Source organism: Dromiciops gliroides, chromosome 5 (genome assembly GCF_019393635.1).
Source record: "Dromiciops gliroides isolate mDroGli1 chromosome 5, mDroGli1.pri, whole genome shotgun sequence".
In the NCBI taxonomy this organism is placed as follows: Eukaryota; Metazoa; Chordata; class Mammalia; order Microbiotheria; family Microbiotheriidae; genus Dromiciops; species Dromiciops gliroides.
Window position 1 is genome coordinate 107604920 of NC_057865.1, and position 1153433 is coordinate 108758352.

The following is a 1153433-nucleotide window of genomic DNA, read 5'->3' on the forward strand; positions in this document are numbered from 1 at the left end:
TTCTGCAGATAAGGAAACTAAGTCCAAAGAAACTAACTGATTTGCCTAAGGTTATACAACTAGTAAGTTCATGAAGCAGGATTTGAACTAAGGTCCCTCTGCCTCCAGTTCCAGTGCTCTATCTACTCTATACTTGATATATTGCAAAATGAGACTCCAACAGTTACAATTAGTCTCTACTGATGTCTTTGGATTTCGCCTGAGGTAGCATCTCATGGTGAGGTAGTCCCTGCCCAAACTGGAGAAGACTGACATAAAAGAGTAGGTTTTATATTTCTGTTTCTGGTGTTGTTGTTGAGAGGAACTGTTTGGGGTTTTTTTTTTGGGGGGGGTCCAGTAAATGTTTGGTAGTACAATCAGTCTACACAATCACCTTTTGTTAAGATAACGAACCCTTTTCTATGGAGAGTTTCAAGATCATTGAATCATATATTTAAAGTGACCTTAGAGGCAATCTGTTCCAACATCCCCCTCTCCATTTTCAAGATGAGAAAAAGGACCCTGAGAGGTTCAGTAACTTGCCTAACCCTAGCCCTCTGTCTGGAGATCCACAGTTCTTTTACAGAGGAGAAAACACAGGTGCAGAGAAGTTAAATGATGTGCCTAATTGAACAGGACCTGGGCTATGCGGTTCACTACACAACTTCTCCATGGGGAGGTAGCAGAGTGGGAAGAGAGGAGAGCAAGACAAGAACACGATAGTTATCTTGAGGTATTAGAAGTGCTCTCGTGTGTGTGTGTGTGTGTGTGTGTGTGTGTGTGTGTGTGTGTAAAACCAGACTATACATATTTCTATTTAGCAGTTCTTTCTCTGGATGTGGATGGCATCTTCCTTCACATATCCTTTGTAGTTGATTTGAGTATTATTATACTCAAGAAATAACTTTTTAACAATTAAAGTCATCTCAAACTTGAATGGGGTGCCTAATGAGATGCCAAGTTCTCTGTAATTGAAATATTTAAGCAGATGTTGGATAAACAAGTGTCTGGGATGCTGCAGAAGGGATTTCCACATAAGGAGGACAGTTGGATTAGGTAATCTTTGAGGGGGCAGGGCAATATTTTCCAACTTCCAGTCTGGAGCAATGTTTTTTTATCCATGTCATAAAACTTTTGCTGCCAAATATCTATCTTAAAATCTATAAAATTAAAGAAGTTTATTTTTTAACAGACAAGGTCACTCCTAACTTTATACAGACAACACAAACAGGTCCTAACTCTCAATTGATTTCTTGAATGGAAGGGCACGATGTTATAAATCAAAATGAGGGGAGGAAATCATCATGTTTGTGTAGCACGTATGTCACTATCCTCTGGTCTATGTATAATCAGTTACCAAGTGTTGGGAAATATTTATTTTTAGTGGCTTTGAGAAATTATTTTTAATTATTTTAGTCTTGTGTTTAAAGATTTATTCAGTGCATACTTTGCTGAATACAAATGCTAATGAAATCTAAAGGTGATTTTTTAAGTGAATGGAAAAATACAAGAAATATTTCTTGGTTTTGTGCACAAAAACAACAGTGAAACAAATGATTTTAATTTGCCCTTGGCTGGCATTAACAATGAACATAATTTGATTGTTAGTATAAAAAGAACAAAATATTAGATTTTTATTGGAGATAGAACCCTGATAATTGAAAATTTAGGTTAATCAATTAGCTTCGTTCTGAGGCAGTATGTCACTTACATGTTATTGTTAAGGAAGTAGGCTCAGGCTAGGATACATTGTAATTTTCTTGATCCTTTTCCTCTCATGCCAGTCCTAGGAATATGCCTAGTACTTGAGCCCGGGATAAAGAAAACACTCCCATGATAAATATCACCTAGGTCAGTCTGAGCTTGAGTCAGATCCATTGTGCACACAATGTTTTGCATAGATATCCTATTTAGGTCACAAATCCCCTGTCAGCGCAGGTTCCTCAGTTCTAACACAAGTCCTGAACTGTGTAGAGAAAACTCCCAGCTCTAGACTTATATCGCCAGTGGCTGGAACATTCTTGGAATCAAGAAGATGCCTTGTAAAGCAGTTACTGACTACTTATATCAGGCATCTAGAGACTGCTAACTTTTATCTCTGCCTACAATAAAATGTGAGCAAACTAAGCATAAGTATGCACTGTTGTGTCAGGGAATCCTTTGAATGCAGAACCAAGACAGCAGTGTAATGGAGAGAGTATAACACTAGAAAACATAGGTTTAAGTCCCAGTTTTGAAAGTAGCTGTGTGACAATGTCATTAACTTTTCTGATCTGTACAGGAGGTGGATTTCCCTTCAATGAATGTATTTTAAAAATCTAATGGTCACTTGTTGAGTATGTTGTTGGGATGATTCTTGTTCACATATAGATTGGACTAGTTAGCCTCTGAGGTCCCTTCCAACTCTGAAATTCTGTAATTCAGTTAAAATGGGGATAATGATGCTTTTTTCAGTTACCCTATGGAGTTGAGAGGAAAGCACTTATAATTTGTAATTTTGCATTATTCTTCTTGTTCACAGAGATGCAGGATAGACCTTTGATGAGAGCTCCGGGACTTAAAGAGGGACCTGATTGGAGTTCTTAGGACTAAAATCCCATGAAATCTGGGCAGGAAGATATCTCTTTATTAGAGAGAGGTAAACTTCTAAATAGGAAGACCCATTTGAAGGGAACATTTGTGGTGGTAGTCAATATAGCATAGCAAAAGAACATCCACAACAAAAACCAGCAGATAAAACAAACAAAAAAACAAAATCAAAAACAAAAAAACCCAGAAGCAAGGTGGTACTTGGGTCCATTAGTTGGTGGGATGGAGAAAGGTTGCAGTTGGAGGAAAACAGAAGAAGGGACATGTGGGTGGGTCTATAATTGTGTTCCTAAGCCCAAGAGTCTCAGCTGAACCCTGCTGATCTTGGAGCCAGCTAAACAAATTTCTGCAATGAAGAAGCTTCAGTGGAACTCTATGACAACAACCAAAAGAGAGATGATATTAAACAACTGATTCTTTCTCCCACTTTATCTACTCCCACAAAGGGGACAGAGTTTTCTTATTTCCATAAGTTTTCAATGTAGATTGTACTTAGATGTGGCTAAGAGTCCACTACTTGATTTTCCTTTTTTATTTCCCTTGCTATTCTGTTTTAATTAAATGTTTTTGCTATTTGGTTTAAGGTTCCTGGTGGTCTGTAATAGAGTGTATCCTGGAATAGGGGCATGAGTCATTTTTGCATAGTTATGATTACCCAAAACACCCTGCCTGAACATGAGGTAGCAAAGAGTCCCAGAATTGAAGAGAGATCCAGGCTACAAAAGCATGTACCTAAAAAGTTGTCTAGACATTTGAATTACACAACTTTCAGTAATAGAAATAAAATCTTTCAAAGCAAAATGCCAAAAGATTTTTTAAACAAATTTATCAGTTGAAGAATAATTTTTAAATTCTTCATATATAACTGTGTTTTTGAATTGTTTTCAGTAAAAAACAACAATAACAAAGCACAACTCATTTATGAGAATTGTCATGGCTAGAATCTGAAATAACTGAGGAAACAAAGGTTCAAGCATCTGAGCATATTGATTTATTATGTAATACATATCAACTGCATAACAAATTGGGACCAGACCTCCTTAGCTTGGCACTGGATCCTGAATACAGGGGAAGACAGATTTTTATGCATTAAAAGAAAACAATGAACAGGAAATAAACCAGGATACAGGATTAGGTAATCTGATTTCTAATTGGAGTACAAGTAGAGAGAGGGAGAGTAAACAGGTGCAATTCCCTGAAATCAGAAAAAGAAGTGTGCCACTCCCCACCCCTCAACTGTCTGTGTTCACTCAAAGGAACAAGGAAGCAGTAACTGATAGACTAGTGTGGGGCCAGTTTTCAGATAAGACATATGGGTTGCTTGAGATTTATAACCGTGAGAAAACTCCTTGCATCAATCTTTGGAGCTGATTTGGTTTCTGGTCAGCATAACCCAGGTCCTTAGTTAAGGGTCCCTAAGCAGCAAGTAGAGATGATCCAGCTTCTCAGCCACACAGAGCTAAGTTCAAAAAATGCAATAAAAGTTTTCTCACAATTCCTATAACTGAATAAAGTTTTCTCACAAGACCAAAAATGGAGTAGGCCTGTAATTGAATAGAAAGGGAACTGAGCTAGATCCAGAATTGAGTTGCAAGATGGAGTAAGTTTGATTCACATGATTCCCACAATTCTCTCAGAATAATAAAATCAAAGCAAGGATGGAAAAATTAATGAGTGAAAAAGAGCAATAACAAGGACTCTGAGGAGCTTCAATTTCCATAATTGCTATTTATCCAATTTCACACAAGAATTAGAAATCTATCTTTAATTATAACTTACTGTTATACATTTGATTTAATTTAAAATAGAAAGGAATTTAAGTTAAAATGTTTTACTTTAAACCAAGTAAACTAAATAATTACAAATGCATATCACATATGTTTAGAAACATTTAATTTTAGCAACACACAATATAAAGAATCTAGATATTTTACCCATCTGTAATGTAGTTTGGGGTTGGGAAATACTAGGGTTGAGGTCTTCCCGACTCCAGGACCAAGGAGGAGGAAGAGAAAGAGGAAGGGAGAGGGAGAGGAAGAGGGGAGGAGAATTTTGAGGCTATGAATGTAGCTGACTAGAGGGATACTGGTACCCTCAATAGAAATAGGGAAGTTAGGAACAGAGAAGCATTGGGAGGAGTAGAGAGGAGAATGAGTTCTTATATAAACATGTTAAGTTTTAGTGCTTAGAGAATGTCCAGTTGGAAATGCCCAAAAGACAGTCGGTGATGTGAGACTAAAGTTCTAGCGAGTGACTGGGGGTTGGATATATAGATCTGGGAGTCATCTGTATCAGGACAATACATAAACACATGAGATGATAAGATTATCAACTCGTCCCTGCCCTTGAAATAACACTGAGGCAGTTTGAAGTAGAAAATTGGCTCCTAAATAGGAAAATTCACTGAAAATTCAGTGAAACATTTGGCAAGGTCCTTTGATAGAAAGTGGGAAGGGAGTCGGAGGTGGCTAGAGGAGACAAGGCTCAGAAGCAAAAACATGGTCCCTGTCCTCAAGGAGCTTGGATTCTAATGGGGAAGACAACATACAAATAATTATGTATATACAAGATTTATATAGTGTAAATGGCAGTGATTCTAAGAGGCACTAGAAGTAGAGGATTATAGAAATTTAGACTGGGAAAGGCTCTTAGAAACAACCTAGTTCAGTCATAGTAGTAAAATGGAAGTCACAAAACCTGGATCTTAGCCCTGGCTTTACCCCCTTATTATGTGATGCCAGTAAATCATTTAGCCTCTGGAAGTCTTGATTTACTCACTTCCAGAATGGAGATTCAATTAAATTCCCTAAGTATTTATGTGCAAGGCACTATGCCAGGAGATAGGCAGACAGTGATAAAAATGAAATAGTTCCTGCCTTCAGGTATCTTACTTTTTATTGGGGCAAAACAATATACATACATATAAATACGTTTGGGTGAGGGTGGGAGGGAGAGCCCTAATAACTGGGGAGAACAGGAAAGGCCTCTGTAGGAACTGACACTTGAGCTGAGCCTTGAAGGGAACTAGGGATTCCCGAGAGGAAGCGATAAGGATTGAGGACACTCCAGACACTGGGATAGCCTGTACAAAGACAGAAATGGGAAGGGAATGTTATGTTCAGGGTCCAGCACAGAAGACCAGTACAGCCAGAACACAGAGTACATGAGTGGGAGTAATATAAAATCAATCAGAGAAGATAGATCGGGGACAGATTATAGAAGGCTTCCAGTAGTGCCAATTGAAAGAGTTTATTTATTTATTTTTCCTTATAGGTAACAGAGAGCCCTTGAAGCTTCTTGACTGGGAGAGATACATGGTCAGACCTGTACGTTAGGATCAACAATTTGCAGCTGTATGGAGGAAGTAATGAAAGGGAGAGACCAATTAGAGAGCTCTTGTATGTAGTCCAGGAAATATATGATAATAGGGGTATGAGTGAAGAGAAGAGACAGATGTGAGAAATATGGGCTAAGAATGCATTAACTTACGGGGTGTGTGGAAATTTATTTTGATTTGGGGACCCTGCCTTTGGGCTGAGATTAAAAAGCCTTAGGCTCTCCGGGCTTTTTTTTCTGTGTGCCTGCCCCCCTCCACTTCAGCTGAGCCAAAAAGGCCCTGTGGGCTTTTCAGGATGCCAGGTCAGAAGGCTGGGGGGAAAAAAGCCCAGCTCCCTATGCCCTGAGGGGAGCTGCCCCGGAGATCCCAGGTTTGTCCTGCCAGGCCCTAGCATAGCCTGTGCGGAGGTCCCAGGCATGCAGCAGGGGGCACGGGCCCCTTGAGTCCCACTGGGCACTGCCCTAGTACAGCTGGTGGATTAGTTTGGCGTGTGCGGGGGTGCAGAGACCCAGAAGTTTGAGGGGAGAGAAGGAACATATATACAGGAGCTAGTGAGACAGGGAAGGGGGGACATGGGAGGACTAGGAGGATGCAAGGAGGCCGGAAGATTAAGAAAAGAGGAGAGGCAGATGATATAGGAGGTTGGAGAAGACAGAGGAAGGAGCGGTATGGAGTAAGGAGCTTTTCAGGGGTTCATCGCTAAAGTACTGAGAGAGAAGTTAAAAAGTGAAAGCACAGGGAAGCTGGAGTGAAGGAGAAAAAGAGTGAAAGTTGGAGAAAGCTGGAGCATACCCTAAGGCAAGAGGCACAATGAAGTCCTTATTATATTAAAAGCAGACAGGTTGTATAATTTGCATTTCTTAACCCTTATCTCTTACATTTATTTTTAGAAATAAATTCTGTTTTGATTATTTAATTAAGAGGCTTCTTAATTGTTTGCTTATCAATTTTGGGAGTAGAGCAGTGTGGAGAAATTTTATAAATGGCTCATATTAAATTAATAGCAATCAGATAGCCAGCCAGTCAAAAGTCCCCAGATCAGTCTTCCAGTGAGATTAGTCCCCCCAAATTTGGCCCAGCTAGTTAGCTAACATATTTTTACAACTGAACGGTGACCCAGATGGGACTTACAGCCCAATTATAATTTTTTAAAATTATAAATTTTCATATAGCCCATAGTTATTCATTTTTCAGATTAGATATAATGGATAATATTTTTTACAGGTGGCTGTGTACTCTGATCCATGTTTGTAGAATTGAGTATAAAAGCTGAAAGCGCTATAGAAGTATATCATCAATACCACCAACATCATCATCATTATTTTCCAGATGAGGAAATTGAAGCCTGGAAAAGTTGTGGGTGGTTCAAAGTGACAGAGCTAGTAGTCGTCTGAACTTGGAAAAGATAAAACAAAAATATCATGAAACAAACCCTAGAACAAAACAGAAGATGAAGTTCTGAGTGGGCTAGACACACCACCGGATGGATTTTTGTTTGTTTGTTCTGCAGGGTAATGAGGGTTAAGTGACTTGCCCAAGGTCAAACAGCTAGTAAGTATCAACTGTCTGAGGCCAGATTTGAACTCAGGCCCTCCTGAATCCAGGGCCAGTGTTTTATCCACTGTGCCCCCTAGCTGCCCCAACAGGATGGATTTTTAAAAATTATAATCAGTAGAGTTGACAGGTCCTGGGGGAGAGGTTGATGTTGTCCATAGCGGTCAGTAGCAGGCTCACATACCTTGACTCCTAGGTCATCTTACTATTTACCACAGAAAGTAATCTATCAAGCCAAATATTTAGACCTATAAGAATATCAGATTTAAGGATAGTTATTTGGCTCTACAACCCAAGAGTTTGGAATACACATAGATAAAGGGAAGTTATAGTTGTTGCTACTATAACTGTTGTTTTTTCATGTGCAAGAAAGAATGGCATTTGATAAGTAGCATGAAAGATACTCTTTTCTAATCATGAAATGATAACAACAGGAATGTATTTCTCAATAGCTTGTAAATGTGACAGAGGAATATGTAGGAAGGCAAAATTCCTTTTAGAATAGGAAAAAATGTTAAATGTAGTCAGAAGAAAGAGAAGATAGCCTAAGTAAGGCTTTCAAGATGTGAGGGAGGCAGGGCATACTTTAAAAAAAAAAAAAAGAACGATAAGAACTTTCTTAGAGGAAGGAATAAAGATAAAGGCTTAAAGAAGAAAATTGTTATTTCTATCTACAGAAGAAATAAATGAAGAATATCATTTCAACATCTGTTCAAGTATTAACCATTTTTAATCAGTGTAGATAGTGTTGGTGAGTTTAAGAAATACAAAATATAATGGCTCCAAACAAAGAAATACAGCTATGGGAGGTATGATCATTGGAGTTAGGGAGAAGAAAGACTTTAGAGGCAATGAGTCCAAACGTTTCATTTTACAGATAAGAAAACTGAGATCCAGAAATGTTTAGTGACTTGCTGAGGATCATGCAGCCAGTGAGGATCCAAGTTGGGATTTGAACCTAAGTCTTTCTGATTTCAAGTACAGTGCCTTATACACCATGCCAGTTCAGCATGGAGCTATTTCTGGAGCAAGAACAGGCACAGAGAGTTGGGTAAAGATATATGCTAAAATATAAGCTGGGGTAAAAGAGAAATTAGAAGTAGGCAGCTGCATGGTATAGTGGATGGTATAGTGCTAGGTCTGGAATCAGGAAGACACCTTCCCAAGTTCAAATCTGGCCTTTGGCCTCAGACACTTACTAGCTGTATGACTGAGCAAGTCGCTTAACCCTGTTTGCCTCAGTTTCCTCGTGTATAAAATGAGCTGAAGAAGGAAATGGGAAACCACTCTAGTATCTTTACCAAGAAAACCTCAAATGGGGTCACAAAGACAATTGATTGAATGCAACATGACTGAAAAATAACTGAGAAGCTAGAGACTAAAGCAAATGTAACAGGGGGCAACTAGGTGGCGCAGTGGATAAAGCACCGGCCCTGGATTCAGGAGTACCTGAGTTCAAATCCGGCCTCAGACACTTCACACTTACTAGCTGTGTGACCCTGGGCAAGTCACTTAACCCCCATTGCCCCGCAAAAACAAAAACAAAAACATATGTAACAGAGAAAAGGACCACTCAAGAAGGTGCCAGTTCCCAGTGAGCTTAAAACCTGGCTTGTGTGATTGCTGAGATGCTGTCAGGGACACTGAAATATAGGTAAGAACAGGAAAAGTGGCATGGAGCCAGACACAGTTGCCCCTGTTTTCAGAAAACAGCAGGGCATAGAGTCTTTAAGGATATAAACCAACTAGCCTTAATGTGAATCCTGGCAAAATTCTGCAGCATATTATTAATGGTACCCCATGGCATGGTGGATAGAGAACTGGTTGGGGAGTCAGGAAGGTCTGGGTTCAAGTCCTTCCTCTGACACAAACTGGCCCATGTGACCTTGGGTATATCACTTAAACTTTGAATTCTTCAATTTTCACAATTGCTCATCTCCATCAGGGGAGCGAGCTTCCTATGTTGATGAAATAGGTATGGACCAAAACAAAAAGATACTTAGAGGTAGAGTTAGAAAGGAAAGTTATTTATATTAAAGGTCAGCATGGTTCTATCAAGAACAGTCCATATCAGGCTAACTTAATTTCCTTTATTTGCAGGGTTATTAGACTTGTAAATCAGAGTAATGTTGTAGATACAACATGAGCAGTTTTAGCAAGCATTTGACAAAATCTCCCATGTTATCCTTGTGGACAAGATGGAGAAAAATAAACTAGAAAAAACAGTTAGGTAGAATTAGACTTGGTAGAGTGACCGAATGCCAATAGTAGTTGTGTCTGTGGTGTTATTGTCATGTATAATAGAGAACTATCATCTGCTTAGCGGGAGGTCTCTAAGTAGTGTCCTAGGAATCTCTGTGGTCCTGTAATCATCAAAACTTAATCAACAACTTGACTGAAGGCATAGATAGATGTCATGCTTACCAAATATATACATGATCCAAATCTTGGAGGATAGCTAGCATATTGGGTGACAATGAATATCTAAGATGATATGTCCAGTTTCCAATGATGGGCCAAATCTAATAAAGTAAAATTTAATAGAAATTTTAAAAATCTTTCAATTGGTGTCAAAAAACAAGCCACACAAGAACAGGATGCAGGAAGCATGATAGAGAATAATTCCTATGAAAAAATCAGAAAGTTTTTGTGGACTGCTCAATATTAATCAACAGTGTGATGTGATGGGCAAAAAAATTCTAAGAAGACTTTTAAGCTGCATTGAAAGGCATGGTATCCACAACAAGGGAGAGGGAATAGTTCTTCATCATTTTGTCCTGATCACATTATATCTGGAAAAGTGTGCTGCATTTTGGGTACCACAGGAAGAACAATGAGCAGCTCAAGTATGTCCAGAGAAGGGGGCCAAGGGAGTGAAGGGCATGACAGTTACTCTGTTAAACACAGTTTGATGAAAGAAACTAGGTATATTTAACTTGGAGAAGAGAAAACTAAGAGGACACTTAATTGCTATCTTCAAGTTCTTGAATGGCTAGAATTTAGAAAAGGGTATTAGGTGGTGTGGTGGATAGAGTGCCAGGCCTAGAATCAGGAAGACATAAGTTCAAACCTGGCCTCAGACGCTTACTAGCTATGTGACTCTGGGTAATTCACTTAACCCTGTTTGCCTTGGTTTCCTAGTCTGTAAAATGAGCTGGAGAAGAAAATAGCAAACTACTCCAGCATCTTGTCAAGAAAACCCCAAATGGGGTCACAAAGAGTCAGACACAACGGAACAACAACAAGGACCCAGGAGACAGAACTAGGAAAAATGAGTAGAAAGAAGTTTCTGAGAGGTAAATTTAAGCTTGAGGTAAAGAAAAACTTCCTAACAATGAATGCTATTCCAGAATACTACAGATGAAACACTCTTCCCTCCTCTGGGTGGAGAGGCGATATATTATATGTAAGAAAACAATGCATGTACTGTCAGACTAGCTGGTGGTATCAGTTCATTTTACTTCTTTATTACAAAGAAGCATGTTTACAAGAATTAGGGAAGTGTTAAAAAATATCAGGAGAGTAAAAAAAAACCCAAAAGGCATCAATAAAATATTTTGTAAAGTGATTCAGGTCATTCAGAATCAATCAACAAAGTACTTATTATATGACATACTATGTGCTAGGCACTGGGGAACCACAAAGAGAAATAAAAGTGTTCCTGTTCTCATGAAGGTTATAGCCTATCAAAAATGGAATGGGGGCTACTTGGAAGGTAGTGGGTTCCACTTCAATGGGGATCTTCCAGTAGAAACTGGATGTTTGGTTGTTGAAGATTTGCGGGGAGGGTGCTTTTGGCCAGGTATTGGCTAGAGGAAATGACCTCTGAGGTCACTTCTAGCTCAGATTCTGTGATTTTCTGATGCCAAGACCCTAAATGAGTTGAATAGAAGTTTTCCTAGATTGGTGGTTGTAGAACTGAGGTTTGGTACCAATTTTGGACTGCTATTTTACTGACCTTTGGGAGAAGGGTTTTATTAAGTTAACCATTTCTTAGGGAGGGTTAACAATGATATATATATATATATATATATATATATATATATATATATATATATATATATATATATATATTTTAGTGAGGCAATTGGGGTTAAGTGACTTGCCCAGGGTCACACAGCTAATAAGTGTTAAGTGTCTGAGGCCGGATTTGAACTCAGGTACTCCTGACTCCAGGGCCAGTGTTCTATCCACTGTGCCACCTAACTGCCCTGAACAATGATATTTTTAAAAGATAAGAGTAGAAGCTGATGTAGCTAGCATATTTGAGACCACTATCCCAGGGCCAGATGGCTACATCTCCCTCCAAGGTTCCAAGGGGTACTATGAGGAGCTTGGGGTACCTTTTTTCTAATGCCATTGGATCAAGCCTCCACTGGTTGTTTTTTCCTCACTCAGGTGCCAATGAGGAGAACCACAGTTCTATTAAACCATTTCATATAAATTAACTTATATAAGACATTTCTTCAAAGATATAGCAGGAATTAAAATACAAACATTTACCTCAATACTTTTGGGCATATTCTCTCTCACACTAATTACCTCAGTCTCTGGGGAGGAAAGGTTCAGACTTAGCACAGTTTCTTAAAAAAAAACATACTGATTTCACCAAGTTCACATCCAATTATGACATTCACGCCAGATAAGAATTCGTCTCATCTACTGTTGGGGTGGGTCTCAAAGGTCACTCCCTGCTTGAAAAAGCAGGGCACTGATGCCGAGCTGAATGTGGAACCTGGATTCTGGGAAGCCCGGTCCACTGGTTCACTTTTACAACCTTTTGAAAACATAAGGTTGGAATCTCAGTACCTTCACCTAGAATGGAGAACAAGCACTGAGAGAAAGAACTAAGATCCTCAGGGAGCCACACATCAGGCTTGGTAAGGCAGGCCCAAGGCCCCTTAAAGCACCAGCTCTCACTAAATGTCACGAGTGAAAGAGTCAGACCAAAAGAGAGCAGCCGAAGGGAAAGGGACAAAGCTCTCATGGCTACTATATTTGGAAGGCAACCCTAGTTCTGGCTCCAGCTCTGCAGGCAATCAAAAAGGCTTCTTCTAACCACTTGGTTAGCAGACCAGAACCAATTACGAAACACCGACACATCCTCAAGTCTTTCAGTGGCACTTCCATTACACATTAGGATTCTCCCAGAAGCCGGCTCTCCAGGCTCCCCAAGTAAGGAGTTGTGTCAGGCTTATGCCACCAAACACTGATTAAATGATTAGTTTCACATCCTGTTAGAAAGTTTGATTAGAGCAGAGATTATGGAAACTCAAAGCAGAAACATGCCATAGAGGACAGGAAAATACCTGGCTTTGGTGGGGTGAGGTGGTGGTTCTGAAAAGAGCATTGTTCTGACAGACTATGACTTTCTCCAAGCTGAAGCAAAAAATGGAGTGGTCCGATAAGTTGCTGAAACATGCTTTCCCAAACATTTTATACCAAATTCTTGGCATCCTCACACTCTGTGGAGAGGTGAGAAAGATCAGGCAAGCCACTGCACATACACTGGGAATCTCTTTCTTCACGTGTAAAAGGAAGGAATTGGACTAGGGGGTCTTTAAGGTCCCTTCTAACTCTCCACGTATGAGCTTTTGAAGGAAGGAAGCAAGCATTTATTAAGCACCATTGCCAAGCAATGTGCTAAGTGTTTTACAAACATTACCTCATTTGATCTTCACAAATCTGGGAGGTAGGTGCTATTTTCTTCTTTTACAGTTGAGGAAACTGAGTCAAACAGAGGTGAAGTGACTTGCCCAGGGTCACATAGCTAGTAAGCATGGGAGGCTGGATTTGAACTCAGTTCTTTCTGACTTCAGGCCCACCACTAATATCAACTATCTGCTTCTTTGATCAGCAGCTATGAGCATGAAATCCAAAGAATTTATTACTGGAAAAAATCTTAAAGATGATCTAAAATCAGTCAACAACAAGCATTTATTAAATGCACATTAGGTACAAGGGCATGCACTAAGTGCTAGGGACACAAAGAAATAAAGAAAACTTCCTTCAAGGAACTGTCATTCTAATAGGAGAGATAACAGAGATAACATGTATGTATCTAAGGATAGGCGAGATATGTACAAAGTAGACACAAGACAACCTTAGAGGAAAAGGCACCAGCAAGTGTGGATTGGCAGGGAAGAAGAACCAACTTCTACAGAAGGTGGCTCTTGAGTTGTCTTGAAAGAAATCAGGGCTTCTAATAAGCAGGGATAAGGAAGGAAGTCATTCCAGGAATGGAGGACAGCCAGGACAAAGACAGAGAGGTGGGAGATAGAGTGTCTCATGTGAAAAATAGGGATCAGGGGGCAGCTGGGTGGCACAGTGGATAAAGCACTGGCCCTGGATTCAGGAGGACCTGAGTTCAAACCCGATCTCAGACACTTGACACTTACTAGCTGTGTGACCCTGGGCAAGTCACTTAACCCTCATTGCTCTGCAAAAAGACAAAACAAAACAAAACAAAACAAACAAAAAAACAGGGAGCAGGCCAGTATGACAGGACTAAGAATTCATGGAGGAGAGTAATATGTGAGAAGGTTGTCAAACAGGAAAGGGCCAGGTTGTGACAAGTTTTCAATACCAAATTAGAGGAGCTTACATTTGTTTCTAGAGTTTATTGAATGGGAATAATTTGGAAGGATCTACATTTTACTTGGGCAGCTGAATGATGGATGGACTGGAATGGGAAGAGACTCTAGGCAGGAAGACCAATTAGAATGCTGTTACAACAATCCAGGAAAGAGATGATGAAGGCCTGAACTAGGTGGGGGACTGTGTGAATAGAGAGAAGGGGATGGCTAAAAAAGAGATACTCTAAAGATAGAAATGATGAGATTTGGCAAGTGATTAACCAAGTGAAAATGTGGAGATGAGTATGATGCTGAAATTGCAAATCTGGGTGACTTGAAAGATGGTGATGCTCTTGACAGTAATAGAGAAGTTCAGAAGAGGGGTGAGTTTTGGGGGAAAGGTATTAAGTTGGGTTTTTTTTGTTGTTGTTTTTTGGTGGGGCAATGAAGGTTAAATGACTTGCCCAAGGTCACACAGCTAGTACGTGTTAAGTGTCTGAGGCTAGATTTGAACTCAGGTCCTCCTAAATCCAGGGCCAGTGCTTTATCCACTGTGCTACCTAGCTGCCCCATTAAGTTTGGTTTTGAACATCTTGAGTTTGAGATACCCAAGGTTGGAAATTTGGGACTGGACCTCAGGAGAGAAATTGCATATATAGATCTGAATATCATACGCAGAGAGGTGAAGAATAAACTTATGAGTTAGGATCCGATGAAATCAATAAGAAAGGAAGTATATATAGAGAGAGAAAAGAAAGGGTCCCAGGACAGAACTTTGAGGAATAGCCACTATAAGTGGGCATGGCATGAATGAGGATACAGCAAAAGAGACTGAGGAGCAGTTGATACGGGTAGGAGAGCCAAGGAAGAGCAGTGTCACAAAAATACAGGGAAGAAAAAATACAGAGCAGAAGGACATCAACTATCAACTCCAGAGAGGTCAAGGAGGATGAGGATTAAGAATAGGTCATTACATTTGGCAATTAAACAATCAATGGCAATTTTGGATAGAGCATTTATAGATGAATGATAAGGTCGTGAGCCATAATGCAGAGCTTAGAAGAGAGGAAGCAGAAGTTCCAATTGTAGATGGATTTTTTTAAGGAATTCGGCTGAGAAGAGATATGGGACAGTTATGGTGTGTGTGTGTGTGTGTGTGTGTGTGTGTGTGTGTGTGTGTGTGTGTGTGTGTGTGTGTATGTAATGTTTTAAAGAATGTTTTTTAAGGATGGGAGAAACTCGGGAGTTTGTGCAAATAGCAGGGGAGGAACCAGTAGATAGGAAGAGATATTGGGGATAATCTGCTAGCAGATGATAGTGGATGGATGAGAGTTTGACCTTATTTAAAGAATTTGGTAAGGAATTATTATTATTATGCCATGGCATAATCAGAACCTGAAATAAAGGATGAATTAGTGGGGAATAATATCAGGGGGATTTGAGATGAAAAGAAGGGGAGAAAAGGGAGGTGATGTCTGTCAAACTGATTTTTTTTTTTTTGGTGAGGCAATTGGGGTCACACAGCTAGTAAGTGTTAAGTGTCTGAGGCCGGATTTGAACTCAGGTCCTCCTGACTCCAGGGCCCGTGCTCTATCCACTGTGCCACCTAGCTGCCTCTGTCAAACTGAAAATTAATGAAAAGAATCAATACAACAAATTAATGTCTTTAATCAGAGCAGAGGAGTTGCAGCTGGTGGTACTGCACAGCAAGTGGTACGGTACCAGAAAAAGGGAACTGGGAACAGGGTTTATATAGGGTACTAAAACAGAGAGAGCTACAAGATTGCCTTTGGAAAGATTAAGTTTCTCACAGCTTCTTTTGCATAATAAGCTAAAGTCCAGGAAGAAACCTTGGGAATCTCAGGAAGGGGAGAGTTTAGGGTTTTTACAAAATAATCAGAATGATAATGTTGGGTCATCCAGGCAACTCAATTGGCCTGGCTTGTCACCTTCCTTAGCTGAGAAGGGGGAGGGAGCAGTGGTGTAGGAAATTTGAAGAAAAAAGAGAAGGTCCAAAGTCAGTCCAAGTTAAAGTGACAAGGGGAATGAACAAAGTAGTACACTTAACCTTTAACTGTATGTATAGGCTGTCAACCATGTCATCAGACATCAATCTAAAACATATTATACAGATTCTCTCTGGAGGAAGTATCCAGGAGGAGAAAGAAGGTAGTATCAGATGATTCAGAGACTTCGAGAAGGAAGAGGAAAGAGAAAAGGCCATTGGATTTGGGAATAAAGAGATCATGTTAATCTTCGACAGAGGAATTTCAATATTGACCTCTTATTTATCCTTCAAAGCAAAGCTCAAATGTTACCTCTTTTGTGAAGTCTTCTCCATGTCCTTACCATTTTCTAACTCCTTTTAAGGCACTGTCTCCACCCATTATTCTAATTGGTGAGTTCTATGAGGACCAGACTCTCATGCTTATTTTACTTGTATGTCTAGTGCTGGAACATAAGACTTAATAAATGCTTTCTGTGTTTTTCTCTGCGTTCTCCTCTTCCCTCTCTCCTTCTCTTCCCCTCCTACCCTCCCTTCTCTCCCTCCCTCTCTTTATATTTGTTTGTTTTTTGCGGGGCAATGGGGGTTAAGTGACTTGACCAGAGTCACACAGCTAGTAAGTGTCAAGTGTCTGAGGCTGAATTTGAACTCAGGTCCTCCTGAATCCAGGGCCAGTGCTTTATCCACTGCGCCACCTAGCTGTCCCCCTCTCTTTAATTCCCCAGCAGAAGCGACCTCTTATTTGATTCCTCCTACTCTCCTTATACATTTGCTATAATCTCATTTGTACGTATTTGTTCACAAACTCTTTTTTATAACCCCTATTGTATAGAATATAAGCTCTTTGAGGGCAAGGAGCCAGGACCATATTAATTGCTCCCTACACTCCACCCTACTTCCTCCTGATATTGAAATCAATGGAACAAGGTCCTGGAAAAGACAGGAGGAAGTAGGAAGGAGAAGACAATTGGAGTATGGTGTACACAATAAAGTAAAAATTGTGGATATTGTCTAAGTGTAGGAACGAATCGCAAATGTAATATTAATTTAAACATTTTAAATACACTAAAATTTAAAAATAAATATTTAATAAAATAAATTAATTTTAACAGAACAAATGAGTTAAAGGAAGCCAAAGCTCTACGGGAAACTACAACATGTCACGGTATAAAGCCAGGACGATTAAACTAGTCTCAAACCTTTGCAGTTTCACAACCATCTCCGCTTTCCTGTACTGAATTAGGTTAATTCGAGCGGAAGCACAGCTCGCCCCTTCTTTTTAAAAAAATGTATTCTTGTCCCTATTTCATTGGTCGGAGGCTCAAAGCTTCCCAGTCTCCAGTGGTTTTCTTTCCTGCCTGTTAGCCCCGGGTCCTGTTATTCCATTGGCCCCCGGTGAGAAACTCCACCCTTCAGCTGGGGCTCCAGGAGGAGGAGTCCCCCAGTGACGTCAAACCGAGAATTCCCTCCCACATTCCTGAATCGGGGCGGTGGAGCGCCCTCGTTCTCCGCCTACGTAGGCGGGATAAGGAGAAGAAATGGGCCACCGATTGGGTTAGATCTACAAAGCGATCATCCGATTGGCTGTTACTTCTAGGAGGAGGCGGTGTCTTCGGCCGAGACTTGAGGCTGGAGCTAAGCAGAGTAGGGAGTGAATTGCGAGTTTGGACCAGCTGTGGAAAAGTTGAGGGGGGGGGGGCAGGTGAAGATGTTGTGAGACGTAAAGGGAATCCTCTTGGGATGAGACGCCCCCTCCTCATTGAACTTCGGATGGGCGTCCCCCCTTAAGTCCTTCCATCCTGCGTCCTGGGTTCGGACAGCCTGTCTCCTTTCCTGCTCCAGCCTGCTCCCAGGCACTTTGCTTTCTCGAGGGACCTAAGGAGGGAAGTTTTTCCTCTTTCTTCTCTGTTAGAAGGAGAAGGTCCTTCTCCTCCAACGATTAAAACCCTGACCCCCAGGCAAGACACGCGCACGCTGGAATTCGGTATCCTCGTTGCCCATCTGCCTCCAGCTGTGTCAGGTTCCCCCCTTCCTCCCCGCAGTCTCGGCTCAGCCGGCTCCCCGTCCCACCATGGAGGTGCTGGAGAGCGGGGAGCAGAACCTGTTGCACTGGGATCGCAAGCTCAGCGAGCTGTCAGAGCCCGTGGACTCCGACAACCTGATGTACAACACGGTGAGGAGGCGGGCAAGGGCTCATGGAGGTCCCACGGGGTCCCTGGGTGCCCACGGGGCCGGCAGTGCAGGGAGGGCGGGGGCAGGGAGGAGGATGTCTCCAAAGGGAACAGCTGGAAACAGGATGAGTGGGGAGCAGCCAGACAAGCTGGGCAAGGGGGGCATTGCAAGGGAAAAGCCTGGGGAAAGGTGTAAATTTATTTATTTGAGTGAAATAAAGGTAGTTGGCCCGCTCAATCGCAATAACTTGCCTTTGTCAGGCAGTTGATGGTTGGTTTTTTTTTCCCCTCCTCAAATCACTTTCACATCTGGAATCTCGCTTTACTGCTCTCGAAAACCTTTCAGAGACAGGGATCGTCCCGTATCATTAACATTGTTTTAAAAGGAATATTGCAACTTTGATGGATGTTGGTGATAGGATAGCAAACGACACACTCCATATATATCTAAACAAAAGCATTACTACTAAGACGAAAAAATAGTGCCCTTCCGCCATTTCTCTCCTTCTTCCTCTCCCTTCCTCCTTTTAACATATTTTTCTGTGCTGTTTGAAGAGCCAGGCTATGTTTTAGGGCGAGTCTGTGTTACTTTTGGCTTTTGAGGTTCTGCAGCCCAGAAAACGACTTCTTCCCATCCGGAGTGGAAGACCAGAGCAGAAGTATGGAAAATCTGAGGCAGCTGGACATTTCAGAAATGCATCTTCCCCCAAGCTTCCACCAAGTCCCTTACACTGGGGAGTTTGGAGACCGTGTTAGTGAGTGTCATCAGGCATGGATTTTGTTTTGAAATGTATGAAATTATACTCTCTGAGCAGCCCACATAGTGAAGGCCACCTCACTTGTGATCTCTTTGTTTCTTTCCTGGTAAATTCAGAAGTTTGTGATTCAAGGGGAGGAGAAAATATAAGACACCAATAAGAAAATAAGAGACTTGGGCCAACTTCCCCTTCATCGTTCTTTTAGTAAGATCAGTGCCAGGATATTTGAAACTTTTTTGCAAAATGACCCCGCAGGCTCCACCTCTCTTGGGTTTCTGCCTTTATCTTAAGTTTCTTTGGGAAAAAAAGGATGAGGCCCTTCCAGCAGTTTTCTCCACAAGAGTTTGTGGTGGATGAGTAAAGCCTTCCTTGAAAAAATGTACAGCTCTGGGTTCCCACAGAAGAGACAGTTTGGGATGAGGTAGGGTCATCTGCTGAATTTATTACCAAATTCAGTTCAGGTCCTGAGAAGACCACTCCAGCTGCCTTTGTTTTTGCTTTCCTATGCACTTAATCATGTTCTAATTTACATTCTAGTTATTAGTGTCACCTCATTTTCTGTACTAGTTTATAAGCTCCAGGAGTGTAAGCATTATCGTGTGTGTGTGTGTGTGTGTGTGTGTGTGTGTGTGTGTGTGTGTGTGTATTCTGAGTCCTTAGCACATTGCTGGATAAATTTTTCAGAATGAATGAATTTGGATGGGTAGCTCATTAATTAAGCACTTAGGGTATTGCTGTCTTTCAGTTATTTTGTTTTGATCCCCTTAATTTCCTGGGGCACACAAGGTGTCAGAAAATTTCTAAGGATATATCTTTCAGTCAGGATTCCATTTTAGTCATCAAGGAGAGGCAGTCCCACAATTCTTAGATATTGAGTGTCCCAAATTTTGGGGACTAAGACTTTTGGGACCCCTGTAAGCCATTACCTGATCTCAGGAATGTAAAAATTTCCCAGTGCCTGTTTGTGTCTGGGATTATAGTGTCAATCACTACTCTTAGGAGCAGATCATTTTTCATGTTTCCATCCTAGATATTTTTAAGACTCTTCAGGATTGGTTTGGCATACAGACAGTCAAAGAGAAGGTGTGGTTAAAGTCTATAAAACCATGAAAGGTATGAATTAATGAATACCAATCAAAGTCAGACATAAAATGAAAGTTTAATTTACCCATATACTTTGATACTGCTTGACAAAGGTGTTTGTCCCTGCCTCAGAGAAGGTTCAGTGAAGAGTCCATGTGGAATAAGTTACCTATAGATATTCTTCCAGATGCTTCTGTTTGTGGATAAAATTGTGCTGATTGCATCAAACCCTGGAACCCTGTAGAGTCTTTTAAATAGTCACAGGATGAATGATTCACAGATGGATTGGAAGTTTACTTAGTCCAACCTCCTCATTTGAGAAAACGGAGGCCCAGAGAGGGAAATGATTACTTTTCCCTGGGCTTCAGTGGGAAATAGATATTCGAACCCAAGTCTTTTGACTCCAAATCCAGCACTCTTTCCATTATACAACAAATAACTGAAAAATATTTGACTTATCTACACAGGATAACCCAAGTGGATGAAAAATGCCTATTGTCCTAGGCTGTGATACATACATACATACACACATAATATGTGTGTGTATTTATATGTCACATTCAGTGTGTATCTATATTTATATCTATACTCACACAAACTCTGGCTTTGATATATATCATATATGCATATACATATATGTATGTATATATCAGCCTATGTCCCCATATATATCTATGTCTTTACCCCTTCCTTCCTTCCTTCCTTCCTTCCTTTCTTTCTTATCTATCTATCTTAGGACACACACATATGGGCACCATTATCATTCCTATATCAAAGATGATGAAAATGAGACTCTAAGAGGTTAAGGGACTTAGCCCATGATCACATAGCTACTGAGGTGTCGGAGGTAGGATTCAAACTCAGGTCTTCCTAATGCCAAGTCCAGTACTCTGTGGGAACTATTCCCTTAAAAAGTGTTTGTGAAAATTTAAATGTATTCAAGGAGAACTGCATTGTTGAATTCTGGTCATGGCTGAGGAACCTTTTTGGTCTTTTAAAAAGTTACCCCTAAATGTTGCATGCTAAATTGTCTGGGATGTGTAGGATTTCGATTGGTTTGGAATACATTTAAGTCAGCATTTTGTTGGCTCAGAATTTGTTTCTCATGTTATAAGTTTAGGAGTGGGATGAATTGGGTAAGGAAAGGTGAGGGAAAATCAATTTTAATTGATGGAGTCCTATGTTGTAAGAATTGGGAATGGGAAGGAGGAGGTACCATTTGTCATTTTCCCCAATATCTTGAAGAATCCCTGACTTGATCACCTTCTAGGAAACCTGGAAGCATGAATGTGTGGATGCTGATGATACAATGACAGTGAATACACACACACTTCCTAGTCATCCATGGATTAGTTGGATCTGCCTAGACTGCTGCTTCTCTCTTTAGCCTAGTGATTTGTCTTAAAAAGCATGCTGGTGTCAGTCTTACCATCTCATTTTTACAGATCAGGACCCTGAGCTTCAGAGAAGGGAAGTGACTTGATCCAAGGTTGCACAGCGAGTGGCAGAGCTGGAATTAGAATCTGGGTTTCCAAAAACTGTTTGATTGGCCTTCCCATTATTCCCTCCTGGTGGCATCAGTTCTCATCAGGAAACTTTAGGTCATCAAACGTGTTACAGTAGTCCAAAGACTACCACAGCATTAATAAAGACGATATTAAAGGGCAGGTAAACATTGATTAACCACAGTGAACCACCTTGGTCTGAGAGAATGGGTAATGAGGCACACTTCTCTCTTCTTAGTAGATGCAACACATTTAGAATGTAGCATAAATAGTTTTACTTGATGTTTTTTCTTTGTTATGAGGGAGTGTTTAGAATGGAGCTGATATATATATATATATATATACATACATACACATACATACATATATACGCATACACATATACACATACATATATACACACACACATATATACATATATATATATAAATAAATGACTGTAGTGTTAAAAAAAACACCCCAAGGAATTTGAAAACATTGAGTGCTAAATCAAGAATGATTCTCTATGGAATTAAAGAGCTAGTTGGTACAATAAAGTGCAGGAGTAGGAATCAGGAAGACCTGAGTTCTAATTATGCCTCAGATACCAACTAGCTATGTGACCCTGGGCAAGTCACTTCACTCTGTTTGACCCAGTTTCCTCATCTGTAAAATGAGCTAGAGAAGGAAATGGCAAACTACTCTAATACCTTTGCCAAGAAAATCCCAAATGGTGTCATGAAGAATTGGACAGGACTGAACCAAATAGCAACAAATTATTATTAATAAACTCAAGCACAATTTATCACTTGCCAGGCTCAATAAATAGCATTGAGTTGTGCTAATAGAACACAGGGGCAGGGGCAATCTTATTAACAATCCAAGGGCAAATCTGTAAGTTAGGTGGGGGAGGCGTTATGGCAGAAATCTGTTCTGCTGCTACCTACCTGTGAGGTCTTCACAGGACACTCATATATCCTGATATATCGAAAACATTGCCCTAGTTTACTAATATATCTAGGCTTTCTGCTTTTGGATCAAATGGCAAGGCCCGAGGCAGCTAGCTGAGGCCATAAGCACACACACCTGGCTGGACAAGATTGACTCGTTCTGCTCTTGGTTCAAAGCATCAAGGAAAGGCAGATGCTTATTTGTCAAAGGAGGTATTTTTCCATAGCAGGTGGCTATGATGAGGCCAGATGTGCCTTCCTTTTTCTTGGTCTCTTTACTGGGACCTCTACTTCGCACTGTAATTACTTGGCCTGGGGCAGATGACCTTAGGCCTTCAGGTGGATGCCTTCGAGTGTTTGGTCATTGTAACTAGTGACCACCTCACAACTATTCAGGTGTGTTCTTTCGGGGAGAGGTGAAGGTAGATTTGCTACTAGAATACTTATACTCTTTTGTAGGTCAAGCAACTGTGAAGTTAGAATCAAAAGGAAAAAAAAAATCACACCCCCCCCCACCTCAGTTTTTGGTGGGGGAGAGGGGAAAAACGTGATTCTGTTTCTTCACCCTTTCTTGCCTATTGTGTATTCTCCGTGGTCCCCAAATGAAAGAGACCTATTCTTAGTCACTCTATCTCTGTACCCATGGAGTAAATGATGAGCTGCTATTCTTCCTGTGTGAATATTGAGGTACAGAGAATTTTTTCCTCGATGGCAAGAGCTATGATTTTTGCTAATTCTGTTCTCTCTCCTGTGGTGCCTAGAATTGGGCTGGACACAGAAATGATTGTAAAGGTCTACCAATAAGTGTGTGCTGTTGGTAGGAAAGGGTTTCAGTCAGTCAAATATTTATTAAGTGCCTACTTTGTGCTGAGCACAGTGCTAACCACAACCACAAGAAAACAGACCCTGTTCTCAAGGAGCTCACATTCTACTGGATGAGAAAGCAGGCAAACGACTATGTACGAACATGTTATTGACAGGATCAGTTGGAGATAATCAACAAGGGGAAGGCACCAGGATATAAGGGGTATTGGGAGAGGCTTCCTCTAGAAGGTAGGATTTTAGCTGGGTCTTGAAGGAAATCTAGATCACGGTTTCTTAACCATGAAGGAGTATAGATCATGGATGCCTTCTACAGTCTGGTGGATTTCTTCTTGATGTTTTAAAATACATAAGATAAAATACGTAGGTTTACAAAGAGAACCAATTATATTGCAATATAGTTATTAAAATATATATATTTTAAAGTTCATGGAGCCTAGTTTAAGAACCCCTGACCTGGATGGTCCTTCATGAAATTTTTTTTTTTTAATGTGGTGTCTTGTAGATGGCTATTTAAATTTGTAGGTGGCTGTTGTTAGTTTGAAACATGCTTGGGAAAGTTAAGTACAATCGTGTCTTTCTTATTTGGGCTTGACCAGGCACAGCAATCGTCATCTTGACTTCTTGCCTTCATTGGCAGGTGCATTATCGAGAAAGTAGAAGCTATTCAGTGCCTACTTCCTCATCCACCCATATATCTAGCTCAGAATCTCTCCCCTTCTTGTGTAATCTGGGACCTTGTTCCCTTAGCAATGTATTGTAGGTGGGATCATCCCAGCCTCTGTATCCTCTTTAGTTTCTCCTTCTCTGATGCCTCTATCTCCTTTGTGTAAGCAAGTATATAGGACCCCATTATCTTGAAAACCAAACCCAACCAAACCCTTAGCTTGACCAGGCTCTCTTCAAATTACCATTCTATTTATCTTCCTTTCACTGTCAAATTTCTAGAACCAAAGTCTACACCTATTGTCTTTGTTTTTTTCCTTATCACCCATTCTCTCATTCATTAACCCCCAACAGGTTTGCCTTTGAGCCCCACTACTCATGAAACTGCCCTATCAAACATCACTAGCAACTTCCTAATAATCAGATATAATAGGCCTTTCCATATCTTTTTTTTTTTTGGTGAGGCAATTGGGGTTAAGTGACTTGCCCAGAGTCACACAGCTAGTAAGTGTTAAGTGTCTGAGGCCGGATTTGAACTCAGGTCCTCCTGAATCCAGGGCTGGTGCCTTTATCTACTGCGCCACCTGGCTGCCCCTTTCTGTATCTTTTTTGACTTCTCTGTAGCTGTTGACATCGTTGATTACCTTTTTCTTTTTGATTCTTTTTCTTTCTTGGCCTCTGTGATTTTTCACTGTTATCATTGCTTCCCTGGTTCCTTTTTTTCCTCTCACTCTCTAAATGTAGTTGAGTTTCTCACTCCTGGCTCTCCTTTCCTTATTCAATGCTTACTACTTTGAAGAACACATTCTTTTTTGAGACTTCCACTATTATCTCTATGCAGATGAATTTGAATCTTGGGGATCCCTCCAACTCCACAAGGCCTTCTATAGCAGGCCTTGAAGCTAATGAAACCAGAAACCAGCCACATCCTCTCCCTGCCTCCCAGTCCCTTCCCCAAGCCTAGCAAACTTTGAATTTGTCAGGCTTATTCATATGGCTAATAAAGGCCAAAGAAACTGAGCCATTTTTATCTCTGCGAGAAATTTATCTCGGGGAATGTGACTCATTCTGGGCCTGTTAGGTAAACACTGAGAAAGAGAGCTCTCTACTTTGAGCTTGGATATTCCTGAGCTTCAGTGTGTCTCAGCTAAGGTTTTACTGGTTGTCCAGCTTGGCAAAGCCTATCATCTTCCCACCTGCCCTAAACAGAGGTCCCACTCTTTAGCCAAAAAAGAGCCCATTTCATTTTGCTGGTGCCTTCCTTCTGCATGTATAACTAGCTAAAACTTTACATAGAGTTAGTGTTGAAACTTTACATAACTTCTAGAATTTATTCAACATGCGTGCCCATAGAAGTTACATTTCCTTGTGTCAGATGAACCAACCTTTTGAGTTATCTGACATTTGGTATGTGTAAAATCTCTACAGTCATTTTGTTCATCCAGACTCTCCCACATATTGTCTTATAGATAAAGATGTTGCTGACTCATTAGTAGTGGGAGACAACTCTTGGATTCTTTTTCCAAGATGTAGAATGATTTAATCTAAGTCACATTTTCTTGCCTCCCTCCACTGGTCCTAAGTACAGACTGTGGTCTTTAAAATGGATGATTTTATTTTTTTGGTTTTGTTTTGTCCTGTGTGAAGGACAAATTGGCCCCTAAAGGTATCATATCAAATCACATATTTGGGAAGGATCTCAGAAGCCATGCATCCTCTTGCCCATCCCTACAGAGCTCCCTCCAACATTCCAAACAAATGGTCACCCAGTCTTTGCTTAAAAGACATATGGGGATGCTGAACCTTTTGAATCAGGCCATTCATTTTATTGTGAAAGTTCTAATAGGAATTTTTTCCTTATGTTGAACTAAAATCTACTGATTTGGAATTTCTACCCATTGATGCTACTACTGCCTTCTGTGGCCAAACTAAACAAGTTTCTCATCTCCATCCAGCATGTTTCATTATGAATTCTTTGGAATCATGGGTGGTTATTGCATTGATCAGAGTTCTAAAGTCTTATAAGATTATTTGTCTTGACAATCTTGTTATTAGGAAAATTGCTCCTCTGATTCTGCTCTTTTTATTCTGCATCAGTTTATACAAATCTTCTTGGGGCTGAGACCACCCCCCCCCCCTTTTTGTGGGACAATGAGGGTTAAGGGACTTGCCCAGGCTCACACAACTAATAAGTGTCAAGTGTCTGAGGCCAGATTTGAACTCAGGTCCTCCTGAATCCAGGGCTGGTGCTCTATCCACTGTGCTACCTAGCTGCCCCAGAATCACCTCTTTTCGTACAACAGAATACTATTCCATTTATCTATATGCCATAGTTTGGCCAGCTATTTCCCATTGATGGACATTCTCTTAATTTTTAGCTCTTTTGATGTTGGCAAAACAAACAAACCAACCAACCTACCAAACCAACCCAGAAACTAAGGGGGGGGTATAGCTAATTTTTCAAAAGTGAAGAATAGAGTTTAATACTTTTAATCACTATTATGTTGTTAAAGCTGTCTCCATTGTTCTTGCCCATCCAGATCTTTTTGGATTCTGATTTTGTGTTCTAATGGATTAGCTATCCTACCCAACTTCACATTATCTGCATATTTGACAAGCATACTCTCTATGCCTTCATCCAAAACAAACGATAATAGGATCAAGGACAGATCCCTGAGACACTTCGTTATCGATTAATTCCTAGCTTGACATCAAAACTATTTTTGGAATTTTTTTTTTTTTATACTCTGAAGTGCTGGAGTACTCTTTACACCACATAGTTAGTTGTATGTTTGATTTGTTCAGTTCAACTGCCAGGTTACAGTTTGGGGATTTTGTAGCCTCTGCTCTCTAGCCTACTAAATCTTTAAAAATCCAGACAAAACAAGGAACTAAAAAAAGACAGACAGTGAAGTCGGAAGCCTTTTTTTTTTCTTTCCAGCATCAGAAAGAAATCTCTTTAAAGTTCTTGGCATATGAAACAAGACTGGAGCAGAAAAAAAAAAAAAACAAACCCAAAAAACAGCAACCACCACATCAATTTCCAATGGTCTGTGTGGAAAATCTGGTCTTTTCGTATTTCTCTATCTTGGAAATGTCTGAGTAACTTTATAAGGGGAATTCCTTTTGGCTGAGGAGCCTATATTTATAATTTCAATTGATGGGGAAGATTGTTTTTGATAAGACCTGGGGAAAACGAAAATGTCTTATCACTATTAGATCCATGTTTGGGTTCTGGCCATCATCCTGTACCCTTTCCCCAATCTATTGTCTTCTATTTTGTGGGCTCCCAGGCTCTTCAAGCTTGCATGTTAGCTTACCTAGCCAGGGATAGTTGTAGGTTAGCCTGTGTGTGTGTGTGTGTGTGTGTGTGTGTGTGTGTGTGTGTGTGTGTGTGTCTCAGTGTGTAGCAAGTCTTGTCTCATTGGGAACGTGGACTCAATGAAGATGGGCTAGCTTGTCTTATGCACAATGCCCAGCCTCGTGAAAGTGTCTAAATATAATAGTAGTAACCTCAATTGACTTTTATATAGTACTTTAGAAGTTAGTAAAACAATTGAGCCTTACAACTCTCTGAGATATGTAGTGTTTTATCTATATTATTCTACTATAGGTGGCATTATTTTCACATGAGGAAATTGAGGTACCAGAGAGTTAAGTGATTTAATCATGGTCATACAATGTGTTATTTCCAGAAATGGGACTTGAGCTCACAGCTTTCTGACTCCAAGTCAAGCATTCTATTACAGGAATTTATAGGAAGTATTTTAATCAGTGTTAAATTCTTGTTGGAGACCTTTTTACCAGTGCTGAAGTAGGTGCTTAAGTACCTTTCCCCTATTTCCTCTTCCTAGTCTTTGCTAAGACTTTAGCATTTCATCCTTTCATGCCTTCATTTAATCATTTAAGAATATTGGCTCTTTTCAATTTCTGTGCTACATGGGGGCTTCTAGGCTTCAGAATCTGAACTAGTCATAGAGGAAAATCTTCCCTGGACAGGTTTTGCCTGGGTGCGACAGGCATATAGAGAGCAATGCCAAGGGGACTATAGTGGAATGCTTTAGGAATCCGTAATTGGTTCTCTTCTGTTCAACATTTTTCATATGTGATTTGGATCAAGCGTGGATGGTATGCTTATCAGATATGCAGATGAGGCAGAGCTTGGGGGTGTTTAACAGATTGCATGGGCAGAGTTCACAAAGAACTTGGGGCTAGAACAATGGGCCAAAGCAATTAAGATGAAACCTAATAGGGGTAAGTGCAAAGATCCAAACTTGGGTTCCCCAAACCAATTATACTGGCACAGGATAGAAGAGGCATGGTTAGACAAGAGTTTATGAGCAAAAGGTCTGGGGCTTTGTTGGAGATTATAAGGTTATCATAAGTCAGCAATATATGATAGGCAAAATAATCTAAGGCTAGGGAAAAGCTAGGGTGCTAGACTTCGTTCACAGAAGTGTGGTACACAGAACAAAGACTTCAGGTGACAGAGCTGATATGCCATGCTCTGGCCATGTCACATCTGGAAGACTACAGATGCTTGGAAAGTCATAGACAAGATAGAGTGCATCCACAAAAGGGTGACCTGGGTGGCAACCAGACCGGAGAAAACAAGCCACAAGAGGAGAGGCTGAAGGAAGTGAGAAGGCTTAGCCTGGAGAAGAGGAAATTTAGGGGGAACATGTCTAAGCTATTTCGGTATATTTAAACATGTGGAAGAGGGATCAAAGTTTGCCCCCGAGGGCAGAGCTAGAGGTAGTAGATAGAAGTTGCAAAAAACAAAAACAAAAACAAATTTAGGGGTGATTTAAGGAAAACATCCCAGAGATTAGAACTATTCAAAGGGAAGGAGTGAGTGGTTGGGTTCCACTCCATAGAGGTTTTAAGCAGAGGCTGGATGAAGGTGCACTTGTTGGTCACATTGTAGAGGGGAATCCTGTTAGGTAGCGGTTGAACCAGGTGGCCTCCAAGTACCTTTCCAGATCCAACAGTCCATGGCTCTGTGACTATTTTTTGAGACATACTTTTGACAAAACAATGGTTTGGAGGTGGGGGCAGGGATGGGGCTGGGGAGGAGTTCTATGCAGTGACAACTATCATTAGTCGTTCCATTCAGGTGCACCAGAGGAAATTGAAATAAACAAAGGAAGTCAAGTCTTTGGCCTTTTCCATCCTGTTCCTTTTGCTTCCTCCCACTGGGACAGTGAGTAGTGGTTTGTCCAACTTAATACCTAATATAGCCTCAATCACAAATGAATCACTGATATATGGAAGCAGTAAAAGGAGCTGATTGGTTCAGTTCTCATTTGAAGTATTTGCTTTCAAAGCAAGCAGAAGTAGGTATTTGAGAGATGAGGCACTTTGGGTCCGGAATGTTATATACATGGACAGATGTGGTTATTTTGTCGGTCAGTTTTGCTAGACTTTTTTTTTTATTCTACAGGAGGGCTCAGGGTGTGTGTGTGTGTGTGTGTATCTATATATACATATATACATATATGTATATATATGTGTGTGTGTGTGTGTGTGTGTATCACATATTGAGAAATGATGGGTATAAAAAATACCAACAAACAAACCAAGGCATCAATAAAACTTACTTAAAAAGATTGTAGACATGAAAACAGTTGTGTGGAAAACACATTTTTTAAAGAGGTTTGTTAAAGTCCCAAAGAAATTTTGTCCCCTTCCTCTCATCCTTCATCTCCATCATCCTGGCTCTTATTTATAGATACATCACTTTAAGATTTGCAAAATGCTTCATAGAGATTACCTCATTCCTCACAATATCCCTATCATGTAAGTGCTGTTTTTATACTAATTTTATAGATGAAGAAATTGAGGCTGAGGGAGGTTGTAAATAACTTGCCCAAGGTCCCAGTCAGGATATGAACTTGGGTCTTCTTCCTGAGTCCAAGTCTACCATTCTACCCACTAGATCACCTAGCTCTAAAGTTAGATAGCACTCTACAATAATACTGTGAGGTAGAATACATAAGTGGTATTAACCTCATTTTTACATATGAGAAAACTGAGTTTCAGGGAGGTTAAACTGACCGAGTTTAGGTCCCATGGCCTGTTAAGGGCAAAATCAGAACCCAAGTCTTTCAGCCCCAGGTCCTGAGCTCTTCCCACTTTGCAGGTTGTCAGATGGAAGCACTTGACTTACAGATGTCCCTTCTGTTGTGAGGATTCCTCTACCCATACTGAAGGCAGGTTTTCATCACTGTCTCCTAACATGGGACTTCCTTCTTACTGCTAATGCTATGGCCAAGGAGGAATTGATCCCTCCTCACCACTGTGAGGAGTGGGAAAGGAAAAGTAAAGAAGCCACTTTACTGCTAGGAATGGGTCAGATTTGTGGGCAGGTCAAGAAAACAAAAAACCTCTGTCCACTAGATGAGAGTAAAAGAGGTCCCTTTTACCCTACGATTCAGGGTGGCATCGGAGGGAGAGAATGATCTTCTAGAGAAGTGAACTCTGGTGGGAGAAGTTGTACCCTTCACTTGGAACTCAAGATTCAATAATATCCATTTTGTTCATCAGGAAGTTGAGGTTCCAGGAGGCTGGGTGACTTGTCCAAAGGGACACAGCCATTCAAAGGCAGAGCTGGGCCTTTAGGATTCTGGTCTGACAGCTACATTATGAGTCAGGCAGGCTTTGGTGGGCTAGCCTGTGAACCTAAGAGCTATTTATACCAGCATTTTTATGGGGAACTCTGTTTTGAGCTCAAGTAACCGACAGAGAAATTCAGAAACTGGAGATTGCCTGTTGTAGGGTCTGATTTTCACATTTCTTTCCCAGGTGAATCATCTGTTTCTCACTTGTGGGCCAGCAGGAAGATTGAATGAAATTACTGACCATGCCTGCCTTATTATAGTCCCCAAAGTTTATGGGTGACACAATATGGGGGGTGCCATGGCAGAAGAGTAGGGGTGAGGAGAACTGATGATAACATCTTAGTCATTTGCATTTTAAATTAATGAACGATTGGGGCAGCTAGGTGGCACAGTGGATAAAGCACGGGCCCTGGATTCAGGAGGACCTGAGTTCAAAGCCAGCCTCAGACACTCGACACTTTACTAGCTGTGTGACCCTGGGCAAGTCACTTAACCCTCATTGCCCCACCAAAAAAAAAATTAATGAACCATCTATGTGTTTTTCCTACCCAAATGATTTCTGAACCTCGGGCAGACCTTCAGTTTTAAGTTTCATTTGGTAAAACACAATGCAAAGTTTTAAAAATATTTTCCCATTCCTCACTGATGGCCTTGGGAGAAAAAAAAAGGGGGGGGTCTTTGTGAAATATCTTACTCCCAACTATGTAATGAAGTCAGTTTTCTTAGCTATAGTATTTGATTTGCATTTGTTGTTATTTGTAAGGTATATGCTGTGTCTCATCCATTGCTAGTGACGTATCCTGTTAAAAATTGCTTTTCCATTTCAACACCAGGATTTGCCCAGACTCATCCTTATTCTCTTGCCAGTTCCTCTCGAGACCAAGGACACACAGTTTGGACACAGCTGTTTGAGGGTAAGGGGGCCCAGCCATCTGTAGATTTGGAACAGAGCAAGACTAACTGTTCCACACTTCCATATTTCAAGGATCTGCTATTTTTCTTGAGTGGGTACTGTCTTCATAGCTACATTTGTCTTCAGAAGAGAGAGCTAGATTCCATGACTACAGCCACAACTTTGAAGCTTTCTTAGCTGTAGAGGAACTTCCAGGGCTTTTTCTCTGCTAGCATAGCCTCCAAGAACACAGGGTTCCCTCCAATCCATAATATGGCATCCAAACAAGAGGCCCATGTGGAATCTGGGCCTCTTGAGACCATTTTGAGGTTAGCTCCTATTTTGAAATTTTACCCAAAAATCAGTATTCTAGGGGACACAAGATGATGTCAACCCCACCGCCCATCATTTGCAGTTACCCTATGGCCTTCTTTATAACTAGGTGTGGCCCCTGATGGGGAGTTTTGGCAAGAGGAAATAGACATGGTACCGAAAGGGGGTCTAGGTACCTAGGTTATGGTCTCCTCTCTGAACTTGTGCTGTGGTTCCTCATAAATCAGTCAAATCCTTCCTGATGTTCTGGTTTTTGGAGGGCTAGATGCCCAGGGGGAATTGAAGAAATGTCATAGTCAGCTTTTTCCTATTATGGCAATTATAAATTACCATAGTAATTGGGTTATTGAACCTTACTCCAAGATCTCTTGTCTCAAGAAATCCTTCTCCTCCTCTTGGGAGTCCTTATTTCTGTCCTTATTCCTTCCTTACCTTCCTTTTGTTAACCTCTCCCTCCCTACTGACTCTTTCAACTTTTACATCTATGAAAGTAATATTTTTGTAACATTGTATTGTCCCTCCTAACTATGAATCATCCCTTTTTGCTACTCTTTTTGGGAAGATTTATACCAATTTTTCCAAGTACTCCATTTTTAAATCCTTACTCTCTGGCTTCTATCCTGACCTCTCTTTTGAAGCTGATCTCTCAGTAAATCTCCTACTGCCCAAGTACAATAGAGAGACCATCTTCTGTGAAAGAGCCCTACCTTTGGAGTCTGAGGGCCACTACCTGTGTGACCTTGGGCCAATCACCAAATCTTGATTTTCTCCTCTGTAAAACGGAGAGAGTCAGACGCCTTTTAGTTTTAAATCTTATGATCCTTCAGTAGATCGGGGTGGAAACAAAAAGAGGATTTTTTTTCTCTCTTTCATGCCCATGTCATACAGCTGTTAAATCTATTGATAGCATAAGCACTAGCAACGTCACATTCTTTTCTTGTCATTCTTACTTCTCCAGTACTTCTTGTCTGATTCTTAGCTTTGAGTTCATTTCTTTCCACCTGTGTTCCTTTGCTAATTTACATGACAGCATTATAATATCTCTTTTTCTGGTACCTGTTTCCAAGAAACTGAAACTTTTTTGGTGGGGTCAGGAAAGGAGCTGGCAGCTGGCAGGTGGCAAGGACTTTGGGACGTGAAATAGAAACCAGAAGTGGATTAGGACAGTTTGCTCACTAATCACTGACCTTCTTCTACTAACAGCAGTTTTTAGCTCTTACCATAGTCATTCCATTCCCCATCCCAGATACTAATATGGAGAGGAGGGGAGAGAGGGGGAGGGAAGGGGGAGAGAGAGGGAGGGAAGGGGGGAGAGAGAAGGAGGGAAGGAGGGGAGAGAGAGAATAAATGAATGAATGAATGAATAATTAATATGATTATGGTTATGAATCAGGGAGACCTGGAATTTCTCTGCTTCTAAATAGGTGAATATAATTGAGATGCCATTGTTTTGTCCTTCCTATCACAGTGTTATTTCATAGTTGATTAACAATAAGTAGCTGAAGGGACAGCTAGGTGGTGCAGCGGATAAAACACTGGCCCTGGATTCAGGAGGACCTGAGTTCAAATTTGACCTCAGACACTTGACACTAGCTGTGTGACCCTGGGCAAGTCATTTAACCCCCATTGCCCTAAAAAACCCCCCCAAAAACCAAAAAACAATAAGTAGCTGAGTTGGAATTCAGATTGACTCCTACTGTTCTTGCCATAAGGACCACACTGAAAATCATAAAATATCAAAGCTGAAAGGGACCTTGGATGTCATCTAGTCTAGGGATTCTTAAACTGGGGTTTGTGAACTTCAATGCTTTTTATTTTTTTGATAACTGTATTTCAGTAGAATAGGTTTCCTTTGTAATGCTATGTATTTTATTTTATGCATTTAAGAAAATCATTCTGTGGAGTGGTCTGTAGGTTTTAGGTACATGATACAAAAACGCTTAAGAATCCTTGCTCCAGTTTCATTTTATAGGTGAGAAGGGAACTGAGGTCCAGGCTCAGTCCTTCTCATAGACTTAGGAAATGGTTCTGAGAAGACACTATTGCTTGGAATGAGGTGAGGTTAGGCTGCCAGGCAATCCAGGGACAGAACTTCCAAGGGTGAGTTTGGTACATGCGGATGTTGACAAATTTCACTGGGCACTCTCCTCTCCCCTTTATTTTTTGCCAGGCTACATTACTACTACAGCATTGTCAAAATTTTGAGACTGCTTTAACACATCCTTGAGTAGATGGCTAAGGATCCCTTCATTGATAAGCCTGTTTCTAACCTTTGCCAATGGAAAAGAGAGAATTGGAACATTACAGGGCTTAGGCACCCATTGTTCTCTTCCTGATAAGTGACCCCATGTGCTTTTAGAAAAACAAAATCTCCCTAAATGAATTTATTTATTTTTGCCACTTCTATTCTCTGTTCTATTGGCTGCCAGTACAAGGTATTGGTGTTATACTACACTAGCCAAGCTATTTCCAGATGTACACAGGATCTAGTCTTGAGGGGGGCAGTGTGTGTGGGGTGGACTGTGATACGAAAGGGTCAGTAATATTATGGAGCCCCTGATGAATTCAGAGCACTATCCTAGGTACTTGGGGGTGATCACACACAAAAAAAAGAAAAACAAAAACAAGCTGCCACGATCCCTGCCTTTGAAGGGCTGTTTAATCAATAGCAGAACAATCACATGAACGAGATACAAGGCAGAGATAGAATCAAAATAGGCAGACTTGCTGGGTTGGTGTTAGGGTGAATGGAGGGGCTGGAGATAGTGGAGATTAATCTGGGAAATGGTCACGGAGGGAAGGGAGCTTCAAACAGGATTTTGAAAAAGAAGAAGATTGTTTGGTGGCTGGGGGGTTGGGGAGGGCATTCCAGGTATGTGAGGAATGATATCTGAGCAACTTTAGCCTAGGGATCAAGCAAGTTCTGAGATCAGCCGCCTGGAGGCCCGGAGGTCAGCTAGTCTTTACTTGAGTACCTGCTGTTGTGTGCAGAGAAATACTAACTAGAGCCACTGTGGAAAGGCCTCAGGCTTATCCAACTCTAGCCCTCAAACACCCAGGCCACTCGGCCACGTTTGCGAGTATTGCCCTGTTGCCCAAAGAAGATGAAAATGGAACTGGTAAATGGTGAACAAAAGAAATAACATTGATAACATTGTATTTTAAAACTAAGTCAATGTGCTGCCTGCTTATGGATTAGTGTTCCCCTTTTCTGTTTGAGTTTGATAACCGGGGATCTAGCCCACTTAGCCTCGTTTTACAGATAGGGAAACAGATCTACAGAAACAGCAAGGCCTAGTGGATAGAGAGCTAGTGTCAGGGTCAGGTAGTTGTGGAGGCTACCTCTGCAACCCTGGGCTAGTTCCTTAACCTATGTGCCTACAGGCATTTTTCTCTAAGATTGTCTAAATTTCTTAGCTAGGGCTGATGATCTGCATTGGTAGAGAGTGTTTTCTCATCAGATTTCAGATTTCGTCAAATTTGCCCTATTCCATGAAAGCTCATGTTCAGTCCAGAAAATCTCTGGCTTCAGATCCAAGATTCTTATCACCATAGCATCAAGAATGTTGGGCTAGGGCAGCTAGGTGGTGCAGTGGATAGAGCACCAGCCCTGGAATCAGGAAGACCTGAGTTCAAATCCAGCTTCAGACACTTAACACTTACTAGCTGTGTGACCTTAGTCAAGTCACTTAGCCCCAATTGCCTTACTAAAAAATAATAATAATAATAATAATAAATAAACAAAAATGTTGGGATAGAGCAGTGGAGAAATAACAAAAGAGAGAGAAGTCTTGTATTGGGCACAATGCTAATTCCAATTCCCAGGTTATTTGGGTCTTGCAGATCCCTTTGTTGCTAGATAGCAAGGTGCTACAGTGAATACAGTGTTGGACCTGGAGTCAGGAAGATCTGAGTTCAAATCTGGTCTCATACTTACTAGCTGTGTTATAAACAAGTCACTTAGCCTCTGTTTTCCTCAGTTTCCTTGTTTATAAAATGGGGATAATAATAACACCTACCTCCCCAGATTGATGTGAGAATAAAATTAGATATTGTTTGTAAAGCACTTTGTAAATCTTAAAGCACTCTATAAATGCTAGTTATTGTACTTTTACAGGGGTTCTTAACCTTTTTTTTTTGAGTCATAGGCCTCTTTGGTAGTCTGGTGAGGCCTATGGGACCTCTTCTCAAAATAGTATTTTAATTGTATAAAGTAAAACACAAGGTAACCAAAGATGAGTGAAAACAAAGATGTAATTATTTTCCCATCCAAATTCATGAGACCCTTGTAATTTATCATCCAGCCTCTTAGGGATCTGCTGACCCTCTCTGGTTAAGAAAGACTTCTTTTAGCCCAAACTCCCAAAGTTGCCTGGGTTGGTTGGTAAACTATTGTCACATCTGAATCTGAGCTTTCTTCTTCGAAGGCACCCCATCGGGGACCTAGACCATTCCTAGACCATTCCAGCATCAAGCTTGTATATTTGGGATGTAGAGCAGATTTTCCCAGGTGCTCCCCATGAGTGAGGGCGAGGGTCTGTGTGGGAAGGACAAAACCTAGACTTCTCAAAGGTTTTAAAGGCCCCGTAGGATTAGTTTGTACCTTATTATCCTCTCTTCCCACCTGTTTTACTCTCTCTTGTGTTCCTCTAATTGTAGACTGTCAAAACTGAAAGAGATTTTAGGGATTAAATAATCCAACCCCATCATTTGAGAAATGAGAGAGCCAAAATCCAGGACAATGAAGCATCCTGCCCAAGGTCATACACTTTCTCAGTGGCAGTGTTGTGTAATTCGAAGTGCTTTGGATCAGGAGATAGGAAACCAGAGTTCTAGGTCTTCCTTGGCCACTAACTAGCTGACTAAGTGGAATTACAATGAAATGACTAAAAGTTATTTCACCTCTCTGGGCCACAGTCAATTCATCCATAAAAGGCAGGGAAAGGGGTAGGTTCATACCTAATATCTTTTCCAGCTCTGATATCTAGATTTTAGGCCTTGTTTGACTGGAGGTATTTTGTGGCACCCATTATATTTTAACTGAAAAATCAGACAAAGTTTGCAGGAATCTCTTCTGACCAGTGAAATACAGGCCTCTAACCTTCATGCTCATTCTCAGCATCTTGCCAAGTAATTATGCTCTTGGCTCAGTCACCTGGTGAGGCATGACTTCCAAAACAGCCAGATTGAGCACAGGGGTTTGGGGACTGGCTACGGTTCTGGGTTTATGACTTTTTCAAATCAATTACTTTGGGGAGTGTAGGAGTTTCCCAGACACAGATTACTTACTTCATTTTTCCTTCCTTCCCTCCTCCCATGGCTGTGTGCACATCTCAGAAAATGTGGGAATCACTCAGGACTATGTGACTGATTGCTGGGGAATAGTTACTGAGGGATACTAGAGACAATTATTAGCTCTTGCCCTTTCTACCATTTGTCTGTCTGTCTGTCTGTCTCTCCCCCCCCTTTATTGTTTTCCTCCCCTCAATTTTCCTTTCTCTTCCTTTCTCTTTTCTTTCTTTATCCTCTTTCTCTTCAGTTCTAGCTTTCCTGGGTCTCAGTTTCCTCCTCATTAATAAAATTAATAAAATGAGAGGGGTACATATAGGGACCTCAAAGGTCCCTTTCAGCTCTAAATCTCATGTAGCTCTGGACCTGTGAGCTGACAGTCTTGAAAAATCTAGTATCCTTTCTACAATTTCATGGGAATGAAGAAGTGAAACATTTTGAAGATAAGTTTGGGAGGATAATCTTATGTCTGAGAGGAGGCATGACAGTGGATAGGGAACTAGATTCAGAGTCAGGAAGATGTGGGCTCAAGTGCTGCTTCTGTTACAAACTGGATATGTGACCCTGGACAAGTCATTTAACAATTCTCTAAGATGATAAATTGCGGAGTAGCTTTGGATGTTCATGGGTGGAGAGAATTCATGACTGAGAGCTCCTAACACTGATGAAATCATAGGTATGGTCAAAAACAGAAAATCTTATCTGATTTTTTTTAATATGTTGTCCTAGAACAATGTTATTTGCCTCCCATGTTATGATACCGTCAAGGTTTGTTAGAAAACTTTTTGTGTCTAAGGTCCTGGGTTTCTCGCCAGCTTCTTGAGCTTGGATTGATGGTGATGTGATGTCTGTGGTTGGAACATGCATGTAGGCCCAAAGTATGGTTACACATAGAGTGGAGAGAAGATTTTTTAGCGTGTATCAAGGTTGTCCCTACCTGTTTCCAGTCTGCATGTGTATCACAGGTGGCTGCAGGGGAAACTGCCTTTCTGTCTTTCTCTCATATCTCTACTTTGCTTGTGAATGCTTTGGGGAGCCTCAGAGAGGCTCTCACATTAATTGGCATGACCTTGTACTCAGCTCAATGGCTGTGGGAGAGGAAGGTGGGAAACAGGCAAAGAAAATGGAAGACACGCATAAGGGGCCATTGCCTAAAGCTCCGGTGAGAGGGCCGAGACACCCGGGCATTAGAGGAGGGATGAGTGTGGGTCCAGTTCACTCCAACTTGGCCAGAAAGAAGAAAATAGGAACTTCTGATATGGTGGACATCGAGAGGAGAAGCAGAAGGTCTTAAATGACCAGAGGCATCAGACCCTGCCTCTTTTTGTATCCCCAGAACTTAGCACAAAGCCTGGTACATAATAAGCATTTGATGTGTTTACATTAAAACTTGTTTTGTGGTTGATGCTTTGTGAGTTGGCCGTGGATGGACACTCTGAGTAAGTGGCCTATCTTTTTTTATTTTGGGTTTTGTTTTTTTTTTTTTTTTTTGGTGAGGCAATTGGGGTTAAGTGACTTGCCCAGGGTCACACAGCTAGTAAGTGTTAAGTATCTGAAGCCGGATTTGAACTCAGGTACTCCTGAATCCAGGGCTAGTGCTCTATCCACTGTGCCACCTAGCTGCCCCTAAGTGGCCTATCTTAATGTCCAAATATTTCACCTTCATGGGGGTAGACGAGTTATATTCATGCAATGAATGTTCTGGCCACTTCTTGTCCAGTACCAGTTACTGATGTTTTTCTAGGCTCATCTAGGCAGGGATGGATGAGCCAGAGACAGAAGTTGAGAGGTTCTCCCAAGGCACGTTCATGGTCTTAATGTTAGGAGGGTCCTCAAACCAGGGTAGTATCATAAATCATAGACTGGAAAAACAACTGTATGGATGTAGTGCCAGGATTACACAGTAGAATGAATAAAACTGCTTCTCTTTCGAGTTGCCTATCCAGGTGTTTTTTCAGTGCTTATTCAAAAAGAGTTTGTTGAAGGCTTTATGGAGTACTGAGAATAGAATGGAACTAGGAGCTACATTAGGTGTAAAGAAAAGAGGAGACACGAACCCCTTGTGAGAGAAAATATAGAATTGCTGTCTATAAGATAATATGGATATATGCATGCTAGATCACAAGATATAGATAACACATAAATGGTGGGGAAACAGAGTCTAGCATGGGATGTGTTGTGGGATGAGCTTAGTCAGGGAGTAGGTAAATGTTGCATTAGAAGGAAGTATGTGATAAATGCCACTACTTGGCTCATGTAACCACCTTGCCCAAACCAACCAACCAAATTAAAAAAAAACAACAACAACAAAACCATCCCCAAATGCAAAGTGGCTTCTTCTTTTCTATTGGGTAGAGTTCAATTTCCTTAATCTGACATTCAAGGCCCTTCACATTTTTTTTCCAACTATTCCTCCTAACTGCTCTATTCATTCTCCAGACGCCTGCAAATTCCTGGTTACTCCCAAATTGTCCCCTTCCCCCCCCATCCCTTTCTTTAAGGGTCTGTTCTAGCCTCATATGCATCAACCATTTTTCTGATCACTGCTCTCAATGATTGTTCTCTTCTCAGAACTCCCCCAGCACTCAATGTTTATGTTGCTCTTTTAGCATTGATGGTGGGATACCTTGCATTGTTTATCTATGCATAAATTTGTCCCATCATCCTAAGTAGGTTGTAAATTCCTTTGGCTCAGAGATTATATAGGATTTAGATCTGGAAGGGGCCAGAAATATCATCTCCTCTAACCCCTCCTCATTTTAGAGGTCTAGGAAGTCACTTATCAGACATCATACAACTAGTACGAATCAGTGGTCGGATTTGAACCTGGGTCCTCTGCATACATACTGGATGTTCTTTTCAGTACACAGAGCCAGTATCTTGGAAATGTTTGTGATCCCAGCACATAGTCCAGTGCCCAACACATAACACGTCACCTAGTAATGTTTATTGATGGTGATCTTTGGTTTTTCCCACAACTGGATAATCAAAGGTTCATAGATACCAGTTGGAAAGGATCTTAGAAGCCATTGAGTAGAAGAACCCCTCCACCATCTCACAGAGGAAGAAACTGAGTAATGAGAGGTTAATTACCTGTAGACACACAGGTAAAAATGTCCAAGGAAGAACTTAAATCCAAGTCTTTCTGACTCCAATTCCAGTTTCTTATCTACTATGTCACAATAAGAAAAGGCGGAGAAGCGGGGCATTATTGATGCCTTTTTTCTATATTATGCTTCACTGTGGTGACACTCCTCACAACCTCTGCCTGCCCTCCCCCCCTCCAGAAAAAAAATCATTGATTTAATGAAACTGTAAGAGAGAGAAATAGGAGAGCTAGCAAAGAAACAGAGATTGCTGCTGCCAGCGGTCACTACTTTGTTATTGGTCTGGAAAATGCAGTCACTGTTGATTTCAAAAACAGTTTTTGCCCCATTCCCAGACTTTGAGGAAGTCTGCTGGCCAGAATTCTAATTTCCATTCAGTATAGGCCAGTCCTGGGAAGGTGGCAGTTTTATGGAGGAGTGGAAAGGAAGGATGCTGGGAGGGAAGCAATTGGGCAGATGGGATCTACACGTGGTTTTTGAAAGCCCAGGGAGCAGTTTCAAGCCTGAAATTTCCCAGGTGATATGTCTCAGGTTCTAAAGGATGAAGGAAACTACCTGCTTGCTCCTTTTCTACCTAGTTCCATTTCTTAATGGAGATGTAAAACATGCTGTGTCCTTTTTGTTGGTCATCCACAGGTCTTTTTTTTTGTTTGTTTGTGGCGCTGTGTGCCAATGTGAGAGCATCACATCATGTATGGGGCAGTAAGAAGGGACGTAGGGTCACGGATTACATCTAGAAAGGATCTTAGACATCATCTAGCTCAACCCCTTCATTTTACAGGAAAGGAAACTGAGCCTCAGAAAGGATAAGTGACTTGCCGGAGGATTTGAACCTAAACTCTCTGACTAGGACCACCAAATTCTTTCCTGATTCCACCCAGTTATTAGGACTCTCTTCCTCTTAAAAGGATTTGGAGTCAGGAAGACCTGGGTTCAAATCCAGGCCCAGAAACTTACTTGCTCTGTAACCTTGGGCAAGTCACTTCACCTCTCTGTCTGCCTCAATTTCCTTATCTGTAAGGTAGAGATAATTATAGCACCTACTTCATAGGGTTGTTGTGAGGATCAAATGAGATAGCCATGTGATCTTTAAAGTACTATACAAGCACTAGCTATTATTATTGTCATATGCGTAGTTTCATATATGTATACATGTACATATATATGTATATATGGGCACAACATACATGCATGTGTATATATGTATATACACACACACATACACACACCCATTTATTCATCCACCATCCCCAGCCCCTGTTGGATATAAGCTCCTTAAGGGTGGTGGTGTTTAGTCATTTTTCAGTTGTGTCTGACTCTTGGTGACACTCATTTGGGTTTTTCTTAGCAAAGATATTGGAGTAGTTTTCCATTTCCTTCTTCTGCTCATTTTACAGATAAGGAAACTGAGGTAAACAGGCTTAAGTGACTTGCCCAGGGTCACACAGCTAATAAATTTCTGAAGCCTGATTTGAACTCACGAAGATAAGTCCTCCTGATTCTAGGTCTGGTTCTCTCTCCAGTGTGCCACCTAGCTGCTCTCTGCAATGGTAGGGAAGGGGTTCTTTTTGTTTGTTTTTGTCATTTCATTCCAAGCTTCTAGCAAAGATTACCTTGTACATAGTAGGTAGGTATATAATAATTTTTTTTTCTCAAATTGACTTATCTGAGGTTGCACAACAATGAGTCATGGGACTGAGATTTGAGTTCCTGACCCTCAGTCTTATAAGCCACATCATGCTGCTTCTTGGTAGCTTCTTGGTTCTAACAGGATTAATGGAGGAAGAGAAATTTTAAAAAGATGTGATTGATCATTTAATGGGAAATATATGTAGAATATCTGACTCTTATGCCTGAAGATGGACTCTCCTAATGTCTTGGAGTTGAAAGGAACCATTAAGGATCCTATGGGCTGATCTCAACTACTTTTTTTCTCTAAGCTAAGTCTTTCATTTTGAGTAGCTGGATTGAATGATTCTAGAGACAAATGTTTGAGGGAGCTACAAAACTTTCTTTCAATCTAAGTTTATAACATGTTAAAAGTGGTTTTTTTTTTAAAGTTAATTTGTTCATAGCCTGGTTGTCTCCCTCCTGGCTAGCTCAAAGTATGTTTGTGAGGTGGTAAAGTCTTAAAGGATGTATATATTTGTTGGTTGCCCATGTTAGTGTGCCATTTTCCATCTCCTCCGAGTCACAGAAACTCACTCCTCTGTGAAATTCTTGAGAATGAAGCTCTTTCTCCCCTTCTCTGCTCTGAAACCCTTCCTGATCTTTTCAGGAGCTGGGAAGCAAAGGCCATTCTGTCTTCATCTGTGGGGCTAGGGAACAAATGACAAAAGGCCCTTTAGTGGGGAGGGGGTGGGGAGGAGGGAAGAGGAGGAGGGGAGGAATCAGGGCCAACAGGCGCCTGCAGAAGGTCTCCAGATGTGAGATTACATTGTGTCAGGCCAGCCCCTGGGATCTCCAGCCAGCTCATTTCATGGGCAGACTGAGAGCTTTACTCATTTGCAGGTCCTGGAAAAGAAATATCATACTTGTTGAGAATAACTTTGAGTCCTTTGTCAGAAGCTCCTTGGGTTCATAGTGAGAGGCTAATGTGGTGTAGGGGAAAGAACTCTGGACCTAGGAAGCCCGAGAAAGCAGGTTCTGCTTGCTTTGTAATCTCAGGTGAATCACTTCCTTTCTGGACCTTATCTACCAAATGAAGTTGGCTTGGATGATTTTACATTCCCTTGAGCTCAGACTTAGGGTAAAATAGTCTGCCCTGTTAGCCTCCTAGGATCTGAACCGGCCAGGGACATTGGAGATCATTCTAGTCAAAACCGTCATTTTAGAGGTGAAGGTATTGGAGATGAGTGATTTCTTGAAGGTCACATAATGAGTGACAGGACCAAGGTTTCCTAACACCCAGTCTGTAGCACAACACCATTTCCCTAGTTCTTTGGTAGTCATGTTTTGGTCTACTCTGTTTCTGTCTCTGCCCCTGCACTTAAGTGAGGATGATTCACAGAGAGTTCATTGGTAGCAAATGGAAGTTTTAAAATTGTTTGTTGGGGGGAATGCTGGCTTTGGAGTTAAAGGATCCTAATTCAAATCTGACCTCTTCCACTTCCTACTCATGTAATCATTTACTTCCCATCTCAGAGAGCCAGTTTCCTTATGTATGAAATGGAGGGATTAGGTTACATGACCTCTAAGGTTCCTTGTAGGGATTTTTGTTTGTTTGTTTGTTTGTTTGTTTTTGTGGGGCAATGAGGGTTAAATGACTTGCCCAGGGTCACACAGCTAGTAAGTGTCAAGTGTCTGAGTCTCGATTTGAACTCAAGTCCTCCTGAATCCAGGGCCAGTGCTTTATCCACTGCACCACCTAGCTGCCCTCCTCCCCCCTTGTGGTTTTAAATATGTAAAAGAATTCTGGATTTGGACTCAGGGCCCAGGTTTGAATAGAGTCCTTGTTTAGTTCTGTGACCTGAGGCAAATCATTTAACTCCTCTGGGCCTCTAGTTTCCTCTTCTATTGTCAGTCAGTAAACAAGTATTTATTAAGCACCTGCTGTGTACCAGGCTTGGATACAAAGAAAGATACAAAGAAGAGCCCCTGCCTCTAAGAAGCTACAGACCACATGCAAACAATTATGTACAAACAAGTTACATACAAGATGAATAAAAAATAAACAACTGAGGCAAGACACTAACATTAAAGAAGCCTGGGGACAGCTTCTTGCAAAAGGTGAGATTTTACCTGAGAGTTGAAGAAATCCAGGAAAGTCATAAGGTAATGATGAGGAGGATGGAGTTTTTCCAGACATGGGGGAAGTTGGGAGACACTTTGAAGAAGAGCAAGAAGGCCAGTGTCCCTGAATCCCAGAATAAGTAGAAGGGAGTAAGGTGTAAGAAGACAGGAAAGGTAGGAAGGGAGCAGGTTATGAGGAACTTTAAAAGCTGAATATTTGATCCTGGAGGCAACAGGGAACTACTTGTTTTTTGTTGTTGTTGCTGCGTGTGTGTGTGTGTGTGTGTGTGTGTGTGTGTGTGTGTGTGTGAGAGAGAGAGGGGGGGAGGGGAGGAGAGGGAGAGGGAGAGGGAGAGGGAAGGGGGGGAGGTGGGGGGGGAGAGGGAGAGTCAGATGTATGCTTTAGGAAGATCACTTTCACAGCTGAGTGTAGAATAGACTAGAGTAGAGAGAGACACTTGAGGCAGGGAGACCAACCAGCAGGCTATTTCAATAGTCCAGTCATGAAGAAATGAAGGCCTGTGCCATGGAGGTGTCAGTGTCAGAGGAGAGAAGGAGACTGAGAGAAGTTAAAAAGGTAGAGGTGACAGACACTGATTGGCTGTGGGGCTGAGGGAGTGAGGAGCTGAGGATAACTCTAGTTTGTGAATGACTGGGATGATGGTGATTCCCTCAGCAGTACTAGGGATGCTAAGAAGTGAGGAGAGTTTGAGGGGAAAGAGAGTTCAGGGTTTGGACTCGTTGACATCAAGATGTGTGAGACATCCAGTTGAGATGTTCACAGGCATTTGGAGAATGGTCGAGGGCTTGACAAATAAAACAAGCTTCATCTTTATAGAGGTGATAATTGCATACTTGGCTGCTGATGAGATTATCAAGTGAAATAGCATCGAGGGAGAAGAGAAAAAGGCTCAGGCCAACCAACGCGTTGAGGAAAGCTGGAGTGACCTGAATGGATGTGACCAGGATGAAGATCCAGCAAAGGAGACTGAAAAGGAGCCCCCAGATTGGAAGGAGGGGAACCAGGAGAGAGCAATATCCTGGAGAAAAGAGACTATCAAGGAGAAGAGAGTATTCAACATTTCCAAAGCTTAGGAGGTCAAGAAGGATTGAAGCCTGGAAACAGGCTGTTAGATCTGGCAGTTAAGAGATCATTGATTGGTAACTTTGAAGAAAGCAGTTTCAGTTTTTTATTCTGCAAAATGAAGAGATTGGATAGATTTCTCTGTAGTTCCTTCTGGCTGTAGATCCTAAAACTCTCTTTGGCTTATGTTTGATTCGCTCATCTTTAGTCGGTCATTTCCTACCCCCACCCTCATTTTCTTAGCAGAATATCAGGGATGAGTAGTCATCAGACTATCCCCAAGCCAAGGAAATGTCTGTTATGGGGTGGTTTGGGGCCCATAGGAATCCCGTATGTCAAGCATGTACAAATTCACATATTTGAGAAATGCGGTCAAGAGCCTCAGGATATTTGTAAGACTTGGCTCTTTATGGGTATTTCTGAGTAGCCATGTTAGTGCGATGGCAGGATTTTGTGGGTAGGGTGCCTTGGCTAAACTTGAAAAGAGCTGGTGACTCAATCTCAGTTTGCAATCCATAATTGTTACCTCCTAGATGTTCAACTATCCATCTGAAAGCTCTCTTGGTATGGTTGCTTAACTGGATTACTATTCCAACTAGGCCTTGAAACATGTATTTGGCTCCAACACTCATGAATCCAGAGTCACTCATACTTTCCTAGTTGGTACTTGCTGACATCTCTGGGGAGTTCAGAAATGCCTGGTAACTTGCCCATAGGTCAGGATTTCTGAGCCTTTCTTGTGTCATGAACCACTTTATCAGTTTGGAGACGCCTATGGACCTTTCTAAAATAATGGCTTTACATGCATAAAATAAAATACATGGGATTACAAAGAAAATCCATCATTTTGAAATCTAGTTATCAGAATGCATTTTTAAAAGTTTGTGGATGGCCCTTTTTATCCTCTGAGCCCAATGTTTTGCCAGTGGGACTCTGCAGATGGCCTTTGTTTTTATAGAGTACTCCCTGAAGCTTGTCTGTGAAATTCCAAGACAGACCTCTTGCTCTGGTTGTCAAACCTGTTTCATTACAGATGATCTACTCTGAGAGCCAACCTGCTGTGGGTGTGAGCCAGAGAATGCTCAAGGGCCTTCCCTTCCCCCACTGTCCCACTGCATTTGCATCAGGTGATGGCAAACAGCTCTGTAACCAAGTTAGTCCCCAACTCAAGGGGTTCAAATGACCTTATTCTTTGGTGCTATGGGGGGCACCCGCATGTATGTGTGTACACGCACATGTGTGTGCGCTTGGCATTCCCTTTATACAAACGGTCCCATCTAAGCTCTCTTCATCACTGATTTCTCCCTGTGGGTATGTTAACCAAGTAAATCATAAGGGTTATGAGGCCCAGGTGTGTTTGTTTGCATTTGTGTGTATACACTGGGAAGGGGAAGTTTCTGCCTGAAAGGATTCCCTGTGTGAGTTTATGCATAATTTACTTCTTGAAGGATGCTACAGATACCTTGGTTTCTTCAGATGATTATCCAACTCCAAAAAGAAAATCTGCCTTAGTGCTAGGGTTCAGGGTTTTAAAATATATTTAGGTATATATTATGATTATTATCATAATTTATTATCATAATCTTTTATCATTAATTATGATTTTATACTCAATTCCCATAGCCTTCTCTTATGGCAAAGGAAAACAATTAAGCAAATAGGTAGTTTTTAATTGGCACTTAAAAAATAGAGCAAGCCATGTATTATCAATACCCGGGAGGGTTCATAGAGAAACCTACAATGGCAGACACTTGTGGTCATGCAGGTTTAGGCTGAGGTCAGGAGATCTCTTGAGCTTCAGGGAATTCTGAGCTGCAGTTGGGAATGGTCTCTAGACTTGAAGCCTGAGAAATACAGGGAGACCCAGTCTGAGGGAGAGAAGGGGGGGGGAGGGGAGAGGGAGAAAAGTAGAGCAAGAATGAAAGAGAGACAGAGACAGAGACAGACACACACACACACACACACACACACATAGAGAGAGAGAGGGAGAGAGAGAGAGAGAGAATGAATGAATGAATGAATGAATGAATGAATATTAAAATGACAGGCCTATGACTTAGACATCAAGCTAAGTTGGAGGTCTGAGGGCAGGCCAAAGTTAAGCCCATGGACTGAATTCCCCAGAGATAGCAAACATACTTCAAATGGTCTTTTTTTTTTTTAAATGCACTGTGCACTATTGAAATTGAACCCCTGTAAAACATGGAAGCTTCCCTAAAGACTTTTGTCACAACTTTTGAAATCACCACAGCTGTCCGCAATGGTGAACCTGGGAAAGCCTCATACCTGATATTGAAGGCTAGTGAGATATTAACCAGTGACCAGTATGGAACACTGGAGGGAAACACTGGAAATCTGTTGTAAGATTTGAGCAAGAAAGAAAATACTTTCCCTAATGCAGGGATTCACAAGTTAGTTACAAGATTCCACACTGGCATCTTTAGGAGAACTTGTGAAGACTTGGCTGACATGTTTGATTTGTGCTTATTCATCTGTCTCTGTATTAGCACCATACAAGGAAATGGGGTGCAAGATATTCTACCTTCCAAAAACATTCTCCTAAGGTGTAGTTACTTCGGGGGAGAAGGGGAGAGAACAGCTCTGCAATACCTTTTTGGTGTGTGTGTGTGTGTGTGTGTGTGTGTGTGTGTGTGTGCGTGCGCGCGCGCGCGTGTGTGCCCCCGCGTGTGCCCCCGCGCTATGGGATCTGCTTATGGCTTGGTTTGACTTGACCTGAGAAAAGCTGATGATAAATCAGTAAAGCTCGCTTCACTTGATATTCGAGTTCAGACCAGCATTCAGAAATGGATCAGCTAGCTAGAGTGACTCCCTTGTAATGTGGCCTCAGTCCCTGAAAGTGAAGCAAGTGGTAGGTAGTTAGTGAGTTGAGAGTGGTGAATGGATTTAGTAAATGGGAGGAAGTGAGGGCATATTGGGTAAGAGTTTTCAGGCAGTGGGCAGCAAAGTGACCAAAGGATGCTAAGTAAGAATTCTGCTAGAATGGAAAATTAGCATCTGAATTATACCGACAGAACATGCTCCTAGCGTTGATTGTCCAAATTTAGTGAAGTCCATTGAGCTCACAAGAGTACATGAAGAACCTTAAGGAAAAAAACAAAACAAAGCAAACCAACCACCCACCTTCCTGGACAATGTTTTATTTGAATAGTCAAGAATTCTGGCTTTACTTCTGCTATTGGCTTTGTGTTTATTGACAAAATTACTTAAAGATATTTGAAGGACAAAAAGTTAAACTTTAGAACAAGACCTTTCTGATTTGGGAGAGTGAAAGTACACACTCTATGGCTTGTGAAAATGATTTGTATGTAGACAAAAATTGGGGGGGGTGAGATATCAAGAGAGTATCAGAGAGGGAAGGCTGTTGTCCATGACTGGACATGACTGTTTTCTCTTAAACTCGCATTAGACTCTTCACAACCCTCAGTGTACTTGTTATCTTAATTCAGGCATTACACCAATGCTAAGGTTGGAAACCCCTGATGCTTGAGGCCTTTTCTGAGAAGACAACTATTATCAAATCCCTCACAACTAAACACCCAGATATAAAAGTGCAGGTAACTCAGGTAGATGTGCAGCATGCTAACTCTGAAGGCAGACAGCAAGGTAGCTGAGGGAGAAATCTTCCATTAAAACAAGGCTCATGCTGTTGGGTTCAGACATTCTTTCTTGCTGGAGGATACAAAAGTGGTGTTTAACTGCCACCTGGCCCCCTGCCAGGTCTCCCGCCCTGTGGAATGCACTCTGTCTGGGCTTCTCCTCTGTCATCAGCATAGTCATGGAAGGAAGAGAGGGAGGGATGGAGGGAGTGAGAGAGGGATGGAAAGGGTGGGGGGTGGGGGAAGGCAGGGAGAGAGAGAGACAGGGAGGGAGGGGAGACAGGGAGGGAAGGAGGAGAGAGAGAAAGAGGGGGAAGGATAAGAGAGAGAAAGAGGGGAGGAAGGGAGAGAGGGAAAGGAAAAAAGAGGGGGAGACAGAGAGGGGAGGGAAGGGGGGAGAGGAAAAAGAAACAGGGTGTTGGAGAGAGAGAGAGGGGGGGAGAGGGAGAGGGAGGAAAGCTATTTTACTGATACCTAAAGGCCTTCCAGCCTCATAGTCCCTATCCCATGCTATTGAACTACCCTATGAAAAGGTGAAATTTTCCTTCTGTTCCTTGCAGTGGCATAATTACACATTCAAAACTAAGTTTCTTGGGAGTCATGCCTTCTCTATTGCACAGTAGATAGGTCATTTCTGTTTTATAATCTGCATTTGTTGGCATGTGCCACATTTCTGAAACACCTTTTATCTTTATTTAGTCATAGGAAAATAATGAAAAAAATTTCATAGTATTTTGGGTGTATGTAAGATCTTGTCTCCCCTCCTTTCAGCTCAGGTTTGGGGTTTTCCCCACTTTTTCATAGCCTTCCCGTAAGGGTTATCTAATAATAGGTGACTACCTACCCTGAGGTGTTACAGAAATAAAAGACTGAAAAAAAATTGTATCTTACTTTTGGATGATTTTGACATCTTGATATCATATGCGTTCTCTTTCCAGGGCTTAGGAATAGTTTCTTTCTTTCTTTCTTTCTTTCTTTTTTTTTTTTAGTGAGGCAATTGGGGTTAAGTGACTTGCCCAGGGTCACACAGCTAGTAAATGTTAAGTGTCTGAGGCCGGATTTGAACTCAGGTACTCCTGACTCCAGGGCCGGTGCTCTATTCACTGCGCCACCTAGCTGCCCCTAGTTTCTTTTTTTTTAGCTAGGGTAACCAGAGATCCTTCTACAGTCCAAGGTTTTAGCTTCTTGTGCCTCCTAACACACACCAAAATGCAGCAAAGATTTTAACATAAGCACTCATTTATTACATATCTACTATGTACAAAACATATGCCCTCAAATGTTTCTCAATGATACATTTCATCTTGATTCTTTCTTTTTGTGTGTGGGGGCAACGAGGGTTAAGTGACTTGACCAGGATCACACAACTAGTGTCAAGTGTCTGAGGTCAGATTTGAACTCAGGTTCTCCTGAATCCAGGGCTGTTGCTTTATCCACTGTGCCACCTAGCTGCCCCCTCATCTTGATTCTTACATCCATTTTTTTCTCCACCCCATCATTTAAATAAGATGTACCATTAAAGTTTAAAAAAAATACAAAGGGGACCCCTCTCTATATTTGCTATATAAGTGGCACAATGGATAAAGCACTAGGCCTAAAGTCAGAAAAACTTCTCTTCCTGAGTTCAAATCTAGCCTCAGACACTTACTAGCTGTGTGACCCTGGGCAAGTCACTTAACTATGCCTCAGTTTCCTCATCTGTAAAATAAGCTGGAGAAGGAAATGGCAAAGCACTCCAATATCTTTGCCAAGAAAACCCCAAATTTGGTTACAAAGAGTCAGACAAGACTAAAATGACCAACAAATTCCTTTTAGTTCTACTTCCTAGGATTATTTCATTTGTTAGCTGTGTTCCCCCATTAATTCTTCCCTCTCTAGAATTCTCAGTGAATAGTGTTGACACAGAGGAACCCCTTTTATGAGTGCATAGTTTGAGCAATCAACAGGCATTTATTTATTAACTGCCCACCACATGCTGGGCACTGAACATACAAATACAAAATAAAATGAACAACACCTGAAAGCCCACAGGAACTGGAGTCAAAGAACCTAGTATAAATCCTGCCTCTCTCACTTGCTACTTAAGTGTGGGATCTTGGGCAGCTCACATCTTTCTGAGACTCAATTTCATTATTTGCAAAACGGAAAAGTAGGGTTAGACATGGAATGTCTTTCCAGCTCCAGCTCCATGATCCTGAGTATGGCGCTAAGTTCACTAGGTTCAATCCACTGAAAAAGCACTTATTAAGTACTTCCTATGTGCCTGGCTCTGTGCTTAGCATTGGGATGCAAAGAAGGACAAAAGCTGTGGTTCTGTGGTTCTGCCCTCAGTGAATTCACAATCTAATGAGAGTGATGCCATAGAAATAACTATGTACATACAAGACATATATATATAGATATAGATAGATAGATAGATAGATATAGTAAATGGGAGGGAATCTCAGAGGAAGGCATTGGCAGAGTTTGGAGAAGGAGGGAAATTTGCAAAGGCCTCATGTGGAAGGTAGGATTTGAGCTGAGTCTTGAAGGAAGTCAGATAAGTGAGAGTTGGAGGTGAGGAGAGAGTTCCAGACACAGGAGATATCTAGTGCAGAGGTATTTTCAGGAGGAGTATCCTATGTGAAGAACATGAAAACAGTCCAGCCCAGCTGGATCTTAGAGAACTTGGAAGGGAGAAAAATGGAAGAAGATTGGAAGGGTGGGAAGAGACCAGGTTCAGAACAGAGGGCCAAACAGAGGTATCTATGTTTGATCCTGAGGGAAATTGGGAGCAAGTGGAATTTATTGAATGGAGTGGGAGAGGGTGTGACATACCTCTTTAGGAAAATCTCTTTGGTAGCAGAGGGAAGGATAGATTGAAGAGGGGAAAGACTTGAATGAGGGATACAATTAGGAGGCTATTGTGATAGTTCAGGCAAGAGGTAATGAGGATTTGTATTAGGCAGTGACTGTGTGAGATAGGATATAGGAGAAGATAGAAATGTCAATATTTGACAGTAGATTGAGTATGTTGGGTGAGTAAAAGTGAAGAGTCAAGAATCAACTGAAGTTGTGAGCTTGAATAATGGGGTGGGGGTGATAGAGCACGAACACAAACTGAATTGTTACTTGGAAGGAAATTTCAAGGAATCTTGCAGGGGGTAAAGTTATTCTGGGAACTGGCAAAATAACTCATGGTATGATTTGACCTGCCCAGTTGTCTTGCCCTGTGATCAGGTCTTATAGTGCCCTTTGGAGGTGGTTGGGCTTAAATGGTTAGATGGGCTAGTTCTTCATTCTTTTCAGATGTGGAAGACACCTATTGTTGTTGTTTGGGTGATAGGAATCCTAGAAAATGGGACCAGCCAGAACTCTATTCTCCATTTCCTATTGAATTGCTCTCTTCTCAGGGGCTAAAATAGATGATATACCTAAAGTCTTTCCCAGAGGTGTGGTGGTAAATGTTTGACAACTGGTCCTCTGGGGAAAAACAGTACACACAGGCCACACTTTTAAGTTTAATGTGCATTTCTCCATCACTTTCTCAAACCTAGACATTAGACAAGATAATAAAGCAAACCCTGATTTGTAACATTTGCTGGTTTCCAAGGTGCAAATGCTCACACTGAAAATTTCACACTTGGCTCTTGAGCTGGCTCCATCACTCCCTTGGTCTTTTCACACTTTGTAAGTCTTTGAAACTGTGTTTTAGTGAACATTGACTTTTGCAAAATGTTCTGCAAAATGAGGGTTTGTAATTAGACGAATTCAGAATCAGCCAGGCATCTAGTTCCAATAATTCAAAACACTGATTTGCCTCTACCCATAAATAAATAAACATCCCATGACATACCTTGGTCTCTGTTGAATTATCTGGTTTGAGTAGATGACACACCCCCTTGATTTTGTAGGCTAGATTTAGGCATGTGGTGCTTACAGTGAAAAAAAGATGCCCATATGGGAAAAAATACTGCTTTCCTAAAGGTTTTAGTGTTTTGGGGATGTGCTTAGCCTGTCTGGAGCCAGGAGAGGTAAACTGTAATTTTAAAGGAACTTAGCATAAAGGAGGGTTTCTTTAACATAATCTTCATGTTAAAGTCATAATGATGCAAGACTTTCAGCACTCCTGAAATTTGCTAGAAGTCAAATTTTGTTCAAAGCAGATTATCTGATAAATTCTTGACTTCCTTTGTAGGCCATTTCATTTCTCAGAAGGAAGAGGAAACAAAGATGGTAACCACTGCTCAAGACCTAATTCTGGTCAGCAGGAAAGATTGGGTTAGCAATGTCAAAGAGACAACAACTTTGAGAGCTAGGATAAGCCATGCCCTCTTTGAGTTTGTAGGGGCAGAAAACAGAATGCTGGGCATTGCTAGAGAGAATGAAAGACACTGGGGAAAAGAACTTTAATAATGCTCAGAGAAAAGATTGGTATGATCCCATTCGTAGATGCTCTAAAGCAGAAGCTCTTAATAATTCATTTTGGGTTATAGATCCCAATGGCAGTTTATTAAAGCCTTATAGACCCTTCCTCTGAATAATGTTTTTAAATGCATAACAAAATACATAGGATTACAAATTTAAAATGAAAATGCATTTTTTTGCCATCCAAATTCAAGTATTTTCTGGAAATCAATACATGGTACCTGGCGGGGGGAGGGCTAGGAACCCCAAGTTAAGATCCTCTGCTTGAAAGGGAATATGGCTCATGAAGGATATTCTAAAAATTGAAATTATGATTACATTAAGGTGTAAGAACAAGGAGGACACATACAGAATGGGGAAAGAGGGAGTGCATATATCCAGGAGTAATTTTTTTTTCTTTTTAAAAGGAAGACAGAGTTTTAAGAATAGTATTAGGAAGGTTGAAGCTCAAGGTGGGCTGAGGATTGTGAAAAATGTGAAAGGTAATGAAGAAAGTCTTTAAAGCTGTATTTAGAACAGAAAGAACAAGAAAGAGAACTTACAATCTAGTTGGAGACACTAGACATAAACACAAGTAAAGGTAAATTACAATTCAATCCAGAAATCCTGTAGATGTTTATTATAACTACACAGGGAATGTCCTAAGGCAGCACTATTCTATCAATTCTATCAATTAATCAATGAGCATTTGATCAACGATCGGTGTCAGGCACATAAAGACAAAAATGAAATATCTTTTGCTTCTCAAGAGTTTACATTATTTTGGGAAAGGCCACATGTACATATGTCAGAATATACAAAATAGATACCAGGAAATTGGCAGAGGTGAATGTTGATATAACCTGGGGGTAATCAGGAAACGCCTCATATAGAAAAGGTGGGGGAAGACCTAGAATTATTTTGGCTGAGATAGATGAAAGGCTTAGTGAAAACTTTTTAAAAGGCTAGATTCATGGAAATAAGAAAACTCCTAGTTAGAGGTAGAGACGTAGGGATAGTGACCAGGGTAACCCAGACTGTGAAGGTTGTGAAAGGCATTTTCAACCTGAGGCCAAGAGCTGTGGACCCAGGGCCTATACAGGAAAACCCTTACTTTTGTATGGACTAAAGCAGAGAGAAGAGAAAAAGTCCAGCCTAGGGCTTGCCATGAAAGTAGGGATAACCCAGGGGTCAAGGATAAAGGGCAAAGCTACTGACTGGAAGAACTGTAATGAAAAGGAGTGTCTGGAAAGGACTGTTTAATGTTTCAGACTGGCAACAAGATCACTGAGTAATGGGAGCCTGTCTGCTTGTTATCTACCCCAGCTGCATTTAGTTTGTACCCTTTGATGGCCTTAAGCTTTGGACCAGTTTGGAAGTGGAGGGAGAGGAGATAGAGTTTGACCAAGGAACAGACAGAAGGCACAGCTGATAATTAGGGGCACCATCTTTGTTTTTAGTTTTACTTTTGTTTTTGGTTTTTGGTGGGCTTCTTTGCAGGGCAGTGAGGGTTAAGTGACTTGCCCAGAGTCACACAGCTAGTAAATGTCAAGTGTCTGAAGCCAGATTTGAACTCAGGTCCTCCTGAATCCAGGGCTGGTGTTTTATCCTCTGTGCCATCTAGCTTCCCCCTGTATTTTAGTTTTGTTTTTGAGGGGGCACCATCTTTGAAGGCCAAGTCCTCCCCTTTTTGATTCTCTGGGTAGTGAGAGTGGAAAGTTTACCAAATTTAAATGTGATGAGCTGCTGGCTTGGTTTCTTTCAATTTGACAACATTCCCACTTAGTCATAGAGCACTAGTCCAGTTTTCCCAGGAACTGTCCCTTGGTCATGTAATGTACTGATCCCAAGAAGCAATCTGGTTTCTTTTGAATTTAAAAATTGGGAAGGCAATTAAAAAAGTTGGCAAGTCTCCCTTTCCAGAGTGAGTTAATACAAAATGTAAGGTTTCTTATGTTGGCCTGGCCAAATAAGGCTATTTGGTTTTCAGTTGCTTTATTTTTAAAAACCCTCCGCTAAAACCCTATCCTGACGACCTCTTCGTGACATGGAAGTCACTTTGGTTTCTCAAAGTTAATGCCGGGAGAACACAAGTTCTGGCAGAATTCTACTGGGTTAGAAGGGATTTGAGTATGGGCCTGCCTCTTATTTGTGGACTTGGGAGAAACTCTACAGAATTGCTTAGGTGGATAATCTCATTATCCAGTTTGCTCGCCATGGCCATGGATTTAAAACATACATTAATCATAGGAAAGGAGGATTCAGAACTGGACAGGACTTTAAAGTTCATCTGATCCAACCCTGCCCCTCCCCCCCATTTTTACAAATGAGGGAACTGAGGCCTGGAGATACTAAATGATTGGACTGACATCACACAGCTAGTAATAAGTAGGGCCATGGCTGCAGCTCAGGGCTCCTAGATCTAAGTCCAGTACTCTTTCAACTCATAATGCTGTCACTCTCTTCCAGGAACTTCCAGCTTCCTTGTTCTGTCTCTGGTCTGTTTACCCTTGGGGGGGGGAGGGCCAATATATTTTCCTATTATTTCATCATACTTACATTCCCAGGCCTAGACGGAAGCATCTTTCTCAACTCCTTGGGGAAGCAGGATCTTTTCCCCTACTGGCCTTCACCTTGACCTGCCTCATTGCCATCTGAATCGAATTCCTTTGGTGCTTTCCAGACTCTAGTAAAAGAGATTTTCTGTATTTGGGGTACATTGTGCCCATTTTAGGGAGCTGATTTGTTCTTATAGCTGTCAACTGCCCTCCCCTAATTTTTTTAGTTCCTGAATTTGGGTTTGCAAAGAGAGTGATTGGTTTGATTATTTCCTCTTAAACACTTGAATTAGATAGACAGCGGTGCTTTGGCACTGCCTCAAGAGTCTGAACAAGGTTCTAGATCTGGATCCCAGATCCTCAATTTTGAGGAGAGTGCCAGGCCAGTCATCTTATTTCCCACCAGCCCACACTCCTCTGAACTTCGTGCTTCTAAGCTGTCTGGTACCTTCCCTCCCTCTCACTCTCCCTTAGGTTTCTTTTCTTTCTTTTTTTTTTTGTTTTTAGTGAGGCAATTGGGGTTAAGTGACTTGCCCAGGGTCACACAGCTAGTAAGTGTTATGTGTCTGAGGCCAGATTTGAACTCAGGTACTCCTGACTCCAAGGCCGGTGCTCTATCTGCTTCGCCACCTAGCTGCCCTTTTTGGGGGGAGGGCAAGGGGGGGGCAGGGCAATGAGGGTTAAGTGACTTGCCCAGGGTCACACAGCTAGTATGTGCCAAATATCTGAGGTCGGATTTGAACTAAGGTTCTCCTTAATCCAGGGCCAGGGCTTTATCTACTGCGCCACCTAGCTGCCCCCTCCCTTTGGTTTCTTTTTATGTGTTGTCTTTCCCCATTAGACTGTGAACAGTCAGGAGTACCTGAGTTCAAGCACGAAGTTCAGAGGATGGCAGGGACTGTCTTTCACCTTTTTTTGTATCCCCAGCATTTAGCACAACGTTTGGCAAGTAAAAGGTGCTTAGTAAATGTTTATTGACTAACTGACTGGAAGGGATCTTGTAGGCCATTGATCTCTGTTAAAATGACTAACTTGCCCCATTAAGATTACTGAAAAGGAACATTAAGGAAAAATTTATTAAAAGAATGCACAATTACAGTAAAAGCTAAGGAAGTATAACTTAGGCCCATTTCTTTCTTTCTTTCTTTTTTTAATGTATTATTTATTTATTTAGCGGGGCAATGAGGGCCAAGTGACTTGCCCAGGATCACACAGCTAATAAGTGTCAAGTGTCTGAAGCTGGACTTGAACTCAGGTCTTCCTGAATCCAGGGCTGGTGCTTTATCCACTGCACCACTTAGCTGCCCCCAGCCCATTTATTAATAAACCTTAATTATTGTGAGTCACCATTTATTTTTACTCTGGTTTTGTTCTAAGATGGGGTTAGAACTACCCAACCCAGGGAAGTTATGCTTAGAAGATTTAGGGTATGTACAAGGTTCTAATAACAATAGCAGAGTGACTGGGCACCAAATGCTCCAGGAGACCATTTCCTTCCAGATTTTAATCTCTCTAGCAAGAGAAATATCTCTTGGGTCCCCTTTCCCCCCACCTCCCCTTTACATAGCCTTCAACTGTTGACTCAAGTCCCTTCCTCACAGTCTTGACAAACTGAATTGACTGACAACTGACCAAAGCTGCCCTGGACTCCATTCCCAGGCCAATGAATTGACAGACTTTGTCAATTTCAGCCTCTGATTATTTTGTAGATTTCCCAAGTTCTACCCCCTCTGGAGGTTCTCAAGCTTTCTTCATGGACTTTAGATTATTATGCAAAAAGAAGCTATCTAATGAAAAATAAGCTATCTGTGAGAAACTTACTCTTCCCAAAGGTAATAAATCTCTTTCTTGCCCGCGCTCTCCCGCGCTCTCCCGCGCTCTCCCTTTTCTGGTACCCCACATAAGCCCAGTCCTCAGTTCCCATCTTCTGGTACTCCTAGCACTTGCTATGGCAGTACCATGAGTTGCAACTCCTCTGCCCTGATTAATTAAAAGACCTTAATTTTATTATATTGATTGTTTTCATTAATTTTCATGTTGACAGTCTCTACTACGTTTCTTGCTTCTTAAAGCAGAAAAAGAGGGGAAAGCTTTGGAACTTCATTATACTGCTGGGCCCTGTGAAAATTCAGTCATTCATTCTTTCCAAATAGTTTTCCCTCTCCCCCCATGACTGATTAACCCATAGGTTGGTAAAATATGCAAATTATGTGAAACTTGATTTCTTATAGAATTATAAACAATTAGAGCACAAAGGAATATTAATCATCCTCTGGTTCAGAAGTTCTTAATCTGGGGTTCACAAGACCCTTAGCTCTCAGGCCATTGATGACCTGGGATGAGCAGGAAATTACAATGTTCACTACTCAATGAAATTTAGCATTTCTTTCAATTTTTAAAAAAATGTGACTCTGAAAGGGGCCCACAGGCTTCTCCAGGCTACCAAAGGGATCCAACACACACACACACACACACACACACACACACACACACACACACACACACACACGAAGCTTTGGTAAACTCGGGTCTAAAGCTCTAGTTTAACCTCTTCATTTTTGTAGATGAGGAACATGAGTCTCAGAGAGGTTAACTACCTTTCCCCAAGTCACACAGCTAATGAGTGGTGGAGCCAGAATGTTTTTACAGTTGTTTTCTCTTAAAGAGGCTTAATGCTAGAGAAAGGTCATCCTAATACAATGCTTTTCCTAATACCAACTTTTCTTTTGGTAAGACACACTCACACAAAACAATAATACTAAGTCCAGAATGAAATTTTACTTCAGTTCTTCTGGTCTCTGCTAGACTAGGCACACCCCCAAATCTATATGAATTTGGGAGAGTTTCGCTTTTTTTTTTTGGCTCACAAAACAATGGCATCAGTGGATTATTATTATTATTATTTTTAAAGATAATAAAAGAAGAGGAATCATCCCTTCACCCAAGTTCTGACTCTTTGCTGGTGTGGGGTTTTCTGAACATTGCCTAGATCCTATCTTTTCCTGCCACAGCCTTTCCTTTAGATTAGTTTTCTATCTGATTAGTGTGTAAACCATACTGTAGGACGGCCTTTTGTATGAAGAAGAGGATATTATTACCCAACTTCAGCTACTTTAAAGCATGCAGTAGCTCTCTTTTGCTATGTATAATGTAATGTGGATAAACTTATTTAGCGCTCGCTCGCTCTCTCGCTCTCTCGCTCTCTTGCTCTCTTGCTCTCTCGCTCTCTCTGTCTCTCTGTCTCTGTCTCTGTCTCTCTCTGTCTCTGTCTCTCTCTGTCTCTCTCTCTGTCTCTGTCTCTCTCTCTGTCTCTGTCTCTCTCTCTCGCTCTCTCTCTCTGTCTCTCTGTCTCTGTCTCTGTCTCTCTCTGTCTCTGTCTCTCTCTGTCTCTGTCTCTCTCTGTCTCTCTCTCTCTGTCTCTCTCTCTGTCTCTCTCTGTCTCTCTCCCTGTCTCTGTCTCTTTCTGTCTCTGTCTCTCTCTGTCTCTGTCTCTCTCTCTGTCTCTGTCTCTCTCTGTCTCTCTGTCTCTCTGTCTCTGTCTGTCTCTGTCTCTGTCTCTCTGTCTCTGTCTCTGTCTCTGTCTCTCCTCCCTCTCCCCCTCTCTCCCTCTCCCCCTTTCTTCACTCCTGATAAGGAAATCTCTGCTGATGCAGGTAGCCACCTCCTCTTCAATTTATAATCTTAGTTGCCTGGGGACGCTAAAAGGTGAAGTGACTTGCCTGAGAACACATACTCTCAGGATCCTATAATCAATGTCAATCAGTAAACACTTATTAAGTGCCTACTGTTCCAGGTACTATGCTAAGGACACAGAAAGAGGCCAGAGACATCCTCTACCCTCAAGGAGCTTATAGTCTAACAAGAGAGACAACATGCAAAGAAATATATACAATGCAAGCTACATACAGGACAAATTGGAAATCGTTTACAGAGGGAAGACACTAGATTTAAGAGGGGTTGTCAAAGACAGCAGAATTTGAATCTAGGTCTTCTGGATTCCAAGGCCAGCCTTCTGTCCATCTTACTGCAGTGTCTCTCTCTGTTTATATAATATGGAATATGTTTGTGTAGTGTTCTGGTCTCACAACAGTACACTCATTCACTAAGCACATTAGTGGCTTGCTGTAATGGCCATAGGGGATAACCAGATAGATGAGGGTCTTTTGGCACTTCAGTAACCAAATCCACCTGGAATGATGATCCTGCCTTCTGCCCAAAATTATGTTCTATAATAAACTGTTATAGTGAAATTCTGCCGCCCCGAGTTCAAACGCTGTCAGAGGTAGAGCTGAGTGGATAAAGAGAATCTAGGACACCAATGGGAGTTTGGATTTTATTCTTTAGGCAATAGGGAGTCAGTGAGGTTTCTTGAATAGGTAGGGGAGTGACACCTTATTTTTAGGAAGTTCTGTCTGGTGGTTATATGTGGGATGGACTGAAAAAGAGAAAGACTGGAGGCAGGGAAACCTGTTAGGAAGTGGTTGTATTGAGTCAAATATGCTGTCTGGATTTGGGGGGCAGCAGGAAGAGGAATCCAAGAAGAAACAGGGCTTAAAAGTTATTCTTGGAGCTTGAGATGCAGAGAATATGATGGCATTGTTGACATTGATGGAGTGGTTGGGGTATATTAGCTTTGTTTTATTTTAAAAGATATGCTGACCCACAGAGAGCCTCGCCTAGTGGAGTTAGGGTAATTAGGTTACCCTATTGGGTTAGATAGTTAGTGTATGTCTTGGAAGACATGTAAACTCTAAGAGTTTGCCAGATGGATTGAGTCTCTTTTTGGTGCTTGAGGGCAGCCCAGCACTGGACATCAAGCATAAAATAAATGATTCTCTGAGTTTTCTCACATATAATAAGGAGTGATTTATATTTGGAAGTGCAGACCAACACACCTCAGCTTTGGTGTTTGTGCTGTGCTCACATTTACAAGTGAATACCCCCTTTCCATTAAACACTTAAAAACACACTCCAAGCAGCTGCTTGGCAAATTGCTTAGGGAAAAAAGGTCCAGGTCATGTGAGGCAGGCTATAAACAAACGTGTTGTCCAGAAGGAGGGGCGTGTTCCAGTTGTGAAATGATGAGGATTCTACTTGGTTTGTCCTTTGTGAAATTGCTATAAGGCCTTTTGTCCTGAGGTGCCAAATCCCAGCTCTTAGTTTTCTGGTGAAAGAGTCCTGGCCTTGTTGTTGGCTAGCTTCTAGTACTTTATCAGATGACTGCTTCCTTCATTCTCTCCCTTTCTACTGGCTCTTTTCCTCCCCCCTCCAAACACACCCATGTCTCCGTCACCCATAAAAAGCCATAATTTGGTTCAGCCCTCCCCACTAGCTATCTCTCCCCTCCTGAAAAAGATGCACCTCCACTTCTTTCTTTTCTTAGCCCTCTGCAGTCTGACTTTTGACTTCATTTAACCGAAGATGCCCTTTCTCTTCATAACTACTAAGGACCTCTTCTTTGCCTTTTTTCAGTCCTCATCCTTCTTGACCTCTTTGCAGCTTTTGACATTGTTGATCACTTCTTCCTGAATACCCACTCTTCCCTAGCTTTTAAAATCTCTGCTTTCTACCTACCTGACAAGTCCTCCGTCTCCTTTGCTACGTCCTCATTTATGTCATACCCACTAATTGTGGATGTCTCCCAAGGCTCAATCCTGGTTGCTATTTCTTTCTCCTGCATATCATCTCACTTGGTGACCTCAAGTGGACCCTTGGGTCTACTTATGTCTATGTATATAATTCCCAGACCCAAATATGCAGCCTTAGTCTCCTCCTGAGCTACATTCCTGAATTACCAACATAGATTTTGATTGGATGTCTATTCATCTTAAAGTTAACATCTCCAAAACAGAACTCGTTGTCTTCCCCCCCCCCCAACAAACACTCCCTTCTCCCTCTCTTCCCTATTACTGTCAAGGGCACCACCATTCTTCTGGTTATCCAGGTCATCCCTGAAGTCATCCTTGAGTCCTCACTTGCACTCACCCCATGTATACAATTCTTTGCCAAACCTTGTCTTTTCTCCTTTCACAGTTTCTCTTGTATGCGTCTCCTCCTCTCTATTCATACAGCACCCTCCCTAGTTCAGTCCATCACCTCTCATCTGGACTATTACAATAGCCTTCTAACTGGTGTCTCAGCCTAAAGTCTTTCCCAACTTCAGCCTATTCTCCGCTCAGTCGCCAAAGTAGTTTCCTTAAGGGATAGGTCTCAACCGTGTAACAGTCACATCTCATTAAACTCCAGTGGCTTACTTTTACTTCCAGGATCCAATAGAAAGTCCCTTCCTTGTCATTTGTAGCATTTCACAATCTCCATTTCTTTCCAATCTTCTTCACTCTTTGCTCTTGCACAGTCTGTCCCCCATGCCTGGAATCCCCTCCCACCTCACCGTTTTCTCCTAGTTTTCCTGGCTTCTTTCAAGAGTCAGCTCAAACCCAACTTTCTGTAGGAGGACTTCCCCTCTCCCCAATTCTTTACCTTCAGCTGCCAGTGCTTTCTCCCTGAGATTACTGTCCATTTGCTCTGCAGATACCTTTTATGTATCTTTCATGGTTGTTTTACTCCAATGTGAACTCCTCAAAAGAGGGAATGTTTTAGCCTTTCTTTGTGTCTCTAGTGCTCAGTACATTGCTCTGTACATAGGTTACTTTACTTAAATACTTGTTGGCTGCCTGTTTGTTGCTTGTAAACACACTGTTCCATCCTGCTCTGTGGGGAGAAGTAAATTCCACTTGACATTCAAAGTGGAGATTTAGATGAGCATCCATCTATCTTAAACCCTAAGTGTGCCTTCTTATGGTCAAGCCTTCATCAAGTGGTCCTTGCTTATGGATTTGTTATGAATTTCTATCAGTCAATGCAGAAGTACTTATTCGGCCTCTGCTTTGAGGTGGGCACTGTGCTGCACTGGAGAGGCAAAACCAGAAGCATGACAGTCCTTGACCTCAAGGAGTTTATATTCTAACAGAGCCAACAATTTGTGTAAATATAGGGATATACAAAATAGATACAAAGTAACCTGGAGGGGGAGGGGGAGGGGAAGGCATGAGCAGGTTTCTTGGAAGTACCAGGAAATGCCTCATGCAGAAGGTAGCCCTTGTGCTGAATCTTGAACGAAACCAGGGGTTTCAAGAAACAGAGAATGGGAGAGAGTCCATTCCAAGCATGTGTGATAGGTGGTACACAGAGACAGAGATGAAAAACAATGTCATGTGTAAGGAACAGCAAAATGGCCAGTTTAGCTGGATTGTGGAGTGAGTCAAGGGAAGTTATAATGTCTAATAAGGTAGGATAGATGGGTTGGTGCTTTCAATGCCAGAGGTGTTTATGTTTCATCTCAGAGGGGAGTGGGGAGCCACTAGAGTTTATTGAATAGGAAATGACATGACCAGACTCACACTTTAGTTTCCTATATATCACCTTGGCTGCTGTGTAGGCTTACAATGGGGACAGGTGAGGCAGGGAGAGCAATTAGGAGGCTGGTGCAGTGGTATAAGGGAGAAGTGATGAAGGACTTAAATAGAGAAAGGCATGTATAAAAAAGATATGTGGACACAAACAAGATTTGGCAACTGATTGCATATGTGGGGTGAGTGAGAGTGAGAGATCAATGAGTAACCTTGCAAGTGACCTTTGTTTTGTGGCCCTGATAAATTTGGATTGTGCTGAGAAATGCCCCCTCCCAACAGTAGTAACCTTATCTAATAAACTGGTGTGAAGTGAATGCTGCATCAGTGGGCATTTAAATTCTGATTTGGCTTGAATCTACTAAGCTTTAGTCCTCCAGGCATGTTTGTTTGTTCAAGACACAGCTTTCTTCTCTTCTGAAAACAATTAATCTTCTAAAACCAACACTGCTGAGCTGTCCTATAAACTACTTTTAAACTTGGTTGGGGGAGTGGTGGTTTATGTTTTATGTGTTTTTGGGAAAGTAGGCAGGGGTGGTTTGCAGAATAAAATAGAGACTTTGTGGGTAGAGAGGACTCAGTTTTAGCTTTTGCTGAAAAGGTTAATACAACATTGGGATCCATTTGATGAATAAGCAACAAATACAAATCACAGAAGCATGGGGTGTTAGATCTGGAAGGGTCTATGGAGATGGTCTAGTTCAGCTCTCCCCATTTTACCAATGAGGGAGACTAAGGTTCTACAAGTTTGTGTCATGCCCAAATGTCCAGAGTTGGTAAGTGGCAGAATCAGGGCATGAGACCAAGCGCCCTGATGCTTGGGGTTAATGTTTGAAGAAACTTGCACACAGGCAAATCCCAAGCATCCAGTCCCCAAATGACTTGGGTGTAGTAGGAAGGTGGTTTGGGGGTGTGGGTAGGACGAGGAGGGAAAGAAGCAGCTCCTCTCTCTGCTTATTCTTTAGTTCACAAAGAACGGAAAACATACAATTGAAGAGTTTCTGAAATATAAACTCTAGACTTTCAAGCACCAACTTTCTAAGTCTGTCCACATTTGTAGATCTCTTTGAAGTGAGCTGGTAAAGATCTAGCAGCTTAATTGCTATTAGAAAGATAGAAATCACGGATTCATCGGCTTACAGCTGGAAGGGGTTTAGGTCAGGACTAGGAATTTTTCTCCTTTCTTATACCATCTGCCCTGTAGGTGGTCTGGTGAAGCCTCTGGACCCTTTCTCAGAATAATGTTTTTAAATAAGTGAAGGAAATGCTAAATTTCAGTTAGACATGAGTGAAAATAAAGATGTCACTTTTTTCCCCATCCCAATTCAAAGACGCCTCAAATCTGTACACCCTAGGGGTTGGGGAGGCTTGTGGACACCAGGTTTAAATCCCCTGCTCTAGACCAATCCCTTCGCTTTATAGAGGAGCATATACAAGCTCATAGAAGCTAAGAGACTTGTCCAAGGTCATATAGGTATTAAATAAGAGAGCAACATTTCTAGTCCCAACATCTCACTGCCTTTCTCTGTGCTTTCCCTACTCTGCTGTGTACCCTTCATCTTAATAGGAATGGTAGAATCCACTCTAAATCCTCAGGGCTTCTCCCTGATTCTAGAGAACTGGGATGTGTCTGATACATAAATTCATTTGTTATGGCATGGTTGTTGAGATCATACTGAGACTTTTGATCTCTGAACTTGAACACAGACACGGGACTCCTATTTAAGCTGAGTACAATAGGCATTTCTTCATCTTGTATCTCGTTTGGTATTTTCTTATACAGTGTTTCATTTTCCTTTCCCGGCTCCCTTCCAGTGACCAAGGGGTGTATGTGTATCCCCGTAAGCAGTAAGTTATATCTGGTGATGATTAGATAGTAGCAGGCATAGAATGTTGGAACTTGAGAAGAACAGGAATCATCTGGTTCAAACTCCCCATCGTGCAGATAAGGACCTTAGCTATTCAACTTCAAATTCAACGCTCTTTCCAGTATTCCATCATTTCAAAACAAACAAGCCCACTTAGGTGGTCAGTGGCTTGTGGTGCTATAAGTCACACAGAGCTAGTTAGTCCATGTCCCTAAATTACTACTCCAGTGTTTTGTGGTGGTACAGGTGTGAATCTGGGTTCTTGAAGCTCTGGCCCATGTGATTAATCTGGGAAGGCTTCATGGTTGGGCTCTGTGATGGACTTTGTCATCCAAACACCAGTAAAACTAAATTTAGAAAGTGTTCTAGTCAGGTCCAGGATTCCAAGGAACAGAGTTTCTCAATCACTTACACTAACTGCAGGATTTATTGATTGTACAGGCTGTTTTGGTGAACAAACTCATCCTATGAGAAGGGCTTGAGACAATTTGTGCTATCTGCTTGATTGCCACCCCTGGAGTCAAGCTCAGAGAAATGGAACCCCAACTTCCCCAGGAAGTTGGCTGTATCTGACCCGTGTTTCTAATACTGGATGATAATCTGAATTGGGAGGAGGATTAAGCATACCAGTGAAATTTGGTTCAACAAACTCCCCTGTAATACAGAACATTGTGCTAGTTTATTTGAGAAGATACAAAGGAAGTAAGATAGAGAGTCCCTGTCCTCATGGTGCTGCCCTTTTTTTTTTTTTTTGTGGGGCAATGAGGATTAAGTGACTTGCCCGGGGTCACACAGCTAGTAGGTGTCAAGTGTCTGAGGCCAGATTTGAACTCAGGTCCTCCTGAATCCAGAGCTGGTGCTTTATCCACTGTGCCACCTAGCTGCCCCCATGGTGTTTATTTTATTTAGGGGCTGGTGGTGGTGCAGATTAGACATGAATGCAAGCAACATGCAATATTGCAAGAGGAGTTCATCAAAGAGGTATAAAACAAAGTGTTATGAGAAGTCCAAGAGGGCAAAAATACCATCAAGGAAGTTTTCATGAAGGAGACGGCATTTGTATAGAATTCAGTAGGTAAAAATGGGGAGAAAGGACATTCTAGGGATAGGAAACAGCATGAATAAAGACAGAGGCAGAAGAACACAGTCTGTTGGGAGATGTAAGGGGCTAAAATTCTAGCTATACTGTCTAAAATATCTAATGAGTGGTTGCCAATAAATTATAAGCTTTAGCAAGAGTTTAGACTTTTAAGCATTTATTAAGGAGAATAAGAATTTGGTGAAGAGAGAAAGGCCTAGATTAATCTATCTACCAAAGGGAGAGCACATTTTTAGCTCCACTCTTCACCAGAGTCCTGATGAAATAGAGCGAGAGGGCCAGCCTCGCCCCTTCTTCCTCCCACAAGCAAATGTCACTTCCTGATGCCAAAGAAAAGCCACATGGCTTGCCCTCAGATGCCTTCTCCTCATGGTGGAGCTTTCCTACAGTAGCTCTCCAGCAGGTGGTGTCATTCCAATCATTACAGAGATAAAGTATAGTCCACGTCATTTGGAAAATCAATACAGGGTAGGGATTCATTTGAGATACAGCTGGAAGGGTGGAGTGATACCAGGAATTCTTTGAATGCTACATAAAAGTGTTTGAACCTGACTCAGTAAGCAGTATGGAACCCCCAAAGATTTTCTGAGTGGAGCAATTGTATGATTAGAACCATCCATGAGGAATTATGCACAAGTGATGCGTCAATGGTATAAAGAATGGACTTAGACGGAAGAGAATGGAACAGAAAGACCTATAAGGAGGCTATAGGTTATAAGAGCTTTTACTAAAGTGGTAATGAGGAAAAAAGAGCAGGAGGGATGAATGATATTGTGGAGAGGGAATTGACAAGACTTGGCAACTAATTATTTACAAGAAGCAAAGAAGAGGTTAAAGTCAAAGATAACACCAACATATCAAACCTGAGTGATTGAATCTCCGAGGTAAAGTAGTCCCAACTCCCTCATTTTACAGATGATGAAACTGAGGTATAGTCTTGCTCAAGGTCACACAGGGAGTAAGTAGAAGGATTCGAACCCAGATTCTTGGACTGCAAATCCAGCAAGTTTTCCCCTATACCATTCAGCATAGTAGATACTCGATAAATGCTTATATTCATTTGAATCGAGTGAAGTTCATGGAAAGCTGAGTTGGCACCCAGTTGTGGAGAACCTTGAAGAGGCATCTAAAAAGGTTGAGCTTTCTTTAGTAGGCGATGGGTTTTTGAGGAATAAGAGTTTTAAGTATCTTCTTGGGATAGATTAGCTTTTTATTTTGTGCAATAAGAATACTGATCGGTTATCAGTGTGAAGGATCGATTGGAGAGGTGGGGAGGGGACAAGCTTTTATCAAATGCCTATTATGTGCCAGGCTCTGTGCTAAGCACTTTATAAATATGGCTTCATTTGAGTCCCACAACCACCATGGAAGGTAGATGCTAGCATTCTCTCCATTTTATAGTTGAGGAAACAGATGCAGACAATGATTTAGTGATGTGCCTGGGATGACATAGCTAATAAGTATCTGAGGCCGAATTTGAGATAGGGAATTGAGTTGGGAGGCTCTTTACAATATTCAAGGCAAAGCTTCAGCAAGGGTAGGAACTATGAACTGGCAGTGGAGATGGTAAAGCAGAGGAAGAATGAGAGTGAGATTGCAGCTGTAGACTTTGACAGGATTTGTCAACTGAGTCTGGGAGGTGAGGGGGAAAGAAAAGTCAATGGTTACTCCAACTTTTTGAGCCTGAGTGCCTGGAAGAATGGTGGAGTCTAAGAAAAATAGGAAAAATAAGAAGTGTGAGCGGCACATAGAGGTAGAGATATCCCATAGACAACTGGCAACACAGTCCTGAGGCCCAGGGGCTAAGTCTGAGATGGAGATAAAGATTTGGAAGTCATCTCTACAGAAATGATTGAAAAGGATATCACCAAGGGAGTGTGCAGGAGAGGGGAGGGGACAGAAGGGGAGAGCAGTCGTGGTATACAGAGCTTTTGAAGGAAAGGCCATTGATTTCCTATGTGCCCCACCCCCCCCAATACCAAGAAAATAGACATCTATTTCTTTCACTCCAGGGTTGATCAGCAGATCAAAGGACTTTCTGTCTTTGTCACGTTTTTACCTCACATTCGGAATGCCAGCCTGCAGACTAGAAAGTCTAATCCCCAAATTCACAGCCCGTGATTTCTCCCTTGCTGCCTTCCATTCTTCTCAGAGGGCCCTTCAGTTCACGAGTGTGTGGGAACTGGAACTTGCTGGTAGTCAGTGTGACATCAGGTTAGCTTCTCAAGCAAGGCCAAGGAGAAGGGTTTGTTTTGACAATGGGTCCCTGGGAGTAAACACCCACTTATTCACCCTTTGCTCACTAGGGCTGGGCATCAAAACAGTCCCTGAATCTGCCCTGGACACAGCCCTATTTTTCCTGAGCTGTTAAGATTTGAATGTTTTCCTTGGCTTCTGTTCCATAATGGACCAAGTATATAAATCTGCTTCTCCCACTTGCTTTTGCCCTTCCCTGACTCCCAAATCAGTGATACTTCTTATCTAGACAATAACAAAATCCACACCCTCTGGTTATCTCATGGGCCACTCACTCTCTCTCCTGCCCCTCTCCACCTACCTCCCTTTATCCATTTGTCAAATTGCACATGGGGCAGTTAGGTGGCACAGTAGACTCCTCCTGGAGTTGGGAGGATCTGAGTTCAAATCTCACCTCAGACACTTACTAGCTGTGTGACCCTGGACAAGTCACTTAACCCCAATTGCCTCAAACATCCAGGGCCATCTCCAGTCATCATGATATATACCTTATCACTGGACCCAGATGGCTCTGGAGGAGAGAGAGGCTGGTGACTTTGCACAGCCTTCCCTCATTTAAATCCAATTCACTGCAAGTCCTGACATCACTTCCCAAAGGACGAACAACAAGTTGCAAGTCCTCTCATCTATCATCCCACTTCTTAGTTCAGTGATCGTGTATATGTATATGTAAATTTATTTGAATTGAGAGGGACTATCCTGAAGTGTATCTGGACATGACAGTACACGTGAGGTTACGTGCTCTGTCAGATCTGACACCTAGGCTCTTACTCCTTTTGCTCCCAAAATAACTCTGAAACTCTTAGAGGCAGCTGGTGGCATGGTGGATTGGGCCTGGAACCAGGAAGACCTGAGTTCAAATTCAGCCTTTGACACTTTCTAGCTTTGTGACCCAGAGCAAGGTTTCAGTTTCCTCACCTGCAAAATGAGGATAATAATAGTACCTGCCTCCCAGGGTTGTTGTGAGTCTTAAATGAGATAATATTTGTAAAGAACTTACTTAGCACAGTGCCCAGCACATAGGCCCTATAGAAATGCTCCCTTCTTCTATTGCCTTATGACCTTCCTTCCAAGTAAAGGGGGTAGTTTTATTTCTTTCTTGCTACTTAACTGGGCTGGGAACAGCTATTTCTCAATATTCAGGTGGGATTCTCTCATGTACTTCACTATCAGTTTAAGGGATGGGACCATATTACCCACAATGCCTTGCATAAATATGTTGCATGGACTGAATAGAATTGAATGAGCCTTATGCAAAGAACAGAGCACCTTCATCTGTACAGATTATTAGAGATGAAGAGAATAATAGTAAATAGTAGCTGACAGGATGGAGAGAGAAGGAAGTCAGCTAGAGCAGTGGCAGATTACATATTAATAATTAAAATTGCCAGACCTATGAAAAGATTTGAAATCAGCTTAGCAATGCTTCTGTAATCCAAATGAGCTTGTTTGGAGATTCCTAAATTTACTCAGTAACTGAATTAGCTTTTCTTTTGGTCATTCATCCTTTAGGGGTGTGTGTGTGTGTGTGTGTGTGTGTGTGTGTGTGTATGTTTTGTTTTTTGTGTTCTGTCTTCCAAATGACGGTGAAAACTGTGGACTGTGGCTGTGATTCTTTCTGTAGCTTCCTGGAAGTTATGTAGCCCATTATCTTTTATTGCTACATAGATTCTGAAGAGCTTATGTTAGCAGAATTCTGTCTTGGTGGAAGAGTGAGGGGGCAGTTGTGTGTTGATCACTTAATCGAGGAAAGGCTGTGTTGTTGCTCAAGTCTCATATTCCAGCTGTTTAGGATGGGAACAGTCAGGGACTGCTCAGCTGTGTGAGGTCAGCCTGCACCAGAGCAATTAAGCAAGCCCTGGCCAACAAGCCTACTTCAGCCAAGGCCAAAGAGCAGAGACTGAAGGAAGAATGAGTCAGAATAATGAATTGTTTTTAGACTATGTTATTCCCTTGGGACTTTAGAATCTGGCCTGTGGAACAGCTGGTTTCAGGCTCATAATGATAACAACTTGGACACACATTGAATTTAAAGTTTCCAAAGTGCTTTCTTCACAAATCTGTGAAGTAGGTGGGGTGCAAATGCTATTGTCCTTCTTTTAGAAATCCAGGAATGAAGGCTTGGAGAGATTAAGGATATTAACGATAATACACTAATAATTTGTTCAGACTTGACTTCAAGATCAAGACTTTTTCTATTATACTCATACAAAAAATTAGTTGCATAGTGGGGACCTGGAGCCCCGACTCTAGTAGAGGGCACTCATTGCCCAAGACAGTACATGGTATTTTGACCACCATCCAGTGCTTCTTATTCATTTTCCCAAGACAATTTACAACTTTTCTTTTCTTTTCTTTTCTTTTTTCTTTTTTTTTTCTTTTTTTTGCAGGGCAATTGGGGTTAAGTGCCCAGGGTCACACAGCTAGTAAGTGTTAAGTGTCTGAGGTCGGATTTGAACTCAGGTCCTCCTGAATCCAGGGCCGGTGCTTTATCCACTGCGCCACCTAGCTGCCCCAACCTTTCTTTTCTTAAAAGACTCATTCAGTGATATAACACTATGCCCTTATGTTGAGGTGCAATAGTTCTCAGGTGTTTTTACACAGAAGAAATTTCCTAGCAAGCTTCAGTCTATGCAGTCTCCAAATCATGGGAGTTAGAGCTGGAAGGAACCTCAGAGGTCATTTTGTCCAACCCCCTCATTTTACAAATAGGGAATCTGAGGCCCAGGGAAGCAGTGACTCACTGCAGGTCAGAGGTAGAAAGCTTCAAAACCATATCAAGAATTTCCAAGGTCTTCCAACTCCAAGTTCAGTGTGCTTTCCACTAGATCATACAGTCTCTAAATTTGACAAACCTGTTGTTTATCATTACTTAACTACTATCATGTTTCCTAGAAATCTTTCTAAGCAGAAAAAAAAAATAATCTCCCTTTTATTCCAACCCTTCTTTCTTATAGCTTTATCTTTCTTGGTATGTATATGATAGTAGGAGTTTTCAACCCTGGCTTACTTCTAAAACATCCACACTAAGGTTTCTAGTTATTTCCAGGAATGGAATAAAAATCATCCTAAAATTTCAAAACAAAATTGAAAATAATTCCCTTAAAATGTACGCCACATAAAATAATCTTTTGAAAATTTGTGGCTTGTTGTTATTTAGTCATTTCAGTTGTGACCAACTCTTTGTGACTCCATTTGTGGTTTTCTTGTCAAAGATAGTGGAGTGGTTTGCTATTTCCTTCTCCAGCTCATTTTACAGATGAGGAAACTGAGGTAAATAGGATTAAGTGATTTGCTCAGGGTCAAACAGTAAATGTCTGATTTGACAAGTGTTCTTCTGACTTCAGGCCTGGCACTCTATCTACTGTACCACCACCTCACTGCCATTTTGAGGTTGGTAGGTTATAAAATAGAAGTGACAAAAGATGAGGGATAATTTTCTAGCTAGATATGGTTTCAGACTCTAACCTCAGTAAAGGCTCCCCAAATTGCACTGTTTCAGGGTATGTTGAGATTTATTTTGCTTTTGTGTGTGTGAGTTTTTGCAAAGTGTTTGTGGTTTGCCTATTTTAATATCTGGTCTCAGATCTAACATGTCTACTTTCTGTTTTCTTGAAAAAGGATTACAAAGCATTTCTTCCTCATTCCCATATCTAGTTCATATTTGTAGTATATATTATAGGCAGCTAGCTATCACAGTGGGCATGTAATCCAAAAGACCATAGTTCAAATCCAGCCTCACACATTTTCTAGCTGTGTGACCTTAACTTTTGTCTAAGTTTCCTCAACTATAAAATGGGGATAATGATAGCACCTATTTCCCTGGGTTGTTGTGAGTCTCAAATGAGGTAATAATATTGGTGAAGTGCTTAACACAATGACTGGCACTAGTAGGTGCATGATTGATGCTTGTTTTCCTTCTTTCCTTTCTGAGATAATATTTATAAAGCACTTTGCAAGCCTTAAAGTGCTATATGAATACTATCTATAATTATTCTTGGGTAGCTTAGTCTTAACTTCCTTTCCATATCTCAGAATGGGACCTGGCTTGCTAACCAGCCCTAGCCTGGTAGTTAAGATTGAGATTTCTTTCAACCAGAAGGGACCTTTCTTTCCTAGAGCATTTTGTCAGTAGTCCTTTTGCTTTATTTTCACATTCAGCAATGTATTACATGTGACTTACCTCCATTACTAGACTGTAAGCTCCGTAGATAGGGGTATGGCTCATAATTTATTCATCCTTTGGAATCCTCCAGAATACCTTCAACACATTTGTTGAAAGAATGAATGTATTAGGTAACTTCTATCTATCATTGCTAATTCAGGGAGAATACAGTAACTTCTGGAGACAGAAGGGGATCAACATACTGGATATCTTAAGTTCGGGGGAGGAAATGGGGAGGGTGGTACATAAGAGCTGACAGTCATGGATCCAGGGAATCGTTCATCAGTGCCAAGCACCCAAGCTTTGCCACTACTAAGTCACCAAGTAAGTAATGAGACTGGCTGTAAAAGTTCTAGTTAGAAAGTAGAATATACATTTTCTTTGTACTCTAAAATTTCCTCCCAAGTCCATTAATGTACATCAGAATCAGATAATTTTAGGTCACCAAATGGGACATTGTGAAATGGGGACCTTGGGCAGCCAGGTGGCACAGTGGACAGAGTCCTGGGCCTGGAGTCAGGAAGACTCTTCTTCATGAGTTTAAATCTGGCTGTGGACACTTACTAGCTGTATGAACCTGGGCAAGTCACTTAACCCTATTTGCCTTCATTTCCCCATCTGTAAAATGAATTGGAGAAGAAAATGGCAAACCACTCTAGTATCTTTGTCAAGGAAAATCCTGGGAATCATGAGCAGTTGGACACAGCAGGAAAGCGACTGAGCAACAGCAATGAATGGGGACCTTGGAAATAACTTCCTCACTCATTTGAACCTGGCCAACAGTCTTCTCAGGTTGCTAAGCCAGATAATATGATTTTACAGAGGAAACTGGGGGACAGAGGAACTCAACAACTTGTCCGTTGTTCTACATCTGTTGGATAATAATATTATCTGTGTGGGGGAGAGATTAGGATTCATGATTCCCAGTCACCTAATCCCTCAAATATTCTGTGCCCCATGACTTGGATCATTTAGACTTTTCGGCTAGTAGCCCTGGAGAAGATAAGGAAATATGGGAAAAGGTTCAGAGTTCCTTTGCCTCATAGGTATGGGAAGAACTGATATTGATCCTGTGTTATTCTCTCCCCCTTTTGAAAGCCTAGGCCTTCTAGTAGCCCAGGGAAAGCTGGCTCTATTTGGCTTGGCAAGCTGGTTTACTGGTCCATGATTCATCCTGTGTGTATGTGATTGGTGGCATGGAGAAATCCTGAGCACTTTCTCTTCTCTCTAGTCCAATAACATGGGGATCAGATGATCTCATTAATGCTTACAACATCTATGGGTTGCAGGCAGAGGGCAAGACTTCCAGTAAACATATAAACCCTTAGAGCTCTTTGTTTCTTTGATTCTAGGATTCCTTTCCATCTTTGTAAGCAAGAATTCTTTATCTTATTAGTATTACTCATGTCAGGGTTTTCTGCTTCTTTATCAGAATCTTGTCAGCTGTGCAGTTCATAGTTTGGGAGATGATGTAAAAAGGCACTAGACTGAAGGTCAGGATATTAGGGTTGGAGTCTTGGTTTTACTAATAAATAATTAACTGACATTTATTAAGTGTTTCATTTGTATCTGACTTCTTGTGACTCCATTTGGGGTTTATTTTGGCAAAGATACTGGAGTGGTTTGTTGTTTCCTTCTCTAGCTCCTTTTACAGATGAGGAAACTGAGGCAAACAACATTAAATGATTTTTCCCCAGGGTCCTACAGCTAGTATGTTTCTGAGTTCAGAGGATTTGAACTCAGGTCTTCCTGACTCCAGGCTCAGCTTTATCCTCTTCATCACCTAGCTGCCCTTACAGGATAATTAGGAAATAATCAAAAGCGATAAAGTCTTGGAATTAATAGAGGTTAGGAAAGGCTTCCTGTAGAAAGTAGGATTTTAGTTGGCACTTAAACGAATGGAGTAAGGTCAGTGCTTGGGGCAGAGGAAGGAGAGCATTCCAGGTATGGGGCATAGCCAGAGAAAATGCCTGGAGCTGAGAAATGGAGCATCTTGTTTTTGGAACAGTCAGGAATCAGTGGATCAAAGAATACGTGTTGGGGAGTAAGGTGTAAGTAACCTGGAAAGATGGAAGGAGACTATGCTCTGAAGGGCATTTTGTATTTGTTGCTGGAGGCAATAGGGAGCCCCTGAGGTTTAAGTTTATTGAGTAGGAGAGTGACATAATCAGAGCCATGCTTCAGGAAAATCACTTTAGTGGCTGAATGGAGAATGGATTGGAGAGGGGAGAGACTTGACGCAGGCAGACCCTCACCCCCAACCCTGCACAAGTCATGTAACCTATCAGCTTCAGTTTCTTTGTGTATAAAATGGGAGTAAATAATAGTAGCAACTGCACCCTAGGGTTGTCACTGGACCTAATCAAGTCTTTAACCGAATATTTATTAGGCATTTACTTTGTGCTAGGAAACTAAGTTCTGGGGATACAAAGAAAGGTGAAATGTGGTTCCTGTCCTCAAGGAGCTCACATTCTAATAGAAGAGACAACATACAAATAAATAATGGTGTATATGAAATGTGACAATGTAAATGAAAGATAGCTATCAAATGATTAAATGAAAATGTATATACATGTATATAAATAGTATTGAAATACTATATATATATATGTGATAGAGTATGAGATAATAGATATAGATTGGTAATATATGTATCTACCTGAGATTTTATATGTGTGTATATATATGTATACATATATATGTGTGTGTGTGTGTATATATATATATATATATACATATATATACACATATATATATATATATATATAAATTGCTTTGCAAACATTAAAGTACTGTACGTGTGTATACAAACACATACACAATGTCTTAAATTAATTTTTTGGGGGGGAGGTGGGGCAATTAGGGTTTAAGTGACTTGCTCAAGGTCACACAGCTAGTAAGTGTCAAGTGTCTGAGGCCAGATTTGAACTCGAGTCCTCCTGAATCCAGATGCTTTATCCACTGCACCACCTAGCTGCCTCCTACAACGTCTTAAATTCTTAGTGCAATTTTCAGCTTTAACAGTTTAAAACTACACTAACTCTTTTGGTTCATGCTATGTGTTAGCTATTACTAAATGAATAGACCAGACTAGATGATCACAAAGGTTCCTTCCAGCTCCAGAATTCTATGACTTTAGGCTGTTTGGTCCCACAGTCATCCAGATGTCACAATCTGAAGTGTTCCTGAGATGACTAACACGAACAACCACGTTATAGACATTGAAGGTAAGGTCATGGTTAGTGACCTTAGTAAATCCTGTCTCCTCAGCCACAGAAGTAGCCAAGTATTCCTAGACATTCACTAGAAGGGTTAGGAATGGGCAGGGGAGATGTGAATAGAGTCAGAGAGAAGATGGCCCATGTAGGAGAATCTGACAGGAGGAATCATAAAATTGTCTTGTAAAGTGGGAACTGGAAGGGCCATGGCTGAATAAGAAAGTATGGTTCTTGTGGAATAAAAGGAGAAAAGTGGGACTGAGGAAATGAGAGAGGAGAATCACAGGCATTGGAATTTAGTGTACGCTGTACCTGCACCAGGATCCCCTTTGCAACATCTCTGATAGGTGGTCACACAGCTTTTGTTTTAGATCTCAATTGAAGATCTTTCTGCATGGAGCTCATTCCAACTTCTTTGTTAAAATTTTAAAGTTTTTCCTAACATCGTCCAAGTTTACCTCTTTGAAACTCCCACCCTTTGCTGTCAGCTCTGCCTTCTATGGCCAAACAGAGCAAATAGAATTCATTTTCCATAGAACAGACAGGCCTTTTGGGGACTGGAAGATAGCTATCATCCTTTATCCCACCCCCACCTGCCCCCAGCCTTCTCTTTTCCAGGTGAAGTGTTCCCAGTTCCTTAGAGTCATAAGACATGGCCTTAACACTCTTCTAAGTGAGGGATATTCAAGAGGACTTTAGGAGGGACAAAAAGATGAAATCTAGAGGAGTGTGGCCTAAAAGAAGAATCTGATTATCTTATGCTTAACCTTAGGTCCAGTATTCTATTACAATACTTTAAATTTAAGCCTCTTTTTAAAAGAAGTTTGCTAAGCTGCTTAGCCTGGGATTCTATGACCCATTTTGTTCCTGATATGTAGGACCTTTTGGCTTGTGGCTTCCTAGAATTTCTTTCCCCACAGAAATTGGTTGTGAGAAATGGAAAAGAAGGGGAAACTATATAGAAAATGACAGGTATGGAGAGAGGGTGCACTGCAGAGAATCCGAGTGGGGGAATTCTCCTGTGGCATGTGTTCTTCCAACATGAAGATTACCCTACTCGGAGTGTTTGGAATCCTTTGGTAGAGGGCTTTTTCTAAGGGGAAGAATCAATCAGCTGTTTAAGAAGTATTTTTGGAGTCTTATAATAATAACCATTATTTTTTATGAGTTGTTAAGGTATTTGGAAAGACTGTGTGACTTAGTGGAGAGCTAACCTTGAAGCCAGGAAGACTGGAGTTCCAATCCTGCCTCTGATACATACTGGCTGTGTAATCTTGAACAAGTCACTTAACTTCTCAATACTTGTTCTAGGCCAGCCCCAACTTGATTAAACTGTAATGGGGAAATAGTTAACAAAACAAGTAAAAAATACAACAGAACATAGGTTATGTAAACAGGTGGTTTTCTAAATCAATATGTGACCCACAGGGATCCTTATGTGGGGTTTAGTGGCCCTGTTTCCACTTGAGTGTGATCCCACTGTTCTGGGCCATTCTCTATGGTTTCAGAAAAGGAACTAACCTGTATTCAGAGAAGGAATTTCATCTTCTGGGAGTTCCATATACCAATGAAATCACAGGGATTCTTATTCCTCTTCTATCCCTAAGGAGGTACAAGGGAGACAAAGTTTTTTTCTGAAAACAAAAACTTTCTTTTGTAAAGGCCTAGCATGACCCAAATAATGATGAGAATTTTAACTCATGGTTTGATGGATAGATTTAGCTGGTTCTGGGCCTAGGCATAGGTGTTGTCCATGTGGTGACTTATGAGGCTAATTTCTCTGGGCAAGAAACCCCGTTTACCCGAGGGAAGGTGAAGGGCCAAGTCTGTGTTAGTCTGAGCGCTAGCATCTCCCAGGACAAATTTCAGAGTCCTAAGGGGCTCAGCCACATTCCAGGAAGAAATCATTGCCTTACAAAGGGCTCTCTGAGAACTGAGCTCCTGGGCATGTTCTCTCCAGGTCCACACTTGGACTCATAACAAGTGGCCATTGTCCAAGGCTTGGGCAGGAGTGGAGAAGAAATGAGAAGCTAGAACAGCATTATAAACACAGCCCTGTCTCAGTCCTAAATGACTGATTTGATGATGATTTTCTAGAATCTTAGTTTGCTAGTGAGATTAGAAAACTTATAATGGAAGGAAGAGAGGAATGAAGGGTTAGGGAGCAGTAGCTGAGTTTTTAAAAGCCAAGAAAACAACACTTTCACTTATTTTGGATTACGTGAATTAATTCTGGATTGGTCCAGTATGCCTTGGGTTGGGTGGGGTGGGCTTTGTGGACAAATATAAAGATATGTTCTCATAATAAAAAGGGAATAAACTCCTACTTGCTCTGTTATCAAGCCCAGTTTGAAATGTAAAAGTCATTCAATAATGAATCTCTACCTTGCTTTAAATAGAAAGAACAGTAGACTAAATTGTGACAAAATCCTCTGTTTTTGTTGTGGTTCAATTCTTGGGGCCCAAACAACCTTAAACCTTATAGGGATACATGAGCCAATCTTTTAAAAAATAATTTTATTGATATCTTTCATTTTTCCTTAGCCTAGATGTTCCCTTATAATTTTCTTCCTGCTTATTCTCAGTAAGCCAATCTTTTTTTTGTTGTTGTTTTTTGGTGAGGCAATTGGGGTTAAGTGACTTGCCCAGGGTCACACAGCTAGTAAGTGTCAAGTGTCTGAGGCTGGATTTGAACTCAGGTCCTCCTGACTCCAGGGCCAGTGCTCTATCCACTGCACCACCTAGCTGTCCCGAGCCAATCTTTAAAAAGAAGTGAATGGGTATGAGAGTCTGTCAGAATTAGGTGGGGGGACAGTACAATGTTATAGATATGTCCAGGAAGAGAAGTCATCTTGACTGGCTGTGAAACTTGAGAGGGAGTGTGGTAAAGCAGACAATGCTGGACTTGGAGTCAGGAAGACTTGCATTTGAATCATACCTCAGACATTTACTCACTATATGATCCTGGGCAAGTCGACCTTTCTTGGCCTCAGTCTCCTCCTCCACATAATGAGGACTCACAGACAGGAAAGGGTCCCTCCAGCTCTCATATATCTAACTCTGTCACCTGTATAACTTACCTTAGCTTCATTTTCCTCATCTTCACAGAGTCCTTTCAAAAATCTGTTGAGATAATGGTATGAAAGAAACTTGGAAACCATAGTTTGCCAGCTCTCTTGATTCTCTTTCCGGGGTTCTTTATATTGGAAGAAGCCTTGGACAAATTACTCCGGTGATGCAGCGCTAGCCTTAGTATACATTAAAATGTAAGCTCCTTCAAAGTAGGCCTTTCTTTCTTTCTTCCTTTTTTCCTTCCTTCTTTCCTTTCTTCCTTTCTCCTTTTTTCTTTTTTCTCTTCTTTGGTATTTGTATCTTCAGTACCTAGCACTTGGTAGGTGCTCATTAAATGCTTTGCTGATGAAATGTATGAACACAACCGACTATACACTGTGTGGAGGTGTAGCTCTGGCATGCTACTGAGGCTGGTTATGGTACAAGAAAACCAGTGACATGAATTTCTGCACTTCCAACTATTTAAATGAGTGAAAAGATATGCAGATTGAATTCCTCTGTAATCCCATTGACTCTGAATTTCCTTGGCCTACATTTGTCTGTTAGGAGTGTTACTCCTACAGCCATTTTCATCTGTTGGCTGATTTGTGTTATAAGGGCAGAATGTATTCAGGTAGGATTTTTTTTTTCCTGTTTCCTTTAAATGAAGCAATCTATCTCTTACACCAAATAGTAAGGAATTTGTAGGGTTGTTGTTTTTTTTTAAGTTTGGATTATACTTTGAGAAAGATTATTCAAATTCAAATTGCATTGATTCTTGATATGGAATAGGGTGTAAAAATGACTTGATTTTTATGAAAACAGTGTGGCTGTGACTTCCTTGAAGCGCATTGGTGAAGTGAAACTCCAGATTTACATTAGAGCAATTTTAATGGATTGGACAAAGACATACTCATTAACTTTAGAGACAGCACAGAGCTAGGAAATATAGCTAACACATTGGACAACTGAATTAGGATTGAAAAACATCTCTAGGGTATAACATTGTTCCAAATCTAATACGATGAAATTTTTAAAGACTTATTGATGTGTTTTATTTTTACATTACATTTACAGATTACTCCCACTTCATGAGAGTTCTCTTATAATGAATTAAAACAGGGGCAGCTAGGTGGCGCAATGGACAGAGCACCGGCCCTGGAGTCAGGAGGACCTGAGTTCAAATCCGACCTCAGACACTTAACACTTACTAGCTGTGTGACCCTGGGCAAGTCACTTAACCCCAATTACCTCACTAAAACAAAACAAAACAAAAAACAGTCAGGTAAAACTAATAATAGAGTGCCCTTATCTGAAAGTGCATGAAACATTTCACGTCTGTAATAAGATGAAATTTAACAGAGATTAATGTAAAGTCTTAGATTTGAGTTGAAAAAAATCAGTTTCTCACATATTGGGGGTGGGGATGTGCGGTAAGAAAGTAATTCGAATAAGATATGGGGGTTTGAATGAACTGAAAGTTTAATATGAGTCAACAGTGTGATATTATCACCAAGAAAAAAAAAAAAAGCTTGTGTGAGCTTTTAATACATTGAAAGAGGCATAGTATCAGTCTAACATTAGGGAAGTGAAAGCACCACTATATTCTGCATCAATCGGGGCATTTCAGCACTATTGTGTTCATTTCTTTGTACCACATTCTAGGAAACACAATGAGAAGTTAGGGAATGGTCAAAGAAGATCCACAAGGATGTTGAAGGGCCTTGAGATCATACCCTATGGAAACCAGTTGAAGGAACAGAGGCATGTTTAACTTGGAAAAGGCTTGTGGGGGGTGGCATAGAGGAAGGAGCAGGGAACATGATAGTGCCTTCTAGTATTTAAAGAGCTTTTATATAGAAAAGGGATTGGGTATGTTCTGCTTGGCCCCAGAGAGCAGAATGAGCAAGTTTCATTTAAGGGGAAAAAATTCCTAAAAATTAGACTTATCCCAAAGTGAAGAGTGAGCTATGTCCAGAGGTAGCGGGTTTCCCGTTTGGTGAAATCTTTGAGCAAAAACTGAATCATCACTTGTTTAGACTATACAGGGGAGTTTTGTTCAGCTATAAATTCTGCTAGAGAATTTCTGAGGCCCCTTCCAGCTTGGAGTTTCTGTGAGTTTCTATAGGGTGATTATTCTCTTTACAAAAAAAACCAAACAAACCCTAAACCACCTAGTTTACAAAAGGATTTATGATACTGTTCTTTTAAATAGCAAAGTTACCTAGTGTATTAAAGATACAAAACTATGATTCAGAGAAAATGAATATGTCTATTGTGTAGGGTAAAGCACACTCGTGTGTGGAAAAGCAGGAGTCTATGTTGAGTTAGGAGGTTCCTTTAAGTACATATAAAGTTCTGACATCCTACCCATTCCAATCCTACGCATAGGTTTTTATAAAAATAAGGAGATTGCTAAGCCTCAACTGAAAAGCATCTTATTTGGAGGTGCGTTCGACACAATCAAATTCCAGCCCAACAAAATAATTTGGGTAGCCCCTTGAAGTCAGCTGCCATGGCATTTGGACATTGTCTTCTTGTAAAGAATAAACACAGATTGAATAGAAATCATTTTGATGATGCCATAGAGTCTTATATATGGCACACAGCCTTTTTTAGAACATAATTTTATAATTTTGTTGATGGCTAGGGCAGAGTGGATCATGCATAGGTTTTATGTTCTTTATATGACAGGATTTTAAATCAAGTATTTTCTCTTTGTTACAGGGGAACTATCTTTGAGCTGATAAGAGTCCATCCATACCCCTCTCTCCTACCTGCTTTCTGTTTTTACTGCCAGGGACCCAAGAACAAAAATAATCCTCCCTTCCTGTTTTCCTTACGTTGGAGCTCTAGCCTTAGCCAGAGTGGGTCAGTCAGCAATTATTAATTACTACTTGCTAGGCATTATGCTAAGTGCTACGGATACAAAGAAAGACAAAAGGAGGGAATCAATATGTAAACAAGCATGGTCAAGCAAATGTATATAGAGGATAAGCTTGGGATAATCTCAAAGGGAAGGCACTAGAATTAAGAAGATTGGAATACTTCTTGCAGAAGGTGGGGCTTCAGATCTGGAAGAAGCTAAAGAAGCCACTAGGCAGAGATGAGGAAGCAGAATATTCCAGGCATGGAAAATGCACATGGAATATTGTGTACAAGGAGCAGCCCAGAAGCCAGTGTCACTGGATCATATAGTAGATGGCATAGGAAGGTCTAAGAAAACTGGAATGATAGGAAGGGGCCAGGTTATGAAAGGCTTTAAAAGCCAAAACGGGGATTTTGTTTTATCCAGGAGGCAATTGGGAACTACTGGAGTTTACTGGGGACAAAGGAGAGCATCCTCTTCCCCCTCCAACACTGTCTGCTACTAGTCAACGAGCAGGGAATCTCCGGACCCCTCATAGCCTGTGTGCATCTATCTACCAGCTAGTGGTTGGTTGGCTGGACAGAAACCTTGACCTGTGTGATACCATAATGCATTCTCCTCAATGTCTTTGAGGCTTTTTTTATACGTCATTGTGTTTTCTTTGGCCACCACCATCATCTTTGCATTGTTGAAATCCCCTACTCGTTGTCCTTTTCCCAGCAGGGCTATTTGTAGGCGAAAGTCTGCACTCCTCTAATGCTTAACTAAGGCCTTATTTTTCACCCCAGAGGGAGCCATTCAGCCACAGCCTGCAGAAAGGAGAGAAATGTTTCCTTGAGGCTGCGTGTCTTAAGAAAGGAGCTTTGTTTGTGCAGGGCGGTTAGAGGCTGTAAGTCGTAAGTGGAGAAGGGCAGCCTGGGGCGCCCACTGGCCCAAGGCCAAGTTTTGCTTTCTAATTTCCTTTCCCCACATTCTTAATGTGCTCCTCACTACAATGTGGTCCACTGTGCTCCATGGGTGCAGGGTCTCAAGAGAGATTCAAAGCTCTTCTGGAAGCAGGAGAAGGGTGTATGGATCCTTTTGGTCCTTTTTGTCCTAGGACCCTGTTTTCAGTCTCCCTGCAGGATTCTATAGACTCTGAGAAGGTCAGAGCTAGAAGAGGACCTTAGAGATCACTGTGAGTCCAGTTCCAGAGAAGGGAAGTAGCCTGCCCAAGGTCACCCAGCAAGTTAAGGGACAGATCTGTGCCATAGTGGAGAGAGCGCTGGACTCGAGGCTAGGAAGACCCGGGTTTGGACCATTCTGAGACTCTTAGGAGTTGTGTGACCGTGGGCAAGTCACTTACCTGTCTGAGCCTTAATTTCCTTATTTGTAAAACGAGGAGCCATGACCTCTAAGGTCTCTCTTCCAGTGCTAAATCTGTGAGCCTGTAAACCTCAACCTGTCATGTCAACTGTGCTGACTACCATGCCTGTGCTGTCATTTGAAGTACCATGATGCAATGGAAATAAGAATGACAATTGACATTTATATAGGGCTTTAACGTTTGCAGAGCACTGAATACACATGATCTCATTTGGACCTTACAGTAGCCCTGTGACATTGCTACTGTAAGATTTTTTTATTCCCAAAGTGTAGAACTTAGAAGACCTGGGAGTGAATCCTATCCTGCCTCTTATTAAACCATATGCTGGGCAGGTTACCTTGTGAGTTCTCCTAAGGTACAATTTCTTTTCTTTGTAAAGTGAGGGACTTAATCTTAGCACTTATAAGACTGTAATAAAGAAACTACTTACTTTGATAGCTGTTGGGCATTATATACATGTGAGTTGTTGCTGCTGTTGTGTACAGAATTATTGCAGAAGGGAAGTCCTTCTAGGATTAATCCTGATATTGGGAATCTGTTCTATGCGGTACACTCTGGCTATTCAATACCATTTTATCCGCCAATTCGGCTGTAAGCTCATTTCCCACATACAAAGGGGACTGTCTTTTGCATCTTTTTATCCCTATAGGACTTAGCCCAAGACCAGGAAAGGGAATAAGTATTTAAGACATATTTATTGAATGAATAAGTGAACTTCAGAGGGAATATATATATGGGTAAGTTAGTGGTTTTAAATAACAATTGATATGACTGAATAATGAATGAATCCTCTTTTCTCCTTCCTTCTCTCTATTCCAAGCTCCAAATTTGGCTACCAGGTTTTTCTCCTCTATTCTATAGAGGACATTTCTAGAGACACTCTTCAATCATGCCACACACCCCCCCCCCCGCCCCGCCCCCCGCCTTGATCTTAGTTTTTTCATATGTAAAATGGAGAAAATAGTAGTACCTACTTCTTTTTTTTGTTTTTTTAATTTTTTTTTTGTGTGTGGTGAGGCAATTGGGGTTAAGTGACTTGTCCACGGTCACACAGCTAGTAAGTGTTAAGTGTCTGAGGTCAGATTTGAACTCAGGTCCTCCTGAATCCAAGGCTCTATCCACTGCGCCACCTAGCTGCCCCATAGCACCTACTTCTTAAGGGAGTCATGAACCTCAAGAGATACATGTATGTATTTTATAAACTCTTAAGCCCTATATAAATATCAATGGTTATAATTATATATAGAGACCTTTGTGAAAACGAACACCCTAATTAAAGAATAGCTTCCATTTCAAAGCAATGAAAGGTTTGCTAAGCTCTTTCCTAAAAACACTCCTGTGGGGGTGAATAACACTGGGATTCTTATCTCTAGGATTATTGGTAAGGAAGTTGAGGCTTGGGGAGGGTCAATAATTTTTCCCCTGGTAGTCTTTCATGTTAAAGAGATTTCTGCCTAGTTACCAAAAGTAGCAGGTATAGATAACAATGATGAAGTAAGCAGAATATTGAGATGTAGGGAAGTAAGCTGAGAGTACATGTAAATGGAAGACACATAGAAATGTGGGATACAAAATTTTGAGGCCGGTTAGGGGCTGTCACAGTACACAGAGCTCAGGGCCTAGAGTCAGAAAGTCCTGAGTTCAAATGCTACCTGAAACCCTTATTAGTTGTGTGGCCATGAGCAAGTCATTTAATTGATCTTTGCCTCAGTTTCCTCATCTGTAAAGTGGGGTACACTAATGGCATCTATCTCTCAAGGCTGTTGTGAGGATCAAATGGGATAATATTTGCAAAGTGCTTAGCACAGTGCCTGGCACATAGTAAGTACTATATAAATGTTAGCTATTATTAGTTTTAGTATTTTTAGCAAAGGATACTTATTCAAACTTAATTTACAACCATACAGATGTCTTTTTATAGTAGCAGACTTATCATATAATTTATTTAAATAGCAACAGCAGTAACTGACTTCATTATAGTCCTAGAATGTTGGAGATGGAAGACTAGCTAAACTCTCTTATTTTGTATATTCAGTTCATTCAGGGAAAATAACCATTTTTAAGTGCCTGATGTGTGCAAGGTACAACCCTAGGCTCTGAGGATGTAAGGACAACAATGCAATGATCCTTTTGCTCAGAGAACTTACATGTGAAGAAACTGAGTCATGGGTAGGGGTGGGGTTGTGGGGGGAAGGTGGGGGGTTAGAGGGTGAGGTGAGGGAGTGACTCAGTATCACTGGAGATATGGGCTACTACCCTGATTTTCAAAAGGAGGAAAATAGTAGATTTCATAATCTCTGTGCTGGTGATCTTCGACCTCAGGCAAAATTCTATGAAGGATTATTAATATTAAACAGGTGACTCATGAGATGTTAGTAATGAAATTGGTGATTACGGGGCACGGCGTGGGTTCACTAAGAACAAGCCATGCCAGATTTCTCTTCCTCCCACCTTCGTTAGGGGGTACTTGACTGTTAGGTCAGGACACTGCTACAGTCATCATATATCTGGATTTCATCAAGGCTTACAGCTCATGAGAGAGGTAGTGTGCTACACAGAGCCTTGTCCTTAGACTCATAAAGACCCAGGTTCAATTCCTTCCTGCCTTTGACACATACTGGTTGTGTGACTATAGATGAATTCCCATCATTTCTCAGTGTTCCAGGCAATTTTGAAACTGTAAGTTATAACTAGGTTTTTGTTATGCATTAGTGGTGGGAGTTTCCACTTTTGTATACTGGTCCAGATCTTTCCCTCTCCTTCCCCTTCACCAAAAAAAAAAAATAAAAAAAATCTTTATGGTAAAGAGGAGAGATGTGGGCCCAGTTATGGTTAGCTTTTGGTTGAACTCAAAATTGGTTGAATAAACCATAGTCATAGTGTGATGATCAGTAGTTTGATGTCATCATGAAAAGACATCCCTAGTAGTAAGCCCCACCTTGGGACTCTCATTCCATGCAGCATTTTAATCAGTGACTTTTATAAAGATGCATCTTATGTCTATATTTTTACAATCACTGACTGGCTTCCATCAAGGCTCAGTTCAAGCTCAGCCACCTCCACTACTTCTCCCTCCTCCTTGCCACCCATCCCTCCCCGCCTCCATTACCTGGTACTTACTTTGACTATATTCTGTATATACTTGTATATCTACACATTGCTTCCCTCAACAGAGGTTAAACTATAGCTCAGGGACAGAGTTTTCATTTTATCTGTGTATTTCCAGTGCCTAGCACAATGCCTGACAAATGGGTGCTTAATGAACCATTGTGGAGACTTGGAAGTTTCTGGGGTTTGGGTGTTTGTGAGTATATGGGAGGTAAAATTAAATGGTCTCTAAAGTCCCTTCAAACCAAGATTTTATTATTCTAGAACACACAGCTAGTTAGCAGTAAGAGCCAAAGCTAGAACCCAGTCCTGCTGACACTCAATCTAGTTCTTTCTCTACTATGCCCCAGTCTCTGCCAATTTCTTACTTTCTTGGCTCACTGGGTGACTGATAGTCTGCCCAGAAATTGATTGGGATTGTGGCTGTTGGGGTCCAATGTGACAGTACAGTTTGGCCATGTGGGGAAACCTATGTCTAGAGAGACACTCGTTGAAATAGCCAACTTCACATGATGTGGAAACTCCCAGAAAACAGTATTTATGGAAGTCTTAGTTTTTGTCGATACTTGACAATATCAGCAAATGGTAGTGAGATGAAGAGCATAGATTCTGCAAGGAAAAAAACAAACGAACATGCACCTCATTCCAAGTTCACATGATTCTAGAGAATATCTCCAGAGTTGCTCTGGTGAAATTCTGGGGAATTAGGGTTTTGGCCTTGAATTAGGTGACCTTGAGGATCCTGATTCTGGAATCTATCAGTCTAGAAATACAGTGGCAGATGTTGCCTGCACCTTCTGTTTCTGTCATCTAGGGGAGTGGCCTGCAGAACCACAGGTGATTACAAGCAGACTCATTGTGGCTCTGTGAGAACTCTAATAGCAATTCAGGGACAGCCAGGTTAGTGCCTGACATCAGAGTTACCCAGATTAGGGCACCATGTCCTCCTGTTAACTTCAAGATGCCAGCAGCATTTCTGCAATTTAATTTCATTAGGCTCACAGGCTAGAGTTTGGAAGGGACCTGGGAATTCAGTTTGTCCAATCCCTTCATTTCATAGATAAGGAAACCAAATTAGTAAAGGAGTATTTCCCAGCACTGCCAAACCATGGTAAGTGTTTTTTGGAAATATGCTGGGATGACTAATAATTCTGGGTAAGTGGATATATATGCTACCCCACCCCCCAACTTTCCCAAGGGCAATGACACTATTCCCTCTCTCCCTCCACGGACTACTGCTGACCTCACAAGGTACAAAACAAGAGAGTCAGAGGACTATATCAAGTGAGAGGTTCCTTTATTATCTCTTTTGACTTCAGTTTCTTTATTCATAAAGGAGAAGCTTGGAGTACATAATCTCTACAATTCCTTCTCATTGAGACTTTCAATGATTCTATAAATTAAAAAATGAGTTTGCTCAGATATTGGAAGAGGAACAGATTAAGACTTTGGATTCCCTTGTTTCTAGAGCTGGTGCTGCCTCATCTTGACCGTATCCAGTCTCAGCCAACAATGTACAGGAGTATGGTGAACCATGCTTTAGACAATGGGTATATTCCTAGGGTTATGAAATTTGGAGCTGGTAGGGCCTTCATATCTATAAGGAATAATAAGTCTCTCCTACTCTAACCCACATATTTTACAGGAAAGGCAATGGCATTTCCTTTCCTGTAAAATATGTGGGTTAGAGTAGTAGAGACTTATTACTCCTTATAGACATGTAGGTAGACAGGTAGTAAGTAGCTGAGATGGGTTTCAACCCCAGGCCTTCTGGTACCAAATTCAGAGCCCTTTCTACCAAACCAGGGGCCTTGTTTTTTTTGTTTTTGTGGGGCAGTGAGGGTTAAGTGACTTGCCCAGGGTCACACAGCTAGTAAGTGTCAAGTGTCTGAGGCTGGATTTGAACTCAGGTACTCCTGAATCCAGGGCCAGCGCTTTATCCACTGCACCACCTAGCTGCCCCCAGCATGGGCCATTCTTAACATGTTTATGTGTCAGATATTTGTTAATCCATCCTATTTTTCCCATCAACTTTTAATAATAGTTTGCATTGGCATAGTCTTTTGTTTTTAAAAATAATTTTATGGGGCAGCTAGGTGTTGAAGTGGATAAAGCACTGGCCCTGGATTCAGGAGGACCTGAGTTCAAATCTAACCTCAGATACCTGACACTTACTAGCTGTGTGACCCTGGGCAAGTCACTTAACCCCAATTGCCTCACCCCCCCCCCAAAAAAAAAGAATGACCCATGCTGGGGGCAGCTAGGTAGTGCAGTGGATAAAGCACTGGCCCTGGATTCAGGAGGAGGACCCGAGTTCAAATCCAGCTTCAGACACTTGACACTTACTAGCTGTGTGACCCTGGGCAAGTCACTTAACCCCTGTTGCCCCACCAAAAGAAAATTTTAAAAAAGTAATTTTCTACAAATGCATATTATATTTGATCATCACAACAACCTTGTGAAGTAACACAACTATTATGATGATCCCAATTTAAAAAAGGAGAAGACCAGCATTCAAAGAGAGAATCTTATCAGAACAACCCTGAGAAACCAGGTTTTTGGAAATTCGAGTTTTCACAGAAAGCATAAATGTTATAGGAAAGCTGGGCTGGTGTGTCTGTCTCTGGGGTGGCTCTGCAGCCTAACCCTAGGGATTGGAATAATCAGCAAAATGAGAGAGACAGAGACGGAAATACATTACATGATATATTCAAAGTGGGGTCCATGAAGGGGTCTGGAGTTAGAATTCAGGAAATCCATGAATTTGGATGGGCAAAAACAAACAACACCCCCCCCCCAAACTCCTTATTTTTACTAATGCGTAATTGAAATTTAGCCTTTTCTTCAATTATTTAATAATATTATTCTGAGGAGTCCATACACTTAAACAGGTTGCCAAAAGGGTCTATGACAAATGAAAGAGGTTAAGAACCCCTTATCTAGGGTATAAACTATTTTTTAAGTTTCTAAAAATTTTTATTTTTTGTGGGGTTACTTTTTTTTTTGAGGGTTAAGTGACTTGCCCAGGGTCACACTGCTAGTAAGTGTTAAGTGTCTGAGGTCAGAATCAAACTCAGGTCCTCCTGAATCCAAGACTGGTGCCTTATCCAGGGTGTCATTTAGCTGCCCCCTCTAGGGTATAAACTAAATGAAAGGAAGTAGTGGGGGAGAAAGCTAAGAAGGTAGGGTGGATTTAGATTATAGAGAGCCTCGAATACCAGGCTAAGGAATTTGGACTTTATATGGTAGATATTAGGGAGCTGCTGAAGGGTTTTGAACTGGGAAGTGATTTGATTATAGCTATGTGTTAGGAAGATTGATCAGCCGGTAGAGTGCAACATGGCTGGAGAATATGAATAATATAGTCAATGAAGTTTATTTTGTTTGGTTTATTGTCTTCCAAGAAGTTAGATCCTGACTTTGACTTAGGGAACATATGCGTAGATGACATTCATAGAAGGAAGATACCTGGTTGAGGTGACACCCTTAGGATAAGGTTAAGCTTTTTCCCCTCCTTGCCCCCACCCCCACCCCCACCCCAATCCCTGAATCTAATAGCTGCTAAAGAGACCCAGCTGAAACAAATTTTCCTGGCTGAGTTGTAGTAAGAGACTAGGAGAGGGAGGGAACCTCTATGTTGGGTGGAAAGTCAGACTTTAAATCCAGTTTTTATCTTCTTATTTCAATACTGTCTGCTCCTGGGCAAGTATGTTCATCTCCCTGGGCCTTGGTTTCCTTATTCTTTTTTTTCTTTTTGTGGGGCAGTGGGGGTTAAGTGACTTGCCCAGGGTCACACAGCTAGTAAGTGTCAAGTGTCTGAGGCCGGATTTGAACTCAGGTACTCCTGAATCCAGGGCCGGTGCTTTATCCACTGCACCACCTAGCTGCCGCGGTGCTTTCAGGACAATCTTGTGATTTTCCAAGGTCCCTAATTCCGGCTCTAAACCCTACTCTATTGTTACTGTATACTTACCATTGAGGGGTAGATCACGGCATGCTCCTCTCCCCAAAGAGTTTACAGACTGGCTGAAGAGAGAAGCCTAACACAATTAAAGGAGTGAAAGAACATTTCTGGGTAAGGTATCACTAAAGACTTTCCTCTGTGGTTCAAATGTTCAGAGAAGGGAGAGATCAATGAGGCCTAGCTAGCCCAGGAAGGGCTTCTTGGTTATCCAGGGGTTGCTGATGAAAAAAAAAAAAACAACCACCTTTATTTGTGCCGAAGAGAGGGAACAGATGTTGCTCTGGAGAAGGGGAGCAGTGTCAACAAAGCCAGCTCAGTTTATGCAACCTCCCCATCAAGTCCCTGGCATACAAACATGGCCTTGCTTTCCAGCCCTCCCCTGTTCCCCTTCCCCCTCGCCCCAACCCATCATGGATAACACAGCAGTGTTCCTCAACTCCAGCAGTGAATGAATAATATCAAATCACTGTGAGGTATTTCTGGAGGAGCTGGCTGATGAAGTGAAAGCTGCCTGTGTGACTAATAGCACTGGGGTTGTGTTCTGGCTACTTCCTGCCCAACTGCCCGGGCTTGTTTCTGGCCAGGCGGGTGATGGTGGTGGTATGTGTGGCTCAAAGGGATTTAGTAGATGAGAAGTGGAAGGCTCAAATATCACCCCTGCGATTTGTACTCTTCATGGTCTCTGTGTTCCAAAGAATCCTAGAATTCTAGAGCGAGGACTCTGGTGTGCTAGAGCTGGGGGAACTTTGGGGACCATTCAGTCTAGCTTCCTCATAACACAGATTTGGGAACTGAAGTTCAGAGAGATAAAGGGATTCACTTGTTCAAGGTTACACTTTTGTTGCTGCCTTGATTTCCTCTGCCTTCAGAGGAAACTGACTAAGCATTAATGAAATATTGGAATCCAGGTGATGGGTGTTAGACCTCTTTCCTTGCAAGCAAAGCAGTGAATTAGGCTCCAGGGGACAAGAGTTGTGTCTCTGCATTGGTGGAGGACATTTCCTCATTTGCTAATATCTTATACTAATGAAATCCTAGGTCTAGACCAAAAAAATGAGTTAAGTTTTGTTTGTTTGTTTTGTCTTGTTTTCAGTGTGTAAGAAGCTTCATCTAAAAAAAAAATTGGGATTGGACTTGTGATTTCATTGATACACAGAATCCCTGGGTGATGAAATTTCCCCTACTCAGCACCTTCTCTGTAACTTATATCTGTACATTTATGATTTAGGGAGTTGCCTAGATAGAGGCATCAAATTCCTGGCATGTAATGCCACAAAACTCTGAGTGAGGCCTAAGTCACAATAAAATATAGTAGAGAAATGTTAGCAAAATGAATAAAAATATAATACAATTTAGGCAACATTTCTTTGTTGTCCTCTAGATCAATATGGGACTCAAAGGCATTTATTTCTATTTGAGTTCGATACCACTGAGTTGGAAGGAACACTGAGAGGTTAAGTAATGTGCCTGGATTCACACAGCCAGTATGTGTTAGAGGTAGGCAGGATTTGAACTCAGGTATTCCTGGCTTTGAGGCTGGTGCTACTCACTATATTACTCACTCTTCTTTCAAAAATATTATAATTATTTATAATATTTACATTTTGATTTTTTGTCAGGATCTAGGTTAAAATCTCACCTTTTAATTAATACCTGTGATAAAACAAATAACTTCAGCTCCTGGGCTCTGAGAGTGAGAGAGAGGAGAGAGAGGGGAGAGAGTCTGTGTTAGAGGCAAGAATGGATAGGTTAGACTAAATGACCCTTAAAGTTCCTTCTAACTCGGGTTCTATGAACTCATTTCAACCTATAACAACAGAGCTATGATTCTATCTATATTGTGCCTAGAGGTTTGAAAAGTGCTTTCTTTACAGCAGTCAATAAACATTTATTAAGCCCTTACTATATGCCAAGCACTGGGCTAAGTCCTGGGAGGTACAAAGAAAGGCAAAGAATTAAGGAGCTCACAGTCTGATGGGAGAGGCAACATGCAAACCACTATGGACAAACAAGTTGTATACAGAATAAATTAGAAATAATCAGCAAAGGGAAAGCACTGTAATTAAGAAAGATTGAGGAGGGGCAGCTAGGTGGTGCAGTGGATAGAGCACCGGCTCTGGAGTCAGGAGTACCTGAGTTCAAATCCGGCCTCAGACACATAACACTTACTAGCTGTGTGACCCTGGGCAAGTCACTTAACCCCAATTGCCTCACTTAAAAAAACAAAAAACAAAACAAACAAAAAAAGAAAAACAAAACAAAAAGAAAGACTGAGGAAGGCTTCGTGTAGAAGGTAGGATTTTATCTGGGACTTAAAGGAAGCCAAGAGGTTGAGTTGGAGGGAGAGCATTTCAGGCATGGGGGACAGTGGGTACAAATGTCTGGGGTCAAGAGATGGAGTGTCTTGTTGGAGGAACAGCAGAGAGGCCAGTGTCACTGCATCCCAGAGTGGGGGGTGGGGAGTATGAGGTGTAAGAAGACTGGAAGAGTGGGGGAAGGGCAAGTCAGAAAAGGATTCAAAGGGCAGAGGGGTTTGATATTTGATCCCAGAGGACATAGAGAGCCAGTGGAGTTTATTGACTAGGTGGATGACGTGATCATACCTGTGCTTTAAAAGGTGAGTAGAGTATGGTCCAGAGTGGAGTGACCCTTGAGGAAGGGCGATCGACCAGAATAACCTTTTTTTTTTTTTTTTTTTTTTTTGCAGGGCAATGCAGGTTAAGTGACTTGCCCAGGGTCACACAGCTAGTAAATGTCAAGTGTCTGAGACCATATTGGAACTCAGGTCCTCCTGAATCCAGGGCCAGTGCTTTATCCATGACCAGAATACTCTTATGGTAGTCCAGGTGTGAGGTGATGAGGGCCTGCATCAGGCTGGTGGCAGTGTCAGAGGAAAGAAGGGGAAATATGGGAGAAAGGTTGCAAAGGTGAAGTTGACAGGTCTTGGCAACAGATTGGATATGGTAGGAGAGAGTAAGCACAGAAGCACTGTGAAGGAAGGGAATGGGAATGCTATGGAGCCAACTGTAGATGAGCTGTTTCCCCCTCATTGCAAGTATACGGGGTGGCAACTACAGCTGCTGGATTATTAGACTGGCTGCATTTTGTTGCCTTTGGGCAGATGTGGTGGGTTGCAAAGTGAGGCTCAGACTCAGGTAAGCCTCTGGGCTCAAGAAGGGCATGACTATGCTGTCTGGGATCTATCTCCATATGTTTCTGCCATATGCTGCTGACCTCAGGGAAGGCAGCCAACAGAAGTGTGTTGTCTGCATTTTCTCTGCCTGAATGCTTTATGTGTTGTGCCTGTCCTTGGCACCTTTCCAGGTGGGAGGGGTTCTATTTTACAGTGCAGACAAAATAAAGTGTCATAGATTTAGAACTGATTACTCTAAATTTCCTCATTTTTCAGATGTGGAAACTGAGCGTCAGTTTCCTTGACTGTAAAATGGGAATCATAGTAGCACTGTAGCACTTACCTCAAAGGATTGTTGTGAGGATCAAATGAGATAATATTTGTAAAAAGGCCTTTCCACATAGGTGCTTGGCACATAGTAGGCTCTTAATAAATCCTTATTCCCTTCCCTCTTTACTTTCATCACCTTTTCCTTTTTCACTTTACCTATGGTCCCTCTTCTTACAAAGTATCTGCTTGTTTAAATACACAGTCAGATGTTTTCAACTGTAAAAACTACATATCATATAGATAAATGACAGGGATCGTTTTCCATGACTGAATTAGTTTAATTTGGCTTAAAGCATTGTTTAATAACTCTTCTAAATCTTCTCTGTTTCACTCTCCAGGGAAACTGGATAATCTTTTCACCTGATCTTTTTGGTCCTTCATCTTTCTTTGTATTTTTCAAGTCTGAATTATTTTCTTCTACCCATTTGGTCACAGGGAGAAAAAAAGCCCCTTTCTGGAATGAGTCTCAGGCCTGCTCTTCAATTTTAGGTTGAAAGTATTCTCTTCCTGCACATTTAATTTGGCAGCTTTCCTTAAATTCTGCTCACAGAAATATTCTAGCTTAGCTCTGGAAGGCCTTACCAAGTTAGAAAAGCTTCAGGTTCAGTCTTGTGACAGACTTTTTTGTCTGAGGACCAATCTAGCTAAGTCTGGAAACATTGACGGCCGGTAATATGTTTTGCCCAAAGCAGTTTATACTAAGACATTGAAGAATTGGATAGGGATTACCCACATCAATGGTGTTCAGTTCAGCAAATATTAAGCACCTAATACATATAGAGCAATATTCTTGATGCTAGAGAAGAGGCAAACATTAGATTAGATTGTAGTTTAGTAAGGGGACTGAAATATAAATGCAGATAGCTATAATACAATAGCTAATATACAATGTCATGTTATAATTAGAGATAATAAAGTCCTGTGTGTGGTGACAGCTAGGTGGTAAAGTAGATAAAGCACTGGCCCTGGATTCAGGAGGACTGAGTTCAAATCTGGCCTCAGACACTTGACACTTACTACCTGTGTGACCCTGGGCAAGTCATTTAACCCTAATTGCCCCGCCAAAAAAAAAAAAAGAATAAAATAAAGTCCTGTGTGAAGACCAAGGGGACAAAAAGATCATGATCATGGGTGGATGAACAAGGAAGACTCAATGAAAGAGGTGATATTTAATTTGGGTTTTAAAGGCTATATGGGAATTCAGTAGGTGAAGTTTGGGAAGAGAGAATTTTGCAGGCATCAAAAATGCACAAAGGGAAAAAAAAGTATAGGATGTATTCAAAGGACAGAGAGTAGTTTTGTAGGTAAGACTGGAAAGAGAAGGTGGCATCAGAATGTAGAGGGCTTTCAGTGACTGGAAATGTGGTTTGATCTTGACTTAGGTAGATATAATAGCCGGTTTTGAATAGAGAAGTGATATAAGCATTTCAATGTGTGTTACTAGCATGGAACTTTTTGTGCCAATTATTGGAATAACAGTGTGAATAACACTAAAAAGTAATCTTATTTGCTCCCTCTGGTGCACACGTGCACACACATGCCTTAGATTTCAGGCCCCTTATTTATGAGAAATAAATCTGATTATATTTCTTCTACCTTAGAGGGGAGTGTAGAGGGTAGGATTGGTGGGAGGCAGGAGGAAAATAAGCTCTTCACAGGGGTTTTGGCATTAAACACAATTCAACTCACGCACCTTTCTGTATCCCCAGCTTCTATACCAGAAAAAAAGTGTTCAAGGTCTCAAATCGCTCACCAATAAAACAAGCAAAATTTGCCATTAGAGACCCTTGTTACTCTCCTCCATCCCCAACCCTTGCATCAATTTTATATGTGTTGTTACATATGTACATAAGAATCCAGGTATGTGGAGAAGGAAATGGAGAAAACTGAAAGAATGTGCTTAGCATCTCCTGCTCTTCCTATCTCTAACTGCCGGGGTAGGATGGTATAGCGGGGCACATAGTTGGTTGCTCTAGATGGGCTTATCAGGGACCTCTAAAGGGGTCTCACTGGGGATAAGTGTGGGAATCAAAGCCATAAACTACATTAAGGTGAATGTTAGATTGAAGATTGAAGTTGCTGTTATCTTGGGACGAGAGGTGGTCCTAAAGAGAAAACATCCTATTATGGGCCTAAGAAGAGCTTGAATATCTGGTTCACCCTGGTAAACTGAGGGTGTTAGTCTATGGACGGCTGGCCAGGACTGTCTAAGACAACTTAGGATGCCTTCCAGAAACAAAAAAGGGAACTGAGAGCCTAGGTCCAAGAAAATGAACTTTGGGAATCTGTGCAAATAGAAAACACGTACGAATTACCTACTCATTTCTCACTTGGGTTTATGTTATAATGGGAGAGAAAACATGTTCAAATATAGTTATAGAGAGAATATACACATAGGCATATACAGAACATATGTAACTCTGGAAGGGAAGCTTGTGCAGCCCAGCGAAAGGAGGGCTAGCCTTATGCAGAAAGAAGTGCTTGAGCTGAGTATTGAAGGAAACCAGGGATTTAAAAAGGTAAAGGTGAGGAAATGGTGCATTCCAGACACGGAGGACGAGGACAGCTAGTATACAATCATGGAGACAGAAGATGCAGTGTTGTGTGTATATGTGTGTGTGTGTGTGTGTGTGTGTGTGTGTGTGTGTGTGTGTGTAAGTAGTCCCATTTATGGAGTAAGGTGTAGAAAGCTTAGGCTGGGATCACATTGTGAAGCTCTTTCAATGCTGAGCAGAGTTTATAATTTTGCCCTAGGGATAATAGTCATTGGAGCTAATAACGGGGTAATAGTCATTGGAGCTAATAACCAAGTAGAAGAAAGACATGCTTGGCCAGTGCTTAAAGAGAATCACTTTGACCCTGACAGCAGGTCTTAGGAGTGTGGGTACTGGGTCTCTGAGAGGTTAGTGAGGGGAAGAAGGGGGCAAATAGCAGTGATTGTTGACTCCCTACAAAGGAGTCTTGAGGCCCCGGGTTTGTTAACGTGACAAACAACAAGGAAGTTTGCTATCTTCTTGGGACATGTCTCTGGTCTGTGAAAGACACCTTCTTCCCATGATTTTTCAGCCCTGCTGGTGATTCAGGTGGAGGAAGGTGATACCACCAGAAAGAACCTGAAAGACATTGTCAAGGATTATGAATTCATGGTGATGTTTTCATCACTATTAGTGATTACAAGAAGAAAATTTAGAATAGTTAAGTGGGTTAGGGAACTGAATTTGGCCTTAAAATGGTGGTATTTGAGAAAGGGGTTTGGGTTTCTGGATTATAGTTAGAATATGGGAACGAGGAACTCTGAGATAGGGATTATATGCTCTAAACAAGAAGTAGTGAAAATATATATTTGTCTGGGATCTTGCAAGTCCGATCAAGAAAATTTTTGTCTGAAGATGGTAGTGGGGGAGGAGAATGAAAACTCACCACCACTTCGATCTTCCAAACCTGGGACTATAGAGAATAAGGTTCTCAGAGACCGAGAGAGAGGTGAAATGTTTTGCTCAAGGCTAGCAAGCTAATTATTGTCAAGGTCAGGACTAAACCCAGTCTCTTGGACTCTGTCCAGTGTTCTTTCCTCTAGATGACAAAGCCTCTGCAGTCCTGTGGGTGATGTGATAAACTCTCAAAATTCTACACTCTTGCTCTAAGGTTTATTTATTTATTTTTGAGTTTCATACCTAGCTGATGCTCTTGACCTCTTATAGAGGTAGCTTGCGTGAGGTGAGGGGGGAGGGGGGCAGGGAAGATCTGAGTCTTTAAATGATGAAGCGGTTGAGGGGATTTTCAGGTAGCCTGAAAAAAAAAGCTTGGCGTGTCAAAGTATGAAGTGGTTGAGAAAAATCTCCAAGGACGTCATTACCACAGTGCTGAAAGATTGTTGGAACATTGCAGAACCTTCCATTGAAAGTATTTGTACACTGTCTGGAAAAATGGTTTTTATTCAGGCCATACTGTAGTTTCTTGGAAACATAATTTAGCAAACCACAGATCATAGATTTAGAGCTCTAAAGTCCCTACTTTAGAGATCATCTCATTTGACTTTTTCTCTCTCTCTTTTATTTCGGGAAAATGAGGGTTAACTGACTTGCTCAGGGTCACACAGCTAGTGTCAAGTGTCCAAGGCCAGATCTGAACTCAGGTTCTCCTGATTCCAGGGCCAGTGCTTTATCCACTGTACTACCTAGCTGCCCCCTCATTTGACTTTCTCATCTTAAAAGTGGAGAACCATGGCAAGAAGAGTAGCAAAAGAGAAAACTAGAAAGTTGGGGGAGACAATACCCAATAAAAGCCCCAAATAAATCCATCTTCAGATATCTGTGTACAAAGATACAAAGCTTGGGCCACACGTAGCATAAACTAGAGATCTTAATTGAGGGAGGCAAATTTGACCTTGAAGATCTCTGAGCCTTAATGGGATGGGAGCCATGATTGAAATACAGGAACAGAATAAATCCAAGGAACTGGAGAGCAGTATTTCATATTGTATTATATATGTTATATGTTGCATATATTATATCATCATTATGTATTGTATATTAAGAAGATATATGAGAAAACTAGGAACCTGGCTAGCGAAGGATGCTGGAAAGCACATTTATTTGAGTAAAGTTCAGTGGAGATGAAAATGGAGGTGATTGTAGTAGGTGTGTACTATAGACCGGCTAGAGGAGGAATTAGATCTAGTTTGAAGGCCCAGATCACAGGCTGGGCATGGAGTAGTGTGAAGGGCACCCTTCAAATAATCTAGATGTTTATCGTAGATTTCTGTCTGTCAAAAACCACAGCAAGCTTACTGGATGTACCATGTCGTCCACCTTTTAAAAGGTGGGAGAAGTGATGAGAGGGCCTGCTGTTCTGGACTTCTTACCAACAAAGAGAACTAGTTGCTGAAATAGCATGATGTTAAATTGTGGGCAAATGGCCAGTCTATTATAGAGTCCACAATATAGAAAGTGAAGACCGTCAGTCAGTCTCAGGTTCAGCCTAGATTTGGGGATGTGAGATTTCAGAGCATTCAGAAAAAGGGTAGGTAGGATTCAATGACCTAACATTCTGCAGAGGTCCAGTCTAGAGGGATGACAAGCTCCCAAGAATCAAGTTCTAAAGACATGGGTATAAATTACTGAGGCTGAAAAAGGGAGACTCTAGGTTAATGAAAGGCTAATTTAAGAGAGTGGTACATAGAGTCCTAGAAGACTAATGTCAGGGGCTCTAAAGACCATAATCAGCTGAGACTAGTGATAAACACCAATAAGGCATTATTTTAAAAACACCCTCCCCCTTTTAAAAGCAAAAGGAGAATAACAAACAAGGCTTGGGACTGCCACATGGGATGAATAGGATGAAGATAATTGACTGGCCAATAGACTGAGTTGTTTTCTTCTCCAAGGAAAATGACCTTTGGATTGGGAAGGATGGTTGCAGGGTGTGGAAACCTGCTATCTATGAGGCAATTAGACAGTATGTGATTGCTCTTAATGTGTTAGTCACTAGCCTCATTTCTTACCTAACTTTAATCACAGAATGGGCATTGCCTCAGTCTGAGGCCTGTGAAAGGCCTTAGCTTAAAAAGGCCAAGTTCTCCCACTGCATCCAAGCCCATCTCTAGTCATCCTGATTCATATCTTGCCACTGGACTCAGATGGCTCTGGAAGAGAGACTAAGACTGGTGACTTTGCACAGCCCTGCCTCGATTAAAATCCAATTAGCTGCAAGTCATGACGTCGCTTTGAAATATCATGGTCCTCTTTGAGAACTAAGGACAAACAACAGCCGCCACAAACTACATTCTGTGTTACTGAAAAAATGGGCAAGCATGATTCAGGAACTGTGATTGGTGATCTTCGAAATGTTTTGGGGAGTGGGAAGGGTGTCACAACACTAGAAGAGTGCACATGTCCTGATTTTTTTTTTTTAATGGTGAGGGTAAAGGACAGAGTCTGCAAACTATAGCCCAGTGAGCCTAATTTCCATTCTTGGCAAAATTCTAGAACCTATATATATTTAAAGGGCTGGTTTATGAGCATTTAGAAAAAGAAGCATTGAACACTAAAAGCTAGCATAATTTCAGCAAGAACAAATGATGCCAGACCAAATGTATTTCTTTGACAGGGTAGACCAGACTGGTAGCTCAGAGGGACTGTTGTAGACATGATATAAGGGAATTTCAGCAAAGCGTTTGTTGAAGTTTCTCTAGCTAGCCTTGTGGACAAGATAAATATAGGCTAGATGAGAGGTGAATTCAAAAGTGATTTCATGGCTAAAGTCAAAGAGAGATTGTTGTAAAGAAGGAAAAAGGAATCTGGTGGCATACTTCAGGGATTTGTTGGCTTTGTGCATTTTGGCATTTTTATCAGTTATTTTGATGCAGTCGTTTTTGTCAGATTTTCAAATGATGTGAATTCAGGAGGAATAAATTTAGCATTTTTAAAAGTTCAGTTAGCCACAACTTACGGGCCAAATTGAGTAAGAGGAAGTTTAATATGGATAAGTAGAACTTAGCCATGCGTCAACAATCAGTTTCACAAGTAAGGAGTGGAGAGAGATGTGCCTAGATAAGAGATTCTATGAGAAAGATCATAGGACCATAGAAGGATTATTTTGGTAGGTGTCAAATTTCCTTTTGCTGGAGGTTTTCAAGCAGAGGCGACACAGATTGGGAATCTTGTTGAGATATAGTATGGAAAAAATGTTATCCAAGGTCCCTTCCAATGCTTGGATGTAGAGATGGCTGGAATCTAAGAGGATGTCTACTTCAAACCTCTCATTTTACAGATGAGGAAACTGAGGCTGAGGTAGGTTAAGATCACTGCCCAAGGCCACACAGGCAGTAAATGTAAATGGTGAGATTTGAACCTACATCCTCTGACTCCCCAGTCCAGGGTTATTTCCACTGTACCCAAGTAGCATGGGTTATCTTGCTAGATGTCGAATTCGCCTTCACTGAAGATTTTCTAGTAGACGTATCACAGAGGGGGAATCTTGTTGAGATAGAGTCTGGAATAAATGATGTCTGAGGTCCCTTCCAATGCTTAGATTTTTTGATTTTCTGGAGTAGGAGGAGCACTGAGTCCCCTGATTTGGGAATAGAACAGTCCCAGTGGCTCTGACTGTAGGCATCTCCTTCCATTATAAATGATTATATAATCATTTATCTAATGACCTGTAATAATAATTATCTGATCTCCTAAAGGTCAGAGGGGACCAAACAAGGGATTACGCTAAGGGCGCCATAGGTTGACTGAAGGTGGCTTTGGTGGCTAGGATGCCCAGGAAGTTAGATGCTCTTTTCAACAGGCCCTTTAAATGCCATCTAGGAAAAGCAACTATGCGTGCAATGACAGTAGAAGTGGCTGGATTTGAGGAACTGCTTTCCCCACATCTGTAGCTGGAGGGTGCCAAGTCTTTTCTCTCACACCCCCCCCCCCCCGAACCATAGAATGTTCACACTAGAAAGGACCTTAGAAATCATCAAACCCAACCCTTTCACTTGACACATGACAAAACTGGAAACTCAAGAGAGTTGGAGTGGCTCCCTCAAGGTGACCTAGCTGCTTACTAGCAGAGCCTAAATGAAACCCAGGAAAGCTTCAGTCCGGTGATCTTTCTTCTATGCTATACAGCCTTTGCTTTCCCATGGACTACGTGATATAAACCTCAAAATTCCACACTTTTCCTCCAGTGCACTTTTTTGTTTGTTTCACATATAGCTAATGCACTTGGAGACCCTGTGGAAGGTGTTTCTGTTAGTTTGGGAAAAAGATCTGAGTGTCACAATTATGAAGCGGTTGAAGGTATGTTCACATAGCTTAGAGAAGCTTGCCATGTTAAAGGTAAAGAAACTCTCTCAGTTCTACTGGTTTGCTTTTTGCAGGGCAATGAGAGTAAAGTGACTTGCCCAGGGTCATACAACTAGAAAGTGTCAAGTGTCTGAGGTCGGATTTGAACTCAGGTCCTCCTGAATCCAGGTCCGGTGCTTTATCCACTGCGCCACCTAGCTGCCCTGAGAAACTCTCCCAGGACATTATTACCTCAGTGCTGATTCATTGCAGAACCTCTCATTCAAAAATATCCACCTGTTGTGTGGAACAAGATTGGAGGCTTCTTGGAAGGCTAATTTATGAAGTCACGAATCATAGAATTAGAGCTGGAAGGGACATCAGACATCACCTAGTCTGACTCTCTCCTCTATCTTAAAAATGAGGAACCTGAGATCTAGAAAGGATAAGCAGCCAGCTCCAGTCACATAGGGAGGAAGTGGTAGACTTGGGATTTTGAACCCAGGGCTTCCTGACTCCCAGTCCAGCATTTCATCTGCAACCAATCACAATGAGCAAATAACTTTGACAGCTTGTTTACTTAAGACAAATAAAGTGTAAAATAACTACTTTTCTAACACTCCCTTTAAATAACTTATACTCCAGATACTTTGTCTAATTACCCTCATTCAGTTTTCCTCTTACATAGTCATTATAAATAGGTTCTACTTTCGCCATTTTGAATTATTTCATAAAGGTCTATCCAGATTTATGTGTATTTCTTTCTCATACTTGTTGGTCTTAATGGCATTATATTATGTGGCATTATCACATTAATGTACTCCAATTTATTTAGTCATCTCCCTGATTTTGGATATTTATATTATTTCTAGGTTTTATAATTATTATTAGCTATTTTATAAAAAGAAATAAAGCTTTATTTAGGGTTAGGGTTAAATTATAATTCTTAAATGATCTCTCTTCAATCTGTTTTCCAGGTCAGTTTTTTCTATGAGACATTTCTCATTTTCTTCTTTTGACTTTGCTTATTTCTTAATGTTTCATGGAGAGTCATTAGCTTCTGTTGGCCAATTCTAATTTTCAAGGAATTATTTTCTTCTCGGGATGCAGAGTGTAAATAGCAGATCAGAGCTAGAACTAGGAATTTTAGTCCCTGGGGAAAATTCAGTTGAGGAGAGAGCTCAGACTTTGGGAGGTAAGTTTCTTCAAGGGGGAAAAGCCTGAGACACCACTGTGGGTTGAAGGAAGCAAGACACCCCGAGATGGCTCCTTTTGCGTGAACAGTCATGGGTGAACAGTCCAACACCATGCTTGGAAAGACTTCCAGGGGGAGGAAGAGGATGGATTGGATGAGGAAAGCTCAAATGGGGTTTAGGAAAATCCTCGATGGCATTTCTCAATATTTCTACTAATTCTGGATATCTTTCATAAAAGGTGTAATGTGGGCCTCCAGGCCCAACAGCACAACTCTGGGCAAAGAAAAAAAATCCTCCCCAACTGGAAAACGAGAGAGAGCAGGCCATTCCCCAGAGTCTAGCCTGTGCTTTTTACCCCTGACTTCTTGAAGAAGACAGGAAGATAGCGGGGGGCAGATTGGACGTGCAGTAGTGAGTCCTGGGAGGGGGGAAGCATCTGGTCTAGTAGGGCAGGAGGACTGTTGCAGTGAGGAATTATAAACCTTTAATGTCACCGACTTGGGGCAAAGCCCCATTGCCCCATCCCAACTGGGCTTCTGCATGGTCGTTGATTTATCAGAAACTGAATTGTACCACCCTATGTCTTACAGCATTTCACAGAGCTTCTGGATGAGTTTTCCCAGAATGTCCTGGGCCAGCTCTTGAACGACCCCTTCCTCTCTGAGAAGAACGAGATGATGGAGGTGGAGCCGTCTCCAGCCTCCCCTGCTCCTCTCATCCAAGCAGAACACAGCTACTCCCTATGTGGGGACTCTCGGCCTCAGTCTCCCCTCACCCATATCTCTCCTGAGGATACCTTCAATGAAGGTAAGGGAAAAGCAGAAGAAAACTGGTATGGATGGAAATACCTGGAGTGTGAAGGGTTTAGGGTATGGTAGTGATGAGTTGGGCTTTCTCATTGGCTCATCTCCCTTTCTTTGGGGAGTTTTTTGAGAGCAGAGGCAAAATTTATCTATTCTTTCCATTTGCAGACATTAATACAGCACCCATTGTGTATAAAACGTCAGAACTAGATTATCCCATAGACATACCAAGCCCCTATGGTGCTGAGACCTCTAAAATAAGGGGAATTAAAAGCTAGCCTGAAGTCCATCTCCTCCTGGACAGGTAATTTTCTCTTTAAAAGCTTGGGGAGGGGGTGGAGCTAGGTGGTGAAGTGGATAAAGCACTGGCCCTGGATTCAGGAGGACCTGAGTTCAAATCTGGCCTCAGACACTTGATACTTACTAGCTGGGTGACCCTGGGCAAGTCATTTAACCCCCATTGCCCCGCAAAAACGAAAACAAAAGCTTGGGGGGGGACCCCAGGTTTGTGGCACAAGAAACAGAATGGCAGCATCTTCCTCTGCCTGGCCCCACTCTGGTACTCAGACCCACTCCCTCTATGGAAGGGGATCTAAGCTTAGGAGGAATGACTGAGGACCTATAGTATTAGAAACAGAGCACTCATTGCAGTACTCGCTAGTGTCAATCCTAGGGGGAAAATAGCAAGGGAATACAAAGAGAAATGTCCTATTCTTTTATCTCCCATCCAATATCCCTATGAATTTCTAGGAATCTTCTAAGAATTTTTATTTAGCTGATCTTCCTGGCTAGGTTGTGTAATGGGCTGGGTAGAAGGAGGAAAGAGAATAGAAGGGTTGGGTCTCAGGGGGTTTTGTGTCTAGGACCCCCAGGAGAGGGTCTAAATTCATCATTACAAGAGCCTATTGTATCTAGAATCCTTATTTTATTTTATTTTTTTGAAGGGCCAACAAGCATTGTATTTTGTTAGGTCTTGTTTTTCTTTTGTATCCTCAATACCTTGCACATAGTATATTTGATGGATTTTCTTGCTCCCTGTAGGAACTGGACAGCATTCCAGCATGTGCCTGGCTGGCTGGTCCAGGCTGCCAGTTATGCTTCCTGGCAATCCAGGGATATGACACATTGACTGTTGACTGATTTCCTCAAGCTGAAACACTGTGTCTTTCCAGTTCTTTTTCTGAACTCCCTTTCTACACTTGTGATATCCCCATAACTGCTTAGGTATCCTGTTTGCTCCTTTTCCTGCCATACCCCACCTCTTCCTTCTAAGAGCATAGTATGGATTGTTGGAAGAAAAAAACCTCCTAACAATTAGGGGTTTTCCAAAAGTGTAAACATGGTCAGATTCTCATTATCAGAGGTCTTCTTCCCCCCCCACCCCGCCTGGGCAATGAGGGTTAAGTGACTTGCCCAGGGTCACACAGCTAGTAAGTGTCAAGTGTCTGAGGCCAGATTTGAACTCAGATCCTCCTGAATCCAGGGTCAGTACTTTATCCACTGCACCATCTAGCTGCCCCCCACCCCAGAGGTCTTCTTGTGAAAGATTGATGACATCTTGGCAGGGGGTGGGGAGAGTGGGGGGGCAGCAATGTGTTATAGTGAAGGCAACACTAGCCTCAAATTGTGGCTATGCAACTTATAGTTGAGTATCTTTGGGCAAATCCCTTCCTCATTCTGGGAGTCAGTTTTCTCATGTATGAAAAAGAAGGATGTGTTTGGATTTAATGATAATAACACAGATAGAGAGCTTACTTTTCTTCACAATGACCCTGTGAGATTAAGTAGTACAAATATTGTTATCCCCAGTAAGTGGATGAAGACACTGAGTCTGAGAGATTAAATGAATTGCCCATGATGACCTACCTAGTGAGTGTTTGAGGTCAGATTTCAAAACTAGGTCTCCCAACTCTAGGTCCCCTGCTCTATCCGGGATACCCTGTCTCTTGAAGGATCTCTTAGGTGATCACTGAAGTTCCTGTTAATTCTAAAATCCTTTGGTCATTTGCCAGGAAATTTGTAGAAAGAGGTTCTTAATCTGATAAGGGTGAATTCTGATAGTCTATAATAGGGATTTAACCTTTATTCTGAGAGCAATAGGGAAACATGGGAGGTGTTAGAGCAGCTCTGATCTAAGGTTGTGCTTTAAGCCCATGATTCCAGTAGTACTGTGCAGGTTTGGAGGGAGATGAGGCACTGGAGACTGGCAGAAGAGTTAAGAGGCCACTATAGTAATTCTAGGTGAAAGGTATTAATGGCATGAATTTGGGAGATGGCAATTAGAATAGAAAGTAGAAGGGATAGAGATGATTCGTTGCACTTGATTATACACGCTTTTCCTTGTGTCTTGTATTATTTTCGTATGTATGTATATGTAAGCAGGATGGCACCCCTCTCTTCCCCTGCCCCCCCCCCACATACCCCCCTGGAGTCAAGAAAACCCAGTTAAGAGTTAAGCTTCCTAGGTGTGTGACTCTGGGTGAGTCATTTAACCTTTCAGTGCCCCAGGCAACTCTCTGACTATAAGTTACTGACTAGTTGTCTATTTACATCAGTGAAGGAATTTCTACACAGTTCCCATGCTGATAAAATCTTAGGTTCAGACATCAATAGAGAGATATAACATAGATATAAAAATATATGTAATAAAGAGAAGATTCAAAAGGTCTTTTCTGATTCCTCTAGTTCTTAATGCATTCTTGCCCTTGAAATTACTTTGTATTTATTTTGCATATTTTCTATGTTGACTTCTTTGTGTATATGTTGTAGTTCCCTGGTAGAATATAAGCTCTGTCTGGAAAAGGACTTTCTCACATATATATTTGTATCCCAGGCACCTAGCACGGTGCCTGGTATACATTAAACAAGACTTACTGATTGATTGGGTGGGATAGATTATAATCATAGGACCTAGAACTGGAAGAGTCTCAGAGGATTTCAAGTCCAACCTACCAAGGTCCAGAGAGCATAAGGAACTTGCCCAAGGTCACATAGGTAATTTCAGAGACAGGATTTGAACCTGGGTCTTCTGATTCCAAATCCAGTGCTCATTATAATTTAGGAGATCTTGGTTTAAATCTTACCTTTGGCACTGACTTGCTACATGATGCTGAGCAAGTCACTCAACTTTTTTGGCCTTCAGTCGACTCCCTGAGACCTGTCGAGTAAGTCATCAGTGGATTCAGATCCGCCAACATAGAGGAAATTCCTGTACTGAGGATTTTATTACTGAATTTCTATGCTGATGAAACTGCAAATCTGAAGCACATTTGTGCATGTGTATCCATATAAATTCACATACATACATAAAAATCTTGTCTTTTCTGTTGGATTGTTGAGTTCTGTGAGGACAGGAAGGATGTCTTCCAATTTTTTCACCCATCATATTCCCTAGTATAATACTGGGCATATGAAATTGTTGACTTCAATAAACATATTTAGGAATTGAATGGAAGGGGCCAGGACTGGTGTTATACTAGGAGGCAGCAAAGAGGCAGAGTGGATAGAGAACTGGGCCCAGGGGTCATTAAGTCCTGTTCAAATCCAGCTTCAAACACTAGCTGTGTGACCTTAGGTAAGTTATTTATTTATTTATTTATTTATTTATTTATTTATTTATTTATTTATTTATTTATTTATTTATTTATTTATTTATTTATTTATTTATTTATTTATTTTTGCCTCAGTTTGTTTATGCCTCAGTTTGAATTTATGTCTTTGCCTCAGTTTGAATGGCGATAATAATAGCTACCTACTTCCCCATAGTTGTTCTCAGGATCAAATGAAATTATATTTACAAAGTTCCTGGCACAGTGCCTGGTACATAGGCACTTAATAAATGCTTGTTTCTTTCTTTCTTATACTATATTTTAATTGGCATAGGTAACTCCTAGGAAGGTTAATGATTGAATTCAACAAATATTTTTTACCTTCCTACTGCAAGGCACTCTGTTAAATACTGGGAGTAAAAGAGGGGGAAAACAACACTTCCACCCCTCCAAGATATTTACATTTTGTTCGACGGTCTGCTATTTAGGATTCAAGTTCTGGGGAACAAAACTCTAAAGCTTCAAAGTTCTTATTTCCCTTTTCTCTGGGTCAGTTGTGTGTTATTTAGGTCTGCTGAGTCTAAATGCTTTATGAAATCACTCAAGGGAATTTAGCCGAATATATGCAATCAGTCCATTCCAGTCACTGTGTGCCCGTGTGCCTGTGTGTGCTTGCGCGCATTTAATCTTATCAGGAATCAGTCAAATCCCATACAGGAAACATCTCACATCGTCCTTCCAAAGCACATACAGTTCAGTTGTTCCAAGTGGGTGTCCTCCTCCACTTAGGATTCTTATGGGGGAGTGTTATGGTGTAATAGATTTTATTGATTATTTGCAGAAGACAGGTACAACATGTCAAATATTTGTATAATGTACTCCAGATCTAAAAAGACAGCATAGAATAGTGGAAAGAGGACCAGACTCAGAGGCAGATCCTGAATCTGACATTGGTGAAAACCGATGGGGATCGTGATATTTACACCAAGTGCCTTATGGGTTTGCTGTGAGCAAAACACTTGGCAAACCTTAAAAACAACATTATGTAAGTTTGAATTCTTGTTATTACCACTTTCTATAACTCACTGTTCCCTAGAATCCCAAATGCTCTCTATCTAGAATAGAAACCAGCCTTTTACTTCCCATATAAGCATGTCTACTTATAGGAATCAAGAGACTAAGGCATAAAAAGAAGAGCTGAGAATGTATTAAGTAAATTAGATGGTGTGAGATAATGATAGAGAAAGTCTGCCCAGGAGGCTGGAGGCCCCTTATTGAGCTCTCAGCTGAGCCAATAATTGTTTATGCCTATACATGGATAATTATTTGAAAGGTGCCCCAATTTCCTTCCTTATAAAGTTAGTGAAAATGCCTTCTCTTTCTCTCCTCTTATGTCTGGAACCAGTATGCAGGCTTTCAATATGATTGTACTCTGTTGCCTCCTCTAAAGCTTAGGAGCTCACATCTGCATGGGATATCTGAACCTGTTGGAAAAAACCATGCATTCATGAATTTCCTGCTTTTTGTGTAGGCTTATTGAGTCTTCCTTTTATTCAGACCATCTTTTTCTCATGCTATAATACCCTAATCAGACCTAGGGTGAATCTTTCATTCTTAATGTGAAAAGTCAGGAATGCAGGTGGTGGCCCCTCCTTGGGGGGGGGGGTGTCGGGATCAGCATTGAGATAATAATCATCCAGCCTTCTCTTTTCAGTCAGAATGAACTGGCGTGCACATTGGCAGACATTTGAAGTATGCCAGACAATATGTCAAATCACACACCTGCTGGTGAATTATATGTTTTGATCTTGAGGCTAAAAGTGAGGAATGTAGATCTCGGCAAGGTCAGACACACAACCTTGACCTTCTTTAGAACAGTTTCTTCTCCATGTTCCATCCCCCACCCTCAGGCTTCATTTCAGGCCAGGACCTTTCAAGAGGTAGAAGAAGACACAAACCAGAAGTCAGTTGCAGTTCAAGTGATGTGGTAATGCATTATTGGAGGTTTGAAATCAATAAGCATTTATTCAGCACCTAATATGTGCCAATTTGTGTGAAGTTTAGTTCAGTTTTGACTTTTACTCAGTATTGAACAGATGACAATTATGAGTTATAAAATATCTTGTGTAGGCCACTTTTCTACTTGGCCTCAGTTTGCAAAATTAATGGTTTGGTCTATATGGCATCTAAAATTCTCTCCATTTCTAAATTATACCACCCTATGCTATTCCTGGTCTTTCTTTGTTTCTCTAGAAAATTAATAAGAAAAATTTTAAATCATTTATCTTCAAGTGCCAACAAAGCCAACTATAGCAAAAAAACATTCTGATAAGAGTAACAGTGTGGTGTTTTGGAAAGTTGGGGGCAGCACAGAACTAGATTCAAATCCTGCCTCTGTCATTTACTAGCTGTGTGACTGTGGACAAGCCACTGAAGTTCTCAAGCCTCACTTTCCTCATCTGTAATTTCGCCTGTAGTACCTATCTTCATTCAATTCAACAAGCTTTTGTTAAGTGCCCACTATGGACACTATGGGCACTATGGACAAAAATGGAATAGTCCATATCTTCCAGGAGTTCTACTTCACAAGGTTATTGTAAGATCCAAAGGAGATGATCTCTGTAAAGTGCTTTTTAATTCTTACAGTGCTATGTAAATGTAAACTATGTCCATGATCCCAAGTATGATGCTTTACCATTTACAAGGCACTTGTTTTTGTTTTTTGTTTTGTTTGTTTTTGTTTTTGTTTGGTTGGGTGGTTTTTTTTTGCAGGGCAATGAGGGTTAAGTGACTTGCCCATGGTCATACAGCTAGTAAGTGTCAAATATCTGAGGCCAGATTTGAACTCAGGTCCTCCTGACTCCAAGGCCAGTGCTTTATCCACTTTGCCACCTAGCTGCCCACTACAAAGCACTTTAGGATACAGGGTGTCCCAAAAGTCTCAGTGAAGTTTTAAGCTAATAAAGCTTGGGGATACCTTGTATATCATTTCATTTTGTCCTCAGAACTGCCCTAAGAGGTAGGTAGGACTAATGTTATTATTCCCTTTTTTATAAATGGGCAAGCTGAGCTTCAGGTTAAACCTAGGTCTTAAGGTTCTAAGTCCATTAATGTTCAGACAAAGATTCTCCTATAATTGCACTATAACCCTGAAAAAAATGTCACAAGTAGCCTGAGTCCAAGGGATGCCCATCAAAGGATTTAGAGAGACCCTGCCCTTTATGGACCTATAAAACTTGGCTTACAAAAAAACTGACATAGAAACCAGACTATTCTATATTTAGGGATGAATTAAAGCCACAGATTCTTCTAAAACATAAAAGCCAAAGAATCTGATGTGGGCAAGAAACCACAGGAGCCAACCTTGGGATGACTGGCCCACCAAAAAAACCCACCAGGAGACTGTAAGAAAGACGTTAACCACATCGTGCACAGCCCAATGTCGAAGTGTCCATGGCAACCAGCTAGTTTCAAGTCAAGCCTTTCCCTTATAAAGGAGAATCTCCCAAAACCAACAAGCAAGAGTCTGGCCCAAGATAATGTAGGTTTCTATGAACATTACGGACTTACTTTTTGCCCCGCATAAAAAAAATGGGGCCATCAGATTCTTGCAGCTCAGCAAGTTGTAGGTTTTTCCATGCCACCGCCATCTACCTTATATTAGCTTCAAGTGAAACAAAGACCTTTGGAACACTCCATACTTGAGTTAGAATCAGATTCTTTCTTTTCAGCTAGTATTCTATGACGTGCACACACTCATTGATTAAAGTGGATTTTCTCCACGTTTCATGATACTCTTGCTCAATATCTCCTTCCCTCCTCAGACCTCACCTAGAACTCAGTCTTGTCTCTCTTTAATGTACCATCTGTTCATTATTGTGTATTATAGTGATTAGTGCCTCATCAGTCAACAAGCATTTACAGAGTGCTTACTGTATACCAGGTTCTAGAATAGAAGCTGGATGTAATAATAATGATAATGATAACAATTAGCATTTAAAAAGTGCTTTAAAGTTTCCAAAGCACTTCACAAATATTATCAGCATTTTAATCTCACAATGATGGTGGAAAGTAATTGCTGTCATTTAGCAGACAGAGGTATCTGAGACATGATTTGAACTTGGATCTTTCTGACTCCAGGTGCAGTGCTGCTCTATCCACTGTTCTACCTAGTTGTCTCTCATATGTAAATATGTATCTGTACCAAAATAAGCACATATATATATGTATATATATACATGTATATACACACACATGCATGGAGAAACACATGTCTGTGTCTATATATACATATACATGTGTGTGACAAACATAATAACAAAAACGAAAGTCCCTGCCTTTAAAGAATTTGCATTCTACTGGGGGAAACCATGTATACACATATAAGTATATGTGCAATAAATCTCAAGTAAATTATAAGGTTATACTTGATTATAAGCTTCCTGAGATTAGTGAACATCTCATTTAAACTTGGTGTATCTTTCAGTGCCCTGTGGGATTTTTAATGCTTTTCTATCAGTTGTGCTCCTTGCCTTTGTAATTACAGTCTAGGGTTGTGGTGCACCAGTACGAAGAAAATTAATCAGCAATCATTTATTAAAATACCCATTGTGTGCAGGAGCACTGTGCTAGGTGGGTGGGCAGCGATTTCAGTATTTGGAGAGGTGGATAGAATAAGCATTTGTTAAGTGCCTACTATGTGCCAGACACTGTGTCCTTATTGGTAGTAATACAAATATTATCTCATTTGACATCTTATTTCCCAGATAATTGTTTTATAGCAATAAAATAGCTGTCATTTTAAAGTTGGCAATCTGTGTAGGTAGTTCAGGGATATTGTATGATTTTGGTGGAAAGAAGAGAAATTATGTATGAGTATTACTTGTCTAGAGAGGGTAAAGTGATTAGTATAAATAATTAGAAACAACAGTCATGTTTCTTTGGATTAATCCAAGAAGATATTCAAGAGAAGGTATGGTTTTGGGAGATGTTAGAGGGGAGAGAGGCCACTTGCCAGGGTGGGATTGGAGAGACGCACTTTAAATCACCATCTAGTTTTCAAAATAGAACAATTAGAATGTGATCTTGAGATGTGCAAGATCGATTGGGGGGGGTATGAATATGGTTGGAGGGGGTGGGAAAACAAGCATTTATAAAGTGCCTACTATGTACCAGGCACGTAGGAGGCTGAGGCAGCTAGGTGGCTCAGTGGATAGAGTGCTAGGTTTGGCATCAAGAAGACCTGAGTTTAACTTTGGCCTCAGACACTTACTAGCTGTGTGACCCTGAGCAAGTCTCTTAATTCTGTTTGCCTTAATCCACTGGAGAAGGAAATGGCAAATCACTTTGGTATCCTTGCCAAGAAAAACCCATGGACAGTATGGTCCATGGAGCAATGAAGAGTCGGACACAATTGAATGACTGAGGATGTACCTGAATTGAACAAGAACAATGTGCTCTAGGCACTATGCTAAGTGCTTTACAAATGTCATTTCATTTGATCCTTTCAACAACCCTTTGAGAAGTAGGTGTTAATATTATTGCCATTTTACAGTTAAGGGAACTGAAACAGACAGAGGTTAAGTGACTTGCCTGTGATTATATCACTAGTTTTTACTAGTCTGAGGCTGGATTTGAACCCAGGTTTTCCTTATGGCAGGCCCAGCAACCTATCCATTGTGCTACTTAACTTCTCATTTGGTGTAGGGGGTGGCATTTAAGATGAAACAAAGACAGTGAAATAGCATAGAAGGTCATAGGCTCCTGAATTTAGAACTGGAAGGAGCTTTGAAGTCAGGTAGACCAACTCCCCCATTTTATAGATGAAGAAACTAAGGTCCAAAGAGATTAAATGACTTGCTGAAAGTCTCTCAAGTAGCAAGTTGCAGAGGTAGGATTCAAACTCAGATTTTATGACAAGGTCAGCATTCTTTCCAGGGGGCAATGGAGGTTTTTTCTAACATAAAGCAGGGAACTCAAATTTGATTCAAAGTATAGTTCAACTCCTGGTGCCTAATTAAGGATTCTCAAAGGCTTTGCTTCCTGAGAGTGAGCTCTGGAAGCTCAAAGCTGAAAAGGCTTTGATATGGAGCCAATTATCAATTGTGCATCTGTCATCCAAGGATCAGACTAGCTAAATTTGGACTGGTTCATTGCCAGAAGATTGGCCACAGGGTAATGAGGATTTTGTTTTGTTTTGTTTTGTTTTTGTTTGTTTGTTCTGACCACCCAAAGTCATGAAGATGATCCACTAAGGCAAGAAAAAAAGCTGCATTTTGCCAAGAAAGGGAGTATCTACACTGATGAAATCAAGTTTTAAAATACATATGATGGAAAATCACTAGAACCTTCAGATGGGGACTAGCACGTTTGAGGGAATGGGAAATGGAAACTTGGCAAATGGTGGTCAGGTGAATGGAGGGGGTGTGACAGGGTGTTAAGAGGAGGTAAAATAGTCCAGGTGATGGGACCATAACAGATTTGATTCTTGATGTAGTGTGTCAAAAAAGAAAAGAAAAAGAATAGAAATGATTCATTGTTTGCTCAGGTTTTTAGCTTCTAGTATGGAAGAAATCTGGCTTTTGTCAACAATTCTTTTGAGGGTAGGGGGAGGAGAAGAGTTACAGGTAGGGAAGATGAGCAGCTAGTTCTAGTTTGATTTCCCCAGCCTAAGATACCTTTGCAAACAGAGCAGTCTGTAGGACTTGAACAGAGGTGGTGAGGGGTGAGAAGAGGGAGGAGATAAAGAGAGGAAAGACAGACAGGGAGGGGGAAAGAGGGAGGGAGGAAAAGGGAGAGAGACAGAGAGTGAGAATGAATCGGCTTAGACATGGTAGCTCAATCTCCTGGCACAAATGAACTAAAGGAAGAACCTGCTCAAATATCTGCTATGTTGAGTGATGATGAATTTCTGCCTTTGAATCTAAAGACACAGTCTTTCATCACTCACCACTCGTGTGTGTGTGTGTGTGTGTGTGTGTGTGTGTGTGTGTGTTTTACTTTCCCTCTCTGTTAAACAAGGAGACTGCAATATTTCTTTGCTGAAAATGCCCCCTTTGTCTGTTTAGAGCTCTGTGGTCTAGAACTATAAGAGCCTATGAAAACAAAGTCCCTAACTATATAATTGGGTAGTTTCAGAAATGCATTATTTTTTCACTTACTGCAGGGGCAAGGGAGGGAGTTTGTATAGGAGATGGCTTTTGGTACTGAAGATTCTGCTTATATAATACTCAATAAATACTTGGGGGAATGAATGAATGTATGATTTCAGGAGATTCCTCCTTGCCTTGAGGACAATACAAGTTAGTTGGAGAAACACACCATAGACATTAGAAACAGTACATCAAGTCAAAGGCAAGCAAACATGATATTGTATATGCTGTCTGCCTAAGTGTATGTGGGAGAAAGTGCTCTTAGAAGAGGTGAGTCTTCAGGTTGGTCTTGAATTAAACATTCTCCTCAACTTGGAGTCAGACCAAGATTCTGAATAATAAATTGTAAACTCAAGGAACAGGCACAGAAAGAATAATTTGGAAAGGAATCTCACACCCTGCATATTAAGTAATATTGTAGGTATACTGTGAGGTTTATTAAAAAGGAATCAGAGATGAACATGGTGGTCCAGGGTTCAATAAACTCAAATAACTACTAGGGAAAAAAACTCAAAGTTTGGCAGAAAATAGGTTCAACATTCATTTGTACCATACATATGTCAAAATAAGTACCAAGTGGAAGAGTGCCCAAATATATGAGGTTGTATCATTTTTTAAAAATCAAAGTATTTTTGAAAACCATGACCAATGGAAGAATTCATAACCAAATAAGAGTTAGAGATGACAAAAGAAAAAAATAGACAATTTTCATTATATAAAATTATGAAAGCTTTTGTTTGAACAAAATCAATACAACCAGAACAAGAAGGGAAACTTGATTTGTACACATATCTTCACACCAAATATCTTCAGTAAAAGTCTGATATCAAAGATTTATATAGGGAATTGATATAAGAATAAGAACCATTCTCCAATAAATAAATGGGGCAAAAGATATTAAGTTTTCAAAAGAAGAAATATAAATTATTAACAAGCATATTTTAAATGCTTCTAATCATTAATAAGAGAGAAATACAAATTACCACAACTCTGATAATTTCGCTTTACATTCCTCAGTTTGGCTGCTGTGATAAAAGACAAATAGCATTGGAGAGACTGTGGGAAGACAGGAATATGCTGTTGGTGAACCTTAGAATTGGTCTATTCATTTAAAAAATTGTTACATATATTCATTTAATTTTTTTCAATTATCAAGAATTTTTTTCTCCTTCCCACCTCCATGCGCCCATTGAGGCAAAAAAGGAAACAAAATTCTTGTATATTAAGCATGGGTAGGTAGGTGGTCTAGTGTCTATGTAATTCTCTGGGCCTGGAGTCAGACCTGAGTTCAAATATGGCCTCAGATACTTACTAACTGTGTGATCCTAAGCAAGTCACTTAACCCTATTTGCCTCCATTTTCTCACTGTGACACAACTGAAATGACTTAAGAACAACAACATCAACAAATCACAAGTAAACATAGTTAAGCAAAACAAATGTTCACATTGGTCACATCCAAAAATGTGTTTCTCATTTTGCATATGTCTCTCTGTCATGAAATGACCAGCATTCTTCATGATCAGTTCTCTGAATTCATGTTTGGAACATTGTGTTAATTAGAGTTCTTTTTCTGATTTTTCTTTCGATATTGATATTATAGATAAATTGTTCTCCTGGTTCTACTCATTTCATTCTGGGTCAGTTCATACAAGTGTTCCCAGGCTTGTCTGAAGCCACCTCTTTCTTAATTGTTCACAGCACAACAATATTCCATTTCATTCATATACTATTTACTCAATTGATGGGAGCTCCTTTATTTTCTCGTTCTTGAAGACAATTTGAAATTATGTGAGAAGTCATGAAACAGTTTGGGGGCAGCTAGGTGGTTTAGTGGATAAAGCACTGGCCCTGGATTCAGGAAGACCTGAGTTCAAGTCCGACCTCAGACACTTGACACTTACTAGCTGTGTGACCCTGGGAAAGTTACTTAATCCTCATTGCCCCGCAAAAAAAAAAAAAAAAAAGAAAGAAAGAAAGAAAAAAAAGAAATTATGTGAGAAGTCATGAAACAGTTCATACCCTTTGACCAAGCAATTTGATTTGGCAGAATATACTCCAAGGTTTTCAAAGATGTGAGGAAAAGTCCCTTATACAACAAAGTATTCATCGAAACATTTCTATGGTAGCATTATTTTTTTAAGCTGGAAACAAAGCAAGTGTCAATTTATTGGAGAATGGCTAAACAAATTGTGATATATGGATGTAATGGAATATTATTAACCATAAGATATTATCAAAGTGAAGAAAAGAAAATCATAGGAACCCTTGTATTACCTGATTCAGAGTAAAGAAAACAGACCAAGAGAATAATAAGCACAATAAAGTTAACAAAACACCACCAAAAGGTTACAGTACTCTAGTTGCAATTATAGCCTTTGTCTATTCCTGGGGAAAAAAATAATGAACCACACTTCTCTACTCTTAAGAAGTGGGATGTCTAATACTCTTGTCAAGTTTAGTTGCTTTGTTTGCTAAAATTTTTTTTAATTTTTCATTTCACCATTTGTTATGCAGAGTGCTTAGCACTTAGTAAGCATTTAAGAAATGCTTGTTGTTTGATTGTCATAAGAGAGGATTCTATGAGGATGGAACATGTTGGGATATGCCTGTGGCATCAGAAAACAAAGAAAAGGGATAAATAATTTTTTTTAAAGAAAAAAAATTAGCCAGTGAGTGTGCATTTCTGGGCAAAAGTAATCCCTCATTCCTTTGGACTTAGTCTTTGCTCACTGAAAGGTCATTTATTGTAGACTTGTTAGCTCTTTGAGGGTAAAGACCATGTCTTATTCATCTTTGTATTACTCACAGAGTCTACCATAATAAGTGTCCAATATTATTTGTTGAATGAATGTTATTGAACACAACCAAATAATCAGCAAGAAACCTCTATAGAAAAGATTGTCATTACTGTTCTTAACTTTGGCCATTGATCTTCGTTAATAACCTAAAGATGTTTCCACTTTTTAAATTTTTCCAAGTAAAAATCAAATTCCAGAATAAATGAGAAAAACAAAAGATCCTTTTGATCTATTCATGAGAGTTTACCTGATTTTAAAAAGATGAGAGATAGTTTTTAATCCATTGACTCATCTGAGTAAGGGGGTATTTGTCTCCTATAAAAATGCAGTAAGTGTATCCATTACTTTGTTCACATTGGCAAGCTGAATCCCAGTTGGAAGATCCTTTAGTAGTGCAACAAAATTATCTGAGAAGTTTCAGAGCCAAATAGAACCTATCTTCCCCCCAGATACACCTCCAATTTCCTGCCTTTTATAGTTTTGTTCCTGCCTGGAATTTCTTCTTGGTCCCTCAGTGCTCTCCTTTACCCAAACCTATTGAAATTTTATCTCTTTTTTAAAGCACAGCTTACATTCCACTCCTTCCATGAAAACTTTCTGACTTCTCGGCCTTTAATAATGACTTTTCCGCTTTAATCTCCCATGATACTTACACCTCTGTCATGCTCATATCACATGTCATATTGTACTACTTTGATGGATATATTTCTTATTTCACCCCAACCCTAGACTGTAAGTCCACTGAGGACAGGGACTTTTGTCTTGTTTGACCTTTGTATCCCCTCCTGGTCAGCAGCAAGTAGCTCAGGGTCCTATGTGTTGCACAGTAACTCCAACATTGATGAGAATATGGCTCCACTGGACTCATTTATGTAGCATATGTGTGTGTTTCTGCTCGAGGTGGATGCTTTTTTTGTGTGTGATTCATCTTTCAACATATACATACACACATACACACACACAGTGGCAAATGGTTTATTTATTATATAACCAGATACTTTGTTCTTACACTGACTTGAGTTTCATTGGTAAATTTTGTTTTCTGTAGCTTTGGAACTTGCCTCATTCCAATTATCCTGCTTGTTAGGGTTTTCTTTTTGTGCTTATGTCATGATTGTATTGCCCACTTATTTATTTTATTTTATTTTTTTTTGCTCTAAAAGACTATGAAAAAGTGAAAGAATTGAGATGTTAGAGTTCTTAGGCAGATAGTTGGAGGATGTTGGGGAAAAGTGCTAATTAAGCCTGACTTTTGGCAAGAGATTATTTAAGCAGTATGAAGTCATATCAAGTAAACAACATTATTAAGCACCTACTGAATACAGGCTGTGTGCTAAGTGCTGGGCATGTAAAAGACAGTCTCTACTCTTAACTACACAGTATAGTGGGAGAGAAAACATAAAAAAAATGATGATACAAACAAGAGATATACCGGATAAATTGGAAATAACAGTGGGGAGGCACTAGCATTAAAATGAATGGGGAAAGGAGAGAATTCCAGGTGTGGGGAGGAGTCAGTGAAAATGCAGAGATTCAGGAGATGGAATGTGTTATTCCAGGAACAACAAGGAGGTCAGTGTCACCTGATCATAGAGTCCTAGAAGGGAGTAAGGGGTAAGAAGATGGAAAACATGGGAAGGGGCATGGTTATGAAGGGCTTCAAAAGCCAAATGGGGACATTGGAGTTTATTGAATTGGGGACAGGAAGTGACATGGTCAAATCCATGCTTCAGTCTTTAGTTCCATAATATGGTTTGTGAAGGGAGAAAAACAGAGACCAGAGGGAGTTGAAGATACAAAAGTGAGTGCAGCCGATGGTAGGAAAGGCCATATCACGTGAAATCCTAGAACACACACCATGACATTAATGTCATTCATGAAAACAAAATGTTATAGTCAGCAAGTATACTATAGCTCCATCTCTCATCTTAGAAATTGAATACATGGAGGCAACCCAAAGCCTGGAGAAGTTTAGTGACTTAGGAGGTTCCATGAAATGGTAGATATGATGCTGACTTGGAATCTGGACAACTTTAGTTCATGTCTTTGCCTCAGATACTTCCCAACTGCATTTTGTTGGATGCTGTGTCTGAAACTCAGTTTCTTCATATGTAAAACTGGGTGTGGTGCTGGACCAATTAGCCTCTATGTTCCCATCAAGATCTAAATCTGTGGGGGCAGCTAGGTGGTGCAGTGGATAAAACACCGGCCCTGGATTCAGGAGTACCTGAGTTCAAATCCAGCCTCAGACACTTGACACTTACTAGCTGTGTGACCCTGGGCAAGTCACTTAACCCTCATTGCCCCACCGAGAGAGAGAGAGAGAGAGAGAGAGAGAGAGAGAGAGAGAGAGAGAGAGAGAGAGAGAGAGAGATCTGTGAGCCTCTGAAGATGCTAACCAGATAAAACATGATATAACAGATAAAAGTGCTGAGTTACTAGCCATGGAGAATTGGGCAAGTTCTTTAACTTCTTTGAACTTGTTTCTTTATTCATAAAATGGAGCGAATAATACTTGTATCAGGCAGCTCACAGGGTTATTGTGAGGATCAACTGGGATGATGTATGACCATATACAGATGACTTACTCTCATTTTCCAAGGTCACACAGCTAGTGGGAGAGTGGAAATAAGATTCAGATCTCCTAACTCCCAAGATAGTGTTTATTCCACTATATTAAACCTTCCTTTTGAGCCCTAACAAAATCTAAAGTAGTGGATCATGTCAGCTCTACCCTCTTATAAGAGCATTGCCAACATTATTATAGATTCAGCAGCTGAACCCAATTCAGCCAAGTTTTATTAAGTGTCTACTACATATGAGGCACTGTGGATAGAAAGACACACACAGAGTCTCTGTTCCCAAGAAACTTAAAATGTCTCATGTGAGGAATACAGAAAGTTGAAAATTTTTAAAAAGTAAAGAAAATAGACATATAGTATATACAATATAACTTCAGGAGGGAGAGTGTGCTAATTCCTGGAAGAGGCGAAAATAACAATGCTTCTATAAAGAGTTCCAATCTATAAAACATTTCTAGTTTACAAAGTGCTTATAAAAATTATTCTCATAAAAGCCCTGTGATGTAAGTAGTAGGTCATTCACATTTAAGAGGTAACTAAGTTCAGAAAGATGATAACATGAGTAGTAAATAAGTGGGAATTTCTACCATATCAGTTTCATTGGATGATAGTTTTTGTCTGGAAAGAGGGAAAAAACAAAGGCGCATTTTACAAAATATAGCTGCTCTTGTATTTTGAAAAAGATGGCTGCTGACCCTTTTATTCTGCCTCTCCCCAGATGTTTAGAGATTAGAAGCCCCTGTGCTGTGTTAAATACTTGCTGCCTCTTGCTTTTGTAGGGCAGCCAAGAATTTCAATCTCTAAGTGATCATTCACATTCAAAGCTATTATGGCCTTTTTGGTCTTTTTGCCAGCAAAACCAAAAAGAAAAAAGAAAGAGTTTGGGTAGAAAAAGTATAGTTAAGTGTGGGGTTCCTCCCTTCCCTCTGCCCTCATTTCCCCCTACTCCTAAAAGTTGCACCTCCCATCTTCTTTTCTCTAATTCCATATCTATTCATAAAATGAAAACCAGTTCAGCCAGATAACTCATCTTCCAATTTTAGTTGCCAGTTGAATGCTATTTTCCATAAACCATTTACCAGGCCTAGATTTCTGAGTCTAAAGTTAGAATCAGAACACCACAACATGGTGGGTAGCTTAAAAGAGATGGAAAAGAGCTTAAAGATCAGTTGGTGAATCATTTTATGAACAAAGGAAACTGAGGCCTAGAGAGATTCAGAATCACAAGAGCACTATCAGCAGAGCCAGGCTTGGACAGACCTTCGAAGTCATCTCTAGTAGGGCACTAGGGAGCTCCAGGGAACCGAGGGACTGAGATACAGTCACTGTACGCTTTCTAAACCCGCTTACCTTCTAGAGCTTAAAGTAAAACTGATTGAATCTGGAGATTGTTTCATACTGCAATCACATGTGACCGATCGAGGACATGTCCCGGACAGCACGAACCGTGACTGTTCCTCATTTGAATGTGATAGACACCACCTCATGTAAGAATTGGTCTCAGGTCACTTTCTCCAGGCTTCACTGTACCTCTCCTATGCATCCTCCTGGCTTTTTATCTTTCTTTCTTTCTTTCTTTATAATTTTTTTTGGTGAGGCAATTGGGGTTAAGTGACTTGCCCAGGGTCATAGAGCTAGTAAGTGTCAAGTGTCTGAGGCCAGGTTTGAACTAAGGTACTCCTGAATCCAGTGCCGGTGCTTTATCTATTGTGCCACCTAGCTGCCCCTATTTGGTTCTTTTTTTTCCTCCTTGCTTTTTAACCTGTAAAACCTTCACAATAATGATAATAATAGCTTACCTTTCTATAGCACTTACTACATGCCAGGGACTATGCTCCAGGATTGACAGTTGTGACTGCATTTGGTCCTTACAATAGGTCAATATTCACAGGAATATTGGAAGGACACTTAACAAACTTCCTTTCTCCTGGATAATTATTAGTAAACAACAACAACAGTAATAATAATAAAATAGCTAGGCTTATATGATGCTTTATGGTTTGCAAAGCATTTTACAAATATCTAATTTTATTCCCACAGCCACCCTGGGAGATGGGTGCTGTGGGAGATGGATAAAGTAAAGGCAGACAGTGTCATGTCCAGGATCACATTACTAGTTGGTGTCTGAGACCTAATTTGACCTCACATCTTTCTGACTCTAGGTTCAGTGCTTGGTCCACTATATCACTTAAACTGCTATACAACATGAAAATATATTTGTTAAACTTCCTATTGTGTAATATAAATGTGCATTCTTGCATTAAGACCCCCTAATTGATCTAGACATAGGGATTTAGTCATTGTCCTTCTACCAGGTTGGCCACAAACTTTTTTAGGCATGGCATTTAAAAGAAAAGTTTTATTGATGTCTTTTATTTTTATACTACAATATAATTTCTCCCTTCTCTGTCCCCACCCAACACTTGTAACAAAGACAAACATTTTAAACGGGGATTGCTTCTGTTGGCAGATATCCATAGTCTTTCACCTCTCTACCTAGAGGAGGGCAGTATATTTCTTTATCAGTTCTCTAAGACAATTCTTAGAGGTGATCTGATTTTGACTGTTGCAGATGCATTATAGGTGACAGAGTACAGTGCATGGTGAACAACTGAATTCCCAAACTTTCTTCTTTCTGTACATCTCTATGGAAGCAAAGGTCACAATTGCCCAGGTGTTCCCTCACAGAAGTGACATATTAACCCACCTTATTCAGAATAGTATTCCTCTGGGAGGGCAGCTAGGTGGCGCCATAGTGCACAGAGCACTGGGATTGGAGTCAGGAAGACTCATCTTCCTGAGTTCAAATCTGGCCTCAGACATTTACTGGCTTTGTGACCCTGGACAAGTCACTTGACCCTGTTTGCCTCAGTTTCTTCATCTGTAAAATGGGCTGGAGAAGGAAATGGCAAAACCACTCTAGTATCTTTGCCAAGGAAATCCCCCCACAAAGGGTTCACAAACAGTCATACACAAGTGAATGAAAAATTCCTTTGGGAAAGTAAACTTAATCATTCTTGTAAAGAAATAGTACATACCTTAGATCAGAAGTTTTGTGTGTGTGTGTGTGTGTGTGTGTGTGTGTGTTTACCCTTTTTGCAGTCTAGTAAAATCTATGGCCTTTCTCCCCGCCCCCAGATTGATGGATTTTTTTTTTGTTTTTTGTTTTTGTTTTTTTAGTGGGGCAATGAGGGTTAAGTGACTTGTCCAGGGTCACACAGCTAGTAAGTGTCAAGTGTCTGAGGCTGGATTTGAACTCGGGCCCTCCTGAATCCAGGGCCAGTGTTTTATCCACTGCGACACCTAGCTGCCCCCCCCAGATTAATGTTTTTAAATGAATAAAATAAAATATATAATAAATTAAATTAAAAAGGAAACCAATTGTATTGAAATACAGTTAATAAAATAGTTAAACAAAGCAAAACAAAAAACAACAAAAAAACCAAGTTCCTGGATCCTAGGTTAAGAACACCTGACATGAAGAGAGGCCCATTAGACACAATGTTGCAGTATTAATGGTACTAGCCCCAAATCCTCAGTTCCTTTAGCCAGTGGTTTGGTCTTTGGTCTCTTCCAAATCTTGGTTGCTCTTCCTCTGGATGCCCTCTAACCTGTCAGTGGATCCCCTCAGTGTTTTACAGATCTAGAAACATCTCCTTGTTACTGTTATCTGGAGGATGAAATGGATCAGGGCTCCCCTATGGTGAAATTAGCTTACTTTAAAAATTTTTTTAAAAAATAAAGACTTCTGGAGCCACTCCAGGCACATTTGTGTGGTAGAAAGAACCTCATTGGTTGAAATAATCAGCTTGACCTCTGGTTTGTCAGGGTTTCAGAAAGAGGCATTTTTTTCTTCCTGAGAGTCTGGGATTCTATTTTGCACCATTCTTTCCCCTGCACCCCACTCCCCTTATTCCCTGGTACATTAGTGATCTTATCACTATTTTAAAGTTGACTATAGGACATCTTGGTATTGAGAAAATGAATTCACAATCTTAGAATGGAAAGTAAGCTTAGAGGTCATAGAGTCCAACTTCCTCATTTTACAGTTGGGGAAAATGAAGTGATTTATCCAAATTCCCACACATAACAAAGGACAAAGTCAAGATTCTAACTCAGGTCCCCAGACTCTAAACCCCAGCATTCCCTCCATTTTTCTATGACCTACCACCTGTGGTTGCTACTACCCTTCATCAAGAAGCAGCTCTGGGGCAGCTAGGTGGTTCAGTGGATAGAGCATCGGCCCTGGATTCAGGAGTACCTGAGTTCAAATCCGGCCTCAGACACTTAACACTTACTAGCTGAGTGACCCTGGGCAAGTCACTTAACCCCAATTGCCTCACTAAAAAAAAAAAAAAAGAAGAAGGAGCTCTGTGGTCCATGGATGGCATGATGGGCTCAGGGTCAGGAAGATTTGGGTTCCAATCCAGACTGAGACACCTACTGGTTCTGACCCTGGATAAGTCACTTAACCTCTGTTTGCCTCAGTTTCTTCAACTGTACAATGGGGATAACAGCATCTACCTCACAGGATTGTTGTGAGGAGCAAAAGAAAGAATATTTATAAAAAGCATCACACAGTGCCTGGCTATCTAAATGGTTATTCCCATCTCTCCTCCTTCCCGCCCCCTCCCCAACTTCATCATGGAGAAGAATAGTATAGTTTTATCTTGGTTAGAATAGGTTAGAGGATCTAATTACAGGCTTTGTATTAATTTTCATCCTCATTTCTCCATTTATTCAAATTGTATCTCTTCCTGCCAGCCATTTAGATTGGGTTTCATCATTGTAAATTTAACCAGCAACAGAGGGGCCTATCTTCATCTCTCAATTACAAAGGAATTGTGTTCAGGGCTGCTGCTTTACATTATGTTTTAAATATGGAGGAAGGTTATGTTTTATTCATCTTCCTTGCCGCATGATGGGTAAGCGTATTGTTCCAGAAAATAAAATCCTGAAAGGAGAGCTGCATTACTACCTAGCACATCACAGTTTCCCCATGAACAGAGAAATGGTTGTCCTGTCTAACTAGAAAGGCAGTGCAATAAGCACTGGGCTTGAACTCAAAAGACTTGGGTTCGTGTACTAGTAGTTGTGTGACCATGGGCAAGTTACTTAACTTCATTGAACCCATTTCCCCATCTGCAGGTCAGGGGGTACAAGCTGCAGGTTTTTGTAAGAAAAAATGCTTTATAAATTATGGAGTTTTATCTAAGTGAGAATTACTGCTCTCCCTATACTCCCTGTCTCTGGGATCGCTCTTCCAAACCTGCCCCCCCCCCAATGTCTCTGTAGCATGTGCCTTCATCTGCCCCAGAGATTCTAACCAGCATTGTTTTGGTAGTTACCATGTGCAAGGAACTGGGAAAGCTATGGATCCAAAGATGAACCACTGGTGCCAGAGAAGGGAAGAGTCATTTCTAGCTGAGGGTGTTGGGGGAGGTTTCATGGAAGAGGATTCTGACATCTGGAGGTGTTTGAGAAGTCTGCTGCAGGCATAGAGGGATTGGAGTACAAGAGATTCATGGAGAAAGTTTATGACAGGAGAGAGAAGAACCAGACCTGTGATTTCCATTGAAATAGGGCCCTCCCGAGTGAGAAAACTCCCTCTATCGAAGCAGGCTGGCACCTTAAGTACAACTTACAGTTTCAAAGAGTTGCCTAGAGCACCAACAGGCTGTGACTAGTCCAGGGTCACATGGCCAGTATGTGTTGGAGGATGGAATTCGAACCCAAGTTTTTCTAACTTTGAGATTGACTCTATGCCAAAAGCAAATAATTGGGGAGGTAGAATTGAAAGGTTTTGGCACTTGATAGGAAGAGAGGGGGATGAAGGAGAGGAAACAAAGATGGCTCAGAGGTTATGATGCTGGGCAGCTGGAAAGATAATGGTATCATCAACAGAAATGGGAAAATTAAGAGGAAGGGCAGGGGTTTTTTGTTTTTGTTTTTTTGGGGGGATGGGGCAATGACTTTCCCAGAGTCACATAGCTAGTAAGTGTCAAGTGTCTGAGGTTGGGTTTGAACTCAGGTCCTCCTGAATCCAGGGCTGGTGCTTTATCCACTGCACCTCCTAGCTGGAAGGGCAGGTTTTATAGGAGAAATCATGACCTCTGATTTGGACATGGTGAGTTTAAATTGTCAATAGAGAGTTCAGGTAAAGTTGTATAGCATTCAGTTGGAAATGATTGGGTTTTGGAGAGAGACTTAAGGCAGGAGATAGAGATTCAAGTGTCATCTGCAGAGGTGATAGCTGAAGACATTTAAGTAGATGAGATCCCCAAAGAGGAGCTGGATAGAGTCTTAGGTCTAACCTCCTTTAGGGAATAGGGTAAGGAAGAAAAAAAAACCAATATTGAAAGAGCTGGAGAAAAAGCAGGTGTAGGAGGAAAAACAGGAAAGCCACTGAAATCAAGGGAGGAGAAAAAGTATCCAGAAGAGGGGAGGGTGGTCAGTAGTATCAAAAGCTGCAGAAAATCTGATGAGGACTGAAAAGATCTGGATATATATTTCCTGGAGGAAACTCCCTGATTGCCTGCATTTGGGAGTAGATAGAGGTATTGGGCTCTGCTTGGCCTCCCTGAACTAGACGCCTCAGTTTGTACTTGACTCAGAACTCCATTGGAGTGCAGTGTGGTCTCCCTCCTCCAGCCTCAATCAAAAAGCCCTTTGTTTATTGCCCCTCCTCCCGCTGCCAGGTTGTGAGGTATATTTTGTGCTAGTCAGTGGAAATACCCATGAATCACCAGAAGGTGCAACAGCTCCATAAACTTGGCTAAAAAAGTCCAGACCTTCCCGACCAACAGAATTCTGGCCTATGTTTTTGTTACCTTAGAAAATAAAGTGGAGGAGGGGGATCCTTAATTAAAGTAAGATCCATTCCAAACTTAATCATCTGGCCCCATTATAAAGATGTACCTTGTCCTTAATAAAGTAGATTTAGAAAGCCTAAAAGTATAGTTTATGATGTATTCTGCAAAAAATTGCATTGAGGTTGAGTTTTAAAAAATGGAATGAAATCTTCGACCTAACACCTCTTATTTAAGAGATGCTTTATTTTTTATTTCTAATTGATCACTAATTACAAGAGGCTTTTTGAACTTCCCCTTTTAGGTTCTCTGTTGTACATACTTTTCACTCCCAAATAATCCATCATATACAAAAAATAAAGGCTGCCTAAGTGAAAAATAAATAAATAATTTGATGAGAGTATGACATCAGTCTTTTGATGAAACTATGGGATATTATGAATAATTCTCATTCTTATCTCCTATTCACTGCCTCACTTTGCCCACCTTCCACCCCCACTCCCAACCCCCTCCCCCAATTTAATTTATTTGACACTTTAAGCCTTTCATTTTGTTCTTAAATTGAGATGGGGGGCGGGTATCTCACTTTAGACCCATTCTAGCCAGTCTTATGTTTGCTGACCCTTCAGAGTCCCCAGTATAATGGCTTGTTTTCTCTTGTTTTGCAGCTTATTTACAACTCTCCATGGTGTAATCATTACCCTTTCTCCTCCCTACTTGACCCAGGCTGTCTTTAAGTCCTAGTTTTGAACTAACTTGGTAAAGATCAAGAGGAGCTTTCAAAGTACATTAAAAATAAAATGGTACTTCCTATCTGCTTCCCTAGAGTTCTCCCTTGTGTTTCTTTTCTTTTCTTTCTTTCTTTCTTTCTTTCTTTCTTTCTTTCTTTCTTTCTTTCTTTCTTTCTTTCTTTCTTTCTTTCTTTCTTTCTTTCTTTCTTTCTTTCTTTCTTTCTTTCTTTCTTTCTTTCTTTCTTTCTTTCTTTCTTTCTTTCTTTCTTTCTTTTCAGGATTTAGACTTTGGCGGAGATTGAGGGAGGCATTAGGGATGAATGACTCAGTCACAGAAATCAAGGGCAGAGCCAAAGCTAGGATCATGGGCTCCTGATGCTTAGCCCAGCACTTCTCTGAGAGAAAAAGGGGCAGTACTTGCCTGATATCCTCAAGACATTTGTCACCTAAGGACAAGAAAACAGGGAGAAGACAGGAAATGAGAAAAAATGGGAAGAAGGAAGAGGCAGGAGAAACTGGGAAACCAAATGATGGGAGTGACAGAGAGGTCCACCAAGCAGTTGATTGAAGCTTGTTTGAAAAGTGACAGTGCACATTCTGACTCTATTTTTCTTTTCCCTTTGCTTGGGAATATTTCTCTATGGGTGGAAAGTTGGTGATTATGTTTATTCATTTCATTTGGTGCCCTCATATTCTAACTTGTGTGCATTGTCTTTCTCTACCAGCTAATCTGGCCAGTGAGGAATGGTGCCTGACTTCAGCAACCATCAAGACAGAACCCATTCTGTGTGAATCCCCTGGCCTTGTTCCATCAGTCACTCTGACTATCACAACGGCTCCTGCCCCTCTAGGCAGTGATGATCCCCAACTGCAGAATGATGACGAGGTACACTCAGTTTTATTCCATTTCATAAGCTGATTATCTTTCTCAATAAGACCTTTGATTTCCCCCCCCCTTCACCCAGTTCTAAAACTAGAATATTCAAGACCTAGAATGTGTTGATTTGCTATTTGTTAATATAGATATCCCTTCTCTGATTACCCTAGAGGCCCCACAAAAAGTCATGATGTGGCAAGTCCTATAACCCCCATTTGTTTCCATTCTGAAACCAGAGATCTGTTTCCATGGAGAAAAGTGGTGTCTCAGTAGACTGAAATGAAAAGCTTTTGGTGAGAGGAGGGTTATAGTGAGGGACAACTCCACAATACAAATGCAATGTATATCTATGATTGTTGGGAATTGTCACATTTCTGAAGAACATTTTACTTTTGTTATATGTGTACTTTGGAAGACTTTGTGGACTTGACATCTCCATTATCAGCAGATATCATATTGCCCTCATGAAAACATAATTGATTTTCTGCTACCTGATTCCATAGGTTCTTTTTTAAAATTCAGTTTTATTTTATTTTCAATTCCAATTTCCATAGCTTCTACAATGGCTTCTAGATATTTATCATACTCAATATGGATGGATCACAGTGTCATGCAAATAGAATCTTAGAATTAAATGGGATTGCAATAGAGATCACTGAATATACATCCAGCTTCCTAAAAAGGATCCCCCCTCTCCCTCTATATTTGTATATATAATATGTGCATATTATATATAAAATTATATACATTTGTGTTATATACATGCAAATCATCTGTCATCTAGTCTCTACTTAAACAGTTTCAGAGATGTGTAACTCATGAGGAACTAGGGCAATACCTTCCATTTTTGGAAAGCTCTGGTTATTAGGAAGTTCTTCCTTATACTGAGTTAAAATCACCTCCCTCTAGGTTAAACTAAGGGGTCCTAGTTTTGTCCTCAGGAGCTAAACAGGCTAAGTCCAGTCTTTCAGAAAACCATTATTTAGATATTTGAAGAAATGTTTATTTTTAACTCTTTAGGTTGAATGCCCCCAAGTCCTTCAGCCAATCTGAATGAAATTATTTTAATGACCTTCACCATCCTGTTCACTGTACTCTAGATGGACACTCCATTGTGTCCCTGTCCCTTTTCTAATACGTTTCCCAGAAGTGAAAAGAATGTTCCACGTATGGTCTTACCAAAGCAACTACAGTAGTGTTTTGCAGAGAACAATTTGTTGTATAATGATCATTTTTTCTTGTTCTGAATATTGTTAAATTAACGTGTCCCCAGGTGTGTGTGTGTGTGCACGCACATGCGTGTATGCATGTGTATTTGCTGCAGAATTACACTCATCCCATATGACAAAAGTCCCACTCCAATACCTCATTGTGGGAAAGAGATGACCTGGATTCTTGAAAGTTCAATTGTGGACCACATACTTTACAGGTTCTGTCATACTGGAAAAGCTTTGAAGTACAGTCCTGGCCCAAGACTATGTCTGCATTCCTAGGACTACTATAGCTATATCCAGGCAGGCTTGTCACTAGTAGGCCAGCTACTAGTTGTTTAATTCTTTGGTTATGAAAACCCAAGCAACAAAGAATGACTCACAGTCCTATATAGACTCTTCCTTCTGTACAGTTGTAGCAGGATGCCAGGAAAGGGGGAGGAAGGTACATAGAATTACATAGCTTTTAGACCATCCATCTATAAACATTAGCTTAGCTGTTGGCATTCTAAATGTAAGCTCATTGTCCCATAGCCAATGAGTCAACATGGTACCGGAGAAATGGAATCATATAAATATTGACATTTTTGTTATAAATGTAATCAAATGTTAAAAGGGACTTTGCAGATAAATGAATGGATGAATCACAAGTTCTCTCTGGAGAGACAGTTAAAAGAGTTGGTGGAGTTGCTTTTATTTGGTTTCCAAAGGCAAAAAGAAACATAATTCCATGATATACTTGTGTGCAGTCAGTGCTCATGATGAACATTTGCAAAAAATGATGAAAATGATTGCAGCTTAGGCAACAATGTTCAACATCTATTGCAAAGAATGAGGAAGTAAAGAAGTCCTATAAGATCCTCAAAATGAAATCAACATATGTTTTAATAGGTGGTGACTTCAGTATCAAGTGGACATAGGAGAAAGCAGCAAAAATAATGTTTGGAAACAACATAGCTTAAGATTAGAAAATGAAAGAAAAATACAGAAGCTTCATCTGTTATGCATATTTTCTTCAAGAAAAGAGTTAGAAGATGCTGGACATAGTGAGTACCAAATAGCATCACAAAAAAAAAATGAACTTGACAATATCTTAATGGATAGGAATTGCCTAAGTACCAACAAGGGGATAATTTCTTAATCAGCCAGCTGCATGATAGAATAGATAAACCACTGGACTTGGAATCAGGAAGATTCATCTTTATGAGTTCAAATTTGGCCTTAGATACTTCCTAGCTGTGTGACCCTGGACAAGTCACTTTACCCTTTTGCCTTAGTTCCTCATCTGTAAAATGAGCTGGAGAAGGAAACAGCAAACCACTCCAGGATCTTTGCTAAGAAAACTCAAAAATAGGGTCACAAGGAGTCGGACACAATTGAAATGACTGCACAACAAATTATTTGCTTATTACAAAAATCAAAACTAATACCAAATTAGATGAAAGAATAAAATTGAGAAGAATATATACTTCCTCTGCCAATGAAGAACAGTACCTTCTTTGCCACTTATAACCTTAGAGAATTACTTCAGGATATTGAAAGGTTCATGGACTTCCCTGGGGTCACACAGCCAGTATGTGGCAAAGGCAGGACTCAAACCCAGGTCCTCCAGACTTTGAGACCAGGTCTCTATCCACTATCCAATGCTGCTTTTGTGAGAAGATTTTATAGAGTGCAATTAAAATAGCTACAACATGATGATGTTGATGGTCAAAGGTTGGAACTGGATAAAGGAATGGACATCGGTGGAGACTATCAACATTTCCTGAGGAAGTTTAACAGATTTAAATCAGTCACCACCTTTAGGAGGCCAAAATAACCTATAAACTTCCTTAGCCAATAAACTCTTGATTTATTTTCCAAGCAGGGAGAGTAGCCAAAGGCAGCATGAGTTTTAGAATATAAACTCATTTGTAAAAATCTTACACAGGAAGGTGGGATAAGATTATGAGCTCTGTTACTTATTAAAATAACAAAAAGCAATGGAGAGAGGAACAAATTTATGGAAAGCTTGGTAAAAGAGTCAAGTACCCAATAGTACCCAAATTATCCAAAGAACATTAAAAGATGAAATGGAAAGGAAGAAAACAAATAGAAAATGGAAGATATTTGTAAAGATTTCTATAACTATTTTCTTCATCACCGATAGCTAAATCACCATAGTTGGACTCTAACATCATAGTCCCTCATGTGCTGCATGAGAAAGTGGATAGAAATGGTAATAAAGAAAACAAAGAAAGTTAGATAAGACCAAATAAATATACATGGATGAGGTCCATTCTGGAGGCCACACTATTTTGAGAACATTAAGTTACTGATTCTTTTTTTAAAAAATATTTGATTTTTTCCCAATTGCATGTAAAAACAAATTTTAACATTCATTTTTAAAAATTTTGAATTCCAAATTCTTTCCCTTCCTCTTTCCCCTTCCCCTACTCTGAAATGGTAATCAATTTGATATAAGTTATACATGTGCAATCATGTAAAACATATTTCCATATTAGTCATGTTGTGAAAGCAAACACAGACCAAAAAAAAAAAAACCCCAAACAAACAAAATAGAGCAAGTGAAAAAGACTATACTTCAATCTGCATTCAGACTCCATCAGTTCTTTTTCTGGAGGTGGATAGTATTTTTCATCATGAGTTTTTTGTGATTTTCTTGGGTCATTGAATTGCTGAGAATAGCTAAGTCAATCATGCAATATTTCTGTTATTGTGTGTAATGGTTCTGTGCACTTCATTTTGTATCAGTTCGTGTAAGTCTTTTCAAGGTTTTTCTGAAATCCACCTGCTCATCATTACTTATAGCACAATAGTATTCCATCACAATCATATATTACAACTTATTTAGCCATTCCCCAGTTGATAGTAATTTCCTCAATTTTTGATTCTTTGCTACTACAAAAAAGAGCTACTATAATTTTTTTGTATACTTAGGTCCTTCCCACTACCCTTGGCCCTTTCCTTTTTTAAAAAATCTCTTTGGGATACAGACCTATTAGTGATATTGCTGAATCAAAGGGTATGCACAATTGTGTTACCATTTGGCATAGTTCTAAATTACTCTCTAGAATGGTTGGATCAGTTCAAAATTCTACTAACAGTACATTAGTGTCTCAATTTTCTGAGGGATTGATTCTTAATATACTGACACAGAGAGGAATATATCAAATATTTTTTATTTCAGTAATCAACAAACATTTACTTCTTCCAAGGCAATCAAGAAAATATGAACTACCAAGCCGCACCTATTTTCCCATTATTACAAAATCTCTGAGAATTGTACTAGATGTTACATACTTATAGAAATATATGATTAGGAGAACCTGTCTTTTATAGGAAAATCACTTGTGCTAGATGCTGATAACCCAGCACAAGTAGAATTGTGAAGCATCACCTCAGACAAAACAGCACTAAACTCCTTTTTATTTCTAACTGGTTAGAGTAGAAAACATCATGAAGGGAAAAAAAAGTCTAAGAATTTGCCTTCCCAGGATCCTTTTCTACACAAGTACTTGAATCCCTTCATCTTAGGCAGGTCACAGAGTGACATAGTGGAGAGGGTTTGGGACTTGGAATTAGCAAGATGTGGGTTCAAATCCTGCCTCAGTTACTTGCAAGTGACCATGGCCAAGTTACTTAACCTCTCTGAGCCTCTGTTTTCTTATTTGCAAAATGAGAAGATAGGACTTCACTTCTATTCATCAATCAATAATTATTAAGTGCCCACTTATGTGTCAGGCACTGGCCTAGGTCCTGAGGCTTTAAGTACAATATATGAATATAAGCTCCAAGACCTTATGTTTTAATTGTATTATATTATATATTTTCATATTTATATTATTATATTATAGTTTAATTTTAATGTATTTACATTCTCCACTTATAAAATCTGTTATCTTAGGATCTTTTTTTTTTACATATAAGGTATTTTATTTTTTCCGTTACATGTAAAGATAGTTCTCAACCTTTGTTTATACAAGCTTTGCAATTTCAGATTTTTCTCCCTCCCTTCCCTCCCTCCCCCCTCCCCTAGACAGCAGGTAATCTGATATAGGTTATATCTATATATCTATATCGATATCGATATAGATATATCTATACACACATATATATACACATAATAACATTAATCCTATTTCTGCATTAGTCCTGTTATAAGAGAAAAAATCAGAGCAATGATGAAAAACCTCAAAATAGAAAAAAACCCAACAGCACCAAAAACAAAATAAATAGTATGGTTCATTCAGCATCTATACTCCACAGTTCTTTTTTTTTTCCTTGGATTTGGAGATCCTCTTCTATCATGAGTTCCCTGAAACTCTTCTGTACCATTGCATTGGTGACAAGAATATAGTCCATCACAGTAGATCAACACTCAATGTTGATGATACTGTGTACAATGTTCTTCTGATTCTGCTCATCTCACTCATCATCAGCTCACGCAAGACCCTCCAGGTTTCTCTGAACTCCTCCTGCTCATCATTTCTTACAGCACAATAGTATTCCATTGTATTCATATACCACAACTTGTCCAGCCATTCCCCAATTGATGGGTATCCCCTCAACTTCCAATTCCTTGCCACCACATAAAGAGCAGCTATAAATATTTTTGTACATGTGGGTCCCTTTCCCCTTTCCATGATTTCTTTGGGAAAAAGACCTAAAAGTGGTATTTCTGGGTCAAAGGGTATGCACAGCTTTATCGCCCTTTGGGCATAATTCCAAATTGCTCTCCAGAATGGTTGGATCAGTTCACAGCTCCACCAACAATGGATTAGTGTTCCAATTTTCCCACAGCTTCTCCAACATTTATTATTTTCCTTTTTTGTCATTTTAGCCAATCTGATAGGTGTCAGGTGGTACCTCAGAGTTGTTTTAATTTGCATCTCTCTAATCCTTAGAGATTTAGAGCATTTTTTCATATGGGAATAGATAGCTTTGGTTTCTTCATCAGAAAACTGCCTGTTCATAATCTTAGGATCTTTTAAAAAGGACTGAGCCTCTGACATTTGTAAGCTATTTCCTTTTCATTATTGCTAAAGTGCAATTAATTCAGTTGTTTTAGATCATGGTGCTTACAAGGCGAAGGACATAAACTTGATCCCTTGTTTGGGCTGGTTAGCTTGGCTTTTCCATGACCACAGACCATTTCTCTAATGTGCTTTTTCACAAGTGCATGTCATTTGTTATGTTGGGGAGACTGTGGATGGCTCAGTGCATACTCATCTTTAGTGTTGGGGAACAAACTGGTGGAAAGTCAGCTGTATCATTATAAATAAAAGAGAGACACTAAAAACATAATTAGACTTACTGTGTAATAAAATACCACTGCAATATTCTAGCCCTGGAGGGGTATATTGGTACATGGTTTTTAGCCTTAAGATTTTTCATTTGAGGATTCCACCTACTTTATAAAATTCTGTAGTGAATTGAGAAGGGGAATTTGTAGTGAATCAAATGGTATCTGAAAGAAGCAGCTCTTAATTCCTATTAGCCAGCTTTCAGTAGTAGACTTTGGGGGTAAGGTATCTCCAGATAAAGAAAAAAGTGGCATAAACATCTTTTCTAGGGGGCAGCTAGGTGATGTAGTGGATAAAGCACTGGCCCTGGGTTCAGGAGGACCTGAGTTCAAATCCAGCTTCAGACACTTAACCCTTAACTAGCTGGGCAAGTCACTTAACCTTCATTGCCCCACAAAAAACACCAAAACAAAACAAAACATCTTTTCTATAGCTATGCACCATGTCGTTGTTCTTTTATTTAAAAACAAATAATCCAAAATCTTGTTTGAATTCTTTCTTTAGGTCAAGTCCCCAAGCCTGAAAATTCTTCCCAAGATTAAGCTGGAGCCTCATGAAGTGGATCAGTTCTTAAACTTCTCTTCAAAAGAAGGTGTGTTGGTTCTTAGTGCTTCATTTGGAGTTGGATACTGATGTTGCACAAGGACTGAGCAATAAGGGCACATGAGAAGGGGAAGAACAATGTGTAGGAGGCCTCATGTTGCACTTCAGCCAGACCTGGCCTTGTGTAATGATGTTTTACTGAAGAGCTTCCTGTAAATCTCAGTTTTGAAAATCAAATCCCATTTCACTATAGACTAACTAACATTATCGTTCCAGTAATGTGTTCACTTTAATCTCTTGTTTTTTTTCAGGGGTCAGTGGCTTCTAATACTTTCCCTTTACCCTTTTCTAATCCTCAGGGCTGTGAGAATAGTTAAGCATCTGTTTAAGGCATGAAGGTGATAGAAGGAAAGAATTTAGTTTGGCTAGGACACACAGAACATGAGAAGGGGAGTAGAGTGAAGAATGGATGAAAAGTTGGATTGGAGCCAGATCTTTCATTTATCCTAGGGGCAATAGGGAGCCACCAAAGGTTTCTGAGTGGAGGAGTGTTGTGGTCAGATTATACAGTAGGAATATTATTTTGGCAACTGTGTGAGGGATTAGAGAGGAGACAGAATAGAGGCAGGAAGATCAATTTCAGGTTTTTTTAGTTATGTCCAGCTCTTCATGACCCTATTTTAGATTTTCTTGGCAAAGATACTAGAATGTTTTCCTTCTCAGCTCATTTTACAGATGAAGAAACTGAGGCAGGCAGGGTTAACTGACTTGCCTAGCAGCTTAGTAAGTGTCTGAGGATGGATTTGAACTCATGAATATGAGTCTTCCTGACTCTTGGCCTGGCACCACCCATCTGCCCAGGAAGACCAATTAAGAGATTATTAACATTGATCTAGGCAAGAGCTAGTGAGGGTTTGGACTAGAGCTATGGAAATTTGGATAAAGACAAAGAGATGGGTTCAAAAGATAATGTAGATGTCAAATCAACAAGACTTGAGAATTGATTGGCTATATAAGGTTTAAGCAGAAGGAGGATACAAGGGTAATTTGCAGGTTTCAAGCTGGAATGACTGAATGGAGAGACCAAAATGAAGTTTTTTCTCTCTTTAACCATCGAGATACTGCCGCAAAAGTGATATGACTAGAGTACAGATAAGTCTAACCTTATCAGTCCCTAACTCAGTAAACTCCAATAGCTGGTGATACCAATAGGAACAAACATTAATTTTTTTAATAGCCTTAGAGGACTGCCTGGGGTGCACTCGGGGATTGTGACTTGCCCAGAGTCACACAGCCTGTACATAAGAGGCAGGACTTGAACCCAGGACTTCCTGTCTCCAAGGCTATTACCATATCCACTATATCATGGGCTGCTGAGCAGCCATTGTTGATATAAAGAGGGTTAAACTTTTGGGGCAGCTAGATGGCACAGTGGATAGAGTACTAGCCTGGAGTTAGTAAGACCTGAGTTCAAATTAGGCCTCAGACACTTACTAGCTGTGTGACCCTAGGCAAGGCACTTAACTCTGTTTGCCTTAGTTTCCTCATCTGTAAAATGAGCTGGAGAATGAAAGGGCAAAGCACTCCAGCATTTTTGACAGGAAAATCCCAAATGGGGTCACAAAGAGTTGGACCCGACTGAAATGACTGAACAACAACAAAAACTTTGGGATCTGTGCTTAGTAACAATAAACGTGATTTAAGATAGAATGTGAAAGGTGATTGTTTGACTCTTAAGAAGCTAGTAGACTTTCCAACAAGCCTTGTTCCTCGAATTTGTTATGACACATTTTACAAAAATGTCAAACAACCATATGTGCAAATCCTGTGGTGACTGATGATCCACGTGCTTGGGAGAGGAGCATTTCCCCAGTAGATAAAACCCTTGTACTTATTGATTACCCTGACTCAATGGACAATAAAGTAACTGACTACCTCTTCAAGCCTTGGGGCTACTTTCCAATGAATAGCTTCTGCAACCCAAGAGCTGCTTTTCTTTCCTGATGCTGAACCACCTGGGCCAATGGATGGCTTTCACCAAATAGGAAACAGGGACTCACATTTGACCCACTTTTCCCACTGCTTGCTTCCCTCTTTCCCTTTCTAAGGGAATAACCCTTTGAAGTGAGTGAAAGTCTCTGTGTGGAAAGGACAGTCATTCAGGAATGATTTTGCTGTAACCAAGTGGATATTGGTTGATTAGCCCAATACAAATTGAGGAGCATTTAAGGACAAATTCCAAAGAAATGTTGATTATTTATTTTGCATCACAGAATACCATGTGTATTTAAATATTGTGAGAATACTGAAAAATGGGTAGATCTCTCAGCAGCTCCTGAGTTCTGACCAACTACTAGGTTTTCCTGCTCCAGAGGGACAGTAGGTAGGAATGTAGGCAGGCATAGAATGTTGTTGTAGGAGACCTTTTTATAGCCTTTTAGCTCATAGGAGCCCCTAGAAAGACATCAACAGAGCAGACAAAAAAAGAGGGGGGGAAATAAGGGGATAAAAAGGAATGCGATAGATAATGAAGAAAGGACAATGAAGAGAGTAAAATGACTGGGGAGAAGAAAAAGCAACAGCGATGAGGGGTAGAGAGAAGAGAACCTCAGTGAAGGGGTCCAGACCATACAAGGCCAAAGACTCAGAACATTTCACACTTCTAAAAATGATTGTGTGATAGGAAAAGCTGCTTCCTATCTGTATAACTGCTCTCCCACCACTCAACAGTGTCCTTAGAAATGGTCATATGTCTCAGCAGCTGGTGTTTGACAAGATAGAGAGAACATTTTTAGATACTCAATAAATTCCCCTTGAATGGATTGATGGATAAATGAATGAATGATGTGTCTCCATAGATTGGACATAGCATAGAACCATGTTCATATGTGTTCAGTAAGTGTTTATTGAATGAAAATACTCTTTGTATGAAGAATTTTATATTTGTTGTAATACACCCATAGGTGTGTTCACTTAATAGTCTGGTTCTTATCTGGGAGTGTCAGACCCTTGCCTGGCTTTCTCCCAATTCTTGGCTTAAATGGGGTTGTTTTTGCTTAAATGTTTTAAATTTTAGCTTTTAGACTTTCAATTGTTGAATCTTTCAAAAATATGAAATACAGATTTTCTTTACTAGCTAAGATCACCACAATCCTTGAGGTTTTTCTTTACTTTTATCCTAATGTGGAGCTATCTAAAATCCATATTATTTATGTGGTTTCCAAGAATTCTAAATTTTTAGGGTCTGTAATTCAGGTTAATAACTCTTTAATCACTTTTGGGTTCATAGATGCTCTGTTCATAAATAATTTATGCTGGAAGGGACCACAGGAACTGCTGATTTAACCCTACCTTTATTTGTAGATAAGGGAACTCTAGAGCCCAGGGAAGTTAAGTAACCTGTGCAAGGTCACACAATGATGATTGTGGTGGTGGTGATGTTGGTTGTGGTGGCAGAAGAGAGGTAGCATGGAAGAATGGATGAAAACCTAGCCTAGAAATTAGGAAAACCTGAGTTCAAGCCCTACATCTGATACATACTGGCAATTAGAGCTGATAAACATAGAATTTATTGACTTGAGGAGTAGTAAGTTTGCATTACTGGAAGCTTTCAGACAGGGGCTGCATAATTATGTTCTGGGTATATTTGAGAGGGGTTTTATGAGATCTACGGGATAGGGATTGAACTAACTAGCTTTTAAGGTCCCTTCTAACTCTATGTCTGCTAATTTAGTTTTTGCTAGTGTTTTGGCAGAGGAAGTTTCCAAGTTGAGACTCTAACCTCAAGCCACAGTCCAGTGCTTGGCCTCCTCTGTCAGGCTGCTTTGTAATTGCTTACAGGATTTAGGATATTGCTGTTACCCTTGCAGGTCTCCAGTAGCTGCAATGTCAAATTCTGAAAAATTAATCTGAGAGAAGTAATCTTGGAATTGGCAGAAGAAGCTAATTAAGCTTATCCTTTTGTATTTCATTTCCACTGGCAAAATTTTCTTTCTTTCTTTCTTTCTTTCTTTCTTTCTTTCTTTCTTTCTTTCTTTCTTTCTTTCTTTCTTTCTCTCTCTCTTTCTTTCTTTCTCTCTTTCTTTCTTTCTTTCTCTCTCTCTTTCTTTCTTTCTTTCTCTCTTTCTTTCTCTCTTTCTTTCCCTCTCTCTCTCTCTCTTTCTCTCTCTCTCTTTCTCTCTCTCTCTCTCTTTCTCTCTCTCTCTCTTTCTTCCTTCCCTTCCCTTCCCTTCCCTTCCCTTCCCTTCCCTTCCCTTCCCTTCCCTTCCCTTCCCTTCCCTTCCCTTCCCTTCCCTTCCCTTCCCTTCCCTTCCCTTCCCTTCCCTTCCCTTCCCTTCCCTTCCCTTCCCTTCCCTTCCCTTCCCTTCCCTTCCCTTCCCTTCCCTTCCCTTCCCTTCCCTTCCCTTCCCTTCCCTTCCCTTCCCTTCCCTTCCCTTCCCTTCCCTTCCCTTCCCTTCCCTTCCCTTCCCTTCCCTTCCCTTCCCTTCCCTTCCCTTCCCTTCCCTTCCCTTCCCTCACAACAGTCCTGATGACATTATTCATTCCTATTGCAGCTCATAGAAAGAGCCTAAGACTTGGAGTTAGGAAGATCTGATTTCAAATCCTGCCCCTGATAACTATTTGCTATGTCACCCATGGCAAATCACTTTAACTACTCTATGTCTCGATTTCCTCAAATGGGAATAATAACAATAACAGTACCTACCTCAGTGGGTTGTCATGAGGGTTAAAATGAGATAACATGTGTAAAGTGCTTGGCAAAGTTTTAAACACTCTAGAAATGTTAGTGCTGCTTCTGCTGCAGCTGCTAATGATGATAATGCTGATGATGGAGATGGACACCAAGGCTCAGACAAGTTAAATGAATTTTTCATGGTCAGATATAGGTAGTGACTGAAAAAGTAGAGGTGAAAGCCCGGACCCTTCTAGACACCTTCTTCCTACCTGACTGCAGGGGAATTAAAAAGGTTCTTTTTTCACTTCCTGGCTTCTTCATGAGAGAAACGTCATTTTATTTTCTTCCAGCAGTGGTGGAACACCTGCACCTACCCCCCACCCCTCCCAGCAGTCACGGCAGTGATTCTGAGGGCAGCCAGAGCCCCAGCCCATCCCTGACACCATCCAGTCCCACCCAGGGGCCAGGGAAGGTGACATCTCGTTCAGCCTCCGCTCTCTCCAATTCCCCCCTCCTGACAGCACCTCATGTAAGTAGCAACCAGAGTTTTGCTTATTTTTGTTCCTAATATCTCCACTTAATATTTGTTTCTGTATGTTGTGCAAATGAGAAGCATGAGATTAAAAAAACAAAACTTGATATTTTTAAAATATCTACCTCCTGGAAATATGTTCACATAGAATTTTATTTTATTTTATTTTATTTTATTTTATTTTATTTTATTTTATTTTATTTTATTTGCAGGGCAATGAGGGTTAAGTGACTTGCCCAGGGTCACACAGCTAGTGTCAAGCATCTGAGGTCAGATTTGAACTCGGGTCCTCCTGAATCCAGGACTGGTGCTTTATCCACTGTGCCACCTAGCCGCCCCCTTCATATAGAATTTTAGAGCTGAAAGGGACCTTTGGGATCACCTAGCTGAACTCTCTAATTTCACAGGTAAAGAAGGACACTGAGGTCCAGAGTGGTGAAGTGATTTACTCTCTCGCAGAGTGGCAGACCTGGGATTAGAGCTCCCGTGTTGCCCATTCAAGTCCAGTGCTCTTTTTTCCTACAATATTCCGTATGGACAAAGTCAAGCTCTAAATCATGTAAAAATTCCCTTTCTGTTGGCCACATACCCACAGTGTTTTTGTGAGCCAGGCCTGAGGCAGCTTGAGGTAACCCCTACACCAACCACCAGGGCTGTTGTGAGCCAGGTTGCTATGGAATGGCCTCGCAGTTTGAGTTTGCTTTGCCCCCCGACAGACTGATTTGAATCCCAGTTGTCGGCCCACTGGGTAAAGAGTATAGAAAGCCTTCTGTACACAGTTCCAAAAGAGAGCTTTGGATCCCCCTGTAGAACCTCCTTGCAGGCTGCTTTGGGGAGGAGCATTTACCTGCAGGTCATTGAGTGTGTTTTTATTTAAAATAATTGTTTTTCCTGAACCTTCAGGATCTGTTTCACTGGGTTTTGGATGTATTCTGAGGACACCCTGTCTAGAAATCTTGGAGTCACTTTGGGTTTTTCTTCTCCTTTGTCTCCTATAGTCAAATGGGTGTTTTTTTTTAACCTGCCCCCTTGGATTTGCTCGCCCCTCCTTCATTCCTACCCATGCCCCCCTTGTCCAGAATAAGAATTTTTTTACTAGGCAATCATTTTGTATTCATTATCTCCCTTTCCCAGCTGCCTTTCCCTCCTCCTTTCAATATCTTAATATGTTGTTGTTTTTTAATCAGACTTATGGTTTCATTGATATAAGGAACCCCCAGTAAGAAACACCTTCTACCAATCCAGTTCTGCAGATTATAATCTTTGAGAGGTGCTGGGGCACTCAGAGATCAAGTGGCTTACCTAGAGTCACAAAGCCAGCCTTTATGGGGAGTGGGATGAGCACTCAGGTCTTCCTGACTTTGGGGCCTATTCTCTATTCATTGCATCATACCACCTCACACCATGGACAACTTAACACTTAATTTTTCTCCAAGAAAGGAGACATGGTCTGGATAGAGAGACCTTAGAGTCGGGAAGAGCTTCCTTTGAATCATGCTACTGATCATTCTCTCAGTGAACTCTCAGGCAAATAAAACTCTAAGTCATAAATGAGCTATCTGCAATGGTGAAGCGAATTTCCATAAGGGATTGGGGTCCTAACACTGGTGAATCACAGGCCCAGGTCAACACCCACACCACACATGTTAGAGTACAGAAACACATGTACATATATGTATACATGTATATTTGCATTATGCATATTTATGTGTACATTTATGCATATCTATGTATTAAATCTAGGTATTTCATGTATATTAATTCTGTTTCTTAATCTATATTGTAAGCACCTTTATACTTATATAACCTCCAAAAGAGGGCAGGTAGGAAGTGCAGTAGATAGAATTCCAAGCCTGTAGTCAGGAAGACCTGAGTTCAAATCTTACCTCAGATAGTTAATAGCTGTGTGACCCAAGGCAAGTCACTTAATCCTGTTTGCCTCAGTTTCCTCATTTGTAGAATGAGCTGGAGAATGAAATGGCAAACCACTCCAGTATCTCTGCCCAAAAAATCCCAAAATGGGTAATGAGGAGTTAGACACTACTGAAACAACTGAACAACGACAAACCTCCATAAGACCTGGCATAGTATTGTAGCTCAAAAAAAATTATTTAAAACGAAAAAAGATTTTTCTATGCCACATATTTGACTATGTTACAAGCTAACTCAATCACTCAATCAAAAAACATTTATTAGATGCTAACTATGTGCCAGGCATTGTGCTAAGTGTTGGGAATAAAAAAAGAGGCAAAAGACAGTCCTTGCCTTCAAGGAGCTTACAATCCAATAGGGAAGACAACATGCAAACAAATATATAAAATGCAAATTATATATAGGATACTTAGGAAATGATTAACATAGAGGAGACACTAGAATTAAGAGGGATTGAGAAAGGCTTCCTGTAGAAGGTGGGATTTTAGTTTGGACTTAAAGGTAGCCAAGGTCAGTAGTCAGATCAGAAGCAAGAGAGAGTTTAAGGCATGGGTGACAACCAGAGAAAATGCCCCTGAAGCTGAGAGATGGAAGCCCCTGTCATTTTAGTGGCAGAATGGATTGGAGTAAGAGAGAGTTGGACCATGAAGCCTTATCAACCAACAGGTGATTGAAATAATCAAGGCATGAGGTGATGAGGGCCTACCCTAGGGAGGGACAGTGTCAGAAGAAAGAAGGGAGTATATTGGAGAGAAGTTGCACGAGTAAAATTGACAGACTTTGGCACAAGATTGGATATGGGGGTGAGAGATAGTGAAGTGCTGAGGATAACTCCTAGACTGTGACCCTGAGGGACTGGGAGGATGGTGTTACTTTCAATAATAATAGGTAAAGTAAGAGGTGGGAAGGGCTTGGGTGGAATGAATTCAGTTTTGGATGTGTTAAGTTTAAATGTCTATGGGGCAGACTGGCAAATATAACAAAAAAGGAAAATACTGGATTTTGGAGGGGATGTAGGAAAACTAGGACAGTAATCCACTGTTGAGAGAGTTGTGAACAGATCCAACCATTCTGGAGAGCAATTTGGAACTGTGCCGAAATGGCTATAAAATTGTGCATACTCTTTGATCCAGCAACACCACTGCTAGGTCTATATCCCAAAGACATCCCCCAAAAGACAAAAATATCTATTTGTACAAAAATATTTATAGCAGCTCTTTTTGTGATGGCTAAGAATTGGAAATCAAAGGAATAACTGTCAATTGGGGAATGACTAAATAAGCTGTGGTATATGATTGTGATAGAATATTATTGTGCTATAAGAAATGACAAGCAGGATGATCTCATAAAGGCCTGGAAAGATGTGTATGAACTGCTGTATAGTGAAGTGAGCAGAACAAAAAGAATGTTGTGCATAGTGATAACAATATTGTTTGATGAAGAACTGTGAATGACTTAACTATTCTCAGCAATACAATGATCCAATACAGTTCCAAAGGGCTAATGATGAAACCTCCAAAGATGCTATTTTTCACTTTCCTTCATTTTTTCTTTTATTCAAGCTTCCTTATACAAAATGACTTATTGTATTTTTGTACATCATATATCTTGTATATTGTATTCTTATACAAAATGTTTTACATAATTGCACATGTATAACTTATATCTGGTTTCTTACTGTCTTAGGGAGGGGAGAGGGGAGAGAAGGAAGGAAGGAAGGATAGAATTTAGAACCCAAAACTTCAAATAAAAATGTTTATTATAAAAGAAAAGATGTCTATGTGACATCTGGTCTGAAAGACAATTGGAGAGATGAGATTGGAGGTCAGCAGAAAGATTAGAGCAGGAAAGATAGAAGGGAGAATTATGAACATAGAGATGGTAAGTAAATCCATGGGAGTTGACAGGATCACCAAGTGAAGTAGTATAGAGGGAGAAAAGAGGACCTGTGTAGAAAAAGTAATACAAAATATAATTTTCTCACTCTTACATAGGCTATAGCATCCCATTTTATATTTGTATTCTGCTGAAAATAGATTCTACAGAGCACTTCTTGTCTATTATTTTTGGAAGTATTAAACTCAGAATGCCTATTGCATGTCTACAGGGAGGCAACTCTTGAAGTAGCAGAAAATTTGTTAAATTCATCTTGCAAAGATGCATTTGGAAAAATTCAATAGGATACTTCCCTGCATTTGTGTAGTACATTATGGTTTACAACACACTTGCACACCCATCATTTTGTTTGATCCACATAGTAACAACAGTGTAATGTAGGGTGGGTATTATTTTCCCATTTATAGATAAGGAAACTGAGATTCAGAGAAAGTAAATGAATTGTCTTAGGTCTTTAAAGTTCTAGTCCAGTGTCCTTGACGTGTTGTTATGTTACCATTTCAACCCTCCTCTTCCTACCCCATTTCCTTCGTTCCCCTTCCCCCCACAAAAAAAGGCTATTTTTGTAAAAGAAGTTTCAACTGAAGCTTTCCTTTGTCCAAGGTCATGATAATCGTTAGGAATTCCAGCTTTCTATAAAATTCCATTCCTTTACTTTTCACATTTTAATTTTGTCCTCTTTGGTAAATATTCATAAAATAATACAATTCCACGGTGGTCACTAAATATTCCTTCAATTCAATTCAACAAATGCTCAATTAAATATGTGATAAATGCAAAGTGCTGGCATCCTCCAACTCTAATACCCATGGACAGGAACTGGGCTGGGTTGACTTCTGTCTACTTGTAAACATAAGATGAATCAATGCAAAATAATGTAATTTAAACATTTTAGTATTTTATTTTTCCCTAATTACACGCAAAGACAATTTTGACATTCATTTTTATTTTTATTTTATTTTATTATATTTTTTGCGGGGCAATGGGGGTTAAGTGACTTGCCCAGGGTCACACAGCTAGTAAATGTCAAGTGTCTGAAGCCAGATTTGAACTCAGGTACTCCTGAATCCAGGGCTGGTGTTTTATTCACTGCGCCACCTAGCTGCCCCTGACATTCATTTTTAAAACTTTGAGTTCCTAATTCTCTCCCTTCCTCCCTCCCTCCCCCCTCATTGAGAAGGCAAACAATATATATATATGTATATATATATGTATGTATGTATGTATGTATGTATATATGTATATATACACATATATACACATATATATGTGTGTGTGTGTACACACACATACTACACATGTATATGAATCATGTTGTGAAAGAAAACATAGACAAAAAACTCAAGAAGAATAAAGTTTAAAAGTATGCTTCAATCTTTATTCAGCCACCATCAGTTCTTTCTCTGGGGATGGATAGAGTTTTTCATCATAAGTCCTTCAGAGTTGTCTTGGGTCATTGTATTGCTGAGGATAGCTGTTATCCATAGCTGATCATCTTAAAATATTGCTGTTACTTTGTACACAGTATATTTCACTTTAAATCAACTCATGTAAGTCTTTCCAGGTTTTTCTGAGAGCATCCTGCTCATCATTTCTTGTATCACAATAGTGTTCCATCACAACATATAATAATTGTTCAGCCATTCCCCAATTGATGGGCATCCCTTGAATTTCCATTTCTTTGCCACCAGAAAAGAGAGGCTATAAATATTTTTGTATATATAGTTCCTCTCCCTTTTTTTTTTTGATACAGACCTAGTAGTGGTATTGCTGGGTTAAAGGGTATGCATGGTTTTATAACCCTTTGGGCATAGTTCCAAATTGCTCTACAGAATGGTTGAATCAGTTCACAACTCCACCAACAATGAATTAATGTCTCACTTTTCCTACATCCCCTCCAAAACTTGTCCATTTCCTTTTGTGTCCTATTAGCCAATATAATATAATAGGTATGAGGTAGTACCTCAGAATTGTTTTAATTTGCATTTCTCCAATCAATAATGATGTAGAACATTTTTTCACATAGATAGCTTTAATTACTTCATCTGAAAGCTTCATATCTTTTGATCATTTATCAGTTGGGTTATGGCTCTTATTTTTATACATTTGACTCATTTCTCTATATATTTGAGAAATGAGGCCTTTATCAGAGAAACTTGTTTCAAATTTTTTTTTCACAGTTAGCATTACTGTCAAAATATTGTAATTATTTCAAGGAGTCCTAGAAGATACCTTGGGGGAGGGAGGAGGTCCAAGCCCCAGCTTCCACTGAAGTACACAGGGACCGTACCCATGAAACACAAATTGGGGTCTGTTCTGTTTTTAGAATCTCCTTCAAGTCAACAAGCATTTGTTAAGCACTTACTACCCTCCAGGCACTGTGCTAAGTTCTGGGAATACACAGAAAAAGAAAAACACTTCAGTTTAATGGCAACATCCATCACTTCCTTTGCTGGCTATTTCAAGGATATGGTTTTGTATGCTCAGTGATTTATTTATCTTTCCCTTCTTTTGTCCTTGGGCCACACAGAAACTCCAGGGGTCAGGCCCCCTGATCCTGACAGAGGAAGAAAAGAGGACACTGATTGCGGAGGGGTACCCTATCCCCACCAAACTGCCCTTGACAAAAGCAGAGGAAAAAGCCCTGAAGAAAATCAGGAGGAAAATCAAAAACAAGGTGAGGTCCTGGGTTCAGGGTGGCACCAGGAATCTGACTTTGTGGGCACTAAGACATCTGTATATATGGGACAGAATGGTCCTTTCCATGTTCCCCTCTCTGATATGGTTTATATAATAATATACATAATTAAAAGGATTCCAACATGTTAGGGTGGGTGGCCAGACTCAAAAGAGTTGTTAATGGTTCAGCATCAATGGGGTAGAGAACTCCAGGAAATGTTTGTGGACCTATGTGCCAAGTAACATGGATAACGACATAAAAGGTATCCTTATCCAATTGGCAGATGAAACAAATTGAGGAGAGATAGCTAACCCTCCGGAGGACAGTCAGAGTTCACGTTTAGTTCAGGGCACCACAGTTTGTGGACATCAATAAGCTAGAACGTGTCCACTTGAGGGCAACCCGGATATGAAAGCTACTTGAGTTTGTCATATGTGAATCAATTAAAGGAACTGGATTAACCCAGAGAAAGGAAGTTCCAAGGGGATGTGATTGCTTTCTTTAAGCATCTTTCTTCAAGTGTGGAAGAAGGATTAAACTCGCTCTGTTTGGTCCCAGAGGGAAGAACCAGGAGCAAAGGTGGAAATTGCAAAGAGGCTGATTTATTTAGGCTTAATGTTGAGAAAGCCTCCCAACAGAGCAATCCAGGGGCCTCATGGAGAAGTGGCAGGTTCCCCTTCCTTGAGGACTTGAAGCAGAAGTTGAATGACCACTGGTCGAGTGTGTTATGAGAGGGTTAGACTAGATGACCACTGAGGTGCCCTCCAGCTCTTAAATTCTGTAATTCCACAATTGTGACACCAGCTTCACCCTCTGTCTAGCAGTGTCTAACACTTGATCTGGATGGTCCCATCGCTCCTTCCAAGAGGAGCAAAGTCATCCCTCTATGTGATTGCTCTCAAAGGTCTTTTCTCCATTTATACTCCATCCTTCCTCTTGACTTGACCTCAGAAAGCCCTTTATCACTGAGAGCTCCCAGTGAGACTGAGTAGTGAAGGAAAAAGCTTAACTAGAGGAGAATCTGCACAGGAAGAAGATAGAGGAAGGAATAGCCTGATGGTAAGAAGGGGGTCATAGGAGGCTGACAATAGCATCCTTCAATGGCTCTCCTCCCCTAGCATTGCTAGAGAGAACTTGGCAATATCAGAGGGGATAGTAGAGGACACCTTATGGAGGAGCAGGAGAGAAACAAGATTGAAAAGGAAAAAGCAGGATGTAAAGCCTCCTTAGCCAAGAGTCTCTTCCTATGGGAACAGGGCCAGAGAGTTTGGAAATTGCTTTTCAGGGGTTAAGGGTGAAGGATTTAAGGTAGGCCTCACTGTCTAGTTTGAAACTCATTAACAGAGGACACATACAACATAAACACACGATACCCATACTCACATGGTCAGAAAAGCTCAGCAGTATATAAGTTTTAAAATTCTAGGTGTCTATGAATAAATCACTTTGTTTTTCCTCTTAAACATTCTTATATTTAAGTGTGATTTAAAAACATTTTGTTTTTATGCAGATTTTAATAACTTCAAGTCATATCAACAGAAGCCTGTCCATGTTCAACACCAGAGTATAAAAAATGTTATTAAACTTGGCTGCCAAGTAAGGAAAAAGGTTTAATGAGTAAGCTTAAGCAAAGATAATGGCCTTGAATTTGGAAAGCTTAGGACATATCCTATAAGGAGAGAATTATAGCTTGAGATAGGGGAGGAGATAATCAAAAGGAACACCTAGCTATTTTAAGTTATTTCAGGCCCAAAGGAATCATAGAGGAGCCTGTAATCTTTGAGAAAGGATAAAGAATAGATGGTGGGGAAATATTGCCTTGATTTTTTTTTTTGGTTGTTTTTTTTTTTTAGTGAGGCAATTGGGGTTAAGTGACTTGCCCAGGGTCACACAGCTAGTAAGTGTTAAGTGTCTGAGGTCGGATTTGAACTCAGGTCCTCCTGAATCCAGGGCCGGTGCTCTATCCACTGCGCCACCTAGCCGCCCCTTGCCTTGATTTTTAATGAAGAGAAAAGGGTAGATTCTACAAACTGCAGACTAAGCAGTCTGACATCCACCCTAGTTAAATTTCTGAAGGGTTTATTAGGCAAATGGTCCATGAGTGTTTTACAAAGGAGCTAATGTGGGGTTAACAATAACAGGTCATGTCAACCTCACCTCATAATTTATGGTAAATGGTTTTGTTTTGGGGAGAGATGGCAGAATGGGGAGAAGTGCAGGCTTATACTTATACAGGCTTGTACGTACCATTGTGGAAATTCCCACTGAGGCAGATCAGCAGCTTGGCTATGATTTACTGTCTCATTTACCTGGGACAGTGAGGTGAAGGGTCCTTGGGGAGAACACAGGGTCACAAGCAGAACTTTTACCCAAGTCTTCCTGGTTCCAAGCTCAGCTTTCTAGTCACTTCTCACTGTCTCTCATTGATAGGTTTGCTAGACTAGAAACATTATAGACATCTTTAGGGCTTCTTCATTTCAGTAAATCATCTGAACAAGCTGCTTATAAAATCTCTGTAGACAAATGACCAAATGTGGGAAGTCTGACACTATTGATAAATGGGTTTGTAGCCAGTTGAATAACCATACTTATAGTGTATTGGTTATTGATACTGTGTCAACCTGGAGGGAGATTCCTATATTCCCACTGGAGTATCACAAGACCCCATAACTAATAGTTTAACCAGTGGTCTGGGTAAGGATATAAAATAGCTATGCATTCTTTCATCAAATATTTATTAAAATACCAAATTTTAAGGTGAAAATAAAGGTTTAAGTAAGGGATAAGAGTGGTAATCTGTGAACTCAGTATTCATAGAACAGAGATATCAACAATCTAGAATGCTGGGGCAAGGCTAACAAGATGGGATCTAGTAGAAATAAATGTAAAGATGTAAATTTAGGATAAAAAAATTCCGTTGTATAAATATAGGGTGGAGAGACCCAACATGGCCTCAGTTTATATGAAAAGAGATCTGGATATTTCAATTTCCCACAAGCTTAATATGAACTAACAGTGATCTTTAAAAAGTTAACATAATCCTAGGCCACCTTAACAGAAGTCTAATGTCCAGATCACAAGAAGACCAAATACTTCTGTGCTAATCAGATTACACTTGTAAAGCCAGGTACAATTCTAGATGTGTTATTTTAAAAGGGACATTAATGAACTAGAATGGGCAGAGGAAAACAACTAGAATTGTTAGCCTGAAAACCATGTTATTTGAGGAACAATTAAGAACCTGGTCATTCTTGGCCCAGAAATAAGTAATCCAAGAGAAGAAATGATAATTGCATTCTCATGTCCGAAAGGATATAATTTTGGTGCTGCAGGAGGCAGAACAAGACTGGTTCAACAATCATTTATTTAATACCTACTGTGTATAGATACTGTACTAGGTAGTTGGAGGATTAAGGTAAGACACAGCTGTATAAGACAAATGGGTAGAAATTATAGGAAAATGAGAGCCTACCTTAGCTTGAGAGCACTATAGACCTTGGAGTCATAGAGCCTGAGTTGGAATCTCACCTCTTTTTACTTATGGCAAGTGTGACCTTGAACAAATCATTTCTCTTGAGCCTGAGTTTCCTCAATTATGAAACTCAGGGGTCTGGACACTATGCTTTAGCAGTGACTGAGAGGAACAGGAGCTAAACACAGGTCTTTCTGACTCCAAATCTATCACTTTTACTATTATACCACCCTGGGAGCTGGGGAAAAGAGAATGATGGTGTGAGAAATGGGTTAGAGGTGGGTGAGTGGAGGCAGGCAGTAGCTATTGAAGTGTGATATTGAGTTGAGAGCTTGAATAATCTCCTTGCTTATGACATATAACCCTTTTCCCACATACAGTATTGATTTGGTCATGGGTTCTAAGTCCCAGACATATATTTTGTGTTTTTTTTTTTCCTTCTGTCTTAGATTTCTGCCCAGGAAAGTAGGAGAAAGAAGAAAGAATATATGGACAGTTTAGAGAAAAAGTAAGTCTACTTTGACAAAATAGGTGTTCTCCCCAGCCGTGGTTGGGATGGGAAGGAAGCCTGCATTTTGAGTTTCTACTCTAGGTACTCTTGGTTTGTCATCTCCTATACTTAGTCACCCCTGTTACTCTTTGGGTTTCTGTATCTCTGAAGCTTCTTGCATGGTTAGCTGTGTTTTGCCTGACGCCTAGTGGTGGTTAGGAGAGGAAGCAAAAAGCTATTCAGGGAAGAAGCAGAAATGTAGTCAAATTTCCCCTCATGCATCTTCCAACCAAATTTCTCCAAGTCCTTGAAACCTTTGTTCCCAACAAGCATGAAAAAAAAAGTCACAAAAGCCTGTATTTCTTTAGTCCGGTAGATAAATGGCCTCCCCAATTAGAATGTGAGATTCAGTGTTTGGCACTTGGTAGGCAGCACTTAATGTGTATCTGCTGATTTATTTGAGCTCATCAGCATAACTACTTCGACCACTAAGTCTGATCACAACTCATCCCTGCCCTCTCACCCTAAGTGATTCATGTCCTTATCTTGTTATCAGTTCTGAGGCCCTTCCTCTAGTTCTCATGACATGGAATGGGTAGGAGAGGAGCAAATGGGCTGTAAGCTAGTTAGCCTTCATTTTCACCACATAATTGGTTCATCTTCTTTTAATATATTTATCTTGGATGGGTGCTGTGTATGGACAATAAGGTGGTTCCAGATTTAAATGAGGGGAGAGTCAAATGGATTTTTTTTTTAAAGAAGTAGTGGTTTTAGTGACCTCATTTCTCCCTGAAACAAGGGTCCATCTTTTAATAACACCATTTTGGTAATGCTATCTAATGGTGAGTCATGGAATACTGTAATCTCTGAAGAATTATAGCTAAGGGTCACTGAAAGGGCACTGAGCCTAGCATGATGGGTGTGAGAAGGCCGTGGTGTATTACTAAACAAAAACTGTGGGAGAAAAGCAGCATAAATGTCATCAGAGTGATATATATCTGGAAAAGAAGGAGAACCATTTTAAAATCCATCACTTGGGCCATATAAGATCTGTTATTTTACCTGACCTCATCTGCACCATCATCACATATAGATTTGAAAAATGTTAGAGGTACCACAGCTAGTAGGAAAATTGGAAATTGGCTCATAAAGCGACAAAATCATTCTTGATTTGTTTTCCTCTCTAAGTTCTTACTCTGGATGAGTGGTCATTGGTAAAATAGCATTCGTGTGCTTTCTTCTTGTGAAAATTAGGTAAGGTGTGAGGTGCAAGGATAGAGTAAGTCATGAATAACAGATATTCACAGTTTCACATATAAATTAATTTTGTTCTATTTTGCATATGTAAATATTCTCTCTTTTTTACATTTGTTAAATTGAAGATAAGAAAAAATAACAAATAGCTTGTCTCTGTTGTCTCTAAAGACATTTCTTTAGCTAATTAGCTAAACTGAAGGTGGTTTTCCAGATATTCCTTAGAAATAGGAATGATTATGTTCATCTTGGCTGGTACTTGGTTTTTCTGTTAAAAATTGGCATTCCTGAAAGCACATTAATACACTGTTGATGGAGGTATGGTTTGGTCCAAACGTTTATTAAAACCATTTTGCAAGAAAAGCCACTAAACTATTCATATTCTTTGACCCAGCAATCCTACTATTCAGCTCAATTCAAGATCACATATAAGCAAAACATTTATAACAACACTTTCTGTAGTAACAAAAAAATTGGGAACAATGTTGGGTACCCATCAAATTGAGGACTAAACATATTGTGGTTTATAGATGTCATGGAATATTATTGAACTAAAAGAAATGATAAATATAGGGAATTCAGAGAAGCATGGTATGACATATCAACTGATGAAGAATGAAGGAAAGATAACTAAGAAAACAGTGTACATGATGAAAAAAATACTGAAAAAGATCTGAATCCTGATTCAATGGAATGACTAATATGAAAGACAGATAATGAAATACATTTACTTCCCTCTGTGAAAGATGGAGAACTATAGATGCAGAATGTCGAATACACTGTGTCAAATGTGGTCACTGGTTTGTTTGATATTACTTCATTTTTTCTTCTATATTATAGGTCAGGGTTCAGTGAGGATGATGTTTTAGGAAATGACTAATGTAAAAACAAAAAAAATCAATAAATCTTTTTTAAAAAACATGAAATACAGCACAGCTTTTTTTCCTTTAATTTTTTAAAGATATTATTTTAGAAAAAATAAAATTGTCTTCCCATTGGCCGGTTTGGGTGCTACTAGTTTAATGATGGGCTGCCTCATCCCCTTCATTATGTCTTCTCTACTTAAGTCTGGGACTCAGCTACATGTGAATGCCTTTTTTCAGTTTCTTTTAGAATGTGTATTTCTTCTATGCTTCAGATCTCAGTTTTCTGTGGTATATTATGCCCTCGGTACATTCTGCCTATATTTTTGCTCATGTCAGAGGTATGCTGATTCACCCCTCCCCATATTTGAATCTGACCAAGCGATCTCCCTGGCCAAGGAGGAGCAAGCAGTTGCCCCTCCTCAACAGACATGAAAACTAGGTTTGGTTTTCTCTGTAATGACTATTCTTACCTTTCTTTCCCCTTCTCTACAGGGTAGAGTCTTGTTCAAATGAGAACATGGAGTTGAGGAAGAAGGTGGAGGTTCTGGAGAATACTAACAGGTAAGAAGCAGCTGAAGGTAGAGCGGAGTTATCCACCAGGTGGAGGATAGGAAAAAGAGAGAATAGGACTAATAATGAAAAGGAAAGACAGTGATCTTGCTTGGGAATAGAATAGGAAAAAGGTCAAGGTCACATCTGCCTACCATAGCTTTGACTCACAACCTCCAAGTCAGAGCAGCAGACAGAGACAGAGCCTGGCTAAGCTCCTTATCAGAGGAAACCACTGGAGTTTGGGAATGGGGAAGAGTTATGAAGGAAAAGCATGGAAAGAAGTGGAGGCAACTTGGATGTCCTTTAATGACTTTGAAGTTTGGGGTGGGGAATGTGCCACTAGCCACCTCATTATAGCCCATCTTTTATAATAGGACAATCTGCTAATGAAGCAGGAAGAACTTTTGTTGTTTCTGGAGATAATTTTCTTTGACTCAGCTACAAAATGTACCCATTTTAAAGAACTGATATGAGTGTCCATTATATTATCCATCTATTTACCATTTATTTATCACATTCTAAGTAGAAGCTGGGTTTCTTTGTTCATAAGAGAAAAGGTGCTATTAAATAGCCTATGGTGACAAAATCATATGAGAAAAAATAAAAATAAAACAGGTTTTAGGTTGACAGTTTTTCTTTAAATCCTATACTGTGGTCAAAAGCAAGAAAAACACCCTCTTATAACTTGTCACCTAGCACAGTAGCAGGTGCATGGCAGATAGTAAATATTTGTTGGACGAATGAACCCATGAACCCATCAGCTGCTATGTTTAAAAAAGAAAGCATTGGATTTGGAGTCAGAAAACTGGACGTGGTATTTCAGTTTTGTCACTTACTACAGGTGACCCTGGCCATCGTTTAGCCCCTCCATGCCTCATTTTCCTCATGTATAAAATGGGAATAATAATACTTGCACTCTATGCCAACAGAGTTGTGATCAAATGAAATAAGGTATATCAAACTCTTTGTGAGCCTACAGTGTAATAACAACTCGCCTATATGAAGTGCTTTAAGGTTTATAAAGTGCTTTACAAATATTATCTCATTTCGTCAAATCCAACCTCCAACTCTCTAGCTATGTGACCCTGGTCAAGGCACTTAACCTCTGTTTGCGTCAGATTCCTCAACTGTAAAATCGGATCATACCTGACCTTAGAGGGTTGTTCTGAGGATCAAATGAGATAATATTTGTAAAAGCACTTAGCACAGTGCCTAGCACATAGGAGGCACTCTATAAATGTTTATTTCCTTCCCCTAATCATTAGAACAATCCTGCGTGGTTGGTGTTATTATAATCCTCCCCATCTTACAGATGAAGAAACTGAGGCTGAGAGATTTAGTGACTTTGTTCAGGGTCACACAACTAGTGAATAGGTGTCTAACTCCAAGTCTAGCACTCTATCTACCATGCCGTCTATCTATATTATATAAATATGAATCAGTTTGGGCAAGCTCTTTGGGTTTCCGTTTTCTCTGCTTTAAAAATAAAAGGTTGAGCATTAGTTAATCACCAAGATCCCTTCAAGCTCAAAACCTATGACATTATGCTCTCTTTAGTTTTTTCCCCCGTTATTGCTGTCACTTAGAACTCAGAAGGAAAGGGACAGGTCTTTTGACTTCTAATTTCACATAGCCAGGTCCTTATCTGTCTTTCTCCTTTTTTTCCTTCTCTCTCTCTCCTCTCCCCTCTGTCCCCTCTCCCCCCGCGCCCTTCTGTCTGTCTCTCTGTCTCCCTCTATTTCTCTGTGTCTGTATCTCTATCTGTCTTTCTGTCTGTGTCTCTGTCTGTCTGTCTCTGTTTCTTTCTCTGTCTCTCTCTGTGTCTCTGTCTCTTTCTCTGTCTGTCTCTCTCTTTCCCCAGTTGGTACCTCCCAAGGATAAGGTTTTTACAAATGAGCCAAATCATCCCTCTGTAAGATAAATCCAGTGTAGAAAAAGGAAAAGTTCATTTAAAAAAGAAAGGATTTTGGAATTTTCTCTGAATTGCAATCACTGCCAGGTGCCATTGTTTAATCATCCCTCTTGCCACGTGGGGGCAGAAGGAGTGAAGCTATGATTTATGCACTGTCACTCTGGGCTATTGAGGTTGTTTTTTGCCTGGATCTCAGTCCAAGCAATGTAGTTTCAGATATAGGATCATAGGACTTAGAGGTGGAAGAGACCTATAAAGATTATGTAGCACAACCTCCTTATATAATCCCCTTCTATTACAAATGAGGAAACAGAGAGGTTGAGACTTGCCTAGGATCACTTGGGTAATAGTCATAGTTAATAAGAATAGGGATAGGGATTGAACCTGAGATTTCATTGATATGGTCAGTCAATACTTATTTATTATTATTTTTTTTGCAGGGCAATGAGGGTTAAGTGACTTGCCCAGGGTCACACAGCTAGTAATTGTCAAGTGTCTGAGGCCGGATTTGAACTCAGGTCCTCCTGAATCCAGGGCTGGTGCTTTACCACTGCTCCATCTAGCGCCCCCCCCCTTTTTTTAAAGTACTCACTGTGTGCCCACTCAGTACTCTGCTAAGCATTGGAGTACAAAGAAAAGCAAAAGACAGTTATTATTCTCTTTTTTTTTTTTTTTTTTGTTTTGCAGGCAATGGGGGTTAAGTGACTTGCCCAGGGTCACGACAGTTATTATTCTCAAGAAGCTTATATAGGCTAATGGAACTCTCAAGTGAGGAAACTCCCTCCACCAATACTGATAGGGAGCCTTTGTTACAATTTAATTGAGCACACCCATGGTTATAGAGCCAATGTGTATCAGAAATGAGACTTGAACCCAGGTCTTCCTGGATGTGAGGCCTACTCTAACCACTGTGCCATGCTGCCTCTCTAGTAATAACTCATATTTATGTAGCACTTTGAAGTTTACATAGAGGTTTTCTCATAGCAGCCTTGTAAGATACATAGTGCAAAAATCCATTTTATAGATGATGTCACTGAGGCTCTTCAGTAAATTTCCTGAAGTAGAGTGGGAAGCAAGCATTTGCACCCAAGGATTCTGACTTAAAGTCAAGGAGGCATGGGGCAGCTAGGTGGTGCAGTAGTAAAGCACTGGCCCTGGATTCAGGAGTACCTGAGTTCAAATCCGGCCTCAGATAATTGACACTTACTAGCTGTGTGACCCTGGGCAAGTCACTTAACCCTCATTGCCCTGCAAAAAAAAAAAAAAAAGTCAAGGAGGCAGTGAGGTTGGTGTAGTAGATAGGAGTTCCGGGCTTGGGGTCAGGAAGATTTGAATTCAAATCCTGCCTCAGCCATTAAATAACTGGGCCACCTCTCCAGCCCTCCATTTTGGACCTATTGGCCTCTAAATCAATCCCCTTTCCACTCTAAGTCTCAGATCCTCTGATCCAGGACTCTTTCAACTTCTCTACATTCATTCCAACAACCACCATGAGGCAGGACAGAGGAGGAGCAACTTCTCTCTGCTAGTCAGTGATTACTCCCTGTTGTTGCTGTGTGGGGGGAGCTAATCTGACCCATGTTATATCCAGAGCCATATTTAATTAGGGAACGTTCTTCTTCCCCTCATTGTTTTCCAAAGCAGAGTGACGCTGTGGCAAGAGGGCTAGATCTGGAGTTGAAGGATCCCAGTCTGAATGCTGGATCTGCCCCTTAACCACCTGTGTGACTCTGGCTGGGCTAATGTCTTAACCATTGATCCTGAATTTCCTCCTTTGTAAAATAAGCATGGTTGGAACAGATGAGCACTAAGGTCCTTTCCAGCTCTACATACATGATCCTCTGTTTTAACATTATCCTGTAACAAGATATTAGTTCAGATAGAAGCACAATTAATGGGAAGGTATTACTTATCTTGGTTTAGGGATTATGGTCTGGGGGTGTGTGACTAGAGTTTTGGACAGGCAGTCAATCTGGATTTCATTTCTGACTCATGTAATCTTGGACAGTCCACGCATCTCTAAGTCTTGTTTTTTCATCTGTCTTCCTGTCATGAGTGTACGTGGTCTTCTCTCAGTGCCGCAGGATTCTCTTAAGTATGTGAAATCAGGCTCAGCATCGGGCAAAAGAGAGAAATAAGGACATTTTTTCACTGGAGTTTCCCTCCTCTTGATGTTTCTCTCCTTACCTTCAATGCCTATTATCCATCTCCTTTTTTTTTTTTTAGTGAGGCAATTGGGATTAAGTGACTTGCCCAGGGTCACACAGCTAGTAAGTGTTAAGTGTCTGAGGCTGGATTTGAACTCAGGTACTCTTGACTCCAGGGCTGGTGCTCTATCCACTTCGCCACCCAGCTGCCCTGTCCCTCTCCTTCTACCTTAAATGCCAAGTAACCTAATCATCCCATTTTGGTATCCCACTCCAGGCTTCTCTCCTCAGTGATTTCCCCAGTCACAAGACTTTTCTCAGTCTCTTCCCACATGAAAACTTACCTGTCCTGATAAACAGTGCCCTAACGTGTTGGTGGTTGAAGGGGGAGGGGGAGTGTTTCACTGTGTCCAAACTTGGAGGGATGTTTTTAAAAAAGGAGGGTTGGGGCACTGTCCAACCTGTGATTTCATTGGCAAGTCATTTCATTTTCAGTTCCTACTGGACGAATCAATCTATCAATCAACCAATAAGCATCTGTTAAGCAGATTAGCACCTGTTGTGTCACACAGTCATAGGACGTTGAGAAATTGCTCAGGGTCACATGGGAAGCAAAGAAGAAAAAAGGCATTTATTAAGCACTTACCAGGTACCAGGCACTGTGCTAAGCACTTTACAAATAGTATCTTGTATATGCCTCAAGCAGGCCCCAAATTCATGTTTTCCTGATTCTGAAGCAGACACTATCCCGTAGATGATACTTCCACTTGCCTCCCCACTACTCTTTTTTTTTTTTTAATTTTTGCAGGGCAATGGGGGTTAAGTGACTTGCCCAGGGTCACACAGCTAGTAAGTGTCTGAGGCCGGATTTGAACTCAGGTACTCCTGAATCCAGGGCCGGTGCTTTATCCACTGCACCACCTAGCTGCCCCCCTCACCACTACTCTTAAACAGGGAGCTCTGGGAATTGGGGAGGAGGGAAGAAGCAGGGAAACAAAAGGTGGGTCAGGCCTGTGGGTCATTGTTCTATGTAAGGGGACTGGAGATAGGGGGGAGGCCAAAACTGATACTGGGGACTCGGGGTCCAATAAACAACTGCCAAGTACCTTACCCTCAAGTTGAAAATTCACGTTGAGAATCCTAAGCCAACCATTTCCCAGTGTACACCACTGCTTGCATTGGGCCCAGCAGCCGCTGGGCATGTTGGTTCATGCCCAGGGGAGAGCCAACTTCCTAGCTAAGCTCAAGGGATGTGAACAGTGCCAGGAAACTGGAAGAAGATGAGTGAGGTGAAGGAGGGGAAGGCGTTTTCTAACCCCTCTATTCCTGGTCCCAGAGGAGCTTCCCTCTGCAGAGACAGTGTGAAATCACATTCACGCCTCCTCTGCTAAGGTGATCCACTAATTGAATGTCATCAGGAAATGTGTAAGATGGGAATGAGGTGGTTCCCCGGCCCCCCCTCCCCCTTCTTTAAGACTGTTCATTTTCTCCTGACATTATGTTGGCAGGGTCTAGGCTTGTTTTCTACTGTCCTGCCTTGAGCCATTCAATTCTATAAACTCTTAGTTCAGTCATCTTCCCCATCCCCGTCCCACTCCCACCCCCCACCTCTTCTCTTTTTAAAACAACCTCCTTCCCATAAGAGGTTCCTTTTTCTATTCTCATTTTCTCCCTTTCTTTCTATTCCTCCCCCTCTGCCTCCTCCCTTCCTTTTTTATGCACACCAGCTGGCCAGTTTCTTCTACTTTTCTTATTTCTCAATTTTATTATCTTCATTGGCTCTCTACCTTTATATCTTAATCTGCTCCCATTTCACTCTAAGGCCAGGATCTGAACAGTCAGCTCCCTCCAGCCCTGATTCATCAGTTCAGAATGTAAACCCTGGCAGGGCGATTATCTAGGAAGTAGTCGGACCAGCTTCTTTTAAAGTTGCGGAAATTAAGCCCAAGAAGTACAATGACTTTCCCAAAGTCCCACAGCTTAATTAGTGGCTGAGCTAGGACTAAATCTGTATATTCTTGATTTCTAATAGAGGCCTTTCCCCACTGTATCATTCTGCTTCTCTGAACTCGGTCATGATGTAGTGGAAGAGGCACCAGATTTAGCATCAGAGGACCTGGGTTTAAGCCTGACTCTTTGATGGTCGTGGGCTTGGGCAAGTCACTTTACTGATCTGGGTCTCTGTTTCCTCATTTCTAAAATGAAGAGGTTGTACTTGATCTCTAAATTCCCTTCTAGAGCTAAATCTATAAAACTTCATATTCTTATCTCTTGTCTCCTACCCCCAAATTACTTGAAAACTGATTCATGTATTCCTTAATTTTTTATAGTTCAATATTTTCCCCTAATTACATGTAAAAACAATTTTAATAAATTAAAAAAAATTTTAGTCCTCTGTTCCTTCTACACTACTATTCTTCCCAATGTACCCCACCCCCTCCTGTTTTGAAGATTTTCTAGGGTCAATAACCTTTCCTAGCTTCACAATTTGTTTTCAGAAACAAGTACTGTTTGCTCAGTTTTGCCTTTGTACCTTTGCCCACACCATTCTCCCTATTCAAAATATAATTTCAGTGCTTTTCTTTAGCAAGCCCATGTTGATCTGAGAGGACTGTCATGGGGGTGAGATTCAGTGGGAAACCTGGGTTCTAATCCTAACTGCCCCATAAACTTCAGTGTATAATCTTGAGTGAGGTGCTTACTTTCTCTAGAAAATTAGTGGGTCAAGCTAAATTATGCCAAAGATCCTTTCTCTCTTTTGAACCTCTGAAACTCCAGCTGTACTTCTCTCATCCTTTCCAATGTGATATACTGGACAGACGGCTATATTCAAAGTCACAAAGACCTTCTCATTTTGCTTCTATTTTCCCTGTAAAGAATGATCTTCAGGGCAGCTAGGTGGCGCAGTGGATAGAGCACTGGCCCTGGATTCAGGAGTACCTGAGTTCAAATTCGGCTTCAGACACTTAACACTTACTAGCTGTGTGACCCTGGGCAGGTCACTTAACCCCACGATTGCCTCACAAAAAAAAAAAAAAGAATGATCTTCAACTGTAATATATTTAGATCTTCTCAGCAATACAATGATTCAAGACAATTCCAAAGGAATCATGATGGAAAACGCTCTCCACATCCAGAAAAAAGAACTGTAGAATCTGAATGCAGATTGAACCATACTTTTTCTACTTTTTTTTGTTGTTTTTTTTCTTCTTTGAGGTTTTCCCCTTTTGTTCTGATTCTTCTTTCACAACATGACTAATGCAGAAATATGCTTAATGTGATATATCTTTCTGTCTTGGGAGAGGGGAGAGAAGGAGGAAGGGAGGGAGAAAAATTTGGAACTCAGTCTTATAAAAACAAATGTTGAAAGCTATCTTTACAAGTAACTGGAAAATAATAAAATGCTTTTAAGATCAAAAAATAAATTAAAAAATACTAAGCCAATAAAAAAGGAGTAATCTTTACACTGGAAATGTCACAACAAAAAGTGACTAATAGGGAGTTGATACCCAAGATAGGAATGGAGATAGTTAGCAAGCACAATTAATGAATTCAAGTCACCTCACCCAGATGAACTAAGTTTTAAGGTTCTGAGAAAACTAGTAGATGTGTTGGTAAATATACTATTAATAGATATTTGAAAGATCATTGAAAATGGTGATACCACAAGTCTGAGGGAGAGCAAATGTTGACCTGGTTTTCCAAAAAAAGGGAAGAGAACTGAGTCTGCTAACCATTTATCAGTGATCTTGATTTGGATTTATGGGAAAATTCTTGAAAGGATGGGAAACCAATCTGCCTTTATTAAGAATAGGTCATGTAGATATAACCTCACTTCTCTTTGGATTTCTCAGGATTATTAAACTAGTAGATGAAGGGAATGCTATGACTATAGTTTACCTAGATTTTAGTGATGGTTTTTGTTTTTGTTTTTGTTTTTTAATTTTTGGTGAGGCAATTAGGGTTAAGTGACTTGCCCAGGGTCACACAGCTAGTAAGTGTGTTAAGTGTCTGAGGCCAGATTTGAACTCAGGTCCTCCTGAATCCAGGGCTGGTGCTCTATCCACTGTGCCACCTAGCCACCCCTAGTGAGGTTTTTGATAAAGTATCTCATATTATTTTTGTGGAGAAGATGTGGAAATATGGATTAGACCAGTCATCTCAAACTCAAATAAAAAGGGGGGAGGGGGAACTAACATCCATACATAAGGATCCCTACAGGTTGAACGTTAAGGCAGAAAACCACATTAACATTATTTATGTTCAACTGTATTTTTATTTATTTTGTTAAATATTTTCCAATTCCATTTCAATGTAGTTTGGGCCCAGTGTTTGACACCTCTAGATTAAATGACAATAAAATCAGTTGGATGCAGAACAGGTTGGATGGCCACATTTAACAGTTAATGGTTTAATGTCAGCATGACAGGAGGTCTCCAGAGAAGTATGCTAGGAATCTATGCTTGGCCATGCTCTATTCAACATTTTTATCAATGATCAGGATGAAGGTGTAAATGGTACGCTCATCAGACCTACAGATGACACAAATCGGGTAGGATAGCTAGTGCACTGAATGATAGAATCAATTTCCAAAAGGTTCTTGATAGGCCATAATATTGGGCTGAATCTAATTCAATCTAATTCTCAGACTTGGATACCAAGACGTTTTGATAGAGGAGGCATAATTAGATAGTATTTGTTCTGAAAATGATCAGAGCATTTAGTGAACTGCAAGCCTGTGATGCACCTGCAATGTGATGTGACAGCTAAAAAAGGTAATGCAATCTTGGGCAGCATTAGGAAGGGGAGAGCTTCCAGGAAAAGAGAGGTGATAATCTCACTATCCTCTCCCTCTGTCGGATTTCATTTGGAGTATTGCATTCAGTTCTAGGCAGCATGCTTTGGGAAGGGCACCACTTAGCGGGAGAGCGTCCACAGAAGGCAACCAGGATGGTGAAGGTCTTTGAGTTCATGACATATGAGGATCAATAGAAAGAACAGGGCACGCTTATCTTGGAGAAGAGATTCAGAGGGGATGTGATAGCTGTCTTCAGGTGTTTGGCTGGCTGTTGTGTGAAAGAGAGATTGTGTTTCATTTCAGAGGGCCGAACCAGTCACATAACCTCTCTGAGCCTCAGTTTTCCCATCTTACATATGGGAATAATAATATTTTCTAAAAGGGGCAGCTAGGTGGCGCAGTGGATAAAGCTCTGGCCTTGGATTCAGGAGGACCTGAGTTCAAATCCAGCCTCAGGCACTTGACACTTACTAGCTGTGTGAACTTGGGCAAGTCACTTAACCCTCATTGCCCCACAAAAATTTTTTTTTTAAATAATACTTTTGGGGGCAGCTAGGTGGCGCAGTGGATAGAGCACCGGCCCTGGATTCAGGAGTACCTGAGTTCAAATCCGGCCTCAGACACTTAACACTTACTAGCTGTGTGACCCTGGGCAAGTCACTTAACCCCAATTGCCTCACTAAAAAAAAAAAATACTTTTTAAATATCCTACAGGGTTGTTATAAGGTTCAAAAGAGATAATGTTCTGTGAAGCTTTTTGTAAACCTTAAAGTACTATGTAAATGTCACTTGTATTTTTCCTCTTTTCTTTCTTTTTTTCTTTATATTGTCAGACCTTTATTTTTTTTCCTCCTCTTCTTTCTATTCTCTGAGCAATAATCAAGCCATCCTCTTTTCCTTCCCTTCATTTCCTATTTTTGTAGTTCCATACTCCTAGTCAGTTTGTATTCTCTTTATAGTTATTTTTATGCTACTCATCGTGTATAAAGCCCATTAGATTGTGTATTCCTTCTCTTTCTCTGACTCCCACATCCCTAGAAGTTCTTTACACATTGATAAATATTGATGACTATCTTTGGCTATAACCTTCTAACCTCATATCTTGTCCTGCAGCTTTCTCCTCTAGGCTCCTTACTTTTACATCTTGCTTAGGGAGTAGACAGTAAATTGTGAAGCTTTAGGGGAGACTATGTTTGACTTGAAGGGTTCTTAGGTATTAGAATGAATTCCCCAGAGATGAGATAGGCATCACAGAGTGTAATCTGGTGGGAAGGTAAGAAATTCTGTGGCTCTAAGCAAAAATGTCAACATCTTCATGTCTCTTTACCCTTTGTTAATTGCAAAATAAACAGATCTCTTGCTGGGGAAGGTCTATATGGGTGGTATGTATAGCTTCAAAGGAAAGATTATGCCTGTGCTTTCTAATTAATCCTAAACAAGCCAAGTAAATATGTTGTCAGTATTCCCTTTTTGGTAAGAGATATTGCCAAGCTAGAGTCAGATCAGAAGACGGTGTCTATGATGGTAAAGGGACTCCAAAACATAGCATATAAGAAAAAAAAGTGAGGGACCTAGGGATCCTTAACCTGGAGAAGAATTAGGTTCTGGGTATGATAGGTAGCTTTTAAATATTTGAAAAACTATTCTGTGGAATAGAGATTAGACTTGCTCCATTTGTCACCAAAGAATTAAGGGGAAGAAGTTAGGACACATTGGTAGCAGTTGTAGTGGGAGGCAGATTTCTACTCTTAATTTATAGAAAACTTTCTAACGATTAGAGCTGTCCAAAAATTGAATGAGCCAAAGAGGTTGGGAATTCCCCATTGCTAGGTTAGGAAATTGCAGAGGAGATTTCTGCTTGGGGGCAGGGAAGGTGTGGTGACTGACTAGATATGTAGCATTGGTGCTACTTTCACAAGGTCATCATTGTCTATTGCTGGTTGGGAGGGTTTATTTAGAGTGAGCGTTCTCTGTAAAATGCCATATTTAATGGAGCCTTAGAGAGTTTTGATAGTGAGAGAGACTGGGCCTGTGATTAGTAATAGGCAGCTCCTCCTTGAGGAAATTCTATCTACCAGTGCTCCTTTTGGTAGTGCTTATATAGTCTTTGGGAGTTGACTACAACTACTGAGAGACAATGTGATTTGCCCAGAGCCAGCATGAGTCAGAGGCAAGAGGCTTGAACCCAGGTATTCCTGGCTATGAAGTTGACTTTCTATCATATTTCTCTGCTTCTCTTAATTCCTGAGATCACAGATCTCTAAGAATATTTTGAATATCTGCTTTTGAATGGTTAGAACTTCTAATTTGTAATTAGGTGGCTACTGGTGCAGTTTCCACACAGTGACTTAAGGGTTTGGTTTTCATAGGATCAGAGAATCTCGGAGTTGACAGAGACTTCGTAGCCCAACTAGTCCAACCTATTCTGGAACAAGAACCCCTGTATGATATACTTGACCAATAGTCATCCATTTTTGTTATTTGAAGCTCTCTAGTGTGGAAGAACCCATGACTTCTTAAGGTATTATCCTCCACTTTCATTTAGCTCTGATTGTTAAGGAATTTTCCCTTAAATCCAGCTAAAATCTGCCTCTTTGAAACTTCTATACTTAGTTCTGTCCTCTGGGGTCAAATGGAACAACTCTAATCCCTCTTTCACATGATAACATTTCAGTTATTTGAAGTGAGCTCTTGTGATTGCCCCTTTTACCCCTCCACCCTTCCCCAAGTCTTCTGTTCTTCAGGGTAAACAAACATTTCTAGTTCCTTCATTGAATCTTTAGCAATCCTCAATTAATGTCAGGTTAAAATATTAACTGCTTCTGTACTCTTCTGCAAGCACCAACCCTTACTGCTCAACCTTTTTTCCTTTGACCTTTTCTGGATGATGCTTTACATGAAGGCACCTATGGATCTACTGTTTTAAGGACAAGCAGCTGCCTCCTTAGATGGTTCAGCTCCATCCTCTTCTGGAAGAGCCCCTTCCAGAATTGGTTAGCTCCAATCGTTCAGCAGTCCTTTTTTCCCCTTTCTTTCCTCGATCACTTTCTTCCACTGTCTCATATCCTGACATTCACTTTTCAAATCCTTATTCTTCTTTGTGTTTGCTTTGAAACCTTTCTTCTGTGATTTTTTTTCTTTTAAAAGAATACTCTGAATTATTATAAAGGATTTATCCCCAATTCCCTGGAAAGTGGAGGTATGTTCTTTGAGTCACTTTGTCTTCTCTTCTAAGAGGAAATCTAGACTGCTCCTTGAGCATAGATAACAATTGCTTGGCTACGGCAAAGAAGCAAACATCACACAATCTATTGGGGATCATGGCAAAATTTCTTCCTGCTTTCTGTCCTTTCCAGAATCAAGATCCTCAGTCCTTTGCTCTTCTTGCTAGTAGCTCATGTGACAACCTTTCTTTGAGTACCTTGGTGTAACCACACCCAACTTCCTTTCCCTTGCTTCACCCATTTCTTTTTCTTTCCTATCCTTCAGCTCAATTCTGGGTCCTCCTCCTCCCTTCATGTTTCCTCTTTCTTCTTTTTCTCTAGTCCTCCCAAACTTTCCTTTCCCAGACTTGGTGTCTCTTGGGGCCTTGATTTAAATACTTATATTGTCTTTGATAAAGACTGTGGATATAGTAGAAGAAGTAAGCATCGTCCAACCTTCTTAATGATTTCTCAAACTATAGACAGGAAAAACATATCAAGTTCTGTACGGTGTCTCTTATTATAGGATTAAATTTCACAATTTAGTCTAATTTTGAATGTTTTACTGAATTTCTTTTGAAGCATCTCCCAAGATATTGGATAATACTTTATTTTGAGCCAGAATGACAGCTGGCTTTGACTGCTCTTTTATAAGGACCTAAACAAGGAAAGCTACTTATTTATTTTTTTATACCTCATCAGGGGATAACATCCATTTTTTTTTCTACAGAGTGCTGGACATGTCTCCTTAACAAATTGTGGAAAATCTGTTTGAAAAAACATGTGCTGGGATGGTTTAGAGGGTGTTCCTTATGCTGAAATAAGACCATGCTCCCAGAAGTCCATGAATTCATTAGTAATGCTTGTGGATGATTAACAATACTATACTAAAGAAAAATAAGTATATGTTGAACTTTAAATGCACCATTAGGTTTGCCATACAATGGACTTTTAATTGCTTTACTTTAAAAAATAATTTTGTTTATCTCATCTGATGACTTCCAGGCAGGCTGACCTCATGGATCTCTTAGCTTCAGGGTTTGACTCTGCCCTAGCTGCATCACCAAAACAATCATTTTATCCCACAACTCACACGTATGTGGTCAGTATCTTTCCCTTAATGGATAGGAAGCTTTTTAATGGCCAGACACAATTCAGTTCAACAAACATTTATTAATCACTATTCTCTTCAAGTGTCTGTGCTGATTTCAGTGGACATTAAACTGGAGCCTGATGCATGAGCGTTTGGTCCTAGGTAGGGTCCCTGAAATGTATGATTGGAAAAGGAAGTAGGCTAGTAAACCAAGTTGAACAGCCATGAATTCAATTCCTAAAGACCTAAAGGAAGATCTCCAACCAGTTGGACAAAACATTTGTAATGGATTTTGGGGAAAATGTGGATTACAGTAACAAAGGGGAAGGTATGCATGGTTGCAACTTTTGCAACATTGGAGGAAATACCACATTGATAAAAGTTTGGAGTACATGGAAATACTGAAGCAGAAGCATGTTTTCTCCTACCCTAAATCTTGACCATACTTTGAAGTTGCCTGAAAAATCAGTTCTCACATGGTGTTTATTATTACCATTGAGTATGAGTAAATTGGATAGTAGTAGTGACGCTGAAGCTATGGTTACTATGTGGTAGATAGTCATTATAGTTCAATACTTCAGAAGATAATTGTAATTTCATCAGTTTGGGTATTTTTCTGACCAACATAGATTACAACCCTTCCATTACTTAGTAAATGGTTTCATCGGTTGTTAGGGTTATAGAAAAAGTCATCACCTGCTGGGCAATCTTCTGGTGTCAAGCCTCTTTGAATTTAGCTAGGAAAGTCCTTATGGGCAAACTCAAATTTGTCACTGGACCTGTACTAAAAGCCTTTCTAGATAGGACCAGGCAGAACTTGTCATCTAATGCCATACTAGATTTTTCTTGTTTTGTTTTGTTTTGATTTATTTTTGTCTGGGTCTGTGGTTTCTTCAGTGTATGAAACTCCCTGGATGGAAATTCCCTTTACCATTGCAGATTAACAATTTGTCTATAACTTAAAGTCTTGAGGGCAGCTAGGTGGAGAAGCAGATAGAGTGCCAGGCCTGGAGTCAGGAAGACTCCTCTTCCTCTGGCCTCAGATACTAATTAGCTGTGTGACTGTGGTCATGCCACTTAACCCTGTTTGCCTCAGTCCCTCATCTGTAAAATGATCTCCAGTATTCTTGCTAGGGAAACCCCAAATGGGATCACAAAATGATTGAAAAACAACTGAACAACCTATAGTCTTAGAGGCTTAATAGAATACTGAAAGACCATGGGATTTATTGTTGGTCAAACATGCCTACTTTGTGTCACAGGCAGGATTGAGCTCAGATCTTCTTGTCTCCTAAAATGGTTCTGATTCCACTGTGCCACGATGCCTCCGGCCTTTCAGTGCCTAAGGATGGTTCTCTTATACGCGATCAGACTAGGAGTTTAGTACAGGACTTGGATTATCATAGTTAGTGTTTAGGTGGTGGTTCTTGGGCTGGTGAGCTCAAGTTGGTTGAGTGCACCATGCTAATGCTAAAGTTTCCATTCCCATATGGACTGCTTAATCTGACTCATACCCTTAGCTACATGTAGGCACCTCAGTAACATATGTCCTTCATCACAAGGAGTGGCAGGGAAAGGGTAACCTTATCTATACTCCTAAAAGAATAATTTACAGTGCATTTCAAGGTTACTGTACATACGAAACTCCATTAGGTTATTGTTAGTGTCAGTTCTCTTCATAGGTTCATTATTTAATGTTGAGGTTATCATATTGTCAACATTTTGGTTAAGTAATTGGATTTAGGGGAATTAATGGTTAGCATTGGGTTAGGATTGATTTAGATCATAGACTATGGAACATTAGGATTGGCGGGGACCAGAATCATCATCTAGTCCATTCCCTCTTTCTTTGGGTGAAAAAAAATTGAGGCCAATGTTATTAAATCCTATTCCATATCATGGCCAAAGTCAAGTGTTGTTTGTTTCCATTCCAAAATATGCATTTTTATGGCTATGGGACAAGGGTTCTTAATCTTTTTAGAATCATGAATTCCTTCGGTAGTCTGGTAAAGCTTATGGAATCATTCTCAAAAGGTTTTTAAATAAATATCATTACAAAGGAAACCAATTGTATTGAAATGCAATTGTCAAAATATTTTTAAAACAAGTTTGAGAATCCCAAGTCAAGAACTCACGTTGTAGAAGCCTCTAAAACCGGTCAATATTTTGAGGGTCTTTGCTTCAGCCCTCTGATTTCACAGTAAGGGAATTTCCCTCCATCTTTGTGAATCAGCAACTCCTCTGTAACTCAAAATTTTTAAATCATTACCTGGAGCCACAAGAGGTAAGTCCAGGGTCACAAAGAGGGTATTTATCAGGGGTGAAGCTTCAACCCAGGTCCTCTTCATTTACTACTTTGTGTATCCAGAGTAATGTTATAAAAAAGAATTAATACATTTTGGGGGTGAATTATGTGTATTCAAGGGTTATTCCTGCTAGTTTCTTTTATTTTTGTTTGTTTTTTTATTTAGAATTTTTATTTTCCCAAATTACATGTAAAAACAAATTTTGACATCCAGTTTTTAAAACTTTGTGTTCCAAATTCTTTTCCTCCCTCCCTCCCCATGCTTCCTGAAGAACTCAGGCAATTCAATATAAGTTATACATGAATAGTCATGCAAAACATTTCCACATTAGCCAGGTTGTGAAAGAAAACAGATAAAAACAAAACTTCAGATAAAGGAACTAACAAAAAATTATGCTTCAATCTGTATTCAGATACCATCAGTTCTTTCTCTCTAGATGTGTTCCTTCTAGTTTCAAATCAGTTTTGATGATGGGCAAGGTCATCAGAATTTTATTTCCATTGGCTGTTGAGTTCAATGGCAGCATCCCTGATAGACAGTGACAAGCAGCACATTCTAAGACAAGTTACTCTTCAATATGAACTGAGGAAAGAGTGCTGGATTTGGAATTCTGATTCCAAAGGGCCTCCTTGCAAATTCTAGCTCTGCCATTTACTGTCTCAGTGACCTTGGACAAGTCACTTAGCTTTCTCTTGGGGTCCAGTTTCCTCATGTGTAAAATGAGGTCTCTTCTAGCCCTAAATTGATGATTCTGTAATTCTCCTTTTTATTTGAAATGGGAACTTCCTTTGGGAATGTATTTATTTCAGCAGAGCTGAATGAGAAAGTTCCAGAAGACAAGAAACTTGTTTTCTGGGTTCTTTATGTTTTGAAAATGGCTGTTTATGCACGTCCTTCTAAATTTTTCACTTTTCATCTTCATCATAAGCAGAGGACACTAAATTGAAATTAACCTTTTTTTTAAAAATCAGTTAAAATAATTTATACACAGCAGTTATCATCATGGGTTGAGTTGTAGCTGTAGATGCAAATGCAGGTAGCGAAGGGGACATTGATCTGAATGGCTACAGACCTCTAAAATGATGCTGGTGCTCCATCTCTTGAAAAAATCCCTGACACCTGTTATTGATGTTTTGTTCATTTGCCCATTTCTCAGAAAGAAAAGAGTAGAAGACCTCTGGAACATTGTAACATGGCTGCCTTTTACCAAAATTAATTACTGAGTCAGAGGCTTGAGAAGCTTTCTCCCAAGCAATTTTTCTTCCCTCCAGACAATGCATAACACCCTCACATGTACCATCATCATCATCCAAAGTGGTGTCTTTGATTTCTGTATCACTAATGTGATGGACCACTAGGCACATCTTTGTGTGTACCCACTTCTCTCTCTTGTGCTTTGCAGGTATGAAGGAACAGTTACTTTCACTACATCAGAAATATGTGCTAGAATCCTTTATGCGAGGGACTGTATTCAATTCAGTTCAATGAATATTTCTTAAATACCTACCATGTGGAAAGCACTATGCTACCCCAAAGTTTACTGTTATGTCTTCCAAAGAGGGTGGAAATAGGCAGCTTGAAGACAGGACAGTAAGGCCACAGTTTCTACTGACTCTATTTACAATGTTTGACTTTTAACACAATTCCAGTTACTGGCAACATTTAAAATTACATCTTTAATGTTAGATTGAAAGCCTTGTACGGAGCCTGTGTGATGGATTAACTTTCCGCACAAAATCTTTGCTTTAATAGCTTCTTGTATTCAGAACAACATCCCGGTCCATAGGCTGATTTAGTAAGATAACATTGATGAGGGAAGCCAGAAAGATAGTGAATATATTCCCAATTGTTCAACAAACTCCCCTGGGGCAGACTTTATAATTGTCTAGGAGTAGAATAGTTTTATTATCCTCTTGCAAGCCTGTGGGTCTAAAATGACCTTTTCTCTCATGGTAGAAAAAAGATGATAGAATCAGTTACTATAGAGATACCTTATGCCTTCCAAGGTGCAAGTATGGTACTGAGGTGTGGTTTCTCAACATACTCCTAGATACATGAAAGATTTTGAGGTGTAGGGAGCTGTCATTGATCATCGTTGATTGCTCTTCTTTGCAGTGGGGGTGTCTATTGCTTGCTGCCAATATTCATGGCCACCATTGAGCAATATCTTCTCTATTTTTTCCCTTTTTGCTATGAAAGGCTGGCTTTTTTCTTTCAAATAGGCATTGCCTCTCAATTGTAGTCTGTCTTTCTGCATGGGAAGCAGTCCCAACAGGTGTCTTCCTTGGGTTGTCCTGGTTGTTTGCATGTTTCTACATGCCTAGGGGTGTCCCTTTTGTTTTAAAAAGGGTTGCTATTACAGAAGACTATTTTGCTAGACCATCATTATGACACAATCACCTAGTTTTGTAGTTATTTTCATGCTTCTCTTATCTTACCTACAAAATTATAAGCTCTTACCTGGCAGAGGCTAGGTCTTTATTCATATTCCCAGGACTCAATATACATATATTTGTTGAACTAATGATCAATAATGGTGACAGCTGTACTGAAAGGCATTAGCTCTTCTATATCTTGCTTTTTAGGAAAGAAGGTTGTTTTGTTTTTTTCCTTTGCCAAAATCACTATGTACTCTTTGTTAAAAACCAGGCACAAAACTATAGGGAACAATTGTTTCCCGAAGCACAGCGGGGAGGGAGGGAGCGAGCCTGCTTATCTCTGAGATTCCTTTAACTGTTGTTTTCACATATCACCCCTGCAGAACTCTCCTGCAGCAGTTACAGAGACTCCAGTCCATGGTTGTGGGCAAGGTTTCCCGTTCCTGCAAAGCAGCCAGCACTCAGACAGGCACTTGTCTCATGGTGAGTCCCAGGGGATAGAGGCTTGAAAAAAATAAAGTCAGAGAAACTCTCCTCATCTAATTCTTACTGTTGTTATTTCTTCCAAGTGCACTGTCTCAAGGATAAGGGGATAGAGAAGTGGGAAAGCCATACTCAACATTGTCACTGTTTCTGTGTGTTTAATTGTCTGATCTTTGACCTTGAGTCTTGTTAGCATGAAGATCTTGGTATAAGGAGATGTTTCTCTCGTTTCCTTCTCCATGCATAACATTTGCTCTCTGGAGTTTCTGCCTATAATTATAACCTCCCAATGTTTTCTTTCTCATCTAGGTTGTTGTGCTTTGTTTTGCTGTTGTGTTTGGCAGCTTTTCTCAGAGCTATGGGCCCTATCCCTCTGCTACCAAGATGGTGCTTCCAAGCCAACATTCTACTCCAGAGTCATACACGGCCTCTGTTGGTAAGGGAATATATATATATATATATATATATATATATTCTACCACTGCCTATCAGTTATCTTCCCTCCTCTTCTCTTCTTCTTCTTTCCTATTTTTCCTTCTTTCCTTTTCTATTTTTCCTTCCCTTTTCTTCTGAGAGGATATCCTTTGACAAATCCTCAACTCTCCTTCCTGAGCTATTATATGGATTTTCTGGCCCTCCAACGTAGAGGAACCCCAACCTGGAAGGGTCCTGAAATTAATAGGCCTTTTTTCCCTGAGGAAGAGATTCTTAAAAGTTGAGGCCAGGAACACCTGCGGTGTTTTCCTGACTCATCATAGGATTCTGAGACTACAAAGATGCAGGGGACTAGGTAAAGAAGTTATTTGTGGTGAGAAGAGAGAAAGAATAGCGGCACAGGAATATATAGGCAAAGCAAAGAAGTATGATTACATAAGGGATCTCCTGTATGAAGATCAAAGATGCAAGGTGGTAGAACTCACATGACTGTTGGGGAATGAGGTTTTCTGTTGAGTGGGAAAATTATTAGTGTCTATGTTGGGTATCAAATCAAGGACCAAGTAAAATACCTAACCCAATCCATCAGAAAGAGTATTCACTTCTGGCCCCTCCAGTCTCTACCTTCATATGACAGACCTTAAGGCACTTTACATTGATAGGAAGAGAGTATCAAAGGGAGGAATAGGTTTCTCCAATCTTTCCTTGGTCCCACCTCCCTAGTTTTGGAATTCCATTTACCTCTTCCGATGCCCCCCTCCTTCCCTTTTCCTCCCCAGGTGTTTCTCTTATTGGAAACTGAATATATGTAATATTTTAAATTTAGAAAAGTACAAAAAGCAAAAGGCTAATTTATTTTGTAGAATGTAAAGACTGGGACTTAAGGATTTTCCTGGTATGAATATATCATGAACACTAGAAAGACCAAAATTTAAGAATACATTGGAAGAATAAGATTCATCACTTGACTCAGTGCAATTTAATACATTAGGCAAAGAAAATAAAAATAGGAGGATGAAAATTTTTATTTCCAAGTAAAATTATAATATTTTTGTATCAACTGATGAGACTGGTGCTATCGGTATTAAGTGGTGACACCTACTGGTAAAATGTGCTATTCCAACCGAGCTCTATTAGCCATTATAAACAGTCATTAAAAAAATAGGAGAAAAAACAAAGTGCTCATCATAACTGTAAGTGTGGAGTTAGAAGATTGTGGATAAGAAAAAAATGTATTTATTATCAGGGAGGGGATCTTGGCATCAAAGAAAGTGCTGCTAAGTTCTAAAGTGATCAAAAGCATTCCAAGCTAGAGTGATGCTATTGTACCACAATGACAAGATTACCTCGGGAAGGAGCAGCAGCTTAGCAATATGTTTTAAGTGGTCTGTTGGGAAATTCCCAGCAATTCTGCTTCCACCCACTAAGCACGGGAATGTAGCTACAAATTTGTAAGGGAAGTTAACAGGAAAAATCACTTGTACTTAGGGAAATGCTGTTATTCAATTAAAGGTGATGGATGCTTGAACTGTGACTTATAGCCTTAGTTATGTGTCCCTTGGAGAATGGAGATGGCCATGGTAACTCTTGTCATTTTCCTATTTGAAGAATAGAATGGAGGTGCTTTGGTCCTCTCTGGGTTTAGGCCTCTTCAAATCCCTGGCTGGTCACTGCCATCTACATATTGCTCCCCAGAGACAAGGAAGAATTGGTATGATGAGAGAGTGGAGGTATAATATCAGGGCAACACAGGACAACAACTGCCTGTGTTGATATGCTTTTGTATTGTTCCTTTTAGTACTGTATAATTTTTAAATGTAGAAAACATGGAGTTCATCATGGAAACCCAACATCAGTTCCTGCCTGTGCTCTCTCTCTTTCCCAGACATTTAGCATTTCAGGTCCTGCCTTGAATAGTGGTAGCTCTTGTTTGAAAGAGGTGACAGCATCCAGCCCCCAAAGCTCTCTCTACTGCTTGTGGAGGCCTGCATTGTAAGACTGCCCTTGACTATGGTATATGTAATTATTTCTCACCTCTGTTTCCTTATTCTATCCTTAGTGAGATCCAGAAGTCTGCTGATCTATGAAGAACCTTCTCCATTGGAGGAGTCTCCGAGCCTAGGCTTGCCTGGGGATCGAGGGGACACTGAGGACAGAGAAAGAGGGCCCCCAATCCTTGGGATGTCCATGTTGGAGACAAGACCCAGGGCTGAAGACACTGATGTTGCTCAGTTCAGGATATCAAATGAGACAAGGATAGAGAAGTCAGTGCTGTTAGAACTTGGGCAGCACAGGTAAGTGGAAGGGAAACACATTTACTTTCCTCTGCTTTGGGGTTTGCAAGACCATCTATTGGGGTCTCACTGGAGGCATAGTTCTGTGACCTCTGATGACCATATGAGCTTAGTCTAGTCCTATTGCTGCTATCATTGGCTACTAATGGGTTATGGTTGCCCTAGCCCCCTTTCCTGCCCAGCGGTGCCCAAACAGGGGCTGTAGGGATCTCTATTGCCTCTTAGTTGCTGCTCCGAGTTGGAAATCGGAGCAAGAACTGCAATGAGCTCTACACATTAGTAGCTACTTAAGTAACAGTGGGGAGCTGGAACATGGAGAACTCAGCTGCCCACATTCCCAGCATATGTCAGCCTCCAGTTTAAGAAGTTTTAGGGTTTTTTTTTTTTTTTTAAACTTCAAGAGGTTGTTTTTTATATGATATTACTTTGGAATTTGGTTTGACCTAAGCTGGAGTTTACCTTTTTGCTGTCTATGAAAAAAGCAAATGGATGCTATGGATGCTGCTAATTTCTTATGACTCATCTACTCATTAAAACAAATGTTCCAGGACCCTGTACTTGCTGATGGCTTTTAAAGCAATTAATAAAAGTTACAATAATAATCAATAAAAACAGACTTTATGGAAAACTCTTATTATGCTGGGCAAGGCACTGTGGCAGATATAGAGAAAATGAGAAATGAATGAAATGAGGAATGATAACTAGCAAGAGAGGGAAAAGAGAGAGAGAGAGAAGAGAAGAGGAAAAGAAAGGAGGAGGGAAAGGGAGGAAAGAGAAGAAGGGGGAGAGAAACAGATGGGAGAGAGACAGAAACAGACAGTGCTGGGAGAGGGGAGAGAGAATAATTACACAGTGTGGAGAAAGCATTGGGTATGGAATCAGCAAGAACTGGGCTCAAGTTTATGTTCTTTGATTAACTTACCTCACAAAGTTGTTATGAGTAGTTCAGTGGAAAGAGCATTCGCTCCCTCAGAAACTTACCAGCTGTGTAAGCTTGGGCATTGGATCTCAATAATCATGGAGGCCATCTAGTCTTACCCTTTCATTTTACAGATGAGGAAATTAAGGCACAGAAGTTGAGACTTGCCCAAGGTTATACAACTAGTAAGTTTCTGAGGCAATATTTGAACCTAGCCCTTCCTGACTCTAAGTCCAATACTCTCTCCATTACACCATGCTTCCTTGCCCAGTAGGAGGGAAAATGCCTGGGTTCCTTCACAAACTAGATGGCCAAACCTTGAGTAATAGAGGGCAGGGGAGGAGATTGTAGCTGTAGTTATTAAGTGATGACTAATATATTTTTTTTCCCTCCTTATAGGGTCAGCTCCAAACTGGAGGCAAATGAAACACTCAAAGTCATTGAAATTGACAGAAGAGTCAATGCTACTTTTTAAAGAGCTTCTTCATCTCCCCTTCTTCCTCACTTCCTCCCTTCCTCCTGTTACCCTTTCATTTAACAGACCCCACCCAACCTTAGCCAAAGCACTGTTGAGTGTTAGTTTGGGCTGAGAAGAGAGGCTATGACTTCAGCATTCGTGCTGAGGGATCTTGATCTCCTTCTCAAATTCCATTACTTTTTTTCCTTTCCTCTGTTTCTCTTTCTCTTGTTGTCACAGAAAATTATTTTAGCGTTAGGGTTAGGGAGTAGGTCACAGGCCTCTTTCCAACAATAGTGCCAAGAAGTTGGTCCCCAGCTCTCAGCATTGTGGCAGGACCAATGTTAAAGGAAGAGATGAATCTCTTTGAGTAGGGTTCCCAATATCAGCAAAGAGAACCCTAGAAGCCTCTTTTTGGGAAGTGGCTGACCACTATCTATCTGGCCTATCCAGGTATTTAGCCTTGGGGTGGGTGGGTGAGAAGGCAAACTGAGGTCACCAGGACGAAGCCTCTACAATTTTTAAGAGAACTGCCAGGAAAACACATCAGCATTCATCTATCCAACCTACTCTTTATACTTTCACCATTTGGGCTCCTCTTTACCACCATCCTCTTCCAAGACATTACAGGTATAATACCTGAGGGAATGAGGCTTTCCTACTCCAGACCTCTTTGTCTGTTCTTGTTACTTGTAGTTTCTTCCCTTCCTCCCCCCCCCCCCCCCCCCCCCCCCCCCCCCCCCCCCCCCGCCCCATCCATATACCCAAGAGTTCTACCTCCCGAACTTCTTGTTGTAAATAGTATTTATTAGCTTTCTGAGGCTTCCCTCTGGTAGCCAAACTGAAGAGATTAGATGCCTCCCCCTCAGTTTAGCCAGAGGCTTGAATTGAGCTTTGGTATTGAGAGTGTGTGGGAGGCTCTGAATCCTGCCCCTTCCCCACCCTCCCTCCTACCCCAACTTCCCAGCCCTAGTTTCATTTCTTGTTTCTTTTTTAATATTTTTCTTTTTTTTCTTTTTTTCTTTTTTTTTTTTTTTTACCTTAAGCCTGTAAGAAAATTACAGGTCATGAGCAGCCCCTTAGGCATGTAACTTCCAGACACAGAACATCAAACTCTGCCTCTTTCTAGGCAGACTCATCTGGGCTGCTGTGGCCCAGGAATGGGGCTCCTTCTCTATTTCTTTATGAGGGAAATCTAGAGTCCTATCTCTTGGACCACTGCGTGACCATTGCCTCTCTGGACCCTTGCCTTTAACTTTTCTTGGGCTTTCTGCTCCATTGATTCTACGGGTGCAACAAGGAATACTTCTTTGAGGTTCCTTGCACTGGTGGGGCAGATAACTTTGGCACCTACATATTTGTTTATTTGTTTTTTTCTTGGGAGCCTTTGGCTACTTTGCCCCACTCATCCAAAGAGACTTAACTTAATTGACCTTTGTGCCTTTATTTTTTTATGATTTAAAATAAACTGTTTATTAAAAAAAAGTTCTGCCCCTTCTCATATGAATAGGCAGTGGAAATTGCCTTTTTAATTGTACAATGTAGCAAGCTCTCCTTAACTGTTTTTCCTAGCTTGTAAAATATTTTTGTAGGAAAAATATTTTCATTTTGTATTTACATCTATAACCTCTCTTTCTCTGCTGCTTTTGTCCCATCTGTCTATTCTGTTATTGCATGCTACACTTAAGAGGGATTCTCAAAATGATCCATGGGCCTTCAATTCAATAACAGGTAACAGGATTTGGCATCATTAACATTCCCTATCTTGTAAATGGATTCCTGTTTTATCTGCTCTGGACCATTTGGAAATCACAGGTGTTCTTCCCCCTGTCCCTACTATATGGCATATGCCCTAAGTTCCTGCTTTCTATTCTCATACCAGATGTTTGATCCTAGATCTTAAAAGCATAGATTGTTAGGCCAGAACAGGTCCTTAAAAATTATCTCCCTGGGCCCTGGGTGGTATTGGTAGGAGTCGGGGAGGGGGAGGGGAGAAAGGCCATTTCTGATTCTCTCTCCTCATTGAATTCTAATTGAACACATGGAATTTCAGAGCTTGGGAGTGATCTTAGAGATCATCTTATCTCACCCCCTCATTTTTACAGATGAAGAAATTGAGGCGAAATGAACTAAAAATCCACACATGACAGAGCTGGATCAGAACCAATGTTTCTTGGTTCCTAGTCTAACATTCACTAAGCCATGTGACTCAGTCGGGTGATGCAATTAAACAAGGTGAGGCTCTAGTGATTTTAAAAGAGAGGTCCTCATTTTTGAAGGAATAAAGTGAGAGGACAACCCAGTGCAGTGATCTCCGTCATTCCTGTGCCATCTTGGATGTCAATGATCACTAGTTGTGACTAATAGTGGAAGACTCATTCCTTTGGGCAAAAAGAGGCATGTTTTCCTTGAAGATTGGCTTTAAGGCTTTCCCCTGTCCTTTGCTTTGGCCCTACCACACCCCTTTGCCTCATCTGTCAGTGATGGGAAAGCCAGAGAACAGTCTTGCCAGCAATAAATTGTGTGGCATTGTTCTTGCCAATGGAACACGCTTTGAGTCTTAATCTGCTTCTGGGTGTCTTCAAGTGACCTACTACCCAGTGATAGCTGGAAAAGAGCCCTTGGCTTGGAAGCTGAAGACTGGTGTGCAAGTCCAGACTCTACCACTTAATAGGTGTGTGATAATGGCAAGTCCCATAATGTCTTTAAAGCTCTATTTCCTCATCTGTAAAATTCCTGCACTGCCTACCTCACAGGGTTGTTGTGAGGATCAAATGAGATAATGTATGTAAAGCGCTTTATAAACCTTTAAGTGTAATGTTGTAAATGTAAGCTATTATTATTGTTGTTGTTATTGTTGTTGTTATTATTATTAAGTAGCCTAACAAGCATTCTATTAAGGGACACCATGGGCTTCATCATAGCAGATGCAGACTGACCAGACCAGGGAGGATGGATGTGTAAATTCTGCCTGGTCATTGGCTTCACCCAGAACCACCCATGGGTTTGATTTATGTTAATTTCCAGTACTGTAGTCCATGGCCAAGATGCCTTCTTTGCCCTGATGATTTCAGCAGCTCCCAAATATTGGCAGGAGTTGGAGTCTAGGGAGCTTAAGTGTTGATGAATCAGGATATTAGAGGAGCCATAAAATAAATAAATAAACTATATTTGTGGAATTCAAACATATGGTATGTGCTAGCTTCAATCATGTTTTCAGCATGTAGATAAGTTTTGTTTTGTTTTTCTCCCCCACCCCCTTTGGCTACACTTGCGAGTGATAGGATATCACACTGCAATTCTTGAGGCTATTACCAATTAGTCCTTTTATCATTGAAGCCTCTCTGTAACATAATCACTCCTGTCTGCCCGGCCCTCCCATTCCCCACCACTGCTGTGGCACTCCCCCATCCCCCCCAACCCATTTCTTCCCCAGAGCTGGAGTGTTTTTTAGAGAAACTCTTCACATTTCCCAGTAATCAGTCTCTTCAGAGCACTCTTGCTTTTTTATTGGGAAAGGGAAACCATATACGAGAAACATCAATGCCATTTTAAAAGAGATTTCATGTACCTTTTGGGCTCTCCGTAACATCCTCTCCACCCAGATCCCATCTAATACCAGAAATGTTGTGTGGGTTTGGTTGGTGTTGGCCTTAGAGAGCTCCTCGTTAACACCAAGCATTTTCATTGGTAAGGGATTTACTTTTTCCTTTCAAGGTGAAAAATTCTAGACATCTTTGGCAGTTGTATTGGAAGCTTTCCCCCCTAGGTATGCATACACTATTCCCTTACCATCCCTTTCCAGCTCCCCACCCCTTCTCAGTCTGTTTAACTTGAATTCTGGGAGATGGCTGTGAATTAATCCTTTGTTCCCAGAGTCCTTGCGCTGAGGTTATTTCATTCTGACCCTGCATTTTGCTGCCCAAGTATCTTTTTACTAGGATCCAGCTGCTTCTCTGCTTTATCTCTGCCCTCCAATTTCCTTAGGCCAAGCACCCAAGGATCAATTCAGACAATCTTTCCTGTAGAGCAAAAGCCTGGTGAAATGAGTGTTTTGGTATAAGATATGGCCACTGTATGGGCAGCTAGGTAGCTCAGTGAATAAGGCACTGTGCTTGGAATGAGGAAGACTCATCTGACCTCAGACATTTCCTAGTTGTGTGACCCTGGGCAAGTCATTTAACCCTGTTTGCCTCAGTTTCTTCATCTGTAAAATGAACTGGAGAAGGGAATGGCAAACCACTTCAGGATCTTTGCCAAGAAACTCTAAATGGGGTCGCGAAGAATCAATTATTACTGAACAACAACAAAAATGAGAGTGGCAACATCCTACAGGACTGAAGAAAAGACCAGTCTAAGGACTTATGGCTGGCCTTATGAGTGTAGTGCAGCAGGGGGATGGGCTTGAGGGTGGTAAGGAATGAGTAGCTTCCTACATGTGTGACCTGAGGCATACAGGGAAGCCTGGCTGCCTCTAATATCTTTCCCATCCACATATCATGATGTACAAAATTGAGTTCTGGGAACTCATCTCCAAGAATCCTTTTATTCAAATGAATAGGTCCCTGGGAAAGACAACCCATGTAAGATAGTCTCTTTAGTAGTTCAAAAGCTTTGGGACTTTATTTGTTGGGATACTCCATACTTTACTAGATGTTTCCATAATTTGTTATGCCTCCCACCCCCAAATCCATCACCAGGTGCCTGACTCTGGGGTCATGAACTTTTCAATGAGAGGCAAATAAGATAGGTCCCTAAAGGAAGAGATTCCAGGAGGGACAAGAGGCACTGCAATGGAAAATGGGAAAATGCCAAAAACAAACTGCCTATTTCTAAATTTTTTTGAAGACCACCTTTGAGTAAACTTCTAAGGAACAGAAAAAATGAGTAAATAGCTTCCTACGCTCAGAGCTGCCTGGCCTTAAAACACAAGGTGACCTAGTAACTCCCATGTCCTGGCTTCACACTAACTGCTGTCTATTTTTCAAGACAAAAACTTGCCTGGATTTGCCTTAGCCCTGACAGATCAGGGCCTGCCTGTTTTCATGTCATTTTTCAGAAGTGAATTTTTAAAAGTGTAAGATATTTATTTTTTTATTTATATATTTTTATAATTTTGTTTTGTTTTCACCCATTAGTTCAAGTTGCTTCTAAAATCATTTCTTGAAAATGAGCTTGTGGCAGTTGGGGTCATTAAGGGAAGAGTGGGGCTATTTCCATCAGGAAAGCTTCCTGGTGGTGATTCAATTTTTAAGAAAATTAAGAGGGTGCAGCAAGGTGGCACAGTGGATAAAGCACCAGCCCTGGATTCAGGAGGACCTGAGTTCAAATATGGCCTCAGACACTTGACACTTACTAGCTGTGTGACCCTGGGCAAGTCACTCAACCCCCATTGCCCTGCAAAAAAAAAGAAAATTAAGAAGGCAGGACAAGATAAAGGGTGTTGTGGCCTTACCGCAGAATACTTCTCTTTGCCAGATAAGGTAGATCATTTGGGGGGCCAGACTCAAAAATATGACCTTTCCATCACTACTCCCTGGGTTGATGGCCTGGCCTGGACACTAACTAGGGAGGGAGAAATGTCATTCTATCAGTCCCCCTCCCCCATTGTTGTTCTTACCTGAGTCCTGAAATGACTCAACACTGAGGCCAAAGCTCTAGGGACATTGTTAACCTACCTGAACTTATCTGCTCCTGCCCACTCTGATCCTTTGGTCCCGACCTCTTCAACCTAAGATCTAAAGCTACCAACCCCTTTCACTCTGCTCTATATAGGTAACAAACTCGTTTTCATCTTGAATATTTTCATTTCCATTTCCATTCCTTCTGGGTCTTGTTGAGACATGGTGACTCACTGTTCAAGGTGGAGGAGTTGCAATATTTCTTGCTCCCTAGTGTACTTTTCAAGCTCTCTGCCTGCTCCAATCATTCAGTAACCTCTCCTTCTTTAAGATTCACTCAATCCCTATCCAATCAAAATTTTGTAGCTTTGTCTACAAACCTCCAAGGTACTTTCGTCTTTCCTCAATGAGTTCAGTGTGTGGTTCACAGTCCTACTCTCCTTCCAAACTCCTGTCCTTTTGCTAAAGTATTTCAACATTCTTATCGCTATTCCTTCAGCCTTGCTAATATTTCAGTTCCTCAACTTACTCATTTCCCATAGCCTTCATCACATCTCAGCTACACAGACGTTCTTATCCTTGACTCACAAATACTCCATTTCCATGCTCATGAACTCTGAAATTCTCTTAGCTCATCACAATCTGTTACCATTCCACTTCTCCCTTTGTTTTGCACTCCTAAACTCCATTCTTTGTCCTCCCCATGACTTCCATGGTTGACCCCTTACTTCTTCCCAGGCTATGACCCCTGCATTGCCTACATTCTCTGACACTGCCACCACCCTGCTATAAGCGTTCATCGCCTAATGTCTAGACGTTTACAATAACCTTTTAGTTGATTTTCCTGCCTTAAATTTCTCTTCACTCTAGTTCATCTTCCACTCAGCTGTCAAAATCACCTTAAGGTGTAGTTCTGACATGTCTTTTCCATCCCTCATTCAATGGCTCCTATTACCTCCAGGATACAATATAAAATACATGGGCATTAAGAGTCCTTTATAATGTGGCTCCTCTTATCTTTCTCATAAGTACACCTTACCCACCTCCAAGTATTCTTTGATCCAGTGACATTGGCCTCCTTTGGGATTCTTTGAACACAACCCTCCAACTCCTGATTCTATGCATTGTCACTTGCTGCCCCCCATGCCTGGAATTCCCTCCCTCCTTATCTTAGTCTCCTGAATTCCCTGGCTTCCTTCAAGTCCTGTCTAAAATGCCATCTTCTAGAAGAAGCCTTTTCCATTCCCCCTCCTTTTGATATCTCCAATTTGTCCTGTAAATATTTTGTGTCTACACAGTCATTTTCCTGTTATCTCCCCCATTAGACTGTAGTAAGCTCCTTAAAGGCAGATGCTCTTTTGCTTTTCTTTGTATTCCCAGTGCTTAGCACAATGCCTGCCACATGATGAGTCTTTAATGTCGTTGCTGCTCCTCCTTTATTTTCCAGTCGGACCAATGACGTCACGGATGATGTCTTGACTTGCTCATGAATGGGATCTGAGTGAGGCAGAGTTGCACAAAATCGTCAGCCTCACTCTGTCTTCAAATCGTCAAAATCCGGTGGCAGGACAAGAGTCAAGATGACTGGTGGGTACCTCAGGGTACAGTGGATGACCTTCACATCTTTGGTGCATGACCAAGCTCTGAGCGCTCCACAGCACCTGCTCCCACCACCATCTTGTCTGTTGGAACAAATTGTTCTCATCCTTCCAACCCACCAGGAAAAGTCTTCTCATGCTTGGGGGTAGACATCACCCTAACTCACCAAGGGGAGGCCTGTAGGTTACCCTCAACTTCCACCTAGATGCTTTGCCTGGGTGTGGCTGTTGCACATGCTATAGTTTCCTGAGCCTTTAAAAAGTACTTGTTGAGGGGCAGCTAGGTGGCGCAGTGGATAAAGCACCAGCCCTGGATTCAGGAGGACCTGAGTTCAAATCTGGCCTTAGACACTTGACACTTACTAGCTGTGTGACCCTGGGCAAGTCACTTAACCCCCATAGCCCCACCCCAAAACCCCCCCCAAAACCAGTACTTGTTTAATTGGCTAACTGAATAAGTGCTCTGTTCTGATCCTTGATCCAGACTCCTACCACAGAGTGGGCTTTATGTTAGAGTGTCAGAAATTTAAGGAGGCTGTTGTTTGCATTCTTTATTTGGGGGAACAGGGCAGACGGGTTATTTATTTTTTCCTCTTGGCATGACTGTCTAGATGGGTAGCCTACTTCATGTTTTTTGTTTTGTTTTTTTCTGGGTCAGTGAGGGTTAAGTGACTTGCCCGGGGTCACACAGCTAGTAAGTGTCAAGTGTCTAAGGCCAGATTTGAACTCAGATCTTCTTGAATCCAGGACTGGTGCTCTATCCACTGCACCACTTAGCTGCCCCTACTTCATGCTTTTTAAGGGCAAATCCAGCATTTGGGAACTAAAAGTTAGGAGGTACTGAGTTTCTATGGTTCAATTATAAACCTTGTAGTCAATTTAAATTAGGTGATTGGATATTCAAGGAAGTAAGGAAGAAAGATTTATTAAGCACCTACTATGTGTCAGGCACTGTATTAAATGCTTTAGAAATATCTTATTTGATCATCATAGTGACTCAATGAGGTAGATGCTATTATGACACCCATTTTACAGTTGAGGAAACTGAAGAAAGAACCGGTTAAGGAACTTGCCCAGGAATTAGTAGGTGTCCTGGGCTAGATTTTAACACAGGTGTTCCTGATGCCAGGCCCATACTCACAGTGCCACCTAGCTGCATGTCTTTTCATGCAAATGTAAACTGTTTTCATTGCTCAGTACTCGATGTAGGACAATGCAGAGAGAGTGGGTCTAGAGTCAGCCCCTGTGGGTTCAAATCCCACCTCTTCCAGTTACTACCTGTGTGACCTGGGGCAAGTCATTTATCCTCTTTCTCTGGGCCTTACTTTCTTCTCTGTAAAATGAGAGTGTTGGCCCAAATGGTCTCTGAGGTCCCTTCCAGCTCTAGACCCATGATCCTAAATAGGATCTCTCCTGTGGTGGCATCTGTAGTTGATAGATCAGTTCCCTGGATTATGCGATCCCCTCCAAGCATGTTTGTTTTCCTTATTTTTTTCCCCATTGCATTTTTATTTTATTTTATTTTTTAGGAGGCAATGGTGCATGACTTTCCAGGGTCACAGAATTAGTAAGCATCTGAAGACAGATTTGAGATCGATTTATTTTTTCATTTTTTTAAATTCATCCATTCATTTACTTATTAATTATTCAATTAACTAATAAATAAAAATTTATTTGTTTATTTGCTTATCCATCCATCCATCTATCTATTTATTTATCTATTTGTTTATTTATTATTATTTTGCAGGGCAGTGAGGGTTAAGTGACTTGCCCAGGGTCACACAGCTAGTAAGTGTCAAGTATCTGAGGCCAGATTTGAACTCAGGTCCTCCTGACTCGTAGGCTGCTACTTTATCCACTGCACCACCTAGGTGCCCCTTCCTATTGCATTTTTAAAAGGTTACCATTTGGGGCAGCTAGGTGGCACAGTGGATAAAGCACTGGCCCTGGATTCAGGAGGACCTGAGTTCAAATCTGGCCTCAGACACTTGACACTTACTAGCTGTGTGACCCTGGGCAAGTTGCTTAACCCCCATTGCCCACACCCCAACCCCCCACCCCCGCAAAAAAAAAAAAGGTTACCATGAGTAATATTTGTGCTTAGGGCAACTTTAGTCAAGGGTTTCAGTTTATCTGCATTCATGATTTTATTACTACTGTTTTCAATCCTGGACCTCTCCTGCTAGTTGATAATGACCTAATGCAACTCAGAGCTAACATATGGTACCCAAGCCTAAATCATGAGACCCACAGTGCAGAGGTAAGTCTTAGTTCTTCCACTGGCACATTCCAGCTGGCCTCATTGTGCCCATTTTAAATACCACTTTGCCACCCTTTCAGTAATGTCACTGCTCCATGATGGTGGTTGTTGAGAGGTAAGAAATCACAATACTCTTTTTTGTTAAATAGCATAACTGGACTGGGAAGCTTGTAACTGGTGCCACCTTGGTAAGTTGTGAGTGACCCTCTATGGAGTAATGCCCAGCCTACCCCATGAGCATTTTTATGGATCATGACTTTGTGTCCCTTAAGTCAATGATATCTGCGGGCCCTTTTTCTTTGTGATGGATTGCAAAGCTGTGGTGCTCATCTCCTAGCATGGCGGCCCTTTATCATGTGTCTCATTGTAATGGATTATTTTCTAGGAGAGTCAAAGGGTTATTAAAGCTAGTTGAATAGCAGAAATGAATTGTAGGATGCCTGTATCTAGATGGAGGGAAAACAAAAAAAAAATTCTTCTCCATTTCTTCCAAATAAATATTTCTCACTAAAAAGGTAAAAATGTTGCTTGGGTTTTTCAATCCTCTTTTTCTAGGTTACCAAAAACAATTTGTTTGAGTTTCTTTGAGAGTGCCCAATAATTTTTGCCTGATTCTCTTGGCCACTGAACTGCAAAAGGAGACTGAAACCAGCACTTGGCATGTTATGAGTCTAAATCTCTGTCTGAGGGGAATTTTATTTTATTCAGTCGTGGGAAGAAAATATTAGTATGTTCCAAGGAACTTATGCAAGCTGGCTGCTATTTTAGTCATTTCCTACAATGGATTTCCAACCAGACTTCATAAGATCATAGGATTTAAATTGGAAAGAACTCTTAGAGATCATGTAATCTCTCATTTTGTAGATGAAAAGCTGGATGCAGAGAGTGAAAGTGACTTGCCCCAAAACACACCTATAAAAAGCAACACTGAAAACTGAGTCTTGGTCTTCTGATTCCCAATTCAGCATTCCCCCATATTGCTTCCCTCTGGATTGGATTTTACATTTCCTCTGCCCCTAGATGCTCAAAGTTGATGTTCAATTCAGAAAGGAACAATCCTTCATATGGACAGTTGTAGAGTGTGCAGAGCATAGTTTCATGCTCCAGAAATTCTGATCAAATTGTTGATAAAGGTCAAGACACTCAAACAATTTAATATTCTTTTTTCCTATTGCAATCCTGGGTGTCAATGTCAATTTCTTCTATACAGAAAGAGAGCCAGGGCTTCATTTAAGTCTTTGCTGGCCTGAGCTGAGATGGAGGATTTGGGTATATCTGAAAAAAAGAGAAGTCTCTTGCAAAAAGGCTGCCTCTGCTGTGAGGAATTTAGCAGGGCAGATGGAACAAACCCGGTCCCTGGGAAATGAGAGTCGTTTATTTCTCAGTGAGCAGAGAATCATGATGCCTTCCACAAATTTGACAGTGGAGGTTACTTTAACCCCTTTTCTCTTCCTTCTCTCAGCTTCTCTTCAGGCATTCCCTGTCCTTGTTCCTCTATAAGGAGCTCTCTCCATTGGGATGTATAGGTTTTTCCTCTTTTCTGTTTTTGGAGTTTTTGTTGCTTCTTCCTGTACTTCCCTTCTCCCAGACAAGACTAACATCTCAGTAGAATGGTAAGGAGGGGGCATCTTCAGTCACTTGTTTGAGAATACTTTCTAAACTAATGAAATGTTAGTTCATTGTTGTTCGGGGACCAATGGGAATCTTGTATGTCAGGGATGGGCAAATAGGCTCATAGGATCCAGAGTTTGAAAGTATCCTATAAATCAAGTAATTTAGAGTTTCTTAACATGTTGTATGGTACCTATTTACTATTTTTATGTGATATATTTTTAAAAATTTAATATTTTGAATGCCAAATTTCAATCAATTATATTAATAATAATATATAATATTTATAATTATATAAATTATATTGATTTCCCTTGTTATAATCACATATCTTATGCATTTAAAAGTATTATTCTGTGAAGGGGACCATAGACATCACCAAGACTGCCAAAGGGGTCTATGATAAAAAAAATACATGTGGGGGCAGCTAGGTGGCGCAGTCAATAGAGCACTGGCCCTGGAGTCAGGAGGACCTGAGTTCAAATCCGGCCTCAGACACTTAACACTTACTAGCTGTGTGACCCTGGGCAAGTCACTTAACCCCAATTGCCTCACTAAAAAAAAAAAAATACATATGAAGAACCTATGATCCAATCCAACACTTTTATTTTACAAAAGAGGAAATATTGGCCCAGACTGGGGAACAGATTTTTCAGGGCCACACGTTAGAGCATCTCACTCCATTTACAGTGTCATTATCACTTGGATAAAGAAATGAATATTTGCAGAGAGGTTAAATGGATTTTCCAGGGTCAAAAAGGACAAATTAGCTCTAAGGTGTCTGACTCCAAATCCATCGCCCCAGGAGAAGTCCTTGTACCATAGAAATGAAAGCCACAGAGCCAAGGAGGCAGCAGATCTCAGGACTAGGAGTTAAGAGAAACGGTTTCACAGCAGCCAAGATTTAGAGCTACAAGATGTCTCGGAGGCCATCATGCCTAGTTTTACAGATGAAGAAACTAAGACCCAGGGAGGTTAAATAACTTGCTCCAGATCATCCCGGCAATAATGATCAGAGCTAGCTTTCTAACCTTGAGCCTTTGGACAGCCAGCATACTCTCCATTGTACTACTCTAGTTTTTAGTTCTACCAGTAATTTCCCACGTGACCTCGGGCAAATCTCTGGATTGCTCAGCTCCCTCATCTGCAAAATGAGGGAGTTAGACTATATTATTTCCAAAGCTCTTCCCAGCCTTGATTTTCCTTAAGAGAATTAGGAAGCTTGGACAGGCACACTGCTACTGGAGGTAAGAGCAACAAGAGTGGCAAAGGTGGAGAGAGAACCTTGTCTCGGGATGCAAGAAATGAAAGGACCGAGCATGTGAAAGTACTTTGTAACTGTAAAATGCTAAAGAATCCCAAATCATTGTGGAGACGAAGCTTGGAATGTAAGGAAGGGATCTAGACTTGGGGCTTCTAACCTTCTTAGTACCAGAGGAGGGGGTATTTGCACAAAGGGCCTCTCTGGCCTGGGCCTTTGATAAGACAAAGATGAAATTCTTCCTTGCCCAGGAATAAAAATAATCATCATTCTGGACTAGTATAAAGATGAATTCCTTGTGCTTTTTTAGTCTTAAAAAACCCTTTTCGGTACTTGTACCTTATCCCAAAAGAGGTAAGATAGTATAGTGGGAAAAGCATTGAATCTGAAGAATCTGAAGTCAGTATTTGAATCCTAGTAGCTGGGTGACCAAGGACAAGGAACTTAATTCTCTGAGCCTGAGATTCCTGAACTGTTTAATGGAGATAACCAGTGATTGCAAGAACTACCTCTCACAGGCTTGTGATGAGCAAAGTAAGGTCTAATCCAAAAAAGGGACAGGAACAAGGGATGGTGACTGGACCTGGGATTTCATTGAGAGGGAACGCCCAGATTGATTCCTTTTCCTTTAGAGGTAGTATGACTATTTAACTTTGATGTATCCAGGCAATGAAGCCTTTCATAAGAGGATTGTTTGATTAACAGGTCCAAGATGCACATGGTAATGCATATGATTGATGAAAATGTGAGTACCGAGTCATAGAATCTTCAAGTTAAAAGGAACTCCTACCAAGACCATGGACCCCCCCCCACACCCCAACATCTTGACAAGTGATCCAACTTGGTTATTTTTCTTCTTTTTTTTTAAAAAAAAAGCCTGTTTGGATTCTCCATTTCCTGAAGAGTTGACGGCTGACAACTTTACAGGAGATATCTGTCCCCATGAGAAGTCCATGTGTGAGGCTCCCCCACTCTGCTGTTGCTTTTAGACAAGTAGGACAAAAATAGTCTTTGTGGAATGCCATAAAAACTGCCAAGAGGCGTTTCTGGTGTTCTTCAAGACAGCTGCTTCAGAATGTTTCATGTTTCTTAAGGCAAAGGATTTCAAAAGTGGCCCTACCAAAATGATCTAAACTAATGTCCTCCCCTATATCCAGGACTGGACAATCCATAAATCAACAAACGTTGATTAGGTTCTCATTGTGGGTCAGTCAATGTGTTAAACACTGGGAATAGCAAGTAGGACAAAAACATAATTCTTGTCCTGGAGAAGCTTACATTCTAAGAGGAGAGCCAACATGAAAATGACTGTGTACACACATGACATATACTGTGTAAATGGAAGAATTTATCAGAAGGAAAGCACTGGGTGGTGGGGTGTGGGGACTGGGGGTGGGATTTGAACTGAATCTTGAAGGAAGGTAGAGAAGCCTGGAGGGATAAGTTCATTTTCCTGATGAATACAGCAACTTTCTGCTGAAAGTTTTTCCATTGCTACTTCTAGGATGTTCAAGTTCAGGATAAATAGAAGAGTTCCCTGCTATTCCTAAATATCTTCCACCCTGCAATTTGCTTACAGATTCAAGAAATTTCTTTAACTTTTTATGAGAGATAGAGAGAGAAATATCTTTGGGAGAGGTAATACAATGGTTTAAAATATTTACAATAGGAAATAAATGACTGCTCTTTCTCAGAGAGCAGGTTTTGATAAAGGAGAAAGAGGTAAGAAGTGACAGAGAAATGGGACACTGGAGGATCCAAAACCAAAACTTACTTGCTTCATCATTCACGGAAGACTCCACTGGTTAACAATTCACTTGACAGAAGACATTGAATTTCATGAGACCATGTGTTTGGTGACCATTGCTGCTGAGAGGCCAGGGAGGAGAGTGGCTGGTAGGGACCACAGTGTGCATCACCGCCTTCTGATTATTCTGTTTACCAGAGGTGTAACAGTTTGCCAAAACTTACCCACTCATCTCACAGCTTAGTTCGTCTTTCACTGAGCTCCTATACCCTTCCTTCTGTCTCTGTGTCAAATTTCTTCACAAGAACAGAAAGGCAGTGAACATAGTAGGAAGAGCCTTGGGCTTAAATCTTGGTTCTGCTACTTGTTACCTATGAGACCCTGGGTTAGCCTCTTAAACTTTTTGGAATTCTGTTTCATCATTTACAAAATAAGGGGGTTGGGCTAGATGATATCTGAGTTCCCTTCCAACTCTAAATATAGGGTCCTATGATTGGGATGGGCAGATAAGTGGTGCAATGGATAGAGCTCTGGGCCTGGAGTAAGGAAGATGAGTTTTCCTGGGTTCAAATCAGCCTCAGGCTCTTATTAGCTGTGTGACCCTGGGCAAGTCACTTAACCCTGTATGTCTCAGTTTCCTCATCTGTAAAATGAACTTGAGAAGGAAATGGCCAATCACTCCAGTGTCTTTGCCAAGAAAACCCCAAATGGGGTCACAAAGAGTCAGATACAACTGAAAAATGACTGAACAATAACATGACTGGTTATAGATGTTCAATGATGTTGTGATTTGATCATTTTAAAATTTAGTGGTTTATGGCCTGATGGGGATTAAAGTAGGGAAGGAAGATGGGGGCACAAGGTAGGTAGAATTCTGATAATCTGTAGGAGGCATGGTACATGCCTCTGCCTCTTAGAAACACAACATCATTGATTCTGAAAGTTGGAAGGAATTGTAGAAGCCATCTTACATCCTCCTCACAGAAGTCCCCTTTAAAACATCCCTGACAGGTGGTCTTCCGGTATCTACCCAAACACTTCCAGTAATGAGCAGCTCCCTATCTCACATGAGAGCCCATTCCATTTTTAGACATTCCCAATTGCCATAAAAATTACCTAATATATCCAAATCTTCTTCCCTGTAGCTGCCACCTGTTCATTATATTTCTGTTTTCCGGAGTTGTCTCATCACTTTTCATATGATAACACTTCTAATATTTGAAAACAGTGATATAATCCTGCCCAAGTCTTCTCTTCAAGAGATATCTCTTAAGTTCCTTTGAATGTTCCTCATATATGTTCCTCCTATATATAAAATGCTTTTTGAGACTCTTGTCCAGAATAAAATGGGAAGAAAATTGAATTTGGAGCCAGAGGACCCAGGCTGTCATCTCCTCCTCTTCCCCAATCTTTTTCCTCCCTACCTCACTGATGCTACTTTATAAAAATATATATTTTTGTGCTTCCTCCTCTCTCTACTCTCACTCTCCCTCCACCCCATGTAGAAGAGTTTTAGGAGTTCTTTTAATGGTCTCCTTTACCTTGCCCATGTGTCCTACATCCTTGTTTCCTGGTGGTTTGGACATTTGGATGTGCCACCTCCATTTTGAGGGAAGAGGGATTAAAGAAAAGAGAAAGTCCCCAATCCAGGCAAAAAAAATCTCATCTATTAAATGTTATTTTCTCAGGCTAGGCATACATGAGTGGAATGGAATTTTACCCACTTGGTGTGATTGAATGCTCATCTGCTTCAAGATATCTTCCTGTCACATCAACAACAGGGTCTAAAATTCCACTGTTAGTCTTGGAATGAGAACTGAACTTGGAATCATGGGACTTGAGTCTAAATTTTGGCTCTATCACACTAATCTCAAGCAAATCACAACTGCTTTGTGCCTCAGTTTCCTCATCTGTAAAATGAAAAGGAATATTGAATGGTTCCTAAGGTACCTTCCAGTAGCTCTAGCTCTCATGATCCTGTGTTAGGAAATGGAGTTTAAAGGAATGAATACTGTATTTGGAGTCAGAGGACCTGAAACTTAATCCCGACTCTGCTACTTGTCACGTCTGCCTTTTGCATAAAGTCATTTCAGGTCTCTTGAGGGTCAGTTTCCTCATCTGTAAAATGAAGGAATTGGGACTTGATGACCACTGAGGTCACTGATTGAGAGTTGAGAGAGCCCGTAGTGGCAATCTAGTCCAACCCCTCATTTTACAAATGAGGACACTGAGGCCCAGAGTAGTTAAGTGTCTTGCTCAAGAAAACTAGTAGAGCTAGAATTCAAATCTGAGTCCAGACACAGGACTCTTTCCTCAATGTTGCATTTCCTCCACTCCCCCTTCCAATTTTCTGACCTATATCTCTTCCCTAGGTTAAGTATCACTGGCTTTCTCATTAGATTTCTCTTAAAATGCCAATAACTTATCATAAATATATTTATCAGAAGATGTAATCACCTGAAGGGTGGGAATAATATTGAGCCTAAGACAAAGCTTTGCTCCTTTCAGTGTTGTGGCCAGGACTAATATACCATAAGCACTGGCTTAGTTATTCCAGCAGATCTAACTGTACTTCACACCATCTGTTGGTAAATGACTTTTCGATGAGCATCACCGAGCAAAGAAAGTAAACAAAGGGAACAATATTCACTACATCCTAAATAATGTGAGGGAAAACAAGTCCAAAAAGGCATGAGAATTTAGACTAACTGATTAATCTCAATGCCAGAGAACTGATGATGAAGTCTATTTCCTGTTTCTCAGCAGAATGGTGGGAAACTATGGGCATTAATGATAATAACAATAAGAGTAACCACCATTTATGTAGCACTTATTATGTGTCAGGAACTATACCAAGTTGTTGTTGTTCAGTCATCTCCAACTCTTCATGACCCCATTTGGGATTTTTTTTGGCAAAGATACTGGAGTGGTTTGCCATTTCCTTATCTAGTTCATTTGACAGATGAGGAAACTGAGGCAAACAGGGCTAAGTGACTTGCCCAGGGTCACACAACTTAGGAAGTGTGAGGCCAGATTTGAACTCAGTAAACTGAGTCTTCCTGACTCCAAGCCCAGTACTCTATCCATTGCATCACCTAGCTGCCTTATACTAAATTGTGTTATTCTCACAACTCTGAGAGATAGATGCTATTATTATCCTCATTTTACAGATGCGGAAACTGAGGCAAATAGAGATTAAGTGTTTTGCCCAAGATCACACAGCTTGTAAGTGTCCAAGGCCAGATTTGAACTTAGATCTTTCTGACTCCAGGCCCAACTCTCTTTCTACTGTACCACCTAGCAGACTGATAGGTATAGAAAATTGTATGTCAGACATGTTTGACATATTCACTTTCCTCAGTTGCTTTCTGTGTTACAAAGGAGGGACCTGGAGGGGTTCAAAGAGGTTGTTGGGTATAGTGCTGGATATGACCTCGGAAGCCAGCTAGTCCAACCTCCTCCCTTTTTCAGACCCAGCACCATTAAGTAACCTGCCTCAAATCACACATATACTGAGTCACAGAGCCAGGATGTTAATCCAGAATTTGAGCTTCACCACCCTGATGAAAGTGAAAGTGATTCAAAAATATATCAATAAACCATTTTTTTTTCTTTTGCGGGGCAATGGCGGTTAAGCGACTTGCCCAGGGTCACACAGCTACTAAGTGTTAAGTGTCTGAGGCCAGATCTGAACTCAGGTCCTCCTGAATCCAGGGCCAGTGCTTTATCCACTGTGCCACCTAGCTGCCCCCAATAAACCATTTTTTAAAAGAAAAGTACTGCATGGATGAACGCTATTGCCATTATCACAGAAGGATAAGCCATTCTTCCCTACTTGTATCCTTTCCCCTGGTTTCTGCAGGAAGCCTGGCTGTATAACCACTGGGCCTGAAGTGTTTAAGCCACTGACTGGTCTATCATCAATCAATCAACTGACCTACGGTGAGGATTTATTTAGCGCTTACTGTGCTGCTGGTTGCCCAGCTGTGCTATAAGTATAAGGCAAGTTCCCAGAATGAATGATGAGACAATGGTCTCCCCTTCCCCAAACTCCCATCCTGCTCTGACCTTCTCCGAACCACTGACAGGGATATCTGCTCTAACTTGGCTGATGAAACCTTTTCTACTTTTGTTTTCATATATGAAGAAAATGATGTTGAGTCTGTACCTCAGAACACTAGGGAATCATTTAAAGCTGGGAATGCAACTGACTAGAGCCATCACTAGTGATTTCTGCATCTGGGGCAAAAAGAAGATGTTCAGGTGGGAATTTAGGGGGAAATAGGTTCACCTGCGGTGCAGTTGCTGGAAAGACGGATGGCCTGGAACGCTAAAAGGTTTCCACGCTGGGAAAGGAGGAAAAAAATGCCAGGATGAGACTGCTGCTCCCTCCCTTATGGAGACAGAATGGGGAAGGGGGGAGCACCCTAAAACTGATGCTTTTGGTGCCCTCTAATTATTATTGCCCTACCCTGATTATGTCTCTGGCACTAAGTAAGGTAGGTTGAGTCTGTATGGACTAGGTGGGGAGGAATTTGGGAGGGCCCTAGAAACAACTGCCTTTGTTTATGATTGTGGGTTGTCTTCTTCCAGAGAATTCGCTCTATTGTCTTCTCTTTCCAGGTCTCTCATTTTTGGTAACATGGAACAGAGTTGTATCACAAAGAGTAGGTAAATGGAATTGAACTGGGTGGGATCCTGGGGTAGCAGGGTGACCACTTAGCTCCTGACCACCTTAAATTAGCATACTTCCTCTCCCCTGCTCCCTTCCATACCTGTTTAGGGGATCTGTTGTGACAGGAACCTAGGAGGCATAAAACACTTAGGCACTCAAAAGCAAAGGCTGACTTGGCAGTGGTTCAGATGGAAAATTATCTGGGTTTTGGTTGATTGTAAGTTTAATATGAGACAACAGAGTTCATATTTAATATGGGAGGGCAACCTAAAAAAGCTTATACCATCCAGGACTACATTGAGCAAGGATAGTGCTCATAACAAGGAATATTGCAATCCTGCTGTACCCTGCCAAGGTCAGGCTCAATGTGCCTACTTCTGGGCACTGAATTATAAGAGGAGAATTTACAAATGAGCATGTCCAGAGGAGGGGGACCAAAGGCATGTGCTATTGAGTCGAAGGAAGTGGATTATTCTTTTTAGCAGAAGAAAAAAAAGAGAAATTTAATGGGAGATATATCGTCTTCAGAGAATAGGGCAAACAGCTCTGTATTGTTAGGGACTTGTTTAGGTCATGTGGGTACATTTTCCAGCTCTAGATTTGCTCCTTAGGCAAATTTCATAGGTAATCTTTTTTAAAAAACTAGCATTTATTACCTTTCCCTCCCATTATTCCCTCCCAACTGAACAACAATAACACAAAAAAAAAAAAAAAGAAAGAAAAAAAGGAGGGAAAGAAGGAAGGAGGGAATGAAGGAAGAAAGGAAAAAAAAGGAAAAAAGCAAAACCCTCATAATAAATATGAATAGTCCAGCAAAACAAATTTGCACATTGGCCACATCCAAAAATTTATGTCTCATCCTGTGATTTAAATCCACTTCCTTTCTGACAGGAGCTAGGTCCTTATCTTCAGTCCTCTGGATTTGTGATTTATCATTGTATTGATCAGAGCTCTAAAGTCTTTCAAAGTTGTTTTTCTTTATAATGTGGTACAAATGGTTTTTATTCTACTCACTTTACTCTGCATCAGTTTGATGTGGGATGGAATTTGGGGTCAAATTGATTGTGAGTCATCCCAAAAGAATTACAAGACTCAGTGACTCAGTTTACCAAGTTTTATTGCAACATTGTGAGTGACCACAGGGAGAGAACCAGAATAGTGGAAAGGTAGCTCTCAAACAGAGAAAGGAAAGACAGTTATATTTATAGTATAGATAAATTGATTATCAATCTCCACCTTGGGGAGGTACAAGGGAGGGCCTGTCCTACTCATTATAATATTCTCCACCTAGGGGTGTTACAAGGGAGGGCTTATCCTAATTTGGAGTTCCTGGGGTCCTAAGCCAATCCTTGAGGCGGGTACCTTTTCAGTGGAGGTGTGTTTTGGGGGTTTACATGTCATAAGGTGAATCTGGGGACAAATTTGGCCTTTTCTGTGCATGTCTCGTTCTGATTCCCATGGCTAGTTTCAAAATATAATCATTTTTCTTTAGGATTTCTATAGCCTTGTCATTTCCTTTATTGTTATTTTGACCTGACCCGTTTTGGTCCATTATGGGTACTAATCACTGTGGGTACAAGAACCTGGTAAGTTATCTATTAACTGGGGTCTAACTCCCTTTTGGAACTAATATCTGAATTAAATCTTGAGTTTTAAGTTTTTCTATTAACCCCTCTTTGCCCCCTGCATCAAGTTCATAGAGGTCTTCCTGGTTTTCTCTGAAGCAGTCCATTTTGTCATTTCTTGTAGTGCAATAATATTCCATTACCCTTCATACACTCTAATTTGTTTAGCCATTCTCCAATGGGGGAATACCACCTTAGTTTTCAGTCTGCTATAATAGGAGCTGCCAAAAGTCTTTTTGTACACATGGGTCCTTTCTCTTTGTCTTCGAATTTATTGCCCCAGTAGTGATATAGCTGAGTCAAAGTGTATGAACAATTTAGTGACTTTGGTGTCATAGTTCAAAATTACTTTCTAGAATGTCTGGACCGATTCACAGTTACATCCAGAGTTTATTGGTCTCAAGTATTCAGAATCACCATAACAGTTGGTCATCCAAAATCTCCCTAAGTATTCATTTCAGCTTAGCATGGTTCATATGCTCTGTGGTCCTTGCACCTTTAATTGCTACCCCAAAGAACTTTCTCCTGGATAGCTAAGTGGCACCATGGACAGAGTGCCTGCTCTGGAGTCAAGAAGATTCATCTTCCTGAGTTCAAATCTGGCCCCAGACACTTACTAGTTCTGTGAACCTGGGAAAGTCATTTCGCCCTGTTTGCCTCAGTTCCCTCATCTGTAAAATGAGCTGGAGAAGGAAATAGCAAACCACTCCAGTATCTTTGCCAAGAAAACCCCCAGATGGGATGATGAAGAGTCTGGCATTACTAAAAATGACTCATCAACAGCAACAAGAACTTCCTCCCAGATCTCCACAAAGCACGAGACCTTTTCATCCTCTTGGGCTGTAGTTAGGAACTCAGCACAGATGGCCTGATCCACAGAGACACACCTGCACACAGATAGACATATATGTCCCTTTCTTCCAATATCAGGAAGATACCAAAATGTTTAAAAGAGCAAGGAGGTAGGTGAGAGGACACCTGATATAGTGGATATATAGCCCTGCCCTAGAGACAGGACAAACTGCTTTCACACCTGAGATGTACAGTTGAATGACTACATGCAGGTAACTCAGTGCCCCCTGTGAAACTTTGACCATACATTGCAAAACTGTTGCCCATCTGCACTGGTTTTCTCCCTACGTCAATGAAATCACAGGTCAAGATCAGACAAGCAAAAGGAAGGTAGACAAATAGGAAGATACTTGGCTCAGTGATTGAAATAAAGGTAGGAGTGGAGAAAATGAGAACTGAGGAATAAAAGAATTCAAAAGTAGGATGATGAGCATGGGGGTAAGGAGGAACAAAAGAGAACGGTCGAAGATTAGACTAAAGGAGATATGACCTTATACAATCCCTCCTGATTTAATTTAAGCTAACTTTTCTTTCACTTATTTTATAATCTGGAAATAGAGATCAAAGCTGGAGAGTTGAGTGTAGTGGAAAGAATATTGGGCTGGGAATTGAAAGGCCTAGGTTTAACTCCCACATCTAACCCTTACTAGTTGTGTCAATTTTCCCTGTTTCCTCAGTTTATTTATCTGTAAAGTGGGGATTATAATAGCAATACCTTTCATACCTACTTCTCAAGTTGTTGTGAGGTTCAAATGAGATAATATATGTCAAGTGCTGCAAATATCTTAAAGATGAAAAAAATATGTCAGCTATTGGTGGTGGTGGTGGTCCTGCCTCTGCCCCTAGCTATCTGTCTGACTTTGGGCAACAACAACCACCACCACCACCAGCATTTATATGGTGATTTAAGGTTTGCAAAGCACTTTACAAACATCTTATTTTATCCTGATAATAACCCTGGAAGGCAAGTGCTATTACTACCTTCATTTTACAGATGAGGAAACTGATGAAGACAGAGATTAAGTGACTTACCCAGGATCATACAGCTAGTATGTATCTGAAGCTAGATTTGAACTCAGGACTTTCTGACTCCAAATTCAACACTCCATCCACTATACCATCTAGTTGCCTCTCAATATTTCACTTAACCTCTCCTCTCCTCCTCCTCCAACTATAGTCCTCATCTATAAAATGATGGAATGGGATGCTGGTCTCTTTGAACTGTAGCATTTTTTGATTGACATCTCCCTGTGCCTCCACCTCCTCCCCACAACCCTTTGTTATGCCTGATTATAGTGATCAAGTTACCCTTTTGCTTTGTCCTTCTCAAGGCAAAACAACCTGAATCCTTTCATCTTTTGCTGTTTTCCATTCCTTTATAATGCTCTTTGTTCATCTCTTCCAATTCCTTACCATTCTCTCCACATCCTTTTAGAAGTGCAGTGCCAGCTACTCTTCAAGGACAAAGAATAACTGGTCCCTTTCTGAGAGTATTGGCTGCTTCTCCCCTTTACACACTCTCTCTCTCTCTCTCTCTCTCTCTCTCTCTCTCTCTCTCTCTCTCTCTCTCTCTCTCTCTCTCTCTCACCCTGAATGGGAAACTTTAAACCTTATTGAATGTCTGGAAATCCAGAGCATTTGTGGCTTCAGTACCAAGTCAAGGTTATAAACTAGCTCTGCCATGGACAAATACCCCCCTTTCAGGAGAGAACATGAACTTCCTTCATTACGTTCCCTCCATTCTTCCCTCCCCTGCCTGCCCTCCTTCACCTCTATCACTGCAGGATATTTCTTAATATCATCGCTGTTATTGTTATTTAATGTTTATTGAGTGATGGGGCAGGAACTACATCAATGAACTTTTGTCTTATGGATAACAACTCTCCATTAGTGTCGATAAAGCAGTCTCTTGGAAATGTTTCAAAGTCGCAGCTGGTAACTCAGAATTACTTTCTAAGACAGGAAAGCAACTTCAAGGTGGCTCATGGGAGTTCTTGAAAAGGGTGTGTGTGTGTGTGTGTGTGTGTGTGTGTGTGTGTGTGTGTGTGTGTGAGAAGGATCACAATGGTAGGAGCAAGTAGAATGCCTGCACTCCTACGCCATACATTAAGATCTCCTGGAATTAAGCCTCTCCCCTGTCTGTACTTACACCAGTCTTATGTGGAGAAGTAGAGAAAGGGACACAGAAGGGAGAGAAGAGGTTAAATACCATCACAAAATGCTTTGGGGTGAATAAAAACAGATAGGATGGCATTGTATAGCTCCCCCACTTTCCTGAATTCAAACCTTCATCTGTAGTGGCTATGATCATAGAATATTAGAAGCAAGAGATGTAAATATCCCTTGGACTATATGACAAAGTATTTCATCCTTCTAGATCTCTTTTTCCTCACCTCTAAAACAAGGGGATTGGACCAGATGGTTAATCATTTCACCTTTGTGGGACTCAATTTCCTCATCTGGAAAATGAGGGGGTTGGACTAAGGTACTTTCCAGAACTATATCTGTGATACAAGCATTTCCCAACTCCCCCACCCCATCATCATCATCATCATCATTTTCTTCATCAATACTTTCAAAGGCCTATAATTTTATTAGTATGGATATTCAGTCTGTTGATGCATTTCTCAACTTCATGCCTTAGGAGAGCGTCTCCATGAATTGTGGCTGAAAAATTCATCACCCTGTCACCTACATGGTTATAATAGTTCCTTTTCTGAACTAACTAAGTTGGTCCTTACACAATTCCCAATCCATCAGTTGGCCACAAGTGAAGCTTGGCTTGGTAGAAGCTGCCAGAATCTGGGTTCAACTGGTTTTAGCTCTGAGAATCCATGATGAAGTGTACGAAAAGAGGATTTAGGTGTGTGCAATTCTATATCAACAAAACCTCCACTCCAGCCTTAAAGCACCCTGGTCTGGAAGTGACTCTCACTCTGGTAGGCTATGGCAGAGGATCACAAACTTGGTTCGGTCATTTCATACTGGAAAAACAACCCAGTTTTTGTGTGTGTTGTAAAGGGACTAGCCCAGCTACATTTAGAAACCATCTCCTAAGAAATGGGTTGTGACCCATGGCAGGGGAAGAATTGCCTACTCATACTAATGAAAATGCAGGTCTTACAAAGCATTGAAATACAAAGAAGTCAGACGACAAGGTGCCTCCATGTACCTCATCCAGTCCTCCTTTTACCTTTGCTACCCCTTTCTCCATTTATAGTACTTTGGTCTTTACCCCTCGGATTTTCTTGAATCACCATCACAGATAGGAAGGCAGGCTATATTGGATATATGGTTTCCTAAATGTGTGTGGAACCATGAAAGAAGAAATTTTCTACCAATGGAGATCTGGACTTTTTTCTTCTTTCTAAAAGCACTATTTTTTCCCAATGAACAAAAATCTACTTTCTATTCTTCTCTCTTCCATAGTTCCACACCTTCTTTACAGATTGTAGTCTTACTGTTGACATTGTGACTTTCTCAAGGTCATAAAGTTACGATCTATCAGGAGAGGTTGAACCCATGCCTTTCTCTCCATCTCCATTCACTTTACTGTGCTAATCCTTCTCTCCTCTTCCCTGCCCCAACTCCCACACCAGTTTTATGAGCTGAAAGAGACCTTAAAGATCAATGTTTTTATTCTGTGGGTGAGAGGGGCCAAGGTTACACAAGTAATAAACAATTGAACTGGGAGTAAACTCCAGGCCATCCAGTTATCATTTAGGTGTTCTTACCACTAGGTCTCAAACACTTACTAGATGTATGACCCTTGGCAAGTCCCAGTTTACCTCAGTTTCCTCATCTATAAAATGAACTAGAGAAGGAAATGGCAAACCACTTCAGTATCTTTACTAAGAAAACCCCAAATGGGGTCATGAAAAATTTCACATGACTGAACAACAACCACCATTATTCCCATCCCTCTGAAACTTGGAATTTGTAGGACATTTATTGTAACTCTTCCAAAGCCTGCCTCATTTTACACCTCATTTTTCATATCCTAGTTGGACTTCTTGTTGAAGTAATAGAAGGAAGGCAAAGGGAACCTTGGTGAGTGCTTGGATAATGCCCTGGTGTCCAATGAATGAATGAATGAATGAATGACATGCTAAAATAGAGATTTGGATTTAAAACCCTCCTGGACTAAGTTGGGTAAGCTTCTCAAGAGGAAGCTTGGTATAGTGGAAACAAAACACAAGGGTTCAAATCATGTTTTGCCTTTCTAAGACAGGGAAGCAACCTCAAGGTAGCTCATAAGAGTTCTTGAAATAGGAGTAGAGGAGTGGGAATGCTTTGCTCAAAATGAAGGTCTGAGGAAAAGGATTCACAATGGCTGGGGTGAGGACACTCCTCCTCCTCTTGCCACACACATTAAGATCTCTTTGAATTAACCTTGGCCCCTGTCCTGTTCTATACCACTACTTAGCTGGAGAGGAAAAGAAGAGGGACAGAGAAAGGAGAGATTAAAACATCACCCTAGGATGGTTTAAGGAGACATAAAGGATTAGGATACTAATATATCTCATCTCCCTTCCCCTTCATTCAAGACTGGGTATATACCAGTATAAACACACACAAAGATATATACTCTCATAATACACACACACACACACACACACACACACACACACACACACACACCTCTCTCTCTCTCTCTCTCTCTCTCTCTCTCTCTCTCTCTTTCAGAAGCTAGTGGCATACTGGGTCTGGAGTCAGGAAGACCTGCATTCAATGTGTGTATTCTTAGTTGGATAAGGCCCTTTTCATATGGAACAATTTAGGGAGAAATTAGGCAAAAAGGTATTTTGTATAAAAAGAAAGATTTATGTTTACTGTCAAAGCATGTAAGATATTAATGTTATGGGTAAGAACTTGATGTCTAGAAGGGTTAGGAAAAGAACTTTATTGAATAAACTGACAATATAGAGATATGAAGAAACATAGATTTAAAATGGCATTTGAGCAGTTTTTGGACAGAAAATGAACGCTGAAGTAAACGTCAAGACTTAAATCCCTATGTAAACAGTGTAGGATACTGTAAGAACAAAGGCCAAGAGGCTTGAATATTCATTGAATTAAAATGGATTTCCCTTACTCAGGTTGCCTCTCATGTCCAAGATAATTATGCTCCTTTCTCCAATTTCTATTTATTGAAGCCCAGCTCAGATGCCAGCTTCTTCAATGATTAATCCTCCATTGATCCTTCTTTGATTCTCCCTAATTGAAAGTGATATTTCTCTCCATATCATTTCATAATATTTTGGTTGAACCTTTCCTTGACATTTATCATACTCTCCCTCAGAGCTCAATTATTTCTGTTCATGTTTCCCCATTGCTTGACTTCCTTCCTGTTCCACCTCCAATAGATTGTATGCTGCTTGGGAGCAAGGTCTGGTCTTGTCTACCTCTGATTCTCAGCATCCAACAGGCAATTAATGAATATTGAATTGAATTGAACCCACCAAAGATCCCTTGGAAACTGTCTCCTTCTCATGGGTTCCAGGTTCCAGAAGTTTTATGACCTCTTAGTGATTTCTCTGGCCTCAGTTTTTTCACTTGTAAAATGAAGAAGGCCAAACTCCCAGCTTAAATGTCCTGTACTTCTTTGATTTTCTGATACTGTGATTATACATACTCTCACATTCTCCTTTTCCTTTTGGCTCTTCCTATCTATTCTTCTTTGTACATCAACTTTATTGTATATAATAATACAATAATAATAGAAAAATACTACTTTGTACTTTTAGTGGAACGTGTTTTGAATTAATTTTCTACTAGATACTAAGAGAATTGGATTACGGTAAGCATGCTAGTCCTGGCTCTGCTAAAAATTGCTATATGACCTTGAGCAAGTCATTTGCTTTATACTTTTCCTCTTTGAGGTTCAGTTTCTCTAGGTTACCTATAAAATAATTGTCTTTTTAGGGTTTGTACCTAGAAAGGACCTCAAAAGCCATGCAGGCTAATGCCCTTATTTTATAGTTGAGGATACTCCAGCCCAGGAAATTAAAGTAATTTCTTAAAGTCCTACAGGTAGTAAGTGACCAAAGAACTTTCATTGACAGTCTGTATCTGCCCAAGAAACTTTGGGTCCAGCCTACCGTTCAACAACTATTTTTCTCTATCTAAATGACCCATTTGGAGGTCCAACCCTATGACTTGGATCTTATTTGAATCATGATCTGATGAAAGGAACTAAGTGACTCAGATCTCTAAGGCTTCAAAACATTTATACAGTGCTTCATCAACCAACCAACCATCAATTGCTTATTATTAAATCCCCAGCACTATAGGAATCAGTGTAATGGACTTGGTGTCAGGAAGCGCTAAGTTTCAAATCCTGTTCCTCTCGCTAGCTATGTGACCATGGGAAAGTAATTTGATTTATTTGAGCTTCAGGCAACTTCCTAAGACTATATTTCTTCACCCCTTGAAGAATATAGAAATTATATTGGAGAATATATTAGAGAATATAGAATTCTATATTGGAGAACATAGAAAAGTATAGGATAGAGAGCCTATACTCTAAGAGGCCACAGTTTGGTGAAGAAGACAATATTGATGTTATTAAACAATTAGAGAGCAATAGTAATAATAACAATAGCATATCATATCGAAACATTGGCTTTTAAGGTTGAGAAAATACTCAGAAAACTATCAAGCCTGTGAGGTAGGAAGTATTTTTACCAAATTCAATCTTAGATCTTTAAAGTCATCACATACTACTGCTCAATCTCAGGTGGCTGGACGCCATTTGTCCTTTTTAGGATTTGACACTGACCACTCAGGAATCACATAACTGGTTAGCTAGAAATAGAAAGTCCTACTTTTATTTCCACCTTTTTAAAAATTTTTTTTTTAATTTTTAATTTTTTTTTTTTTACAGATGAAGAAACCAAGGTTCAGTGAGAAGAAATGATGAGGTTGCATACCCAGCTAGTAAACATCTTCTGCCTCTAAAAGATGGGACTAGGGTTTAGGCAATAGGATTTTATCATAAATGCAACAAGATTGGCTTTGAACATTCTGGATGTGGTAAGCAACGGTTGCAGCCTCAAATTACAGCTGTCCAACTGAGGATCCAACTCCCTTGAAGCAGAAGGGGAAATGCACACTAAGTATGTGCTTATCTCTAGCAGGGGCTGGTCTGGGTGAGTGGGGCTAATTGAACTTTCCTTTCCCTGAGGAATTGTGTATAAAGAATTCTGTGCACTGCACTTCTAAGCTAACTTTTGTCCTGAGATGGGGGGGGGCAATAGTCCTTAGGGAATTTCCTCTATGCAGGCAATCAGTAGCATGTTAGAGAGGGAGAAAATGGAAGATTCCTTAGTAAACAATAAGACCCTGTACCTTTGCTTTATCTCAGATTAATACTGAGGGAAGGGCAAGCCTCCAAGCCCCCAGAATGCAGTGCAGTGATTGCCACTTCCCAGATTGAACTGATCCAGTGGAAAATCATTTATCTCCATTGCCCTCTTTTAACTTGTCAATCAGCTCCAGTTTACTTAAGAGGTTCTGAGATGCACAGAATATTGGAGCTGGAAGTGATCATAGAAAGCATAGGATTTAGAGTTGAAAGGAGCCATGGAGACAATTTTATCCATCATCCTTATTTGACAGATAGGACTCATCCAAGGTCATACCCCTCATTAATGGCAGATCTGCAAGATTGAGTACAATTTATTGTCCTTGCCTATTTCATGTGGTTTAGATAAAGGAATGAATGCATTTTGAATACCTCTTGGAATTAATATGTTTTTTTATTATTTCCTCTAATATCTTTATTTAGTTTTGCTACAAAGACCAATTTATGCCACCCCCATCCTCCACCTCCCAAACACTGTTGTTGTCTTTATTCTTTTTCTTCTTTAGAATATTCATTATATGGTTATCTGGGATTGATTTTATTAAACCTGGTGGGTTTGCATGAATATTACTGAACCAACCACAAAGATAGTCTTAGTATTGTACTATGATTCTGTGCCATTAGAAAGCCCACCTGTATTTTTCTTCTTTTTCTAGAATTACCTTGTATTTCCTTTGTATATTGCATTTTCTAAACCTCATTTGTGTACATGTAGCTTCCCCTTGTAGACCATAAGTTCCTTAAAGATAGGGGCCTTTTTTTGTTTGTTTGTTTTGGTTTTGGTTTGGTTTGTATATTCCTAAAGCAAAACATAGCACCTTGCCAGAGTAGGCTGTAACAAGTGCTTGTGGGATTTAATTTCTAGTGGATTTATTTCTTGTTGGAACTTAATATGCTATATAGTAAGGATTTAGGGAGCAACGCTCAGAGACTTGGATTCTAATTCTAGGCCTGCTATTAACTAGTTACATGACTTTGGGCATTTTCCCTCTTTTGGGCTAAAATTTATGCTTTCTCAAATGGGGGTGGATAGGGACAGTGGATTGTCATATCCAAGGTCTCTTCTGGTACGGACACTTCGATAATCATAAATATGAACTTCATTCATTTAAAGGCCTGGATTATAACAGGAGTTTTTTTTAAAAAAAAAAACACCACTGTATAATCTTTTAACTCAATCATAGCTAATCATACTCCTAAGAGTAGGAACCTCAAATTTTGTAGATTTACAATGGTACATTGTTTTGATTTCACAAAAATATTCCACCTAAATAAACAATGGTTTATTTTTAATTTGAGGGAATTACTTTAAATCACTTTAGTTATCAAGAATTTGGAGGAGTATTATAATACCTGCTGAAGAAAAGGAAAAAAAAATTGAGTTATCACAAAACTGGGGTCGGAATCACTGTGAACATAAGAATGATCACGTTGGGTCAGCCCCATTCTTGGTCCATCCAGTGCTTTGTTTTATATCAGATTTTTTGAATATCAGATTTTACATCAAATGACAAGGCATGGTAGGGCATAATTTTGTGACCATTCTTGTTACTCTTCATAACTCATTAGACATACGTCATCCAAAAAACTATCTAAGCCTTTTTCAGCGTCTACTTTAAATTTGCCTTAGAGATTACACTTTCCAGGAACTTTTTTAAAACATTTTATTTTTCAATTTTATTTATTTATTTTTTTTAGTGAGGCAATTGTGGTTAAGTGACTTGCCCAGGGTCACACAGCTAGTAAGTGTTGAGTGTCTGAGGCAGCATTTGAACTCAGGTACTGCTGACTCCAGGGCCGGTGCTCTATCTACTGTGCCACCTATCTGCCCCTCCAGGAACTTTTAACATGGAATATAACAGGTCTTTTCTCATTTGAATTTGCCATTTTGGCTGTAGCCCTGAAAACGGTCAAGAGTGATCTCCTCAAAACCCTCTCATTCCTTGGGCCTTTGGGGAGTGTACTCAGCTGACTCATCGTTTCCCTTTTTCTGTCTGATGGTACTATAGTATTACATTCCTAATGTTGGCTGACATTTATATAGTGTTACATAGTTTATCTAACTACACATTATCTAATTTGATTCTTACAATATCCCTGTGAAGTAAGTAGTTTGAGTTATTTTTATTCCCATTTTATAAATGAATGCCAAAGTTCTCCAGGGATCTGTCCATTCCCCTTTATTTTTTTCTTTATCTGTCTGTTATCTGCTCCAAGAATTCCTATCATCTTCCTATGGGTGATAAAGAAACCTACTCTTTTACCCCTTCTTTCATTTATAATTTACTTATTCAACAAACAAAGAAAAGAGAGGCAGAGAAGTTAAAAGGAAAAGACAAAGAAAGAAGGAAATGGAAAGAAGGGAGATTTATTAAGTGCCTGCTATATACCAGGCACTGTACTAGGCACAGTGGATACAAAAATAAAAAACAAAACTCACCCTGTCCTCAAGGAGGATACATTTTACCTCCAAAATTTCCTCTTTCTAATTTCACACAGTTCTCTAATAAGAGGAAATATTGACACTGAATATAAGCTCTCAAACAGGAGATCATGGCATCCAAGACAGAGCTGTAAGATTTCCCCTCAAATACATTTCACCAGACCAGTAGATAACACAATGTCATTTCAAAAAATTCTAGCCCCAAACTCCAGGGCATCTAGGTGGCCCTGGGGTCAGGAGGACCTGACTTCAAATCTGGTCTCAGACACTAGGCACTTACTAGCTGTGTGACCCTGGGCAAGTCACATAACCTCCACAGCCTCAAAACATTCAGGGTCATTTCCTGTTGTCCTGATGTACATATATCTTTCCACTAGATGAAGATGGCTGTGGAGGAGAGTGAGGCTGGTAACTTTACACAGTCCTCCCTCAATTAAATCCAATCCACTGCAAGTCATGACATCACTTCCCAATGTCATGGTCTTCTTTGAGAATAAAGGACAAACAACAGCAGCAGCAGCAGTAGCAACAACAACAACAACAACCCTAAACTCCAAAGATTGTCTCTTACTCTGCTTTTTTTTTTCTTTCATGACTGCTCTTATATCCTGCTTTTAACTAGACTATCAATTGTAACTTCTCTCAGAATTGGTGTCAAGGAACCACACATATCTGTGAAAACCTTCAGCTCTGCTTGAAAAAAAAATAATGTTCAGAAGGAATAAAAAGTCCAATTCCTTTGAGAATACTTCAGTTGAAGTATTGGATGTTCAAAAAGGAAAGAGAAAAACATAGTCCCTTTAAAAAGCAGCTCATCTCAGCAATATGTGACAGGGCATAAAACTAGAAGAAGGAAGCAGCAAAGAAATATTTTATGAAACCTATTGTCTGTAGAAAAAAATACAAACACCTCAGCCTGGTATTTAAGTTCCTTCACTAGCTGAATTTCAACTTCCTTTCCTATCCAATTTCATACAATTCCCCTTCTCTAGTCAAAATGGCTTGTAATCAACTTGAATATATGTATGTATGTATTATATGTATTTAATCTTGTTTTTGTAAAATTTTATAAAGCAACCTGGAAGTACAAGGTAAAAGTTATAAAAATAATCATACCCTCTTACCCAATAATCACATTGTTGAAAATATTTCCTGAAAGTGGCATCAAAAGTGACAAGAAAAGAAGCTATTTTTTCAGAAGTGTTCATAGCAATGTTATATGTAATTGCAAAAAAATTAGAAGCAACTTAAATACTCATAAATATGGGAAATATCTAAATTGAGGTACGTTAATATAACCAAGCACTCTGATGTCAATAAGATTGACAAGTGTGAAGAACGTCGAGAAATCTGAAAAGACTTTCATGAAACAAGGTGATGCAACAAAAACAGCACCAGAAAGAATGGAATAAATATTGTGAATAAGAATGAATGGATGAACAAACAACCCTGATGGGAGCTTGGTGTGAACAAAAAACCATTGTGATCCTTGATTCATTGAAATTAATGGATTTAAATGTAGTTACCAAGTATATTTAATTGGTTATAATAATGTTTGATGTTTGATTTTTTTTTTTGGCTGGGCAATGGGGGTTAAGTGACTTGCCCAGGGTCACACAGCTAGTAAGTGTCAAGTGTCTGAGGCCAGATTTGAACTCAGGTACTCCTGAATCCAGGTCTGGTGCTTTATCCACTGCGCCACCTAGCCGCCCCCCTGATGCTTGATTTTAATAAACATACTTAATGTTTATATATTTTTTAAATTGGCCTGCTAGCTATTCTTGGTATATAACATACTATCTCCTGCCTCCATCTTTGCATAAGTGGTTCTACATATCTCAAATGTGCTCCCTCCTTAAATTCTTCCTAGGTGTCTCTAATTTCTTGGAAGCGATAGTCAAAATGAGACCATATTTGTAAAACACTTTGTATACTTTAAAGTGCTATATAGGGGCAGCTAGGTGGCACAGTGGATAGAGCACCGGCCCTGGATTCAGGAGGACCCGAGTTCAAATCCGGCCTCAGACACTTAACAATTACTAGCTGTGTGACCCTGGGCAAGTCACTTAACCCCAAATGCCTCACCAAAAAAAAAAACAACACAAAAACAACGTGCTATATAAATACTAGTAGTGGTAGTATTAGCGATAATGGTGGTGGTGGTGGTGGTAGTAGTAGTAGTAGTAGTTCAGTGTCCACTACAAGGTACTTTATATTACCAAATGCTCACTCTTTTAACTCAATATTTTTAATATACTTTTTTATTTATACGCCTCCTCTCCACCCTCCCCTGATGATCCAACAAAAACATATTCTTTTTGATGGTTGGGACTGTTTTTGCCTTTGAAACCTTGGGCCTAGTATAATACTTTGTACCGTAGTAGGCCCTTAATAAATATTTGTTGAATTAAATTGTTGAACTGAATATTTATATTTATAATCCATGGCATCTTTCTTATACACTTATTATATTTTCCTTTGGTTTATGGCTGCTTACAAATCAGGTTTACAAGTCAGGAAGACTCATCTTCATGAGCTCAAATCTAGCCTTAGACACTTACTAGCTTACCAGGGCAAGTCTCTTAACTCTGCCTCCATTTCTTCATCTGTAAAATGGGCTGGAGAAGGAAACGGCAAACCACTCCAGTATCTTTGCCAAGAAAAACTTAAATGGGATCACAAAGAGTTGGACACAACTGAAAACAACTAAACAACAACAAAATCTTTCCCAGACTAGCATAGTACTTGGCACACAGTAGGAGCCTAAAAAATTTTCAAATTGAATTACATTTGGTCTAATTTTCAATTCCCATATTGCTGAAGAGAAGAAAATATAGCCTATTTTTGGTAGAATTGTAAGTAGGAAGCCAAAGGTGGATACTCCTAGTGAAGGCAAAGATAATTGAATACTTCTGAAGACATCCAATGTAAAAACTTTTCTAAAGCCCCAAAGCAGTAGGCTCCAAAGTCCTAGAGCCAATTTTCTCACTTGTAAAAAGGACATAATAATCATAATAATCATAACCCTACCTCACAGGATTATTGTTAGGATCAAATACAATAGCATATGTAAAGTGCTTCATAATTATTAAAATGTTATATAAATATGACATTGTTGTTAATACTATTATAATGTTACTAACAATGCTGCTGATGCTAGGAGTGCTCTGTCCCCATGAATGCTTGCTTCTGTGCCAATTTTGTAAATTGCTTTATAAAATTGTCATCTACATCTTCTGTTTCAGAAGTCTATGGTAATAATAGCTTTCATTTATAAGACCTGATCAGGTTAAGACTGAGGACCTCAACCATGACTTAACCCTTCTATAATTAGCCTAGGCCCAGTGATCCTTCACTTGACTGTCAGGTAGAATGAGGGTTTGGAATATGTTCATCTGTCCATACAATTCAACACTAGCCACCAATTCCAGAACAAAGACCCTTATTTCTATGTCCTTCCCTACCTTGGGGAAATAGTCTATTCAATACCAGCATGAGTCCTGGGGCTGAAGGTAATTACCAAGAACATACTTCACCCCTTTGTAACCGGCCTGGCTCCAGGTAACTACCAACCCATGATTAGACTATCAAGCAGATAAAGCCAGGAACCAGACATTGACTTTGTTTTTATTTTTTTTTTTAATTTATTTTTTTTTTTTGTTTTCAGGCAATGAGGGTTAAGTGACTTGCCCAGGGTCACACAGCTAGTAAGTGTCAAGTGTTTGAGGCCGGATTTGAGCTCAGGTCCTCCTCCTGAATCCAGGGCCAGTGCTTTATCCACTGCACCACCTAGCTGCCCTATATTTTTATTTACTTACATTTGTATATAATGTTTTCCTCCAATAGGACAGTAGATTCCTTGAGAACAGACAGTCAATAAGCATTTCTGAAACTCCTATGTTTTGGAACTGTGCTCAGTGTCTCTGTATTCTCAGCACTAGCACCATGTCTGGCACACAATAGGCATTTAATAAATGCTTGTCCAATTGAACTGAATATAGTCTGTAAAGATATGCAAAGTAGCTATCTTGTTGGATCTTTATAACAACCTTATGAGTTAGCTGTTATTAGTATTCCCAGTTTACAGATGAGGAAACAGGTTAAGAGAGTTTTAAGTTACTTGCCCAAAGTCACACACCTAGTAAGTGTCTGAGGACATAACAGTTTTCCCTTCCATACTTTTCCCATCATGGTTTCAAAATATCGAGGGTTGGTATAAAAAATTAAATGGGAATTTTGTGGAAGCTGCAGGTGACGTGCAAAGACCAGCAGATGATACAAAAAAGTTTAGAAACTCGGAAATGCATAAAATATATGTATAGTATTGTATGATATCAACCCCAATTTTACAATGAGGTACTATAAATTATAAACACCCCATAAAAGAAGAAGAAAAAATTCAGACTTCCAGTATGAGGGGAAGGCAAAACAATTTTACACGGATTGTCCAGATCCATTACTCTTTCTCCTATGTAATGAAATAGTTATCAGTTTTGTTTTCAGAGATTATTGCTAAAGAACTTTCACTATGGTGTTGGCAGTGGCAATATGGATGAAAGGGACTAATCTTAGATGCACGATGGAATTCGAATCCAGAGGACTTGGCAATTGATCGGCTAGGGGGTGCAAAAGGAAGGCCGAAGAGTCCAAGTTGACTGCAAGGTTCCAGCTTCTGTTGCCAGACAGAAAGCTGGTGTCCTTGACAGAAAAAGAGAAGTCAGGAGGAGAAGCTGCACACAGTATGGATTTGAGATAAAAATTTATAAGTGAAAAAGTAGTTAATATTAGCAATTTATTTTAATACACACCATCCTTTTAAATAGAAAGTCTATTGCTATGCAAAAACATATGCTCTAGCATTATATTGAAACCCGGGGAAAACCAAATGGTTCCATAACCATAAACTATATCCAGGAACCCCATGGTGGCATAAACCCCAAACCCAAATCACAAGGACTGGACCCATCAAAAAAATAACCTGCATTGTGCTAGCCTTGAAGCCCAATCCCAAAAGAGTGATGATAAAGTTTTGTCCCCAGAAACTTTTTTTTTTTTTTTTGGGCTGGGCAATGACGGTTAAGTGACTTGCCTAGGGTCACACAGTTAGTAAGTGTCAAGTGCCTGAGGCTGGATTTGAACTCAGGTCCTCCTGAATCCAGGGCCAGTGCTTTATCCACTGCCCCTCCAGAAACAATCTTAAGGGGGCAGGGCAGGAGAATCACTAAATATTGTTAACTGGCCATCTCTTCCCCTGAAGTGGTATACTGTTAAAAAATTGAAGTCAGAAGACTTGGGATATCTGTTTGACCTCGGGGAAAATGTTTAATGGCTAACATTTATACATTGCTTTAAGTTTTGTTAAACGCATTGCATCTTATTTGACCTGGTAGCTCCTACTGGATAGGAACTATGATTTCATTGGTATAGGGAACTCCCAGGTAAGGAAACTCACTTCACCAAAGCAAGTTGGCACCTCTGCAACTTGTTAGAATGTTAACTCCTTGCCATTCTCTGGTTATAAATGATTCAAGGATATAAAAAGACAGTTTTCAGAGGAAGGAATTAAAGCTATCAAGAGTCATGTAAAAATGCTCTAAATCCCTAATCATTAGAGAAGTGCAAATTAAAACAACTCTGAGGTACCACCTCATACTTATCAGATTTTCTTAAGGTGACCTTAAAGGAAAATAACAAGTGCTGGATGGGCTTTGGGAAAATAGGTACACCAATGCACTGTTGGCAGAGGTCTAACCATTCTGGAGAACAATTTGCAACTATGCCCAAAGGACTATAGAGCAGTGCATACCCTTTGACCCAGAAATACTGATACTAGATCTATACCCCAAGGATATCAAAGAAAAGGAAAAAGGACCTATATGTGCAAAAATATTTATAGCGACTGTTTGTGGTAGCAAAGAATTAGAAACCAAGGGGATGTCCATCAATTGGCTGAACAGATTAAAGGATATGAATGTAATATAATATTATTGTGCTGTATGACATGATGAAGTGGATGGTTTAGAAAAAAATCCAGAAAGGCTTCTATAAACTGAAGCAAAGTAAAGTGAGCAGAACCAGGAGAATAATCTGCATGATAATAGCAATATCGTAAAGATAATCAACTGTGAAAGACAGTAATGGAGCAATACAATGATCCACCACCACAACAAAGGACTCATCATATAAAATTCTATCTTCAGAAAAGGAATTGATTGATTCAGTGTACAGATTGAAGCATTTTTTTCCTTTCTTTACTTTTCTTGGCTTTTTTTCTTATTCCAAAACCAAAATACTCTATTTCTAGGCTCTGGACATTCTCTCTGGCTGTTTTTTATGCCCGGAATGCTTTTCTTCCTTGACTCCAACTACTCTCTGGTTTCCTTTATGTTCCAACTAAAATCATATCTTCTCCAGGAAGTCTTGCCCAATTCTTAATTCCAGTGTCTCTCTGTTAATTATTTCCTATTCTCTCCCTCTCTCTCTCTCTCTCTCTCTCTCTCTCTCTCTCTCTGTAGATATCTCCCTCATTAGATTGTAAGCTTCTTGAGGGCTGGGACTATCTTTTGTCTCTTTTTGTATCCCCACTGCTTAGCACAGTGCCTGACACATAGTAGGTGCTTTAAAATGTTGGTTTATTTTTTCTAGAACATAACTAATGCAGAAACACATTTTGCATGTTTGCATATGTATAAATAGGTATCATGTTTCTTGCCTTTTTAAGGGGTAGAGGTAGGGGAGAGGTAGAGGGAAAGAATTTGCAACCAAAAATAAAAATAAGATTAAAAAAAAGAATTTTAGCTTTTTGAGAGCAGAGGCTGTCTCCCTTTTCTATTTGTATTGCCATGCTTAGTACATATTAAGCATTTAATAAATGCATTTTCATTTATTCATTCATTAGAGAGTTGCCTAGGGCACTGAGGGAGTAAATCACTTGCTCAAGGGTACTCAGCTAGTATGTATCTGAGGCAGGGTTGGAACTCAGGTTTTCCTAACTCCAAGTTCATAACTCTATCTTCTATGTCACTTGGGGCTTCACCTTCCTCATCTGTAAAATGAGGAAGTTGGAATAAATAATCTCTAAGGTCCCTTCCAGTTCCAAATCTATGAATCTATGAGATCCAACTTCTGCCACTGCCACCCCCCCACCTTGCTTGTAAGAGACATTGATAAATGTTAGTTTTTTTGTCTTTGTATTCCCAGTGCCTAGCAGAATACCTTGGTTTTTTCTTAATGTTCATTGAATTGACTTAGTTGGTTTAACACTAATTCCTTATCTGTCCAAGCACCTAAAAAATATTTATGCACAATATGGGTACTAAAAGAAATATGAAGAACTGAGGTAAAAGATGCCATCAAAGAAATTTGTGAACAAATAGGAGGAGAGAAGAGTTGGGGAGAGAGAGAGAGAGAGAGAGAGAGAGAGAGAGAGAGAGAGAGAGAGAGAGAGAGAGCGAGCCTGTAGATTCCACTAGCTGGTATTTTCACAATGAAAAGAGAGAGGAAAAACTCCAGCACTCTGGGTGGACTTCCTTTGATGAACTTATAGAAGGACATAGACAAGAGTCACACAGGTTGGGCAGGTGGGGTATGGATGGATTGCAGTCTGTATTATAGTATGGAGTACCTATAGGGATGAGATTATATCCATTTGAGTTCTTGAATTGAGATATTCAATAAATACTTGCTGATTGATTTTTTTCTCTAATCCTCTGTTTGAAAATCTCCTAAAGCGACTTTCAAAGTTCCCACCTTTCACTTCATCAGGCCATTATGGTCTATCTCCTTTTCATCTTCCTCATCCTTTTCCTTCCTCTCAAGTCAATTTGATTGTAGCTCCTTTCATTTAACAAGGAATTCTCAAACCCTGAGCCTGTCCTCAAAATTGTGTACATCTTTACTTAAGCAGGTCCTGAATTGTTATTTCCTCTGGGAAGTGTGTTATGCCTTACTTCATAACTCACAAAGCAGATTTTCTCCAGAGTGAGGGCCAGGGATAGGTGAGGTAGAGCACAATATACAATAGGAGGGATGGGAGGGTGTATTGACTAATGCATTTTTTTTTTTTTGGTGAGGCAATTGGGGTTAAGTGACTTGTCTAGGGTCACACAGCTAGTAAATGTAAAGTGTCTGAGGCCACATTGGAACTCAGGTCCTCCTGAATCCAGGACCAGTGCTCTATCTACTGAGCCACCTAGATGCCCCTGACCAATACATTTTTTTTTTTTGGCTGAGGCAATTGGGGCCAAGTGACTTGCCTAGGGTCATACAGATAGTAAGTGTTAAGTGTCTGAGGTCAGATTTGAACTCAAGTCCTCCTGAATCCAGGACCAGTGCTCTATCCACTGCTCTACCTAGCTGCCCCTGACCAATATTTTTAATTCTTTTTTTTTCTTTTCATTTTTGTGGGGCAATAAGGGTTAAGTGACTTGCCTAGGGTCACACAGCTAGTAAGTGTCAAGTGTCTGAGGCTGCATTTGAACTCAGATCCTCCTGAATCCAGGGCTGGTGCTTTATCCACTGCGCCACCTAGCTGCCCCACCAATACATTTTTAATGCATATATTTTCACTATCAAAAATTCCTTTCTTCATGCTAGATAGGTACTTATTTTGTGTATGGTCTCTGGTATAAAGTAACAAATAAGGCACAGTTTTCAAAAGGGAGAGTACAATTTTCAAACCTTCCCTGCTTTCTCTCATCTCTAGCAAGGCTAGGGTGAAACTTCAGCAATGACTGCCATTCCTTTTACCCTACACTTAGCATTGGTTTGTATGAAATGTAAATAATTATTCTTGTGTGTGTGTGTATTTTATGGATATTTATTATTCAGTTGTCTATGTCTTCTTCATGTTTGTCTGCACAATTCTTTTTGTCTGAGACATAAAATCATGGAATATTCTTTAATTCACTGTACATAGATCCTTTCATATCATGGGCAATTTGTACTTTTTTGGGGGGGGATCATTATAAAAAAGGAGGTTAGGGATGAGGTAAGCTGTGAGGGCCTGTAAAATCTGTCAGCTCGTATTTCTTTCTGAAGTTAGTCTTATTCAATTTAATATCAGAAATCTCTTGAGCTAAAGTCCCCACCTTGCCCTTCTAGCTCTGCCTCTTAAGACAGATTTCACTTTGTATCTGATTACCTCTTTCCTTCCCTGGATTCTCTTTTTCTTCTGCTCTGTTGGAGGATGTGTGGTTTAACCTATGATATGTACACAACCAAACAAACAGGTGTGGAGGCATAATAGGATCTTTGCCAAGTACAGATGTTTTTAAATGGAGCTAGGGAGAAAAATAAAACTCTACTGAATTCCCCTACTGTTTATTAGGGAGGAGCAAGGAAAGCCCCCGAAGTAAGAATTCCCTTCAAAAATGTTCCCAGGTCTTACTCCCTACAAGTCTTTCACGACAGAGAGATCTTCACCTACTCCAAATTTGTTCTGCGCTGACCACCTTAGCGGAGAGAGCCCTGGACTAGGAGTAGGAGACACAGGCTCTGTCTAGGGCCGGTTATTAATTCGATTTGAGAGCTTGGAGAAAGCATTTAACTTCTTCGGGACTAGGTCCTCTAATCTGTAAAACGAAGGGGCTAAGTAGTTGATTTCTAAGGCCTTTTCCCAGCTCTAAAATTCTGAGGTTCTAGGATTCCCCGTTTTCCAGCGCCCCTGACCCCGCCTTCGTGCCCCCCCCCCCCGCTCCCCCCCACCATTCCCTTTTCCTTAGGTTCCCCGGCTCCTCTTAGGGCAGGGTTTAAATTCATCTCCCAGGTTCTTTTTTCTATCCGAGGGAAAAGGCAGTGGGCTTGGGGCGGATGTATGTGTGTGTGGTGGGGGGAGAGGTCGGGGAGGGCCGAGGGAGGCGGCCCCTGATTGGCTGGGGAGGGGGAGTGGAGGCACGGAGTTTCCCACAATGCCCCGGTGCGGTGCAGCCGCGGATGGATGCTGCGGGAAGGGGCTGCCATTTGCTGCCCCAGCCAGCGGCGCGCTGACCTGCCCAGACTCCTGCAGTCGCCGCCGCTCGGCCCCGGTCCTTGCAGCCGCTCCACCTCAGCTCGGTCCGTGGTTCCTGGAGCCGCCGACATGAACACTAGCTCCGGGAGCGGAGAGGAGAAAGGGGCTGCCGGCAGCAGCAGCAGCGGAAGCGGCGGCGGCGGTGGCGGGAGCTGCTGCCGTGGAGCCGAGGGCGGTGTACCGGACACGCGGAGCGCAGGGGCTGGAGCCTCGGCGGCGGCGGCGGCGGTGGCGGCGGCGGCTGCAGCTGCCGCCCTGGACGATCCTCAGGCCACCGGCCAGAAGGAGAAGGATGAAGCTCTGGAGGAGAAGCTGAGAAACTTAACTTTCCGGAAGCAGGTCTCTTACAGGTAGGAGAGAGAAGTCCAGGACACCCAGTGATCTCCAAGTCCCTTTAAGGTGCTCTCCAAACCTACTCCATTCTCTTTCCTTCAGAACGAATGTCAGGAAGTTGGAGACACCTGCCGAGCTTCCCTTCTCTTCTTCTCCCCACCCCCACCCCTCCTTTCCTGGAATCTTTACCAGCTTCGTGTCTGGAGTCTGAGGCTGTTCTTTTTCCCATCCTGTCCTCAGGCTGAGCTTCTGATATCAGACTGGAGAGAAGAAAGGGTCCTTTGGTCCTTTAATTCAGAATAGGGTGGTGGCGGTGGTGGTGGTGGGGAAATCCAGGTAACCTGAAATTCATCCTTAAAGTTGCCCATCAGTCATTGCCTCCCTTAGTCATCACTCCTCCAATCCCCCAGATTTCTCTAGATGGCACCTTGGCACTAACTTAACTGGGATCACTCCGACAGGTAGAAACGAAGAACAGGTTTTATACTTAAGAGGAAATGTTATGGTCACAAAACCTGAAATTAACAAATGTATATAATATATACAAACACACACATATATATGCATATACATATATCTATTTATAATTAGAGACATATCCTTAGTATCATGATCTATGTTGCCTGCGTTTCTGCTGTGCAACAGTGTGGTGTGTGCCCATCAGTTTATTGTGGGTGTCATATTGATGAGACCCAATATTAAGGGGAACACTATCATAATCATTCCCTGGAACTATATAATTGGGGCCAGGGGAGGGAGGGTAGGAGGAAAGTAAAGGAGGTAGGTGCTGGCAGCTAGTCTAGCCAAAATGATGTGGAAGGGAAGCTCTCCGCTCTAATGCATCACACTAAAAGGCAAAATTCAGTTTTATGCAGATAGGGTCTTGATGTCTGATTTGGACAGCTCAAATGGAGGAATTAATTATGTATCTTATGACAGATAATGTGGGGACCTAGATTAGTGTCATCTATTTCTTATTGACGTTTAATATAATACTCGAGAAAGGGTCTGAAAAAAGCAAGCTTCCTCATTTTTTTTAAACTTATATGTTCCTTTCCAGAAAACCATATAGAGTATTAAGCCTGTTAACCCATGTATTGTTATGTAAGCAAAGGCGGATGACAAAGGTGTGTGGGCTTGAGAGAGAGAGAGAGAGAGAGAGAGAGAGAGAGAGAGAGAGAGAGAGAGAGTGTGTGTGTGTGTGTGTGTGTGTGTGTGTGTGTGTGTGTTGGGGGGGGGGTTAGATAGGTGAATCACTAAGATCCCTACAGACATTGTGCTTGCCTAGGGTCCCCCAGACTTACAGTTCGGTTTGCTGTAGTCACTTATTGAATGTAGGTAATGTGATTTTAACTTTTTCATGTTGCAAAATTGCTGGTGAAGTAGTTGCATTCCAGAATTCCTGTGTTGCATTTTTGTTCCCAGTGGGCTGAGGGAATTTCCCACCTGAGTTGCTTTTTTCAGTTACTCACTCAGATCAGAACCAATCAGATTTCGATCTTCATATTTTGGGTTTCTAAAAATAGGATAGGAGGGGGTGGAAGTGATGGGGAGTGATGGCTCTAGGGAGGCATGTTAGGACATAGAGCTTGCTACTTCTTAGTTAGTCCTTGGGAAGCTGGAGCTGCTGTGCAATCCATTGCTGTAATGATCAGGAGTTAATTTATGTGAAGCAATACTGGTAGGTCTCTGTTTTCATAGTCCAAAGCACCTCCCAGCATGGAAGAATCCAATCTTGTCATTTGTATCACCTCCTCTCTGTGTAGGTCTAAGGCTAACATTTGCAAGGGAAAGCAGCTCAAATCCCAAAGGGATTTTCTTTCTGGTGATTTTTTTTTCCTGAGAATGTATTGGAGAAGATATCCAGTGCCAGTGGGTGCTCCTTTCATTTTTATGAGTGTATAACAATAGGCTTTTGACTTCCATTTCAGTGAGGTGGGTGCTCTTTAAGCTTCATTTCCCTTAAAAATGTTTATTTGCTAATTTTTTGAGGTCTTGCAAAGATTTCCTTATTATTTTGAGACTTGTGACCTTTGACTTCATGCCTTATGGCCCACAAAACAGGGTCAGATGGTAGGTGGAAGGTGTGGTATCAAGAGAAGGAAGGTGAAAGACCCCTATAGATAATTCTTGCTTTAGGTAACTTGGAAGGATTACTTTCCTGACAGCCATCTGCACCAGAGTCAAGTAAAGCTGGCCTGAGCCCTGAGCATGCTTATAGATAGTCTGAAAGGAAGGGAAAGAAAACAGTGTTCATGAAGTTTGGTGTCTGCTTATCTAGGAAGAGGTCTTTACCTCTTCACCTCAGCTCTGACAGCACCTGGGAGAAACAGTGAGGCCATAGGATCATAAGACCATAAGATTATAGATTTAGAACTGGAAGGGGCATTAGAAGTTATTGAGTCCATTCCCTTCATTTGCGATGAGGAAATCGAGACCTACAGAGGTTAAGTGACTTGTACATGGTCATACAGCTGGTAAGTATCTGAAGCAAGCTTTGAGCCCAAGACTCCTTTCCTAGCTCCAAATGCAACACTTGATCTACTTTTTACTGAGAAAAAGGGGTCTAAAGAAACTGACAATATGGATCCAACTTGAGATGGTTCATGAGCTGTGTGTTGTGCGTATATGGGGATGGGGAGGGGAGGGGAGGCAGAGACCATATCCCAGGATCATAGATAAGGTTCTGAGTTGGAAGGAAACTTTCAGATTAGCCAGTGTATTCTCTTCCTTTTACAAATGGGGGAACTGAGTGAAGAAATATACTCAGCTACATAACAAGCAGTAAATGGTGGAGTTGGGATTGGAACCTGAATCCTTTGGCTCCAAATTTAAGGCTTTCCACAGCATCAGTTAAAATTGTTCAAGAATATGGATGTGGATGCAGGCTGGAGTTACAAAGGGAGACTCTGCCTTATAGAGAGGTCGGTTTACTCCACTATAGCGTAAGTCTTCCATTTTTAAGTAAGTTAATAAACTTATACTGTCAGTATGGGTGCCTTAGCTACTGTATTGCTTTTCTGGGCTCTTTTTGAAGAACATGAGATTCTTGTGAAATGGCACTTGATGGAGTGAGGGAAGGGGGTTATGTTTTGGGGGAGGTGTGTGTGTGGGGGTCTCATCATCTATTTCTGTTGCTAAGGAACATATAAGCCAAGGTTTAAAAATAAATGAGGAGTGGGTGGGCATGCAGTGACTCCTGTCTTTTTAGAGACCAGAGCCCTTTTCAGAAGCCTTTAAATAGCCATTTCTGGAGGCAGATTATTCATTTTGCTTGACTTTGACTTTGTTAAGGAAAATAAACTCCTTTATACCCCAGATTTCCCCTCATTATCTCATCTTTCTTGAGTTTTTTTTGGGGGGGAACCATTTTTCCATGAGGAATTTTCCTTTCTTTCAGTTCCTGCTCCCCTAGAGCAAGCAGGCTTTGTAGACAGCTGAGCTGAGGGTTTTTATAAGACAGTGCTAGTGAGCCAGTACTTTTCTCTTAAAATTAGTACCTTTTTTTCTTTACAAATTATGGTGCTGCAACAGATACATACATGCAAAAGACTATGTCATATGTAGGAGACTATTTTTTTCCTTCCATTTGGACTCCCATTTACATCAGCACAATAGAAGTTATTCTCAGAAGTACACCAGCTTTCTGGGGATTCATTTTGGGTCTGCTCTATGGGGTGTGTGTGTGTGTGTGTGAGAGAGAGAGAGAGAGAGAGAGAGCGGGTGGGGGAAGAGAAATAATTAGAGAGAAAAGAGAAAGAGAGAGAGGAGAGGAAGTGGAAGAATGAGAGAGGAGAGAGAGAGAGAGAGAGAGAGAGAGAGAGAGAGAGAGAGATATTGAGTGTGCATGCACACATCTACCCACTTGCTGCCTTTTCTCTTTCCAACTATTCCAAATGCAATTCTCCATGACCTTTTATCTCCTTACAGATCACATTGACTCAAACACCTTTGGGCACCTATACTCCTTCCATATTTAAACTGAAAAAATCCCTCTGCTGATTTGCAGTCAAGCTTATACATTTTAACACATGGCAGGGAGAAAAATATAATTGTTAAGGACTGCTGAGAAACATTCTTTCACCCACATGGCGCATGCCATCTCTATGAAGATACCCTCATGAGATTTTCATATGGTGATAAAAAAAATACTACCCAGGTGCAATGTGGGTGAGTATAGATTCCAATGAGAAATTCACACTTCTGTTATCATACGGGCAGCTGAGTATGAGAATAAAGTATCATTCTGAGAGGGAAGAACACTGGGATATACTTCTTATGGTCTCACTTACTTGTAAGGTGTTTCATTGCCCTTTGCCTTGGTTTCTCTCTTTGTAAAATAAGGGTGGAATACCTACCTCCTGTCCTCTTTTAAGGGACAAGAAGAAGGTGAATTAAAACCCATTGGCAGCTTGCTCTATACTACTTAGACTAGAATGCTGCATACACAAAAGACTACAATTCAACAAATCTTTATTTAGTACCCATTTTGTTTTTTTCCTAAGTTGGCAATAAAGGCATTATGTTAGCATATCATTTCTGTGGTCCCCAAACCAGGAACATAAAGATAAATCAAAGGCTAACGTGGATGTAGGAAGGGTGAAGTAGACCCAGTTTTGACTTCTTAATTATTACAAACATGGCTCATTTCAAGAAAGCCAAATAGGAAGATTAAGGATTTGCTGCTTCAGGCAGCTAGGTGGTACAGTGGATAAAGCACTGGCCTTGAATTCAGGAGGACCTGAGTTCAAATCCAGCCTCAGACACTTGATACTAGCTGTGTGGCCCTGGGCAAGTCACTTAGCCTTCATTGTCCCGCAAAACAAAACAACAACAACAACAAAAGAATTTGCTACTTCATGCAGCTGCTTCATGTAGTGCTAACTACAACTTGTAATCATTTGGTTATTTGTACATGGTACTGTGGTAATAGTTTTAGCCTAAATCAGGAGATCTGGGTTCAAGAACTAGCTGTTGGACAAGTCATTTCCTTTCTCCAGGACTCAGACTCTTTACCTGTAACAGGAAAAGATTAAGCTAGATAACTTTTGAGGTTCATCCTAGCTCATTAGTTCTATGAGGTATTCAATGCTAACTCACATTTTATATAGCACTTTAAAAAGTGTTTTCCTTATAACAACCTTGTGAATTGTGTTATTATGATGGTAGTGATTGTTATCATACTTATAAACCTATGTTTTAATTAGTGAAATGAACTCCCTGTGAGGAAAATCCCTCTACCAATACAGATTCTCAACCATTTTGCAACTTATAGTCACCTGGAGTTGCCTGAGGACACTGAGAAATTAAAACTTTCTCATGGTCATGTGGCCAGAATGGGTCCAAGGTTGGATTTGAAACCCTGACTCTGCTGGCTTCCAGGCCAGCTGTTGATATGCCATGCCATCCTTATAGTACAGATGAGGAAACTGAGGCTTTGAGGTGAAGGTCTTTAACTTGAACCCAGATCTCTTTTCTCCAAGTTCAGGGTTCTTTCCACTACACCATCCTGTCTCCTTATCTATGAGTCATCTGCTTGTCAGAGATATTATGAAATCAGATCAATTTAAGAAGCAGAAAATGAGCCACTGCCCATGGAAGATACTTCAGAGATGAAGATAAAGGATATTTGAAATAAGATTATAGGGCAATTGGAAAGTTGTATTTGATTTACCAAACAAGGATTTACTTGATTTTTCTAAGACCTCCACTACTATGCAAAGTGAGCTTCATTGAGAGTAGTGTAATGTTAGGATAAGAGTTACCACTGAGCTGTTAAAGAGCTATTAAAAGTTTATTTTGGCCCTAAGCCAGATAATTTACAGCCATGAGACTTGCTTCTCCTGAAGATTACTATGTTATTGTCATTAAGTCGTTTCAGTTGTGTCTGACTATCTGTGGCCCCATTTGGGGTTTTCTTGGCAGGTACTGGAATGGTTTGCCATTTTCTTCTCCAGTTCACCTTACAGATGAGGAAATTGAGGCAAATAGGGGCAACTAATGACTTGTTCAGGGTCACACAGCTAGTAATTGTCTGAGGACAGATTTGGACAACAGCATTCCTGACTCCATGCTGGGTGCTCTAGCCACTGTACCACCTAGCTGCCCCAGGAAGAATACTATGGAGGATTCCACAGTTTTATACTTTTTGTATTAAATAGAGAGAACATGTATCTTTGGGAATACTTTTTTTCCCTCCAGGATCAATCAGGCTCTGGGTGAGTCTTGACTATGAAAGAACCTCAAACAACCTGGTCCATGCCCTCAAGTTGAGCAAGAATGGGAAGGGAAAAGCTAAAGACCTTGAAACAATAGCTTGAGGTTGCTTCCAGGAGGCTGACATGTATGGGGGGTGTGTGTGTGTGTGTGAGAGAGAAACTCACCCCAGCCTGCCATCTGGTAGATTCCTATTTTAATTAATTTGTTTTTTAGCTAAGCGTTAAGCTTTGTTGTTTCTGTGCTGGTGAAGGACTTAAGTTACTCTCAGGGTGGTATAAATTTGGCCCCTTATGGCAAAGAAAGTCCCAGTTGGCCTTCTAAGGTAGGAATGTTGATTTCCTTGATGAGAAGTTGAAAGAAACATTTTATTTTATCTATGTTTAATAATGCTTCTTTCCATCTTCCTATCCTTCTGACCCTTGGTTCGAAATGGGATAGCTCAAGAAGGCAACTTGGGCAAGAGGTGTGGTGGAAATGGTTAAGAGGACATTATTCTCAGGTGTGCAATTCTGTATCCAGGGTATTATAGGGAGGCAGGACTGATGTAAGAGAAAAAGCCCTGGAGTAGCTGAAGACTTGGGTTCAGACCCTCCCACCCCCACTCATTAGCTATGAGATTTGGGGTAAGTCAGTACCTTTGGGCTCTGTAAAACAAGGCTGCTCCCTACCCTCCCTAGCTGTGAGAATCACATGACATAATGGACACGAAAGTATTTTGTAACCTCTGAAGCGTTACGCTAATACTGGGCATCGTGACTTATAATTGGTCTTTGCCCCTTTTTGGGGCTTTGCTTTGTTCTTGGGTTTCTATTTTCATGATTCCAATGTCTTTATTCATTGAGCAAACATTAAGTATCTACTATGTTCCAGGAATGGTGTTGAGCGCTGGGGATACAAGATAAAAATGAAATGGTCTCTGCTCTCAATGATGTTACATTCTAATGAAGGCATAGGCTACTCTCTCAACTGTACTTTCTAGGGCACACAGCCTTGGCGTAGATTGGCTGAACAAACATTTCCTCAGATATTCAGAGAGATATTTTGGGATGAAAGGACTATCTAAAAAATATAGGCTAGCCCAATGAGATTTTTTTTAGCCCCATGAGATTGTACTATTAGTTTAAACCTAATAGGTTTGAATTAATAATACCTACCTTCTAGATACCATTTCTTTTTAGGTGGCTAGGTGGCTAGGTGGCACAGTGGATAGAATCAGAAAGACTCATCTTCTTGAGTTCAACTCTGGCCTTAGAAACTTACTAGCTATCTTACCATGGGCAAGCCACTTAACTCTGTTTGCCTTAGTTTTCTCATCTGTAAAATGAGCTGGAGAAGGAAATAGCAAACCACTTCAATATCCTTGCTTAAAACAAAAGAAAACCCAAATGGAGTCATGAAGAGTTGAACATGACTGAAATGACTGAATGACAACAGGAATTATATTTCCAATTAAAAATTCCAGTTGTATTTCCAAGTGATGTGGCTTTTAGTAATATAGATAGACCAGTTTTATCAGATGTAAATAAATGAGAGCTAGGGAAAGAAAAGCACACAATATAGCTAATTATGCACTTTCCTATAAAATGTAACTTATTAAAATAATGCCGTACATAATTGCCGATGTCCAATTGCTAGCTATGTCAAAAGGATACAATATAGAGCAAAATTAAAGAAATAAAAACACCTAAGTACAAGTACCTTCTACCCATTTTCCACTGTTATCAATTACTGCATAGTTTATCTCTTGTTTTCATTTATGCTTGAAAGAAAACCTCTAATTCTCTCCCATTTATCATTTTGGTGTCCTAATGCTTCTGGTCTTGTGTCTGTTCGTAGCTTCAGCTATTTTGCCAACCTCTTGGGGGCTTCAGAATGGTATCAAAAACCTTTAACTATCTATTTGTGCCTATCAAAGAGAAGGCATTCATTTGCCTTCTAAACACTACCAATTAGCTCTGGAACACTTTAATCCAGCCGGTCCTTCTCCAAGGGAGAATATTGATTCCCTAGTGCATGTACTTTGTGTTTACTTTTTCTCTCCTGGTTAGACCAGAAATAGAGAGAAAAGTCATGGCTACTTAATTTGCCTGGAGATTGTGTAAAATCCTGCAGCTGTCTTTTGTCCAGTTCAGATAAGGTTCCTCTGACAATTATGCTTCTGTCACTAACTCCCTCATTCTAACTGATCTAACTCTGCTTTGGTGTAAAGGTTGTTGTATGGAGAATTGCTAAGAGTATCCTTTAATCAACTCAGCCATTCTCATGTTGGTTTTAAAAAAAAAATTATTAAATCCAGTTTCTTGCATCTTTTAAAGTGGACCAAGTTCCCTCTTCCCCCCTTTAATTTTTTTTTTTTGTATTTTTTTCCTTTAAATGTTTTTAAAACACATTCAAACAAATGGCAAACCATTCCAGTATCTTTACCAAGAAAACCCCAAATGGGGTCACAGAGAATCAGACAGAACTGCAACAACTGAACAAAACCAAATAGATCATACTTCAATATTTAAATGGATTTATGAGCTCATCCTCCAACAATTCAGATCACGGCTCATCCCTGCCTTCTCACTTGCTATTTCTCTTGTTAGAGTTCTCCCATTAACCCTCCCTAGGGGACCTCTCCAGTATGCTGTCTTTTGACATCTTGTGGGTACCAAAGCAGCACAGAGGTGATCTATCTGGTTTCCCTTCCTTTTGCTTCATTACAGGCTCACCTCCTTTTCTGGTCATACATCTCTTTGATAACATTTTTTACACAGCTCTGAGCTGCAATTTTTCATTAGTAATATGCTACAGCCCATTTACACCCACCATACGTCTCCCCATTGTCCTTTGGGTGACCTGCAATTTTATTTTTCAGAGATTGTGTTATTTTATGATTCTCAGCCATATAGCACCACCAGAAGAAATGGGTTTTTAAAAAATGAGTCTTTGTTTTAGGGAGAAAGTTGGGGTCAGTGAAAGTAATTCTTAGCTCTGTAGATATAATCCAGCCCATTCTCTTCTTCCCATTCAATTCTGGGCCCAATTTGTTGAGCATCTGCAGTGGACAAAGATGATGAACAGTTTCATTATTTATTTATTTACTTACCTACTTATTTATTTATTTTTGCAGGGCATTGAGGGTTAAGTGATTTGCCGAAGGTCACACAGCTAGTAAGTGTCTAGTGTCTGAGGTCGGATTTGAACTCAGGCCCTCCTGAATCCAAGGCTGGTGCTTTATCCACCTAGCTGCCCTGATGAACAGTTTTAAAAAGAGATTTTTCTTTTCTTTCTAGGAGGCAGCTAGTGGCACAATGGATAGAACACTGGGCCTGGAGTCAGGAAGACCTGAGTTCAAATCTGCCCTCAAACACTTACTAGTTGTGTGGGCTTGGGCAAGTCACTTATACTCTATTTGCCATGGTTTTTTCAAATGTAAAACGGGGATAATAGCACATAGCTCCCAGGTTGTTGTGAAGATCAAATGAGATAATAATTATTTCTAAAAGCAATTAGTGGGGCAGGTAGGTGGTGCAGTGGATAAAGCACTGGCCCTGGATTCAGGAGGACCTGAGTTCAAATCCAGCTTCAGACACTTGACACTTACTAGCTATGTAACCCTGGGCAAGTCACTTAACTCTCATTGCCCAGCCCCCAAAAATGACTTATATGGAAATGTTTTAGTAACTGGAAAATAATAAAATATTTATATGAAAAAAAAAGCAATTAGCACAGAGCCTGCCATATAGTAAACATTATATAAATGCTTATTTCCTCCTCTCCCTCTTCCCTCACAGGGACTTACATGGCTTTTGCATCCAGGCCTATGTGATTTCTGTAGAAAAAGAAAATTCTTTTGACCAAGATTAGCTGATGACATTACGAGGCAATGTTAGGGGCAGCTAGGTGGCGCAGTGGATAGAGCACCGGCCCTGGAGTCAGGAGGACTTGAGTTCAAATCCAGCCTCAGACACTTGACACTTATTAGCTGTGTGACCCTGGGCAAGTCACTTAACCCCAATTGCCTCAAAAAAAAAGAGGCAATGCTATAATATAGAACAGATCCTGATATTAGCCAAAAAAAGTCTAGCTACTGTCAAGTCTGATAAGAAGAATAAGCCAGAATTGACAATGGCCATCGCAGTACTTCACATGAGTAGGTGCCCTCTTCTTAACCCAGTTAGTAAAGCAATCTTCCATTTGGTCTTTGAAAGTTTTAACATAATCTTGATTTTCAGGGCTAATGTGAAAATTGTCTAACTAACATGAACATTAGGAAGACATTAGGCTGTAGTCATGGCATCTACATATTTAGTAAATGAACCATAGAGGATTAACACAAATTGTCATTCCAGTTAGGAATATATACTTTCCTCATTAACTATATATGTATGCATGTGTATGTGTATATGTATACACACATATATATACACACACATACGGTAGGCTTCCGCCAGTTGCAGACAGGCCACAGTGTGGCTGTGCAGTCCGATAAGGGAGCCGCAGCTCCTGCCACAACGAGGACATTAGAAAACGGCGCTCTCTGTTGCCCATCTGTTCCTGTGTCTCATTTCTTCCTCCAGAGCTTGGAGGCCCATCTCAGCTGCGCGCAAGCTGCTCCTGAGTACTGAACTCCATCAGACACTGTCCTTGGTCATCTTCTCCCAGCTGCCGGTGTCTATTCCCAGAATCCTCAAGTCTTACTTGCATACATCTCTGTAGCGAAGTTGGGGGCATGCAGCAGGTCTTTGGCCTGAGGCTAACTCGCCATAGAGTAGGTCTTTAGGAATGCACCCATCTTGCATGTGGTGCACATGACCTAGCCAGCGCAGCTGTCTTTGTTTCAGTAGCGTGTAGATGCTCGGAAGTTGCACATGTTAGAGCACTTCTGTGTTGGTGATCCTATCTGACCAAGATATGCCAAAGATGTGCCGAAGGCAGCGCATGTGGAAGCTGTTAAGCTTCTTTTCTTGTCTAGTGTATGTAGTCCATGTTTTGCTGCCATGCAGTAAGGTACTCAGGACGCATGCTCTATAGACGACAACTTTGGTTTGTCTTGTCACTTTACTGTTTGCCCAGACATGTTTGAAGTAGCTTTCCCAATCCTCTGATTGATCTAAGAATCAGGTGACAAATAGTCACTGACAATAGAGCCAAGATACGAGAACTGGCTTACGACATCCAACTGGTAGCTACCGATGTGTATCAATGGAGGCGACATAGCACTCTGGTTTTTTTTTGTTGTTGTTGTTGTTTTGCTTTTGCGGGGCAGTGGGGGTTAAGTGACTTGCCCAGAGTCATACAGCTAGTAAGTGTCAGGTGTCTGAGGCTGGACTTGAACTCTTGAATCCAGGGCCGGTGCTTTATCCACTGTGCCACGTAGCTGCCCCGACATAGCCCTCTGACACATGACTTTTGTCTTTTTAAGATTAATGGTTAGGCCAAAGTCCATGCAAGCTTGGGAGAAGTGATCCATCAAGGTCTGCAATTCACGCTTTGAATGACAGGCAAGTGCAGCATCAGTGGTGAAAAGCAGGTCTCTAAGGGTGCTACCTCTCACTCTGGTTTTGGATCTCAGAGGTGAAATGTTGAACAGGCCTCTGTCTGCCTGGGAATGCAGATAGATGCAATCAGTTGACGAACCAAACACACACACACACATATATGTACACACACACAAATAAACATATATAAGCACACATATATTTAAACCAAGCTTCTTAATTTTTTAAAGTGGGCCAAACCTATTTTCCCCCTTTAAATGTTTTAAAACACATTTAAACAAATGGCAAACCACTTCAGTATCTTTGCCAAGAAAACCCCAAATCAGGTCACAAAGAGAGAGACAACTGTAACAACTGAACAAAAACAAATATATACACACATATGTATATGCACACACACACACACACATATACATACATATCCCTAAAAATTGTCATTTTTTTACTCTTAGCTGCCAGATAAAGGTTTTTTTTTTTTTTTGGTGAGGCAATCGGGGTTAAGAGACTTGCCCAAAGTCACACAGCTAGTAAGTGTCAAGGGTCTGAGGCCGGATTTGAACTCAGGTCCTACTGATTCCAGGGCCAGTGCTCTATCCACTGCGCCACCTAGCTGCCCCCAGATAAAGTTTTTTTGTTTTGTTTTTTTAGTGAGGCAATTGGGGTTAAGTGACTTGCCCAGGGTCACACAGCTAGTAAGTGTTAAGTGTCTGAGGCCAGATTTGAACTCAGGTACTCCTGACTCCAGGGCCGGTGCTCTATCCACTGTGCCACCTAGCTGACCCCCAGATAAAGTTTTAATAAATTATTTTGGTCGTTCTTAAAACTTGAAAAACAAAAGGGTTGATCCATTCTTTTCCTATATCTCGAATACCCTATTTGAATATCCTTCAATACCTCTTTCTTGAATAGGAATCTCAATATTTAAGCAAGAAACCCATTCCATTTTTGTATAGTTGTCATTGTTAGGAAATTCTCACTTAGATAGAGTTGAGATCTGTTTCCTCTCATTTCTAACCCATTGTTTTTCATTCTTCCCTTTTAAGGCTTCATGAGATTAGAACAAGTAGGGGAAAGAGTCCAAGTAGGAAGGCTCAAGTCATTGTTCACAGAAGCAGGGAAGGTCAGGCAGCCAGGATCAGGAATCCAAACTAGTATCCCAGGAAACAGAAAAACTAGTCCTCACACATACAAAGGGGCCCTCCTGTGAAAGCTTGAGCAAATGAGGCAGGAACCCAAGAACAGAAGCCCTGGGTAACAAGTATGGGAAGTGACAAAAAAAAAATAAATACAAGTGGTTTCATAAATCACATCAAGTGGAGGAGCAAAACCCATGGAAATCTCTGTAAAGAAACAAATTTGTTTCCAAATTGTGTGTTTATTCATATATCTTTTTAATAAATGTTCAGAGGAGGAAAAAACAAAACAAAACAGTTTTATCCCTTTTAAAAAAGGTTTTTTATCAAGAAGCTTTAATAAAAAGAAATTGTCTAGAGTTTCAACAAAGTATGGGAAGTGACAGAAGATAAATAGAAATGATTTGATCCAAAGTTTCCTTTTTCATAAATCACATCAAGTGGAGGAGCAGAACCCATGGAAATCCCTGTAAAGAAACAAGTCTCTTTCCAAATTGTGTATGTTTATTCATATATCTTGTTTTGTTTTGTTTTGTTTCTTTGGTGGGTCAATAAGAATTAAGTGACTTGCCCACGGTCACACAGCTAGTAAGACCCTCAAGTGTCTGAGGGTGGATTTGAACTCAGGTCCTCCTGAATCCAGGGGCAATGCTTTATCCACTGTGCTACCTAGCTGCCCACAGGAGGAAAACACAAAACAGAACAGGTTTACCCCTTTAAAAAGGTTTTTCTCAAGAAGCTTGGATAAAAAGAAATTGCCTAGAGTTTCAACGAAGACATAAACACTGATCCAGGAGGAAAGGGTATTTGGATTCTTGCTTAGTTTGAAGGAGACAAGGGCTGGCTGGCATGTTTTTGCTCTGATAAGGAAGCAACACTCTGGGAGTCTAGTTTTCAGTCAGTCAACTAATACTTATTAAATACCTACCATGTGCCAACTACTGTGTCAAGCATTAGGGATACAAAAAAAGGCAAAACAGTCCCTGCTTTCAAGGAACTTATAGTCTAATAGTGGAGACTGTATACAGACAACTTTTTACAAACAAGATACCTGGATAAATTGGGGATAATCAATAAAGGGAACCCAGAGGCTTCTGGGAAATTCAACTTTCTTCTCTTATGGAAACCATGCAGGCCAAGAAGCTGAATTCTTCCCCTTCCCTAGCCCTGCCAAATAAAACTGTATGCATAAATGCTCAGTAAATATTTGAGGTAGGGTTGAAGGAAGGAGCTCCAAACAGTGAAATTAATGCTGGTTCCAAGTGCTATCTTAAGACATTATTGAATGAAGCAAACGTAATCTCTCAAAGAAGGAAGATAAGGCAATCTGACAGGTTTTGAATGCCAAACGGACTCCCAGGCAGTAACTAGGAAACAGATAGGTTTCTAAAACCTGAACAATTCTTTCACACATGAGGACAACCTCAGAGATTCCACAGGAAAATGAAACATTGTTTAAAACATAAACTTTGAGGCTATTTAAAAGTAAAAGAACTTTTTATGAGTCAATGCTGAAACAGTTACAAAGGACTACGAGCATTTTGGAATCAACTTTTGGAGAACTCTTCAGAATACTAAAGGACAGTGTTTTGTTCACTGTCTTTTTTGTTTTTTAATAGCTTAGTTCAGCTGGATGGAATTTTTCTTAAAGACTTTTTAAACCCTCTGGATTAAAGTAGCAGCTTTATTTTCCTTTTAGGCCCCCCTTACACAAACAGGCTTAATATTCAGGGTCAAGTCCCATCAACCCAATAAACTTTATTAATTATTTGCTATGTGCTAATTACTATTCTAAGCACTGGAGATACAAAGACAAAAACTTAGTCCTTACCCTTAAGGAGCTCACATCCTAATGAGAAAGTGTAGAAACAGCATATACATACAGGATGTATACAGTATAAACCCAGAGATGAAAGTGTATCTTTCCTCTTTAACCTTCCCCATAGTGGAATATAAGACATCAGAGGTCACAGGGATCTCTGTTTTAGCCACATCCAATTGATTTTTTGTTTGTTTGTTTGTTTTGTGGGGCAATGAGGGTTAAGTGACTTGCCCAAGGTCACACAGGTAGTAAGTGTCAAGTGTCTGACGTCAGATTTGGGATTTGAATTCAGGTCCTCCTGAATCCAGGGCCAGTGCTTTATCCACTGCACCACCTATCTGCCCCCAGCCACATCCAATTGAACTCTGACCTGTCATATCCCAAGGCAGCCCTTTTTACTCTCCCAGCAGAATTTTTTTTTTAACTTAAGGGCATGGACCATTTTGTTTATTCTTTGTATCTCCAGCACCTAGTCCAGCTCCTTGACTTAGTAGGTGCTTAATACATGTTTGTTGAATTGAATTCTCTTCATATCGAGGCATCCCTTGCAACTTTCAAACTTTTTGTTGGCAGCTTTGCAGATTCATATCGAGGCATCCCTTGCAACTTTCAAACTTTTTGTTGGCAGCTTTGCAGAGGAAGAATCTCATCTCTGTTCAACTAGTGGCTCAAGGGATGCTGATGCATCCCTGCAGGTGTGGTTCCGATAGCTATTGTGGTTGTTGTTTGTGTTTCATTTTCGAAGAGGACCAATGACATTATGGGTGATGCCTTGACTTGCTTGTGAATTGGATTTAAGTGAGCTAAAGTTGTACAAAGTCATAAGCCTCACATTTTCTCTTCTTGGAGTCATTGAAGCCCAGTAGCAGAACCAAAGTCAAGAGAACTGTTACTTGGTAGTAATGCAGCCATGCTTACTTACTGAAGGTCCTTTTTGAGATCCTTCTCTCTGCTAGGTGCAGTCTTGTTTTCAACCACCACAGGATTTTGGAGGTGGAAGGGATGTCAGAGGCCATCCAGGACCACCCCATTCCTGAAAAAGAATCCTTACTACGTCATACCCAATAAGTGGTCATCCAGCCTGTGCTTAAGGATCACCAATGAAAGGCAGCCTATTACTACTTCCTGAGGTAGCCCATTCCACCCTTGGAAAGCTTTATTTTATATATATATATATATATACACACACACATATATACATACACACATATACATACACACATATATACATATATGTATGTGTACATATATATATGATATCCCTTTAAAAATCATTTAATTTCCAAACATATCCATCCCTTTTCTCCCCCCACCCAGAGACTTATCCCTTGTAACAAAGAATAAAAGTGTAGGGGAAAACAATTTAGCAAAATTAACCAATGCATCCACCAAGTCTGAAAATATATGTAATATTTCACACCCATAATCTCCCACCTCTGCCAGGAAGTGAGAAAAGTGTATTTTCTTTTCTACTTTAGGGTAAAAATTGATCATTATAATGATAGTAGCTTTCAGTGTTAGAAAGGTGATTTTTACCCCCTTCTGATACCAAACCTAAATTTGACTCTGAAACTTTAACCCACTGTTCCTGGTTCTGCCTTCTGAGGTCAAATGGAACAATTCTAATTCATCTTTTATATGATAACTTTTTAATTATTTAATGACAGCTATTATTACTTCTCACAGTTTTCTCTAGGCTCAATATTTCAAAGTCTTTCAAGCACTCTTCTTATGGCATGAACTTCAGGCCTTTGGCCATTCTGATTAGCAAGCATTTATATATCACTTTAAGGTTTTGCAAAGCTCTTTTCATGTATTATCTTATTTGATCTCTCCTCTGGGCATTTTCCAGTTTATTAATTTCCTTCCTAAACTATTGGATCCAGAACTGGGCATGCTACTCCAGATGAGGTCTGATGAAGGCAGAATACAGTAAGTTTATCACCCTCTTGTTTGTTGATGCTATAGATCTCTTAATGAAGCCTGAATCTGTTAACTTTTTTGGCAGCTATATCACATTACTGACTAATATTGAGGTAGTGTCCTACCAAAACGCTTGTATTTTTCTTTTTTTCTTTTTAGTGAGGCAATTGGGGTTAATGACTTGCGCAGGGTCACGCAGCTAGTAAGTGTTGTGTCTAAGGTCGGATTTGAACTCAGGTCCTCCTGACTCCAGGGCTGGTGCTCTATCCACTGTACCACCTAGAAGCCCCCCTTGTATTTTTTTTAAGACAAATTGTTGTCTAACCATACCTTCTCAAATTGGGGAAGTAATTTTTTTTAACTAAATGTAATATTCTAATCTCTCAAGAAAGTTATTGATCCTTATTATGTCATCTAGTGCATTAATCATCAGTTTCAGTTTAGTGTCATCTGCCAATTTTATAAGAATGCTATCTATTCCTTTATCTGTGTCATTGATAAAAATGTTAATCAGCCCAGCCAGAGCCAAGAAAAGAGTCACTGGACACCTCCTCCTGAGCTGACATTGAACCATCAATAACTATGCTCTGGCCATTCAACTTGTGAATCCATCTAATTGTATTATCATCTAATGGACTTCTCTCTATCATTTCCACCAGGATAGCATGAGTTATTTTGTCAAACACTTTGCTAAGATCTAGGTAAACTATAGCTACAACAACATTCCTATCTGAAAAAGGGCTGGGGGGGGGGAAGGGGGAGATTTTGTTTGCTGTGTTTTTTTAAAAACCATGCTGACTGTAATTATGGCTTCTTTTTTCTAGATGTTTATGAACTATCTATTCAATAATACATTTTAGAATCTTACCAGGAATCAAAGTAGAACTCATCAACCTATAGTTTGCAGACTCTGTTCTCTTCACTTTTTTTTTTTCTTTTGAAAATTGGGACAAAATTTTACCTTCTTCAGTCCTGTGGTAATTTTCCTATTCTACAGTCTTTCAGATCTCACTGACATAGGCTCAGCAGTCAAATCAGCTGGTATTTTCAGTAACAGGATGTAGTTTATCTGGGCCAGATGACTTGAATTCATCAAGGGTAACTAGGTATTCTCTTGTTATTACTTGTCTTGGGTGTCAACTCCCTATTAGCCTCTTTTTTTTCTGTCCTTACCAATACAAAGGTCATTCTTTTTGACAGGAAAAAGAGAAACAAAATTAGACTTGGGCATACTGAGAAGTGTGGTCCAATCTCTTCTTTGACAGTCTGCTTTTCTCTAATATATGGTTTTTTTAAAAAAAAACAAAACAAAAAGAAAAACATCTTTTTTGTTATCCTTAGCTTTCCTTACGAGGCCTGGTTTATTTCTATCTTTAGCATTTCTAAAACTATTCTTACAGTACCGCGATATGCTTTTGCATTCATCCTGTTACCTGTACTTGTTCTCATCTTCTGTTCATATCCTTTTAAAAATCTAAGTTGTGTAGGGAGTTATTTCTGCCAAGCTTATTGGGAATGCATCTCCATCAGTCTCTCCAGGCAATTCCTGTTTCTTCTCATTGGAATTGTTTCAATTTGTACCTTCAAAATTTCATTCTTGAGGTTTCTTTCCCTCATGAACTTCTTTTCCTTGTAGAATTTAGTTCATGCAGTCTTACCTGTCCTTCCTTTGGACTCCTTGAAATATAATGCTCTCCAAAACTCTAGGGTGAATGTCAGACAACGATTGGCTTTCCTTTCCTTTTCTATCTTAGATTCTAAGAAACTATGGTCACTTCTACAGGATTCCTATTATTTTCACTCCAGCAACTATTGTCATCTCACTGTTTAATCAGTTTCAGAACAGTATTTCCTCTTTCTGGCTTTCATCTTTAGAAGGATGAAATTATCATAAAGGCAAGTCAAAAAGATGTTACCTGCTTTGTTTTTTGGCAGATAGAGAGCTGTAATTGATATTAGACAATTAGAAGTCCCTGAGCATTTTGCTTCCGTGCCAGATTTGTGATGTGTTTTCTTAATTCCTTGTTTATTTCCTCTTTCTGTTCAGGTGGTCTACAGTATACTCTGATAGTAAAGTCTCTTCTCTTTCTGCCTCTATTGATTTCTATCAAAATGATCTCCATCATTTTTCTTTCTTCTGGATTTTCTCATATGAGTTTACTCTCATAGTATAACATCTGATTTCTTTAGAATAAGGTACACCCCTTCAGAGCCACATTCTAATCATAGGTCTCATCCCAACAAGTCTCAACAATACCCAAGAGGTTAAGTTTACCTCTAGCTTCTCTGGCTTATTGCCTAAAGTTCAAGAATTGGTATATAGATACTTCAGGTTATGGATTTTGCTCTTGGTTCCTTTCTTTGATTTTTGTTTCTTGTCTCAATGGCTATTTTTCCTGCATTATAACAGCCCTTTATTATCTCTAGCTTGATGAATGAATATACATTAGGGGTTTCTGCCCTGCCCCATCCTTCTCAGTTTAAAGATCCTTTGAACCGATTTGAAAAACACCAAGCAAATAAATTCACACTAGCATTTACCCTCTCTCTGCCTGGGAGCTCATCATTCCTAAATTTTACAGCATGATTCAGAAATCCAAATCCCATTCTCAAAAACCTTCTTTTAAACCAACTTTGTCACTCAGTCAATAAGCACTTATTAGGCTCCTATTACGTGCCAGGCACTGTGGGAATACAAGAAGAGGCAGAAGACAGTCCTCACCCTCCAGGAGTTCATAATCTAATACTCTATGTGAATATAATAGCTATGTGAACAACTAGAGAGACTCATCATCTGCTTCTGTAAGTGTGTCTGGGTACTATGTTATTTTTTCCATTCTTTGTGCGTGCTGGGCCTGGAGTCATGAAGACCCAAGTTCAAATCCCATTTTTGACATTCACTAGTTGTGGGAACCTGCCTAAGCAAGTCACTTAACTGTTCCATTGCTTGGTGTTTCCTTAGGATTTACCTTCTGATTTATACACAGTGTAATTTGTGTTGAGACAGGCTGTTCCTATTCTGAAAGTTCCTCACTCTTAAAAAAAAAATCACAGAACCTTTGCCTCTTTGTGTGTGAGAGCTGAGGAGGGCATATCTCGGGAGCCAGAGAATCACAGTGTTTGTGTTGCCTGTGCCTCCACCCTCCTTCTAATCTCTTCATTCTAGTGTGAATACTTGCCATATGTTGGGATCTGTGTGTGGCTAATGGATTCTCAAGGAGACCCACTATAAAAGTGGATTGGGCTATAGTAAGATGCATACATCCATGGCTTTAGGACCCTAAAAAAGTATTGCCACCACTATTTGGTTTTATCTTTCTTGAAGAAGCAGGCTTCCCAACATTAACCAGTGGGTGGACTCTAGTTGTAAATTAGAGTGTTCATTTTTATGTATTAGTATCTGTCTGTCTGTCTATCTATCCATCCATCCATCCATCTATTTATATCTATCTATCTATCATCTATGTATGTATGTATGTATGTATCTATACCTGTTCATATGAATGATAATCCCTTGTATTTTCATAGTGTTTTGCAATGTACTTTCCTTACAACAATCTTTTGAGGTGGGAGAGGTAAACAGAATTGTGCTGATTTTACAGATGAGGAAACTGAGACTTAGAAAAGTGAGTGTGACCCAAGGTCACCAGTAGTAAGTGGTAAGGCAGGTTATGAATCCAGATCTCTGACTTCTAATCCAGCACTTTCTCCATATTACTCTGCTTTATATAATATTATATGTGAGAGTTATACTATGAGGAAGGCTGAGCGCTGCAGAAACAATGCTTTAGAATTGTGCTGGAGAAGAGTTTTGTGAGTCCCTTGGACAGCAAGGAGATTAAATCAGTCAACCCATAAAGACATTAATTCAAACTCTTCATTGGGAGGTCAAATAATGAAGCTGAAGCTCAGATACTTTGGCCACCTAATGAGAAGATAAGATTCATTGGAAAAGATTCTGATTTTGTGAAAGATGGAAGGAAAAGGGGATGGCAGAGGAAAAGACAGATAGTGTCTGGAAGCAACAAACATGAGATTGGATAGACTTAGGGAGATGGTAGAGGAGAGAAGGGCCTGGTATGCTATGGTCCATGGGATCAAGAAGAGTCAGATATTATTGAATGACTGATCAGCAACATAATGTGTGTATGTATATGCATATACATGATATGTATAAAACAAATTAACTGACTTACTGTTTCCAAGTTTGCAAAGTACTGTATAAACACTGTTTCATTGGAATCTTACAGGAGCTTGGTGAATTATGTTCTCAAGGTGAACAAACATTTATTAAACCTTTACCATGAGTCAGATAACGTGCTAAGTTCTGGGGATCCAAATGTAAGCAAAGAAGAAAGACAGTCTCTGCACTCAAGGTGCTTCCATTCCAATGGGAAAGGAGAGTAAAGAAATGGGAGCTGAAAAGGGTTGTGTGTGAGGGTATCTATGAGGGTGCATGGTGACAAAATTCAGAGCTGGGATAGGAATGAAGGAAATGGAGTTTCTGAGAGGAGCTCATCAGTGGGAGAGGGGAGTGGAGGGGCAGAACGATGTTCCAGGGTAAGACCATGGAGGGGTAAGGGAAATTCCAGGGTTAAAAGGCTGCTAAAGCATGATGGTGAAATCTGAAAAGTCATGCAGTATTATTGTTATTATTTTACAGATGAGAAAACTGGGACTCAAAGGGTTTAAGTGACTTGCCTAAGGTAGTATAACTAGTAAGTGGCAGAGGATTCAAACCCAGATACTCTGACTACAATTTTAGCATCCTCTTTGCCATATTGCCCCTCATATATACATATGATATATGCATAGACATAAATATATTATGGATAGTGAGTATTATAAACATGCATGCATATGCATATGCACAATTCATCTCTATGGAAGTTATTTAGTAATACTGCCGCCTAATTTAATTTATATTACTTTATCTGAATAGCTTAGTTATAAATGACAAAGTTGGAACAAGGCATTGGCTGCTCTACTGGCTTCATAGTTTAGGGAGTCCAGTCACTTGATTGAATATCTTACTTGATCACTCTAAGAATATGAGATAGTGTCACTTAGGCTGCTTCAATTTAGTCCCTTTCCAAAAGCAGGAAGAAAGGAATGTCTCCCTCTTCCTTAGCTTTGGTTGCTAGGCAGCTGCAGTTTCATTGTAAGGGAGATTCAGTTAAGGTAATGACATCGCATCTCTAAGAATAGCATGTCAGCTTACAGGAATTGCGTTTTTAGCCTACATATAGCATACATTCATGTGGTTCAGGGTATTCCAGGGGAAGAAATACTCATTTAACCAGATTTGGTGAATGTAGCAAGGTAATGGAAAATAGCTGAGCATCTTAGAGCCTAACCTCTTATCCACCAATGATTCCAACTGATAAGCAGACTACTTTGGGGTTTAAGGATTTAGGAATGACGTCTGAACGTACAGCTGGACGACAGGTAAGCCATGTTAGTTTAATCTCATTATAACAAAGGCCTTTTCCCCAGGATGGGGGGAACAAAAACTCTGTTTATCAGATTGCTAAACCTCAATAGATTGTTCAGTTATTTTTTGAGCCATATTTAATATGACACCACCTAAGATCTTGCTCTCAGAATAATAATAAACATAGCAATGATAATAATAGCTAGCATTTACATAGCAGTTTAAATTTGCCAAGTTCCTTACATATTTTATTTTATTTAATCCTTACCACAATCTTGTTAGTTAGATGTTTTGATTTTCCTATTTTATAGATAAGGAAACTGAGGCCAATAGAGGTGAAATGATTTGTTCAGAGTCACACCTCTAGTATGTCTGAGGCTGGTCTCGAAGTCAGATGTTCCTGACTACAAGGTTAGTTTTTCTTTTTTCCCACTGAGCCACCTAAATATCTCATCATAGTGTAGAAGAGATTGTGGGTTCTGAAAGACTTTGCCTGTAGAGGGCAAGTTATGGCAGGTCCTGCCAAACTGGAGAAGCTTTGAATATGGGCTCAGAGGGAACTCTGTATGTCTTCTGAGGACCTGCCCAGCTGAATTTGTGGAAGAAAAGGAAGTTGACTACATGGGATAGTTTTTTTTTTTTTAATGCTATGGCAAGTAATGAAGACAGTCAATGAAGGGATGAATACTGTGAGCTGCCTTGGCAGAGGGAGTATCCAATTGAAAAATAAATCACATCATCAGGATAAGTATTTGATACAACTACATTTTGATGTGTCTGAAGATTTGGGCAGGTCTTCTAAATTTATTGTAGTAACATTTAGCCTGTTCTTACATGCCCTAGAGATTGAAAGTAAAGTGTACTTTTATACTTGTATAATATATAATTTGTAAGTATATTTATGTTTCAGGTTAATAGATGTGGGTCGAAAGTGGGGGGTTCAAAATCTTTTTTAATGTTATGGGCAGTTTGGAAAAGCCTGGGGACCCCTTTGCAGCACAATATTTTTAATGCATAAAAATAAAACCCATAGGGTTACAAAGGAAACCAATGATTAAAATACAAGGCTCAAAATGCTTGAAAAAAGAAGTTCATGGACCTTGTTAAAAACTTTTGACCTAGATGGAGAAAAGGATTAATTAAGTTTGAAAGAGTACAGAGGAGATATCAAAAGCATGACCTTATTCATTGGTATATTTACAATGAGAGGCAGTGTAGAAGAATGGGTAGAGGACTTAATAGAGTCAGGAAGTCCTCCATTCCATTTACACTTTTGCTACATGCTGGCTATGGACAAGTTGTTTAACCTTTTTCTGCCTTGGGCAACTCTCTGGGACTATAAATTACAGATGAGTTGCTGATCTGATCAATTCAGAGGGAGTCTACACTAGATGTTTCCTTTGTTATAAGTCTAGAAGGAATAAAAATATTAACACTGACAGATGTACTTTTATTGTTCTTTATTATTTTAGGAGATCTTTTGTTTTTACATCACCTTCACTCCTTTCTTTCTTTCTTTTTTTCTTTCTTCTTTCCTTCTTTCTTTCTTCCTTTCTCCTTCCTTCCTTCCTTCCTTCCTTCCTTCCTTCCTTCCTTCCTTCCTTCCTTCCTTCCTTCTTTCCTTCCATTATTTTTGCAGGGCAGTGAGGGTTAAGTGACTTGCCCAGGGTCACACAGCTATGTCAAGTGTCTGAGGCTGGATTTGAACTCAGGTCCTCCTGATTCTTAGGCTGTTACTTTATTCACTGCACCACTTAGCTGCCCCCTCCCTTCATTTTCAAATGTATACTTCCTTCTTTCCCTTCCTGCAGGGGGTGTGTGTATAAGAATAAAAAATAAAGAGGGACAGGGAAAGACAGTTTAGAAAAACCAACCAAGACATCTGCTACATCTCACAGACAATGCAGTGTGTCACACCCATCTACCTCCAGAAAGAGGGGAAGGAGCTAGGTCTTATGTCCCTTAACCTTTCAACGCCTCAGTTTATTCGCTTGTCAAATGATGAGACTGCAGTTAATGACTTTTTTTGTGTGTGTGAGGCAATTGGGGTTAAGTGACTTGCCCATGGTCACACAGTTAGTAAGTGTTAAGTGTCTGAGGTCAGATTTGAACTCAGGTCCTCCTGACTCCAGGGCCAGTGCTTTATCCACTGTGCCACCTAGCTGTCCCACACTCAATGACTTTTAAGGTTGCTTCCATTAGGATGTGAGCTTGAAGATAAGGACCGTTTTTTGCCTTCCTTTGTATCACCAGTGTTTAACATGCCTTGCAGAGAGTAAGTGATTAAAAATGTTTATTGAGTGCCTTCAGGGCAGCTAGGTATTGCAGTGGATAAAACACTGGCCCTGGATTTAGGAGGACCTGAGTTCAAATCTAAACTCAGACACTTAATACTTACTAGCTGTGTGACCCTGGGCAAGTCACTTAACCCTCATTGCCCCTAAAAAACCAAACCAAAACAAAAATTGTTTATTGACTGATTGACTTCCATATTTGAATCTCTGATCCTGTGACATTCAACATGAATGGCACCTAATATGGCAATGGAGGCCTAGTTTCTTTTTTTCTTTTCTTTTCTTTCTTTTTTTTTTTTTTTTTGGTAGCTGCCCCCTAGCTTCTACTTTTTGGACAGTTCTCTTGTGAAGAATATTTCCTCCATTCCTGCTGTAGTCTAGGCTAATGATTATAAAACTCACATTTGTTAGAAAAATAAATGGGTTTTATTCTAAGGTACATTTGAGGGTAGTGTTGAGTGGGCAAAGTCTACTCCCCCTTGGGAGGGAAAATTTTCCCCCATTTGAGATAAAATACTTCTTTCCAGGAGCAGATGCTTTGCCTGGAAGAGGTCTTTTGCTTCCAGTAAATTTCCCTCCCATTTGAGGCAAAACAATTCTTCCAGGAACTAAGCAGAATGCCTGGAAGAGGCAATTTTCCTCAAATGGGTGAGCCCACAGAGGCTGGCTATGACTCCCACTGAAGCTCTGGGTTTATGATTTTCATTGTGATTGGGCCTCTTTGTGATGTGGTGCTTCTCTAGTCTTTTATTATCTAGATATTTATTTCTAATTCCTCACAGCTTCAGCAAGACAGGTGAAAGTCACTGTGCCCATTATTTAAGTGGGAAAATTAAGTCATGGAAATATTGAAGGGAGTGGGGTTCAAACATGTAACATAGGTCTGGGTCTTGGATTAGGCAAAATAATCATTGTTTCTCAGAGAAATCAATTATGTTGGGAGGAGAAGAGAGAAAAAGGGATGCTAAGACACTCTAATCCACAGTCATAATTGTCTTACCTGTAAAATGTCTCTTGGGGAACTACCTGGAATGAAGTAAGCACTTATTAAGTGTTTACTGTGTACCAGGAACTGTGCTAAGCACTTTAAAATTTTATCTCATTTGGTCCAGGAGAGAATTATCTATCGAGAATGTTGGTTTCCAGAGAAGAAATTCTTTATCCAGAATCAGATATCTCTCCCTCGGGGAAATGATTCCATCAACAATCAACCAACCAATGAATATTTCTTTCTTTCTTTTTGGTAAGGCAATTGGGGTTAAGTGACTTGCCCAGGGTCACACAGCTAGTAAGTGTCAAATGTCTGAGGCTGGATTTGAACTCAGGTCCTCCTCCTGAATCCAGGGCCACTGCTTTATCCACTGCACCACCTAGCTGCCCCTAGCATGGGTCATTCTTTTTTTTTATAGCATTATCATTTACAAAATCCTCTTTTCTCATATCTTCATAAATTCCCATTCTCATGAAGATTTTATACATTAGCATTATCACATATATTTATTAGAATCTTTTCTCTAGCATCCCACTGCTCCATATGCATGGAGTGAAAATTAGGGAGGGCACTTCTGTCTGCTTGCGAAAACATCTAATGCACTCTTCATCCAAGTTTCCTACATATTATATAAATATCTGCTTGTCATTTGTTGTACTCTTCAGCCTCAAGGAGTTATAATTATTTCACGGTCTATCATGTTATTAATCTACTTGTATACAGGTAATAATGTGGGTCCAGGGGGTGGAGGGAGCATGCCTACTATTCAACCCCCCACCACTATTCTATACCCACTACCCACTATTCCAAAAATAGATACTTGAGAAGGCTAAGTAACAAAAAAGACTGAAGGTAGTTTGTTTGTTAACAAGAGAGAGAACTTTCCTCCTCCTTGATTCCCATCCTCTAGCTCCGAACTTCTCATGCCAAGATTCATCATCAAGCATGGGGGTCTTCAGTACCGGGTGGGGTTGTTTTGGGTTGATGATATGGGAGAATTATGAAATATGATATGTTTACACTTGTTTTTCCACAGACTAGTCTCCATATTTGGAATGCACCCTTTCCTTGTCTCCACCTTTTAGCATCCTTTGCTTATTTCAAGGCTCAATTAAGGAGACACCTCCTACATGAAGTCTTTGCTAATCCTCCCAGTCATTAGTGCTCCTTCCCTCCTCCAGTTGCCTTATATTTCCTTATGTAAGGTATAGGATTTATCCTTTTCACAGAAGCAACTGCCTTCTATGGGCACTAAAATTAGAAAGGCAAGTAGGTGGGTAGGTGGGCTTAGAACTCTCTGAATAAGTTGAACTCAATCTGCCCCAGCTCCTATGTTCTCTTCAGACTCTAATACATGTGTGGACACAGGTTGCCTGCTTGGATCTCTGCACCGGTTGGGAACAGATTGTCTTGGATTCTTCTTGTATCCCGGCCCCTCAGTGCCTTAGAAATCAATTTAGTTTTTATCTTGTCTTAATTGAGTGTAGAAAATTTGACTTATCAGCATTTCACGAATTTATTCAGCACCATTCCATCAAGTTTTTCATCTCCCTTCTAGATTTACATGACCCAAAAGATTATACACTCACATTATAGAGTAGATGTATTGAATGGAATAAGGGTAAAAGACACAATGTCTAATGTTGTATCATGAGGGGTTGGCAGCTCTCAGAAATCTCAACACCACAGCAGTTGTAGCCCATTGTGCTAAGATCTAGTTCTCAATTTCACTTTCTCCAAGCCTCAGACACATCCAGAAGCTATTTGTTGAAGATGGCTAAAAGATAACCACACCCCTTTAACCTCCCAATTGCAAAGTCACCAAGAGGGAAAAGTAAAACAGTCTCATTAGACTTGGATATTGATCCCCACCCTGACTTGATTTGTATCCATTCCTTCAGTAAAATTCCCGGATGAAAGCCAAATCCAAGTCCAGTTATAACTATCACAGCCTGTCCTGCCCTAGGCCTGCCCATCCTGTGTTTTACGGGTTGGAGTTTCCCATTTCCATGTGGCTGTAGCCTCACACCAGTTTGAATATTATCTGTTCCAACATGTAAATGTAAGCTCTTTGAGGGTAGGACCCTTAATTTTTGTATTTGTATCCCCTGCACTTAGTACAATGTATTGCACATAGCAGGTACTTGATGAGAGTTTGTTAAATAGAATTGATTTTTTAAATGCCCTTGGCACCTTCTCTAGGACTCTGTGCTGAAGGGATCCTCAGAAATACTGGACAGTCCTTGTGTTTAAACATTTTAATTTCTTCCATTCAAGCTTGGATACTTCAGTGAGGGAATGGAGATTTGTTTTGCTTTACAGTGGTTTGGTTCTATAAATTTGGAGTGGGGCAAGGAAGAGCAGGAATGGGGAGATGGAACTTTCAGAACTCACCTCCAATCCAGAATTCCCTGGGTATGCCAGCTTCTTTATTCTTGGTATCAACTCTTGCTATTTTCAGTAATTAGGAGCACTGGGAGATGAATCCATAACAACTAAATAGATCTAGAGAGTCCAAACATTGATTAGCCGGTGAATGGTTATATTCAGTCCTGGAGAAGGCTCCAAAGCCAAAGATTGGGTCCTATGAACAACCATTTATGTTATCAGATGCCTTCAGTGTGATAGCTCTCCAAACTTCATATGAATATCGTTTACAAAATCCATGCAGCTTCTGCTGAAAGGGAGAAACATAATTTGTTAGCATATTGATGGAATCTAGTTACATCTTGATGAAAATGGAGGTTCTTTCAAGGCTCTGAGTACTTTTCTCAGAATTCTGGGAATTGAACAATCTCTTCTCCCAAATATGGCCTAAAACCTAAAATAAAAAGAAATGGGTATTTTGGGGGAAGTTTTCTTATGCCTTTGTTTCACAATTTTGCACAGCTCTGCCTCCCTTAAATCCCATTCACTTACAAGTCAAGACTGATCACCCTCCCAATGTCATTGGTTCTGTTCAAGAGGAAGGATAAACAACAACAAATCTTATGTCTGCCACCATGGGTTTACTGTGGTGACATTTGTCTAGGTGAAGATGGTGATGATAGCTAAGGCTTGCAAAACACTGTACATATGTTATCACATTCTTTTCTCATAACAATCCTGTGGGGCAGGTGCTATTATTGTCCTTATTTTACTGATGAAGAAACTAAGGTAGAGAGGGGTTAAGTGTGATTTGCCTAGGGTCACAGAGCTCAGAAATGCCTGACGCAGAATTTGAACTCAGGTTTTTTTCAGTTCCAACCTTCTTCAGGTCTAACCCTCAATCTACTGCTACTGCAGAGCTACTTTCCAAGAAACACATTGGCAAAACTTGCAATTTGCAAATGATCTATACATATTAATGGATCACAAGTAGGCGATTTCTTCGTTCTCCCTCGCTAATCTTCTAGCATCTATACCCAGGACCTATTTTCCCTCCCACCCAGGTTAAATTGCTCTTGAACTGGGATATGAATGGGAGAGTTTGGGATTTCTGAACAAACTGAGGGAAGGTGGAGAGGGGAGTTGAGTTGTCATGGAAGGAGGTTACTGAATTCCTTGTTCTCGAAGATTTTTGAGTGGAGGCAGTATGGTCCCTTGCAGCTATGATGTCAGAGAGATTCATACTTTGGATCTCTTTGAGCCCCCTTCCACCTTTGATGATCCATATGACTACCATCTGAATATATTTTCATATAGAAAATATTATCAGTATTGGTTAGGTCTTATAGGTGCTTAACCACCAATTATAACTTGTTTCCTTGGGGAGAAAATGCATTCTGAGTCCTTCATTTTTTTTTTTTTTACTAATAAACTACCATTTCTAAATTGAGGACTGGCTGTAATCTCTTCACTGGAGCTTCTGCTTCCTCAAAACCCACATCATTAAAAATTTCCAAAAAACCCAACCCTGTCCACTTCTGTTGAAAAGCCAGTGGAACAAGTCAGGGAATTTAACAGTATTAGTATCTGTTCTGAATTTCTTGGGAGAATAAGAACAAATCATCTTAAATGTTACCTATTATCACGGAGAGATGCGTCACTGCATAAGATAGAGGTATATAGGCATTTATGTGGGATAGCAGTGGGAGGTGGGGAAGGGAAGGCCACACAGATAAACCTCAGAGCTAGAACTTAAACCCCAGGTCCTGTGACCATTGAGCCATTGAGTGCTTCTTCTTTTGTATCATGCTGCCTCTATCTTGCTTTGGAAAAACTGAACTGGTCATGTAAAAAACAATTATTTTAGGACAAGTAAAGAATTAAGAAAGCTGTATTGTGTGTGTTCCTTTGTATTATTATTATTATTATGTTCACAGTGGTTAGGGAGGAAGATGATAGGACAGGGATGAGAAAAAGATCTTGAATTGTCCAGTTCCAGTCCAAAATAATTTTTTCTAATTAAAATAAATGACCATTAAATCCCAGATGATGATGATGATAAATGGCATCAGCTGCAACTGGCCTCTGTTGGCTGATTCTTTTAGATCATACCTTTGGAAGTGGTAGGGAAGGAAAATAGTAAGCGAATATTCAAAAAGACTTGAACTAGATCAATTAAAAAAAGATAATTCTTCAGCTATGAAAGCTTTGCTCTCAGAAGCAAAGTTTGCGTTGTTCTCGGTGTGTTTGAAATAAAGTCATCTTTAGCAAACTAAGTATATACATTATCATAGAAAGTAGATGAAAGGAACAAAGTATTTTCCTAGCTCATTCTTCTGTCATCCTCACAGAATTAAAGTTTTGGAAGGGGCCTCCAAGGCCAAGTACCCCCACCCAGAACAATAAAATAATTTCCCCCCTACAACCTACCTGAGAAGTGGTCACCCACATTTTTCTTGAAGATCTCTAATTGGGGGCAGGAGAAATCCACCACCATCCAAAGTCATCCATTCCACTTGTGGACAGCTCTATTTGCTATGAAAACATTTCTGATACCAGCCCTAAATTTATTTCCTTTCAACTACTACCCATTTCTTTTAGTTCTGCTTTCGAGGGCCAAGCAAACTCATTCGGATAAGTCTGATCAGTCTAACCCATGACAGCCCTTTGAATACTTCAGTAAGCTTTCATGCATGCATCTAACTTTCTTTTCTCCAGGCTAAGTCTGCCTAGTTAGTTCTTTCAGCTGATTCTCATATAATTTGAGGCTTCACTATCCTTGTTGCCCTTCTCTGTTATTCTCCTGCTTATCAATGTTGTTCATATAATAGAGCACTCAGTACTGAACATAATACTCCAGGAGTGGTCTGACCAGGGAAGACTATAGCATGACAGTCATACTCTTTATTCACTGAGATGATACTCCCTTGGTGGTGGTTGTTGTTTTTTGCAAACTATACACACACACACACACACACACACACAAATACACATATGTACGTGTGTTTATATATACATATATGTATATAGAGATGTTTAGATTTCTCTATCTCTCTATATACATACATATCTACATTTGTATTCATATTTATGAAGTCCCTGCACTGGGCAGTTCTCCCAAATTGTACTCATACTGTTCTTCCCTGTTTGTACTACCTTGGTTTAATGAAGTCATTCATCTGAGATCACCAGATCAGTTTTCTGTACCTTACTATCTGCGATTACATCCTGGGCTAGGAGTTGGTTAGGGACCAATTCCATGCCTCCTTTACCCATACATTAGGATAACTATTTTAGAGCTGGAAAGGAAGTTGAGGATAATGTAGTCTCACTCCCTTATTTTATATATGAAGAAATGAAGAGCCAGAGAAGTTATGGTTTGCCCAAGGCCACACAGTGAATTATCGGAAGTTCTAGGATTTAACAGTTCCTTTGACTCCAAATCCAACACATTACATTGTTTTACAGTACCTGAAAACTATTTCAGGTGTTTACCTTATAAACATTATTACATTTCTTCAATGAATTCAAGATAGAAAAGGAGAGAGATCGAGAGAGAAAGGGAGGCACAGAGAGACTGAGAAAGAGGGAGAGAGTGTGAAGGAACTTTTAGATGAAAATTATGTTAACAAAGAGACAAAACATGAGAAAAACATGAAGGAGATAAAACATGAGAAATTCCGATAACCTGTCCATTGCTTAAAAAACAAACAAAAACAAAAAAGAAATAGAATTCATCAGTATGTGACTGTTAAAACATGATGTTCCCAAGAATGCTCACTCTCTTTGTGTGTGTGTGTGTGTGTGTATGAAAATGAAAAAAAATCAAACCCTGATTCATGAACAATATTCTTTCCCCTAAAACCTTTGTAATGACTGTTTCTTGCTTTGCTACTACAATTATTTTAACTGACAGAACTTGTCATTGTTTGCTCCTCTGACCCTGCAGCTCATGGTCAGTTTGAAATCTAAGCTGAAGTGAATGTTCCCTTTCTTCCATCCTCCATTCCTGATAGCAGTGCTCTAGGATGCTCTGTCTGTTTGCCATATGATGCTTGAGGATGCTCTGTCTTCTTGCCATCCCTTGTACCTGTCCACAGATGTGCCACATTTACTGCATGTATTTCAGTATCTCTTTGAAGGATTTTTTCCCCTAATCATTCTGTTTGTGACAGTGCCCCATGGGCTTGGCATGCAGCAGCTGCTTGAGTATCCTAGTATCATCCCTTCATCCTATTGTTAGACTAGCTAGGAGAATTTCAATTTTGCTTTAGTTCTGGCAATGGCCCTTATCTCTGGGGACCTTTTATGGCCACCTGACTTCTGTAGAGCTGATGAAGTTATTCAGGAAGCCAGATATACGACTACTTTGGATTTGCTTACTTATATGTATGTTATGTCCCTCTAAGACACTGTTAACTCCTTGTTAAGTCCTTAAGGGACTTTTTGAATTTTTGTTTCTGTAGCCCCAGCACCTAGTATGGTGCCCTTCACATAGTGTGCCCCCCTGCAGTAGAGGGATTGGCAAATGAAGGCCCAGTCCTTAGAGCATGCACAGATTTTCTCTTCCTAGTGGATTATATAGAGAACAATGTTTCTTCCTTCATTTCCATCTAACACATGAAGCCTTGGTGAGTCTATTTCTAGCCATGAGTGCCTGGTGACAAGAGTATTTTCATGGCCTGAGGAGCTGGAACTGATGGAACTGATACAGAGGGTTCAAGCAGACAACCTTTCTGTTTAATTTCTGGTAGCTTTCAAGTGAGGGTAACTGTGAGCCACCAGGTAGTGCAGGGACCTGCTGCCCCTATATCTGACGAGGTCACCTGAGCACATTTCTGAAACAGAACTCATTACCTTTTACGGGTTCACAGTCTCTGTGTAATACTCAGATCTGGTGACAGGGAGGATGGTGGTCTCCTAATCAGTAAAGGAAAGGGTTTAGGGGGAAGTATAATGAGTTCTGTTTGGAGCATGTTGAGTTTGAGATGACTAAGGGACATCCATTTCAAAATGTCCAGTGCAGAATTGCTGATGTGGTACCAGAACTCAGGAGAGAGATTAGGGCTGGATAAATAGATCTGGGAATTATCTGAATAGAGATTATAATTGAATCCATGGAAACTGATGAGATCACCAAGTAAGAGATTATGGAAAGAAAAGAGTAGAGGCCCTGGGTAGAGCCTTGGGGACACCCACAATTATTGGGCATGACATAGGGATGATGAGCCAGCAAAAGAGATGGAGGAGATAACTAGAGAGAAAAGGGAAGGGAAGGAAAGGAATGAGCATTTATATGGTGCCTACTATGTGTTAGGCACTGTGCTAAGCATTTTTAATAAATATTATTGCATTGGATCCTTAAAACAATCCTGTGAGATAGATGTTTTTGGCATGCCCATTTTATAGTTGAGGAAACTGAGGCAATTGGAAGTTAAATCACTTGCCCAGGAAGCAAGGAATTGTTTGAAAAGAAGGCCTCTAAAATCCCTTCTAGTGCTAATTCATGATAGGCTTATAGCCTATGAATAATATCTGCATTGCCTATTTTCTGGGATTGTTATGAGGGAAGCCCAACTCTGGGGTCATTATATAAATATGAGCTGATATTAGATAAGGTCTTCCCCAGTGCAGATTGGCATGTGATCTAATTTGTAGTCAGTCTCACCACACTCTGCACAGCACTCACAGTAATTGCATCTCTCTTGTCTTGGGGGTGTATATGCTACATGAGTACAGTATCAGCATACACCAATTCCTGGGTGACTCTCCCCTAGGCTTCATGGTGTTAGCAGCTGATAGAGTTGGATGAATTCTGTACTGAGGCACAAGCTTATAGGTCCCCTGTGTCCTCAAGCACAGATGTTTAATATAGGGAGACTAAACATGGACAGAACTATTTCACAACCTTAATACTTTCACTCCTGTGTTTATGAGGAATGAGCCAGGCATCATCTACTCTGGTGTGACCATCATGAGTAATCTAGGTTCAATAGGGTTGTGTGGTGGAAGACTATAATTGTAGTCATAGTCATATTAGCATCCCTCACAGAGTTGACCTCTGATCCTGGAGAGGTGATGAAGGGAAAGACAGGCCATAGTAACAGGCTACCCAAGGTCAGCTACAGGGTATGTTGTGCACAATGGTGGGTGACCATGAGGTGCCAAGCAGCAATAGTGCTGCTGACTGCAGGGAGAAAGTACATTTTCTCTCATGTTAGCACCCTGGAGTGAAGTTCTGGTCTTGGTGAGTTTATCGCATCAACAAGATTTGCATAGTCATTTTAAAGTACAGAATTGTTAATGGTCCCTGCCAATGGTCTTCACTTGGACTAGCCAACCTGTCCTTTCTCTGTATAAATAGAGCCATTCTTTTTTTTTTAAGTGAATTTTTATTTATCAGATTTTGGTTTTGACATCACTTTGACTTTTCTCTCTCCTCCCTTTCCAGAAAATCAAAAATTATGAAAGAATTTTTTAGAGGAAAAAAGTAAAAGCAAAACAATTCAGCAAAGCTGGTCAGTACATTGAAAAAAAATCTAACATATGCAATGTTCCATACTTTTAGACTCCCCACCTCTGTAAAGGAGGAGGGAGAGTCATCTCCTCATATCTGTCTTTGGAGGCCAGGCTTGTTCTTTGTAATTTTGCAACATTCCTTCTTAATTATTTTATGGTGATGTTTTTCCATTTACATGTGATAATCCTTGTGTATGTTGTTTTTTAGGTTCCATTTAATTCACCTCAATCAATTCATAGAAATCACTCCATGCTTCTCTGTATATATTATAGTCTTCATTTCTTTTAGCACAGTAATATTCCATTATGTGCATGTATCACAATTTCACTATTCTCAAATAGATGGCCATCTACTTTGTATCATTCATTCATTCATTTATTAGAATATAAGGTTGAAAGTGAAATGGCCACTCAGAGGCCTGATCCTACTGTTGATTGATATGGAAACCTTGACCTGCTTTGTTTCCAATCTGGGCTGGTTCCCCCCTCCCTAAGCATTGTGGTGTTGCCTTTCCTCCCCCTCTCCCTGTCACCATATTGATATTGAATTTAGTATAGACACTAATTTTGCTTTAGACCTATTGCATTTCAGGACTCCCAAATTCAAGCAGACTACTAGTTCCAGGCTCAACAAGGGCAGGGACTACAGGTGTATGCCACTGCATCTTGGCACCTTCTAAATCAATCTTTGTAAGGTTGTTAAGGCTTAAGTGTTGGCCATATGCCACCCCCATCTCACCTTCTTACTTTCACCTTCATCTTTACAAATAAAGAGACAAAGTTAAAGTCCACTAGTAAGTTGGGCTATCTGGCAGGTTGAAGTCTTATCATTTTTTCACTGTCACCTGCAGCAATTTGGTGTTGGATCATATAATTCCATTTGCAGTCATCATCTAGAACCAATTTGTTACCATTGGTTTGAAGGTGCCACTCCACCAGTGTTTAGTGCCTGCCTCCCCTTCATGGGGCTGCTCTCTTCTGTCAGGCTTTTGCCCACAGCCCATGCTCTGCCCGAGTTCATGGAGTACAATGAAGCAGAAAAGGCATTGGCCCGAGAGTTAAAAGACCTGGGTTCTCGTCCCCACTCTGCCACTGACCTTAGGTCACTGGCTTGCTCTCTTTCAGCTTCTGTTTTCTCACCTGTAAAATAATAGCTGGAAGTCCTATAATGCAAAGCTCTTTGCATGACATCTCATTTGATCCTCAGAACAAACCTGTGAGGTATGTATTAGTATTATTCACATTTTACAGACCTGGAATCTGAGTCTGAGATTGGTCAAATGACTTGCCCAAGGTCACGAAGCTAACAAGTGTCTGAGGCTGGCTTTGAACTCATATCTTCATAACCCAAGTATTCTATCCATTGTACCTCCCAGCCACTGGAAGCATTTGAACCAGATGATCTCTACGGCTCCATTCAGCTCTAACATTCTATTAATATTTCAGATAATTATGGATTTTGCTTGCTTTCCAAGTACCAGTCCATTTAGCACCAGCTAGTTATTCAAACTGTGATTTCTCACGGACATTCACAAGGGAGAAACTGCTACTAACGAAGTACAAATTGGTAGCTGTCAGGGAGGGACTGCCCTCTGTTCACTTATTCCCTGGGAAGAGAGATTGAGACTGGCCTTGGACTATGTGACAAGGCATCCCTCCTCACCCCAAGTCTAGCTCCTGTTGTGAAGCCAGTCTGGACACTAAACAGCCCTTTTGTAGCATCCCCCTCTGTGTTCCTTCCTTTTCTCTAATCTTTTGGCTGGTTTTCCTGGAATTCTACCTTAGTACAAGCATGAAAGACTGATGATCAGTCACTCGGCTTTTCCAAATATTGCAAAAACAGAGCTGAGAAACCCTGGAACTTGGGAGCTATACTGTAATAGGGGTTGGGATGGCATGAGATTATAGAGTGATGGGAGGGGGGAATAACACATCCCTTTGAGTATTTGTTCATTACTCTTTAGTTCAAGAGGCACATTAGCTCAGTGACATTTTTCACCTGAGCTTCTCTCCATAATCAATTTTTTTAATGCGCTAGCAAGTTCACAATGTTCTTCTAGTATGTCCCCAACAGAGTGGAGGCAAGAGTAGGGTGGGAGGAAATGCAAGACGAAATCTAGAAAGAAATCATGGAGGAGGAAGTGGGTGTGGGAAGTTTTCCATCTCCTTTGGTGACAAAGACTTCACTTCTGTTTAGTAGCAGAGTGTGAACAGGTGGGGGCTTTTACCTCATAACTCAGAATATAGTGTTTTCATATGAGTGACCTTGGGTTTCTCCTCTCCACATCTTGATTTACTTATTTGCAAAATAAAGTGCTTGGAGTATTTGATTTCTAAAGTTAATTCCAGCTTCAAAATCATTCTGTGATTCCGCGATTCTCTGTGTGGGTAAGAGGATGTGGTCTTTGGTATACATTTAGGATGTGAGGTGTTTTCTGGCTTAATGTTAGTATGATGAAGGTATGGGTTTGTTCTCAGTTATATGTAGAAGTGACATCAGTCAGTGGGGTTTAGTCCAGAGTAACTGGGCACTGAGTTAAATAATGTGGGTTAGGCTATTGCTCCTGCCTTTGATTTAATTTATGAACAAGGCTAAATCACAATCACTTTTATTGTTTTGCCTCAGTGTTTCTTTCTGACAAATGAAGGCTATATTGTCTATTCCTGTGTAGCTGAAAGGACTGTTTGGAAGAATTACTATGTAATGATTTTGTCAGTCTTTTTTTTTGGTGGTGGGAATGGGTTTTGCTATTTCAAAGCAAAGTATTAATGGTATTGTCTTCTGAATGATATTCAGTGTTTATTCTTCAGAGTGTGGTTTTTGAGATTGATATGATTCTGTTACTTATCTAATGGCCCATTGGACAAGGCTTTCATGTTTAGAGGACCAATTGCTAAGTTATAATTTATAGATGATCTAAACCCCATGATTTTTAGTGCCCTTTGCCCCTAACTTTCCCATAGTTGTTGCAGAAATAGAAGGGAGCCACAAGGGATGAGGGGGTCCCTTTTGTATTTTTCTTTGTTTTAAGTGATTGCCACATCAAAAAATGCATCACTTGGGGCAGCTAGATGGTGCAGTGGATAGAGAACCGGCCCTGGAGTCAGGAGTACCTGAGTTCAAATCTGGCCTCAGACACTTAACACTTACTAGCTGTGTGACCCTGGGCAAGTCACTTAACCCCAATTGCCTCACTAAAAAATAATGCATCACTCAGTGGCTAGCTTCCAAGGGTGATGGTGAGGTGTAGGGTGAGACCAGCCACTGGCTGGTGAATTCTTTGGATGTGGCAATAATTTGAAACAAATTAAAATACATAATGATGCTATGACACATAATCAAAGAGCCAGAATAAAAGATACCAACAGTTACATGTGTGAGTGAAAAATGATGAACTGATCATGTGCCCAAAGTGAGGGATAACTAATGGATGGTTTAAAAGTTCCACCGATATCCTTGCACTATCTCAGGAGCTACTGATGGAGAATCTCCCAGCATGTAGGTGGATCCCCTGTAGCAAACTTATAGAATGATGTGGACAAAAGCTGCTTGAGATGGGAACGTGTGGAGAAGGTTTGTGGTCTATATTGTTGGAGGGAATATTCATATTGATGAGAAAAATAGCCATTTGATGTTTAGCTTATTATTACATGTAGATGAGGGGCAGCTTGGCATAAAAATAATAATAACAATAGCTGGCATTCGTGTAATGTTTTTATGATTTTTGGAGTGCTTTACAAATATTATACTATTTGATTCTCACAACAACTGTGGGAAATAGGTGGTAGCTGGGACTGTATTGGAGGAGCTTTACTGAGGGCACACAACATGTACTCAGAAAACTAAATGAAGTTTATGAAAGTTAATGCAAAGTTATTTCTAGTATCGGGGTGATGGTGGGAGCACTAACACTTTGAGAAAGGAGGAGGGATCAGAAAAAGCCATGTGTTGGAGGAGGTACCTGAGCTGAGTCTTGAAGGGAGCGAGGACTATAGAGATACAGGGATGAGGAGAAAGGGCATTCTTGGAAAGGGCTGTCCATGAAGAGACACTGAGGCAGAAGATGGAAGGTCATGGATGAGAAGTGGCAAGTAAGTGGGGAGTAATGCATCTAGAAACATAGGCCAGCTATCTTCTTTGTAGTTTAATTCCAGCAATCATTTCCAGGTTCAGCAGGCTAGGTGGCTGCAGCTACTCCCTTCTTTATTAAGGGGCCCCTCTGCTCTGCATCCATATCCACAGTCAGATCAGATTCATCCCTGGAGAAGCCTGAACTTCAATTGGAAGGATTAAACTTCCCCTTTTCACTCTTTGGTCTATTATATTAACCACTCAGGCACCCAAGACCCTAGAGAAAAAATATTTAAATCATAGATTATTGCTCTTGTTTATGATTTCCCTGAAAAGGATCAGAGTACAAAGGTATTTGGTGTACAATATGAATTAAATATGGGACAGGTATTTATCGCTCTCTCACACACACACAAAATAAATGCTAGTCTAGTCACAAAATTCTTAAGAATATGTATTGACAGAATGAATTAAAATAGAATTAAATAATTTATAACTACTGTTGCAGGAGATCGAGTCATAAACACTGGAACATGAAGCAGTTTGTGGGACTACTGAATAGGCATTCCATGTCTCATCTTGGTTCTGTACTGTCTAAAAAGCTTTGGATCCGTGTCTTTTGTTAATTTTCTCTAATTAAGAATGTTTCTTCCTGCCAGTCAGCTTCACTCAGTGGAACCAAAGTCTTTCAAACTTACAAGGTCACCTCCAAACCTGCAAATATTTATCTCAAAAACAAAGAAAAACAACAAAAAGTAAGGTGGAAAAGGCAGCCTGGGCACAAGCTTATCTAGTTGAGTCCATGTTCTATGTGGGAGCATTTGTATCTGCATGTATCCCCTCATGAGAAGTCTAGTGATATTACTGCTTGCCATATAGGAGGGTTAGAGGAAGAGTGGGAGCTGGAAAATGTCTCCTTTTAAAATGACAAAGCATTCCAAGGTCCTGTCACTGTTGCAGGGTGGAGTGAGGACCAAGGAACCATTCAGGATTCACTACATCATCCCCAAGTGCCAAGTACTTTTGGTGCTGAGTCATACATGTCTGGCAGCAGCAGGCTTCGTCATCTCAGAACCTTGAGCCCCCATAACACTGAGTCATACACATAGAGTTGGCCAAAAGCAGGCAGAGAACCTTTACCCATGTTTTGTGCAACCCTTGTTACAAAGGAATATTCTTCAATTGGACCTTGTTTTCACTAGGAATACATCACCCCTATTTATTGCTGTTTCATGTATATGACACCACTGTTTGCTTGATTGCACCAAATGGTACAATGCCTATCAATACAAATATATTTGGACAGGCTTAGCAGATATGAACTTTTTTTTTTTTTTAGTGAGGTAATTGGGGTTAAGTGACTTGCCCAAGGTCACACAGCTAGTAAGTGTTAAGTGTGTGAGGCCAGATTTGAACTCAGGTACTCCTGACTCCAGGGCCGGTGCTCTATCCACTGCGCCACCTACCTGCCCCCATGATATGAACTTTTAAAGATTTTGACGAGGCATTCAATACTTAGAACGTAATTTCTAGTCCTTTCCCCATTCAGAGGGTTCATTGTTTTCTGAACTAGGGCTGTTTTAGATACCAGGATGTGGCTAAATAGGGCTCTTGCCCTGGCAATAAACAAGTGACCCATACCCAGAATCATCTGTTTGATATTAATGTTGAAATAATATATAAAATATATATGATTGTCCAGTAGAGGAGATGGCTAAATGAACTTAAGAGGCATCTGCAGCTTTGGGATAGACTTTATATGTTTAATATCAGATATTCACTATACTCTTACCTACAATAGCCAATGGAATTGACTGAGAAACTTGTAGGGTCTTTGCCACTACACAACTGGGAGCAAGAGGGGGCTATAATCTCTGGCTAAGCCAGTGATTTTGTTCAGTTCCACAATTACACATTTCCCACTTAACCCCAGCTACCACTTTGACTGGATGAGACCTAGCAGATGGGAAATTCTAATGAGCTTGATTTGTGCTTGATCACAAAGGGATACTGGAAGAGTGAGTAGGGATAGAACAATACAAATTCTTCCCTGTCCTCACTCCTGGGGATTGAATGTCCTCCACACAGTGGAGAGCAACATCATCTTCATCATGAAGGGCAACATGCTATATTTCTTGGGTTTGTAACTGAATGAAATATTTTTATCCTGTGCTTATAGCAGAGTCATTGAAAATATGTTAAATGGCTTTCTCAAAACTGCAGGGGAAGTTAATTGTGTGATTAGAATCTGAGAGGCGCTTTGTCCTTGTGCCAGGATGTGAGATTTGCTTCATTTTCTCCCCATCCTATTAGATTTATGCCTCTTGGCCACCACATTTTTCTCATCTTGGAGCCTGGGACAAGTGTCTAGGAATATATGGTGCTAAGCAGAGGCCTTTAAAGAATATGTCTGTTTAGTAACTGTAGTCTGTTATAATCGGAAGGAATTATAGTTTGGCTGGTAAAGAGGGAACTGAAACCCAAGACAAGTGAGGAGATAGATAGTAAGAGTGTCCTGTGGCTGCCATCAGTGAGTTCAAGTCATTTGACACCCATGAAATATACTCTAGACAGGGTGCTGAATGAATATATGGATGTGATTATCAATGCTATATTGCAGAAATTATGGAGCAGAAGAGAGGTACTGCATGGCTGGAGATGGGCAAATTCAGCAGACTTTTAGAAAGAAGTCCTCAAATCATAGTCTGGTGAGCTTGCATGGTTTGTCAACCCTTAAAAGTGGTGAGCACTATAATCCAGCAAGGATTTACTAGGAAAAAGTAATGCCAGTCTAAGCTCATTTCCTTGTTTGGCTTGGATATTATGCTAATAGACCAAGAAAGACATGGGTGAGATATATCCAGGTTTCAGAAAACCTTGAAAAACTTCTTGTGATAGCCTTTGTGAAGAAGATAGAAAGATTAGAGCTGGATAATAATAGAATACATGAATTCAGAGCTGGTGGAAAGATCAGATTTAAAGAGCATTGATTAATGTCAAGCTGGGCTCAGCCTTCAGCTCTATTGTGTTCAACATTTTTGAAAATTATTTGAAGACAAAAATAACACACTTATCAAACTTGTTAATGACACAAAGTTAGAAGGTTTAGCTAATACAATGGATAATAGACTAGACATCCCAAAAGATCTCAACATGTTGAGATGATTAGTTGAATTTACCCATGGGGAGAGCAAATTTAATAAGGTGAAATTTGATAGGAATAAAAATGTAAAGTTCTACTTGAGACCATAGAGTTAGAGCTGGAAAGGATCTTAGAGAAACTAGGTGGAATAGTGGCTAGAGCAATGAACTTTGAGTTAGGAAGAACTGAATTCAAATCCTATTCCAGACACTAGTTTTGTGACTTTGGGTAAGTCATTAACTTTTTTCAGCCTTAGTTTCCTTATCTATATAATAGGGGAAATAATAGTTGTGAGGATCAAATGAGATAATATATGTAAAGTTGTTTGCAAACTTTAAAGCAGTATATAAATTTTAGATATTATCACAGACCATTGAACCCAGCACCTTTATTTTACAGCTGTTTAAAAAAATGAGTAAAAAACTGAAAGAATCCAGCCATAGATAGCTTCTATTGTGATAGAGAATATCTGGGTTCAAACTCAGGAGAAGACAAAACAGCTTTTTGTAAAGCTTCAAAGAAAAATGTAATATGGACACAAGCCCAAAAAGGCCTTAGAAGAGCTTAAAAAGAACTTTAAAAATAAAATAAGAGGGATTGAGGAAAAAATGGGAAAAGAAATGAGTAATGAAAGAAAAACAAGAAAATTATTAAAAGAAAGTCAACTATTGGAAAAAGACATCTAAAAACTTAAGAAAGAAAATAACTCCTTAAAAATTAGAATTGGGAATGGGGAAGCTAATGATTTCAAGAAATAATTTTTAAAAATCAAAAGAATGAAAAAAATAGAAAACAATGTGAAACATCTTATTAGAAAAATAACTGGGGCAGCTAGGTGGTGCAGTGGATAAAGCACTGGCCCTCCATTCAGGAGGACCTGAATGCAAATCTGGCCTCAGATATGTGACACTTACTAGCTGTGTGACCCTGGGCAAGTCACTTAACCCTCATTGCCCTGCAAAAACAAACAAACAAAACAAAACAAAGAAAAATAACTGACTTGGAAAAAAGATCAAGAAGAGATAATATAAGAATTGTTGTGGAGTTCAGTTAGGATAACACAAGATTTAGCAGCTTCTACATTAAATGACTGAAGGCCATGGGAAATAATGTTCCAAAGAGCAAAGGAACTAGACTTACAGCCAAGGATAATCTACCCAAGAAAGCTGAGTGTGAGCTTGCAAGGAAAAAAAAAAAGAATATTTAATGGACTAAGGGCTTTTTGGGTATTCTTGAGAAAAAGACCAGAACTGAACAGACAATTTGACTTACAAGAATTAGGAGAAGCATAGGAAGGTAAACATGAAAGACTCATTATAAGGGATTTAATAAGATTAAACTGTTTACTTCTTAAATGGGAAAATGATATTTGTAACTCTTAAGAGTGTTATCATTCCTAAGGTAGTTTGAAATTGTATACATAGATTGAAGGCTTAAGGTTAAGTTGTTTATGGGGGGATGATCCTAAAAAAAATGGATAGGCAAAGGCACAATGGAGCAAATTATCTCATACAAAAGAGGTGTGAATGAAAGAACTGTTAAAGTGGAGGGGAGAATGGGGTTAAGAGTGGGTAAGATGGGAAACTTTTTCTCATCAAAACTGGGTTAAAGGAAGGAATAACATATGCATTAAGTAGAGTATAAAAGTTTTCTTAATTAACAAATGGGAGAACAAGGGAATAGGATAAGGGAGGGAATCTTAGAAGGGTGAACAGATTAGGGAGGCAGTGGTGATAAGTAAATTAGGTTTCTGAGGAGGAATAGGATAAAAAAGTGAGAGAGAAAGATAAACGGTGAAGAAAAATAGGATGAGGGGAAACACATAACTAGTAATTATAACTTTGAATATGAATGGGCTGAACTCACCTATAAGACAGAAATGGATGACAGAATGGATCAAAAACCAGAACCTGACAATAGGTTGTTTACAAGAAACACATTTAAAAATGAGAAACACACATAGAGTAAAAATAAAGGGCTGGAGTAGTATTAATTATACTTTAGCTGGTGTTAAAAAAAAAAGCAGGGGTAGCTATCATAATCTCAGAAAAAGTTAAAGTTAAAAATAGATTTAATTAAAAGAAATAAGCAGAGAAACTACATTATGTTAAAAAGTAACATCAATACTAAAAAAGATAAATGAAATAGCAAAATTATAAGAGTGGAGAATTTCAACTCTCCCCTCTCAGAACTAGGGAAATCTAAAAAATTAAATAAGAAAGAAGTCAAGGAGATTAATAGAATCTCAGACAAACTAGATGTGATAGACATCTAGAGAGGACTTAATGGGAATAGGAAGGAATACACACACACACACACACATATATATATATATATATACATATATATACACATATATATTTCCAGTGATACATGGAACCTTTACAAAAATTGACCATATATTAGATCATAAAACTTTATGGTTAAATGCAGAAAATCAGAAATATTAAATGCATATTTTTCAGATCACAATGCAATAAAAATCAAATATAATAAAGGACCATGGAAGACTAAATAACCTGATCTTAAAGAAAAAGTGGGATAAAGAACAAGTCATAGAAATAATAATTTTATTAAAGAAAATGATAATAATGAGACAATATATCAAAACTTAAGGGATGCAGCAAAAGCAGTGATCAGGAAAATTTATATCTCTAAATGTTTACATTAACAAAATAGAGGAAGAACAGATCAATAAATTGGGTATGCAATTAAAAAACTAGAAAAAGTATAAATTAATTCCCAATTAAATACTAAATATGAAATCCTAAAAGTTAAAGGTGAATAATAATATTGAATGTAAGAAAACCACAGAATTAATAAATAAAACTAGGAGTTGGTTTTATGAAAACATTAATAAACTAGATACACCATTGGTTAATAGGATTTTTTTAAAAACAGAAAACCAAATCACTAGTATTAAACATGGAAAGGGTGAATACATCATTAATGAAGATGAAATTAAAGCAATTATTCAGAGTTCTTTTGCCTAATTATATGCCAATAAGTTTAACAATTTAAGTGAATTGGAGGAATACTTACAGAAACATAAAGTGCCCAGATTAACAGAAGAGGAAATAGAATGTCTAAATAAATGTATTTTAGAAAATGAAATTGAACAGGCCATAAATGAGCTTCCTAAGAGAAAAGCATGAGGAGCAGATAGATTTATTTCTTCCTTCTTCTTCTTCTTCTTCTTCTTCTTCTTCTTCTTCTTCTTCTTCTTCTTCTTCTTCTCTTTCTTCTTCTCTTTCTTCTTCTCCTTCTTCTTCTCCTTCTTCTTCTCCTTCTTCTTCTCCTTCTTCTTCTCCTTCTTCTTACAGTGAGGGTTAAGTGACTTGCCCAGGGTCACACAGCTAGTAAGTGTCAAGTGTCTGAGGCTGGATTTGAACTCAGGTCCTCCTGACTCCAGGGCCTGTGCTTTATCCACTGTGCCATCTAGCTGCCCTCAGAGCAGATGGATTTATATGTTAATTCTACCAAACATTTAAAGACTAACTAATCCTAATATTAAATAAAGTTTTTGGAATGACAGGAAAAGAAGGAATCCAACCTAACTCCTTTTATGAAATAAATATGGAGCTGATTCCTAAACCAGGGAGAGCAAAAACAGAGAAAGAAAATTATAGAATAATTTCGCTAATGAATATGGTTGTAAAAATCTTAAATAATCTTAAATATACTAACTAAGAGCATACAACAATATATCACAAAGAATATATATTATGACCAACTGAGATTTATACCTGGAATGCAGGGAATATAAGGAAAACTATTAACATAATTCATTATATCAATAATAAAAGGAAGAAAAATCACATGATTATATCAATAGATGCATAAAAAGCATTTGACCAAATATAACACTCATTTCTATTAAAAATACTTGATGAAAGCATAGGTTTAAATGGATTTTCCTTAAAATGATTAGAAACATCTACCTAAAACCATCAGAAAGCATTATCTGCAATGGGGCTAAGCCTTCCCAATAAGATCAGGAGTGAAATAGGGATGTCTATTGCCACCAATATTATTTAATATAGTACTAGAAATGTTAGAATAGCAATAAGATGAAAAATATGGAAGAAATCAGAATGGGCAATGAGGTAATGAAACTATCTCTTTTTTTAGGTAGTAGACCTCCACCAGTCACGGATGACCATGGATCAGTGCCTTGAAGAGCCACAGGCCACAGTGTGGCTGTGCTAGAGTGTCCTCTCCAGGGTTCTGGCCAGGGCAGATCAATATGGAAAATAAGCTGTTGCCCATACAGCAGGTTTTCCCTCTCCGTGACATTGGTGGATCCAAAGGAGAGGCAGAGCCAATACAGTTTGGTACCAGTGCTGCCGCAGGAGTTGCCAGAAGGATGTGATGTCCAACATCCAACTGCCTAAGGGACTCCAACTCCTGATTTTTCCTCGGCGTTAACTCCTGAAGCCTTTCCCATATATGGGTATAGACGCAAGGCAGCCGAGGTTTAAAATCAGGGTTCCTTCCCCTAGGCAAGTTGCCTGCCAAGGCTGACGAACCCCACCTGTCCAGAGTGACTGGTTTTAAGGCGCCAGTGACTCGCCTTCACCCCTTCTCCTGTTAGTGGAAATAGTTCCTCCATGAGAAGGCCAGGAGTTGGGCTTTGGTTTTCAGAGGCTATTTGAGACACACGCTATTGGAGCATTTTATAGAGAGTGGGAGCTTATCCCCACTCCCACCCTGGCATGACACCTTTTTTCAGGTGATATGATGATAAACTTGGAAAATCCTGGAGATTCAACTAAAAAGCTTGTTGAAATAATAATTTTAGTAAAGTAGTGGGTTATAAAATAAATCCACACAAATCATCAGCATTTCTATGCATCAGAAAGAAAGCCCTGCAAGAAGAGATGGTAAGAGAGAGTTCATTTAAAACAACCACATAGATAAAATACCTGCCAAGATAGGACCTATATGAACATAGTTACAAAATAATTTTTATACAAAGTCAGATTTAAATAATTAGAGAAATATTTTTTAATTAATAAAGTATTTTATTTTTTTTCCGTTACATGTAAAGATAGTTCTCAACTTTTGTTTATACAAGCTTTCCAATTTCAGATTTTTCTCCCTCCCTCCCCTCCCTCCCCCCTCCCCTAGACAGCAGGTAATCTGATATAGGTTATATATATATATATATATATATATATATATATATATATATATATATATATATATAAATATATATATATAAATAATATATATAGGTTATATACACACACACACATATATATACATAATAACATTAAACATATTTCTGCATTAGTCATGTTATAAGAGAAAAATCAGAGCAATGACGAAAAACCTCAAAATAGAAAAACATCAGCACCAAAACCAAAAGAAATAGAATGGTTCATTCTGCATCTACTCCACAGTTCTTTTTCTTTCCCTGGATTTGGAGATCCTCTTCCAACATGAGTTCCCTGGAACTCTTCTGTACCATTGCATTGGTGAGAAAAACATAGTCCATCACAGTAGATCAACACTCAATGTTGATGATAACTGTGTACAATGTTCTTCTGGTTCTGCTCATCTCACTCATCATCAGCTCACGCAAGACCCTCCAGGTTTCTCTGAACTCCTCCTGCTCATCGTTTTTTTTTTTTTTTTTTTTTTTTTTTTTTTGCGGGGCAATGGGGATTAAGTGACTTGCCCAGGGTCACACAGCTAGTAAGTATCAAGTGTCTGAGGCCGGATTTGAACTCAGGTACTCCTGAATCCAGGGCCGGTGCTTAATCCACTGCGCCACCTAGCTGCCCCCTGCTCATCGTTTCTTACAGCACAATAGTATTCCATTGTATTCATATACCACAACTTGTCCAGCCATTCCCCAATTGATGGGCATCCCCTCAACTTCCAATTCCTTGCCACCACATAAAGAGCAGCTATAAATATTTTTGTACATGTGGGTCCCTTTCCCCTTTCCATGATTTCTTTGGGCAAAAGACCCAAAAGTGGTATTGCTGGGTCAAAGGGTATGCACAGCTTTATTGCCCTTTGGGCATAATTTAATTGGAGAAATATTAATTGTTCATAGGTGGGCTGAACCAATATAATAAAAATAACAATTACACCTAAATTAATCCACTTATTCTGTGCCATCTCAATAAAGTAATTTCATTGAATTAGAAAAAATAACAAATTTCATTTGGAAGAATATTAAAGGAATTAATTAGAAAAAAATGTAAAGGAAGGAGGACTAGCAATGCCAGATCTTAAACTTTATTACAAGGTGGTAATTATCAAAACTATCTGGTACTTCCTAAGGGATAGAATGATGGATCAATGAAATAGATTAGGTATATAATACATAGTAGTAAATGATTATAGAAAACTTGTGTTTGATAACTAAAGATTTAAGCTTTTGGGATAAGAATTCACTGGTAAAAATTTTTGGGAAAACTGGAAAGCAGTCTGGGAGAAACTAGGTATAGGTTAATATACCATTTACCAAGATAAGGTCAGAATGGATATATGACTTAGGCATAAAGAGAGATATCATAAGAAAATTAGAAGAACATGGAACATATTATTTATTAGGTTTATATATAAGGGAAGAATTTATGAATAAACCAGAGAGAGAGAGCATTTTGAGTTGTAAAATGAGTAATTTGGATTCCATTAAATTAAAAAGGTTTTCTACAAATAAAAGCAATATAGCTAAGATTAGTAGGAAAGCAGAAAATTGGGGAAATTTTATGGATATTTTCTCAAGGCCTTATGTTTCAAATATATAGAGAACTTTGTCAAATTTATAAGAATATGAGTCATTCTCCTACTGATAAATGGTCAAAGAATATGAACAGGCAGTTTTTAGAGGAAGAAATCAAAACTGTATATAACCATATGAAAAAATGTACTAAATCATTATTGATTAGAGAAATGCAAATTAAAACAATTTTGAAACACCATTTTACACCTATAAGATTAGATAAAATGATAGAAGGGGAAAATGACAAATGGTGGAGGGGATGTGAAAAAACTGGAATACTAATGCACTCTTTGTGGAACTGTGAACTAATCCAACCATTTTGCAGAGCAATCTGGAATTATGGCCAAATCATTATAAAACTGGGTAATTCCTTTTGACCCAGAAATAACACTATTATGTTTGCTTCCTAAGGTGATCAGGGAAAAAGAATAGAACCTATATATTCTAAGATATTTATAGCAGCTCTCTTTGTAGTGGCAAGGAACTAGAAATTGTGAGGATGCCCATCAATTGAGGAATGACTGAATAAGTTATGGTATGTGATTTTGATGCAATAGTACTGTGCTAGAAGAAATTAAAAATAGGATATTAGGAAAATGTGGAAAGACTTGCATGAAATAAGAGAGTAAAATGAACAGAGCTGAGATAACGTTGTATACAGTAACAGCAATTTTGTTTTAAGAATAGATGTGAATGAACATGCTGTTTTGAGTTACACAATTATTCAAATCAACTACAAAGGACCTATGAAGAAAGATGCTTTCCACTTCTAGAGAAAGAACTTATATGTGGAACTATGTGTATAGTTTAATGTATATACTGGTGTCACATGTTGCCCTTCTGTGTGGGTTGGGAGGGAGGGCACCAGCTTGGAACTCAAATGTAACAAAAAATTTTTTTAAAGCAATATTAGGAAGAGGTATCCAGATAGGACCATGATGGCTAATAACAGAAAATCAGTAATGGCCAGTCTGGTGTCCTTTCCCAAAGTGAAGGTGCTAGGAAGAGTTCATCAGTAGGAGAAGGAGCTGCAGGAGAGGAACTAGGGGGCAGCTGATGCATAATAGCTAAGGCCAGAGAATTAGGGATGGTGGCTTTGGGAGTCTTTCCCCAAAGTGGAGTTTCTGGGAAAAGCTCAGCAATCTTGGAGAAGGGGCCCACTGGGGCTTTCAAATTGGAGGCAGCTAAAATGTATGGTGTAGTCTGGCAAATGAACACACACTCGATGCTTAAGAAAATGCTTATTGATTTACTAGTTGGTTGAGACAGTTTTTAAAAACACCTGTATAGTGAGGATACCTGCTCATCCAATGCCAAGCCCCACTCGGAGAGGATAAATGAGGATATGATGGCTGGCTTGAAGTACAATCACATGGAAGAAGCATTAAATTTGTTCTCTTTGTCCCCAGAGGAGAGAATCAGGAGCAATGGATGGAGGTACATTTCTAAGGGAAAATTTCCTAGCTATTAGGGCTATTCAGAAGTAGAATGGCTGCCTTGGGAGATCGTAGATATTCCTTTACTAAAAGTCTTTTTTTTTGGCGGGGCAATGAGGGTTAAGTGACTTGCCCAGGGTCACATAGCTAGTAAGTGTAAAGTGTCTGATTCTGGATTTGAACCCAGGTCCTCCTGAATCCAGAGCCAGTGCTTTATCCACTGAGGCACCTAGCTGCCCCACATGAGAGGTCTTTAGGTAGAGGCTGGATGCCCACTTGTCAGCAGTGTTGTAGAGGAAGTTTATATACATGTATAGGTATAGGTATATATACACACATATACACATACAAACATATATACACACATACATATGCATACATTATGTATATGTATGTCTATATATGTGTATGCATGGGCAAATATGTATGTATATACATATATGCATATGTGTGTGCATATATTTGTGTGTGTATATTATATATGAGTGTGTATATATCTATATATCTATATAATTTCCTCTACAACACACTGCTGAGAAGTAGACATCCAGCCTCTACCTAAAGTCCTTTAGTGAAAGAATATTTATGGTTTAGACTAGATGACCTCTGAAGTCCGTATTGGATTTTGTGATTCTGTAAGCACCAGGCTGCACGGTGACCACATTTGGAGCCAGAGAAGATAGAAATTTTCAAATGTTCCCATGTGCAGGATATTTATCCTTTCAAAGGAGAGAACTATCTATAATAAGACTGAGCCATATTAGAGGTTACCTTTCTTTTTAAGGATGTTTTGGGAAGAAAAGGCAACATCTCTCTTCCTAGGTTACCTTTCTTTTTAAGGATGTTTTGGGAAGAAAAGGCAACATCTCTCTTCCTAACTCCTAAGACAATATTATATGAAAGCTTGGTAACTCAGAATACAGTACAATAGGAAAGGTGTTTCTTGAAATCAAATCTAAATGTTTTCCACTGGAATTAAAACTCATCAAGTTTTGTTCTTAGTGAATAAAAAGAGCATTTGGGTCATCCTCCTGCATTAGTTATGTGTTCCTCTTATGGCTTCATCTCCTTTTATTTATCTCTCTATCCCTCTTTCTACCACTTAAATCTGGAGCTCCATTAGCCAAGGAGAATTGAAAATAGAAGCTATTGATTAAAATAGGGGCTGAGAATATAGGATTTGAGGTTTAGCAAAATGTCCCATGCTATTTTTGTGTTTAGAGAAACCCATTATACCTCATTATAAATACTTTTCCCCATGAGCTTACAAATCCTCTATTTGAAGGGATATTATGTCTCTATGTTAGATTAACTTGCATTTATCTTAAATAATCACTGTTTAGGGCTATTAGATATCCTGAAGCAAGAAATTGTGTTTTGCCAGCACCAGATAGAGCTCACAAACAGAAAAACTCAAGTTAAAAAATTCCTAAGTGTGAGTTTGAATTTGAAGAAACCAAAAATATTTTTCCAAACTTGGTTTCATAGATCTTTTTAAAGACTCCTAGATATCTTAGAAAAGGCAGCATGATGTATCCCTCAATACATTATGTGTTCATCAATCCATCAAACAAACAATATTAAGGCATTTATTAAGTGCCTACTAGGTTCAGGGTACTGTCCTAGGTGCTGGGGATACAAAGACAGAAAATGAAATAGCCCCTGTCTTGAAAGAGTTTATAATCTATTGGGGAGACGTATATAAATAAGCAGATGACATATACAAAATGAATGCAAGGTATTTAGGAGTGGAGAGTAGTAGCACCTAGGGCTGTGAGTTGGGGAGAAAGATCGTAGGATGGTGGTGGTGGTGTTCAGTCAAGTCTGACTCTTTGTGACCCCATTTGTTTGTTTGTTTGTTTTAATTTTTTGGCAAAGATACTAGAGTGGTTTGTCATTTCCTTTTCCAGCTCATTTTGCAGGTGAGGAAACTGAGGCAAACAAGGTTAAGTGACTTATCCAGCTAGTGTCTGGAGGCAGATTTGAATTCTGAACAATGAGTCTTCCTGACTCCAGATGACACTCTATTCATTGTATCAAGATGTAGTTGATTAAGTCCTGTATTTAGAGTCAGGAATATCTCTGATCAAATGTTGCTTCAATATTACTAGCTGTGTGATTATGGATAGAGAAGTCACTTGTGAAACTCAATTTCTTCACCTGTAAAATGGTGATTATAATATGTCTGTGGTGTCTACTACCTTAAAGGGTTGTTTTGAGACTCAACTGAGATAATGTATATAAAGGGCTTTGCAAACTTTAAAGTACCCCATACATGTCAGTGATCGTTATTTTTCTCACAATCCAGAATGTTGCTAGAGATGGGCCCTAGGAACAATTGTACTCAGAACAGCCTGGGTATGAGGGACATGAGTGGATTTAGGGCTATGGGTCAGGAAATCCTGCCCACTCTAAACATTCCTGAATGTCATTTCCTTGGCAACTAAACAAATATTGATGGAGAAATGTGTCATTACGTCAATAATAATAACTGGATGTTAAGTTGGCCCTTAGAGCACATCAACATCCCCAGGTCACAGAGATTCAGACATTTGATATACCAAAGAATTGGTGGAGAGCATTCTACATCCTTCCTTAATCCTTTCCTTTGAAGCCATACTCTCAACTAAAAGGGTCAGAGATAGCATTGATTAACATAAACAGACCCCTGGCTATGGTTTTGAATTGACTGAACCATCATGTGTCTTGAAACTGTATGTCATAAATAAACAAATTATCCTATTCCCTTTCCCCCCACCCCAACATTGTTGCCAGGCTGTGGTATAAGAGAGTATCTTTTACAAGATCCAGCAAGTCAGCCCTACCCTTTCTTAGTAATCATGTACAACATTCTTACCTTCCCCAGCATGCAGAGTGCTTTCTTCAGAGTGGGTGTTCTAGGAAGAATGCTTTTGCAGGACCACCCTTCCCCTGTCCTCCTGCAGTGTGGAGTGGTTGGCCCCTACTTTCCAGTGCTTTCCTGTTGTGAATTATTAGTCATAGCTATTGCTAGCTCTGACAGTCCCTGCCTGTGTAACTTTGGGCAAGTCACTTAATGCTCCTGGTCCATGGTTTCCTCATCTTATCACTAGATGGTTTTGCAGACCCTTCTGGTTTTAGGTCTGTAGTCCTATGAAGTACAATCTGTCCTTTGATGAACAGCGTGATGTGGGGGGAAGAGGTTTGCATTTTCCATCAGATAACTTGGGTTTAAGAACTGTCACAGCCATTTACTCTCTTGGACAAATCATTTTATTCCTCTCAACCTCAGTTTCCCTCACTTGTAAAACTGAATGGCAGTAACTGCACTACTGACCTTACAGGGTGGTTGATGAAATCCTATCTTTTACTGGAAGCCTTTACCAATGATTATTAATTCCAGTGCCTTCCCTCTATTAATTATCTTCTAATTATTCTGTATATAGCTTGCTTTATGTATATATGTACATGTGTGTATGTATATGTATGTACACACACACACACACACACACACATATATATATATATATATATATATATATATATATATATATATAATGTTTGCATGTTGCCTCTCCCATTAGATTGTAAGCTCCTTAAGGGTAGGAACTCTATTTTGCCTCTTTTTGTATCCCAGTGCTTAGCATAGTGTCTGGCATATCATAGGCAATTAATAAATTGATTCTCACAGACATAAGCTATTACTGTTGTTATTCACATCTATAGTCCATATTCAAAAAACTTCTTGCAATGTTTGATTTTGTCTCTTACACATGTGGGTGGCCCTGATTCTTTCTTCAAAAAGACCAAGTCCATAGCATACTATAGCTACATGGCAGACTGATCTGTTGCTGCTGGTATGTGCCAGTCATCTGTATGGTACCTCAAACCTTTCTTGCCAAGTATATCCTTTTTCCCACATTCCTGTTATTACCCCAATAAACCATGGCTTGGAAGGAACCTCAGAGATCACCTATTCTCATTACTTCATTTTATAGATGAAGAAATTGGGGTCTAGAGAACACAAGTGACTTGTCCAAGGTCATATAGGTAGCAAATAATTGAGCTGGGATTTCAACAAATTTGCTCTGATTCTAAATACACTGTTTTTTCCATTGTGCCTTATTCTAGATACTCACAGGGCAGAGAAAAACTAACACTAGCTTGGTCTGATAGAAAATCTCACATCTTTCCCAGCCCAGCTGCCATCTTTCCCCAATTATCTGTGTTCTAATTGATGAGTCATGGCTCATATCCCATTTTCTCCTTCAAGAAAGCATCTAATTGGGGACATCTAAGTGGCACAGTGGATAAAGCACTAGCTCTGGATTCAGGAGAACCTGAGTTCAAATCCAACCTCAGACACTTGACACTTACTAGCTGTGTGGCCCTGGGCAAGACATTTAATCCTCATTGCCCCACAAAAGAAAAAAAAAAAGAAGCATCTAATTGAAGCTCAGTTGGATCTGTAGTTTTCTTAGCCCTCCACTACTGCTGACCACAACATGCAGACTATTTGTGATTTAGTAAAACAGACATTTATGTTATGCTTAAAGTTTGCAAGGTGCTTTGCATATATAAATATATATATATATATACACATACATATTCATTTAATTCTTTATTATATATTATTATTTTCATTTTACAGCTGTGGGAGGCCAAATGACTTAGTAGATGTGCTGGGAAGTTGCTTGAGGTGTATAGGTGCAACAACTTCCCCAGGACCAAACAGCTAGAAAGTGTCAGAGGAGCAACTTGAACCCAGGGTTTCCTGACTTCCAGCCCAGCAATCTAGTCATTGTACAGAGTAATACTAGCAAATGGTTTTCATTAGCTGTGAGCGAGGGTTCCTACCACCGTCATTTCAGGTGCTTAGTGTGACAGTTGGAGTGATGATCCCTGCTGAAGAGATACTGTGGGAAAGCTCTGTCAATGAGGAGAAGGCATCTGAGGGCAAGCCATCTGGCTTGGACTCAGATCTCTTCTTACCTTGACCATGCTGCAATAGCCTCCTAACTGATCTTCCTTCCTCAAGTCTCTCCCTTATCTACATGCCTGATTCCTAGAACTTACTCAATCAGGACACAGAAACCTTTACTTTGGAAGTTCACTCCACCTCTAGACTTCTTACACTGAAAGTACCTTCCCCCACTATGGCTTCTTCTTCTGACTGACTGGTTCCTCCCAGAACCTCCCTGTTAAGGAGGATGCCCACACCAGTCATGCCTTCAGTTCAACTCCAGGCTGAACACCTGGTTCCAAGGACTTTCTCGATCATACCCCCATTAGGTTCTCCTTTCCCTATGTTTTCAGTTTCCTTTTTATGTGTTGTCTTCCCTTGAGGACAGGAACTGTTTTTTTTTTTCTGCTTGTATTTATGCTTCCATCACTCATCCCAATGCCTGGCCCACAGCAAGCACTTAGTAACTGCCCATTGACTTGACTTTACAGCTGCCACAGTGATATTCTGGGCACATCATCTGACTGTGTTAATCCCTTGTTCAATAAATTCTAGTGACCTTAGAATCAGATACAACTCCACTATTGGGTATTTGAGAACCTTCTCAGCCTTACTCCAATCTACATTTCAATTATTTCCCTTGATAAACTCTCCAGTCTTGTTGAATTGGCCTTCTTGTCTTTATACAGGGCATTCTTCTTCTTGTCCTGGAGCCTTTGAATTGATAGTACCTCTTATCTTAAATGCCTTCCCTTTCCACTTCTGCCTCATAGAACCTCAGATTTCCTTCAAAGCTCAGCTAAAAAGCTACCTCCTTAAGATGACCGTGCCTGGAAATGGAGGGTACCCAGGTAGAGCCAAGCTTGCTGTTAAGTAGGAAAGAGGAAATCTGGAGGGAGAATTGAGTCAGGAATGAAGAGAACATAGCCTGGGGCCTACAGAAAATGTTGATCTAGGACAGGGGTTCACCAATTAGGAGAGTGAGATTTTCTTTTTATTAAGAAAAAGATATGAAGAGAAAAATTTTCTTGTCATTAAGACAAAGGTCCCTTCCCCATATTATAGCCCATCACAAGTGTTCCTTATTCATGAGGTAGCTAGGTAAGAATAGATCACCAGGCCTGGAGCCAGGAAAACACAAGTTCAAACCCAGCCTCAGATACCTGCTGGTTATGTGACCTTGAGAAAATCATTTGTTCTTGGTCTGCTCCAGTTTCCTTGATTGTAAAATGGGGATAATAATAGTACCTATCATTCAGGGTTGTTTTGAGAATAAATGAGATATTTGTAGGATAAATGAGATAATGCTTATAAAGCATTTAGCATAGTGTCTGAGACATTGTAAGCACTATACAAGTATTATCTATTGTTATTATATTTATCATTGTAATTATGGCCTGGAGTTACAGATATTTGCATTGCCTCAGAGGTCATCCTTCCCTAACCATCTGAACCCAGAAAAATTAGGGATGTGGAAGGGAAACTCAGAGGGATTAGAGAGAAACACATGGTATAGCAGGAAGAACAAGTTAAGTCATTTTAGCATTGACAAAGTCTCTGTCTTATAGGTTACCTTCATTCAGCCTTGAAGAACCTATTTTTCATCTTTGGCTTCAGTGGGGACAAGTCCAAGTAGGAGCAAATGCAGCTAGCCTAAGAATAATTAAATCAGGTTCCTATTTAGGGAGTTGCTCCCCCCCAACTCATCAGGGAGACGTTGGTTAGGCTCCTCTGTGGTCAGGGCATCACCTCCTCCCTGCGTCCATACTCCACCTCCCTCCCTTCTTCCCTTCCCCATTTAATCTCAGTGACCCAGGTATGTTTTCCCCTCTAATCACTCCCCTGGCCCAAGGTATGGATCAGTGTTGCTGCTTAGGGACTGAGAGCAGCATGAAGCTTGATGGAGTTGTTGGGCCCATCACGAATCAATTTTAACAGCTTTCCCCAAAGCACAGCTGTAAAACAAAGAGATGGATTTACCAGAGCTGCACACAAACCAGTTTCTATTATGTTGAAAAACACAAATAAAAGAAAGAAAAAAAGCCTAAAAGAGAGAAATTATCTTATAAAGCACCTCAGCAAAATAGCATTCAGTGCACACCAACAACACAATGGTGTAGTCATCCATGTGTGTCAACCTGTAGTTTTTAATGACAGAGATGTATAAACAAGTAGGCAATACATAAACCCAGAGCCTCTGTTTCTTTCTTTTTTCTTTCTTTTTTTTAACTCATTCTCTTAGAGGCTGAGTTGGTGGCTGTGTAACAAAACAGCTGGAATGACAAAGATTTAGGCCGAGAGCTATTCAAGTTGTATAAGCAAAAGGAAAAAGAGCCTGGGTATTTTGGAAGACTAGTCACTCCACCCCACCTCCCAGTTGAAACATTTTCTATTAATTGGGCAGACATTCTTCTTTTCCCCATCCCTAAGGATCATCATTACTCCTTGTTTCTCTCTGAATTTTTAACAGCTGTAGTACTGAGAGCTGGAGTTGGAGGGGGTCCTCAAGATTATCAAGACTGATCCTTTCATTCAACAGAAGAGGAGACAGATACACATAGATGAGAAGTGCCTGTCCTAAAGCCTTTTGAGTTGGACCTTTCCTATCCTACTGGACTTCTTACATCTTACACCTTGCCATGTACTCTGTGCTCCAGGAGCTTCTTGTTTTTTCCTTTTTTAAATGAAATAAAAAAAAATTTCTCAATTACACATAAAGATTTTTTTTTTGAGTTCCCGATTTTTCTCCCACCCTCCTTTTCCTCTCCCTTCCTGAGACCAGTAAGCAACTGGATATAGGTTATACATTGCAGTCATGTTAATCATATTTCCACATTAATAAGGACAAAAGGAAAAAACACAAGAAAGAATAAACAAGAACAATAACAAAAAAGCAACAACAAAAGTGAAAATAGTATGCTTCAGTCTGCGTTCAGACAGGAGCTTCTTTTCTATATCTCATACAAGATACTTCATCTCCCAAAAGATACTTCATCTCCCAACTCAATTCATTTGCTTTGATTGTCTCCCATGATGAGAATGCTCTTTCTTGTCTCTACCTCCTGGCTAACCTGGCTTCAAGTCTTAATTAAACTCCCTTCTGCAAAGAAGTCTTTCCCATTCCTCTTAATGTCAGTGCCTTTTCTCTGATAACATGTCCTTTGCATATCTTGCTTTTAGGGCAGAGACCATTTTTGTATTTCTTTGTATCCCCAGACTCCCTAGTAGTAGATCTTTAATAAACATTAGTTGGTTTGTTAACCTTTGACTTGATTCAGATAGTCAGTAGCCAAGCTGATTTAGGAACCAAGGGCTTCCATATCATTCTGTCTCTGAGACAGTTTGAGAAGATGACCTCAATGTTGACCTGATATATTGTCTTCCTTTCTCACCATGCTCTCCCTTACCCCACCCATCCACAAAAATCAGATCTGCCCAGTAGAGTGGAAAGATCTCTGGATCTGGTGGCAAAGGAACCAGTTTGATTCCAAACTGCCATTTACTACCTGTATGACCTTAGGCAAGTAACTTAATCTCACTTGGATTCAATTTCCTCAGTTGGCAATTTAGCAGGTTTTACTTCATGGCCTCTAAGGCTCCTTTTGGCCCTAAATCTGTGATACTGTAGCTATGCTATAAATCAGTTAATGAGTGTTTTTTTGTTTGTTTGTTTGTTTTGTTTTGTTTTGGTGAGGCAATGGGGGTTAAGTGACTTGCCCAGGGTCACACAGCTAGTAAGTGTTAAGTGTCTGAGGCTGGATTTGAACTCAGGTCTTCCTGAATCCAGGGCCAGTGCTCTATCCACTGTGCCACCTAGCTGCCCCAGTTAATGAGTATTTATGAAGCTCCTACTGTGTGCTAGGTATGATGTTTAGTGCTGCTCATACAAAAATAGAAAAATGAAACAATTCCTGCTCCTAAAGAGCTTATATTCCATCAGGCACAGAAATAGTGGAAAGAGAGGAATAGATTATGGCTAGGAGAGAGATCCAGTGGCCTTTCTTATCCTCAATGAGGTCTCTCTATCTTCAGTTATATCTTCCAGTCAAACTAGAATGGGAATCCTCTCTTCTCTTCCAAGTTCAAATCTTTCTAATTTGATTTCTCATTCCAGCCTCACTCAAGTCCTAGCAATAACCATTTTAGACTTTAGTGGGCTCTGAATTCTAACAGCATTTCATAGTTCTAGCATACATTTGAGCACTTTAAAAATCAAAGAACTGGAATGAGAATGTAGATATTGTCTAGTCCAGTGGAGCTCAAACTTTTTGGTCTCATGACCCCTTTATGTTCTTAAAAATTATTGAGGACTCCCTTACCCTAAAGCTTTTTGTAAAATGAATTATATATGTAGATCAGGTCTATGACATCTTACAGAAATAATGCAAACAAAAGATGTCACATTCATCACAGAGGATTGGAATGCAAAGTACAAAATCAAAAGATAATTGGTATAATGGGCAAGTTTGGCCTTGGAGTACAAAGTGAAACGGGGCAGTCATTAATAGAGTTTTGTCTGGATAACTTTCTAATCATAGTAAATACTCTTCGAAAACCCAAATGACAACTCTATATTGGGCATCCCCAGACAGTCAATATTAAATCAGACTGATTATAGACTTTTCTGTCAAAAGTGGAGAAGCTCTATAAAGCTAGTTAAAACAAGACCTAGAGCTGACTGTGGCTCAGATCATGAGATTCTTATTGAAAAATTCAGACTTAAAGTGAAATAGGGAAAACCATCAGACAACAAAGGTATGACATAAATAACATCCCTTATGAAAACAAAGTAGAAGCGATGAATTGATTTAAGGGATTAGAGCAGATAGAGTGCCTGAAGAACTATGGACAGAGGTTCACAATAATGGACAGGGGACAGCAACAGAAAACATTCCAAAGAAAAAGAAGAGGAAGAAAGAAAAATGACTGTCTGATGAAGTTATCCAAATAGCTGAGGAAAGAAGTATATTGAAAGGTAAAGGAGAAGGGGAAAGATATACCCAACTGAATGCAGAATTCCAGAAAGTAGCAAGAAGAGATAAGAAAGTTTTCTTAAATGAGCCATGCAGAGAAATGAAAGAAAACAATAGAACGGAAAAGACAAGAGATCTCTTTAAGAAAATTAGAGATATCAAGGGAATGTTTCATGCAAAAAGGGCAATGATAAAAGAAAAATGGTAGAAACTTAACAGAAGCAGAAGAAATTAAGAAGAGCTGGCAAGAATATATAGAAGAGGGGCAGCTAGGTGACTCAGTGGATAAAGAACCAGCCCTGGATTCAGGAGGACCTGAGTTCAAATCCTGACTCAGACGCTTGACACTTAACTAGCTGTGTGACCCTGGGCAAGTCACTTAACCCTCATTGCCCTGCAAAAACCAAAGCCAAAACAAGAATATATAGAAGAACTATACAAGAAAAGTGTTTTTTAAGTAATAAGCATTTTTATGTATAGTTTTGAGTTCCAGTTTTTATCCTTTCTTCCCTCCCACCCCTCACTCCTCCCTGAGGCATTCAGCAATAAGATATGGGTTATACATGTATGATTATGTAAAACATTACCACATTAGTCATTTTGTATAAGAAAACTTGAATAAAGGAAAGAAATGAAAGAAAGTGAAAAATAGCATGCTTCAGCCTGTGTTCCATCAATACCAGTTCTTTATTTGGGGGTGGATAGTATGTTTCATCAATAGTCCTATGGGATTGGCTTGGATCATTGTATTGTCAAAAATAGTTAAGTCATTCACAATACTTCATCAAATGATATTGCTGTCTGTGCACAATGTTCTCTTGGTTCTGCTCACTTCACTATACATCACTTCATACAAGTCTTTCCAGACCTTTTTGAAATCATCCTGTTTGTCATTTCTTCTAGCACAATAATATCCCATCACCATCATATACCACAGATTGTTTAGCCATTCCCCAACTGATGGGCATTCCTTTGATTTCCAATTCTTAGTCATCAAAAAAGAGCTGCTAGAAATATTTTTGTACAAATAGGTATTTTTCTCTTTTTGGGGATGTCTTTGGGATATAAACCTGGTAGTGGTATTGCTGGATCAAAGGGTATAAACAGTTCTATAGCCCTTTGGGCATAGTTACAAATTGCTCTCCAGAATCGTTGGAACTTTTCACAACTCCATCAACAGTGGATTAGTATCCCAGCTTTCCCACATCCCCTCCAACATCCAGTATTTTCCGATTTTGTTACATTTCCCACTTTGATAGGTGTGAGATGATAGCTCAAAGTTATTTTTAATTTGCATTTCTCTGATCAATAGTGATCTAGAGCATTTTTTCATATGATTATAGATAGCTTTGATTTCTTTGTCTGAAAACTGCCTGTTCATATCCTTTGACCAAATGGTCAAATCAATTGGGGAATGATTTGTATTTTTATAAATTTGACTCAGTTCTCTATATAAATGAGAAATGAGGCCTTTATCAGAGATAATTGTTTCAAAAATTCTTTCCCAGTTTTCTGCTTCCCTTGTAATCTTGGTTACATTAGTTTTGTTTGTGCAAAACCTTTTTAATTTTATATAATCAAAATGATCTATTTTACATTTTGTTTTACTCTCTACATCTTCTTTGGTCCTAAATTCTTCCTTTCCCCATAAATCTGACAGATAAAAGATTCAATACTCTCTTAATTTGCTTATGGCATTACCCTTTATGTGTAAATCATGTACCCATTTTGACCTTGTTTTAGTATACAGTATGAGATGTTGGTCTATACTTAGTTTCTGCCATACTGTTTTCCAGTTTCCCCAGAAGTTTTTATCAAATAATGAGTTTTTGTTCCAAAAGATTGGATTTTTGTGTGTATCATATCCTAGATTGCTATAGTAATTTACTATGGTGCAATTTGTACCTTTTCTTTTTTTTTCTTTTTTTTTTGGGGGGGGGATTTGGGTTAAGTGACTTACCCAGGGTCACAGCTAGTAGTGTTAAGTGTCTGAGGCCAGATTTGAACTCAGGTCCTCCTGAGTCTGGAGCCAGTGCTCTATCTACTGTGGCACCACCTAGCTGCCCCAATTTGTACCTATTCTATTCCATTGTTCCACCTCTCTATTTCTTAGTCAGTACTAGATTGTTTTGATAATTACTGCTTTATAATACGGTTTGAGATCTGGTACTGCTAGATAACCTTCTTTTGTATTTTGTTTTCATTGATTCTCATTATATCCTTGAGCTTTTGTTTTTCCAAATGAATTTTGTTATTATTTTTTTGGATGTATAAAATATTTTTGATAGTTTGGTATAGCACTAGATAAATATATTAACTTAGGTAGAATTGTCATTTTTATTATTGGCTTGGCCTACCCATGAGCAATTAATGTTTTTCTAATTGTTTAGATCTGATTTTATTTCTGTGAAAAATGTTTTGTTGTTCTGATCATATAGTTCCTAGGTTTATCTTGACAGGTAGACTCCCAAGTATTTTATGTTGTCCACAGTTATTTTAAATGGAATCTATCTGTTGTTGCTGGACTTTGTTAGTAACATATAGAAATGATGATGATTTATGTGGGTTTATTTTGTATCCTGCAACTTTGCTAAAGTTGTTAATAATTTCAAGTAGCTTTATAGTTGATTCTCTAGGATTTTCTAAGTATAACATCATATCATCTGCAAAGAGTGATAGTTTGTCCTCATTACTTATTCTAATTCCTTTAATTTCTTTTCCTTTTCTTATTGCTTTAGCTAATATTTCTAGTACAATATTAAATAATAGAGGTTATAATGGGCATACTTGCTTCACCCCTGATTGTATTGGGAAGGCTTTTAGGTTATCCCCATTACAGATAATTCTTGCTGATGGTTTTAATTAATTAATTAATTAATTTTAGTGAGGCAATTAGGGTTAAGTGACTTGCCCAGGGTCACACAGCTAGTAAGTATTAAGTGTCTGAGGCCGGATTTGAACTCAGGTACTCCTGACTCCAGGGCTGGTGCTCTATCCACTGCGCCACCTAGCTGCCCCTTGCTGATGGTTTTAGATAAATAGTACTTATCATTTTTTTTTTTTGGTGAGGCAATTGGTGTTAAGTGGCTTGCCTAGGGTCACACAGGTAGTAAGTGTTAAGTGTCTGAGGCCAGATTTGAACTCAGGTCCTCCTGACTCCAGGGCCAATGCTCTATTCACTATACCACCTGGCTGCCCTGTACTTATTTTAAGGTAAGCTCCTTTTTATTCCTATGATCTTTAGTGTTTTTAATAGGAATGGGTGCTGTATTTTGTCAAAGACTTTTTCTGTATCTATTGAGATAATCGTGATTTTTTGCTTTTGTTATTGATACGGTCAATTTTGCTGATAGTTTTTCTAATATCGAACCAGCCCTGCATTCCTGGTATAAGTCCCACATGGTCATAGTGTATGATCCTTGTGATATATTGTTATAATCCTTTTGCTAGCATTCTATTTAAAATTTTTATATCGATATTCTTTAGGGAGATTGCTCTATAATTTTCTTTCTCTCTTTTGGCTCTTCCTGGTTTGGTGGGTATCAGCACCATATTTGTCTCATAAAAGGTGTTTGGTAGGACTCTTTCTTCACTTATTTTCTCAAATAATTTATATAGTATTGGGATTAACTGTTCTTTAAATGTTTGGTAGAATTCACTTGGGAATCCATCTGCTCATGTAGATTTTTTCTTAGGAAGTTCGTTGATGGCTCATCAAGAAGGATCTTAACATCAACCGCGATGGTGTGGTTACTTCTCTAGGTCCATACATCCTAAAGAATGAAGTCCAGTGGGCCTTAGGAAGTATTGCTAACAATAAGGCTAGTGGAGGTAATGAAATTCCAGCTGAGCTATTTAAAATCCCCAAAGTTGATGTTTTTAAAGTGCTGCACTCTGCTAGCAGATTTGGAAAACTCAACAGTGGTCACTGGATTGGAAAATATCAGTTTAGATTCCAGTTCTAAAGACTATTGGTTTTTTAAAAAAATTATTTTAATGCCAAAGAATGCAGCACTCATCTCACATGATAGCAAGGTTATGCTTAAGATTCTTTAAGCTATGTTTCAGCAATATATGAACTGAGAATTACCAGAAGTGAAAGCTGTTTTTGAAGAGTCAGAGGAAATAGAGAAAAAATTGCCAACATTCTCTGAATTATGAAAAAAGCAAGAGAGTTCCAGAAAAATGTCTACTTCTGCTTCATTGACTACACTAAAGCCTTTGACTGTGTGGATCACAACAAAATGTGGCAAGTCCTCAAAGAGATGGGTGTACCAGATCATCTGACTTGTCTTCTGAGGAACAAGAAGCAACAGTTAGAATTGAACATGTAACAACTGATTTAAGATTGAAAAAGGAGTATAACAAGGCAGTTTATTGGCTCCCTAGTTATTTAACTTCCACATAGAGTACATTATGTAAAATGCCAGGCCAGATGAATTGAAAGCTGGAATTAAGGTTGTTGGGAGAAATATCAACAATCTCAGTTATGGAGATAATACCTAATGAAAGAAAATGAAGAATGAAGAAGCCTCTTGATGAGGGTGAAAGAGGAGAGTGGCTTGAAGCTTAACATTAAAAAACCCACTAAGATCTTGGCAACTGGTCCCATCACTACCTGGCAAATAGAAAGATGAAATGGAAACAGTGTCAGATTTTATATTCTTGGGCTCAAAGATCACTGAAGATGATGATTGCAGCCATAAAAATAAAATATCCTTGGTGCTTGTAAGGAAAGCTATGACAAATCTGGACACACACTAAAAAGCACAGATATCATCTTTCTGACAAAGGTCTGTATGGTCAAAGCTATGGTTTTTCCAGTAGCAATGTATGGCCGTGAGAGTTGGACTATAAGGAAAGCTAAGCACAGCTGAATTGACTCTTTCAAATTATTGTTCTGAAGAAGACTTTTGAGAGTACCATGGACAGCTAGGAGATCAAATCAGTCAATACTTAAATAAATTAATTCAGACTATTCCCTGGAAGGTCATATACAGAAGCTGAAGCTTAAGTGCTTTAGCTACATAATGAGAAGACAGAACTCATTGGAAAAGACCCTGATGTTGGGAAAGACTGAAGGCAAAAGGAGAAGGGGATGGCAGAGAATGGGATGGATAGATAGTGACACGAAAACAATGAACATGAACTTGGACAGACTATAAGAGATAGTAGAGGATAGAAAGGCCTGGCATGCCATGGTCCATGGGGTCATGAAGAATTGAGCATGACTGAATGACACAACAACATCTGTAGGTTGTTTTTTTTTTTTTACTATATTATAAATTCAAATGTCACAGTACTATTATGAAAATAGTTGAGACCTCTCACAACTCCTGTGAGGATCTTAGGGTCCCTAGACCACACTTTGAGAACCAGTGATCTAGTCCAATCTGACGAAGAAACTGAGGTCATTGAGTACTTGAAATCTAGAACTAGAAGGGCCTTCAGAAGCCATTTAGTCCAATCTCTTCATTTTATAGATGTGTAAACTGAGGTCCACAGAGTTAAGTGAGCTCCTAAAGGTCACTGAAGTAAGTAGGCAGCAAAGTTCGGGTTTTAACCCAGAAACAAGTTCAGTGATGTAGAAGGACTTTCCCTAGGTCAGATAGCTAGTTTTGTAGCAGAAACAGGACAAGAGCCAGGTGTCTGGCTCCTCGTACTGAGTTCCTTCCATGACACACCCCTCTGCTTCCTGCTGGTATGTGTTTATTAATTGTCTCATCATTTGTATCAAGCCTTACTTATCTTCCCTACTATATTCTAAAGTCTCGCTCTTCTTCTTTGTCCTCACATTGCCTAGAGTAATGTTACGTATATAGTGGGTGTTTATAAGCACTCATCAATTAATTTCTACTCCAAGAATTTTGAATGGGAAACTTTATATAAGCACACTAGTATCATATATGGCTTTCAGGGCTAGAGACCAAATACTGCTCTGAACTTATCCCTCTTTTTTCTTCCCTAATAAGACTTCCCCTTTCTTGGTTCCATTTTCTCTCAGTGAGTTGTCACAGTTGGAAAGCCATCTGGTAAATGAACATAATTTCAAATGGACTCCTAATGATTGATAGAGCTTTACTATGTTACCCCTGAGGATTATTTGCCTTTTTAACTAAAGACCCCGGGAAGCCAATGGCCTTAACCCTTTTTTTACCCTTACTATTTTTGTAATATGCCAAAATCTCTTTATTTTAAATTTTTATTTATTTTTGATAATAAGCATTTTTATTTAAAGTTTTGCCAAATTCTATCCCTCCTTCCCTCCCCTCACCCCTCCCTGAGGTGGGAAGCAATCAGATCAAGTTTATACATGTACAGTTATGTAAAACATTGCCATATTAGTTATTTTGTATAAGAAAACATAAAATATAAATATAAAAATAAAATATGAATGTTATATGACATAATGATATTAATATATAAGTCATTAAAACTTATGTTATTTAAATCGAATATTAAATTACAAAATATATAAAAATTAAAATATAAGGAAAAAAGAAAAATGAAAGAAAGTGAAAAATAGCATGCTTCAGTTTGTTTTCAATCAATATCAGTTCTTTCTCTGGAGGTGGATAGTATGCTTCATCATTAGTCCTTTGGGATTGTCTTGGATAATTGTACTACTGAGAATAGTGAAAATCATTCATAGTTCTTCATCAAACAATATTTGTTGTCACTGTGCAGTGTTCTCCTGGTTCTGCTCACTTCACTAAACATCAATTCATACAAGCCTTTCCAGGCCTTTCTGAAATCACCCTGTTTATCATTTCTTATAGCACAATAACATTCCATCACAATCATATAACTACAGCTTGTTTAGCCATTCCCCAATTGATGGGCATTCCTTTGATTTCTAATTCTTAGCTACCACAAAAAGACAATAGCATTAACCTTAAAAATAAGAATCTCTAATGATGTGATTTCAGTTTTGGCCATAGGTCAGTTGGGGATTTATTTGGAGATCTCATGGCCTTTCCTGCACCACTCAAAATGGTCATTTATGGATTCTCTCTAGGTATAATGTTGGTCCTGAATGAGAGTATGGAGGGGAAACCTTTTTAGTTGACTAAATAATATTGATATGAAAATAAGGAATAGTTTCAGACAACATAAAATGAGGACAAAGCTATTGGGGAATTTATCTTGGCTAGGAGTTATCAAGGCATCTTTAAGTAAAATCCTAGGATCTCAGATTTAGGGCTTAGAAGGACCTATCAAAGGCGTCTAGTCCAACTCCTTCATTTCACAGATGGGTAAACTGAGGCTCTGAGAGATGAAGTGACCTGTCCACAGTTACATAGCTGGTGAGGGACAAAGAGTAGATTTAAACCCAGATCTTCCTGGCTCTAAGTCTAACATTCACTCAGTTTGCTATGGTATGCTACCTCTGAAGAGTCACATGAGGATTAGCAAGTAAAGGGTGTCCTAAAAGTCTCAGTGCATTTTTAAGCTTTAAAAGCTTGTACAAAGAATGTAATGGGCTTATGAAGCCAGAAGAAGCAGAAAGGCTAGGTGCTAGAAGCTTTTGACTTTCCATGACATAAAACAGGAGTAAACCGATCCCTTCATGAAGGGATGAAAGAACAAAAGGAGTTTCTGTCATAAGGTGGCATTATGACCATTGGTTGATAATTCTGTCTAAGGAGAGGAGGCAGCTTGGGGATAATGGAAAGAGTACTAGACTCAGAATTTAAAGATCTAGATTTTTTAATCTTGATCCCAACACTTATAAGCTATATTATCATAGCTTGATTTATTTCAGTCTCAGTTTCTTCAGCTGTAAAGTGGGAACTCTAATACACTATTTGACTCATTGGATTGTTGTGAATAAACTACTTGGTAAATTATAAAGTGCCGTGTAGATATGAGTTGTTATTGTTTTCAATTTTGGTTTAACCACAAACCACTTGGGTAGATCTATGTACTTCTCTAGCCCTGATTTTCTTCCCCTACAAAATGAAAGGGTTTGACTAATTGATTTCTGAGGTCCTCTCAGCTCTGATATTCTTTGTGACTTCTGTTTTTTAATGCCTCCTTTCCCCATGCAATAGATCAGGTTTAGGAGAATCTGGAATGAGATCATCATCCTCTCCAATAACATCTTTTGCAAATTGGAAAACAGCAACACACCTGATTCTCACCTCCTTAGGTCATGATCTCTTTTGTGACATCATATTGGTTTACTGTAGAAACAATGATGGTGTCACCAAGAATGGGTTATTTTGATATTGGGTGTGAGGAAACAGGCAGCTGGAACAAAGGGGCCCTTTTGAAACAAAGGGTCTGTTTTCCTACTAACACTGTTTGAAGTCTAGAACAAAGGGAGAGAGATGTGGCAAATACACTGTTGGAGCAGGATTGCTGCTAAAAAGGAATTATTTGTTAAAGTTTTCCATGAGGTGTCAGGCAGCTGCTCCCAGAGTCAAAGCTTCTCACCCAGAGGGAGGGAGTTGTGACCTGCCTTCTTCTTCCTGGCACTGAGTTTTTCTGACCAAAAAAAAAAAAATCCATGCTTATTTCTTCTGGGATTTTTTTCATATCCATTTTCTTTTTGTTTTTGCATTTAGGATGTTAGAATACTATTGAGTATCAAAGAGATCTATTTCCATTTTTCCTATCTGGACTCAAAATATCACATAAGGTACCTTCTTGAAGAGATTATGACAGTCTAACACAATGGTGCAAAGGCAATATGGTGGAGTAGGAAGAGTACTATAGCTAGCTATGGCTAGGTGGCACAGTGGATAGAGGCCTGGAGTTAGGAAGGCCTAAGTTCAAATCTGGCCCCAGACACTTACTAACTGTGTGACCCAATTAACCTTGTTTGCCTCAGTCTCCTCATCTGTAAAATGAACTGGAGAAGGAAATGGCAAGCCCCTCCAGTATCCTTGCCAAGAAAACCCCAAATGGGGTCATGAAGAGTTGGACATGACTAAAGAACAACATATAGCTATCCCTTTATTTATGGAACAGATGTTATGGCTAGCAATGCAGTTTTTAAAAATAGAATCCTGTTTTGAAAGTAGGGGAGAGGGAGGAGGGATAATGCCTCAAAAGACTGGGTTGAAAACTTTTGGTAAGGAAAGGACTTTACTAAAATGTTGGCCTAAACCATGGGAAACTGGGTATGGTAGAGCCAAGAGTAAGTCTGCATTTTCAGAACTTTATATAATTTTTTTTCCCTGCCACCGGGACCTCTACCTCACCTTGACATACATATAAACTGCACCTTTGCACCCCTCTCCAGTTTCCTTCATGTCAGCTGTCCTTCTGTTTCATTACAGTATTGTGACTTTAATATACATTCAGGAAATGCTTATTAATTTCAAAACAGGGACCTGAACCTTATGACATGTTCCAGAGAACCATTCTATCAGCGAAGGAGGGATCATTCCAGTTCTGGATGGTAGAGGAACTTTAAATCATATCAAATGAGTATTGGTTGAAAAAACTAGGGTTATTTAGTCTGAAGAAGAGAGGATTTATAGAAGGATATGATTGCAAGTCTTGTAGTATCTGAAGGGTTTGAGGGTATATGGAAGAGGAACTAGATTCATTTTGCTTGGCTCCAAAAGGCAGAACCACAACTAATGGTAGAAGTTATAGTCTGCTTTGGTCCATTTTTATGAGCTTAATATAAGGGAAAATAGTTCCTAATAATTAGAGCTGTCCATCAAGGGAAAGTAATCGGCTTCCTGAAGAGGTAGTAAATTCTGAGTTACAGGAAGTCTTCAATAAATCAACCAATAAGTATTTATTAATTGTCTAGAATATGCCCAGGTACCATGCTACACATGGAGGATAGAAAGATGAAACTCCCAGCTCCCAAGGAGCATCTACTTTATTGGGGAGCCAACACATACATAAAATATATACATATTTATAATATATATTATACCCATTATATGTAGTGTATATATATACACACAAATATATATATAAATACATATATACACACAAAATATGTGTTAACCAATAAAAATTTATTAAATTTATTAATGTATGCCCAGGCATGGCAAAAAAAATAAATATAGATTAAAATTTGGGGGGAATTTAGTGGAATCTAAACGAAGCACAAGAATTTGTGTTTTCACAGTAGACAACCTTGGAGGTTCTTTCCCACTTGGTACTTCTTTGGTTCTACATTTTGTTTGTTTAACAGCCTTTTAAGCATGTCTACCCTATGGAATGTTCACTGGCCTGTTTGGCATAAATATGACATTGGTATGTAGCTAAACTGCCATATCCTGGTGTCTGTGAGGTACTAAAATAAAACTCAGGGTTTGAGTGTGTCTGTATGTCTGTCTGAAAGTTTCATGAGTAATTGACAGAATAATTGAACTGAGGGGGAAAGAAGTGAGTGGCTCACGTTTCACTAATATTTCTTCACCCACTGCTGAAATGAAAACTTCTCCTTGAAGTCAGGAACCTTTCATCCACCCCATCACATCATGACATCAGATTACAAAGGAGAACAAATCAGGTATAAAGTTTAATAAGTGATTCTTTCCAAGAAGTTAAAGTCCTCATTCATCATCTTGATATCCCTATGACAGCAAGCAGATGTTCTCACCCTGAGGTAGGAAAGCTCAATGAGTTATGTGGTAGCCATTAAAGAGGTAAATTTCTCAGCATGTTATGTTTGGGCATCCAGTAGCATTCTTTACAAGAGAAAACAGTAACACCTTCCTGTCATTCATCTCCTTGAGTTATAATAAATTTTTTTTTAGAAACAATTATGATGTTACCACATCTGGGTTATTGTGACATCAGTTTGAGAGAACAGGAGCTGCCTAGAAAACACCGATTAACAGCTATGTCCTCTTCCATAGTTCTTTATCACTACATTTTTAGCATGTCCCACTTTGGGAATCACTCCTAGATGTTTATTTGCTGGGTTAGAGCAGTAGATTAATCCAAGCCAAGAGATGAACCCCATCCCCCATCCCTTTCTCTGAATAATGGAATTCTAAGGATTGGAATGGATTGAGAACAGAATTTCATTCCTTGCAACTTGGATTCCACCCACCCTTTTCAGACAGATGGTTATCTATTTTATTTGCTAAGTTTCTCTAGGAGACAAGTCCCACAGTGTCCCACAGTAGCTGGTTACAGCCATTTTTACCACATGCCATGAATTCTGATTTAGTCTCAGGCAGGTCACAATGTCCTTTGCCAGTTTTGTTGCTTCTCATTTGTCCTTTGTCCTTACTTTGGCTTTCCCTTCACTGGTTTATAAAAGTGATTTCTATGCTTCTGGTGATTGGACTTGACAGAGGATTACATATGGTGGTAATCCATTGGTCCCCAGACCACATGGAAGCTGGAAGCATGGAAATTCTTCGTGTCCCAAATCATTAGCAAATGAAGAAACTCTTATGGAGGAAATTGGCAGAGCTAAGACATGTCACTCCCTGTGTGATGCATTTCATTCCTGCTATCAGTATGGTTTTCTCTTAAGTAACTCCTGTAGATTTAGAGGGTGGGGTGTGACAGTAGAAAGACAAGTGCTTTACCATCAGGGTGCATGTTAGGGTTTCTGGGATTGGGGGATGACAATCCCTTTGGAAATTTTAATGATGACCCAGAATGCCAGTTTTCACCATTGTATTCTGCCTATAATTCTAATCTAGACCAGCTTTGAAAATTGTTACTTTCTAAAAAGGAAAAAAAAATGAACCAAAGCAACTGAACTTGCCAGATGATGCTTGTGAGTTTTTTCTTCTTCTTTCAATAAATTTTGTAGAATCTTTTTTTTAGCCCTAATTAAATATTCTGTTTTGAAACATTCAATTATCCAGGTTACTTAAATGGGAAGGCCTGATAATCGGAGCTATAAGAGCCTGTTATTTATTTCTTTGGAAAAATTTTATCTTTCATTAGGGGAAGGGTTGAGGGTGGTTGCTATAGGGACCCTCTCAAAACAGCAATTTAATTATGGCTGGTAAAACTATAGTCATTCAGGTGGGAGGGCAGTAGGGGCAGTGGGTGGTAGTCTTAATTTCTTTCTTTCTTTCCTTTTTTTTAGTAGAAAGATTTCCCCACCCTCAGTCCCACTCTCAACTCCTTTGTCATAATTTATTTTAAGTTCTTCTACTTGGCCACAACCAGACTGTTAGTAGATACAAGCTCTCTGATGGTGCTTGAATTCAATTCAAATGGAACTTAATGATAGTTATTATTAATAGCATGTGTCTTTGCAGGATAAATCTCATGCCAAAGGCAGCTACCTATATATAACATGTGTTACCTTTAAATCTATGTAGGGCTAACTGTGCAAAAAAAATAATCTTGGGGCTATTTTAAAGCTATTACTTCTTTCACACCCAGGTCTGTTTATACACTAATCTTTATATACCATTTCACTAAATCTTTGAAATCTACTTTCTCCTTTCTACCATGGTTTGAATCCAGAGCCTGGTCACTTCTTGTCTGAACTTTTGAAACCTCCTTGCTAATAGACTCCCACCTCTGGGAAGACATGACTATGAGTAGAACACAATTCTACCCTCAAGGAGCTTATCATCTGGTAACTGAAATGCAAAGTAGAGAGTTCAAAGTGAAGGACTTGATGCTTCTCAGAGTGTGGTCACCAGATTCAAAAGGGCTCACCATCCAAGTGCCTTCAGTAATAATGTCTGACACCATTCTTGCTAATATACATGTATGCCTTCAGTGATTTTTCTATTGTGCCCCATTATCAAGATATTGAGGGGGGTGGTGAGAAGACATGTCCTTTGGGTAGTTCTGACTTAGTTGTTATTGGAGTTGGGAGTCATCAGGCAGGAATTCAGTCAACATGCATTTACTAAATGCTTACTATGTGCCAGGCACTGTAGAAAGAGCTACAGATACAAGGAAAAGTTAAAAACACCTCCTGTTTTCAAGGAGCTCAGATTCTAATGGGAGAGACAAATGCAAATAACTAAATGCATCCAAGATGTATACAGAAGAAATGGAGGGTAATTTCAGAGAGAAAGCACCAGCAGCATCAGGCCTTCTTGAATGTAGCTGTCACAGACATGTGTTATGTTACATATACATCCCCATTGCCTAGCCTGGCACATAATAAATGCTTGTTGATTGGTTAATTGATCTTTATGGCCCCTTGCTGATGCCTCCTCCCTTCCAATATAAGGCTGCACAGTTGATAGAGAGCACAGGTTATTGCATGCTGTATCTGTGTCTCAGCTCTTGTACAGGAACATCTGCCCATGCTCAGACTTTCTCCTTCAGTCCAGTCCCAGAATGCCATACCTCAGTGGAGTCCCAAACTTAACATAGTGAAGATGGAGTTGCTATTTAGAAGTCAACCTTGTAGAAACCTCAAGTGCTAGAGTAGCACCAAAACATTGCTTCAATTTTAAGTGATTGCTATTCTTCACCCCTAAGTCTACTCTATACCCATCTTTCTTTATCGAAGTCCACAACATCTCCCAACTTTTCCTCTTCTTCTCTGCCTCCGTAACCTCAAGGTTGACCTTGGCCATTTCTAACCTGTACTGACACTTTCTTCATGGACTCTTGACTTCCAGGGAGTCTGTAGTCAATTTTTAATGCTACAAAGTTTTTTCCCTCCTACTTATTTTTCTACTTTTTCCATTTAACTTCCTCTTGACCAATAGTGGCATCCTATGCCAGCCAACTCCAGTCCAGGATTTTCACTCTCTACTTCAAAGTCCTTTAGCAGGACTTATAGGAGCATCTCACTTCCTTTATTTCTTCTACTTATCCTCTAACCTGTCCTTCTATCCCTTTTAGAATGATCTGCTCAGTTTCTCCTTCCACTATTCACCTTAATTCTGTCTCAATTCCTTTAAAATTTCAACTTATCCTTAAAATACTCTCTTACTGTTTCATTTAAGTCTCTTCCTACATTTCTTCAAACAACTCCTAAAATTCAACCTTTTCCAAGAAGTCTTCCTGGATTAATCATAGGATAGCTAATAACTTCTAGCCTTGTGCTCTCCAAGAAGGAAATACTTGTGAATACTTTGAACATCTCACAGTTTTAATCATATGTATGTACATGTACACTACAGATATCATTTCTTACATATATTAAAAACACATTAAACATCATGCTTTGCATTGAGTTGGATGCACATGGGTTGCCTAGCATGATTTAGGTGCAGTTCTCATGGCATTTAGAGTGTTTGTGACCCACGGTGGCACAGGTGCAGAGGATTCCTGTAGGATATAAGTTGGCAGAGATAAGGGGCAGTGAGAGCTGTGGAGCAAAGAATTCCTTCAAGCCTTTAGTGAAATCTGATTCACTATTCCTTTCCCTGAGCCAAGTAGATTTCACTTTTTATCTTTATCTCCATTTATTGACTCTGAATCTGCATCCTTATATTATAGCTGCTCATTAATGATCTAAGAACCCACTTCTAGCTATGTTTCTTTTCCCCACTGCACTCTTTTTTATAACTGTCTATTTCTAGCATCTCTTTCTCTGACCTTGATTCAGGGTATCTCCTATGAACCAATGACTTTTGTGTCCAACACTGGGACACATAGAAGATGAATTTAGATACGTGCCATAATCGAGAAGGACCCTATCTCTGTTAGGAGCAGGTGAGCACAGGCCAGCAATGCTTAGGACAGATGGATACCTCACAAGGAGGTAAAGAGAGACACACATAAAAACTATGCACAGAAGTTTACCCTTGCTCGTGATTTGCCAAAACTAGCCACACTCTTTCTGGTATCATTATTGAGGTGAATTATTTGATGATAGATTGAGACGTGATTGTTCCCAAGCTTAATCTATTCTTAATAGAATTTTTCTGAGATCTCTGTAGTTTCCCGCTTCAGAAATCAACCACAGGGGGCAAGTCCTCTTTTTTTGTTCTCCAGGGGAGTAAAGAATTCTGTCGAGCTTTCGCTCATCTATGCAGAAAAGATATAGGGGTAAGCTAAGAACTAGGTCCAAGTTGTAATAGACCAGTAGGGAATACTTGCCCCATGATCAGCTGATTAGTACCTCCATGAGTTTTATTTGATATAGTACCATCTACTAAGTCAGGGAGACATGTGGAAATGGAGCACTGAAACACCCTTCCACATGCCTACTCCCCGCCCAAATAACCCAGATGGCAAAACATGCCCAAAGGTGCCCCCATTCATTTATATAATACATCTAGATAAGCACAGTCAATAGCTCGGTTATGAGTATAGGTCAAAGGGAGAATGAGACAGGTAAGAGAATGGGTAGGTAGTTATGGTGAGATAGCATGAGTGGATAGGAGAGAGGAATAGTCATTAGTGAAATTTGTACATTTTCATGGATTCATGGCAGGTTTTGAGAGGCAGTGTAATGTAGTAGATAGAAGACTGGTCTTCTAGTCAAGAAGACATGAGTTCAAATCTTGCCTTATACTCATCCTTCCTGTGTGGCTATGGGCAGGCCACCAACCTCGCAGTGTCGTAGGGTACTTTCTGAGACTTGGAAGTTATAAACAAGTTGCCAATCTATCTGAGTGTGGAAGCCTCCACACTAAGAGGTCTTCACGCTGATGAAACCACCATTCTGCCATCAAAAAACAAAAACAAACCCTAAACGTTAGGAGAATTCCTATTTCCCCCCCCCCATTTTCTCCAGTGACTCTGATGTAACTTTTGCCATTCTTTTAGCACAAACTATGCTGTGCCTGGGGGCAGCCTAGAATTGAGGTTTAAATCTCTTCAGCGGGAGAGGAACAACTTCTTAGGGGAACCATTGCTTCCAGGGGACAAATAGTTTAAAAAAAAAGAAAAGAAAAGTGAGTCAGAGAACTCCTGCTTATGCAATTGAGTCAGCTTAGTGTTTTAAAAACGGAAATCTTAGAGAACCTGCCTGGAAAAAAATGACTGCTGAATGGAAATATATCAGAATAGCTAACTGACTTCAATAGAAGATGAAAGAGTTTCATTTTTTTCAGAAAGGTTAACAGACATGAACAACACTTCCATGACATCACAGGAGAATTGTCTCTTCCATTTCCCCTTCGTCATTCCTTTTCAAAACGCCCTATTTTCCCCTCTCCATTGTAGACTGAAAGGGCAGTCCAAAGGGAGAATTAGAGAGGACACAGGACAACAGGATTAGCCATGATTTTATCTGATGGCCACATACTTCACAGATCATGTGATCATCCAGGAGAAGAAGCTGTCTGGTGAGACAAGACCCTCCGTATTCAGGTCCTTCCAGTCCTTCAGGCATGTGGGACCGCTGGAAAGACAAGCGCCCCTGGATGGGGAGAAGGTTGGGCTAGCTTTTATCTTCATAGCGTGTGCGTATGTGTCTGTCTGTCTATCTGTGGATGACTGGTAGAATATCATCTCCATACTACATATATATGTATGTATGTATGTATGTATGTATAGATCTCTCTCTCTCTCTCTCTCTCTCTCTCCTCCTCTCTCTCTCTCTCTCCCTCCCTCCCTCCCCTCCCCCCCCATCCCCACCTACCATCTATTTATCTATATAGAGACAGAGAGAGAATGAATGAAAAAAAATTTATTAAGGTTTTACTATGTGCCAGGCACTGTGCTAAGCATTGGAGAAATACAAGAAAGCAAGACAGTCTCTGCCCTCAAGGAGCTTATCAATAGAGGAAGACAACACATAAAGGGGAGCTAGAAAGGGAGTGGAGTACTTGCTTGATGTCATAGTTTGGAAATGAATGAGACATTATATGGAACCTTGGTTCTGAGCAAAACCTGTTGAGATGTGATTCATTGGAACCCTGGGTCCCAAGTGTGAATTTTGGTGGAAGAGGATAAGGAGAGAGAGAGAGAGAGAGAGGAGAGAGAGAGAGGATGAGAGAGAGAGAGAGAGAGAGAGAGAGAGAGTGTGTCAAAGAGAAAGACAGAGATAGAGAGACAGAGAAAGTGAGAGACAGAGAGAGAAGAGAGTGCATGATATATTGGGAAAGGGTCAGAAGCCATTGGATCAGTGATTTAAAGGGGATCTCAGAGGCCATCTTGTCGGATCCCTTAATTTAACAATGAGATCCAGAGGTTAAGTGACTTGCCTAAGGTCATCCAGGTAGTAAATGGCAAAGACAGGCATTGCTCATTCTACTATCTCAAGTTTTGTCTTTGCCACTTACTGGCTAAATAACTTATACTCTCTTGGTCTATTTATAAAATTGGGATAAAGCTTTCATTGCTTATTATGCAGAGTTGTTTTAGAAAAGCACTTCATAAAGTGCTATGTAAATGTGAGCTATTGTTATCAGAAGGTTTTAGTGGAAAGTCACCCTAGGATTATAGGGTTGGTGTCCTGGAGATGGCATGAAGAATATTAAATAGCTACTCTTACAATTATTCCTTGCCCTACTCTCCCCCACATATATCTTCCTAAAATTTTACCTTTTAGTTAAGTCCTTTAAGATCTGGCTTTAAAAAGATATTTAGGGGGCAGCTAGGTGGCGCAGTGGATAGAGCACTGGCCCTGGATTCAGGAGGACTTGAGTTCAAATTCAGCCTCAGACCCTTGACACTTACTAGCTGTGTGACCCTGGGCAAGTCACTTAACCCAATTGCCTTACCCTCCCCCCCCCCAAGTTATTTAGGAACCTGAAGTTTAAATTCATTGAACTCTTTTAAAGGACTGGGGGCAGCTAGATGGCACAGTGGATAGATTGCCAGGCCTGGAGTCAGGAGGACTCATCTTCTTGAGTTCAAATCTAGCTTCAGACCCTTATTAGCTGTGTGATGCTGGGCAAGTCACTTAACCCTGTTTGCCTCTGTTTCCTCATCTGTAAAATAAGCTGGAGAAGGAAATGGCAAACCACTCCAGGAGCTTTGCTAAGAAAATGCAAATGGGGTCAAGAAGAGTCCGATACAGCTGAAAAGACAGTAAGCTCCAGAGCTAAAAGATACTTCTCAGGTTATCTGGCCCAACATACTCATGATGAGAAAAGCAGGGCCTGGGTACTTTAGATCACTTGCCCATAGTCACAGGAATAAATAGCTTCAGAGGCAGAATCTGAACCTAGATCTTCTGACTTTGAAGTCACTCCTTTTTCTAGGATACTACACTGATAAAAATTAACAGGAACTTGCTTTTTTTAGGTTACACAAAATAAAAATTTCATTTAAAAACATTTCAATATCAGCTTGCTTTCACTTGGGGAGTTTGAACCTAATATGCTTAATGAATTCTTTAAAGATAAATGAAATATGGATTTTTCAAAACTAAGAGTTTACTTTCCTCAAGAGGATAAGGATTATAGATATTCAGTAAACTTTGTGTAATACATAGCCCATGCCACTGACTCTTAAAACTTCCCCTTTAGGTATGTGATAGCACAGTGACTGGCACATAGTAAGTACTTAAATATATGTTGATTGGTTGAGCAATAACTAAAGTGGGGGCTAATTGGGGCTTCGCCATGGGCACAGAAGTTTGGAGGGTATTGATAGCACTTGGACTTGTTCAGGAGCATAGAAATAACTAAGCTTTTTTTTTTTTTTTTTACAACAACAACAATAGAAACAACTGAACTCATCAACTATTTATCAAGATTTTCTTTTTGAGTCAGGCTTGTCATATCATTACCATAAGGAACTTCTGGTATAGAAACTCCTACCATCACTGATCAGGAGCTGGTCTGTAATTTATAATCTTAGTTATCTGGGGCATTTACAGGTTAAATGACTTGCCCATGGTCACAAACTATGTGGCTAAGGAAGGACTCCTTGACAGTATTTCTCTATTATTTCCAGGATTGTTGTAAAGATCAAATAACATATTTGTAAAGGCATGTAGTAGGTAATTAATAAATGCTTGTTCCCTTCTCCATTTGTTTCCTCATTATGCCTCTCTATTGCCCATAATTCTTGAGCAAACTTTTGGTGTAGGGGCTCCTAGTGAGGAAATTCCCTTTACCACTGCAAACTGTTAACTGCTTAGCAATTTAAATTAAATTAAATTAAATTAAAGGGCTACCTAGGGGAACTGAGATCTTGCATCACTTAGCCAGGGCTACCCAGTCAGTGTGTGTCAGAGGAAGGACTTAAACCCAGGTTTTCCTGACTCTGAAATAAGATCTCTCACAAAAATACCATGTTACCAAGAATAATTAGTTAAAACAGAAAGCCAGCAGATGATGTGTTTCTTTCTTCCATGGCTACACCTGGATGATCTTCAGGAGGATCTGATCTGATCCTGCCTTGCCCACATCCCACTCTTCCCACTCCTTCTTCCGACAGCTACAGCCTTATAGTATATGCTGACCTTTGCCTTGTGGATCTTTGTGTCCTGGGGTTCCCATCCCAGCTGAATGTGTATTAAACATTAATTTAGGGCTATGTTTTGTGCTGCTTGTCTCACATGCCTAAATTATTAGTTTGAGTTCTAGTATCAAGCACCAACCATGTGGCACAATTCCCATGTCACATTCACACAGTGAATCTGAGTCACAAAAAAGGTCAAGTGGCCTGCCCAATGTTGCCTAGCCTGTCCACTATCCAGCTTTGCTATTAGTTATATAATGCTTTGCAATGTTGGATGAACAGTGGAATGCTAGATTGTACTCAAACTGTAGGTTTATAGAATGTTAGAATTGGGAAGGACCTTAGAGATCACTTGGTCCAAGCCACCTCACTTTGTAGTTGAGAAAACTGAGCATTTTAGAAGCTGTCATTTACCCAAGGTCATTGAGTGGCAGAAGCAGGGACTAAAACCCACCTCTCTTTATTCCAAACCAATTGACTTCTGAGTACCTCTTAGTAGAAAATCAATAGGATTTTAAAAGCATTGACAAAACAGACAACCCTAGAAAATAGATTAAATCAAATTGAAGGGGGGGTGAGGGAAACCTGCAATAAATAATGTTCAGGAAATTATAATGGGAGATACAGACAGTGTAAATCTGAGGTTGATTTTGTTTTCTAGAGAGACGCCTTCTCAAAATTAAAGAAAAAGCTGGCTAGCTTTAGGGATAAGAACATGCCTTTTCTCTTTATAACTGTAGAAATAAACTTTTGCTTAGTTATATTTGTTACCTGGCTTAAGAAATTTCAGCTTTATTAAGTATCCCTGTGTCATACTCTTTTCCCCTTCCCAGATGCATCATTTTCTTCTTCTTTTTTTTTTTTAGTGAGGCAATTTTGGGGGTTAAGTGACTTGCCCAGAGTCACACAGCTAGTAAGTGTTAAGTGTCTGAGGCCGGATTTGAACTCAAGTACTCCTGAATCCAGGGCCAGCGCTTTATCCACTGTACCACCTAGCTGCCCCGAGATGCATCATTTTCAATAGACAAAATGGGCACCTGACCTTTCTCTTTCCTCATTCTGCTTCCTCAGCTCTAGTTCCCTTTTTGAATTATCAGTTTTTCCAGTCTCTTTAGAGACTGTGATGGGGAAGAGGGAGACTTAGATTTCTGTCCTATTCTTGTCACGAGTTATGGAAGATGCCTTTCCAGAGACATAATGGGTAGTGTTTTTCCAGAGTAGTCCCCAATGCCTGCATAACCCATAATGGAACTGAAATACTAGGCATTTGCAACAGTATTATTATTTTCTATGATTTTCATTTCAAATGTATCACTAAGTTTGAAGATCAGTTACTGTCTTTTCTGAGACAGAAATGACAAGAACCTTATCATCTTTCCTTCTGAACTAATGTTCCCTTAAACTAGGCATAGCCAGGGTTTTTTGGGGAACCTGTAGCTTAAAATTTCCAATCTTTTTGATAGAAGGAAGAAGTTGGGGATTGGAGGGATGGGAGCAGGATTTGTAGCATTTGCCAATGTATGATTTACCACAGGCCATCTCTGACGAAATGATCCTTCTCTTACTATGGGTGAAATTTCAGTTTTTGATATTGTAAAATATCTTGAAGGTGAGGTTTGGGAGAATTCTTCCCATGGCATGGGGAAGAAGGGCCATTTAAAGCTACCTATGAGGTGGCTTTGTGTTGGCAGCCTGCACTGGGAAAGATGTGAATATTCACTGGATCTAGGACATAAGGACATATTGACCATCTCTAAGCTAGGGTTGTGGAATTATATTATATTTTGTCTTGTTTTTTTTCTTGTTCTTGTTCTTGTTCTTGTTCTTCTGAGAGAGAGACCTAGAGCAAGCGAGAGAGAGAGAGAGACAGACAGACAGGTAGACAGAGAGACACAAAGAGAAACAGACAGACAGAGCCAGAGGACCAGGCAGAAAGAGACACATATGCACACACATTGAGTGCACACACACACAAACACATACAGAGAGACAGAGAGAGAGAAAGAGACAGAGACAGACAGACATACAGAGAGAGACAGAGAGAGTCAGAGACAGATACAGATAGATAGAGAGACAGAAGCAGAGACAGACAGAAAGAGACCAACGGACAGACAGACAGAAACAAGGACAGACAGAGAGTCAGACAGAGACAGACAGATAAACAGAGAGACACAAAGAGAAACAGACAGAGCCAGAGGGACAGGCAGAAAGAAACACACATGCACACATGTGAGTGCGCACACAAACACACACACACACGCACACAGAAAAGAGAGAGAGGAGGGAGGCGCTAGCTAGCTAGCTTCTGTGGGGTCATAATAGTGAGAAATTCAGACTTTGGACTTGGTGTAGAGGCAGTATGGACAGAAGGCCAGCCTTGGAGTTAAGACCTTGGCTGAAGTCCTTCCGCTGACACATATTTGCTGTGTGTCCCTGGACAAGTCACTTAAGGTCTAAGTTACAGATGGACTGTTGATCTACACTAGTGGAATCACAGGTCCAAGAAAATTAAGAGCCCCTCCCTGCAGCAATTAATATTATTAATAATAAACTGATAATTAGCAATCGATTTGCTTACTAATAATGTGCTAAGGTTTTTAAAAACTTTTTTCCTCTTGGGAAGATCAACCCTTCCCCTTACTTAGTAATCTTTTTTATACTCTGACATTTCTAAAGCCCTTTCTTCATAGACAGCAAGATAGAGTACAGCTACACTCCAGCTCTGATCATCATAAACATTAAATTGGTGCAACCTGATTGGATGAAATATGCGTCTGCAATAGAGTGAGTAAGTGAAGTAAGCAATCTGCTTAGTGTAGTTCAGGCTGGACCTCAAAAGCAAAACATGAAACACTGGGGCATCATTTGTCCCTTCCCAAATTTCCTACATTGTTTTCTTAATATATTAAAAAATATCATTTGTGGTACAAATAATAAAAGATGTTACCTGGAATCATAGAATCATAGCATGTCAGAGTTGTAAGGAGCCTTAGAGGTTCAACCATCCTATGTCCAATTGTTTTACACATGAGGAAAATGAGGCCCAGCAAGATAAAGAATGTAAACTTCGGAGGGCAGGAATATATATTTTAAAAATGTCCTTTCCCCCTTAGTGCATAGCTACATAACCTGGCACATCAAGCTGTGTAACAAATGTTTTTGGAGTATAATGTAGGGGGATTAAGACCAGCTCAAGGTTATGTAACTAGGAAATGGCGCTGGGGGGGGGTCTTCTGACTCTGGGTTCAGTGTTTCTTTTCCACATAAATCTATACACAGTCCATCTTGGTTTGATTAACTTAGTGTGATTATGTTTACTTAGAGAACGACAAAAATAGATACACTGGAAATGTATTTTGTTTTCTATAATAGTTCAAAAATATTACACACCTGCTGTGTGCAAGCCATTATGCCAAGCTGCCCTCAAGGAGCTTACAATCTGGTGAGAAGGAAAATGGAAGTGTACTCTAATAATTATAATACAAGTTAGAGGATGTTTAAATGCACAGAAAAGGTCACAGTGGCTCATGGCATTCAAGAAGGGATGGATTATTCTTATCTGAGTGGTTCACAATGGCTTCTTTGGAGGAAGTGACACCTTAACTGGTCCTTTAAGGAATGGAAGGAGTGTCTGTAAGTAGCTGGAATGTATCTGACAGGAGGTGATTTCAGGTGTTATTCCTCTGGTGTGGAAGGAGATTGGAGGGGCAGAGAGGTAGCCATCTTGGCTCCCCTGAAATCATCCGTCATAAATAGGTAGTAATCCTGCTCTGCCTACCCATAAGGACAGCACCAGCTCCGGGAGCTGATTGGTTGCCTAGTCTCTTATTTCACTCTGGTTTCCTTTGTATGGTAGGAGTCTAAGCACTGTCATCCTATTCCAAGTAGGGAGAGCAGATAAATTTGACCATATTGTGTTGTCAGTGATTTTTTAAACTGTTGAAGAGGAATTTGGGGAACAAGGATGATGGTATGGAACCACTGACAGAAGTGAATATTCAATGTACTCAAAGCATTTTGAGGTCTCTAGTGGAAAGACTCAGGGGCCCTTATTGACCCTGTCTAAAGGAATCAAGTTTTATCTAGTTTTCAGACACAAAAAACCTGGCAAGGTTTGCTGATAGGACAAATAATAGAATTTAAAATCATTTCAAAAGGCCAGAATACTAGGATTACATAAAAGATAACCCTTCACTAAAACAAATTCAAGTCCTTTATTTAGGTAAAAATCATTTCCGTCAGCATAGGTGAGATTACTGATAGCTGTTCATGTGAAAAGGTTCTGGAAGGTTTCGTTGAATATACACTCTGACATTAGCCAACGATGTTAATTAATGCTGCTTAACAAGGTAGTGCATTTAAAGAAGGTTAGACTCTTCTGTCTCTGACCTTCTTTTCCTTAAACTCTCCCTTCCCCTTCCTAATTTCTCCTTCTCCTCTTTAGCTTGTCATTCAATCAACAAGAATTTATTAAGTGCATTCTGTGTGCCAGGAAGACAGCTGGGTGGTGCAGTGGATAGAATACAGGGCCTAGAGTCATGTAACGGCTAAAATTCTAGCTATGCTGTCTAAAATATCTAAGGAGTAGTCGCCAATAAATTATAAGCTTTAGCAAGAGTTAGACTTTTAAGCAATTTATTAAGGAGATAATAATTTGGTAAAGAGAAAGAGAAAGGCCTAGATTCATCTATCTATTAAAGGGAGAGAGCATTCCTAGCTCTGCTCTCCACCAGAGTCCTCAGGAAAGGGAGTGAGTCAGTGAGCCAGCCTCCCCCTTCCTCCTCCCACAAGCCAACATCACTTCCTTATGCCAAAGAAAGCTGCATGGTCCTGCCCTCAGAGGCCCTCTCCTAATGGCGGAGCTTTTCTATAGTAAGTCTCCAGCAGGTGGCGTCATCCCAATCGTTACAGTCAGAAGGACTGGGATAAAAATCTGGCCTCAAACACTTAGTAGCTGTGTGACCCTGGGCAAGTCATGTAAACCCTGTTTTCCTCAGTTTCCTCATCTGTAAAATGAGCTGAAGAAGGAAATGGCAACCACTCTAGCATTTTTTCCGTAGAAAACCCAAATGGGGTTACAAAGAGTCAGACGTGTGAAAAGTGACTGGGGTAAAGGATGGATGTCCAGAAACAAAAGTTAAACAGTCCCTGCTCTCAAGGAGCTTAATGGAGTCAATGTGTATACCAACTGGGCATCTTAAAAGTTTTAGTGTACTTAAGTTCTATGAGTTTAAGAACACACTAAGACTGTTGAATCTCCTTGATAAGTACAGTACAGAATGTATAAAACTGAATAGAATGTCATGTGGGGAAGGAGGGATCTCCACTAGCAGTTGTGGGGATCAGATTGTTGTTGTTATTTGTCTTTTGTTTTCAAAGAGGACCATGACATCAGGGAATGTCATGATTTGCAGCGATTGGATTTAAGTGAAGAGGGGCTGTGTAAAGTCACCAACCTCAGTCTCTCCTCCAAAACCATCTGGGTCGAATGGCAAGATATATACCAGGACAAGTGGAGATGGCCCCAGATGTTTAAGGCAATTGGAGTTAAGTGACTGGCCCAGGGTCAAACAGCTAGTAATTGTCTGAGGTGAGATTTGAACTTCCGTCCTTTCCAATTTCAGGGCCAGTGTTCTATCCACTGTACCTGCCACCAATGGGGTTCAGCTAAGGCATGTAGAAGGTAGTGCTTGGCTGAATCCTGAAAGGAAAACAAGGGATTTCAATAGGGACAGACGAGAAGAGAGTACATTACGGACATTGGGGTTGTGTGGGTAGCCAAACACAGAGAAAAGAGATTGTAGCATTCCATGTGCAAATGAAGAGAACAAAAACCTGGGAATGAGATGTGACTTGCCCAAGGTTACCCAGGTAGTAAATAGCTGAATTTGAATTGACTCAGGGTCCTTTGGTCCCAAATTTGGTAATGTTTTAACTAAACCATTTTTGCTTCAGGAAGAAGTCACCTTTTCTCTCCCCTTCACTGTTATTTTACTTTGGTGTTGCTGAGTTGTGATCCTTTTTTCCCACCCTAGTTCTTGCCACCATTGTTCCCAGAATCTTGATGGTGGATGGAGTGAGACTGCTGTTAGACAAAACCTCTCTTGGAGACTTGGAACATTTTTTTCATGTGACTATAGATAGGCCTTGGTTTCTGTTTGTTTTCTTAGACTATCAATTGGGGAACGGCTCTTAAATAAATTTGAATTAAGCTCCTTATGTATCTTGGATGTGAGACCTTTATCAATTTATCAATCAAACTTTCCATAAGATTTTCCCCCCAGGTAATAGCTTTATTGAATTTTTCATGGTAAAAACCTTTTAAGCTTTATATAATTGAAATTATTAATTTTATCCTTGGCAATCATGTCTATATCTTTTTTTGGTTATGAACTTTTCTTCTATCCATAGATCTTATGGGTAATTTCCCCCATACATTTCTTATTTGTTTATGTTGTGTGACCTTTTATAACTAGGCCACCTATCCATCTAAATGTGTGAAGTATTGGTCTAATCTCATTTCTTTCAAACTGCTAAACTGGTTTTGTCAAATAGTGAGTCCTTATCCCAGTCACCGGATCTTTATGTTATATTGAATATTTAGGCTACTAGACACATTTGCTTTTGTATGTTGTTTACCTGAAAACTGTTGAACTGATCAATCTCTATTTTCAGCCATTACCAAATTATTTTGAAAATGACTGACTTTGTAGTAAAATTTGAGATCATTATTTCTGTTGAGATTCTTGACATTTTTTTTGCTTTCCATGTGATATTTATTTTTTCTAGTTCTAGAAAATAATCTTTTTATAATTGGATTTTTATGACTCGAGTAAGTAAGATTAAATTTAGAAAGACATTTTATTATATTGACTTGTCATAAGTTATGAATCCTAAAGTTTTAGAAGACTGAGTTAGTCCCCTGGAGAAGACTAGTCTAGCTAGCAAAATCTACTTCCCCTTTTCCATATATGAAATTAATAAACTAGGTGCATCTAAAAGGCACTACAATCTTTAAAGCTGAAGAACCAAAGGGGTTATGCATGTCCAAAGCTCCTCATTTAATTGATAAAGTAATTGAAGCTGAGAGAAGTGATATAATGTGTCCATGGTTTTACAAGTACTAAAGGGCAAAGCAGTGATTTGAATTCAAGACCCCAAACTCCCAATCCAATGAAATTTCCCCTATATCATGCTACTTCCTTTAAAAGAACCAAATGCAGAGAGTTTTCAAGGTACCTTTGGTTTTATGTTTTATTATATCAGAATGAAAACTTACATAATTTATAAAAACAAACCTTATAGATCATTAATTTATGCTCATTTCTCTATATAATTCCTATTTTCTAATATGTTATTTTCTTTCTGTAAGTATCAAAGCTATTTCTAGGAATGGTTATATGTATTCTCAACCTAGAAGGCTGACAATTTTTAAAGAAAGGAAGCACTAGGCAATTAGTGAGATCTTTTGCTCTTTGAATTTTGTCTAAAAAAATCAGTTTCATTTTTCATCCATTTGAATTTCTGGAAATGGTACTTTTAAAAGAAGCTTTCTGCATTTTTCTTCAGCTGTTTGAGGTGAAATTGAAGTGAGAGTACAGGGTCAATTTGTTTTTATGCTTTTCTATAATAATTTTCCACACATCTTTGTCCTCAAGAAGGATGCTTTTATCACCTATTTGTAGAACTGCAGAGTTGTAAATTCCCTGAAAGCCATAAATCTCTAATATTTCACAGAAGGGCCAAAATTGCTATAAGAAGGTATGTGTTTTGCCCAAAAGAGTGTTTGAGTAGTATCATACTTTAGGGTAGTGGTTCTTAACTTGAGGTCATTCAACCTTCCTTTTCCCAACCCAGCACGAAAAGTCTGTGGATAGATTTCAGGTGGTGTGTGAACTTGGTAGGGAAAAAATTACATCTTTATTTTACTAGTCTTTGGCCTCATTTGTAATTACATGTATTTTATTGTAAGCATTTAAAATCATTATTCTGAGAGAGGGCTTTATCATATGCCAAAGGAGTGGATGATTTACAAAAAAGCTTATGAAATCCTACTTTAGGGAGAGTTGTTTCTAAGACCTAACTATTACTGGATGCTATCCAAAAAGCAAACCATCCAGGAGGGCAGTTCACCAGTGGATTTGCCCGTGGATATGTAAATAAGCAACTCTTTGCCCCCAACCATTTTGAGGGATTCTCAGTATTTCTAGTGCAAAATATTCAGCATTTACCTAAGTTTTCCTTTGAAATCATCAATTTGAGGACACAGCTTTGCTCATCATTAACTGGGCTTGTCCTGGGAGAATGCAGAGAGACTGGGGCATGAGAGAAGAGTCGAATTGCACACTTCCCTGGACAATTTGTACCAATTTCCCTCGCAAAGACAAGGGTAGATGTAGTTTTGTTCACAGACCCGTGAGGTTGCTCCATAGAGGAAGCAAGCAGATGCTTCAAAGGATTTTGGATTATCTTGCTGTCATGTTCTTCTCACATCGGTGTAGGTGGCATCCCTCCTTTGAAATTACTTCTGGCAGCTGTAGCCTGGGAAGCAGGGGACATAAACTGAACATGTTGCTGATTTGAACCAGCTGTCCTTTCAGCAGCATTATAAAGAGATGACTTCAGGGCTAGTGATAAAAAGGCAGCAGGGATGCAATGGCCCAAGGAGGTAGTGGATCATCCTTGTGGGAGTGGGAAATGGAGCATTTTGGGAAGAGAGGCAGTGCTATATCCTGATTATAATCTGGACATTTGAACTCCAGGGAGTAAGCTAACCTGTTACTGGAGGGCAATTCAGATACACGTTGGGCTAATGTGACCCTTTTGGTGCCTCTGTACTCTTTGGGAGCTGGTAAGCTAGGTTAACTATCACACTATTCAGGGAGAAAAATGGACTATGATTATGATCTAGCATAAAGGAATTCAACAACACCAATTAAATAATGGGAAGGTGTAATTAAGGAACATTTTCTTCCAGGCACCTGGAAAATATGAATGGGAACAAATCCCCACTCCTTGGCAATAGAGCTTAATTTTGAGAAAACTCAGCACTCTTATCAAGCAGAAAGGCAAGATGGTGAGTGGATCAAAGCCCTTGCTCTTGTTAGGTGACTTGGATTTATATGTTGTTTGCCATTTGCAAGATGCATGAATTGAAGCAAGTCACTTAATTTGAGTCCCATTTTTTCCCATTTGTAAAATGGGAGTAATAATACTTGCACATCCTTCCTCCTAGGGTTGTTAGGAAAGGACCTGATAAAATTTAAGTGCTGACTACTGATTCCCCCAGACTCTATTCACTGTGCCACATTGGACTTGGGAGTCAGAAGACCCAGGTTCCAATTCATGTTGTTCATTTAGCAGCTGTGTAACAGTGAGTCAATTCAGAGACTGGATGGTGCTTTGGATAGAGTGCTGGAGTCAAGAAAAACTGAGTTTAAATTTGGCCTCAGGTACTAGCAATATGACCCTGGACAAGTCACTTAGTTCCCATCTGCCTCAATTTCCTCATCTGTAAATAGGGATAATAATAGCATTCATTGTCTGGGGTTGTTGTGAGGATCAAATGAGATAATAATTGTAAAGCACTCAGCATAGTATCTGGCACATAGTAAGCACTATATAAATGTTAGTTATTAATTTACCTCTCTAGGTCTCAGTTTCTTTATCTGTAAAATGAGGTGAATACTTGTACTACCAACATATATACTGTTGTGAAGAAGATGCACTGTATACTATAAAGCACTGTATAAGTGTGAGCTCACATCATTAGTGTCTCTGGTTTTCTTAGAGAGAATACCCAGAAGAAATTCAGTTAGATAATGCTTTACACACTCATTCTCAGTGGCAGTTTCTCCATTTTTTTTTTTTTTTGCGGGGCAGTGGGGGTTAAGTGACTTGCCCAGGGTCACACAGCTAGTAAGTGTCAAGTGTCCGAGGCCAGATTTGAACTCAGGTACTCCTGAATCCAGGGCCGGTGCTTTATCCACTGTGCTATCTAGCTGCCCCCCAGTTTCTCCATTTTAAGGACCAAGTCTTTAGGAAAGTATAGAGAGGTTTGTATCTCTCAAGCCTATTTACTTCCTTTGATTTTACATAAATCAAAGAGCAATTTGTTTCTTTTTCATTGTCCTAAAATCTCTTATGATTATTAAATCTAAAAGAAAATTGAGACTCATTCAAATAATTATCCCTCTTTTCAAGGTTCCCCAATTGGCCTAAGAGCACTACTGCTTGCTCTGTGTGTGTCCTTAGGCAAGTTCACTTAAACTCTTTTGTCGTTAATTTCCTTCCTCTATTCACTCTTATTCCCTTCTCCCCTACTCCTGATAGTGGAGTAAACATTGCTTATGAAATTAGATTTACTAAATTCTAGCCTCTGCTTTGTCTTTGCTGCCTGTAGATCTTGGGCAAAGTCCTCTAATCTCCAAGGGCCTCAGTTTTCCTCATCTGTCAAATTAGGGGTTGGATTAGATGATGTCTGAGCTAACCTCTGAGCCTCTAGAAGAGTGATTATTACCGTCAATGTTTTATTATATTGGTATGAGGTGCTGAGCCTTTTACTTCAGGGTCACAATCCTTTAGAATCTCACATTTCAAGAAAACTCTGGATCTGTTCTATCCTGGGCTTTGTTTGAGGGCACATACACTTTGTTTTCCTTTAGAAAGATTATTGAGACAATTGCAAGCTGAGGTTCTGTCCCTGGTTGGTTTTTCCCCTGTCTATTTGGATAAGAACTTAAAAGCTGAGTGGCATATGAAACTGATGTTTCCTCTGCTTTCTTATATCCTAGAGACCTGAGCTGCTGCTCTCTACGTTTTGTTTAATGAAGAAGTGAGGCCACTAAAGTATGAGTTATCTTGGTGAGGACTACGAAGAAAAAGGCCCCTAGGTCCTAATGGTTGAGGACTAGGGGGTAGAAAGCAAGAGAGAAAGAAGATACAAGAGTTTAAAAATAGAGGGGGAGAGAAGAGGAGGAGAGAGAAGAAGAGAGAGAAAGAAGAGAAAAAGGGAGGAGAGGATCTAAATCCAGAAAAGAGTAAAGTCTTTCTGTCACAGAAAGGGCTGTTTGTTTAGATGAAGCCAGGTGTCTTTGTGAGTGGCGCAGCAGTAGCCATGACACATGAGAGATAAGAGACTTTGTACACAAGCTGTCCTGAAGTATTGCCTGTTAACTTCAGGGTCTGGACATCGTTTTCTTGCTCATTAAAACCTCCGACTCCCAGCAGGGCCGTGTCTGAAAGTCCCTAGACAGGCCTGAACCCAACTGGCCTATTCTGAAAGTGTCTGACTCTCTTTTTCTATTTTAGCCAGATCTCTCTTACTTATGCATTTCTCCTCAGAGTGGTCTGTTTATTGATGTAGTTGGGTGGGAGGAGGGTTTTTAATAAGTGTTGTAAGACTCTCAGCTGGGCCGAGCTGCCTGCCTTCCACTGCTCTAGAAAGATAAGCAACCGATTTATTGAATGTTCAACAAATGCTAATAAGGATTGTGGGGGAAAGCTGTGGTCTCTTTTTCTAGGACCTGCCATTCAGATAGCATAAATAGAGTCACTGGGGAAATGTCATAAGTGGTTGGTAGTTAAAAGGTATCATCCTTGTATAGAAAATGTTCCTTAGTCACTTCCTCTATCATGGTGGTACTATTGTCTTCAACTCCAACTCCTGGAATTCCCATAGCAGGTTGAATGCGTATGTGTCGGCAGAATTAAGTCAATAGGCTCAAGACCAGCTTGGAGGAATTCAGAGGATACTGGGATCATAGAGCTAGCCTTGGAAGTTGATGTAGTCCAACCACCTCATTTTACATATAAGAAAACAGAAGAAAAAAGAAGTTAAATAACTACCCCAGAACACACAGGGAGTAATATCAGAGCTGGGATATAAAAACTAGGTCTTCTGATTCCAGAGCTGCTTCTCTTTCCCCATCTTGCCCCTGATCATGGATTTATTTCAATTCAACCAACATTTATTAAATCCTTAAGATATAGCATGGTATTATAGATAGAGAGCTGGCCTCGGAGCCACAAAGACCTGCTTTGGACACATTCTGCTATGTGACCCTAGGCCCGCCTCATTTAACCTTTCTATTTCCCAGACAAATCTCAAGATTATAAAATTTCAGAACAAGTTCTGATCTGCAATTGTTTGAAGGAGTTCCTTTGACCACTGAAATCACAGGTTCTAGCCAAAGGTAGAAAATATACTTATACATACACACATATACACATACACATACACACATATATTTATATCTATGCTCATGTCTATGTCTATATCTGGATCAGGATCCGCATCTAGTTCTGGATCTGTGATTTCTTTTGTGTTGGGAACTGTCTCCACTGATGTCCAAAAGCCACGGCACTGTATGCTGGTAATCAGTGATATGAAGATGAAAAACCAATATTGTCCCATACCTTAAGAAGTATACATAGATGATAGATACATATCACACACACACACACACACACACACACACCCACACCTAGATACATGATGAAGTTAAAGGAGGGGCTGAGATGAATTTCTATATGAACCTTTGAGGAGGAAAGATCAGATGAGCTGTTGCGGGAGGGTGGGCTAGAGGGTTCAGGGAAGATCTCATGAAGTGGCCACTGGAGCTGGCCCTTGAAGAAAGAGAAGGATTTCAACAGAAGCAGGAGGCAGGGGTGGTAATACACAAGAGGGTGACAGGGCAAAGGGGATAGGGTAAAAATCAGGAAGTGGTCTGTAGTCTTGTTTGGCTAGAATGTGGGTTTGAAAGGGCAGTACTGTGACTCACAATTCAGGTTTACTGACTACCCAATTCCAGGCTCTCTGCTTTATCTAAAGATATGACTAAAAGTAGCAACTTGAATTCTCTAAAGAAAAACACGAATGTTTCTGAAAACTTAATTTTAATTTGACTAGTAATTTAATAAGAGCTTGCCGTTTAAACAGTAGTTGGCTATAATAACTTTGTATATATTCTGTTTGATTTTCCCATAAAAGCCTTATGAGATGGGCAGACAGGCAATACTATTCTCTATTTTAAAGATGTGGGAAACTGAGGTTCAGGGCAGTGAAATGATTTATTATGCAACTACGAATGAATATTTTTGGGATACATATATAGCTTTTTGAAAATAACATCTGGGACGATAACTCTTGTACATCTTCTTTTCCAAACAATACTCACAGGTACCCACTGATAGATCTTGGACATTGGTGGTTCTTTGGAGTCAATTAGTAGGGATTTACAATGGATCAAAGATTCAGAAAAGCCTTAAAGCTCATTGAATCCAGGTCCCCAGTTTTATAAAGAAGGGACTGAGGCCCACAGATGAAAACAGTTTGCCCAAGCTCATACAAGTTGCAGATAGGATAATTAAGTGATTAGATCCCAGTCCTCTTATCCCAAATCCTGGCTCTTATACTAAACATGCTGTCAATACAAACAGCAAAAGAATTCCAGTCTGGTGTCTGAGAAAGTGTAATATGCAGGACTTGTAGTATCTCTGTTCTGACTTGTGTCTTCCTTGCATTTTAAAGTATGGAGGATTTCCCCCACAAAACAAAACAAGCAAAAAAAAATCCTGCCCTCTCCTATATATTCTCTGCTCTTTGGACACTGTGTTGAAAGTCAAGCTGCTTGAAGGAAGTGGAAGACCAGGGCTATTACTTTAATTCTCTGGCATCCTAAGGCTTACAAAGTTGTTTTGTATGTGTATCATTTAATCCCTCACAAAACCCTGTCGGATATAAGAAATGCAAGTGTTGTTATTATCATTTGACAGAAGGGGAAATTGTGGCAGAGAGAGATTGAAGGACTTGACTGAGGTCACATAGTAAGCAAGTTGCAGAGTTGACGTTTGAATGCCTGATCTGAACTGATGACTCCCAAGTGTGGGCTCCTTCTGCCACTAGCCTTGAGTTGCTAGGCACCTTCCAGCATTAGCAAAAAATGATTTCTCCCTAGTCATCGGAATGGCATAGCTTCTGAAAGCACCTGACAGGGCTTTTGAGTTAGTTCTCTGGGTTATCTGCCTTACTGTATGTTCTTGAGATGACCAACATTGTTCTCCCCCTCCTCCCTCTTCCTTGACTCCTTCCTCCCCTTTTCTTATCTCTAGAGCCCCCACACTGCTGCCCGTTGACACATCACGGCCAGTACTGGTTGTTTCTATCAACCTTTTAGTTCGATTTAAGGAACCATAACAGAAAGCCTTGTTCTTTCAAAGGGAGTAGATTTGAGGGGAGGGGAATCCTGGCCAGTGATTGCCTCTTTTATCTCTCAGACGAAAAGGAGGCAGAAGAGAAGGAAGAGAAGCATTAATGGGGAGGGATGTGAGCAAGAAAAGAGGTAGGAGAAGGGGACTGAGGTGAGGGGAGCAAGGGAAGGACTGGAGCCATGCCAGCTTGTTTAACAAGCAAAGCAGATAAAGATTAGGGTTTCCATGGTGACATGCTGCTGGCAGAGGCACTCTGGATTTGGGGTGGAGTGAGTTGGCTGAGGATAAGCCCAGAATTTTGGAAGAAGCTGTTTCTTTCCTTCAGGGTTCCTGGTTGTCACAAAAGTACAGGTAGGGACAGAGAAGAACAGAGGTTAATAGGTTAAATTGACTCTCACTCATGATAAGTGAGATGGATACAGCAGGCTCAAAAATTCTCCAGAACACTTGGGGAGGCAGACTCTCTACTCCTGGTTAGACATATCTGTACTCACAGCTGGGTAAGAAGGGGAAAGAGAAAGAAGAGAAGACTAGAACTGGGAACATGAAGTATTCCTGGTTTCAGAGGATGAGAAGATGGATGTAGTGCCTCTGACAGTTTTCCTTTTCCTCTTTTCCATCTGCCTTGGCCACACTGTAACTTCTAGTAGTCCCCATCTCTCATCTGCTTTGAGATGATAGGGACTGTATGAGTGTAGGGATAGGAAGAATACAGAGGGAATTGTGGTTTTCCATTTCTTAGTATCAGGAGGTGCAACAGAGGTACCCAGACTATTTTTTGCCCCGCTCTGGGAGGAGAGGGACCTTTTCTACAACCATGATGTGTTGAGACAAGGTGTTGTACACTGGTCAAGTAGTAAGAGTAAGGGAGAAAAGATGGAGCGCCTGAGTGATATCCACAAAATGATAGAACGAATAAGGCTGCTGGAGTATTGGGTATGTTGTCTAAAGGAGTATTTATGGAGAGATGGGTACAAGAATGACACAGGATGGAAGGCCTAGATGGGTTGTGATGTGTAGTGGTAGATGCAGTAGTGTGGTAAAGTGGAAAGAGCACAGACTCTAAGTCAGAGACCCTGAGTTCAAATTCTTTCTCTAAACCTTAACCACTTGTATGATTTAGGAAAGTTACTTAACTTCAGTTTCTACATCTGTAAAGTGTTGGGTTGGACTGGATGACCTGAGCTTTTTCCAGCTCTCTATCTAGCATCTTCTATCAATAAGATCATGGGTCCACTGAAATTTCCATGTTGGTTGATATTGTGTTGAACCCATGGTTGCTCAAGAATTTCTTATGGAGAGATTTCATGGAATCATATGTAGTTCGGCAAACAAGTCCTTGCAGCTTCCTATCCTATTCCTGTTGCTGCTTGAGTTTGTCTGGTAAGGCAAAGAAGGAGAATAGAGTAGACTGGGAGGAATGGTGTCTGGAACAAATCCCCCACTGGCTGAACACCTCCCTTTCCCACCTAAGACACAACTGGCATAATATGGTGTCCAAGACAAAACTAGCCATATACTTTCCAGATGCATTCAGTGAAATGCATGCCTCAGAGTCATTTTGGACGTATAGGTCATCCAGGACAGTGACAAAGACCCTTTATTTTTTTAAGTAATAAACATTTTTTATTTATAGTTTTTGAGTTCAATTTTTATCCCTCCTTCCCCATCCCCCCTCCCTGAGGCATTAAGCAAGTCGATAGGGGTATATATGTACGATTATGTAAAGCATTACCACATTAGTAATTTTGTACAAGTAAACTTGAATGAAAGGAAAAAATGAAAGTGCAAAAAAATAGCATGCTTCAGTCTGTGTTCCATCAACATCAGTTCTTTTCTTTGGAGGTGGATAGTATGCTTCATCATTAGTCTTTTGGGGATTGTCTTGTGAACATTGTATTGTTGAGAATAGTTAAGTCATTCACAGTTCTTCATCAAAGGATATTGCTATCTGTGCACAATGTTCTCTTGGTTCTACTCACTTTTCCCTATACAACAATTTCATACAAGGTCTTTCCAGTCCTCTGCTGAAGTCATCCTGCTTGGTCACTTCTTATTGCACAATAATATTCCATCACTACCATATAGCACAGCTTGTTCAGTCATTCCCCAATTGATGGGCATTGCTTTTGATTTCCAATTCGTAGATCACCACGAAAAGAGCTTCTATAAACATTTTTTGTACAAATAGAACTTTTTTTTCTGAGAACGGACCTTAGAGTCTTTTAGCCCTCCATAATAAGGGGAGTAAGTCTCCATTCCAACTCTCTTCCATAAAATAGGTTTCATGCAAGCATAAATCTGAGATTGCTTGAGCCACTACAGAGGTATTCTTGCACATTAAGGCAAGGCAGAGATCGAGATTGGGGGTGTGAGAGAAAATTGCTATTTTGTCTCTATAACAGAGAACACAGACATGGAAGGTGCAAAGGGAGCAGTGATTTCATTTGTTCCCAGGGCCAATTTATGCAGAGCTAGGGAAATAATTTGGCATTGCCCAGTTCCTTTTCATATCCATCAGAAAATCCTTATTTTCTGCTTTTCCAGGAAGAGAAGCACCCATCCTTTCAGCTAGCTGATTCTGTCCTGTTGTTCATCCCATCTACCTAATTCTCAGATATTCGATTTGTTAAACTGCTGCCCAGGACTCCCATTGGGTTGGTGACAATCTGAAGTCTAAGATTTCTTTAGTTCAGGGACAGTTTCCCAAAAAAGTGCCTTCTGCCTCTGACTTTCCCCTCTTGTACATCATTAGTCTCAACTAGGGAAAATGGAAGAAAGGGGTCAGTAGCCAGGTAAGGTCCCACAAGAAAAAGAATAAAAAGAAGGAAGTAGGACTGAAAACCCATTATATGGCAAAAATCACTTTATGTGAAAACAAAGGATTGTAGAATTAGAGTTGGAAGAGGCCTTACAAGTCATCTAGTCCAACCTCTTCATTTTATGGAGAAGCAACTGAGACCCCAGGAGCTGAAGTGACTTGTCTACCTATGGTCACATAGGTCCTTTAAAGCCATAGCCAGGATCTTTCAGCACTATGTACTACACAGTCTCTATTGCTATCATGCTGCTTCTGATCATTTTTAGAGTCTTACATACCAGCTCTGAGAGGGAAGGGAGCAAAATTTAAGATGGTCCCTATACTCCCTTCTGAGGCTCAGTGACAGAGCATACCACATTGCCCTCCTCTACATTGTACAAAGCATACCTTCTTACTTATATCCTCATAGTGGCTCCCATTCATATCCACATTCACCTCATTGTATCCATAGACCTATAAATACACACAAAAGCATATAGATGGCATTGCCCAGCTGTGTAAACCCAGATGCAAATTTAAATCATTCAAATCTACACCCCCAGAGAAACACTATCAAAAGTCTAGGTGGGTTGAAGGTGAGAGGGTGCTCTGGTGAGTAGGAAGGATAGTGGGTGAATGGATAGCTATCCAGGGAAGAAGAGGGTTGGAGGAGAGAGGGTGAGTGGGTCCATAGGTAAAGAGTTCGTGGGTGGGAAAGAGAGTGTGGGTGGTCCACAATATGGTCTCTGTTCCCAAATCTACATTAACTTCATTTTTTGTGGCTAAGTATGCTACTTTATTTTCAAATTGGAGTTTCAGAGAAAAAATTGTATAAGCCTAAATGATTAGTCTTTCTGATCCTAGAGATGGATGAAGTTAAATAGCTCTTTTAAGAGCAACACTGCATGGAAAATAACTAGGTTTACTCAGCTAAGTTTAGTGTAGAAAGCTCATACTGAATAGCTTCTTTGTCAGTCCTGGGCTGGAGGGGTTCAGTTCCTTTTTATTTGATGATTTCCTTAATTGGATTTTGTTTGCTGATCTTACTTTCTCACACTGTATACTTTTAATAAATCATTATAATCATTTCCTCATGTCTAGCAAAAATAACTTTTGTGAAGGCTCCCAAATGATTTTTTTTGCCCTATCTTTGCATCATTGGTTTATTAGTGTACCTTGCAAATAAATAAAGGAAGAGCTTGTGTAGGGAAGGGTACATTTCCAGCAGTTCTTGGGTTCTTGCCCCAGGGCTTTGATGACCAGAAACCTTGGAGACCAGGCTTAGCTTAGCAAGCACCACATAGCTCCTTGTGTTAGCTGGTGTCTGTAGTAACTGTTGGCTCCCATAGTTTGAATTCAGGGATGGAAGGCACAAGCCTCCAGGATATCAGTGTCTCAGAATTAGTAGGGAAGTGAAATATACAAATGGATGCTTCACGCTACAAACGTACTTGTTCAATTCCTATTATATCAGTTAAGGAAAAATCTTCTTGATTTCTTTTTTTTCCTACCTTAAAAGTGTTATTAGTGTCATTTTTACATCATAGCCATTTCTGGATACCTCATCCCACCCCTCCCCTTTTCCCATGAGCATCCTTCTCTTGTAAAAAAGAAAAACTGTTAGGCAAAAATCAACCAAACACAAGAATCATGTCTTACAGTGTATGGAACATTCCACACCTGCATCCTCTCATCTTTACATTGTAAGGAAGGAGGGCTATTTTATCATATATGGCCTGGGGCCAAGATTGGTCATCACAACCATATAATTCAGCTTCCTTTTAGGAATAGCTTTTAAAATTTTTATTTGACTCAGCTTGGTCTAAAGAGGGCTCAAAATTCACCTCTTCCAAAAAGGTTTCTTTGGCCATCTCAATAGATATAAAACTGAACTCACCACACTCAAGTCACTCTTCTATACCATATTATCAAAGTTGCTGGAGGCGGCGGCTAGGTGGCGCAGTGGATAGAGCACCGGCCCTGGAGTCAGGAGTACCTGAGTTCAAATCCAACCTCAGACACTTAACACTTACTAGCTGTGTGACCCTGGGCAAGTCACTTAACCCCAATTGCCTCACCAAAAAAAAAAAAAAAGTTGCTGGAGATAGGCTGGGTGACTTAATGAGGTTAGAGATAAGCATTTTAGAACTCCTAAGAGTCAGGAGTTTCTAAAGTTAAGATTTGAATCAGTAATATCATCGATGATAGTGGAAACAAGGAAATCTACCAAGAGGGGGCAGGAATGGAAACTGAAACAGTAGTCTCATTGACCTGTAATGTTATGAGACAAGCAGTCCAAACCAGCCAAGACAAGGCCTGAAAGAACTAAGATAGAAGAGCCTGAAGTATATGAAGTGATGCTTGTTTCCCTGGAAACAAAGTATAACATGACAAGAAGTTCCTTTTGATTGAAGATAGAGTATATCAACCATATACTATGATCCCTTTGGTCAAGAAGCAAATCCAGATTACCGCAGCAAAGAATCTAAACCATTTCTGAAAGAGAAACTCAGAACACCCATGCATAAATAAATGATTGTAAACAAGAGTCATGAATACAGTCATCAGGAATTCTTGGTGTCCAGGTCAGTTCTTATGGAAGAAGGCAAGGAAAATGAGTATTAGTGAGGAAATCATGGAAGAAGAGAGAAAGATGAGCAGGAGAAGGTAGGGCTAGTAGAACTGCTTAAAACAAGACTCTCTGCTCTTCCAACCTCATAATCATTGAGGAAGCATTTCCTCTGGGTAGGCCACATGCAGTTTATACAGATTTCCTTTTATTTATATTATAGAGAGGTTGAAACCTTGGTGTAGTGAAAAGTAAGTTAGGTTCAAAATCCCTGGGTTCAAATCATAGCTCCAACACCCATTTCTCAATCCTTTGTAACATCACTTGCAAGCTCACCCCTTGACTAAAGCAGTTTCCTCTAAGGTCTTTAATAACTTTTACATGTCCAGATCTAGGGATATTTTCCCCCTGTACACATACTCCTAGACTTCCTTGTGGCATTTATACTCTGAACCACCTCATGCCTCTTGAAATTCTCTTTCTTGGTCTCTCATGGGTCTTCACATGCCTTTCTTTCTTTCTTTTTTTTTTAGTGAGGCAGTTGGGGTTAAGTGACTTGCCCAGGGTCACATAGCTAGTAAGTGTTAAGTGTCTGAGGCCGGATTTGAACTCAGGTCCTCCTGACTCCAGGGCCAGTGCTCTATCCGCTGCGCCGCCTAGCTGCCCCTTCACATGCCTTTCTGACTATTCCTTATCTGTCTCTTTTGCTGGCTCCTAATCATCCTACCCATTAAGTATGGATATCCCAAGGTCCTCTCATAGTCTCTCTTCCTTCTCTCACACTCTTTAGTGATTTCATCTAACTCTATGACATGAACCCTTATCTCTACTCTCAATGAGCCCTCTTCTACCTCAAGATCTAGTCCCATATTTCCAACTCTCTGTTGGATATCTCTATAGCAAGAATCTGAAAACTCAGTAGGTTTAAAACTGAACTCACATTTCTTCCCACCCACCCAAATCTGTTCCTCTTCCTAACTTGAATATTTCCATTAATGGTTCTGCTGTCCTCTGAATATCTCAGTCATAACTTTGGAATCATTTTGACTCTTTCTTTTCTCTCACAATATATATTCAATTAGTTTACAAGTCCCGTTGTTTCTCCTATAATTTCTCTTGCATCTGGACCGCCAGAAGGTGTTACATTACATTACAACCACAATAGTTTAAGATGCCATCTCTTCTCAGCTATGCTGTTTAATGGTTTCCTAACCAGTCTTCTTGCTTCCAGTCTATTTCTTTCTGATCCATATTCCACATTATGGTCCAAAAATAAATCAGTTACATGCTATGATACTGTCAATTCTTTTCTCAAAAGCTTCCAGTGACTTTAAGTATAAACTCTTGACCCTTGTATTCAAGACCTAATATTACCTGCCTTGAGTGTACCTCTCTAGATTTATTTGCTACTATTTCTTTTCACATATTTTAGATTTAACCAAACAATAATTCTACATCCCCCATCACATCCTTTCTCTTCTCACCATTTCTATGCCTTTGTTTGCTCCACCCCTAATGTCTAGGTTGGTCTCTTCTCATACCCATTTCTCCATCTTGAAGCCCCCCCTTTACCTTAAGGTCCAACTCTGGTACTCTCTGTGAAATTTTCCCTGATTACCTCACCTTTCAGGTGAAAAAGACCTTTCCAATGTTAAATTTCTCACCTGTGTGTAGCCTCTATCCCTCTTTTGAACTTCTCTCATTCTTTCTTTCATTGCATTTATTTATCTATTTCATTGTATTTATTGCATACTTGTTCCTTTCCCCATTAGATTATAAGCTTCTCGGCAGCAGGCTCAGTTTCTTTGTATTCCCAGTGCCTGTTATAATAATGCCTTGTAGATACTTAATAAATATGTGTTGAAATAAATTAATTTACTAGCTGTGTGAACATGTGGTTCAGTTTCTGAACCTCAAATACTTGATCCCTAAAATGGTAATAATACTTTCCCTGCCTACTATCAGAGGGATTAGTGGAAAAACACTTTGTAATTCTTAAAGTACAGTGGTAATGTGAGTTATCATTCAATGTTTCAATTCCTTTAGAATTATTTTCTACTTGTTTCACATATGTATGTTCCTCATTCCCAATGAGGCTACATTTGAACTTGGGTCTTTCTCTGACAATAGGCCCAATACTCCATCTATTGCACTTTTAGGAGTATTTAATATATTGTAAACTCTTTGAAGGGAGAAACAGTCTTCTCTGACTTTAATATCTTCTCATCCCCCTACCCCCAGTTATTGACTTAAGGTTCTTGTCATATAGGCATTTGGTAAGTGTATGTACAATGAATGATGTGAATGAACAAATGAATTTTAGTGCTAATAGAGAAAAATGAGGTAATAGAAGAGTAGAGTTAAAAATAACTTGAAAGAGATGAGGCAAGAGAAATAATAGGAGAAGAATAAAAAAGAGACTGGGAGAGAGGCAAGGCAATAGCAAGAAAAAATGCCTTTGAGATTTTGCAATGTATCTTTTTTTTTTGGAAGCCCCAAACTACCACCACCACTACCACCATCACCTAATGTAATCTTAATTTAATTTAATTTTTAAGTGAGGCAATTGGGGTTAAGTGACTTGCTCAGGGTCACACAGCTAGTAGGTGTCAAGTGTCTGAGACCGGATTTGAACTCAGGTCCTCCTGAATCCAGGGCCAGTGCTTAATCTGCTGCACCACCTAGCTGCCCCTTACCTAATGTAATCTTTGGGTGCCTTAAGAGAATCAGGATGTCTATCTCCAGGGAAGCACTTGTTCTGCTGTAATCTTCTCTGGATGGGGCATGAACATTGGTAAACTGGAGAGTGACCAGAGGAAAGCGAGCAGGATGAGGGGTCTTAAGGTCAGGGCATAAAAGAGATCATAGTATCACATAATATTGGAGTTAGATGGGACCTCTGCAATCAGTCAGCCCCTAAATGGAACCCTCCTGTACAGCATATGTGACACATGACTAGCCTTTACTTGAAGACATGAGGGAGACAGAGTTCACTAGCACCAGAGCAAACAATTACACTTTTGGAAAGCTGGTCTTTCTCTGTGCCTTTGTCCTGGCTGATTCCCATGCCTGGAATGTCCTCCTCATATACCGTCAGCTCCTGGGATTCTGGGCTCCTTCAAGAAGCTCTGGCGCCACTTTCAGCCTGAGGCCTTTTCTGTTTCCCTCCCACCTCAGCTCCCAGAGCCTTCCCCTCCAAGACTACAAGGTATTTGATATGTATGTGTCTTAAATATACCTACACATGAACATCTTGTCTCACTCATTACAATGTAAACTCTTAGAAGGCAGGGGCTATTTCCATGCCTTTGTATTTTTAGCAAGGTGCCCGGCACATAGTAGATGCTTAATGAATGCTGGTTGACTTATTTGTTTAGTTAGCAAATAATAATGAATCAAACTCATTGGTTTTTTTTAAGCTTTTTTTTTTTTTTTTTTTTTGGTGAGGCAATTGGGGTTACGTGACTTGCCCAGGGTCACACAGCTAGTAAGTGTCAAGTGTCGGAGGCCGGATTTGAACTGAGGTCCTCCTGACTCCAGGGCCAGTGCTCTATTCACTGCGCCACCTAGCTGCTCCTCATTGATTTTTAATAAACTAATATATTATTAGTTAAGAAGATTTTCCTGACATCAAGCCAAAATTTAGTTTTTCTTGTAACTTCTACTCTTGTGTCCTGTGGGATCAAACAGTACAATTCCAATAGATCTTCCACGTGACAACCCTTCAAATATTTGGAAAGTTACTTATCCCCCCTTACACCCAAATTTTCTCTTCTTCTCTCTAAACATAGCCAGTTCCTCCATTTTGTTCTCACATGACATGATTTCAAGGCCCTTCTGATTGGTCAGTCTCTCCTGAAGTCTTTCCTGAAATATGGCACCCAGAATTAAACATAATACTTCAAGTGTGGTCTGATTGGTACAAAATACAGGAGGGCAATAATCTCCCTAGTGTTAAGTACTCCTAACATTGCAATAGATATAATGTTGGGCCTATAGTCAGAGGAAGACCCAAGTTCAAACGTAGCCACAGATGCTTACTAGCTGTATGACCCTGGACAAGTCATTGAATAGCTACATGCCTCAATTTCCTTAACTGTAAAAAGGGGGATAATAATGCATACCTCCCAGGGTTGTTGTTTGGGGGAATCAAATGAGATAATATTTGTAGAGTGATTAGAATAGAGCCTGGCACATAGTAGGCTCTTAAATGCTTCCTGAAGTCTCATTAGTAGTTTGTGGCTACTGCCTCCAATTATTGTCCTGTATTGAGCTTGAACTTCATTTGTCTTTCAGATGAATTGCTTGCTTTCTATGTATCCTTCACCTGTTTTGTAGATGTGAAATTGATTTTTTTGAATCCAGGATTGGATGAAGGAACTGAAGATATTGTTTTCGAGGAAAAAATAACTTAAGTTATCATAGCTGTGTTCAAGCATTTAAAGGGCTACCCTATAACAGATGGATTAGATTTGTTTTTCTTGGCCTCAGAAGGTGGGGCTCATAAACCACTGGTTAATTTGATTTTTTTAAAAAGAGAAGAAAACTAAATTAGTAATATTAAAAATGAAAGGGTTGAACATACCGCTAATGAAGATGAAATTAAAGCAATTATAAGGAGTTATTTTGCCCAATTATATGCCAGTAAACTTAATAATTTAAATGAAATGGAAGAGTATTTATTAAAAATAGAAATTGACTAGATGAGCAGAAGAGGAAATAGAATATCTAAACAGACCTATTTTAGAAAAAGAAATCGAACATGTCATAAATGAGCTTCCTATGAAGAAAACACTAGATTTACAAGTGAATTTTCTATCAAACATTTAAAGATCAACTAGTTCTAATATTAAACTATTTGGAATAATAGGTAAAGAAGAGATCCTACCAAACTCAGAAATTGGGACTAGAAAAAAGCAGTCCAGAGAAGCAGATCTAAGCTTGGTGCAGGAAACAAATCTTCCTAACCATTAGAGAGAGCTCTCCCCAGACTTAATGGGTTGCCTACGGAGGTAGTAGATTCCCTCTTCTTGAGATATTCAAGCAAGGACTCGTTGCCATTTTACTTTGTTAAAGAGAGAATTCTCGTTCAGGCATGGATTGGTCTGGACAACCTCTGGTTTCTTTTCCAATTTTGAGATCCTGTGATCTGTCAAACCAAACAATCCTGTCAGGAGACTGGGATATTCTTCATACATAAAAACGAGGGGAGCTCACTTTTCTGGTCCAGTGTATTATTAATAGAAGCAGTTTACCCAGGCATGCTCTCTCTGAAGCCAGCTCTCCCCAGGACCCAGGGGGATGCAACTGCTGCCTTTCCTTGCTCAGAAATTGGCAAATGCTGGTCATGTCGCATGTCTATTTATAGGAGGCACACGCCTAACCACCTTGTTCTTTTCTTAGCATTGCCTTGACATGCTATCAATTATCCATGAAGTGAATGACAACAGAAGGGAAATTATTTGAGGCAGGTGCTCTGAGGTGAGAGAATTAAAGGGGTTAAGGACAGATGGGGACTCAGCTGTGGAGGTGGAAAGGGCAACAATGAGGTATTTTTATTAAAACCTTTAGGATCCAACAGGTTGATCAAATCCCCAAATCTGGTGGATGGAGAAGACTCAGCCTCTGGGTCACATTCCTTTCCTTGTGTCCCATGGGTATTTGAAATGCCCATGAGCCACACACATAGTAAGGGATGTGGCCTTGGGGGTGGCTGGCATTTTTTTTAGGCAGGGCAATGAGGGATAAGTGACTTGCCCAAGGTCACGCAGCTAGTAAGTGTCAAGAATAAGAGGCTGGATTTGAACTCAGGTCCTCCTGAATCCAGGGCTGGTGCTTTATCCACTGCACCACCTAGCTGACCCCACCATTTTTTAACATCCAGGAGCTAGAGGTAGGGGTTGGCAGGGGGATGGAGTCCCACCCTATGTTCTCTTTGGGCATTTCCTGTGGGGACAGCAATATGGCCGGAAACCACTGAGATTGAAATGCCAAATGTAATGTTTGCTTGGTAAGGTTTCCCTGTTAAATTTGATTCCCTTCCCAAATACATACTTCCTTGCTAGCACAGCCTAGTCCTGATATTTTCCTGGTATACTTCCCCCATACCCAGACTCCATATCCTTCCATGTCACAAGGTCAAGAGACTTTAGATGAGTGGTTGAATAGATTTTTCCAAAATAAGTTGGGAATCTTCTTTCTTATATAGTAATAATTTGTGTGGGGGGTGGGGGAGGCAGGAAGACATAATCCTTTTATCAGTGTGGCAGATTGCTGCTGCTACTGTTCTCTATTTCTTATTTATCAGGGTTTTAAAAACACTGCTCTATAGTTGACTTTTCTATTATGTAACATTTTTTTTTCTACTGGGTTTTTCTTTAAGTTTCAGGTCTTGGCTATTTTCGTTATTGGTTCAGGTGAATACAAGCTGCTTTTGATCATGGAGTTAGTGGATGGAAGGGAACATGATTTCTGCTTTCTACCTTCTTCTGCCAACTTTCTTCTCCACTAAATCATCTCTAAACCCAGAGAATCATGGGATCATAAGATTTGAAGCTGGAGAAAGGCCTTAGACATTAAGTCAATCATTGCACCCCACCCCCAAGAGGAGGAAGAAAGGGAGAGAATGAACTGAAATAAGAGGGCAGGTGGATGATTCAGTCAGATTTTTTTTCAGCCTGGTCTCGGGTTGTGTTTTTTTGGGGGAGGGGAGGGAAGGAAAGGAGGAAGGAGGAAGCCACAAGCCCAGCAGCAGCCAGCCACATGGGGATTGTTTCTCCAGGGAAATATCAAGTCACCATAATCAGGGCCCCATTTCCCATTTCCCTGAAGAGTGACCTAGTGGAAAGAGCATTGAATTTGGAGCCAGAAGACCTCGATTCAAATTTTGGGTCGGCCATTTCCAATCTATGACCTGGGTAAATCATTTAACTTTATTCTCCTAGTTTTCTTATCTATAAAACGAGGGCTTTAGACTAGATGGTTTCAAATTCCTTTCCATCTGTAAACATCTGTTTTACCCCCACCCTCGTGCTATCTTTTGATGGTGAGAAACTAAATTATCCATATGGAATACATGTTCAGTCTTTCCTACCTAGATCATGAGGTCCTTTCTGTACTTGATGCCTTCCTAGCCCAAACACTAGAACTTATGGTGGGGGTGCCATACATGTTGACTAACTGACTGATTGACTAGGATATCTCTGCTTTCAAGAGCAGCTCAAGGTTTGATACCATCTGCCAAGCTAATCCACTTTCCAGGAGAGTGTCCAGGATCAGAGAATGTCTGTCTGTAAGTGTCAGAGAATGTCTCTGTTTGAGAGTGTCTTTGCCAATTCTGGCTTCTTAAGGATCAGTTTGCAGCTTCCATTATCTTGAAACAGATCAGCCTTCTCTTTTCCTTTCTCCTTTCCTGTGTGGTCAGACCACTCAAGTTCACCTTGGTTTATTATTTAGGGGACCTGATTATTGTGACGTGAGATCTCCCCGGAGACAATGCCCATGTGGCTGCCTGCTGCTGGGTTTGTGGCTTCCTTCTTCCTCCTCCCTTCCCCCCAAAATGTGCCCCCTCCCCATAAAAACACACTTAGCTTTCTTTGGATAAAGAAAAATCTTTTTTTTCAGAAGCTACAGGAAATGGATAATCTACAAGTTGCTGGTGTCAGTGTCCTCCTCAGGTGTCTGACAGGTGGGTAAAGAAGGTTGCCTACTTGGCTTTACATTTAATGTTGTGTAGTGTGATTGATTAATCTTCTACCTCCCACTTCTCTGTTCCCTCACCTTGGGTGAGGCTAACTGAATATGACCTAAAGACAATAAACTAGGGCAGGTCTTCCACCTTCCTGTGAATTCTTGTAGAATCACAGAACATCAGAGTTAGAAGGGTTCTTAGAGATTGTCCAGTGTAGCCCCCATCAATCAGCTAAGAATCATTCATTCATTAAGGCACTCGACTAGGCACTGCACTGGGGATAAAGAGACAAAGAAAGAAACAGGGCCTTCAAGGAGACCTTTATTTAACAGACAAGGAAACTGAGGTCCACAGAAAGGAATAGAACCAGGACCAAACCCCAAGGCTCTTGACTCCTGTTTCAGGGTTACTTCTGTTGCCTCTGAAAAGGTGCTACCTAGAATGACAAGTAATATAATATTTAGGAGAGAGGTGTCAAACTCATGACCTATTTCTGTAAGAAGCAAAAACTCCATAGAGAAAAGCAGATTAAAATGTAATTGGGAATGCTTAACAAATTAAATGAAAATATAATACAACACAGATGATGGTAATTTGTGATTTTCTCAGTCATTCTGCATCTCCAAGGACCCATTTCTATTTGACTTTGATGCTGCTACTGTAAGAGATCACAAAGAGCACCCAGTCCAAACTAATATTGGCCAAGATGGGTTAAATAATTCACCTCATGTCACAAACTGGTTTGTGGCCTATGAAAGGAGTAGAACTGATTGTACTTTGAAGAAAGTTTAAAGGTGTTGTGACGCTCAAATAAGATAATAGATTTCAAGCACTTTCCAAACCTGAAATTGCTTTATAAATTCCAGTTATTATTTATCATCATCATTATAATTATTTATTATTATTATCTTACAGTCATTAGGCTTCCAATCTGGTATTGATTTAACTCCCTGAGTATTCTACTGCATTTCTGCTGAATACAAGTAACGTTTATAGAGCAAGATAGGGTTATGATGATAAATATTTAACATCCAGGCTGGGTTTATGTGTGGAAATACTTTAAGTTTAATCTTCATTATTATACTTTCTTACACTTCAATCAAACAATAAATCAAACTTTGGGGCAGCTAGGTGGTGCAGTGGATAGAGCACCGGTCCTGGATTCAGGAGGACCTGAGTTCAAATCCGGCCTCAGACATTTGACACTTACTAGCTGTGTGACCTTGGGCAAGTCACTTAACCCTCATTGTCCCACAAAAAAAACAATCGAACTTTGGTTATAGGGTTACTGATTTCTGAGGTGATAATGCTCACACTGAAAATTTAATGATCAGTGGCTAGAGTTGGCTTCAGCAGACCCTTAGGAAGATCACTAGATTGGGAATAAAAGGTTTAATATAGGCTCAGATGAGGAATTTGGAGATTGGGAATCTATACACAAATCACTATAAACAACATATGGATGATAAAGAGAAGACAGTAGCAGCAGCCTTTCAGATTGATATAAGTATGGGTTTCCCTCATTATTACCATATGGGAGTTTCTTAACTTCCAGTCCAATTCCTGTTCTACTGTGCTGTCCACATTTTTTTTCTTCTCCCTGCCCCCTTCATTTACTGGAAGAACCTGAGATCTGAAAACTACAGTGGCTTCAATTCTTAGGGTTCCCCTATTGTACCAGGCACTCTATTGTATCTAGAAAATAATACAAAGCCCTCAGCCTGCATTTGAAGACCTCAACAATATGGCTCTTGCCCATTTTTCTATTATTTCATTTTGGTCTCCCTTTTGTATTTTCTGTTCTAGTTAAATGAGCCTAAGTAGCCAGCTGTTCCTTGTATGTTCCATTTCATCTTCTACTTCCACATTCTTCCTTACCTCTGCCTCACAGAATCCATGATTTCTTTCAAAACTCAGCTCAGGTGTTACTTCTTATTAACAAGGACTTTCCTCATTCCCCTAAATGGTAGTGCTTTCTTCTTCATGAAATTCCTGCGTATGTACTTTGCATTTACAGTGCTTCTTTCTCTTTGTGCCTATTGTTTTCTCCAGTAGATTATATGCTTCTGAAGGGCAGGAACTGCTTCATTTTTGTCTCTGTGTCCTCAGAATGTAGCACAGATGACTTGCACAGAGCAGATGTTTGCCATGTGTTTGTTGCATTGCGAATTGAACTGAGATCTCAATGAAAGGTAAACGAATTAGAAACAAAGAAAGAGGAGCTGCTTACTACTCCAGTATACTTTCATATTCATGCTCCCACTGGGTGATTCCTTTAGAGACCAGAGGAATAAAGTTTCAGGGGAATTCAGTTACTAGCTTCCTTCAACAGTTGTCTTTGACAAATAACCTTCTCTCTTCCCTGTCCAGTCTTTTCACACACACAATTGAAAGGATATTGGAGAAGTCAGCTGCATAAGCCACCATAACCATCCATACAATCTCTTTTTGGGGGTAGGGAGGTCCAGATCTCAGCAGGGCCTTTTTTCTTGGGTGAGTAAGTGATGAGTTCTGTTTTTCTTGTGGAACTTGATAATGGTACCATTCCTGTGTGATGTGAAAACACCACTCATGCTCTTGAGTTGTATCTTTTTAATCCTAACTTCTAATCCCTTATGGTCTGGACCAGGAAATTTTGTACTCCACCAGACCATGAAGTCTGTTTTTTAGGATTTATAAATTACTAAAGGGAATTTTTTTATGTCCAGTTATTCTTCAAACCTACATACACATATGTATCCATGTGGGTCAAATGGCCAATGTCCACTCACAATTAAATTGATAACTTGGTCTTATATTGAACATTGTGTTCCCAAACTTATGTGTTATTTATTTAACTAACAACTGCCCTCCACATTGGGGGCTGTTAGCACACCAAATACATTTGTCAAGGCTGACAACAATGATAAAATGTAAATTTGTTCACTCTTATGTTCTCATGTTTATTTGCTGATTCTATGAACAAACAAACAAAACTAATTTCCCTTCTATCATCAGCAACTACTGAAGGAAGAAGCAGATAATGCTACCTGTCCTCATGGGAATTCCTTGTAGAAATGGAAGGGAATGGAAATTGGAAAATCAACCAACTGTTTCAATTTCCTAAGTAACTATGTAACCTAGAGCAAGTCACTTCAATTATCATTCCTGTTTCTCTTTCTATAAATTGATATAAAAATTGTAGTCATTATAGTATATGAGAAAATTGGGGATAAATAACCGAAGAATTTTTATTGTTGTTCAGTTGTGTTTGATTCTTTGTGGCAGCTAGGTGGTTCAGTAGATAGAGCATTAGCCTTGGAGTCAAGAAAACCTGAGTTCAAATCTCACCTCAGACAATGACTAGCTATGTGACCCTAGGTGAGTCACTTAACCCTAATTGCCCCCCACACACAAAAAAAATCACCCATTTCTTCTATTATTGCTATGATCCATCGTGAAATTTTCCCCACGTGGATGATCCACAGTAGGAATTACTAATGTACTCTAGGCACTTCTACTTTTCAGTTCAACTAGCCTTTTATCTTTCTTCTCCATCCCCATTCCTGAGTTTTCCTATTCTTCCCTCCTCTCTCCTGCAGTTCTCTCTTACTAACTCTCCTTAGCCCTGACCTAAAATGACATTTTCTCCCATTTGTTTGCAATGTAGGGAAGATTAGAAAGGTGAAGAAAAGGAAGGAGATGAGTGATACTGGATATTCTAATTCTTCCTAATTCCTGAAGAATTATCATGTCCTGCTTCACTCCAGCTCACTAAATTGTCATCACTACTGATACATATCTTTAAAGTGTCACAACAGAGAATCAGATGGGATATGCATCCCAACTCAGTTTCATTCAGGCATTTGAGCCCCCTTTCTTAGTGCTATACTTGACACTGGGTTATCAAAGGTACATCGTAGGTGCTTAATAAATGTCTGCTCCCTTCTCTCCCTCTTGTACTCTTTTATTGTTGAATTCAAAGTCCACTGAAAGTCCCAGATCTTTTCTAGAAGAAGTTTTGTCTATGACACTGACTCCTCTTTTAGGGACTCTACTACAAGATTACACTTATCCTTACTAAATTATCATTTGATTAGATATGGCCCAATATCTTAGCCTGCCCAGATTTTTATGGATCCTGAGTCTGGCTCCAGAAGCCAGAATAAACCACAGTCCCACACCACAAATTGTCACTAACACTGAGACCCAGTAGAATGCAACAAAGTACAACCACCATGCAAAGAGGTGAAATCTCTTGCACAAACCATCTTGATTGAACATAATCAGGGTCATATACTCCAGGGACATGAAGAAGGATGAAAAGTAAACAAAGATATTTTAATTTGGCAGTTATATCACTAGTAACTTTTTAGAAGACAATTTTAGTAATGGTTGGGATAAAAGCCAAATGCAGAGGGCTAAAGAGTTCATGAATGATGAGGAAGTAGGAATCATATGCTTTTTGAAAAATATGTTAGTGAAATGAAAGATAGAGATTAATAGAAGTAGGAATGATAGCTGAGTCAAATTAAGGGTGTTTTTTTTTCTTTTCCTTTCCATGGTTTAAGGGTTTTTTTTTCAAGATGGGAAAACTATGTACCTTTTTTTAGAAGCATTTTTTTTGGTTGGGCAGTTAAGTGACACAGTGGATAGAGCACTGAGCTTGGAATAAGGAAGACTCACCTTCATGAGTTCAAATCCAGCTTGAAACACTAGCCGTGTGATCTTGGGTAAGTCACTTAATCCCTTTTGCCTCAGTTATTCATCTGTAAAAATTAGCTGAAGAAGGAAATGGCAAATCACTCCAGGATCTTTGCCAAGAAAACCCCAAAAATGGAGTCACAGTCAATTATTGTTGTTTGTCCTTCATTCTCAAAGAGGACCATGACATCAAGGTGATGTCATGACTTTCACTGAAGTGTCACGTGTCTAAGGCTGGATTTGAACTCCGGTCCTCCTGAATCCAAGGCCAGTGCTTTATCCACTGTACCACCTACCTGCTCCCAGAAGTGGGTGATAGTGAGAGGGATAGAGAAAGGATGGAAGCTTCTTATATTCTGTAATCCTTGGGTAATTGGTCTGTGGTCTATCAATTATTACTGGTACTTCTTCCCCACCCATCATTTAGAAGATACTTACTTAGGTTACATAGTTTAGAAGGTCAAAGAAAAGTACAGCTCTTTGAGGTAAGCAAAGGCTATTTACTCCAAGATTCATTTTGAATTGTTAGATGGTACAAGAACAGTTGAAGGTTCGTTCTATAGGGTGGGAGCAGGGAGAGGGTTGGGAATGCTCAAATGTTGGTTACAGACCTTCTGTGTGCCAGGAATTCTAAATGATCTTTTTACCTAGGTGATTTTTCCCCATTTTTTGTTAGGTAATTTTATTGAAAGAAAATAGAAAATTGTTAGCCATAAAAGAGGAACAACCTGCTTTAAAGACTATGGTTCTGTATAAAGGAACACACAACCCATACAAATGTATGTTTTATACATATATGTTCCTTTATACATATGTGTATATGGTTTGCCCTTAAAATAGCTTGTTCATTTTTCTGACCAACAAATCCCCATTTTCCTATATTTCTTACATATCCATGTATATGTATATATATATATATATACACATGTATCATAATATGTGTAGATATATATGCATATACATAAATACACAGATATATACACATACCCACAGCCATGTATGTATAGTGTGTTTGTTTTTCATAGAACCTGTAATCTTGTGACCATTCTTCAAAATTCTGATTTGTATTTCTTGAAAGTTTCCAGAAAATTGTGTCAATCGACATGTTTTGGGAGAGGCATGGTAAGCCAGGAGTAGGAATAATATTTTTTTTAATCCATTTACATTTGTGGTTCCTTGGTTTCCACATCTATAAAAAAGGATAATGATGCAACCCAGGGTTATTATGCACAAAATTCTTGGTAAGCTGTGATGCACTACATAGTTGTGAGCTATTATTATGTAATGGTTGGGGGAGAGAGTCAGTTCTGGTTTTTTGTTTGTTTTTGCAGGGCAATGAGGGTTAAGTGACTTTCCCAAGGTCACACAGCTAGTAAGTGTCAAGTGTCTGAGGCCAGGTTTGAACTCAGGTACTCCTGAATCCAGGGCCAGTGCTTTATCCACTGCACCACCTAGCTGCCCCCATGAGTCAGTTCTGTTTGTTGTTGTTGTTGTTTGTTTGTTTGTTTGTTTGTTTTGTTTTGCAGGGCAATGGGGGTTAAGTGACTTGCCCAGGGTCACACAGCTAGTAAGTGTCAAGTGTCTGAGGCCGGATTTGAACTCAGGTACTCCTGAATTCAGGGCCGGTGCTTTATCCACTGCACCACCTAGCCGCCCTCAAGTCAGTTCTGTTTTAACCCCATCATCTTTCATCTGGAAATAAGGATAGACACTGGGTAGGGAGTGAGACAAAGCTATCACTATGCAAATATTTGCTGTCATTAAAAAATGTCCTGAGACCATGAAGAAAAAAAAAATCTTCTCTTTAGTTTTTGTCTTGTTAGAAGGTACAGATTGCTATAGTGGAAAGACTATTCTACTTGGAATTTTACTAGGAAAGCAAGGATTGAATCCTACCTTGGACACTTATTAACTATTCACTCCCTGCCTCAAAGTGTGGTCATGAGAAAAGTGCTTGATAATCAATCAATCAATCAACATTGATTAAGCTCCTACTATGGGACATGGTGCTAAGTGAAGGGCAGAACTTAAACTATAGAAATGGGGGATATTATTATTTCATAAGTGCAATTTAAAAATAATAAACATTTTTGTTTAAAGTTTTGAATTCCAAATTCTCTCTCCCTCCCCTCCCCCTTCTCTGAAGCAATAAGGAATCAGATATAGGTTATACATATGCAATTATGTGAAATATTATCATGTTAGTCCTACAAGTGCAATTTAGACAAATGATAATTCCTGAGAAAGTTATTAGTAATGAATAGTAATTTTCTTTCTCTTTCTTCTCTCTCTCTCTCCCTCCCTCCTTCCTTCCCTCTCTCCCTCCCTCCCTCCCTTCCTTCTTTCCTTTCTTCCTTCCTTCTTTCCTTTTTTCTTTTATTTTCTTTTTTAAACTACTGGGCATGTTGTTTCATTGGTATAGGAAGTACTTGAGGGGAAAACTCATTTTACGTAGAAGCCCGCCTCTGCTGCAACATTTGGGCTGAGAGAATTGCCTAGGATACTAAGAGGGTAATTGTCTTGTCCATGGTAATACAGCTAGTATGAGTCAAAGGCAGGATTTGAATCCAGGTCTTTGTGACTCCAAGAATGGACTGTTATCTGCTTTAACATACTGCTTCTCGTCTAACAAACGGGAGTCTTAAAATACAGAATTTGCTGAGTCTGCTCTGGGGTAATTTAAGGAAAAGGTCACCGATATCTTTGGGGAGTAGAAACTTTTTTCATTATCAGAGGGGCTAATATAAAGTCTTGGTAGGAGATTTACTGTTAGGCAGCTTATAGATTGTTCTGTCTTTCTGGAAGCAGGAATTACTGGAAACCTAACTTTTAAGCATGCCCTTCCATGTGCCTAATCCTGTAAAACCACTGAGTTTAAATGAGCATCCAAATTTGGGGAATTAGTGACCTCAGCCAAAGCCCAATGCTGAGTCCATAGGCATTACTGTCTCCGGTGATTCCAATAGAAATTTGGGTTACAGGTGTTGATGATGTTTAGAAAGCAGGTCTCTATCCAGCCTTGGCAACTAGTTTTGTTTAGCCTAAGCGGCTCCTCCCCCCACATTTTCTCCTCCTCATGAAGGCTCCAATGTATTCAGTCCCATGCCACAGTTTCTGAAGATGGCTCCTGTTATAAGCTATCTCCTTCCTAAGATCCAGGAAGAAAATAGGGTGAGGAGCAGGGATGAGGACCCTGGGAGCAACGTGGGCTTCTATTTTTTTAAGGTGGGATCATATTTTTCACGTATTCAGTTTCACGACTCAGCATTTCTCTTGTCAATTTGCCTTCTCTCAATATAGCCAACAGCCGATGTGTGGGGAGGCCTCAGTGAAATTTTGTGGGAATGAGTAATACTTCTCTGGCAGTCAGGTACAAGAAGAGAAAGCACAATCTCCAGCCTTTGGTAAACTTTAGTTTTCTTTTTCTAATTTAAATTAAGCAGGTATTCATTGATACTTTGGATGGATAGAACATATTCCAATTACGTTCCCCGTTTCTCACTCCCCTGTATGACATGGAGTGATATTTATTTTATATAAAGCGAAATAAAGCCTATGGAGATAGAAAGACTATTCCACTGGAAATAAAGAGATTCAGTTCCAAGTACTAGCTCTTTCACTAACTACCCATGTCACTCTGAGCAAATCAATTCATTTTTCTGGGAGCTGACTTTTTTTTTAATCTGTAAAATGAGGCAGTTGGACCAGATGACCTCTATGTTCCCCACCGGCTCTAACCACTTATAAATCTACAAATATCTCACCTCAGGTACCACAGAAATTAAATAAAGGACAGCGGCCCAAATCCAAGTTTCCTTATTTTCAATTTGGTCATTTTTCTACTAAGCTACTTCCCATTTGCATGAACTTAATTTATATTGATCTTTAAAAAAGAACAATCTAGCATTATAAACAGACAGATAGGTGGTACAGTAGATAGAGTGTCAGGCCTCAGGTCAGAAAGACCTGTATTTTTCATCTGGCCTCAGATACTTAGTAACAGTGTGACCCTGGGCAAGCCCCTTAATATTATTTGCCTCAGTTTCCTTATTTGTAAAGTGAGCTGGAGAAGGAAATGGTAAACCACTCAAGTATCTTTGCTAAGGAAACCCCAAATAGGGTCACCAAGAGTTGGACATGACTAAAAAGACTGAACAATAACAAAAGCTCCTTAAAAACAAATTTCTATCCCCGAATGCTTATATTTATAGGAGCAAAAAAAAAAAGTGAATGATTTGTGTGGGCAGTTAAATATATTAGAAAATGTACCAATTAATATGTTGAAAGCAAGCACAAAAGAAGGTATTGTCAGATTAAAAGAGAAAATTAGTAAAATAAAAGGTAACATAATAATTGAACTGATAAAGAAAACTGTATCTGTGTCTGTCTGTTTATCTATTCCTGAGGGACTTAGATATGAGACTCTATGGTCATCATTCAAAGATAACCAGTGGGAGAGTACATTCTCTGACCTCGTAATATAATGGAAAGAGCATGAGCCTAGAGCCAGCTAAGTGGTGCAGAGGATAATAGTATTGGTCCTAGAGTCAGGAAGACTTGAGTTCAGATCTTTATTTAGATATCTATTGAGCCTCAGATACTTACTAACTATGTGACCCTGTGCAAGTCACTTAACCCTCTCTTTGCCTCAGTTTCCTTATCTGTTAAATGGGGGTAATAATAAAGCACCTACCTTACAGGGTTGTTGTGAAGATTAAATGAAGCTAATAATTGTAAAGCACTTAGCACAGTGTCTGTCACATAGTAAGTGCTACATAAATGTTACCTATTATTAATATCATTAGAGCCTGGCAACCTCCAGTCTCATTAGATTGTGACCTCCTCTAGGGCAGGGATTGCCTTTTGCCTTTCTTTGTATCTCCATTGTTTAGCACAGTGCCCAATTCATAATAGCCGCTCAATAAATGCTTATTAACTGAATGGGTGACTGATTTAATCCTACCTTTGCTACTAGCTTGTAATATATAACCATGGTCAAGTTGGTTCAGGATATTGGGGCTCATTTTCCTCCACTGGAAGAAGAGAGTTGAACTAGCTCAGGGGGTCTAAGTTTTCTCACATGCTTAGAAATTCATGTGTGTTGACTTTATGAATCTAATTCTATAATTAATTTCATTCGCCTTCAATTACAAATGCTACTTGATCAAGCCTGCTACCTTGATGCCTCAACTGTAGTGTTAGAAACTAAAGATTACTAGTCCGTATATGATAGCTAATTAGGTTAAAACATTTCCCAAAAGTACTCTTTTTCTGTTCTTTGTATAGTGAAGTCTGAATGTTTATCAAGTCCATAATGAAAGAGAAAACTAAAAAAAAATACTGAAAATATCAGAGAGGCCTCTCCCTCAGGTTCAGGTGGGCCACATTTGCTTGCTCAACTATGTTTCGGATGGCATAGGACTTGATGAGTCCTTAAATTCCTTCTAGCTCTAACATTCTCTGTGTCCTGTGGTGAGGATGGCTGGGACAAATTTGCAGTGGTCCCTTCTCTCTAACAAACTTTGTGTTCTAGCTTCCCTACCCTCAATCAGCCTCTGTTGGCCATGGGGAAGGGAATAGATTGGTAGCATGAATAGTCCCAGGAACCAGGTAGTAGCAAGAGTGGGAGGGAGGATAGTGAATTAAAATGCAGTCATTTCCTGATTTCCTAGTGATGTCTGAGCATCTGGTGAACTTGGGCTGGGAACCCTTGGAGAGTGACCTGTACAGAATGGCCTCAATAGCAATCCCCTTTCCTATGGGCAACTGGTCTCCTTCTCTAGGGTCCCTTCCAGCTCTACATTTATGATCCCTTGGGCCTAGATAAGTCCAACCAAGAGGTAGGACTAGATGACTTCTAAGGTCCCTTCCAATTCTACATTTATGATCTGATGACTCAAATGAGATAAATCTATCACCAAAGGAATGAAATCAATTCAAATTAAGTCAACAAGCATTTACTGAGTGCTTGCTATATGCCAGGTACTGTTCATAAAGCTTATTTATTACTCTTTCTCACTGGTGAAACAGGGGATAAGACTGACCTTGGCAATTTACAAATCCAAATCTTTGGGCAATAGAACCTGGGTCTGTGCTCTCATCCCAGCACTATACTTACTTCTTATGCTTTATTTCTTGTGTTGCTTTAAGTAAATCAGTAACTTCTCCCTGCTTCAGTTTGCTCATCGATGAGATGAGAGGGTCAAAACATATGACCCCTGAGGTCTCTTACAGCTCTAACCTAAGATCATATGATTCTTAAATGATCAAAATCCGTCCATTCTGAACCCCACCATTTGAGCATATTCAAGAGATATCTCCATTTGATCTCAAAATACTGAGAATAATTTTATCTTTAGGTCTGTTGGGAAGAAGCTATTCAGTTGGCAGCTTCTGGAAAAATCACATGTTTTATGGACTCTGTCTCTTAATCTATTTTTCCTCTCTCCCCTAGCCCTTGTGATTTCCTCACTTGGAGTCACGCTACAAGAAGAGTCACTGAGGGCTTTGAAGTGGAAAAATTGAATCCCAGATCATTTCTTTCTAAAGAGACAAATCCAAGTATTAATCTCCTCCTCCCTCTTCCCTTTAATGCTCTGAATAGCAGGAATAGACTTGAAAACAAACTGCTAATTATCATATGATTTATTGATAAGTAGGAACAGGAAGTATAAAGACCTATAGGATCATAGATTGAGAGCTGGAAAGCATTTTAGAAGCCAACTGGACTATTTTACAATTGAGACAAACTAGGCCCACAGCTGTTAATTGATTTGCCCAAGGTTACATGGATAGAGTGCTGGGCCTGGAGTCAGAAAGACCTGAGTTCAAATACAGCCTCAGACACTTATTAGCTGTGTCACCCTGGGCAAGTCACTTAACACCATTTGCCTCAGTTTCCTCCGCTATAAAATGACCTGGAGAAGGAAGTGGCAAACCACTCTAGTATCTTTGCCAAGAAAACCCCAAATGGGGTCATCAAGAGTTGGACATGACTGAACAATGACAACAAACATGAATAGTAAGTGATAAAGCTGGGATTTGAACCCATGCCCTCTGATTCTCAGACCTCTATTCTTTCCATTACACTATTCAGGATGTTCCCAAAAGCTCTTACTTTAAGAGCTTGAAACTTCACTAAGACTTTTGGGACTTAAAACTGTACTAGTTTTAATAGCTTTAAACACACTAAGACTTTCTGCTTTAATAGCTTAAAACTGGACTATGACTTCTGGGACACAATATATAGTTCAGCTGGTCTTTAGAGCTGGAAGAAAATTTATAGATCTACTTATTTGATTCCCTTATTTAAAGGTGAGACATATGAAAGCTGAAATTACTTGACTAAAGATTATCTAGAAATGGCTTGTAATGAACGCGTTCCTGAGGAAGGAGGGGAAGAACATGGATGAGGAGGGAGGCATCTCACTTGCCATTTGCTCCTTGGGGCAGATCAGTCATCCAACATGTGATGGATTTGGTTTTCCATTGTTGTGGATCTGGACATGGGAGAGCTAGCTTACATCTATTCATGTTCATGATGGTTTGACTAAAGATGAAAATGTCAAATAGTGTAGGAGAATAAATGAGACTAGAGGAAAAGTCTGACAAGTTTCACAGTGAGGAGAATGTGAAATAACTGTGGAGAAGACTTGACAATTTGGTGGTGTTCTGTGAAAAGCAAAGGAGATGAAAGGAGGGGAGAAGAGAAGAAGGAAAGGAAAGAGTGAAGAAGGTAGAGAGGAGGAGGGGAAGGAAGGATAAGAGAAGAATGGAGAGAAAAATGGGAGAAATGAAGAGAAAGGGAGGAGAGAGGAGATGAAAGGAAAAGGTTCGTTGAAAACAAAACTCAATTAAATATTATTTAGATTTATATAAGGGCAAAAGGACATCTTCTCTTTAGGATCAAAACCAGATATTGAAAAAATTGCCATCGTTTTTCATTGTCACGTAACAGTGGCTAAGGAGTTTGAGTCAGAGTCAGGAAGACCCAAGTCACTTGACATCTCTGATTCTTGACTTCCTCATCTATAAATTGAAGAGGTAGGACTAGATAGATGATCTCGAGGGTCCCTTCCAGCTATACATTTATGATTCCTTGGGCCTAGATAAGCTTGCTCAACCAATAGGTAGGACTAGATGACTTCTAAGGTCCCTTCCAACTCTACATTTATGATCTTATGACCCTAGATCAGCTTGCCCAATTCCCAGTGCCCAGGGCACTCCTGGGCCACCTCTCAAGTTTCCTACTTGGAAATGCTTAAGAAAATGTAAATACTGGGAGTGCTTCTGGCTACCTGGCCTGAAGAATGTTGGTGTTGAATGTGAAACTGAGCACTCTGTGGACAGACTCAGATGGAGTGTGAGTGGTCCAATTCTACCACTGCCAGCCTGGAAGGGTACTTTGACCTACTCTCACCCAGGGACAGTAATCTATGGGAAGCTGTAGAACCAGCTCTTACCTGCTTATTTTAAATAGATAGTCAATTTCTTTGGGCATCTTCAAAACTGTTGTTGTTTTATCCTTCTTCCTGAAGAAGAGGACCATGCCCTTGGGGTGATATCATGACTTGCACTGAATTGGATTTAAGCAAGGGAAGGTTGTGCAAGGTCATCAATCTCACTCTCTCCTCCAGAGCCATCTGGATCCAGTGGCAAGATATGTATCAGGATGATTTGAGATGACCCTGGATGTTTAAGGCAATTGGGATTAAGTGACTTGCCCAGGGGCACACAGCTAGTGAGTGTCTGAACCCAAGGAAACAGGTCTTTAAAAGAAAGTTAGCATATGTAGCTATATCTCTTTATACAGACAAGTTCCTGAAGAGTTCAATGGAAATTAAAACTCTGTAAACCCAGTGACAGCTTAAGGAGCTTTATAGTAAAAGAAACCCTGTGGTGAATATGTATTGTAAATTTAAGAGTCTTTTTTTGAGGGGAAATAATCCCTTACAAATGCAAATAATCCCCAACCCCTGCCCCTTCACATTTTTTTTTTTTTTTGCTTTGAAAATATTCATTTTAGAATCACAGAATTTAAGAGCTGGTGGGGCTTTAGAGAGCCTCTAGTATAACCTTCTCCTTTTAAAATCATGGAAACTGAGGACCAGAGGGCTGCAGTGATCTGCTCAAATTGAGGCTTGGAGAGACAGAATCACTGTTAGTAACAGAGTTGATGCTAGAACCACAGTCTTCCTGACTTCCAGTTTAATGCTTCTCTATGTTTTTCATATTTGATTTTTCTTAATATGAGGTAGATTATGTTTCTCATGAATAATTCTAATGAAATATATGAATATGGGAAGATTACACACAGGTATATGACAAAGCATTAGGTCGTTTTAGGTATAAATTGTTAAAAAAAAATAGACATCATATCTTCTGGAATAATGCCATTCCCTTGTTGAATAAGTATCAGCGGCGGGTCAGCTAGGTGGTGCAGTGGATAGAGCACTGGCCCTGGAGTCAGGAGTACCTGAGTTCAGATCCGGCCTCAGACACTTAACACTTACTAGCTGTGTGACCCTAGGCAAGTCACTTAACCCCAATTGCCTCACTAAAAAAAAAAAAAAAGTATCAGTGGCTCTCAGTTATTTCTAGGATCAAATAAAAACTCCTCTGTCTGACTTTTTTTTGGTGAGGCAATTGGGGTTAAGTGACTTTACTGTTCCCACTGTCTCAGATGCCTTTGCATCCAAAAGTGTGATTTCTTTTGAATATATATAAAATATTATATGTCCCTATGCATACATATGTGTGTATTCAGTTGATCATTCAACCAATCAACAAGCCTTTATTAAGCACTTATTATGTGTCAAGTACTGTGCTATTCACTGGAGAAAGAAATGAAACAGTCCTTGCCCTCAAGGAGCTTACATTTTATTGATTCTATTAGGGAAGACATATGATATGTATGTGTTTTGGCAACTGGGTGGTGCAGTGGGTAAGACACCTAGCCTGGAGTCAGGAAGATCTCAATTCAAATCTAGCCTCAGATACAGGCCAGCTTAGCTGTGTGATCCTGGGCAAGTCACTTAACCCTGTTTGTCTTAGTTCCTCATCTGTAAAATGAGCTGCAGAAGGAAATGGCAAACCACACCAGAATCTCTGCCAAGAAAACTCCAAATGGGGTCATGAAGACTTAGGCACAACTGGAAAACAACCCAGCAACAACAAATACATTTATATATATATATATATATATGTGTGTGTGTGTGTGTGTGTGTATGCACATTTATCTGTGTGCCTAGGATATGATAGGTACCTAATAAATGCTTATTGATAGACTGATTCCTATATTCAAGAAGTTTATAGTTTAATCACCCAGCATAGTGCAACGAAATGTATTTCAAAATACTGGATTGAGAGTCAGGAAAAGCTGAGTATGAATCCCTGCTTCCATATTTTCTAGCTGTGTGTCCACGGAAAAAGTCTTGGATTCTCAATTTCCTCATATAAAATGGAGACAATAATATTAATTGTACTATTTTCTTTATAGAGTGCTGAGAGGAAAGCACTTTGTATGTCTTATATAAAAGTGATTTGTTATTATCTCCCTATAACAACAAGCCATGAATCTTAGGATTCATAAAATTTTTGATTGAATTTGTTTCCTAAGGGGGGGGGGAGAATAAGAGCCACATGTGATTTCTACAAGGGTGGCAGACCTTAAACAGATAGGACTTTCATCTCTTCCCATGATTGATGTGACCTAAGATTAATTTAGTCAATTTATTTTTCTGCAACTAATGTACAAGAGTTTCAACTTGGGCTTGACTGAAACAACCAATTTCTCTTGGCTGCTCATTTAGACCTCTTTGGAGCTGGGGTTTTTGATTAAATTAAGCTTTTTTTCTGACATGGATGATCTGTCAATAAAATTTTCCCTTTACTCTCAGGAGTTTTTCTTGATGTAGATTTTTTTTTTAACATAAGAGATGTTCTTTGTGAATCGTTTGACTTCATTTCCTTATACAAAGGTAGAAGGTGCTTAAATATAACTAAACTAATTTTATTTTAGGCATTTTCCCTTTAAAATTCATGCATTTTGGGGTGTTTTTAAAAAATCACAGTCACTTTCCAATGTCTTACCCCTTCCTCTACATTGAAACCTCTCTTGAACGATATATCTGACAATATATGCAGCATCCAGATCTGTATCACCCTCCTTATGCCTATCAAAGAGGTGGGGTAGACATTTTGTCTTCTGTTTTCTGAAACCAGCATTCTCTCTTGGAATTGATCTGAGAACAGCTACATTTTAGTATTGTAGTAATTGTGTATCTTCTTCTTTTGCTTATACTTTCTTTGCTTTGCGTCACTTCATAGAAAAATCTTCCTTTGTTTCTCAGACTTCCTCCTATTTGTCATTTGCTATGGTGCAATAAGAAGACGTATACAAGAGTCATGGAGGATGGATGGACAGATGTGGAAGGATTCTTTTAAAAATTAGTATTTATTTATTTTTAGCATATTTACAAAAAATTGAAATCCAAATTCTTTTCCTCTCTCTAGTTCTTCCTTCACCCATTGAGAAAGCAAGCAATGTGATAGCAATTATACATGTAAAGTCATGCAAAATATATTTCCATATTGGACATGTGGCAAAAAAAAACCAACCAAAAAACAAAAAGCTAAGAAGCAAGAAATGTGAAGAAACTGAAAAAAGTATGCTTCAATTTCACTCAAAGTTCATTAGATCTCTCTGGAGGTAGATGTCATTTTTTATCATAGAGTTAAAATTGTCTTGGGTCATTATACTGATTGGAATAGCTAGGTCTTTCACAGTTGATCACTGTTACAATATTGTTGTTACTGTGTACAATATTCTCCTACTTCTGCTCACTTTACTTTGCATCAGTTCATATAAGTCTTCCCAGGTTTTCCTGAAACCATCCTGCTAGTCATTTCTTTTTTTTTTTTTTAATTTTTTTTTTTTTTTGGCTGGGCAATGGGGGTTAAGTGACTTGCCCAGGGTCACACAGCTAGTAAGTCAAGTGTCTGAGGCCGGATTTGAACTCAGGTACTCCTGAATCCAAGGCCGGTTCTTTATCCACTGTGCCACCTAGCCGCCCCCTTTTTTTAAATTTTTTTTTTGTAGTCATTTCTTATAGCACAATAGTATCCCATCACAATTATAAACTACAACTTGTTCATCTGTTCCCCAACTGAAGAGCATCCCCTCCATTTCCAATTCTTTGCCGCCACAAAAAGCTTCAATAAATATTTTTGTACATATAGGTCCTTTATGGGAGGGTTTTGATGTGCATCGTTGGCAGGCACATTGAAATAGGTAAGATTATAGATCCCTTTGAGGAGAGGGCAATAGTGTTCCATTACGTTTATGCTGCACTATTTGTTCAGCCACTTCTCCTAATTGATGAACATACCCTTTGTTTCCCAGTTTCTTGCTACCACAAAGTACTGCTGTGAATAGAATGTGAGTGTTTTGAGTATGATACTACTTTATTTTTGTCCTTATGTCTCTAGGATCTAGCACATTGACTGGCAAATAGTAAGAAGCTAACAAAATCCTTAGTAAATTGAGGTCAGTTGGATATGTCCTCTTAACTTCTGTCACTGGTCTTATTGGGAACATGGGTTAAAGCAAGTGGTTATTCTTCCAGGATCACCTAATAGGACTGAAAACAACAGTAATTTTTAAATGTGTTAATAATATGTCTATTGCTAACCCACAGGATCTCCATTAGAGTGGGATTAGTGTCTATGCTCACACTGACCTCGAGGTTAACCATAAGCCAATGAATGCTGTTGTGCCTTTCCCTTTCATCTTCATGTTATTGGAGGGAGATCTGGGGGAAATAGTTATCTGGGAGATAGGAGAGGGGAGAAAAAAGTAACCATTTGGGAAAGAACCAAAGACAAGACTCCCCAAACATAAACAAGTCAAGTCAAGAAATATTGTTTGTTATGTGCCGGCCATTGAACTAGGCTTACAAAAAGAAGAGGGAAAACAGTCTCTGCCGTCAAGGAGCTCATGCATGGTCTGATGGGGGAGACAACATGAAATGATGTACAGACAAGCTATAAACAGTGTCAATCAGAGATAATTATAGAGGGAAGGCCTTCGATTTAAAGGGGAGAAGGAGAGACTTCTTGCAGAATGTGGGATTTTAAGTGAGACTTGAAGGAAGCCAGGGCAGTCAAGAGATTGAAATGATGGGGTGAGTTCCAGGCATGGGGGACAGAGGGGATTGGAATGCGGAGGAAGAGAGAAGGGTAGGGCAGAGAAATTTAAAATCAAATACAGGAAGAATGTCAGAGTAAGTACATTTGGGAAGGAAGAGAGCCACAGACTAATAAAGCTGCATTTTAAGATTCCCTGTCCCTCAGCTGCTTGACATTCTGAAATAGCTATCAAAGGCTTTCCCTAAGACTAAACTATTCTTGAGCTATAGCAAAGTGGCTATATGCCATTAGATCTCTGTCTCAAGGAAATGAGGACTATGTGTCTAACAAGAAGAATGAATGAAAATGAGTTAGGTTAGTTGTTGGACATCCTTAGAGCACTAAATTGTTTTCTGGAGTCTTAGATTGTGAGAGGCAGAGGGGACATTGGAGAATCTGCAGTCCAAGTTCCACATTTTATGGATGAGGAAGTAGAGGCTCAAGAGAGAGGAAGTGATCTGTCCAGATATGTAAGATCCTTTCTTATAGAGTGTATGTATGCACAGACTGAATGTGAATGTTGATAAAGCCATTTATGATTAGAGATGTGAACACATATTATGTGATGCCTGCCAGCTGGTTTTGGCAATAGGTCAAGTAAACAAGCCAATTGCAGAGAAAGTAAAAGAAAAATCAAAATGGTGAAATCTCCTTTCATATTCAGCCTAAACAGGTTTTACAGTAGTGAAGATATGAGTGAAAAACTTCACCACCAATGCCTATAAACATTTCAGGTTGGTTAGAAGTGTGTTAACCTGCCCATTCTGTGATATACGGCAATATGACCTACCAGAACAGTTGGATTTGGAATCAGAGACCTATGATTTGAATCCTGGCACTGCTCCTTCCTATCTCTGCATTTAGGCATTTAACCTCTCTAGACCTCAGTTTCCTAATTTGTAAAGTGAGGGAGTTAGCATTGTTGACTTCTGAAGTTATTTCCAGCTTTAACTCTATGATCCTTAGATTATAATATTGCTGTGCAGGCTGGTTTTAAACAGTTATCTTTTTTAGCTTCACATAAAGATGAAATAAAGTTTCTTAGAATTTGGAGTTCAGGGGCAGCTAGGTGGTGCAGTGGATAGAGTACTGGCCCTGGATTCAGGAGGACCTGAGTTCAAATCTGGCCTCAGACACAACACTTACTAGCTGTGTGACCCTTGGCAAGTCACTTAACCCCAATTGCCTTGTAAAAAACCAAAAAAAAACAAACAAAAAAAAGAATTTGGAGTTCATACTAACATGGAAAATTCTAAAATAGTGTTTCCCTAGTCAATTTCCTAATCCATCTCCTGGTGTTTTAAATGGTCCTAGAGTTTTAAATGGAGTCATGAGATCATAGATTTAAAGTTGAAGGTGAAGGGACCTAAGAGGCCTTTTATCCCCAATTCCTCTTTTAACAGTTTAGTGACTTGCCCAAGGACACATGGATAGAAAGTGTCAAAGGCAAGATTTTCATCCAAGGCTTCTGATCCCAGAGTTAGTGTTCTTTCAACCTTACCATACTGTGCTCATCCAGATTTCCAGAGAGATAGAGGGAGAATGGGATGGATGTCTGAGTGCAATGAGAAAACTTCAGGGATGCTAATTGGATCTCCTTCCTTCTGATATTTTTCCTAAATCCCTACATTATAAATTCTTCACCTTTTTTGTGTCATGCTGGCAATCTAGTAAAGCCTACGAACATTTCAGGATAATATTTTATTATGTATAAAGAATACATGATTGCAAAGGAAACCAGTCATATTAAAATATAGTTACCAAAACATTTTTTAAAAAGTTCAATCAATCAATCAAGAGCACTGGGCCTAGATGCAATTGTTGGAAGACAATTCTAGTTCTGAATGTAGACTTCCAATTACCAAGCCAGGATGAAACTTTTAAAGTGCCAAGGGTTAGCGCGCGCTCGCTCTTGCGTTTATTCTCTCTCTCTCTCTCTCTCTCTCTCTCTCCCCCTCCCCCCCCCTCCCTCCCTCTCTTTCTCTTATGGTTAGGCCTAATTGTTCATTGATTTAAACTGGAAGAGACTCAAGAAGTCATATAATCCAACTTCCAAATTTTATAGAAGAGGAAACTTGAGGCCTGGTGAGATGAAGTGACTTGCCCAAAGTCATGCAGGGTAGCAGATATGGGATTTGAGCCCAGTTTCTCTGACCTCAGCTCCAGAGTTCTTTCCACAGTACCACTCATATTTGCTCACTCCTAACTCTCTTTATAGAACTATCTACAGAAACTTTATTTCCTGAGAGGGGGTTCAAATCCTTAGATAGTTTGGCTTCTGGACCCTCCCCTCCTCACACCTTTTGAATCAAATTGACTTGACTTAGCTTGAACCACTAAGGCCCAAGGCTATGTCAAACACAAGAGCAAACATCTGGATGGAAATTGAAAAATGCGGCCATATGGATGTTTGATGTACAGAATGTCAACTGTTCAGCTATTTGGAAAGCTCTTGATTTTTGACATTTGTTTTCTTCTTTTCATTTGTTTGTTTGCCATCGTTTAAACACACACTAAAAGAGATGAAAAGGGTAATGTACTGCATCCCTCAAACATGCTTTTCTTTTTTGTCCCAAGTGTTTGATAAAAATGTACTGATCTCTTTGCTCAACTATAAATAGTAATGCTGAGATTGTGTGGGCTGTAGAGTGGAATGGCAGGCTATCCTAAGATTCTGTAGTTTATATAAAATCATAACCTGTTGGAGCTGGAAGGGACATGAGAGAATATCTAATTTAACCCTTTCATTTTACAGATGAGGGAAGAGGCTGAAGTGAGTTAATTCGAGGCCTCTTATAGCTAGCTAGTGACAGGGCCAGGACATGAATGCATGTCTTCTGACTCATGCTTTTCTCAGCATCCCTCACAGCCTTTCTGAAAGGCTTTCATTAAAAGATCCTGTTAGCAATGTCAAGTTTTTCCTACTATTGGTTGGCAATGATAGTGACTGGAAATGAAAGTCAAGTAAGTGACCAAACCGCCTTTTCTAGTCTGACACCGCAAGAGGGGTTTTTGAGGAACATTTACCCACCTCTCAGTTAGGATTCTCCACTCTCGTGTTTCCTGATGACATAGGAAGGAATAGCTGGTAATTTCTGTCCCTTTTCCTCGCTTTTGTGTGACTATAGGCACCTGATTATTAATGTCATTTCTGTTTAGGAGCAAGGACCTGTTTCCATGGAAATAGCATCAGGAAGTGTCCCTTGGAGCTGAAAGAACCTTTATTTAGTAGATAAGTTTGTCTTCCTTTTGCAGATCTTTGTAAAAAGAACAAAACTCTTAAAATTCAATATGTAGAAATTGATAGTTGGGTGAATGAAACAAATAGAAATGAACTTTTGTTAGTTTCCTCCCCCTTTACTTCACAATAAGAAAATGGGAATATAGGATCATATATTTAGAGCTAGCAACTGAGTTCAAGCCCCTCAGAGGGGAAAACAGGTACAGATAGATTAAATGACTTGCCCAGGCTCATATTTCTAGTAAATGTCTAAAACAGGATTTGAACTAAGATCTTTCAGATTCCAAATCACTACAATGAGAAAAACATCTTTCAGAAGAAATCTTGCATGACTCACCATGGAATGAAAATGCTTGCTTGGATCTAAGGCCAGGAGCATCAGAGGACTGTAGATGCTATTATGGGAAGATGCAGAGAACAGAAGTTAGGTTTTTCGTTTTTCATTTTTTTTTAATTCTTAAGAATGCCTGGACCTCGAAAACATTTTTATTTCATATTTTTTTTTCAAGTAAAACATGTCCTTGCCTGTTCAGCTTAATTCTTCTGAATAAGGTAAGAGCTGGGACTGACTAGGCCTTGAGTTTGTTTCGAATGTGATCAATCAATCAATCAATCAACATTTTTATTAATCACTCACTATATTCCAGGCTGGGGATATAAAGACAGGCAAAATAAAACAACAGTCCCTGCTTTCAAGGAGTTGACTTCTTTGTCTCCCTTACTAGGTAGAACATATGAGATAAATTAAGGAGAATATACAAGATAAATGCCTCGCAGATGGAAGGTAGTCTTAGATGGGATGGCACTAACAGTTAGAGGAGAACCAGACAAGGTTATCTGTAAAAGGTGGGATTTGACCTGAGTTTTGAAGGAAGCCAGAGATTCTATGAGTTAGAGATTGGGAAAAAGAGCCTTCTCAATGAGTGGGGAAGGGAGACAGAGAAGGAGAAAAATTGGAACTCAATTAAAAAAAATAACAAATGTTAAAAAATGTTTTTACATGTAATTGGAAAAAAATTAAATATTTTTAAAAGTTTTTTTTCTTTTTGATTCTGGGAATGATGATGAATCCTTGTAGTTTATTGACTAGTGGGATGACATGATCATACCTGCATTTTAGGAAAATCACTTTGACAGCTGAGTGGCAGATGGATTAGATTGGGGAGCAGCTTAAGGGTGGGGGACCATATATTGAACTAGTCCAGGAATGAGGTAGTGAGAGTCAGGATGGAAACTGCATGAGTGGAGGGAAGGTAGAATCAACAAGATCTGGCAACATATTTGTTATGTGGAGAGAGGAGTTGAGAATGAAATCAGGTTTTCTTGGCTGAGAGCAAAGCATGCAGTGGCTATTGTGGTGAGGAGCCATGGTGTGTAGCCATTCCCCAATTGATGGGCATCCCCTTAATTTCCAATTCTTTGCCACCACAAAGAGAGCTACTATAAATATTTTTGTACAATGTGTCCTTTACTTCTTTGTTTTTTATTTCTTTGGGATACAGACCTAACAGTGGTATTGCTGGGTCAAAGGGTATGTACAGTGTTTAGCCCTTTGGACATAATTCCAAATTACTCTCCAGAATGTTTGAATCAGTTCCTAACTGCCCCCAACAGTACATTAGTGTTTCACTTTTCCCACCTCTCCACCAACATTTGCCATTTTCCTTTTCTGTCATATTAGACAATCTGATAGGTATGGGGTGGTACCTCAGAGTTCTTTTAATTTGCATTTCTCTAATCAACAGTGACTTAAAGCATTTTTTCATTTAACTATTAATAGCTTTGATTACTTCATTTGAAAACTGCCTGTTCATATCCTTTGACCATTTATCAATTGGGGAATGACATATTCTTATAAATATGACTCAGTTCTCTATATATTGATAAATGAGGCCTAAGTAAGAGAAAATTGCTATAATTTTTTTTTCACGGTTATGTTTACTAACTGCTGCTCTCAATTCAGTTGCCCCCAAGGCCTGCACTGTCTCAGCCTGCTGCTCTATTGCCAGGGCTGTTTCTATCTTTTTTCTTTTCAATCTTAATAGTTTTTTATTTTTTCCAGTTATATGTAAAGATCATTTTCAACATTTGTTTTTATAAGATTTTGAGTTCCAAATTTTTCTCCCTCCCTCCCTTCCCTTCCCCCTCCCTAAGACAGAAAGCAAATCTTATATAGGTTATATATATACAATCACATTAAACATATTTCTGCATTGGTCATGTTGTGAAAGAAGAATCAGAACAAAAGGCAAAAACCTCCAAAAAATAAAATAAAATAAAAGTAAACCTAGTATGGTTCAATCTACATTCAGATTCCACAGTTCTTTTTTTCTGGATGTGGAAAGCATCATGAGTCTTCTGGCATTGTCTTGGATCATTGTATTGCTAAGAAGAGCTAAGTCTATCACAGTTGGTCATCACACAGTGTTGCTGATATTGTGTACAGTGTTCTCCTGGTTCTACTCACTTCTCTCTGTGCTTTTTCAGTGGCTGTCTCCCATGTCTGAATGTTCTCTCCATCACAGCCTACAGCCTTCCCTGGCTTCCTCAGGTCTTTGGTCAAAGCCCACCTTCTGTAGGATACCTTTCCTAGTCCCTTCCTAACCCCCAAGCTTCCAGGTGTCTTCCCTCTGAGACGACCTTCCATTACAACATACATCTCTTTTGTGCATATTTCTTTACACATGTCTCTCATATAGGAACGAGAGCTCCTTGAGGGAAGAGACTGTGTTTTCTACTTTTGTTGTATCCTCAACAATTAGCACAGCTCCTGACACATAGTAGGAACTTAATAAAAGTCTATTGGTGGGGGCAGCTAGAAGGCACAATGGATAGAGCACCGGCCCTGGAGTCAGAAGGACCTGAGTTCAAATCCGGCCTCAGTTACTAGCTGTGTGATCCTGGGCAAGTCACTTAACCCCAATTGCCTCAAAAAACTCTATTGGTGGACAAATTCTCTGTGAATTTCTGTTCTATGTATCATTTGATCATCAAAGTGATGCTACTCATCTAGTTCTGGAATGCTTTGGGCACCAATTACAGCCTTTGGGAGTCAGCTAGAGAACTACAGTTATTCAGAAAAATTGCTTCTATATAGATGATGATCAGATATTCCTAATATCATTATTTGTAATTATAAAAATCCTGACACAACCTAAGTGCCCTACAGTAGGAGAATGGTTGATGAAATTGTAGTATATTAATGTAAGGGACTACAATAATGCAATCAATACTGATGATTGTAATGAATATAAAGAAATATAGAAGAACTTTATAAAATAATACAAGGCAAAAGGAAGGAAGAAACAGAGAAAGAAGAAAAGAAAGGAGAAAAGGAAAGAAAGAAGGCCCTGGTTCATTCTTATTACAGCCATGGCCAAGTTATGGAATACTTACTACAACCATGGCCATTTCTCTAAATTAATATTCTTCGTATCTAAAATTGGAGTAATAATTACAGTCATGGGGGCAGCTAGGTAGTACAGTGGATAGAGCACCGGCCCTGGATTCAGGAGGACCTGAGTTCAAATTTGGCCTCAGATACTTGACACTAGCTGTGTGACCCTGGGCAAGTCACTTAACCCCCATTGCCCTGCAAAAAAAAAAAAAATTACACTCACCCTAGGTCCCTTATATGATTGTTGTGAGAAAAGGCTTTTTGTAAGATATAAATCCAGATTTAAATCTGAGTTCTCATCCTTATCCTCACCTCCACTGTCATTGTTGTTGGGGGGCCTGCTCTTTTGCCTTTTGCCTATGAGGATGCTCCCTTGAAGTTGGCTGTGCTGGAAAAGCTTTGCATCCCCTCACAAACCCAAGGACTTCTCCAAGCCATCATCCATTTCATTTCAGCCCCTAATCATTGAAGGCCTGTGAGGGACAAGGCAGAGGTTTTCCATAGCGTTTCCTGGATACCACAGATAAGAACAGGAAGGCATATGAGAATTCCTATCCTGGCAAGTTACTTACATTTTTAGTTTAGTCTCTGCCTCTAATATTGAGCTGCCAAAACAGGCCTCACTTCTCTGGAGGGTGACCTGCCTGATTGAATCTCTGCTGCTTCTAAATGTTTGGGGGTAGCCAGGAGCACTTTCTTTGTATCTTACCACAGAGGACTTGGGCGGGTCATTTTTTGCTACTCTGAAACTCAGTTCTCACTTTATTTTTTATCATGAGACAGTTGAACCAGACATCTTTTCCAGTTTTAATGATTTTAATGAAGAGAGGCAATATAATACAGATAGATAATTTAGAGCTAAACTTGGGAGATCTGGGTGCAAGTTCTGCCTATCATATATATTGGCTGTGTGACTCTGGACAAGTGACTTCACCTTTCAGTGTCCCAGGCTACTAAGACTATAAATTGCAGCGCAGGAAGAAGGACTTTCCTTAAGGGAGTTACCTATGCCAATGAAATCATAATTCTGGATTTAAAAGAGAAAAGATTTTATAATGTTCTTTTCTTTTCTGGAGACCTACTTAAGCTTCATTCTTTGTAGGGTAAGTGATGTCTCACCTTAGCCATAGCTAGAACAGGTTTGGTCACTCAACGGAACATAACTATCCAGGGGTCACTAGGCCAGTTCAGATGCTCCTCATTTTACTAAATAGAGAATGTTGGGTCACATTTACAGAGTGTAGAGATAAGCTATGACTTATATCTAGGATGAAGCTGCATTCCAAAAATATTGCTAGGACCACATGCTCAAACCACTTTTACTCTCCTTCCAGGCAGATAACATCTTCAAAGGGCAGGCAGATGAACTTTGGCTCTCACTTAATGGGATTAAGCTATTTTGAGACCTTAGTTTATGCCTCCAGTTAGAGGATATGCCTTTCTTTACTATTATTCTGGCTCTCTGTTTCATGTCCCAGTCTACTTTTCTACTTTTTATTTGTATAAGAGAGAGTTGTGTATATTTCTCACCCCACCCCTAAATTATGGGTAATCACAAAGCCAGCATGAAGAAGAACAGGTCCTCCTAGACTAACTTCATTTCCTTTTGCGATGTCAGAGTGATCAATCATTAGACCTGTAAACCAGAGGAATGCTGTAGGTATGGTTCGCTAGATTTTAGCAAGGCCTTTGAAAAAGTGTTTCATGTCATCTTTGTGGGCCAGTTGAAGATCTATAGAATAGGTGATAACACAGTTAGGAGGATTTGCAATTGGATGAATAATTGGGATCACAGAATAATCATTAATATGGGGAGAGGTCCAGTGTAGTGCCCAAACTTTCCTTATCCTGTGCTTTCAAATATCTCCCCTACCCCTGCAAAGGTTTGGATAGTGACATTGGGTAGTATACTTATCAGATTTTCAGATGACACAAAGTCTGGGGAGGCCATTAATATATGCCAGGGCCAGGATCCAAGAAGACCTGGACAATCTGCAAAATTAACCCAAATATAGCAATATTAAATTCAGCAGGGATAAAAATAAAGGATTAAACTTAGTTTTTTTTTTAAATCATCTTTAGAAGTATAAGATAGGGGAAGAGTGGCTAGACAGAAATTTGTCTGGAAAATATGTGGTGGTTGTAAGGAACTCCAAGTACAATAAGAATCAACAGTATGATGTGGAAACCCCAAAAGACTATTGTTACTTTTAGTTTCATCAAGACAGGCAGAAGTGTCTAGGAAGAGAGGGGTGATATTTCTGCTCTACCCTGCCCTGAGTCTAGAGTAATTGATTTAATTCTAAATGCCACATTTTAAGAATGTCTTACCAATATTTCTTGGGACACGAGGATTTACCTATATAAATTGGAGAATGTCCAGAGGAGGAAGAACAGAATGATGAAAGTGCTCAAGTTCATGCTGAGACCATTTAGGAGAAAGCAGAAAAGATTTAGAAGATCTTTCGTGTGTAGTAATTAGACTTGTGCTACTGGGTCCCACAGGGTAGAACCAGTAATGGGTAGAAGTTACAGAAGGGCAGATTTGGACCCCACACAAGAAAACATTTCTTAACACTTATGGCTATTCAAAGGCAGATTGGACTACAATGGAGGGGGGGGTAGTAGGTTATTCCTTATTGAAGGGCTTCAAAAAAAGAATGGACGACCTCTTCGGGGGTATTTTATTAAGGTGACTCTTTTTCTACTGTCGGTTGAACTAGATGGTCTCTGCAGTCCCTTCCGTCTCTGAAATTTGGTGATTCTCTGACTGGCAACTTCTTGATGGCAGAGACTATGCTTTGTCATCTTTATATTCAAAGTGGCCAATACATTGCTCTGCAAATAATAGGAATTTCATGTTTGTTGAATTGAATTACATGATGGAACCACAAGTCTAAGGCAGAAATTAATTTACTGTGCGAGGGTGCGTGTGAACAGTGTGATACAGATTGATGTTTTATGGTTTGGTGTATAACTGCTGAGAAAATTGAGACTGCTGGAATGATCATCCTTGGAGTATAGATAGTATGGAGGAGATGAGTCAGTTAATCAACAAGCATTTATTAAGAGCTTACTGAACACTGGGCCAAACAGCAAGAAGAGATTATCTAGGTATGTCTGTTTATCTTTGGTTAAGAATACCTATAAAGGGAACCTTGTTTCCTGTTTCAAACATACCCAAAGATTAATTTGCACTTTTATCATTTTGAGTATCTCCTTCTATTGGTTCAGATTCCAATCTCCCTGCCCTAGTAGACAACTTCATGGGTTGCTATGACCACCACCACCACCACCACTCCCTCTGACGACAACAGCAGAAAATTATCACCTGGCAGCCAACCTCTCCAAATTTAGCTGAACTACCCATTGACTAGCATTTAATGCATTTCCAGCTCAGTAGGACCTGTCAGAGCTTACATGACATTGACATAGAAACTAGAGTCACTTCTTGGGGGTTTCCTTCCTGCAACATTGTTTGCTTTATTGCAGGTCCCCATAACTTTAAGTTCTTTCTTTCTTTTTGTTTTTTTCCTCTGATTTTCCATATTGTATATAAGTTATGCCTTGCACATAACAGACATTTAGCAAATGTTTATTAAATTGAATGGAGACTTTGAGTTAACTTAAGAACACAGTGGTTATAATCTTCCAGGCAAGACATAAAAGTAAATGATGAGGGTGTGGAAGGGTTGGCAGTCAGCATCTCAGGATACTTCAGGGCTCAGAAGGGAGGACAAACATAGGTGGTGCTTCTATCATGAGAATATTTCCTCTTCATTTCTTGACATTGTGTGGGTGGCTAGAAAACGAGGGATACTGCAGTTCTGTGGACATTGTAATCACTTAGGGATGTCAGGAAACAGCCAGATGAATGTGCTTTTTTGAATGTTTGGAGGTCAGCTTGAGTGCTGTAAGCATAGGAGTGGTTGTAGGGAGAGTTTGTTTTGATCGTGTATTCAACCTTACTGTAAAAGCTGAGTAGAAACAGGCCATAGTTACCATGAATTAATATTTGGGGAATGTGTTTCCAGTAAGGTTAGAGACTAGATAAAAGGAGAATGTAGTTGCAATAAGCATGCATTTTTAGAATGGCCTGACAGGTGAAAGTGATGCCTAGTGAGGGCGGAAGATAGGAACCCTCAGCACCACAAGGATTGTTGTGAAGATACTTGTACAGTGTACACAAAGATAAGGCCTGTGGTCTACATATACTCCTTACACTCCCAGCCCCAACCTAGCATCTACCAGTATGGAATGAGCAATGATGAAAGCAAGATCATATTTGTCTGGAATTGTTTATAGGACCTGTGAACAGTTGAGTTTGCCTTTCTTTCTTTTTTTTTTTTTAACCTGGCTATGGCTAAACAAAGGGTGTTGGCCAAACACACATCACGTGGCTAGAACTCTGAAATGGACAGTAGTCACCCATGGGGATTGGTCATGAGCAAAAATTGGAATGTTATCTAAACTAGGGAAATTTGAAAGATTAGAGAAAGAACATGTGGTATAGTGGAAAAGTATGTTGGAACAAGAGTCAGAAGACTCACATTCAGGTTTCAGCTCCGTCATCAACTTCCTCTGTGGCCTTGTACATCTTTAGCCCAATCTGCATCTGCACAACATACCAGGAGAATGGTCACAAGTCATTTATCAGTTTTCTCATCTGTAAAACAAGGGATCTTCAAAGCCTCTTCCTTTTATGACTAAGTATATTAAATAATTCTAGTGACAGCATGGATACCAACTATTCTTAGTTAATAATATAAAATATTAATATGAAAACAAGAGAAATAGGATGAAAACTTCCGGGGTGGGGGAATTTGGGTTAGACCCATGGGTACATTCCTTACATCGAGGGATGATAACACAGTTCTGCATTACTAAAGGATGTTTTAGAAACTCTGCCTTTTTTTGTTCTTTACAAACAATATTGACTCACTTCTTTTTGCAGTGCTCTGTAAGTATGAATCTACCTGAAGGCAGAGGTTGGATTAGGTACCTCACAGAATCTCAGGGTTGGAAGGTGATCTCATCCAACCCATACCAGAGTAAGAAACCCTTCATGTTAATGCATGTAGTGTTTGCTTAAAGAACCCATGGTGAAAGAATTCTCTGCCTCTTAAAGCAACCCATTCCACTTTTGGGGAGCTTGAAATATTTTCATTTTTTTCTCTTTTACTGCCAACTTCATCATCAAACAAACACAAACATCTCACAGAAAAAAAAGGAACAAAGAAAACTGTAAAAATCTAGGATCTTATAATGTACAGGTTTTTAAAAACTCACAATTTAATGAGGTAATAAACATTTTGCTTTATTTGTATCACTATCTGTTCTAAAGGTTTGTCATGCTGGGGTGGGAGTGGGGATAAATTCCCACTGTCTATAAAATGCTCCAATAGCGTGCATCTCAAATAGCCTCTGACAACTGAAACCCAAATCCTGGCCTTCTCGTGGCGGAACTGTTTCCACTCACAGGAGAAGGGGCGAAGGCGAATCACTGGTGCCTTAAAACCAGTCGCTTTGGGCAGGTGCGGCTCCTTAGCCTTGGCAGGCAACCCACCTAGGGGAAGGAAAGCCTGATTTTAAACCTCTGTTGCCTTGCGGCTATACCCATATATGGGAAAGGCTTCAGGAGTTAACCCCAAGGAAAAATCAGGAGTCAGAGTCCCTTAGGCAGTTGGATGTTGGACATCACATCCCTCTGGCAATTCTTGTAGTGGCACTGGTGCCAAACTGTATTGGCTCTGCCTCTCCTTTGGATCCACCAATGTCACAGAGAGGGAAAACCTGCTGCATGGGCAACAGCTTGTTTTCCAATTGATCCACCCAGACCAGCGCCCTGGAGAGGACACTCCAGCTACTCCTCATGGGGTAGATACAACATGGGATGTGGCAGTTACCGGTTATAAGTCACTCAGGAGCTGTGGCTCCCATATCGGACTGCACAGCCACATTGTGGCCTGTGGCTCTTCGAGGCACGGATCCATGGTTGTCCGTGACTGGTGGAGGCCTACTATCTGTACTTTTTGTTTTCTTTTGTGCTTTATTGATTCTTTCCCCCTCTTTCATGTCTATCACTACCAACTAATGCACCTCCTCTGCTGTAAATAGAAGCCCTTCTTGTAACAAATATATATAGGCCTAGTAAAACCAATCATTCATTGGCCTTGGAGAACTAATTCTTAACAAGTTAAATCCTTTACATTAAACTCATATCATCCTCTCTACATTTTTGGTTTTTCCTAATTACTGTGTAATTCCTCTCACTCCTCTGGAACCAACCCAAACTAATTTAATCCTTCCCCCCTCCCTTTTTCCCCATATGAGAGTCCAAGAAGTTGAAGACAGTTTTTTTTCCCTACGGGTCATTTCCTTTCCAAACATTTCTTTTTTTTTCTTTTTTTTTTTTTTTTTTGGCGGGGCAATGGGGGTTAAGTGACTTGCCCAGGGTCACACAGCTAGTAAATGTCAAGTGTCTGAAGCCAGATTTGAACTCAGGTACTCCTGAATCCAGGGCTGGTACTTTATCCACTGCACCACCTAGCCATCCCCCAAACATTTCTATAAGAATATTTTTAATTGTAAGAAGTCAAGTCAACAATAATTTATTAATTATTTACCAATAGAGGGGGAATGGGCTGGTGGTGATAAGAGTCTGGAGCAAGCTCAAGAAACAGCTTGCTAATACCATCTGAGCCATTCAGTGCCAATAAAAAGCTCAAATAGGGTTCATTTTCATGGATGTGTATCTGAGTTATACCATATATATATATATGCATATATAGATAATATCTCTCATATATGTATATCTATGAGTATATGTAGGTATGCATACATATTTAAGAGAGATTATATTTATATATATGAGAAAACTATAAAATTTCCATATATGTGTATATATGAGTATACACACACACACACACACACACACACACACACATTTCCTGACATATACTCTTTCCTCTGTGTTCCAAATACAAAATAAGGAACTAACTGTATGTGGTTTTACATAACCTGAATTGGAATGACATTGTAGTTCCTTTATCTAGAGCTGTAATAATGATCAGAAAACACCTCTGAGACCCCTTTTACTCCTTTTTTTCCACTCAGAAGCAAAGGTCATGGTGGAGAAGACCACCAGGGAAAATGAGCAGAGCCTAGTAGAATTACCTAACTGGCTTTATGGAGGAGATGGCCTATTTAGCAGGGCTTTCAAAGGCTTATTGGGAATAGAGTTGGGTACTATTTGTGGGCACCATCTTGTGAAGGTCATTCTGAGTGGGAGCATGGTATTTGCAATGGAATAGAAATGACAGTATCATAGGATTATCCATTTAGAACTGAGAAGAAACTTAGAGGCTATCTAGTCTAGCCTCAATACAGATCGATGGCAGTATGCACAATAACATCATTCACTAAGGTAGTAAGTTGCAAAATCAGGATTTGAACCGAAGTTGTCTGACACCAGATCAGGGCCCTGGAGATGAAACTATTCAGTGTTTTATAGGTATAACAGACTATATACATCCAAAAATGTGTTTTTCCTTTCAAAGTAATCACCTTAGGGATCTAGAGGTTCATTGATCAAAATATTTTGGGGTCTCTACTGCTGACATTTCTATAGTTAGCTTTATGTTTGTAAAGAAGTTTCACATACATGATTTCATGAGCCTTAGAACAAATAAGCCTCTATTGTAAGCAGGGCAGATATTCCTATAACCATTTTATGGATAAGGAAATATTCTCAGAGAGGTCATGTAGACAAAGGCATAGACATTTGGGACTGAAAACCACATTTTCCTATTTTAAAGTCCTATATTGCTTCAGTGATGCCACATTAACCTCTCAAGGAGTGGTAATTGAGTTAGAAAACCCTTTGCACTATGCCACTCACCCCAGCAAGGCTTATGCAGGAGATATGAAACAAATTAGCTTCCTTTGATCATAGTCTATTTTGGGCAATAATAAGGAAGAAAGAATAAAGGGAGACATTTGTCAAGTGGACCTTGACACCCAGACTTAAGAGTTTGGATTTGCTGTTAGAGACAACAGAAATCTCTAAGTTTCTAAGCAAGACGGTGATGGGTCAAAATGTTATTTAAGTTGATTCCTATTATGTGTTGAACTGAGGAAAGACCATGGCTAGCGACACATTCTCAGAGGCTGTCCCAGTAACTCAGAAGAGATATGATAAGGGCTGAGATTGGGCAGATACTTGGGAAACAGAACTTATTTTTTGACATCTTGATCCCTAAACTGACCTGGCATAGATATGAGGTGACCTTTGTCATCTTTACTTCTCCCTTTCGCTGCTATCCTATGTAGACTATTTCTGGTAAAGGGAACTTGTGTCAATAATTGAAAGTGGTTGTGAAGAAATGGAGATTAGAAAATCCATAAGTAACAAACCCTACAAGCCCCAGCATGTGATACAGCAATTTATTTATATATTAAACAAGTACATTTTGGGTCCTCTTGATATTCTGTACCCTGGTAGAGACTGTTTTATTAATTTTTTAAAAAATTATTTATTTATTTTGGCAATTGGGGTTAAGGGACTTGCCCAGGGCCACACAGCTAGTAAATATTAAGTGTCTGAGGCCGGATTTGAACTCGGGTCCTCCTGAATCCAGGGCCGGTGCTCTATCCACTGTGCCACCTAGCTGCCCCAAGACTGTTTTATTAGAATTTCAGCTTCTGAAAGATAAAGATTATATTTTACCATGCTCATGAAGGTGTGAATAATAAAGAAGTCAATAATGAATCAAATCACTAAAATAAAAGATCAAGTCACCCCATATTTCATACTGCATTGTACCTAGATCTTTGGACAGTATTTGAATTTCAACTAAATTCAACAAATAATTATTAGTTACCTACTGTATTCAAGGCACTCTACTACATGAAGAGGATACCAAGATGAAAAATGTCATAATCCTTATCCTCAGGGCACTTACAATATAATGGGTTGCTGAGGATATGTTGTGCTCACATAAGTATGATGCAAAGTAGAATGCAATAAGGGCAAAAGAGAGCTCCACCAAGTGTCATGAGAAGGTTGAGACATCACTTTCAAGGCAGGTGAAGAAAGGGACTATGGGGAATTTGGTGAGAAAATATGGTGATGAGGTGATATCTAAGTTGGACCTTGAAGGTAATGAGGAGGGCACTTTAAGAAATGGAGATTTGGGGTGGGGTTACTCTCAGCATGGGAAACAGCATGAGTAAATAGAATCACTCTCTTATTTCCATGTTTAAAATGTAGATTTTATTTTTAGAGATTTTGCCCTTCTCCTCCCCACCTGCCTTCAGGTCACATCCTAGTAATAGTTAATAATAAATAACATTTGCCTTAGAGCTTCAAGGTTTTCAGAATGCTTTACATGAATTATCCTTTTGTCATTTATTATCATTTTTGCTTTTGACAAAAATCCCTGTGAGGTAGGTGCTGGATGCTATTATCATTCCCATTTTAGAGAAGAGGAAATTGAGGCTGAGAAAGATTAGGTGATTTGATCAGGATCCCAAAGCTAGTAAGTGTCTAAGGCAGGAATCAAACCCAGGTTGTCCTGACTCCAAAAGCAACTTTCTATTCACTACTCTAAGTAGCCTAACCTTTCTTCTTTTCTCTACCCTTTGTTGGCTAGCCCCACTACCCCCAATATTTAAAAGGGAAACCAAGCTGTGACACTACAAATAAGAAATGGTATTCATTTTATTAGGAAAGTAGCAACTCCAGGAGTTACAGTGCTCCACTCACTTAGAGGCAGTGGTTACTTCAAGATAGAAGGAAGAGAGCATTGGCTTTGGATTCAGAGAATTATATTCAAATCTCATCTTTGATACTACCTGTGTGACCTCGAGCAAGTTACTTAACCTCCCTGGGCCTCAGTTTTCTCATCTGTAAAATGAAAGTATTAGATTAGATGCCTTCTGGGGTCCCTTTTGGTTCTATTTCCATAATCTTTTATTTCCTTAATAGAGATGGAAAAGCATCAGAATTTAAGGAAGGGATTTGCACAACTGAAAAATAACTGTCAAAAAATGGGAAAGTATATATAATATGAGAAAGACTAAGGCTCACGACAATCCACCACATTACCTAGCTTGCCACATTGTCTAAACCTTTTTTGAAGGGGAGGTGGGGTATGGGGCAGTTAGATGGTGCAATGGATATAGTGCCTGGCCTGGTGACAGAAAGACTCATCTTCCTGAGTTCAAACATGGCCTCAGACACATACTAGTTGTATGACCCTGGGCAAGTCACTTAACCCTGTTTGCCTTAGTTTCCTCATCTGTAAAATGAGCTGGAGAAGGAAATGGCAAACCACTCCAGTATCTTTGCCAAGAAAACCCAAATGGGATCACAAAGAGTTAGCTACAACTGAGAAAAGACTCAAAGAACAACAACGAAATGGAGGCACTAGACCTGTGAGTCCATTATTAGAAGGAATCCCAGGTATAGTGGTGTGGAAACCCCTTTTTATGATGTGAACCAGCAACTTGTCTATAATTTACAGCCTTAAAAAGTTTCTTGGAGACCCTGAGACATTAAGTGACTTGATCATGGTTACACAGCCCTTATGTGTCAGACTCAAGACTTGAGCCCAGATCTTCCTTACTCCAAGGGCGGTGCTCTATCCAAAGCCTTATTTTGTCCCCCTTTTCCTCTATTCTATTTTGAGCTGGTGATTCTATAGATATTCAAACCCAAATCTATCAAGTTCTTATCTTTAGAAACTCCTCTGGAGGAGATATAGGGCAGGAGATACGTAATGAATACTATTCGGAACCATGGAAACTTTTTTTTTTAATTTTTTACTATGTTTGTTCTCCGTTTTATAACTTTACCAGATCATTAATAGATATTGTTCTTCACTTTCTATTTTTATTTCCATTTTGAGGGAAGTGGAACAGAAAGCTACTTTACGTTTAAGATGTTCTCTCTGTTGGTATCTTATATCTATTTATAGTTTTTAATTAACTATGTAAGCTTTGCTTTGAACACAGGAAACTGAGTTGTACACATAAAATAATTTACTGAGGAAATGAATTGCAAAGTGAGGATTTGAACCCACCTCCCCTGACACCAGATCCAGGGCTCTGGAGATCTAACTATTCAGTAATGATATGGTATTACAAGTATTAAAGAACATAGACATTTGGGACTGAAAACCACATCTTCTTATGTTAAATGTCTTTGTTGTTTCCATATCATGTTTACCTCTCAAGTAGTGGTCATTGTGTTAGAAAGGTTAAAGGCCAGAGTGAACTGAGACTCAGTAGTTTCACATATAAGGTATTTTATTTTTTCCGTTACATGTAAAGATAGTTCTCAACCTTTGTTTATACAAGCTTTACAATTTCAGATTTTTCTCCCTCCCTCCCCTCCCTTTACCCTCCCTTAGACAACAGGTAATCTGATATAGGTTATATCTATATATCTATATACATATACATATATATATATATACACACATATATATATACACATAATAACATTAATCCTATTTCTGCATTAATCCTGTTATAAGAGAAAAAAATCAGAGCAGTAATGCAAAACCTCAAAATAGAAAAAACAACAGTACCCAAAACAAAAGAAATAGTATGGTTCAATCAGCATCTATACTCCACAGTTCTTTTTTTTTTTCTTCTTGGATTTGGAGATCCTCTTCTATCATGAGTTCCCTGAAACTCTTCTGTACCATTGCATTGGTGAGAAGAATATAGTCCATCACAGTAGGTCAACACTCAATGTTGATGATACAGGAGCTGCGGGCCACAATGTCATTAAATGTCCATCTTTTCCCCTGAAAGAAAATGCAAATTTTTGCTGGGTAATAGATTCTCTGTGGCCCGCAGCTCCTGCTGACTTGCCCTGACCCTCTTGGCGCTGGGTTGCTGCCCTGCCTTAGGCCTCCCTTTTGCCCGAGTCAGACCGACCTTTTCCTGAAGTCTTCTAAATTATCTCTGGTTGGAGGACTGTGTCTCCCTGTCTCTTTGCAGGTTCTGTAGTTTCAGAATTTGTCCAGAGGTTTGATTTAATGTTTGTTTTGAGGGAACAGAAGGAGAGTTCAGGCAGCTTGCTGCTTCCTCTCTGCCATCTTGGCTCCGCCCCCTCAGTAGTTTCATATGCAAAGTGAAGGCCTTAGACTATGTGACATCTCAGGTCCTTTCCAACTCTCATCCTAGGATGAAAATATTAAAACAAGGAGAATGACAGGTTGATAAGGGATACAAATTTGGAGACAGAACACTTGGGTTTTAACTAGGTCCAGATTAGTGCAAATAATGAATCCAGTGAAGTAGTCACATGGATTTGTACTATTCAAAATCATAACAAATATGTGAAATAGGGTCATTGGTTACAGCCCACTGGAAATATGCTTTGTGAATTTGAATTATGCGACCACTCCTCAGAATTCATTATTTGCACTAATCAGAACCCAGCAGAGCTGGCTCTCTTTCTTATTTCTTTGAGTACGTCATTTTATTCATCTGAGCCTCTGTTTCTTCATTTGTCAAATGAGTGGATTGGGCTAGATGACCTCTAAGGTCCCTTTTAATCCTAAATTCTATGGGGCAGTTCTGAACACTTTAAAAAGGTACACATACAAAAAACAACAATAGCTCTGGTTTCTATAACATTTTAAGGTTTAAGACACTTTTGGGTTATACTTTCTTTATAACATCTGAGATAGTAGTATAAATTTTAACATCTCTACTTTTCTTGTTTTTGTTCAGTATTTTATTGTTTTCCAGTTACATATAAGGATAGTTTTCAAAATTTGTTTTCATGGGATTTTCAGTTCCAAATTTTTCTCCTACCCTTCCTTCCCTCCCTCCTCCCCAGGACAGAAAGCAATCTAATATAGATTATATATGTACAATCACATTAAACATATTTCTGCATTAGTCATATTGTGACAGAATAGTCAGAGCACAGGGGAAATACCTCACAAAAAGAATAAAAAAACAGCCCCAAAGTAGAAATAGTATGGTTCAATCTGCATTCCTAAACCTCAGTTCTTTTTTTCTGGATGTTGAGAACATTTTCCATTATGAAATTCTTTGAAATTGTTTTGGACCATTGCATTGCTAAAAAGAGCCAAGTCTGTCACCATTGTTCATCACACAATCCTGCTGTTACTGTATACAATGTTCTCCTAGTTCTGCTCCTCTCAGTTAGTATCAGTTCATGTAAGTCCTTCCAGGTCTTTCCAAACTCCTCCCCCTGCTCATCATTACTTATCACATTGTTTTTTTAAAACTTGGTGTTCTAAATTTTCTTCTTCTCTCCCTCCTCACCCCACCCTATAAAATCCAGCAATTCGGTATAAGTCATACATGTGTAGTTATGCAAAATATCTTCTCATTAGTCAGGTTGTGAAAGAAAATAGACAAAATAACTTTAGAAAGATGAGCTAACAAATAAAATTATACTTCAATCTGTATTCAGATACCATCAGTTCGATTTCTGTTGATGGTTTGCATTTTTCATATATCCTTCTGATAGCATTCTGCTCATCATTTCTTTCACAGTTACTATTGTTAACTGTATTAGCCTCCATCTTAATCCCTCCCCTTGATATTTATTCTATTATCTATCTTCCTTCACCCTATCCCTGCTCGAAAGTGTTTTGCTTCTTACTTCCCCCTCCCCCAATCTGCTCTTCCTTCCATTGACTCTCCCCCACCTTATCCCTTTCCCCTCCTACTTTCCCACAGGGCAAGATATAATACTATCCCCTCTAGAGTGTGTAAATTATTCCCTCTTTGAGCCAATTCTGATGAGAGTTAGGCTCACTCACTCCCCTGCTTATTCCCTATCTTCCCCTCTACTCCATAAGCTTTTTCTTATGTCTTTTGTGAACTACTTTTCCCCAATCTGCCTCTCCCTTTCCCTTTCTTCCAATGCATTCCTCTTACCCCTTAACTTTATTTTGAAGATGTCATCATGGGTCAGCTAGGTGGACAAAGCAGCAGCCCTGGACCCAGGAGGCCCCGAGCCCACATCCATCCCTGGACATAAGCCACCCCACCCTGCCTGCCCCACAAAAAAATAAATTATTTACAGATATTATCCCTTCATATTCAATTCACACCTGTGCCCTCTAAGTATATTCCTTTCAGTTGCCTTAATACTGAGAAAGATCTGATGAGTTAGGAGTATTATCTTCCCATGTAGGAATGTAAACAGTTTAATCTTTTAATATCCCTCATAATTCCTTTTTCCTATTTACCTTTTTATGCTTCTTTAGAGTCTTGTATTTGAAAGCCAAATTTTATATTCACTTCAGGTCTTTTCATCACAAATGCCTGAAAGTCTTGTTTTGCATTGAAGTCCTATTTTTCCCCCTGAAAATACTCAGTTTTGCTAGGTATGTGATTCTTGGCTGTAGTCCCAGTTCCTTTGCCCTCTGGAATATCATATCCCATGCCTTCCCATCTTTTTTTTTTTTTTTTTTTTTTTTTTTTTTTTTTTGTGGTGCAATGGGGTTTGAGTGACTTGCCCAGGGCCACACAGCTAGTAAGTGTCAAGTGTCCGAGGCTGTATCTGAACCCAGGTCCTCTCAAATCCAGGGCTGGTGCTCCATCCACTGTGCCACCTAGCCGCCCCCCTCCAGTCTTTTAATGTAGATGCTGCTAGATCTTGTTTTATCCTTACTACAGCTCCACAGTATTTGAATTCTTTTTTTTTTTTAGCTGCTTGCAGTAATTTCTCCTTGACCTTGGAGCTCTAGACTGGCTATAAGATTCCTGGAAGTTTTCCTTTTGGGATCTCTTTCAGGGAGTGATTGGTGGATTCTTTCAAATTGTATTTTACCTTCTGCTTCTAGAATATCAGGGCAATTTTCCCTGACAGTCTCTTGGAGGATGATGTCTAAGCTCTTATTTTGGTCATGGTTTTCAGGTAGTCTAATGATTTTCAAATTATCTCTCCTGGATCTGTTTTCCAGGTCAGCTGTTTTTCCAAGGACATATTTTATATCATCCTCTGTTTTTTTATTCAATTGGATTTGCTTTACTGTGTCTTGGTTTCTCATAAAGTCACTAACATCCATTTGTTCAATCCTAATTCTTAGGCAATTATTTTATTCAGAGAGCTTTTCTATATCCTTTCCCATTTGGTTTTTCAAACTGTTGACTTTTTTCTCATGACTTTCCTGCATTGCTCTCATTTATCTTTCCATTCTTTCCTCCATCTCTCTAAATCTTCCTTCTATGTCTCCTACTTTCTCTTCAAATTCCCTTTTTAGTGCTTCCATGGCCTGAGACCAATTTTTCTTGGAAGCTTTGAATGTTGGAGCTTTGACTTTGTTATTATCTTCTTCTTCTGAGGATGTGTTCTGGTCTACCTTTTCCACAAAGAAGTTTTTGATGGTCTGCTGCTTTCTCTCCCTGCTATTCTTGGCTGTCTATTTCTTGGCTTTTAACTCCTCCTTAAACTGTAGCGCTGCTTCCAGGACACACTGTTCGGAACTACAGCATGGCCCAGGGGGTGATTGGGCTTCTTCTCAGCCTTCCTGGCCTGTGAGTAACCATGGCCACTTTCACTTTGACCCAGAAATAGAAGTCTTATTGAAGTCTGATTTTCTATGGTCAGAAGCTTGGTGTGCCTGTGCCCCATCCCCACTGGGCCACCACCACTCAATTCAGCCCACTGGTTCAGAACCAGGGAGCTTCACCCCAACTCTAGCAGAGACTGCCTTCACTTCACCCCATCCTACCACCATACCTCCCCACTAGTCCTTGATTAGAGCCTCAGAAAAATTCACTGGCACTGAAGGCTCTGAGGTATGCTGGGAGCACTGTCTGTTCCTGGCTGGGTCCAGACTGCGGACTGAGCTGTTCAGCTCAATCAGCAGGTGATCACAATTGCCCTCTTTTGCTGAAAAATAGTCTCACTCTGTTCTTATGTTCATTAGGCTGCTCTGGGGATTTTGTTTGTTTGTTTTTGTTTTTTACAGCATTATTTGGGAGTGAGCGGACTGGTTTATCTGAAGCTTATGGGAGTCGCAGCCTCTCTTCTGCCATCTTGGCTCCACCCCCCCCCATCTCCACTTTTGTAATCAGAAAACTGAGACTCAGAAAAATGAAATGTTTTGCCCAGCATTGTAAACCTGCTAAGAATTCAGTAATAGGTTAATTCCTTGGGGAGGACATTTTATTAGTAACAAATGTTAGAGGAACAGCAGAATTATTCAATTCTTGTTTCTGTTTTCTCTACCAAGGTGAATTGCCATAAATCTGGAAAGAGTGGGAGAATTGTTGATAACAGCAAATTAAAATAAAATTTCCTAACATAGATAATTGAGAATCCAGGATACTGACAAAATTGAATATAAGATCCCAGAAGCACTGTTTATGGTTTTTGAGGAACTGCAGCTAATGACATTTAAGTTTCTTAACACTTTTAAGAGTTTATTCAATGAAAAGTAAGGAACATACTTATTTTTTAATCCCCAAAATATTTGTTAGAGACTGGGAAAAAATTGCGTGGACGCTCACATATATGCATGTATTTGTGAAATAGTGATCAGAAGAAAAGTCTACATTTCCCAATGTGCTGTATTTACTCAGTTAGGCAATATATTTCTTATGAGGCTTAGATGACCAAGCATTGGGATTAATGGCAAGGGACTATGGCTTTGGTTTCTCCAAAATGCTATGCCAACAGTGAAGGGCTGTCATCACAGTCAAGTGCATGAAAGGAAGGAAATAGGATTAGATCCATGTGGGTGGAATGGTTAAGGACACCAAGTCATAGAAACATCAAAGATTGTCTAAAAGCATTGACTTCTCCCCAAGGTACAAAAGTGTGAGTTTGTCAGACTTTGGAAGACATGTAGGGCTGAGAACCCAGAGTTTTGGGTGCTCAAGGTTCTTTCTTTGTTGCTGTATTTTCTGAATGCCATTGTCAGGCCCTGACAATATCTGTTGCCCATCTACCCTCACCCCTTTATAGCTTAGTTGGCAGCTTGTTTATATATATAATACTGGAGTCTGGCTCTGGTTGTGGTTGAACTCTCTCTCCTTCCATTTCTCCTTATATGGTTTTAAATTATCATCTCTCTTTCCCTTCTTCTTCACTGTCATGACATTTCCTCAGCAGCAACATAAGTTGGGTTGTAAGGTGGGTTCCCATGTCTCTAGAATAAAACTTTCTTACTCTTGGCCAAGAATTCTTGTGTGGCCATTTCAGACTCCTGCTTCCTAGTCTCTGGGAAAAGCTTTGGATCTGTTGGGATTCAAGGGTAATAAGCATCATACAGATTAGTGATCATAAGCTGAATGACTTTACCGGGCTGCAATGGAGTTAAATTTTTATTGTTCTGCTGCAGGCTATGACAACATCAAATCAGGCCTTTCAAACATTGTAATTGACACCTTAATGAACATCCTGAACTTGTAGTATATGTTAATGGTTGAGAAGTCAGCTAAGTGAAGTTCTGGTGTTAGGCTCTTAACATTCAAGTGGGTTTGGGATTCCAATAGGTGTCAGTGTGGGGGAAACGCTCAGGTGAAATTCTTCTTTTGGCACTGTTGAAAATTTTAATGTGATAAGCACAAAAGCAGCAGAATGTAATTGGTCAGCATTGACTATATTGAAAATCTCAAATTTTGTTGTCCAATAGAGTGAAAGAATTTCCAGTTGAACATATATATATATATATATATAAAACCAGTAAACATAATGCCAATTCCCAGCAAAATTCACAGATTCATTGAATAGGAGAGCTAGAACTCTTTAGTTTTATAGTAAACTAATGATCAGAGAGGTTAAGTAATATGTCTAAGTACACATAGCTAGTGGGTAGCAGAGCTATTAGAATCCAGCTTACCCCAACTCCTAGTCTATTGCTTTTTCTAATACAAGTATGAAATAGATTTTTGGGGGGAAGGCAGTCAGGGTTAAGTGACTTGCCCAGGGTCATACAGTTAGTAAGCATCTGAGGCCAAATTTAAACTCAGATCCTCCTTACTCCAGGAGGCACTTTATCCATCATACTGCCTAGCTGCCTCTATGAAATAGATTATTAAAGAGATGGTCTGAGGATACTTATAAAAGAAAGCAGTGATCAATTAAACTCATAAATAATAGTTCCCTAGAAACAAATTATGTCAAGTCAACTTCATTTCCTTTTAATTTTTATTTTGTTTTATTTTATTATTTATGTACAATTTTATTTTTCCCCAAATTACATGTAAAACCAAATTTTATCATCAATTTTAAAAACTTTGTGTGCCAAATTCTCTTCCTCCCTCCCTCCCACCCTTAAGAACTCAAGCAATCTATTATAAGTTATACATATGTAGTCATGAAAAACATTTCTACGTTAGGTTATGAAAGAAAACAGACAAAAAAACTTTGGAGAAAGGAGTTAACAAAAAATATGCATCAATCTGTATTCAGATACCATCAGTTCTTCTCTTTAGATGGATCGCATTTTTCATAATTTCTTCAGAGTTGTCTTGAGTCATCGTATTGCTGAAAATAATTGTCATTCACAGCAGACCATCTTACAACATCATTTTGCTGTTATTTTGTATACGCTACATTTCACTTTGCATCAGCTCATGCAAGTCTTTCCAAGTTTTTCTGATAGCATCCTGCTCGTCATTTTTTATAGTAAATTACATTTATATTGTACTTTAAAGAGGGATTTCCTTACAATAAACCCATGATGTTGATTATTGCAACAACAATAATAGATAACATTTATATAGTACCTTATACCTGACAAAGAATTGTCTTCACAATAGCCTAGCAAAGTAAGTACCATACATTTTATCATCATCATCATCATCATCTTATATTGCTTTTGCCTCTGCTTCAAATTTTTTTTCACAGTTACTGTTGCTATTGTGTTTGCCTCCATCCTATTCCCTCCCAATGATATTTACTCTGTTTTCTATCTTCTTTCACCCTATCCCTCCTCAAAAGTGTTTTGCTTCTGACTGCCTCCTCCCCCAATCTGCCCTCCCTTCTTTTACCCCTCCCCCCTTATCCCCTTACCCTCTTACTTTCCTGCAGGGTAAGATAGATTGCTATACTCAATTGAGTGTGTATGTTATTTCCTCTTTGAGCCAAATCTGATGAGAGTAAGGCTCACTCACGTCCCCACACCTTCCCCATATTCCCCTCCATTCCATAAGCTTTTGCTTGCTTCATTTATGTGAGATGCTTTACCCCATTCCATCTTTCCCTTTCCCCTTCTCCCAGTGCATTTCTCTCACCCCTTAATTTTATTTTCTAAAGATATTATTCCTTCATATTCAACTCACACCTATGCCTTCTGTCTAAATATACTCCATTCAGTTGCCGTAATAATGAGAAAGTTCTTATGAGTTACAAGTATCGTCTTCTCATGTAGGAATGTAAACATTTTAACCTTTTAATATCCCTTATGATTTCTTTTCCCTGTTTACCTGTTTATGCTTCTCTATTTTCTATTTAGCTCAAGTCTTTTCATCACAAATGCCTGAAAGTCCTCTTTTTCATTGAATTCCCATTTCCCCTGAAAGATTATACTCAGTTTTGCTGGGTAAGTGATTCTTGGTTGTAATCCTAGTTCCTTTGCCCTCCAGAATATCATATTCCAAGCCCTCCAATCCTTTAATGTAGAACCTGCTAGGTCTTGTGTTATCCTGATTGTGGCTCCACAATACTTGAATGCTTTCTTTCTGGTTGCTTGCAATATTTTATCCTTGACCTGGGAGCTCTGGAATTTGGCTATAATATTCCTGGAAGTTTTCATTTTGGAATCTCTTTCAGGAGGTGATTGGTGGATTCTTTCAATTTCTATTTTATCTTCTGCTTCTAGAATATCAGGGCAATTTTCTCTGACAATTTCTTGGAAAGTAATGTCTAAGCTCTTTTTTTTTTGATCATGGCTTTCAGGTAGTCCAATAATTTTCAAATTATCTTGTTTTCCAGGTCAGTTGTTTTTCCAAGGAGATATTTTACATTGCCTTCCATTTTTTCATTCTTTTGGTTTTGCTTTATTGTGTCTTGATTTCTCATAAAGTCATTAGCTTCCATTTGCTCAATCATAATTTTTAAGCAATTATTTTTGTCAGAGAGCTTTTGTACCTCCTTTTCCATTTGGCCAATTTGGCTTTTCAAGCTGTTGACCTTTTTTCGTGACTTTCCTGCCTCACTCATTTCTCTTTCAATTTTTTCCTCTACCTATCTTTCTTTATTTTCAAAGTCCTTTTTGACTGCTTCTATGGCCTGAGACCAATTCATATTTTTCTTGGAAGCTTTGGATATAAGAGCTTTGACTTTGTTATCTTCTTTTGAGGGTATATTTTGATCTCCCTTGTCATCAAAGGAATTTTCTAGGGCAGAATGTTTTTCTGTCTGCTCATTTTCCTAACCTATTTCTTGACTTTTAACACCTTCTTAAAGTGAGGCCCTGCTTCCACAGCATACTGTCCAAAGCTTCAGGGGGTCCAAAGTAGTGTGATTTAAGGAGAGAAAAGTTCACCACTCCCCTGTCCTGTGCTCTGGTATGCAAGTAACCACAAGCCTGCTTGCCTTCTAACCCAGAAGAGAATCCTCTTCCACTGTGACTGTAAGCTCTTGTGTGCCTGTGCCCCTTCTCCACCTGGGCTGCCACCCAAGACTGTGACCCAGACCCAAGCATGGGCAAAACAACAGGAGGGGCAGCTAGGTGGTGCAGTGGATAAAGCACTGGCCTTGAATTCAGGAGGACCTGAGTTCAAATCCAGCCTCAGACACTTGACACTTAACTAGCTGTGTGACCCTGGGCAAGTCACTTAACCCTCATTGCCCTGCAAAAAAAAAAAAAAAGAAAAAAGAAAAACAACAACAGTGTCCTGCCTCAGTGCCAGCAAGGAGACCCCTGTAATCTCCCCCTGGTCAACTGTTCAACCCCCTCACTGTCTGTGGGCTGAGTTCCAGAAGTACCTCTTACCAGAGCTGATTCCAAGGCTTTTCTGAGGCTACCTGCCTGAGGCTGTGTGGTGTGGTATGGAGCTGTGCTCCACTCTCACCCTGGTACAACAGATTTTTTTCTGCCACCTTCTAAACCATCTTTAGGTGAAAAATGATCTCACCCCATCTTTTTGTGAGTTCTGCTGCTCCAGGAATTGTCTTATGGCATAATTTGAATGTATTTGGAGGGGTCTTGAGGACAGCTCAGTGTAGTCACTGCCTTTTCTCCACCATCTTGGCTCCACCCCTTCTCATTTCCTTTTAAAAATATTTAATAAATTGATAAAGGAAGTAGACTTGAACTAACAAATACATGGGTTTCAGTGTTGCTTCTAACTCATGCTAGTTAGGTGGCCCTGGGTAACTCACATAAACTCTCAGTTTCCTCTGACAGCTCTTAGACTGTAATTTTCATATAAGGCATGACTTGAACTGGTGGAGGAAGACCCCTTATCAGAGGTTTCCTGTGCCAATGAAAACACAGGATTGGTTTAGCTAAATCAACCAATCACTAAGCATTCGTTAAAAGTACTGACTATGTGTTGGTCATTACGCTACTCACAATGAATAAAACAGTTACTAGTCGCAAAGAGTTAAAAAAAAATCAAACACTAAATTATTTGGTAGTGGAAAAACCATCAGATAGCATGGCATTTGATTTCAACAAAATATTTGATAAAGTCTTCTATGATATTTATATAGACAAATTAGAGAAATTTGAGCTAAGTGATAATATGCTTAAGTGAACTCATAGCTGATTAAACATTACCTAAACATTGTTGATTAAGGGATAAATGTCAACTTGGAGAAAGGCCCAGAGAGGTTCTGCCCTCTTCAACATTTATATCAATGACTTGGATAAAGACATAGAAGTCATAATTTATTAAATTAGTTTGATAGCAATTTTATTTTTGGATGGCAGAGTGTGAATTTCAAAATCCAGGTAGTCTAGAATGTTTTACCAAATCAGCAATACAGAATAAATTTTAAAAAGTAAATAAAATTAGAACCCTCTATTCACACACACACAAAAAATAAATTATGTAAGTAGAAGCCTGACTACAATCCATGGGAGGAAAGTGCTTTGTAAACATTAGTTATGTAAATGTGAGTTATCTGTAAAATGGGGATAATACTTTACACCCCCTACTTCACAAGTTGTGAGAAAAGTACTTTGTAAACCTTAAGGCATTATACAGATTGTCCCAAAAGTCTTAGTGCATTAAGCCAAGGTATACTAAAACTTTTGTGAGCTATCTTCTTATTTGTTTCTAGACACTGAAGCTTTAATAGATCTGTTTGGGATGCTTTCTGCTCATTAGCTTATGAGGTAAAAACATTTTAGGACAGGACTTTTTTTTCCGGTACTTCAAAAACAAAATCCACTAAGATAAAATCTAATACCAATGAGCCTTTTGTGATTTCTCTTCTTTAGTGAATGAGATTCCAGTGTATTTTATATTAGTATAAAGTGAGACCAAAGTCCCAGATTTTCCTTGGGCAGCAGAAATAATCCTTCAGCCATGGAACTTTTCTAATACAATTTGAAATTGTTTCAAAATTGTAGAAAAGAAAATCGGATCTTGGCAACAAGCAAGAGGATTCCCTGGTGGTCTTGATACCCTCCCTCACAGATGCCCTGCTGAGAGTACTAATTGTGTGTAAGAAAGAATGACAGTGATCCCTACAATACCTGCAGCTTTTAATTATACACTACCTTCCTAAGAGAAGGGAAATGGTTTTGCATGCCTGCTAAGCTGCAGGGGTGATATTGCGAGTATACTTAGAATTGTGTTCAGCTCAGCCCTTACACTGGATCATGGATGGCACCAAGTCAAGGGAGCCAGGCCAGGCGCCTGGAGTGGAGAAGTAGGACCAAGAAGAAATGGAAAGGTATGGGCAGCCAGGAGTCTGAGGTCAGATAAGCAACAGAAAACAAGAATATGCCAATACCAGAGGGCTGAACCTAGTGAGTTGTCTAGGTATGATCCTATACCAATAGTCCACTTAACCCCTTACCCAAGATAGATGAAGATTTATCCCAAAGACGGAGGTTTCACATCTTCCCTCAATGTCAAAGAACTCTTACTGTCTGGAAATTCTTCTTTATGAACCTAAATTTACCATGCAGCAGGCTGCCTTCTTGTGAGGTATCTGAGGGGCATGCTTTCTTTTATTAAGTCCTCTCAATTAGCAAAGCCTTGAAAGGGGACAATCAAACCAGGAACCTTTTGACCAGCCAGATGGATCTTATAGTTGGGGGCAATGTGAATTTGAAGTATCTGGCTGAGTACGGGACAGTAAGGCATTCTAATGGTACAGCACCATGAATTGAGCATTGGGTGATTTGGGGCATGTCTATGGGGATGGCTTTCCTTGTTTTAAAAATAACAGTCTTGGAAAGATAGCATAAAAGGAGAAAGGCAGGGTGGTCCAATGGATAGAGAATTAGCTTTTGAGTCAGGGTTCAAGTTTCAACTCCGATTTGTACTGACAGTGTGACTTAAACTCCTAATACCTCCAGGGAATTCTAGAAGACATTTTAAAGTTGCTGAACAGCTGCCTATCTGCATTGTTAGAGGGCATTTTTTATTACTAGATCTCTATAATTATATCACAATTTTAGATAGCTAGATAGATGAATAAGGAAACAGATTGATTGATAGACAAAAGTGGGAAGATAATTTGGGTTCTACAAGATAACTGATAAAATGAATGCAAATTTCTCTGGATAGCTAAATTTCACTGAACCAGAACTAAGTCTTCACAATGGATTCTGCTTGAAATTGTGAATGCTTTATTTCCTATTCCCGAGTATCTATTACCTTATGTTAAATGATACCCTGGAGAGCATTCCTTAAACTACACCCAGAATATCATTTTAAAGATTTCCACTCATTCCTGTATAACAAAGATCTTTCCATGCTCCAGCATCCATCCCATACTAATATCCCTTTGATGATGTTTTTGCAATGAGTTATGGTTGAAGGAGAAATGTTGTTTAACAAATGAATTTACAAATCCCTATCTGTTTAATTGTAAACAAATTTAACAAATATGTTGACTTTGGTCTTTGTTATTTATGTATCAGAAATGGTCACTGTGACAGGGATCAAATAAATAAACATCTCAGTGTCCCAGGCAATTGTCACAAAATAAAAGTTACTGAAGGCTGCTTTGTTACAATGGTGGAAGAATTTGCCTTACTAGCAATTCCCTATACAAATGGATTCACAGAAACAGACTGTCTACTTAAATAGCCAGATAGATAGATTAGATGGATAGATAGATAGATAGATAGATAGATAGATAGATAGATAGATAGATAGATAGATAGATAGATAGATAGATAGAAGATGTATCTACTGTACAATAAAATTTGACATGTTTTTCAAGATGTGTTGATAATTTGGCCGAGGCGGATGAAGTAGAAATTTTCACAAAGTAGAGAGAGTTCTTTCCTTTGAAAATAGAATGACTTTGGCGGAGCTCTCATTCCCATTGAGATGGAATCTGCACTATTTGGATACCTGTTGTATGCCACAATAGTACATAGAAACATATGCATATTTACGTGGTTGGGCAAAGGGCGTACAGCCAAGGTCAGATGAAATACTTTGCCAACCTTTAAGCACAATGTAAATGAAGGTTTTTATGACTTGGTGGTAAAGTAATAGTAGAATTCAAAATATATACCAACCCAACCCATTCTCCTCTCCCTCTGAATCAGGGGGAGTGGGAGAAGGAGCAATTTCCTTTGGAAAGTGTTGCAAAGGGGATATTGTCATTAGCCAAAAGCTAGACTCTTCTACTCAATCTTGTCAGTGGGAGTACTTACAGAAAAGTGAAGGATGCTGGGAAATTGGTTTATAATGGAAATAGAATTCATTTGGCACAATGAAAGGGAAGAAAAGATGAGTAGAAAAGGGTTTTGTAGTCTTTGTCCCTTTTCTAGTGTGTGGAATTGGTTAACTCCTAATCTTACCACCTTCTACTTCTTGGGGTTTATTGGATTTATAATGAAATAACATGAAAGGTTAAGTCTAGTAACCTTTTTTTTTTTTTTTTTGGCCATCATAACTGTGCTTTTTAGTTAATATGTTGACTGTCTATTGGTCTCAGCACTGACCTCCCCATTCTCTCATTCACTCCCATACCTCCTCCTTAACATTTTTCAGAAATAGGGATAGAGACAGAGACAGAGACTAGGTTTGGTGATTTCATTGATATTGGGAACTCCTGGGTGAGGAAGCTTCCTTTACTAAAACAGGTCAACACCTTGTCTTCAACTTAGAGTCTCAGAGAGTTAATGATGCAGTAATATATGTAGAGCATTGAGAAATTAAATTACTTGCTTATGGTCACATTGTCCATGTGTCAGAGGCAGGACTGGAACTCAGGTCTTCCTAGCATAGAGGCTGTCTTCCTATCCATTCAATAAACCGCATGGATATTTTTTGGCCAGAAATATGTTTTTTTGATTTGGAGAGGCAGCTGAAAGTGTTAGTGTGGGCCTAGTCTGAGATGAGGAATTTTGGGCACAGGTGAGTTAAATTAGTAATTGGGGGAGAGGGTGTATTCAGAGAAAAATGAACAAGTGCTTGGTAGTCTCAATCCCTCTTCTTTCTGTTTAGTTGTGTTGAAACTGATTCTGAAGAAGAAGGAAAGAAGGTGAAGAGAAGAAATAGAATCAGAGGATTTTAGAGTTGGAAAGGACTATGGGGTACAAGAGAGACAAAGGACTCTGAAACAGAGGACAGAAATGACCTTAAATTATAGAGCCCCTTATCACAGTCTTGAGTATCAAGCCTCAAACTTCTTTTGAAAATGGATCCTTTTGGAAAAAAAAAAAGAAAATGGATCCTTTTGAACTCATGCACACTGTCTCTAAACAGTCCCAGGTCATTTTTATATCTCTGTTTTCCCAGTTTTTAATGCCCCTAGCACTAAAACATAGCGGAAAACAGTGACATAGAGAGGAAATGGGATGTGAATGAGGGACAGAAAGGTGAGGGGCTTTGTGAATTTTTAAGCTAAGTTGATGTTATGGTAATAAATGATGTTTTATAGGTACTTGTCATTTTGCTATATGCTCATAAAAATATGAAATTTCCACACTGAGTTGGTTTCTGGAGCCAGAAAGCAAGTGTACATTAAAAAAAGAAAAGAAAGAAGGAAAGAAAAGAAAAGGAAAAAATATTCCACCCTAAGGATCACTAATCTCAAAGCTTGTTAAGAATATCTTATAATAGATTCAAATACAGTTACAGCAGAAGGGATAAATATAGAAGCAGCTTTTGGAACTAGGAAAAACGTTTCCTTTACTCCCCCACCAATTTGTTGCTATTTATAAATACAGTGTACAATGAACATTCGTTTCATGTAAACCAATAAGCCATAAACGATACAGAACACCCTTTTAAGGCGCTGTAGCAATAGGCTTTTATTTGCAAGAGGGTTGGCTACAGTGTAGTCATTTTAATGCCCCCCTTCCAGCTGGTTAAAAACAGATCTTTCTCTGTGTTTGCCTTTTTCGACTGTGGGGATTTAGTAGGAGTTTTGTTCTTTGAACAGCTCTGTTGGAGGATTGATTTCTGGGCATCTGATGGAAGGAGAGAAGGTCATGGAAACTAAGTTCTGGGATAGAATTTAAATCCTCTTATTTAATTTTGCTTCCTTTGGTGTAATCATTAAGCCTTTATTGCTTGGATGAAGTTAATTCACGAATTCCCTAAGCTTTTATTGAATGCCTGTGTGTGCCCAGCAAGGTGCTTAGGGAAGGATAATTCAAGTCAAGTCAATAAACATTTATTAAGCACCTACTATCTGTCAGGCATTGTGCTAAGCCCTGGCAATACAAAAAAAAAAGGCAAAAACACCAAGAAAAACAAAAGATAGTCCTGTCTTTCAAGGAGCCCACAGTCTAATGGGAGAGACAACATGCAAACATTTATGTCCAAACAAAATACATACACACAGAGTAAGTTGGAGATACTCTCAGAAGGAAGGTGCTAAGAGCAGTAGGACTGGGAAAAATTTCTTGCTGAGTCAGGGAAATGAAAATCCGATTTAGGAAAATAAACATGTGAGATCTACCACTTCCTGTTTTATCTTGTGACCAGAAGCTAGTCTGTTACGCGGGAGATTGAATCATAGCACCTTAGTTAGGTCTTGTATTATATATTGCTTTATATTGGTTCTCTCATCCTTGATGTCTATATTGCCAGATCATCCACTAAATCTCTGTGTTATAATAAAGCATTGTTTTATTTCTAAATGCAGTCTATAGAACTCTAATGCTAAAGAACCACTCTTCCAGTTCTACAACCTTGCCCTGTCCCTAGAAGCTTCTCTGCCTGTACTTCATTTGTCTGTTTATTCAGTAAGTTAACAAGCCTTTGTTAAGCGCTTATGATGTGCAAGGCATTGTGCTATGCATTGACTACTTCAGTGGCCAAGGCACAGATGAAACATTTTTCTCTTTCTGGAAAGATATTCTTGCTTCTGGGATGAAATCTACATCCCTCATTTTCAGTGTCTCAGTTGTTCAAGAGTGTAAGTAAGAAGGTAAATAAGCAAGAAAATTATAGCTTCTGAGGAGGCAGTATGGTAGACACTTGGGGAAATAGAGATTCTAGCTGACTTCTAGAAAATGATACTATAACTAATGACTCTCATTGTTATCATCTTTTAAAGTTTACAAAGTTTTCTAAACACCCTGTAAGAGAAATATATTATTCCCATTTTAAAGAGGAGAAAACTGAGGCCCAAAGAGGTTAAGTGCCCAAGGTCACCCAGAACTAGAACTTTCCTTCCAAATCCAGTACTCTTTCCATTACAACATACTATGCTCCCTTTGTTCGATCATTATAACATCATCACATAGTCACATATAGACAGTCATCCTGCTCCTAGTTTAAAAGAAAAAAAAACAAACACCACAGATTTGAGAATGTAGAAAGGATCCTTGCCCTTGAGAAGCGTGTAGTACAACTCAGTGACTTTTAAGCTTTCTTATATCATGGACTCCTTTGGCAATCTGGTTAAGACTATGGACTCCTTACAATAACATTTTCAAAGAATTGAAGGAAAGGCTAATTTTCAGTTAGAGATTAGTGAAATAAAGATGTCATTTTTCCCCCATCCAATTTCATTGTCCCCTTCCCACTCTAGGTTAAGAGTTTGTTGTTCAGTTGTTTCAGTCATGTCCAACTCCTCATGGCCTCTTTGGGGTTTTCTCAACAAAGATACTGGAGTGGTCTGCCATTTCTTTTCCAGCTCATTTTACAGATGAGGAAAGTGAGAAAAAAAGGTTAAGTGACTTGTACAGGGTCAAACAGTAGGTAGCTAAGGTCAGATTTGAACTGAGTAAGATGAGTCTTCCTGACTTCAGGTTAGGCACTCTATCCACTGAGCCACCTAGCTGCTTGACCTGACTGAAGGAAATGATAATAATAGAATGGCTTTTAAAAATGGATAAATAGAGCAACTAGGTGGCACAGTGGATAAAGCACTGGTCCTGGATTCAGGAACACCTGAATTCAAATTTGGCTTCAGATACTTGACACTTACTAGCTGTGTGACCCTGGGCAAGTCACTTAACCCTCGATGCACCAAAATAAAATAAAAGACTATCCAAAAAATGAATAGATAAATTACCTGGAAGTGCAAGTCAAGATTATTTCATTGGTGAGGTTGGCAGCAAGCATAAATAGATCAAGACATTGACAAAAGAGAGGAGCAAGAGGAAGACAGCAGGACTGCACAGGGCCTAAATATCAGGGCGTATGAGGATGCATAGGGAGGACATTAGGATTTTTAGCCTGGGCAAAAGAAGATTTAGAGAGAATATGATAGTTATGTTGAAAGAGGGTTTAGATTCCTTTTGCTTGACCCCAGAAGACAGAAGTATGGCAGAAGAGGAGGTAACTGAATTTTTTGAGAGTAATGATTAGTGTTACTTATATTTTGGGGGGCTTATATTAGAGGAAATCAAAGTCTGAGGGGAAAAGGGGGCATAAAGAGAATGTTGTTGTTTCAGTTTGTTTACTTTTTAAGCAAATTGTAGCACAGAGACTTTCAGTTCTCTTGGACACTTGGGTGTTGTCCCTTATAAACAAGGGTAAACCCAAACGGAAAAACACCTTGCTTTTCTTTTATTTCCAGCTCAGATTCATAAACATTTTTGGATTAAAAAAATGTAGACATGTGCATACAATATTATAACAAAAACAATTTAGATCCTAAAAGAATAAGACCTTAGAGGTCAATTAGACCAATCCCCTCATTTTACAAATGAAGGAACTAAGACCCAGGGTAGTTAAACAGTTACTCAAAATTACCTAGCTAGTAAGTGCCACACAAGTGTTGCTGGCATTTACTGCACTGATTTCTCCAATAGTTATTGGAAAGAACATAGCTGTGTTTATGGGAGGCTGTAATTAGCAGTTAACTACACAGAAGTCTCCTCTAATTTCTTAGCTCTTCCTTCTGCAGCATAATGATTTTTGTGAGGCATCCTATTGTTTAAATAAATAGTAGCACTTTCTTTAGAATTGCTTGTTCATTTCCTCTAATGCTTTATTCACTAATTCAGAAGATCCCTGGTTTCATCTGTTTGGTTTCTCTATTGAGCAGCACATATAAATATATTCCAAATTAAATATAAGGGCATTCAGTAATACAGAGTGCTATGAGATTTTATGAGGAAGTGATCACTTCTAAATGAGACAATAAGGGAATGTTTCAAAGAGGGGGCAGCATTCAATTTAGCCATGATTTAAGGGGAACAGCATTGAACTAAGGGGTAGGCCACCTAGGTTCTAATTCTATTTTTACCCCAAACTTACTGAACTAAGGCAAGTCACTCAGACTCCTTCCTCTTCTATAAAATGAGGTCATTGAACCAGCTTCAATATCCTGATTCTTGTGACTTTGGATAGGTAGATTGCAAGCAGTCAGGGCAGTGTGTGAGCCAAGACATAGGGGAAATAAACAGCAAGATATGTTTGGGGGACATAGAATATGTGACAGTAGTAAGAGGTAACATATGAAAGGTGGATAGGGACCATAATGTAGAGAGCCTCAATGGTAGCCTAAGGAATTTCTCTATGGTAGTATTCTTATTTTTTTTTCAATTAAAAAAGGATTTACTTTCTTTCCTTGCCATCCCTCCTTTAATTGGCGGGTGAGGGAGGAGACACCCATAAAAATATGCATAGTCAAGCAAAACAAATTCTAAATTGGCCATGTCCAAAAAGATATGCTTCATTCTTTATCTTGAGTTCACTACTTTTCTTTAAGGAAGTGGGTAGCCCCCTTTATTATTGTTCCTCTGGAACTGTGTCTTATCATTGCAGCGATAAGAGATTTTAAGTCTTTTGAAGTTCTTTGTTTTTTACGTTTCCATTATTGCATTTTTTTCCTCCTCACTCTACACTGGATCAGTTCATATGTCTTCTCTGGTTTCTCTGAAACTGTGCCTTTCATCATTTCTTATGACTCATTATCATTCCATTATAATCATATATCATAATTTAGTCATTCCCTAATTGATAGACACTCCTTGGTTTCCATTTCTTTGCCATTATTATTTGATTTAGTGCTAATAATGCTACAATAAAATAAGAAAATGAAGTTGAGGAAATAAGTATATGTGAAAAGGAATGCAGATAATATGACAGTTTATTTAGACCATTGAGAGTCAACTAAAATTAATGAAATAATAACTACAGAAAAGTAGCATGCTAGAAAAATAATAAATACCCAGCATTTATACATATTACTAACAAAACTCAGTGAGAAGAGATAGAAAGAGAAGTTCCATTTAAAATAACTACTGATAATACCACTACGAGGTCTGTATCCTAAAGAGATCATAAAAAAGAAAAGGACTCACATGTACAAAAATATTTATAGCAGCTCTCTTTGTGGTGGCAAATAATTGGAAATCCAAGGAATGCCCATTGATTATAGAATGGCTGAACAAGTTGTGATATGTGAATGTAATGGAATAGTATTATGCTTAAGAAATGATGAGCAGGCAGAATTCAGGAAAACCTGGAAAGACTTAAGTGGACTGATGCTGAGTGAAGTGAGCAGAACCAGGAGAACATTGTACACAATAATAGCAACATTATGTGATGATCAACTGTGATAGACTTGGCTCTTCTTGGGAATATAATGATCCAAGACAATTCCAAAGAACTCTTGATGGAAAATGTTATCTGCATCCAGAAAAAAGAACTGTGGATTCTGAATGCAGATTGAACCATACTGTTTCTACTTTTGTTTTTGTTTTTTGTTTTTTGAGGTTTTTCCCTTTTGTTCTGATTCTTCTTTCACAACATAACTAATGCAGAAATATGTTTAATGTGATTGTACATATATAACCTATATCAGATTGCTTTCTGTCTTGGGAGGGAAGGGAGGGAGGTAGATAAATTTGGAACTAAAAATCTTATGAAAACAAATATTGAAAACTATCTTTACATATAACTGGAAAATAATAAAATACTTTTGATTAATAAAATAAAATAACTACAAAACCCTTTAAAGAAATAAACACAGACCTAAGCAATTGCCAAAGAATTAATTACTTAAGGCTAAGCAGAGCCAATATCATAAAATGACAATGCTGCATAAATTAATTTACTCATTCAATGTCATACCAATTAAGCTACAAAAGTATTGCTTTATCAGAACAAACAATAATGGAATTCCTTTGAAGGAAAAAAAAGGTCATGAATGTTAAGGGAAATTATATGTATTTAAAAAAGGAAGGGAGCCTTGAAATACCATAACTTAAAGTATACCCAAAAGCAGTAATTATCAAAATTATTTGGTCCAAGTTAAAAAATAGAGATGTCAATCAATGGACCAGATTAGGTATACAACAATCTGAAGAAAATGAACTTGGTAGACTAGTGTTCATATCCTATCCTAGCCTTGATGGAAAAAAAAAAGTAACCAAGTTTCAGTTGTAGGAGCCCCACAGGGTATGAGAACTAACCTCGTTTGACCTGTGGTGCTTATTAACACTTGTAGATATTCTGTTCTCTTGACTCTTAGCCTTAGAGGTCATTTAGTTCAATCCTTTACTTTTTCAGATAAGGAGACTGGGGTATGGGCATATTGAGTAACTTGTGAAAGTTCACACAGGTTATAGTAAAGAGGAGAGTTGGGATTTGAACCTAGGTCCCCTGACTTGAAGTTTGGCATACTTTTTGCCATACCATGCTATACTACTTCCTTTTATTCCTAGCAAAAAAAAAAAAAGAAGAAAAAGAAAGAAAGAAATCACTTCCCCCACTTTGTTTTCTCCCTCTCTCTCTTTCTCCCTCCCCATTTTACCTTAGGATCAGAGTTTGGCCAATCTTTCTAAAGCTACAGATGTAGCTGTTATGTCATATTTCATTTTGTCTCTTTAACCACCCTAATTTAGGTTGAAGTAAAGTCTGTACAACTAAGCCTGATATCTCCAGATTCTGATCCCATAGAGATATGGCCCCTTGCCATGGATGGCATGGCACAATGTAATTATATAGAGTTTATACAAGTCAGCAGGCTCCACAGTGTAACAGAAAAGATAAATGGGACAACTTGGTGAGACATTGGCAAAAGAAAAGAGAGAGGGGGACCAGGAAATTTCATCCTTCTTTTCTTATTGCTCAGTCATCAGAAGCCCTCCTCTGCCAGAGGGGACTGAAATGATTATTGTCTTTGCCTCTGTTTCCTCTGAGTGTTGTGGTAAAAAATATTTGTGGCCAGGGTGAAGAAGTAATAGATATTATTGTGATATCATCTTTGTTAGAGCTCACACCTATTTCAAAATTGTTTGGGGTCATTAAGAAAACAGACTCACTGAAACAGTTCTGACCCAATAGGAGTGAATAGAAGAGACCCAATAGAAGCTTGCAGTCTGCTAGCAAACTATCCAGTCACATCTTGGTTATAAAGCCCATCTATTGCTTCCAGCACTGCCTTTCACAGCCAACCTTTTAACGGTGTTTACCCAGCTTGATAACTGGCGTTATTCACCATATGTGGCTCCAAATGACCTCTGGCTATTTTGAAAATTAAATCCATTCTCAAAGGATAAAAATGGGCTAGCCCTAAGAAGATTGTAGAAAATATAGTATAGGCCCTGAAGGCAATTCTAAAAAAAGATGTTTCAAAATGCTTTACCAATGACAATATAGGCTATGATTCAAAGACCAGATGGTTCATAGGCTCCCCATTATTGGGAAGTCATGGGGTCATTGATTTATAGGTTGAAGTAGCCTTGGAGGTCATCTAATCCATCTCTCATTTAATAGATGAGGAAGAATTGAAATGACTTACCCTAAGTCACAGTGTGTATAAGGCAAGGAAAGGATTTGAACGCAGATCTTCTTGCTTAAAATCCAGCACTTTTTATGCTATGCCACAATGTCCTCTTAGTCAGCTGGTCTGCCCCCTTTCCCTTTTGTTCTATATATAAGGAAACTGAGGTCCAGAGGTTAAATGACTTTCCCAAAGTCACACAGGTAAGAGGGAGAGGAATTAATGGGAACAAGCATTTATATAGTGTCTGCTATATACCACGCAGTATGCTCCGTGCTTTACAAGTATTATATCATTTAATTTTCACAACAACTCCATGAGGCAGGTACTGTTATCTCCATTTTACAGTTGAGGAAACTGAGGAAGACAGCGATTTAGTCACTTGCCCAGGGTGCCAAAGCTAGGAAGTGTCTGAGGCCAGATTTGAACTTAGGTGTTCTTTATGCCAGGTCCAGCACTCTATCCTTGCGCCACCCAGCTGCCTCATATCAGGGCTGTCATTTGAAGTGAGTGTGCTGACTTGATGGCTATCACTGGTTTCACTATAACATGCTATCCTCACTACAATTGGTGTGCAACTTCCTACGATGAAGGGTGTGTGTGTGTGTGTGTGTGTGTGTGTGTGTGTGTGTGTGTGTGTGTGTGTGTGTTTTAAGAGACAGTCCTTTGGTGGACAATTGTTTTAAAGTGCATAAATCAGTCACAATATGATACAGAACAGTAGTCTCAGTGTTGGAAGGTTTGAGTTTTAAGGCCCAGCATTTCTAGCTCTTGACTCCTCTGCTGTCCTTGGTGCCTATTGTGATTTCTGAGGAACCAACCATCTGAAAGCCCCACATATCATGGGTTTTAGGGTTGTCCGAGATCAGAGTTCTCATCTTCATTTGACAGTGAGCAGATGTGTTACACAGAGACAAAACTGCAAAGCAGGCAACATTGGTTGTCACGGACCACAAGGCTGTCTATTGAGTTCAGCCCCTGTGGATCAGTGTCTTCTCCTCCTCCATTTTCTCTTTTTCATGCTTATTGAGGGCCTGTGAAAGTAAGGCCCCGATCTCCTTTCTTCCTCCCTCTTTACTGCTTTTCTGTTGATATTGCATCCTGTTGGGCCCAGGCTTCCTGTGCTTTCTGAGGTGACAGCTAATCTAATAATGCATTTGTCAGTAGACAGATTGCACAGTTCTGGGTGCATAGTAGGCTTTAAAGAAATACTTCTTGTCAGATAGATGGCTTAATTCATCCATGCTGCTTCTTCTCTGGCTTTCATCTAAACTGCCTCTGTTTGGGAGAAGACCGCTCCATTAAATTCCATTTGCTTGGCTGAGTCTGTACATGCTAAGGGCACAGAGGGCCTCAAAAGACGTCAATGAGACTTTTCTTTTATGCTATTTCCCTTTTAGAATTCCCTTAAAAGCCTGTATGTAGCCTTCCTCTCTCATTCCCTTTCCCTTGGCAACTGCCAGCCCCTTTTCTCGGCTACCACCCTCCTACACTACTGCCATCTGTTACCTCCTCCTCACAGCCTCACACCTGACGATGTCCCATATTCCTCTTGCCACTAGGCCTTTCTCTCTCCTATCACATTTGTACTCACTGGAAAACAGAATTCCCTTGGTCTCCTTAGTGTTCTGCTTCCTGGGACATCTGAGGAATTAACCCCACATTCCCCCCATCCGTGTTCCCTGCCATAAGTAATGTCTCCATGATTTTTAGGATTGTGAAAAATCGAAGTTCTCATCTTCCTTTCTAGGATGACCAAGTGTGTTGCACTGAGGCAAGACTTCAAAATAGGTGAAATTTATTTTCAGTACCCCCCCCCACTCTATTCTATTCGGAGTCAGGCCCTTCTGGACTGGTATGTCATTCTCCCCCCATTCACTACTTTGCATGCTTGTTTAGCTCTCCATCTCCTCCCCCCCCCACCTCTTACTTGTCCTGTTGACATACCATCCTACTGGAGCCAAGCTTTCTATGTCTTCCAAGGTGACTTAGCTAATCTAGTGATGCATTTGTCAGGACTAACCCTAGAGACCCCTTTCCGGTATAGTATTCAAGATTGTCCTGGATTTCAACTTCCTATTTATCGTGAAGTTTGCTCCTAAAAGACACTTGGTCCTGTGGGCTATGCTTTCAATTTTTTTTCTTTCTTTCTTCTTTTTCTCTTTTGTGTTCCCTGTCTACACCTTCCCTTTCTTCTTGGTTTCCTTTTCCTTAGCAAGCATCATGTTTACTTTCTAGACTACAGCCTTGTATTGATTTTCTTCCCGCTTTATAGGGGCCATTCATCTTGGTCTTATATGCCTCTCCTGATAAATAACCCCTTCTCTCACCTATCTCCTCTTAGATTCTGCCCACTAAACCAGAAACCAAGTTAGTTTAGCTGGATTTTACCTTCTGCTGTGGACGTTAGACATGATTTATCAAGGCATAAAATTTAGATTAAGATGATGACATAGCTAGCTGATGGGAAGTGCAGAGCCTTGAAAAGGTGTCTGCATTCTGGCACCAGCCATTTCTTGGAGGTAGCAAGTTGTCCTAAAGCCCCTGTTTGGTTTAGAGACTCATAGGGTGTGAGTTCCATACAAACTGGGAGCAGAGGCTTCATGTCCAAGAATTAAAGTGAACTAAGGTGAGATTTGGAGTTTTTATTCACAGGTGGAGTTGCAGGAGGACAATCCCCAAAGCTCACTCTGGAATCAGAGGATCCGACTTCAAATCCTGTCTCTGACATGTCCTACCTATTTGACCTTGGGCAAGTCACCTGACATCCCTGAGACTCAGTTTCTTCATCTGTAAAAGAAAGGGTCTATGCTACTCAGCCTCTGAAGTCCTTTCCGGTTCTAAATCTATGATGCTATGATCTTCCTTCCATTCCCTTCCCTTTGTTTCCATGCTTGTGAAGATCTTTAGAGCTGTCAACAGCATTGTGATTTCCCTAATACTTCTATCTTCTAGTTTCAGGCAAGCAGCTGTGTATTCCTCTCCCCATTCCTGCCCAATGACTTATGTTCACATTCACTCCTTATGTTCACTCCTCCCCCTCTCCATTTGGTAACCACTACCTCCCAGCCCTCCATTCGGGCACAAAGTCTTCACTGGGTATGTGGGAGAGGTTTTCCCTTTCCCAGGCTATTTATTCACCCTGCCAAGGCAGTTTAGCTAGGAGTGAGGTATACCTATGCTTCTGCTGAACTCATCTCCTTTCTTAGGTTTTCACCCCCTCTATCCCCTTACCCCCAAACAAAAACAAACAAGCAAGCCTCTTTCCCCATCCATCCCACCAGAACCTATGAGCTATGCATTGTCTTCTGATTTTCTTTTCTCTCTGTGTTTTCTCTTCTTGCTGCAGGAAGGCAATCTCTCGGTCAGGCCTCCAGCATTTGGCTCCAGTGCATTCCCTCAGCCTACCTATTGCCAATGGTCCAGCGAAGGAACCCAGAGCAACACTAGACTGGAGTGTAGGTGTTGGTTTTTGACATTTATTAAAAATTAAAGTATTTTACCACAATTAAATGCTTTTCCTGTTCTCTAGACTGTGATACTTTGGCTCATACCCACCATATATTTTTCAGGTGGTAACAAGGATGACTGATTGATGTTGTTCCCTGAATCCAATCTATATACGATACTTCACTTAATCCCTTGGAAAAGATCATTTATATAAATTTATCCCTGTTTAAAAAGGCAGAACAAAATAATGTCTAGCTCTAACGTGGTGCTAATTTTATAAATCATTATAGCATTACAGGATTTAGTGCTGAAAGACATAGTAGGACCATCAGAACCAGCTCTTCCTCCACCATTTTGCCAATGAGGAACCCAAGGCCAAAATAATCACAGAATCATAGAATCACAATATTTGATGTGAAAGTTGGGAAGGGCTTCAGTAGACATTTAGCCCAGTCTTAGGGCATCTAGGTGTCTCAGTGGGTAGAGCACTGGGCCTTGAGTAGGGAAGACTTGAGTTCATTTAAATGTGACTTCAGATACTTATTAGCTATGTGACCCTGGGCAAGTCATTTAACTTCTGTCTGCTCCATTTTTCAGAACCATACAAGGGAGATAATAATAGCACATGTCTTCCAGGGTTGTTGTGAGAACCAATCAAGATAATATTTGTGAAGCGCTTAGCACAGTGCGTACCACACAGTAGGTGCTTAGACATATTAGTTCCTCTTCTCTTCTTCCCCCATACACAAAAAGAAACTTTTCTATAATGATGTTAAGTGATTGGCCTGAGTCACCCAGGTAGTAATGGCATAGACAAGACAGGAACAAGTCTTCTGACTACAGAACCAGTGCTTTCTGAATGACAGTAGGCTGCCTTTTTGGAAGCAGGCTTGTAAGTGCTTACAGCTGCTGGGTGAAACGTGTTTGTTCCCACACAGTGGAAGGGAAATAGTGCCCATCAGAGCAGACTTGTGAAGTAGATTTTCTGGTTCCTACACTTCTTTTTACTCAATCATTCTTTTTTGGTCACATCACTTTTTGTCCTCTCTTTTGGTAAAACAGATGACACACCAACTGACTGATCATTTAGTGAACAAAGACTCCATAAAAGGATTTTAGGCAACATCAAAATAATTGAAGACAGGCTTTTTTTTTGGGGGGGAGGGGTGTTAAGGGAGACAAGGAAAATTGAAATCATGTTAGGTCTTAACTTGTACTAAAGGTAAACCAGATTTAGCCCATTTGGCTTGGTGTTCAGTGCCTTTTCATATTATAATCCATGCTTTTCTGATGTCCTAGAATGCATTCCTCAGCATTTGCTATTACTATCATCTGTGGTTATAAAGTTTCTGATAAAGGAAAAAGCATATTATGGAAATGCTTCTTCATTATTAACGGAGTTACCAGTAGTGAGGCTTGAGAGAGCTCGGATGCTGCTTGGCTTTTTCTGAGGGTATTCAGGTAGGAGGCTGGCCCCTCCCTTTTGGAGTTTCCCAGTATTTCAGAATAGTTATTTAATGAACACTTAGATCAAAATAGCCTTGCATTTTGACTGGGGAGAATTTCAATTTAATTCTGTTCAATTCAATGATCATGCATTAAGCACTTACTATGTGCCAGGCATTATGCTAAGTGCTGAGGGATACAATTAAGAAAAAGAAAGACAGTCCCTGTAGGAGCTTACAATCTAATAGGGAAGACAACCCACAAAAAGAAGCTGTAAAGGAGTGAGGCGCTGAGGGAAATGGGAAAGCTCTAAGTATGGGAAACTTTGTTAAAGACCATAATGATGAGATTTCAGGTGATCAGCTTTTCCCTTGGGTGGGGAATCATATTCTCTGGAATCACATTCAGGGCAAACTAAGTTACACATGGAAAGTAGAGAGTTAGCACTTCCCAATGCAGACCCACCATGTTATTTCTCGGTCATGTTCATGTCATACCACTATGTGAACCCCCCCTCCCCAAGCCCCTACATGTTTTTTTTTTAATTCTTCTACTGGCATGTAAGCTCCTTGAGGGCAGAGTTTGACTTAACTTGATTTTTTTTTAACTTGATTGTTTTTGTCTGAGAGGAGTCAGGAGATCTGGGTTCTAGTCTTAGGTCTATCATTAACTACCTGTGTTTTCCTGGATAGGACATGTGACATCTCTAGGCCTCATTTTCCTCCTCTGTGAAACAAAGTGTTTGAAATAGATGGCCTCTGAGTACTTTCCCAGTGTTGTTCCACAACACTCCACAATTCTATAACTTTCTGCATATAGAAATTAGCGGATGATGGAGTGAGATTGCCAAAGTGCAAGGAGGAAGTTTGCCCCAGACCCCACAGCGGTATCTTGGGTCACTAAAGGTTCCCTCATAGTTTGCATGCCATGAGTAACAAGTTTCTCTGTAGAGCCAGGGATGAATATATGAAAAAACTTTCATTAAGAAGTGCCATAAAAAAATTAAAAAAAAAAAAGAAAAAAGTGCCAGGCCCAGCTCCACCTCGTTTGATCTAATAATCCTTCTAGGATACCACACTGCCTAGTAGTTCTTTGGTGAATAGAAATTTGGATACTGAAAAACTGTATTTCTGACCATAAGGCAGCCAGGTGGTGAAGTGGTTATAATGCTAGACCTGGAGTAAGAAAGACTTGAGTTCAGATGTGACCTCACACAGTTCCTAGCTTTATGATCCTGGGCAAATTCATTAATCTCTGCCTGCCTAATTTTCATAAACTGTAAAATGGTAACAATAACAACAATGACAACAACACCAACACCAACACCAACACCTACCTCCCAGGATTGTTGTGATCATTAAATGAGATAATATTTGTGGAATGCTTAGCACAGTGCCTGGCACATAGTAGATGCCTAAAAAAGGCTTGTTCTCTCCCCCTCCTTGGATTTGTTATTTGCAAGCGTGTATTTTATTCTTAGAAAGTACAGTAGATGATACAGGAGGGTGTCCATTTTTATCTCTCTGTTTCTGGAGTATTATGCATAGATTTAGAGCTGACAGTAATCTTAATGGTTGTCTAGTCAAACTGCTTACTTTTATAAATGGAGAAACTGAGACCCAGTAGGCTTAACTAATTTGCTCCATGACATTCAGGTAGAATTAGCAGCTAAGTGGCATAGTGGATAGAGCAGTGGACTTAGAATCAGGAACATGAGTCTTCCTGAGTTCAAATCCAGCCTCAGACACTTACTAACTGTGTGACTCTGGGCAAGCCACTTAACCCTGTTTGCCTTAGTTCCTCATCTATTAAATGAGCTGGCAAGGGAAATGATGAACCACTCCAGTATCTTTGTCAGGAAAACTGCAAATGGGGTCATGAAGATGACCCAACCAAAACATTCAGGTAGACAATGGTAAATCTGGGATTCAAATCAAGATACTGTGATTCCAGATCCAGTAATGTTTCCACTACTGCTCCCCAAGATCTTCCCTGACTGGGAATAGGGAAGCCAGGCTAAGATGGTGAAATCCCCAAATTCTAACAACTATATTCATAGGAAGAACAATCTTAGAATCTAAGAAATGTATTCCAGTATCACTCTCAGGCTCTTTCCCTGTTCTCTAAATGTATTTAGCTAATCCATAGAAAATCAATGACTCTTGCTTCCCATATCACCTTAGCATCTCCAGCTTTATCTTGACTAACTAAATTAAAATTACTCATTTCCCAGTAATACCTGTACTGGGAAGATCCTTGCAATAAGAAGGAATTCAACAAGAGTTGGGATAAAAATAAGGAAATAGAAGAAATGGCCAATGCCTTGAACTTCAGGAAACTTGCCTACAAGTTTACTAAACAACACAAAGGTAGGGTTGTGATCTTAGTGAGGACAAGGAACTACTAGGTGGCATTGTGGAGAGTAGGCCAGACTTGCAGTCAAGAAGACCAGCTTTTGGTTCTTGCCTTGGACATTTAATAGCTGCATGGGCAAGCCAACCACATTGTGTAAAGAGAAGTGGCTTTGGAGCCAGAAGACCTTGGGTTAAAATTCTGTCACTTATTACTTGTGTGACTTTAGGCAAGTCATTTAATCATTCTGGGCCTTACTTTTCTCATCTGAAAAATGAGGGGGCTAGACTGGATGACTAGATAACTGCTGAGGTCTGTTCAGTTGATATGACCAAAGGTCTGACTGGCTGGAAGGTGTTTGCTCCTTTGGGGGGGGGGTCCAATACTGTTCTTACTAAATAATTTTAAAATGTTATGGAGAGTTTCTGGGACACATCTAAGATTTCAAGGCAAGTCAGGTTGACTTGAGATAAGAACTTTATGACTTTAAATAATAGAGGATGAGACTTAGTTAGTGGATATGAGTTCAAGTCCTGGCTCTAATATTTGCTAGCTATGTGAGCATGGGTAGATCATTTGGAAGCTCTGTGAGTCTTCTCTTTCTCATCTGTAAAATGGGGGTAAGACTAGCATGGCACTCTCTACCCCACAGGGTCTTTGTGAAGAGAGCAATTGTGAAACTTTAAAGCATACCATAAAGCAAGTGTGACCAGAGCAGATTGAAATGTAACTCTGAAATATTTAACAAAACAAATAGAAATACAATAAAAATAGGTAATATGCTTGTTTTCTAAGTCAATGTGTCACAATAATGACCCTTAAATAAGGTTTAGTGGCTCCTGTTTCTATTTGAGTTTGCCACTGCTTCTTTAAAGTAATATAGAGGGGACAGCTAGGTGGCACAATGGATAAAGCACTGACCCTGGATTCAGGAGGACCTGAGTTTGAATTTGGCCCCAGACACTTGACAGTAGCTGTGTGACCTTGATAAAGTCACTTAACCCTCATTGCTCTGCAAAATAAATAAATAAAGTAATACTGAAATGTGAGTTAATATTTGTCTTTAAAAGGTTATTTTAGGGGAAAAAGAAAAAAATTAAATGATAATTTTGTTGTATATTTGAAAGGAATAGCAAGTTGTGCATAGTATATTTGCAGTTTCATGTAAGATGACTTTTAGAAATGCTTGTTTTCTTCCATAAATGAAAAAAAGGTTATTTTGGAGGCATGATCTCCCTCAGGCACTTGAATATAGAATTGAATTATTAGCTTGTCCTGGGAAATCCAGAATGAGAGTAGAGGGGAAATCGTAATTCTTCACTCTGTAGGGCGGGGAGAATGTGAGAATTAACCTGTGGTTCCTATGTGTATGTGTATGTGCTTGCTGAAACATGAATGCTTATCCCATCAGGAAGAGGACTTATTGAATGTCATTATAAGTCAAATCTCATAAGAATAGCTAACTATGATGGCAAAATATCTCATACATATTATTTTCTTTGAGCCTGAGAGCACTGCTCTGAAGTAGGCGGTGTGCTGTAATTATTACAACCCCTATTTTGCAGATAAGCAAATGGTGGTTCAGAGAGGTCAAATGATTTGTCTCAGTGTCTGTGACCGATAAGTAGCATGCATGGGATTTGAACCTTAGCCTTCTGACTAGGTCTAGCCCTATTTCCATTATTTTACAATTTCTCTTTATGACGACTGTAGAATTTATTTATTAATTATGATAAATTTCCAGGTCCTGTGCTATTTGGTCAATAATTTAATACACTGGTATACTGAATATCGTTCTATTAGGTAAGCCAGTATCTACTTGAAAAACTTTTGGCTAGACAGATATTTTCACTTTTATAATATTTACTGTTATAAGATGTGACTCATATGTCATATTTTCAGACACATTTCTGAGTTGCCCAAGGGTTATGATGCAAAGCCCACTCAGAGCTAAGGGAACAAGGGATGTCAAAAATCAGAAGGATGCCAGAGCCAGTGAAATTCTGGTTCTTCAAAGGACCTTTTCAGGGCTTTTGAAGCTGTGACCTAGTGGTTTTGAGTGGGCAGGGTAAGGAGTGGGATATTAGTGGAGGCCTCACCCCTCCTTTTAGTTCAATCTATGTTCTAGCCAGACTCGGCAGCTAGCTATAAATATAAATTGATCTCTTGCACTGTCCAGCCTCCTTGCATCTATGTGCTTGCTGTCTCTTTGCCTGTCATGCCATTTCTTCCTCTTCTTGTTTTATGAAAATCCTTCTTGCATGGGTTCATCTGCCCTTTCCTCCATTAAGCAGAAAAATGCTATCTTCTGTAGGAGGCTTTTCCCCTTTTCTTTCCACTCCCTCTCCCATCTGCTAGAGGCTTCTCCTCTCAACATACTTCTCATTAGTTCCAAATGTATCTTTTATTTACCTTCTTATTCAGCAATTTTCTCCCCCAGCACTTAGCACAGGCCTGGCACTTAAAAAGCATTTAATAGCTGTTGTATGGCTGACTGATTGACTGGTAAAGACTCACCCCACCTCCCTAGCTCTTCTTCCTCAAATTTTCTTAGACCTCTCTGTCTTGACTTTCCTTTTTATCTTCCTAAAGTCAAGGCATATACCACTGCTAGGTTTATACCCCAAAGGCATTCCCCGCAAAAGAGAAAAAGACCTGTTTGTACAAAAAAAATTATAGCAGCTTTTTTGTGCTGGCTAAGAATTGGAAGTCAAAGTAAAGCCTATCAATTGGGGAATGGCTAAACAAGCTGTGGCATATGACAGTGATGGAATATCACTGTGCTATAAAAAATAACAAGCAGGATGATTTCAGAAAGGTCTGAAAAGATTTATATGACCTGATGTATAGTGAATTGAGCAGAACCAAAAGAACATTGTGTCCAGAGACAGCATTGTTTGATGAAGAACTGTGAATGACTTAACTATTCTGAGCAATGCCATGACCCAAGACAAGACAAAAGGACTAATGATGAAGCATACTATCCACCTCCAAAGAAAGAACTGATACTGATTGAACACAGACTGAAGCATGCTATTTTTCATTTTCTTTCATTTTTTCTTTTATTTAAGTCTTCTTATACAAAATAACTAATATGGTAATTTTTCACATAATTGCACATGTTTAACCTATATCTTATTGCTTACCACCAGAGGGAGGGGTAAGAGGAGGGAGAGAATCAGGATAGAATTTGGAACTCAAAAATAAAAATTAAAATGTTTATTATTATTTTAAAAAATAAACTCAAGGCATTTCTACAATACTTAGCTGCTCAAGAAACTTTGGTGCTCTCCCAATCACATCATTGACTACAAAATAGGAACTATTTTTCTTGACTTTTAAAGCCCTAGTATTAGGCATAGTATTAGGTACTCTGTGCTGTCCTGATTAGACCACAAAATGAAGACAACAACAATATTAATAGCATTTATATACTGTTTTATGGTGTGCAGGGACCTTTTAAAATGTTATATCATTTTATCCTTGCCTCAGCCATGAGAATGAGGTGCTACCATCATTCTGATTTTACGGATAAGGACCCTGAAGCAGACAGGTTAAGTGACATTGCCAGTACGTCTGAAATTGGATTTGAACTCTTTCTGACTCCAGGTGCAGTTCTCTATCCACTGGACCACCGTGATGCATCAGTCAACCTCAATTTCACATCTGTAGTATTATGTACAATTTGAGGCGCCATGTTTTAAGGGGGACATTGACAGCCTGGAGAAAATTCATCGGAGATCTACTGGAATGGTGAAGGGCCTTGAGTTTATTACATTTGGAGATTGATTAAAGAAAGTGGGTTGTTTACCCTGGAGAATAGAACACAGTTAGAGACATAAGCTACCTTTAAATATTTAAAGAACTGTCATTTAGAAAAGGGAGCATACTTTTTTTTTTTAGCTCTAGAAAGAAAAATTAGGATCAATGGAAGGAAATTACATAGGCAAATAGGGGATTTATATTTTAAAAAATCCTAACAATTAGAGCTATCCAGAAGGGAAATCGACTGTTTCTATGGTAATCTCCCCATCACTGGAGGTCATCAACTAAAGACTGGATTGTCACTTGCACAGTGTTAAAGAAAGGACTCTTGTTCATGTATGGGTGGACTCTGAGGTTCCTTCTAATCCCACATTGCTATTGGAATTGACAGTCGTTTTTCTTTTTCAAATGGTATTTCCTACATTTCCCTTTTGACTATGTATTATATTCATGTAAAGAAAAACAATCTTTAAAAGAAATGATGACAGATTGGCATCCCAGCTCAATAAAGCTCTTCCTCTCTGGTCACCTTCATTGTGACACTGACCTCTGTCTGAAGTAGTTAAACTATGAAGCTCTAGGGGAAGCCGGTTAAAGTACCAGACAAAAAAAGAAGTAATGCTCAAAGGGGAAACAAAAAATGATTATCTCTTGGATTTGAATCCATATTCCAGGTTTCAAGGGAGTTACTCATTTATAATTATGCTCATTGTACTGATTCCATGCATTTTAGTAAACTTGATGCACTTCCTTCACCTTGGGAATGAAATTTGCACTGCCGGTATTCTTTGTTGTCTGAGCACTGTTGCATGGTGTAGCAGATAGCGATTGACTCCTTTCCCGTAGTGATTGCTTGTTAGCTTGCCCCCAAATGGATCAAGGCCACAGCAATGTCATTCCCAAAGATCTTTAATCCCAGCTTCCTCCAGAGTTACCCCATCTACCCTTCCATCTGAGAAAACCTTCTCCAGCTGAGAGAACTGTGAAAAACACATCAACAACAAACAAATCCCAGATTCTAAATACAGACTCACTTTCCTTTTTCTCTTCTCCCTCCTGTTGCTATTTCTTAAAAAAAAAAAGGGACCTCTCCCTGACAGAGAGAGAGAGAATAATTTGGATGCTGCTACTCAGGTTAGTTCAGGAACAAGATTGGGGAAACAAAGTCTCAGTGCTGGGATTGGCTTAAAGTGGGTTAAGAAACTAGGGCATCTTATCTTTAGAAACCTTGAATGAAAAGTCAGGAGGAGGAAAGGTTTTTAAAAACATGTGTGTGTTCTCATTTCAGCTCTCTTTCAGGTGGCAAGCCCAAGGAGACCTGAGCTTGCTTTTCAGGCTTCAGGCCCTGTCTTTTCAGCTACTGGTACTTTTGACATCAGGATAGATTATAAAGCTGGCCAAGCCAATTCCTGTGATGCTAGGCTACTGGATAGAGCCCTGATGAGTAGAGCTTCTATGGATTGGTGTGACCCACGTGACTTAACTGAACTGAACCACCATATTGGTGGAGGGCGGAGATGAAAAGTGGGGCATCAGGATAAATGAGCAGCCACTAGTGCATGTGCTCACACAGGGACACTCTTCCACACCACAGTCTGATAGGGAAATTTCTATCCTAAAGGGCAGCTAAGTGGCACAGTGGATAGAGTACCCAGCCTGGAGTCAGGAAGACCTGAGTTCAAATCTGGCCTTGGACACTTCCTAGCTGTGTGACCCTGGGCAAGTTGCTTAACCCTGTTTATCTCATTTTCTTCGTCTGTAAAATAAGCTGGAGAAGGAAATGGCAAACCACTCCACTATCTTTGCCAAGAAAACCCTAAATAAGGCCATGAAGAGTCAAACACAACTGAACAACTAGATTCTAAATCTGCAAAGTCCCTCACACAGATCACAGGTTCCAATTTCTTACTTTTCAGGCAGGAGTTCCTAAACATTTGCATTGTAAATTGAATCAATCAGCCAATAAGCAAGCTTTTATTAAATACACTGGGACAAAAAGACAAAACATCTTCTGCCCTCAAGGAATTTGCATTTGTCCAAATGTTTTAGGAAACTCTGTCACTATCTTTTGTAATAAAAACATAAGCTGGGGTCTTAAGTAGAGTTTCTGTATTTAAAAAATTAACATAGCATACTGAAAGAACACTGCCTCTAGAAAGATGATATGATATAAAGGAGAGGCCACTGGGCCTGGAGTCAGGAGAGGCCTGGGTTTGAATCCAGTATCTGAAGATGCTCACTGTGTAAGGGTAGCCATTTTCTGATATAATGTGCCTGAGAGGGAACTACTATGTGACACATGGGAGCTGGAACCCTGAAGTATATAGAAAGTGTCTTAAATAGTTCAAACAGGAAAGTGTCAAATAAAAATCAAATTTGATTATTAATTCATTTAGAATATATTTAGAATATTTTTGAGCTAGAAGAGAACATAGAGATCAACTTTTCCAACATTCTTATTTTACAAATGAGGAAACTGATGTCTGTCCAGAGGAATGCAGTGACTTGTCTATCATGGTAGAGTGAGAAATAAGCGGAGTTGGCATTCAACTGGGGCCCTCTGATACCAAATATAGTAAGTACTTTTTTGGGGATTCCGTGTTCTCTCAAGTCAAAAATTCCATGTCTTAATACAAAAGTTATTGTCAAGTATTCATTTTGTAATTCTTTTCCCACCAGCAAACAAATAAAAACTATTTCCCCAAACTTTTGATTAGTCACATATATTTTTTATGAGCATGATGAAACTGAAATTTCAGTCTCTTTTTTAATTTCTTGGTTTTTTTGGGGGGGGTGTTTTTTATGAACAGCTAGTTGACACGGTAGACAATATTGGGTCTGGAAAGAAAAACTAGTTTGAATCTTTCTTTGGAGTCTAGCTGTATAATCCTGTATATATCCCTTAACCTCAGTTTCCTTATCTGTAAAATGGGAACAATAAATAGAATCTACCTCACAAGGTTGTTGTGAAGATCAAATGAGATAACTTAGTCAAAGTGCTTTGAAATACTTAAAGTGCTAGATACATTGTTGTAGCTGCTGCTACTGCTACTGCTGCTGCTATTACTACTACTACCACTATCACCACCATCACCACCACCACCACTACCACTACTACCACTACCACCACCAGCACCACCTCATAGGGAGGAATGAATTTATACTATTGCATAATGGTGGTAGTAGTGATAGTGGTGGTGGTGTCCTTCTAGTCAGTTCCTGTCCTGCCTCTCAGATTCAGGCAGGATCCATCTCATAATTAGGTTGTCTTCCACAAGTTTTCCTGGACATTTAATTGGGATATAGAGCATGTTTTCCTGTAGCAGAAATGTTTTGTGTGATGAGTTGCTTTGGCTATGTTACAAAAGCTTCTTTTGTTCATCATGGAGATAAGCTACACACCCATGCTAGTGTGAGTTAGAAGATTCCTGGAAAAAGGTAGAAAGGGATGCAGGAGAGAAAAGCAAGATAAGACTTCCTTCTTTCCCAGGGCATAAGGCTCAACTTAGGTAAAAAATTTAAATCAAAATTTTCCTTTGTTTCTCGTTTTTTTTTTTTTGGTATCTCTTTCCAACTTTCTTTGAATCAGATGTCATACCATGGGCCTTTAGGTACCCAGAAATCTCATAGGTCTAAGTCTTCTACTTTACCCAGACATACCCTCTCCCATTCCACCAAAGACTCTTTGCTGGGAGGTTATCTACCTCTCTACCCATCCTCCTATACCTGAAATCCTTTCCCCTTAACTGCTGCTCTCCAATCTAGAGAAAGTTGGATCTATTTACTCATTTATAAAGCACTCTGTAGTTTACAAAACACTTTCACTGACTAAAAGCATATCAGGAAAAAAAAGTTATTACTAAGTCATATTTGATATGTGAATGACTGATACTATAGCTTAATAAAACTCCCTAACTCTATTGTTTACTATGCAAGTGACCTTGAAAAAGTCAGTTTATTTCTGTAGGTCTTAGTTTCCTCATCTGTGAAATGAAAGTTGAACTTAATGATTTCCAAGGTCCTTCCTAAAGTCCTATAACATAGCTCATGTTTATGTTGTGCACTATAGTTGATAAGCATGTTCCTAACAACCACCCTGTAAAGACATTTTCTCCAATTGGCAGGTAAAGAGATGGAGACTCAGAGGATTAAGTGACTTGTCCAAGGTAACACAGCTAGGAAGTGGTAGAACAGGAAGAGAAACCCAGGTCTTCTAACTCCAAGTCTTGGACCACAAGATATTGCTTCTCTGCTATTGATTAGATTATATATCAGGAAGCTGGATCTGCCTAGGTACCTGCTTCTGGTGTCTGTTCTCTTCATTTGTTCCTGCATTTCAGAGCTTCTCTCCTTCGGCTACTTTTGTTGTTTGGGGTTTTCTTGGCAAAGATACTGAAGTGGTTTTGCCTTTTCCTTCTCCAGCTCATTTTATAGGGGAGGAAACTGAGGCAAGTAGGGTTAAGTGACTTGCCCAGGGTCCCACAGATAGTAAGTGTCTGAGGCTAGATTTGAACTCAGGTCTTCTTGATTCTAGGCCTGGTACTCTCTCCACTACACTACCTAAATGCCCTTCATCTACTAACGAATCTATATAATATCTGGAAAATGCAATATTTGTTCACAGTTACTCCTGTGTCAGTGATGGTAAGAGTAGTGATACAAGTGTGTGTTTGAGAGGATAAAGGGAAGGGCAAGGATGTTTATGCATCTTGAGATTTATATGCCTAAGTCTGAAGTTGCCTGTATACAAGAATCCCAAATGGATATATTAAAGAGAAATGATTTTTCATTAAAAAAGGATTCAGTATAAGGTCTCATAAGCTGCCCTACATCTTTTAAGGGCTTCTTAATAAATCATCAATTGCTTGACTAAAATACTAGGGTGAAGACAAGAGACAAGAAGGTAGAGATTTTTAAAGTTAAAATGTTAAGAGCTATTTCTAATTGAAAGTCTGACTGACAATGAAGATAAGGCACCTCTGATGTGAACTCCTCCAGTAATCCAATGGGGAAATCATAATTTAGTCACAAACATACGACTTTTCTTGCAACCCTTTAAGAGAATCTCTCTTGCTTAAAGCTAAGTTCAGCTGTATTCATTCCCCTCCTCTCCTTTCATTCCTTCTTGTCTCCTTTCTGTCCTCTTTTCCTTCCTTCTTTTCTTTCTCTCTGTATTTGTCTTCTCTTTCTCCCAAAACCATCCTGTAGAACAGAGGTATCCATGCTTTTTTTGATAATATAACCCTATCAGTAAAACATTTTGGAGCCTACCCCCCCCAGCATGTATGCACATATATGTTAAGTATTTGCATGCATTTATGTACTAATAATTATGTAGATCAGAGGTGTCAAAAACACTGTCAGTGCAATAGTGTGTAGGGATGGCTGAATCAGATTGAAGTGTAATTTGGACATTTTAAATGAAATAAATTAGAACATAGATAATGATAATATGTGGTTTTCTAAGTCAATATGTAGCCATGAGGGAGCCTTCTAAGAGGTTTAGTAGTTTCTGCTTCAATTTTTTTTAGTGTTTTTGTTTGTTTCTTTTTTTGTGGGGCCATGAGGGTTAAGTGACTTGCCCAAGGTCACACAGCTAGTAAGTGTCAAGTGTCTGAGGCAGAATTTGAACTCAGGTCCTTCTGAATCCAGAGCCAGTGCTTTATCCACAGCGCCACCTAGCTGCCCCGTTTCTGCTTCTATTTGAGTTTGACATCACTGATATAGATTGTATAACTTACAGCAAATAGAGGTTTCAAAAGGATGAGATAAAGATGAAGTAATCCTTGGTCCTCTATTCAGCAAGGGGCCAATGGTATTTATTGGATAAGGGAGTGGCATGGTCAGCTCTGCTCACTTTGCCCAGTAACTTTGGTGGCTTTGTGAGAAGATGAATTGGAGAGGGGAGAGATTTCAGAGATAGCGACCATTTAGGAAGTTTTGGCAGCAGTGAAGATGAGAGGTGATGAGGGTTTGAACTAGGATGCTTTCTGTGTGAGTGGAGAAATGGGATCAGATAGGAGAGAAATAGAGGAAAAGCAGATAAGATTTGGCAACTGATTATTTCCTTGTTTTTGTTTTTGTTTTTTTTGGAGGGGCAATGAGGGTTAAGTGACTTGCCCAGGGTCACACAGCTAGTAACTGTCAAGTGTCTGAGGCTGGATTTGAACTCAGGCACTCCTGAATCCAAGGCAAGTGCTTTAGCCAATGTGCCACCTAGCTGCCCCCTGATTATTTCCTTGGGTGGGAGGGAAGGAGGTGTTAATGATGATACTGAAACTGAGAAACCGGGTGACTGGAAGGATGGTGGCACCGTCAGTGGTAAAAGGGAGGTTGGAAGATGGGTGAATTTGTGGTCATGCCATCTGAGATGCAGATTATAATTCATCTATGCTTGCTTATCCTACATGCTTCACTCTGTCCTGCCCCAAACTAAAAGGGTGAGATTCTTATTTAACAGTCATTGCTTCCAAGTCAAGAATCCAACCTTCGGAGGGGTACCTATCACAACCATGGCATGATCTTCAGGGCAGGGCAGGGTGGGGTATAGTGGGGGCTGAGGCCACAATTTCTTACTCAGTCAACAAATGAATTTTTTGTTGTTGTCATTTAGTCATTTCAATCATATCTAACTCTTCTTGACCCCATTTGGGGTTTTCTTGGCAAAGATACTGGAGTGGTTCGCTATTTCCTTCTCCAGTTCATTTTACAGATGAGGAAACTGAGCTAAACAGGGTTAGGTGACTTTCCTAGGGCCATGCAGTCAATAAGTATCTGAAGATGGATTTGAACTTAAGTCTTCCTGATTTCAGGCCTGGCCTTCTATCCACTGAGAAGTTCAGAAAATGTGGAATGGACATCTATCTAGACTAGGAGACCTATTAATTCCTCTCTTCCTTAAATAAAGTCTCTATAATCAATTTCTTCTCTACTGGGTGAAACTCTTAGAAGCATAGATGAATAAGAAACCTAGAAACTTAGAGTCGAAGGGGACATTAGAGATAGTCCAGTTCAGTGCATACCTAGTCACAGCTACAATATCTATAGCAAGTGGGCATGCAGCTTCTATTGGATTTGAGGATCTCCAGGGATAGGGCACTGACTGTTCTATGAGTCAGGCCATTCAATTTTCAGACAAGTTTTATTGTTAGAGTTTAAGCCCAAATCTCTCTCTTTCTTCTCATTTTCCCTCCCTTCTTTTCTTACTTTCCTCCTTCCCTCATTCCTTCTCTCCTTCCTTCCTTCCTTTTATTTGGGGGGCGGGGTGTGTAACTTATACCCATTGGTTTCAGTTATCTCCTCTTTGACCAAGTAGCCAAAAAGTCTCATTATTCTTCTACACGACAACCTTTCAAATATTTGAAGATAGTTAACGTAGCCCTGCTAAGCTTTCTCTTTTCTAGGCTAAACACAGTTATAAGAGTGAGAGGAGACTTCTTTTAAATGATTGAATAGTCCAAGGTCCTTTCAGATGCAAGTCACTTGCCATATCCAATTTCATAGCTAGATTTCAATTGCTTGAAGGCATGTATGGGATTTTATTAAACTTGGAGGTGGTATGAAACAGAGAGGGATAGCTAAGGCAATGATGACAATTTAGATGCAAGAAGATCTTAAAAGGCTATATAACATGGATGGCATCTTTACTGAAATGCATTTTAATAGGATTAAATGTAAAATCCTATTCTTTAGTCCAAGAAAATAAACATTATAGGTCTAGAATTGGAGGGGCATAGTTGGATATCAGTTGATGAGAAAAATATTTCTGGGTTTTAATACCATAAGATCAATATGAGCCAGCAGGGTGGTATGTCAGCCACCCAAATGCAGCCTTAGACTACATGCACAAGAGGATATAGTACCTGCAGTGGGGTATCCACAGGTAAATTTGTAGCATTGTGTACAGCTCCAGGCATCATCTTTTAGGAAGAACAGTGACAAATATGTTCATCCAGAGAAGTCTGACCAGGATGATAAGGGGGCTTGAAATCATATTGTATGAAGATGGATGGAAGAAGCCAGGTGATTTTTCATCTAGAGAAGAGATGAGTTGGGGGAATACGTAATTATAACCTTTAATTGTTCACAGGGCTGTCAGATGGGAGAGGTTGAGACTTGTTCTGCCCACCTTCAGAGCTGTGACAGAATTGAAGGTGCAAAAAATCAGATGTCAGTTCCACATAAGGAAGAACTTCTCAGAATTGAGGGCTGTCCAGAAGTAGGCTGGGACACCCAGGAAAGAAATGAGTTCCTCATCACTGCAGCCATTCAAGGAGAAGCTCAGTGGCCCCCTGCTCTGCTGTTATCAAGGGGGTCCTAGTTCAGGTATAGATTTCACTAGATAACCTTCAAGGCTCTTTCACACTTTGAGACTGTACAATTTAGTGACATTCAGTAGACATGAATATATCATTTGAGCCTGGAAGAGACTTCTACTTGTTCAGTCATGTCTGACTCTTTGTGACCCACTTTTGTTTGTGTTTTTGGTAAGGATACTGTAATGTTTTGCCTTTTCCTTTTCCAGCCAATTTTACATATAAAGAAACTGAGGCAGACAGGGTTAAGGAATTTGTCCACGGTCACACAGCTTGTAAATGTCTGAGGTCAGATTTGAAATCAGGAAAGATGAGTCTTCCTGAGTCTAGGCCCCATACTCTATGCATCTAGCTGTCCCTAGCTGAAGGTATTTCTAATTCAGCCTCCTTGTTTTATAGATGAGAAAACGGATGCTCAAGTAAACTAAGTGACTTGGCCACCACGACATAGATATCATCAGAGGTGTTCAAACCCTGAGGTGTTCAAACTACAGAGACTGTTTTCTTCCTATTGTAGCCCATTGCTTCCACAATTCACCAATCTTCCCGGAATGAATATGATCTTGAGAGCTTGATAATTGCATGAGAGTGAAGCTAATGGTCCTACAGTAATATTTTATTTCCCTGTTTAAACCTAGAAAATGAGTTTGTTAAAAAAATAAAGATCTTTTTTCAGAAATATGAATTTGAATTATGTTTTTGCTTCTATTAGGTGAGAAAATGTTTTACCCTTTACTAAACATTTGTAACTTTAATCAGAATGAGTTCTGCTAGGAAAACCATAATGTTATCACATGTGCATTTTATGGGTGGGTTAGATTCAGGGTGGCTCAGATAAAGGTGACTACATAATTTCATTCAAGCCTGTACCAAGCTTTCTTACTATATTCAGGCCAGAGGAAAAGAATAAGAGCAGTTCTGGGGGGCAGTTACATGGCACTATGGGTAGAGCACAGGGCTAGAGCCAGGAAGACTCATCTTCCTGAGGTCAAATCTGGCCTCAGACACTTGTTAGCTGTATGACCCTGGGCAAGTCACTTAACCCTGTTTGCTTCAGTTTCCTCATCTATGAAATGATCTAGAGAAGGAAATGCCAAATCATTCCAGTGTCTTTGCCATGAAGAACCCAAATGGGGTCACAAAGAGTTGGACACCACTGAAACAACTCAACAACAACAATAGCAGTTCCAGGGTGATCAGCATGAGAAAAAAAATGTTGAATTTGGAGTGTGTGGACTTGGGTTCAAATTCTGACTTTGGTGCTTAGTACCATGAGACCTCAGGTAACCTCTCTGGGGATCAGTTTGTAAAAGGAAGGGTTTAGACTAGTTGACATCTATCTTGGCTTCTTTTGGGCTTTAAATCCATGATCCTATGATGTGATCCTAAAGAAATGAGACTGATCATCTTGCATGGCTTATAGAATCATTCTCAATATTTTACAGCATATTTTATAAAATGCTTTTTTTCCCCATCTGAGAAGCTGGCGTCTTTTTTACAGATGGCAGACCTGCTTTGGCTGTCGAGCAGGAGTATATAAATGGCTCATTTTTAGTAACTGTGACCAACTTTTTCTTGGTCTCTAGTTTCCATTTAGCAAGATGTAAGAGGGAGTTGACTACAGTGGAACCCCATACACTTTGAAAGTTCATGTGGTACTTCAAAGACCCTTCACCTATATTTTGGATTGTAGAATCTCCCAGCTATAATGACTTATAGCAGCCCTTCTCTTAAGGTTGGAGAAGAGCCAAATATTTTGATGGAAGAGTGAAAGCTCACAGTTTAGGATGAATTGAGGAATTACCCATCTGACTTTTTTTTTCTTAAGAAACATTTTTATTTATAGTTTTGGGTTCCAATTTTTATTCTTCTTTCCCTCCCTCCCCTCCCCCCTCCCTAAGGCAGCAAAGAATCAGATATGGGTTATACATGTATGATTATGTGAAACATTACCATATTTGTCATTTTGTGTAAGAAAACTTGACTAAAAGAAAAAAATGAAAGAAAGTGAAAAATAGCACGCTTCAGTCTATTCCATCAATATCAGTTCTTTCTTTGGAGGTGGATAGTATGTTTCATCAGTAGTCCTTTGGGATTGTCTTGGATCTTTGTATGGTTGAGAATAGTCAAGTCATTCACCGTTCTTCATCAAACAATTTTGTTGTCTCTGTCTACAAAGTTCTCTTGGTTCTACTTACTTCATTATACATCATTTCATACATATCTTTCCAAGCCTTTCTGAAGTCATTCAACTTGTCATTTCTTTCTTTCTTCTTCTTCTTTTTTTTTTTTTTTTTTTTTTTTGGTGAGGCAACTGGGGTTAAGTGACTTGCCCAGGGTCACACAGCTAGTAAGTGTCAAGTGTCTGAGGCCAGATTTGAACTCAGGTCCTCCTGACTCCAGGGCCAATGCTTTATCCGCTGCACCACCTAGCTGCCCCACAATTTGTCATTTCTTATAGCACAATAATATTCACCATCATATACCACAGTTTGTTTAGCCATTCCCCAATTGATGGGCATTCCTTTGATTTCCACTTCTTAGCCACCACAAAAAGAGCTGCTAGAAATATTTTTGTACAAATAGGTCTTTTTCTCCTTTTGGGGATGTCTTTGGGATGTAAACCTAGCAGTGGTATTGCTGGGTCAAAGGGTATGCACAGTTCTATAGCCCTTTGGGCATACTATTTGACTTATTAAGAAGTCTGAATTGCAGACTATTTCTCAGGAAATATGGCGTTGTTGTTGTTGTTGTAAATTAAACACCATGTGGTTAATATAGTGGTTCTAAATAGCTTTGTTCAGTAAATGTTGCTTCTCTCCTTAGGGCAAAGGTTCTTGTGTCATGGACAACCTTGAGCAGTCTAATAAAGCTTACAGGACCTTTCTCAGAATAATGTTTTTAAATGCATTAAATTAATTATAGAAGATTAGAAAAGAAACCACTTACATTGAAATACAACTGTCAAAATAAATTTTAAAGAGGGTTCTAGGATCCCAGGTTAAGAACCCTTACCTTAGGGGGCTTATTTTAATGGACAGGTAGGAATGTCTTAAAATGTAAATACTATCAAAGTGCTTGAAAAGTTTCTTTCTCTTGAAGTAACTTAAACATCATTCCTGTAAGATATTTTACATTATGCAGAATCAATAAGAGTTCGCTAGGCAAAGACAAATGAGTCCATCAACTTTTTTTTAATTGTGACAGATTCCAAATGAGTTGTTGTTTGTCCCTTGTTTCAGAGAACCATGACATTAGATGATAGCATGACTTGCACTGAATTGTATTTAAGTGAGGGAGCTCTGGCCAAGGTTACTAACCTCATTCTCTCCTCCAGAGCCATCTGAGTCCAGTGGAAATATATATATATATAAATCCTGGAGATGGCCCTGGATATTTAAGGCAATTGGGGTTAAGTGATTTGCCCAGTGACACACAGCTAGTAAGTGTCTGAGGTAAAATTTGAATTCAGGTCCCCTGCACTCCAGGGCCAATGCTTTATCCACTGCACCACCTAGCTGCCCCTTCAGCACAAGTGAGGCCCATATGAATGTGCCAATGACAGATTCCATTGTTTCTTTGTCCATGTGGTTAAAAATACCACTATTTTAAAGAGAAAACATCTCAGTGGCCTAAGACTCTTTTTGTCCCAATGAAACACAGCCCTCCAACCCAGCATATTTGTATTTTTTCCTCCCACTTTCCAAAATTTTGGAAGAATCAAGTCTGGCAATTTTGTAATGTGGTCACACAAGCACTTTCCCATTCATTAACTTTTTTCCTTCTAAAATAAAGGTTTAATTTGAATTTTATTTTTACTCTTAGTTCTCATGCCTGCATTTCCCCTCATCCCCCTGAAAGGAAAAACCAAAATAAAACTGGTCTTTTCTCTCCAGGAGAATGCTGTGAATGGAGAACATCTGTGGCTGGAGACCAATGTCTCAGGAGACCTGTGTTACCTCGGGGAGGAAAACTGTCAAGTCAAGTTTGCAGTGAGTGTTAGCCTTATACTTTCCTGACCTTTTTGCAATTTTTCCCCCTGGAAGAATAGTTATGAGACTGATCAGGTAGGCAGCAACGGTTTCGTTTCATTACGTTTCAAGAAGCATCTTAACAACCCTGTCTTGAGAAAGGGAGGACATTTGTTGTCTCTTGAAGTGTAAAGGGTCAGGGAGAGAATATAATTCCCTCCATCAATATAGCAACATGGTATTCGAGATTTGGGGTCAACATTTAAGATTTGATTATGCAACACCTTGTTTTCTAAATCAACTAGCTGTAGTGGGGGCAGGGAGGGAACAGAGTGGAATCACTGGTTCAGAGACCAACTTTGACCCTCCACTTCAACAAAAACAAAAGCAGAATTTGTTTGTGCCTGGGTCCATAGTAGGGTTGGAAGGGAGTATATGCCTGTGCCCATATAAACAGTTATATGTGTTGTGTGGTGGGGTGGAGGGGAGAAAATGGCTCAACAGGAACTGAGGAGGAGCACCAATTTCCCAGAACCTTCTGATAGGCAAAGACATATGTGGTAACATTATCATACAAATGAGGGGAATGATGTTACACGCAGATGCCTGCGCTTAAATGAACTTTAATTCTTTGGAAAAAGTCATGGTTCCTTTAAAAAGAAGGTAGTCTTTGTCAGAGAACAACTCATAAATGTCACAGGGAAGCTGTAGCCCTTAATGTCTAATTAATAAAATATGGAATTATGCACATTCAAATTACTGATTAGAAAAAGATGTGGAGGAAGCTTAGCCTAAGTTACTCAGAGGAAGAGAGGGTGACATTTCCTTCCATATGGGAAAAAAAGACAATGCTGGGATGTCTTCATTTCTTGAAGAACAAGTGATAAAATTTTTCTCTTTCTTCTTGGCAATAAAGAGAGAGGAAAAAGTGGGAAGGGGAGTGAAGAGAGCAAAGCACTTATTTTTCTACTAATTTATCAGCAGAGGTTAAGCCCTTCTTTCTGGAGGAATTAAAACCCACAATTGTTTTTGATACCTAGATAATCTGTAGCTCCAAAAAGTTGAAATTGGAGCCATAAACTCTATATATCTAGTAAAGACTTTGGTTTTGAGTTAAAAGATTTGTGGAGAGGTTAGATCTACTCAGGGCTGGAGAGGAATCATAACTAGTGTAAATTTATTTCGTTAATCTTAAGAAGGTCAGCTAAATGACTGAGTGGATAGAGTGCCTGATCTGCAGTAGTGAAGACCCAAGTTCAACACTTACTGGCTATGTGACCCTGAGCAAGTCACTTCTGTTTGTTTCAGTTCTCTCACCTGTAAAATGCGAATAATAATTCAGCACCTAATGAGACAATATTTGTAAAGCTTTTACCACAGTCCCTGGTGCACAGTGGGTATTTAATGAATGCTTTTTTCCTTCCTTCCTTCCTTCCATTTGAAGGCTAGTAAATGAAGTTTCTATTTTACCTAGAGTTTTGTATTTCTGCAAATCTTGCTCTAAGTGGTACATTCTATTTAAATGTAGTGTTCTTTTGTGTTTGGGCTTTTAAATTCACACTTAAAATAAGTACACACATTTAAAAAGTTTTAAGAAGCATGACAAATTGGGGGAAAGTGTATTCTCAGTTAAAGCAATTCAATAGGAGACCTAGTTATTTGAAACACTTTCAAAATATCAACAACCACCTGGCAACAGTTTACTCTAACTGGAAGATAGGAAACTAGGAGGAATTAAATAACTTTATTCATCTTGGCTTTGTAAAATAGATAGAAAATAGCTTATGAACCATAAAATACCATGAGAGGTAGTATGACATAAGGGATAGGATTTTGGCCTTGGAGTCAGGAAGATCTGGGTTCAAATACTACCTCTGACACATATTGCTTTATAATTCCAGGTAAATTATCTAACCTCTCAGGGCCAAAGACAATTGAAAAATAGGTGTCAGTTTAACAAGAATATTCTTTGGATGTAGAGGATTGATATCTCCATTTTCCTAGAAAAAATAATAGCTTGACTCTCATTTCTTAAATAGTGTGTACTTGTTATAAATGGTGATGTCCGCCCTAAACTAAGAATTTTCGTACCAGAGTCAGGAGACAAGAAAGTTAATGATGAGGAAGGAGAGAAAGAGAGACCCTGGGTCCCTAGTGTGATGGGGAGGAGAAGTTCGCCCCTGAAGATCACTTGGTAGCTTTCAGTTTAGCAAGCATTTAAGTGCCTCCTATTGCAAGGCACTATGCCAAGCATTAGACACAAAAATAGTAAGATCATAGATTTAGAACTGGAAGGAGCTTCAGCGGTCTTTTAGTCTAATTCAATCATTTTGTCTACAGGGAGCTCGTGTTCTGACAGTTAACAACAAATTAGAAGATAAATATCTAATAGAGAATTAAAATCTAGGACAATCAGTAAAGGCTTCCTATGGAAGGCCTGAGTGGTAAACTGATAGACTTAACATACTACTTGGAGTTTAGGGTCTCCTATGGCATCTGTCCCCTGGAGAAAGCATGGTGGTGACCTGCTTACATTCCATTGGAATGTGAGCTCCTTTGAGGACAGGGACTGTTTTTGTCTTTCTTTGTATCCCTGGAACTTCACATGGTACCTGACACATAGTAAGTGCCTAAATGACTGTTGACAACTTATATTAGTTTGGCAACAGATGGTACCTTAGTTTAGTCACTGTTCTTTTCATAGCTAGACACGTGTAGTACTTTCTAGGCCTGGAGCTAACAAGTCGATATATGTGCAGTATTTATATCGACAGTCCTGTGATGACCCTACCCATATATGCTAATTTAATGCTTTATTTTCATAATCCAGGTGCCCAGGGAACATGTTTCCATAAGGGGAGATAATTGTGGGCTCACATGAACCAGGATTCTTCCTGGAGGAATGGACTACAAAGAAGGCAGCTATGATTTCTGTATCTGTCTGACTTGTTGCTTTTACCCTTGAATAATTCTGATAAAAATCTCTAAAATAGATCTTGGGTATGGCCCCTTTCTAAGGATTTTCCTTAGGAGTGATCTTCTCCTTTCCTCCCTTTCCTCATTTCCTGTCCTTTCTGCTCTTTCTCTCTTTTGCCTCCTGTCATTTTCCTTCGCCACCCCTTCCCCTTTCTTTCTCTCATCTTCCCCCTTTTTTCCTTAAAACACCTCCTGCTGGGTAGTTGACACCTGGCAAAGGGACTTTTGAACTTTTCTTTTCAAGGCTAGAAATGCCATCTTTCCAGGAATGATGGTCAGTGACTCAGTGACCTGTGCTCAGGGAAGGAAACAGAAAGATGACCAGCAACTCAGGCTCACTTAGGCAAGTACAGATTCTTCCTTCTGTGTGCTTCTAGCCAGAGATTTCTATTGCCTGTTGAGGATGGGGGGAAAGAGAGGAAAAACATCCCCTCCCTCCATGTACCCTTGCCAGGCCTCATGTGGTTCCTTATGGCCCATATATGTAGCAGGAGCTTGATCAGAGGCCCTGGTCCTTTGAGAACTGTTACAGAGCTCCAAATGACTATTGGTCCTATGATAGACTATTCAGATGGGTTCTCTTATTCTTTGACATGAAGCCCCACAGGGCCCAATCAGGTAATACTGTGTCATCCCAGAAAAGGGCATGTCTTTCTGTGTCATTACAGCAAATTTCACCTCCTTTAGTAGAGGTCTAGGGCCTAGGCCCAGCTCCATGGGAAGTGAGCTTTTGGGCATACCTTATTCTGTATCCCATCAGGATCCCTAAATTGTGGCTCAGCCCTCTCCTAAGGAAAGACCCCAGGTGTTGCTGCAGTAGCTACTTGATCTTGTCCAAAAAGCCAACAGACTTGGCTCTATTTACTAACCATTTATTGGCCCCTGGTTTACTTCTTTTCACTTTTAGGACTGTAAAAACTTGATATTCCAGCATAATGCCTTCATCTCCATTTTGGTGGCTTTTTAGAACACCAGGTAGCTACTCATGGTAACAAGTAAATAAACCAGTCTTGGACAAGGTATCAAGAATACAGTTATTTATATAACTATCCTGATAAGACCCAGGAATGGATGCTCAGGCACTAGTCCTAAATTTCTCTGCTTATATTGTCCCCTGTTACTCGATTTCTTTACCCTAACTATTCTACCAGTGGAATTCCTGCTCATCCTTTAAAACCCAACTCCAAATGTCATTTTCTCCTGGAAGCCTTTTATGATAATGGTGTTTCCCCCCATGGATCTCACTTAAAATGTGTTTGTTATCTCTCTTGTGCACTTATTATAGCTTATGTTGTATCACAGTTATTTGTGCTAGAGGCAGCATGGTATACTGGAATAAAGCCGACCTTGGAATTAGGAAGGTCTGGCTCAAGTCCTACCTTGGACAATTACCCAAATTACTTAACCTCTCAGTCCTCCAGGCAGCTCTCCTAGACCCTAAGTTATAGAGGAGTTACCAATCTGAATTGGTGGAGGGAATTTGCACATTGGGAGTTGCCAACTGGTGAAATCACAGATCTGAACCCTTCCCTCTCCCCCAGTGTTGTGTGTGTGTGTGTGTGTGTGTGTGTGTGTGTGTGTGTATATATATATATATATATACACACAGACATACATATATACACACACACACATACACATACACTCATACATACATACATACATGCATACATACATACATACATACATATACATACGTATACACACACACACATACATACTGGGGCATAATGGATAGAGAGCCGGCCTCAAAACCAGGAAAACCTAGATTCACGTTCTACTTTTGACATGTACTGTTTTTGTTATCCTAGGCAAGGGACTTAACCTCTCCATGCTCCAGGTGACTCTCTAAGAATATGAAATGCTGAGAAAGTACAGCCTGCATTGGTGGAGGGAGTTTCTTCTTCTGGGAAATCAACATACCAATGAAATCACAAGTCTAGTCCTTATCCCTATCCCTAGTCCCCAAAGCTCTTAGCATAAAATGTTTATTGAGCAGATGATTAATTAATAATCCCTAGTCCCTCCAATCAGTTCTCATATGGCATGACTCTGAGGGCTTTCACCATTTTGACCCCTCTCCTCTGGAGATTCAACAGCTCATTTATTTCCTTCTTTAACTGTATTGCCCACAACGGAGTACATCATTGTAGCCAGAGGTAAGATGGTAGCCAGAGTGAGAGCATGACCTATGATCCCACAGTTGGTGTTAACTACCTTGAGTCAATGTAAATAGCAAAAGAAACTCCAACTATCTCATGGGAACACTTGCAGTTGACCCTGAGCCATCCCTGGCACTATGCCTTCTTTATTTTGTTTCTATATAATATCTGGCCTGTCCTGGGGTTGGAGTGGGGATACACCATTCTGGCCTCCTGCCACCAAAGACTGGGTCTTATGAGTAAACTACCTTAAATAACACAGTTAAGACAATCAACCCCAATAAAACTATTTACTACCAAGTTGGCATGGGCCCCTCTTTCTTTGGTATTTCAGTATTCGCTCAGACGGTCTACATTCTTACAATTGGTATATCAGGACAGAACAGATCAGTCTCCTTACAATGAAAGATGGATAGTAAACTTAAAGGGGGTAGCATTAGCATCTAGGAGAGGGCCAGGGAAGGCTTCCTGGAGGAAGCATTACCTTGGCTAAGTCTTAAAAGAACCGAGGGATTCCAAGAGTAAGAAGTTGGGAGAAAGAGCACCGCAGACATTGGGAATATCCAGGGCAAACTAACAGGGATGGAAAGAGAATCTATGTGGATGATGTTGTGTAGCAAGAGATTGAAATATTTGGCAACTGATTGGATGTGTAGGTGAACAACAAAGGGATGTTAAGGATGATGACAGTGAGTTTGCGTCTCCTTGACAGTAATTGGGAAGTTCAGAAGAGGGGAAGGTTTGAGAGGAAAGATGAAGAATTCTGTTTTGAACAAATTAAGTTTGAAATGTCTACTGGATTTCCAATTCGAAATGTCCAGACACTTAATGATTCAGCACTGGAACCCAAGGAGAAAGAATAAGACTGGATATATAGATCCGGCTATCACGTGCATGGAGGCAGCTATGTGGTGCTGTGGATAGAGTGCTGGGCCTGAAGTCAGGAAGACTCATCTTCATGAGTTCAAATCTGGCCTCAGACACTGTACTAGCCATGTGAAACTGGGTACATCACTTAACCCTGTTTGCTTCTGTTTCCTCATTTGTAAAATGATGTGGAGAAGGAGATAGCAAACTACTCCAGTATCTTTGGCAAGAAAACCCTCACAAAGAGTCAGACATGACTGAAAATCACCTGCATAGATATGAAAACTAAGCCTATTAAAGCTGATGGGATCACCAACAGAAAAAGTGGGAGCCAGAAAGGGAAACTGAAAAAGATTAGTCAGACATGTAGGAGTAGAACAAGGAGCAAGCTGAGTCACACAGAGAGGAAAGAGCATCCCAGAGGACAAGGGGGTCACCAGTGTCAAATATGGTAGGGAAGTCAAGAGGGATGAGGATCTGGAAGAAGCTATTAGATCTGACAACTGAAAGGTAACTTTGGAGAGAGAAGTTTCAAATTGAGTAATGATTCTAGAAACCAAATTTCAGGGGTTTTAGCATCTAGTGAGAGGAGAAAAAAGTGAAGACAATGACTGTGAACATAATTTTCAAGGCATTTAGTTGAGAACAGCAGAAGATCTAAAATGATATGTGGAGGACATGAAGAAATCTGGGGAGGGATTTTTAAAGATGGGGAGACTTGGGCATGTTGTAAGCAATGGGGAATGAATCAGTAGAGAGACCAGGAGACACTGAAGATTGGAGGAGTTTTGATGATGATGGGAGCAATCTGCTGGGGAAGATGGGGGGAATGGGATCAGTGGTACTTGTAGAGAGGTTGGCATTCAAAGCAGAAGGGATTTCTCATTACTAGAGACTTCAAATGAAGAGATAGTGGCTGATGATTTCAAAGGGCTGTGAGATCAGAGGGGGGAGGAAAAAGAGCCTAAATTTTATCAATGAAGTGTGAATTAGTTCTAAGCAGAAAGGGTTGGGAAAGGGACTGGCCTGAGAGGCTCAAGGAGAGTAGAGAAAGTTTGAAACAGTTGCTGTGGAGTAAGATAGAAAATCATTTAAGGAGTAATAGTATAGTGAGGACCTGATTAAGATTACATAGCATAAATTGTATTGTTGTCTATATCACTTCATTTTTTTCACCACAAAAACAGTATGAAATAACTTTATAAAATGCTGTGGTGAAATCTAAGTAAATTATGTCTATGACATCCCCTTGATCTACCACTTTAGTAATCTTACCAGAAAAAAAGGAAATAAGGTTAGTTTGACATGACCCGTTATTGATGAAACTGTGCTGGCTCTTTATAATCAACAATTTCTTTTCTAGATGTTCACTAACTATCTCTTTAATGAATCATTCTAAAACTTTCCCAGTAATCAAAGGCATTTAACTCCTTTTCCTTGGCAGATGGGATTCCAGGAGTGTTCAGGGCATAATGGATGTGGTTTGGGGGAAAGATGTATTGATTCAAGGAAGCTTAAAAGTAGTTAAGGAGTATAGTCTCTGGAATGTAATGGTTGGTGATGATTTGATAGGGTCCTAGAGGAAAAGGGTGGGTGATGAGGGGAGCTCAAGGACTCAAGGGAGTAATTGTCAGGTTGGAGTGGCAAGCAAGAAAGTATGAAAGGGAATCAGTTGGAAGGAATGAACAGTTTTCACTTCTAATTGGCTTCTGATTATATTTTAGGATCCTTCAAGTAACACCCCCCCCTCCCAAGAACGGTTGGATTTTTTTCATCATTTGTCAAGTTTTCTTAATTTATAAGCACTTACAAAGTGTTCATAAAGTAGAGTACTGAACTGGGCCTTGCTGTAGCTACAGGAGATGAGTAATTCTACCTTCTTTAAAGGAATTTAGAATCTAAATGTGAACTCAATAGAAATATTTCAGTGATCCCATATTTCATTTATATGATATGGAGACACAGCATGAACCGATGTAGATCTCTCTCCTTCCATACCTTAGTAGAGAGTTTCACAAATATCACTCTCCCCAAAAATCATCACCATCACCACATGGCACCCTACCTTTGGGAATTAGCCTTTCCAGAGGTAGCCAGCTAGTGCCTTCCAGGAGTCTGTGTGGCCAGTTCTTGAGCCTTTTCCAGTTTCATAGGAACTGCTGAGCTTGCTCTATACTAATATTTTTTTTCAAAATGCAGGTCACCACCATGTCATAATGAAGTCTGTGAGTAAGACTTTAGTAGAGGAATCAACAAAAATAGGTCCAGATTAAAAATATTGTTATTCATAGGATTAAGAAGGGGGGTTATTTTTTTTTAGCAAAAGCTTCCTCAAGGAAATAGGCCCTAAGTTGCTGTTTTAACAAAAAGGGGGAAAAGGTGATGTTTCAGATTAGTCCATTAGCTCAGGTCTCTTCATCTTTTTTTATGTCTTGGGTCCATTTGGGAGACTGCTGAAGCCTGTGGACCCCTTCTCAGGGAATTACAAAAGCAGCTAGGTGGTATGGTAGATAGAGTATTGGGCTTAGAATCAGGAAGATCTGAGTTCAAATGTAGCCTCAGACAATTAAAAGTTGAATGATCCGGGGCAGCTAGGTGGTGCAGTGGATGGAGCACCAGCCCTGGAGTCAGGAGGACCTGAGTTCAAATGTGGCCTCAGACACTTGACATTTACTAGCTGGGAGACCCTGGGCAAGTCACTTAACCCCAATTGCCTCACACAAAAAAAAAAAAAGTTGTATGATCCTAGAAAAGTCCCTTAACCTCTGTCTGCCTTAGTTTCCTCAACTGTAAAATGTACATATAATAGGACCTACCTTCCATGGTTATAGTGAAGATCATGACATAATATTTGTAAAGCACTTAGCACAGTGCCTGGCATATCATAGGTGCTTAATAAATGCTCATTCTCTTCTCTTTCTCCTCTCCCTACAAAGGAAAACAATGACACTGAAATTCATTTATCAAATAAGAACCCCAGATTAAGAACCCTTTGTATTAGGCCAATGTTAAGAAGTAGTTAGCAGTGGGGAACAGATGGAGAAAGACAGTGAAGAGATGTTTTCAGCTATAACTATGAGTCAACATAGCTAGGCCAAAAGGGTACGGACAAGTAGAATAAGAATGACTCATGGAGACCTCTAAAGGTTTACATTAAAGAAAAAAAAGTTTATATTAGTGTCTAATCAATCAAAAAACATTAATCAAGCACCAGACACTGCTAGACACTAGGGACACAATGACAAAGAATGAAACTATCCTTTCTCTTAAGGAACTTGCACCCTATTGGGGAAGACAATATGTATGTATATAAGTATATGTGGAATAAATAAAAAATAAATACAAGGTAGGGAATAAGATTTCTAGCAAGGCTCTCAGCTTCCTTATCTATAAAATAATGACATTGTACTAGAAGATCTCTAAGGTTTCATCTATCTCTAGAATTCTATAATTCAGCAGTTCCCTCAAGGAGGTTTATAAAAACCAGGGTTTTTATGATGGGCCTCTTTTCTCTCTCTCAGAGAGAACCTCAAATCAAAATTTGGAATAGCAAAGCCAATAAAAGGTCAGAGTGAGGCATTTTTCCAGTCTAAGATAATTTAGGAGGTCAGCAGAACATGTCTCTGAAATTGGGATGGAAGCAGCCTGGAACATAGACAGTGAGAAAGAGATTATAGAAGACCCTTTGCTGGCACTAGGTACACCTGGCATTGATTGGCAACTCTATTTCCCATAAGAAATTCTGGATCACAGTTCTAGGGCAGAGTGGAATGCTTGCAGTCTGTCATAAGGGAGCAAGAGTCCTGGTCATAGTTTCAAAGCATAAAGGAGTTTATAAAGCATTTGTTGCTGCAGGGGAGCAGTGGCCTGTCCTGGGTAAAGACTAGAGCTCAGATCAGGAGAGCAGTGATCATATGTCTCCCAGGATTACACCAACTTTGAAACACCAAAAACTTACAGACCCCCAGAATTAGCAGCACAAAAAAGCCTGCATACAGCAGGTCCCCACTCTTACCTTGGGGCAAGTAGAGCCCAACTTAAACATAAAGTTCAAAGGATGGAAAAATTAGCAAACATCAATGAAAAAAAAAAGAACTTGACCATAAAAAGCTACCATGGAAGCAGGGAATATCAAGACATAATCTTAGAAGAAGACAAGAAACTATACCTCAAACCCACAAACAATGCCTCAAAGAAAAAAAATGCTAATTGGGATGAAGCCTAATAAGAATTCCTAGAAGAGTAAAAGAAAGAGATGATAGAGGAGAAATTCGGAAAAGAAATGATTGATGCAAGAAAGTTATGAAAAGATTATTTACAGCTTGATAAAAGAGGCACAAAAATACAGAAGGAGAAAACAACTTAACCAGAATTGGCCCAATGGCAAATGAGTCACAAACATTTACTGAAGAAGAGAACTCCTTAAAAAGAAGAATAGGCCGAATGGAAAAGGAGGTGCAAAAATTAACTGAAGAAAAGAACTCCTTAAAAAGTAGACTTGGTCAAATAGAAAAAGGGGTACAAAAGCTCACTCAAGAAAATAATTCCTTAAAAATTAGAGTTAGGCAAATGGAAGCTAATGGCTTTATGAGACATTAAGAAAGAATTTTTTAAAAAGTCAAAAGAATGCAAAAATAGGAGAAAATGTGAACTATCTTATTGAAAAAACAACTGACCTGGAAGATAGTTTGAGAAAAATAATTTAAGAACTTTGGACAACCTAGAAGCTATGATCAAAAAAAAGAGCCTAAACATCATATTTCAAGAAATTATCAAGGAAAACTTACCTGATATTCCAGAAACAGAGGATAAAATAGAAATTGAAAAAATCTACTGATCACCCCCTGAAAGAGATCCCAAAATGAAAACTCAAAGGAATATTATAGCCAAATTCCAGAACTCCCATGTCAAGGAGATAATATTGCAAGCAGCCAGAAAGAAACAATTCAAATGCTATGGAGGCACATTAGGATCTTGAAAGATTAAGCAACTTCCATGTTGAAGAAGTGAAGGGTTTGGAATATGATATTCTGGAAAACAAAGGAGCTAGGATTATAATCAAAAATACCCAGCAAAACTGAGTTTAATCCTTCAGGGGGAAAATGGATATTTAATGAAATAAAAGACTTTCTTGTATTCCTGATGAAAAGACCAGAGCTTATAGAAAATTTGACATTCAAACACAATACTAAAGAAAAACCATAAAAAAGTAAACATGAAAGAGTAATCATAATTTGTAGTTTGGTTTTGTCTGACTCTTCAGGATCCTATTATGGGGTTTGACAAAGATACTGGAGTGGTTTTCCATTTCCTTCTCCAGCTCACTGTACAGATGAGGAAACTGAGGCATATTGGTTTTAAATTACTTGCTCACAGTCACACAGCTAGTGTCTGAGGCTGGATTTGAACTCATAAAGATGAGTCTTCCTAATTCCAAGACCAGTGCTCTCTGCTATATCGATTTTTTTATATTCCTATATGGGAAGATGATTCATGTAACTCCCAAGAACTTAATCATTATTAGGGCAGCTAGAAGGGGATACATAGACAGAGGGCATGGATGTGAGTTGATTATGTTGAGATGATCTCCAAAAATTTAAAATAAAATAAAATGAAGAGATGATAAAGAGAAATGCACTGGGAGAATGGGAGAAGGGAGAGAGAGAATGGAGTAAATTTTCTCACATAAAAGGGTCAAGGAAGATTGTTATAGTTGTTGGTCCCTTCATTCTCAAAGAGGACCAGTGACATCATGGGGATGATGCCTTGACATGCCTGTGAATTGGATTTAAGTGAGGCAGAGCTGTGCAAAGTCATCAGCCTCACTCTTTCCTCCAGAGTCATCAGAGTCTAGTAGTGTCAAGACTAGAGTAAAGGTGATTGGCAATGGCTCAGGATGCAGTTGGTGACCTTGACCTTTTAAAATTAAGGCCAACAGTCGTTTATGTAGGAGCTCTTTGAGTTTTGTTTTTGTTTTTGTTTTTGTTTTTGCAGGGCAATGAGGGTTAAGTGACTTGCCCAGGGTCATACAGCTAGTAAGTGTCAAGTGTCTGAAGCTGAATTTGAACTCTGAATCCAGGGCCAGTGCTTTATCCACTGCACCACCTAGCTGCCCCCAAGGCTTTTTATGAGGACATCAGAGCATACCCTATCTACCCAAGCTCAAGGAGCTTGGAATAAATAGATTGTGCAGGGTTATGTCAATGTAATATTGCCAATAACTGAAATATAATTCTCACACTCTCTCTTTTTCTTTCTATATGTGTCTATATACATATATATATATATATACACATATATGGCTAATAGGGAAATGTTTTGCATGATTTCATATGTACAATGATATAATTTTCCTTGGCTTATCATTGAATTGGTGAGGAGGGGCAGCTAGATGGTGCGGTGGGTTGAGCACCGGCCCTGGATTCAGGAGTACCTGAGTTCAAATCTGGCCTCAGACACTTACTAGCTGTGTGACCCTGTTCAAGTCACTTATCCTCAATTGCCCCACAAAAAAAAAAGAACTGAATTGGTGAAGAAAGGTGAGCATTTGGAGTGTAAGGGTATTGATGTATTATATCACATCATCTTGGATCACGAGAGAATTGGACACAACTAGATGGTAAATAAAGGACTGGGACAGGGCAGCTAGGTGGCCTAGTGAATAAAGCACCTTCCCTGGATTCAGGAGGACCTGAATTCAAATCTAGCCTCAGACACATGACACTAGCTGTGACTCTGGGCAAGTCACTTAACTCTCATTGCCCCACCCCAAAAAAGATAGAAATAAAAATAAAAGACTGGGAATGGTGCAGTCAAGTTTGGTGGGTTTGGTAAGAGACTAGGAAGATTGGAAGGGAAGGAGATCATGGTTAGAGAGAAGGCCCAAGGAAGATGTCTCAGAGGTAGAGCCATATTTTGTGATGCTCAAGTTTAGAGTATGACTTTGTTGGCACATCATCCATGAAGAGATGTGGACAGCCAAGGAGACTGACGATTCAGGAGCTCATCACTAGGAATGATGATATTGTTAAGGATAATAGAGGAGGATTGGGGTGGAGCAGAATGAGCCAGGGTCTGAAGTCATCTGATGAGTTAGAAGCTGACTCTGCTGAGGTGTGTATCTTAGTGTAAGGTGGTATGATTTTCCTATAGTGGTCTGAGCATACAACATCAGAAGTGGTGCAGTGTAGTGAAGATTTAAGGAGGGTGAGGTATAGGAAAAGGATTTGAATTTCTAATGATGAGAAATTCATGAGGTCCCAGTTTATTGTTTTTGCAAGGTCATTGAGTAGTGACAAGACAAACTCCTTTACCATTATTCTACTAAGATCAGAGGAAAGAAGACCAATTTCCATGGATTTCCATTTCCATTTCCATGAGGCAATGGGGATGTGGTGTTTTCAGGGGAAATCTAGGCTTTAATTATAATGAAAAATTGAAGGGAAATAGTTTTAGAATAAAATAGGGTTTTCCCATAATAGAGTAGGAGTTATACTGGGTAGAGCAGAAGGATTTAATGGGTTAAAAGGGAGGAGAGTTACTGGGATGGAATTGGGTGGGTCTGAGTCAGAGATGGGACAGCTAGGTGGCACAGTGGATAGAGTATTGGACCTGAAGTCAGGAATACTTTTCTTCCCGACTTCATATCTGGCTTCAGACAGGTACTAGCCATGTGACCCTGGGCGAGTCACTTGTGAACCTGTTTGCCTCAATTTCTCATCTGTACAATGAGCCAGAGAAGGAAATGGTAAGCCACTCCAATGTCTTTGCCAAGAAAACTTCAAATGGGGTCACACAATGTTGGATATGATTGAAATGATTGAAGAACAACAACAAAGTCAGGGATTCTTAACCTGGATCTGTCAATTTAAAAAAAAAATAAAATATTTTGATAACTATTTCAATATTTCAGTGGCTTTTTTGTAATCTTAAATGTTTGATTCTACATTGCCAGAGGAGGACACAAAGAGGGTAAAGAATCATTGGTTTGAGTAGACCCAACAGAGATAAGAGCTTTGTGTCCAGAACAGTGGATCGCAATAATGTTGAATGGAGGATTGAATTGATAGAATGAGTCAGTCTCTATTTATAGTCTTCCAGGAGAAATGAGATAGAACTGAAGAGACTAGTTGGTAGAATAGGAAGAAGCAAAGGGTTCACTTAGTGGAATAGAGGACAATGGCAAATTATATCTAGACATGTAGATCGTGACATAAATAGACACAAAAATTACCTGCACTCACATATATACAATCCTTTTGGAAGGCTTACATCCCAAAGCTGTACTCAAGTAATTGATCTTCCATTTGTCTCTTCCCTGCATAGGTGTTTATAGGATCATTGGATTTAGAGTTAGAAAGACAAACAGTTTTTACCATTGGTGGTTCAGTCATGTAATCCAGCTTCCTCACTTCTAATTTTCTAGATGAGGGAATAGGTCCAAAAAGGTTGACTTTCCCAAAGTCATACATGTAAGTAATAGAAATAAGACTAACTTAGGTCTTTTGATTCCATTTTTTCACTAAACTGCACTGCTTCTGATATTGTATGTTCAGACCACTGTGGGGTAAGGAGTGCTACCTGCTAGCAACAGGAATGTTTTCCTATAAACGATAGGAAAATCATACCACATTACATTAAGATAGACTAAAATGATCAGACTTCCTGAGAGCCACTGTATGTGCTTATTATGGTCAGGATCCTAGGGAGACACAAAAGAAAGAGAGGACATGGTTCCTGTTCTTAAGGAGTTTCAGTGGTGTAAGCATAGGGATTCTGAGTGAGGGGGACTGAACAAAGGACATTTCTTTCCTCCTTCCATTTTGTCTTTCATTCCGCATGGCTTTTACCAGTCAACTTATGGTCTTCCTTTGAATCACTTGTTTTATCTCCAACTGTTCTTCACAGCTGAAGGAAACTTGCAAAAGACAACTCACATGAAGCCCAGTGTCCTACTAATGCATTCCTATCTAAATCCACCTGCTCACTTCCCCAGGGAATCCTAAACTCAGTCTTTTCAATGGAATAGTAGCCACCACCTTCCATCCTTCCCTCTAGATTTCCTGCTGTTTCTGCCATGGATGCCTTTAGTCAAGGAGAAAGCAACACTGATTCCTCATCTCTCTGCCATTTGGTAATTATTTCTGTGGCTTTTCCTACTCGCTGCTAGTGTAGGGTCTGTGGTATTTCCAAGTCCCTTTGTTCTCATTCTGTTTTTAAGTCTACATTAGTGCAAAAGGCTTTTGAATCCTTTCCTCAAGGAATAGATTATCTTTATTATATTTATCTAATATTCTTAATTGCCCATTTATGACACAGACTCCCCACTGGCCTGGGAACAGTCTATGAGCAGATATTCCATTGGTTTAGAAAATATTCCCAACAATGACTACAATTCTTCTCCCCCCCTTTTTTCCCTGGCAGGGGGTGGAAAAGGGGATTATAGATGACTAGTTGGGACCAGAAGAACCACTCTGCTACAGTCTACAAAGAAAGAAGAAACAAAACCAACAAACCTTTCTAGATAGAGTCTCTACATATGGCAACAGGGCAATAGAAATTGAGTGGCTGTAGGTGTGATGGGTAAATGAAAAGTCTCATGCTCAATTTAAGATTTACCACCCCCCCCCAACAAAACTTATTAGCTGATCTCACCCTTATCATGAATATCTCCTCTTATTTACTTACACTTTCATAAATACACACAGAAAAGCATCTCATTCCTCTTCTAGCATATGTGGATAAACACACACACACACACACACACACACACACACATCCTCATGCCTATTCTCAACCTTGAAAGAAACACAACCACACATAAATACTCATAATGCCCTCACAGCTGTAACCCAGATGTACATAATCTGGGTGTGCCTGCCCAGACACCCCTACAGATAAACAACACTAACTACAAATACATGCATGGATAACAGTCACAGGCGGGGGCTGGGCATGGAAGGGGAGCAATGTGTGGTAATGGGGGGGATCTGTGGCTTGTTGGGCAGGAGAGTTGGTGAGTATATAGGAAGGTAGGGAGAAGATGGGCTTGAGGAAAAGAGTGGTAAGAGCGAATGAGTAGGTGGGTATGAAATAAGGGGAACAGCCAGACACCAGAATGCTAGTACCAGCTATGTTCCTTCTATTAATAGATTTACATTGCTTACATTTTGTGGGCAGGATTTTAGGTTCTATTTTGGTTTCATTATTGTTTCATTCATGTGTTTTACTTTGCTTATTCTTTCAGAGTAAATTCAATTTGGGTAGGTTAGATCCAAAATATTTTGGGGGGGATGGGTGACCTTTCCTGTACCCCTTGATTCTGATGCTTTCTTCACTTGTCAATAAAACAATCTTTTCTTATTTAGTTAGTTAGTTCTTAGATCATGGTGCTGATCAGATACCAGGGCCTGGGTTGCTCTTGCTTTATTTCATGATTTTGACCAGCCTGCCAACTCTGGTAGTTCTGGGAACTTCAGCCACAAAGGCTGAAGGAAGGAATGATCTTTAGTCTTAAAAAGATCTGAGGGGAGATTCGATCCTCATCTTCAAATATTTTAAGGGTTGTCATGTGAAAAGGAGATTAGGTTTGTTTTGCTTTGCCTCAGGGAAAAGAACTAGGACCAAAGGGTAGGAGCAGGTTCAAAAACAATTAAATGGGCTGACCTGAATACTGAGTCACCTTTACTGGAATCCTTCAAGCTGGGGCTGCAGAACCATACTTTGAATATTCTTTAAAGGGTTTCCATGACACCCATGAGATTGGGGTGGAACTAAATGACTTTTGATGTTCTTTCTAATCTACACCTATTAATCCAGATTTGTATCACTGATCAAAAGAGGAATCATCTTAGTTTGTGAAGATAATAGTAATCCCTGACATTTACGTAAAGCTTTATGGTTAGCAAAGTGCTTTGTATTAGCAGGAGACAGAACAATATAGCGTATTTTAAATGAAAATTTTTCCTCTGATGCATTCTGGCTCTGTGACCTTGTGCAAATCATTTAACCTCTTAGTGTTCTAAGGTAGGGAAGCTAGGTGACAAAGTGGATAGAATACTGGCCCTGGAGTCAGGAGGTTCTGAGTTCAAATTTGACCTAAGACACTTAATACTTATTAGCTGTGTGACCCTCATTTAAGCCCAATTGCCTCAAACATCAGGAGTCATCTCTAGTCATCCTGATGTATATCTTTCCACTGGACCAAGATGTCTGTAGAGGAGAGACTTTGCACAGCCCTCCCTCACATAAATCCAACTCACTGCAAGTTGTGATATCACCTTGATGTCATGGTCCTCTTTGGTAATGAAGGACAAACAACAACACTAGATGAGGAAACTGAGACCTGTGTTAAGTGACTTGTCTAGTGCCACAGTTGGGAAGCATTTAAAGAGGAATTCAAACCCAAATTTTCCTGACTTCCAGCCTAGGGTTCTGTCTCCAGCACCATGTAACCTGCTACCTGAGAAGATTCTCCATGTGCATAGCTTACTAATGGTGTAACAGTGGTCACACCTGTACATATGAAGGGATCCTGGTCATGTTTTGTGAGCTCTTAGAAGTGGCTTCTAGGAACTGTGCAGGGGCAGATTTCTGCTCTATTTGAAGAAAACTCTCAACCACCTACAGTTTCTGAAAATAAACAAGTTTCAAAGCCTGACTGGTACAGTGCCTTTCTCCTCCCTGGGATCTGAACACTAGGCAGTAGCATGTGCAGATCCTGGGGTGTTTGTGAGGGAGAGAATAAGTTCCCAGTATGCATTGCTTTGAAATGTAGTTGGCAGCTTACTGCCAATCTCTGTGTTTAGTCCTGGCAGTTGGATACCACAGAGCACCAACATTGGACCCAGGCCCCAGAACATACCAAAACAAGACCCATGTGTGAACTCCCATTCTGTCAGCCTTGAATGCCAATTGTCCAGCATAGCAGACTGATGATCAACACACCCAGATGGCAGCTTTGCTAGGCTTGGGTGCTAATTGTCAGAGGTAACAACGTGTGTGTGTGTGTGTGTGTGTGTGTGTGTGTGTGTGTGTGTGTGTGTGTGTGTGTGGCAGTGAAGTCCAGGAGGCAAAGCCAGCTTTCTGAGCTGTTTGGGTGCCAGCTCAGAGCTGTAGCCTCTGGGAACTGCCAACGCCTTCCCACTGCCAGTGGACTCTTCCCCCTGATGGGAGTCATCAGGGAAATTAATGAATCTAGACAATGACTTGGGGAAATGATAACCTTCAAAAACCAATAACAAATACAGTCTACAATAAGACAAGTGGCACAACTGCAATATCAGCCTCTGGCTGCTGGGTTAATGACAAAGAGTGAAGAGGAGGGGATAGCTTGTTCACGCGAGTGAAAGCAGTAACTGTTTCCCACATGCATCCAGGAATAAGTAGAAAACAGTGTGTTGGGGAGAGGGAGCAACTTTGGTACTACTGTTTCCTGATAGAAAAGATGGAATATAAACTCCTTGAGATTAATGATTATTATTTTTAAAAAGTTGTATACCTGGAACCTAGCACAGTGCCTGGAAGATAGTAGATGCTTAGTAATACTTGTTGATTTTGATTGGTAAATTGATTTGGGGGACCAAGGCATTGCATTATACTTTAGCATCAGTTCTGTTCGTTTCTCCCAGGTAGCCCTGAGTGGGGAAGGGAGGGAATGAAGTGTGTGTGTGAGTGTGTATGTATGTATGTGTATGTATGCGTGTGTATATGTATAGGTATAGACATATATGTATATACATGTGTATGTATGTATACACATATATGGGTGTGTATATGTATATATGTATATGTGTGTGTGTGTATATATATATATATATATATATATATATATATATATAGTGTGTAGCTCTATATGTGCGTTGGAAAATCATGGCTGATGTGACTTAATGTTGTGGTAGAGAACTAGTATGACATGGTGACTAGAGGGCTGTCTCAAATTCAGGAAGATTTGGGTTCACTGCCTGCTTCTGATATAATAAGTAAGTCACTTAGCTTCTGTGTGCCGAGGAAACCCTCTAAGCCCGAAATTCTCATCCTTCTTGTGTGTGTGATCTTGGATTCCTTTGTCAGTTAGATTTAGCCTGTGGATCCCTTCTCAGAATTATGCTATTAAATACATAAAATAAAATACATAGGATTGAAAAGGAAAAAACATATATGAAAAAAAATTTAAAAAGCAAAATTTAAAATATTTAAAATGTAAATTAAAAAGTCCATGAACCTCAGGTTAAGAACCATAATTCAAAAAAAAAAGGGGGGGGCAGGTAGGTGGCATAGTGAATAGAGCAGCGGCCTTGGAGTCAGGAGTACCTGAGTTCAAATCCGGCCTCAGACACTTAACTCTTACTAGCTGTGTGACCCTGGGCAAGTCACTTAACCCCAATTGCCTCACTAGAAAAAAACGAATCATAGTTCTAAGACTTTGTTACAGATGAATTATCAGTCTTTGTTACTGGAGGGAATTTCCATGAGAGCAGATTTTATATTCCATGTTATATATTAATCCACTTGTCAAAATATTAATTTATGTATTATTTATGAATGAATTTGTATAGTTTAGAATCTAATTCCAGATGCACCGTCAACAATGTCCCTTATCCTGTGAGGGTCATTTTGATCATGGTGAACTAGAAAAACTGTTGCTACCTTTCACATTAGTTTCCCCTGGTCTCGGTTTCCCTGCTGTAAAATGAGGGAGTCAGACTAAATGACCTTTAAGTTTCCTTCCAGCTTTTGTTCAATAAGACTATGAAAATTTGCATATAGGCAGGCATTAGTATGGGGGGGGGGCAGGTCAAGAAAAGTCTTTGTGTGTCCTAGTGTCTTTTAGTATAAATCTCTGTGCTTGTATCAGTGTGCACATCTACTTGTGTATAGGCAGAATGCCTTTTCTGACTCTCAGTTATCTGGCAGTCTCAGCCTCCTGGAACAGCTGTGTTACAGAAGTTTGCAAAAAGGCTTGAGAGTCTGCAGTGACAGAAATAGCTGAGAAGAACTAAGGCAGATTACCCAGGGCACTGTAGTGAATGAGGGTGCTCATTGGCTACCTGTGACTATGAAAACCAAGTCCCACTGCTTCCAAATTTAATGACTAGCAATTATATGGGACTTTAAGGCTTGAGAAGTGTTTTGCGTGTTAACTTATTGAAAAAGTGACGAAAGAAATAGAGAAATGAGACAAGAAGAAAAAAGAAAGAATGTGAAGCAGAGAAAATGGATGGCCAGTGACAGAATTGGTTGTAGAAGCAGTGATAGATATGATATGAAGTCAGCCTTCTGACAGTGACAGGAAGTGACATCAGAGCACAAAAGTGACCCTGAAAGAGAAGACCATAGAAAGGCTGATTAGATCGGTACAACTAATAGCATTAAGTCTAGGGGTGAGCTAATAGCTAGCATTTATAGAGCGTTTTACAAAGTACTTTATAAATATTATTTCATTTGCTCTTCACAATAAGCCTAAGAGGTAGATGTTATTATGACCACCATTTTATATATAAGGAAACTGAGGCATTCAGAGGTTAACTGACTTGCCCAGGGCTACACAGCTACTTGGATTTGGACCATAGTCTTCTTGACTCAAGTCCAGTCCTCTATCTACCACAATGCCAATCTGCCTTGGAAACACTCAATATAACCTAAAGAACATCACTGTATTCTAGTGGTACCATACTGAAGGAATGACAGCCTGTCTATAGAACAGTAATGTGCGGGAAGGCAAGCTAAGCTATGCTCTCTTAAGTAGCTTGATAGATTTTCCTTGCCTCCTGCCAAAGCCATGATGAAGGTATGACATCTGATATGGCACAACAGTGAAGGAGGACGTTTGCTGCAGTTCTCACAAAGCTGCCACCACATCATTTATTTTGCAGTTCTTCCCCCTAAGGAAGTCTTTTCACCTCTATGGAACCACCACTACAATGTAGATAGACCAAGTGATAGTAGTTTGCCAGGATCACATGTCCCAACACCATCATGAGTGCTTTCCCAGAGAAAGTGATGGTGACTAATGTACATGTTTAACTGGTTTCAACCCTAATCTTTATTTTAAAAATACAAATAATGGGGGTAGCTAGGTGGTGCAGTGGATAAAGCACCAGCCCTGGATTCAGGTAGACCTGAGTTCAAATCCAGCCTCAGACACTTGACACTTACTAACTGTATGACTCTGGGCAAGTCACTTAAGTCTCATTGCCCTGCAAAATATATATATATATATATATATATATATATATAACTCAGATGGACTAGACTCAGATGTTTTCTAAACATTCAGAGGGACGATTTTAGTTTATTTTTCTAGTACTCTTATTCAACCAGTAAAGGCCTTGCCTCCCCCTTTCATGGTCTACTCTAGGATATTATCTTTGTTTCTCTCTCTCTCTCTCTCTCTCTCTCTCTCTCTCTCTCTCTCTCTCTCTCTCTCTCTCTCTAAGGAAAGGTTCTGAATGCCCCCTTTTTATGAAGTATAAAATCCCATGTTTCTCAGACCAATCATTAGAAAGTATTTTAAAAAATTTTATTTTTCCCCTCAAAAGAGTGGATTTCATAATTTATGCCTAATGCTGAGACGGCTTAGCCATCTCATGGTGTGAAAATCACTTGGACAACTATGTAAATGACTATATAAATGTGAGCCATTATTTTTATTTTCTGAGGCTATCTCTAGCATTGGCTTCATTTATAAATTGTCTCAGAAAGTTTACTCCAAAATATCATAAGGTTTAGTGCTATGTTATACCTTAGAAATCATCTACTCCTGCCTTTCCATTTTACTCATGAGAAGACTGAGGTTCATTGAAGTTAGTAACTTGCCCCAAATCATACATCTCCTAATTGGCAGAGTTGGGATTCAAACTCATTTCTTCCAACTCCCTGTTTATTGCTTGTTCATTTATATCAGTTTAGGTCAAGGGCTCCTTAGAATAGAACAAAACATATCATTTAGGTAGCCCATCCAGTAGTTAACATTGTGGTAGTAGAGTCAAGCCAAGCCATGCTATAGTTTAAGGCTGTAGTCTGTATACAAGTAGCAGAATAGATTGAGGTGTGTCCAAAGATTTAAAATTGGGAAATATTTTTATAGATGGTTTCTCAGATAAAGGTCTCCTGTTACAGATATATAGAGAACTTTGTCAAATTTATAAGAATACAAGTCATTCCCTAATTGACAAAGGGTCAAAGGATATGAACTGTCAGTTTTGGGATAAGTAAAAACCAAGCTATATGGAGTCATATGAAAATACTCTAAATCATTATTAATTAGAGAAATGAAAATTAAAACAATTTTGAGATATCATCTCACACCTATCAGATTGGATAAAATGAAAGAAAGAGAAAATGAAAAATGTTGGAGGAGATATGGAAAAATCAGGGCACTAATACAGTATTGGTGGAACAGTGAACTGATCCATCCATTTTGGAGAGCAATTTGGAATTATGCCCAAAGAATTATAAAACTGTGTATGCCTTTTGATCTAGCAATACCACTATTAGGTCTGTTTCCCAAAGTGATCAAGGAAAAAGGAAAAGAACCTATATGTTCTAAAATATTTATAACAGCTTTCTTTGTGGTGGCAAGGAACTGGAAATTGAGAGGATGCCCATCAACTGGGTAATGGCTAAACAAGTTGTGTAGTACATGATTGTGATGGACTACCACTGTGCTGTAAAAGGTTGAGCAGGTTGGTTTTAGGAAAACATGGAAAGACTAGCGTGAAATAATGAATAGTGAAATGAGCAAAATGAAATGAACATTGGATATAGCAACAGAAATATTGTTCAAAGAATAATTGTGAATGATTAAGTGATTCTGAGTATTATAAATATTCAAATCAGCTACAAAGGACCTATGAAAGAAAATGCTATCCACCCCCAAAGAAATGATGAATAGAAGTATGCATAGTTTTACTTTACATATATATCATTTGTCTATATATGTATGTGCATACACATACATATGTTTCTGTGTGTATGTGTGTGAAGTGGTGGCCTTCTCTAATGCAGTGAGAGGAGGGAGGGAGGGAGGGAGGGAGGGAGGGAGGGAAGGAGACAGCTTGAAATCTAAAATGTAGCAAAAATCAAATCAAATGAAATTGGAAAAAGATGAAATCTTTTAGTGTGGTAGTTTTCAGAGTGTGGTCTAAGAACATCTGGGGATCCCCAAGATCCTTTCAGGAGGTCCAAAAGGTAAAAACTATTTTTGTAATAATACTAAGATATTATTTTCCTATTAGAGCATTCCTACCTTTTCCAACTATATATCTGTATAAGGTCAGATTTTCTTCATGTACTTAAAGTAAAGCAACATCTCTCAACAGATTGAATGCAGAAGGAGACAGGAGAATCCAGTTGCCTTCTGTTGAGTCAGACACTAAAGAGATTGGCAGAAATATGTAAACAGTATCACTCTTCTCACTAAATATTTTTGTTTGGGGAAGTAGTTATTTTCATTAAAATGTTATTAATATTAACATATGAGTTTATTATTGTTATTTTAAATGAATTGATAAATATTTTTAAAGCTTATTTTAAATTTCTAGTATGGTAAATATTAATACAGAGAGCTCACATAAATAAAATTTCTTTGGAATCCTTAATAATTTTTAAGAGTATAAAGAAAAAGAGAATAAAGGAATCCTGTGATAAAAATGTTTGAGAACTATTTCTCTAGTCAAAGGCAAAGTTAAAAAGTGTGTGAAAATTTGTGACCTATATGTGACTTGAAAGGGGTTAACAGGGAATTAAAAATAATCAGCACAATATGAGTTGATTCATAATAAGGGGAGCTAATAACATTATTTGCAGTGCTAAATTGATATTTACCACACCATCCAGATGGCTAAATAATACCATTTGGAACACGTTCTATATTAGTGGTTCCCAATGAAAAGATCAATGTATTCCCATATGTCTAGTCCAATGATGATTATTATTATTGGCAATAATAACAAGAATAAAAGATTTTAAAGAGGAAATGTAATTGAGCCCTGAGTATTGGCATTCCATTGTGATACAAGGCAAGGTGGATCTACCTAAAAACAACTAGTGTTGCTTGACACTGCAGAGAAATGTGACTTTTTAATAGAACTCAATTCTAAGTATTGTCTACCCCTGAACAATTTTATTGACACAGAAAATGATCTGTTTTTGAGGCATTTTCCAACTTCTTTCCCACAAATGGCACCAAATAAATTTAAAGAGAATAAGGACAGTTTGATTATTCTTGAAATGTTAAAGCAGGTAGCTCTTGTAAGACAAAATATTTAGCAACTAGAAATTTTAATTGTTTTAGAGAAAGGTGCCACAGATGTTCAAAGTGTCATACTTATAGAGATGCTTTGGATAATATCATAGATCATGCACTTAGAAAATTTGTAGAGGACACAAAAATGGGAGAAATAGCTTGCAAATGAGCAACAGAGTTAGAATTCAAAAGTACCTTGATAGAATTGAGTGTTCGGCTGAACTGAATAAGATGACTTTTGTTTTGTTTTGTTTTGTTTTTGTGGGGCAGTGAGGGAGGGTTAAGTGACTTGCCCAAGGTCACACAGCTAGTTAGTGTCAAGTGTCTGAGGCCAGACTTGAACTCAGGTCCTCCTGAATTCAGGGCCGGTGCTTTATCCACTGCACCACCTAGCTGCCCCTAAGATGACTTTTAATTAGCATAAATGTAAAGTCTTACTCTGGCTTAGAAAAAATCAACTTTTCAATGACAAGAGAAGGAATAGCTAAACAAGCATTCATCTTTAAAAGCTCTGGTGGGTCTTTTTTTGTTATTGTCCAATCAATTCAATCATGTCTGACTTCATAAGCCCATTTGGGGTTTTCCTGGGCCAAGATACTGGAATGGTTGGCCATTTCCTTCTCCAGCTCATTTTATAGGTGATGAAACTGAGGCAAACAGGGTTAAGTGACTTACCTAGGGTCACATAGCTAGGATGTGTCTGAGGCCAGATTTGAACTCAGATTTTTCTGACTCCATGCTTAGGTCTCTATCAAATGTGCTGGTGTGTCTCGGTGTTGACTGTGAAATAAGAGCCAGCTAGGTTAACACGACCTTAGACTGAATTGACAGAAATGTAGAGTCTAAATAAGAGATGATAATTATTTTGTACTCTGATCTTATCAGAATACATCTGGCATATTATGCTTAGATCTGTGTGCCACATTTGAGCAGGCAGCTGGGTGGCACATTGGACAGAGCACTGGACCTGAACTCAGAAAAACCTGAGTTCAATTCCAGATTCAGACACTTAGTAACTGTGTAAGTGGCAAGTCACTCAACCTCTCTTTGTCTCAGTTTCCTCATCCATAAAATGGGGATAATAAATGGCACCTGTCTCTCAGTATTGTTGTGAGGATAAAATGAGGTAGTATTTGTAAAGCATTTTGCAAAACTTGGAGCTATAGAAATGTTGGCTATTTTTATTTCTATTAGGCAGAACACCAGTAAGCTGGGGGAATGCCCAGGAGAGGGTGACCAGGACAAGGAAAGCCCTTGAGATCATGCCACATGACAATCAAGTTGAAGGAAATGCTGTTGTTTAGCCTAGATGCACAGAAAGACTTAAGACATACATGATGGCCAGTTTTAAGTAATTGAGGAGTTAGCACTGAAACAAATTAGACTCATTCTGCTTGACCCCAGAGGGCAGAACTAGGAGAACTGGATAGAAGTTTCTCTTTTTTTCTTTTTTGTCCCAACAAACATTTATTTTGTTTTTTCTAGTTACATGTAAGGGTAGTTTTCAGCATTCATTTTTCACAAGATTTAGAATTTCAAATTTTTCTCCCTCCCTCCCCCTCCTCCCCCCTCCACAAGACATCTGGGTAGAAGTTCCAAAGGCAAATTTAGGCTGGAATAAGGAAAACCTAACATTTAGTGCCATCCCAAAATGAACCAGCTGCCTCACGGAAATTGGAAGTTGTCCTTTCCTGAAGGTATTCAAGCAAAGTAATTGTGGTTAAGTGACTTGCACAGGATCACACAGCTAGTGTCTGAGGTCATATTTGAACTTAGGTTCTCCCAACTTCAGGGCCAGTACTCTATCTACTATGCCACCTGGCTGTGCAGACATTTACTAGCTGTGTGACCCTGGGCAGGTCACTTAAGTCCAATTGCCTCAAACATCTGGGGTCATCTCCAGTCATCCTGATGTGTATCTTTCCACCGGACCCAGATGGCTCTGGAGGAGAGAGTGAGGTTGGTGACCTTGCACAGCGCTGCCTCACTTAAATCCAATTCACTGCAACTCATGACATCACCTTGATGTCATGGTCCTCTTTGGGAATGAAGGACAAACAACAACAACAAGTGCAGTAAGCTTTATGACTATTTGTTGCATATGTTGTTGAAGGGAGTATTGTTCAGGTATGCATTGAACTGCATGATCTTTGAAGCCCCATCTCCCTTTGAGATTTTCTGCTTTGCCTTTTGCTTACAGAGCACATATTAATACAGAGATGTATCTTGTAAAAGCAGTGCTTTAGAAAGGCTAATTGATGATGATGATTGATGATGATGATGTGTAAAATGGATTAGAGAGGCTGAGGAACTAAATGTAGGGAGACTAGCTAGGAAGGTGTGGGGAATTTGCTTTCCAATTTCAAGACCTCTTATGCCTTTCCAACCACCCACTAAGTTCCTATCTCCTGTGTGAAAGATGCCCTCACTTGTCAGTTTGTTTGCAGAGCAAAAATGATTGATGTGCCTTGAGCACAAAAGCCTTTTTTTTTTATTTAGGTTATCAGATCGACTCACTCTCTGTGTTTTCCTTAATAACTCATCATTCAGGTGTCTCTAAGGTAATGATGTTCCAGAATCTTATTGCTAGCACTGTATAATACTCTAATATACTAAATCTACAGTTACAAAAGGCATGCCTACGGTCATAGCCCCAGAACCAGAAGGGAGTTTGGAGATCATCTACCTAACTTCCATCTCAGAAGAGGAGGGCTATTCCAAAATGGGGGGCCACCTGTAATTCCTGACATTTTCCCTCCTGGAGTTGTTCTGAAGTTTGTTGGCATTTTTCCTATACATAATGAACTTTTAAAGTTTTATTTCCTTCCCTTTTTGGTGTTTGGGCAAGCTACCATTCCCAAACATCCCTCTGGATATATTTCACAAATGTTTTTTGCCTCAGGAATGTGAAAGGATGGAGAGGAAGGCAGGGTGATATGAATTGTAGTCTTGCATTTGGGAGTTCTAATATGTCATCTGAGAGAATGTTCCTGGGTCAGTAGGCATTCAGAGTATTGTAGATGGAGAAAATGACATGAGAAGGAGAATAATATAGATATACAAGAACATCATTTATCTATGCTCCTGGACAAAAAGAGCTACCTTTTATCCAAAGAAAATAGATGATGTAAGCTATGGGGTGTGATCTGTAAACTAATATTAGAGAAAATGAAAAAGTAAAATGTGTTCTCAGAGCTGACATAACTTTTTCATTTTCTCCAATATTAGTTTACAGATCACACCCCATATTTTCCTAAAGCTTCAGAACATGCGAGAGGATGCTCAGCACCATCGAAGCGGGGGTGGGGGGGGTGGATCCTTGGTCTCATTTGCCCTGGAGTGTAGGAGCAAAAGCAGTATCTCATGTGTACATTGTACTCATCACATTAGAGCTCAAAGTACAGACAGTCCTGGCATTAATGACAACCCACTTACTTATGTCTCTGACATGGAAATGACTGAGCCAGCTCAGGAACTCCCCTTCTCTGTCTGGAAATGTTCTTTTTTCCTCTCCTTCAGCAATAAGTCATCAAAACAACAAGCATTTATTAAATGCCTACTCTGTGCCCCGTAATGTGCAACAGGGAATAAAATATATATGGAATGAAAGAGTCTGCATTTTCAAAGAGCTCATGATAGAGGGATTAGAATCAGGAAGACAGTACACAGATATGGAATAAACAGAGAGAAAATAAATACAAATGAACATAAAGAGAATAAATAAAAGGCAGTTAGGCAAGGAGGGCACTATAATTTAGAGGGATAAAGAAAATCTTCCTGTAGAAGACGGTGCTTGAGCTGAATCTTAAAAGAAGAGAGGGGTTTCCCTAAGGCCAATGTGAGGAATGAGCACATTACAGATATAAGGGATGTCCAGGGCAAAAGCATGGAGATGGGAGATGGGGTGTTGTGTGTGAGGAACAGAAAGAAGACTAGTTTGGCTGGACTGCAAAGTGCAGGAGGACAAGTAATGAGCAAGAAGATTGGAAAGATGGGTTGGGAACCATCTGTGAAGGGCCTCATAATTTACTCATCAGGCAATAAGGAGCTCCTGGAGTTTACTGGTTAACAAGTGACATAGATCTGCCCTTCGGCAGTTATGTGGATGTACAAGTAGGGAGGGACTTGAGGCAGGGAGGTCAATTAGGAAGGCTTTGTAATAATGTCAGAGAGAGATGATGAAGTCCGTGGCTGGAGTGATAGCTATGGAAATGGACAAAAGGGGCTGGATGTGAGAGATAAGTGTATAGAAAAGGTAAGGATTGGCACTTGATTGGATAAGAGGAGTATAAAAGAATGGAGATCTGACTGTAAAACCAAGGTTAAGAACCTGGAAGAAGGGAAGGAAGGTGGCACAGTGAATAAATCACCAGCCCTAGATTCAGGAGGATCTGAGTTCAAATTCGACCTCAGACACTTGACACTTACTAGCTTGTGACCCTGGGCAAATCACTTAACCCTTAATGCCCTGCAAAAAAAAAAAAAAAAAAAAAAAAAAGAAGAAGAACCTGGAAGAATGGAGGAAAAAATGATAGTGTCTTTGACAGAACTAGGGAATTTAAGAAGAGTGGATATTGGAGGAGAAGATAATGATGCCTGTTCTTGACAGGTTGAATTTGAGATGTCTGTACCAACTGCATCCCTGGTCCTCAGTTTTCATCTTGTCCCAGGGTTGCTTGGGTAGCAGAATTCCTGGGATCATCAGCAAACTTCTAATGCTGTCACAGTATGGTCTTCCCTGACTTCCTGTTACCGTCTTCTCCCCCAACTCCCTTCCCATTGCAAACCTCAGGGAAGGTGAGGCAAATGGGCTGGAGAAGAGGAGAAAGGAAAAATCAGGAAGAACAAACTTGACAAAATTGATGAAAATTTTCTTTATTCCCCCAGAGTGTGCCCCTTATTTCATGTCCTCATCTATGCTTTCTAGCTCTCACCCCCCACACTTCACTTTAAACCCCAGAGTACCTGCCCAGCCCAGCCTAGCCCAGCCTACTCCCCCTGAGGCTAGATTGACAGTAGAATCCTTCCCTATGCCACTATGCTGGAGTCTGTGTTCCGAGCCATGGGAGGGACACCCTTTGATTAGGAAATGGAGGGGATCTCTGGTCTCACTGACTAGTAGGTATAGGTGTGAGGAGGTAGCAGTTCACATGAAAATAGTACAATTTTCTATAGAAGCGTTGTCATAAAATGGTGCAATATAGGTGAACTGAACCTGTAGGTGCCGTTCTTTGGAGCATAGGCAGATATTCTCTGCCTGGTGTTAGGCGACCTCGTGGAATTTTGGGGATGCCCATGTAGAACTCTGAGACCAATTTGTCCATATTACAATAGATTGTAAACTTCTTGAAGGCAAGGATTTTTTTGTTGTTGTTGTTCCATAGGTGTTCTGAGTACTACAGGCACATTTTAGGGGGTCTATAATTATGATTTTATTGGGGGGTGTGTGTGGTGGTTGTGGGGGGCTGGCCAATGGGAAGCCCATACTTAAAGCATGCACATTGCACTGCTGCTGCTGCTGCATCCCCAGCTAAGCGGGAGGGAGGCTTCTTTTGTCAAATTAACACTTTCTGAGTGCACACCCAGTTCTGGCTCAGTAGCCAACCAGGAGACCAACAAGGGTCATAGAATGTCTGCACAGGCTCTAAAGGAGAGAACTGGGTTCCTCAGTAGGAAAGCCCTGTAGCAGGCTCACTGAGCCTCCTCTCTGGGAATGCAGCATGGAGAATACTGTGCTGACGCTCAGATGTTGGACCTCCCATTGGCTAGTCCCTATCCCCCCCGCCCCTTACACATGGACCTTCCAGTGTGGGAATCCCTCTTCCAATGCAGATCAACAGCTATGATGCAGTTTGTAGTTCTGTTAAATTACTTGGGGTGGCACATAACTACAACAAAATCAGTGAAGTGAATGACCACATCCAGCAGACCAAAAATAAATGTAACATTTATGAAGATCAAGCAGGAATGGAATGAAGAGATAGGAGAAGATACCCCCAACCACCCCTCTGCTCTACAGAGGTGGAAGGTCCACAGGTGTTAAACATTGAACATGTTTTGGAACTTTTTCAATGTATTGATCAGTTGTGTTGATTTTTTTCCTCTTTAAAAACTACTTTTTAAAATATGGGATGGCTATCTGGGAGGGAGAGTGGGAGGGATACTTGGACTAACCATAATGATATAAGAAACAAGATATCAATAAAAACTCATTTTTAAATGTCACTTAGGGGCCACAAAATGTTAAGTGATGAGTTCTACATTATATAGCTAGTAGGCATCAGAAGTGGGGTTTGAATCATCTTTTTTGATTCAGAGGTCAGCCCTCTAACCACCGTGTCACTGCTGCCCCTCACCTGGAATATAATAGGCATCTGATAATTGTTGAATTGGATTATATGTATACTTACTTTTAAAAAAGAACTTTCTCTAATGCATGCCATTTTTGTGTGACCTATATTAATTTGTGGAGATAATAATGATGATGGTGGTGGTGGTGATTAGCATTGATATAGCATTTTGAAGTTTTCAAAGTGCTTTACAAATGTGTCAATTGAGCCTCACAATAATTCTGGAAGGAAGGCACTCTTATTATCTCCATTTTACAGATGAGGAAAGCAAGGAAGACCAAGGTCAAGTTACTTTCTTAGGGTCACACAGTTAATGTCTTCAGGAGGATTTGAACTCAGATCTGGATTCCAAATGCTTTGGACTCTATTGCTACCTAGCTTCCCTGCGAATTATGTGGAACTGACAATAATCCACTGGGGTTTTCTGAGTTCTGCTAAAACAGTCTCCAGAAAGAATGGCTTCAGGGTTTCTGTTTAGCTATCCCTCTCTCCAGAGAAGGCACTTGCTAATTGCATGCTATGTTTTTGGTGTTAAAAGAAATGGACTTCATTATAATTTCATAGAACTTCAGATTTGGAAGGAATCTTGGAAACAACCTATTCCAGTCTATTAGGAACCACCTGTTTCAGATGGAACATCTCCAACATCTCCTTGAAGACCTTCCATTTGTGTGTGTGTGTGTGTGTGTGTGTGTGTGTGTGTGTGTGTGTGTGTGTGTGTGTGTAGGAGGTGGGGTAGGAGAAGGAATAAAGCTAAGTGAGGGGTAATATCTACTATCCCCCACTGTAACTCTATTTGTTAGGAAGTTCCTCTTCCCCCTCACTCCCCTTACTGAGAGAGGACTAAGGTAAGACAAGGTAGACAGCTTTCTAAGGTACAAGACATGAGGGCAAAATGAAAAGTATATTCTTATATTACTTCTTATAAATGTGCAAAATAAAATTCCATTCGCCATAGCCTGTAGTTAGGCATTTGTTTCGTGATCTCACTTGCACTAAGTCACATGGTTTAATAAAGCCTCAAAGGCTATGGTAGATGAACAGCACATTTTCCAAGCCTTGTACGAAGTAGAAAAATGCCATAATGGAGCTCTACCTAGTGGATCAGACTTAGATATATGGATAATTTGGAGGACTAATTAAAATAATTTGCATGTACTCATGCAGTTTATGAGCTCCCTTTGCAAGTGAAAATTTTGTGTTTCCAATTTATTTTTCTCTCTCTCTCTCTCTATTTAAGCACATTCCTAGAAATCCAGCATCCCAAGGAAACGTTTCAGAAAGAGTAGCTTTGCCTTTTGTAAACAGCCAAAAATAAACAGATCTCTAATAATGAACAGTGTGCTTCCTTCATGTCACAAGGGTAATTGAATCTCATCGTTCTGACTAACCAAAATTTAGGGAGGGGATATTTCCTGAAAGTCAGAAGGGCCTAGTTGAAGCAGTATTATATGTGAATGCAGGGTTTTCTGGAGCCTTGGGGTGATCTTGATGACAACTATTCAAGTGCCCCTCTTAGAGGAATCCGTGGAGCCTTGAAAGTAGAGAATACTGTCCCTTTTCTGATACAGTTTCTAAATTGTTGCCTTGCCTTCCTTCAAGTCTCCAGATCTCCCAGCTTAGCTATGGCTGCTTGCTTCAGTCAGTCAGTCAATCAACATTTATTAAGTGACTACTATGAACCAGCAGGCATGCTAAATCCTGGGCATACAAATATGAAAAAGAAAGACATCCCCTGCCCTCCAGGAACTTACAGTCTAATGGGAAGGAGACAGAACACAAAAGGAAGCTGAGACAGGTGTGTGAGACACATATACCTTCTCATCCACTTGTTATATTAGAATTGTTCTGCAGTGGAAAAGAGAAGTCTGGAAAGAGGTGAGAACCAGGTGCCTATGCTGGGAGAACAGAACAGCCTTGAGAGTAACTACCCTAGTCTTTGCAATGATAGGAATGCAATAAATAGCAGAAGATCCACTGGGAAGAGTGAAAAAGACTAAGTCTTGGTGTAAAAATGTATCATCAGAATTCAGAATAAATGAAAAGACTGGTCTCTTTTTTCTTTCATTCTTTTTTCTTTCCTCCTCCTCCTCCTCCTCCTTCTTCTTCTTCTTCTCTCTCTCTCTCTCTCCTTCCCTTCCTTCCTTCCTTCCTTTCTCCCTCCCTCCTCCCTTCTTCCCTTCCTTCCTTCCCTATTAGTAGAAAGGTGGAAGACTACAGGTGTGAAATATTACATACATTGCTAGATGCAGTCACTGGGATGGGTTTGTTTTGCTATACTGTTGTTTTTTGTCACCAGGGAATGTTCTATGCAAGGGTAAAGGTGGGGAGTGCTATTGGAAGTGACTGTGGAGGGGAAAAGCATCAGTATCACATTAAAAAAAAGTTCTAACCATCTATTAGGGATACATATTTACTGCAGTTTCCCTTTCATTATTATCTTTTATAAAAAGGCAATGCCCTTCTTAGTTTAGTGCATACAGGCCATTGTTAATAGTTAATGTATCTGGGGCAGCTAGGTGGCACAGTAGATAAAGCACCGGCCCTGGATTCGGAAGGACCTGAGTTCAAATTTGGCCTCAGACACTTGATACTTACTAGTTGTGTGACCCTGGGCAAGTAACTTAACCCTTACTGCCCCACCAAAAACAAAACATAACAACAACAAAAAAATAGTTAATGTATCTACTCCTTGGTCTCCCCTCGAATTGTCTCTTTCTTTAGGAATCTTTGGTAAAAAGAGAATGAATGAAAGAGCCTTGGGGATGCTTAGTTTTAATTACTGTTGTTAGGCCAGATGTTTCTGGGGCCATATTTTTCAGCTTGGAGAAACTCTACCTTTTTATGCTGACCCAAAGACCTTCAGTGGTTTACCAAGCATCAACGGAACTAAGATACTACACCTTGACTCACATTCAGTGCTTCATCTGCTTTGCTCTCCTTGTTGCTGCTGCTGTTAATGAAACAGCTTTAGGCAGTGAATGCTTTTTTTGTTGCTTTAGAAAAAAAAATAACTCCTCCTTTTCCTCCCCCTCTTTAATTACTCTCTTCGTTTGACTCCTGCTTATGACAAGACTTCTTTATTCCTGAGGTTATAAACAAGTTCCTGTAGTCTTGCTGACTCAGGGGTTTATTTGTATGGCCTTGGTGTGAGATTAATTCCTGTTATAACTGGCACCTAGGGCAGAGAGGATGCCCGAGACCATTTCAGGGGGTCCTTGAGGTCAAAACTATTTTCTTAATAATAAAATCTTATTTGCCTATTAAAATATCATTTCCTTTTCCAACTATGTACCTGTGTAAAGCCAGATTTTCTTCATATACTTTAACCAGAACAACATATTATAACAGAATGAATGTAGAAGCAGATATGAGATCTAGCTGTCTTCTGTTAAGCCAGACAGTAAAGAAAATTTACAAAATATATAAAACAATGCCTCTTTGAGGGCAGGGACTGTCTTTTTCCTCTTTTTATATCCCCAGCATTTAGCACAGTGTCTGGCATATATAGTAGGTGCTTAATAAATGCTGAATGATTGATTTTGCCAAAAAGTTACTTTTTATAAAACTGTTACTTGTGTTCATATTTAATGTTTTTTATTTTTATGTATTTTATTTTAATGAATTAATAGAGATTTTAAAATGTTATCATTTTCCATTTCAAGTACTGTAACTCTCAATAGACATAAGTGATATAAAAAAATCTCTTGGGGTCCTTAATGATATTTAAATGTGCAAAGTGGTTCAAAGATCAAAGAGTTTGAGAACCTCTGGCCTGGGGCTATTGAACCTTAGAACAGTTGAGGCATTTGACAGATGTCATACTGAGTGGGTGGAGCTCAAAGACCCAGCAGGCCTAAGGACTTTGACCTTGGATGGAATATTTAAATTCTTAGTTCATAGATGTAAGGAATTTCTCAGGTCCTGTCCTAGTGTCTAATATCTGTTCATGGACATATGGAACCATTTCTGTTTATCAATATAAGTAGTTGGGTTATATGGGTATTGTGTTGTTGTTCTTGTTGATATAAACACTCTTCACCCCTTTGGAGCCTTGAATCACAGACTTTTACTAACTTCTCTTTTAAATTAAATGTTGTAGAAATCAGCTCTCAGGAGGAAGTGTGCAGTCTGTAAAATTGTGGTCCACACAGCCTGTATGGAGCAGCTAGAAAAGGTAAGATAGTGCCACCTGCTGCACAACTTCCTATAGTGCATGCATTACTGCTTCCAAATGTCACTTCCCCATGCCTTTTATGTATCTCATCCCATTTCCAGGAGATCCAAAGACATCTGCCCAGTATAAAAACAAAAAAACTCTATGATGTTGAAACTCTAAAACAACCCCCAAACATGCATATTTTTATTTTTACTCACCGTTTTGTTTAGTTAGTTTCTGATTGTGGAAAACCTTCTGCTTTGGTTCAATTTGATAGATAGCCATTGGTGCAAGGTTAGTATCCTGATATTCATTTGGTCTGTAGAGTTGCTGGGGAAAAAAGCAATTTACCCATCCATATTGCTTTTGTCCTCTATGGGAGGTTGCTGATAGCTTTTTTACAACCGTTGAAAGAAACTACCATGATTATGAATTGCTTAAAACTATTTGGGAGGCATGGAAAGAGTAAAAAAAAAAAGAGAGAGAAATAGCCATAGCTAGCTAGATAGAGAGATATAGTTGGATACATAGGTAGAGAGATAGAGGAAAGAATGTTGGATTTTGATTCAGAAGACTTGAGTATAGATCCCTCTCTCAACTGGAAAAGGGGAGGGTTGTGAATAGATGATTTGTAGGACCCTTTTAAACTCTAAATCTATGACTCTGATATTACTTTAGGATACAACTGGAGCTGCACTGAAGAACTCAGGCATTTTTTCCATTTGGGGACCCTTGGACCCTCATTGGAAACATGTATAGTTCCTCACATTTTTATGTACCCTGTAACTATTTCTTTTTTTCCCTTTTTTTCTTTTTCCCCCTGTAACTATTTCTATAACCCCATTAGTACAGTGTTTCTGTATACAATCTTCACAAGAGATTGCCAATAAGAACAGAAATAGAAGTCTTATGAACACTAGCTTGTTTCCTTTCCTTATATTTTTCCTTGTACTTATTCCCATTTTCCTCTAAGTTTTTCTGCGAAACACAGAAAAATGGGTAAAAAATAAACCCTTCCATAACCTGTTAAAAGTCCAGGACCTAGATCTTTGTAACCAGGCTCCCCTTTGGAGCACTTAGATCTTCAAATGGCTATGGAGAGGAAGTGGGTAGGGAGGAGGAACACATACACACAAAGCCAGTTATTAGGTCTAAGACCTCCCTTTGCACATTGTTTTGATTTCTACCGCATAAATTGTCAGTGGAGCAACTATGTGGTACGGTGGATAGAGTACCCGACCTGGAGTCAGGACGACCTGAACTCAAATATGACCTCAGACACTTAGTAGCTGTGTGATCATGGGAAAGTCACATAACCCTGTTTGCCTCAGTTTCCTCATCTACAAAATGAGCTGAAATGGCAAACCACGCTAGTATCTTTGCCAAGAAAACCCCAAATGGGTTCACGAAGATTTGGACATGACTGAACCAACTGAACACCATCAACAAACTTGGGGGTGGAGATGGCATCTCAAATGCTTAATTGGGAAAAGTTGGATTCTACACTGCCCTTGTTTACTGCTCTGTGTAAAGAAGGAAACTTCTGCAAAGAGGGAGGGGCCTATCTATGACACTTCTTTTTATCCTGTTCCCCTAGCCTACAATCATCCTCCTTCTTGTTGTCCATGTTATCTCTTATTTCATTCTTCCTTCCCCCTCTCTGCCTACTTTTCTACTGTAGGTGTACCTTCCTTTAGACAGTAACTTTGTTCCTAAAATATTATGTGTAGATTAAATTTTTGTAAGCCTAAATATATATTTTTTCTTCCATTTTCATTTCATTGATTATATGTTTCTAATTGGGCTTCACTTGGCAATGGCTTCTAACATTTTAAATTTCAACATGGGGCAGTGGAAAGGGTATTAGATTCAAAGTCAGAGGATCTAGCTTCAGATCCTAGCTTTGCTACTTCCTATTGTCTGATCTTGGGCCAGTAACTTAACCTTTATGGGACTCAGTTTCCTCATTATTGAAATGAAGGGATTAGACTATATAATTTATGAATCCCTTCCAGTTCTCAATGCATAAATTATAGGACTATGTCATATAATTTTCTGCCTCCTTCCCTCTCTAGGTTTCCCATTGTTGCCTTGATGATAATCCCTGTTCTCCTTTCCCTTCCTCTCAAGAACAAATGATCTCTATATTAACCACAGATTGAAAGAAATACTGTGGTGAATCCATTCATAAGGGAAGAGCTCCCCTTTCTGACCTCAGTCGCCTTATCTAGAAAATAAGGGAGTTGGGCTAGGTGGTCTATAGCACTTCATCCTTCTTTGAATCTCAGATTGTATGAGTGTTTTACATTACTTCCTAAATTTTCAACTTCTTAAGCTCCAGCTTTGTTTGTTCAAACTAGAGCATAGCTTTAGAGTCATCTCAGTGCCAAAAAGGTCACTGCTCTGCCTCTTAATAACCTCCAACTTGTTATCTCTTTCCTCTGCCACTTACTGGCTGTTTGATCTTGGACAAAGGACTCACCCAGCCTCAGTTTCTTCTTTTTTAAAAATGGGAATAATAGGGGCAGCTAGGTGGTGCAGTGGATAGAGCACAGGCCCTGGATTCAGGAGTACCTGAGTTCAAATCCGGCCTCAGACACTTAACACTTACCCGTGGTGTGACCCTGGGCAAGTCACTTAACCCCAATTGCCTCACTTTAAAAAAAAAAAAAGGAAAAAGGAAAAAAAATGGGAATAATAATGCCTACTCTGCCCACTTCACAAGCTTGTGATAAGGATCAACTCAGATGTTGGATTTGTGAATGCCTTTATAAAGTAACATTGGTATCATTATAACTATTTTCATGGAGAATAGGACAGAATAGTGTCACCTTTCAGGAAAATGAGTCATTTGAGATATCCAGTTAGTATGCTGATACTGAGATGTGGGCATTTCATAATGACAAAAACATACCTAGTACAAGTCACTTCAGCTCCCTCCCTGCCTCAGTTTACTCATCTCAAAGATGAGAGAGTTAGATAAGCATCAGGGGTTCTTAACCTTTTTGGGTCACAGATTTCTTTGGCAGTCTGGCTCCCACATCTCAGAATCATGTTTTGCAGCCTACATTCATAATTGAAGTGGATGCTAAACCTCAGATAGAGGTCAGTGAAAATAAAAGTGTAATTGTTTTCCCATCCAAGTTCCTAGACCCCCTAAAATCTATTGACAGACCAGATGTTAAGTTCCCTCCTTCTAGGCCCAGGTGATCTCTAATACCCCTCTGAAACCCTTTTTTACTGTGCATTCTCAATATTGACCACTTGTTGATTCCCTTCCAGTTCTATATTTATGCTTATTTATACTTATCCCTAATGTTTCTTTCTATGTGTCTTTTAATTGGCAGATTAATTTCAGATGCAAACCAACTTTCCGAGAAGGAGGCTCAAGATCTCCAAGAGAAGTGAGTAGCCTGAGTAGAGTCCCAAGCCCTGTTTCCCACCTTCTTGATGATTCCCTGGGTTTAGAGGTAAACAAGGCTCTGATATGCCTCAGTACTGGATGAACAAATTCCTCCTTTTTCCATTCACCCTGTCCTCAATGGAATTCATCACCTCTTGCTAATGTGCCGGGCATAGCTCCTGAGACATGGTGCCTCCCCATAGAGGTGTTTGCCCTGAAGGCCAGTATGGGACATGCTGATTCTTAGTGAGTGTCCATGTAGGGCGAAGGGAAAAGAAGCAAAGCAATATTTCAGGAAATCAGATGATTTTAATTTCATTTCTTATGTAGGAAAAGGTGCAAGATGCTCTCCCCAACTCTCCCTTCTTTCCTCTCTCGCTTTTTTCCCTGCCCTTATCATCTTTCTCCTTTCACTCCTTTATCTCAAAGTGGCAGATGGATGACCTTAGGGTCAGGGGTGCCTCCTTCCCCTCTTTCCCCTTCTCCTTCCCCACCAAACACTTCAAGTTCAAGAATAAAGAAGGTAAGAGTTTCTTACCAACTACAGAATGAATGAAAAAATGTTGGTTTCATCATGGTAAAACCCTAAACCAAACATGCCTAAAGCTCTTTGAAATGCAAACACTAAGTCCATACAGTGAAGGACCTGGAGTCAGAAAGACTTGAGCTCAAATACTGCCAAAGACCCTTATTAGCTTTGCGGCTCTAGGCAAGTCACTTAACCGCTAGCTGCCTCAGTTTCCTTATCTGTGAAGTGGGGATAAGAATAGTATCTACCTCACAAGGTTGTTGTGAAGATAAAATGAAATAAAATGGGATAATATCTGTAAAGCACTTTGCAAACTTTAAGGAACTAGATAGCATCATCACCATCATCATTATATTTTCACCTGTGCTTCCTCAGTAGATTTAAATTTGCAAATTCAGCCCCCAGCAGCTATCTCCTCTTAGGTGTACTTTCCCTACAGATAGATCATCTGGTCACCAGGATGCCTGTGGTACTTTGGCTTTGACCAGGTAATACAGTAGCTTTGGAATCAGGGGATCTGGGTTCAAATCCTGGCCTTAATAACCCCATGAACATAGGCAAGTCTCTTAACTTAACCTCTCTAGGTCTCCGTTTCCCAGAGGCAGCTAGATAATGATGTGGATAGGATGCTTGGAGTCAAATAGACAAGTTCAAATCCTCCTTTAGAGATTTATTAGCTGTGTTACTTTGGGCAAATCATATAACTTCTCAGGACCTCAGCTGCCTTGAGGCAGTTTACAGAGCACAGTGGATAGAAGGGTGGGCTTGGAGTCAGGAAGACCTGAGTTCAAATTCTACCTCAGACATTTCCTGGCAGTGGGACTTTAGGTAGGTCATGTAACCTCTCTCATTTCCCTTTTTATCATTTACAAAATAAGTGCTGGACTCATTGGCTTCTAATGTCCCTTCCAGCTCCAAATTTATGACCCTATGAATATTAAGCTTGTCTTGTAAGTGTGGTTTATCTGAGATGGACATTCCTTTTCTTCTTCTCCTCTTCCTCCTCCTTTTCATTTTATTTTATTTTTTACCTCTTTATTCAAACAAGAAAAAACAGCATTAAACCAAAGCAGAGATAGTCTTTAAAGGATTCTACAATTGTCTGTGATCTCATCGACGTGGACAATTTCTCAAGTCATAGGATCACAACTGCTCCACACTTTGTCATCCCATGGGATTCTTGTCTCTACCCTCATGTAAATTCTCCACCCAGTCTTCCTGAGTGTTCAGGGTCTTCACTGGACGTACCGTGGGGTATTCAAGCCATCAATTGCTTGACTCTCCAGTGATAGTTTTCTCTGGTGGTAGTTTCACTCATTAGTCACCGGGCAAGGATTTCACATTTAGAGTGCCCACAGCTAAGTTAATATTATAGACTGTCAAAAAGTGGGTGATTTATATCACCCTCTGTCTGCTTCCTTCTTTCCTTTCCCTTCCCTTCCTTTCCTTTCCTTTCCTTTCCTTTCCTTTCCTTTCCTTTCCTTTCCTTTCCTTTCCTTTCCTTTCCTTTCCTTTCCTTTCCTTTCCTTTCCTTTCCTTTCCTTTCCTTTCCTTTCCTTTCCTCTCCTTTCCTTTCCTTTCCTCTCCTCTCCTCTCCTCTCCTCTCCTCTCCTCTCCTCTCCTCTCCTCTCCTCTCCTCTCCTCTCCTCTCCTCTCCTCTCCTCTCCTCTCCTCTCCTCTCCTCTCCTCTCCTCTCCTCTCCTCTCCTCTCCTCTCCTCTCCTCTCCTCTCCTCTCCTCTCCTCTCCTCTCCTCTCCTCTCCTCTCCTCTCCTCTCCTCTCCTCTCCTCTCCTCTCCTCTCCTCTCCTCTCCTCCTCCTCTCCTCCTCCTCTCCTCCTCCTCCTCCTCCTCCTCCTCCTTCTTCCTTTCTCTCTCTCTCCCCTCTTTCTTTCTTTCTTTCTTTCTTTCTTTCTTTCTTTCTTTCTTTCTTTCTTTCTTTCTTTCTTTCTTTCTTTCTTTCTTTCTTTCTTTCTTCAGAATTAGAAAGAAGCTACCCAGGACAGAGGGCCATTTTGTATTTGTCTTTGTTTTTTTGGTTTGCCATCCATTAATTAACCAGACTAATGGCTATAAGCCTGTCTGCCATATTCAGACTGGTCTTTGGAAATCAAATTTGGTTTGTTGCTGGACTTTCCTGACTGGCAAAATCTGGCAGTGCAGGCATTTTGATGCTATAGTCTTTGAGAACAAAGGGTCACCTCCATACTATGGTGAGTCAAGAATAAGGCACTTTAGAGAAGTTGTCTTATCGGTTGGGATTAAGCAAAGCAAAATCAAACAAACCCTAACCCTTCATACAGTTTGATTCTTCTCTCACTAATGTTTAACTTTTAAAATTTTAATGTTTTCTTTAAACTTTTCATTTTATGAGAAGAGAAATTCTTGGCTCCTCCTATCACCTATTCATTTTCACATTGAAATTTTTTGGCTTATTCACTGCTCATCCATGTAATTTCACTTGGCTTTGAAGTCCCCAGAGCTTTTCGCACCTGGAATCTATGACTTGTTCTCATTCCCCCAGGCTCTTAGCCAGTTTAGGGAGTCCTACAAAGTCAGCATGGGAGGGAGTTAAGAAAGACAGACTGCTCATTGAATCACTGCTCTTTCTTTTCCTCCACATGGGTAGAAGTAGAGAGAGAAAAATCTCAGTTACCTGGGTGCATCTCTCCATTGATGGGCTGAAAAGAAGGCAGTATATTTGCAATGGAAATAGCTTTGGGGCTCTGGAGGGCCTGAATTCAGTCATACTTCTGACACTGAACACCCATGTGACATTTTACACGTTATTTAATTCCCACAAACCATAGTTTCCTCGAGTGTAAAATGAGGGTGTTGGGCTAGCTGGCCTCTGAGTTCTTTCCATCATTAGATCTATGAGCCAAAAGCTTATACACACCCCCCTGCTGCCATTCTGACTCTCTTAGTTCCTTCATTTCTAATCCATTATAGCTCTAAAATTCTAGGCCTATGTCTTTTCCTATTCAAAAAGGAGTAATTTTTCACTTTCTTCTTAAGAAAGAAAACCAACGCTCCACCATAACCACTTCCTCATAGCTTGCAGACCTTGAATCGAAATGCTCTAATAGGGTTTGCAAAATAGATGTTTTTGTGCTAGTTCCCTTAACTCCAATGCAGTATCAAATACAAACCGGTTTCTGATCCAACTGCTTTCTGAAAGAGCACGTCCAGAACATTATGTTTTAAAGAGAATATTGAAAAGGAAATGTAATAAGGTTTTAAAACACAGATTTAAAGTGATTGTATCACAGTTGGAAAGAACAAGATGGGGTCAACCAATCCAGTTGCAGCTCTGGACTCTTTAGTACTTTATTGCAAAAAACTAGGGCATAGAGAAAGGGGAAGTGGGAATAAGTGTTCAAATCTAGCCATACTTTTCGTGTTAGTGATTTAACAGTAAAGCAAAATCTTCTAAACCTAGACTTTGGCCTGTGAAAAGTAGAATTTACTATTTTGAAGAAATAAATAATTGACATGTTGCTTTAGTTCCTCAAAGGATAATCATTTGTGATAAGATGGGGTTGAGATGGCCATAATTAATGTCAACATTTGATTTCCTTAAAAAAAAAAAAGATTTCCCTTAAAAGTTTCTCTGAAATTTGGGTCTGGGTTAAAGTGTATGACCTGTACTATAGATTGCTTAAGGTTGTAAATATCAGTAGCTTCATAATATAATATTGGAGAAAATTGTTGTATAAGATTTGGCAGTGTTACTCCTTCCACCCTCTCCCTTCATTAAAAAAGAAGAGAGGAGAGCGAGAGCGAGAGTGAGAGCGAGGAGAAGAAGAAGAAGAAGAAGAAGAAGAAGAAGAAGAAGAAGAAGAAGAAGAAGAAGAAGAAGAAGAAGAAGAAGAAGAAGAAGAAGAAGAAGAAGAAGAAGAAGGGGAGGGGGAGGGGGAGGGGGAGGAGGAGGAGGAGGAAGAGGAGGAAGAGGAGGAGGAGGAGGGGGAGGAGGGGGAGGAGGATACTTCTCTTTTTATTCCAATCCCTGGTTTCAGCTGAGGCAAAATCTAGGCTAAAAATGCCATAATATTCTCCATCATTCAATTCAGTAAATCATGCTGTTTGAAAGTCATTCTTTGAGATTCAGTGCTTTAAAATATAAATATAAGTAACTGAAGTAATGGGAAGAGAAGTAAGGTTATTATGCCCATACACAATAAATACAACTTTGTAAATAAAAAGAATGATATTTTGGTAGAACTATCAATTAATCTCCCAGGCAACAACAGTAGCAACAAAATCCAGTTAAATACAGAGAAAAGAAGTTGAGAAGAGGTCACAGAAATAAATGGGGCAATTTTGTCACTACTGAATTAAAGTTAATGTGCACATCTTTTGTTTTTACCAGTGTATGAAAAAGGGAAATTACATCTATGGTTACATTTAAAAATTCTGTAATCACTGTTAAAGAGAAGAAAGAAAAAAATCTTTCATACAGGCAAAAAAAAAAAAAAATCCCAGGAACAACACAGATTTTAAATCCTGATTCTAGCTATGCAAACTAATGCTCATCAGCTCTACCCTCTGAATTTTTTTCTCAAAATATCAAGCAATTTTGTTATTAACTACATGATCTCACACATTGATAGTGAAAATAGTTAATTTACTACAGAAGTATAAAGTACCTAAAGAATAAAACTTGGGCCAAACAACTCCTACTCATGATGTCCCTAAGTAAAACCTCCCACCACTATGGTTCATGGAGATCGGAGATTGGGGTGAGAGGGGAAATGGTTTGAATCCATGTAACCCTGCTTTAATGAGCCACTCACTCTGCATTATGAGTTTACTTTGCATTGGCTCTGCATTACTATCAAGGGACCAGAAAGGATGTAAGCACTTGCCTAGAGGATGAATGCTGAAGTCTCACCACCTGGGACCAGCGATGTCTATCATTCCTGGACCAGTGAAGCCTCAGGGGATTGTAGCAAAGGCAGATAGTCAGGGGATGCATTGCCCATCTCAGCACTTACTGTTCATGATGACAGGAGCCTGAACTGTTTCCTATGGCTGGGTAAATGGCTGAGCACCCTGTTTCCAGGCACCTGCATTTCTACCTTGCTGCTGGTCAGTTTGGCTCCACATGGACTAGAAATAGTGGCCATAAATATTCTTTTCCCATATACCACTATCCTCTTTTTAAAATACACATACTCACAAGGACATCCTTATGCCACACACCTACTCCTTGAGGAAGAAGACATTGTCTAACCACAAAGACTTATGGAACTAAGGGGCAAAATAATACAGTGGAATGAGTATTGGACTTGGAGTCAGGTTCAGGGTTCAAATCCTGGCTCTACTACTTACTGCCTGTCGTGGGTAGCCTCCTATTCTCTTGAGGCTCCTATGTTCTTACCTGTAAAAGGAGGGGCTTATAATACATGGCTTCTAGGTCCCTTTAAGCTCTTAACTGATCATGGAATTGATCATGGATCATGGATCATGGAAGAGTACCAAAGAGGCTGCTTGTGTCCCTTGTATTGTCTATTTTGTTTTCCTTATTTTCTTTTGTTCTTATTTGCATGTTTGAATACATGTATTTTTTCAAAGGAATTTAAAAATTATTTAGAATCAAATCGAGGTATATACCATACCTTTATCATTCTCCAGATCTTTTCATATATTAACTGGACAAAAAAGGAATGAAGTTAGTCTAGATGTTCTTCCTATTCCACTGGTCATGCTTGCAGCCTAACCCTCACAACCATCCTCTAGGGAAGCTTGTTATAAAAGGGTCAGCCATCCCTACTAGGTGCCAGGTACCTCCAGGGCAGGTAGACCTGCCTAGCTGAAGCAGCAAGAAACCCTGAGGGAGAAACAGAAGGCGAAAAGTGCTAGGCAAGTCAAACCATCACTGCCACAATTTTGACCACCATCTCTCTTCCCAGCTCAACACAGATAGAGCAGGGCCCTGAGTCTGAGAGCCATGGAAATAGCAATGTTTCTTGCTCAAGGCCCAGTCATCATTCTGGGAAGCAACCTGTGTGGAGTTGCAGCCTGGCACCTGTTCGTGCAGGTGCAACAGCCCCAGCTGCTTTTCCACTAGAAAAGGTTTTGCCACCAAAGCCCCTTGGCACTGTCAAATGGTTCAGCATTAGAAAATGATATGATTTCGAGATAACCTTAAATACCATCTACTTTGCTGCTATATCCTGACCATGAGACCTTTCCATCTGATATAACTGAAACTTTCCATATGTGTTGGCTCTCCCTTTGAAATGGGAACTCCTTGAAAGCAGGGATTGTCCCTTTATATAGAAGGTACTATATATATTCTTTTTCCCTCCCCTCTCCCCCTTCTCTTCTATTCCCTATGATACTATGAGTATATACTCTGCCACAGTCAAATTTCAGTCATAAGTCATATTTTCTGCAGTTGCTAAGATTCCTGAGGTTGAATTTACTGATTTATTTTACCATCTTTAGTTCATCTTATTTATTATCCATGTTCTATGCTAGAGCTGGATTTTGATTCACATCTTAAACTCAACATATACACAACTGAACTCATTATTTTTCCCCTCAAATCCTCCTCTTTTCTTAGATTTCCCATTAATATCAAGTGCATCACCACAACCTACATTCCTTGCTCTCTCTCTCTTACCACTCATATTTAGTCTATTGTGAGGACTGGTTGATTTTACCTTTGTAACATCTCTTGCATATGGTCCTTTCTCTTCTTTGACACTATCACATAGCCTTGGTCCTCCTCACTTCCAGTCTGGACTATTACAATAGCCTGCTGGTTAATTTCTCTCCCACAAGTCTCTTGACACAAAATCCATCATTTACTAAGCTGTCAAAGTGGTCTTCCTAAAATACATATATGGTCATGTCACACTGCTACTCGATAAACTCTATTGACTCCTTATCACCCCCAGGATAAAATAGAAAATCCTGTGCTTATCTTTCAAAGCCTTTAATAGCTTGTCAGCTTCCCTATATTTCTAGGCTTCTTACATCTTATAGCCCTCCATGTACTCTTTGATCCAGTGACAGTGGCCTCCTTGCTGCTCCTTAAACAAGACACTCCATCTCCTAATAAGGGCCATTTTCATTGTCAGTCCCCCATGCCTGGAATGCTCTCCTTCACTTCCACTCGACTTCCCAGATTTCCTTCAAATCCCAGCTGAAATACCATTTTCTATGGGAATTCCCTTTCATGCTAGGAATTTCCTTCTGTTGATCATTTCCTATTTATCCTGCATATAGCTTGTTTGTACAGAGTTTTTTCACATGTTGTCTTTCCCAGTAGACTATGAGTTCCTTAAGAGTAAGGAGTATCTTTTGCCTTTCTGTTTACCCCCAGAACAGCATAGTATCTAGCACATAGCAGATGCCTAATGAATGTTCATCAACTGACAGGCTAATACACATACACACACACACACAAAGTACATGTGCATGTGTATACTTGAGACCATAGGTTTTACTATTGTCCTTTGGAGAATATTATCTGATGTTCATCTCAGAAATAATGTGGGAAGTTTTCTTCATCCCCTTCCATTTTTAGTGGAAAGCTCTCTTGATCAGAGCTGCTCGTCTGCAAGCAAATATATCTGTGGTTGCTCCTTGTTAGATGCACTCTATCATTGGCCAAGAGTACAGTATTCCTATATTTGATATTGAAATTATTTTTCAAACAGTATCTTCTCAACTAGCATTTTGTTTCTTAAATGTGCTTTTCTAATTTAGGTTGGATACCTTCAATTAGTGGTAGGAATGAAAATATTTTTGCGTGCCTGTTAGGTCATAAATGTATTATGGAGCCTATCATAATTCCTAGAAATACTTCTAAGTTCCTTCTAATAGTATTCTTCCACTAGAATCATTATAATAATATTACAGTCTAATGGTTAGTTAGAGACTACAATAATAAGGCACTAAGTGGCAATGAGTTTCAGTGTCTGGAGTCAGTCAGATTCTTCCAGTCTGTCTTTGCAAAAGCTGACCTTGTCCAAACTCATTAACAACTGCTTGTTGATGCAAATGTCTAGGCTATCATCAAACATTGGGAGACATTCTCCATTAAGCACCTCTCTTGCTCCTACTATTTTCCAATACCTAGTAGAGAGTCTGCTTTCTAGGATTTCAAGTGTGTTACTGTATTTCACATATGCTACCATAATTCCATGATATCTTGAACATGGGATCAACAGAGTAAGACTTGAGGAAGTCCACATCATTCTGATGTATCAGGTATCTAAGTGGAAATAAGAGCAATGTGAAATGGAAACCTTAAGTCTCACCTTCTTAGGATAATGCTGATATCTACCCTGCTCTGTCCTGAGGTTAACCTACTTGAAATTCATGATGAGTCTGCTCTAAAAATAATGTAAGGATTTATTGAGATTACTCAGTATTCTGCCCCATTTTCTTCCACAAAAGGCAACTAACTATTCATGAGCCTCTTTATCACTTGTGAGAAAATGGCATTAGATTTAAAAACAGGTATCTATTTTCTGTAATTGCCTTTATTGCTTTCTGAGTATGTTAATACCTTATGGTGAGCATAAATTCCTTTATTTGACTGATATTTGATCTTATCTTATGGGTGAAATCATTAAGATCTTCATCTACCTTGATGTCTTAGCCTTTATAATTTATATAGATCACAAGCTTTTGTAGCACTTAAAAATTCTATCTTTTAATTGTGTCCCCAAATATATAGTGCATATAGTAGGTACCTAATAAATGTTTATTGAATTGAATTGCTTAGTGCTTATGATTACATACTTGACTACAAGTACTGAAGCTTAATATGAAAATATTATGAAACAACATGGAATAGTATGGAATATATGGAAATGAGGATGTCCATGATCATCTACCACTATAGATCCAAGATGGCATTGTGCCATATCTGCTGAAAATTTTTATGTTAAGTGGCCTTGTTGATCCATGTCTTCAGACCACTCAAATTAGATTAGTATCTGAATTGGGATACCAGGTTGGTTGATGCCTTGAACTGTACTTGTATAGGGCATCTAGAAGGGAAATTACCTAAGGAATACACAATCCATTTAAAAGCCATCAACATGAATCATCCTCCAAGAAAAGAAATGCCATTTTTATTTCAGAAGACAGCCTTCACATTATCTTGGCTACATGAAATGAGGCACATCTGGGAATTGTTCTTATGAAAACATTGGCCACAAGCTCTAGTCTGATATCTTGGAATTTATTCAGATATTTAAAAGTCTTAAATGAAGTGTAGCACATGCCAGACTATTTGGCATAGCTCACAAATGGCCCCTGATTTTCTGTGGGATGTGACCAAGAAACTTTGCTTACAATTCCATGTTGATTTTTCAGGATTGTTCCAGGAGTAGAACTTCATGATGATGTTATGATGACAGTTAACAGTTAAAAAGTGCTTTGGAATTATTTTTGTTACTTCAATTGTTCCTTACACCAACCCTATGAGGTAGATAGTATTGTGTAATTTAAGATTCTAAATGTGGATTCTAATGTGTTCCCCCAGTTTGGGGGAAACTGACTAAAAATCACTGATAAAACGAGTTTAGGTTTTTAAGGGTTTATTGGAAAATAGAAAGAAAAAGATTGAGAACAGAATTCTAACAGTCTGGCATTCCTATCTTTCCTCAAATCTCCTGTGAAGTCCTCTGCCGCCACCACCATCAAGTCCGGAAGCCAAAAAGGGCCAGCGCCCTCTGCGCAGGCTCCCTTTCCTCCTTCCTGTCTCCTCCCAGACCATAGGAGGCTCCTCCAGTTGATTGTCTGGTAGACTTGATAGACAGCACCCATGAGCAAGCGTCATTTCCTGACGCCAAGGAAAAGCCACAATGCCTCTGAGGCATTTTCCTCATGGTGGAGCTCTCCACAGCAAGTCTCCAGTAGGTGGCGTCATTCCAATCATTACAGTCCCCCCTGTTGTTCCTCAAGAAACAAAATGTTTCCTTGACGGAACAGTAAAAAGAATATAATAACTATTGCTAACTAATAATATGTGAACAATAATATAGAAAAGGAAGAGAGGAAAGTTTTGTCCAGAGGGGCGATTTTTTTTTTGTCCTCATGAACCGACGCTTTGACATTAGTCTTGCAAAGGGAGGGCCTCTGCAGAGGGTACATGTTACAGATGATGTACATTATAACAGAAAGGAGATAGTAAAAACTAACAAAGCAAAACAGTTCATATAAAGTCTCTGAGTTCTCTTGTCTTCTTGAAGTGGTAAGATGTCATCAGGAGGAAACTGGATTCTGGTCTGGAAAACTGGATTCTGGACTCTGGTCTGGAAAGCTGGATTCTGGACTCTGGTCTGGAAAGCTGGATTCTCTTCTTTAACTGTTTGAATTGCTGTATTTTTACTAAACCTTAGCATAGCATTGTCAATGATCAAATTAATAAATTAGGTGGCGTCATTCCAATCATTACAGTATAATTGTTATTATGATCTTTTTAAACATTAGGAAACTGAGAGGGACAGCTAGGTGGTGCAGTGGATAAAGCACTGGCCTTGGATTCAGGAGGACCTGAGTTAAAATCCTGCCTCAGATACTTGACACTAGCTGTGTGACCTTGGGCAAGTCACTTAACCCTCATTGCCCAGAAAAACAAAACAAACCAAAACCAAAACCAAAACCAAAACCAAAAATATTAGGAAATAGGCTCAGGTTTGTCAAGTGGCTTTCCCAGGATCACTCAGCTAATAAATGACAGAGCCTGGACTTGATTCCTGGTTCTATGCCCCCAAATTCAATGTTTTTTTTCCTAGTATGCCAATGATCATGTGGTCAACTCTTCAAAATGATTCAATTTCTTCCTAATTTCATCACAAAACTTTGCTGCAACAATCATAACTCATTACCAGTTGTTTTCAATCCAGTTACAGATGCTTTTATTTCCAACAGCAGATTTGCATTTAATGTCTTCCTCCTCTAACTGATGATATCATTTTATGTCTTTACAATAGAAAGTATCATAGTTCTAGAGCTGCAAGGGTTCTCTAGAATAGCTCCATTATTTTACCATTGAGGAAACTAAGCCAGGGAAGTTAAATGAAGCTCAAATTCTTTTTTGTATCATAATTACTTGTTTACTTGTATTTTCTTTCTTACTTAAAATTGTTAGTGTGGTGTTGGAAAAAAACAAACAAACAAAAATGCCTTATACACACTGAAGCACCCTTTATATAATGGGGGTAGGCACTGGACCTGAACCTTGAAACTCTCCCTAGAAATATAGGTTAGCATCTCTTCTCCAACTTATAAAGTCTTAACAAGGTTGCCTAAAGTGATGAGAAGTAAAATAACTTGCTCAGGTTAACATAGCCATGATGTGTCCAAGATAGGACTTGATCCCAGGTCTTCCTGGTTTTGAGGCCAACTCTAGATTCTATGCTATACTGCCTTTCTTCAGATAGTACTCAATAAGGTACTTCATATAGTACTTTATAAGGTACTCAATAACTATTTGTTAAATAGATGAATTAACCAATTTACATACAGTACCTTATCTGAGTTGTCTCTCTCATGCCTAATTGAAGGACCTAAAAGAGTGGTGCAGACTACTAAGAATGCCTTGAAAACAATTTTTTAGCAGAGGTTGGCCATCAATATCAGATTCTTCATCAAAATGTCACTCCTTGTTCACAACAGGCATGAGTCCTAGTGAATTATTAATCTCAAGCTTTGCCTCAATTGCTACCATCCAGACATATCTGAGAATTTAGAAGACAGACAAAAGCATAATTTGTTTTTTGCTGCTCCATCTATACCTATTTTAGGTTACAAGACCTACTTTTGTTTTTTTTTTCTCTTTGAAAACTACCAGTTCATATCTTTAGACCATCTCTCACTTGGGGAATGGATCTTATTCTTATAAACTTGAATATATTCCTTACATATCTTGGAAATGAGATCTTCATCAGAGAAAATTGCAAAGATTTTCCCCAAATGATTATTTCACTTTTTGTCTTCATTTTATTGGATTATATATATATATATGATTTGTTTGATTAAAAAACACTTTAAAATTATATATTAAAGCAATTATGAGGATTCACCTTATACCTATATGATTGATAGAGATAACAAAAAAGGAAAATGACAAATATTGGAGAGGATGTGGGAAAACAGGCACATTGATACACTGCTAATGAACCTATGAAAGGATATAACCTTTCTGGAAAGCAATATGAAATTATAAACAAAATGTTACTAGACAGTATATGCTTTTTCCTCCAGCTTTATCATTGCTAGGCCTGTAATCAAAATAGACTAACAAGAGGGAAATGTCCTATACACACAAAAAATATTTTAGGAGCTCTTTTTGTAGTGGCAAAAAACAAAAACAAAAAGAAAAGAAAAAAGAAAAAAAACAAACCCTAGAAACTAAGGGAACGCCCATCAATTGGGCAATGACTGAACGAATTGTGGCATGTGAATGTGATGGAATGTTACAAAAAATGTGGTTTAAGAAATGAGTAAATGGATAATTTCAAAGAGACATGAAAAGACTTGTGTGAACTGATATAGAGGAAAGTGAGTAGACCAGAATAACAATTCATATTAGAACATCAATATTGTAAAAGTGAACAATTTTGAAGACTTGTATATACTAATAAAGAATAAAATGAGTAGAACCAAGAGAACAATTTCTATAATAAAAACAACTCTGTAAAGACAAGCAACTTTGAAAACTTATGGGGCAGCTAGGTGACACAGTGGATAAAGCACTGACCCTGGATTCAGAAGGACCTGAGTTCAAATCTGGCCTCAGACACTTGATGCTTAACTAACTGTGTGACCTTGGGCAAGTCACTTAACACTCATTGCCCTTCAAAAAACACACCCCAAAACAAAAAACAAACAGACAAAAAAGAAAACTTATATAAGAACTATGATCAACACAATGATAATTCTTGATTCCTAAGGACTGATGATGAAGCATGCTAGTCCCCTCTTGATTGAGAAGTGATATATTCAGGGTACAGGATAATATGTGTACATACAGACACACACACACACACACACACAAACAGAATGTTTTGAGCATGGCCAGTAAGGACTTTTTCTTTTTGCTTGGCTATACTGATTTGTTACACAGAATTTGTTGTAATTTTTTCCCCTTAATGGGATGTGGGGTGAGAGGAAGAAAAAATAGATTTCCGGTCAATAAAAAAAAAATCAGACCTTAATTATGAAAGAAAAATTATTACCTTAGAGAGAAGAAAATGTCACTTACTCCAGACAATGCTTTGGGAAAATGTTCATATTTGCTTTCCTTTTAAGTTCCTTTTACCATTAAAACGTTTCTAGTATATGCTGTAGTGATTTATAGTATGAAGTTTGCCTAGATTAATTTTTGTAGCAATCAAGAAATTATTAGGAGGCCTGCTTGTCTGTTGCCTTTTCACTGCTGTCCAGTGCAGTTGTGTGTCAGTAGTAGCAAGAGGAAGAGAAGGCCTGGTTGAAAATGCCTCAAGTCCAGAAAAATGCATAGAAATGAATCTGACCATATGCACGGGAGGGAAGATTATAACTCCAAGAAGTCAAAAAAAGTTGATTGAAAAGGGATGCAGAAAGTGAGTTTTAGCTTCGTGGTAGGGACAGATAAAGATCCAAAATAGAAAAAAAAGCAACAGAAGGAAATAAGTTCCAGAATGTAGAGTGGGTTGTAGGAATCTATTAGTACATTTCAAAATACAAAAGGACAACTGGCATTTGAGTGTTCCAGTGGAGTTTGTGGGACTAGGATTCATTTGGATTATTTAAAGATGAAGGATGATGTTAAATAATTTGTTTGAATCAGGAAACAGTAGACTTAAGTGTTTGGCCACTAACAGAATCTGGAGATGATTCCTGTGTTCCCATTCACTAGATATCTGAAATGTGATATGTTTGGTAATTATTCTACTCTGTACAGTAATAGTCTTTCCCAAATGTACTCTTAGCCTACAACACATTTACTAGTAATATAATAGGGCTGTTGCTTTACAAAGATCAAAATGCTACCATTAAAAATGTTTTATTAAAGCATTAATGTTGATCATCAATACAACCAATAAGGAGACACATCACGATAGAGAGAACTGAGGGTTGGATTTGAAGTTAGACCTGAATTCAAGTCTTGTTTCTCTTATTTACTGGCTATGAGGCCATAAATGAAATGAAACACCTTAGTGCCTAAAGCAGCTCTCAGAAGCAACAGATGATGGACAAATTGCTGGTCTTCATTGGTGGCCAGAATTTCCGTAAGTTGGGGTGCCCCATATCTACAAAATTATTAAACCAGACTAAAAAGAAGTGAAACCAAATACATACACATTTACACCCCTACATACACACACATATGCACGGGAGGGAAGATTGTAACTCCAAGAAGTCAAAAAAAGTTGATTGAAAAGGGATGCAGAAAGTGAGTTTTAGCTTTGTGCAAGGGATAGATAAAGCTTCCCCCCCCCCAATTCCATAAAATGCTGCTATGAAACTCTTTGAAGAGTTAATTTTGGGGGTTGTTTTTTAATAATACTTTCAGAGAATATTTCCCAACCTTGGAATTATTAGGTAAGAACAATAATATCTTAAATGAAGCAGACTGTATAGGAATTGTCAGTTATACTTCTTTAGTGTTGGAGAAGGGCACCAAGTGTAATTTGTTTTTAAAACTGGGCAGATACGGACAAGACTCAGAAGAGAATGGCGAAACAGTGATCATGCTTGAAAAATGGGACCTAGGAAGATACAGAGGTTATGATAGTCACATTTTCCACATTGACAAGAAAAGCTTGTGGCTCCCTAGAATGGTACAACTGTTCTAAAATCCAAGAAGATTTAGATTTAAAATAGGTTCAGCTAACACCAGGAGCTCCTTGAGTTTGACCTAAGCTGAGTCATCAGTAGGGTGGGGCATTCACATTTAGAGGGAGCAAATGACATTCATCCACCTTTTGCAGCATAGAATAACTAAGGTTATCACTTCATTAACAAGAGTAGTAAGAGCTTCCATCCCTGACTGCTGGACCCCAGGTGAGCTTTTCTGGGGTCTTCACCAGTGGAGGTTGGTGTCTCTGGATTTCTTTCTCTCCATTTCCAGCTGAATTTGTCTTTAAAACTTGATCTGAAGTTTTGGGTTTTTTTTTTTTTTTTGAGACATTTGACCTGGGTAGGAAGACCAGTCTTTATGTCTCTGGGTACAAGCAACGTTCAGTGTCAGAAATGGGCATTCCCTCTGCATGAATTCTTGTTCTGGCCCAGACCTGTGATTCCAGTGATATAGGAGGAGGAGGAGGAGTAGGAACAGCAGCTAACATTTATATAGTACTTACTAAACTCTTTACCATTAACTCATTTGATTTCCATAATAACCCTGAGAGGCAGGTGCTATCATTACCTCCATTTTACAGATGAGGAAACAAAGGAAAACAGAGGTCAAGTGACTTGTCCAGGCTCACACAACTAGTAAGTATCTGAGGCCACATTTGAACTCGGGTCTTCCTCACTTCAGGCCCAGTGCTCTACCTATTGAGCCCCCAGCTGCATCCAAGGAACTCTCAGTGAGTAAATTCTCTGTCAAGGCAATTTAGAGATGTAACACTGCCATAGCCAGTGACAGAGAGACATAACTTGAAATTAGGTTTTCTTCACTTCAGGACTGCCTCTCTGTCCACTGTATCACAGTGATTTTGCTTAACAGAATTAATTTCCCCTTGTATTTGGCCCTTAATAAGAGACAATATGGTTAGCAGTGTGAAAAACAGCCTGGAGGCATGAAACCTGCATTGAAGTCCTGGATGTTTTTGGGCCATGACTTCAATGAGCTGCTGTTTCCCTATCTGTAAAATGAAGGGACTGATTCAAAAAGGTCTGAGATCTCTTTCCAGCTCTCAAGGATCACTGAGTCCTCTGAGTGTCCCTTTGTAGAACCTCGAGGATGCTGGGATATTTCCATTCAAATGCATCCAGTTGTTTGGACTTCACCAATCACTTTACATTGACTCCTGCCTGTGTTATTTTCTAAGCCAAATTACTTGGAATTTTAGGAAGCCACCAACATATTCATTTGTTTTCTTGATTTACATTTTTAGGTGTCTGTACTTCATGTTCTCACAGCAAACTATCATATAATAATCCTGCCACCCCAGAGAACATAGGCATCTGGCCATATTTACATATCTCAAATAGATGTACCTTTCCCCTGGAATTTTTAGCAATAGAACAGGTTTCTATATTCTGGACAGGCAAGGGAATGCAGTTAATAATTGCTTGAGTTCATCTCATTATTAGTATTGTTTCTATCATTATCTCTTGGGGGGGGCAGCTAGATGGTGCAGTGGATAGAACACTGGGTTTGGAATAAGGAAGACATCTTCCTGAGGTCAAATCTGGCCTCAGATACTTGTTAGCTGTGTGATCCTAGGCAAGTCACTGAACCCTGTTTGCCTCAGTTTCCTCATGCATAAAATGAGCTAGAGAAGTAAATGGAAAACCACTCCAGGATCTTTGCCAAGATAACCCCAAATGGGGTCACAAAGAGCAGGACATGACTGAAACACTCCTCAACAAAAAAACAAAGCTCTTTAGAGCACCAGTGGATAGATGGTCTTTTCCCTGAAGTACTAGAGTTATATAAAACTTACTCTGTATCATCCAGGGCAGCAAGGTGGCTCAGTGAATAGAGGCTTGGGCCTGGAGTAAAAAAGACCTGAGTTCAAATTTGTCCTCAGATCCTTACTAGCTGTGGGACCCTGGGAAAGTCACTTAAACCTGTCTGCCTCGGTTTCTTCATCTGTAAAGTCACTGGAGAAGGAAATGACAAGCCACTCCAGCATCTTTGCCAAGAAAACTCCCAATGGGGTCACAAAAGATCAGGTATGACTGAAACAATGGAACAATAATAATCTCATGTATCCATTAAATAGCTATATAGTAAAATTCACTAAATAGAGAAAGAGGGAACTAGGTGGATAGAGTGTAATGATGTCAGGAAGACCCAGCCTCAGACCCTTAGTAGCCACATGACCCTGGGCTAGTCATTTAAACTCTGCCTCAGTTTCCTCATATGTAAAATGGGAATGACAACAGCATCTACTCCTCCTGGTTATTGTGAGGACAAATTGAGATAACATTTCGAAGTGCTTTGCAAACCACCAAGCACTTTGTAAATGCTAGCTAGCTATTTTTATTTTTACTATTATTTATTATTATTATGACCCAAGTGAAACCACTGATTCTAAGCACTGGTTTCCTTATCTGTAGAAAATGAGGTGCATTGGACTAGATAACTTCTACAGTCTTTTTCAGAGCTAAATTCTATGGTCTTTATCTCTTTGGATGTCAATATTATGGATCAATTCTATGGATTTTGTGAATGTCTGATGGTCTATGGACCATTCTATGGTTCTATGTTTCTATGGTCAATTCTATGGATTCTATGGATGTCTAAATTCTATGATTCTTATATCTTTGGATTAAAAAAGTTGCCTATATCCTTATTTTGGGGACACAGGGCACTTATATTAGGGGTACAGGAATGGGAGCTTTCCATAGTCAAATTCTATCAAGAGGAAATTCAGAATGATTTTAGGGAACATTGTGCCCATTTACAACCTTTCATTGATTTTTTTTGTTTTGTTTTGTTTTAGTGAGACAATTGGGGTTAAGTGACTTGCCCAGGCTCACGCAGCTAGCAAGTGTTAAGTGTCTGAGGCTGGATTTGAACTCAGGTACTCCTGACTCCGGGCTGGTACTTTATCCACCTAGCTGCCCCACAATCTTTCATTGTTGAAAGACTTAATAAAGTCCATGGACTTTTGATCAGTCAATAGTTTGTGAAGGACTAAAGGAGAAGTGAAATTTGTCTACTGAAGGTGGCCATGCTTATTAGAGGTATTCCCATCACCAAGCCCATCTCACAATCTTATAAAAACCCAACTTAATTTCTGGAGGGGGCATCGTATCTTAGAAAGTGTGCTGGATTTGGAATTGGAGAGCCTGGGGTAGAATGCCTACCCTTCAAATCTACATGACCTTGGGTCAGTAATTTAACTGCCAGGCTGAGGTTCCTCATTTGAAAAATGGGGTGGGTCAGGATGGAGTTTGGATTTGATGACCTCTCAGGACCATTCCTACTGTAAATCTCTGATCCTATAATGGTTTTCCTTACTTAATCTAGTAAGGAGGAGGAGGTGGTTTGAGCCAGAGCTTACCAGAAATATTAGTTTGGGGTGTGTTTGTTCAGAAGGTCGCACAGCAAAAAATAATACTTAACTCAACTCTGAAGAGATTTTCTCTCCCTCCTCCCCCACAAGTTATTTTTATTGGAAAACAATCTAGGGGGCAGCTAGGTGGAACAGTGGATAAAGCACCGGTCCTGGATTCAGGAGGACCTGAGTTCAAATCTGGCCTCAGACACTTGACACTTACTTGCTGTGGGACCCTGGGCAAGTCACTTAACCCTCAACCTGCAAAAAAAAAAAATCTAGGTTTCTCTTGTCAGTTTCACATGGGCTATTACATTCATTATATGTGAAGATTGGTAATCCCAAGGATTGATTTCCTTTTCATACTTATCCTAAAGGCTGGTATTGATACATGCCGTTTAACTGTATGTACCATAAGTAGGTTTCTACCTGAGGTGAGTTAAACAACCTCTTTATTGGGGATCATCAACAACTAGGATTGGAAGGAACCTTAAATATCATCTAGGTAAGTTTTTTCAAGCAGTAGGCTAGGCCCCCACCACCTCCACTGTATTACAGAAACTTCAGAGTTTTTTCTTTCATTTTCTCTGTTCATTCTTTTCTCTTCCCTCCTTTTAGTAATGTGAACAAGTCTTGTTACCTGTGTCTGACAGTCTTTTCACAAGCATTTATTGAGCACCCACTGTATGCCAGGCACTGTGGAGACACTAGGAAAACAAAGATAAAAGTGAAGTCCCGGCTCTCAGGGACCTTACATTCTGTTGGGGGAGACTGCATGTAATATACACATATCTACAAAGTATATGCCAAATAGATTCTAGGTGAAGGAGGCAGGGAGGACACTTGAAGCTGGAGGAGGATCAGGAAAGACCTCATGTAGAAGGTGGCCCTTAATGTGAGTCTTGAAGGAAACTAAGGATTCTGAGAATAGAAGGTAAGGAAGTAATACATGAAAGTGTGAGGTATAGCCAGTACAAAGGCACAAAGCTAGGAAATGGATCTGATCTCTGATCTCTGATCCCCCCCTCCCCCTTTCCTACCTCCTTTTGTGTGTTATCTCCCCTCATTGGATTACAAACTCCTTGAGGGCAGGAACTGTCTTTCTTTTTACTAATTGTGTCCCCAACACTTACCACTGTGCCTGACAAGTAATACGTGCTTAATAAATATTTATTGGACTAGATTACAGATTCCCTTCTATTGCCCTCATTTATGAACACTCCATTGTCTTTGTCAGGAAAACCCCAAATGGGGTCATGAAGAATTGGGTATAACTGAACTGACTCAACAACAAATGTGTTGGGGTCTTCTATCATCTTTTTTACCTTCTCTCTTCTTTTTTCTTGGTTTTTCCTTCCCTTAACAGTATTTTCTTACCATCACCTGAGAGTAATTCTCAGTTTATGTCAATGATTGTGAGATTCCAACCCAGTGTCCCACTGGCATATTCACAAATCTGCAGTGAAGAAAGTTGGGAAGCAATCATCTGTTAAACAGTACTCTCCCTCAGATACCCTCAACCAGAAGAACTAGAAGGGACCTCGGTGGTCATCTAGTCTAACAATTACAGGCAAATACCTGTAATCCCTTTTATTTGGGAGGGGGGGGATCTAGGGTGTGTCAGATCACTTGGGTTTGGGAATTCTGAGGCTTAGGCTGACCAGGGGTCAGCACCAATATTGGGAACCCCAGGTAGTGGAGGAGCCCTAGGCTGCCCAGGGTGAGCTAAACTGGCTCAGATCAGAAAAGTAGAGCAGGTTAGTTTTCTTTTTGGTCAGTATTACAGTATCCTCTGTTTTTCTAGCCTATATGAGATAACTAAACCCAATATTAAAAACAAAACCAAACACAAACCAGAACAAAGAACTCTACAACAACAACAAAACAAATAAACAAACAAGGGCAAACCCCACTGAAGACTGGATTTATTTACAACTTTTCTGATATGAAGGATCTTCTCTCAAATGGATAGGTCAATGATAATATTGATAATCCCTGGGGAGTGAAAATTCTACTGCCTTAGGAATCAGGTCTGGTTTTGAACTATTAATCTGTGCATATGTATATGTATGGGGATGAGAGTGGGGGGAGTTTCTTTCCTTCATTTACACAGGTTTGGAAAATGCTTTGGGAGAAATTATTTTCTAGAAGTATAATGAAAACTAATCGCTATTTTTTCTTCAAAAAAGGTACTCATTTTATTTTCTTCCCCTGCAGAATTTTGTCCGTCATCACTGGGTACACAGACGGCGCCAAGAGGGAAAATGTAAGCAGTGTGGTAAGGTAAGGGGTTCAGCTATCCTGTGATCATTGCACCAGGATTTCTTCTGGCATAATCAAGTACTCTAGGGTATTGTCTCCTGTGTGAAATAAGCAGTGGGTCCATTCCAACTCTGTCATGAAACTCCAAGCCTCTTCCCTGGGACATGAGGACCAGTAAGCATTCACCCATATATAGTCTGGAATCAAACTAACTTTCTTACTTTCTAGCTGTCTTCATTATTCATTGATCTCTTGCCACCTCTCCTTTGAATATATTGTCTTCTCCAGTTAGAATATAAGTTTCCTGAGGGCAGCATGTGCATGCTTTTATTTCTAGCCCTTAGCACTGTGCTGGAATACATAGTAAGCATTTTATATATGTCTCCATTCCATTCTGTTCCTTTCAGAGAGAACATATTTCTCAAAACTTCTGTATGCTGTTCACTTTGTTCCCCAACATAGTCAGTGAGAATCCTAACCTCATTAGAGGGTATTATTACATTTAAGATGTGATAAATTGGCTTCTTTCTTTAAGCCTGGTGTTCAGTAGGAAAAATGACTCTTTGGTGGCTAAATCTTACTAATAAGAATTGCTAGCCTGTAACATTTATTTGTTCAACAACTAACTATTAGGTTGCTGAGCAACAATGCTTGTCAAAGAAGGTCTGAAATGAATTGAGCTGAAGGGAAACCCAGCCAGAAGTTTTGAATGAAGTGTTTTGCTAGGACTTCATCCAGCGGCAGTAATGTGAAGTGCTTTGCTCACAACACCCTGTAGGAGACCTTTCTCCTTGTGGGTTTCCAGCATGTGTTATGCACACTTCTTGTTTTTACTGAACCCACGGTGGGGCTGGGGGGTCCTGTGAGGGAAAGGTCCAGAGCTACTTGCAAAGGGAAGGAGGGAAGGGTGCATGGTACTCTGAAACAAAGTTGTTTCTAGGTATCTTCCTTACCAGTAGACTGGTTTGGCAGGGGAAGGTGGCACAGGACAGGCTTCCTTTTGTGTTCGTTTGTTTTTTTTAATTGGAGATCTATTTCTTTTAATAACAATCTTTGGAGGATGCTGCAGTCACTCACATTTCAGGGTTCATTTCTAGCAACTCATTGGTGTGATTTCAGTCTCCAAAAGACCAAAAGTCCTTCCTGCCTTCTCATTAAGTGGGAGTCTTGTACTCATTTTCATCCTATCAAATCATCCCAAAGAGATGATCTACCCCTTGTATGAAAGATTTCCTTTTGTCCTTTTCCTATCCCAGAGGCATCAGGGTACCACCTGGGCTCTTCATCTATTGTCTCTCATTCTTACCACAGGAAAGAACTGCCTCTTCTTCTGGCTCTATCTGTCACCTTTCATGTCTTACATAACACCTTGGACAAAAGCTGTTCTGAGGAAAATGCATCAGCCTGCTAAGGGCCACCGTGACATTTTATTATCCTTTTGGTTCTTCATCATTTTAATTTTTTAAAGATCATGGTAGTCAAGGAGCCATAGCCACATAGTATCACTGGTGGACTATTTATTATTATTATTATTATTATTATTGTTATTGTTATTATTATTATGGCTGGGCAATGAGGGTTAAACGACTTGCCCAGGTTCACACAGCTAGTAAGTATCAAACGTCTGAGGCTGAATTTGAACTCAGGTCCTCCTGAATCCAGGGCCTGTGCTTTATCCACTGCTCCACCTAGCTGCCCCAGTGGACTATTATTATTGTTATTGGCCTTTCACAGATATATTGAAAGCACCATAAAGTTTTCAAAAAACATTAACATTTCTCTCCCTCCTGCTCAGCTTGGGTTTAAATATTCTTAATCTACAGTGGTGGTTTGAAACAGATGTATTAATGTACTAAATCACTGGTCTGCCTGGCCAGCCTCAAATCATAACCTGGGAAAGATGTTATTTGTTTACTTTGTTTTTCCATTTATAGATAGTTTGAACTTTTCTCTATATAGTCTCAGTGTGATTAAAATGAAAAGAAAGGGAAGGACATAATGAAAGAAAGTGAAGGGAAGAAACATAGGGAGAAGAGAGGTAGTGTTGTCGTTTGTCACTCATTCTTGAAGAGGACCAAGCCAAGGTAATGTCATGATTTGCAGTGTATTGGTTTTTTTTTTTGGTTTTGGTTTTGGTTTTTGTTTTTGCGGGGCAATGGGGGTTAAGTGACTTGCCCAGGGTCACACAGCTAGTAAGTGTTAAGTGTCTGAGGCTGGATTTGAACTCAGGTCCTTCTGACTTTAGGGCCAGTGCTCTATCCACTGTGCCACCTAGCTGCCCCTAGTGAATTGGTTTTAAGGGAGAGAGGGCTATGCAAAGTCACCAGTCTCACTGTCTCCTCCAGAGTCATTTGGGTCCAGTAGCAAGATTTATATCAGGATGACTGGAGATGGCCGCTGATGTTTGAGGCAATTGGGGTTAAGTGATTTACCCAGGGTCACGCAGCTAATAAATGTCTGAGGCCAGATTTGAACTCAGGTTCTCCTGACTCCACGGCTATCCACTGTGCCAACTAGCTGCCACCAAAGAAGAGAGATATAGGAAAAGGAATAAAACCAAAGACCCTCCTGAAGAATGGAGAAAATGGTAGAGTAAGAAAGGACTGGAAAAGGAAAGAGAGAATGAGAGGTAGAAGCAAAATAGAGAAGGGAACTGACAGGAACGATATATTAGATTGTGAAATAGATTATACCCTAATCACTTCACCTGTAGGTGGCCAGTATTTGCTATTTTATTGAAAAAGCCGGTGGTACTTTTACTGAGAGTTTTTAAAAGAGCTTTTATTTTGGTAGTCCTGGCTCTAGTTCTTGAAGTTGGAATGAATGTAACTTGAGATCTTTCTCCCTCAAGTTGTTACCATGGAAATTCGGTAGGCCAGACTCTAAGTTAGTCGGGTTACCTAGAGTCCCCCAGGTTCCTGTGGTTTTGCTCTTGACCTTGAATGGACTTTTGAGGAAAAATTGAGAGCTCATAGCAGGAAAGAATGGTAGCCCTGATGAAGAAATTGGGGGATGGAGGGGAGAACTAATCAGGACTACATCAGAGACTGTCCAAACAGAGAACTGGATGATGACCACTGGCTGTTACCTAAGAGAAAGGTATTGTTAACTGAATTGGTATTGCTCACTGACTGAAGGACCCATGAGTTACTACATTACTTCTCCAGGCTAATGTCTGGTAATCACCTCATTCCACTCAGCTGTCTTTTCCTTCTCTTCTTCCACATGAGATATGTACCATAACCTCAGCCAGTGACCACCACTCCACAACCTATTCAGACGGTCCTGGAAGCAGTGCGGAGTGAGACTTCCTCCAGATTCTCCCCCCAATCCCTGCCCAGTTTTCCTAGCATGTCTACTATTCCATCATCAGTGTCTCAGGAGTTAGTTAAATCTGTTTGCAAGGAAATGTGTTAGGTGTTGACTATATGAAGACAAAAACAAAATGGCCCCTGCCTCAAAGAGCTTACAATTTAGAGGATGTGCAAGTGGGAGAATAAAAATACACAGGTAAGCAAAAATAAAAATAAAAAATAACTACAAAGAGTCACAGTGGGATGAAAAGACCCACAAATGAAGAAGGTAAGCAAGGCATTGTTTAGGTGGCAGGACTTGACTTACACCTTTGAAGGGTACTCTAGGTTCCAAGAAGCTAACATGAGGAGAGAAAGCATTCTAGACCTAGAATGGGAAAAGGGGATAGAGTAGGGAAATAATGTCATTTATAGGGAATGGAAGAAAGTAGGCCAGTCTGTCTGGAACATAAAGTGAACGCATAGAGATGGAAAATGGAGTACTGTGTATTTGAGGAACAATAACAAGGCCAGTTTGAGTAGACCATAGAGTTTGTGAAGGGGAATAATGTATAACAGAGCTGAAAAAGTCAGCTGGAATTTTATTGTGAAGAGTTTTAAATTCCAAAGTGGGGAGCTTAGATTTGATCCTTGAAACAAGAGAGAGACTGGAGCTTCTTGATCAGAGGAATGACATGATCACAATTGTGCTTTAGGAGTATCAATGTAAATGTGAGGTTCTATTAACTACTATAACCCTACTTAAAATGAATTACCTTTGTTAGGTAAGAACTTTTTTTATTGTATTAATCACTCATAGTCCAGTGTAGAGTGTGAACAGGGCCTGTACACCTCCTTGAATTAGAGCCATTTCTTGAGAAGCATAGTCATTTCTTAAGGAAGTTGTATAAAAAGGAAGAGTTATGTCAGAACCGAATAAAGATTCTGAGAGTGTAGCTATAGAGAAGAAATTATGGGGACATATAAAACTGAAACAGAAAGATCTAGAAACCCATGGGCAACCAGCAAAAGGAGAGAGAATAGATGGGGTTAAATTGTGTCATAGAAGGGATATATTGAGGAGAGCCATTAGCCCTATAGGCATCTCAGAGCAGAAGACTCATCTCAGTACCACCAATGGGTATACCCATTTACTCAAGGATTAAGGGAAGTCCCAAGAAAAGGTTTGTTTTCCATCCAATTTTCCCTTCCAGTGCCTTTCTGTTCATAGACACAGTAGTATAATCTGCAGTTTCATTACCTATTCCTCCCCCATCTCCCCAAATAATCTGAATTATGATTCAACTACAAAGAAGACAGGGGCTAATGAAAGTAGATATAAATGTAGATTAAGATTGGGATTTCAACTTTTTTCTAAATACTGGGAATTTTTCTATTTGGGGGTTCAGAGCAGTTATGACTGAACTTATAACGTTCCACTTAAACTCCCAAAAGTTCAGAGGAAGGAATCACATGGATGTTAGGAGCCATTATAGTTCCTCTAGGCCTAAAGTGTGTGGAGGATGGATTAAAGAAGGTTGGGGGAGACATGGACATCCATTAGAAGGCTATTGTAATAGTCCTGTTGAAAGGTGATAAGGGCCTGAATTACAGTATATGTGGTATGAGTGGAAAACAGGAGATGGGTATGAAAGATTTTGTGGGAATCCCTTATGAATTGAATAAAATCAAAGTAACTATATAATTCAGCCCGTGTCTTGACAATTTTCCATGCTTATTTTAATTGTTAGAAAACTGTAGTTATATTAACAGTTAACTAAGTTAAAAATCAAATGATCACCAATATGCCAAACCCCACCATTTTCTTGCAGAAATTAAATAATGTCATTAGAGTTTATTCCCTTTTTACATCAAGCTATCACATGATATTATTAGCTACATATTTCAGGTTGCTGGAAAAAGAGAATCAACAGAAGCTCAAGTATGTTCAATATGGAGATTTTTTTTAATGACTTTCAATGTTGTAGTGGTCTGAGGGAGCTGTTCATCCTCTATCCATCTTTCCTGCCTCTCTTCCAGATGGACATTGATATTTGTAGTGCTTAAGTCATCTAATTCTAAACTTTCCCTCCATGTTCATACTTTTAAAAATTTGATTGGATAGTGCATAATGAAATCTTTCTTAACAATTGAATATTCAGTGTTCAAACAGCCATAGCATCTGCCAACGCCCACAGTGGCAGATTTTTTTAGACAGACTCTTAAAATTGAGTAATTAAGAATCTGGATTTCTTTACAGCACTGAGATCCTAGCCAAGATAATTCCTCTCCAGCAGGTGGTATGTGAGAACCACAGCTATAGAGACTGTGATACGACTCTGTTTATGTTAACATGTTAGACAGTGACACCAAAACCAGCCTTGCTTGTGACTCCACTAGGCTGGAATCCCAAGAAGCACAGACCTGAAAATACATGACTCAGAAATTCACTACATTTTCAGAATAAACATGGCACCCAATGCCCTCACTTTTATAATCATAGAAAGGGCCTACTTCAACCTGTCCATTTGCAGATAAGAGGCAAGTACATCATAATGGAAAGAATGTTGGACTTGAAATCAGGAAGACCTGGGTTAGAATTTTGCCTAGATCCTTATTTTTTTATTTTTTATTTTTTTGGTGAAGGGTGATGAGGGTTAAGTGATTTGCCCAGGGTCACAGAGCTAGCAAGTGTCAAGTGTCTGAGGCTGGATTTGAACTCAGGTCCTCCTGAATCCAGGGCTGGTGCTTTATCCACTGCATCACCTATCTGCTCCCCCTGCCTAGACCCTTATTAACCTCTTCAAGCCTTATTTTCCTTCTCTATAAAATGGGGACAGTAATAATACATTACAGGGTTGGAATGAGAATCTAATCAGATGCCATATATGCTTTGTAAACCTAAATGGACTCTAAAACATGAATTATTGATGATCATGATGATGATGAAGAGAATGAAGAAAATGAAAGATTCAGAAAGGTTGAGAGACTTGGCCAAGTTACTAAATTGCAGAGATGGATTCAAACCCACATCCTCTGACTACAAGTCTAGGGCTTTTCCCATCATGTATCCTGTTCCTCTTTGCTTACTCTATCATTTATATAACTATTCTTCAAGGAAGTAAAAAAGGGGCACCTTGTTAGTCACTGGCTGGTGATATGAAGCCATAGGGCTGGTTGCTGGGGCTAGAATTGTGTAGTTTGTCCTTCATTCTCAAAGTGGACCATGATAGGTGTTATGACTTGTAATGAATTGGATTTAAGTGAGGAAGGGCTGTGCAGAATCACCAGCATCACTTTCTTCTCCATAGCCATCAGGATCCAGTGACAAGACATATTATCAGAATGGCTAGAGATGCCTTGAATATTTAAGGCAATTGGGGTTAAGTGACTTGCCGAGGGTCACATAGCTAGTAAGTGTCTGAGGTCAGATTTGAGCTCAGGTCCTCCCAACTTAGCTAGTCCACTATCTATTGTGCCACCTAGCTACCCCTGGTGCTATTCTATCTGCTGCATAGAGGAGGAAGCAAAGTGTGGTGTAAGAGAACTAATTAAAGCTAGAATATTTAAGTCAGGGTTCTAACTCTGTCACTTGCTAGCTTTATGACCCTGAGAAAATCAATTAACTTTTCAGAGCTTTATGTTTCATGTCTGTAGAATGGAGATATTAATGTTTGCCCTATATCATTGGATCTTTTTGTTGTGTCTTGATTTCTCATAAAGTCATTAGTTTCTATTTACTCAATCCTAATTTTTAAGCCATGATTTTCTTCAAACAGCTTTTATACCTCCTTTTCCATTTGGCCAATTTGGCTTTTCAAGCAGTTGCCTTTTTTTTCATGACCCTCCTGCATCACTCTCATTTCTCTTTCCATTTTTTTCCCCTCTACCTCTCTTACTTTATCTTCAAAGTCCCTTTTAAGCGCCTCTATGTAGGAGCCCTGGCATTGTTATCTTCTTCTGAGGGTGCACCTCAATCTTCCTTGTTCACTGGATCTTTTTGAGAAAGCATTTTGTAAACTTTAATATCCCATATAACTGGGAGTGTCTCAATGACAATTAATTCTTAATATATCGTATCAATTTTAGTCACAGCATTTGAGGAATTTTCCCCTGCTGCCTACAAACATACCTACATTTCTCTCGTGTAAGAATCCTTTACAGGATGGTGTCATCCCCTTCAGCTGCAATCTTACAACTCTTTTCAGCCACATATAAGGGCCATCTATACTCACTGCCTCCATTTCTTCATCTTCTACTCACCTTTCAACTGTTTGTGACACTTAACTGAAATTGTTTTCTTCAAGGTTATATATAATATAAATGCTAAATCTGATTGTTTTTTTTGTGGGCCCCATCTTACTTGACACTTCTGTAGCTTTGGATGCTGTTAAATATCCTATCCTTTTGAACACTCTTTCCCGCCTTGCTCTCTGTGACATTGCTCTTTCCTGGTTCTCTGACCCTTTTCAGTTTTCTTTGCTGGAGCATTATCTAACCTCTCTCACCTCCAACATGTTTAGGTATCTTACAAGGTTTTTCCCCTTATCCAATATGTATCTCTGGTGTTGTATGACCAACTGCCTACTGGGCAACTCCACCTTGGCGTCCCATCTCAAATTCAACATAAGGCAAAATGGATTTTTTTTTTGCAGGGCAATGAGGGTTAAGTGACTTACCCAGGGTCACACAGCTAATAAGTGTCAAATGTCTGAAGCCAGACTTGAACTCAGGTCCTCCTGAATCTAGGGCCAGTGCTTTATCCATTACACCACCCAGCTGCTCCACAAAATGGAATTTAACATCCTCCTTCTTGTTCCATAATTAAGACATTCAATCTCTCAGATTGGAGTATTTTTTCTGGTTGTCCCCCATATCTGGAATGTTCTCCCTCAACTCTGCCAACTGGCTTCCCTGACTTCCTTTAAGTCCCAACTAAAATCCTGTATTCTATAAGAACTTTTTCCCAGTCTGTTTTAACCCTGGCTCTTCCTCTCTTTTAATTATTTCCTATTTATTCTATATATAGCTTGTTTGCATATATTTGTGGTTCTTCCCCATTACACTGTGAGCTCCTTGAGGGCAGTGACTGCCTCTGGAATATTTTTATGTCCCCACTGTTTAGCATAGTGCACACAGCAGGTGCTTAATAAGTGTTTTTTTTGAGTGAGTCTTCATTAAATATACCCTTTCTCTACCACTGACCTATTTATTGTAGAGAGCATTTGCAGCCTTCTAGTTACCAAGGTTCATAAGCTATGAATCAATCTTTTTATTGCCTTTTACCTTAACACCTCTTTATCTAATCAGCTCAAAAGTTTTGTTCAAGTCTATCTCTATAAAATCTGTCATATTCATCTCTTTTCCATTCACATAACCATGGTTCTAGTTCACTTCTTTATCACCTCACCTGTACCATTTCAAATAAAACTTCATATCCACTTCCCCGATTCCAGGTTCTCCCCTTTCCAATTTTTCTCTTCCACACAGCTGTCAAATTAATATTTATAGTACACAGATCTGACTGTATCATTCTCCTGCCAAAAATACTTGCTTCTTTATTACCTATAGGATTAAATGTAAACTCATCACTAGCTGGGTGTTTAAAGCCTCCTGCAGTCTGGCTCCCACCTACCTCTCTAGACTAATTTCATATTATAAAATTACTTTACAAATTCATCAAACTGGCCTGCTCTCTGTCCTCTGAAATTAAGGATTCTTTTACCCACCTCTTTGTTTTCACACAGGCTGTCACCTATGCCTAGAATGTACTCTCACCTCTGTCTCTTTGATTATCAGACTCCTTCAAGGCTCAATCTAGTTTTGACCTCTCGCTTCAAAGTCTTTCCTGATTGCTCTAGTTGTTATTGCCCTGTCCCTCTTCAAATTATCTTGTATGTTCTTTTTCATCTGTGTACATTCTGTATTGCCCAAATAGAATATTAGATCCTTCAGGGAATGGACTCTTTTGTTTTTCTATTTGTATTCTCAATGACTTGTGCAAATGCTTCATACATAGAAGATGTTTAATAAGTTGTTGTTTTATTGAACTTGGATTGAATTCAGAATTTATATTAGAGTGCCATAATCTTTTCAGAGGCTCAGTCTACCTTCTTTTTTAAAACAAAATTATTTATTTCATCAAACATTTCCCAATTCCATGGAAAAGGGATTTTAACATTCCTTTTTAAAAATTTTGAGTTCCAAATTCTCTCCCTCCTTTGTGCTCCCCTTCCTTGAGGAGGCAAACAATTTGATATTGATTATATATGTGAAGTCATGCAAAACGTATTTATATATTAGCCATTTTGCCAAAAAAAAAAAAAAAAAACCCAAACCCAGGCAAAAAAGTAAGCCGCAGCGGATAAAGTACCGGCCCTGGATTCAGGAGGACCTGAGTTCAAATCCAACCTCAGACACTTGACATTTACTAGCTATGTGACCCTGGGCAAGTCACTTAACCCTCATTGCCTGGGAGAAAACAAACAAACAAGCATAAATAAAACTAACATTGGGAAATATGGAGTAAGTGCTGGCAATATGTGCTCATTTCAGAGGAAGAAGAGAACACAGCCAGCAATGATGATTATATAAGACCTCATAGAATAGGTGAGACTTGAGCTGTATCTTAAGGGATAGCTAGGATTCAGACAGGTGAAGAGAAATGGAGCGAGTCATGATTGGGGACTGGAGTACCGGGAGTGGGGAAACCTTGGTCTAAACACAGGCATGAGAGGAAGGAAAGTATAAAATATGTTGAGAGTGAGAGATCAATCTGGCTGTGGCAGAAGACTCATGTAGGAGAATATGGGGAGAAAAAAGATGGGAAGAAAGCTTACAGGAAGCCTTGAAAACTAGACTCATGGAGTTTGGGCTTTATCCTTAATCAATGGGGATCCATTAGATGTTCTTAAGTAGGGGAGTGGCATGATGAAAATAATATAGTAAAATGGATTAGAGGGAAAGGAAGGGAGACTAGAGGTTTTGGATAATGGGAAATTTTTGCAATGAATGAAATGGGAGGTAATAATAACCTGAACTAGGGTGGGAGCAGTGAAAAAATGGAGAAGTGATAGAATAGAGATAGATTATCCTGACTGATTAGATATTGGAAACCAAGTCTAGAGAGGCTTTTTAAGCCTGAAGATTTTACGCCTGGAAGCCAAGGGAAATGATACATTGATGGAAATAGGAGAATGATGGGGCAGAGCCAGTTCTGAAGGAAAGATGATGAGTCGAGTTTTAATGATATAATAAGTTTAGTATGATGATGGGACGTCTGAGTGGAAATACCAAGCAGGCATCTGGAGTAGGGTCTAGGGATGCGGATTTAGTAGTAATCTGTATGAAAGTCACAGCTGAAGATGTGAGAATAGATTTAATCTCCAAGGGAGAATAATGGGGGGGGTGAGGGAAGAACAAAAGTTATAGTAGGAGAACCAAGATAATGTATCAACTTGAGAGTCATAGTAAATGAGAATTCAAGGAAGGAGGATGCTGTCCTTAGAGTCAAATGTTGCTGAGAGGTAAAAGAACATAAAGACCAAAAATTCCATCATGTCATCTCTCACTTTTTCATGCCTAGACTACAGGCCCTGAAAAAGCTTCTCATATTAGGAAGTCACTCATCTAGTGGTTCTGATCCATACTTCTTAGACCCATTGCTTCCTTCTGACCATCTTGCAAGGCCCTGATTTGGTTTTGTCTTTTATTTTCTCAGACAGCTAGGATTTATTTGCCAAGCAGAGGAAGAGTAAAGAAAGAAAGAAGCCTTTTGCTTCATTGTTTCTCTGTAGACCCCTCTAGTGTATGTTTGGCAGAGGAAGCCAAAAAAGCCAATCGCCTACTCTATGCTCTTCAGAGGAATGTATTTTATGTAAGGAGCCTGTGCCTGCCTCTCTCAGCAAGGTCATCTGTTGCCTGCAGATGCAAAATAAATAACTGAAAAGGGATCATTTTGAGTGCAGACATCAGAGGGAGCTAGCTAAGAAAAGTATTTGAGCTGACTACCATATTTCTACCATCTTCAAAGTCAACCTTCCTGGAACTGCCACTCATACTATTTGATTTTTCTATCGCTGGGAATTCAAATATTATTGAGGTTATATGGAAAGCCATTATTATATGGCTAATTAAAAACTCTAAGACCCCAATGTTAATGTTCATTTGCATGATAAAGTTCTCTAAAATCAACACCATGGAACCTGATTTAGTTGAAAAACATATTGTAGTGATCGGGATTTGAAAAGTTGTTAATGATATAAGTGATTTGGTTATCAGCCTCCTTTCTACTACCCTTTTCAGTGGAGACACATACTTTTTTTTTTTTTCTGGGCAAAGAGGGTTAAGTGACTTGCCGAGGGGTCACACAGCTAGTAAGTGTCAAGTATCTGAGGTCGCATTTGAACTCAGGTCCTCCTGAATCCAAGGCTGGTGCTTTATCCACTGCACCACCTAGCTGCCCCTGAGACACATATTTTTGAATAAATCCCTGAAAGAGGTGAAAGTGTATGATGCAGTATGTGGTATGGTATATGATCCTTAGTCAATGTTGGCTTTGATCCATGGTGAAATGTAACAGTATAGCCTCAGCACTCAGCTCAAGTGCTAAGTCCTGCATGAGTCTATTCCTCATCCTTTCCCCTCTTTTTAAGGAGATAAGCATTTATATTGATCCTACTATGTATTAGACATTATGCGAAGTGTTTGATTTGCACAGCAATTCTGTGAGTTAGATCTTATTATTATTGCCATTATACTGTTGGGAGGAAAATGAGGCAAATAGAAGTTAAGATACTTGCTCATGGTCCCCCAGCTAGTAAGTATCTGAAACTGGATTTGAACTCAGGTCTTCCTGATTCCAGGCCCAACATTCTTATTCAGTGATCCACATAGCTGCCCTGTTAGTTCTACTTCCCATCCCCCTCTTATTTTGTATTTAAATGACATATAATTTGTATTGATTCATTTGTGTATACAAAAAATATAAGTTCCCAGAAGACAAGGACTGTGTCATTTGTCTTTGTATCCCTATCAACTAGCATACAACTAGTAATTAATACAGGCTTACTGAATAAATGAGTTACACAAAGGCAAAAGAAAAAAAAAGTCTTTTATAGAAATCTCCTGTTCCTTCTGATTTCCTAGGGGTTCCAGCAGAAATTCTCCTTTCACAGTAAAGAGATTGTGGCCATCAGCTGTTCCTGGTGTAAACAGGCGGTAAGTGCCAGGGATTCAAAGGGAGGGGAGGAGCCGATAGCATTTATTGTGGTTCACTTTAGGGACAACATGCATGATATAGAGCTAAAAAGAACCTAAAAAGCCATCTAGTCCAACCTCCTTATATTACAGATGAGGAAACTGATGCCCAAAGGGATTAAATGACTTGTCCAAGGTCATACTGGTAGAATTTGAACTTAGGTCCTATGATTACAAGTGTTTCTGTGTTCTTTTCATTGCACCATGCTGCCCTTGTTTCCCAGTCCTAATCCACTGAGGGTGAACAAATAAATGTTCCTCCCAGTGGCTAACCCCTTCATTTATCCCTTTTGTTTCTCCTTAACTGACATGTAACCAAATACAAAACTTGGAAGCACTCCTCCCATGCTGTAGCAGTAACACTGTATCACATGTCATAGGCACTATTTGCTGTGGTGGAAAAGATTCTTTTTTCTTCTACGGCCGTATTATTCATTTCAGAAACATTTATGAAGTACCTGGATCCTGATGCTGATTCTAATCATTGCTCATGAGGATCAACTCCAGAGTCTATTACTAGTGTTGACAGGATCTGACCAACTGAGCTAACCAGTTGCTTAAACAACTAGAAGACAAGATTACGTATGATTAATATATGTCAAACAGCCACCATCTATTAAAGATCAATCAGAAATTAAAATTATAGTCACTTTCAACATCAACATTTTAGAGTTGGAAGGGATCTTAAAGGTCATCTAGTCATTTTTCATATGAAGAAACTGAGGCCCAGACAGCGCATCTACAAAATTATCACATAGGATCATAGCTGGAATAGACCTTAGAGGCCATAGAGACCAACTACTTCATTTTACAGATGAGAAAACTGAACAGAAAATGTCCAAGTGACTTGCTCAAACTTACATAGCTAGTAAGTATATGGGATGGGATTTGAACTCATATCTTTTTGATTCTGGGCAGTTGGGTGGTACAGTGGAGTCAGGAAGACTTGAATTCAAATTTGGCCTTAGACCACTTACTAACTATGTGATCCTGGGAAGTCACTTAACCCTGTTTGCCTCGATTTCTTCATCTATAAAATGATCTGCAGAAAGAAATGGCAACACTTAAGTATCTTTGCCAACAAAACCCCAAATGGGGTCATGGAAGAGTTGGATACACCTGAATCCACTGAACAACAACAGCTTCCTGATTCTAGGTCCAGGACCCAGTCTACTCCATCATTATACTGCAGAACAACTGGTAAATAGCATTAAATTGATTAACTTTCCACTGTGGCTTAATGGAAAGGGCACTGGATTTATAATCAGTGGACCTGGGTTGGAATCCTAGACTTACCACTTACAGCCTCTATGATCCTGGCCTTCAGTTTTCTCACCTGTAAAATTAGGGGGAGAGGGGGTGGGTTGACTACATGACCTCTTAGTTCCCTTCTAATTCTAAATCTATGATTCTATGAAAACGTAAAATTACTGTGTAAAGTGAAGTTCACCTGTACCAAACTCTAAACTGGGTACAAATGATCATCTGCATTTTATGAGGATACACAAGGCAGATTGAGTGACTTGCCTGTAAGGTCACATAGTGAATGCACAGCAGCACTGGGCATAGACACCAGGACTCCTCCCTCTAATCTGTTGTGATAATGATTAAAAACAAGCTTCCTTCCTTCCTTCCATTGGAAAGTCCAAAGTGCTTTAGAAATGTCAAGTACTGTGCATGCAGAATACCATTGTTCCAGCATTAGAAGTTCAAGGTTATTGTCTTTCAGTGGAAAGAAGACAGCAAGGTTGTCCTTACTCTCTCCTGGTAAAGGAACAGCTCTCGAAGGAGAGGGACCTTAGTCATTTTCGGACCCTTCTGACCCTAGAATCCAGGGGCTTCTTGAGGGAGATTTACATGTCTGAAAAGAGGAGGCATCTTGAAGGGTTCAGCTTTCAGAGCTGTTTTGACTCTAACTTGTTTTCTATTGCCTTTCACACTCTTCTCAGCCCCAAATGAGTAACTGATTTTAAGCAATTGAATAACCATAGTACAATTAGATGCTTTAGCTAAATAGGAAACATATGTATGGCAAATTCACCATTGGATAAACTCCTAGAGTGCTGCTGCTGCTGCTACTACTACCACTACCAATACTACTACTGTCACCACCACCACCACTACTATAGCTACTGTTGTTATTGCTACCACAATAGCTATTGATACTATTACTACTATTGCTTCCACCTGGTATTTAAATATATAGCGTTTTAAGTTCTATAAAGTACTTTATGTGTTACCTCATTTGACCTTTACAGCAATCTTTGAGGCTGATACTTTTATTATACCCATTTTACAAATAAGGAAACTAAATAGGTGAAATGACTTGTCCAGGGTCACATATCTAGGATGCCCTTTAAATTCTTTCTGAATCTAAGTCTAGCAACTCTATTCATTCTACCACCTAGTGGCCCAAATCATAACTATTCGTATTGGAAGATGCCTTTAAAGAGATAGTTTACTGTAGAGTAGGTGGTGTCAAACTCATATAGTAAGCAATCCCTATGAGTTGCATATTAACTCAAGTTTTATTTTTTTTAAATATTTTATTTTTTTCCAATTAAATAAAAACATTTTTTTGGTGAGGCAATTGGGGTTTAAGTGTCTTGCCTAGGGTCACACAGCTAGTAAGTGTTAAGTGTCTGAGGCTGGATTTGAACTCAGGTCGTCTTGACTCCAGGGCCAATGCTCTATCCACTGCACCGTCTAGCTGTCCCATAAAACATTTTTAACATTAATTTTTAAAAAAAATTTGAGTTCCAAATTCTTTCCCCTTTCTTCTCTGCTCCCCCTCCTTGAGAAGGCAAGCAATTTGATATATATGTACATTAATTTGGAAAATCACAATTAACATTATCTATGTTGCCATTGTTTTTGTTATTTTGTTAAATATTTCCCAATTCCATTTTCCTCCTTTCTTTCTTTCTTTCTTTCTTTCTTTCTTTCTTTCTTTCTTTCTTTCTTTCTTTCTTTCTTTCTTTCTTTCTTTCTTTCTTTCTTTCTTTGGTGGGGCAATGAGGGTTAAGTGACTTGCTCAAGGTCACACAGCTAGTAAGTGTCAAGTGTCTGAGGTCAGGTTTGAACTCAGGTACTCCTGACTCCAGAGCCAGTGCTTTATCCACTGTTTCACCTAGCTAGCCCGCCCAATTCCATTTTGATCTGGTTCAGGTTGGCACTTATGGTCAGTGAGTTTGACCTCTCTGGTATTGGAGAATGAGAACTGGCTTCTGAAAGTTCTGGAGAGATTGGCTTTGAATTCATGTTCTATTTTTTGGTGCCTACATAACTGAGCAAATCATTTTATTTTTTTCTGGTGCTTCATTTCTTTATCTACACAAAGAGGGTTGGACTATGAGACTACAAAGGTCTCTCAGACTCCTAAATCTAAAATTCTATAATTATGATGGCTCTCTAAGGTAACTTTAAGCTCTAAATATTACAATTTAATCAATTCCCTACCCATGATAGAGCTTTACTGTAACATCCAGGACAAATAGCCAGTCAGCCAATGCTTGTTAGCTTAATTAAATCTCCCTGGCTGATGTAGCACAAACTCCAATATGGACCAGATTGCTGCAGTCCTATGACTGTGACTTCTAAATTGCTCCCTTAAGTTCTTATTTCTCCTAATCCAAGCCTTCTTCAACTTTCTTATGACATACACCCCTGTAACTGTCTGGTGAAGCCTATAGACTCCTCAGAATAATAATGTTTTCAAATACATAAAATAATAAGAGCTAGCACCTATGCTTTCAGGTTTGCAAAGTGCTTTGCAAATATGATCTTATATGGAACAGCTAATTGGTGCGGTGGATAAAGTACCGGCTCTGGATTCAGGAGGACCTGGGTTCAAATCTGGCATCAGACACTTAACACTTGCTAGCTGTGTGACCCTGGGCAAGTCACTAAACCCTCATTTCCCCGCAAAAACAAAAACAAATATGATCTCATTTGATCCTCCCAACAACCCTGGGATGTAGAGGCTGTTATCCTCTCCACTAACAGATGAGGAAATTGAGACCGTCAGAAGTTACAACTATTTAATGTCTATGGTCACATTCAAACTCAAGTCTTCCTGACTACTGATATCTTCCTGAGTTCAAATCTGGCCTCAGACATGTACTAGCTGTATAACCCTGGGCAAGTCACTTAATCCTGTTTGCCTCAGTTTCATCATCTGTAAAATCAACTGGGAAAGGAAATGGCAAACTACTCCAGTATCTTTGCCAAGAAAAACCTCATGAAGAGTCAGACATGACTGAAATGACTGAACAACAACTTCCTGACTACAGGTTCAGTAATCCATCTCCTGTACCACCTACCTGCCTCATACATAGTATTACAAAGGACACAAATTATATTGGAATAGAGTTATCAAAATATATTTTTAAAAATATTCACAAACTCCCTGAAATCTATCCATGGACCAGTTGGGTCCATGACTTTGAGGTTTAAGAAGCCATGCTTCAGCAGGGATCTGCTTAGAGAGTACCCACACACTCCCACCAAAAAAAAGAAAAGAAAAAGATGGGGGCGGCTAGGTGGCACAGTGGATAAAGCACCAGCCCTGGATTCAGGAGGACCTGAGTTCAAATCCAGCCTCAGACACTTGACACTTACTAGCTGTGTGACCTTGGGCAAGTCACTTAACCCTCATTGCCCCATGCAAAAGAAAAAAAAAGAGTAGCCCACACCCTATGTGGTATGTAGTATACTACCTGGTCTTCTTGCTCTGGGTTGTTGCCCCTCTCCATCTGTTCCTATGTCCTTTTTGACTCTCTTTTCTCTCCCCAGTTTCACAACAAGGTTACCTGCTTCATGATGCATCACATTGAGGAGCCATGCTCCCTGGGGGCTCATGCTGCTGTCATTGTCCCACCTACCTGGATCATTAAGGTGAAGAAACCTCAGGTAACTGCCTAGTCACCCTTAGTTACTAATGCTTCCAGGCAAACTCAGAGCATAATGATTGCTGCTTTTTGCTGCTTTTCTCTACTAGCCTCTGGGTTCAGATGCCCCATGCTTATATATCCACATGCCCCCATGCTTGGCTGCCATGGCCACATTCCAATCTCTCATCAGTGCTCTGGAGGACTCTGTCATGGAAAAAAAATCACCATTCCAATAAAAGCAAGAACCCAAATTAGGGGAAATTTCCTCCCTGTTTACATACTGGCTTTATCTCTCCAGGTGGGTAGGATTTAGTCCCTGGTCTCACTGAGAGCTAGTGATGAGTACAGGTACTTCAGAACTTGTGGGTGTTGGTACAATAGCCCTTGTTCTCAACTCTTGATGCTGTTAAGGACTTCAAATAAAGGCATGCTATTGAGGTCCCCATTGCAGCTTCCTTCCCTATCTGGAGGGATGAATTAGGGTTTGCTGCTTCTTAGTATGTAAAGCCTACTCAGAGCAAAATTCTACCTGTGGTCAAATTAGATTTGATCATTGCAAAAGTAATCTCTTTATTGTTGCCATATCCCCATTGTATTTTGGGTTATAAGATAGAATATTGTAGGAAAGCTTCTAAACCAATGCCATGGGCTGAGGAAAGAAAAAACCTTTTCCATCGCAGCCCTGTTAGGTGTAATGTGGAGGCTTCGACTCAGTAATTGCCTTGAGTGGTCACAACACAAACATGAAGAGGACATTCCATTGTTCATTAGGTTCATGTGAAACAGTAGGGATGCAGGAAGAGCTGGATAGGAATATTCAGTGCTGTGTTGTTGTTGTCATTTGGTTGTTTCGTTGTGTCTGACTTTGTGACTCCATTTAGGGTTCTCTTGGCAAAGGTACTGGAGTAGTTTTGGTGGCAAAAAGGGGTTAACAGAAAAACCCAAGATCCAAGCTCTAATTCAGATATTAGCTCTAAAAGGGAGTCAGACCCCAGTTAATGGATAACTTACAAGTCAGGATGTACCCACATAAATCAGTACCCATAATGGAAACAGAGGGAGCTAGGCCGAGGAGACCTGAAAACTAAACAGTAAAGGAATTGACAAGACTATAGAAGCTTAGACCAGAAATAAATGAAAATGAATATGTTTTGAAACTAGCCATGGGTGACAGAAAGAGACATGTGCATAAAAGGCCAAATTTGTCCCCAGATTCACCTTATGACATGTAAACCCCAAAAGCACACACCTCCACTGAAAAAGGTACCCACCTCAGGGTTTGGCTTAGGACCCTAGGAACTCCACATTAGGATAGGCCCTCCCTGTACCTCCCCAAGGTGTAGATTATTATAATGAGACTGATAATCAATTTATCCATACTATAAATATAACTGTCTTTTCTTTTACTATTTGAGAGATAACTTTCCACTATTCTGGTTTTCTCCCTGTGATCACACACAGTATTGCAATAAAACTTGGGAAACTAAGTCACTGAGTCTTGTAATTCTTTGGAACAACTCACAATCAATTTGACCCCAAATTCTGTCCACAACAGTTTGACATTTCTTCTCGAGCTCTTTTTACTGAAACTGAGGCAAAACAGGGTAAAGTGACTTGCCCAGTGTCTGAGGCCAGATTTGAACTCATGAAGATGAATCTTCCTGACTCCAGGTCCAGAACTTCTATCCACTGTGCCATCAATGCTGTGTGGAGTGATTATCTCAGAAGAGCACTGCCATTTTCTGCCCCCTATCAAGCATACCTGACTAAGTTGGCTAGCTTTGTGTAGTGTGCCTTTGAACAGACATGGGCAGTTGGGTGGGCTCTTTTTTCCTCAGTGTCCTGTTCTAGGCAGGTAGCTTCATGTTCTCAAAAATCAGGCACTCAACTGATTGTGTTTTGAGCAAAAGAGACTGTGCATCCTCTAAACTTCTCCTAGGATGTCAGGATACTATAGTTAAGTATTGCTGAATTATAAATTTCAAGAAATGTATTTAATGATGGTAGCTTATAACTATAAGTAACATGTAAAAAGCACATTTCAGATGATGCAAAGGTTGATAGAGAGTAGTATGGTGGATGGGGTAAAGGCCATGGTATATTGCTAGTTAAGGATTACTCAGGTAAACTGGTGTAAAGTGTGTTTTTTAAATTATTGTGCTAAACTGGGTTTTCTAAATTATTTGTACTTATATAATAATGGCTATGCACCCGTTTTGGCAGGTAAGCATTTATTATCAATTAATATTATATATTAGTATTGACTGTGTGTCTCCCTAACTTCCTCATAGTCTTTGGCCTACATACCTAAGAACGCACCCAAGGGATAGCATTCATTGCCAATAGTGTGAGCCAAGATGGCACCTACCTCTCGGCCCTCAAGTGGGCAAGGGCTTTTTTCCTCTTTTGATGATAGTCATTATACATTGATCAAAGCTAATTGGTTAGTATCATTCAGTTCCATTGGATGAAGTGACTTGAGGGTGGTTCAAATTAAAATAGGCTCTGCAATGATATCATGATGTAATGACCTAATGCCTAGTGGGAGGGACCCTTGGGTGAATCCCAGTCTTTAGGTGGGGTTTAAACCCTTCAGTGCCTCTTAGCTAACAAAAGAATAAATCTCCATCATTGTACCCCTGGGCTAGTCCCAAAGAGGTTAGCTAAAGTTCAGAAGAACTGAACTTTTCTGAAGTGTATGTGTGTGTTGGGGGTGGGAGTGGGTGGGGGCGGAGAAAGGGGCTAAAAACGGGGTCTCTGGGTCCCCAAGAAATTCACCATTAATAATTATTTTCTCACAAAAGGATTTGATGCAATCGATGTTTGACTGCAAAAGAAGGCTGGCTGGTCATATAAAAAGATCTAGGGATAACTAACTGCAGGATAGACTCTGTGGCTCTATGGTCTTTGTGCAGTGTCTGTTGTCAGAGATTTATTAACTATCAGATCCCTTGACCATTTCTCCATCCTCATCCTTCTTGATCTCTTTGCATTATTTGACACTGTTGACTATTCTGTCATCCCAGGTAGTCTCATCTGTTCTGGATTTTCATCACACTGTTATCTTCTGGTATTCCTTTTACCTATTTGACCATTCCTTCTCAGTCTCCTTTGCTGGATCATCAATTAGTCAACAAATGTTTATAAAGTGCCTATTATGGACAAGCCTCTGGTGATACAAAGACAAATGCAAAGCAACACCTTCTATTAAAAAGCTCCCATCTGGGGAACAGTAAAAACTAGGAGAATCAATATAAACTTCCAGCTTATATTGAACTGAGCCTTCTATGTAGAGAGGGATTTTAAGAGGAAATGGATTCCTGGCATGGGCAACAACCTGTGCCAAGTCACACGAAGCTTGGGGAGCAGAAAGTAGACCGATTTGGCTAGAACTAAAAGCATCTGAAAGAAAATAATGCACAAGAAGCCTGGAAAGGTTGGCTGGAGCTAGAATATTTTAATGCCAGTTTGAAGAATTGGTCTTTTATCCTGGAAGCAATAGGAAGCCCCTGAACGTTCTTGGGCAGAGGAATGATTCAATCAGAAATGAATCATGGAGGAAATAATTTTGTCATTTATTCCCCAACAGAAAACAATGATAAAGACAAGGGATTCTTATTCATTAACAAAATGATTTAAACAAGATTCAGTCATTTAACTTATAGCTGTACATACAGATGATGGGGAGACTGACAGCAAAGCTTCATAATAACAAAGTTCCCTTGTGGTCCAATAGAATAGAGAGAAAACATATCTATATCTAGATATATCTTTATCTATGTTTGTGTGTGTGTGTGTTTGTGTGGTGGGAGGGACTAGACTCCTTTTGCTCATAGACTTGGACATTGGTTGATACTTGTTGTTTTTTTTTTTTTTTGACTTAGATCTTTGAGCCCTTTCATTCATTCATTCATTCTTTCTTTCAAATAAATAAGATTTTTAAAGTTTTGAGTTCCAAATTTTATCCCTCCTTCCTTCACTCCTCTCCCTCCTTCCTGATATAGTAAGCAATCACATATAGGTTATACATGTGCAATTATGTAAAATATTACCATATTAGTCATTTTGTATAAGAAAATTTCAATAAAGAAAAAATGAAAGTGAAAAATAGCATGCTTCAGTCTGTGTTCCATCAATATCAGTTCTTTCTTTGGAGGTGATAGTATACTTCACCATTGGTCCTTAGGGATTGCCTTTGATCATTGTATTGCTGAGAATAGTTAAGTCATTCACAGTTCTTCATTCGAACAATATTGCTGTCACGGTTGACACTTGATTTTTGACCCATTGCTCTTAACTTTAGATTGCAGGGTTTATCTGAAATAAGCAGAGGTACAATAATATCTGCATAGACTTCTGGGATTAAAATAGACCTCTCAGAAGAGAAGCAGTCTCAGACTGTTGCAGAAAGAAAAGGTTGTCAATCATGTTGAAGAAATTCATTAGTTTAGTGCTGAAGGACCTCAGAGGTAATATTGTCTCCAACCATATCATCTCATAGATAATGATATTGAGGCCTAGAGGGGTTAAAGGACTTGTCCAAGGTGGCACAGGCTGTATGTGACATAGGAAAATATTGAAACCCAGTGTTCTTCCCATCTTATGGCTCCTCCAAGAGCAGCAAGGGGTTAAAGCAGGATTAACATAGTGGTGTTAGTTGGATTTTAGCTAAGCATGTTGTGACTATATGAGTATCATTAGGTCAAAATGAAGTTAATGTATAGTAAATAGTAAGAAATGCCACGGCTCTTATTTGGCCCTGCCACTTTGCCCTATATTTTAGACTTGCTTAATTTATGATTGATAAATTAAATTGCCTTGTTTTGTCCTTGTAGGGGTTGGGCATAGGGACTGGACTATAATCTAATTGATATAGGGAATTCCCAGGGGAGGAAACTCCCTCTATCAATGCAGGGGTTTTGTTTGTTGTTTTTCAATTCAGGTTTTACCTGCAATTTATAGTCTTAGAGATTTGCCTGGAGAAGTGAGAGTTTAATGATATATCTAGGTCACCCAGCCCATGCCTTCTTGAATTCCCAGCCAACTTTCTATACCTCAAGGCAACACCCTCTTTCTTTGTCCAAAAACACAGTATATGACATATGATATGTGTATAAAAACACAGGCATGACATTGTCAAGGGTTTCTTAATTGTTTGACCTTAGATTCAAGCTTATGGTGTTGTACTGTTCTGCTGGATATACTACCATAACAAGCAGGGTTAATTCACCCATTCTCAGGGAGGGTATTAAAGTGTAGAGTTGAGAGATGATATAATAAGTCCCCTGAGCACTTGCCCAGAGCTCCAAAAAGTGATGTTAGAGCATCTCGATAGCCTTTGGCAGTAGTATATATTAGGTTTAAGCTGTCAGTGGTAGATAGGTTTCCCGAATGTGGAAAAGGTGGTGATATTACCGGTAAAAAGACAGTTGGCTAAAATGGAATTAGTGCTTTGGAGAGGTACTCAGTCCCATTGTATTTAACGTGGAAAAACAATGAAGAATGGGGGAAATTGTACTTTCCTTCAATTTCTTGACAAGGAGGAGGGAGTGGATGTGACATGAAGAGTCATGTAACTAGGGTCAAATTATTAAAGTATGCCATCTTGAGAATGCTTATTAGTTCCTGACAACTTGAAATACAAATAGCTCTCAGCTAACAGTAATTGTTACAGAATGTAGACCAAGTGATAAAGTTCTCTTCAGGTAAGTGGTAGAGATAAAATTCTTTTAAAGAAAACTGTTAAAATATAAATATGGAAGGATATAAGATATATGGATAAAAAGAACTTGTGAGCAAGATTTGAAGAATTAGAAAGTCTAGGTACTTCTGAATTACTCTATGAACCATTTTCTTACCATCATTTGACTCTTTTGAGGGTTGATGAAAACCCTTGAAGAATTCACATCAAAGCATCCTGCTGCCTGCCAGGAACCAATACCTGGTTGCTTTTGTTCAGTTCGCCCTGTAAGGGACCATTATTTTATTTTTTTTAATCTCTCCTAAAAACAAAATAAAATATTCTTCTATAAGTTTTCATCAGAACAGAATGAAGTTTAATGCCCATCTTACTCCCTTTCCTTACATACACAAAGTCATTTTAGTCTGTCTGCCCAGTCTTATAGCCACTACACTTTTCTGGGCCTGGATTCTGTAGCATCCAGAGATTTGCTTTACCTATAGTAGCTCCCTCAGCATTTTTTGATTGTCTTGCTTTTTCTTATGGTCACTCTAAATCAGTTGATACCTGGGAGAAGGAAGATGATTATTACATGAGAGTTTCCCTGCTACTGATGATTCTTTCTGTAGTCAGGAAACAACAATAATAATTCACACTTAAATTGCACTTAAAGGTTTTCAAAGCACTTCCTGCACAACCTTGTGAGGTAAGTATTGCAAGTATTATTATCCCCGTTTTTCAGATGAAGAAACTTTGACTTAGCGAGGCTCAGTGACTTATCTAAGCTTACATCCCCCCCCCCAAACAAAAAACCCAAAAAACGTCTAAGCATCAAAGTCAGGATTTGAATCCACATCTTTCCTGACTCTAAGCCCACTGGTCTTTCCTTTTAACTAAGCTGCCTCTCATTAATTATGTGTCTTACTTGTGATTGGTATGTGGCTCTTTGTGCTTAATTGGTGGGGATTGTTTCTGCTAAGCCTGTAGATTTAGCATGTTTTCGACTTGGGTCCCTTTGCTGATAGCACTTTTAAGTGGGCGTAAACCTCTTCACATAAACAGAACGAAAGAGGACAGGCCATTTTAAAACATACAGGAGGAATAAAAATGAGCCAGAAGCTTCACCACAGAGAGCCATAGTGATATGCATACACACACACACACACACTCACACACACTCACTCACTCACTCTCACTCACTCACTCACTCACTCACACTCACTCACTCACTCACTCACACTCACTCAGGGATCTACAGCAGTGCAGAAGTATAGGGGACAGATCAAGGAAATCTTGCTTCCAAGAGGACACAATCCAGGATGGATAAAGGGGGGATCATCAGAGAGCACACATGCCCAAATACTTTTGTGCCTATATCGTCAGAGGGAAGCCCTGCCACTCTGGACACTTACCTTTAGGCTGCTGAAAATAAGAAAGTTAGAACATTTCAGGATCCAGCAAGAGTTTACTTAGAACTAGAGTTTTATGACTCAAGAATATTTACATAGCCTGGGGAAACCAGGACCTTATTTTTCATGGAATTTTTTCTGGAGTAGAAATCCAAGTCCATTAAAAACTTCATTAATTCAAAACTACTGAATTGAAATTTGGGATAATTTCAAAGCAAGATGGCTTTATCTTTACCTTCTCTTTGAAAAAAAGGATTAAAAAAACAAATTAATATTATAAGGAAGAAATAAGGTTAAAACAATTTAGAGTTCCATTTGCGTACATGTGAACTGAGATGCTATTTACAAGTTTTTCTTACTTTAAGGCAGCCACACTTCTTAGCTTGGGTCACGTGATTGTATATGTTTAAAAGTATTAACTCTATCATGCTTAAAAGAGTCATTTAGACTTTAAAATTCATTTGTTGAACTCAGCACTCAGATGAAAATAAAAGTATGAATTATGCGAGGCCTCGTAAGAATATAAAAGACATATACAATGTACAGTCCCTGACATCAGGGAACTTAACAGTTTTTTTTTCAGTGACAACTTTCACTAATTTACTCTGGATTAGTTTGAATTATTGAGCCTTAATTATACTTTGAAAAATGTTCTCAAAGCTCTCTGAGATTCTGTTCTATTATTTGCATGAACATTTAAGAGTAGAAGAAACCTTGGTTGAAGTGATCAACGAATGTCAATTTAAGTGGTCCTTAGGAAAAGACAGAGAGAAAGCAAGTATATTTTTTTAAACAATCAAACCAGATGGGCCCAGTGAAAAACATTTCAAGAGGCTTAGAGAACCTGTAGGCTAGTTGCTATGGAAAAACCAAAAATTCAGAAGAATTAAATAGGCTTCATACCAACAGTTCTGGAGGCACCAGAATCACACCCAGTACTTCTTGTTCTCCTGGAATATACACCTGACTCTTCTTGTATGACCTTGGGTGAGTCACCTGACCTTACTGGGCCTCAGTTTTCTTCATTTGTAAAGTGAGGGAATAGGACTAGATGACCTTCTAAGGTGTCTTGTAGCTATAAGTATCTGAGCTTATGAACTCAAGGTGAGTCTCTTGGCTATTGAAAAGGAAACCATTACAGATGGCAGGCTGTTTGGTTCTGTTCTGAAGAGGAAAGAGAGAGAGAAAGAGAGAGAGATAGAGAGAGCAGAGAGGCGGGCGCCTTTCTTCCATCTTTGGGCAAAAATTTCCAGCATGGCTCCAGGATCCTCTAACTGAGTCCTTTTCACCACCACTAAACAGGTCTTAGAAAAAAAAAAAAACATGAAAAATGTCACCTTTTATCATGTTTTTTTTTTACATTTTTCACACAGGAGGTCTCCATACCAGGAGACGACTTTGGTTGGGCGGGGAGACTGGAGCCCCCCAGAGAATATGGGAGTCTCCCACCTGTACTGGGAGGGTTGGCAGGTATACCGTGTGTTGTCATGTGAGTCCCTGAGGGCATCTGGGCTTTCTATTTCCTGCCTTTCAGTGTGGCAGGGAAGTCTTTGACTCCGAATGCACTCTACTGGTTTCTGTCTGTGGCTTATCCATGAACAGTGGCTTGGAAGCGTCAAGCATGACGAGCATGCCTTTGAAAAGCATGTGCTGCTTACCTTCCTCCCAGGAATATGCAGGGGGAATGCTGCCTGGGGCCCACCTCTGAGACCTGCCATCTCTTTCTTTTCTGCAGAATTCATTAAAGGCTTCAAATCGGAAGAAGAAGAGGACAAGCTTTAAAAGGAAAAGCCAGAAAAAGAGGAGCTGAAGTGAGTGGGGGTATGCTAGTGGGGAGGGGGCGGACAATAACCCTTTCAGTCTGAGGTCCTGGGGAGGGCCTATCTGAGGATTTAAGCCTGAGGAGATAATCCATTGATCTGTCTTCTCTCCAGTGCCTGGATATCCAGAGTGCCTTGTCATTATGTGAGCTTGTTTAAGCAGAGAGGTGTGTGTGTGTGTGGTGTGTGGAGAGAGAGACGACAGATAGACAGAGAGTGGAGAGACAGAGAGAAACAGAGACAGAGAGGGAGAGACGCAGAGACACTGAAAAAGACAGAGAGAGAGGAGAAACAGAGAGAAACATAGAAAGATAGAACGACAGACAGAGAGACAACAGAGAGAGACACAGACACAGACCACACACACAGAGGGAGAGACAGAGAAAGAGAGACAGACAGAGAGACAGAGACAGAGACAGACAGATACAGACAAGAGAGACAGACAGAGAGACAGAGACAGAGAGGGAGAGACCACAGAGAAAGACAGAGACAGAGAGAGACAGAGAGTCAGACAGAAACAGAGAGACAGAGACAGAGACAAAAAGGGAGAGACAGAGAGATACAGAGAAGACAGAGAGGAGAGAAAGGGAGAAACAGAGAGACACATAGAAAGATAGACAGAGAGAGACAGAGAAAGAGAGACACACAGAGACACACAGAGAGGGAGAGACAGAGACACAGAGAAAGAGAGAGACACAGAGAGACAGAGACAGAGAGACAGACGGAGAGACAGAGACAGACAGATACAAAGAGAGAGAAAGACAGAGAGGGAGAGACACAGAGAAAGACAGAGACAGAGAGAGGGAGAAACAGAGAGACACATAGAAAGATAGAAAGACAGAGACAGAGACAGAGACAGACAGATATAAAGAGAGAGACAGAGACAGAGAGGGCGACAGAGGAGAACAGGAGATACAGAGAGAGACAGAGACAACAGAGGGAGAGAGAGACAGAGACAGAAATAGTGATAAAGAAAGAGAATCAGAGAGAGAGACAGACAGACACACAGAGAGACAGAGACACACAGAGAGACAGAGATAGAGATACAGACAGATACAGAGAGATTCCTTACTTTAATTTTCTTGACTTTGTACATATAACATTAAGTTAAAACATAACTTTTTAAGTTTTATAGCCTTAATTACTGGTGCTTTCTTATTATTTCAGCCAGAAAATAAAGGGCCGGCCATTTGTGATAAAACCCATCTCCTCTCCACTCATGGAAACCACTGCTCATATTTGTGAATCCCAAGAGTGGAGGCAACCAGGTGAGATCATCTCCCTGAACCTAGTTCAGAAGCTTCAATGAGTTTTCAAAAACAAAGCTCTCCCCTTCAACCATAAAAGCACCAGGAGATCTTGGACCATCAGGGGAAAATCCACAGGTGACTGAATTAGGTTATTGTTCTGGTGAGGAATAAAATCACAGAGACCTTTAGCTGGTTAAACCAACCCCAACAATATAAAAGAAAAAGTCCTTCTTTAGGGCAGTATGTTTATGGCACATTCTTATTGGCCTATAAAACTTTTACTACCTAAAGGCCATACTTCTCAAGACATTTAAGACAAACAAACAAAAAATAACAACAACAATAACAAAAGCCAGAAGACTGCTCCTCACTTTCCCAGCACCTTCTTTACAGCTCCTAGTCCCTGATTCCTGAAATACCCAGTCTTTGTGCTGAGGCTGTGGAGGGTGGTCCACAGTGAAAAATTTATGTTTTATTGAGTCTTTAGTGTTTCCTGACTGAGCAACAACATTACTCTATCTCTTCCTTTGCCACTGTTCCTTGGAATTAAATTATTTCTATTCAACAAAAAATCATTAATAACCTACGACATACGTGGGCACTGGGGATATAAAAGATGATAACTAACACTATTCTAGGGGCAGCTGGATGGTGCCGTGGATAAGAGGGACAAACCTGAAATCAGGAAGACTCATCTTCTTGAATTCAGGTCCTGCCTCGGACATTTGCTATCTGTGTGAGCCTGAGAAATCACTTAATCTTGTTTGCCTCAGTTTCCTCATCTGGTAAAATATTCTGGAGAAGGAATGGGCAAACAACTCCAGTATCTTTGCCAAGAAAAACCCCAAATGAAGTCATGAAGAGTCCGATATGACTGTAATGCCTGAAATAACAACTTGCTTTGGGAAAGATTACACCTAAACCATTTCATAGTTTAGAATTGCCTTTTTCTGTTTCCACTTCAAGATACAGCTGTGGTAGAGTGGGAAGTGCTCTGGTTTTAGAAACTGAAAACCTGAGTTCAAATCACAACTATTCTACTTAGTACTTGTGTGACAAATCACTTCCCTGCTCAGGTCTTGTTTTCCTCATCTGTAAAATGAGGGGCCTGGTTAGATGACCCCTAAAGGATCTTCTAGCTCCAAATATATGACCCTAAGAAAGGCAGTTCCTAAATCTCCTTTGGCTAACTTCTTTCAAACTCTTGTAAACCTTATTGTTATGAGGTTCTTCTTGTTACCCGACCCACATTTCCCCCTGCTTTCCTTCATCTTGTCCTCAGAAAAAGGGACCGTAAGTGTACCTCCACACATCCCTATCTATTTTTATTGCACTTTGTTGTTATAAAATACTTTGACAACCATTATCTCTGTTGAGTCTCATAACAGCTCTGTGGGATAGAGAGGGAAGTATTACTATCCCAGCTTTGTAAATGAGGAAATTAAGGTTCTGAAATTCAGTCTTAGAGTTGTCTAAGGTGACCTCTAATATGTTAATTCACCTTGATGAACCTTACCAATGCAGAGGTTGCTACCTCATGGAAGCACCCTACACCAAATGGATTCAAAGGGCTAGCACTATCACCACAAAAGAATATAATTGAAAGATACTGTTGGGGGCAGCTAGGTGGCACAGTGGATAAAGCACTGCCCCTGGATTCAGGAGGACCTGAGTTCAAATCCAGCCTCAGATACTTACACTTACTAGCTGTGTGACCCTGGGCAAGTCACTTAACTCTCACCACCCCACCAAAAAAAAAAAAAGATACTGTTATTCTGTTATTGTTTTAAATGGTGAATTATCAGGATGCACTTTTACATATGGAAAGAAACATTCTATTTAATAATAGAAAACTTAGGTCAGATCTTAGCTGTAATATTTATAAATTGTGTGTCCTTGTCTTGGCACCTCTCTGAGGTTCGGCGGTTTTCACCTATAAAATCAGAATAATAATATGGCCCTGTAAATTTCATTTGATTCTTGCAGTAAGATGAGATAGTTAATTCACGTATTGTCCCATTTCAAACATGAGGAAATAGAGTCAACCAGAAGTTATAACTTATCCAAGATGTCAAGGCCACTGAGTGACAGAACCCAGCCATCTAGGCTCCTAGTCCAAGTTCAAGGTTCAAATTCTCCTTCCAGTGTCCCATATGTTTTATGAAGAGCCTTCAGTGGACTTTTTTTCTACTTGAATGACATATTTCCATGTAATTGGGGGTGTCAAATTTGTTTTTCTTTCTGTTAACTCAGTTCTCTCTTTCTTTGTGTCTCTGTCTCTTCCTCTATGTGTGTCTCTGTCTCTCTCTGTGTCTCTCTGTCTCTGTCTTTCTATCTTTCTATGCGTCTCTCTGTTTCTCCCTCTCTGTCTCTGTCTCTCTCTCTTTATATCTGTCTGTCCTCTGTCTCTATCTCTCCATCTTCTCTGTCTCTGTCTCTGTCTCTCCTTCTGCTCTCTGTCTCTGTCTCTCTGTGTCTCTGTCTCTTCCTCTGTGTGTGTCTCTGTGTCTCTCTGTCTCTGTCTTTCTATCTTTCTATGTGTCTCTCTGTTTCTCCCTCTCTTTCTCTGTCTTTGTCTTTCTCTGTGTCTCTGTGTCTCTCCCTCTCTGTCTCTGTCTCTCTTTGTATCTTTCTGTCTCTGTCTCTGTCTCTCTGTGTTTTTCAATCTGAGTGATTTAAAGGGTCTTGCCTGCTCACCTTGTAACAATAGAATTTGATATATGTCACTCTCCAGATCGAGGGGGGAAATTAGCCAAAAGGGCAAACTAGTTAAGCTTGGTTTAATACCCAAGAATGAACAAATAATAACGCATGTATTATTGCTTGCTATCTCCAGGTACTGTGCTAAGCACGGGAGATAAAAAAAAATCAAAAAGCAAAACAAGCAAATTCGTTGGTATAATAAACTAAAGAATGAGTAAATGGTAAAGCATTTATTACAAATCCAGGGAAAACAAGACAATTGTTGCCTCTGCTAAGCTTTCATTCTTTTTCCCTTAATAGTATTTTATTTTATTTCTCCAATTACATGTAAAGATAGTTTTCAACATTCATTTTTGTAAGATTTTGAGAGTTCCATTTTTTCTTCCTCCCTTCCCTCCCTCCCCCTCCCAAGACAGCAAGCAATCTAATATAGTACAATGCAGTACAATCACAATAAGCACATTTCCCACATTAGTCATGTTGTGAAAGAAGAATCATAACAGAAGGGAAAGCCCACCCCCCAAAAAGAAAGAAACAAACAAAAAACCCCAACAAAGTGAAAATAGTGTGCTTTGATCTGCATTCAGACTCCATACTTCTTTCTCTGGGTGTGGAGAACATTTCCTTGGGTGGAGTCTTTTGGAATTGCCTTGGATTGTTGTATTGCTGAGAATAGCTAAGTGCTATCACAGCTGGTCGACAACACAGTGTTGTTACTCTGTACGATGTTCTCTTGGTTTCTGCTCATTTCATGTAATATCCAGGTTTTTCTGAAATCCACCTGTTCATCATTTCTTACGGCACAAGTAATATTCCATATATTTCATATACCACCAACTTTTTTTCAGCCATTCTCCATTGGTGGGTATCCCCTCAATTTCCAATTTTTTGCCATCAGCTTAGGTTCTAAGGGAGGGAAAAAACTCATAAGAAGGACCCTGAAGTCAGGGGTTAGGCAAGAGGCATAGTTTGGAAATAAATTGGAGATGTTGAAGAATCCTGATCTGGGCAAGATAAGGCAAAAACTCTTTTTCTGAAACCAGGGTCAGAACCAAAGGTTTCAGTGGGAAGGGAGTGAGTAGATTGAATATGAATCTGTATTAGGTGGTGTAAAATTAACATTGCTGGGGGCAGCTAGGTGGTGTAGTGGATAAAACACCGGCCCTGGATTCAGGAGGACCTGAGTTCAAATCCAGCCTTAGATACTTGACACTTACTAGCTGTGTGACCCTGGGCAGTTCACTAACCCTCATTCTCCCCCCCCCCCCAAAAAAAAAGATTGACATTGGTTAATAATGAATATCGACTAGGATAGCCTTTTGTCAGTCCATTCAATTGTTATACTTTTATTCCATTTTAATTTCCCTTTTTTTTAAAAAAGTAATAAACATTTTAATTTATAGTTTGGGGGTTCCAATTTTTATCCCTCCTTCCCTTCCTCTCCTCTCCCTTCCCTGAGGTGGTAAGCAATCAGATATAGGTTATACATGTACAATTATGTAAAACATTACCCTTTTAGTTGTTTTGTACATGACCTTGAATAGAAGAAAAAAATGAAAGTGACAAATAGCATGCTTCAGTCTGTGTTCCATCAATATCAGTTCTTTCTTTGGAGGTAGATAGTATGTTCATCAATAGTCCCTTTGGGATTGGTCTGGGATCCTTGTAGTGTTGAGAATAGTTAAATTTTTCATAAGTTCGTTCATCAAACAATATTTCTATCTCTGTGCACAAGGTTCTCTTGGTTCTGCTCTCTCACTATACATCAGTTTATACAAGTCTTTGCAGGTGAAGTCACTCTGCCTTGGCATTTCTTATAGCATAATAATATCCATATAACATCATATACCACAGTTTGTTTAGCCATTCCCCAGTGGATTTTCCAATTCGTAAGCCACCAAAAAGGGAGCTGCTATAAAATTTAATTTCCCTCTTTAAAATTGACAATCTCTCATCTATATTGGCCAATTCTGGTTTTAATATTTAATAATAGTTGTCTTCTTGATGTATCAATAATAAAACAGTGCAATTGGGATATTGTCCCCAGGAATGAGGGATAAATATGTATTATCATCTCAGATCTCTTGGCTCGGCTTGGCGGAAGTTAGGTTATGCATTTGGTGATCGTGGAGAGAATAAAAGTAACTGAAATTTATCTCATGACCATGATATCTTGAGGTCCATTAGTTTTTCTCAGTTCTCACCAGATTGTCCATCATCCTCATTTGTGGTGGGGAGCTATCAGGGGCCAGTCAACATGGTGTAGTGCATAGCACTGAATCATGACATTATATATAAGGACATATTAATTGCCTGTTATGAAATTCAGCACTGCTCTGCATTGTAGGAGATTTAGAAGAAATTCTCCCATTCCCCTTTCCCATATAATTAGTGAACATTTATTAAGCACTTATTATTTATTATTGTAGCACTATTACTTATTATTTTAAGCACTTATTGTTATTATTCTTTGAACTTTGAAGCTGTAGCGTCTGTGATATTATCTAAATTTCAAAACAATTTGAAGTATACTCATTAAATATTATTCAGGCAGGCACCCCAGGACTTTTTATAGCCTTAGCCAGTGACATAACTGACAAAACACTTTCAAAAGGAGCATGCCCCTTTCCAAAGCAAATAAGGCAATTAAAATACTTCAGTAGAACACACACACAGTAAGGCGGGTTTTTTAGTAGAAATAGAAATTTTATTTTCCACATGAATTCTTTAAGTATAGATGTGGTACTTTAAGCCATGAGTATCACCAAGATCTCAGGGTGAGAATAGCGAGGGGTATAAAGGAAAAGGACTGAACCTGGGAGAATATCTTTACTTAAAGCAAGACTAGGAGGAGGAGGAGGAGGAGGAGGAGGAACAAGCCAAGGGGACAGAGAAGAAACAGAGAAACAGAAAGAGAACCAGAATAATTCAGTATTATGAGAGCCTCCTTGAAGGAAAGTTTCCAGAAGGATGGAGAGACTACTGAATCAATCAACAACTTGAGTCTGTGGGCCATTCTTTGTTAAGTCAGGACTCAGCTTAGTTGGAATTAGTGATTTGTTTGACCCTTAAACTAAGGGGGGAATAATAGATAGATAGATAGAGAGAAGAGAGAGAGAGAGAGAGAGAAGAGAGAGAGAGAGTGATGGATAGATAGAGAGAGAGAGAGATAGAGGTATGGGTATAGATACAGATATAGATATAGATGGATGTAGATGTAGATATTGATAACATTGCACACTATTTCTAGCTTTAAACTGGGATTCAAAGGAAGGCAGTTAAAAAGAACACTGAAGTCAAATAAAGGCTTTTTCAAGTTATAGGAGATTTATTAATGTTCATTATCACTATCATTATTATTGCTCAAATTTACTTTAGAGAACTAGAGTTTCCAGAGTGCTTTCTTCATAACTATTTTGTGAGTTCATAGTAAAAGTCTTATCGTCACTTCACAGATGAGGCAACTGAAGCTCAGAGAAATTAAATGAGTTGTCCAAGGTCACGCAGCTAATAAGATCCAAAGTGGGTGCTGGCTGGGGCAGCTAGATGGTGCAGTGGATAAAGCACTGCCCTGGATTCATGGAGGGCCTGAGTTCAAATTTGACCTTAAACACTTGACACAGCTGTGTGACCTTGGCAAGTCACTTAGCCCTCATTGCCTCACCTCCCTCCCCCCCACCAATAGGAAACAACAGCTTCTTCCAGTTTCTTTCTGGGGATTGCCACCTGCTTGTAGAGAGTTTACTTAACTTTTGTGTTTAAAATAGAGCTTGAAATGGACTGGACTTGGTGATTTCATTGGTGGAGGGGAATCCCTCTGTCAGTGAAGATCAGCTCTTGCTTTGGGCTTATAGCCTTAGGGAGCTCAGTAGATCACTAAGAGGCTAAATGACTTGACCAGAGACACTCAGAGTTAGAATTGGAACTTGCCATAGCTGAGGCTGGCTCGCTATCTGCTGTGCCATGTTGTCTCTCAGAACTTGGAATCACATGTATATTCCCTGAGCTATCTCTAATGCCCTCTGATTCTTTGAGCTTAGATATTAATTCTGTGAATGGTAGCTGGAGGAGAGGCAATCAACAAGCATTTTGAGACACCTCTAACATACCTTGCATGGTGTTAGGTCACCAGGTGTATGACTATGAAGGAAGATGAGAGGAGGCAGAGAAGGCCTCTTCATTTCCTCTTTACTTAATTTGAGTTGTGACGCTTGCTTATAGAGTGATTCCTTGTCCAGGCCAACTCAGCTTTCCAATTGCCTCACATTTCACTCTTCTCCCCCTGCCCCCCCCCTTCATTTTTGATGCCCCTAAAACACCCATGCTTAAACTAGAATTCATACATTTGGAAGGAATCACCTAGTCCAACTTCTTTCCCTCTGTGAACAGAAAGATTGAAAGTCACTGTAAACAGAAAAATTAAGTGACTTGGCCACTGCCATTTGGAGAGCTGGCTTTTGGGCCAAGACTAGAACGTGGATCTCACAATTCCTGATTTTGTTGTCACCTGTTCTGTGCTGTCATCATTTCATTCTGTCTTCAGAGCTTATTCATCATTTTCCCCTGGAATCTGAAAATAACTGAAATATATTCATGTGTAAAAGGAGGGGGATGGATCAGAGGGTCTCAACTCCCACTCTAACATGCTGTTGATTCTGGATAATCCTGCACTTCTGGATAAAGTTGACATTTTGTTTTGACTGATTCTTGGTGCCATCTGGGTGGTGAATCAGGGTAACCACTAATTTACTGCGGACCCACATTTTATGGGAGCTAACAATAATGCAAAAAAAAAAGAAAGCCTTTCTATTTTTTGACTCAGTTTATAAGAGTCCATGGTGATGAAAAAAATAGGTAGGAGCTGTCCATTGTTTTGCTCCTTAAACACATCAAGTTACTTTGCACGCCTGTTATAGGAAAACAGAATTTTGGAGTCCAAAGGAACCCTGAAGATCATCTAATTTAACCCTCTAATTTTATAAATGAGCAAATGGAGGTTCAGAAGTGACTAGATTAGCACTGGAAGGTCTTCAAAGCTAATCGAGGCCAAGTTTCTCATTTTACACCTTTGAGAAAAAACTGAGGTCCAGGTTACTTAAGGTTTTTAGTGGCAGAATCTGGCCTAGAATCCAGGACTTCTGACTCTTACTTCATCTTGTTTCTTATGACATTTCTATGGAATTGGTAAGAAATGAGCACTGAGACACATAGAATTTTTTGGTAAACAAAGATACTCGGGACCCCACCCATAGCCGACAGTAACCTCTAGATTTTTAAATTGAGCCTCACTGTGTAGTAGGGTGTGTAAATCAGACGCTAATCAGATTTATAAAGTGTTTTGCTTAGAATAACTTTGTGAGTGGATAGTTCAAGTGTTATATGCATTTTACTGATGAGAAAACTTGAGCCTGGAGAGATGATGGGATTTGCCTAGAGTCACCTGGCTAGTTAGTATCTGATTTAGAACTTGAGTCTGTCTCTTCTAACTCTAAGTTGTTGTTCAGTTGTGTCTGCCTATGTGATCCCCCTCCTTTTTTTTGGCAGAGATATTGGAGTGGTTGTCCATTCGTTCTCTAGCTCATTTACAGATGAGAAACTGAGGGCTCAGTTAAGTGACTTGCTCAAGGTTGTATGGCCGTAATATTGGAGCTGGAACTAGATGCCTGGTCTCTTGACTTCCAATTATAATTGCTTGTGCTGCCCCATACTGCCTCACTTCTCTATATTGCCACAGACAAAAATCAGTTTATAACCTAATATGTGGCTGCGGTTAACATTCTACTTGAATGATTACATTATTATCATTTCCCTTTTTCCATTGTTGGTTATCCTGATAACAATATCTAGACTATTCTTTCACCTTTCTCCAGTCTTTGAACAATTGCCTAATTAGTATGGCAGATTCATTATCTCTTTAAATCTTTATGGTAAGTGTGTTTGACCCTTGGATCATTTGAGAGTCATGCAATAGTTATTGTATTTGTTGGACAGTTTTCTCTCCACTCCCTTCATGCAAGTTTCAAAAATACTCACCCATTGTTCCTTCTTTCCTGTGGTCCTGTATGTACTTGGAAATTTCCAGAGCATATGCATTGACTAGCTTCTCTCTTTAATTATAATTTAAATTCTTGGCTGCCCCCAAACTCCTTGACTTAATATTCTAAATAGAATTTGAAAGAGAAAGCTTTTGGAATAGCTATGTATCTCTGCATGCACCACAGATTCTGCCCTTGTAATTTGAGCTTGAGCTATATTTGATGATTCACTGTCCAGTTAGGTCTAGAAACCCATTTGTATCATTTACGTCTTATAATCAGCTCTCTAGTTAGGTAGAATATGAAGACACATACTTAAATGGATCATCCAGATGACCTCAAAGAGCCTGAAAATATTCATTCATCCTAAAACTTATCATCTAACATCACAGCAAATTTCTAACAAGAACCTATTGTAATACCATTCTTACAGAGGTATTCACATATATTCTCAATATTCCTTCTCTGTTTGAAGATATTGTGACCTAAATAAAATACCAACAATAAATCAGTTATATGACTTAGAATGGGATATATCTGTGTGCATAGACACATCTGTTAAACCTTTTCCCTTGGAGTCCTAGCTCAAACAAGTGATATATTACCATGAGCAAAGCTTGAAGACAAAGCAATATTTATCAATTAAGATAATTTAGCTTTATTGTTGTTATCCAATTCTAGCTTTATTTTTGTCCACTTTCCTTTAAATTTTTCCAGGTCATTTATTACTTAATGTTTTCCAACACAATGGTTGATGTAAAAAACATTTCTCTTTGTGAGGCCAGCTAGGTGCAATATTCTCTGTCTCTCTTTTCTTTTCCTTCCTTCCTTCCTTTCTTCCCTTCTTACCAATCCTATGCTAATTTACAAGTATAGCAACAACCCACTGAGAGATTTCTTGCCCCTTGATCTATAAATTATTAGGTGCTGTAAAATGAAATCCAAGGCTCCTTACCATGTAAAGGATTTCCAAAAGTCTTACTGTAGCTTTAAGCTACTACAGATATATACATATACTTCACGTGTGTAAGGCATATATGTGTACCTGTATACTTGTATATATACATATATTTATGCATGTGTATATATGTATAAGCTTGTGTTATATGCACATATGAAATGCCTCTCAATATAAAAAATAATCTTTTGGTCCAATTTAAATCCCAGATCTGATTTTGTTTCCAGACCTGTTTACCCAGAATTTTCAACTATTTTGCATCTTTTCATATAAGAATAAATCTTCCAGGCAGTGTATCTTTCCAGGTCATTTTGCTAACTGTCACCAAATAGGATTACCAATTTGATAATTCTAATCAATCTCTCCTGTCCTAAGACAGATCCAGTTTGAAAGAGGTTTGAGATTCCAAAATGTAGTATAAGGAAAGGTGGCCATCTCCCTTATATGCCATTTATGGAGTCAAGGAGCACGTGATTAAAAAGAAGCACTTAGTCACAGCCCAAATGTCAGTGAAAAGAAGGGAGGTCATATAGAGTTCTTAGTCCTGTCTTTGATTTTACATTCTTAAGATGAAGCTTGGGAGCTAGGAGTACCTGCTAAAACCATTAATCTCAGCCTTGGTCAATGGCTGATGCTCCTAAGGAGTAAGTTGGCATGGCCAGGAGGTAGAGAAGGAAGCAGGAAGAGAAAAAAGGGAAGCAACAAGCTTTATGGAGGGGAAAGGCGATATGAAAGGAGTCAGTGAGGGAAGATGGACACTGGAGTGGTCTACTGGGTTACTGGGTAGAGTTAAGGTGCCTTGATAGTGGCAAAATCCACAGATTTTTATGGTCTTCTGATCTGGATCAAGGAAGACCAAACTTGGAAGGGAGAGAGCATGGAGCCTAGCCCTAGGGAATGGTGTTTATTCATGCTGGGGAGAGAGAGGCTCTGAAGGAATGCTTGGGGAATTGGTGCCTATTTGATATTAAGACTTCTATCGAGGGGCGGAGCCAAGATGGCGGAGAGGAAGCAGCAAGCTGCCTGAGCTCTCCTTCTGTTCCCTCAAAACGAACATTAAATCAAGCCTCTGGACGGATTCTGAAACTACAGAACCTGCAAAGAGACAGAGAGACACAGTCCTCCAACCAGAGATAATTTAGAAGACTTCAGGAAAAGGTCGGTCTGACTCGGGCAAAAGGGAGGCCCAGCGCAGGGCAGCAACCCAGCGCCGAGGGGGTCGGGGCAAATCAGCAGGAGCTGCGGGTCACAGCCGAACAACTGAGGCTCCCGGAACCTGGTTCAAAAATCTGGTGGCCAAGAAGGACAGTGGAAAAACTTACCTGCACCGGCCGAGAGGGCCACGAACGGCGGGATCAGACGCCGGGGTCTGGCGCCTGGCTGGCCGAGCACAATCAGACAGGAAGTGCAGGACAGGGGATCTCCACACACCATAAAGGCCTCAGAGTAAAAGCCCGGTCACACAGCACCTATACACCTGCACAAGAAGCCCAAAACAGGGACCCTGGTGCCCCCAGAGCAGACCTCAACTTAAAGAATAAATAAATAAGCTGCAATAATGAGTAAGAAGCAAAAAAGAGCCCTCTCCATTGAGAGCTTCTGTATCAATAGGGAAGAAGCCAACACAAACTCAGATGAGGACAATAGCCTCAAATTGTCTACATCTGAAGCCTCACAAGGGAAGGTGAATTGGTCGCAAGAACAAAAAGCCTTCCTGGAAGAGCTCAAAAAGGATTTTAAAAATCAATTGCAAGAGGTAGAAGAAAAAATGGGGAGAGAAATGAAAGCAACACAAAAAAACTATGAAAAAAGAATCAGCAGCTTAGAAAAGGAAGCTGAAGAAAACAAAGCCTTAAAAAATTCACTTGGCCAAATGGAAAAAAAGCTGCATAATCTCACTGAAGAAAACAATACCTTAAAAAATTCACTTAGCCAAACGGAAAAAAAGGTACATAATCTCACTGAAGAAAACAATACCTTAAAAAATTCACTTAGCCAAATGGAAAAAAAGGTGCATAATCTCACTGAAGAAAACAATGCCTTAAAAATTAAAGTGGGACAGTTGGAAGAAAAGGAATCCATGAGACACCAAGAATCGGTCAAGCAGAATAAAAAAAATGAAAAAATAGAAGAAAATGTGAAATACCTCATTGGAAAGACAACTGATCTGGAAAACAGATCGAGGAGAGACAATTTGAGAATCATTGGACTGCCTGAAAGCCATGACCAGAAAAAGAATCTAGATACCATATTCCAGGAAATTATTAAGGAGAACTGCCCTGATATCATAGAATCAGAGGATAAAATCATCATTGAAAGAATCCATCGATCACCTCCTGAAAGAGACCCCAAAAGGAAAACTCCAAGGAATATTGTAGCCAAATTCCAGAATTATCAGGTGAAGGAGAAAATACTCCAAGCAGCCAGAAAGAAGCAATTTAAATATCATGGAGCCACAGTCAGGATTGCTCAGGACCTGGCAGCTTCAACATTAAAGGACCGCAAGGCTTGGAATATGATATTCCGGAAGGCAAAGGAGATTGGATTGCAGCCGAGAATCTATTACCCAGCAAAAATGTGCATTTTCTTTCAGGGGAAAAGATGGACATTTAATGACATTGGGGACTTTCAATCTTTCCTGGTGAAAAGACCAGAACTGAATAGAAAATTTGATCTCAACATACAAGACTCAAGAGAAGTTTAAAAAGGTAAACAGAGGGGGAAAAAAAAAGTTACCCTATTAGGTTAAACTGTTTATATCCCTACACAGGAAGATAATACTCATAACTCTTAAGAACTGTAAATGTATTTGGGCAGAGAGAAGGACTTTATATAGAGGGTATAAATATAAATTGTCTTTGATGTGATGATACAAAAGAATTAAGGAGATAAAAAGGGAGTCTATGGGGAGGAGAGGAAAGGGGAGGTGGAATGGGATGAATTATATCATATGAAGAGGTGGAAAAAAACCTATTATAATAGAGGGAAAGAAAGGAGGGGGGAACATGGTTTCAACCCTATTCTCATTAGATTTGACTCAAAGAGGGAATAACATATACGTTCATTGGGATAAAGAAACTTAACTCACTCTTTAGGGAAACAAAAGGGGAAGGGAAAGGGGGGGACTGAGAAGGGAGGACAAAAGCAAGGGAGAAAAGGGTAAAGAAAAGAGAGGGGGGTGATAAAAAGGGAGGGCAGATTGGGGGAGGCAGGGGTAAGAAGTAAAACGTCGGTGAGGAGGAATAGGGTGAAAGAAGGGGGGAAAAGTACAAAGGGGGTAAATAGAATGGAGGGGAATAGACAGTCAGTAATAATAACTGTGAATGTGAATGGGATGAACTCTGCTATAAAACGGAAGCGAATTGCAGAGTGGATTAAAAACCAGAACCCTACAATATGCTGTTTACAAGAAACACATTTGAAGCAGAGAGATACACACAGAGTAAAGGTAAAAGGCTGGAGCAGAATATATTATGCCTCAGCTAAAGTAAAAAAGGCAGGGGTAGCAATCCTTATCTCAGACAAAGTGCAGGCAAAAATAGATCTCATTAAAAGAGATAAGGAAGGAAATTACATCTTACTTAAAGGTACTATAGATAATGAAGTAATATCAATATTGAATATGTATGCGCCAAGTGGTATAGCATCCAAGTTCTTAGAGGAGAAGTTAAATGAGTTACAAGAGGAATTAGATAGTAATACTATACTAGTGGGGGATCTGAATCTCCCCCTCTCAGAATTAGATAAATCTAGCCAAAAAATAAATAAGAAAGAAGTGAAAGAGGTGAATAGATTACTAGAAAAGTTAGACATGATAGATGTCTGGAGAAAATTGAATGGGGATAGAAAGGAATATACCTTTTTCTCAGCAGTACATGGCACATTTTCAAAAATTGACCATGTATTAGGGCACAAAAACATCATAGTCAAATGTAGAAAGGCAGAAATAGTAAATGCATCCTTCTCAGATCATGATGCAATAAAAATTACATGTAAGAAAGAGCCAGGGAAAAGTAGAATGAAAATCAATTGGAAACTAAATAATTTCATTCTAAAGAATGAATGGGCCAAACAAGAAATCATAGAAACAATCAATAACTTTATCCAAGAGAATGACAATAATGAGACAACATACCAAAATCTATGGGATGCAGCCAAAGCAGTGCTTAGGGGAAAATTTATAGCTCTAAATGCTTACATGAATAAAAAAGAGAAAGAGGAGATTAATGAATTGGGCATGCAACTTAAAAAGCTAGAAAAAGAACAAATTAGAAATCCCCAATTAGACACTAAATTAGAGATCCTGAAAATTAAAGGAGAAATCAATAAGATTGAAAGCAAAAAAACTATAGAACTAATCAATAAAACTAAGAGCTGGTTTTATGAAAAAACCAATAAAATAGATAAAATACTGGTTAATTTGATTAAAAAAAAGAAAGAAGAAAACCAAATTACCAGTATCAAAAATGAAAAGGGTGATGTTACCACCAATGAAGTGGAAATTAAAGCAATAATTAGGAAATATTTTGCCCAACTGTATGCCAATAAATTTGACAATCTAAATGAAATGGATGAATATTTACAAAAATACAAACTGCCCAGGTTAACTGAAGAGGAAATAAAATCCTTAAATAAACCGATATTAGAAAAAGAAATTGAACAAGCTATTAATGAACTCCCTAAGAAAAAATCCCCAGGGCCAGATGGGTTTACGGGTGAATTTTACCAAACATTTAAAGAACAATTAATTCCAATATTATACAAATTATTTGGAAAAATAGGTGAAGAAGGAGTTCTACCAAATTCGTTTTATGACACAAATATGGTGGTGATACCAAAACCAGGCAAAGCAAAAACAGAGAAAGAAAATTATAGACCAATCTCCCTAATGAATATTGATGCTAAAATCTTAAATAAGATATTAGCAAGGAGATTACAGCAAGTGATCACCAGGATAATACACTATGACCAGGTGGGATTTATACCAGGAATGCAGGGCTGGTTCAACATTAGGAAAACTATTAACATAATCAACCACATCAATAAGAAAACCAACCAAAATCATATGATTATCTCAATAGATGCAGAGAAAGCTTTTGACAAAGTACAGCACCCATTCCTAATAAAAACACTAGAGAGTTTAGGAATAGGGGGAGCTTTCCTTAGAATAATAAACAGTATCTACCTAAAGCCATCAGCAAGTATTATATGCAATGGAGATAAATTAGAGGCCTTCCCAATAAGATCAGGGGTGAAACAGGGATGTCCATTATCACCCCTATTATTTAATATTGTCCTAGAAATGTTAGCTTTAGCAATCAGAGAAGAGAAAGGAATTAAAGGAATTAGAATAGGCAAGGAGGAAACAAAACTATCACTCTTTGCAGATGATATGATGGTATACTTAAGGAATCCTCGAGAATCAAGTCAAAAATTACTTGAAACAATTAACAACTTTAGCAAAGTAGCAGGATATAAAATAAATCCACATAAATCATCAGCATTTCTATACATGACCAACAAAGTCCAGCAGCAAGAGATAGAAAGAGAAATTCCATTTAAAGTAACGGTAGGTAATATAAAATACTTGGGAGTCTACTTGCCAAGACAAACCCAGGAACTCTATGAACACAACTACCAAACACTCTTCACACAAATCAAATCAGATCTAAATAATTGGAAAGATATCAATTGCTCATGGATAGGCAGAGCTAATATAGTAAAAATGACAATACTGCCTAAATTAATTTACTTATTCAGTGCCATACCAATCAGGCTACCTAAAAATTATTTTATACAGCTAGAAAAAATAATAACAAAATTCATCTGGAAAAACAAAAAATCAAGAATATCCAGGGAAATAATGAAAAAAAATTCACAGGAAGGTGGGTTAGCGGTACCAAACCTGGAGCTTTACTATAAAGCGGCAGTCATCAAAACTATCTGGTACTGGCTAAAAAATAGAGTGGTAGATCAATGGAATAGGCTAGGCTCAGGAAATGCAGTAGTAAATGACACTAGTAATGTAGTGTTTGATAAACCCAAAGACTCCAGCTTCTGGGATAGGAACTCAGTATTTGACAAAAACTGCTGGGAAAACTGGAAGATAGTATGGCAGAAATTAGGCTTAGACCAACATCTTACACCTTATACTAAAATAAGGTCAAAATGGATACATGATTTAGACATAAGAGGTGATACCATAGGTAAATTAGGAGAGAAAGGAATAGTGTACCTATCAGATCTTTGGAAAGGAGAACAGTTTTTGACCAAACATGAGATAGAGTATATTATAAAATGCAAAGTGGATGATTTTGATTATATTAAATTAAAAAATTTTTGTACAAACAGAAGCAATGCATCCAAAATTAGAAGGGAGGCAGAAAGCTGGGAAACAATTTTTGAGGCCAGTGCTTCTGATAAAGGCCTCATCTCTAAAATATATAGGGAATTAAATCAAATTTATAAGAATCCAAGTCATTCCCCAATTGAGAAATGGTCAAAGGATATGAACAGGCAGTTTTCTGATGAAGAAACCAAAGCTATCTATTCCCATATGAAAAAATGCTCTAAATCTCTAATGATTAGAGAGATGCAAATTAAAACAACTCTGAGGTACCACCTGACACCTATCAGATTGGCTAAAATGACAAAAAAGGAAGATAATAAATGTTGGAGAGGCTGTGGGAAAATTGGAACACTAATGCATTGTTGGTGGAGCTGTGAGCTGATCCAACCATTCTGGAGAGCAATTTGGAATTATGCCCAAAGGGCGATAAAGCTGTGCATACCCTTTGACCCAGCAATCCCACTTTTAGGTCTTTTGCCCAAAGAAATCATGGAAGGGGGAAAGGGACCCACATGTACAAAAATATTTATAGCTGCTCTTTACGTGGTAGCAAGGAATTGGAAGTTGAGGGGGTGCCCATCAATTGGGGAATGGCTGGACAAGTTGTGGTATATGAATACAATGGAATACTATTGTGCTGTAAGAAATGATGAGCAGGAAGAGTTCAGAGAAACCTGGAGGGTCTTACGTGAGCTGATGATGAGTGAGATGTGCAGAACCAGAAGAACATTGTACACAGTATCATCAACATTGAGTGTTGACCTACTGTGATGGACTATATTCTTCTCACCAATGCAATGGTACAGAAGAGTTCCAGGGAACTCATGATAGAAGAGGATCTCCAAATCCAAGAAAAAAAAAGAAAGAAAGAACTGTGGAGTATAGATGCTGATTAAACCATATTATTTCTTTTGTTTTGGGTGCTGTTGTTTTTTTTTTCTATTTTGAGGTTTTGCATCACTGCTCTGATTCTTTCTCTTGTAACAGGATTAATGCAGAAATAGGATTAATGTTATTATGTGTATATATATGTGTGTGTATATATATATCTATATGTATATGTATAGATATATATAGATATAACCTATATCAGATTACCTGCTGTCTAGGGGAGGGGGGAGGGAGGGGAGGGAGGGAGGGAGAAAAATCTGAAATTGTAAAGCATGTATAAACAAAAGTTGAGAACTATCTTTACATGTAACGGAAAAAATAAAATATCTCAAAAAAAAAAAAAAAAAAAAAAAAAAAAAAAAAAAAAGACTTCTATCACTGAGAAAAGGAGCTTTAAGCTATTGCTGAAGTCTTACTTTGACAGGAAGACTCAGGGGATTTGAGCTTTCCTGGTGGTTTCTTCCTTGAGTGGGGTGAGGAAGGAATTGAAGTCCTTACATCTTCTCTATTACGTCTTCGTGAACATCTTGCATCCTTTCATGAGAAATAGGATTCCCATTTTTTCACCTTTCTGTCCGTTTTGTCATCTAAAAAAGGCAAAAATGCAAAGAAGTGGAAGAGAAAATTCCCAATTTCTGATGTATCCATATGTCCTCCACAGTTCTACATTATAACAAAGGTACTAAATCTTGAGGAATATGCTAATTTAAAGTTCTGGCATTATTTGAATAAAAGTAATAATACTACTGATACTAATAATTGATACTTAAACTTTTTGTGCATAATCTATTTTGAAACTCATGATAACCCAATAAGGTGGGAACAATGGGTTCTACCATTCTGATTTTCCAAAAGAGGAAACTGAGGAGGCACGAGTGGTTAATTGATTTGCCCATCATTGCAGGACTAGTAGATAAAGTCCAACACTCTAGCTAGTATTTCAGGTAGGCCCTATCTTATCATTGCATTATGTTATAAAAATTGATCTGTAAGATGGCTTTTTGGAATTTGGCAAAGATTTCCCTAAAGACACAGTGTTACAGATGTTGGTTATATTCTTAGGGTAACCCACAAAAGTCTCTTGAAAACATCATATCCATGATAGAGTGTACATTTGTACTATAAAATAGTAGAAGATAATAGTTGAAAAAGGAGTCTCTTTTGAAACTTTAAGCTTGCTTAAGAGTGTATGGCTACTAGGGGCAGCTAGGTGGTGCAGTGGATAGAGCAAAGGCCCTGGATTCAGGAGGACCTGAGTTCAAATGCGGCCTTAGACACTTGACACTTACTAGCTGTGTGACCCTGGCAAGTCACTTAACCCCAATTGCCTCACCAAAAAAAAAAAAAAGAGTGTATGGCTATTAAATATTGGAGCAAGACTTACAACCTGGGTTCTAATTAATGATATAAAATAGTAGAAAAGGAGTCTCATTTGAACATTTCAGTTCTTCAGAATAAAAAAGTGAATCTCAAGTATTGTTTTTCCATTATTTTGCATTGAAAATATCCAAGGCAATCCATGAGACTTCACAATACCTTCATATATATATGTATGTGTGTATATGTGTGTATGTATACATGTAAAGATTTATTAGAGATGTATCAAAGATTTATTTTTAAATGGAAGGATGCGAAATAGTTGTTGAAAATCCTAGGCAAACAGGCCTGGGAACAAAATCAGACTTGAGATTTAAATTGGTACCGAGAAATTAACTCACAATATTATGATATATTACACATACATACATGCATACAACACATACATTTTTATATATACACACCCACACCCACATTTATATACACCCACACACATCACAAGTATTTCCCAGTGTCCTATAATTGTAATTACAACTTTAAAATTATAAAATTAAGTAAATCTGAAGATTGGCATTAGAAGAAAAATGAAATTAAAGGAAAATTAGGAGATTAGGAGGTAGGAGGAAAGTATGAACAAACTGTGTGGTAACTTTAAGGAGTTTTAAAAGTTAACTACACTGACTCCTAATTATGTCTAATGTTAGACTTTAAGAATTATAAGGCTGGTATGCTGGTATGTTGGCTCCCCAAAAGAAAAGAAAAAAAAAGATGTGTACACATATACACTTCTAAGTGTAATCTGCATCGTTGTCAATACCTATCACTTTAAAAATCTAGGTTATCAAGAAATCAATCCAGTGCTTCTTGCCTACTTAAGAGGTATACATTTTCACAGTACAAAGTTTAAAAATCAATTCTTACTCGGGTTTGTGTTGGCTTCAGAACACCAATAAAATATAAGGGGTCATCAAGCCCCACCTCCCTAAATATTCAAACATAGTGAGTTTATCCCACTTTAAACTTAATAGCTTTCCGTTTCCTCGAACCCCTTTTTTCTTTCATCCTCTCGTTCTTATGATTTTAGCCTCTCAGTCCCTTCTTGTCCCAGTGTTCTTTCCTTCCTCTCTGTGCTGTTTTTGTAGTCTCTGTCTCTTGGTTTCATAGTTTGCTAATTAAGGACCCCTAAATGCAGTCTTCAAATTCACTTAATAGCTTCTCTAACTGGCAGTTCCCTACAGCTGATAGAGTTGACCTCTTGATTGACTTACTCAATAGATCATATCCTAGGGCTACAGCCTGTAGCACGGCCTAGTCCAGTGTTCAGTTTTTATTGACTTGCTCCTGAGCACTGGTAAAAGTAACAGTGATAATAATTTCTGACATTTATATGGTGCTTTCAAATTGCAAAGCTTTTTACCTCAATTTGAGCCTCACAATACCCTATGAGCTAGTAATGATAGTAATAGGCATTACTATCTTTGTGTTACAAACCAGGAAACCATGACCCAGAGGTCACATGTGTTACTCATACTTCCATAACTAGTGTCAGGGGTGAGATTTGAAGCTAGACCTTCCTAACTACCAACTCAGTGCCACACTTCCTCACATGGCATCATGTAATTGAGAGCTCTCGGGGCCGATGTCTAACCCTTCAACGGCTCTGGTAGAATCCAAGAAGACTTGCTCCTTGACCCTAAGATGGGGATGGATAATGCTTACATAGTCACCCTACTTGATGAAATGTATGTGCTAGACCACTCCCTCCATCTCCTCTATTAAAAAAAAAGACAAACAAACAAAAAGAACAAAACAAAAGAAGAAACTTTAAAATATTTCTGGCAAAGGTTTTCTCTAAATAATATCCATTTTAGGTGGTTCTCAATACAGAAAGTGTGGTTATTCTTTAGTAATCTGTGTTATCTAGTCAGTAATAATATGGTATTATTTAGTCACCTGTTCCCCGTTATTGCAACTGCCTCATTTTCCCGACCTCCCAATTAAATTTTACTGATTTGACTGTCATTTTTATTAACAAAGCCTCTCTCAGGTGATCTTGTTCTATCCCCTTTCCTGATATAATACTTGAACCTCTGTTATGCGTCTATCATCCCATAGCAGTGGGCAGACATCTTTTAAAATTTTCTGTCTCAGCAATGCTAATAAACTTCTATGTTTGTTTAATACCTTATTATTTCAGAGTACTTCCATATACAACATAGCAGTTGATTCTCATAATATCCCAGTAGGATAAACTTGAAAAGTGTGTATATGTGTGTATAAAGCTTATAACTGCACTAAGACTTTTGGGACAGCACATATATATGTGTGTGTGTGTGTGTGTGTGTGTTTATATATACTCAGGTCTTTGGATAACAATCACACACACCCATCCAAAAGCCTTTGCTTATACTTTGTTGGCTCAGCCTTTGAGAATTTGGGGTTTCATGCAGACCACAATGGGTAGGACTTTAGTGGAGATTGTAACGATTGGAATGATGCCATCTGCTGAAGACTTACTGTAGAAGAGTTCCACCCATGAAGCGAAGGTCTTTGAGGGCAAGACCAGGAGTCTTTTCTTTGGCGTCAGGAAGTAATGTTGGCTAGTGGGAGGAAGAAGGAAGAGACTGGTGCTCTTTCTCGGGCTCTTTCCTGAGGATGCTGGTGGAGAAGGGAGCTAGAAATGCGCTCTCCCTTTAAATAGATAGGAATCTAGGCCTTTCCTTCTCTCTTTAACAAATTCTTTTTTTTTCTTTTTTTTTTCTTTTTTTTTTTTAGTGAGGCAATTGAGGTTAAGTGACTTGCCTAGAGTCACACAGCTAGTAAGTGTTAAGTGTCTGAGGTCGGATTTGAACTCCAGTCCTTCTGATTCCAGGGCCAGTGCTCTATCCACTGCGCCATCTAGCTGCCCCTCTTTAACAAATTCTTATTCTCCTTAATAAATGCCTAAAAGTCTAACTCTTGCTAAAGCTTATAATTTATTGGCGACCACTCATTAGATTTTAGACAGTCTAGCTAGAATTTTAGCCCTTAACAAGATGCTATTTCCATACTAGCTAGATCCTTGAAGGAAATGTCTCCTTCATCACTCATATTAGGAAATGGTACCACTTTGGAGGGGAGAGACCTAGCTATTTATAGGGCTTATTTTGCTTTCTCTTTATAACCAATGAAGCTAGAAAAGCCTAAGGCTTCAGGAATGTGTTGAAGCCAGCTCTATCCACCCAAGCCAATTGTTAAACTTCCAGTTTGAGCATTTACATTTTTGGAAATCATCAAAGTTACAAATCAGAGTTTGATTTTTTTTTCTTTTGGTTGAAATTCTAGACTTAAGAAATGATGGAGAAAATGCAGATTAAACTTAAAAGTGTTTTGGAAATACACCTTTTTTTTTTTTTTTAGAGCTGATTGTTAAACATTTACCAGTACAGTCATGACCTTAGCTTCCCACCCCACCCCCAATTTAAGCTTTTCTGCTGCTTGGTAGCTGGAATTTGGAATTCTGAGTGTCACCTTATATATTCAGAAGGTAGTGGGAGACAAAGTATTTTTCTTTTGGTTAAACCAATAGGGCTGTAGTTTCCTCCCACTGATTGTCTAAATTATTCACAGACACATGAAATACTAAGGAACTAACATGTAATACACTCTTTCCTTTTCTATTTTTTTATTTCCTATTCTAGTGCAGTATTTTCCTAAATTCTAAACTCCTTTAACTTCCCTTCCCCCATATTGTTTCTATCCTTGGTACTTAATTAAATTTGCATCGTTTATTGTTGAGTAAGTAATTTCTGTCTTTTATTGTTATTTTTGATAAGTACTTCCAGGCTACTAATATATCTCCTTTATTCCTAGTTTTCCCCATGGTTTCTATATTCTTGGCCCTAAGCACTGAGGCAAAATTGCTTTTGGCTTCTTTCCTTACTCAATATTCCTTCAAACCTAACTGGCTACACTGTGATGTTGATTGGATTTTCTGGGTCTACTCTGCATTTTTATATAGGGGCTCATTCTGTTCACTGCCTCAGGTACCTGCATCCTTACAAGTTGAAATGGTAGAAGGGATTAGGTTTACTTTCATTGTCCTGTTCATGAAGCCAGCTCTATTGGGAGGACTGTCTTCACCATGTCTAGGCCACACTATGTCTTTTGCCTGTACACTGTTCAGGGACAGGCCTGACTCAGTTTCTTCTGGTAGTTCATATATAGAATTGAAATGATATTAAACACTTGTCTAGCATATGACATTTCACAAAAGAGGTTTACTTAACAGCATGGAAAGGATATCTAGCAAAGATACATTGTTGGCTATAAGTTGGATGGAACAACCCTCATTTCTTCCTTTTCCTTGATAAGCATGCCTGATAAGAAGGGCATGTGGGCTTGAAGGTCAGTGGGATGGATAGCCATCAAACCTTTGGAACCCTAACTATGAAAATGTCTTGGACAACCAGGAAGTTGTGTCAGTATTTAGAACCTTAGTTCGTTGGGCCAATTAAGTCTCAAGGATATTTTCATTGCCTTTTTAGGGGGGGAAAAACAAACAAATACTACTTTCTATGGCAGGAACTTTCAGTTTTTTTTCTAAGTAGTATGTTACTCTTATCACTTGGTAGAATTTTGTGTCTTTATATTGATATTTCCTCTAGATCACAATCAAGAATTCTATATATTTATTTATATACATATACAAACATGTATACATATTTGTATATAATATGGTATATATGATATAGGTGTGTTTGTGTGTGTGTATGTATGTATGTATGTGTGTATGTATGTATGTATATGTCCAGGTAGAGATATGTTTTGATCTGTATTATTAGAGGCAATATTCACATCAATGAGATCACAGATTTCATTGTAGACATTGTCTCTAGTTATGTGTTTTGTGGAACTAAATATGTATATAACATATGTATAAGTAGGTGTGTATACAAACATAAATATATATTAACTTCAAATGGATCTGTGATCTCATTGATGTGAATATTCCTTCCAGTGATATAGATCACAAAACTTTTCTGCCTGCTCATCTTGTGGATCTTTTGTCCATGTTCTTCTGTGAGTTTACCATGATAAATGCAGCCAACACATTATGAGGTCTTCTTTGCTTTTGCTTGGCATTGTGAGGGTACAATGGAACGTAGGGGCTATCCGCTGGTTATCCCTGTGCTCCTGCCAAATAACCAGCCCTTTTTGAGTATATACATGAAAAAGTTCTTTTGTGTTCATACATTGCTTTGATAACAGCTTTTATTCTTACTTCCTAACTTCCTGTTGTAGCCTACTCATACCCATCTTGCATTTTTACTTAGCCCTCTGGCTGATTATACCCACAAATAAACAGACACATGTATCTATGTATAGTCGGCAGCTCTTGAAGAACTATATACTGTTACATGTGTGAGAATTTCAATCCTTGTCAGCAGAGGGAGTACAAGCACTGATTAAATCATAGTTTTCTTCAAGTGTTGAAGTGCTAACTTACAACTCTTTCTATCCCAATCATTGTATAAATCCAAGGAATGCTTTCTGGACCACATTCAGTCAAGTTTCACAAATGTGTCCATTTCTGTTTCCCTCCTTTGGTTCTGGATGCAATTCAAAGCTTCTAGAACAATGGGAAATAGGAAATATAGGTTCTAGTTCCTCTAGCCCCTTACACAACTGTGGGATTAGTTTCCTTCTTTAGGTCTCAGTTTCTTTACCTGTCAAATTGAGGGAGTTGGACTAGTGTTTGCTGATGTCATCTTCCACCCCTAGTGGTTTGGGATTCCATGTACATATTTACTGATTCCAGTTCAGTTATTTTTAGTCCTTTCCGACTCTTCATTGACCTCATTTGGGGTTTTCTTGGCAAAGGACAGGAGTAGTTTTCCATTTCCTTCTGCAGCAGTTCATTTACAGATTAGGAAATGAGGCAATACAGGGTTAAGCGACTTGCCCAGAGTCCCACAGCTACTAAGAGCCTGTGGCCAGATTTGAACTCAGGAAGATGAGTCTTCCTGACTTTAGACCTGGCATCCTATCCACTGTGCTCCTTAGCTGCCATTTACTGGCTAGGCCATTTCAAATATGATCCTTAACACTTTAGCACTGCTGTTCACTCCACATAGGAAAGAGAAGAGAAGACATGTTTCATATACTTTCCTGCTCTTTTCTCTCAGTGGAAAGTGTTGTGCATTTACAGGATTCTTTGTGGAACAATTCTATACCTACCTATATTTGCTTACTGGTTCATTGGGGCTTGAACACTTGACCTTCCTCTCACTATCCCCAACTCTTCCAGGTTTTCAATTTAGAACATAGACCCTTGGAACTGGAAGCCTTTACTAGTTCATCTATTCCAAACTCCTCTTTTGCAAATGAGGACTTGAGATCCAGAGACATGTCCTGGGTCACACCAATTAACATCAAAATAGTATTCAGATGCATACCACGTGAATCCAAATCTAGTGCTCTTTCCACCACCCACACTGCTTCTCAACTGGTTTTCAGTTCTCCAAAGTATTGGTCCACAAGCCATTGCCTTATCAGGCAACATTGGTAAGCTATTATTCCTTCTTGTCTTCCCCCTTTGCTCCATCCAGACAGCATAGCATCTATCCTCCAAGTCCCCAATTCCATTGATACAGCAGACATACATGGACGTGTACTGGCTCTTTATCCTGCATCTTCTGATCCTGGGCATTTTCACTTGTTTGCTCCACATTCCTAGAACCTCTTCTTCTCTGTCTCCTACCTTGCCTGCCTTCCTATAAATCTCAACTAAGTTCCCTTCCTTCCTTCCTTCCTTCCTTCCTTCCTTCCTTCCTTCCTTCCTTCCTTCCTCCTTCCTTCCTTCCTTCCTTCCTTCCTTCTTCCTTTCTTTTTTGGTGGGACAATGAGGGTTAGTGACTGCCCAGGGTCATACCGCTAGTAAGTGTCAAGTGTCTGAGGTTGGATTTGAACTCAGGTCCTCCTGAATCCAGGGCTGGTGCTTATCCACTGCACCACCTAGCTACCATCAAAAAGTTCCCCTTTCTACAAGAAGCCTTTTCTCATCTCCCTTAAGGCAGTCTGAGTGAATAATGGATACAGTGCAGTGGCCTGGAGTCCAGTAAGACCTGAATTCAAATCTAGCCTTAGACACTTACTAGCTATGCGACTCTGGGCAAGTCACTTCACCCCTGTTTGCCTCAGTTTCCTCATTGTGAAATGAAGGTAATACAGCACCCACCTCATAGGATTGTGGAGAAGATCAAATGAAGATAAAATTTGTAAAAACACAGGATAGTACCTGACATATAAGTAGTCACTAAATGAAGGCTTCTGGTCTCTCTTCCCTTTATTTTAGTGCCTCACCTCTGTTGATTGTCTCCAATTTTTTCTGTATATATCTTGTTTGAATATAATTATTTTCATGTTGTCTCCCAGTATTAGACTGGATTCTAGAAATCAGGGACTGTCTCTTGCTGTTTGTTTGTAACCACAGTACTTTAGCATACTGCTGGTACATAGTGAATGATGCTAAGAGCAGCTAGGTGTCCGCAGTGGCTTAGAGCACTGGGTTTTAGAAAGACCTGATTTTAAATCCGACCCCAGACACTTACTAGCTGTCACTTAAACCCCTATTTTGCCTCAGTTTCCTCATCTGTATATGAGCAGGAGAGGAAATGGCAAACCACTCCAGTATCTTTGCCAAGAAAATTCCAAATGGGGTCATGAAGAGTTGGACACAACTGAAAAAAGTAGACAACGACAAAATAAATGCTCATTGATAGTTATTTTCCCATCTCACAGTCACTGTCACCCCTTAGTGTTGGTAAAACATTGACCAGGAGAAGTGCAGAAACCTGGTGTAGTGAAGGCCCTCAGAACTTTTTTTTCTTACCATTTATCAAGGTGTTCTGGTTGGCAAATGGAGTTGTCTGAGCAATGTCCTCATATTGCTTTTTACACTTTCTTCTTACGATTTCTGTATGTCTTTATTTAGTATCAGATTCACAGGGCTATGCCCCTGTTCAGGTTAGCCCACCCTTGCAGGGGAAATTACACTTAGCCTGGGTAGAAACAGGATGGTGGATCATTCTTTAGGCACATCCAGCCCCCACAATTCTAAAAGGCCAATGAGGTCTTAAAGTTCAAGCACTCTGAATAAGAACCTACACAACTCTATGAACTCTTTGATGGACTCAAGTGCTTCTGCCAATGCTCAGTCTGTGGGAGCAGGAGAGTGTCTGGAAAAGATTGGATTTGGAGTGAGATTTGGAGTCAGCATCCCTCATCTATTATATAACTCGCTTTATAACCAGGGCAAGTTACTCCACATGAGACTTCAGTTTTCTCATCTGGAAAATGAGGGGAATTGGATTGAATCAGTAGTGTCAACCTCAAAAAGAAATGGGGCCAATACTCATATATAAGGATTCCTATTGGCGCCGTGTCTACTTAATTAAAATTCATTGTTATCTGCGTAATAGAATTTTATTTTGTTTCAGTGTTTTCCAGTTACATTTTAATCTGGGCTGGGCACTCCAGAGAGTTTGGGTACATATGACCCAAGGATACATGTTTGACCACCTGGATCGGATGATCTCTAAGGTCTCTTTCAGCTCTAACCCTTTGATCATAGAAAGACATATTGTATCACAGATGCTGTTTATGCATGTTGCATGTTCGTTTGGGGATTTCACAATGAATACAGCTGAGGTGTTCAATTAAGTGCTTTCAGTGAGGAAAAAAACAAGGGATTTTCTCTTTCAGAGATGAATCAGTTACTAAAGTTTCAAAATTGGGCACCTTGGAGATGAGGGACCCATTAACAGAAATCGCTTAAATGTGAATTAGAACTCTATTTTCCATTGGTTTAACACAATCCAGTGGTTTCATTCAGGTATTGATTGTTTTTGTTAATGAACATATTAGTTTGGAAAGATTTAGTCACATTGTAGGAAAAAAAAGTAATTAGATCATGACTGAAATATAAAGAACTGGTCATGCAAAGCTGAACCAAGCAATTTAGAGATCTGAAACCTCATTATGACTCATTACCTCGATAAAATCAATGTGGCCTTGTGGATAGAGTGCTAGAATTGAAATCTGGAAGGCCTGGGTTCAAATTCTGGTTTTGACACTGACTGTGTGATGCTGGAGAAGTCCCTACTTCTCATTTCTCTTTCATTTGATCCAGACCTGTGATTTCATCTATGTAGAGGATTCCTGCTACAAGAAATTCCCTACACCTATGCAGATAGCTAATTTCTCCATCTCTTACAGTCTCTTACAACTGACTAGGGACTCAGAGAAGTTGTCCAGCTAGTATATTGTCAAGGGCAAGACTTGATCCCAGAAAAACCTGGGACCAATCTTACCCTTGAAATACACTGGCCACTGTCTTTCCTTATCTATAAAGTAGGGATAATGCTAGCTAATACCTACCTCAGAAGATTGTTTTCAGGGTGAAATGAGATAATGTCTTATAAAATGCTTTGTAAACCTTGAAGCTTAATAAATGGGAATTATTATCATTATTAACGACTAGAGAGTTGTAGGTCTATGAGATAATTCTTCATGGTTTCCAATTTTTTCCTCAGCTCATTTTTATAAGGTGATCCTAGATGCATGTGGAACCAGAATGTTAATGACTCACACTGCATGTATTGCCAGAAAAACTGCAATTTTGAGGGCTTACTGTACCGTGGCAAAAGGTGGAAGGGAGTAATTTACATCAACAAGTGATACTTCTCTCAGATTGCAAAATTGACTGCCTCTATAGCAAGTCAGATGGAAGGTGTATATAAATCACGTCATTAAAATGACTACAGTGTTACCCCATGAAAACTCAACAAGCAGATTAGAGTGGGCCAGACAATCTACAAATGACCCAATAGTAAATATGCAAATTGAACAGTGACAGCCTAATAGCAAACAACCCCCGCCCGCTACCTCCATCATCAACTTGCCATGAGTGTGTAGATAAAACAGTCTAGAAAGGCTGAAGCAAACCATGCTGTTTGATGAGGTGGAACAGTTATTTGGGTGCAATCCAGGATAGTGGTGGATGGCTGCTATCATTGTTTATATATACAGAACAGGCAGAACCTTTGTTGTCTCAAAGGTGTGGAAACAGGAGAAACACTTTGTCTTCTATAAAGAAACAAACAAAATATATACAATTGATATATACCTATATGTATATATAATGGGATATGTATATTAGTTTATGTGCATATACATATTTTTGTTATTCATTTATTCAGTTGTGTCTGACTCTTCATGACTCTATTTTGGGATTTTCTTGGCAAAGAAACTGGAGTGGTTTGCCATTTCCTTCTCCATCTCATTAGGAGGAAACTGAGGCAAACAGAGTTAAGCGGCTTGCCCAGGGTCACATAGTTAGCACGTGTCTGAGACTGGATTTTGAACTCTTAAAGATGTCTTCTTTGATTTCAAGCCCAGTGCTCCATCGCACCGTGCCACCTAGCTGCTCCCATATGCATACATACATACATACATACATACATACACACACACATATATACATACAATCATTATAATAGGTGGATGTGGATGTGTTCTGAGATAGTTTATTACCACCCTTTTCTCCCTACCCCTGTTTTGTCTCTGGAGATTTAACCAGTCACACCCTGTTATAACAATTAGCTCCTCTTTTAAACCCAGGGTCAATAAATGACCCCTTTTGGTCCTCATGGTTTTCCTCTGTGGCTTTATGGAGTTATTATTAAACGGAAATTTAAGAGTATAATTACAATCCTCAGAGCCTCCAATTAGGAAAATACCTAACATTAGACAGGGATTTGTCTCTTCCCTTTAATTTAAATTTTTGTTTATCTCATGTTAACCCCTGCCTTCTTTATGGCTAAATTCAAGTTATCAGAAACATTCGAGTGAAGAAACGAGCAGAACATGTTGCAATGTCTGTAAAGGTATAGGAATAGGGAGGGGCCTCAGTCTTTGAAGAGCTACATACAACCATAAAGTATTTCCAGGTCTCAGTTTTTGAGGCCAGGCCCATTCAATGACTGAGGGCTGGATAGGAGTTGAGACAAAAGATGGCTCAGTTTAGAAAGACCAAGGTCACCCACTGCATCCTGGGCCACCAACCAGTCTTCTTGACTTTTGTCTTGCCATTGGACTTCAATGACCCTGGAGGAGAGAGTGATGCTGGTGACTTTGAGTAGCTCTGCCATATCCAGTTCTCTCATAAGTCAAGACATCACCCTTGTAACATCATTGGTCTTCTTCGAGAAAGAAGGATGAACAACAATAACAACAACTACAATTTCAGCCAGAGTCTTCTGGTTCAAGATGCCCTTAGAGCTGACTGCCCTCCTCAGTCTCTCTCTGCTCTGTTATAGCTCAACCCTATTGTTCCTGTGTCCCAGTTTCTATCTATCTCTGTTTATTGCGTGTTGGGCTGGCAAGGCTTACCCCATTACCACTACTGCTGCTCAGCTGTCAAGCTCCCTCCAGCTTCCACTCAATCTCTCCTCAACACCATGTGTGTTTATTTAGGAACTCTTGTAGGGACTCCATTCTGTCTATTGGCTCAAAGATCAGGTAGTCCCAAATCCTTGTCAGGGTAGACAGTGGAACACTTGTCTTTGTAAACTATGAATCCCAAGGTACCAGATAGCTCTCAAACTCCTCTTACTTATAAAGTTAGTCTGGAAGTAAACATCAGTCAAAGAACTAACACATGTACTAAATGGATAGATTTAAGTATGAAATAACATTCTGGAGAAAAAGGAGAGATGCACCATAGTGTAATAGAAAAAAAGGCAGAAAAAAGCTTGTCAGAGCAACACTGCTGGTACTTACTCTAGTAGCTATGTGACTAAGAAGCCAGTCATGCACTTAATGCCCAAAGCAAATCTCTTAGATTCTGAGTTATGGGTAGAATGGTTGATCTACACATATAAAGGGAGTATCCACACAAGGATATTTCCACAGTTATGGAATCAAAGAATAACATAACAAATATTAATGTTTTAGAAAATAGTAACTGTCAGATGACACCGAGAGAGGCCCATAATGACACTGAGGCATCCTGGCCAAAGGGTCAAATTTTGGGTTCTTTACTATACCTGATCAGAGATTCAGGTATAGAAAGGGCCTTATGGGTTACCTGGCCTAAATCCTTCATTTTGTGAGTAGGAAACTGAGGCCCAAACCAGTGACTCAAGATCCCAAAGGTAAATTTTAGCATAGATGGGATTTGAATAGTGTCCATTTTTCATCCTTCATATTTCATTGCTTCTTTCATTACCATTGCCTTATAAAGACCTATGCTTGCTTCTTAAGCAAATCTTAATACTAAATTAAAAAATGTTTTGATGCTTTTTTTGTAAAACTTACATTTCCCAATGTCAACCCCCCACACTCCCCGTGCCTGCCATAAAACCCTTTCTTGGAGCAACAAACAATAATAAAGCAAAATAAAATTTACCTGACAACATCTAAACCCATGCCACCATCCTCAGTGGTATTCTGTTCTTCTCTATCAAGATGAGGGACATAACAATTAGTCAGTAATCATTTATTAAGCACCTACTATGTGCCAGGGACTGTTCTAGCCCTGGGAATACAAAAGACAGTCCCTGTCCTGAAGGAGGTCACAATCTAATGTTGGAGACAACATGTAAACTGAAAAGGGGGTGGTGGTAGAAGGGTGCCCAGAGTGGGGGCATGCTGAAGCCCATAGCTGGGTGGGAAAAATGATAGAATGACTGCCCTAGGTGTCCTCCTTAGTGAAGGCTCTAGGAGGAGATTTCTGATGTCTACCTTCCTTATTCCACTCAGAGGAAGGGAATGACCTTTGGGCTCAGGGATTACTGAGGAAGTCTGAGTTTCAGAGTTGATGCCATCTGGTAACATGGGAGTCTTGGAGATCAATCATGTGGAAAATGATGCGTCTTTCTTCCTAAGTTCTCTGTACCAAGATTAGCCATTGTTAAACTTGACTTCCTGCTGCTTATATCTATACATGTGATATTTTCTACAGTGCTCAAACAGATGAGGTGGAAGCTTATGTAGTCAGTATAGACTGTTTTTATAGGGACAATGATCTCTGAAGTTCCTTTCAGTGCTATGAATCTGCGATAAATGTTTTTAATTGGTTAATCATCTTGAGGAAAAATAGGGATTCATCCCACCTACGGTGTTGATTTTAGAAGATAACTGGCCAAGCAAGAAATACTCTCTGGCTATTAGGGTTCACATGATTTAATGTGAGATTGTTTGAAATAAGATTGATCTGAACAATAAAAACAAAATTGGTCATACCAAGTAAACTTTCCCACCAGAGACATTCAGGTCTTCGGCATTATATTTTCCAGTTATCCAACATCTTAGAAACAATCGTTTAAATTATGATTTTATATGATTTGCATAATTTATGTGATTTTTGAAATAACTGTAGTAAATTTAACTTATTTTTAATTTTAATTTAAATTCATAAATTTAAATAACCATGTATTAAATAACTGTGTATTCCCCCTCCCCATTTGTTTTCCATGACAGGGGACCAAAATTCTCCAGATGTTCATGTGGTATCTGAATCCACGGCAGGTCTTTGATCTTTCTCAGGAAGGGCCAAGAGATGCGTAAGTTCTGAAATACTCACCAGGATACTCACTGGTCAGCACTTTCCTTTATTCTTTTGCACTGGGAAGAAGAACCTGCTAGTTTTGTAACAAGCTTCAATTTTAGATTGACCTAGGAAAAAGTGGTCCTATAATAGGTTATGGGAGAGAGAGAACTCTCTTCCATCAGTAGATGGAGTACGTGCCTTGTAGTTGGTTTAAGATTAGTGACACAGTAGATAGAGTGCTGGTCCTAGAGTCAGGAAGGCTTGAGTTTAGATCAAACCCAGGATACTTACTATTTCTATGACCCTGGGTAATTCACTTAACCTGTTTGCCTCAGTTTCCCCAACTATAAAATAGGGATAATCATTGTAACTACCTCAAAGAGTTGTTGTGAGGTTCAAATGAGATAATATTTTTAGAGTGCTTAGCACAGTGCCTGGCAAATAGGAGGTGCTATATGAATGCTAGATGAAGATGAAGATGATGATGACGACGACAATAATAACTCTTTCCCCTGAAACATACTGGCTGCATGACCATCGAAAAGCCATTTAAACTCTCAGTGTTCCAGCCTCTTAAGTCTCTAAGACTTTAAGCTCAGTTGTTGGTATACACTGGAAGAGGACATTTCTATTCTTGCAGATCTAGACCCTCAAAATCTTGTGGCCACTTTCCTGACCACTACCTCTATCTCTTAACCGCCTTTGTTTTTCTCACCTCCCAAACTACTTATTCATCCCCTTTCTCTTTTTTAGCTATTCCTACTTATTTCTCTGATCACTTCCCATCAGGCTTATTGACCGACTTCTTTGAGTGTACCCGAATGCTTATGTATATGCAGTTGTTAGTAAGTCTGAGTGTGTGTCTGTGCGTTTATATCCTTGATGTGCATGTATCTTTGGGTGTGTTTTGGGTAGGTATTTGTTGGTATAACTGGATGGGAAGAACGCTTGAATGTATGTGTGGTTATATCTGAGCATGTGCGTGTTCATGGATGACAGGGCGATGGGTGATGTGTGGGAAAGTCATTGTACCCCTTCCAGAACTATTCCTGAGTTCCCTTGGATTGTCTATGTATAAAAGTGGCTTTCTATGAGGAAAAATTTTAATCCTTTTTCTTTATGCTTTTAGGGGAGGGGAAGATAGGGAGGAAAGGTAAAGGAAAAGAGTGACTTTTTTACATCTCCCCATTGAGTGTGTATAGGGGTGGGACATAGTAAATACTGGTTTAATAATATCTAAAATAAACCTTAGTAAACTCTAAAATACTTTATGTGCTTCAAATAACTATATTAATGTGCTTTTTTTGTGGGGCAATGAGGGTTAAGTGACTTGCCCAGGGTCACACAGCTAGTAAGTATCAAGTGTCTGAGGCCGGATTTGAACTCAGGTCCTCCTGAATCCAGGGCTGGTGCTTTATCCACTGCGCCACCTAGCTGCCCCAATAACTATATTAATATGAATTATTATTTAACATAACTTTGGAGCAGGGAAGCAGCATAATAGAGTCAATATAATAATACTAGCATTTATAAAAACACCTTAGATTTGCAAACCTGTCTCATTTTTATCCTTACAACAACCTTGGGAGGGAGGTACTATTATTACTTCCATTTTACAGAGGAGGAAACTGAGGCAGACAGAAGTTTAATGGCTTACCTCCAGGACCACACATCTGCTGAGCATCTAAGGCAGGATTTACATTCAGGTCTTCCTGATTCCTGGCCCACTGTTCTACCCATTGCACCTAACTTCCTCAAAAACACACAGCACTTGGAGTGAGGAAGATCTAGAATAAAATCCCATCTCAGATATTTAGTTGTTGTGTGATTCTGGGTTCGTCACTTAACCTGCTTGAGCGCTAACTTCTTTACCTGAAAAAATGATAATAATCATTTTACATACTAGAGATAATATGACATAGAGAAAAGGGGATGATTTGGACTCAAGACCCAATTCTGATCCCAATTGTGCCACGTACTTTGTTACTTAGAATAAGTCATTTGTTTTTTCTATCTATAAAATGGGGAAGAATTGACTATCTCTGAGGGTTGTTGTAAAATTCAAATGAGATAATATATGGAAAGTACTTTGCAAACTCTAAAGTGATCTATGAATATTCACTATTATCTGGTCTGACATTTTGCCCATGAAGATACTGAGGTTCATTGACTTTAACTGGTTTGCTAGTGAGTGGTCAAGCTAAGCTAAAACCCAATGAGATCAATGGATTTGATCTTTGTAAAGCACTTAGCGCAGTGCCTGACAGAGCACAGTGCTTAAAAAAATGCTTGTTGCTTCACTTCTCTAATGCAGTCCTTTCCGCTCTGCCATGCCTCATCCTCTTCATTGTGAGTTAGTCAATCAATATTAAATGCCCACTATGTGCCAGGCACTGTACCAAGCACTGGGAATTCAAAGAAAGGTAGAATCCAGCCCCTGTTCTAAAGTTCACAGTCTATTGGGGTGACAACATGGAAACAACAATGTACAGTTAAGCTATGTCCGGGATAAATAGGAAATAATCAACAGAGAGAAGTCACTCGAATGAAGAAGGATCGTCCCTGTTGCTGTCACTTAGTTTGTTGTTAGAACCATCTAAAACAAGTTTTTAGTATAATGGGAAAACCGACATATTAGGAGGTTACTAGAGAATATGGTATTTGAAAGAAAATTCCTGCTCAAATTCTCTTATTCTATTACATTCTGTGCCACTAGGGTTTGCTAGAGGATTTCCAAAAGCCCTTTCCTCTTTGAGCTCAGTCATTCCTCTGTGCTCTGTCCTGGCTAGATTTAATTCATGTCTATACGTTTCAGGGAACACTGAGAAAAACGTCAGTGCAAAAGAAAATGTTTAATTGGGGGGGATTGCTTAATTGATGCTTTTGAGGATGAGTATACTTGAAAACTAATTTAATACAAATATTTTTTTGGAGGAGATGAACCACTCACCTTTTCCATGGTATACAGCAGTGCCCTTTTTGCAGACCAGGTGAGAGAATGCCAGAACACTGAAGATGACAAGACCTGATTTCAAATGCAAACTAATATCAGGAACAGGGAGGAAAAAACCCCAACCCCAAACCAACCCAAAAGAGTATAGTCTGTCGTATCCGTGTGTGTGTGTGTGTGTGTGTGTGTGTGTGTGTGTGTGTTCTTTCCACCTACATGCTCTGGTAAATTTAGTAAATTTGATAGTAAAAAGTCTAGCCCAGAAAAGTAATGTGAGCTAGGAAGAAAGACCCCTAGATCTGAGTCAGATGCCAGAAGTTTACATCCTAGCTCTGCCGTCCTCCTGCCTACGTGACCTGGCACAAACGACTGAAACTCTTCCCTAGGCTTTGGCTTCTCTCCCTCACCCCATGTAGTTAATGAATTGCCATATCTTACCATTTCTACCTCTGTAATATCTCTTCTATCTGACCCTTGCTCTCCACTCAGGCAGCTACCATCTTAGTTCAGGCACCCATCACCTTTTGCTAGATTATTTCAATAATCTCCCAATTGGTCTCCCTGCCTCAAATCTCTTATGGTTCCCCAAATAATTTTCCTTAAGCACAGATGTGATCATATGACTTATCCACTCAGTTGGTTTCAGTGGCTTCTTATTGCCTCTAGGATAAACTATAAACTACTGTGTTTTGATTTTAAAGCCCCTCAAAACCTGGGCCCTGGCCTGTGTGTCCAGACTTGTTCTATACCACTTACCCTTTCTCCGCTTTGGGATGCAGCCAAACCGGCCTTCTGTTCCTCATGCATGACAGATACTCCCTCTCTGCACCTTTGCAGTAGTCATTAAGCATGCCTAAAGGCACTCCCCCCTCACATCTACCTCAAAGGCCTCCTAGCAAGTAGGGGAACCAGGACATCTTGAAAGAAATGAAGCCATTCTTGGTCACCCCTCCCCCCAATTGCTAGTGCCATTTCTTCCTAATAACCTTGTTTTTAACTACTTTGTATTTACTTAGGTTATATTTATGCCATACACATACACATATATACATACACATATATACATATATACATACATATATACATATATATATATATATATACACATATACCATACACACATTGATATACATCTACATCTATATTCTCATATAGAGTTGTCTCTTCCATTAGAATGTAAATTTCTTTCAAGTAGGGATTGTTCCTTTCATTTTATTTGTATCCTCAATGTCTAGCACAGTGCCTGGAATATAGTAGGTGCTTAATAAATGCTTGTCCTTTGATTTACTAGATAATCCCCAAGGTCTCTTCCAACTCTTAATTGCTGATTCTTTGATCATATTGGATGACAAATGAGGAAAGGGAGCTAGGATCAATCATGGCATTTCCCTGAAAAGTACAAGTAGCAGAAATACAAAGGCTGTTGTAAATATGGTTCTTACTGAGGAAGGAAGAAGAAAAAAGGGAGGAAAAAAGGTTGGAAATTTTTTTAAAGGGTCAAGGCTAAGTGAGGGATAGACAGTGCTGAAAGAAGACCAAATTGATGAATACAATAGTCAAAAGGAGAAAAGGTAGAAATGTTGCGCCCTTTTAAATTCCAGACATACAGTTGATAATTGGATACCTTGGTTCCTTTCCCATCTTTGATGCTGATATTAGTGTTTCTGCTTCCTATTGTCACTCCAGTGGGACCCCCCCTGATGCCACTGTTGTATGGGACTTGAGCTCTGTTTTCACAGCGCCAGCTTGTCGTGTGGTCTTTCTTTTGTTAACATGGACTTTTTTCTTTCCTCTGCAAGGCTCGAGCTGTATAGAAAAGTGCCGAATCTTCGAATCCTGGCCTGTGGTGGGGATGGAACGGTAGGTACATGCAATGTTTGCCTTTTTTATTTGTTGCTATTCTCCTTTGGTTTCCATAGGATAACAAGATTTCTTTATTCCTACCTTTCTTCCTTTCCTTTATCATCCCCAAGGTCTTGCCTATCAAATAGTGATTTTTCCGCATCTTGTTTCTTCTATATCTAGTTAATCAAATGGGACATTAACTAGGTTTAAAAATATATAATAAGTGAAAGCAACTACCATAGCCTGTCAGAATCACTGTCAGGAGGATGACAGATTGAATTTCTGAGGAAGGCAAAGAATGAATATTCTGGTCATTCCTTTTCCTTTCCTACTTGCAACTACCCCATTGGAAATCTTCATTAAATATCTGTACTATTTTAATAGCTTTATGACCTAAAGTAGGAAGAGAATCTCTACTTCCATTCTAACTTTTACAAAGTGCCTACTGTGTGCAAATACATTTTATTGGGTTCTGCAGATAGAAGGACAAAAGAAAAAAAATTCCCTGATCTCAAGGAGTATATAGGGTTCTACATGCTCTTATCAAGTTAATCTGCATTAAATGCTCTTTCTTCCTGTCTCCCCCCTCCCCAAGTCTTCCTGTAGTAAATTAGTCCTAATTCCTTAGTCTGGCAATGAAAAGCAACCTGAAATGTGGTTCTAACCTGCTGCCTTTTTTTTTTAAGTATTTTATTATTTTCCAGTTACATGTAGAGATAGTTTTCTTTTCTTTCTTTCTTTTCTTTTCTTTTTTTTTTGGTGAGGCAATTGGGGTTAAGTGACTTGCCCAGGTTTACACAGCTGGTAGATGTTAAGTGTTTGAGGTCAGATTTGAACTCAGGTCCTCCTGACTCCAGGGCTGGTGCTCTATCCACTGCGCCACCTAGCTGCCCCAAACCTGATGCCTTTTCATTGTCTACTTCTTTAACCAGACTGTAGTTAGAATCTCCCAAGTACACCATCTTAATTTTCACTTCTATGCCTTTGCTCCTGTTCTTTAGTGGAGAAAGGCTCCTGAAACTTTGCCTATCGTTCAAGGCACATGCTGCTTTCCCTGAGCACTCTAGGCCTTTGGTGATTTCTACTCCTCTTCTGTATTTTTTTTAGTGAGGCAATTGGGGTTAAGTGACTTGCCCAGAGTCACACAGCTAATAAGTGTCCAGTGTCTGAGACCAGATTTGAACTCAGATCCTCCTGACTCCAGGGTGGGTGCTCTACCTACTATGCCACCTAGCTTCCCCACCTCTTCTATATTGTTGTGATAGGCATCATCCCTACTCTCTGTACTATTCTTTTGGCACCTGTACTGTCTTTGGATACTACTACTTTATATTAGTGAAAAATCTAATATCATTATTTTACTACTCATGTCTCATGTCTCCTCTTTTGGCTAGAAAGCTTTGTGAGGGCCTGAACCATGTATGTATTGCATGTCTTAACATTCTCTTACAATTCTCAGCAGAATTTATTAATCACTTATTGTGTGCCAGGCATTTTGTCAAGTGCTAGGGATACAAAGGAGTGGAAATACAGCCTTTGGCTTCCAGGAGCTCACAAGGCACATAAAAAGTACACACATATTTATTGAAATAATGGATGGATGAGCAGATTAAATCTGTATTATCTTAGTCATAACCTAAATTTTAATGCCACCCTAGATTTTTCTTGTATGAAGCTTAAGGGATTTCTTTTAGCATTTTAACTTGGCCGTGTTCTAAACCTAATAATTTTGTTTATTAGTAACAAATACAAAAATAAATGAAAATGACAGATGTATCACAATACACACATACACACACACACACACACACACACACACACACACACACACACACACACACACACACACACACACTGTATTGCTTAGCCTGCAAATGAATGGGGGTATTATCCCAAACTTCTCAGGCTCTGTTATCTTCTTGAGCACAGTTTCATTAGCTCTTGTTTTTCTTTCATTTCTTTGTATGATTTCCCTCCCCTTTTCAGCATACACAGCAGAAGGCGGCACATTCTCAGTTTTGTGAAGAACACAAAGCTCTTACATTTGACAAAAATTAATGCTTCATTGTCTCCCCTAAAGCCATTATGTCTTAGAATGAAAATCTTACTCAAAATGCATCAGCCTGTGATAGCCTGTGCTAGAAACAAAGCCAGCAGCCGGGCACTGGATGGTTGCCGCTGCTGTGGCTGTCACTACTCTGGTAAAAGGGGAGGGCTTGTATTCAGGACCCAGCTACCCACTAAGCAAAGAGAAGAAAATGATTCTCCAGATTGGGAAAGAGTAAGAATAATCAGTCTACATTTCCTCATCTCATGCCAAAAAACGTCCATATCTTTGTATTGTAATTTCTCAGGCAATTAATTAATCGAGCAGGCTCCTTTGTCTCTTACATGCCCAGAATCATATTGGGTGACTTGGAGTGAGCAAAAGCCAAGACATTGTAAAACATGGCAACTTTCCCTTTAGGAACTTGTTCTGTAACCATCAAATTAGAAACGGGGGCAGCTAGGTGGTGCAGTGGATAAAGCACTGGCCCTGAATTCAGGAGGACATGAGTTCAAATCTGGCCTCAGGCACTTGACACTTACTAGCTGTGTGATCCTGGGCAAGTCACTTAACCCTCATTGCCCTGCAAAAAAAAAAAAAAGAAAAGAAAAGAAAAGAAAAGAAAAGAAAAGAAAAAAAAATTATAAAAGTACCTGGCAAGGAAGACCTATAAAGGAAGTATGGCTTCATAGACTGAGTGATGGACTTAGGGAATAGAAGGCTTCAAATCCTACTGTCAATAACTATCTATATGAACCTGGTCAAGTTGCTTAACTTTTCTGATACTCAGTTTCCTCATCTGTAAAATAAGAGAGTTGTGCTAGATGGCCTCTAAAGTTTGTTTGTTTTTTCCTGAGCTTTGTATTTATGATCCTTTGATTGGTTCTAGGGCAGCACTATAGTCTGACCTCTTTTGTTATCTTGTTTTTGCAGTTACCAGGAAAAAAATCAGGGACTCAGAAACACGATGCTTTATGTCTCCTGATATTTAAGCTGGAGTTTGTTTTCATCTTGTCCTTTACTGACTTTTTTTTTCCCTGCTGCTGCAATGCAGGCTTGTTTTTGCCTTTTCCTGCTATTCTGAAGAAAAGAATCTTTAAAGTTCTCTTGTTTGTTAAGGACCTCTTTGCAAATCTGTGTGTGTGGGGGGAACACTCCAGTTCCGAGGCTTTAAGGGAAGAGAGAGGAAGAAGGGCATACAGGACATTAGTGATTACAATACGGAGGAAATAAGAAGGAAGGAAAGTTGTGGTCAGTCATGTAATTGTAGGGAGAATGGCTATTATTAAAGAATAGCCAGGGGAGATCAGGATCCCGCTCACCTTGGCCAGAAGATGACCAGTTCTGAGTTGTCAGTCAGACCTCAGAGGAAATTTTAGGACCTTAAAATTAATTGCACTGTGAGTCAGGAGGGCAGGTTATGGATGCCTCTGAAGGTTTTCTGGTGCCAAAAGATAAAGGTTTCACTTCATGCTTTCAGGGTCATTTCAGATTTTGCCCCATGGCTCACTGAAATGATGAGATTTCTGAGCATCTGGAGCTGGTTTCGAAAGTAAATCCCTTGATAAGAATAGGGAATGTCTTTTTTATTCCAACCAAATGTACTGTTCAAGCCTTCCTCCACTTTTAGCAGAGAAGAGATATGCCAGGGGATCAGGGAGACACAATTCACAGTCAATGCCCTTCATAGAACATCCATACTTTACAACTACTGAGCATGGTTTTGATCTCCTTACCTCTGTCATCAGTAGAATCTGATAAAAGTCCAGAGGATAATAATTCAAGTGATCATAGATATGGTCTCTAAGGCCTTAGAGGGAGCTATGCCAAAATGTTACAGACAAGCTGATTTTGAATAACTACAAGAAATAACATTCTAATGAGAGCTTTTCAGTAATGGAATGGACTCCCTTATGAGAGAATCAACTTCCCATCATTAGAGGTGTTAAAGCATAACATGGATAGCCATTTCTCAAGGTTGCTTGGAGAAAGGAATCCTTTCTTTGGGAAGGGGGTTTGACCAGATGACTTCTAAGGTTCCTTTTTTTTTCTTTTTTTGGGGGGGGGGCAATGAGGATTAAGTGATTTGCTCAAGGTCATACAGCTAGTGAATGTCAAGTGTCTGGGGCCGGATTTGAACTCAGGTCCTCCTGAATCCTGGGCTGGTGCTTTATCCACTGTACCACCTAGCTGCCCCTTAAGGTTCCTTTTAACTAGTAGATATGTTGATTTCAATGTCCAGTAATGCTTCATGGATTATTTTATGTAGGGATACTTCCTCTTACTTTGATTGGTACCTGCTTTTATTTGTTTGGGTTTTTTTAGTTCTCATGAATTCATATTCTGATTTCCTTTCTCTGCTGTCAGTGCCAGTCTGTGGACTCATTTCCTACTGGAATGACTAATTGGTGTAGTTGACAGCAATTGCTCATTCTGATGTGAGGTGGGTTGCATAACTAGTTGAGCAAATTTGTAAGCAACATGTTACAACTGAGTGGATGGGTCTCAGGACTTATGGCTTTCTGACATTTATGTCAGCATTAGTTCAATTCCAGAAGACCTAGGGTTTGAGTTGACCACAAACATAACATAAACTAGCACCATAATATGGCCTCCAAAGGAATGAAATCAATCTTATACTGAATCAATGGAGGACTTAATCATAGGAGCCACTTACTACCTATGTGACTTTGAAGAGTCTTTTAACCTCTTTGAGCCTTGGTTTCCCTATATGTAAAATCAGAGGGTTGGATTGGATCAAGTCTAAAGCATGTTCCTGTCCTAAATTTATGATGCTATGAAGTAATTTTCATCTAATACAAAGAACACTGGATCTGTCATCAAAAGACCTAAGTTTTAGTCCCAACTCTGTCATTCTTTAGTCCCATGACTTTGGGCAAGTAATTTCTTCTTTCTCTACTTCAGTTTCTTTATTAGCGTAAGTGGGGGGGCTAGGCTTCCAGATCTCAAATTCTACAGTTACATACTCTCTATTGATCAAATCACATCTGTAACCTTCTGTTCAATTCTCCATTTTTCTAATTAGATCATACATTTCTGGAGGGAAGTGGCTGAGTCATGTCTTTTTTTTTTTTTGGTAGACTAACATGGCTAACAGTGCTGTGTACATCATAGGCACTCAGTAAATATAAGTCTTTGACCTTATTTCCATATTCAGACTTTACTGTTTTCTTGAGGGTAATGAGTTGCATATGTTTACTACAGTTTGGGACTGTCACCTCCCTAATACTAAACTCCGTGTCTTTCTTAATTTGGCCTAAGATTCAATTTGCTTTTTTGGTTTCCATATCTTTCTGTTGGCTCCCATTCAGCTTGCTTTCCATTCCCACCCTCCAGATTTTTTTGAGCCAAGTTGCCATCTAGCAATGCCTTCCTAAATTTCATACTTGTGAAATGGGTTTTTAACCCAATTATAAAATCTTCTATATGTCCATATTTGATTTCATCTTAATAGATTTGGTTTGTCAAGATCACTTTTGAATCCTGATTCTGTCATCTAGTGTGTTAGCTATCCTTTCCAGATTTGTGTTGTCTGCAAATTTGATAAATGTGCCATCTATGCCTTTAGCCAAGTCTTTGACAAAAATGGTAAATTATAGACAGAATGGAGAAAGCCTTGAGCCATACTCTTTCAAAGAGCTGTTTGCTCTTGGACTAAATGTAAAGTATGTTTATAGATGCAAAAATAGGTGGAAAGGTTTGCATTGAATTATTTCAGGCCTGAAATTTTCTTTAAAAATGTTACCCCTTGAAGTCAGTTAAGAAGTAAACGAAAAGATGATTGCATCTAGTTTTGTTTATGTAGGACATGCTCTAAATGTTGATTTCCTTTTCAAGATGATTCCCATTCTGGAGTGAGTTGAAAAGTTTCAAATAAAGAGCTTTCTCATCCAAAGACAGTTTTTGTTTTTATGGAAAAAAAAACCAAAACAAAACAAAAAAGGCCCAAACCCCTTCCATATGATTATTATTAAAGGTTCCTTCTTCCCTTCTGTGTTCCAGCCCCCTGGGATATGCTTCTCTCTCATTTATTTTTTTCTCTCTCCCTTTTGGCCCCCAATCTGTCTGTAGGTCGGTTGGATCCTTTCCATCCTCGATGAACTTCAACTCAGTCCCCAGCCTCCTGTTGGGGTTCTTCCTCTGGGTACTGGAAATGACCTGGCTCGAACTCTCAACTGGGGAGGGGTAAGGACTAGCTCTCAAAGGCCTGTAGTGATAGAAGACAGTCCATTTTGCCAGGAAATCATTTCTCTGTAACAAGCAGATGTTCTAATGTGAGATTAGGATGTATTTCCATCTATAATAATAATTTAGGTTTAAGGGTGAAAGGTACATGATGAATGTTCAGGAACCATGATCTAATCCAATTGATTTTTCAGATTTTCCTAAAGCAGGTATAAGTCATGAAAGAACTTGATACGGAGCAACTAAGTATGTGACATTTTTTTTTCTCACATAAATCCTACTTTAATCAAGTCTGCTCAATAGGTAGCAAAAAGAAATGGGATGCTATATTTGATTGTTCCATCCCACTTTGAGTACTAATTGGAGGACCAAATCTAGGTCCCATTTATACCCATTCCTATGTGTAGGTAACGTCTTCCTTTGAGGTGCTGATATACCTTACTATATTACAAACTGTTATTTCTAAAATAGTGATCCTGGTAAAAGAATCACCATAGTTGGTAATAGGGGCAACCAACTAAGTTTGTATCATGAACCAGTTTCAAGCTAACTCAGCAAGAAGTATGGAAAGTTATTGCCTTGCCAGCTTTCCTGCTTCCCCACCCCCACCCCCCGGCCAGGAATACAGATGGTGAGGAGGCACTGTTGAGCAGGAGCTTTGAGATTTATCATCATGACTGGAATAGTTCTGTCTCTAATGATACTGTACATGTGTAGCCTCCTTAGAAACTGTATCTTCTGGTATCATGAAAAGGGAACTTGATGTCATAGGTTAGAGTTCAGTGCACCCTCACAGGAAATAATTTTTCCTTTTCTGGGGGGATTTTCCTTATCTATAACAACTCTTTGTCCTTTTACAAACCCTGTTCTCCAAGTTTTGAGTAAGGGTGATCAGGAAGTTGAGTTTCTTGGTTCTACTGTGTCTCAGTTGACTTCTTCCCCAATAGCACAAGAAACAGGGATATTAGAAAGGTGAGAATGGGGAACTGTGAGGAAAATAAAGCTCTCCTCTAGGTATTACCTTCTATATATTATATATTCCTTAGCCTACCCTTTTCCAAATTCTGTCTTGTCCAAACTTCAATCTTGTACTTAGTTATTCCTAGTGTGAGATTGCTAGGAGCAGGAGGGATATTGTCCTTTAGTCAGTCAGTAAGCATTTATTAAGTGCCTACTATATGCTGGGCCCTGTGGTAAGCACTGCAGATAAAAAAGAGGCAAAAGATAGTTCCTGTTCTTAAGGAATTCATAATTCCATGATGGAGCTAACAAGAAAAAAAAATAAAAAGAAAGGACAGCAAAAAGAGAAAAAACAAATACTTACAGACAATATACATGATAAATAGGAAATAGCAGAAGGGAAGTGCTAGAATTAAGAAGGATTGGGAGAGGCTTTAGTGAGCTCTATAAATCTAACTGCTGTTCTGTCTTTACAATCATAAATGGCTATATTCCTGACAGATAAAGTTACTGGCTTCAGGAGGACTCTCTTGATTCACAGCTGTCCACCCTTAGGTGGTCTCTTTGCATGTCCTTTTAAGCTAAATTCTAGGAACTCAAGTAAATATGTGAAAAGGAGTTCCAATTAGAATTGGTTATCTGTAAAATAAACAATTCTCCAGAGGAGAGAGGTTCCTCCTTTCATGAATATCTTTCAAAGGAAAATGGTGGGTGTTTTTTTGTTTGTTTGTTTTTTGCCAATTTAAACTTCTCTAATTTAAGGAATCAAAAATGAGTGCCCAGGAAAAGCAGGGCAGTAATGTGTGTGTGCTTTCTGATCCCCCAGGGTTACACAGATGAACCTGTCTCCAAGATATTGTGCCATGTGGAAGATGGGACTATTGTGCAGCTAGATCGATGGAATCTCCATGTAGAAAGAAACCCCGATTTGCCCCCTGAAGAACTTGAAGATGGTGTATGCAAGGTTAGAGGGATCTTTCTTCAGCAGAGGAACTTAAACTATCAATCTGAGTTACAGGAAATAGATCCCGCATTTTCTGGTAGGGGAATCTCACTGTGATTCCCATTTGTGGCATTAAGAGGTGTCATCTCTATTGAAGTAGTTGAGGTAGGATAGAATAATAGCCTTATCAAACACTCATTGCCCTTAGACTTAAAAATGATTAAATCCCCTAGTCCCTTCCAAAGGTCAGCCAATTCATCCTTTTTTTCGTCTTCTAGGAAGAATTGCATTATATTACAGGAGATGTATTTGTCAAATTTCTGAGCCCTCAAGGTTACTCTTATCCCCATATTCAGGATACTGAGATCCAGATTTGTGATCTGCAGATAGAAAGACAACTTTTCTTATGTCATTCAGTACCTTATGATCAGGAACGTTTTCCTCTTGGTCACACTAAATACAGACTACGTCAAATTCAGTCCATTTTCACCACCTGCTTTATCTTCACTGGAAATACAGAATACTTAATTCCCAATCTTTTTTCACCCATGACTTTTGAGCTGGCATTTTAGGAATAACAAACCAAGGTACATTTTCTTAAATCTGTCAGAGCTAAGCTTAAAACAGTAAAGGGAATTGGTTCCAAGATTTAGCCTTAATTTCAAATCTACATATTCTGAATATATAAATACTCAATATTATTTTCATCTTTTCCCCCTTCACTCTACAGGAATATACACATGTGTATATATATACACACACACACACAATGTATATATATATACACACATTATGCATATATACATATACACACTTGTATACACACATACACATATATATAATGTATATAATGCAATTCACTCACCATCATTAAGCTGTACATTTGGGGGTATTCCCCTAGTAGTAGAGATAGAAGGATACATCTATATTATCTTACCTGGTCTTTCCCCACCACCACCATTGCCTGTGGTATGCGTTCATTCATGGTGTGCATTCATTTAGATGACAGATTGTGGTTGGAGATGTTATTTAGTCATGGAATAGCTAACTTGTCCATATTGGGTGTCTGAGGGAGAAAGAATAAGCATTTATATAGCACCTATTGTGTCAAACATTGTGCTAAGTGATTTACAAGGTAAGGTGATATGTTATTAACACCTATTTTACATTTGGGAAAACTGTTGTAGACAGAAATATCTCTTTGCTAGGGATCACACAGCTAGGAAGCATCTGAGGTTAGATTTGAACTCAAGTTTTTCTGATTCTAGGTCAACCCTCTATTTGCTATTCTACTTAGCTTTTCCTAGGCTCAATCTGTAAATCTGACCAAGATTCCTAGTTAGAAGCACCTATTTTCTTTTGTCCAGAGAAATCAAGGAGATTTTTTTTTTGCCTTGTCCTCATCATTCATCCACTTATCCCATGAACTAGAAGTTGAAAGACTTCCTCTGTTTCGCAGTAGATCATCTGAACAGTCAGCAGTAGTAGAATGGTGCTGTTAAAATAGGAAGCTTCTCTTTGGACACCATGAAATTAGTGCTAATTATAAAGCATGTGACTAGAAAGAGCAAGACCCAAACTAAAATAAGTAACCCATGTGGCCACCATGAGGCAGTCTGTCTCCTATACACATGGTGTTGGTCAGACTATTATTAGACTATCCCATTCAGTTCTGGTCTCTACAGTCTGAAGAACTGGAAGCCCCCTTAGTGCCAAGAGAAACAGCAAGTTAGAGGATTTTACAAAAATAAGATTTTTGGAAGAAAATTTAAAGGAATTTGGATTTTTTTAGCTTGGAGAAGCTAAAGAGTAATTTAATCAATATCCTGCAAGTTTAAGAAAGGCTATTATTTAGAAAATGGTGGGTGGATTTTCTCTTTAGCTTATCCTCAGTGAATATTGATAAAAGGAAGTTATAGCATCATGGATTTAAGTGATTTAGAAGGATAATGTTTGCCCCACAGACAGCATAATTATCCTTTGTTGTTTTTACATAGTTTTGGTATTTTGTGAAAGTCTTGGGAAACAGTCATCTTTCAGATATCAAACATTTCAGAGTTTCTTTCATTCTCTTCGGTGACAGCATTTCAGAGTTCTCTCTTGACCATTCCTAAGGATCAGTTCACCTGCTGAGTGAATTATCTATCATGTTCATTCTATCCGGTTAAAATTTTTGCCTTTTCCATCCAACTCAGTAAACATATTTTAAGTGTTCACTATATTCGAGATACTCTACACATGGGAAAAAATAGTTCCTGCTCTCAGGGAGTTTACATTCTACTTAAGGCTCTTCTTACTATACAGGCCATCTTGGTCATCCAATGAATCCCTACCTTTGTCAGAAGGAAAGGCTTCTTCCATAGTAAAAGATTCTCTCTATCTGACCTTTAATCAAATGGAAGATTTTGGTGATTATGGGGAAAGTGAAACACTGCAATAATTTCCTAGGTATGCTATTTCTAATATCAAGTGGCCTACTGTGTGTTTTGCACGTGTTTGTTGAGTCACTAAGAATGAGGCACAATTCTGCTTCAGCAGAGAGATAACAAGATTAACCTTCCTCCTAGCTAAGATGAATTAGCTCATTCTATTGTCATTGAACATGCCTTTCATGCTGGGGTTATGATCAAAAGAGAAAGTCCATGAGAGATCTGTTGCCCATTGGCCATTCGCCATGTACTTTTCTAATTTTACTTGACTTTAGTGACAAGAGAAAGATTATCTCAGCAGTTGCATTTTCCTGTTAGCAATGTGAAGCCTGTTTCATAGCAAGCATGTCTGGTTATTTTCCCTTCTTCTTGATCCAGGAGAAAAGACTAAAGCTGGCCTTTAGGAGTCTAGGATGTTGGAGCTCATTATAATCTAGTCCAGTCCCCTGATTTATCAGGCCAAGGCCCAGGGGGGTAAAATGACCAATGCTCTTTTTATTCTGCCACACTTTTGTCCATCAGTTGGTCAGTCAATCAATCCTCAGGGCTATTTATGAGAGAGAACCCACATAAAGTAGCGAAGTGATGTTTTTTCATAGAATAATGACATAGTATGTACATTATGATCTCACTATTCAGACTATGAGGCATGGTATGTATTAGTGAAATATTCAAATTAGAATTTTTCTTTTGGAAAATATAGATGATCATTACTTTCAAGTGTAGTGACTTTGTATTATCAATTTAAATGTGTTTCCAAGGAGAGGCCCCACTGTAAGAACTTACTGAAGAGATATAGTTAATTTTTATTTTTTTGGTGAGGCAATTGGGGGTTAAGTGACTTGCTCAGGGTCACACAGCTAGTAATTGTTAAGTGTCTGAGGTCAGATTTGAACTCAGGTCCTCCTGACTCCAGGGCCAGTGCTCTATCCACTGTGCCACCTAGCTGCCCCCTGATATAGTTCATTTTAAATTAGCTGTTTTTGCATGTCAAATATTCTAATGCTTTATCTCTTAAGGAACTATTTTATGCATACACACACGCACATATTCCCAGTGCTTAGCACACTGCGTGGCATGTAGCAGGCATGTAATAAATACATATCGACTGACACATAGATACATATATATTTGCTAAGCAAATTCAGTCTCAGCAAAATACAAAGAAAAAATTTTAGACTTTCTCAGATTCTATCATCACAAAATGCAGACCGAGTAGATTCTGCATTTACTATTTGCATTTTGTTATTGGTTTTATTGCACTTCTATTTGTTAGCTATAATTCCCTTCCCTGAACCTTTCCAGAGGAGTTTATAATCTTAAACTCATTGCCCTTTCCCCTTATCTTGGGGACTTCAGTTGGGAGGTGTAAACCACATATCAGTCTCGCCTGACATCATAGAGTGTCTTTTCTTTTTCACCTTTGTTAGTCAAATTTACATGGATCTCTATTTGTCATTACAGCTTCCCCTCAATGTTTTCAATAATTACTTCAGCCTTGGATTTGATGCTCACGTTACACTGGAATTCCATGAATCCCGAGGTGAGACACTTCTTGCGCTTTTATCCTAGGGTAGAACGAACTGGCAAGTGGTTTGTATGTTTCAGCAAGGGTTAAGCTTGTTTTACTGCCATTCTTTTGTTGGAGGCCTGAGATAAAATATCAGTATACAACAGACAGGGACAGGTATTGATGAACCATATTTATATTGAACATTCATGAGAACACTGGAATGCTTCCTTCCTTTTCCCCCCAAATCACCCTTTAGGCCTTTTCCTCATATTGGGAAGTGCAAAAGGGACCAGACATTGAAATAAGCAAGAAGAAAGGGTTTGAAAGAAGGAAGATGGTTTATAAATGCCCAGAATGATCCAATGTGGACAAATTTGACTCCAGTATTTCTTTTCTCATTATCCACAATATAACCAATCAGATGGATTAGGATGATGGTTATCATGCCAAGGGCAGGGTTATTCCAGTCTCCACATTGTCCCTGATTTGAGAAATAACATGAAAACCAAAATTACTTCATAAGCAGAATATTTCATTTATTGCTGTTAAATCTTAAAAATGCACTAAGATTTTGGGGATATGTTGGATTGTGTGTGTGTGTGTGTGTGTGTGTGTGTATGTGTTGGGAGCACTGTGGTGTGATATTGCTTGTTATTCCTTTGAGTTCCCTCAGATTTTGTTCCATCTGTATTCTTTTGATTGTTTTACAATGATTTCTAAGAAGTGGTTTTCTATGGAATAATTTTTTAACAGCAAGATTCAGTTATATCGAAGGTTTGCTCTTTACTGATAACCACATCATCTTTTCTGTCAAGGATCGGACTCTGTTAAAAATGGTTAGCCATAGGCATTTTAACATTACTCTAAAATATTCCTGGTAAATGAGTATGGCATTCATATTGGAGCTTGAATATTATGTTGTTCAGTTATGTCTGACTCGTTGTGACCCTCTTTGTGGTTTTTTTGGCAAAGATACAAGACTAGTTTGTCATTTCCTTCATTTTCCAGATGAGGAAACTAAGGAAAACAGGGTTAAGTGATTTGCCCAGGGGCACCCAGCTAGTAAGTGTCTGAGGCTGGATTTGAACTTAGGTCTTCCTGACTCCAGGCCCAGCATTCTATTCACTATGCCACCTAGCTGTATATTGAAGAATTTAATGTCTGACCACTTCCTAGGTTTCATACAGAAACTGACCCATTTTTAAACAAACAAAATAACATTTTTTGAATAGGAGCATGTTATACTTCTGATATCCTGGGACCTATAAATGTTTGATTTATCTAAAATAAGGTATTTGGCTATCTAATATAATTACTGAAAATGTGTCATTCACCAGCACCACTGTTTGTTGTTCAGAGATTTAAAATGCCATTCAGAATCAATAGCCTAAGCTGTCTAGGAATTAGCAGTGGACAGGTATGCATGTCAATTATATCCTAATGCAGCATAGCATTGGATAGGAAAGGAGTCTCTAGATGAAAACATTCATTGGGAATTTTGCTCCAGAGGGGAGGGTAGTTACCCCGAGAGTATTTTGTATGGGTCCCAGAAGCAAGTCAGGCAATTAGATGGTCCAGTAGATAGAATGTCAAGACTGAAATCAGGAAGACCCATTTTCCTGAGTTCAAAGCTGACCTCTGACACTTACTAGTTGTGTGACCCTGGGCAAGTACTTCACCCTATTTGCCTCAGTTTCCTCATCCATAAAGTGAGATGGAGAAGGAAATGGCAAACCATTCTATCATCTTTGCCAAGAAAACCACAAATGGGGTCTTGAAGAGTCAGACATGACTGAAAACTCCTAAACACTGAGCAGCAAGATGGTAAACTTTGGAGTTCTGGTACCTTGAAACTAGCTAGCCTCTCCTCATTCTCCATAGGAAGGGATGGAACAGAGAAGTCTGAATGTGACAGAGTTTGGGAAGTGTTTTTCTAGTTGATGTACTGATGCATCATAATTCCACGTTTGGGTTCGAATGGTTTTTGATTCATGCTTCTCAATCAGACATCTCGGGTGTATTCTTGGGTTTCATTTCCTTGGTGAGAGTAAATTTTGAGAGGTCCACGATTCATGTCTATATGGGGCTCTGAGAGTGATCAGACAGTGTAATTGCTAGGGAAAATGCCTCTATAAAACATTTTGTCCCCAGATTTGTCGAAACGCAGCCTGTTTAATGTATTCTAATCTGGAATCCTTTGCTACTACTTGGGAGTGCAACATTTTAGGAGCAATTGCTTCCCCCCAGGAACAGAATTCTGTGGGGGAGGAGGCAGCATTTGCATCCTGGGACTTCCCTTCTGCCTCACTACATGTTAAAGAAGTAGTTGAATGGTAATTTAGAATTTTGTGGAGAGACTAAAAGCAGTGTCCACATCATATAGCAAATTTTATGTTTGGGGTAGAAGTATTTTATTTTTATTTGACTTTGTCCAAACTCATCAATTACTGAAGATCAGTGATACCCTTTATTTTATTTTATTTTTTGGTGAGGCAGTTGGGGTTAAGTGACTTGCTCAGGGTCACACAGCTAGTAAGTGTTAAGTGTCTGAAGTCAGATTTGAACTCAGGTCTTCCTGACTCCAGGACTGGTGCTCTATCCACTGTGCCACCTAGCTGCCCCTAATGATACCCTTTAATTGTGGAGGCCCAGCCACAGTGAAGGGCCTTCCCAAGGCAATTGTTTAAAATTACTCTGTGCTTTATAGATTCCATGTTTTAGTAGATTTCCCATTAGGAATGTACGTGTGGAATGGCAGGCACCTTGTTTTAGTGGTTTCCCAGTTATGATATCAACTAAAATTGAACTTATGGAAAGACTTCAGGAAATTCTATGTGGTTTTGATTGATCATGAGTCTGAGTGACAGAGAGAGAGACAGAGAGAGACAGAGAGACAGAGAGAGACAGAGAGACAGAGAGAGAGACAGAGAGACAAAGAGACAAAGAGTGAAAGAACTGGGAATTTGGAATTTCTAGTGGCTTATATTTGCATTATTTAGACAAAGCAAGAGCTTCAGGCCTTTTAGGTACTACTCAATTTTTATCATAGTTTTCTCCCAGAAAAGGCAACCATTCTAAGCTACTTCATCATTTATTTGAAAAGGAGAATTTTCTGACCTTAGACTCAGCAGCATGCGCTTTCCAGAATGCTAAGCATTTTTTGAATAGTGCATTAAGATGAACATAAAACATTTTTATAAAAACAGTGCTGCAGCTTCCTATGCTGGAATTCTGCTTAGAGCCAAAATATCAGATGGCATTGAGGTACCCGTTGTTCATAATTCAAGACTAAAAACATTTATGGAGCAGAATTAATGCTTAAAATGACAAGTATATCCATCTTATTGTTAGGAATAAAAAAAAATCGCAAGTTTTTAAGTGGGGGTTCTCAACCCCTCTTTTTTGTGCCATGGACTCCCTTGACAGATTTATGGACCCATCAGAATAGTGATCTGTTGTCCACATTCATAATTGGAGGAAATGCTAAATTTTAGTTAAAGGATAATGAAAAATAATGATGTATTTTTTTCTCCCATCCAAGTTCCCAGATTCCTTAAAATCAGACCCCATGGGGGCGGCTAGGTGGTGCAGAGGATTAAGCACCGGCCCTGGATTCAGGAGTACCTGAGTTCAAATCTGGCCTCAGACACTTGACACTTACTAGCTGTGTGACCCTGGGCAAATCACTTAACCCCCATTGCCCCGCAAAAACAAAAACCAAAAACCAAAAACCAAACAAACAAAAAAATCAGATCCCATGGTTAAGAATCAATGCTGTAAGGGGGCGGCTAGGTGGCACAGTGGATAAAGCACTGGCCCTGGATTCAGGAGTACCTGAGTTCAAATCTGGCCTCAGACACTTTACACTTACTAGCTGTGTGACCCTGGGCAAGTCACTTAACCCCCATTGCCCCGCAAAAAAAAAAAAAAAAGAAAAAAAAAAGAATCAATGCTGTAAAGTCATAGATGTCAGAATAAAGTTGGAAAGAATTTCAGAAGTTCTCTCATATCATCTGTAATTAAGTACGAATCCCTTTCTATAATATTCACAAGCAGCCATCCAGCCTAACTAGAAGACTTCCAGTGGTATGGAGCTCACTATCCCCCGAGGAAGCCCATTCCACATTTGGGCCATTCCAGCTATTGTGGATTTTTTCCATATTGAAACGAAATCTACCTCTTTGTGGCTGATACCCAATGCTCCTAGCTCTGGCCTCTGAGACCAAGAAAAATGCATCTCAATCCTACTATATAAATAATGAATGACAACTATCATGTTCATCTTGCAGGTCATTTCTTCTCTGGTCTCCACATACCCAGTTCTTTCAACTGATCCTCGGATCCAATTGCTTTAAATCCTTTCACCCACCATCTTATTCAACCTCCTCTAGTTTCCCACTAGGATATCATTGTCCTTCCTAAAATGTGGTGTCTATAGCAGATAGCAGATCTATCACCTCCTTCATTCAGGACATCCAATCTCTATTATTATTCTAAAATTGCATTCTTTTTTGGTCATTCTTTTATCTTATGTTGCAGTACACTGAAACCCTCAGGCCATTTTTACATAAGAATTCTTGTCTAGCCATATCTTCCTCATCCTATCCTTGTACTTTTGATTTTTTTTAAAACCCAAGTGTAAGCTTTTCCAATTTCCTCTATTAAATTTCATCTTATTAGATCTGGCCCATCATTGTAGCATCTCTAGACTTACCACAATGGCCCAAACTTACCTTCTCAGCCTAATTACGCATTACCTCCCTTCTTGTGGCCTGCGGTCTAGCCAGACTGACCTTGGTCCTCAGATATAACACTCCGTCTTTCATCTCGTCCTTTGCAGTGGCTGCTCCCATGCTAGGAATGTGCTCCTTCCTCATCTTTGCTTCCTAGAATGCCTAGGGGACCTTGAGTTCCACCTTCTGCATGAGGCCTTTCCTGTTCACTTCAGCTGCTAATGTCTCCTATCTCCTCCAAATAAATTACCCTCTCTCTAACTAAAAGGTTCATGTTTGTCTCTATTTGTATACTGCAAGCTTAAGAACACAGATTGCATGGCTTTTTTTCTTTGCACACTTAATGTGCAGTGCACAGTGCCATATATAAAGCAAGTGCTTGATAAATGCTTATTGATTGAAAGAAAATTACATATACTGTCAGTTATAATCACTATATTAAAGGGTTTTAAAATTAGAAAGTTATTTATATAACAAGATAAAGATGTATCATTGAAGAAAAGTTTTTATAAACTGCATTATTGAAATCATTACAGCATATAATTATGATAACTATAAATGACCAAGTGCAACAGATTTCCCTCTAGGTTATCCTAGCTGGCTTACAATATGTAATGACCTTTCAGTGGTTTGACAAAAATGTCTGCTTTCATAGTTGAAAACAATCAATGTGGTCTATGCTAATACTCATGTAGTTTACCATTTCTTATGTCCTGATGCAATCTTGCATTTTATTTTTGAACCACTCAAAATTTTTCCACTGATATAATGAGAGTAATAACAATAGCTAATATTTATATATAACTTATTAGGTGCTAGTCATTGGGTTATGTGATTTACAATTATATTCTCATTTGATCCTCCCAACAACCCTGGGAGGGAGGTGCTATTATTGGATAATAATAAATATTGGATAATGGGGATCCATTTTATAGAAGAGGACACTGAGACAAACAAAAGTTAAGTGACTTGTCCTCATACTTCTGACAAGCCTCTATGGCTGGATTTGAGGTCAGGTCTTCCTGACTTCTGGCTTGATGTTCTATACACTGTGCCACCTATCTACCATATAAGGAACTCCTCATGAGCAAATGTTACCAAGGCAGATTGACACCTGTTCTACATCTTAGGATCTTAGAGAGCTATCAAGTACATTGCATTGTGAAATGATTTGTCCTTAGTCACACAGCCAGGATGTGTCAGAGTTGGGACTTGATTGTAGATCTTTGTGACAACCAGGTTAGCTGTACATTATAGTAGGCTGCTTCTCATGCCTGTCATTTACTATTTCTTAACAGAAAGGAAGAAAATAGACCTTAACATTATCTGGAATCAACATTTTCCCACTGTATTTACTCTGGATTTTATTGCCTTTAATGATGTTTTCATTTATATTATTTCAGCAGCTAGGTGGATACCTAGGATCAAGGGAAATCATTAGAAAGCAGTACTGGGATGCAGAGGATAGAACACCTTGCCTGGACTCGGGGAGACCTGAGTTCAAATCTGGCCTCATACACATACTATTTTCATGACCCTGGGCAAGTCGCTTAATTCTGTTTGCCTCAGTTTCCTCATCTGTAAAATGAGCTGGAGAACAAAATGGCAAACCACTCCAGTATCTCTGCCAAGTAAACCCCAAATGAGGTCGTGAAGAGTTGGACACTACTGAAATGACTGAACAACAACAACATGCATTGTTCTTTTGGTGCATCTTCATCCTAATCCCTTTATATGTACATCTGTCCGTCTATGATGCTGTCTACTAGGAGCAGTTTTGAAGCAAGGCCTTCTAATCCCATGACTCTTTACTCAAAGTTATTAGGACCCACTCAGTAAAAACACAGGCTATATAGAGAGCCAAAGAACTTGAAGACTACTTAAAGCTTTAGTTCAAGGTTCAGTTGTTCCAAATACAAGTAGTCTGCAGAGGAACCCTCCTGGACCAAGGGGTGGTATTAGAATTCAAAGATCTTGAGCTCTGAAGAGACCTCTTTATACAGCAGGAATTAAGTGAGATCTAACATCAACTTTGTTAGAATGCATCACACCATTGGAATCAAGCCTGAAGCTCCTATTATTGAGGTAAACAAATCTGTTATGAGCACAGCACATGAGGCAAGGAGGAGGAGGAGACAGGCTTTATGAAGTCCCAAAGTAGCATTTGTAAGGAGCCTGCTGTCTGGAAGTAAGGCTAGGATATGTCAGGAAAGCAAGTTGGTACAAATGGAAGGCTTAACTAGTCCTGCTTCTTGACAACTCTAAGCACAAGACGTTGTGGGGATATTCCACACCACACTGGCTAATACCTTGTTCCTGCCTTAAGAGTTGCCAGGCTTTTTTCTGTCCAGATTTTATTTCATTGGTTTCAGAAATACCTAGTAAGGTAACTCCCTCTCCCAATACAGATTAGCAATTATTCTGCAGCTGATAGTTTTAGAGACCTGACTGAGCTATTATGAGGCTAAATGGTTTGCCTGGGTGTGTTAAAGGTAGGAATGAAGTTAGATTTTCTAAACTCCCAGGTTGGCCCCCTCTCTATTCATTCTGCCAAGATGGTAGCTTAAATTAAGGTATTCAAGCTCCATGCCCACTCATCATGCTGTGGCATAAATGTTCATCAGATTTTGACATAAAATGGAAAATTTCTTTTTGACCACTTTTTTTGTGTGTGTAGTTATATAGCTGGAAGGAGTCTTAGCGGTTATGTAGTCTACTCTCATTTCATAAGTGGGGAAGTTGATACTCAGAGAAATGAAATGATTTGTCCGTGCTCATACTTGACAAGCAGGAGATCTGGGATTTTAATTCAGGTCCCATAACTGTAAATTCAGGACACTTTCTAGTTCACCAGGCTGTCTCTCTCCTCAGAAGTCTCTGGTTTTCTGACATTCTTAATGAAAATTCCAAATCTCTCAACAACAACTTTTGGATACCATGATCTTTACTAGTGTTTAGAAGCATCAAGGTAGAGATCCTGGCATGATGAAACCTGGGAAAAGTTTGACAAAAAGACTTACAGGACTGGAAGAAACCCAGGAATTGAATGAATTAAAATATGAATGAATGCCAAATGGTACCTCTGTTAGATTGTTTATTGCTAAGAGTAATATGAGCTGGCTGGTTTAGTAATCCAGGAATACCTGGTTTAAAATTCACCCCCCTACACTTATTACTTTAAGCAAGTCACTGAAACTCTGCTGACCCTCCACAGCTCCCTAGGACTTACTGGATCTGTTTCACTGGATGAAGATGTCACACTGGACATTCCACACTTATGATGAAATCACAGGTGCTGTGCAATTCACATAATATGAAACTATACTGACAATATTTTTCAGTATATGATTTATAGCCCAGTATTCCCAAGGTGGTAGCAAAATTGAGTGATGTACTTTATTTTGTTCTGTGGGTGCTAGATGGCTGTGGATCAAGGGAAATCATTAGAAAGCAGTACTGCTGAGGAGGCAGATGTGAGACTGACAGTTTTAACCTGGAGGTGGTTTTTGTTTTTTACTCTAATTTTGACAGCATAAGCAAGTTTAGCCAACCAAGTGATGGGGCAATTATCCTATTTTGTCCCAAGCAGAAGCAGAAGTAGGGCTATTTAATTTACTTCTGGTAATGAGGAAAGGGACTTTTAAAATTCAAAACCAACAAGAGCTAGACTTGAACCTAGATCTTTGAATGGTTCATCCCCCCCCTTATTTTTTCAGGCAATATGGGTTAAGTAATTTCCCCAGGGTCATGCAGGTAGTAAATATCTGAGGTAATATTTGAACTCAGGTCCTCCTGTCTCCAATCCCAATGCTCTATCCCTTGCACTACCTAGTTACTACTTTCTTTCTTAACCTTTGTGACAATTTAAGTAGAAAACAAGTGAAAGCAGTATTACCTTATGTGAAAAGAAGAATGGATTCAAATATGCTCAAAGTTGCATTTAAACTTGAGTGATATGAAACTAGTGTTCAGCTTTGAGCAGTTTTCATCATGAACCTGAACCAAGGAATAATACCTGTAGGAGAGTGAACAGATGTAAGAGATATTGACCAAAAGAGTACAAAGACCTTGGCCCCAGAATAAAAATTTTAAATGCAGATGAACACTGGAGAGATAGGAAAAAATGTCTGAACAGCTCTGAAGAAAGGTCAAGGTGAAAGTGACCTCCTATCAAATACCTTCCTATTTATGGCTGGAGAAGACCTACACATTTTGATTCCCTTTGAGAAAGCCACAAGGCAGTAGGACTTGGCAGGAGATGAGTATATGGAATCTTTTCCTACTCCGATGACCAGAGTGTTGGCAGGCCTCCTTGGCATCTGTAACCAAAAGCCCCAAGGTGGTTTGACAATGTATTTAGAGTGTAAGAATACACTTTATAAGAACTTCAGACTGAGTCCAGTTTTCTCTTATAATAATTGGACCCAGAAGGCTAAAGTTAATACTCTAAAAAAGTTGGCAGAATGAAGACTCCATCAATTTCACTTTCAGATCCCCTGGAAAAGCAGGCAGTTGGTGAAAGACCAGAATAGGGAGAAAAAAAAACCAAAACAACCAACCCAAAGCTTTGTTCCTTGCAGCTGAATTAGCTGACCAGGATTTTTATCAAATGGAGGATCTGGGAAGGCAAACATCTAAAGAAGAGAAATGCTGATTAGAAATGGTAGAAAAGGAGACACTGAGGAGTAGGGAAAGTACTTCATGTACATTTTCTCTCATTTGATCTTTGCAGTAATTCTAGTATTACCTTAATTTCATCAATGAAGACCCCCAAGTCTGGAGAAGTTAAGGTTACACAGTGTCTAAGTCCCAGAGTTATTTAAGTTTCCATAGTGAGTACTGGCATTTTTTAAGTTTACACAGAAGTCCTAGAGCTGAATTCAAGTTCTTATCTTATTTCCTTGCAGCTCAATGATTATCTCCATTCACTTAACTACCACCATAGTTCAGGGCTTTGTTACCTCTCACCTGAATTATCAAAACAGCCTCCCAGTTAGTCTCCCTCCCTCATTTCTCACCTCTCCAGTCTGTTTTATACAGGTAGTTTTCCTTAGGTACATGACTCCCCTACTCACCCAACTCCAATGGCTTCTTATTGCCTCTGAATAAAATATAAACAAACTCTTCTTTTTGGACCCAGAAGGCTGAATAATACTCAGAAAAAGTTGGCAGAATGAAGACTTCATCAATTCTGCTTTCAGATCCCCTAGAAAATCAGGCAGTAAAGCCCTAAATAACCTAGCCCTAATTACGTTTCTAGCCTTACTGGACATTACTCTCTGTCCTGGATGTTTTGATCCTGTTTGTCCAACACAAAGTGCCATCTCTCATCTCTTTGTTTTGCCACTGGTTATAGCCCATGCCTGAAATTTAGTCAAAGAATCTCTGTCTTCCTTTAATATATAGCTCAGACACAATCTTCTACATGAAACCTTTCCTGATTCCTCTAATTGCTTGTATCTTCCCTCCTAAATGAGCTTGTATTTAAATACTTTGTGTGTATAAATATACATATGTATTTGTAAACTATATGCATATATGTGTTACATTTATTTACAGATAAAGTATGCTTATATAATTATATACAAACATCTACATATATAAATATTTACATTTATATATAAAGTTATATATTTATATATACTTATCTTTTTATGTGTTTAGATATATAGAGAGAGTTGTTTTCTCCATCAGAATATATGAGAGTAGATTGTTTCATTCTCTGTACTTGTAATTTCCTGGTGCTCAGTAGGCACTTAATAAATACCTTTTATTGATTGGTTGAATGAATGAATGAATGAATCACTCCAAGCACCAGTTCTGTTAAACTGTGAAGTTTCCCAAACGTGGAATTTTTTTTGACCCAGAACTATAATTTCCTATATGTAAGTTTTCTAATCTACTTCTCCAATGTAGAATGACAACTTATCTCCAACTTGTAGTCTTAGAGAATTCTCTGGGCCACTGAAAGATTGTTATTGTTGTTCGTCCTTAGTTTTCAAAGAGGACAAGATGTGACAGAGTGATGACTTGCGCATGAATTGTCCGTGGTTCTGCAAGCCAGTATGTGTAAGAGACAGAAATTAAACTCAGGTCTTCGTGAACTGTTTTGAATTCAGGTTCGACTTTGTCATTACTAAAATCAAGAAGCTTCAGTGCCTCATTATAATTGCTTCTAGGATAAAATAAAAAACTTCTCTCTTTAGTGTTTAATGTGCTTTAATAGTGTGGCTCCATCTGATCTTTCCTGATTTACACTTCAACCAGCTATTCTGTGTTCCAGCTCCATTTGTCTAATTGCTCTTTTCTGCTCATGACACCTCATCTTCTGCCTTTGCATAATCTGGCTTCAGTTCAGGAGACCAGCACTCAAATAGACCAGTCTTTTACATTCCTGACCCCTTCTAGATTCAGGGCAAAGGTCATCTCCTTTTTTTTTTTTTTTTTTTTTGTGGGGCAATGGGGGTTAAGTGACTTGCCCAGGGTCACACAGCTAGTAAGTATCAAGTGTCTGAGGCTGGATTTGAACTCAAGTACTCCTGAATCCAGGGCCAGCGCTTTAACCACTGCGCCATCTAGCTACCCCAGTCATCTCCTTTAAGAGGCCTTTCCCAACTCTTCATGTTTTGTGTTCTCCCAAATCACTCTGCATTTATTCTGTATTTTTCTTTTATTACTTATCTGTCAATGTGTGCTATCCTTCTCTTCTTCCCTCCAGTAGAATGCAAACTTCTAGAAGGTGAAATATTCTCAGATTCTAGAAAAATGCTGGCTAATAGTAGGCAATTAATAAATGATTGCTCATTGATTCCAGACTCTAAGGTTATCCTGTTCCTAATCCTAATAATAGCTAACATTTATATAGGCTTTGCTTTAAGGTTTGCAAAGTACTTTACAAGTATTCTCTCATTTTTTCCCCTGTTTTACTTTTATCTTCATTTGAGCATCAGCTCATCCTTTTTATTCATTTGGGTTATTTGCATTCCCCTTGTTTATTTAATTGGTCAAGAAATCTTTATATCATCATAACTAAAGGTGAACTTTGTGGCTTCCCCCCTCCATAGTAAAGATGGCAAAGGTAGATTTTCAACCATTCATTCATGATGAGTCGACAGCCTTTTTATGTGCGTTGATGGATTGGGGTTTCTACAGTTTTTAATGCATGGTTAAAGACTGAGAACACAAAAGTCAAATTTAGAATGGCATTTTGTGAGAAAACATGTCACATTTTTTTTCCCAGCAGAAATAGCCTCAGACACACAGAGAAAAAATGCCTCAGGAATCACAGCAAAAAAAAAAATCCACATTGGACAAAATTGCCTAATGGGTGGTAAACAAACAAACAAATAACCACTGAAAGAGGCAACTCAAGTAGATAGACTCAAATAGCCTTATTTGGTGTTTTTGTTTGTTTTGTGTGTGTGTGTGTGTGTGGGGGCAATGAGGGCTGTGACTTGCCCAAGGTCACACAGCTAATAAGTGTCAAGTGTCTGAGGCTGGATTTGAACTCAGGTCCTCCTGAATCCAGGGCTGGTGCTTTATCCACTGCGTCACTTAACTGCCCCCAAATAGCTTTGTTTGTAAAGAGAAGCCTTTTACTTCTCTAGGCCACTAGGAGGCACCATAATGTACAGAGTCATGTACCAGGAGTCAGGAAGACCAGAATTCAATTTCACCTCAGATACTGCCTAGCTGTGTGATATTGGACAAGTTACTTATTTCTGTTTCCCCGCAGTTTCCTCATCTGTAAAATGGGGGTAATAGTAGCACCTATATAACAAGGTTGTTGCGAAGAGAGGATCAAGTGAGATAATATTTGTAAAATATGCTTAGCACAGTAGGTGCCACATAATAGGCAGCATACAGTAGGTTCTATATAAATGCTTATTCCCTTTCCCCTTCATCTCTGGGGATTATTTGTCAGTAATATACTGGTAAAAATGAGTGAATGATTTCTCCAGGTCTAAATCCTATGATAGATGATGAGTTCTGCAAGGACAAAATCTTCCAGAAAATGAACTATCAGCAAAAATAGCAAATCGGGACTGTGAAAATAGCCCAGCCCAATGATAAGGAACAAATAGCAAACTTTCTGTCTCGCTATTTCTTATTGGTTTGCTTTGGAGGCAACATTTGATTTATGTGATCTTATCAGCCTGTACAATATATTTTTAGCAATACTGTGTATGAAGAAATGTTTTCAGCATTATGAGTGAAAACTTCAGCGAGAGACAGAAAGTATCCTCAAAACAAAGTTGATTTTTATAAGTAGTCTATTCAGGCGATCCTGTTTCTCTGTGCAGCTGCCATCCAGTTGAGGAATTTTCTAGAGTCATAGATTGCCAGAGGACCCTAGAGATCATTTAGTTCAAAACAGTGTTTTGATAAATGAGGATACTGGTACTTTCATAAGTTATGGAATCATCAACTCTCAATGTCACAACAGACCTCAGAGGTTGTGTGATCCAATCTGTGCCTGAGTGGGAATGTCTTTTCAGTCCTACTGTATGGAAGTCTTGTAGCTGAGGGGACCTTCCTATTCCCTCAGCACCTCTTGCTTGTGAACAGCTTTAATTTTTAAGAAATGATTCCCCCTATCAAGCGGAAATCTTCCCGAATCCAGGTCTACTGACTCTTTCCATCATACCTCACTGTCCCTTTGCTTGTCTTTATTATTGAACCACTCACTTGTGGATTGATCTTGTGTTGTCCTTCAAGAGGTGCTTGTGCTTACTGATTGTGGCAGTGAACTTGGGTACATAGATAATAGACTTGGTTACCATCATTTTGCCGCTTGGATTCCTGCCCAGGACCTTAATCATCACCAATTTCTGTGTGATCATAAAGGAGCATTCACAGCATCTTCCTCCACTCATGCCCAAGAGCATTTCTGCTTATCTTGAAGCACAGTTGTCATCTCATTTTGCTTCCAGAATAAATAAGATTAGATCAGTTTGGCATATAAAAAGTATGAGACAGACTGATATTTCAGACTGTCACTGGTTGTATACATTTGATCTTATATTACTGGTCATTTAGATGAATTTTAGCTTAAGTTACAAGAGCACAGAAATATAACTCGATCTATAGATGGAAGGGAAGTGAATTACTATTTATTTAGCACCTACTATGCGCCAAGCACTGTGCTAAGCATTTTACAGATGTTATCTTATTTGATCCTTACAATAACTTTGGGAGGTAGGTTTTATTATGATGCTCATTTTTCTGGTGAGGAAACAGAAGCAGACAGAAGTTAAGTGACTTACTTGCTCAGAGTCACATGGATAGGAAGTGTCTGAGACAGAAATATCTAGAGTGGGCAGTGTTTGGATTTGAGTTTAAATTTGCCATTTTTCAGTAATGGTATTGAGATAAACAGTCTGGTGAATTTCAATTAATATTTAAAGAAATATATCAAATAACTCTTGTGTGATAGGAGTTGGATATAGAGGTACAAAATCATACAGATCATGCCCCCCAAGGAATTTGTTGTATACTGCAAGGATTTTATATAGTTTTAAATGTAATGCAAGGTAGGGTATAATGGTGGCAAAGGAAAAAAAAATCCAAACAAAATGCTGTAGGAAAATTTGAGGGAAGGGTAGAAGTTCATTGAAAGGTATCAGGGATAGAAAAGGCTTATCAATTAAGTTTTTTGGCTTCACAATCAATCTACAAGTATTTATTAAGTGCCTACTGTGTATTGTTAGTGTAAATAGCAATTGTTTCTGTTCTGGCTATAAACCCTGAGGGTCTTTCCCTCCCAGTTTGATTTTTTTTTTTTGATTAGGCAAAGTAGACCATCTTTTGCCTCATAGCTTTAAATCACTGAATGTGGAAGATGCCTCAGACAAACTGAGACCTGGGAGAGACCTTTGCTTTAAAAGGCCAAGGTGTCCCATTGCATCTGGGGTCATCTCCAGTTGTCCTGATCTATGTCTTGCCATGGGACTAAGATGACCATGGAGGAAAGAGTGAGGCCAACTGATAACTTTGCACAGCTCTGCTTCACTTAAATCTAATTCACTTGCAAGTAAAGACATCACCCTCCTGATGTCATTGGTCCTCTTCGAGAGTGAAGGACAAACAATAACAACAACAACTATGTGCCAGGCACTATACTGGTAACTGGGGATATAAATAACAAATAATGAAACAAGCCTGACTTGAAAAGAACTTATAGTCTAATAGGGGAATAACAAGTACTTATAAAATATATACAGAATATAAGAAGTCCATATAATAGTCTTGCTTTGGTTTGAGTATTGTCATATAATTTCCTGATCTTCATTGATCTTTTTTCTCACCAATTTCCTTTGCACTCTCTGTAAAGTAGCAGGCTAGGTATATGAACCAATTCCTGACCTCAAGTTGTTGACAGTCTAATTGAGGATGATCAGAGATAAGACATGTGCACTAAGAGATTAATAATAGTAGACCCTGTGTGATCTGGGGCAAGTCACATAACCCTGTTTGCCTCAGTTTCCTCATTTGTAAAATGAGCTGGAGAAGAAAATGGCAAACCGTTCCCTTACCTTTGCCAAGAAAACCCCAAATGGGTTTCCAAAGAGTCAGACAGGACTGAAATGACTGAACAATAAGAATAGACTTCATACATATATCAAGTGACACATAAATTTTTGTTTTTAATTTTAGTTTATTTTTAGTTTAGTTTACTTATAATTGACTATATTTTCCACTATTTCATACTGCCTATTGTAGGAAAGTTGATTGGAGATATAAGGAGAGTTTATACTGTTGGAAGATCTTGAATGCCAAGATAAGGAAGTTGGACTTTATTTTGTAGGCATGGGTGATATATTGACAGTTTTAAATGGGTTTTGACAGTAACTTCAGTTCCTCTGATTTGGAGAGTAGAATCACGAACTCCAAAATCTTCATTTATGGAGGAGACCCAGGCCAGTCATTTCTTCTTTTCCTCCCTGACTGTACTCTTTTGGACTTCTCCATCATGCTCCTGAACCAGATATCTTCCCATCCCTCATTTTCAGTTTCCTTTTGTGTATTTTCCCCTATTAGATTGTAAGTTCCTTGAGGGCAAGGACTTGCCTTTCTTTTTTTGTATTTATATCCTCAATTCTTAGCAGTTCCTGGCACATAATATATGCTTAATAAATGTTTATCAATTGACTAAAACTCCACGTATTTTAAGGATATCAGTTTGGTAGTTATATATCAGATGGATTTGAAGGAGGTGAAAGTGGAGGCAAGGAGGCCACTTAGGCTGAATAGCAGCAGTCTAGATACAAGATGCGAATCTGAAGTAGGGTGGTGACACTGGTGATTGAAAAGAAGGATAAGTGTGAAAAACATTTTGAAGGAAGACTCAACTTGGTAACTGGCTCTATGTTGATGGGGGGAGAGGTGATGTAAGGGAGAGAGCGGTCAACTTTGGTTCTGGGTTTTGAACCTGAGTGCTGGAGAAATAGGCCATTGTCAGAAATAGTTAAGTCCCAGAGCTGGAATGGGAAGAAAGATGATTAGTTTTAGATGTACTGAATTTAAGATGATGACAAGGTATCCCATTGGAAATTTGGAAGTTAGAAAATGGTACTAGAGCTCAAGAAAGTCATAAGGGCTAGACACACAGTTTGGGGAGTCATTTGTGCGGGAATAGCTGAACCCACTCCTGGCTGCGAGTGCCAAAGGAGAAAATTTGAGCTGCTGATATTGTCCAAGTCTCATTTTGCCGACTGTAGCCAATGTAATGTTCTGTTTAAGTTGAAGATTCGTTTCCATAGTGCCTGTTGACAATTTGTCTCTGTAATGACTGTTGAGGAACAGTCAATTGGAAATAGAAATAACAGATTTCAAGTAGCCAAATACCTGGGTGGAAAAATTCATTAAGCTGAATTCTGATTCAGAATGCGTTGCTTGAGGCAGAACTGCACAAATGAGCTGATGTGAAGAAATTGGAGGCTGTGGATAATCTTATTCTGCAAGCTGCCATCACATGTACCGCCATGCAGAATGTTTGCTGGCCTTAGTTTCACTTTGGGGCTCAACTTGTATACGAGATCCAGTTTTGATTCGCGTGTATCCCACACGAGAGAATTTACATGCATGGCTGAAAAAGGCAATCTGAAAGCAGGCATGAAATAGAACTTGGCAAGTTAATTCAGTTTCATTCAACAAACACTTGTGAAGCACCTTCTCTCTCTCTTCTTCCTTTCCCCCCTTCTTTCTTTCTAAAACACTGTGCTGAGCATTGTGGGTAAATTTAGTTAAGACAGTTATTGCTGTCATGGAAATTAGAGTCAAGTCCACTAAGAAATGTGGCACAAACACAAATGACCATAATGCAAAATAGTATATAGCAAAGGCATAAAAGAGGTATAAATGAATTAATATGGGGCAGGAGCAGTGTTACTAAAATAGTAGGAGGGAAGACCCAGGAATTAAGAGTTGGACTTTATGGGGCAGCTAGGTGGTGCAATGGATAGAGCATCGGCCCTGGATTCAGGAGGACCTGAGTTCAAATCCGACCTCAGACACTTGACACTTGCTGGCTGTGTGACCCTGGGCAAGTCGCTTAACCCTCATTGCCCCACAAATTTAAAAAAAAGAGTTGGACTTTATGATATTGGTATTTTTGTACGAATTGTTCTTTTTTAGTTCTACTTACTTCACTCATAGCATTGGCTCATAAAATCTTTCCAGGTTTCTCTGAAACTGTCCATTTTATAATTTTTATGGCACAATAGCATTCTATTACATTCATATGCTATAATTTGTTCAGCCATTTCACAATTGATGGGCACCATTTAGTTTTTGCTCCCACAAAAGGGCATTGTTGAAAATGGCCAACATGGGAATTTGTTTTTACTTGACTCTGCATATAATGGTTTTTCTTTTCTTTGTTTCTTTCTCAGTGGGGTGAAGTTCAAGTGGAGGGAGAGAAAATAAATGCTCATTAATTGAAAAAGAGAACATTTCTTTTGAAAAAGAATTGGACTTAAAGGATGGAAATGTTAAACAGATGGGGGAGAAAGAGAAGCCCACCCCTATTTCACGAATAAAAACACTATCAGTTAAGGCAGGGAAACAAGAAGATGCAGAACATATAGAAGGGGTGAATGAATAAGAAAATATTTATTAAGTGCTTCATATCTGGGGTGGGGAGTAGGATGGATATAAGGGTAAGTTTCCTGTAGGAGTTAGCACTTGAACTGAGCTTTGAAGGAATCTAGGGTTTTTCTGAGGAGGATTCATTTCAGAAATGGGGGAGATGCCTTTAGAAAGTCACAGACACAAGAAATAGCCTATTATGTACCAGAAATAGCAAACAGTCCAGTTTGACTAGAACACTGAGTTAATAGGGAATAGTATTGTGCAGTAAGCAAGGGAATGCAGACTGGAGCCTGACTGTGAAGGGCTTTAAAAGCCAAACAGAAAGGTTTTTTTGTCCTACAGGCAAGATGTTGCTGCTGGAACTTTCTGAGCAGAAGTGTGAAATGGGCATACCTAGACTTGGGCATCATCTACATAGAGGTGATAACTGAAACTATTACACTAGTTTGGATGGCTTGTCATAAAGTGTTGAGAAGGAAGCAAAGAGAGGTGGGGGGGATAGATGGGAAGCTACAAACTTACAGAATATCCATTACCATCAGGAAGAGGATGGTGAGTCAATGAAGGCTAAGGAAGATGAGAACAAGGAGAATGTGACTGATATCTCCAGAGGAAAGGAAGGACTGAAAATCCAAAAGTAGAGGTAGTCACCAGTGTCAACGGATATGTGTAGAGTAGTTAAGGGAAGTCAGTGACTGAGGAAAAAGTTATTTGATAAAGCAACTATGAAACCATTGGTAAAGCTGGAGACATCTGCTCCAGAAGCCATATTGCAAGGGAATGAGAGGAGAAGTGATGAGGTGCTAGTGGAGGCATCATTTGACAGGAAAAGAAAGAAGATTGGGGGGCGGGGCAATTAGGTGGTACAGTGGATAAAGCACTGGCCCTGGATTTAGGAGGACTCAAGTTCAAATCTGACCTTAGACACTTACTAGCTGTGTGACATTGAGCAAGTCACTTAACCCTCATTGCCCCACAAAAAAAAAAAAAAGAAAAGAAAAAAAGAAGATGGATGGAAGGGGATCTGCAAGGGGTAAAAAGACAAGGGAGAGGATTATGGAAAACCTGAGCATATTTTAGGGCAAGTTCAGGAGGCTTCAATGGGAAGGGTGGGATTGGAGGAATATAATTCTTTATACTGGGGTTATGAGTATATGAGATAGAGGGGATGGTTGGTAGACCAGAGTCCTGTTTGAGGTACAAGAGGACAAGATGAAGTGTGTGTGTAGAAGGATTACCTTTATCAAGGAGTTGGGTATGTTTCTCTGAAACCAGAGGGAAGGAGAGAATGGCAATAATAATTGAGAAGTTTTGAGAATGGAGTTGAGGAAGTTCCCCTTTGATGGCCTTAACAACCTCAATGAAGTTGGAGGGCAAACATGGGTGTAGTTAGGAACTTGAAGAAAGAGAAGATTTCACTTACTCTGGAGATTATGATTGGGAACAAACTTCAAAGAAATGAAATTGTAGCAATAGAAGTCCGATTTAACTTTTCTGAAATAACAGAGCACAAGGACAAGCTTTCATTTATGCCTTTATGATCATTTTTATTAATTTGTTTATAATAAATTATGTAAATAGGCACTCTATTTCTGTTTCTCTGTAGATTATTAATTCTGCATTTTGATGTGATTTAGATTTTTGCTATGAAAAGGTTGGTCTGAAACAGAGAGATGCTACATTATAGGTGATATGGAACTCCATTCACTGAGGCAGAGCACAGAATTTCTATGGTTTAATGGATAAATCTTAGACAATGAAGTGACTTGCTCATGGGTTCACAGCTGGCAAGTGTCAGGGGCAGAATTTGTATCCCAGTTTTATAAGATCATAGAGTGAGAAGGGATTTTGGGGCTCATCTTAGTCTAATCCCTTCATTTTATAGATGAGGAAATTGAAGAACAGAGTGAGGACCTACCAAAGTTTACACAGTTAATGTCTGAAATGACTTTTGCACCCAGTGGGTCTTTCTGAATCCAGCTCTAGCACTCTAGCTGCTACTTCCCATTGTTCTTCATGTATATCAGGGATATTCTGTTCCGAAGTTCCCAAAGAAGTGTTTTAAGTTATGTGCATCATCGAATTTCTAACAATATTCTGGCTTGCACTATTCTTTGTGTATATACTTGAGTGATGGACTTGATACACATTATTCCAAGGTACAATCTGTTTATTTTCCTAGCTCATCCTTTGGTACTTTAGCTGCATTGTGAATTTTGGCCAGCAGGCCTCCTTTGTCCTGATTTTTAAAAAATTGCAGTGTTGGCGAAAAGTGTTAGCACTCTAGCACTCTGGGAAACAAAGCTCTGAAATGTCGGCAAGACTGAAGCCATGCATATTTCATAGATGTTTAAGGCCAGAAGCCTGTACTACATTAGGTGCATGCCCTGGAGCTTTAGATTTGGGGGCAGAAATAAGCCTTGCAATGCCCTCTCCCAATTGCCTAGCACCCTTTTGCCCCCTTTTCCTTGTTAGGGATCCAATTACAAAGGACTGGAGTGGCCACTTGAGGTGTAGCTCAGAAAAAGAGGTTCTGTGGCAAAGGTCAACGGTACCTATGACCCCCTTAACCACCCTCTTATAGCCATGAATATTCCCACCACTGGGGATGGGAATTTGAATGAAAGCAATATGTATATGCTATGTAAATGTGCATGCCTTACTATGATCTCCCAGGGGCCCGGAAGTAAGTCCTAGTAAGCCAACCATTCTTTGTTTTCATTTCTATTTTCCAGGTCTCACATCATTCAGTATCTCTGCTGCCCAGGGACCCATTTGGCTTGTGCTTTTAGTTCTATATTGTGCCTGAGCCCAGGGGCTAGTCAGTGATGTTGGAGGTCTGAGCTAAGCTAAGATCAATAAGTCAGCTGCAGAAATCTTTAGGGCTGAGGTAGGGGGCTTCCTAAAACTCTGCATGCATCCAGCCCCTCTTCTAACTCTTGGACCAAGGAAGGGGCTTGAAAGTCATCTATATTTATGTCAGCTGCATCTGTCAGGAGCAGCTAGGTGGCTCAGTGGATGGAGGAAGGGCCTAGAGTCAAGAAGACTGAAGTTCAAATATGGCCTCTGATACCTATTAGCTATGAGACCCTGGGTAAGTTACTTAACCCCGTTTGCATTAGTTTCTGCATGTATCAAATGAGCTGGAGCAGGAAATGGCAAGCCACTCCAGGATCTTTGCCAAGAAAACTCCAAATGGGGGCAGTTAGGTGGCACAGTGGATAGAGCACTGGCCCTGGATTCAAGAGGACCTGAGTTCAAATCTGGCTTCAGACACTTGACACTTACTAGCTGTGTGACCCTGGGCAAGTCACTTAACCCCAATTGCCTCACTTCCTTCTTAAAAGATTGCAATGCTTTTTACTTGGACTGCTTTGATTAGTACATAAATAGACAGTATTTAGTTAACTTCACTTTTTTCTCTGTTTTAATGAACACTTTAAAAAGCACGAAATATACTGTCCTTTTCAGGAGGGACATTAAATATTTTCTCATCTGTTTCTCTAGTTCATATACCTCCAGGGCTTTTTCCTCTTCAGTACAAAATCTTCCCAGAGGCAGGAGGTCACAAGCAGCCTTCTGACTTTCTCCTCTCACCCCCACCAATCTTGCCCTTTATTCCAGCCATAAGGCCAGATTGCTCCAAAGTGTCTGATGTTGGTGTTGTAGATGGGGTGATTTAGGTGCTCCTCCAGCCAAGTGTTGTGGGACTGTGTCCTGCTGCCTTCAGAGGAGGCTGTAAGTGAAATGGGGATGGGGTAGCATCAGGCAGAGAACAGAGAGAGAGAGCTTTTCCAGGTCACTACAAACACTGCTACTCATCCCTGGCCCCTCTATCACTTAGACTGATGGAAAAGACTCTGGTGGCAGAGCGGTAAGGGTAATCTACTGCCCTTGAAACTCCATTCAGTTCCCAGACCCCAGATCCACTTTCCAACCTGTTGAGCTAAAGCTGTTGAAGAAAACTGGTACTATTCATACCCTTACTCAGCCCCTTTGGCTCTCCTCTCCCCAGGCTGTTTGCTTACGTGCCAAATTCCAGGCTCCTCTCAGTTTATCTTGTGGTGACTCCTGGGCTCTAGGACATACATCTTTGTCCCTCTGTCTCTCTCTCCAGGTTCAGTTAAGGGTAGTTTCTCTAGCATTGGCTCTCAGAATTCCAGAACAGAGAGGAGAGGAAAAGAGGATAATGGAGAAAGCCCAGTCTCATAGGCTCAGTGTGACGTCAGGGCACCAGATAAAACTTTTGAGGAAAGGGCTTGGGGTGGAGTGGAGGAATTGGTGATCTGTGTGATATAACTAATGACATTCGGCTAAAATAAGGCAGCTTGGTGGTATACGTGATAGATATAGGACTAGGAAGGAGTCAGGAAGATCTAGACAGAATCTAGGTCTTAGGCACTTATTATGCATGAGACCCTGGGCAAACCTCTGTCTCAGATGGGCCTAACATTAGGTGTGACACTTATCTTGAATGATAGTTGTTGTAAGGATCATATAGGATCCTACTACATGTTGTGAGCTAATATATATAAAGCATTTTGCAAATTATAAAGCACTGCTGTAGATAAATGTAAGTTGCTGTTGTTAAATGATGATGGTGATAATGACGATGATGTAAGGAGACAAGGGGGATTTGAGAAGCTAGCCTTCTTTTCTCCATTTTGTTCTAGAGAAGCAAAAGCTTCCCTTGGGACATTGGCTTTAATGCAAATACTGCTCAAGTAGCCCTGTCACTCCAGGCAGGGATGGAAGGGCAGAAAAATAAAGGGGAAGATCTGCTTATTTTCTGATTATGGAAGGGCAATTAAAGGAGGCTTACATGAAATTCTAGCCTGAGGGAACCAGAGTCTCATCATAAACTCCTGGAAAATTTGCAGTTCCTTACAGGACTGGGCCATAGTCTTAAAAGTAGACCTGTTCTGGTCTCTAATTATGAGAATCCCTGCATTTGCATTGTAAATGAAGAAGCTGAGACTCCCATGGCTTCATGGAACTACAGAAATGACCTATTTTAGACCTTGCTTCAGGCTGGATTGTATGTAAAGCAACATAAGGAAATAGTTTTACACCATTCAGGGCTTTAGGGACACTGGGACATTGCCCTGTTGCCCAAGTCCTCCCACTATTTACTTTCATTTTTAGTTTTCCCAAATTATTGCTGCAAAAAAATGTCAATAGCCTTGAACCCAATCTCAGAGATGTCTTCTCTTCCTCAGTCATAGCTTTTATATGCAGAAGAGTATTTTCTTAGAACTAAATTTATTTTAAATTAAATTTTCTTTCTTTCAAAATTTATTTTACTTTTAATTCAGGGAACAAAACAAGCATTTCCATAAGCTACAATAGATTTAAATTATTGCCACAATGTAAATCACACTACCTGTCATTTCCTCCTGCTTGTACCATTACAACAGCCTCCCAACTGGGCTCTTTGCCTTGAGTTTCTCCCCTCTCCGATCTGTCTTTTGCACAACTGCTAAATTGATAGTCTTAACGCATATATCTCTGACTGTGTCTTTCCTTTACTCAAGAAGTTTTGGTAGTTTCTTGTAGCCCCTAAGATAAAATAGTGAATTGCTCTGTTTGGCATCAAAATCCCTTCACTTTCTGGCTCTGGTCTATCTTTCCAGACTGATCTCACATAATTCATAGGACAAAATGACCTCAGCATTGTAGATTTATGTGGTACCCTAAGCATTGGACTTTAGAGTGGAAACATTTTATAGATTATGAACTGGGGACCAGAAAGTTTTTTTGTTTTGTTTTTGTTTGTTTGTTTTTGTAACCAGAAAGTTTTAATGACTTCCCTAAGATCAACTAGGTAGTAAGTGGCTCATATGTCACATGTTCCAGCCAAACTGACTTATTGCAGTTCCCTAAATTTGGCACTCCAACGTCTGCCTCCATGTCCTTGCACTGGCTGTGTCTCCTATGCATGGAACACTCTATCTTTTCCCCTGTATCTTTTGGAATCCCTAGTGGTTTCCATCTCTTAAAAGAACCTTTGCTAATTCACCAAGTTTCCTTTGTATTTAAATTATTATTACTATTATATATTATTTGTATTTACTTGACTGGGTACATAAATAAAATATAAGCTCCTTGAAAGCAGGCATTATTTTATGTTTGTATCCTTAGTGTCTAATGTAGTACCTGGCATATATTAAAGACAATAAATTCTGTCTGAATTTTTAAATGGAATTGAAATAGACAACAGACATGGAATGGATAATATCTTACATATCAGTCAATAATTAACTTGGACCAATTGAAAGGCCATTCTGACTTAAAGAATATATACATATATATATGTGTGTGTGTGTGTATACATAGATATGTATATATACATACGTGTACATATACATAAACATTTAGTACACATATATACAAAGACATACATACGTGTATATATGTATTTGAAATTTCAACTATGTATAGTAACACATTACCAAATCAAATGCCTGCTAGACTTGTATGAAGTGAACAAATGAGATCTATTTATTATTAATACTTTAATTTGTATATATAAATGGTTACTGTTATACACTCAAAGTTTATTCTCTTGAGTATGTTAAACATTCCCCCTGCAACCTTCTTTACATTATTAATTTGTGTAGGGAGCCCTTTTTTTCCTGAACAGTACAAAATTTAACTTCAGCCCATTCATATTGAATTATCACACATTTTGAAATAGTGGAGCCTGAAATAATAGCCTTCTGTATGCTCGAAAGTAGCTATTAGGTTAGGGTATCAGGGACAATGAGATCCAGCCCATGTGCCATTTGGCCTCGGGCAAATATAATTATTTTTATCTGTACCAATTATTGAAGAAGTAATATTCTTAACTTGGGATGAAGAGTTTTTAAAAAAAGAACAGTTGTAGTCCCAGGCCTTTCTGTGACTCCTTATTTTATCAGAGGTTACCTGGCTCCATGTCTTTCTCTGTGGAAAGGACAAATAATAGAGATCATTTAACGGTAACTGTAGACTGCGCTATAAATGCCAGCTAATGCTCCCTCTGACAATTTGACGTCCTTTGTCAGTTTCCAGGTCATGGGATAGTATTTCTATCCTAATGGTTTTGAATAGATATTGCCAGGAAGATTTCCTGAGGCCCTGTAGTTGAGTCCCTGCCAAGACCTAGTGAACTGACACCTGGGTGTTTCTCTTCATTTATCCGCCATTAAGAGGAAATAAACATTCAGAATAGCAACAAGCCCCCAATTGTGTTCAGCCAGTCAGATTACTAATGGGAACTGATCTGGAGAAAAGACCTAGCTCTCAGATTGGATTAGGGAGAATGTGAGCCAAAATGGGGAGAGACAAACAGCTGGTAGATGCTTCTTTGGGAATGTCTTAGAATTTTAGTTACTGGAAGAAGGCGCTGTAACATTTCATTTAGCCATTCTATGATGCTCTCAGTTCATGGGAATGTTCTTTGTGCCTGATACTGGTTTTGTCTCTTTCTATTGCTCCTACCAGGGAATACAAGAGAGTCTCAAAGCTCAAGGTGTATCAGGGTAATGGGTATTCTTTCTTAAATGTTTCAAACTCATAGAATGTGATCAATATTTTTCTTTTAAAAGTAAATATTACCAATGCTTTTTGTTTTCCAGTTATTTTGAAATCTCTCTATATCTAGAATTTCTTGCAATAAAAAATCGGTTAAACAAGCAAACAAACAAAAAACTGATATAGTGACATTATTTAACAGTGTATGCCATACTTTATCCCTGTGGTCCCTACCTCTTTGCCAAGAAGAGGTAGATATCTTTCATTATTCCTTCTCTATAGCCAAGATTAGATTGAAACTTTTCTAGTAGTACTTGAGCAATAATATAAAGCCAGAGATCTGTTTATCAGACCATCTGCCTTTTATGTGTGCACAGAACCAAAGAATGCTAAAAATTCTGTCGCAAGCAAGAGAGCAGATGGTACATTACAAATTCCTCATTATGGTGCCTGGGATTTGTCACATTTCATTCTATTTGGAGGATGTATACACGGCATAGGGAGAACATCCCTGGGAGCAGTGTGTATTTCTCCATAACTTCTCCACCTCCCCTTTCCCCCTTATTTCTCCCCTGGATTGATAACTATGAGAATACCTAGGTTGAATACCCTGCTGACTTCCTGCCTAAGGGAAAGATGGCAGTGAAACTCCTGGAGTTGTAAGCAACGCTAGTTGGGTAGCTGTCTTTAACAAGACTATTGTAACAAATCTTATTTTTCCTTCTTTACAGAAGCAAATCCAGAGAAATTCAACAGTCGCTTTAGAAATAAAATGTTTTACGCAGGGGTGAGTATGGACCTTTCTTCTTCTTCTTACATTATTTTCCCATTTAAGTTATTTTAGCTGCAGTAACAAAATGCTTCTCACTCCATGGAGGAAGTTCTATTTCTATGGGTGATCAAACATTTCAGAGAGGTGGTGTGCAGATAAAGCAGAAATACCATAGCTAGGAGATATTGGAATACAAAGATTTAAGGATTGATACAGTTATGTAAATTAGAAATCCGATCGTTTGGGTGGGAAAAAATAGCTACCATTATAATGTACATACACATAGTTACATATATACACACATGCATACATAAACCTACCTACAATGCAAACATACATATATATGCTTCAGTACTTTAAGGATTCATGATTTCTTTGGTGAGTAATCACTTTTTTGTTGTTGTTGTTGAGGCAATTGAGGTTAAATGATTTGCCTAGGGTCACATAGCTAGTAAGTGCCAAGGGTCTGAGGCTGGATTTGAACTCAGGTCCTCCTGAATCCAGGGCCGGTGCTCTATCCACTGTACTACCTAGCTGCCCCAGAGTAATCATTTCTACAATTATTGATGCCTCTGGTCAACTCATTAGCAATGATCCTCTCCAAATGTAGCTAAGTTGGTTTTGAACCATGGTCTTACAGTGTTTTATAAACAGTTACCTTTATTGCTCTCTTTTGTTTTTATATCACTTATATTTCCTGATGTATCCCATCTTCCTCTCCTCCCAGAGAACCACCACTTATAGCAAAGAAAAAAAAAGTTTGAAACAACTAACCGACATATCAGACATGTTTGACATTATAGGCAGTGGGTCACATCCATACTTCTCCACATCTGCAAAGAAGTAGAAGGAAATACTTCCTCATATCTCTTCATTGGGGGTGACATGGTGGTTAGAGTGATAGAATTGGAGTCATGAAGACCTGAATTTGAACCCCACCTCAGACATTTACTAGCTGCGTGACCCTGAACAAGTCACTTATCTTCTCCTGAACCTCAGTTTTCTTAGCTATAAAATGGAGATAATAGCACTTACTTCCCAGGGTTGTCATAAGGACCAAATTAAATGAGATTCAAATCCTGCTAGTTGTGTTTACTGACGTGTGATCATGGGCAAATCATTTACATTCTTGAAGTCTCAGTTTCCTTTTCTGTAAGATGAGGAGGGTAATAGCTTCTCAAAACCTAAGTGCTATCCAAATGTCAGCTGTTATCAGTATTCTTGGTTCCCCCCAAATGCTAGAATAATGAAAGGAAAGCCTCCAGTACATTGATAATATCAGCAACAACAAATGACACTTATATGCACACTGACTGCATCCACTATGAAAAAAGGTATAGGTAAGAACAGTGCAGGATGAAAGGGTGTGGAGGTCTTGCTGTCTATACTGGTAACAGTGCTCTCAACAAGAAATCCAAGTTCCTTCAAAACATCAAAGGTGTATCTTTTTGGTCTGGGAATAAAAGATTGGGAAATCCATAGTTAGCTAGGTAGGTGGAGACAGGACTAGTCCTATTTGTTGTTTTTTTCCCCTTCACTTTTTTCCTCCTTTTAAGTTTTAAAGCCTTTGAAAGCCCTATGTTGGCTTTGGAATAGCTTCAGAGAAGAGAGGATATTCGAGGAAGGATCTGAGAGATGGAATGGGTTGTGTCAAGCAGTAGGTGGGGGACCTGGCTGTGAGGGAGAGAAGAAGACTTACGTAGAGGGTGAACTAATATAATCTGCTGTTAGCTCAGGGATCTGTCCAGAGTGTTTCTGAATAAAATATTCTTGGGGTGGATTAACTGATTAGTGAGTCTTATGTGCAGAAATTGGGGAAATCACTGCTGAGTCAGGAATAGATGGGATCTTCAGCATCTTATATGGCGTTATATGTGTGATCAAAGATTCCCAGGGCTCTAAGAACTGTGGTAAGAGCATTTCTGAGGGGGAAGGAGATTGAAGGGAGGAGGAAAAAATTCCAGAATTATATTTTGGGGAGTCTGGAATTTAAACTTACATGATTAAATAGAAAAATTGGGGTTTGAATAATAGTGACAAATAAATATTTTTTTCCCAACAACAGAGAGGTGAAAAGGCCAAGGATCAATACATTCACACATATGTAAATATAAAATATAAATATAAAAATATACACAAATTTTAGACAGCCCTTGAAATGTGCAAAATATTGAAGTATATTCCCTTATCTCCTCCCTCTAGCATCTTTACTTCTAATAAGAGGAAACCTCAGTAACTTGACCCTAGCTAGTACCATTCATGTGTATTGTTTATAGTCTGAAAGAGAAATGTACCCACTTAAAGCTAATAAGCAACTTTGTACAGGTGTTATAGATAATGACTTCATATTTCGTGAATACTACAAGAAATGTGAGATGAATATTAAGTCAGGAAGCTGGAGAAGGTATTAGTGATTTACTTAGTCAAACACACACACACACATATATATATTTAATTTATATATACATATATGTATATATATATATATCATATGTATTTTTTCTTTTCACTTTTCCTTCTTTGCGGTACAGGCAGCTTTTTCTGACTTCCTGCAGAGAAGTTCCAGGGATTTATCCAAACATGTCAAGGTTGTGGTAAGTATAGAACACGGGGAACAGTCCCTTCTGACTCTAAGGGGTGGGTGCATTTCATAAAGTGAAACATTAACTTCACTCTGTATATAGAATTGGACTCACAGAATACTAGCGTTAGAAGGGAATTGGGGAGCGAATCTAGTCCACCTTCATCATGTTACAAATACAGATAATAGCTAATAATAATAGCTAACATTTATCTGGTGCTTACTATGTGCCAGATACTATGCTAAGCTCTTTACAGTTATTCTCATTTGATCCTTACAACAACTCTTTGAGGTATATGCTATTCTTATCCCCATTTCATAGATGAGGAAATTTAGACAAACAGGTGTTCAGTGACTTGCTCAAGGTTGCACAGTAAATTTCTGAGGCTGGGGGCAGCTAGGTGGCACGGTGGATAAAGCACCAGCCCTGGATTCAGAAGGACCTGAGTTCAAATACGGCCTCAGACATTTGACATTTACTAGCTGTGTGACCCTGGGCAAGTCACTTAACCCTCATTAACCTGCCCCCTCCCCCAAATAAAGTAAAGAAAAATGTCTAAGGCTGGATTTTAACTCAGGTCTTTCTGACTCCAAGCCCAGTGCTCTATCCACTACCTGACCTAAATAAATCCAGGATAAAAGAGGTAACCAAGGCAGGTCACTTAAATTCTCAGGGCCACAGTATCCATGGCCCTATACGATAAGGAGGCTGGACAAGGTAATCACTGAGGTGCCTTCTAGTACCAACATTATGTGGTTCTGTGAAGCAACTTGTCTAAGTCCACACCATGAGTTAGTGATGAAGGTTTCACAATAGGTTATTTGGTCACAACCCTTCAATAATGTTTTTCATGCATCTTCATGATGACTAAGTGACCCTGGGTGGTTCTCAAAGGTTAAACCTGTGAAATGCAAATTCTGGTAGGTCTTATAAAGTTGTAAAGGCTTAGGTATGAATCCATGAATTTATCTGGGAGTGGGGGGGCAGAGGATTGTTGTCTGATGATCAGCTCAGAGAGGCTATTCACTTGCTTTTCTGTAGCATGGTAAAGTTTTCATTTATAGCATTGGTCAAAGAGCATCTACTACTGTAAGTGATTGAGAGGGAGCAATTTCGGTGATGAAATGATACATCCTTGGCTTTCTCAAGTATCTTCTCATAGTCGTAGCTTTTATTATAATTCAAAAGAAAAAAATAATATGCCTCATAAAGAATCTTTTACATAGTATAGAAAGGCAAAGTTCCAGTCCCCCAATGCTGCCATCCCAAATAGAATGCATGTGTAGCTTTTCATGCTAAATCCTCTACTTAATGGTATTATGATAACATCCTATTATATCATGGCAAGCTACTTTTAAAGCTAGGCGCTTTTTTTTTTTTTTTTTTTGCATTTTGCTCTCATCGATCTAGGACATACATCTTTCCAAAGTGTAATTTAAGATTTAGATTTGCTAGGGGCAGCTAGATGGCACAGTGGATAAAGCACCAGCCCTGGATTCAGGAGGACTGGAGTTCAAATCCAGCCTCAGACACTTGACACTTACTAGCTGTGTGATCCTGGGCAAGTCACTTAACCCTCATTGCCCTGCCAAATAAAAAAATAAATAAACAAACAAACAAATAAATAAATGAAGATTTAGATTTGCTTGATTAACTATAGTATTTGTATCTTGGCTCTCCTCACATTGCCCTTCCTCTTCTCTCACATTTAGTGGGGTTTTTTTGAAAGTCGTATTACTGCCTTTTGTAATTTATACCACAGCCACTAAGTAATATACAACCCTCCCCCACAGGACACTTTTGTAACAATAACAACAAAATTAATCAAAGCAAAGTGATAGTAACCATCTCATCATAGCACATAAAATATCCTTCACCCATAGCCTTCTATCTTACCAATGAAAAGAAGGAAGTATTTCATCATCTCTCCTCTGGAGCCAATATTGGTCATTGCATTTAATCAGAGTTCAGATGACTTTGTGTGTGTGTGTGTGTGTGTGTGTGTGTGTGTGTGTGTGTGTGTTTTAAATGTACACAGTTGTATTTGTTATGTATGTTGCTCTCTTGGTTCTTCCTCATTCTTCTATAGTTCATACTTGTTTTCCCATGTTAGTCTGAATCCCTTGTATTCTTATTTTCTTATGGACCAAAAATGTTCCATTGGCATTAAGTGGCATGTTCTTTTCTGTCCCATTCAGATCTTCTTGTACTGTACCTTCTAACAGACCCTTTCTCTCAAAACTCACAGTATTTTTGTGTTTTGATAAATTTAAAAATTGCCACACTCTCTCCTTTTCTGCCTTTCTCTATGTTTCTGTCTTTTTTTTTCTTTTTTTTTTCTGAGGCAATTGGGGTTAAGTGACTTGCCCAGGGTCACACAGCCAGTAGGTTTCAAATGTCTGAGGTGGGATTTGAACTCAGGTCCTCCTGAATCCAGGGCCGGTGCTCTATCCACTATACCATCTAGCTGCCCCTATGTTTCTGTCTTTATCTAGTTGACTGATTTATACATATATCTCAAAAACTAAGGATAAAATAGTGTTTCATTCATTTTCCATAATTATATCCTGACAGGAAAGCCAGAGGCTAAGGAAAGGTAATCATATAGGTTTTATGTGGCTAATGTGGAGATTCCTTATATTAATGTATCTATAATGTATTTGATTTTTGATGCAAGTTGGGAGGAGAAGCAAGAGGGAAAAAGGAAAGCTACAAAGACAAATTAAAGTTTTTGATTAGTTAGCAGCAATCAGAGAAGGATGTTCTTATTAGAGGAGGTAAAAATCTAGTAGATGAAGAAAGATTTGCTGTCCAAAATTAGCATAGTGTTGTAGAGCTCTATATTTCAGTATGCACATGGGCAAGGAATTCTGATTCTAAATTGAGAAATGTGGAATGAATTACAAAGGACTTATCAAGGTCAGATGATAAAATTAAGGGTAGAATTGACAATAGCTATATATTATCAATTACCTTCATATTTTGTAGTTTAAAATGTTTTAAAGTATTTAATTATACTTTCATGTTTAAATATACTATAGTGGTAGCATGTTGTTAATGAATAAAGAGTCAGCCTTGGAGTCAGGAGAAATTATGTTCAAATTGTACCTTTGACACATACTATCTTATTAACCATGGATAGGCCATTTAATATATCGGTGCTTCAAGCAAGTCTGCAAGACTCTGTGTTGCAGATGAAAAGGATGAGGCAGATGGCTAGAGTCTAATTGGAATTTTTTGGAAATATCTGCTTTTAACATTACCCCTTCCCCATTCCCTTAATCTTCTATTTTGCTCTCAGTGAGAAGAGTGAACACATATAGTGATGGCTTGTGGGACATACATACATGGGGAAAAATCTGTGGCCAAGACACAGAGATAGATGGGTACATATTCAGTCAATATATGGAGGGCATAGTGACGACTATTGCCTGTGATTCTATAGAGTTGTCAGTGTCTTCTGGTGATATCACAGAATTATTATCTTCTGGGTTTGTTTCCTGATGGGAGTCACAGCTCTTCTCCCTATTAAGCACTGTGTTCTCTGTTCTAGCTGCTTTTCATTTATTTTTGTTGCCATCATCCACTAGAGATGCTGTGGTTTGTAAGCCTCTCTTGTGAAGAGAAAGGCTAAAGTTGTTTCAGCCAGCTCTTTCACCCTTATTTGAGCTTCAGCTATAGTTTTCACTTTAGGTGTTATTCTTGGGATCACCTACTACTCTGGCCACAATATACTAAGGCATAATGTGGTTAGTAAATCTTACTCTGAAAAGTAAGAACTACAGATCTATCATCCTCTGCTTATGAAACACTGACTTTGAGCCAGGTTATACCAGAAGGTAGTAGATGCCCAGACTAAGGTCACATCTATTCTTTGAACTCCTTTTTCCTCTATTATCACCTCTGACTTCTTTAATTCAACTCTCATCTGACTTATGGTCAGAAACACATTAAATTTTTATCTCTTATCATATGTCCCTGATTGGGTAAAATATGCCAAGGACTCTACTTCTTCAAAAAGAAAAGGAATTGAGTAAAACTATAAGGAAGTTTTCAAACTTCTGCCACCATGCTTCTTTGTCCTATGAAAATTGAAAGGATTGAGCTAGTCGGAGAAGACTTAAAGAGTTAATGACATTTGTATCACTTGTCTCTAGCAACAAGTAGAATCTTGGCATTCCTACCTAAAGCTTCTCACTATCTCAGATAAAGTATATTCACGACATAAGCCTACTGTTTAACTTATAGCTATATGGAGGCATCACTAAGTCCTATAGATAATTTACTCTAACAACAAATTCAATTCTTTTTAATGGTGAAAATCTCTTGGAAACTGAATAGCAAAGCAAAATGTATAAAATGTGGTCAAAATATGAGAGCAACTAACTAACCGTAGGAGTAGGAGATCCGAGGTATACATAATGGAAAAAAACCTGATTTTGGAATCAGAAGACCCACGTCTAAGTCTAAACTATGACACTTTATTATCTGAACTTCAGTTTTCCCATCAGTAAAACAGGGATTATGATATTTATCCTACCAGTTTTATAGGACATTAGGAGGATATTATGCTTTTTAATCAGCAAAGTGCTACATAAATGTGAGTTTTTAAAAATAACAATAATTGTATTTATGGAAAACAATAATAACAACAACTAATGGTGATAATGTAGTGGAAATTTTGATTATTATAACATTTTAAAAATTAAAATTCTCAATTTTAGTTCAGCTTGAACCATAGCACATATTCATTAGAATAGCTGGTATTCTTGTTCCTCAAGGACAAGTTCATAAAGAAGGGAAGGAGGGCAGCATATGTTTTCAACCCCAATATTTAGGCCATTTCAAAGCCCTTCCTTTATTGTTTTGGTTGTTGCAGTGTGATGGAACAGACCTCACCCCAAAGATTCAGGAGCTGAAGTTCCAATGTATAGTGTTTTTAAATATACCCAGGTAAGTGTGTGCTGTTTTCATTTTATTTTGTTTTCATGTTAGGTTTTCTCTAGTTATGGAAGAAAGTAATCATTCATTACCATAGTTTAAAAAGTCATTAGGCTTGACCATTTTGCTCCCATATTAGGTTTCTCTAGTGAAGTACAATGTGTATTATTTTCAAACAGAAGTAATATTTTATATACATTTAGTACCTAATAGGTTTTTTTCCTTTTCTTTTCCTTTTTTTTTGGCCAGGCAATGAGGGTTAAGTGACTTGCCCAAGGTCATACAGCTAGTAAGTTTCAAGTATCTGAAGCAAGATTTGAACTCAGGTCCTCATGAATCCAGGGCTTGTGCTTTATCCACTGTGCCACCTAGCTGCCCTAGTCCCTAAGAGTTTTTCAAAGCACATGGACATTTATTGTATCACTTTAGTTTCAGTAGCAACCCTGTGGGATGGCTGAGGCATGAGTTATCCTTATTTGCAGATACAATAACTGAAGTACAGAGAGGTTAAACCATCATCTTTAGATTATGCCATGATTTTATGGCAGTAATCACGAGAGAAGCCAAATTTCTTAGACTTTCAGTGCTTTTTTAAAAAAAAATTTCCTACTAGACATTGTTTTCTTCCAAGTAATCTCTATCATTCTTGGTAGAAATGTATACAGAGAGAATGATTCATTTATTTTGTTTCCTAAAGCCCTGGTTTAGCTTTAAATGCATGGCTCCCAAATCAACAACAACAAGAACAACAACATCAATAAACATTCAAATGCAGACTGCCCCCCATCCATCACTAATTGAAAATTAAAAAAAAATCTTTATTACATATGAGCCTAATTTTTGCCATTCTACTCCTACCCCTATAGTAACAGAGCTGCTTGAATGGAAATCATAATAGTATCTTAAAACTTGTTCCATAGGTAAAATGGAAAGAGTGCTGAGTCTTGAGTTAGTAAATATAGATTCAAATCCTGGTTTTGCCTTGTACTACCTGTGTGACCTTGGGTACATTATTTTACCCTTCTGGGTCTTAGTTCTTCATTTGTAAAATGAGGAGGTGAACTAGACGTCCACTAAGGTTCTTTCTAGTCCTAAGTATATGCTCCTGTATTAAGGTTCTTGACCAATTTTTATGCATGATGATAGCACAACTGTTCCCTCCTGAAAATGAAGATGATGAACTTCTCTAGAACATGAGTTTGGAAGAATAAATTCCAATAGTATATTCCAAGAGAATTGCAATTTCAGGCCATATTCTTTGGTTTAAAAATGCCGTTTTTGCATTTACAACCTTTTTAACTCAGTTTATTCCACTTGACTGACTTCCCATTCTCATTTGTGGACCCTTTTACAGAACCATAGGACCACATTTTAGAACTGAAAGCCACCTCAGAGTCCAAGGGTACCATTATGAATGGCTACATTAGATTATTTTTACTTTTTTTGTTTTAAGTGAAAGAATGGCATAGGGAACTATGTCACATATCTTCCATTTCCATCAATTACACCAGGAAACTCTATGATCTAAATTTGGATTTTCAATCCATTCATATGGGTTCCCTGACCAATTTTTATTGTTATTTTGGGATTTTTAGGTTGTTTTTGTGGGGTTATTAGGGGAAAGAATTTAATTAGACAGTCATTTTTTTTCTGTGAGTATTGAAACACTTTGGTGTCAGCTGAAGACTTCAGAAGAACAAATTAAGAATTAAAGCTTAAGGACTCACAAAATAGGACCAGAATAACATTAAATACTAGACTTCTGGTTTCCAAACCTAAAATTTCAAAAAGGAACACAATAACATTTGTTAATTGCAAACTCAGCAAATGTATATCCAAGCTTCTTTTGTGTCTGGGCCACTTAGGCAGTATTTAATTGAATTGTACTGATGCATAGAAACAGTAATTGGGGTCTCTCTTGAATTTCTTTTTGTGGCTACTTGGGCTTAGAACTATTGCTTATACCATTAGCCTAGGGAGTTAGAAACTTAGGTATTTTAAAAGATTGTTTTGGTTCTTAGGTTCTTCCACATTCTATTCCCCCTTTCTCTGTTCTTTTTCCTTTTTCTTCTTGCCTCTGCTCCTTTGTCCTTTCTTTTCTTCTCTTTATTCTGTTCCTCTTCCTTGTTTGTCTTCATTATCTTAGTAATCATCAGTGCACAAGAATTTAAGTACCTACTCTTAAGGAGTAAATGTCTCTCATAGTGCTACCCTTCAACTCTCCTTTCAGTCTTCACTAGCATACACACATGGATCCCTGCCCTAAAGACTAATGTTATTCTGGCTCCATCCTGAGTCCTACCAGTGAATGTTATAGTATACATAGACAGCTGTAGGTGAGTCACAGAATGAAGAACTTGGTCAACAATGAATTGGTTAACATGATCCTTTTATATGGTAAGGATATGACCAGTTTTCTCAGTCTAATTTTAAAAATAAAATCCTGCTGAAAATATTCACCATCCTCCCTGTTCTCCAACACTATACCCTCAGGGAATGAACACAGACAGAGACCAGAGGGAAATCTTGCTCTTATTATAATTTTTGTTTGTCTTGATATTGACATTTATTATATCAAGTTTCCCATAATTTCCATTCCTACCCTGCAGGTATTGTGCAGGCACAATGCCTTGGGGAAATCCAGGAGATCACCTGGATTTTGAACCTCAGCGCCATGATGATGGCTATATTGAGGTCATTGGATTCACTATGGCTTCTTTGGTAAGTATTAAGAAAATTTAATGGAAATGAAATATAATATCATTATGTGAATTATAATGTGTCCATGTAATAAAGCTTTTAGTATAATTTTATTTCTATCCAGATACCTGGTTAAGAATACCATATACATTATTCAGCATAAAGCCTAGGAAATTGGGGGAAGGGGGAAGCACATATCTTAGATTGAAAAAAAATCAGCATTCTTTCATTAAATTTATAATCTAGGGAGGGTTTTATTTACTAATTTTCCTTAGAAATTTCACACAAAAATAAAATGTTTCTGTCCCCCACCAATCCCCAGCTGAATTTCTTTTAAATTTAACTATAGACTCATCCCCGGTATTTTACATAAGGAAACTATTGGCATTTCATACTATCATCCATTAAATGGCTCCCAAATGACTTGAACAATTTAGGTAAAAAATAGCTGGTTATTAAAACTCACATTTCCTTGGGCATTAAGTATTGGCACTTCCCATCTTTTCTTTCTTGAAGAAAACAATATAGAAAATCTTATTAATTCAGGCCCCACTAATTTGGAATTCATGTAAATTTAGATAGAGGAGAAATTTATCTGAGGTGGTGAGATGTTTGTTTTTAAACAAATGGGCTGTTTAATCAACTTAAAATATGTTTTCTAAGAAACCAGTCCTACATTATAGTACATAATTGCTGAAATGACCATTAAAGCACTTCAGATCAGAATTCTACTTAGTGGTACTTTACTGGCCTTCAGTTTCTATTACTATACACACTCACAAGTAATAAAGTCAAAGTTCATATTTAAAAAGCAATGGCAATATCTATCAAATAATTTGCTAATTTCAGTTGGGTTCTTCAACTCAACACACAAACCATCTATTAAGTGCCTATTAAGCACAAGAAACTGGGTATATAAAAATTAAAAGAAGAACCCCTGTACTCATAGAGATTACATTCGATTGAAAGCATAAGATAAATTAAATGCAAGATGTTCTGAGGAGGGAGAGAACACTAACATTGGAGAACATCAGGAAGGACTAAAAATAGAAGGTGGTATCTGAGCAGGGAAGAGAGTACTTTCCATGTATTGAGAACAACCTCTGTGAAGGTTTCTGATAGGAGATAGAATTGTGAATTCGAGGAATAACCAGTAGGTCAGTTTGCATAGAATATAGAATATTTAAAGGGAGGTAGGTGATTGAAATGACTCAACAGCAACAAGGGAAATGACACAGTCAGACTTAACTTTTTGGAAGTTAGTTTTGGTAACCATGCAGAAGAATGAATGGCAAGGTGTGAGATAAGAGGCTGAAAGTCTTGATAAGAAGCTGTTTCAATAATACTGGCAAGAAGTGAAGAGGACCTGAACTAGGGTGGTTGCTGTAAGCTTGTGGATGTAAGGAAGCATAAGAGGGAGATGTTGTGAATGTCAAATAGTTGACATTTGATTGAATATTGTGGAGGGTGAAGAGAAAAACATGAAGGATGTTGAAAACACTGAGGCTCTGGGTGCCTAGAAGGGTGATACTCTCAAAAGAAAATGGCCATTTTGGAGGGGGTGGGTAGGTTTAAGGGGAAATTAATGAGTTGTCTTTTGATCACATTGAGTTTGGAATGATGTTTTTGAGATAGAAATGTTTATTAGGGAGTTGGTGATATGGAGCTGGAATTCATTAAAAAAACACTTTGGTGCTGGTTATATAGTTTTAAGAGTGAGCAGCATGGTGCTCTTTTTGTGGTGGCAAGGAATTGGAAATTGAGGGGTTGCCCATCAATTGGGGAATGGCTGAACAAGTTGTGGTATATGAATGTAATGGAATTCTATTGTGCTGTAAGAAAAAATGAACAGGAGGAGTTCAGAGAAACCTGGAAGGACTTGCATGAACTGATGATGAGTGAGATGAGCAGAACCAGAAGAACATTATACACAGTATCATCAACATTGTGTGTTGATCAACTGTGATAGACTAGATTCTTCTTACCAGTTCAATGGTACAGGAAAGTTCCAAAGGACTCATGATGGAAAAGGCTCTCCAAACCCAGAAAAAAACAAAACACAACTGTGGAATATGGATGATGATTGAACCATATGATTTCTTTTGTTTTTGGTGCTGTTGTTTTTCTATTTTGAGGTTTTTCCTTATTGCTCTGATTCTTCTCTTATAACATGACTAATACAGAAATATGTTTAATGTTTAATATATATATATATATATATATATATATATATATATATATATATATATATATATATATATATATATATATATATACACCTATATCAGATTATCTGCTGTCTAGGGAGGGGTGAGGGAGGGGCAGGAGGGAGAAAAATTTGAAATTGGAAATCTTATATAAACAAATGTTGAAAACTATCTCTATGTGTAACTGGAAAATAATAAAATACTTTTATTAAAAAATAAAACAAAGTAAAACACACACAAAAAGAGTGAGCAGCATGGAGATGATGATGAATAATGATCCAGCAAAAAGGTTTCAAAAAGTGGCAGTCAGGTGGAGTTTCAGGTTAAAGCAATATAATAGAAACCAATAGAGGAAAGATTATCTACAATTGAGACTCTTACCTTTTTTGTGTCATGGATACCATTAACATTCTGGTGAAGCTTATGGATCCCTTTTCAAAATAATGTTTTTAAATGCTTAAAGTAAAACACATAGTATTACAAAATATGCCAATTATATAGAAATGCAGTGGTCAAAGTGTTAAAAAAAAAAGTTCAGGGACTCCAGGTTAAGAACTTCTGATCTGGGAGGAAGTAGTGATGGACATTGTTTGAAGCTGCAGAGGCATCAAATAGGATGAGAAAAGATGGAAAAGGTTATTTAATTTAGATTGTTAATCTTAGAAAGAGTAGATTGATAGACTCAGAATCCTTCAGCAAATGTAAATGAGTTTTTCTAGGAATTTGGCTGTGAAAGTGAAAAGAGATGTGGGACAATAAGTTAAGGGGATGATGAGGTCAAACAAGAAGGTGGGCTATTTGGGAATGTTTGTCTTTCTAGTTCTGCCTCCTCTCCCCACCCCATGCTGTTCCCAATCTTACTATTAGATAAAAAGTAATATTTTCCAAAATATTTTTAATTATTCCAAGAACATGTAAAACAAAAATATCACACAAGGACCTTATTGTTTCCTGCTCCCTATTCTCCCTAACTCCCACCACCACTTTAACTAGATCATAAACTCATTATGAAAGTAGAGACCAAATTTTACTTCTCTTTTTGTGTTATTTTGATAGTTCAAATATGCCTACTTTATGTACAGATGACATAGCTAAAAGCAATGTGATACATTGGGAAAAGTACTAATTGCAGAGTTGGGAGATCTGAATTCTAGTCCAGACCATAGGTCATAATTTAATTTCTTGGACACTTCTCCTTCTCCCTGCCTGGTATAATCACCTGTCAAATTAGAGGCTGGAAATCTAAAGACAAAGAATGAAACAATCTCTACTCTTTTTTTTTTTAAATTTCAATTTATTATTTCTTGGTTTTTGTCACTCTTTTCTTTTTTAAAAATTTTGAGTTCCAAATTCTTTCTCTACCTCCCCCACCTACTTGAGAAGGCAAGCAATGATGAACAATTTCTACTCTTGAGGAGCTAAATGTCCCTCAGAGGGCTACTTCTTATATTTCCCCTCTGTCATAACTAGTTGAGATAATTTCTTAGCATTCTTCTAGCTCTAGAATTCTATATGTGGTTGTGCAGTTCTAAGGCTCATAACAGAGATGGCATACTTTGCAGGTTCTCAAGCTAAACTTAGCTATGGGATTTTTATTTTCTCTTCAAGGTGACAAAAAAAAACTACTTTGGTTGAAAGTGTTTAAGAATTAACAAAGTGAAATTCATTTAGGGCAAGTGCAGAGGAGTGTAAACAAGCTATCACAAAACAGGCCAGGACACATAGATTCAACACCTAATGTAATCTTCTACTTAGTAGCACAAGTACAATAATGGGATGGAAGAATAATGACATGTGCAAGTTGTAAACTCACCCTTTTATTAAAGTTAGCAGTGACTTGACCCTTACTACATCCTAGTGTCTATTCTGGGGTATATAAATGAAGGAGGATGAAGAGTCCTTGGAAAGCATCTTGATGAGAGAAAAAAAAATGTGTACAAAAAAGAACTAGTTTAGAATAATTTAATGTTCTTAAAGGCAGAAGGGTGCATTGATAATGATTTTCATGAGAAAATGGACTTATAACATGATGCAATTAATTCCAACCTGATGAAGAATTTATTTGCAAAAAGTGGAGTAGGGGCAGCTAGGTGGCAAAGTGGATAAAGCACCAGCCCTGGATTCAGGGGGACCAAAGTTCAAATCTGGCCTCAGACAATTGACACTTACTAGCTGTGTGACTCTGGGCAAGTCACTTAACCCTCATTGCCCTGCAAAAAAAGAAAAAAAAAAGTGCAGTAACTATTGCCATAGGTGGTCAAGGTAAATTTGGAAATCTCCATACCAATATTTTGGAATATTGGGTAATTCTTCCTTGGAAACAGATAAATTGACAAGATGAAATCTTTGGATTCTTTCCAATCTTGTGTTTCTGAATATGACCTCACTTTCTCCCATCTTTAATATGAGGAAAGGATAATAATGCCTTCAAGGTACTTCATACATTCAAAGTGGTGCCTGAAACTTTCTTTTTTTTTTTCTGCCATATCCTTAATTTCCTTCCTCTGAAGAGGAGATACATCAGTAGATATGAGTTGGTGAAGAGGAAATTCAAAGTTTAAATGATAGCAATCATTTTTCCCGACTTGCCTATTATGAATAATGAAATGCATACAAAATAGCCAGCATCTAATGCTTGGGTTTCAGCTCAAATTCTGATGACTCAGGATTTGCTTTCAGGCTTTAAAAACCTACCTCTAAAATAACAAAGTTAAAAATATGGCTTATGTTGTACAGTTAAGTATAACCTATCATGTGTAAGTATAATCTTTCATATTTCTATATACTCAGACCAGATGTGTGTCACATCCCATTAGTTATATAATGCCCTCATATTTTTCCTCCCTTTATTCAAACTGAAAGAACCCTCCTAACCTCAATCCCTCCTTTTTCTGAGTTTCTTAAAAATTATTAGATGCTCTGGAAATTTCAAATGTTTACTTGAGATGGCAAAATTTATTTTAAAACTTGACCATATGTTGATAATATTTAAGCAGAGATATATACTAATACATGCTTTTGCTTTTAAAAATAGCTACTATACAATTTCCCTTCTTCCCTCCCACCCTCAAACATAGCTAGTAGTTTAATACCCTTCATAAATGAATTTTTTTCACAGTAATTCAGTGTGGAAATGGAAGAGTATTAAAGTAAGTAAAAACAGTTTAAGGCTATGAATCTAGAATACCAAGGATGCTTTGTACTTTCCCTACTGACTAAAGCAAAGGACAAAGACCAGGACAATCCAGGATTGTACCTTATGAGACATTTTAACAGGACTAGTCTTTTGCGGAAAGAATATTCTTTCTCAAATAATTGCTTACTATCCCAGAATTTTCAAAGGAGACATCCTTGGTTCTTTCTAATTGAAATGAATTCCTTACAAATTAAGATTATCCTTCCTTGAATATTTATTCACCTGGTTTTCTATTAAGCTCATAAGATCTGTATTTCTTCTTACCAGAATTCAATACTCTGATGTCCATCATTATAGCAGAGAGGTCTCTTTCTTTGGCGATATGATTTGAAACTTTTTTGAGAAAGATACCTCAGCATGAGATTCAGCCTAAATATTTAATTTATTGCCTTTTCTCCCTCACCACTCTCCTGCTGCTATTTCTCAGCACAATAAATAAACAAACAAACAAACAAACAAATAAATAAATAATTAAACAAATAAATAAATAAAATATTTTTCTTCTGTTTAAATTTTTAAGGAAAACTCTCACTTTTGGGCTGTTCAAAATTCTGAGTGACTTAGGTCTTTATTTGTGAATTAGTTTTAAAGGAAAGACTGTAAAATGGGGAAAAGTGAAATTGAAGATATCATGGTACTGAGATTTTCACTTGCAGAAGATAAGCTGTTTAGATGTAAGTCTCCTCAGCAATAGTAATTATGCTAATGTACAGTAGCTGTTCTGTGGTTACATATCCTGAAAGAGTCAACCCAGTTTTCTTAAGTACAATAGAAAAAATGTCAAGTATACACTTATGTATTGGAAGTTTGGGGTAGGAAGTAGGTCAGAAGGCACTTTCTGATAGTTTTACATCCCTGTCCCCCTTAGGAATCTTGTGTATTTCCTTTCCCCTCATTCTCTTCCAACATTTTCCTGCAGGCATTATAAAGGTCCCTAAACTCAATGTGACTTACCTTTTTCTTTTCTTTTCCTTTTTTTTTTTTTTTTTGGCGAGGCAGTTGGGGTTGTGACTTGCCCAGGGTCACACAGCTAGTAAGTGTAAAGTGTCTGAGGCCAGATTTGAACTCAGGTCTTCCTGAATCCAGGGCTGCTGACACTGTTGACATTCTTATGTTTAACTCTCTACTATTTGCAGCATCAAAAAGTCATAGGATTTAAAGCTGGAAAAGACCTTAGAGATCATTTAGTCTAGTGTCTTCATTTTATATATGAGAAACCTAAGGCCTAAGCAGGTTAAATTACTTGCCCAAAGTCACAGAAGTAGTAAGTAGTTGAGTAAAGATATGAATCCACATCCTCTAATTCCAACTGTGCTATATGAGGAAACAGAAGATGTGCTGAAGACAAACCTAAATACAGAGGAAATCTATATCAATCAATCAGTCAACTAGCATTTATTAAGCAACTATTATGTGCCAAGTACTGGGCTAAGTACTGGGGATACAAAGACAAAAAGCAGGCCCTGCTCTCAAGAGCTGAACGTCTAATGGGAGGAAACAACATGCAAACAACCATGAGCAATCAGGTTACATAGAGGATCAATTGGGGATTGTCTCAGAGGGAAAATACTGAGATTAAGGAAGCCTGGGCTTCTTGCAGAAGATGAGACTTTAGCTAAGGTCTGGAGGATGCTAGGGAGGCTAAGAAGTGGTGATGAAGAGGGAGAGTACTCCCGGTATGGGGGACAGACAGTGAAAATGCTCCCAGTCAGGAGAAATGGTGTTGTGTGTGAGGAATAGCGAGGAGGCAATCCTTTAAAGTTCCCAATCTGCTACCAAAGGCAGATCATTTAAATATCAGTGTTGTTAGGTGATGCTATATGGTTGTAAATCTTGCAATATCCCAGTTTCCAAAGAATTAGTTGTGTGTGACTTAAAATCAATGGACATGTATATAGTGTACATGAGTAGACTGTATACTTTTTCCAAGGATGAGCTTTTTAAAGGATTTTTTGTTTCTTTGATCTAAACCTTAATTTATCTGAGATCGGGAAATCATGGTGAAAGAACCCATCCTAATATTGTCCTACAATTTAGCTTTAGAAATTTGTCTGGGAGCCCTGACTGAGAGGATAAGTGGCTGGCTCAGCATCACAGGACAATATGTATCAGGGGCAGGACTTGAACCTAGGTCATCCTGACCCTCTGATCAGTAAGGGAAGTCACCTGATCTTATAGTGCTTAGATAACAGAGAGTAACTGGAATGGAGTCTTCAGAGGGACAGCTTGGGGATTATATCAATACCCACAAAATATAAAAATACCTACAGGAGGACATATTGGATAGACTCTATTTGAAAGGTCTTCTGAAAAAAAAATATTGATACAAATTATATAGGATAAAAAGGTGTTTTGGAGCCAGGACTCTACCACTGTAGAGTGATCCCCATATCAATTAGATCATATGCCCATTGAAATATTAAGGTATGTGAGATGGTGCTCCTTCTGAATTAAATCTAGCCCTCCTTAGGGACAGAAGTAAAGATATGAGGACTCTTTTTCTTCTATTCCAAATTCATCCCTCCAAGTGTGGGTGCATTTGACCCTCTTATGCATCTTTACCTCCTTATAGAACTAAAGTAGGGATAGATGAAACATGTAGATTCCTAGAATCATACAATATGACATTTGGAAGGCCCCTTATAAGTCATATAGGTCAGTGCATTGTTGAAGAATAAGTCCCCAGGGAGCGATGCTTTTGCTTGAATACTTCTATTGATAGGGAATCTACTCCCCTTTGAAACACTATTTTTTTTTCCAGAAAATCCTAATTGTTAAGAAGTTCTTTATATTGAGAAAGTCTGTGCCTCTCTGTAACTTTTGCCTTTTGGTCCTTTATTTATTCTTTTTGGAGCAAGGCAGAAAAAGTCCACTTCCTCTTTCACATGATAGCCTTCAGATATTTGGAAACAGGTAGATTTTCCTTTCTCTAAGCTAAATATCCCCAGTTTTCACAAAACAAACAAACAACAACAACAACAAAACCATAAATACCCCCAGTTACTTCAATTAGCCAGTCCTCTTTTGACATGGTTTGGATAAACTTTACCATCTTGGTTGCCCTTCTCTGGATTCAGTCCAAGTTGGTAGCATCCTTCCCATAAGAAGAGAGCTACAAATGAATCCCGTAATCCAGATGTAGTCACACCAAATCACAGTTTCAATAAGTACCCTTTCTCATCTGCTCTGTTCTTGTCCTCTCCTTTGTTGAAAGTGGCCTAGCCTTATCACCTCTGCCACCTATAAAGTATACCTATAGGCAACAAGAGGAAGAATAAGAATCAAGAGGCAGTTGTTTTATGAAGTTAAAATATGAGATTTTTACTAGCTATCATGCATTTTCTTTTTATTTAAAGAAGAATGAGAAAATGAAATATTTGGATGCTTCAATGAATCTGTGATTTCATCGATATGGGTACCCCCTCAAGTGATGGAGATTCAGTCTATGCACGTCCTCTAATTCTTTGTGACCTTGGTCCATGTCCTGTGAGTCTTGGAAAAAAAACCACAATACTACTATGCCTGCTTTAGACTCAATACAAAAAAGACTGATGTAAAGCTCCAAAGATGTCAACAAATCCTACCCAACAAACCAGATATCTTGTTATTTGATTTTTAAAAAAATGAACAAAAGTGAAATGGAGCTTGGTCAGCAGCAGGAAGAACTGTCTACTTGTCAGGGGATGACCAGAATATGGAAATGAGACATGCTCACTGGAATGGATCTGACAGGTGAGGCAGGTCTCAACAATAGACAACAGGAGGCAGTCCAGGCAGCTAGAAAGTGGGTGTCAGGGAAACTCGGCAGTAGACAAAAGGCCTGTCTTTACAGACAGGTAGGGAGCATGATGTTTAAAGACTCTGGCAGCAGGCAAGATAGGTGGTCAGTATTGAGGAGGTCCATTGGAGGGCACAACTTGCTTTCCCATATGACAGGTGGAATTCAACTCAATGCAACCAGTATTTATTAAGAATATATCCTATAATGTCCTGCCAATGTAAATATAGATATTAGTAATCACTGATATTCCTATAGTGCTTTAAAATTTTTCAAAGTCCTTCTATGCTTTCTTTCATTTGATATACATTACCCTATGAGGATCCTATAATCTTCCATAGTCTTTTTTGTTATTGTTGTTATTGTTGGTTTTTGCTGGGCAATGAGTGTTAAGCCATGGTCTTTTAATAAAGTTATTGAAGCCATTTTACAGATGAAACAACTGAAGTTCATAGAGGTTAAATGACATGGTAAGTGTCAGAAGCTGGAGTTAAAACTGGGTCTTTCTGATTCCAAGTCAGCATTCTATCCATTATGTCATACTGCTTATTCTACATGCCCACCTTTCCAGGTTATTGTTATCTAATGAGGGGGAAAGGAAGAAAAGAGTATAGACAACTATGATGCAAAGGAGAGTCAAATAAGTGGATAGGAGAAAAACAAGGAAAGTAATTATAAGAAATTTTCATTGAGAGATAGCAATTTCACCTGAAGTGGGTGAAAGCAGAGAAGGCTTCATGAAAGATGTGGAATCTCAGTTGGATCTTAGATGTAGGGCTTTAATACATGGAGATTCAGTGACAGAAAACTTATTTTGGAATGGGGGATGGTTTGAGTAAAGGCACAGAGGTGAGAGAGGGCAGGATGAGAACAAGAGATGGAATGTAGTTCAGTTTGATAGGAGTATAGAAGATGCAAATGGAAGGAGATTGCCTCCATATTGTGGAAGTCTTTGAAAGCTAGAGTCAATGACAGTTATTATTTAGTAGTTAGTAGAGAATCACTAGAGATTTTTGAGTAAAGTAATAATGATCATAGCTATGCACTGAGAAAGTTGCTTAAGCTCCTATCTTGGGGGAGAATGGATTGGAGAGGGAACAAGAGCCTGAGGGCAGAAAGACCAATTAGGAGGCAAAATTTGGGAGCCTAAATTAGGGTTGTAGCAGTGGGCATGGAGAGGAGGGAGACGATGTGAAAAGTGTTGTAAAATAGAAAATGGTGAATTTGGCAATTGTATGAGTGTGAGAAGAGAGAAGAAAAAAAAGTTAAAATTAATTTAAGATTGCAAACCTTCTAAAGGTAATAAGGAGGATGGTGGAGACATTAATAGAAATAGAGGGCAGCTAAGTGGTACAGTGGATAAAGCATGGGCTCTGGATTCAGAAGGACCTGAGTTCAAATTTGACCTCAGTCACTTGACACTTACTAGCTGTGTGACCCTGGGCAAGTCACTTAACCCTCATTGCCCCGGGAAAAATCAGGGAATGGAGCAGAAATTCTGGTAAGATAGGGACCTGTTTACCAGGGGAAGTGTGAGGCTGGCAGATGATGATCCCCAATATTAGACTCTTGGGCCCTCCCACTTGAAAGGCAGCCAGTTGTATGTGGAAAGCCAAAAGAGGCATTGACCCGATTACTGTTTATAATTAGTCAGTACCCCCTGGGCTGTAAGAAAGCTACAGGATGCTGGTAATCAGGATTATGAATTGTTTTGAAGCTGACCCCTGGGGTGTTTGTGGGAGAGTGCAATAGAGGAAAGAGTCTGTGGGATCACACAGAGCAATTAGTAATGAGTGCAAGGAGTAGGAGTATGCGTCATTGTTGGGAGGGGGTATAAGTCAGTGTGGCTAAGTAGGGCTATATGGTTTAGTACACTGGAGCCTTTGAACATATTTCCTCAGAGGTTGCAGCATACTCACATGGGCAAACCTCTTTTAGTACATGTTGAAATGACCAACGAATTAAGACAACACACAGAAGTGAGTACCCTGAATCTGTATCCAGTTGATGAGATTGAGGCATCCTGGGGTTCCAGTTTCCTCTTGAAAGGGTATTTAATGCACAATATGGATAAATATCAGGTATAGGACAACACTTTATTTCTTCCACCACAGAAAAAGGTTAATACGAAAAAGAACAGAGAAGTAGGCATTCACAAAGACAGAAAGAACTATAATCCATCATACCCATTATGCTCTCTGAGGAGGTAGACAACTTTGTGGAACTGCTGAATGCATATTTATGATATTTCAAATTTATCTAAGGCCTTCATTGAGTAGGCAGACCACCAGGACTAGATCTGGTCTTTCATTAGTCCTTCCCCTGTGGGATCATCCTGGTGGTGGTACCGTTATTCTCTGAGAAGCCCTTGTCCACTGAACAGTCTGGAACTGATTTTGGAGCTCCTGATGTTCGAAGAGGCTAGACAGTTTCTCATGGTTCATCACAATAACAAAGGTGTAGACCATCTCTGATATTCAATTTTATGTTTGATTAGACTAAGGTCCATTTTTGTCCCCACTTGTGAGGATATTCCTGTATATCTATCAGTCCACATTATGCAGACTGTTAACTAGTCAATTAGGCTACCCTCTAATGTACTGTACTGCAATTAGTGATATGGTTGCTTAACTGATCAGATTAAGTAACTTTCTGCTTAAGAAGAGTACTATGGAGATATAAAATCACTTAAATGTCATTTCCTCCCTTTAATTAAACTCAGAAAGAACTAAAATCATACCTACATAGATAAACACTCCCTGGTTTAAAAAAAGTCTGAAATTTCAAAATTACATATATACATACATACATGTAGATATAGATGATCAAGCATGTTTTTACCAAAAATTTCAAGAAAGGATTCCTTTATGCAATGAGTATGACTGAAGTAATTGTTAACTATGTGATAGAGTTATCTGGGTATTTATTATACTTAGGATAACAAAGTTAAAATATTAGGATTCCTGCATTACTTGGGGTCAACCATAAAAAAGATAAAACATCTTTGAAGTGATTGTGTTAGCCAAAGAAAAATAATGGTAATTTAACTAAAGTTGAAACAATTGTGGGGCCAGAGCCAAGATGGTGGAGGAAAGGCTGTGAGTCCTCCAAGCTCCCAACAACCCGTCCACAAACTTCCGAAAATAATGCCATAAGACAACTCCCGGAGCAGCCCAACCCACAAAAGAACAGAGTGAAACTATTTGCCAGCCAAAGGCAGTTTAATTGGATGACTGGAACCACTTGCTGTTTGGGCTGAGAGAATAGCTTGGTGCATGGTGCAAATGCAGCCCAGAACAGATCGCGCCTCCAGGGCCTTGGTGTCTTAGGTACCAGTAGCTTCTTCTGAGGCTCAGCTTGCAGGCTGGTAAGGGGGTTTGGGATGAAGCATCCAGGTTCTGATCCAGGGCTGACTCAAGTGGCGGAGGCCCAGTGGGGGAGAGGCACAGGCATGCCAAGCTTCTGACCATAGAGATTCAGATTTCAATCAGGCATCTGCTTCTGGTTTGAGATGAATAAGCAGAGAAAGCAGCAGACTATAGAAAGCTTCTTTGGGGGAGGGGTAGACCAGAATATACCTTCAGAAGAAGATGATAACAAAATCAAAGTTCCAACATCCAAAGCTTCTAAGAAAAATATGAATTGGTCTCTTGCCATGGAAGTGCTCATAAGGGACTTTGAAGAGAAAGTAGGAGAGATTAGAAGGAAGATTTAGAGACATGGAGGAAAGAATGGAAAGAGAAATGAGAGTGATGCAGGAGAGTCATGAGAAAAAAAGTCAACAACTTGAAAAGCCAAATGGAAAAGGAGATGCAAAAGCTCCCTGAAGAAAATAATTGCCTAAGGCTTAGGACTGAACAAATGGATGTTAGTGACTTTATGAGAAACCAAGACACAGTAAAGCAAATCCAAATGAATGAAAAAATAGAGGGCAATGTAAAATATCTCCTTGGAAAAATAGCTGACCTGGAAAATAGATCCAGGAGAGAATTTTAAAATCAGTGAACTAACTACCTGAAAACCATGACCAAAATAAGAGTTTAGACATCATTTTCCAAGAGATTGTGAGGGAAAATTGCCCTGATATTCTAGAAGCAGAAGGTAAAATAGAAATTGAAAGAATCCATCCATCACGTCCTGAAAGAGATCCCAAAAGGAAAACTTCCAGGAATATTTCAGCCAAATTCCAGAGATCCCAGGTCAAGGAGAAAATATTCCAAGCAGCTGGAAAAAAGGAATTCAAACACTGTGGAGCTACAGTAATGATAACACAAGATCTAGCAGCATCCACATTAAAAGACTGCAGGGCATGGAATATGATATTCCAGAGGGCAAAGGAACTGGGACTATAACCAAGAATCACATACATAGCAAAACTGAGTATAATCTTTCAGGGGAAAATGAGACTTCAATGAAAAAGATGACTTTTAGGCATTTGTGATGAAAAGACCTGAACCAAATAGGAAATTTGCTTTTTAAATACAAGACCCTAGGGAAGCACAAAAAGGTAAACAGGAAAAAGAAATCATGAGGGAAATTAAAAGTTTAAACTGTTTATATTCCTACATGGGAAGATAATATTTCTAACTCATAAGAACTTTCTTAGTAATAGAGCAGCTGAAAGGAATATACTTAGACGGCACAAGTATGAATTGAATATGAAAGGATGATATATGTAAAGCATTTATTTTTTGTTTATCCTTGTTTTTTGTGGGGCAGACAGGGTGGGGTGGCTTATGTCTGGGGCCCAGATTTGTGCTTAGGGCCTCCTGGGTCTAGGGCTGGTGCTTTGTCCACTGTGTCACATATCTGACCCTTGATGACATCTTTAAAATAAAGTTAAGTGGTAAGAGGAATGCACTGGAAGAAAGGGAAAGGGAGAGGTGGATTGGGGAAAAGTAGCTCACATAGAAGAAATAAGAAAAAGCTTATGGAGTGGAGGGGGAGATGATGAAGGAGCAGGGGAGTGAGCAAACCTTACTCTCATCAGAATTGGCTCAAAGAGGGAATAACATTTACACTCAAGTGGGTATAGTAATACATTTTGCCCTGAGGAAAAGTGGGAGGGGAAGGGGATAAGGTGGGGGGGAGGAAAAGGAAAGGAGGGCAGATTGGGGGAGAGGAAAGTAAAAAGCAAAACAATTTTGAGGAGGGATATGATGAAGGAAGATAGAAAATAGAGTAAATATCAAGGGGAGGGAATAGGATGGATGGAGGGTAATACAAAAGTTAGCAATAGTAATTGTGAAAGAAATGATGAGCAGGATGATATCAGAAGTATGTATGAAAAATACAAACCATCAACAGAGGAAGAACTAATGGTATCTGAATACAGATTGAAGTATAATTTTGTTAGCTCCTCTTTCTAAAGTTATTTTTGTCTATTTCTTTTACAACCTGACTAATGTGAAGATGTTTTGCATAACTGCACTTGTATGACTTATATTGAATTGATTGATTTCATAGGGAGGGTTGAGGAAAGGGAGGGAGGAAGAATATTTAGAACACAAAGTTTTTAAAAATCAATGTGAAAAAATGTTTTTTTTTAATTTGGGGAAAATTCTAAATAAAATTTTTAAAAAAGAATTCACTAACCAGCAGGAAAAAAAAAGTTGAAATAATTTTAAGGTCTTTTTACAGGTATTACAGATATTTCTATAGACACATAAGCAGACATATACAGAAATCTCTCTTTTGTTAAAGCATAAGAATGAAATGATTTATCCTTAACATGATAAGGTTTTTGAAAATAAGAGCTAGCATGATATTCAAACGAGAAATAGGCATTACCACCAAAATAAATGTGAGGCAGGGCTGTCTGCTCTTAACTGTTACTATTTGACATAGATGTAGGAAAAAAAAAAGTTGTTGTCATAAAGCAAGAAAAAGAAATTAAAAGACTAAGCATTGGCAAAGAAGTGAGTCAGTAGAGAAGGATTTTTGGGTCCTGTCTCTGATAAAATCTTCCTGTGTGACCACGGGCAAGTTAATTATTCCATTTCTGAACCTCAGTTTCCTCATCCAAAAATGGATACTAGTTGTAATAACTACTTTATTGGTTGTTTTGAGGATCAACTGTAAAAAAAAGTCTTTGTTAATTTTAAAGTGCAAAATAAACACAGGCTATCACTTTTACATAATTCATCAGCAAGCATTTATGTGCACAAACTCGTATTTAAATCTATATGAGAAACTAGACAAAAATAATATGGAGATAAGTATGTAATATTTTAAGGAAAATAGCAAAGGGTGGATAAAAGACATTGTGAAGGTTCAAAGAAAGGATGAGTAGTTGGTTGTGAGGAATGGTGGAGGTAAAAGGAGAGAAAGTAAATACATCTGTAAAGACAGAGTTTGTTTCTTGTATAGGTAAGAGGGAAGATGAATAGTCAGAAAAACACTCCCACAATGCAAGTGTTCATTAATTTCTGTGTAAGATCAATGGACAAGTAATTTCTGCCTGGCCATAACCTTGGGCAAACCTAATGTTAAATTGCTTCTAAGTACATCTAATTCACATAAGGATCAGTCCTCATTATGCCTGTGGAGATTATCATCAAAGTTTAATAATATTTTCTCTGGATTTAAGAATGTACATAGTTTAGGATAGCAAATACCATGACATTAAATCAAATCAGTGCCTCTCCCCCACTATTCTGAACTCACAGTAGTGTGACATATGGCATGGTAGAAAGAGTTGAATTTGGAGTCAGGGCCTGGATTTGAATTCTGACTCCATATTTACTACCTTTTAGCCTTTGGGCACATCTTATCCTCTCTTTTTTGGACCTTAGTTTCCTCATGTTTCTTTCTTTCTTTTCTTTTCTTTTTCTTCAGTTTCCTCATTTTTCAAAGGAGGTGATTATACTAACATTGATTTGGATAAAAGAAGAGAGCATCTTATCATATCTGTAGATGACAGAACTGGAAAAATCATTTAAATAATTAATAAATAATAAAACAGTTGCTATTCAAAAATATATTGGCAAGCTACAGCATAGGCTAAATCACATGAAATAAAATTTAATAGAGAGGCAGGATGGTGTAGCTGAGGGAGAACCAGACTTAAAGTGAGGACAACCTGGGTTTAAGTCCCATCTCTGATAAGTAATGAGTGTGTGACCCTGGCTATATCATTTAACTTCTTATTGCTCTAGGGAACTCTCTTATACCATAAGTTGAAGAGAAGGTGTGAACCTGCCTTGGTAGAGGAAGTTTCCTCACTCAAGAGTTCCCTGTATCAGTGAAATCACAGGTCTAATCCCTGTCCGTAAATGTAAAATATTATACCTGGGTTCAAAAACAATCACAAGTGGGCAGCTAGGTGGTGCAGTGGATAGAGCACTGGCCCTGGATTCAGGAGGACCTGAGTTCAAATCTGGCCTCAGACCCTTGACACTTACTAGCTGTGTGACCCTGGGCAAGTCACTTAACCCCAATTGCCTCATCAGAAGAAAAAAAAGAAAGAAAGGCAAAAACAATCACAAGTATAAGATGGAGGAGGCATAGATAAATAATAGGGTATTTTTAAAACTTGGGGATTTTGTGGAATGTTAGCTTAATATGAGTCAATGGTGTATAATAGGGTAGCCAAGAAAGCTCGTATAATCATAGGTTTCATTAAAGGAGGCATAGCTTCCAGAAATAAGGAGATGGGCATTACAATCCGTTCTCCTTTTGCCAGACTGCATCTGAAGTGTTCTGTTTGGATCCAGGTTCCAGGTTTCAGGAAAGACACTGAGTGGTTGGAAAACATCCATAGATGGGCAGGCAAGAAGTTGAGGGGATTGGTATTCATGCCAGATGAGAATCCACTGAAGAAAAGGAGGGGGTGTTTAGCCTGGAGTGGAGAAGGCTCAAGGATGACACACACTCTGCTGCCTTCGAGTATTTGAAGGGCTGTCATAGAAAAAAGCTTAGAATTTTTCTTTTTGGTTCCATAGGGTAGAACCAGGAGCAATGGGTACAAGTGGTAAGGAGGAAAATTTCAGGATGATATAAGGAAGAACTTCCTAACACATCAAGTTGACCAAAGGTGGAATGGACTGAAAATGTTGGGCAGCGTCTTCAGGCCATACAACACTTATCTGAGGAAGGGTTTAAATCCAGGTCTTCTTGACTAAGTCCAAAATTCTATTGGTCCACTAATCCATGCTGCCTACATACAACTGCCAAAATAATCTTCATAAGGCATATGTCTGACCATGTCAATCCCTTGAATAAACATTTTTAGTGATTCCCAATAGGAACTGGTATTTCAAAGCCCTTCACATTAAACATATTTCTGCATTAGTCATGTTGTGAGAGAAGAATCAGAAGAAAAGAAAAAAACTCACAAGAAATAAGAAACCAAAACAACAACAAAAGTGAAAATAGTATTCTTCATAGATATTATCATCTTGTTTTTCTATACTATATTGCTGTTGCATTATCCACTGTCATCCAAGAAATTCTCCATTCTGTTACTATATTGTTACTATATTGTGTTGACTCAGGGAAGAAAGTAGACTACTAGATTTTTTCCCCAAGATTTTCAACAGAAAGTTTAGAAGATAAAAGCCTAAAAAATAAACCCTCAGTTAACTCTCTCTTCCTCTCTACTACTGTTGAGGTTATTTTACCAAATTTATTTTACAGTGTACCAAGTGATGTCCATGTCCATGTCCATGCAATAGCTTTCCTTTCCTGATTATTTTTGGCATAGGCTGGTTTTGACATTGTCATTCCATTGGTACTCACCAATTAACTGGTGAGGGGTAAACAGCCTCTCTGTATCCAAGTGAAAACAAGAGCTAATTGGTGGTTAAAAATTGACCAGTTATGATCATCTGATGGATTTCTGAGAGTTAAAAAAGTTTATCATTTAGATAAAAATTATTTAGAATTGGATTTATGCCATTCCTTTTTTTGTGGGGCAATGGAGGTTAAGTGAGTTGCCCAGGGTCACACAGCTAGTATGTGTCAAGTGTCTGAAACTGGAATTGAACTCAGGTGCTCCTGAATCCAGGGCTAGTGCTTTATCCACTGCGCCACCTAGCCACCCTGTTCCCTTCATTTATTTGATTTCCTCTACATTCCCTTTCCACTGATTTTTTTATGGGAATGTGTATTGATGGGCAAGTTCTTGTTCTCATCTAGCCTAGTGGTATGTAGCTAGAAATAAGAGGCAGTGAAAAGTGGATGGGAGGCATTTTTAGTAATCCTACAAATATTCACAAAAATTTGTTAATTGACAGATGTTTCAACTTATAGTTATAGAATGTCAGAGTTGGGCGGCATCTCAGAAATTATCTAGTTCAATCCCTTCTTTTTACAAATGAGAAAATGGAAGCCCAGAACAGATAAGTAACTAGTTAAAAGTCACATGGTTAGTAAGTGCAGGACGCAAGAATAGAGCCTATTCATAAAGTTAGTATATAATCTTTCCTTTTGCATCAGAGACACCAAATTCCAATGTGTCCTGTCCGAAAATTATTGGTTAAATAATGGACTTGGAGATTCCAGCTGTTCTGAGTGACTGATAAGACATGGATGGCATTTCTTCCTTCCTTTCATTCTTTTCTTTCTGTAGGCTGCCCTGCAAGTTGGAGGCCATGGAGAAAGGCTACATCAGTGCCGGGAGGTAATGCTACTAACATACAAATCCATCCCCATGCAAGTAGACGGAGAGCCCTGTAAGTTGGCCCCAGCTCTGATTCGGATATCCCTGAGAAATCAGGCCAATATGGTGCAGAAGAGCAAGAGGAGAACATCCATGCCTTTACTTAATGAGTGAGTTGTATTCTTGCTTTCAATTACTTCTGTGAGGCAGAACTTAGGGAAAGAAAAATCCATAGCATGTGCATGGACTGACTGATGGCCTCCCCGTATGTGTATGTATAAGAAGAAAAGAAATTCCCAGGGGCCACAGTGGTTCCTTGCTTTACAGCTTATGGGAAAATGCATCATCTGTGTGTTTTATTGTGCAGAGTCCTGTGCCCCTTTTTTTGTATGAAGTACTTACTATCTTGTGCATGATAGGTGTTTTCGCTTGGTGTTCAAATGTGTTTGGTTTGGGGGCAGAGTAATTTCAAATTATTCATCCTTAAGGGAACAGTCTAGGTGAATCTCTACCCATCTCACCAAAGAGATGGCCTTAGGTTTTACTAATCTTCCATTATTTAGAGATAGGTAATCTTATTTAGAACTGGTCCTAGGCAAAATCAAGAAGCAGAAAATGTTCATTTTGGGCATATAATTTCTGTTTTGTACAATCTTCTTCTGTCTTTCACTATGCTCCCCCCTTTCTAGGAATACAGTTTCCTCATGCTTCCCAGTTTTATGACTCACCAAGACTTGCCCTAGATGACCCTACCTCATAATTAATACTTTTCCTGACCCCTTTTATCCCTATAACAAAATTTGTCCATCATATACTTGGTACCATTGAGACCATGCTAGTTGACTGAATTGCTAATCTGAAGGAGAAAAAAAAGAATTTAAATAAAGTTTTGTGGCTCATTCCAGCTAACATTTGATTTTAATAGTAGCAAAGGGGAAAATCTGCTTGCTCTGAGTTTACATAAAGGCATTTCCCTCCTAGGCTAGAATACGGCTGTGAGTATACCTATCTTAACCTCATCTTGGAAAACCCTGAAACTGAAGTCAGAGCCAATTATTAAAAGAGATCCATTTATCCCATCTCTCTGTCATGACACATATTTTATTATACTATTAGGCTCGGTTCATTGTTAGAACTGAGTATTCTTGGAATGGAAATGAGTGTGTGTCCTCTGTGAGTACTTCTGAAAGTGAGGTGTGAGGGGTCTTCCTTAACCTCTGTTTCCTCTCTTCTCAGAACTCCTCCTAAATTCTGGCACTCATCCCATGTAAGATGATGCTGTCTGAAGAGGTCATTTAGTATTCTTTATGCTTTTGTCCTTCTATTATGGGAAAGATAGATACTTAGTGTCAATTACTTCCTTTTCTATTCTAAAATGGCTGCTGCTCACTTCTACCCAAGAATATCAGTTAGGGGAAGCAGTGATTGGTTCAAGAACAGTATTGAATGAACGCAAGACACTTTACACCAGTAGGGATCTTATGTATAATTGACAGACAACTGAGCACGATAATCAAATATAATGCTATTCTTTAGAAAGAAAAAAAGATTCCAAGATAGAAGGATCACTGCCTGCCCTATGGATTGTTCCACTGCTTAGTAAGCTTTTCAATCAAGAAACTCTTTCTAAATAACCAATATAGCCTACCCTTTATATAAGATAGAATTTTCATTATATGACATTCAGTATTGTGCTATTTTTTGTCTTTGTATCCCCAGAACCCTAGCACAGTGCCTTGCACATGGTAGGCACCTAATAAATGATTGTTGGATTGGATTGGATTGGAGTTCATAGAATAACAGAATCATTAGGTCTAAGAGATTTTAATATCAACATATTCAGTTTATAGAGCAAGAGCCTGATACTTAGTAAAGTCAAACAACTTTGCCAAGGTCGAACAGAAGTTCCAGGTAGAAGAGCTCAAATTTAAACTTAGGTTCTCTGACTAAATCCAGTGTGCTCTCCCATCCACAATTCTTCTGCCCAGTTTTCTTCAACTATATCAACTGTTGCCAAGAAGAGGAAATTAATAAACTATTCTCAATTCCTATTGATAGTAAATGTGACATTGCTGTAACTTTAGAGGAGTTCTTAATGTAGAATTAATGAAATTCCATGAAGAACATAGTTTTATTTCAGGGGCCCTGTGAATTTCAGTGGAAAAGAAATTAACTTCATTTTTACTAACCTCTACCTGAAATATGGCATTTCCATTAATTAATTTAAATACATTATTGTAAGAAAGGGTCCAGCAGATAGCCAAAGTTGTCTATGACATAAAAAAGATTAAGAATCTCTGCTAAGTTTGCAAATTTAGCACTCATAAAACTGAATTCAAAGGAACTGGACCTGAAGGTAGAGTAACCTCCTAACATCTCATAGTGTCATTTCCACTATAGCCAAATGATTGGAAAGATAGTTTTATGTCATAGATAGTTTTATGTTTTATATCAGATAGAAATTATAGTATGCTTTTCCTTTAAAAAATTAAATGAAGTAAAATTCTTTACTAAAATAACTAAACAGACATTATTAGTAAAAACTATCTTTAAAAGATGCTATATATTTTATTATTATCACTCATTGCTTAATACACCTCTGGCTTTATCCACCAGAACTGATTAGAATTCTTTTTTCCTAATTCACTTAAATATTTATTTTTGAGTCATATTCCTCTCAGGACTGCTCTAGAATTCAATTCAATAATCCAACCAACATTTATTAGCATTTTATATTATGAAGATATACTCAAGAAGATTTGCTCATATGAGGAAATCCAGAAACCAGAAGAGTGAAACATGGTGGAGAGAATTTGGATGAAGATCCACGGGGGCAAAAGCAGACACAGTTTTGTCATTGGAATATAATGATGAGCTACATGGGCAAAACAGATGAGAAATGTATCACAAGCTGAGGATAGAGGTGTGATATAGTAGTGAGGAGAGAGATTTCAGTTATCTAGACATCAACTGGAACCCAAAGTCAAGAAGCTATTTTTTAAAACTTGCCTTAATGATAATTTCATCTTTGAAAAAGTGGAGGAGTGGGGCAGCTAGGTGGCGCAGTTAGGTGGCGCAGTGGATAGAGCACTGGCCCTGAATTCAGGAGGACTTGAGTTCAAATCCAGCTTCAGACACTTGACACTTACTAGCTGTTTGACCCTGGGCAAGTCACTTAACCCTCATTGCCCCGCAAAAAAAAAAAAAAAAAAAGAAAAGAAAAGAAAAGAAAAGAAAAGAAAAGAAAAGAAAAGAAAAGAAAAGAAAAGAAAGAGAAAAAGAAAAAAAAAGAAAAAGTGGAGGAGCTTCATGGGGAATTCTTTTCTGGATCTCATTCTTACCAACACACAAACTATTTACTGGCATGTAAAAGATGAACAATAGGTGGGATGTGGGGAGGGTTAAGAGCAGAAGAGATGACTCTCTCTTTGAGTTTGTATCTGGGAAGAAGAAAGCCAGGCATAGTTTTATCTTCACCTTAGTTTAAGAGATACCAGATTTCAGAGAGTTCAGAAGAATGATAGGATTTCATGGACCAAAATTCTTCAGTGGAAGTCATCCAATAGCAATGGTAAGATTTCAAGACTGTAATTCTGAAGACACAAAGAAGTACTATACTAAACTTCAAAATGAGCTGAAGTTGCCAAGGAAAGTCAATGACGTCCAAAAAAAGGTTATTGAATCACAGCATCATAGATTTGGCAAAGACTCTGGAAGACATCGTCGAACATCTATCCTGTGCAGAAACCTCTTGCTTGAGCATTTCTGGTTATAGAAAAGATCACTGCCTCAAAAAGTGTTCCATCCAATTTTTGGATGGCTTTAATTGTTAGAAAACTCTTCCTTAAACTTCTAGAACTTGCCTCTGTATGACTTCTACCCATTAATCCTAGATTAGTCCGCATCCATGGAGAAAGCCAGTGCTGGAACATGGCAGTGCCTGGACCATTCTTTTTACCTCCCTGAAATACTCTCTTGCCCTTTAATTATGCTCACATGGTATGATTTTGAATCCTCCTAACATCCTGATCTTCTCTCCTAAATATGTACCATCTGTTTATCAACATTCTTAAAATGTGTTGCCCAGGGGGCAGCTAGATGGTGCAGTGGATAAAGCACTGGCCTTGGATTTAGGAGGACCTGAGTTCAAATCTGACCTCAGACACTTGATACCTACTAGCTGTGTGACCCTGGGAAAATCACTTAACCCTCATTGCCTTGCAAAAACAAACAAACAAAAAAATGTGTTGCCCAAAAGTAATTATGATGTTTTAGACATAGTTTGGCTAACACAGATCGTATGGGGTTTCTCGACTCCCTTGTAATGAGCATTGTCCTAACGTTGTAGATCCAAATAATATTTGCCTTTTGGGCAGTGATATCACATTGTTGCCTGGTGTTGAACTTATACAACCCTTTTGTTTCTTTCATGTCTTTCAGCCAGGTCTCTCATTTTATACTTTAGTTGATTTTTGAAACCATGCATGGGACTTATTTGTTTTTATAAGACATGGAGAAATATAGATCTGCACTGGTAGAGGGAATTTCCATGTTGATGAATTCATGGGTCCACCAAAGAATCAGAATAACTTTGATAGAATATCTTGTTGCAGCTTTTTAATATCTTTTTGGATATTGAGGATGACATTCATTGTTTTTAGTGTAGTGGAAAAGGAGAGATACAAACTACTTTCTGACTTCTGAATAGTCCTATCCATTTGCAAACTGTACATATGTGTACTATCTATTTCAATGGATACGTGCACAGTGCCATATTGCACGTTATCCCAGTGTATGTATTTCTTCTTTGTCCAGCCATCATAAATACCTCACATAAAAGTGAGAGGGGAATTATCCAGACAGTCTTTCCTGTGCCATTAGTGTGATGGCTGGATAAGTTATGATGACAGTGCTTTCTCTGAAAGGCAGCTGGTAAGGAGATAGGAAGCCAAAAGGGCTCAGTCTACTTTGTAGTACAAAAAGCCTATACTTCTGACTCTTAACTTTAGCCAATTTGTAATCAGACATAGAGCAATTGTTAGGAAGGAGAACAAGAAGTGCTGACTTCTCCTTCTCCCAGACTCACTCTTTCCAAAGACTGATTGTTTCTATTATCTTGTGGCATGGTTTGTAAATAAGGACTTTGAACTAAGCACCTGGTTTCCATCCTCCTTGGGTGCACAAATTGCTATTAGTTAGAACCAGCAGCCTTTTTCTAATGGCCAAGGACAGAAAGATGTGAGATGGATTTAAACCTGGCCTGCTGTAGGAATGGAAGATTACAGAGACCCGGGACATAACACATTGGGGTTCTCAGTAGTCCTTATTTTTCTTTTCCCCTTATCTTACCCCTCTTTATCGCCTCTTTCTTCTTTTCCCTCTCCCTATAACTCTCTCCTTCCTCCTTCCAATCTCCTCTCCTTTCCCTTTTTCCTATTCTTTCCTTTCCCATTTACCCTTTTCATCTTCCTCTCCTTTTCCTCCCTTCTCTCTGACCAATAGAGAGTGAGAGTTAAGGTCAAAGATGGAAAAGGATGATAGAAAGACATAATGAATAGAGTGCCAGATTTGGAGTCAGGAAGACCTGGTCTGAGTATTATAAATTTAGACCCAGAAGGGATATGAAAGTTCAACCTCTCATTTTACAGATGAGGAATCTGGGATCCAGATAGAGGTTTAAATCCTGCCTCAGACATTAAATATTTATGACCCTGAATCAGTCCTCTCTCAGCCTTAGTTTCCTTTTCTGTAAAATGGGGTTAATAACTAGTACCCACCTTACATGGTTGTTGTGAGGATCAGAGAAAATAATACATGGAAAGTGCTTCAGAAACCTTAAAAAGGCCACATAAATGTAGTAATTATTCTTGAAGTCCAAAATAGTTCAGATATCACACTTGACCAATAGTTTGATGTTGGCCAAAGTCACTTCAAGTCTCAGTTAAATTCTCAGCCTAGATTCAGTTTCCTGCACAGTAAAAACAATGATAATGATCATTGGGCAATGATAATCCTGTCATTCTTGTCTCACTGGACTCTTCTGAGGCTCAAGTGAGATAATGTAGTAAAGAACTTTGCAAACTTTATAAAGCACTATATGCATTTGAACTATTATTCCCATCCCCTCCTCCCCCCACCAAGATTTCTATTTCAGAATAGATAAACTATTGTCCTGGATAATTAGAGATTTCAAACAAACTGCTAGCACCCTTAGGGCACTTACCAAGCCTAGCAGTAGTAGAAATTAGGTAGGGTAATGTTTATAGGATTGTCTATCTAGGACCAGTTTAGGTGACTTTGGGGAACAGAGCAGAGAAAACAGTTGGGATACAGGGAGAGATGTCTTCTTAGTACTTTGGACCCTGCATCACATATCCTTCTGTCTCTCTGTGTTTCTGTGTCTGTGTCTGTCTCCTCTCTATATCCCTCCTCTTCCTCTTCTTCCTTTTAGAATACTTGAATTAAGGATAGGGCTAGGGACTCTGATTTCATTGGTATACGGAACTCCTGGGTGAGGAAACTCTCTCTATCATTGCAACTTGGTACCTTCTCTACTAATAACATCAGAGAGTAGTTTAGAGCCCTGGGATCTTAAGTTATTTGTCCAAAGGCACATAGACTATATGTGTCAGAAGCAGGAATATTACATTCCTCTTCTGTAAAGTGAAGGTGTTGGACCAGATGATGTCTGAGGTCCCTGTGATCTCTTAATCTTTGTTCTTATGAAAATAGTCTGTCCCTTGAAGTATTTGACATATAATTATGGGAATGCCTAGATTTGTCTGGTGTTTGCTCTGAAATTGTGGTAATGATTTCTACATGGATCTAAGGACATTTAAGGTATTTTTGCTGCATCAATGGACTGCCTCTTATATAGGCTGGGCTTGGAAGATTACCTCTCATGTAGCACTTTTGTATGGTCCAAGAATTTAAGGGGGCTGTGTCCAAGGACAACCTTCATCTAGATCATGCCTTGCTACCCCAGAGGCTCTCTTGGGATTTGGGTACTGACTACATAAACCAACCAGTGTACAATGAATCTATCCCTCTATTGGTATCCTGGAAACCCTAAGAGGAAGAAGTGGTAACCATATTTTTCTCCCAGACCTCACCTTCATCCTAGCGTGGATGGTTACATGGTACCATCCCTTCCATTTGACCCATCGCCATTAATTCTCCTAGTGCTCAGATGCTCATGGGCCTTGGAGACAGCCCCTTCCATTTGTTTCCCTGGCTTTATCTCTATCACTTGCTTCTTGGTTACCTTCCATGCTTGGCATTATTTTCATTTTCTTTTCATTCACCTTTTGGTGAGACACTCATTTAATTTTTGTTTAAATTTTGTGTGTCTTTCTCTCTCTCTCCTGGCTTGTTCCTTGTCTGTCCACGCTGTTGTGCTGACTCTGTCTCCGCTGCTCATTCCCTGCTGCCTCTAGTATCCATAAGGTGCAAACCACTGACCTGAGGAGAGTTTCTGCTCCCCCTGGCTCCTTCACCATGTGAGTATAAGGTTGTTTAGTTTTAAAATTTCTTCCATTTCCTAATGATCTTCTACCTGCATCCTTGGATTTTTCTTCCACCTTTCTAGGACTGCTGCACTGAAAATGTTTGGAGAATAGAAGACTTATGGGGACATGGGAGCTTTCTGCAAGGATTTGAAGGGCTAGCCTGTAAAATGGGGTTTGACTTATTTTATTTGGTTCAGGAGAACAGCTCTATCAGCAATGGCTGGAAGTTACAGAGACAAATTTCTTTCAATGTCCAGATAAACTTCCTGACCATAAGAGTTATTCCAAAGTGGAAAGGGTGACCTTGGGAAGGATGAAGTTTGCCATGGCCTTCAAGAGGAGGCTGCAGTGGGTGCCTTAATTAGGGATTTTTCACCAGGGTAAGGGAGAGGCTAACCTGAACTGCTATTTCTGGGCAGTGAAGTACTCAGTGTGTCCTGGATGACCACTGGTGCCAGAGTAGCCCCCACACACTGGCTTTCTGTGCTGCTGAAGGACTGGCATTTGGTGTGACTGGGGGGCTGTCTACAGCCACTGGAATAGAGCTTTCATTACCTTGTGAATATTATCACTCTGGGGAAAAGCTCCAGCTTCCCTTTCCTAGTTATGGCTCTGGGCTGAGTGATTTCTTGTCAGGGATTTTCTAGATGAACTTTCTTTTCAGGTTTGGTTGGACCAGATGATCACTGAGATTCTGTGATCCTACAAACTGTAATTGAATGTTTTCCCTCTTGTTTTGGATTGATCCACAATAATCCTGTCCTATTTGTTCTTGCTTCCTCTTTTCAAAGCTGACAATCTAATGTTGTATTTATGTACTTTTTTTTGGGGGGGGGAGGGTGGAAGGGGAGGAGTTCTTCTCTAAATATCCATGTTACCAATGGGCATTTGGGGGAAGGTATAACACTAGCTCTAGACCACTTTTATGCATCATGGACCCCTTGGGAAGTCTGGTGAAGTCCGTAGACTCTTTTTCAAAAGAATGTTTTTAAATGCATAAAACCAAATACATATGATTACAAAGGAGGCCAATCATATAAAAATGTAGTTATCGATGCATTACAAAAAAACAAACGAGTTCATCAGCCCCAGGTTAAAAACCCCTACTCCAGACTATCCCATTCCCATAACTGCTGTCTACCCACGGAACAAAGACCTGGACATTGTCAGAAGATCATATAACTTTGAAGCTTTATAGAGCCAATACACTTCCTTTATACTTATTTTCAGTTCTGCTTGGGTGAAGATGTAGCCTTATTTTTTGGTGGAAAGACAGAGGCATCTAGATGGTGCAATGAATAGAATGATGGACCTAGTGTCAGGAAGCCCTGAGCTCAAATCCAGCCTCAGACAATGACTAATTGTGTGATCCTGGCCACATCACTTAACCTCTATCTGCCTCAGTTTCCTCATATGTAAGATGGGGATAATGATGGCTCCTACTTCCCAGGGTTGTTGTGAGAATCAAATGGAATCATATTTGTAAAGTGCTTAATTAGCAAAGTGCCTGACACATGGTAAATGCTAAATAAATGCCTGTTTCCTTCCTTTCTGAAAATGGAGAGGAGTAGAAAAGGCATCACAAGAGAATGTGAATAGGAGAGGAGACTGTGATTTTTTTTTCTTTCTAACTATGCTGCCCAAGAATACATTCCCCAGTCCTTAACCCTAGCTCTTCTTGGATAAATAATTTCCAAATTTGCATCCCAATGAGATACCAAAATTAAACTCTAGATTAGAAATCTACTGTTATTTATCCATTTCCCCAAACCTAAAGCTAGTGTAAAGAATTCATTGTTATTTGAGGTTTTTATGCCTTGGCGTGCACTGGCCTGGGGCTCCGGAAACCACACCGTGTGCCACCCACTGGTTGTAGCCATTGCCATGGTGCTGGTACCTCACCTCATCAATCTGTAAGATTGTCTGGCCAAAACACAACTCCCTTTCTGATTTTTTTTTTTTTTTTGTCATTGTTGTTTAGGCCCACAGTGGCATTTTGAGCCCATTGGCTCAAGATTTTTTTTTTTCATCAGCCATTCCTGACATTCCACTGCTCCCAAATTAAGCAGGAATTCACCATTGGTTAGATTGATATTCAGGCTAGGGTAAATAAATTCCTTTCAATTCTTATTGTACCCACAGCAGTTAGCAACAGTGCCATATAAATTACCTTGAAGCCTCTCTAAGGAGGCATTTAGCAACACTGAGGGGTGGGCAAATGCCCAATGGCCTTTTTCCTGTGGCTACTCTGAGGTTGTTGATCCTTATATATGCACAAGGTGTCCCAAAAATTCTTAGTGCAGTTTTAAGTGATTAAAGCTTAAAACTGCACTAAGACTTTTGAGACACCATGTATTATTAACCACTCTCTACTTCCCCTTCACATCTTTTGGAAAGTAAGTTTGGAAATGAAAGATGATTTGAACTTAAGCTTTAGAGTTCACATACCAAATGTAAGAGGCTTTAACATTCAAAAACCATTACTAATAAATCCTCTGCATCACATTCTCAGCTAATGAGAATAATATTTCTTTAAAAAAAATTTTATTTAACTAAAGAATTCATAAAGTCCCTTGTGATGGCATTAAGATTTAACCTGTAATAGAGTTTCTCAGAGGTGGGTGTGCTTGCATTTATGCCTCTTCTATCTTTCCTGATTGCTTTATTCTCTGAGGAGCAAGATGAAACTTAATATTTTCTGTTTTTCATAGTTTTTAAAAATTGTTATACAATTATGTACATATAATACATACAGTTATGTAAAAGCAAAATAAATGTCTTACCTTTGACATGAAAAAGTACCTCAAGTTGTTCTATAAAATTGTTATTATAAAAGATTAATCATGTCTGTGTAGGCTGAGAAACAATCTTAGGTATCATATGTTCCATATTTTGAAAGATTATTATGATAATAGGATGATTATTTACTTCTAACTTTTGAGCCAGAAATATGGCTTTGTGGAAAGAATATTGGACTTAATTCAAGAAATCCATGGTCAAATCTGGCTCTTTTACTAGTTCTCTTAAAGCCATCCAGCACCTAGGGAAGAACAAGCACTTGTTAAGTGAACAAGCAAACTTATTAAGCACCTACTTTGTGCCAGGCCTTGTGCTAAGTACTTAACTGACAATATCCTTGCAACAACTCTAGAGAAGTTAAGTGATTATGTAATTAGTAAGTACATAATATCTAAATAATATTAACATGAATAATACAAATAAGTAACATGTAATGATTAGAATGATGCCACCTGCTGGAGATTTACTGTAGAAGAGCTCCGCCCATGAGGTGAAGGTCTTTGAGGGCAAGACCATGCGTCTTTTCTTTGGGGTCAGGAAGTGATGTTTGCTGGTGGGAGGAAGAAGGGGGGAGCCAGGCACTCTGACTCGATCTTTCCTGGGGACTCTGGCGGAGAAGGGAGCTAGAAATGCGCTCTCCCTTTAATAGATAGATGAATGTAGGCCTTTCTCTCTCTCTTTACCAAATTCTTATTCTCCTTAATAAATGCTTAAAAGCCTAACTCTTGCTAAAACTTATAATTTATTGGCTACCACTCATTAGATATTTTAGACAGACAAGCTAGAATTTTAGCCTTAACAAACATTAGATTAAGTGATTAGGTAATTAGTGGATAATTAGTTAATATTTAAATAATATGAATATAAATAATAAGCAAGATTAGGTGAAGCAATTAGGTAATTAGTAATCAAGTAATTAATATTTAACTAATATTAATATAAATAATACAAATAATTAATAAGTAACATTAGGTAAGTGATTAGATAATTAGTAGGTAATTAATTTTCAACAAATATTATAAATGCAAATAATAAGCAAGATTAGGTTAAGTGATTAGGTAAGTAGTACATGTCTGAGTCTGGATTTGAACACAAGACTTCCTGATTCCAGGTGTGACATCTAACTGCTTTACTTAGAGAATAAGTTCTTAATAATACAATAGCTACACTGTTCTATCTAAGGTTGTTGATTGGTATATATTAGCTATAGTGTTCCTTTTAGTGGAAATAGATCATAGGAAGCTATCTGGTCTAACTCCATTTCACACGTGAGAAAACTGAAGGAAGTTAAATGACTTACCTAAGGTCATTCAGGTAGTAAGCACCAGATTCAGGATTTGAACCAGCTCCCTTAGACACCCACAGTCTCTACTTTTTCTACTGTATCATGATAAATATGAACCTTCACTTCAATCCTCCTCTGTTGCTTCATCCATGGAGATGACCCTGGGTTCAAGATGTCTATTCAGATGGAGAAAAATATTTATAAAATCCAACAGCAGCTTGGAAAAACTTGGAGAATGAGACCAGCAAAGGACTGAACTAAATCTATCACCCAAGGACCAGTCAAGCTCATCACCAGTTTTGACCACAGAAATTTGTTTAATCAGCCATCAAAGAGTACTATTTGTACTCACTGGAGAGAGTATCAGGAAGGATTGGAGTCAGTTAATATAAAAGCATAAAATGGCATAAAGTGCTATTTAAATTGAAACAACTCTAGTAATTAAACATCATAATAAAAAATGCTTTTGTTTTCTACTCAGGAAAACTAGAATTACTTCTTTATCTTTCCCTTTCTACTCTGCACTGATCTCAGCAATTTTTCTGTGTATAATAAGGGTGAAAGCTAGCATAATGGTTAGATAACTGGTCTTTGACTGTGGAAGACCTAGCTCCAATTCCAGCTTCTGATCTATCCCATCTGTGTGACCATGGTGAAGTCACAGCCTTTTAGGGCCCCAGGCAACTAACACAATAAAATTTTAATCAAGTTGCTGCTCTTTGCTGTTGAAGAGAATTTCCCCTGCTAATATAGGCTTAGAGTCAGGAAGATAGGAGTCCAAATTTGACCTCTGACACTCACTAGCTGTGTGACTCCTGGCAAATCAGTTAGCAGCCTCTGTCTGCCTCAGTTTCCTCATCTGTAAAATGGGAATGATGATAGCACCTATTCCCCAGAGGTGTTGTAAGGATAAAATGAGATAACATTTCTAAAGCACTTTGCAAACTTAAACGTTTTCGTTATCATAACTTTCATTATTATTATTAAAGTAGGAAGAAATACAACCTGGTGGAGTTTGAGCTACAGCAAATATTGAGTTAAAAGGCAGCAATAGTTCTTGTGAGGAAAGAAGAGTGTTTTCATAATAAAGAAATTTTGAGGTTTGGTTTGAAAGCTTTGTTAGTGTAAATCGGCTATTTTGTGTTTATTTTACTGAGGGGGTGGTAGACTGCAATGTGCCTTTCATCTGTACCTCGCTCTTAATTTAATTACCAGGCACAATTGGGCCCTCCTGGTCTGTCACAATATCCTGTAATGCTCAAATGAAATGAGATGAAAAGAGAGAACATTTTAAAAAGTATAAAGGAAAATCTTATTTAGCTAGGATAAAACTAATCTAGACGGCTCATTGTCACAATGCACAATTCACAGAAAGAATGGAGTAGGTTGAAAACTTCAGAACAAATATTTGGCTGGAATGAGACTAGCATCTGAAGCAGCATTGCTACAGCCCCATAGTTTTCACTGTGATGCTCAGGGGTTTGGACCGACCCCTAGTCTGGGAGTGAGGCAGTGTTTATAGTCTGCTGCTCCAGCTTTGTCCAAGTGGAGATGTTGGGTCATGTTGATAAAGAACATTGGAACCCTATTTCTACCACTTAAGTCCTTGATTACTTTGTTTAACCTTTTAGATTTAAAACTTACCTGTAGAAATGGGTTATCCTCACAGATGACCTTCATACCCCGTAGGTTATTGCGAGCATCCAATTTAGGGGATAATTATACATTTATAGGTCACTGATCGGATAGAACTCTGGGCCTAGAGTCAGGAAGATCTGAGTTCAAATCCAGATTCAGACACTTACTAGCTGGGTGACCCTGGACAAGTCATTTAACCTCTCTCAGCTTTAAATCTGCTGGAGAAGGGAATGGCAAACTACCCTAGTACTATCTTCGTCAAGAAAACCTCATGTACAGCACCATGGAGTCACAAAGAGTTGAGCATGACTGAATGAAAGAACAATATGTACATTTAAAATATTTAGTTCATTCTACATTTATTTAATTGTGTTAGGCAGGGAATAAAAAGAGCAGCTCCTTTCCTTAGGGAAAGAAGCGGCACTTGAAGGAGGCACTGTGGTAAGGAAAGAATATCTCAGGAATGGAAAGCAATTAAAGAATGGAGGGCAATCTGTGCAAAGGCACAGTAATAGGAAACAGAATAGTATGAAGGCCCATTTGACTCAAACATAGAAAATGTTAAGGCTATGGATGAGAAGTAAGTGTGGAAAGTGTGTGGGAGGCCACCCAGTGAAGGGCTCTAAATGCCAAGCTGATGAGCCAGTATTTTCTTCTAGAGGTAACAGGGAGTTCATGAGGAGTATGAAAAAGGGATTTTTATGATTGCAATGACAGGGTCTGGAAGCAGGGTGACCAATTTAGAGGCTATTAAAATGGTCTGAGAAAGATGTAATGGGTCTGATTTCTGCCACTGGCCATATGAATGGTGAGAAGATAGAAGTAGGAGATATTATGGAATAGAAGTTGGATAGACGTAGGAGATATTACGGGGTTAGAAGTGATAAGACTCATCAAATAATGGGATGTTAGGTATGGGAGAGGGGAAGAAGAGTGAAGAGTGGCACATGCCCTACTCTAAGACTGTGAACCTGTATAATGGCAAGGAGGATAGTACCCCAGAAAAGGAACTGGTCTGGGGAAAGGTAGAGAGAGAATTAGCTACATCTACATTTTAAATGTTGTGTTTGAGATGCCTGTGAGGTGTATAGGTGGTGGTATCTGATGAAAGATGTTGAACTGTAGGTCAGGAGAAAGACAAGGGCTTAATATACAGATCTGGAACTCATCTGCCTAGAAATAATCATTGTAAGTAACCACAGTGGTTGATGAAGGCAGAATTTTCAAAGCTGAAGGAGGCAAGAATACCCAGGAAGATGATGTGGTCAACAGGGCCAAAAACTGAAGGAAAACCAAGCAGGATGAAGACTGAAGAGAAAAAATAAAAAGACCTGGGAGAGATCTTTGTTTACGTTGGGGAGAGAAGACTTAATTGAGTGGTAGGATCAGCAGCTATATTGCAATGGATTTTCCAGAGTATGGGAGTTAGGCAAATTTCTCTTAGCTAATGACTTATTTAGTAGGTTGGACTTAACAAATAACTGATCTATTTTCCTGTGACAATTGTGAAGTTATGAATAAATCAATTATACTGATCACCTCTCTTACCCCCCTCCCCCAATGACAATTTTTGTCTGCTGCTCCTGTTTCAACAGTAGGGTTAATTTCCTTTGCTCCTTTACTGTTTTCCTCCTAGTATTTCTAAGCACCAAAGCATATAATTAGGAGAGAGAGAGAGAGAGAGAGAGAGAGAGAGAGAGAGAGAGAGAGAGAGAGAGAGAGAGAGAGAGAGTTGTTCCTTTCTTCTTCAAGAGACAGGTAATTCATTAATCTGCCACCGCAAACATGCCCTGAAGAAGCATTTCTCTCCTCTCCCCCAACTCACATACACTTTTTATTCATTTTTTTTAGACAAATCACTTTAATAGAATTATTCACTGGCATGATGTGATTGTAGGCTGGAGTTTGAAGGATCTGTCAAAGAAATTTGTCTTGATTCTGACAGTTCTCCCCACACAGACAAAAGAACTGAAGAACATTTCATGAAATCCCTTAATAATTGGAATGAGAATTAGGGCAGAGATAATGAAAAGTTTTCCTCCAGCGGGCTGGATTGGCTAGGTTGAGCCACTTCGGAGAGCGAGGTTCAGAGGCTCTGGTTATCTTTTCCCCCCAGATAGCCGATGAGGAACACAGGGTAGAAGGAGCACAGCTGTGCTCCTTGCAAGAGAGTCCGACTTTCACCAGCTGTTGGGTGATTAACAGGACAGCTCTGATACTGTAACTTCTCCCAAAGCCAAATGTTCCTCATTACTCACTATTCCAAATCTTGGCAGGCAATTGGATGTCTGAGAGTTAGGTAAGACCTGTGACCCTCCAACAGAACAAGCCAAAATAGCACTTCTCTCCTAACCTATACGACCCTTTAAAAAGGGGCTTTCACTCATTCCCCAGGCCTTTAAAACATCGACAAGTCATTTTGTGGACTATACCATTAAAAGAAAAGTTAAACACACTTTTGGGCAACTGTTTCATAGACATTTTTAGAAAAAAAATTTGATTTCCACTTTCTTGATACAAAATAAATGACTCAAACTTTTTCTTTATAGTTATTGTTTCTTAGAAATGCCACCAGCCCCAATATAACATTCATTATGGCAGGCCAGAGCAAGGTACCTGAGTGTCCATTCATCTCTTCTTTTGTCTTCTTAATTGAGGTCTCCTTTGGTTTTGTGTTATAATTCTTAGTGAACTATATTCATTTTCAAGCTATTCTTTAGGCATTCTAGCCTCCATTTTGGTTGGTGAATCTTCCTTTCAAAATACCCAGTTCTAAATGGTCTCTTTGTTTCATTTTTGGAAGGACATTCTTTTTTTTTTTTTGAAATTCCTTTTAATACTCGGAATAAAATCAAAATATTTTAAATGTATTGTACCATTTGTCAATGTTTTTTGCATTGACATTGTTGTAATTCTCTGTACGTTGTTTTCTTAGATCTGCTTACTTTACTCTGTATCAATTCACATAAATCTTTGCATGTGTCTTATGTATTCATCACATATATCATTTTTACCGCATAGTAATATTCCATTCTATTCATGTACTAAAATTTCTCTAGTTATTCCCAAATTGATGGGCATTAATTTGTTTCCAATTTTAGCTATCATAAAAATACTGTTATAAATATTTTGGAATATATATTTTCTCTCTTGAGGTACAAACTCTATGGCTCAAAGGGTATGGACATTTTAGCCACATTATTTGTATAATTTCAAATTGCTTTTAAAAATCATTGTCCTGGGGCAGCTAGGTGAGACAGTGGATAAATACTGTGCCTGGATTCAGGAGGACCTTAGTTCAAATCTGGCCTCAGACACTTGACACTTAGTAGCTATGTGACCCTGAGCAAGTCACTTAACCCTCATTGCCCTTTGGGGGGGAGGGAATCATTGTACCATTTCACAACTTCACCAACAATGTATTAGTGTGCCTATCTTCCACGACTCCTTCAACATTGAGTATTGCCATTTTTGTCATCTTTGCCAATTTGCAGGGAGTGAGGTGAAACCTTTGGGTTGTCTTGATTTTAATTTTTCTTATTATTAGAGATTTGGAGTGTCTTTTCATGTTGTTCTGAATACTTTGCTGTTCCTTTGAGAACTGTTTATATCCTTGACTATTTAATGGGAATGGCTATTAGTGATATACAAACATGTACATATGACATAAATATGTGTGTATGTACATACATACATGCATGCATGCATGAATGTGTGTATCTATATCTACATCTCTCTCTCTCTCTCTCATCTCTCATCTCTCTCTCTCTCTCTCTCTCTCTCTCTCTCTCTCTCTCTCTCTCTCTCTCTCTCTCTCTCTCTCGGATACCAAGACCTTTTGAACATGGCCTTATTCCCACTGGCTCTCTTCCCCTCACTCCTGATTTCTCTTCCCATTTGATATTTCCCCTTCTTTTCTCCTTCAGTCAATCCTGTTCTTTGGGTTTTCCGTTTCATTTTTGTGCTTTCAAAAAAGGATTTCTCTCACTCTTTTCACTATTCATCTTCTCTTTCCATTTACTCTAGACTCTCATTTTCTGATCCATGACTCCTATAATTATCTGGTCTCTCCCTTTTCTCTGTATTTTTCATACTATCAAAGCTCTAAAGGTATCCTTTCTAGGCACTTTCTGCCACTGCCTTGTAGGGCTTACTCCATGGATTTCCCTTTTCAATTAAGCCTCATTTCCAGAATAGTGCCAGTTAACAACAACAATAACATTTACATAGCACTTACTATGTGCCAGGCCCTGTGCTAGGCACTTTACAATTATTATCTCATTTCATCCTCACAATAACCCTGGAAAGTAGGTACTATCATCTCCCCATTTTACAAATGAAGAAACTGAGGCAAACAGTTAAGTAACTTGCCCACGGTCACACAGCTAGTAAGTGTCTGAGGTCAAATTTGAACCCAAGTCTTCTGGACTCCAGGCCTAGCACTTTATCTACTGCTCCACATAGCACTGTACCAGGGGAGGGTGCCTCTCCCCCTCTATATCCCTGATTATTCAGCCTAGTACTTTATATATATTATATATATATATACATATATATATATATATATATATACCTCTTTTTGGTTTTGTTTTTGTTTTTCAGAATAATGTAGGTTTTTAATAATGTTTTCAAATGCATAAAATCAAATACATAAAGTTACAAAGGAAACCAATTACATTGAAACACAGTTATCTATCTATCTACATATATTTTTATTTTATGGAGGCAATCAAGGTTACACAGCTAGTGTGTGATATCTATCCATATTTTTAAAATAAGTAAGTTTACAGATGCCAAGTTAAAAATCTCCAGAGAGCTAGATATCCTCTGAGACCTTTTCCATTTTAATCCCAACTTCTACTCTCTCTGATTGACCGTTGTTCTACATTTGCCTGGAATCTCCTCCCTGTGTCCCCATGTTATACCACTTCTCCTGGTGCCAGTTACCCAAAGGAATTCTAACTCCAGCCTTTCCAGAACAAGTAGACTATTCTAGTAGGAACTCCAAGATGCCACATCCAGTTTAAAGTCCTCATCTCTTTCCACCACCCATCTCTCATCACTCATAGCAGAATTTGTTAGTAAAACTCCTGAACCTCCATAGCAAGATCTTCCTCTATTCCTGCTCTTTTTTGGTGTTTCTCCTCTCCTCCTCATTCACTTTCTTGTAGGTCTTCTCTGTCTGAGACCACAGAGGTCACCTTCCCCTCATTTTTAGTCTTGAATTTGTTTCCCACTCATTCTCTATCCCCACTGTTCCCCTCCATCTTTTTTTTTTTAATTATACCCTCCCATGTTGCAATATAGTCCTGCTAAAGTAATGTTCACCTGTAGTCAGCGTGCTACCAAATTCTGTTCATAATACCTCCTGTCCACTTCTTCACTGTTACCTCTACCAAATTTCCACTTTCACTCCTGTCTTCTTGTGTGCATATTTAGAAAGAAGTCTGGTCTTTCTATTGTTTCTCTGTCATTATTGTCTTTACCTGCTGTGTTTATTCATTCTTTTCTGTTGTTTGGAGTATTCGAGGCAAATAATTTGTTCTGTTCTGTTTTTCTTTCTCAAAATGTTTCAAACTCTGCTTTATTATTAAATATGCGTCTTTTGTCCCATATGGTTCAGCTCAAATTTGTAGTATAGGTCACCCTGGACTGTATCCCAAGTCCCATTGCTCTTTAGAGCACATTATTCCATTCCTTCCTCCTTTATCTAGTGGGTGAAGAATAGTCTGGCATTATTCAAATGTACTTTCCTTTTGTATTTGGAAATCTTTCTCCTAATGGCTTGCACAACTTGTTTCAGAATTGAATTATTAAATTTAAGCACTATGTGTCTTGGAGTTTGTAGCCTTTTTTTTTTTTCCTCTGGAGATGATCTGTGAATTATTTTCAATTGGAATTTCATTTTCTGTTTAGAAGTTCTGAGTGGTTCTATTCTACTATTTCCTTCATTTTGAGGTTAAGGCTTTTGTTAGCCTGTCATGTTCTTCTGGGAGATTAATCATCCTTAGGTTGTCTCTATGTATCCTACCTTCAATATCCAATCTCCAGTGTTTTGCTTGCATAGTGAGCATATTTTCTTTTAATTGTTTTTTTTTTCTGTTTTGTTCATTATTTTTGTTGTGCAGAACTTAGGTTCTACTCTCATAATTCTCATTTCTCTTTTAAATCACTCAAGAACAGTACATTGTTGTTGCATCTTCTCAAATTCCACAGGTTTCTCTGTATAATAAAGTGTGGGATCATTTTCCTTTTGCGGGGGCAATATTTATCCATATATGTCTAAACTTGTTTACTAGATTTGGAGGCAATATTTTCTTCTGTTATTACTCCTTTTCCCATTGATTTATCTTTTTGGACTTTGGGGTTTCTTCTTCCTGGAATCTTTGGTTGTGGTTTCTTTAGTGTCTGGATCTCAAAGTGTCTCAACCTCCTCCAACATTAAGCAGTTCCCAGTTTACCAGCCTAGGTCTCTGTCCCAAGTGACTTTTGGGTTGTCAGAACTGGCCCCAGATGAATGCTGTGCTCTTTCCCTCAAGCTTAGTGGAGTGTTGCACAACCCCCCATAAGCTCAGTGTCTTGGTCCCTGGGTGACCTCCGTTCTTCAGTTCTCTGGCCTGGCACTGGAAGTTCAGAGCCTCTTTTCCCCAGCACTGGTACTTCTGGGTTGTAGGCTTTTGTTCTTGAAGTCTGTGACCTAGCTGGCTATTGAGGCATGAGCACATTTCTGCATCTTGGAGCCAGGGTCTCCAATGCACTGGAAAGAGGGAATGGGTATTGGGGTGTGGGGTTGTACTTTGATGAAAACCCCTCCCCATGTGTCAATACTCTCAGGTCTGCTAATGAAGCATTACCACTGGTAGTATGGAAGGAAGGACAGGGTAAAGAGCTCAGGGACAGTGAGTGTCAGTTTCTGAATTTGGGGGGATTTTTTCAAACCTTTTGGATTCTGGATGTCCTAGATCATGGAAACAGCTGAAGTTGTTTTATATTTGCTATACAATTTCTATTTTGTAGAGGTTTGAAAGGTTGTGGGGATCAAAGAAAATGTCTAGTCTGCCATGTTGTTGTTCACATACCCCAGAAGATCTGGACTTCTGTTTCTTTATTTGGAAAATGAGATCACAGATTATACACTCTAAGACAGGGTTTTTAATTTGATGTCCATGGATTGCTTGCCCCCCCTCCAAAGAATCCATAGATAGATCATGGGTTTCTTGAACTTAGGTGGGGTAAAAAACCCAACACTTTATTTTTATTTCAATGTCATAGGTTTGGAGGCGGCTAGGTGGCACAGTGGATAGAGTACCAGCCCTGGAGTCAGGAGGACCTGAGTTCAAATCTGGCCTCAGACACTTGACACATACTAGCTGTGTGACCCTGGGCAAGTCACTTCACCCCAATTGCCTCACCAAAAAAAAAAAGAAAGAAAGAAAGAAAGAAAGAAAGAAAGAAAGAAAGAAAGAAAGAAAGAAAGAAAGAAAGAAAGAAATATAATTGGTTTATAGGCTTCACTAGACTGCCCAGAGGATACATGACACCAAAAAGGTTAAAGACCTTTGCTCTAAGAGGTAAGGTGATTAAACTATGGTCATACATCTACTTATTAAGAACAGAGCTGCATTACCATGAAGCAGTATTATGTGGCAGAAACAGCAATAGGTATCAGAAGACCTGGCCCTGCTACCAAATTTCTGTGTCATCTTGGCCGACTCACTTCATGTCTCAGAACCTCAGTTTCTTAGTCTGTAAAATGAGGGAGTTAAATTATGACTAAGGTTGCTTCCAGTTCTCACCAATGAAAGGAGCAGCTTGTAAGCCCTTAGAAGGGGAAATGAGTTAATGATACTACCAAGCAGTCACTAGATCTCATTGTCAAATCTTGTGAACTCCACTCAAATGAAAGAGTTGTTGAATAAACGTCAAATTCACGTTCTTGATGAGTTAAGAAAATGACCCTCAAACTTTAGTAGAAACAGGAGTCAAAATATAGGCATTTGGGTTCTGCAGAGTGTGCATGCCATTTAGCTATTCCTGAATCCCCAACCCCTTCTCTTTGCTATCTTCTCTCTCCTTTTGACTGTTCAGACTTTCTCAATCCAGGAACATGAGAGAATGTACCCGCAGGAGCTAACAGACTTGCAGAGAGAGATTGAACTTTCTTTGGGTGTATATATATATTTTTTGCATTTGGTAGCATTTAATGCCTGATGACTTTCAATATGTAACTGAAGAAAAGGAAAAAAAAAATCTTCAAATATCCATTCTGGTTCAACCAGATTCTTAAAATATCCTTTGATTATAGGTTGTTTAGTTGTTTTTCAGTTGTATCTGATTCTTTGTGACCCTGTTTGGGGTTTTCTTGGCAGAAATACTGGAGTGGTTTGCCATATTCTTCTCCAGTTCATTTTATGGATGAGGAAACAGAGGCAAATAGAGTTAAGTGACTTGCCCAGGGTCACATAGCTAGTAAGTGTCTGAAGCTGTATTTGAATTCAGGAAAATGAGTCTTCTTGCTTCCAGACCCAACACTCTATCCACTGTGCCATCTAGCTAGCTGCCCCTTTTGATTCTAGGTACTTAGAAAAAATTTCAATTAATTTAGTTTTTGATAGGAATGCAATCTCTTTACATATGTGGCACTAACAGGTTTTTCTTATTAACATTATTGAAGGGGTGTTAAACTCAAATAGAAACGGATCTGTGGCTTCATAATGACTTAGAAAATTCTAAATGAATATTATCTGGGCTATATTTCACTTTTGTTTTGTTAAACATTTTCCAATGACATTTTAATCAGGTTTGGCCCCATTTGGGATTTGCAGAAGGGAGTTTTGCAGCTGCTAGATCACAGTGTTCATGTCACCATAAACATAATTCAAATCTTCTGTGGCCCAGTCAGCTCCACTTTGTCCAAAATTTCTTACTAACTTCACTTTGACACCACTCTCTCTCATAAAGATGGGATTGTTTGCTGATGCTTTAGAAAGATGGAAGGTATCTGATGCAATTTCCCTCAACCCCTCTTTTCCATTCTTCAAAAATTTCCAAAGGTTTTAGCATCTTTTCCTTTTCCCCCCTCCCAGTTCTAGGGGGTGAACTGGTATTTCTCTTTGTCAAAGATAATTTTCCATTTGTATAGTTGATCTCTTCCCCTTTCCCCATCTGCTCTGAGATCCTCCATTTTCTACCCATTAGTCTTTTTCTTTTCCTCATTTTTAGCTGACCTCCTCACTGGCCTCTTCCCTTTGGCTTATAAATATTTTTGAGTTTCCTAAAAACAGTCCTTTACTTGTTCTGCCTAGGCCTTTCAGGCTATAGTCATATATCTCTCCTTTTTACTGAGAAATTTTTTGAAAGGATAGCCTTTATTTGTTATTCCTACTTCCTACTTGTCTACTATGGTTAAGTGGGTAGAACCTTGAACTCAGAGTCAAGAAGAACTGAGTTCAAATCCTGACAGTTAACTAGTAAGTTAATAAGGCCCAAGGCAAATCATTTGACCTCCCAGTCTAAATTTCCTTTTATGCAAGATGAAGTTGTTCTGTAGATCAAATGAGATAACATGGGAAGAACTCTGCAAAACTTAGAGTGCTATATGAATACTGTTGTTATTGTTCACTCCTCAAATGCCTGTAATTCAATTTTCAATCCTAGCTACTCTGATACTTTTCCCTTTCTAAGGTCACCAGTGACCCAATTTAAATACCCTAATTCAATGGCATTTCTCAATTTTCATCCTCAAACTTTGCAGCTATGTGTTCTCAGTTATTCTCTCTTGCCTCGGATTCTGTGACATTTCTCTCTTGTTCTCCTTTGGACTGTTTCACCATTACTTGGCTTTTTTTATTGCTCCATCTTGGTTCCCCTGAGATTTCATCCTTGAATCACTTTCCTCCTTGCCAATGCCGTGACTTTAATTATCCCTTCCATAGAGATGAGTCCCAGATCCATATATCTTTTTACTATGTTGTCTGTCAGTCAATACACATTTATTAAACACCTATTATGTTTCAGGTACTGTGCTAAATTCTAGACATAAAAGGAAAAAGAAAAGAAAAAAGGAAGAAAGGAGGGGGTGAAGAAAAAAGAAAGTGTGAGAGAGACAGAGAGACAGAGAGAGAAGGAAGGAAGGAAGGAAGGAAGAAAGAAAGACAGTCCTTGCCTTCAAGAAGTTTATGGTCTAATGAGGGAAAACAACACACAGAAAAAACCTGAAAAGGTGGGGGTGAAGAGAAAGGAGGGCAGGGAGGAAGGCACCCATCATAGGAACATGTTGGAGAAGTCTGAAGGAGTGGAACCACATAGAAAATAAAGAGATGGCTGGCCTGGGCACCTTCCTTACATTGAGATTTTGAGATAAACTTGATACAATTAGAAATCAGAAACAGTGTTGTTGATGTTTAGTCATTTTCATTTGTGTTTGATTCTTAGTGAACCCATTTAGGGTTTTCTCCATGAAGATACTGGAGTGGTTTGCCATTTCCTTCTCCCACTCACTTTACAGATGGGGTAAACAAAGTTAAGTGATTTGCCCAGGAACACACAGCTAGTAAGTGTCTGAGGCCAGATATGAACTTAGAAAGATGAGTGTTCCTGACTCCAGGCCTGACACACTACCCACTGTGCCATCCAGCTTCCCATAGACCTAGTGTTAGCTCTCATCTTTGTGTTCCCAGTGCATGCACATAGTATATTATTAATGAATTTTTTTGAATTGAAATAATTTTAATTCCACAATCTTGGCCACAATTATTCTGATAGTTTTCAAAATTTGTATTAGTGGTCACATTGGCAGTAAGCAAGGCAGTTTAAATGTGTCAGATCAAACCCATTATCATTAGTGTAAATCTATCACCATTACTAAAAAAAGTAATTCAGAGTGTATGTGTTATTGATATGGGGTTAACATTGTTATATTTATTTGTACCAGATTGCTATGCCCAGAGACACACTTACTATAATGAGGCTGAAAGGCTGCTTCAAACAGTATGACCTTTGTCTAAAGGAAACATTTCCAACAGCTCCTATTTTTTTTCAGTTTAATAGCTAGAGTAATAAAGTAGCTGCTTAAATGTTTAGTGAAATGAGAATGTTATAAGGTCTATTTAATATAAAAATGCTTTAAAATGTGTGCTTAGACTTTCTTTGTAGAACTGGAAACAATGAGTTCAGGTTAAAAGGTATCAGAGTTCAGTTCAATGAAAGACTGGATTTTAAAAGTAAGTAGAGGGGGCAGCTAGGTGGCACTGTAGATAAAGCACTAGCCCTGGATTCAGGAGGACCTGAGTTCAAAGCTGGTCTCAGACACTTGACACTTACTAGCTGTGTGACCCTGGGCAAGTCACTTAGCCCTCATTGCCCCCCCCCCCACCCAAAGTAAGTAAAAGTAAGTAGAGATTTTCAACAATGAGATGAACTGTCTTGTTAAGTAGTGAGTTCCCTATCCTGGAAAATATTTGAGCCAGAGACTGTATGATTGCTTGGGGGGGATGGGGGAGGGAGAAGATGGGGTACAGAGGATTTCTTTCACTGGTGGAAAGTTGAAGATGGCCATTATGATTCATTGATATTCATTCATACTTATAGGAATTATGTTGAAGAATTAATAGGATACAGCTCGCACATTGATCAAAGCTGAATATAGTGTGAAGTGAATGTGACAATTTTTAATTATTTTTTTAAAAATCGTGAATTAGGAGCCAAAGTTTCTCCATCCCCTAGTGGTATTACATTTATGGGAATTATCATAGAAATCAATGGGGAAATCTGATTAGTATAGAATGATGTATTTCCCCCACTTTACATAATGAATATATTTCAGAAAATATTTTAAAGTTAATTTCTGTAAAGCAAATCAGTGAACAAACCTTTATTAAACACCTGTTATGTGCCAAGCACTATGATAACCACTGGGAATGCTAAGAAAAATGAAAAGCTGATCCCTGCCCTCAAGGAGCTCACAGTCTAATAAGGAAGAAAATTACTATCTACAAAAAGATATATTCAGGATAAATTGGAAATAATTTGCAGAGGAATGGAACTAACCTTAATGGAGTTCAAAAAAAGATTTATAGTAAAGGTAGGATTTTAAATGGAACTTGAAGGAAGCCAGGGAAGTCAAAACAAAGGGAATGAAGATTGCATATTTGTCCGGATTGCAATTGGATGCACGATCCATTAGTCCAATGGCATATATATCTTGGACAATGCACTGGACCCATACCTGAATCAAGATAATAAGCTGAAAAACTGTGCAAAGCTCTCAGTGATCAAGATGTTTACCGTGGCAAAACTCCTGAGCACTAGTTATATCCTAGCAGGACTGTATGTCTGGGAATCATTGGAAACTTTCAAACACTCTGGTTATGCAGAGCCTTGAATGGCAGACAAAAGACTTTTTACTTTATTGTTAGGTAGAGAGTGAAAGTTTTAGAACAGAAAAATGGACTGGAGGATCCCTAGAGGGGCTTCAGTAAATGATTTCTAAGAGCACCTAAGTTCACATTTTGGTTCTTATCCTTGATTACCTGTGTGACCTTGGGTAAATGACTCTACCTGTTTGGTCCACATTTTCCCCATCTATAAAATGAGATGATTGGAGTTGGCTGAAGGCCTCCTAGCACCAGCACCTTTATATTCCACATGGCAGAGATTCACTTAATTTCTTTGAACTTCTTTGTAACCTAAACCTCTTATGTCACAATTTCTTAGCAATTTCATTTCAAATGAAATGAAGGCTTTTAAGTGAGATGGAATGGCTTAATGGCAAGAGTTATACCATGGACTGGGATCAGAAAATCTTGTTTTCCATCCCACCTGAAAAATTAGATAAGTCAGTCTAGGCTCTCTGAAGCCCCGTTTCCTTATCTGCCAAATGGAGAATGATAAAACCTGCCTTCCCTATCTCCCAGGGTTGTTACAAGGATTAAATGAAATTATGTATATGAACATTTTATAAAAAAGCGCTCTTCAAAAGGTAAATTTCTTCCTCACTGTGGTTCTACTCTTCCCTGTAATATTTTTCACTGCCACCAGATGGTGGTAGGAAAACATGCCTGAAAGGCATATGCCAGGTGAGTACTTGGTCAATTAAATCACATTTAAAAAGTAACATCTGTGGAAACTTGATTATTAAATAAAGCAAATCAGCAGTTCGAGAGATGACACCTACAGAAGAAAAGCAAATGAAGAATTCAGCCTTAATTTGGTATTTCTCTATTTTAGCCTGTGAAACAGTCTAAACTCTCAGCCTTATTCTCAAACAGCGCAACCAGGCCTTTCTCTCTATTTGTCCTAAAAATTGCCTTCACCACAGTTCATTTCCTTTCACAGAAATCCTATTTTGTATATGTTGTCTCATAGTATTCTCCCTCTGAGTCAATCTCAAAGAGAGGATTTTGATTATTCCTCTAAACTAGAAATAGTTTTGTGTTCTATTATTTCCCTCAGGGAAGGATCTGGAGTTAACCCCTTCCCTCTCTTGAGTTGTTAACAAAAATAACATATGCTAACTATTTTCACAGGTTCACACTTATGAATGAGATAAGGCAGTAGGACAAATGATCTCTTTTACATTGCCTGGCATCTAGCATAATGCTCCTTGTATGTCAGCTCTAAGTAAATATATGTTCGTAGAATTATCATTTGAGAATTAAAATGGATCCCAGAGCCATCTAGTAAAAACTCCATCTCATTTCTGAGGCCTGAAGCCCAGAGAGGTTAAGCAGTTTGACAAAGATAATATAAGTAGTAACTGTCTCAATGTCCAAAGTAGGATTTGAACTGAGTTCCTCTGACTCAAGGCAACTACATTTTCCCACAATGAATGTTTGATTGAATAAGATAATGTCAGCCATAGTTTGGTTAATGATTTTACACCTAAACATTCAATACCACTATGGGTGGAGTAGATGACCTTTGAGGTCTCTTCTGCTTCTGAGTTTCTTTGATTCTGGCTTCATCACTTATGGGACCAAGACTTGTTCTCATCTTATGCCTCATATGACAGGATTCTCTACAGGTTTTGTAGCTGTAACACATCACATAAAGCACCACCCAAATGGAGATTGTAAGATCACTGTAAGCCAGGACTGTTGTGTTTATTTTCTCTCAGTGAAAAACATAGAAGATTAAGGCATATAGAACACAGTCTATGGAGGCAGGGAAGGAATAGTTTCGAGGTAGAGGAGAATCAGGATAATATAATGTCAAGGAAGTGAAAGGAAAGTTCTAAGAAAAAAGGAATGATTGAGTGTTATTAAACACTCAAGGGGTCAAAAGGGTGAATACTTAGACAAAGTTCATTTGATTTGTCAGTTAGGAGGTAATTGGTAGCCTTCATGAGTATAGTATCAGCAATAGCCTCAAACAGAATTCTGTGGGTGTTTACTCCAAGCACGTGAAGACTTCCCTTGGCCGAATGGGCAGATGAGAAAACTTTGTCCCAATGGCCACCAAGGTGGCTGAAGTAGGTATTGTGGAGAGCTTAGAACTTAGTCAGATGTCAAAAAGGCCAAGGTCATCCATTGCAGCCCAGGCTGTTACAAGTCATCCTAACTTTTGTTTTGCCACTGGACTTCAATGACTAGAAGAGAGAGTGAGGCTGATGACTGTGCAACTCTGCTTCAGTTAAATCCAGTTCACCCAAGAGTCGAGATATCACCCTGTGATGTTATTGGTTCTCTTAAAAAATGAAGGATAAACAACAACATAGCAACATCAGCAACAGAGGTAAAAGCCAGTTTTTAGGGGGAAGGAACGGGTGGTAATTAAATAGAAGAGGTGGTTATAGAATACTAGTTTTAGAATTTTAGAAGTAAAAGTAGAGAGATCTACAGGACAGTAGCCAGGGTATGATTAAGAAGACTTTTCATGAGATGGGAAACTTATGCTTGGTTGAGAGTAAAGGGAACGGTGGAGGAGGTAGAAAGAAGAGGAGAAGGAAGGAATGGAGGCAGAGAGAGGCAAGAGGAGGAGGAAGAGGAAAAGAGAGGTCAAAGATGACGCCCACATTTTGAGCCAGGATGACTGGGATGATGAAACACCATTAACAGAAATAGGGAATTTAGTGGGAAGATGATGAGTTCAATTTGGACATGTTGACAATCCAGTGGATTATCAAGGTGATGTTGTTCTGTAAGTAGTTGGAAATTTGCAGTAGGACAAGATCATAGCATTTAGAGCTTGAGGGAAACTTATAGACTAATTGACCCACTTTACAGAGGACAGAATTGAGATGCACAGAAGAGAAATGATTTGCCCATTGTCATACAGCAAGTCACAGTTGAGATTCATATCTAGATTGTCAAACTCCAAATGGAGTGCTGAGGGGAAAGGCTGAGACTAGATAAATAGGTATGGGAGAGGTAAAAAGAGGAGATAAGGCATAAAATGACAATAAGCAAAAGTTTATGTATATGAGTAAATTCCACATAATACTGCGGGAAAAGCTAATAGAGTGGTTGGCCAGGGAAGACTATGGGTGAGCAATGTTGGCACTGAGCTGCATGGTACAGAGGATTTGGAGGGAGGTACCCATGAATGGCAAATATGAATGTTGGGGGCAAGAAAAACAGTAGGTTTAGAGGTAGATGGACTTCACCCAAGAAGGTTGAATGAGAAACTTGGGGTTTAGCCAAGATTCAACCACATGCATATGAAGGCCCAACTTACTTGGTCAAATTATAAATTGGGGTATAGATTGGCTGCTCTTTCTATAGCTCCCCTCATTGGGAATTCAGTAAGGGGATATAGGAGGAAATCACCCAGCCTTAGCTTCTGGGATCTAATCAGTCTAGGAATAGCTTGTGCTAGATGTCAGAGTAGCTGTAAATCCACTTTTATTCCACAAATTTTTAATCTCTTCTCTGCTCTACTAACTGCCCTGGTAAAAATTTAATTTCAGAAAACTCTATTGTCTCCTCCTGACTTGGCAATGCTATTGCTCAGACTCCAAGAAGAAACAGCTTTGTCCTTCATCCTTAGCGCTCAGCCAGCCAGCAATTGTTCTGACACTAACACACTTTGACATAAAGGGACAGAATTAAATTACGTGGGTTTCATTTCTTCTGGGCACATCTTCTTCCTCCCATCTTCTCTTTATCAGTTGTCCTTTTATTACTTAGCCTGTAAAATGGTACATAGGGTGATCTGGCTTTGAGGAGAGAACCATGATGCCAGCTGAGACAGAAAACTGTTCTCTGAGGGAAACTCCCTGTTATAAAAGTAGTGTTCTGGGGAATAGGGTTTAAGTGTGGCCTTTGCCATTCAGTAGATGTAGATATGTTTGCCTCTCTGGGGCTGTTTCCTCATCTGTAAAATGGGAGAGTTATAAGACTGAGTTCACATTCTTGTTTGATTTTATATTACTCCCTTTCACACCCTCTTATGTAGCCTACATCAGAGGTATCAAAAACTCCTGAGTGGGCTCAAAGCAGAATAAAATACAATTGGGAAGTGTTTAACAAAACAAATTAAAAATATAACATAGATAATGTTAATTTGTGGCTTTCTAAATCAATATGCAAAGAAAGGTAGGTGGCACAGTGGATTGAGTGCTGGGCCTGGAGTCAGGAAGACTGGTCTTCCTGAATTCAAATCTGGCTTCAGACACTTGCTGGGTGACCCTGGGAAAGTCACTTAACCCTATTTGCCTCAGTTTCCTCATCTGTAAAATGAGCTGGAGAAGGAAATGGCAAACCATTTCAATATCTTTGTCAAAAAAAAGCCTACAAATGCAGTCACAAAGATTGGACATGACTGAAAAATGACTGAATAATAACAACAAATCAATATGTAGTCCATATTTGAGTTTACTACTATTGGCATATACCACTGTGCAGTTGAGGCAGGTAGGTGGCACAACACTGAGCCTGGAGTCAGGAGGACCTGAATTCAAATTTGGACTGGGACCTTTACTAGCAGGGTAACTGTGGGCAAGTCACTTAACTAATCCCTAAGTTTTCCTCAGTTTCCTCAATTATAAAATGAGGATAATAATAGCACCTATTTCCCAAGATTGTTGTGAGAATCTAATGAGATAATATTTGTAAAGTGCATAGTTCAGTGCTTGGCACATAGTAGGCACTTAATGAATGCCTGTATCTTCCCCTTTCTACTTTTTTCCCCTGTATGTGACATTTTATCTTTCACCTCTGTACCTCTGCAAGGCTGTCTTCCATTCTTTCAGTGTACCCCCTTCTCATCTCCACCTAATTAGGATCTCTGTGTCCTTTCAAGGCATTTTCTCCTCTCCCTCCTCCCCAGCAACTCTGTATTTTACTTTCATATAATATGTTGTTTCCACCAGTAGAATGTATTCTTAAGGATAGAGATTTTCCTTCTTATTAGTGCCTACCACAGTGCCTTGTGCATGTAGATACTTAAGAATTGATTGATGAATGGATGAATGAATGAATGAATGACAAACATATGGTTAGGAGAGCACTGAGTTTAGATTCAGAAGAGCTGGATTCATATTTTAGCACTATCTGTATGACCTTGGGCTAATTACTTTACCTCCCTAGGGCTCATTTTCCTCATCTGTAAAATTTGGGAGTTGGACTAGATGTGTAAGGGCCCTTACTACTCAATCCTCTCATCCTGTGATGACCTGCCTTAATTTCCAGCTCTTAATTTCTGTGATTCTATGACTTAACTGGTATTGCTAGCCCAGTTGATTCTCAAATTAACCCAGGTCATTTACTTTGTGCTAATAACCAGTAGGTTATCCTAGGTATCATCTGAAAATGTTAGACATTCACAGAAATGTAGCTAGTAGATTTTAAATGGAGGAGGAGAATAGTGCCCTTTCTCATAAATATTCAGTCAAAAGAGGATACCCTTTGCCAACAAGCTCTGTGATAAAACCCAGTTTTCCAGTTCCTCTAGGTTCTTTGTTACTTATCCCTAATTTGCTGCTTATGAGGCAAGAAACTGGAAGAAAGTAAGGTGGTTGGAATCAAAATGGACAAGTGATTAGAAGCAGGCAGTCATAAAGTGAAATCTGGATATGAAGTTTGCATCCTGGGAGCCAGGCAAATATCGACATTAGAAACAACAGCAATGAAAAGCATACAAGAGGCTGTTCCATCTTCCCCTCTCTCCCTCATCCTCTTTTCTTTCTGTCTTTTGCTTTATTGAGTGTTATATTTATGCCAGCTTCCAGAATCCCATCCTCTTGCAGAATGTTCCAGAAAGTATGGTCAAACAAAATAAGTGGAATAAAACATTAATAGACCATGTTTGAAAGTCCATGTCTCTTTCTGAGCACATGGATCACCACCCAGAGATGTCATGTAACAGAGGTAGCATATTATTCAGATCTGAATCAACCTGCTGGAGAGCAGTTTCTGGGTCAATCAACAATATTAGCTCCCATCCTTGCTGAATAGCTCATTGCTTTCCTGCCCTGTTGTATGTTACAATGAACTTACTATGCATGTGATCTTGGGCAACTAATTTCTCCATGCTGGACCTTAGCTTACTCATCTGTAAAATGAAAGGGGTCTGACAAGGAACCTGTGATATCTTATGATTCCTGCACTAGTCATGAAAGGAGCAGTACTGTTGTGCAGTAACAGCCTCACATCCCCTTCAGCTACCACAACCACACAAACATTAGGGAGAATGCAGTCTGTTGCTGAATCCAGCAGTCAGCACTTAGCATTTGATAAGTGCCTAATGGGTGTGGATACTGTACTAGTTACTGGGATTATAAATACAAAAATGAGATAGTTCTGCTCCCTAGGGAGCTTATATTCCATTGGGAGAGAGAACATCTACATATATGAAAATATATCAACTATGTACACAAAATATATAATACGATTATATTATAGATCATAATACAGAATATGTATAACATAATACACACAAAATATGTAAACACACATGTATACATATGTGTATATGTACCTATATTGTGTCTAAAAATATAATGTAAACACAGTAATTTTGAATTGTTGTTGACATACTCCATGTTGAAATTACCTCATAAATGACTAGAGCTATAACCAGGAATTTTTGTACCTAGGACAAGTATTACATATCATATCTGGAGTGAGAAGCATGGAGTATGCCCTCAGCTAGGGAACATGGGGTGGGGAAGCTCTCTTCAGCCCATCAATCTGGAAGCTTCCTATTTAAATTAATTAATTATTCTCACTAACCAGATGCTAAGATCATTTGTTTCTAAGATTCCAGAAGACTTCAAATGCTGGTAGTGTTCTCTAAATCTGGTATTCCTGAGCAAAATCCCACCCTCGGTATAGCCTTGCATAAATAGCTGAAATAGTTCATACCTTTCCAGTCTAATGACAAAGTGCCTCCAGGTTGTACTTTAACTAGCTTATTTTTTATGGTTCATTTTTTCGCCCTGCTTCCCATGAGGTAATAGGATATGTCTATGAAGATGGAGCTAAAAGATTTGATCAGCTCAGGTAGAAATATTAGCTAATTTTCTGTCTTTGTAAAACCACTGGGGGATGAGATGAAGGAGGCGACCAGACTTTTTTTAATATCTCAGGAATTGTTATTTTGTGTTAACATCCTGTGGTTACTTTGCTGATCACTCAGATTCCTTATTGCCTACCTACACTCTGTCCTCCTTTATCCCATCCATCTTCTTTCTCCTACCTATTCACTCCATTAGCTCCAGGTCCCTCCTTTACCCACCTACCTGTTTGTACCTCCATTTCCCCATCCCCCTACCTCTCAGCTCACTGATCTTTGGAATGTGCATCTGGATGCATGTTTTGGTTTCAGGGGTTGCATTATCAGGGGCATCAGTCTGAACGTAGTGATCTTGTGTGTGTGCACTCGGGTGCACAAACATGCCTGTGGGATAGAGGAATGCTTTACTTCTATCAGGTAGTCTAAAACTCGAGAATGAGAAAAACATATCTCTCTCTATCCAGAGATGTACAATTCTCTGAAGCATTTCTCTTTTAAAGAGGAACCTACCTGGAAAGGAATTTTAAAGTGTTCATTTTTTGTTTGTGGGAGGCAAGGAGGGAATTAGAAAATAATGACACTTTACATTTCTAATACAGTACCCTCTACCGTCCTCAAACAATTCTGGTTTTTTCTTCCACAAATCATTTATTGGGTAAAAGTCACCGATCCAATGAAGTGTCAGCATAATTTTTTGTGTGTGTATTAGCAATAAACTAGAAACATCATATGTGGTTCCTCTGTTCTGGGGAATGGCTGAACAAACTGGAGTGTGTGAATGGAATGGAATATTATTGCAATGTTAGAAATAATATATAATAGTCCTCTAGAAAAGCTTCTTCCCAGGATCTTTAGTGATTTGCCTCCTCACAAGGCAGCCCATCCAAGCCTTGACAGAAGGACTGTTATAAATGAATATGAAGGGGGCAGCTACCTAAGTGGGGCAGTGGCCCTGGATTCAGGATAACCTGAGTTCAAATCTGACCTCAGACACTTAAAACTTACTAGCTGTGTGACCCTGGGCAAGTCACCCAATTGCCTCACCAAAAGGAAAATAAATAAATAAATAAACAAACAAATGAATAAATAAATAAGCAGAATTCAGAGAATTATCAAGGATTTATATGAACTGATACAGAGTAAAATAGAACAAGAAAACATATACACTGACTACAACAATGTAAAGGGAAAGAATAAAAATAATGAAATTAAATACTACATAATTATAGTCACCAAGAAGATAAGCCCTATTGAAGAATTGAAGAAATAATTCTTTGCTATCTTTATTGTACTGGTGGGAGATCGTGGACATGTAATATCGTCCATATTGGTTATACTCTCCCCCCTTCTCCATCTTGAATCTTTGATGAACCAGTTTAACTCTACACTTTTCTTGACCCTTGAGTCCCTTCCCCTCATACTTTCACTAGTTTTTCCCTGCCAAGTTCCAATCTTTGATTATTTCCTTCATTTACTAAATTCATGTGTTGCTGGACAAAGCCAGAGGAAAGACAGGAAACTGTGTATACTTGGCCCATTACAATTTTATGTCCCATAATCCCAAGTGGGCATTGCAGCAAGGCAATTCTTTTACATCTTCCTTATCAGTTCACTATTCCATTCACTATGAAAGCTTCTTCAAAACTTTTCATCCCTCCTCAAATTTCCTTCTTCCCCCATCTTCTCAGCTGAAAACCTTGCTTCATATTTAAGTGCTAAAGTCAAGCCATTCACCAATGGCTTCCTCTTCTTTCTTATACAATGCAGATGCTGTCTGCCATTTCCCCTCCTTCATGCTTGTTTTACATGAAGAAGTAGCTCTTCTTATCAAGGCAGCCCCCTCTATATGCAAAAGTGATCCCGTTTATCTTTCATCCTAGATTGTTCCCTTTATCATTTCTGTTCTCTCATGGATCCTCAATCTCTCTCCCTATCAATTAAGTCCTTTCCTACTGCCTAGCAAACATACCCATGTAAGGGCCTAAAATTCTAGCTGTGATGTCTAAAATCTAATGAGTGATCACCTTAAAATAGAAAATGTATAGCACCAATCTTTGGGCATAGTATTTATTAAAGTATATTAGGGGTTAGTAAAGAGAAACACATGAATAAAGTATCCCTATTCTTTCTGTACCTGCTGCCTCTGCTGCCAAGCCCAAGTCTGGACACCAAAGGGCCGAGATCCTCCCCCTTCTCCCAGAAGCCCCCTGTCAAACAGGAAGCTGGGCCGTCCTCGAACACAGCTCCAAGCTAAATTGGCTGGTAACTTTGATTAACACAACTAACAGGTGGTAACTTCTAGACACTAAGTCACACATGGATGCCAAGTCACATGAGAAAATTTCTCCTCATGGCAGAGCTTCCCTGCAATATCTTTCTCAGCATGTTGGTAGTGCTCTAATTCTCATACCCACATCTCCCCCATCCTCAAAAACCCTCACTTGATCCATCCATCTCCTCCTGCTATCTTCTGTTCTTTTTCTTCCTTTTCATGACTTAACTAGAGAAAACTATCTATAATTAGTGCTTCAGCTTCCTTTCTTCACACTCTCAATGCTGCTTGTAACCTCATCACTCACCTGAAAATTTTCTCTTCAAAATTAGTAATATTCTCTTGATTGCCAAATCTAATGCCCTTCTCTCAATCCTCATCCTTTATGACCTCTTTATAACCTTCACCACTATCAATCACCTCCTCCTTGAAACTCCTTTCTCTCTAGAATTTTGCAGCACTGTTTTCTTCTGGCTCTCCTCCTGCCTATATGATTACTTCTTCTCAATTTCCTTTGCTGGATTTGCTACAGGTTATGCTTTTCCCCCCAAAGGTGAGAATCCAAGAGGGGCCCTCAGGGTTCTCTCATGGGCTCCTTTTCCCCCTCTCATTTCACTTGGTGATCTCATAAGCTCTCATGGATTCAAATTATCAGCTTTATTGGGATGATGCTCATGATCCAGCCCTCACACCCTGCCTGGCATGAGACCTCTGGCCTCTCATCTCCAGCTGCCTATTGGACATCTTCTATTCAATATGTTAAAAATTGAATTTATCATCTTCCCTCCCTGTGCCCTCAAGCCCTCTACTCTTTCCAACTTCTCTATTAATGTCAAAGGTACCATGATCTTCCTATATCCTTCAAGACAGCCAGTTTCTAAACCCAAGGTGAACTAGTTTTTTAATTTCACATATTTAATATTTGTTGTCCTTTGCATGTGACACTCCAATATCTGACTCCATGGAGGCTATCTCCTATGCCGGGGAATGATTTCGCTTCTGGTCTCTGTTCCTTGACTTCCCTAGCTTTCTTAAAGTCTCAGCTCAAATCTGACCTTTTCCTGATCCTCTTTAATGCTAGTGCATTCCCTCTGTAATTATCTCTAATTTAGCCAGTGTGTCTGGTTTGTACATACTTGTTTGCATTTTGTCTTCTGCTTTGGACTCAAACCCTGAAAGTAGGGACTGATTTTCAACTTTATTTGTTGTTATTACCAGCACTTTAGCATAATGTCTGGAACTTGTAGACACTAAAAAAATAATTGTTGACTGACTGATACTGGTCATAGTTAATTAATGTGCTGCTTGGTTTTACTGAATTGCTTTTTTTTTCTTTTAAAAACTTATTATTATTATTATTATTGGTGAGGCAATTAGGGTTAAGTGAATTGCCCAGGATCACACAGCTAGTAAGTGTCAAGTGTCTGAGACCAGATTTGAACTTGGGTCCTCCTGAATCCAGGGCTGGTGCTCTATCCACTGTGCCACCTAGCTGCCTCCTTTTAAAAACTTATTACAGGGGTAGCTTGATGGGGAGCTATATTTGGAAAAAAGGTAGTAGAACACACAAAAAAATGAGTAAATTATTTTTAGAGAAATATCATTATAAGTGTAATTCCTGGGCCAGTAGAAAAATATAAGAATAGATAATACATAGATTTACAGTGTTAGTCATGAAACCTAAGTTATATCTTTCATCGATACCATGATGTGATAATTATTTTGGAGATGAAGTCTAGAAAAATCTGTGAAGTCTGAGTCTAGATATATTGTGATGAATTGGATATTACAGAAAGTATAGTAACCCCTCATTTAACATACCTCCTTGGGGATCCAAGTAAATTTTACAGATAATTAACATACATGCCCATAATGACCAAAACTTTTTTTAAAACTATGTTGTGTGATCTTTTGAACTTGTATTAGTATATACTTTCTCAAACAGAATATTGTCAACATAATCTAATGTTTTCTTTGTGTCTCAAGATTATTATATTTTTGGGAGCTAGTGATTTTGGTCTGGTCAGCTGAAGACTGTACTATGGGAGTTCTTACATCTTTTTTTTTTGTAGGTTATTCTTTCTCTCTCTCCTCCTTCATTGTTCTGCTGTCAACTGTGGTCTCTTGCCACAGTAGGTTGTCAGAACAGGTAACACTGTTAGAATTATATGAAAAGCCAGAGAAAATAGGCTCCAACTTCATTTTGGTTGATCAGAAATCTTTTAGCTATACTTTCTCATTATCAGCTATGTCCCAGATACCTGTGGTTTCTAGATAAGTAACCCCTACCCCATCCTACTCCAGATAAGTGAAATGTTATAACAAATTATAATTATTGCAAAAACTTTCTCCCCAGTCGGTGAGAGAAAACTAATATGGATACTCAAGGCCCATGGACCCCCAGTTCCAAATAAACATTTATTTCTATCTAATTTCCTTTCTTGTTTTGCAGTCCCCATTCTGTCCCAGACCGCCTGCGGATCCGAGTGAACAGAATTAGTTTACAAGACTATGAAGGCTTGCACTATGACAAAGAAAAGCTCCGGGAAGCTTGTAAGTTAAGAGTATGTCATTAAGTTTCAATTCAACTGACTTAAACTTTCTTCATCCTCCTTCATTTTGTGGCTAGGTTCATTATTCCTTGTATACCAAAATTTTAACAGTGAGTGAACAAAGGAACAGTAACATGGGTTCTGAATAGGCACACAGACACAGATACACACATATGTGTATATATACATAGCCATATGTATATGTGTATCTGTATGTATACACACATATATGTGTGTAAATATTTAAAGGAAACTAGAGAGGGAAATCATCAGGATAAAAATCAATTTTCCATAGACATGACAGCAGGATCTGTTGGTTTAATTACAGCTTTAGCCTCTCTTATGTTCTTTCAGTGAGAAAAACAAATGCTTGATTATAATATAAAACATAGCAAGATACAAGAAGACCTAGGTATAGTACAAGGCTATGTGTTCACTCCTGAATACTCTCCCCTGCCACAACCTACTTCCCCATCCTCATCCTATGTCTTCAGCCCTGATGTCTGCAGATACTGTTATTTACAATATGATCTAATAATCATGAACTGTCCTCATCCAGTTATTGGAAGTGAAACTGTACATGATATGGACTCTTCAATACTTCTTTTAATTAAGCCACCTTGGAGAGGATCTAAAACATGCCCAGCTTGTCTTGAATTCTGTGCTCCAGTGAGATTCATTATGCTGAAGTTACAGTCTATTGGGGTAGCATAATTGATTCTATGTGCCATTTATTTGTCAGATTTTCAGTTGAGTCAAATTTGCCTTTGGTGGACAGGACTGACTAAGGAGATTAGAACTAGTACTTAAACTAATTTGTACTCCTTCTGGGATCACTTCCCTCAACCTATACTTGGACTCAAGGGTGATGGTTCTCACAGGGTCAGTTGCCTCCTTTTTTTCTCAGTCTTCTACAGGTAATGATAAGGGATTGTTGTTTTTAACACAGCAATTGCTGAGACCCCTACCAGTGTGTTTCCAATTATCAACCAACCAGATGAAATCTATTCTCATTTACAAAAGGAATTTAGTGAGCAGATATAACAAGAATAATTGGTGCAAAAAAATCTCTTCCCTAAAGACTGGAGTCTCATTTCCTACAAATAAACATGGTTCCTTAAGAAAAATGGGCTCAAACATAAAATATAATGGTAGAGAAGTCCAAGTATAGGGAAAACTTGTGACAAAGGGATACCTTAAAAGTCTTGACACTGGAAGTCATTTCCTCCTTTTGTGTGCTCTTCATTAAGTACCATTGAGATAGTTGTTCTTTGCTGTGCTCTGAACTTTGGTGCCTTCTAGGGTCCATAAATAGCATTTCTTTCTGCTATAAGAGATCTTGCTGCCTATGCCTATTGTTGTCCTTTTGGGAGTGGGGGTGGGGATAGTGTTTCCACATCTCTCAGCAGGCATTTCCTCTGTCACCACTTTCCACGACTGATAAAGCTGTTCTTCTATATCTGTATGCAGGTGCTTCCTCTGCCATTGGCCACAATTGCTCCTAGTAGCAATGGCTACCACTTTTAGTGAATGGTGGTATGTCTGTAGGAACTTCTGGATCTCCTGAACCCAGAAGGTTACCTGGGTATTTTAATTTTGGAATACTCATTTACCTGAGATAAGAAAAGAATAAACACAAAAGAAACAGAGGTGTCATACGCTCATGGGCACATGGAAGCTAATTAGAGAATGCTACTGGTCACTTCTTCTCCACCCAGCTGCTGAAAGCATTCTTATCTCACCAAGAAGGAAAAGAGAATGAGATGAGAGATGGGTGCGTGATGTCTCTTCATGGACAATACATATAACCATTTGCAAGGTGGCTAATCAGGTTTAGACTTAACTAAAGTAATAAAAGGGTACAAGTCACCAAGTGTTCATTGCTGCAGATAATGGTGGTGGTTATGATAATTGTGTGTCTATTTGTCAGTCTTTTGTGGGGAGAGAAGGAAGAGAGAAAGAATACTGGTAAATCTATTTTTCAAGGTACAAATCAGAAGAAAGATGCATCCATAATGTCAGGGGAGTGGGTCAGGGTGGGGGCTGTCATTTAATCCTTGCTTGTAGGCTTTTAGTCTCGTTTTCTGTGGTTAAAAAAGAAAAGGCCTTGATAATGACCCAGTGAAATGCAGAATCCAGGCTGTTTGTGATAACAGACTAACAGAGGCTTGTTCTTGTGTCTGGACCATTATTCATATTAAATTACAAGCATGATTGTTTGTTGTGTAACAAAGGCCCAGTTCCCTCCGTAATGCTGGATTCCCTGGTAATTACAGGATGGCAGGCCTTTTAATTACTTTGCTTTTTTTTACTGTAGAGGAAGATGTGGGTACTATGTCGATTTCCTCCCCACTCCTTCCTTCCAGTTCTTTTTCACTCTGGCTTTCCTCTCAAAACAATAGAATTGAGATGGTTAGGCCTTGACATTCCCCTCTTTGGCTCCTGCTGGTAAATTTCAGACTTAATTAAAACAATTAGAGTCTTCATCACTAGGCTGATGAGAATAACCACAAGATGATGGTTGCGAATTGCAGGAGGGGAAAGTCTATTAAACTTAAGCAGTGGAGCATAAACAAAGAGGGACCGATTTTTTTTTTTAAGCAAAAGCTGTAACAATGACAGTAGAAAATTGTTCCCTTCAGCTGAATTATGTTTCTTGGTGTGTCTCTGCTGACCCAGCTTGAAATCATATATTCTAGGTGAAAAGGTAATCATTCTTTGAGTAAATCTGATTTCATTCTTTAACTCCTCCCAAAAGATTTATCAATACATGAAACATTTCTTATGAAAACCCATTGTTTTACTGATTGATGTTTTACTATATTACTTGGAAGCTGTGGTCAGTTTTCCATTCTGCCACTGAATTACTCTGTGACATTGAACAATCATGACAAGTACCCTTAATGTAGGGCTTAATAGACTTAATCTTTCTGGTTCTAATGAAAATTAGACAAAATGTCACAGTTGATTGGTTCTTCTGTTCTGTTCCCATCTTTTCCTGGGGTCTTAGATCACTAAAGCTTGGGCAAGAGTCTGTGAGCCAAACCTTACCCCAGACTGGAGGGTGCTAGTGATCCCAGCTAACATAAATCACCATGTGAGGACAGTTTACCCTTAATGTAGAACAATATAGTTCTATAGCAGCACCATTTTCAAGGGGCATGTACAAAACAACCCTGTCCTACACCAGTGACCAATACCTCAGGAGATATTGCCTATGTTCTCCCTGTTCTCTACATATATTTCCTTAAAAAAAAACAACAACAGAAGAATAGGATCATATATGATCTTGTGAATCTCTATTATGTATAGCCTATTCATTTTTTAATTTTTAGAGCCCAATAACTTTTTGAAATCATGAAAGCCATACCTTAATTCCTTCACAACCCTGTCTTTGCCCAGTACGATAGACTGTTGCGAGAATAAAAAGAATAAAAATTTCATCTTTTGAATTCCTTCTAAGTGAGATAAGATGTAAATGCCATACTATACTTTAAAAAAATTATTCTAGTAATAGGATGGCTTGAAAAAAATTAATTAGTTTGCTATAATCAGAAAAAAAATATTGTCTTAAGGTAGGATAGGCAGAATACTTCTGATTTTTTAATTGCTTCAATCTCCATGCTATGTGATTAGACATGTATAAACATACATAAAACTAAGATAATATTCATGGGATCACAAAATATAGGACTAGATATGACTTTAGCGATGCTCTAGGCTAATCTAGTCATTTTACAGATGAAGAGGGGGCAGCTAGGTGGAGCAGTGGATAAAGCACCAGCCCTGGATTCAGAAGGACCTGAGTTCAAATCCAGCCTCAGACACTTGACACTTGCTAGCTGTGTGACCCTGGGCAAGTCACTTAACCCTCATTGCCCTACCAAAAAAAAAATACAGATGAAGAGACTGAAGGCCAGAGAGTTGGTGACTTATCTAAGATTCTGTCAGCTAGCAAGTATCAGAACCAGGATCTGAACCTAGAGCTTTTGACACCAAATCTAGTATTCCAACTACACCTAAACACATGAGGAATTGAATAGTTTTTGTCAGTTTGGGAGACCAAATAATATTTTTACATATATCACATCAAAATACTAAAGTTAATGCCTTTAGTGTGTAACAATAGTAATGCTTGTATCATCATCATCAGCAGCAGCAGCAGCATTTTGAAATTTACTTTCTTTACAACTCTCTAAGTTAAACATTGTAAGTATTAATATTATAAATAAGAAAGAACTATCATCATTATTATTGTTCATAAAAATAAATTCTAATTCTGACATTTGTACAGTCCCCAAAAAAGTAACCTTCAAAACCAAAGAATCGAAGTTATAGGATTATGTAAAAGGAGACCTTCAGTTTCCTTCTTGGCAACAAGATGGAGGAGAATGATTGTGTTTTCAAAAGATGTCTCTACCATTTCAGAGGTATTCCATCAGCAAAGAGAATTCTGATGAGACTAACCACAGAGAAAACATTTTCTCACAGAATAAAGCTGACCTTTAGCAACTCCTGTGACTCCAGTGTTTGCCTACTTTCTGTCATTTCCTTTCTTTTGTGGGATATTGCTATCCTTTTTTTTTTTTTTTTTTTTTTTTGGTGAGGCAATTGGGTTTAAGTGACTTGCCTAGGGTCACATAGCTAGTAAGTGTTAAGTGTCTGAGGCTGGATTTGAACTCAGGTCCTCCTGACTCCAGGGCCAGTGCTCTATCCACTGTGCCACCTAGCTGCCCCATTTGCCTGTCTATTCTAAGAGAACTTAGACAGCTATAAAAACACAGTCTATATCCTAAGGAAGCAAAGCTGCTACCAGTGAGCAGTTTTCCTTAGTTCACAAATAAATTTCTTTACAGTTGACCTCCAGTCGTGTAGCCTTACTGTTAGGTCAGATTCTCCCAAGGCTCTTGAGGAATCTGGGCTGAGAAGGTGCTGCCACAATCGTACCATAAAATGGTTGCACAGCTTGTCTTTCTGACTTTACAATAACCCTATACGATAAAATGGGAAGGTATTGTTGTTCCTAGATAGCTAGGTAGTGCAGTGGATAGAGCGGCTGCCCTGGATCCAGGAAGATTCATCTTCCCGAGTTCAAATCCAGCCTCAGACACTTACTAGGTGTTTATGCCCTTGAGCATGTCACTTAAACGTAGTTACCTCAGTTTCTTCGTCTGTGAAGTAAGCTGGAGAAGGAAATTGAAAATCACTCCATTATCTCTGCCAAGAAAACCTCAAATGGGGTCATGAAGAGTTAGACATGACTGAAGTGACTGAGCAAAAATTGTCCCCATTTTACAGATCAGGAAACTAAGGCTTAGAAAGCCCCTCCATAATTTTCCAGAGCTCAAAAAAGCAATAAAAGGTAGTAAGGACTAAAATGTAATTTTCCTTACTCCTGGTTCAGTGCTTTATCCGTTATGTTTTGCTGCCCTAAATAGGGTGTTGTTTGTACTTTCATGCTTAAGCCTAATCATCTAGGTCTTCTCACTTCATTCTTGTTTGTAAACGAAAATAGGCTTTTATTGCCATAATGTGCTTGACTTTCACACAGCTTGCATTTCCAAAGCAGGGATTCCAAGATTAGTCAATATTTTTATACCTGTAATGAAGGTTTAACTTAGCTAACAAATGATTCAACTCCACAGTTCAGCTAGTGGCAGAACTCTGATGTGTGAATTTGGTCATTATCTTCTCTGCTACAAATATTTGACTCCTTTTAGGCTTTATTTTTTTTAATGACATAAATGACACAAAGCATGTTGGTACTCTTTAGTAGTGTGAAACATGAGCTGTTCTGATGGCTCTATCTCAAAGTTCTTCTGAAAGCAGAAAAACAGAATGTTGCTAAGACCTCAAGTCTGCTGTAGTCCTCAAGTAAGTCTTTTGTCATTTTGGAAAATTTATTGTGATATTTCTGTAACTAAACTAGGTTAAAAGGTGCAACAGTCACCTTGTATGAGTAAATAAACTATTTCTAGACTTTAAGCTTTCACTTTGTGTAGGTGCCACCTATTAAGGGAAGCTCAAACTCTAGAGAAATGAGAAAAACAATAGTATTACATGTCTTTCTCCCTGTACAAATATATATATATATATATATATATATATATATATATATATATATATATATATATATATATATATATATATAAAATCATTAAGAACATGACAAGTTTATTTACTTCTATTATATATGGATATATGGGCACATGCATACATATAGAGTATATAAGAATAATACCTCACTTGTACCAAGGGTTAAATCAAAGACATTTGATTCCCAAGTACAAAATAAATACCCTTATCACTAGTTACAAGTTTTGAACACACCTTTCCTGACTTCTAACATTCTTTTCCTCTTCCTTGGAGGCTTTTCCTTCACAAATAACAGATACTGATTTGTTCTAATCTTGGAAGTTTTCTCTTCTCTCTCTTGCAAACTAGTACCATGGTTTTGAGTGTCAACCCCATGGAGATGACTCCTCATTTGTATCTTTCCTGCCTTCTAAGTGCCTATACCAACATCTCCAGCTGCATGTAGGGCATATTTAAATGGGTAGAATTATCTTTATCTAAGGCCTGCTCCATTCTCCTATTAGTTCCTCCAGGGCCTTCCACTTTGTGGAACAGCATAGGCCAGTCTTCAGTCTACTCTAGACCACATTCATGACTTCTGTTATCTTCATCTTTTCTCTCTTTCCTTTTCCCCTTTTGTGTGTTGTCCACATCCATTTCAAATGTAAGCTTCTTAGATCCAAGACTGCCTCTCTATCTGTATATTTATATCTGTAGTACTTAGCACAATGTCTTGAACAATACCTTCCTTCCTGTACAAATAAATAAATAAATATATATATATATATATGTACATATATATATATATATATAAAATCATTAAGAACATGACAAGTTTATTTACTTCTATTATATATGGATATATGGGCACATGCATACATATAGAGTATATAAGAATAATACCTCACTTGTACCAAGGGTCGTGTGATTTAGAATGAAAGTGACCTTAGAAGGGCAGCTAGGTGGCCCAGTGGATAAAGCACCGGCCCTGGATTCAGGAGGACCTGAGTTCAAATTCAGCCCCAGACACATGATATTTACTCGCTGTGTGACCCTAGGCAAGTCACTTAACCCTCGTTACCCTGCCCCCCCCCCCCAAAAAGAAAGAAACAAAGAGAAAGAAAGTGACCTTAGAGAGAAGAACAAACTAAAGCTTGGAAAGGGGATATGATTTACACGAAGCCATAGGAGTGTGAAGCAAAGCTACTTTTGATTGGAACTGAAATTCTGCAAATTCAGTGATCTTTCCATCTTACCTAATGCCCCCCACATGACCCCCAACTTCTTTGTATTTACTTTTTATATGTTTTGCATTTAATTATGTGTGAATGTTATACTCATTCTGCTCCCCCCCCTGCTTAAAATATAAGCTACTTGAGGGAAGAGGCTATTTGGTTTATCTTTAGCACTTATCTATAGTGCCAGGCATACGGTAGGTACTAAAGAAGTATTTGCTGAATCGATTAACATCATATTACCTCATAGTAACTATTGAAAATTTTTAAACAGAATACCAGGGACCCAATACATTAAACTGCTCAGAATGCAATTTAACTTGGACTCAGTAAAACATAATAATGGGGCTGCAAGAAAGACCAAAATAAATCTCTTTTAATAAAATTCTAATTTTATGTTTAAGACCCATTTGAAAGTATTTTCTTAAATGGAAATCATGTAGCGCATTTAATACATTCAGATGGAAACACCTTGGCTTATATGCTTTTTTTTTTTTTTTTAGTGAGGCAATTGTAGTTAAGTGACTTGCCCAGGGTCACACAGCTAGTAAGTGTTAAGTGTCTGAGGCCGGATTTGAACTCAGATACTCCTGACTCCAGGGCCGGTGCTCTATCCACTGCGCCACCTCGCTGCCCCAAGCTTATATGCTTTTTATATCATTGAGGCAATTGGCAAAGTGAAAAGAACACGGCACTAGAAGTCTAGAGCTCTGGGCTGTAATTCTGGACCTGCCACTAACTTTAAGTATAATTTTTTGGCACCAGATTCTTTAGGCCTCATCTTCCTCATCCATAAAGTGAAGGCATGAAACTTGATAATCTTTAAAAATGTTTTCTGGCTCTCAGAGTCCATGAGACTTAGGCCACTGCATATTAAGATAATCTTTATCAACCATTCATTTCATTCTAGGGGCAGCTAAATGGCACAGGGCATAGAGCACTGGGTCTCTAGTCAGGAAGGCCTGAGTTCAAATCTACCCTCAGACACCAGGAAAGTCATTTAACCTTTGTTTGCCTCAGTTTCCTCATCTGTAAAATACTGATAATAATAGTACCTACCCTGCAAGGTTGCTGTGAGGATCAAATAAGAAAATATTTGTAAAGCACTTAGCGCAGGGCCCGGCACATAGTAGGTGCTATAGAAGTGGTAGGTCTTATTTTTGTTAATGGTTATTCTTTCTTGGCTTTCAGAATACCTGTACTCTGTCTATTCATAGGGAATCTTGTAATCTAGTCAGCCTGCAGTATTGTCCCAGCAGGAGCCTGAAGAAGTCGCTGTGGGGGTTCAACAATTAGTTGTGTGGCCTTGGAGAAAACACTTAAACTTCCCTGGCCTTCAGTAAAATTGAGGGCTTGTACTAAATTATTTCTAAGGCTTGTTTGCAGTAAGAAATTGTTGTTAGTAACTTGGGTTGTGAGTGTTTTATGTAGAGGCAGACTTCCTTTTTTGCTAAGACCTTTGGTGTTCAAGCTTCTAGATCTTCTTTGTATTGGGAAAGAAAAATAAAACACATTGTAACTGCAGCTTAATGTCACCATCTGGAATGAACTGCAGGGGAATTAGTGACATTTGAATGTTTGAATAGTTTTAGGCCCCAATATTTTATCCAGGGAAACATCCAGGGATGTTTTGAATAGAGGGCTGACCTCTCATCCAGAAAGACAGGGTAAGGCCCTGTCATTAACATATATAAGCTATGTGGGCAAAACAATCAACTCCCAGGCAGAACTCAGAGTAGTACTGATATGCACAGGTGGAGAGAATTTCCACACCTGTGAATTCCTTATACAGATAAAATTACTGGTCTATACCTTTCTACCTTCTTCCAAGGGGAAAAAAAAAAACATTACTTTCAATAACTTAAATAAATTTTGATTAATTGCTAACTAAATGTCCCCAAAGAGAGGTCCTGCTGGGTCTACTTTAATGAGTAGATAAACATCCATTATAATTAGTATCACCATTAATAAGCCAGGGTCCTTTAAAAAAGTGTTCTAAATGGTTTAAATAAGCCACGCAAATATTTGTTCTTATAGTTTTCTTAGCAAACTCAGGGGACACAAGAACTCTTGAGCTCAGCCCACCTTTAATTATTCCACATTCTGATTTAATGGAATGAAGATTAATCACATTTCATTATATTAATTCCTGATGTTTCAAACTATTCCTTGTCTTTCCATCTATTCTTTCACTTACTTTAATGATACAAGCAAAGAAAAATAGGTGCTCTCTGTCTCTCTGTCTTTCTCTGTCTATGTCTCTCTCACTCACTCCTTGTACTTGTATTCATATTTATGTAGTCTCCTTAAAGATAAGCCTAGGGGGGTGGCTAGGTGGCACAGTGGATAAAGCACCGGCCCTGGATTCAGGAGTTCCTGAGTTCAAATCTGGCCTCAGACACTTGACACTTACTAGCTGTGTGACCTTGGGCAAGTCACTTAAGCCCCATTGCCCTAAAAAAAAAAAAAGAAAAAGAAAAAGAAAGAAAGATAAGCCTAGGAATGAACAACATGATAGAATAGAAATGAAAAATTGGGATTTGAGGAAAGAGATTTGCTGATGGCCAATTAGTTTGGCAAATGGAACTGTTGTCTGTTTATTTCTGATCTTCTGATTTATTCCATACATATATTTCATATCATATTACAAAGCTTTCTCCAATGACTAATCAGCTTTCCCATATAACTTGCCCATGCATATTTTCAACTCTGTTTTATGGAGGTGATTTATTAAGATCTGCACTTTTAGGATATTAATTTGGCAACTGAGTTGAGGATGACCAGAAGTACAAAGAGGCTTGAGGCAGGGAGACTAATCACCAAGGTAGTCTAGGTCTGAGGTGATAAGAGCTGAGTAGCTGCTCTGCTAACAGAGAGAAGAGGCTATATACATGAGATGTTATGAAGGTAAAATCAACATGCCTTGGCAACATATTGGATATAGGAGGTGAGAGGAGTGTGAGGTGTCAAGGATGACATCTGGGTTCCAAACCTGGGTGACTGTGAAGATGTTGGTACCCTCAACAATAATAGAGAATTTCTGAAGAGTGAAGGGTTAGAGGAGGAAAAATGAATGCAGTTTTGAATAAGTTGAGTTTGAGATATCTATGGGACATCCAGTTTGAGATGTTTAATAGACAGTTAGAAGTGGAAATCTGGAGGTCAGCAAGGAGGTTAGGACTGAGTAAGTAGATCTGAGAATCATCAGCCTAGAGATAATAATTGAATCCATGGGAGCTGATGAGATCACCCAGTGAAATTGCATAGACAGAGAAGAGGAGCAGCCAGGATATAGCTTTAGAGGATTCCCACCTTTGACAAGCATAACCTCAATGAAAGTCCACTAAAGGAGGTGAGAAGGAACAGTCAGATATGGAGGAGGAGAACCAGGAGAAAACAGAGTTACAGAAACTTGAGAGGATCAAGAAGAAGAGATTGTCTCAGGGTCAAAGGCTATAGAGAAATCAAGAAGGTTGAGGATTGAAAAAAAAAGTTTGGCAAATATATACTTATATATGTATATATAGACAGCAATTATATACATATATATTTGTAAATCATATATACATATACACACATGTGCATATATATATATATATATATATATATATATATATATATATATATATATATATAGGCAATTAAAAGATGGTTGGTTACTTGGGAGACAACAGTTGAATGCTAAGGTAAGAAGCCAGATTGTAAAGATTTAAGAAAAAGTATGCAAAACAGTAGAGACAGACATCTGTAGATGGTCTTCTCAAGGAATTTAACCACAAAAGGGAAAAGGAATATGGGACAATAACTAGTGGATGGATCGAGTGAGGGATTTTTGAGTCTGAGACATGTGCATGTTTGCAGCAACAGCAGCAGCGGGGAAGCCATCAGTGGATAAAGAGTGACTAAAGATAAGTGAGAGAGGGGATGCTAGTAGGGACAATTTGCTGGAGAATATTGTGATGGAATCACTTTTGAATGTAGAGGGGTTTGTCCTGGTAAGGAAAAGGGCCACCATTTCATTTGAGACAACAGGAGAGGAGAAGATAGGGGAGGGAGGAAGTCTTCTAAGGGATGTCAAATAAGAAAGGAAGAAGAGAGAACTCTTGGTGAATGGCCTCATTTTTTTTTCAGTAATATATAAGGCAAGGTTCTCAGAAGGTGTGGGGGGAGTCATGGGAGGCTTATGGAGGAATGAAAAAGGTTTGGAAGAACTGAAGTGATGAGTGGAATAGTGAATTAATTAGGGAGGCATAAAGTACTTCCTTACCATTGAGAGGGCCCAGTTGAAGTTTCATAACATAAATTTGTCACGGACCCAGTTAGCATGGCATCATGATTTTCTTCTACTTGGTTGAGCAGCACATTTGTAAAAGTGAAGGTAATAGATAGCTGGAGTAATCTAAAGCTGAGGCTTGGCAGGCCAAGATTGGTGATAGTACAAGGAAGCAAGGGACTCGAGAGGAGGAAAGTGTAGAGTTGAACTGGTTCACCAAGGGGTCAAGATGGAGAAGGTAAGAGGGTTTAAGTTAGAGCAGGGGTGATATTCTGAGTAACTACTGAGATATTGAGGGTTTGGAAGTCAAAGTGAGAATAAACTCTAGTAGGTTTGATCACCTTCAGGATCAAATACAAAACATTCTGTTTGGTTAGGCAGTAAAAAAGCCCTTTATAACTTGGTCCTCTCCAGCTTTCCAGTCTTCTTACATCATACTCCCTGCCATGTACTTTGAGATCCGGTAACAATGGCCTTCTGGCCTATTCCTTATACAAAATACTCCATCTCTAGACTCTGGGCATTTTTTTTCTTTTTCTCCCATTTTTTAAATCATAAAAGTATTTTATTATTTTCTAGTTACATGTAGAAATAGTTTTCAACATTTGTTTTAGAAGATTTCTAGTTCCAAATTTTTCTCCCTCCCTCCCTCTTCCCCAAGACAATAAGCATCTGCTATAGGTTATATATGTACAATCACATTAAACATATTTTCTGCATTAGTCATGTTGTACAAGAAAAATCAGAACAAAATGGAAAAATCTTAAGAAAGAAAAACATAAAACAAAAAAAGTGGAAACAGTATGATTCAATTTGCATCCAGATTACACAGTTCTTTTTTTCTGGATGTGGAGAGCATTTTCCATCATAAGTCCTTTGGAATTATCTTGGATCATGTGTTGCCAAGAAGAGTTAAATCTATCACAGCTGATCATCACACAATGTTGTTGATACTGTGTACAATGTTTTCCTGGTTCTTCTCATTTCACTCAGAATCAATTCACGTAAATCTTTCCAGATTTTTCTGAAATCTGCCTCCTTATCATTTCTTACAGCACAATAGTATTCCATTACATTCATATACCGCAATTTGTTTAGCCATTCCCCAATGGATTCCCCTCAATTTCCAATTCCTTGCCACCACAAAAAGAGGAGCTATAAATATTTTTGTATATGTGGGTCCTTTTCCATTTTTTATGATCTCTTTGGGCTATAGACCAACTCTGGGCATTTTCCTTAGCTATTCCACATGTTTAGAATACTGTCCCTCCTCATGTCTACTGTCTGGCTTCCTTCAAGGACTAACTAAAATCCCATCTACTACTAGAAGCCTTTCCCAATCCACCTTAATTCTATTACCTGCCCTCTGTTGATTATTTCTAATTTATCCTGTGCATAACTTGTTTCTAGATATTTGTTTGCATTGTCTCCCCCCCATTACTGTGAGCTCCTTGAGAGTAGAGACTGTCTTTTGCCTTTTTTTGTTTGTGTATCCTCAGTGCTTAGCACAGTAGGTGCTTAATAAATGTTTACCAACTGACAGAAATTCATTTGGGCAGAATCAAATTGCCTCAGGTCACAAAGAACTAGGAAAGCAAACCAACCCCCCTATTATTAGCTCTATGACTTTAGACAAAATTCTTAACCTCTCTCAGCTATATTTTCTTCATCGGTAAAATGTGGTGCTTAACCTAAATAATTTTCATAGATGTTTCCAGTTGGAAAAGTTTGTGTTTCTACTAATTAAAAAAAAATCTTTGCAGGAATGCTACTGGGAAGCTATTAAGATTTTTGTTCCTGACATGTCTCTGTAATGGAGTTTCTAAGGCTCCAACATCAAGTATGATAATCTGGGTCATCCTAAAATTGTAGAAATACATTTTGCTTTTAGTGTTTGCTTAGAGTGATGATTTCATTCTATCGATTGCTTCATCTAAAATTGAATTTTTCCCCCTCATTTAACAACTTGACACACAGAACCATTCAGTGAAGATTAGTCTTTGCTCTCCTGGAGGTAGGCATATCATTTTAGATGTCTTTGGGGGCAGTTAAATGATGTCAATATGTCCTCTGAAGGACGATGGCTATTCCTGCAGAAGTCCAGCTTCCTCCCCCTTCTCCTTATTGTTTGTCACTGTTTTCTCTGACTGAATTGAACCAAGATTTTGTGTTGGGTAGTTTTTGCTTTTTTTCCCCCTTCTTTTCTCCATCCATCACTTTTCTTTCCCCACTTCTTGTATTTATTTCAGTGACTAGGGATCTGCTTTGGATATGTCTTTATTCATAAGACCAAAGGCTAAATTTCACATTTTTCTTACATAACAGTGACCTTGAGGACAGAGGCAGAGAGCCTACTACCTTTCTCCTTGGGTACTCTAATGCCTTTAAACTCCTTCATTGACTTTATACCATTCCATAACCCACTATGCTTGGTTAGAAGAACATTTGTTCTTTGTCCAAGACTGACAAATTCATTTTCGATATGGGTCACTGGATTCAATTGGCTTTACCAAAGCATGTGCATCTATTTTTATTGGGGAGGGAGTGGGTGGTTTCTAGAAATTATTGACTTTCTAATGGAAATGTGCTGGCTGTTTCTCTTATTGCAGAAGACTGGTTCAAAGTAACAACTTAAATACAAAGATGACTTTGTTGTTAGCAATCCCAATCCCAACCCTCCCCTTCCTTTTTCTTTTATCTAATTCTTTTTTTATCCTTCAAAGGACTCACTTGGTTTATGATAAAACAGGTCATTCTACCACATATTGCCTCACAGAAATTTACTATCATATTCACCATTCATTAAGTATTTATTAAAGGTCCTAAAATGTACATGACTGGGCTAGGGTGCTGGGAAAATAAGGACAACTACTGAATCAACCCTGACCTCAAGGAATTTGCATTAAGCATGGATTATTTCTGTTCAGGGATTTTAACATGGGTGGCATGACATCTCAGTAATGGATATGTGTGTGTGTGTGTGTGTGTGTGTGTGTGTGTGTGTGAGTGTGAGTTAATGCTTGTAGAACTAACTATTCACTGGAGAAGTTCTATCCTTTGGCATGTGAGAATAGTCTCTTTAAGATAAACTGTATTCAGACAATGTAAAGGCAAACCGTCCCTTCACTTTATTGTTAACAGAATACTTTCATTGAGTTCAATACATAGCAGGCCAGCTTCCCACTGGAGCTTAGTTTTCTACTTCTTAGACCCTTGGTTCTGGTAGGTGACTTTTCACCTGATCTTGCCTGGAATCAGGTCACCATTACACTTTAAAGCCAGCTCCAAACTGTTCTTCCACACACATAGCTCAAGTCAACCTTTCCTTCCTTTACAACTCTATGGTCACTTTTATGTATTATCTGTTCCTTTAGAAAGTCAAGTCCTTGAGGGCGGGGGGTGGCTTATATGCTTATCTCACTGTAGCTGAAACAAATTAAACTCAAAATAAATAATTGTTTCTTCATTCACAACAGCCCAGTCAGCAGTTTCCATTTCCTAATATGGCTCCTCTGGTATATTACCTTATACCATGTAGGCTCTAGCTTCTTAAAATGTGGGTGGTGAATGTGGGGCTCATGAAAAATTTGGCAACAGTAAAAGGTTATGTATGCCTATATACCCAGGATCAGGTAAAAAATTATTGGGCAAAAAGGGGTTTCAAATAGAAAAAAAGATTCAAGCCCTGATCTGGATTGTATCTGGCTTCTTTTTAAAGATTTTCTTTGGAGGGGTAGGGGTGTCATTTTCCATTATTGTTCATGTGTGACCAGCCTGGCTCAGGAGCATATAGGTTCCTTGAGGGTAGAAAGTATCTCATCTTCATCATTGTTATCTTAAGTACACAGCACAATATGTAATATAGTAGTTGATTAATTAAAAACAAAACAAAAACAAAACTTTGTCAGTTGAATCAAATCAAATTGAATGGATCAGTTTTAGTATAGTAATAATGCCAACATCTTACTTTTTCTAGTGATTTACAATTTAGAAATACACATCATCTAATTTAATCCTTATAACAGCCCTGTGAGGTCATCAAGATAGGAATTCATTTCTCTAATTTACATGTAGCATCTGGAACCTTCTTACCCACAAGTCCCTAGAAAGCAACCCCAAATTTTAGGTATTCTTAAAAATCAAAAAACTAACAACAACAAAAACCCACCCTATCAATGTGTTTATTTTTCTGGTTGTCCAGATGGCAACACAGATCCAGAGGGGACACAGGTCCATGGTTTAACCTTTCCTGTAAACTGGCATCAAAGATCTTGGTAAGGCAGGAAGGTAGGTATATTGGAAGGCCAGATAGTTTGAAGGGAGTAAAGGTCAGGGTGGTTAAAAACACTGCAAACTAAGTACTGAACCTATAGGAGAGGAAAGACAGTGACCTAGAGATCAATTAAAATAAATTGAGTGAGCATTTATTAAATGCCTACTATGTGCTAGGCATTTTGCCAAGCACTGGGGATACAAACACTAATATGAAAACACTCAAGATTATATTCTACTTGGAAGAAACAACATGTATGAAAATAAGGTCATATAAAAGCCTCTGTGTGTGTGTGTGTGTGTGTGTGTGTGTGTGTGTGTGTGTGTGTGTCTAGGGGGAAGATGTTTGGTCTCATGCCAGATAATTCCCCTCGGCCCCCTGTTTTTCAGCCACTTGATATAGTGGAAATTGTTCTAACAATCAGTAAATTTATTAAGTCAGAAGTAAAAGGTGGATAATGTTAAACTAACTACAAAAATGTATTCCCTTACAAAATGTGAAAACGATTCTTCTTGATGAATTACAAAGTTAAAGATTGACCGTGCCTACCCCAACCTTTCTACCCAACCCCCAACAAAGCCATGGAAGTCTAAGTTCACTGAAGTTAAGCTATATACTGGGAGCAGCTTTGTAGAGTGAACCCCACCCTACAGCTCTGAGGGGTAGGGCGAGGTAGTATGGCTACATGGCACAGTGGATAGATTATTGGATAAGGAGTAAGGAAAACCTGAATTCAAATCCTGCCTCAGACAGCTACTAGCTGTGTGAACCTAGAGAAGTCATTTAAGTTCTCTTAGCCTCAATTTTCTCATCACTAAAATGAGGTTAATAATAGCACCTATTTCAGACTTTTTTTTTTTTTTGGTAAGGCTTAATGAGATAACATTTATAAAATGTTTCGAAACCTTAAAGTATAATGCAAATACTAGGCCTACGTAAAAATAGGTCGTGCAGATTTCTCTGGCTTTGTTCTCCATTCACCACATGATATCCTGGATTCTCCTTCCTCTTCCCTCATCTTTGGTATCATTGCATTCATATCTTTATGTATTGTTTCTTTGCAGATAACTCTGAACTCTATCAATCTCCTTTGACATGTTCTCTTTCTATTATATTTCTTTTCTTTTTTTTTCAATGAGGCAATTGGGGTTAAGTGACTTGCCCAGAGTCACACAGCTAGTAAGTGTTAAGTGTCTGAGGCTGGATTTGAACTCAGGTACTCCTGACTCCAGGGCTGCTGCTCTGTGAAAAACTGTTTAATTCAAATAAACTATGATTTTACCACCCCCTTATTGGAAACCTTTCCAGCTTAGTGGAAAATGCCAGCATATATACAGTATTATATTGGAACAGTCTAAGAAAGGTACAGTAAACAGGTAGCTGCACATGGATGCAGAAAAAACCGAGTTTAAGTCTGGCCTCAGACACTGAAGTAGCTAGGTGACCTTGGGTGAGTTATTTGACCATTTTCTACCTCCGTTTCCTCAACTGTAAAAGGGGGATAATAATAGCGCCTACCTCCCAGAGTGAGGATAAAATGTGAAGCCCTCTGCAAACCTTAAGGTTTTATATACATGCTGGCTAATGTTATCATATTATTATAAGGTTATAATAATTTATAACATGATGTACAATATATTAATTATTTTACATTGTAACATCATGTGCTATGTGATATTTGTCACATAGGATATATGTTAATATTATATGATTATCATATTAATGCAATTAGGTGATATTATATTAACAGTTAATATTATTATTATTCAGAGGTGACTTGAAGACTAAGAGGATGCATCTGAGCTGACCTTTGCTGAAGATCTTAAAGTGCTTATGTAAAGCATTAGCTATAATTATTATCCACTATTGATTTTTTTTTTTTGGTGAGGCAATTGGGGTTAAGTGACTTGCCCAGGGTCACACAGCTAGTACGTGTCAAGGGTCTGAGACAGGATTTGAACTCAGGTCCTCCTGAATCCAGGGCTGGTGCTCTATCCACTGCACCACCTAGCTGCCTCCCACTATCAATTTTGAAGTGGAGTTATGTACTCCATAGGAGGCACATTTGAGGGGCAGAGGTATGTACTCTATAGATAAACAAAGCTACAGAGAGGCGATGGCTTTCTGTTGCCCAGATCTTGAGGCTGCTGAGTCTCAAGATCAAACCACATTCTCAGCAGGAGGAGCTGAAGAATGTTAGCCTACCTCTTCATTAAAGGTCTGCTAGTCAGGGTTGATTTTGACTTGTCCGGAGAGTTCCCTTTCAGAAAGGATTTTAGGCATTTCATGGTATCCCTTAGGGTCTTTGGTTACTGAGAGAAACTACTGACCATCAATTTATTGATTGCTGGCCAGCCTCTTACCCAGAAATTCTGTTTCTCAGGGTTTTCATTCATTTTAAAACAACAGAAAGACCAGAGAGTGTGTGATGAGGAATGATACATGATGAGTCTGGGATAATATGTTGGAGTTAGGTTGTAGATGGCTTTAAATGGCAAGCAGAGAAATTTATATGAGATCTTACATGTAATGGAGACCTATCAGAGTTTATGGAGCAAAGGAATGACAGTGTCAAGCCTGCACTGTAGGGATATTGCTTTGGCAGCTTGTGGAAGATGGATTAGATAGAAGATCAAATAGGTGGCTATTGAAATAGTTCAAGCAAGAGGTGATGAGGTCTTGAATTAGGATAGTAGTCATGTAACTAAAGATATGAAGATAAAAATGAAATGATCCATGCACTTGAAGAGTTCAAATCCTATTACATTCCTTTCCTTTGCTCTCTAAACTCTGGAGAGAGGGCTTGATTGTCTCCATGGACCCTGCCAAGGCTCAGCCCTTGTGATTCCCTGCCCCATGGATATAGCTCAGAGAGGGACAGAGCAGTTTAATTCTGAGCTCTATAGGCTTAAGGACTCCAGTTTATCAGCTCACCCAGGGTCAATCAGGCTTTGGAGCATTGTGTCACATGGACTGATCAGAAGGTAATGGCAATTTGTAAATGGACAATGGGAGCTAAATCTGAAAAGAAAGCTAGTATTAGGCATGCATACAAGAAACCCTCTTCTGGTGGGTAAGTTCTCTCAACAATTCAGTTCCAAAGTCAGAAGACTGTTTTGTGAACAGTGAATTTAGCAGAAGAATTGAATGTTTCTAAAGAAAGGTTTTTATCAAGCTAGGGTAGCTTGATAGGTTGTATTCTCCAATTTCTGCATATTTCTGGCTATCTGCCAGCTAGAATCAAAGCATCTTATGCCTCGGGCAGCAATGGATAAACAGTGACAGATTTTTCCTCTTTGATTTTCCTTTTTCTAAGTTCTTGCAGACCCTTCTGCTTTGACATTATATTAGCCTTAGTTATAGTTGAATAGATCATAGCTTTTTTTTCTTTACTTATACTCTAAATTGAAAAGCTCTGATGTTTTTTCAACCCAGAAAAATCTATTCTCATTACAGATCCATTCATACTGCTCCAATGGGTTACTTCCAACTGGCTAATCTCATCTTCTTTAGGTTAATTTTTATTCGCTTCAGAGTCAGAAGGTTATATTTTGTGAGTTTGTCCTCAAATTCAGCCCTGGTGCTTTGAGAAGTTTTAGACAAACCTTCTGAAGGGAAATGAATACTTTCTAGGTATAACTTTTACTTTTGAATTTGAACATGTATATTCTTTTATGTTATGTTGATTCCAAATGAGCAATTAAAGCTGGAAGATTAGGATGAAGTGGACCTCTGACCCACTAGGCATTTGATGGGGAAAAATTAACAACTTATTTCCTCTTATTGTTACTACAGTCAGAGAAGAACTTCTGTTTCTTAGTGTGATGGGGCGCAGAGCACCCCAGAAGTTCTCTGGGGCACATCAAGGAATCAAACAATGAAGTGTACGCAAATTATATACAGGGTAAATTGGGGACAGTCCCTGTGAGATTTAAAATTGGATATTAGATCATAAATCTCCCCTCTTTAACCTTTCCCTTAATTTATCTCCCAGACTAGTAAATGGAAGAAGCTTCTGGTTTTCTAGTTAGAGCTTTTATTGTATGGTAGTTACAAGGTGATGTTGATTAGAGGGATAGGAAAGTAGAAATACAAAACAAATCATCTTAAGTCTAAGGTTAGTCTATATTCCGTATAAAACTCACCAAAACCCAAGGCCACCTTCTATTATTGCTAACTGACTGTTAAAACTTTTTACCACATTCCCCCCCTTTTGTTCCTCAAGAAACAAAATGTTTCCTTGACAGAACAGTAAAAAGAATATAATAACTATTGCTAACTAATAATATGTGAACAACAATATAGAAAAGGAAGAGAGGAAAGTTTTGTCCAGAGGGGTGATTTTTTTTGTCCTCATGAACCGACGCTTTGACATTAGTCTTGCAAAGGGAGAACCTCTGCATAGAGTACATGTTACAGATAGTATATATTATAACAGAAAGGAGATAGTAAAAACTAACAAAACAAAACAGTTCATATAAAGACTCTGAGCTCTCTTGTATTCTTGAAGTGGTAAGGTGTCATCAGGAGGAAACTGGATTCTGGTCTGGAAAACTGGATTCTGGACTCTAGTCTGGAAAAACTGGATTCTGGACTCTGGTCTGGAAAGCTGGATTCTCTTCTTTGACTGTTTGAATTGCTGCATTTTTACTAAACCTTAGCATAGCATTGTCAATGATCAAATTAATAAATTCCATTACATTGCCTCCTTTATATCCTTAGACTTCCAATAGAGGGTTGAGGTAGTTATGCAATCAGTAACACTTTTTACCACCATGTGTCTGGATCAAAGCCAAATTTAGTATGTGTTCATGACACCTGAAAATGTTATGAAAAGGTTATCATACCATATCTCATGGTTCCGAGACAGCCAGTGATTGTGCTAGGCCACAGGTGAGTTCAACTGAGTTAGATAAAAAGATAAATCAGTTCAGTTAAATTAGGTTAAATTAGGAGGGAGAGAGGATGAATACTGGACTGTGCCTAGTAATTGTGCTCTACATAGTCACCATCATAAGCAAACCATGGACTTACGTATACCTGTCTCTCCTTTTGTTACACATATATTCTCTCCAGGGCCTGCATCAGAGTTCACAGCAAGTTAGTCTCTGAAATGATAGGTTTCCATACTTCCGAAATCTCATATTAATTTCACCAAAGACAGTATGATGGTAAAAATGCATGCTATGCTGCATAACTGAGAATATATTAGTGATATATACAATAATTCCAAACCATACCCAGAGTATAATGACATATAAATAATAAACGAATGTAAATAGCTGATTATATTAGACATTATTACATAATCTTCTTTTAGCAAGTAAACCACATCATCTTATACATGAATTCTCTAGTATAACAGTAGCAGATACTTAAAGTGGTGATTAATTTATCAAAAAGAAATAAGACTTCAATTAGCAAGATTCAATATTCAATGTTTTCAGTGAGGTATCAAGCAATAGGGTTCAATAACCCTTTCTGGTTGTCTTGTCAATCCTGTGCCCCCCTTTGAGGGAGTCCACGGTTACCCTGATTCTGGTTCTGTCCTTCTGTTCCTCCCTGATAGGGTCTATGGTTATTCTGATACTGTCTCTCTGTATCCCCCTGAAAAGATTGATATCCATTTTGATTCTGTCTGTAATAAGGCCTATAATTACCTTGGTTGTTTCCTTTCTGATAAAAGTTTCCATAATTATTTCGATTTCCTCCAAAGAATTCTGCAAGGCTCTCGGCCATTGCCCTATTGAGTTCTTGTTTTCTAGTCCTACATTCCCTCAAGAAGTGTTCCTGTTTTTTACAGTAGTAACATACCTTATTGCCCTTGTGTTGGCCTTTAGATGGCTGACTAGGAAATGCAGGTGCCAGAATACTCTGCCTAGAGTCATCTGGACTTTCCTCACATGAGTCAAAGACATAATTTGCAAGTTGCTTAATCCTATCTACTGTGAGAGATCTCCAGTCTGGACATTGTGTCAGAAAGTATCTGTGTATTTCTGGCAGTGAATTATAAACAAATGTGTAGAGAACGATATAGGAATCTCTTAAATCTACTGGATCCAATCTGGTGTACTGTCTAGTGGCCTCACAAAGTCTATCATAAAATCTGTTTGGTCTTCATTAGCCTCCTGAGGTAGGCTTAAAAACTTCTGCCAGTTTTCCGGTTTTCTAGAGCAAGATTCCATTCCCTTCAGAAGTGTTTCTCTAGTGTCTTTTAATCTTTGGAAATCCCTGTCATTATTATAATTCCACTCTGGATCCTTTAGAGGCCATTCCACATCTGCCTTACCCTTCGCAACAAAGGCATTTCCTGCTTAGATAATATCTGTAATCTCAGTTGGGGACAGTAAAGTTTCCATAAGGCAAGTAACATCAGCCCAAGTGGGTTGATATATATTAAATATAGTCCTTAACTGTGAAATTACAGTGTTTGGATTTTTCTCAAAACTAGGGATGATTGATTTCCATGTGCTCAAGTCACTTGGTTTAAAGGGGCTATATTTTCTGACTTGAATTGGTGCTCCTTTTTTGGTATGTTCTATAGTTTCCTGCAGGGGGAGCAGTTTCTGATGATCTGATTCTAAACTTGGATCATCTCTAGTAGAAGGAGACATTGTTGATTAGAGGGATAGGAAAGTAGAAATACAAAACAAATCGTCTTAAGTCTAAGCTTAGTCTATATTCCGTATAAAACTCACCAAAAGCCAAGGCCACCTTCCATTATCGCTAACCGACTGTTAAAACTTTTTACCACAGTCCCCAAAGGAAAATGGGAACTGAATGAAATCTGGAAAGGCCTCTTGTCAAAAGTAGGATTTGAGTTGAGACTAGAAGAAAGTGAGGAGGTAGAGATGAGGACAGGGCTGGTGAAAAGCCATAAAGTCAGAAGATGGAATGTTATATATAAGAATCAGCAAGAAGTCTAATGTCACTGGATTTTTAAAAAAATAAACATTTTTATTTATAGTTTCCAGTTCCAAATTTTATCCCTCCTTCCCTCCCTCTCCTTCCCCCTCCCTGAATCAGTAAGCAGATATGGATTATACATGTGCAATTATGTAAAACATTACCATGTTAGTCATTTTATACAAGAAAACTTGAATAAAAGAAAAAGGATTAAAGTGAAAACGAGCATGCTTCAGTCTGTGCTCAATCAATATCAGTTCTTTCTTTCAAGGTGGATAGTATGCTTAGTCCTTTGGGATTGTCTTAGATAATTAGTCCTTTGGGATTGTCTTAGATAATTATCTTGCTGAGAATAGCAAAGTCATTCACAATTCTTCACCAAACAATATTGCTGTCACTGTGGATAATGTTCTCCTGGTTCTGCTCACTTCACTATACATCAGTTCATACAACTCCTTCCAGGCCTCTCTGAAATCATCCTGTTTGTCATTTCTTATAATACAATAATATTCCATGACCATCATATACCACAGTTTGTTTAGCCATTTCTCAGTTGATGGGCATTCCTTTGATGTCCAATTCTTAGCCACCACAGAAAGAACTGCTATAAATATTTTTGTAACTAAATTTAAAAGTACATGAAGGAGAGCAAAATGTAGGAAGGCTTAAGAGGTGGAAAGTGGCTGTTGGGGGGACTTGCAACCTGGATGGGGGGGGTTAGCTCACCCAAAGAACTGAAGGGTCCTGGTGAATCTTGTAAAATAAACAAAGATTTATTAGGAGAGAGGAATGTATGTCTGTGGACAGAATCACTATGGAGACTGTCCTGCTGATTAAGAGAAGACCTGGTCTTATTGTATGTTTACAAAACAAAGAGAGGGAAACAACTGGGGAGAGAATTACAAAGCAACTGAAATGCAAAGGGAAATGCAAAACTACTCTGAGGGGATTTTTGAATAATGGAGCATCAGTAAGATATACAGCACTCATCCCTCATCCATATTTTGCATATCATCTTGCAGACCTTGGTATTGCTTATCAGTGTACCAGAGTGCTGCTTGGCTAAACTCCATTCCTGAGGTGGGAGACAGAGCTTTTTTTCCCTTGGGAAAGTTTAAGGATTCCTTGGGTATTGGGGTCTTTCAGTTTCTTGGCGTCCCACTACACGTTGAGAACTCCTTTAAAAGCCAAACTGAAGACTTTATATTTAATTCTTGGGATAACAAGGGGCCACTGTAGTTTATTGAGTAAAGGAGTGACACAGTCATACCTAGACTTCCTGAAGATCACTTTAGCTAAGTGGAGGATAGACTACAGGAGGGAGAAATTTGAGGTAAAGAGACAAACTAAGAGGCTATTGTAAAGTCCAAGTGCAAGGCAGTGATGAGTGTCTGCACCAGTCAGCAAACATTTATCAGTGTTAGGTACTGTGCCAAGTACTGGAGATACAAAGAAAGAAAGGTCCCTGTTCTCAGGAAGTCAACAGTCTAATGGGGGAGACAGCATATAAACAACTATATATAAAAACATGTATATACAGGATCAATTGGAGATAAACAAGAGTGAAGATATTACCATTAAAGGTGGATAAGAAAAGGCTTCTCATAAAGGATGGAATTTTACTTGGGACTTGAAGGAAGTCTTGAGGTAGAGATGAGATGAGGGAGTTTTCCAGGGATGAGATAGAGTTTGTTGCAAAGGAACACCCAGGAGGCTAGTGTCACTGGATCTCAGAACACATTGGGGGACGGGAGATAAGGTATATAAAGACTGGAAAGGTGGGAGGAGTCTAGGTTAGGAAGGGCTATGTATGCCAAACAGAAGATTATATATTTGAACCTGGAGGTGATAGGGAGCCACTGGAGTTGATTAAATGATGAGGGAGGTGGTGCTGGTGACATGGTCAGGTGTTCACTTTAGGATCAATTTGAAACCTGGGTGGATGTTGTATTGGAATGGGAAGAGACCAGGCAGGAAAGCCAACCAGTAGGCTCTTGTAATAGTCCAGGCATGGGGTGATTAGAGCCTTTATAAGAGTGCCATTGCCATGTCAGGGGGCACATACAAGAGATGTTACTATGATGGGTGAAATTCTGGAACAACCTGAAGCTCAAAGACTTGAGCTTCTGAGCCTATCGATTTATTAAGGAATGAATGCCAGTTGCATAACAAATCAAGACCAGGGATCCTTAGCTTGGAATTAGACCCTGAGTACTGGGAGAAAGAGATTTTTATGCATTAAAAGAGCACAATTAAGAATATATAAACCAGGGGGCAGCTAGGTGGCGCAGTGGATAAAGCACCAGCCCTGGATTCATGAGTACCTGAGTTCAAATCTGGCCTCAGACACTTGACACTTACTAGCTGTGTGACCCTGGGCAAGTCACTTAACCCCCATTGCCGTGCCCCAATATATATAAACCAGGTTTCAAGATTAAGTACTCTGATTTCTAATTGGATGAAAGTTTAGGAACTTTCCAAGTCATCCACCAAGAGGAATGAGCAAGCAGGTAGACTTTCCAACATGTGAAACAACATGTCACTCAGTTCCAATGATTAACATGCATATGGAATTTACAGGAAAATAAAACTTAGATCTTGAAATGTGGTCCATTTTAAAAGATACAGTCGGTTTGGTTCACACAATTCTCCCAATTGTCTCATTGCAAAGATAAAATTGACAGGTCTTGGCAACAGAGTGGATGGGGGGGGGGGGGAAGAGAGTATAGTCAAAGATGCCGAGAGCCTGGGTGATCTAGGGAATGGTGATACTGCAGACAGCAATGGAGAAGCTTGGAAGGAGGTATGGTTTGTGAGGAAAGATAATGATTTCAGTCTGGGACATACTGAGTTTAAGATGTCTGTGGGTCATTGAGTGTAAGTTGACTAATAGGCAGTTAGTTGGAGATGGGAGTCTGAAGGTTAGGGCTGAATAATGAGATCATCTTCATAGTTGAGACAATGGGGAATGATGAAATTACCAAGTGAAATTAGCGTCCACGGAGAGAAAGGAACTTATAAAAATATGTTGGGAAGGTAGAAGCAACAGGATTAAACAAGAAATTGGGTATGTAAGATGAGTGAGAGTGAGTAGTTGACAATGGCACTTAGGTTGAGAGGCTAAGTTACTAGGAAGATTGCAGTGTCCTTGATAGTTATAAGGAACTTAGGAAAAGGGGAAAGTTAGGACTTTTGGATTCCAGAGAATTTCTTTTCTTTTTATAGTTTGCTTGAGTCATTATTTTCCTAATCACTAATGTTCCCTGATACAGCATCTGTTTTCCCAGATAAAAAAGTAGTTATGTTTCCAAGTGCAGAAATGAGAATATACATCGAGTGAACAGAATGAATAACAAAATAAAGGATATTGAAAACAAACTTGCTTATTAAATAGAAAAATCTCAACTAAATAAAACAATAGAAATTTAGATTTTTTTGGGTGTGAAGCTGATTTTATAAGGGTAGAAAAGTTCTTCCCCTTTGATAGTGTAAAGAGTTTAAAGGGTCATGGATATGTTAAGTGGCTTGTCCATTGTAATGCAGCTAGTGGGCATCAGTGGCAGGCCATCCTTGCACCCAGGTCTTCCTTACTCCAAAGCCAGCCCTCTATCCACTATACCATGCACTCTCTCATTTATATGCCTCTTTATGGCTGGGGAAGAAACAATCTTCACTGGACTTTTTGTTTACAGCCTGTCAGAGTCACTTTTTATTGTTATTACAAGCAATTACAGGGAGAGCAGTTGCCTGACAGATTTCCTATCAGCCAAGAAGCTCTGATTACAAGCAATTGTATCTAGTATTTATAGTATAAAGTGAAAAAGTACATTTAGACTTGATCACAAGCTGCTATTAAATACAAGAAAAACTATTCTATACATGGAGAGAAGTATTGTTACATCTTGGCCATTTTTGCCACTGTAAGAAGAGGGACAATGATGATGGTAAGGATGTCTTGTGAAAGGCCAGGTCAGTTTTTTGTTTTTTTTTTTTTCCAATAGAATATACTTTTAAAAATAATATCCTTAAAATGGTAACTATTTGTCTTAATTATTTAATGAGATGGCTTCAGATAGTTTAAAAACATTTTCTTGCTTACCTTCTGAGTTCAGCAGTGCCTGTATTACCGATATTTTACAGAAGAGGAAAGGGAAGATCAGAAATCTTCAGTGACTTTCACCAAATAGAACAGCTGACATATGGCAAAGTCATTTGAGATATGAACACAGGTTTCTGATCCTAATCAAATTCATTGTTCCAGTGACCGTGTCATGCCAATGTTTTTCTGTTCTTTTAACAACTATCATAAGCTTGATTAATTTAATAAGATTCATAGGCAGTCATTCTCTTTAAGGGTGCTCTTCTCCTTTGACATCTGCATGTTTCAGCCTCACCTTTTGGAAATCTGTTTTTTAAAATAAACTCTTTAATGTATGCTGAACCACACCCTTTTCTTTCCCTATTTATCCCCCTCCCCCCAAAGTGGCAACCTTATTAAAGCTCCATCCTGTAAATACTTGGAACTCAGATCCCAATCATTGCAATCTCTGAGTTTCTGAGAGGCTTTCCCCCTAAGATTTCACACCTTCCTTAATGATTTATTTGCAAGTTGTTTTGGTGAGGATTTGAAGAAATAAATGTCACTGTTTAGCTGTAAATTGGTTTTAGCAGGACTTGCACAGCAATACCCAATTGAAGATAATTAAATTAAAAGAATACTCTTAGCCCTTTTCTTCCACAGTGATATATTGTTGAGCACATCACACCTTCAAGGACTTCAACATCCTTGAAACCACAAAATACTGCCAGAGATTGTCTGCTTTATATAAATTCCATAACTACTTTCACATGGACTTTGTCAAATATTGATATTCCTGGGAATTGGCATCTAAGGTTGAGAAAAATCTATTTTAGAATTACGAACAACATAGACCATTTCTTTAAACCTGGAAGGGACCAGAAAGGCCATCTTGTGCACCCAATTCTTTTTGCAAATGAAAAATTCAAGGACCAGAGTGATTTGAGCATTTACTGAAGGTTACCCAGTGCCAGAGCCTTAAATGGAAACTAGATCTTCTGTTTCCCATGATTATTCTGTCAGGACTGGTTGATTCTCTCTCTCTCTCTCTCTCTCTCTCTCTCTCTCTCTCTCTCTCTCTCTCTCTCTCTCTCTCTCTCTCTCTCTCTCTCTCTCTCATCTGAGGTTTCTCTTGGTAACCAAAGACAAAACCATGGAGATCACTGAGTACTTAAATACCTTTGGAAAAGGACATATACCTGATAGGTGAAAATCAACCCAATTGGTGAATAATTACTGAGGGGGCAGACATATTAATGGAGAGGTGGGCTAAAAGTCATCAGCTCCTCCTAGTGAGAACATGACTTGATTATCCAACTCAGTTTCCTCCAGCAATCTTTACAAAGGACTACATCTCTACCTAGACCATTCCAATTGGTTTTTGCCTTCATAAATTGGGTTGCCCTAAACCACGCTGGGGGAGTACAATGATGGGCTTATTTCCTAAGGCAAGAACCTAGATTAGATTCTGTTTGTAAGGTATTAAAATTGGGTGGAGTTTCACCCAAGATCACAGAACATGTACCCAAAAGATTTGGACAACCTCATCTATCAGCAATGTCCTTCAGAGACTGACTGACTGATTTACAGGGACTTATCCCTGGATGAGGAAAGAGAGAGGAAAAACCTCAATCCTAAATTAATAATTGGTTATTAGTATAATAGAAAAACAATCACTTCTCTGAGAATCTTTAGTAATAAATTTAAATAGTTCTTGAGGATTGGAACAAGAGCGAATGATTTACAGTTATAGTCATGTATAAGTCTTCATATGGTCAGTCCATGGTCAGTCACTTCATCCACTGTTCAAAATGGCACTGTGGTACTATAGAAAGAACACTGTTCTGGAGTAAGAAGAAATTTATTCATACGCATAATTGTCATCTATGTGGGCAAATGACTTTGCTTCCTTCAGCCTCATGACCCTTGATGTCACAGAATCTGAGAATTGAAAAAGGACCTCAGTAGCCATCTGGTCAATCCATACACAAGAGGAATCCTGGCTCTACTATGCCCCAAGAGTGATTACCCAGCCTCTGTGTTAGGATTTCTAAGGGGAAGGAGCCACTTCTTCTTGAGGTAGTATGCACTACCTTTGCACAGCTCTCATTTTTAGAAAGGTTTTCTTGCAGTCAAACCTAAATTTGCTTTCTTTCTAACTTCTACCCATTACTCCTGGTTTGGTCAGTGTTCTAAAGAGATTTGTCTCATTCTGCTTTTTGAGGCTGTCACCTCTGGAATCCTGGTTGGTCATAACACTAATAAGAATTCATCACAAGAATATTCCAATACATTTATATACCATAATTTGTTCATCCATCCCCCAATTTATGGGTACTCCCTTTGGATTCCTGTTCTTTGCCATTTCAGAAAGAAGTATAAATATTTTTGCACATCTTTAGATTTTGTTTTGCTGAAGACTAATCTCTCCCTTAAACATAGTCCCTTTAATTTCCTCTCTCCCTACTCCCCTTTCCCTTATATTTCTCTGTTAAGTAAAATGTATTTCTTTACCTAATTCTGTGTGTATATTCTTCCTCATTTTGACGAATGCAGATGACAGTGAGTTTGAAGCATACCCTGTACTCCATCCTCCTTATTTGTTTAGATGTTGACTTGGGTGCATCCTCCTTATGTGAGACAATTGTTCCTTACCTTCTTCTCCCCACACCTCTTCTCATTCCCCATGTATTTCTCTTTTCCTCTTTCCATTCTTTTCTTAAAATCTTCAAGACATAAAAAAATCAAATCAAATCAAATCTTCAAGACATAAGAGAACCACTCCTAGGTCTTGTCTAATTGGACTCCCTCTATGAATCCTGTTGATGATAGGGATAAGAGGAGACACATGTATTTCCCATATTTGAATGTAACTGTTTATCTTTGCTTAGTGCTTTATCATTGTTCATTAATATTTACCTTTTGCTTTTCATGTTTCTCTTCACTCCTGTGTTCGTATATGAAAGTTTCTCTGCATCTCTGGTCCTTTCACCAGTAATGCTTGGAATTGATCATTTCATTAAATGTCCATTTCTCCCTTTAGCATTATACTCAGTTTTGATGATCAAGTTATTCTTGGCTGTAAGCCCATATTCTTTCTATTTTTGAATATCACATTCCAAGTCCTCCACTCCTTTGTAGTGATGGCTGATAAATCATATGTGATTCTGATTGTGGTTACTCAGTATTTGAATGCTTTCTTTCTACCTGCTTGCAGTAATTTTTAAAATTCAACCTGAATTCTGTAGAATATGGTTACAATCTTCCTGGGAGTTTTCATTTGGGGATTTTGTTCAAATGACTGGTGGACTATTTTCTACTTTGTTTTGTGGTTCTAAGAGATCTAGGAAGTTTTCTTTTAAGATTTCTTGAAATATGATGTCTGGGTTTTATTATCATGAAATTCAGATAGTACAATGATACTTAAATTTTCTTCTCAATCTGTTTTCCAAGTCAGCTGTTTTTCCTATGAAAGACCTTATATTTTCTTCTATTATCTCCTAGGATTTTCACTTTGCGTTAATATTTCTTGTTACCACCTGAAGTCTTGGCTTCTATTTGACCCTTAAAATTATCTGGGAGGTTTTATACCTCTTCTGACAAACTGTTAATTGCCTTTCTAACTTTTTCTTTTGTAATTTTCATTTCTATTCTGATTTTTTTTCCTTAAAAGCTTTCACTCCACTTAGAATAGCATTTTAGACTAAAAGATCTTTCTTCATCTCAAGAATTCTGGTTGTTGCTGCTTAATTTTTGTTTTTCTCTTAAATAATGCTTATATTTGTTTTCAAGTAATATTCTTCTGTATTTGTATCCTGAATACTCCAGCCACCCTATTATCTCATTATGGTGAAGTTCTTTTTTTATTTACCCATTCTTCCAGAATGTTTTTTTACTTTGGACTTGATGTTAGGGCTGAGCTCTACTCCATTTCTGGAGGAAATGTCTAGGTTGGCCCTATTGCTGTTTTCATGTCATATTGTGTTGTGTTAGGCTTAGATCTTGAGAACAGACTGGGGACCTGCAAGCTTTCAGTGCTTCCAAATTGGTTTTATCCATGACAAAGTCATGGATAAAAGTTCCCTCTACCCTCATTTGAACCCTGAAATTTCCTGACTTGGGTTTGGGTCTGACATGGGTTTGTAATCACTGCTTCCTTTTCTAAATGTTTACCAACCATCAAATGTGATATTCTGTGTTCTCACCAAATCAAAGTCAAGTCCACTGGCCTCTAATTTGCAAATAGTTTTCTTCTCCTTTACTTCCTCCTCCTCCTTCTTTTTCTTCTTTTGAAAATTGTTTTTTTTCCTACTCTTGTACTTATTTTCCATTATCTTAGTAATATCACTGACAATGGCTTTGTAGTTAGATCTATCAGGACATGGGGAATGTAGTTTATCAGGGCCAGATGACTGAAATTTACCAAGTATAACAAGGTGCTCTCATTAGCTCCTAATTTATCTCAGTTGTCAATTCCAATGTTAGTCATTTTTGTTCTTCATTGCCAGCCTAAAGGACATTCTCTTATGCAGAGAAAAAAAAGCTGTGTGTAGAATAAGTAGGAAATAATTAACAGAGGGAAGGCATTAGAATTAGGAGGAGTCGAAGAAGGCTTATTGTAGAAGATGGAATATTAATTGGTACTTAAAGGAAGCTGAAGAGGTCAGTAGGCAGTACTGAGGAGGGAGAGTGAGTAACAGACCAGATCCAGTGTTATTGGATCAAAGAGTATGTGGTAGGGAATAAGGCGTGAGAAGAATGGAAAGTTAAGGGGGAAGGTAGATTATGAAGGACTTTGGATACCAAACAAAACATTTTTTTTATTTCCTCCTGAAGGCAATAGGGAGCCACTGGAGTATATTGAGCAGGGACTGACATGACCAGACTTGCATTTGAGGAAAATCACTTTAATGGCTGAATAGAGCTCAGAGAGACTTAAGTCAGGCAGACCTACCAGTAGGCTATTGCAAAAATCCAGGGGTGAGGTGATGAAGTCCTACACTAGAGTTGTGGTAGTGTCAGAGGAAAGAAGGGGTGGTATATGAGAGATGTTGCAAAGGAGAAATCAACATACCTGGGCAACAGATTGGCTATGGAAGTGAGAAATAGTGAGGAATTCAGGATGATGCCTAGATTTTGAGCTGGAGGGACTAAGAAAGTTATTACTTTCTATAGTAATAGAGAAGGTAAGAGCAGGACTGGAAAGTAGTTTAGGGAGAAATATAATGAGTTCTGTTTTGGACATATTGAATTTAAGATGTCTACTAGACATCCAGTTTGAGATGTCTGAAAGACAGTTGGAGGTGTGAGATTAGAAGTCAGTAGAGAGGCTGGGGCAGAATAGGTAGATTCAAGAATCATAGAAACATAAGGATGGTAATTAAATCCATGGGAGCTGATGAGATCACCAAGTAAAGTAGTGTAGAGGGAGGAGAAAAGAGGACACAGGTTAGAAGCCTGTGGGAAATGTATGGTTAGAGAACATGACCTGGAAGGAGATCCAGGAAAGAAGATAGAAAGGAGTTGTTAGATAGATAGGAGAGTAGGTTAGATAATAATGTAGTAGGAGACAATGGTATCCTGAAAACCTAAAGAGAAGAGAGTATCAAGGAGGAGAGTGTGATCAACAGTGTGAAAGGCTACAGAAAGGTCAAGGAAAATGAGGATTGAGAAGAGACCATTGAATATCAGTCAACTAAGAGATCATTAGTAACTTTGCAGAGAGCAGTTTCAATGAAATAAGTTCAGAAGCCAGATTGTAAGGGGTTGAATGAAGCATTTTAGTCCTTGAGATTCTAATGTCTTTCCTTTAAACCCTTTTATTTTATTAAAAAAAAATTTTTTTTGCAGGGCAATGAGGGTTAAGTGACTTGCCCAGGGTCACACAGCTAGTAAGTGTCAAGTGTCTGAGGCCAGATTTGAACTCAGGTTCTCTTGAATCAAGGGCCGGTGCTTGTGCCACCTAGCTGTCCCCCCCTTTAAACCCTTTTAAATGTTCTTTCCCAGTATCTAGGGTTCTGTTAGACATTTTCCAGATAGCCTCTCCTGCAAAATCTAGTATGGAGTATTTACTTTCTCCCAAAGTCCCAACCATTTCTTCGCCAGCAAGCAGATCCTCTCTGTTAGTGACAATAAGAATAAAATTTCCCCTTGTAGGTTCTTCCACCTTTCGAACAGTAAAATTATCACTAAGAGAAGTGAAGAAATGATTAGCTGTTGTGGTTTTGGCAGTGAGAGCTCCAGCAGATGTTTGGATAATTGAAGTCCTCCATTATGACTATCTTATGCCTCTGTTCCAGACTTGTAATCTGTTTTACATACTCCTCATCTATTTTCTCTTTCATCCAAGTGCATTATAATATACTCCAGTGATAAAATCATTGTTTCTTCTTCTTTCAACCTTTATTCAAATACTCTCTGTTATTCTTCCACTCTCTGGTTCCAAGATTTTCTTATGCCTTCCTCAAAAACAATATGAATTCTCTCCCACTTCTTTTTATACATTTTTTTGTTCATTTGTTTCTTTCTTTTTGAACAAAGCATACCCATTAGAACTAAAATCCAGTAATGGATTTTATCCCATCAAGTCTCAGTGATACCTGTGAAATGTAACTTGACTCTTTTGTATTAAAACCTCCAGTTAATCCTGTTCTTGCCAATACTTTGGGCATTTGTGAATAGCCTTTTGATACCATGTGTTTTACTATGAGCAACTTTCTTAGAGTTTTGTCTCCTGTATATTTCTGGCTGTTTCAGATACTATACTTCTTCTTTCCTTTGGCTATTCTCTAACATATATAACAGAAGAAATATGTAAATAGTCTCCTGGCATTTCAGTTTTAAACCCTTTGGAATAGATCTGCAAGACACCTGGCAAATAGTATCAGTAAGAAGATAGTAAAAGAAATGCTACCTGCCCTTGAGGAATTCAAGTTATCTAGCCCGGTTGAATTCCATTCCTGAGAGAAATATTAGACCTTGATATGTCAAGTCAAGTAAATAAGCATTTATTAATTGCCTACTATGTGCCCTATACTAAGTTAGCGCTTATATTTACTTCATCTCCAGCCAGGACTCTGTCAAGCCTCTATGATAAGCCATGATCCAGAATCCAAATTCCATTCTCTGACACCATCTTAGCCAGCTGTTCACTTCCCAAATTAATTTTATGCTTTGGAATTAATTTCCTTCAAAGGGCAGCATTGAGGAAGATTCAATTTCTGTCCCAGTGGTCTTCAGTTTCTTGGCTGACTTCATAATCATTGGCAATGTGATAGATTGAAGTGAAATGATGACTAAACCTAAAAATATTTTTAGGCTTTTCCTATCAGTGTCATTTGCACACACATGAATGCCTAGAAGTGAATTGTTGTAATCCCTTTTGATAAGTATTTAGAAGTTTTTTTAATCATGTCTTAGATACACGAACCAGGAAGATAAGCGACCTCTCAGTTGGTAAAGAGTAGACAAATAGCTTAAACAAGGATCTACTAACTACAAAACTCCCCTTTTCTTCCTTTGCCCCTTACTGGTGATTTCTCAGTTCATAGCTTATATACCTCTACTATAGCTTTCTTTGGAGAAAAAGCAGCTTCTTTTAAAAAAGCATCCAAAACTACTCTTCAGAAACAGTCCCACATCTTTTTTTTTTCTCTTTTCTCTTTTCTTTTCTTTTCTTTTCTTTTTTTGCAGGGCAGTGGGGGTTAAGTGACTTGCCCAGGGTCACACAGCTAGTAAATGTCAAGTGTCTGAGGCAGGATTTGAACTCAGGTCCTCCTGAATTCAGGGCCAGTGCTTTATCCACTGAACCACCTGGCTGCCCCCCCCCATCTATTTTTTAGCTCTATTTGTATGGTATTCTCCATCATCTTACAAGGGTCAAGCCTTCCCTCTTCAACCTCAGAATTCTTTCTTTTTCCATTAAAGCCTTTTCAAGAACCCTTTATTCTTAACAGCTTAGAATGTGGAAAGCTATCTGATCAGCCTCCACTTGGAACAAAAATAACAGTCTCATGGCTATGGCATAAAAACAAACACTGAACATTCAATGCAAGTCACTGCACATATATATCTTTATATATATCTCTATCAAATAGTAGCCTTCTTTAGTGCAGGATGGGGAGGAAGGAAAGGAGTTTGGAATTTTAAACATAACAATTAAAGAAATAAAGTTTAGTAAAAAAAAAAAAGAAAGTAGATCTAAATAAAAAAATACCCAACAACAACCAGGAGGTATCTTTGCCAAGAAAATGCCAAATGGGGTCACAAAGTCAGATACAACTGTAAATGACTGAAGAAGAAATTATTATTATATGACATATGTATTAACTTTAATGTGGTAATAACACAATTGCTCTATTTGTATCTGCTGTCCTTTTTAATTTTTATCCTCTCAATGGGCTAAAAAAGAAAAGGTATACAGTTTAGGATTGATACCTGTTATAAAATTTGATGAACAAATCATCTTGGTCATTGGGGTAACTCCATAAGCTGTCTCTTAATTTTTGTAACAATGAAAGGGGTTTCAGAAAAGAATTTGCACATGGTAGTTAAAACAAGGAGCAGAGATGGATGGAAAGATTTAACCTTCTGAGAAGTTAAGAATATCTTATAAAATTGTAGGATTCGCTGAGAGCAGGATCTCTGGCATCATGTAGTCCAATCTGTGCCAATCTGTGCATGGCTCCTGTACAAGTCATATGTCATGTCTGAAGTGACAAAATGAGAAGAATGTTTATGAAAACAATGTGACTATTTTTCATTTAATTAAATATTTTTTAAAAATAATTTTCAGTGAAATAAGTTAAACTAACTTTTGAATTTATGGGACTACTTCACTGTCTAGTACAGTCACACATGCAAACACACAGTTTGATTGATTTATCAATTTTCAATAATTAGTTTGGGGAAGATTATGTGGAAGTTGTCAAGCAAGTCAACAGTACATGATGGTGCCTTATACAATAGGATCTTTTATGTATCTTACAATTGCAGACTGTGAAATACTAAACGTGAAGGATCTTTGAGAAGCAAGAACTTAATTATGTCTAGTAAACATTCATTAGAAAGGAGGAGAATCACTAAGGAAAATGAATTTTAATGCTGTTGTTTGTATATATTATTCTCTAAGACTCATTGTTAATACCTGGTGAAAGAGCTTATTCAGAAAAGTTATGATATCCAGGCCCCCTGGTGGCAGCCATGGGACATGCAAACATGATGGTAGGAGGAATTACTTAGGCTTGTCTTTCAAATCTGATCTCTTGAAGTGATGGTAGACATGATCCACATTCACAAAGATATGTGAAAATGCATATTATACTATACAAGACAGTACTGTTTATGCAAGAAAATAGATGATATGACAAAGAATGCAAAGATATGACAAAGGACCAAATAAATGAGGAGCATAGAGGAATTAAATATTTAATTTTTTAAAAAATAGTGTTTTTTAAATGGAATGAAATATTTTGAACAATAAAGCACATTCGTGTCTACTTGGAAATGTCAAATAAGTTATTTTAGCTCTTTCTTTTCCCCCAACCCTCAGCTATCCCTCTGGGTATTCTAGTTGTGCGAGGAGACTGCGATTTGGAAACTTGTCGTATGTACATTGACCGCCTACAGGAGGTGAGTTAATTTGGACAATTGTTTATTCCCAATGACTACTTCACCAGCCTGTGGGGTCTGCAAACAGTTCCTTACTATATGAATTTCACTAAGGAAATATCAGTAGGGTGAAAATTAGTCTGTGGTTATTGCCTCAAAATGTGTAGCATAATTGTTGACATAATTTCCCTCAGTTTTAGTGCTTTATTTCTAAGATGAAATAGGATTTTAAAGTAAGGGAGAACTATATATTAACCAATTCATTGAAATGTAAAAACAATTAGTGAATAATCTTTATATACAAAGCCTCATGTTTGGTATTACCAGGTGATACAAAGTTGAGCAAGACATTCATTGTCGTTGTCCTCAATGAGCTCGCTATCTTACAGGTAATGGCTATAATACATGGTAGAATATAATAAATGTCTTCAAGACAGGTATAAATATCATACTATTAGATTTTAGAGTGTGAAAAGATCATAGAATCAGATTTAGAAGGGACCATAAATTGCAAACATACCTGTACAGGGATCTCCTGTATATTACTGCTTCCTGAGGTAATTCATTACAGTTTTTGATAGCTCTAACTGATGGGAAGTTGAAGTTGTTGTTGTTTTTTCTTACACCAAGTTTTTTTTTCTTTTTTAATTTCTACTTATTTACACTTAATTCTCCTCTTTGGGTCTAAGGAGGATAACTCTAATCCTTTGTTCACATGACAGTACTTCAACAAACATATATTTGGGGAAAGTTAGTGAAGGCATTTTGAAAGAGTTGACAATTGAAGTTGGCCTTGGAGGATAGACATAATTTTGACAAGAAAAGACAGGTCAGGAGTACATTCCAAGAAGATGAGAAATAGGATAAACAAAATAAAGGAAAATATTAGGGGTGTGCAAACTCTCAGTAATTTAGTTTGGCTATAGTCTAAGGTATGCAGGAGTGAGCAGTGGAAGTAAACTTGGAAAAGTGATTAAAGTAGATGGTAGGGAGCCCTGAATGCCACCCTAATAATGAGTTTCTGTTTTGTTTGGTAGTGAGTAGATTATTGAAGGTTTGGGGACATGGAAGTAAGACAATGAAAGATGTGCTAATTTGAGAAGATTAAAATAGCAATAACATATAAGATAGATGGGTGATGAGATATCAAGGTTGGAAGACTAGTTAGGAGATGATTTTAACAGTCTAATAACATTTATAGAAGACCTTAAGATATGTAAAGAATGTTTATTATGCTCTGAGTTTTCATAAGAACCCTATGAGCTATGAGCTTTTATTACTCCCATTTTATAGATGAGAAGATTGACACTTAAAGTGATTAAAGATTTGCTTAGGTCTCATAGCAATTAAGTGTCTAAAGGCAAGATTTGAATTCAAGTCTTCTTGACTCCAAGTCCAATACTTTATCACTTTTTTTTTTTCGGTGAGGCGATTGGGGTTAAGTGACTGGCCTAGGGTCACACAGCTAGTAAGTGTTAAGTGTCTGAGACCAGATTTGAACTCAGGTCCTCCTGACTCCAGGGCTGGCTATCCACTACACCACCTAGCTGCCCCCAAGTCCAGTACTTTAAATACCAAACTATTTAGCTGTCTAAGTCGAATCAAACCATAGTAAGGGCCTAAAGTATGTCAGTGGTATTAGGACTTATAAGGGAGCAGGTGAGATATAAGATATATTGCATGGATAGAATCAATAAGACACTTCCATCCTTTCTAATGAAAACACATTGGTCATTTTAATTAGTTTTATGGGGAAACCTAATTTATATTCCCCACAAATAGAATAAAGAATTAAAAACAACTAGTCTTGATAATACAAATAGGCAAACATTGTTAGATTCTATTTTACATTGTGGTTAAGGTGCTTTCAAATCCAAGCCACTAATTTTTAGGGGTCATACCTATGACTGAACAATGCAATTTGATTGTCATGTGCAATATCATTAGAGTAAGAGGTAAAATAAACAGTGGCAGAAGTATGTGAGAAATTACAACATATTTGTATTACTAATTACCAAACTCTCCCTCATGGCAGAGGTGAGTAAAAAATAATTAGTAAATCCATAATTATTCTTTTGAAAAACCTATAGGCAAGATTGAGAGTTTAAGGATTCCTGCCTTTATTAGGCTATTAGCATGTGGATGCACATTAGTATTTCATTGATTCTACACAAATAATAACTTTTCTAGTCCATAGTCTTCGATCATTCAATGGGGATGATAATATTTAAGCATTTGCCTTGGGCTGTGAGGAAAACATATTTTTTTCCTTTTGTTTACACTTGAAACAGAAAGCATCAGGTCAAAAAAAAAGAGAGGAGAGGATTTTGTAAATATTAAAGTGCAATATAGATGTAAAGAATACTTTTTGTTGAAGGAACTGAGCAATATTAAAGGATATAAGGTCCCTTCTATGTCTGACCTTCTGTGAATCTATTAGCCAATCTGGGAGTCTCTCTTGTTTTTTCAAATACTTAAAGTTTGAACAGAAGACACAAGCTTTTCTTTAAGTAAATTTCAGTTTTTTTTCAGAACAGACGTCTATGCAGAAACATAAAGCCGTGTAGGGATTCATTATTTGGGACTGATTTAAAGACGCACTAGACTTTGTGATTAAATTTGCAGATATTGCAAACTTGTAAGAAGACCCAATATGAAGTGATAGAATAAGAAATTTAAATGGTCTTATTAGTTTATAATGCTGAAACAAAACCAACAAGATGAAATATAACAGGAGTAAGTGTTAAGTCCTAAATTTAGTTTTTTTAAAAAAAATATCACAATTAGGTTAAAAAAATATACAAGTACAGGATTGAGGAGACCCTACTTGGTAGCAGAAGATGTGAATGTATTGGCTCGTAATGAGCTCAATATGCATTAATAAAAATACATCCTCCAAGCATTGGAATTAATATTATATTTTAAGTTGATCAGAGTACATCTGGAACCTTATCTTGAGCTCTGATTTAGGAGCATCCAGAAGTAGGAAATGACCATGGAGAGGGGTCCGAAGACTCTGTTGTATGACAGATAGTTGAAATAATTGAGGATGATTGCAGCAGAGATAACAGATCTTGAGTGAGACATGATAATTGTCAAATATTTGAAGCAGATTGATTCTAACTTGATTCAAAGGACAAACTGGAATGAATGGGAGGAAGTTAGAGAGACAGATTTTGGCTCTGTGTAGGGAAACACTGTGTAACAATGAGAGCTATCCAACAATGGGAGCAGCTGCCTCATGAAATAGTGGGCTCTCAGTCATAACATCAATCCTGTGATAATCTGTCAAAAGAGATTCTTATAGTGGGTGGGATATTGAATAAGATGACCTCTAAGTTTTCTTCCAACTTCAAGATTCTGAGTTTTCCTCCTCTCTGATATCAGCCAGAGTTTGGACTTTAGACATAGCTCAGATGCTTTTCTCCAGGGACACAAAGTACACTATGGGCTAGAGAGGAAGAAGTGAGAATAGGCATCAAATATGATCTTCTTTTTCTTTTTCTTTTTCTTTTTTTTTGGGGGGGTGAGGCAATTGGGGTTAAGTGACTTGCCCAAGGTCACACAACTGGTAAGTGTTAAGTGTCTGAGGCCGGATTTGAGCTCAGGTCCTCCTGAATCCAGGACCCGTGCTCCATCCACTGCGCCACCTAGCTGCCCCCGAATATGATCTTCTTAAAAACCTAATTAAGAGAAGAAAGCTTCCATAATCTCTGAGCTGCTTACCAGTGCTGCAAAGGCATAGAAATCATCACTGTTTGGGGATACAACCATCTGAACATCTGGTACAACAAGTAGAGAGGTTTGGGAAAGTTGACGTCCTTCTTGCAAAAAGGATGGAGTTAGATGGTAGGAAGTTATATAGTAAGTAGGAAGCAACCCTACCCAAAATGGTACTAAACAGTAATGATAAGAATTCTAAGGGGGGTGGGGAATGGAAAAGGGAAAAGAGAAGTTTCAAATAAAGAATACTGATTTTGAAGAAAGCAAATTTCATTGGCCACAGGAAGCAAAATTAAAAAAAAAAAGTCCCGTGGGAAGGAGGTATGGGGCATCAAGGACAGAGGTCTGAAGACTTGCTGACATTTGTGAATAGTTACACTACACTAATTATCCTCAGTTACAGAATGTGACAAATATAACAATTTCCATTATAAAAACTTTTTTTTTAATAAAGTGGGTCAAGTTTTCAGCAGCTCAGTAAATCCTCATTCATTATGAGCATTTGGAATGTGTGATCCTGTAGACATTGAATAGCAGAAGCTAACTTTTTTGCTATGAAAAAAGCAATTTGCTTCCTAAGCAAATATTTCTTTTCAGGATGAGTAGAGGAAAGAGGTATTTAACCTTCTAAGAATTCATTGTTTTGAGGTATTTTAGTAGCATAATTAACAAAGTAGCAATGATTGTGTTAATTATATGATTCTTATCTGTTAATTAAAGCTTGTTGGGAAGAACTCCTAGCCATTAGTTTTAGTTATATATGTACTTGAAACTAATTAAATACACTTATTTAAAATATGTTCTTTGGTTTGGACTTTTGTATAGTTCCAGTTGAGTTTTCCTCAATGAATTGAAATTGAGTGAATTTTTGCTATATTTGGGAATGGGGGGGTTTTGCCTCTATTGTTTGTTTTTGTTTATTTTAAATTATCATTGTATTTGGTTTAGTTGTTTTTAGGTTGGAGTAGTTAATAACTTCTTATGGCTAACTTTGTTGAAATACTTTTAAAACCATGAATATTTCTTTCATTTTCCCACTAGGACCTGCAGTCAGTTCCTTCTAGTGCCCAGAGAGTTCATTACCAGGTAAGTTCTGATGAATTCTTCTTTCTTACTTTCAGACCAACAGAAGTTCATCTTTTTGTTAATGTAATTTTTAAAAGTCATACTTTTTGTTGGGATAATGATAACAATTTAATTATAGAGCACTTTAAAGTTTTAGAAAATCACTTTCCTTACAAACCTGTGGGGGAGACTGTGTAAGTACAATTATTATTCCCACTTTATAGATTTGAAAACTGAGGCTCAGAGATGTGAAGTGATTTGCTGATGGTCACACAGCTAGAAATGTCAGAGATGGACTATAAACCGAGATCTTCTGGCTAAAAACAAAATCACTCTTCTGTCTGCTAGACTATGCTTTACAAAAAACTTCTACTTCTTATTCTTTGAAATGTCTTGATTTTATTGGAATAGTCATTCATCTAGGAAACCTTAGACAATTGATTTTCTCTCCAGGACATTTAGAGTGTGCACAGTTTCTTCACAGTGCAGTTTCAGCTCCTCATTCTTATGTCAGGCTTTGAGTTCTGTTAATTATAACATGAAATTAATAAGGCCTCTGTGACATATGTTTGATCCTTGGTTCCATAGCTTCCAATTGCTTCCATGATCCCAGCCAAACCTTCTCCAAATTGCATCTCATTAGTCACAAAATGAACCAGTGGATAGAACATGAATTACTCAGTATAATGAATCCCTGCACCTGTAAAAATAACTGAATATAAAAGCCTTCTGAGAGGATATCATCTTTGCATATAAAAATATATAGAGGTATAATTATATACTGAGTTATCTTTTATAGGGGAATACAGGTGTGACTATTTGAGGAAATCTGTATGAACATAAATCAGAGAGTAACTACTCTTATTTTTTCACTTTAAAATAATAACTCACATTTGTATTATAGCTCCAGAACCAGAGGGACCTCAAAGGCAATATTGTTCAATCCCCTCATTTTACAGATAAGGAAACTGGGCTTCAGAAAGGTCAGAGAGAGGGTTTGAACCCAGGTCCTCTGCCTCTACAACCAGTGCTGCTTTGACTGTACCTCATTGCAAATCACTTCCCTGACAATGACCTTGTGAAATGGGTAATGAAATATTATTACCTCCTTTCTATATAGAAGATGAGATCATTAAGTTTAAGATTAAATGACTTGACCAAGATCAAATAGCTAATAAGAAGCAAAGATGAAATTAGCATCCATGTCTAGTAGGTACTCGACAAATGGCTTAATTACAGAATTCCTTTAAAAAGTGAAACTTCTTTAAAATAAGGTTAGGTTACAAAAACCTCAATTCATAAATAGCTTTCCATGATCAGAGCTAATACATAAAGTGTTGTATGTCTGCATATAGAAGAACCTAGATATGCTGGAGTCACCAGAGAGATAGAAGAATAAAAACAGTGTAGAACTTCACTTTCCATTGTCACTTAGGAACATCAAAATGTCCAATTACAGAGATGGCAAGACCTTCGTAGTCTTGTAACATTTTTTGAGAAAATTGAAGTTAAGTGACTTTCTTATCTAGCTAAATCCAGCAAATATTTTATTAATTGTATAATATGTACAAAGTCAACTGCCAAGTTGGGATTAGCATCTATCTTCCCCTAACTCCTTCTTTGATATTCTTTCTACTATACCACCTTAGTTTTGACTTTAGTAACTGATTGGGAAATTCTCCCACAGTTGTTTTCTACATCAGAATACTAGGGTAATACATAGAAAAAAACATTATTTCTCAGTAGCCAATGTTTCAGTGATTTAATGTTTTGAGAACACATGATATATTGATATTAGAATGGACCAGGGTCAGTCCAGGTCATTTGTTCTGTTCAGTTGGTATCGAAAATATATTTTCTGCCTCATTTGCAGAACTAGATAGGGCTGTTTCCTGAGAATATTATACTTTGAATTATGGTGTTTGGCCAAGCTTAATCTTTCTGATTTAGTTTATCAATTCACCTGAGAAATTATTCAGAATATTGTCTAGGTAACTATTCCAGTGAAGATATCAAAAAAAGGAAAATTGGTGATAGCCTTGAAGACTGAAGTTGTTGATGTGTTCTGTGTCAGATACAAGAGAGGGAGGAATGGAATAAACATTTATATAGCATCTACTATATGCCAGATACTATGCTAAGCACTTTACAATTATTATCTGATTTAATCCTCACAACAACAGATAATATAAGAAAATTGTATTGTTGTTGTTTTTTGGGATGGGGGTTATAAAAATGTGGGAGAGGTAGAAACTGGGGATAAAGGAAGGTTATACTTAGAATAGAGGAGGATCTGAAGTTGTGGGGGGGGGGAGGTGGAGAAAGGGGCGATTCTGGACCACCCACCTCAGACATTACTGCAAAATTTTAATGGATCTGCTGTCTTATGTGTTTGAATACTACAAACACCAATGGGATTTTCAATCTATTCACATCCTCTTCATCCCAAAGGATTCTTATCTTGTCTATGTTTTTTTTTTTTCTATAACTCCTTCCTAGAGGTATGGTTAATTATTTTTCTTTTCTTTTGGGGCATAACAAATTGAATGAATAGTACACTGGTCATTGCACATGTAGGAATTGCCCTAATACATTTTCTAGTGTAGATCTGTGCAACCTATGGCCCAAGTATAGGCACTGAAGTGCATGCGAGACAATTACCGTGGTCCTCTCTTCAACACATTCTATCATTAGGGCCTCTTTTCTTTTTTTTTATCTCCTATTCTCCTCTTCCTTCTTTTTCTCTATTTCTCTTTTCTTTCCCCTCTTTTTCTTCTCCTCCTTTCCTTCCTTTTCTCCTACCTTCAGGGACCCACTGATGATCCTCAGTGCTAAAGACACTATTGAACTGTATTCTACATCCAATAACCACACAAAACTGAAGTGCTCCATAAGTTAGGAAAATGACAAGCATCAGTGAGCTCTGTGTAGGAAGAAGAAGGAGAAGGCATTACCTCCTCCAGCCTGACATCTCTCTTTCCCTACCCAGTATGTGACCACTCCCTTTCAGGAAGCTCCTTTGCCAGTTGAGCGAGGTAGCTCTAAATCCCTTCTGGATTCTAATTATATCTGCAAAGTCCAGCGGTCATCTCAATAGCTGTACAAGCACCAGCATTTGCTGTATTGAACTCACCAGGCACACACTAATGACATGATGTGTCATTTTGATGGAAGGCTGCCTTTGTGTTTGGTCTTCTGTGACTGTACAGGCAGGAGTTTTCAGTGGGCTATAAATACACAGCAAATTCCTACATAACCCCCCAATGCCTTGTTAACTTAATTTGAGATGTCACTTTGTTAGCTCTAATACTTTGTTGGCATTCTACCATGAATTATGAAAGGGGAGAAACAAAAGCAATAAATAGCTTAAGTGGATAGAACCTGCTGTATGAGTCACTAATAAGGTGTCCTGGGGACTTGGAGATGTGTCTAAATGCTTCGTTTTCCTCTTGAGTTTGATCTGGACTTAGAAATGAGTCAACCGATATCCCCAGCTTCAAATTAATGGGCTGCCTAGGATTTCTAAAAGCTTCAAATAACTTATTGGAGTTTCTTTATTTCTTCACTCTACTAGTTCCTCATACACATTTATTTCTTCTAATGTCATTTCATTTACAAAAGAGATGTGTCAATAAAGCCACATCTTCAAGCCTTCCTTGCCCTGACTCATACACTCCCCAGTAAAAAACAAACAAGCCATACAGCCTCTGCAAAAATGAAAGAATACTCATAATACCCAGTACTGACAATTGAGGGTCTTATGTCTTGTACTTTTTAAAAGTATCCTAATTTAATGATGAAAACCATCAATTAAGGAACAGAAAACCTGGATTCAATTATCCTCTCTGTGGCTTAGTTTTGTTCTTTGTTAAATAGTATCTATAGCATATCCCATCTGCCTTACTGCAGTATTGTTGAAGCAAATGAGTGATGTGAGATGTTTTGAATGCATCCAAAAAAGGCTCCACACAGTAAAAGCTCTAGTGAAAAAAAGAACACTGTAGTCCTCAAAGAGAAACTCTATTTCTCTAGTTTGGGGGTAGGTAGGTGGGAGAAGACACTCTGCAAAAAGCCATATTTTGTGATTCACACAACATGGGAGAGATGTTGCAAGTGAGACAGATGCAGTAACATGGGCTTCCTAGCTATTTCAGAATGTTTGCTGGAAATTCATACCAAGACCATCCCTTTAAATAACTTTAGTAACTAAAGGATAAACAGGTCATCTGTGACTGCTGTAAAATGAGTAAAGTTATCTAGAATTTAACCAGTTAAATATTTATTACACCAGTACTATCTATCAGGCACTGTGCTAAATGCTGGGGATAGAAAGAAAGGTGAAAGAAGAGTGCTTCTCTGGAGGAGCTCACAGTTTATTGGGGTTGTCAACATGCAATCATCAATGGACAAACAATCTATAAATTAGAAAAGGATAAATTAGACATAACAGAGGGAACATGCTGATGTGTTAAGCTATATTCCAGTTATACATTTATATATGTATATATATGTAAATATATACGTATGCAAATGTATAACTGGACTTGACACCAGCATAGGATTCAGACCAAATTGGAAAGGAACACTATAAATCCAGGCAGTTTAAGAGCCAAAGGATCTGAACCCAAATCCAAGATCAACTAACTGCCTTGTGTGACACTGGCCATTCAGTCAACAAGAATTCATTAAGCACTTACTATGTGCCGGACACTGGGCTAAGTAAGCACTGGAGATAAAAGGAAAGATCCAAAAGATTCCCTGTTCTCAAGAAGCTCACAGAGGGAGATAACTTGCAAAGAAATAACAATATATAGATATGTACCATATCCTGGCTAAGTTGTTGGTACTTCATTCTTGAAGAGGACCATGACATCAGGGTGATGTTGTGACTTGCACTGAATTGAATTTAAGTGTGGGAGGGTTGTGTGAGGTTCCCAACCTCACTCTCCTCCAGAGCTATCAGGGTTCAATGGCAAGATATACATCAGGATGACTGGAGATGGCCCCAGATGTTTAAGACAATTGGGGTTATCCCAAGGCCACACAGTGTCTGAGGTGAGATTTGAACTCAGGTCCTCCTGACTCCAGGGCCAGTGCTTTATCTTAGCCACCTGGCTGCCCCCCTGGCTAAGTAGTAGATAATCTCAAAGGGAAGGCACTAAGGGTACTTCTTATAGAAGGTAGGATTTTATCTTAGATTTATAGGAAGCTAAGGGAAAGCTAAGAGTTGGAGATGAGGAGGGGGAAGGAGAAAGGTCCAGGGAAAGTGGGGATAATCAGTGAAAATTCCAGAATCATAAGATGGAGAATCATGTTTGAGGACCAGCAAGGAGGCCAGTGTTATTCATTGACAGGATATTTGGGGTTGAATAAGATAGAAGAAGATTGGCAAGGTAGGTAGTGGGAGACATTAGGTTATGGTGGTCTCACTAAGCAGCTAAGAACTTTGGAGATGGCTTTTCTTCTGGGTGGCGGGAGACTTTCAGGAGTAGCCAGGGCGGACACTTAAAGCACGACCAGGGCCAGGATCCTTAGGAATGCCCAAGGCAGTCGTCAAAGGAGAGGGCAGTTCTACTCCTATTTATTGGGATTGCCTCCCTTGTAGAAAAAGCTGACTGAGCAATGGAATGAGCTGCTCCCTATAATGCTCCAAGTTGTTATTCCATGACCATCTCCTTATCTGTTCCATGCTTATTCTAAGGACCACCATGCCTCCCAGGCTTCCCCCTCCTCCATGCCATAATGTATATTTCTCAATGGTGAGAACTGTTTCAATGTTGTCTTTGTATTCCCAACATCTATCATAGGGCACTGTGTATATATTTATATTTAACCAGGACTGTGATTTCATTGGTATAGGGAAATTCCAGTTGAGCAAACTCCCTCTATCAGTGGTGATCAGCACCCACTCTGGACCTAGAGAGTTGCTGGGGCACTGAGAGATTAAGTAACTTGCCCAGAGTCCTAAGGGGCAGGTAGGTGGTACAGTGGATAGAGTACCAAACCTGGAGTCTGGAAGACTCATCTTCCTGAGTTTAAACCTGACCTCAGACACTAACTAGCTGTTTGACCCTGGGCAAGTCTCTCTTTTTTTTTTTTTTGGCAGGGCTATGGGGGTTAAGTGACTTGCCCAGGGTCACGCAGCTAGGAAGTATCAAGTGTCTGAGGCTGGATTTGAACTCAGGTACTCCTGAATCCAAGGCCGGTGCTTTATCCACTGTGCTACCTAGCTGCCCCATCCTGGGCAAGTCTCTTAACCATGTTTGCCTCACTTTCCTCATCTGCAACATGAGCTGAAGAAGGAAATGGCAAACCACTCCAGAATTTTTGCCAAGAAAACCCTAAATGGGGTCACAAAGAATTGGGCATGACTAACAACATGACTAAAACCCAACAAAAATAAGAGACATCCATTATGTGTCAGAGGCAGGACCTGCAGTCTGGTCTTCCTGACTCCCAAGGTCAACTTTGTATTTATTGCACCCAGCTGCCCCGCACCTGCCATATTTATAAATATTGGTTGAATTAAACTTAATCCCTAAATTTTCCTATACTACCCTCCCCTCTTCAGACAAATAATTCATTGTGAACTTGGTTGCTTTTCCTTCCCGGCCTTCCTTTGTATCCCCAGTGTTTAATGCAATGTTTGGCACATAGTAGGTGATTAAATGCTACTGAACTGATTGACTTGTCTGAAGTAGTTGTCCTATGCTTTTATTCCCAATTTCTCCTTTTTTGGGTTGGAAGAAAAAGGGTAAGGCTAAAGGATTTCTAAATTTGAGAATAATTGTGTTGTATCCATTCTAACAAGAAGACTTTTAAAGGAGAAGCACAATATGGACTTATCCCCTAATTACATCCTTGTGAATGTAAGTGTGGAGCCTGTTGAGTGAAAGGGAAAAAGTTGAACAAATACAATAAAAAAAAAGATTCAGTGGGACAAGGTTCAGAGATGGGGGAGATAGATGGGAGAGAGGTGTTGGTAAATGAAAAAGAGAGAGAGTAGTCAAGAAAGTGAAATTGGCTGTTAGTTACATAGTAAACCGGGGATCTAAACTGAAAAGGTGGGGAGCTACTTCATCACTACTTAATCTTCTCTAAGCTTGGTGAAATCAGAGATGTAGGTCCACTCCCAGCAAATGTATAGCTCAATCCTAAATGGATATTGCTTAATTGTATAAACTACTGAAGTGCATAATGGACTCGCTCTGCCCTCATTAAATTGCTGTGCATCCTTTATGGTTAATTGAATGCAGATTAAGTGCTCCATTTGGTTATTTGCATGCCAAATAGTAGTGCTAATGCTTTCCTAATCAATAAAGGAATAATTCAAGCACATTGACTTTCCAGCATCTATGTGAGACAAATGAGGGGAAAAAAGGCTTTGTTTAAGCAAGGTGGCAATTTTTTTTTGTTCAACTTTATAGCTGCTAAGAAATAGATTCACCATAAAAATAAATCCTTTCAGAGTGAAGAAAATATAAGTGTCAGGACTTTGGGATGGCACATTTTTCTCAGCCGCTTAAAAATTATTGCATTTTTAAAAAGTAGCTCAAAATTAGAAATGCACATACAGTATTATACTTAAAAAGAAATATTGCCAGCATTATTATTACTGCTAATCCTAACAGCTAACATTCATAATAGTTTTTAAAAAGTTTTAACCATGTTATCACATTTGATCTTACTGATTCCTGCAACAACCCCATGATGATGTGAGTAGTGCAAATGTTATCATCATTATACTGATGAGGAAACTGGGATTCAGAAAGGAAGGAAGAAGGGGCGGCTAGGTGGCGCAGTGGATAGAGCACCGGCCCTGGAGTCAGGAGTACCTGAGTTCAAATCCGGCCTCAGACACTTAACACTTACTAGCTGTGTGACCCTGGGCAAGTCACTTAACCCCAATTGCCTCACTAAAAAAAAAAAAAAAAAAAGGAAGGAAGAAAAGATTAGGAAGGAAGGACTAATTAAGTTCCTACTATGTACCAGGTACTGTGCTAAACACTTTGCAGATATTATCTCATTTATTCTCACAACAACTGTGGAATGTAGGTATTATTATCCCCACTTTATATTTGAGGAAACTGAGGCAGATAGAGGTTAAGTGACTTGCCCAGGGTCACACAGCTAGTTAATTGTTAAGTGTCTGAGGCTGGATTTGAACTCAGGTCTTCCTGATTCTAGCCCTAGTGCTCTATCCAAGCATTCTATCCCTCTGCCACCTAGTTGGGAGGGTATTGCTTTTAACCACACAACCATTAAGTGCCATATCTGGAAATCCAACCAAGGTCCCTTGACTTGAGATCAGAAATATTCAGTCATTGATTTAGGTAACTTTGTTGTATCATTAATATAATTGTTGCTGTCACTAAAGACACAATTGACAAGCTATCAATTTGATCAAGTCCAGGTCAGTATTTGAACATTCTTCTGGACAGGGTTATGTGAGTTTTTAGTTTTGATTTTCCACATGCACATTTAAATTCCTTAGAAAATGAATATTTCATTTCACTTTGGATTGGGCTTAAAATATTCAGTCAAAAGTGGGTCATTGATGATGAGTGGTTTTTTTTGTTTGGTTTTTTGGTTTTTTTGGTGAGGCATTTGAGGTTAAGTGACTTGCCCAGGGTCACATAGCTAGTTAATTGTTAAGTGTCTGAGGCTGGATTTGAACTCAGGTCCTCCTGACTCCAGGGCCAGTGCTCCATCCACTGCGCCACCTAGCTGCCTCAATGATGAGTTTTTTAAAAATGTGCTTCATTCCCAAGGCACAGATATTTCTGCCCATTTTGATCTTGCTTCAGTACTTTGGATTGTTTTGGAGATAATGGAATTACCATCACTAAATGAGTCTGGTTAACTAAAAGCTCAGTGATTTTCAGTGATTCTTAATGTAAATGATACCTGAAATCTCTGTTGCATTTTGCCTAGTATTTTATTATCAAATATCATCATTCTTCACAGAGGATTTCAGAATTTTAAGAGACCTCAGAGGCCATCTAGGTCAGTCTATGCATGAACAGGAATGTCCTTCACAATCTCTCCAACAAGTGATAATCCAACCTCTACTTGAAGCCCTCCAGTAAAGGCAAAATGCCTCAAGTACTCAGTTCTCCTTTTGGACTAAGTCCCCATCTCTGCTAATTTAATCATTACTCCTAGCTTTTCACTCAAGAATGAAATAGAAGAAACTTATGATCTATATCCTGCTATCTTTATTTCCTTCTGCCCAGGTGGTCTATAGTATACACCCATTAAATATTTCTTTTTTCCCCTTTCCATTTGTAAATCACTTAATATTGTCTGTTATTAGTTCTTCCTCTAGTTCATGGATTTCCTCAAATAAACATATCTTCTGACTATATACACAATGCTATAAAACTTCTATTTTCTTTTTTTTAGACTAAAGGAAACCTTTCCAGAGCCATTTTCTAGTCGTGAGTCCTATCCTACCAAATTTCATGAATACAAATAAAGCTAAATTTGATTTTCTACCTTGTTTATTACTTATAATTTGCACATTCCTGTATTTAAGGCTGTAGATTTCTTTTCTTTCTTTACTTTGGGCCATATTTTTGAATACTGGTTCTGGTAAAAATAAAATAAAAAATATTCTTCTGGGGCAGCTAGGTGGCACAGTGGATAAATCACTGGCCTTGGATTCAAGAGGACCTGAGTTCAAATCCGGCCTCAGACACTTGACACTTACTAGCTGTGTGACCCTGGGCAAATCACATAACCCTCATTGCCCCGCAAAACAAAACAAAACAAAAATTCTTACTATTTTGCATCTGAAAATCCATGTGATTGGTTTTATGTATATATGTATACAAATATGTATGCATATGCATATATATCAATATATATGTATACATATGCAGTTTTCTTCCTTGCTCACTGTTTTGATTCTAAAGCCCTTTAAAACAAATTGATAAGACTCCAAGAAGATATACTTGAAAACATAAACAAATATGAACATTTCCATATGCAAAGAAGACAAAAAAGTTAATCATGTATGAAACTGTGAATCTTTATTATGCATTAAATTTTATTATATCAAAAGAATATATAAATATATATATGACTATAGAAGACTATAGAAGCATAATGGAATGTAGATTTTGAGCTATAAGGGAATTTAGAGGCCATCTAATTCAATCCATTTGTTTTATTGTTGAGAAAACTGAGACCATCAGAAGGTAAATTACTTGCCCAAGGTCAGACAGTTGGTAAGTTGCATAGATTGAATTTTCTCTTCTGTATCACCTATCTAACTTCAATTAGTAGTGGTGATGAAAATCCCAACCATACCCAGAGTTTCAGAAATCTTTACAATGATTTGTAGGTTCCTTTTTTGCCATCTAATTTGTCCTGGATTATCAAGAGTGGATAATGTTTTTTAGTATTGGTAAGTCAGTATCTCTCTCTCTCTCCCCCTCCCTCTCTCCCTCCCTCCCTTTCTCTCTCTCTCCCTCCCTCTCTCCCTCCCTCTGTCCCTCATATCCCAGGAAGATAGCAGACCTTTCCATTGTTCATGACAGGTTAACAGATAACTTCTGTTCTGGGGGTGCTTGTGGATCTAAATGATTGTTCCTTGGAGCTATTTACTTTACAGAGGATTCAGGTTTACCAACATGAGAAGACTTATATTATGGGGCCATTCATCACTATTTCCCCTGGTTCATAATCTCTTCTTCCTTCCACCCCCACATGACACAGGTTAAGATTTACACCCTGCCTCTTCAATTTATTTTGCAGGACCTTACATTTGATGAGAGGCAGTGTAGTGGTTAGAGAGCCAGCCCCAAATCCAGGAGGACCTGGGTTCAAGTTTCACCTCTGACACATATTGGCTGTGTGACCCGGGACAAGTCACTTAACCCCTTAGTGCTCTAAACAACTTTCTGGGAAGAGTCAGAGAAGATATGGGTCCTTCATTGGTGGAGGAGTCTCCCTCCCTAACTTCCTCACCTTGGACAGCTCCCTATGTTGGTGAAATAACAATCCAGTCCCTATCCTTCCATTTGTCACTCTAGTCAGGTATGCCCACTTCCCTGCTTTCTTCTGCAGGCTTTAGTCTGCCAGAGTCCTGGGACTGGTTCCTGCCCCAGCAGAATGTGCACAAGAAGCTTCCTCCCTGGGATAGAAGACTGCTTCAGATCTAAGGTCTCCTTGGTGCCAGTGCCCTCCCTTGCTCTGTTGTCTTGATTGCTTTTGTCCTGCTCTTTTTGGATCCTGTGGTTCTTTTTGGTTTCTGGCTGCTTGCTCAGTCTTTTGAATGTCTGCTTTGGCCTTTGGTCCCTGGGTACTCCCGATTCTCACATCTGCCTGTCTGATTTCTGCCTTATTGTCTTGCCCCGCCCCTCAAATTGTTTGTGTGCTTTCAGAGATGACTTCATGTAGAAATCAATTAATCAACATGTATTTACTAAGCATCTACTATGTGCCAGGTGCTGAGCAGATAAACGCAGTTTCTACTTTCTAGGAGTGAGCGGTTCATCTTGCATTTAGGAAGCCCCTATCATGTTCAAGACCATAGGCAGGATGGCATAGACTCTAGAGCAGGTATTCTTACCCTGGGTTCTGTGTGGGGATCATAATAGTGCCTGCCTGCAAGGGCTGTTGTGAGGATCAGATGAGATCATATTTGTAAAGCACTTTGCAAACCTTAAACCACTATTTAAAGGCTAACTATGTTTATCATTATTATTAAACATATCTTGATAGCTATAGTCAAATAAATGTGATTTGGTTCCCTTTGTAATCCTATGTATTTTATGTTATGCATTTAAAGACATTATTCTGAGAAAAGATTCGGGGCAGCTAGGTGGCGCAGTGGATAGAGCACCAGCCCTTGGGTCAGGAGTACTTGAGTTCAAATCCAGCCTCAGACACTTAACACTAGCTGTGTGACCCTGAGCAAGTCACTTAACCCCAATCGCCTCACTAAAAAAAAAAAAAAAAAAAAAAAAAAAAAAAAAGATCCACAGGCTTCACCAGGCTGTCAATGGGATCTATGACCCAAGAAAGGCTAAGAACAGAGCAGCGGGGTTAAACATGTGGCCACTTGGGGCCTACACTCTAGAGTGTGGTGGACAACAGATTAAAGTGTAATTGGAAAATATTTATTAAAATTAATTGGATATAATGTGCTTTCTGGGTTAACGTACTGCCTTCAGAGATCCTTTATGTAGTTTAAAGGCTCAGGTTTTCTATTTGAGTTTGACACCTTATGCTAGAGAACAGAGAGATGGCCTTAGAGTCAGCAAAATGCAGTTTCTCTAAGTCAGTGTTATCCAAATCTAGCCTGAATCCCCCAAATCTACCATGTCCTCAGGCTTCTTAGTTCTGGCTTCTCACCCTGTCCCTGGTATTCATGGTTGCCATGCAGAGATTTAGAGTTAGCTCTTCTCATCGTATAGCCCTCATCATTTGAACATCAGTAAATCCCCATTTATCAGCCTCTCCTCCGTAGATTTGACATGTCCTGGAATATCTGTCAGATTTTATTAAAGTTTCTCTATTACATTCAAATACAATCATAGTTGACGGGATAAATCCAGGTGTAGTTTTTGCTCTGTCAGGCACAGATGTTTTGTAACTGGTAAAAAAATAAATCTCCTTTTGTGCAGCATCCCCTGGCTCACTAATTTGTGATTGTTTGTAAATATAATATTCATCAAACATTTATTCCATGTGAGCTCATTAAAGAACAAGTAAGCAGTCCTATGAAATGCTTCAATATTTTATCATAAGTGGCTTCCATGTCAGTAAGGTTTGGATAAATACTGTTATGTAAAGTCCTTTCAAGTTTATCAGAATTTTATTTTTTTTACCAGAACTATCATTTTTTGTAGCATATTACTTTAGACCTCACCTGGATTCAACCTCCCAATGTCTGGGCTTTCCTGGATTCCCATCCGTCAGCCCATAGCTCTGACCTGGGGTTTTAGATTGAATCTGATTGAAATTTGTCCTTGGTATTTCCTATCACAAAAGCTTAGAGTTGGAAGGGACCTTGAAGTCTCTCTAGTTTTAATTTTTTTTTGGGGGGGGTGAGTAAGTGAGGGTTAAGTGACTTTCCCAGGGTCATACAGCTAATAAGTGTCAAGTGTCTGAGGCTGGATTTGAACTCAGGTCCCCCTGAATCTAGGGCCAGTGCTTTATCCACTGTGCCACCTAGCTGCCCCAGTCTCTCTAGTTTTAACCAGACTTCATACATTCTTCTTGATAATCTCAAAGGAAGAGAAACCATAACATCCTAAGATAACCTATTTTGCTTTTGTACAGCTCTAATTGTTTTTCCTTCTATCAGGCTTAGAAATCTGCCTCACATTGTCCCTTGTTCTTTCCCCTGAAGCCAGCCTAAAAAAGTCAAAAATCTTTTAAGTATGAAAGCTCCTTTTCCCTCTTTCTACATATTTGATTGGTCCTCAATAAAATATTTAAATTCCCTTCTCCTCCCTCTCTAGTTCTAGAGCACTAAAGGACTTGAAACTATTGATTTCCTGCCCTTGAGGTTGATTATTTGCCTGAGATTCCGTTTTGTTGTTGTTGTTGTCTCAAGAAGAGTATACTCAGTTTCCTCATCTAGAAAGTTGTGATTGGACTGAGTTCTACAGCCAGTTCTAGTTCTGAAACTGTCACTCTATTATGCTACCATATGCGTAGTAGTATTTCAGGGTCTGAAAGGGATATAAGAATTCACATTTAAATAGCATTTTAAGGTTTGTAAAGCATGTTTTTCACAATAACTCTTTAAGGTGAGTGGTACAAGTATTAGAAGGTCCATTGTATAGATAAGAATACTGAAGTGTAGAAAGATAGAGTGACTTACCATCATCACACAGTTAATAACTATCAGAGCTTGGATTCAAATTTAGGTCTCCTGACTACAAATTAGATAACATTTTTAAGTAATTCACACAGTACCTGGCATATAGTAAGTAGGTGCTGTTCCTATCCCTTCCCCCAAGTCTATCATTCTTTCAACTTTGCCAACTCTCTGTTGTAATATGGAATGATTCTTACTCTCCAGGTGGCAAGACAAGACCAACATGACAAGAATAGAGACCAGTACAATATAGGATATTGCAATGTATTAAAATGAATAAAATAGTCAGGAATATTGAAAAACTATGCTGGCTTGCCCACACTCACTGTGTGTGGTAAGAAATACAGACAGAAATCATGAGAAATTGAGAAGTTAAGAGAGAAGGTACCAGATGGGGAGAAGCCAGACAAGTGAACACATTTCCCAGTTGGTTTTCCAAGTAAGAAGAAGAGAATAGAATTTTTAGTAGTTGGGAAATCTTGAGTTTTGATTCTGACTAACTTTTTCTTTAATGGAAAAGCGAAAGCATGAATGCTCTTTTTTCTTACTTCTTTTCCCATGTCTAGAGAGCTTCCAATATGTGGCCAGCTAAAGAGCTTAAGTACCATGTTTTCTCTTTTCTTTATGGCAAAGTGTAGATATTTCTCTTAGTATCTGGAATGCCACAGCACCTATTGGAAATGTCTGGTCGTCCTATGTCTTGAGATACTCCATATTTCAAGCATTAAAATTCAGGGTCAGGATAATTGGGTATTATGGGAAGTCAGAAAGCACAAATATCACTGCTAACTAGAGTTATCAAGGAAGACATCTTGGAGGATATGAGGCTTCAGCTAAGCATTGAAGGATGGATATAATTTGGATAGGTCAAAGGGGATTGTCAGGATAAACAACATGTGCAAAGATGCTTTGGTCAATAATGACTATGCTCTGTGGGAAAAATTGAGACTAATATGCCTTTAATAGAGTAGATGTGTTCATGAGTAGTGAGAGAAAAGTTTGGATGAGTGTATTTGGGACAGGGTTCAGAAAAGTTGAGCAAGCAGTTAAGACTTGATCCAGTAAAAATCCACTGTCAATTCTTTAGCAAAGAATTAGACATATGAGACTCTTTAATAAATTTCTTGTATCCCATGTTCATTTGTACTTTTGACTATACTATTCTTCTTGACCTTGAATACTTTGAACTTTCTAGTTCAAAACCCTTTCATTATTTCATTTAATTTTCACTATAACCTGCAACAAAATCATAAGCATCTTTGTTATTGTTGTTCAAACATTTTCAGTCTTGTCCAACTCTTTGTGACCCCACTTGGGGTTTTCTTGGCAAAGATACTGGAGTAGTTTGCCATTTCCTTCTCCAGCTCATTTTACAGATGAGGAAAATGAGGCAAATAGGGTTAAGGAACTTGCCCAGGGTCACACAGCTAGTAAATGTCTGAGACTGGATTTGAACACAGGAAGATGAGTCTTCTTGACTCCAGGCCTGGCACTCTATCCACTCTCCCACCTAGTCACCCTAATAAGCACTTTCACTGGACTTCCTTTTTTCTTCTATGTCTTTAGTGTTCCTAAAGTGTTTAAGACTAGGATTAGAGAGTCCTTAAATTAAGGTAAACTTTAAAAATGTGCTATGATAGAAAAAAACACAGTACAGAGAGTCAGGCATAGTGGCCAGTGGGACATTCTCTCTGCTGCTACCAGGCACAAGAACTTTCTTAAATTTGAGAGGTACTTGACTGTAGTGTTGGCAGCACCTGCTTCCTGCCATCCACTCCATAAAGATCTTATGCATTTTGTTCAGTTTTTCTTTCCAGCTTTTTCCTCCCCAGGCTGAAGAGTCCTAGTCTTAGAATCTCAGTGTTAATCCAGTTCAACTAATCCTCTCCTTTTTCTACTTTAAAATAGTGAAAATAGTACTTGCATGGTCTACCTTACAGGGTGATGGAATCAGGGATCTAGAGCTGGAGCGTGCCTCAGAGACTTCCTGGTCCAATCACTTCATTTTACAGATAAGAACACCGAACCCAGAGAAGGTTAAGTGACTTGTCCAAGGTCACACACATAAATCGAGTCAGAAGTGGTCACTGAACCCTGGAAATTTCACTCTAGAGCCAGCATATTCTCATCACAGAACTGAAGCTTTAAAAAAATGTTGTTATGGAAACGTGAGCTATTATAATTATAGGGTAGGGGAAGGATCTGGGATGGAGCTAAAATAGAGGTCAAAGCCTCAATCTTCCTCCAAAATCAGGACCAAACCAAGGGGATGCCTCACCTAGAGACAATGGATACAAAAGCTGGTGGGAACAAACAAGTGACTGCAAATGGGCTAAGAAAGGAAAAAAAAAACAAAGAGCAAGGAGGAGCTATTCAGGGCACAGAAAGGTTCGGCTTCCACACAGTCTGCTTGGCCTGTCAGTCACTAGGATCCAATGCCAGGAACTCATTTGCTTTATGGCCATATTTCAGCCAAATTCATTTGGATGGTGATGAATAAAAGTGGTGTCATTCTCTCCTTGTTTTTAGGAGTCTCAGTACGGGGAGGAAAAGAAGAGATAGAAAAGTTTTGTGAAAAGAAGGATGGAGGACAGCTAGGTGGCACAACAGATAAAGCACCAGCCCTGGATTCAGGAAGACCTGAATTAAAATTCAGCCTCAGACACTTGACATGCTCACTAACTGTGTGACCCTGGACAAGTCACTTATCCCTTACTGCCCCACAAAAATAAAATTATATATATATATATATATGAAAGAAAAAAAGGGGGACATCATACCTTTCATTGTAGTGGTGGTTACAACACTAGTTATCATTAGAATTTCTTAGTTCTCTTGTTGAGAGCCTTGGAGAGTATGTGGTTGCCTTACACTCTGGTCAGTGAATTGAAAGCTAAGCCACATCTATCACAGAAGCTGCATCCTATCACTTCCATTTGTTTTATTATCTCTCCCTCTCCTCCTCCCTAAAACTGGCCATTTTTGCCATCCATGACCAAGTGGTTTTACTGTCAATATTTCCTTATTATAATGTCACTGGTTTGGTGTCAGCAGGGGGAAAGAGTATTCTTTATTTTTGTCCTTTCTGTGAATTTAAGATTTGGACTTACCTGTTTGCTTTAAAATGAAACAAAACAAAACAATTTACTCCTCCCATTCGTCAGGTGTGGAATAGATTTTTTTTTCTTTTTATTCATAGAATTACCAAAGGAATGAATAACTGAGCTACTAGTCTGTAAATACTATAACTTTTAATACAGAAAATAGACCAAAGAGCAGGTTAGGATGAGGCAAAGCATGTGGAGACTTAGTTGATGGGGATGGTATTTGCCCTTTAGATTCTGGTTGGGTGAGGGCCTCTGATCCTGTCCTGGGTCCATTTTCTGGGTTCTACCAGATCACCTCCAGAAAAGAACATCTAATTCCCTTCCCCAAAGAGCAAGAGGCTGGTGAGTATGGTAGAATGGAGATTTACAAAGTTATTAAAAGGGGATATTTACATTGAGAATTACCTTACCTTTCAAGTTTGAGATTGGGGCTTAAACACTATTGGTTCAAAGTAGCACTTCCAGACATGTCCTGCCTCTTTGATGTATGGCTAAAGTCTATTAATCCTGATTAGGATAGTTTCAAACCATCAAATCCAGTTGTGCAGAAGCCAGCTGTCACAGACTATTTACAAAGCCAAACTGAGCAGAAGCTTGCTATGCTTCCTTTCTTTGTTTTGTCTTCTTCCTTGTGCCTCTTTTTCTTTTATTGAAACTTATCTGCCCTTTCTGGCAATCACTGATCTGAAATGTGTCCACCTTGATCTAAATGAATTCTCAGGCCACCACTTGATGCTAATGATAGTGAGCTTAAGCTTTCCTTTCAAGATCTCCATTTTATCTGACTCCAATTCCATGAAGTTTTATTTTGACTCCAATTTTACATATTCAATTCTTAGGCTTTTGATACTGAGTAATTTCTGCTTCTTTATTAATTTTACTGGAGGCATCAATTCAAATTTTCTGGGGCTCTTAAATTTCTACAAAATTGACATTTCAGATCTATAGCATCCACAGAGGATTGACCACTACCTAGAGTTAATTTTGGATATCTAAGGCTGGGCTGCTACTTAATGTGTATTAGCTGTAACTTTTATATTCTCCAGTCCTTAGGCTGGCATTCAAAGCCCTCTATATTTGGCCCTAACCTCTGTCCCCAACCTTAGCTCCCAATATGTCACTGTAGAAACACAATTTAACTAAACAGGTGTACTGACTGTTCCTCTACCAATCATAGAATCATAGCTTTAGAGGAGGAAAGAGGTCATCTAGTCCAATCCATTCAATTTAGAGATGAGGACACAAGCCAAGAGAGGTTAAGAAATGTCCCAACTTATACAAGTGCGAAGCAATGGAATCCACTTCAGATGACTGACTCCAAATCTTGTACTCTTCCTACTGTTATACAATAGACATTGACATTTTTCCTTTCCTCTTGCTAGGAAAGCATGATCCTTTCGACTCTGCTTGTTTAAGTCCTAATAGTTTTTTCTTTCTTTCTTTCTTTCTTTCTTTCTTTCTTTCTTTCTTTCTTTCTTTCTTTCTTTCTTTCTTTCTTTCTTTCTTTCTTTCTTTCTTTCTTCCTTCCTTCCTTCCTTCCTTCCTTCCTTCCTTCCTTCCTTTCTTCCTTTCTTTCTTTCTTTTTCTAATAGTTTTTCAAGGTCTATGTCAAGTCCTTTTTTATCTGTGATAGCATTCCCTCCCACCACCTTAGCCCAATCAGTCAGTGAATATGTATTAATGCATACTATGTTCCAGGCATTATGGAAAGTGATAAGGATACAAAAAGAGGAAAAAAACAATTCCTGACCCCAGGAGCTTACAATCCAATGAGAGGGGCAATATACAAACAACTATATACAAAGCTGCATTTAGGATAAGAAATAATTAACAGAGGGGGCAGCTAGGTCATACAGTGGATAGAGCACTGGCCCTGGAGTCAGGAGGACCTGAGTTCAAATCCGGCCTCAGACACAACACTTACTAGCTGTGTGAGCCTGGGCAAGTTGCTTAACCCCAATTGCCTCACAGAAAGGAAGGAAGGAAGGAAGGAAGGAAGGAAGGAAGGAAGGAAGGAAGGAAGGAAGGAAGGAAGGAAGGAAGGAAGGAAGGAAGGAAGGAAGGAAGGAAGGATTAACAGAGGAAAGACACTGGAATTAAGAGGGGTTGTGGAAAGCTTCCTGCAGGAGATGGGATTTTAGCTGGAACTTAAAAGAAAGGCAGAGAGGTCAGTAGTCTGGGTGGAAGAGGGAGAGTGTTCCAGGAATGGGGATGTGGTCAGCCAAAGAAAATGTTGGGAACTGAGGATGAAGTATCTTACTTGTGGGATGAAGTGTCTTGTTAGTAGAAGAGCAAGAAGGGCAATATTACTAGATCCAAATGGTATGTCAGGAAATAAGTAAGAACACTGGAAAGATAGGAAGGGGTTAGGGCATAAAGAGCTTGAAGTGCCAAACAGATCATTTGATATTTGAGCCTGGAAGCAATAGGAAGCTATAGGAATTTATTGAAGGAGTGTGGGGTGACTGTGCTTAGGAAAAAGCACTTTAGTGGCTGAATGGAAGATCGAGTGGAGAGGAATTTGATATAGGCAGACTCACCAGCAGCCTATTGCAGTAGTCCAGGCATGAGATGGTGAAGGCCTTCACCAGAATAGTGGCAGTCAGAGAGAAGGGGACATATTTGTGAGAAGTCACAAAGGGGATATTGACAGGCCTTTGCAACAGACTAGATATGGGTAGTGGTAGTGAGAGATAATGAAGAGTTGAGCATGAGACCTAGGTTGTGAGCCTGAGGGATTGGAATGATGGTCTTGCCCTCTACAGTGATAGGAAAGGCTAGAGGTGGAGAGGGTTTAAGAGGAAAGATAATGAGTTCAGTTTTGACATGTTGAATTTTAGGCTATCTACTGGATATCCAGTTTGGGATTTCTGAAAGGCTATTGGAGATACAAGATTGTAGGGCAGCAGAGAGGTTAGGGCAGGATAAGCAGATTTGAGAGTCACCAGCATAGAGATGGTAATTAAATGCATAGGAGCTGTGTAAAAAGGAAGACTAAGCAAGCAGAGCCTGGAAGCAATAGGAAAGACACTGGAATTTATTGAGGGGGTGGAGAGATTGTGACATGATGAGACCAGTGCTTTAGGAAAATCACTATAGTAGCTGAATGGAAGATAGAGTGCAGAGGGATTTGAGGAGGGCAGACCCACCAGCAGGCTACTGCAGTAGTCCAGGAGTAAGATGATGAAGGCCTGCACCAGAGACGTATCAGTGTCAGAGGAGAAAAGGAGGCATATTCTAGAGATGTGTAAAGGTGACATTGACAATGAAGGACATTTTTGGAGAGCCTAAGATCATAGGTTTGGATCTAGAAGGGGCCTTAGAAGTTATTTAATTCACCCCTTTGGTTTAGAAATGAGGAAATTAAGGCTCAGGGACTTTAAGTGATTGATCCAAGGTCACACAGGTTGTAAGAATCAGAAGTAGGATTTGAACCCAGTTATTAAATCCATGGGAACTGATGAGATCACCAAGTGAAATAGTATAGAGGTTGAAGAGAAGGGCACAGGACAGAAACCTAAGGGACACCTATTGTTAGAGTGTGATCTGGAAAAGGATCCAGCAAAGGAGACAGAGAAAGAAGAGTCATATAGGTAGGAGATAAATCAGGAGAGAGGGGTGTCCTGAACACCTAGAGAGGAGAGAGTTTCTCATCTGTAAAATGAGAGGATTGATGTGATCATTACTAACGTCCCTTCTTACTTTATAGCTCTGATTATATGAATCCAGAAACCATAGGATCCAATCTCAGGTCTTCTTGGGTGAACTTGGGTAAAGTAAGTCTCATCACTAGACTTCAGAGTCTTCATCTCAAAAATGAAGATGTCAATGACCTCTACTAGTCTTTGTAGGGTTAACATTCTATGATTCCTATGAATGAGCAGGAACTCGTGCACTAATTCTGTAGTAAAGGGTTACCAGCTACACCGATGAGGCAGATCAAGGGTAAGGAATCAGTAAGAAGAGGTTTCAAGCTGGTTTCCATGGTGTAGAGCACAGAACACTGGGAATAGAATCAGAGGTTGTTGCTGTTGTTGTGACTGACTCTTCATCTTGGCAGAGATATGGAAATGGTTTGCAATTTCCTTCTCGAGTTCATCTTACAGATGAAGAAACTGAGGCACACAGGGTTAAGTGACTTGCCCAGAATCACAGAGCTGATCAACAGTGTCAAAGGCTGCAGAAATGTCAAGGAGAATGCAGATTGAGAAAAGGCCATTGGATTTGGCAACTAAGATATAATTAGTAACTTCAAAGAGAGCTGTTAGAAGCTGGATTGTAAGGGGTTAAGAAGACAGTTAGTGGGAAGTGGGAGAACCTATTGAGAAAGCCTTTGAGGAATTTAGTTACAAAGGGTGGAAGAGATATAGGAACATAGTTATTAAGGATGGAAGGATCAAATGAGCAATTATTTAAGATAAGGGAGACATGGGCATGTTTATAGGCAGTTGGAAATGTGCCAGTAGACAAGGAGGGAATGGAAATAAATGAAAGAGGGGATGACAGAGAGGGCAATCTGTTGGAAGAGATGGGATGGAATAAGATTGCTTAAATAAGTAGATGGATTCGTTTCCATAAGGAGTGAGCCCAGAGTGAGCTCTGTCCTTCCTCTAAATGATTTCTACACTCATTGCTTGTACCACTCAGTTGGTGCTTATCAAAACTACCTTTTGGTGTTATCAGTTATCTTATATTTCTACTTTACCTCCTCAACTAGAATAGAAGTTTCTTGAGGGTGGGAATTTTATTTTATACAACTTAGTATTTCCAGTGCTTTGCTAGAGAAGCTAAAGAAATGTTTGATATTCACATCTGGTAAAAATACAGATGCTGCCAAAACATCCATTTGCTCTTTCTAAAGTCCCCCTCCCTCAGCTTTTCCACTCTGTTATAAATACCAGGAAAACATTAGTTATCTTTTATTTATACTTTCTTCTCCCTAGTAGACAGGGATTTAGCCCTTTTTTCTTTCCTTAAAGAATTCCTTTTGTTATCAGCCAGATGTTCTTTCATTATTGAAATTTAGAAATGATAAACACTGCATTACTAGACTTTAAAAATTCAGATGTCTCCCAATTTATCATTATTGGTGGTGGGCTCTTTTTTTCTTTCCCTTGAAATGGTTCATGCTATAGGGACACAGCGATATTTCCCTATCAGAAGTTGCTTTGGTGCTTAATACAGAACAAATAAGAGCATGCCAAAATCATTGATATAGAGCTGGATGAAGCCTTAGAGAGCATCTGGTTCTACCCTTTCATTATACAAATGAGAACACTGAAGTCAGAAAGATGCATTGAGTTGCAGAATATCAGACAGGTAATAAATAGAAGAGCCAGGTTAGAGTGCCAGGCCTGCAGCCAGGAAGACTCCTCTTCCTGAGTTTAAACCTTGCTTAAGAGACTCACTTAAAAAAAGAGAGACAGAGACAGAGACAGAGACAGAGAGAGACAGAGACTTACTAGCTCTGTGATCCTCGGCAAGTCACTTAACCCTGTGTGCCTCAGTTTCTTCATCTGTAAGATGAACTCGAGAAGGAAATTGCAAACCATTTCCATATCTCTGCCAAGATGAAGAGTCAGTCACAACAACAGCAACAACCTCTGATTCTATTCCCAGTGTTCTGTGCTCTACACCATGGAAACCAGCTTGAAACCTCTTCTTACTGATTCCTTACCCTTGATCTGCCTCATCGGTGTAGCTGGTAACCCTTTACTACAGAATTAGTGCACGAGTTCCTGCTCATTCATAGGAATCATAGAATGTTAACCCTACAAAGACTAGTAGAGGTCATTGACATCTTCATTTTTGAGATGAAGACTCTGAAGTCTAGTGATGAGACTTACTTTACCCAAGTTCACCCAAGAAGACCTGAGATTGGATCCTATGGTTTCTGGATTCATATAATCAGAGCTATAAAGTAAGAAGGGACGTTAATAATGATCACATCAATCCTCTCATTTTACAGATGAGGAAACTGAGAACCAGCACAATATCCTTCTATAATTACTTTTTTCTTCTTAATAATATCAACAGTGGAGATATTCCCATTAGATATTTCCTTGGAATTGCTATGAGTCAATTACACACAGTACCAAAGAATGCTAAAATGAAGAATATGCCAAAATATACATATTTGGGGGACATATGGAAAGATTTTGTAACTGATTCTAGTTACTATCCAAGAAGATACTAAAGGGACATGCTATATGTCAAGTTCACCTCTCTCTTTCTCATGACAAAGACTCCAAGGGTCATAGAACAGTTATGTAAGTACACTTAGTATTTTTTAAAGTAAGTAGTTTGTTATTGTTTCTGCAATGAATTGTGTTATACTGCCTTCTGTCTTTCCTGATGCTAGTTTCTAATCATATTTCCCTATTAAAATATAGGCTTTTTATAGTGTGGGACTTGATTATGTCAGTAGTCTTCCCTTTAACAAATCACTTATTATTTTATCATTTTCCTTTCAATTAGGAACAAAGATAAACAACCTTCACAAAGGAAAGGACTACCTTCTCATTATATAGCTCCCTACTGGGCAGCAGTCACAGGGAGGGCAAACCATCACTGAGCCCATATCCCCACTCTCTTTCCTCTATCACACCCCTAAATAACAAACCCAACAATAACAACAACAACTATTTATCAAACACTTAGTATCAGGTACTTAGAAATCCAAAATAAAGAGTGAAACTCGCCCCTTAGGTTATCAGGAAATGAATTGACCCAACTAAAAGCAGAATTCTAAAGCTCTTTAAACTTATATAGTTGGTATTGCTGCAGTTCTGAAAATGAGACCATGTAATCCATTGTTCTTTCTCAGTTATTTTAATGGATAACATTGGCATTGCCATATGAATGATCCATTTTGGTCATCAAACCATCCAAAACACTTGCTGGGCTCTTTTTTTGTCTCTTTCTTCCAGCTAGTATTTCGTCACCTCCTTCATGCACTAGTCACCATTTGCAGATTAATTGTTTTGACTACACATAACTACAGCGATTCCTATATTTTTCTTAAGTCAATGATCACTACGTTTTGAGTTGACTGTACACTTCCCCCTGACATGCCCTGATTGCTTACCTTGAAGCTTTGTAAAGATACAATATGCACCTAAACAATCATGACACAGTGTAGATAGGGATAAGAACAAAGGAGAAGTCCCGATTGAGCAATATGAGACAAGAACAATTTTATCTAGAGATTGGGAAAGATTGCATGGAGGAAGCTGGACCTTCAAGGAAAAGAAGGATGACATGCAAGAATGAGGGAGGGAACACATTCCAGGCATGATGGGCAGCTTTCAAAAATACACAGAAGTGAGAGAGCACAAGACAGGATCAGGATACAAATCCTAGTCCAATTTATCTGGTATGTGGTGTTTGTGAAGGGTAGAAGAGTGAAAAAAAATCTAGAAAGGTAAAATGGAACCAAATTTGGCAGGGTCTTAATCACCAGTTTAAGAAGCTTACATTTTAGCTTAAAAGCAAGAATGAGCCACTGAAGGTTATTGAGTAGAGGGGTGACAAGGTTAGTATGATACTTTAGGATGATTATTTTGCCTCCTGGTTGAGTATAGGCCCTTGGGTTTATGTTTACCTATAAAGCACCATTTCTATGGTTTTAGTGCTCTGAGCACTGGCAAAGGTGGCATATGGCATGCCAGGGTGACAGTCGTAATTTGTGATTCCATATTACCATACATTGTTTCTCTCTCTCGCTCTCTCTCGCTCTCTCCCTCTCTCTCTCTCCCTCTCCCTTTCCCCCTCCCCCTTACCCCCTCTCTCTTTATTCCCCTCTTTCCCTTCTGCCTTCCCTCCCTCCCTCCCACTCTCTTTCTCTCTCTGTCTATCTCTGTCTCTCACACACACATACACATACACATACACATACACATACACACACACACACACACACACACACAGACCACCATCAGTGAAGGAAGGCTCTATATGTACCTATGCATATCCTGTCCAAGTTTTCATATCTCAACCTAGGGACATGACAGATTTTTAAACTCTGGAAATTAATTCCTTGATCTAAATGGACATTGTTAGGATGAGTAGAGTCATCACTGCACTAGGTATCTTTAACTTAATATTGTTTCTGTTTATGTACAGGGCGAGGTGGCAAAAAGGGAACATGAAGTTGTGCTAAGAGCTCCACATTTTCTGTTCATAACCTCATTTGAATACCATTCTTATTGTTGGGGATAATCAGACCTTCTTCTGGGAATATGAGTCAGTAATAGAACTTAAGCAAGGGTATAAATTAGGGAGAGAGTTCTCAAATCCATCACTTGATTATTTCACTATGTTTGACAATACTCCCCTTGGTACTTGATCCATCTTAGACCTCCAGGTTCCAAGAAATCATCTGCTGCCAGCCCTGAGTCAGTCACAGTTTGCCCCATATTCTCAGTCAATTTTCTGAATCAATAGAGGATGAAAGTCCAGTGTCCCAAGATCATTAAGAACAGGCTAGCACTATACTTGTCTTAGAGTGTCTAGGTACATTCTTTGCCTAGGGCCAGTGGGATAGTGTCAGCCCTATTTAACTTCATGATTCATTGAGTGTTATTGGGACTTTGCTTCTTTTTTCTCCTTTGCTAGGTCACTTTCTTTTACCTGCCCCTTACTGTGTCTGAAGCTCTGACCTCGACTTCCTGCCCTTCTCTCTATTTATTACTTTAGTGGGCTCGTCAACATTCTTGGTTTTAGTACTAACCTGTAAGCTGAATATCTCCAATCCAGACGGCCATCTTTGATCTCTTACCCACCCCTTAGTTTTATATTTTGAATTAAAAATATGGTATTTCGCCTTGAAAGCCCTATTCTACCCCAAATTCATTATCTTATCTTGATATATACCCCAAATTATCTTTCTCTTGAGTTTCCTTTTTAATTATCATTTTCCCATACTAGAAACCTTGGGGTCATCTTTTTTCAGCTAATCTTGCCCAGGAACCATGACCTCTACTTTTCCAAATTGTTTCCCAAAAGCCAGACAGCTAAACAGAATTTGCTAAGAAGTTGGAGGTATGACTGAAACATATCCTTCTTTTGAATTATTTTTTCCTTAGAATTTTCCTTTGTTGATGTGTCCTGTATTTTCTGAAAGAGATAAAGCCATAGAGAGATGAAAGTGGGTGGGAGAAGAGAACTGAGTTTGCCATTTAGGGAAAGAACAAGGAAGCACCAGGCAGCTAGGCAGAATCCATTAGGCAATAGATTGAATACTGGACTTGGAGTCAGGAAGTCCTGAGTTCAAATTCAGCTTCAGACACTTATTAGCTGTATGACACTGGACATATGATATCTGTTTGCCTCAGTTTCCCCACCTGAAAATGGTAAAATAATAACATTCGCCTCCCAGGGATGTTGTGAGTCAATCAGTTAACATATAGATCACTTTGCAAACCGTAAAGCTCTATATCAATGATTGTTGTTGTTGATTGGTTAATTCAGTTATATCCTACTCTTCATGACCGCAGTTGGGGTTTCCTTATCAGAGATACTGGAGTGATTTGCCATTTCCTTTTCCAGCTCCTTTTATAGATGAAGAAACTGAGGGAAACAGGGTTAAGTAACTTGCTCAGGGTCACACAGCTAGGAATTATCTGAGGACAGATTTGAACTCAGGAAGATGTCTTTCTAATGCCAGGCCTGGTGCTCTCTCCACTTTGCCACCTAGCTACCCTCATATAAATGCTATAACTATTACTAAAGTAGATGTGGGTATGTGCAGGGGGATGTAATACCTAAATACATTAATTAAAAATTACTTGATTGTAGGAGACAGCTAAGTGGTACAGTGGAGAAAGCACTGGCCCTGGATTCAGGAGGACATGAATTCAAATCTGACCCACTTCACACTTACTAGCTGTGTGACCCTGGGCAAGTCACTTAACCCTCATTGCCCTGGAAAAAAATTACTTGATTGTTTTATTTTTAAATTTTTCTTTATAGTATTTGTATCCTCTGGATACTGCCCTCATTCAAATGGTATAGTCAGAGGACCTGGATTCAAACCTAGCTCTTAGCACAGTGACTGGCACACATAATACTCATTTTATAAATGCTAGTTGGCTTGACTTAATCCCATCTTTGCCAGCTGTTAGCTGTGTCACATTGGGCAAGGTATTTAACCTCCTGGGTCCTCGTTCATCTTTAAAATTAGGGGGTTGGGATAAATGACTTCTAAGAACCTTTCCAATTCTAAATCTGTGAAAGTGTCATCTACCAGGAGATTTTAAGTGAAAAGCAAATTAATTTGGTATAGCTAATAGTAAGCCTGCCTGGTAGAGGAAGTCTATTTGACTGGGGAAACTTTAAATGTTCTAATGTCCTTTACTATCATGGGGAACAGGAAAGTAGGGACATCAATACCTCTACTAGTTCTTATTCTTCCCCAGTTTTTTTTTTCCTTCTTTTTTTTTGGTGAGGCAATTACGGTTAAGTGACTTGCCCAGGGTCACACAGCTAGTAAGTGTTAAGTGTCTGAGGCCATATTTGAACTCAGGTCCTCCTGAATCCAGGGCTGGTGTTCTATCCACTGCGCCACCTAGCTGCCCCCTTCCCTTAGTTTTAAAAGGAAAGAAAATGTCATTAAGATTTTTCCCCAGGTGATCTTAATGATTTTTAAATTTTCATATTTTGTTTCATTTTACATTGCATGTAAAAACAAGTTTTGACATTTGAAAAAAAAATTCTGAGTTCCAAATTCTCTTCCTCCCTCTCCTTGAGAAGGTAAACAATTTGATATAAAATACATGTGCAGTCATGTAAAAAAGATTTCTTGGGGCAGCTAGATGGCGCAGTGGATAGAGCACCGGCCCTGGAGTCAGGAGTACCTGAGTTCAAATCTGGCCTCAGATACTTAATACTTAACTAGCTGCGAGACCCTGGGCAAGTCACTTAACCCCAATTGCCTCACTAAAAAAAAAAAAAAAAAGATTTATTTATAAGCCATGCTACAAAACAAAACAAAACACAGACCCACCCCCCACACACAAAAAAAGAAAGTTTTTTTTAAAAGTGTGCATTTATTTTCATTCAGACTCCATATTTCTTTCTTTGGAGGTAGATAGCATTTTTCATCATAAGTCCTTTGGAATTGTCTTGGATCATTGTATTGCTGAGAAGAGCTAAGTCTTTCACAGATTATCATCCTTATAATATTGCTGCTACTGTCCTGGATTTGTTTCTGATTCACCTTGTTCATATAAGTCTTTCCAGGGTTTTTTCTTTTTTTTTTTCCTGAAACCATCCTGCTTGTCATAATAATGAATTGTTAATGAAATAATCAGACACCTCTTGAAAATTATGACTGGAAACTGTATTTAAAGGTTGTCTTTTTTTCTCCAGCATTCATTTCCTAATAGAGCTCTTTCTGCCAAAAGGCTGAACACAGTATTCTAGCCATTAACATGTATTTAGGAAAGGATTAATAATTGCACTAATAAAGTAGCATTTTCAAACATTCTTGCTGCCCCCCCCAATAGAATGTAAATTCTGTGAGAAGAAGGGACTGCTTCATTTTTGTCTTTGATTCTCCAGTAACTAGAACTGTGGCTTATATATAGAAGATGCTTCTGTAAATAGAGTGAATGATTAATATTTGGTGACTAAGAGATGTGTGATGAAGAGTTATATAGTTTAAACATTAGATCTTAAAATCAGAGCAGAGAAGAATGTCTATACTTCCTCATCAGCTGGGTAGAAGTCAAAGCAATGGTTTCTGGTCTTGTCTGGGCTCCTAAATGGTTGTGAGAACATTGGATTCTCACTTGACCCCTCTGGAAACTGAGGCCCCAAGAAGTTAAGTGAGAATGAGGATCCCTATCTTGTCTACTTTATTGTTAAGGTGACATGAGATAAAATAAAATTTATTGGTTCACTTAATTCTAGAAGCATGTGGTTCCTTTAGGTGAAATGTCAGCGTTAAAAATTCAATTGATATTTTATTGTTTAGAATGTAGTGTGGTGCAGTGGATTTTTAGTCAAAGGACCTGAGTTCAAATCCAGGGCTCATTACTTACTCCCTTTATAACAATGGGCAAATCATTTAACCTCTCTAGGCCTCAGTTTCCCCAATTATAAAATAAGGAATTTGGAGTAGATCAGGGTTTCTTCACCGGGGGTCCATAAACATGATTTTAAAAAATATATTTTGATAACTTTTTCATCCTAATTGGTTTCCTTTTGATCCTGTATGTTTTATTTTATGCATTTGAAGAATTATTCTGAGAAGAGGTCCATAGGCTTGACTCTAGCCTATGGGTTTGCTAATAACCCTAGAACTAGATGAATTCTAAGGGCCCTTCCAGCTCTAAGCCAAGAATCTTGTTTCTCTCTTTCCAGGATCAGGAAACCTCTTTCCCCAGAGCTCTTTCAGCTCAGAGACTTTCCCCCAGGTGGTGCTTCCTAGATGGTAAGTGTTCCTGCTTTGGGTCGAAGGCTAGAAAGCTGTCCTTGATTAGTAGAGTGAGTTTATTATTCACCATCCCCTTTCTCAGCCTCCCCCCCACACACACTTGAAGGAGAGGAGTCTAAAGTGGACAAGGGGGGAAGTGGTTCTGAGAAAAGATAGTGCTATAAAAAGGGCATCATTAAGATATAGAACCTTAATATGTGTGTGTATCCTGATTTGTCATTTAATTGGTGGTGGGATTTCATGATGAGGAAATTCCTTCTAGCCATGTAAATTTGCAACTGTTCTGCAATTTATAGTCTTGGGATATTGACAGGCTACCTGCTATGCCCAGGATCAGGTATCCAGAATGTGTTGGAGGCTGTACTTGAACATCCTAGCTTCCTGCTCAAAGCTGCCTTGCTCTCTCTATGCCAGGCCAGCCCAAGCTACCTTCCAAGTTAGGATTGTTTCCGTCTTTACATCTCCAGTGCTTCCCACCAAGCCTAGCACATAATGGATTCATCATAAATCCTTATCAACTGATTATCAAACAAACATAGAAGCAAATAAATAAAAATAAAATGAAGGGAAGGAGAGGGGAATCTGTTGTGTAGTCTGTGGCTTGAAGAAAGAGACTAAGAGAATTGGGAAGGTGACAAAAGCAAATTAGCAGCACACTAGCACAGGAATATTTAGCTTTGTCTACCAGTATGGCATTGTGGAAGGATTCCGGGATCTGAAGCCAGAAGACCTGGATCAGAATCTCAGATAAGCCACTGACTAGCTGTGTGACTTTGGACAAGCATCTCTGAACCTCCATTTTCTCATCTGCGTAATGATTTGAGCTATTTGCCTTACCACCACGAAGCTATCGCAAGTCCCAATGGCAATAACATATGCAAAATGTTTGGTAGCAATAAAACGCTGTTTAGATCTTATAAATAAAAGTGGTAGTGTCTTCAATAGCTAAGAAAGCTGAGTTTAGTAACTAATCCAAATTTTCAGTTTGAAACATAATGTGAGGGGATGGGTCTTGAGCCCAGCACTGGACTTTCTGGTCCCTTTCTTTGTGCATTTGTGTTCATGATGTACATAAATCTAGGGAGATGTCATGTGGATAAAAGAGACTGTATAGTATTGTGCGTATAACCAGGAGTAGAGATAAATGAACATATGTGACTGTGTGAGGTGTGATTATAAAATAAAGGAGACCAATTCTGAGAAGCAGGTAAGGTGTCTCTGAAGGCCATTCCAAAAGAGGAGTTAATTAAATAGAAACTCAGGAGTCTGTATGTAGCTTCTCAATGTTACTTCCTTGAAGAACAGTGCCTATGGATTTTTTTCAACAAATCTCATTATTATAGTGTGCCTGTAGGAGGGAGAGTGAGAATGGCACATTTGGTATTTGTAAATGAGGAGGGAGTGACAGTATTGCATAAGCTGTATACTCATGGGAATAGCTTGGTGCAGTGCAGTAATGTCAAACTTAAATAGAGAAGGATCTATCTGGGCAACATATTGACTTAGAAAACCACAAATTAACATCATCTCTGTTGTATTTTTTTTTAATTTTGTTACATGTTTTCCAGTTACAAGTGCTTTGGGTCACTTGGGAGTTTCAAGGTTGCTTGCACTAGCCAACTTCAAGTTTGACACCACTGGTATAGTGAATATTTTTCTGGGCTTGGAATCAGACAGGCCTGAGTTTAAGTCTTACCTCAGACACTTAAAAGCTATGAGACCTCAAAAAATTCACTTAACATTTCTGAATTTCAGTTTTCTCATCTGAAAAATGGGAACAATAGTAGTACCTACCTCACAGAGATACTATGAGTATTAAATGAAATATATATATATATATATATATATATATATATATATATATATATATATATATATATATATCACACATATATAGCACAGTACAAATCTTAAGGCTCATAGAAATGCTAAGCATTATTGATATGATTACTCCAGGAGTGGACTTCAAACTAGGGTGTAGGTCCTGCTGGTGTGAAATATCTGAGGCTCCAGGACTAGGAAATTAACTCTATTCAAAACAATTCCCTTCCTTCAGAATAGCAGATGAATGGAATTTAGTCCCCAGACTTGTCAAGGGCTGAGATGGGGAGCAGTAAGGGGAAAGAATTCATAGAGTAGTCCTGAACCCTTGGTAATCTCTTGGTCTGTCACAGAGAACAAATTAGCATATTAGAGAAATGTGTTATGTATTTCTATGCCAGCCAGGCTACTTTGCATATAAACTGAGAGAAAAAAATTGAATGCACAATACTTATCCGGATGTTTAATTTTAACATGGAAAACAATTCTACCTAATTAAAAGTTTCAAATCATGTTTTTCATTATGTGGGTTTCTGCTATATTAAAAGATAAAATTGTATTGGTTGTTAATGAGTCCTTCCCAAGGCTGAGACCTGATCTCGAGTATTTTTCCCTCTGGCTTCATGTACTGTTGTGGTAATGCTTGGGGCTCCCTTAGATAGAAATGCAAATGAGGAGGGCTGTTACTCACTTTAGTGAATGGAGTAACCAGCTAGAAGCCTGTATTGCAAATTCAAGAAATCCTAATTCTGTGATTTAGCATCTGTCATTGAACAAACCCTAGTCCAATGTCTTTGACATTTGTGTCTTACCCTAAGCTGGCCCCTCCAAAGGAAGGTCTCCAGCCTACTGGGTGGATCCTCTGTAGAAGATTTGTAGGAAGATATGTTCAAGAATCTCACAGCATGAGGCATAGTGATATTACCATTTATATAGTGAAGTAAGGCTTACAAAGCATTTTGCATTTACTATCACATTTTATTCTCACAACAGCTCTATGAGGGAGGACAATAATCCCATTGTTATTCTTGTTTAACAGAAAAAAGCAGGTAAAGAGAGGGGTGAAGCAGCATACCTAGGGACATATAGCCAGGAAGTATGGAAAAGTGAGATTTGAACTCAGGTCTTCCTCACTCCAAGTCTAGCACTTTATACACTGCACCACCTAGCTGTGTTCTAGCCCACACTCCTGGAGGGTGTACTTATACTAAAGGTTTCATAGAGCCCTTGCAACATGGATATATACAGGCCTCCATAAAAATTACCCTAGAGTTTCAGGCTTAGAGGCCCCTTCCTTGTTCCATTCCAACTATAATAGCAAAGCCTTGCCTTAACCTCTCCAAATACTTCCAGCAACTGAGAATTTCTTCTCCAGAACATAGAACCCTCAAACTAGACTGTCTGAGAGCCTCCTCCAAATGCAATCTACCTTGATTTCTGAAGCAGTCTGCTAACTAATTGTAGATTTATGGCAGATAAGAGCTTTCTTGTAACATGGTCTTCATTGTCTGTTTCTCTTCCTAGCTACTTCTGCTGATCGATTTTATCGAATAGACAGAGCTCAGGTGAGTTTTCCTCAGTGTACAAAGGACAATTCCTTATCTGTAAATACATTTTTGTTGCCTCTTCCTATATATTGTTGTGAGAACCTGCAGAGTCCTAGGATGGCATGACAGTCAGGGCTGTGAATCACTAATTCCTTTGCAGACTAGTCTTGCAGATATTTTAAAAATCATTTGGTTTATAACCTTTATAGAACATTTTCAATAGCTCCATCTGATTTATTGCTTCCCAGCCAACTTCTACTCTCTCCTAAGGTATTTTGTTGCCAAAGTAAGAGAATATCATCAGCTATATCCAGATTCCCCCAGTTCATTGTTAACCACAGATTCTTTTTTTTAAAACATCTAATAAAAATCAATATTCAAAATAGTTGGAGCTTGATCACTTTTCGAGGAACTTTTAGCAACCTGGCTTCTCATGAATTAGGCTTTGAAAGTTTAGTTCAGGGGCAGCTAGGTGGCACAGTGGATAGAGCACCAGCCCTGGATTCAGGAGGACCTGAGTTCAAATACGACCTCAGATACTTTACACACTTACTAGCTGTGTGACCCTGCACAAGTCACTTAACCCCAATTGCCTTACCAAAAAAAGAAAGAAAGAAAGAAAGAAAGAAAGAAAGAAAGAAAGAAAGAAAGAAAGAAAGAAAGAAAGAAAGAAAGAAAGAAAAAGGAAAGAAAGAAAGAAAGTTTAGTTCAGTGAGATAGACATTCCTTTTCTATGGATTCTTTGCAAGTTCTGTCCAGTTGTAGTTAAATCCAATGAGTGGTGAGCCACACTGTTATAGAATGGTGCTAACCCAATAGTGTTTCCTTCTTTGACAGCATTTGTGGAAGATCAAGTTTCCAGAATAATTTTGTATTCTCCCAGCCCAGAACTACAAGATTAATTGAACTAATTGGGAGGTATTTGGAGTAGATGATGCCACTTTGTGGTTCACTAAGAGATGCTGAGGGGGAGGCTAGGTGGCTCAGTGGATAAAGCACCGGCCCTGGATTCAGGAGTACCTGAGTTCAAATCTGGCCTCAGACACTTGACACTTACTAGCTGTGTGACCCTGGACAAGTCACTTAACCCCCATTGCCCTGCAAAAAAAAAAAAAAAGAGAGAGAGAGATGCTGAAAGGGATAAAACCTTTACTATTTCTTGATCCCTCCATCTCTTCACCCTGTACTTCTCCAGCAATGAGTAAACCAAAACCTCAGAGGGAGGTTCCAGTATAGACCTATTACCCTGTAGCTCCTCAACGTGGTCATGTCCAGACCACACCCCCAGTGCCATTCCTGATGGGAAAGGCCAGCCTTAGAGCTCCAGAACCCTAGTCAAGGTCTTCCTGGAGCCAGTTAGAATTCAGATTGGCTGTGATTTAAATGGCTACTTGACATCCTATAGTGTACTCATTTCTTAGGGATTTTTCCAAGGTCCTTTGTTATTCAGTCATTTTAGTTGTGTCTGACTCTTCACCCAATTTGGGGTTTTCTTGGTAAAGATACTGGAGTGGTTTGCCATTTCCTTCTCCAGTTCATTTTAAAAATAAGGAAACTTAGGTAAACAAAGTTAAGTGACTTCTCAAGGTCACACAGCTAGTAAGTTTCTGAGGCCAGATTTGAACTCAGGAAGATGTCTTCCTAACTCCAGGCTTAGCACTCTATCCACTGTACCACCTAGCCGCCCCCTCTAAGGTGGTTATTTATATCTTAATCCAGATGGTAATTCTGGGACACTCCAAATCCATTCTGACAAACCAGATTTTCTTCCCTGCTAGACTTAGAGTCAAGAAATTCTGCCTCAGACAGTAACTGTGATTATGGGGAAGTCATTTAGTTTCTTAGCCTTAATTTCTTCAACTGGAAAATGAAAATAATATAGCACTTTCTACATAGGGTTGTTGCGAGGCCCAAATAAGATAATGTGTGAAAAATAATTTGAAACTTTAAGGCACTATATGAATATCCATTTTGCTGTTTTAACATCAGCAACAACAATAACCATGATAATGCTAATAATGATGGTGATGATGCTAATAATTGATGGTGATGATGATAAATAATATTTTCCTAGGAACATTTGCACTTTGTGATGGAAATTTCACAAGATGAGATTTTTATCCTGGATCCAGATATGGTGGTATCACAGCAAGCAGGGACACCGCCAGGGATGCCCGATCTGGTGGTAGAACAGGCTTCTGGGTGAGTGAGCATATTTTTACAGGGGTGGTTAGTGAGGAAGAAGCAGCTGGCATCTGTGGTGTAAGGGCCAAATTTTAATTGGGGAGTATTAGTTAGGTGGCTCGCCATAATATTGGGATAAGGAAGGAGATTAACAGCCTCTTTCAAAAAAAAATGAAACAGGGTTTATTAACAAGAATGAATTTAAAACACAAGTAATATTAGTAGAACTAGGGACAAGGGGAAAAGGGAACAGGGGAAGGAAAATAATATGACCTTGAATCACACCAACGGGACTCAGCTGTTCCCAAAGAGCAAAATGGCTGTGCCCAGTCTCTCTCCCTCTCACACACCCAATGGAGAATCTCCTCCCTTCTTTTTCCCAGAAAACCTCAGGCTGTCAGCACACAGCCCCAAGCTAATTGGCTGGCAGCCCTGATTGACAGTCACATGACTGCCCTCACTCAGCTTCTAGTCATTATAATTTGGTCAGGCCCATGTAGGTGTTGGCGCATGGTGATGAGGTGAGCTGTAGTGTCATGGCGATGGCTACACCCAGTGGGTGGAGCACCATGTCAGCACAGAGATGGCCACACCTCTGGGTCTCGCCTCAGGGCAGAGGGAGCCATGGGGGGCATGCCCGAGGCTTTCTAATTTTAGCCAAAGATGGGGTCCCCAAATCGCAATCAATTCTTACAGTGGCAATTGTGGCTTTGAGTCTGATAACTTCAAGGACCAAAAGGGACACTATAGTGCAAATAGAGTTAGCGTAGTATGTCCAGGAAAGCACACACTTGTTTGGTAAAGACCAGTTTCAGACATGGCACATAAAAGAAGAGAAAAGAGAATGAGGCAAAGATGATATCCTTTCTCAGGGATATACTGAAGTAAGGGCTCCAGGTACCTATAAAGAACAGGGTGTGAAATTTATTAAGAGGGCAGCTAGGATAGTGATAGTGAAGGAAGGAAGGAAGGGAGGGAGGGAGGGAAAGAAAAAGGGAAGAGTCTACTTCATTGGTTGCCTCCGATTTCAATACATTAGTTTCTAGCTTAGGCTAAATTACGTAACCTTGGAGCTAGGGAGAGAACAGATTAAATGCTACCAACCAGAAGCTAACTTTAAAGAATTGGTTGGTCTCTTTTTCTACCCAAAGGATTTCAGATTGGTGGAACCCTGCTCTCCGAAAACGCATGCTGAGTGACAGTGGCTTGGGAAAGATGTCACCACACTTTGATGTTTCTGAGAAGAAAGACTTCAGCCACTCACACATGCTACCGTAAGTACGGGTTTCATGCATCTTGCTTGGAATGTATTGTGGCCATTGCTATCATGTGGATTCATCGACATTAACCAGTAGGTAATGACTCTCCATTTATTTCCCCCCTCAGTATCCTCCCATCTATCACCTGTCTGTCTGTCTGTCTCTGTGTATGTATGTATGTATGTGTATACTTTTAACTATGAGAGTTGTTTCTAGCTTCTTTCTGTATGACATAGTGGCAGTGTAGTATCATGGTTATAGAACTGGCCTCCAAATCAGGAAGACCTGCGTGGGAGTCTTATTTCTGATACATACTGGCTGTGTTGCCTATGCAAATCACTTAATCTCTCAATTCTCTAGGCAACTCTTTAAGACTTTAAGTTGTGGGGGCGGCTGGGTGGCAGTGGATAAAGCACCTGGGCAAGTCACTTAACCCCCATTGCCCTGCAAAAAAAAAAAAAAGACTTTTAAGTTGCATTGGTAGACAGAGCTCCTTCATGTGGGAGATCCCTATGCCAAATGAAATTGTAGGTCCAGTCCTTTTGTGACACTGACCATCACTTTGCTCTCCTTGCCTTCCTTTTGTCATTTTCAGGTAGCTTAAATGTGAGTTAAGTGTGACTTATTCCCTCTTGGGTGTATACTTGATCTTCTCTTCCCTTCTCTCCCTTGGCCATTCACTCCAATCCCTCCTCCCACTACCTCATGTAAATGACTTTAAAGTTTCAATCTCCTGCCCTGCCTGCTCCTTCAGCTCCAAACCCACAGCTTGGCCTAAAAGTTTTACCAGCATCTGAAAATCAGCACGTCTCAAGCCACACTTTCACTCTTCCTTCTGAACCTGCTCTTTGTATATAATAGGAGAGGTAAACACGACCCTCTTGTCAAGTGTAGTATAGTGGGAAAACCTTGATTCCAGTCATGGTGCCACATGTCCTACCTATGTGACTTTGCCTCAAGTCATTTGGGTCTCAGTTTGCTCAGCTGTAAAATGAAAAGATTATTGTAGGAGACAAATCTTTGACCTCTGTTCAGATAAGTTATGTTTGAATAGCAATGGTTATTCTGCTAAATGCAAAGGAGAAGGGAGTTGGCTTAATTTGAAGCATACAGAATGTAGGTGGGGCACAAAATATTTCAACTCTGAGACAGCATGCTACTAAAGGAACTTATTTATCATTTACCCTTTGCTTTCCCCTCATATATGTAATCTGATAGGTTTCCAGGCCCTGACAGTTCTACCTGTACATACAAGGGTTCTTACCTGGGATCTGTGAGCTTGTGTTGTTTTTACAATTTAATAACTTCATTCCAATATTCTTGGTTTCCTTTGTAACCTTACAAATTTTGTTTTATGCATTTAAAAGCATTATTCTGAAAAGGGTCCATAGCTTCTGCAGATAGCCAGAGGGATCCATGACACAGAGAAAAGGTTAAGCACCCCTGAAAAATGTCTTTCATTTGCACTGTCTTCTGTATTCACCTGGCCATAGCTGTAGTGTAGCTATGGCCCTAGCTGTGGTACAGGCCCCCAGTATTTCCCACCTGAACTTTTGTAATAATAACATTCTTACAAGTCTTCTTTTTTCACATCCTCCAGCCCCAAAGCATCCTTCAAACCTGCTCAAAAATCTTCAACAGCATCCCATTGCTTCCTGAATCAACTTAGTCTCCTTTGATTGGAATTTAAGGTCCTCCACAACCTCGTGCCACCTCACCTTTTCAGCTCTTTTTCATGTTACTCTTTTGCATTTAATGCTCAAACCAAAATGGATCATTTTCTACCATCATCTTTTCAGTACACTGGGAACATGTCCTTCACTTTCCTGTCTTTTTTCCTTTGTTCACACTATCCCTATGTCTGGAACATTCTTCTTCTGTCTCTTTCTTCCTATTGAATATTTGTCTAACCCTTAGAACCCAACTCAATGCTACCTCTTCAATTACACCTTCCATAATCACCCCATTAGTAATGCATGTCCAATTCATATCATAATAGAACTTGGCTTTGCACCCTTCATTTATATATATATATATATATATATATATTCTGTATTATAGAGTTATAAACACAACTCTATAATATGTATTATCCTTGGACTAGACTATAAGCTCTATGCACTTACTAGCTCTATGACCCTGGGCAACTCACTTAACTTTTCTCAACTATCAAAATTCTGAGCATGGTCAATTTATTAGCAAAGCTAGCAATTGTCAGTAAACTGGGTCCAAGGCTCTTCAGTAACCAAGAATACATCTGGCAGTCAAGACAGCTCTTTTAGAGTAATACAGAGGAACACCAAAATAGACAGTGACATGAATTTGGTGTAAAAACCGGTATATCTCCCTTCAGATTAGTCAGTGCCAAGGTCACTAACTGCAATTTACATCAGTGAAAGTCCAGTAGTTGGCAGTTTCTGACAAAGAATAAGCATTTGCAGTTTACATGTTACTTACTTCTAATAGATCATAATATAGATCAGAACTTTATTGGGTGGAAAATTCTGAGGAAGGGAATTTAGGGGGTGAAGGGTGGCTAAATAGGGAACTAACAGCTACAAGTTTAAGGAGTTTGGAGGCACATACTAAGGGAGAGTAACTAATATATAATAAATTGATTAAGCCTTAATAAAAAAAAGTAGTATATCAAATGTTAATATCACACAACTTCAGTTTCTTTATCTATAAAATGCATATAATAATAGTACCTATACCACAGTGTTATTCTGAGGATCAAATAAGATGAAATATGTAAAGATTCTTACAAACCTTTAATTACTAGCTATTATGATGACTATAATTTTGGTTATCATGATATTCATGATGGTGATGATTCAGGGAAGTATTATGACTTACTTATATTTCATATATTTCCTAGTGTTGAGAATAATTCCCTGCATATGCTGACACATTAGGCACATCACATTTTTATCCAAGTGAAATAAAGGAAAGTTGAGGCCTGATAGAAACCATAAGAGGAACTTCTGCTCATCTGAATCTTCTTCAACCAGATTATAGTTTTACATATGTCTGGGATCAATGGCATTTTGTACCCTACAAAGTGATTTGTTTTTCCTATGCTTATCAGTTGGTGAGAAGGATGAATTTGCATGATTTAAAGTATAAAAAGTATAATCATAGGATTTACTATTTTTATTGCCATTCTTATTTGAAGCAGTAGTACTTATTTCTTTCAGGTTCTCCTAAGCCTGTGGATCTGGGTCATTATGTAATAAAGAAATTATCTTTGTTGGCATGATATTAATGAAGATGAGTACATTCCATTTATATTTCATCATTCATGATATTCTCTTAAAGCAAGACTCGGTAGGGTTAGGGTACATTTTGTAGTCAGGCTCACTTAGTATGGAATTACAAGCAGATTGATTCACCTCTGTGGTTCCTATAGATTCACCCTAATTTGTTACCTTTGGGTTGGTCTCTAGTTCTCCCTGGGTTACAGAAGGGTACAAAAAATAATACTTTGAAGTAACCATAGATATAGACATTGAGACTAAACACAAGGCCTGGGGTACACCTTAGTGATGCTAAGAGAAGGGCCATGGAATAATCTCAGTGAACTTCTGTTCATTACTTTACGTCAGTATAAGCTGCTGGATGCCCTGGTATCAACTGGTGAGACAAGATTATGCATTATAAGTAAATGAAGACTCTAAATGATTCTACTGTGCCAAAAGGGATAGAGGGGGGAAAAAGAGGAGGAAAATCTAAAACTAATTATTACATTGGCACAGATAGTACTCTTTCAACCTTGAGGCAAAAAGAGATTTCATTTTAATTATTCCTCTGCAAGGGGTCGGTGTGGGGGTAGCTAATCATCCTTTTTCTTCAGTATTAAGCTGAGCCAGTGTGTTAGATTTCAGGTGGTATTTTGATTACTTACATTTCAGGGTAATTTTCTCCCTAGGGCCCTTTGCTATAGGATTGAAGTTGGTAATACAAGAAAAGTCAGGAAAAGGTTGATGGCTTTAAAGATTTCTCTCTTAACCCAGGTTCAGCATGAACTTTAGTTCAAAATGGTTGTAGAGCACTCATAGCTACAGAAATTAAAGCCAAACAAAAACACTGCTTTGACTTATGGCATAGTTCTAGATTGGAAATAGGGAAGTTGGTCCGAAACCCAACTGTGTTGGGCTTGGTGACAACAGACAAGCCATCTCTGAGCCTCTTTCTTTGCCTCTGTAAAATGTACATGACCTCTGAACTTTCTTTCCCATTTGAAATTTTTGAATTACATGAATTTTGTCTGTGGATGAGAAAGTCTGGCCAGAGTGCTGATCTGGGATCAGTTTAAATGCTACCTTTGAGACCTGTTAACTTTGTGAACATGGACATATCACCTAAGCTTTCTGAGCCTCAGTTTCTCTATTGGTAAATCTATAATGATAATACTTACAGTACCTATTTTGCAGGGCTATTGTGATGTTCAAATGAGATCATGTATGTAAAGTGCCTTGCATACCTAAAATCACTACATAAACATCTGTTATCATAGCAACCTTCTCCATGTTTAGGGCCCAGCCTATAAATGGGATAATTCCTCTTAATGCAATAGTCTAGTTTCTAATTTTTCTATTGATAGTAATGATGACAACTAACATTTATATGTCATTTTGAGATTTGTTATGTGCTTTATACATAGTATCTGATTTATATGATATTTAAATGCAGCTCCGTGACATTGGTGCTATTATTATTCCCATTTTATAGATGAGGAAACTGAACCTGAGAAAGGTCAAGTGATTTGTTAAGTCTCACAAGTCAGTAAATGCTTAAAGCAGAATTTGAAGTACCATCTTCCAGACTTCAAATCCCATACTCTAGCCACAGTGCTTCTCAATTGCCACAGGAGTCTAATCCTGATTGTTTCACGTTCTCAGGAAGGGATTAATTCTCTTATATTCATTGTACCTCCTATTGAAAGCAGAGGCTTGCTTTATGCTTAGTTGTGTTTCTGTATTTGTACATACTGTGTAAATAAAAACATGGTAAATCAACTCCCATATTCCCACTGGAATTCTGTTGCCTTTCAGAAAGACTTTATCCTAATTTCTGATTTAACTCCTGTTGGCTATAGAGCTCCTGAAACTTGAGCTTCCTCTCCCTCATCTGCATCATCTTTCTCCACATTCAAATAAATCACTGTCTATAAAGAAATACTTAAGCATATTAGAATGACTTATGATTTCTAGAGAAATGCTTTAGCAAATCCTCCAGGAAAGCCCATTTCTTTAATAAGTATAAATTATTCCCAGCAAAGCCACTTTCCCATCCCAGGAGTTGTTGAAGAAAAGAAGAAAATATTCAGTAGCCTCAAAGAAGATGATAAGGTCATACATCTGGTTTAGAAGGAACTTTAGAGTCCAACCAATCCAACCTTCCCAGATGAGGAAACTGAGGCTTGAAGAGGTTAAGTGATTTGTTTAGGATGACAAAGGTAATAGGTGTCAGAGGTGGGATTTTTCCTCTGAAGTATGTTGCCTCAATGATCCAGACATACCAACTTTGAGACATGGAGAATCATAGAGGACAATGCAACATTATTTTGATCATGGGAAGAAACAAGCATTTATTAAGGTCCTGCCATGTGCCATACACTCTACTAAGCACTCTATAAATGTTATCTCATTTAATCATCACAATAACCACAGGGTCATAGGTGCTATTTTATAGTCGAGGAAACAGACAGATAGAGCTTAAGTTACTTGTCCAGCATCATATAGCTAATAAATGTCTGAGGTCATATTTGTTATCAGGTCTTCCAGATTTCAGGCCCAGTACTCTGTTAGCTGTTCAACCACTACTGGAATTTTGTTAAAATGTTATAAACCATTGACACTGTATAGCATTAGATCATGTTAACCATCCCTGATACAATAGCAAGAGTGCTAGACTCAAGGGTTCAGCAATAGATTTGTGTTTGAGCCTTTTCTCTGGTATTTACTGGCTGTGTGACAAGTTTTTCTGAGTCTCAGTTTCCCTATATGTGACATGGCAAGATCAATATAGGAATGACCATACCCATAAAACCTACCTCACAGAATTGCCGTGAGGCTCAAATTAGATACAATGTATGAATTGCTTTATAAATCTCAAAGTTGTATGTTTACATATCTGCTAATCTATGAAAAAATCCAGATTTGTATAAAAGATAGATTCATATAGGGTTCATTCATAGTGTTAGGTTCCATAGAATGTCACATAAGGATGTAGTCTCAGTGTTACAGATGCTTTGAGTCTGGTGGAGGGAATAATACACGAACAATAACAATACAAAACAGTAGGATGAGAACATAAGAAAGACACAGATTAGGCACTTTTTGAGGCCCTTTCAAGAAGGGAGACCTCGGGGCAGCTAGGTGGCACAGTTGATAGTGCACTGGCCCTGGGTTCAGGAGGACCTGAGTTCAAATCCAGCCTCAGACACTTGACACTTAGTAGCTATGTGACCCTGGGCAAGTCACTGAACCCTCGTTGCCCCGAATTCAGCAGTCATTTTGTAGAAGTAAGATTGGGAATGGTCACCTAGAGGATATGACATTGCTGGATAGGGAAAGACTGATGTCACTGCTCTTCATGTGACTCTGAAGTCACATTTCTATAGATTATCACTAATCAAAAGATTCATATCTACAGAATATTAGAGTATAGAATAGGCTTAAAATGTAGTAGACGAGATTTAGATTATATGTGAGGCAGAACTTCTCGACAGTGAAATGTGATAACTGGCTGGTCACCAAAGGACCTTGGGGCATCTATTTTACTGACTGTCTTTAAGATTAGAGAGCAGCTACATCCGAGTGGTGTACGTGATAGAAAGAGCCACAGGGCTAGGGGACAAGAGACTTTATATCTATTTCTGGAGCTGTGTACTATGTGACCCTTGAAAAGATCTAGAGCTTTCTGGGTTTCAACCTGCTCCTCTGAGGCTAGTGTGGTAGTGTGCACCTGTAGTCTCCAAACTGCTGGAGAAGCTGAGGCTGATAGATCACTTCAGTTTAAGAGGATAGAGTTGTAGCAGGGCAAAAGCCCATTGGTTTCCATGCTAAGTCTGACACCAGCATGATGAGTCCCCAGAAGTAGCACTGGGATGTTAAACCAGCCAAGGTCAAAAATGAAGCTGGTAAAATAAAACCTGTGTTATGATCCATAGTCGTGTCAGGCCCATGAGTAGTCACTGCATTTCTATCCTGAGTGAGATAGAAAGACTTACTCTCAAAAAAGTGACCTGGATTGGGTGATTTCTAAGGTCCTTTCCAATTCCTAAAGGTGAGTCAATATCAAGAATTGATGAATTATTATGTAAGCAGATGGATGGTTTGTATGACCTTGGTAAGGCCTGTATACTCTTTGAACTTGGATACACTTTTCAAGAATTAGGACTCAGTGCTTTCATGAAGGGTTCTTAAAGTAATCTTTTTAAAAAGTTCTAAAATGACTTTGTGTCATTTGGTCATATGTACAGAAGTACAAAAGGAAGGCCAGGAATAATAATAATAATAATAATAATAATAATAATAATAGCTATATTTATGTAGCACTTTCTATGTGCTAGGCATTTGCTAAGTCTTTTACAAATATTATCTCATTTGATCCTTACAACAACCCTGACAGGTAGGTGCTATTATTATCTCCATACTACTGATGAGAAAATGGAGTCAGAGTTTAAGAACTTACCCATGGTCACACAGCTGCTAAGTTTTCTGAGTTTAGAATTGAACTCTGGTCATTCTGACTCCAAGTCTGGCACTTTATGCACTATAACAGCTAGCTACCCCTAGTAAGGCAGAACTGAATCACTCTTCAGGCATTGGGCTACTGAGGAAGCAAAGCATTGGCTGATTGAGACAGTCATTTGTCCAAATTCTTTAAGACCAAATGCATCAGCTAACAGATGGGAAAATCTTGGCTTTCTGATCAGATTAAAAATATCTAGGCTCAAACAGTTCATTGCATGGAAACCAATGTTGTTCCCCCAACGGCAATATTCCTACCCTGGTACCTTTGCACAAACTGTTTCTTATGTCTGTAATGTTCTGTCACCTTACCTCTATCTCTGAAAGTTCTTAGCTTCCTTCAAGGCCAAGTTCAAGTACCATCTCCTATAAGAGTGATATCCTGATTCCCTGAGTTATACCCTTTCCACTCCAAAATTACTGTGAATGTATACTTATTTACTTATCTGTGTGCATTTGTAGTTTTCCTACAGTAGAATGGGATATTTTTAAAAGAGGACCTGAGGGGCAGCTAGGTGGCGCAGTGGATAGAGCACCGGCCTTGGAGTCAGGAGTACCTGAGTTCAAATCTGGCCTCAGACACTTAACACTTACTAGCTGTGTGACCCTGAGCAAGTCACTTAATCCCAATTGCCTCACTAAAATTAAAAAAAAAAAAGAGGACCTGAGTCATTGTTATCTCATCCAAGTGTTTAAGACCATATCTGGCACAGTGAAAGGACTTAACCAAAGCTAGTTGAGTTAAATAATGTTGGTGTTGCTTTGTTAAGGAACAGACTGAGCTAAGCTCAAATTTCCACCATTAAGATAGAGATTATGGTTCTGGCAGTGAAGAAAGAATGCTGTGAGAAAAAAAAAAAGAATGCCTTGATTACCATATTAGTTAAGTACAATAAGGGTAGTATATGCAGAGAATGCATATCAACATCTTTGGCTCATTCTCTGTCTAGCATGTAATAGGAGCTTCATAAATATTTATTGATAATTTGCTTGTTTGGGTCATAATTGTTATCTCAAATAATGGAGTTATTATTTTTGTAGACATGTAAATTTTTAGGTGGCGGCTAAGAGTAGAGGATGAAAGAAGAGGAAATTTGGAAAATTCTATTTATAAAATTCTGCTTTTCTTAGCAAATACTAACCTAATAACTTATCACTCTTCCATTGATCTTACATCCATCTTGAGCAGTTTAGAGAGAAGCAGCTGAGCAGACCATCTAGACTTTCTACCTTTTTCTTGAAGAATGGGCCATTATATGCATTCACCCCATTGGATGAACTATCCAAAGTGGATTTTCTTGCATCTCTCCCTTCCTTGGAGAGTTGGAGGATTATAGATACATAATGGCCCATGCATTGTCAGACACAATTCCTTTGTCTGTCAGATGCCACTCCATATTGGTAAATAAGGATGAGCTTTGGAAGAACCCTTTAAAATAGCACCCAAGAATAGAGCCTTAGGCCTTTTGATTTATCTTTTCTCATTTTACACATATGTTTCTTTTCTCAGCAATTCTCTTCCTTCCCCTCTTAAAAACATCCAGGCTTAGAAGTGAAATCAAATAATCATTCTGCTACTTGGACTCTCTGCCTGCTTGTTTTGGCAGATAATAACACTTAAAACATACCCTGTAAATACTTCTAAGCTACAAATTGGCATCTGTAGAGAAACCTTTTTGCAAACCACCAGCCCATGTACCAAGATGTTCTCTAACCCTTTTTTTTTCTTTTTCAAAAAGCTTTAACTTTATTTTTCCCTTCTTCCCTCCCTGATTCATTCTTGTCTCTTTTCAGGCTATTCGATAAAGAATTGATCCTAATGGGGAAAAAATAATATTCACTACAAAGGTATCAGGTATCTTACCATGAACAGAACCCATTTGGCTACAGTTTGGTTGTGAAATGCCCTTTGAACATAGCAATCAGATAAGAGCTAGGAAGTTAATCTTCTTAGTGGAATGCAAGTTTTACTGGAATGTTTCTCAAAGATGAAATCAGTGCTGACAGGATAGAGATAACTCTGTGCATCTGTTTCTCTGAGATACTTGTCCCTCCAGCCACAAATCTTCTTGGCTAATCACTCAGACTGGCAAAATGCAGCTGAGCTTACTTCAATCTTCTTTTGCGTCTTTTCTTCCTGCCTCCTCCCAGCTGTTGTTACCATCTTTGTTTAGTCAAGCATGTAATAACAATTTAGCCTGTTTATATTTGCAAATTCCTTTAAGAATATTCTTATTCTGTCTTCTTCCCAATCCTTCCCAACTCAATTAAATGGATCAGTACTATAGTCCTAACTGGGAAATAGAGGCATAGAACACTTGCTCAACTGGGTGGAAGTCCCATGGCAAATTACGGCAGAGCCAGAATGGGTACTTCTGTATGTGCCAAGCCATATTGTGAATGTCAATGAATTTCATAGTCTTAGTCATCTGGTTAAAAATTTACCTAAGATCAAATGGCCTACAGGTACCATCCTTGCATACCCTATGGCCCAGTCCATCTGCTTTTCCTGTACTTGCTTTCTTCACTGTCATTTCTATAACCATGACAAGGACTATGGTATTTGTATCCAAATGTTGGGAGTTCACTATCCTTGATGCAGCAAAGAATGTTATAAAAATCCTTGCAGATCTTTTCTATATTTCATGTTTGTTGTCATCTTTCCAGTTTCATCTCTAAAACACTTTTATGATAAATATGCTTAATTGGGATGGGGTCTTACTGAACCTTGTTTAAGCTGTTTTTCTACATTCACCATTTCTTATGGTTTTATAAAGCAGCCATGATCATAAACTTCCAACATCCTTCTTTATAAGATTTACAAATGATTTTATATTCTAAACTGTTTTATTTGGCCACCATAACTTTGTGGATGGCCAATAAGTCAAGTGTTTGTTGACTAAAATTATTTCTGTGCTTTATGTCTCTTATGACATCAGTTGATTTATGTCAGTTAAATTTCTAAATGAAAGTGTTTTATTCTGTGTTGATATCCTTTCCTCCATCCAGTTCCCATTTTGGCAACAATAACTTGTTTAATTAGGTCAGGTTGGAGTTGGTTTGATTGCATCCCATGTTTCTTTCTCATTTTTATTCTTTTAACTATCTACAGATTTTGATATTTATAAATTAGTAGTATGGCTTTACAAAAGCAGCAAAATCAGGATTACTTCCTGTATGGATAATGGATTCTTTCAGTCTATTAATATTGCATTTTTGTGCTATTATTCAATGGTCAGAGAGGCAGTATGGATTAATGCATAGAGATGGCCTCTTAGATTAGGTATAACTCCTGTCTCTGACCCATATAGGCTGTGTAAACCTGGGAGAGTCATTTAACTTCTCATTGCCCTAGGAAAACTCTGTAAAACTGTAACTCTCTAAGACTAAATTCCCATTTTATTGGTAGAGGGAATTTATTTACCTGAGAGTTCCCTGTTTCAATAATATCTCAAGTCAATTTATTATTCCTGTACGGCGATCACCATATTCAGTGCTTTTTAATTATTTTCTCAAAGGAAGTTATTCATAATGAGGAAGCATGTTGTTTCTCTGTAGTCTTTGCCTTCTATCTTTTCTTACTACTGACATATATTGTCATCATATCATGTTGGGTTTGGTTTTTTTTTTTGGTTTTTGGTTTTTTGCCATATTCACCTATGCCCATTTTTTCTTTTTTTTTTAAATCATAAAAGTATTTTATTATTTTCCAGTTACATGTAAACAATAATTCAAAATAATACTGAGTCTTATGTGGCCCTCTTCAACTTTTGCACTGACAGTGGCAAAATGCTGGAAAAGGATGCAAAATGTATTAAAAATCACACCATTGTTTTTCATAAAATTTTTATTTCCAAATTTTTCTCCCTCTGTCCCTTCCCCTCCACAAGACAGAAAGCAATCTGATAAAAAGTTATATATGTACAGTCACATTAAACATATTATTGCATTAGTCATGTTGTGAAAGAAGAATCAGAACAAAAGGGAAAACATCAAAAATTTTAAAAAATCAAAAACAAAAGTAGAAACAGTATGGTTCAATTTACATTTAGAATCCACAGTTGTTTTTTCTGGATGTGGAGAACATTTTCCATCATGAGTTCTTTGGAATTGTCTTGGATCATTGTATTATTGAGAAGAGTCAAGTCTATCACAGTTGATCATCACACAATGTTGCTGTTACTGTGTACACTGTAATGATTGGAATGATGCCACCTGCTGGAGACTTACTGTAGGAAAGCTCCACCATGAGGAGAAGGCCTCTGAGGGCAAGGCCACGCAGCTTTTCTTTGTCATCAGGAAGTGACATTTGCTTGTGGGAAGAAGAGGGGGTGAGGCTGGCTCGGGCTCTTTTCTCAGGACTCGGGTGGAGAAGGGAGCTAGAAATGTGCTCTCCCTTTAATAGATAGATGAATCTAGGCCTTTCTCTTTCTTTTCACCAAATTCTTATTCTCCTTAATAAATGCTTAAAAGTCTAACTCTTGCTAAAGCTTATAATTTATTGTCAACCACTCATTAGATATTTTAGACAGACTAGCTAGAATTTTAACCCCTTACATGGTTCTGCTGACATAACTCAGCATCAGTTCACTTAAGTCTTTCCAGGTTTTTCTGAAATCTGTCTGCTCTTCATTTCTTACAGCACAATAATATTCCATTACTTTCATATACAACTTGCTTAGCCATTCCCCAACTGATGGGTATTCCCTCGATTGCCAATTCTTTGCCACCACAAAGAGAGCTGCCATAAATATTTCTATGTATGTGGGTCCTTTTCCCTTTTTTATGATCTCTTTGGGATATAGAACTAGTAGTTATGCCCATCATTTTATTTAAGTCACAGAACATCAAATAATATGTTGATTTAACTTCAAGGGTCACACAAGTTCTTTGTAAACTTTTTCTACATATTCATCCTTTGCAATAGATGGTGCAGAAACTGCATTCTGGGGAAATACTTATTTCAATTACTGCATTGAAGATAAAATATCCTACAGATTCAAGATAATCAAATGTTCTACAAATGTTATTTCTTATTGCATGTGGATGAATAATAAAAAACAGATCTTTCAATTCCTTTATTTGCCTCTCCAAGGAGAACCTGCGAGCCATCCTTCAATTTCACTGTAAATTATTTCTGTCTTCTGTCTTTATTTAAAATATAGTGAAAATGTCAAGATCAATAAGAATTAATTCCCATAGTAGTACATCCATTCCTTAGTTGTTGGACAACAGGTTCACAAGCAGCGCATCAGTGGTTAAGTTGATGTTTATAGATGTTCGAAAAATGGTGTGATTTTTAATATCCCAAAGAGATCATCCTTTTCCAGCATTTTCCCACTATCAGTGCAAAAGTACAAGGGGGTCACATAAGCCTCAGTATTATTTTGAAGTATTGTTTCATAGGTTACAATGGCCAAGGAATTCATCATTAATTGGGCAGTGTATTCATATTGAGTCTCTCTGTACTTAGCCAGGCTGGTCCTTGAAAAGCAGATGTAGTTTGTTGCTGGAACCATACTCAAAGCCTTTCTAGCATTGGAGAAACTATCAAAGCTTTTGCTCTGTTGGCATAAAACTTGAAAACTGGGGCAGCTAGGTGGAGCAGTGGATAGAGCGCCAGCCCTGGAGTCAGGAGTACCTGAGTTCAGATCTGGCCTCAGACACTTAACACTTACTAGCTGTGTGACCCTGGGCAAGTCACTTAACACCAATTGCCTCACTAAAAAAACAAACAAACAAACAAAAAACTTGAAAACCCAGGGTTACCTTCACACCATAAGGAGGCATCAGAGTAGGAATTTATGGACAACCCATCATAGTCAATAGAGAATAACTACTCAGCCTCCACAAGGCTGTGCCCTTGAAATAAAGTCTCTTCAAAATATATTTTAAAATATGATGGTATTATCTGAAAAATAATATGAATACCCATACTCACATTTTATACAAGCCAGACTTAGTGGCAATGGGATACTGGGGGTGGTAGAAAGATATTTGTATCATTATGACAGCTTAGGAGTAAAGGTCACATACAAAGGTATTATTATAATTGCTCTTTTTACATATTTGCTCTCTACTTATCTTCCGTGATAATGAGTCTATATGTAGACAATCTAAAGATAATTCATATTCAGCTTTGGAATCCACTTCCATATTTCCATTTGATTCTGCCTTTGCCTGATCTGGAAATTTCCTAAACATCAAAGTATCAAAGACATGATTTGGGTAGAAAATTGAAATTAACTCCTTTAATGGCACTGAAACTATATAAGCATTACTGAAGTGGGAGTGGGAGAGGTAGAATCACCTAAGGAGAAAGCAAGAGTTCTTTTTTTTTCCATCTTAAACAAATGAATCTATTTCTTTTTATTTTATTAATAAAATTTGTGCTTTGAGAAGGGCCAAGCTTTCTCTCCCTCAAGAACCTGGAATGTGTTTGGATGTTCTTTGAGTTTGAGTGAAAGGAAGAATTTGAGGAAAGCACATGGGAAGTGGGAAGAGGCCAAAGGAAGAATAAAGATGTATTTTCTATAACGAATATCATCCTTGGTCTTCCTTGGCTCCTCTGGTACACTAGGTCAAGGCACAGGCTAAGCATTGTGAATTATCTGGAAAATCCATGTAGAAAGGCTGTCTTTGCCTGAATTACCTAATAATTGGCCCTTTCTCCCTGCTTCACTGGCCAGCAGAGCAATAGAGTAACCTATTAAGAGATTTCCCGGAGTTATTGTAAAAAATAAAGCAAGAAGAGACTGGTCCTCCCTTCCTAACACATTCCATCACCTGTCTGAGAGCTTTAAGAGAAGCTAGAAAGGAGGATGAGAGAGACTAATGTGACAAGATCACTTATGTATCATCCTATAAGGAAATGGAAAAATGGTGTATGCATGTCCTTAGGCATTTAGAAATCAGGGTGAGTTATATGAAATGTTGGAGGTGAGGGAGGAAGCTAGAGCTCTGTCTTGTTTTCTGGTGGCTCATCTGAAATCAAGGAGATTTCCTGTAAACTGTGTGTCTAAGCCTTGTAACCCAGCACTGAGAGAACCACCACACACAGGCAGCAAAGGAGCCAGTACAAGCTACTCTCATGTAGCAAGCCAGCTTCTTCTTCCTTGAATCAAACAAAGGCATGATAGTCCCATCAGTTAGGTAAACATAGGAGGAGGTTGGAGTGTGATGGAATAAAACAGACTAAATAGGTAATACCACCAGAAGTAGAGGACCGTGGCTTCTGGAAAATCATGTTCATCTCTCCTCACATTCTGGGCTTGAATACAGGCTGGGAAAGATAGATATCATATTAAATTGGTAAGGGCTCTTAACCTGCTGAGATTCAAGATATGGAGTAGTGGTTAGAATACTGGACTTGGGGGCAGCTAGGTGGTGCAGTGGATAGAGCGCCAGCCCTGGATTCAGGAGGACCTGAGTTCAAATTTGTCCTCAGACACTTGACACTAGCTGTGTGACCCTGGGCAAGTCACTTAACCCCAATTGCCTCACCAAAAAAAAAAAGTATAAGCACTTGAGGCCCTATCTGAGGACAACCTTTCTCTAAAAATAGAATACTGGACTTGGGTCAGGAATCCCTGGGTTTGAACTCTGCCTCAGATATTTATTAGCTTTGGGACTATATGGGGAATCATACCCTTACCTGGGGATACTCTGCCCAAAGGAATATAAGTAAGATGGCAAAAACTCATAAGATCTACCAGGGGTTTGTGCTTGATTTTTTCTAAGGACCACTCAGACCCAAATAACTATGGTTCTCATTGACTGGCCAATAATACTGGCCAAGTGCAAGTCTAAGCCTCATTTAGTCATTGTTTTGCCTCTTGATGGCTCAGAGTGGGTGTAAAAAGCAATTGTTTCTATTTTGGCCAGAAACCCTGAGGGTCTTTCTCCTCCTCCCCCCATGGATTAATTCTCTCTCTCTCTTTCTTTCCTTCCTCCCTTTCTCTCTCCTTCCATCCATCCTCTCTCCTTCCTTCCTTTTCTTGGTAAAAGAGGTCTTTCTTTGCCTCCTTGCTTACCTAGCTTTAATCACTGAATGGGTGTTGCCTCAGGCAAATCGAGACCTGTGAAAGACCTTAACTTAAAAAGGCTAAGGTTTCCCACTGCATACTAGACCATCTCCAGTCATCCTGATCTGTATCTTACCAGTGGACCCAGATGGCTCTGCAGGAGAGAGTGAGGCTGGTGACTACACAGCCCTGCCTCACTTAAATCCAATTCACTGCAAGTCATGACATAACCTCCCCAATGCTGTGGTCCTCTTCCAGAACAAAGGACAAACAACAGCAACAGATATGGGACACTGAAAAAGTTACTTAAATTAACCTCTTAGAATCTGTTTCATTATATCTAAAATATGGGAATTGGATTCAATAAACTCCAAGGCATTTTTCAACTCTGAATTTTTCATTCTAAAAGCATTTTTAAAAATCTGGATAATCAGCAGCGTGGGCAATGCTCATGGTCCTACTAAGTTGCATACATCAGCATCCATTCACACACACCTCTTTAGGGAAACCCATATTATCCTGATTTCATCTCTCAGAAGACTCCCCAGGCTCACTTGGTCCTTTTATTTGCCAACTTGTGTCCATAGTCCAGAAGGCTAGTGTGTTTGGAGTTTGGGCAATGGCCATGGGAAAGAGGAAGCAGGAGGAAAACCTATCCCACTGAGCTCCAAAAACCACTTGCCTGCAATTGAAGAATTATGTGAACCTCACCATTCACTTCTACTTTTCTAATATGCACACATACACACACACAACACACACTTAATTTTCCCAGCAGTGTTTGCTTTTTTTTTGTTTGTTTTGGTGAGGCAATTGGGGTTAAGTGACTTGCCCAGGGTCACACAGCCAGTAAGTGTCAAATGTCTGAGGCCGGATTTGAACTCAGGGCTTTCTGAATCCAGGGCCAGTGCTTTATCCACTATGCCACCTAGCTGCCCCCCAGCAGTGTTTGCTTTTAAAAGCAAAGGAATCTTTAATTGTTTGAATAAGTAGTGGAGTGTTGTTGTTGTTGTTTTGAAGGGTGGGGAGCAAAGGTGGGGGGAGGAAGACAGGAGAACAGAGCAGAAGACATAGCTAACTTTCATACTCCTTAGCCAACTGAGCCTACTTGTGTGGCTAGCCATAGAGAGGGAAAAGATAAAAGAGAATTGAACATATGTAGGTGGAAGAGAATAGAATGTATTATCCTTAACTCCATCTTAGCAGTTGCTAGTGGGAGGTTGGGCATATAAGGGAGGTGGTAAAGGAAATGGGGTAAGAAGGAAGCTGTTCTGTGGTCCCATCTGAACATCTCCAGGATCCATATTCCAGAGGACTTGGGCTTTTGGGACTCTTTTACTATTAGCTATTCTGGAAGCAGAGAGTCACAAACTCTCCTTTGGGATCCTTAATTCCAGAGTCATCTCCCCAGTTCCCTTTCTTCTAGGACGTGAATGTTAGAAATCAGCTTCTGTTCCAATCCTCCATCCCTGGCTAGCTGTTACTAGCTTCCTGAATCCTTGGGCATATGTGCTCCCTGAAAGAGAAGCAGGGAACCCCATTCACCTGTATCTTCCTAAATTTCACATCCAGGGATTTTTGGTTAGTTTCCTTCCATGCCCAGTTCTGCCCTTCCTTCTCTTCAGCCAGTCCAAAGAATGTTTGGTTTGGCTGTGTAAAATGACAGCTGTGCTTAATTACTGCGAAACAAAATAAATATTCTGTATAACATCATATATGTTAGAGTGATTTTATTGTAAGTTTTTAACACTAAACTGCTAATGTATGCTCCTTAAGCTGCTGCTGATGTATCATGAACAGTCAATCACATGTTTTTTAAATTAGAGAAAACATCGGCAGCAATGCTAATGGGCCCTGATAAGTCACCCTGAGGACACTTGGCTGGGGATCCAGTGATTCAAGAGATCAGGCCAGTGGTCCAGCTTAATTATAAAGGGGGTATACTCACTGATTTCCTGCAGGTGATTTGTGTCAGCTAAAATGTAAAATAACCCAATCTGCTCTTTTTTTCTTCTCCCTTTTAAAAACAGGTCTGCTATGCATCCTCCAATAAACAGTCACCTCCTCTGTGCATAGCTTTATTTTAGTATTTTCAGTGTGATCTTTTTTCTCTCATTTCCCATCTTGAAATGTTTTATGCTCTTTTTAAACAGCTGGTGTTTCTATTGTGCAGGTGAAAAAAAAGGTCACGTAGCATTTGCCTCTTGTCAAGTGTACAGATAAACCCTACTTCTCTCTATTTTTCTATCCTTTTGTCTCTGCCTCATTTTGTCCTTCTGTCCTCGACTTTACACCTTCCCAATTCTTATCCATCAACTGCTTGATTCTTTTAGTATTTCCATTGTCATTTAGGAAAAATCCTCTAGGTGGCAGTAAGATTCCAAATTCAGACATTTCATCACGGAAATGAAAATGGGTAGGAGGGAGGTGGGCAGGAGAAATAAAATTTTAAAAGCTAAGTGGTGAGAAAGTGCTGTTTTAAGAAAAATCAGATACATTGAAAAAATCACAGGATGCTGTGTTAAACAAAACTGAGGCAGGCAATATTGGTTGTCTTATTTCTTGTGTTCCTTCAGTGTCTGTGTATGTTTTACTGAGAGGAGGGGTATTTGGGCATATAGAGAATAGAAAATAATGAGAAGTAAATGAATCATCAAATATTTATACACTAGTAAAGAATTATGAAACAGAGTCAAAATTATTTACATGAAATAAAGAATGGCTTGGAATCTGATTTTCCTTTCTTTCTTCACAAAAAATGCTAATATCCCTCTGTCTCCTCGGTCTCTTAAGTTTTTTTTTTCTCTTTTTCTTCCTCCTTTTCCTCCTTCTTGCTGATATTGAATGTTACCTTTGAGCCTATTTGGCAATCCCTGAATGGTTTCAGACCTTTCAATGGAGATGTGGTCTGTCTTTCTTTTATTTGAATGGGACTTTGTGTGGTTGCTGTAACTTTTATCTTTTTCTTCTTTAACTGTACTGTTTTGTTGATTGTCTTAAGGGAAAAAGATTCATAGATTATTTGTAATTAGGAAAGAAACAAGCCAACAAAGAAAAGATTGTGTGGTTGATGAGAATTCTCAGCCCTAGGGGATCTTTCACTGGGCCTTCCCGAACTAGAGCCACCAGAAAGAATGGAGGTGTCTTTGAAGATACTACATGGCCCCTTGATTCCAGCTGGTGTTTCACTCTCAAAAGTCTCAAAATGGTGTCACAGGTTTTGTCTCATTGTTACTCTGGGGCCAACTCTGCCAAGTAGTTGTAGGGACAGAGCACTTGCCCTGAGAGAATCCTGTTGCCCTGAGAGAATCCTGTAGCTATCTCACAGGAAGGAAATAAGCCACAGTTATGCTTTTAAATTATTCAAAAATTTTTAAACTTTCTCCCATTTGGATTGTTCACATATCACTAGCTTGTGAAAAACAATTGATTTAGTTTAGCATTGCAATTTCAAAGTAAAATGGAATTGAAATAAATACGGAGTCTCTGACATGTAGGGAAAGTGAACCATGTACGGGGAGAATTGACAGAAAGGAAAACAAGCTGAAGTGATTCTTTTTCTCCACTGAAAAAAACGATAGGAGTCCTAGTAGCCTGTAAATGGAGGGCTGGAAATTTCAAAGAATCCAATGCTGTTTATGTAGGCAAGGAAGGTCATCTGGGGGCTTCCCAGATGTTAAGGTTTTAAGAAAGGATGGGAAACTTGGGAATGTGGGTTGCATGAGAAAGGAGATAGTCATGGTCAGAAAGAAGAGAGGCTCCCACCCCATGAACCCTATGAAAAACAGGCAGAAATATCAGGACTATGGTTTAAGTAAATATGTAAATATTTACAAGTAAATTTGAGTTTCCTTGAATAATGAAGGTGACTAGTAGTTAGTCAATCAACAAACATTTATTAAGTGCCTACTATGTGCCAGTACACAAAAAGAGGCAAAAGATATTCCTTGCCTTGCAGGAGCTTACATTCTAATGGGAGAAACAAGAAGGAAACATATATGTACAAACAAGCTAATATATAGAATAAATAGGAAGTAAATAAGAGAAAGATGGAATTAAAATTGAGAGGGATTGGGAAAGACTTCCTGTAAAATATGGGATTTTAGTTGAGACCTAAAAGAAACTAGGGAAATCATTAGTAGAGATGAGGAGGGAGAACATTCTAGGCATGGGAGACAGCCAGAGAAAATGCCGGAACTAAGAGATAGAATGTCTTGGTTGTGGGAGAGTAAAGAAGCCAGTGTCATTGTGATATAGTGGGAAAATGGGGTACGGGTTGGGGTTGGGGTTCTTGGGAATTCCTCTTTAAAGAATTACACCCTCTTGCACACAAAACTTAGTTAGAACAAGGTGATAGTTTATTTAGGAGCAAGGGAAGGGAAGGGTGGGGGGAGGGAAACCATGAAAGAAATCCTCAGACTTTTCATGGGGAGATTTGGCATAAAGCACATGGCTCAGAGGTACCAAATCTCCTCGAACAGGAGACCGGAAGGTACTTTTATAGAGGACTGATGGGGGTGGACCATCTGCCCGTGAAAAGTTCCTTTAATGAAGGTGGACCATCCCCCACTGGTGGTAGCTGGGGGAATTGGGTGAGGAGTGGAGGACCATCCCCCACTAGTAGTGACTAGAGGAATTGGGTGAGGGGTGGCTACGGATCCCTCTTCAGAACACAAAGGCCGAAGCCACACCCAAACTTATCTCTCCAGAGTAAGGGAGACCAGAATGAAGGGTAGGAATCCGAAGCTAGCTCAGTCCGGTTTGGTTCAGCTTATCTCTCTAGGCGTTATCTGTTCTCTGGTTTAGTTTCTCAAGGAGAAGATTCCTCGGTGTGCCCCAGAGAAATTCTGGGGTGCTCTGCGCCCCATGACAATTGGATGAAAGAGTACATGCTGAGGAATAAGGTGTAAAAGTACTACAAAGATAAAAGGGGAATAGGTTGTGAAGGGTTTTGAACACCAAACAGTAGATTTCATATTTCATCCTGAGGGCAATAGGGAGCCACTGAAACTTATAGAGTAGGGGGATTGATATGGTCAGATTTACTCTTTAGGAAAATCACTTTGGTGGCTGAATGGAGATTAGATTGAAGTGAGGAGAGACTTTCGGCAAGCTGACCCACAAACAGGTTACTGTAGTCTGAGTGAGGTGATGTAGGCACATACCAGTGTGATGACAGTGTTAGAAGAGAGGAGAAAAATTCAAGAAATATTCCAAGTGTGAAATTGACAGGCCTTTGCAACACATTATATGTGGAGGGTAATGAAGATATTAGATATTAATTAAATGTTGGAATTAGATAATGAAGAATTCAGGATGATACCTACATTGTAAGCCTGAGGGCTTAGAATGATGGTGTTGCCCTCAACAATAATAGGGAAGTTGAAGCTGAAAGGGTAGACGATTTAAGGGGAAAAAATAATGTGTTGAGTTTTAAGCTATCTACAGGACATCTAGTTTGAGATTTCTGAAAAGCAGTTGGAGATACAAGATGGTAGCTCAACAGAGAGGTTAGGGCAGGATAAGTGATTTGAGAATTATCACAAAGAGATGGTAATTAAATCCACAGGGGTTATGTAGAAAGGAATACTAAGCAAACATAACCCAGTAGGGGGCATTTTTGGAGAACCTAGAATTATGGGTTTGGAGTTAGAAGGGACTTTAAAGGCCAATTAATTTAAATCCCTTCCATCCATTTTTGAAATGAGGAAATTAAGGTTTAGGGAGCTTAATTCCAAGGTCACACAGGTAGTAAGTGTCAGATGAAGGATTTGAACCCAATTCCTTAGATTCCAGAGTTAGTGTTCATTCTAAGGCATTACTTCAAGGAATAGCAGCTCACATTTTCATTGGTACTCACATATCACTAAGCTACAGAGTGAAAGGTCCCAAATACATTGAGTGGATTCTTTGTGGATAATTTGTGGGAGTAAATGAAAAGGAGACATCTTATATTAGAAAGGCATTAAGTTCTGCATTGTAGAAGTATCCACATTGCTTAAATGTCAGATCCAACAGAGATGAAGGATGACTGATCACCTTAGGCATACATAAAGGAGACTTATGGTTGAATATTTTACCCCAGACCTTTTGAGAGTAAAGGGGGAAAAGTCAAGGTACATTAAGGAGTTCTTTTGCTATTGACAAAGAAAAGCCTACAGTATCCCAGAGAATTTCGGGTAGATTAATTTCTCCTTTGAGTTTCAGGATTTCCATTTTGGTGTGTAATTGGGGATTTTTAATTTGTTCTTTTTCTAGTTTTTTTTTTAATTGTATGCCCAATCCATGATTTGATCTTTCTCTCTTTTATTGATATGTACATGTTTAGAGATATGAATTTTCTTTTAAGTACTTCCTTGGCTGCATCCCACAAATTTATGACTATTGTTACATTGTTGTCATTCTCTTTAATAAAATTATTGGTTGTTTCTTTTGGTTTTTCTTTTACCCACCTATTCTTTAGGATTATATTATTTAGTTCCCATTTTAATCTATGCTTCCACAACCCTTTATTGAATGTAATTTTTATTGCATTATGGTCAGAAAAGGGTGCGTTTAGTATTTTTGTTTTTCTGCATCTTGTTGTAACATTTTATGCTCTATTACATGGTCAGTTTTTGTGAAGGTAACATGTACAAATGAGAAAAAAGTGTATTCCTTTCTATTCCCATTCAATTTTCTCCAGAAGTCTATCATATCTAATTTTTCTCAGATTCTATTCATCGGTTTAGCTTCTTTCTTATTTATCTATCTAGCTCTGAAGTGGGGAAGTTGAGGTCTCCTACTAGTAGAATTTTACTGTCTATTTCTTCCTGTAATTCATTGAACTTTTCTTTAAGAATTTGAATGCTAAGCTATTTGGTGCATATGAATAGTATTGATATTACATCATTGTCTATGTTGCCTTTTGACAAGATATTCCTTCTCTGCTTAACCTTTTTATTAGGCCTATTTTTGCTTTGTCTTAGAGCATGATTGCAACCCCTGTCTCTTTTTTTTTTTTTTACCTCAGCTGATACATAATAGAGTCTACTCCAGCCCCTTATTTTAAAAGTGTCTGTCCCTCTGTTTCAAGTGTATTTCTTGTAAACCACATACTGATGGATTCTAGTTTTTAGTCCATTCTTCTATCTACTTCCATTTTACAGGCAAGTTAATCTCATTTACATTCATAGTTATGATTACTTATGATTACTAACTGAGCATTTCCTTCCATGCTATTTTCTTCTCTTTATCCTTCTCTCTGTTTTTATCCTGTCTCTCCTCTAAAGTCTCTCTTTCTTTTGACCACTGCCTTCTTTTTCTGCCCTCCCTTTTATTACCTATTTTTCATATCCCTTTCCCCTCCTACTTCCCTGTTGGATAAGATAGATTTCTATTACCAATTGAGTGTGTGTGTATGTATGTATGTATGTATTTTCCCTCTTTGAACCAATTTAGATGTGAGTGAGGTATGAGCATTGCCTCCCCCCCCCCATTTTCCTTTCATACTCTTCCTTCCAAACTCCCATGCCCTCTTTTTATTTAGAATCCTTCTAAATGCCCAAATAATGGTAAAATTCTTAAATGTTATATGTATCATCTTCCCATATAGAAAGGTTAACAGTTTAACTTTATTGAATCCTTTATGATTTCTCTTTCTTTTTTACTTATTTTTTTGCTGCTCTTGAGTCTTCTATTTGAAAGTCAAATTTTCTATTCAGTTTTGGTCTTTTCATCAGGAACACTTGCAACTTCTCTATTTCATAAAATATCTACTTTTATTCTTTGAAGGATTACACTCAGTTTCACTGGGTAGGTCATTCTTGGTTGTAATCCCAGCTTTTTTGCATTCTGGAATATCATATTCCAAGTCTTCCATTACTTTGATGTGATAGCTGGTAAATCTTGTGTGATCCTGACACTGGTTCCATGATATTTGAATAGATTTTCGCTGGTTGCTTGATGTATTTTCTCTTTCACATAGGAACTCTGGAATTTGGCCATAATATTCTTGGGAGTTTTCAATTTGGTATCTCAGGTAACGATCAGAGGATTCTTTCAATTTCTGTTTTGCTCTCAGGTTTTGGGATGTCCAGGCAGTTTTCCTTTTTTTTTTTTTTTTTTTTTTTGGTGAGGCAATCAATTGGGGTCAAGTGACTTGCCCAGGGTCACACAGCTAGTAAGTGTCAAGTGTCTGAGGCCAGATTTGAGCTCAGGTCCTCCTGAATCCAGGGTCGGTGCTCTATCTACTGCGCCATCTAGCTGCCCCGGGAGTTTTCCTTGATAATTTTTTGAAACATGATATCTATGCATTTTCTCTTATCATGGCTTTCACATAGTCTGATATTTCTTAACTTATCTCTCCTTGATCTATTTTTCAGGTCAGTTGTTTTTCCACTGAGGTATTTCACATTTTGTTCTTTTTTTTTTTTCACTTTCTTACTTTGTCTTATTGTTTCATGATGTCTCATGGAGGCTTTAGCTTCCACTTGTTGAATTTTAATTTTTCAGTAATTACTGTCTTCAGTGAGCATTTGTACCTCTTTTTCCTTTTGGCCAATTCTATTTTTTAAGGAGTTACTTTCATCAGTGACATTTTATACCTCTTTTTCTTTTTTTGGGGGGGAGAGTTGAATATCATTTATTATTTCTTCCTTTCCAAAAATGTAAGTCATACCATGTGCCCAGGTCACATGAATAATCCATCTGGAAAAAGCTATACAGAGTGCAAATGGGAACAATGAGGCATTTAACTTCTATATTTATAGTGTGGTATGGATTAATTTAAAAGATACAACAAAATATAGAAATGTTCATGCTTATGTTGGCTCCATATATACACATAGATATAAATATAGACATAAATTTCATGGATAAATATTTTCTTTTTTTCAAAGGTAATAAATATTAAATCAGACTCATTCATATTATTTACTGTATAACTTGTGAAAAAAAGCTTTACGATTCATTGACTATAAATATCGACTATATCAGTATCTATCTTGGAAGAGTTATGTACATATAAATAGAGTTACATACATAATGAAAAGTCAGGGTAAGGTGCCATATGACTCCAAATGGATGACAAAGGATTGGGGAATGGGATCATTTTTCTTCTTCTTCAACCTATATTCTCCTTTCCTACATATTCTTTGGAGCTAGGAATTTGTTGGTAGAGTCTACTTAATTAGAATGAGATGGAAGTATTGGAGAGAGTGTGTTAGAAGAAAGAGATGTATGTGGCTAGTAGAAATACAAATGAAATTGTTTTGACTTAAAAGGAGGGCCTGTGAAAGGCAAAAATATGGCATCCAAAGTACTAGAATGCATGGGCTTTCTCACCCCACTTGACCTTCCTCCCATACCTGGGTCCCAGGCTAGTACTTGTTACTTATGACTCTACTTTCTTCTTAGACTCTGGAGACCTTTATGGGGATTTCCTTGGCCTTTTGCTGATCTTTGTCCAGTTTGTAGCACTTATTGCAGTGGCATCTGTAGGGGCATCCACACAGTAGGTACCATACCCAACAGTAGATGTGGGAATAGGAGCAACAGTTGATGACAGCATTTTCCATGAGGAAAGATACCAGCCCATCCCGGGATACAGGGAGCACATCCCAAGGGGCAATAATCCCCAGATTTGCAGCTTCTTAGGTAGAACTTCAGGGTGGCAGACTTGGAGGACCCACATCACTAGCACCAGGAATAACAGCAATAGGGTGGGTGCCCCTATTTTTACCAGCAGGGGATAACCTGTCAGGGTAAGGCCAAAAATCACCAGTGGGCTGAGGAAAAAGCAGATTATCAGGTAGCAGATGGCTAACCAACAGTAGGTTCTTGGTGAGACAGATCAGCAGGCACACAAATGAGATTGTGTGTCACAGAAGGACCCCAGAGGGGTTGATAAAGAAATGGAATAAAGCAACATAGAATGAATTTTGTAATTTATTTCCAGGGCTAACTAATGCAGCCAGGATGTTAGTGGTGTTATACTAATGCTGGCGTCCAAGGTTAAAGGGTAAGCTCTCTCAAGTCTATTCACACAAATACCAAACTGGAGTGACTGCAGAGGTGAGCATAGAAAGAACTATAAAGATCATCCTATCTCCAACAAGAATGATGAGGTAGCCTACCAGCCAGGAAAGAAGAAATCTGTACTGATAGTATTCTTCATCACTGCAGCAAGTTGTCTCTTGAGTACAGAGTTAAGGATCTTGACAAACTAGTTGCACATTACCAACAAAGAGAGGATTAGAAGAATGAGTCCAATACTCAGATCTGAAAGGTTGATGTTGGCAGAGATTGAGAGACACAATTTTTCTGGTGAGAGAGGGGTAAACATTGCTTAAAGTCACTTTTTTTTTTGCGGGGCAATGGGGGTTAAGTGACTTGTCCAGGGTCACACAGCTAGTAAGTGTCAAGTGTCTGAGGCCAGATTTGAACTCAGGTCCTCCTGAATCCAGGGCCGGTGCTTTATCCACTGCGCCACCTAGCTGCCCCTTAAAGTCACATTTTTTAAAGTTTTACACCATCTTTATCAGTCTCCTGGTTTTTTGCTGCCTCATTTCCTGCAGCAATTTCTTTTATGACTTTTTTTTTATCCAGCTGCTTGATGAGTTTTGTGAAGGAATCTGTGATGACTTTCAGGAGTGTGGAGGCTTCATCTCCATTCTTGATATAAAAGGATTTCTATATGACCTTGGTGAAGAGGTAGAGGTATCCTGTGATCATCTCTGTAGGCTAGCAGAATGAGCACTGATAATTAGTTTAAAAAATCATGGACAATAACTTCTGCAAAATCCCTCCTAAATTAATCTCTTTCTCCAACTTGCATAAGGACCACCATTGTATTGGTGATCAAAATCCCAAGATTGACTCCCATGATAGTGGGAATTGCTGCCTTTACTGTAAAGAGTGAAGAGGACACTAAGGCTAGTGATGATAGATGTAGATGTGCTGAATCTCTGCACCATGACAGTCATCAGCACACCAATCACCAAGGCAGCCATGGTGTTGTTCAACACTGAAACATCACCTAAAATCTCCTTAGCCATTTTTCTTTCAACCAGCTAGAAAGCACTACTGAGAATATTCAAGTAGCACAGAAAAAATATAGAAATCCCTGGAGGAGAACCACTGTTAGGAACCCTTGTAAGACAGCAATTATTTTCCTTATCATATCTTTCTCTAACCATTCAAACCCTGATTTCTCAAAGTTAGATATGTCCCATGGGTCTTGCTCTACCACTGGCTCTTCAATCAGTGCCATAATAGAGTAAGATAGCAAAAATTCTGTCCTGCTTATGGAGACAAGGGCAATATTGTGGGGGTTCCTTTATCTCTTTCAGACATAGTAGATTGTTGGGTGGTGACCTCTTTGATGTATTTATTAGGATCAGAGTGACAGTTTCCACCTCATGCCTACCAACGTTCCATGGTCTGCCATCTGCACAGTGATTCCAGCATCCTTCCAAAGCAGACAAGGGAAGGGCAGGGCAGAGAAGGAGCAGTCTATCAGCCAGTTAAAACTCCCACTGGCTCTCTCACACTCTCAGTTCTTAGACACCAGGGGCTCTTCTCATTCCATTCATAAGCTTGCACAGAGGAACTATGAATACAAGTCTAATACAACTAACAATTCTAGAGGATTTTGATGTTTTGTGGCCATCCTTAGTCTCTGCCCAGGCCCCAGAAATTTCCTTCTAGAAAAGGGGATGAGAAGACACTATGATCAGCTTCTTTTCCTGTACCAATTTTATTTGGAAAATTCAATTTTTAGTGAGGCATTGGGGTTAAGTGACTTGCCCAGGGTCACACAGCTAGAAAGTGGTAAGGTGTCTGAGTCCGGATTTGAACTCAGGTACTCCTGGCTCCAGGGCCAGTGCTCTATCTACTGCACCACCTAGCTGCCCCGCAAATTCAATTTTTTGAAGATTATTTTCTTCGGTATTTTAATGCTTCTTTATTTTTAACAAGCTGTTGTCATTTCATAATTTTTCTCTTTGCTTTCATTTCTTTACCTATTTTTTCCTCTATCACTCATATGCTTTTGAAAATAATTTTTAGCTCTTCTAAGAAATCATGTTGGGCTTGTGTCCAAATTACATTTTTCCCGCTTTGAGTCTTTGCTTGTAGGTGTTTTGACTTCATTTTCTTCTTCTGAATTTGTGTCCTGATCATCCTTGTCAACATATTAGCTTTATATGAAGTTTGTTTTTTTGTTGTTTGCTTATTATTCTACCCTATTTCTTGATTTAGAACTTTATGTTATTCATGGGCTCTCTTCCTGGCATAGTGGGTAGAGTGGTACACTCTTAGGTTCAGGGCTTTTCACACTACTGTTTTCAAAGCTAGTTCTGAGGGTTTAAACATTTTTTTATTTTTCCAGGGTGGGATGTTCTGGGGAGAGGTATGGTCACTGCTCTACTGGCCTGTATTCTGGTACTTACCCAGGAGGGGCCCTTAATTCCTTGAGAGTGTTCTCTTGGTATAACAGGTGCTACTGCTCCCTCTTGACCAAAAGAGCTCCTTTCTGAACTCTGACCCAAAAATAGGTCTAACCAATGGAGTTGCCAAATCCCATCTGGTCCAGTGCCCAGTTCTAGTGCAGTGGTCCAATTTAATCTCTTCCTGACCAGTCACTAGATCTCTGTACTCTCTCTGACTTGAGAGTTCTCAAAGCTACTGCTGCTTGTCAGTACAACCTACTACCACCACTAGCATTTCATCCATGTGGGCCCTGGGCCATTCTCCACCTCTATGTCACAGATCTTTCTAACCTTCTAAGTTGTCTTGAGCAGGATTGAGCACCAGGCCTGAAGTTTGGAGGACCTGAGTTAAAATCTGACCTCAAACACTTACTAGCTGTATGACCCTTGGCAAGTCACTTAACTCCAATTGCGTTAAACATCTAGGGCCATCTCTAGTTGTCCTGATGTATATCTTGTCATTGGACCCAAATGGATCTGGAGGAGAGAATGAGGTTGGTGACTTTGCACAGCCTTCCCTCACTTAAATCCCATTCATTGCAAGTCATGATATTACCCCAATGTCATAGTCCTTGAGAAGGAAGGAAAAACAACAACAACAATAATGCATTATGTTCCATTAAATATGTATTACCAGGGCGGGGGGGGGGGGGTAGCTAGGTGGCACAGTGGATAAAGCACTGACCCTGGATTCAGGAGGACCTAAGTTCAAATACTCAAACACTTGACACTTACTAGCTGTGTGACCCTGGGCAAGTCACTTAACCCTCATTGCCCTGCCAAAAAAAAAAAACAACAAAAAGAAAAGAAAAGTAAATATGTAGTACCTTTCCATTTTTACTTGTCAGTCCTTAATACAATACATTCATGTATAGCAATGTGGCCATTCCGAAATTGTGAGTATATACACATACTTGTTTCCAGTTCTTTGATAACCTAAAAATGACTGCCATGAATATTTCTTAGTATGTTGAACCTTCTCTTCTGTCTTTGACCCCCTTGGAATATGCCTAAAGGTTAAATCTCAAAGTGAATAGGCATAGTCATTTTAATTACTTTCTTAGCATGATTTCAAATTTCTTTACAAAATGGCCCAATTTACCACTCCACCAACAATGTGTTGATATTCCTGTCTTCTCACAGTCCCTCCATTATTTACTATTTCCATTTTTTGACACTTTTGCCAGTTTCCAGCATATCTATTTCTTATTTGCCATTACTTCTACCTTCCTCTAGAATCTACTTTCATAGGAATAGTGCCTGCATCTAGAAAATGGAGGGGGTCTTTAATCCCACTTTAAGTTTTTATAAATATATTGAATTAGCTCATAAACTTCCAACTTCAGTTATAACCATGGAGCTGAAAGGAATGGGTTAGCTGCAGCTTTGCTCTTGATGAGTCTGGCCCAAAGAAGAATTTGACCCCTGGTACAGTAGTAGCTTCTTGGCTTGTTCCTACAATGCTTTTTCTGAAACCATTTTGGGCTGTACTTCAGGGTGACTACTTTGCCCTAGTTTTTCTATTCCTAGATTGTGGCACTATACATTGATTCATTTTTTTCCCCTTGAAATTTTTTTTTAATCTTAAAAGTATTTTATTATTTTCCAGTTACATGTAAAGATAGTTTTCAACAATTGTTTTTATAAGCTTTTGAGTTCCAAATCTGCCTGCTCATTATTTCTTAACAGCACAATAATATTCCATTAGATTCATATACCATAACTTGTTCAGTCATTCCCAATTGATGAACATTCCCTTGGTTTCCAATTCTTTGTTATCACAAAGAGAACCGCTAGAAATATTTTTGTACATGTGGGTCCTTTCCCTTTTTTTATGATCTCTGTGGGGTACAAATCTGGTAGTGGTATTACTGGGTCAAAGGGTATGTACAGCCCCATAGCTCTTTGGGCATAGTTCCAAATTGCTTATAGGGGTGCTTCTGAAGAAGAGAAAGACGAATGATAGGCATGATCACCAGGCATCATTTAGTTCATCCCTGGACTCCAGGCAAGATTGCATCTAAACTTGAATAAATATATGGATATTTGTCCTCTTCTTTAAAATCTCCAAGGATGGATATTGTATAGAACCTTTTATAACAAAACCTGAGGGAACAGTGCTAAATTATGCAGCATCTGAGTATTCTTGGATTAAAACTAAACATAGAGAAAAAAAAAAGTTAAATCCAGAAAACCAAGGAAGCGATGCTGAGCTCTTTCTAAAAAGTGGGATAGTTTTATTCTAGTAACAGAAATTCTTTCAGTGCGAACAGATTTAGAGCTTGGCTATCACCAAAAAGAAGCATGTATCACAAATAAAACTGACGGCAAGGCAGTACACTCAGACTGAGGTCTGAAATAGTAACCAGTCTGCTTTAAATAGTCACAATGCCAACTGTTTCAGTGCCAGGATTATTGATATTTTTCAAAGCTATGTTACAAAGAAGCACACCCCTTCTCTTGGGGCCTTTGTCTTCATGAATAATGCACCTATTTGGCTGAATAGATTCAGAATGTGCTGGTAGGAAGCTAGGTGGATTGCTCTGTCCTCAGGCCCAAAGAACTGATCAATATATTGTGACACCTCCCCCCACCCCCCTTGCTTTCAAAAGTTAAAAATTGAGCCCTGGTTCTATAGATCAAATGAAATTGTGTTTTAAAATCCTATATAAATGCCAGCTATTATTATTGTAACAGTGGTGAGGTCTGGGGCTTGTCAATTGGCAAGAAGGACCCTGGGGCACCTAGCTATTAATCACTCTACCCTCCTATCTCCTCAGGCTCTTTACCTAAGAATGTGTGTCATTTATGACAAAGACTCATCTGGCTCTGCCTCCACATACTGGACATGGCTTTACTTTCCCAGGCTCAGAATGTTGCCTTAGTCATTCACTCCCCTTCAAGTTCCAAATGAGCCCCAATTTAATTAGATTGGATAAAAGCAGAGTAACATTTAAAACAATGGACCTACATGTTATCAAACACAACCTCCTTTCCATGCCCACCTCCCTTCCCCAACCCTCACAGTGGAGTCCTCTTCCTCTTCAAAGAGCTGGCATTGTGCATATTTTTACTTCAGGGCAGTGTTTTCCTCCTCCAACCTCACTAATGGGGTTACCTTTCCTGTATTCCATTCCCTAAGGATGTGATTTTTGCAAGAGCTAATATAATAATGGTATATTGAAAAGAGCACTAGATTTAAAACCAGAGAATCTTGCTTGATTCCTAAGTTGCTGACTCCCTATGTGACCTTGGACAAGTTATTCTCTGGCCTTTAGTTTCCTCATCTGTAAAATGAGGGAGTTGGATTTTATGGTCTCTAAGATCTCTTGGAACTCTACATCCTTTGACCTATGATAAATTAATCTCACAGAGAAGGTACTGATCTAATGTATTATCTCATCTTGGGATAATGAAGGTGGAACCATGACTATTCCCCAGTTCTCCCTAACCTGAGTTTTTACTTTACTGATAGATTCACATCCTTAAATTTTATCCTTAAATCTTCTACTTCCTACCTCTGTGTTATCTGTGCACCTACATAATCCTCTTTCTTCCCCAAAGCCCCCCACTTAACTATTTGCTGACTCTAGTTCCGTTTCCTAAAAAAAGAAAAAAGGAAAAAAAAAGAAAAAAAACCCAAACCCCACACCTACCTATAACCTTTTCTCTATCTAATGACTTCATTTGGAAAGGTACATGCTTGTCTCTAATGGGGGTGTGGGCATATCAGGATTTAAGGGTTTATTGAATGAAGGGGTGTGAGGGGAAAGCAATAATACAGCTATTACCTAGATGTGGACTAAAAAGTTCTTCCTGTGACACTGGTAGGCCTGTGTTTCATGGTAGAGCAAATCAGATTATACAAGATCAATGTAAATTAATATTATTTTATTACTACCTTCTCTAAAGCTTCCCTATACCAATATGTAAGTTTCAAATAGAGCATTAAAAAATAAATAAATAAGGCTCAATAATTGCTTAGCAAGTGGGATTGACCTGCATTTTTGTGTGCTGTATTCCTTTTATATATATTGTCTTATTATAGAGTAATGAAACTGATTTTATAAACTGTAAATGAAAACAAGCCTCATTATTTTATATTAAGATGGTCAATAAGTTGGTGGTTTATATTGAGCCTATCTATGGTTGTCTATGACCATCAAGTCTTGTTCTGCAGTGATTATGTGAAACCATTCTAGCCTTCTATTTTTGTAGTTGATTTTTTTTCCCTAAAGGAATCTTAGAGTGCCAGAATTAGAGTATACTTTAGAGAGTTTTCTTGCAAATGGAATTTCTTCCTTTATATATCCAACAGATATACTGTAGGATGAGGATAGGCAGAAAGTCAGAGAACTGAGGTTTTACCTCAAGGTTTTGTTTTGTTTTGTTTTATTTTGTTTGTTTACCATGAGTTTGTTAGTCCCAAATATCCAGGGTTATCAAATCCATACTTTCTAGTTAAAGAATGAGAATAAAAGGCCAGACAGAATAAAAAAGGCATTACCAAAAGTCAAGATATGCTGTATTTCCCAATATTTCTTTTTACCCAGCTTTTGTTAAAATTTAGACTTCAGGCTTATCAAAATGGCTATGGACCAATTTCAGTTGTTTCCAAGTACTCAAGACTGGATAAAACCAGGGAAGAAGGACAATGCCCTTGGTAGAAATACGAAAATCAAGAGCCATATTTTAAGGAATGAGTGTGAGCTCAACATTAGATGTGTTGTATTTGTGTTAACAGTGGGACAGCCAAGTAGATATTTCCTCTAAGCAGTCAGAAACGTGGAACTAAAAACTGGGAGAGATATCAGAGCTGAAGATCACTCTAATAGAGGTGAGAAAGACACTGTGGGTAGATGACTTTTCAAGAAAACAGAGAAAATAGAAAAGAGGGTTAAATACTGGACCCTCTCTACCTTACTTTCCTTACCTATAAAATAAAAGGGTTGGATTAAGTGGCCTCTTAGTTCTCTTCCAGTTATAAATCTATTATTCTGTGATCCTATGAAATGATCACTCTTAGGGGATAGGACATTGATTCCTGAGTAGTTCAATTAGAGAATATTTTGTGGCAGAGTCCAATCCACCTTTGCAGGGAACTTTTTCTTTTTTCATTCTATGACTGGTCTCTCTCTTGCTCCAAATCCCATGTGCATTTGTAGAAATGGTGCCTGATCCACATCCCTTGGTAGTCTCTTCCATGTGTCATCCATCTTCGGTTAAAGGTAAAAGGCAGAGTGAGGTTTGAAGTGCTGCATCTGGGCCCACATTCCACCAGTCATTAGAGTGTGGAAGACATTCAACATAGAAGCATGCCATACCATTTGCCAAAACTCTGAAATTGATAGTTCTCTCCTAGTTGCTAGATGCAGTCCAGAATACATCCCTCTGGGACATTAAAGGGACCATCTGGCATTTTTCAGACTGAATGATAATCCTTTGCTTTTAATTTTACAGAGAAAAAATTCTGTCCTACTGCTTGCTTCTTCACTTGAATAATTTGAGAGACACACATTTGATTTCTCTTTCTTGTTTATAGCCTTTGTGGGAAATTAATCACAAATACTTCATTAATGAATTCACTAAACATTTAAGAGACACTCTACTATGTGCCATATAGGGTATAGATGCTTGGAAAGATCCGTCTTTGTGCTCAACTTTGAACACATGGAATCATCTTTGAAATTGGCATGGATTCATAGAGCTAGTCTAGCCTGAAAAAATGAAGCCACTCCTAAACATCCCTCCCTTTGAGATTTTACCCTCCATAAGAATAAGCAGAGAAGTATGCAGAGAAGTCCTGTTCCATCTTCAAAAGTGAAGACCCTGCTTTTCGAGATTCTTCCAACTTCCCATCATGGTAAACTATATCAGGAAGAAGAAAGTTAACTGGCTTCAAGGTATTCAGTGCCATATATAATGTAAGGAGCCAGATCTTCCCTTCTTTTCCAGCCACTTTTATCTCTTTGTTTTCCCTGGCCTCTTCCAGGTGTTTTCACTTTATGGGATATTTTTGTTGCTTAAGCAGTTTTAAGAGTACCTTGTGGCAAAAAATTAAAACAAAAAAAAAATAGAAAGTTTAACAAGAGTATAAATAAGGGTAGGGATTGGAAGTAGAGGCAGCTTTTCTTAGTATAGCCTTTAGGGAGGGACATAAGAATGTGGTTGGGGGTGGACAGGTCTCTAACCTGCTCTTTTTGAGCAATGGAAATCCAGTCTCTTGCTAGATGCTAATATAGGTTTGTTAATATTATAGCAATAGCAACATTATGTGATGTGACATTAAGATGATGACTCACTGAATCCAGAGCAAATGTCATATCTATTGATGAGAAATTCTTTTACATTCTTCACTCTTCACCCCCCCCCCACACACAAACGACTTCTCTCCAATATACTCTTCACATTTTCTTCTATTTTTTCATTTTTTTTATTCTGCTTGACTGATTCTTGGTGTCTCATGGATTCCTTATCTTCCAACTGTCCCACTTTAATTTTTAAGGCATTGTTTTCTTCAGTGAGATTATGCACCTTTTTTTCCATTTGGCTAAGTGAATTTTTTAAGGTATTGTTTACTTCAGTGAGATTATGCAGTTTTTTTTCCATTTGGCCAAATGAATTTTTTAAGGCTTTGTTTTCTTCAGCTTCCTTTTCCAAGCTGCTGATTCTTTTTTCATAGTTTTTTTGTTTTGCTTTCATTTATCTCCCCATTTTTTCTTCTACCTCTTGCAATTGATTTTTAAAATCCTTTTTGAGCTCTTCCAGGAAGGATTTTGTTCTTGCGACCAATTCACCTTCCCTTGTGACGCTTCAGATGTAGACAATTTGAGGCTATTGTCCTCATCTGAGTTTGTGTTGGCTTCTTCCCTATTGATACAGAAGCTCTCAATGGAGAGGGCTCTTTTTTGCTTCTTACTCATTATTGCAGCTTATTTATTTATTCTTTAAGTTGAGGTCTGCTCTGGGGGCACCAGGGTCCCTGTTTGGGGCTTCTTGTGCAGGTGTATAGGTGCTGTGTGACCGGGCTTTTACTCTGAGGCCTTTATGGTGTGTGGAGATCCCCCGCCCTGCACTTCCTGTCTGATTGTGCTCCGCCAGCCAGGCGCCAGACCCTGGCATCTGATCCCGCCATTCGTGGCCCTCTCGGCCGGTGCAGGTAGGTTTTTCCACTGTCCTTCTTGGCCACCAGATTTTTTGAACCAGGTTCCGGGAGCCTCAGTTGTTCGGCTGTGGCCCGCAGCTCCTGCTGACTTGCCCCGACCCCCTCGGCGCTGGGTTGCTGCCCTGCGCTGGGCCTCCCTTTTGCCCGAGTCAGACCGACCTTTTCCTGAAGTCTTCTAAATTATCTCTGGTTGGAGGACTGTGTCTCTCTGTCTCTTTGCAGGTTCTGTAGTTTCAGAATCCGTCCAGAGGCTTGATTTAATGTTCGTTTTGAGGGAACAGAAGGAGAGCTCAGGCAGCTTGCTGCTTCCTCTCCGCCATCTTGGCTCCGCCCCTCTCCAATATACTCTTGCTCTGTCTTTCATCATCATTGAACAAAAAGCTCTATTCAGCCCATTTGCTTACAAGATTGTTATGGTTTCCCTAGTTTCTAAGTGTCTAAAGTAGTGGTGTCAAACTCAAATGGCCACTAACCCATACATAAGGATCCTTGTGGACTATATATTGACAATTTTAAAATGTAGCATTATGTATATTTTATTGTATTTACATTTTCCTTAAATATTTCCCAATTACATTTTCATCTAATTTGGGTTGCTCTTGAGAAGGTTGTAGGCTGCATCCACAGGCCGTGTGTTTGACACCTCTTATCTAAAGAACCAACATCCACATGAACCCATAAATTAAACACCCATTTATTAAGCATCTTTAAGGTATTAAGGACTAGAGACACAAAGCCAAAAACAATAGTTTCTGTTTTCAGATAGTCAGCATGATATAGTATGTTTTTTTCATGACCCCAAGTGTCTACCTGAAACAAAGTCATATCTTTTTTTTTGGGGGGGGGGTACAGGGCAATGGGAGTTAAGTGACTTGTCCAGGGTCGCACAGCTAGTAAGTGTCAAGTGTCTGAGGCCAGATTTGAACTCAGGTACTCCTGAATCCAGGGCCGGTGCTTTATCCAATGTGCCACCTAGCTGCGGGCATATCTTTTTTTTGTTTTTTGGGTTTTTTTTATCTTTCAACAAACATTTATTTTTATTTTCCATTTACATGTAAGGGTAGTTTTCAACATTCATTTTCATAAGATTTAGAGTTCTAAATTTTTCTCCTTCCCTCCCTTTCCTCCCCCCTCCACAAGATCACAATCAGGTTATATATGTACAATCCACAAGTGTTCTTTTTATCAGTTCTTTCTATAGGGGTGCATAGTAAGCTTCCTCATTAGTTCCTTGGGATTGTCATTGCACTGCTGAGAGTAGTTAAGTCATTCACAATTACTCATTGAACCATACTGCTGTCACTATGCACAGTGTCCTCTCAGCTCTGCTCACTTCACTATACAACGAAGTTCATTAGTCTTTCAAGGTTTTTCGGGGATCATCCTGTTTGTCATTTCCTGTAGCAAAAGACCATTCCACTACAATCATGTAGCACAGCTTTTCCATCATTCCTCAATTGATGGACATTCCCTTGATTCTCAATTCTTAGCCTCCACCAAGAGTTGCTATAAATATTTTTTGTACAATTTTCCCCCTTTTCTCTTTTTCATGATTACTATTGTTAACTGTTTCCCTTCCATCCTATTTCCTTCCCCATGATATTTATTCTATTATCCATCTTCTTTCATCCTATCACTCTTCAAAAGGGATTTGCCTCTGTCTGTCCCATCTCCCACTCTGCCCTTCCTTCTTTTGCCCCCCCCCCCCCTTTATCCCTTTCCCCTCCTATTTTCCTGCAGGGTTATAGAGATTACTCCACCCAATTGAGTGTGTACATTATTCCCTCCTTGAGCCAATTCTAATGAGATTGAGATCTTTGAGCCAATTTTGATGAGTGTTAGGCTCATTTACTGCCCAGATTAAATGGATTACTCCATCCAGTTGGGAGTGTCTATTAGTCCCTCCTTGAGGCAGTTCTGAGGAGTTTAAGATCTTTGAGCCTTTTCTGATGAGTGTAAAATTCATTTACTGCCCTGCTTCTCTCCCATCTCTTCTCCTACTCCATAAGCTTTTTCCTGTTACTTTCAGGTAGGATTTCACTTCTGCCCTTCCACCTCCCCCAGTGAATTCCCTTCACCCCTCAGTTTAACCCTAATGATATTATCATCTAGCTAAGTGACACAGTGGACAAATAATCACCCCTGGACCCAGGGGGATCCCAGCCAAAACCCAGCCTCAGACACAAGACAGTCGTCCACTGTATGACCCCAGGTATGTCCCCCAGCTCCGATTTTTTTTTATAGTTCTCTAGGGTCTTGTATTTGAAAGTCAAATTTGCCATTCAGTTCAGGTCTTTTCATCACAAATATCTGAAAGTCTTCTTTTTCATTAAAGTCCCATTTTTTTCCACTGAAAGATTATGCTGAGTTTTGCTGGGTAGGTGATTCTTGGTTGTAATCCCATTTCCTTTGCCCTTTGGAATATCATATTCCATGCCCTCCGGTCCTTTAATGTAGAAGCTGCTAGATCTTGTGCTATCCTGACTGGGGCTCCACAGTACTTGAATTCTTTCTTTTTGGCAGCTTGCAATATTTTCTCCTTGACCTGAGAGCTCTGGAATTTGGCTATAATATTCCTAGGAGTTTTCTTTTTGGGATCTCTTTCTGGAGGTGATCGGTGGATTCTTTCAATTTCTATTTTAGCTTCTTCTTCTAGAATTTCAGGGCAATTTTCCCTGAGAATATCTTGGAAGATGGTGTCTAAGCTCTTTCCTTGTTCATGGTTTTCAGATAGACCAATAATTTTCAAATTATCTCTCCTGGACCTATTTTCCAGGTCGGCAGTTTTTCCCAGAAGATATTTTACATTGCCCTCTATTTTTTTATTCCTTTGGATTTGCTTTATTGTATCTTGGTTTCTCATAAAGTTACTGGCTTCCATTTGTTCAATCCTAATTCTTAGGCAATTATTTTCATCAGAGAGCTTTGGGCATATCTTTGTAACACTAGGGTTCTTCTGCAGATGTCACATGGTAGCAAGTAAGGGAATATCACAGTTTCTGAAGACATTGTTAAGGGCTAAAATTTTAACTAAACTGTCTAAAATATCTAATGAGTGGTCGCCAATAAATTATAAGCTTTAGCAAGAGTTAGACTTTTAAGCATTTATTAAGGAGAATAAGAATTTGGTAAAGAGAGAGAAAGTCCTAGATTCCTATCTATTAAAGGGAGAGCACATTTCTAGCTCCGCTCTCCACCAGAGTCCAAAGGAAAAGAGTGAGCCTGAGCGCCAGTCTCTTCCTTCCTCCTCCCACTAGCCCGCGTCACTTCCTGACGCCAAAGAAAAGACTCCTGGTCTTGCCCTCAAAGACCTTCGCTTCATGGGCGGAACTCTTCTACAGTAAGTCTCCAGCAGGTGGTGTCATTCCAATTGTTACAACATGAAGTCAAGAATCATACAAAGGTCAATAGAGAGCCAAATGGGAGTCAAAACAGAATGCCACCCATTTCATACATTGCAAATGAGGAAATTTTTCCAGAGAAGTAGCATTAAGGATTAGAGCAGGAAAAAAAATGTATCAATCAACAAGGAGTTACTAAGTTTTATTTGGAGCACTGGAGAAATAAGTACAAAAAAATGAAATCATTCACAAGGAGTATAAATTCTAAGGGGGGAAAATAAGTATACTTATAACTATGTACATAATAAAGAAAATACATGCAAACAAATTCAAATTAGCTAAATAAAAGTCTAGTCACATTACAAAACCAAAAGATAACTAATGGATGGCCAGTGCTTGCCACAGAATGTAAAATTAACATTGGATGGATTCCCTGTGTGGGATTTAGGAGATAATAAGAGTTTGCATAGGATGAGAAATATGAGTGGGTTGCAGTTTGCTTTATAGAGCAAGTACTTATATTGATGATGTGTGTGCATCTATCTCTCTATCTATATATATACATATACATATACATATATATATGTTGACTTTGGAGTCAATAACCTAGGTTCAAATCCCATATTTTATGCTCACTACTCTTATGTCCTTGGGCAATTTACTTAACCTCTCTAGGCCTCAGTTTGTTCATCTGTATAATGAGGAGGTTAACTAAATAGCATCTAAGATCCCATCCAGGTCTCCATCTATGACCCTAGTTACTGAGGTGCCCTGGATCCTCACGTGTGTGTGTGTGTGTACATACATATTCATATATGTACACAAGTATATTTACACATATATTTGAATCTGTGATCTCCTCTGCCTGAGATAGTTTAATACACAACCTTCCAAAATAAATTTTATAATCATAATCTATGTTTCTTTTGGACCTCTTTTCTCCCTCTCTCCATAGCTGATCCTATCTCCTCCAGATTCTTATAAGCTAAGAGAACACAAGCACACAGTTCTGCTCAGAGTTCCCTCCCAAATGATTGCCATGAAAAATGGAACTAAGGAAATGAGGTGGCGGGGGTCAAAGTGAATGACCTCTCCCTTATATCTGCTGCCTGTTTCTCAGCAGGCCTGCCCCAATTTCTCCTAGACTGTGGGCTTCTGGGCCAGTGCATAGTTTCATAGCTGAGAGATAAGTTAACTTTTCCGGACACTGGAGGATAGAAAGGATAACTTCTTCAGGTTCCTTTCAAAGCTTTAGTTCCAGGAATTCTTGTTTATATGAGAGACCACATGGTATTGTGTTAAGACAGTAGACTTAGAGTCAGAAGATGGTGATTTAGATCCCAGATCTATAACTTAGAATCTGTGTGACCTTTGACAATTTTTTTTTTAGTCAAACCTCAATTTTTTCATCTAAAAAAATGGGAGTAATAGTAGTTGTATTACCCATCCCCATGGGGTTATTATTAGGAAAATAACATGTAAAATTGCAATTCCTCTATGAATAATGTGCTATATACATTTTTGTGTAAATACATATATAGCATTTGGAGCTCTGATTTCCTTGGTATAGAGAACTCTTGCTATAGAAATTTCTACCACTGATTCAAAGCTTCTCAGTAACTAGGGTCATAGATAGAGAACTGGACAGGAACTCAGATCCTATCTAATTCTGATTTTTGAATTTAAATATTAAGAATCTGAGGCCCAGGGGCAGCAAGGTAGCACAGTGGATAAAGTACCAGCCTTGTATTCAGGAAAATCTGAGTTCAAATCCAGCCTCAGACACTTGATACTTCCTAGCTGTAATTCTAGGCAAGTCATTAACCCTCATTGCCCCACCTGGAAAAAAAAAAAAAAAGAAAAAGAATCTGAGGCCCAGAATGGCTAATTAATTTGCACAAGGACACAAAAGTAATAAACATCACATATGGGATTCAGGTCCACTACCTCCAGAGTCATTGCTCTTTCCACTATTGCCTGGGGCACTAAGAAGTTAATTGACTTGAGACAGGACTTGAACCCAGGTCTCCCCATTCTTTCTTCTCTATGCCAGGCTGCCTCCTTACAGTGTAAGACTTCTTCCAACTTCCTAAAGTATGTGAGCTCTTCTCTAAATGGCTCTCAGATTTTATGGTTGTGAGCATTAAATTGGATTTGCTATAATAGCGAATTCTTCTAGAGTTCCCATGCCCCAAGCCCTAATTCCCTTGTCTTCTTTTCCTCCAGGCAGGTTCTTTGATTCTACCCCTCTTTTCTAACCCCAGGTAGATCATTGGTACTACAAAGTCTGGGAGCAGCCAAGTAGTAAACGCCCCTTTCCCTGTTAGGAGTCCTGCCATATATTCATTCATGACTAAAAGAACAAAAAGGAAAAAAAAAACAACTAATGCCAGTACTATATTATACTTATTGTGATCACCATTATTTATGAAAGATTTATCAAGCTTTATTATCTCTTTCTAGGTCGCCAGTCTCTTCAGAAGATCAAGGTAAGAATCTTTTTTTTCCCCCCAACATTGATGTAGGATTAAAAGTTGTAAAGTTGGTCTCACATTGGCTTTCCACTAATGGAAAGAGACAGAGCTGGGGACTGGGGTGGGGAGGAAAGGCCACAAAGATGGAAACCTGTATTTTACAGTTTACAAGTTTCAGTATTTCTTTAATAAATTCAGTCTAGATTAATTTATTGTGAGTGTGGCTAAACCCCATTTTATTAAATTTATTTTCTTTAGCAGAATGGCCAAACTAAGTTTTTTTTTTCCTTCTTTTTCTTGCTTTATACACACCCAATTCCTGTGTGACTTTAGACAAGTAACTCAAACCCTGAACTTTGCTTTCCTCATCTATCAAGGTAAAACCTTTTGAGAGGAAGGTTGAGATTGAGATTCTCTAAAGCCTCTTCTGGCTGTAACATTTTGGGATTTATGAAGTGGGATTCTATGAACATTAGTGTCCAATTTTTAGAAGAAAATTCCAGATGAGAAGTGTTTATACTGTTAGGATGATGAGCTAAACTGTTTTGACAAATAGGTCTAATTTTTAAAATTAGATTTAGTAGTTCCAAAGATCTGAACTGAAAGATGGTTTGACAACAAATAATTTGTTAACATAACTACCAGATAATCCAGAATGTATTTTGGGGGAGTTCCTCCATTGGGAATTTGAAGTCACATGGCTCACCTGAGTGTCATAATATATCTACAATGATAAAATATGTTATTGTTTAGAAATGTCATGAACTGGCAGTTGGTATGAAGTCGGACCAGGCTGTAGTTTTCTAAGGAGGTTAAGCAGGTTGGTCTCTATACAAAATTGGAACATTAACCCATGTCATTGCCTTCTTCCCACTTTCCATTTAGGTACTCTCCCATCATTTACTATCAATTCCAAGTGCCCCTTGTGCTGAGGCTGTCCTGAGCCCTAGATCCTTGTGTGTACTGAGGTCATTTCTCCCTTTGAAATTTGATTAAACCTCTAGAACCTTAGAATGATAGGAGTCTCTGTTCTGTTTCCTTAGGGTCCCCCTTTCTTTCTTTCTTTTTTTTTTTTTTTTAGTGAGGCAATTGAGGTTAAGTGACTTGCCCAGGGTCACACAGCTAGTAAGTGTTAAGTGCCCGAGGCCAGATTTGAACTCAGGTACTCCTGACTCCAGGGCCGGTGCTCTATCCACTGCGCCACCTAGCTGCCCCCACGGGTCCCCCTTTATTAGCCACTTTTTTATATGTTATAGACTTCTTGTAAATCCTCTGAACTATTCTCAACAAGTCGAATCAAGTCAACAAGCATTTTTTAAGCATTTCTTATGTGCTAGGCACTGTACTAAGTATTTGGGATATAAAGAAAATTAAAAGAAAAATCCCTGCTCTCCATGAGCTCCAGTTCTAATGGGATTGTTGTTAAATCCAACATTCAACAAACAACTATGTGCAAACAAAAAATGTATAGGATAAATTGGTGATAATATTAGGGAGTAGGCACTAACCTTCAGACTAATTACATCAAATTATAGTTTACACACACACACACACACACACACACACACACACACACACACACGTGTGCCAGATGGCTCTGTGGATAGAGTGCTGAGCCTAGAGTCAGGAAAACCTGAGTTCAAATCTGGCCCCAGACACTTACTAGCTGGTTGACCCCTGGGCAAATCACTTAACCTCTGTTTGCCTTAATCCACTCGAGGAAGAAAGGGCAAACCACTCCAGTATCTTTGCCAAGAAAACCCCATGGACTGTATGGTTCATGGGCTCATGAAGTCAAACATGACCGAATGACTCAACAATAACAACAACAAGTAGTTTTATATAATAATATATGTTAATAGTAATATACACGTATATGTGTTATAATAACTTTTTACATATTATTTAAGGACCCCAAGTAAGAACCTTCTCAGGTCAAGAGCCTTTTATTCCTTAGGTACAATACTTAGATTTTAATAGTGACCTATAATTACTCTAAGGAATACATCTGTTTGTTTGTTTTTTGGTGGGGCAATGGGGATTATGTGATTTTCCTAGGGTTACACAGCTAGTAACTGTCAAGTGTCTGAGGTCAGATTGGAACTCAGGTCCTCCTGAATCCAGGGGCAGTGCTTTATCCACTGTGCCACCTAGCTTCCCCTCTAAGGAATACATCTAATCCTGGTAATTTCAGACATTCAAATCAAGCTATTTAACAATTTGTATCGAACACCTATTATGAGAAAGCAAAACACTGTGCTAGACATTCTAAGAGATACATATGTAATGAAAACATGATCCCTGTGGAGGGTCATAAACTTTAAGAATCAGATTGGGTGTGGAGAAAAACCTGCCTATTCTCACCTTCATGTAGTCTTTGTCAGCTATTCCAGTATGCAGAAGAGAGCCCATTAAGTTCAATAAGGAGATCAGGTCTTTTTCTTCATTTTTTTTTTTCATTTTCATAAATTATGTTATCTTGTTAGGAGGCTTCATGAAGCAAATCTTAATTGCATAGCTCACACTGTGCAAGGCACAGCAGAATTGCCTGCCTGAACCGTCAATTAAGGCCCTCCACCATTTGGCATTACCTTGTTTTACCATTCCCCTCTAAGATCTCTGCCCCAGCCAAGCAGGCTACTCTCTGAAGACAGTCATGCACCTTGCCATCTCCTTTTCACTAATGTAGAAACCTGCCCATCATCACTCATTGTCCCTACCTCTCTTTAATGCCCAACTCAAATGTCAGTGTGCCATGGAACCTTTCTTCATCCCTTTAAGCAATGACCTTCCATTCAGACTTCAAAAGGGAATTTGTTTTGCACATCTTCCTAGCCCTTAGCATATGCTATTATGTTTCACTATCTGTGGTCTTATCTTGCTACCATGCTACTTCCATTAAGGCAGTATACATATCTTATCTCAACTTTGTAACCCTCTCCACCTCCCTCCACATCTAGCACAGTGCTCAGTATCCTGTTGGCCCACAGTAAATATTTGCTGGATTTAATTATGTTTTGGTGATAACCAGGAGAAAGATTAGGTAGACCATTTGCTTTTAGCAGCTTTGGTCTTCCATCATTCAGTGATAAACATGTATTTAACATTCTATTGGAGTCCATTGCAGAGACTAAAAATATAGGCCCCAAAACACTTTTATTTAACATGTTTATGGGAAGAAGTGACTTAACCTTAAATACCCAAGTTAGCATGAAGAGGGAAGTAGGGATCACAGGGGAAGGATACTATGGGAGCATGTCCCACCTTCCTCTAAACCAGGGTAGTAACTGACACCTCCAATTTAGGGTAGTCTGCAAATTCTCTATACTGGAGCAAAGACTGACCTCCCAAACTTGGGCAAGGGCAGTGGGGCTGCTATTTCCAAATGGGGAAGGGCAAGGGCAAAAAGAGACAAGACTATAGATCATTAGGTGTAATGATCTTTCAAGTAAAGAGAATCCAGGAACCTCTCACAAGAATATGCTTCTAGGGCTTAGTCTATTGCCAAGATCCTCCTGAGCAGCTCCAGGTCTTCAGAAAGTTCTGACTGGTTTTCTACTCTTCTGGTCACAGGCAGGTAAAAGCCAATAAGCTAGATGACTAGAAGTCATGGAGCTTAGAAGACCCTAATTATAGATAATTCCATGGAGAAGGGGGAACAAAAATGATCTAGAAAGAAGGAAAGGGGTATGAGGCAGGAGGAGCACGTGGAGCCAGGGCACAGAAAGCTTGTTAAATATTAGACCAGTTTTCCCAGACTTCAACACATCCATATTTGGCTACATTGAACAGGACACAAGGAAGTATTTTCTCTGTCCTCCACAAACTTGCCCTCTCCTTTATATAGTGTAAAGAGCACTGAATTTGGCGTCAGAGAACCTGTGGTCAGTTCCTGCCTTTTTTACTTCCTACCCTATGTAGCCTCGTGCAAGTCACCTAATCTCCCTGTACCTCAGTTGTACAAATGAGGGATTTGGAGTAGATGGCACCCAGCCTATGACTTAGGATTGTCAATGTGATAATGATTCTTCAGCCTGTTTCTGCTGATGCAGTCAAACCATTTATCTGTTCCTTTGGAACATGAGGGATCAGGCAACAAACATCACCAAATGTGTTCTACCTGTTACTTAGCACCTTTCCACTCTTGGAGTGAAACAATTTTTCAAAATGGTGTTCAGCCACCCAAAGTTCTTTCCAAGGAATTTCCAAGTCTGTAGGACTCTTGATCCCCATGGTCTTGTGAATGGCTTTTAGAATGAACTTTCTCCTTTTCCCTTCTTATACTCCATTCACAACACAAAATGGAATTGGCTTTTTTCCTAAGTGTAAGGTTTCTGGGGGTCACTGTTTTGGACCACAACAGGATACAAAATTGCTAGAAAGGAAATACCTGTTTCATTAATTGCACAGGAACATTGCATTAAAGTGTTTCTTTGCAGTTGCACTGCAGGGTTGATAATTGCTGTAACTGATTTGTGTGACTAGTTGAAACAACACTATCACAAAAATAACAGGCTCCCCAACTGCTACATTATTTGACTTTGAACATTTTTCATTTAATTCAATTCTGCTTTTTCAAAACATATATTAAGTAGCTAATGTAAAAGAATTTTATTAATCTGAATCTTCTTAAAATTTGGTGGATACTATTTCCCTTTTTCATTTCTCCTTGGAGAGAATAGTTTTTCTATCATCATTATTATCAATATTTTTCATTGATCCTCTTCCATTTTTATATTTGTCTCATTTTCAACAAGTTTACAGTAACTAATTAGCTGTCATATAACATTTTGAATTGGCTTCTTTAATCATGTCTAACCATTTCATTTCTAGTCATCACGATTTCTGTAATCAAAATAGCCTCTTTTTTATATGCCTTGTATTATTGGAGAAGTATGCAATAGTCTTGTTCTTTCCATTTCTTTTTATTTTCTATACTAGATCTGGTATTTCATCAGTGTGGGGAATCTCCCCATGATGAGTCTTCCTCCACCAAAGCAGTTCAGCATTTTTATGTAATCTACTGCCTTAGAATTACCAGGAAAAATGAGAGGTGACATTTCTTGCCCAGGATCGTGTGTGTCAGAGGCAGGAATTTATTGATCTCAGGTCTTCCTGACAAAGCTTTCAATCCTCTGTGCAAGGTTACCTCTCCTATTCTTTCTTTTTTTACAAGTGAAGCACTAAGGTAAAGTAAGCCATTTAACTGTGGTTAGACACAGAAAAAATGGTAGAACTAGGAGTTCAATTCTTATTATTGACTTAGCACTATCAGTGTTACCTCCATCTGAATTTCATGGTCCCTAGGCTAACTATAAGAGTTTTCGCAAAATCCAATGTTGTTGGGATTTTTGTTTTGTTTTGGTGTGTGTGTGTGTGTGTGTGTTTTGTTTTGTGGGGCAGTGAGGGTTAAGTGACTTGCCCTGGGTCACGCAGCTAGTAAGTGTCAAGTGTCTGAGGCTGGATTTGAACTCAGGTCCTCCTGACTTCAGGGCCTGTGCTTTATCCATTGCACCACCTAGCTGCCCCCACATAATTCAATGTTAAAGATTAAATTTTAATTTTCTGAAAGTTCTAAAAATGTGACAGTTTGTCATTCTGCATTTCTATAACTAACTCCCATTAGCAGAGAAAAACCTAGATATTATAATAAGTGCATGCAATATACATAAGATTTGAGTGGGAAAGGACCTTCAGTATAAATTAGTATAACCTTTCATTTTACCATTGAGAAAGCAGAGCCTAACTATGGGCAGAGGAAGAAGAAAGTTAGCATCAAAGATCAGGGGTGCACAGAACCATTTTTGCTTGCAAAGCATATGATTAGTTAAAAGAAGGGAAAGAAAAACAGTCTTCTGTAATAGAAATTATTGAGTTTCAATTTTAAATGGAGAACTTTGATGTTTCAGGGTAAGAAGAGAGCCGATACTGGGAAAAGGAGTATAGCAATGACTAATAATACTATTAATAAAAACAACAAATATTTACATAGTACTTGAAGGTTTACAAAGGGATCTATGTGATCTGATTTGATTCTTGATAACTCACTGAGATAAGTGCAGTTATTCTCATTTTACAGATGAGGAGACAGACTCAGAGAGGTGGCATGACTTGCCCAATGTCACACAGTGAAGTATCTGTGGCAACTGATTCCAGTTCCAGGACTCTGCTATACCATGGCCTAGAGGGTCAGGCCTGGAGTCAGGAAAACCTGTTTTCAAATCCCACTCATACAATTATTATCTGTGTGACACTAAGCAAGTCACTTAACCCTGTTTGCCTCAGTTTCTTCATTTGTAAAATGAGCTAGAGAAGGAAATAGCAAACCACATCATGAAGAGTCAGACACTACTGAACAGCAACAACTGTTATGCCAAACTGCTTCTCTAAGAAAACAATGGTGTAATTGGATTCAGGTCAGGATAATATTACACATAAAGTAGGCTTGGAGCATCTAGGCTCCTGTTCATAGGCTAAGATCTGTAGAACATCATCAAGGTTCTGATGAAGAATGTGGAAGAGAGGGAGGGCTCTTGGCCCCATGGTGCTATGACTGATCGACATAGATGGAATTTTTCCTGAACCAAATAGAAAGTTGTTTTTGTTTGTTTGTTTGTTCACTACACTATAAGTAAATTCACTCTCCTATATCCTAAAAAAATAAAAATAAACTACCTTCTCTGACCTGGGAAATTAGTTTCTCTGTAGACTAAGGAAACAGCAACACGTCTAGTCTTTCAGTTTATTTAGTACAGTTGAAGACTTAGGAAAACCTGCCATGTTTTATCCTTTCCCCCACCCCCCCCCCAAAAAAAAAAGAAAAGAAAAGAAATCCCAGTAGAAACATTGCATTGTGTCATATTCCTTGTCTAAAGATATGCCTGTTAATGATTTATGATACTGACATAAATGTCTCATACATTTCCTATTACCCCTTCATTTTAGCTGTTCTTTGAATTGAGGTCAGTGCATGGATCTCTAGACCTAATCTGCTGAGCCCTCACCCCCCACCTCATCCCCCAGCTTCTCATTCTCTGTTTCTCTGCTTACTTTGATTAGATTGCTTTTCAACTCCTCAAAATTTCTCTCCTACCTCAATCACCTGTGCTAATGCCAGTGTAGCTGCAGCCTTCCTTGCCATCAGGGTCCCCTGTCACTTGGAAAGTAAAAGGCATTTCACAGGTGTCTTTGAAATGGAGTGCTGAATCAGAAAGCACTAATGATGTGCTTGCCTTACCCCTGGGGTGTCTGAAGCAGGCATCCATCTCTTGCTGTTTCCCAGACCTGTTAGTCATAAGAATTCACTCCATGTCAAGTCACCTCCACAGCACAGTGATGTGCAAAATAAAACCATAAGGCAGGCAATTTGTAACATGATAATAGGGGACACAATGATGGAGCTACTTTTAGATTTTGGTCCTGCTGCAATAACATTTGGGATTTCAAAGATACTAATACACTTGGTCTAGAATCCAGCCCTCTGAGTCACAAGCTCTGTGAAGACCTGACAATAAACCATGCTTTGTGCTTTGATTATGAGATAGCCCCTTCTTCCACCCAACATCCTTTCAGAAGTTTTGTATAGGAAAGCAACCTGGTATGTTGGAAGGATGAAGACTGAAATTAGGAAACTCAGTATCTAGTCATACCCAGAGCACTCTCTCTGCCTGTATTACCATAGAGAAGTGCCACTGTTACCCATTATTTTTTCCTCATCTTATGAATCGAACTAATGATCTGCCTCCAGCTCTAAAATCCTTCCTATGAGACACTTATTGTCCCTCAGTGAATTCATATTAATATTGCTCTGGATAGGTTTTCGGTTTTGTTTTTTTGCAACAATTCACCACACCTTTTGAAAAGACAGGGGAATTCTTGAGTATGGTGAAAACAATGATTAGAAATAACTAATTATAGATCCCCAATGTTTAACTAAATAATTCAAATTGTCTTCATACTCAACCATTGCTCCCTATTCTCTGCACTCTAATCAGAGAGCATGATATACCACATCTCACATTTTTGTTGTTGGGGCTTTGTTATTTATATCTCCTTTTCTCAAGGGTATATCAGGAATAAGAAAACAAATCTATTTCCTATACTTAAGAGAAGCAGACCTGGGAATAAGTGACTAAAGTAAGGCAGTTCTAGTCTCATTTTCACAGCTTTATTGACTCCATCCTTTTCCACATCCTCATATGTCCATCTCCTCCTAACAATTCTGGTTTAAAACTTACTATGTCACTGTGTCCAGAAAATTTTATTGTGTAAATAATCAGAGGGTTTCTTTGATGAATGATGTTCTGTAGTATTAGAATGTTATTTTCAGAATTAGTTGATCTAAGTGTTAGTTTTGCTAAACTCCTTTATTTTCCTTCTCTTTTTATGACTTTTTACAAGGAATGCCTCAATGGGTAGGGGTAGAATAAATTCAGAAATAAAGGTGACATCAAATCAAAATATATCAACATTTAGATTTTTTTAAAAAATAAGTTTTATACAAAGCTGACAGAGGAAATTCATCAGGGTGAGAATTGGCCAATTAATCAACAAGCATTTATAAAGCACTAAGCATGTGCTATGCACTATACTAAGCAGAAAAATGTGAAACAGTCCCTCCCTGTCCTCAAAGAGCTTATATTCTAATGGGAGGTAACTTGTACACATATAAGTACATACTAGTAAGTAAGCTTTAGTAGTTTAAACCTTCACTCAGACTTTTGGGGCAACCAGTGGTTAGACACAGAGATCCTACACAAATCTTGCTCAGACATTTACTAGGCCTAATAAATAAGGGACTTTGCCCGATTTTCTATCATCATCCTAGCCTAGCACATACTCACTGCATATCTCTTTCAAAATTCCTCATGTATGTGGTGTTGGCAAATAGAGATTTTAAGTATGGATTTTTTTTATTAAAACTGTGAAGATCTCTAAGTGATCACTCTGGAATAAGGCACATGCATCTTGGGACTCATTTAAGGGAGTGTAGTTATCAAAGTACTGATAAAATAGATTTCCTTACAAAGCCTCACAGCATGCACATTCATACACATGCATACACACACACACACATACACACACACACATACACACACACACACATACATATACACACACAGAGTTCTAACAAGCCTCCAGGGTTCCATTCTTTGGAGGGTAGAGGGGGAAAGTAGTGGTAACATTCTTTTGGGGGGGAGGGGGGATGCTAAGAATTCAGAGCTAATTTTCTTCCTAGAAAAAAAGACTTTCTACTGACCACAGGCAGAAAGTTGTAGGAGTTTATTCTTACGCTTTCAGCTAATCCCACATCCTCCCACTCTTTATGTCATAACTAATGCCAACCCTCCTATTTTGTCATTTTTTTAAAAGGTCAGTCTTTTGAAAACCAATCATGGAAAGATGTGTATTTTATCTGTGGAAAGAAGTTATTCCATTAAACTCATCTCTGTCCTCATTTTCACATGTTCTTTGACCTCAGAGAAGACTTGGACTAAAATAATATCATTATTACAACATAAGCACCTCCTTTCCCCCTTCCTCTGGCCAATAAAAATTCCATTTGGGGAAAATACTTGTCATTGCCTTAGTAAAAAGAGGTTGTCAATTAAGGTAGGTAAGAAAATCCTAATTCCAGGTACAATCGTAACTATGTAACTCTGCTTTTTGAAAATAAGTCTTGGGTTTACTTTAAAGACACACTGTTTTGTATAAGTCTTTGAATGTTAAATTCAATTCAACAAATATTTAATTACCTGCTATGAAACATAATATGGTCCTTGTTTTCAAGGATCTTATAATCTAGCAAAAATGAATGTGATATAAAGAAGAATGTGATAAAGTCAAAGGAGAGAAATAATTAACAAAATTTTTGAGAAGTCAGAGATAATTTTCAGCTGTTGATATTGGGGAAGGCTTCTTGGAGAGTAAAATATTTAATCTGGGCCTTGAAGGAAGAAAAATTTCAATGAGTAGAGGTATGAAGGGGACTGTGTTCCAGGCATGAGGAATTCCTTTGGGAATGAATGGAGGGGGAGGAGACCGGTTGAGCTTGAAGAACAGCTCATAGTTCAATCTGACTTAAACAGAGCATATGAAGAAAAATCACATGTTAGAATGCTAGAACAGTAGGTCAAAACCAGATTATGAAGGGCCTCAAATATCTGGCTGAGTTGCTATTTTATAAATACCACTGAAGGATTTTGGGTAGTATTTTTGAACAGTATCAGACCTACTCATTAGGAAGATTATTTTGGCAGCTTCGTGAAAGATGAATTGAAGAGAAGAGAGGAGAGACTGGAGGCAAGATGACTAATTCAGAGGCTATTAGAATAGTCCAGGTGAGAGATAATAAGGGCCTGAAGCAGGGTAGCATTGATGTAAATGGAGAGGAAGAGGTAGACACTGCAGATAGTATTTCGATTTCAGGAACAGGATTTGGAAACTTATTGAATACAGCATATCAGGAAGAGAGAGGAATTAAAGATGACTGTAATGTAGAGTCAGGGTAACTGAGAAGATTGTGATACCATTAAAAGAAATAGGGAAACTGGGAAGCAGTGGCATGTTTTATTGAGAAGAGAAATTCAAATTATGCACATGTTCAGTTTGGTGTGACAGGAGGATATCTGGGTAGAGATATTTTCAGTTGGAAATAGTTGGAGAAATTAGGGGCTGGAAATATAGATTTGGGGTTCCTCTATATAAAGATGAGTATTTGTGTTATAGGCTTATATGAGATTGTCAAGGCAGAGAGAATAAAGAGGACTGAGGCCAGACCTTTGATGGCTATCCATGCATAAAACCATCAAAGGAGTCTTAGAGATAGGAGGAAATCTAAGAAGAGAAATTATTGTGGAAGCCCAAGGACTGGGGAAAGAAATACCAAGAAGAAGTAGATGGTCAACTATGTCAATTACTTCAGAGAATTATGAGGTTTGGGAATATAGACTTGCTATGTTTGGAAAAAGTGATTTTTTCTTGATATCTATCAATATCAGTGTGAAAGAGAAGTTGGGATTAAATTGCACTGTCCTTCAGTCATTCTTCTGCTATGAATGATTAATACTTTTTTGTTCATTTATGCAGTACTAGGTGTTTCTTCCACATTGTACTCACACAAGATTAGCTTATTGATTTTTGCCTGTAGCTGCCCCTTGCTGAGCTCAGTGCTGTTGTGACTCTATCTGACTCACAACTACTGCATGGGAAGAGTTACCCCATATCCCAAGTGCTACAAATAAAATTGCCTTTTCTACGTGCATCATTCTTCAGCAGTCCTTAGCAAGGCATTGTGTACCTCAAGTTATGTAGCCATGGATCTTTGGCCATTTCTTCAGCCCAGCCTACTTGTAGTTGTCACACATTTTTCCTTGCCAAATGGCAGGTACTTTCATTTTCATTAATTCTTTCACCCAGTAGTTACTGTAGTTGATAGGGAAAAAACATAGGGAAACATAATAAATTAGGCAGTTGGTTTATAGCACCACATTACCTTTTTTTTTTTTTAATCTTTTTTTTTTTTTTTTAGTGAGGCAATTGGGATCAAGTGACTTGCCCAGGGTCACACAGCTAGTAAGTGTTAAGTGTCTGAGGCCAGATTTGAACTCAGGTACTCCTGACTCCAGGGCCAGTGCTCCATCCACTGAGCCACCTAGCTGCCCCACCACATTACCTTTTGATGTCTATCCTGGGTGCTTCCAACTTTTATGGTGTATCCTGCCTGACCTCATCCTCAGTGGCCACCCAAGACCTAGTGCTATATTACTTCTTTCTTTTCTACTTGCAAGGAAACCTGCCTTTTCTGTATTTCTTTGTCTTCCAACCTGTATACCAGCTAATCTATAGTACTGGGAGGGGATGAGAAAAGAAAGATCCTTTATTCCCTAAACTAGGACCTTCCTTTCTTATGTATGATATAGTTTTACATAGTAGATTTGAAGACCTGAGTTCAAATTTTGGCTCTACCAAATGTGAGATCTTGGGCAAATCACTTCCCTTTTCTATGTTCTGATATGTAAATAATATGATCTTCCCCACCAGCACATAAGCTCTCTGAGGGCAAGAACTTTTTGTGCTTTTTTGAATCTCCAGCACTTACCACAGTGCCTACCACATAATATGTGCTTAATAAATTCTTGGGGATTGATTATTGTTTGATAAAGAGGTTAGACTCTAAAACCTCTAAAGTGCTTTTGGGCTCAAAGTTTTATACTCATATTAACAGTGCTTTTCTGGAGACAGTACCCCAACTTAGTAACCTGATAGAATGATTCTATTGAAGGGACATTCAACAAGGCCAAACACTTTGTCAAGCACTTAACACTGTGCATGGGACATAGGAGATGCTTAACAAATACTGATTTCCCTTCCTTCCCCTATAGAACAAATTGAAAGAGGAAGACAGTATGGCAAGCTGACAGGAAGGAGCATTTTGGAGGCAGGCAGTTGTTTGTATCAGCCTTCAAATCTCAGTACTCAGACTGCCACCCCCTTTGTCTAACACTTGTCCTGATCTTATCAAACTATTTCAATGTATTAGTCACTTTTGGGAAGACTTTTACTGAGAGCTGAATGGATACAATAGGCCCCATTTTCATTGCTATATGAGGTTTTTAATGTTTCATGCATTAATAGGGGCCAAGCACATTTTGGGGGGGTTAACCACCAGCTGAAGACAGAATTGCTCGCCTAATTCCAGCAACCATTCCTGGGTTTACTCAAACTACAATAATTCAGTTCAAGTCAACAAACAATTATTACATACCTACTATAAGCAAAACACGGTGATAGGTACTAGAAAGAGCACATAGCCTCTATCCTCTTGGAACTTATAATTTCACTGGAGGAGATATAAACAACTAAGAAAAAAGAGTCAAATAAATAGATAGGAGATTCTACTCTAATTGCTGTGACACTTAGGGATGACAGAACTAGAATTCAGTTGATTTGCTAAGTTCTCCTAAATGTATGTATGTGTATATGTATGTGTATGTGTATATGTATATGTATTTGTATTTGTATATGTATGGATAGATGAAAAACATTTATTAAGATTCTACCATGTACCAAGCTCTGTGCTAAGCAATGGAGATACAAATACAAAAGAAAGATAGTTCCTGTCTTCCATTAGCTTACATTTTAGTGAGGAAGATACAGATAGGTAAGTATTGTCCAGGGAAGGGAGTTATGTGGTCTGGGAAGTCATAAATCAGAAAGATGGTAAGTGGAACAATAAAGTAATCAATTAATACATCCTTTCTTGAGAGAATGGTAGGGATGATTTGATTAAGGGCAGGAATGTTTTGACAATGAAATGAGTGAATAACTGGAAATGTCATCTGCAGCTTGGGGGAAAACATATGGGAAACTTATACTCCTAGAGGAGTTTCACATTCAACTTGTTTGCATGGGTTTCTTAACATGGAATACCCTACATTCAGTTCTTCTTGAGGTGGCAAACCATGGGACTATCAGCAAACTCCAGCAACTAACACTTTGTGAAAAGAGAGGAAATCAGTTTTATAAATGAGTAAATGCTGCAGGCAGCTTTCCAAACAGTTAGTTTGCCTTAAAAACAAAACAGAACACATCATTGTTTAATTATGCTGCCTGCAGTTCTCTTCTAGCCAAAGCAAAGCCATGCTGCATGTTGATAAATTGCCTTGGGAGCCGCCCAAATCCTCCCATCCACATTCCCCCTAAGTCCAGTGACATTTTCCTCCACTCTATCACTTTGGAAAGTGACATTAATTACTCCAGCTTGTGCATTAAAAAAGAAAGACAGAAAGAATGGAGTTTTACAATACAGTAAAGATGTCAGCCCAAATGGTACTGTTTCTGTTATTATATTCTCTGGGCCTCTGATAATGTACTCAGCTTGATGGTATCTCTAGGCCATGTCTTATTTCACAACCGAGTTGGAGCTTTTCCTTGGTATCTTTGAAAATATGGCCTTTCCGCTAACCAAACCAGAATCTGCCCTCATCTAATCTGAGATATTGGAAACAGTTATTCCCCCCCCCCCCCAAAAAAAATTCTCCCTTCTCAACTTTCCTATTGTTATTATTGAGGACATCACTATCTTCCCCATTTGCCTCTCATAACTTTTCACTCTCACCCACCCTGTATATCTTTTTTTTTGGGGGTGGGGAATGAGGGTTAAGTGATTTGCCCAGGGTCACACAGCTAGTAAGTGTCAGGTGTGTGTTTGAGGCTAGATTTGAACTCAGGTCCTCCTGAATCCAGGGCTGGTGCTTTAACCACTGTGCCACCTAGATGCCTCCTATATCTTCTAACCAGTTGCTAAATCTTGTTATTTCTACCTTCACATCTGTATATGTCCCCTTCTTTCTACTCACACAGCTGCGTTCTAGTTCAGACCTTCATTGCCTCTTGTCTAGACTATTGCAATAACCTTCTGATTGTTCTCCTTTCCTCGAGTATCTCTCCCCTGCAATCCATCTTTTCCTCATTGCCAAAGTGGTTTTTCTTAAATATGGGTCTGACCATCTCATCTTCTTACTCATTAAACTCCTGTGGCTCTCCATTACCTCCAAGACAGGATTGAACATACACTATTTAACATTTAAAGTTGTTTATTCTTGGTCCCTTCCTACCTTTGCAGTCTCTTCCACTTTACTCCCCTTCAGGTACTCTACCATCCAGCTCCACTGACCCACTCATTATTTCTCATACATATGTGCCTTTGCACTGATTATGCCCCATGCTGAGAATATTCCACCTCCTCACCTCTACCTCTTTGTTTCTCTAGTTTGCTTTCAGAATCGGTTCAAAGTTCATCGTTTTTAGGCCTTTCCCACTCCTCCCAGGTTCTGGTGCCTTCCCCTCAGAAATTACCTTCCATATACCCTCTTTATATCTTGCAGGTACTTCTTTATTTGCATGCTATCTCCCCCATTAGAATGTAAGCTCCTTGAGGACAGGGAAAGTTTTTGCCTTTTTTGTAACCCAGTACTTAGGATAGTGTAAGCTCATAGTAAATGCTTAATAAATGCTTGTTGACTGACTGGTTAACTTACTTCATCACTGCCAGGTATCTAAGGCCAAATTCGCCTTTAGGAAATAGGGTACTGATCATCTCAAAGTGATTCCTGGCCACTATTGTATCCTTTAAATTCCACAAAGGCAGCAGAGTTGTTTGCTCCTTTGTTTTTAAAAATTTGAGGGGAGGAAGAATTTAAGGTGGGAGATGGTGCTCTCATGACTCATGCAGAAGGACCCTGGGTTTTCCAAGTCTACGCCAGCAGAGGGCAAACTCTGCCAGGTCCTATTAAGGCTTCAATTGCAAACCTAGTACCACACTGTCTTCTTGAGTCAAGCTTAGCTAAATTTGGGGCGTGGGGGGGGAACTCCTTACCAGATGGTTGACCAATAGGAAGTCATTTACTTTGGCTCAAATAAATTCAGGAAGATTGATTACTAAGAGGTAGAGGGGGCTATAATCTGTATTGATGGAAGACATCAGCAAACTAAGAAAATCACAGACGTTTTCAAATATTGAACCATTTAGGTGGATGATAAGAAGTAGCGGATACAGGATTCCTAGAGATCAACTGCAAGGCACCTTTCCCTGCTCAAGTTTTCCCCCACATTTTCATAGCAGTTACTCATTTTCTCTTTTTCATTTTAAAATTTTTCTTTTTTAATGTATGAGCAGTCAGTTTTTTTCTCCCTCTCATTGGTCCCAATTTAAAAGAGAGAGAAAAGAAAAACACATCTTCATGCCAAATATGCACACTCAGGTAAAACAAATTCCCTTATTGTTCATGTTCATTTGATCTGCAAAATGAAGATAATAATAGTATCTACCTCAAAGAGTGTTACGAAGATCAAATGAGATAATAATTGTAAAGCACTTAGCCCAGTGTCTGGCACATAGTAAGCATTATATAATTTTTGGCTATTATTATGTTGTTTCCAATTCTTTTCTATCACAAAAAGTGCTGCTATAACTATGTTGCTGTATATGGGGATTTTCTTCTTATCCATGGCTTCCTTGGGATATGTGCCCAGCAATGGAATTTCTGGTTTAAAGAGATTAGTTGTTTTAGGCACTTTATTTTTAATACTTGCAAATTGCTTTCTAGCTCCACCAACAATGTATTAGTGTACTTATCATCTCATAACCCCTCCATCATTGATTATTGCCATTTTTGCCCATCTTTGCCAATTTGCACAGTGTTAGGTAAAACCTCAGGGATGTTTTAATTTGCATTTTTCTTATTAGTCATTTGGAGCAATCTGTCTTGTGGTTGTGACTACTTTGCAACTCTTCTTTTGAGAACTGTTCAAATCCTTAGACACTTACTAGCTGAGTGATTCTGAGTAAATCACTTAACTTACGTTTGACTCAATTTCCTTATTTGTAAAATCAAGATAATAGTACCTGTTTTCCAGGTTTTTTTGTGAGGATAAAATGAAATAATAATTATAGTGTTCAGCACAATGCCTGGTATGTAATAATTTCTATGTAAATGTTGGTATTATTAGATATTATTATAGCCTAGCCATGCAAACTGTATATTCTTCCAGCTATTTAAGTTGTTCTTTATTTCTTTAAGGAACTCTTTGTAATAGGGGATATATATATATATATATATATATATATATATATATATATGTCTTTTGTGTGCTTTGGTAGGTTGATGCCCAGATATTTTATTCATTTTGAAATTATCTAGAATGGGATTTTTCTTTCTATTACTGCTTCTTGGATTTTTGTTATAATAATAATAATTATAATAATTATAATAATAATTATTATTATTATTTTGGTGAGGCAATTGGGGTTAAGTGACTTGCCCAGAGTCCCACAGCTAGTAAGTGTTAAGTGTCTGAGGCCGTATTTGAACTCAGGTCCTCCTGAATCCAGGGCTGGTGCTCTATCCACTGGGCCACCTAGCTGCCCCTGATTTTTGTTATTATTATACAAAAATGCTGGTGGTTTTTAAGAGTTCATTTTTTAGCCTACAATTTTGCTGAAGCTATTGTCTCAATTAGTATCTTTACTGGTTCCCCAGGATTTTCAAAGTATATTATCATATTATTAGAAAATAGGGGTAGCTTTGGTGTCTCTTTTCCTATCTTTATATCTTTAATTCTCTTATCTTATTGCTTTTGTTAGAATTTCCAGAACTAAATTGAATAATTGTAGGGAGAATGGGCATCCTTGCTTCGCTCCCATATTTATTTGTAAAGGTAATTAGTATATTTCCACTGCATATGATTCTTTCTTTTCATTTTAGACAGATGTTTTGTAGGACAGTAAAAGTCCTACCATGTTTTTAGTTTGAAGGGTTTTTAGCATTAATGAATGCTGTTCTTTGTCAAAGGGTTTTCTCCCCTGCAACTATTGAGATAATCATGTGGTTTTGGATGTTTTAGTTTTAATATGATTAGTTATGTTGTTCGTTTTCCCAATGTTGAACCATCCTGGCATTTCTAGTATGAATTTCACTAGGTCATAATGAATAATTTCTTGGATAAATCACTGTAATCTGACAGGATTTTTTTTTAAGTGAGTCGATCTTCATTAATAATATTGGTCTATAACGTTTCTTCTGTGTTTTAGCCTTCCCAGCTTTAGGTAGTAGAACTATATTTGTCTGATAGAATTATAGTGGGGTACTTTCTTTCTCAATTTTTGAGAATAGTTTGTGAAATATAGGTACTATTCACTTTTAAAAAATGTATTGTTCTTTAAAATGCCTACTGTGAATCCACCAGGATCAGAAGTTTTTATTTTGATAATTCATTAATGCTGGCTCTATTTTTGTTTCTGAGATGAGGGTTTTTAAGATCTCTGTGGTCTTCTGATAGTTCATTTATTTTATATTTTGAAGGTATTTCTGTATTTCTCTTGTGATGGTTTTATTAGCATATTACTCTGCATGAAATGTTTTGATTATTCTTTTTATTTCTTTTGGTTTTATTCATCTAATTTTATATCTCTTTACCATATGTTCTTCAGATCTCGGCACTCAATGGATACTCAATAAATGTTACTGCCTAAGTATGAGATAAGGCAGCTAGTGGCACAGTGGATAGAGTGCTGACCCTGTAGTCCAAAGGACCTAAATTCAAATCTGGCCTCAGACCTTTAGTTGCTGTATGAGCCTAGGCAAGTCACTTAAATCTGTTTGCCTCAGTTCCTCATCTGTAAAATCAGGTAGAGAGAGAAATGGCAAACCACTACAGTGTCTTTGCCAAGAAGTTGGCACACAGAAAGAGTTGGATGTGACTGAATATAATTGAGTAGTGAACAGGTAGTAGACAAATAAACTCAAATTCAAGTTAACATGCACTTTAGTTTTATGTTTTAAGCCTATATTTAACTTGCTAAATCTTTTAATAATGAAATGAGAAAAAAGTTGATATCATAGTTTCAGAGCTAGAAGCATCCATAGAAGTTATCTTTCCCAACTTTCTCATTGTACAGATGAGGAAAATGGGGTCCAGAGGGGTTATCTGACTTACCCAAGATTATACAATGGAATCCTGGTCCTGTCTCCAAATCCAACACTTTCCCTTTACTGTGCTTCATTGGTATGAGAGTCATGATACTTCTTAGTCCTGTTCTATGACCTGAAACTAATCACTTAGCTTTTCTCCACATCCAGCTGCCATCTGCCTTGCATGGGCATTAGGAAGATTAATGAATTAGTCTTTTAAAACAGCTCAGGTTGTAAATACAAGTTATTTTTCCCAATATCTCTTTGCAAGTGAGGCTAGGATACAGGAATTTCTCCCATTCACCTTCCCTGAATATGAAAATATATGGCTAGGGTTAGTTATGGTGGTGGTATATTCACTGAGATGATCTCTTCTACATTAACTTTTGAGGTTTATTTGTGTTGGTCTTATTGAAGAAAACTTTGTCCAACTCCATATGCTTTCTGGGTCAAACTGCCCTTGGCTAATAATGATGAATTCACTGCAGTTTACTGATAAGGCCTGTAATGTGTCTCCTGATGACCAGATGACCTAGGCACTCATAATCTTCTTAAATATAAAGGCCCACTCATCCCTGCTATCTCAGATCCTGTCCTTGGAAAATGAAGATCTTGCTACTTTGATCCAAAACAGTTTCCATCCATTTGGGGGGAGGCAGATTATTACTGTCTGAAATATGGGTATACTTTTCAATCTAGTTTATTTTTAGAGGACTAAAGGAGAGAAGTAAATATATATAAGCACAGAAAAGGCAGCTAAGTAATTCAGTAGATAGAGTGCAGATTCAGAGTCAGGATGGAAATAGATTAAAATCCTACTTTAGACACTTATTAGCACTGTGACCCTGGATCAGTCACTTGACCTCTCTAAACCTCAGGTCTCCTCATTTCTAAAATGAGGATGGAAATGGCACTTATTTCACTGAATTGTGAAGATCAAATGAGACAGTACATGTAAGACTCTTTGAAAACTTTTAAGTGTTATATAAGTGCCAGCTATTATAATTATTATATGGAAATGTCAAGTAGAAAGTTTGTCCACATTTGGGTGGAGATAAAAAGCCAAATCCTTTATCTATCTAGGAAAGAACCCAAGAGTCCAAAAAGCCTATTTTATCATTGAGTAAACTGAGGCTCAGGGACAGTAAGAGATTTTCCTAAGGCCATTAGACTTGGCCAACATATCCAACTACCTGGAGCATAGCAGACACTGCTACTTACTGCATAAGTAACACAAGAGCCTTAACTTCACATGATTGGCAAAGCAATAGTACTTGAATAAAGAGTACAAAGGTCAGGTAGGTGGCACAGTGGATAGAGTTCTGGGCCTAGAGTCGGGAGGACCTGAGTTCAGATCTGACCTCAGACCCTCTTATTATCTGTGTGACCCTAGGCAAGCCACTTAACTCTGTTTTCCTCAGTTTCCTCATCTGTAAAATGAACTGGAGAAGAAAATGGCATACCACTTCAGTATCTTTGCCAAGAATCCCTAAATGGGGTCACAAAGAGTTGGACATGGCTGAAACAACTGAACAAAGAGAACAAGCATATCTGGAACCAGGATAAAAGATATAGCAAAAATCAGAGGGCATGCAAATAAGTAGGGGGACACCTTTGCCACAACAAGGGGATGTACTTTAAGTATTATGCTACCACTACTTTATTCCATTCATTCAGTGTGCCTTCATGAGATACTGGCTTCTGTTTAATATTTTAATTTTGGACCCTCTTGCCCTGAGTTCTTCTGCTTGAGGAGGAGAGGGAAAGCAGAGAGAAAGTCTATTCCAGGCATGGAGGAGGGTAAGTTTACTTGGCTGGCAGTCCATAAGAGAAGGCTTAAATGGCAGAGTAGTTAATAGTCTTTGACTGGGGTATGGAATGCTCAGAGAGAGGTGCTATCAGATGAGTTTGGAAAGATACTCTAGTTTACAGCCAGATTGTGGAGGCCTTTTTGTGCCAACCTAAGGAGTTTGTAGATTTATTCAGGCTCCGACAGAAGTCACAGAACTTTGAACAAGATAATGACATAGTCAGAACTGTGCATTAGAAACATCATTTTTGGCAGCTATGGGAATATGGATGGATTGGAGAGGGGAACATCTGGAGATAGAAAGACTAAGCTATTATAATAGTTTAGGTGAGAACTGGCAAGAAATAATGAGGAGTCGAACTAGAATGTTGCTAGTGTGGGTGGAGAGGAAGGGGGCTGATTGGACAAGAGGAATGAGGGGAGAGGGAATGACCAAGGATGATTAAGTGTCCTAGATAATGCTAGGGATAGACCTGTGATTTGAAGACAGGGAACTCCTCAATGAGGAAACTTCCTCCACTCAGGCAGGTCAGCATAACTGACTCTTAGCCTTAGATAATTGTCTTTAGCACTAAGAGGTTAAGTCACTTGGCCAAGTATGTGCTAAACGTTGGACCTGAGCTAATGTTTTTCTGGGTGGATCTGCCATATGTTGCCTTTCTGAAATTTGCACAGTGCCTGCAAATAGGAAGACTCATCTTCCTGAGTTCAAATCTGGCTTTAGACACTCACTAGCTGTGTGACCCTGGGCAAGTCACTTAACCCTGTTTGCCTCAGTTTCCTCATTTGTAAAATGAGCTGGAGAAGGAAATGGCAAATCTGTATTCTTGCCAAGAAAATCCCAAATGGGATCATGAAGAGTCAGACATGACTGAACAAAAAGATAGATAAGAGTACAAGTGTTAATACTCCATATTAGCTCATATCTGAGGGCACCTGGGTGTAGAGGGGAAAACACTAGCCTGGGAACAAAGAAAACTGGGTATTTGTCTTGACTTTGCCACTAACCAGCTATGTAACTTTGAACAAATCACAACCACCCTGAGTTTCACTTTCTTCAACTAAGAAATCTGTATGATCGACAAAGTGCCTTCTAGCTCTGGGTTCTTAATCTGGAGACCTTGAGTTTTTCTCCTAAAAAAAAAATATATATATATATATATATATATATATATATATATATAGACAACATTATTTCAGTACAGTTGTTTTCCTTTGTAATCTTGTGCATTTAAAAACATTATTTTGAGAAAGGATTCACCACCTTTACTCAACTGTAAAAGGGGCTCCATGAAACAAACAAAAAAAGGTCAAGAAGCCCTGGTATAGCTCCTACTTCCAAAATTCTCTTATTCTGCCTTTCCTGTGATTTTAATATCTTATTAATAAAAGGGGAAAATCAAAGTGATCCTGTACTTTTCTATCACTTCCCTATTACCCATAGTTGCAGAAAAACTAAAAGAATGGTCCACTGGTCATAGAAATTAACCAATCATGTTTCACTTAGTGGCAGCTCCTGGAATTTCAAGCAAAGGCCCTAAAGGGAAATAAAGTACCTCTGAAATGTTGCTAATCTTAACATCCTTAACCTCTAAAAGTGATGTTCTGTCACACTTGTCTATCTCCTTGCTCTCTCCAGGTAAACTTGACAATATCTTCTGTACCTAGACTGCCCATTCTCCAAGTCTCAAGTAGAGATTCTGACATAGTGTTTCCTCTGCCCAGTAATCTTCCTTCCATTAACAATTTCACTTTGTGAAATGTGGTTTCTGCCTTATGGGAAAGTTTTGTAGCAGGCCAGACTCCAGAAAAGCATTAAAGAAATGGTTAAAAAACCAATGCTCTAATCATAACAGCCTGTTCTTTCTTTGTTCTTAAGGTTTTTTTTTCTTTTCCAGGAGAAGTTGTCTGGAGTAGAATACTGAGCAATTTAGATTCCCCTTTATTGGGAAGAAATCTAAAGCTTCAGTTCTCATAGGAAATAGCATTAGTCAGAAGAAGAGAAATGAGCTTTGTGCCAGTTAATGTTTGCATAATAGTCACCCTGGGGCAGTGTGCAACTTAAAAATAACCCTTCTTCCTTCCTATACTGAAGCTTGGCACTCAGAAATTATTCATGATTACATTTGCTGCTTGTCTCTTGGAGAACTGAGGCTAGGAGGGAGCAAGTAGGATCAAATAGAGACGATTAGAGATGCTTATACTGTGTTCAAGAGGAGAGAAAGGAGAGAAAGGAGAATGGATACATTATGGGGCATCTTCAGGTGCAGGGTACCATCTCAGGCTTCAGAATTGTCACTGGAATGTATTTTTAGGACTAAATTGGAGGTCACACTTGAAGATTCTTATGGAGAGTTCTATACCTATGACCTCTCTGAGCCCAATCTAATGAGATGACTGCATATCTGTGAGGTGGGAGGAGAAAGTGCAATCTTCTTGTCATATGGCTCAATCAAAGGATTATATTGAGACAGAGGGAGTTATATTTCCCTGTTATGTCATCTACTATCATGTAAATCCTAGATTCTCTTGGGGGTAAGAAAAAGCCAAAAGATGATTTAAATTGAGACATTCCCAGAAAGGACAGTGAATGTCACTTTTTTTTTCTTTTACCATGTGTCCTGAAATGACTAATGGACTAGTACTCACCCCCAAACATTGCATAGAGAAAAACTAAAATTAAAAGTAAGTAGACTTAATGCCTATGGGAAAGTATCTAGTTGCCTGTCTGTCTCTGTCATCAACATTTTCTCACACACATATGCAGCAATTGTGATAGTTTTCTGTAAGTAAAAATGGAGGAAAAATTAAGGGAAAGAAAAATAATGAAAAGGCATTCAATGCCTAAACCTCCATTAAAAAATGTTAAGATAATATCTTGGCGACTGATGACAAATGCTTCTGCTTTTCCTTTTCTTAGTCACACCATCATTGTCATGTCCAAAATGATTTAAGGGATACAAAAACTTCCCAACACACTTCCCTTACCATAGCCATTTGAGGTAGATAGTATTGTTTAAGGCAATTCAAAAAACATTTATTACATACTCTTCTGTGCAAGGCAACATACTAGGCATTGGAGCTGAAGAGAAAAAAAAACATATTGCTCTCAAGGATCTTAAATTTTATTAAGAGTAAGAAAGAAGTAGGATACAAGAAGTTTGCAGATAAGATAATTAACAGCAACAATAATAACAATAGTTAGAACTTAGATATCGCTTTAAGGTTTACAAAGCACTTGTCAAAAAAAGATATGTTTACTAAAGGAAAGATGATTTTGACAGCTGAGTGGATGAGACTTGAAGCACAAAGCAGGCTATTACATCCAGGTATGATAAGGCCTGCACCTGGGGTCATTTAGTGTGTATATAATTGAGATATTATGAAGATAAAATCAACATGCCTTGTTAACAGATTGGATATGGGGAGTGAAAAAGAGGGAAAAGCCAGGGATGACACCTAGATTTCATGCCTGGGTGACTGGGACGAGGGTGATAACCTACATAATAATGAGGAATTTGAGAAGTGGATAGAAAAGATAATGAGTTAAGTTTTGGACATGTTGAGTTTAAGATATCTACAGATTGCCAAATTCAGTATGTCCAATGGTCAATTGGAGGTAAATTTGGAGATTAAGGCAAATAAATAGATCTGGGAATCATTAACATGGAAAAGATAATTGAATCCATGGGAGTTGATGAGATCACCAAGCAAAATAGTACAGAGGGAAAAGAGAAGTAGACCTGGGACAGAACCCCCGGGGGGAACCCACTATTAGGGAGCTTAATTCAGCAAAGGAGACTGAGGAGCAGTCAGATGTATAGGAGGAAAACCAGGTTAAAGTAATGTCATAGACACCTAGAGAGAAGAGAGTATCCAAAAAAAAAATAGAAGAGTAGATCAAGGATAAGAGAGTGATCAATTATGTCAAAGGCTTCAGGATGGTCAAAAAGGATGAGGCTTGTGAAAGGCCATTAGATTTGACAATTAAAATATCATTAATAACTTTGGAGAGTGCAATTTCAGTTGAATGATGAAATTGGATGCCAGACTGTAAAGAATTAAGATTGTTGTTTGTCCTTCATTCCCGAAGAGGACCATGACATCAGGGTGAATTGTAGTGAATTGGATTTAAATGAGGCAGGGCTGTGAAAAGTCACCAGTCTCACTCTCTCCTCCAGAGTTTTCTGGGTCTAGTGGCAAGATAGATCTACAATCTACATCTGCGTCTGCATACACATCCACATTCACACCTATCTCTCTCTCTCTCTCTCTCTCTCTCTCTCTCTCTCTCTCTTATACATATATATATACATGTATAATCTATATCTGTCTATCTATCTATTTATCTATCTACCTACCTACTTACCTATCTATCTGTGGCCCTGGATGTTTAAGGCAATTGGGGTTAAGTGACTTGCTCAGGGTCACATAGCTAGTAAGTGCCTGAGGTCAGATTTAAATTTACATCCTCCCAACTTCAGATCCAATGTGCTATCCACTGCACCACCTAGATACCCCCAAAGACTTAAGAAGTGAATAAGAGGAAGGGGAGTGGAGACATCAATTTCAGACAATCTTCTCAAGTGTAGCCTCAAAAAAGAGAGCTATTGGATGGTAACTAACAGTATCTTCATGGGTAAAACAGGCCTAATATTAGCACGGGGGTATTTATCGTAAGGATCAACCAAGACAGTGCAAAGCACTTTGGAAACATTAAAGAGCTCTATAAATGCTAGGTACTATTACTGCTACTACTACCACTATTACTACACTGTGCTTGTTACCCTTCTGTGTCTCTAGCATTCTCGTTTAGCTGAGATGAATTTTTTTAGACACACTATTTGATACCTTGGTTGCCAGGTCAGTGAAACATTACTGGGAAAGCATGACAATGACAAGCTCTGGTTATTAATTAGTATAATGTTGTTGTTGTTGTTTGTCCTTCATTCTGGAAGAGGACCATGTCATGACTTACAATGAATTGAATATAAGTGAGGGAGGGCTGTGCAAGATCATCAACTTCACTCTCATCTGGGTCCAGTGGCAAGATGTATATCAAGATGACTGGAGATTGCCCCTGATGTTTAAGCCAGTTAGGGTTAAGTGGCTTGTTTAGGGTCACACAGCTAATAAGTGTCTGAGATCAGATTTGAACTCAGGTCCTCACAAGTTCAGGACCAGCATCTTATCCACTGCAACACCTAGCTGCCCCATTGGTACATAATGAGTACAAAGAAGTCAAATCCAGGGTTATTATGTGTCATAGGAAGTCGCCTGGATGGGTTAGAAGCTAAGAAGAAAATGCAAAAGACTAATCGATGAATTACAAAAATTTGCCCCATTTATGCTGTTCTTCTACACACTTTCCTGTCTTATATGTTCATTGTATTTTCTGAGAATTAGGTCCCTGGACCTTGAAAATGTTTCAAAAGGAGGTCTTAGAACTAATAGGAAGTCTTTCTTTTGTCTCTTACAGCACTTGTGCAGGCAGTCATAGCTGGAGATCTAATGAAGGTAAGAAATTCTTCCAAGAGCTATAAACCAATATCATTCTTCATTGAAAGCCAGCAGGCTTCTGTCATGAGCCAGTCCCATCTGCTATTTGTCTTCTTCAGCTGAGCTTTCCTGCATGCTAACAAAAAGGAAGAGACTGCTGAGATTAGAGGTGGGGTTAGAGGAAAGAATAGTGATGGCTCCCACATTTCTTATTGGGAAGGAAAGTTAAGTATCATCCCTTAGGCAATTACCTTGATCAGTTAAAATAGATGGAGCATCTACAGGAAATAGATTAAGCATCCAATCTAGTCCCTGATATCTAAGTATAGATGCTTGAGGGACTGAGATTTCTTTTTTAGAGACTATCATGCTGTGTTGTTGCAGGCACTCCTCAGCCAGCCACTGAAACACAGTCCCTAGATGGAAGTTGGGTCCCCTGGGATTATGTAAACATCATATTTTGGGGCCAGGGCCAGGGAAGTTTGAACCCCTGAAAGACAGGTCTTCCCTCCTGTACATGAAACTTGGTAATTTTGGTACAGGTAAATTTACTTGAATGTAGAGGAGGCTTATACTTCTATCTTCAAAGTAAAAGGTTTGGGGGTATTCATAAAAAGACAATGAAAAAATACCTCTCTCTCAGAAAAAAAGGAGGAATACTAGAGCAAAATGCTTATGTTATAATGCAAGGTTGCTTTATCTGTAATTTTTACTTCACTATTATTGTTTTTTTTTTTAAGCGAGGCAGTTGGGGTTATGTGATTTGCCCAGGGTCACACAGCTAGTAAGTGTTAAGTGTCTTAGGCTGGATTTGAACTCAGGTACTCCTGACTCCAGGGCCAGTGCTCTATCTACTGTGCCACATAGCTGCCCCACTATTATTGTTTTTAAGGGATAACTCAAACATGTATAGTATTATAACTCAAACAAGTATAGTATTATAAAATCAAAAGACAGCAATAAAACATGTTAAAAGATAGTAAGTCAGTGTTAATCCAGCTTTTCAGCAATTAGAAATTAGAAATCTATAAACTTTGAACATATGGGTCTGCTGAAAGCATAAACTATGCCCTATTCCACTTCCCACTATATAAGAAATGTATCCTGCTTTCTCCCCCTTTCATTATTTAGTAACTCATGCTTGGGGGATCCAGTGGACAATATGTACCATCAGGTAGGCACAAGTACAGGGCTTCTCAGGGAAGACATGTCTAAGATATAATTATTTGAGACTAGAGGGAAGAAAAAAAAATAAATGACTAATAGTAAAGGGACAGAGAAAACATCAGAGGGAACTATGACCATGAATTAAATCAAATAAATTAATGTCACCATTGGATACAAACCTACATTGGATATATTTTGTGCCATCTGCTTCAGGCTTGAACCATTCCCCTAGTACACTTCTGAAGCTTTACATGAGAATTCTCCTCTTAGAGGGCCCCCACTCATAATAACCAAACTGTCATGCAGAGCTTTTCTCTTTCTTCATTCAATCTTCTGTCTCTTCCAATTCTTTCCTTCCATTAATATAATCATGAATTTATTTTTCAAGCCAAACCTCTTCTGCCACCAGTTATTAATGGACATGATCTCCTACCCACCATGTCAGCCATAAAAATTTGAATAACCAAAGGGCTGGTTTCAAAGTCAGAAAAACATGGTTCCATGACTCTCTTAGACAGTCATAATGACATAGTAGATAAACACAGGATTTGGAGTTAATAAAAACCAGGGTTCAAATCTGGAACCAGACACATTTATTGTGTGACCCTGGGTAAGTCACTTATCCTCTTTGAGCCTTAGTTTCCTCATCTGAATTTTTTGGTGGGGTGGGAGAATTTGATTCAGTGTTCTATAAGGTTACTTCTAACTTTCAATTTATGATTTTGTAAATTCTCTGACACAATCAGCTGTGTGACCACAAGCAAGGTCCTTAGCCTTTCAGTTGCTCCAGTTTAAAAAAAGACTATAAATGTCAGATAAGATGCCAGTTTTCATTGGTAAAAGGAATTGGAAATTCTCTGTAGCTTTGAAATTATAGATCTGGAGGCAAATAAGAATTACACAGAATAAAACTTGGGAAGCATATTTCCCCTTGCACATTCAAAAGGCATATTGTCCACAACCTAGCACCACACCTTGCTTATAGTAGGTACCTAACAAATGTCTAATCAAATTAAATTAAATTAGAAATAACCTTTAAGGAATGTTTTATTGTGTTAAATTGAAGTACATGTGTATTCTTTTTTGAAGATAGGATGCTATTTTTATTCAGTAATAGTGTATTTATAGGTCCATATTCTCTTCTTCCCTCCTATCCCCCACCCTCATTAAGAAAGCAAGAAAAATGTATAATCAAGAAAAGCACACTCCTTTATTGGCCATGTCTTTAAAAAGTCACATTCTGCACTTGGAATCTATCACTTTTCTGTCAGGAAGTCGGTAGGAAGCTATTTTTTAAAGGTAAATTATGAACCAGCTAAGCACTTTGGTTCTTTGTACATTTATACAATCCAAAACTGATTCCTATCTACTGGCCAGTGAGAAGTTAATAGGGGCATGCTACTGCAGAAAGAGGATTCTCATTACCCAGATTGTGGTGCATTACTTGCCTTGGACCTGTGGCATAAAATTCAAATGGAATAGGTAGAATTTCAAAATTCCTAGACATTTCTTCTCATTCCATTTTCTTCATGCTTTTGGCTGGACCATCAGCCCTGTCTCACCAGTCATCAAACAAATCAATCTTTCTTAGGATTGTTGTATTTTTAAAATATAGATAGATTTTTGTTGTTGTTGAGTTGATTTAGTTGTATCCTACTCTTTGTTACCTCATTTGTTTTTTTTTCCACTGCCCAGTGTTTTATCCACTTCACCACCTAGCTGCCTAGATAGATAAATATAGCTATACACATATATATGTGGGTGGGTATACATCTATATAGCTGATGACATGCACATTTATGAATATATACAGATATAATAGTCATATTGACCTTTCTCCGTTGTAACCAAAATGTGCTAATGTGCTTGGAACTTGCCAGAATTCTAAGATGAAAGCAAAGGCATAATGGGTTTCTTTTTTTCTTCTTTTTCCTTTTTGTTCCCTATTTTCTTCTTGTTTTTTTCTATCCTTTAGTGAACATAAGTTCAGAAACTTCATCTTATTCTGGGATTCCAATTTGTGTGCTGCCCCTCATATAATCAGATTAGGTAGCAAGGCATAATAATAGTGGATAGATCTCTGGATATAGAGTCAAGAAGATGCAAGTTAAAAAAAAAACTTCTTTCAGACAGTGTCTAGCTGTATGACCCTGGTCAAGTCCTTTAACCCCTCAGAGGTTTAGTTTCTTTATCTGTAAAATGAGGATAATAATAACAGCTCCCTCACAAGTTAGAACATGGACTTGTCGTCATGGAGACCTGAGTTAAAATCTCAGATACTTACTAGCTGTGTAACCCTGGGCAAAACACTTAACCTCTGTTTGCCACAATATCTTCATTTCTATAAAATGGGGATAATAGTAGCACCTGCCTTACAGGGCTGTTATGAGGATCAAACGAGATAATATTTATAAAGAGCCTTTTAAACCTTAAAGTATTACAGATTGTTAACTATTATTATTATGTACACAAATGGTCATTTCAAACACAGGTTCAAAACTGAATCTATCTTCATCCACCCCAAACTTGTTCACTCCTCCCTTCATCCCTAACTCTGCTGATGGTAGATTCAAAAACACCAAATGCTCTTTTAGTTTTCCCTCTCTCTCATCCTACCCATCCAATGAGCTGACAAATCCTGTCCATTCTACCTCAACAATATCTCTCATTGTATGTATGTATGTATATATGTATGTATGTGTGGATGGATGGATGGATGGATGTTTGCATGGATGTATATAAACCTTCATCTCTGCTCATATTGCCACCACTATGTTTCAGGAGCTCATCACTTCTTCCCTAGACTAACTTGTCTCTCTGCCTCCAGTCTATCCTTTTTTCTTTCTTTTCTTTTTTTTTTGGGGGGGGGGGGCAATGAGGGTTAAGTGACTTGCCCAAGGTCGCACAGCTAGTAAGTGTCATATTTGTTTGAGGCTAGATTTGAACTCAGATACTCCTGAATCCAGGGCCAGTGCTTTATCCACTGCGCCACCTAGCTGCCCCCTATCTCTTTTTCTAATTCATCACTTAGTAAACTGTTCAAATAATCTGCCTGAGGCATGGTTGACCATGTCACCCTTCTGATCAAAAGTCTTTAGTGGTTATCTAGAATAAACTCCTTACACTGTCATTTAATTGCCTCTACAATCTAGTTCCAACATAGCCTATGTTTCTTAATCTCCTTCATGCATTCTATATAGTGAGTAAATAAACTTTTATTTTGTGCTGGGGCACTATGTTAAGTTCTGGGGGTACAAATATAAAAAAGTAACACAGTCTCTGCCCTCAAGGAACTTACAATCAAATAATGGAAGATGGTGCAGAAAAGGAAGCTAAAGATTGGGTGGGAGGAGGTGCCTTCAGGGAAGGTACCCTTTTTAGGGCCATAGTGGAGAAGTCAGAGAAGTTCCAAAAGAGTGCAGCCAGATAACAGATGAGAAATTTGGAGCTGAGCTTCCTCCTTGAATTCAGCCTTTGGAATTCATGGTCCCATCCTCCAATCAAAGGGACAGGGGGCAGTGAAGAAGTGGAGTCCCAAGGCTGATGAGATTTTACAGCTTGAGAAGATAGCAAACACATGTAGCCAGGCATCTCCCCAATCTCATCTAGCAGCCCTCTCTCACCTCTGGGTATCAGGATGGGTCCATGTCATGTCTAAGATACCATGTCACCACCTGTTGGAATCCTTTACCTTCAGAGACCAGCTCAGGTACCAAGTGCTCTATAGATTGTTCTCAGTTCTCCAAATGAATAACCTCCCCACCTCTCTTTCTCTCCCCTCCTTAAATTTTCTTTCTCTGTATCTCTTCTTTGCACTTTATCACATTCTGTCTTGTATCATTCATGTGTGCAAACCTGTCATATCCTCCTAATCAGATTGTGAACTTCTTAAAGACAAAGAGAGTCTCATTTTTCACCTTTCTATTCCTAGTGCCTAGCAGAGTGCCACAAAGATAAGTAGGTTCTTGAAAAGGTACTCCTTGAATTGAATTGAAAATATGAGTATACTCTTAATGTTTAATTTATTCTTGCTTGGGGGAATACATATACAACAGCATCACTGCAAGAAAAACTCACCATAGCTTGATATAGATAGGACATTCCCCTATTAGAAGGAATGTAAGTTCCTTGAGGAGAAGGATTTTTGTTTGTGCTTTGTCTTTGCATCCTCAGTTCCTAATACAGTGCCTTGCACAAGATATGAACTGTATTGAATTATATTGGAGCTACATTTTGGGAAAATGCAAAACCTGTCCTATTTTCCATGGCCTGGGTATTGACAGAGTATGTAATTTTTGCATGAGAACATAAGAAATATCATTCTGAGTTAACCTGAGGGCTCAACCAGCTTTGTATCCTATTTATTTTGTTTCCAGTAGTAACATAGGGTAGCACATAGTTGCTTTTGTGTGTTTGTGTGTGTGTGTGTGTGTGTGTGTGTGTGTGTGTGTGTGTGTGTGTGATGTTGAGCTCAGGGTGCTGATACTTTTCCTCCCTAACCTAAAATATATTTTGTTTCTTCTTATTGGCCTAGTATATATCCATCATCAATACATTCACCCTTTTTATCTTTATTAAAGATGTGAGTATTTGTGTCTGCATCATAAATAGCCTCCCTAGGTAAAAGAAATGTGTATTTACTATCTTCTGGGTTAACCAATACCTAACATTCCCTTTTCTGAACTTCAAAGAAGACTCCCTAATTCTTATAATCTTCTATTTAATGAATGTAAGTTGTTTTGCCCTCCCTACATTCTTACTTGTTAGATTGTGTGATCACATCCCCACTTAGATTTTCATCTTTCTACATTGATAATTCCCATATGATTTTACTGTATTTTTTTAAAAAAAGTCTAGCCTCATACAGAAGTCAGCTCCATCTGCTGAATAGAAGTGGGCTGTTCTCTGTCATTTTTCTTCTGCTACTATACCATGTATCTTGTATTCTAGGTATTGGTGGACCAGGGTCGCATAAAGATACACTCATATGGCCTCTCATTCACCCCCTATGGAGCCAAATAAGTATAAGAATAGCTTCCATTTAACTAATCCTTTAAGTATTGCAAATGATTTTCATCCATTATCATTTTGAATCCTCACAATAACCCTATGAAATAGGTACTGTTATTATTCTCATTATTATTATATTCCCACTATTCCCTCAGAGGCAAGTGTAGTTCAAGAGATTTTAAGTTATTTGCCAAAGTTCACACAGTTAGTAAGAGTCTAAGGCAAGATATGATATCAGGTCTTCCTCAATCCAAATCTTCTTGGTTACTGAAAACAAAACTCTCTTATATTATCCTGAAATACTAAATAACTGAATAAATACATTAATGCTGAATAACTACTTTATTTTATTTTATTATTTTATTTGTGAGGCAACTGGGGTTAAGTGACTTGCCCAGGGTCACACAGCTAGTAAGTGTAAAGTGTCTGAGGCCGGATTTGAACTCGGGTCCTCCTGAATCCAGGGCCGGTGCTCTATCCACTGCACCATCTAGCTACCCCTGAATAACTACTTTATGAAGGAAATACTGCTGGCCTTGGAGTTCAGAAGTTAGGAAGTCCAGGATTCAGATCTCTCCACTCCCTCAAGTTTTGTGACTTCCTAAGCCTGTTTTCACTTTTGTAAAATGAAGATGATAGGGGCAGCTAGGTGGCGCAGTGGATAGAGCACCGGCCCTGGATTCAGGAGGACCTGAGTTCAAATCCGGCCTCAGACACTTAACACTTAGCTGTGTGACCCTGAGCAAGTCACTTAACCCCAATTGCCTTACCAAAAAACCCCCCCCAAAAAACAAAAAAATAAACCCCCAAAAAACAAAAAAAATGAAGATGATAATATCTATAGCATGTATCTGTCTCACATCGTTAGGAGAGTGAACTAGAATAATGTCCACAAAGCACTTTGCAAAACTTACAGAGCTATCAAAATTATTATTGGTACTTTGGGTACATGCCATATATGGGAGTCTGCAGAAAATGAGAAAGCTTTTCTCTTGGAGCAACAGCTTAGCTATAGAAGCAAACTCAGGCTTTTCCTTTTTCTATTCAGTCTTCTCTCTCTGGGGCAGCTAGGCGGTGCAGTGGATAGGGCACTGGCCCTGGAGTCAGGGGGACCTGAGTTCAAATCTGGTCTCAGACACTTAACACTTACTAGCTGTGTGACCCTAGGCAAGTCACTTAATCCCAACTGCCTCACTCCCCCCCCAAATCTTCTCTCTCTTTTTCCCATCCAGAAGGATATTGTATGGAGTGGGGCAATATGTTTCTGCAGCATGCATGCATGCATGCAAGCATGCACACACACTCATACTGACCCCTCCTTTAGTAGTAGAGAAAAAGAGAGCTAAGCCTATAAAAGAAATAAAAAATAAGTGGCTGGTATCATGTATAGCAGTTTTACTTTGGCTATGTAATGGATGAAGTTATCTCAGGAACTGAGTAGGGATGGCTGAGCATTCTGGCTACCTATTTGAGAAGTGATGCAACTGAGGAGTGTGATTTCTATCTGTTCGGCTTCTCCCCTGGGTTCTCTAAGGTGGAAAGCGTTTGTGGTTTGCTGCTTTTACTCTTAGGGTTTGCCTCTTCTTAGCTCAAATTAAATCCATGCCTGAATTTCCTTCTGTGTGTCTTTTTCAGCTCATAGAATGCTATAAGAATGGAGGTAGTCTACTTATCCAGGGACCGGATCACTGTTCACTTCTTCACTACGCAGCTAAAACGGGGAATGGAGATATTGTGAAATACATCCTTGACCATGGTGAGTAGGCAGAATGAACTAAGAATCACTTACCTGTAGAAGAAAGTGGTTCTTACAAAACTAACTTTGATTTGGGCTACTTTCAGAGTGGGTCTGGTTAGTTCTCTCTACCCCCACCCCCATGATCAAACTCATCTTAAAGGGGTTTTTTTGTTGTTGTTTTTTTTTTAACATTTATAGTGCTAACAACCATTTTCCAGATATTGTCTTCACTGAGCATCTCTCTGAAAATGGTATTTCCTCTGGAATAAGGTGCACAAGCTAATGAAACTTAGCTGTTACTTTCAGTCTTCTGTGTCTACACTGTTTATATAGATCACAGAAACCATCTGAAAGATAGTCATAGGATCAGAACTTTAGAGCTACAAGGGATTTTTAAGGTCATATAGTACAAACCATTTATTACACAGTTGAGAAATGATGAACAACTTGCCAATATCCATCCAAGTCCCAAGTGATAGGTAAAGGATTTGTTGCCAAGTTCTCAGCCTCCAAATCCAGAAATCTTTCTACCATACTATGCTGGCTTACAGATTTACCTCATCCCTTATTCCTAAGGGAAGAAAACACCTTAATACAGATTGATGAAGAAGCATAGTCAAATCAGAGAACCTCAAACGTTGCAAGGTACCTTACAGGTCCTCTAGCCCAGATCATGCCTGACCATAGCTACCTGCTACACTCTATCATGGGGAATTCAGTTGAAGACTTCCAAAGATGGAAAACTCATCAATTCCTGAGGCAGTCTATTACAATTTTCAACAGCTTCAATGGTTGGAATTTTTTCCCCTTAAATCACTTTGAATTCTGCCTCTTTCATTTCCACTTATTTCTTGTAGTTCTGTCGTCTAGGACCAAGCACAATGAATCTAATGCCTCTAGAACATGACAGCCATTCAGATGCTTGAACACAGCTATCATGTTTCCTTCCTTCTTGCCCTGTATCTTCTCATGAACTGCCTAGACATATCTTTCCTTCTTTACCTCAGTAATTTATATGTTTTAACCAAATCAGAGGACTTTACATTTCTCTTTATAAAATATTATCTTGTTTCATCTCACTCATCATTCTGGCTTTCAAAGACTAGAATTTTAGGAATTTTGATCCTATATCTATTAGCAATACCTCCCAAATTAACATTATCTGATGATGTACTAATTATGCTATCTATGCTTTTATTCAAGAAATCGATAATGTTACACATAAAAAAAAATGGTCAAGGGTAGAACCTTGTAGTATTTCACAGAGACCTGTCTCACTGTCTCAGTTTAATTCACCAATGACCACTATTTGGGTCTGGACATTCACTTGTTTTTGAATCTAATTAATTGTACCATTATCTAGCTCCCTTCTTTCCATCTTGCCTTCAAGTAAGAAACTATCTCAAATGCCTTCCTGAAATCAAAATACATGATGACATTCCCCCAATATTTCAGTCTAGTGACTGTCACAAAAGGTAAATAAGGTCAGTCTGGCACAAGGCATAGCTTGTCTTTGATAATCTTATCTTGACTTGCATTCACTGATCTCTGCTTCTCTTTCTAAGTGTTCCTGATCCCTTTAATAATTCATTCAACCATTTTGTCAAGAATCAGAGTTAAACTTGCCCGGTATCAAGTTTGAAGAATCTACCTTTTTTTCTTTCTTTTTTTTTTTTTGAAAAATAGGACTATGTTTGCCTGCCTATAGTCCCACAGAACTATTCTTCATTATCCTTTGGAGATAATTGACAGCAATTGAGCAATCAAATCCACCAGTTCTTTCCAGATCCTTGGATGCTATTCAACAGGGATTGGTGATTGGAACTCATTTAGGGCAGCCAAGTACTTACTTACTATCTCCTAATCCCTATTAACCATATGGGCTCTAACCTTCTGAGTTTGAACACAATCTTACTTGATAGAGAAATCACAAACAAAGAAGGCATCTTCTTGCCTTTTGCCTACATCTATTATTAATATACCATTTGTTCAACCAATCAGTGATTTTTCCCTTTATTGGGTTCATCTTACCCTGATATAGTTGAAAAACAGTGGCCTACCATAAATTCATCTTAAGTCTTAGCTTACTCTCTTGTTGTTGATGTGTCTCCCCACCGCCCCACCAATACACACCCAATATTATTCTTACAGGACTTTGCTACACTTTGGTATTCTTCTGCAATTATTTGCTCTTGTTTTCATCTTCCATACTTGTTTTATTTTTTTATTTTTTATTTTTTGTAGTCTGTAGTAAGGAAGTTCTCTGTACAACCATATTGTTTTCTTTAGACAATTCTTCATTTCTTCTTCATATGAAACCTTTGAGTTTGTGTTATCAGAATTTTTGCACTTAAGAGTACCCTATCCTTCTTCCCCTAGGGAATCTTAGGCCATAGTATATGGCCTACCCTTCTTTTGAAATCTTGTCTATGTGCTATACTTCAAAGTCCCGGTTAGGTATTAGGCTATGCTTAGAATTCCCCATCCTTACCTCTGAGGTAGAATTGTCACTCCTTCAAAGATTCCAGTTAATTCTGCTTCTGTATCACATTTTTCCTTATTGGTTAGAATTAGGTTGAGAAGGATAGCTCCCTTTGCTAACTCTTTCATCTTCTTAAGGGTGAAATTATAATAGAGATAAGTCAATAATTTTTCAGTTGCTTTGCTTTTATCATAGGGACACTGTTCAGACAGTTGAAGTCCTCCACATCCAAATTCATGTTATAGTTTGGACAATAGGTCTTATTTATCTGGGATCACTCCTGCTTCTTTGGGTAGTATGTAGTTTGTTAGGGCAAAAACATCCTTGCATTATTTTTTTTTCACTTAAAATATTGGCATGATTAAGACTCATTTTTAAATTTTATAATAAGTTTCCCACAATCTGTAGTTTCTTTTTGATCCCTAGTGGTGTCTGGAGCTAATAGGTGGGATTGAGATATACTGATAAATATATCAGTATAAATATATCACAGAAGACACAAAATGAGGCAGAAAAACAGAGACAGAAACACATAGAAACAGACAGAATTAAAATAGATTAAATACATTGTATATTTTATTTAGATTGGTGAGCCCAGTTAGTGTGAACATAGAACTAATGAGGGAAAAATCTTAATTCCCATATGACCCAATTAGCTCCACACAGTGAAAAACACTGCTCCTATAGCTACCACCCACACCCTTATCTCCAACCAGCTATCTCACTAATGTTAGTCCCATTGGTCACAAGGTGACTTGATAGAATGTGAATGGTATAGCAGGATTCATCACCACTCTTCAAATAAACCAACTCAGTATATCTTCTTGACCAAGGCTAGTTAATAAAAAGTGAAATACAAACATTGTTGGCACATAATATCAGTTTCACCTTTAATATCCTTTCCACTCTGTCAATTTGTTCATGGAATTGGATGTGAAGAAATCTGAATATGTACAGATTCACCACCACTTGATGCAAGTACAAGTACTCACTCAAGCTCTTCCCTTTCCATTTGGCATTTGGACACATCCCTGTAGTCTATGATGTAAAGTCCATGTCAGATGTGGCTTTGGTAATAAAACTGTGGGAGCCTCCTCCCTGCCATCCCAAGTAAATTATTTTTCCCTCTGGGGAGGACACAAATTGCCTAAAAGAAAGCTTTCTCTTTATGCAGCAGATACCCCCTTAATGCTGTCTATGATGAAATTAGCAGTTCTTTTCTAGATTGGATTGCATATAAAAGCTGCTCAATTTCTTTTATTTTAGCTGCTCAATTTCTTAAGCCCAGCAATGAAAATGGCCTCTCTATTAAATAGCAGTCAGTGAGGCTATAAAATATGGATAAATACTGAGGGGAAAATGGTATAGAAACCAAAGCCATCTTTGGGTTTGAGAAGATCTTTCTTGGGGGCGGCTAGGTGGCACAGTGGATAAAGCACTGGCCCAGGATTCAGGAGGACCTGAGTTCAAATCCGGCCTCGGACACTTGACACTTACTAGTTGTGTGACTCTGGGCAAGTCACTAAACCCCCATTGCCCTGAAAAAAAAAAAAAAGATCTTTCCCATTTTTCTCATGCTCAAAAGAGAAAGAAACAAATCAACTTTACCAACCTTTATTATTTGGTATATGTAGATCCTGAATCATATACTGACACTGACATTGTGACGAATATAAATCATTTAGCCACTTAGTGCCACAGGTCACTCTCTAAGACGAAGGTTTCAGAGGTCATGACAACATGGAAGGAAGTTCACCAAAATGAAGAAATTCCTGGGTCACATTCCACATGCCCTCAAAAATTTATGCTCAGAAATTGTCATCAGATCTGCAAATTTAATTTCATTTAATTGGAATATGACTTGAAATTTAGAATAGAATGAAATTGGATAAAATAATTCAATGCTTTGCCTAATATACTCTTGAAGGAAGAAATAGAAAAAAAGGAAGGAAGGAAAAGAAAATGGCATAGTTAGTATCTATTATATTGGTTTTAGAATTAAAGGACATATATTTGAATCATCACTCTGCTAATAAATGCCTGTGTAACCTTGGATAAGTCATTTAAAAACTCTATGAGACTCATTTCCCCAATATGTAAAATTAAAGGGTTGGAATAATGCCCCACAGAGTCCATTTCAGCCCTAAATTTCTATTCCTATGGCCCTAGACAGTGAACTCTGAATCTTAGGAAGGTTTTCTGATTTGACTCATCACCATTGTGGCTTAATATGGTCTATATTCAAGGTACATGATGAGACTGTCTGACTTTTTGCAGACACCATTGATTTCAACAAGTTTAAGAACTCAACAGGGCCCTTTAGCAGAGTGAATAAGTGACATGGCATGTGGTTCTAACATCAGCTACTTTTCTTGCCTTTTCCATCATTACTACCCCAAGCCTGCTTGTCTCTCCTACCCCTCAATTGTGGCATTTGTGGTTGGGGATTGCAGTCCCAATCACGACTTCAGTTCACTAAAATACTACCCAATTTCCAAAAGGCAGAAATGAGAGATTAGTGATTCTCCCAGACCCAGTAATCAGTGATTAATTTCTCTTCCAAGGGCTCTTTTATAAACCAGACTTTTGAGCAGTGAGGCAAAGCGAGGGGGCTCTGCACAGATCCTGGCTTGAAGGATGTAGTATATTGTAGAGAAGTCTATGAAATGTTGAATCTTTTTCTCCCTTCATCTTCTCTCAGACCTCTCTCATAGCCACAACCTGCTGCTTTCCTTTATGAAAAACTCAAGTTTGGGTATTTGGAGGGCTGAAAAGGGAATCAAGGGAGAAGGAGAGTTAACAATTCCTCACAGACAGTGGTGAGAGACATTAAGGATGGAGAGCCATTCCAGCTGAGTTTACCCCCAGTGGTTCCTGCTTTTCAGCTCCTTTCAACCATATTTTCCACCAACCCCCCCCCCCCCTTCCTCCTCCCCTGTTTGGCCCTTCTGAGAGACTTTTGTCTTATTTTATTCTTTTACCTCCCCACACATTTTGTTCTTTTGTTTTTGTCTCCCCCCCCTCCTACCCCCTGCTGTTTTCTCTGATAGAAATCTCACTCATGCATTTCCTTTTGGATTTCTATGGGCTTATTCTGTCATCTTGTCCTGCCTTCAGTCTCTTTTTTCTTTCTCTGCCTCTTGTCCCCAAGAGAAACGGCCACCTTCCCGCTGGGACAGGATGACAGTGCTGTTAGCGTTCCCAGTGCCAGCTTTCCCCACATCTGTGCAGCTTTTGTCCCATGGCAGAGGGAGATTTGGAATGGTCGGCTGGCAGCGTCAGGGAGACTAATGGAAAATGAGAGCCAAAGAGGAGAGGGGGGTGGGAAGGTGGGAGGGAAAGCAAAGGGGATTTGGAGGAGTGGGTATGAGACACAAGAGAAAAATACAGCTCGGGACAAAATTAAAGGGTGTACATGACAAAGACTCAGAGGTTCCAGTTTTGCTGTTAAGAATCGAGCAGTCCAGTGAATGCCCCCACACAGGGCCTGTGCAATTGCTACTGAATGGTCAGGATACTTAAGGAGAAAAATGGTTGTGTAGGATAATGCACCAAAATGTGCTGTCTCTGTCCTAGAGGGAGATTTTCTAGGTCTTGATTTTTTCCCTAATCATTTCTTACCTGGGTGCCAATCTCTTCTTAACCCACTCCACCTTGACCTTCCTGCTTCTCCCACTTTCCAGAGATCACTGTCCTCTGACGTCAAATTTCAAACATGAACTCACTCTTCAAAATCATGATCTGGGCAATCTAACAAGTGGACTGAATCGCAGAAGCTCAGAGTGGGAAACAACCTCCGTCTTACCCCTCCCTGAGCAGTAATCTCTCTTTAAGCATCTATGACAAAAATTCTTTCAGGCCCCAAATGAAAACCACCAGTGATAGGAAACCCATTACACTCCAGAGTGGTCCATTCCACTCAAGAAAACTCCTAATTAATGGGAAGTTTTTCTTTATATTAGGCTCTCATTCGTCTCTCAGAAACCATCAACCAAAGGTAATAATTCTGCACCCGTTAGCTAGGCAAAAACAAGTCTATTCTTTCTTCCAAGTGACAACTCATCACATACTTGAAGAATGCTATCCAGTGCCTCAAAGTTCTATGTCCTCTAAGCTAAACATTCTTCTTCCCTTCATCTGAAGTGCCCATGGTCTAGTTTTTAGTCTCCTTGCCCTCCTGAGCATCGTCCTTTGAGATCTTGAGTGATGCAACATAGTATACTAACTGGAGAGCCAGAATTGGAGTCAGGAAGTCCAGGGTTCAAACTCTGCCTCAGACACTAATGACATGACCTGGGCAAGTCACAACTTCCTGTGCTTCAATTTCCTCATCTATAAAATTAGCAGTTTGGACTCTGTGGTTTCTAAGGCTACATTCTAGATCTGAAAATATGATCATTAAGGTGACTCATTTTGTCAATTTCGAAATATAATTCCCAGAAGTGACCCAGTACTCCAGGTGTGGTTTTATCAGGTTAAGTACTGAAGGCCATCACCATCCTTATTCTTTTTTTTTTTTTTTTGGCGAGGCAAATGGGGTTAAGTGACTTGCCCAGGGTCACACAGCTAGTAAGTGTCAAGGGTCTGAGGCTGGATTTGAAGTCAGGTCCTCCTGAATCCAGGGCCGGTGCTCTATCCACTGTGCCACCTAGCTGCCCCACCATCCTTATTCTGAAGATGGCACTCCTGGTAATATAGTTTAAGATGGCATTCACTCATTTTTTGGTTACCATTCTTAGGCCATTGGCTCAAATTACTGATCTCTTAAACTCTATAGCACTTTTTGAAATAAACTGCTTTTTAGCATACTTGTGGTGTTGGTTGGTTTTTGAAATACAAATATAGGACTTGATGTTTATTACTAGTAAATTTCATCTTATTTGTTTAGACCCATCATTCTGCCCTGTGTAAATTCAAATGGATTTTTAAAATCAGATTACATCCATACAATTCAATTAAACCTACGTTTATTAATTTTCTACAATGTGCAAGGTAATGGGGATGCACAAACAAAAATGAGAACATTCATTTATTTACCAAATATTTTTTTGAGCTCTGAATATAGACAAAGATCTGTGCTGAGTGCTGCAGAGGATTTAATGTATAAGAGATTGTCTCTGAACTCTAGGGTCTTACAGTTTTGTAGAGAGAATAAAATGTTCACTTCCTAGACATCTTCATACCATGTTGTTTGCACTCTGGTTATCATCTTGAAATCCAGCAACTGGAACCTTTACTCTGACCCTGGGACAACAGGCTCTGATAGGTGAGCTTTTACCTTATCTTGTTGAAAAGCAGGCTTCTATCCTACTTCCAGAAATCTCTATACCATGCTATCTTCCTCATCTGTTTTTCCAGATCCCCTTCATGAATAATTTTTCCTCATTAGAATATAATCTCTCTGAGGGCAGAAATCTTGCTTGCTTATAAGGGTATCCCCAGAGTTTAGCATCATTCCTAGCACATAGTAAACAACTTAATAAATGCTCACTCTATCTGTCTCTTCATCCATCCATCCCTCCATCCATCCATCCATCTATCCATCATCCATCTAAATAGCTACCCTACAAGATTGTATGTTAAATCTCATGAGTGGATTCAGAAAAAAATAATAGATTGTTTCTGATGCAGAGATGTCTAGGAAAGCTTTCATGGAACAGGTGAGATTTGTATCTTCAAGGTATTATCAATTAGTCTTTGCCTCCTAGACTAGATCAGTTAGACAAGCCATCACAACATCCTAGGAGGATATGGGCATTGAGACCATTTTCTGTGTGCACAGACCAGCAATGAAGTGACCTTAGTGCCCTGTACTTAGCATTCTAAGCCTTGCTTTTAAATTTCATCCTTGCTGACATCTTCTTGCTTAGATTCTTCCTCCCTTTTACTTTTTGTCCTATACAAATCCCTGCTCCCTCCATTTTCCTTCTCTCCCCACCTCCTCTCTATTCTTGCTAAGCAAGAGTCATTTTTACCTCCCCAAGCAGAATTATTTTATTCATTTCTTACATTTTCATAGTTGGTTCTCTCTGCTACTGCTGATTGGTCCTCTTTCATCTAACCATACTATCTCTTTCTCATCTCAGGCAGAAAAGTCTCAAGACTCCGGTTCATCTGTGTCCTGTGTTTGAACCTCTAAAATTGGAACCCATGATGAATCTGTGAGCCTTTGATGCCCAGAGGATGATGGAGGAGAAAAGAAAAATGAAAAATAATTCCTCAAATGTTAGGATCCACACTTGCCCAATATGAAGCCAGAGAGAGAATGGAAGTTTAGAAAAATCTACTTGAACTTTTACAATCCAAGCCAAGTTATTGGCTGGGCCTCTTCCACTCCCAACTCTGATCATTTGATTTTTGGCCCTCTTGCTTGATCTACCTTCTTTTGAATATTTCTGCAAATAGGGGCACAAGGGTAGTTTAGGTGAAAGAAAGTATTATCTTAGAAATCTTCATCAGCTCTTGTTTTCAGTCTCACTCATCAAAAGTTTTACTAAACAAACTAATCACTTCTACTTTTTTCATTTCTGTTGGACATGCTAAGGATGAAAGGGAGGTACTGAAAAAATTTAATTGTAAAGAAAAGAATTCTCCCTCATAAAGGGTCAGAATGAGCTCCTCTCTTTTCCCCTTTCCCATTCCTTTCCTGTCTTGGCTCTCCCCAGCATCAGACTATTGATACATTACATCAAAAAAAAAATTTCGCAGTCTTGTCCCTCTTGTTTTCTGGGAGACTTTGAAACTTGGTCTGTATGGCTTTGGGAATCTCATTTATTGAAGCAGCCCCCATTGCCCTGAGTGATACAGCCGATTGAAGGAGGAAGCAACCGCTTCAACAAGACAGTGCTTCTGTTGCTCAAATATTTTTGCAATTAGCAGTAATGATGGGAACAGAACTACCGGAGAGATTGGGTTGCTTGTTTTTGTGCCTTTCCTTTCAGAGTGAATGGCTCCAGAGGTTAGCAGAGGGCGTCAGTGGCTCTTTAAAAGACTGTTGGGCTTTGGAAACCTTCCTGCTCCTGGGTCTTGTTGAGGCTGCCCTGTCAGGAATGAATAGAACTAAAGTGGCTAGTTCTCAGGGACTCGTAATTTAAGGCACCAAGAAGCTTCGTGCATAGTAGAGAGGAAAGGGACCCTGTGGGGGGTTGGGGGGGGGATCAGAGAGGGCAAGAGTAAGCTTTCTCTCAGGCTTCTTCCCCTTACTGCTTATTGCCAACTGCCAAGATGAGCCCTTCATTGTATGGGATAATCTTGTTATTTGATGAAGTTCTGTCAGGTCTAGCTCAAACATTTCATTTGTGTCAGCACCCTTCTCTCCCGTCACATGGATATCACCCTAGTCAAGTTCTCATAACCTTTATCTGGACTATTCTAGTAGCTTTCTCTCTCTTTTTTTTTTTTTAAGTGAGGCAATTGGGGTTAAGTGACTTGCCCAAGGTCACACAGCTAGTAAGTGTTAAGTGTCTGAGGCCGGATTTGAACTCAGGTACTCCTGACTCCAGGGCTGGTGCTCTATCCACTTCGCCATCTAGCTGCCCCCTAACTTGTCTTCTTGACTATAGTGTCTCCTATCCAAGATGCCCTTTGTGGCAGCCCAGGTAATATTCTTAATGTGGTAGTTAAATCACAACATTCCTCTGCACAGAAACCTTTATTAGCTCTCTATTGTTGGCTGAATAAAATACTGTATGAAAATTGTTATTTAGCCTGGTATTCAAGACCCTCTACAATATAGCATAGTATGGTGGAGAAGGAATTGGTTTTACAGTCTGAAGAACTGGGTACAAATTTTACCACATACTATCAGGATGACTGTGGGGAAATCATGTCACTGCTTTGGGCCATGATGTCCTCATCTATAAAATAAGAGGGTCAGACTGGGTGAATAGTGTCAAAACCAAATGGAAGCATGGGCCATTAATCCATACCTGGGGGTCCCTGCCAGCTTCATATTTAAAATGTGAGATGATCTATGTTTCATTGCATTTTTATTTATTTTGTTAAATATTTCCTCATTACATAGTGGCAGCTAGCTAGGTGATGCAATTGATAGAGTACCAGACATGTAGTGAGGAAGACTCATTATCCCAACTTCAAATCTGGCCTCAGGCATTAGATAGCTGTGTGACCCTGGGCAAGTCACTTGACCCTGTTCCCTCAGTTTCCTCATCTGTACAACGAACTGGAGAAGAAAGTGGTGAAGCACTACAGTATTTTGCTAAGAAAACCTCAAGTGGGGTGATGGAAAGTCAGACATGACTGAAAAAGACTGAACAAAAATCACATTTTAATCTACTTTGGGCAGCACTTGGGAGTATTGTGAGCTGAATGTGACTCATAGGCCATGTGCATCTGGAGCAGATAATTTCTGAGGTCCCTAAAGATATGATTATACTATTCTAGCATTCTCTCACACAAGTTTCCTTTATGGACTCTCTGCCACTCATTTCTTGTCCTTATCTGATCCAAGTCAAGGGACACATTCTTTGTTAACGTTTTGCTAATTGTCCTAGGTAATAATTATGTCTGCTTCCTCAAACTTGTTTGAGGATTTCTTACCTCTCAGCTGCATTTAGTCATATTCTACATTGCATTGTAGCTAATTGTGTAAAAATCCTATTTCCATATTGGATGGTAAACTCCCTGAGGTCAGGCTCTGGGGTGTGTGTGTGTGTGTTTGTGTTTTTGTGTGTTTAGTCCTTGTATCTTCATATAAGCCCAGTTTCTTACATATAGTAGATACTTAATAAATGCTATTAAAAATAAACTTGATATTATATTATACAGTTGATTAATTTTCAGCTCTAATAATATTAAATGTAATATGGATTAATGCAAAGTCCTATACGTAGATTCAAAATATCAAGAGTATAAATACTGGATGCAGGAGATGGGACTAGGAGGCAAGCAGTTCTTGTGAAAAACACTTGGGGGGAGGGCAGCTAGGTGGCGCAGTGGATAAAGCACTGGCCCTGAATTCAGGAGGACCTGAGTTCAAATCCAACCTCAGACACTTGACACTTACTAGCTGTGTGACCCTGGGCAAGTCACTTAACCCTCATTGCCCTGCAAAAAAAAAGAAAGAAAAAGGAAAAAGAAAAGAAAAACACTTGGGGGATTTGGGATGCTTTATGCTCAGTACTCTGAAGGAGGGTTTCAGCAACTCTAGTGGTTAACTCATCCTACCTTGGGCTCCATTAATAGATATAAAATCTTATGATTTTAGAGCCTTGGAAACCAATCATATAATTGTTTCCTCATTTTATGCATGTGATCTTAGCCAATGCAAGGAAATTGTGCAGTGAGATGTGCTTTATAGACAAAGGAGGCCTAAGAACAAATACAAACAAGGGTCAGTTTTAAATGCCTTGTGTTCCTTTGTCGTTTTAAAGAAATTAGGTCATTTTTATGAAATGTGCTCGGGGATGGTTTTCACATCATCAGTACTGAGCTATCACAGAGATACAGGTTTGCCGTAATCCAAGGCTGTTAATAGCCTACAGTCTATTAGGGAGATGGGATCCCTGTAAAAAGATAACAAAAGCTACCAGATATATAATGAGTACCAAATGAATTATTCAGAAATCAATGGTATAAAAATCCATTAGAAGAAGAGATCACAGTGGGCTAGATAGGCTTAAGAATGGATAAGCAATCTAGATGTCAAGAATGGATAGAGTGGTGGAGAAAGGAAGACCTGAGTTCAGATCTATCCTCAAGCACTTACTAGCTATGCGACCTTGGGCAAGTCATCTAACCTCCCTCAGTCTCAGTTTCCTCATTTGTAAAGTGGGAACAATTATAAGCCCTGTGTCTCAGGGGTGTTGTGAGTATCAAATAAGATAATATTTGTAAAGTGTTTTGCAAACCTTAAAGCACCTTATATCTATGAATAACTTGACTGTTCTCAACAAGACAATCCCAGAGGACTATTGAAATATACTACCCACCTCCAAAGGAAAAATTGATATTGATGGAACAGATTGAAACATGCTATTTTTCACTTTCTTCCATTTTTTCTTTTATTCAAGTTTTCTTGTAGAAAATGACTAATATGGTCATGTTTTACTTAATCGTACATGTATAACCCATATCTGAGAAGTAAAAAAGATGTAGAGGAAGAAGAACACTTGGGAATGGAATGAGCAAACATAGAGAGGTGAGAAAGGATCCAGCATGGCTGGGAAATAGAGTGGAGAACAATTTGATAAGATCATACATTTCATATAGGAGAATAGTGGATGAGATTGCCAGGAAGGTAAATTGAAGATAGATTGTGGACATGCCTCAAATGCCACTCTCACATGTTTGTTGTTTAACCTATGGACAATAAGGAGCCACTGTGGGATTTTTAAGTGGAAAGCAATTTGACTAAAATTATATTTTATTTTTAAAAAAATAAGAAACATTTTATCAAACATGTTTACCATGGCTGTTCAAAAGACAATTTGTCTCTATTTCACCAGAATAGGCATGAGGGGATAGGATCCTGAATTAGGGTAAATATGGTAGAAGTAGACATGCAGGGATGGAAATGAGGAATTTTACAAAAGAAAAGTCAACGTAGTTTAGCAATAGAATGGCTTTTGATAGAGAGAAGAAGGAATCAAGTCACTTGTAGGTTTCAAGCTGAGGTAACTGGGAGAATAACTGGAAGCTAGTTTTGGAGACGAGAAGATGTGCAGCCAAGTTCTGCATTTCATGGATACTGACTATGTGATCATGGAAGAGTGTCTCACCTTTCAGCACACCAAAATCTCTGTAAGATTATAAATTACTGTTGATTTGGTTAATTTTCTAAATCACATCAATGAAATTATTCTCCTGTTTTAAAAATAAATGTATAAAATAAAAAGCATAAAAACTTTCCTAAGGAAGCATTTTAGGTCCTTAAAATTACAGAAATTGACCATCTTATTCTTAAAGTTCTCTAGAGTAAGAAATTCTTCTTCTTAGAGTTTATGATCCTTATAATCACAAAACTTTACTTAGCTAAGAAGTTCTTTTGTATTATGAATTCAGCAATCATCACCAGATATGATATCTTAATATATAATATCTTAATATGCACATATATATATCTTAATATACAAAGTAAAAGGAGTATTGTATAAGAAAATCTCAAATTTTGTTGCCTATTTTTGTTTTTATAAGCATTTATTAAATCTTATAAAGTAACAATACAATTACCCTGTTTTTAATGTTTTATTGATGGTCCTTTATTTTTTAACGTGTTTAGAATTCTATTACTATTGACTAAGTCTTCCCTGTATCCCCTTCCCATAATAACATATAACTAACCATAAGAATTTAAAACATTGGCCAAATTCAGAATTTACATTTCATTCTGCAACTGTAGAACCTTTCTCTGATAAAAGATGAAAGGCATGCTTTGTCAGCAGTATTCTGCAATCATGATTGATCTGCTATAATCAGAGTCCTAAAGTCATTCAAAGATTTTTTTGCTTTACATTATTGTGGTCATGTAACTTGTTCTCTTGGTCATTCTAGTATGTGCCAGGTTATACAAGTCTTCTCAATTTTATCTGAATCTCTCATCATCATCTTTTCTTACAGTATAATAACATGCCATTATATTAACACAATAAATTGATTTGGTTCCCCTCCAGTTGATCCACACCTATTTTTTCTAGTTCCTTCCTATGATCCAAAAGTTCTGTTATAAATATTTTTGTACATATGGGTCCTTTCCATCTGCCTTTGAGGAATGCACTTCATCGTGTTATTATTGGGTCAAATATGTGTTCATTCTACTCAATCAACATTTTCAAACAAATTTACTATATTCTATGAACTTTTCTAGGTGCTGAGAATACAAAGAAAGACAAAATATAGTCCCTACCCACAAGGAGCTTACATTCCACTGGGGGAGACAACAGTAAATGACTGTGTGTGAGATAAATACAGAGTGGATGGAAGATAACTCAAGGGGAAAGCATTAGCAGGTGGGGGGCTCAAGAAAAACCTCTGGCAGGAGATGGGAAGAAGGCAGGGATCATGGATGTATGTGCAAATCATGTTCTAGAGGGTTTAGACCAATCCCCATCTATCATCATAATGTGTGCTTGACCTTTCATAACCCTTCCCACAATTGCCATTTTCTCTTTTGCTATCTTTGCCAATCTAATGGATTAGATATGAAAGCTCAGAAGTATTTTAACTTTTATTATTACTAATTTGAATGTTTTTATGTGATTGCTGATAGCTTTCATTTCTTCATTTCTGAATTGCTTGTTCATATCCTTTTTCAGTGTTATATTAGGGGAATGGTTCTTCAAGATTTTTTTTTTCTTCTTGCAAAGTACATTCATTTCCTTTTGTTCCAGTGTCCATAAGAAATAGAGAGGAAGTGATCACTGGGAGGAAGTTTCTGTAGAAAAGATAGGGCTGACATTGTCCTTTTTATGATAAAATATTGTACATTCATGGAAGGCAAGTACTGAGAAGAATTCCCCTTGCTTTTAAGTCTAACAAGTCCTCACAGTCTCTAGAGGAAAATCCCACCTACAATGTTTTCTCTGTCTCTCTGGACCTTAGTTTACTCATCTGTAAATGAGAGGGTTTGGGCTAAATGATCCCTGAGGTCTTCCAGACCTAATAGTCCAGAGTGCTATTATATTATTCTAGCCAAATTAGTTGCCCATGTAAGCCATCTAGGTCACAGTGATTCCCTCCCATTTTGGGATTCCTTATTACATTTATACTCAAGCCATTCAACAGCGATTCTTCAATTATTTCATATGTATTTGTTTTCTATCTCCAATTAGATCCTTGGGGGAAGATAAATGTTTAATACTTCTTTTTTTTCATTCCCCACAGAGTCTAAAACAAAGCTTGAAATCTAGTAGGAATTCAGTAAATGCTTGTTGATTGAGGGAACGGGGCAGGTTTTGAGTATTCAGACTTTCTAGTCTACTCTCCCTACTAACCTTTTAGTTTTCATTTCATTTTCCAAGGAATTATATACTGGGTATTTCTATAATATTGCCTGCCTCTTGCCAATCATTTTGGCTTCTTCTTTACATAAATGCTTTGTTTCTTGCACAGGTCCTTCTGAATTATTGGATATGACAGATAGTGAAACGTAAGTATTTGTCCAGCATTCTGTGGCTTTTGGGTTTCTCTTTGGATTATATTGGGGAAAATGGAAGGAAGAACATTCTTTAGTGTCTAAAGGGATATTAGGTACCATCTAAGTGTCCAAAATCTACATTATTTTGTGAGAAGGTAGCATGGCATATTATAGAATATACACTTCAAATCTGGACTACCTGGGTTTAAATCCTACTCTCATACTTTTCAGTGATGTGACCATGGGTAAGCCATTGAACTTCTTTGTGGCTTAAACAATTTCCTAAAACTTATCTATTAAGTTATGCATGGGTTGGGATATATTTTGTCAGAGAGAATACCTATAAAATCAGACATCCAAGACCCATTAAAGTATCCTTGTCTATTTATCCATCTATAATATACACAGGTCTCCCTATATGTATACACAATGATACAATAATATATACAAAGTTAGTATAGTACAGAGCAAAATCCATTAGACTAGGAATCAGGTGTCACTCCTGGCTTAGATGTTAAACTTCTTTGTACTTTGGTCTGCCACATGGTACTTAGGACTCTGTGTTTTAATTAGCCAAGCATCATATGCCCGACAGAGACAGACTCCTCAGCAGTGGTCTCTATAGCTAAAATTGGGTCCAGGGCCCAATTTTGAGAAATTAGACAGAGGCCTGAAAAAGAATGATGACCTAAGCTTTATTTCAGGGACAAAAAAATGACAAGATGGATTCAAAGGAGCATATTTATTCCAGCAATCTCTGGGTTCTAGAATTTGGATTCTTTCTTATAAATTTTATCTGTTAGCATAAGCCACAGGCCAATCAAGATACTGAATCATTGAATCAATGAATCACAGAATTTTTAGATCTGGAAAAAACCTCAGCGATATGATTCAACACCTATATTTTAATAGAATGAAAATGTGGCATGGCATTTGTCTTGACAAAAAGCATTAGTCTTGACCTCAGAATCTGGAGTATCTGAGTTTGAGTCTGACCTGGAACATTGACTAATGGTGTGATTCCCAACAAGTCATTCTACTCCAGGAAGCACAGTTGATTCATCTGTAAAATGTGGGTAATAATAACTCAGTCCTAGAGAGTTAGACCTGGAAGGGATGTAGGAAGCCATATGGTCTAAATCTACTTGAACTTTTACAATCCAAGCCAAGTTATTGGCTGGGCCTACAGGACAAGGGATTTGCCTCAGCTCACACAGGGACTAAAATTCAGAGATGGGATTGGAACATGTCCTCTGGTGCCTGAACCAGTGTTCTTTCCACTGGACTAAGACAGGGCTACGACACATTTATAGTGCACTTTGCAATTGTTAAAGCCCTTCCCCATGCTTTGAATCATAGGAGCCTCCTCACAACTCTGCTGCTTACTATGTGGGCGGCCATGGGCAAGTCATTTCTCCCCTTCAAGCCTCTGTTCCCTCATCTATAAAATGAAGTCAGACCAGACTTTCCTTGAGATCCCTTCCAACTCTAAAGCTGTGATTCTCATCTTATAGATGAGAGAGCAGAGGTCCAGAGAAATCAAATGATTTTTCCAAGGCAGCCAAGCTAATACATTCTAGGCTTAGCAGAGCCAGAGCCCTTGATCCAATTTCTTTATACCCAGTCCAGTGGCTTTCCTACAATACGTTGCCTCCTTGGGAGCATGAAGATTTGTTATTAATAAAAGGATAATAATACATTCCTAAAATAAAAACATAAATGTTTAACTAGTGGGCCCAGTTGACTAATACCACTTTGGGGGAGAAAGGGAGGCTGATGTTAGCTACTGTGCTTTTCTGAGCTTATCATTAGAGAAAACCTGTGGACTGACTGACTCAAGTGATTTTTTTAGCCTTCCCCAAATGTCATTTCACCACTTACAGTGATAGGGGACAGTTGAGAACATAGTATTTGGAGAAATATGGGGTTTTCCCCTCCATGGTTAAAGTTCCTCACTGCTAGTTTCTTCTCTGGTCTTGATTTAGGGGAGAGACAGCATTGCATAAGGCTGCCTGCCAGCGGAACCGGGCTGTCTGCCAACTCCTGGTGGATGCAGGGGCATCTCTGAGAAAGACGGATTCCAAGGTAACCTGATGAGTGAGTGGAAACATTCTCTGAGCTGAGCACGGCCACTGGCACCAAGGCCTTCGCTTGTGCATACAGCTCGGGCATCTTTTCTGTGCTCATGGCAGTGCCTGGGGCTTTGGGAAAAAAAGGAGGAAAAAATAAAGTGCTTTATTTAGAGAAACTGCAATTTAAATCTATAACCACAAAGAAAGGGTGTGTATTTGCATAGGTACATTTATAAATCTCCATGTGTGCCTGGCCTCATTTTGGCCAGTTTGTTACCTTGGCTAAGCCCGGCTATGGAGGGAGAAGATATCCAATGTCCAAGTATGGAAATCAAGGTCATTCTAGTGGGGTGATGGCATGGGTATGGAGTACTATTACCCTTCAGGGTTGTAGAAAGGAGCATGGGAAGGAAGGCAGAGGAATGCAGTTCATCATTCAACCTAACGTTTATGTGCTACAGTGTTCATGGGACCATACTATATGGCAGGGACTTATAATAAGTAACATAGAATTTAAGCCTATTCAACATGCTTTTATTAAGTGGCTTGCTTTCTGCAAGGCATTATGCAATGGGTTGAAAAAAAATGATAACCCCTGCCCTGAAGGATTTTTTATTCTACTTAATTGTGTGTGTATTAGAGTAGGGGGAATAAAAAATAGACATAGATAAATAAATTCAAAGTAATTCATGGGTGGGAACTGGTGGTAGAAGAGCACTATTGGGGGAGGTAAAATTCATTGGCAGAGAGAGCGGACCAAGCAATTAAGGTCAATACTAAATAATAATCCTTTCATGTATATAAGCAGTTATTTTTTTTTCAAAAATGCTTGCCCATCTATCATCTCTTTTGATTTCTGTACTAAGTCTATGAGCTAGGTGGGTTATATACTATCATCTCTATTTTATAGATGAGGAAAATGAGACATAAATTGAATTCCCAAAGTAGTGGTAGAAGGTTAACTTTAGAGACTCCCAGCTCACTTCTAGATCCAGCAAAGTTCACATAGGGGAAAGAGTACTGGGTCTGAGGTCAGAGGACCTACGTTGAAATCCTACTCCAGCTATTTACTACCTGTGTGTGCTTGGGTAAGTCATGTAATCTCTTTGGGCTCCAAACAATCACCTATAAAATGAGTTTGTTGGATGGATTACCCTTCCAGCTCTAAATCCATGATCCTCAAAAGCTTTTGAGGAAACAAGTCAAGTTTTTGTTTCCATTACGGTAGAGAATGGGGGGAAGATATGGAATATTGGGATATTTTTGGTGGAAAGAAAGACCAGTTGTCAGTAGCTCAAGCAGAACGTTGGTCATCTAATGAGGTGGGCAGATAGCTGGGGGGAGGGTATCAAACTGTGAAGGAGTACTAACTGTTCCCCATCTTGTGTGAGTGTGGCTATAAAATAATGATAAAACCTAAATGATATTTAGGTTTTCATATGTGGCTCATGACTACAAAGTCCCATCTCATTTATTGTAGACAAGTATTTTTTTAAAAAGTAGGGGGCAGCTAGGTGGTATAGTGGATAAAGCACTGGCCCTGGATTCAGGAGGACCTGAATTCAAATCTGGCCTCAGACACTTGACATTTATTGTGTGACCCTGAGCAAGTCACTTAACCCTTGTTGCCCCTCAAAAAAACAAAAACAAAAACCAAACAAACAAATAAAAAGTATCAAAATGGGAGTGTGGACTCTTATTTGTCCTGTGGTGGGTGAAAGATGAAATTTCCAAGGCACCAAGGCATTTTGATTTATTAGGCAATGTGTATCAATTGCCTAGCAAATCAGGACAGGGCCCATTCCTCAGTCTAGAACTGGACCCAAAATACAGGAAGAGACAGATTTTATACATTAAAAACTGGCCAGTTAATAAAAGGGAAATAAAAGGATACAAAATTAGGTATTCTGATTTCTAATTAGAGGAAAGATTAAGGACTTTCCAAATTGGGAGAAGGAGAAGGAATTCCTGAAATCAGATAAAGGTATCTGGGAGCAAAGAAACATGGAAACAATAACTAATTGATAACTATAGGGCCAGTTTTCATATAAGACAGGAGGTGGTTGAGATGTGTAATTGTGAGAAAACTCCTTGCCTCAATCTTTGGATCTGACTGGGTTTCTGGTCAGCATAACCTAGGTCTCTAAGCAATAGCTTGGGGAGGTCTAGCTTCCCAGCCATGTAGGGCTAGGTTCAAACAATGCAATAAAGTTTTCTCACTATTCCCACAATTGAATAAAGTTTTCTCACAGGACAGAAATTGGACTGGACCCATAATTGAAGAGAAAGGGAACTGAGCTAGCTCCAGAATCGAGTCACATGATGGAGTCAGTTTGGTTCACTCAATTCCCACTACCACTCGCCATTCCAATCCCCTCAATTCCCTCAGTCCTTTTCTAGAAATGTGGATTTTTTTATGTGCTGCTATTTTACTGAAAGGAAAGCAGGGCTAAGAAAGGTGACGGTGACCTTCATGATATCTCGTGAGTAGGGAGTTACAAAAGGCAGGGATGAAGAGCGAAAAAGGAAGTTGTATTTGAGACAGGAGATCATAATATTAGATGAGCTGGTTAAGGCTTAGCTGTCATCAGAAAAGAAGAAACTCAGTGGAACTGACCTAGGAATTACATGCCCAGAAAGGAGAGTCCTGAGTTCAAACAGAAGAAACTCTTGATAAAGGATGCCAGCTGGAGTTTAAAAGAAGATAAAACTACTGAAGTGGGGTCCAGGTGGTTCTAGGGAGAGAAGATTTGACACAGGCTAAATAGGAATCATCAAGGAAATGCTTAGTAAGCACATTGTGGGTTTAAAGTTGAAAATGAAAAGTAGAGAGAGAGAAACTTAACAAAACTGAATTGAGTGTAGGTAATGAGGCTATGTCTTTGCTTTCTTGGCATATATGCAGTTTGCACTTTGCAATATCTGTGTATACACAGTGAAGGGATTCTGTACTCTGCTAAATGGAGCATGTCCTGTCCTGACGATATATTAGAGGGGGACATTGAGACACTAAAGGAGGAGTGTCACATTCCCAAGGATGCAGGCAAAAAAGAAAAAAAAAATTTTGCTTGCAGTGTAGACACAGTTTACTCACATTGAAAATATTCACGGGGCAGCTAGGTGGCGCAATGGATAAAGCACTGGCATTGGATTCAGGAGTACCTGAGTTCAAATGTGACCTCAGAAGCTTGACACTTACTTAGCCGTGTGACCCTGGGCAAGTCACTTAACCCCTATTGCCTCACTTAAAAAAACCCCAATAAGGATCAACATATATGCAGCAAACCCTCTGATTCACGGTTACCCTGGGCCCATTTTGTCTGCACAGCATTAGCTATTTAAATTTCCTATTACCCAAAATGGCAGTTGGAGGGCAGTGCATGCTAGAACTAAATTTTGTTTAAGGGAAGAGAATAATGAAGACTTGAAAGAGGGGATGCTACATAAGGTAAGTGCATTTCTGATAGAAGTGTATTTAGGCAAAGATAGCATTAGGCAATATTAAGGAATAGGCTAAACTGGTTTTCATTGCTGCCCTGCGTCCACTTTATGGTTCCTCCTCCTCCATTTTGTTTCCACTTTCTCTTGGGGGCAGTATGGTACAGTGGGAGGAGCAATGGCTTTAGAGGCAAAGGAATTAGATTCAAATCTCTGCTTTGCCTCTCATCATTTGTGTAGCTATAGACAAGTCACTTAATCTTCTTGGGTCTTACTTTTCCATCTATAGGCTGAGGGGGTTGGACTAGATGTCCAGGAAGGTCCTTTCCAGATCTAGATCTATGATTTGGTTGTTCTCTCTCCCCATTTCTCTCTTCTACCACTCACATGATGAGATACAGCTCCAGTGTTATTTGATTCAGGTGTTCTACTTTGACCTTTACTACTAGTGTTCTGGATCTTTTCTTCTCTATATGAAATTATCAAGTCAAGTCAAGAAGCATTTGTTAATCATGTACTGTGCTGGGCAATTTATTGGTCCCTTCAGAGCTCTGCTATGTCACAAATTGGGTCTGATCCAGCAAAGTAAGATTAGATGTTTATGGTAGATTATGCCTCCCAGACAACATTTGTATACAGGAATCTTCATCCATTATGATGTTTCTCTTATCATTAAGGTTGAGGAAAATAAACAAGTAAAAGATAAGAGGATAAATAGCCCCCTGACAGCTGCTTCCTTTTCCTGTAGATTCAAAAGCCTCCCAGAAAACCCTTGTACGGCACTGGGGCTGCACTCTCTTCATTTTGCCATTAACAAAGCATAACAGGGAGATTCTTTTTGGTAGAGGTCCCAAAGTATTAGCCATAGTCTTATCTTGGAGGTGACTTTTAAAAAAATCCAATTCAAGAATCCAAGAGTGTCTGAGTGTGTAAGGAATATTTTAGAGAACCTTAAAATCAGCAAACTCATTTATTCAGCCTTTTATGATAGTATCCCTCCCCAGTTTTTGCTTGTTCCTTCAAAAAGCTTCTAACATTCATTTTCTCAGTAGCCACCATGTGTGAAGCCCTGCCATTTGTGTGTATCTGATATTCTACCTTTTGTGCTTGTGTCTTTTTCTTTGCATGTGCCATCCACAGGGCAAGACCCCTCAAGACAGAGCCCAGCAGGCTGGGGACCCAGATCTGGCTTCATACCTAGAGAGTCGTCAGAGCTACAAGATCATTACCCATGAAGATCTAGAGACTGCAGTTTGACTTAGGTAGAAGGAAGAAGGGAACTCTGGTGAGAATAACAACAATGCCCCTCGGCAATCCGGCAGCTCCTGTGGAAGAAACTGATGGAACCAATGGGTCTATCTTTATCATGCAAGATATCTATCTGAGGACATGCCACCAGTTTCTAAGGGCTACTGAGATGCACCACGGAATACAATAGCCCCCAGGGAATAAGGCAGGATTCATGGAGGTTTGTGGAATACCTGGTCCACAAAATGTGATCCTTATTGCTTCCAGCAAGTAGCATGAACTTCTGTGTTCACCTGTATAATTTATTTTAAAGTCAGAAAGGATGTTCCTATAAATGGCACTGCTCCTCTTCCCCTTCTGCACAGAATGGCCCCCCAACATCCACACAGCCCTACTACTATCTGTTGGTCAGTTTGAAATCAAAAGGATGTCTGTTCTCTGAACAGTCAGGCTTCACAGCTAATATGGTTTCTGGAAGGACTTTCAAGGAGCTCTAGATGGCCCACAAAATATGTGACTCTGCTTCAGTTTCCTATGACGAAATTCATCTAAAATATTTAGTAGCTAGGGAGTGTTCTCCCTTTTTGCATGGGTTCCTCTCTTCCTTTTCCATCTTATGGGAACTGAGAAGTACCTCATGGATGATGTCCTGATAAATTGTGTCCTGATACATCTCCGTTATGGTAAAATCACATGGTTTGATCATATGATCAGTGAGCAGGGCTCTGAGTTACCTCTCTAAGGCACCCAAAGTGGTATATTGGGGTTTGGGGTTTCTGCCCATGGCAACAAAGGAATGATTCAGCTTGGGCTTTTTTTAGAGCTGAGTACTGCCCATGTGTAGCCATTTTTGCCTTCTGGTGCAATGGAATTAAAGGATGGAGGGAACAAAGTCAGAGATTTGGCACAACTACCGACTTCTGAAAGGTAGGAGACAGAGAGAGAGAGAGAGAGAGAGAAGTCGACAATCATGTATTTGAAAAACTGTGGGAATAGGTAATGGGATATTGTGGCAGAATTTATTTCCAAACCTGTTTCATGAAGAGGCTTAGCATAAAATAGTGAAAAAGAAAATGACAATATTTAAGAAGACTCATTTAAGAAAAATGGCAGCCATTGGTATTCTAACCAGTGCTATTCTACCCTACCATCTTGGGTACAATAGTCTTAGGAAGCCTCTTGTTAGGTGTCTCCTTCAGCTTTTAGTTTTTTTTTTTTTAATCACTGTATTAGAAACACATTATCCCAACAATGAGAGAACCACAGCCTCTGTACCCTCTATTTCTTTTCTACTGCCACAACTTGGCAATATCCAAGACTCTTCACAATTGATTCTCTTTACCATACTGCATGTCAGGTACCAAAGTTGCATCTTAAACACTCTTGGCACAATGTCGGCACCATTAACAGCCTCATTTTCTAGGGGAAAAGAAGTGTTTTGCATCCCCTTTTCTTCCTTCTCCTTTCCACAACCTATAACTGGAGAAATCTTAGATGGATGATGTATGACAGTGTTGCTTTCATCAGTGGAGTAGGGTTGTCCCTTCTACCACCTCAGCTCATAGTCTGTGCACAGGTCTATGTGGGTTTATACTGACCAGGATCTTAGTGCTCATTGGAACTCATGAAAACATCACCTGCTTTGGGGCAAACAGTCTTGGCTTTGCTTCTGTATAAGCAGCAGAGATGGAATGTTTATGATTCCTTTACTGGGTGTGCAAAGACTTTGCTATTGCCTAAAAGTGACCCTCTCTTAGTCTCCATCCCATCTCCTCTCATTGGACATGAATAAAGCGTTTTCCTAGTGTTTCTGCATGTGAACTTAAATTATTGTCTTTCTATTTTTAACTTACAGGTCCAGTGGTAATGCATTGATCTACTGGTTATTTGAATTAAATTTTGTTTCTATACTATAATTTTCAAGTATAGATTAGATACGCTCTGTAAAATAATGATTATCCCAAAATAGTTGGGGATTATAATCTCAATGTCCCCAGTCACTTCAAATTGCATTATTGGCATTATTTCAACTGTGGGAGAAAAGGGCAGGTTGTGAATGATCTGTTTCTACATATCAACCTTCAGAATTGGAAATTGGGGAAAGGTGAATGGAGAAACTGTAGTAGATTATTTCCAAAAAGCTGGAAAAAAATTATGCTCCAGAAGAATTTAATCCCTGGTGCTTCTTTGCTGGAAGTTTTTCAAATGCTAAGTCTGTCAGGAAGAGGTAGGGAAGAAAAATATAATCTAGTCATAAAACCAATTTTGAATCTGGCTTTTGAGGAGGCACTTGGCAATGCAATTGCTTCCATAGCTAGCAGTGCTTTGTGTGCTCTATGTGTGTGTGTGTGTGTGTGTGTGTGTGTGTGTGTTTTCAGGGCTGTGGTGAGGTGAAAAACTTCATTTCTGATGATGAGGGTCTTGAATTTTTCTATGAGTTCACCCAAACATCTCCTACATAAGGAAAAGGTACAAGTTCTAGTACTGGCAACCTCAGTTCTGGAAGGCAGCCCCAATTCTAGAAGTAAAGATGTTCATATTATGAAGTATGAGTGAGGTGTTGACTGCTGAGAGGCCCTGGGGCATTGAGAAACTGTTCTCTATGCAAATAAAGGTATTAGAATTCCAACTTGTATAGTTAAGGAATTTTTTTTTTTCAAAAATAAACACTGGTTTGTTGCAAACATGTATGGAAGAAAACCTCATTTTTAATGTGACCATAACATTAAATTAACCTCCAGTGGCACACTTTGATTTATTTCATTGGTATAGGGAGTTCTGTATTGGACACTTCTCTACCAATGCTAAATGACCCCTTCTCTATAATGTAAAGTCTTAGATAGATAAATAAAAACCAAGAGGTTAAATCACTTGTCTAGAGTTGCACAGACAGTATGTGTCAGAATCAAACCTTGAATTTAGGTCTTTCTTGCTCCAAAGCCAGCTCTCCACTTCACCATACTGTCTCTAACTTTCCATAGCATTTGTCCAATTGGCCGAATGGGTGTGACACAGTACACTGTTCAGTTGTACAAATGGGTGTGACACAATATAATCAAACCTTACAATTCAAGAGTTTACCACTCACTGTCTAAGTATCTGTATTCTCTGGGTTAGGATATATGCCAAGTTCATGAGAAAAAACTAACTACACCTCCTTGGAAACACACTTAAGCTTAATTTAGGACACACACCCATGAAAATGGCATTTTCCCAAAAGCACAGAGACAAGTCTCCTGCATGGCTTTACATGTTGGTTGTATCCCTTTGTGGTATGTGTTCTAAGAGTCTTTCCTGTGGTGGCCTTATCAGCTCCTATTTAGCTTGGACTGATGAAGAGTTGAGAAATAGGCTGCTCTTATTCCAACACAACTTTATATAACTTTGAAGGGGTGTTAGCTATATTTGCAGCTTCTTGTTCCGGTATTGCACATTTAAGAAACAGAACCCAATGAGAATGTACTTCTTCACATCCCTAGGGACATGGTAAAGGATAGAGCTGAGTGAGTAGTCAGACAGGGAGGAAATAGACATAGCAGGCAGAGAATTTTCAATGGGAAGTTCTATTTACCTACATAAATGATGAGAAGCCTGGAACAAAAGCCAGCTTTCAAACTGGCCACATTGAAACAAATTGAAAACTCAAACTTTGCCTCATAACTGGATTTGGTGCAGAGCCAGAACTGTTTGTGTTAGTTATGAGAACTTTAATATGTGATTTAGACCTAGAAAGGATGGCTTTGCCTACAGCGTTTCTGAAGCTTATTCATTAGAAGCTTTGCAATACCCATATCTGAGGACATATGGGGCTTCAGCCTGTATTGATTTAGGAAATAAATGTAAAGGCCATAATGAAGTCAAGATGTTACTAGTAGTGGATAACATTGCCTTGGTTATTGCCTCAGAGCCAAACATCTAAGCTTCTATTATGTGTGGTTGAATCAGAGACTAGCATGCTTTTCCATTGATGAATAGCATTTTAAATATATTAAAATCATGCATTATAACCATCATGTAGCACTACTATATTTAAATAGATCATTAGAAATCTAGAGCAAGATAGAGAGAAAAACAAACACCCAAGTACAATTTAATACCTTTCTCACTACATACTAATTGTTCTCTATTGCAGCTTAATGCAACCTTCATTTTCCTCAGGCCTGAGCACATATCACTCTGAATCTCTACTCGAATTTAGGAAGCTCAAGTACCTCTGGCCAACTAACTCTTCTTTTGCATCAAACCTTTTTTCAGGTAGTTCCCTGCAATGTTTTATCTTCTGCCTATATTGAGAACCCCAAGCAATTATTTACATGTTAAAATTTACAGAGTGATGCCTCATCTCAGTTCAAACTATTCATACTGTTTAGTCTATTAATTAAAGGAGGGGCAGGTTTAGCTGACTTTTTTCATATCCTTGGTTATATAGAAGATACTGTGCTCTCTTACATCCTATCTCATCCCATAACAGAACAGAAAGAGAAGTCAAAACTACATGGTACAGTGATCCCACAATCATTTTTTCCCTGATCACCAGTTTCCTTGTCATCGAACTCATTAGTCTGATCCCCTGCTCTCATGAGTTATCTATCAAGCTACTTACCAGTAAATATGTTGCCCTTGAAAACTATCACTTACAGAGTCCATTTGTCTCAGCTCCCTAATGCAGGTTACTTTCTGTTCAAGGACATGTTATTAATCAACTCAGAAGATAATTTTAAAAACATAGTTAAGAAGAACATAACTTTCTAGAGATATGAGTTTTCCCTTACAACTTATATCAGTAACATGATCTATACAAAATGTTTTAATGGCCAATCTCTTGATCAATCAACAAACATTTATTAAGCATCCGTGTGCTAGGCAAAAGTTCAAATGCCATATCTATGTATCACCCTCAGTTAAAAGAAAGCAGTTATCTTGAGTATCAAATAAATTTCACCTGGATGGTTTCCTGAGGCGTCAGTAATCTCTTATTGTAGGGGCAGCTAGGTGGTACAGTAGATAAAGCACTGGCCCTGGATTCAGGAGGACCTGAGTTCAAATCCGGCCTCAGACCCTTGACACTTACTAGCTGTGTGACCTTGGGCAAGTCACTTAACCCTTATAGCCCCCCCCCCCCAAGTCTCTTATTGTAGTTGTGGCTTTCAAAGACAACTGAGAGGAAATAAGGACAGTTTCTTCAAGAGAAAACTCCTCATTCTTTTCACTCCCTAATTAGAAGCTTCAAGAGGAGGACTGCCTCCCATGTAGTGAATATTTTTGGTGGTAATCATGTGTGAAATAGGAAAAACCCCCACAATTCTGCATTTAACACAGTGCCTGGCACATAGTAGGTGCTTTCTAAATGTTAATTGAATTGAATTGTCTTCCATAGCCCCAAATTAAATCAAATTCATTTATGTAAGTATGAAACAATCAACTCATATTTGCCAAATAATTAATATGTGTTACAACACTTTACTCAATACTTTGAGTGAACGAGAAAAAGTTGAAGACCTAGTCCATGTGCTCAAGAGATGGTTAGGGAGATTTGACTACACAAATGTCACTTTGCAGTTATAATAATCATAGGACAAACAAAGCTTTTCCTGAGGATATAACAGAATTCCTACAAAAAGTGAATGATTTTCCTGGGTCTTGTCTCAAGATGCTCCAGTAGGGTATGGCATACCTAAACCTGGGTGCCATCTGTCATCATCTCATCACCATGGTGCTGCTCTCTCAGGCAATAGCCATGCCCTCCTGGAAAGATTGCCCCCTCAGTGAGACTGTCCTTTAAGGTATATCCTCCCACATTCTCTAGGCCACAGTGCTCCTTAACCAATGCCCTTCTTTGCCCTCTAGTATGTCAGAGGTAAGATTTGAACCTAAATCCTCTTGACTCCAAGTCTAGCTCTTTATCCTCTATGCCACACTACCTCTCTAAGACTGCCCTATAAACTACAAATGTCAAGTGGAGAGGAAGGGCAGTCAGGGAGTGGTCAGGGAAGGGAGTGGTCATTTTGCTATTTCTTAAAGACAGAATTTTAACAAGTGAGGTAGAACTAAATTACTTTATGATCTTTCATGCTAAATAAAGAGTATGAAATAGGGAGCCCTTGAATGTTTCTGTTCAGTAAATGAATATGTAAGGTGAGTGGGAATAGGAAATGATTCATAGTGGGGAAACCACATAGGAGTAGTACAAGAATGAGGTACTGAGGTCCTGACTGAAATAGTAGCATTGAGAATGGAGAGGAAGATATGTATATGAGATATCTTTCAAAGGAGAAATCAGCAGTAACTTTAAGTTAAGTAATCTTCCATTTACGAACCTTAGGAAGATGGAGAAAAAATGAGTCAAAGATGATTCTCCAAGGATTTGATCCTAGGTCCCTGGAATTGTACTTGTACCACTGATAGAATGAGGAGGGAGAGAGGGAGGGAGGGAAGGAGGGAGGGAGAGAAAGAGAGAGAGAAAGAGAGAGAGAGAGAGAGAGAGAGAGAGAGAGAGAGAGAGAGAGAGAACGCAGAAAGCAAAGCAAAGAACTGAACTGAACCTTAGGAAATGGCCACAATTAGAACATGAAAGGAAAAAGAAAAAACAAAGAAGGAAATAGAACAGGAGCCAGAGAAATAGGAAGATAGTAACAGTACAGTAGAAAACAAGGAAGAAGAAGAATCAAATTCAACAGAGGTGTCAAGGAAAATGAGCATGTGTTGTACTATTCTACTTATATTTTAAAAAATCACCCTACTATACCTCAAAACTTGCATAGCTACCTCCTTCACCAGTCACACAAACTGAAAATGTCTTATTGTTTTTGAATCTTTGATAAATCTGTGATCTCATTACTATGAACATTCCTTCCAATGGTAGAAATCACAAGTTTTCCACACCCCCTAATCCTGTGTGATTTTCATGCATCTCTCATGTCCTTCTGCAACTGCTTCAGAGAGATCACACTTATACTGGAAGTATTCCATTGGTTCTTTTTTTCATTATGTTTATATTATGGGGAAAAGCCATGAAATCCTTTGGATGATGGAAGAGTTATTAAAATTCCTAATTGTATTTTTTTAAATGAACTTAGAATGGAATAAACATTATTTCTAGAATTGGAACTCAGGTATTAGAAGATCAAGCATTGAGAATACTAACAGTTGTTATGCTAAATGCATTTTCCTTTCTTCCTTGCTTCACTGTATAAGAAACAGGGGACTGCATAGGAATGAAAGCTAATTTAGTGTCCATTTTATATATTACTATGGTCAATAAATTATCTGATGCCCAACTCATTAGTTATGAGATACTACACTTTTAATGAGATTGTTCATTAGATGAAGCAGAAGTTGCCAGTAGGCTTATACTTAAAGCCATGGCCTGCCAGACCCAGGAGGTACTTAATCTGGGTGTCCAATTATAGGTAGAGAGAGCTATTTGTATAATTCTCATTCATATTCTCTCTCTCTCTCTCTCTCTCTCTCTCTCTCTCTCTCTCTCTCTCTCTCTCTCTCTCTCTCCCTCCCTCCCTCCCTCCCTCCCTCCTCTCTTCCTGATAGTAGGGCAAGAATGCCCCCACTTTCTTTCTTAGTGGCTGCAAAAATGGTTTTAAAGATAATGAAATCTGAAAGTTTTCTTCCATCAACCTGCTATTTCTTTTTAAAGAATGGCCAACAGCTGATATTACCGTCACTGGGTATAGAATTCTAAAGCCACACTTTCCACAATCAAGAAAAGGAGTTCCCAAAACAGTGAAAACTTGGTGACTACTTGTCAGCAATATTGGTAAAGGGAATTGCTCTTCAGGCATACGTTGGACTAGATGACCTCTGAGGACACCTTCCAGCTCTGAGACAAAACAATTTTTTAAAACCAATCTTTTTGTAATCAGATTGTCATCTTTTCTCCAGGACACAACCCAATTCCCTATATATTTCAAAGTTGAGTTAATGGGGGAGGTATTTAATTTTTTTTTCAGAGAAAATTGAATGGGAACAGGGTAGAAGAAATTTTGATGTCAACCATTCATTTTAGTTCATTTTTCAAGAGCCTGAATAGATTTTAAGTGTCATCCAATCCCAAAAACTCCTTGTATAGATGAGGAAAGTGAGTCCCATTTAAGTTTAATGACTCACCTAAAGTTACTGTAGCTAGCTACAGAGAACTTGAACTCTCATCTCCTAATGCCTAAGCCAAGACTACAGCATATTGATTTGATGTTGACTTTTCTTATCAATTTTATACTGTTTGTATAAGAATTAGTATGAATTCAAGAGGCCATATTTAAACTTCAATTACTTTGAGCACATGGAAAGGGGTTGGTGCCTTTTGATAATAGTTCTCCACTTTTTTGTATGTATACACAATTAATTATTCATGGAAAACATTCAGCTCTAACCTTTTAAATCTTCCATATTATAAGAAGGATGTCCTGAAGCCCATGAGAAAAGGAAAGGGTCCTGAAAATTGCTAATTGTTTTTTTTAATGGCCTACAAAAGTACTAAATATTGCTGCTAGCATTGTATTATAGTATGTCCACTCATACATTTCTTAGTAAAGACAAAGTAGATACATGCATTGTTCTTTTTCCAGTGGAAATACTTCACTTTATATTCATTCTCAGATTTAAGCTTAATATATAAATGCTAATCAAGGAACAGAAAAAAAATTCATCCTGAAAGGAATTTGGGGGGCAAATAGTGTACATTGATGAATGGAAAATACAATGGAGCATAAGCCTACATCAGCCCACAACAATTCAGTCTATATAAAATCTGGGCAATAGGAACCAACCATAAGAGGAGATATTTACATCAATGTATTGGTTCAATCCACATTTTGTATTCTCCAAACATAAAAGTGTTTAACAGATAAGGACTGGGCTAATGAGTTCATTGATTTAGGGATCTAAATGCCCACTGCCAAATGGAGGACAGTGTCTTCTCTGCAACTTCTAGTTTTAGAGAGTTGCCCCTAACAGTGGCATCAAATTTGAGTAGAAATAGAGCTACTAAACTATATTTAAGGATGGTGCCTGTAGGTTGTATGATGACTTAGAAGGCTACACATTAACATTATATTCCATTGGTTTGGTTTGGTTTGGTTTGGTTTGGTTTGGTTTTGGCAAGGCAATTGGGGTTAAGTGACTTGCCTGGGGTCACACAGCTAGTAAATGTTAAGTGTCTGAGGCCGGATTTGAACTCAGGTCCTCCTGACTCCAGGGCTGGTGCTTTATCCACTGAGCCACCTAGCTGCCCCCTGTTTTATTGTTTTTAAAGCTGTTTTGTCAAATATTTCCAATTATATTTTTATCTGGTCCAGGTCACTCTTGGGGTCTTCCCCCCAAGGATCTGTGTGTGATACCTTTAGCCTAAAATACTACAAGGTTAAGTGATTTACTCAGGGTCACATCTCCAATATGTGCCAGAGGCATGGGTCAAAGACAGGTCTTCCTGACTTCAAGGCCAACTTTCTAGCCACTAAGCCACATTTCATACCTCTCATAGGTTTCAAAAACCTTCTACAATGACCCACATTCTTAGTTCTAGATAGCACCTGTAGCATTGTAAACATCTACTTAAAGCATTCTCAGGAATTTTTTAGTCACTGGCTATATGAGATGACCTATTTCCATTTTTTCTGGTTAAGAAATTATTGCATTGAGAAGTGACTTGCCCAAGCTCCTACAAGTAGCCATGGTCAGAGCTGAGCAAGAGGTTGGAATCACCTCTCTTGGACATAGTTTATTTACTCTCTGAACAAGAGCATTTGTCACCAGAGATGGAATGAGAAAGTCAGATAGGAAATTATAAATAAGAGTGAAGGTTGAGGTGATTCAAATTTTAATTTGACTTCTTGGATCTTCAGCTAGGTTTGTAATTAAAGCGTATAACCTTCACAAGTTCTAGATCCTCCCTCAGTTCTTTTGGTTATTTATATCCTGGTCCAATTGCAGTGACTGGAGCAGTAAGTGTTTTTTTACTTCTCTGAAGTTAGCAGTGTGGAAAAAATGGGGATGATTTTCTTTCAGGGTGCTACTCCTAAAACTCTGAAGTTTGTGGTTTCATTCATGCCACTATTTTCCCTATCTGATGATTTTGCCAAGAAACTAAACAGAATCTTAAGCTTCATAGAAGGAAGGACTTTCTAGAAATTATGGCTTTCCAACCATAGAATTGGCTGCCTTTTGTGAGACAATGTATTTTCCTTTACAATTTCAGAGGCTGAATGACTGTCCAATAGAGATGCTATGGAAGTGATTCCTATAATTGTTGGAGGTCTAGAGTAGATGATCCCTGACACCCCTACCAAATAAAAATTCTATGATTTTTAGAAAAATTTAGGATTCCGTGATGTGCACACTGCACAAGGATGTGCAAATGTGTTTGTGTGAGCAGTCTGCTCACTAACACAGATTGCTGCCCCTCTATGCCTTAATAGAATGCCTTCGTGAATTATTGCAGCCAGAAACATTTATCATTCAGTAATAGACTTTCTCTATGCCATGATGAAATATTAGAATAGAGATTTTAGTGGAGGACATAATGATGGACCCCAGTTTTTAGTGCCTAGAATTTTGGAGCTAGAAGAGATTTGAAACGGCATCTAGTCCACCTCCCATTTTATGGATCAGAAACCTGAGCTTCAGAGAGATGAAGACATTTTTCAAAGATGATATTTCTCAAAGCCAGTTACCAAAAGAGCTGGGATTAGAATCTAGAGATCCTGAATACCCATATAAAGTGGTAAGACTATATGCTTACAATGAATTCCATCTTGCTAAATAATTTCCCAAATATCCAGACAAATATTTCGCAGGATCCACAAAACTTGAATTGACTCTCTTCTCACATACTTTCTTCCTCCCTAGACACTTGCCAACACCACTCACTTCTAGCCATTGGTTCAATCTTCTACCTTCTATAATTCCCATCTGCTATGGGAAAGGTTGTCAATTGATGTAGAGCCTGAAGTAGGAAAGGGAGGAATTACAATACCAACACCAATTTCTAATATGCCTTGGGGGTGCTGGAGGAGATGAAGTAAGTTTAATTAAAGGCACAAGGAGAAAAGTAATGGAAGGCACGTTGCCTACCCTCTCTTCTCCACTCCCCCTTGCCATCCACACACTCACCCACATATATCTCACACATGTTCTATAACCAACAATAACAGATTCTTATGGAAACTGAGCTCTAAATCACACAGAAAGGGAGGTAAGAATCTACTCAGCTTCTCATCATCTCTCTCCCTGGTTTGTCTTAGCCCACAAGCAGATGCTTACTTATTTGCTAGAGCTAGCCCTGAATAATATTGCTCATCAAACTCATCGACACAGCTCTGGGTGCTTTCCCAGGAATGAGAGGATGTCTGACAATATATCTCCTGACAATGCTCCATGTTGTAGTGTCTCTGGGACACAGAAATTGAATTTTGAAGATAATGAGACATGGTAGAATAATACAGAGAACATAGATTTTTGCAAAGGGTCAGATTCCAAATTCATATTAGAGAAGGCAATCTTAGAACTCGTAAATTAGAACACACAAGGATCAAGGGAAAATTGTGAATCTGAGTGATCTCATGAAGAGAAGGTTCAAATTGAACAAAGTCCTTTTTTGCTCTCTCTCTCTCTCTCTCTCTCTCTCTCTCTCTCTCTCTCTCTCTCTCTCTCTCTCTCTCTCTCTCTCTCTCTCTCTCTCAGGAACTCAGAAAGAAACATATTTGTTCCCTCAGGAAAAACATGTAGAATATGATTCTCTGGAGATAATGTTTCTTGACTTCCCATGCTTTTCACAACCTCATTCTCAAAGGCTACATCTGTAGAGGAGTTGCAATGATGTCATAAAGGGCTCTTTCATGCTTCTGATCCTATTGTCTCACCCCTTTACAGTCATGCTATTAGAAAGCTGCCAGCTGGCAGGTGGAGTCTAAAAGCTGTAGTAGGGATGGCATACCTATTCCCCCCAAAAAGCTTAAGTCATCTGCAGGGGAGGGAGGAAATAAGACAGGTGAGGGAGGATGGATTTTTTTTTAAATTTGTATTAAAGTCATAAAGTATTTTCTTTCCTAATTTTCTTGCATTTCCTCTTTATACAAAGTATCTTGATCACTGTGTTGCTGAACAAAGGTTTTAAATTTGAGTCAATTTGGGGACTGAATAATCTCTAAACAAGGAAAACAACTGGTTGCAGTTACTTTTGGAAACTTTGTGTATTGTGACTTGTGGAGATGTACAGAATAAAAATGAAACACAACTAGACCCGGTCTGTTTCTGTTAACTGCTGTTGGGTGTCCAAGGTGTGAATATTACATGTGGTTAAGTTGAAACAATTGAAAAACCTGTTGAGACCTGGTGAGTGAGTGAATGAGATGATTACAGTGATTTTATCCCCTAAGAAATTTCCTTTGAAGCTTGGTTTCAGTCTATAAAATGGTAGAACTAGTTCACCATTTCTGAAGAAACAGAATTTCAGACTTGGAAGGGACCTTGAAGATTAGGTATGTGGTATTAACAATTTATTTTGGGTACAGATTGGACTAAGTAGCCACTGAGATCCCTTTCAATTCTCAAATTCTGTGATCACAGTGACCATGTTTTGTTTTGTTTTGTTTTGTTTTGTTTTGTTTTGTTTTGTTTTGTTTTGTTTTGTTTTGTTTTGTTTTGTTTTGTTTTGTTGTTTGTTTGTTTGTTTTTTGTGAGGCAATGAGGGTTAAGTGACTTGCCCAGGGTCGCACAGCTACTGTCAAATTTCTGAGGCTGGATTTCAACTCAGGTCCTCCTGAATCCAAGGCCAGTGCTTTATCCAGTGTGCCACCTAGCTTCCCCGACCATGTTTTTTGAGGTTGTGTCACCTCACTGGCTCTGATTCCTCTTCTTAGAAAATGGGGTGGGATTACACCAGATCATTTTAAAGGTCTCTTCTTAGCTCTAGATCCTATGGTCGTATAATACAACATATAATAATATATAATAATATATAATAATATATAATAATATATAATATAATATAATATAATATAATATAATATAATATAATATAATATAATATAATATAATATAATATAATATAATATAATATTTTTTTCCTGCAAAGTGAGAATGAGATTGGGGCAAGGGAGAATAGTCTAGAGAACTCTGATTTTTTCCAGGGTCGAATTCCAGATTCATCTTGGAAAAGGCTTTCTTAGAGCTCTTAAGCAGAATTCTGAACATTCTTTGAATATAGAAGATGACACAAAGTGAGGAAAGTCTTTCCTCTTCCCTCCCCTTCCCCTTTTGCCCTTTAAAAAAAACAAACTAAAAGAACACAGAAAGGTATTGAAACTGAGATCCAGCAAGATTAAGTGACTTAAATATATTTGATTTGAGGGCTGCTATTTCTTTATTTTTTTAACTTACCTAGCCCATTTCAGAATGGTGTAGTGGAAGTAGCACTGGATTTATAGTCAAAGGATTTTGCTTCAGATCTTGTCTTTGGCCTTTACTAGCTATATGATGGAAGCTAGGTGTCACAGTGGCTATAGTGCCAAGCCTGAAGTCAGGAGGACTCATGTTCCTAGTTCAAATTGAGCTTCAGACACTAGCTATGTGACTCTGGGCAAGTTGCTTAACCCTGTTTGCCTCAGTTTCCTTATCTATAAAATGAGATGGAGAAGGAAAAGGCAAATAACAGTATCTTTACCCAAGAAAACCCCAAATGGGGTCACAAGGAGTTGGACATAACTGAAATGATCAAGCCACCACAATAACACTATATAACCTAGAAAAATTCATTTTTTGAATCTCATTTTACTCATATAAAATTTAGGTAATACTTGTACCACCTTTCACTGTATGAATATATGGGGGATATATATTCAAAATGCTTAACAAGCAAGTAGAAATAAATATCAGCTATAGTCACATACTATAATAGTGCAGATATTTGAGGATCCCTCATAACTTTTTGGGGGTGGGGCATTGAGGGTTAAGTGGCTTGCCCATGGTCATACAGCTAGTAAGTGTCAAGTGTCTGAGGCCAAATTTTAACTCAGGTATTCCTGAATCCAGGGATGGTGCTTTTTATCCATTGTGCCACCTTCCTGCTCCCTCTTAAATCTTTAGAGTCACAAACCGGGTGTGTTCAGAACCTGAGTCAGGAAGAACCTTGGAGTCCAGCTAGTTAAACCTATAGCACAAAAAAGGATGCCTTCTGTAACATATCTGCAAATTGGGCACCCAGCCTTTCCTTAATGAACTCAAGAAATGAAGAATCTATTACTTCCAGTGGTAGCCCATTGCACTTTGGGACAGATTAAATTATTATAATGTTTGTTTTTGTTTTCCCCTTGACAACTAGCCTAAAATTTTCTTGTTGAAACTTCCACCCATTGATCCGAGTTCTGTATTAAAGGGTGCAACAGAAAAAAAATCCATTTTCCCCCATGACAGACTCTCAGATGCTTAAAAATGGCTATTAAGTATACTTTAAGTATTCTTTTGTTCCAGTTAAATATCTCCATTTCCTTCAATTTATCCATAAATGATATAGTATCAAGTCCACTGACCATCTGGTTCAGCCTCCTTTGCAAAGGCTCCAGTTGGTCAATGTCTTTTCTAACACATGGTGCCCAGAATAGAACTCTATTTTAATCATTCTTCATCTATGAAGTTGAGTTATAGTTAGGAGATGAGGAAGTAGATGTAGTTTATGAACTTTCCCTCAAAACGAGCCCTTCTCATATCCTTGTTCATTTATTAGGAATTCTTGAATTGAGATTTTTGGTTAATTTTACTGACAAGGCATCATAAGTCCAGCAGAGTACCAAGAACATATTAGATTAATAATCAACATTTGTTGAATTGAACTGAAAAAAATATTTAGTCTGTATAATAGCAGCAGTACTTGTTGGATGTCTATGGACAGAGACCCTCAAGAAACACCATGTGCAGGAATCTCTTTAACTGGATTATAGTCATAAGATGATATGATAGTAGACCTAGAGTTGGGACTTTAGAGGTCATTTAATCTTATAAAAAAATTGATGACCAGAGAAATTAAATAATATGACCAGGGTCTTGGATTTGAAGCCAGGTCTTTTGATTCTAGGGGCAGCACTCTTTCCACTTAGGCAGATTAGGTGGTCTAGTGGATAGAGTTTTGTGCTTAGAGTCTGAAGACCTGAGTTAAAATCCAGACTCAGGCACTTATTAGCTGAATGACCCTGACCAAGTCACTTAACCTGTACTTGCCTCAGTTTCTTTTTTTTTTTAATGAGATATTTTATTTTTTCTGTTACATGTAAAGATAGTTCTCAACTTTTGTTTATACATGCTTTACAATTTCAGATTTTTCTCCCTCCCTCCCCCCTCCCCTAGACAGCAGGTAATCTGATATAGGTTATATCTATATATCTCTATACATATACATATAGATATATATATACACACACATATATATACACATAATAACATTAATCCTATTTCTGCATTAATCCTGTTACAAGAGAAAGAATCAGAGCAGTGATGCAAAACCTCAAAATAGAAAAAAAAAACAACAGCACCCAAAACAAAAGAAATAATATGGTTCAATCAGCATCTATACTCCACAGTTCTTTCTTTCTTTTTTTTTCTTGGATTTGGAGATCCTCTTCTATCATGAGTTCCCTGGAACTCTTCTGTACCATTGCATTGGTGAGAAGAATATAGTCCATCCCAGTAGGTCAACACTCAATGTTGATGATACTGTGTACAATGTTCTTCTGGTTCTGCTCATCTCACTCATCATCAGCTCACGTAAGACCCTCCAGGTTTCTCTGAACTCTTCCTGCTCATCATTTCTTACAGCACAATAGTATTCCATTGTATTCATATACCACAACTTGTCCAGCCATTCCCCAATTGATGGGCACCCCCTCAACTTCCAATTCCTTGCTACCACGTAAAGAGCAGCTATAAATATTTTTGTACATGTGGGTCCCTTTCCCCCTTCCATGATTTCTTTGGGCAAAAGACCTAAAAGTGGAATTGCTGGGTCAAAGGGTATGCACAGCTTTATCGCCCTTTGGGCATAATTCCAAATTGCTCTCCAGAATGGTTGGATCAGCTCACAGCTCCACCAACAATGCATTAGTGTTCCAATTTTCCCACAGCCTCTCCAACATTTATTATCTTCCTTTTTTGTCATTTTAGCCAATCTGATAGGTGTCAGGTGGTACCTCAGAGTTGTTTTAATTTGCAGCCTCAGTTTCTTTAACTGTAAAATAGGGATATTAAAACATCTCCTGGGGTCATTGTGAAGATCAAGTGAGATATTTGTAAAGCACTTAAGTCAGTTCCTGGTACATAGTAAGTACTTTAAAACTGCTTGTTTCCTTCTTTCTTTTTTATTTTACTTCACTGGTATCAAGAGACATGTTGACACCTAGTCATTCAGGGAAACCTAAGTGATGAAAAGTTAGGAAATGTAGATTAGATTATGGATATTTTAGAAGAACAGTGAACCAGGATTCCAGAGTCCTATGGTACAATCTTGACCTTGACCCTAACTCACTGTGTGAGCTGAAGCAAATCAAATCACTTCATCTTTCTGGACTTCTGGAAAATGCAACAGTTTAACTGATCCTTGTATGGAATATAGTTTAATAAAATATTTTCCACATTGAATTAAACTAGATAATAGCTAGGTGGCACATCAGATAAATCATAGGGCCTGCAAATCAGGAAGACCTGAGTTCAAATCTGGCATCAGGTACTTACTAGATATGTGACCTTGGACAAGTCACAAGTTTGCCTCATTTTCCTCTTCTGTAAAATGAGCTGGAGAAGGAAATGGCAAACCATTCAAGTACCTTTTCCAAGAAAACCCCAAATGGGGTCGTGAAGAGTGGGACTTGACTGAAAAGACTGAACAAAACAAAACAAATACAAATGCACACACATATAAAGTCTCTTCCAAGTGAGAGAAGGGGTCTATTTCTAAGTACAGATCCGGTATAGTCATGTTCTGGAAAAAAATTAATAAAGCATTACTTTTTAAAAAAATAAATATTTTTATTTATAGTTTTGAGTTTCAAATCCCATCCTTCCTTCCCTCCCTCCCTCCCTCCCCTTCCCCTTCCCTCAGGTGGTAAGCAATGAAATATGGGTTATACATGTACAATTATATAAAACATCAACATATTAATCATTTTTATAAGAAAACTTGAATAAAAGGGAAAAGTGAAAAATAGCATGCTTCAGTCTCTGTTCAATCAATATCAGTTCTTTATTTGGAAATGGATATTGTGTTTCTTCATTAGTTCTTTGGGATTGTCTTGGATCATTCTATTCCTGAGAATAATTAAGTTGTTCAACATTTCTTCATCAATTAATATTTCTGTCTCTGTGCACAATGTTTGCTTGGTTCTGCTCACTTCACTATACATCCGTTTATAAAAGTCTTTCCAGGCCTTTCTGAAATCATTCTGCTTGTCATTTCTTATAGCACAATAATATTCTATCACCATCATATACCACAGCTTGTTTAGCCATTCCCCAATTTTTTATGGGAATTGCCTTGATCTCCAATCATTAGCCACCACAAAAAGAGCTGCTAGAAATATTTTTGTACAAATATGTCTTTTTCTCTTTTGGGGGATGTCTTTGGGATATAAACTTACCAATGGTATTTCTGGATCAAAGGATATGCACAGTTTTCTAGCCCTTTGGACATAGTTCCAAATTGCTCTCCAGAATGGTTAGATCTTTTCACAACTCTAGCAGTACCAGACCTCAAACTGTATTATAGAGCAGTAATTATCAAAACAATCTGGTACTGGCTAAGAAATAGAGAGGTGGATCAGTGAGTGGAATAGAATAAATAGCAATGCCACTATAATAAATTACTATAGTAATCTATTATATGTTAAACTCAAAGATAAAAGCTTTTGGAACAAGAATTCATTATTTGACAAAAACTGCTGGGAAAACTAGAAAACAGTATGGCAGGAACTAGAACATTACTTGTTAAAAAGTAAGACATTATTTATTTTAATACTTCCTTGCTGAAGAAGTGGTAGGGTGGTATGGGTTGTATAGAGCTAGACTCCAAGCCAGAAAACCCAGGTTCCTGTTTCACCTGTTATGCATACTGACTTTTGTGACTCTAGACAACTAAGTCTTATTCTGTCCCCTCCCCACTAATCCTCATTTCTCCTTTCTAAATCTTTCCTGATGAATAGACTTCTTGGGTATTATAAACAATAAATTTTACATTCAATTGTTTAAAATAATTATCTCCCACTTCATATCCTTTGTTATTCATTCATTAATTCATTTTTTTGTTTGCTCATTTATTTTTTAAAGCAGGGCAGTGGGAGTTAAGTGACTTACCCAAGGTCACACAGCTAATGAGTGTCAATTGTCTCAGGCCGGATTTGAACTCAGGTCCTCCAGAATCCAGGGCCAGTGATTTATCCACTGTGCCACCTAGCTGCCCCCTATATCCTTTGTTATTTATAAAAAAACTTCCATTTTTGTTAATTGCCAAATATATAGGCATCCAAGAGAAGCATGACACCTTGACAGGATTTCTTTCCATGAATGGGACAGCTTGCTCTGTTCTGCTGCATATGCAATATGGAAAAGGTCTCTTCCCCTTTGTGGGTGTCAATTTCCTGGAGTTAGTGAGCAAATTATCTCCAGCCAAGAAATATAGAAATATGACTTTCCTAAAACTATGATACAGGAAATAACTACCGTATTAACAAATGATAAAGTAGAACGCAGTTACAAACCCTGTTTAAGTCAGAGCCCACCTGGAATCCTATGTTCAGTTGTTGGTACCAGATTTTAAGGAAAACATAGACAAATTGGAGTTCATCCAGAGGAGGGTGACCAGGATAAGTAACAAAATGGCAACTGGGATATACGAGCCCAGTTGAAGGAATTGGGCATGTTTGACCTAGAAAGGAGAAGACTTCATGGGGCAGGGAGGATAGTTACTCTCCTCAAGTATGTGAAGGAATGTTATGTGGAAGGAGGGTTATATTTGTTCTATTTAGCCAATAAATGCTTAACTAGGATTAAAGAATGGGAATTAAAAGAAAGCAAATTTCATGTGAATATAAAGAAAAAGAAAATACCAATCCAATAATGGGATGTGTAGTAATGGGTTTCCCATCACTGAAGATTGTCAAACAGAGTGGGATGACCTAGTTGGAGATATTGTAAGAGGGGGCTACTTTCTCAGTTATGTGTTGAGCTAGCTGACCTTGGACATCCTTTCCAACTCTGATATCCAGTGGTCTTAATCAAGGTCAATCTGTGTAATGGCAGCAAATCTGAGACATGGGGACACCTGGATCTTCTCATTCCCAGACCTATTAGGGCAAAGGACTTCTTTTGGGAAGATTGCTAAGGATTATTTTCAGTGCTCCATTAAGTGGGAACTGATATGGCTAACCTATATTCTAGAGTAAAATTCTGGGAACCAAAATACTGGATAGTGACTCCAGGGAATATGTGTACTTTTTTTTAAACATATGACTTTCTAAAATAGATTCTTTTTCTTTTATTGTTAAAAAATTTCATAGAATATTTCACAAAATCCTTTGATAAATTGTCCAACTGCTTCACAACTGTCAGGAATTGAACTTTCTTGATGCCTCTCTCTCTCTCTCTGTGCATATATATGTGTGTGTGTGTGTGTGTGTGTGTGTGTGTGTGTGTGTGTGTGTGTGTGTGTGTGAGGGACAATCAATCCTCTTCTCAATAATTCTCAGGAACTCAGCAGCTATGTGACAAAGGCTCTTTATTTCCTTCTCATGAGAAGGAGGCACCCTAGTGTGCAGCTAGTGAGTGCAAAGAAAGGGGGCTCAAATGCCCTGTTTTATACCCTAGTCCCTAATGCGAATGAATCCTCCCTTTTTTCATCATTGGTCCGATTACTCAAGGGTTACAATCTACACACAAAAACTAGCTCATTGGAACGCAGTATTCCCACCCCTCTTCCTTGTATGGGCATAACTCAGGAGTGGACCTTATACTTCCTTATATGGACACAACCCTGGAGCAGACCTTATTGAGACCAGGGATCCTTGAACCATGTGATTTTGTTAGCCTGAGGGGAAGGAGGGGATCTGAGACCTTTGTCCTACAAACAGGTCAGGAGGAGTATGATTGACTGTTTTATCCATATTGAGAGGAGACAACTACCCATTTTCTCACAATATGTGTATGTGTATGTATATGTATATCTATATATCTCTATCTCTATCTCTATATATGACATAAAGAGATATATATGTACCTTTATCCTTTTAACCTAATGTGTTTTCTTCCTGATTTGAGAAAATGGTGGAATATGAGCTCCTTAAAGACATGTTATTTCCCTTTGTGAGAAAATAATTATTAATAGTGAATTTCTTGGGGTGACCCAGACCTCAGTTTATCCTTTTTCCCCCCACTCCCCTCCAAAAAGTTCAGCTCTTGTCTGAGACAAGCCCATGGGAGCAGGGGAAATGGAGATTGATTCTTTTGTTTAGCTAGGTAAAGAATTACACCTAAACACTGGAATTTGCCCTTTTGCATGCTCTCTAGACCACCCTCAAGTCATGTCAATCAATGGAACTGAATGGTGCTATAATCAATTGGTTTAGATCAATGTGTGGTGACCTACATCTATCTAAGGAGGATAAAACCCTTGGCCACAACAGAGTTAGCACTCTCTCTCTCTTTGCCCTCTCTTGACCCTTTCTCTGGCCTCTCACTTGGTAAGCACTCAGGATTATGTTGTTATGAAAGCATGAGGCTATTAGAAGTTAGGGAGACACATGGTCGATTCTTTACTGGTATATATGATATTAATTAATAAATGCTTACTGGCAAAATGGGTACAATAGCCATTGATATACAAATAGCAATTGATTAATGTATAAAATACAGTTTAGCACACAAATTTAAAAAACAACCCACACCTTTTCTTTTGTTTTACATCCAGTGTATACTCTAGTGTTCGGTATACAGTGAGCATGCAATAAAATCCTGACTAATTTACACTGTAGCAAAGGCACTAATCTCTTTAGAAAATTAGTTATTATGGAAATGACTCTACACTGGCAAAAATAGTTTCCTTGTGGCAGTAACCATGTTCTTTATTCTTTATTCCCACTGCCTAATATTGTGCCTCTTCAATAATGTTTGAGTACCTATTGTATATATTGCAACAGAAATAAAAACCAATGTTCTGTTTATTTTGTTCACTTAGGAAGAATAAGCCCCAAAGTAATTTTTATTACTCTTCAGAATTTTCTGAATCCCCTCTTTGCCCTGCCCAAATTCATTCATTCAACCACAAACTAGGCACCATCCTGAGCACTATGAAGAATCCATTCATCCAATATTTAGCAAATGCTTACCAAGGACAGAGCCCTCTACCAAAGTCTTATTCTAGTGATTCCTCATGATGTTGAAGTGATGACCTGGGCTTCTCAACATCTATATCAGAGAATGATAAGCTCTGGCATGAGGTCCCAAGCTGTAAACATTTTGAATGCAAGCGCAGTAATGGAGTGGATGTCTGTTATCCAAGTATCAGCATAGGTAAATTCACAGGAGCTCACCATCAGTATTGGAAGTTTGACAGCCGAGTAGGGAAAAGGCAATGGCCACAGCAACTGGTGGCATCTAATTGAACCATAATGGGGTTGCAATTTGTGGAAAGGATAGCCAATTGATGATATCATAGATGCTTAAAGCATGTGTTTTTTCTAGTTGCTGGGATACACAAAGATAAATAAATCATAATTTCTACTTTCAAGGATGTCAAAATTTTATAAGAATGAATAAGACATGCAGATAGAGGCAGATAGTAGAAAGTAGACTTGTGTACCTGCCTGAGAGGAGCACAGAGTGATGTAATGTGAGATTAAGGGATCACTTTTGGTTGGAGGGACCAGGGAAGCTTGGACTAATAGGTAACATTTGATCTGGACTTCATAGGATGTGAACAAAGGATGAGAAATGAAGGAAGAGGAAGATGTGAGCTGTGTTTGGAGATTCATCAGTCTTGCTTAGTCTTCTACTGCGCTGGAGCTATGGAGATCTGACCTTTTAGCTTGCCTCATTCTTTTCTTCTCTGGCCTCTTGAAATCATTTCATCACAAACAACTGGAGTACGCTGACCTTGCCAGTGATGAACAAGATGCTGTTCAGAAAAATGAGGCAGAAACTGAGTAGGGGAGGCATTTAGAAGTGCTGAACTAACATATACACACAGCCAATAATTTTTAAACCCTCTAGTTCCATCTAAATCTCACACCTGTACAATCTAATTTCATATTTTGTCAGTCTGTGGTCACTGCTGGTTTAGGAAGTAATCACTGTGTTATGATCTTTAGAAATCAACACATCATTATCCATTTACATGAAATATCAGGGACATTATTCTTCAGTGTTTGCCTCCTAGTAAAATGTCTTCATTCTTGGAAGAATTAGCTGTGTTCAATTTTCAGAGCCAAAGCTCAGACAGGTTTTAGAACATACTGTGGGAATCTCTCTAGTCCTAGGCAGTAGGTGGCATGGTGGAGAGAATGTTGGAACTGCTCTCAAGAAGACCCAAGTTCATATTTGGCCTCAGACACTTATTGACTATGTGACCTTGGGCAAGTCCCAACCTCAGTTTCCTCAACTCTAAAATGGGGACAATAATAGAAAGTATTGAATAGATTTGTTTTGAAAATCAAATAAAAGAATATGTGTAAACTGCTTAGCACAGTGCCTCACACTTAATAGTTACTATGTAAATGCTTATTCCTTTCCACTTCCCCCTCCCCCCACAGGGCATAAATGATACTGATGCTCCCCAGCCACTCATGAATATGCCATCAGCCAAGTTTCCAATTTTGCTGACAATTTCGGTTGCTTGGAACCTATCTTATATGAGACAGTGGATGTAGTAGAGTGCTGGATTTGGATTCAAGGAAACATGGGTTCAAATCTTGCTTCTCTCACTTACTCTATGGGACCATAGGTGTCATTAAGTTTTCTCAGTCTCTATTTTATTATCTAAAATGGGAATGATAATAGCTGTGGCACTAACTTCTTATTTAATGGATACTAATAATTCCCAGGGCACTCACTCAATATAATCAAACAATTCTTTAAAAACTATCCTCTGTAGAGAAGGTATGGACCTGTGTTGCCAGAGGGAGTTTCCTCATGAGGAACTCCCTATACCAGTGGAATCATAAATCTTGCCCAAAAAACAACAACAAAAACTACTCAAAAAATCCCAAAACCAACAAAAATCCCCAAATCTAACACCAAAAAATATCAACACCAACCTCATAAGGACAGCTAGAAGGCACAGTGGATAGAATGATAGGCTGGGAGTCAGGAAGAGTTGTCTTCAAATTTGGCCTCAGACACATATTAGCTCTGTGACCCTGGGCAAGTCACTTAACTTTGCTTGCTTAAGGTTCCTCATATGTAAAATGAGCTGGAGAAGGAAATAGCCAATTTTACCAGTGTCTTTGCCAAGAGAACTCCAAATGGGGCTGTGAAGAGTCAGACATCACTGAAAAGTCACTGAAAGACAATAACCAACCTCATGATTTTGTCATGAGGCCCAAAGGAGAGTACAGTTGTAAAATACTTTGCAGACTTTAAAGCACTATATATGAAGGCCAGTTAACCTCACTAGATTTAGATCCCCTCCATTCTTGTCCCTCGTCTTCGACAGTTCCATTCAACAATTTATTAAGCAGCCCTCCTATAGGAAGTGCTGGAGACAGACAGAAAGCACAAGATTGTCCTCTTCCTCAAGGAGCTTTCACTCTCCTGGGGGATACAACACATATACAGATCAGTATATGCAAATATATGCAGAGTGAAATATGCATTTTTGCAGGGTAGAGAGTACTCATAAGTGAGAGTGAGGATGGTAGATAAGAAAGTAATCGATAGAATGTTGTAAACAGCAACAGCAATATTGTTTTAAGAACAACTTTGAGCGAAGAAGTCATTTTGACTGTTGTTGATACCCAAATTAACTGCAAAGGACCTGTGAAAGAAGATGCTATCTGCATCCAGAGAAAAAACTGATAAATAGAAGTATGTATAAAATGATTTTAATATGCATATATGTGTGTATACATACATATATGCATATATACATATGTGCAAACATATAGGGTGGGCCAAAAGTCACTCAGGGGATTCAATATTTAATAATGCCTTTATTTTTTGTTTTTAATTTATAATACCATAGCATTATATACAGTATAGATAGAAAATTAATTTACATGTAGAAAAATCAAATCTTGTAAAAAAAAAAAAGAAAAAATAATTGTCAAAAATTTATTAAAATATAAAACCCTTTTGTGACTTTTGGCTCATCCTGTGTGCATGTATACATGTATATACATATGCATGTGCATACATAACACATACATACATGCACATACATACATACATATATATCTGTGTCTGATAGCCACTTTGGGGGGGTCACAGAAAAGAAAAAAAATTGACATGATAACTAGCAAGTTGTATGTAATAGATTTACAGTTTCATGTTCAATTATCTTTTTTTATTATACTGTTATGGAAATGCTTGCTTTATTCTATAAATTAAAAATAAAATAAAGAAAGAATTTTAAAAGAAAGTCATCATGTAGGAAAGTTAGATACTTGATCTGAGCCTTGAAGAAATCCAGGCATTTCAAAAGGAGGAAAATCTTTTGATGACTATAGGATACTTTTGCCCAGAATGTTCCTGTCCTTTTTTTCAGAAAGTATCTCCTTAGTGTAAACCCAGGTTTTACAGTTGGGACCTTCCCCAAGTTATACATACCAGTTGAGCCTTCTCACTGACACAGGTGATGATTATGAGACAGGCATAAGAGTGGCTTTCAATTATCTGAGTAGAACAATCATTGGCCTGACTTGATGCTGGCTGAATGGTCTGTGCCAGGCCCTGTAGGGAGAAGTTACAGCTGCTCCCACTGCCAGTGAGAGCTTCATTCTTTGGCTAGAAGAGATCAGGAGGGAATTAAACTGCTTCTAGAGCATCAACACTCACTATGTTTCTTCACTCTACCTCTTCCCCTTCTTCCACCCAAACATTTCATGGAGAAAATGCAAAATAATTGTTGAACTTATCAGCTGGACTCAGCTCCTAAATTATGAGACTCTCGATGTTTGACATCTGGCTATTTGAGCTCAGAACCAGCTAAGATAATTAATCGTTGAGTTATACTATTTTTCTTGTACTTAAAGAGGAGCAGGGGTAAAGGTTGTCAAGGAAACTGCCCTGGACATTTAGGTCATGGTCAGTGGGAATATTATTGAATTTGAACTTCAGGGACCAAGGTTTGAATCTAGGCTCAGCTACTTACTGCTTGAGTGATTTTAAGCAAATCATTTAACCTCTATGGATTTCAGTTTCCTTATCTGTAACATGAGCAGTTTGGATTAGATGGTAATAAATGTTCCTATCAGTCTGAAAATTTAATATCCTGTGATCTGGTATGGCTCTTTCACTGTATAGCAGCAGCCCCATGTGTAATCATTTGCCATACCATGGAATACCACTCAGAGAGAAGGAGCTAGGAAAAAAAAAATCACTGGACTAGGAGTTAGGAGACCTGAGTTCTTGTTCAGATTCTTCCTTTAATTAACTCACATGTGACCTTAGGACTGTCACTTCATCTCCTTGATCTACTTCTTCAGCTGTAATCTGGGGATGATATCTACCCTACCTCCAATGAAGGTGTTAAGATTGAATGAGCGGGACAGCTAGGTGGTGCAGTGGATAAAGCACCAGCCCTGGATTCAGGAGTACCTGAGTTCAAATCCGGCCTCAGACACTTGACACTTACTAGCTGTGTAACCCTGGGCAAGTCACTTAACCCCCATTGCCCCACCAAAAAAAAAAAAAAGATTGAATGAGCTATTTAATGGAAAAGTGGTTTTGGTAAACTGTGAAAAGATATATACTTGGGAGGTATTATTATCATCACTTTAGTGTTGGGGCTATGTATTTTGGGTCCTCATTGCTACCTGAAGTCTATGTTACAGCTTTGAAGAAACTTTCCTCCGAAAATACACATTTGAGGAAGATTGAGTCAGGGCTGAACAGACATCTGAGCTAAGCCATTAGACTTCATCTTTAAGAAAAGAGAGCAGAGGGGCAGCTAGGTGGTCCAGTGAATAGAGCACAGGCCCTGGAGTCAGGAGGACCTGAGTTCAAATCCGGCCTCAGACACTTAACACTTACTATCTGTGTGACCCTGGGCAAGTCACTTAACCCCAATTGCCTCACCAAAAAAAAAAAAGAAGAAAGAAAAGTAAAGAAAAGAAAAGAGAGCAGAGATAGGCAGACCTGCTGGATAGAGACCCTTAGGACAGAGAGAGACCACATGGAATGAGATCGACTGCATGATAGAGACTGGACTTGGGTCCTAGTGTGGTGGGTGGGAGAAAACCTAGATATCTCTTCAGGATTTCCCCAAATTCCTCAGTAGGAAAAGGAGTTCCTGGACCAAGTCTCCTGGAGGAAAGGGAAGTTCCTGAACAATGCCTATGTTCCTGGACAGTATTGAGTTCTTGGCTCTGAGCCAGAGCTGAGGAACAGTGAGGGACAGAACAGCAATATGGAGGAGCCAGCCTTGTCCAGGGACTTAGCTGAGGCTGCTTTCTGTGTGTGGGCCCTCTCTTCTCTGTCCTTTGTGCCTGTCTCAGTGGCTCTCCATTTTTGTCATCTTTTGAAAGGCCAAATCCAAGGGCTCAGGTGAAGGATTAGCTGTGACTCAATGTACTCTTGATGACGTTAATGATAGTCTTTACCTGAATGATAAGACAAACAAATGAACAAAAAATCTAATAACATTTTTATTTTATGGAAGCATAGAATTTTAGAGTTAGAAAGCATTTAAGTGTCCATATGTACAAAGAATATACACCATTACATTCTAAATGGATGTCCAACTTCTGCTTGTCAACTTCTAAGGATCTCTCCATCTTCTAAGATCTCTCCATCTGTTGAGGCAGCCCCAAAATATATTGTTATCTTTGAATTCCCCATTACTCCTGCTTCTGTCCTCTGGAGCCAAAAAGAATAAATCTAATTAATCCCTTCTCGCCATTTTCTCCTGGCTTCCGTGTTCTTCAAGACTCACCTCAAATCTCACCTTCTGCAGGAGGTTTTTCCTGGTGTCTCCTCATTGCTAGTTCTTTCCTCCTGAGATGAATTTTCATTTCCACTGTAAGCATAGATAGACATATATGTTATATGTATATATTCTATGTGTTTATTATATATCATCTCCCTCAGCAGACTGTGAGCTCCTTGAGAGAAGGAAACATGTTTTTGCTGCCCTTTGTATCCCCAGTGTTTAGCACAGTCCTTGGCACATGGTAAGCTTTTTTTCTTAAATTAATTAATTATTAAAAAATTTTTTTTACATGGTAAGCTTTTTTTTTTATTTTTTAGTTTAGCACAGTCCTTGGCACATGGTGAGCTTTTTTTCTTAAATTAATTAATTATTTTTTTATTTTTTAACATGGTAAGCTTTTTTTTTTTTAATTTGCAGCAAACATTTTTTTTTCCAGTTACATGTAAGGGTAGTTTTCAACATTCATTTTCATAAGATTTAGGGTTCCAAATTTTTCTCCCTCCCTTCCTCTCTTTCCTTCCCCCTCCACAAGACCACAACCAGGTTATATATTTACAATCCACAAGTGCTCTTTTTATCAGTTCTTTCTATGGGGGTGGATAGTAAGCTTCATCATTAGTCCCTTGGGATTGTCTTGCATCATTGAATTGCTGAGAGTATTTAAATCATTCACAATTGCCCCTGCTTCTCAAGCCTATCTCCCGGTTCCCAGCAGGGGTGAAAAACCAAAGTTCTGCCTCAGCACCAGCATAGACCCCTGTAGTCTCCCCCCAGCCCAGGGCTCAGCCCTGTCACCAGACTGTGAGCTTAATTCCAGACGACACTGGCACTTCAGCTGATTCAGAAGCTCTGGGGGTCTCCTTCTCTGGTGAGGCCTTCCTGGGACTGGATCTGTGTCAGGGTGACTGTGGGGTTGGGCCCGACTCATGTATCAGCACAGGAGCTCCCTCCTTCTGACCTTCCAAGCCATTCTTGGTTAGAAGATGATTTTAGCACATTCTTCTGTGGGTTTTGTTGCTTCAGGCATTGTCCTATGGCATTATTTGGATGTTTTTTGGAGCGATCCTGTAATGAGTTCAAGAGCTCACTGCCTTTCCTCCACCATCTTGGCTTGGCCCCCTAACATGGTAAGCTTTTAATGAATGCTTATTGATTAACTGACTGATATGAAAGCACTTCAAATACTTAACAGCTGTCATGTCCCCTGACTCCCTTAATCTTCTGTCATCTAAGATAAATCTCTTTAGTTCCTTCAGTGGATATTCACATGACATTGACTCAAGGCCCTTCACTATTCTGATTATCTTTCTCTGAAAAATAATTTACTTCCTTGAGGAGGTCCAAGAAGGCATCCTTCCACTGGGGTCCAACTTCTTTCTGATTTGTAGTTTCATTTCTATCAAGAATGCCAATGGTATCATTTGCTTCATATATTATCAGCTCCAATAATTAGTCATTGGACAGGGATCCCAAGTTAATGCTTTTGTATAGTCTAAAAACTTTGTGATCTTTAGCATTCTCTGCCCCATTTCTATCACCCTGACATAGTATAGAAATGGAAGCATTATAAAGGACTAGGAAACCATTTTGTAGTTTTCTTTGTTTCATAGGTTATTGTGGCCAAAAAACCAGTCATCACAAAGAGAGCATTCTACTGGTGGTAAACCTTTCTATACCGAGTCAGTTGGGTCCTCAGAAAGTGATCACAGTTTGTTGCCAGGACTGGATTCAAGGACTTTCCAGCATGGAAGAACCTGTGAGAGCTGGTGCTTCACTGGCATGTCCTTCAAAGTGGAACTGTCATCTCCATACCACAGGAAGGCATTAGCATATGATTTTGTTGAGGCTTTGGGAGAAAAAACGAGCATACTTATGTGAAACACAACATGGCGTGTTTATTACTACTTAGAAATTCCAAATATAGTTAATCATAGCAATTCATCAGTTCAGATTCACAGGTTTGGGCAGCTAGGTGGTGCAGTAGATAGAGCACCGGCCCTGGAGTCAGGAGGAACTGAGTTCAAATTCGGCCTCAGAACATTGACACTTACTAGCTGTGTGACCCTGAGCAAGTCACTTAACCCCAATTACCTCACAAAAAACCCACCAAAAAACAAAAAACAAATTCACAGGTTTGCTAAACTATAAATATATATGAATGATCAAAGAAAATCACAAGTATAAGCCTTATTACAGTGGTAAAGTTCCCTAAACGTAAAAGAGAATTAGTACTTTAGCCTATCTTTCCAAGCTCCTTTCCATTAATCACTCTAATATGCTCTATGGTGAAAGAATGTGGAATTGTTATTAATCCCTTACTATTTAAGTGCCCAATGCTTTGGTTAAGTGTTGGGGTTCAAATAGAGGGTCCCTGCTTGCATTTAGCTCATATTCTAACTGGGGGAGGCAATGCATAAAAGAAACTTCATTTACAGGGCAGATAGAAAGGCCTAGAAAGCCTAAGGATGCTGTGTAATTTAAGATTCTAAATGTGGATTCTAATCTGTTCCCCCAGTTTTTGGGGAAACTGATTAAAATCACTGATAAAATGAGTTTAGGTTTTTAAGGGTTTATTGAAATATAGAAAGAAAAAGATTGAGAACAGAATTCCAACAGCCTGGCATTCCTATCTTTCCTCAAATTTCCTGTGAAGTCCTCTGCCGCTACCACCACCATCAAGTCAGGAACCCCCCAAAAAGCGAGAGCTCTCCAAGCAGGCTCTCTTTCCTCCTTCCTGTCTCCTCCCAGAAAATAGGAGGCTCCTCAAGTTAATTGGCTGGTAGCCTTGATAGACAGCACCCATGAGCAAACGTCATTTCCTGATGCCAAGGAAAAGCCACATGGCCTTGCCCTCTGAGGCATTTTCCTCATGGCGGAGCTTTCCCACAGTGAGTCTCCAGTAGGTGGCATCATTCCAATCATTACAATGCAATGGATAGTCTGGCCAAATTGGCCTTCCTGAAGTTTATGTATGGTTTGCCACCTTCCATCTCTGTGTTTTGCATCTTTGCACTGGCTAATTCCTTGCACCTAGAATATATTCTCTCCAGTGAATTTCAATGTTCCTACAGTGCCTGATATATAATAAACCCTTAATAAATGCTTGATGACTCAGTAACTTCTTCCCCACCTTTGTCTTTTGGCATCTCTGATTTCCTTCAAAATTCAGCTCAAATACCTGACCCCACCAGCACCCAGTACTTTCCCTCTCTCTTACTACTTCCAAATGACCATGTATCTGTTTTATGTTTTATTTTTTTAAAATACAAGTAAATATTGTCTCTCTCTTGTTAGAATGTAATCTTCTTGAGGGAAAGCACTGTTGTACTTTTTTTCTTTGTATCCTAGGTTCTTAGCGTAGTGTCTGGCACACTGCCATTTGATGAATGTTTGTTGATAAATTGATTGAGTGATTATATTTCCCATCCCTTGACTCAGGTTGGATCAAATGAGTTATGTAAACTCCTTCTTAAAGTGTCCGGGAGACCCTTGTTTTTGGCCTCTGGGTTATCTCTAACTCAAGGCAATTAGCTCTCTGAACTTTTTGGTCCTTGAGCTTGCTTGGCCCTTTGGGTTACAGAATAGGTATCTAATATCTGATCCCAAATTACTTTGTCTTTTGTATTCCTTATTGCCCATGTAGTCTCTGTTCCTATGTTCTTTCCCCTGAACATATTCCAGGCTACAAGAACATGCTTTCTGGGGTTTACTTACAAAACAAAACAGGTCTCCAGAAAACCTGGAATTAATGATAATCAAAGGTTTATGGAAAAAGATTATCTAGCTTTTATCAGATTCCACCTTAACCTTGTCATTTATCTGTAGCCAGTGTTCTCCAGACCCAGCTTGGTCCATGATTCCCTTGGCCAGAGCCTTCTCCATTGCTGGCTACATCCTTCTTCCTGTCTCCAAAATAAGGATGGGAAATCTCCCAGAGCACCCCAACCAGTTTGTGATTGGCCCACAAGAGTACTCTGAGAGGAGTTTATTCTTTGAAAGACAATCCACATTTACTCAGTCTATTATGAAAGTTCTCAATTTCTGGAAGTCTTTTGTTATTTTGACTACAATCTGATGGAATCACTTGGCTTGCTGTTTCATTCTATCATGCCCCCTGGGCAAAACGTAGGTTGGGGTATGGTGTGAAGAACCATGACTGAGTAGGATCCACAGCGCTGATTGGTTCTTCTGTTTGACCATTAGAGAAAGGAAGAGGAAGTCAGGAATGTGACAAATCAGCATTGAGCATTAAGGACAATGATTAGGAAAGGTCAGAACCCAGATTGCAGGTCCAAAATGGAAGCAGGATAAAAATGAGCAACCTACCACCATGTCTGAGAGATTGGGAAGCAAGGTCCCAGTTTAAGCTGCTGAGTTATCCATGAGGCATTGAGATAGACAAATAGAGAACAATTTGTCACATTTTATTTTCTCATGGACATAGATTATATTTAATCCTAGGCCTTATCCTCTAGCTTCAATGAAACTCATATAATACTTGAACTGAAATTTGGAGGATAAGGCAGAGAAAATTATCTAATGAACTAAGACATTCACTTAACTGTTTCCTATTGCTTAGAAAACAAAATACCTTTCTGTCTCCCTGTTCTGCCCTATTTTTCAAGACTCCTTGGAGTCTCCAAGTATTTATGGAAGGGAAAGGATAAAATTTTGTATTCACTAACATCATTATTATACCCCTCCCTGAAACCAGGCAAGGATTAATGGATAAATCTATTAGTAAGGAATTCAGACAATTGTTTGAAGATGGTATATGAATGAATGAATGATATATATATATAATTCTTACTATTTGGAAAACTGCTCTAAGCACTAGTGATACAAACAGAAAAGTGAGACAGTATTGCTCTCATGGAGTTCTCATTTTAATAAGGGAGTCAATATTTATAGAGATTTCATCTGCAAGTCAGATGTAAGGGCCCAGTGGTTCTTAGAGTATAATGGGAAAGCAGATACTAATGACCTTATGTACAGCTATTTCCATTGATAAAATCACATCCATTGAACCATTTCATGACACTAAGGGATTTGAAGGTAAGAACTTTTTTGTGTGTCTCAGTACACTTCTTCAGTGCTGAAAAAATAGAAAATGCAGATCACACAAAGGCAGGTGCTAGATTACAGTTCCACATACATTGTTCCTGTGGATGATGACTGTGGGGGTTGGCTGGCAACAGCTATTCCCAGGGCTCTTGGGTGAGGATCTTGGGTTGTCTTCCTGGGCTCTGAAGGTGGCTTATGTGAACCAGTGGTCCAAAACATGAAAGCAAAGTCAAATTTGAAAAGAAAAAGAGAGACAGGGAAAGAGAGACAGAGACAGAGAGAGATACATAAACAGAGAGACACAGAGACAGAGACAGACAGAGAGAGACAGTGAGACAGACAGAGAGATAGAGTAACAGAGAAACAAAACAGAGACACAGAGAGAGACACAGAGAGACAGAGATAGAAACAGAGACAAAGGGATAGACAGAGATACAGAGACACAGAGAGACAGAGAAGGACCAGGAAGAGGGAAAGAGAGAAAGGGAGGGAAGGAGAGAAGGCAGCAGAGGTAAACCAAGGGACAGAGATAGAGAAAGAGAGATAGGAAAGGGAGGAGAGAGAAGGGAAAGAGACACAGAGAGAGACAGATACAGACAGAGATAGAGACAGACATAGAGAGAGACAGAGACAGAAAGAGAGAGATAGAGACAGAGGACAAGGAAGAGGGAAAGAGAAAGAGGGAGGGAGGGAGAGAAGGGGCAGCAACAAACTAAGAGACAGAGATAGAGAGACAGAGACAGAGATAGGAAAGAAGAGAGAGAGACAAGGGAAATAGAGGCAGAGACAGACAAAGAGACAGAGACAGAGAGAGGGAAGGGGGGGAGGATGGGGATAGGATGGGAAAGAAAGGGAATGGTAAAAAGATTCACTGAAGTCAATGATCTCATCAGAAACACAGGCTGGAGGCCAAGGCTGGACCTAGAGTTGGCACTAGGCAGAGAAAAATAGAGTTAGGGCTAACATGTAGATTTAGGGTAAGTTGTTTTTTTTTTTTATGGGGCAATGGGGTTAAGTGACTTGCCCAGGGTCACACAGCCAGTAAGTGTCAAGTGTCTGAGGCCGGATTTGAACTCAGGAACTCCTGAATCCAGGGCCGGTGCTTTATCCACTGCGCCACCTAGCCGCCCCTAGGGTAAGTTTTAATCAAGAAAGGTCAAAGACACAAGATCGAGTTGGGAATTCAGAACTCTTTTTGACATGCTTGGCCCATGCTCTGGTAATTTTTATTTTAATGATGGACTGCTAGGCTCCATTTCTTCTTGTAGCAGGGAGGCACCTTCAGAGGCCCACCACCCAAAGGAAATACCTTAAATTCCCCCATATATAAACATTCATTATACACCCTTTAATGCATATAGTCCTAGAGATGGATAGAAGGAACATGCATTATAATATAGTAAGAAGAATACTCCTTACCATAAAGCACTCTAGATATACGAATAATAATTATGAATCCTCCTCGTAGATATTCATACACAAATGGTGCATTCACCCAAAGTCAGGTAAGTTTATACAACAAAATGAGTTGTATGAATGGATAGCTGTAATGATGGAGGTTGGATGGTCTGCTAGGGAAAGGGAAGTAAGATTTCACTAGTGTTAAAATTGTTTTCCGTTCTTTTCCATTAAAGAAAAAAATGTTCAAAAGTTTCAGAAAGGGGGAAAGTTTTGCCCCTTTATACAGAAGACTACATGAAGATTCAAAATTTAAAAAAAAAATATTTCCATGTTTCAGGCTTTAGCCAGAAAATTATAACTTAACCACGGGTTAGTTGTTGCTACCCTAAGCGATCTTAACTGTCTAGTTCACCCTTTTTATTTTTCAGGTGATGAAATTCAGGGCCTGAGAGGTTAAATAACATGTCCAAGGCCATGCAAACAGTATGTGCAAGACTTGAATTTGAACCCATTTTTTTCAATTCCAAATCTTATGCACTTTCCACTATACTACATGATTTCATTCCTATTTAGTTCACAAGTACACATAGAATAGCACGTATCTCCATTCTGGTGTCTTCCTCTTCTAGCCCAATTTAAAAAATCTTTTACTGGACCAATTCCATCTTTTTCTCCACCACTACCTTTCAACATGCTAACCCATCCAGGCTGAACATAATGTTTAGTGGATGTAATCTGAGTGCTAAGAATGTAGCATCCTTAAATTTACCCTGCCTATTTCTTTTCAGTTTTCAAAAAATGAAAATAACATGCTAGGATTGCTTTCTATCAAGAGTTAGAATTGGAAACAAGCTGTGATTTTGCATGGCCTTTATGAATATGTTTCTTTAAATTTCCAGTGTGTTGTATTTCACTTTGCATACGAGACAAGCATGTCTGCCAACCCCATTCTTGGAAAGTGGAGTTATTTTTTCCCCCTTTCTTCAAACCATGCAAAATTAAAGCAAACATGTTGCCAATCATATATCCTCTGTCTATGTTCAAAGAAGGAGCCTGATTCAAGCCCAGCATGAAAATACTAAGAGAAAAAGTAGTATTGAAAGCAACTGATTTGGGAGTTCAATAACCACTAAATAATTCAGAATCTCTAATGGAAATCGGATTCAATGTTTCCCCAGTAGAGAAATAGCCAATCCTGGTTCCTTCGTATGAGGGGCTAGGAACTCAATAGCTTTGGAGAACAACAATGGAAAGAAAGGTAAAAATCTTTAAATGGTGGTCAGCTTCTCTTGTGTGCTTTCCCAGAATTAAGTTCCCAACTTCCCAGCAGCTGCTGTTGTTTGGAAGAGTCAAAGAGAGTGATGGGGGGGGGGAGAGATCAATATTCAAATCTGAAGCAAGAAAAAAATGGTTCAATGTGTGGTGCCTGTATTAACTTGCCTGACAAAAGCATGCAGTGTCTTTATAAGGACAGAAGGCTTTCTAAATAAACAACCACACAGGGCAAAGTTTAGTAATTTAATCAAAGGCATATTTCATTTAAAGAAGAGGAATATCCATATAGCACCTTTTGTCTGAAAACCTTGATAATGGAATGAACTGTAGCTGAAAATGACATGTTTTGTTGCGTTTTGTTTAAAGCATAGAAAATTAATTTTCCCCTCTTGGCCACCAGTTCTACCCACAAGCTCACTGTAAGCATTGAGATTAATGAGATTGTGTCTCTAAAATCATGGTGGAGATTCTCAAGAGAGGACCACTGTATAAATAAAATAAGCATTATAAGTATCTGGGAGAAACATTTGAGAGAAAGTTGGAGACCTTATCAAAGGCTGTTGGTGCCCTGACATTCAGTGTCACTTCTGAAAAGGTGGCTTTGAAACTCATTGTGTCCAACCAGAGTTGGCTCTGGGCCCAGCATACAGTGGGACTTCTGGCCAATGGTCCCCATACACTGGGGCTGCTGGCTCCTGGCCCAGGGATTAGAGAGCTTTTATTTCTGTTCTCATTGATATTAGTCACAGAATCTCCCTCTTGATGTAAAATCCAACATGGCAGGAATGGCAGGAGCAGAGGTTGCAACAAACTCAGAGCTTGGGGATCCTAGGAGAAAGGGGAATGTCTCCATTCCCAGTAATTTGTTCACCATATGTACTGTTACCCATGCATGCAGTTAGCAAGAAATGGATATTCTAGGTATATTCCTGAACATAAAAAACTACTTTATGGTCATCAATCTCTTCCATTTGGCTCTGAAGAAAAGTAAGCGTCTGTTTCCTCTAAATACTGTTTGTTGGTAGATTCCGTCCATTCCTTCATCTTCTCAGTGCTGTTGTGCAATAATGATATGCCTAAGCCATCCTTGGTGGGTCTCTGGGAATTCTCCATTCAGCCCCCAAGGATAAAGCTTGGGAATTGCACCAATAATGCTGTTTTATTAGGTATTCCTACCCAGAGGATCCTGAAAACCATTTAAGTAGACTGTAACCGAGATGATGAATCACTGAAACACAACTTTTTAAAAAAATGAGTCCCAGGCCCTAGATACGATGTAATGAGGCATTGCATGCCAAGACAACATAGACCCATGCATCATTTGGCTGCTTCTAAAAATCAAGTAGTCCATTGCTTGTTCTCAAGGAAACCATCCTAGAGAGAGGGCATGGAAAGAGAACATTCACATCTTGGATTGAACATGAATGTGGACCATCCAACACACTATGTTCAGAAATATAATCAGGGGTCAGTACTTGGAAGCTAACTAGCCAAAACTTCTTATTTTATAGATGAGAAAACTGAGGCCCAGGGAAAAGATATGGTTAACTCAAGCTCACACAGGTAGGGTCAAAAATGAGGTTGGAACCCAAGTCCACTGATTACAAAACCAATGTTCTTCTGGAGAATTGGGTGGGAGAGAGGGAAAGCAAAACAGAATCTTCATTGACTCCAGTGACTCTCCACAGAGAAGACTCCAGTACAATCCCTAGACAAGAATGCTGATTTTTAAAAAATGCTTAGGAGAAACACACACACACACACATATACACATACATGCATATATGTGTGTGTGTGTGTGTATGTATGTGTGTGTGTAGATGTAGATGCAGATGTATATGAAATGAAATTTCCCTGATTACATTCCTGCTTTTCATATATATAAATTTCATTGATCCACTTCTGACTATTTTGTACTTATATTTTTTCAGATGTAGTATATATGTGGATTTTAAGTAGAGAAATGTTAAAAAAATTAATGCTTCTTCAAATGGTTAGTCTTACTTCTGACAGGAATCCAGTTGATTTTTCAAGTCATAGACTCAAGATAATAAAAGTTCCTTCAGTCTGTTTGTAATTTCAGTCATTAAATCACATAAATTAGAGGATTGTTACATTCATAAAGCATGACATGAACATCATCTAATGGAAAGAACAATGAACATAGCACAAGCAGGACTGGGTTTCAATCCTACCTCAAATATTTATCAGCCACATAACTACAAGTATAATGTAATTTCTCAGATCCTCAGTTTATTCATCTATGAAATGGGGGTAGAAATCATGATACTACTGACCTCACAGGTTGAGAGGAAAAGTAATTTGTTAATCAATGTTTTATGAGTAGCTTACCTCAGAATCAGGAAAACTGGGGATGGAGGAGGATTCAAGTCCCATTTCTAACTGATACTGGCTAAATAACCTTGGGCAAGTCACTTAACCTCTGAATCCTCAGCCAACTATACAGATGCTAATCTGTATAGGTAGAGAGAGTTTCTCACCAGGACATCTCTATACCAAAGACTCACAGATCCAGTCCCCCCAAACCAAACAAAATTCTATATAAATGTGAGCTATTATCATCATCAAAGAACACTTATTAAGCAAAATTTTTCAGCTAGGTATGGTAATGCAAAGTGCCATGAGATCTTCGTCCTACCAAAACTTATGATCTAGTTGGGGGAAACTAGCCATACATTTAAAGAAAGGAAAATAGTAATATGTCAGTATTCGTTAAGTACCAAATGAGGAGCAATGCAGTCCATATGAAAAGGCATTAAGTAAGGAGAGGAGTTAGTAGATCTGGCTTCTGGTCCATGCTTTGCCACACACTGGGTGTATGACCTTGAGCAAATCTCATTACCTCCCTAGGTCTTAGGTTCTTCACCTATACAATTACTGCTTTGAACTTAATGATCATGACATTCTTCTAGTTGTCACATTTTCTGGTATAGACAATGTCTTCTTGAAGTTCACAGAAGGGTCATTGTAGTTCAGGGAATTATTAAGTTGATCCTGGAAGAAAGGGTAGGATATATAGAAACAGAAAGGATGGGAGAGTGTATTTCAGGATGGGAGAACAAAATTATCAAAAGTACCAAGGCAAAAACCTTCTAGAAATAAGTAAACCACTTCACTTAGAAGTAGCTAAGTGAGACAAAGGATAGAGGATAAGGCTTGAGTTCAAATCCTCTCCTTCAGCACCTATTATTATGTGAACCTGTGCAACCTCTCTGAGCCTTATTTTCTTCATTTGTAAAATGAAGAGTTTGTATTTGATGGCTTCTAAGGTCAGGTAGGTGATGCAGTGGATAGAGCACCAGACCTGGAGTCAGGAGGACCTGAGCTCAAATCGAGCCTCAGATACTTACTAGTTGTTTGACCCTGGGCAAGTCACTTAACCCTGTTTACCTAAGTTCCTCATCTGTAAAATGAACTGGAGGAGCAGGCATCTTTGCTAAGAAAACCCCAAATGGGGTCACAAAGACTTGGACACAACTGAAATAACTCAACAACAACAAAAAAGGTATCTTCAGTCTCTTATTACATGCTCATTATGAGCAGAGGGTTTTGATAGGGATAACTTGACAAATATAAACCGAAAAGCAAATGTCTATTCAGTTTTGGAAGACAATAGGCTAAAGAGCATGTACTTCATCCTGTTGTTGTTCATCCTTTGTTCTCAAAGAGGATCAATGACAACAGTAATGTCTTGACTTGCACGTGGTGAATTGGACTTAAGCAAGGCAGAGCTGCACAAAATCCTCAGCCTCTCTTGCTCCTCACCAGTCATTGTAGTTCATTGATAAAACAAAAGTCAAGACGACTGGTAATGACCCAGGATGCAGTGGGTGACTTTGGCTTTTCTAAATTAAAGTCTTTACCAGGTCTCAGTTTGTTTGAGGCAATGCCCATTCAATAATGAGAGCTAGGTAAGAGTTAAGACAAAAGATGACCTAATTTACCAACACAAAAGTATCAGTATGGAAGGGGAAGACCCTTAGAGTTTCTGGACTGAACAGAAAACAATCGCTATTTTTACTCATTCTAAGCCATCAAAACCTAAAAAATGAGCAACAGAGGCTTGGGCTGGGACCTAGTAGCTCCATTTGAATCACAATAGACTTTTTTTAAAGCCTGCTTTTTATAGAGTTATATTTCAAGAAATCATAAATGAAAACTTCACAGTACAAAAAATAAATGGTTTCACCTTTTAAAATTTTTTTTAAATTAAAAATTTTAAAAATCAAGCCCCACAAATGCAAAAGATCTTAGAAAATATAAGCAGTCAAAAATTATATTCCTCTGAACAGATTACCTACATGTAAGGGTAGAATGGCCCAAGTGGAGACAGGATCACATTTGGTGAGGGAAGGAGGAGGAGGAGGAGGAGGAGGAGGAGGAGGAAAAGGAGGAGGAAGAGGAGGAAAGAAGGATAGAAAGAAAGAAAGAAAGAAAGAAAGAAAGAAAGAAAGAAAGAAAGAAAGAAAGAAAGAAAGGAAGGAAGGAAGGAAGGAAGGAAGGAAGGAAGGAAGGAAGGAAGGAAGGAAGGAAGGAAGGAAGGAAGGAAGGAAGGAAGGAAGGAAGGAAGAAAGAGAAAAGGAAGGAAGGAAAGGAGGAAGGGAGGGAGGGAGAGAGAGAGAAAGAGAGAGAAAGGAAGAAAAAATTTTGTCCTGTATGAAACAGAAAAATATTCAAAGGTATTTAATAAGGAATGGAGGAAAATCCATATCTTTAAATATTATCATCAACAAAAGAGAGAAAGAATAGATAAATGTATTGGTCATGCAATTAAATATAAACAATTAGAAAAACAGCAATTTTTTTAAATGGATACAAACCCAGAAATGCTAAAAATCAAAAAGATTAAATTCAAATAAAAAATGAATTAATAAGTAAATCTATTGGCTCTTTAAAAAACAGAAACCAATGACAGAAAAAATGTTAATCTGATCCAAAAACAGAGAGGAAAAACAAATTGCCAATTTTAATAATGAAAAAAAAAAGAACTTCCAACAGATGAAGGAAAAATGAAGGAATTTATTAGGAACTATTTTGTCTAATTATTTATCAGTAGAAATGATAACTTAAAATGGATGAATATTTTAAAGATAATGAAGGATTCAACATATATAAACTGTTGCTTTAGGGAGATTAATTACACCCCAGTGAGATATATTTGAGAGAGGAGAGACTGAAGGTAAGGAAACTATTAGGGAGACTATTGCTGAGGTCTCCTCTACACATTGATGAGAGATTTATCTAGGATAGTGAAAGCCGGAAATGAAGGGAAAGATGTTTATGAAGCAATATTATTAAGGAAGAAGTGATAGGATTTGGTGACAATGGATAGGAAGGAGAGAAAGACTTAAAGGGAAAATGTTTAATAAGGGTCTTTAAAAAAATAATTTGTGTTATAACAAATTTAAAATTTTTAAATGTATTATTAAACATTTTCTCTATTATTTTCTTAAGTCTAGACAATTGGCAAAATAAATAAAAATAAATTAAGCCCATATTCATTGGAATTGGTGAATGCTGATTTGTAAATGTTCACACTGAAAATTTAATCCAGTTTCTGTGAGTCAGGCTGGCTTTAGCATACTCCTACTTCCCAAACTGGGAGAATAGTGGACATTGACAGAAATTTAGAAGCCAAAGGTGGAAGGAAGCTACCCATAAATTCTTAGTAATATTTAATCTGAGAGAGTGACAAGATGCTAGATACTTAGCTGATAGAAATGTAGGACTAATGTACAGGGAAGAGTTAATGAAAAAAGATGCAGATTTAAGAGTCTCTCAGTTGGAGCAATGAGAGCAAATAATTTTTCTGAAAATAAAGAATATAAACAACAATTCCAAAGACTCAGTTTTGGGAGCATTCCTACAAGTAAGGACTAGAAGATGTAAGTGGACCTACAAAGTGGGAACTAAATGGATCATAGAAACTAAGAGAGAAGGAAAGATCACGTGTGCCAAAGTCAAGGAAAATAGATTTCATAAAAGAACATTTAATTTTAAAATTAGGAGCTCATTTGTGCTAGTACAGAAATCAATTCCATTAGAGTGGTGGGGACAGGAGGCAGATGTCAAAGGGTTAAGGAGTGAGTGAGTGGTAGGCAAATTATTTGGGAAAAACTAGTTTTGAAAAGGAAAGAAAAGGGGTGGTTAGAGACATCAGCAATGCTTCCTTATTCCAGTCTCAGGAGCCAAGCAACTTATTACATATACCCTTGAAACTTTTATTCAAGACAGCTGACCCTAGTGGAATAGTATTATAAATGGAACTGGGTCTTTGAGGATTGACAAGACTTTTTCGAAGGTATGCAGTATACTGTCCAAGACCTGATAGAATTTTCAATGAAAATATTTACTCCCAATCCCCTAGCTGCTAGGGCCTTCCCCTCTATGGTTACCTTCCAGCTACTCTGTATGCATCTTGTGTATCCCAATTTATTTGTATGTTGTCTTCCCCATTAGTACGTGAGTTTCTTGAAAGCAGGGCTGGTTTTGCCCATCATTGCATCTCCAGCACTCTCTCATGTAGTAAGCATTTAATAAATAATGACTGATTAATTGATTGCTTAATTGACCAAAACCCCATTAAGACTGGTGATGGGTCTTATTTTTTTCTGACATTAAAACTTGTCACCTATAGTCAATGATCCAAGAATGGTAAGACAAATGCTTTGTTTCAAAATGATGGACCCAGAGAGAAGGCAGGACCTACCACTATGCAATATGGTCTATCTTGACATGTCTACAAAGTCATCTAGGGCCACTGGGGCATTTACTTAGGTAAGTTCCTCTTTGATGATTAATATGAAGCCCTGTGAGAAATAAACTCATTGTACTGCCTCAGGCCACTTCATGCTCATCTACAGGATATACAACTCAGTGAAAAAAAAATGAGACAAAAGGCTCTATCAAAGCATTCAGGCATCAGCTTAATTAGATTCTAGTACTTTGGAAGCCCCAGCCAAGACTAATCCATGACCTTGGTCAAGTTACTTTATGGGCAGCCAGTTGGTACAGTGCTTAGAGTGCTGGGCCTGGAGTTAGGAAGACAAGTTCAAATTGAGCCTCAGATAGCAAGTAGCTGTATGACCCTGAGTAACTCATTTAATCCCTCTTTGCCTCAGTTGCCTCAACTATAAAAATGGGGACAATAATAATAGCACCTACCTTCCCGGGTTGTTGTAAGAATTAAGTGAGATAATATTTGTAAAGTACTTAGCATAATGTGTGACATGTGGTAGATGCTTGGTAAATTCTTCTTTCCTTCCTTTTTAATTCTGGGCTCTAGTTCTCTCATCTATAAAAATAGAAGAGGGGTAGAAAAGATCTCTAGATCTCTACATTTATAATATAGATCTTCTGTATTTCTGTTGCAATAACTTAATATAATATTTAACTATATTCCCAAAAGCAGACACGGGTGCTAAAGGTTGCAGAAGCTGAAGAGAATAGATTTAAGAAAAGAAATATTTAATTTCAACATCAGGAGCTCATTTGTTCAGAGTTGCTATCAATGTGTGATGTTGGGTACAATTGGAGGAGAAAGAGGATAGGTATGTAATTGAAAGATTTTCTATCCAGGCCTTTATTGGGGTTTTGGATTGCAGAGATCGCATTTCCTCCTATAAGGAAATCACTCTAGTTTGCAATGTTCTGACATTTATGTACCATTGATGGTGAAACTATGGATTGTTTCAACCCTTTTGGAAAGCAATTTGAAACTATGTCCTCAAGGTCACTCGACTATGTATACCCTTTGATCCAATGATACTATTACTAGCCCTTTGCTCCAAAGGGATCAAAGAACAAGGGAAAGGACCCATATGTACAAAAACATTTTAGCAACTACTTTTGTAGTAACAAAGAACTAGAAATTATGAGTATGCCCCTATTTGGGGAATGACTGAACAACTGATAGCATACCAATGTAAGAAAATACCATTGGGCTATAAGAAATGATGGAAAAAGAGAGGAACCTAGATAAAAAATTTTGAACTAAAGAAAAGTTAAATGAGCAGAATCAGAACAATTTATAATAATATCAACATTATAAAGACAAATAACTTTGAAGGATTTAAGAATTCTGATCAATATAATGACAAACTATGATTCCAGGTCACTGAAACATGCTGCCTAGCTTCTGACAGAGAGATGATAGACTAAAGGTGCAAAAGAAGACATCAATATTTTTGGACATGGAAGGCACTTGAATTTGTTTTTCTTGACTGTGCATATTTGTTGCAAGGTGTTTTTTTTCTTTTTTTTTTCTCCAACAGTGGGTGGTGGGATAGGTAAAAGGGATAAAAAGTTATTTTTGTTAAAAATTCAATGTACAAAAATAATTTGCAGTTCTCAGAGTTCAAGGACTCTGAGTCCATTTAGGACAAGGGATAGCTCAATGGGCCAGGAATCTGGAAAACTTGCATTCAAACGTAGCATCAGGCACTCATTTTGCATGATTCAATGAGACACACAACCTTTGTGATCCTGGACAAGTCACTTAACCTCTGTTTGTCTCAATTTCCTCAACTGTAAATGAAGATTATAATAGCACCTACCTCCTGGAGTCATTGTGAAATTCAAGTGAGATATTTATAAACTTAAATCATTATATAAATTTATTGTTATTATTATCTTCATCATGATTGAATGTTCGAATAAAGTCCGGATAGGTGTCCAAGTTTCTATGAACCCAAGACTATGAACACTATGAATCCCAGAGAAAAGAAATTTGAAGTAAAAGTCAAGGTATTATGTTTAAAAGACACAAGATGAGTTCTGATTTGAGGGATAGGATTCACAAAATTGGGGTTCCAGAAGGGTAAAGAATTCAGTAAAAGAGAAATCAGGCAAGAATTTAGGAAAAAAATAAAACAGATAGAAGATGCCTCTGACAAGGAAACATTGAAATGAAGGAAATTCTACTTAATCTACTTTATCTCATATCCTTCCTGCTGAGGGTAAAACCAATCTCCCAGAGGACCCACCCAAGGGTCTTCAGGTAAGAAATGTTAGGAGACTGGTGAGTCAACATGACTGCATTAGAGAAGAAAGGGCCAGAGAATCTATCACTTCTGATACTATTGCTCCCAGTTCTCAAATTTTGTTCTCTCTCTTAATGAGGGCAACTGCAAAACATCTCCAAAATTGTAAATCGTATATCACCCACTACACATGACTCTTTTCTTTTACTTTAATTTTTTAAAAAAATGTTGTTGGGGCAGCTAGGTGGTGCAGTGGATAAAGCACCGGCCCTGGATTCAGGAAAACCTGAGTTCAAATCCGGCCTCAGAAACTTGACAGTTACTAACTGTGTGACCTTGGGCAAGTCACTTAACCCCTGTTGCCCTCACCCCCACAAAAAATGTTGTTTCTTAGTAATTCAATTCAATGGAAATATGTTTTGTATGAATTAATGTTTTATTTGTATAATATTGCTTGCCTTCTCTGTAAGTGAAGGAAGGACTAAGAGGGAGAGAGAGAATGGGAACTCAATTTTTAAAAAAGGAATGTTAAAATAAAATACAATTAATAAAAATAATTTGATTCATCAGGTACTTTTTTTAAAAAATTGCTTAGTATATGCTTAGATGTCAAGGAGCTATTAAAAAAAATTAAGCAGGAGCAGCTAGGTGGTGCAGTGGATAGAGCTCTGTCCCTAGATTCAGGAAGACCTGAGTTCAAATCTGGCATCAGACACTTGATACTTACTAGCTGTGTGACCCTGGGCAAGTCACTTAACCCTCATTGCCTGGGGAAAAAAATAAGCAAGATATTTGCACTCAAGGAACATAGAATCTTGATGGGAAGAAATAACACAGAACAACAGAAAGCACCATGCTTTTAATATAGTAGATCCTCACTAAATTTGAAATGAATGAATGAATGAACCATTAAGTGTCAAAATACATAGTTGGGATTGGGGTTGTTCCTAGGCAAGTTGGAACCTAAAAAAAAAAATCATCACTTTGGATTTACAGTTCAAAGATCTCTTTCCCATCAAACAATGGAGATAAGATAAAAGTCACAGCAGTTAGATGTAAGGAAAATCTTTGATGATGATTAAAGTTAGAATGGTTTACCTTGGGACTTAACTGGTTCGCCATTACTAAAGTAATCAAATGGAGGTTGAATGAGTACTTGCCAGGAATATTGTAGGAGAGATTCTTTTTTTATTTTTGTTTTGTTTTGTTTTGTTTTGGTTTTTGTGGGGCAAGGGGGGTTAAGTGACTTGCCCAGGGTCACACAGCTAGTAAGTGTCAAGTGTCTGAGGCCAGATTTGAACTCAGGTCCTCCTGAATCCAGGGCCTGTGCTTTATCCACTGTGCCACCTAGCTGCCCCTAGAAGAGATTCTTGTTCAGGTACACATTGGACATTGTAACCTCCAACATTCCATTCAACTTTGAGATCTTATAATTTTGTGATGTTGACAATAACTTCCAAACCACAGTTTTAACAAACAAAAAGGAAAACAAATTTTGCTCTGGAAGATATGAAAAAATAAAATACATAGAGGAAATGGGAATTGGATTTGGTATAGAAAGGTAAGTAGGATAAGGGTAACTGTCAAAGAAAGGGGTGGACATTTGAGAAGTGGCATGTGGGAAAGATCCTGCATATGCAGGTCTGGCTAGGGGACAGCTGTAGTAGTAGACAGTGCTAACTGTAGTAAGAGAAAACTAGTGTAGGAAAAGTAAAGCTAGAATATGGAAGACTTTGAATACCAAATTGAGGAATTTTGACTTGATATTATAGGAAAGGGGGAATCATTATAGATTTTGGAGCTTGAGGATGGTGATAAAAGTCTCTTCATTTTCTTCTGTCTTGCAGCTCAATCCCTTCAGTCTGTCCATACATGTCTCCCTCTCTCTGGGTGAAGAACTTGTCTGCTACCTACACCGTAATGTACAATTCAATTCAACCAAAAGGCATTTATTAAGCACCTTCAAGAAAGAACTTCTATTACACATGGGGATACTGTTTAGTAGATATGTAAGTGTATATGTGTGTATATATACACATGCATATAAATATACATGGTTACACATACATATACTTATATACATACATAAATGTATATATGCACATATATATATCTATACACACATATGATAGTGCAGTGTTGAAAAGTGCTGCATTTAGAGTTAGAGAAGGTGGGTTGCAATTTTAGCTCTGCCACTTACTCTATGAGCAAGTTGAAGTAGGTCCAAAAGTTTCTTTAGGCTTTCTCTAGACTGCAACATAAGGGAGTTGGATTAGGTGACCTCTGAGCTCCTTTCCCATTCTACATCCATTGTTATTTGAGTAGGAGGAGAGCTTTAACTGCTAGGGAGATTGTGAAAGATTTCCCATAGGAGGGGTCCTCTGAGCTCAGCTTTCAAGGAATCCAGAGATTCTGAAAAGTAAAGGTTGATCTGTGAGAGAGTACATTCTAGGCACTGGGGGAAACCTTGTGCAAAGGTAAAAATGAGAGATTATTTCTGGGATGTAGGCTGTGGGATGAAGAATGATGGGAAGTAATCTGGTCATGTAGGCTGTGCCCAGGGCTTTCAATGCCAAGATGAGGACTTTGTATTTCATTCTAGAGCCAATAGGGAAACACTAAACATTCTTGACCCAAAGGACAGACATTGTAGGACTTGTGCTTTAGGAAAATTATTTTGGCAGATGTCTTGAGGACAGATAAGATTGGAGGTCAGACTGGAAACTTGGAGTCCAATTAAGAGACTATTGTAATAGTTCAAGTGAGAGGTTATAAGATCCTTCACTAGGTCAGTGGCTATAAAAATGGAGAGAATGGGGCAGATGTGAGATTTTGTAGTTAGAATTGACAAGACTTGGTAACTGATTGTCTATAGAGGGTGAAGTAAAGGAAAAAGGAATTGGGGAATATATTGGATTTGCAAGGCGGGATAATTAGAAGGATGGTAGTGTCCACTCTGCACAAGGAGGGGGTAACCGGTCTGGGACAGGACAAGTTTCTGTCCTAACCATTGAGGTTCATATTCAGTATTCTCTGCAATCTGCCACCAAGATACTTTGCAAACCTAACCTCTTGCTCTTGTGCTACATGAACCTCCTATTCCAGACAATCTGATTTTTTTGACCTCTAGACTCTTGCTCAACTCTTATACTTCTTCCCACCTGGACTGCCTTTCCTTTTTTTTATTCCTATCTAGTCTGTCCAAGAGGTAGAGTGTAGGAAGAGGTAGAGGTAGAGTGTAGGAAGCAGTAAAGCCAAACTCTCTTCCAAAAAACCCTTCCAAACAGATCATGAAAATATACAAGATTGAATCTTGAAGGAAAAATCCAGAAAAAAGTACCAGTGTGTCACTCGTCCAGAGCTCTTTGGACACTGGGGGCAGGCAAGATCTCGAGCTTGTTGCATATAGAGGATTCCAGCACCAGGGAATTTGGTCTCAGGCCCGTATTGGGGCTCTACCAGACTCATATTACTCCCTTTCTAGAAATCTGATAAAGACAAACTGTATTTCTCTCTGTTTCCCACATGGAACACTCTGACTCCCATCTCCACACCTTTTCACTAATCATTCTCCTTCTTGGAACAATCTGTTCTTTCATCTGGCTTATAGAATCTCTTCTTTCAAGATCCCACTCAAGTATCATCTTCTACATGAAGACTCGTCTATTTACTAGAACTGTTAGTGCCTTCTCTACCTATTTATTTAGTATTTGTTTTATCTTTATTTGTGTGTGTGTGTGTTTATACTATGCTTATGCTTGTATATGCATTTGCTGCCTCCTCTAATAGAAAGAAAGCTCCTTGGGATTAGAGATTCTTTCCTTTTTAGTGTTTGTATCCCAGGACCTAGAATAGCGTCTGGTAGGCAATTAATCAATGCTTGTTGTTGGATTGACTGAGAAAGAATTCACTTGGATCTTAAAAGGCAGATAGATTTTATGTTATGTTTATATATATATATATATATTTATATACATATATATGTATGTATATGTATATGTACACACACACACACACACACACACACACACACATATATATATATATATATATATATATATATTCCAGGATCTCAAGGAAATGTTAGAGAGACCTGTAAGCTTAAAGTGCTTCCCAAGTGATCTGATCTAGGGCAATGTCTAACTGTTGCTAGTTAGTTCTGAGAGGCTCTGAGCTGGGTTTGGGTCCGAGTAACAGTAAATGCTGCTGGACCTAGCCCTTATCAGCCAGCTGGAAAACTCTGTCAGTTCAGAGTAACAGAATTGTAGGCTCCCCTTTGGTCTAGGATTCTAGTCATTCCTCTGCATGCAGGGCTGAATGCTGGGACAGAGACTTCACTATGCTACCGGGGTCTAAGCCACACTCCTGCTGTTGCTTCTGCACTTCTGCCTTTCTTAGCACATTGCCTAGGGCTTCCATACCTGGGAATGCTGCCCTTTGCAGAGGTTCCCTTCTTAGTCTACCCTGATTTCATGACCTAGGACTGGGTAGTGGGCAATAAAGCTGCCAGTTGGGACCTGTCATCATTATAGGAAAAGCATTAAAAAATATGAGCTGTTATTATTTGCTTGTTACTTTAGGTCTTAGGGGGTATTCAGAAGAAATTTTTTTTTCTCTTCTATTCTCAAATGTTCATATTCTGGTCTAAGTGGATAGTATTATTAGAGATACCCTTCAAAACTTCCTGAATAGCAAAGAGTACAAGACTGATTATTCCCATTATCTAGATAAGCAGAATAAGGCAGTGACTTGTCTAAGGACATACAGCTAGTAAGTGGACTGCATAAAGACTCAGACTACAGTAGGGCTGCTGAGTGCAAATCTAGTGGTGTTTCCACGATGCAGATATTTCTATTTCCTTGGAGCAATATCCTTATGAAAGAGGCAATCCTATGGATCACATGCCCCCTCAAACATTGATATAATCTTTATTTGGAGTCTGTCATGTGAGATCTATATCTTAGTACAAGAAATCTGCTTGATTCAACTTGCTTAAATAATAGATAAGTAAAATGATATCTTTGGGATATACTGAGGAAAAGAAGTCACTCTCGTCACATTTTTAAGTCATGGACTATCCAACAATATCCCTTCTGAAAAAAAAAGATAACAATAGGATAGAGGAAATAATAGATGCTTTACAAGCAGAACAGAGAAGAGAGTTCAGAGGTAGTGCAACAAGTGGTCAAATGAAAGAGAGAGAACTTTAGGCTAAAATAGTCAGGGGAAGCTTCCTGGAAGAAGCAGTTAGTCCCCAAAACGCTACTCTGGGTCCTCTTCCCTTCTCTCTCTGTTTTCCTTTTTTTCTAGGTGAACCCATCAGTTACCATGGGTTTAATTGTAATTTCTTTGCTGATGACTCCCAGGTCTATATATTCAGACTCAGCTTCTCTTTTCAACTTCAGACCTTCATCACCAAATGACTATGAGGTATTTCCAACTGGGTGTCTCAAAGAAATCTATAATGCAAAATTTCCAAAATGGCCTTAGAACAAAGCAATTGTTAGTAAATGGCTAATTGGTTTTTTTGGGGGAAGTATAGACCTTTTTCATCAGGGAAAGAAAAATCATTAAGATCCTTTACCAACATAAGTATTGCAGCCATGATTATATCTCAAGAAGCTTTTGAGTTGAGATATTCAGGATGATTATAAAGAAAGTTATTCAAACCTGGCACAAATAGAAATCAATAACAGTAAAGAATTGGTGAATAAACATCATTTCTATTTCTCATTTCTTTATCTCTAGTTGGACAAAATGAATGCCTTTGCAGATAGAAAGCTTTCTTCAGAGCCAGGAATACCTGGTTCTGCCTTTGATCCATACTGGCTGTGTGACAGTAGGCATGTCACTTAAGTTCTTAGGCTCCTGATAATTCTAGTGACTTCTCTCTATTCATTATTATTTCCAATAGATCTTGTATATAGCTGATTTGTCAGCAGTTGTTTTTATGTTGTCTTCCCATTATTCTGTGAGCTTCTTGAGATTAGGGGCTGTCCTTTACATTTCTTTGTATTCCTAGTGGATAGACTAGTACCTACAACACAGTTGAGAATTTATATTCCTCGAATGACTGACCAAATAACTCTCTAAGGATCTAAGTTATGAGAATAGTAGGCTGCATGGAATCACAGATTTTTTTTAAAAGTTAATTTCTTAGCAAATTCTGTTCCAAACAGTCCATAATCTCTTATCCCTAGTAAATGACTGTCCCTCCTTCTATGAGGTCCACCCAATGTGATCTTCTTCAATTTCCCTCACTCTATACCTTGAAATTCCCTTTTATCTTTGTCCATCCTGTCCTCCTTCCCTGCTTTCTCAGAGGAAATAATGTTCCTTATTCTTTTTTTAAGTTATTTATTTATTTATTTTTATTAAGTGAGGCAATTGGGGTTAAGTGACTTGTCCAGGGTCAAACAGCTAGTATGTTCCTTATTCTTAATAGAGAGGTAGAACTATGTCATGATCCTAACATCTATTCCTACTCTACTCTCAGGACTTTCTCTATCAATTATTCCTTTTCTGTTGAATTTCCATCTCTCCCTCCCTTGCAATGACTTTCTCTCTGGCAAAACCATGCTCAGATCTCTGTAGTACATAACAAACATACAAAACTTTCCCTTAACTTAGTTGATATTGCCAACTGTGAAATTCATCTTATCTCTCCTTCCTTTCCCTTCCAAACTTTCATCAAGCCCAATCCACTTTCTCCTTCCACCCCTGGTAATCTGGTTTCAAATTTCATCATTTTATGAAAGTTGCTCTCTCTAAAGACATTAGTCAAATCTCACCCTCCCAAATATTATTGTTTTTCCCTTTACTTCTTTTACTTTTACCTCTGCAGATTTTTACACTTGACTGACTCATGCATAACAACATATCATCTGTAATGTCCTTCTCATCAATCTCCACCTGTCAAAATCTTACTCATCCTTTAATTCTCAGTTCAGATGCCAATCTTCCCTGATTCTCCTAGTCATAGCCCCTCACTCCATTGTGCTATTTATTCTTGTTTTATATTGTGCTCATATTTTAAGCTCATTGACGTCAGAAGCGATGCTACCATCTTGATCTTTGTATCATCAAAAAGCTTAACATAGTAGCTTGCCCTTAACATATTCTCAATAAATGTATGTTAAGCATGAATAAATATATTAGTAATTGTTCATGGATGTTTGCATTGCTTTAACTTTAGCTCTGCGCAACATACTTGAAATGACAAAAAAATCATTTAACTCAATATTTTATGCTTAGTTGTTTTTCACAGTCACTTTTAAAATGTGAAATATAATTGAGTGAAAGGATGCTAATCTCTGTGTCTCTGTCTCTGTCAATCTGCTTCTGTCTCCATCTTTGTTTCTGCCTCTTTTTCTAGCTCTCTGTTTCAGTCTCTGTCTATCTCTGTCTCTTTCTCTCTTTGATTAATGTACGCACATTGGCACCACTAATAGGCAGACCCTAACAGAAGTCCTAGAAAGCTCACAGGGCTCTTTTGTCAGTCTCATTTTAGAGCCCCAAATCATGGGGGAGAAAAGTGCTTCATAAAAAGCATCTTCATCTTCTTCCTTATCACTTTCATTTATATATTGCTTATACAGTGCTTTGAATTTTACAAAGCTCTTTCCATATATTATCTCAGGTAATCCCCACAACAACCTTGTGATGTGGGTGCTATTCTTTCCATTTTGCTGATGAGAAAGCAGAGTTAGTGGTGAAGTGAGCTGGGTCACACTGGAGAGAAGATTGGAGTTTAGGTCTTCCTGAGGCCAAGTCCCTCTAGTGCCTGATGCCCTAGAGCACCCATCTGTAACTATCCATGCTCCCTGACCCCTGGAGCATTTCATTGGTCTTTTGGGGACTTCAGACATCCATCTGCTGAGTCTTCTTTAGGAGCTCAGTATTTTGTAGTATGTAGTAGTGTGTAAACACAGAGTGTCACTGGGGCTCAGTTTTCTATTAGAAGGTGGATGGAAAGTTCTTTAGGGATTGAATAATTAAACCAGTAGGAACTGCAGGAGGAGGGAATAATGTTCATATTGGCATGAAGAAATATTTGCTCACTTGCTCCATTTCTCCCTAACCCAACTCTGTCCTTTTTCTTTCTACTTTGTCAGAAAAACGGGGAGCAGAGCAACTGTCACAGAGTAAGTGCTAATTAAATGCTTGTTAACTGAGTGACTGACAGATGAAATCCTGCCTCCGACATTTAGTAGCTTTATGACCATGAGCCAATCACTTTATGTGATTGGATATCAGTCTCTTCAGCTGTTAAATGGGTATACTTGATTCACAAACCTCACAGGGTTGTTTTTAGGAAAGAACTTTGTGAGCTGTAAAGGACTCTATAGAAGCAAATTATTTTTGTTTGTTTATTTCTTTTAGACCAAACTATTAATCTAGGCAGCTTCCTATGAGGAAGTTCACTTTCTCTGCAGGTCTTCACCTTCTTTGAAGATTATGCTGAGAGGTTAAGCTACTTGGCCAGGGTCACACAGCCAGGGTACATATCTGAGGCCTTCAGAATCTCAAGGCCAGCTCTCAGAACTGTCAAACATGGGGCCCACAAGTGCCACCCTAATCAGATTAAAATGTAATTGAGAAATGTTCAACAAAATAAAGAAAAATACAAAAAACATAGATAATATGAATATGAAGGCAGCTAGGTAGTGCAGCGGAAGGAATGCCAGGCTTGGAGTCAAGAAGATTCATTCTCATGAGTTCAGATCTGGACTCAGACACTTACTACGTGTGTGACCCTGGGCAAGTCACTTAACCTTGTTTGCCTCAGTTCCTCATCAGTAAAATGAGCTGGGGAAGGAAATGGGAAACCACTCCAGTATCTCTGCCAAGAAAATCTCAAATGGGGTCACGAAGAGTCTGACACTACTGAACAACAACAACACCAAATAGTAATATGTGGTTTTCCAAGTCAATATGCTGCCAGTAGAAATCTTTATATATGGTTCTCTTTGAGTTTGCTGCTACTGCAACACCTGTTGTACTATTATATTATGGTATTAATTGTTATTGGAGATTGCTGGCCTTATCACTTTGATTGCTTTCTTATCTAAACCTGGGCAAAAAGCTCATTGCTCTGAACTGCACAAAGTTTCAGAGAAAAAATGTGATGTCATGACTTCCTTTTGGAAAAACTATTAGTCAAGAAGTCCAATTTTCCCCCCCTTTTTTTTGCTTTTAATGGGAGAGACTGCCCCTCGAATGACCTGCTTTTAATAAGCTTTCCAATCAGCTCACGAGTTAAAAGTGCCCTTGCTTGTGCTAGCTGCCTCACTTTGCCCACTTGCCTCCCTCCCTCATTTCGTTCCCTCCTTCCATTCTTCGGTTACTCTCTGGACTCACTCCCTGTCAAGGCTTAATTGAGTCCAAGGGAGGGTCAGGTTCCCTTGCCTAGGAGTCCAGAAATCTTTCATAGCAAGTCCCAGCAGGCGAGGAAAACCACAGCTGGAAAGGGGGAAAGGAAGAGACAAGTGAGTGATCCTGTCCAGAAGGGAGAGGGAGCAGCTGGAGAAACAGCTTCCTCAGCAGCGGCAGCAGCAGCAGAGAAAGCAGCAGCAGCAGAGAAAGCAGCAGCAGCAGAGAAAGCAGCAGCAGCAGCGGCGCTGTTCCTGCCCCAACTCCTGTCTCTACAATCCAAACTGACAGCCTCATCTCTCTCTCTCTCGCTCTCTCTCTCTTTCTCGCTCTCTGTTGACGACCAACAGCAGCCAGAGAAGTAGAGCGGAGACTCCCAACTCCAAGTAAGTAGGGGCAATTGGAGGAATGTGGGATTTCTTCTGGGTTAGTTTGAAAGCATGAATTTCTACCACCTCGCCTTTCGATATTCTAACGGCAGCCGGGGTGTTCGGCAGCAGTGTGGCTCAGTTTGGGAAGGGGAGATGAGAGGGGTCTTGTAGATCAAGAAAGGAAACTGAGGCAGTCGCGGGTAGTCGCACTGGCGGTCCACTTGTTCTCTCTGCTTTCTGGACGTTAGTGTAGTTTTATGCCAGGGGCTAAGAACCAAGGCGGATTATGCCTCCAATGACCTCATTAGTTCTCGAAAAAGGCTGGTTCTTAGCAGGTGGGTGAGGGGTGGTGGATGAAGGTAAGGCAGACAGGATGTGTGAAAGGACTTTCTTTTGCAGCCCATTCCCTTGCGTCTTCCCAGTGCCACAGTGCTCCCTAGAAGCTTATCCTGACCATCCTCTCGGACCAGTTGGGGCAGGAGTTTGGGGGGCTCCATCTAGTCTCTGCCCGATGATGCTGGCCAATGTTTACAAAGCAGCTGCTGCTCTTTGGCTGGAGAGAGGGCACTGAACAGAGACAGGAGGAACAAGACACGTTCTTCATTTATAGAACACTGGATTTGGAGTTCGAAAATCTAGGGGTTCCAGTTTGGGCCCTGATACTTAGTGCTGTGTTTCTGGGCAAGTATTGAAACCTCTCTCGGTCTCATTTTCTTCATCTATGAAATGGGGATAACCGTATTTGCCTCTCCCACCTCCCCAGGTTGTTTGTGGAGAGCCTTAGCAAACTGAAAATTCATAGAGAAATTGTGTTATTAGTACTATGATGATGAAGCTTGCAAGCCACAATCTAGTAATGATTACTCTCTAAGCTTTAAAAAATGCCCATTCCCACTGTCTCCTATTTAGATTGTAATTTTGAATAAATTCTCCAAAGAGGGACTTGAACTCTTAGATCTTTCTTAAATACATATCCTCATAGACGGGACACTTAGACAAACTCATCAAGTTCTTAAGTAGTGTGTGTGTGTGTGTGTGTGTGTGTGTGTGTGCTGAGTTGCTTTTGTTGAATTTCTCCAATAAGTCTAAAAGAAATAAAGAAAAAAAACACCTCACTTTCTCCTCTTATTTGCCCCCTGACCCCATGAATTTTATACTGGACCCCATATTATTGTTCCCTCTGATTTAGTGACTGCTTTGAAAGTTTAGGGATACCTGGGGTTGGGGTTTGTGCTGAGGGAGGTTGTGGAGAGAAATAAGAGCAGCAAATAAAGGATTTCAAAGTTTCATGGAAAGTTTTCCACCCTTCTGTTGTTGTTTCCACCCCTCATTGGTTTCTTCTTACCATATGAAAGCTGAGGGGATGTGGAGATTCAGGAGATATCAAGGAGTTTCTTTGAACTAATAGGATAATGGAACAATTCCATGATCTCAGCTAAGTGTGGATTTGATGAAACAGCAGAATTTTATTTAACCACTTAATAACATCTTCTGGTCTTAAGGTTGATCAATGCATAGAAATATAAAAGGATGATGGGTGAAGAGACAAAAAAAAAAAGAATTCTTACAACATAGCAAAAGAAGCTTCCCCCCCCCCTTTTTATTAAAAAAAATGAAAACTTGAGTGCTCTTTTGACAGAACCATGTGTACTACCAAAGTAATGACTACATGTACAAGTCTAATGAACTCAAAGGAGAATGGGGTAGACATGGTCCCCCATCTGCTTTGAATTTGCTTCCCTAGGATTGCAAGTTCTTTCAGAATAGAAAGTAATACATGTGATTTTGCATTCATTAGTGGCTTGCTATTGTTGCTTTATTTTAGGATTAATGAATGACTTAAAATGTGTTTTTTTAAAATCTCTAATAGTAATTATATCTATGTATATATAATCATACATTTTTATACATCTATACATACGTTTTCATGTGTGCATACATAGATATGAACATGAGCCTTTAAAATAGTATGTATATATTCTGCATATCTACATATGTGCATATACACACAAATGCGTGTATATAGAATGTATATACATAAAGTAATATTTGTATATACATATGTGTATACATGTATATATATATATATAGAATACACAATGTGTATATATCAGAGGTAGAATTTGAACCTTGCCATATATGTGTATATTCATATAGATACACATATATCCATGTGTACACATCTGCATATGTACGTGTGTAGATACATAGAAAGACAGATATTGTGTATATATGGATGAAGTTCAAATTCTGCCTGTTAATTAAGGACAAGTTATTTGGCTTCTGTGTGTCTTAAATAGATCCTTAGGATTTATCTATTAAGTTTCCTAAGTTAATGAAATTTGGATCCTTCCTATCAATCTCTCAGTGTGTATCCATGTATGTGTATATATTTTGGGTTAGATTTTTTTTTTCATTTGTATAGGGAATTCTCAGAGAGGAAAATCTTTCTGCTCCTGGACTGCAACTGTTCTGCAGAATGTTCTGAGAATTGCTCGGGGACACTGTTAGATAAAGAGACTGACCCAGGATCATACAGTCAGAATGTGTTAGAAGTAGAATGAGATCCAGTCTATCCTGAGAAACTTTATCACTGGATCCACAGCACTGATTCACATCTATGTATTCACACATATCCTTACTATAACCTCACACACATTAGGAGTTTTTCTCATGAGATCTTATATTTTTTTTTGAGAGTTTCTCTCCTCATCCTTCACTTGAAATCATAATCTGACTGATTTAACTCCAGTTATTTTCTGCTGAGACAAATGAATAAAAAATTAGTCCATTTAGTTCCCCCTAAAGTTAATGGTTAACCAAAACCAAAACTCCCTTTAATCTCAACTTAAAAATTAAGAAACAAAGAAAAGTTGAGCTTTAAAAATGGAGGTTTATGGAGTCTGAGAAGGCAGAAGTTTGATGAATTACTTGGAATTTTCTCTGGAAGTACTATACTTGGATTTGGCAATTTTTTGAAAGCTACTATTGATCTAGGATATATATTTGACTCTTCAGGTGAAATCTACTTTAGTGACTCCCAAGAAATGGTTCAAGCTTGGGAGACTTATTGGATATTCCAAGAGTTCTATAGGCAACAATATGAGATGCTTTCAATAGTGTATGGTGCAATAGAAAGCACTTTGTGTTTGGAGCCAGAGGTCCCTGCTTCCAATCCTTATTCTTTCATTTAAGATCTGGGTGATCTTGGGCATGACACATAAACTCTCTGACCCTCAGGTTCCTCAGTTATAAGATAAGATGGTTGTACTAAATGATCTCTAAGATCTCTTTCAGCTTTAAATCTATGATCCTATTATCATAATTTTCATCCATAAAACCAATCTCAGATATACATTTTATTCAGAGGCATTTTTTTTCCACTTGAGAACTCAACACACATACAATATATGCTCTCTTTAATCATGGCTACATCCCTATTGATATGTGGAACCATGGTATAATTGCCTTGGGTTCTTCAGAGGTGACAATGGAGGGAAAGGTGTTTAAATTGGCTTGTGTGAGGCAGGACGGAGGCCAGACCCTAGAATTCTAATTTCTCAGTCCCTAGCTACCTTACTCTCATAATAAGTTGATATGGACCTAAAGAACTGGAGTTGTCCCACTTCCTTTGTTCTGAGGGTCATCTTTATCTTAGGTGGCAACTGACAGTTAACCTCTTCTTTGGTTTTTGAAGGTTAAACTGGTATTTCTTTTTTTTTTTCTTTTTTCTTTGTTTTCTTTCTTTCTTTTTTTTTGTGGGGCAATGAGGGTTAAGTGACTTGCCCAGGGTCACACAGCCAGTAAGTGCCAAGTGTTTGAGGCTGGATTTGAACTCAGGTCCTCCTGAATCCAGGGCCAGTGCTTTATCCACTGTACCACCTAGATGCCCCCAAACTGGTTCTATTTCCAGGCAAAGTGGATTCTTTTGAATACCTGAAGGAGAATTCCACTGGAACCAATATCCATCTGGGCAGTGGCTTTAGTCTCCTCGTATTTTCCTAGCTGACTTTTGTTATTATGTACTTGACCATGAAGCCAAATGGGGATCAACTGTAATAGTAAAAAAATCTCTCTCCTTTGACGGCTGTCCCAATGAATCAATCAACAGAAGGTCTTTAGTCTCCAGGTGGGCACCAGGTCACTGAACACATCCCCTGGGTAATAAGAAGGTTCTGAAATGGGCCAATCTAACTCTTTACTCTGGCAGTACAACCCTTTTCCATCTGGAGCTGATTAGTTTGTGAAGAATTTGGGCTGTGACCTCACCTTTTTGGAGGCCATTCAGCATTCTTGATGCTTCTGGCAGACTCAGGGTCTACCTACAGGCTCATTTTCCATCCATTCAATAGCATTCTTGTATATGGTGCATTTTCCATAGATCATCTAACTCTTCTGAGGTAGTAAAATCTGATGATAAAAATCATTTTGCTTTTGATATTTAATTAGCTCAAACATAAAGCTCCTGAGGACTCAAACCTAAGTGGTCAGAAGATATGATCTGTATGGGGATATTGTGCATTTGCTTATCTATGATATCATGATGTGGTGGTGGCAGGCAGGATTTGAATTAAAAAAAACATGGGTTCGAGAACCAGCTCTGCCACATATTAACTGTATGACCATGAACAACGTGCTTAAACTTTCTAGGTCTCAGTTTCATCATAATAAAATGAAGGAGTCTGACCAAGTGATGATTTCTGTGTTTGCTCTTCACTTTTAAATCTAAACCCTTTGACTGATATGTATATTGTGCAAACATGACAGATCCATCATTGATTCTCGATGTCATAAGGACAGGCAAAGAATAGAGTAAGCCAATCCAGCTCAGTTTCAGAAGAAACAGAAGGGGAATTAGTTTAGGATCAGCTTCACCTTTCATTTTGACATGGTTTGAGAAATAATGAGGATGCAGTTGCCCCCACTAGACTTCACTATAGAAGCTATTTCTTAAAAGGTAAAACTGTTTAGAAAGTAGCTAAAGAAAGATCTTAATCATGAATTTCCTAAAAGTGAGATTCCTAGAACCCCCGGTTTCCCATCCAGAAAGCATTCCATTGGTGAATTACACCAACCCCTAAGGAAATGAGTCATAATAAATAGAATTCTTATCCATCTTCCAGGAATATGTCTGAATAAAAAACCCAAAGTACACAGATAATATTCTAATGCATCATATTAATATTAATTAATAAAGGAACAAACATTTATTAAGTGCCTACTATGTACCAGACACAGGGTTAGGTATTGGGGATACAAAAGTTACTGCTATCTTGTTGGTGCCTGACCACTCCCCTTTGTTCTTGCCTACTCTCCCTCCCCCCTCAGAGTTTAATTTCCTATTCCGCTAACCCACCTTATCCATCTTTCACTATCTACCAAGTTACACAATTGTTCATTAATTATTTCTTTCTCTGTCTTTATAGGGTGTCCCAAAAATCTTAGTATAGCTTTAAATTGCACTAAGACTTTTGGGGCACCTGAGTTTTCTGGGAAGGTCTGCTGTTTCTGGAGTGTATAGGAATGAATTATTCCTATCAGTGAGACTTTTTTATAGTTGGGTTATTGGAAGCTGGTTTGGGAGTTCATGTAACATCTGTTGATTGATCCTACATTTTCCATCTAAAATAGATATTGCTCCTCTTCATTTCTATCTTCTGGGCAAACTGGGTCTTTTTGCTGTTGTCTAATACATGCCATCCCATTTCCTGCATTTGTGCCGTTTTCACCCATTGCTGGAATGCTCACCCTCCTGATCTCTAGCTTCAGGTTTAGTGCTGACTTCTCCATGCGGCCTCACTTGATTCTCTGAGTTATTTGAGGCTCCTTCACATCCCAAGTCACTGTGAATTTATTTTGTCTATATTCTTTATTTAATTTTTTGTGAGCACGTCCCTCACCCTCACCCACACATGTCTCCACCTATTAGACTGTTAACTCTTTTTTAAGGGAAGTTTATTGTACTTTTGCATTTATATCCTTACCACTTAGAAGAATGGGTGGCACATAGTAGGTGCTTAATCAATGCCTATTGATGATTATTTTACATTTTGGTCAGGGTATTACTACAGTCCAAAGCATATCATCCACTTTAGCCTTAGATCTCAAACCTAGCTAAGCTCAGCATTTGTTTATATCATCCTAAGAAATGTTGGCCCTCATCCCTATTCCTTGAACTTACTTCAGCAGAATGTACACCATCCTAATTCCACATTCATTCTGCTTTCTGTCCCTGTCCTTCACATTTCTGGCCCAACACAACAGTTTTTTCTGTGGTCAACTGAGAAAGCAACATTCTTACTATGTGGGCAGACCTGTATGATATGCTATGAGATAAAAAGAAATAGAATACACACACAGTCCCCTGCCCTCAAAGAGCTTATAATTTTAGTGATCAACTTTGTCCCCAAATACAAACAAGAAATACTACTTGCCCAAAAGATATTTCATGAAAATAACATGTAATTTAAGCAAGAATCACTAGTGTGCTCCTAATTATGTAATCCAATGGCGTTTTATTAATTCTCACCTTGATTTCTCAGCAACATTCTGTACTCTGTACTTGATTTCTGTGTTGATCTATATAACTTGTTTCTTTCAGGGTTTGAGGGAGGGAGAGAGAGAGAAAGAGAGAGAGAATCACTCAAAGACTCACCCCAGTGTTTGCTGTTTAAAAATAACAAAGGAAAAGTTAGGCAGGGTGCAATGACATTCACATTCCCAACCACTTGCTTGAATGTCTGCACCTGCATAGCCTGCTGGCATCTCAGTATTTTTTAAACAACTTGTTCAACATTAAACTTTTCATATTATTAAATTCCTTCTTTGCCTCCTTCCCTTACTATCTTCCAGTTCCAAATAAGTTACTCTTCTTTGTTACTCTGTTTATGTTAATGACAGCTTATGCACCCAGACTTGAAACCTTGGTATGATCTTAATTTCCCATACAACTTTTATGCTATATTCCCATTGGGAGGTCAACCTTTACTGATGAGCAGCTGAGGGAACTCCTTCCTCCCTTTTCTGAGGAAATAGGTATCACATCTAAATCAGTACCCATGGGAGATGATTAACCCAGAGACAGACCACCATGTCAGGAACTAGAATCCAAAAATTTAAGGGATTAGATGGGAGCAAAAATCCAAGGTTCAGAACAGAAGTATAAAACCAAGGAGGTCTGCATGAAAATCTGGAGGCATAGTACTATGGATGTCTGCAAAATGACTCTTCGTCTCATGTAATAGCCCTTTGTATACAGCTTTGTTCTTTTATTGTGTGTTACCCAACCATGCTTTGCTCTCACATGCATCATGATCATGAGCTAACAATGCACTAAAACCCATTCTCAGATACTGTTCCAAAGTGTCTTTCAGGTCTATCATGTTCATTACATTTCTACAGACACCATATTGATTTGGACCCTTATTATCTCATGTATATTCATTTAAAGGGATTATCCTTGGGGGCAGCTAGGTGGTGAAGTGGATAAAGCACTGGCCCTAGATTCAGGAGGACCTGAGTTCAAATCCAGTTTCAGACACTTGACACTTACTAGCTGTGTGACCCTGGGCAAGTCACTTAACCCTCATTGCCCCACAAAAGAAAGAAAGAAAAGGAAGGAGGAAAGAAAGAAGGAACGAAAAAGGGATCATCCTTAACTGCTGGGTTTCTGGTCACTGTTTACTCCTTGTTAACTCATTCTAATCATGCACTTGTTCTTATTTCAAAATGAGACACTAAAGAAGGAACAAAGTTCCCTACCTTTAGTTGTGGATTTGGGGTAAAGTTTTGTATAGTGCCCAGGCACTCATGGTTTCCAGTGGAATGTTTCCTAAAGTAAAACCACATAGGGGCAGCTAGGTGGCACAGTGAATAAAGCACTGGCCCTGGATTCAGGAAGACCTAAGTTCAAATCTGGTCTCAGACACTTGACATTTACTAGCTGTGTGACTGGGCAAATCACTTAACCCTCATTGCCCCACAAAACCAAAACAAAACAAAAAGAAAAGAAACAAGATCACATGCACTTTCCACCTCAATTCCCCTGCCACCACCATCTCAGAGTTGGAGGGGATGTTAGGGACCATCTAAGCCAATCCATACCTGGATGAACACCTCCTCGAAGACATCTCTGATAAAGTGATGAGTCATCCTTGTAGACCTCCATTGATGGGAAATTACCTACTTGTCATTAGCCTATTACACATTAGGATAGCCCTGCTAATTTCAGAGTTTTCCTCAGGCTATGTTTTCCCCTTCAACTTTAACTCTCATCCCCCAGTCCACTGAATAAAAGTCATTACTGATGCTGTGAGCTAAATACTTTTATCCCCCTTCCCCTCGAAGCGCTATTATAGGAATCTTGTCAGAATTCTCCTTATCCTCTAATTAGATCTGACTGTACAGCAAAGTCAATGGGACCCATTCTAGGATATTTAAAGCAAAATATGCCAAAATTTGAGTTCATCTTCTTTCCTCATCTAAGCCATTCCTAAGATTCCCATGATCTTTCCCAGTTTTTTCCATCCTACCATAGTATGTCCCCTAGTCCTGTAACTTTAGTGTTGTCTTCAGTCTCTATGAGTGGTTGTTCAGTGTCTGGCTCTTCAGGACACTGGGTTTTCTTGGCAGAGATACTAGAGTGGTTTGCCATTTCCTTCTCAAGCTAATTTTACAGATGGGGAAATTGAGGCAACCAGGGTTAAGTCACTTGCCCAGGATCACACAGCTGATTCGTGTCTAAGGTTGGATTTGACCTCAGGAAAATGAGTCTTTATGAGACCAGGCCCAGCACTCTATCAATTATGCCTCCTAGCTACCCCATGAGCAGTACATTGTGTTATACTGCTATTCCTACAAAAAGTCACCAACCCTTTCCTACCTTCAGTTATATCCATCACCTTAATATACATTGGAATCACATAATTTCTATAGACCAAACCATCTCTGAATTCACATAACTTTCTCAGTTCTATAACTCATATCTTTGAGACTATGTGTTCTTTTTAGAAGCAAAATTTTAATAATCGACTCCTGGGCAGACATAACATTTTATTTTTTAAAGTGATTTCACCTTTTAAAAATAATGTTTTACTGGTTTCTTTTTTGCATAACTATTTATGAATATGTTATCTCCCTCTCACACATGTACATATAGGTTGATTTCCCTCTTGTAACAAAGAGCAGTTTAACAAAACATAGCCGACATATCTCATAGTATAAGATAATAATAGTTAGCATTTATATAGTGTTTTAAGGTTAACAAAGCACTTTGCATATATAACCTCATTTAAGCCTCACGACAACCCCAGGAAGTTGGTGCCATTTATTATCCTTATTTTGCAGATGGAGAAGATGAGGTTGATAGAGGTTAATTGACTTGATCAGGGTCACACAGTTAGTAAGTATCTGAGGTAGGATTTGAACCCAGATCTTTCTAACTTTAAAGCTAGCTCTCTATGCACTGGTCAACCCAGCTGCTTGGAGAGTATTTGTAATATGATGTCTGTTCCCCATTTCTCTGGTTAAGAGAGTACAGTGAATTTCCTCAGCTGCTTCTCATTTACTCAAATGAGAAAATATATGCAAATCACTGTATAAATCCTAAAGTACTATAGAAATGTTAGCTATTTTCTTCATCATCATCTCATCAACCAAGACTGGTCATTACAATTACTCAGAGTTTGGCCTCATTTTAGCATTTATTTTTCACTTACATTTTTGTAGTCACAGTGTATATTGTTCTCCTGATTCTGATTACTTCAGTATCTTTATCATTTGGCAGGTCTTCTCATTTTTTCTTTATTTTCTTCGTATTAATTTCTTTTGTGATAATAATATTTCACAACATTCAACAGTTTGTCTGGCCAGTCCCCAAATAAATGGGCATTGACTTCGTTTCCAGCTTTTGTTTAGTATTCCTATCTTAAAAGTTTTATTGTGAGTCTTTTGGTTCATATTACTAAGTGATAAAATATTTTTAAAGCTCTTAACACAGTGGCTGGCATATAGTCAGTGCTTAATAAATGCTTGTTCTTTTTCTCCTTTGTATGGGGTTTTTCTTTCTGTCTTTAATCTCCTTGGGGCATATACCCAGTAATTGAATCTCTGAGAAAAAATGTACACTTTTGTGACTTTGCTCTCACAATTTAAAATCATTTCCCAGAATTGTTAGATTAAGTTACAATTCCATATTTTTCCACAGCCCATCCAGCATTAACTTTCTTCAATTTTTGTCATTTTTGGCAGTTTGCTCAGTTTAAGGTATTTATTTTCTCATTTTATGGCATAAGTAGGGCAGATACTGTTAATGTCATTTACAGATAAGTAAACTGAGGTTGAACTAACTACATGAGGTAATTAACCCAAAGTCAAATAACTAGTAAGTGGGATTGCTGTAATGGTACTGGTTGTCTCCTGATTCTCACTTCAGACTATGTCTTCCTACCTTTGCAATGAAATACGTGCCAATCCCAACTGTTGGAGAAACCAAATCCAGATACCCTAGTTTGGCTTAATGGATACTTGATGTGTAGTCACATGAAATTTCGTCCCTCATTCTCTGTAAAGACTTTGCTTCTCACTCTCAACTAATTATAGTCATGGCACTCCAAGTTGTATGTAATCATCAAATCTTCTCTTACACTGTAAGCTTCTTCTATTTTTCCCACTCGGTCCATTTTGCACACACAGTATGAACTTAACCAGTGGTGTTAATAATGGTGTTAATGAGGCAGCACTGGTAATCACTGCTGCTGAGGTTAGGAAGCTAGACCTCTTTCTAGAACTCTATTTGGAGCCCAATCAGGCAGTTGCTATGGAGTCAAGCCATCACCATAATCTCTCACTGTCCTAACCCTATGGAACTGTATTCCTATTTGTGCCTTCTCCATGCTTTGATTTACAGAGAAGATAATGTCCAAGGCACTAGCTTCCTACTTTATCTTTTGCAGGCTGGGTGAGAAGCCTGTGAGTGAGATGGAATCAGTGTAAAAATCCTGGAGACCAAAACAAGAGGCACACAGAATCAAAAGCACCCAGAGAAAAGTGAATGGGATGGTGAAAAAGCTAAAAACAAAACAAAACAAAAAACAAAACACCTTGTATGCCGATAAGCAAAAGAAGCTTGAGATGTTTAGTCTGGAGAAGAAAAGGTTTGGAAATGTGGAGCAGGGCATGATTGTTGTCTTTAAAGGGAGGAAGTGTGAACATCAGAGGATATGGGTTTTGCTTCTGCCTAGGACACTTACTGAATATCATTGGGCAAAGTCCTTTTTTGTTCTCATCTTCCTCATCTTTGTAATGATAGTATTGGAAGAGATAGCCTCTGAGATCCTTTCCTGTTCCAAACCTTCATCCTATGTATATGACAGGCCATCATATAGAAGAAAGAATAAGCGTGACCTGTTTGCTCCCTCAGTAGAAAAAAAAAACTGATTGAACATTCTGGAGAGGCAATATAATTCAATATAATTAAAACCTTCCTAATAAGTAGAATTGTCTGAAAAAATGAATGGACTGTCTCTGGAGGTACTAATGAGTCATTCCAGTGTGTGTGTGTGTGTGTGTGTGTGTGTGTGTGTGTGTGTGTGTTTGACATGGCCAACGAGGAAACTTGTTTTGCTTTGCCACATGTTTGTAATGGGAGGGAAGAAAACAAAAAACAAAAAAACAAAAAACAAAAACAAAAAAACAGGTCCTTACCAGAGATTTTCTAAAGCTCTCCTTCTTCCCATTACTCCCCATCTTGTGAACAATAGGCAGGACTAGCTCTAACTCCTCCTCTTCTGCTGCTTTCCTTGCTTTCTCTACTCAATTGGTGATTTCCTCTTTTATCTACTTTGAGTATAAATGTGTGGGGGCAACAGGGTAGGTTAGAAGGGGTACTCAATTGAGAATCAGAAAACATGCATTTCTTGACCCTGAGGGAAAGATTAGAAGTAAGGGGAGGAGTTTGCTGAATAGTAGATTTTAATTTGCTGTAAGGAAAGTTTTTCTAAGTATTGCTGCTGAGTAAAAGTGGAATGAATGGTCTGCCTCAAGAGGTCTCTAAGCATAGATTGGGGAATAACCTGTAAAGAGGGAATTCCTGTTCATATAGGAGTTGAACTAAAGAAATAGGTTCCTTTTGGTCTAGAGATTCTGTGGGTTCAGCTGTGTGACCTTTGGCAAGTTACCAAGTTTCTGTGGACCTCAGTTTGTTCATCTATAAATTGAGACCAGAGTAATTGCAGACAGCTTAGCTGGACTCCTAGACTTGGAGTCAGGAAAACTTGGGATGAATCATGCTTACTAGTTGTATGAGAAGGGCAGCTAGGTGGCATAGTGGATAGACTGCTGGGTCTGGAATCAGGAAGACTTATATTTATGAGTTCAAATCTGGCCTCAGACACAATATCTGTGTGACCCTGGACAAGTCACTTAAGCCTGTTTGCATCAGTTCCTTATCAGAAAAATTAACTGGATAAGGAAATGGCAAAGCATTCTAGTATCTTTGCCAAAAAACCCCAAATGTGGTCACGAAGAGTTGTACACAATGGAAAAATGACTAACAGCAAAAGTTGCGTGACGATAGACGTCACTTAAAACCTCTAAGTCTTAGTTTTGTCATCTGGAATGTGGTGGAAATAATAACATACAGTTTTTATGAGGCTTGAATGTATGCAAACAACTTTGCAAACTTCAAAGCACTTTATGAATTTTGGTTATTAGCATTATTTTAATTGCATATTATTTAATAGAAAATCTTATGAGAATTCCAAGTATACACACATTATTTATTGCAGAAAGATCAAGTAAATACATGGCATTGGGGGATAAGGGGACAGTGAACAACTTGTTTGGGATAATTAGAAACAATCCAAGCTTTTGTTATGTGACCCAGAGCATTTGGCACCTCAGGAACCACTGTAAAAGCATTTGCCCATTTCTGGATGATAATCATCAAAAATTTCGTTAAAAATAAAAATGAGGCGACAAGGGACTGCCATATGCAAAGGCAATTGAAGGACCAGTGGTTGTTTGGCCTGGAAAAGAGAAAACTTGGGGGGGGGGTGGGGGGGTATGACAAATTCTTTATGTATTGACAGGCAGCTGTGGCATTTGGGGAAAGCCTTGGAATTTGAGTTACAAAAACTCAACTCTGCTACTTTCGAGTTTTTTTTTTTACCTTAAGCAAGTCACTTCAATTCTTTGTCTTAGAATCTCATCTGTAAAATGGAGATGATAATGCATCCACCGACTATCCAACCCACAGAATGGCTTTGAAGGCCTTAAGGTATGATTGGCATAGAAAAGTAGAATGATGTAATTGACAGAGCCCTAGACTTGAGAGTCAGGATAGATCTGGGTTCAAATTCCACCTCTGACACTTCCTAGCTATATAACCACTGGGAAATAAGTCTTTTGATCTCTCTGAGCACCAGTTTCTTCATCTGTAAAATGGTGGGGTTGGATTAGATTGCCTCTGAAGTCTCCTCTAGCTCTAAATCTCTGTTGTTATCTAAAGGGCTCTCGAAATGTCAGCTATTATTAAATTTGAAGGGCTGGCATGTGGAAGGAGGATTACAGCTATTTGATGTGTCCTTTTAAGAGGGCACAAGTAGGAGCAATGGGGAGAAAGTACCAATAGTGGAGTACAATTTAGATGGAAAAAATAATAATTCGCCCCAAATTAGAGCTGTCTACATATGAAATGGGGGTGTAGTGAGTTGCATGTCTCTGTAGGTCCTTAAACAGAGGCATCTTGTGCAGGCTATTGTAGAGGAGAGGAGATATTGCTCAGGGGAGAAGGCTGGACAAGATGACTCGTGAACTCTCTTGCAACCCTAGAATTCTATTGCTAGAACCATCATACAGATTTTCTGATCTGTGATAAGTGTTCATGCCTCTTTATTCAGAAACTTTGCACTTGAATTATATGCTCAAGAATCTCATGAGTCACTGAAAGAGAACCCTACAGTCATCTTTAACAGTGTTAGCAGGCCCTTCTTGAATTCTCTGTGTGTGTATGATGATATCTCTTTAATTTGGCACTTTTTCTTTATCAGAGACATTTCTTTCATTATTTTCTCACTTGATCCTCATATAATAGCTACATGTGTTTGGCAGCATAATACCATCATGCCCATTTTTCAGATGAAGAAACCAAGGCTTGGAAAGTTGAAGTACCTTGACCAGGTTCACAAGGTAATTAGCAAAGATCTAGAACTTGAACCCCGGTCAATCAATTCTCAATCTACTGCTTTTTCTCATTCTTTGCATTGACAACCAAAACAGAAATCAAAGTTTTCAGAAGGGTTCATTTTATTCCTCCTAAGTCAGAAGTGTCTCTACACATCCATTGGGTTCTTATTTCAGATACCAGAAGAGTTTCTGGAGTTTTATCAAATCAGACTTTTTGTTTTGTCAGCAGAGAAATTAGATGGTGTTTTTCAGTGACTGGACCTCAACTAGCCAGCCACACAAAAAACAGGATTACAAACTTTCTTTGAAGTATTCAGAAGCTTTAAGGGATCTATGGGGTTTTCCCCAAGGTTCTAATTGTAAGGGAAAGGAAGTAATTTAAAATTACTTCTTAGAGATTTCAATGTGTGTGTGTGTGTGTGTGTGTGTGTGTGTGTGTGTGTGTGTGTGTGTGTGAGTGTGAGTGAGTGAAATGCAGGAGACAAGGGTAGAGCCATGGAAAGAGTGATAAAATTGGAGATATGGTATTGGAGTTCAATCCCGGTTGTGCCACCTGAGTGACCTTTGCCAAGATATTTAACATGCTTGTACCTCAGTGTCCTTATCTATAAAATAAGGAGTGTTGGATTAGATCACCTCTGAAGTCCCTTCCAGCTGTAATTGGTAATTGTATGCAAACTTGAATGAGTCACAGTTGATCTTCCCTCTCTTCCCTCAATGGAACCCTGACTCCAGAGCTAGGTGGGAAAAGGCACCTGGGCTATCTATGGACTCCTTTGTCTCTTTCAAGGCACAATCACCTCTTAGAGTCAGTCTGAAGATCCCCAGTTGTTCTGGGCTGATGAACCAACTTTCTGATGCATGTTATCTCATGATACTTGGCACTCAGGCATAATTTTTTTGCTCTACCATTATAGGTGATGAATACAGTACAAATGGCCAGCCTGTAGTTTGACACTCACATTCATGATTATAGAAGAAGACTGAAATCAATTTCTGTTATTATCTAATCCAGCACTGGGGTTTCTACCAACATGAATAACCAATAAGGAAAAAAAATCAGCCTTAGCTGGAAATAATTTTCAGGTACAAAGCCTTCCAGTCAATGAATACTGAGTTTCCATGCTTAGTAATGTCTGTCACACATTAGAGAAACATCTGGAAAAGTTGGCTCCACCATTTCTGAGCTGTGTAACTATGGGCAGATTTCAGCCCCTGTCTGGATCTCAGTTTCTCCACTTGTCAAATAAGGAGGTTGGGCCCAATGATCTCTGTCTCCTTAGAAAGCTAATATTCTATGATTCAAAATAGTCCAAAAGTGATTCAGTAATAATAGGTTGGGACCTTGAGCTTGAAAGAGAGATTTGGGATCAAATAATAATCCTGCCACTCACTACCAATGTGATCTCTTCTAAGCCAGTTCATTTCTTTAGGCTTCATTTTCTTTACCTGCAAAATTAGATATTTGGACTAGACCAAGTAGCCTCCCAATCTCTTTCAAACTTTGGATTAATAGGTCCCAGGATAAGGTCCATGTCATGTTTAAATTGTCATTTTACCCAGTGCCTCTCACAACTGTCTGTTATACTGTGTATGTGTATATCTATATATCTCTCTACATATCTATCTCTATATTTACATATATTATATACCCATTTATTTATATTTCTATTGGCTTGTTTTTTTATATGTCTATAGCTATCTATTATCAGTATAGTGGGAAGGGTCTTGGACTGAAGGAGTTTGGAAAGATCTTTGTCAATTTAAATCTTACCTCTGAACTAACTTTGTGGCCTTGGAAAAGGAAGAAAGATGATGAGGATATGGGGGAAGTTGGTTAAATTTATAATGATGATTAAATAGTAAAAATAATAGGTCACATTTATATAATTAGAAAGCCCTTTCTTCTCATCTAATTCCAATAGCCCTGTGAGGGGAGTCACACACCTATTTTATGGAAGAAACTGAAGTTAAGTGACTTGACCACAAAGTACAGGAATTGAGAATCAAACCTAGGTTTTCTGGATTCCATGTTGAGGTATTTCTATTATGCAATGTTGGAAAAGGTTCAGGTAGCTGGAAGGGAGACCCATCCAAAAGAGAGAAGAGCTTGAGACATAAAGGGTGTTTTCCTAATATGGCTGATCCATAGGCAAATTACCCTGACCCTTTAGACCATTCTTGCCCAGAGGAGCAAGCTGACTTAGGCAGTGTTCATTGAGATTTCTCCCAAGTGGATTTGTTTTGTTTGTTTTTTAAATCTCCCTTGGCTCCAGATGCCTCTTGGCATAATATTCCTGTGAAGCCAAGCCAGCACTGTGTGCTGCTCCCCTGCCCCCTGCCTTTTTCTTTGCAAAGGAAGTGTTTGAAGACAAATCTTATTCAGCTGTTCTACTGAAATGCTCTTTTTCCCCAAAGAAGAAGTCTGACCTGAGAAATATCAGGCTCATTGGTAAAAGTTTAGAAATCTGGGGGCCTGAGCTAATTTTTTCTGGGGGAGCTCTCCTCCTCTGGTCTATTGCTTCCCCAAAATAATGTCTTTTACTATGGAGTGTGTGTGTGTGTGTGTGTGTGTGTGTGTGTGTGTGAGAGAGAGAGAGAGAGAGAGCCAGCCAGACAGACAGACAGACAGACAGACAGAAACAGAGACAGAGAAACAGAGACAGAGACATAGACAGTGAGTGACAGATGGGCAGAGATACAGAGAGAAATAGCAGGAGAGAAAGAAAAACAGACAGGCAGACAGACAGAGACAGAGATAGAGTAGTTAAGTGGCTTACCTTTAAATTGGTAGGTAGTCTGAAATAATTTTGTTACTTTACCACAACAATTATTGCTTCCACAGTTGCCCCCTTCCATTTTTGCCCCTTCTGGTCCTTTTATTACTAGGATCACAGATATAAATAAAGTGAAAAGGGATCTCAGAAGCCCCTGAATTCAACCTCTTCATTTGACAAGTGAGAAAACTGAGATGCAGAAAGGTTAAATGTAAACCCAAGGTTACACAAGTAGTATGAGAGGTGAGCTACTTCTCCTCTTTCCCCTTCCCTTTTTCTCTCTTTCCTCCTTCTCCTTTTCCTCCTACCTTCAGGGCCAAACGGTCTTTGTGAGTTGCTATGGTCACTTCCTAATTTGTTTATTCTACATTTATTCTGATTTGTTATTTTAGTTATTCTAATTTGTTTATCTAGTTCCAATTTTCATCCATGTGCCATGCAATGCTGAAGTCAAAGTTCAAACTCAGAAGAAATTCTGAGAGTGTAGAGACGATGAGAGAGTGCTGCACCTAGCATTAGAAAAGCCTCAGTGTAAGTACAGTAGAGTGGTGCAGGGAGAGGACCCTACCTCTAACACTTCCTTCATAACCAGGTCAAGGTACCCACCTCTCCAGGCTTCAACTCCCTGGTAGGTGAATGAGGGCATTGGACTAGATGACTTCTAAGGCCACTTCCAGCTCTAAATCTATGACCTTATAACATAGTTGGGCCTGGACTCTCCATATGATACTTACATGACTTTGGATAAGTCACTTCACCCCCGCCCCAGCCTCATTTTCTTTGTTTGTAAAATGATGTCTTCCCTGCTTAACTCACATAGGTCTCAGAGTATCAAATGAGATGGTAGGTTTAAAACAGCTTTGCAAACTGTAAATTCTGAAATGTAAGATATCTTAGACTCAATTCTGCTCCAAAACAGGCCCATCTATACATTAGAAAATGAAGACTCTATTTTTGCAACACTAACTTAGCCTTATTCCACCCACCCCCTCAAGCTGTTCTTCCATTCATTCCAAGGTAAGTTTGGTTCATTACCATTGATTAGAATATGTGTCTATCATTATAAAAATGAGAATAGGCCATATAGAAATGATAATCCCTGGCATCCCCAAATTTTTCTTTGCCTTCCTCTCCTCCCCAAACACCATCCTCCTCCTTAATAACTTTTATATTGATGCTGACATCTCATTTTCTTGACCTCAAAACCCATGACCTCATCCCTATTCGACTTCAGCCATTTGTAGGGCTTGCTTCATCTTGGATCTCATCATCATGCCAAAGTGTTCCAACTCCAAGACGTTGAATGTTAACATTTTCTTCTCTCATCACAATTTCCTATCTTTCCACTTTTCCTATATCCTCACTCCCCCAAAATGACCTTGGTCTTCACCAGGCACTCCAGTCCTTCAGTCTCCTATAGTTCCCCCAGGCCATTAGCATTCATATGGCTTCACTTTGCTGCTCTCATGGTCTCTTGCACCCACCAAAGTGCCATTTATTGTAGTAGGCATTTCAGAAGTCTTTGCTATATTGAATTGAACTGGTTGGTTTCTTTGTTTACTCCTCTTTGTTTGCATTATTGTGTGATGGGAAGAGCCCTAGAATGCTTGGGGCTTTAGAAAACTACTTGGATGGCTTTGTTAACATGGAGAGATGTTGTGAAACCTTGGAACTGTCAAATGCAAATTAAGACTTTACAATCTGCTTTCCTAATAACGGAAATGGTTAGAGTGGTTAGATTTAATTGACCTATCCAGAGTTCCATGGAATTTTTTGCTCCCACCCAAACAGCTGCTCAGGCAGCATTTTGTTTAATATTAGGGTTACACGTTATACTTTCAAAATGTTAAGACATTTGGGTTTATTCTGCCTTAGAACACTAGAGGAAGGTAAAATATTAACTTCCCATTTAGGCAGAGAAGAGAACTATGGTTCTGAAAACACAATTCCAATTAAAACAAATATTAAATGATGACTATGTACCAGAAATGATCTGGGCTCTAGTGACAGAAAAGTTTTTAAAAATACAATCTGTGACCTCAGATAATTTACTGTCTAAGGGGATGATGTAAGATATGCACCTATTTGTTTATATGATAGGAAGAAAGGAGAAATCCAGAAAAACTACTTTAATAAAATTTGAGTAGAGAAAGAATTGTTATTTTACATGGGGTTTCCTTAGCTATCCTGCTTTGAGTATTAGCACCATGCACAAATAATAGAAATCCAATAAATATATTAATTGTATTTGACTAGGAAAAATGTTATTAAATTGTAATTTTCTAAAGTAGCCTCTTTAGGTTCTCTGATGGTAAAAAGTAATCAGAAACTCAGATTTATTATAAAAGGAATTTGTGGAGTTCCTTTCCAGGAGAGCTTTGTTAGAGAGCAGTGTGAGATGAATTATTTAACTTCTAGCCTAAATATGGATGAATGGAAAAACTAGAAGTGGTGTAGGATTTTTTTCTTTTTTGCACACATGGATTTTTTAAAATGCCATTATATCATGAAGTAAGCCAAAGTCAAGGGCTTCCCAGGTTTACATGTTACATTCTGACCCCACAAGAGGTTTCATTTATTTATTGTAGGCTATAGGATGAACCTAATGAAAAAAAATCATATATTCAGTAATTATTTGTTGAGCACCTACTTTGTATAAGATAATGAGCTAGGAATAGACTATGTCAAAAATCTTATTCTCAAGAATCTTGTCATCTATCTGGGGAAAAATGAGTGTACAAATAAAAATGATAACAAGAAAAAATGTGATAACTGCAATGGAGAAATCATACAAATACAGTGATAAATTTAGAGTGAGAACTTTGCCATATAGAGGAGTCAGAGGAGGCTTCTTGGTGAGTAAAGGAAGGGAGGGACTTCAAAATACTGAAATGTTAGCATTTAGTTAGAGATAGTGAAATCAAGAAAAGCAGTGTTATCCTGTCATTTTACTTGAGTGTACAATTTGATAGAGTGGTGTCTGGAGAACATTAAGTTTGGTGTAGAGGGTGGCTGAAGATAGCCATACCTCACAAAATACTAGTGAAACCAGAGGGAAGATGAGTGTGGCCAAAACAGAGAACAATAATTGGTAAAGTCTAACTGTCCCAGATGTGAAAATAATGATGTTAGCAAATATTTCTAGAACTCTTCATGGTGTTTTTCCTTACTAGAATCCATCTGGTCCAAAGTACCTCAATGGAAAATTCCCTAAATTATGTCTATGAAAAATAAATATTCACTCTGTACTTGAAGACTTCTAGTACTGGGGAGCTCACTACCTCATGAGGAAGAACATTTCATTTTCATACAGCTCTAATTACTACTAAGTATTTAAACAAATTATATCAACTCAAAATCTTCTTCTGTTTTTCTAAGCATTGCTGATAATTTTGTCCTCCAAGACAAGAAAAAAAATCTAATCTTTGAGAATTCTTTAAATATTGAAGATGGCCATCATATCATATCACCTTTCTCTTCTGCCTTTGATTTTCTATATTAAACATCCCCAGTCAAATGATTGCCATAATATGGTATCCAATTCTTTCATCATTCCAGACACCCATTGTCCTTCCTTAAATGTGCCACTCAGATGTGACTTTGATACTGCTGCTGGGGCCTGACCAGAGTAGAGTACAAGACTATTAATTTCCTCATTCTGAAACAGCTCCTCTAGTAGTCAGTCAATCAACAAACATTTATTAAGTGCCTACTTGTGTCAGGCAATGTACTAAGCTCTGAGGATACAAAGAAAGGCAAAAGACATCCCTGTTCCCATAGAGCTCACAGTTTAATGGGGGAAAACAACATTTAAACCACTATGCATGAATAAGATGTGTACAGGGTAAACTAGAGGTAATCAATAGAGAGAAGGCACCAAAATTAAGGGATGTGTGTGGCGTCAGTCTAAGACTAAATGAACTTTTTGGCTAACTATTGAACTATTGACTCATGTTGAGTTTGATGTATGTGAAAATCTCCAGATCTCTTCTACATGAACTATTGTTTAGCCAGGCTTCCCAAAGCATATAATCGTATAATTGATTTTTAAAATCCAGGTTTCTGACTTTACATTTATCTCTATTAGAGTGTAGTTCATTAGATTTGGCTTATCGTTTGAGCCTGAAATAATTTTCAATCTTGACTCTCTTTTCCAAGATGTTCCTCGTCTCAATCATCTTTGTTTGATATGCAAATTTGAAAAGTGTGCCATTTATACCTTTTTCCAAATCATTGATGAAAATGTTGAATATCACAGTTGAAGACTGAGCATACCACTATAGAGTGTACCACTAAGTCCAAAATTATCCACTAATGATGACTTTTGAGGTTTTCTCAACCCGTCCCCTTCCATCTCATTGTATTACAGTCTAGCCAATACTTTTCCATCTTATCCACAAAGAAATAATGATGTGCATTGTCAAATATCTTGATACTATCAAGTTATATTAGGTCTAGAGCACTCCTCTTATCTACCAGTGTAATGACCCTATCATAAAAGAAATTGAGTTTAATCTGGAATAATTCATTCTGGATGAAACCATGTTGGTTCTTAGTAGTCAGCACTTTCTTTTTCTAAGTGGTCACATACCATGTTTTTTTGTTTGTTTTGTTTTTGTTTTTTGGTGAGGCAATTGGGGTTAAGTGACTTGACTAGGGTCACACAGCTAGCAATTGTTAAGTGTCTGAGTCTGGATTTGAACTCAGGTCCTCCTGAATCCAGGGCCAGTTCTCTATCCACTGCACCACCTAGATGACCCACATACTATGTTTTAAAAAGGACTTTTAAGAATTTTGCTAGGAGTGAACTCATATTCACTCATCTTTACTGCAGAGGCACTATTCTCTTCCCCTTTTAGAAATTAAGGACATTTGTTATGTCTACTCCTGAGGTACCTCTGTCACTCTTTATGATTTTGCAGACATCATCAGCATTCCATTGTGTCTATCAGTTCTTTAATTATGGGATGTAGTTTGACTAGACCTCATGATTTGAATATAAGAACTAATTGTTTTCAGACCATCTACCATGCATCTTTTAAAAAAATTATCTATTCATTTGTTTATGTATTCATCTATCATCTATCTATCATCTATTTATTTATTTATTTTGTGGGGCAATGAGGGTTAAGTGACTTGCCCAGGGTCACACAGCTAGTAAGTGTCAAGTGTCTGAGCCCAGATTTGATGTCAGCTCCTCCTGAATCCAGGGCCAGTGCTTTATCCACTGTGCCACTTAGCTGCCCCCATGCACCTTTATTTCAGTTGTAGTAACTTAAATTTATAAAGTACTAAAAGGTTTATTGTTTTCCTCACAATAATCATGTGAAATAGGGAATGAAAGCCAACACCAAGTTCTTCAAAATATCTTAAATATATTATCTTACTTGATCTTCACAGTTTACTTGGTGACAAATGTACTCTAGGGGTTGTAATGATCCCATCAGTGGTAAATATCAGAATTAGAAAGAAAGATATGGTTTATAATCCCCAAATTAATAATCCTGTACCAGGATCACATTGAAAGGTGAAATAGAATCATTTGCTGTGATTTGATAAGTAAATATTCAAATTGAGTAAATCAGGAGAAGGGAGCAAAGCAATAAATGGACAAGATGTTTTAATGAGTGACATTGAGAAGAAGGAATATTTCATTAAGCAATATAGGAATAGGGCTGCTAGGTGGCTCAGTGAATAGAGCACTGGCCCTGGATTCAGGAGAACCTGAGTTCAAACCTGGACACTTGTCACTTACTAACTCTGTGACCCTGGGCGACTCACTTAATCCTCATTGCCCCCCCCCCAAAAAAAAGTAGGTATTGAAATATAGAGTTGTCATTTGCGGTAAAGGATATCTGTTAAGCTTATTCTAAGTTTACTATGTTGCTGTATCTCCATGTGTTTTTCACACAGTAGTGCCTCAAGTCATTGAATTCTTTGAGAGCTAAGTTACTTGATAATGAAATTAACTTTGTATAAAACATTTTATAAGTCATGGGAAGCAAAGATGACATTATATGGAGATCTTAGAGTTAGGTTACAAAGCTTTTACCAAACTGTGTACCCATCTGGCTCTTGGTATGGGCCCAAACCCATCCTATTTGTCTCAATGAAGTCAAAGTTACTAGATCTGATCTTAAGCAAAAGTGTGGGCTTGGCAAAGTTTTTCTTTACTATCTCTATCCTTCTTTGTCTTGCTCTTTTTCTCTTATTTGATACTATTGTTCTTGTTGGGTACTCTTGTTCTAGCTTATGGAACTTTTTACCTTACAGGATAATATTGGCTTCACCTACATAACACAGGAAAGGCTCTTAGAATGTTCACTTAAATTTCTAGCTGGTATCTTCACCCAAATCTCCCAAGGAGAATAAGCCTGGGATTTTCCCCCATACAGTTTTTGGAAGGCCATTCTTGGAAAGTTCTGGAAGCAGGTCACCTTGTTTCCCATATTATCAGGTAGTGATATCAAACTCAAATTGGAAGGACTGTTAAATCACACATAGATATCCCTTTGGGCTACATGTTGCCTTAGAAAATAATATTTTAACATTATTTATGCTTTTATCTTTTTATTGATTTTGTTAAATATTCCCCAATAACATTTTAATCTTGTTTGGGCTTCACTTCAGGAGTGTTTTAGCTCATGTCTCTAGTATGGAGAGAAGATGCATTGAATTTGAAAGACAACCTGAAAAAAAAACACCCAAAAAACCAACAAAAAAAAGGAAGAAAGAAAGACAACCTGATTTTGAATCTGCTCTGAAATCTATTCTCTATGGAATGATGGCCAAATTCCTTTCACTGTGTTGATCTCAGAGACAATAAATATTACTCCTTCTATTATAGATGGGGAAACGAGGGTCCTTTTCTATGTTTAATTCCTATAAACTTCCAAGAAATGGAGTCCATTTGGCCAAGGTATATGTTCCCCTAGCAGGTCTCTATATTCTCCTCATCACTTCCCTTTCTTGCCAGAACAGTAGTTGGACCCTCCTCAGCCTTTCCCTTACCTTAAACCAAGAACCTCAGACCCATATTTTACAGTTGACATCCATTGGTTAGTTTTTAGGGAGAATGTATTTTGCATTACAAGTTTCCTTCCCTGATGTGAGAAAATGTCCCTATGCCATTATACTATATTTGTGTCTGGGGAAAAACTTTTTGATGAAGTATGGTTGGAATGCCTTTTCATCATTAATTTTGCTTGCTTCTCCTCTGTATTCTCAAACACCCTATTTTCTTGTTCTGGTGGCTTCACTTTTCTGTGCTGGTACAGACTGAGGAAGGGGTAGAAAGAGCCAGACTCCTCAGAGCAGCGGGAAAGATGCTCTGTTGGCCTCTCCAGCCTGATGTCACCTGACTAAGTTGTTTGTTGGGACTGCTGTGTTCCAGTCCTGGGGGAGGCCACAATGATGCTTTTGTTTGTGTGTGAGAGTCTCTGGCTTTGATTAGCAGCAGGCTACAGCGCAGCTGAGCATACAATAGGGACCAAAGAGTAGAGGGAAAAAAATCCTGCTACAGTTTCCCATTGGAAGGCAATTGGTATCATTTTCAGTGATCCCACAGTGGTGCACAGGGGGAGTCTGTTCAGAAGAGTTTGGAGAAGTGCTTGCTCTGAGCAGGGACAAGCTCTAAAGGATGACTTCATCTATTTCCACGAAGGATCAAGATTAAATCTTCCCCTTGCCCCTGTGCCTGGGTGAATTTTCTATCAGTAGAGTTGTTGCTTCCTGAGGGAATAAAGAGTCTGGGGGAGGCAGGGAGAGGTAGCAGAGGAATGGAAAGCAGCAGTGATTCCCATGATATCAGGTGTCACAGAACTTGGACCTGCTCATCTGTATTAATGGGTCAATCTCAGCATGTAAAAAAGCATCCCTCAATTGGCAAAGGTTGAAAGGAGGCATGGATCCAGTTTGGTCCTCAAGATAACCCAAACCCTTTACTTACTTAGAGAACAAGGAGAGTTTGTCATTCTTTCATTCAACTGTTTCATGTCCTAGAGGCAAAGTCAATGACTTGCTAACAGAAGAGGAAATATAATTCTTTGTTCTTTATCATTCTGACTATAACTAATTTTTGTGTGTAACACAGCTTCCATATTAGTATAATAGCAAAATGACTGCCCCTACATAAGAATCTGCCTAACTAATAATTCTTCATCACCCTTCTTTTTGAGAAGGGATCCATCTTGAGTTTAAATTATCTTTCCCCCCCCCCTTTTTTCCCCTTTGGTGAGGCAATTGGGGTTAAGTGACTTGCCCAGGGTCATACAGCTAGTAAGTGTTGTGTCTGAAGCCGGATTTGAACTCGGGTCCTCCTGACTCCAGGGCCGGTACTCTATCCACTGCACCACCTAGCTGCCCCTTGAGCTTAAATTATCAATCAATCACTCTAAAAAATATTTGTTGAATTCCTTCTATGTGCAAGGCACTGTGCTAGGTACTGTGGGTATACGCAAGCCATGGTTCCAGCATCCTAGAAGCTAACAGTCTCATCAGGGAGATGAGACACAGACACATGAAAAAGTTCAGTAATTGCTAGGTGGTACTTTGTTAAATGGGTAAGGGCATACTGTATGTACTACAGGAGTTCTGAAGACTCAGTGTTCCCTGGAGACTGGAATAATAAGTGAAACCTTCATTAAAGATGTAGGATTTGATGAAGACAGTACAGAATGGGCAAGTTTTAATGATGCAGAGTGGGGTTACATTCCAGAAGAGAGATCCAACATGAGAATAGCCACAAAGATGGGAATGAATAAAGCATGTTTGGACAAATAGCAAACCCACTGACCTGTCTAGAATATAGAACACCAGTTCTCAATGTGTGGTACAGGGACTCCTGGGGCTCTTCAAGGCTTTTTTATGAGATCTGAGAGGTCAAAATCACTTTTCATAATGATACTAAGACATTTTAATTTCTAACATGGTAATTATTGATGTATATAACCCACATAAACCAAAGCTCTATGGTGTGGGTCCTCAATAGTTTTTATGAGTATAAAGGAGTCCTAAGACCAAAAAGTTTAAGAACTGTTGGTACAGAGTGTATGCAGGGGGAGTTAACTAGAAATGACAAATTAATTAGAGACTGTAATAAAGAAGGTAGGATTTCACTCTGTATAGGCAATAGGGAATTATTGATGGTTTTGAATGAGTGAGTGACATGATGAAGCAAATGATTTTTAGGGTGGTTAATTTGGTAGCCATATGTGTACTTGTTGTTGTTGTTTGTACTTCATTTTCAAAGAGGACCATGACATCGGGATGATGTCATGGTGAGGGAGGGTTGTGCAAGGTCACCAACCTCACTCTCTCTTCCAGTGCCATCTGGATGCAGTGGCAAGATGTGTGTGTGTGTGTGTGTGTGTGTGTGTGTGTGTGTGTGTGTGTGTGTATGTATGTATGTATGTATTAGAATGACTGGAGATGGCCTGGATGTTTAACACAATTAGGGATAAGTGATTTGCCCAGGGTCACACAGCTAGTTAAGTGTCTGAGGTGTGATTTGAACTCAGGTCCTCCCAACTTCAGGACCAGTGCTTTATCTGTTGTGCCACCTAGCTGGCCCTATGTATATACTGAAGTGGACCTGGTAGGTACAAAGGGCATGGAAATGAAAGTATAATTCTAGAGGCATAATGATAATAATAATAGTAATAATAATAAACTTAAAAGTGCACTTTCAAGTTTATAAATCACCTTCCCTCACAGTAACTTTGTCACTTCCTGGTTCATGCAGTATGCCCATTTTATAGATAAGGAAGCTGAGGCCCAGATTATAGAGAAATTACTGGTAGTTTGCAGGCACTAATTTGAAGGGGGGCAAGCAATCAATGATAATGAAGAGTTCAAGGCTGAATGACTGAGAGGATTGCCATTGAATGATGGAGTGGGGAACTGTTTGATTGAGGGGCAAAAGAAATGGTTAGTTATATAGAGGTCTAAAGGACATATAGGAAGATGGGATGGTTCCTGGTTTTACCTAAAATTCACTGTCTAGCTTTTGAGTCATAGGTGGGTTTTTCTCAATTCTCTTAGTTTTTCCAAACAAGAACAGAATACTTGAACTGAATCTGGAGTTTAGAGGTTTGGCAAGACAATATTTACTGTTTCACCCCCCCCCAACATCTCAACTCTCTAGGCTAATTTCCCAAATCTACAAAATTAAGGGATTAAAGCAGTGGCTATCTAAGGATCCTCCCAGATCTATTCTATTCTATTCTATTCTATTCTATTCTATTCTATTCTATTCTATTCTATTCTATTCTATTCTATTCTATTCTATTCTATTCTATTCTATTCTATTCTATTCTATTCTATTCTATTCTATTCTATTCTATTCTAGTAATAGTTACCTTGAGGTGCCTTGGCTATTTGTCATCAGAGAATAATGGCCAGTCTAAACTTTGTAAGCCCTGAGGATATGGAATACAGTATAATTCCCCAGAGGTTTTATTACTAGGATGAGCTATGGAAAATTTAAGTTTGCATTAATGATATATTCTGGAAGACATTTTATTTCTTGTATTATGAGATTTTTGCTAATGCAAACCTCCCTTCTACTCGTGAGATCCTGAGAAATGACAGTATATATAAAATATCGTTTATAGGTTTAGCAATTTAACTCATATGTAGAAAGGTTTAGGAGCTATATATTTTTGGAAAAAGCTATTAAAATTTGGCTTACTAATATACTCACCTGTTTTCCTAAAACACTTTCCCTGGTCTCATGTAATTTAAGTAACTTCATGTAGATGTATATAGATTGGTTCATATAATTGCTTGATTTGCCTGTAAAAACATTAATTTTCCCTACTCTAAAATGTGTTGCCAAAATTATATATGTAGGCATTCCTTCAGCCACTCAAATTCCACTGGAAAATTTAGCCACTCCTGAAACTCAATACCATAATGTAAGAGACAGCCAGATTGTTACAGTTCAATAAATGCCAAGTGATATTGATTAAAACATGTGGAGAAAAACAATGTGCTGGTGCATGAAAGGAAGAAATAATCCCATGTGGGTTCTGCTCAGTGGACTTCCAACCCTGAGAGGATATTTAATAACTCTGCTGTCTCTTTCTTATCCAGTCTGCTCCCTTCCCCCATATATCCTGCCAGAGTTTGAAGAAGCAACCATCACTTACAATATGCCCATTGTCCATCTGAAAGAAATTCATTCCCTACTGAAGATGGTGTTAAGAGTAACCCTGGGATCATTTTCATTTTCCATTTTCAAAATTTATCTTTCAGTCTTGATAAAACACAAGAGTATACAGGAAGTCAACGTTGTCTGGCTCCAATTCCCAATTCAGCTGTGAGATAAAGGAGATAGAAAATGTCCTGGGAATGGGTTGTCCACAATATTTTTTTTTTCTGAAGAAAGCTTAGGATGCTGATAATATTCAGTGATGGTTCAGTATAGATCAAAATACCCTAGACCATATAAATGTGGGGACTGTGTAGTAAGGATCTGGGGCCTTTAGTGATGTCTCTACCTCAAGAAACACCATAGAATATTAGAATCAACATTGGTTTTGGAGTTAGAGGATTCAAATGCCAGCGGTGCTACTGAATAATTTTGTGACTTTCAACAATTCATATGACTTCTCTAGAGCTCAGTTTCCTCATCTATAAAACAGGAGGACTGATCTACAATGACTTAAGGTCTTTTGTTGCTACAGATCACATGATCGTTCCCTTGAAGTTGTAATCTCTCATGAATGACTGACCATAGGAACGACAATTTATCACCTGTTATAGCCCAAATGAAGGCCCACAGGTGACTCCAGTGATGGATTCAAAAATCTTATGTTTGGTACATCTTTGTGGAATTCCTTGATCCCCACCTCTGGTCTATTGTATTTACACAGTATCTTTCACATTTACCCCCTTCTTTCCCTTTGTCTTGTTCACAAACTCATTATCTCTCATCTAGATTGTTCCAGTAGCCTCTACTAAATGATTCCTCTGACGTCAGTTTTATTTCTCCAATTTATTTTACATACCACTACTAGCTTAATCTTCCTAATGCATGATTCTTTTCATCTCACTCTACTGCTCAGTATCTTCCAATTGCTCAGCCCTCATTAATTATAAAATACAGTTAGAACTCATATGTCATATATATAGATCAGAATGGTGCCTTGGAGGCCATGACGTCCAACCTCCTTATTTTATACTTGAGGAATCTAAGGCCTAGAAAAATTAATTGACTTGTTCAAGATCAAATAGGCAGTAAATAGCTAAGGCAGGATTTGATCTAACTCCTGAGTCAGTGCTTTTACCATTGTAACTTTTAGTTTGTCATCTCTGAAGCCTTGTCTCAAACGGATTCCTTTCTGCCATTCCAATTCCTTAAACGCTAGCTTTTGAGTTAGAGGTCCTTGGTTTGATAACTAGTATTTATCACCTTTGAGCCTCTGAGTATCAGTTTTGGCATCTTTAAAATTATCAGGCTAAACTAGAAAACTGCTAGGGTCTCCTCCAGCTCTTGACCCATCGAGAGTCTATGGATTATTATTTAAAAAAATACTGTATGTCCAAAGGCTAAATACATATTGTCATGTTTGCAACTTAGCTTCTGAATACACAAATAAAAAAGCATACAAATGTCATATGAGAACAGGGGAAAAATTGTGAACTCATTATTCAAGTATTCTGTTTGCATTTCTATCATGAAGGAATGATCATCTGATATTGTTTTAACAATCTATATTCTCTAATTGCAAGCATAAATATTAATTAAGCACAATTGAAATGCAAGATCACAAATCATTACCTTAGAATAAACATTTGCTATTTACTTAATTGGATTATAGATCTAGTTCATCCTTCCCACTTTGCAAATGAAGAAACTGATACCTTTGAAAATTAAATTGATTTTTGAATACCAAATGCTTTTTCATTTACTCCTGACCAGTAAGAGCCTTAGGCACGTCAGAATATTTTACATCAAATAGTTTAGTGTAGAGAATGGAATTGTAAACAAATGATTAAAAATATATAGTTGATGCCTTTTGTTCTATACTATTCATTTCCTCATATCAGCCTCCTCCTTCCCACTATCAGCATTATATTCTCTCTTGTAACATAGAAAAACATTTAAGCAAAACCAACCAATTTAGTAATTGTATTTGACAATTGTATGAAACATTCTTTACCCACAGGCCCCATCTCTCTACAGAGAGGAATAAAGTACTCATTTTCTGTTATCTAGAACCAAGATTTATTATTAAAATTCTGAATTTAGTTTCCTTTTAGACTTCTCATAATTTACATTATTGTAGTTATTATGTATATCATTCCCTTATGTCTACTTACTTAACTTTGCATAAGTTCACAGTGAACTATTTTTCTCTGAATTATTCTCTCATGATTTGATCCTATACAATAATATTCCATTAATTCATGTACCACAGTTTTTTTCATACTTCTATTGATGGGAATTCAATTTGTTTCTGGTTCTTTCCTATTGTAGACAGTGCTGTTATAAATATTTCAAATGAATTCACTAATTTTCTTCCAAACTCCAAGTATTAGGTGTTAAAATGTTTTTCCATTACCTGTCACAACATTTACTCTATAATAAATTGTCAGCAAGCCCACAGCTCAATAGAGAATTACATATACACATATATTTGTATATACATGTGCCAGTGATATTTTCCTATTGTCAATCAGTTAAGGGACCCCACATAAAACATTTCATGAGAGACAAATTTCTTTAGTTAAAAGTTATTTTTAATTTTTAATTTTAAAATGGTATTTTATTTTTTCCAATTAAATATGAAGATAGTTTTTAACATTTGTTTTTGTAAGATTTTGAGTTCCAAATTTTTCTCCTTCCCTTCTTTCCCGCCTCCTGAAACCAACAAGCAATCTGATATAGGTTATACATTACAATCATGTTGAACATATTTCCACATTATTCATGTTAGGAGAGAAGAATGCTGGGCCTTAGAAAGTTAACACGATTAGAACCAGAAGGGAAGAGGCAGAATAAACAATGGGGGAAAAACTGATCAAATACACTAACAGGACATGAATGGTCAGTGGTTTTAGTTTCAAATGGCAGAATGAGAAATGATGCACTCTAGACAGGGAAAAAAATGTTCAAAAAGGTATTTGCTTCATATCGTTGTAAAATCAAGAGAGGAGAAAGCCAATGCTTCGCTAGAGGGTGGCAGTGAGGAATTTCATTTTTGCAAACTTCCCTGGGTCTTTGCCAAGTTAAACTGATATAAATCCTGTCCTTTGGCCTCTCCCTCTACATTAGATAAATGAACTTTGTTGTATATGATAAACAAATGCTATGTTACTCTTTCTGACCAGCTATGTGAGAAGATCATGGTCAGTGCAAAGCTTTAGTGCTTGCTTAGCACTACGGTGTGGTCTTCAGAACCAAGTATGACAAAGATTAGCAGTAGAGAAAAAGAGATAATGTACGGTGGTTTTGGCTCTCAGGATCTGCTAGTATTGGCCCTCCACTTTTAATTCACTGGAAGGCTCTGTTTATATCATATCTCTCTGCATAGCATCCCTTGGTTGATGTCCAATAGTAAATAAAATTCTCTCAAATGCTGACATTCTAATTTAGATTCCAGTTTTATTTTGTTTTTGTTTTTTTTAAATTAGAATAAGCAACTCAAAAGTTTCTCTAAGCCTATATTGCTCTGGAAGATGAATAGCTGTCTCTTCAAGTGGTTCAGAGTGGAATAACAAGATATCCTGTGGGGAAGAACCACAAGTGAGCTGGCACTACCTCTGAAGACAGAGCCTAAGGATAGATAACGCTTTTAGAGGAAGGAGGAGAATTCACGAACTAGATCATGTTTGAGAAATTCAAGGGAGATGACTAAAATCCTTATAAAATACATGAATTAAATGTTTGTTTTAATTTTTATGCAAGATTACCTAGGCAGCCATATTTCTTGCCATGGTTACTCTTGCATCTTGCTGTTACTCTCTCTCTTTCTTTTTAATCTCCTGCACTAAATCAATTTGAAGCAATAAGATGAAATTTCAGAGGGCAGAATTGTCTGTATTTTGAAGGATAGAGATTATTCCTGTCTGTGTGGCTCTAAAGGGAGAAGCAGGCATACATACACATACATGCATGCATACACGTATACACATATATACCTACACATATGTGTAGGCATATATAGTAGAAGCAGATAAATACTATCGATATAATATAGTGTTTATATATATATATGTGTGTGTGTGTACATATATATGTATGTATATACATTTTTTTGTTTGAGAAGCAGATTGACCTGCTAATCACTATCTCTGACTTAGGAAGACTTCTGTTCAAGCTTTTAACACATACTGGCTATGTGCTGTTGGGGTGGTGTATTCATTTTGGTCATGTCCAACTCTTTGTAACCCCATTTAGGGTTTTCTTGGCAAAGATACTGGAGTGGCTTGCCATTTCCTTTCCGTCTCATTTTACAGAAGAGGAAACTGAGACAAAAAGGGTTAACTGACTTGTCCAGGGTTACATTGATCTAGTAAGAGGCTGACATTGAATTTGAACTCAGGTCGTTCTGACTTTACTCTATCTGCTGTACCACCCCAAGCAAACCATTTAAGTTCTTAATATGTGAGGCAACACTTTAAAGACTACACGTTACAGAAGCGAGTACTGTGAAATAGAGATTCACAGTTTCATAGAAAATCCTCTGTGCTCTGCTCCTTTTTCTTAGAGTGTTCAAAACAAGAACAAATAAAAACACATTGCAAGTTACAGAATAGTTGCTAATAGGTATTGAAGGGAAGTTCCACATCAGAAGTAACCTACAAAGATGAAATCACAGTTGTCTAGGCCAAACCAAAGCAACTTATTTGTTTATATATTGTTTGCACCCCACAAGTAGAAAGCAAACTTTTTGAGCACGGGGAATATTTTTCACATTGCTTTTGTATCCCTAGTTCTTAGCACAATGCTTTGCAGAAACAAATGCTTGATAAAGCTTGTCACATTATATCCTATCTCATGGGCACGAATATATGCCACCACATTGTCCAGCTTAGGAAAGAATAATTGTCTCACTTTTCTTGGAATACACAAGAAAAGGGCGTGGGGGGAAGAGGGGTGCCTTGATAGGAAAATTAGTGTCATTAAATTGCATCTTCTAAACTGGTATTCTTCAGGAGACAGTTTTATGGGCCCACATATGATTACCTCCATGCTAAACAACAATCGTAGTGAGTAAAATAGCATCAGAAGATGAGTTACTGGGGAGATGTTCCAGCTATTGATAAAAAAATGCAATAGTTTTGAATGAAAGTTTGGAGAGTTCTGACAATATGTTTTTGCCAATAAGGAACTTCTGTTTTCCATTCATGTAAGTCCCTTTTTTCCCCTGATAATACTTTCCATAAATTTTGCTCATCTACAGCATTTCTTTTCTGCCTATTACCTATTAGACTAAAAGCTTAGTTGGGGCAGGGATTGTCTGAGTCTTGTATCACTGTCAGCACTTAGTCAAATATTTGTTGTCAGGGGCAGCTAGGTGGTGCAGTGGACAAAGCACTGGCCCTGGATTCAGGAGGACCTGAGTTCAAATCTGGCCTCAGACACTTGACACTGGCTATGTGACCCTGTGCAAGTCACTTAACCCTCATTGCCTCACAAAAAATAAATAAGTGAACAAACAAAAGCAAACCAATAAATAGGTGAATAGATAGATAAAGGAATGAATAAATGAATAAGTAAGTAAATAAATAAATAGATGAATATTTGTTGTCTTGAATTAACCTGATAACTGTCATGTAAGTCAATGAAGGTCAGGGTAGGAAAGGAAGAAGGCAACTGAGTGCTGTAGAGGATAGAGTACTGGTGTCAGCAAGACCTGAATTCAAATTTGACTTCAGACACATACTAGCTGTGTGACCACGGGCAAAACACTTAACCTCTCTTCACCTCAGTTTCCTTTTCTGTAAAACGGGGGTAATAATAGCACCTACTTCCTAGGATTGTTATGAGGATAAAATGAGATAATATTTGTAAAGTACTTTGTAAACTTTAAAGTGTTTTATGAATGTTAGCTATTGAAAACAACAATTAATCACTGTGTTGGTGCCTTGAAACATGGATAGCTTCAGAGAGATAGGTCAAATATCTAGAAGTACAGGAACTCAATTGAAATACATCAAAACTCAAGCAAATATACCTCCCACTCCCCCCTCCATATTTTCCAATCTTCATAACCTCAGCATTCTTTTAGAACCATTTAAATTATGGGATGTACTCCATATAAGAGCCTCTGCCTCCCCATGGAGATCTTAGAGTGATGGAAGTGGTTTTCTTCAACCACATAGGCATTAATATACTATGTGGGTGTTGCATACAGCATTAGATCTTGAGATAATGGAAAATAAAACTCAGTAAGGGAGAAAATCTGGGTTTTCCATTTTCATGACTACAGCAGAATCTGAGTAGCCAAAAGAGGAAATATGAGCAGTGCCACATGACAGGGAGTGGAATAGCATGAGAGTATATGGATTTGCTTTTAGCACTTGTGGAATGGTTCGATTCTATGGCAAAATTAATGGAATCTCACCAAAAATAACTCTGTGGACTGATGCGTAAAATCCCTTCTACTGAGACAAAGTTCCTTGGGAGCATGCATTTCTACTTAGAGAGGGTATTTGAGAAAGATAGAAACCCATAAGGTTTGGTGAAAAAGATCATCAGACTAATTTGAGAGGTTGATGGCAATTATTTAATTCAATCCAATAAACATATTAAGTACCAGGCACTATTTATAGATAGGTGCTAATAATAATGCCCACAAGGAGTTTACATTCTATAGGGGTTGGAGCTAAGGGGAATGCAGCTTGCACACAATTAAGTCAATGAAAATTATATACAGGATAAATTTAGAGAGATTTTTCTGATTCCTGTGGGAATTTCTCTCAATATACTGACTTCAGAAGCTGTGGAAGTAGTGGCAGTTTTGTACGTCTGCTACCATTGGGCCAATCTTGTGGGTTGGAGAATAGCTGATCGCCCAAAGAATGCTGAAGAATATTCCCAGAATATGTTCCCTAGTAGTCTCTAGTGATGTTGGAAATACAATTAGAATCATACTTCAGTTACTCACTGATTTTTTGCCTCCTAGAATTATAAAATGTTAGAACAGGATGGGACATTGGAGATCATTTAGTCTAAGCCCTTTTGTTTACTGATGAGGAAAATCTGACTCAGAGAAGGGCTGGCATGAGATTAGAGCACAAATCCTGTGTCCTTCAGTGCAGAAGTTTTGTTCATCAAACCTCCATAAGGACTAATTCAATCATTCTAGGGAGCTAGGATCACTCTTTCTGAACAGCCATGGAACTTGTTATCTGCATCAATCATGGGGTCATTTAGATTTAGAAGGGAAGGGATCCAAAGATCATGTAGCCCAATTCACTCATCTTACAGATGGATATAGTGCCTGGCACATAGTAAGCATTTAGCACATGTTTGTTGATTGACTAAATGAGGAAACTGAAACCCAGAACTGGAAAAAGACTTTCTCAAGGTCACAAAGGTGTTAGAACTGGGATTCAACCCAGTTCTCCTATTTCCAAATTCAGCATCCTTTCTACTACCCTCATTTATCTCTCACTTATATATTGTCTTTTAGGTGATGGAGAAGGAAGAGAGGATATTATAAAGATGGAGCAATAGTTTTGAGATAAGGAGCATACGTGACTATGCCTTCATCTTCCCCACCTCCATTTCTATTTCCCTCATCTAAGTGAGGGAGAATGTGCTATTTGATGGAGGGGAAGTTGTGCTGGAGGTAAAGAGCAGAGTAAGACACACACACACACACACACACAGAGACATACATAAAGAGAGACAGATAGAAGACAGAGACTAGAAGACAGAGACAGACGCAGAGAAAGAGTGACAGACAGAAAAAGAAAGAATTGGGTATTACTACAGGAGTGGAAATATAAGATGGTTGTTTAAAATGTCACACTGGATAGCAGCTGAGGCTGATAAGACATTTCTAGGTATGCAAGTGCGTCTTTGTCACCCATCCCTTTCCCTTTCTGAAATCACTATTCTTTCAGGCTTCTAGTACCATCTTGTTACCCTCTGGGTTTGCAAAGACCCCCAATTCTATAAGGTCTGCCTTCTACTTGTAAAATTCTCCCTCCTTTATTTCCACAACAGTCATAACTTCTACTCCCTTTAAAAAAAAGTTACTGTTCCCAGCTGGGTGTTGATCTCATTATCTAAATAAAGTAACACACGGTAAAGTCTGAATCGGACTGAACTCTTTCCAGAACCATTTGACTTTTAAAAGGAGTTTGAGAGGGCCTTCTTTCCAAATCACCTTGCTGCCTCCAGTGCTGTACTTACACCTTAACTAGGCTTCCAGGCAATAAAATAAGTGAAAACCATCCCCTAAAGTCCCATCCTATAATGTTAAATCAAACAGACTTATGATTGGAGAGAGAGCTTAGGCTGATTGAAGGACTATCGCTCTGCTGCACTCTAAAGTGTACATATCATGGCTATAATACTGGGTCCAATTTCAGACATTCCATTTTAGAAAGGACATTGGTGGGGCAGCTAGGTGGTGCAGTGGATAGAGCACCGGCCCTGGAGTCAGGAGTACCTGAATTCAAATCCAGCCTCAGACACTTAACACTTCACTAGCTGAGTGACCCTGGGCAAGTCACTTAACCCCAATTGCCTCATTTGAAAAAAAAAAAAAAAAGAAAGGACACTGGCCATTGGCATTACATATGAGGACCAGGATGGCAAGGACATTGCAAGCCATGCCATATAGCTTTAGGCTGAAGGACCTAGGGAGGTATAACATGGAGAAGATACCCATGCCATTGCTGTTTCCATATACTCAACATGGTCATGTGGAGGAAAGATTAAACTTGTTTTACACTCACTAGAATAGGGAAAGTAGGACAAAATGGCAGAAATTGCAGCAAAGCAGATTTCCATTTAACAAAACTGTTTGTTGGAGTGTTCTAGGAAGGATTCCTGATTTGGGCAGGGCTTCCCAGAATCTTAGAATGGGAGACTGCTGACATCATGTAGTACAGTTTGTACCTTGACTGGAAAGCTTTCTATAATATCCTGACAAGCAGCCATCTAGGGTTAGAGATTTACCACAACACGTACATTGCGGACCTACCATGATAGGTGATTCAGCTTTCTGAACTAGCCCATTTCACTTTTGGATATGAAAGGGTTTGTTTTAAATTCCAAGCTGACATCTGTCTCTTTAAAGTTTCTACCCATGGCTTTTTCTTATGTCCTCTCATAAGAAGCCAGTCAGAAAAAAAAAAAAATCTAATCCCTTTTCTGTGGAGAAACCCTTGAAATTCTTCAAGGCAGCCATCTTCTCCCCCTCTAGATTTTGTTTTCTCCAGGTTAAATATTTTCAATTCCTTCAATACTCATGCATTATGATCTTTGGGACCTTCCAACCTTGTTTGAAATGTATCTATGATCTCACTTATGTTGATATGCTTTCCAACAATATAAATCAGAGTCTTCCCATTCCTATTCCTCCTGTGAAACTTTTGTCCAGGTCTTCCCACCATTTTTGTGCTGTGAATCCCTCCAAAATGCTGGGGACCTTCTTATTTTCTCCTGACATTATAAGAATACTTACACACAAGTTTTTGATTGGTTAGCTATCCTTTCTTGCAACATGATCAGCCCATCTTCTTTTTCTTCTTTTTTTAACCATAATTTCTCTGCAAGTTAAAAATGTTAGCTTTAAAGCTAGAATTCCTTAAATCAAGAATTGAAATTTCTGCTTATAAAGATGTTAATAAACATACTGCAACTCAATCCCCTGGAGGGAATTGGGCAGGAGTTCTAGGCATTCTGTCTTTTTAGATGTGGAAATTAAAAGGTAGAGTGAAAATTTAAAAAACAAAAAAAAAAAAAACCCAAAACAAAACAAGTTCACTTGGGGAGGGAATGGAAGAGATGGAAATCAACAGAACCAGAGGTGGTGAGTGAACAGAATGAATGCAGGCTCTTTGTCCTCTATGGATTATTAGTTATGTTCAATGAATTCAATATATTAAATTATTTACTACAAGTGCATTCTAGGGAAAGCAAAAGCTTACTCATTTGCTTTCAGGCAAAGTTTGCACTCTGTGTATGTGCATGTGTGTGTAAACTGACCCTTAGGGAAGCACTCTGGGGGAATCCTACCCTAAATCGGGACAGGCCTAGCTTAGTGACTGACAAAGCAATTCATTGTATGCATTCCCATTAAGGGCCTTGGGAAACTAGAGCACAGAGGAGTCATTGTGACCCATTTGGCAAGGGCAGTGCTGGCCTTGCACATTTTAGCATCCTGGATGGTCCAACACCTGGATTACCTCATGAGTGCTGGCCCTGTTCTTAGAGATTTATGATATTTACCAGGCCTGGCAGCTGGTTAATTTGCAGGAAAGGTAATGCTTTGGGGGCCTACCACTTGAAACCCAATACTCCCCATGAGAGCTTTATTCCCTTTGCCTTATCGTTCTCTTTCTATTATAGGGTTGAATTGTGCTCTCTCTGGAATATTGGTTCTAAAACAAAGAAGGGGCTCCTTCCCCCACCCTTCATTATCCTCTTATATGTTGGATGGGCTATTTTAAAAATACTTCATAAATGAAAGAAATGAGGCTGCTGGTTGAAATGAGAGGTGATTTTGGCCCATCTTGTAAAACAATCTTCTCTTGCATCACATCAGCTTATGCAATCATGGAAAATACTTGATAGAATTTCAAGGAGCTTATTTATGCTCATGGGAACTATCTTAGAGGCTTTGTGTACCCTTAAATTTAGAATATCAATTGATATGATAGGAGGAAAACTTGATTGTTCTGTCAGTTCTGCCCCTAACCTTCTATGTCATATAAAGCAAACAGATCACAATGTTATGGATCCCAGTTTTCTTATTTGTAAAATAATGAACAAGACCAAGTGTTCTTTGAGGAATCTTTGAGCTCTCACAGTCTATAGGTCTGTGTGCATATGTAGATTTATGTGTATGTATGTGTATTATGTATACATATTTGTTTTTTCTTCTTGTGTGTACATGAGTATATATATATATATATATATATATATATATATATATATATATATATATATATATATATATGATGTCCACAAAGTCTTAATGTTAAAGCTTTGGCATACCATCTGTGTGTGTGCGTGTGCGTGTGTGTGTGTGTAGGTATAGATAGCTAAATAGATGGAGAGAGGGGGGAGAGAGAGAGATAGGAAGATGGATAAATAGGTAGAAGGATGGATTGATAGAGAGATAGATAGGTGGATGGATAGATAGATGAATATACCTATAGAGCCCACAATGCTTAATTCTGCTTTCTTTTGTTAAATATTTATTTAAATCTATCTATAATGAATACAACAGATAAGTTACTGATCTGTATTAGTAGAGGGACTTTTCCTTACAGTGACAAAATCACAGATCTGGCCCAAAATAATGAGTATTCTAGAAAAAAAATCACTAGCAGCTAGTGAAGTGCCTTGACCATAGTAGGTATTAGATGAATCTTTGTTGAATTTGTTCAATCATGAATTATGAGAACTAGAAGGAAATGTAGTAATTATTGAGTCCTATCTCTTTTATAGTTCTTGTTGTTCAATTGTTTAAGTTGTAGCCAACTCTTTGTGACCCAATTTGGGACTTTCTTGGCAAAGATACTGGAGAGATTTGCCATTTCCTTCTTCAGCTCACTTTACGGATGAGGAAACTGAGGCAAGCAGGGTGAAATGACTTGCCCAGGATCACATGGTGAGTAAGTGTTGGAGGCCAGATTTGAACATAGGAAGAAGAGTCTTCTGTCTTCAGGTCCAACATTCTATCTACTTTGCCACCTAGATGCTCCTAATTTTACAGAGTCTGGTATATAGTAAGCATATAATCAGTTCTTATTGATTTATCATTTGATTAACTATATGTTTTAACTATTTAGTCATTCTGCCTGCTGTCAGCCACTTTCCAATAGTGGCAAGTGAGTCCTGCCCATTGTGCTGAAGCCTTTCACAACTAATGATAAAACTGTGTCATTACCCATTCTTGGCAGAAGTCCCAATGATGAGATTTAATATGAGCATAGGTATCAATGAAATCGCTCAGTGATCTGGATACAGTGCTTGTGACTCCCTGCTAGAGTTCCAGTCCAAAGTCTTGTTATATCATGGAGGTGACTCTCAGTTCCAAAAGGATATGCCAGTGGACCATAAGTTCTAGTAGAGTCCTACCAAACTAAGAAGCATTTTGGATAGGTTCAGTGACTGACTATTGTACAAGAACCAGCCTATATAAGTGAGGAAGGATTTGGCCATGAACACGTCTGAAGCAAGTGCTGTGGATTACCTACCGCTTGGTCAGACATCAAACACATTGAGGTCTTCCAGTGCATCCTGGGCAGTAATCTCCCGACTTTGTCTTGCCACCAGACTTTGATGACTCTGGAAGAGAGAGTGAGGCTGATGAGCTTTGTGCCAATCTGCTTCACTTGATCCAATTCATCTATAAGTAAAGATACCACCGTGTGATGTCATTAGTTCTCTTCAAAAAATGAGGGATGAACAGCAACAACTCAGTGATTTTCATGGAGGTGTGGCATGACAACTCATATAGACATCTATTAAAGTATAGAGAGATTGTAGTCTTCAAAGTCAATGGAAGATACACAGCGATCAAATAATGATCTTGGAAGTATTGAAGCAAGATGTTTGTGGTAAATCAATTTATGTATGTAGGCTAGATAGTATATTTGATTGATACAGTTGCTTGAAAAGCTGTGCAGGAAAACCTTAGCGGTACGAATTAATTTTTAGAACCTGTGAAAATTATCTGGGAGTCATTGAATGGATGAATGAATGGCTATCTCAGCACACCCTCTTCTTGACCTTTCTCATGGGCCAATCATCCATCAGTGAAGTTTTTCATCTAAACAATGTTAATTGGCCTTTCTTCAATTCATCATAATAGAATTTCAGGCTCAAAATTTGAAGGGACCTCAGAGACTTGAATATACCTGAACAAGTATCCATTCTAAAACATATCCTGCAGGTAGTCATTCAGCTTTTGCTTGTTCACTTTCTTCTTCCTTGTTTATGGGAATACATTACTCTTCAAGGCAGCCTATTCTTCTCTCAGATAGTTCCTAATTGTTAGAATTTTTCCTTATACCAAATTGGTATGTTTGCAATTTCCTCCCATTATTCCAAGTTCTTACCTCTAGGGCCAAGCAGGGCAAATCCAATCTGCATTCCATGAGATAGCCTATCAATTCCTCATGAGTCTTTCCTTCTCCATTCTAAACAATTCATTTCTTTTACCCACATATGTTTGTATTTACTTGTATGTTTTCATAGTTTCTGCCCAAAGAATATACGTTCCTTGAGGACAGGGGATATTTCGTTTTTGTCTTTGAGTCTCTAGCACCTAATAGAGTTACTGGTCCATCACAGGAGCCTAATAAATGCATGTTTATTGATTTTTTCAGATCAGCTTTGATGCCTCCTAAAAAACCTGAATGCTGAAGTGAGAGGGATCTTAGAAATCATCTGGCCCAGTGGTTTCTAGCCTGTGTTCTACAGGTTCTGGAGGAGCCACTACATCTCCATTCTCCAAGCCTTTGCCCTGGCTGTCTCCCATGCCTGCAATGCTTTCCATCATTACTTATGCCCTGGCTTCCTTCAAAGCTCAGTATAATCACTACTTTCTATAGTAGGGCATAGGCTATTTCTGGGGCTCCTTAACTTTAATTTAGTTCTTCTATTTTGAAGGGTTGGGAACTACTGGATTAGTTGAACCCTTTCAATTGCAGCTGAGGAAACTGAAGTCCAGAGAGGCAAAATCATATCCTCAAAATTCAAAGAGACTTGAGGGGTCAATTAGTATAACTACAATATGACCTGACTGAGCAATTTCCTCCACATTATCCTTCACAAATTCAATTTAATTTAATTAACATTTATTAAGCTCCTACTATGTGCCAAGCACTTAGATGCTGGAGATCCAAAGACAAAAATGAAACACCATGCTAGGTCTGGAGGATACAAATAGAAAAAAAAAATGCCCCTGCCCTCAAAGACCTTAAATAAAAATTCGACTGAGAAGGCACAACATTTATTCAATTAAGTAAAAATAATGTAATCTAAGGAGGAGGAGGACATTAAGAACAAGGGACTGAGGGATGGAGGGCAACTCAATCTTTGTGGATCATCTCCTTGACCAAGGAAACATCCTATTCTTAGTTAGCTGCAATTATTCAGAACTTAATTTTTATTGTGCTGGAATCTATGTCCTTGTAATTATACCCATTAGCTTTAGTTCTATTCTCTGGAACCATTCAGAATAGGGCTAATTCTATCTCATCACACATTTCAAGTATTTTAAAACTGCAGTTTTAAGAAGGAAAACGATGTATTATAGAAATCTGCTATCTCACGTACAATAGTACTTTGCTCTACTATGTATTTGGAAATGCCTATTACATTTGAAGATTAAGTTAGAATAAAAAATAAACATACACATATATGTAGCTAAAACTAAATATATATATATATATATAAATTTAACTACATGCATATATATGTGTGTGTATCTCTGTATTTATGTCTATAAAGATTACAGTCATATTTACCCTTAGTCTTCTCCAAAGTAAAAACTTTGTGTTTCTTCAAGTGTCCTCCAAAATAATGTGCTTTTCGAGGCCCTTTAGCATCCAACTCATTCTCCTGTGGGCACACTCTTATTCATCAAAGCTCCTCCTACAACTTGCTAGCCAGTTTTGCACCAGTTCATTTACATGATTATTTTCCAGCTTCATTGTTGCTAGATTGTTATTAGAAATCCTATTTTATCTGAAAGACTAGGTAATTCCTAGTTAATTAACATTTTGTCTTGTGAGGTAGAAACCACTAGATGAGTAAACTGAGCCTCTGAAAAATTGAATCTACTATTGCTACTTGAGATAATATTCAAAAGCTCTAGTGTCTTGACCACCAGGTAAGGGGAGGAGGGAAACCAATCAATTAATTAACAAGTATTTATTAATTGCCTACTAGGTGCCAGGCTACAAAAAATTGTCTGGATATATACATCTACATATATGTATACGTGTATGTTTGTATTTATATATGTATGTATAACCACACATACATATAGATGTATATGTTTTTATATATATGTATATATACACAATACATATATATATACATACATATATATTTTATCTGTGTCTATCTCTATCTCTATCTATCTATCTATCTATCTATCTATCTATCTATCTATCTATCTATCTATCTATCTCCAGTTAACTTCAATAGGTAGACACTAGCATCTGAGAGCATCAGTGGGAAGGGATTCAGGGGAAGGTTTGATGTAGGGGATTGAATCTGAGTTCCATTTTAAAGGATAGCAGGAATTCAAAGAGGTGGAAGAAAGGAGGGAATACATTCCAGAGGTGAGAAAAAAGACAGTGCAAAGACAAAAAGTTCAAAAATTGACCATGTGAAAAGCAAGAAATCCAGAGGATGTATGTAACATCATTAGTGTATGCAGCCTGTGTTATGGTCATTGGCATACGATGAAGAGGAGAAACTAACAATGAGAATGAAAAGGGTGGAGGTAAATGAGCTCTTAACACACTCCAAAATCCTGAGGAATGCTGAAACTTGGGAACTTTTGTTTTCCTGGGTCCACATTTTCTTTTTTGACATTAAAAAAATCACTGGGTTAAACTGTGTAACCATCAGCTCCGGCATGTTTTCAATAGGCTTTTTTCAGTTTGCAAAGGGTCTCATTTATTCCCAGCTCTCTCTGCTCCCAGGAGGCTGGAGCCTGAGCCAGGGTATCTTATTTATATAATTAGCCTTTGCTGAGTATGGATGACCTTTCCCTCCTGAAGGAAGAGGAGGTGAATTGGGGCGAAAGCACTCTTCTTTTATCTCTCCACCCCCTCTTCTCATTTGTAACCTGATTTCCTAAGGAAATAATGATTCTAAAATCGAATAGCAATTTTTCCCTTTAATAGCTTTCAAACAGAAAGACTTAGAGCCCATCAATTTCACAATAATGGGTCTCTAATAATGAGCCCCCTTGGTGTCACTCTCACCCAAATCCCTATTTAGAGATGTAGATGGGGAGGACAAAGGCTAGTGTTTCAGGAAGGGCAGATTTAGGTTAGACCAGCCATGAAAATAAGCATTGGCTCACATGTCCAGGGCCTAATGAGGATCTGGCTGAGGGCCTGAAAGGAGTTGAATCTACTTTGCCTTTAAAATCTCTTCTATTTTTAATTTTCTTTTCCATGGGAATCTATGCATTGAGGGGTGTGAGATGAAGGGGAACCAGGACTCAAGTATATTTATCACAAACATATGCTTGTATTTTAGCTTAGTGACATAGGTAGATGGGGTCATTTTGGGTGTATGGTAGATTCACCCATGTTGTTGAATTGTTTCTCCTCTGAGCATCATGTTGAAGTCTGAAAATAGAAAGTGACTATGTTTTCTTTAGGAATTCATTTGTTGGTAAGAACTGAAGTCTGGAAAATCATGGTAAATTCATATTTGAAGGAACTGAGCTCATTCTGACATTACCACTTGTTTTCAGTATAAATGGGGCAGGGGTGGGGGGAGTTAAAATTTTTCTAAATTTCAATTTCCTTGTTGTTAAAATAAAAAATTGGAATCCTGGTCCTATCCACTTCTAAAATTCTGATCATATCTTTCTTTTTCTTAGCACACCAGTGGGACCCTGACCTATGTTCTCACTTCTAAAATCTGGGAATGTGGGGCTCAGGAGATCATGAGAAATGAGAGACACCAGTAGGTATAATCAGTGTGAGTTTTTCTAAGTGAAGGAATGGAAAATCTTACTCTGGGATTTAAAAGAGCAGGATCTACCCATAACAGCCATTCATCTGGGATATAATGAGATCGTTTTGGTGGTAGGGAATTGAAACAGATGGTTTACAGAGATTTATAAACACCCCAAAGTGAATGATGTTTAGTGTAAGTAATTGGGTACAATTGTAGAGGTTTTGTCCAGGTATGGGTTGGATTGGGTGGTTACTGAGAATGCTTCCACCTCTAAGATTTTATGTGATGTCAGAGTACCTGAGTTCAAACTGAGCAATGCAGGGATTATAGAATCATAAATTTAGTGTGAGGAGCTACTTGAGGGGTCATCTAGTCCAACCCCTAATTTTATAGATGAGGAAAGTGAGGCCCAGGAAGGTCAAGTGATTTATTCCAAATCATAAAGGTAGTAAGGGAAAAAGCTGAGATGTATATGCAGAGCTTTGACTTCATGCTCAGCTTCATTCCATTCAGGGGAGGCAGTAAAAAAAAAAAAACAGAATGATCTCTGGCTCTGGAGTCAGAGGATCTGTGTTCAAATGTAATCTCTGTTGCTTATAACCTGTAAACACTTAGGGAAGTCACATGACCTCTCTGGAGCTCAATTTCATGAACTGTAAAATGAAGAGTTTGGCCCAGTTGGCCTCTGAAGCCCCTTTAGGGCTCAAGATCCTTTAAATCATGTTTTATTTCTTTTGAATTAGATGATCTTCAATGTCTCTTTAACCTATAAAGCAACGAATTGTTTAAGGTTCCTTCACCCAAAGGGAAAATCTCTTGTTTGAGTATTTAGCTGATGGATATTGTTTCCTTTGATTAACATATTTTTCTTCTTTTTGAATAGATATATGTGGAATAGGATATCTTTCCATCTGGTAGATAATGAGGTTTGCTAAGGAAGGCTGTATCTTCAGTGCCTGAGGGAGAGGGAGATATCATTTGAATGCCAGAAGACCATTGTGATCTATGCATTTCTGATTTCTACTAAATCTTCAAATTTGTCCCTCTTTCCTATTCCATGCATACATGCAATAGAGTTATTTTGTTAGATGCTTCTTTAGATAATGAACAGCTTGGGGGTCTTGTTATCTGATTGATGGCAATGGGGATTCAAGGTTTGAACCACATCCCTTTTGATAATGAGGTACAATACCATGCTAGGCCACTAATGTGCTGAAAAGTACTTGTTGAAAGAATGACTGAGTGGGTGATTATACCTAGACAAAGAGCACATGTGTCATAATTTGTGCCTACAAACATAAATGGATTTTCCTGAGGTTCTTACCTTTTTGTGATTTCATCCATTCTACATGGACCTTTTGTATCTAAAATAGGAGATGTGTGGGAGAGGAAGTGGCAAAAGAGCAAATAAGACTAATTTAAACTAAATATTGGCTTTACCTGGAGAGTAAGGAAGGGACTTAGTTGTATTGACATAAATTTAACTGTCCTACTATTCCAGAAAGTTTTTGTCCCATCCCCCAAGCTCCTCTTGGTTTAGGTAAAATCAAATCAAGCATGGCTGTGTATTTCAACAATCCCTGACAGCTATAGAGGAGGCTAATGCTAGTGGACTGCTTTAGCTCAGGAGTTCTGAGCTTCACTGGGCTAAACTGATTGAGTGCCTGTAACAACATCACATTGAAAACTTAGCTTCCTAAAGAGAAGGGGGAGAGAGGAATGAAATAAGCATTTATATAGCACCTACTATGTGTCAGGCACTGTGCTAAATGCTTTTTAAATGTTAGCTCATTTGATCCTTACAACAGCTCTGCGAGGTGGGTGCTATTATCCCTATTTTATAGTTGATGAAACTAAGACAGAGTAAGTGACTTGGCCAGGGTCACTCAGCTGATAAGTGTCTGAAATTGGATTTGAACTCAAGTCCTCCATACTTCAGTCCCCTATCCACTGTGCCACCTAGCTGCTGGAAGTAAACCAGCCCAGGTTGAAAGTTCCTTTGCCAATCAGTAGTGATATTGAGCTGGTAGAAAGCTGCTGCACTTTTATCCTGGGAAAGACAGAATCAGTTTAAAAAAAACAACCACCAAACCAAACAAAACCCAAAGTCCATCCATGGGTGAGGGCAGAGGCATGAAGAGAGATGAAACATTTGGTATGGTTCTCAAGGTCAAAGGTAGTCTACAATTTGGCAGGTAAAGTACTATCTCTGGGGTAAGAATATTTGAATAGATTCATCAGGCTTATGATTGCCAGGTTATCTCCGGGAGCAGATGATCTTGTTTTTAATTTGAAGTTGCAGAGATCATGTTCTTGTTCAGCCAGAAGCTGATTGGGAGGTAGATAAATGAAGGCCTCTAAGGTCAATGCCAGCTATAAAACTATGATAATAGGATCTAGAGTTGGAAGGAACTCCAACTGTGACCTTATAAGAAAGTGAAATTTCCCTTAATAATTATTGTATCTGTAGAAAAAAATAACTAGAAAGCACTTATTAAATAAAAATACTGAGAAGTTATGTTTCATAATGATGTACCCTATTTTAGTTTAACATATCTTCATTTTCAAAGAAAAATATTATATTCAGTGGGCTCAGTTATTAGAAGTGGTCTAGGGGGTGCAGCTAGGTAGCACAGTGGATAGAGCACCACCCCTGGAGTCAGGAGTACCTGAGTTCAAGTCTGGCCTGAGACACTTAACACTTACTAGCTGTGTGACCCTGGGCAAGTCACTTAACACCAATTGCCTCACTTAAAATAAAACAAAACAAAACAAAAGTAGTGGTCTAGGAACCCCTGCTTCTCTAAGAGTCATTGGTTATAGATACCATTGGCTTATACTCTTAGTTGGGACTCTGTCAATGTGTGAGTCTATAAATGTGGCTGCTGAGCTCTCTTTGAAATGAAGATCTTTAAGGTCAATGGCAGCTCTAAAATGATTTTATTTTTAATGTATCTTCACTTTCAAAAAATATTATATATATGGGACTCAGCTGTTGGAAGTAGATTTCCAAATCTATGCACAAGTCTATAAATCTGGCTGCTGAGCTCCCTTTCTACTCTCAAATTCTGTGAGTCTGTAGCCTTTGATCACTTTCTAATACCATTTCTGGGGCAGCTCCGTGGCACAGTGGTTAGAACAGTGGATCTGAAGTTGGGAGGACCTGAGTTCAAATTTCACCTCAGACACTTACTAGCTGTGTGACGATGGGCAAGTCACTAAACCCCAATTGCCTTAAAACATCCAGAGCCATCTCTAGTCATCCTGATGTATATCTTGCCACTGGACCCAGATGGCTCTGGAAGACAGTGAGTTTGATGACCTTGAACAGCCCTCACTCACTTAAATCCAATTCTTTGCAAGTCATGACATCACCCCCATGTTATGGTCCTCTTTGAGAAGGAAGGACACACAACAATACCAATTCTAAACTATGGGGCAGCATAGTTGAGCTCCAGATTGTTTCAGGAAATCAGAGCACCTGAGGCAGCTAGCCATGGCCATCTCTTCGAAGTCCAACATAGCTTCTCATTCCCATTGAAAATCAATAGGCTTCCCTGACCATATAGGCAAAAATTCTGGGCAGCTGCCCTATATAAAAGCCTCTGCTTTATTTTCTTTTTCATTCTCCTAATTTTGTCTGTAGGTGACATTCTAGGGAAGTGAATTCTTTCCTGAATAGCAGTTTTTCTCTATATAGCCCACTTTTGGAAACTGGGTAATGCTACTTTTCATTTTTTTTTAGTTCTCTCTTTCAACTTGCATAACATTTTTTTTTCTATCATGTGGTCCCTTCCTGCTATCCTTTTACCCCCTCTCCATTTCTCTGGCTTTCGTCCTCTCTCTCCCTCAATGTTTCTCAGCTTGCTTTGCAGTGAGTAATGCTTTCTCAGTCTCCTGCTAGTTGATGAATGAGTTTCATTCATCTTTCTCTTGGGGGGCTCTGTGAATAGCTTTAGACTTCACTTGCTCCCATTTTTCCACTAGGCTATTCATTTCCATGGAGACAGAAAAAGGATGGGAGTGTCGGAGTGGGTGGCGGTAGGGTCAGAGGTCAAGAGTAGCCACTTTTTGAATTAAAGTTTCTGCTTTCCACTAGGGACAACACATTGTAACCTCGAGTAACTCTGTAAGAACTTGGCTCTCAGAGGATGCAAAGCAAAGAGAGAGAGAGAGAAAGAGAGGAGAAGAGAAGGATGGAGATCAGAGAAAGGGGAAAGGATGAAAGTCCTTCTTGTCAGTCAACAACACTTGGAATGTCAAGACAATGTGTAGTGACTTAATATAAGAGTCATTATTTGTGTAAATTGCACAAGAGGCATTTCCCAGGCTTTAGGATGAAAGACTCCATGTTAATAGATTGTGTAGTCTATATAGGAATGATTCCAGTTTCTCTTTTTTATCAGGAACTTCCTTGAATAGTCTTTATAGTGCAAAACGCCTTCCTAGTGTTAGGGTTTTCTTTTAATTGCATGTGATATTGTTTCTACTTTATTATAGCTTTTCATATCAGATTTTCCAATGCTTAAGAAAATACACACACACACACACACACACACACACACAGAATTTTTCTTTTCATTTAAGCAATTTTCATTCAATTACAATCTGCTGCTGCCACTAGGCATGTGAGAAAGTTTTGGTTTTGGCCTTACAGTCCACACAGGCAGGTTTCCTGAAGGTATAATTAAAAGAAAGGAATACTAGCTGCTTCTCTACTCAATAGGAAAAAAAAAACTGAAGAAACCCCAAACAAAAATGGAACTACATTAAAGCAGCTAAACACAAACATTTAAAAGTGATGTAAATAGTACTGAAGAATGAGTTTAATATGCCCAAAGGGCTATAGAACTGTACATACCCTTTGATCCAGCAATACCACTGCTGGGTTTATATTACAAAGACGTCCCCAAAAAGAGAAAAAGACCTATTTGTACAAAAATATTTATAGCAGCTCTTTTTGTGGTGGCAAAGAATTGGAAATCCAAGGAATGCTCATCAGTTGGGGAATGTCTAAACAAACTGTGGTAATGTGATGGAATATTATTGTTCTATAAGAATTGACAGGCAGGATGATTTCAGAAAGGCCTGGAAAGACTTATATGAACTGATGTATAGTGAAATGAGCAGAACTAAGGGAACACTGTGCAGAGACAGCAATATTGTTTGTTGAAGAACTGTGAATGACTTAACTATTCTCAGCAATACAATGATCCAAGACAATCCCAAAGGACTAATGATGAAGCATACTATCTGCCTCCAAAGAAAGAACTGATATTCATTGAACACAGACTGAAGCATGTTATTTTTCACTTTCTTTCATTTTTTTCTTTTATTCAAGTTTTCTTGTACAAAATGACTAATATAATAATGTTTTACATAATTGCACATGTATAACCTATATCTGATTGCTTACCACCTAAGGGAGGAAGGAGGAGAGGGATGAAGAGGAGGGATAAAATTTGGAACTCAAAACTTTAAATAAAAATTTTTATTATTTTTTTAAAAGAATGAGCTTTAAAGGAAACATATAAAGACCTAGGCACAATTTAGTTTTGTTCTCACTAATCCCCAACTGTTTACAATCCCTGCATAATCCAACTCTAATTTTCTACTCAGGTTTCAGGAGAAAAGTTCTTTCAACTTGATCTGTACCTTTTTAACTTCTAGTCAAAATGTCCTTTGGATATATTGACAACTTAAGTATTATTTCAGGGAGATAACGCTCCCATACACATGCTCTAATTCCCTGGTTGTCCAACATTTTTTTTGTGTGTGACAAACATCCATTGACTATTCTGTTCTCTTCCTAGGCTAGTATATTTAAATAAAGTGTTAACCTTGACATGTTTTCTGATTCCTGGAACTTTTAATTTTGAAACCTCTTTGTTATTGAAAAGCAAGAGATATAGTTACGTCATCTTCCCTTTTGACCATGTGAAGCTATGAACCAACAACGTAATCTTTATATTTTTCAGTCAGGATTGCTGCCACATCCTTTTCTCTGTTACTTTACCTTTCTGAGGAGACTTAATACTTGTTTTCTTCTAGCTGTTCACAAGTATTTTTTGTTTGTTTTGCTTTCTCAAAGAAGAAATAATTTTTCTGCACATTCAAGCACAGCATAGACAAATTCGTTTATGAATATGAGATTGAATAAAGGTGATGACATCTTCCATCAATTCAGATTACAATTCCTTTTTGGCTTTTCATATTGTGCTGTTTCCTTTGTACACCTTTGCATAAGTCCTCCACAGGGAATCCATTCAATGCACTAGAGGACACCCTCTAGATCTTTTATTATCCTAAGGATATGAATGCAATATGAGTGCAATATGTTTATTTCTCATTGTTGGTACATCAATGGCCCACTTCCTTAGTGGACCCACCTATCTTCTCTATGTCTGTTATAGCACTTTTCATTTTTAAGTCATAGTTGGTAATGTTAAACACTGCTTCTACCTACCTGGCATCCTTTTGTTGCTCTCCATTTATAATTTTGATTCTTTTGAAATTATAGTATTCCATGATTCACAGCTCTATAAATATCACTAAAAATATTAGTGTTAGAAATGTGCATTCATAGCAATGAACAGCTTGGCATCATTAAACATGCTGAAACATCATTAGTCAGTTTCCTAAGTATAATCCACTCAGAATAGAGTAGAAGCAAGGGGGTAAAGTTTATAAAATCATAGAAACAGAGCTGGAAGGACCTTCAGAAGCCATCTACTTTAACCTCCACTCCCATTTTACAAATAGGAAAATTGAGAGATATTGTGACTTGCCCAAGGTAGTAACTATCAGACTTGGCACCTGTTCCACTGTATCATGCTTCCTCAAAGTTTTAAATGAACTCAGTTTATATAGTACTTCACTCGACTATAATACAGATAATCTAAAAAATAGATATTAACTTTTATGCTGAAATCATAGGATGTTAGAGCTGAAGGGGGCATTAAAAAAGTCATTTCATTGTTTCCTCATTTTTAATAAATAACATGAGACACATAGAGGGTAAGGGTCATGCCCCAAATCCACAGAGATAACTAGGGTGGGGCAATCAGTACTTTGCTCCAGGGTGATGAATTTAGAAGGAACTGATAGCTCTCAATCAGCCAACAAATATTTACTATTGAAGAATACCCAATAAAAATGGAGGAGTTATGATACTTGTAATTCATAAGAACTTTCTCATTCTTAGGGCAGCTGGATGGAGTATTTTTAGAGAGAGGGCACAGGTGTGAATTGAATATGAAGGGATGATATCTTTAAAAAATAAAATTTAAGGGGTGAGAGAGGAATGCACTGGGAGAAAGGGAAAGGGAGAGGTGGAATGGGGTAAATTATCTCACATAAAAGAAGCAAAAAAAGCTTATACAGTGGAGGGGAAGATGGGGAGGTACCACGGAGTGAGTGAACCTTACTCATCAGAATTCGATAACATATACACTCAATTGGATGTAGAGATCTATCTTACCCTGCAGGAAAATAGGAGGAAAGGGGATAAGGTGGGGGGAAGGGTTATAGAAGGGAGGGCAGATTGGGGGAGGGGGCAGTCAGAAGCAAAACACTTTTGAGGAAGGACAGGGTGAAAGGAGATTGAGAATAGAGTAAATGGCATGGAGAAGAAATAGGATGGTAAGAAATACAATTAGCAATAGTAACTCTGAAAAAATTTGAATGAAATTTGCCTAATAAAGGTCTAATTCCTCAAACATATAGAGAACTGAGTCAAATTTATTAAAATAAGAGTTATTCCCCAATTGATAAATGATCAAAAGATATGAACAGTTTTCAGATGAAATAATCAAAGCTATCTTTAGCCATATGAAATATAATGCTCTGGCTATTGATTAGAAAGACACAAGTCAAAACAATTCTGGGGTGTACTACCTCATATATATTGGATTGGATAATTGGACAGCAAAGGGAAATGATGTGTTGTAGGGAATATGGGAAAAATGAGACATTAATGCACTGTTGGTGGAGTTGTAAAATGATTCAAACATTGTATCGAGCAATTTGGAACTATGGCCAAAAGGCTATAAAACCACTACTAGGTCAAAATCCAAAAAGAGATAAAAAAAGTTAAAGGACTTATATGTATAAAAAATATGGCAGTTCTATTCTGGTGCAAAGAATTTGAAATTGAGGGGATGCCCATAAATTGGGAGATGGCTAAACAAATTATGGGATGTGATTATGATGGAGAACTGTTGTACTATGGGAAATGATTTGCAGGATGCTCCTGGAAAAACCTGTAAAAGACTTATGTGAGCTGATACAAAGTGAAATGTACTGTATACAAAGTATCAGCAATATTGTGAATGACTACTATTTTTGGCAATACAATGATCAATACAACTCTGAAGGACTTATGATGAAAAATACGATCCATCTCCACAGAAAGAACTGATGGTATCTGAATACAGATTGAAGCATTTTCTTTTTTTGGTGAGGCAGTTGGGGTTAAGTGACTTGCCCAGTGTCACACAGCTAGTAAATGTCAAGTGTCTGAGGTCGGATTTGAACTCAGGTCCTCCTGAATCCAGGGCGGGTGCTCTATCCACTGTGCCACCTAGCTGCCCTGTGAGGCCTAATGTATATTTTGAGTTTTTTTTCTTTCTTTCACAACCTAATATAGAAATGTTTTGCATGATTACACATGTATAACTTATATTGACTAGCTTGTCTCCTTAAGGGGTGGGGGGAGAGGGAGGAAGAGAATTTGGAACACAAAGTTTTTAAAATGGTCCTTAAAATTATTTTTACATGTAATTGGGGGAAATAAAATTCTAGATAAATGAAAAAGTAACAGTAATATTGTAAGATGATTAGCTATAAATGACTTGGCTATTCTCAGCAATTCAATGACCCAAGACAACTATAAAGGACTTATGATGAAAAATGTTATCCACCCCCAGAAAAATAACTGATGGTGTCTGAATATGGATTGAAACATATTTTTTACTTTAAAATATGGAAGAGTTGAGAAGATCAATCAACTTGATGCAGGAAGGAAAGTGATGAATTCAGACTTCACAATCTTGAATTTGAGATAGCATTCAACAGACATATCCTGCATGTCACAGAAAATAAGGTAATGACATTCAATTGAGATCACAGGTAGGAATATAATAGCATACACGAATAGATAGAAGTTTGTAGTTGACAAATTATTTTGGCCTGGGTAAACTGGATTAGTTGTCTTCATATTGTTTGTATTCATTAATTCAAGTCAGCAAATATTTGTTGAATGCCTTCTCTGGGCAGGGCATTATGCATGCCTCAATGCTATGGACAAAAAGACAAAAATTAAAAAAAAAAAAGGATTTTTCCTCATAGCGCTTAAACTGGGACTCAAAGAGTTTGAATTACATGCTCACTCACAGTCTCAAGGCTAGAATAGCAACGCTAGAACTCAAACCCCCAATTTTCCACTCCAGCTCAGGTTCTTTCCAAGATACCAGTCTTCTTTAGGGAGTAGATGCAGCTCGGGCAATGAGTTTTGAAAAAGGGAGAAATACACAATGTCTGAGTACTTCAAATCTTGGCTATTTTGGTTCTCATGTTGATTAACTGATCACTAACTGTGCTAATCACTTATCTTACACTATCCTAGGTATTGTGGAGAATGCAGCTGTAAGGGTGGGGTCAAAACCACCCCATTTGATTTTATCCTAAGACTATGATTAGGTGAAAGTATATGTCATTCATTCATTCATTCATTCATTTAAGAGACCTTAAAATAGTGCATAAAATTCTTTGAAAGCATTTTAATGAAGTGAAATGATGGCAAATAAGAGGTTTGTTGCATTTTGGTCTCAAGATTTCATTATACCCTCTGATTCTAATATAAAATAACCAGTTAGCTAGAATGGATAGTTATTCCAGTAATTTGAACATGTGTGCCTTTCTAGTATAAGACTGAGGAGGAATCACTGTGGGCAGGGGAAGGGAGTGGAATGAGAGGCTTTGGACAGATCTTCCCTGATCCCTAATTTTGACTAGCGAAGGGCTCTTAAGCTTTAAACTGTTAGAGAGATTAGGGGACTAGCCCTTTTATGACCATGAGGATATTGGATTTCCTTCTCCCCATTGGAGTCCAAAGTAGCATCCCTAGATAAGCTGGCAGCAGTGTGTGCATCAGGAGCCAAAGACAAACTGATTTCAGACTCACTGGACTTAATGGGAATATTTTTGGTATCCTATGAATAAGAGAAAAGGACTTTAAACAACCAGGATCTGTGAGTTATTCCTTTGCCATATGAGCTCTCTAAACTTGAACCACTTCCATTTGGACCCTTAATGTACTTGGGGGGGGGTATCAAAAGTATTTCAGGGGATGTTTTGTACCAAATTTTGTTATTTTGCCACCTTAGTGAATATTCTTTTCTAAACATTTCTTAAGGCAGACAGATTAAATTGACTCTCCGATGACCATCTTGTGAGATAGCATGCTACTGAGGCTCAAGCCAAGGCCTTTAGAGAATCACATCTGGCCCTTTGGGAAATATGCCTAGGACTCTTCTTCCCTGCCAATGGAACCACTATTGTTGGAGGTAGCATAGACTGGTTGAAAGAGCATTGGTGGGGCAGCTAGGTGGTGCAGTGGATAAAGCACCGGCCATGGATTCAGAAGTACCTGAGTTCAAATCCAGCCTCAGACACTTGACACTTACTAGCTTTGTGACCCTGGGCAAGTCACTTAACCCCCATTGCCCTGCAAAAAAAAAAAAAAGAGCATTGGCTCTGGAGTCAACCAACATGGATTCCAGTCCCTACTCTACTAGAAACTAGCTATGTGACCTTGAGCAAATTACTAAACTTCCCTGGATTTCAGTTTTTGAGGACAGAGGTCATTGGTGGGAGGAAGCTTGAGGCAAGGATGTTCAGAGCTCATTTGGGATACATAATAAGCAAAGATTATATGTTTTTGTCCTAGCAGAATTCATAAATATGTGGAGAAATAAAGAATGAAATAAGAAAAGAAGGAAAGAAAGAACAAAATATGGGGCCAAAAGTGTATTACAAAGGGAATTCATAGTGACAGAATGATCAGTGCGGGAATAGGATCAATCAAAGTTTCATAGAGGTGAGTTCTGAACCAGATTTTGAAGGGCATGACAAATAGACAAATCTGGTAAAGAGGAGTTGGGGATACACCAATTGGTGATAATAGTATGATCAAAGACATGAAGGTGAAATTTATCAATACATGTGTGGGAAGAGATTAGAAATAAGTCTCTAAGACAGATGAACTGTTTTGGGGAATGTTCAAATTTCCTCAAAAACTGGGAAACTTTCCCAAAGATACCATCATGCCAGTAAGGTGTGTAAATCAATAGATTTTAATTATGGTATGTTTTAATTACACAAGGGAAGACTTAAGACGTAATATGACAACTGGGGCAAGGGCATAGGAGAATGGAAACAAAAGAAGAGCGTCTAAGGCAAAGGATTCTACAAGTTCTTTTTATTTTTTTTAGGAATAGGTAATTTTTTTTTTTTAGTATTTATGGATGGCTCAATTTCCGTGTTATAATCCTTAAGATGGGATTTTTTTTTTTTGCAAGGCTCTATATAGTGTGAGTCATTTCTATGTATTACATCTTGGGCGAGTCATGAAGGGAACAGAGGTTTGAAGACTGAGGATTAAAATGTTTATTAATTAGAGTCTTTTATGCGGTAAAATAATTTTCCTTGTAAACATCTCAATATTGGGCAAAGTATCCATTGAAAAGAGTTGATTTGGGGGCAGCTAGGGGGCACAGTGGATAAAGCACTGGCCCTGGATTCAGAAGGACCTGAGTTCAAATTGGGCCTCAGACACTTAACACTTACTAGCTGTGTGACCCTGGGAAAGTCACTTAACCCCAATTGCCTCACCAAAAAAAAAAAAAGAAAGAAAAGAAAAGAAAAGAAAAAAAAAGAAAAGAAAAAGTTGATTTCATACATTTTAAAATTATCATATGCCAAATGCATTACAGAAGTATTTTCTATCTTAGAGAATGAACCACCCCTCACCACCCCCCAATACATTTCCCATTACAATGCAATTAATACTTTTGATTATGACTAAAAATCTTAGTGCTTGGCTAATTCTTTGGGTAACAGAAAAATGGGAAAATATACCCTTAGAACAAATATCTTTAGAATATTCCCTTTCATGTTAAAACATTTATTTTTATTTATATCATTAAATATTCCAAATTACCTGTGAACTATTTATTTATTTATTAAAAACATTTTGAGTTACAAATTCTTTCCCTTCTTCTCACCTCTCCTTGAGAAGGCAAACAATTTGATAATGATTATGCATGTGAAGTCATACAAAATACATTTCCATATTAGTGATGTTGTAAGTAATGGATAAACTATAAAAAATACAGACACCCCCCAAAAAATGTTTAAAAAAATCTTGAATCTACATTCAGGGTTCATTGGTTCTCTCCCTGGAGGTAGATAGCATTTTTCCTCACGGGTGCTTTGGAATTATCTTGGACCATCAAGTAGCTAAGTCTTTCAGTTTATAACATTCCTATTATTTTGTACATTGTTCTCCTGGTTCTGCCTATTTCATTTTGCATGAGTTCATATGTCTTTCCATGTTTTTCTGGAAGCATCCTGCTCATCATTTCATAGAGCACAATAATATTTCATCAGAATCATATACCATAACTTGTTCAGCCATTTTGAATTAATTGACATCCCTCCAATTTCATTTCTTTGCCACCACAAAAAGAGCTGCTCTAAGTACTTGTAGCAGCTGTTTGTTTTGTTTTTTTGTGGTGACAATGATTCTACAAATTCTTCATCCCTGGAGTAGAAAAGAATACTGCTGATTCTCAGCCACCCAGGGGTAGGATGGGTAAAATCTTGGGTGTAGTGATCTTCATGGAGGGGCAGGAGTAGAGGGAGAGTGGGAAGGGAATTACTGATAGACCATCAGATTGACACACTGGCTTCTCCAAGTTTTACATTACTTTTAGTTGGTGTGTGGCTGTTTGAGTTTCTTTACTTTCCAAATAGTGTGATTTACTTCTCTATAGTGGTACTGGTTTCTTATAGAGGTTAAAAACTAATCTGATCTCTTTTGATTCTAGCTTCAAAAGTCATCGAGTGACAGGCACTCATCTGTGATTTTACAAGCTGGGAACAAATTCTAATAGGTTAATATCTCTTTCTGTAACTGGTGAGTTCAAAGACAGATTTAAAGTCATTATAGAAAGGTAGAGAGCAAGTAGATGTAGGAAAAGGGAACAGATACAGGATGCTGGACATGGGCAGATGGTAAGGCCCAGGAGTCTTTAGTATGTATTGGAATGTCTGCCAAACAGCTGTAGTTCAGTACCATTGGCAAGGAAGAGTGGGACTAAGGGCAAGAGTGGAAAGGGAATTCTAGGCTCCCTTAAGTTGGGGTGAGACTAGAGGCTCATTTTTCAGTGAGGGAGGAGGGAAGACTAAGGGGACATTGACGCAAAATTAAGGGTAGACTCCATAATGAGTCTAGTGGGAACTGGAGCCTTGTTGGGTGCTGGCTGAGGTTGAGACTCTGCAAGTACACCTGACAGGATCTGGTGTGGTCGGCTAAAAGGAGAAGCACATTGGGTAGACCCCTGCGAAGGATTTATGGGAGGATACATATGCTGCCCATTATCTTTCCCACAGTACCACAGTGCCTTCTCATTTCACTTATGCATCATATCTTTAGATAAGAGCTGGCTTTGATCTCTAGCATGGAAAAGTTGACATTCAACAGATGTGATAGTGCTTTGAAGATTTCTAAAATCTCACTGCAAGTAAGTATAAGTTCCTTATGATCATCACTGTTATTTTAGGGTGAGGTGATCTGAGACCTAAAAGTCTTAGAAGAACTGCATGGCTTAGTTGACTCATGAAGTTGTTTGGAGATGATTTTCATTGTGCAACATGGTTAAAGGGAGCACAAAATGTTAGCAATGGAATGGGAAGCTGTAGTCACTTTTAGTCCAAACTGATCTCTCCTATTCTAAACCTTATCACTACTTACTTACTATATATCCAAGACCACTGTAAGAGCTCTCTCCCGCCCCCCTTTATCAGTCTCCCTTAGAACATGATTTTCAGGCAAGAAGCAGATAGTAGCACTTCCTGACATATCAAATGTTTTTCTTCTCACTTTTTTGTGTTGATGCCTCATGAACAAAGGCATATGGCAGATGTCCTTGGCTTGGCTCTACCAAGGGGTTGTATTCAATTCTCATTTGGAAACTGTAGTAGAAATTTTTCTTCTTCTTTTTTTTTTTAGTGAGGCAATTGGGGTTAAGTGACTTGCCTAGGGTCACACAGTTAGTAAATGTTAAGTGTCTGAGGCCGGATTTGAACTCAGGTACTCCTGACTTCAGGGCCAGTGCTCTATCCACTGCACTACCTAGCTGCCCCCTATAGTAGAAATATTTGCAGAAACAATTAGTTATTCCCCACTGTTTCCTTTATGATTCCAGCTTCTGTAACTTTTTTGCCTCCATTTGGTGACTGAGGTTTCATTTCCCCTCTATGACAAGTGAGATGTGATTCATGGCACATAGGAGGTGTGGTAAAAAGTTTTAACAGTCGGTTAGATAATGGAGAGACACCAGGTTTTTTTTAGACTATTCAACTCACCTGTGGCCTAGCACAATCACTGGTTGTCTCAGAACCATGAGATATGGTATGATAACCTTTCCATAACATTTTCAGGTGTCATGAACACATACTAAATTTGGCTTTGATCCAGACACATGGTGGTAAAAAGTGTTACAGATTGCATAACTACCTCAACCCTCTATTAGAAGTCTAAGGATATAAAGGAGGGAATGTAATGGAATTTATTAATTTGATCATTGACAATGCTATGCTAAGGTTTAGTAAAAATACAGCAATTCAAACAGTTAAAGAAGAGAATCCAGCTTGTTCCGTCAAGGAAATATTTTGTTTCTTGAGGAACAAAAGGGGGGAATGTGGTAAAAAGTTTTAACAGTCAGTTAGATAATGGAGAAATGTCAGGTTTTTTTTAGACTATGCAACTCAGCTGGACCCTGTAGCAGCTGGAGCACCACCTTGCCTTAGGGCAGTGGTGGCCACAGCCCTTTTGGTAGAAAAAGCCTCATTTGCCTAATCTCCATCGCTTTAAGCCACTAATATCCAATTTTAATCTCACAGTTGAAAGGGCAACAACTCAGACCACTGCAGTACTCTGCCCAGTATTTTTTTTGCAGGGCAATGAGGGTTAAATGACTTGCCCAGGGTCACAGTTAGTAAGTGTCAAGTATCAGAGGCCAGATTTGAACTCAGGTCCTCCTGAATCCAGGGGTGGTGCTTTATCCACTGTACCACCTAGCTGCCCCCACACTGCAGTACTCTGACAAGCAATGTCCTTTATTGTTCTTACCCATGCTATCCTTGGTACAGACCCAGATTTTCAAGGGATTCCTTCAGCATCCAATTACTTCTGAACACCTAGGCCACTAATAACCTAACAAAATCTAATAGAATATCAAATACTTTTCAGGGCATAGGGATGCTCCATGATCATGAAATCAGGAAGAAGAAACTAGAATAGAAGAGGAAGGAAGAATGGGGCCCATGAGATAAGTAATGTTTGAGGGGGATCTATCAGAGAGTGACATAGGATGCTGGATTCAAATTTTGGGTGAATAGACTAAGGGATAAATAGAGGCAAAGCCCCTTGTATAGAAATACAGGATTGAAAGATTTCCATTCAGTTTTGCCTTGTGGAGATCTCCTCCCCTCAGACTTGATGGTATGAAGAAGGGTTGAGGCACTACTAAATGACTACCAAGAGAGCACAGCTGTGGAAAGAAATAGAGACCAGATGGCTCACATGAGAGATCCATTCTGCCTGTTGTTATCCTGCTTGATGTAGCCACACTATCCTTGATGAAAGACACAGACACTAGCTGGAATACCCTACTTACTAAGTCTTCTCCATTTGCTAGATATTTATCCTTTGGGAGGGTTTATTGTGAGTGAGGAAAACCTAGAGAGGATCCCTGTTGGGAAGGTATTGAAATCTCAAGGGGATTTAACTTGTTTAATTTTTTTGTTCATTAGGTTGTGTCTGACTGTCATCCCATGGACACAACAGATCCTTCATATCCTCTACTATCTCCTGAAGTCTGTCTAAGCTCATATTCATTCCTTGCATAAGACCACCTATCCATCTCATACTCTACTGTCCCTTTCTATTTTTCCCTTCAATCTTTCCCAATGTAATGGTCTTTTCTAATGAGTCCTGTTTTCTCATTATGTGGCCAAAATATTTAAGCCACTTTTTGTCCTTTCTGAATTATGAGTATTCTGAATTATTTTCTTTACATATTGACTGAATTGATCTCCTTGTTGTTCAAGGAATTCTCAAAAATTCTTCTCCAGTACCACAATTTGAAAGCATTGATTCTGCAGGGGTCAACTTTCCTTATAGTCCAACTTTCCCAGCTGAAAAAACAAAAACAAAAACAAAACCCCATAGTTTTGACTCTATTGACCTTTGTTGGCAAGGTGACATCTCTACTTTTTAGCATGCTGTCCATATTTGCCAAAACTTTCTTTCCAAGAGTCTTTTAATTTCATGGCTTCAGTTGCTGTCTGCAGTGATCTTTGAGCTCAAGAACAAGAAATTGGACCCTGCTTCCATTTCTTTTCCCTTGTTTGCCAGCAAATGGTGGGACCACTTACCATGATCTTAGTTATTTAATATTAAACTTGAAGTCAGTGTTTATACTCTCCTCTTTTACCCTCACCAAGAAGCTTCTTAATTCTTCTTCATTTTTGACATCAGGTGGTTATCATCTGCATATAAGGGATTGTTGATATTTCTCTGGATAACCGTAATTCTGAAATTAGATTTGTCCAGTCTGGCATTTCACATGATGTACTCTGTATATAAAATATTTAACCTTGTTGTACTCCTCCCTAATCTGTTTTGGTTTTTTTTCCGGGGCAATGGGAGTTATGTGACTTGCCCAGGGTCACACAGCTAGTAAGTGTCAAGTGTCTGAGGCCGGATTTGAACTCAGGTACTCCTGAATCCAGGGCCAGTGCTTTATCCACTGCACCACCTAGCTGCCCCACTCCTCCCCAATCTTAAACCAATCCACTTGATACATGTTCATTCTAATGGTTACTTCTTGAGCTACATACTTTTCCTCAGTAGATAAGTAAGATGATCTGGTACTCCCATCTCTTTGAGAACTTGTCACATTTTGTTGTGATCCACATGGTCAAAAGCTATAGTGTAGTAAATTAAGAAGAAGTAGATGTTTTTCTGGAACTCCCATGCTTTTCCTATAATCCAACAAATATTGGCAATTTGGTTGTCTAGTTCTGTGCTGCTTTTGAAAACTAGCCTGCACTTTTGGTAATTCACAAGTCACATACTGCTGAAGGCTAACTTGAAGAATCTTAAGTATAACCTGCTAGTGTGTCAAATGAACTCAATTGTTTGGTAATTTTGAACAGTTTTAACATTGTCCCTCTCTAGGATTGGGACATAAACATAGCTTTTCCAATCCAATGTCCCCATTAATTGAACTTGCCCAGGGACATTAGAACCTGAGTACTTAAATTGGGTCTTTTTTTAGCTCTGGGTTTTAAACTACTTGATCTGGGAAGGATTCATAAGAGCCCAGCTTTAATGTACTTGGACTTTTAGAATATTATGAATAATTTAAAAAAACTGTGTGATTTCAGTTGAGAGATAACAAAAATAGAAATATGATTGATATATGCACCTTAAGTCTTTGGGCTAATGAAATGAATATTGCCATTCATAAAAGAGGTGCAACTTGGTAGGAGAGGTAACCAGCTCCATGAGAGCAAGAAGAGCTTGGTGTCACTGCAGTGCACCCTCTGGCATTGTATGGAGTACTTAACCACTGGGATAAGTATTGGGTTAATAGCATGGGCCTTTTGCTGCGTGAGAGAGGGCAACTGAAGTACATTACCTAATGTTGTAATATATGTGGTTTTCTATACCCCCTTCATGCAGTGAAGGGTCCTCCACATTTGATTTCATAGAATGGGGAAATAAGTTTTCATATAGTGCTTAGTAATAGTGCACTATACTAAATGCTTTTTATAAATAACCTATTGAAATCCTACGACAACTCTGAAAAGTAGGTTCTATTATTATTATTATTACCATTTTACAGTTGAGGAAACTTGAGGGAAGCAGGGCTTTGAATCCAGGTCTTTCTGCTCCAAGTGCAATGCCCTTTCCACTATGCAACATTGCCACTCAAGTCTTTTGATTTCAGACTGAATGAGAAGAATCCTGTTCTTTACCATAATGCTCGTTTTGATTATCAAATGGTTTGGGCAAATTGTACAAAATTCTCTAGGGACCTTGACCCCTAGTTTACTCTAGAAAAGATAGAGGGACAGTGGAAGAAGGAATGAATCTTATCATTGGCACATTCCTAGTCTTTAGCCCTGAAGCAAAAATATCTTTCTAACCTCCCCCCCATGTACTAACTACCACAAATCTTTTGTTTGTTTTTGTTTAACAAGGAGTTCAGTTTTGGTTGAAAGACTCAACTCTAAGAGTCTTAGCTTTTCTGAATTCTTTGCATGCAAGCCTACCCCCTACGGAGAGGTGGTTCCCAGAATAATGTGGATTAGACTAAGTGGGGATACTTAATTCTATGTCCTGCAGGGATGCAAGCCATTGGATGCAAATCAGGCCCCTTAGAACAAGAGGGCAAAAGGGCCCATTGTTGGGTAGAGAGACTCTTGCAAGGCAATGTGAAGTTCATATGATTGTTGAGCCATCAAACTGTGTCCTACAGGGTATTTCCAGGGTAACTTGGCAATTAGCAACTGCATGAGGTATATGGAACTGCATTAGGCCTCACACAAATAATCTCCATGACTGGGAACTTCCCATGTGCTCTTCCATATGCAATTGAAGACAACTTCCATTTTCCCTCCTGAGCTTCTCTTTTGACAACTTTCACCAATGAAGTGGTGGCAAGAAGAGTTAATGTGGTTGGGATCCAGGAATTAGAAATGTTGAGAATAAAATCTCACCTCCCATCCAAACCTCTGAGACTTGCATACCTGAGATTTCCTGTCCAGGAAACATTGTCTCTTAGGAATGTCAAAGGGAAGAAGCTTCACTATGATTCTGGGAGAGGGAGACCTGTGGATATATAATGAATGGGTGGAAATTTGACCACCTATGCCTTAGGAGCTTACAATTAGGACTTTGATTGTATGCTCTCGTAGAGGCAAAAATGGAGCAGCCTTGCAAACTGCTGTTGTTCCTCAATAGATTCAGTTGAGAGACAATCTCTGAGCACTACCAAACACATATATATTCCAAGCAGTGGCAACACATGGAGGAATAAGACTGCAATGAGTCTGGCAGATTATTTTTGGGTCCAAGATATGTTTTTTGAATTATTGTTGCTAAACTGTGCTTTCTAAAATTATTGCTACTTATACAGTCATGGCCATTTCACCCATTTTGGCAGATATTCATTTATTATTAATTAATTTTGTATATGCCAGTAATGAATTGACTGCATGCCAGTTAGCAAAAGCAGGAGAAATGCCCCAGAATACCCATGCTTCTCTCAGAGAGACCTGCACATGGTCTCAAGTAGAGTTCAGAAGTCCTACAATCCCTACATTGCCCTAAGAGGGAGAGCATGTACCAAGTGACCGAATTCTAAGCCAAGAGTAGGAACCAAGATGGAGCCAAGATGGTGACCCTCCCATGGTCAAGGCTTTTATCCTCTTTTGATAGGAGGCAGGTCGATTATACATTGATCAAAGCTAATTGGTTAGCATCATTCAATCCATTGGGTTGGCATGATTTGAGCATGGTCTAGATTAAAATGAGCTCTACCCTATGATAACATAATAAGAGAGACTCTTGGGCAAAGGATAGAGTAGGTTTAATTCCATCAACTCACTTTAGCTAGACAAAAGATTTATCTCTATTTCTTTTGTTCACCTGGGCTCATCCCAGGCAGGCATTCAACTTTTTGGGGTGAGGGGGAGAAAGTAACTATAAATGGATCCTTGGGTCCCTAAGAATTCATCATTAATGAATTATTTTCTCACGACATATGGAATTAGTGATAATATCTTGGCATCAGTATAGAATTTTGTTTGGTCCTTTCTAATGCACCAAATTCTATTTTGTATTAGTTATTTGTTTTCATGATCTATCTTCCCAAATAGATTTTAAAGGCCGGAGTCTAACTTCCAGTTCTAATAATATAATCGATAAATGTTTTTGAAAAATATAGAACATTTTAGTTTTTACCTTCCATCAACTCTTTATATATATATATGCATGAAATAATATTTAATTAGTTTAAATATACTATTATATATGCATGCATCTTTCCATTAGAATATAAGGTCCTTGCAGGCAAGGACTGTTCCATAGGATCATGTGATCATAGATTTTAAGCTGGAATGAATTGTAGAGGCTATCTGGTTTAATTCATTCATTTTGTAGGTGAAGAAACTGAGGCCTGTTATATGACCTATCCAACATCATACCAGTAGTGACAGAATAGATTACAACTCTGGTCCTTAGACTCTAAAACCATTGATATTTTCACTTTGCAATACTTTTTTTTTTTTTGCAACTCTAGCACAGTGCCTGGCACATAGTAATGCTTGTTGATATATTTTTAATGTAGGTTTCACATAGACAATCATTCAGATATAATTGTTATCTAAGAAATTCTAGTACTGGTATATGATCAGTCTTGAATTAACTGATAAAGACATTTGTGACATGATTTATGAAGTGATTGATTTTCAAAAACACTATCCCATATATTCAGTGGTGTGCTGCTAAATATTTAACAAATGGCTCTCCAAAAAATAAGAGTACCCATGAACACACTTTTAAGTTTAACATTTCCCCCCCTCATTTCTTAAATCTATACAATGGACAAAATAATCAAGAAAGCCCTGACTTGTACGATGGCTGATTTCAGAGGCATAAATTCTTGCCCTAAAAATGTAAAAAATTGTTTGGAACCAATATAAACTGGCTTTCTTGCAGTGTTATGTACATTAGTTATGTGAGTTTCACAATAGCCTCTTGAGGAAGATCAGACAGGGCAAGGCAAAGAAATGAGGTTCAGGCTACTTGCCCATTGGCTGATAAGTAGTTGTATTCTTGGATTATCTCCCTGCAAGTATATACTGGAAGCTTTATATGAGCAGAGATCATGGCAATTTCATTCTTGTATCTTGCTTAGCATAGTGCTTTTGCACTCAATAGGTGATTAATAAGTGATTTTTTGAATCATAAGGAACAAAAATAGTTGCTTACTTTTTTTCTAATTAACTTGAAATCTAGGTCTCTGGCTCCCTTCTAGTTCAGTGCTCTTTCTGTCAGTGTCACATGGACATTTAGGCTGTCCTAAGATGTTTAGGAGAACTAATAAAAGATTTATTTATTGATTGATTTTTGGCTTTCCTCTCTTGTCTTACATTCCATAAATGAAGAGATAATAGTTATATTTGTATCTGGAAAAAGTATTGCGTATTTTATCTTCCCCCTACCTCTCAAACTCAATATTGCTATTTTCCCTCTTCCATGCTATATAGTTCACTTAAAATAAAATCTGGCCCCTTTACTCATTAGTCTAAATAATATGGGAAGTTGCTTATAGTATAGGACATAAATACTCAAGGCCTCCATTAATTGCTCATCCTGGTGTCATTGGGCATGGAATTGCTGTCGCTGAATGTAGTTTCACAGATTCTGCCATGAAAAGAAATTTCTTCATGTTTAATTCAACAGGATTACTTTCTAACTTGTGATTTGAATGAGCTACACCTAAAAAGTGGTAGGTATTTTGGGTTATGTGATAAAGGTCAAATATGGCATTTGCCTGAAATTAGTATGATAGCTTGTGTGTAGTTTTACACAGATTTCTAACTATGGTATTTATACTTTATCTACTGCAAATATAGCTTATTAAAGCACAGAAATTAGCAATGTAAACTCTCCTCTGTATTTAAAGATGAGCAATTTTTTAAGCAAAGTCAGAGTTATAATTTTGTACCATGCTTATGTTTCTCTTACCAGTTCTCCTCAAACTCTCAGCCTATGATCGAAATCTAAGATATGTTCTCAAGGTTTCCTTGGCTCAACATGAAAAGCAGCCTTGTTCTCTCAGCAACTGGCTTATCTTCTTATATCCCTCTGTCAGCTGTCACAGAGCATGAACTACTAGGAGTATTAGAAGGAAACACAGCGTTCCTTCTCTGCTATCCTGGTTTTTTCTTTGTTCTGAGTATTTTCTTCCCTGTAAATCAGAAATAGGAAAAAGAGAAAAAACTATTTTGGCCACGTGATGCCATCAAGAAATTGAAAATCCTCATGACACACTGTGGGTGTAGCAAAAAGAATGTTAGATGTAGGGGCTTCACCATTTATTAATATTGTGACCTTGGGCATGTCACTTATCAGGATCCCAATGTACTCATTTGTAAAATGTGTGTGTTGGACTGAATGTACTCTCAGGCCACTTCCAGTCTAAATCTACAATCTTATGAATCTTTCCAATGGCAGATGATTTCTTAGCGCCTCCATTTTGTTCTTAGAAGGATGTGTCCTGCTCCTCCTCTGCTGTTTCCTTGTTGTTGTTTCAAACTAAAGATATAACCTTGCTTAAATATTGTAGAATACTTCTCTATCTGCCTGTTATTATTGATATTTGTTTCATTAGAAAGCATATTGGCCCCTGAGAATATGCTTTGTACATAGTAGGCACATAATAAATGGTTGTCAAATGAAATTGAAATTGACCATTGTTGCATAGGAAGGAATGATTTTTTTGCAAAGGTTTAGAAATAATGTTATGTTAATTTTATGAGAAGTGTCAGGAGATGGTGTTGTTGTTGAGCTATGAAGTGAGCACTGGTGCTGCCATTTTCAAAAGTTAGAGAACATCCTTGACGGAGTTCTTTATTTGGTAGGAAAGGAAAGAGAAGGGAAGGGAACAGAATGAACATTTATTATTACCTATTATGTGCCAGGTATTACACTAAGAACTTAACAATTTTCATTTTTTCCTCACAGCCCTTTGAGTGTAGGTGCTATTATTATCCCTATTTCATTATTAAGAAAACTGAGGCAAATCATTTAACTGAAGTTAATGACTTGCCCAGGGTCACACAGCTAGTAAGTGACTGGAATTTTAATTCAGATCTTCCTGACTCCAATCCTTTGCCATTGTGCCACCTAGCTGTCTGATGTGGCGATGGAACTGGTTGTTGAAGTTGACATTTCCATAGGATAATTTTAGGGCATCACAGATGTGGGAAAAAGTGCACAGTGTATAGAACACTGAGCCTGAAGTTGGGAGAAACCTGCCTCAGACACTTACTAGCTGTGTAACTCTAGACAAGTCACTTAACCCTGTTTACCTCAGTTTTGTTATCTGCCAAATGAGCTGGAGAATGGAATGGCAAACCCATTTCAGTATCTTTACTAAGAAAACCCAAATGAGGGGGTCACAAAAAAATGGGACAAGACTGAAACAACTGAACAACAAACAATAACAACAACAAAGTAATGAAAGGTTTGGCAGTTTTTAGAGACAATAGCTGCTATTTGGTGATAGACAGTGGGTAAACCAAAGTATGTGTTTATGGCTTGAGCAGATGAATTAATGGAACACTTGGAGGTGAGCAGGAGATTGAATGGTAGGATAGAGTAGAGAACCATAGTGGCTGGAAATGTAAAGAAGCTCTTATAGCAATGCCTGTAGTGTCTAACCTTGCAATCTTCCCCTCTTCGTTGGATATAGTCATTAATGATTAGAGAAATGCAAATAAAGACAACTCTCAGATTTGACCTCATACCTATAATATTGGCAAAATAACATAAAAGGAAAATGACAAATGTCAGAGGGGTTACATGAAAACATGTACATTAAAGTACTGTTGGTAGACTATCAATAGCCCAGCCATCTTGAAAGCAATTTGGAACTATGCCCCCAAGTACTAACCTGTGGAATATTCTTGAAAGCTGTAATTAATATTAGGGTTATATCCCAAAAAGATTCAAGAAGAGGAAAAGGATCCATATGTACAAGAATATTAATACCAATTCTTTTAGGGGGCTAAGCATTGGAAACTAAGGAATTACCCATCAATAACATAATGAACTGTAATGGAATAATTATTATGCCATATGAAGTAATGAAAGAAATTAGTTTTGTAAAGGCTATGGGATACTTATATGAATTGTTGCAGAGTGGAGAGTAAAGAAGCTAGAGAATAATTATAGTATAACATTAACATTGTAAAGATAAACTTTGAAAGACTTCAACATTCTGATAAACATGTATAATAAATCATGATTCCAAGGAATGATGTTTGAGTGATGTCTACCTCCTCACAGAGAGGTAATGATCTCAAGATTCAGAATAATGTACATTTTTTTTGGACATGGCTAATGTGGGAGTTTTTTTACTTGACCTTGCATATTTGTTGCAAGTTTTATTTTTATTTTTTTCTTAGTGAGTGGGAGATAATGAGATTGAAAATAATACTTGTAAGTTGAAAAAAAAACCCAAGCACATATGTAAGAAAAAAAGAATATTAGCACCTCAAGAATCAGGAACCGTTCTGCTCTTGTCTTTTCTTTTATCTTTAGAGCTTATCATAGTTCTGTACAATAGCCTAATAAATCATGGTGGAACTGATTGATTATGTCATCGATATTGTGAGTGTGTGTATGTGTGTGATAAAAAGAGAGACAAAGACAGAGAGATGGAGAAAGAAACAGAGACAGAGAGACACAGAGAGACAATGAGACAGACAGAGATAAAGACAGACACAGACAGAGATAGAGAGGGAACATGTGCAGATGACTTTGTTCTCAAAAGTAATTGGAAGCCATCCTTTTTGATCCTTAAAGCCCATTGAAGGGATGGTTCTTCCTCACTAGACTGCCAGTCCTCTTTGGTACAGACTCTACTAACGTGTACCAGTTCTGCATTAGGTGTATGTGTCTTTTAGCAAAGGATTTGAATGTCAGGCCACATATATTCCATGGGATAGCTGCCTCTGTGATAGCGATAGTGATGGTAATATGGTCAGACTCAGTCAAGCTACGTCTCTCTGACACAATGCAAGCTCCCATCTTCTTGTCCCTAGAGAAGAGTGCTGAAGGAAAGTCACAGCCTAACAACAGAAAGCAAGACTAGACTTCAAGACCATTGAAATAATCTTTGAGCTTAGTTATGTAAGAGACAGTGAATAGTAGTTTTCTTCTTCATTAAAATGCATTGAACAAATGTTTTGACAACCTCCAAGGAGATAGGGTAGTGAGGAATACATTGAAAGACCCCTAACCTTTTAGTGGCCACTTAAACTGCTTTTTAATGAATCCAAGAGAGTTCATGGCTCATACAGCCTGTGCACAAATATATTAGCAAATGGTTGTCCAAACCATCTGTACAACCAGGTTTGACTCTTGTAGCAATTACTATTTGATTCCTAGGGACCTTTGCCAGGCCCTTGAGTGAGCCAGTACAAATGGTTCTACATAAAATGTCATTCCAAATGAAAATGACTCCAGAGAACTTCTTCCACTCCTCTGGCGAGTTAATGTAAATTTCATTTCTTCATCCCTTCTTTAAGTATAGCAACTGGAAGTAACACCCCCCCTTTGTTCTCCCTATCACTCACTCTTTCTCTTTCCATTCCCACAAACTGTGAAAATGTCAGATTCTTTCAAATATGACTTCCAATGAATATTGTTATCTATCAAGGCATTCCTAGCAGCAGGATCATAGAAATGATTAGGATCCTTTCAATATGTTTGAGAAGTTTAGTGTAATCTGACTGGTATTCTTCTTAGCTGCCCACTCTTTTTTGGATTTTCTATTCTGGAATCTCTCTCTGATGTCCCACAGCTACCTTCTTTGTTTGGCTATTTTATTCAGTAGGGCAAAGCCAGGATTCCAAGAAAGGGTATGAAAGACTGGAGAGTGAATAGGCTCAGCCTTTGGTGCTCCTAGAACCAAAGAAACCAAAAAGCTTTTTATTTGTCCTTGCCATTGGCCAGAGCAGTAGACTAGATTCTCTTTTGGGTCTAAGAGATGGTGTTAGTGACTGTTAAGGCTTTTTCCTTAAAAGAAAAAAAAGAAAAGGAAAAAAAGACAACCACCATCATCAACCCTATTTTGTAGGGTTCTTGCTTTTAAAAAAAAATAAAGAAAGTTGAGTAGCACTATCCCAGATTCTGAAAGCAAGGTAGGTGGAGAGTTATGATCCAGCACACTCATAACAGGGTAGCCCTACAAACATGGAACCAAGTGGGTTGATTTTTCTTTTCTGGAACTATTCTGGCTTTGCAAATAGGTTAGAATAAACTATGTACTTTTGTAGCTGTTAGCTTGATCATTGGACTTGTTGGCCAGAAGGCTGCCTAAAAGCCCAGCTGAGAGGTGGAGGGGAAAATAAAGCCACAAATAGAGAGGTTGGAGCCAGGGTTCAGTATGCCATACTCATGGGCTGGGGACTAGGTGCCAGAGAATCCTTTCATGCTGACACATCCCAGCATTCTTCAAGCAATGCAAGTGTTTACTGAAGGTGACACAAAAACAATGCAACTATGATGCTCTTTGCAAGTTACTCATCCTTCAAAGAATGAATGTTTCTGGTATGACTGACTTTAAACTAATGAGAAACCTGGCTGTTCAGGCTACAGGGGGAAACAGAAAATAACTTTGATTCTTTAGAAAAGCACAGGTAGTAGATTCAGCCTGATGCCACATCATTTAGATGATGCTTGGGTTTATTTATTTATCAATATATTGTCTTATTTCCACCATGTTGCCAAAAAAAAAGACCCTTGGCCGTATATTGCTTTGTGGAGAAGAAAAATAAAACAAATTCGGGATGACTAATTATAGTTCAAATTTGAGAGGAAAAGGAACAAAAAGAATTTCAGATAGTGTGTCTGTGGGCTCTGGGGGTATGATGTGTGTGGGAGATGTCACAGATGGGTATAACATATAGTCCAGTTGGTTAAAGGTAAAGTGCTAATGACCCTAAGGTTAACTTCAGAGTTGACCCATTAGTCTTGCAGAAGAATGAAAGAAACACATATACACACACAAACACACAGCCCTCCTCTTTTTGAGTCAAAGACTAGACCTGATCAGTTTTCTTGGGTATACCCATAATATATTGATAGTAGTTAGTTCGTTCAAATGAATCTCTAGAATGCATTAGAAAAAAACTCAAATTTCAGGTCCTGCTGATGAGCCAGTTGCTTTACACCTCTCCATATCCCCTACTATTCCCTCTGGAATCTTTAATCCCTCGCTTAATTTCCATCCCCTCTAAATTATCATAGTGATAATTATATTCACATTTAAGTTTCCTACACAGTTTATAAAAACACTGTAACTTTTCTTCCCCATAACCTCGCTTTTTTTTTTCATCTGCAAATATGGGCCTGTCTCCCTTAAATTGAAAAACAATGTTCCTTTAACCCTTGCTAGTCTCTCAATTTCCCATTCAATATTTCTCCTTCTAAAATTCTAGAGTAATCTATACCCAGTGTCTCCATTTTATCATCTCCTCTTTAACCCCCGCAACTTGTTTTGACTGCACTGCATTACTTAAATTGCTCTCTCCAATATCAGAATTAACCTCTCACTGTCAGCTACTGTGGTTTTTGCTAAATCCTAGACCTCTCTAGCTATTTGATAATACTAACATTTTTTTTTCATGAAACTCTATCCTCTTTTGACCTCCATGAAAGCACAGTCTTTTCCTTCTACCACTCTGATCACCCCTTCTCATGTATAGTAGTCTCACATATTCAGCTACCACCAATGTGGGAATGATTCCCAGTCTACATCTGCAACTCTGGCTTCTCTTTCTGAACACTAGTCCAGCATCTTTAAATGTTTGTTGGACATTTCCACTTGGATGCCCCACCATCAATTCATATTTGCTCTGTCTAAAGCTTATTCATCATCTTTAGCAACAAATATCCCAAATTAGTTCTGCTGCTATTTGTTTAAATAATATCACTTTCAAATGACCTTATTATCAAACTTGGGTGTTGACTTTGATTTCTCCTCCCTTAATTTCTTTCTTTCTTTCTTTCTTTCTTTCTTTCTTATTCTTCTTTCTTTTCTTCTTTCTTTCTTTCTTTCTTTCTTCTTTCTTTCTTTCTTTCTTTCTTCTTTCTTTTCTTTCCTTCCTTCATTCTCTTCCTTCCTTCCTTCCTTCCTTCCTTCCTTCCTTCCGTCCTTCCTTCCTTTCTTTCTTTCTTTCTTTCTTCTTGGGGCAGTGAGGGTTAAGTGACTTGCCCAGGGTCACACAGCTAGTAAGTGTCAAGTATCTGAGGCTGGATTTGAATTCAGGTCCTCTGAATCCAGGATTGGTGCTTTATCCACTATGCCACCCGGCTGCCCCATCTTGCCTGTCCACTATTGATCTTATATTCAGCCCAAATCCATCATACCTTCTCTACCATCTGTAAATGTTCTTAGTCCTTTGGACATCATCATCACTTCTTTACTGATACTCTTAACCATGGGTAATTCTTACCATCTGTCTCCTCTGCCCCTTTTCTTGTGTTTCAAGGAGTGCTTGGATGAAGTATAAATTCATATCATCTGGGTCCACTATAAACATATTTTGTCTAACTACAACTAGACTTTGTTGCATGATAATAATTCTATTCATTTCTTATTGACTTTCTATCACATTCTCCCCAATAACTGTACTCTTCAACTCCCCCCATATGCCTACATTTCTCCTTATTCTTAGTAAATTATCTTACCTCTTCCTTAATGAGGAGATGGAGGCAATCAGTTTGAATACCCTCTATGGCACTGTTCTGTACCTCTCAATATCATCAACCATTCTTTGTTCTCAAAGAATGAGATCATCTTTCCATTTGCTAAAGCTAATTCTTTTACCTATTGCTATGGCATTGTTCCATCAATAACATCTCCTTCCCATGCATCTTCAGCATAAATGTTTGATGTTATATTATTTTTGTTAATTATGAGTTATGGACTAAAGGAAAAAAAAACAGGAATTGAGTTGAAATTCAGGTGATAAGAGAGCCAGGGGTATATGGAGAATGAATGAATGAAAAAAACATTTACCAGCTGCATCTTGTGGGTTCTATTAATACTAATATCGAAACAAAGACTAAAGTAAATACAAAGGCAAAGAAGGTCCTGTCTTCAAGAAGCTTATATTCTAATAGGTATTGAGGATTATAATTTTTAGTCAAGTGGAATTGGTAGATTTGTCTCTCCTCAAGGTCATCTTGGGTACAGCTAAATGGTGCAGTAGATAAAGCACTGGCCCTGGATTCAGGAGGACCTGAGTTCAAATCTGGGCTCAGACACTTGACACTTACTACCTGTGTGACCTTGGGCAAGTCACTTAACCCTCATTGTCCCCCCCCCAAAGAAAACCCAAACAAAAAGAACAACAAGAACAACAACAAAACAACAACCTATCATTTGAAAGTAAGGAATAACTCCTCCATTTTGGTGATTTTTTTCATCATGTCAGCATGCTGTGATAGTGCTGGTTTCTTAAAGTTTGGAAGAGAAAGCCTTTCCAAAGCTCTTAAGTTCTGAAATAATGCTTTTTTTTTGACCCAGTGAATTATTCTCTGCATGCATTTCTGCAACAGTTTATTCAGTTCCTATATGGAGTGCCATGTTGTGGGGTATAAAGATGCAAACACAGGGGGCAGCTAGGTGGCACAGTGGATGAAGCACCAGCCCTGGATTCAGGAGGACCTGAGTTCAAATTTGGCCTCAGACACGTGACACTTTCTAGCTGTGTGACCTTGGGCAAGTCACTTAAACCCCCATTGCCCCGCCCCCCCCAAATGATGCAAACACAGGATGACACAGCCCCTATCCTCCAGGGACTTAACAATCTAAGACATTGTTCACTGGGAAAAGTACATTGGCTCTGGAGTCTGAGAACCTGGCTTCATATGCCTCCTTTGTCACTTACCATCTGTATGACCCTGTGAAAAATCAATTTGCTTCCATGGGCTCAAGTTTCCTCTTCTTTCAAATGAGGAGCTTGGTTTAAATGGCCTCTGAATTCTCTTCCAGAGCTAGTGCTTTGATCATTCATATACATGAGGACAAGTCAGAATGTTGTTAAGTGTGCAAAAGAGGTCAAACCCAAAGACATGAATCAGGATCCCAGAGATTTAGAACTTCAAGAGGTGTTCAAGGTTACTTAATCCAGTCCCAATCATTTTGCAGATAAGGAAACTACATGTTACAGATAATGCAAGTAAGAATCCTTAAACGACTTGCTCAGAGTCTTGCAGGTCAGTGGCATGAAGGAGAAATGACTTTTAGCTCAAGAAGTAAGTCAAAGCTTTCTACAGAATGTGGTACCTGGATACTTTGAGGAAGAAAAAGAGTTTTAATAGACAGGTGTGTTTAAGGATTCTGTTCTTGAGGCAAGAAGGTAACACAATGAATAGGACAATGGACCTGGAGTCAAGAAGACCTGAGTTCAAATGTGATCCCCGATCACTTGCTAGCTGTGTGACCCTGAACAGTTGTTTCAAACCTCTTCTTGCCTCAGTTTCTTCAACTGTAAAATGGAGATAATAACAGCACTTACCTCAATGGTATTATTTATAAAAAGAAAGCATAGTGCCTGGCACATAGTAGGTTCTATATAAATTTTATTTCCTTCCTTTCCCCTGTTGTAGGCATGAGGGACTGTCAATGTGAGTACATGGAGTTAGAAGGGGCAAAGACTAGATTGGAGAGTGGTGATGAATTCAGTTTTCCTAGAATGGAGAGTTTGGGGAAAGGTTAAAAAGATAGGTTAGAATCAGTTTGTGGAAGTCTTTGAATGGAGTATGTATTTTATTGAGGTGATGGGGGGGGTCTTATTCCTACTCATAAGAAAATAAAAATAACCCTAGCATTCAACAATGAATAACATTTGGTAGTGTACTTGGTCATGCTTTTCTTCATCAGAAGTCCCCAGATAGTCTTTGAACATCCTTTTCGGTACATAACAGGAATTGCAAAAACCACTTAACACTTAATAAAACTGAGAAGTTCTGATATACTCCTTGTGATGTGGGTACTTAGGGATAGAGCTGGGCCTTAGGCCAAGAGAGGCTGATGTTTAACTTTTTCCACTATCTGCACTTATCAACCAATCAATCATACAACTTTTATTAGGTGCCTGCTGTGCTGTGACCCCTGTACTTATATAGATACCATTTCTACTAACAGCCTGCACCTGGATCCTCTGTACCTAATAAGGGTGACTATATTTCCTTCTCATCCCAAACCAAGTGGGAAGAAGATCCAGATTTTAGGGCTTCAATCTGCTAGTGCAGCTATCATCTCATTAACCAAGATACTGGGAGTCTATCACTCATTAGTCTTGAGCCAACCATGGTACAAACAAGCTTGAGCTACTTAGAGGAGGAGCTGAATCCTAGAACTGCCAACATGGAAGAGACATTAAAGATCATGTGGTCTAGGACCTTAGAATCTAGAGCTAGGAGAAATCTAATCAAAATAATCCAACTGTTTTATGGATGAGAAAATTAATGCCTGGTAAGTGCCTCTTTTTTTGTATTATAGGACCCTTGGTCACCTGTTAAAGCTTATGGGACCCCAACTCAGAAAAAAATGGTAATAAATGCACAAAATAGAATACTCAGGATTAAAAAGGAAACTAATTATATTGAAATGCAGTTCTCAAAAGTTTTTGTTTGTTTGTTTGTTTTTAAGTTCACAGACCCTAGGTTAAGGATTTTTGGTTTAATGCTAAGCAAAAGGTTGCTCAGCAAGTAGCAAAGGTAGAACTCAAAACCAAGTTCTCTTATTCTATATCAAGTACTTTCCATTGAGCACTTAGACTGCTAAATCCCACCCTCACATCTCCCTCTCCCTCTCCCTCTTCCTCTCCCCCCATTACTTCCTGCTACCATACTTTCATTCTGATCAAAATCAATCATTCATCCTCCTGTTTGTGTTGGTAGTTTGTATGATTCTTTCGGTTTCTACCCTAACCTCTCCTATCCTCACCAAGTCTGCCATTCTCCTCCTCCCCCTCCACTCTCAAACACAATTGCATTTAATCTTAGAACTGGAATCAATAATTGTCTAATTTGCTCATTCGAGAGATAAAGGGCTCTGCCCAAGGTTATATAACAGTCCAAGATAACTAACAGTATGATGTTAATTCTAATATTGTGTCTGGGGATTTTATATCAAGGCCTAACCATATAAAATTTGGTTCATCCAGAGACCCTAGGAAGTGTGTTTTCATCTTAAGTATGTGGTAAGAGTTCCATGATTTGAAATCTTCCTTCTTGCTGTAAAGGTGAGGTTCTGCTTTGGTACCTGATAGATAAGTTTTTCTGGTACAAGATGAAAGGATAAGGAAGTGTGATAGAGGGTAAGAAGAGAACTAGTATACTTTGGAGACTCTCTTGCTCCCACTACCCCAATCTGCTTAAAGGAGCCCCAGGGGACTGACTCCGAGAGCTGAAGTCTTTGAGTGGCCAGCAGAGGGTAGTGGTGTAATATTTTAGCACTGAGTTGAATATAGACTTAGGCCATTCTTAGGTGCATAGATCAAAAACTAGAAAGGATCTTAGGGCTCATCTAGTCCAATACTTTTCACATTACACCTGGAAAAACTGAGGCTTATACAGGTTTCGTAATTTCCCCAAGTCACACAGATAACAAGGAGCAAAGCTAGAGTTTGAACCTGAGTCCTCTCGATTCCAAAGTTAGCAATTTTTACTCAATGAACCTATCTATGGCATACAAAGTGTAACTCTCTCCTGCACAGTGCAAACTTTGTTTGCCATACATTGCTTGGTTACTTTGGGGAATGTTTTCTTAACTTAGATGTCAAGATGGACCTTCTTCCTCCTTAACATCTGAAGTGTTAATGTGGCCACTCACTGAGCCATCCCTTAGCATCTGGAAAGGACACAGACAACCTGTATCTTTCTTTCAATTTGAACTTTTCCTCTACCTTCCCTTTCTTCTTTCTGGCTCCCTACTTTTCATTATTTCCTATCTTTGAAAGACTTACTGTTCACATTGTTTCTCACTGTAGAGATAGGCATTAATACAGTCTGTGAAAGGTAAGTTTTGTTAAATGTTTCTTATCAGACCTAATACAGGGTTCCACAAAGGTTATCCACCAAAATGCCTGTTAGAGAGATGCTGGGCCTATGTTCACATCAGAAAATTCCCCTCAGGGCTCCAAAAAACTACAGGTGGTATTAACAGCCCTTTCTGCTCATTTAGCCAGGGATTGAAATCTGAATTGTGCTGCTGAACAGAAAGTGCCTTTATAGAAATCACAGAATCTTACATTTAAGAAGAGGCCTCAGATATTATCTAGGTCATTCTCCTGTCTCTAGTCAAACCTGTGTTTGAACCAACTTAGACAAGTGTGGATTGACTTCAAGAATAGGATTTTATTATCCACCTTGTATAACAGTCTTTACTGGAATTCATCTTTCCAACACCAATGTAACTCTGTTGCTGCTATATAACTGTGAACCATGAAACACCACAATTTCACCTCCCAAATCAAAATTGTAAAAGGGGTTTATAGTCCAAAAGATTGACCCTAAGAGTGATGGAAGATGGATGTTAAGCAGAAGTAGTCTGGAATAGATTCAAAATGTTAACTTGCATGTAAAAATGAATTTAGAATTTTAGAACTAGAGATGAAAGCGTCCTCAGAGATCATTTTAATTCAAATCTCTGATTTTCCAGGAAAGTGAACCTTAAGGAGATAAAGTGTCTTGCCTTAGGCCATGAGTAATAAAGCTTTAGAGCAAGGAAAGATGTGAACCCAAGTTTTCTGACTAGAGCAAATCTTATTTTCGTTTTGGCCTGTTGCTTACCAAGTACCCAAGAACTTCCTTTGCATTAGTGCCAAGGTTTTAAACTCTCTCTAATAGAAATTGATTTAAGTATCTAACCCTTCCAATAGGGTTCATTGTAAGATGCTTTTCTTCAACCCTTTTCACCTCAGTGGCATGAGTTCTGCTTCTGTTCTGTCACTGCATTTCTTCTGGCTATACCTGAATCTTGGTTCCCTCTTCCATGGTAGAGGTTCTTAATATTTTGGAGGTCATGGACCCCTTTTTACAATCTGACAAAATTGATGGACTCCTTTCTCAGAATAAATTGTGTTCTCTACATTTATAATAGAAGGAAATGCTAAATTTCAGTTAGAAGTTAATGAATGGGGGCAGCTAGGTGGTGCAGTGGATAGAGCACTGACCCTGGATTCATGAAGACCTGAGTTCAAATGTGGTCTCAGACACTTGACACTTACTAGCTGTGTGACCCTGGGCAAGTCACTTAATTCCCATTGCCATGCAAAAAAAAAAAGTTAATGAAAATAAAAATGTAATTTTTTTACTAGTTAAGTTTATGGAGCCCCTGAAATCTATGTATGTTCCTCTTGGGATTCTGAACATCTGAGGTTAAGAACTCAAGCTTTTGAGTTCATTGAGGAAATATGTGATTAGAAAAATGAAGTCTTCTAGTTATGCAGTAAGAGTATGAAAAATTTACTTAACTCCTTTGGACCACATTTTCCTTGTCTACAGAAAAAGGGAATTGGATTAGATGATCTTTTAAGATCTCTTTCAGCTCTCAGGGTGAATGGTATATTTGAATGTAGCTATTATAATTCTTTTTTTTTCCAAAGTAAAACTTTAATCAAGATTAAAACAATTAACAATGAAAACAATCTTGTAGACCCTCATTAGGGATTTCAATCTAATCAGTATAGCATATTAGATTCAATTCAGTTTAATTCAATAAATATTTATTAAGTATCTGATATGTTTCAGGCATGAGGCCAAAAAAAAAAAAAGAAAAGAAAAAGTCTCTGCTTTCAAGGAGTTTATAATCTAATGGGGGAAAACAGCATACAAAAGGAAGCAAGAAAGCAGGAACTGGGGGTTGGGGGTAAGGATACCATGGGGTACCCTGTGCATGGGCATCTTGTTCTGTAGAGTTCAGAACAAGCAGAACTGCTGATGGAAAGTGGAGAGAGTAGTATAGTGTGCCAGATATAGATTCACAAAGACATGAGTTAGAATTCTGCCTCACGCTCTCTTTGTGATTCTGGTTAAGTCACTTAGCCTCTTGTAATGTCAGTTTTCTTATTCATAAAATTGAAGTGATAATAGCACTTACAACTTGATATGTCTAGTCCTAAACTCCTCCCAAACCTGTTCTTCCCTGTCCTGGGAGGGGTTTCAAAATGTGCTGCAAGAGCCTGAGGGTTCAGGGAAACTATTACAGAATTAAAACTTTCTGCCATTGTTGAATTCCTCTCAGAATTTTCTTTTTGATGAAGGGCTAATTGATCTAACTTTTATTCATTGGAATTCACCACCATGCCTCAGTTGCTTTCTACTTCAATTCCCATTCCCCTTTTTCTTGAGTCATTCTGTAGATAATATGATTTTTGAGATTCTCCAAAGTTTTGGTGGACTTTCTTTGGACAACCTGTAATTTGTCAGTGAAAATATAGTACATAGAATGACATACTAGTTTTATTCTCTCTAAGACAGAGCAAAGTGAGAGTATAAATTGTTCTCCTGGTTCTGCTCATTTCAATCCGCATCAGTCATAGTGAAGTTCAAATGATACCCACTCTTCTACTTTTTCCTTATTTGTATAGACTGCTCATACTCACTGCCTGGCAAATCACTCAACTTCTTTTGGCATCAATTTCCTTATCTGTAAAATAAAGGGGTTGGATTAGTTGACCTTTGAGGTCCATTCCAGTTCTATGAGCTTGTGATCTATCCACTTACCTTCAGCCAAATGCTCTTCACCATGGTATTCACAATGGTTCCTGGATTTCCTTATATTAATGTTATAGTTCACCACTTATTTTATCTAGTCTGTTCCTTTTGAATAAGGCATGCCCTTTCAGTGTCATATCCTAGGAATAAACCCTATCCCACCAAGTGCAATTTATATTGTCACATTTGCTTCCTTGTTTTGGAATATCTAGTTCATCTTGCTTGTTTTTCATGCTTTGTACATTTATTTATAAACACTAGAGCCATGAGTTCTATTCCTGGTTGATTTCTTGTTTTTTATATGTTGGGAATTACTAGGTGACTCTAGAATTTTTTCTTCCTCAGGGCATAGAGTCATAGGAGTTAGAGCTAAAAGATACCATAGACATATATCAATATCTATATATAATTTGAAGTATTTTCCAGCAAGGCCTCCCCCATTCTATATATTTTTGAATCATGATTCATGACTTTTTATCATTTTACCTGCTAAATTTCATTGGCTCCCACCAAATATTTCTAAAGGTCAGCATGACACAACGACAATTCTTTTGAAATGAATCACGGAATCTTACATTCAAAAGAGATCCTACATGTAAAGCATGAAAATTGTTCACACTGTCCCAAGAAAATGGTCATTCAAACTTTGCTTGTGACTTTACCTAGAATTAAGGAACTTAACCAAATCTTTAGGCAACATATTTCCTTTTTGCACAGATCTAATTTTGAGCAAGCTTCTCTATATATTCAGTTAAAAATAGCCCTTCCCTGGGGCAGCTAGGTGGCACAGTAGATAGAGCAACGGCCCTGGATTCAGGAGTACCTGAGTTCAAATCCAGCCTCAGACACTTAACACTTACTAGCTGTGTGACCCTGGGCAAGTCACTTAACCCCAGTTGCTTCACTAAAAAAAACAAACAAACAAAAAAAACAATAGCCCTTCCCATAATTTCTCATAACCTGCCTTCTGAGACCAACCAGAATAAGTCTAATCTTTCTTCTATGAGAGGTAGATAGAATAGGAAAGAGAGAACAGAGAACTAAGGGTTGATAGCAATATGAACAGGGTTTATTGTGATTCCCAGCTATAATCAAAATTTAACATTCTCAGATATTTGAGTTCTAACAATCCATCTTTATGTCTGTATTTGATCATATTTGCTCATAATCTGAAGTTTTTCAATTATAGGCCAAATGGAGTTTAAAAATAAGTGGCCAAGACTTAATGGTTGAACATAAAGTCTCTGAGTTCATAATCAGACAAGCTTGCCAGGTTTATAACAAGACTTGCCCCTTTCTCAAAGCAACTCTTTGAATAAGCAATCAAGCCTTTTCCTTGATTTTTTCCCCCAGTCAATGAGCTCAGCCCTAAATAAAAGCTGGAGGTTGTATGAGCTGAATCCCTTGGAAATGGTGGGTGAAAGGCGTGCAAATCAAAATTGGCAAGTTTCACCTCTTCCGCTCCTGATAGAGAGGTTCTCTTTGATCCAAATAGCTTCCTGAGCAATTGTGCACAGATTCCCGGGCTCTTTCCCTCAGACAGGCCAAGGCATTAATAACCCGGCCTTTCACCAAAAAAACACTTCTCTATGTCAGGTTTCCTTAGGACCTAATTTGGCCATTTTCTAATGGTGTGGGAACCATGGGGGAAGGGATCCTGCACCTCCTTGGAGTGGGCAGCAAACATTGAACCCATGAGTCCTTTGTGTTGTGGATGGATAAATTAAGAGACAGTATTATGGGAAAATATGTGCATCTAATTTTAAATTACTCTGGCCTTAACTTGCAGTTCTATGATGACACTCACTGAAGTATGATAGATTAAATAAAAACAGGCCACACAAGAAATGAAGGAATAAAAATAAATGGTACATTCTGTCTTACCTAATGGTAAGAGTTGCCATTTGGGGGATGAAAGAGGAGTGGAATGTGTGTTATAGGAAACTTTATCTATATCTATATATCTTGTAATATAATTATATTATGTATTTCCATGGTAAGATTATGGTATGTGTGTGTGAACTGGATTTATAGAACAGTAGGAGGTAGGAATGGTTTTGAGAAGGAGTGGGATTGATAAATATGGTTAGCACCAATACAGTCTGTGTTTTGAATGGACTTTGGAAATTATTTAGAGAGCTAAATTATATACACATTTAAGAGAATGTTCCATCTTAGCTCTGGTACAACTTGCTGTATGACTTTTAAAAAGTTGCCCAGAGATCCTTGGGGGTTGAGATCACTCTTCCTATCTAACTAACTCCATTGGACAGTTAAGATATTCCTAAAGAAAAGATGTGTGAATTGATTAATGACAAAAACAATTGGAAAATTGTTACGTGCTGTATGATAATGGTTATTGCTTTTTATTCCCTTCAGGCACTAGGGTACAGATGGCAAAGTAAAGATTAATAATAGAGATAGAAAGAAAATACAGCCACTGATGAAATAGACACAGCAATATCAATTTTTCACTTTAGTATTTTCATTTTTAGCATTGTTTAAGCCTTTTCTAATGAGGGGGTAAGAAAAGAAAAGGGAGAGATCAAGAGAGGGACTGCAAGAATGGGAGAGAGAGCGAGAGAGAGGGAGGGAGAGGGGGAGAGGGAGAGAGAGAATGGGAAAAAGGAGAAGAGATGAGAAAATTGAGAAAGGATATCATGCACTTTCCCTCCATAGAATGACTATATCTCTATATCTTTTAATGTTTAACCCTCTTCTCCAAGGAGAAATAGGATATTGTGATGGTATTTTCAAAATTTCACTTGATAGTTTTGGGTTTTTGAAACAAACTCTCCTGATTGTTCTTGCTGCTGTTGTTGTTATTATGCAAAATGGAAAGAACATTAGATCTGGAGTAAAAAGGAATTTCATTTAAATCTTGCTTCTTATGATTACTGACATAGGATTTCAGGCAAATCACTCCCTGGACCTTAGTTTCCTTATCTGTAGAAATGGAAGAGTTGCTCTTCAAGAAGAGGCAGGACAATCACTTTTTGATTATGTTATAATCAGAATTTCTTCTGTCTATAGATTGTACTAAATGACTATTAAAGTCCCTTCTTTCTCTCAGATTATGTAATGTGGTGATTTAATTTTTCCCCACTTAAAAGTATTTTATTTCCAATTATATGAAAGATAACTTTCAACATTCACTTTTGTAAAATTTTGAGTTCCAAAAATTTCTCCCCCCTTTCCTTCCCTTCCCTCCCCTCCCCATGACAAGCAATCTTTTACAAATTACACATGTACAGTGCTTCAGTGTTTTAGTGATGACCTCTGAGGTTCCAGTTTTGATCTATGGTATATGAAAATTTTATATATGCCTTATGACAGTTGCTGTCCTTGGGGCCCTGAAAAGTGAAAATTATTTCATGGTCAATCATGTTCCTTTGGGACAATTTAAGCATGTGAAGAACTTATTCTTTTAAATATAAATAATAGTGTAATTTAACAAACATTTTATTAAATCCTTAGTATATGCAACACAGGATTTTTTTTTTTTTGCTATTGTTGAGTTGTGTATGATTCTTTGTGACCCATTTGGGGTTTTCTTGGCAAAAAAACTGGAGTAGTTTCTCATTGCCTTCTCCAGATCAATTTACAGATGAGGAAACTGAGGTAAACAGGGTTAAGTGACATGCCCTTAGTTACTCAGCTAATAAGTGTCTGTGGCTAAATTTGAATTCACAAGGGTGAATCTTCCTGACTCCAGGCCCAGAACTCTATGCACTGTGCCACCTGGCTTCCCCAACAGATAAATAAATACAAGCTAATCTGAAGAGGGAGGGGATAACTAGGAATTGCATAGATAAAGGGAGGCTAAACTGTTCAATTTCTTTAACATACCTTCAATTGTTATCAGTCACTGTTTAAATTAACTCTATTTCCTTGCCAAACTTGTTTAAAACAATTAACTTTGAACTTTTCTTAGGATCAGAAGTCATTCAAAGAAAATGAATAATTTTGACTGTATATTTGGTACTTTGGGGGTTTAGAGTATCTAAATTTAGAAATCTATTGGTTAAAGGTTTTTAAAGACCCTATTAGAAGCCACCCTCCCTCCCCTTCCTGCCCCACCCCTTTCCCTCTGATAGTTAGCCATCCACACTCTTGTGATCTTATTATTCAAGGGTTAAGTCCAATTCCCATTCCATTTCCTTGCTTCCCCTTCTCATTGCAAAAGAAGAAAAGGGAGAGGAAAAATTCAAACCATTAACAAAATGTCATCAGTGATTTCCACATCAAAGGTCCATGTAAAAAAAAATGTAATGGTTTCATTTCAATTAAGAGAATATTTTTATACACCAGAGTCTGTTGCCTTCATTTTGAAGACAGTGGCAGGAGTAAACAATAATTTGATTAGGATTTTGTTGTTCTTTGCCTTCCTTTTCAAAATTCAGCACTTTGTCCCTATGATTAGTTTTACTTAATCTACTCTGATGCAATTATATTCCCACAATCTCTTCTCCCCACTTCCCCCACATCCATTTGTCATCCTTTCTCCTTGTCTTAGAATGCTTAATTTACTGATTTCTTTTTGCTGCTTTATTTCTAATTATTTCATTTTGCCCTCTTTATATCCCTTCAATTAACTGATTAGTAACACACCCCCTCCTCCTCCTTTCTTCCCCTTGAATTTATTTTGTTTCTTAGTTAAATATTTTTCTTGTTCCTCTGTCTTAGTGGAATTTCTTTATCTTATCTTCAATGATTCTCTTAATTTTCAGACTGTTCAAAATTTTTATTATTTGATTCATCCTCTTTATGATTACTCATTCAAACTAAAATCTCTTTGCATTTATGATGTACTTAAAGCTTCTGAAGCTCCAATTTCGACCTCTCTTTCTGACCAGTTTCTTTCCTGTTGCTTCTATACATTGTGCCCCACCATCCTTTTCATCTGGTGTTTCTCACTTTTAGAAGTATCAATTCATAAGGGAAATATTGAGGATAGAAACATTGTCCCAGGATAGAAATTACCCTGGGACACCAATTTTCTGGTCCTTTTTAAGCTCCTGCCATTTGTAGGATCATTCTCCTTCTCATTTGCCACGTAATCTCATTTCTGGGTTCATGTCTATCCACCCTGCTGTGTATTAGCTGTCCCCAGGAGTTATGTTGTCCATTCTTAGGATGAAAAATGTTGTTCCTGGAGGAGCAACACCCTCTCAGAGGAAATGGTCTCCCTGTGTACCAACTCCCTACAGAGGAGGTTCATTTTAAGATTCCTTATTTCCCATTACAAACAAGTAACTCTTTCCTTATGGGCATGCTCTTCAGTGGGTCCCCTTAGACTTATTTGGTCTCCTACCCCCCTTTCATTCCTCCTATTGCCTCCTTCTGATATCTTTCCTCTCTTTTAGTCTCTTCTTACTGAAAGACTAAGGGAGTTGCTTATCTTCCCTTTATTGTTCACCCATGGACCTGATTTGGATAGATCACACAGTACCCTCTGTCCTCCATCTTCCCTCTACCCACTTGCACACCCTCCCATTTTGCACTTTTGTCCTACAACATACATTGATTCACCAGTAAAATGGTGTCTTTTTTTAAATCTTATAGATCATTCTTTCTTTCTTTAAAAAAAAATATCTTTAGAGACGGGATAATTTATTCCTTTTCTTGGTAGTCATTTTTATTTACCAGGAAGAAAAGACCCTGAATCTCTCCCTTTTCCTCCTCCTCTCCTTTCTGGGCAGAATTGATATCTGCTATGTGTTGCAACAGGGTGAGAAATGAGTAAGGAGTGAGATGTGCTGGCAGGGTGTCTACAGCAGGAGGTAAATCCTTGAGTAGGTTCCAAGCACAAGCCTGTGTTGCATTTGTGTACTCTCCAGGAAAGTGGAAGCTGGTGAGGGAGGATTGCTGAGGGAATATATTTAGGTTATTTGTTACCTTGCTAGGCTTCTGGTTTTCTTGTCCTGTGGATTCAGTTGCAATTGTTCTACTTCTGGTGCATAATTCTTCTGGTGGGAAGAATGGGGACTGGAAAAAGAAAATGTCTAATCTGATCATCTTTTTGTTCCCATAACTCTCTATGGCTACAATTTAAATATAATACTAGAGATTACCTATTAACTACTCATTTAGATTTTTAATTGCTTAAGAATCTACTTCTATATTTTAAGCCAAAATCATTTTCCTTCTAAAAATTACTTAAAAACACTTCCTGTAAATAAAACAATAGACTGTCCTTAAGCAGCAATAACACTAATTCCTTCAAAATCTTGAAATTTATAACTTTAATGATCATTCTTTCTCCCCCTCCCCCAAACATATCCAAGATAATCTTTTTAAAAGTGTTTTCATTTAGCTATGACTAAATTCTTTATATTTATCCTTGATGAGGATGGGCTTTTGGTACAGGGGGGAATGGAAGGACTGTCTTCCTAACTCATAAAAAGATTGAACTGCTTTTATAAAGAGAAGTTGGCACTTATACTTTACTCCCTTGATAAGATTATTTTATTTACTAACAACCAAAACCATCTGTACAATATCAGTAAATGCTGAAAATTTTATTCCCAGTCAACATATGAACTAGTGTGTAAATTTACACACACATGGGTAATCTTGGACTTTGTGTGCCAGCAAGAATGATGTCATTTTTCTCCTTTCTTAATTACATTTTAATTGACTCAGTTTTCTCAAAATGAATAGCATAGACAGCTGTAGAAATGCCATAGGAATAATCTTGTTCATTTGGAAAATACTCTGCCATTTTAGAATAGTGAAGATAACTCAATTTCATTATTCAAGTAAAATTTATTATTTTTATTATTATTATATACTACAGATTGTTACAAGTTTCAAGTGATTTACTATGTGGAGATATCTATTTATATATGTAATATAAAAGTTAGTTCTTAGTAGTTGCACAATGGCTTGCCAATAGTAGGCATTCAAAAATATTTGTTGATAAAAGTGATTTTACTTACGCACCACATCTTGTAAATTTGAATTATGTGAACACCAGTCAATTTGACATGATAATGGTTCTCTGATCTGTGTACCATATTCTATATCTTTAAGTATATAAGTACAACCTGAACAGTAAATTTCATTGAAAACAGTTAAAATTATTGAAAATTTCCACCTGAAAATTTTTTCTACCACCATTTCCCTTCAAAATAGAGGACTGAGTTCCAAATCAAACTTGAATAGAGCACTGGAATTCTTTAGAAGTGAATCCAACTTCATGAAAACAGTCAAATATTTCAATAATTATCATGGAACAAACACATAAAAGGGAGTCCCCTAGTGACTACTTTGAAATAATCTCATTTCATTCATCCAATGAAATAAAAACATACTACCATAAATCTATCAAAGCTCACTTTTGTACAAAGAAAAACAATATTGCCATAGCCCTTTAAAGTAATATTGAAGAAATATCAACATTGCCTTTTAAATAAAATTTCATTTTTAATTAGTAAAAATCAGTCTTTTCATTCTCTCCCTGCCTCCCAATCGAGAATCCCCATTACAAACATATATAGTCAAGCAAAACAAATGTCCACACAGGCCATGTCCAATATATGTGTATATGTACATGTGTACACACACACATATATGTACTTTAGTGTACATAACATGCATATATTCACATATGTGTTACAATCAACATTATTATAAGTAGCTTAATAAAAAGATAATGTAATGACTTTTTATATTAAAAAATTCTTGGGGCAGCTAGGTGGCACAGTGGATAGAGCATTGGCCCTGGATTCAGGAGGACCTGAGTTCAAATCTGGCCTCAGACACTTAACACTTACTAGCTGTGTGACCCTGGGCAAGTCACTTAACCCCAATTGCCTCAAAAAAAATATTTTCAAATAGAACTTTGTGGTTCACAGTACAATAACACTATGCAGTTTTTGTTTGTGTAAAGGTAGGGGGTCTACCCCTACCCCCAATTAATATGATCACAGAAGGGTAGACATTTCATTTGAACCAATCAATCAATCAGCAGTATAAATAAGTCCTTAAAGAACTTTGATGAATAAAGTGATCAGAAGATTATGATGGAGTGCTCCCTACATCCTGACAGAAAGATGATAGATTCAAGGTATTGAATGAGACAGAAATTCAAAGATATAGTCAAGGTGGGAATATGTCTTGCTTGGCTATGCGTATTTTTTTTTTTTTTACAAAAGATTACTTTACAAAAAATTTTTACAAAAAGATTATTTTTCTCCAATCTGGAATGGGTTGGAGGCAAGAATGAAAGGGAAAATAGTGAAAACCTTTTTCCTTCCTTCTCCCTCATCCTTGAAAGAAAACAGAAGTGACAGGGGAAAAAAATCACAGACAAGAGGGGCAGCTTCAAAAGTTACATATTTGGGGCAGCTAGGTGGCGCAGTGGATAGAACACCGGCCCTGGATTCAAGAGGACCTGAGTTCAAATCCGGCCTCAGACACTTAACACTTACTAGCTGTGTGACCCTGGGCAAATCACTTAACCCCAATTGCCTCACCAAAAAAAAAAAAAGTTACATATTTAATTTATTATACATAACAAGAAAAAACAAGAACAACATAAGTTTCATGTCATGTGGAATCGTCTACTTTTCTATCATGTATATGGAAATGCTTGTTTCATTTGATGTACATTAAGTTTATAGTTTTAAATAAAAAAAAAAACCTGTCCTTACTATCTGAAAGAAATATAGAGTTTTAGCCATTGAATTTAGGCAGATAACGCTCTTTGCCAAATGGGTACTGTACATGTGCCTCAGCACCATTGTACTTTACATTTGTACTTTTCCATGGACACATGTATACTTGTGAGAGTGAGTTCTTTAAACTTTTTTTTTGAGGGGTATGAAGTATAATGGGGGAATATTTGTACTAATTGTTCTTCCTGTACTGCACTAGTTAATGCTTTACAAAATTAAGTCTACTTATTGATCATTAACGGGAAGCACACTGGTATGGGTTCATGAGTGACAGTTATAGAATCCCAGCCTGTAGTGTTACAAGACCCAAGAGGGAGAGTAGCAGTCATCTACCCCCCTCTGGTGAATATGACTGCCAGTGTGAGTAGGAAATGGATGAAGTAGTCCCAGAGAGGTTGGCTGCTGCATGTCTTTGTTCTTCTTATTCTATGAACCTAACATATAATCAGATATTTTGCATGGTATCACAGAGCTACATGGAACCTTAAGGATCATCTTCATTCAATTCCTCCCTTTTACAAATGTAAAAAGGGATACCCGGAGAGGAGGAGTGACTTTCCCAAATACATCTAATTACTTCACCACAGAACCAAGACTAGAACCCAAGTCTCCTGGTGCCTGGTTGAAAGTACACAGTATTTGCAAACTTTAAGTTCATTAAAGGTTGTGCAAAAGGAATGCTTTTGTAGTTCAGAAATGGTAACTGCTAAAACACTTTTTTTCTTTTCTGCTATAGGCATATTTGAATGCAATTGAATACAATATTTCCCCCTTGCTGGGCAATAAGAGTTAAGTGATTTGCTCAGGGTCACACAGCTAGTAAGTGTCAAGTGTCTGAGGCTGGAATTGAACTCAAGTCCTCCTGAATCCAAGACAGGTCCTTTATCCACTGTGCCACCTAGCTGCCCCCAAAATCTTATTAATAACAGTGATTCCCCCCCCAATTTCATGTTGGATTGAGTGATCTAACAGTACATACATATAGGGATGGATAAATATAAAATAATTCACAATCAGGTAGTATAATTTACCTTGGAGTTCTAGAATCTCTCTGTCTCTGTCTCTCTCTTGTAATTCCATAGTATAAGATTCCATAGGATTGTGAATTGCTTTAAATATATTCATCCCTATGTGTATGGATAGTTTTATATATAAATACATGTGTGTGAAAAATGAAGTGTGAAAAAAGTTATTTAGGTCTTATTTATATAGTAATTATATTTTTAAAAATTTGTCATAAATTATTTATATAAATTGATATGCATATATTATTTATGAAACAGTTATTTAAGGATTTAAAATGCTAAGTTTTATGTATTAGAATATATCTAAATGTAACAATGTAGAAAATTTACATAATATATGTCACATATGTGTATGTATATATCTATGTTTGATATATGTATAATATATAATTATATATCACAAATAAAATAAAATTTAAAAAGAAAAGAAAAATGAGTTCAGCTGAGCTAATTTGAAGCTCATGTCCTAACCATAGGACAGGAAGATCACTCCTGAGAAACAGGAAATATAGTCTGAAGAGGCAACATAGCCAATTAGAAGTCCATTTCTAAGTGGTACATGTGCAATACAGTCTTAAAATCTGAAATATTTACTATATAAAGGAAATTCTAGAACTATGATGAGGACTGATGCTGTGTCAGTGGAGGTGCTAGTGAGTTGGTGTTATTGGGTGTGAACACAGAAAGTTGAATTAAACATTTCAGATGGAAGTTAAATGTTCATACATTTGAGAGGGATAGTTTGAACTTTTCATCTGACCTTTGGTGAGCTCTATTTTATGGGGCATGGGCAGGTGGCTGAACAATAGGAATCTTTTGAAAATAACAAATCCAAGAACCTCAAAAGGCCACCAATATAAAATTTGGGGAAAGCATCAGACTGTATTAAGACTAGGCCTGATACCTATCTTTCTGGTACTGAGAATCTTTTGCTGCATACTCCAGGATCTTTTGTCCACTATAGTCCTTTTTTTTCCCCCTTGACTTAGTCTCTCCTGTTCTTTTCCATGGCTGGGTATCTTTATTGTCACCTTCTCAAGTCCCAGAATTAGCTTCTGTCTTCTGTCTAAGAATTTTACAATGGCTAACAGGTATGGGCTACAATATCTCACTTGTCCAGCAGGTGCCCCTGTAGTATATAGAATATCCTCTCTCTATTTCAGCTGAAAAGTTCTTTAAAATTAAGCTTTGATTTCTGTAGAATGAATCAGTTGCCCTACTTTACCAATTCTGCAACCTTGAAATTCTGAAAAGAAAGTTACTTAAAAGGAAGCATGTTTATACATTGTCAAACTTTATTTCTGTTCTTCTCTGTCCAATTGTTTAAATGAACCAGCTACATGACCCCAGTACACTAAAAGAGGCTAACTGACTCATTGAGAAATTCCATTTCTAAACAAGGTCTGTTTATATGAGAATCCAGAACCTCTCTCCTTGCCTCCACCCCCCAATGAAACAAGGGAAGAGACAGGTCTATAAACTGGTAAGGACCTTGTATAACTGAGGAAGAATCAAAGAAAAGGTTGGGGGGAAGAATCAGTGAGAATCTGTTTGCAGAGCACGCTGTCTGTCATTCTGATGAAGGAGACAGAGAAAATGTAATAAGGAAGTAAAAAAGAAACTGGAGATTTCTTGGGTCTTTATTTGTTGTTTGATAATCTGGCTCCTGAGAAAATTATTTTAAATTTCTTCTGTCTGAGAATTGGTTTTAAAATATATTTTTCCAAAATTATGTCCTTTTAGCTTAAAGAAATATATTTAAGTAACCCCTAACATCTAACCCCTCTTACTTATCTATCCTCTCTTCCCAAATGTCCCCAATCAACCAAGTTTGCTTGTTAATTTACCCTTGTGTGCCATGATGACATAATCGGTCTTGTAGTCTCAAAGTTTGGGAGATCAGGAGGAGAGTGAAAAAAGTACATATTTAAGTATGTGCATGTGAATTCAAGATAATCCAAGGCAATGTGAATTTTTAAGTTATTTAGTTAAACTGTGAAGTTTTTATTGGCATTACAAAAAAGTTCCTTTTATTTACCACAGATTTAACCAAGCCCAATAATAACTGGAAACACATTATTGATTTCTTGTTATAAAACAGGGGTGTTGCTGGGTAAAAGTGAGAAATAGGTGGATAGAGTGTTGGGAATGGAGTCAGGAAAACTCATCTTCCTGAGTTCAAATCTGGCCTCAGATACTTACTAGCTGTGTGACCCTGGGCAAGTGTCACTTAACGCTGCTTACCTCAGTTTCCTCATCTGTGAAATGAGCTGGAGAAGGAAATTGTGAATCATTCTACTATCTCTGCCAAGAAAATCCCAAATGGAGTTACGAAGTCAGACACAACTGACATAACACAATAACAACAGCAACAACATATTAGTTAAAACAGAAAGCTCCTATATGGTTGAACTTCCTTCCTTTTCTGGCTTCCTAGGTGAACCATTAGACAATCTAGTGCTTTCCTGTTCCTTGGATCTTTCAGCAATACTCCCCTCTGAAAACTGCTTAAAGGTAACCTGGGGTCTCTAATGTTCCCTCACAATATAGTAGGCACTGTGGTAAGTACTGGGTTACAAAGAAAGACAAAAACATGGTCCCCTGCCCTCAAGGGGCTCACATTCTAATGGGGACTAGTGATTGAACATGCATATTGTATGCTTTTCCCCTGGTCACAAAAATTGCTAATCAAATTTTTGCATTTAATTGTTATTTCACTGACTAAATGTAATAAAGGGGAAACAGTTGCTGTAACCAAACCCAAGAAGAGAAATCAAAAGGACAGTCCAGTCCTTTGATCAAAAAATGTGCAGGCGGGGGCAGAGCCAAGATGGCGGAGAGGAAGCAGCAAGCTGCCTGAGCTCTCCTTCTGTTTCCTCAAAACGAACATTAAATCAAGCCTCTGGACGGATTCTGAAACTACAGAACCTGCAAAGAGACAGAGAGCCACAGTCCTCCAACCAGAGATAATTTAGAAGACTTCAGGAAAAGGTTGGTCTGACTCGGGCAAAAGGGAGGCCCAGCGCAGGGCAGCAACCCAGTGCCGAGGGGGTCGGGGCAAGTCAGCAGGAGCTGCAGGCCACAGCCGAACAACTGAGGCTCCCGGAACCTGGTTCAAAAATCTGGTGGCCAAGAAGGACAGTGGAAAAACCTACCTGCACCGGCCGGGAGGGAGACTAACGGGTCAGGCAGGATCAGACGCCGGGGTCTGGCGCCTGGCTGGCCGAGCGCAATCAGACAGGAAGTGCAGGGCGGGGCATCTCCACACACCATAAAGGCCTCAGAGTAAAAGCCCGGTCATACAGCACCTATATCCCTGCACAAGAAGCCCAAAACAGGGACCCGGGTGCCCCCAGAGCAGACCTCAACTTAAAGAATAAATAAATAAGCTGCAATAATGAGTAAGAAGCAAAAAAGAGCCCTCTCCATTGAGAGCTTCTGTATCAATAGGGAAGAAGCCAACACAAACTCAGATGAGGACAATAGCCTCAAATTGGCTACATCTGAAGCCTCACAAGGGAAGGTGAATTGGTTACAAGAACAAAAAGCCTTCCTGGAAGAGCTGAAAAAGGATTTTAAAAATCAATTGCAAGAGGTAGAAGAAAAAATGGGGAGAGAAATGAAAGCAAAACAAGAAAACTATGAAAAAAGAATCAGCAGCTTGGAAAAGGAAGCTGAAGAAAACAAAGCCTTAAAAAATTCATTTGGCCAAATGGAAAAAAAGCTGCATAATCTCACTGAAGAAAACAATGCCTTAAAAATTAAAGTGGGACAGTTGGAAGATAAGGAATCCATGAGACACCAAGAATCAGTCAAGCAGAATAAAAAAAATGAAAAAATAGAAGAAAATGTGAAATACCTCATTGGAAAGACAACTGATCTGGAAAACAGATCGAGGAGAGACAATTTGAGAATCTGCCTGAAAGCCATGATCAGAAAAAGAATCTAGACACCATATTCCAGGAAATTATTAAGGAGAACTGCCCTGATATCATAGAATCAGAGGATAAAATCATCATTGAAAGAATCCACTGATCATCTCCTGAAAGAGACCCCAAAAGGAAAACTCCAAGGAATATTGTAGCCAAATTCCAGAATTATAAGGTGAAGGAGAAAATAATCCAAGCAGCCAGAAAGAAGCAATTTAAATATCATGGAGCCACAGTCAGGATTGCTCAGGACCTGGCAGCTTCAACATTAAAGGACCGCAAGACTTGGAATATGATATTCCGGAAGGCAAAGGAGCTTGGATTGCAGCCGAGAATCTATTACCCAGCAAAAATGTGCATTTTCTTTCAGGGGAAAAGATGGACATTTAATGACATTGGGGACTTTCAATATTTCCTGGTGAAAAGACCAGAACTGAATAGAAAATTTGATCTCAACATACAAGACTCAAGAGAAGTTTAAAAAGGTAAACAGAGGGGGAAAAAAAGTTACCCTATTAGGTTAAACTGTTTATATCCCTACACAGGAAGATAATACTCATAACTCGTAAGAATTGTAAATGTATTTGGGCAGAGAGAAGGACTTTATATAGAGGGTATAAATATAAATTGTCTTTGATGTGATGATACAAAAGAATTAAGGGGTTAAAAAGGGAGTCTATGGGGAGGAGAGGAAAGGGGAGGTGGAATGGGATGAATTATATCATATGAAGAGGTAGAAAAAAAACCTATTACAATAGAGGGAAAGAAAGGAGGGGGGAACATGGTTTCAACCCTATTCTCATTAGATTTCACTCAAAGAGGGAATAACATATACGTTCATTGGGATAAAGAAACTTAATTCATTCTTTAGGGAAACAAAAGGGGAAGGGAAAGGGGGGGACTAATAGAAGGGAGGACAAAAGCAAGGGAGAAAAGGGTAAAGAAAAGAGAGGGGGGTGATAAAAAGGGAGGGCAGATCGGGGGACGCAGGGGTAAGAAGTAAAACTTCGGTGAGGAGGAATAGGGTGAAAGAAGGGGGGAAAAGTACAAAGGGGGTAAATAGAATGGAGGGGAATAGACAGTCAGTAATAATAACTGTGAATGTGAATGGGATGAACTCTGCTATAAAACGGAAGCGAATTGCAGAGTGGATTAAAAACCAGAACCCTACAATATGCTGTTTACAAGAAACACATTTGAAGCAGAGAGATACACACAGAGTAAAGGTAAAAGGCTGGAGCAGAATATATTATGCCTCAGCTAAAGTAAAAAAGGCAGGGGTAGCAATCCTTATCTCAGACAAAGTGCAGGCAAAAATAGATCTCATTAAAAGAGATAAGGAAGGAAATTACATCTTACTTAAAGGTACTATAGATAATGAAGTAATATCAATATTAAATATGTATGCGCCAAGTGGTATAGCATCCAAGTTCTTAGAGGAGAAGTTAAATGAGTTACAAGAGGAATTAGACAGTAATACTATACTAGTGGGGGATCTGAATCTCCCCCTCTCAGAATTAGATAAATCTAGCCAAAAAATAAATAAGAAAGAAGTGAAAGAGGTGAATAGATTACTAGAAAACTTAGACATGATAGATGTCTGGAGAAAATTGAATGGGGATAGAAAGGAATATACCTTTTTCTCAGCAGTACATGGCACATTTTCAAAAATTGACCATGTATTAGGGCACAAAAACATCATAGTCAAATGTAGAAAGGCAGAAATAGTAAATGCATCCTTCTCAGATCATGATGCAATAAAAATTACATGTAAGAAAGAGCCAGGGAAAAGAAGAATGAAAATCAATTGGAAACTAAATAATTTCATTCTAAAGAATGAATAGGCCAAACAAGAAATCATAGAAACAATCAATAACTTTATCCAAGAGAATGACAATAATGAGACAACATACCAAAATCTATGGGATGCAGCCAAAGCAGTGCTTAGGGGAAAATTTATAGCTCTAAATGCTTACATGAATAAAAAAGAGAAAGAGGAGATTAATGAATTGGGCATGCAACTTAAAAAGCTAGAAAAAGAACAAATTAGAAATCCCCAATTAGACACTAAATTAGAGATCCTGAAAATTAAAGGAGAAATTAATAAGATTGAAAGCAAAAAAAACTATAGAATTAATCAATAAAACTAAGAGCTGGTTTTATGAAAAAACCAATAAAATAGATAAAATATTGGTTAATTTGATTAAAAAAAAGAAAGAAGAAAACCAAATTACCAGTATCAAAAATGAAAAGGGTGATGTTACCACCAATGAACTGGAAATTAAAGCAATAATTAGGAATTATTTTGCCCAACTGTATGTCAATAAATTTGACAATCTAAATGAAATGGATGAATATTTACAAAAATACAAACTGCCCAGGTTAACTGAAGAGGAAATAAAATCCTTAAATAAACCCATATTAGAAAAAGGAATTGAACAAGCTATTAATGAACTCCCTAAGAAAAAATCCCCAGGGCCAGATGGGTTTATGGGTGAATTTTACCAAACATTTAAAGAACAATTAATTCCAATATTATACAAATTATTTCAAAAAATAGGTGAAGAAGGAGTCCTACCAAATTCGTTTTATGACACAAATATGGTGGTGATACCAAAACCAGGCAAAGCAAAAACAGAGAAAGAAAATTATAGACCAATTTCCCTAATGAATATTGATGCTAAAATCTTCAATAAGATATTAGCAAGGAGATTACAGCAAGTGATCACCAGGATAATACACTATGACCAGGTGGGATTTATACCAGGAATGCAGGGCTGGTTCAACATTAGGAAAACTATTAACATAATCAACCACATCAATAAGAAAACCAACCAAAATCATATGATTATCTCAATAGATGCAGAGAAAGCTTTTGACAAAGTACAGCACCCATTCCTAATAAAAACACTAGAGAGTTTAGGAATAGGTGGAGCTTTCCTTAGAATAATAAACAGTATCTACCTAAAACCATCAGCAAGTATTATATGCAATGGAGATAAATTAGAGGCCTTCCCAATAAGATCAGGGGTGAAACAGGGATGTCCATTATCACCCCTATTATTTAATATTGTCCTAGAAATGTTAGCTTTAGCAATCAGAGAAGAGAAAGGAATTAAAGGAATCAGAATAGGCAAGGAGGAAACAAAATTATCACTCTTTGCAGATGATATGATGGTATACTTAAGGAATCCTAGAGAATCAACTCAAAAATTACTTGAAACAATTAACAACTTTAGCAAAGTAGCAGGATATAAAATAAATCCACAAAAATCATCAGCATTTCTATACATGACCAACAAAGTCCAGCAGCAAGAGATAGAAAGAGAAATTCCATTTAAAGTAATGGTAGATAATATAAAATACTTGGGAGTCTACTTGCCAAGACAAACCCAGGAACTCTATGAACACAACTACCAAATACTCTTCACACAAATCAAATCAGATCTAAATAATTGGAAAGATATCAATTGCTCATGGATAGGCAGAGCTAATATAGTAAAAATGACAATACTGCCTAAATTAATTTACTTATTCAGTGCCATACCAATCAGACTACCTAAAAATTATTTTATACAGCTAGAAAAAATAATAACAAAAGTCATCTGGAAAAACAAAAAATCAAGAATATCCAGGGAAATAATGAAAAAAAATTCACAGGAAGGTGGGTTAGCGGTACCCAACCTGGAGCTTTACTATAAAGCGGCAGTCAACAAAACTATCTGGTACTGGCTAAAAAATAGAGTGGTAGATCAATGGAATAGGCTAGGCTCAGGAAATGCAGTAGTAAATGACACTAGTAATGTAGTGTTTGATAAACCCAAAGACTCCAGCTTCTGGGATAGGAACTCAGTATTTGACAAAAACAGCTTGGAAAACTGGAAGATAGTATGGCAGAAATTAGGCATAGACCAACATCTGACACCTTATACTAAAATAAGGTCAAAATGGATACATGATTTAGACATAAGAGGTGATACCATAGGTAAATTAGGAGAGAAAGGAATAGTGTACCTATCAGATCTTTGGAAAGGAGAACAGTTTTTGACCAAACAAGAGATAGAGTATATTATAAAATGCAAAATGGATGATTTTGATTATATTAAATTAAAAAATTTTTGTACAAACAGAAGCAATGCATCCAAAATTGGAAGGGAGGCAGAAAACTGGGAAACAATTTTTGAGGCCAGTGCTTCTGATAAAGGCCTCATCTTTAAAATATATAGGGAATTAAATCAAATTTATAAGAATCCAAGTCATTCCCCAATTGAGAAATGGTCAAAGGATATGAACAGGCAGTTTTCTGATGAAGAAACCAAAGCTATCTATTCCCATATGAAAAAATGCTCTAAATCTCTAATGATTAGAGAGATGCAAATTAAAACAACTCTGAGGTACCACCTGACACCTATCAGATTGGCTAAAATGACAAAAAAGGAAGATAATAAATGTTGGAGAGGCTGTGGGAAAATTGGAACACTAATGCATTGTTGGTGGAGCTGTGAGCTGATCCAACCATTCTGGAGAGCAATTTGGAATTATGCCCAAAGGGCAATAAAGCTGTGCATACCCTTTGACCCAGCAATTCCACTTTTAGGTCTTTTGCCCAAAGAAATCATGGAAGGGGGAAAGGGACCCACATGTACAAAAATATTTATAGCTGCTCTTTACGTGGCAGCAAGGAATTGGAAGTTGAGGGGGTACCCATCAATTGGGGAATGGCTGGACAAGTTGTGGTATAAGAATACAATGGAATACTATTGTGCTGTAAGAAATGATGAGCAGGAAGAGTTCAGAGAAACCTGGAGGGTCTTACGTGAGCTGATGATGAGTGAGATGAGCAGAACCAGAAGAACATTGTACACAGTATCATCAACATTGAGTGTTGACCTACTGTGATGGACTATATTCTTCTCACCAATGCAATGGTACAGAAGAGTTCCAGGGAACTCATGATAGAAGAGGATCTCCAAATCCAAGAAAAAAAAAAAAGAAAGAAAGAACTGTGGAGTATAGATGCTGATTGAACCATATTATTTCTTTTGTTTTGGGTGATGTTGGGTTTTTTTTTTCTATTTTGAGGTTTTGCATCACTGCTCTGATTCTTTCTCTTGTAACAGGATTAATGTAGAAATAGGATTAATGTTATTATGTGTATATATATGTGTGTGTATATATATATCTATATGTATATGTATAGAGATATATAGATATAACCTATATCAGATTACCTGCTGTCTAGGGGAGGGGGGAGGGGGGGAGGGAGGGAGAAAAATCTGAAATTGTAAAGCTTGTATAAACAAAAGTTGAGAACTATCTTTACATGTAACGGAAAAAATAAAATACCTTATACATTAAAAAAAATGTGCAGGCAACACAAGGCACCATGTAGGATATAGAAATAGAAGATATGATTCCTGTACTCCAGGAGAATATACTACCTTGTCTCCCTCAGTTAGACAGTAGGAGGCACACTTGTTTAAGATACCTATGTATGAAAATAATTAACGATACCAAGCATCAGGATTTAGAAGCTTGTCCATTTGAATAATGAAGTTGCTGAAGGAAAGAGAGCTTAAGTGAGTTGCTTAGAGTCACAGTAGAACCAGTATTCAAATCCAGGTCTTTTGACTCCAAACCCAGAATTCTTTTCAGTGTAGTACTACCACCAGTCCAAAGGGAATGTATGTAAGTGGGTGTGATATTTACAAAATAAATGACAGAGGTTCAATATAAATTCAAAGGAGGGAGCTCAGAAGCTAGAATTAGTGTTCACAGGGGACTTGAGCTAGCTCTTCAAAGAAAGGAAAGGCTTAGGGTAAGTGCAGAGATGGTGAGAAGACATTCTCAAAGTCCTCTATTCCCAAAGTTATTCCAGGGTTGCCTTTGCTCTGTAATGAATAGATGTAGCAAAGAGACATGAAGTCAAGCTCTGTCCCTTTTAAACTAATTTAGCTTCCAGAAAAGGATTTAATAAACATACCTTCACATCACAATCATCTCATGAATGGAAAACAAAATCCATTTACACAGTATACTTGTTTTGCTCGATTTAATTTTCTCTCTTTCATTTCTTCATTCTTCCCTGGTGTTCAGAGACTTTCATTTGAAGTACAGAGGCAATTTCCAAGAAAAATAAACAGAGGCCCACACATCTTTGCAAAGATTAATCGGGAGCAGAGGTAAAAAGGCCATATGCTTTCAGTCTAAATAGATTTCCCACTAAATTACAAAGTCATATAGCAAAAGGGAACAGAAATGTAGGTGCGTTGACTAAATGAAATCAAGGGTTGACTTTATTTTTCTTGGAAAAAAATCAGAAGTTTCCTAAAGTTGAAGTGTCCTGTGTTTTGTTGTTGTTGTTGCTGTTTTTTTATACTTTGAACTTGAGTTAATAAATCTGTATCTGTATCTCTGGCTATGTCTAGCCAGGTTAAGATTAAAGTAGTTCTGGGGCAGTTAGGTGGCACAGTAGATAGAGCACTGGCCCTGGATTTAGGAGGATCTGAGTTCAAATACGGCCTCAGACCCTTGACACTTACTAGCTGTGTGATCCTGAGCAAGTCACTTAACCCCAATTGCCTCACAAAAAAAAAAAAAAGATTAAAGAAGTTCTCAGGATGAAAAATTCTGTTGGCAGATCTTGTATATGAGGATGAACATAATCCTAGGGTTGGACGCACACTTGGTTGAATCCAGACAAATGAGCATAACCAGAACATAGAGGATTAATCAGGAGATCTGTAGAGAAGCATCATGGTACGATGGATGGATGGATGGATTGGTGGATGGATAGAATAAGCATTTATGAAGTACATACTATAGGCCAGATACTGTTCTAATTGCTTTATGAATCTTACTTCATTTGATTCTTACAACAACCCTGTGAGGTAGGTGCTATTATTATTATACCATTTTACTGTTCAGGAAACTGAGGCAGACAGTGGTTAAGTGACTTTGCCCAGGGTCACACAGCTAGTAAATGTCTTAAGGTAGATTTGAATTCAGGATTTCCTGATGCCAGGCCCAGCACTCTATCCATTTCTCCAGGTAGCTATATACTGGAAGGTGGTATACTGGATTTGGAGTCAGAAGACCGGAGTTCAAATCCTTTTTCTTTCATTTCTGTAAAGGGCACCATTGTGATTTTTAGGAAGTCACTTAAACTTTTGGGGCTTCATTTTCCTCATCTCTAAAATGAGAGAGTTGAACTAGTTGGCTTCTAAAGTCCCATCAAGTTCTAAATCTATGATCCTATGATTGTTATGAAAGGAATCAATAACACATTTTCTTTTCGAATAAAATCAAAGTATAAAACTGTGATTTAATAAGCACAGTAACTATAACTTAAGGAGAGGAAGCAATGAAGGAAGGGAAAGAGGAGGGAAGGAAGGAGAAAAGGAAGGAAAAAAGATCAAAGGAATGGAGGAAGGGAAAACAGAAGGTATGAATGAAGGAGAAATCTTTGGGAGAAAGTATTCAGGTGATTCAAAGTGTCAAATGCAGGATGTTACTGAATAATACAATAAGTGGGGTGGCCTTTTTAATACAAAGTATGTAAAGTACCAGAGGTTGGGAGAAGAAAATGTAGCCATATGATTCTGTGACTCAATGCCTAAGGAAAAGATTGTCTCACATAGCTGATGACAAGCAACAGATAATAGTTTTGTCAATATTTGATAATCATCGAACTCTCTGTGGGAAAAGACAAGGAAAGCCCCATATATTAGCTGGATTCTATTCTGAAATTAAACCACAACCACAAAGGATAAAGGAAATGATATATTTCTTAGCTTTAGAGGTAAGTAGATTGTAATGGGTTTGTAAGCTGGGTGCCTTATATGATATAAAACTATCAGCAACAGCAGCAAAAGACATTTTTTGATTACTTACTGATCTCTGTATTAGGTCTTATTCTCAGTCCAGTTGCCTCTATCAAGAATTTCTGATACTATTACTACTATTATTGCTGGTGCTTCTGCTACTACTACTTTATGTTTTTATAGCATTTCAAGGACAGCAGGGTCGTTTCCTTACAACAAACTTGTGGGGTAGGAAGTGTATATATGTTCCAGTTTGTTGCAGCTATTTCTGGGGGGGATTGGGGGTGGGATTTAAAAATTTCCACAGAAGAAATGAACCCATCAATAATGCTCAATATCCATAAGCCTTAATTATGGACACATTTTATCTCACATAAGGGAAGTTAACTTAACTTTATATACTTATGGTGTCATGAAGAAGGGAGAAAGGTGGGGAGGAAGCAAAAATTTAAAAGCATGACAAAAGCACAGGGTCCCAGATTTGGATGTGATCATCTTTAGGCCTAGCAGGAAAAGAATAAGGATTGATGACATGAGTGTGAGGTCTCTCACTGCCCTGTTACCTAGGTTTTGCTATGCTTTAATTCGATCCTCCAATTATTCCAGTTGAAGAACTGGTCCTCCGTACAACAAGGCTATGCAAAACTGGTCCAGATACTTTAGGGAGGGAAGGAGTCTTCTTCAGATGTATCTGATTGGTCATCCATCTCTGATATCACAAATACAAAGGAATTTAGACTTCCAAGAGTATTTGAAAAATGTGCCATTTTTTTTTCCTGAATGCAAATTTCAGAGTTTAGCATGAGGTGTTCAGTATTTTAAAGACATTTATTGAATTCTTATTGTATGCAGGCATGACATAGTCCTTGGGGTATACTATTATTATGGCTATTACTCTCCCCCTCTTCTTCCTCCCTCCCCCTCTGTCTTCCTTCTCCTTCCTCTTCTTCCTCCTCTTCATTAGAGACTTCCTTTACCAATGCAGATTGCTACCTTTTTAGATTTTATCATCTTAGAGAACTGTCTGGAGCACTGAGGGTTGTGTCATTTCTAATATCTAGTTTGTGTAATAGACAGAACTGATATCTAAGTCTCCTGGACTAAATATCCCTTTTTTATTCATTACACCATGTTTCCTCTGACTGCTATCACTAATACCAGTAATTTAAATAGATTTTTTTGTTGTTGTTATTTGCAAAGGCTTTACATAGATTATCTCATTGTATAAATAAGGTATTATACATGCTTTCCAGATCATGAAAGGATTTGTTGAGTAATATTTGGTATCATTATGGGTCTGTTTCTGTGTGTACATTGCATTTAAAGCATGTCCGGTTAGCCATTACTAATACTTTCTATAATATAAATTCCTTGAGTACAGAGTCTGTCTTGCTTTTGTATTCCTATCTCCTTTGAGCCTAGTACAGTGCCAGGCACATAACAGACAATAAACGAATGTTGTTTGCTATATGCCTTAAGCATTATGTGCCTAATGTTTGTATTGATCACCAGAAGATGGTGCTTCTGTTAACTGTTGGCAACATTGGATCTATAGTCAATCTCTCCTAGACAATGGGATATGGAGAATTCAGGGATATCAACTATGATCTTAGGTAATTAAACTGTTGATTGGAAACATTTAACTTGATATATAGCATAAGCTGATCTTAGAAGATGCTAGGAGATGAGATCATCACTTTATAAGGGCCTTAAGCACACAGCAAACTTGACTGATGTGGGAGAACAAACCAATGACCTTGATTTCAACAGCAGTGCCATTCTCTAACGAATAAAATAAAATAATGGTGGCATGATAATTAAGCTTTTTTCAACTGCCAAGATTTAATGATCCCTTGAAAGTAATTTGAAAAGTTCCAACTACAAAAGAGATTGTTAAGATTTATATTAAGAAATTAACCAGACAAAACAATAGTAGTCAACCTTAAACACATATCATTGCTACTCTTTGGCAGAAGGTGAAATTCTACTTTAAAAGAATTAGCTTTGAATTCTTTGAAGAAAAGTTGGTCTTTTCATTTTACAAATGTGATAGTCTCAGGGTTGGTTAGCTCTGCTTTAGACTTCAGTCTCTCAGTTTGTACATTTAGAAACTGGAGGTTTTTCACCTAGGCCTAATCCAACTTGGGTAAAATGATTTAGTAAACTATTTCTTCAAAATGCACCAAGGGAAGTATATGCCATGGTCTCACAGCATGACTGCAGTGTTGTTGCTTAGAAAATCCTGAATCAGAAGTATTGGCTTTGTATATGATATTTAGTAATATGTATCTAGAGAATGGTTGTCAGCTGCTGAACTGATGGCTAGAGAAATAATAGGTCAAGTTCAGATGAGAAGTGAGTAACTACCTTGATCAATAGAATTACAGAAGTGAGAATAAACTCAAGTAGAAATGGGGGCCACTAAGCCATTCATAAGAATCTCTGTAGGCCATATTGATTTAGAAAGAAACACATATTAACATAATCTATGTTATGCTATATTTTTGCTTATTATGCTAATTATTACTCAATTACATTTTAGTCTGGTCCTCACTGTACTCAGACACATCACAGCCTATTTTAGTATCACTAGTCTAGAGTAGGGCTTCTTAAACTTTTTCCATTTGCATCCCCTTTTTGCCCCAAAGATTTTTATGTGACCCCAGTTATGTAGGTATATAAAATAGGTATACATAAACTTTTACTGTTGCCAAATTTTTCGTGACCCCCCACATTCAGTTATGTGACCCCATATGGGGTCATGACCCACAGTTTAAGAAGGTAGGGTCTGGAGAAGTGGTATCAAACTCAAATAGAAATGGGACCACTAAGCCATAATAAAGATCCTTGTGGGTCACATATTAGCTTAGTTTTCAGTGTAGTATTGTCTATGTTTTATTGTATTTTTTTTCTCTTGTCAAATATTTCCCAATTACATTTGAATGTGATTCATTAGAACTTGAGATTATTGTAGTTCACATCAGGCCACATTTGACATTTTTGGTCTGGGGGAGACATCCAATGTCAGGATAGTAGAATAGGATAAGGTCCTACATAAAAACCAACACAATTCCCGGTACTGGACTTCTCTCTCTTTGCCTCTCTGTCTCTGTCTCTTCAAATTTTGTTGATGCCTTTTGTTTTCATGTCTCAGTTATTTGCCAATCTGATCCAGATAGAACAATCTCATATGACAAAGATAAACATACAGAAACATCCAATACAGAGCCCATGTCTCAATAATGTCTCTTACATCTCTTCTCTCAAGAAGTAACTACGGTTTTTCATCTCTTCTTCAGGAGCTTCACTAGCTTTTCCATTACTCACAGTTCAGCTTCCTTATAGTGATATTTTCATTTACATTTTTGCAGTCACTATGTAAATTATTCCTTTAGTTTTTTTCTTTTTGTTCTTTCTGCCTCAGTTCATAAAAATCTTCCCAGGTATCTTTGAATTCCTCATATTCCTCATTTGCTATTGCACAATAACATTCTATCATATTCAAAAGCCACAGAGTATTAAGCCATTTTCCATTGATGAGTTCCCACTTTATTTCCAGTTCTTTGCTACCACAAAGTGTTTATATAAATATTTTGTAATATTTATATTTTTGTTGTTGTTCAGTCATGTCCAAATTTTCATGGTCTCATTTGGGAATTTTCTTTTTCATAAAATAAAAATAAATTTATTAGGAGAAGAATATATGGCCAAGAACAGATCACCATGGTGACCTGTCCCACTGCAGTAAGAGAAGACTGCTCTTTTGTATCTTTACAAAACAAAAGGGAGGGAAAGGCATTCATTACAAAGAACTGGGAGGGAAATACAACAACAGGGAGGGGATTTTGGAATAATGGGACATCAGTAAGATATTCAACACCCATCTATATCTTGTATATCATCCTGAAGATCTTGATATTGTTTATCAGTCATGTACTGCCCTACCTCATATCTGAGGTGGGCTGGTGAGAAAGAAGTAATATTTTATGGTTGTTTGTTTACTCTAAATGATGTGGGCTGAATTTGGGGTCAAATTGATCATGAGTTGTCCCAAAAGAATTACAAGACTCAGTGACTCAGTTTCCCAAGTTTTATTGCAATACTGTGAGTGACCACAGGGAGAGAACCAGAATAATGAAAAGGTATCTCTCAAATAAGGAAAGGAAAGATAGTTATATTTATAGTATGGATAAATTGATTATCAGTCTCATTATAATAATCTCCACCTTTGGGAGGTACAGAGGAGGGCTAATCCTGATTTGGAGTTCCTGGGGTCCTAAACCAACCCCTGAGGTAGGTACCTTTTTCAGTGGAGGTGTGTTTTGGGGGTTTACATGTCATAAGGTGAAAGTGGGGACAAATTTGGCCTTTTCTGCACATATCTCTTTCTAATTCCCATGCTTAGTTTTGAAACATCTTCATTTTTCATGAGAGTATCTATACCCTGTCTTGTGTCTTATTGTTATATGACCCCTTATGGGTATTGATCACTGTGCCTACGATAATCTAGCATCCTGACTTGTAAGGTATCCATTAACTGGGATCTGAATCCATCTTAGAGCTCATATCTGAATTAAAGCTTGAGTCTTAAGTTTTTCTGTTAACCCCTTTATTGCCTAATACATCAGAGGGGACTTGCAACCTGGATGTGGGTAGGGGGAGGGGTGTATGTGTGTGTGTGGCTAGCTCACCCAAAGAATTTGAGGCTCATCATGAATCTTGTAAAATAAAAAGAGATTTATTAGGAAAGAAATATATGGCCGAGGAACAGATCACCATGGTGAACTGACTGGGATTTTCTTGAAAAAGATACTGGAGTGGTTTACTGATACTGGGGTAGTTTGTTATTTCCTTCTTCCAGCTCATTTTATAGATAAGGAAACTGAGGTAAACAGGGTTAAATGACACTTGCCCAAGGTCATATAGCTAGTAAGTGTCTGAAACCAGATTTGAACACCTGATTCCAGGCCCAGCACTCTATCCACTGGACCATGTAGCTGCTCCATTTCAGTATACATCAAACCTTTATTTCTGTTTGACTTCCTTCTGGCATATGCCCAGTAGTGGGACCAAAAGTTGCGGGCAGTAACACTCAAGATTGGACTTGCCTTCTAACTTCTCTCAAATCAGCTTATAGATAGCTTCTCATGCCCACAAGAAGCATTTCCCTTAGAGCAAAGGTTTTCAAAATTGTTGGACTCTGCACCCCTTTACTCTCTTTAGACATTTTTGTGTGTGTGTGTGAGGCAATTGGGGTTAAGTGACTTGCCTCGGGTCACACAGCTAGTACGTGTCAAGTGTCTGAGGCTGGATTTGAACTCAGGTCCTCCTGAATCCAGGGGCGGTGCTCTATCCACTGTGCCACCTAGCTGCCCCCCCCCACTTTACACGCTTAAAAACTATTTATTAGGGGTGTGTGTGTGTGTGTGTGTGTGTGTGTGTGTGTGTGTGTGTTATATCTATTGATATTTTCTTTATCAGAAATTAAAACATCTTTGCATTATTATGAAAACAGTTTTCATTTTTGGGACCCCAGGAAAGGATATTGGAAAACCCTGAAAGTCTCCAGAGTATACTTTTGGAATAGCTGCCATGGAGGAAACACAACTCTAAGTAGTTTCCAATGTGTGGACTAATTAATTTCATAGATGATATATTTGTAAATCAGAATGACAATTTTTTTAAAAATCAGAAAGCAACCACCTAGCATGGTTCCACTAGAATCTTAGACTGCATCTTTTACAGAGGAAGTACTTAATAAATACTTGCTTAATTGAATTTACTGATTTGCAAAGGGACATTTATCTGGTTTAACAACCAAGATCTGTAATTTTCTAAGTAGACCACTCTACTCAGAAAATCAAATTTAATTATCTGAAGTTTGCTTTGGTGAATACAGAATTACATTTAAAAAAATACATTTAAATATTTTTTTACTATTAAAATATCCTTAATTATTTTCTTTTAATTCTAGGGACATTTTTTGTTTTTGTTTTTATATTACCTATATTTTCCAACGTATCGCTCCTTTTTCCCCCCATCCAGAGAGCCATCCCTTAAATATTATATTGGTATTATACTATCATGTAATATTGAATTAATGAACATATAATAAAATTTAATTTAATAATAAAATTAAAGAAAAAATATGAAAAAGAGAAAATCATTAAATCTAAAAATACGCCAAGAAATCTGATATCATAGGTAGTGTTTCACAATGTTCTTCCTCACTTCTATGAAGAAGGGAAGGAGGTACATTCTCATATCTCTTCTTTGGGGTCAAGATTGGTCATAATTTCATAGTTTTCAGTGTTGAATGTTTTGTTGTTGTTTTTCTTTCCATTTACATTGTTGTTGTCATTAAGTATACTGTTTTCTTTATTCTACTGAGTACATTTTGCATCATTTTATCTAACCCCAACTCCTCCAACTTCTTTATATTTATCACATGCCTTGTTTCTTATAGTACAATAATAATTCCTCTGATACAGATAGGTGGTGCAGTGTATAGAATGCCAGGCCTAAAGTCAAGAAGACTATTTTTTGTGAGTTCAAATCTGGCTTCAGACACTTACTAGCAGTTTGATCCTGGGAAAGTTACTTGACCCTGCTTGCCTTAGTTTCCTTATATGTAAAACAAGCTGGAGAATAAAATGGCAAACAACTCCAGTATTTCTGCCTAGAAAACCCCAAATGAGGTCACAAAGAGTCAGACTTGACTGAAACAACTGAACAACAATAAAAACAACAATTCCATTGCATTCCTGTTTCTACATCAGCCTTTTCACAGTATAATAAACTCTTATAATGCTCTTCACATCAATGGTATAACTTTCAAATCCCATGTATATCTATCTCTATATAGGATACATTCATATATATACATATATATATATATATGACATAGATGCATATATACATGCACATATATATGTGTATATATCTATATCTATAGAGATAGATATAGATCTATATATGTACTCTGATTTCTTTTTAGCTGGTATCTAAATTAACACCAATTAAAGAGAGAGAAACCTTCTGGAAATCTTTTCTTTCTTCTGATGTCCATTTTATAATATTTTTCTTAAAGGTATTTTCTTTTCCCTAAGATGAAAAAAAATAATATAATAAATAAAAATCACTCAATTTGATTTTCCTCAATTTTTGGTTGTTTTTTCTTTTTATTCTGGGCCTTTAGATTTCCCTCTGTGATTGATCACTTTCTTCCAGTGGATTATATAGTACTTATGTGTTATGCCTATTGATTGAGAATAATAATTGATTTTTTAATTTTGAAAATAACATGTATAATTTTGCCTTAACCTGGAATAATTCTCATTCCTGAAGATTGGGGCTATAGATCAGGATTCAGAGCTGGAATGGCCCTTAGAATTTATCTAGTCCAACATTTTCATTTTATAGATGAGGAAACAAAGCTAATCAATAAGCAAGTGTTGTGAAATACAGGCACTGTGCTAGGCAAAGAGAAAACAAAGGCCAAAAGGAAACCCTCTTTGTGCTAAAGGGATTTATTCCTTATTAGAGAAGAGGTTACAATATGCTCATATATAGGTCTATTTTGTTTTCTCATTTCAGTTGTGTCTGGCTTTCTGATCCCATCTGGGGTTTTCTTGGCAAAGATCCTGGACTAGTTTGCCATTTCCTTGAGGAAACTGAGACAAGTAGGGTTAAGTGATATTTGCCCAAGGTCATACAGCTAGTAAGTGTCAGAAACCAGATTTGAACTTGGAAAGATGAATTTTCCTGACTCTAGGCCCAGCTCTATCCACTACACCACCTAGCTTCCCTATATAGGTCTATACAAAACAAATATGAAACAGACAAATGGTAACCTTGGAGGGGATGGCAATAACAGTTGGTGTGTGAGTGAGTGTGTGAAGGTTTAGAAAAAGCCTTAGAAAGTTCATACTCAGGGCAGCTAGGTGGCGGAGTGGATAAAGCACCGGCCCTGGATTCAGGAGTACCTGAGTTCAAATCCAGCCTCAGACACTTGACACTTACTAGCTGTGTGACCCTGGGCAAGTCACTTAACCCTCATTGCCCCACTTTAAAAAAAAAAAAAGTTCATACTCAGAATGAGTCATGAAGGAACCTAGAAAGGTGAAGTTGGAGATCATTCTAGGCATGAAGGACAATGGCCCATGTAAAGTCATGGAGAAGAGAGATGGAATATCTTGTTTGAGAAACAGAAAGAAGGCCAGGATTACTGTATCATAGAGTGTGTAGAAAAGAATCAGGTACAATACATCTATTATAGAAGTTCTGGGACAGTTTGTGAGGAGCTTTAAAAGTTGAACAGAAGAGTTTATAGTTGGTCCAAGACCAGATTGGGAATCACTACAATTTACAGAGTAAAAGGATCGGTTAACTGAATAATGAGCATGACATGTATGATAATCTGGCACCTTGAGAATGAAGAAGGAGCCATTTCATGGAAACCCAGAGAAGAGAGCCCACCAAAAGGGGGATAGGGTCCTGAGAATTTTTATTTTCTCAAGGTTAGGCCCATAGCAAGAATGCCAGTTGAATTATACTGTTTGCGTATTTGTGCTGGGATGACGGTTAATGCGTGGGGCTCCAAGTGTCCGCTAGCATCATTTCATTTGGGGAGCAGGAAGGGTTAAGGCATAAGCATTGAAGCTCTTGCCTTCCCTTGGTGCAGGAGACAAACATGCAATCAACTATGCAAATATCCTAAGCAAGGGGAAGTGTTATCTATCACTAAACTAATTACTCCTTTACTTAGTAGAAGGAGAGGCTTTGGGCCTGTTAATTGGGTATTGTTTTGGCTCATTTGATTTTTAAGGGATTAAAAAAAATAATCATTCTGCTCTAAACCTCCCACACTCCTTTCTTTCAAATAGACTTCACTGCAAGGATTCATTTTCTTTACCTATAAAAACACAAGGCAGGTTTATCCTAAGAGTGAGATAGTTACGAATATGAAAGCTTTTCCAATTCTTATGATTCTTAAACTTTCTACTGCTCACAACTCTACTGAATAGAGCCCTGAAGTGATGTGGGAGAACTGGGTGCAGCTAGACAATACTTATTTCAGAAATCAATTTATAATTCAATTCAATTTTGAAAGTCTGTATGTCGTCAAAGCAAGGTGCTAGCCACCAGGGATACACAAATAGATATAACATAGGCCCTGCTTTCAGAGTAGCTTGCTATGGTGAACAGTGTCAAACTTGGCTTAGGAAGACCTGTGTTCCAATTCAAGCACTGGCACCTCTTTGTTATTTGAGCACTCAAACCATAATTTTTTCTTCTTCTGTAAAATGGGGATAACATGTCGTCCCTTAAGGTAGCACTTCATGAGTTGTATGGTCAGTATACCTATTTAAATGTCAGTACTATTGATGTAGCAAGCAAAAGGGGGTTAATAGAACACCTAAGACCCAAGCCATTCAGATATTAGCTCTAAAAGGGAGTCAGACCCCCAGTTAATGGATAACTTACAAGTAGTATACTGGGTTTTCATACCCACATAATCAGTACCCATAACGGGAACAGAGGGACCTAGGCTGAGCAGACCTGAAGACAATAGCAATGATAAAATGACAAGGGTATAGAAATTCTAAAGAAAAATGATTATGTTTGAAACTAGTCATGGAACCAGAAAGAGACATGCACATAAAAGGCCAGATTTGTTCCCAGATTCACCTTGGGACTGTTAAACCCCCAAAAACCAGCTCCACTGAAAAAGGTACCTGCCTCGGGGGGTGGCTAGGACCCCAGGAACTCCAAATTAGGATAAGCCCTCCCCTGAAACACCCCAAGGTGGAGAATATTATAATGAGAAGGAAGAGCCCGCCCCTGTACCTCCTAAGGTGGAGATTATTATAATGAGAAGGAAGGGGCCCTCCTCTGTACCTCCCCAAAGGTGGAGATTATTATTATAATGAGACTGATAATCAATTTATCCATACTAAAAGATAACTGTCTTTCCTTTTACTATTCGAGAGATATCCTTTCCACTTTTTATGGTGTTCTCCCTTGATCACTCACAGTATTGCAATAAAACTTGGGAAACTGAGGCACTGAGTCTCACAATTCTTTTGGGATGACTCATGATCAATTTGACCCTAATTCCATCCCACATCACTATTAGTCAAGGAGCCCAAGACAAACTTGCTGTTTTACCAGATTCCGAAATGTTCTGAATCAATCCAAGAAGCAGAGCCCTCTTATATGACTATTGCTCTCTTTCCTTAGTTCTGCCCCAACCTATACATGAAAGGAATCCCCACCGTAACATATTTACCAAGGGATTGTTGGTCTCCAGGCGCCAGATCTCCAAATTCCTATTCAGTGAGCATTCAACAGAACCATGCTACCTCCACTTACCATAGTGCTCTCATCAGAGCACAGTGAGGCCAAGAAGCAGATGCTCATGTGAATCATTTAGCTTCATCACAAGGCCACAAATTGTGTACCCCATACCCCAGGCAGTTCTTTTAAAAGGTACACTCTTGGGGGCGCTAATTGCACAGTGGCTAAAGCACAGGCCCTGGATTCAGGAGTACCTGAGTTCAAATCCGCAGCCTCAGACACTTGACACTTAGTAGCTGTGTGACCTGGGCAAGTTATTTAACCCTCATTGCCCCACAAAAAGCCCCCCCAAACAAGTAAAAGGTACACTATTTTTATAATGCTCTAAAAGCAACTAGAAGGTGCAGTAGGTAGAGCACTGGGCCCAAAGTCAGGATTGTCAGAAATAAAAATACTGGACTTTCCTTTTTGGTGAATATATGAAGGCTTTATTACATTCTTGCAAGAATGGGCACACACTCTAGAAGAGTGGCATGCTTTGCCACAGCAAACTATTCTTTTTAATCCCTAATCCTTTATTTTTTTTCTATTTTTTTCTGTTTAGAATTTTATTTTCCAAATTACATGTAAAAACAAATTTTGACATCAATTTTTAAAAACTTTTTGTTACAACTTCCCTTCTTCCCTCCCTTCCCACCTCCTACCCCTAACAACTCAAGCAATTCAATATAAGTTATACATGAGTAGTCATGGAAAACATCACATTAACTAGGTTGTGAGAGAAAACAGATAAAAACAAAAGTTCAGATTAAGGAACTGTCAAAAAAATTATGCTTCAATCTATTTTCAGATACCATCAGTTCTTTCTCTGTAGATGGATTGCAATTTTCATAAGTCCTTCAGAGTTATATTGGATCATTGCACTGCTGAAAATAAAAACATGCTTCCCAGCAGATGATCATACAGTATTGCTGTTATTTTGTATATAGTACATTTCACTCTGCTTCAATTCATGTGGGTCTTTCCAGGTTTTTTCTGATAGCATCCTGTTCATCATAACTTTTATATAGCATTTAGAAATTATATAGAATTTTCTTCACAATAGCCCAGCAAAGTAGGTACCATATGTTGTACCATTAAAACAAATTATCATAACTATTTCCCTCCATCCTATTCCCTTTCCCTTCCCATAATATTTACTCTATTTTCTATCTTCTTTTACCCTCTTCCTCCTCAAAAACTTTTTTGCTTCTGACTGTCCCCTCCCCCACTATGCCCTCCCTTCTTTCACCCTTCCTTCCTTATCCTCTTCCTCTCCTACTTTTCTGCAGGGTTAGATAGATTACTCCTCCCAATTGTGTGTGTATGTTATTCCCTCCTTGAGCCCACTCTGATGAGATTAAGGTCTTTGAGCTAATTGTGTTCTAAATTTTCTTCCTCCCTCCCTCCTCAACCCTCCCTATGAAATAAAAGAATTCAATATAAGTCATACATGTGCAGTTATGCAGAACATTTTCACCTTTTTGAAAGTGTTTTGCTTTTTACTGCTCCCTTCCCCAATCTGCCCTTCCTTCCTTCCCTTCTTCTCCCCCACCCCCACCCCCATCTCCTTCCCCTCTCACTTTCCCTCAGGGCAAAATATATTACTATACCCACTTGAGTATGTATATTATTGCCTCTTTGAGCCAATTCTGATGATAGCAAAGTTCACTCCCTCTCCTACTCCTTTCCCCTCTTCCCCTCCCCTCCCTAAGCTTTTTCTTGGTTCTTTTATGTGAGCTACTTTTCCCCAATCTACCTCTCCCTTTCTTCCAGTGCATTCCTCTTACCTCAACTTTATTTTATTCATTTAATTAAAAAATTTTTTTTTTTACCCAAGAAGGGCTTTTATTCAGTAGTATGTAGCAAGGGGTAATTTAGCTTGTACCCCTGGGTGGGGGTTTAGCATGTAAGGGTATGGCTGGTGGAGTCGAGTCCACGAAAGAGAACTCCCCATGGTTTCGTCAACTCTCGCATCAATCAAAGATCTTCAGTGGGGCCCAGTGGTTTCAGTGGGGTTAGCTTCTCTTCTCCCACTATCCAGTTTAGTCTCCTAGCCTTGGATAAAACCCCCAGCCTTTGACTGTGGCCCCCTGATGACACACTGCTGGTTTATGAAGATTCACAGGACACTCCATGGTGGCCACAATGATCCATTTCAGGAGGGGCAGCATTAAGGCCATGATGATCATACACAAGAAGAAGCACTGAATGTTCCCATCCAAGTCTGCCCACAGCTGCTTAAGAGCCAGGGCCTTATTTGCCCTGGCAAAAGCATTCTGGTCTGAGATGTGAGAGCCAAATTGGATGTACAGAGCATTAATCTCCCCCTTTTACTTTCCTTAAGAAAAAGGAGCCACTGAACTTTAATCTATGATGGATCAGGTCTTTTTTTTACTTTATTGCTTGGGAATTAATTAGACAACAAGAGCTGAAACCAATTAGGGAAATAAGGAAGGAGAAATACAAATGAATAATCTTAGATATAAGCTTAGTTTATTTTCCTTTATAAAACTCACTGAATCCCAAAATGCCTGCCAGGCTGAGAATCATCACACCCAAAGCCAAACACCAACCATGTGTTTCTCAACTCCTCTCACCCGCGTGCGCTGCCACAGCTAAGTTTAGCAGCCAGAGAGCCAGAACTTCCTTTCCTGCCCTCGCTTTTAAGTCCATGTACCAGAAGTTCCTCGCATTCTCCTCCCCCAAAAAGGAGGTCCTTCAAAAGCCGCTTCAGTAGCATGCGCAATCTCTCAAATGATTCAGCTAAAACTTCCAATATATATCTTTACCACAAATAATTTTTACCACAGAGAGGAGATGTTCCTTCCTTTTAGCTGGATCCAGGCACATCTCCGGATCCTTCCCTGACTTTTCTCTCCTGTAATCTTCATAGTCCTCATTGTCTGTAGGTAGCTCATATCTGCACAGAGGTCTTGCCGAGCCAGGGCATGATGCAGTCTGAATGAAAGAGATGCTCACAAGGCATCTCCAGGGCAGTCTGCTCTGCCTCAAATTCCAGAAAGCATACAGGGCACTTGACATCTACCTCAGCCTGGGTCCCTGTGATGTTGGATTTTGGCAGGTTCTCACAGCTCTTTTGGTAGCATGCTGAGGAAGTCACTTCTCCCAGCTAAAGAGCTCCCCTGTTGGCAGCTCAATGCTCATGCCATTGAAAAGTGTCCACACCAGATGCAGCAGCTCATTCTGACAATACTACTGTTTATCCATCTCCTCTGGGAAGTTCTCCATGGTGGTGGCAGGTGGCAGAGCCCAGCAGTGACCAACCCTGTCTTTCCGTGAACAAGTCCATGTGCAAACTACAACCCCACCCAGCCCACTCTCCATTAACTTTACTTTAAAGATGTCATCATGGGTTAGCTAGGTGACACAGTAGACAAAGCACCAGCCCTGGACCCAGGAGGCTCCAAGCCCAAATCCAGCCCCAGACATAGGCCACCTTTTTTCCCCACAAAAAAACAAGGATAAACATAAAATGAATGCTTTACATATATCATTCCCTCATATTCAGTTCAGACCTGTGTCCTCTAAGTGTATTCCTTTCAGCTGCCCTAATACTGAGAAAGTTCTTATGAGTTAGAAGTATCATCTTCCCATGTAGGAATGTAAACAGTTTAATCTTTTAGCTTCCTTCATGATTTCTTTTTCCTGTTTACCTTTTTATGCTTCTCTAGGATCTTGTATTTGAAAGTCAAATTTTTTATTCAGTTCAGGTCTTTTCTTCATGAATGTCTGAAAGTCCTCTTTTTCATTGAAGTCCCATTTCCCCCCTGAAAGATTATACACAGTTTTGCTGGGTAGGTGATTTTTGGCTGTAGTCCCAGTTCCTTTGCCCTTTAGAATATCATATTCTATGCCCTCTGGTCATTTAATGTAGATGCTGCTAGATTTTGTTTTATCCTTATTGTAGCTCCACAGTATTAGAATTCCTTTTTTTTTTTTTTTTTTTTTTGTAGCTGCTTGCAATATTTTCTCCTTGACCTGGGAGCTCTGGAATTTGGCTATACTATTCCTGGAGGTTTTCCTTTTGGGTTCTCTTTCAGAAGGTGATGGGGGGAGTCTTTCAATTTCTATTTTACCTTCTGCTTCTAGAAAGCAGGGCAATTTTCCCTGACAATTTCTTGGAAGATGCTTTCTAAACTCTTATTTTGGTCATAGTTTTCAGATAGTCCAATGATTTTCAAATTATCTCTCCTGGATCTTTTTTCCAGGTCAGCTATTTTTCTAAGGAGATATTTCATATTGCCTTCTATTTTTTAATTCATTTGGATTTGCTTTACTATGTCTTGGTTTCTCATAAAGTCACTGGCTTCCATTTGTTCAATCCTAATTCTTAGGCAATTATTTTCTTCTGAGAGTTTTTGTATCTCCTTTTCTGTTTGGCTTTTCAAGCTGTTGATTTTTTTCTCATGACTCTTCTGCATCACTCTCATTTCTCTTTCCATTCTTTCCTCCACCTCTCTAAATCTTCCTTCTATATCTCCTACTTTCTCTTCAAAGTCCCTTTTGAGTGCTTCCATGGCCTGAGACTAATTCATATTTTTCTTGAAAGCTTTGGATGTAGGGGCCCTGAGGTTGCTATCCTCTTCTGAGGGTGCACCATGATCTCCCTTGTCACTAAAGAAACTTTCAAAAGTTCTCAACTTTTTTTGCTTGCTCATCTTGCTGTATTTTACTTGACTTTTAACTCCCTCTTACAGTGGGACCCTACTTCCAAGCTACACTTTCGCAAGCTTCAGAGTGTCCCAGGTGTTTTGGTTTGAGGGAGAGCAGGTTTCTTCTCTCACCTAACCTGTTCTCTAGTCCAAAGATAACCTTAGGCCAACTGGCTCATTAACCAGCCCGCAAAACATTTTGTGCTGTGGTTCTTAGCTCTGACAAGCTTGTTACCCTCCCAATCCTGGCCCTCCTACTGCTCAAGATTTCTTCCTGGTTCCCCTCTAGGGTAGGATAGCCAAATTTCTCCTTAGGTCCCATAGACACCCCTGAATTTCCCCCACTCCCCACCCCCCAGCCAGGCATTCAGCACTCTCACCTAACCATAAGCCTAGTTCTAGAAGATGTTGGTGTTGCAGCTGATTTGGAAGCTAAGTGGTAAATTTCTCTAGTGCAGCCTGCCTGGGGACTCTGTCAGCACAATCATGGACTTGGACTCTTCTTGAATCCCAGCACAGGCCCCTCTAAGCCATCTTTGGCTGGAAAATAATCTTAGCCTGTCTTTTTGTGTGTTTTGCTGCTCCAGGGGTTGTTTTATTGCTGTTTTCAGGGTAATTGTGGCAAGTGCTCTGTGTTTAAGGTCTTTCCTCTACCATCTTGGCCCCACCCCTAGAAACTTTATTTCCTAATCCTACTGCAAAGGCCCCTACCCTCTTTGTGCTCCTCTTAGTCCTCCACCAATGAGGCAATCTTCCCAGAACACTTCTACATATATCCCCTTAACATGTCCCCCCTCCTATTACATACATCAAATGTTTGAAAATGGCAGTAGTCTCCACCTTTGGGGTGTTGGCAGTTAATATACATGAGCTGATTAAACAAGTCTAGTACAAACTAGCTTTAACTTTTGGTACACATGGACTAGCTAGACTACTAGCCTTGAAGTTTACTTCTACATCTACTTTTGGGAACCTGCAAGACTATCTTTTAGTCTTGAGGCCCCTTTCTGCAATCCTCCTTTCTTTTTTTTTTTATTTTTAATGTATGAGGTATTTTATTTTTTCCATTACATGTAAAGATAGTTCTCAACTTTTGTTTATACATGCTTTACAATTTCAGATTTTTCTCCCTCCCACCCCTCCCTCCCCCCTCCCCTTAGACAGCAGGCAATCTGATATAGGTTATATCTATATATCTCTATACATATACATATATATATATATATACACACCCACATATATACACATAATAACATTAATCCTATTTCTGCATTAATCCTGTTACAAGAGAAAGAATCAGAGCAGTGATGCAAAACCTCAAAATAGAAAGAAAAAAAAAAACCAACAGCACCCAAAACAAAAGAAATAATATGGTTCAATCAGCATCTATATTCCACAGTTCTTTCTTTCTTTTTTTTTTTCTTGGATTTGGAGATCCTCTTCTATCATGAGTTCCCTGGAACTCTTCTGTACCATTGCATTGGTGAGAAGAATCTAGTCCATCACAGTAAGTCAACACTCAATGTTGATGATACTGTGTACAATGTTCTTCTGGTTCTGCTCATCTCACTCATCATCAGCTCACGTAAGACCTTCCAGGTTTCTCTGAACTCTTCCTGCTCATCATTTCTTACAGCACAATAGTATTCCATTGTATTCATATACCACAACTTGTCCAGCCATTCCCCAATTGATGGGTACCCCCTCAACTTCCAATTCCTTGCTACCACGTAAAGAGCAGCTATAAATATTTTTGTACATGTGGGTCCCTTTCCCCCTTCCATGATTTCTTTGGGCAAAAGACCTAAAAGTGGGATTGCTGGGTCAAAGGGTATGCACAGCTTTATCGCCCTTTGGGCATAATTGCAAATTGCTCTCCAGAATGGTTGGATCAGCTCACAGCTCCACCAACAATGCATTAGTGTTCCAATTTTCCCACAGCCTCTCCAACATTTATTATCTTCCTTTTTTGTCATTTTAGCCAATCTGATAGGTGTCAGGTGGTACCTCAGAGTTGTTTTAATTTGCATCTCTCTAATCATTAGAGCAATCCTCCTTTCTTAACCAGACTCCCTCCCTGATGGCTTTAAGGCCCCTTCCTGCAATTCTCCTTTCTTATGTCTTGTTTTCTGAGATAACAGCATTTTTCTGGTGTGTGTGGGGGGACTTTATTTCATTTCTCTCAGGAGGAACTAGGTTCAAATCCAGCCTCAGACACTAGATGTGTGACCCTGGGCAAGTCACTTATTCCGTACCTGCTTTAGTATCCATAGTTGTAAATGGGGTTAATAATAGTACCTACCTCATAGAGCTGTTGTGAATATCAAATGAGATAACACTTGTAAAGCACTTAGCACAGTACATGCCACATAGCAGGCTCTTGATAAATACTTATTCCCCTATAATTGGGAGCAGGGAAGAGAGCATGGCTAAGTAAGTCATTTGTGGGGTGGGGGGACTGTGACTACTTTGCTGTTGGTAGCTTTAGCTGTGGATATTTAGCAACTTCCTTTGTGATAATAATAACTATATTAATATAATACTACTAAAAGGTTCGTATGTACTTTTTTATTTAATCTTCACAACAGCACTGTAAGATAGGTGTTATTATTATCACCATTTTACATAGTAGGACACTGAGGTTAGTCTAAGTAACATGTCCAGGGTCACATAACTTGTAGATGTTGGAGGTAAGAGTTGAACTCAGATCTACCGGAGTCCAAGGCCAGCATTCTATTCACTAGGCCACCTAGTTACCAAGGTCACAGACTTGGGTAACTAACTTTTTTTTTTTTTAGTGAGGCAATTGGGGTTAAATGACTTGCCCAGGGTCACACAGCTGGTAAGTGTTAAGTGTCTGAGGCCGGGTTTGAACTCAGGTACTCCTGACTCCAGGGCCGGTGCTCTATCCACTGCGCCACCTAGCTGCCCCACTAACTTTTGTTATGATTAAAGAACCAGAATGAGATTAAGGACTGATCTAGAGAGTATTTGAATAATCAGATAACTCCAAAGCTGGATATCAGATTTTTAAAATGTCAAAAATTTAATAGCTGATTCTCAGCAATACAATGATCCAGGACAATTCTGAAGGGTTTCTGATGAAAAATGCTATCCACCTCATGAGAAAAAATTGAATACAGATAGAAACACACATTTTTCAGTCTTTCTTTTTCTTTTTTTTGGGGGGGTGGGGTGTTGTGTCTTCTTTCACAATATGACTTAATATGGAAAAATATTTTGCATGCCTGCATATGTATAACATATATCAAATGTCTTGTCTTCTCAGGGAGGAGGCAGGGAGGGAAGGGACTTTGGAACTGAAAATATGAAAAGCAAATATTAATTGTTTTTACATGTAATTGGAGGAAATAAAATATTAAATAAAATTTTAAAAATTAACAACAATGAATGGCTGGAGAGTAGCAGAGAGGGAGTGAATTTGGAACTCAAAATATAAAAACATGAATATTAGAAATTGTTTTTACATGTAATTAAAGTAAAATAAAATATTAAATTTAAAAAATTAAAAATAACAAATAGCTAGAGAGTAGCTTGTGACTATTCATATGCCCATGACCTACCACATTTGTTGAGACAGCAGGTTATTTGATCTAACCCCAAGATGGTTAGAATCAATTCTTTTTTATTACCAGCATTTTATGTATTTTTTAAATCATAAAACTATTTTATTATTTTCCAGTTCCATGTAAAGATAGTTTTCAACATTTGTTTTCATAGGATTTTCAGTTCCAAATTTTTCTCCCCCCCTCCCTTCCCTTCCCCCTCCCCAAGACAGAAAGCAATCTAATATAAGTTTTATATATATATATAATCACATTAAACATATTTCTGCATTAGTTATTTTGTGAAAGAAAAATCAGAACACAAATGAAAAGCCTCAAAAAAAAAAAGCCAAAAAGTATAAGCAGTATGGTTCAATCTGCATTCAGAATCCACAGTTCTTTTTTATGGCTGTGGAGAACATTTTCTATAATGAGTTCTTTGAAATTGTTTTGGATCATTGCACTGCTGAGAAGAGCCAAATCTATCACAACTGATCATCACACAATGTTGCTGTTACTGTGGACAATGTTCTCTTGGTTCTGCTCATCTCAGTTAGCATCAGTTCATGTAAGTCCTTCCAAGTTTCTCTGAAATCCTCCTGCTCTTTCTTTCTTACAGCACAATAGTATTCCATTACATTTATATACCATAACTTGTATAGCCATTGCCTATTGATGGGCATTCCCTTGATTTCCAATTCTTTGCCTCCACAAAGAGAGCTGCTATAAATATTTTTGTACATGTGGGCCCTTTTCCCTCTTCTATGATCTCTTTGAGATACAGTATTCCCAGCATTCTATAAAGAGTAGGTGACTCAAAAATTCTTGTTGGCGAGTCAGATTAGCAGGGATTGGCATTGGCTTTGTGTTTGGCTGAACAGACCCCATAGGAATATGGGGAAGAATAAAATGTTAGTCCTAAGCTGCTACCAATGGTTTCAGGCCTTAGGAGAGGCTTCTGAATGAAGACACCATGGGACTTTGGCTCACTGAGATTTGGAACTCTTTCAAATTCTGTGCATGTGTGAGAAATCAGCTGTGGGAAATTGAGGGATTTAGAGGATTTCTAGCATAGCCAGGTCTTCCAGTGTGTTTGTCTTTGATACATTGGAGAAAGATGGTAAAAATGAGAGTGTAAACTGGGCTTTTCATATGAAGCTCTGGATAACAATTTAAAAATGGAACACATTCAAAGTCTGCCTCTCTCTTTGGGAGAGGTAAAAGTAAGTACTTAAATATACCTAGTAGTTTTCTTGTTCCAAAATGATTCAAACCATTACACCTATTTTACCTCATGAAATCTCCTGTGAAATTGTGGGGGAGAGCATAGCATCACAGTTTCGGAGCTATAAAGGGCCTCTAAAGACAACTATCATTTACAAATTAGGCAATTGAGGACCAAAGAAGACATGAGCAATTGTTCCATATCACCAGTAGGAAAAATGAAACTAGATAGGCTGTGACTTGTTTGCGATTCCCAAAGTATTCAATACTAATGCCAAAGGTAGATTCCTAAGTCTCTTAAATTCTTTCCACAGGTGGGGTCAAATTTACTTATTGCACCATGAGTTAGGAAGGGTTCCCTCAGATAAGTACTAACTGTGTGACTATGAGCAAGTTAGCTAACCTCTCTTAGCATCAGTTTCCTCCTCTCTCATAGTTGTACCAACCCCACAGGACTGTTGTGAGTATCAAATGAGATAACCTATTTGCAGATACACTGCAAATATTAAAGCACTATATAAATGTTCGCTATTATGGATTTGTTACTTTCTCACCTCTTGGCTTCTGTCTTCCACCCTTTGGTTTATCAGGAAATATTGATGATGCTCATGATCGTAGAGACTAAAGTTATGTCTCCACATGTAAAATAAACATGATTTTTTCAAATGAACCATATATTTTGCTCCTTAAAGACACATGTAAACTCCCACTCAATCAACATATGTGCCATGATTAACTAGGACCTGTAGAACTGGAAAGCATCATAAAAGCCATTTAGTCTAACTATTCCATCTGACAGCCAAGGCCTAGAAACTTTAAATAGTCTGCCCAAGATCATTCAGGTAGTAAATATCAGAATCAGTATTTGAACTTAGCTCTTTTGACTTGGAATTCAATACACTATAGATTGTATTACATTGACTCTAATCCAGCATGAGATAGGGTGCCTCCTGGTCATACTGTTGCCTTGGTTAGTTTGTAGAAGGAGATGTGACTTTACAAAGATGCCTGTAAGGTGGCAGAGTGGATGTCATTAAGATCTCCAAGTTTCTCCTAGTAGAATATAAGCTCCTTAAGGGCAAGCAGTGTTTTTCTTTTTTTTTTCTCCTTGTGTTTCTAGTGTCTGGTCCATCTCCATTCACATAAAAGCCCTTGAGCAATGCTTATTGAATTGAATGACTTCTATGTCAATGAAGTAGCAGGATTATAAGCAGCATACAGGGAGGAAGACTCTCCCATCAGCACTTCTACAGTCTCTGAATGCTATTTAACAAATGGTAGTCTATAAAGTCACGTGTAGGGAGTCCATAGCATTCTGCAAGAGAATACTTAGCTGATTGCAGAAGAGCTCTTGGTTCAGTAGCTCTCAGCAAAAAAGATGAAAATTGGGCCAATATAATTAATACCAGTCTTGCTGGGATCTAATCTTCCAGAAAAGGAGAGTGAAATTCTTCCATTATGGAGTTCAATCAACTCCCCTGTCTGACTTCACTTGACACTGCTCTCTTCTTGTTTTTCTGTTAATCCCCAGAATGCAGTCACAACAGCAGCAACAGCAGCAGCATCGTCGAAAATTTGCAGCTGCCTTCCTGGCATTCATTTTCATTTTGGCAGCTGTGGACATTGCTGAAGCTGGCAAGAAAGAGAAACCAGGCAAGGAAAAGATCCCCTTGGGTTTGAGGGAGAGGGTGGTAGCTAGCATCACTTCGTATTCCCTAAGGCCTTCACACCACAAAAGGGTAGTGAGCCCCAGTCCTTTGCGTTCTGGGCCTCCATCAAGGAGGAGCAAAGATTTAGCACTGAAGGGACATTAGAATTCTTTGAGTCCAACCTGTTCTTTTTACAGATGAAGAAACCAAGGCCCAGAATGGTGAGATGGCTTGTCCAAAGTCACACAGGGATTGAGATAGACAGGTGTGGAATTTGGGTTCTCCAAAGCAAATATTCTTTCCATTAAATCCTGCTATTCTGCAGAAATAACTGAATCCTAGCAAAAGGGAAGTAACTCCACTGTGACATTAAACTGACAGCAGGCCTGCTTTCTTATTAAGTGTTAACTGCTTTGAAGCTTTCATTCTAAATATCAGTCCCTCCCTACCCAACACACATTTTTTTATGGTGCATTTCAGAAAGTCAGGAGAATACCTAGGGGGTTGTGTGCTTAAAGAAGCTTGTCTGAATGCTGTTTATTTCTCTTCGAATCTCTTCAGAAAAAAAGGTGAAGAAATCAGATTGTGGGGAATGGCAGTGGAGTGTGTGTGTCCCGACCAGTGGGGATTGTGGGCTGGGTACCCGAGAGGGCACCCGAACTGGTGCAGAATGCAAACAAACCATGAAGACCCAAAGATGTAAGATCCCATGCAACTGGAAGAAACAATTTGGAGGTAAATATGAGTATCACCTTTTCATTTTCTTTTGTTATTTTCTTTTCTATTTTTCAGGAATTAGAGTATTTTTTCTACTTATAACCTTCATTTCTGAACTTATTTCTCTTTCTCCTCTCCTAACTGGTAACACTTCCCTTATAAAAATAATTTAGAAAAAACAAAACAAAACAAAACGACAACAGTTCAACAAAACCAACTAACATACTGATTGTTCTGGCAAATGTTTGCAACATTTTACACTCATAATCCTTTATCTCTTCCATGAAAGGATAATTTTTCTCCAGGGATATTATAACTATATAATATCCAGTTTCATTTTTTTGTATTGTTCTATTTATGTCATCATAGTAATCACATGTATTGCTTACTTCACTGTGCATCATTTCATATGTCTTCTCATGTTTTTCTGAATTCTTTATAATAGTCTTCACATGTTATGGCAAGATGATATTCCATTACAAATATGTAATAATTTTTTTTTAGCCTTTACCTGATCAGTGAGTACTTACTTTGTTTCAGTTTCTTTACAACATCAAAAACAATAAATAAAGTGAAACAAAACCGAACCCAAGCAACAACATGTGTTATATATTGGGGTCTGTCTTTGTATTGCTTAGGGGCATAAGATAGAAGTGGGATCTTTATAATCAAAAGATAAATTTATATTTATTTATTTTTTGTGGGGCAATTAGGGTTAAGTAACTTTTCCCAGCGTCACACAGCTAATGTCAAGTGTCTGAGATCGTATTGAACTCAGGTCCTCCTGAATCCCGGGCTGGTGTTTTATCCACTTGCCACATTTTAGTTATTTTTAAAAGCATAATTTCAAACAGGTTTTCAGAATCATTGATCAATTCATAGCTCCAAGAATATGTGTGTCTGCCTTCCCACAGCACCTACAACATTAACTATTTCTGTCTTTGGTCATCTTTGTCAGTCAGTGATTCTTTAAACTACTCTGACTGTAACATGGAAGTGATCAAGCTAGACCTGATATACCTGGACTTCCACTTCTTGTAAATAGTGAACTCAAAAGTTTGTGTATGTGTCTCTGTCTTGCTAATTTGATTCTTGATTTGGTCCTTCTTTCTTCCTTTTTATTTTCCTATTCTCTCTTTCTTGCATTTCCCATTGACCCTTTTATTCCTTTCTTTTCTCTTTTCCCATTTCTTTTATATCCTTTCCCATTTTGTCTTGATGTTATTTACTCAGAAGGTTAATTGCTAAATCAAATGACAATTTATAACTTGTTCTATCCATTTGTTTTGAATAGCCTTTCCTTCTCTGGCATATTCATTGCTCGTCACACTCTCTTTTCTTGTTTCCTAGGTGATTTTCCAATCCTTACACTCCTAAATATAATGTTGAACTCCTAGTTAATACCTCCCCTCAACCTCCAAAATATTGAGTCTTCTCAGCCAGGGGCACATAAAATAAACAACTTTTTTCCAGGCCTTTCTATAATATATATCATATTTCATTGCTTCAGAATGAGGTCTGCACAAAGTCAACCTTTGTGGATGGAAATAGTGTACAAAACGTGATTATTGACATTGAGGCATAAGAAAGAGGTATACATGGTATAGAAAGGTTGAAGTATCTTGGTGCTCAAATTCCTTAGGACAAGACCTAAAGACCTGCCAGTTGAATCTACATATTTCTTTATTTTACTCTGTGATATTGAGCTCAATCTGAAATGTCTTTTGGCCCCTTTCTTGTTTTTAGCAGAGTGCAAATACCAGTTCCAGGCCTGGGAGAGGTGATGCAAATCACTGCTTGAAGACAAGAACGGGAAACCTGAAGAGAGCTCTTCATAACGCAGATTGCCAGAAGACTGTTACCATCTCCAAACCATGTGGAAACTTACCAAACCCAAACCACAAGGTAGATTATGATTATTACGGTATAGCCTTTTGTGGTTATTGGAACTACATATGATCGGGTCTGTGAAATTCCACATAATTTAGAAAGACATTTTAGGAATTTTCTTAGTAAAGAAGAGCTGAAAGAGTCCCAAATAACAGTGAGGTTGTCTGTAGAGTGTTGCCAGATGAGAACCTCATGCAGATGAAAACTCCTTTATGTCTTCTTATCTTTTGTGATTCTTGTCTACATATTTTCAGATGTAATTAGACAATAGAGATCCATTTCTAATATATGTATACTTATGTATTTATATGAATCCTTCATAAAGAATAGATATTTAACATCCTGGAGATCTCTCTTCATCTCTCTCTTTAGCACTTCAGAGTTCAATAGTGTTTCATTTAGGCTTTCCACATGTCCCTACTGATGGAATATAATTAGTATACCTGCTTTTCTAATCATGTGTCCTCAATAATATTTGTCCCATGACTTTTGATATTCAAGGTGTTGATAACTAGTGTCAGCCTGCATATACCCATTGCATCAAAATACACTTGGTATTATCCAATATTTAATTCTTTTGAGATCATGGTGTTCCATAAAAAGATCTTCTGAGAGATCATTGTGTTCTAAAAATTAATGTATAAGAATTTGCAAATAAATATTGCAAAAACAAAACAAAAATGTCTCCAAATTGAAAAACAAAACAAAACAAAACTATCAATAGTTTGGATAGTGGTCACTAATGGAGTATTTCACACCCCTGAACCCATTTTTGTCCAGGGTTTGCCAATTTCATGCCATTACCCTCCCAGATTTCATCAATTTCAAGCTGATCATTCCAGATAAGTGAAGGCTTTGCTTTGTTTATAGTGACTGAGGTATTTTGAAATTTGATGATATCTAGAACCTCAGATCATTCCTGACAGCTTGCTCTGCTAATATCACCACCTATAGTTAGATTATCTAATCAAAGAAAACAAGAATATATGCATTGATTAAAACATATAAACATGTAAGAAACAGTTTTTTAAAAGACACCAAAGAAAATGTGCCAAAGAAATTCAGCACATCTCTGCTATGAAAGCAAGAAATATTAACAAGGCTTATAATTATTATTAAATGTCAACATAGGCTTATATTAGAATGATTATAATTCATTCAACAAACATCTGTTGTTGAGCTGTGCGAAGCACTGACAGATTCACAAAAATATATATTCCCACTGAGAGAACCAATGATTGCCTTGGTGGTAGGGGAAGAAACTATGTGAGGTGATAAGTTAGAGAAGATGAGGGTTCAGTGAATGGAGAGAGTGAGGAGATATGAGGCAGATGAGAGAAATATTATGATTCTAATATGCATGGAAAGAAGGGAACTAGCTAGAAAGGGCATTCTAGGGTATTGACTCAATGAAATAAGATCTCTAATTTGATTGGACCACTGATATTTTCTGCTTTTCTTTTTCTTTTGTAAGTTTCAAAGGAAAGGACTTTTGACAAAGTGCAATATACTAGTAAAGGGTGTATAGATACAACATAGGTTAGGTTTTTGGTTCAGTCTACAATATTGGAAAAAAAACAGGTGAAAAGCTTTCAAGTGGGCATATTTTTTTGTCATTTTCAATCTCTGATGGATTTGATATGGGATTGCTTGGTTAGGGTTTGGCCTAGAGTTTCGCAAGTTACTGGTTATACTTGAAAGAGACAGGAGAGGGTAGTGTAGCATCTCAAATACACATAACAGAGCAGTTACCAATTTATTAGTCAATCTTCTGAGCTCACAAAGTAACTCTTCTTTTTTTGTCACAGACTCTTGTTAATACCATACAGTCATTTTTCTCCTAATCAATTGAGCTTACTAATGAATTCTGTTACAGCATCAAGCACAAAGTACTGGGAATAATTTATACCAGGAGTAGAGGCAGTGTAGTGTCTCAGATGATTTGCTTCATGGACATCAACAGATTTCCCCACTGAGCCAGAGTGTTTTAGATTGAATTTTAGTCTAACATGAAAGATGGCATAGAGTGTGTTTATATATTCTCATATCTATGAATGAAAATCATAGTCTTTGCTTTTTAAAATTTTGACTTTAGGAGTAAATTTAAAACTTTTCTAACATATTTTTTCCTTGCTCTAATCAGTCCTGCCAAACCTAAGTCAACCATAGACAAATTCTTCTCCATGAAGTTTTTTATGGGATGAAAATACTTTGGGTGTAGAGACTTGCAGAATTTAAATGCCCAAAACTGACCTGGTGAACCTCCAAGGGTACCTCAAGGGTATTAGATTTTGAAAGCATCTCTGGACTGTGGAGAAAATAATTCATTATACAATTTGGGAAAATTAATTACCCTGTTCAAATCCAATGTTGTGTGATTAAAGGTCATTCATAGCTAAAATGTAAGCTTGGCACCAGTAACTCTCTAAGTAATGCTAGAGATGGTTAAAAGTATTTCCAGTTTCCATATGCCCTATATCCATCCAAACCATTATTCTTTCATCTTACCATACCCAGGAACTCTTGAGGGTTCACCTCAAACTTCCCTTTTTGTATATAGGGTTATATTTATCTACCTTGCTTTTCAGGCTACCCTGCTTGGATAATTGGTTAAGTGCATATCTGGGCTACAAGGGGTTCCTATGAGGGAAACCTTTGCTAATATCCTATAAATATAAAATTTCCAGAATACGGGTAGAGAGAGAGCCACTCCTTTTCTGGCTTGCTCTTCTCTACTAAATGGCTTAATAAATCTCTCTTTAAAACCCATTTCAGATTTTGGTGTCCTGTTCCCACAAACAACAGGATTCCAGGCATGACTCTGCAACTGGGCTTTCAACCCAGTGATTATCTAATACAGGGCAAAGTCCTTGAACCACTCTGACCCTTCATGTCTTATCTGTTAGGCATGAGCAGTTGAACTAGATGATGTCTGAGGTTTCTTCCAATTCTATAATTCCAGGACCTTTTATATAAGTCAAAGTACTCCAAGTTATAGTCCCTTTTCTTTACTTGTACAAGTAGCACCATGTCAGAAGGATTTATGGCCAGAGTTTTCCTAACCTTCTGAATCAACACATCTAGTTTCTAATGAAATATAACTCCATTTCAAACCTGGGGAGAATAGAAAAAGAATTTTTTCATTGCCATTAAACTTATCATAAATACATAGAGCCTCTTTTCCTTATCTAAAAGAATTAAGGGACTCATGGAAATGGAACACTGCATGCCAAGTTGAATTTGATGTATATATGAGGGTTGGCTTTGCTGAACATTTTCTTTGTTTTCTTTTTTTGTTCATTGGTATACAGATGACTCTGTAGCAAAAGTCAGAGGATATATAGGGACACAAAGCTGATGTAAAATTGCAATTTTAAAAAAAGTAGAGTATAGTCATAGAGACTGAGTTTTTGGAGTGGTATTATAAAAAGAAATTATCCCAATAATCTTTAATTTCTACTCAAAACTACTATTTTAAAATTCTAACTTTTTTGTTGCTCTTTTTGTAACTTACCAAGTTCCTTATTTTGTTTGACTTTCAACTGGAAAGATCAAATGATTAGCAAGTACCTGAATTCAAGGACTACATCTTTCCAGTTGTTTATAGGGCTTAGTATCTGGTGACATGCTCTTAAATAAGGAGGGGTCATAAAGTAATTGTTGATGTTTCTCTTCTTGCCAAGGGGTATCTTTTATTAGGTCTTTGAAAAATTAACAAAAATAATTCACTGCCTTCCTCTTGCATTGTATGAGCTTTGACATCCTAGAGGAATGTGCACATTAGCCCAGTCTAACTTGTGTTTGGCAGCCTGAGAACATTCAAAATCTCTTGAAGCTTTGCTAACAATTTGAAGGAGACAAGCATTTTTGCCAGGCCTCTCCTGCAAATGAACCCCCATCTGCTACTTCCCACCATGACCACTCTTGTTGAATTGATGATTATTTCTCTTTCGGCTGACAAAAGAGACAGGATGGGACATTCTCAGGGAACATTCTGCTCTTCTTTGTCAGAGGGAGACACTCAATCTTGATAAAGCTTTTAGGATTCTTTGTGTTGTTTTCCTATGGAAATGATTCATTTAGTATCTCTGTATTTTCCTGCTCATCTCAACACCATAGTATACTTTTTTCTTTCCTTTTTAACTCTACTTTATGTTTAAAGTCCTCGCATGATTCTCCTTTCTAGTCCCCTCCTCCTTCCCCCTGCCCAAAGCTCAGGGGACCTTGGATATTACCTACCATATTACTTTCTGTATTTTCCTGCTTTCTTAGCCCTTACGTCCCTCCTCTATCTTTCCAAATCTGTGAAGTTCTACAGAGTTCATCTTGTTTACTTTCATATAGTCTTCCTTCAGAACTCTAGCCATCACTGATTACTCCCTTCCAAAAGACCCAAAAGAAAAGACTTAGTGTCACATCCACAACATCTAAATTGTATGAATTTCTCCATTTAACACTTTGCCTATTATATGCTCTATTTTAGGTCCTCTAAAGGTCTCCATGCTGGTAAGACTCACTCTAGTCAGGAAACTTCTTGGAGCAGGTACTCTCTCATATTTCTGTTGTACTCTTCATAACATCTAGCATAACTCTGTCACTCAGTGAATCCTTATTGAAATAAATGGAATTGAATTGAGTAGAACAATGTCCTCATCCCAACTGGGTAGCCTTTGGAAAACCTTGGTCTTTTACCCTATATACATATTTCTCTTTTTTTCTATTCAAACTTCTTCTTCATTTTTTTTTCCTTTGGAGTTAATTTTGAGGAATTATTTGAGGGAAGGAAGATCAAAATATCCCTCTTTTGCATAATGGATAGTTCATGTGGCATTCTTCTATTTATAACTCCTCCCCCGCCAACCCCCCCCTCCAAAAACAACAACAAAAAAAACCCAACAAACTTCTAAGGTTAAGATGATGAGTCAAAGTTCCTAAAATCTCCCTCACAGAGGCACGCAGGTAGCAGATGGGATGTGAGACCTGGAATAAGGAGCTGAGAGTTGAATTGACTTCCCCATCATTATCAAATTCATATGATATGGAAGTGGGATTTATTTTGTGATAGTTAATATAATTATTAGAGACACAGTTTTGGGTAAGATTGTTAATCAATTTATCAATCTCTCAAGTAAGGGATTGACAAGTGGCTCCCTAGCCTCTCATGGTATAAGAAGTCACATGGCTAGTTTTTCAGGTTTTAATCCCTTTTCTATGAAAAGGTAGGTGGTTATCATCAATCAATTTGAATTGGTTCACATAAGTTAAAGGTGGATTACATCAAGTCAGAAGGACTGAACTGTCCCCTTGATTCAGAACAATATCTCTCTGTATGGTAATTAATCCAAAGAATCTGGATCCCACCCAGACTGAGCCCTCATCCTTATTCCATCTAAGTGTGTTCCTGAGGGGGACAGTGAGTCTGGCTGACAGCGAGTAACAAAAAGGGAAATCTAAAATTCCTGTCTTGGTCATTAATAATGATCTTCTCACAGATTCCAGGCTCCTGACTTCCTCTCTTCCCTGAATCCCTTCACTTTTCATTCTTTTGTGAGTAAGGAATAGAGGGATACCATCTTCCTAATTGTAAATATAGATTTTTGTGACCTTTGTTTTTTGTGCAGATTGGATTTATAGACCAAATATATCTACCATGTTCTTTTGTCCAGCAGACACTATTAGCCATATCTACTTATGTATTTATAATATGGTATCCTTTGTATACAAGAAAGATACTGCTGACTTCTGGTTGAAATCTGTTTTTTTCTGTTAGTGAATATCTATACTAGTCTTTCTACATTCTCTTCTCCCTACTCTCCTTTTGATCAGGGACACATTGCTAAGAATCTTAGTTATATTAATAGATAAAATATATTAGCTCATGAATCAGAGTAAAGTGAACTTGTAGAAGAATATTAAACTCATAACTTTAACCTTAGTAATATTGCTTTCAATCAATGGAACCAAGAAGTTACATGATTCACTTTTTTTTTTTCTTTTGACATTACGTTACAAGCACCTTGAGATCAAGACCTATGTCTTATCTATATTATATTCTCTTTGTCTAATGCTGGGTTTGTATGTAGCAAGGAAGGAAGGAACAAGAATTCATTAAGGGCCCTCCTATGGTCCAAGCACTAGGTTTAGTGCTTTACAAATAATTATCTTACTTGATTCTCACCATCTTCCCTGGGAAGTAGCTGCTATTATTATCTTCAGTTTACAGTTGAGGAAACTGAGGCAACAGAGGTCAAGTGACTTGATCAGGGTACAGGGCTAGTAAGTATCTGGTGTCAGATTGAACTTAGGTTTTTCTGACTCTCTAAGCCTAGTGCTCTATCCAAAGCACCACCTAGCTTCCTAGGGACTAAGTAAATACTTTTAAAATTTGTTCATTTGAATGAAAGAAGCCTCTACCCACCCCCTCCAAAAAGAACAACCTTAAAACTATTTACATATGTTATAGTATTTTTAAATTATGCATGAATGCTGTTTAATATATGTATGTAGCCATTTACAAATATGGAAATGTTCATACATCAATTGCCATATAAATCATGAAATAAAGATATTATGTATATACCAATTGATGTATATTGATATTATCAATTTAATATGTATTAATATATGGAAATATATAATATAATTAGAGGGTAGCTAGGTAGTGCAGTGGATAGAGTGCCTTTCCTAGAGTCAAGATGACATCCTCCTGAGTTCAAATTTGGCCTCGATCACTTTGCTGTGCGATTCTGAGCAAGTCACTGAGTTGTTTTCTTCAGTTTCCTCATCTGATAAAATGAAATGGAACAGGAAATGGTAAACCACTCCAGTATTTTTACAAGAAAACCCCAAGGGCAGCTAGGTGGCGCAGTGGATAGAGCACCAGTCCTGGAGTCAGGAGGACCTGAGTTCAAATCTGACCTCAGACACTTGACACTTACTAGCTGTGTGACCCTGTCAAGTCCCTTAACCCCCAATGGCCTCACACACTACACAAAAAAGAAAACCCCAAATGGGGTCATGAAGAATCTGATATGACTGAATTACAACATCCATCCATCCCTCCTCCTTCTCTCTCTCTCTCTCTCTCTTCTCTCTCTTCTCTCTCTCTCTCTCTCTCTCTCTCACTCTCTATCTATCTACCTCTATTGAAAGAGAGAGATTTGACTCATGTGTGTCAGATAAACTTCATTGTGGAAACTCCTTCCTCAAAAGCAGATCATTAATTTACAGTTATAGAGAGTTGTTTTAGAGATTTGGGGGGAATTGTACATTAGTGATTTGCCCATGGTAATTGTGTCAGAGCCCAACTTGAACCCAGGTCTTGTAACTTCAAGACCAGCATATTCTCTCCCCTACATTCTGTCTACATCTTAAATTATTTCTCTAAAATTAAACCATGGATTGAGTGATTTGCTTATTGCATTGGCCAAATAAACCAGGGCCACTAAATTGTATTTATAGCCTGTGACCAAAGGACACTGATAACGAATGTTTGAATACCTGCAATTTGTTGGATAGTTAAGAGCTGGCCCTGAGGAAGCTTATGGATATTGTGTTCTTATCCTTATTGAAGAAGTCTTGGTTCTAATTGCTGAGACAGATGCAAGAACCTGGGAACTTCCAAGGTCTGTGGGGCTTAAGTATCACTTTCAGGCCTGCCTGGATCTCCCTTGTAAATCCCAAGCTCTGAGCCTCATTAGCTGTACACAACACACACACACACAACACAACACACACACACACACACACACACACACACCAGAGTTATACAGTAATTAGTATTAAGAAAGGTTGTGTCATAGAACATTGCCTCAAACTCATTAGCTGTTGGATTGAGGAAATTTTAACTTCATAAGAATAGAGAAAGGAGACTAATTGTATTACTTCACTTCTAAGCTAAATCATATCCTCAAAAAAAAACCATCCCCTCCTGTGTACAGTGAATTCTATTGAGATTTTCTGATCATATATGATCATGGACTTCATGTTATTTTATCATTAGCTTCAGTTAGGTGGTGCAGTACATACAGTGCTGAGCCTAAAGTCAGCAAGACTTGAGTTCAAATTCACTTCAGATACTAGCTCTCTGACCTTGGACAAATCACTTAAGCTCTGTCTGCCTCAATTCTGTGAACTGTAAAAGAGGGAAAATAATAGAACTTACCTCACAGAGCTGTTGTGAAGATCAAATTAGATAGTATTTTGAAGTGCTTAGCACAGTGCCGGGCATATAGTAGGTATTTAATAAATGTTTGTTTCCTTCCTTTGCAGTGTGCAATCTCTATACCACCACCACCGCCCACTTTCCCCCAACTTTCTGAAAGTCTTCTTTTTCATTAAAGTCCCATTTTTTCCACTGAAAGATAATGCTGAGTTTTGCTGGGTAGGTGATGCTTGGTTGTAATCCCATTTCCTTTGCCTTTGGAATATCATATTCCAGCCCTCCGGTCTTTAATGTAGAAGCTGCAAGATTTTGTGCTATCCTGACTGGGCTCCACAGTACTTGAATTCTTCTTTTTGGCAACGTGCAATATTTTTCTCCTTGATCTGAGAGCTCTGGAATTTGGGCTATAATATTCCTAGGAGTTTTCTTTTGGGGATCTTTTTCTGGAGGTGATTGGTGGATTTCTTTCAATTTCTATTTAGCTTCTTCTTCTATAATTTCAGAGCAATTTACCTGAGAATATCTTGGAGGTGGTGTCTAAGCTCTTTCCTTGATCATGGTTTCAGGTAGACCAATAATTTTCAAATTATCTCTCTGGACCTATTTTCTAGGTCGGCAGTTTTTCCCAGAAGATATTTCACATTGCCCTCTATTTATTCCTTTGGATTTGCTTTATTGTGTCTTGGTTTCTCATAAGTCACTGGCTTCCATTGTTCAATCCTAATTTTTAGGCTATTATTTTCATCAGAGAGCTTTTTGTACCTCCTTTTCCATTTGACTTTTTCAAGCTGTTGACTTTTTTCTCATGTCTTCCTGCATCACCCTCATTTCTCTTTTGATTTTTTCCTCTACCTCTGTATTTTTTCTTCAAAGTTCTTTTTGAGCACCTCTATGGCCTGAGACCAATTTGTATTTTTCTTGGAAGCTTTAGATATAGGGGCCCTCATGTTGGACATCTTCCTCTGAGGGTGCCCCTTGGTCTTCCTTGTTACTGAAGAAACTTTCTATGGTCATCACCTTTTTCTGTTGGCTCATCTTGCCTTTCATTTTTTTTTTTTTTTTGGTGAGGCAATTGGGGTTAAGTGACTTGCCCAGGGTCACACAGCTAGTAAGTGTTATGTGTCTGAAGCCAGATTTGAACTCAGGTACTCTGAATCCAGGGCTGGTGCTCTATCCACTGCACCACCTAGCTGCCCCAAACTTTTTTTTTTTTTTTTTTAGTGAGGCAATTGGGGTTAAGTGACTTACCCAGGGTCACACAGCTAGTAAATGTTAAGTGTCTGAGGCCTGATTATGAACTCAGGTACTCCTGACTCCAGGGCTGGTGCTCTATCCACTGTGCACTTAGCTGCCCGCTTGCCTTTCTTTTACTAGACTTTTAGCTCCTTGAATGTGGGGCACTGTTTCCAGGCTGCAGTAATCCCAAGCTTAAGACATCCCAGTGGTATGATTTAAGGAGAATCATGTCTTCCCTTGCCCTGCCTGTTTCCTGGTCCTAGATGACCCCAGACCAACTTGCCAATCAACCAGCTTTGTGTGTTGTGGTTGTTAGCTCCAACAAGCCTGTGCCCTTCCCCCACCTGGGCCACTTCTACTTGAGCCTACCACCTGGTTCTCTGTAGGGGTGTAAAATCCAAGTTCTGCCTTAGCACTAGTATAGACCCCTGTAGTCTCTCCCCTGCCCAGGCTCAGCCCACTCACCAGACTGTGAGCTTAGTTCCACATGACACTGGTGCTTTAGCTGATTCAGAGGCCTGGGGGTCTCCTTCTCTGGTGAGGACCTCCTGAGACTGGATCTGTGTCAGGGTGGACTGTGGGGTTGGGCCTGACTCCTGTACAGCACAGCAGCTCCCTCCTTCTGACCTTCTAAGCCGTTCTTGGTTAGAAGATGATTTCAGCACATTCTTCTGTGAGTTTTGCTGCTCCAGGCATTTTCCTATGACCTTATTTGGATGTTTTTTGGAGCGATCGTGTCATGAGTTTAGGACTTACTGCCTTCCTCCGCCTCTTGGCTCTGCTCTGGAAGTCTCTTGCTAGCTTCATTTTTGATGCCCCCCCCAACTTTATTTAATTAAATTAAGTCAAATCTGATTCTCTTCAACTTCTAAGCATTTGTTCAGTTTTGCCCTTTGAGATAGAGATTGAACTTGTGATTTCATTACTATAGGAATCTCCCATATGAGGGAATATACTCACTTGATCAAATTAGGTCGACACCTATCTGAAATTTATAGTCTGCACCAAACAGTGGAGCCTTCCCCAGAGCCACACAGCCACCCTGTGTCTGAACTCAGTTTTTCCTGACTTTGAGACCAACTCTCCATTCCCTCTAGCACACTGTTCTCCTTTGGAACAAAGTAGTCTTATTTTCTTTTTCTTCCTTTTCTTTCTTTTTGTAGGCAAGAAGGGATATGACTTTCCCAGGGTCACACAGCTAGTAAGTTCCTGAGGATTTGAGATTTGAATTCAGGTCCTTCTGACTCCTGCTGTGCTCTATCCCCTGGGCCACACAGCTGCTCCTCTTCATTTCTGCTACCTAACATTGCCAGACACATAGTATGAGCTCATTCCACTTGATTTCCTGACTTTCAACCATCCTCCTTCTATGAGTATAGCTTTGTTGATTTTCTCATCATCCTTGTGGTCCTTCTTTGTAAATGCATTGGTTTGTTAGTTTCCTTTCTAAAATAGACACTTAGGACTGAACACATTAATGAATGATTATCAAATTGCATTCAGTACAGTATACCAGATCTGGCCTGACTAGGGCAGAATAGAGTGTTTGTCACTTTCCTCATCTGGATACTATGATTCTTATTCATTGTTAGATTGACTTAACTTTTTTGGCTGTTTAGTCATGTTCAGTAGTGTTAGTCATGTCAGTCTCATCATGACCCCTTTCAGGGGCCTTCTTGGCAAAGGTATTAGAGTAGTTTGCCATTTCCTTCTCCAGTTCAGTTTACAGATGAGGAAACTGAGGCAATAGGGTTGAGTGACTTGCCCAGGGTCACACAGCTAGTAAGTATCCGAGGCCAGATTTGAACTAAGAAGATGAATCTTCCTGATTCCAGGCCCCGTACTCTGTGCACTGTGCCACCGTGCTACCTGTTAGACTGTATTCTGATCTTGAGTTTGAAAGTCCAACTAAACCTCTAGATCTTTTTGTGAATTTTAGACTAGCAATTCCTCTCTGTCATATACTCTAAATTCAATCACATTGGTCCACTAGCTCTTACCTGGTTTTGTCCTTTTCTGCCACACCTTGCTTCATTCAAATTTTAGGCTATCCCTCATGATTGAAATACTCTCACGCCATATCTTCACCTCTTGAAGATCCAGTTCAGGTGCCCTTTGAACACTCCATTAACCTTGTCCTGATTCCTTCACCTGAAACAATTTCTCATCTCTCAAATGATCTTAGTGTGGTTTAGATTTTCTCTTTTTACTTATCACATTCTCCTTTGTGGGGAAGAATATTTACCTCTATTCATTTTGATTCTCTTCCTTTGTATTGGAAATTTAGGTCAGGGCCTGTGTAATTTTTAAACTTTCTGTTTTCCCCAATGTATAGAACAATGCCTTGCATACAATAGGTACCTAATAAGTATTGGAGGGTAGCTAAGTAACACAGTGGATAGGATGTCAGGCCTGGAGTTAGGAAGACTCATCTGTCCTCAGACAATTACTAGTTGTATGATTCTCAGCAAGTCATTCAACTCTGCCTCAGTTTTCTCAACTGTAAAATGAGCTGGAGAAGGAAATGACATATCACTCCCGTATCTTTGCCAAGAAAACCCTAAATGAGGCCATAAAGAGTCAGACATGACTGAACAACAAATAAGTGTTTTATGAATTTAGGATTATAATCTCTTAGAGCTAAAAGTGAATTTAGAGCTCACCTCATTCAATTTTTCACTGAGAGTATAAAAAAGTAAGATGATTAGATAATGTATTGCATAAGACCATTTAAAACAAAATGATTACCCTCCCACATTATAGTGTTTTATAGTGTGTACATGTGTTTATACACATAATAGCTTAACTATAAACATAAATATACAAATAGATTATTTTCTGCTAGTCCTGTTCCACTAGAATCTTCTATACCTTAACTCCCCTTCTATGGGTGTCTATCAGAGCTAGATGACTTCTAATGTCTAACATGTAAATATTATATCTATACATCTTAAATATCTATCTACTATATATTCATATGTATACAATATAGATTTAAATATGTAATTTGCCTTGAAGTATTAATTATAAATTAAATTATATATAATTTCACAAAATATTACATTAGTGAATTTTTCCTTACTTCATTTTTCATAATGTATAGAATATAACAGCATTGGGATAGAGGATGAACTGTTTGATAATCAATTGATATACACATTTATTAAGCACTTACCACATGCCAAGCACTTTTCTAAGTGCTAGGGATACAACAAAAGGCAAAAACACAGAGATGAGTATGTGTATATGGATCTACATATATGTACATATATACCTATTTGCATATATATACATATATACACATAAATAGATATAGATGATAGATACAGATATAGATGGATATACATATATATATATATATTTTTTTTTTTTTTCCCTTCTACCATAGGCTTTCCCCAATATCGGGCTTAGCATCTAGACATAGATTTGAAATGACTTCTTCATGTTGTTCTGTATTTTTCTGAGAACAATCCAGCATAATAGTCCAGTTCCATATTCTTATCAGCCTAGGTGAAGATGTGAATATTACATGTTTTTCTTTTTTGGTAGAAATTTTTCCTTTTTGGTGCAAAAATTATTTCCAGGCTCTATATCACATATTCCTAACATACTTTGTGTCGTAGACCCATTAGTTAGTCTGGTAAAGCCTGTGCCCACTTTTTAGATTATTTTAAAAATTCATCATTGAAAAAAGTAATGATATAATTTTTTCTTACACAAATTCTGAGACCCTTTGAAGTTTCAAGAATCCCTGGCTTAGAGAGTAATTTAGTAATTTAGGTAGCATTAGAGTTTGTAAGAGTTTCAAATTGGGACTGCTAGCCCATTCCTTGATTTACGTTTTAAGAGCTAAAGCCAGAGAAGTATAATGACTTGTCCAAGATCACACAAGTAATGGAAACAATTCAGAATTGAACCGGGCTCTGACTTGAAATTAATGTTATTCCATTATATCATGGTGTATCTAGAAGAAAAGAAATGAGAATAAAAAGTTCCCCTCACATACATCTCCCCCTTTCATAGGCTAGGAAATTCAACATGTTTTAGAAGAGAAAAGAACATGAGTAAGGCAGCTTCCATACTTTATGTGAGATGGTAACACATATCACACACACAAACACACACACACACATATACTACTCATCCTACAAAACTCATGCTTCCCTTGACCAAAATATAGCTTGAAGTAATCAAGCGTAAATGTAGCAAATACTCAGGGGTGTGGCAAGGGGCTGGGTTTAAAATATTTTCATACAAATTAGCGTGCAACTGGGAGCTTCAGCATGAATATGGTTTTGCAGAAAAACTCATACTAGGATACAAGTGCAGATAGGTATAGCATATACATCTCTTTACAGATCCATATGCTAGGTATAGTCATATGCATCTTTCTCTCTATAGATCCACATGCTAGTGTACCCTGACATGCATATACATAAAAATAATCACAGTAGCTCAGAAACAATAATAACTCATTTCAATAGCACCTTAAGGGCTAAAGATATTCTTTCCTCAAGAAAAATGCTATGAGTACAATATTATACCAGCTGGTCTCTACACAGTGCTTTAAGGTTTGCAGAATGCTTTATACACATTTTCCTTTTTATCCTCACAAGAACACTGAGAGGTAGGTGCTGTTCATATCGCCATTTTTGTAGGATAAGGAACTATAAATCCCAAGTTTGTATTGTGATATATGCAGAGAAAGAGCCAGGACACCAAAAAGGAAGGACGGGAAAGGGAATAAGCATTTATATAGTGCTGTCCTGGGTCCAGGCATTGTACTAAGCCTGTTCAGACACAGGCTGGCTGTGTGACTCAGGAAAGTCCCCACTCTTTCTTTCATTCTTTCTTTCTTTTTGCTTTCTTTCTTTCTTTCTTTCTTTCTTTTCTTTCTTTCTTTCTTTCTTTTCTTTTCTTTCTTTCTTTTTCTTTCTTTCTTTCTTTCTTCTTTCTTTCCTTCCTTCCTTCTTCCTTCCTTCCTTCCTTCCTTCCTTCCTTCCTTTCCTTCCTTCCTTCCTTCCTTCCTTCCTTCCTTCCTCCCTCCCTCCCTCCCTCCCTCTCCTCCCTCCCTCCCTCCCTCCCTCCCCCTCCCTCCCTCCTTCCTTCCTTCCTTCCTTCCTTCCTTCCTTCCTTTCCTTCCTTCCTTCCTTCCTTCCTTTCCTTCCTTCCTTCCTTCCATCTTCCCTTCCTTCCTTCCTATTATTCACAGTTGAGGAAAACTGAGGTTAAGTGACTTGCCCAGTGAGCACATGGCTTGATATTCAAGTCTTCCTGATTTGAACTCCAACTCTATCCATTGGGCTACCTAGCTGCCTAAGGATTATTATCTCTAATTTATAGATAAGGAAATAAAACCTCAGAGAAGTTAAATGATTTTCCTTTGTCACACAGCTAGCAGAGTAAGCAAGTTAGAATGATTGTAGATGTACTCAGAGATATACATATACACATACGCATATGCACACACAAGATGGCCATTCTTATACACAGACATTTACAACTAGATGCACATTTACATTAACACCTACATTTATACTGATGCTGATTTTGACATCCACATGCACATCTACAACCCTATCTGCATCTACATATACAACTAAGCCCCTGCTCCAGGGAGTTAGATGGTTGATAAGGCTTATGATTTGACTGGTAAAATAGAAGGGGGGGGCAGGGAAGATTGACAGACAGGAAAAAATGAATCACGGGCAAGAGTCAGTAGCCATATAGAGAGAGTGTGTGGAGAAAAGAGAGGGGGAGTTGTAAGCTAAGTGCACAGAAAATGCTAACATTGCAAAACTTAGTTTTTCTGTTGAATAATGCATTCCCTTTATTTTATTACTTCTAGCCAAGATCGCCAAATGTGAGGGTGAAGTACAGATGTGAATACATTAACTCAAATAGTAAAAAAAAAAAAAAAGTATATTACTCTCCACCTACAATGTAATACTCATAAAGGTCAGTGTGGTTTTTTTCCCCTGAAGTTCAAATATTGGGAATTCAGTGAATGGTATCATGTCATAAGAAATAACTATTTGATTGAGTTCTATCATTCCCTGTCCTGTTCAACAATCAGCAGGTTAATTACCAAACCTCCACTGTGTGTATAGCACGGAGTTAGTTTGGCAGGCCCTCGCTAGGTGTGTTGTTAGTTGGATCCAAGAGGAAGGGGAGATTTTTTATGGAATTTCCTGAATATGAAGTACCATTTCAGGTCTTAGCGAACTCAAACATTGGAATACAAACCAAGAGCTCTGAAAGTCTACAAACCTCCTGGGTGTTTGCATTCCCAGAATAGCAAACTCGTTCTGACCATCCATTGAAGGAGTCTAGAGACTGAGAATCATAGAATCTTAGTATTAGAAGGGATCTCAGAGATGATTTACTCCAATCTATAAACCCAAACATCTACCCTCTCTAGAAGTGGTTATCCTGATTGTAATTGTGCATCTTTTATGATAGAAAAGTAGTAAGAAATTCACTATCTCACAAGGTATACAATTCTGTTATTAAAAAAAAAAGTTATTGATGCCTTTTATTTTAACATTCAAGTTATTTCTAGATATACCTATCCTTTCTCCCCACCCCCATGCAACCCAATTGAACCTTCTCTAGGAATTAATTTTAAAACAGTTAATCAAAAACAACCAATATAGTGATAACATCTGACATTGTATGTAATTATCTGCCACTGTATTCCCCCACCTTTTTGCTGAGAAGAAAAAGGTCCATTTCAGGGTCTTATATCTGTGGCTAAGATTTCCCCATCCAATTATTTGCAATATCTAATGTTCAGAAAATACTTCCTTAAATTCTACTCCCTTGTAATTTCCACTACAAGACCCAGATCTGTCCTCTAAACTTCATCGAATGATTTTATTTCCTTTTCCACAAGACAGCTTGTTAAGAAAGTAGCATGTACCATCTTCATTTTCTTTTCTCTAGTCGTACTCTATTTAGGACCTCCAGTGTTTCTTTTGGTGAATCTGCTTTCAGTCTCCTCACTAAGTTGGCTGTTCTTTAGATATAATACATCTTATTTTGGTAGTCTCAAAACCATGATATGCTAGATGTAGGTTGATCTATTCAATTAGACACATCCATTATTCTAATCAATAATTCACAATCAAATATTTATTGAGTACCTACTATGTGCAAGACACACTATCTGATGGTGATGTGAATATGTATTTGTGTTTATGTGAGTGCACATGTGACATATTAGATCTCTGCTTTTCTGGCTAAATTGTAACATGAATTGAAACTGGAAGGGATACTAAAGTGATCTAGTCCATCTTCTTTATTTAAAGATGCACAAATGGTTGCCCCAGCATGGCAAAATGATTTTCCAAGGTCACACAGATTCTCAGACAGAGATAGGATTCAAACCTGAGTCATCTGATTACAAATCCACTTTGCCTTCTTGTCTCCAAGCAAGACACATGCCCTCTTTGGTTTTTTGTCTTAAAAATCTGGCCTCTTTGCTAGCCTACAACACCAATGATAATTATCTTATTTGAAAGCACAGGCATCATGTGGCTGGTGGTCTAGATGCTGACTATGGAAAAAACCAGAAGTAAACATTCCATTATCTAGCTTAACTTTCTTACAAACATCCCTTAGTTTATCCTTCATTCCTGAAGAGTACCATGGCATCAGGAAGGCCATCTCATTACTTGCAAGTGAATAGGATTTAAGTGAGGCAGGGCTGTGCAAAGTCACCAGCCTTACTCTCTCCTCCAGAATCATCTGGGTCCAGTGGTGAGATATAGATCAGGATGATTAGAGATGGCCCCCAGTGCAGCGGGAGATTTTGGCCTTTTTAAGCTAAGGTCTTTCCCAGGTCTCAGTTTGTCTGAGACAATACCCATTCAGTGATTAAGACTAGGTAAAAATGAGGCAAAGAATGGCCTCTTTTAACTAGTAAAAAAAAAAAAATAATGATAATTTGGGAGGGGAAGACTCTCAGTGTTTCTGTCCAAAACAGAAATAATTGCTATTTACACTCACTCTGAGCCAACAGAGCCCAAACAATAAGCCAGTTAAGCTATGGCTGGGACCTATTTTTGGCCAATGAGAGCCAGAGTGATTTGGGTTTAAGGCAAGGTCCATAAAAAACAATCTAGCCTGTAAACCCCAAGATATCTTGCTAGGTTTCAGTGATCAAAATTTTATATACCTACAGGTAAGGGTATGATTCCTTAAGTGCACAGAGGGAGAGGAAGAAGGGAGGGAGAAAGAAGATTGATTACTTACAAGATATGGAATGAATAAAGGAAATTAAGATAGCCTATTTTTAAGTCAAGAATTAACTCAATCCACATAGACATGTATTTCACAGCCCTTCTTTTTTTTTTTTGGTGGGGCAATGGGGTTACGTGACTTGCCTGGGGGTCACATAGCTAGCAAATGTCAAGTATCTGAGGCCTGATTTGAACTCAGGTCCTCCTGAATCTAGGGCCAGTGCTTTATCCACTGTGCACCTAGCTGCCCCACCCCCCTTACTCTTTTTTTTTTTGGGTGGGGCAATGGGGTTAAGTGACTTGCCAGGGTCACACAGCTAGTAAGTGTCAAATGTCTGGGTTAGATTTGAACTCAGGTCCTCCTGAATCCAGGGCTGGTGCTTTATCCACTGTGCCACCTAGCTGGCCCCACCCCCCTTACTCTTAATGCTACAGTTAGATGTTTAAGTTTCGCTCTGCCTATCCGGATTCCTGATTATTTCTAGTATCTAGAAGATCAGTTCCTGGTCTTGGGCTTTGTTGTTTTGTTGCTGTTATTCAGGTCATTTCAATTGTGTCTGACTCTTGGTGACCCCCATTTGGAGTTTTCTTGGCAAAGATACTTGAAGTAGTTGCCATTTCTTTTCCAGTTCATTTTACAGAAGAGGAAACTGAGGCAAACAGGTTTGCCATGGTCACACAACTAGTAAGTGTCTGAGGCAGATTTAAATTTCAGGTAAGCTAAAACCACTTAGATAAGGACCTCTTAAGAAGCCTTTATAAGTTAAATTTATTATGGAATCATAGAGTTAGAGATAGAAGAAACCTTAAACACCATCGAGTCCAAATCTCCCTTTTTACAAAGTGATTCAACTGTGGCCATGTGAGGTAAGTGATTTGCCCAAAGTCTCATAGATGCTAAATATCCAAGTCAAAAATTGAACCAAGGTCTTCTATGTGCTAGGTCAGTCAGTGTTCTTTCACTGCACCAGGCTGCTTCCTCTATGACTGATCAACTCTCCAAAGTGGATAAAGTAGGATTGGGATGTGTCTGCTCTTTGATTGATCTAAGTACAAACTTAAAATCACAGGGAAGATCATGGTCACCATCTAGCCCACTCAAATTTTTATAACATTTTTTTTCTTTTAAAGATTTTAAGCCTAAGGACAAAATAGGGTCTTTCTGTCCTTTGGTGCATGTGATGTAGGAAGTAATAAAAATAACTGACATTTATGTGGTGCTTGTAGGATTGCAAAACACTTTTACACTTATTATCTCCTTTCAGTCTCACAATAACTCTGTGAGGTAGGCACTGAAAACATTTATTATTTGATCAATCAATGGCCAAACATTTACAGTGTGCTATTACATATGATGTACCCTTCTGGATATAGGGGGAGAAAAGGAAAGGAGAGGAGAAGAAAGAAGAGAAGAACAGAAAGGAGAGGAGAGGGTGTAAGATGGGGAGGGAAGAGAAGACCCTGGGGGCCACCCATGCTAAGGGATTCTGAGACAGATGATGCTCCAGCAAAGGATATTGATAAGGAACAATAGAAAGATAGGGGCCAGGGATTTAGGGTTGCTGTAGCATCTGAATATCAGAATCTATACCCTCTTCCCCATTTTCTATGCCATAACTTTTTGGTACCTAATAGGAATTGTTGACTATTGTTTCTGTTAGGCAACCTTGCCTTTTAGGTGCCAATAGCAATAGTACCAAACTTGACCTATCTAAAAGGTATAAAACAAATCAAAGATATTTTAAGCACTCTCATCAATCCTCACTCTATGAAGTGCTTTTTCCAAAAATAATTTGTAAGTCAATTGTTTGGAATTCAGAATATATTTTCTCCTAAGAACCAATATTATGGATAGTGATTTGGCAAACTTGGATATGTTATAGAAATATGAGTTATTATAATAAGTCCATTTAAGTCCCTGGTTGTCTCCTTCCCCCAGGAATATTAAACCAATAATATGCAAAATTGTGTGAGCTAAACCAGCACCCTGTTCACTATCAATGACATTGATTTCTGTGGGCAGATGTGATCTGAGTTCTATCTTGAATTTTGGGAAGCAGTGGGTGGGTGGGGCAACAGTACACTGAACTTGTTTTTCATTTGTAAAATGAAAGAATTAGAATTGATGATGGCCCTCCCAGCTGTAATCTAAACAAAGAATACCTTTTCACACTGTGGTCAAGATCATCAAGAGCTATAATTGTAAATGAAATAGTTCCTAGCCCACAGTCTGGAATGAAGAAATATCCTTCATTAGAAATGAGGCTTCCTCTAGCAGACTGGTAAGAAGAGGCTAAGGTTGCCTTTAGTAACATACTATGCTATGACAATGATAAGGAAAAAAATAAACAATTCTTGTCCTCAAGGAGCTCATAGTCTACTTGATGGGAGCGGGGAGGGGCATGGTAGAGATGCAACATTTATGGAAGAATATATAAAGTTATATGGATGTTTCTGCCTACTATCCCTAGTTACATATAAGGATAGTTTTCAACATTTGTTTTCACAGGATTTTTAGTTCCAAATTTTTTTTTCTCCCACCCTCCCTCCTCCCTAAGACAGAAACCAATCTGATATAGGTTGTTTATGTACAATCAAAATGTATGTTCTTTGAAGGCAGATACACATTTTCATTTTTTCTTTCTCTTCCTGAGATTAGCACATAGTAGGTTCATATCAATTTAGAGGTGGAAGGGACTATAGAGACAATCTCATCTGGCCCCCTCTTTTTATAGATGAGAAAACAAAGAGTCAGAAAAGGTAAATGACTTCCCTAGGGTCACACAGCTCATAAACATCAAGGTTGGGATTTAAGCACAGATCTTTCTGACCCTAAGAAATATGCTGCATCTACTCCATTGTGTTGCGTGATGGATGGGATCTTGTTGTCAGGCATTAGTTTGCTTTGAGTGACCTCTACATTTTTGTAGTCCTGTCCTTATTTTAGATTGCAACACACTCCTGTAGCTTCATTTAGTCTTCCTGATTTGCAGAACAAAACTTTGGATGGTATCTTGTAGTGGCCATTCTTGTAGGGCTTTAGCTTTATGCCTCCATCATTGGCTATGTGTTTGTATGTGCATGTTTGTGTGGGCAGGCATTTATCTTTCTCTCTTGGTGAGCTTCTCTATTGCAGTGCCTGGCCCATCATAAGAGCTCAAGAAATACTTGTTTATTGATGGCATCCCTCATAACTCCATGGCTGACTTGCTTAACATCTCGTATGTGCTAGCATGGAGCCCTCAAACATGTCCATCTTGACTTTGGGTTGAGTGTTTCCTGAGGAGGACCATATTTCATGATCAGAACAGAAATCTTTTCATTAAAATCATCATTAAATTTAGTCATTAAAATATGTGTACTTTCCTTCAATAGCTGCAGATGAACCAGATTTGACACATTCCCTTGGCTTCCCCAAAGATGATCAAACCCCTATAACTCAAATTTCCAAATGGCTGTTGGATGCTTTGTACAAATGGCCTTTTTATGGGTTTTCAGGCACAAAAAAAGGTGCTAAGTGAAGCGAGAGGAGACAGGAGCTGAAGCTGAGAAGAAGACTAGGGTTTCTAGTCCTCTGTTGGCATCCTCCACGACTTCATGCCTCTTCACAGAAAGGCTAATGCAAGTAGAGCTTCAGGAAATGGAATGAAGGGAAGTGGGGTATGCAATGTTAATTTTCAGCTTTCCACTGAGCTGTGACCCGGTTTCTCTCCATTGCCTGCTATTTTCCTATTTTATAAACAGTACCTCAAGACAATGTTTAGAATGCCAAGTAGGGGCAGCCAATTGGACAGAATTATCTTTCTCACTAAAATATCTTCTTCGGCCTCCACTGTCAACATAAACACACACATATATAGCCCTTAGCACACACTTTACTTCAGACATTTCCTTTTGTATTCAGGATGGTGAGACCCACCTCATTCTTTCCCTGAATTCCTCTTCCTACATCCTATTGCATTTTTTTTTAAGGGGCAGGGCAGGTTCTTGTATTTATGTGGTTTAGTATTTTAATGTTGATTTCTCTTTTTTCTTTTTTTTTCTTCCTTTGGCTACCACAGCAGAATCCAAGAAGAAGAAAAAGGAAGGCAAGAAACAGGAGAAGATGTTGGACTAAAAGACAGCAAGCTGGGCAGCACATGAAAGGGACATCAACAAACATGATCAGTTAACAGTTTTATTTACACCAATTGTAGGGGATCTATCCTAAAGTTATTTATAGCATAATTATACAATAGGCAGAAAGAAAAAAAAAAGAACTTTTTTATAGTAGTATTTTTTCATGTGTAACCATAACACTATTAGGTGCCTGTATTAAAAGACTGTAATTCCATTTAGAAATTTATTTCTGTTCTACAATGAACAATATATAAAAGCATAAAGTAAATTTTACAAAGTTATGCACAATTTTAGGCCTAAAACCTACCATCTTTATATATTGTTATTATTTTGGTGGGAGTTGAGGTTCATGATGACTGAGTGAATTCATTCTCAGGTTAGGTACCCTCCCCACCCCCTTTTCAAATTTGAACTTTTTCCCTGGCAAAATAAAATTGAATTCCTCTGCTCATTTATTATAGGAAGAAATGCCTTCATTTCAACCAATGAACTCTGCTTTTAGTCAGTTAAAAGAGGAAAGGTCAGTAAACTTAAACCTTCTCCTGTGCTCTGGACCAAATGCTGTTTTTTTTTAAGCAAAACTATTATTTTATATTAAAAATGGTCTCCTATTTTGGCAGCAATATTTGTTTTCTTGACAAAAGACATTTTTCCATCTGAAAAATTACTAGGAGGAAGAATATGCTGTTTTGTGAAATAATTCCCTTCTCTAACCTTCCTCCACCTCCCACCATACTGCCCCACTTCAATTCCACCCAGTGTGATCTATTAATAATGAAGATTTTTTTTTACTTAGATCTAGTTAAAAGACTTCTGTACATGAGCAGAAGATTTTGTTTTTAGTGATGCTCTTTTCCTTTACATCAGTTATTGGAAAGTGTGGTTAGATTATTGCTATTGGCTTCAAGCAAGGCCACATATAGGACTGGCTTTGGGGAACAGGAAAGAAAGAATATTTTTAATGGAAAGATTTACAGTTGCAAAGTACACACCAGTCCTAGGGTAACAATGTAAGAAATGGAAGAGTGCAAGCCCATATCTATGCCAGGATGTTTGGTTCCAATAGATATCGTGTGAGTGCCAAAGACCATTTGTGTAACACCTTTATCTCTTGGCCCTGCAAATAGCTTTTATAAAGGAAACAGAGTTATAATTAGGAATTTAGGGGCCCAGGGAAAACAGCACAAACTATATCTCCCCACCCCACCCAATAAATCTTAAAATTTATGTTATGTGAATAATACAATAAGCAATCAGGATGAAATCAGTTGAAAAGGGGGAGCTAGTTATCGTAGTGGCTCACAGATGGGTGCTATTAACATTACCTGTGAACTTGTAGCCTCCTATTTTATTTTTTGTTTCATGCTAACTAGGTAGTTATAAGTTCCTGGTTAGTAATTTCTTCTTTCTAGCTGCAGGAGCACATGTATTAAATCTTTGTAATCTCTAAATATTGGCACCCTGGAGCAAAACCTCAACCACACCATCCTAGTTATGTCACTGAATGGAAGATTTCTCTGATTCTATGAGAGATAGAAAGTTGTATGGCATCGGCTAAGTTCAAAATATCAATCTTGCCATTATTAACAATTCTATAAGGCAGAAGATTAAAATTAGTACTGTTCTTACAAGGGCATGAGATCCATTCCCAGAATAGCATAATCAGTTCTACTATTGGCCTGTTCCATTTCATGCTAAATTTTGGGCAACGTATCCCATTAGAGAGGCTGTGCTCAATTCTGTCTCTGAACTAGATGCCAACCTACAGAATGAATTAGAAAGAGGTAAGGGCTATGCTTTGAGATTACGTTTCATTTAATAAAAGCAAAATACATTAGAAAACACAACTGATAGCCAGATGCATAGGAAATGACTTTTCATTTCAGGCTGACTCTAATCAAAGGGTGGAAATATGCACTGGGGGTAGGAGGATGAGGTAAAGAAATGTATTACATCCAACTTTCTGTTGACCTATTCAAGATTTCACACAGCAGAATGTTGGGAGTGATTGAAGAAGCTATACTACATTCTATTAGCTTGTCACTAGCATTGCTTCTCCATTAGCATTTAACAGGTACTGGCCAAAAACAACAGACCATGAATCAGTAGTGAGTCAGAACAAGGTCTCTCAAATGACAGCCTGGTAAATATCCATGCCACACTCCTATATTGACAGGACATTATGAGAAGCCAAAGAAATGCAGGAGATTTTGTTGTTTTATCTCTAGCCCTTAACAAACCATATAATTGACCCTCTGATTCTCTCCCTTGTTATGGAAAAAAAAAAAGGTCAGTTTTGTATAGCAGGCAGTAATCTCAGTTGCATATGTGTGAAATTAGATTTCCTTCCAACCATCAGAACTATCCTACTAAAACTGGCTTTCTCTGACTTCTAAAACATAATGAGAAACTGAGGAGCTGAGGGTAGAAAAGACCCAGCTCCAAACTTGGTGATTATTGCATTTGGTGGTGGTGGTGGTGGTGGTGGTGGTGAAACAACAGATGATCCCCACAGGCCTGGAAGTCTCAGAGAAAACAAAACAAAACAAAACAAAACAAAACAAAACAAAACAAAACAAAACAAACAAAAGAAACAGAGGAAACCCTTTCTCCAAATATTTTTCATTTCATGAGATCTTAAACCTGTAAACCTGAAGGGAAAAAGTGCTGATATGCTGATATACTAAATTTCCTGTTGTCTTTAAAGGGTTTCCATTCAAGTGTCTGCCAGTTGCTTGAGTGGAAGAAGAGACTAGACATGAAGCTTTCTCACAAAGCCTTCTGACAAATTTAAAAGAGAATACCCATTAAAGGGTCCCCAGTAATCGTATCTTCGTATTCAGGATGGGTGCTATCCCTTGACTATTTCTAACACATCTTCTTTCTTAGTTTTTTTAACATTCCATGAAGACATATGACTCTGCTCCATCCCAACTTGTGCAGGTTGTAAGGAAGAGGGAGAAGAAAGGAGTCATACATTGTCATTGAAATGAGACCCTTATATTACAGTAGTTGATTCTAAATAAGTTCCCAAAGACCTGAGAGATTACAAATAGAATTCCTAGTCTCTGAAGCTATCAGAGGATAGTTTTTTGAGATAGTTACATCCTTGATACCATTTCTGTCTAGGGTTCTATGGGGAGTTGAAAGACTTTATATAGCCCATGGAAAGAATCCATTACTTAGGATGAAGCAGAAAATTCGCTTTCAATAAGAGTTTCTCTGACCTCACTTCTAGGATACCACATTAAGAATAATGGGAAGAAAACTCTGTTTCACCCTTCAAGATCAGGACTATAGGATTAGAGAGCCATGTTTGTGTTTGTTCTGGGACTGAAAGGTTGAAAGATGGCTTTTAGAAAAGCTGGGTTGCTTTTAAACTAAGGAGAACTAAGAAAATAAAGGTAGTGAGTCCTGGATAGCTTTTAATTAAAAAAAAATTCCTGATGTATTTATTGAAAACAATTGAAATTTGACTCTTTCTATTGTCAATTTTGACCCACAGGTGTTTCAAAGTAACTGGGGGGGGTGGTAATGAATGAAAACCTTAAAGGAATAGATTTTTTTTTTTAGCCCTCCTTAGGCATTACTTTCTAGGCCACTTCCTATATATTTTCTAACCTAAGGAAAGCTTGAATTTAGTCAATTTTTAAACTCTTTAATATTTGAGTGACCTGTGAGAAAGACTACACATTTTTTTCCATTAAAAAAAAAGATAATTCAGTTGGCCTCACCTTCTTAAGTGAAGAATAAAAGACTTAAGGAGACTTTTGGAGGTGTGATGATTTATGAAGGAAAGAAAGTCTTATAACTAGATAATCTGACTGAAAATATTCCTAGTTCCAAGTCTGAAAAATCAAAAATTTGCTAGAATGTTGTATATGGTTTTAGTTTGTTAAATGGGATGGAGATAGAATTTCTCTCTTCTTAGCCTTCTTCTATAATGACAAGGGCTGGAAGTGAGTCGTGAAAGCAGTCTATCAAGGCACTGATTCCAGTTTTAAAAGAAGCTATTGATCTTTTCTGATGAGTTTGTTTAAGAGGGAAGAAGGTCCTGAGTGTGTAGCAAGTAGTGCCTACCTCATACTTGTCTGGAATGCTGGCTTCCAGGGGAAGGACAGTGTGGAGGACACTTCCAAGAGGGTGACTAATGTCCCCTTGCTACAGTCATATCTCCCTCTTATTGCTCCTAGTCACCCATTAGGCCAAGTAGAAACCAAAGTTAAAATATGCCCTCAGGGTGACCTGACAGTGCCTGGGCAAGATAGCCGATGAAATATCCCAGTTTTTATGTGAATAAATGGTGGTCCAAATGACTCTTCCACTTGAGAAGGGAAAAAAAGCAACAAATCTTCTACTCCCCTGTACCTACAACCTTGCTCAGAACTTAAAATAAGAAACATTTTAAAATAAAAACTTAACAGGCACAAAAGATTGATGAATCTTCTGTATATACCTATTAAACATTATAGGACCAAGTTACTCATGGGGTTGGGTGAAATTTAAAAAAAAAAATTTTTTTGTATATTGATCGTTAGAAGCATATTATCTTTTGGTCTTTGAAAATCTGCACGAAAGCCATATATCTGCATAATAGAATAAAAACATGAATAATCCTGATATATATCCCTAATGGTTCCCTCACCTCCTGCGATGGTGGGGATGCCTTAGAGAATGTACACATTTATTGATTGTATCTACCTACTTGACTTGCTCTTAGTGGAGATAAAAAAAATAAAAAAAAAATAAACTAATCAAAGAGAACTTGGCTATTGTCTGTTGACTGTCAAAACTATTGGCTGGAATACAAATTCTCTTCTAGGAGTTTTCTAAAATCCTGAGAGAATTACAGTAATACCTCAGTCATTTTAAATGGTCATGGGTTTGGCAGTCTGGAAAGGTCAAATTGATGCTTAATTCTTTAAGTGCCAAAATATTTTGTACTTATTTCTTGATAAAAATGGAAGAATGGGTAAGTATTATATAGTACCACATTTTCACAAATAGGTTATACTGAACATGATTTAAAACTTTCCTTGATGACTCAAAGATTGTCATCAGTTAATGTATTGAAAGTGCAGGGGATTTGGATTAAATATTGAATTGAATACTGGTCTAGAAACCATAAGGTGCTATGGAATTTGATTCCTTCTCCAAATTCATACTGTCAGTATCAATCATCAAGCAGATATGAAGAATGTGTAGCTGAATCACCTTCAATCCAGGCTACTTTTCTGCAAAATTAATTTGTTAATCAAAGACTGAGCAGTCTTCTCCCAAGTGGTTTGGTCATCTTCTATAAAATTATCTCACTTGCCAAAATCATTGTCCTTGTACCTATAAGTGCCTTTGAGAGTGCAGCATGAGGTAATTGAAAGAGTGTTGTTTTATAGATGTTCAACTTCATCTTTTGATACCTTGTAGCTGTTTGATCATAGGCAAGTCATACAACCTGTCAGAGGTTGATTCCTTATTGAAAAAAATGCAGATGATACCTTTTTGTACTTACCTCAGAGCTTTTGTGAAGAACAAATGGAATAACATGCCATTTTAAAGTTGCATGTCACACATACATAGATATGTTAGAATATGTAAACCTTTGTCCACATAATCATTAAAACTACATAGTGTCAGTAAGCCTTGCCACCTTCAACTTGCTTTTCTGACTCACTTGCCTAAATATATTACTAAAGTATAGAAAATAAGGGAGTTTCTTTACCAGTTGTTCTTTACACCATTGAAATCCTACATCCTCAACAAAAGCCATCAAATTCACATGACAAATGACTATTCTCTTTCTTTCACTAAAAATGTTTGATTTGGTAACTTTTTAGTCATAGCTCTCTCAAGTTGGTCCATTTTCCCTTAAGGGACATTTGCAAATTAAATTGTGAAGGATTTTTATGCCCTTGCTGCAAAGACTGTGAATTATCGTCTCTCTATAGTTTTTAGAAGAATACGGAAAATCCACCTCTTAAATTTCCCAGACTCTTCCTGTTTGTCATCTTATTAGGCCTTACTCTTTTGGAATATGTCATCATCCTAAAAATCAAAGCTTGTAACCACCTAGAAACTTCCTTAGAATTATATATAATAACCTTCATATTAGACTCCTAGAGTCCAAAGAAACTATATTTTTTTTAAAAATTAAGACATTTACATACAATCTGGAGTTTTCAAAAATGTTGATATAACAAGTGGTAACAAAAATTCATTTTATTTATTTCATTAAATATTTCCCAATTACATTTATAAATTTTACATTCATTTTAAAAAAATGTTAAGTTTCAAATTTACTCTCTCCTGTCCACCCCTCAAAACCCCTTGAGTAGGCAAGCAATATGATAATGATTATACATTTTAAATCATGCAAACCAAATTTCCATATTGCATATTGCATTCCATGTTGCAAAGAAAAACACACACAAAACAAGAAAAATCACAAAAGTTGAAGAAATCATGTTTCAATCTATACTCAGAGTTCATCAGTTCTTTCTCTAGAGGTGGATAGCATTTTTCATCATGAGTCCTTTGGAATTGTCTTCATCATTGTTTTAATCAGAGTAGTTAAATATTTCACAGTTGATTATTGTAACAATATTATTGTTATTGTATACAAAGTTATTTTGGTTGGGCCCACTTTGCATCAGTTCATACAATATTTCCCAGGTTTTTCTAAAACCATCCTGCTTATTATTTTATATAGCACAATAGTATTCCATCACAATCATATACCACATCTTGTTTAGCCACTCCCAATTTGATGGTCATCCTATGAATTTTCAAATTTTGGCCACCACAAATAAATGTGCTAAAAATATTTTTGTACAAATAGGTCCCTTTCCATCTTATTTGAGATATAAACCTTCTAGTGATATTACTGGATCAATGGATGCACTGTTTTATAGCCACTTGGCTGTACTTTCAAATTGTCCTTAAGAATGGTTGAACTAATTTCTAACTCCATTGCCAATGCATTAGTGTCCTATTTTTTTCCATATATACTCCAAGATTTGTCATTTTAATTTTCTGTCATAGTAGCCAGTTTGATATGTCTGAGGTGGTATCTCAGAGTTGTTTAATTTCCATTTCTCTAATCAATATTGATTTAGATAATTTTTACGTGACTATTGATAGATTTGATTTCTTCCTCTAAAAGCTACCTGTTGCTATCCTTTGACCATTTATCAATTAAGGAAGAAATCACATTTTTATAAATTTGCTTTAAACATCTTCCCCACCACCACCACCAGTTTTCTGTTTTCTTTCTAATTTTGGCTACAGTAGTTTTGTTTGTGCAAAAAGTTTTTAATTTCATGTAATCAAAAATATTCATTTTACTTCCCATGTTTCTCTCTACCTCTTGTTTGGTCATAAACTCTTTCCTTATCCATATACCTGACAGGTAACATTTGCCATGCTTACCTAATTTACTTATGATATCTCCCTTTATGGCTAAGTTATTTATCCATTTTGACCTTTATCTTGATATACATAGTGAGATGTTGGTCTATATCTATTTTCTCAAAAACTACTTTTCAGTTTTCCCAGCAATTTTTGTCAGATGGTTGGTAAATTCTTGCCCCCCAAGACTGAATCTTTGGGTTTTATCAAACTCTAGATTACTATGGTCATTAACTACTGTGTCCTGTGTACTTAAGTCATTGCATTAATCCATTATCTACCACTCATTTTATTAGACATTACCAGATTACTGCTTTGGAATATGGTTTGAAATCTAGTACTTCTAGGATATCTTCCTTCACATTTTTTTCATTGATCCCCTTGACATTCTTGACTCTTTGTTCTTCCAGATGAATTTTGTTATCATTTTTTTCTTGCTGTATAAAATTGGTCTTTGGTAGTTTGATTGATATGGAACTGGATAAGTAAATTAACAGGTAAAATTGTCATTTTTATTTTATTGGCTCAGTCATCCTTATTTTTGATGCCTTTTTCTTAAAAGAGCTTTAAGACAATACTTTGTATGAATCAATATTTAATGATTTGCTGTGATTTGGAGAGAGTAGCAGTTATTATTATATTTGATGTAGAAATTGAGAATTCATGAAAAAGGAAAATATAAAAATAATTTTAATAGGATTGGAGTAAAAAGTAGAATAAATGAACTTTTCTTCTTCCATCTGGTCTATCTCTCTCTCATCTTTCCTTGTCTGATTTGTCTACCACATTAGAAGTGGTAGCTGCTTTAGCATATTAACACATTAGCAGTCTACCAAATTAGCAGTGACAGTCAATAAACACTAAGTGCCTACAATGTGTATATCTATATCTATCTCTATTATCTATTTATCTCAATCTCTCTATATATATATATACACACATACATAAATATAGTTGGCAAAATATCAATTTATTAACTTAATATTTTCACATAGGATAAAATCTTAATTCTAACATTAGTTTATATAATACTGTCTTGAAATTTGATTGCCTCTTTCTTCTTGAAGGAGTATCCCTAATTACCAATGTTCTTCCCTCTAAGGTCGAGGGTCACAAAGAAAGATTTCTCTATTGTTTTTTACTTTACATAAAAGATTTTTAAAGTGTTAAAGTCTAGTCCTGTCTCTATCCAAGCTGAGAGACTTGTGAAAGAAGAAAGGAAGAACAAGAAAAGAGGTGGTGGTTTTTTTTAAACCAATAGAACAGGAAAGGGGAATAAAAGAGATTACAAACAACAAAAGCAGGATTGCTTTTTAGAAGTTAAAAGAGGGTATGGCAAACAGAACCACCAAGTGGGGGGGGGGGAAGCACATCTCTGTTTCCCTCACCTTCTAACTTGGTTTTTTCCTCATTTGTTCATTTGAGAATTATTTCTTGCCTTGTCTATTAGGTGTGAAATATTGTCATAGGTAAATAGAAATAAGATATGATGCCTGATCTCATGAAGCTTCACATTCAAATGATACCAAAAAAATGATATAGCCAAAATGTGAGAGTTAAAGAGCAATATCTAGATTCAGAGACTTCTCTATCAGAGCTATCATTTTCTTCTCATCTAATTGCTGTACTTCTCCATTACTGCACTGAATCTTTCACAAGAATTCTCCTAGTGCTTTTCAAAGTCTCTTGTCTGCCGCAGGTTGGGAATACAGCCTTATGAAGGATGCAGTTCAGAGAGAACAAGGTTACTGTCCAGAAATTTCCCTTTCATCTCAGTTATATAATCCATTTTTACCCACTTTCATCTTAATCTTTTTTCTCTTTCACTCCTTTCATCTCCTTGCACTCACCGGACCCGGTTCCCTCCTAATGGCACAGTTTCCCTGACTACTCCTTCCAACACTGGCTGCACTTTGACTCAGGCTCCTACAACTCACTGGTTCTAGTAAGGGAGTCTAAATATACCTTGCTTTCAACTTCCACTTCCAGTCTCTCTCTCTCTCTCTCTCTCTCTCTCTCTCTCTCTCTCTCTCTCTCTCTCTCTCTCTCTCTCTCTCTCTCTCTCTCCCACCATCATTCAATAACCTCTCCTCCTTTGAGGTCCATTCAATCCATATTTACAACCTAGACAAGATTCTGGGAGTTGTTATCTGCCAACTTCTAGAGCATTCTCCTTCTTTTCTCAATATGTTCACTGTCTGCCTCATAGTCTTTTCTCCCCAACTCCTGCCCTCATACTAGGGGACTTCAGCATTCATATTGATGCTCCTTCAAACACCTCAAGCTCCTAGTTCCTCAACATATTCATTTCTCCATCCTACTAAAGATACACACAGAGATAGTCATGTCTTTGATTTGGTCATCAAGTACAAAGTCCCAACTTGCAAGTTCATCACCCCTGGAATTCCCTTATCTGATCATAACTTGGTCTCATAGTACTATTCTCTTTGAATTACAACTCCAAACACTATTCTTCATTTTCTTTCTGAGTTCCAATTCTTCCACTTCTCAGTTCTTTGCCAGAACATCACCCTTGCATTGGCTGTAACTTCTCTTCGTCTTGAACCTGTGGTGAATGAGTTCAACTCTATATTTTCCTCCTCTTTCCAGTCCCTTGCCCTCTTATCTTATTGCTAATTTTTCTTTTCCAAGCCTCAGCCTTGGATTACTCCCACTGTCCACTGCTTTCAGTTCCATCCAGAAGCAGCAGAACAAAACTAGAGAAAATCACAAAACTATACTGACTTGATCCAATACTGTGAACTCCTTGAGAAAAGAGACTGCTTTCCCCCCTGTCTATGTATCCTCAACATTTAACACAGTGCCTGGCATAAAATCAGCATTAAATAAATAGTAGTTGACTCCTCCTCCTCCCTTTTTTCTCCAGTTTCTCCACTTCCTCAATCCTTCCACCACTCCCACCAATCTTTGCTATCCTCTCTTCCTCCACCTCCAGATTTGAATATGTTTAGCCACTTAGCTGCCCCTAACTATTACTATTTAACAATATATTAGCATAGTCGGGGTGTGGAGAACACATTTCTCCATCTTGGTATATTGTATTAGCCAGTGAGCAAATGGCGCACTTTGTGCACCAGACTCCCAATACATTTTGCTTTGGTTGGGCTATAGTGGGGCAGAATGTACTCATTTCATTAAAAAACAAACAAACAAACAAACAAATCCCCTAGGTTCTAAAATTGTGGCACTTTGTGAATTTGTTTTATTTTCATTTACTTCCTTTTAGTGAACCCAACCTTTGTTTTCATTGAATTGGATCCATAACTCTCAAAAAGTTCTGTCTCCTCATCCTTTAGGAACAAAGCTTCTTGGGCAACTAGGTGGCACAATGGATAAAGCACTGGCCCTAGATTCAGGAGGACCTGAGTTCAAATCTGACCTCAGACACTTGACACTTACTAGCTGTGTGACCCAGGGCAAGTCACTTAACCCCCATTGCCCCACAAAAAATCCCCCAAAAAACCAAAACCAAAAACCAAAGGTTCTTAACATTTTTCTTATCATGTACACCATTGATAATTTGGTAAACCTCATGACACCCCTCTCAAAATATTGTTTTTAAATAATTGAAAAAATATGACAATTTATTTAGAGGTTATAAAAAATAAGATGTAATATTTTTTTCCCATTCAAGTTCATGAAGCCCCTGGATGCTTACCTGCGGAATCCAGATTAAAAACCCACTACTTATCACATCTACTAATTATCAAGGAGGCCTTCTTATGTTCAAACTTTAGAAGCATATCTACTCAACCTCCCCCCCCCAAAAAAAAAACAACCCCAAAACAACCAGAAATTGACCACTTCTAAGCAGAAGTAGCATGTTCTAAGAGATTATCTCTAGGGCATCTGAGGCTGGTATGAAAGAAAATAGGGTTTGTTAAACTGTTCAGTATAATTTAACTGATCAAGAACTCCCAAACTCTTTTAGAAAATAATGTCTTGCTAATGCATCTTTGGTGGAGTTGTGAATTGATTCAACCATTGTGGAAAATAATTTGGAACCATCCTCAAAGGACTATCAAACTGTGTATACTCTTTGATCCAGCAATATCGCTGTTAGGTCTGTATTCCAAAGAGATAAAAAAGGGAAAGGAAACTATTGGTACAAAAATATATCAATAGCACCTCTTTTTGTGGTGGCTAAGAATTGGAAATTGAAGGGATGTCCATCAATTGGGTTGAATGAGTTGTGGTATATAATGGTAATAGGATATTATTGTGCTATAAGAAATGACAAGCAAGATGATTTTAGGAAAAAACCTGGAAAGACTTACATGAATTGATACAGTGTGAAGTGAGCAGAAACAGAACATTGTACACAGGAACTGCAATATTGTACAATGAACAACTGTGAATGACTTAGCTATTTTCAGCAATTCAATAACCTGAAACAATGCCAAAGGACTCATGATGAAAAATTCCATTGACCTTTAGAGGAAGAACTGAATACAGACCTAAGAATACTATTTTCACTTTCTTTCCTCTTTTCCTTCCTTCCTTTCTTTTTTTCTTTCCTTCTTCCTTCATTTCTTTAATAATGTTTTATTTTTTCCAATTACATGTAGAAACAATTTTTAACATTCATTTTTTAAAAAGAAAAGAATACCCTTTGGATACTGTCTCCAAAGACTCTGAGTGGGAATCAAGCAGGTTTGGCAGGCTTAGACATGTTTATCTTGAGGTATTTACAGGATATCCAAGTCAAAATGTCCAGTATCCTGGTACTAAAGCTCATAAGTGACATTTGGTCAAGGTTTATAGATTTATACTTGATATGTATAGAATGATAATTAAACTCTTGAGAACTGCCTTCATAACCAAGAGAGAAAGGTAGGGAGAGAAGAAAAGAAAGTTCAATACAAAGCCTTGGGAGAACACCCATTAAGTTAAGCAGCAAGCTATGGATGATTAGCTAGCAAAAGTGAATGAAATGTAGTCAAATAGGTGGAAGGAAATTCATAAGAAAGCAGAATCAAGAAAACTCAAAAAGGAGAGTATATTGAGGAAGAAAGGGTGATCAATAGTGTCAAATGTTATCTAGAAGTAAAAAAAGATGAGAACTGAGAAAAGACTATCAAAAACTTAGATTGGAATTCTGATTCTTCAATCTTAAATGAAATGAAAATACATGTTTTTTTTTTTTAGACCAGACCTGTAATTTCACTTCCTTCAGGTATCCTAAATCAAGAAATTCATTACATGCAGGCAGATTGGGCACTGCTCTACAACATGACCTCTTACATATTTTTCTTGTGAGAGGGTAAATAATTGGCTCAATGTAATACAGCCAACATGAGTCAGAGCCTAGATCTTCCTGAATCTGAGGCCAGCTTTTCATCCATTAGCTCTGATACATTGCCTCTAAGAATATAAATTCTAAATTCTATATAATATGCACATTAATCACTTATAAATATTTAGATAAAATATCACAGAATTTTTGATACTGCAGGTTTTAATGATAGCCTACCTTATGTAGCACTTTATACTACATAAACATAAGGTTCGACCACACTTTTCCAATATCAACAATGTAAAATGGAATTTAGTCTCAGAGGGGTTTAGTGACTTGTTAATTATAGCATGGCTAGTATATATTATAACACAGGTTTCCTCATTCAAAGTCCATTTTGCTTTCTACTCTATTATTTTTTACAGATGAGGAAACTGAGACCCATGGATAGGAAAGTATTTCCCCAAGGTCACACAGCAAAATCTGAGCTTTTATCATCCTATAAATTAGTGCTTTGAAGTTAGCAAAGAATGGTTGCAGGAATGAGCATCAATTGTAAAATAAAAATTGCAGTAGATTAATAAGTAAGATAACATCATTCAGGTGCTATGCACATAAACTACCCCTCAATTATGCCTGAGGATTAACTAAGACATTAATAGCAGCTCAGGAATACAGCTCATTATGTTTCCCTTCATTGTGGAAAGATTTCCTACTTTTGTTCTAAATATAAAGGGATCATCTCCCTTTCACTGATAAGAAGAAAAAATGGTGAAAATCTGGTTAGAATGAATGTAGGATAGATATTTGGTTCATCAAGCAAATTCAAGAGTAGCACATTAGGGAGGTCAATGAAAAAATGCACCTCTACCAGCACAATCTAAATAATTAAAGAATGAAATATATTCTTTGTTCAGATTTTGAACATAATAATAATTAAAGATGCCCAAGTACTATAATTAACCTCTATCCTCCTCTCAGAGAAAGGAGGAAATCAGGACATCTTTACCAAGTTTCTTTTCCTTGTATAGCAGTTCTTTTTTCAAGGCATTTCTATCAATTGAGCTACTTTAAAAAAAAATGGTTTATCCAGTACAGATGGAAGAAAAGTCAAAATCCTCAAGTCCTTCCATTAAAAATGCTCATGAAAAAAATAATGAAATCAGGAAAAGGGGGGATACTATACCCAAGTGGATATGTTTGATGAAACTCATCTAGGATTATTTCTCTTTTAGATGTTACCATTCTTTTTCCTGCATGGACTTTCTCATAAAGATCTCTTATACTGTAGATATGTAATTTCAATTGCCTGATGCCCACCCAAATGTCTCATAGCCATATAAAATTTGACATGTCTAAAATAGAAACTATTATTTCCTCCCTTGAATCCTTCTCTCCTTGTAATTCCCATGTTTTTTGAGGATAGCATCATCCTTCCATCATTCAGTATTTCTGTGTTATATTTGACTCTTCTGCTAGGTTGTTTTTGGTCAGTCATCTTCATTTGTATCCAACTCTTTATGACCCCATTTGGAGGGGTTTTTTTGGGGGGGGTAGAGATACTGGAGTGGTTTGTCATTTCCTTCTCCAGCTCATTTTATAGATGAAGAAACTGATGCAAACAGGATTAAATGACTTGCCAGGGTCACACAGCTAGTAAGTATCTCAGGCTAGCTTTGAACTCAGGAAGATGAGTTTTCCTGAATTTAGGCCCAACAGTCCATCCACTGTGTCACCCAGCAGCCCCTTCTGCTAGGTAGCTCAGTGGAGAGAGTGACCTAGACTCAGGAAAGTATTAGTTCAGATTGATCCTCATATATTTCTCAATTGTATTACTCTTCCTTGTAGTACAGTTTGAATACTTGACAGTTAATCCTAAGAAAGAACCTCAGTATCCAGTACTTTATCTTTCCATCTGATTTTCAGAATCTTCAAATGGAAGTGATTTGCTTTCTTGCAATGCTGCTGGTAGACTGTCCAGGTTTCATGAGCATACAGGAATGACATCAGCTCAATGACTCAGTAGACCTTCAGTTTGGTTGGCAGCCTAATACCTCTTCACTCTCAAGGTCTCTCTGAAGAACTTTGGAATCAATTGTGAGAAATGGGAGACACTGGCAAAGTACTGCCCAGCATGGCATGCCAGCGTCAAAAAAGGTGATGTGAGGACTAAATGAGATAATAATTATAAGACAGACACAGCATAGTATCTGGCACAATGTAAGTGCTATTGATCAATCAGCTTCTCGAAAAATATGTTCAATTAATAGATACCATATTTTTGGAAGGAAATGGACAAGTGAGACCATATTCAATTTGTCCCATGTGTCAAATCTCCTAGCTATAGCTCTTACTCACATAATCTCTATGGAATAGATAGACAGATGATAGGTAGATATATTGATTGATTGATCATTAGAAGATGGATAGTGGCAAAGAGAATTTTTTTCAACTCACAGAGGAAGGAACCGAATTTCATGGTTGTCAAGTGCATTTCTCAAAGACATAAAGCTGATACATGACACAACCACAGCTTGAAACCAGTTGCTATTATTTTAACTTTAGTAAACTTCTCACTGTTTCCTATAATTTCTAGTGCCTAGTTTTCAGGCAGAATTTTTCTTCCTAAATTATGATTCACCACATTTGGTTACCTCTGCTTCATGAATACTTTATGATGCTGTAAGGAAATAAACATAATATTATTGAAACCTTAAATTTGTTCTAAAAAATGACATTTGGAATTTCAGTTAAATGGCTACTCTGGGCAGCATATTGTATAATTAAAGTATACTGAAACAGTAATCAGATGTTCTACATTGTTGTTTCTACAGCTGTACTATGTATCTCATTGGATGATAGAATTTAATATGGGAAGGGACTTAAGAGATCATCTACCTATCATTTTATTTTACAAATGAGGAAAATGAGCCCAGAGAAGGCCAATGATATGCCCAGGAGCACAGTAAGTAGTCGATCTAGGATTCACACTGACATCCTGTGTGACTCTGGGCAAGTTAATTCCCCATTTGTGGCTTCAGGTTTTTTCTTCTACAAAATGAAGAACTTTGACAAGATAATATCTAAGATCTTTTCCAGTTCTAATATTCTGTAAAAAAATTAAGTATAACGAATCTAAAACTTTTATAACTGTACTTATATGAAAAATTATAGCTTTAGAAAAATTATAATTTGGGCCGTAAATCCCTTCATGGTCGCCATTCAAATGTAAAAATATTTTAACTGACTAGCTGGGGTCTAATCTGGTTGTGGTACCTAATCTGTGGATGTTTGACTGATTATCTGACTGCTATTAACTTAATATGGACTGTTTAAAATTTTCCCTACACTGCTCCGCTCCCAAATTGATAAGCATACAATTAGGAAGCCTCTTAATTAAATAATCAAAGCAGGGTTTATTTATAAAAATAAATGTAAGAGATAAGAAATGCAAAGTTATAGGAGACCTGTCTGCTTTTAATATAATAAGGGCCCTTGCCACCTCTTGCCACCAGGTATGCTGTTTGGACCTGTTCACTTCCAGTCCTCTCCAGCTTTCACTCTTTTTCTCCTTCACTCCAGCTCCCTTACTTCGCTTTCACTGCTCAGTTCCTTTCTTCTAACTCCAAGCCCCCTTACCGTCTAACTTTCCTCTCTGTACTGCCATGCTGAACCCCTGCGTCTCTCTTTCACATACCCCCTTGTGTTCTCTTAGTCCTCTGGTGTCCTCCCGGTGTCCTCTTTCTGTCTGTCCTCGATATATAAAAAGCTCTGTATGTAGTCTCAGTCTCCTTAGTGATAATGTCTGTGAACCCCCTTTCTGTACTATTGTGATGAACCCCCAATGTCTCTCTTCTTTCCGTCAATCTGCCCCCTAAGAGTCTCCAGCGCCCCTTTTTATTAACTTTCTTTTTCAGGTGAAACTTGGAGCTGGCCACCTCTGGGACAGGTTGAGCCTCATGTTGCACGCACCCGCAGCTGGGGCTGGGTGAAGCAAACCCCAGTGTCCCTGAGGGTTTTCATGGGCTTTTTCGCTATGTGAATGGGGCTGTGCCTTGCCACACCCATGGCTCCGAGTTTTTTTGTCAGCACAGCTTAGCCCGGCTCAGAGGTGCCCCCCCCCCAGCTGAAGCAGAGGGGGAGGGGCAGTGGCAGCTCTGCTCAGGGAGCCTGAGGCCAATTTCAATGCCCACAATTCCATGTACTAGGATTCTATGATCAGGTATAATAAGATCTAGGTTCTATTCCCAGTTCTACCACCTTAAAGCCATGTAACCTAAGGAAAGTCACCACCTCTCTTTTATTTTTCTTATCAGTAAAATTGGGGTGATAACTATCATACCTTCCTCATGGGGTTGGGAGGATAAGATGGAATCTCAAATGCTTTGAAAACTGTTAAGGGGAGTTGTTATATTTACTTCTCTCACTAATGATATGAATATGAATGTTGATAGCACATACAACCAATTATCCCATTATCATTTGAATACATCACCAAGAGTGAGCCTTCTTTCCTCTTCTGCAAGCACTTCATTATCTGCTCCATTCCTATAGCCCCTATTGACTGGATGCTGCCTTAGCTTGTAGTTATTTGTGTACATGGATTATCTAGCTTTCATCTTGTTTCCCTGATTGCTCTTCTTCTTCCTGCCCTTTGTGCCCATGCCCCGAATTTTTGTTCTGAGCCTTCTTCTGCCCCTACTCTTTCTCACTTAGTCATCTCATCTACTCCTTATAGCTCTGACTGATACAACAATCAACAGAGAGACCACAAACCCATTCAGTCAGATCTGGATTTTAATCAAGCCCCATTGCAATCAGTAACCACCAAAGGAATCCTTATCTAAGGGAGCCACTAAACATACAAAACTTTCCAAGCTCAGTGTCTGTTCAGTGTTATCACCAGGCCTCAGCCTTGCCTGAAATCCAGACATTGTGTACTCAAAGGAACAGATATGTCCACATTGACAATGTCTTTGTATAAGCCACATATCCAGCAGTACCATTAGAAACAAGGGGCCTGCTCCAAAGACTTCTTGCCTTAGGCTGCCAGCCTAAGCTCTCTGACAGGATGAGTTCCCTGTTCGATGGTCACCAGGCCACTAATCCTTTTAGATACCTTTTCTTTAGAGTATGGTTTTGGATGGATCTGTTATGTCTGGGCTTTCAGACATGTATTTAGGTTAATTGGACAGTCTTAAAACAAGCATCATAGTAGAAACACAGCAAAATGTTATCTCTGATAGTTTTTTTTTTAATCATATATTCCATCCTTCCCAGAACACTGAACATTTGCCATATGGGAATGATGCCAAGGGCTTCCATTAGACACCATGAACCAGGGGAGGAGATATATAAGCATAAACACTCTTCACATTCTGTTTCCCTGGAAGTTAGTGAATAGGAGAATGTCTCTTTCACAGTGTCTCCTATATCTGTTACCTTCTCTCTACTTGTATCTTGGTCACCACCTACATCAGGTACTTTTCATCTCTTGCCTAGTTTCTCTCTAATCCATCCTACTACATACAGAGGTCAAAGTGGCATTTCTAATGTGCAGTTCTGACTATGTCACTCCCCTCATGCAATAATTTTCTGGTAACTATTGCTGCTACTATGTTACATAAATTCCTTTAATTTATAAAACCCTTTATAACTTGACACCAGATTATCTCTCCAACATTCTTATACATTATACCCATTTCCTTATTCTCTGATCCAGGCAAACTGATCTTTTTTCTGTTCCTCAAACATGGAATTCCATCTCCTATCTCCACACATTTGAAGTGGCGATTTCTCATACCTCAGAAATGCCTCCACCTTTGCTCTCCCTCTTGGAATCCTTTTTTCCCTTCAAAGACTTGGCTTAAAATATACATTCTAAATAAAGACATTGTTGAGACGTTCAGTTCCTTAGTGTCTCCCCTCCTGAAATGTCCTTTATATTTATTTTGATTATATTTTGTATATGTTTAGTTTTACATATAGGGCAGCTAGGTGGCACGGTGGCTAGAAAACAGGGCCTGGAGTCAAGAAGACCTTAGTCCAAATCCTGTCTCAGACACTTACTTGCTGCATGACCCTGGGCAAGTTACTTAACCCTGTTTATCACAGTTTCCTCATCTATAAAACAAGCTGGAGAGGGGCAGCTAGGTGGAGCAGTGGATAGAGTACCAGCCCTGGAGTCAGGAGGACCTGAGTTCAAATCCAGCCTCAGACACTTGACACTTACTAGCTGTGTGACTCTGGGAAAGTCACTTAACCCTCATTGCCCAGCAAAACAAACAAACAAACAAAAAACAAGCTGGAGAAGGAAATGGCCAACCACTTCAGTATCTTTGGCAAGAAAACCTCAATTGGGGTCAGGAAGAATCAAGCATGATTGAAATGACTGAAAAACAATAATAGCAACAAAAACTTTACACACACACACACACACATAAATATATATTCACACATATATACATATACATATATACACACATACACATGTATATTTCATGTGTATATACACATATACATGAGACAACATGTTGTCATCCTCAATAGAATATATGCCCTCTAAATTTATGACTTGTTTCATTTATGTCTTGTAACTCCAGAACCTATCTTAATGCCTGAAACATAATTACTACTTAGTAAATGCTTTTGGATTGATTGATTGAAGAAAAGACAGAAAGATTCACTCATTTCATGGAAGTTTCTTCTCAGGGAATTTAGATATTTCAGTGATGGCCCTCCCTTTGTCTCAGAATCTCACCTGTTTATACCTTCCCTTTGTGGGCATTACAAGAAATCTAAAGGGAGAAAGTTGGTTAGTATAATTAAATTTAGCAATACCCTTTATTCTCACTAAAAATCCCTGGAAACATCATCTATGCTGCCATAATGCAAGAAAATGAAATATAACTCCAGGTGCTCTGCTACTATCCACTGTCTTATTTCTGAAGTTCTTAGCTACTTTTATCTCTATCTCAGTCAAGGACTGTGGAGCTGATCATTTCTCTTTATAGTGATAGCAAATATATAGAAGCTGAAACATCAACACCACCTTGGTGGTCACTTCATAAACACACCAACAATAGCCATCAGCCCTGAATCCTCCCCCATTAGACACTCTTGGGTTGTTGGCTCTGTGGCTCAGCGCTCTTCTGCCATACCCATGACTTTTAAAACACTATAGGGGGTTCAATCTCTTTCTGAGTCCCATTCCCAATTTTCAGCTGCCTGCTGAGCACTAAACTGTACATGTTCAAGTAAAAATTCCCAATTCCTCCCTTATCCCCAAATATCTGTCTCTGTTTCTAACATTGTGCTTATGACATCAAGAGTCAAAACTTCAAAGTCATCTCTGACTGCCCTGTCTGTTTTAACTTCCATATCTAATCACTTTTCACATCTTTTTGATTCTAATCTGGAATATCTCTAGCACTGACAACTTTACACATCTACTGTCACCAATCTATTGGGTCCTCTGTCTCTTATGATGATAATGCCAACCTGTTAAAGAGAGTTAGTGTGCCACTATTATTATGAAAAAATAATCTCTCTTGAGCACAGAGATTGTCAGTCAAATAATGTCTCATAGACAACAACTGCTGCCCATTCCTTGACTCCATCCTGACTTCCCCAGATTTAGATTGCTTCCACAACTCTTTTGCTGCATCCTACCTTAATTTCTTTTTATTAACTGTCTTAATTATTTTAGTATTCTTCTGATTGGTCCACCTGTCACCAGTCTTTCTCCTTTTCAATATATATATATATATATATATATATATATATTTCCCATTACATCCAAAGTCGTTTTCCTAATGGACTCGTCTAAGCAAGACATTATCCTGCTTAAAAATTTCCAGCAACTCTCCATTTTCTACAGGATAAAAGAAAAAAATATTTATTCTGGAATTCAAGGTTCTCTGCTTCAGTTTCCTCAACTTTAAATTGGGGATAATAATAGTATCTAACTTTCAGTGTTGTAAGTATCAAAGGAGATATTTGTAAATGTCTTAGCTCAGTGCCTGACACAGGATAGGCATTTAATAAGTGTTTCCTTTCTTCTTTTTCTGGCCTTTTAAAATATTAACTCCTGTTGCACCTTCTGAATTCCTGTTGAACAGAATTAATGCCTATACCCTTATTTCCTACTGCCCTTTCCTACCTCTATTTGTTATTTGTACACACAATACTCCATTTCTGAAATGGACTACTTCTCCATCTCTGCCTATCAAAATCATCCCTTTTCTTTAAGGCCAAGATCAGGTACCAACTGCTCCATGAAGACTTCCCTGACAATCTTAGCTGTAAAGAACCTTCAAACTCATCTATTTCAACCTCTCCATCTTCCAGATGAAGATACTTAGATCCAGAGAAATGACCTGATTTACTTAAGGATCAGATGGGTGTATTGCTTTAAAATATGAGTTGAAATTTGAAACTGTCTTCTCTTTGAATCCCGGTGTTCTTAGTACTACATGGTTTTTATTACCTCTTAATGCTTCTACATCTCTGTTTGAATATTTGTATCCATTCTATCATCCTGAATTGTACTATATTTATTTGTGTACATATAAAATGATGGGAATGAACACAACCAGGTTAAGGGTCCCTTCCAAGTCTAAATCTATGACCCCATGATCTATGACTCTGTGGTCCTAAGATCTTGTTTCATTCCTTCGCATATAAATCTTAAACTGTGAGGACAGAAACCATATAATTTTTCATCTCCCGACCTTCTCTAGTACCTAGCATAATGCCTTGCACATAAATACTTTGCAAATGCTGCTGAAATGTAATTCAATCCTCTTTTCTAAATTGTAAAGCTACTGGAAGTCAAGGGCTACATCATAGATTTTTGTATCGCCCATGATGTGACACCATACTTTGCACATAGAATTTGCTCCAATAATGTTTGTTGAATGAGTGAATCATATGAATTTTGTTTGTCAGATTAGCTAATAACATAATGCACATGTATGTATGTGTTTGAATGTGGGTAGGGCTAGAAATGAGGGGAGTAGGGAGAGTGGTAGGAATAGAGGAAAAGATGGTTGAAAAGGAAGAGTGAATGAAAGGAAACTAATTTCACCAACTTCATATTTCTCCTAACAGTCATTATGGATACCAGAGATATCAATATATACTTTTCCCTCATATCAAGCAAGTACTAATCAGTGGAGTCATGTGTACAACACAATAGCTAAGTATGATTAATCATTCAGGTTCATTGAATGTCTGGGAAGCACAATAACTTTATCTCCATGTGCCTTGAGCCCAGCTGTGAAATAATGTTTCTCCCTTGACATGCTTAAAAATTCTGTGCTTTATTCTTTTTGGAAAATGAAAACAATATTTGAACTTCTTCCTTAGACTACAGCACTGTCTTGTCCTCCATGATCAACCATAGATCACTGACAATGAGTGGCTCATCAGTCACATTCACCTTGTCCCTACACTCTCACTGTTTAGGGATATAGTCCATCTGAATCTGATGACTTGAATTTATTTTAGGACAACATGTACACTCTTACTATCTCCCTAATTTATTTTCAACTCTCCATTTGTCATCTTGTACAAAAATATTTTTTAACAGAGGAAACACAAGCAGAATCTGAATTTTCCTTCCATTTCAATGATGCTTTTGTAGTTATCCATCACCTATCTTTGCTTCTTTCTTCTGTACTTCTATCTTCCTTCATTCTTCCTTCCCCTCTCCCTCTCTCCTTCCCTTCCCTTCCCTTCCCTTCCCTTCCCTTCCCTTCCCTTCCCTTCCCTTCCCTTCCCTTCCCTTCCCTTCCCTTCCCTTCCCTTCCCTTCCCTTCCCTTCCCTTATTTTCTTCCACTAAATGACTTGTCCTTCATTCTTGAAGATGGCCAAAATGACATCACTATATAGGAGTCAAGATACAGTGTGCCCAACTGTGGGTGGTCAGACCAATATACCCTTGCCAGACTTTGCCACAGGTCAGGCACAAATAGTACACATGAACATTTGGAGTAGAGATATTTCAATATTCACATCTCACATTTCTTTTGAGCTACTGTAATTCTGCTTCATCCATAGAGCATAACATGTTCTTTGATGCAGACATACCATGCAGGGTGGTCCTATGCCAGTGTCTCCCATATCACATAATTCATCCCAAAGTTCTTCAGGGAAACTCTGAGAATGTTCTTGTATTGCTTCTTCTCATCTCCATTTGAGCCCCTGTCTTGTGTGAGTTCTTTGTAAAATAGTCTTTTAAGCAAATGTACACTTGGCATTTGAACAAATTCACCAGCCCATTAAAATTGCACTCTCTGCTGTACAATTTGAATGTTTGGCAGTTTAGTTAGAGAAAGAACCTCAGTGTCCAGTATATAATCTTGCCAGACAATCTTCAGAATCTTCCTAAGACAATACAAATGAAAGCAATTCAATTTCCTGGAATGGCACTGGTATTCTGTCCAGGTTTCATAGTCATACAACAATGAGGTCATCACAACAGCTCTGTAAATCTTCAGTTTGTTAGGAAGTCTAATACCCCTTCTCTCTGACAGTATTCTTTGGAGCCTCCCAAACACTAAGCTAACTTTGGCAGTACTTTGTGTTGACCTCATCATATATGTATCTATCTCTGAAATACATATTGACAAGTATTAAAATTTTCTCCATTTCCTATAACAAATGGTTTCACATCTAGATGGTGTGGTGCTGGCTGGTGGAGAACATGTATTTTCTGGGTGTTGTCAGGATAAAATTAGCACAAGCAGCAGAAAATCAATCCATACTTTGTTGCACCTCAGCTTCAGAGGCTACACTGAGTGCACAATCATGTTAAAAAAAAATCATGCACTAATTCAACTTCCACTTTAGTCTTGGCTTGTAGCCTTTTCAAGTTAAAGCATTTACTATGAGTGTGGTGGCAGATGTTGATGCCATTTTTGTACTCATTGAAGGTGTCTGACACCATTGCTGGAAACATCTTGCTAAAAAGCATGGAACCAATCACACAGCCATGCTTCATTCCATTGGTAACTAGGAAAGCATGAGAGCATCATCTATCATTCAGAACCATCATGAAATTGATGTACAATACTGATGAACTTCTCTGGGCAACCAAATTTTGACATAATCTTCCACAAAGTCTCAGGACTGAAAGTATCAAAGGCCACACACATTGTGTACAGACCTCTGTTTTAATTCTCGCACCTCCTGGAATTGTCAGGCAAAAAACACCATATTGACTGTTCCACAGCCCTTTATGAAGTCTGACTCTCAGGTACATGACCATCCTCCAGCCGAAGGATCAGCTTATCAAAGGGAATCTTGCCAGCACTGATTCAGAGGACAATTCCTCTTGTGATTGTCACAGGACAATCTATTCCCTTTACCTTTAGAGACAGAAAATGAAGGCATCCTTGAACTCTTAGTGGAATAACCTCCTCTTGTCATATAACCTGGAAAATTTCTGTTAGCTCTTGCATGAGCCTTGTAAATCTTAGCTGGAATAGAATGAGGCACTTTGCCACATGAGAATAGCCTAATAGCACTCAAAACTTCTTCAGCTGGAAATTCAGTGAGAAAGGGACTGATTTCAACCTGAGGTATATGGACAATGGTTTGAGTGTTGATTGATGGTCTGTTGAGAATATTATAAAAGTGTTCAGCTCATCTCTCCAGGATCATATCCTTATCATTAATCAATGTGGCTCCATCAGCACTGAGTAATTGAGATATAGCATAGGTCTTTGGCCTATAAATAGCCTTCAGGGCATCAGAAAAGTGCTTTGGATTGTTAGAATCAGTGTAAAACTGAATTTCATCTGCCTTATTACTGAGTCCAAAATCCTGCATCTCTCTAAGCTTTACTTGCACTTTACTTTTGGTGGGGTTAAATACTGCCTTCTTATAGATGGATGAACCAGCCTACTGGTAAGCCCTGTGGAGTTCTCATTTTTTTTTTAACAGCTTCTGAATTTCCCTATCATTTTTCATCAAACTCTTCTTGATGTTTGTGATTGTTCTGGCCCAGATGAGTAAATACAGTGTTGTATACCAGATCTCTGAAAGCTGCCCACTCCTTTTCTGCTTCAGTGTTGCCAACTGTGTGTTGACTCAGCTTTTAGCAATGAACTGTTCCCACTTGGAGAAGTACTCTAATCTTTTGACACTAAGTCTTCTGGTAGTAATTCATCTTGCCTTGGTGCTTTTGTTGAACACAAATATTTATCTTGGAGAGGATAGGTCTATGATCAGTCCAGCACTCTCAGTCACTCTCACATCCTGTCTGTCTCTTCTCCTTACAATGACATAGTCTATTAAATGCCAATGTTTGCTTCAAGGTTGAGACAGTGCTGGGGATGAGAAGGTCCTCAGAAGTAAGTGACTTGTTACTGTTTCTGATTTGATTCCTACCAAGTACTCCCTGTCATACCTGGTAGTCTGTATCTAATCTGGCATTAGTCACCCAGAAGCACATGCTTGACCTCTTTTGGCACATTGATGATAAGGGTCTCCAGGTCTTCATAAAATTTTCTTTTGACCTCATCAGGGCTCATCATGGTGGGAGCATACGTACTGATATTAGTGGGATGGCACCTTCCTGGAAGTGGTAATCATATTGCCATGAGCCTGTTATTTATTCCTTTCAGTAGGCATACAAGCTTGTTTACTGGATTTGTTTTTTATTGCAAAACCTATACCAGCTTCTCAGAACTCCCATTAACTATGGCCCCTCCAGAAAAATGTGTATCCCGCTCTGACTTCCGCAAGCTGGCCTTCACTTGCCAGCCTTGTTTCACTCAGGGGTATAATTTGGATGTAATACCTGCTAAATTCTATTGCAACAAAAGCTGTTCGTCTTTCAGGTCTACTGGATTTCATGATGTCCACAAGTATGCACACATTCCATGTACCAATGATAAGTGAAATCATCTTTGCAAAAATTTTTGTACATTTTTTTGGTATTTTGATTGAAGAGTAGGAAATTCACCTACCATGTAAACAGGTCAGGGTTGGCTGAAGCAGACAATTATTATGGTACCTTTTCTCACCCCCTCATCACACCAGGAGGTGAGCAGTTTGGTCCTTCATAAAAGGCTGCACAGACACTCAGAGGGCTGCTGAATTCTACTGCTGCTTCAGTCTAGTGAGACGACCTTATGGCCTGGGCTGTTTCTGTGCAAGGTTGTGAACAGTGTCTTCATGGTCCATTGGCAAGACATAGCCTTTGTTTCACCTGCTTTCATGGCTGTTGGGACAAATTGTTCTCATATACCCATTCTGCCAGGGGAAATTTTCACATGCTTGGGGGTAGACACCCTGCTAACCCTCTGGTGGAGTTACCTCAACATGGTTTACTGGGGTGTGGTCACTGCAAATGCTACACCTTCTTGGAGCCACAGGTGAGAGGTAGGTGAATCAGGTAGAAACTAAATGTATAAAGCAGCCCTGAAAAGGGTTTGGTAGCCCTCACACCAGAGGTCTTTCCCGAATACACCTTATATACCTCAGATATTTACTGGCTGTGTGACTCTGGGCAAGTCACTTAGCTTCTGTCTACCTCAGTTAGGACAGTTTGTTCATCTGTAAAATGAGCATAATAATAGCATCTTCCTTCTAGGGTGGTTGTTGGCATAGATTGGGTTAATATTTGTAAGGTGCTAGGTAAATATTATAAATTCTCGTTCAAAAATCAGTGTGTTAGCTATTTTTTAAAAAAAAAACATTTGCTCCTTTATTCTGAGTATAGTCTACTCTCATTTGTGATGATTTAATATTAATTCCTTACAAACTTTAATTTATAGTGGCCCTAACATAGCATAGGGCCTGACATATAACAAATGTCCTAAACATATTTTGAAGAAATAGACAAATAAATGGACACTTTAGCTAAATGGTACCAGTTATAACCAAGGGCACTAAAATTTATAAAGAAATCCCATGAATCATTTCCTGAAATCCCTTTATGATTTGAGGAATAATGAAATTTTAGAAAATCTATTTTGCAAAAATTTTCTCTCTCTGTTTATAGATGATCCATTTCTAGAACAACAAAAGGAATAATCTTCACTCGTGGCTGATCTCAGTAACCTCTTGGAGACTCATCATTGAGGTGTGAAGAAAAAAAAAACAACCCTTTAACTTTGCCTGAAGTATTGTAAGACATTTACTGGACTGCTGAACAACAAGGTAATCCTAGGGCAACTTTTAGTAACTAGGCTCTATCTTTTTTTTTTTTTTTTTGGTGAGGCAATTGGGGTTATCTGACTTGCCCAGGATCACATAGCTAGTGTTTAGTGTCTGAGGCTGGACTTGAACTCAGGTCCTCCTGAATCCAGGATCAGTGCTCTATCCACTGTTCCATCTAGCTGCCCCTAGGCTCTATTTTTTTAATGAGCCCCAAGGTACATTGCTTTGAAGTTGGACAGAGCTAGGTTAGTGATGAACATTTCACCCAATGGTTTGATGTAATTTGTTCATAATCATAAGAAGGTGAACAATTCTGCCCCCCCCCTTCCCCACTCATTCTCAAGCATGATATTGATCACTACTTTAAGTTAGAAATGATTCCAGTGAAAAGACATCAACCACTTCATAGTACATTTGGGAAACACCATAGTTAATTGTTCCATAAAATTGACATCATGAATAAGACCCCGTTTTCCCACACAACAAGGGATCTGCTTAATTACTCCCCTACTGTTATTACTTTTATAGAACCTATGGGAAGCCTGCAAAGTCACAGAGGGTCTACTATTCAAGTAGAAAAGAATGGGGTCAGGTGGAAGGAAATTCAGTTCCAAGGGGAGAACAATGCCTCCATGTGTCAGAGTCACCAGAGTGTAATGAAATAAACTCTTTGGGTTTGTGCTTCTTCTTTAAGCAAATCACTCCAGGCAAAGTGACTACAAAGTATTTCCTTTTAGGAATGTCCCTTCATTGGTTTGGAGGTTGGACTCAGTGACTTCCAAAGTTGAATCTACTTCTGAGGTTTGATGATTCCCATCAATCATCAAGATAGCCAAAATGAACTGATTGTCTAGGTCAAGCTAGGGACCTCAGAAACAGAGCCTACATAAAATGTGAGTTATGAGACTTTGTGTGTGGATTGCCAGCTAAGGCCTGGGTATCTCAAGATACAGTAATATTCCTGAATCTCCCAGTATAATTATTTCCCTGGTCATTCTGGGAGCCTTGGGGCATAACAGAGTATTTTTAAATATCCCTGGGAAATTCCTCTCCTTGAAGGAGATGGCGAAGTGAAGAAGTCACCTTCTTGGTTCTTGCAAACATAGAGAAAAGCAAAAATTGATTTCCTGTTCATCTTTATTTATTTGTTTGTCTGTAAGGGGTGGGTGGGGGGGAGTAGCAGCTAACATAGCTCTCTCCATGCACAGAGAAGCTTTCACTGAAAGAAAGAAAAGTAGCAAGAAAGAAAAATGTTTGACAAGAAGAAAAGACTAGAAGGATTACAAAGGAAAATAAATGCAGAAAGAACTGCATATAAATAGTCACTGCTCTGGGTTTGATCAATGCTACTCACTCTCTTATCAGAATATTTCTTTAAATAAGTAAGTGGTCCACTCTATTTCAAGGAGGCATACAGGGATTGAGCCAGAATATGTTAGTGTTGGGTGTTAACCAAAGAACCCCCCTCCCTGATTTCTCATCCCCAGCCAAATATGAATGGTTCTGGAAAAAATGAGAATGATAGGAAACCAATCAAAGCTAACTTTTAAGTGCATTATTAGATTCTTCTTTTTTGCTTTGATAAGCACCTTTATAGAATAATAGGTTGCCCTTGTTATTGAGTTGTTTCAGTCATGTTCAACTTTTCATGACCCCATTTGAGGTTTTCTTAGCAATGAGCCTAGAATAGTTCACTTCTCTTTACTTTCCTTCTCCAGCTCATTTTACAGATAAGGAAACTTAAGGCAAATAAGTGACTTGACTAGAGACATATCACTAGTTAAATGTCTGAGGTAGGATTTGAATTCAAGTCTTCTTTATTTTGGGCCTGGCACTCTATCCAATGTGTCACCTAGCTGTCTCCAAAAGACAATAGGAGATTTCCTGATTTTAAAAAAGGGAAGAAAAGCAGGGTATCTATGTTCTATAATTCCAAGGTAATAAGAATTATGGAACATTGGGTTTAGATTCAGAAGACTTGGATTTAAATACCAGCATTTTTTGTGTGACTCTGGTCAATGCAGATACATATAAGAACATATACAGATCCATCAATATGTTAGATAAATAGAAGATAGGTAAATGATAGATAGGTAGATAGATAGATAGATGATGGAAAGAATAGTGCTTTTCTCACAACAATCTTATGAGGTAAGGAGTATAATTATTATGTCCATTTTATTGAGGATCAAACTGAGATTTGGAGAGTTTAGGGACTTAATCAGATTATAAATCAATGCCAGAACAAGGCTTCAAAATAAGACCTTTCTACCTCCTAGCCCAATGCCCTTCAACAAAACAAAACAAAATTTGTTATTAATGCTTTTGTTAAACACTACAGTTGTTTCCCACTCTACCCTATGCCCACAAAACTCCCTTGTAACAAAGAAAAATAGTTAAGCAAAACCAACTTAAAAAGACTCTATTGGACATTATATACTCATGGTCCCTATCTCTTGACTATGATGAAAGATCTGTTCCTTGGGACCATGATTGGTCAATGCAATTAATTTGAGTTGGACTGCCTTTTAGTGTTACTTTCATTTAAGTAATGGAGTATACTATGCTACTGTGTATATTGTCATTTCCACATAAAAAAGGAAAGGTATTCTGAAAAGTAGTCATCAAGGATCAACTTTTTTGAAAATTTGATTTAGGAAGCTAAGGAAAGGTCTTGACCCCCAATTAAATCTCCTCCTCTACCACCTTTCACTGAAGTTTCAAATTCTATTCTTAGACAATCATTCCTTTGAAGAAAGAGACCAGCCCCCATAAAATGCAAATGGATAGGAGAGGAGCAAGGGAGCAGTTGAGTTTAATGGAGAGGTACTAGGTACAGAGACAGCAGATCTGGATCAAAATTCGGTTTGTATCACTAATTGGCTGTGTGGTTTGGGGTAAATTTTGTATTCTCCATAATTCTCAGTTTCTTTTATTAAAAGAGAGGATTGTATTGGTTGAGCTCTACAGTTCATTTCAGCTCTATGAGATTCTATGATAGGTTAACAAAATGCATGGCTTGATAATGAGATAAGGGTGAGAGACAAGAATCACAGCTGATTTGACTTATGCTAGTCAGGTGTGGAGATTTCCAGCAACAAAGGCAAAGATTCCATTCTCAGTTCCTGATTTGACTTGGAACGTTGAAACTAAATCTCATGTGTACATAGCTAAATCCCAGGAAGCTAGCTTGGTCTAGTCAACCTTTTGGTTCTGTATATTGACAGATGCTAAGAAACTATGGGTTTCTGTGTGTGGGTAGATGGGAGAAATGAAGCCTTTTACAATACATCAATCTAAGGTAAGTGGGTACGGGTAAGCACAGAAGTTAGCATAATTCCTTTGGGGTGCTGGCTGGGTCATCATTAGTTACTTTAGCTGCTTCTGTAAATATATTTCCTCTTCCACCTGTGGGTGAAGGGTCCTGATCCAACATAAGAATACAAGTAATTAACAGGAAGTGCTATCTAACAATGCTCTGGGCTGCCTATTGGTTGGGAGTTCTCCATGCTTAGATATATTTAAATTAAAGTTGGAAAACCATTTACTGGAATTTCATGGATGGTAATTGTGCTTCAAATTTAGACTGGACTAGAATAACCCTTACAATTCTGAGACCCATTAGCTGATTTTCTTAACCTGATTTGTTAAAGTCATTCTCTTTTTTTTTGTTTGTTTTTTTGTTTTTAGTGAGGCAATTGGGGTTAAGTGACTTGCCCAGGGTCACACAGCTAGTAAATGTTAGGTGTCTAAGGACAGATTTGAACTCAGGTACTCCTGACTCCAGGGCCAGTGCTCTATCCACTGCATCACCTAGCTGCCCCAAAGTCATTCTCTTGAGATCATTTCCCAGATTTTTCTGTGCTTCTGTCCTGTCAGAACTATTTCCATAGCTTATATCCTGTTCTATTGTACACTTGTTAGTTGGCACTCCAAAACATACCTTTTATAGCAGATAAACCCCTCTCCTTCCTCCATCCCCACCTTAGCCTAACTAGTTCAGAGACACAAATCTGTCTCAACTGGGTTGAGTTGGTCTAGAGATATTTCTTCTCTACCTGCCCTGTCACTCCTATGATTGACTTGGCAGATAGCCCCACTGCTTTTCACAACATATAAACATAATATACACATCCACATATGTATATATGCATGCATGCATGTATGTCTTCTTTTATAGTTGCATGGACACATTTTTTTCTTCTCGGTATTTCTAATCTGACAAATGATCACAAACAAAACTAATGGTAACAGAAACATTAAGGAGGCAACATTGAATAGGCAATATTCCAAGTTCAATTCTCCCAAATGTATTAGGTTTTGTTATAAGCTTTTAAAGTGAGAACAATCAATCAAACAATTGATCCATCAACAAGCATTTATTAAATGCTTACAATGTGCCAGTCACTTCACTAAGGACTAGGGATCCAAAGAAAAAGCCCAAGCAGTCCCTGACCTTAAATTCTAATGGAGGAGATGACATTTACATGAATTTTTAATGTTTAGTCTTTTCATTTGAATCTTACTCTTTGTGACCCCATTTGGGTTTTTCTTGGCAAAGATACTATAGTGGTTTGCCATTTCCTTCTCCAGCTCATTTTACAGACTTGAGGAAACTGAGTCAACAGGGTTAAGTGATTTGCCCAGGGTCACACAGCTAGTAAGTATCTGAGGCCAGATTTGAACTCATCAAGATGTCGTCATGACTCCAGGATCAGCACTCTATCCACTGTATTACCTACCTGCACCATTTACATAAATAGGTATATACAGGTCACATACAGAGTAGATATAAGTTAACCCTAGAGAGGAAGAAAGTAGCCATCAGAGGGACTATAGAAAGTGACATTTGAGTTGATGCTTGAAGTGAGGCTGGGATTCTGAGACGCAGCAATGGAGAGGGAGAACATTCTAGGCATGGGTGACAGCCAGTGCAAAAACATGGAGTTGGATTGTAAGGGGTCTTTGATTCAATATGCAATTCCATAAATAAGTAAGTAGTCTTTCTATAGACTGAAGAAACAATGTCTTTAACAAATACACATGACTATTTTTCAAATGCTTGTGGGTATTGTGATGATTCAGAAAATAAAATTTAAAAGTAAAAAAAACCAAATCAACAAAACAACAAACCATGGAGTTGGGTTATAGAGCATCATGAAGTAAGAACAATTAGCCAATATGGCTGGACAAAAGTACAAAGGTATAAGAAAGAAATATATAAAAATATTCTCATATTTATCCTGTTTTTCCTCTATTCTATATGTTTTAAAGGCTCTAGTTACAGGTAGTACAGAGGTGAGACCTTTAACTAATGACTTAAGCACTGGGGAGATGACACTAACTTGACTGAGAAGCTGGAAAGGGCAGAATTCTAAGACTACTATGCACAGACTGAAGTACCATTCATGGAGATAAGGCCTCCATCCTGTGGAGCATAGTGGAATTGCAGCCCAATTCACTTTGCTGTATAAGGTATAAAAGTTGCTAGCATAACAACCAAGGATGCATCTATAACTAGAATGTCTATTCATTTGAGGGGCCAGTGACTTAAGAAAGACATGTCAGAGCTAGAGACAATGCGGTAGAGGAGCACTGAAATGAAGGAAGGAAGGGATGGAAGGGCTTCTATTTGTGAACAAATTAAAGGATTAATATTCTTCCATCTGGAAAGACTATAAGATCGTCCATGTAGAGCTTAAAGGAGAACTTAGAGGTCATTGATTCTAGTGCCCTCATTTTAACAGATTAGGAAACTAAGGATAGGACAAGTTTAATAACATTCTCAGGTCATATAACTGGTAAGCAGTGGAACCTTGAACCAAGTCCAACACTCTCTCTACCAAGCCACACTGCCTCTTAAGACAAAGCTTGAGGGGGCAGCTAGGTGGCACAATGGATAAAGTACCGGCCCTGCATTCTGGAGGACCTGAGTTCAAATCCAGCCTCAGACACTTGACATTTACTAGCGTTGTGACCCTGGGCAAGTCACTTAACCCTCATTGCCCTGCAAAAATAAAAAACAAACAAACAAACAAAAAACAAAAGACAAAGCTTGAGAAGGGATATCAACAAAGTCATTAATATCATGGAGTGTGTAGACAGGCTAAGGAAGACATGGTGAAACTTAAAAGGTTTAGTAAGGTGAGGATAAACTGAAGTATTTTACTTGTCAGGACAGGTAGAAGAATTTTGAGAACTCAGAAATAGCACAAGTTTAACATGTAATTGAGTTCTACAGGGTGAGGCAGGAAGTTGCTGATATTTTGTATGCATATTTGAGGGAATCCAGTCCACATCTATTTTTAAATAAAGGGAAAAAATTGATTAATTGCAAAATAATAGCAGAGATTTTATAGAGCTAAGCATATTTTTATTTAAAAATTTTCCCCTCTCTTTGTAATGCCTAATAAGAAAGCAAGGGCTCCAATCAATGAATAAATCAATAATTTTGTTTTAAGTGCTTATTATGTGTCAGGCACTATGTTAGTTATTGGGGATACAAAAACAAAGGAAAAATAGATTCTATACTTAAGGAGCTGGTACTATATTAGTAATTTAACTACTATGGGTCTCTTCAACAAAATGAACCCATTGAATTGGATAATATCTATGAGATCTTGACTGGTTCCAAAATTCTATGATTATGATGACAAAATATGGGTAGGTCATGGCCAGTGGAAAAATTCCCACTTTCTTTAGGCAGGTAAATATTTGCTAAATAGAAGTCAGCCAACCCTTAATTTGCTACTATCTGGCCCAATGTTTCCTCTAGTTGTTTAAAGCTTTTGTTGTTAAGGCAATTCATTTGTGTGAATTATTGGTGAATTTTATTATATGTACCATGGCATGGCAGCATGGCATAGTTTTGAAGAAACCCAAACCTGAATTCAAGTGTTGCTTCTGAAGCATATTGTTTTTGAGACTCCCTACTCAGCAGATAAGTGCTGGACCTGGAGTCAGGAAGATTCATCTTCCTGAGATAGAAGCTATCCTCAGACACTTACTAGCTGTGTGACCCTAGGCAAGTGACTTAATATGGTTTTCCTCAGTTTTCTCATCTGTAAAATAAGCCTGAGAAGGAAATGACAAACCACTCCAGTCTTGGTGATAGGAAAACCCAAAGAGTGGTCACAAAGAGTTGGAGAAGACTGGAAATGATTGAACAATAACAAAGCAAGTTACTTAAACTTTTAGTGATCTAGGAAAATCTCTGCCTTTGTTTCAAATGTATAGATTGGAATTGATAGAGTTTCCTTACCTGGAAGTTCTCCGATCCCAATGAAATTGCAGGCCTAATTCCCATTCTATGTCTCTATCATTTGATACCTTGCTGAAACAAACATAGGAAATGGTGGAAACATTCAGTTGAGACATGACAAATCATGACATGCAATTAGTGATCAGGTTTTTGATTTGTTCAATTGTGATTTGTGAACACCACAAATGTCTTTTACAAATTCCATTCAAGTTTATTATCTTTATGACCATATAAAATGAGACAAATGGTCAAAATTATAACTCTTTTTTTTATCATGATCAACCATCCTAATAACTCACAAGTGTTGAAACCATTGCTCCTTGGTATCTGATTTTTTTTCTCTTGGCATCTGATTTTTTCAAATCTACTGTGTGTGTGTGTGTGTGTGTGTGTGTGTGTGTTTGTCATCATAAGGGACAAATATTAAATTGATTATGACTTGGCTAAAATCCACAAATATAACTAATATGACCACTTATGTAAATGTTTTAGAGAAAGGCATACTTCCAGACATACCGTATGGTGCAATGGAAAGAATGCTAAATTTAGAGCCAGGGGTCCTGAGTGTGGATCCTGGAACTAACTATATCAAGGGATCTTCTAATTCTATCAATCTTTAGGTGGAAGACATACAGATATCCTATTGTGTTTGTTTGTCTCTTTTTTTTTGTTTGTTTGTTTGTTTTTGTTTTTGTTTTTTTTTTTGCAGGGCAATGAGGGTTAAGTGACTTGCCCAGGGTTACACAGCTAGTAAGTGTCAAGTGTCTGAAGCTGAATTTGAACTCAGGTCCTCCTGAATCCAGGGCTGGTACTTTATCCATTGTACCACCTAGTTACTCCTCCTATTGTGTTTTTTTAAGCCAGATCCCTAATAAGTAGGGAATAGTAAGCTTGATGCCGAGCCCTTAAAAATTAAGGATGATTTCTAATAGAACATTGGATAAAAATGAGCAAAGTATGTGATGATCCTTAGGAGATAGTTTGAGTTCACAAAGAAAAATTCATGTTAACTTAAACTGACTTTTTTCAATATGGTTATAGGGTCAATATATCAGCAAAATACAATTAGATATACTATATGTTGATTTCAGCAATGCATTCTCTAAAGTATCCCAGAATATCCAAGTTGATAATATGGTGAAATATGGAGTGGGCAATAGTTGTACTAGATGGCTCTATAAATGGTTGACTACAGAAAAGACATTAGATGGCTCAAATTTTATCATGGGGACAGTTTTTAGAATATAACTAAGTTCTTTCAGAGCAGGAAATATTTTTAATTTTATTTTTGTATTTCCAACACTAGTGTGGTGCCTTGAACACAGTAGGTGCTTAATAATTGCTTATTGCATTATTTTGAACTTTAACAAGATTATTCCTTTATCCTTTTCAACATTCTAGTATCACTAGCAGGAAGATATAGAAGACAGACTCATCAAATTTGCAGATGAAATTAGGCATCGAGAGCTAGATGTCTAAATCAAGATTCAAAATTATCTTGACAGGACAGAAAGCTGGACTCAATCCAAAATGATGAAACTTAGCAAAGTCTTGTCCTTAATTTTTAAAATTTATAAGCATCACACAAATTACAGAATTGGGAAATTCTGCTTGATATCAATTTATATAGAAATATATAAGATCTCTAGTTAGTCACAGTTCAACATAAGTTGTTGAACTTAATTTAAAAAAACATACTTTTTGAAAAGAAAAAGGAAAATTTAATTAAAATATGAAAGACTTCATGAATTAGCATGCCATCTTTGCATAGGGGTCATATTAATCTTCTTCATATCATCTTGGTTTTAGTATAACTGCTGCTAAATTGAGCACAAACATTCCTCAAGAAATTAAATGACTTACTTGTCCAGGTTCCCCTCCATGCCATCTAGTATATGTCAGAGAATTTTCCTTTTTCTTATTTTCCCTCTCTAATAACAATCAATTTGTACTACTAGCGTGAATTTCCTCACTAGGTGTTCCCTATCTCAATATCATAACTATTCTGGACTCTCCGTTCCCTCCCCCAATGAAGTTATGTTAATGCAATTATGGTATCAAGATGATGTGAAAATAATTCCTCTTTCCCATCTTTCCTTTGGATAGACAACATGTCTTCAATTCAGGTTTATAGACTTTGACTTATTAGTGAACTAGAGTTGAGAAGAAAAAAAGAAGCCATGTTTTGTGGGTACAATTGAAGAAACTGAAGTTATGTAATCTGAAAAATACAAAACTTGAATAGCAAAGAGTAGATTTGCTGCCTTTTTACATTAAAAAGAAAAAAAGATTGTCATGTAGAAGACTGAACACACTTGTTCTGGAATGTTCCATAAGTTATAGCTAAAACCAAAGGGTAAAAATTAGAAAATGTCAGCTTTTGGCCAAACCTAAGAACTTTCTGAAAATTAGAGGTTTATAACAATGGTGAAATATTCAAATGGAGGTTCTATGACTATCTCTAATTTAAAAAAAATTTTTTTTTTTGGTGAGGCAATTAGGGTTAAGTGATTTGCCTAGAGTCACATAGCTAGTAAGTGTTAAGTGTCTGAGGCTGGATTTGAACTCAGGTCCTCCTAACTTCAGGGCTAGTGCTCTATCCACTGCGCCACCTAGCTGCCCCAAACAAATTTTCACATTGATTTTTTTTTTTTGCGGGGCAATGGGGGTTAAGTGACTTGTCCAGGGTCACACAGCTAGTAAGTGTCAAGTGTTTGAGGCCGGATTTGAACTCAGGGCCTCCTGAATCCAGGGCCAGTGCTTTATCCACTGCACCACGTAGCTGCCTATGACTATCTCTATAGGATGCTGCATTGGTTTTCTTATTTGAAATGATCAGAAAATAGCCTTATAAAACGGTCCTCTCAGAATTGTCTGGAGAAAAGTGAGACAGAATCGTACAATGCTTAGTGATTAATGGTGATCCTATTTTCAATATATGATGAGAAGAATGATAAGAATAATAAACACCAACTTCCATTTACATAGTTGTTTAAGGTTTGAATGCTATTGGATCTTGTACTTGAATCTGGAAACGAATTTAGAAGTCTTCTAATTTCACCCCCTTCATTTTGCAGATAAGGAGATTGAGGCCCAGAGATGTGCTTATAGTGACTTGTCCAAAATCACATGGGCTAAATGCCAAAGTCAAGATTTAAATTAAAGTCTCCAATTTCATTACTCTTTTTATGGTGCTACACAACCTCCCTTTTGCTCAAACAATTCTATTGTTAAGGGCTAAAATTCTAGCTAGTCTGTCTAAAATATCTAATGAGTGGTCGCCAATAAATTATAAGCTTTAGCAAGAGTTAGACTTTTAAGCATTTATTAAGGAGAATAAGAATTTGGTAAAGAGAGAGAAAGGCCTAGATTCCTATCTATTAAAGGGAGAGCACATTTCTAGCTCCCTTCTCCGCCAGCGGCCCCAGGAAAGAGAGCGAGACTGAGCGCCAGTCTCTTCCTTCCTCCTCCCACTAGCCCGCGTCACTTCCTGACTCCTGGTCTTGCCCTCAAAGACCTTCCCTTCATGGGCAGAACTCTTCTACAGTAAGTATCCAGCAGGTGGCGTTATTCCAATCGTTACAGTCCCCCCTGTTGTTCCTCAAGAAACAAAATGTTTCCTTGACGGAACAGTAAAAAGAATATAATAACTATTGCTAACTAATAATATGTGAACGACAATATAGAAAAGGAAGAGAGGAAAGTTTTGTCCAGAGGGGCGATTTTTTTTTTTGTCCTCATGAACCGACGCTTTGACATTAGTCTTGCAAAGGGAGGGCCTCTGCAGAGAATACATGTTACAGATGGTGTATATTATAACAGAAAGAGAAAAAAAAACAACAAATCAAAACTGTTCATTTAAAGTCTCTGAAAGTCTTTTCTCAGATGTCCTCTAGGTGTAGAATGGAAGTCTTTTCAGGGGTTGATGTGTGGATGCTGGTAATCAGCCAGGAAAATTTCCTACAAAATTGAGCTTAACACAACTTTAAAATAGCTTTGTCAATAATCAAATCAAACAATGAAAGTTCTCAAAAACATGTCTAAGGGAATTCAGAATCTTAGTTGTTACACATGAAACATATAATAAAACAAAAATTGAACCATTCTTTAAAATTATAATATTACTATAGTCCCCCCCCCCCTTATGGAGGGTAATTGAGAAGACAATTGCTGCGATATTAATTATTAAAAATAATTTTTATCTTTGTTTCATCACTTTTTGCATCATCTGCCTAATTATCCTCATGCCATTATGAGAAATTAAAAAATCTAATATAATTGGTAACAGGTGTCAAGGCCAAATTCAACACTGTATTTATCATGACACCTGAGATAATTATGGGGGTTACCATAAAAGAACAGAGAAATGATGGGATATGAGCATTCCCACACTTGAGCAATATATACTGCCCATGCAGTATGCCAGGTTTAAAATAGGTGGATGGAATATATGTCCATGCCACCAAACATATTGGAGGAAACTGAGTCAGACTTAATCAGATGCATGGGATTGAGATGTCCATGGCATCAGGCATATAGGAGGGAGCATAGAAGCCAGGTGTAGAAGTGAGATGGGTGGGATGAATACTTCCAGCCATCTGTACAATATTGTGGGGAAAAAGAGAATAAAATATTAAACCAAGAGAATCCAACCTCAACATTTGTCAAAAGCCGTTCCCTTGGCCATACCTTGACTTCATGCATGTCTCCCCTCATGTGACAGTTCAGTGTCTGCTCTTGCATGTATTCCTCTTGTGATTGGATGGCATCTTGGCCAACTGGCATCTGATAACTCAGAATAACGGCAATTAATGTCTTAAATGATAAATTCCCATAATTTAAAATCTCATATGGATTTAAAAATTGAGGATAATAAATGATTGCAAAAAATGTGAATACATCTTGACTCAGAACACAATATATAATTATGCAACAATTTCAAATAATACCCCTTTTTTTTTACTTAGTATACAATTACTTTTGTGAAAAATCAGAACATATTTAAATACAAGTTAAAGCACAACAGAATCTCAAAGAAAACTTTTTTTTTTGAAAAAAGAAAACTTTTACAAATGTTCCCCCCTTTTTTTTTGAATATGCTTATCAAAAATAATACTTCTAGAATCAATTTACACTTGCCATGGCAACCAATTTGCCAGGGAAATGCTTTGAAGAGTTTGATCAAATAATCAGTTGAGAAAAAATAACAAAAACAAACAACTCAGAACATGGGAGCACAATACTCCTAGAATTAACATTGTATTATGAAATCAAAACCATCTTGCAATTTTTTAAAATTAGATAAATGTATAGAAGAAAATACACATGGAACAATAAAAGACAGTGAAATTCAAACTAAGGAAATCTAAATGAGCATGAACTTAATATTAATGAGTATTATGAAATATAAACTTGATCACATGACTATAAAAAACTTTTACAAATATTCTCCTTGTTTTAGAAACTAAGTATAAGACACAATCTCAAAAGCATGAAAATCTCTATGAAAATAAACCCATACCATTAATTTCAAAATGTATATGTAATGGCATAGAAATCCTATGTAACCTCTGAACTGACATTAATACTCTGAGTAAAGTTAGAACACTTTTGATTCCGATATCTAAAATCCCCAATACTCATATCAATATCTTGCTGCTTACTTCTACATTTCTGTAAAATATGTACCCTTCCATGGCAAAAGAAGCGGAGTCTTGAACTATGGTGATGATTGTCATTCTTATTCAGCTTAAGTTTTTCTTCTTTAACCCCTCTATATTGTCTGTCGGGCTTTTCACCATACAAACGCTTTATAAGATTACTAATTAAAGACAAAAGCAGGTTAGCAAAATTATGAACAAATCGAGCATATCTGGAATTTAAAGGGTTTTCTAAAGTTGTCTCAGAAGCACAGCCAGGCTGGGGAAGGGCTGAGCCTGAAGCTGCAAATGTAGTTAGAGAAAGTTGCGCATGAGCATTAGATCTCTGGACTTCCCAGGCCGGGGAAGCAATGGGCTTGGCCATGGGAGGAGTAGAGGGTGGAGTCTGGAGAGGGGGGGAGGGACCAGCGCAATTTGAATCAGACTTGATTTTGAACTCAGGCCTGGATTCCTCTTCCCCCACTTTGCCTCCAGGTGCTAGGGGATTAAAAGCTTCTAGAGGGTGGGTCTTTGCCTCCAGGCATGCAAAATTAGAGCAACAATTAGTGTTAGAACTGGGAAAAGCTGCAGGAATCTCTTCAGGTTTCTCTGAAAAAGCATGGTTGGGAGAGGGAGAGATATTTCCTTGTATGAGTAAGTTGCTGGCTCTTTTAACAAAAATAAAAAGAAAAATAGAAAATCCACAAAAACAAAGCATTAACATGATCTTATCTCCCATTTGTCTGGTTAAACAGACTAAAATCAAAAATAGGGTAATTAGGGAGTTTAAAAGGTCCATTTGAAAAAATTTAAAGGGAAAACACAGCCAGTACTCCAGTACTTAGCAGTTAAAGGGAGAGGGAGGGGAAATTTCTTACCCAACCAGAAGATCAGAAGACTGAGGTTTACCTTTCCTCTTCGTGGTCAGCCATCTGTTAAGGGCTAAAATTCTAGCTAGTCTGTCTAAAATATCTAATGAGTGGTCGCCAATAAATTATAAGCTTTAGCAAGAGTTAGACTTTTAAGCATTTATTAAGGAGAATAAGAATTTGGTAAAGAGAGAGAAAGGCCTAGATTCCTATCTATTAAAGGGAGAGCACATTTCTAGCTCCCTTCTCCGCCAGCGGCCCCAGGAAAGAGAGCGAGACTGAGCGCCAGTCTCTTCCTTCCTCCTCCCACTAGCCCGCGTCACTTCCTGACTCCTGGTCTTGCCCTCAAAGACCTTCCCTTCATGGGCAGAACTCTTCTACAGTAAGTATCCAGCAGGTGGCGTTATTCCAATCGTTACACTATGATAATAGGTTGGGAAAGCATAGTCTTAAATTTTTTCCAGAAAAGTAAACTGAGGCTCAGAGATTTGGATACCTCACCCAAAGTCTTGGGCAGTAAGTGATGGGATTGGTTTTTGACCCCAGGAGACTCAGAGTCTCGTGAATCCAATTGAAATAGTCTTCCCTCTACTGTAGTGAGTTAACAAATACTTGCTGAATATATTGAATCCAGGGCTAATGAGGTTCTGTTGTCTGCTTTTTCAGTCCTAAAAGAAACAAAGCACCTACCTTGTGGAGCAGGAATAGGGGAGCCAAGAGACCTGTAGGAATGTTAATGAAAGCAGAGCTTACAATGAAATCACATCTTATCCCAAATAATTTCATTTCTATTATGGTAGCCATCTTCTCTTGCCCATGCCTCCCTTGCCTATTGAATCTGGTCCATGTTCAGTTCACAAATTGATTAGTTAATAAGGAGGTACAATCAATCACCAGTCTGGCAGAAAGACAGAAAAGATATTCCAGCCAACACTGTCTGATCTTAGTGGAAAGAAAATTTAATGTAACTGGTAGCTCGCCAAATATACATTTTCCTCTAGCATTAGAGAAGGAACTTAGATGCCTTTTTCTTATTTGTGTCTTTCAGTTATCTTCAATTCGCTTTTAACTCCTTGTAGTAACAGATTTCAAATTCATTTTTCCCCTGTACCAATGACAAGTCTGGCCAAGAGTGAGATGATCAATCTCTTGAAGTAAAGAGAGAAGGGTATGTTCAGCACCATTACGAAAGAGCGATAGAGTTGGAGTAAGAAAAGCTGTTTGAATTCTGGCTCTAATACAGATGTGGCAGATGGTAAGAAACTGCCCCATCTGGGTCTCAGTTTCCTTATTTGTAAAATAAAATTCAGATTAGATTATCTCAGTTATCAAATTTTGTAATTCTACTTCCAAGACCTCTCTTATGCATCAACTCTTGGTAACCCTTATTTTAGGTTCTTATCCCAGAGCCTGGGCGCTTTGCCTCAAGATGCTTCCCTTTCCAATTCATCCTCCTCACAGCTGGCAAAATGATGCTTCTAAGTCATAACTCAACCCACTCAATAAACTCCAGTGCCCCCTATTATCTCAAGGACATAGTATAAACTTCCCAATTTGTCATTTAGAGCTCTTGCCAATTTGGTTCCAGCCTATTTGCCCAGGTATATCACATCCCATCCCCCTATACACATTCCTTATTCCAGTCAAACAGACCTACTTGGTATTCCTCCTACAACACATTTCATCTCCTGTCTCTCCGATTTTGCATGACTGCTGTCCCCCATGCCTGGAATGAATTCTCTCATTCTGCTTCATTATCTCTAGCTTTCTTCAAAATTTAGTTGAAGTACCACTTCCAAATCAGGGCTGTACTAACACCATAGATGCAAATGCCCCCCCCCCCCAATTACTTTGTAGTTACATTGCATGCATTTCATATTTACTTTTCCATGGATTTGTTGTGTCCTGATAAGATGTAAATTCCATAAAAGAAAGGAATATTCAATTCTAGTTTTTTGCTTCCAGCTCTGAGAACTGTATCTGGCACGTAATAGATATTAAATTAATGCATGTTGATTGGTTAATTAACTTCTAAAGTCCCTCTAACTCTTTAACAATACAAGTAGAAGAGAGGTGCTGACTTACATTGATGGAGTCTCTTTCATAATTTGGGAGTTCTCAGGACCAAGGAATGAAATTCCAGGTCCACTCCCTCTCTCCATCCTTATGTTCCTTTCCAATCATTGAATTTATTGTACAATCTATCTTCCTTCCTTTCCTTTTCCTTTTGCTTTCCTGGTCATAGAAGACGTGTTAAGTATCTATCTATCTATCTATCTATCTATCTATCTATCTATCTATCTATCTATCTATCTATCTATCTATCATCTAGCTATATTCCATTTCTCTAAAATCTATTTTCCCCATATATTAATTTGTTAAACAAGACTGAAGCACTTACTCTATTCAGGAAACTTTGCTAGGCACTAGATGAAAATACAAAGATGAATAAAATAGATACCTACCTCAACAAGTTTGTCATCTACACATCCATTTTAGATAAGTCTGTTAGAAAGGAATTTATCATCCACACCCAGCAGAACATATGGACAAATACTATTTCACTTTTGTCTTTGTACACAAAGTATTTAGATTTGCCATATAGTAGATGCTTTAAAATACATGTTAGTTGATTATGAAGAAATAAGCACTGAATTCAAGGTGAGGAAAAATGAGTATATAATGCAGCCCAAACAGAAAAACAGAAGGAAGAAAGAAACCTGTCCCCAAGCATGATTGCGCCTTTTCTATACCCTGAAAATCCACTCAGACAAAACATCCTCACATCATACAGAGTACAATCCTTATTCAAGCACCATCATCTAATTTACACACTCTCTTTTACACATTTTCATACAAAATTCACAGTTGTGTGAATCTCCTTTATTCTCTCAGAATTTGATATATATTTCATTTTATGGGATAGTTCTATGACTAAGATCCTCACTAATTAGTATATTTTTATTCATTGAGTTATACTTTCAAATGAATAGTGAATGCATATATTGAAGTATATATTCTCTGGAACTAAGTATATGCTCTTTAGGAACAAAATTAGTCTTGACTAGCCCAAGGAGAGTGAACTGAACTGGAGGAAGTTGATGTTTCAGCTTTCCAAAGGAATTCAAATTCATTCATTGATTGGAAAGCAATGAAAAGCATTGTTCCAGGCACATTAGCTACTATCAGGGCCCCAGGCAAAATTTCAAAGGGGACAAAATCCACTTTCTCCCTTTCCTATTTCCCTTGATTAACCCTTTTCTCTACTGCTTCTTTAATTGCACCCCACAGGTACCAAGTGCCCTCATGTTGCTTTATTACCGACCAAACTTTGCTAATCCGCTAAAACTTGTCTTTCCCTCTCAACTAAAAGTCTCATTCAGAAGTGAAGTCACTATCAGCAGGTTATGGGTCTGATTAAAATTAAACACACTAAAGTAAGGATATCATAACCTTTTAAAAGAGAAAAACTTGTCAACTCAAGTAAATCTTGCATTGTTTAACATTGTCTAGAACATACTTTGTGTCAGATTTTCATTTTGTGTTTCTTTTCCACATTTTCACCTTAAACTCCCTTACATAATTTTTAGGTATTAATGTCAAATCATTCCAAATGTACAAGATATGGGACATGTGGCTAGATAAATGGTTTAGGTGAAGAAGAGATAGGAAACTCCAAGTGTAAGCTGTTAGTAATGTGGTATTGTAATCAGAAAAGTTAATGTGATCTTATATTGCATTAATAGAAAATCCAGAAAAGGGAAACAATGGTTCTCTTTCCCATGTCAGATCCCATATGAAATATTGTGTTCCATTTCAGGCATAGCATTTAAGAACAATGATGAGGTAGAGAAGAGATCCAGAAGAGATCAAGCAGGGTATGGGGGGAGGGGGGATAGGAAGTGGTGACAAAGCTATATGATGGCCAACTTAAAGAACTATTGATATTAAGACTGGAGAAGACAACATTTTTATATGATTTAGAGTATAGGGGGAATATGGGGAGACAAGATAGCATTAATAGATGTCTTTAAATATCTGAACAGTTGTTACGTAAAGGAGCAATTGAACATGTATATTGCTGAAGGGGGCAGAGATGAAAGCAGTAAGGGATAGTTGTAGAGATAGATTTTAACTCAATAGAAGCAAAACCTTCTTGACAACTAGAACTATCCAAACTAGAAAGAGCTGACTCAGGATATAGGAAATTCCCCACTATTGGAAATCTTCAAGTGAAGATTGACAACTACTTCTTAGAGCTACTAAAGAAGATATATCTACTCATTCTGGAGGTTGACTGGATGGTTTTCAAGGTCACTTCCAATTCTGAGACTCTATGATTTTAATGGAAATAAATGAAATTCTTTAAGGTACTGAATGTATAAAAGATTGAAAGGATACAAAATGAGGCAGAATAGAGTAAAAAGGATCAGGGAATATACTATATACAAAGATTACATATATGCACACGCAAACACACACACAAATAGAAAGGACAACAATAATAAAAAACAACAATCCCTTAGACTAATTATAATAACCTAACTTGGCCCCAGAGAAACATCAATAAAAAGTTTCTCCTTGCTTCACTGCAGAGGTGGGGTCTCTGGAAGAGAAATATTGCATATTCTATCAAGCACAATACATAGTTGATAGGCTGGTTAGTTTTGATAAACTTTCTTTTTCTTATTTATCTCTTATTATAATGAATAGGGAAGGGGTAAGGGATATTTTTGGAACTGTAAAAATGGAAGGTAGCACTACAAATTGGATAATGTTCTATAAGAAAATGAAATTAAGAAGTACATGAAATTAGTGTTTTATCTACATATCTTTCTCTTTTGCCCTTGATCTTTGCAAATATAAATGCATGAAGTAATGGTAAACATCAAATGCAATATATCCTTTAAAATCTTCTACAGCTGATCAAGAACTGGACAGTTTCCACAAAAAATTTGTTGTGACAGTGACATAAGTGGTATCTCTTCAAGGAAAACTTAACAGGGTTGTTTGTTGTTTGTCCTTCATTCTTGAAGAGAACTATGACATCGGGAGGTGATGTCATTACTTGCAGTAAATTGGATTTCAAGTGAGGCAGGGTTATACAAAGTTAGCAATCTCACTCTCTCCTTAAGAGCCATCTAAATCCAGTTGCAAGATATACATTAGGACCACTGGAAATGTCCCCAGATATTTGAGGTAATCAAGGTTAAGTGACTTGCCCAGGGTTATATACAGATGGTAATGTCAACTGTCTGAGGCCAGATTTGAACTCATATCCTCCTGAATTCAGGGCAAGTGCTCTATCTACTGTACCACCTAGCTGCTCTGGCAGGAATGTGAATTAAAAAAAAGAAATAACTGTAATAAAGGATTTGAAAATGCAGGGCCATGACTGTGGCTTCTGGTTTTGATTCTCTGACAATCTGTAAACCCCCCCACCCCCACCCCACACCTCCCCCTGCCCCAGTTGTTTTCTGTCAGAGAAGAGATGAACGGGCATGTGAAGGAAGAGGGAAGTGAAAAAAGGATACAATTAGAGTATCTGGTCCTAAGAGCAAATTTAGCCTCCCATTTAACTTCCTGAATCTTCTCTGAAGCCATTATCAATTAAAGAAATTCTCTCTAGTCACCATTTTGGAAGCACTGATAGGACCAGCCTGGCCAAGGAACATGGCAGCTTGACAGAGCTGAAATGGATCTTATTGTTCCACTATCTTTTTCAATTAGGGCTTCTGTCACTCTGGACTATTTTGTGACTGGTGGTGGCAGATCTCAGGGGAAGCTGAATGCAATATTTTTTCCTCCAGAAACAGTTGGCATTTGGTTAAGCCTAAGTCTAGATTCAGAAATGCCAGAAACATAGGTTCTAAGTCAAATTAAAAGGTTAAATGTTTAAGCTCAAGCATCAAGAAATCATGTAACTTAATGCTATCCTCAGCAAGACATCAATTACTGAATCCTGATGTGTATTCAACAGCCATTACCAGAATTCTTAAAATTTACTGGACACCAGAACCTTTTGAAAGACTGTGCAGAGAATGAAAATAAGCGTCATCCCAACATGTTCCTCAACTTTAGCCATTCTTTTGTTTAGGGATAGAAGACATGGTTCATTTTGACAATTCCTTGGTCAATTTCACTATTTTTTTCTTTTTTCCACATTAGAATCGCTTATCACCACATATGGTCACAAAGATTTTGTTCTTTCTTATTAATGCATTCAATGCAGCTTTCCCACTAGGTTCAAAGTCCTAAACTCAGCCTATAAAACATCTCTAGATTGTACCAGACAGAAATTCTAATGGAACAAAAATATTATATAGGAAGTTCTCTACAGAATAGACTCATAGAAAGCTAACTGTGCACCATGCATAATCTAAAGCCCTCGTTTTACAGGCTTCCTGCATTTTAAGTCAGTACTTTCTCTACTACTCTATGTAAATAACAGATTTAGATATCATTTTAACTCTAGAAGAGACATTAAAGATAATTTAGTCCAACATCCTAGAGTTAGAGTGCATAGTTCTTAGATCTAGAGCTGCATGCATGTAAGTGTCCACTTAGTCCAATCCCCCCATTTTGCAGATTAAGAAACCAAGGCATGGGGAGATTAAATGACTTGCCCAATGTCATACAGGTGGGTAGTAAATATAATTTTTATTGCTATCAATTGAATAACAACTTTGAAAAGACAAATATCTTTGCCACATTTTAGATGATCAAATTACTAAGGATTGATTTTATATATGTCTGAACAGGCAATCAATTGTCTGTTTCAAAGTTGAGCAGGGCTGACCTGGTCATTTATATTAAGTCGATACATATATGTGAAACACATTTCTCTCCATGGTCCAAAGCACATCTCTTAAAAATGTCACTAGCAGATTTCAGGGTGATGAGTTAGTTAAGAAAAATGGTAAAAAGATGGAAGTAATTATATTAGGTTTAAAACTGTATGTTCTGGGGAGCAGCTAGGTAGCACAATGGATAAAGCACTGGCTCTGGATTCAGGAGGACCTGACAGCAAATCCAGCCACAGTCACTTGACACTTGCTAGCTGTGTGACTCTGGGCAAGTCACTTAACCCTCACTGCCCTGCCCTCCCCCCCCCCCGGCCCCCAAAAAAAGAAGGAAAAAAGCCTGTATGTTCTGGTCTGGTTGGTTTGTAATATGCACATTTTTTTGGGGGGGGGTGTAAATTTTCAAAGAAATGGAGCATTTACCAGAGGCCAAAACACATTAAAAATCATATTAACTACAGGGATGAATCAAAATTAAAAAGATCAAAGACTTACACCCTCTCACCATCCAAAACAAACAAATAACAACAAAATCAATACTGTTAGTATACTAATATTCAGAACAATTGAGAAGAATGACCTCTTCTTAAGTGGAGGATAGTAACAAGTGAGATGAAATTATTAAAGTACTTGGCATAATGCTTGGCACATAGTAGACCCCTAAGAAATCTTTGTTATTTTCCTCTTTCTCTGGAAAATTAAATATATTTATAGTGCAGACTACTTCCTTCTTTTTCTGTCTCTGTTGACCCTAGGAGACATTAAGACTCAGAAGCTTAGAGTAGAGAGAAGCCCATAGAAGGAAAGTTTTCCTGATAGGGAAAATATAGGAACTTTTATTTCCTTGGAACATAAGTACACAAAAAGTCCTAGGTCAAGTAATTAGGCTAATTATATAATGTAAGATTTGTTGCCTGAAACAAAGGAGATTAGTAACTATTGATTCTAAATAATGTTACATGGCAAAGAAATGGGGGAGGTAGAGAATATTTCTGGTCAGGTATAGATGGTATTTAGAAGACCTGTGAAACTTCCTCTCAGCTCAGATTATATTATTATGAATGTCAAAGAGTTATAACTGAGCTGGACCAATTAAAATCTAGAATAATTCAGACCCAGGAAAGATACAAATCAGTTCTGATGAGTGAAATGAGCAGAACCGGGAGAACATTGTGCATAGTACCATCAACATTATGTGCTGATCAACTGTGATAGACTTAATTCTTCTCAGCAATACAATGGTACAAGATAGTTCCAAAGGACTCATGATGGAAAAGGCTCTCCAAATCCAGGGGAAAAAAAGAACTGTGGAATATGGATGCAGACTGAACTATACTATTTCTTTTGTTTTTGGTACTGTTGTTTTTCTTTTGTGAGGTTTTTCCTTTTTGTTCTGATTCTTCTCTTATAACATGACTAGTGCATAAATATGTTTAATGTTATAGTACATATATAACCTATATCAGATTACTTCCTCTCTTGGGGAGGGGGGTAGGGAGGGGAGGGAGGGAAAAATTTGAAACTAGAAATCTTATAAAAACAAATGTTGAAAACTATCTCTACATGTAACTGGAAATAATAAAATACTTTCCTAATTTAAAAAAAAGATGCAAATCAGTTCTATTTAGTCTAGTAAAGAGGTTAGGAGTTATACTAAATTAAGCAGTGACAGATAGCTGATAAAAGATTAGTGAGAAATTATACAACATGCACCTAGGTGTGTGTACATTTTTAGAGAATCTGAAGACTTTTTGGACTGATACAGCATGAACTGAGCAGAACCAGGAGAATGATTTTATAAAATACTTTAAAAAAATTGTAAAAGGAACAAATTGGAAACACTTAAGATCTCTGATAAAACATGATTTCAGAGTAACAATGATGAAGAATGTTACCCACCTCCTGATGGAGAGGTGTTGGAATCAAGATGTTAATGAGTTGTACATTTTTTGATAGGGCTAATATGGAGATTTGATTGCTTGATTATGCATATTTGTTACAAACATTTTGTTTTACTTTTTCCCCCTTAAGGGGTAGAGAAGGGTTGGAGTTGGAATGTTGGAAGGAGAAAGAATAAGTTCTTTTTAATTTAAAAAAATATATGTTGTATACACTTATTTATCTTTACTAATTAGCACATAGGTACATAATGTAGACTATTATTTTAGTAGTTAAATTTCTTATAGATATGTATACAATTTTGTGGCATCTTGTGCTGTTCTTCTTCTCATATATCTATGCCTGAGATGACAATATCTTCATGACTAGATCCTGGCCATCTGAGGGTAGAAATCTGAATATTACATATAATAATTGGGAAGGAACAATCAATCTCTATGGTATTATAACCTGGTATTACTTTTCAGATCTTATAATGACATTACTGTGATGGGTGGTTTTACAAAAAGCAAACCCATTTTCCCCAAATGATATTAGCTTCAGGATTGATTTATTGATAGTATCATACTGCCCTCTTTAGTCAAGTGGAGCTCTTCAGGATTGTAAGGAAAAACCATGATAGGCAGGGAAAGAATAAATGCTTTACCGAGTGAAGTAGAACTATTTTATCTTCAAGGGATAATATCTGACAAAGAGGGATATGGTTACTGCAAAGAAAACTTTTTATTTTGCAGTTCACCAGGTCCATTTTGATCATTAGTAACAACGAAATAATTATACTACTATTGTGTAATTTGAGTTCCTTCAGAAAGAGGTGGGTTTCCCATCCCTGTTGGTCAGATGATAGGATGATAGACTTAAAGCAATAGGGAACCTCAGAAACCATTTAGTCCAATCCCCTCATTTTACAAATGAGGAAGTCAGCCAGTCAATATATGAACATTTATTAAGTACCTTCTGTATGCTAGGCACTGTTTTAGGCACTGAGGGAAAAAATACAAATACAAACAAAAACTATCCCTGATCTCAAGGAGTTGATATTTAATATCTATATATCTTATATCTAATGAAAGAAGAAAACTTACAAAAAGGCAGATGAAAAAGGGGGCATGATGAAGAATTCCAAAGACATCCAAAAGTATAGATGCTTAGAAATGGGGAGAAAAATAGTTCTCTATCCCCTCTTTAAATAGAGGCCTTGGAGCTTATATCCTACTCTCCTGTCAAAGGAGCCAGTCAGAAGGGGATAGGGTGACAAGTGGTTAAATCAGGCAAATTTAATGTTGCAGCATAATGAGATTTCACACTGATGAGTTTCCTGGGGGAAAGGAGTTCTGAAGGCATACAAAAAGCAATGTAGGGGGCAGCTAGATGGTGGAATGGATAAAGCACTGGCCCTGGATTCAGGGGTACCTGAGTTTAAATCTGGCCTCAGACACTTAACACTTACTAGCTGTGTGACCCTGGGCAAGTCACTTAACCCCAATTGCCTCACCAAAAAAATAAAAAATTTTTAAAAAGCAATGTAGCTATTGAGAAATTAGGAGATGTTGAGGCTCAAGAGGCTACATGACTCACTTGCTAAAGGTTACACAGGTAATAAACATCTGAGACAAAATTGAATTCAGATCCACTGATCAAAGTTCAGATGAAATTTAAAAGCTGGATCACTGCCTTGTGGCAACAGCCCAGTGAAACTATGAGCTGTGCTGGGCAGTGTTACCTAAGACTGACAGGTCATAGTGGAGAGTTCTGACCAAAGGTAATCCACTGGAGAAGGAAATGACAATCCACTCCAAGATCTTTGCTAAGAAAACCCCAATAAAATGATAAAAGATATGACGCCAGAAGATGATCCCTTAATGTCAGAAGGTGTCTAACATGCTAACAACTATAGGTAACTGCAAAAAGAATGAAGTGGCCTGCGAATGCTGAAAGGAAGCCCAGCTGTGGATGTGTCTGGTGACAAAATGAAAGTTTGATGCTGTAAACATCAGTACTGCATAGGAACCTGGAGTGTAAGATCTGTAAACCAAGGTAAGGTGGATGTGATCAAACAGTAGATGGAAACATTAAATATTGACATCTTGGGTGTCAGTGAACTAAAATGGACAAAAATGGCTGAATTCAATTCAGGTGATTTAGATATAACTGTGAGTGAGAATCTCTTAGAAGAAATGGAGTAGTCCTCATAGTCAATAAAAGTGTGAGAAAATCAGTACTAGGGTAATAATCTCAAAAATGACAGTGAAATCTGTACAAATCCAAGGTAACTAGTAAACATCACAATAATACAAGTCTTTGCTCCAACAACTGATGCTGAAGAGGTCAAAGTTGATCAGTTCTATGAAGACCTACAACATTTCCTAGACACCCCCCCCCCAAAAAAAATATGTCTCAGTCATCACAGGGTATGGGAATACTAAAAGAGGAAATCAAAAGATAATTGGGGGCAGCTAGGTGGCACAGTGGATAGAGCACCTGCCCTGTAGTCAGGAGGACATAAGTTCAAAGCCAGCCTCAGACACAACACATACCAGCTGTGTGACCCTGGGCAAGTCAATTAAACCCAATTGCCTCACCCCCCAAAAAAAATTTAATTGGAATAACAGGTAACTTTGGCTTTGACATATAAAATGAATCAGGGTAGAGACTAATAGAGAATTTTATGAAGATAACTCTTTGGTCAGGGCAAATACTGGTTTTCAACAATCCAAAAGGTGACTCTGCACATGGCCCTCACCAGATGGTCAGTATTGAAATCAGATTGATATCAGATATACTTTGCAGCCTAAGGTGGAAAAGCTCTATACAGTCAGTTCAAACAAGATGTGGAGCTGACTTTGGCTCAGATCATGAGCTTCTTACTGCAAAATTAAAGACTTAAATTGAAGAAATTAGGGAAACCCATCAAACTGTATAGGTATGAACTAAATACCATCTATTATAAATATGTAGTGAAAGTGATAAATAGATATAAGGGATTAAATCTGGTAGATAGAATCACTGAAAAACTATTGACAAAGTTTTACAATATTGTATAGGAGGCAGCAACAAAAAAATTCCAAAAAAAATGAAGAGCAAAAGAGCAAAATGGTTGTTTGATGAGACTTTATAAATAGCTGAGGAAAAAAGGAACATGAAAAATAAAAGATAAAGGAAAAGTTTTACTCAAATGAATGTAGAATTCCAGAGAACAGTGAGGAGAGAAAAGAGGGTTTTCTTGAATGAACAATGCAAAAGAAAAAGAAGGAGGAGGAGGAGGGGGAGGAAGATGAGGGAGAGGAGAAGGAGAAGCAGAAGGCAATAGGATAATAAAGAGAAGAGATTTCTTCAAAAAAATTAGAGATATTAAGAGAATGTTTCATGCAAAAAGGCCATGTTAGAAAAAGAAAAGTGGGAGGGACTTAACAGAAATAGAAGAGATTAAGAAGTGATGGCAAAAATATCTGGAAGAACCTTACAAGGTAGTTCTTTATCTATCTATTTTGGGGGGGCAATGAGGGTTAAGTGACTTGCCCAAGGTCACACAGCTAGTAAGTTTCAAGTGTCTGAGGCCAGATTTGAACTCAGGTCCTTCTGAATCCAGTGCTGGTACTTTATCCACTGTGTCACCTAGTAGCTACTTCCTACAAGATAGATCTTAACATCATACATCCTGGTGAATGAAGTCATGTGTGCCTCACAAAGTATTGCTAACAATAAAGCTAATGGAGATGATAGAATTCCAGCTGAAGCATTTAAACTACAAAAAAGATGGTGCTTTATAGTACTGCACAGAATATGCAGGCAAAGTTGGGAAAGCCAACAGTAGTCACTTCATTAGAGAAGATCAGTTTATGGGCAATGCCAAAGAATATTCAAATTATCAAATAACTGCACTCATCTCATGTGCCTGCATGTTTCCTTAAGATTCTGCAAGCTAGCCTTCAGAAACATGTGAAAAAAATAACAGAATTGTAGGCTGGTTTTTGAAGATTGCATAGAACTAGAAAACAAATTGCTAACATTTGCTAGATCATGTAGAAAGCAAGGGGACACCAAGAAAAAAAAACAAACAAAAAAATCTACTTCTGCTTCATTTACTATATGAAAGCCTTTGTATGGATCACAACAAAATATGATAGGGACAGATCATCTAACTTGTCTCCTGAGGAACTTGTTTTTGAGTCAAGAAGCAACAGTTAGAACCAAACATGGAACAACTGACTGGGAAAGGAGTACAGCAAGGCTGTATTTTGTCACCTTATTTATTTTACTTACATGCAGGGTGCATCATGTAAAGTGCCAGGCTGGACAAATCAAAAGCCAGAATTAAGGTTTCCAGAAGAAATGTCAACAACCTCAGATATTCATCGGATACCAGTCTGATGGCAGAAAGTAAAGAATTAAGACATATCTTGATGAAAGTGAAAGAGGAGAGTTCAAAACAAATTATGGCAAATAGTACCTTCACTTCCTGGCAAATAAGGGAGAACAAATGGAGGTAGTGTTAGATTTTATATTCTTAGGCGGAAAGATCACTGCAGACAGCAACTGAAGCTATGAAAGCTACTCCTTGGAAGAAAAGCTAAGGGAAATCTAGACAGCATACTAAAAAGCAGAGATGTCACCTTCTTGTTTGTATAGTCAAAACTATGGTTTTTCACAGTAATGTATGACTGTGAGAGTTGGACAATAACAAAAGGTGAGTGCTACAGAATCAATGCTTTAAAATTGTGGTGCTGGAGAAGATTTTTGAGAGTCCTTTGGTAGCAAGGAGATCAAATGAGTCAATACTTAAAGAAATTAACTCAGAATATTCATTGGAAAGACATATATTGAAGCTTACTTACTTCGGCCACATAATGAGGAAACATAACTTATTGAGAAATCCCCTGATGTTGGGAAGGATTGAAGGCAAAAGGAGGAGGAGAGAGCAGGGGATGAGATAAATAGATAGTTTCAAGCAAGCAACAAACATGAGTTTGGAGGGTAGTGGAGGGTAGAAGATCCTGGTGTGCTATGATACATGAAATTACAAGAAGTTGGACATAACAACAAATCCTTTTATAGAGTTCTCTGTGTTAATCAATTCACTGTTATCTTTATAAATCATTCTTCCATGACTTTTATTAGTGTAAATACATCCCTCAGGGTTCAAGAATCCCTTGGCGAATTGATAAAAATAAATAAATTAATCTACAATGTTTAAAATGGAACCTTGGATTCATACAATGTAACTGAGGTACAACAAATTTGTGGAGAGCCAGTCAGCCTTTTCTGACATTAACCAGTGAAGAGCATAGTAGGGCAAATGACTGAATCATCCTTGACAATTAGTACTTATAAACAAAATAACCACAATGATGAAATTACTTCCATTATTTTTTGGTTTGGTTACTATACAAAGATGAAACTTGCATTATTTTAGGTGCTGTTTTATCCCTTTTGAGTTGTTTAAATTAAACTCATATCTGCTGTGCCCATGGAAGTAGAAGGAACTGAAGAAACTTGGCCAAAGGAAGAGAATACAGTGAGAATGTGATAGCTGATTCAAAGGGCTCTCTTGTTGAGGAGAGATTAGTTTCATCCCACTTAGCTCCAAAGGGAAAAGCTAAAAGGAAGGAACATTTCAGAGAAGATATCATTGGTCTATAAAACATCACTGCCACCACAAATCTTTCTAAAATTTTGACTAGTTCAAAGTGGAATGGGAAACTTGGGTAGATGGTATGGTCCCCATCCTTAGAGGCCTTCAGATGCAGGCTGAATGGCCACTTGTTTAGTGATGTTGTAAAGAAAATTCCCACTTAGGTATGAATTGTACTGAACTCTGCAGTAATTTCCAAATGCTCAAAATCTATGATTCTGTGATTTTTTCCTCTTTGGCCTTAATTTACCTTTGACCTAGTTCAGTATCTCCCTTCACTCAACCTCTTCTCCCTAAAGAGAGTCCTTCCTGCTCCAGATTTGCTAACAGAAGGAGATCCTGTGGGAACATCTTGGTAATTGAGACATTTTTACTCTAATTACTTATATCACACCCTGCCTCACCTTAGCCCTCCCCCATTTCTTCGAGGAGCATCTGCTAAATGTCAGTAGTTAAGATGTGTCAGACAGAATCCAGAGCTGCATAGCTGGGGTGTTTGGGAGGCAGCCAGAGAGGACAGGGAGAAAAGAAATCATTCCTTTTGGATTCTTCTTCCTGAGATGATTGTTTTACAAAGAAATAAATGATACCAATAAAATTCAGAGAGAAAGGGAACTTATGCATGTCCCCCTGGGAGATAGGGCAAAGGTTCACTAGCAATTAAGAATAAAGCCATATGTGGGAAATCATGCTGACATCCTTGGCAGGGTTCATTACAAATTCCTAAAGCCGGACATACTTATAGAGATATTATGCTGACATAATGATGACTAGACTTTCACAACTTCTGCATAAAACAGGGAGCCAGTTAAATGTTGCACAATTAGTGATCTAAGCATACAAACACCGAGACATTCACAAAGGGAAGGGACCTTAGACTTCAACTCTCCCAAACTGATGTCATTAACTAGCCTCTACATGAAGTCATCCAGGAATGGAGAAACCTTATTTGATAGCTTGGCTAGAATATCTTCCCTCTTAGACATTACCACAGATACATAACCAGATTCTTTTCTCCAGCTTTGTTGTTGTTGTTGATAGTAATTTTTAATCATTACAAACTTTTTAAATTGTAGCATTTCTTCATGAAAGTCATGGTCCAATCAGATTATATTACATTCTGTATTATGTTAAATACAATTTAGCATGGTTCATTCCTGGGACCTTGATATCAAGGGCAGCTAGGTGGTGCAGTGCATAGATCTCTGGGCTTGGAGTCAGGAAGAGTCATCCTCCTAAGTTCAAATTTGGCCCCAGACAGTTATGAGTTGTGTGACTATGGGCAAGTCACTTAATTCTGTTTGCCTCAGTTTCCTCATCTATAAAATGAGCTGGAGAATAAAATGGCAAGTGGCTTCACAGTAGCTTTGCCAAGAAAACTCCAGATGGGATCCCCAAGAGTTGGACATGATTGAAATGACTGAACAATAACAACAACCTTGATGTCACAGGTACACTATATCCATTTCATAATAAGTAGAAGGTGTGATAATTTGTGATAATTTCTACCCCAAAGCCCCAGAATTTGGCTTTTTAAGGTCTCCATACCGACTTCTAGCTGCCACCACCTCAACTCAATTCCCTATAGCTCTAGCTTGACCTGTGGAATAGGCCACAGACCTTTGTCTTCATCTGCTCCCTGAAAATGGCACATTGCCTCCCTTTAGATATTTTAAAGGAGTTTTCCAATAAGTACTTTAAGAAAACATGCAGAAAAGAGGCAACAATGAGTCAAAAAGACAAATACACAATTCCATAAGTTTTATTAATAAATTCTGGTCATCAATTTGTACTTAGAAGGAAATAGGCATTCCTTTCTTGGTTTTACCTCCTCCTGCCCTTCTCACTCCTTGCTTCTACTAGCTCTTGTACTTAGAATCATCCAGTCCACTAAGTATTATAGGAGGCAGATTATGTACTTGGAGTCAGACTTTGCCTCAGACAATTATTAGCTATATGACCTTGGACAAGCCAATTGAATTCTCCGGTCCTCAGCTGCCTCACTGTCAAATGGAAACAGTTATGTTTGATGGCTTATGAAATTCCTTACAGTGATTCCTTCTGTGATCCTATGATATCATCTCAGCACTTGAATTCAAGCCACTGGATTCAGTCTGTTAAAAGTGTAAGTGTCTCAGCTATTTCAGATATACTACAATGTTTAAGTATGGATATGGAAATATTCACACTTGACCAGTTTCAAGCCCCAAGAACTAAGTTTTTACTATCTGCTTTATTATTTGTTTAAAAAAGATATTGTGGTACTTCTACTAAAATCTCTCTCCTGCCTTAATTCATTTCCTTCATCCTTTTTGATTTGAAGAGATTCTTTCCAGTGTTGACATGGAGGGCAATGCATTATTTGTGAAGTTGGCTTGTCTCTTGCATGTGAGAATGTTTTTTGGTTTTGTTTTGTTTTTGTTTTTGTTTTTTTGCTGGGCATTGGGGGTTAAGTGACCTGCCCAGGGTCACACAGCTAGTTAGTGTGAAGTGTCTGAGGTCGGATTTGAACGCAGGTCCTCCTGAATCCAGGGCCAGTGCTTTATCCACTGCACCACCTAGCTGCCCCAAGAATGGTTTTTTAAACTTCAAATTTCAAAATAATGAAACTATATACTTATAGTAGCAAGTTCCTAATGTCATCCCATGCCCTCTACTTAAAAATCAGGAAAGAGTAAGAATGATATAGAAGGGTTTTGACTATTCCAGTCCATTGTGTAACACCCTTTCTGGGGCTACTTTACAACTATAACTTCTACTCACAGAGTGGTAATTGTTACTCTCTAAAATCTTAGGGTAACCACATGAGGTTATTCTTCTAACCCTATCGCTCTAGGGACTTCAATAATGTGTCTTGCATTATAACAGTGAATCAATAGAAACAATTTGCAATCATCAAAGGCATTTATTCAAATGACATAGCAAGAGCAATGGTTTTGAACTATTTCCTGAGTTCACATTCCTCCCATTTCCTCCTCTGCTTAGGGAGTGAATATATTAAATGTTTTCACCTTCCTAAATTTCAAAGTCTCACTCAGCTTTCTATAGTATGATGCTTGTCAAGAGAATAGGTGGAAGTGTAGAATGGTGGGGCAATGTGGTAAAGATACTCTTTTCTCAAAATCTCTGCCTGTCAAATTGAAGATAGGTCTTATTAGTAAGTCATATATCTCAAAATATCAACTGAGCCTTCAAATCACTATTTGAACTTCTTTTCTTGGGGGTTTAAATGAACATCCATATATAAAAGTTCTTTTTTAAATGCAAATACCCTCAATAGGCTCATACATTAAGACATCAGTTTGTACTTTAGTTTTCTGTTAATACTTCAGGATTCATTAGAGTCAAATCACAGCACAGAGGGAACTTTTGAGATTATCTTCTCTATCCTACTTATTTTATAGATGTAGCAACTGAGACCCCAAAAGGTATGACTTGTGTCTAAGGTCATACAACTAGTTGTTATCAGAACCAGGACTAGATTTTTGGTTGCCTAACTCTGTCCCATCCTCTTTTTCCTAAACTATGTAGTCTTCCTGACTAGAACACCAAAACTTCTTACCTCTTATACCAGATAAACATGTAGTTGGGGGTGATGTGGGGTGGGAGCCATATAATAGAAAAAATGGGAACTGACAATGGGAGTGGGAGTGTGACAAAGAGCAATTTCACCTTTTTTTTTCAGTTTTGCCTAGGGCAACCCTTACTATGCCATTCAAAACCATCCCTTGCTGTGTATATCACCTTTTTTTTTTTTAAATAGAAAAAGAAGGTAAATCTAAATCTCAAGCTATCTTGTCATTCTTCAATTGAGGGTGGTCAATATATCTTCTTAGAGTCTAAAATCTTCATGAGGGGAGTGGAGAGGAATTAAAAATTCTACTTTCTTTTGTGTCTTAATATTCTTTTTATTTTCAGCTATCATCCACAAACATGCACATTCCAATCTGCAAAGGAAAAAATTGCATATGAAATTGTGAATTTCTTTTGTTTGTTTTTATAGAACCTGTGTATTAAAATTAACATGGTAGTAACAAATTTTCTCCATTTGTTTGCGACCCCTTTGAATTTCTTTGTTTCCATTTGAGGTTTTTTTTTTTTTTAAAGTGAGGCAATTGTGTTTAAGTGACTTGCCTAAAGTCACACAGCTAGTAAGTGTCAAGTGTCTAAGGTTGGATTTGAACTCAGGTCCTCCTGACTCCAGGGCCAGTGCTCTATTCACTGCACCATCTAGCTGCCCCTCGTTTGTGTTTTAATATATCTTACTGATGCTCTTTTATTTTCATTTTCTACATATCTGTAATCACCAACTAATTCAACACTTCCCAATCAATAACTTCCTTTGTAATAAATAAGTATAGGAGATATATCAAAATCAATTCAAATCTTACTTCTTCACTGGTTGCCATAAGCACCTATCATAATTATGGTAAAATTTTTGAATATGCTAGAGAGGTTATAGTCAATTTGTATAGTGAGGCATGAGACAATGCAACAAGCAGGTGTGGTGTGGGTAGGTGGCCTAGAATGGAATTTTGTTAATGATTGATCCTAGTGGCAGTATCCTTTTTTTTGGTATATCATTGAGTGAATACATCACTGAGGATTCAGAGAAGTCCTACCTATTTTCTATAGACGCATGACTTATTAGCTATTTGTTAACATGGGTCAGTGGACCACTTCACTTCATCTTCTCCAAGGGCACTAGCTTGCACCATGGGGCTATTGACCTCATGTGTTAAGTAATAAGTGATATTATATTGTCTATTAATATTGACTTCACGTACCTTATAAATAATAAGTAAATGATATTACACTAATAAGTAAGTGATATTATACTGTCTAGCTCTGTAACATATGTCAAAACATAGTACAATGACTTGAGAGTAGTCTTGTAAAAGGTTCCTAGCTCATACAGCCCCAAGAAGTTCTAACTTACCCTATTTGATAACAACTATTTACTGGGGTAGGACACCCTCACTGGATGCTGAATTTTTATTTAAATAGTAACAGCACAAAAGAAAATCCTGGAACCAAGAGGGATCACTAGAGAGCATCAAATTCAATCTTCTGTGTTCAGGCAAAAGTGGTTAATAAAATTGGGTCAGGATTAAAAAAAAAAATCTAGCCTTATGCCATTAATGTTTTGTACAGAGAGGCCTCAAGAGCTGAAACCACTACTTGGGAAAAACTAAGGACTGATGTGTGTGAATTATAAATAAATACAGAAGATACCTCTTTGTTACATTAATAATAGTCTTTTTCACTGATTGTATATGTGTAGGCTGACCCTAATTAATAACATGAGTGTGGATAAATGGCATTGAATACAGCCTGCTAATCATGGGATTCAGTCTTTAGTTATTCTTAGGGGTATATGAGGTAAAAACAGTTTTCAAAGTAGCTCCTACAATCTCTTCCACATTATATGAAAATATTAGAATCATGAAACCATAAATTCCTGAAACCAAAATTGTCAGTGGTATCAGATAGTTGTGGGTCTTTATCAGCTTAGTCAAACTACACTAAATAAGTTTATATTTTAGGAACTGGGTTGGGGTGGGGGAGACTTGAGAGTAACGTAAAAGTCTTAATCTTCCCTTCTGTCTTAGTCCCTCCCTTGGCTCTCATAAGGCTGAAATTACAACTCCCCAGTCCTGTAGCATTCCCCACTGTCACCCGCCCCACAAAAACTCTCTACTTTAAAAATAGACTCCTTTCTGGTGTGATGATTACATTCCATTCTGAGAAATTTGAGGCAGAAAAAAATCCATTTAGTTTCTCTTGACTGTCTTTTGTCACTGGACTGCCAGAGAATTATTCTTTTAAATATATTTTCCAGTTCACTGTCCCACTGCAAATACTTTTCATCTTTATGGGCAAAGCTGAAAAGATTTCTACAGAGAGGTTGAAGAGGTTCTAGTGACTAACAGCCCATGAATCACCTTGACCGTTTACTGCCCCTATTCTGCTTAGGGCTTAAAAGTCATTCCACATGCCATGCCCTCTATGTTGTCTAGGCTGCAGAATTGAGAAAGATGGTAGCAATTGTGTAAGGGAGGTTTTTTGTTTTTTGTTTAATTTTTAACCTGAAACAACATTCATCAGACACATTGGCAGCAACTTATGGGTCATTTGCAAGTCAGATAGACTGAGGTATGCAAGTGCCCAGGCACAGGATTTTGGTGCATGATTGTTGAAATTAGCATTGGATTTCATTGTTCATCTTCTATGTAGATGTCAGTGATGGCCAAGTGACCTTTTTGTTGTTGTTGTTGTTTTTGTTTTTTTTGTTTTTTTGAGAAACATGGGAGCAATCCCTCAGACATACCTGCTTGCTTTCTACTGCCCGATCTGGTTTGAGAGGGAATTAAAACTGACTTGAGCTGCTTTTTGTCTTTTTCCCTTTTGCTTAATAGTATTTTCTTTTTTTCCAATTACATATAGAGAGAGTTTTCAACATTAATTTTTTTTTGGGGGGTGAGGCAATTGGGGTTAAGTGACTTGTCCAGGGTAACATAGGTAGTAAGTGTCAAGTGTCTGAGGCCGGCTTTGAACTCAGGTTCTTCTGAATTCAGGGCCAGTGCTCTATCTACTGTGCTACCAGCTGCCCCATAACATTAATTTTAATAAGATTTTCAGTTCCAAATTTTTCTCCCTCATCCATTTCCTTAGCTCCTCCCCAAGATGGCAAACAATCTGATATGTTATAAATACGTGATCCTGTTAAACATATTTGCATATTAGTCTTGTTGTGATGGAAGAAAAAGAACAAAAAGGAATAACCATGAAAATAAAAGTTAAAATAGTATGCTTTCATCTGCATTCATTCTTTCTCTCTGAGTGATCTTTGTTAACTAAACAACTGTGAGAAAATATATCTATATATTATGAACTAATAGATCTTGATATCTGTGTTTTTCCCCATTATTAGATTACAAGTTCCCTGAGAGCAGGGGTTGTATTTTACTTATTTTTATCCTCAGTGCATAGCACAGTGCCTGGCACATGATATGTGCTTAATACGTGTTTATTTAATTGCATCAAAATTGAAAAGTCTTACATCCTTGCACTTCATATGAAGTCCATGTATCAATGAAATTTCATAGAGGAGCCTATATCTCCCATGTGAACTCCATAAATGATCAAAAAAGGGAACCCAGTCAAGCAATGATCAAGGAATCCAAAGAAAAGCATTAGTGATCTACTTCATCCAACCCAGTTCTGCACAAAAAAAGAGCCAGAAGCTGTGGATAATTGAGAGTAGTTCTGTCAGGGAATTCAGCATGAGCTCAGGTAATGAGGAAAGAAACCCACAACAGCTCTTCAATCAGAGATATCAGAAACTCCCAGAAAAAATTGACTGGGGACACACTAAGGGGACTAGAAGACTACAGATCACTCATCAGGAACAATGAAGCCTCCCAGAACACCAGAGGAAATTAGAAACCACAAGCAGATTAGAAAAAAGTGAGGTCAGGATCAGACAAGGGCAGATCATCCATTTACAAATGTGAAAGCAGGCAGAATCTGGCCCAGTAAAACAAAGTTGAAATGTAGGAAATTTAAAGCTGGATGTATGACTGAAGAAAGGAAAATGATGAATGCCAGAAAGCATTATTGTAGGTCAAGGGATTCACAAAAGATAAATCCAGAAGAAAAGAAGACCACAAAAACTACAAGCAGAACCTAAGAGAGTGGGAAAAAACATCTTATTTATAAGATTACAAGAGTACCTGGAAGAAACAAAACGAGATAATTAAAATGCAATTATAAATAATGAAAGAGCTATGAAACCAAGCCTCAGAAGGAGAACAAATAGTTTAAAAATAGGTGAACATGACTTCTGGGGCCAGAGCCAAGATGGCAGAGTAAAGAAAGTACTCAGTTAAGTCCTCCTAACATTCTTCTTCAAACAATTTAAAAATAACACCTCAAATCGAAATCTGGGGTGGCAGAGCCAACAAAAGGTCAGGTTATGACATTTACAAGCCCAAGACAACTTATGAGTTTTGAAAAAAAAAATCTTTGACATGGGGTGGAGGCTGGCCAGAACTTACTGGATGAAATACTTTTGGTGGGACTAAGTGGTAGCAGCAGAAGCAGCAGAAGCTTCAGACACTCCCAAGCCAGATGTGGTAAAGAGACCTGGTCATAAATAGAGCATAAGGTAAGCTTGTGCTGACACTTCATATAGGATCTGGGGCTGTTTCAGAATTCTATTGACTATGCCCATTTCTGTGCCATTGTTCAAGGGCAAGGAGAAACACTTTTGGTCAAGAGGAAGTGGAAGCCCTAAGAGGCAGTATCACTTGTTGTCCCAGGTGATCAAGTACCCTAAAGAGCAGTATCAATTGCAACTCCAAAGGAAAACAGATTCTTCCTGGGTAACGATTAGAGTGCAGACAAGTAGAGCAATGACCACATCTCTCTCTAGGTCCCAACACCTTGGAGCCACTAAAAAAATTAAAACTCCCAGAATTAACTCCAAAAATAGCAATGTGAAAACCCTGATGTTTGAAACAGGGGCCTTCTAACCCCATGCCACAAACAGAGCCCACCATTTACATAGTATTCCAAATCAAAAGATATGGTAGAAAATGAATAAATAAACAAGAAAAGAACCTGATCCCAAAAGCTATTATGGTGACAGTGAAGATCAAGACACATATTCAAAGGAATATAATGAAATCAAAACAGCTACATGTAAAGTCTCAAAGAAAAAAATGTGAATTGGGAATTTCTAGAAGAGCTAAGAAATGATTTGCAAAACCAAATTAGAGTGGTAGAGGGGAAATTGGGCAAAAATGAAAGCAAAGGAAAGCATTATGAGGAGGCAGTTAGGAGCTTGGCAAAAGAGGCACAAAAATACAAACAAAACCAAACCAAACCCTTAATAACAGAATTGGCTAAATAGAAAAAGGTACAAAAATTCACTGATGAAAATAACCACTTAAAAATTGCCAAAATGGATTGACCAAATGGAAAAAGAATGAAGAAGCTCACTAAAGAAAATAATTCCTCAAAAATTTGAATTGGGGAGGCAGCTGGGCGGTGCAGTGGATAAAGCACCAGCCCTGGATTCAGGAGTACCCGAGTTCAAATCTGGCCTCAGACACTTGACACTTACTAGCTGTGTGACCCTGGGCAAGACACTAACTCCCATTGCCCCACCAAAAATAAATAAATAAATAAATATAAATTTGAATTGGTCAGGATTGATTATGCTTCATCTGGAGTAAAAAGATGGGCATAGCAGTCATGATCTTGGACAAAACAAAAGCAAAAATAGAATAAAAATAAATTAAAAATAGGGAAAGAAGTGAAAATATATTTTGTTAAAAGGCACCATAGACAATGAAGTAATATCAATATAAAACATACATGCCCCAAATGGCATAGCATCCAAATTTATAATCGAAAAGTCAAATGAATTACAGGAGGAAATAGACAGCAAAATTATACTAAAGGGAGATATCAATTTTCTCCTCTCAGAGTCAGATAATATAAACATAAAATTTAAAAAAATAAAAATAAAAAGTCAAGAAGCTGAATAGAATCTTAGGAAAGTTAGATATTAAGGACCTCTGGAAAAAACTGAATGGGAATAGAAAGGAGTTATACATGACTGAACAATGACTAAAATGCATGCATCAATAAAACGGAGAGAAAGCAGATAAGTTAGTTGGGTGTGCAACTTAAAAAGTTAAACAAAACAAATTTTAAAAAACTGCAATTAAACACGAAATTGGAAATCATGAAAATCAAAGGAGAGATTAATAAAATTGAGAGTAAGAAGACCACTGAATTAATAAATAAAACTAGGAGTTTGTTTTATGAAAACCCAACAAAATAGATAAACAGTTGGTTGATTGAATTTTTAAGAAAGGAAGAATAAAATCATATTACTAGTATCAAAAATGAAAAGTGTGAATGCAGCACAAGTGAAGATAAAATTAAATCAGTTATTAGAAGTTATTTTACCCAATTACCTGACAGTAAAAGTAATAATATAAATGAAATGGATTAATATTTACAAAAATATAAATTGCCCAGATTAACAGAGGAAGAAATAAAATACTTACATGACCTTATCTCAGAAAAAGACATTGAACAAGCTATAAATGAGCTTCCCTAAGAAAAAATCCTCAGAATCAAATGGATTTTTGAGTGAATTCTACCAAACAGTTAAGGAACAATTAATCCTAATAATATATAAACTATTTAGGGGGAAAAAAAGGTCAGGAAGGAATACTACCAAATTCCATAATTATGGTTTTGATCCCTAAACCAGGGAGAAAAAAAAACCAGAAAGAAAACCTAGACCAATTTCCTTATTGAATATAGATGCAACAATTTAAAATAAAATGCTACCAAAGATATTACAACAATGTATTATAAAGATTATACATATGACCAGATGGGATTTATAGCAGGAATGAAGGGTTGCTTCAATATTAGGAAAATTATCAGCATAACTGACCATGTCAATAATAAACCAGCAAAAATCATATGATTATATTAACAGATGCAGAAAAACATTTTGACAAAATACAACACCCATTCACATTAAAAACACTAGAGATGGGGCAACTAGGTGGAGCAGTGGCTAGAGCACTGGTCCTGGAGTCAGGAGGACTTGAGTTCAAATCTGGGCTCAGACACTTGATACTTACTAGCTTTGTGACCTTGGGCGAGTCACTTAACCCTCATTGACCAACCAAAAAACCAAAAAACAAACAAAAAACAAAACAAATAAAAACACTAGAGATTATAGGAAACAGTGGAGCCTTTTTAAAAAAATGATGAATACTATCTATGTAAAATGATGAACAAGCATTATTTGTAGTGAAGTTAAACTTAAAATTATCTGAAGGAGATCAGAAGTGAAACAATGATGTCCATCATCAACACTATTGTTGAATATTGTACCAGAAGTGCTAGCTATATGTGGTAAAATTATTAGAATTTGGTTGACTCATTTGGGAGGGGATGCATCTGGCCCTCCCTGAAGTTACATATGCTACTGAGGTCAGAAGAAAAAACCTCTCTCCATAGTTGTTTTTGTTTGTTTGTTTTGTTTTGTTTATCGATGAGGCAATTGGGGTTAAGTGACTTGCCCAGGGTCCCACAGCTAGTAAGTGTCAAGGTTCTGAGACCAGATTTGAACTCAGGTACTCCTGAATCTGGGGCCGGTGCTCTATCCAGTGTGCCACCTAGCTGCCCCTCCATAGGTAGTTGTTGAAGGATTGGAATTATAATGATGAGCAACAATTCCAGGAATTAAAAGATGCTAGAGAAACACTTCTGAAGGGAATGGAATCTTGCTCTAAAAAATCCAAACACAGGTTACTCCTGCCCTAAGTAGTATTAATTCCTTCATGGTTGCCAACTGTGATGTTTAAAATCTAAATGTGTTGTCTCCTTAAATTAGAAGTGTTAGCACCAGTCTTTGGACATTAAACATTTATTAAAGCATACAAGGTATTCACGTGGAGTTCAGAAAATTAAGAAAAGGCCTATTTAACCTAGAATTTGTGATTAAAGCAGGCTCATGGTGGAGGACTTGAGGAAGAACACAACCCCAGGCTGGAACTCTAGGCTAGATAGGCCTTTTCTTAACTTTCTGAACTCCACGTGAATAGCTGGTATGCTTTAATAAATGTTTAATACCCAAAGACTGGTGCTAAAGCTTCTAATTTAAGGAGACCACACATTTAGATTTTTAAACATCACAAATAGCAATAATAAAAAGAAAATAAGTCAAAGGAATAAAAAAAAAAGCAATTAAGCAATTGAGACAAAGGCATCACTTTTTCCAGATCGTATGATGGTATACTTAAAGAACCCTAGTGAATCAACAATAAAAACAACAACAAAAACTAGTTGAAAAAATTGACAACTTCAGCAAAGTTACAGGATATAAAATAATCCCATGTAAACCATTAACATTTCTACATACTATTAACAAAATCCAACAACAAGAGGTAGAAAGAGAAATTCCATTCAAAATAATTGCAAATAATGTAAAACATTTGGGAGGCTATATGTCAAGAAAAACCCAGAGATTATATGAACACAATTAAAAAAAAAACCCAAAACTTTTCACTCAAATATAGTCTAAACAATTTATTCCAAAGAGATCATAAAAACTGGAAAAAAGACCTACATGTACAAAAATATTTGTAGCAGCTTTTTTTTTTTAATGGAAAAAAGGATAATCAAAAGGATACCCATTAATTGAGGAATGGCTGAGCAAGTTGTGGTACATGAATGTAATGACATACTATTGTGCTATAAGATATGATGAGCAGGCAGATTTCAGAAAAATCTTGTAAAGACTTACATGATCTGATGCAAAGTGAAGTGAGCAGAAACAAGAGAACATTGTACATAGTGATGTAATATTATGTGATGATAAACTATGATAGACTAAGCTCTTCTCAGCAATACAATGAGCCAATACAGTTCCCAAATACTCATGATAAAAAATTCTATCCACATTTGAGGAAAGAACTCATGGAGTTTGAATGCAGACCAAAGCATACCATTTTCACTTACTTTTTTCTTTTTTCTTTTGAAAACTGTAATTCATTTGCAAATGGTATCTTCTTTCTTAACATGACTAATATGGAAGTAGGTTTTACATAATTGCACATATATAACCTATATCAAATTGTGTGCCATCTTAAGGAAGGGGAAGATCAGAAGGGAGAAAAGGAGAAAATTTGGAACTCAAAATTTTACAAAAAATGAATATTAAAAATTGTCTTTCATGTAATTGGAAAAAATAAAATATTATAAAAATAAAATTATTTTTAAAAATTATATAAGGAATGTATATAGAAAAACCTGGGAAGGTATATAATAATTGATAAAACTGAAAGTGGAATCAGAAGATTAATTTCTACAATTATACAGCAACTTTGTAAAGAAAAACATCTTTGAAAGAATCAAGAATATTATCAATTCAAAGATCATCCATGATTCTAGCACATTTATGATGAAACATGCTTTTTACTTTTTGATAGAGATGTGATGAACTAGTGTCCACCTATATAGACTTTCCAGTCTCCTTTTCTCTGTTTCAATCTCCCTCTGCCTCTTGCTTTTCTTTGTTATAAAGGTGGATTTTTTTGAGAGAAGGGAAAATGGGTTGTGTGTGAAAATAATAGGGTTTTGGGAATACCCCCCCCAGGGGATTGATTGGATTGACTGACTTCACTGATTAACTGATTAAAGTTAATTCAATTGCAACCACACCTGCCTGGCCCTCAAGAGGGTGTGTTCTCAGAGGGTGTGAACTGTGACCTCAACATGGGACCAACCTCATGTCTAGTGAACCAATGGATTGGGTTTATGCTAGCCAATTAGCTTGAAGCAGTATGTAAGGACTGCCTCTCCTCCAGACCCATAAAAAGCTTCCATATGCAGTTACTCTCAGTTAGACACTCTCTCAGAGGTGTGGCAGAGGACTTGGAGGAAGAAGCAGGCCAGGCTAGGCTCTATTTTTCCTTTAGGCTAGAAGGCCAGGCTGAGCTCTATTCTCTCCTCTAGATAGGGCTTTTCTTAACTTATTGAGTCAGGTGTTCTCTTTTTACTAATACTTTGTATGCTTTAATAAATGCTTAATGTGAAAAACCAGTGCTAAAGCTTCAGGCTAATTTCTCCCAAACTTGGAACCACACATAGTTTTACATGCCACAGTTGTGATAATGATACTAATAAAAAAAAAAGAGCTCCAATAAAATATATTTTTTAAATTAACAAGAGAGAAGAGAAAGAGGCTCAAATCCCCATGAATAGGATAGCTTTATAACTAACAAGCTGAATTTATTTTATACTTTTATATAATTAAAAATTTTGGTTTCTCTTTTTCTCTTCATTGTTGTAGATAAAATGTTCATATTTGTTGTTATTTGTCAAGTTTAGTGTGATAAAAATTAAAACAAAGAAGTCTTATAACTTTGCCCTCACCATATTTGTCAGGGGCTAGGAGAGTGAGACTTGGTCTCTTCCAAACTAGAAAAAATTGATTCTGGCATGGCTCTGAGACAAGAAGTAAAATAATTATTCATAAAAGGAAAAAGGGAGGCCTAAAGGAGACCATTAGGCCTAACTTAATTTATATTTTTTTATCAAAGAAGACATTTCACTGAAGAAGAGGATATATTTTGAAATTTCTTGTAATATTCTCTTTTGTTTATTATATACTTCTGTCTGATTACTGATAATTATGAGCAGTAAATACTTAGGAATCCTAAAGAAGGATTGTATCTTGGCCCACAGGAATACTAACATATAATAGAGTACTTGGCTGGTGCACCCTTGCCATAAAATAATGCTGTCCCAAGAGTAAAAATTTTTCAGGATAAATAATAATTTTGCCAATGCCTACTCCTTTAGTACCATGGCCAGGGGTAGAGGAAAAATTGTAGCAACAAGTCTTGGTTATCTTTTTCGCTTGATAAAATAGTGAAGCCAGCCACAACTGGGATGCCATATGTGGTCATTTATGGGTATGTTTGAGTGGTATGTAGTGAGAACATTTAAGGAAGGAGTTAAGTGGTTCTCAAATTGATCACTATTATAAACTCTCTTGGCTGATTCAGTTTGTAGAATGTGATTCAGACCTAGCTAAGCCTTTAGGATATGCGAAGCATGTATTTGTACTACTAGGGATCCTCTAGAGACTTTATGGTGTGGGCATATTCTGTCTTTTCTGGTAGGCTATTCCATGGGAAGAAGGGCAGTGGAACTATGTGTTATCCCTGTACTTGTCCTTCTTTGGGGAATTCAATACATTTGATGTTTCCCTCAGTGGCTTGATAGAGTTAGCATTCCAATACAGGCAAATGTGTTACAGTAATGCCCTTTTAAGGCATTACAGGTTGCACATGTGGGTTAATAACTATTCTAGACACTGTCCCATCAACCTTGGGGTATATTTGATAGTTTCAGATGTGATAAGATTACTACTAGTCTTGTGGATAGCATTCCTCCTTTCTCTTATATCTGTGGTAGGCTTTCTGCAGAATGTTCACAAGATACATGAGTAGCTTGTGTGAGTTCTAAGTGATGACTTTAAGAGTAGTATTGATAATATTGATCCATTCATTTTATTATGCATATCTGTCCAGTGCCACAATAAATTGTAGCTTCATCATTTTCTGAGCTTACTGCATCTATTTCAAACCATATTTATAATATGATGAGAGTCAGGATTGAAAATGTCAGGCAATTTGAACTAGCATTGAAGAAAAAGCCTTCTAAATTCATGGCACATCAGGCAAGGGAGACATTGGTGCTGGGGAAATTCAGAGCTAATAAGTGTTAGGCTCTTCCTCTGATGGAAGATACTTCTTGTTGGGAGATGATAGGTACTTTAAAGTTGACTTCTTGGCAATGATTAGGTGTCCTTTTAAGAAACATGATTCAGTGACCACAGTGTTTGGAATATAACATGAGGGATGATCACTAGTCATAAATGTTGTCCACCTTTTAATAATGTATAAAGGAACAATGCCATGATGGTAACATTCTAGGACCAGTGCAATTCTAAGCCTATCTGAACTCCACTGAAAAAATAAGACAATAAAAATTATGATGCTAATGCTATGGAGATGAATAAGAATGATAATACCTCAAATTTAGAGAATAGGGTTTGTCAAGCAGTTTTCAGACATTATCTCATTGGATTGCCTGTGATCTGAGTGCTATGTTCATAATTTCCAATTTAAAAGAGAAAAACTGAGGATCAGAGAGGTGAAGGTACTTGCCCATGGTCACATAGCTAGTGAAAGGGAACATATTTTCAACTTGATCTTCCTTACCTTAAGTTCAATACTCAATAGAGTAAACCAAGCATTTAGTTAAACTACTCACATAATTGTTGAGGAATGAGATGCCATACAGTTGGAATGTTGAGTAAATAAGGATCCTCTTAAACTAAAGGTAGCATTTATGAATGGGCCCTTTCTATCACATAAAAAATAATATTGCCCATTCTTCATGGAGACAGATGCTTTGGTCATGAGAGTTGTAACAGAAAGGGAAATCAGGCCAGAACCCCAGTGTTGAGTGCTTGCCAATTATATATTAGAACATCCTATTGATATTGGTGGAAAGGACTTTCATCACACTGGTTATCTTTCTCAGTTATTTTGATAAAATTACTCATAATATATTATCTTCTTGCATTTTGGAAAGGGGAGTGGAGAGCAGAACCATCCTTTACTCATTTGACTCTAATGGGCATGATAAGCACCACAAAAGAGTAGATGAGTCTGGTTTACTAAGATGATCGTGTTCTTTTATCATAGGATAGGACCTCCTTGTTCTAAAACCCATTCATATTATGGAAAAAATGTGACTCCTATCTCCACTGGTCTTTCGATCTACCAGAGACTGAGATATAGAAAAATAAATATTACCTTCTATTTGAGGGTGGGAGGGCAGGCTACAAGAGAAACTGGATGTAGAATTGATTCAAAATATTTCAGAAAGGACAGGTTTTCTTTTAGATGCAAGGTGGAAAATTGGGGAGCAGTACTGAAATATGGCTTATAACCTGATCACTAAAAGTAGTAGGTGTAGTCTTAACACCTCTTGTTATTAAGTGTTGTAAAACGTGAATGTGGGAAGGCTTACCTCCAAGAGAGTCAGAGGCACTGGGGATGGAACTACTCAGTGTCAAAGGCTTCTGAAATAAGATCAAGGAGGCACAGCATCCTGGATGGACTGTGCATATGAACATCAGTCCAACAATATATATTATTACATGCTAAATGTTGTACAATGTGTTAAGCAAAGTAGGGAAAAAACAAACAATTCATGATCCCTGCCTTCAAAAAACTTATGTTTTAATGGGGAAGACAACAAACAAATAAGCTACTACAAGATATAGACATTGTAAATGGAACATAATCTCAGAGAAAAGGCATGAATAATGAGGTGGGAAGAATAAGAAATGACAGGCTGCAGACAAGATCTTTTAAGGGGAACTTGGCATCAGGAAGATCTGGGGCTGAGAGAGGAAGCCAATACAGCTTTTACCAAAGAACTAACACTGCTATTTACTTTTTCTGTTTCAGGAAGTTTCCTGGTAGTTCTGTGAATTTATTCATTGTTATTGGACAGGGCTGAATCACATTTATGCACTTTTCTGTTTTGTTATATGTCTATAGCTACATTACTACGCACACACACATACATACATAGATGTTTGTCTGTGAATCTATTCATATCTCTATCCAATTTTTCTTTTTAAGTCTTTTGATTGTGCTGAAATCAGTATCCAGAGGCTCCATCTTCCTCTCCTCTGAAAGGAGTGGAAACTCAACAGGACAGTTTATGTATTGATTTCAGAGTCACTGGAAGAGATATCACAAAGGAACATGAATGGAAGAGATAGTGGTGATAGTGTCATCAAAGCCAGGTCATCAAACTGTATTTGAAGGAAAGATTTTAAACATTAGGCAAGGAAATCAGATCTGTGACTGAAATCTCTGAATTTTTAACATCTACAGGAAATCTCATGTGGCATTATTCCCTGCTTCTTGGGGAAAAAATCCTGATAGAACAACTCTTGGGGAAAAGTTCATTTTAATTTTTAAAAACCCTACACACATTAATTCAAATTTCTAGCTAAATTAATGCCAACAATAATATAATGTTTTTACTATTATTTCTTTAGATCCTTTTATATATCCTATTTTTGTTAGGCATCAGCATATATTCAGCAATTAAATATATTAATTATAACATGGGACTTCAGAGGCCTACAACCACAAGTCTGAAACTTTTAGAACCAAGGACATTGTTTCTCTAGGTCTCAAATAGTTCTGGATCACACAGATTTCTATAGACAGAGTCAATGGAGGACAAGAAATTTCTAATGTTTTATTATTCCAGCAATTGCTTTGAGTGCTGTTATAGCCATGCTCTGGTCAGTCCTGTGTCCTTGGCACCTATAAATATTGATGAGCTAACTCTAATGCTTCTGTAGATACAGAAAACAATTTTGAAACAATTGCTCTATTCCCTGTATGTTCAATTTGCACATTAAAATACTTCATGTTTGGAAGCAGAGCAGAAGACTGAGATTGTTGACCTTATTAGGGCTAGTAGCTGTCATTCTGGAAATTCTGTTTTAAAGTGCTGCAAATAAAATGGTGGAAAGGATGATGGATTTGATGTCAGAAGATCTGAGTTCAAATTTCTATTACAATGCTTACCCATTCTTTGAATCTGGGGAGGTTGCTTCATTTCTCTGAGTATTTGTTCTCTCACCTGTAAGATGGACATAATTATGATTGCACTACCTGTTCCCTGGGCTATTGGAAAAATATTCTGTTCAATCTTTAGGTCCCATAACAAGGTGAGCTGTGATTATATTGAAACTACTACCTAAAAAATTGGGTGATCTTGGATGTAGTTTCATCAAAGAACCTCAGGTTTTTTGTTCTTGTTTTTGTTTTTTTAATGTGGAAAATGAAGGGACTGGATTAAAGGATGTATAGTGTCTCTTCCATATCTAAAGTCAGCATGATTGTATAAGCAAAGAAAAACTTATGATAAAAGATAGGATTTATATAGCAGTTTAAGGTTTGCAAAGTAATTTACAAATTTTAACTCATTTGATTTTCACAACAACCCTGTGAGAGAGGTCTTATTATTTCCACCATTTTACAGATAAGGAAACTGAAGCTGAGAAGTTAAACAGTTTTCCCTGCTCCATATAATTAAAATGTGTCTGAAGTAGGATTTGAGTTCAGGTGAGGACTTTTTATCTCCAATTCCACCATTCTATGCACTACACTACCTAGCTCCCTCACTGAATGGGAGAGAAACTTCAAACATTAGCTAATTTCCCTAACATCACACAGCAAATTAAGAAAGAAGCCAAAAGTCCAGCTCTCCTAAATTTTATATTCCAGGAATTTCATTACAATTCAAATAATATCTTTGGATTTTCAATCAACTCCCTGATCTAAGAAACTAAATTTCAATTTTGTATTCTATTGTAGTAGTAGGTGAAAAGATCTTGGACTGGGGGTCAGATCTAGTTTAATTCCTGTGTTTAGCATTTACTAACTTTATAACTATGGACGTGTTACTAACCTATCAAAACTTTCTCAAAACTGTTAGTTTTCTTATCTGTGAAGTGATAGTATTAATATTTTTTTCACCTTATAACATAATTATTGTAATGAAAGCATATTATAAACCATCAAGCATTACAATATGAGAGCTATTCCCCAGGGCAAGTGTTTCTACTGGCTGAAAGATTCAGATGATTAAATAAATTCTACTACCTTGTCTATCATTCCTGTGGAAGAAACAACATTTCACTTTAAAAGCAACTCATGCATCAGTTGGATTCAATCATTCTCGTCAGACTGATATTTCACTGTAACATTAATGACTTGATGACAAAAAGAAAGATAACCACTGTCCAAGTACTGTACCTTTCATTTTGATCTCCATCTTGGCTTTAATCTCTTCATCATAGCAAAAGTGAATTAGTTTCAGGAAAAGCAGAGAAAACAAAATGATTTTGGAATATATGGAAAGCTTCTGAGCCAAAAAGGCTTAGTCATTTTAAGAAGGTCAATGATTATTTCTACCCAAATGGGTCCAAAATCTATAAATTCAGTAATGGTCTCCAGTCAGAACATGAGTTATTTATTGCCAGCTGCTTGTTGGATATCTAATCGTATATGCCCCTGTGTTGGCTCTAACAGAAAATGCTCCAAATGAACTCATCATCTTCATGATAGTCTATCTTCTGACTCTCTGCCTTGGCTCTCAGGCCTAGAATGCTTTCCACAGCTTCACTTTTGGAAATTTCTTGTTCATTTCAAGGTTCAGCTCAAGTTCTACTGCCTGTCACCTGCTCTAATTCTCTCATGATGGCTCAGTTGTTAGTTCTTCTTTCCCACTGAAATTATTTTGTTGTTATCTTATGTGAATAAATAACAAATTTTCAAGTGTTTGCAAACTTTTTTTCAAATAGAAATACTTATTGTTGCACCCCCCAGGAGAATCTAAGCTCTTTGAAAACAGATACTGTTTCTTTCTTTTTGTATCACTAGAGTCTACTACAGTGTCTCCCATATAGTAGGCACTGAATACAAGCTTTTTGAATTGAATCACATTTTCTCCTTAACTTACATTTTCTCCAAATGTCCTTATATCTAAGATGAGTAGTAGGTGAAAAGATCTTGGACTGGGAGTCAGACCTTGTTTAATTCCTGTGTTTAGCATTTATTAACTTTATAACTATGGATGTGTCACAAAACCATCAGAACTTTATCAAAACTTTTAGTTCTCTTATCTGGGAAGTGACAGTATTAATATTTTTTTCTTTCTAACCTTTCAGGTCCTTAATCTCAGAGTTATCCTAGACCTCTATCTTTTTCCATCTCCACCTCCTAAACTAAATTAGTTTACTTATTGCCAAATCTAACTGTACAACATCATTTGTATCTATTCTCTTCTTCATCTGGAAAGATTGGGAATTCAGTATAAGATCTAACACCACTCTGATGAGCACCAAAAGGACAAGAGCCTTAGGTACCAGGTGTGATACAGAGCCAGTAGCAAACTACACATGTGGGATACCTTCAGAGTCTGCCTCTTTCTTTACTATCTTAAAACATAGGTACTGAGTTGTTTCCGTGTTTGAATTTAGAGAAATACCTAAGGACACAGACATCAGGCTTCAACTCTCTTCTGTTATCACTCCCTTTTCCACTCTATTAGAAAACACTTATGCTACTCTTTGTCATCATAAGACCATGGGAGGTAGTCTTCCAACTGATGTATGTGACTGAGAAATTTCTCCTTTCTGTTCTCCAAAAACTAGAGATTCATATTTACCTTCCCTTGGGAATAAAAAATCCCCTTCCATGGATCCTTATCTTCCTTCACTTCTATTCTACCATGTCCCAGTTCTCTTTTTCCTGTTCCCTTAATTTCCATTCTGCTCTGGTGCACCAACTTAATTGGTAACAATGTTTCTTTCATCATCAATCTCTCTTTTTGACACTTTTTCTTTTTGTACCTTTAAAAACCTGGCATGTTCTAGAAGATCATACTTCCCAGAGTATCCTCCAACCCAACTTTTACCCTCCCTTTTGACTTCATTATTTTTATACCTACATATATACATGTATATTAATCATATTTATACATATTATATTACATTCATATATATTCGTTATATTCCCTTTACATCTGCTTTTTCTACAGTCTTCTTTATTTCTGCTCATGATGCCAACACCTTGCAAGTCATCTCAAGAATCATCCTTGGCTCCCACTCTTTCTCTACTCTCATAGCTAATCTAACTTGTATCTTCCAATAAGTGTCAATCTCCACAACATCTCAAACCTGTTGCCATGCCTCCTTTCACATGTCCATCATTTAAGGTTTCTTCCATTTTATCTAGCTCAATCTAATAGTCTCCTAATTGATCACACTTCTTCTTGTCTTTCCTCTCTCTAATTCATCTCTTACATAGTTGCCAAAATAATACTCTTAATGCACAGGGATTTCTACATCAATCCTCTGCTCAAAGTCATTCAGAAACCAAAGAATTGAACACAAAGTAGATGTCCATTTGGGGAATGGCTAAAACCACAGGAATATAAAGGAATATTATATTTTAAGAGATTATTAATATTAAGAATATAAAGAGGGGGGGGGCGGCTAGGTGGCGCAGTGGATAAAGCACCGGCCCTGGATTCAGGAGTACCTGAGTTCAAATCCGGCCTCAGACACTTGACACTTACTAGCTGTGTGACCCTGGGCAAGTCACTTAACCCCCATTGCCCCGCAAAAAAAAAAAAAAAAAAAAGAATATAAAGAGGGGCAGCTAGGTGGCGCAGTGGATAGAGCACTGGCTCTGGAGTCAGGAGGACCTGAGTTCAAATCCGGCCTCAGACACACAACACTTACTAGCTGTGTGACCCTGGGCAAGTCACTTAACCCCAATTGCTTCACTAAAAAAAAAAAAAAAAAAAAAAAAAGAATATAAAGAATATAGAGAAGCATGAGAAGATTTACATGAAGTGATGTTTTCCAGATTTCCAGAATTAGGAAAACAATGTACATGTTGCTAACCATAGAAATGGAAAAAGCCACAATTAAAATAAAACTTAATGCTGTGTAATTATGATGACCACTTTGGCTCCAAAAAAGGGATGACAAAATTCTCTCTCATATCTTTGCAGAGATGCGGGGTGGGGTGGGGTAGGGAGGGAAGCCTGTGGGTGTGATACATTGTATATAAAATTCAGTTGACATTTGTTGTTTAGTTTTAATGAATTGCTTTTTACCCCTCTTATTATTTTCATTCTCTGTTGCAATTATGGTTCTGAAGGTAGGGGAGGGAGAATATATCTTGGAAATTAAAGTTATGTAAAAACCAAAGATATCACTTCCCAGTCTCAGGAAATGGAAGACTAGTAATTTCACTGATCCTTATCCCTTCTCTATAGTACAAATTATGTATAGGAGATAAAGGAACTTCATCTATTTCCATAGTCTGATACAAATAAACCTAACAATGTAACAACCTGCTAAATCAACAGTAAAGAAGGCTAAGCTCTAATTCCTAATGCACTTTCTCAGCAACTCTCTCTCCTGTTGATCAGCAGATTTTTGAAGGGCAAGCAAAACAAAACAAAACAAAAAACCCCCACCCTTTCTGCCTTTATACCCTACACCATTATGGGGAAAGAGGGAATTATGCTATGCTTTAGAGTGCAATGTGGCAGCATGCTGAGCAACAGGGATCAGCCAAAGAAATGAGGATCACAATAAACTGGAGTGGTACTCTAATGTATGATGGGTTGAATAAGACAAAAGAAATGAGACTGACTCATATTCCGATGAGGCCAGTTCTGTCCTCTAGAAGATACTGAGGGGCAGAGACTTATTTGAATCACAACTGAATTCCCTAGAATGGGAGGAAACTAAGAAAGCTTAAAGGTCCATCCCTTGGGAATATTGTCATCCAAAAGAAAGGAATTAGAGAGTGTGCAATAGGAGAATATATGGAAAAGAGACTAAAATTACCAAGGATCTCAGAAAGAGGAAAATTCAGTTATAGATCTTGAACATAAGCAGATAAAAGAGTAAGGCAAAGGTTATTAATAGAATGGATTAAGACCTTCAAGTATCTCTAAATAAATATTGCAAGACAAAGGAAAAAGTAAATATGAGGCAGAGGATATTGTAGATTCTCAAGGGAGCATGGAACCAAAGAATGATCTTCTTGAATGATTTAAGAGAAAAATAAGAATTATCAAAGCAGAATTAATGGATTGTATAGCAGAGATAATTGGCAGAATAGAAAAACTTGAATCTACAATGGTAAGAGAGAACAACTAATTGGAAATGTAAATATACAGAAGGTTTTGTTTTATCCTACATTGCAAAGAGGACCAATGACATCATTGGGTGATGTCTTATCTAGATTTAAGTGAGGTACAGTTGTACAAAGTTGTCAGTTTCATTCTTTCTTCCAGAGTCATTGAAATCCAGTGGCAAGACAAAAATCAAAATGACTGGCAATGACCTGGGATGTAGTAGATGACCTTGGTGTTTTCAATATCTGACCATGCTCTACACAGTCCACAGTGCCTACTTCAGTTGCCTTCATGGCCATTGGAATGAATGGTTTTCATCCACGTATTCCATGAGGGGAAGTCTTCACATGCTTGGGGTAAACATCTTTCTACCTCACTGACAGATTTGAGGCCTGTCAGTTACCCTCAACCTGGTTCAGTCCATTTCCTGAGACAATTTTATTAGGGTGTGTCCTAAGGACAATATGGAAGAAGAGAAGCAAACATCAGTGAAATTTAAAGAAAAAATAATCACTATGTCAGCAAAATATATTGATTTCGAAGACAGGATTCATAGAGATATCTTAACTACTATAGATCTACCAAAAGAAAAAAACAAGTCAGGAAAGTTTAAAAACTGTAATGTAAGAAATAATTCAAGATAACTGCTCAGAACTTCCAAACAAAGATGATAAAGTACCAATCAAAAGAATTCGCAGAAATCTCCAGGGAAAACAAGAACAACATCAATAACAACAACAACCAATCTGGTGAAAAGTCCAAGATACTATCATTAAATTGAATAACTCAAGTGACAAACAATAAATTCTGCAAGTAATCAGAATAAAGATCTTTAAATATAAAGTAAATAAAATGGAAATTAATGACATAAGACTATTCTGCTCACACAAGAAAATGTAAGAGGAAATAAAATAATGTATTCCATAGAGCAAAGAAGCTCAAGATGAAATCTAAAATGACACACCATGCAAAACTTAGCCTAAACACTGATGAAAACGTGGCATCCAATTAAAAAAAAGAATTTGAAGCATTCCTACAGGGAAAATGGGACATGAACAGATTATTTACTTTGCAAACAGTCTTAATAATAGAAATACAAAACTAATATACTAACCAAAGAACAGGTAATAAATTACTTTTAAGAAAAGAAAGAGCAAGAGCCCCATGAAGTAAAAATAATAACATGAAAAACAAAACAAATAGTAACAGAGAAAACTTTTAGAGATTTCGTTCTAAAAAATATACAAGGAGATAAAGGTGAGAGAAAAATGTAATAAAAGATTCAATGGTGGAGGAATCAGGATTAAACCTCACAACAACCTACCTACAGGGGAATCAAAGTTTTCTTGTGTGACTGAATTAGAGAAGAGGTAAAGTGGTATAGGGGAACAAGTATGAAATAATTTCACAAAGTCAGTGTTAAACAATGGCAGAATGGATTCTCATCCATTGACATCCATGGCAAAGGGAGGAATTAAATCAGGGGAAAAGAAAGGGGGTAATTTCTTAACTTAGTGGTGAAAGGAGGCACCACTGAAGAATAGAAGAATGGGGACAGGAAAATATTTTGCAATGTGAGACCTTACAGTGAGCATAATTTTCAAGTATTATTGATTAATGAGACCATACTTTGAGAGCGTATGGCAATACTCTGAGTGAGTATTGTCCCTCCCTCCACAGACAGAACACATGTGAAAAATGATCATGGGTTGGGCAAACAGTAGTAATGAATTACACAATAAATCAAGGACATAAAAAGAGTTCTACTATGAGGCAATAATTTGGCCTTTTCTATTTTAGACATACACACGCACACACACACACACACACACACACACAAACATACACATATAGGCAGCTAGGTGGTGTAGTAGATAGAATTCTAAGCACTACAGTCAAGAAGACAACTATTGAGTTCAAATCAAGCCTCAGACACTTACTAGATGAGTAACCCTGGGAAAATCACTTAACCTCTATTTGCTTCCATTTCCACAAATGTAAGATGGGGATAATAAGAGCACCTATTTCTTGGGGTTCTTGTGAGGATCAAATGTACTTAGACCAGTGTCCGACACATAGTAGACCCTATAGAAATGGTTATTCCTTCATTTTGTCCTTCTCCAGGAAGAGATTTTATTTATTTATTTATTTACTTATTTATTTTTGTGGGGCATTGAGAGTTAAATTACTTGCCAAAGGTCACACAGCTAGTAAGTGTCAAGTGTCTGAGACCAGATTTGAACCCAGGTCCTCCTGAATCCAGGGCCAGTGCTTTATCCACTCACCACCTAGCTGCCCCCTAGGAATTGATATTTCTAACAATGAGACACAAAAGAAAAAAAGGGGGAGGGGGACAAGATCTATAAGTGAATACCATAGAAACTACTTTGAAGAGACAATTCAAAATAGCTATATTAGAAGCTTTAATTCCTTGAAGAATAAAGAGGTCAAAGAAAAACAACAAAGAAAGAATAAATAAGTGTAAGGACCATTATTTTTTTAAAAAGGTGTTAAAAAAGAAGGGGAAGAGGAAAGAAGTAATGAAAACAGAAATAAATCTTTTTTTTTTTTTTTAAAGAAAAAGGAACATAAGTTTGCAAATCCTACTACCCACCCTGTAAATTTTGGAGCCTTCAGGAAAAACTTTGTTGAAGACACCCCAGTTACAATTCTGTGTAAATGATCTAAGAAGGAGCTATCTTCTTAAGTGGTAGTTAAGGTACTACTTCTGTTCCATATGATGACAGTAACAATAATTAATAAGCAACAACTCCCTATGAGGACAATAAAATAATTTACCTTTTTTTTCTTTTTTTGTATCTTCTAGAACACATGCTCAGTAAGCCATAAATGTTTAACTCAGTGGCACTGTTTATCCAGAACTTTTGAGAGTTTTTCTTGTTGAATGGAGCTAGTATAACTTCCCAAGGCTTCAGATCTACCATTGTGTTTCATTGGTATCTCAGTCAATACACAGGTGGCCATGTCATAGGAATATTATCATGGCTACTTTAACAAGCCTTACAGATTTCCCCTTCCTTTTTACATACTTTTGATTCATGGTTGATTGGGATGTTTTGTGTCAGCTAATCCTAAATCCCCATGGAATATGTATATACATACATATATATATATATATATATATATATATATATATATATATATATATATATATATATATATACACATACACATACACATACACATACACATACACATACACATATACATATATATATACATATATACATATATATATATATATATATATATTCCCTGCGAATTGGCTCTACATCTCAATGCCATTATGAATATTTTATAACTTCCTTTGTTTACACACACGCTTTCCTATTTCATGTCTTATTTTAGTAACCTCTGAGATGCCTGAATAGCTCTCTTTGGGGGTAATTTCTCTCCCATTCTCAATTTTCTTTCTCACTCTTTACCTACAATTTTATAAGATTCCCCCCCCCCCCCCCAGAAAATTGCTTCTATGTGGAAGATCCTGCTATCTTGGGCAAAATGGTCAGGCAGCAGAAACTGCAATCTGGCCCTTTCTGAGGGGAGATCTAATTACCCAGCTGGAGCTAGAGAATACAAACATTTTCATTCTGGACAGCGCTTATCTATTTTTTGCAAGTGCATCACTTTAGAAAGCTACTTGCTCAGCTAATCTGTAACTGTCATGGAAATATAATTTTTCCCTCCTCCAAACCAATAACAGGCACCTGGTATGACTGGCTTATGCACCCATGCATTCAATTCTAGCTGTTTCCATGGAAACTCATCAAGCTGTTGTGCAATGTTTTAAGCATCCTGCCACTTTCCCTTCTTTCCACCTCCTCATCTTTTTCATGCACTTGCATGTAGAGTAGAACATTTTCTGCAACATTTTCTTATATGTGTATTTCCTTTGCTTGGTTATTCTAAAACATAATGTGGCACAGCAGAAAGAGTATTGGATTTAGAGTCACAGGACCCAGCTTCAAAGTCCTGCCTCTGCTGCTTGAGTGTGACCTTGGGTAAGTCACTAACTTCCATGGAGATTATTACTATTATTATTATTATTTTAATTTGTAAAATTAAAGTAGTGAAGTAGATAGTTTTCGAAACCCTTTTCAGTTCTTAATCTCCTGGCTTAAGTAAAGTCTCACTTTTGAAACCTTGGACTCATCTAAAGCACATTTATCCAGTATAACAGAATACATATTTCTTTTAGTAAAGTGTTTTTTTTAAAGGCGATTTAATGGAAATGAAACACAACCAGCCAAGCAGAATCATTCCTCTCCAAATGAGTATTTTTCTCAGAATCAAGAAATCCAACGTCTTTAGAAAAATGACTTCTGCTTTGATTTGCATGCCCTCTTTCCTCTGGTGAGTTTGTACATTAGGAAAAAGCACACACCTTCTGAAAAGAGCTGGTCAAATATAGTAATATCTCAATTATTGGGATGTAGAACTTCCGAAAACCTCAATCATTAGAACAATGCTCAATCCAGAAGTAAATGGAAAGGCATTTTAGCAAAGTGCCTAAAATGTCCCATACATTTTGACTTAGGGATCTCCAGTTTTTATCATATAGGCCCCAAACTGAAAGAACAGTCCCATGTACACCAAAATATTCAAGGTATCAGTTTTTACAGAAGTAAGGAACTACGAAAAAAAAGTAAATGCTCATTGATTGGGGAAAGTCGAAACAATAATGGACTTTTATTGTGCTTTGAAAAATGATGAATATGAAAAATTCAGTGAAGATGTATGATCTGATGCAAAGTGAAATTAAAAAATAAGAAAATGATAACTTTTTAAAATAACAAAAATGGAATGAATGCTGTGTCATTATGATGATTAAGCTATTACCCAAAGATAAGAGAAAAACATCCTTTTCCCTTCTTTGCAGAGGTGAGGGGATGTTGCTTGTGGACTGTTGCATACAACAATCTATTGGACTGGAGTGATATATTGCTTAGTTTGCTGCACTGTCTGTCTTTTTTTTCCTTCTTTCTTTTTAAAGTTATGATGCTTTAGGGACTGTAGGATGGAGGAACCATTTGGAAATTAAGATGATGTAAAAACAGTATACATCAATAATTTTAAATGATAAACAAAAATCTCTTACCAATGAGGAAAATGTCTTTCAAAAATTCACCAGTTCAATTCTGAATGCATTGTGAGGAGTCACTTTCAGGTCCATTGATTTAGAATTTTGTCTAAAATAGAGCTATAGTTCAGTGGCACAGAAAGCATAGATAGTATGACTAGAAAAATCTTAGAAAGGCAAAGGACTCTGTACAAATGACCACCATAGTCACTATTTTTTTTTTTATGAATCAACAAATATTTACAAAATGCCTCTGCGTTCCAGATACTGTACTAGACAGTAAAAACCCATTTTTATCAGCATCCCTCAAAATTGCATTCCCCATGCCTGAGATAGCTCCATAATATTTCCAAAGGCAAAGGAATTGTTCTATAAATGTCTCTATTAGATATTGACCTTTTTTCTTCAGTGGCAGCTATCCCTCAGCTCTGAATAAGTTATAAAATTCAGGGGAGCTGCTTGAGAGTTCTTAAGTTCTTTTATCTTTTCATTGTCATCAAAACATTTAGAAAGATCCGCCCTGGTGATGGTATAGTTTGTAAATATTTGTATTGCTCCCCCTGGCAATCATGAAGAAGGTTGCAGAGGTAGGATAAGAAAGACTACTTTCCAAAACTCATGGACCTATTACCTCAAAATGTAAGATTCATTATGAACATGCAAACAACTTCAAAAGAAAATTACACAAAGGACAGATTTTTGAATGTGTTACAAAGGGAAACAAGGACATTTGAGACAATATCTCAAGTTTTTGAGATTCATGGCAGGGATCATACTGCCTGACCACAATATGATCCTTGATGCCTTTGTCAGAAACAATGGGCTGTTTGAACTATGGGTCTTGTCCTAAAAATCACAGGATTCAATGCTGGAAAGACCACTAGAAATCATCTAGCTCAAGCCATTAATTTTGTAGAAGAGGAAACAGATTCCCAGAGAGATTGAGGGGACATATCCAAGTTCACACAGATAATGAGTTGTAGGGCCAGGACTCAATCCCATGTTCTTAGGCTCTATACCAAGTATTCTGTTATTGTTTGTTTTTGTTTTTTGGGTTTTTTTTGTTTTGTTTTGTTTTGTTTGGGCAGGGCAATGAAGGTTAAGTGACATGCCCAGGGTCACAAAACTAGTAAGTGTCAAGTGTCTGAAGCCAGATTTAAACAAAGGTCTTTCAGAATCCAGGGCCAAGTGCTTTATCCACTGTGCCACCTATATGCCCCTTGATATACCAAGCATTTTTTATCTCTTGTGGCCATTCTAATTTTGCCCATTTGTAAGTTAAAAGATCTTTTCCATTCTATCAATGATAAATTCCTAAGTCTAACAATTTTCTATGGTCATTAATTGAGAGGCATTGTGACAGCCAATAAGATTATCTGTATTGAATCTTCCCAAAAAGCAGAGGTTCTTAACTTTTTTGTGTGTCATTCATCCCTTTGACAATCTGAGAAAATTCACAGACCTCTTCTTAGAATAATGTCTTTAAATAATAGAAGGAAACATCAGAAGAAAGAAATATAAGTTAGAGGTTGATGAAAGTAATGATAAATTTATTCTGTTTCCAAATACTTGGACCCCTTGACATCTGCCCATGGAGCCCAGAGGAATTTTGTGGACCCTAGGTTAAGAATCTCTACCCCAAAGGATAATGGCAGAAAAGCAATGTGGTACACTTGAAAGAGTAACAGACTTAGAATTGGAGAACCTGAGTTTCAATTTTGGCTGTGATGCTGCCTATATGCTGCAAGAATCCCTCCAATTCTAAAATCATGATTCTATGGGAACCTGTAATAATATGATTAATCACTACTCAAATTTAAATTCTGTCATTTAGAAATGGATCAGAATTTAAGAATACCTCAAAAGACCAAGCAGATTTTATATCAGCAATCTGATATTGGTTACACATGTACAATTATGTAAAACAGTTCTGACATAGTATTTTTTTAAGTAGTATAAAGCATTTTCCTTACAACAATATTTGAGTATGTAAATATTTTTAGATTTATTTTACATATAAGCACATTGAATCTCAGAGAGGTTAAATGACTTGCTCAATCTCTCAAAGCACATTTTTGGACCCTTAATTCAACCCAGCTCTTCTACTTCCGAATTCAGAATTTCTTCTACCATATAAAATAAAAAGTGAACATATAATTTGACAAATGCCATTTGTGTGAATGTCAGAGAATTTCAAGTGAAAATGCTTTTCTCATCTACAGAAAATACATTTTTTTCCCCTTGATGTTAATGGCCTCTTACTAATTTCTGTTTTTGTATTTCTTAATTGACTTCAACTAAATATGACCCTGTTTACAAAGTTAGGAAATCCAATCACAATTAAATCATTATTTAAAATATACTGCCTGTTTTAAAAGACTTATAAGAGTAAATTTAAATTAAGATAAACCTCATCAATTTTGACTCTACTTATTTGAAATCTATGATAGATAATTAGGAAGTGTTTTGTTGAAAATAATTACTATAGACATCAATTTTGGGTAGGCATATAATAATTAATCAATGGATAGACCACATGCCTCCCTAATTTTTCATGGTCTCAGGCTGTGTAGTAGAGAAAGCAGAGAGAGTGCTTCCACATGTCAGTTAGCATAAGCAAGAGAAAAGTCCCCAAGAGAACCATATCATCTCCCAAAGAGAAAGCATGTGTTCTCAAGGAGATCCAAGAGAGAGCATGAGGGACAGAGACCATGTGGTCTCAGAAAACTAAGAGATACCTAGAACATGTCCCCAAATCCCCCAAGTCCCAGAAGCCCCTGTGTGGTGTTTTTCAAAGGTTTTTATCCTTTTTTGATAGAGGTGGGTCATTATACGGTGATCAAAGATAATTGGGTCATTATTTGTTTAGCATCATTCAACTCTATTGATTGACATGATTTGAAGGTGATCTATATTAAAATGAACTCTTGAGAAAACATCAAGGAAAAGAATGCAAAAAAAAACCTCACTCAAGTTGCTCAAGGCAAAATCCATTATCTAGTTGTAGTTTAATCCCATTAGTCCTTGCCATCTAGACAAAAGAGTCTATCTCTATTCCTTTTGTTCCCTTGGGTTTGTCCCAGATGAGAGTTGATGAAGTTTCAATGAGAACTTTACTTTATGGAGTGGGTGTGTGTGTGGGGGGGGGGTAGAGAAAGGACTAATCTCTGGGTTCTCCAAGAAATCAATTATTAATAATCAATATAGGAGGGAGCAATTAGATGGTACAGTGGTTAAAGCACAGGCCCTGAATTCAGGAGTACCTGAGTTCAAATCTGACCTCAGACACTTGACAGTTACTAGCTATGTGACCCTGGGCAAGTCACTTAACCCCCATTGCCTGCAAAAAAACAAACAAACAAACAAACAAAAAAATAATCAATATAGGAAAAATAAGGTCTTTAATAGGGGCAGAGGAACTATATCTTGGAGTATCACAAAGTAAGATTGCTGGGAATACCCAAAGATGGGGACTGAGGACAGGGTTTATATGGGGTAACAGAACAAAGGGTACTATGAGGCTGCCCTTGGGTTAAATGAGTTTCTCACAAATAGAAACTACTTGACTCTAAATAGAAACTACTTAATGTAAATGAACCTTTTTACATAACAATCTAAAGTCCAGGAAGTAAGTCTGAGAATTTTGGGAGGGGGATAATTTGTTTAGGAGACCCATAAAACAATCAAGAATCTGGAATTGACAAAGATTGGTTAGACCCAGGCAATTAATTGGTCTGCAAATGGGGAATAGGTCAGGGATCAGTCAGTTCTCAGTAAATTGTGGTTATCATTCCATCCTCTTGGTCAAGATAAATTCGGGAATTTGCAAATGACCAAAAAGCAGTGCTGGGGCATGAAACACAGAATTCTCAGGACACATTCGGTGTCTTGGGAAAGTAGTTTACTCTGCTGTCATCTGCTTCTTTTTCTGGGTCACTGGGTAATCCATTTGGAGCTTCTCTTCAGGTGAGAGGTATATTCAGTGGTCAACTTAGCTTCAGTTTTGCAGGGCTATAGGTAATCCTTGGGTAGGTGCTTTTTCAAAAACAAAAACAAAACCCAAAAACCCAGTTTCCAGGTTCCACCTGTAGGGTAGACTGATTTAAGGTTGAGCCTCTAGAAAATGACTGAGACAAGATGGTTAAGGTGCAATGGAGCAGAAGGGAGGCCTTGGTGGTGAGAGAGTCCCTGGGAGGAGAAATGATGCACCCTGACAAAAAGGATTGCCTTGAGGTTCAAAGGACATGGGAAAGGGCTTTTGGCCCTGACAGACCCAAATCATCCAGACTTGCCAAGCTGAACCTTAATGATCCATTGATATGATTGGGGGGTGGTAAGCTTTGTAAGTGTTGAAGTACTGGCCAGGAAGCTAACAATTGGGAGACAACCAAACCAATAAAAGGGGTACCTCTATCACTATGAACTTCTTTTAGGAATTCTCCAGGTGGGAAAAATATTTTCTAATAAGCACTTGGCTAGAGCTCTTGCAGTAGCTTTCCTGCAAGGGAAAGCCTCTACCCCATGGGAGAACATATAAACCATACAAACTTAGAAGTGGAAGAGGGTGGAAGTTGAATAAAATCAATTTTCCAGACTTGAAAAAGGGCCTCAGGGAGGAGGGATTACCCAGAGAGTGGGAGGTTTTAGGGGCTTGCTTGCCTTATATTTAGGACTGATCTCACATTGTTGATAAACATCATGTGCAGCTCATCTCAATATTCCCACCAATATTTGTGGTCTAAGCTAAGCAGCTTGTCAGGACTCCAGTGACTTAAAGAGTACAGGTATCTCATCATAGGTTAATAGAAAGAATTGGGGAGGATTGGGTGTCCATTGGGCTCATACCAGAGCCCAGAGTTTATCCTTTTTTTGCACCCTTCCAGTCTTAGCCTATCTTGGATGGGATAGGACATGGTCTTTTGGACTATATAGCAAGTTCTGCTGGGTTCAATGTTAATTTGGGTCCAGGCCAAGCAGATATAAAGGAAGACAGACTAATAGGGATTGGAGTTTTCTGAACAACCTGCTTGGTATTCAGGTCAGCAAGATCTCTAATCCTGCAAGACAGAGACTATTGGCTAATGTCATATTGATGTAGGAGGTGAAAAAAGGGTTAATAGAAGGACTTAAGACCCAAGATATTAGTTCCAAAAGGGATTCAAATCCCAGTTAATGGATAACTTTCAAGTCAAAATGGTAGGTTCTCATAACCACATAAATCAGTACCCATAATGGGAACAGAGGGACCTAGGTCAAGGAGACCTGAAGACTATAACAATGATAAAATGACAGCCTATAGAAATTAAGACCAGAAATAAAAGAAAAATGAATATGTTTTGAAACTAGTCATGGGAACCAGAAAGAGACATGTACATAAAAGGCCAAATTTGTCCCCAGATTCACCTTATGACATGTAACCCCAAAAAACACACATCCACAGAAAAAGGTACCACCTTGGGGGTTGGCTTAGGACCCCTGGAACTCTAAATTAGGATAAGCCCTCCCTTGTAACACCCCAAAGTGGAGAATATTATAATGAGACTGATAATCAATTTATCTATAGTATAAATATAACTGTCTTTTCTTTCACTTTTCTAGCGATACCTTTCCACTTTTCTAGTTCTCTCCCTGTCATCACTCATAGCATTGCAATAAAACTTGGGAAACTGAGTCACTGAGTCTTATAATTATTTTGGGATGACCCATGATCAATTTGACCCCAAATTTCTGCCCGCATCAAGATGTCCTAAAAATTTAAAATCTGAGACCAAGATACTTTATGGTCTTTTTGAGAAAGGAGGTGAGAAAAATGGAATCAGCTTTTGAAAACTGGAGATGTGGGGAGCAAAGGTGTAAGTCATCTACATACTGAAGAGTGAGGAGCCTACAGGAAGCTTAAGGTCATTAAGGTCTGCTTTCAAAATTTGTGAAAAGTAGGAGGGGCTCTCTGAGGCAGAACACTCCTAGTGTACTGCAGGCCCTCCCACATAAAGGTAACGTAAAAAGGGAAAACTGGTAATTCAAGCAAAAGGGCACACTGAAAAAGGTACTAAACGAATCAAGAGTGTAAACAGTGGAATCATGGAGAATGATATTCAGGAAAGTATAGGGATTAGGGACCACAGGAGTTCTAGGAATCACAGGGACATTCACTGCTCAGGTCTTGGACAAGAAGTCACAGGAGCTCACAAACAGGATCAGAATTACGACTAGTGCAGGGAACTAAGACCAGAACACATGTAGTCCTTAATGAGAAGCCTAATGCCTTCAGTTGCCTCTGGAAAGGGGATACTGTGAGACTAGAGGAAGAAATTTAGAAGGATCCAACTGAATCTGGATTGAAGAGACACTAAGAACCTTTCCAATACCAAAAGAGTTAACCACCCCGGAGGAGTATGGGACTTCTTCCAGGAGTAGAGAATAGCAGAGAAAGACAGGGGCTGTCAGGACATCGTTTTCAGAAAGAGGGAGAACTGGATATCATAAAGAGGAGAGAACTCAATCGTAGCTCTATATATCCAGAGAAAGTCACAGACTAGCAGTTGGGGAAGAGCTTCTTTTTACATTTTCACTAGAAATTAATTGCAACAATAATCATACTTTTCAGGGGAGAATAAAGATAAACAACACCTCATTAAGGTTAGCACTTGGTATGAAAATCCAGTAGGCCTAAAAATACCATTAATAGTTAGGACATTTAAAAAATAGATGAATGCTATGGAAGTTTATAATCCTGTAATGAAATAGATTACTAAGGGAAGGAAAAAGGTTAAAACAGCATAAATATTTTAACAAAAACACCAGATAGTAAAACAAATTCCAGTTGAATCTCCTTTTTTGAAATAAAACTTACTAAAGTATCTATCAAGTAAAAGTTATTAAATATACAGAGCCATCATAATATTTGAATGTGAGGGGTATGAAAACTTGAAATATCTGTGAAGCTTGTCAAAACAAAATTGTTTTTAACTTCCACATCATTATTAGTGTAATATTTTGATAGTAGCTAATAGGTCTGATTTTAAATTCAGAAAGTACATAACAGAGTTATTGAGAAAAAACTATCTAAATGGAACAAATTTTTCTGGCATATTAGGGAAACCTTTAGTATACTAGAGTTCAAAGCCCTCCTCACTATACAAGGAATCTCATGGATCCATCTATTTGATAGATTGTTTTCCCATATTGTACTAAAATTTGCTTCCCTGTTACTTAAGGGAAAGCAGAATATGCCCCCTTTGAGAATTCTACTATATTAAGATCATAAATATTAGAGATACAAGGGGTCTTAGAAAGCAACTGCTCTAATCTCACTTTACATATAAAGCTCCAAGGAAAAGTGAGTTAATTAGCTGAGGTTATATAGATATTTGGACTGTTTTAAATGCTAAGAAATCCCACATATTGAACTGAAACCACGCTTAATGTAATTTCTGTAATAGTCTTAGTTCTGTGTTTTCTAACTATATGGAATAAACCGAATCTCTCCTATACTGAGTAGTCATTTTAACGACTTGCAAACACCTATCATGTCCCTACTTACATCTTCTTTCTCATTGTAAAGCGTATAGCACAGTGACTAGAACATAGTAGGTGCTATATTAAAAAAGTTTATTCACTCCCTTCCCCTTTCCCAGGATAAACATTACTAGTTCTAGAAAAGATGTAGAAGAGAAATTATCTTGTCAAATTGGATCATTTTGCTGATGCAAAATTTGAGACCAAGAGAGGATATATGACTTGTCCCATATCATACAGATAGTACACACAGAGCCAAAATGTTTAATTTAAAATCTAGTGAACTCGGGCATCTAGGTGGCACAGAGAATAGAGCACTGGCCCTGGATTCCGGAGGACCTGAGTTCAAATCTTCCCTCAGACACATAACACTTACTAGCTGTGTGACCCTGGGCAAGTCCCTTAACCCCACCTGCCTCACCCCCCCCCAAAAAAAAAGAAAGTCTAGTGATCTCAATACACAATGTTACTTCTGTGTTTTAGTTTCTTGATTCCACTCATAAACACTGGTGTCCTGAACTGAATAAAATACCATAGGTGTAGTCTGACAAGTAGAGAAAAAGGCCGAACTATCATCTCTTTGGTTGTGGACACAATAATTTAATAATGTGGCCTAAGACTGTATTAGTTCTTTGAGTTACTGTCATGATGAATTAACTCATAAGGAATTTGCAATCAATTAAAAATCCCAAGTTATGGGACAGCTAGGTGGCATAGTAGATAAAGTACCAGCCCTGGATTCAGGAAGACCTGAGTTCAAATCAAGCCTCAGACACTTGACACTTACTAGCTGTGTGACCCTTGGCAAGTCACTTAACCCTCATTGCCCTGTGCCTCCCCCCCCCCCCCCCCGCCAAATAAATCCCAAGTTGTATTTGTTTGTATATTTTTATTTTGTCTATAAGAACTGTTTTCTATTCATACCTCCTTTGCAAAAAAAGGTCCAGTATCTTCTTATTGTTCTTCTGAATTTTAAAAAATATATGCTGGACTCTATGGTTGTTCCCTATTAAATTTATCCTGTTACATTTGATCATTATTCTAGTGCAATTCAACCTTGTTTCAGCCTGATTTCACTTCAAGAAATTTGAACTTCGGGGGTGGCTAGGTGGTGCAGTGGATAAAGCACCGGCCCTGGATTCAGGAGTACCTGAGTTCAAATTCGGGCTCAGACACTTGACACTTACTAGCTGAGTGACCCTGGGCAAGTCACTTAACCCCCATTGCTCTGCAAAAAAAAAAAGAAAAGAAATTTGAACTTCACTTCCAAAATTTTGGTCTCACCAAATTGTGTTGAAATTGCCAATGACAAACACAAAGTCAATAAAACAAACTGGTCTCTGCCCTCAGGGAGCTTACAATCTGTCACGACATATATGTATATTAGTAAACATGAGACATAAAAACAATACAAAATAATTTTGTTGGAGCAGCTGGCTGGATCAGGGAAATTTCATATAGGTAGTGGCACCTGAGCTGATCTTTAAGGACATCTAAGTGGCAGAGGTATGGATGGAGTGCATTCTAGGGATGGAAGATTTCCTGTGTAAAGACTCAGAGATAGGAATTCAAGTTTCATGTATAAACAACAATGAGTAGGCCAGCTGGTTTGGAATAGAGAATGTATGAATGGGAGTTATAAGAAAATTGGCTAGAGCCAGATTGTGAAGGGTTCTAAATGCCAGAGGTGTTTGGATTTTTCCTTAGAAGTGGTAGAGGGGGCAGCTAGGTGGCACAGTGGATAAAGCACTGGCCCTGGATTTAGAAGGACCTGAGTTAGAATCCAGTCTCAGACACTTGACATTTACTAGCTGTGTGACCTTGGGCAAGTCACTTAACCCTCATTGCCCCACCCCCCACCCCCCCCCAAAAAAAGAAGAAGAAATGGTAGAGACATGAGTGACATCATCACAATTCTGCTCTGGTGATATTATTTTAGCAGCTATGTAGAGAATGACTCAGAGTGGCAAGAGAATGGAAGCAGGAGACTTAGTTAGGAGGTTATTATAATAACCCAGGTGAGAGATGATGGGGGCCTAATCTACTATGTGAATGGAAGAAGGAAACAGATGTGAGAGTGGTTGTGGGCATAGAGAGGGCAAGATTGTGTGAATTTGAGGGTTGAAAAGCAGAGAAAAGTTGAGGATGAGTCCAAGCTGTAAATTTAGGTGACTGGCAGAATGAAATTACCCTTTATAGAAGTAGGAAAAGAATTTTGCAGTGGATCCTGTTTATAGAAGCAGGAGTAACTCATGGATAGGCAGGAACAGTTGCCTTTCTGTTGGTTAGGGGAAAGCATAGGTTTAGTATTTAAAGCACCAGTTGGAGTCATTCAGCACTAGTAATTATTAAAATGAGTCCCTGCAGTTCTGTGAGCTTGCACAGTAGAGCTTAGTACTTTAAAGTTTATGATCAGTTACTCAAGTCTAAATCTGAAACTTGGTCTCATAACCATAGCACATGGTGATATTGGGATTTGAGTGGTGTTGCCTCCGTGTGCAAGTTGTGAATGTCTATGTATTTTGCACATAAGAATGGAACCACAAGGGACATATTTGATTGTAAATGCCCTGAGGAAAGTGGTGGTGTATATCAAGCCAACTTTATTTGAAGTTTGTCTATAGGTTGTAACAAAGCGATAAAAGGCCAGAGGCAGTTTTAATCATCTGGAAATTGCCTATAATTATACACTTACTTTGTCCTAGAGGCTCCTGACTCTATCTTTTCAACTGAAGTATGAACTTTTCTCCAGATCCCACACCATACTACAAAGATATCCATAGTGACATCACAAGAAATTTAGTCAAAGGCCTCTCTAAAATCTAGGGGCATTGGGTTCTCCTTGTTGCTATGTTGCTATGCTTTATTAGCTTAGTAAAGTAGCAAAAACAAACAAATAAAAAGCACACACCCATACACACAACTCCCCCCCCCCAAACAAAACAAAACAAAAAAAAAACAGGATTTTGGCTAGTTTAGCATTATTCTTTTTAATTAAAAAAAATTATTCATTTATCATTCTATCAATCTACTTTATTTGCTTCTCTCTCTGTCTCTCTATCTGTTTCTCTACTATCTATTTTGTATTTCTTATAGTGAACCCATAGTGGATTTTAATGATCATGCATTCTTCTTCTTATTCTTCAATTGTCTATCTAATCTGTCTATCTATTCATCCATTCATTTATTTATTTACCTATTTATTTATTTATTTATTTATGTGTGTGTATGTATGTATTTATCCATTATTCAAGGTGGCCCAAAAGTCAGTGCAGTTTTAAACTATAAAAGTTGCAAGTTTAAGCTATAAAAGCCTAAAACTACACTGAGACATTTGGGCCAGCCTGTAGATATTTCCCAGTGAGCAGCATCAAGCTTAGTGCCGTGTAGTTTGGAGGAACTACTTAAATTTTTTTTTTAATATTTTAAATTAAAAAAAATTGAGCAGCATTTTGTTTAGTGAACTAATCTTGAGTTCTCTCCCTCTTTTGATGGTTCCACAAAGGGTACTTGGAGGAAGCCATTTGGCTATCCCATATGTATTTTTTCAGTTCACTGGTTATGACTTGAACATGAAAGTTCATTTAAAGCAGCTAGGTTTTCTTTGACAATATCCTCCCCTACCTATGACTTCAATTTCATCCTAATCATGTATGTTTTCCTCCTCTGAGTGTGAAGCTCATTCTTTTGGTGAGACAAAACAAAAGAAAAAGAGGAATAGAGGCCATTCAGATTTCTCTCTGCCATCTTAGAACACTGCAATACTTGTCCTGAGCAGTAGATATTATTTTTTCTGTGTCCATTTCCCCCTCTCAACATAGATACAAAACAAAACAAAACCAATCATAAACCCTTTTCCTATCCTTAGCATTTCTCAAAATGCTCAACTCATTCTGGATTTAACCCTCCAGACACTATTCTTTTGAAGTCCCAATTTTTCCCCTGAAAGTTTATACTCAGTTTTGCTGTATAGGTGATTTTTGGTTGTAATCCCAATTCCGTTGTCCTCTAGAATATCATATTTCATGCCCTCTGATCCTTTAATGTAGAAGCTGCTGTATCTTCTACTATCCTGACTATGGCTCCACAGTACTTGAATTGTTTCTCTCTAGCTGCTTGCAATATTTTCTCCTTGACCTGGGAGCTCTGGAATTTGGCTATAATATTTCTGGGAGTTTTCATTTTGGGATATCTTTCAGGAGGTGATCAGGAATTCTTTCAATTTCTGTTTTACCATTTGTTTCTAGAATATCAGGGCAATTTTTCCTGACAATTTACTGGAAGATATCTAAGCTCTTTCCTAGATCATGGTATTCAGGTAGTCCAATGATTTTGAAATGATCTCTCCTGAATCTATTTTCTAGGTCAGCTGTGTTTCCAAGGAGATATTTTACATTGCCCTCTATTTTTTATTCATTTGGATTTGCTTTATTGTGTCTTGATTTCTCAGAAAGTCATTAGCTTCTATTTGCTCAATCCTAATTTTTAAGTAATGCTTTTCTTCAGAGAGCTTTTGTAATTCCTTTTCCACTTGGGCAATTTGGCTTTTCAAGCTTCCCCGCCTCCCCCCGCCATCTCAGCACAGCATCAGGTAGGAGAGTCTCCCATGGGCCTCAGGGCAACATCAGTGCAGCACCAGGTAAACAGTCAGGGTCCATAGCCCCTGACACAAGAACCCTGAGATAGCACCCTTTCCACACCAGGAGCAGAGCTAAAATTTAAAGGTAAGGAAAACTGCCCCCAAAAGATGAGGAAAAAACAACAATAACAATAAACTGACCATAGAAAGTTATTATGGTAATAGTCCAGAACAAGATACAAACTCAGAAGAGAACAACAATGTCAAAACATATATGGGAAAAGCCCCAAAGAAAAAGAGGAAGTGATCCCGAGCCCAAAAAGAACCAGGTAAGGGTGCAAAAAGGAGCTTAAAAATCAAATAAGAGAGGTAGAAGAAAAATTGGGAAAAGAAATGAGAGTAATGAAAGAGAATTATGAAAAAATGAAAAAATGCTGACAGCTTGGAAAAAGAAAACAACTGCTTAAAAGTAGAATTTGCCAAATGGAAGAAGAGATAGAAAAATACACTGAAGAAAGCAACTCCTTAAAAATTAGAAACAGGCAGGTGGAAGTTAATGACTATAAGACATAAAGAATCTATCAAACAAAATCAAAAGAATGAAAAAAAAATAGAAGAAAATGTAAAATATCTCATTGGAAAAACAACTGACCTGGAAAATAATTCCAGGAGATATAATGTTAGAATCATTTGACTGAAAACCATAATCAAACAGAGGACCTGGAGAGTATCTTTCAAGTAATTATCAAGGAAAACTATCTTGACACCTTGGAACTAGAGGATAAAATAGTCGTTGAAAGAATCCATGGATCACCTCCAGAAAGAGATTCCAAAATAAAAACTCTAAGGATCATTACAGTGAAATTTTAGAACTATCAACTCTAGAAAAAAAAAAACCCTCCAAGTAGTATGAAAGAATTCAAATATCAGGGAGCCACAATCAGGATTACACAGGATTTGGCACTTACAACATTAAAGGATTAGAGGTCATGGAACATGATATTCAGGAAGGCAAAGGAGCTAGGGCTCTAACCAAGAATCACCTATCTAGTTTAATTAGGCGTGATACTTCAAGGGGAAAAAATAGTCATTCTATTAAATAGAAGGATTTCAGGCTTTCATAAGGAAAAGACCAGAATTTTACAAAAATTTTGATTTCCAATATGAAGACTCAAGAGAAACATAAAAAGGGAAAAGAAAACATAAGGGATTCAGTAGAGCTAAACTGGGAAGAGGATACTTATAATTATTTAAAATTGTACCACTAATAGTATAGCTAGAAGGAATATATTATAAATTATTATATATATATATATATATATATTAGACAGGGCGTATGATTATAAGGCAAATTTCAGGGAATGATGTAAGAAAATAAAGGATGAAAAAGAAGAGTACACTGGGTACAGAAGGAAGGGAGAGGTAGAATGGAATAAATTATTTCACATGGAGAGGCACTGAAGATCTATTACAATGGAGGAGAAGATGTGATCATGGGTGATTTAAATTATTTAAATCTTACTCTCATCAGAATTGTCTCAAAGAGGGAATGATACACCCACTCACTTGAAATAGAAATCTCTTACCTGACAGGGAAGTAGGAGGGAAAGAGATTAAGTAAAACAGAAGGGAGGACAGATTGGAGAAGCTAAACACTGGTGAGGAGGGAAAGGGTGAAAGGAGAGAGGACAAACAGAAGGAAAAATAGCATGTAGGGAAATGCATACATAGTAATCATAATTGTGAATGGAATGAACTCTCCTATAAAATGGAAGCAGATAGAAGAGTGGATCAAAAACCAAAATCCTACAATATGTTGTTTACAAATACAAAGGACTCATGTTGGAAAATGCTGTACACATCCAGATAAAGAACTGATGGACTCTGAATGCAAATTGAAGCATGCTTTTTTCACTTTATTTTCACTTTATTTTTTGCATGTTTTTTTTCCCTTTTGATTTGTCTTCTTTCAGAACTGTGACTAATATAGAAATGTTTTACATAATTACACATATATAACCCACATTATATTGCCTACCATTTTAGGAAGAGAGGAGGGGAGGGAGAGAGAAAAATTTGGAACTCAAAATCTTGTAAAAATGTTAAAATTATCTTGATGTATAATTGGGAAAAATAAAATACTATTCAAAAAAGTATTTACTCATAGGCTCTGTGTCATTTGCTGGACTTCACATTTCATCTGTAGCTTCTGCAAAACTCTCCCAAAATTCCCATTTAATTTTTTTATGCTGATCTGTGATATATCAAAACTGTTATAGGGAAAGTTATAATGTGGAAGGGATAACTGCGTATAGTTTCACACACAGAAATATACAGATATACATATAGACATATATTTGCATCTAATGGTATCCTTCTTTAGGGTGGAGTGCGGAAGGAGGCAGAAAAGAATGAAAATAATAGCATATAACAAAAGAAAACTTAGAAGGAAACACAGAAAAAATAGTGCAGCTTTGAAAATGATGTGTAGTATTTATTACATAATTTTTCAAAAAAAGGAAACAGTGTGATATGGAAATTTGTGGTTTTATATTAAATCTACTTTTTACATTATGCTGAACACATAGACATTTTTTCAGCTTTATATATTTAAGTTCAAAATTAACAAAAATTTAAAAATATGTTAGAATCAGAAAATAGTGTGGACAATTTCTTCCCCCCTTTTTTTTTTTTCAGTAACCAGTTCTTTGTTAATGATGGAGATGGAGATCACACTTGTGATTTCATTGGCTTAGGGAACTTCTCCTACAAATGTAGATGGGAAACTTCTATGTAACTTATAGTTTTATACAGTTGCTTAGGGCACTAAGAGGTTAAGTGATTTGTTCTGAGTCATACAACCAGAATGTGTCAGACCACACATGGGTTCATTTTCAGACTTGAACCCCATCTGAGGCAAATTTTTTTTTGACTATACTATGCTGCCTCACCTTTACTATTTAGAATTTATTCCAGAATGGCAAACACTCTTATTGCTTCTGCCTTAAATACATGAATAATCATTATTGTGATGCATGGAAATTATTCATAAATGTTAACAAGTTCAGGTAAATGACTGCAATTAGTATTATATTTACTTGCAAGGTCAAACCAAATTTGGGGGGGATACAGAGTGAAGAGTGCAATGATTAAAAATAATGAGAGGCATGGTATCTGGGTAATTTAATCATTTTATTAATATGGTCAGGAGCATATTGCTAAAATGATGTCAATGACTGTCTCTCTCAGACAAAAGACCCCTCCTGGTGGTCAAGTCTCAGTTCATATATCTTTTCTCTATAGGAGTTCCATCACACAGCAAACAAATCTAATTGATTAGCATTATTCAAATCTAATTGGTTGTCATGATTCAGAGGCAGTTATATTAAAATGAAGTCCAGGTATGACCCCTGACCCAAAACCCTTTCATCTAAGTGTGATTTAATCTCATAAGGTCAGCTAGTTGGCACAGTTGAATACAGCACTGGCCCAGAAGTCAGGAGGACCTGACTTCAAATCTGACCTCAGACACAAACTGTATGACTCTGGGCAAATCACTTAACCCCAAATGTCTTAAACATCCAGGGCCATCTCAGTAGTCCTGGAACCAGATGGTTCTGGAGGAGAGAGTAAGATTAGTGACTTTGCACAGCTCTTCCTCACTTCAAGTCATGACATCAATTCCCAATGTCATGGTCTTCCTTGAGAAAGACAAAAAATAACAAAAAAGTTTAATCTTATCAGTAACATCCTTGGGTTATCTAGACAAAAGGATCTATTTACATTCCTTTTCTTCCCTTGGGTTTGTACAAGATGAGATTTGATGAAGTTTCTCAGGGAGAATTGACTTTCTGGAGTGTGGGAGAGGGGAGGGGGTGAAAAAGGACTGATTTCTGGGTCCCTAAGAAATAGACTAATAATATTTTCTCATAGGAGGGAAGGTGGTAGTGGGGGAGCAGAGGATAAGAGGAAAGTGGGCTGAGCAAATCAGGAAGAAGATCTGAGACTCACTTCCTGGGTGTTTCAAGAATTAGCTGGTCACAGATTCTCATTTTCTGTTCCTCTGGCCAGGTGAGTCTATTACTCAGGGTTTGGGACTTATGGAGATTATAATTGTCCAATGTACAAGAAAAACCACTGATACACAGCTCTGAACCAATGGCACTTTATTAAAGGATCCATGCTCCCCTCTAATGAAATGGACCTCAGGTCTTCATGATCTGAGATGCCTCTGTTCCCCAGGATCTTGTTTTTTATATGATTTAATACCCAAATATGCAAAAGAGACATTGTAGAATACAGAATCTCATTGGTTGATTGACCTTGCTCTCAAGGGCCAAAAATGATCTGGGGGGGGGGTGATAAAATAATGGAATTTGGCAGATGCCCAGGGACCCCACCTGATTAATTTAGTATTGTTTTAATTGGGTGATTAAGTACCTACTTCGGGATGATTGGATGGAGACCACACCTGGCCAGCCCTGAGTAACTTGTTGGTGTGCTGCTGAGGTCAGTAACAAACCACTCTCAGCCAATCAGCTTGAGAGATCTCCCCTTTGGGGGAGGGAGAGAGGAAATAGGAAGGGAAGAGATAGTCATTCTGCTGGGAGAGTGAGAGAGCTTCGGAGTGAACCTGGAGAGGGACTGCATAGCTGACTCTCATTGAAAAACTACAGACCCCAGGTGGTGAGTGGAAGTGAAAGGCTAGCTCTTTGAGCTAGCTGAGCAGCAAGGAAGTTTGGCATTTGCTAGAGCCAGGGAGCTTATTCATTTTCTCTTCCCCTATTCCCTTGTCCCTGGCTTTATTAACTTCACCTGTGTTGTAAATTTTGTTCCCTTTAATCAAACCTGGTTTGTTTGTAGAAAAGAGGCTGTTAATTTTTTAAAAAAAGGCAATTTGGAAGGGAGGAAATTTCGGACCTAGAGGTCTCTCATTATTTTCTGAACCCCAATATTATGGTGAGCTGCCCAATTAAAATTTGGCCCTTACAGGTGGGGGGCGGTTACAGATTGGGTGAAGCACAGGGCATCTCCAATGACTAAATGGTCATCAGGTGGTCATAAGATGGTTTCCTGGGGGCAACAAGGTAGTGCAATGGATAAGGCACCAGCCCTGGATTCAGGAGGACCTGAGTTCAAATCCAGCCTCAGCACTTGACACTTACTAGCTCTGTGACCTTGGGCAAATCACTTAACCCTCACTGTCCCACAAAAAATTAAAAAATAAAAAATAAGATGGTTACCTGCTTATGTTGGACAAGAGAAAGTGGTCCAGAGGTACAAATATAAGTTGGGGGACTTTTGAAATAATCAAGGAATCCCATCCATGATGGGTTTTGATATGAAATTTGAGTAAAACAGGATAAAGATATCTTTGTCAGCATTCTTTTGGTTGTATAAGTGAGCTTTATAACTGGTAAATAAATAGTGAACATTACATTCAAATTTAAGGCCCATTATAAAGACCTATTATAAGAACATATCTAATTATCCCTATATGATTAATGTAAAACATCAAACTGATTAATCCTTATTGCAATACAGTAGGAGTCTGAATGAAATATTTTTCACACCTTGGAGGAGGGGCAAAGTCCAAGGATGTTGACTCAGGCAAATGTGTTAAGTCTAGACAAGGTACATAGTCTCAGACGCCAAAAAAAGCTAGTGTGGCATTAATGAACAGGATTAGTGGACTCTGATCTTACAGTAGAGATTCTTTGCTGTCTGACATATGCTGGTTATGTGTGTCCTGTAATGACTGTCTAAGACCCTAAGGTGAATTCTACTTGTGGTTGATACAGAGTCAGAGATGACAGAAATAACCTTGTATATGATATTATCAATATAAATATATATATATATAATCAACCACAGAACCCTGTCCATTTTCTTCTCTTTTCAATAGAACATTCCTTCACTTGTTTAAACGTGCACAGATGGAATTTGAAACCTGAACCCAATTTGTCATGCCTCTTTTTTAAACATCAAAACAAAATAAAAATAGCATTAAAAAAATCGCACCTAGTTCCTTTTCACAAATTAGCTCCAATGTGATATTTCTTTTAACCTCTTCTTCCACAGGCTTATTAAAAAGGCTTTGTTCTGGGATGACCTGCTCTGTTGGCACATAAGTGATGAACAGGAAGCTATATACCAGAGTTGTGATTATCTTCCATACTCTAATTCTTAATGCTAGATTTCAAATCTCCTACATATAAACTTAATTATATCTGTTTTCTTACTTTGTTTTCCTTACTCAGTTCATTTGCATCTTCCTCCCCTCCTGAGTATACTTGAGAATTCTCACTGGCCATTCCTCTATTTTTATTTCTCCAGTGTATTTTTTTCCACTTTATTTTCACATTTCTGTGGCTTCTTTGGGAGTGAGGGTGGGTAATTGAGAATTGGCAGTTTCTCTCTCTCTCTCTCTCTCTCTCTCTTTTTAATTTGCAGGGCAATGAGGGTTAAGTGACTTGCCCAGGGTCACACAGCTAGTAAGAATCCTGTCTGAGGCAGGATTTGAACTTAACTCCTCCTATATCCAGGACCAGTGCTTTATACACTACACTGCCTAGCTGCCCCCAGTTTCTCAATTATATGTAACTATATGTGCATCTATATTCTTGAAAGTATATACATGTATAGAAAACATTTGCTTAAAAGTCAGATCCATTTTTTTTCTGGGGTCGACCCAAGATGATGATGGAAAGGCTATAAGCTCCCAGAAATCATGTCATGAACATTCCAAAAAACCTCCAGATAATGCCATAGGACAATTCCTAGAGCAGCAGGACCCACAAAAGAAAAGACTGAGATCATTTTCCAGCCAAAAATAACTTAGAAGGTGGGCAGGAGGGGGATGTTATGCCAGGGTGGGAGTGGAGCACAGCCCCATGGTAATGCTGACACAGAACTGGTCCCATGCAGGCCAAACCAGGAAAAGAGGCCCCTGTATCCTTTGAATCCACTGCAGCACCAGTGTCATCTAGAAATAAGCTCACAGTCTGGTGAGAGGTCTGAATAGTTGGCACGGGGAAGATTACAGGGGTCTCTGCTGGTTCTGAAATGGAACTTGGGTCTTTCTCCCCTGCTGGAAACCAGGAATTAGGCTGGAGTAGCAGTGGCCCATGTTGGAGAGGGGCTCAGGCCCATCAGAGCTAATAACCAGAGCACACAAAATTTTGCTGTCTGGTTGATTAGCAAGTTGGCCTGGGGTTATCTATGGACCAGGGAATAGGCCAGGTTAGTGAAGAACCTGCCCCTCCTTAAATCAAATTTCTGGAGCTTTTCATTAAAAAATTTTTTTTTTGCCCCAAAGTTATACTTTTTGAATTATTTTTAATGGCATACTCTTTTTTTTTTGTTGTTGTTTTGTTTTGTTTTTGTTTTTGTTTTTTGCGGGGAAATGGAGGTTAAGTGACTTGCCCAGGGTCACACAGCCAGTAAGTTTCAAGTGTCTAAGGTCAGATTTGAACTCAGGAATTCCTGAATCCAGGGCCGGTGCTTTATCCACTGCACCACCTAGCCACCCCCCTAATGGCATATTCTTTTAATGGATACTTTGGAGTGGTCTTTGTATTATTTTAAATACTTATTCCTTTTCTCATTCTGAATAGATCATTATTAACCATGTATGTCATACCTAAGCTCACTCTTGTGACATTGAAAATCTAATGTGTCCATACCTGCCCTCCCAGTGTGTGTGTGTGTGTGTGTGTGTGTGTGTGTGTGTGTGTGTGAAACTAGCTAGGATTTACTTATAAATTAGAAACTTCAGCAACAGTGTTTGGGCCTTAAGCATTTATTAAAGTATATTAGAAGTTAGTAAAGATAGAACAATTGGAGTTCAGAAAGATAACCAAAGCCTATCTACCCTAGGGTTCAGAATTGACTCCTTCTTCTTCCCTCAGCCACCAAGCTGAGGTTCCAGAAGGAAAGAGGCCAGAGCTAGGGAGCCAGCTTCCCTTCCTACTTCCTGTCTCCCTTCCCTGGAATGGACCATCCTTCAAGCTGATTGGTTGAGGTTTGTCTCCTGTTGATGTGTAGTCCATAGCCTTTGAGAACAACACCCCACTCAGGACCACCGGCCAGGTGTGATCTTGATTTAATCAACCTTAAGTAGGTTCTCAGTCAGTCTCTCAGTTAGTCTAGCCCAATTCAATCAGTTCCAAATCAATCTTCAGGTGGGGCCCCTGGGTATCTGCCAAATCACATTATTTTCTCACACTCTTCATGACATCATCTCTCTTCCATTTTTCCCATGGTGTGTGTACACACACACACACACACACACACACACACACACTCATATATATTTGTGTGTGTTGTAAGGAATTGGTTGTGATTTGGGGTTTTTGTGACCCTATCTTTGGCTGGAATTGGAGGCCACAGTGCCCACCCATGCTCACTGGCTTGTGCTGGACACCCATGTGCCTGCATGGGCCTGGCCAAATTATAATGACGGGAATCCTGGTGAGGGCAGTCAGGTGATCTTCAGTGTCTGGAAGCTGGGGTCTGGTGTTTGTAGAGCTGTCTGTTGATTTTGTCAATTAGGGCTGCCAGCCAATTAGTTTGGGGCTGTGTGTGTGGAAGGCCCAGTTTCCTGTAGGAGGGGGGCTTCTGGGAGAGAGAAGGCACTCTGGCATGAGTGGGAGAGGGAGCAAGATGCTGGATTGGTGTGCAACTGATCTTCTTTGAAAACTGCTTAATCTGGGTGGTGGTGAGTTTGTGGTTTGTATTTTTTTCTTTCCCCTATTCCTTTTTTAAAATTGTCCCTAGTCCTATTAACCTTACTGGCATTTTAAATTTGTTCCCATTAATAAACCCTGTTTTGTGTTTTGAAAGAAGCTGTTAATCTCCTTTCTTACCTCAATATTAAGGCAAGCCACCCAATTAATTCCCCCATACCAATTTTGGTCCTTACAGTGTATATATACATGCATGTATATTTATTATTATATATTTTGTATATGTATACACACTTACATATGTGTGTACATACACAAAAATAAGTATACACACATAGAAAGAACACGTGTGTATAATAATTATATGTGCACATGAACATGTATCTATGTGTGTGTACACACTAATTCCTCCAAATAGAATGTAAGTCCCTTCAGGGTAGAAACTTCCATTTTTATCTTTTAATCCCCAGCACCTACTACAATGCCTAATAATAGTAGGTACTTAAGTGAGTTCTTGCTGAGTGATTGATGCTTGTTTCTAGTAACAGAAATGTTTTTATTTTAGATACATGACAGTTCTTCAACCCCCAAGAATATAGACTTAGATATAGAGAAAATCTTTGTGTTAATATTGGATGTCAAATTGTAAGAGATTCCACACATGTGGGTTGAACTATCACTCTTGGAAAGTGTCTTGCTTCCTGAAGAATTGCACCAAGCATTCTTTTTTTATAAAACAAAATTTATGGGGGCAGCTAGGTGGCACAGTGGATAGAGCATCAGCCCTGGATTCAGGAGGAACTGAGTTCAAATCCGGCCTCAGACACTTGACACTTACTAGCTGTGTGACCCTGGGCAAGTCACTTAACCCCAATTGCCTCACTTTAAAAAAAAATTTATTTTTTTCCCCGAATTGCATATAAAAACAATTTTAACATATATTTTTTTAAAAATTGAGTTCTAAATTCTCTCCCTCTGTCTCGTCCTCCCTTTCCTGATATGGTAAACAAATTGATACAGGTTATACACGAGTAATTATTCAAAACATATTTCTATATTGGTGAACTTGTGAAAGAAAACAGACCCCTCCAAAACCATGAAAAATAATAAAATAAAAAATCATGTGCTTCATTTGGTCTGCATTCAAACTCCATCAATTCTTTCCCTGGTTCAGTTTGCTTCACTCTATACAGTTCATGTAAGTCTTTATAGGTTTTTCTTAAATTATCCTGCTAGTTTTTTATTATAGAATAATAGTATTCCATTACAATAATATACCACAATTTGTCAGCCATTCCCCAAATGATGGACATCCCCTTAATTTCCAATTATTTGCCACTATAAAAAGAGCTGCCATAAATATTTTTGTACAAATAGTGCAAACCTTTTTGGATCCCTTTGGGGCACAGACCTAGTAGTAGTATTACCACTGGGTCAAATGGTATGTACAATATTATAGCTTTGGAAGCATAATTCCAAATTGTTTTCCAGAATGATTGGCTCCATTCAGAATGCCACCAATGGTGCATTAGTGTCCTAATTTTTCCATTTTTTCTCCAATTTATTATTTTATAACTTTAAAAATTGTATAATTTCATTTACTTGTTATTTTCCTTTTCTGTCATGTTAGCCAATCTTATAGATGTGAGGTCATACCTTGGAATTATTTTAATTTGAATTTCTATAATTAATGGTGATTGAGAGCATTATTTTCATATAACTATAGATAAATTTCATTTATTTTTCTGAAAATTGCCTGTTCATATCCTTTGGCCATTTATCAATTAGGGAATGACTTGTCTTTTTATAAATTTTGCACAATTTTCTATATATTGGAGAAATAAAGCCTTTATCAGAGATACTTGATATAAAATTTTCCCCTAGCTTTTTTTTTCCCTTCTAATCTTGGTTGCATTTGTTTTATTATGTGCAAAAGCTTTTAAAATTTAGTATAATCAGTTATCCATATTATATCTCACAATTCTCTCTAACTCTTATTTGCTCATACATTCTTCTCATATATATATATATATGTATATGTATATATATATATATATATCTGAGACACAAAATATTCCATGCTTTACTAATTTGGCCATATTACCCTTTATGTCTAAACCATGACCTTATCATAGTATATTGTGTGAGATGTCATTCTATACCTACTTTCTGCCAAACTATTTTCCAAATTTCCCAGAAGTTTCTGAAATAGTGAATTCTTCTCCCAAAAGCTTGGATCTTTGGGTTTCTCAAAAGCTAGATTACTATGGTCATTTATTATTGTATATTGTTTACCTAATCTTTTCCATTGATGCGCCATTCAATTTCTTGGCCAATACCAGATACTAGCATTCTTCTACTAGGAAAAATATAGAACCTTGTGTTACAGGAAAAGCAAAGCCTTCTTGTTTCAAAACATTCAGGTACCTATGTCAGAAGGGGCTAGTTCTACTTCCTTATGTTTCCTAGAAATTCAAGAGCACAGACTCAGGTAATGTGAATAACCTGTTCAAGGAAAAAAGGGAAACAGAACAATAATTTGTGAGAGAATGAGGTGCTTTTCCAATCTCTGAAATCTGATGAGAAGAGCTAATGGTAATGGGAAATGCTGGGCTTCCCTAGCAAGTAGTAATAGTAATTAGTAATGACTTACACAAACCCATGTGAGCTCAAATACAGAAACTTATTTGCAAGGTTTAATACAAATGTTCCATTTGTCTCCATAAGTCTCTGATGTGAAGATCAAATGTATGGGTATTGTGCACAAAAGAAGATAAATAATAGGGGATCTAAACTATTGGTGAAATATTAATTGCTCATGGTTGGGCTGAATCAATATAATAAAAATGACAATCCTACATAAAATGAATTCACTTATGCAGTACCATAGTAGTAGTAGTAGTAGTAGTAGTAGTAGTAGTAGTAGTAGTAGTAGTAGTAGTAGTAGTAAGCTTCTACCAGTCGTGGACTACCATGGATCAGTGCCTTGAAGAGCCACAGGCCACAGTGTGGCTGTGTAGTCCGATATGGGAGCCGCAGCTCCTGCCGCAATGAGGACATTGGAAAACTTCGCTCTCTGTTGCCTGTCGGTTCCTGCATCTCATTCATTTTTATTCCTCCCGAGCTTGAAGGCCCATCTCAGCTGTACGCAAGGTGTCCCTGAGTACTGAACTCCATCAGGCACGGTCTTTGGCCATCTTCTCCCAGCTGTCAATGTCTATTCCCAGAGCCCTCAAGTCTCGCTTGCATACATCTCTGTAGGGAAGCTGGGGGCATCCAGCAGGTCTTTGGGCGGAGGCTAACTCATCATAGAGTAGGTCTTTAGGAATGCATCTGTTTGCATGCGGTGCACATGGTGCACATGACCAAGCCAGTGCAGTCGTCTTTGTTTCAGTAACATGTAGATGCCCAGAAGTTGTGCGCGTTGGAGAACTTCTGTGTTGGTGATCCTAGTTGACCAAGATATGCCAAGGATGTATTGAAGGCAGTGCATGTGGAAGCTGTTAAGCTTCTTCTCTTGTCTAGTATGTACTACGTATACTAGATGCAGCACCACACCAAACTACAAAATAATTATTTCTTAGAGCTAGAAAAAAATAACCAAATTCATTCAGAAGAAAAAAAAATGGGTCAAAAATATCGAAGGAACTAATGGAGAAAAGTAGAGGAAGGAAAGCTAGTAGTAGCAGATTTCAAAATGTAATATAAAGTGGTAATCATCAAAACAATCTGGTTCTGGGCAAGAAGTAGAGTGGTTGATCAGTGGAATAGATTATGTCTATAATATGAAGAAGTAAATGATGACAGTAATCTAGTTTTTGACAAACCCAAAGAGTCAAGCCTTAGAGGCAAAAGTTCACTATTTGACAAAAACTGTTGGGAAACTGGAAAGGAGTCTGGCAGAAATTAGGCATAGACCAACATTTCAGATGGTATGCTAAGATAAGTTCCAAAGGGATATGAGATTTAGACATATAGGGTAATGTCATAAGCAAATTAGAGGAGCATGAAAAAATAATCCATCCAAAGAATTTATGATCAACCAAGAGGTGAAAAATATCAGAGGAGCTAAAATGGGTAATTCAATTACATGGAATTATGAAGGTTTTACATGAACAAAACCAAATACAACCAAAATGAGGAGTTTAAGTAATTAATAGTCATATAAAATGCTCTAAATTGCTAATAATTAGTTCCCAAAGAGATAAAAGAAAAAGGGAAAGGTCCTATATGTACAAAAAATATTTACAATAGATCTTTTTGTCTTGGCAAAGAGTTGGTAACTGAGGAGATGTCCATAAAATGTGGAATGGCTGAACAAGTTATGGTACATGATTATGATGGAATACTATTGTGCTGTAAGAAATTAGGAAGGAGTTGGTTTCAGAAAAACCTTGGAAGGTTTATATGAATTGATATAAAGCGAAATGAGTAGAACAAGGAGAACATTGTACACAATAACAGCAAGAGTGTAATGATAATCAACTGTGAAAGACTTGGCTACTCTGATAAATAAAATAGTCCACGATAATTCCAAAGCACTAATACTGAAATATGCTATTCACACCCCAACCCTAGAGAGAGAATTAATGAGCTGAGTGTATATTGAAGCATTTTACCACTTCATTTTTCTTGCTTTTGTTGCAACATAGTTAATATGGAAATATTTTGCATAACTTCAATTGTATAATAGGTATTATATTGCTTGCTTTCTTAATGGGATGGGGAAGGGCTGAAGGGAAGGGGAGAATTTTGTACTCAAAATAAAAAAGTTAATGTTTAAAAGTTTAAAAAAGAAAAATAGAACTATGGTTTTGTTTTTGAGCTAGAAATTATAGTTGGAGGCTCATTTTGGTACAATTCAGTTTTAATAAGCAGGTTCTCTGAGAAAGGTGATGAATACCATCTTCTATATTGGGTCAAGAGATAGGTCCTTGGCCACTTCCAATGGTACCGGTATATTGGTTTGGGTCCTACTTATTCATTCATCACTTCCCCAAGACATGCATTTTGTTTTTGTTTTTTGTTTTTTAGTGAGGCAATTGGGGGTTAAGTGACTTGCCCAGGGTCACACAGCTAGTAAGTGTTAAGTGTCTGAGGCCATATTTGAACTCAGGTCCTCCTGACTCCAGGGCCAGTGCTCTATCCACTGCATCACCTACCTGCCCCACTGTGCCACCTAGCTGCCCCACCAAGACATGTATTTTGGCCTTAATAAAGAACATGAATAACTGGTTGATGCTGCTGATCTGCTTGTGTTTCCTTTCCATTCCCTCCCCAATGGCAGGGGATCATGTTGAGAGAATTATTCATTGAACAGCAAGAACTCCCAAAATCATGAGACTTAAAAAGAGGAGATAACTTCTACTCTTGATTCCTCCTTCTCTTCTGAACTTGAGGACCTGAAAAACTCTCCTTTGGACTTGTCATGATGTGGGAGATTCAACCAATCCCATATACATCCCCATCAGCTTTAATGGTTGTTTGGACATTAAAGAAAGAGCCAATGTGCTTGTACAGGTGAGATTGAGACCAGATCTCAAAGTCCCAGCTGCTGCTTTTGCTTTTTGTTTCTTTTCTTGTGCCTAGGTAACTGCTCAGAGGTCAAGACAGATGGAGATTTTGGACCTGGTGGGTAAATCAGGAGTTCAGAAGTTTCAAGTTTCTCTGGTCATTGTCAGCTGCCTTTTGGAAAATGTTCACTGCAACTACTACTATGTTTATGGTAGTGCGTGTGTGTGTGTGTGTGTGTGTGTGTGTGTGTGTGTGTGAATTATCCTATACACAATCTACTTTGTTCATTGATTTTTTGAGAAGGAACCATATTAATTCATTTTGGAGAGACCCTAGCCAATTGCAGCCTTGTTTGAGTAATCATTCTCACTATTCTTTTCTGAGGTAAGGGTGTCATGAGCCAGAGTCAATGAGAAAAAAAGTATGGTCCTTCTTTTTAGTGGCCAGGTTCCCCCAATGATTAAACTGGTCTATATAAACCCAGAGATGTTGTCCCTTAGTGGAACAGGGTACTTAGTCCCATTGGGATAGCATGGTATTCATACTACTTAAGTGTGAATGGCAGAAAATGGGGAAGGGGGGCCAGGGAGAATAGATCATTAAGAGCTTAGAGGCAGAGGGAGAAGGTGACAAGTTCTGTTACCTGGAGGAAAGCTGAACTGCCAAAACACAGAGGACAGAGAGAAGAGCTAGGAGCAAAGAAGAATATGAGAGCTGAGTGGCAGGAATCAAAGACTATAGAAAAAAGTGATAGGGATAAAATGACCCCTACCTACTGACTGTCGAATACAACTTCAGAGGAAATGTAGAGACACTGATTGTGAATCCCATAGAAGAGCAGCAATTATAAATGCCTATTTTAAAAAGGTGAGATTTGATAGCAATTGAAGCAAGCCATGCTGGACATACAGATGTATGTAAGAGAACAGCCTTGTCGGATTTCAAAGCCTGATTACCCCTGGCTGGAGTCCTACCCAGAGTAACCCATAAGTCACTGAGACTATATAAATCTTTAGGGGGAAGGTTGCTTACTGGAAGTTATTGATATTTTCTGTGGCACAGATGTAAATTTGTTTTCATTTATAAGTTAATGAAATTGGTTGTGTTTTGAGCATTGTGAGACTGTAGATTTATAAAGGCAGTCAGCAATTGCTGTGGAGTATGAAACAATGACTTTTCTACATTGCCCAAGTAGTGAGGGTAAAAAGATCCAAGAAATGAGAGGTTCTCAAAATATCTACTCTGTATCAGGAAAAAAACCCCTCTGATTCAAGGTTTATATTCATAACCATGGGAGATCCAGTGTCCAGGTTTTTCCAATAGGACCTAAGTTGTGTATTTTCTTATCCAATCTATAAATACCTTTATTGATTTTATCTCCTAATTGATATGAGCTTCTCAATTCCCACTTACTCATCCATGTAACATTTGGCAAGTATGGAAACTGAACCACAAATAGATTAAATGATTAATTAAATTATTTAATTATTTGTGGTTCAGTTTCCATACTTGCAAAAGTAATGTTGCAGCACATGACTTCCAAGGTCCCTTCTGGTTGCAAACTTATGATCCCCCATTGGATTCCCAATATTTTATACATAAACCTAGAGCAAGTTAAGGGGAAAAAAGTGTAATATATTCACTTTAAAATTCCTTACAACACTAAAATTCTACTATATGATTTCATTCTTGTGAACAGGAAAACCCATAGAGGAAACAAGTGTTTTGTTTACCATACAAAATTCATGACATGATCCTTTGGGCAATCCAAATATACCATTCCATATCTTGCCTGTATTCCTTGTTCAAGCAGTTCCCCTGGTCAAAACGCATTCCCTCTTCATCTCAACCTTGTAGAATTATTCAAAGAATACCTGAGGTACTACTTGCTTTGTGAAGCCTGCAGTTATTACCACTATCTTCCTCTTGAATTTATTCTATACTTATTTGGTTCTATAGTTCTTTTCATGTTGTCTCCCCCTTTAGACTATTAGCTCCTTGAGAGCAGGACTGTTTTTTTTTTTTCATTTCTTAGTATTTCTAATTTTTAGCAACACTCCTTGTATGCAATAGGTGCTTAACAAATGTTTGTTGACTTGTTGGTTTGTGTTGATTTTCTAGCCTCCAGCATAAAATAAGCTCCTTGAAGGCAGGGATTTTAAACCTTAAAAGTGTTTATTTTCCAGTTACATGTAAAAATGGTTTTCAACATTTTTCTTTATAAGATTTTGAGTTCCAAATTTTTCTCCCTCTCTCCCTTCCCCCTCCCCAAGACAAAACAATCTGATATGTTATATATGTACAATCACATTAAATATATTTCTGCATTAGTCATGCTGTGAAAGAAGATTCGGAATAAAAGGGAAAAACCTCAGAAAGGAAAAAAAAACAGAATAGAAACAGTATGATTCATTCTGCAATCAGATTCCACAGTTCTTTTTTCTGGATGTGGAGACCATTTTCCATCATGAGTCCTTTGAAATTATCTTGGATCATTGTATTGCTGAGAAGAGCCAAGTCTATCATAGTTGATCATCACACAATATTGCTGTTACAATATTCTCCTGGTTCTGCTCATTTCACTAAATATCAGTTCACTTAAAACTTTCCAGGTTTTTCTTAAATCTGCCTGCTCATAATTTCTTACAGCACAATAGTATTCCATTACATTTATATACCACAACTTGTTGAGCCATTCCCCAATTGATGGGCATCCCCTCAGTTTCCAATTCTTTGTCTAGTTTGTAGTCAGGGAGACTCATGTTTCTGAGTTGAAATCTGGCCTAAAACACTTACTAGCTGTGTGACCCTAGGCAAATCATTTGATCTTTTTTTACACAGTTTCCTCATCTGTAAAATGGGCTGCAGAAGGAAATGACAAACCACTGCAGTATATGCCCCCCCCCCAATAGAATTGGTTTGCCTTTTCCTTCTCCAGCTCATTTTCCTGATTTCAAATATGGCCTCAGATGTTAACTAGCTATGTTACCCTGGGTAAATCACTTAATCCTGTTTCCTCAATTTCCTCACCTATAAAATGGGCTAGAGAAGGAAATGGCAAACCACTCTAGTATCTCTGCCAACATAATCCCAAATGGGGTCATGAAGAGTTGGACATGACTTAATAATGACTGAACATCATAATCACAACACTAGGTATGTAGTATTCTTTTGAAGCAAAAATTAAATCTTAAAGTGCTATGTAAATTCATTATTGCCTAATATAATTTTTGGAGTTTCTATTAACTAGCTTTTAGACTCTAGCTAAAATCTTGAGTTAAGATTCTCTGTTACTTTATAGACTTCTATTCATTCAGTGAATTCTGCAACTCTATTATTTTTTTAAACGTCACATATAAAGCAGATTTAATTTTTTCCCCATTAATTTGAGTCAAAAATGTTCAAGCATGAACAAAACATCAGGGTCTGGTGCAATGATGAGGCCAGGAGGAGCAGCTAGGTGGGGCAGTAGATAGAGAACCAGCCCTGGAGTCAGGAGGACCTGAGTTCAAATTTGACTCCAGACACTTATTAGCTGTATGACCCTGGGCAAGTCACTTAACCCCAATTGCCTTACTAAAAAAAATAAAAGAAAGAAAGAAACCACAAAGAAAATTATATTGAAGAAACAATGATGAGGCCAGGAGAGCTACACAAATCAAAACTACACAAATGTCAGAAGGTCAAGCCATCTGAGAAGTCTGAAGCACATGCAGATGAGAAATCTACAAGAGTGAGAAGCAGGGTCAAATGGTCAGGAAGATAATCTGCAAGTGGAGATGCATCACAACTGAGGGAACAAGGACATAGCAGCAAAGAAAGGTGCTTGATATTGAGACAGCTTAACTTCTCAGCTTTATTTACCTTTAAATGACTCTTCTCACCCCTTTAAGAATAAATTTTAAGTGAGCCTGGCCCTGGTGTTTTATAGTTTATTCATAAGAGCTGACTGGTTGCTGGTACAGTGAAGGTAGAAGTCAATAGTTGGTATGCTTTGCTGAAGGTTCTTTTCATGAATCTTCTAATGTTTTATCAACTTAGAGATTTGATTTTTTTCCTAATTTCCCACACATTCTACCTTTCCCTTAAATCCTCAAGGCCAAGTCTCATTTAAGTGTTTTCTCATTTTTCAGTGAATTGTTTTACCCCCTTTGCCTCCAGCTTTGGATGGAACCAGGGTCAAGACTTTCTGGAGTTTGAATCTGCCAAATCTGGGGCTAAATTAGGATATTAGGATTGTGGAAATTTATTTTGATTTGGGGACCTTACCTTTAGGCTGAGATTAGAAAGCCTTAGGCCCTCAGGGTCTCTTCTGTGTGGGAGGTGCTGGTGCCCCTCCCCCTCTGCTTCAGCTCAGCCAAAAAGCTCTGTGGGCTATACAAGATGCCAGGTCAGACAGCTTGGGGGAAAAAGCCCTCAGCTTCCTCCGCCCTGAGCGGAGTTATCTGAGAGATGCCATGCTTGTCCAGGCTCGGGCTCTGGGGTAGCCTGTGCTGAGGCACATGATGCTTGAGCATCCCCCCAGCCCCAGCCGGAGCCCTGGCTGGCAGATTAGTTTGGTTGGTGTGTGGGTGCAAAAAGCCCCGAGATTTGAGTGGAGATAAAAAAGGAATATATAGACCTGGGAGTTAGATTAGAAGGGGGGATGAGATGAACAGTAATGCAGGACTAGGAGCAAGGAGGAAAGGCCGGCGGACAAGATTAGAGGGGCAGCAAAGGCGGCAGAGGGCAGACTGATGGAGTGGACAGACAGACAGACAGACAGACAGACAGACAGACTGACCAGGAGGCAGCGGAGAACACAGAAGTGGTGAGCACAGGGTACAGGTTGGAGAAAGTTAAGATTAAGAGGAGTTAGAAGAAAGTAGCTGAGTAGGGAAAGTATAACATACCTTGAGGTGAGAGGTGGCTAAGACCCTTATTGTATTAAAGAAGTTCCAGGCCCAGCAGGTGGAAAAGAGATGCAATGGAGATGCACTGCAACGCAGTCAGGTTGTACATTTTATTTCCCTGTATTCTTAATTTTAAATAGTATCTCAAAAATAAACTCTGCTTTGATTATTTAGTTAAGAGGCTTCTTAATCTGTAGCTTATCAATTTGGGAGCAGTGTGATGGAACTTTATAAATGGCCCATACTAAGTTAATAGCAGTCAGATAGCCAAACAGTCAAAAGTCCCAGATTAAGTACTCCAGTTAGATTAGCCCCCTAAATTAGGCCCAGCTAGTTATCCAAAATATTTCTACAACTGAATGGCGACCACGGCAGGACTTACAGCCCAATTATAATTTCTCTAAACCTATAATTTTTCATAAAGTTATAATTTTTCGTAAATCCAATTATATAAATTTTTCCAGGTTAGATTAGTTAGCTAATTATTAAATTTTTAAAGGATATATTAGGACATTAGGATAACTCAGAAGAAGTTTCTCTTTTGAGAAGCAAAACCAAAGGTGACCAGATAAACAGTACAGACACATCCAGGAATTAAGGGACTACTGAAGTTTAAACTGGCCAACTAGATAGTAGGATGGACACACCTAAGCAATAAGGGCAGATAAAATTCTATAGCAGTAGAGTCATGACTATTACCTGAGCTAGGAGACAAAGATAACTCTAGAGGTCAGGACCATCATTCCTAAAAAATAATCCTCCTCAGACTCTCAGGAATGACAAGCATCCAATCTTTCCCCACCCTACCCTGAAAAGGAACTTTACATTTTCAGGTGGTCACCCCATCTATCCTCTATAAAAGCTTTTGCCTTCCTTTTGTTCTGGGAAGATGATGTTTCTAATCCATCTCCTCCCCTTGAGACTAAGTCTTTGACTTTCCTCTTGGTCACTTTCTTCAGCACCAAATAAAAGACCGTTTTAATCCTAATTAGACTGTGCTTGAGAGTGTAATTCTTTACAGAGGAATACCTAAGAACTTCATCCGTCACCTGGTGACAAATTCTTTCCTTTGATAACTTATTTCCTAATTTTTGTCTGTTATTGAGCCGGTGGTTCCTAGGGAAGACAATAAAGGCAGTGTTCATGTTAGGAGGTCTTCAAATAAAGGGGATTCAGGGAAAGCTAGAGGGTAGGAGCCTGGCTATTAATGACCAGGCTGAAAAATTCACTTGAGCCAATAACATATCAAATGCAGAAAATAGGAATTCTCCTCATTTAATTCAGGACCTTGTTGCTCAATCACAACTGTATCCCTGATTTCTGACTCCAGACCTAATTTTCTTTTAGGTGCCCTCAAATTGGTTATGTTTCTGATTTTATCTGACTTGTTCTTTGTATGTTAACAGTGTTTTGACCTCATTTAGCATAGATTGACAACTCCAGCAACAGACCTTGGCTTCCTTCCACTCTGGACATTGTGACCCCTTATCCCTTTCATGATCTATATTTCCCAGCCACTGATCTATATTTGCTCACACTACAAGACCTGTCTCCTGGCTGAAACTTCTTCCCACCCTTCCAAATTTTTGAAGGAAAAGTTTTTGTCAGGATCAGGGAGCCCATGTAACCATAGGCCCTGCCAGGTCTTGGCTTTTAAATCTGGCTCCAGCCAAAGGTGGTACAAGCAGTATAATTCTCATTGAGAGAGGCTTTGCTAATTCTTCTTTAGATGCGTGTTGTAATTAAATATCCATCATTCTTTAGAGAAGCAATGTGAAATACTTTAGTGGGTAAAATGCCAATCTTGGAGTCAGGAAGGCCTGGGTTCAAATCCTACCTGAGACATACTGACTGTTTGACAATGAACAAGACACAACCTCCCAGGGCCACTGACAGCTCTTTAAGACTGTTATCCAGGGGCAGCTAGGTGGCACAGTGGATAGAGCACTGGCCCTGGAGTCAGGAGTACCTGAGTTCAAATCCAGCCTTAGACACTTAACACTTACTAGCTGTGTGACCCTGGGCAAGTCACGTAACCCCAATAGCCTCACTAAAAAAAAGACTGCTATCCAGAAACTGCAAAAATAAAAGAGTATATTTTCACCTGGGATTTTTCCACACTAATAAATTCACAGGTACAGATGTAAAAAAATAACATACTGGTAACTGGACATATTAAACATTTTATGATTAAATGAATGAATAATTTCTAATTTCCTAGGCAGAATGAAAAAAAAAACAGTTAATCATTAAGATTAAGCTCTAGCATAAATAGAAAGAACACAAGCCTAGAAATCAGAAGACATAAGTTCAAGCCTAGAGTTTAACTTAATTTAATAGGGTTCTACATATAGGTGCACATATTTCATTGTTTTGCTTTAAAATTTTCTTGAAATGCGTGCAGCTAATTATAATTAGCAATCTGTTAATTATGCTTTATTTTAATAAAAGGTCATTTTTAATAGAAAATGCAGAACAGAGAAAACATGTACTAATTAATTATGCAGTTTTTTCTAAGTACCCCTGTTCATCTCATGGTAGTTCCTCAGATGGTCAGCGGCTTACCTAGTAGGAAACAAATAGCATCTGAAGGGCTAGCCTTGCAAATCCAAGCCTGGGAAGTGACAGCAAACGTCATGAGCATGTTCCAGGATTTCTCAAGTTCACTAAATAGTAGGCTATTTTTTGCTCCCTTATGCTGTACCTCTGTGTCTCATGAATCATCCCATCTGCTATTTTCAATAGTCTTTGCAGTGGGGTTCCTGTAGAAATCTCATGAGTATATAGTAATATCAACTCCCCTCTGCCCAGTGTCCAATATCGTCCCTCTCTTATCTAAAGAGACCATTGCTAATAATCTTTGTATTAACGTTATTACTATTTCACCATTCTTTTGCAGGGCATTGAAAAGAGAAAGCAAATGTTTGCTTAAGAAGTCTATCCTCAGAAATTCAGGATATATGACTTTGATCCATGACATCAGTCATGTCATAACTTCCTTGGGCTTTTTTTTCCTTACCTGCAAAATAAGACAGTCAGACTAAGTGATCCTTAAGGTTCTTTCAAGTGCCGGTCTTAAGATTCTTATGAATTTGGCAGCAAGGCCACTGGACCCACTACAAGGGTCTTCAGTCTTTATCACTTTATTATTTTGCTCATTTCTTTGAACTGTGAGGGCTGCTTTTAAATGATCTGTCCTTCATCTGTTGATTTGAATCTTGGATATACCCCGCATCCATGTTCCTCATTGTGTACCTTTACTGGCTTTTGAAACAATGCCATAACATTCAAATCAATCAAACAAGCATTTATTAAGTCCTATTATGTGCAAAGCAACCCAGCAGATAGTGGGGATATAGAGGCAAAAGAACAAAAGAGCTTCTGCCCTCAAGTAACTTATATTCTATGGGGAAGATACATCATGTACTCAATATAATACAAAATAAATATGAAATAAATACAAGTCATTTTCAAGGTATAGACAATGAAGAACATTATCAATTAGCTGGAGGCTGGGGAGTGGGATGGCAAATCAGGAAAGACTTGTACATTTGAGTTGGGCCTTGAAGGGTGCTAGGGATTGATTATGTGATGGGGAAGTGAAGAGGAAGACCATTATAGTCATGTAGGACACTTTGTGCAAAAGCACAGAAGTTGAAGATGAAATGTTGTGTCTAGGGAATATTGAGTAGTCCAGTGTAGCTGAAATATAGAGTCCATATCTGTTATATGTCATGAGAAATGCTAGATAAATCTGAAACCAGATCATCATAGGCTTTAAATACTAAAGTTAGATAGATAGATAGACAGGCATATACATACCTACCTACATATATATATATGAATGCATATGCATATACATGAATACATACGTATGTATGTATGTATGTATGTATGTATGTATGTATATATAATCCTAGAGGCAATAGGGAACCAGTGAAGCATCTTGAGCAGGGAAATTCAATGAGCAGGTATCTGTTTCAGGAAGAATATTTAGCAACCAGATGAAAGATGGTATGAAGAGAGCAAAGAATGGAAACAAAGACTGGACAGGAGTCTCTTTTCCAAGTGAAAGGTGATTAGGTTCTAATATAAGCTGGGAAACCACTCTATGATTCGAAGTTTTTCATTCAGTGCACTGCAAATCTTTTATTCTTTAGCTTAACACCCAGTGTTCTCTTTTTTGTATGCTCTAACATGTTAGTTGGTCATACTTTCATTCTTGTTTGACCTTCTTTCTCCTGTCATCCATCACCTTCAGCCTTCCCATGCAGATTTGCTTGTCATGTCACACCCCTGTCCCTTTCCTGTGTCCCTTTTAAACTTAACTTTGATCCCTCTACTTTAGCTGTCTCTATCTGAGGCTATTTTTAGTTGTTTTTAACAGGCAGCACACCAGTGTCAGAGTACAATATTAACTTGACTTGGCTATTCAGTATGACATTTGGAATTCTTTCTTTATTCTCAGTACATCCAGACTCTGCTCCAACCTTCCCTTCCATAGCAATTTCAGATCCAAAGAAACTACTCCTCCTTGCCCTCCCTGAAGCCATTCCTCCTCCACTCATTTTTTTTCTTTGACTCACCTGTGCCTTTATAATTGGAGTAAATGGCATATTGTGCCAGTTTCAATTGCTTTTCAGAAACACTCAGATGTCTCTTGGTGAATGCCTTAGTTTAAGCTAGCAATTTGCTTTTTTAAAGGGGCCAGAATGTTGTAAACCACAGCCCAAATATAGTAGAAGCACAACCCATAAACATTCAACATGAGCAACTTCATGATTCTCTCCACACCTGAAACACTCTTTCTGGCTTCATAGCACAATCACATGACGTCTCAGCCACCTCTATAGCAGTTCTTTGGCTGGCTCCTCTAACAGATATAATATTTCTCTATTTCTAAGGAAAAATCATTCAATGTATGATTGACCCTCATCCTCTTCTTGTCATAGTGCTCTTTCTTAATTAAACTTGCCAGAAATTTGGAGTGGCCTGCCAAGTTCATCAAGATCATTCATATGTCATAATATCACTTTTAACAAGTCACAGAGTCTTCTGCCTGCCAAATGTATTTTTTTAGTCAATGTCTGCTTAGTGAAATCAGCATACAGTTCTCCCAGAAGCAGAAAATTATAGAATCTCAAAATAGGAAAGGGCACAGAGGCCATCTTGTTTAGTCTGTGCCTAAACTGGAGTCATCACAGCACTTGCACTTAGATATCTAAGGATGTTTGGCCAAGTAATTCCCAAGGCAGCCCATTTTACTTTTGTAACACAATACTTGTTAGAAAGTATATGCCATACCTAAAACTTAAATTTGCCTCATATTTCCTTCCATTACTACTACTTTTGCCCTCTGAGGACAAAAAAGAGAAGTCTAAATTTTCTTCCATGCTAAACTTTTTAATAATCAAAGTCAGCTGCAAACCCCTACTAAGTCCAATGTCTTCATTTTGAGATGAGAAACCTGAGGACCAGAATAATAACATGTACCAGAGGCTACATAAGTTGTAAGTGGCAGAAATGGAATTTGAACCAGGACTCTCTGAAATCAAATTCCATTTTTTTTCAGTATACCACTAGATGTTTCAATTTTCATCTAAAATGTATTGGATGAGATAGAATTTTGAACTTCATGTTTACAAGACTGTGTAATTGTTTCCCTCTGTGGTATAGAGACCAGCATATCTTGACTTAAGTTGCTGGCAGTAGACTCTCTTGGAACAAAATTACTTCCTCCTTGAACTGCCTCATTGCAGGCAGTTAGGAGGCACAGTGCCTCCAAGAATGTTGGTATTGGAGTCAGGAAGATGGGACTTCAAACTCAGAATAAATCATTTACCAACTATGACCCTACACAAGCCTTTTAACTTCTATCCATAAGAATTTCATCTTCTGTGAAATGGGGATAATACTGCCCATAACTGTTGTGAGGACAAAATGAGATAATATTTATAAAGGGCTATTTAATACCTTAAAATCCTTTCTAAAACTTCTAAAAAGTATTATATAAATGATATTATTACTATTATTAGAGCCATTTATTATTCTATAATCAGAATGTTATTCTTGAGACCTTTCAATCTCTTTTGAGATGACTTACATTATGGAATTTTTACACTTGGAATCCCACCTACACTTTCTGTGAAATATTTGAATTTTACTCTACTGTCTGTGTGTGTATGTGTGTGTGTGTGTGTGTGTGTGTGTGTGTGTGTATACATCTATACTTGGTTTACCTCTCTTCTATTAACACTAAGAGGAAGTGGCCAGTTACTCATATCATTCCCATCATTTCTGCTTTAACAACTACTTTTACTTCCTCTGTATTGTGGGAATCAGTTTTTTTTTTTTAAATAAAGTATTTTATTTTTTTCCTGTTACATGTAAAGATAGTTCTCAACTTTTGTTTATACAAGTTTTCCAATTTCAGATTTTTCTCCCTCCCTCCCCTCCCTCCTCCTCCTCTAGACAGCAGGTAATCTGATATAGGTTATATATATACACACACACACACATGTAATAACATTAAACATATTTCTGCATTAGTCATGTTATAAGAGAAAAATCAGAGCAATGACAACAAACCTCAAAATAGAAAAACAACAGCACGAAAAACAAAAGAAATAGTATGGTTCATTCAGCATCAATACTCCACATTTCTTTTTTTTTTTTTTTCTGGATTCAGAGATCCTCTTCGATTATGAGTTCCCTGGAACTCTGCTGTACCATTGCATTGGTGAGAAGAATATAGTCCATCACAGTAGATCAACACACAATGTTGATGATACTGTTTACAATGCTCTTCTGGTTCTGCTCATCTCACTCATCATCAGCCCATGCAAGACCCTCCAGGTTTCTCTGAACTCCTCCTGCTCATCGTATCTTACAGCATAATAGTATTCCATTGCATTCATATACCACAACTTGTCTAGCCATTCCCCAATTGATGGGCATCCCCTCAACTTCCAATTCCTTGCCACCACAAACAGAGCACCTATAAATATTTTTGTACATGTGGGTCCCTCTCCCCTTTCCATGATCTCTTTGGGAAAAAGACCCAAAAATGGTATTGCTGGGTCAAAGGGTATGCACAGCTTTATAGCCCTTTGGGCATAATTCCAAATTGCTCTCCAGAATGGTTGGATCAGTTCAAAGCTCCACCAACAATGCATTAGTGTTCCAATTTTTCTGCAGCTTCTCCAACATTTATGAATCCCTTTTTTTGTCATTTTAGCCAATCTGATAGGTGTCAGGTGGTACCTCAGAGTTGTTTTAATTTGTATCTCTCTAATCATTAGAGATTCAGAGCATTTTTTCATATCGGAATAGAGAGCTTTGGTTTCTTCATCAGAAAACTGCCTGTTCATATCCTTTGACCATTTCTCAATTGGGGAATGACTTGCATTCTTATATATTTGATTTAGTTCCCTATATATTTTATAAATGAGGCCTTTATCAGAAGTACTGGCCATAAAAATTGTTTCCCAGCTGTCTGTCTCCCTTCTAATTTTGCATGCATTGCTTCTGTTTGTACAAAAAAAATTTAATTTAATGTAATCAAAATCATTCGTTTTTCATTTTATAATATTCTTTATCTCTTGTTTGGTCATAAACTGTTTTCCTTTCCAAAGATCTGAAAGGTAGACTATTCCTTTCTCTCCTAATTTACCTATGTTATCACCTCTTATGTCTAAATCATATATCCGTTTTGATCTTATTTTAGTTTAAGGTGTAAGATGTTGGTCTATGCCGAATTTCTGCCATACTATCTTCCAGTTTTCCCAGCAGTTTTTGTCAAATACTGAGTTCCTATCCCAGAAGCTGGAGTCTTTGGTTTTATCAAACACTCCCTTACTAGTGTCATTTACTACTGTGTTTCCTGTGCCTAGCCTATTCCATTGATCCTCCACTCTATTTCTTAGCCAGTACCAGATAGTTTTGATGACTGGCGCTTTATAGTAAAGCTCCAGGTTTGGTACTGCTAACCTACGTTCCTGTGAATTTTTTCCATTATTTCCCTGGATATTCTTTATTTTTTGTTTTTCCAGATGAATTTTTTTATTATTTTTTCTAGCTCTATAAAATAATTTTTAGGTAGTCTGATTGGTATGGTAGTATTGTCATTTTTACTATATTAGCTCTGCCTATCCATGAGCAATTGATATCTTTCCAATTATTTAGATCTGATTTGATTTGTGTGAAGAGTGTTTGGTAGTTGTGTTCATAGAGCTCCTGGGTTTGTCTTGGCAAGTAGACTCCCAAGTATTCCATATTATCTACCATTACTTTAAATGGGATTTCTCTTTCTATCTCTTGCTGCTGGACTTTGTTGGTCATGTATAGAAACGCTGCTGATTTATGTGGATTTATTTTGTATTCTGCTAGTTTGCTAAAGTTGTTAATTGTTTCAAGTAATTTTTGAGTTGATTCTCTAGGATTCTTTAAGTATACCATCATATCATCTGCAAAGAGTGATAGTTTTGTTTCCTCCTTGCCTATTCTAATTCCTTTAATTCCTTTTTCTTCTCTGATTGCTAAAGCTAACATTTCTAGTACAATATTAAATAATAGGGGTGATAATGGGCATGCCTGTTTCACCCCTGATCTTATTGGGAAGGCCTCTAATTTATCTCCATTGCATATAATACTTGCTGATGGTTTTAGGTAGATACTGTTTATTATTCTAAGGAAAGCTCCACCTATTCCTAAGCTCTCTAGTGTTTTTATTAGGAATGGGTGCTGTATTTTGTCAAAAGCTTTCTCTGCATCTATTGAGATAATCATGTGATTTTGGTTAGTTTTCTTATTGATGTGGTTGATTATGTTAATAGTTTTCCTAATGTTGAACCAGCCCTGCATTCCTGGTATAAATCCCACCTTATCATAGTGTATTATCCTGGTGATCACTTGCTGTAATCTCCTTGCTAATATCTTATTGAAGATTTTAGCATCAATATTCATTAGGGAAATTGGTCTATAATTTTCTTTCTGTTTTTCTCTGCCTAGTTTTGGTATCACCACCATATTTGTGTCATAAAATGAATTTGGTAGGACTCCTTCTTCACCTATTTTTCCAAATAATTTGTAAAATATTGGAATTAATTGCTTTTTAAATGTTTGGTAAAATTCACCTGTAAACCCATCTGGCCCTGGGGATTTTTTCTTAGGGAGTTTATTAATGGCTTGTTCAATTTCTTTTACTAATATGGGTTTATTTAAGGATTTTATTTCCTCTTCAGTTAACCTGGGCAGTTTGTCTTTTTGTACATATTCATCCATTTCATTTAGATTGTCAAATTTATTGGCTTACAGTTGGGCAAAATAATTACTAATTATTGATTTAATTTCCAATTCATTGGCGGTAACATCACCCTTTTCATTTTTGATACTGGTAATTTGTTTTTCTTCTTTCTTTTATTTAATCAAATTAACCAATATTTTATGTATTTTATTGGTTTTTTCATAACACCAACTCTTAGTTTTATTGATTAATTCTATAGTTTTTTTTGCTTTCAATCTTACTAATTTCTCATTTAGTTTTCAGGATCTCTAATTTAGTATCTAATTTGGGATTTCTAATTTGTTCTTTTTCTAGCTTTTTAAGTTGCATATCCAATTCATTAATCTCCTCTTTCTCTTTTTTTATTCATGTAAGCACTTAGAGCTATAAATTTTCCCCTTAGCACTGCTTTGGCTGCATCCCATAGATTTTGGTATGTTGTCTCATTATTGTCATTCTCTTGGATATAGTTATTGATTGTTTCTGTGATTTGTTGTTTGGCCCATTCATTCTTTAGAATGAAATTATTTAGTTTCCAATTGATTTTCATTCTACTTTTCCATGGCTCTTTCTTACATGTAATTTTTATTGCATCATGATCTGAGAAGGATGCATTTACTATTTCTGCCTTTCTCCATTTGACTATGATGTTTTTGTGCCCTAATACATGGTCAATTTTTGAAAATGTGCCATGTACTGCTGAGAAAAAGGTATATTCCTTTCTATCCCCTTTCAATTTTCTCCAGACATCTATCATGCCTAACTTTTCTAGTAATCTATTCACCTCTTTCACTTCTTTCTTATTTATTTTTTGGCTAGATTTATCTAATTCTGAGAGGGGGAGATTTAGATCCCACACTAGTATAGTATTACTGTCTAATTCCTCTTGTACCTCATTTAACTTCTCCTCTAAGAATTTGGATGCTATACCACTTGGTGCATACATATTTAATGTTTATATTACTTCATTATCTATAGTACTTTTTAGCAAGCTGTATTTTCATTCCTTATCTCTTTTAATGATATCTATTTTTGCCTGCGCTTTGTCTGAGATAAGGATTGCTACCCCTGCTTTTTTTACTTTAGCTGAAGCATAATATATTCTACTCCAGTCTTTTACCTTTACTCTGTGTGTATCTCTCTGCTTCAAATGTGTTTCTTGTAATCAGCATATTGTAGGATTCTGGTTTTTAATCCACTCTGCAATTTGCTTCCATTTTATAGCAGAGTTCATCCCATCCACATTCACAGTTATTATTACTGACTGTCTATTCCCCTCCATTCTATTTACCCCCTTTGTACTTTTCCCCCTTGTTTCCCCCTATTCTTCCTCACTGATGTTTTAGTTCTTACCCCTGCCTCCCCCAATCTGCCCTCCTTTTATATCACCCCCACACTTTTTTTTACCCTTTTCGCCCTTGCTTTTGTCTCCCCTTCTATCAGTCCCCCCTTTCCCTTCCCCTTTTGCTTCTCTAAATTATGAGCTAAGTTTCTTTATCCCAATGAATGTATATGTTATTCCCTCTTTGAATCAAATCTAATGAGAATAGGGTTGAAACAATGTTCACCTCTTCTTTCTTTCCCTCTATTGTAATAGATTTTTTTCACCTCTTCATATGATATAATTCACCCTATTCCACCTCCCCTTTCCTCTCCTCCCCACAGACTCCCTTTTTAACCCCTTAATTTTCTTTGTTTCATCACATCAAAGACAATTTATATTTATACCCTCTGTGTAAAGTCCTTCTCTCTGCCCAAATACATTTATACTTCTTAAGAGTTATGAGTATTATCTTCCCATGTAGGGATGTAAACAGTTTAATATAATTGAGTAACTTATTTTCCCCTCTGTTTTCCTTTTTAAACTTCTCTTGAGTCTTGTATGTTAAGATTGAATTTTCTATTCAGTTCTGGTCTTTTCACAGGAAACGTTGAAAGTCCCCAATGTCATTAAATGCCCATCTTTTCCCCTGAAAGAGAATGATCAGTTTTGCTGGGTAGTAGATTCTTCGCTGCAATCCAAGCTCCTTTGCCTTCCAGAATATCATATTCCAAGTCTTGCGGTCCTTTAATGTTGAAGCTGCCAGGTCCTGAGCAATCCTGACTGTGGCTCCATGATATTTAAATTGCTTCTTTCTGGCTGCTTGGAGTATTTTCTTAATCACCTGATTATTCTGGAATTTGGCTACAATATTCCTTGGAGTTTTCCTTTTGGGGTCTCTTTCAGGAGGTGATCGGTGGATTCTTTCAATGATGATTTTATCTTCTGATTCTATGATATCAGGGCAGTTCTCCTTAATAATTTCCTGGAATACGGTGTCTAGATTCTTTTTCTGGTCATGGCTTTCAGGCAGTCTAGTGATTCTCAAATTGTCTCTCCTGGATCTGTTTGCCAGATCAGTTGTCTTTCCAAATAGGTATTTCACATTTTCTTCTATTTTTTCATTCTTTTGATTCTGCTTGACTGATTCCTGGTGTCTCATGAATTCCTTATCTTCCAACTGTCCAATTTAAATTTTTAAGGCATTGATTTCTTCAGTGAGATTATGCACCTTTTTTTCCATTTGGCCAAATGAACTTTTTTAAAAAATTATTTTTATTTATTTATTTTAGTGAGGCAATTGGGGTTAAGTGACTTGCCCAGGGTCACACAACTAGTAAGTTTAAGTGTCTGAGGCAGTATTTGAACTCAGGTACTCCTGACTCCAGGGCTGGTGCTCTATCCACTGCGCCACCTAGCTGCCCCCAAATGAACTCTTTAAGGCATTGTTTTCTTCAGTGAAATTATGCACCTTTTTTCCATTTGGCCAGATGAATTTTATAAGGAATTGTTTTCTGCAGTCAATCTTTGTGCTTCCTTTTCCAAGCTGCTAATTCTTTTTTCATAGTTATCTTGTTTTGCTTTCCTTTCTCTCTGCATTTTTTCTTCTACCTCTCTCAATTGATTCTTTTTTCTTTTTTTTCTTTTTTTTTTGGGGGGCAATTGGGGTTAAGTGACTTGCCCAGGGTCACACAGCTAGTAAGTGTGTAAAGTGTCTGAGGCCAGATTTGAATTCAGGTCCTCCTGAATCCAGGACCAGTGCTCTATCCCCTGTGCCACCTAGCTGCCCCTCTCAATTGATTTTTAAAATCCTTTTTGAGTTCTTCCAGGAAGGCTTTTTGTTCTTGAGACCAATTCACCTTCCCTCGTGAGGCTTCACATGTAGGCAATTTGAGGGTATTTTCCTCATCTGAGTTTGTGTTGGCTTCTTCCCCATTGATACAAAAGCTCTCAATGGAGAGGGGTCTTTTTTGTTTCTTACTCATTATTGCAGCTTATTTATTTATTTTTTAAGTTGAGGTCTGCTCTGGGGGCACCAGGGTCCCTGTTTTGGGCTTCTTGTGCAGGGGTATAGGTGCTGTGTGTCCGGCCTTTTACTCTGAGGCCTTTATAGTATATAAAGTTCACCCCCCTGCACTTCCTCTCTGAGCGTGCTAGATCAGTGGACCTAGTCACGCCTGTCTTATTCGTGGCCCTACCGCTGGCAATTTGCCCTCTCAGCTGGTGCAGTTAGTTTTTTCCACTGTCCTACTGGGCCACCAGATTTTCGAGCCAGGTTCCTGGGGCCTCAGTTGTTCTGCTCTGGCCGCAGCTTCCTGCTGACTTGCCCCGACCCCCTCAGCGCTGGGCTGCTGCCCTGTGCTGTGCCTCCCTTTTGCCTGAGTCAGACCAACCTTTTCCTGAAGTCTTCTAAATTATCTCTGGTTGGAAGACTGTGTCTCTCTGTCTCTTTGCAAGTTCTGTAGTTTCAGAATCCATCCAGAGGCTTGATTTAATGTTCTTTTTGAGGGAACAGAAGGAGAGCTCAGGCAGCTTGCTGATTCCTCTCCGCCATCTTGGTTCTGCCGGGAATCAGAGTTTTAAAAAGCAGCTCCTTTATTACACTTATTAAAAATGAAAGTATGTTGAAAGGTAGAGCAGTGGAATAGAATAGATAGAAATTACACTACAGTAAATTACTATAGTATTCTAATATATGATAAGCCCAGAGACCAAAGCTTTTGGAACAAAAACTCATTATTTGAAAAAAAAAAACTACTGGGAAAACTGGAAAACAGTATGGCAGAAACTAGGTATAGATCAACATCTCATACCATCTACTAAAATAAGGTCGAAATGGGTACATGATTTGCACATAAAGGGTGATACTTTAAGCAAATTAAGAATGTATGGAAGGAAGGAAGGAAGGAAGGAAGGAAGGAAGGAAGGAAGGAAGGAGGCTTTGTTGATATTTTCCAAATCATTGCCTCATTCTCTGTTTGTGTCTTGAGTTTCACTGTCAGCATAATAGTCTATTAGGATTATGTTCTTCCTTCCTCCCTTCCTCCCTTCCTCCCTTCCTCCCTTGTTCCCTTCTTCCCTTCCTCCCTTCCTCCCTTCCTCCCTCTGCCTTTCTGTCTTGTTCTCTCATCCAGACTAGAAATTCAGTGGCGACTATTCATTGACATCTCATCTGCTTATTTTCTGACATGGGCAGATTCAACCTCTTTAAGCAACCTGATTCCTTCCATGCTTTGGGTGGAGAAGGAGGAATCCTAGATTAAAGAAAAACTTTGTGTAGACATCTGATCAGCACAACCTACAGAAGCTCAGAACTCCTAAATGCAAGAGATCCACCATCATCAGCTTTCTACACAGCTAGGATTGCCAATTCCACATTTTCACCTGTTTCCTAAACATCTTAAGCTGGATGTCCTGCTAGAACCTCAAATTTAGCATGTTAAATAATGCTTATAATTACTTTCCATATCCCCAAACAGTCGTTCTTCAAATTCCATGTGACTGTTAATGAAAATAAAATGTTCTCTATCTATGGGTCCTTCAAATTATGGGACAATGTGCCTAACTACACATTCTCACAATATATTAAACAAAGGGATAGTATGGGTTTGTGAAAAATAAGTCATTCCAGATTAAATTTCTTTTTGGCTGAGTTAGTAGCTCAAGAATTTCACAGATATACTATCAATGGATTTTTAGCAAGATATTTTAAAAATATTTCATGACATTGTAGACAAGATCCATTTCTATTGGCTAGATAAAGAAAAGTAAATGACAAGACCCAAAGATTAGGGGTTAGTAGATGCATATCACATGTCAGGATGGAGGATCATTTCTAGTGTGGGACACTAGAGAGGTTTTCTTAATGCTATTGTTTCATATTTTTATCAATGATTCAGATGGAGGAATTTATAGCACATATTGAATTTCCTGTCGACCAAAAACTGGAAGAGCTAAGCATCAAGGTGCACAGTGTGATCCAGATCCAAATCATCTCAACAGGATAGAACAATGAAGTGATTCTAATAAGATAATACACAAACATAAAACCTTACACTTAGTTTAAATAAAAAGGATGGGAGCAGTTGGTTGCCCAATAGTTCATTTGAAAGAGCTGTGGGGATCACTGTAAATTAAAATAGACCCTGTAAATGCAAATGCAAACTTATACTACTTTAAAAGAGGCACAATATTTAGAAAGAGCAAGGTAATGGACACACTGCACTCTGTCCTAGTCAGAATACATATGAAACACTGTATTCAGTTATGGATAGCCTACTTTAGCAAGGACACTGATAAATTATAGGGGAACTTATTAGTGACCAGGAGAGTAAAAGGACTGAAAATCTTACCACAGAAGCCCTGGAAAGGTTACCAGTGACTAACTGGTAAAATGCTGAAGCCATTTCACCTGTTTGGGCTTCAGTTTCCTTATTTGTAAAATGATGGAATTGGACTAGATAGCTTTTAAACTAGATAGTTTATCTTTGGTTTGGAGAAGAGAAGATTTAGGTGAGACTTGGAAACTATCTTTAAGTTTCTGCAAGGTTTCATATGGAATAAAATTTTGCTTAAAAGTATATCTATTAGGGGCAGCTAGTTGGCACAGTGAATAAAGCACTGGCCCTGGATTCAGGAGTACCTGAGTTCAAATCTGGCCTCAGACACTTGACACCTACTAGCTGTGTGACCCTGGACAAGTCACTTAACCCTCATTGCCCCACAAAAAACCCCAAAAAACAAACAAAAAAGACATTTATAGGGGCAGCTAGGTGGTGCAGTAGATAAAGCGCAGGCCCTGGACTCAGGAGGATCTGAATTCAAATCTGACCTCAGACACTAGACACTAGTTGTGTGACCTTGGGCAAGTCACTTAACCCTAATTGCACTACACAAAAAAAAGCATGTCTATTTAGGGGCAGCTAGACGGCAGAGTGGATAAAGTACCAGCCCTGCATTCAGGAGGACCTGAGTTCAAATCCAGCATCAGACACTTGACGATTACTAGCTGTGTGACCCTGGGCAAGTAGCTTAACCCCAATTGCCTCACTAAAAAAAAAGTATGTATATTTACAATGGTTAGAAATTTTAGAGAGTTTTTTTTTTAATTTAAGGGAAAACTTCCTAGTTTGTTTTCAAAAGTTAACTAGGTTAGTACCAAGTATTAATGGGTTGTCCATTAATAGAGGTCTTTCAGTGGAGGTAGAGATTTTGTTTCAGATGTAGGTAGTGCTAATTGACCACTGAGGTCTTTTCTAATTATAAGAATCTATGATTCCTTGAAATTCCCATATGATCAAGAGGCAGAAGAACTCTTTGAAATCAAATTCACCATTCCCCTCTTTTTCTAGATATGGAAACTGAAGTGAATTGAGAGGCAAATCATTTTACCTAGCAAATTATTATTATCAAATAATAAGCCAAGAATTGGAGATCAAAACTAAATCCTTTCCTTCCAAAGCCAAGGCTTTTTTTTTTTCCCTACATCAAGCTTCCTCATGAATTTCCTTCTATCCTCCCTTCATACATATATACATGCACACATACATACATACATACCTCTACACACACATATATATCACCCCCTCCATCTCTTCCCTACATGCACACATATATAGTATATATGTATATAGTGCATATATATACCATGCTCTGTATACTATATATCATTTTTATAAATAGTGTATATGTATATATGCATATGTGTATATGTATATATGTATACACATATATTCTTCCTCTTCCATGTAACAGCTTGGTAGAGGAGGCTTGAAGATAGCTCCCAAGTATTTCCTAAATCTCTTCTCCAGACCAAAGCAAAAGTGTCCCAGTCTTATAGAGCTGGAAGAGATTTTAGATATTATCTGGTCCAACTCCATTACATTATAAGTGGGGAAACTGAGGTCTATATAGCTAAAATGGCTTGAGCATTTTACCAACAAGTCAATTTCCAGATGCTTTAGGTTCTACATCTGTAAAAAAGAGGGGACTGGAGAAGTGGATGTCAAAGATACACATACACATTCATATACATATATGTATATGTGTGTGTATATATAAATGAAGAGAGTATGGTATGAAATATACACACATATCCCCTCCAGCAAAATTGTTCATGAATACATACAAACATACTTACACATACATACCTACACACATAAATATATATACATGCACACACAGATAAACACATATACATCATCTTATTTTTGGGAGGTCAGAAGCCAATAGAGAAGTGAATAGAACAAAAGAATGGAGAAAAGTTTAGTAGATAAGAGTGAGAAAGGAGACATTTATCTAGTTGAAGTAAATTTCCTTCATTAATCTTCTTGAGGGTAAGATCTCTGTCTTATTTTCTTTTTATATACCCCTAGCACCTACCATGCCCATAGTATTTTGTGAAATTAATTGAATTGGTTGACACGTTATTAACACTGCATGAAACACAACATATTTTGGGGGTGATTTAGCTTTTTTAGAAGACAAGAGTGTTTCTTTCCCCTCACGATCACATCCACTGCCAGCAGCATCTGTGCTTACTGGAATTTCTTTTACGAATTTCAGCTATTCGAGCAATAACTTTCAAGTGTCATAGTTTCTTCCAACACTCAATATAAATATCTTTAAGGCCAAACTCCAATTCTGAGTCCAGATGACAATTTTACAACTTAATTTCTAAATCAGATGGAAACATTTCACACGCCTGTGTAGCAACAGTGGGTGTCCAAGCTGTTTAACTTGCTAATTCTTCAGCATTTCTCCTGATGATTTATCTTCCCCTGGAATCATTTTAGACAGCAGCAAATTTTGAAAAGGTTGACCTTAATCACAATCATTTCTGACCCAATCACTGAAAGTCACAGGAAAAATGAGCAAAAGGCTCAGAAAAGAATGGAAGTTTGTTGAGATTCAATCCATTCTCTTTAGGGATTCATAATAAGAAGAGCAAAAAGGCAATTTTCCAATGTAAATTTTGAAATATCCCCAAAGTTTAGGATGCATACATACACATGCACACACATACAAACACATACTCATATATGTGTATGTTTGTGTGTATGTATATGTATACATGCATATGTATGTCATATATGTATATATTTAAGTTTTCTCAATTAAAAGTTTTTTAAAAATCATTTTTTTAGGGGCGGCTAGGTGGCACAGTGGATAAAGCACTGGCCCTGGATTCAGGAGTTCCTGAATTCAAATCCAGCCTCAGACACTTGACACTTACTACCTGTGTGACCCTGGGCAAGTCACTTAACCCCCATTGCCCTTAAAAAAAAATCATTTTTTAAAATTCTGAATTCCAAATTCTCTCCTTTTTTCCCACCCTTCCCACCTCATTGAAAAGGCAAGTAATTTGATATTTATTATACAGTTATGTAAAACATATTTCCATATTAGCCATGTTACAAAAATAAACAGACAAAAATAAAGGAAGAAAAATCAAGTTAAAAATCATGTTTCAATCTGTAATTGAGTCCATCAGTCCTCTTCTATGGAGGTGGATAGCATATTTTATCATGTGTCCTCTGGAGTTGCCTTGGATCATTATGGCTTGGTTAGAGTGGCTAAGTCTTTTACAGTTAATTGTCCTTACAATATTTCAGTTATGGTGTACAGCATTCTCATGGTTTCTGCTCATTTCTCTTTGCATCAGTTGAAGTATGTCTTTCCAGGATTTTCTAAAACTATCCTGTTCACCTTCTTATAGCACAATGATACTCAATCATGGCTAGGCAACTACATGGTGTGGCATATAGAAAGTGTGACCTGAAAGTCAGGAAGACTCATTTTCCTGAGTTTGTATCTTGCCTCAGAAACTTACTAGCTATGTGACACTAGACAAATCATTTAAGCCTACTTGCCTCAGTTCCTTATCTGTAAAATGATCTGGAGAAGGAAATAGCAAACTAGTCCTGTATCTTTGCCAAGAAAATCACAAATAGGGCCACAAAATGTTGAACATGACTGAACATAATAATAAACACTTCATCATATTCATATGCCACAGCTTGTTCAGCCATTCCCCTATTAATGACCATCGCCTCAATATCCAAATATTTGCCACCACAAAAAGAATTATAAATATTTTTGTGCAAATAGGTTCTTTCTCCTTCCTTCGTTCCTTCCTTCGTTCCTTCCTTCGTTCCTTCCTTCCTTCCTTCCTTCCTTCCTTCCTTCCTTCCTTCCTTCCTTCCTTCCTTCCTTCCTTCCTTCCTTCCTTCCTTCCTCTCTCTCTCTTTTCTTGATCTCTGAGATACAGATTCAGTGATGGTATTGCTGGGTTTATGAACAATTTTATAGCTTTTTGGGCATAGGTCCAAATTGTTCATCAAAATTTTAACTCGTTTAGATGTGAGTAAACTTCAAGTATTGACTCTTCCCCCCTCCCATTTCCCCCTTCACTGTAAAAGTTATTCTTTGGCATTTTAATGTGAAATTTGAATTTTTATGTGAAATATATATATACATATATATATATATTTGCCATTCTTTCTCTTCCTTTTAGTTTCTCTCAGGGTGTCCCTCTTTCTTGGCTATCCATTTTTTCACATCATCCCAACATAAGCAACACCCTCCTGTGTATGCTTAATATGTAGAATCCTTCTAACCATCCTAATAATGATAAAGTTATTAGATATTATATGTATTACCCTCCCATATAGAAATATAAATGGTTTAACATTATCAAACACTTTATGATTTCTCTTTCATGCTTACATCTTAATTCTTTTCTTGTGTCATGTTTGAAAGTCAAAATATTTCAGGTCAACTATGGTCTTTTCATTAGGAGAAAGAGAGAGAGAGAGAGAGAGAGAGAGAGAGAGAGAGAGAGAGAGAGAGAGAGAGAGAGAGAGAGAGAGAGAGAGAGAGAGAGAGAAATCACAGGGAGTCATTATGCAGTAGAGGGAATTTTAGGTAGATTGATAGTGAGGTCTTTGATCACTGGACTGGGAGCTAGTCAGGAGCTCAGTGCAACAGCAACACCCTTTATAGCATAGTAAAAAACAGAAATGGCAACAGGTCACTGTGGCAGCAGCAGAAGCAGGAAGCAGCCCAGCACTAAGTGATGGTAAGGAACTGCAGTACCTGGGTAGAGAGCAATCAAAGAGGGACCCATAATAACACTGGGCACAGCAACAGGTGCCATCTGTCAGCTCTATCACTAATGACTCAGTTCCAGGTCGCAATTCCAGGGTAGAAAGGAACAGCTATAGCCACAAGGGAGCCAGGGTCATACCTATAAAAGGACAAGTTTGGAATAAGTTTCAAAAATACACCTGTGTGGCTCTGAACCCAAAATAAGAGGGAGGACTCACTTCTAAACTTTATCCTGGTACATAAGACTGAAGTCAATTAAACCAGGACAGGAGAACAAAACCAAGGGGGAATGAATAGTTTAGTTACTCTCAACCTATAGAACACCCTAGTATGCTAACTATGACTAAGTCTGGTAACAAACTATAGAAAGTCAACTAGAAATTTACAGAAGTACAGACTGAGAGGCTAGTGAACAGATCTCTTCCTGGATCAAACAACATTGGAAACACCAGAAACTTGACCATCATCACCAGACTGAATTGTGAAAGGAGCAAAGAGACTTAAATAAGTTCAGGCCATACATCACCAGCACTCCCCAGAGGCAGAGTCTAACACCAATATAAATCCCAAAGTCAAGAAGTAGAACAAAAAAATGAGCAAAAGGAAAGGAGGGGAAAAGGGAAAGAAGAAAGAAAGGAGGAAGAAAGGAAGGAAAGAAGGAAAGAAAGAAGGAAGGAAGGAAGGAAAAAAGGAAAGCAAGGAAAGAAGGAAAGAAGGAAAGAAGAACATAATCCTAATAGACTATTATGCTAACAATGAAGCTCAAGACACAAAGACAGAAGAAGGTAATGACTTTGGAAAATATCAACAAAGTCTCAAAGAAAAAAAATACAGCTTGGACAAAAACCAAACAAGAATTCCAAGAATAAATAAAGTGATTAAAAAAGAAACAAATAAGGGTGATAGAAGAAACCTGGGAAAAGAAGTGAGCACTATGGAAGAAATCTATGAAAAGAAAAGTAATAGCATTGTGAAAGAGGTACAAAAATGCTGAAGAAAATGACTCATAAAATGAGACTTGACCAAGTGGAAGTAAATTACCCCATGAGACATCAAGAAACAATAAATCAAAGTCAAAAGACTGAAAAATGTAGAAGAAAATGTGAAATATCTCAAGGAAAAAAATGGCCTCAAAAATAGATTTGGGGGAATAATCTAAGAATCATCTTAGTACTTCAAAGTTGTGAACAAACAAAAAGAACATACATATAATAATTAAAGTAATTATAAAGAAAAACTGCCCAGCTCTTTTAAAATCAGTAGGAAAAGTAGAAATTTAAAGAATCCACTAATCACCTCCTGCAAGAAATACAAAATTGAAAACTCCTAGGAAAATAATAACCAAATTTTAGAACTTCTAAGTTAAGGAGCAAATACTGCAAGCATTCAAGAAAAAGAAAATCAAATACTATGGACCCATAGTTAAGATCACAGAAGATTTAGCAACAATCACTATTAAGAGATAGATTTTGAAATATGATATTCTGGAAGGCAAAGGAGCTAGAATTACAACTAAGAATAATTTACTCAGAAAAACTGAATATAATCCTGTTGGGAGAAGAATGGACATTTAATGAAATACAGGGATTTCAAGAATTCACGGTGAAATGGCAAGAGCTGAATACAAAAATTTTCATTTAGACACTAGTCTCAAAAAGCACAAAAAAGTAAATGAGTGAATAATTATAAGGTGTTAGGTAAGCTCAAACTATTTACATTTCTACATGGGAAGATGATACCTGCAATCTCACAGTACTTTATCAGCAATACAACTGCTGGAGGGAATCTGCTTAGATAGAAGGCACAAATATGATTCTATTATGTTGGGATGATCTTAAAAGAAGAATGGATGGGTAAAAGAAGTGGGCCTCATGAAGGAAGGGGGAAGGGAAGGAAGAATAAAGCAAATTGTCTCACATAAATGAGATATTCAATGAGGAGTTTGTATGAAGGAAGTGAAAATATGAAGGAGGAATGGGCAACACTTACCCTCATCTGAATTGGTTCAAAGAAGAAAGAATATACAAACATACATTTGGTCACATAAATTCCTCTTAGGAAACAGGAAAGTAAGAAGAAAGGGGGTTTAGAGAAAGTGGGGGATAAGAGGGAGAGTAGACTAAGTGAGGCAGGGATCAGAAGCAAAACAGAACCTTGAAGAGGGAACAGTCAAAAAGAGAAAGATAATTGTAAGAAAATAGGATGGAGAGAAATATATAGTTAGCAATCATAACTCTGAATATGAATGAGATGAACGCACCCATAAAATGGAAGAAAATAGTAAAATGAATTAGAAATCAGTCTAACAGTATGTTGTATATAAGAAACACATGAAACAGAAAGATATACACACAGATAACAGAGTTAAAATAAAGGGCTGGAGCAGAACTTATTATGTTTCAGCAGGAATAATGTGGTAAAGCGACTTTTGAAGGACCGCCCTTTTGGGGAAGGAGACCATGATGAATAGCCATGTGCTTGCTGCTTCCTGGGAGAGCATGGCCAAGCACACAATACTTCTGATACTTCTGGGACGCCAACTTAAAACTGGGTAGTAGAACAGAAGTGGCTTGGTCTGCACTCTCCGGCTTGACAGCGTTCTGGTGATCGGCTCTGGTTCTCAGTGGCGGCACGCATTTGACTCTGGTTCTCAGCCTGAGAGGCAGTTTGGGGATTTGGTGAGTTTTATAAAAGAATATAGACTAAGCTTAGATCTAAGACTATTCATTTGTATTTCTACTTTCCTATTTCCCTAATCAGTATCACCTGTTTGTTGCCCAAACAATAAAAGCTAATCCCTCTCTGATTACAGCTCAGAGGCTTCTTTTCTTACTGGTCTGGGAGATATATAAGGGAAAAAGTTAAAGAGGAAGTTTAATGATCTTATATCCAATTTTAAATATCACAATAACAATCATGATCTAAAAGCAAAAACAAAAATAGAACTAATTAAAAGATATAATCAGGGAAACTATATTTTGCTAATAGGTATCATAGATAATGAATGATTGCCAGTACTGAATATAAATGCAGCAAATGGCATAGTATCCAAATTCTTGAAAGAAGGAGTTACAGGAGGAAATAGAGAGTAAAACCCCAATAGTGGGGAATATATAATTCCCCAATAGTGGGGAATATATAAATATAATTTCAAGGAAATAGTGTTGCTTTCTTTTTGTCCTGGATGAGATACCCTTTGGAAGGGTCCTCAGAAGCAGGGAAGAGAATTTTGAACTGATCTGTGACTGAAAGTGTGTACTGTCAAAGAAGCATCATTGTATAGCACATGGCAGTGGCTAGGGAATTATCCACCAGAGGGAATGCAAAGAGTGGCAGCAGTGGTAAATGTGATGAGAAAGAATAATTATGGAAGATATAATTGAAGAGGTAACTGATAAGTTAATCAGGGTAGCAGGAAGCTTCATCCAAGATGGCTGATTGATATTTGCAATAAGAACATGACAGATGATCTATTGAGTGTTCCGGATGATAATTCAGGCAACCAGTGAAATGCTGCTTTCTCTCCTTCTTTCTATGTTCCTACCTGAAATGATGGATGTTCAAACCTAAAGTTTTCTGTCCTTTCACAGGAGGCTTCTGGGAGAAGCCACAGAGGAGCGAGGTCTTTTCAGTTCCAGATTTGGGCTTGGTGGGAGGTCGGAGGCTAGCTCTTAGAGATAGTTAGATGAAGGCTGATTTACCTGTCTTTCCACTAACCCCTAATATATTTTGCTTAATGCCAAAAGATTGGTGCTAAACGTTTTCTAATTTAAAGTAACCACTCATTAGATTTTAGACAACACAGCTAGAATTTTAGACTAATAGCATAAATTTAGACTAACAAAACCCAAAGCCTGCAGGGCAGTGGGGAAGAAGTCAATGTACTCCTACACAGAACTACCAGGAAAGTCCTTTTAAAAACATACCATCTACTCTACCTCCAGGGGATGTGTGAGTCAGATAGACAGCATACTTAGAGAGAAAGAGGAAAGTTCAGCCATAGTTACTGTATTCCTTCATTTTAGAATGTCATGTTGAGCATTCCTGGAATGAAATGGGTATAAGATAAGAATAGAGATATATTGGTGTGTCCCAGATTCATATAATGAAAATTCTACAAAGGAGTCATACTGTCCCATAATGCTGAAAGGAAATGCCCTCTATTTAATGTTTTTTTTTCTCATGTTTCTCCATGGAATTGAGGAATCTCAATTCAACTTAGGCTCTCAAAGTCTTGAAGCTTAAGGAGACACTCAGGGTATCAGAGCAGAAGAGGCAAGACAGGAACAACAAGGGAAGGATTCAACTAAAAGGCCCATCATCAACCATTGAGTAAAATGCTCTTAAGGTCATGGCTGGAAGAATAAGGAAGTTCAACAATGGTCCTGTTGAAAAGCTTGGGTATGCTCTCAACTTCAGCTATATGGTCATCCTAATCAGATAGGAAGTAATCCTATATCAGGACAATGTTATTATTATTCAACCTTCATTTTTTATAGAAAACCAATGACATCTCAGGGTGATGTCTTGACTTGCAAAAGACTAGGTTTAAATTAGGCAGAATTGTACAAAGTTGTCAATCTTACTCTCTCTTCCAGAGTCATCAAAGTCCAGTGGCAAGACAAAAGTCAAGATGACTGGCAATGCCCTGGGATCCAGTAGATAATGTTAGCATCTTTGATATTTGACTGAGCTCTAAGCAGTCCACAGTGCCTGCTTCAGCTGCCTTCATGGCAATTATAACAAATTGTTCTCATCTACCCATTCTAACAGGGAAGTTTTCATTTGCTTGGGGTAGACATTCCGATAAGTCACCAAGGGGTTTGAGGCCTGTCAGTTATCCTCAACCTGGTTTAACCTGTCTTCCAAGATGGTTTTACTTGGATGTGGCCACTATGTTTTCTATAGCTTCTCAGAGCCACAGGTGAGAGTTTGGTGGCATGTGGAAACCAAAGACAGGTAAGCAGCCCTGAAAAGGGCTCAGTAAGCCCTCACTCTAGAGGCATTAGTCTTTCTTAAAACATCCCATTCAGTCCAGGACAATAAATGTAGCTGAAACTTTCAAAGCTAAGAAAAAGGGTAGAAGTTGCACATGGACTAGGCAAGTCTATATAATACATAGAGAGCAGTATAAGAAGCCTTCTTGAGCAGGAATGAAATCTATGAAGATAATGGTCTTGGAGGAAAGGGTAAAATTTCACTTAAGTATAACTGATTGATTTCCCCAAATCTGGCATCATTCAGAGATAGGAAAGGGATTGGGCTAGACTGAATATAATGTAGGACAGTGAGGATTTCAGATTAAGAAAAGTGCAGTAAAAAAAAAAGCAGTGTTAAGCATGAAAGATGAAAATATCTATTACAGATATAGCTTGTTACATATGAATCTTTGGGATCTCAAAAATAAGATGCCATGTATTAATTGTTATCTCTAGCATGTCATTTTCTTCCTCCTAGATTCACTTTTTTTTCTTTTAAAAAATGGAGTTGCTAGTTGATCTCTAAGTTCCCCTCTAGCTCCACTGGTTTAGATTTCTATAATCCTGGACACAGCTTCTTATCTGATTCTCAAAGTAAAGTTGCTGAAACCAGACAACTTCCAGTTAATGCAAATGCTAACTGGTCTCAAGCTTTGAGTGATTTCTCTGTCTGAGAGCCATATGTTCATGCTGGAAGATAAGCTTGTTTCATAAACACAGACTAACCAAACTGAATAAGTTTGGCCTGAGTTCTGCAAGAACCCCAGAGAGAAAGAATGCTTGCCAAAAGGAGGAGAAAACCTCTGCCAATGTAGTCATGAATGCAATGTTGTTTTGAGGCTTTTGTGGGACTTTTGCATACAAAAGAGAGACAACATACAATTCAAAAACTTACTCAAAAGCTGCTCAGTAATGTGGCTTTCTCATCAGAGCTTCCAGAACCTCAGTTTAGGTAAGGGAATTTTACACTTAACATGGAAAGAGCACAGACAAAATTAAATCAGTAAAGATCTTGAAAATACACTGTGGTGTTTCCTAAATAGAAACATCTTACTTAAAGATTCCCTGGTTACCTTTTCCAGTACTTGCTGTAATTTTACTCATTCCCCCCAACACAGTGATTGAGGTTGGATAATTGGAATACTCCTTGCTCCCTGTTTTCACTTCCAAATTGTATTCCTACCACTCTCACTCAGTAACCTCTCTTCTTTTGAAGGTCCACACCATTTACATCTACCACCCAATCAAAATCCTGGTAGTTGTTGTCTATAGATCTCCAGGACACTCCCCTTTCTTCCTCAATGAATTCAGGACCTGTCTCGTAATCTTTCTTGCTTCTCCAAATCCTAGTTTCATACTAGGGGACTTCAACATATATGTGTGTGTGTGTATATATATATATATATATATATATATGTGTGTGTGTGTGTGTGTGTGTGTGTGTGTATGTGTGTGTATATATATGTATATGTATATGTATATATGTATATGCATATATATATATATATATACATATTCATACTCCCTCTAACACTCAAAATTTCCAGTTCTTTGGCTCATTCATTTGTCATGACCTACTCTTCCATCCCATTTCAGCTACACACAAAGATGGTCATACTCTTGATATTGACATCACTCATAAATGCATAATTTCCACATTCCTGAACAATGAAATTCCCTTATCTGATCACAATCTTTGGTATTCCATCTCTCTTTCTGCTTTTCCATACCAAACTCTGCTCTTTCTCCACACCATGATGTCCAATGCCTCTACTTTTTTGTTTTCTCTCAGATCATCATACTGGACTAGCTACATTCTCCTACTTCCCCCTTCTTGACCTCTTGGTGAACCAGTTCAACTCTATGCTATCTATTTCTCTTAAGTCTTTTGGCACTTTATCATATCACAGATTGTATCCTGTTAATCCTCAGCCTTGAATTATTTGCTATCTGCTGCCTTTGAGCCTATACATGTGTTTCTGAAAAAAGTTAGAGAAAATCAGACAACCATCCCGACTGAATATACCATAAATTAATGCTATACAACCTCAGCTTTACTATTTCTAGGTAATCCTTTTATATTTCCCTACTTTACTTGTTATCCCACTTACTCCAAAGGTACATTTAAACCTTTTTATGCCTCCTCAAACCTCTATGACTTTCCTTCCCCTCACTCTGTCAGCTGAGAACCATTCCTCATGTTTGCCTGAAATAAAAATATACTTTATGCAGAGTTCTCTCTTCTTCACTCCTTATTTCACTCACATCACTCAATTATCTTGTCACAATCTCTGCCTTCACCCCTGTTTTACATACAAGGCAGTCTTTCTCCTCCCCAAGGCCAATCCTTCTACATACACAAGTAATCCCATTCTATCCCATTTCCTCCCCCAGATTGCTCCTCTTGCTATTACCATTCTCTCAGGTATCTTCAATTTCTCCTTGTCTACTGGCTATTTCCCTTGTAAGGGCTAAAATTCTAGCTATACTGTCTAAAACATCTAATGAGTGGTCGCCAATAAATTATAAGCTTTAGCAAGAGTTAGACTTTTAAGCATTTATTAAGGAGAATAAGAATTTTGTAAAGAGAGAGAGAAAGGCCTAGATTCTTCTACCTATTAAAGGGAGAATGCATTTCTAGCCCCCTTCTCCACCAGAGTCCTCAGGAAAGATGGCATGCCAGCCTCCCCCTTCTCCTTCCCACCAGCAAATGTCACTTCCTGACACCAAAGAAAAGATGCATGGTCCTGCCCTCAGAGGCCCTATCCTCATGTTGGAGCTTTCCTACAGTAAGTCTCCAGCAGGTAGCATCATTCCAATCATTACAGTTCCTGCTTTGTTTCTTCAAGAAACAGGGCATTTTCTTGATGAAACAGTCAGAAATAACAGAATATAATAACCCATGCTAACTAACAATATGTTAATAACAATATAGAAAAGGGAGAGAGGAAAGTTTTGTCCAGAGGGGCAGTCCCTCACGAACTGATGCTTTGACATTGGTCTTGCAAAGGGAGGGCCTCTGCAGAGAGTACATGTTACAAATGGTATATATAATAACAGAAGGGAAAAAGAAAAATAACAAAACCAAACTGTTCAATTAAAGTCTTTGAAAGTATTTTCTAAGATGTCCTCTGGGTGCAGTCATGGAATGGGAGTCTTTTCAGGGGTTGATGTGTGGATGCTGGTAATCAGCCAGGAAAATTTCCTACAAAATTGAGCTTAACACAACTTAAAAATAGCTTTGTCAATAATCAAATCAAACAATGAAAGTTTTCAAAAACATGTCTAAGGGAATTCAGAATCTTAGTCATTACACATGAAACATATAATAAAACAAAAATTGAACCATTCTCCAAAACTTAATATTACTATATTCCCCCCTTGTGGAGGGTAAATTGAGAAGACAATTGCTGTGATATTAATTTTTTAAAAACAATTTTTACCTTTGTTTCATCACTTTTTGCATCATCTGCCTAATTATCCTCATGCCATTATGAGAAATTAAAAAATCTAATATAATTGGTAACAGATGTCAAGGCCAAATCCAACACTGTATTTATCATGACAACTGAGATAATTATGGGGGTTACCATAAAAGAACAGAGAAATGATGGGATATGAACATTCCCACACTTGAGCTATTGCTCAAGCCATGCAGTATGCTAGGCTTAAAATAGATGGAAGGAATATATGTCCATGCCACCGAACATATTGGAGGAAGCTGAGTCAGACTTAATCAGATGCATGGGATTGAGATGTCCATGGCATCAGGCATATAGGATGCCATGGACATCTCAATCCCATGTATCTGATTTTCAAGGAACACCCTGTTCCTAGAAGAAACAAAGGGGGAAACTGTCAAGATAATGGAATGTGATAGATGAGATTTGGCAGATACTCAGGAGCCCACCTGAGTTGGGCTGATTTGACTGGATTAGTAGTTGACTAGATTCTAAGCACATCTGGCTGGTACTTGAGAGTACTTAAGAAAGCATGGTTTTCAGAATCTAAAAAAACTTTGAACTTCTAGCCCATTCAACCAACCAACCTGAATAACCTCCCATTTCTGGGAGGGGACAGGAAGGAGGAAGGAGAGCCTACACAGAGAGCACTGGCTCTTAGGGTTCCTGACTTCACCATGGTAGCAGAGGACGAGACAGAGGAGTTGAGGAAAGATAGGATCGTCAGGTTCTAGGAATTCGGTTCTCAATTTTTCTTTTCTTTTACTATCTTTCAATAAACCCTTAAAAACTTAAACTTGTTTTATTAGTGATTTTAGTCAGTTTCCCCCAAAACTGGGGGAACAGATTAGGACTCACATTTAGAATTTTAAATTACACACCCTTCTGCTTATACATATGTCCATGTGTCACTGAATCTTAAAAAAATCAAAAAACCCTCAATTAGTCTATCTACCCCTGCTAATCATCCCATATCTCTCCGCTTTTTTTTTTTACTAAACTTTTTGAGAACGCTATTTACAAAATGTACTTCCACTCACTCTTTTCTCACTCTCTTCTTAACTCTATAGTCTGGATTATCTTATTGTTTAATGAAAATTATTTTCTTCAAAATTAACAATGATCTCTTAATTGCCATATATAAAGGCCCTTTCTAATTCTTCATGCTTTTTGACCTATCTACAGCTTTTGATGTTGTTGATCACCCTCTTCTCTTTTTTACTCTCTTCTTGTTAGGTTTTTGGGACACTAATTTCTCCTAGTTCTGTTTATACCTATCTCACCTCTCCTCAGTATCCTTTGTTGGATCATCATCTAGGTCAAGCCTGCTAAACATGGGTGTCTCACAGGGCTCTGTCCTTGATCTTCTTTTCTTCTCCTTCTATACTATTTTATTTGGTGATCTCATCAGCTTTCAAGGATTCAATTATGAATTTTTTATGCTGATGTGTCTCAAATCAATTTATCCAGCCCTAATTTCTCTGCTCACTTCCATTCTTACATCTATAGCTACCAATTAGACAATTTAAAGCGAATGTCCTATAGATATAATAAACTTAACATCTCTAAAACTGAATTTATTATCTTTCTCCCAAAACTATGCCTTCCTCCAAACTTTCCTTTTAATGTTAAGGGCACTAAAATCTTCCCAGGAAGACTTCCCTACCATTTCACATTAAAAGAAATGAAGGCTGAAAGTGACATCTCCTTAATCAAATTTCCTTATCACATTTTGTCTGTATCTACTAAGGAATGACAAAAGCGCAACATTGGAAGGGGATTTAGAAGAATCTAATTCAAGCCATAAGTAAACAATAATCACATCTACTGCAAACCCACAAAGTGGTCATCTCCAATCTTTACTCAAATATCTCCACTGAAGATGAACCTACTATTGTTAGATAGTTTTTCATTGTACTAAGCCTACATTTTCTTCTTTGCAATGTTTACATTTTGTTCCTAATTCTGCACTCTTGGGATAAGTAGAAGTAGTCTATTCTCTCTTCCATAGGATAGCCATTTAAAGACCTATAAGCACTACCTTCTCCCCCTTGAATCTTCTCTTCTCCAGGCTAAACATTACCACTTCCTTCAATTATGTCTCAAATGGTTATCCTTTGACCTTATCACTTTGATTTTATCTGTGTGTGTCAGATAACTCCAATGAAAGACTAAGTTCCCTGATGGATGTGATAGTGCCATTTTTCATTTTTATTTCCTTAGTCCTTAGCAGTGTTTTATGTTAA

The 1153433-nt window shown here is 38.6% G+C and overlaps 3 protein-coding genes and 1 non-coding gene across 5 annotated transcripts; 3 read left to right on the plus strand and 1 right to left on the minus strand.

Annotated features, from left to right (window-relative positions):
- Nucleotides 1–17700: 17700 nt before the first annotated feature.
- Nucleotides 17701–176274, plus strand: CREB3L2 (cAMP responsive element binding protein 3 like 2). 2 transcript variants are annotated; one of them, XM_043969079.1, is made up of 12 exons: nucleotides 17701–18212; nucleotides 102989–103205; nucleotides 127548–127708; nucleotides 134721–134808; nucleotides 139785–139963; nucleotides 146325–146471; nucleotides 150396–150454; nucleotides 153049–153117; nucleotides 171329–171428; nucleotides 171738–171864; nucleotides 173923–174157; nucleotides 175476–176274. In XM_043969079.1, exons 1-12 carry the CDS (start codon nucleotides 18111–18113, stop codon nucleotides 175549–175551), a joined length of 1560 nt encoding a protein of 519 aa, XP_043825014.1. In that variant the 5' UTR covers nucleotides 17701–18110; the 3' UTR covers nucleotides 175552–176274. The 2 variants fall into 2 exon arrangements, with proteins under 2 accessions (XP_043825014.1, XP_043825016.1); XM_043969081.1 differs by having other exon boundaries at nucleotides 139788–139963.
- Nucleotides 176275–216525: 40251 nt separating this feature from the next.
- Nucleotides 216526–816009, plus strand: DGKI (diacylglycerol kinase iota). The gene is given in 35 exon segments (XM_043965727.1): nucleotides 216526–216608; nucleotides 216610–216951; nucleotides 384083–384191; nucleotides 403958–404053; nucleotides 438737–438811; nucleotides 442141–442197; nucleotides 463134–463199; nucleotides 475619–475690; nucleotides 480524–480640; nucleotides 489446–489525; nucleotides 490698–490752; nucleotides 490754–490798; nucleotides 522558–522640; nucleotides 527377–527437; nucleotides 533562–533675; nucleotides 535462–535599; nucleotides 539472–539550; nucleotides 565592–565647; nucleotides 568164–568226; nucleotides 573094–573167; nucleotides 575765–575876; nucleotides 594608–594807; nucleotides 632047–632147; nucleotides 668537–668616; nucleotides 673360–673404; nucleotides 702694–702763; nucleotides 706112–706152; nucleotides 708209–708336; nucleotides 709470–709592; nucleotides 750798–750823; nucleotides 776571–776608; nucleotides 784403–784523; nucleotides 800056–800092; nucleotides 802066–802165; nucleotides 806731–816009. Coding segments are annotated over 35 exon segments (3204 nt in total). The 3' UTR covers nucleotides 806848–816009.
- A 43966-nt stretch (nucleotides 816010–859975) lies between these two features.
- PTN (pleiotrophin) lies at nucleotides 859976–1001955 on the plus strand. The gene is given in 6 exon segments (XM_043967560.1): nucleotides 859976–860465; nucleotides 983945–984066; nucleotides 984624–984797; nucleotides 986526–986559; nucleotides 986561–986703; nucleotides 1001918–1001955. Coding segments are annotated over 5 exon segments (510 nt in total). The 5' UTR covers nucleotides 859976–860465; nucleotide 983945.
- A 42297-nt stretch (nucleotides 1001956–1044252) lies between these two features.
- Nucleotides 1044253–1044359, minus strand: LOC122730242. The gene has a single exon (XR_006353435.1). It is a non-coding gene; the product is annotated as a U6 spliceosomal RNA (small nuclear RNA).
- Nucleotides 1044360–1153433: the final 109074 nt, after the last annotated feature.

Bases quoted from the DNA above. Each gene is read 5' to 3' on its own strand.
- CREB3L2 (XM_043969079.1), top strand. From the start codon at position 18,111: ATGGAGGTGCTGGAGAGCGGGGAGCAGAACCTGTTGCACTGGGATCGC. The intron at 18,213-102,988 runs GTGAGGAGGCGG...TATGTCTTACAG, and splicing joins ACAACCTGATGTACAACACG to CATTTCACAGAGCTTCTGGA. The intron at 150,455-153,048 runs GTAAGTCTACTT...CCTTCTCTACAG, and splicing joins ATGGACAGTTTAGAGAAAAA to GGTAGAGTCTTGTTCAAATG.